The following is a 1,142,308-nucleotide window of genomic DNA, read 5'->3' on the forward strand; positions in this document are numbered from 1 at the left end:
ATTGGGAGAGTACAATATAACAAAATAACAGACATATTCCCTGCCCACAGTGAGCTTACAGGCTAGAGGGAAATGTCAGAAATAAACACACAAAAAATGACTTTTTAACTGGAATCCTCATTTTGGTCCCCGCCTCCCTTCCCGGCACCGGTGGCTAGAGGGGCCCTGCTGATGGACCGGAGAGTGGTACGGGGGAGAGTACTTTGCGCATTTCTGGGTTACCCCTGCCCCCCTCACCGTTTTCTTCAAAATCCCTCCTTCTCCATCCCTTGCCTATCATCTTTCTGTCTGTTTTTTCCTCCCTCTTTCCCCTTCTGTCTCTTCCTCTCACTTACTGCCCCGTGACTTTTTCCTTCTCTGATTTCCATTTTCTTTCCCGTTGTCTTTTCCACTCTGACTCCCAGATCAAAACCAGTGTCCTTTCCTGTAATTTCCTTAGGGCAAATTGATCGATCGATTGCCCACGCGACTTATGATTTGTTTCCTTTAGCTAAGGGCAGATGATTCATCGCGTAGCACATTCGATTCCCTTTCATCAAAAAGACGAAAAGCATGAGAACCATTATGAAAAGCATTATGAGAAGCAGCGTGGCTCAGTGGAAAGAGGCCGGGCCTGGGAGACAGAGGTGGTGGGTTCTAATCCCGGCTCCGCCGCTTGTCAGCTGTGTGACCTGGGGCAAGTCACTTAATAATGTTGGTATTTGTTAAGCGCTTACTATGTGCCGAGCACTGTTCTAAGCACTGGGGTAGACACAGGGGGATCAGCTTGTCCCACGTGGGGCTCACAGTCTTAATCCCCATTTTCCAGATGAGGGAACTGAGGCACAGAGAAGTTAAGTGACTTGCCCACAGTCACACAGCTGACAGGTGGCAGAACCGGGATTCGAACCCATGACCTCTGACTCCAAAGCCCGGGCTCTTTCCACTGAGCCACGCTGCTTCACTTCTCTGTGCCTCTATTTCCTCATCTGTCAAATGGGGGTGAAGACTGTGAGCCCTAGGTGGGACAACCTGATTACCTGGTATCTACCCCAGCGCTTAGAACAGTGCCCGGTAAGTGCTTAACAAATACCGACATTATTATTATTAAAAACCTAACATTTTTTTTCCTCCCATTTTTCTCTTTCCACTCTTGTTATGGATGAGTATATTTTGGTTCTCCTCAGTCACGTCTGAAAATCAGAAACAACCATCCACTAGGTAACTGTAGTCCACGTTCATTGCTGTGACTGCTGCAAAAAAAGGTTTTAAATGCAATTTATCGGCATATAGTTATTGATATGATTAAATTTATTCTTAAAAACACCAATCGATCTTATTTATCGAGCGCTTACTATGTGCAGAGCTCTGAACTAAGGGTTTGGGAGAATACTATATAACAGTATGAAAGACACAATCCCTGCTCGGGGCTACTTTGCTGGACAATCTCTTCTGTAACTGAATTACAGGTTGCAAGTTCAGCTTAGGCCACCTTTACAACTGTAATATTAATAATAACGGTACTTGGTAAGCGCTTATTTTGTCCCGGGCACTGTACTGAGCGCCGGGTGGATACAAGCAAATTGGGTTGGACGCAGTCCCTGTCCCGCAATGTTAATGAGCAAGGTGACCGAGAGCATCCCGCCCCAGGTGGGGCTATAATGGATTCACAGGGTGTTTTTGACCGGCAGGACTAAAGACCCGAGGCAAGGCCGATTAAGTCCCGTTTCCGGTTGAGCTGGCGGGAGAGAGCCACGGTGGTCGAGCTGGCTTTTCCAGGTTGGAAAATTAGTTTCCGGAATAATGAGAAAAAGAGCTCCTGGCCACGGTGCAAATGCTTGTCCTGGAGGGTTCACTTTGAATGCTGGCAGAACGCCGGGTCGTGGTCGTTGTCGCTGCTGCCAGCGTGCTTTCTGTTGCCTCCTGGGGCCGTGTCAGTCGACAGACAATTACTTTCCCCCACCTCAAAGCCGTATCGAAGCCACGTCTCCTCCAAGAGGCCTTCTCAGATTAAGCCCCTCCTTTCCTCTCCCTTCTGCATCACCGTGACTTGCTCCCTCTGTTCTCCCCCTCCCCCCGCCGGTCCCACAGCACTTATGTACATATCCGTCATTTATCTACTCATATCACTGTCTCCCCCCTTCTAGACTGTAAACTCGTTGTGGGCAGGGAATGTGTCCGCTTATTGTTGTATCGTAACGATAATGTTGGTATTTGTTAAGCGCTTACTAGGTGCCGAGCACTGGTCTAAGCGCTGGGGGAGATACAGGGTCATCGGGTTGTCCCACGTGGGGCTCACACCCTTTTAATCCCCATTTTACAGATGAGGGAACTGAGGCCCAGAGAAGTGAAGCGACTCGCCCACAGTCACACAGCTGACGAGTGGCAGAGCCGGGAGTCGAACTCATGACCTCTGACTCCGAAGCCCGGGCTCTTTCCACTGAGCCACGTACTCTCCCGAGTGTTTAGAACAGGGATCTACGCTCAGTAAACGCTCAGTAAATATGCTTGAATGGGACGGGGCAGGTGGTGGTGGAGGTTGTTGGGGATGGAAGCAGTAAGAACGCCTGTTGGCAGTTGTTAAGCGCTTACTATGTGCAGAGCACTGTTCTAAGCGCTGGGGGAGACACAGGGGAATCAGGTTGTCCCAAGTGGGGCTCACAGTCTTCATGCCCATTTTACAGATGCGGTAACTGAGGCCCAGGGAAGTGAAGTGACTTGCCCACAGTCACACAGCTGACAGGTGGCAGAGCTGGGATTCGAACTCACGACCCCTGACTCCAAAGCCCGGGCTCTTTCCACTGAGCCACGCTGCCTGTTGTCCCCAGCTGAGAGTAGCAGGCCTTGACTTAACAAATACCGACATTATTATTATTATTAAAAACCTAACTTTTTTTCCTCCCATTTTTCTCTTTCCACTCTTGTTATGGATCAGTATTTAGATGATGGGGGTGGCAATATCCTCCCCTCCCCACCCACCCAACCAGCCCCCCGGGGCTATAAGCGAGGGAGTACTTTGCGTGTCTTTGTGTTACCTCTCCCGCCCCCCCACCCCATCATTTTCTTCAAAGTCCCTACTTCTCCATCCCTTCCCCTCGTCATCTTTCTGTCTCTTCCTCCCTCTTCCCTCCCCGTGACCTTTTCCCCTCCCTGCTTTCCGTTTTCTTTCCCTCTGTCTCTTCCTCTATAATCCCCGGCTCTCTTTCTGCGTCACCTGCCTTTTCAGCTCCACTCCCTCTCGGCCTTGCTTCCATCCCAGGCTAAGCTTCCCCAGAGCTGGTCATTTTATGAACGGGATGCTCTCCGCGGCAGCGAGAGAGGAATTCGCCCCCGGAATCCATTCGCCGTGAAATACGGCCCGATATTAGGTTTCTGTAAACCAAATCCAAAGGAGAAAATTCCAGAGCTGGTCATTTTATGAACGGGATGCTCTCCGCGGCAGCGAGAGAGGAATTCGCCCCCGGAATCCATTCGCCGTGAAATACGGCCCGATATTAGGTTTCTGTAAACCAAACCCAAAGGAGAAAATTAAGCCAATATCTACGTGTCGGGTATTTGCATAAATGCCACATTTATTTCTTAATTGAACAATGCCTTAAGTGTACACAAACAGTTTAAGACCCTAAATTCCAACACTCATAATTTAAGACATCAAGAAAACTAGACTCGTTACTTTAGTATCGTTGTTATTATACAGTGGTAAAGGGTGTACCCCACAGCAATCACATATATACAAAGCAAGAGAAATGGTCTCCCAGCACTTGGGGGATGGCATCACAGGAAGAACTGATGTCGACAAAGTAGTAAATGGAAGCACAGGCGAAAGAAAATCCCAAATTAACCACACCTTTTTTTTTTTTTCATTTTACAGAAAAGGCAAGTCACACCTCCAGACTAACGGAGAATTCCTTCACGCAGCTCACTCAACAGGACAGAGACTGAGCAATATTAGTAGATCTCATTAGATGGACATGCGAAAGATGGATTTGAGGCCGTTCTTCACAACATAGCATCAGCTCCGGGAGTGCTCCCCGCATCTCTGTCAGATGCTCTCAGGTGCTTGATGATCACTCGGAAAAGCCTTCTCCCTTAATAGCTCAAGCGGTGATATGGGTAGATATTTCTAACCTGGGATGAATTTTGCGACCTCACCCTCCTTTTAGCAATCACGGCTTGTTCTGTAGCCATGGTGAAATTTGATTCAATCATTTTTATCCCACCGGCCGTAGTGTTTCCAAATTCTAGTAAGCCTGCAACATTGCTGATTATTCCCTAGGGCGGGTGGCTCTATCCCATTTCTCTTTCTGGCTTCATAGGAGAGGATTTCAGTTTCACCCATCGGACGCTAGAGAGCTTCCTCCGTTATGATCGATTTGGGTTCCTTCTCCTTAATACTGGAACCGTAGCTTGGTCTCTGACCGGCTTCCGTGTCTTGTACTCCATCAAAATGAATAAAAGCCTGTGGCCGGGGGCTCTTTAAAGATCAAGGACTCTTTCCCTCTTCATTCCCCTCTTCACACTGACAGAAAAATGCCAGCGATTGTTGAATTTTCTTATCAGTTAGTCTGAGGGCTGATATGAGTGGCGATTACATGATGTTCAGGCTCTGGCACTGACTGTTCCGCAAAGGCGTCTCGAAACCGAGAAAGGGAGTACAAGGGGAGCGTAGAGGCAGGCTAGTCTAAATCGCTAGTTTAATCTAAGGTTCACTGAACATTTTGGGGCTTGAAATCTTCAATTGGCGATATACTTGAAGGCTGTGGAGATTCGGCAGGAATCTAGCACAGATTCCAGGGAGTCTTTCTCTTCCACTAGCTCTTCCCTCAGCCAGGCATCAGCGTGCTCTGCAGGTTGGTCGGCCTCAGGCACTCGTAGCCTTTGGCTGACTGGGAAGGCTCAGGAAGTTCTTCAAGAGACCATGTACTTCAGGATGGCTGACCTAAGGCACGGCCCGGATCCACTTGTCTCTCCTCTCGCTCCCTTCATCTTATTTGAAAAGGGGAATTTCTCTAGGCTCGCAAAAAGTATGGGGCAAAACAAAATTTCCTGATTTTTCAAGACAAGAATTTCAAGGTATTTCAAGATAAGGGCATTTGCATTTCCACAGAAAATATGTCACGCTTCTGAACGTGACACAAAATGGCAGCGGCAGGAGGGTATTTGAATCTAATGACATGTTTCCTGAAATGCTGGGCGATTCCCTAAAACCTCATTGGAAGCGGTGTTCTCCTTACAAATGGCGAAATAAATACTCAAAAAGCCTTTATCAAATGCATAAAGCCAAAGCCTCTATTGCCAGTGGTTACCTTAAATTAGATTTTTGCCAGTTGACATTTGCTTCTGTTAGTTAAGGCTTAGCAGAGAACGCGCTTAGATTTTCTACCCTGAACCCTAATAGGGGGAGATGGAACTGAGTCACCCGAGACCTAGAATATACCGAGAGCTCATTTTAACGTACGTAATTCAAAAGCCCGCCGAGCGATCCTTTCTCCTTACCAAAACAGGCAACTTTAAACCATTCTCAACTTGTTTTGTGTCTGCATATCTGGTATCGACTATATGCCACCTTATCTCTCGGGGAACTCAGAAACCTGCCCTAAAAAGAGGCCTGGGATTAGAAGGAATCGGCTTGTGGACCGTGGAGCTTCTCCGGCCCGAAGGATAAAATGAAATCCCCTTGGAAAAGGAGCCGACGCCCTGGAGTAAGCACTATTCCAAAGCTAATGTCAAGGCCAAATGAAAAAGGAAGAAGAGGAAACAAGGAAATCAGCCTTGATGAAGTGGAGGTGCCTGACGACCACACCATCCCTCCCAACCAAGGCCACTCCGCGGTCAGAGGAGAGGCCGAGCTTGGGAGAGATTCCCGGGGGGATGTCCGCAAATACAAATTTCTCTGACAACGCGGCGACAAAATGCGGGAACGGGTGCCAGATGGAGGGGATTCAGTGAGGAAGGAGCCAGGCATCTCGGGATGTTCTTAACTGCCTATTGAAATCTCTGGAGATTCTTAGTTTCCTACATGTGATTCATGGACTCTCTCTCCCCAGCAAAAGAAAAAGAAAAGAAGTGCCTAGACCATCTCCGCTTGGATTCACACACGCACACACGATACTCACCACACTCAACAGAGAGAATGAAAAGTGCTAAAGCGAACCAAGGCAGAGCCGTGCTGTGCAAATTAAGGATAGCTGTGACCCCATGATATCAAAGTGCAGACCTAGAGTGGGCGCACTCTCCCCAAAGCTGTGGGATATGCATGGAGATGTCTCTCTCTGGAGGTTCTGCTGCACTGAAAAGGCTGGAACCGAGGGGTCCAGTCCGGGAAACTGTACAGGGGAAGGTTGCAACCGAAGGTAACAAAAAAAAAAACCCCATAAAAGTCATCAGTAGTCCAACAGACCCTCAGTATGGGAGAGCAAGGGATGGTAAAGACACTGTCCTATTGTAGTGACTGTAGAATCCTGCTTCCTCTCCCTGCCCGACCAAACTCTCCCAACAGCATAAAGTGGCAAGAGGTAAAACACAGGACTACATGGGGAGGAGGAAGTTCATATTTTACTGGCAAGAAGAAGGGACTAGAAGACAGCAATCTTATATAAAAAAGTAAAAATCGATCTTAGGTTAATAGAATTCCTCCCTCTTGCTCTCGAAATGTCGGCCGATCTCTCAATCATTCGCTCAATTCATCCAAGCCGTTTTTTCCTCGTGACTGGGAAAGCCAGAGTTTGGTTAGAATAGGACAGTGGAATTGAGGTTGAGACCTTTTTTTGTTTTAACGACCGCTGTTCTACACTCACAAGCGTAGGAAAGAGAGTGATTTTCAGGTTAAATTTAAACAAATCAACCCACCTCTCTATAATTTTCTCTTAAACATGTTGCCCCAAGCTAATGTCGCCTTTCCGGGAGCCACCTTGCTTTTCTTTTTGGCCACTGAGTGGCACAGAATAGATTTCAATTGGCTGAATAGATTGGCTTGTTTTGTTGCAACACAATATTTCTCTCAAGGTGGCCGCTGGTTGGTTGTTACCAGGAAGGATCCCTACTCGCCATCCTCTACCACGTAACAATCCTACAGGTACAGGATAGAGTGCCAAAAAGATGGTGGCTTAGATGGAGTGGCTCCTTATTTGTGCACGGTGGAGGGACTAAAGTCGAGGGCACCCTGGCTGTTTTCTTCTTAAAATCCAGTCAGGATTGTTTTAATTTTTGGCCTGCAGACAGATTGTACCATTCTGCAAATCCCTTCCCATCTTTTCATTCATTCCTCATTTTTCCTCCTGGACACTGGCAGGAGATTTGTAAGCAATTCATCCTGTCTCGGGATCCGTAAGCATGATGCTTCTCAATTTGGTGTGGGTTAAATTCTGGGGTTACAATTTTGTGGGAGAGGAAAATGTTCCAGAATACTTGGTCACGGCAGCCTCCACACTGTGTTCTCATAGTGAGTGTCCACAACTGAATGAACGCGCTCAACAAACCTCTGAGGTTCACTTGGTGTTTTTAGTAACAGGGCTTTGGAGAAAAGAGAACAACGTTGTTCTCTTTTTTGAGTATTTGATATGTCTCTGATAACTCTTCCCCCCCACCTCAACCTTTCCTTCAACACTCTCTCTTCCCCCAAGGGATGCTTTGGAGGCACATGTGAGAAGGCTCAAAAACTAGATTAATCGGAACCTAAAGAACGGACTGGGTAAAGACATTAGAAAGAAATAGCGTGTAGATAGGATAATTACAATACATCTACTTTCGGGGGAGATTTTCAACTTCGGTAACTGATGAAATATTCATAATGAACCCATCGACCTTTTTTTAAATTTGATTGGCAGCAATTCCTCAAGACTTGTAACCTCCGACCCGTCGGACATTTTCCACCTCACGTTACTGAGGACTCGTCTAGGAAAACGAAACGAAACAACAACAACGGCTTCTGCGAATGAGCATTACAAGTCATGTGACGGTAAGGTCGCCCGCCGAGGAGACGGGCAGAAGACCACATGCACGCGAAAACATGGCTGCGCCGGTCACGGATTTGCGGCTACCACAGAGATGAGTTTTCCCGGGTGAAAGTGGGAATCGTGAGCTGTCGGATGGAGGGACAGGCTGTCGGGCCAGTTGACGACGTGGCAGGTCTGAAGTTAAGAGGGCCGGGGTGGGGAGCGAAGGACTCTTATATAGAAGAACGAGGGGCCTGGATCTTCTTGGCGGATCGACGAGGTGGCGGTAAATGGTTTTAGTTTAGATTCTCATCTGGGCTGTTCTTCTTCTGGAAAGCTTAGATCTGTCAAAGAGAGAAAGGAGTCAGAGGCCTGAGAGAGCAGGACCTACTGCTCCGACGTACAGAACACCCTTAGGAATGCACGAATCATCAGGGGAGTAAGAGCGCGTCAAATTCCGCTGCCGCGTGTTTTACTAGATGTTTCGGATGGCACGTCGGTCAGTCAGTCGATCGTACTCGTTGAGCGCTTGCCGTGTGCCGAGCGCTGAACTGAGAGATCGGGTAAGTACAGTACAGCTTAGGGTCTAGAGGGGGAGACAAACGTTACTGTAAATAAATTACAGATGTTTACGTGAGCGCTGTGGGGCTGGTGGGGGAATGTGACCGTGAAGTTCACTGGGAGCAGGGAATACGTTTACTGTTACAGTGTACTCTCCCAAGAGTTTAGTACAGAGCTTTGCGCACAGTAAGTGTTCAAGAAATACAATCGAATGAATGGATGGATGAGTTAGAGAACATACCGACAACGTGCATCTGTCTGACCACAGTAGAGCACGGAGTCAGGAGAAGTGGACGTGTACACGAATGCAGCACCCAAGGTGAGCAGAATGATGCGAGTTTTTCTTCCACTGGTATTCGGCAAGGAAATGTCCCCTCACTCCCCAACACCCACAGGCAGACATTATAGGAGAGTTATTTTTGTTTCTTTGTTTTGGGTTTTTTCGTTTGTTTGTGCTTGTGTGTATTAGATCTACAGTTTTACCCTTCACTTTTCATTCATTCATTCATTCAATAGTATTTATTGAGCGCTTACTATGTGCAGAGCACTGTACTAAGCACTTGTTCATTCCAGATAGAGACAGTCCCTGCCCTTTGACGGGCTTACAGTCTAATTGGGGGAGACAGGCAGACAAGAACAATGGCAATAAATAGAGTCAAGGGGAAGAACATCTCGTAAAAACAATGGCAACTAAATAGAATCGAGGCGACGTACGTTTCATTAACAAAATAAATAGGGTAATGAAAATATATACAGTTGAGCGGACGAGTACGGTGCCGAGGGGATGGGAAGGGAGAGGGGGAGGAGCGGAGAGAGATGGGGGGAAAAGAGGGTTTAGCTGCGGAGAGGTGAAGGGGGGCGGTAGAGGGAGTAGAGGGAGAAGGGGAGCTCAGTCCGGGAAGGCCTCTCGGAGGAGGTGAGTTTTAAGTAGGGTTTTGAAGAGGGGAAGAGAATCAGTTTGGCGGAGGTGAGGAGGGAGGGCGTTCCGGGACCGCGGGAGGACGCGGCCCGGGGGTCGACGGCGGGACGGGCGAGACCGAGGGACGGCGAGGAGGTGGGCGGCGGAGGAGCGGAGCGTGCGGGGTGGGCGGTAGAAAGAGAGAAGGGAGGAGAGGTAGGAAGGGGCGAGGTGACGGAGAGCCTCGAAGCCTAGAGTGAGGAGTTTCTGTTCGGAGCGGAGGTCGATAGGCAACCACTGGAGGTGTTTAAGAAGGGGAGCGACAGGCCCAGAGCGTTTCTGCGGGAAGATGAGCCGGGCAGCGGAGTGAAGAATAGACCGGAGCGGGGCGAGAGAGGAGGAAGGGAGGTCAGAGAGAAGGCTGACACGGTAGTCTAGCCGGGATATAACAAGATATTACAAAGTATCCCGTTTAACATGGGCTTGGTCCAAAAAGAAGAACCGAAATGAACGAAGTCTGGGGAAGCAACCTCGGGTTAATGTTTTATTTTAATTGACTTGTAAGCATGGCTTCTGAGGGATATTCGAAGCATACCCCAAGCTTCGAGAGGTATCATTTGCTTTTTAAATTGACAGCTGGTATTTTGGCTGGACGGATGGAGATTCGTCACGGTCTGAGAGGAATAATCGCTACTCTTTCCTTTCCTCTAAATCCTTCATATCCCTCCAAAATGAAAGCATCCCCAGACAGCAGGCCTGTACCCAAGGTGTCTGTCGATCGGGCTTTTGTCAATCCGATCTTAGGGTCCTATCCCAAAACCGCCAGACTCTCAGCCTCAACCCTCAGCGGGTAAACACCTCCAAGTACCTTATCGTTCCAGCCAGGAGAGGATTAAATGCATACAGCCAGTCGTGCATGTCCTTGTCGCTGCTTGCCTGCAGAAGGATTCCACGATGCTCTGTACACACTGCGAATGTGTTGGGAGTCTGGAACGGGAAAATAACAACGTTGAAAAGACTCTGACCACTCCGAGCTCTGGGCCAGGACAACGGGGACAGGGATAAACAAAAGACAAGTTACCTCCTAGGAAAATTTACTGAGTAAGAACAATAAAAGAGGAACAAGTAAAAGCAAAGATAAGAGCTGAAACTACCCATAAATCTGATCGGTAGGCATTTGTGGTAAACCGACGGATACCACGCGAACCGTGGTTAGGCCTTACGTCTCTTGAGCATTTAAGGTCCTAGAGGGTAGTGAGCACATGTAGTAGGGGTTCTTAACAACCCCTGCATTTCAATATTATCAACCTTCCCATGGTCATGAATCGCCCATGTTTAAGGATATGAAATCCTCTAGACTTTAAGCTCTTTCCAGACTGTAAACTCCCCCTCTGAAATGTATGCTCATTCTGAGCAGTGAACGTATCTATGTTATACTGCACTCTCCCAAGCACTTAGTTCAATTCTCTGCGCACAGTAAGTGCTCAATAAATATGATTGATTGGTTGATGGGTGAGCGCAAGACCCTCAGTCATCTCAAACCCCAACAACAGACACAGAGCACATAAGCACTACGCCACGGACCAATCTTTTCGGCAAATGGCAGCGTCACCAAAGCAGAAAATCTGATTCCTAATTTCAGAAACCAGCTTCACTCCTCACACGCGTGTGGAACCATTTCCAAGGAACCGATTTAGCCAGAAAGGTCAGGCGCTCATGATGATTGCCTTTCATCTTGTGTCCATTTCCTCATTCACCACTGTCCCGGAACCAAGACTGCTTTTTGACTTCTCACTGCGCTTCACCGCTTGGCCCTAGGCATGTATGGCCCTTACTCCCATCCCATCTTTGCTCTTTACCCAGTCTGGGGAAGACCTTGGTTTCTGGGCCTAGGAGATATTGCTCCTATCTGATCTTTGATCTGGTCTTCATCTCTGTCAGTCACTCAATCGATCAATGGTATCGATCAAGCATGTACTGCATATAGGATAGCGTGCTAAGCACTTAGGAAGGAATTAATCCCTGACTCTGGCTTTGCCCCAGAGATCTTGGCCCACTTACCTTGAGCATGGCCTGCTGGTCTTCACTGTATTCCACCTGAGCTGACGAGAGGTTGAGGATGGCTCTCTCCACCGAATCCTTGTCGCTGTTATAGATGTACACGTATGGACGCCTCACCACCACGTAACGCTTCACCCAGCCGTTGGTATGGGGTTCCAGGAAGTGCAGGTAGCCCTTCTTGGAAACAATGGGGCTAAGGAGGGGAGGAAGAGAGATCTGTTTACCTCCTGGGTGAGGATTAAAGAAAAACACCCCACAAAGCTATCGAATGGTTGGGGCAATTACAGATCATCATCTAAGTAGTGGCCACCAGCACTTTCTCCTCTTCCTGAAGTGGCAGAGGTGACTTAGGGGCCAGAGTAATAATCATCATCATAATAATAAGGGTATTGGTTAATAATAATTATGGTATTCATTAAGTGCTTACTACGTGCAGAGCACTGTTCTAAGCGCTGGGGGAGACACAGGGTAATCAGGTTGTCCCACGTGGGGCTCACTTTTGTAATCCCCATTTTTACAGATGAGGTAACTGAGGCACAGATAAGTGAAGTGACTTGCCCAAAGTCACACAGCAGGCAAGTGGCGGAGCGGGGATCAGAACCCACGACGTCTGACTCTCAAGCCCGGGCTCTTCCCGCTAAGCCATGCTGCTTCTCCAAGCGCTAACTATGTGTCAAGCACTAAGTGCTTGCGCCGATAAAAACTAGTCAGGTTGGACACAGTCCCGGTTCCACATGGGGCTCACAGTCTTAATCCCCATTTCACAGATGAGGTAACTGAGGTACAGAGAAGTTAAGTGACTTGCTCAAGGTTTGTTTCTCAATCAAAATTTAATTATTAGGACGTTCCTCCCCGGGATGGGAATTTTGTGAGGAAAATCCCCAAGAATGAATTTGAAATTTAGGAACAAACTGCAGAAAATTCCATCTAGGAATTTTCTATCTATCTTCTCCCCTGTAAGTTAGCCTCCATGCTGAGATGAAGAAGGTAGGCAGTAGCTTATCAGCAGTTGAGAAGCAACTCCTTGTCCCATGGAGTTATCGGGTCACTGAACCTCTGAAGGAAGCCAGAAATGCATATTCGAATGGGTCGTAGACCCAGGCTTGGAAACAAATTAGACTGGTCCTCCGGGAAAATGATTCTGGAGAAAAGCGTTAAAATGGAAATATGACTATAGCCTGTTTCCGTACGCCCGCGGGCTACTGATGCTCCGTGGCACTTTTGCAACATCGATAAAAATGGGAGGACTGGTGAGAATAAATTGTGGGCAGATGCATTCTTCGAGTAGTCCTTCCAGGCTGCTGTCAAGAACTCACCTGCTCACAGTCCACCTACCAAATGGTGGGTTTTTTATGGTATTTAAGTGCTTACTATGTGTCAAACGCTGTTCTTTGTGCTGGGGTTGAAACAAGTGAATTGGGTTGGACACAATCTCTGACCCACGTGGGGCTCACAGGATAAGTAGGAGGGAGAACAGGGGAATCGAGGCACAGAGTTAAGTGACATGTCCAATGTCACGCAGGACATTGTTTCTCTCTTCTGCAATGGCTATTCTTCCCTCATTGGATGCTTTTCCCACAACTTCAAAACCCTCCGTTCTGCATCTGGCCAGAGTGATGCCGACGGGATTTTGGCTCAGCAATTTTCTGGCTCTATCTGTCGCCTTCCACACTTCCTAAAGGAACTTTTGTCCGCTTTCCCCCCTAAGGGTCTCCTAATAGGATCCAGCCCACCCCCTCTTGTGTCAAAATTTCCCATTAAATTGAGGTGGAGCCAAGTGCCACACCTGACGCGTATCTCCTGTATATCTGGCACCAGTAAACGCTGGGGCTCCTTCTCCTCTTCGGCCCCGCGTGTAGGAGAAGGGGATTTCTTCTGCTCTCCCTCCAGGACGGGTTCAGGTTCAGGACTAGTTGGTCGGGAACAGAGTTGGGGGGTCCTAGAAGGGAACCGCAAAGATGATTTCTCAACCCTCCAGGATGGTGCTTTCCACTGATTTTATCATCGTTTTGGATCTTCGCTCCAACAAGAGAACACCTTTAAGCCCAACGCTTGATATACTCGCTATCAATATCAGCATTTCCCTCCTTCTGACGAATCTACCGATGAATGAAAAGCATTGCCCTGTTAGAGAACTTTAATTGAACTGATACACGGCTGCAACTGAAAAGATTTAGACGCCCTTCGGTTTGGAGAGACGAAGGCTGAGAAGGCACGGTTGAAATGAGCAGAACTACTGGTCAACACATCCCATTACGGTAAGATCACAAAAGAGGAAACAGTGCCAAGAGCAAGACAGGACAACATTTTTATGTCCTCAAACAGAGATCCCACATTGGCCTTTTTTTGCTACACAGGCTCATAGGGGAACCTCATCATCGGTGGTGTTGGAATATGTCGGGCAAATTATATATAAAAGACAACAAGGTAAGTGAGCACCAATTGAAGCTTGAAGGTGGTAAGTTTAAAAATAAAAGGAAACGCTCCTTTCTCCAGAGGATAGAAAGCAAATTAAATCTGGACCTATGAAAAGTAGTGCAGAGGGATTGAAATAATAATAATAATAATTATAGTATTTAAGCGCTTACTATGTGCCAGGCACTGTTCTAAGCACTGAGGTAGATACAAGGTAATCAGGTTGTCCCACGTGGGGCTCACAGTCTTTATTCCCATTTGCCAGGTGAGGTAACGGAGGCTCAGAGAAGTCAAGTAACTGGCCCAAGGTCACACAGCAGACAAGTGGAAGAGCCGGGATTAGAACCCCTGACCTTCTGACTCCCAGGCCTGTGCTCTATCCACTCTCTCCACTGCTTAACTCATGGGTGCAAGTTCTGAAATGGGTTACTAGAAGGAAAGTTAATGGCAGAAAGGGAAAGGTTAGGCTTGTTAGATGACATCTCTGGCCATGAAGATGAATATCAAGGAAGGCGATTATCACATGTTCTTCTAAGCATCTTATGGTCATTTTCAGAAAGGAATAGCAGGCTGGATGGACCAGTGCTCTGACTCAGAAAGAGCATTTCTTAGGTTTGTGTGGAAAGGCCCCCACACTTCTTTTCAATTTAGGAACCTTTCAGTGTCTGCATTCCGCTTCTAAATGAACGGCACATCGCTTCGTTCACGGCTCCTTCACCTTACCTAAGGACGGGTGTGTTGTACCGCCCTTCGACCAGTGATGGACAGGTCGAGGAGGGGGTAAGAGTAGTTGTCCCCAGAGCTGTCATGGAGGAGTCCCTCATCAAAGTCACTGACATTTCTGACAACTGCAGGAAGGAAAAGAACACATTATTAGATCATCGCCACATCTGGCATTCACAGTCAGTGCGAAGCCCAAGCAGACGAAACTGACCCTGAGATAGGGTGGGTGGTGGAAAGAGAAAATTTATTTTCCATACCTCTTCTGCAATTTCTAGTACGACTAGCAGACAGGTAACATAATACATTGTCAGTAGCCCACTGTGCAAAATCTTCCGCTACAAAAAATTCATTTTTATAGAAGCCTCAAAATCTCTAAACAGTTATTCCACAGGTAATTTGGCTTTAAAACATTGGTTCCAACAGGTAAGTATCAAAGAGCAATACAATTTGCTTTAATTGGGCCTCGGAGAGTTTGACCAGCTGCATCTCAATATGGACACTGGAATGCAAAGGTGTATCTTTGCATACATTTTGCTACTGCGAGTCGTTTTATCTCATTATTTAATATAAATAGGCTAACGCTCTTAATGTCAAAGATCTATTCTGTTTTCGGTTTTTGGGTGTTTTTGCTTTAGGTAAATGCCCATCAAGCAGCAAAAGAACTATGAATTCTATCAGTCCAGTTACTGTTGCTCTTCCTGGATAGTCTCTAAGGATTTTTTTTGCTTAGATCGTCAATTATACTTCATATTATTTTTCTTTACTTGTCTGAGACACCTTCACTTGTCCTAGGTTCAACGTCCAATTCTTTTTCCGCAATTTAAACTCAGTCCTTGAAGAATCAGCAGAGGGAACAAAAAAGCAGAATAGGGTAATCTCTCCACCATTCTATACTTGAGAGTTTTATACCCTGACCTTTCATCAGTGAGTTACAGGACACTTTAAAATCAGTTTTAATCATTTTATTTGTTCAAAAAATGCTATAAATATTTAAGGCAAGAATCCCTTCACCGCAGATTCTCTGACATCTCTATTTTCTTAGGTCGACACTGCCAGTGTGCAATTACACAGAGATTAGCCGGAAGAAATGGGCGATAATGATTAGCTGTTCCCTTAATAATGAAGTTGACCACGGGGTGCAATCGCTATGGAGATTTCTAGTTATTAAATTTGGGTTCTTCTGTCCTACTCCTGCTTCCGAAAGAAAATGGAAGACACAATGACCCTTCGGTATGGTGATAATGAACTATTCAGGGATTAGTTCATTCTTCATCAAATGCAAAGGACCTCCCTTTTTAAAATCACCTCATTTTTTTTTCCCTTTTCGCCTTCAGTCAATTTGGTATTTGGGATTTTTTCTTTTTCAGGTTTTGAAAAGGAAAAAAAAGAGCCCCATGGGTGCATCGGGCAGCTTTTCTGCTGTGATGCTCATGGTCTCTCCAGGGACGGGAAGCAGTAGGGATGGTCGTACCTTGCTCTCGCTGACACTGACACAGACATGGCTGTGGCTGTACTCTCTGTTGAAGGTATGCGTGAGGAGGCGTAAGCACTTGAAAGAAAGAAAAACAGAGTTAAGTTGGAGAGCTAGAAGTCTTCCTGGGAGCACCACGCAGGCATAAATGCTCCTTGTTTTAAACAAGGGGGACGGAGGGGTGGGCCACTGTCTCTGATTGTTCAAATTAAATATAACCTTAAAATATTGTAAGCTTTACCAGCTGGAGCATCAGTCTATAGAGCTTAAAAGAGGGGAATAATTTAGGAGACACAAGAATGAGCGAAGAATGATCTGGAGGGGAAACTCGAGCCACCGGCCCCCGAAAGAGGAAGGTACTGCTGCGATCCTTTGCGATACCTTGGCGGCCAGCTCTTTCTGTCTCTCGCTGGGAGTCTCCGGAGAAGTCCGATTCTCCGGGGCGTCTGGTGAAGAGACGCAGGACGGGCTGTGGGACTCCGAATCTTCGCTTGAACACGGGGACAGCGTCTCCTGGCCGGATCTCTGCGTGGTCTCCAGCTTCTCACGCAAGAGGAGGTAATGTCTGGTTTTTTCAACCTAAAAAATGAGTCATCCTCGTCATTTGTTATAGAGAGAACACCTCTCTCTCAGAAAACATTAGTTGGGGAATCCAAATAACCCTGCGAAGGAAGTAGGTGGTATATATCTTTCCCTTTTCACAGATGGAAAAAACAGAGGAAGAATAAAATGACTTGTCCGAGGTCATGCTGCAATCAGCTCTGACCCCTAAGCTTATTTTGGAATCCACAGCTCCTGCTACCTGGCATGGTACATGGGGATCAAGTTCTCATTTTGAAGAAGGGGACAAAAAAGAGGTGGGCATTTAAGAGAAGGAGCAGTGCCCGAGAGTGGCTGCGAACACTTGAAGACAGGGATTGGATCTATTAACCTTTCGAACTTTCCCGAGTGCTGATTACAGTGTTCTGCCCAGAGTAAACACTCAATAAATGCTATTGATCGACTGATCGGGAATCAGAGTGGTATAGCGCAAAGAGCGCAGGCCTGGGGGGGGGTCAGACGATCTGGGTTCGAATCCTGATTCTGCCATTCGCCTGCTGGGTAGCCTTAGGCAAATCACTCTATTGCTCTGTGCTTTGGGTTCCTCATCTGTGCCCCCTTGCCCTCCTCCCATCTACGGCAGTAGAGAGGAAAGATTATACCCCTAAAGACTCTCTCCCATCCCATAAAGTCCCTGTCATAACGGCTACTGAAAGGCAGATAGGTCTAGTAGAAAGAGCATGGATCTGGGTAACGGACCATATGTGAAATTCTTTTTCACAGAAAGCTTAAAATGTGCAGTTAACGTTGGGACCGACAGACAACCCCAGTACTGCTCGGGGAAGCCAGAGGTACATTTTTTTTCTTCTTTTTGTTACAAATTCAACTTAAGGTCATTCATTTTTCGGTCGTTTGTCTTCCCCTCAGATTGGAAATCCTCAAGGGCAGTTACAGAGTCAAATTCACTTCAAGTAGCTTTCCTAGCTTATAGTGCCATGATTTGCACCCTTCTAGTAGAATGCTTGGCACAGAGTGAGTGCCCAAGACATTACTCAGTGACGGATTTACCACTTTTGCTTGAGAGATTTCTGGATTTTTACTGTTGCCATATCAGAAGACTCTGTTAGACATTTCACAGTAGCCCCCAACAGAGGTTGTGAAGACGGTATCTACCTCCTGAAGAAGGCTGAGTTTCTCAAGCTCCCACTGGTGATCCAAGATGAGGCTGTCACTGCGGGGTCTCCAACCAGCCAGATTCTCTTCACCCCGAACATAAGCGACCGACGTGTCCAGCACCCGCCTGCGTCTTCTCTGCATCCCTGGCGTGGAGAAACCCAGTCCAGAGATCACCGACCTTTCTTTAGAACCGCCCATCGACTAGTCTATAAAGAGTAGCCTGAGGAGATGCTTCATCTTAGACTGTGAACCCGTAATTGGGCGGGGACCGTCTCCATCTGTCGCCGAATTGTCCATTCCAAGCGCTTAGTACAGTGCTCTGCACATAGTAAGCGCTCAATAAATACTATCGAATGAACGAATCTCAATGGTTCACTGCCCAGGCCTGGTACGAGGAAGGGTTCTTCTTCAGGAAGTGACAAAATAGGGACAAGCAAGATGGCGCTCCCTTGTCCTTGCCTAAGGAGGTTGTTGCTACTGAACTTCAAATTGAGCAATGACAGGAAACCAGTTTTAACATGGTTTTAGGAACTAGTTCCTCTTTCCCCTTCCCCTCCCCAGTATCCAGTATATACCCCAGATACAGTATAACTGAAGACCAGGTCACTTTTTCCTGACCTGGAGTAGGGCCTAATCATCCTGTCAGCTCCTTGCAGCTCTGTTCTATCTAGAGATTGGCTCAAAATAGGCTTCTCCATATCAAGATGGGCTGCAGAGACCCCTCTATGACCTGGGACTGGATTTTTCCGGATCCCTTCTCTGGAATCAGAGCACAGAAGACTCGGGACCTATGGTAGATCAGAATCCACTCAAATGCCTAATCATCCTAGCTAGCAAATAGATGGTTAGGAGGCCGGGATACAGTCATCCTTTTAGGGTAGGAGGGAACCACTGGGGCATAATTTCAATGCATTAATGCTTCGCTACACTAAATAGTATCCCTGCACACTGGGAAAAGCTAATGGGCTATTCTTACTATCAGGAAATGACCTAGTCCCTAGGAGAACCTGACACATTCTTCTCTCATTCCTCAAATTATCCCTGTGAGATAGCAGTACTTGCCCCAAATTATCTCTACTTTAGGCGTGGGTGAACCAAGTCACCAACCTGCCCCAGGTGGATTGTTGTTGCTAATTTGAAGCAGGAAAGAATGTCTTGACAAAGAGAACGTCTGAGTAACTGGCCCCTTTTAGTTTTCTGACTTTTATAAGCGAAATTAATGCTGAAGAATCTGGGATTAGGATTGTCCTGGAAAACAACCAGGAAAAACAACTCACCTGGACTACCGGCATCAGCCACACGGCACAGGCTGAGCTCATACACCCCAGTCACTCGATTACTGCAAGTGAAGAAGAAACGAAGGTGTTATAACAGCTGGGGCAAAAAGAAGCAACGTTGGGAGTCCATGGGGCAGGGACTGTTTCAATTCTTGGCCCCAATTATTACTCACCACACTCCCGCGCTCAGAACAGTGACTCGCACTTTTTTACTCAGTACACATTAAGCCAAAAGATCAACCCTGAGAAAGTTTGAGATCCCTATTGAAATCTTTCTCCTCATTCAAGTTGGAGACCTGGGTGATTGAGGGTAAAGATGAAAAGGGTGACTAAGAATCCTAAAGGAATTCAAGGAAGGTGATGGAGGTTCATCTGCCAATAGCTTTATTGGCGAGCTGGGCCTTAGAAGAATAAATTGGGGCCAGTGTTCTTTCGCGTGAGTCTCAGGGGCTTCCTGATGATGTACTAATCTGGTTTAGGCCCAGCTCCTGCTATTGCTTTTCAATCAACCACACAGTGCTCTGTACACAGTAAGTGCTCAATAAATACGACTGAATGAATTCTTTCTTTCACTGAAAACAGAGAGATTCTACCTCTCAGAAGCTCGCAGGCTCCCACTGCCAAAGAGGTTGCGAATGGAGCGGGAAGCTGGTAATTTGGCATCTCTGGAGTAGAACACCATGCAGAAATCTTTGGTGATCACAGCCGGCTGTGTGCAATTCTCCATCTGACACAAAGGGAGAAGGAGGGAGAGAGAGAGGCAAGGAGAGAGAACAACCATTAGGGTCCTTCCCTTAGAGAAACAGCATGCTATGGAATGAGCAAGGGCCAGGGAGGCAGGGGATCTGTGTTCTAATCCTGACTCGGCCACTTCTCTGCTGTGTGACCTTAGGCAAGTCACTTCACATTTCTGCGCTTTAGTCTCCTCATCTGTAAAATGAGGATTCAATTCCTGTACTCTCTACCCCTTAGACTGGGAGGCAAATATGGCACAGGGACTGCATCCAACCTGATTGTCTTCTATTTGCCCCAGTGCTTAGTACAGCACTTAATCATGTTGGTATTTGTTAAGCCCTTACTATGTGATAAGCACGGTTCTAAGCACTGAGGTAGATATGAGCTAAACAGGTTAGACAGTCCCTGTCCCACATGGGGCTCGCAGTCTTAATGCCCATGAGCATGAGGTAACTGAGGCACAGAGAAGTTAAGTGACGGAGCCGGGATGAGAACACAGGTCCTTCTGATTCCCAGGCCTGTGCTCTATCCATTAAACCATGCTGCTTCTTACTTAATAGTAAGCATTTAACAATGGCCATTATTATTATTTCAACAAGAAATGTTCCTCTTGTTGAGAGTCAAAAATGACTCTCTTTAACAGGGCCCTTGGTTTCTGGGATTAGTTTGTATGCATTCTATTCTCCCCATTTCAGACAGCTTCAGATGAACTTTTTTATTTTACTGTTATCCCAAAAGACCCAAGTCCCTTCCATATTCTGGCCTGGCAGTGGCAAAAAGGTAGTCTTGGAGAAAATAGACAGTGATATTTTTTAAAAGAGCAATGTCTTTTAAGGATTTAATGCCCATCAACACAAACCTTTACTCATTGCAGCTTTATTGTTTCTGCTCAGAATTTATGTCTCCTCTGCTATGCTTGCAAAGCGGGTGTATTTTAGGAATAATTGTAAGGCCAGGGGTGATCCACCCTGGGCTTGAGCAGATCCACGAGAAGGAAGTACGTTTCTGGAGAGGAATCACCTCATGGAAGCTTTTAGGGGAATTTTTTTTTAAAATTACAGATCACTTAAAATCATTTTAAAGCTGTAACGCCTAGAGCTAAAACAGAAATGCTACACCTAAATGCTCACGTAAGCTTCACCCTAAAAAGAGTGAACTCTCACGCTCAACGCAAGAGATAATCAAGTCCTGGGACCCAAGCCTCACAGTGCACCCTTCCTGCCTGAACAATTAGGGCAAGGGTTACTATTCATTCGATAGTATTTATTGAGCGCTTACTATGTGCAGAGCACTGTACTAAGCGCTTGGAATGGACAAGTCGGCAACAGATAGAGACAGTCCCTGCCCTTTGACGGGCTTACAGTTACTAACTCTACTGAGGTTTGCTGACTTGGGTCATCTATTCGAATGTTATCAGAAGCTTAGCTCCTTCCTCCTTTTTTCCCAGTGTGTGGCCATACAGACTATGAAAGCCTAAATTGTGAGTCCCTTATAATAATAATGTTGGTATTTATTAAGCGCTTACTATATGTCAAGCACTGTTCTAAGCACTTGGGTAGATACAGGGTAATCAGGTTGTCCCACGCGGGACTCACGGTCTTAATCCCCATTTTCCAGATGAGGTAACTGAGGCACAGAGAAGTTAAGTGACTTGTCCAAAGTCACACTGCTGACTCCTAAGCCCGTGCTCTTTCCACTGAGCCACGCTGCTTCTCTGCCAACATATATCCTGCCAACATTTTTGGCAATTCTGGCAATTCAGTTGATCCATCGTGATTTACTGATTCAACATCAGTACACTGCCTTGAGTCTTTTGGGTTAACATTAGTGAAATCCTAGTTTTCTTGTGCCTGGAAAGATCATGAAGAACAAACAAAGATTTATGGGTGTCAGGATTGAGTTATAATTTGGGGACATTACAAAAAGCATCTTTCCAAGAACCCAGGGCCTGAGCTGCGTAGAAAATTGAAATTAGAATTGGTCAACACCCTTTAAAAGGTATTCGTGTTTCAGGCTTCACACCACCGATGTCTTTTATATAAATGCAGTGGAAATCAGTGAAGATTCTTGCCTCAACATAAACGGAGAGCGTCATGTAGATCTTCTCTCTGTAGGGGGTGACCCGGTTCAGAAGGAGGGAATTGTGCATCGAACTGTCCCACGCTGCTTCGAACTGGTAAAATGCCCTGAAAGGAAGCAGAGACCAAGGTGAAAACAAACCACAAGCAGAGTCAAACCTGCAGTCATGGGGAAGAGAACATGCACACACACACACCCCCACACGCACACACAAGCACACACAAGCGCACACATTTACAGACACGTAGGTGACGAACAGATACAGCCACTTTGGAGTCCAAGATATCAGAAAGCTTCAGAGACGTGAAGCTCCAGGGAACTTTTATCCAGCTCAGCTGGCATAAAATTAGACTGTTTTAGTGTGATCAGAAATCCAGAATGGATATTTCTGTGATTTGAAATCTAGGGGCGAAATTTGTAAAAAATATTACCGATCACTTAAAATCATTTTAAACCCGTAATGCCCAGGGCTAAAACAGAAATGCTACAAGAGAGAAAGATTCAGTGATGGAAAGAAATGAAAGTCAGAGAATGGAGGTTGGGAACTGGAGGAAGAGAAAGAGGATGACGGAGAGGGAGAGAGAGGAAAAAAAGAAGTTTTTAAGGAATGAAAAGAAAAAGGACACATCACATGATTTCCTGAGTTTAGAAAACAGTAGCACTTCTTTTTCTGTAGATAGAAAATATTGTTTGCTTCAGTTTTGCTAATTTACTCCAGGGCCACATCTCCTCAGTCAGACATTGAACTACAAACATCATCCCTTCCATCAATAGGAAGAGCTAGCTTCTGGATGAGGATGTTCAGAATGGAAACCAGCAAGGAAACTACATACATAATCATTTCCTTTATCCCCCAATCTAGGAGTTTCTCTTTTTTCCTTTTTCGAGGCAAGGATTTACAGGCTGGCAAGCTAAATGAAGCAGTCACAAAATTCCTCTTCTTGTATTTAATTCTATGTCGAAGTCTGAACTCCAAGCTCAGTACCGACTGACACAGGGCTTTCCTGTGAAGGGAGCTCTAAAGCTCTGTAGATGTCAGGAATTTAACTCTTATATTCATTCATCCATTTGGGGGCCTTTTGTTAGCCACTTGGAAAATTTCAAATGAAACAGGTTGGGATGATTTGCAGAGCATAAATTGGAATACTAAAATGCAGGTGTTTTCTTGTGAAGCAGTGTCATCTCTATTTTTTTCAAGATAAGGAAATGATAATTACTGAAATCGTGAAACGGCTCACAGGCATTCTTGTTCGATGCCCGGCTGATCCTTTGAGGTACTCCCCTTCGGGAGCAATACTCCCATGATAACAGAAATGATCTGGTCAAAATCATTTTTAATGGACTTTTTTGGGTGCGAGAGGGCATTTGGGAGAGAGGCTTAATTTATGGATAAACAGCAACAGTAAAAATTTCCCAACTCCTGCTCGTCTGCGGCCCTTCAGTGTCAAGTGCTCGGTACAGTGCTCCGCACACGGTACGCGCTCAATAAATACCACTGACTGTTTAGGAGCCATTTGCAATTAAAGCACTTGACTCAAGGTTAATCAGAAGGAGGATTGGACTTCTTCAGTGCTCGCAATACGTTTTCAGTTTTTAAAAATATGGTATTTGTCAAGCACTTACTATGTGTGATAGATACAAGCTAATCAGGTCGGACACAGTCCATGTCCCACAAGGGGCTCACAGTCTGAGTCCCCATTTCCCAGATGTGGTAACTGAGGCATAGAGAGTGACCTGTCCAAGGTCACACAGCAGACAAGTGGTGGAGCAGAGATTAGAACCCGGGCCTGTGGTCAATCCACTAGGTCAGGCTGCTTCCCTGTCAGTTAAGTTAATCTCCTCAAGCTTCTTCCCAATTTCCATCTGAGCATCCTCAAGAAGACACGGATGGAAGACATTTCAACACGTACATTCCACCACCACCATCACACAGTTCAAACTATGTCAAAACCTCTTTAGAAAGAACCCGGACTGTTTCTGAGCATGTCCTTGCTGGGTGAGAGCTAACTCTCAGCTTCCAGGTTAGGTTCTTCTTAAAGCAGGTTTGGTCATGTTTGTGCAGAGACAATTACTAGACGTCATTATCCCGTTCTAGACACCTCAGTATAATAGCGGGAGGCATTTAGTCTTAAACACGTCAGGGGACATCAAAACGAAACAAATGACCAAGACCAGGACCACCGTCAGACACGAATCACTAGAAGACAGAGAGTTCCAAAGGAGAGGATATAAGGAAAGTGGGGCTGTCAGAAAAGAGGAGCAAAAGGAGGAGGAACAAGATTGGAGGAGAGAGGAAATCAAAGAAGCGGAAGGTAACAGACCAAGCAAGTGCGGAAGAGAAAAGTGAGGTTATACCTAGTGTCATTTCCGAATGAAATGCTATAAGTGGAAGGCAGCCCAGGACACACATACATACACACACAAAAAAAATTAAAATGTCAGAAAGCACTCTTCATATGGTGGTCAGTGAGAAGCTAACTAACACGTTACGGAGTGGGCCACGTGGAGCAGTGTCGCCATATCCAATCACTAGTTTACTGCTGCTGCAGAACATGGAAGGGAATGAGGGGATGTCTCTCCTTCCTGGGGAACCAGGGGCAGTGAAATGAGCACAGGATGGCAGCCGCATGCTAAGACAGGTCTACAAAGATTCTGGAGCATTTTTTTTGAAAACAATTTCAGGCGGAAAATTCCCTCTGGGGGCCTAAATCTGCACGGGTCAAACCAGCTACTAAGTACTAGCCTAAAAGTAGCAGAGGTTACCCCGTATTGACAAGATTAGTGTTTGGAGAGCCTCATCCCGCTGGCTTTGCCCGAAAGCCCATCCTAGACCCGTCCTAGACCTCTAAACTGTATGCTTATTGTGGACAGCGAACGTACCTACCACCTCTGCTAGATTGTACTCTCTCAGGCACCTAGGACAGTGCTCTGCACACAGCAGGTGCTCAATAAACATGATTTATTGGCTGATCCTACCCTAGACTTCTGGGGACCCCTCAGAGTTTGGATGGGCTGGCCATGGAGTGAGTACCTCTGTTCAGAGCCATGGACATATCTGGGCATCAGCTACTAACCAGGCAGCTATTAATCCCAGGTCCATAAGCAGCCATGCACAAGGACATATCGTCCTACAGAAAAACAGCAATAATAGCAACAGTAACTCCGTCAGAATAATTTCAACCACTCGACAGAGATTCCAGTAGCGAGTCCTCCTATCAATAGCCGGGTAACAAGAGGCTGGTTTCATTAGGGAGGTTAAAAATGTGGATTCTACTAATTCTTCTCCCGCTAGCGGTAGGTTTGCCCCATGCAGACCCTCTCAAAGACCACCTCACTTTATGACAGAGGAAGAGTTGTGTTCACATTCACTTTAACCATAGACGTCCGCTTTACGACACAACGGCACTCAGAACTGTAGCCCTGTCTTGGACGGTCATTTCACTTTCCATGCTAAATAGTTCCAGGCTTTGCCATCTGGTCCTCACGTAAGGGCGGGCGAAGTTTTCGCAGGAGCTCAGAAAGAGAAATGACACAGCAGTGATTTCTGTTGACACAGCGAGACGATGCTTTATATCCGATCTACATTGCTCACTCCAGGACCCTCCGATCAGTAGAAAACACGTCAGTGACAGACAAGCAGACTCCGGAATGCAAAAGACCCAGGGCTTGATGTGGTTAGAAACTCCGAAAGTGCTGGGAAGCAGTGTGGTCGTGAATTGAAGGAGAGAGAAAGGGGAGGACTATTTTCACAAGGCAGATGAGATCGGGGCAGATCTGCCCCTGCGGATTCCCGTCCGCCAAGCCGGCCCGAGATTTTTTGCTGCCTCGTGTGGGATGACTTTGGGGTACCTCATTCAACCTGGGCCGTGGTCAGAAATGCACCAACTACAGGTGAGAGTGAGGTAAGGATGGAAGGGGAGAGGAAAACTCATCCACAGGGACAGACGTGGCAAGCGTCTCAGATCTCTGTCTTGTGGTCCCTGAAAATATGTAGCCCCTAAGCAGTGATCATTTGGAATGGCTGTGTGGTCAGTTTCAGTCGGCCTTCCTCTTCAGTCAACGTGAACGGCTAATTGTCTTTGTCGACGACATGAATCTCTCCACAATAGCACTCAACCTAACCTCCACCGCTGAAAAGAAGGGGAACCCGATTTCCATGACCACTCGAAATGATGGCCTCCTTACAAAAACTAAGTCAATTTTTTTTCTCCATTAAAAAGGATTTCATACTGCTTATTTGAGCCAAACTCAACTTGCCCATATGATTCCTAAGTCCTTTCTATTTAAGGTCTTGATTTAGCAGGAAGTTCTGCTGGTGACAGAGCTAAATTTGGTGATAGTTTGGAGATACAAGTAAGTGAACCCTAATTATCTTTGAGGCAACTAGAGCAAGGGGGCTCAGGACCAGAAAGAGCCATGCCTGAGTTGTCGCAATATATTCATGTAAATATGGTTGCTCAATTTTATTCATTTTGACGGTGCTGCAGATATTTTTCTATTTGTCTCTCCCCTTAGAGTGTAAGCCCCAGCACAGATTCCTAAAGTAACTAATTTCCTGTGCTTGTGGCCTGCTCCTGTAATGTTTTCTTTTGTTTACTTTGAGCCTTCCACTTTCAAATTTCAGGTGTCCTGGTCTTGAGGTGGTATTAGGAGAACAACAGTGCTGCATTTGCCTTGTCCATGTCCTTCATCTTTTAGTAGGCTTCCATCATCTTCCTTCTCAATTGTTGTCTTTCTAAACTGAAGAGCCTTAAACACACTCCCGAAACTTTCGATGCTGTACATTCCGGTCTGAATGCTAGAATAAGATCAGAAAACTGAGCTGAGGACACTTGGCCATGGTCTAAAGACTATTAGTTGAATACAAGGAAGGGAAAAATGGATTCAGAAGGTGCTACTATGGAAAGCCACACGTCAACACTTGGTGACCAGCGTCACAGTGGCACCATAATTGAATCTTCTGCAACCAAACATGCAAATGCCATGGAATAATTCCTTTTCACGACCTTGGAACCAAATGGGGGAAAAAAAAGATCTGCTGTGATCTGTTCCAGTTTAATTGCTATTAGATTATCATATTATCATTTTATATTTAAAGAAGAACAAAATGTGCTAGGAACAATAGGGAACACCATACTCATTTAGCAAACTACCCAAGAGATTTATGGGATTTATATATTTTTCCAAATGGAATTCTTGCCTATCCAGATATTTGCAGTTTTCAAACATCCTTCAACCAAAAGGCTTGGGCATCTACCTGGCTCCTCCTTGAACACCTTTCACTTGGGAAGCAGCCTGGTCTACTGGATAAAACAGGGGCCTGGGAGTCAGAAGACCTAGGGTCAAGTCCCTGCTCTGTCACCTGTCTGCTGTGTGACTTGGGCAAGTCACTCAACTTCTCCGTCCCTCAGTTACCCCGCCTATAAAATGGGTAATGAGACTGTGAGCTCAATGTGGGACTTGGATTGTGTCCAACCTGATTAGGTTGTATCTATTCCAGAGCTTAGTACAGTGTCTGGCACATAGTAAGCATTTAACAAAAACCACAGAAAGCCCTGAAAAACGTCACATTACATTTAAACTTCCATCTTGTTTGTTGTACTGACGGAGTCATCATTACGTACGCTTTACTACGCAATAAACTGTTCTGGTTTTTAAAGAATCAAAACAGACTAGAGACTCCATAGTTAATGTGACTTACATACATCTTCTTTACTTCATTCTTTTAGGACTGGCAGAATTGGATCAGGTATTCCAAGATCCAGGAGTGTCATGTTAATTAAAGCCACGTTCACCCTGGCCAAGTTGTGAACAACGTTTCTCAGCCTAGCACAGCTTGTACAGAAGCATCTATATTTCGCTAGCGTTACAGTCAAAACTTCGCATAAAATTTGACCATTGACAGAACAGGTCAGAGGGGAAAAGTGCAAATAGAGTATTCTGGTTTAGAAACTCAGGTGGAAGGGGAGTGGAGTCAGATCCCAGGAACCCTAAGAGTTTCGCTTTACAAAGGGGAAGAAAATAACTCTCGACCAAGGTCGAATCTTGAAGCTGAATACGACTTCTCAGTTGGGAAGCATTTCTTTTTGATTTCCTCCTAATGAGGTTGTCAGGCTGCTTACTTCTGTTATTCACTTTCCCTTGGAAACAAAGTAAAAGAGAGCCCATCTTGAGACTCAAAAGGGGACTGACTCAACCAAAGTAATAATAATAATAATGTTGGTATTTGTTAAGCGCTTACTATGTGCAGAGCACAGTTCTAAGCGCTGGGATAGATACGGGGTAATCAGGTTGTCCCACATGGGGTTCGCAGTCAATCCCCATTTTCCAGATGAGGTAACTGAGGCCCAGAGAAGTGTAGTGACTTGCCCACAGTCACACAGCTGCCAAGGGGCAGAGCCGGGATTCGAACCCATGACCTCTGACTCCCAAGCCCGGACTCTTTCCACTGAGCCATGCTGCTTCTCAGTAGTGACTGACTCAACAAAACTCTCACGAGCATTTGGCTCTGGGTTTCACTGCAGCTATACAGAGGAAAGAGAAGGCCCAGAAAACAAGTTCTCCCTCACACGAGGACTTTCTTCACTCTACATCAACTCGCCAAGGACTATGAAGTAGGCTGGTCAAGAAAAAATAAAATAAAATTGTTCCCTCTAGTCGCTAAACTCCCTGTGGGCAGCGATCATGTCTACCTACTCTTCCAAATACTCGGTACAGTGGTCCGCATTCAGTAAGCACTCAATAAATAAAATTGATTGAGTGATCTGTACCATTCGAGTTCTGCCTGTTGTATTCACTGACTTTTAGGTCTTTCCAAGCCAGTTATCCTCCCTGGGGTTCAAAAAATATACTCGTTTTTACGGTATCTTTTAAATGCTTACTCTGTGTCATGCATCGTTCTAAATACTAGGGTAGATACGAGAAAGGTTGGATACAGTCCATGTCCCACATGGGGCTTACGGTCTTAATCCCCATTTTATAGATGAGGTAACCGAGGCACAGAGAAGTTAAGTGACTTGCCCAAGGTCACACAGCAGATAAGTGAAATCTAGATGCTTCTGGCTCCCAGGCCTGTGCCTTATCCAGTAGATAATCCTGCTCTTTGCAAACCTCCTCTTCGTTTTCTGATTTTTCTTTCCATGCCACCTGTCCGGAACTTCTCCCTGCTGGTATTGAAATGAGAATGGGGAGGGAGACAAGGAAAGTCATTTGAAATGACAACTAGGTGGATTCCCCTGTAGCTCAAGCAGGGCTGCTGCAGCGGTTGCAAGGAAATGGATGTTATTCATTCATTGATTGGATCGTATTATTGAGCGCTTACTCTGTGCAGAGCCCTGTGCTAAGCGCTGGGGAAGTACAGTTCAGCAACAGCCATGGTTTGTGTTTCCCCTGTGCCTTTTACTGGCTTTCTCTCCAACCCTGTGTGGTTGATCTTGTTTAGTGGGAAGGCAGCAGGAAGAGGGAGAGGCTGCCGGGGTCCACTGAAATAAAATGAAATGGTGGTATTTGTTAAGCGCTTACTATGTGCAAAGCACTGTTCTAAGCGCTGGGGGATACAAGGTGATCAGGTTGTCCCATGTGGGGCTCACGGTTTTAATCCTCATTTTATAGATGAAGTAACTGAGGCACAAAGAAGTGAAGTGACTTACCCAAAGTCACACAGCTGGCAAGTGGCAGCTCTGGGATTAGAACCCACAACCTCTGCCTCCCAATCCAGGGCTCTTTCCAGTGAGCCATGGAAACTCAACAGGGTGTGGACAAGAGGATTTCATTTAGCCTGACTGGAAAAGCTTGAGTCCTGTAGGATCCACAGGGCACCTGGGTCTTGAGCAGAATCCTGAACAGAAATCTAATGTGAGAAATCAAAATCCCCAGGACAAAACTTCTGCATCACAGCCTAAACTGATGATTTGCAGCCAATGTCAAAACACACAGGGCAGAATTTACTATTTGCCCATCCCCTTTAAGTCAGAATAAAAAGGGAGCTGAGCAGGGCTGCAACATTAAGAAACACGTGAGTTCAGGATCTTCCTGGAAATGAAAATCGGTTTTCCATGGAGACTTGGCCTCTGTGATTAATAGAAGCTGTTACGTTGGTCCCAAAATCTGCATGAATGACAACTGCTCCCTGGTGTCCTGGTGGCTGTGAGTTGCCCCTCTGCCTCTTTTACCAAGTTGTTTGGGCACTGAGGATTTCCTTCAGACCATCCAAACTAGCAGCAGAGAGAGGAGATAGGGATGGGGACCAGAAAAGCCAAACTGGTCTCTCCCACATAGGCAGACATGTTGACATCGACATTCCTGGAGAGGGTTGGGAGGCAGGATTAGTGATATTTAATGCAGCAAATGTTGTCTCAGTGAGCAATATGTGAACTTCGGTAATCTTAACTAGTATCTAATTATAGATGTGCCATGGAGAGATTTGTGCCAAATAATTTTTCTCTGGAAAATTCCTTTCCAAATTATGCCTGCCCTAGACAGACAAGGCTATTAATCCAGGTCAGTACAAATTCAATGTAAAAATGTTTTTTTTTTTCACTTTTAAAATCAAAACTTTTATGTTGGCTTCACTTACTTGTAAAATTCAATGCTGTTAATACTTTGAATAGGCAAAGTCGTAGAGGCAGACCTAGACTTTTCATTGGATAATTTCAAATCTATTTATTTTACTTTGCAGTATAAAAAAAAAATTAAAACCCCAGAACTGCCAACCTTTCTGTGGCTGCAACCGTTTAGGATAGTAGAGTGTATCGTGTACTTGGAGATAATCTTGCCTGTAACAAATCGAAATGTACCCCAGCGAACTGAATTTAGCCTGGAGCACAAATCAATCATAGGTGCAACTATTGATCCATGAGTTCTCTCCTACCAGTGATCATTGATACGTAGACTATGGCCAGACAGTTGTGTGTATAAAGCCAGGGGCTGTGTGTATAAAGCCAGGGGTATACAAAATATATGGATGTGTGTACATGCATATGTGAAGATATAGTCATGTTACATCAGGAAGTCGTACAGGACGGGATTGCGTAAAGTAGCCTTTTTGTCACTATTTTGGGCCAATTTCCCTGTACTGGCATTCTGAGGATATCAATATTACAAAGTCAAGAGCAAAGCCCCACAACCTTTAAGCCATTTTCATTATATTCTTAAAATACCCTTTATGGTCCACCATCGCCTTACTCCAAAAACCCCAAGGCTCCCAAATAACAACAAAAGTTTCTAATTATTGGTTACAAGGCTCTGTCTTTCTTATTCACTCTCTTTTCCCACTACCCTCTAGCCCACGCTCGTCACTCCTCCCAAACAATCTTCCTAACTGCCCTTTGCTATTGACTCTCCCATCTCTGACCCATTACGGCCCCTTGCCCCTTTAGTTTTGTCAAACAGAGTCTCTCCCCTCTCTCAAATCCTTTTAAAAAACCCCACTTCTCCCAGGACACATTTCTTAATTAATCCCTCTACCTTCCTGGTCATGTCTTCCCATCAGTCACCTTGTTCATCTGTTCCTCTGCTTGTTAATTTTTTGTTCACTATGTTTTCCATTTGGATCTATTTTCTTTTTCCTATTGCATATGAAGAAATTTGTATCCGTCTACTCTCACTCCCCCATCCCCGTTATACTACAAGATCCTTGAGATCGGGGATTAAGTCTTTTACTTCTTTTGAATGTCCCCCAAATGTCTCATACAATCCTCTGCACAGAGTAAGTACTCGTATACTGTGGATGATGAAGATGAAGGTTACATTGGAAAGTAATGAAGTCTTAATGATCAATGTTTACAAGGAGTCCTGAATCCTATTCCTGTTAAAATATTGGCTTGGTTTCCTGGAAATGGTGATTTGACCGTTATTCAATCAGTGGTATTTATTGAGCATTTACTGTGTACAGAACATCCTACTTACCGCTTGGGAGAGTACAACACAACAGAGTTGGGAAACACGTTCCCTGCCCGCAAGGAGCTTACAGTCTAGAGGAGCTAAAGTCGGGGACGTCCAAGAGCCGAGGGGACCCGAGTTGACCACCCACCTGCTCTGAAATCTCAAGGACTTTCATTGTGAATTCCGTGAGTTTGTCCTTTGAGGAGAACGTGGAGAAAGGGAAAACTCTCCAGGACAGAGTATTAGGACTTGGAGTTTCCAAACGACTGTTATCTACCAACTGCATCAGAGATTCAGGTACAGTACTCATTTAATAATGAAGGCACTTGTTAAGCGCTTACTATGTGCAAAGCACTGTTCTAAGCACTGGTGAGGACCCAAGGTGATCAGGTTGTCCCAGGCGGGGCTCACAGTCTTCTTCCCCATTTTACAGATGAGGTAACTGAGGCACAGAGAACTGAAGTGACTTGCCCAAAGTCACTCAGCTGCCAAGCGGTGGAGCTGGGATTTGAACCCATGATCTCTGGCTCCCCAGCCCGTACTCTTTCCACTGATCCACGCTGCTTCTCATTTCTCCTGGGCATGGTACCAGAGTGCTAAAAACTGGTGTCTCTCTCTCTCTCTCAGCAACGGGACAACGTGTTAACAAGATGCTTGAGAGCAGAAATGGGGAGCTGGGAAACATGGAAAATTTGAAAAGCAGAAGATCTGCTATATCTGCCCACCTCCACTCCCACGCCAATCTAGGACTCCCTACCGGTTTGACTAATGGCTCACTCCTGGCCCACTCAGTACTCAGTCCAGGGCTAAAAGGTGATATCCATAACTTATTTATTTATATGAATTCATTTGCATTTCTATTTTCATTTATTTATTTATAATAATGTCCGCCTCTCCCTCTCTGTAAGCTCGTTGTAAGTAGGGAACATGACTAACTACTCTCTTGTACTGTATTCTCCCAAGCGCTTAGTTTGGTGCTCTGCACACAGTAAGCACTCAATAAATACCATTGACTGATTGATTGATGGATAGATTTTTCCCAATTGAGCACTCACTAAGGGTATTTGAGGACTGGGAGAGTTCAACAGATAAATGAGATACAAGAGAAACGTTCCCTGCCCACAAGGAGTTTACACTCTAATGACGGAAATCTTTACAAATTGAGTAACCAGAATAGTCATCGTACGATTGATTATGCTTATATACCAAGATCTGCTGAAGAAAGAAATAATAATAATAATAATAATAATGGTATTTGTTAAGCGCTTACTATTTGCCAAGCACTGTTCTAAGCACCAGGGGAGATACAAGGTAATCGGGTTGTCCCACATGGGGCTCACCGTCTTAATCCCCATTTTACAGATGAGATAACTGAGGCAAAAAGAAGTTAAGTGGCTTGCCAAGGTCACCCAGCAGACAAGTGGCCGAGCGGGGATTAGAACCCACGTCCTCTGATTCCCAAGCCCGGGCTCTTACCACTAAGCCACGCCGCTTAGAAATGGCTGCTGGGTCGATGCAATTTGGGTGTTGAGAGTTCATCAGGGCAGGCTTGTTGGAGGAGACTGGATTTTAGGATGGCCTTGAACTTGGGGAGAGCTGTGGTCCGGAGGATTAGGAGGAGAAGGATGCCAGGTCAGGGAGAATACTGTGAGGAGGGACACGGTAGGTGCTGGGCCTCTGGTACCAGCACTGAAACCCAGTAATCCTCTAACACTGTCCCCCAACGATGGAAAGACGGCAGTGACTTCAATTAGAGTAAAATACAAACCAAATTCCTAACTGCCATCAACATCCTAACTTCCCCAGATACTTTGATGAGAAGCTCAGCAGAGTGAGGGCTGAGAACGAGAGAATCCCAAATCAGGGAAAAAATATTCACCGATACTCCTGCCTGCTAAAACGGGCTGCTTTCTGTAGCTTTCGCAAAGGTGACGGAACCGATGCAACCTGAATTACCAATCCAGCAGGACACGTGAGTAAGTGCAAGCGCCGGCAGATTGGCAGTCACTCACCCTCTCCAACGTCAGACCGAAAGGCTCATTCTTTTCAAAGCGAGGGGATGGCAGAGAGCTCTCCTTTAGCTACGCAAAAATTTAAGAGTTCTTCCAGAGCCGTGAGTCTAAGCGTCTATTCCCTTATTCTTCAGGCCCCATTTGGTTTACAGGACTCAAGTTTTCTGCAAGTTTATGAAAGATGAGCAGCATCTCAACTCTCCACGTTGGGTGCTCTGAGCCCTGGGAGCACTGGTAAATTCAGACAAGCGCACGCTCTTGCTCTTTAGCAACAGACTAAAGACATCCATTCAAAGGTTGATGGAAGGCCTCATTCTAAACATCAACTAGAGAAGCAGCGTTGTCTAGTGGTTAGAGGATGGGTCTGGGGGGGTGGGAGGGGCGGGTGGTCAGAGGACCTGGGTTTTAATCCCAGATCTACCAATTTCTTGCAGTGTGATTTGAGAAAGTCACTGAACTTCTCTGTACCTCAGTTTCCTCAACTGTAAAAGAGGGATTAAATGCCTAATCTCCCTTCAACTGAGACTGCAAGCCCAATTGAGACAGGGACTGTGTCCAACCTGATTAACCTGTATCTGCCCCAGCAATTAGTGCGTGATACATAGTAAACGCTTTACAGATACCATAAAAATAATAACTAGGAGTACTCTTCCCTTTCTTCAATATTGAACACCTGATTTTTTGTGTCTGGCTTTTCCTTTATACTTGCTTTTCTATTCCAAAAACCCACTGGCTTCGAGATCAGATAATACCCTACAGTGCTTGTCCTGCAGTGAACAGAAGCTCTTTACCATCAGCTTTAAGGCACTCAATCTGCTCTCCCTCTCCTATCTAACCTCACTCCTCTCCCACTACAACCTAGCCAGCACACTTAACTCCTCTAATCCCAATTTACACATTACCTCCATTTTATCTCTCTCTCCACAAATCCTTAGCTCACGCTCTCCCTCCGACCTGGAACCCCTTTCCCCTACATATCTCACAGGTCACCACTGTCCCCATCTTTAAATCCCTACTTAAATTGTATCTCCTCCTCCTTCCCTAACTTCTCATTTCCGCCCCTTTTTTCCTCTTTTCTATATTGCCTATGTCTTTGGGTCTGTATCCCGTGAGAACTTTGATACTCATCCCACCTCCAGTCCCGCAACACATATCCTTATTCTCCTCTCCATCCTCTATCTATAATTTATCATAATGTCTGTCTTCCCTAATAGATTGTAAACTCCTAAAGAGCAAGAATCATGTTTATTCCTAAATTTATTATACTGGGGTCTCTCTAGCATTTAGTACAGTGCTCTGCGATCGATAAATACTAATGACTGATTGATGACCCTCTTTCATCTTACTCCACAACTGAAAGACCTGTGGATTTTCAAAATTTTCAAAAACTCAATTAATTAACAATCAGGTATTGACAAGATATTTCTCTGACAGTGTCAAAAACTGAAGTGCATTCATTAATAAAAGTGATCACCAAAAAGTGGTGTAGGTGATTGTACGGCGCTGCTTCATCGTAAAGATTAAAGTGATTATGGTTACATGAAGAGATCAGTAGTTGAATGGGCCAATTCTTGGCAACATTGACATTTATGGGTTTTAATTCTGGCTCCTCCACTTGCCTGCTGTGGGGCCTTGAGCAAGTCATTTCACTTTTCTGTGACTCAGTTACCTTCTCTGTAAAATGAGGACTAAGACTGTGAACCCTCTGTGGGACAAGGACTTTGTCCAATCTGATTTGCTTGTATCCACTCCAGGACTTGGTACAGTTCCTGGCAAGTGCTTAACAAATATCATTATTATTATTATTATTAGCAACAATAATAATAATGATAAATTAGTGGATGCATTGTATTAGTTTTATTGTTAATGGTTATAGAGGCTCTGACAAAATAAATATGAGGTGGGGCTCCAGTGATTTGGATATGTATGTTATGAGCAGCTCACCTAAATCAGATTCCACTGCTTTTGATCAACCTGGGGGTCTTATTGTTAAAATATTTCAGTGAACACTTCTGTACTGGACAAGAATATTTTTGGAAAAAAAAATTTCCTAAATTCCTGAACTCCTTTCCAGTCTGTCAAAATATAATTGTATTTATTCATTTATTTAGGGAGCAGTGCAGCCTAAAAAAACAGCCTATGAGTCTAAGAGTTGGAAGATCTGGGTTCCAATCGCAGCTTCACCACTTACTGGCTGTGTGACTTTGGGAAAGCAACTTAACTTCTCTGTGCCTCAGTTTCCTTATTGTAAAATTGGGAATTTAATTCCTCTTCTCCCTCCTACTTAGACTGTGAGTCCCATGAGGGCCAGGGACTATGTCTGATCTGACTAATATGTATCTACCCCAGTGCTTAAAACAGTGCTTGATGCATAGTAAGCACTTAACAAATATCATCATAATCAATTAGTAATAATAAAGATAATAATAATGATAATATATTTACAAAATATCATGCCTTTAAGAATTTCTTATTGAGGGGAGTTATTTCTAAAGACACCAAGATTGAGGCATAAGATTTTAACTCAGCACCTCTACTTTAGAAAATTCACTAAGAAAAGTAGGCTACCCCGTAGCACAGTACTAACATCTCTGGAGTTGGCGATCCCAGAAAAATACCCTTGGGACAGGGGACTTATCTTAATGATTTGGCTAATATCCTAATCTGAAAATTAATCTGGGTTACCTTCTTGTCCTGTATCACTACATGAAGGAAAATTAAGCCATGAGCTATTAACTGACCGGTTTAAAATCTACTCTAAAGCTGTTGTCTTCATTTTCTTTCCTGAATTCTTAAGGAACATTATCGGGAAACCTTATTGATCAGGTTGCATCCATCAATTCAAATTCTGACCTCAACAATGCTTGTGGATTCTAAGACAATGGACATTCCAATTTATTACTGAATCCAGAATATGGCTCATAGTTAATGGGAGTGCAAATGTGTGTTCTAAGGAGCCCTTGGAGCTCACACGAATTCCACAGCCCCAAAAATTATCAACAGAAAAGGAAGGTGCCATTTCAACAGGCCTCAACGTATAAGGGTTCTCAATGACACCTTTTCTGCCAATGAGCAATAAAGATTCTGTTTATCTCCTCTTATCACCTTTCCTTTCATTGAACATTCAATAGTAGAGCTTTACTGCTGTCACTTTGGATGAATTATTAAGCAGATTATACAGTTCAATGAATCATTTTCTTCCAAGTAATTGTAATGATCAGTGAGGCAAAAGAAAAGGACAGATGTCAGGACTGTTCATAATTTTACAGGAAAATTAGAGATGTAAAGGGAAGGACTTTTCCGCTGTTCCTCATGTCAAACCATTGATACTTCCTTTGATGGGAGCGCTTAGTACAGTGCTCTGCACTCAGTAAGCGCTCAATAAATACCAACGATGATGATGGGAGACAGCCTAATTTCAATGACTTGCTGTAGGGCCAGTTCATCTTAATAACGTGGCATAATAGTGCAAAATCTTGCATTTCTAGAAAAATAAATTGCATCCCATGAAACATCCCGAAGAACGGAGGGAGAAGGCAAAGAATTGTTAATTTTTTTAAATTTCCTGAGTCAAATGCCTTCTTGGTTAAATATGCCTACAGGGATTTATTTAGTTACCAACAATGAAGCACCAATAATACAAGTGGGTAAGAGAAAAAACAGATGCAACTGGATACGATAAAGTCACATGATATCAGTATGCATTAAATATCCTGAGCAGAGGCTTTTCAAGCTTCTCTTCAGCACCTGGACTCAAGATTTAGAAGAGTTTCCCTCAAAAGTAAAAGCCTTCTTCCTGGCTCTACTGAGTTCACCAATGATGATTTTAGTTGGTGGAAAAATCCAATTTGGGAATGAGCCGTAGCCTCATTTCATTTTACAGCTATGACTCGGTAACAGCATGGGACTACCACTTGCCTAGAGTGTTTGTTTTGCGTTAGAAACCCAGGGCAATCATCCGTTCTCCACCCCACCCCAGGGCCTCATAAAACTGCAATTTGCTCAGGGACAAACAAGTTGTGATTAACAGCCTTTAGCTGTAGAAGCTAGATGTCCTGAATTCTTGTATGGGGGTCTGGGTCTTTTTAATATTTCTAAGAAGCTATTTAATTTACAAAACCGTGAGAGGCAATGACAGACAAAATTAAAAAGATTAAAAAGGGCCTGGCCACAAAATTCTTTACCACTTATTTGAGGGAAGTCCATACCACCACCGAGTCGGCAATTGGACGATGGGGGTCTTTTTGTAGCACGTCACAGCCACAAAATATTTCTGATCTCAAACTCCTTCACTCTGATTTGCCTCCCATTTGGGGGTTGATGCTCCAGTGTTCCGGATTCACTGTCAAAGCTACAGTCCATGTCCTCTGCTGACTGGCCAATAACATTGAACCGATGAGCTTCCACTGAGGGAAATCCAAGTGATCCAACAAGATCTCATGCCGATGGGCACTGACTGAATATTAGGGAAGACTTCAGTTACCCCTCCAGGTTTCAGAATGTCATCCACTAGCATCTAACCGTGAAAGTGGCGAAGGCATTAACCCAAGCTACCTCTAACCAACAGTATCCTCTCAGCTCCGTCCTCAGCAACTATTCTTCAGTGGAAAAAAACCAACCTTTCAATAACTTGAAGCAAATACCCTGACTTTGCCCTAAATGGACGCATTTTCCAGTCTCGCAGCTTGATTTATCCAGCTAGTTCTCAAGCCCCCATCTTCCTCCTGCTCTGTTCTTTCTCTTTCAACCTTTCCCAAATGTGGTCGCTTTGCCCACCAGGAGTTCGCCCCTAGCCCACTTTAGCCCAGCCCATGCCAGCCTCTCATGCAGCCAATGATCAAGCCTCTTCTTGCAGCTGTGGGGGTCAGCGTGAGGGCAGGAGAGAGGAGAAGGGAGTCAGCATGTCTTTGCAGAATGACAGGAAATTACAAGAGCAGCAAAACTGAAAAAGAAAAAAAAGAACTCAAAGGATGGAAGATAACAGGAAAGTAGTAATTCGAAATCATAAATCCCAAAGCAAAAAGAAAAAGAAGCCGGAAGAATCAGAAGAGAAGAGGAAAGCAGGTCATGAAGGGTCCAAAAGGTTGGAAATGAAAGGAAAGGGGCTCTTGTCGGGAGGGAGGAGAGTTTGGGTTGGGGTAGGGAAGGAGGAAGGAGGGTGCCTGAAGGAGAAAAAGAGGATTCAAAACAAAACAAAACAAGGGAAACAAATAATACCTAGGCATATCCGAATCAAGAAACTGCCTGCAAAAACACAAAACAATCACATGGTTAGTGTGAGTTCAAATGGACAGCGGCAGCGGCAGCAGCGGTTTCATAATGAAGCGATCGAGAAGCCTCCAGCCTCCACACAGCTGAGCCCTACCCTCGATCCCACACCAAACTGGAGCAGTACCAGCCAAGCTGCCGAGTCATTTGAGGGGAGGGTCCTAGCCGAAAGAGACCCTCTGCGGTGGCTAGGCCGAGAGAGGGGTGGGAGCTGAGCAGCGGCATGCTGAATGGGGCAGATTTTACCGTAGCTGCATTCTGGAGTTCTCCCTGGCACCTTCCACGTTTCACTCCCGAGGCAAAGGAAGCTAGGTCTCCGCCCACACTTCCCCGTTACCTCCCCTCGCCCCGCGAGACACCTCAATTATTTTCCCGGAGCAGGCTGTCCCTAGTTCAGGAATTTCTGGCGTTCCGGTCGATGCTCCCTTGCAGGTGAGGAAGCCGAACCGTAAGGCCTATACACGGCGAGAGTTCATAACCTCTGGATTATCAAGTGATTTGGGGGTTAGGAGGATGCTGACGCCATCGACCAAGGCACAGCCTAATACATTCTCGGCGCCAGTGGCAGAGCAACGGCGAAGTTACTAGCAGGCATGAGGGGTTTCCTGACTTTTGGTGGAAAACATCTGTGTTTTTTCCTCAGGCTTTCCTGAGGCAGGGAAGGCGAAAAGGGGTGAAGCCCGGGCTGCTATTTATGAGGAAAACTGAACGGCATATTGTGCGAGCAAAACTGAGGGTCAAAATGATTGACTACCGTACACCTTTAGATTGGGCTCTCTTCCCTTAACACTTTCTCCTGCATCCTTCTTTTATAGGCCAGACAACCCCCCAAAATAAAAAGACCCCCGTCCTAAAACCCTCCAGGAGAAAGGTTAGAAATCTTTGTGGTTTGAGGAAATGTTCAATTCATGGCTCCTCCTCCTCTTTTTTTTTTTCCTCCCCCAGTGATGGTACCTGTCTTTCACCTTTCAGAAGGAGGACACTAGGCTATCCAGATGATTCCTGCTGCTTTCGAAGACCTTGAAGTATTTATTGCAGGATGAGTTTGGATGACCAGTTCAGAGGCAGAAGCCCTGGTGCCTGCCTTCTGCTGCTCCTGTTACACAGACCCACTTGGGAAAGGCGGAGAGGTTTGTATTGGCCAATTCACTTCGTTTCCCTTGACCTTAAGCCAGAGGACAGAAAGTAGTCTCCTTCACGGGCACAGCCTCTGCCAAGCTTCTTGGCCAGATCTACCACTTAATCGGGTCCACGGTGGGGTTGGGGAGGGGTTTTCCTGAGCACTGCAGCCCAATTTTCAGCTGGAGAGCAAAGCACGGGGGGGATTTAGCAATAAGCACTGCTGTAGCACAGGCCTGAGCGGACCCTCCAGCCCACCCCTTTCTTACCAGTTCTCTTCCCTTTAATTTTCCCCTCCATTAGCTTTCAACCTGTTGATGGGCTATTGGTTCATTGGTGAAAGATGTCAGAAGTCGGCGAAAGAGCAAGCCAGGCCCTGTGTCTTCTCCGAGCATTTCTGCCCTCTGGTCACATACAATCTCTCACTGAATTAACACCTATCCTCAGCCTCCTTCTCATCCTCATTTCAAAGGATTACGGCCAAAGGATTCTTCTGCAGATCCTTGTTTGCCATTTCATCCCGCCTGTCTCACTGTAACCATTCTCTTTAAATGCTACCTTCGGTGGCCCTGGTGTCAGTATGACCATCCCAACACCAACGAGACTTCCAGAGATGATCTGCCTCCTGAACTCATTTGTGCTTCTAGATGCAGAAGTCAGGAAGTCTAAAATTCTCTTTAAAACGGCTTCTTTGTTATGCTAGGAGGTTCGAATGCATGCCAAAGATTACTGAGAAGATCTACAACTTCAGGATCTTCCCCATTTTGTGGGTGGGATTCTCCTCCCTTGTTTTATTCTCCTTATCCCTCCTGGGGGCGGGAGGAGGGGGCGACAACTTTCTCTGCTCCTGCTTGAGGGAAAACAATGAGACTTCTTCAGGCTCCGCTATAAACTTTGCACTGTTCCCATGTAGTGGGCTAAGAAGAAGTTTCTAATACTGCTGAACAGAGAGCCTGAAATCCACCCAACTAGAAAAAAATAGCTTTTGTTTGTTTGGCTAAGCTATTGGTATGAGTATAAAGAGTAACTCCCCTGGCCCATTTCATTTCACTTTCCCACAGGTCAGTAAACGTCTCAAGTGAGACCAAACTTGGAGACAAAAACAACCTTGGTGGCCCTATCTTCAGGCTGAAATTAGACTACTGGTTATTCTCTTTGACTAAGGCTTTCCCTCTATCGATCCTCCTCTTCTGAATACTGCCCCGCCTCTGAGTCTCATTAGCAAATTGTCTACTGAAGTTTCTTTCCACTCCTCTGACCGGACAGGGCCAGGTTAATTCTGTCACCTTACACCTCGTTTTTTTTTCTTTTTTCTGAGTAGCTGCTAGGAGTCTGCAGCTGTTTGCCAGCAAAATCCCCTTGTAGAGAGAGTGAGGGGACTCAAGGTCCATCACCGGCTTCCAGCACCAGGCCGGACAAGCAGGATTTGCAATGACCCTAAAAGGCACCCGAAGAGCCGGAACCCCGGGTCTATCGATACTTCACTGGGATACTATTTTCACTGCGCAGATTTGGTGGCCTATCAAGGAAAGCTGTAGGGGGCAAAAGTCTGGGCCATCATTATTCTTGGAGACCGCCAGTGTCTGACCCACAGCCACTCCCAGGCAGCCCTCCTCGGCCTCTGGGGTTGAGCCTTGAGGAGTTGTAGTGGAATTACAGGCATAAGGATGACATCTTAGCACAAGGTTAGTGCTTACTTACTGTCAGCGCTTTACAGTGCCTGGCACATAGTGAGAGCTTAACAAATACCATCAATATTAAGGTTGGATAAGCACTCCAAGACCAACTCATCTAAAAATCCTGGTAAAGTTCCTCCAGAACTGGAGAGCCACTTATAGTATGCCTTTGGTGGGAATGAGCGGATGAAGAAAGCCCTCATTTAGATGTCTGGAATGAAAGCTGATCCTACCCGCTAATGGTCCTTGGATAAATGCTCTGGCGATGGTGCCCCAACCCTGCCGAGCACCGGAGAGTTGCAGCTGAACCTCAGGGCCGTCCTGACCTTCGTGTTAACCTTCCGTTAGACAGACCGGGTGCGATTTCAGCCCGGCACCAGTCCGAAGCAGCAGAGGTCAGCAGGAGTCACGGGAAGATGAAGGGGTCGGGGACGGGGAGGAAGAGGCCAAGGAGAGTCTTAGGGGAGCTCAGTAATGCATGCATCTTCAAAGGACCGTGATTCCTGTCTAAAATGACCAGAAGAGGAGGAAAGAGAAGAGAGAAGAGCTGGGGCCAGTTGGGCAGACTCACCGATCCTCCTGAGACGGGCGGATATATCCAGACGAAAGGATGTTGAGAGACAAGATGTTAGGGTCAATGAGCGACTCGTCTGTTTCTGGAGTGTTCCGGATCCTACCTACAGAACACGGAATAAACCCCGTCAGCTCAGAGGGTCTTGCGTTTTAAGAATTTAAAACTCCCAGCGAGGCAATAGAAAGAACCCAGAAGCAAACAGGAGATTTTTAAGAGGAAAAAAAGTTACAGCTAGTTGACCTGTATCTATCCCAACACCTAAAGAAGCAGCATGGCTTAGTGGAAAGAGCCCGGGCTTGGGAGTCAGAGGATGTGGGTTCTAACCCCAGCTCTGCCACTGCTGTGTGACCTTGGGCAAGCCACTTAACTTCTCTGTGCCTCAGTTAACCTCATCTGTAAAATGGGGATTAAGACTGGGAGCCCCTTGTGGGACAATCTGATTACCTTGTATCTACCCCAGTGCTTAGAAAGGTGCTTGGCACATAGTAAGCGCTTAACGATGTGAGCCCGTCATTGGGCAGGGATTGTCTCTATCTGTTGCCGAATTGTCCATTCCAAGCGCTTAGTACAGTGCTCTGCACATAGTAGGCGCTCAATAAATACTATTGAATGAATGAATGAGCAAATACCATAATAATGAATTCATTCTTAGCACTTAGAACTATGTGCTTGACACATAGTAAGTGCATTACAAGTGCAATAATAACAATAATAATGATGGTAATAGTAATAGTGGGAATTTACCCTCCCCTCCGATCTCCTTCATTATCGAAAGTTGTAAAAACTGAGCGTATGTAAGAAGAGTGAGATTCTTCCAGGAATTAAGAGATAAATAACTGAAAAGCAATCCTAGCTTCAACCTGTTGGCTTCTACTAACGGCAATAATGAGCATCTGTACAGGTAAAAATCCTCTGGTTCCATCCTCTCATTAATCTGTCGAGTGAACTGAGCGAGGGCCAGACATAATACGCAGAGACACTGTGGTTGGCTCAGAAATGAGAAGCAGCGTGGCTCAGTGGAAAGAGAGCCCGGGCTTGGGAGTCAGAAGTCATGGGTTCTAATCTCGGCACCACCACTTGTCAGCTGTGTGACTTTGGGCAAGTCACTTAACTTCTCTGAGCCTCAGTTACCTCATCTGTAAAATGGGGATCAAGACTGTGAGCCCCACGTGGGACAACCTGATCACCTTGTATCCCCCAGCGCTTAGAACAGTGCTTTGCACATAGTAAGCGCTTAACAAATGCCATCATTATTATTATTATTATTACTGCAGCCATCTAAACTTCGTCCACATCATCCTCTTTGCTTGCAGGGGGCTTCTAAGTTCTCCACCGGGAGAGCTTATTTCCATTTTATCCAGTGGGAAGACCATAATGCGAAGTTGAGGTTGGGTCAGCAAAGAATGGGAATCCATCAACAATCGACAGGCGAATGAACAAAGGAAAGAGGTAAGGGCCTTCGGTCCCAGGAAGGCGGGACTCAGTGGGACAGGAACTCATTTCAAGGAGGTTTCGGACTTACCCACGACCAGCTCTCGCACTTCTTTCCAGCGGATGTGGCTTCCCGTCTCGTGCACCAGGGTCACAGTGATTCTCCTCTGGATGCCCTGTCCCCAAGCAGAGGGAGAGACCACGGTGAAAGACGCCCAGGGGAAATTCATCGAGGGGGTGCCGGGACAGAGAGCCGGTCGGGGGCAGGGAGCGGTGGGGAGAGGGAATTAGAAAGATCACGCGGGCACAGGCGCATACCTGATGCAGCAGGAAAGTTCCATGGCATGGCATCCCGCCTCGGTGGTCCACAACTGCTGGGATGTAACTGAAAGAAAGAGTTGGTGAGGCAGCTCATTCCGACTCAGAACCGAATCAATTTATGCATAGCGATAACGGGATCAGTTCAGCACTTCCTCTGTGAAAAGCACTGGGCTAAGTATGCAGGTGGATACAAGCTAATCGGGATGAACACTGCCTCTTTCCCATATAGGACTCACAGTTTAAACGGGAGGGAGATTGGGTTTTTAATCCTCATTAAAGGATTAAATTAAAGGAGGAGGAAACTGAGGCACAGAGAGGTTAAGTGACTGGCCCGAGGTCACACAGCAGGCTAATAGCAGAGCTGGAGTGTTTTCCCGGGCCTCCTGAGCCCCAGACCCGTGTTCTTTCCTCTAGGGCAGCTGCTTCTCAAGTTTCTCATCGGCTCGCTAAGAAATAGAAAAGTAAAATCACTCGGAGGGGTCACCTGCAATGCGGAGGGTCGTTCTGAGGGAAAAGATGTCAGCTTCTGCTTAAACAGAAGACAAAACAACTTGGCCTATGGAGAGGGCGCTCCTCTTCCTAATGGAAGTGACACGAAATCATGTAACGGAAGGCTCTCCGGGAGGAGATCCCAGTCTGCTTGGCTGTCCTCTTCAGTCTCTGAGGAAATTTACAGCTTCGATCATTGTGAAGTCACTTTTTTCTTTTTTAGTGTCATCCTGCCGAACCCAGCACTAATGGGGCCTACCAGAATGGGTAGCCTAGAGGAGCTGACTCTTAGAGGGCATTAATGCCCTCGGTGCTCTCGCATTACGTCGGGAGAAGCAGCGTGGCTCGGTGGAAAGAGCCCGGGTTTGGGAGTCAGGGGTCATGGGTTCGAATCCCAGCTCTGCCACTTGGCAGCTGTGTGACTGTGGGCAAGTCACTTCACTTCTCTGTGCCTCAGTGACCTCATCTGTAAAATGGGGATTAACTGTGAGCCTCACGTGGGACAACCCGATGACCCTGTATCCACCCCAGCGCTTAGAACAGTGCTCTGCACAGAGTAAGAGCTTAACAAATAGCAACATTATTATTATTACGTCCATCCTGCCAGGAACAGGATGGAGCACGTTCTGATTGTCATCTTGAGTATCTGGCAAGGGTGACATTTGCCCCTTTGCCCCTTTAGACTGTAAACTCGTCCTGTAGACTGTGAGTTGTCTGCCAACACCGACACCCTGTATTTTCCCAAGCGCTTAGTACACTGTTCTGCACTCACTAAGCGCTCGATAAATACCTCGATTGATTTGCTTTACTCTTTGCCTGGCCCTGTGCAACTTTTGTGACCTGAGCTAGGTGGCATATCAATGGATTAATTAACCGTGGCATCCGTTAAACCTTATCTGCGCCAAGCACTGAACCAAGCGCTAGGATAGACGTAGGAAAATCAGATACTACAGGCGGCTCACGGGGCAAGTCGGAGAGCGCACGGGTAGTGAATCTCTGTTTGGCAGATGAGAGAACTGAGGCACAGACAACCGAAGTGACTTGCCCGAGATCACACCTCAGTCAAGTGGCACATCTGGGATTAGAACTCAGGGCCTCGGACTCCCAGACCCATGCTCTTTCCGCTAAGCCACACTGCTTCCCAGAATGAGAGATCCTTTTTCTCTCCCTCTAACTGCTCCAGATCGGATCCCGGGCATCTTCTCAGATCACCACGTCTGGATGAACAAGGCGGCCTAACCTCACCTGAGAAGCATTCCGGGAAATTTCTCCAAAGTCTCACGTTTTTTATTAGGCGCCGTTCGTGTTTGGAAGGAGACTTCAACCAGCTCCAGCTCTACCCCAAAGGCCACTTAAATTTTTTTCCAAGGTCTATTTAGGGTCTTGGCCAAATGTAAAACAGAACTCACTCGCCATTGGCCTCCAGCTCACAGATCTCAAAGAACACCATTAAGTCGTATTTGCAGTGACAGGGTCCAGCCGTAGGTCGGGTTAAAGTACTCAGCTTTGTCGCAGGGACTGGAAGAGGGACCGAAAAAGAGACTTTTAAAAGAAAGGCAAAACAAACAGCGGTACCTGTCAGTTCCCCCCATTCTAGCTTCGACAGAAAGGAAATTGCAAGCCCGACTAAAGCCACCCAATCTATCTTGCGGCATGCACCAGGTAAGAAAAAGTATTGCTGAGCTCCTTCCACAGCTGGAAATGATGCTTGAAGATCCCCCACTCTGAATTAGAAGGAGAACGACAACAACCCTGACGTTCACACACCGGGCAGGACGGATACGACACGTGAGAAGGGAAAGGTGGCTAGCGATCCTTCAGAAGAGGCCCACATGCTGCTCAGAATTGGATCTCTAGGAGGCTAGAGATGCTTTGCTATTCGGGGCAGAGAACTCGCTCTCGTTGATGCCATCTCAGCCTGTCGTTCTTCCCGCCCTCCGTCTTTATGATGCACTTAGATCAATTAGCTCAGCAATCATACCCTGCCCAAGAACCATTCTCTTTGCTTACCACCTCACAGAACATCTTCCCGCTGACGATGAGGTGGGCTTAGAGAAAGAAAAGCCCCCTAGATGACACTCAAAATATCCGGCTCCCCGTTACAACGGTTGATATCACCGTGAGCAAATCGGATGAGCAAAGAGTGTATTTACTTTATTCATTTATTTATTTACATTTATTAATGTCTGTCTCCCCCTCTAGATTTGTGAGCTCGTTGTGGGAAGGGAATGTAGCTGTTTGTTGTTGAGTTGTACTCGCCCAAAAACTTCTAGATGATAGTCAAAATATCTGGCTCCCCAATACAGTGGTTGATATCACTATGAGCAAATCAGATGAGCAAAAGTGTATTTATTTTATTGATTGATTTATTTATATTTATTAATGTCTGTCTCCCCCTCTAGATTTTTGAGCTCGCTGTGGGAAGGGAATGTACCTGGTTGTTGCTGAACTGTACTCTCCCAAACACTTAGCACAATGCCTAGCACACAGTAGCGCTCGATAAATACGATTGAATGAATGAAAAGTTTCCGTTTTTAATCCGCCTTTCCTCTTTTTTATGGGTTAAACATACTGATAGAGGATAGAAGTTATCCTCTAACTTTTTAATAAAGTTTCCTTTTAAAAAAAAGATTTTCTCCAAACACGTTCCTCAATTAAATATAAATTACTTAGCTATCTTAGACTTTAAGCCTTTAAATCATATTAATTGAGTACTTACTCTCTGACTCTCCCAATCGTAAATATTTGCTCTTTTCAGCCACTACTCAATCAATCAGAGGTATTTACTGAGCACTTACTGTGGGCTTAGTGTACAGAGATAAACATTTGGACAAGTACAATACAGTAGAGTACGGTAGATACAATCTACAGACCCACTGGGAGTTTCCAGACTAGAGGGGAAAGATTATTCCCGCTCTTCATTCCTGCTAAGCTAAATGTCTGGCAATACCTTGCGCTCAACTCTCCTACTTCCAACCCTTCACCTATTCTGTTCCTTGGCCCTAGAACTCCCTCTCCTCTTAAACCCATCAGACCGCAACCCTCTCCGTACTCAAAACCGTCCTAAAATCCCCCCTCCTCCAACAAGCCTTCCCTGCATAACTCCTAGGTCTCCAAACTACCAGCCATTTCTAGCATCTGTACATTTTTTTGCATCCATCTTCGGCATTATGCTTATATGTTGATTTGATTGTACGCTGCACACTGAATTATTTTTCTTTCTCTTGCTGTAACAAGTTTGATGTCCGTCTCCCACATCAGACTGTAAAATTCTGGGGAGGGAAGGGAATGCGTCACTTCCCTGTGCCGTATTTTCCCAAACGTTTAGGTAATGCTTGGCACCCGCTAGAGTCACAATTAATAATATTACTTCCACTACTATTGCAGAACACTCCTAAGCACTTGGGAGAGTTTGACAGAGAAGCAAAAGAAATGATCTCGGCACACAAGGAGTTTACAATCTAGCAGGGGAGGCGGACATAAAATACTTTACAAGTAGGAGGAAGAAATGGTCAAATAGTAGAGTATGTAAACATAAGTATAAAATTGGCATGCCCAGAAGTAGAGTGCGCAAAAGTGCTGAGACGATAATAAGGGAAATATGATCTGGGGAGAAGAAAACTTGATCAGAGAAATCTTCCTGGAATAGGTGGAATTTCCCTTTCCTCTGCTTCTGCATTTTGATCCACAGCCCCGAGGGAAAAGGTTGAAAACAAAATTTTCCCCGAAATTAAATGTATTAAACCGTGATGCGCCAAATTTGCAAAGTGTCTAAATGGTCATAGCAGACATTTATGCCTGGGAATTTTGAAACCTAGACTTCTGGAGAGAAGAGCTTTCCTGATAGGGAGTATTCAGAAGGACCCAGGTGTGTTCATAGCGGATGGACACCTTGCACTTGTGAGTGACAAGGTCAGCACACAGAGACAGCGAGCACTGACCTAAAAAATCAAACCACTGAACAAAACATGTGACCGTGAGCTAGTCCTCTAGATTGTAAGCTCACGTGGGCCGGGAATGTGTCTACCGACTCTGTCCTACTGTACTCTCCCAAGTGCTTAGTACAGTATTCTGCCCACAGGAATCATGCAATAAATACAACTGATGGATTGATTCTGCCCGGCTTTGGGTAGCTTCACCCAAAAGAGGATTTCTACTTTCCAATTGGTGAGCAAGGTCCCTGGGAGGACTGAAGTCTGGTGAATTCATCTGTCTGTACGCTGGCCCTCCAACTCCCACTAGCTCCGTGGGATGTAGATGGGGATCAGGTAGACCGGGGAGAAGAAATAGGAAGAACCACATCACACACTCGTCCAAGCAGGAAGCCAGCACTTGGGAGACCAGATCCAGCCAGTGAGGTGAGAGGAAATTAAGTTTAGGCTCAGTTAGGTCTTTAAATCCAGAATGAAAGCAAGCCCAGGGGAAAGTTCAGACTGGAGAGGAACAGAGTGACAGGTAGCACTCCAGAAGTCTCAAAAAACACTGAGAGGAAGCATTTCTCAGAGAAGATACATGGAAAGACCCCCGAGAAAGAGGGGCAGGTGCCATGGCTCTTTTCCAACACCAACCAGGTCTCTGGGCCTTTCTTACAACCCCGTTCATTACAGGCTGCAAGGGCCGGGGGCTGGACTCCTTCGCCTCGCTGAGCAGAAGGAGGGAGGCCACGCTGGCAGCACTGAGGGCACGCTGAGAGACCACATCCAGCAGTGAGCCGTCCACTGTGTCCGGCAGCAGATGCTTAACCAACTGACGGCACTTTTCTTCATCTTGGAGCGGCCGAAAGGAATAAAAATGAACAAAAAACCAGCAAACATTTACATCTTAGTGCACTGCAAGGATCCGAACCCACACGGATTCAGACACTGTGCCGGTGAGTGAGAAGCAGCGTGGCTCGGCGGAAAGGGCACGGCCTTAGGACTCGGGGGTCATGGGTTCTAATCCCGGCTCCGCCACCTGTCAGCTGTGTGACTTTGGGTAAGTCACTTAACTCCTCGGTGCTTCAGTTACCTCATCTGCAAAATGGGGATTAAGACTGAGCCTCACATGGGACATCCCGATTGCCCTGTATCCACCCCAGCGCTTAGAACACTACTTGGCACATAAGCGCTTAACAAATACCAACATTATTATTATTATGATTATTGGAATGTCAAGCGGGAGATTGTATTGTACCTACCCGACTGCTTGTATAGTACCTGGCACATAGTAAATGCTTAACGAATACCCAAATGATTATTATCGTAAGAATAAATTATCATCACTATTATTTATAATGACGACGATAGCAATAATAACGATTAAATTACTTCCTATTGTCCCAAGGGGGACTCCGTTTTAAATCTCGGGAACATCAGGTTGAGGCTCAAATAACAGGCCACGGGTCAGCTCTGCTGCTCACTTCACCCCAAGCAGCTCTCCTATTTTCTTACACCTCAAAGAACTCAAACTCTAAACCAAAAAGATAAAAGAAGTGACAGCGTGGCTCAGTGGAAAGAGCCCAGGCTTGGGAGTCAGTGGTCAAGAGTTCGAATCCGGCCTCTGCCACTTGTCACCTGTGTGACTGTGGGCAAGTCACTTAACTTCTCTGGGCCTCAGTTCCCTCATCTGTAAAAATGGGGATTAAAACTTGGAGCCCCATGTGGGACAACCTGATGATCCCGTATCTCCCCCAGCGCTTAGAACAGTGCTCTGCACACAGTAAGCGCTTAACAAATACCAACATTATTATTAAGGGGAAAAAGAATGTGAGCCCCCCCCCCCCGGGGGAAAAGGAACAGTGTCCAACAAGATTAACTTGCCTCTAAGCAAGCAAGATTAGTGCTGGACACATAGGTGCTTAACGGATATAATAAAGACAACAAAAACAATAATGATAATAAAAATATCCTTGAGATGGATGCTTAACCTGACAGATGCCGCTACTCTTTATTTCCACTGCCATGGACATCTCTCATTTTCTGAGCTCTTAATTTGGCAAATGAGGAAAGAACGCCCACAGATCAAGCAACACTGCCAGCCAGGAAAGCAGGCGTTTGATGACTCGGGCAAGTCTAATCTGATACCTCTGAATATGTCGAAGGTCAGGAGCAAACAAGAGGAGAAGCATACGGGTGAAAAAATGGAAGGGATCAGGGTTTATTTCATTCTGTGGTCAAGTGAAAAAGTATTTACAGAATCTATATGTTTCTCAACAGACCCGATAGCAGCAGCCCTTGTTTCCAACCTGGTGAAAGGGGGACGTGCTGGGAGTGCTAATTTTTGCTAATTAGCATGGAATGGCTGAAAAGAATTAGGCAGCTGTCCAAAGACCAGGATTTATTCCTGGAGAAAGCTTCCTGGGGCAAGGCTCCTGTTTGGCTGGTGAGAGGGTTTAACTGACAGTCGTTGATCTTCAAAAGAACTTCCAGGATTTGCAAGTTAAATTTGATCTCTGATAAAGAAGCTGGAGCCCAGATGGAACTGAGAACAGTCCTTGTGGGAGAAGAAGTTTTCGTTTGTTAAACCAAACAGCTCATGCCAGAAGCCCGCTTTTTAATAATAATAATGTTGGTATTTGTTAAGCGCTTACTATGTGCCGAGCACTGTTCTAAGCGCTGGGGTAGACACAGGGGAATCAGGTTGTCCCATGTGGGGCTCACAGTCTTCATCCCCATTTTACAGATGAGGCAACTGAGGCCCAGAGAAGTGAAGTGACTCGCCCACAGTCACACAGCTGACGAGTGGCCGAGCCGGGATTCGAACCCATGACCTCTGACTCCAAAGCCCGGGCTCTTTCCACTGAGCCGCGCTGCTTCTCCTGTGTGCTTTTTCACACCAGAGAAAGAGAAGCAGCAATTCTGGGAGCCTGCCAGGCCTGAAATTTCCCAGCTTCTCTCTTTCAGACCCCTCACGCTCCTGCAAAGCTACCTGGACTTCAAGGAAGTACTAGAGGGCCCATCCAGGACAGCAGTGGGGTAGGGGGACAGGCTTGGGGGTGCGGGGAGGAAAGGAAAAACTTGAAATGCTCTTTGCCCATTAGATGGCTGTGCCGACGTTATTGGTTCCTGATGTCAGTGCCAAAGCAGGCCGATAATAATAACTGCGGCTTTTGTTAAGCGCTTAATAAGTGCCAAACACTGTTCTAAACCAGGCATTAAAGAGTTCCTTGTCCAGAGCAGTTAAGTGAAGAACACAATTTTCCATTGAAAATTAATAAAATTAAAACAACCTTGTCAAGCGTGAAAACAGCCTTGAAAAACTTGGAGCCTTGTAGGAAATTTAAGTTTCCACCCTAAAGAACCATACGATCTATGACCGACAAATGCGCATCTAGGCATGCGCAACACATACTCACATACACAAGACACGCATGGTAGCTCGGATTTCTTTTCTTACGAGGGTGATTCAGCAATAGAAAATCCAAAAATTTTTATTCTTGTGAATAATCACAAGGATTGCTGGGTACTGTTATGCCTTACAGCCTGCTCCGGGACTAATTATAAAAATGACCGTGCTCTAAAATCCCAAGTAATAATAATAATAATAATGTTGGCATTTGTTAAGCGCTTACTATGTGCAGAGTACCGTTCTAAGCGCTGGGGGAGATACAGGGGAATCAGGTCGTCCCACGTGAGGCTCACAGTCTTAATCGCCCTTTTACAGATGAGGTCACTGAGGCCCAGAGAAGTGAAGTGACTTGCCCACAGTCACACAGCTGCCAAGTGGCAGGGGCGGGATTCGGGCCCACGACCTCTGACTCCCAAGCCCATGTTCTTTCCACTGAGCTACGCTGCTTCTCTACCACCTGACGGCCATGAGATGAGAGCACTTCAGGATTATTTTGCTTCTATACCTTCTTAACGGAGCTATAATTTCCAGTACCAAGCTGGCGAATTCCCCGCAGTCAGTTCTCCGGTACGGAAACCCTCACATGCAAAACTCTTGGTAGGTTCTTTTGTATTTCTTTATTCTCTTGATGTACCGTCTTCTATATCGATAGTCATTTCCTATTAATCCCCAAGATCCCCCAAGCTTTAGAATGCAAAGCTGAAGATTTAAAGGTCACACTCTTAGATGGTTTGTTTATTTCCAAGACACTGACCGGTTTGACTGGCCCAGAGACTAGGAAGAGACGTAGACTTAGGGTGGGTACGATGACAGTCAAGCTGACATTTTCTAGAATGGGCTGAATATAGCAAGTAAAGAGCCCGAAGAGATCTTTTTTTTCGGGGGGGGGGGGTATATTTTTAAGCGCTTACTATGTGCCAGGCTCCGTTCTAAGCGCTAGGGTAGATACAAGTTAATTAGGTTGGACACAGTCCTTGTCCCTCATAGTGCTCACAGTCGTAGTGCCCATTTTACAGAAGAGATAATCGAGTCACAGAGAAGTGAAGTGATTTGCCTAAAGTCACACAGCAGACAAGTGGCGGAGCCGGGGTCAGAACCCAGGTCCTTCTGACTCCCAGATCCACATTCTTTCTACTAGGTTATGCTGCTTCTGCTGACCTACTATCTTGGTTGTGCTTATGGGATTGTTCTTCCTGCTGAAATAATCCGTTACTTCTTTCCCAGTACATTTGCTTTTCCTCTTCCTACAAACCCCGTGGGCCAGGAACTCTGTCTAAACCAATACCTTTGTCCCTTTCCTAAGAACTTAGAAAAATCCTCTGCTCACCATTCACACTTAACGAATGTCATAAACAAATAAATGAGTAAAATAAGGAGCCTTTAGCCACTAGGGGAAAATCATCCGGAAACAGCAATTAAACTACCGAGCTAATCATTCTCTCCAATTCCAACTAGGGCACCGGATCGAAATAATAACGCAAAGATCAACAAGCTTAACAAGAATCTCTGAGTCTCCCAAACACTCAGAAGAACCAGGACTTTAACATAAATAGAGACATAGCTGTTGCCAACCTGGTTTGGATAGAGGCATGACCCGAGGGAAATGGCGGCGTGATGGTCTCAGGGGGCTGTAGAGAAAGAAGAGATTTGTATGGCAAAAACTGGCATCTTGAAACCTTGGAGAAAAAAAAGGTCAGTCATAGACACAGATCGTTTCAATTACATTTCTCACAAGAATATTCAAAGGGCTCGTTGCCAGCTCCTCATGCCCGATTCCATTTTTCTATACCAGTGCATAATTGGAAATGTTCTTCCTCTTCCCATCCACCTTCTCCCTCTCCTTCAAATCTACTTCCTATTTCATTTCTTACAGAAACCTCTTCTTGGACTCAACAGCCCCTTCAAATGGTTAAGAAAAACCTTAACCCGGAAGGGCTGTCGGGTACAAACATACATATACGCTAGCTGTCTTTTTGGATTTGAAGATTATGCTCCTGATAGCGTGTGTTCAGGTTGTTGCTGTTTTTCTGTGTATGCTTGCATGTGCATGTGTGTGTTTATTAATATTGGCCTTTGAAACACTCACTGCCTAGAAGTGTTTTCTTTTTTCCGTTCTGGTGAGATGATTTTCTTGAGCCTCTAATCTAGGACAGCCCCTCCATTCATAATTGCTCTATGACAGGCTGTTATGTCTTTGGCTGCCATCTCCTAGCGGGCAACAGGTCTGTGGCATCATCAGAAGTTTTGCTACCTGGTGTCATAAAATGGGTTCTTCAAATTGCTTTGCTTATGGACTCTTGACTTAAATTCACAGACAGCAGCAGTTTAGATGTTCTGCTGCCTTCTATTATTTTAACATGCCCCATCCATTGAAATGTGATACAGAAACATGTCGACACACATGCTCTCCATAGAGCCTATGCATTCAATTGCATTTCAATCGTATTTATTGAGCGTTTACTGTGTGCAGAGCACTGTGCTAAGCACTTGGTAGAGTAGAATACAACAGTAAACAGGCACACTCCCTGCCCACAGTGAGCTTACAGCCTAATTCTCAGTGAAGAAAAGAATACAAAGGAGAACGAAAAGAATACCATTGTCATCTATTTAAAATTTTAAAGGAGCTGGGTTCTTCTCCCTCATAAAATATTTGCATTTTCATACTTTCAACAAGAAACCTTAAGACTCTTCCAACTCCAATTTCTGAGCTACAGGCCAATCGTCTCAACTACTAACGGCCTTAGTTACCAGATAGCTTCCAACTCTGGGGCCGACTTACCTGAGAACATCCTTGCAGAGAGGGGGGAAAGGATGCTGTTGGTAATGTCCAAATACCTCAAATACGATCGGTTGGCTCTTAATGTATTCAATAAAGGACTTGGTGACCTCAACTGCAATCTAAAACACAGATGGAGAGTAAATGAATGAAGAATAGGTCTTGCTTTTTTTTAAAAAAAGAAAAAATGACTCGATGGTAACTTGGGGTTGAGAATCAAATCGCCGGACTGACAAGTATTTCCCCACAACTTCAATTCTGGGCCTCACGTGCCAATCACGGATGCAGTCTGCCAGAACATAGCTTGGTTTATATCCTCTGACCATTTGAGTCATTATCTTCTATGTTCTGCCAAATGCCATTGGTCAGTAGGCCTGCCACATTCAGATCCGAGCCATCTGATGTGCAAAATCTCTTAAAGTGAGCTTTAAGCTTTACTTCTCTGTCAGAAGCAAAAAGCCCTGGAAATTTAAAGTGAAAGTTTTCCCTCCCACCTCATGGAAGTAGCTCTTTCGCCCCATTCTTTCACTGATTTTATTTTACCAGAGTTCTTTTTTAAGAAACTGTCCCCTCACAAGGACAGACGACTAGGCCCAACACCTGGTGGGATATCGTGATCCATCCAGATTTGTCCAGGTGATGGTTGGACAGATACATTAATTAATGAAGAAGAGAGTATGGAAAATTTGGAAGAATTCATGAGTTCCCACTGGTGGCCCTTTGTTCTTTGAAGCCAAAAAGTATCTATTACCGGTTCAAGAGATAAGTGCTAACTTACATTCTGGACGTGGTAGAATCCAAGAGGAGGGCCCCTTCCTGTGTTTTTCAAAGGTTCTGTGGAAAAGGCCTCATCGTGTCGGTGGATAAAACTGTAAACAGAAGACAATCAATATTTTTAAGAGGATTCTGCTGACTGAAAAGAATGAGCGTATGACCTGGGAGTGTGAAGAGACATTAATGGCTAGGGTGAAAGAATCCAGATCTCAGTGGACAAATGGGTTGAGTTTTATCGATGATCTTCACACGTTAGGGGTCGGCATAATGCTTTACAGACAGCCGATGTTCCATAAACACCACCGTGGGGAAACGTCAGAGGCAGAGTTCTTTGTTCAGACTGGACTGAAGAAGGGGCAGTAAGGGAATGCTGAGAAACCCAAGAGAAATGCAAGCAAAAAACCAAAATTAAGAACCCAAGGAACAGGGAAGCAGGAGAGTGATATCTCACTTGAACTGGCAGAAGATATCGGCATATTCTGCTGAGATACTGGAGGCCTGGAGGACTGTCACGCGGAAGGTGAAAATGCTTCCCAGCTTAAGATGCTCTAGAGCTGCTTCCAGGGGACCGTCCATGACATTTTTCTCAGGGCTATCCAAGAGAACATCTTCAGGAGTCACTGAAAGTGGAGAGCCAATATCAAAATAATTTACTTACGTAGAGGACCATACATTCTGAGTACGTAGCTCTGTTCTTTGGCTCTTAGGCCCCTGGCATTTGAAGTCTATGGTGTAACTGAATTTCTGTTCTGTTTTCATGTTCGTGGATTTTATCCTTTTGAGTTATTTTATACTGAAGGCAGGGATCATGTCTTCTTCTGTGATTCACCCTAGGGCTTAGGTCAGTGCTGACTCATTGCTGTGTTCTCGTCTCTCCCACAAACGGCTTCTTGCTCACACCTTCCCTTTTGCCTGGAATTTCCTCCCCCTTCACATCTGGCAGGTGCTAGGTCTCCCCATCTTCAAAGCCATCCTGAAATCACATCTCCTCCAGGAGGGCTTCCCTGGTTAATTTATGTTCTTCCTACCTGATAGCTCCCCTTAAGCACTTTGACATCTACTCTCTCAGATGCCTAGTTTGGTTCTTTGCACACTGTAGGTGCTCAATAATTACTTCTGATTGAATTAGGGAACTAAAATTGAGTAAGAAACACAGGCCCTGTCCTTCAAAGAATTTACAACTAAGCAATAAAGCTTATATCCTAGAAAATGAGTACTTTTTGATGATGTGAAGATGGTAACAGCAAAGATCCTCTAAGCATTCTTTACATTTTCCATCTCATGCCTCATACTGGGCTCGTGAGAGGAGGGGTTTATTCCTAGGCTTAGAATGACTGGACTCTCCTTTCCTAAGAGTCCCTATTTTTATACAAGATTAGGATTAGAATCAGGGCCTTCAAACAACTGCCTCATGACTGTGCACAGCACATATAAGAAAGAGAAGCAGCATGGCCTAGTGGAAAGACCATGGGTTTGCAAGTCATAGGTCCTGGGTTCTAATCCTAGCTCCACCACTTTTCTGCTGTGTGATTTTGGGCATCACCTAACCTCTCTGGGCCTCAGGTACCTTATCTGTAAATTGGGGATTAAGACTATGAGCCCTACGTGTGTCCAACCTGATTTGCTCCTGTCTACCCCAGCGCTTAGTACAGTACCTGGGACATAGAAAGTGCTTAATAAATGACCACAATTAATATTATTATCATTGTTATTATCTGAGAAATGGGGAATAAGACTGTGAGCCTCACATGGGACACGGACCGAGTCCAACCTACTTACCTTGTATCTACCCCAGTGCTTAGTATGTTGACTGGCATGTAGTAAGCATATAAGATTAAAAAGAAAAAGAGCCTGGAGAGTTGAAGAGTTGAATGTCTCAGGAGTTTCACGGCTCCCCCATGCCTACCCTCTCCCTCCTACACTCTCCAGGTTGGGGACGTCCTCCCTTTACCTGCACAGGTATTATTGTTCACTTCATCCGCAGTAGGTCCTAAGTCAGTGATCTGTCCCTGGCCTTCAACAATGCGCAGCTCCTCCTGGGAGGTCCCCGAACGAGACATTCCGACCACGGGACAGGATTCGGATTGGAACTGCAAGAGATCAAAGACAAGTGGGAAAAGAGGAAACTGAGATCTGAATATCGGCAAGATGCTGCCCAGGGCCGCTAGGAGAGACCCGCTATGTGTTCGCAAGAGCCGCTCTCCAATCTGAAGGGTAGAAGGTTTGCCTGTGGACTTTTCGGGTGTTGATTCCATTTTCTAACTCTCTAACTTTCTGCAATTCAAAGTGGGAGGTTCGCTTCATCACCCTGAACCAGTCAAACTGGCCACCATCTAATTATTTCTCTTGGAAATCAATTGTCCTCATTTAGATGGAACAGCGACAAGCTCCCCCAGCCACCGTGGCCAATTCTATTCTGAGGTCGTTAGATGAGAGAAAAAAGGGGGAATAGAAGTTTCCATGGATGACCGTTCTCTAGATTTCAGAGCTCATTTAGCAGCACAGCAATTACACAGTCATTGAATCCAATCTGTTCGAATGATAGATAGACCCACAAACCCAGCCATCGTCTCAAAATATTGGTCTGTGTTCCGGATATCATACTATGGAGACTTGCAGTCCATAGAGTTATTAACATTATGGGCTCCCAACGTATTAATCACATCAGCTACTACATGATTTTCTTCCTGGAGCCATTTCGAGACCAATCCATCTCTTTTAACATTATTACTTCTTGAAGACAAGGAAGAGTAAGTGGAAATATTAGAAATGGGCCAAGAAAGATTCTCCAAATCCATCACTGCAATACTAGACTTTCATTCTAGGCTTATGTGAACCATTTCCAAGCCACAGGGCTTCTATCCAGGGGACCACGGGCATAGGATATGCCAGCTGCAGAATAATAGCAGCAAGATGTCCACACTGAGCCTCTATCAGTTCAGGGAAGACAATCTAGCCATCTCTGAAACTGCTCAAGGAGAAGGTTCAAGCCTGTACATAAGTAGTCATTGTAAATTTAAAGGAGATAAAGGGTGAATTCCTTACAAGCATTCACAAGCAATAGAGATTATTCGCATACACACAGCAATATAATAATAAGAGGAGAGGCAGTATGGCCTAGTGAATAGGGCTTAGGCCTGGGAGACAGAAGGACAAGGGTTAATAATAATGTTGGTATTTGTTAAGCGCTTACCATGTGCAGAACACTGTTCTAAGAGCTGGGGTAGACACAGGGGACTCAGGTTGTCCCACGTGGGGCTCACAGTCTTAATCCCCATTTGACAGATGAGATAACTGAGGCACAGAGAAGTGAAGTGACTTGCCCACAGTCACACAGCTGACAAGTGGCAGAGCTGGGATTCGAACCCATGACCTCTGACTCCAAAGCCCATGCTCCTTCCGCTGAGCCACGTTACTTCCGACTCCACCGCTTGTTTGCTGTGTGACCTTGGGGAAGTCCCTTTACTTCTCTGTTCTTCAGCTACCTCATCTATAAAATGGGGACTGTGTCCCTGTATCTACCCCAGTGCTTAGTACAGCGCCTGGCACATATTCAGTGCTTAATAAATACCACGACTGATAAATTATAATACCCTGTGGTATTTGTTAAGTGCTTTATTTTGTGTCGAACATTATACTCAGCCCTGGGGTAGATACAGTATAATCGTTTCAGACACAGTCCCTGCCCTACATGGGGCTCACAGTCTAAGGGGGAGGGAGAACAGGGAGTGAATCCCCATTTTGCAGGTGAAGAAACTGAGGCATAGAGAAGTTAAGTAATTTGCCCCAGGTCACACAGCAGACAAGTGATGGAGCCAGGACTAGATCTGATTACCTTGTACCTAGCCCAGTGTTTAGTATGGTGCTTGGCACATAGTAAACACTTAACAAATACCACAATTATTATCACTCCAATATTATTCTTTCCGACTCCTAGCACGTTTATTTTTCCTATTTGCTAAACAGAAAAAACTACGTTTCCTCATAAAAGTTTCCACGAATACTAAATTATCTATAATATTAACTTCTGTAAATTATGCCTTTTCTCCAAATGTTTCAGCTTAACTTGTCATCATACTAGCCTTCAGCAGCAACTTGGTACTTGGTCACTTTGGGGTGGAAGATGATATATTTTCAGAAGGGAAATCTCAGTTCCATTTTAATAAGTTCAAGAAGAGAAATTGAGATGAAACAAGGGAGTCTCTTTATGGTACCAGTTAAAAAAAAACTAGAGAGAAAGAACCACACAGGTATTTGCTGAGATCACATTTCATATTGTACCTTTTCAAAATGTTGATCGTCGAAGGAAATTTTGGCTGTTCCTGACTGCCGGACACCTGAGCCATAATCCGGGGCTTCTTCATCCGCTGAAAGAAGAAATTCAACCCCGTTATGCCTCTGTTCACAGTCCTCCAGCGATATATCATCACCTTCTGCATCAAGGAATCTCATTTCCCTTTTAGACTGTAAACTCCCGGAGAGCAAGGAGGGATCTGTTTTTGAACGCGTGATCCCACAGCCTAATGTAGTGATAGGAGCCTCCCGGGTGCTTAGTAAAAAAGTCAGTCCATAAATACTTGACTGACTGAGTCTGTGTCTAAAGGCAGGCGGCATTGGCAGGGGCTAGGTTGGTAAGTTATTGGTGCAAGTCCTCAGTTTAGTAGAAGCACGTGACTCTCAAAAGATTTAACCCTCATCGAGGAGGAGGGAGACACAATTCTGCAATTGTCAACGGGTGTCCATTTGTTTAACAGGTAGGTACATGCTAATAGTGCATGAAGTATCCCTGAGGTACAAACAGTGAAATATAAGCTCCCCTCCCCTTGTCCCCGCAGCACTTTATGTCCATATTTTTAAACTCTATTGCCTCTCTCTTTCTGCCTCTCTCTCGCCATAAATATATTTATAAAAATAATTGTGGCGTCTGCTTCCTCTGCTAGACTATAAGCTCCTTGAGGGTGGGGATCTTATCTACAACTCCATTGTATTCTTCCAAGCTCTTCCTTTGGTGGTCTGCACAGAGAAGGTGATTATTAAATACTATTGTTATATAAAATTGAAGACTGTCAGTTATGACACTAACTATATCCGGTGAGCATTTTCAACTTTTTAGTTGATGCCTCCAACTTGTGGCCATTTAAATTTTAAGTAATTAGCATTTATTGGTGATATTCCGAAGTAGCATATAGAAAAATAACTGGAAAGTAATTTCATTTTTATAGGATACGATTTGTATTCCAGACGACTCCATCCTAGTCCAAGGTTTGGCTCATTAAAGAAGCATTTTGACTATTATGTCAATTGTTGCTGTTATCCTTTATATGTTCGTATCAAGTTGGTTCTTTCACTTGGCTCCTGATGCTTTTCTAGTCTTCTAATTACTTTTGAGGTATTTAATTTTACTTAGTCTATTCCATTTTATATTAGGGACTTATATAGATGGAAAAGAGCAATTAGTACCAAACTTCACACTAAGTCACACTAATTCATAGTAAAGAATCATTTGATAGGATGGACTTAAAATATTTATTATGGGAGCTGCAAAATTAAGTACTTCATAAATCAATTCAGATTAATTTACAGTGTTCTGCACACAGTAAGCCCTCAATAAATACTACTGAATGAATGAACTAATTTTGCTGGATTTTTTAGTGGAGAGGGTTTTGCTCTCCCAAGATACTCTTACTTCTGTTGTGGCCCATAGCTTGCAAAAGGTGAACCAGCTCTGTCCCAAAGAGCCAAGCCTTAGAAGGCTTGAATTCACATAGCTTATGAATTTGAAGGTTATACAGCCAGAATGGGGTGAAGGTATAGGGTCTGCCTTAGCAAATGCACAAAGTGAGTCATCTGGGAAGCTGGGAGTTCTATTAATTAACGTTAGAAAAGCCAGGCATGAGTAGCTGGCAAATTTATCACTCTTCTTGTCATTGTGCTGCTCACTCAGCTGATGGAAATGAGCATTTTATTGACCTAATGGCCCCTCATACACTAGGATGCTCAATGAGTATCACCATCTGTCTGTTTTCCCAAGTGCTCCGTTGTCAAGTGCTTTCTCTAGAGGAAGATCTCTAGGACTTTCAAAAGCTGGCTAAGGAGAAAGCGTAGTATTCGAGATTTAAGTTCCAGGTCAATCTGAGCCAGGGTGATCATCTGTGGATCAAAGCAAGCCTATGCAGGAGCAGTTATGGAAAGAGATCGAATCTTCTGCAGAGCACACTATCCTCCTTCCAAGTCAGGGATGGAGTGCTGGTGAAGGGAAAAGACCTGGGCATCTTGGTGGCTTCAAGTCTTAGGCAAAGGTGACACAGTAATCATGACTCTCCTGTTTATCTGTCACCACTTCTCCCCCTCTTTTTTGTTTTGAGTTGGTGAGAACTCTGAAGGCCATGGGCCACGTCTAATTCCCTCCGTCCTACCCAGTATTTAGGACATTGTTTATAATCAATCAGTCGATCATATCTACTGACCATTAACTGTGTGCTAAGCACTGTACTATGCCCTTGGGAGAGTACGATATAAAAGAGTTGGTAGACACATTCCCTACCCGCACTGAGCTTGCAGTCTAGAAACAGACATTAATATAAATTATTGATATGTACGCAAGTGCCGTGGGGCTGAGGGAGAGGTGAATAAATCCAAGAACAAAGGCAATGCAGATGGGAGTGCCTTCAATAAGACGTAAAAAGTGGGAAGAGCGATCGTATGTCGGATATAAAGAGGGAGGGCGTTCCAGGCCAGAGACAGGATGATCAATCAATCGATAAGTCATATTAATTGAGTGCGTACTGTGTGTAGAGCATTTGTACTAAACACCCGGGAGAGTACAATATAACAATAAAACAGAGTTGGTAGACATGTTCCCTGCCACAATGAACTCACAATAAATAATATTAAAATAATATTAATACTATAACTATTACCATCTTGGGCCTCACCCCACCAGGGCCTCCTGCTGGGTCTGGAGGGAGTGAAGGAGGTTAACATGGGAGTCCTCTTCCTATCTGTCCCCCTCTCCTTTACCCTCTCCCTCCCAGCTACCACCAGGTCCCCCTGAGTGAGTTCCCTCGCCTCGGGGCCTGCCCGAAAGAACGAGAACTAAAAGAGAAGTCGGAACACGTAAGTGAGGCCCGACGCTTGTTTTTTAAGGCGAAGTGATGCGAAATAGAAACCTTTACTTTCAAATGAGGGTTTCCAGAGGACTTTTAGCCAAATAGCCACCTTGGAACGTGATCACCAACTCTGTTATAGTGTGCTCTTCCAAGCACTTGGAATAATAATAATAGTATTTGTTAAGCGCTTTCCGTGTGCCAGCCACTGTTCTAAGCACTGTGCACCGCACAGTGCTCTGCACACGGGAAAGCGCTCTCGCTAAACGGTCCAAGGAGCCTTGCCGGTCCAAGGAGCAATTGAGGACGGGAGCCGCGCCACCCTGCCGTTGCCAAGGGGGATCCGGCCCTCCAGGTACCTGAGATAGCCTGGACGGCCACCCGCAGGAATCCTTTCACTTCTCCCTTCTCGCTGACGATGGCCACGCGGTGAACGAGGGGCACCGGGTAGAGCAGGTTGCTGAGGTACACGAACGCCCTGCAAAAGAACCAGGTGAGTTCCACCCCGGGGCCTCCAAACACGTGCCCTGGCGGACGGCAGCCGGCATCACAGTTCACCGCTCACATCACAACATGGTGCTGCAAAGCAAAACTAAAGAAAGGCAGCCAGGGCCAGCCGGAGGGGGACGAGGGGGAGGCGACAGGGTGGGGCTCAGGCGGGCTGAGAGTGGGCTGGTGGGAAAGCGGAGCTACAGTCAGTCAGTCTCCTGGGCCTCTCGATGAAGTGAAAGTGGTAATGAGTTAGCGGACGCTAGCCTACCTCTCGGTCTTTGGTCTCCCGTGGGGAAGGGGAGGGGAGGGGGTTGCGATGGTGGAAGCTTGAAAAAGGACCTCTCGTTGTGGAGAACTGGAGAACTAGTCAAAAAGGTGCTGTGAGTCCTCTTGCTGTAGATTAAATCCAGAGGGGGGGAGGGATGGGGGAGGAGAGGGGCATAGACTAGGGGGGAGAGGGCGGGTTAGGTGGAAAAGGCAAAAAGGGAAAAGGGAAGAATAGAATGAGAAGGAAGAGTGAGGTGAGAGGCAGAGAGAGAGAAGAGGAAGGGCGAGAGGGAGAGAGAAACAGAGATAGAGGAAAGGGAGTTGTACAGTTATAGCATAGAACGTCCCCGCCTCCGAAGGAATAGAGACAGAGACCTGTTCGAAATTTGAGGAGGAAAGACTGTTTCAAAGTTGGGCTTTTAGCCTGCTTCAAGAAAGATCCGGTGGCTTCCTTGGGGGACCCCAGGGGAATTAAGAGAAAACTCCATTCCAATCACAATCGAGACATGAGGGTCACTTGCTTTCTTCCCTATTCATCATTGTCTCCGGGGACAGGCAGGTCCCTAGTGGGAAGGGAAACTGTGGATGATAATCAGGAAGTTTTGCCTTTACCCCAAGCAGAACTCCCAGAATGAAATCGAAATTTGTTTTCCTTGGCTAATTAGTAGGTTCTCAGGTCCTCCGAGTGCAAACAATGGAAGGGGTGAAATTAGTCCCTCATCTACATTAATGGTGAATTCAGACATCAGTTCATCAAAGTAATTTCATTAATTATCAGAGAAGGCAAGGAAAAGGTGGATCTGCAACTTGAGCGTCTGCTATTCTCCTGGAGAATGATTCCCATAAATCAGGAAAATGTCTTTGCTGGCTTTAAGTAAAAATCCACCATTTTAGGCACAACTCTAGCAGCTGGTTCCCTCCTTCTGATCCAGCAGTTAAGTCAACATTAGCCAGAAGACGATGATGATATTATTGTATTTGTTTAGTGCTATGTGACAAGCACTGTTTTAAGCAGCGGGAGAGATCTTAATTAATCCGGCTGGACACAGTTCCTGTCCTATATGGGGCTTACAGTTTAAGTAGGAGAGAGAACAGATATTAGATCCCCATTTTACAGATGAGGAAACGGAGGCAAGGAGAAGCTAAGAGACTTCCTCCAGGTCACGTGGCAGGTACTCTGACTTTCAAGCCCGTGCTCTTTCCACGAGGCCATGCTGATCCATCAATAGTCATGTTCTGCAGCTTTTGGTGACGTAGCCAAATATTCTGTATTCCTTTATACAGTAACGTATGAGAGGAAGTCACCCGGATTAATCCTCCCACTTCCCTGTCAGCCCATTTTAATCACCCTTTTCAGCATTTATGTATTCAGCTACTCATTCATTAATTCCCCTGCACCTTCATTTACATCTATGATCTCATTCTTATCCTTGCTTATCTTATCTTTGATAATTATCTTCTACTGTCTCTGCCACAGACCTCTTTGGGGCCAGAGATCAGGGGTTTTTTTAATGACTTCTGTATGTACCCCAGGTGCCTAATACAATGTTCTATACCCAATCCATCAATTAATGGTACTTACTGAGCTCCCTGTGCAGAACACTGTACAAGTGTAAATGAGCAGTAAAATACAGCTGATACTGATATTGATAATCTGCAACACACTAAAATAGAAGAGCAGGGAAATCTATCAATCACTGGTAGTTTGGGGGCATTTATTGTATACAGAGCATGATACAAGGGTCTTGAGAAAGTACGCTATAACAGAGTTGGTGGAAACATTCCCTGCCCACAAGGAGTTTTAACCTAGAAGGAAATGAAGAACAACTGTACAAAGACTGCACCAACTCCCACATTTCCCTGAATTTTTGGAGTTCTGCGCTTTATCGGGAGAAATTCTGAATCCCAAAGAGATATTCTCTACCAACTCTGCTTTATTGTACTCTCCTAAGTGCCTAGTTAGGGCTCTGTACATAGTGAGCTCTCAATAAATACACTGATTGTTTTATTGATTCAGTAGTACTCTTAAATCCCCCCTCCCATCCTCCCTCACACCGTCCCCATTCCCAGGAGCCAAATCTAGACCTTGGTTTCAATATTCAAGTTATAGTCGTGGTGGTGTCTCTGAGTTAAAGCCAGTTCCTGTACTGAAGAAGTCCCTATTTGGAAATCCACTTGAATGTTTGTGCATTTTGGATAATAACAATAATAATAATAATAATGTTGGTATTTGTTAAGCACTTACTCTGTGCAGAGCACTGTTCTAAGCACTGGGGGAGATACAGGATAATGAGGTTGTGCCTCGTGAGGCTCACGGTTAATCCCCATTTTCCAGATGAGGTAACTGAGGCACAGAGAAGTTAAGTGACTTGCCCACAGTCACACAGCTGACAGGTGGCAGAGCAGGGATTCAAACTCATGACCTCTGACTCCCAAGCCCGGGTTCTTTCCACTGAGCCACGCTGCTTCTTTAGTGTGCTTAGGATCTCAAGCTTTTAGGAGAGAAGACATTAACAATGAAACAGTGGGTAACACTTGAAGTTCCAATATCTCTTTAATCACCTCCCTTTTCCTTTCAAAACAAAATCATCCCTAAGGGGAACGGATACTTATGTAGAAACGATGGGGGGGATGCTCTTAAAATCACAACTCTTCCAAGAGGCCTTCCCTAAGCCCTCGTTTCCCCTATCAGTCCTCCCTTCTACATTGTCTATACACTTGGCTCTGTCCCCCTTAAGCACTTTGATATTCACCCCAGGCCTACAGCACTTATATTCTTATAACTCTTCCACTTCCTCTATCTATAATTTATTCTAATTCCTGTCTCCCCCGGCAGACTATAAATTCCTTGCAGATGAGGGACTAATTTCACCCCTTCCATTGTTTGCACTTGGGGGACCTGAGCAGAGACCCCTCTACCAAATCTAATAGATAATACTTTCCAAGGGCTTAGTACAGTGCTCGGCATACAGTAAGTGCTGGAAAGAGCCCGGGCTTGGGAGTCAGAGGTCACGGGTTCGAATCCCGGCTCTGCCACTTGTCGGCTGTGTGACTGTGGGCAAGTCACTTAACTTCTCTGTGCCTCAGTTACCTCATCTGGAAAATGGGGATTAACCGTGACCCTCACGTGGGACAACCTGATTACCCTGTATCTATCCTAGCGCTTAGAACAGTGCTCTGCACATAGTAAGCGCTTAACAAATACCAACATTACAAATAAGTTCAGTAAGTTCTCACCCCTTTTAGACTGTAAGCTCGATGTGGGCAGGGATTGTCTCTCTTTATGACTGAATTGTACTTTCCAAATGCTTAGTACGGTGCTCTGCAGGCAGTAAGTGCTCAATAAATTTGACTGAACGAATGTGAATGAATAAATACCATCCACTGATTGAATGGTTAGTGCCATATGCCAATCACATAATGGGTGATGTCAGCCCCAGATAAACCTGATGGAAATTTGTCCCATTTTCACCCTAAACCTTTTAACTCCCAAATCCTTTTCTAAGAGACACCTACCAGAAAAACAAGAGAGTGCTGCTCCGAAGGGCTGGTCTATTGATATCCCTATGTGCGTAACTGTACTTTATCCACCTATATTAATGTCTGTATCCCCCTCTAGACGCTAAACTCACTGTGAGCCGGGAACACGTCTACCAATTCTAAGGCACTCTCCCAAGTGTTTAGTAGAGTGCTCCGCACACAGCGGGCGTTCAATAAATATGGTTAACTGATTGATACCCAGGAGGGAAAAATGAGTAGAGCTGGATTTTATTGCTTATTTCTTCTAGCCTTATATCTTTGAGTCTTATTGCTGCAGGTATTGTGGTGCTCTCACTGTGACTGTTTCTACCCTCTGGTTCCCCTGAATTTTGGTTTCTAGGTGTCCCTCAGATTTTAGATTTTGATAATGGTGTGTTGGACTTCTTCAATGGCCTCCACGACATTGGTACGTGGTAAGACTAAACTAACGATGATGAGTCTGGGATTTCATAGCATTTGTAAGGACATGGCCTTGAGGACAGAACTGAAACAGTTTCACTCTCCTTAAAAATATGCAATTACAGGGAAGGATTTTTCTGTTCAACCAATAGCAATGAGACTCAAAATCAGGGGGATGAATAATTGAGTTACTAAATGGTGACAGAAACCTTCCTAAGGCAGTTTGCTTCTTCCTCTGTGGCCACTGTAAAAGTGCAGGGATTTTAGGAGGAGGATCACTAGAATTCCTGATATTATAAACTATCATCGTCAGTGTTTGAAATGAGAAAAAAAGAAAGTGGAATCAATCATGTATTCTGGAGCAGTTTATCCATTAGTGCAGAGTTAATGCCCCTTTGCCCAGATGCTCATAAACTCCCGCAAATTTTACTGATACTGTTTGTAAACTTAGAAGCTACTATTCCGTAGCAGGAAAACCTTGAAAATGGAAAGCAAGGTTTGTTATATGTAAATATCATAGTGAGGATTCACACCTTGTCATAAAGCACCTTGTTGATTATTTAGTTAATGCATTGCTCTGCTCTGATCTAGAACTGCTTATGTGCATTTCCAAAGAGAAAACTCCAATTCCACAGTGAAAACTGCATGTGTTTGTGTCCAAACCGTGGGGAATTTTAGTTAACATAGAGCAATATCTACAGGCAAATAATGCATCTCCAGTACCAGTATCTAACCCAGTGCTAAGAACAGTGCTCTGCACATAATAAGCGCTTAACAAATACCAACATTATTATTATCCTCACTCTGAGTTTTTGTTTGTTTTTAATGAGATCTGTGGCATCTGCTAAGCGCTTACTAGGTGGCAGGCACTGTATTAAGCACTGGGGTAGATACAAATAAATCAGGTTGGACACAGTCCCTCTCCCACCTGGGGCTCACAGTTTTTTTTTCCCATTTTACAGATGAGGTAACTGAGGCTCAGAGAGGTTAAGTGACTTGCCCAAGGTCACAGAGCAGATAAGTGGAAGAGCCAGGATTAGAATCCAGGTCCTCGTGACTCCCAGGCCCGTGCTTTATCCACTAGGCCATGCTGCTTTGATTTGGCTATTGAGTACTAACTACCCTGCTATTTTCAAAAGAGGGTAAGCACACATTCTGTGCTCACATTCGGCTATCATAATGCTGGAGTGATTTTTTTTTTTTTAAAAGCAGGGAAAAGCCCTGGCAACATTAAAAGCTGAGATGAACCGTTTTCCAGGTGTGTGAGTGGAGATGTGTATGGGGAGCCTCGGGGTTATGTAAGTGGGGAATCTGTGAGGATCAGTCTTCAGGTGAAACCTGAGGCCATGAAGGTCTGCAAAAGGTTGAAAACCTGGCTACAGAATTGATTTAGGCATCAGGGGCTGCAAATTTCTCCCCTTCGGCCACTGCTCGATTGCTTCATTCATTCAATCACATGTACTGAGCACTTGTGTGCAGAGACTGTACTAAGTGCTTGAGAAAGTACAATATAACAATAAACAGATTCTCTGCCCACAACGAGCTATTTGATGCTCCATGCCGTCTCCTGGGCTTTCGCTCTCCTCACTTCCAAGGTGGGATTAAAGTCCCAGGCACAGACCCACACACCTGACAAGAGTAAATGAGATGGGGAGTGTAAGATGCTCTGGATTTGGTGGAAGAAAGACAGCAAAAAAACCTATTATTTGAATGAAACCCTATTGTCTCCCTTTCTCTATGTACTGACATATTAGCATCAGTGGTACTTATTGACGCTTACTTATAATAGTGCTTGGGAGAATACAATACAGTGGAGTTGGCAATTTCATAAGTCACGTTCCTTAAATGAGGATAGTTGTGGGAAGGTGCTTAGCAGAGGGTCACCAGCTGAATCAGAGGGAAAAAAGACATATTGAGGAATGAAACGTGTTAACGGAAAGAGATGTGGGGTGGACTAAATGACAAGACAAAATGTTTTTCTTGGAATTTTCTACGTGACTCCTCTTGTGTTGTTTTCAGGGAGAACTGTGGCCACGCACACAGTCCAGGCCACTCACAGAGAGAGAAGGATCTGGAAACTTCTAGAACAAAGGAAACTGTTCACTCCTTGGGACACCTCTCAGAGGGAAAGCTATTTTATGTAAGGTGTCAATCACTCACTTGCAGCAGTGAAAGGAAAGCAAAATATTTTCTAACTGTATTGACGCTGGCAACGGTGAGTGGACAATGTGCAGGAGGGGAAGGTGGGGAAGGGCTCGGATCATCTCCACAGATTCCTCGGACAGGCCAGGACTCGTGCCCTGCTAGCAGAGGGCTGGGCATGGAGTTTGACCAGACGCTGAAGACGATACATGTCAAGTCACACATGCTAAAGCCTGGGCACGGAATTCGGGGCCTCTCGGGTGGAATAAAGGGGAGAGTTAGGGCTGCGACTGCCAGAGACCAAGGGCCGAGGCAGGGGGCCACTGGAATTTTCATACCAGAACAGATTTCTCGGGCCCTTTTTTTTTTTTTTTTTTTTTTACCGGAACTAGTTCCAGCCAGATCAGGTTTACTTTCACCTGTGCTCACTTGACAATAGTAACCGGGATTTTGAGAAAAGAAGCGGGTAAAGAGGTGGGAACTAGAAAAGTTAAAATAAAACCTGTCACAGGGAAAAAGAGAGAGAGGGTAAGGAAAGGAAAGGTTCTATAGCAGCTTCTCAGAGGGCTGGAAAGCTTAGATCAAGATGATCAGCACCTACTCCCAAGTCTGGTTTAAAATTCTACCATAAAATTATTGTTGCGGTTGAATCAGTGGTTCTCAATAAATATTGATTATCCATCTATAACCAAGGAAAGTGTAGTCCATGTGAGGAGAACTGGCTAATTTAGAGAAACTGTCACTAAAAGGGACCGGGAACCTGGCATTTCCTTCCACTTTCCAATTACTTAGACCGAGAGCCCCACGTTGGACAGAGACTATGTGGCAAGCACGCTCCTATGTGCTGGGGTAGAGAGAAGTTCATCAGCGTGCTTGCCACATAGTAAGTGCTTTACTGCAAATGCTTCCCACGTCTTTTGGGGAACTAAATCTAAAAGGGGATGGTAGCAACAAAGTTCAAGGGCCCTAGTTGAGTGCCATGAGAGCTCACCATCCCAGCTGTGACAGATCCCTGTGTTAAATCTGCGATTCAACTCTCAAAGTGACAGCCACCTTACAGGAACAATACCAGAAAAGTGTAAGATTCATATGATGACATGATGAACAGATATCTTCCCCACAACAATTTTTTATAGTATTTAAGTACTTACTATGTGCCAGACACAGTTCTAAGCACTGAGGTACGTGCAAGATAATTAGGTCAGACACAATCCCTCTCCCCCATGGGGCTCACAGTCTAAGGAGCAGGGAAATCGAGTATCCCCATTTTACGGTTAAGGAAACCGAGGCCCGGAGAATTTAAGTGACTTGCCCAAGGTCACACAGCAAGCAATTGGCAGAGCCAGGATTGGAACCCAGGTCCATCTGTTTCTCAGGCCTGTGCTCTCTCCGCTAGATCACACTTGCTCTCTCCGCTAGATCACACTCTTTCTCAACTTACCAACATTTGGGCCGATGAGCTCCATCGCCATTTTGACCAAGGCCTTCCCAATGGTTTCCTTTAGCCTTGGAGAGGAATATGGAGACCGCTAGCTACTAACTGCAAAATTAGATTTTTTTTCTTGGGAATAAAAGGACCACAGAAAAGAATTCTGATTATTGTAACCATTTTTTTATGGTGCTTGTTAAGCACTTACTATGTGCCAAGCACTGTTCTAAGCTCTGGGGTAGACACAGGTTAATCTGTTTGAACACAATCCCTGTCCAACATGGGACTCACAGTCTAAGAAGGAGGGAGTAGGATTGAATCCCCACTATACAGATGAAATAACTGAGTCATAGAGAAGTAAAGTGACTTGCCCAAGGTCATGCAGCAGATAAGTGGCAGTCAGTATTAGAACCCAGGTCCTCTGACTCCCAGGACCATGCACTTTCCACTAGGCCATGCTGCTTTATTTGGAGAGAAGCCAAATTAAATATACTATTATCAGACAGTACCATCTTTTGAACCTGTCAGAGAGGTGTCTTTGAGAACTGGTGGTCAACATTTCAACCTGCTCTGCATTTTGATGCAGCTGGAATGGATGGTATTTCCAAGTTCTTTAGGACTTAAAAAGGAAGTTCTCCGAGCAGGAACAAAATCTCTCCCCAGCCCCACAAACTTAGCTCATGTCGGCTTCAAGTTAGCAAAGTTGGGATTGGAGGCCAATATTTTCAATATTCTACCCAACTTCAGATTCTTTATGGTTTCATTGGGGTTCTGGTTTCGGGGTGGGGTGGGGGGACGGGACTAGAAACTACAGCACCTATGCCTTTCAAGGGTATACAACAAAACAAATACTCCTCTACCCAGGGGGAACAAAGAGTATCATTTAGTATCATTATCCTCATTTAGTATCATTTATCCAGGTGACGATTTAACAAGTTGTCACCCTCCCAATAATTTGAAAACAACAAAATCGGAGCACCTCGATTCCCTCCCCAAGCTCCTCGAGGTTTCTTCTCCAAAGTGTCTCAGTGCAGAAATCCTGACAAATCAGGCCAGGCCAGGAACCTTTTTAGAATAAAGCTTCTATTGTCTGAATTGTAAAGGCCACATTGGATAATATATGCACATTTTTCACACATCTGCATTATGAGGACACTGTGTCACGAGAGCCTACTTCCTCCTCTGCCCTGAGCCCGGTGCTTTTCAGAACATTTGAATAGAAAGATGTCATTGCCCAAGTCGCTGATTTTCTCAGCGTCACTCTGAGAAGTGGGCAAAACTCCCATTCACTCTTGTGAGTTTTCAGGAGCTGGGGAGAGGGGTGTTTATATTTCATTGATTTTCTTCAGACTGGAAATCACTAGCACCCTGCTTCCACTCCTCTGCTACGTGCTGGGCTAAGAATGAATGAACAATGGATTCTCTCAGGCCAACGTGTTAAATGGCATTTCTTCTTGAAAGGGGAAAGCACAGGGGAGAGTGGGAGAAGAAATCTCTTCAGAAAAGCTACCGTTGGCCTCATCAAGTTTTTCATTTTCAGTCATCTCAAACAATTCGGGCTAGCAAGTTGCGGTAGGCATGAGACCCTATGGGCCAGTAGTAAAGTTGAACCTGAGGGCGTTCTGATCTCCTTGGAACAGGGTACCACTGTCATCTCTCTATAACGCTCTCCCAATCTCTCATTACAGTGCTCCGTACAGAGTAAGTGCTCAAACTATACCGATGATTGATCTCACCTTCCTAGAAGTGGTGTGAACTGTCATGGTGGACAGCTCATTCCCTAAACTGGTGTCAGCCAGAAATACATGGGACCCCTGGCTTGTGCCACCAGGGTTTTATTCGAAGAGAAGAGATGAGCGTATCTTGAAGCAGACTGAAAACCAGGAAACTTTAAGAGGGAGAGAGAAGAGCAGATCAAAGACAGGTGGAGAGGACTTGGGGTGGGGGTGGGGGTGGGGGTGGTACAGGGACCGCTAAGGGAGAAGGAAAGAGGGCAAAGACACTAACCACAAGATTGGTGAGGTGCAAAGATGGCATGCTCAGACCAAAGAAAAGCCTTTCACAAGGAAGACAGAAGTGAAATAACCCCCAATTTTGCTAAAGCTTTGGAGAGAGAGCCAGCAGCTAAAAATAAATAAATAAATAAAGAGATAAAAGAAAAAAAAAATCAAAAGACAAGGATCCGATCATAAACCAATCAAAGCACACTTCACAGGAAATGTGATCTTGCACAGCTGCTGCACGGAAAAAGCCAATTCTGTGTAAAACTTAAAAAGAATAGGAAGATTCAAAATGAAAGACCTCCAGAGACCATCCCACATTCTGGGGTGGCTCTTCATTGGTTGAGTTTGTTTTGTTTGTTTTGTAAAATCTCAGATCCCCAAGAAGAAAAAAAAAAGGAAGAACCCAGCTCTTTCGTTCTGAGACTGCATTAACCCACTTTCTGATTCCTCATCTCCTCCTCCTACCCTCCTGCTAATGACTTGCCTCCCCACCCTGATACTCTCTCCTCAAATTCCATTTCCTAGAGAAATAATCCAAACAGTAGGGTCCTTACATTCAGAAACAAAATCATGGGAAATGGTGGAAATCTCACCTGAGCAGATGTCCTAAGCGACAGCCTTAGGAAGGTCGCAGTGACATAAAACCTCGCTCTTGAGATCACACCCTACCTCAAAGTCCCTGCTTTTTATCACTTCTGGGCTAACAGAGGGAGGAAGGGGGCGTGAAGGAAGTCAAAAATATCCTTCTACTTTTCCCTACCAAATGAGGCTGGAAAAGTCTGGAATATTTCTTGCCAATTTTAGGAATTTTCTTTGGGTGGAGGGGTGATCGTTCTCATTAACTCTACCATGGTTACATAAATCTTCCAGAACTTAAAAAGCATATTACCATTCTTCTTTGGTGCTTATTGAATAGCTCTGTGTTACAGTAGCCATTACTTTCTGACAAAAGGACTGACTTTTTTAAAATCCCTCAAACATTTTTCGAGGCCGGACGCCATCAAAATTTACCAGTACGGCTTCCCAAAGAAAGCTTACTGCACTGAGGGAGAATCACCTGATTAAGCCCCAGCACCGGGACTGGGAAAACAGAGCCACACAGGCCAGACCAAGGGAGGAAATATCTCAACTTTAAACTACATTATAAAATCCCTTGCTCCCCTGGCTCTTCTTCCAGGCCGTTGTTTTCCTAACTCACAGAAAGTTCTCATCTGGATTGAGATTCGCCATAGAAGGAAAATGCCCGTCTTGGGGTCTCTTCTCCCTTCTTCTCTCCCTGAAGTTGCTGGTCAGCTCCAAAAGCAATGGCTCAGGTCTAAACCGACAAAGTGAACCCCTTGGCATTCTTAGCCAAACCTCATCTTTTCTGTCTCGTTTAAGAAAACACAATCAATAATTCAAGGTGATGGGAGATGAACCCGAGACACACTCAAAAAGGAAGCTAGAAGTTGACCACTGAGTAACAGCCCTCATGTCCTTCAGCAATTTCCTGTACGGTTCAATCTCTGCTGCCCCCTTGTCCTAAGAGATCGAAAGCAAGGAATTATTTTTTTCCTCAGAGGACAGATTGAATACAACGCTGACTCAATCCCTTTCCTCTCCAGACTTTGTTCCGGAGCTAGGATTTAATAAGGCCCACATTAAGACCGTTGGATAACAGCTCTCTCACACCATCAACCTTTTTCCTCTAGTTCCTTTAGAAGCCATGAAGTTTGCCTTCCCCACGAGCAGTAGGAGCGAAACCTCATTGATCGATGAGCCCAAGAGACTGGCTTTATGGCTTCCCTACGCAGAGGGATCACGGTGGCCTGGTCTTTGAGAGAGCGTCTTATTGCCAACAGCACACCCCAGAATGTCCGTGGAATGGATGCCCTCATGTCAGTAGTGCTCAGGCAGCAGTTCTCCCATGCGAAAGAGCTAGTTCCTTCCCAGCATGCTCTCCTAAAACCTCACCAACCTTCCTACTAAACTGAACAGGGGGGAGCGGTCGTAAAATGGATCCCGGCCATCATACAGCGAGTACTCCGGAAAGATGTCTTCCTCCAGGTCCTCCTCCTCCTCCTCCTCCTCCTCCTCCTTCCCCACATGCTGCTCGTCAGCAGGCTCGGTGATGTCGGAGTCGGGGTTCGAGAAGGTGGGGGAGGGGGTGAGATCAGCCATGCGCTCGCTCATGCATGTGTTGAAAAGAGGAGAGCTGTTGCAGCCAGAGATATCTGAACTGAGGTTAGTACAACAAGATAGAAGAGAGGTTAACACCAGCTAATCCAAACAGAGAAGGAGAGAGAAAGAAAAAAGAGACTCTTTCCTTTTAAAAAAAAAAAAACAAAACACCACCACGCATGCCCACCCCGAAACCAAGGAATGCTGCTGTTAAGAATGGGAAAAATAAAAATCGACCCCGTGCCCCATGTCTTACAGAGAAGCTACAGGTGCTGTCAGCTGGAAGGAACAAAAACGGTGTGGAAACCTGAGGGGATTCCCGGGGAAGGCCCCTCCGGGGACCCAACGAAGCCGCAGTCTCCTTCTTCAGAACTGCTGCCTCGTAACGTTAACGACTCCACGGGACCCGTTACCCAGCTTAATGCTTGCGGGCGCGGTCAGGGATGGAGAAGGGGGATTTCCAAGACCTTTGAGTTGACAGCATCCTGCCTTTCCAGCCGGGACACAGAAGGCATGGGCAGACACATGAGTCGGACAGGACATAGATGGATGTCGGCAGCTCCGGGCACGCATACACGGATACACACACCCCAGGACATGGACCTAGATGCAGGCGTAGCTTTGCGATGAGAGAGCTCATCGGCGGGTCTCCTGAACCGAGCTCCCGCCAGCAAATGCACAAGTACAGAGTGGTTGTGGGCGGGGAGTCCAAAAAGGTCTCCAGTGAGAATACAAGGGGCGGGGAGAAAGTGGGGGGTGAAGCTAATGGCAGGGGCAGGTGAAGGGATGGGGTGGCGGAAGGGGGGGTGGGAGTGTGGCGCTCAGCTCATTGTCCGTGGCGACTCTCCTCTCGGCCTCCGCCGGGCCTGAAATCCCTCCCTTTGCTTCCGCCCTCAAGTCCTGCCCAGGGAATGAGGCTTTTGACGCCTCACACGGAGCTGTGACCGTCAAGGTGTCGGGCAGCTCCTTCTGGACTCAGGAGTTGTTTTTCTCCCCTCTCTCTCTCTCTCTCTCTCTCTCACACACTCTCTCGCTTTCTCTCTCTCTTTCTCTGTGAGGAAAAGAGGGAGGTTCTCACCTGCCAACCAGCCGGAACCAAGGGAAGCGGTCATAGAAAGGGTCCCCGCCAGTGACAACGTTGTCACAGTCTTCGATGACGCTGGAGGGCACTTCGGCGGCCCTGTCGTACATCTCCCGCATCAGGTCCAGCCTCTGCCTGTGGTGGGAGAAGACACACAATCTGGTCTCTGACGTTCCTGAGGTCGAGGTGTTTCCCTCCAAGCTGGGGAGTGGGAACGGATTGGGAGGATGAATGGTTTGTGCTAATTTATTTTGTCCAGGCCTATACTTCAGGTGGGCCCTCTCTTCTTTTATTTCCACCAGTCGGACCTTCAAACCCTCAGCCGTGGATTCTGCCCGTGGGAATAACTCAGATTCAGGAAGTCTTCCTATGCACCGTGCTACTCTTTTTCATAGCGTATTTAAAAAGTATAGGAACAAGCTGCTGTCCTATCCCACAGGACTTATGCACAAATCCGTAACTTATTTTAATGTATTTTCTTTCCCTTTTGGACCGCAAGCTCCTTGGGTTGTGTTTACTATCTCTCTTGCATTGTACTCTCCTAAGTACTTAGTACAGTGCTCTGCGCACAGTAAGCGCACAATAAATACCATTGATTGACATTTTAAGTAGTGACTGAACTTCTCAATTTTATGAGGCAGATATCACTGCACTCAGCCACTGAAATGAAGTTATAGGGAGAGGAAGACTGGTTAGAGAAGCAGCGTGGCTCAGTGGAAAGAGCCTGGGCTACGGAGTCAGGGGTCATGGGTTCGAATCCCAGCTCTGCCACTTGTCAGCTGTGTGACTGTGGGCAAGTCACTTCACTTCTCTGTGCCTCAGTTACCTCATCTAATAAATGGGGATTAACTGTGAGCCTCACGTGGGACAGCCTGATTACCCTGTATCCACCCCAGCGCTTAGAACAGTGAATAATAATGTATATAATGTATAATAATGTATTATTCACGGGCACTTTTGGTAGAGGCAGTGTGAGGTCACGGCCTTTCCATTCCAAATCCAGTTCTCGAACCTCAGCCCTCTTTGTGTTTTCTACTCTTGGCTCAGAGTTCCATTTTAACTCTTCTATTTTTTTATGGCATTTGTTGACAACTTACTCTGTGCAAGTCTCTGCTCTAAGCCCTGGGATAGCTACAAGCTAATCAGCTCAGACACAGTCCATGTCCCATATGGGGTTCGCAGTTCTAATCTCCATTTTACAGATGAGGTAACTGAGGCCCAGAGAAGTGACTTGCCCAAGGTCACACAGCAGGCAAGTGGCAGAGCAGGATTAGAGCCCAGGTCCTTCTGACTCCCAGGCCCATGCTCTATTACTAGACCACGCTGCTTCTATTCCAGGACTTTCTAAGAAGAAGCTGCTTATTATATTTCATTTGTCATTTAAAATTGTACCAAGCTCCCAGAAACCAAAGGGCAATTCATTAACCTATGGTGTTGTTCGGCATTAGGGTTCAATTTTCTGAGTTCCGACCTCCGCCTTCTGAAAGGCGGGAGCTCCAGTCGGGGTTTGATGAAACACGAACACTCATAAACTTCCATAATACTCCCCGCTCCCTCTCACAAACCCACAGATACAAATAAACGTAGCAGGATGTCAGGCCCGGGAGGTAAAATTTACAAATACTTCATGTATCATTAGGGTCATTTTGGACCAGGGATACGACAGGGTTATTACTGACTTTATGACATGATGCAGATGGTGAGATATAGCGTAATCGCTGTGACTGGAGCTTCTAAATGAAATTTCCTAGAGATTGACTCTATTATATAGCTACACGACATTTACATCACCCATTTGGTTTTCTCCACTGTCCCCGTAGTAAACTTAGATTGGTAACGAAATAATAAGGATGGTCTTTGTTAAGCGCTTACTATGTGCCAAGCACTGTCGTAAGAGCTGGGGTAGATACAAGATAATCAGGTTGCCCCAACATGGGGCTCACGGTTCTTAATCCTCATTTTACAGATGAGGTAACTGAGGCACAGAGAAGTTAAGTGATTTGCCCAAGGTCACACAGCAGACAAGTGGCGGAGCCGGGATTAGAACCCACATCCTCTGACTCCCAAGCCCGTGCTCTTGCCTCTAGGCCATGAGATCGGTTACATACCCTGGAAAGAATCTGGGAATCTGGCTTAGCTGAACCAAAAGAGTCACCTTTCCAAAACAGGAAAACTCCAACAGATGCATCTTGGGGACATTCAGTCTACTGTCCCAAACTGCCCATCAGCTTTTTTTCCCTTCTCTAGTCACCCTTTCTCTCAGCCAAAGCTCTGCAGATGATTTCATCAGATGATGATTTCTTTCTTTAAAATGGTATTTGGTAAGCACTTACTACGTGCTAGACACTGTACTAAGCGCTGGGGCTAGATAACAAAATAATCAGGTTGGACAGAGTGAGGAGGGAGGACGTGAGCCAAGAGTCATCAGAGATCAAGGGACAGTCGGGATTAGAGGAGCAAAGTGTACGGGCTGGCTCTAGTGGGAGAGGAGTGAGGGTAGGCAGGAGGAAGAGACCTAAAGTGTCTCTCTCATTCCACCCAACATATTCTGTCCCTAAAACCTGTCGGTTTGACCTTCACAGCATCACTAAAATCTGGCCTCACCGCTCCATCCAAACAGTTACCATGCCGATCCAAGCACTTATCCTATCCCACCTTGACTACTGCATCTCCCAGCCTACTATGTCTCCCCAGTCTAATACATACTTCACTCTGCTGCACCAATCATTTTCCAACAAAAAACATGCAGCTCATGTCTCTCCACTCTTCAAAAACCTCTAATGGTTACCCACCCACCTCCACATTAAACAGAAACTCCTTACCACTAACCTACTACAGCTCAACCCACACACTCCACTCCTCTAGTGCCAGCTTTCCCCCTGTGCCCCGATTTCGTCTTTCACACTCCCAACCCCTTTCCCACATCCTCCCCCTAGCCTGGAACTCCCTCCCCATCGATAGACACCAGACCACCACGCTCACCACCTTCAAAGCATTACTAAATCACGTCTCCTCTGAAAGGCCTTCCCTGATTAAGCCCGATTTTCCCCAGCTCCCTCTCCCTTCTATGTCATCTATGCATTGCAATCTGTCAACTCCAACCCCACAGCACTTATGTACATACCTTTCAATTGTATATTATAAATTATTTATTCATATTAATATCTGTCTTCCCCCTAGACTGTAAGCTCATTAAGGGCAGGGGACCTGTCTGCTAATCCTGTCGTACTGTAGTCTCCCAACTGCTCAGTACAGTGGTCTGCACATAAGTAAGCACTCAATAAATACGACCGAATAATTATTTCTTCTACGACTACATCTTTTGCATTAACTACTATTATTCCATAAAGCAGAAAACATATTTCCCTTACATATGTTTTCTGCTTTATGGAGTAATAGTAGTTAATGCAAAACTACTTGACTTTTCCAGAAACTATGGCTTCCCACCACTTAAAAACTATAGCGTATAACAGATTTCCACAGTTTCTAGCTTCTTTGCAATACCTCTCCACCTAAAGAGCATCTCAGGGCTTAATCAGATCTGTGCCAAACCAGGGTTCCTGTATGTCTGACTCCCCATTCGGACTGTAAGCTCGTTGCGGGCAGGGGATGTGTCTGTTATATTGTTCTCTCTCAAGTGCTTAGTACAGAGCTTGGCACGCAGTAAGTGCTCAATAAATACGATTGACTGAATGACTGGGCAGCCCTCCAAAACCTCAAAGATGCAAGGGTTTGGAATGGCCTACCCAAGCCCTTAAAGGAAGCATTGTTTCTGGGATCGGGTTCCTCTCCCATCACTGTTTTCACTTGCTCCTGGGGTTAGAAAGCATCCGACCCTCAAGCGACGCCCTTCCCCGTCACTGCTCAAGATTTCCAGGCGGTAGTCCTTTCTCTTGAATGTGGAGATTGGGTGAGGTGCAGCTATTCAGGTTCCTGAACCTCTCCCAATACAGAATAGATCGCTTCGGGAGAAACCAGCCGAGTGGAAAATCTTACACATCCAGTGGGTAGCGTCATCCAGTGTCATCCAATGGCATCACCGTTCCCTTTACGCTACCTGAGTTTCTCCAGAGTCCAGTAATGGGTCGCTCCATTTTTTTGGTCTTGGACTTCTACAGCCACAATGGTTCGTGGGAAGGGACGTTTCTCTCTGTCTTTGGCAGCTTCGGGAGGGAGCAGGTCCGGAGGCAGAGGGGAGTATAAGGTGTCAGTGAGGAGCACGAACTGGAACTGGACCTGATAACAAAAATGAGGAAAATATCAGTTAAGACCAGTGGCAAAGGTCACTATCTTGGATGCTTCAACTTATTTCTAGGGTCCAGGAGTTTCGGAAGATGCTTCAGAAGGGAGACTCAACTGTCACCAGCTAGCACAGCTTGTGGAATATTTTAACCTAACATTCAATCAGAGGAAAATTCTCCTTCCTCTCTGATTTGCCAGGACCTTTTCTGAGAGAAGACTTCCATCGCAGGACTTCATACAATTTAAACGAAGCATTCCACAAGCCTAGGCAACAGAACCCAACCGTTCCCACTCCTTGAATGTCTTCAGATGTTATCTTCCTCCTGCTGGAGGAACTACAAACCTGCCTCTAAAAAGAGGTGGCAGGAATTTTAATGCCACTACTGTGTCTCTAAAGTGAAAGGGCAGCAAGGACTATCCTTTTAGCCCAAATTACACTGTGCAATTGAAAGATTTCTGAGAAACATTAAATTGCAAATGCCAGAGTCCTAAGAGATCACAATCACATTACACAATAATACACTTTATTATAATTATGTACCTGCTAGGTGTCAAACACTGGGCTGTTCTGGGTTAGATATAAGATAATCAGATCAAACACCATCCCCGTCCCACATGGGGCTCACACTCTCAGAGGGAGGGAGAGAGCAGGCATTTGATCCCATTACATAGGTGAGGAAACCGAAGCCCGGGAAGTTAAGTGACTAGTCCAAGGTCACCTAACAAGTAAGTCGTAGAGGCAGGATTAGAACCCGGGTCTCCTGACTGTCAGTTCCAAGCTCTTTCCGCTAGACTACACTGTCTTCTATCCAGCGAAGTCAGTTCAGTCGGTCTTCAAAAATCAACCATGACGTGAATAGACGACTCACCTTTTTCTTCAGTTCAACACTAATGGCGTTGGCCTCCTTGAGGAAAATGGCGTTGCCCCAGAGTAGATCTCGCAGTGAGGTGAACTGGTACCACTTCCACTTCCTGAAGGCCCACAGTGCCAGCTCAAACTCCCTTTCAGTCCACTGGACTGTCAAGACAAAGACTTCATATGATCACAGAAGGGAAGACCCAAACTGGTATTCCCTAAACCCTGGGTTCCCCAGAAAGATGGAAAATCTGCTCTGATCTAATTGTTAATCTCCAGAAAAGCCAAGGAATTCTTTGTTAATGGGATCTATTTGCTTTCACAACAGCCTATTCTGCAGCCTTTACACATTAGAACTCGTTTTGGGGGATGGGGAACTGGGGCGGGGACTAGTAATAATAATAATAATGATGATGGTATTTGTCGAGAGCTTACTATGTGCCAAGCACTGTTCTAAGAACTGGGGTAGATACAAGGTAATCAGGTGGTCCCAGGTGGAGCTCACAGTCTTCATCCTCATTTTACAGCTGGCGTAACTGGGGCACAGAGAAGTGAAGTGACTTGCCCAAAGTCACACAGTTGGTAAGTGGCAGAGCTGGCATTAGAACCCATGACCTCTGACTCCTAAGCCCGTGCTCTTTCCACTAAGCCAAGCTGTTTCTAGGCCTAGTGGGCCTTCTAGACCTTCTAGGCCTTCTAGACTAGTGGGTAGGAGTGGAGGGAAGGCAGAAATAGAGGATTGTGCAAATAATTAACTCACTAAGAACAGAACTCTGATCCTAAATATTGGTAGGCTTGAACCGATAATTCTTTTCTTATTGTGGGTGTTTTTTCATACTATTTTGGGGGTATTTTTTCATATTATTAGGTATCTTTAAAACAGGATTGTCATCCTGTTAGGGACCCATGGTAATGACCTCCTTTCTGACCCAATAAAGAAAAGAACTTCTCATCCAACTTCTGTGGCCAAGACATGCAATAGCCTCTAATTGATTTTTATTGTCTGGTCATCAAGAATTGATTAAGAGTAAGGAACACTATGAAGGGAGTATGATGAGGAAATGAAAAAAAGAGAACAATCCTGGTAATGAGATTAATGTCTTAGATGATGACTGATACAAGAAAAAAAGAAAATTTCATGGGCAGAACCACGTTAAAAGTGCGTTAGTTGCTAGCATCCAGATCAGAGGCTGACAAATCCCTTTGTAAATCCCTTGACAGTGGATTATGGCTTTCGTTTGTTCTATTCAGAATCAATTGTATTGAGGAGGGATAATAAATTCTCAAAATTGCCTTCCCTCTTCTTTACTCTGGCGAACTTCCATGCCAATTCCTCGGGGCCTGTTTATGAAACCTCCATTTTTTTTCCTCAAAGAACACTCTGTGATTATATGTGCCTATAATTACTGAGGGCATCAGGATCCCCTTTTTCCCCATTCATTTTGGTTTTAGGACCTAGCGGCTCATTGCCAGTCTTCTTCAATGGGCCCACGTGTCCAAATTCACTGAGTGTCTGGTCCCCCCACTAACACTTTTCTCATTCTGCATCTCATGAGAACTTCCATTACCTTCATCTTCCGGTTCTTCTTCTTCTTCATTGACCTCTGGGTAATACCTGGAATCCATCTGCTTTTGTAAAGCCTCCAGCTTACTCTCGTAATCCTTATGGGAGAAGAAAACACATTTTTACCAAACTTTAGCATCCCAATTCCAAGACTAAGACCTTTTAAATGCTAATAAGATACCAATATCTCTCGTTTTCATGATTTTGAAATTCTTTTCCATCTTGCCTCTCTAAAGGGCGCCAAACTCAGAATTGTTTCTGGCAATGAACTATTTCCCTGAACTATTAAAACACTGTTCCTACTGTCAGCTGTATAGGGCCTAGTGTCTAAACTTGTAGGTTTTCGATATGGGGGGTATTAAAGAGCCCCAAGCAGAAGACATGAGTGCTCAGATCTGTGTTCTTCATACCAGCCTTTGCTGTTCCAGAAGGTAGTTGGCCTCTTCTCTTTCCTTGCGGTATTGGTCCTCAAGTTCCTGAAGTCTAAAAAAAAAAAATAAATACACAGAATGAAAAAAACGTAGGCAGAGGCAAAGATAGTTAAGTAATCAATAGTATTCATTGAGCACTTTCTGTAGGCAGATCACAAGCACTAAGCAATTGGGAAGGACCAATAGAGATTAATGGTATAATCGCTGCCCTCAAGAAATTTACAATCAGAGGGTATTGTTAATTATATTCAATCCTTAAAATTATTCTCCTTTGTTCTCAGTTCCCACTGACCCGTACTCCTACTCTCAGCCCTCACTTGGCCCCTCACCTCTGTTCCATCTCCTGCTTCATGTCAATGCCTTGTTTCTCTAGCAGCTCTCGCTGTGCGAAAGCCCAGTCCACGGGTTCAGCCGGGGTCTCCGCACATGGGGTACGCTCCCGTTCTTGGCGCGCCTGTTCAGGGTGATTGAATCGAAACACGTGGCTCTTCCCCATGATGATGCGATTTCCTGTTGGTACACAAACCAAATTGGCCCAGAGAAATGGCAGTCTATCTAAGGTGGGAGCTGAAAGTGGGGCTGGCCGAACAGTGGAGTGGGGGGTGGGTAACGTCAGTAAGCTCCCTATTTCCTAGGAGATCCTCTGTTAGTCTTCCCTGACTAAGCACTCACTCCTTTCCTTTTTTCCCCACTTCCCATCTGCGCCACCCTGACTTGCTCCCTTTTTTCATCCCCGCTCCCAGCCCCACAGCACTTACGTACATATCTGTAATTTATTTATTTATTTATATTAATGTCTGTCTCCCCCTCTAGACTGTAAGCTCAATGTGGGCAGGGAATGCATTCATTTACTGTCATATTGTACTCCCTCAAGCGCTTAGTACTACAGTGCTCTGCACACAGTAAGTGCTCAATAAATATGATTGGCTTACTGACTAATCTGCTTCCTCTTTTGTTATTGTTAATACCTTTACTGCAAGGCATATTTTGTCACCTTAGGGAGACTCGGACTGTGACCTGCAAGTCCCGGGCTCTGCTGACTGATTGCTGTTTCACCTTAGGGAAATCACTTAACATCTTTGCGACTCAATTTCCTCAACCATAAAATGCGGATTGAATGCCTTTTCTCTTTCCTAATTAGACTGTGAGTCCCACGCTGGACAGGGACTGTGTATGACCTGATTAATTTGCATCTACTCTAGAGCTTAGAACAGGACTTGATGCATAGCAAGCACTTATCAAATACCATATAAAAAAGGAACAAATAAGAAGTCCCAGCCCCACGCCAAAAGAATGAATGGTTCGTAGCAAGGAAAGCACTGGCCAGGGAGTCAGAGAACTTAGATTCCATCCCCAGCTCCGTTCCTGATTTACCATATATCCTAACAAAAGCGACCTGATTTTTCTGTATCTCGGGCTCATCATTCTAGGAAATGGAGTCAGCATGGCTTGCCACTTGTTTAACTCACAATGAGACTCCTGAATAAGATAATCTGGAAACAGTTTTATATCCTAGAGAAAAACATCTGTGAAAATACACAGCACTGTGTCAAAGAACTGGAGACTGTGTGCATTTCAGAAAAATGTTTGCGAGCGGTCATCTTGGGCTTGAGTTAGACACCCTTCCTCCCTCCCAGATAAGAACTCTCAGAGTACACTTCTCAGATTCGAACTTACCAGATCTCAGTATACTGGGCTCTGTCACTTTTTTGCCATTGACGTAGGTGTCCGCCCCTTCACACGGCTCCAGGGTCACTACTGCTGTGGGAAAAGAGGAGAAGGGAAAGAGAGAAAGGCAGAGTGTTGGAAAATAGATAACGTGACTAAGTGGATCACTGGTCCCTTACCTTATCTGCCGATGACCTAAACAACATGCTACATGTAAAGAGGCATGTGAGCTGGGTTGAAAACGGAAGCTCAAGAATCCTAGTTCCTACAGAACAATGGTTTGCTCTCCGACTCTGTGGCAATCACTTAATTTCCGTGTATCTTAATTCCCCCATTTGACAAAGGGGGAAAAAATTTTAAAAGGTCATGAGGGAAATCATTAATTAGAATAACCAAATGAACCAAGGCCTTTTACTGAAGAGTACCCTGCAAGTATTAAATAGATAAGACCGAGTCAGAGAATTACTATAGAAAATTCAGGTTTGTCTGAATTAGACATCAAGCCAGAAGAGTCCACCTCTGGGTAAAGAATTGAATTGAGGGACAGTTAAAGAAAATGAATCCCTGCCAAGAATCTGTATTAGAAAATTATGGGGTCCACAGAAATATCACGGACCTTCTCTCTCCACTTTGAGAATTTTAAACGTATTTCCAAGTCAATCCTCATTAATAAAGTGCTTTGCACATGGGAAGTGCTCATTAAATACGATTGAATTGAAACTCTATGACTCGGTGCTTATCACTAGTACCATTATGTATGGTTCATTTATTCAATCGTATTTATTGAGTGCTTATTGTGTGCAGAGCATTGTATTAAGCACTTGGAAAATACAATTCAGCAACAAAAAGAGACAATCCCTGCCCACAACGGGCTCGCAGTCTAGAAGGTTGCTTTCATGGCACTGGTCTAGGAATACAAAACATTCACTCAGGGTGGAGGTGACATGTCATGAGAGGGCAGCATATCAGTAAGCAATCTGAGCGGGATGTGCCTGTGGGATGGGAAACGTGTCATTTTCTGGCTCGTCGTTAAGCGTCTGTGTCTCTCCTGAGTGGATTCGACATGACTCTCAATGACGGGCAGTAACTCCAAGAGGGATTATTTGTGCAATTCAACTCCCTTAAGCAGAAAAGAATGAATAAAGGAAAAACCCATCCATTTCACAGAATTCAAGTGACCAAGTAGGCACTGATTTCCAAATTGACTGGACAAAGCCCAAGGTGAGGATGCAAGATATGTTGAGACTATTAAGAGTGGGAGCCCCTTAGGGGGACAGGGACTGTGTCCAACCTGATTAACTTGTATCTACCCCAGTGCTTAGAATAGTACTTGGCACATAGTAAGCACTTAACAAGTACCATTATTATTATTATTATTACTACTAATAATGATATAGTGCTTGAGAACAGTTTTTACACAAAGATGGAATGGGTTAGAAACCACCACTCTAGAAGAAATCAAAATGCAAAATACCTCAAGGCTGAACCATCGGGTGTTTTAGAAGGTGGTACATCTCTTTTCCAGGTTACGTTCTCTAATCACAAATCTGATTTTCAGAGTGAAGTAGCGTCATTTCACAGCATGGTAGAGTGGCACGCCTGCCCTTTTAAGGGTCACCCCTGTTCTAAAAGGGGAGGAACTGCTGGTGGGGTTCATTCCAGCAAGAGCCTAGGCTAGGAATAAGGCTTATGGGGGAAGCAGCGTGGCTCAGTGGAAAGAGCACGGGCTGGGGAGTCAGAGGTCATGGGCTCTAATCCCGGCTCCGCCACTTGTCTGCTGTGTGACCTAGGGCAAGTCACTCAACTTCTCTGTGCCTCAGTTACCTCATCTGTAAAATGGGGATTAAGACTGTGAGCCCCACTTGTATCGACCCCAGCGCTTAGAACAATGCTTGGCCCATAGTAAGCGCTTAACAAATACCACAATTATTTTTATTATTAGTAGGAGGAGAGTTCAGAAAACCTTGGTTGCTACTTAAGGGCTAGGAAGGGTAGAAAACTAGAGATGGGTGGGGGCAAGAATCACTTGCGTGGGAGAGTCTTTAGACTGAAAAGGATGCTAGAATCTGAATAAAGGGCAGTTTTTGCTTTCTTTAATGGAGTTTTTCACCTCAAGTCTGGTAACTATTGAGAAGTCCAAAGAATTTCTCACTCAGCCTTTTGGGTTTTTATTCTGGGTTTTTTCCATTTTATATAGTTGTCAGGCTGCCATCTTTATTGCCACCTTCTCCTGAAGTGAAGAGAAAAGAAGCAGCATGGCCCGGTGGATAGAAGGCGGGCCTGTGAGTCAGAAGGACCTGGGTTTTTATCCAGGCTCCACCACTTGTCTGCTGCAATAACTTGGGCAAGTCACTTAACTTCTCTGTGCCTCAGTTACCTCATCTGTAAAATGGGGATTAAGGCTGTGAGCCCCACGTGAGACATGGACTGTATCCAACCTGATTATCTCGTACCTACCCCAGCGCTCAGCCTGGGACATAGTAAACACCTAACAAATACCTTTTTTAAAATAAGTGGACTGTTTCCCTACTGCCAGGAGATGTTTTTTGAGATCATGATATTGATTTCACTGCTTTGAGGGAAGGGAGACTGAACTGTGATATTTAGAAGCAGAATTTTCACCCATTCCCAAGGATAGGCTGCTCTTCTTTAAAAACACAGTCTTGCCAATTATCCCAAGAATGTCTCTGAGACCTCAAAGACCACAGAAGGACACAGAAGCGTTTGAAATTGGGAAGCCTGAGGTAGGCGTAAAAGAAGTTGCGAGTCCCAAAAAATTTACTGAATGGGAATACCTTCGGTGCCTGCTCTGGTATCACTTCGGAAAATGCAGTGCTCCTCTTTGATGAAGTGTCCGCTCAGAACAATATCTTGCCTCCTCTCTCCGTCTTCTCGCCCAACCCTAGATCCAGAAACATATACTCGTGACGTTGTTGACCCAGTGAGCTTACAGCGTGACTGAGAAACACCACTGTCAGGCCAGTCTGGGAATCGAGGAGAAAGATGACCCGGCAGTCCGATCTCCAGGTAGATCTCTTTGGGTTTTATTTAGCTTTTGGGAAGCAGTGTGGCCGAGGGGAAAGACCACAGACCTAGGAGTCCCAGAACCTGGATTACAATCCCAGCTCTTCCATTTGCCTGCTGTATGACCTGGGGCAAGTCACTTTACTTCTCTTTGTCTCAGTAAAATAGGGATTCAATACCTGTTCTCCCTCTTACTTTGACTGTGAACCACACGTGGAATAAATAGGGACTGTGCCTGACCTGATTAACTTGTCTTTACACCAGCACTTAGGACTATGTTTGGCACGTGGTAAATTCTTAAAAAACACCATAATAATCACTATTCTTTGGAATTGCACCAAAAGCACGCTGTGCAACTTTGGGTAACTTTCTTCGTGGTTCATGTTGACTCAATTATTCTAGTTATAGTCATCTGCTACACAAGGGATGTTAGGAAAAGTCAGTAATGCTTGTGAAATATTTGGAGAAACGGGAAAGAGGGAGGTATAATCATTTGAAATTGGGAGCCAACATGTAGAAATGGGAAACTGGAGGAACAAAAGCTCCTGAGTGATATTTCACAGCTGAGTGAGCTCAACAGTTCTAGGCTTTCTAGTTCTAACCTCATCAAAGTAATAGGATGAGACTGTGTTCCTCTTTTTACTGTTGTACTCTCCCAAGCACCTAGAACAGTGCTCTGCACATTGTAAGCACTCAATAAATATAATATAAAATAGAGAAGCAGCGTGGCTCAGTGGAAAGAGCATGGGCTTGGGAGTCAGAGATCATGGGTTCCAATCCCCGTTCAGCCGCCTGACAGCTGTGTGACTTTGGGCAAGTCACTTAACTTATCTGTGCCTCAGTTACCTCATCTGTAAAATGGGGATGAAGACCGTGAGCCCCACGTGGGACAACCTGATCACCTTGTATCCTCCCCGGCGCTTAGAACAGTGCTCTGCACATAGTAAACGCTTAACAAATGCCATAATTAATTAATAATTGACTGATTGACTCTGAGTGGAGTCATGGGTGCCAGTGGGGGAGCACGGTTCAGGGAAATGCTGAGGGAGGTGTCAGGATGGCAAGGACAGGTTTCTGTTCTAAGGAATCTTTCCCGCGGTCCCCACAGACCTGGAATCTTGTTTCCCCCTCTTTTCTGCTCTAGGAAACCTGCCCCACCCCTAATCATAGGTCTCTGAGCCTCAGTGGGGAAGACTGACCAGGAATCTGAGGGCCTGAGGTGGTCCTACGCTCCTCAGTAGCAGGAAGAGTAGTCAGAAAAACATGAAACCATAGTGACTCACTGCCACACTTATAGAAAGATTGCTGGAATATGTGTTTCACCTGGTTATCCCATCTTTGATGTAGTACAACAGGCACTCAGACATCAGCGGGTCCTCGTTCAGGTTGACGAGATGAGGCGTCTGGGAAAAAGAATGATAGAAATATTAAAATGTTCTCCTTAGAATGAAAGCAGTAAGCTGGTGAAGTCCCAAGTGCATTTTTAAAAGTCATCCTCTATACCCAAAGCAGCCCGTCGACTGTTGACTTGGCTAGATTCTATCTTCAGAAAAGGGAGTGGAGAAAGAGAAACGGAGGTGAAACGGTCTCTCTGAGGAGTTTAAGACCTTTTAAACCAGCCAAGGAAGACAGGGAGACAAAGAGTGAATTTTGAAAGTCTTCAGTCAGTTCCACTGAGAGATGACTAATTCAATCCATTACAGTGAAGAACTGTTCGAGGACATGCCATAGAATCGAAGAAGCAAGGAAAACCGTGATCCAAGATCTACATACCCAGCAAACCTCAGGAAGCTCTCTTTCTGATACACAACTACTCGACGCACACTGTGCAAGATGGAGCATAGTTCCCGGAACTCTACTAGTGTTGCCGTCGCTCTTCTCAGTTTTAGAACCTTTACTACCAAACCCACGGATACCATGATTCTCCAAGCAGCAATGAAGCAAAGGGCAAAATCCTGAAATGAGCTCTTTTTCCCTTAATGCAAACCTAGCTGTGATTAATTTCTTACAGAAAAAACTCCAGCACCAGACAGGAGCCCCCAGATCAGTCTTTGAGCTAGTGTGTTTCAGGTCTGAATGACATGCAAAGAAGTAGTCATTATCGCCAAGAGTGGATAACAGCCACCACTGGGCAGATAAATGGAAGGTCTGTCCTTGAAAAAGTGGTAATCCTAGTACGCTAGCAAACAGTGGTCCTTCAGCTGGGGTTTGTGATGGCTGAACCCAAGGAGGTCCTGAAAAAAGACCTTAGAAGGTAAGTACAAGATACTGGTTAGGAGAAGGGAATCATCCAACTTAACTCAGTTCCCTGAGTGGCTTCCCCAGTCGGGGAAGCAGCGTGGCCTGGTGGAAAGAGCATGGACCTGGGAGTCAGGACCTGGTTCTAATCCTGCCTTCACCACTCGCCTGCTGTGTGACCTTGCGCAACTCACTGAACTTCTCTGTTCCTCAGTTTCCTCCTCTGTAAAATGGGGATTTAATCCTACTGACTGGGAGCCCCATGTGAGATAGGGATTTATCTCTTATCTACCCTGGCACTTAGAACAGTGCTTTACACATAGTAAGTGCTTAATGAGAAGAAGAATAGCAATAATAATAACAGTAATAACTCTTGAGAAGCAGCGCGGCTCAGTGGAAAGAGCACAGGCTTGGGAGTCAGAGGTCATGGGTTCGAATCCCGGCTCGGCCACTTGTCGACTGTGTGACTGTGGGCGGGTCACTTAACTTCTCTGTGCCTCAGTTACCTCATCTGTAAAATGGGGATTAAAACTGTGAGCCCCACGTGGGACAACCTGATCACCCTGTATCTACCCCAGCACTTAGAACAGTGCTCGGCACATAGTAAGCGCTTAACAAATACCAACGCTATTATCACTGTCCATCTTTTCTACTGAAATACAGTTCAAAGGTCTACTATGAAAGCATGTGTATAATAGTAATAATAATAATGTTGGTATTTGTTAAGCGCTTACTATGTGTCGAGCACTGTTCTAACCGCTGGGGTAGACACAGGGGAACCAGGTGGACCCACGTGGGGCTCACAGTCTTCATCCTCATTTTACAGATGAGGTAACTGAGGCACCGAGAAGTGAAGTGACTTGCCCAAAGTCACCCGGCTGACAAGTGGCCGAGCCGGGATTCGAACCCATGACCTCTGACTCCAAAGCCCGTGCTCTTTCCACTGAGCCACGCCGCTTCTCATTAATACTATTGATGTCTCCTGTTCCCTTAGATTCCTCCTTCTGCCTGCTGTTGACTTTTCCCTTTATCCCAGGTCATGGGTAGGAGTACTCAGTCATAATGTCTTTGGATGGATTTTTTTTTTTAAAGTATTTTATTATGAGCTGGCTGTGAATAGTAAACTTTTGTAATATAACTGAGAAAAATATTCAGGTGGACAGTGGTGTTCTTTAATGCTTACTCATGCATGGGTTATAGACTTAGTTTTCTCTACTCCACACTCTGTACCTCATAACTTCTCTGTGCCTCAGTCCCCTCATCTGTAAAATGGGGATGAAGACTGTGAGCCTCACGTGGGACAACCTGATTATCCTGTATCTACCCCGGCGCTTAGAACGGTGCTCGGCACATAGTAAGCGCTTAACAAATACCAACATTATTATACCCACCAATTCTAAACCCAGTGCCCTTTCCCATTCTGCCGTGTTAAAGGAAACAGCTTGCACTGTTCTAGCACCTGAATTGGGAAATGTCTTAATAGGAAGCCTCATAGCGACTTATGAGTATGTCAAATTAAACCAACACATTAGACCCAATCTCTCTCCTGAACCAAACCACACTTTCCCAACAATCCAGGCCTTCCATTTATCCTGATGGCAGAGGTGGCTTCCAGCAGGGAAGAGAGAAATCGGAGGTGGAACTCAATCACTTCTCAGTGGTGGCCATTTGGGATGGTTAATTTGTGGCACATGAGAAATTTAGAAAATGATTTATCAATCTACTTTTTTGTTCTTAAAAAAGCCTGAAAAATGCTTCTAGCCTGAGTGCACACTGGACTTAAAAGTCCTATTATGCTTCCTAAGCAGTGCAAGATTTTCTGATTGAGAACCATTTCAAAAGAAATTGCACTCGAGATCCCCAAGAGACACTCTGCCCGTGTACTCAGGCACTCAGGGTCTGCCAAACCTCCCTCTCCGCTGTACGCCAGAGAGGTAATGCAGAGGAACAAGAAGAGACAAGAGGGCAGAAACTCTGAAGGGATGAAAACTCCCCTTCGTCCTTCCTCTGAGTGGAAACTGAGGGAAGGAATGGGACAGTTTTGGAAGTCTTCATGCCCCTTTTTAAAAATCTCATCTCGCATTTCTGATTTTTAGCTGCAGCTCATTTGAATACCTCCGATTGAATTGCTTTAGCCACCAACAGGAGAACTTGGGTGAGTTTCCACCCCTTGGGGTAACTCAAAGGTAGTTAACCCTTTTTACCACTCCAGTGCACTCCCACACCAACCTGCCTTGGAGAATACACCCCAACACTCTCTAGGAATAAATCCTGGGGTCTAATCAGCAGGGGCTAAAAAACGAAATGGAAAGAGACAACTCGAATAGTCTAGACAAATATAAACAGAAAAATACATTAAAGAAAATTAAACAGAAACAAATGATTATAACGAAAACGTTGCTCGCCGGTCCACTGTTCGGTAGGGTTCAGTGGCTCTGCATGATCGGCTCATCTCTGCTGGCCACACTGCTTTACATCATGCAAGAATTAAACACGGACTGTATCGGAGTTCTACAACTTGAGCCTCTGTTGAGTCTTTTTAACCCTAAAACCCTAATCGTGACAAAGAGAAACCCTTGGTTTCTGACACTCCCTGAGGTATTGTTGTTCCACCTTGAGAGTGCACAAAATCAGAGGAAAAAATCTCTTTTTTACGTGTAACAGGGTTTTGCCGTTTCAAATACGCATCTGATCCCTTGGAGGTTAGAACCAGATTATCTGTTTGGTGACTAACGAGAGAAAAGGCAAGAGGGAAGATGGGAGGGAATACAGAGAGAGAGAAATAATAATAATGTTGGTATTTGTTAAGCGCTTACTATGTGCAGAGCACTGTTCTAAGCGCTGGGGGAGATACAGAGTAATCAGGGTGTCCCACGTGAGGCTCACAGTTAATCCCCATTTTACAGATGAGGCAACTGAGGCCCAGAGAAGTTAAGTGACTCGCCCACAGTCACACAGCTGACAAGTGGCAGAGCCGGGAGTCGAACCCATGACCTCGGACTCTGAAGCCCAGGCTCTTTCCACTGAGCCACGCCGCTTCCCCTAATGAAGGAGGAAAACCGAGGAGGTAGAATGTGAACAAATGAGGGGGCCTTTGGCTATGTCTGTCCTTTATATTTAGGCTTGGTAATGGTAATTTACCGGCAGGACTCAGAGAAGCCTGATAAAGAACCACTTACGTGGTACTGCCTCCTCTAGCCCTTATCCTTTAGGACTGGCTTAATTCTCGGATCCTATTTAAGGTGAATTGAGGATTCCAGGAACCCAAGTCCCCAGAATGGAAATGAAATCAGAAAAATGCCTTCTATTCACCCGGGTCTCGTCTTTAATTCAGACTCTCTATTCCCGAGTCAAATCGTTTCTACTAAAGGGAAGGAGTCTATCTTCTCAATTTTTTACATTAACCCAGCGGAAATCATTTCATCGTCTCTCCAGTTTCTACTTTGAGAATTCTCCGTGGGAATAACCCTTCCCTCTCCCTCAGCTTTCCTGTCTCCCTTTCCAGCCCCCTGAAGTGCCCCCACATTTGCTCTGCATTCCCCTTCCACTCTCTTTCTATTCAAGGAAACGGTATATTTTTAAAATAATAAAAGTTATCGTTATGGTAGGTATTCAGCACTGTGCTAAGCGCTGGGAGAGATGCAAGATAATCAGATCAGATATAACTTCAATGCTACAACCTTGGAGAGAAGTAGCATGGCCTTGAGGATAGAGCACAGGCCTGGGAATCGGAAGGACCTGGGTTCTAATTCCGGCTCTGCCATTTGTCTGCTGCGTGACCTTGGGCAAGTCACTTAACTTTTCTGTGCCTCAGTTCCCTCATCTGTAAAATGGGGATTAAGACTGTGAACCCTATGTAGGCCAGGGAGTGTATCCAACCCAATTAGCTTGTATCTACCCCAACGCTTAGAACAGTGCCTGGCACAAAATAAACGTTTAACAAATACCCCAGTTATTATTATTATTATTATTATTGTTGCTTTTCTAACTGCCAGTCCTATTCCCCAGCCACTTTGGGGTCCGGCAATCTCGGGTTTCAGAGGTCCTGGACCCTAATCCCAGCTCCACCACATGTCTGCAATGTGAACTTGGGCAAGTCACTTAGCTTCTCTGCACCTCAGATACCTCATCTGTAAAATGGGGATTAAGATTATGAGCCCTCTGTTGGATATGGACTGAGTCCAATCTGACTAGTTTATCTCTCATCCAGTGCTCAACACATAGTAAACCCTTAAAAAAACCATAAAAAAAAAAAAGATAATGGACTGTGGAAATGAACAGTCAGAGCAATCAGGAGTAATTGCTTTCCTGACACAGTATGGATCAGGAGGATCAAGAAGTTGCTCTTCCCCCACCCGCCCCTCCTCGCCCCACAGCGCGGTGGTATATATGTATATATCTATAATTCTATTTATTTATATTGATGCCTGTTTACTTGTACTTTGTCTCTCTCTCTCTAGAGTGTAAGCCCGTCATGGGTGGAGATGGGCTCTCTTCATGCTGCATGCATTGTACTTTCCAAGCACCTAGTACAGTTCTCTGCACACAGTAAGAGCTCAATAAATACTATTGAACGAATGAATAACTGAATAAAGACCAGGACAACGAAAGTGAATGATGGAGCTCAAGCAGCACTACATAATGGATGGAGACAGGAGTCTCTCTCATTTCTTTAATCTTTATGACATTTTTCAGGGAATAATAATAATAATGGTGGTATTTGTTAAGCGCTTACTATGTGCAGAGCACTGTTCTAAGCGCTGGGGGAGACACAGGGGAATCAGGTTGTCCCACGTGGGGCTCACAGTCTTAACCCCCATTTTACAGATGAGGGAACTGAGGCACAGAGAAGTTAAGTGACTTGCCCACAGTCGACATTTTTAGGGAAGCAGCATCGCCTAGTGGAAAGAGCATAGGCCTGGAAGTCAGAGGAACTAGGTTCGAATCCCCGTTCTGCCACTTGTCTGCTACGTGCCTCGGTTACCAACTCTGTAAATTAGGGCTACGACTGTGAGCCCCACAGAGGACATGGACTGTGTCCAACCTGATTACCCTGAATATACCCTCACAGTGGTACACCACAGGACACATAGTAAGTGCTTTACAAATACCATTTTAAAAAAAGGACAAGAACCTTCATTCTGGAAAGGGGAATTTCAGTCAAATGAACACCCTCGGGCAAAAGTAACCATAAACAAACCTGAAGGGGCCTGGGCAGCCTCCATAGCCATTTCCATTGTTCTACTGTTTGCATCACTGATTCCTAGAGGGAAACATCTAGAGGTTTAATGCTTCTGATCTTCTTTCCCTTCATTTTACAAGGGGCAGGCTCTTCTGCTCGTTGAGAAATTTCACTGGGACGATTTTTAAAATTACTTTTGAGAACTCATATCAATGACCAATGCAAAGGACCATTTATGGGCTGTGAAATATTCTTGCGGTCATTTCTCCAGTCCTGAAAATGACTTTTTGATGTAGCCCGTCTCCCAAAAGAGCTATGATTTGGTGTGCAGAGCAAATCCCCCAAACTTGAACTTCTAAATTTTAATCAAACTCAGTCACTGACTCATTAGAAGGGAGTTTCTGCTGAGATACTCAAACCCCTCCTGAATCCCTTAGGGAAACCTGAGAAATGCTTGAAAAGAGCCCAATATAAGGGTTCAGTTGATCTGAATGGATAAAAGCAGCAGATATCCTAGTTACTAACGTAGCAGCACTACAGTAGAGGATTTTGAAGCCTCAAATTGTGACCTCCATTTTTCCCATCGGTAATTAGGGATAACAGTCCCTCACATGATCCTTATTGAGGATTTACTGAGCAATAATGGGAGAGCAATCCTGTAAAATACAAAGTTCTCTAAATATGTCCAAAGGTAACACCTCAGGAAATCTGACATTTTGTTGTATGGGATCTGATAGATTCCGGAAAGAGTAGTTAAGGAGCCTTACCTTTTTAGGAGAGAACACCCCCAGAGTACCTCCATCTTCTCTCATGGCCACGCCCATTTCAGCCAGCAGGGCCTCTCTGAGAAAACAGAAAAAAAAATCAAGTTCTCCGTAGACTGCGATTCTATGCTCAGCATGGGGAGAAGGGGCAGAACTGGTCAACAAAATCAGCTAGGGGATGGTCCAGGCTAGGGGAAGAGGAGCAGCCAAGAAAATTTACACTGACCTTGGACCTGGGTCCTACCATAAACAATTTTAGGACTAAAGGAAGTCAGGCAGAAGACGAATCAGAAATGCATTCTACTTTCTCTCTCCCTTTTCTTAAGGATTTTGCGGTAATCGGTGTTTCCGCATATGTCTTCTGCAGGAGATTTGTGTTCTCTTGGCTGCAGAAGGAGCTGTGGAAGTGTTTGAGAATTACTAAAGGTAGATGGCACCAGGGCAAATTTTATGCCATCGCAACTGAGAACAGTTGTGAGAAGCAATGTGGAGGCCCAAGGATCTCCCGTTCCAACTACTATCTTAGCTACTAATTTTCGTTTTTTTCAAAAGTCTTAATTTAAATTATTTTATCTTCATTTTGCTATTTTTGCTTTTTTTATGTGTAATTTGTTCATTCAATCGTATTTACTGAGCACTTACTACGTGCAGAGCACTGTAGTAAGCACTTGGGAAAGTACAATACAGCAATAAAGAGAGACAGTCCCGGCCCACATCAAGCTCACAGTCATTCTTACTGTTCTGTGTTGATGGTAGGAAATGTACCTGTTTATGGTTATATTGTACTCTCCCAAGCATTTAGTTCAGTGCTCTGCACACAGTAAGTGCTCAATAAATATGTTGGAATGAATGAATGCTTAGACTGAGAGCCCTAGATGGGACAGGGATCGGATCTCAACTACTGTTCTTGAATTAATCCCAGATCTGAGTGTGATAGTGTTGTCCAGGTCAGGAGGGACCCTTAATATTCATTAGGTTGGAGTTTAGCCACTAGCACTTAGCTCCCCCAAGACCCCCTCCAGAAGAATTCCATCTGCATAATACACTCAACACTCACCTGATGATATCAGCTTGAGCACAACCAGTTTCAAGGGGTGGAACTGGGTCAGGAAGTGAGAACTAGAGAGGTTATACAAACTCAAGAAACAGGAAGAGAGTTTTTTCACCAGGGGCCTGGGGGAGAGGTACATCCAGCATGAAAATAAAGAGATGCCGTGCTCTCTTTTAGGGATGGAAGTTATTCCCTTGATCCTTATCTTCCCTCCCAAACCCTGTCCTCTCCCTGACTTGTCTGTCACTGTGGACAGCACTACCAACCTTCGCGTCTCACGAGCCCGCAACCTCGGTGTCATCCTTGACTCTGCTCTCTCATTCATTCATCCCACACATCCAATCCATCAACTAAACCTGCCAGGTTCACCTTCACAACATCGCCAAGATCCGCCCTTTCCTCTCCACCCAAACTGCTACCTTGCTGGTATAATCTCTCATCATATCCCGACTGGATTACTGCATCATCCTCCTTTCTGATCTCCCATCCTCCTGTCTCTCCCCACTTCAGTCTATACTTCACTCCACTGCACGGAGTATCTTTCTGCAGAAACGCTCTGAGCATGTCACTCCCCTCCTCAAAAATTTCCAGTGGTTGCCTACCAACCTTCACATGAAGCAAAAACTCCTCACTCTTGGTTTCAAAGCTCTCCATCACCTTGCCCCCTCCTACTTTACCTCCCTTCTCTCCTCCTACAGCCCAGCCCGCACTCTCCGTTCCTCTGCTGCCGCTAACCTCCTCACTGTGCCTCATTCCCGCCTTTCCCACCATCGACCCCTGGCCCACGTCCTACCTCTGGCCTGGATTGCCCTCCCTCCTCACATTCACCAAACTAATTCTCTTTCCCCTTCAAAGCCCTACTGAGAGCTCACCTCCTCCAGAAGGTCTTCCCAGACTGAGCCCTCCCTTCCCTCTGCTCCTCCTCCCCGCCCCATCGCTCCTACTCCCTCCCTCTGCTCTACCTCCTTCCCCTACCCACAGGACTTGTATCTATTTGTACATATTTATTGCTCTATTCTATTAATGATGTGCATTTATCTATGGTTCCATTGATCTATTTTGATGGTAGTGATGCCTGTCTACTTGTACCTGTGTATTTGTTTTGTTGTCTGTCTCCCCCTTCTAGACTGTGAGCCCGTTGTTGGGTAGGGATTGTCTCTATCTGTTGCCAAATTTACTTTCAAAGTGCTTAGTATGGTGCAGAGCACACAGGAAGCACTCAATAAATACAATTGAATAAATGAATCTGAGTTCATCTGAGGAATCTGCAGACAGCATGATTTCAGGGGAAACTGCTAAGTGCAGGATAAGCACAGTACACACCCTGACTGCTTCAGAGCTCAGCATCGGGCAAAAGTAATATTAAAGCAGTATCAGGTGGAGGTTTTTCGTAGCCTTGAAGAAGAGAACCAAGCCAGAGGCACCAAGATGGTGGGGGGGGTGGGGAGGGAAAGAGGGGAGGAGAAGGTGGGGAGGGGTTCTGATGTGAATAACCTTTCTCCCACCTGGTTGTATGGCATCTTCAGCCACAGATGATACCAGGAGTCCACAATGTCCCCCTTCGCCTCAGGTGGTCTTTGTTTCCTGAAAGCCCTCTTCTTTGAAATCTGTCCCTGTGAAATCTGTGCCCCTGTGCTCCTGTGAAATCTGCCCAAGTCTGCAGAGACTCAAAGTTCGACAGACCCACGAGATTCCAATTTAGCCCTTCCTGATGCGGCCCCGTTCTTAAACCGACCTGGACAGGTAAAGCTCACCTGTTTTATGTTCGGCTCCGCCTCAGGCCTGGGGAAGCCACTTTATCCTCTTTATCTTTCTGTCTCAGTTTCCCTAGCAATCTATTAATTGGTAATAATATTATCTCAACTTACTGGGATTGGGTGTAGGGAGGATTGAATAAATAATCAGTGACTAGATCCCACATCCCTTTGTCATGTCAAATACTATCCAGTGTTGTAGAATTCTAACTCCCCTCTTATAGAGGAGACAGCATTCTTTTTTTATGGTATATGTTAAGCATTATATATCAGGCACTATTTTAAGCGCTAGGGTAGATACAAGTTAATCAGGTTGGACACGGTCCCTGTCCCACGTGGGGCCCACAGTCTTACAGATGAGGTAACTGAGGCAAAAAGAAGTTAAGTGACTTGCTCAAGGTCACCCAGTAGACAAGTGGAGGAGGCAGGACTAGAATCCAGGTCCTACTGATTCCCAGGCACGTGCTCTATTCACTAGGTCATGCTGCTTCTTCTTTGCCTGGAGTCTTAAGTCAGAGGACTTGATGAATAAACAAGATCCAGAGTGATCATCAAAGGTGGCTCCTAAGCACTCACCTCTCCATACGGATTGCTTCTGTTCTGCGCAGTTTCTCCTCCCAGGTCTCATTCAGTTCAGCAATGATCTTCTCGGTCTCCTGGTAGATAAAACAATGGAACAAAGTCAGCGCCTTCTGCCTGAGCAGGAGGCTCAGAAAAAGGAGTGATGGGAGAGAGGTTGACCCAGACCCAGACCCGGATCACTGGAAAGACAAAAGAAGCAATATAGCCCAGTGGAAAGAGCAGGGCTTGGGAATCTGTTGCCGATTTGTACATTCCAAGGGCTTAGTACAGTGCTCTGCACATAGTAAGCGCTCAATAAATACTAATGAATGAATGAATGAATCAGAGGACCTGGATTCTAATCCTGGCTCCTCCACTTTTTAGCCGTGGGACTCCGAGCAACTCTCTTAACTTCCCTGTGCTTCGGTTATCTTATATGTGAAACGGGGACGAAGACTGAGGGCCCTATGTGGGACAGGGATTGTGCCCAACCCATTATTTTGCATCTGCTCTCCTGCTTAGTAACAGTGTCCGGCACATAGTAAGCGCTAGACTGTGAGCCCCTTGTGGGAAGGGATTGTCTCTACTTGTTGCTGAACTGTACTTTCCAAGCACTTAGTACAGCACTCTGCAGGCAGTAAGTGCTCAGTAAATACGATTGAATGAATGAACAAATACCATTAAAAAAAGAAGGCAGAGAGTTAGGAAGTTAATGGGACAAAAGAAAATCAAAAAGAAATGGGAAAAGAAAGAGGATGGGTTGAGACTGTAAACTCGTTGCGGGCAGGGAACGTGTCTACCGACTCTGTTGTATTGTACTCTCCCAAGTGTTTAGTAATAATAATAATAATGATGGCATTTGTTAAGCACTTACTATGTGCAAAGCACTGTTCTAAGTGCTGAAGCAGTGTTCTCAACGCTGGTACAGTGCACTACAAGCAGTAAGTACTCAATAAATGCAACCGATTGATTGAGTAGAAGATAAACAATATGAGTCAATAGGGTGTTTTCCTGGTAAGGGTCAATGTCAGTAAACCTCAATCTTGTGAAGGAATCATCGGGAAAAGAAAATGGAAGAGCACTTGGGCAAACTTGGGCACTTAGAGAAATCTGGATTTAAAGCTAAAAAACCCTTCCTGTACTCTCTATTAAGCATCTCTTACGTTTCACTGGACTCTGGGTTTCTGGGTGAATTCAGAGTGTATTCTGGACGCAGGGAGAAGTTGTGATCCGTGTGAATGTCGATGTCATCAACAGGAACTCACAAGACACCCAGTCGTAGCCCAGCACTGCACTCTGGTCATACCCCATTTATATAAGAGTAATAGGACGTGGGGTGGTTGTCAGGAGAGAACTTGGTTCCGTAAGGGTGAGGGTGGTAACGGGTTTTAAGGACCAGAGATTTCGTTTTTAGAAATCTTTTTCCAAAACAGGTCTGCTTGTTATTTCGAATTTTTGTATTCTTCAGGACCCTCCTTTGCTACCACCAGGAGCTTCAAGAACTTTGTTTCTTGAAGGGAGAGAAAGACTGTTGCTTTTAGTTCGGATCCTGTAGACCGTAAGCTCTCTGGGCGCAGGGAATGTATCTGTTTATTGTTGCATCGTACTCTCCCAAGCACTTCGTACAGTGCTCTGCACACAGTAAGTGCTCTGTAAATACAACTGAATGAATGAATCGCTGAGGCGTGTGAGAAAAAGTCAAACCAAACGAGGGTCAAGCTGCACGGCCTAAGCTTCCGCCACACTCACCTTGAGTCTCTCAATGGCCTCTTCGCTGCCCGGAGCAAACATCATGCGTTCGTGGAGGCTGGAAACGGAGGCAGCGCGACTGGATAAGGCTGACAGGGAGGACGAGGGGCTCATCCCCACTAAGGCGTTGGTCACTGTGGAGAGATTGTCAGGGCGTTGACTCAAGTCTGCCAGGCTAGGATTACCATTATTGTTCTCAAAGTCGGACACGTCTACGGTGGGGGAAGGGAAAAGAGGGGACAGGGAGAGAGATAGGAAAGAAGAGAGAAGGCAGAGAAAAGAAATACATAGTTGGGAAAAAGCAACAAGGTGAGGTGAGGAGAATGCTAGAAATCCAAACCAAGAATACGCATATGCTGAATGCCTAAAAGCACTTATGGAGCAATACGTGTCTGCAGAGTAGATCCATCGACATGTCTGTGCCAACTACTTTCAGCAATGGTAACACTGGGCAGCCACACCGCCTTCTCCGACAGCCGCGCTGAGCGTATTAGCTACACCTCCTCATCGGTTAGCTACACTCTGGTTCCTAACGAGTATATCTACCGCTGCCCTGTCGTCCAAACGTGGGCCTTCAATGCAATGGCAAGCTCCAGGTTCTTTACCATCAGAAATCATCATCGGCAGTAGAATGCTTCACACTGCCATCACTTCCTAATTTAGTGAGGAGAGTTCTTTTCCTAGGTTGCCTTTGGGACACTCGCTCAATTTCCAAGCCACCTTCTCTCAGACCGACAATTCGAGGGCAGCACTTCAATCTGGGCTGGGTCTTCACTGCCTCACCGTGAACCCATGCCAACTTTTCTGTCACTCTTCAGACTGAGAGAGGCCTCACCCTTGTCCTTCATCCCTTGGCCACGAGGGAAGGGATCGTGTCTACCGACTCCACGGCACTGTACTCTCGCAAGTACTTGGTACAGCGCTCTGCACCTGGAAAGCCCTCAATGAGAAGCAGCGTGGCCTAATGGGTAGAGCGTGGACCTGGGAGTCGAAAGGAACTAGGTTACAATTCCGGCTCCACCACTGATCTGCTGTGTGACCTCGGTTGAGTCGCTTCAGTTCTCTATGTCTCGGTTACCTCATCTGTAAAATGGGGATGTGGACTGTGTCCATCATGACTAACTCGTATCTGCCCCAGGACTTCGTTCAGTGTGCCTTGCAAAGTAAGCGCTCAATAAATACTATAAAATATATATCATTGATCGATTGCTCGTCCACGACCTCCTCCCCTGTATCTATAAATGATTAATCAACGGTATCTGAGTGCTTACTGTGTGCAGAGCCCTGCAGTAAGTACTTGGAAGAGTACAATACAATAGAGAAGGTGGACACGATTCCTGCCCTCAAGAAGCTTACAGACTATTAGGGTAGACAAGCAGTAAAAGAAACTAAAGATTGGGGAAATTTACTTGTTTTGATGCATATATACCTATAATTCTATTGATGCCATTGATGCCTGTTTACTTGTTTTGTTGTCTGTCTCCCCCCTTTGGGCAGAGATTGTCTCTATTGCTAAACTGTACTTTCTAAGCACTTAGTACAGTGCTCTGCACACAGTAAGCACTCGATAAATAAGACTGAATAAATGAATGAAACGAAAGAGCATAAGAATTGGCTCCCAACTGAAATATCATCCATTCCTTCTTTGTGGGTCACCATTTTTCTTTACCCAATATTTCATTTTATTTATGGTCGGTGGGTTGAGCTTCTGTTTCCTACCTACTCAGCAACTGCTCTAGTAATTTACACTCATTTGATATGCTACTAAGAGTATAAACAAAATGGTGGCTGGGCCAGGCCAAAGAGATGCTTGGAAGAAACATGTGATCCTACCTTCCTTGACCCCCATCCTATTGTTTAAGGATAGATCACTCCATTTCACTAACATCTCCCCTCTACATTGCTAACTTTTCTTTAAGTGCACGGGCCTGGGAGTCAGAAGGTCATGGGTTCTAATTCTGGCTCTGCCACATGTCTACTGTGTGACCTTGGGCAAGTCACTTAACCTCTCTGTTCCTCAGTTACCTCATCTGTAAAAAATGGGGAGTAAGAGTATGAGCCAAGTGTGGACCGGGGACTGTGTCCAACCTAATTAACTTGTACTACCCCAGAGCTTAGAACAGTGCTTGGCACGTAAGAAGCACTTAACAAATACCACATTATCATTATTATTCCTCCAGTAACTCATTGGATAGAGCAGGGGCCTGGAAGTCAGAATGACCCGGGTTTTAAACCCAGCTTTCCCACTTGCTTGCTGCATGTCCTTGGGCAAGTCATTACACTTGCCTGTACTTCAGTTACCTCGTCTGTAAAATGGGGATTCTGACTGTGAATCCGATGTGGGACATGGACTGTGTCCAATCTGATTAATTTGTATCTACCCAGAACATAGTGCCTGACACACGGAAAGCCTTTAACAAATACCATGAAATAAATAAATAAGTAAATGAATACATACATACATAAATACATAAATGAAATAAATAAATAATTTCAGAACCAGCATAGTCAAGATTTTTTCCCTAACTTTCCAAGTGCTAGACTCCCATTTCCTTTAAAGCATTTGCTACTCTTTTCCTGCCCCGAGTTGCTTTGACTCTTTGGGGAGCCGGCCCGTTGACCCACACCCACAGTAAAGTCCACTTCACCATGCACTTTTAAAGAGTTATATCAGGGCTGTGCTACCATCCAGTTCAGATGAGCACAAAAATCCAATCCAGATCCTTTTTTTTTTTAACAAGAAAATAAGATTCAGGAGTGCTGCAAATTTACACCAGAATCCAGTTCATTTTTTTTTCTCCCTCTCTTTTGAATAACACAGTAAGTTGAGGTAGGTACTCACTAATGCGGTGTATAGTTCTCTTGGGATAGGAAAATCTCAGACTGGACTTGTGTGCCTACCTGATGTAGATTCTAGCTCTACCCTTTAGCAATCATCTCAAATGTTTACAATTCTTTGACACACAAAAGACACAGAATGCAACACCTTCCACCATGCGATCGACAGCTACAGGAACCTCAGAAATGCGTAAGTCTAACGCGGCTCCTCTAGGTAGCCCGACACTCCTTTTACCTACAGCCAGCAACTGCACCTCCGCTAATAGTAGAAAGGCAGTAAAATATACACACCAGTACTAGATCATTGGTTAGTAGCAGTGAGTTAGTCAGATACTTGAACCAATAGCCATCCCAGTCCTAGCAGAAGCAAACCACAGCAGCGGAAGCGGCAGTAAACATGATTACAGCATGGAAAAATTTTCCCCGGGTTTACTGGAAAAACAAATGACATTGCTTGTGTCTGGGTTGGAGAAAGATGAGAAAATCTTCCTTCCACCGTTGGAAGGCTAGGCTCAAACCCCAGCTAAGGTGGCCAGAGTATGCAGCATGTTGTGTGACATCTACTTAGTGGTCTCTCACCTCTTCTGCTTCAGTAATCAATCAATCGTATTTATGGAATGCCCACTCTGTGCAGAGCACTTCACTAAGCTCTTGGGAAAGTACGATATAACAGAGTCGGTAGATGTGTTCCCTGCCCACAGCGAATGGTTTGGCTGCGGACCATTAGACTGAAATCTCCTTGAGGCCAAGGACTGAGAGTTGCTCTCTGTAACTCCCACAGCTCCTAGGACAGTGTTCAGTTCACAGTGGACGCTAAGTGAATAATGTGGATTCTCTGAAAGAGTGGAAATGAACAAACGAAACAGAGAGATGGAGAGATTCAGCGTGGTCTAGTGGATAGGGCATGGGCCTGGAAGTCAGGAAGACACTTGTCAGCTGTGTGACTGGGGGCAAGTCACTTCACTTCTCTGTGTCTCAGTTACCTCATCTGTAAAATGGGGATTGAGACTGTGAGCCCCATATGGGACATGGACTGTGTTCACCCTGATTAACTTGCATCTACCCCAGTGCTTAGTAGAGTGCCTGGCACATAGTGAGGACTTAACAAGTACCATAAAAAAAGAGAATGAAAGAGGGTAGCTGTAAGCTGGTCTTTTACCAATTATTATCCCATCTGTCGATTAAAATGGCACTTTATGCAGTCTGGACAATTCCCTTCAAGTCATCTGAAATCTGACTTATCCTCATCCGTTATCTATGATCAATACCATCGATCCCATTTTCATCATTATCAACAGCCTCCATAAAATACGCACTTCAGTACATGTCTTTAAATCATATATTATAAATCATTTATATCAACGTTTGATTTCTCCTCTAGACTGTGCTCTCACTGTGGGCAGGGAACATGCCTGACAACTCCTTTGTACTGTACTCTTCCAAGTGGTTCAGACAGTGTTCTACACATAGTAAGTAACTTAATAAATGCCACTGATGATGATGATTGGAGAAAGCACTGTAATAATTGGACCATGGAATTCCTCACGTGTCATTGGTAATGGATGCTGGAGGTCTTTCCCTAAATTCCTGACCTCAAAGCTCACCGCCCCAAACTGCATGAGGTACCCCCATGGTCCCGTTAAAATATCCATGGAGAAACCTTGTCCCCAGTTCCGGGAGGAAAAGGGTAAAGGAGAATGCTCGGACCTGTAAAGAGAAAACGTTTGCAGGGACTCAATGCTCTTTAAGGACTTGAAGTGGGCTTTGAACCTGGTTCTTCAGCGGTCTCACTTGAGCGGCAATGACTGCATAAAGGCCTAAACCTCTTTCCCATAATGTCGGTTACTTGCTTGTTTCCCTTTTCCTGGTCTACAACCAGGGTGATGCCACTGTGAAGTCAGGAGGGAAGATAGTAAAAGAACTAGTAACGTGACACATTTCAGGAAGGACCTGGTGTTCATCCGTAATTCTCAGCTGCTAAATGCACAACTGTTCCTGCGAGTCATCCTCGGGCTTCAAGGAGGCCAAGACTCTCAAGACGGTGTGGCCCAGTGGAAAAAGCCTGAGCCTTGGAGTCAGAGATCTGGGTTTCAATCCTGGTTCCTCCACTTGCCGGCTGTGTGACCTTAGGCAGTTCACTTAGTTTCCCCATTCCTCCCTTTCCTCATCTGTAAAATGGAGAATAAATACCAGTTTTCCCTCTTAAATTATGATTCCAATGTGTATCAGGGATGGTATCCAACCTGATTACCTTGTACCTACTCCAGTGTTTAATACAGTATTTTGCACCTGGTGCTTAGCAAATACCACAAGTATTATTATTAAGAAAAGGGAAAAATGGGGCAGAATCAAGGCAGGTGGAGTTTATCCCAGTCATATCTCTGGACCTTCTCCCTTATTCCAAATAGGAAAAAGAAGGAAGCAGAGCAGACTGGAGAGCTCACTAAACTGAAAGGGTAAATGAGTTTCCTTAGGTGGGGTCAGAGCCTGCGAGTGAGGGAATAGATCACAGACTATCAGATGTCTGGCTGGGGATCCATTTCCCAAACTATACTCATGTTCCTTTGCTATGACCGAGTTTCCCAGAAGCAGTGAAGCACAAAGAGATACCAACGACGGAAAATACACACATTTAGGTCCTCCTGGAACAGTGTTAGCTAAGAGAGGTGGGGAAGGGAAGTGGGTGAGAAAGACAAAGAAAACAGAACAAGAATAGGTTTATCTTTATAGGATTAAAAAACAAACCCTGCGAAGTCAGCCCCTCATTTAGAAAGGAGAGAAAGAGACTTGGCCCTTAATTTGACAGGTCAGGCACCTTTTCAGAACAGGAGTAATCCCGAAATATTTCCCCCTCCCTCACCCTCTTCAATCTTGGTTCCTAGGGGAATCTCTTTCCTCTCCAGTCCGTATGAGTAACCCCAAACTTGTTCTTTAACAAATTAAGTCCCTGAGGAGGGAAGATTCTCCTCTCGACAGCACCTCTCATTTTCAGATGGAGACCAAAATATCTTCCTAGAGTTAAGCTAGGAATCATAGAGCCAGGTTTTTCCAGGACACTGTCGGGGAGCACTCTCCAGAGAATCAAAGGAAGGGGCTGAAAAAAGACCAAGAGTCCAGGAAACATTAAACTCTCTTAGGAATCAGCAAAGGATTGAAAGGGGTGGGAAGGAAGCAGGACGGGGAGAGCAATAGAACAGTGAGACAGCAATAAGGCCCGAGGATAAATTAGACTTTCCCAGGCAGGCCACTTTTTGCATTCCCCCTCCCCGTCAGGAATTGATAGAGACTCTGGGATTGGCGTGGATAGCGTCAGCAGGGAGTCAGAGAGCTCCATCCTGCCTCCTGAAGCCAATTCAAATCGGAGACGGGTGCAAAATACATACTGTCAATGATGTCCCCAAGACCTTGGGCATACAGTAGGTCTCTCAGCCGAGCCACTTCATCCTTCAGCTCCCGGATCAGCTTGTTGTTCGGATCCTCGTTTATCACAGCATTGCATCTGATCTGCTTGGCCCGGTCAGCATACCTAAGGAAGGGAGAGATGTGTTTAACAACTAGAGGAGGACTCTCCAATCAGCAGCTCTATCAGCCATGCTAGTGGTGATTTCTAGCTGAGAAAAACCAGCTCTACTTGTCATCCCGGCTTCACCACTTGTCAGCTGTGTGACTGTGGGCAAGTCACTTAACTTCTCTGGGCCTAAGTTCCCTCATCTGCAAAATGGGGATTAACTGTGAGCCTCATGTGGGACAACTTGATTACCCTCTTTCTACCTCAGCTCTTAGAACAGTGCTCTGCACATGGTAAGCACTTAACAAATACTAGCACTATTATCATTATTATTATTATTATGAAGTCTTCAAGTGTTTCTTGAGGTCTTCCTAGGTGTAGGAGCTGTTGCTATTGTCAAGACATGGGTCAGCAGAACCCCAAATCATCTGCGGGACAGTGTCTACTCAATTGTTTTTCCCAGGCTGGGCCGTCGTGTGTTGACCCACAGGTGTTAGAAGGAATTAGGGTAGAAAGAATCAGAGACTTTGAACTGCCATAGCAGTTGACAGTAAATAGCATCCGAATTCTATTGAAACACGTCATCAGCAGCGCCACAAAAACATGGATTTTGAAAGATAGCCTTTGATAGTTCAGTATCAAAGTGCTCAAATATGCTGTATGAATGAATGGATTCAGATCTCCAGGACAGGGTTCCAGAATAAGTCAAAGAGTAGCTTAATAAACATTACTATGGAGCTCCCAGAGTTGACACTTTCAGTTACAACCTGGCAGCCCTGCATAATGAACATGTCTGGAACTGAGTTCGAGGCCTTCTGAACTGCGAAGTTGTTCTCTAGTGCCTCTCCACCCATGTCCCTTCTCCTGCCCCCAGCCTGGCACTGGGTGGAGGATAGGGCTAGGAAATGTTACCTCTCACATATCCACTGCTCCAAATCCTTCAAGATTGAGCACTTCTTAGGAGTCTACTGCCTGTTCCCTAGAAGTCAAAGCACTGACACAAAACGCTGTCCTCTGGTGCATGCAATAGCTTCAATTAGCTGTGAATGAGGGGGATCCTGGGGGAAACCAGCTGAGGTGGGTTTTTTAAATCAAGGTAATAGAGTCCATGTGACTTTTCAGAAAGCACTTGAATAGATGAGAGAATTCCCCCCTCTCCCCCCACATCTTACCTCAAAGTGCTGAGGGTCTCGTCGTAGTTAATATCTGCAGGACTAAGAGCGGCCACCATAGCAGTCCGGGAATTACCCCCTGTTGGGAGAAGATCAATAACGTTCCCCATGAAAATCTCCATGAAAAATGTTTGTGGTGCCTTTCTGCAGCGATGAAATTGGGGCAGGAGTTAAAACGTAGTGGGTACTCAAATAAATACTGCTTCTAAATGGAGGCACACTCTTCCCTCAATCTGGATGATCATCAACTGTCCCTGTGGAATCCCCCCAGCCCTCGCCACCCACCCCCACACCACCTATCAAGCTGACAGATATCAAAATGAAATGCCTAATAAGAAAAACAAAACCCAAATGCAAAACACATCTTAAAAGGAATACATAGTTGTTTGGTAATTATATGTGGATGTGTGTGTGTGAGTGAAATGGGGTGAGAAACAGGTATGGTACCTAAGAATGTTAATTCCTAGAGGACAGGGACCATAATGTGGATGCACTATAGAGCACTCAATATTGTGGGTACTTAATAAATGCTAATAAAGTAACAATGAATTGATTAATTGTTCTTTAAAGGAGATACTGATTGGAGGCTTAGATTAGGAGTCACTGGATTCTAGAGTGCAAGTCGGTTTCCCTGTGGCTTCCTAGGCCCTTCTTCCTTTCGTCTTTGAAGGCTCTTCTCCCTTTACCTTGCCTCTCCACACGCCCTGTCCCTCTGGCTGTAGATCTTATCCCCATGGAAGAGCTTCTCCAATATTTGGGTTTACCAGAAGCTGCTTTTTTCCTGAATCTCTCTTCTGAATCCTAACTACAGTCTGGATTTTATAGTCTCTCTATAGTTTAACAGGATAGAAAAGGTTTCTTCTGGTTGGAGACCTCCTCTTAGAGAAGGGGAAGAGGAAGAGGCATCCCAGACAATTCCTGGCCAAGCAAGTGGCCTGAAGATGGGCTCATGACTTTGGAGACCCGTTGTCTGGGAATGGGAGGATGGTGGCTGCAGAATTGGGACAGGCTGAGCAGAAAAGAGGAGGAGAGAGGCCTTTCATACCCAGATTTTCTCGGAGGAGCCAGGTCAGCACAGAGTCTCGGTATGGAATGAAGTCTGTTTTCTTCTTCTTTTTGTTCTGTGGGGGAAAGCAAAATTCAGGGAGACCAAATCGCCGAGTCCTTTGCAAGACAATAGGAGACCCTGAAGAATCCAAACCGGCATCTACAAAGTGGACTCTTCCCACTTTCCAGGGACAGAAGAAAAATACAAAGGAGCCCATGGCGGGCCCCCATCCCTTGAACCTCTGCCCACATTGCAGCCAACTAATAATAATTATTAATGATTGTGATATCTGTTAAATGCTTACCATGAGCCAAGGACTGTACTAAGCACTGGTGTAGATACAAAATAATCAGGTCAGATACAGTCCTTGTCCCATCTGGGACTAACAGTCTAAGGGAAAAGGAAGAACAAGTATTTCACCCCCCTTTTACAGATGAGGTAACTGAGGAACAGAAAAGTTAAAGTAACCTGCCCATGATCACACAAAAGGTAAGTGCTAAAGCTGGGATTAAAATACATTGTTTCTGACACTAATAATAATAACAGTAATGATGGTATTTGTTAAGCACTTACTATGTGCCAAGTGCTGTTCTAAGCGCGGGGGGGGGAGGTGGATGATAGGTCATCAGGTTGTCCCACATGGTGCTCACAGTCTTTAGCCCCATTTTACAGATGAGGTAACTGAGGCACAGAGACGTTAAGTCACTTGCCCAAAGTCACTGCCCAAGCTGACAAGCAGAGGAGCTGGGATTAGAAGCCATGACCTCTGACTCCCAAGGTCAGGGTCTTTCCGGTGGGTTGTGCTGCTTCTCACCACCTCTTTCCCTACTATGAATCACCTCTGAAAGTCCCCTGCACCTATGGAACGTCTCCCTCCACACCTGAGCCTAGCATGCAATTTTATCCCCTGGTGGGTAACTTTAAATTCACAGCAGCTCCCTCCGTTCTGTCCCTCAAAAACTGGTCTGAAACTAGCAGTGCAGCTTTAGACATCCCTAATTGGTGGGGGGAATTGACCACCGAAATATCCAGAGAGAGTTTAGGACTTTGAGGACTTCCAGTGCCCTATCTTGACCAGTAGGATCTCTATGCAGGCTAAAAAGAAATTATTTTGGATTTGGTAAGGGATTAAAACGGCAGAGAGTAGGAGTTTGGTTAAACATAAGGAAGGGCTTCTTGACCATCAGGGTAACAAAACATAGAAACGGAGAAGCTGTGCCTGGAGAAGCTGGGTATTCTCCATCTCTCAAGATCACTAGGGAATAGACTAGTTATCTATTTGGGCTACTTCAGGCATTCCACCACAAAGCAGCATGAGACTAGAGGCATAGGACCGGACCAAATGTCCTTTTTAAAATCCTTCCCGGAGACTGGAGTCTTTGGTTCCATTGGCTGGCGAAAATACTGGTTCTACCGCCTGGAGATTTACAGAGTACTGATTTAATGACTGTGGAATCGCAGCTAAAAGGAACCTTTAGAGGTCATTTAATCCATCTTCCTACCGACCCTATCCCTTCCCTACTTAAATATCTCCCAAGAAGGAGCCTCTGGACCGTAATCTCACTGTTGGTGGGAAATCGGCCTTCCAAGTCTGTTATACTGTAATAATAATAATAATGATAATAATAATGTTGGTATTTGTTAAGCACTTACTATGTGCAGAGCACTGTTCTAAGCGCTGGGGTAGATACAGGGGAATCCGGTTGTCCCACGTGGGACTCATAGTCTTAATCCCCATTTTACAGATGAGGTAACTGAGGCACAGAGAAGTTGAGTGACTTGCCCAAAGTCACACAGCTGACAAGTGGCAGAAATGGGATTCAAACTCATGACCTCTGCCTCCCAAGCCCGGGCTCTTTCCACTGAGCCCCACTGTATTCTCCCAAGTGCTTAATTCAGTGTTCTACAGACATTAAGCCCTCAATAAATACAACTGATTGATGGAGAGTCCATAGTCTCCCTGTGCTACCTGTTCCCAAGTCTTCTCTATACCTTTTTTTGCAAGGCTCTTAGTGTTTATCCCACACATTTGGTTTGTTTTCAAAGGCTAAGGAGGAGCAGGTAGGATAGGTGGCCCCTAACGCCCAGAGAGGTGAAATGATTTTATCTGAATTAAAACAGATTGTAGTAAATTTGGGAGTAGTACAAGCCCTCTGGAATCCCAGTCTAATGTTTTCCTCTCTCGATCATATTGATGGTCTTCAAAACCTCTCCCTTTGTTTTCTAAATTATTCTTATGAGAAGTCAAATCCTAGAAAAAGGGAAAATAATTTTTAGAAAGTCACATACCTTGTTTGGCCCTGAATCCTGTTAAAAAGAGAGAGAAAAAATCACCTATCACTGGTGAGGAACATGATACATCATGAAAGAAGACGCGCAAGAAAGCTCAGGACGATGGAAAACCTGGGGCTTCTGGAACATATAGCTCGCCAGTCGTTACTTATCTTGTTTGGGTTTCAGTTTGACCACGACAAGCAAGCTCGGAGGAAAAAGGGTTGTTCTGAGAGTAGTCCAGTGGAGGGGATCTGGTGGAAGGCAGCTATCTCTGCTTCTATTGCTCTGTCCTCTCCCCAAATATAATGGCACTTTCTGATGGTATTTACTGAACACTTACTGAGCTACTATTTTTTGGTGATATTGTGAAGTGCTTACTATATGTCAAGCCTTGGGCCAAACACAAGATAATCAGGTCCCACATGGGGCTCACAGTCTAAGTAGGAGGGAGAACTGGAATTGAATCCCCATTTTTCAATTGAGGAAACTGAGGCACAGAGAAGTGAAGTGACTTGTCCAAGATCACATAACAGGCGGGTGGCAGAGCTGGGATTAGAACCCAGATCTTCTGGCTTCCAAGCCCATGCTCTTCCCATTAGGCCAGGCTGCTTCTCCCTCTATTACTTCTATCGCCAACACTGCTAATTAAAATGGAGAATTCCAAAATGGAGAATTCCAAAGCATGGATCCACAGAGGGATTCTGACCCCTCGGATGTGAGGGTTGAGTATTTTATTGGGATTCACCCGGCACAGAAAGAAACCCTGGTTAAAAAAAAAAAAACCCAGGAAACTGAACAGCTGGGACAGAAGTTGTGATTTTCATCAGAGACCTCAGTGATCCATTACCTAGCAGAAAACTCAAACTTACTCCCTTTTCCAAGATGGGGAGTGTCTCCATTGCTCACCAGAATTGATGATCTCACCTTCCTTGGTGTCCTGACTAAATTTCAATAATTTTTGAATCCAACTTACCATTTCAGCTAGTGCAGAGATCACCTTCCCCAGTGTGGTCAAGGATTTGTTTATGTTTGCTCCTTCCTGTTTGAGGAAGAGAACGTTTAAATGGGAGAATCAAATGCAAACCAAACCATTTCCACTACAAGAATTCAATTTCCAAAGTGAGTGATTTCAACCTAAGAAGGAACATAAGGCTTAAAGAATAAATCAAAGAAAAAATGAAATGTTAATGGGGGAAAAGTTGTCCGGATGATTTCATGTTCCACTCTGAGTGAATAATTGCCATAAGAAAAAACTCTGCCTTACCTTGAGGCGTGTGCCCTTCGCACCTGTGGAATCTGCCCGTTCACTTCCAGCCAGGTCAACAAGGCTGACTTTGCTCACCTGAAAACAGGGCAGACAGAGAGTTTAGGAACCCAACTGGTTGATGATGGGTCTCCAAAGGGATGAAATATAGATCAGGGACATATCTCTCTAACCAACTAAGTGGGGAAGGAAGAGCTTCAGTCACCACTAACCCCCGGGCATCCAGAAGTTGCACAGCAGCACGAAGTTCTAGCTTTAAAGTCATAAAAGTTCAAAAACCTAGTGCCCTAGCCTGGCTTTTCAAAGGTTGGAATAGTTGTTTAGTTTGGGAATGTGGCTGCATTAATGCAACATGGCACCGGGTGTAGCCATAAACCCAATAAAAGAAGAAAGAAAGAATTATGTCCAGAGTTTATTCTAGATGATAATTATGCTATTTAAGTGCTTACTATGTGCCAAGTACTGTTCTAAGCACAGTTACTTGTGGTATTAAGCACTTACTAAGTGCCAAATACTGTTGTAAGCGCTGGGGCAGATACACGGTAATCGGTTTATTCCACATGGGGCTCACAGTTTTAATCCCCATTTTACACATGAGGTAATTGAGGCACAGAGAAGTTAAGTGGCTTGCCGAAGGTCACACAGCAGACAGGTGGCAGACTCGGGATTAGAACCCACATCCTCTGACGCCCAAGCCCGTGCGCTTTCCACTAAGCCATGCTGCTTCTCCAACAGTTACAGGATGTCAAAAACTTTCCTAGCCTTTATTCCAGGTCACTCAAGGGTCTCATTACTCTTGTTCCAATACTGTAAGTTTTCAAATATAGCGCCTCATTAATAGAACACGGTCAGACCTTTAGAGATAGAATTTAATGACTTAAAGCCTTCTTCTTTAAGAGAAAAAAAGAGTAAGGGAGCAGAAACATCTCCTAGAAAAAAAATCCTGGTTAAATTACACAAGAACATAAAATATGCACTAAAATAGGGTCAGCACAATGGTTCATCAGCCCTTTGTCCTCTCTCTAACCGTGGTGACGAGAACCATGCAGTGGTTACCCTCCTTGACATCTATCTTATTGTTAGGAGTGAGTCATCCAACATTCTCATCTGGGCCTCTAATCTCTCTTCCACACACTAATTTACCCAAACCCTCTGTAATCTAGTGTTATCATCAGATTTTTCACTCTTTTATATTAACAACAATCCACTTTCTGCCCTTCCCTCTCCCTAGTAACTAAGGGAGGTCCGATAGCATGCCTTTTCGGTGGTGATGTCAGTTTCTGCATCGTGGCGCTTCTGGGTGAAAATGATATTGAAGACCGCATGGGAGCGGCTGCTGGTTTCATTCATGTTGGTGGCTGCCACTGTCCTGTTGGGGAAGGAGAATGGAAAAGATTAAAATTCTGGATGGGCCTCTGACATGATCAGAGAGGCCCAGGCTCATAGCTCAAATCATGGTATGACTGGGATACATGAACTGAGTATGGAGGTGGCTGACTGGCCCCTCCAGGGGCTCATTCACTAAGACAGGGCACAGGCAAGGCAAAATTTGGCATTCTCTCTCTACCAGGTCATGCCAAGAGGCAGAGAAGATCGATAATCCCATTGATTTGAGACAAACCTAATTCAGTGATTCTTCCTGAGAGCACAGATATCTCACTTGCTAATCATTTAGCCATAGGGAATTTTCTACTGGTGGATTTGGGCACAATTCAACATAGTAAAGTAGACAAACGTTAGGCTTTCTGGACACTGGAGGCTTGCCCAGACTGACAGTAGCATAAACGGGCAAGGCTTGGCGAGGGAAGCATTGTGAACTACAACTTGACTATCACATCATTCACCAGTACCAAGCATCAGGTTTCTTGGAGCGGACTCGGAGGCGGTTCCAAATTAGTGAAGTTCCCACTAATCTAAGGTAGATGTTTAACTCTTTGCCTTGGCCAGATTTGGACCTAAAATAGGTTCCTGAACTAAAAAATTATCTTAAAAGCAAAGAGGTTTTTCTGGGCAGACAAAGCTGATGTCTGCTCACGTGATGAAAATCCGGGTACTTTCAAGTGCAGGGCATGCCCCTGGAGAAAGGTGGATAGCACCCTAGTACTAAGAGGTTGAGGCCCTGAAATGCCTTGCCAACTCCAGTCTTGGAAAAGGTTTTTGATTCAAAAACAACCTATCTATTGCTCTGCACACAGCAAGGACTCAATAAATATGATTAACTGATTGATAAGTCCATGGTTTCCAAACTTGGATTAGAGAATTCAAACTTTAACAGGAACTTCCACCTTAGCTCCTTGTTTGGAGGTAGGAATTTTCCTCGGCACAGTAAGTTGAATGGCTCCAAGATGTAGGGGCACCAGGTTTCAGAGACAAAGCATTATTTGCCATATCTTCTTGATAACAGAGCATCAAATAAGTAGGCAATCTATTATTTACATGGTAAGCACCACTATCATGCAAACTGTATGATCTCTTTCAATATACTCTCCCAATCCAGGTAAACTCAGGCCAAAAAAATGGCTCCTGGCTTAGAGGGAAGAGGAAAGAACCAGGTCAGTAGGCTTTTCTTTGCTCCAGGAATTTAGAGGGAACAAGGTTCAGAACTCACTATGCAGTTGGACTGCAATCACTTAGAAAGAAAGCTCTGAATTAAGACAGGATCTATGGTATGAGATGGGTCCTTTGGAAATGACCCTCTTTTGTCCTTAAGGAAATGAGACTTGTGAGGCAGCATCCTGAACAGCATGGCTTCAGAGTAGAGGCAAATTTCACTCTTGGTTGCTATTCTCTTTCTAGGGCCAGCATGTGGAAATTAAAGGTCTGTCTATGATTGTAAAATGCTCCAAGGGCAAGGACTGTGTCAAACAACTCGATCGCATTTTCCCAAGCACTTAGCTCAGTGGTCTACACACAGCAAGTGCTCGGTAAATACCAATGGTTGGTTGGTTGAGAGTTTGCTCAATGCAGGATGGACAGAAAGGAAACTATGCTTGGGGCCCAGTTTATCCTCTCTGCCCCACACGGTTCCTGAACAGATCCAAATTATAATCCCCTTTCCTGGACTACAGCAGAGTGATCCTCTGCTGAACTAAGACTAGAATTTTCAAATGCCCTTGAATCATAGTCTACGGTGCTGGGCACTGAACCAGTTGTCTCCATGATCTCTAGACCACCCCCTCTAGACTGTAAGCTCTTTATGCGTAGGGAACATTTCTACTAATTCTCTTGTATCCTCCCAAGTCTTTATTTAGGACAGCGCTCTGCAAAGAATAAGCATACAGGGAAATACCACTGATGATGATGATCTCCAGCTAGAAAGTGATCATTCATTAATTTAAAGATTCATTTATTCAGTCATTCATTTAATCTTATTTGTTGAGCACTGGAGCATAGCACTGTACTAAACTCTTGGGAAAATACAATAAACAGTGACATCCCCTGCCCAAATGAGTTTACAGTCTAGAGGCAGGGAGTCAGACATCAATGTGCGTAAATATAATTACAGATAGGTACATAAGTGATGTGTGGCCGGGTTGGGGGAGGAGCAAAGGGAACAAGTCAGGGTGACACAGAAGGGATTGGGACATGTGAAAAAGTGGGGTTTAGTCTGGGAAGGCTTCTTGGAGGAGATGTGCCTCCAATAAGGTTTTGAAGAGGGAGAGAAATTGAGAGAGATGAGAGAACTAAGAGATGAAACGAATCTCAAATAACCCTTCTTGGCCAGAGAGGTGGAGGCTGAAAGGGTGTTAATGTGACCCCTCAGAAGGTAAGGCTTCACTGGAGCATCAATAAGCTAAGAGAGAGGCTCATGGTAAATGGGGGGAATAGAAAGAAGAGAAAAGGTGGGGTAAACCAGCTCCCTATGTTCCCACTCCATGTACCTTGCTTTGTTCCCGGAGTCCATTAGATCCTGAATGTCATTATAGGAGGTGACGGCCAGCTTGGAGAGGTCCTCGACGTAGGGCCCCATGAGGGGGTGTTCTCTCACTCGGAGGTTGCCCTTGTTTTTGGGGTTCAGGAGGTCCCGGACCCGCTCACAGTAAATCTCCATGTAACTGACCTGCCAAACAGAGAATATGTAATTGGAGTAGGTTGACAGATGGGAATGTGTTCAGGCAGAACAAGTGGAGAATCCAGCCCAGCAGGAGGTTGAAGTTCTGCTACAGTCTATGTCACAGGTCTGCGCTGCTGACGAGTTCAGAGACTCATCGTTTGTCAGGATCTGAAAGCAGGTGAGGGACCCTCTCTGATAATGAACTGAGAAGGTGAGTAGACCGTATCTTCTGGAAATACAACTGGAGGCCTTGGACATTAGCGACTGTATGCTTCATGGGGGCAGGAAATGTGTCTACCAGCTCTGTTATACTGCAAGCGCTTAGCTCAGGGCTCTGCACACAGGAGGACTCAATAAATACGATTGCTTATAGTTCATTCGACAAGTAAGAGCAATACGAACAGCTATTTTTATAGCCAGGCCCTTCAGACACTCTTCAGAGTTTTGCTAGCCGGAAAGTTACATGTGAGAAATGAGCCGTACCTCTACGGAGTAGGACATATTGTCATTGGTTGTGTCATTGATTCGGGAGAAAAGGTCTTCACACAGCTGCAGACATGGTGAAAAAGGAAAAGAAAAATCGATCAGGTATGTCCTCCTTATTGAGAAAACTGTATTGTACATTCGATGAGGTCAACTTCTAGCTAATTTATTCCCTAGCACCTGCTCAGAGAAGATTCTGTTTATTGTGTTGCATCTGAGTCATGGTACCGACAGCTTTTGGGATAATAATAATAATAATTATGGTATTGTTAAGCATTTACTATGTGCCAAGCACTATTCTAAGCACTGGGGTAGATACAAGTTAATCAGATTGTCCCCCGTGGGGCTCACGGTCTTAATCCCCATTTTGCAGATGAGGTACCTGAGGTACAGAGAAGTGAAGTGGCTTGCCCAAGGTCACAAAGCAGACGAGTGGTGGAGCCGGGATTAGAACCCACGTTCTTTGACTCCCAAACCCGTGCTTTCCACTAACGCATGCCGCTTCTCGCATCAGTGCGAATTAAACCCTTATTTAGCATTCTTACTTCCTTATAGACAAAAAAAGTCATTTAGGATATAGACCAGTCAAATCCAGCTTGGGATCTACCTTGGCCCAACCAGCCTTAGAAATTGCTTGGAACCGCAGATTTTCCACGGATCAACCTCAACCTCCACCTTTCCACTATATTTTTTGCCACAAATTTCTGACTCATAATTCAGCTATTTTGACTTTTTAATCCCATCTCTTCCTACATTTTCTTGAAAAGATTATTTCTTCTGTTTCTAGATGATTGTTTTCATCTCTGTTGTTGTACCAGGGGGAAGAGGATTGCTTTAGGAAGCAGGAGACCTGAATTATAGTCCCTGTTCCGCCCGTAGCTGACTAACACAGGCAAAGATGGCAAGTGCCCTTTGGGATATGCTGCACCTGTGGCTGCCTGCTTGCTTGGTGCATTGAAAAGCAGCTTAGAAAGAACGCGGGCCTGGAAGTCCGAGGACGTGCGTTCTAATCCCAGCTCTGCCGCTTGGCCAGCTGTGTGCCCTTGTGCGAGTCACTTAACTTCTCTGTGTCTCAGTTTTCTCATCTGTAAAATGGGGATTCCATACCTGTCCTCCTCCCTACTTAGAGTGGGAGCCCCAGGTGAGACAAGGACGGTGCCTGATAGGATTGTCTTGGATCTACCCCAGCGCTTTGTAATGATGATGATGATGATGGTATTTGTTAAGTGCTTACTATGTGCCAAGCACTGATCTAAGCGCTGAGATAGATACAGGGTTATCAGGTTGTCCCACGTGGGGCTCACAGTCTCAGTCCCCATTTTGCAGACGGGGTAAATGAGACACCGAGAAGTCAAGCGACTTGTCCAGAGTCGCACAGCCGATGAATGGCGGAGTCGGGACTAGAACCCACCACCTCTGACTCCGGAGCCTACAAAGTTCTTAAGGTTATCATTATTATAATGATTCTTATTATCTGGAACATGACTGACAGGTATGAGAGATTGCAAGCGGTGCTGCACCAGCCACTAGTACTATAACCAATTCCTCTGCGTGGGATCTTGGTCCCGAAGTCTCAGGACTAAGGCTCATTCATCGCTCTTCAAAGGAGCAACCTTCGTCATCACGTGGATAGTTTTGCATCTCTATCAGGGTGGCCTTCTACACTAGGGCCTCTCTACCAATACCATGCCCAGTTTTGGAAATAATTCCATCAGTTCTCCCCCTCTAGATTGTGGGTTCTACAGCCTGCAATGTACTCTCCCAAGCACTTCGTACAGTGCTCTGTACACAGTAAGTGGCAAGAGCCCAGGCTCGGGAGTCAGAGGTCGTGCGCTCGAATCCCGGCTCTGCCACTTATAATAATAATAATGTTGGTATTTGTTAAGCGCTTACTATGTGCAGAGCACTGTTCTAAGCGCTGGGGTAGATACAGGGGAATCAGGTTGTCCCACGTGAGGCTCACAGTTAATCCCCATTTTACAGATGAGGGAACTGAGGAACAGAGAAGTGAAGTGATTTGCCCACAGTCACACAGCTGACGAGTGGCAGAGCCGGGAATCGAACTCATGACCTCTGACTCCAAAGCACAGGCTCTTTCCACTGAGCCACGCTGCTCACCTGTGTGACTTTGGGCAAGTCACTTCACTTCCCTCGGCCTCAGTTACCTCATCTGTAAAATGGGGATTAAGACCATGAGCCCCACATGGGACAACCTCATTACCTTGTATCTAACCCAGCGCTTAGAACAGTGCTTGGCACACAGTAAGCGCTTAACAAATATTACCATTATTATTATTATTATTATTGTGTTCAATAACTACGATCGATTGATTGGCTGATAGGTTGAGTTCCTTCATGTGTGGGAATTTTCCCCGCACCCACTAGCTTCCCTCATTCCCAACTCCCATTCTTACTTGAGGAATGATGCCTTGTTGATCTTTCTCCTGCTTTCCCATCATGGTGTAGGATTTGCCAGCACCAGTCTGGCCGTAAGCAAAAATGCAAACATTGTAGCCCTCAAAGGCATGCTGCAGCATCTCTTCTCCAATATCCTGGTAGACTTGTTTCTGGGAAGCATAGTTGATGTCTTCAGGCTGGCAAAAAAAAAAAAATGGGACGGGAAAAGTCAAGAAAGAGAAGATGGGTGGAGAAATACGAGGAATGAAGGGAATAAAAAGAGAATGAAAATAGAATTAGGTTGAAAAAAGAGAATGGGGAGAAAGGGACAAAAAATGGAAAACGTCTCGGAAAATATTTTCAGCAGTCGACACGCAGCCGGAGCCGATGCTCTCGTAAGCCAGGATTAATTTGTTTAACCCATTTCCCCAAAGATTTATCTTTCGGCATCATTATCGATCCAAGGAAATACTGCAGTATCCCCACTTCAGTGAGACTGACACCCGAGCCACAGGGGTCATTTTCGATACAAAGAACTAGAAGCAGTTGGGAGGTCAGAAACCCTATCACTAGCCCCAGAAGACCCTCACAGGACAAATCTATGCCACTCCGGCACTTTTGTCTGGCGTGGAAAGCTAAACAGCTGCACCGCAGCTCCAAAGCCCCTGCTGATGAGTCAGTGTCCAAAGTAGAAACAGTATTAGCCGTGTTTTTTAAGCGCTTACTCTGTGCGGTACGCTGTACGAAGCACAGGGAAAGAGTTCCCAGGATTTTTCAGCACTGCAGTAGGACCACCTTTTCCACTTCTGTTACCAAACCCTTGATGAGCCCAGAGACCGCCCCATCATTGGAGACAGAGTTTCAGGAACGAATGGCTCCCAGGGAACGACTCTCTCGTTCGCTTCATTTCCACCGGTTGCAAGTGAGAAAAAATGAAAGTTGGGGGAGTAGGGAGGGTAGGGGGTCTGTGGGCACGGAGAGTCCGACAACCGGAGACATTTTCCAGACCCATTTCTTCACATGACGGCACCATTCCCGAGCCGGTCAGCATCCAAACGTTTGATTTCAAAGTGTTACCTGAGCTTCCGTGCCTCGTAAAAGTTCTGGAAAGGTACTGTAGAAATTTTAGGGCTTCCCGTGCCAGTGAATACTGAGTAACCAACCAAAGCTTCCCCTCTCCCACTCCTCAAGCCACAGCGTCTTGAAAAGTGTTTCCGCTTACCGTGGTGTGAGACCAGTAGGAATAATCAAAGCTGAAGCTTTTTGGTGTTTCTTTGGGTTGTTTTGGGTTGACAATGGCTGAAAAAGACAACAAGAAAAACACCAGAGTGGTTATCATGCAGGAAGCGTTTTCTATGACGAGGAGGCATTTTGGGGGCCTACTGGCTAACGGGAAAACGGTTGAGTGATTGCTTTTTCTAGGGAACCGTACTGGGCACTAGGCCTTGGCTCTGAAAGGAAGGGCATGAATAGGGAGGTCCTGGAATCAACAGTATCTCTGAAAGGCCATGTCGATTACCTAATCCCCTTCAGGTTTCGACTAGACCTACTGGGGAAAGGAGAGACGGGCTCTGAATCATTCAATTAATGGGATTGAGTGCTTACTGTGTGCAAAGCAAGCAGCATGGTGCAGTGGCTAGAGCATGGTCCCGGGAGTCATAGGACCTGGGTTCTAATTCCAGCTCCACCACTTGTCGGCTGTGTCACCTTAAGTCACGTCTTTTCTCTGTGCCTCAGTTGCCTCATCTGGAAAACGGGGATTTAGGCTGTGAGCCCCACGTGAAACAGGGAATGTGCCCAATCCGATTTGCTTGTATCCACCCTAGTGTTTAGTAGAGTGCCTGCCACATAATAAACGCTTCACAAAAGCCACAATTATTATTACTATTATTATTATTATTGTTAAGCACTTGGGAGACTGCAACACGACAGAGTTGATGGACATGCTCCCTGCCCACAAGGAGCTTTCAGTCTAGAGGCGGAGACAGAAATTAATACAAATAAATAAATTATGGATATCATAACAATAATAATAATAATGTTGGTACTTGTTAAGCATTTACTATGTGCCAAGCACTGTTCTAAGCGCTGGGGGAGATACAGGGTGATCAGATTGACCCATATGAGGCTCACGGTCTTAATCCCATTTTACAGATGAGGGAACTGAGGCACCGAGAAGTGAAGTGACTTCCCTAAAGTCACACAGCTATTTACATAAATGCTGTGGGGCTGAGGGTGCGGTGAATATCAAATGCTCAAAGGGTACACATGTCAGTGGAACCGGGGAGGATCCCACCGGTCTGTGTTGGTTGGGACTTATCACACGGAGGGTGGGGATCCACGACCACATCAGGGACCATTTACCGAAGAACGCCTGAATGAGCATAGGGTGGAACCCTCCTTCTGCCAACAAAATATAGAACAATCGCTACTGATTGCCACAGGACGGAGTAGAATTCTTCAGAAATGGCTCAACCAACTCACAGTTCTCCGTTTGGGCTACCTGGAGGTTTTCTCGTCCCTGTAGAGGTGGCTAATGACATGAGAACAGGATGGACTAAATGCTTTTTATCGAAGGGGGAGAGAGTGAAAATGAATGACCAGAGAGAGGGTTCGTGCACCAAGTGGTCATTGCGTCCTTCAGGAATAAAGAGACCCCCCCAGGCTGCTTTTCTTATCAATAAAAAAGGTTCCATTTGAGCCAGCTCCTTCCTTTCTCTACCCTCAGCATCCTGAGTCAGGAGTAGGGTGGATATTGCTGAGCTCCACGGTTCCCAAGGAGCTGGAAGAATGGGAGTCGGGAGACTACGGCGGCAGGGGTAATGGGGTGAATGTCACTGAAACTAGCCATTATCTCTTCCGATACCACTAACTCATCTGGCTCTTTTGATGCTCTTGCCATTTTAGGAATGATTGCTCTTTGTCATGAAAAATGATACTACTGACTCTGGTCTTCCATCATGTATGTAGGGGTAGGTGAGAAGGCAGAGGCAGTCCAGGCATCATCTCCTACTCTGTCCACACATTTAAAAAATAAATTATTTATGGTATTTGTTAAGTACTTACTATGTGCCAGCCACTCTTCTAAGCGCTGGAGTGGATTAGAGGAAATTGGGTTGGACACGGTCCATGTCCCACATGGGACTCGCGGTCATAATCCCCATTTTACAGATGAGGTAACTGTGCCACAGAGAAGTTAAGTAACTTGCCTAAGGTCACACAGCAGACAAATGGGGGAGACGGGATTAGAACCCAGGTCCTTTTGAATCCCAGGCCTGTGCTCTATCCACTAGGCCACGCTGCTTCCCTTTAAGCTAGTCCCTCACTGGGCCGTGGCATTTGGTCTCCCATTGCTTGGTGAATTGTTTTTGACTCTCTTCCTCTTGATATTCAGATTTTCCCCGAGCATCCGTTAAAGGCGAGCACTCCATTCTGGATTGCTGCCTGTCAGGCTGGTTTGTCTACGGCACCTGCCCTCCCAAAATCCTGAGGAACGTTGCATCGTTTGAGGTTATGCCTCACCGGGTCTTTAAAGCATTTATTGTTTACCACACTCCCTATCTGTGGTCCTTTGACAAGGATCACGTCACCCAACTTTATTGCATGGTAGCCTCCCAAGTGCTTAGTCCACTGCTCTGATCAAAGGAAATGCTGAATAAATATTATTGATTTATTAGCTTCCCATTCATCTCTTGCTCAAGCACCAGTAAGTCTACGGTATAAAGCCCTGTCTACTGGAAATTTGAATTTTGGACACGCTACCTGGATAGTCTAATGCCATATCTCTTTGGAGACTGCGTGTGTGTGTGTGTGTGTATCATAGCTGGGACTATTGAAGCTAATCTCCATTGAGGGTGGTTGCCCGTCCTTGGACAGGCATTGTCTCTACCTGTTGCCAAATTGTACGTTACAAGCGCTTAGTACAGAGCTCTGCACATAGTAAGTGCTCAATAAATACTATTGAATGAATCTATATTCTTTTCGTGCACTTTCCTTTTCCCACTTTTCCTGCTTTTCCTCAGAGCATTTCAAAAGCCTGGGTTTCCGGATCAAGGACACAACTGGTCTCCTAATGCAAATTTACTGTCAATAGTTCTAGTGTTGGTTTCAGGGGAAAGAACGCTGCGGTCGGAAACGGGAAGGCTGGGTTCTAGTACCGGTTCTGCCTGAAACTGGGTAATAAGGGTGAAGACCTTCCTTGAACTTGCCATGTCTGCACTCTGGGCCCCAGCAGGAACGTGACTTGCAGGGACGAGAGAGGGTGTCTGGCACCATGCAAACACTAGCTCTATAATTAATTATTCCCCACAGTTTCTCGGCCCTAAAATGCCCAGATCGCGCCTGCGTGATCACTCGGGTTACACCTTCATCATCATTATGCTCTCGTGGCCAGGGAATGTGTCTGTTTATTGTTGTACTGTACTCTCCCAAGCAGTGCTCTGCCCACCCTAAGGGCTCAATAAATACGATTGAAGGAATGAATGAATGGATGGTGACTAGTTCACCAACTTTCCACCTCAGTCTTGGAAGTTCACTTCTCACATGTGGTGGGTGGCATTACAGAGGGTTTGGATGATGAATGGGGTGTTTAATGAGGCAAGAAGCTGGGAAATCCAGCTCATTGTGGGCAGGGAAATGTATCTGTCTATTGTTATACTGTACGGCTCCAAATGCTTGGTATAGTGCTTAGCACACCTTAAGCGCTAAATAAACGATCGACTGAACGAATGAAATGATACCTGATGATTGATTTCCTCTGTTTATACTAGACCTTTTATGGGAAGAGGATCAATAGGTCATTCTTCTGCCTTAATCCTTTTCTATAAAAAACATTCAGGACTCGGAAAAGTAGACAACGGGGATCTATACGTCATGAGAAAATGATCTTTAATGAACACAGATTACAGCTACAAGGTAGGGTTCATCTTTGTGCATGAAAGATTAATAGGTATGTTAAAAGCTTCACCTCCTTCCTCCCACCAGGAGCTGAGGTCAGGAACGGTGGGTAACTGTGATCGCGAAGCCAGTGGTTGGAAACGTTAGAATACAGAGGAGGTGGTGGTAATTTGAAACTAAAGACTGCCTGGAATGGAGAAGATCACCAGGAGTGCCCTCTCAAAGGACGGTTTCACTCAGTTAATCATATTTATTGAGCATTTACTGGATGCAGAATGCTGTATTAAGGGCTTGGGAGAGTACAATAAAAAAGACGGAGTAGACTCTCACACATTCCCCGTTCACGAGGAGCTGATCGTCTAAAGGGGTTTCATCTTCATTCCCCTTGCTTTGGATTCTGGCTTAAGGGGTCCTGTTGCCTATGTCTTGCCTCTAACTGATTTCTCTTTTCTAAAGTCTAACCTCTCCGGCCAAGATTGTGAGCTCCTTGGAGACAGGGACCAGGTTTGAATTCATTTATTTTGTATTCACCTCAGAGTTTAGTAGATTTCTACCATTACCTCCGACTCCTGGAAACCAAGTGACACAAGGTCCACGTTCCACCAAGAAAAGCTCTCACAGTGCCGTCGATGTGGCGGAGAGCTCAAGAGACAGCAATTTTTATTACTTTTAATTTTTTTTTTTATTATCACAGTACTTGTTAAACAACTATTACGTCAAGCACTGTTGTTGGCACCGGGGTAGCTACAAGATTGGACCCAGTCCCTGTCCCACGTGGGGTTCATAGTCTAAGCAGGGGGGAGAAGAGGAAGTGAATCTTCGTTTTATAGATGAAGAAACTGAGGCACAGAGAAGTGAAGTGACTTGCCCCAGGTCACACAACATACAAGAGACAGAGCCAGGATTTGAACCCAAGTTCTCTGACTTGCAGGCCCCTGCACTTTTCACTGAGCCAGGCTGAAATGATTCAATTACTGCAGGTAACGTCAAAGACATTCTTGCACTCCTCTCAAAAGTCCCCATTCCCAGTCTCTCATTCCCACAGAAGAGCTATGCCTGCCCTGCTCATAAAAACTTTCTTCAAAGGAACCACGAGGCAGCAGTCAGATGATGGTATTTGCTGGGTATCCACTAAATGCGGAGTATCGAAATTAACCCATCCTCCTATATACAGGAGGACACTTGACTCAATGCACCTAAGAAAGATAACTGCCTAACCATTTCTTTAAAATCCACAACTTTTGTAGGTAAAATAGAGTTTCATGGACAGAGAGTTCTTCCTTGGGTCTAACCATTTTGTTACAGGAGGCAAACTACTACTTTGAGGACTCCCAGGCCACTGAGCAGAATATTTCTGAATGTCTGCCTCCCTAACCTGGTTGTTGTGTGCACGTGCATAAGCAGCGTGTCCTAGCGCTACGAACGAGGGCCTGAGAGTCCGAGGACTTGGCTTTTAATCCTGGATCTGCCAATTGCTTACTGTGTGACCTCAGCCTCAGTTTCCTCAACTGTAAAATGGGGATTCAAAACCAGTTCTTCCTCCTACTTAGACTGTGAACCCCATGTGGGACAAGGACTGTGTCTAACTGGATCAACATGTATCTACCCCACTGCTTAGAAGAGTGTTTGACACATAGTAAGCACTTAACAAATACGATAATAATAGTAACAACTTACTCTGCCAGTGCTGTGTAAGCAATAAGTGCTCAATAAATACTGTCGATGGATTGATTGATGATTTTTTTCCTTCCCTTGGAAAGTAATTGGCAATACAAGGGCAGATTAAATGAGCAAGTGCAAAGATTTGACTGAACAAAGAGTCAGCAGACCTTCCGATTTGATAGCCAGTGATACCCCACTGTGACCTCATAAGAAAATAAATCATAAATCAAACTATTAAGCATCAAATGCTGAATGTAAGCTTCGGTGGAAATCATCGTAAGATGGTCATATTCAAGATCCTAAACGTAAGAGTGAGTAGGGGCTGCAGAATGGAAATTTGGGCAGAGAATATCACCTCTCTATACGTGCAGCATTCTCCCAAGCTGCCAACTATTAAGCATCAAATGCTGAATGTAAGCTTTGGTGGACGTCATCGTAAGATGGTCATATTCAAGATCCTAAACGTAAGAGTGAGTAGGGATTGCAGACCGGAGGTTTGGGCAGAGAATATCATCTCTCTATACATGCAACATTCTCCCAAGCTGCATTCTCTGGCCTGGAGAGCAAAACCTCCTTAGCCCTACAAGACTTATATAAAACTTCTCCACTGTTCCTCTTTTTCCCTCTCATGCTATTACCAGCATCTTTATTACCCAGCCAGGCAAGCCTCCTAATTAGGCCACCTTTATTAAGCATAAGAATTCAACTCTCCCACAAGGACTCTAATGAAATAGCACAATTGTGTAGGAATAAGATTAAAACAACTAAAATTGGCAAGAAGATATACAGCTAACCCAAAACATTAAAGGCAACAAAAATGTTCACTGCATTAGATAAAGAAAGAACTAGGAAAGAAAATCGACCCATTAATAGACAGAAAGTGAATCTGTTAATAGATAACTAAGAAAAGTCAGAGGATTTTCATTTCTTTTTTCTCTTCTGTCTAGGAGAAATATCATCACGATCAGCTCATCAAGCAGATGTCCCTTTTGAATGCCTTAATACTGTGCCCTGCCCCTAGTTGATGTTCAAAAATGCTATTGCTTTAACTATGCTAATAGTAGGCTAAAAAGCCAAACTGCAATAGGAATAGAAATTGAGAAGCAGCATGGCCTAGTGGAAAGAGACAGGCCTGGGAATCAGAAGACCTGGGTTCTAATCCTGGCTGTGCTACATACATGCTGGGTGACCTTAGGCGAGTCACTTAACTTCTCTATGCTTCAGTTCCTTCATCTGAAAAATGGGGATTCAATACCCGTTCTTCCTCTGTTTTAGACTGTGAGCCCCACCTGGGACCTGATTATGTTGTATCTACCCCAGTGCTTAGTACAGTACTTGGTATGTAGTAAGTTCTTAACAAATACCATAAAATTATTATTATTATCATTCAGGAATACTAACAAAAGTGATTATATTCCAGCCAGTCAACCTGATTACATACGCTCTTGGGCAATTAAGGAAATGGCGGATGCTAATGCAGAACCAGTGCCTATATTTATACTGGAGAACTCAGGGAGGGTATGAGAAGCTCCTGAGCACTGGGAAAGGGTCTATGACATTCTCATATTTAGAAAAAGGTCATTTGAATATCAATACCTGGAACAATATGAGAACAAATGATCTAGATAGTTATTCATTTTGTAGCAACCTAACAGAACAGAAGATATTATAAAACAACCCACAAACCATTGTGCAAGAACCAGTCTGGCTCTCTATATAGGAGTCTCCAAACTGCTGCATTTATTGGCCTGATCTCCTCTCTATCCACCTCTACTTATTTCTTCAGGGACCTACTTCTTGACATGCCTGGTGAAATCTTTTGTATATTTTAAGCATTTGCATCTCCACGTATGCCATAGAAGAAACTATCCCCCATCTCCATCCCTTAAGATAACTAATCATATTTGGGCAGAAAGTTCTTTGGGAAGAAAAGTGAGGAGGAGAGAAATATCTTCTTTGCCATGGTGTTTGTTCTACTAGAGTTCTGAATTAATGATGAAGACTTTCCAGAAAGAAACAGTTGCTAGGGAACTGACCCAAGGATATCAAATTGACTAGTGTGTCCTCCTTGGAGAGGATAATGAGAAGAATAAGGCTGAAACCAGACAGCAGGGAAACCAAAATGAGGCCATTTAAAAAGCCCCCAAGGCCAAAGGTTGAGTAACCTACATGTGTTTTATGATCTAGGACTCAGTGTGATCATTTTGTTCTTAGTTTCACTTCATCCCTTATTCAAGGAACAAAACCTATATCTAAAAGAGTTTAAACCACGATTTTATTTTAGGCTTTCATCTAAAAATCTCTAGCCACCCAAAATTCTCTTTCAACTCTCAGCACTAACTCCCGCGGAAACCCTTCCTGGTAAGTTTATGATTTAATCTTTAGGGACTATCACCTGGATGGGTCCAGTAGTGTTTGCCTTGTCTGCAAATGATATGCCTTTTCCCTGGGGATTCACTAGCTTTCTTCAGCCTGATCTAAGTTACTGATTGATCGCTAATTGTGAGGGCTACTTCCTGTGATAGTTCTGCCTGCATTTTGACAATTTGCCCAATATAAAACCTCTCCCCATTGTAGAGAAGATGGAGTGAAGAGGAATGAGGTCAACCCAACCCTTTCCTACTATTGCCACGTGGGGCAGGGACATTACATTCCAATTTTTATGGTATCTGTTAAGTGCTTACTATGTACCAGGCACTGTATTAAAGTGCTGGGATAGATACAAGGTAATCAGGTTGGACACACCCTCTGTTCCACAATGGGTTCTAAATCTTAATCCCCATTTCTGCAGATGAGGTAACTGGGCCACAGAAAATTTTAAGTGATCACCTAACACACAAATGGTGAAGTTAGAATTAGAACCCAAGTCCTCTAACTCGCAGGCCTGTGCTCCTCCCAGTTGGCCATTCTGCTTCTCCAGGGAGAAGCCTTAAAAATGTTCATTCAGGATAAGATTTTCAGGAATCTCCAGCTTGGCTTGACAAGATCCTTAAATCTAGTGCAATTTAGAAAGTATGGAAGAATGTCTCATGAAATAATGGCATTTTAAAACTAAGATCCACACCTGGGAGTTGAAGCAGCTAGAAGGAGGGGAATACAAATAAATGAGCAGAAATTGAATCTTTCATGAAGCAATAGCGGTGGGCAGAAAATAATTTGCATGTCATTTCCTAAAATATAGGGGGTTAGAAAAGATGAGCCATTGATCTCTCGGTGAAGAATATTTTCTAGCCTGAGATAATGATGTCACTGAGTCCGCTGGGACGCAGTGTACAGACAGCCTCGGAAGCCATGGAAACATAATGTGTGGTGCATCAACTAATCAGGAGTTCTGTGCGTAATGCTGTGTCATTAACCTCAACAACACGGGCTTGGAAGTTTATCTACTCCTCTAGAAGGCAGTCCCCTCCAAAACTCACTTTGCTATTGCCAGACAATCCCTATTTCTACTGCTAGCACCGTGGAAAGGGCATCAGTTTACATGCTCAAAGGAACTTACTTCATCCGGAAAATGAACTTTCTCTGCGATTTTTATTTATGATTGGTAAAATATACAGCAAGAGATGGGAAGCTCAGTCCTGTCGAAGAACAGCTGGGTGGAAATGACTTCAGGGTAGAAATGGATAGCCTAAAATCAATTCACTCGAAACACCCTCACTCCCGCTCTTCTAGTACACCGGACATTAGTCTCAATGCTTACAGAGTTTGAGGTGAAGTTGTAAAGTAATCGAATTCAAGACACGGCATATTAAGATTCAAGATTTTTCATTCTTTGGGTCATTAATGCCAAGTGTAAAAGCCCAGAAATGTGACAGAGTCAACTATCTGTGGCATTCCAAGCTGTTAAAACTGTCTTGGAATGAGAAGATGGACAGGGAGAGAGGAGGTGGGGAAAGGAGAGAAGGATGCTTCCGAACACTTGTTATCTGCTTTAATTATCCTAGAAACTTCAATAATGCAAATTTGGGAAATGCAAGATTTTCTTAATCAAAGGGCTGGTGGAATAGAGGTTTTGGGAATTCTTTCTTACACTGGGTTGCCAGGACCAATCAATCAATCAATCATTCTTATTGAGTGCTTACTGTGCGCAGCACACCGTACTAAGCTCTTAGGACTCTATCTCCTGCCAAATTTTACATTCCAAGCGTTTAGTATAGTGTTCTGCACCCAGTAAGGGCTCAATAAATACGACTGAATGAATGAATAACATAAAGAGTTGGTAGACACACTGCCCACCCACAACGAGCTTAAAGTCTAGAGGGGAGATAGACATTAATATAAACAAATAAATTACAGATAGGTTCATAAGTGCTGTATAACCATTGTCCATTCTGTGGATTTCCTTTTCCTTGTGCCTTGTTTCCCCTTAAATTACTGCTCCACATACAAGTAATGTTTCAATGTCCAGCGGGGTTATCTGAGGAGAATGGATGAGAGCAGGATAACCAAGCAACTGTCATGTGGTGAACTGAAAGAGGGCACATGCAAACTTGGTGGGCAGAAAATTCAGGAGAGATTGGGAGTGGAAGAGGTAAAGTTTCAAAGAGCTATTGGTGAGAAAGCTGCCATTTTGGGTCTTTTCAGTCTCAACTGGAAACTCTCTGGTCTCACAAAGGAGCTGGGATGAATAAGGTTGTGAATCCAGTTCAAACAGCTGTGGAGATGAATGAGCCCCATTTCTGCCCATGAAGTTGGCACCTTGGGGGGTTAACTTTCTAATCCAATCATGCCTACTGGGATGTCTACCACAATACACAGTTTTCCACCCCATCACTCCCCAGACTCACCCTAGAAGCTAGGCATAGGCCCCGCAAGATTAATAAATATGTCCCTTCTTCATTTTTCACACCAAAAATTCACTATATCTGTAATGCATTCATTACATCTGTAATTTACTTATATTCATGTCCGGCTCCCCCTCTAGACTCTAAGGTCGTTATGAGAAAGGAATGTGTTTGTTTATTGTTCTATTGTGCTCTCCCTAATGCTTAGTACAGTGCTCTGCACACAGTAAGCATTCAATAAATACGAGTGACTGGCTTGCACACAGTTTTCTGTCAGAGAACATTTCAAAAGACTAGCTACTCTCCTCTCATATGAAGACAAAACCTGGTGGTGAACCCAGAAAATCAATTTCCAAGAGTTTGGTGGGTTTTTGTTAATATCTGGTCCCTTTAGCCCCAGGTCAAGCACTTCACTCTTGCAACCTAGTAGTTTTTCTGAATGGCCTTTCCTTTACCTTTCAATCTGTCATTAAGATCATAACGTAGAAATGGAGGAATAAGAGTGAATCCCCATCTACCCCCTACAGGAAGTTCTCAGATCTGGGTTAGATCTGGGTTAATAAATGCCATCTCAACAAATTCAATTTTCCCAAAACTGCATGTTTGCACTCATTCATTCATCCATTCAGTCGTATTTATTGAGCAGTTACTGTGTGCAGAGCACTGTACTAAGCACCTGGGAAAGTACAATACTGCAATAAAGACAATCCCTGCTCACAATGAGCTCATGGTCTAGAGCGGGGGGAGACTGACATCGGTACAAGTAAACAGATGTCAATATAAATAAATAAAATTACAGACATATACCCAAGTGCTTTGGGGCGGGGAGAGGGGAAGAGCAAAGGGAGCGAGTCGGGGTGATGAGGAAGGGAGTGGGCGATGAGGAAAAGTGGGGCTTAGTCTGGGAAGGCGTCTCGGAGGAGATGTGCCTTCAGTAAGACTTTAAACGGGGGGAGAGTAATTGCAGATTTGAGGAGGGAGAGGTAGGACGTGGGCTAGGGGTCGATGGCAAGACACGCAAGATGGAGGCACAGCGAGGTTAGCACCAGAGAAGCGAAGTGTGTGGGCTGGGACTCATGCTATCAAGAGACCCCGCCAACTGTTGAGAAGTAGGTTGGCCAAATGGAAAGAGCACAGAACTTGGAGTCAGGAGACCTGGGTTCTAATTCTAGCTATGGCGCTTGCTACTGAGTGACCTTTGGGAAGTGACTTAATTTTTCTCTGCCTCCGTTTTCTCAGCTGTAAAATAGGACTCCATCCTGTCCTCCCTCCTACTTAGAATGTGACTAAATAACGTTAACTGTGGGAGTTTTTAGCACTTACTAAGGCGACAAAAGGCGACAAAATGAAAAAAAAAAAGTGAAAAAACTCAAGAAAAAATGAAAAATAACAATAGGGGCCAAACACTATACTAAATGCTGGGCTAGATGTAAGATAATCATGTCAGACAGAATCCCTGTCATAGAACCAAAAAAAACAAGCCTAAACTTTTCCAGCAGGAGTATCATTTTCCTCTTGCATGTTGTTAGCCTCTCTGTTTGAATAAAATGCTACTGTACGATAGATACCAAAACAGCATGGCTTCATGGTTACAGCACCGACCTGGGAATCAGAAGGACCTGGGTTCTAATCCTAACTCTGCCACCTGTCTGCTGTGTGACCTTGAGAAGTCATTTAACTTCTCTGGGCCTCAGTTACCTCATCTGTAAAATAGGGATTAAGCATGTGAGCCCCATGTGAGACGGGCGCTGCGTCCAACCTGATTAAATTGTATCTGCCCTATTGCTCAGAACAGGGGTTGGCACATTGTAAGAGCTTAACAAGTACCATATTCGTTATTATTATTCCACCCCAAGGGGCAGGAACTGTGTAATTCCCCACTCTGATGTCTTTCCCAGCACTTAGCCCAGAGCTTTGCACACAGTAAGCACTTATCAAGTCTCATGTGGGCAGGGATCATATCTACTAACTCTGATATATTGGTACTCTCCCAAGCTCTTTGTTTAGGGCTCTGCACAGAGTGAGCCCTCAATAAATACGACTGATTAATGAACACTATTACTCCTATACAGTGATGAAGACCTACCTATTCCCCACTGTGTGCTTATAAAGACAGGCCTCTGGGCCTTGATATAATTGTCACTTGGGGAATTATCTGACCTGCCCCAAGTTTTGGTTCATGGAGAGCAACCCGTCCCTGGTTGAACTGCCAGATATTCTTGCTCTAATACTTGCTTAAAAAAGGATGCTAACACAGAGTTCTGCATTCCACATACGCCTCACTCCAGGCTAATCGGCGGCCCAGAGCCAGAGCTAAGTTGGAGAAAAGAGTTACATGCATAAATCCCCACAGGACAAAGCTAACCCTGACAGTGAAATCAGAAAAACTAAATAAGATGTGTTTGATTGTGAATTATTTTTCAAGACACACAAAGGGCTTAAAATACATGACCCGGGAAAAGGAAATCACGCTGGTGCATATCAATAGAGTTCGCATCTGGAATTTCAATGGACTGATCGTCTGCCGTCACTGTCAGAGAGTTAGTATTTTTGACCTTTTTTTTAAACATGATGAAGCAGCTCGTAGTTTGATTAATAGCTCTATAGATTCTGGTCATTTCAACCCAGGAAAAAATCCAGACTGGACCTGTTGATGAATTATCTCCAATAAAGACACAACTCGGGTCCCAGTAGACTGGTCACCACTGACTGAAAAATCCTAGAGAAATAGAGGGGACTGCAGCAGCCTCACCATTCTCCAGCTGGATCTGTGAACGCTGCTGTCAGTGCGACTCATGCGAGGACTGGAAATTCTGAGGTGAACCCAGGTAGGTCCCCTAATCGGATAAATGAGCTCAGAGTGGGATGGAGACCCCTTTAAAGAAATGCAATGGTCTTGTCTACAGGCAAAATCGTTTGGCGGCAATACAGTTTTTAGTTGACACTTTAGTCAATCAATCAGTGGTAATTACTGAGCGCTTATTATGTTCAGAGCATGGGAGAAAACAATGCAAGAGAATTAGCAGATATATTCCCTGACCGTAAACGAGGACAAGCCTCCCACTGGGTGACTAAGGCAAACCCTGTCTTCCTGCCCCGGCCTTGCACTGACGTTTAGAACAGTGCTTTGCACGTAGTAAGCGCTTAACAAATGCCATCATTAATTAGGCCTGCAGTCAATTCCCTCAGGGATATTGAGGTAACCATTCCATTGACGTGAGGAAATCTCAGGCTTTGTTCCTCTCCCCACTGCTGCTCCTGCTTCTCCCTGCCGCTGGTCTGGCAGGGTTAGCAGGGACCAGGATTTCCAGAGACTCCGAGCTAAAGCAGCCTTAAAAGTGAGCATCACCACTCAGTCAAATGTACTTCTAAACCAAGCAGGAAGCACTGGTGAAAAGGCAGGAGAAAGACATAACTCAGAAGGGCCACGAATATGGGTGGGGCAATGATATTAAATTACGATATTTGCAATCATTCAATCATATCTATTGAGAGCTTACTGTTGGCGAAGAACTGTACTAAGCGCTTGGGTGAGTACAATATAAGAGACACATTCCCTGCCCACAGTGAGCTTATAGTCTAGAGGGGGAGGCAGACATTAATACAATGAATAAATAAATTACAGATAACTGTGGTATTCATTAAGGTCTAACTATGTGTCGAGCACTGTTCTGAGCGCTGGGGTAGCTACGGTTAATCAGATAGGACACAGTCCTTGTCTCATATGAGGTTCACAATCTAATTAATCTAACTGCAGGTAAATGCAATGAATATCATTACCGTGCACGACCCTATGACTCTAGACTATAAAAGGGGTCTGAAATGGCGGCTATTTCTCTTACTGCCTTTGCAAGAGATCGGCTTTTTGCTGCTGCTCTAACATCGGCTTTCAAACCGCATAAAAGGTGGGAAGGAACATCTTCCTTTGGGTCAAATAGATGTAGAATTCGATTTGCACAGTCTCTCTCAAATCACCCCAGTGCCAGGTTCAGTAAACGACCGAGAACTCGACCACGCCACCTTAGAAATAGTAATAGCTGAGTAATGCCTGCCATGACTCAATCCTGAGATGGCAAGAGTGGGTATTTTAAAAATTCCACTAGCATTTCAAATTCCGGTCTGGCAAATATCAAATTTTTCTTCCGTTTTGGCAGAATTGCTCAGTCAGCATGGCTTCTTTTCCTTAACTGTCACTGAGACGGTGTCAGCAAGACAGCCGCCAGCCAAATCTGGCAGGATAAAACCTCTTGAGCTTCTTTATATGCTACACAATGGTAAGACAACCTTCTTTACAGTGTTTCTTTATTAAGGAATTTTTGTGTGAAACAGAGGCTTCTTGTCTAGATCTCTGTCTCTCTCTCTCTTTTTGTTTCCTACCACAAAGTAATCAAACTAAGCAAGCTAACATCTGGTTGCTTCAGAACCCCCTGATTCGCACCCCATACCATCACTAGGTTTCAGATTTTATTTTGGGGTGGTGGCCAAACAAGGCCAAACTAACCCATCTCAGAATCACCCCAGTTAGACAGGTTGGGGGGAAACAAGGAAGCAGTCAGATAAAAAGATTATCTGAAGTGAATTAGAGTCGGCTAACAGGGAGCTACTGAAAAGACAAAATCCAGTCTGAATGACAGACAGAAGGTACACATGCAGTTTGGGGGTGTTCTTTTATTTAATTAACTTGAATGTACCACAGCGTTTAGACCAGGGCTGGGCACAAAGTCAGTGCTTAACAAATATTGTTATTATTATTATTTTCTTACCATTTTTCTCACACCCATGTGCCAGACATTGAACTAAGCATCGAGTAGATAGAAGTTGATTGGGTTGGACATAGTCTCGGCTTTTCGTTTTTTGGGTTTTTTCAATGGTATTAGTTAGTCACTCCCTATGGGCCAGGTACTGTACTAAACACTGGGGTAGATACAAGCTAATCAGGTGGAATCCAGGCCAAGTCGTAGGTAGGCCTAAGAGAAGCAGCGTGGCGCAGTGGAAAGAGCACGGGCTTTGGAGTCAGGGCTCATGAGTTCAAATCCCAGCTCTGCCACTTGTCAGCTGTGTGACTGTGGGCGAGTCACTTAACTTCTCTGTGCCTCAGTTCCCTCGTCAGTAAAATGGGGATTAAGACTGTGAGCCCCACGTGGGACAACCTGACTCGCCTGTGTCTCCCCCAGCGCTTAGAACAGTGCTCTGCACATAGTAAGCGCTTAACAAATACCAACATTATTATTATTAGGCCTCACAGTCTTAATCCCCATTTACAGAAAAAATACCTGAGGCACAGAAAAGTGACATGACTTGCCCAGTGTCACATAGCAAATGGAGCTGGGACTGGAACCCAAGTCCCCTGACTCCCAGGCCCCTGCTCTTTCCACTAGGCCACACTGTTTCTCCTGCTTCTGCCTCTGCAGTTGTGCAAAACCTCTGAAAGAGGAAAAGGGCCAGGGTCACAGAATTCTTTCGATTCCAAAAGGCACCTTCATCAATATCCTGAATACACCAAGGGATCTCTGGGTGCCAAGCGAAACCACAGACTTGCCCTTTGGCCAATAATAACATCGAAGAGCGAGCCCTCTATTAGAACTCCGAATAGCAAACTGGCACTGTTGCCGAATCTGCTGATCGTGCTGACGAGCAGGAAGCGAATGAAATGACAGCAAAAACACAAAGGATAGCAATCTCTCAAAATGTTGTTGAGACATCAGCTCAGCTGGTGAGATGAAAAAAACCCATTGATTTGCCGTGCTCCATATCAACAGAAGAATGCGAATGTGGGTACGCGTGACCTCATCCCAGAAAGCCCGATGGTTACCCTTAGATCACTGTTTCAAAAGCATCTTACAGCTTTCACCCTCAGCGCTGCGGGAAAATTTTGTAAATTTTCTCCCCCTCCAGACTATCAGCTTGTTGTAGTTGGGGAATGTGGCTTCCATGTCTGTGGCACCGTGCTCTCCCAAGCATTTAGTACGGTGCTTCGTACAGAGTAAGTACTCAATAAATATCGTCGATTACTTAGGGCAATATCAGAAGGGCTGCTTTGGCAGGGGGAGCTGAGGATGAACTCGGGTCTCACCTCCTCCGTAAACCGCACGCATGACGCTTGCCCAGAGTGTTATTTAAATGTGGAATCTCAGAAATGTTGGTTGACCTGACAAGGGCCTTGGCTATCCATGCCATCATTGTCCCAACCAATCAATCAGTGGTATTTATTGAGCACATATTGTGCGCAGAACACTGTACTGAGCATTTAGGAGAGCACTGTACAACAGAATTAGCAGGCACTTTCCATGCTCTAGCTTGTAGTCTAGAAGGGGAGACAGACATTAATATAAATAAGTAATATATAATATATAATTTAAAGATATTCCAACTCCTAAACAAGGGGCCCTGCCTTACACAGAACTCTGGACAAATATCCCGCTCACCTTCTTCCTCTTCTTCTTCCGGCCCTGGCTTCAGGGACAGGGAGTTTAGGGAGGAGGAGAAGAATTTTCAGTTAAACCTGGAGATATCGACTGGGACACAATTTACAGATTTATTTTTCCCCTGAGAGCACCAGGCAATGGGGAATGAACTTCCCATGCTGAGGAGCAGCATGGCCTAATGGATAAAGGACAGGCCTGTAAGTCAAAAGGACCTGGGCTGTAAACTCACGTCCACCACTTGCCTGATGTGTGACCTTGGACAAGTCACTTAACTTCTTTGTGCCTCAGTAACCTTATCTGCAAAATAGGAATTAAGACCACGAGTCCCATGTGGGACATGGAATATGTCCAACCTGATTAACTCTAATCTACTCTGCACTTCGTACAGTGACTGGCCCATAGTAAGCACTTAACAAATAACATTTAATGCCCGGCTAACAAAACAAACTATCAGTGGTATTTATCGACCATTTGCTACGTGCGGGGCACTATGCTAAGCAAGTTTAGCAATCCGAAGTATTTAAAAAATGAGACTTTCTAAGAATTTGGGTTCTGCGAGCTGTAGTCCAGGAGAAGGGAGATCTCTTTTTTAACCCTACCCCCAGGTTCACTTTTTCTTGCTATTGAAATCTATTTGAAAATAAAGACCTTCGAATCCAGGAGATAAAAGAGAATCCAAAAATAGAACCGCCCTTTGAATGTGACTTTTAGGGAGCCAGCAGGGACAAGAAAGATGTAAAAGACCTTTGCAGAGGGCGGAAAAAGTCTCTTTCGAGAGACTCTGGGAGACTTCTCTAATTCACCGTCATCTCGGTCCGACAAATAACAAACAAGAGGACAATGAGTCATTGGATCCTTGCTTCTCACTGCAGGATGGATGCCACCGGGGCCACGCAACCACCTGAGGGCTTGGTATGGGGTGTAAACAGAATAAAAATGGAGGGGGACCCTGAGGTAAATTGAAAAGCAGCACTCTTCATTAGAATTGTCTCATCAGCCTCCCTTCTGAGTTGTTCACAGGGCTGAAGAGGGAGCAATTTTTCTCTCAGCCTCCTTCCTCTCCTTCTCTGATACTGATCTTTTCTCTCCCTCTCACCATTCTTCAATATGCCTTTCCACTTTGGCTCCTTGCACTTAAGGGAGTGAAACCACTGCCCAGAACCCTGATGACTGCAGAAAAGGGGGAAGTAGCCTTTGGACGAGCTAATGGTTTGATGTTGATGATGATAATAACAATAACAATAAGGGTAGTGATATCTCTTAGGCGCTTACTGTGTGCCAACCGCTAGACTGAGTGCCGGGGTAGCTACAGTGTAATCGGGTCTCACACGGAACTCACACTCATAGGGGGAGGACAGGTATTGAATCCCCATTTTGCATTTGAGAGAGCCAAGGCACAGAGAAGTTAAGTGACTTGCTCAAGGTTACTGAGCTGACAGCGTCGGGATTAGAACCCAGGACTTCTGACTCCCAGGCCCTTGCTCTTTCCACTAGGCCACGCTGCTTCCCTTCTCGATGTCCCCCTTTGCTCCGGTGTCACTGACAGCGTTTTGACAAGCTGACAATAATAATAATAATGATGGTATTTGTGAAGCGCTTAATACGTGCCAAGCACTGTTCTAAGTGCTGGGGTAGATACAAGATAATCAGGTTGTCCCACGTGAGGCTCACAGTCTTAATCCTCATTTTACAGATGAGCTAACTGAGGCACAGAGAAGTTAAGTGACTTCCCAAGGTCACCCAGCTGATAGGCGGTGGAGCCGGGATTAGAACTCACGACCTCTGACTCCCAAGCCCGGGCTCTTTCCACTCAGCCGCGCTGCTTCTAGGAACCGGTGGCACAACAAAATCTGAACATGGAAACGAAGCAGCTTGGAATTAACCTGTTCCTGAGTCCAGTGATCCTACAGCTTTCAGGAGGGAAAATTAATCTACATTTTTGATCATCTCTTCGGGGTTCGAGCAAAGAGAGAATAGCAGAAGGGAGAAATCACTTTAGCTGGCCCATAGGGTGAGAGAGGGAGAACTTATCTGCAGCCGCAGGGCCTTTCTTCTGAAGGGGTACCCCCTTATTCAGACCATTCCCAGTTACCACATGAGTGGTTTAGGTGCTGGGGACAGTCCAATAAATCACTAATAATAATAATAATATTGGTATTTGTTAAGCGCTTACTACGTGCAGTGCACTTTCCTAAGCGCTGGGGTAGATACAGGGTCATCAGGTTGTCCCTCGTGAGGCTCACAGTCTTCATCCCCATTTTACAGTTGAGGTGACTGAGGTACAGAGAAGTGAAGTGACTTGCCCACGGTCACACAGCTGACAAGTGGCAGAGCTGGAATTCGAACCCGTGATCTCTGACTCCCAAGCCCGGGCTCTTTCCACTGAGCCACGCTGCTACTCTATGACCATGGCCAAGTCATTTCACTTCTCTCTGCCTCAGTTATCTCATCTGTACAACGGGGATTGAAATCGTGAGCCCCATGTGGGAGAGGGACTGAGTCCAACCTGAGTTATTTGTATCCACCCCAGAGTTTAGGACAGTGCTGGGCACGCATCGTAAGCGCTTAACAAATATCACAGTTATTATTTTAGCCTAGGAATCTTCTCCCATCGATGTTTTAGCCATCACCTTGGCCGCAAGAAGCTACCCTAGAGAGAGGAGACCGCAATCAAATGAATTAATTTTGTTCTTTGCAACTCTGGAAAGTATTTTTTGACGGGTGAGGAGGTTGAAGCTTCGGGCCTCGATGGAGCTTTGGTATTATCGCTGATTTTCAATGACCCCTCCAACCCCTTACCCCCTTGCATGCAGATGATCAAGAGTTGGGTGGAACCTCCCCTCTCTGGAGTCCTGAATTTCCAGAGGAGAAGTGGGAAAATCCCCCAGTTGGGCATCCGCTCGACAGGAGACCTACGGTCACCACTGCCAGCGGGAAACCGCGCGGAGAAAAATAGCAATCGGTCTCTATTCCTCATCCCTCAGAAGACCGAAAGGGGAGCCGGATGGCTGGCCGTTACTCACTGGTAGTGCTGCCTGTCATCTGGATGATGCATTTGGAATCCCGGCTCATTTCACGGGAATTAAAGGGCCGCACCCTCACCGCCACCTTCACCGACGCTCCCGCCATCTCGGCAGCCCCTCGGCGTCCTTCCGGCCGCTGCTGGACCCCCCCCCCCGGGAACTGATGGAGCACCCTAGAAGAAACCAGAAAAAGAAGTTAAAAGCATGAGGGGGAAGGGCACATTGGAAATGCCTGGAGCTGGAGTTCTGGAAGGTTCTAAAGAGCTGAATGAGACGGAAGGTCTTGAGTCCGTCCGTTGCCCCGGACACCGGGTGCCATCTGGGGCTTCGGCATTATTAGCTCCTTCTCCCGGGTATTCGCCTTATGCCAAAGAAAATTTCAGCAGGAAAGAGGAAGCAAATGTCACTTTGGAGAAATATTGACATTATTCTACCCTCTTCTCTCACGGCAAACACCGTAGTCGTGTTAGCGGTTCACGGACTTCTGCTTTTGATTCGGTTGTGGCGAGAACATGATGCGACGGTAATAATTTCGGTTTTAATGATTATATTTTTTAAGCCCTTAAAATGAGTCAAGAGCTTTTCTAAAGCCCTGGGGGAGATACAAGATAATCAGGTTGGACGCAGTCCCTGTCCCACGTGGGGCTCACAGTCTAAGTAGGAGGGAGAACAGGTAACGAATCCTCTTTTCACAGATGAGGGAACAGAGGCCCAGAGAAGTAAAGTGACTTGCCCACGTTTACCCGACAGGAAAGTGGTAGAGTCGGGATTAGAACTCAGGTCTTTTGACTCCCAAACCTATGCTATTTCCACTAGGCCAAGCCGCTTCTCCCTTGGCCATGCTAACGCGAATGATGATGACGGTATCTGTTAAGCGCTTACTATGTGCCAAGCACTGTTCTAAACTGGGGGAGATACAAGGTTATCGGGCTGTCCCAGGCGGGGCTCGAGGTCTCAATCCCCATTTTGCAGATGAGGTCACCGAGGCACGGAGAAGTGAAGTGACTTGCCCGAAGTCACACAGCTGACGAGTGGCGGGGCTGGGATTTAAACCCACGACCTCTGAATCCCAAGCGGGGGCTCTTTCCACTAAGCCACGATGCTTCTCTTGAGACGGATTAGTGAGCTACCAAACGCAACGTTCCGCTTCCGACAGCGCCAACAAGATGCTTGGGGAACCTGAGCGATGGTGGATTGTAAACTCCTTGAGTCTACTTACTCTAGAGGAGCAGCACTGCTTAGCGGAAAGAGCACGGGTTCGGGAGTCATAGGGTGTGGGTTCTGATCCTGGCTCCGCCTCTTTTCTGCTGTGTGACCTTGGGCAAATCACTTAACTTCTCTGGGCCTCAGTGACCTCATCTGTAAATTGGGGATCAAGACCGTGAGGCCCACGTGGGTTAACCTGACCACCTTGTATCTACCCCAGCGCTTAAAGCGGTGTTTGGCACATAGTAAGTGCTTAACAGATACCATCACTATTATTATTACAGAAGTCTCCCAAGTGCTTAGTGCAGGACTCTGCACAGTGCAAGAGCTCCATAAATACCATTCACTGATTATCTGGTAGCCTTCCCTGACACTGATCCCAATGGGTAGAGTTCCGTGGCTCAGTGGAAAGAGCCTGGGCTTCGGAGTCAGAGGTCATGAGTTCGACACCCGGCTCCGCCGCTTGTCAGCTGTGTGACCGTGGGCAAGTCACTTAACTTCTCTGTGCCTCAGTTACCTCATCTGTAAAAGGGGGATTAACTGTGAGCCTCACGTGGAACAACCTGATTACCTTGTATCTACCCCAGGGCTTAGAACAGTGCTCTGCACATACTAAGCGCTTAACAAATACCAACACTATTATTATTATTATTAAATTTTCTCATTCACATCTAAATTCCCTAACCTCTCCCCCAGTGACCTATTATGGATTTTTCATTCATTAATTTATGCAACTCCTCATGAACATTATTATTTTCTTATGGTTACAAAGTGAGTTTCTTTCCCACCCCCACATCTGCTGCATCATTTGGATATTCGCACCCTGATATTGCACTTCTGAATATATCTTCATTCTCTACTGCTTCCTCCTACGGGCAAGCAGGGTAGCTCAGTGGAAAGAGCCCAGGGTTGCTTGGGCGTCAGAAGTCATAGGTTCGAATCCCAGCTCTGCCACTTGGCAGCTGTGTGACTGTGGGCAAGTCACTTCACTTTTCTGTGCCTCAGTTCCCTTATCTGTAAAATGGGGATTAAGACTGTGAACCTCACGTGGGACAACCTGATTACCCTGTATCTCCCCCAGTGCTTAGAACAGTGCTCTGCACATAGTAAGCGCTAAACAGATAACAGCAAATTTGTCCTAGACTCTGTCTCTTCTACCTGATTGGAATATCAATCAGAATATCAATGAGAAGCAGCGTGGCGCAGTGGAAAGAGCACGGGCTTTGGAGTCAGGGCTCATGAGTTCGAGTCCCAGCTCTGCCACTTGTCAGCTGTGTGACTGTGGGCAAGTCACTTAACTTCTCTGTGCCTCAGTTCCCTCATCTGTAAAATGGGGATTAAGACTGTGAGCCCCACGTGGGACAACCTGGTTCCCCTGTGTTTACCCCAGCGCTTGGAACAGTGCTCTGCACACAGTAGGCGCTTAACAAATACCAACAAATACCAACATTATTATTATATCCTTAAGGGTAAGGACCATGTTAAATAATTCTATTGTACTCTCTCAAGAGCGGAGGAGAATCGGTGCGATCTAGTGGGAAGAACGTGGGAGTCAGGGGACTGGGGTCTAATGCCTGGTCCGCCATTTGCTTGCTGAGTGAACTTGGGCGAGTCACGTTCTCTGTACCTCAGTTTCCTCATTAGTAAAATGGCAATGAAATTCCTGTTCTCCTTCCCTTTTAGACTATAATAATGTCGGTATTTGTTAAGCGCTTACTATGTGCAGAGCACTCTTCTAAGCGCCGGGGTAGACACAAGGGAATCAGGATGTCCCACGTGGGGTTCACAGTCTTAATCCCCATTTTACAGATGAGGTAACAGGCACGGAGACGTTAAGTGACTTGCCCAAAGTCACCCAGCTGACAAGTGGCCGAGCCGGGATTCGAACCCATGATCTCTGACTCCAAAGCCCTTGCTCTTTCCACTGAGCCACGCTGCTTCTCTATGAGCCCCAGGAGGGACAGGGACCAGGTATAACCTAATTACCTGGCTCTACCCCTGTGTTTAGCATCTAGCGAGCAGTTAACAAATATTCATTCATTCAATAGTATTTATTGAGCGCTTACTATGTGCAGAGCACTGAACTAAGCGCTTGGAATGTACATTTCGGCAACAGATAGAGACGATCCCTGCCCAGTGACGGACTTACAGTCTAAATATTACAATTATCATCCCCCTCTCGGGTCATACCTGGAGAGTTCCAGGACTCCACCGGTCTCAACTACGGGAGGGAGAGTCAAACAGAGGCCCACCCATTTCATTCCTAGCTCGTCCAGTGGCTAGCGAGTGGAAAGCAGTCCGCTACGGGTCGAAACTCGCCCGCTCTGGGCAGCGGCGGCGCGGGAGAGAGTCGAGGGTGGAGACTCGAGTTTACCGTGCGGAAGGCGGAAACGGTAAACCACCTCTGTAATTTTACCGAGAAAATTCTATGGTTACACTAACAGAACGACCGCAAGCGGTGGCGGGACATTCTGGGAGAGATGCGTCCATGGCGTCGCTAGGGGTCGGAGACAGCTCGACGGCGTAAGACAAGACAATTATTACAAAGCACTTACTCTATGCCAAGGACTGTTGTACGCGCTGGGGTAGGTAGGAGATAATCAGGTTGGACACAGTCCCTGTCCCACATGGGACTCACAGTGTAAGGAGTCTACTATTGTATTTTCACGGGCCCGGTTAGGAAATGTGCTATGTCTCGACGACATCCGCGAAGACAGATACAAATTCAGTATCGGCGGTGCTTATTGAATGCCTACTGAGTGTGAAGGACTCGAGACAGTGTGTGTTCGAGATAGTATGGCAGAGACAAGGCACAAGATCGCAGCTCTCCAGGACCTTTGACCTACTTGAGTAATTAGTGCACAATTAGTAATTGGTCAAATGGAGTATCGCTCTGCGGGTGAGCTCCTTGAAGCCAGGGAAAATGTGTCCTGCCTCCTTCGTAGTCGACCAAGCGCTTCGGAAAGTGCTCGATAAATACCACTGATGGATCGACGGAGCGTACGATATTTGAGCACGTAGTTGAGCCCGAACTAAAATGGTGCAGACCAGCTGACTGGGTCACGGTTACCAGAAGAGTTCGGCTATGCTTTTCTACCAAATCATATCGGCTTTATTCAAGGGTAAAAATCAAATATCTCCTCTCAGCCCATACGATCCTTTAAAAAAAAACCAAGCTGTGTTCTGTTCTATCATTCACAGCCTTTGAAATAGAAAAAAGAAAAGGAATACTTATTCTTCAGTTACCTAGCTGGCCCAGATCTTATGGGAGGGCATTACTCGGGCTTTGAAGGGGAAGAAGATGGCAGTTATTCACTACCACAGCATGGTATCACCTAGTTGCCTTTCCTTTTCTGCACTGTCTTCCAAGCCCTTCGGCGACATAATGTCGGCCCATCTGCTTCCTCTGTACCACCTAAGAAAAACACTCAATCACTCAAGCACTCCATCTTACCTCGCTGATTTCCTACTCCAGTCCAGCTTCACCCTTCACTCCTCCAATGCGAACCCACTTGCCGTTCCGCCCTCTCACCTATCTCACCACCGAACCCTTGCTCACATCCTCTTTCTGGCCCGGAACTCTCTCCCCCTAGATATATACGACAGACCGCCACTCTCCCCATCTACAAAGCTAAAGCAGCGTGGCCTATTGGAAAGAGCACGGCCCTGGGAACCAGAGGACCTGGGTTCTGATTCTGCCTCCGCCCCTTATCTGCTGTGTGGCCTTAGGCAAGACACTTAACTTCTCTGTGCCTCAGTTCCCTCATCTGCAAAATGGGGATCCAATACCGGTTCTCCTCCTACTTAGATTGGGAGGCCCATGTGGGACCTGATTATCTTGCAGCTACCCAAGTGCTTAAAACAGTGCTTGGCACATAATAATCGCTTAACAAATACCACGTTATTCCTTAGAGTTGCTTTCCATCACGCCTCAAATAGATTTCCTCCAACTCAGCCAGATAAATTGGCGTGCGTACTCCTCCTACTACATGTAGACATTCTGTTTTCTCTCCCTACACGTGACCTGCCCCACCATCTTAACCTGCCCCAACACTTGATAACTTCGCAAGACCCATCTAGATGCTTTTCCCTCTTTCTGCTCTGAAAGAAGGTGAGTGAGCTGGAAATCACCATCTCTCCAAACACACAAATGCCTTAATCCATCAGTGGTATTTATTGAGCGCTCACTGTGTACAGAGCCCTGTGCTAAGGACATGGGAGAGTAAAATAGAATTGGTAGATGTGTTCTCTGCCCCCAGGGAGCTTACGTTTAGACTGTGAGCCCATCAATGGGCAGGGATTGTCTCTGTTGCCGAATTGTACGTTCCAAGCGCTAAGTACGGTGCTCTGCACATAGTAAGCGCTCAATAAATACTATCGAATGAATGGAGGGAGCTACCTGAACGACTGCTGGAAGGTGGGATCTTTCACTGAGCAGATGTTTAGACTACAGTAGCGGAGGACCAGTGAGCAGGTAGGGTGGAAGAACCTCTCCATCGCTACTGAGCCCAATTTTCCCACCCTTCCAGTTCCAGTTGGGAGTAGTTTGGTGCGTAAGTATGTTCAATCCGTCCTTTAAGCTATTAAAGGGACCACTGTAAACGCATTCACTTCTGCCATATCACAAATAACCACTTCGTGTCTGGGGCAAAACGTAATTGGGAACTAGTGAACGTTCATCTGATGACACGAAGAGGTTTGGTCACAAGGTAACAACATCATCATAATCATTAAAGCCATTTATTGCACAGCTCCTGTGTGCAAAGCACTCTACCTGCTGTTTGGAAAGGCACATAATAGCGAGGACTGGGGTTTTCTTGAGGCTGTGGCCCCGGTAGGTTCGGGCAAGGACAGCGGAGGGGAGGAGAGGACGAGTGAGGAGATCATTCCTCTGCCCCTGCTTCTCTCCCTGAAGATCTCCTTCCCTCCTTTCTGACCTAGCTGAAGTTGAGCCTGGGGGTTTTGTGACCCAGGCTGCAGGTTGCATGGCTCCCGTATACTGGCTCCTGCAGCTTCCTTGCAGCTCCTGCCCGCTGGGAACTAGAGGTCCCGTGCAGCTCCTGCACGCTAGGGGCTGCAGCTCCTGGGCAACTCCCGGAGGCTGGCCCCGGCGACGGGCCCGGGCCGCTGGACGAGGCATGATTTTGTACTGTCCATCCACCCGGGCTTGAGGATGACCTTTGAAGGGGCGGTGGTTGGCAGCCCAGGTGACTGGAGGCTGCTCTGTGGGCTTCGACCCTGTGAACGACCCTCCATCCCCGGGAGTGCTGCAGCTTCAGAAGAAACGGCTTGTGTGCACATCCACGTGACATCGGAACAGGTGAGTCCGAAGGAGCTTTCCTTTACATGCGCTCATGCGCGACGCAAGAATGCACCCCAGGAAAATTGGGGACGGTCCAAGCGCTCTGAAAGAGATGAGACTCTTTACCTGGCTGGTGTGGGGGTGGAGGGACGGACATAAAATTGAATATTGTGCTTTAGGGGGCACTTCTGCATATGTGCATTATGCTCTTTTTTGTAAATTGAAGTCCCTTTGATCTATAATCCCCTCTCTGTTATTTAACACTCATTCATTCATTCAATCGCATTTATTGAGCGCTTACTGTGTGCAGAGCACTGTTCTAAGCGCTTGGAAACATCTGCCTCCCCCACTAGACCGCAACCTCCTTGTGGGCAGGGGGCAACGCCTACCAACTGCCGTGAGACCTTGGGGAAGTCATTTAATGTCTCTGTGCCTCGGTTACCTCACCTGTAAAATGGGAATAAAGACCGTGAGCCCCACAGACCGTGGGACACAGACTGGGATTATCTTGAATCTACCCCAGAGTTCAGAGCAGTGTTTGACTTAGAGTAAGAGCTTAACAAATCCCATCTCTTAACAAATACTGTAAAAAAAACTATTGCATTGTGTTCTCTCGAGTTTTTAATACGGTGCTCTGCACACGGTAAGTGCTCAATAAATGCTATTGTTCGATTGAGGGTATGGACTCCCTCCCCTCCCCCTTTATATTGACTTATTGTTTCTGTGAGTTGGCAATAGAGGAAGCTGAAGCAGAAGTCCTAGAGGAGCAACACGAGTAGCAGAAGAGTTACAAGAAAGCCCTCCTCAAGGGTAGAGTTGTGGAGGTGGGAAATGCTGCGGTCTTCGCATTTCCTCTTGCCTTCGTGACATCCCGGCACCTCAAGATTAATATGTCCAATACAAAACTCTTCATCCCACCCAAGCTCTATCCTCCCCTTGACTTTCGCATCACTGTAGACGGCATCACCATCCTTCCATTCTCACAAACCCATAACCTTGGCATTACCCTTGACTCCTCTCTCTCATTCAACCCACATATTCAATCCATCCCTAAATCCTGTCGGTCCCACCTTCACAACATCGCTAAAATGCGCCCTTTCCTCTCCATCCAAACTGCTGCCATGTTAATATTACGACTTATCCTATCCCCCCGGATGACTGCATCAGCCTCCTTGCCGACCTTCCGGCTTCCTGTCTCTCCCCACTCCAGTCCATACTTCACTCAGCTGCCCAGATCATTTTTCTACAAAAACGTTCAGGACGTTTCTCCCCACTCCTCAAAAAACTCCAGCGGTTGCCCATCCACCTCCACAGCAAACAAAAAACTCCTCACCATTGACTTCCAAGCGCTCAATCCCCTTGCCCCTTCCTACCTCATCTCACTACTCTTTCCACTACAACCCAACCTGGAAAAATTTGCTTCTCGGATGCTAACCTTCTCACTGTGCCTCAATCCCATCTATCTTGCACCGACCCCTTGCCCATGTCCTGCTTCTGGCCTGGATCGTCCTCCCTCCTCAAATCTGACAGACAATTATCCTCCCTCCTCCCCCGCTTCAAAGCCTTATTGAAGGCACTTCTCTTTCAAAAGGCCTTCCCTGGCTATGCCCCCCCTTTCCCCTTCTCCCAATACCTTCTGCGTTACCCTGACTTGCTCCTTTTGTTCTTTCCCACTCCCAGCCCCAGAGCAGTTATGTATATTTCTGTCATTTATTTATTTACATTAAAGTCTGCCTTAACCCCATAGACTGTAAGTTCGCTGAGGGCAGGGAATGTGTCTGTTTATTGTTGTATTGTACTCTCTCAAGTGTTTAGTACCATACTCTGCAAATGGTAAGCGCTCAAGAAATACGATTGAATGAATGAATGAGATGTTCTGCTGCAGCAAGATAATTTCCTGCACTTAAGCCCTTCCACCTCCCACAAACAGCTAGAGGTTCGCTAGCTGCCTCCCATCCAGACCCCATCCTCAAAGAAGCACGCAGCTTGTAAAGGCCTTTCGGTAGAGGGGAACAGGGACGTTCAATTATTTTTCACCAAATTAGAGGTGAAAATTAATCTGAGACTGGATCGATTTGTTTCATCTCTGACCCACAGAAAGAAGAGCAACACCGTGTCTTCTTTCCTTCCCCCAAAGCCCAGCGCTTCCCTGGGCAAATTTCTCATCCCAAACCCCAAACAAGCTGTTTTTCAGCACCAAAAACGTGGCTTCCAGGATCAGCTCTGAAAGTTCTCGCCAAACTCTCCGCTTTCATATGGAAATGCTTGCAGTGTGGAAACCAACAGCTGAGAGCACTTCTATTTGGGGCAGCAAGTTGGCACTCTCCACTCGACAGAAATTATTTCTTTATTTATGCAATTTTCTAAAGGGATCTAGTTGGCACTTCACAAGTGATTATAAACTCTGGGAATGAATACCGAGAAAAGCAGGGTGTCAATCTCTAATCCCTTTTATTTGATAGAATTAGACCCGGCTAGTTATTTTTATAATGAACTGGACTTGGAAGGAAAAGTTAGGCAGCTCATCTGTATCTGTTCCATTAACCAAACAGATAACCAAGCTTGTCAGTGTAACTAAAACAGCATGACCTAGTGAAAAGGGCACGGGCCTGGGAGTCAGAGGGCCTGAATTTTATCCCACCTCTGCCACTGCCTGCTGTTTGACCTTGGGCGAGTCATTTAACTTCCCTGTGACTCAGTTTCCTCCTCTGGGAAGTAGAGGTTTCATACTTATTCTCCCTCCTATTAGACTGCGAGCCCCGTGTGTGACAGGGATTGGGTCTCAACTGATTATCTTGTACATGTCCTGGTGCTTAGAACAGTGCTTGACACATATGTAAGCACTTAACAAATGCCATTAATACTTAATAACAGATACAGTTGCTATCACTAAACATTACTAATGATGATAATCGGATAACAACAATAATCAGGGACTCAGGGAGCATATTTAATCTGAGTATTCTATCTCAGAGCTTAATACAGCGCTCAGTACAGAGTAAGCACTTAATAAATTCTCTTTCTACTGTTACTTCTATTACTACTATTAAGAGTGATATCGAGGAAAAAATAAAAATACAGCATCTCACTATCATTTGAGTTGGTCCAGGGTACCGCATAAGAGAAGCAGCAAGGCTTAGGGAACAGAGCACGGGCCGGGGAGTCAGAAGGTCATGGGTTCTAATTCTGCCTCCGCCACTTATATGCTGTGTGACCTTGGGCAAGTCACTTTCCTTCTCTGTGCCTCAGTTACCTCATCTGTAAAATGGGGGTGGGGACTATGAGCTCCATGTGGACAGGGACTGTGTCCGAAATGATTTATTTATATCCACCCCAGAGCTTAGTACAGTGTCTGGCACATATTAAGTGCCTAACAGATGCCATAATTATTATTTTTTATATAAATATGCTTAGATACCATACAGAGTCAGCTGATAATCGGATAACAACAATAATCAGGGACTCAGGGAGCATATTTAATCTGAGTAAGCATAACGCCGGTCCCTGCCTCTCAGCCTAGGTAAGGCCCGCAAGACAGTTGAAGCCAAACTCACTCAACGAATAAAGATTGAGAGTAGAAGGGAAGCAGACTCGTTCCTCTTTTTAAAATGGTATTTGTTAAGAGTTTACTGTGTGCCAGGCACTCTACTAAGCTCTGGGGTAGATTCAAGTTAATCTAGTTGGACACAGTCCGTGTTCCACATGGAGCTCACAGTCTTAATCCCCATTTTGCAGATGAGATCACCGAAGCACAGAGACGTTGTGACTTGCCCAAGGTCACACAGCAGAGACGTGGCGGAGGCTGGATTAGAACCCAGGTCCTTCTGACTCCCAGACTTGTGCTCCATTCACTAGGCCATGCTGCTTCTCTCATAATATTACAGACTTTTTTGTCAACATATTTGATTTGGAATAGTGCCCGCCAACTATATTTAAGTCATCTCAAGAAGGTGCAGACCAAAATACTCTCAATGAGCAAAGGACAACCACTGTTGCCGGACCCTGTTGGGAAATCACGTCACTCCATTTCGAAGCATAAAAACCTTCCGCTCTCAGCTGGACCCTGAACAACGGACTCACGTCCAGAGCCTGGAAGACATCAGACCGGACCGTATCCAAGAACAATCTTAATGATCAACCGCGTCTCTTTAGGTTCCTGCTATTCAACGTAAGATGTGTTATTCGAAAGAATCGGTGCATTGGCGAAGGTTGGAGAAAACCTTTCTGATTGGTAGAAGACTTTTACCAGAAAGATACAGGAAACTGTTTGTTTGCCTTGCTTCTGATGAAAGCCCATTTTTGCCAATCTGGCTTCCAAGAACCCATGGCTCTCTAGAGTCCAAATAAATTGCACCCCTAATACCTGAATGAGGAGATCCGATCAGAAAGGGGTGACTCACAGAAGCCTTTAGCATGTTCTCATGTGACGGATGCAGAATTTATGACCACAAGGGTGCAGGGGAAGGGCTGACCCGCACGAGTCGACTTTGGTTTCGTGTGGTACCCACGTCATGAGTAGTAAAATGAAGCTTCTGCACTCTGCCTTTTCCCCTAGTTGGAGGGTGATTCTGTCTTTATTTTGGAACCAGATCTGGTAATAGAAGAAATACCGAAATCTGTTGACTTGGATGTTCCCTCTAACGTAACATTAAAAAGATCCTGACTGGTATTGTCATTTATTTCTCCTGCCACCCAGCTGGTGGAAGAGACACCTTTAGCAGGAATATTTTTGCGTGAAATGGTCTTCACACAGGATCATTTTTTCTTTCATTCACTTGCCTCTTCTCCTATACTGCGCAAGGCTAGCAGGAGTTAGGTGGCTACTGGAGGTTGGGGCAGGGGTGAGAAGAAAAGGAGAATGGCCTAGTGGATAGAGTATGGGCCTGGGAGTCACAAGGGCCTGGGTTTGAATCCCAGCTCCACCACTTGTCTGCTGTCGGACCTCGGGCAAGTCACTGAACTTCTCTGAACGTCTCAGTTACCTCACCTGTAAAATGGGGATTAAGACTCTGAGCCCCAAGTGGGACAGGGACTGTGTCCGACCTGATTTGCTGGTATCCAAGTACGGTGCCTGGCACATAGTAAGCGCTTAACAAACACCATTTTAAAAAAAAAGAACAAGGAGGCATGACCCTATTCCATTACAGTCCAAGCGCCATAGATTCCATCTCTGCAGGGTACCCAGCTTCCTCACAGGTTAAGTTTTTAGGGTGTACAGCTTTAGCAGACTGCTACTGGATGAAGGGAGGTAGAGGGCACAGGTCTTGCTACCAAAGCCACTCACTCATCTCCTGCCAAATAACAGGACAGTTGAGTTAAACTCCCAAAAAGGAACCGAAGGATGTCCTAAAACAAAGGTGTCACACGATTCCCCAACAGAGATGCAGGAAAAAGGGATTTTGAATTGGCTAGCTCTTCTCAAATGGCTTCAAGTCAAACATCATTTCTTTTTTATTTCTGCAGAAATAGAGACAAAGGTACAGAGAAGCAGCGCGGCTTAGTGGGAAGAGCAGCGTGGCTCAGTGGAAAGAGCCTGGGTTTCGGAGTCAGAGGTCATGAGTTCGACTCCTGGCTTTGCCACTTGTCAGCTGTGTGACTGTGGGCAAGTCACTTAACTTCTCTGTGCCTCAGTTCCCTCATCTGTAAAATAGGGATTAAAAGTGTGTGAGCCCCACGTGGGACAACCTGATTACCCCGTATCTCCCCCAGCGCTTAGAACAGTGCTCGGCACCTAGTAAGCGCTTAACAAATACCAACATTATTATTATTAAGAGCCCGGGCTTCGGAGTCAGAGGTCGGGGGTCCTAATCCCGGCTCTGCCACTGTCTGCTGTGTGACTTTGGGCAAGTAGCTTAACTTCTCTGTGACTTAGCTACCCCATCTATAAAATGGGGATTAAGGCTGTGAGCCCCATGTGGGACAACCTGATAAGCTTGTATCTACCCCAGCGCTTGGAACAGTGCTTGGCACATAGTAAGCGCTTAACAAGCACCATCATTATTATTTTGATGCAGTTACCATTTCTATTTGCATTCACTTTTCCCACCGGTTTTAAAAACCAGTAAGGAACTGACTCTCTGGATCTAAACACTAGGTTCAGGTCGTTTGATCTCATTATAGGAGAGCCTTCTCAAGGAATAATAAAATCTCCCCTTCCGGTGAGGACCGTATCATTATTCCTAGTATCAAATAATTATGACCAAATCAGGAAATGCACCGTTGCTTCAGAGTTGGCTTGAAGGAAAAAACAGGTTGGAAGCGGTTAACGAGCCGAAATTGCCCTCGATATCATGGGAATCCTCTAGAAACCGGCAGGGAAGACTAGCTTAAGCAACCTGGCAACCTGATAAACAATTTAGGTCCTCAACAAAGGCTAAATAAGTCATTTGCCGCTAACGTAGATTTGACTTGGAAATGAAGGTAAGTGGATGTACCTACTGAATGGAGAGATAACAAGTCGGTAAAGGATTAATTATGCTTCAAGCCCTTGAAGTCTCCTGACCCGACCCAGGATATGAATCAAAATGATTAAATCAAGTTAGTTCTGGCTGGAAGGAAGACTGAGAACAAAACCTGCTGCCTCTCCCATGCTGCGTGCATCTGCGACAAAGAGGAGTTGCTCCGACACTGAAATTTTAGTTTCACTAGAGAGATTTGGGGAGGGCTAAAAAGAAACAGTCATTTTACCCTTAATATAGGAAGAGAATGTCAGACTATTAGAACACAAAGAGTGCCGTACTGGATTTTAGACTCAGGACCTGCCCAGCCCAGAAAGGAGCATGATCTAGTGGAAAGAGCACGGGCCTGGGAGTCAGAAGGACATGTATTCTAATCCTGGCTGTTGGGTGATCCTGAACAAGTCACTTTACTTTTTGGTGCCTCAGTTACCTCCACCATAAAATGGGGATTAAGACTGTGAGCCCCACATGGGGCATGGATTGTGTTTGACCCGATTACCTTGTATCTCACCTTGTGCTTAGTACAGTGCCTGGCATATAGTAAGCAATTAATAAATACAAGTAAAAAATTTAAAGTAATAATAACAATGGCAGCCAACAAACCTTGTAGGGACAGTGACCTGATTGTTTATTGCCCAGGACAATGATTCATCTAACTAGATATGAACTTTATCATTTCCCTAACTTTCTTCTTCAGTAATCCAGTGTGGATCTACAGACCACGAACGAAATTCTTTTTGCGTACCCTCGAATTCTCCAACGTTTCCATCTGTCATCCGTGATTCTTCCTTCAAACGACCCCACCTGAATCCCTCATCCTTAAACATGAAAGGGACTCAGATCAAAATCTAAAATGTTGCAAAGGGAAGAAGGTGGCAGAGAGAGAGGGAGAGAGAGAGAGAAATAGTACACTAAAAAAACCCTTGAAAAATGGTATTTTCTCTACCTACCTTGCCTGAAATAAGACTTGATCCAACATTAAATGACACACACACACATATACATATGTATGCTAAAATCAGTAGCATTAGCCTAAACACTGTATCTGTGGTTCCCTGATAGATAATTCAAACTTGTCTCCACTAATGTCAAAAAGTAGATGAGAACATTTTAATAGAAATCTTAAAATGGAATTTATTTTTTTTCTGAGGCAACCAAAATGCAATTCCTACAGAATGTTATTAACTGCACCCAAATATCCTGAGAGGCAAAATGACTCAGGATTATTGTTCTCCTTTTGCAGGTAGAGAAATAAGCACCAAGAAATGACTTGATCTTACAATGTGCTGAGATTGGATCAGGCACATTATTTAAAATTTTGTACTCCTCAGCTTAACATCATAGGGTCTTCCCCACCTCCCTTCCCACTTCAACCACCAAAATTAATTTTTCCTGGTCTAGAGGTGGGAGGGGCACATAAATGTCAAATATATATTCTCAAAGTCCCCCGAGTTTCATTTCTTGAAGGCTGGGTAAGTCTGACTACTCCAGAGCCTCCAGGCGAGAAGTTCCTTTCATACCAAGTCACTGAACCAGATCGAGCTTCAAGAAAATTACGGACAAGGCTGAGCTCGGTGGTTAGATGCCCTCTCCAAAAAGGATCCTCTGAGGATCAAAGACAAATGCTCATTTGCCCTCTGGAACCTCAGAATTACTAGGCAGAATCACTTATGGAATAAAGGAACCATTCCAGTTTTGAGGCAGAAAACAATAGCTAATTGTTCTTCAGTTCTAATGAGATGTTTTGGGTCTCAGTTCTAATGTACGGCTATGAATCAATGTCCATAGATGGTTATCAGTGGCTGTTTCAACACAGCAAAATTTGAATCTGCAGACAGAATTCCACACCAGGCGTGGATTGGTTTTGTGCTTTTAGCTATATCTCCATGGCGCACTTGTGCCCAGAAAAGTCAGTGATACTGTTAGCATGCTACATTAAATTTCAATTTCCTTTTGCTTTTGGCATTGTTTCCTTTCTTATTTGACATCTACCCTTGACGCATCTCTGCATAATGAAGTGTTACATTACGGCATACGGTATATAGTTTGCTTTCCATCATTTTCTATGCCCCCCACCTTTAATATGCCTCTTTGCAACTCTTTCTGAAGTTCACAAAGCTGCTAATGCAAAAGAAATGCTATCTCAAGGCACTAACCAGGATTATATTAAGATTGCTTGCCTCTCCCATTCAACTTTGGCCCAAGCTCCAAGATTTTAGTATAAAGGTACAGTGATTAGGTAAGGAGAAGGAAGGAAGTAAAAAGGTTGTCCCCAGGGCTCCGGGCAAGGCTAGGTCAAATGAAAACCGGTTCCATCTTCCAGGGATGCAAAAAGAAGGATGGAGATAAAGGTGGTTTTTAACCCTGGTGAAAGGTCATAAAATGCAACCCGCTAAGAGAAGGAGGTGAACTTCAAATTACCTTTGAGCAACATCTACAATCCGGCTCAAACATTCCTCTAGACTAAACTTTTAGTGGGCAGGGAATGTGTCTACCAACTCTGTCAGAGTGTACTCTCCCAAGTGCTTAGTACAGAGCTCAATAAATATGATTGACTGAAACATTTCTCATCTGGGATATTTTCTTACTATGGGGTAACTTACTCATCAGAGTGTAACTCTAAAATCCTAATTGGTACAGTTAATTTTGGGGATATTATTAAGAGACTTTTCACAATCCAAAGCATGGCGGTGGACAAATACAGACTGTAAGCTCATTGTGGGCAGGGATTGTGTCGGTTTATTGCAACATTGTCCCAAGCACTTAGTACAGTGCTCTGCTTATAGTAAGTGCTCAATAAATATGATTGAATGAATGAATCCATACAGTTGATAACGGCAAGAGAGTTTTCACCCTGGATGGACTGGAAAGAGGATACCAGCTCCTCAACCAGAGAACAAAAGAAATGGAGGAAGTAGCTGTCAGTACCCCTACTCCCTTTCAACTCTGAACAATTCATTCTCGCAGCATGAAAAGAAACATCAGTACACTCTACAACATTGTTCTAATATCTTTCCAATGCCATTAGATGATTTTTTTTTAATCTTCCCTCATTAGATTTGAGCACACTCCAAACCAATGCAGAGAAGATTGCGAAGGGCTTAGATTTATCCCACCAGAAATGAGACTAGCCAATTTGAAGGTTAACCACCAACCTCTTCCTGTCCTTAAAGCTATGCATTCCCACCAGGGTAGGGTCTGAGCCTGAATTCCCCAGGCAAGAGACATGATGCAATAGACGTTCAGAAGCATCGCTCCAAAGATATCAGGGACTGTAATGAGGTCAGAAAATTCCCAGGGTAAACTGTATGCTTCCCTCCGCCTTTGCCATGTCCTGTCCCTCTATTTTTGGGAGTGACATGAATACATAGTGTTTCTCTTGCATATGCTCCAAATTGCTGCTACTTGTAATAGATTTTGTTTTCAAGATCAATAAATCGCTCTTCTAAAGGCGATGAGTGCAGGAACCATCCTGACCATGGTCCGGATATGGAGCGATTCAGTCCCCAGAAGATGGTGAGGAATTAGGAAGCAAGATAGAGGGTGGAGTTTTCTGGATGAAGAATCGATAGATTGAATCCTAACCACTTTTCCCACTGTGGTTCTTAAAATCACAGAATCACAGAAACTGGATGACCTCCTTAAAATCGTCCAGTTTTAACTCTGACCTCAAGAAGTTTTCCAAAGCCAACCTTTCCTCAACATCAAGTACGGAGAGTAATGCGGCCAGGTACATTAGCTATTTGCTAAATGCGTTGGGGCTCCTTCGGCTGGGAGGCTGAAGGGCACAGATCTTTCCCCGGGGAAATTGCTTTCAGTAGATCAAATATTCCCTACAAGCTGATATTGCTGGGAGAAGCTCAAAAAGAAAGTCCTAAAGGAAGATAAGCCCCCTCTCAAACAAGCCCCTTAGTAAACCCTAAGGACACTAATGTCCATGGCTGCAAACAAAGCTAAAGATGGGTTTCATTATCATAACAGAATCATGACATAAGTGAAGGAGAGCATCGAAAAGTCCCTGGGAATCAATCAATACTGAAGTATTTCTTAAGTGCTTACTGTGTGTAGAGCACTGTATCAGTCACTTGGGCGAGTACAATAAGATAGAGAAGCAAAATGGGGGCCAGGCAGAGTTGCAAAGAACTTCAGGGAGATGGTCTTCCATAGTAGACCCAGAAATGTTTCTAAAATTAAACAGTCATTATTATTATTATTCTTATATTATATAAGATATATTTTAATAGTAATATTGTGGAATTTGTTGAGAGCTTACTAGGCACAGTGTAGTATACTAAGTTGTGGAGTAGATGCAAGATAAAGTTGGACACGGTCCCTACCCCACCTGGAGCTCACAGTCTAGCGGAGGAGAACAGGTATAGAATCCCCATTCTACAGATGAAGAAACTGAAGCACAAAGCAGTTAAGTGAGTTGTCCAAGGTCATTCAGCAGGTAAGTGGCAGAGCCGGGATTAGACCCCAGGGCCCTTGACTCCAAACCCAGTGATTTACACTTGCAATGGGCTTTGAGATCTGTCTATTGGACCACTGGTTTGCCACTGGTTTTCTGACCACCTACATTCTGCAGCAGTGCCTTATAGTGCTCGGAGATCCCAACAGGCCACATCAAACAACTGTTTTCTATCTCTTGCCAGTGGATTACCTAGTGCCACCTCCTGATCTCCAAGATAATATGCTCTTCACTCAGCAAAAGCTCAAGGTCTGATCTGTCTTGTCTACTCTTTTCGGCTCGACAGCGGAACGAAAGGGCTTTCTTTACGTTACCATTCTTGGTCATCCCCTGGAGTCAGTGATGTGAGCCTGTAAGTAAGGGCATTCTTTTCTTATAATGGACTATGAGACTAGTCTATTCCAGTGTTCTATTTTTTTTTTCTTTTCTGATAAAATCAGTGATTCGGCTCTGGTAATTTAAGAGTCCTTCATATTTTCTAAAAGGTTGGATTCACCTGAAGTCCACCTGAAGTCTAATTGAAGGGATAACTTTTTTAAAAGATGAGGACACTTCGCAACCACATCGAACCCGCTGGAGTGTTAAGTAGCTGCTACGAGCAGTTGCTTTGCGTTGTTGGCTTCTGGAGGGTGAGTCTGTCTCTTGGTTATTTTTTTTTGTTTATTTCTTTTTTTTTGCATAGGTGCCTTTCTATTGATCCTTGCTGAGATCAGCTCCAGTTCTGCTGTTCATTGATGGGGATGAGACCACATACAGGCCTGTAAAAGAAGGGGTGGGAACAATTTGATGGTAGAGGAGGAGAAGAAAGAAGAAGAGATGGAGGAAGAAGAGAAGAAAGAGGAGGAGGGAAAGGAGGAGGAAGTGGGAGAAGAGGAGAATGAAGAGGAGGGGCAGAGAGAGGAGGAGGAGGGGGAGGATGAAGAGGTGAAGGAAGAGGAGGAGGATGACGTGGAAGAATAAGAGGAGAGTGAGGTAGAAGAGGAGGAGGAGGAGGGGCAGAACATTTTTCTTTTTCCTGCCTGAATTGGGTCCATCTTGTAGATCCCCATCAACTGGTAAGGTTTAGGTGGGGTCTATTTGAAGGCAGGGGGCTGGCCTAGATGACTTCTCAAGGTCATCTACATTTCAAGGATTCTGTATGTTTAAAATAGCTGGTGATGTTTCCAAGGCTGGGAGTAGACGGATAAAACCCCACTTTTCCCCTGCGGAGCTCGGAAGAGAACGTCTTCGTCCCAAACCAGATAGCATTTCCTCCAGGATATTTGGCAGAATCATTTACTCAGAGATCCTGAGATATGTTTTCTTATTATGTAATTAATAATACTAAAAATAATAATAATAATTGCTAAGTGATTACTCTATACCAAGGGCTGGGTAGATATAAGGTAATCAGATCGTCTGTGTTCCACTTAGGGCTCGCAGTCTAAGTCATTTTATAAATAAAGAAATGAAGGCACAGAGGAATTAAATGACTTGTCCAAGGTCACAGAGCAGGGAATTGGTGCTTTAAAGTGCCCTGCATACAGTAAGCTTTCAAAAAATGCCACGGAGTAATTGATTGATGTGGCCGAGTCGGGACTAGAATCCAGCTCCTCTGACTCCCAGGCCTGTGCTCTTCCCAGTAGGCGTTTCTTGGGCTCAGGGCTTCCTCATAATATCAGTCTTTAATTGCTATTTATTTTGTCTAGGCTTTACCGGGAATGACAGAGGGTAGGGTCACAACAACTGCACTCTGTGAAATTATTTGACTCATTATTAGAGTGACTTTGAACTCTTCCTGGGAGCCCTACTCCTTTCGTCACTCTGTACCCCAATAACACACCTGCAAACACAACCTTCTGTAAATCTGTAAAAAACAAAAAACAAAAAAATGAGCACCAATTCCCTCATTCCAAGCTACAGCAGTGCAGCCTCCCAAACCAGCAAAATGGCCGACACCCAGCCGGCTTCAGGCCGAAAGCCAATCCTCTGTCACCCTTTTCTGCTTTGATCGGGTGCTTTCTTCTTGAGCTTAGAAACAGCATTAAAAGATCTGCCACTTTGCCCCCACCACCCTCAACTTTCTCTCCATCCCTGGTTCCGTGCTGTGAGGCTCTAAAGGTACAACATCTAGTTGGATTCATTCCTGTGCCATTCTGAATTCCACCTCAGTGAACTAGCCTTTAATATGCTTGTTCACCGGGTTGCAATCCATCTCCTTGGTGTAGCTCTCCGCCAGGTCTGCAAGCAAAAACGCCCCTTGTTCTCTATCGCGAGCAACCGGAGGGCCACCTTGAGAAAGCCACATCCGGGAGGGAAGGCGAGGAAGAAACCTAGAGAGTGAGACGGACATTTTGAAAATCTGCCGTCCGTCCGTCCCCTTTTTCACGCTCAGGAGTGCTGGTTTGGGGGAGAAGCTGGATTTGGAAGCCCTGTTTGAATCGGATGGGGCTGGTTTGCACTGGAGTCTGAACCTGGCTTCCGACAAGAGCCACAGCTGCTCTAACCTCAGGCCCTGTGACTCTGCATTCTCCTTCCTATCTATCCTTAGATCCACATTCTCTCTCTCTCTCTCTCTTTCTCCTTTGCTCTCTCCCCTCTCTCTCATGCTTAGGGTCTGAAAGAGGTGGGACAGTGACTGAGGTGGTCTCAGGGGGCAGTCTCCTTATCACCTGGGAAGTGATGCATTGGATTCCTGCAAATATATAGCTTCTCATCCAACCTCACTCCGTTCTGGAGAATCTTCTTGGGGAGGCTGGGAAGGGCGAACCTTTGATGGAGCTGATCAGGAAAGGGATGGGAGCTGTGAGAGGGAGGGGGAGTAGTCAGCAACCACAACTGCTCTGTAGGCCCATACTGCGACCACATTTATCTACCGGACCCTTCTCAAGGAGAAAAGGGTGCTGAAGACAGGGGTGGGGGGGGACTAAGCAAGTTCAGAGACCGTTGTCGGGCAGACTTAATGAGAATCAGACAAGAGCCTGCGAAATACTGTTTGCTAAGTGGATTCCGGTATGCCTAAAGCCAGGCAGGAATATCTATTATTTATCAGAGAACTCATTTCCTCTCTCCCTCCCCTCCGCTCATCTTTGCCTCCCCGCCCTGTCGACATCAGAGATCTCCAACTCATGCTGCTCCCTGGATGTTTTTCACTCCTGCATCTCCATCCCTTGGGATCACCCTCCCTCCTCCCACAAGCCCCGTCCTTCTCCACTCTCCATCACCACCACCATTTCCCAGTCTGCCCCTCGCTCCACAAAGGTTAACGCGAAAACCCGTCATGACGACAATAGCCCCTCGGCTACCCTTCGTCTCCGACTCTCGGCATCATATTTGCCCTCGGGGGATGCTTTGTTCTGTTCATTTTCCAGGCCGGGGGTGGGGAGGGAGGAGGAGAAACCAACCATCACATTAATCGGCAATAAATGAAAATTCTTCTCCGCCTCTGCACTGCCCCCGTTCCCCACCCCTCCACCCCTGCATCCAATGCAGTTTTCTGAATATCCTCAGGAACGGGACGACGGGACTGGAATGCAGCACTCTCCACAGACAAGGGCCATTTTTCCAGTGAATTCAGACGTCCCATACAAAGGACCGCAGCCCCATGAATCTGCTTCATTGTTCGCCACTGAAACAGAGCCAAATGCCCGGTGGGGGTGGGGAGGGAAGGTGGGAGGGATCGGAGGCCGAAATAGAACATTAAGCTCCTTTCTAAAAACGATGAAGGAGAGCGTCGTTCCCCGTGCGATGACTGACTGATGGAGCATCGGTCAAAGAATCGGTCCGGATACGTCCGGGGGCTGGGGAGAAAGATGGGGAGAGCGAAGCAGACAACACACAGAGCCATCCCACCCACCCCCGCCTCGAATTGAGGGAGAGGATTTAGACGCTCTAACCTTTGAGTGCAGGTCAGCAGCCGCCTGAGATCAAGGCCGGATCAGGAGAGGCTGGCATCGGGAGAGCTTCAGACCCAGATCCGGCCAACTGCGTTTCTCTGGTCCTTCTAGGCAGAGCCCCGTCGCCGTTTCTTGAGACTCTGTCTTTCTGCAGGTTCACTGCCCACCCACCCCCCCCCCACCCTTCTGCCTGCCTCTCTGCCAGTTGGTTGGCTGTGGGCTGGGCTGAGTCTGTGCGGTATATGCTTGCAGGGAATGGGAGGAGGGATTTACTCTCCCTCGCAGCTGCTGGTGCCGAGGATGGAGCTGTGACATCACTGCTTACAGAAACTGGTCCATCATTGCGGAATCGCACTGCCTCAGCAGACCGGGGACACTAGAGGAAGGGAAGGAGAGCGAGATTTGCTAACTCGCTGCCCACATCATTTCTCACCCAAGCAGATCCGGCTGAGACATAGAGCCTCCTTGTGCGCCATCCCTCCCACCCGAGAGATGCGGAGACAGGAACGCTCCCTCACACCGGGAAGGCGGCACACGAGCACCCATTTACAGAAGAGAGGGCACTCCCACCTCGCTTCTAGGCCTCCATTGCTCTTTTCCTGCAATTCTCCTCCTGCATCCACCCAGCAACTAAAGGAAAGGGGCTGGGGCAGGTAAACCTAACACCACAACTCCAAGAAAAATTACTCCCCTTCATTTTTTGACTGGGGTGCTGGATATTGCCTTTTCTACGTACGCGAAAGGCAGCCTGGTTTTAAGTGCTGGGGTAGACACGAGCTAATTGGGTTGGACACGGTCCCTGTCCTACATAGGACTCGCAGTCTTCACCCCCATTTTGCAGATGAGGGAACCGATGCACAGAGGAGTTAAGTGACTTGCCCAAAGTCACATAGCAGACATGTGGCGGGATTAGAACCCAGGTCCTTCCGACTCCCAGGCCTGTGCTCTAACCTCTAAGCAACTGCTTCTACTAAGCCACATCTAGTGAGGGTGGGGATCGAGTCTTCTAACTCTACTGTGATCTGTCAAGCGCTTAGCGTAGTGTTGGGCACACAGTAGAAGCAACGTGGCTCAGTGGAGAGACCACGGGCTTGGGAGTCAGTGGTCATGGGTTCAAATCCCAGCTCAGCCGCTTGTCAGCTGTGTGACTTTGGGCAAGTCACTTCACTTCTCTGTGCCTCTGTTACCTCATGTGTAAAGTGGGGATTAAAACTGTGAGCACCATGTGGGGCAACCTGATCACCTTGTATCCTCCCCAGAGCTTAGAACAGTGCTTGGCACGTAGTAAGTGCTTAACAAATGCCATTATTATTATTATTATTACTATTACATTAGGCGTGCAATCAATCTATCGTATTTGTCGAGCGCTTACCGTGCACAGAGCGCTACATTAAGCATTTGGGAGAGTATAATATAACAGAGTTGACAAACAAGTTCCCTGACCATACCACTGACCAATTGTTTACCCAGAAAAAAGAGAGGCTTGGGCCAGAGAGAAATTTGCATGCTTAATGGTGGGAACGAAATGGAAAAATTATTCTAGAAAGCCTGCCTCTCTCATCTTTGAGTGATCTGCTCCCATGGGGATCTAAGAGGTCTCAGAGAAGGGTCCCAAATTCAATCCCCACCTGTCCATCATCCGGTCATGGTTTTTTTTACACGGGAGCTCTCCGCCTGGCCTTTGTTCAGCTGTCCAAATAAAAACGTTGATTCACTAGGTCTAGAAGACTCCATCCCAAACTGCTTGCGTAGTCGGCTTGCTAGTGATGAATGTGTGTCTGCCTTCCATTAAACAAGGCAGTAGGAACCCTGTTAAAAGTGCCTATTTCAACATCCAGGTGAAATTCTTGGCACAAGAGAAAAAAATCCCCTTGATTCCCCTGCAGGAAAAAATGGCAGAACTCTCCCCCCGACCCCAGCCTTTTTTTAAAAAAAATGGCATTAGTTAAGTGCTTACTATACTCCAGGCACTGTATTAAGCAATGGGGTAAATACAAGCTAATCAGGTTGGACACGGTCTACATCCCACATGGGACTTAATCCCCATTTTATAGATGAAGGAACTGAGGCACCAAAAAGCTAAGTGATTTGTCCAAGGTCACGCAGTAGGAACATGGCAGAGCTGGGATTAGAACCCTGTGAAGATACATACGGTTAAGGAGGCAGGCTGGGTACCAGAGGTTGGCCTAAAAAGAAGCATTTCTGAAGCGTTCAACTTTCCTGCTGATTGTGATATTGGTTAAGCACTTTCTACGTGCCGGAAGCTGTAATAAGTAGTGGGGAGCGTTTAACTTTTCTAATAATTGTGATATTTGCTAAGTAACGTACTTACTATGTGCCAGGCACCGTACTAAGCGCTGGGGTGGATACAAGCAAATTGGGTTGGACACAGTCCCTGTCCCGCAGAGGGCTCACGGTCTCAAGCCCCAATTTACAGATGAGGTAAATGAGGCACAGAGAAGTCAAGTGACTTGTCCAAGGCCACACAGCAGACAAGTAGTGGAGCCTAGATTAGAACCCATGACCTCCTGAATCCCAGGTCTGCACTCTCTCCACTACGCCGTGTGCTTTCTATGTGGCAAACGCTGTACTGAGTGCTGGGGTAGATACGAGAGAGCTAGTCGGGCACCTCCCCTGTCCTGTATGAAGCTCACAGTCTAAGGGGGAGAAAAGCAGGTATTTAATCCTCATCTTATAGATGAGGAAACCAAGGCACGGAGAAGTTAACTGACTTGCCCAAGGTGACACAGCAAGCAAGCTGTAGGCCTGGGATTAGAACCCAGGTATCCTGACTCCCAGGCCTGGGTTCTTTCCAAGACTGTGAGCCCCATGAGGGACAGAGACTGTGTCACACCCAATTTGTTTGGATCCCCGCAGTGCTTAGTACAGTACCTGCTACACAGTAAACACTTAACAAATACCGTTGTCATTATTACTAGGCCACACCTTATCAGAAGATTTTGACTCGCCGGTATAATCCATTACACAGAGAAGCAGCGTGGCTCAGTGGGAAGAACCCGGGCTTGGGAGTCGGATGTCATGGGTTCGAATCCCCGCTCTGCCGCTTGTCAGCTGTATGACTGTGGGCAAGTCACTTAACTTCTCTGTGCCTCAGTTACCTCATCTGTCAAATGGGGATTAAGACTGTGAGCCTCAAGAGGGACAACCTGATGACTCTGTAGCTACCCCAGCGCTTAGAACAGTGCTCTGCACATAGTAAGCGCTCAACAAATACCAACATTATTATTATATTTCTTCCCAGACAATGAAAACAAATTCCTCTCAGAAGAGCATAAGAGCCATTTTCAGTAGATATTCCCAGTGGGGAGGGGAACCTCTTCTATTGCTAACTAAAGCAAGATTCCATTGTAATCAAATATCAGATTTAATGGCAAATGTTTCAGGAAAGAGGGATAGAGGGACAGTTGGTGGGGAGAACTTTAACAGGATCAGAAATAAAACAAGGGGAGAAAAGCAGTGTGGCTTAGTGGAAAGAGCACAGGTTTGGGGATCAGAAGTTGCCGGTTGCAATCCCGGCTCCACCACTTGTCTGCTGGGTGACGTTGGGCAAGCCACTTAACTTCCCTGTGCCTCAGTTACCTCATCTGTAAAGAGGGGATTAAGACTGTGAGCCCCATGTGGGCTCACAACCTGATTACCTTGTATTTACCCCAGCCCTTAGAACAGTGCTTGGCACATAGAAAGCGCTTAACAAGTACCATTATTATTATTAACAAAATTAAGAGAATGAAGCCTAAGAACGCTGTTGAAAGTACTTATGACCTATGAAAAGAAAGAATAGAGAGACTCAATTCTCCCCTCTATAGCTGAGGGATATAATTTCATTTTTGTTGTTATCACTAATTGTAGCTTTTGCATGGCACTTTTTACTCAGGAAAATTATTCAGAGCTCTTTATTAATTGATTTTCCTTACAGCATCCTCACGGCAATTTACGGTAGGGAAAGGAGAGGTTATTTTTAGCAAGGGATTGGGGTCTATCACAGAAATTGGTGACTCTAAAAGGGCAAGCAGATGAAATCAACCTCTTAAACACACTTGCTGCCTTCTTAACGACCTCCCTGGGAAGATTACCTTTCTCATCCTTGACCGAGGAAGAAGAGCAACGAGACGCGGAAAATGGGCTGAGAGATTCCAAAGCCCAGCCTCTATCATTTTTTCCTTTCTTCTCTCTCTCCTTGGCTCCTTTCCTCCCTCCCTCCTCTCTTTCTCTCCCTTGCTTCCTTCCTCCCTCAACCCCCATTTCTATCCCTCTCTCCTTTCCTTCCCTACTCCACGTTTATACAGCTCGCTGATTGGTAATGGTAGTAATAGTTGAGTATATATTTAACACTTACTGCATGTACTAAGGACTGGAAGAGAATATATAGGTGGAATTCGGACATGGCCCCTGTCTTCACAGTCTAGGAGTCTAAATGAGAAGAAGGGCCCGGGGACACACCCATCAGGAATGAAGAAAAGCAGCATGGCCCAGTGGACAGAGCACGGGCCTGGGAGTCAGATGGTCATGGGTTCTAATCCCAGATCCACCACTTATATGCTGTGTGACCAGGGCAAGTCACTTAACTCCTCTGTGCCCCAGTGACCTCATCCGCAAAATGGGGATTAAGACTGTAAGCCCTAGGTGGGACAGGGACTGTGTCCAACATGACTTGCTTGTATCTACCCCAGCACTTAAAACAGTGCCTGGCACATAATAAGCACCTAAAAAAACCATAATTATTATATTATTAGCATTATTTTGGGGAGGCCTTCTGCTGTGACTTTTTATCTCTTTGGAAGGTAGAATGTCTTGGAGTCTCCCAGTTGGTGCAGAGAAGAGCTGGTGCCATTTCTTGGGAGGGAGCATGGCCGGCTGTCTGGTTGGGGGGTGGGAGGGATGATGAGAGCACACAGCAGCAGCTTTTATCCCTGTCCTCGGAGCATGGAGCATATGTTGGGAGCAGGGTCCCTCTTTGGAGGGAGGGAATCAGGAAGAGGGCTATCCCTGGCAGAGAGAATCATGGTTCCATAGGACTAGTGGGAAGGGAACTTTGGCAAAAATTAGGATTTCTTGTGTGGTCTCTAGATGCAAGGTTCTGAACTAAGCACCTTCAAAGCAAGCAGGTGCTACATCCCTGCCCGTAAAGAACTTACACACTAAGAGGGGAGACTGAAGTGAAAATATTTACAAAATAAACCTTTGCATGTACAATTGAAGTGCCTCTGCTGTTTTGCTTCCATAACTGCTGCACTTTTTGCATTATTTGGGGAACCCAAAACAAGGGAGGAGCTATTATGAGGGATCATATAATAATTAAGTCTAGCGATAAGGGGAGTAGGAGGAAAAAAGTTCAGGAGGTAAGGAAGGAAGATGGAAGGGAAAGTTTGAGAAGACACTTAGGACTGTTATCTCCTTCTTCTATTGCATTTTCCCAGTTGCTGCACAAAAGAGGCACTCAACAAATTAACCCCCACTCCCTTCTCCTCTGGAGTCTTTTAATGTCTCTCTGAAGAAACTCCCTTCTTAGCAGTGAGCCTGCTGCATTAGCTCTTTCTGATCCTTCTCTTCTTCCTACCCCGAGAGCTCCACTATCGCTGCTTACCAAAATAATCTTTTATTTCCTCCTCAAACATCACAGGATAGAATTTATGCAGAGGGTGTAATTATGCAAGAAGATATAGCTGGTATGACTTAGGTTGCTGGGATCTAATCAGGGAAGGCTTGTTTTAGGAGGAGGAATTTTAGGACAAGGGATTTTAGGAGGGCATTAAAAGCGGGGAATGTTGCTGCCGGATTTGTGGAGAGAAGGAGTGACGAGCTGCAAGACCAGTGTGAGTGAGGAGGGGGCGGCTGGAGAGGCAAGAGCAAGGTACAGTTGAAAGGTTAACTTCAGAGGAACGAAGACAGCAAGATGGGGAAAGACAGCAGAAGGTAAATGTGGCATTTGTTGAGTGCTTATTATATGCCAAGCGCTATGCGAAGCTCTGGAGTAGATACAAGCTAATCAGGTCGGACTCGGTCCCTGTCCCACACGGGGCCTGCAGCCTGAGAAGGAGGGAGAAGAGGTATTGAATCCCTATTTTACAGATGAGGTAACTGAGGCACAGAGAAGTTGAGACTTGCTCAATGTCACACACCAGGAAGTGGTGGAGCAGAATTAGAATCCAGGTCCTCTGACTTCAAGGTCCATGCTCTTAACACTAGGCCAAGTTGTTTCCCAAGACAGCAGATATGTAAGATTGTGGGTAGCCTTTTTTTTTAAAAAAAACCACCAACATAAAACCGGTATTCGTTAAACACTTTGTTCCAGGCACTGTACTAAGCGCTGAGGTAGATACAAGCTAATCAGGTTGGACACAGTCCACATCCCACATGGGGATCACAGTCTTAATCCCAATTTTAAAGATGAGGTAACGAAGCCTAGAGAAGTTGTGACTTGCCCAAGATTGCACAGCAGGCAAGTGACAGAGCCAAGACTAGAATCCACGTCCTTCTGTCTCGCGAGCCCATGATCTATCCACTAGGCAGTGCTGCCCTTCTCTTGAAGCTGAGTGTGAGGGATTTTAGTTTAGAGGGATACAGGAGGTTCATTCATTCATTCAATAGTATTTATTGAGCGCTTACTATGTGCAGAGCACTGTACTAAGCGCTTGGAATGTACAATTTGGCAACAGATAGAGACAATCCCCGCCCATTGATGGGCTTACAGTCTAATCGGGGGAGACAGATGGACAAAAACAACAGGAGGATTTTGAGGTGTGTCAAGAGGATGGGGCAGAGGCACAGGAAGAGTAGGTGGATCAAGTGGAAGGAACGACTTTTATGTCCAGAAAAGTGGAAGGTCAGTGTTGATAAGGTTAAAAAAAGGGCACTGCTTCAAAATGATAAGGTCTTGTGTGGGTCGTACCTGATGAGAGGATGAGTTAGGGTGAAGAAAGAGGACAGTGGAGTTGAAGAAGAGAAAGGAAACAGGTATCTGTGGGGGTTAGAGGGATCACCAATAGGGAGGTTAGAATCCCGAAGCTTCAGTGTAGGAGAAGGGTGTGAGGGTAGGAAGGTAAGAAAAGTATCAGAGTCAGTAAGATGGCTATTTTCCCCAGAGAAGTGATATTGCTTTTGTACAATGGGCACTTCTGTGTAGGTGTCACATACTCCATATGAGGGGAATTTGCAGTTTGATTTCAGTAAGTGAGATTCTACCACTGAGAGGCTGTCTTGGATTTAAATCCAATAAAAGACCTCTTGTATCATATTGTACCTCCTTGACTTTACTTCTTCAGCTAGCACTATACTTCATCCATAACTTTTCCAGGTAGATCTGTTTTCAGAGTCTGTTTTGGAGCCCTGCTTCTCAGAAGCATTCTAAATTCCTCTCTGCAATCTTCCTTTTCCAGGAGAAAAAGAGTCCCCACTTTCTCCATTAATAGAGGAGTTAAAAACAAGAGTAGATGTGCTACTAAATGGAAGCTGACCCAGACAAAACACAGATCCTTGTTTGCCATAAGATAGAGACTTGCAGATTCTTTAGCTTCTTCAGAATTAAAAAAAAAAATCTCATAATGGATTTTTCTTTGAAGTTAGAGAGTCTGACATGTGAAGAAAATGAATTCCAAGGTGAGGATTCTGGAACTATTATGAAAGAATGCAACCATGCCTAGTTTTGGTTGCCTATTCTCCTCCATTAATGGAGGAAGGGAGGACTCTTTTCCTCCTAAAAAAGGAAGACTGCAGGTAGGAATTAAAAATGGTTCTGGGAAGCAGGGCCCCAAAATAGGGTACCTGGATGTCTGGAATCTCAAGTTCCATTCAATGTTGTGTCACTGACCTGACTGGGCAAGCGATTTAACTTCTCTGGGTCTCAATTTCCTCAGTTTTCTCATCTGGGACTCTCTTATGGTATTTTATCTAGGAGTAGGGGCACTGGTGGGCAAAAAATGGGGGAACAATTTTTAAATGTGCACTGGTTGAGAAAATAGGGGAGAAACTTTAAGAGGGCAAGGTAATGGAACAGGAGAAGATGGGAGGCTGGGGGTAGAGGGAAAAAAGATCACCAGGCAGAATTACAGGGGGGTTTGAGATGTCATTTAACTTTGATGAAGTGAATATTGGCTCTGTGATCAGGGAATCTCTCACTCAATATAAATACCCTAGTGTGGCCACATTAGTTATCATTAATTGAAAACACAATATGAGATAATTTTGATAAAAATATAGTATCCGGCCTTAGATCAGGAACCAATCCCCCATTTATAATTTTGTTCCTATGAGAAATTGATTTCAATTTTCATTTTGACTGAGATACACTGTAAAGAAATTATCTGTGTTATAAATCCACCAAGTGTCCATACCCTGTGATGCCACTTGAAAAGTTATTGCCTTGTCTCTCAGACTTGACTCTCTCAGTCTTCGGGTGATCTCTTGGTTGCCTCTCACTGTCAGCCTCCTTACTAAAGTCCAGCTTCCTTTCCCGGTTAAAGTGTCCCTGAAATACAACAGTAATCAATCAATAAATGGTATTTATTGAGCACTTACTGTGAGCAACTTGGTACCTTGCAAAATTCTGACTCCTTCAAGAATGAAGGAAGGCATTTGCGGAGCAGGTCTAGGAAAATTGGGGGTAACTATAGATGATCTTTGTGAAGGTGAGTTGGTGGAGGGGTGGGAGGATGGCCCTGCAACAGAGGGGACAGGATTTAGTTCTCACACTGCCCACTCCACCCAGCTCACCCAGCAATTTGCTGGAAGAGTCAGAAGGATTCCAAAGTGGACTTGGAAAAGGGCATAATTGCTTTATATAGCTTTATATATTCATTCAGTCTAATTTTTTAAGCACTTACTGTGTGCACAGCACTGTACTAAGCACTTGGGAAAGTACAACAGGCTGCCTGGATGTCTATTCAGATGGAAATAAACCTGGGGGTCAAATAATGATAATAGTGGGCTCTGTTTAGTGTTTACTATGTAGACTGTAAGCTCCTTTTGGGCAAATATCATGTTTACCCACTCTACTGTGCTGTACTTTCTGAAGTGCTTAGTACAGGGCTCTGTACACAGCGCTCAGTAAATACCACTGATTGATTCTGGGCCAAGCACTGTTCTAGGGCAGGGTAGGTAAGCAGGGTGGATACAATCTCTGACCCACGTGAGGCCGACAGTCTAAATGGGAGGCAGAACAGGTATTTAACTCCCATTTTACAGATGATAAAACTTAGGCCTGGAAGAGTAAAGAGATTCCAGGACACAGAATGGGCAAATGTCTGCTACTCCACCACTTGTCCACTGTGGGACCTTGGGAAAATAACTTAATTTCTCTGGGCCTCAGTTACCTCGTCTCCCTTTGCTCTACCCCCATCCCACCCCACAGCACTTATGTACCGATCTGCAATTATTTATTTGTATTGAAGTAAGTCTCGCCCACTCTAAACTGTAAGCTCACTGTGGGGAGGGAATGGGCCTGTTTACTGTTCTTTTGTACTCGTCAGTGTTTGGAATAATGCTCTGAACACAGTAAGCACTCAATTAATATGATTGTAAACCTCTCCTACCTAATCTCACTGCTCTCCTACTACAATCTAACTTTCACACTTTGCCTTAATGCCAAGCTACGCATCAGACCTAGATCTAGCCTATCGACTGACCTCTCGCACACGTCCTGCCTCTGGCCTTTAATGCCCTCTCTTTTATTCGACAGACGATCACTCTCCCCACCTTCAAAGCCTTCCTGAAGGACATCTCCTCCAAGAGACCTTCCCTGGCTAAGCCCTTATTTCCTCTTCTCCCACTCCCTTCTGCATTACCCATGCACCAGGATTTGCTCCCTTTATTCATCCTTCCCTCAGCCCCACGGCCCTTATGTACTAACTCATTCATTCATTCATTCAATAGTATTTATTGAGCGCTTACTATGTGCAGAGCACTGTACTAAGCGCTTGGAATGAACAAGTCGGCAACAGATAGAGACGGTCCCTGCCATTTGACGGGCTTACGGTCTAATCGGGGGAGACGGACAGACGAGAACGATGGCAATAGAGTCAAGGGGAAGAACATCTCGTAAAAACAATGGCAACTAAATAGAATCGAGGCGATGTACATTTCATTAACAAAATAAATAGGGTAATGGAAATATATACAGTTGAGCGGATGAGTACAGTGCTGAGGGGATGGGAAGGGAGAGGGGGAGGAGCAGAGGGAAAGGGGGAAAAGAGGGTTTAGCTGCGGAGAGGTGAAGGGGGGGTGGTAGAGGGAGTAGAGGGAGAAGAGGAGCTCAGTCTGGGAAGGCCTCTCGGAGGAGGTGAGTTTTAAGTAGGGTTTTGAAGAGGGGAGGGAAGGTGTTCTGGGACCGCGGGAGGACGCGGCCCAGGGGTCGACGGCGGGATAGGCGAGACCGAGGGACGGTGAGGAGGTGGGCGGCGGAGGAGCGGAGCGTGCGGGGTGGGCGGTAGAAAGAGAGAAGGGAGGAGAGGTAGGAAGGGGCAAGGTGATGGAGAGCCTCGAAGCCTAGAGTGAGGAGTTTCTGTTTGGAGCGGAGGTCGATAGGCAACCACTGGAGGTGTTTAAGAAAGGGAGTGACATGCCCAGATCGTTTCTGCAGGAAGATGAGCCGAGCAGCGGAGTGAAGAATAGACTGGAGCGGGGCGAGAGAGGAGGAAGGGAGGTCAGAGAGAAGGCCGACACAGTAGTCTAGCCGGGATATAACGAGAGCCCGTAACGGTAAGGTAGCCGTTTGGGTGGAGAGGAAAGGGTGGATCTTGGCGATATTGTAAAGGTGAAACCGGCTATCCCGTTATGGGCAGGGAAAGTGACTGTTTATTGTTGTATTGTACTTTCTCAAGTGGCTTAGTACAATGCTCTGCACACAGTAAGCGCTCAGTAAATACGATTGAATCAATAAATACGATGGAATATCTGTAATTCGTTTCTTTAAATTAACATCCGTCTTCTCCTCTAGTCTGTATGGTTGTTGTGGAGAGGGAACACGTCTGCCAACTCTGTTATATTGTACTCTCTCAAGTGCATAGTACAGTGCTCTGCAAAAAGTAAGTGCTCAATAAATTCAATTGACCGATTAAGTCAACACTCCAGTGCCATTATTAAGAAGGCTAAGATGTATTGGGAAGAACTAACATGCATATTCTGGCAGGAGGTGGGAGAGATTCTATAATTCATTAGACATTCTCAAAATAACATAGTAAGTGAAGAGGATCTGAGAGGAGCGGTGTCAGGGGAAGATCTGGGTTTAGAACCTAGGTCTCCTGAACAACACTCTGCTTATACCAACAAAGTGTGGAGGAGGTGGCATGAGAGAGGAGGAGGAGGAAAAGTGTTTTGCATACAGTAGGTGTTCAACAAATATGATTAAATGAATGAATAAATGAAAAGATGTTGAACATGCTATTTGGAATAATAATAGAATCCTTTTCTTAACAGAGACCAGTCATTATTTTAAACTTCTTCTCAGGAAAAAGAAATACTTCTGATGCATAAAAAGGAGCAAATTTGATGTATTCACTGCACTGCATTTTAACTCAACCTGAACCAATTTTCTGATTATCCACTTGCTCAATATATGCAATTGAAAGACAATGATGTACAGAGAAACTATTACTCTGGGAGGAGGAAGGAGGAAGAAAAAAGGAGGACGGAGGAGAGAATAGGAAAGGAGGTGGAGGAAGGAAGAGAAAGGAGAATGGAGGAGGAGAAGATGGAAGGAGAAAGAGGATCAAGTGAGGAGGAAGGGAGGAGGAGGAAGGAGATGGGAGGAAGGAGGAGGAGGAAGGAGGAAAAGAGGAGAAGGAAGGAGGAAGAGGAAGGAGGAGGATATTTAAGGAGTGTTGGGAACACAACCATCTTGAAGTCCTAGGGTGAATTCACAGAGGAGCCTGCAGCCCTGGATGGCAGGAGCTGGAGAACAGTTTGATTGTAGTCTTGAAGCAATAGAAGGAAGTGTGGAGAGGTAGAAAGGAGGAGAAGTGAGCCAGGAAAATGCTGCTTGGTCACAAGAGGGGCAGGGGAGAGCTGAAGTCTCTCTCTCTCTCTCCCCCCTCAGCTTGGTAGAGGTCCTCCTGACCCCGGCTCCCATCACGTGTGTCCGCCCCCGCTGCCCCCGCCCAACTGAAAGCCTCTTGGCCACAGATGAATGGCTGGGAAATCCAAGGCCTTGCGCAGTGACTTTCCATCCCCCTCCCAACTCTGGCTGAAGCGGCAAGGTGCTGGGATGATGTCGATACCCTGCGTATGACATCACCGGTGTCATGAGAGAATCTCCACAAAATGTACTATCTCAGGACTCAGCCCGACCCATAGGGTGTTTCCTGTCCAGCGGGTTCCAGATCACGGCCATGCAAATAGCAACCACTCTTCCCTGTCCCACTGTCAATTATCTCCCCAGATCACTAGGCAGCTGCGATGACCCCTTCAGGATTAAGTCTCTTCTCTCTAGCTCTAGGTATTGTTTACAGTAAAGTAAATAATCCTCCTGTTTTGTTATGTAGGAAGACAACTCAGGATTTAACCCCTCCTGAATTCCCACTGAAGGGAAAATTGGAGAGGGTCCAGGGCTATTGGTCTGGGAGTAGAGCCAGAAGATAGCATCTTGGAGAAAATGATAGCTATGATAATCATGTCTGGGGGAAGGAAACAGCAAGCGGGGAACTCAATCCAGGTCCCACAAACGTCACCTTTGTGCCCCCGCCATGGAGGGCTCTCACCAAAGGCCTAGTAATTTTGAATCCTGAAAAATTACTCTCCTCTCCTCCAAAGACTTATAGAAAGAGCAACTCCTCCAAGAGGCGCTCCCGTAAGCCCTCCGTTCCTCTTCTCCCACTCCCTTCTGGGTCGCCCTGATTTGATCCCTTTATTCATCCCCTCTCCCAGCCCGACAGCACTTGGGTACATCTCTGTAATTTATTTGTTTATTATTAATGTCTGCCTCCTCCTCTAGACTGTAATCTCCTTGTGGGCGGGGACTGTGTCTCTTTATTGTTGTATTGTACTCTCTAAGTGCTTAGCACAGTGCAAGCCCTCAATACATATAAGTGACTGACAACGGTGACATTGTCACTGGCCCATTTGTGCCATGATAGTGGGAAGATAAAGTGGCTACTGGCTACTGAGGTGTGGAAGCCATGTCTGAGTGATCTAACTGCCTGGCTGTTGGCTGAGGGGTGTCCCCCGGCTTCCCGTTCATGAAGTCCGCTCCTCGTGTGTTTCCTGGAACACGTAGCCCTGGGAAGCAAACAGCTTCCTGACAGTGCTAGGACAACCTCATAGAAATCCCACTGCTTCCCTTCAGTCATGCTTTCATGCTTTCCTGCCCTAGTCCAAGCATCCCCTTGGAAACAGCTCTGGTGATAATGACCTCCTTTTCTCTAGAGAGAAAAATGGAGAATAAAGGGATCGCAGAAGACAGAGAAGAAAATGCGTCATCCTAAAACTCAGTATTTTGAAGCTTTAACACTACTGCATGTTCCCACTCTTGATTCTCATGTGTTCTTGGTCTCATCCTTTGAGATTTTTTTCAGCATCATCTTAAATGGCACTGATCAAGTTACATAGCCCCGATCCACAAAATACCACAGACCAGTTCCTCTTCACCTATAAATAATGATGGCATTTGTTAAGTGCTTACTATGTGCAAAGCACTGTTCTAAGCGCTCGGGGGATACAAGGTGATCAGGTTGTCCCATGTGGAGCTCACAGTTTTAACCCCCATTTTACAGAGGAGGTAACTGAGGCACCGAGAAGTTAAGTGACTTGCCCAAAGTCCCACAGCTGACACAGAGCCAGGGTTAGAACCCACGACCTCTGACTCCCAAGCCCGGGCTCTTTCCACTGAGCCATTCTGCTTCTCCATGCCTCGTTCAGGTGCACGGTCATCTTCCTGCAGCTCTGGCAAGAAGATATGCCCGGTTGATTCGCATCACCTTCCTTAGACTGTGAGCCCCAACTTAGAATGCGAGCTCCATGTGGGACAGGGACTGTGTCTGACCTGATTAATTTGCATTCACCCCAGTGCTCAGAACACACAGTAAGCACTGAACAGATCATATGCTTTACTTCCCTCTAGACTGTAAGCTCGTTGTGTGCAGGGGACATGTCTACCAACTCTGTTATATTGTACGCACCCGTTCCCTTAGTACGGTGCCCCGCACACATTAAGTGCTCAATAAATACAATTGATCGATTCAGCAGAGTCAGAGCCGGAGCAGCGCTCGGCCTAAACAAAGGGACTGGCCCGAGGAACAACTCAGAATCCCTCGGGAGCTTCCAATCAGAATTAACCTCCAGTCAGCCCCAAGCCTAATCATAAGATGCTTGTGCAAGAATCAGAGACAAGACCAAACACCCTGCTGGACCAGTGCCATTTGCAGTAGCTAACGCCCAGTAGGATATTTCCAGAATCACTCCTTCCTCAGCTGAAATTCAGTTCTTGGCCTGGGTCACCGTCTGGCCCCAGTACTGCTTTTCCCCCAGCTGGTCTGGAAACTAAGTGATTTCAGAAAATCTTTTGATATATTGTGTTCAGATTGAAACGCTGTCTCTTCTAATCCCTTATCAAAGCCCAAAATAACGAGGGCCCCACTTTTCTCAAGGATTTCTCAAAATAGAGGAGGGCAGAAAATAAATCAGCAGCGCCTTTGACTAAGAGCTTGTTCTCTCCCAGTAGCTGTTGTGTTTTTCAGATGCCAAACTGCCTAGTGGATAGAGCATGACACTGGGAGTCAGAAGGACCAGGGTTCTAATCCCAGCTCTGCTACTTGCCTGAGGTGTGACTTTGGGCAAGTCACTTTGCTTTACCCCAGCGCTTAGAACAGTGCTTGGCACATAGTAAGTGCTTAACAAATACCATCACTTATTCCGTCACCTCTCAGCTTGTTTCCTGACCAGTGAGCCAGGGTGATACCAGTGAGCCAGGGTGATTGGGATAAGGTGGCCACGGATGGCCCTGCCATATACTAGACAAAGAAATAAATGTGGCATTACATTGCTTTATGCCGATCATGAAACATAATGAGATGACAGCACAACTGCCATTTTGCAGAAATATGGGGATTTTGAATCATCAATTCATGGTATTTACAGGTATTTAGTACAACTGTATTTAATACAGTGCCAAGCGCTTAGTACAGTAAGTGCTCAATAAATACGATTAGAATTTACTGAGCACCGTGCACAGCACTGTTCTAAGTTCTTGGGAGAGTACAATACAACAGAATTAGTAGACATGTTCCCTGCCCAAAATGAATCCTAGAATATATCTCCAGGGGAATCCCTGAACTCCCAAATAGCCCCAAAGCCTTCTCATGTCTATCCCAGGTCAGCAAGAAGTTAGGTACAGCAGGAAGCTCAAAGGAGGGAGGGTCAGTGCTCAAAATAAATGAAAAAACTGGTAGGTCAGTGCCAGGATGTATCCGAACCAAAAGAGAGACTGAAAGCCAGCTGAAAATCAGATGGTCCAGTTTGACGATCCGTCAACCTCTCGTCCGCATCCTGCTCCTGGCCTGGAACGCCCTTCCTCCTCATATCCAAAAGACAGTTACTCTCCCTGACTTCAAAGCTTTACTGAAGGCACATCTCCTCCGTGAGGCCTCCCCTGACTAAGCCCTCTTTACCTTTTATTTTCTCTCCCTTCTGCGTCACCCTGACTTACTTTCTTTATTCACCTGCCCCCAACCCCCCCAGCCTAACTACACTTATGTACATATCTGTAATTTATTTATATTGATGTCTGTCTCCCCTCTAGACTGTAAGCTTGTTGTGGGCAGGGAATGTCTGTCATAGTGCACTCTTTCAAGTGCTTAGTACAGTCCTCCGTGCATAGGAAGCGCTCAATAAATGCAATTGAGGAATTTGTGGGTGGAACAGAAGGCAAGGTTGTTATTTGTTATTCTTTCAAAAACCCAAACTGTATAATTTGAAAATGTAGAATTATTTTACCAGTCCATATGTGTATTTTTAATATTTATCGCCATTTTAATTCAGTGGAAACCCTTCACTGGGAATCGGGTTTGCCTAGTACAGGCCGGTCTCTCACCTCAGTCTACTTCAGACTCAAGGTTTTGATAAATGCCTGTTTAGTAATTGCTAGAGTCCAGGTCAAATACTTTTGAAAGACCTGCAATACCTTGTAGAAATCAAGATGCCGTACCAGGACCGCTTCTCATTTTTAAGTCCAACAAAGATCCTTTCTATTGGGCCCCACCGTGACCTGAAGCCACACTGTGATTCTGGGATCATATGGTCAAGGAGCAGTCTCTCCCAAAGAGGTCAGGCTAGAATCCTGAGGGCATTGGAAAATGGTGGAATATCTGAGCTTCCACAGTTAACGCTCTCACTTTGCTTCTTGGGAAAAAAACCATGATGGTGGCAAACTTGTAATTCTTTGTTGTGCAGGTGTTGAAGAAGAGTCTGGTTTAACTGTGGAGAAAATTGCCCACTTCCTGCCTGTAAATTTCAATCATAAACCATCGTTCTTCAAGGCCTTAACTAAATATGTACCTTCTTTATTAAAAGTTTATGTCACGTCTTTGCATGTTGTTAGATTCATTATTCTTCCTAGGGGCTCGTCTTCAATGGTGAAAGATGTATTCATGAAATCAAGAGTGGTTACTATCTTTAATTTTTTTTTCTAATTGGTGTTTATTTCAGCTCTTCTCACCCCCTGTAGACTGTACACTCCCCTTTTACGATATTTGTTCAGTGCTTACTATGTGCCAGGTACTGTACTAAGTACTGGGGTAGATACAAGCTAATCAGGTTAGACACAGTCCATGTCCCACATGAGGATCACAGTCTACAGATGAGGCCCAGAGAAGTTAAGTGACTTACCCAAGGTCACACAGCAGAAAAGTAGCAGAGCAGGGATTAGAACTGAGGTCCTTCTGACTCCCAGGCCTGTGCTCTATCTAATAGGCTACCCTGCTTCCCTTGTGGGTAGGGATGGGGTTGGCCAACTCTATTGCATTGTACTTTCCTAAGCCTGTAGTACAGTGCTTTGCATAAAGAAAGGGCTTAATAAATACCAGTGATTAATTGATCAGATGCAGTCAACTATTCCCTCTGTGGTGCTGGGCTGTGCTTCTGGGGCCCCTGGCTAGCTGGACTCTGAGAAGATTCCCTAAAGGAAAAGCCTTGTTTGTATTGGTTGCAAGGAGGGTTGTTCTTCTAAAGGAGGAGTGAGGGTAAAGGGTGGATGGGACAGAAGTTTGAATTTGGACAGTGTTCCTAAGGATATTTGGGGTAAGACCTTTAGATTTCTGGACCTTTCTGGGCTCTATCCATTTACTTTTTTGCTCAAATTGCTTCCTTTTCCTCCATCTCCATCCCCTTTAATCCTGGGCATCAGGTGACCTCTTCCTAATCTCCCCACTGCCCCCTTGCCCCGCGCTATAGACCCCAGAGACTCGGGGATATAGATAACTGCTCCTTTCTCTACTTCATGCCAATGTGGAGACGTAACCTGAGAGAAGAAAGGAAGACTTTAGGCTGGGAGACTGGAAGACTTTAGGCTGGAGTTTCTGCCATAAATGTCTTACTAACTATTCCTTTACTAAAAAGTGACAGCTATTTTCATTTTAGAATTCTAAGTGGAATTGTTGGAATTGTGAATAGGTTTTGCTATAATATCATCCCCTGCAGACTGGAAGATGCAATGGCTGAAATACTTTTCCAGTGATGGCTTTAAGAGTGCCCAGAGGCTAGCAAGCAACAGGTGCATCTGATGAATAAGTAAAATCCTTTTTCGCTTTGGCTTATGCTTGGCTTTCTCTCTCTCAAAGAAACACGGTAAAACAGCAGCTTCTATGGAAACGGTGTGTGTAGTTTAGGTGAGTGACTTTAAAAAAGAAATCTCTTTCCACAAATAAGAGGGGAGGCGGTGGCAAATATTTTCCCACCTCAGAGGAAGCGTATCTAAAGCCACATCCGGGTAGGAGGGGAGATAATAATCATCATAATAGTTTTATTAATAATAATAAATATTTGTTGGGCACTTCCCTTATGCCAAGCACTGTAATAATAGTAATAAAAATAATAATAATGATGGCATTTGTCAAGTGCTCACTATGTGCCGAGCACTGTTCTAAGCACTGGGGTAGATACAAGGTAATCATGTTGTCCCAAGTGGGGCTCACAGTCTTAATCCCCATTTTACAGATGAGGTACCTGAGGCACAGAGAAGTCAAGTGACTTGCCCAAAGTCACACAGCTCATCAGTGGCGGAGCTGGGATTAGAACCCACAGCCTCTGACTCATATGTCCATGCTCTTTCCACTAAGCCACACTGCTTCTCTACTGGTGTAAGTACAAGATGATTAGATGGGACACACTCCTTGTCCCACTCCTTGCGGTCTAAGTGGGGGGGAAGAGCAGGGACTGAATCTGTATTTTACAGATGAGGAAACTGAGGCCCAGAGAAGCGGCCTGCCCAAGATCAAGGCGAGTGGAAGAGCCGGGATTAGAACCTGAGTCCCTTGATTCCTGGGCCCCTGTTCTTTCCACTAGGCCAAACTGCTGCCCACGCAAGGGAAGTCTAGTAGGATGGTAAGTCAGGGTCAACAGGAAAATCCCTGTGGGTGGGTGATGGGATGGGCCCACCCGGGTCCAGCCGACAGTCATGGGATATGAATGACAGTACACATCATTGGCTGCAATGGGCTCTGGACCCCTACACCTCTCCAGGCTTCATGCCAGGGACTTCCCACTACGCTTCTCACAGCCAATCCAGCTGTCCTGCCAGAAGAGGAATAAAATTTCTGGTTTCGAGTCCCATCTGTAATCCCATCTGTCAGACTCATTAAATAGCACCGAGAAAGTCAGCGGAAGTGTTCCGGGCCTCATCTTTTCCCGTAGGAAAGTAAGAGCAATAATGCAATCTACCTCGCCTCCAGTTGTGGAAATTTATGAAAATCACTATAGAGAACACTTCAGACTCCTCTTGGAAAGACACAGTTAAATTTATTTCCTTGGTGCCTCATTTTTCTTGGGGAAAAGAAGGGTGAGGAAAAGTGGATCACAACAGGGCAAGATTTTTTTCTGTGCAATATTTACTCACAACTGATGCACTGGTATAGCCTTAGGGATATTCACCAACTTAAAATAACCATTCACAGCCTCTCTGATTCTGTCTGCAAGAGGCAAGTGGTCCCAAGAGAACTTACTTATTTTCTATAATGTATTTTTTCCCCATTCTGTTTTGATTTTTTTTTTGGGGGGGGGGGGGAGGGCACTCTGCAATGAAATGGAGATAAGGAGCAATATTTAATTTCCCTTGGAGTGTTTGTGATTTATGGATCAAAGGATTTGTAAAAGGAATGTTCTTCCAGATCAGTGAGATTCAGGTCAATAACCTTAAAATCTTGAATTTCCAGGACAGAAATATTAGGCTGATCCATTAACGGCCTTGCTTAATATGAGAGAATTTGCTTGATATAAGCAAGGCCACTATTGCATCTGCCAGCAGTCTCTCCAAGCTGATATTGTCTCCAGTGGCAGCACAATCCTTAGACAAACTGTGAGTTGGCTGCTTCTCTTGTCAACCTTCCCGTTACTTGAGGATGTACCGTCTAACGTCCCTACTTTTCCATTTAATCTTGTTAGGGGAAAGACCGTAGTGCGAGCCAACAGAACACAGCTCAGCCCAAATTACAAGGGGCCTAAAACATTGCCCTGTGGGATTTTCATGGGCAGAATGTGCAAAAGATTCTCTTAATGGCAGTCCTAATTAACATCAGCATCTTTGAATCAAAGGCAAGTCTATTATCATCAATGATTACCTATTCAACACGTTCTGAGTTCAGAACACTGATCTAAATCTAACTCCCATCTAATAATCCTCTAGACCTAATATCCAGGAATCTACTTAAGCCCTTCTAGGGGCTTCGAGCAACCTGACTTTTCCCTCTTCATCTCTGAATTTCCTTTGAAAAACCAATTATAAAATCAATCAATCTGTTGCATTGAGTGCTTACTATGTGCTGAGTGCTCGGGACAGTATAATGGAATAGAGTTGGTGGAGATTCATTCATTCAGTAGTATTTATAGAGAGTATTGTGCAGCGCATTAGAAGAGGGCAATATAACAATAAACAGACGCATTCCCTTGCCCACAAGGAATCTACAGTCTAGAGGAAGAGACAGACATTAATATAAATGAATAAATTATGGATATGTACGTAAGTGCTTTTGAGGCTGAAGGTGAGATGAATAAAGGATGCAGACCAAATGCAAGAGTGAAGCAGAAAGGAGAGGGAGTATAGGAAGTGAGGGCTTTGTCAGGAAAGGCCTCGGGAAGATGTGATTTTAATAAGACTTGAAGGTGGGGAGGGTGGTGGTCTGTCAGACATGAAAACCAGGGGAGTTCCAGGCTAGGGACAGGGGCAGCGGCAAGATAGATGACATCAAGTTACAGTGAGTAGGTTGGCATTAGTAGACTGAAGTGAGAAGTGTAGTAAGAAATTCTCGTTCATGAATTTATCCAAACCCCTCTTAAACTGGCTGAAATTTTCAGCCTTCACAACTTCCTGTGGTAACACATCCACATGTTTTTCACCCACTGTTGTAAAGAAGTGCTTCTTTTTGAACTTACCTTGTTTCGAGCTGCAGTGACTGCCCCTTTATCCTGGCATAGTGGGATCAATCAATCAATAGATGGTATTTATTGAGGGCTTTCTATGTGCAGAGCAGTGCACCAAACTCTTCCTGATGGATCAGAAGTACGTTCTAATTCCACCTTTCAGATCCCATATTACTTGTTCAAGGATGGTGATGTAGTAATGCTTGAGTAGGAATAGACCTACTGTAAAAAATGAGCTTTCCTTCCAAGGCACGGGGGAAAGAGCCAAGCGGAGATCTTTCACTCTGACCAATCACGTCATCATAAACTGGATTGACAAAGAAATAGAAAGTAGAATGAATAAATCCAGATTGGCTTTCGAGAAGTTGATAGGGTTTGGTTTTTGCTTTTTAAAGATGGTATTTGTTAAGTGCTTACTATGTGCCAGACATGGTACTAAATGCCTGGGTAGATATAAAAGAAGCAGTGTGACCTAGTGGAAAGAATCTGGACCCGGGAGTCGGAGGACCTAGTTTCTAATCCCGGCTCTGCCAACTGCTTGCTGTGTGACCTTGGGCAAGTCACTTAACATCTCTGTGCCTCGGTTTCCTCAATTGTAAAATAGGGGTGAAATCCTACTCCCTCCTACTTACGTTGTGAACCCCGTGTGGGACAGGAACTGTGTCCAATCTGATAATCTTGTTTCTACCACCACCCCCCAACACCCAGTTCTTAGAACAGTGCTTGGCACATAATAGGTGTCGAACAAATACCATAAAAAAAGGCTAATCAGATTGGACACAGTCCCTGTCCAGCATGGGGCACCCAGTCTTAATCCCTATTTTCCAGATGAGGTAACCGAGGCGCAGAGAAGTCAAGCGACTTGCTCAAAGTCACACAGCAGAAAAGTGGCATAATGGAAAACTCCCTCAGGCTAGGGAGGAGATCAATAGAGGGTGTCCAAACACTCACACGGCCACGAGACCTGAATATACACAGAAGACGTAACCAGCTTCTTGGTCAGTTTCTCTGGGATTTTTGGCCAGAATGTCCCTCAGGGACCACGTGCGATATCTAACGGCAGGACAAGATCACCAACCACGAGGTCCTGGAATACGGCCAGCTCACAGAATCAAAGCAAAGCCCACGGTAAACATCCCACCGGGTAGCACACGTGAGGCGACTCAGAGATGCCTGGGTACCCAGCAACTACCGGATGGTGAATTGAATGGGGGCACCATAAATAGGGTAGGCCAAAGAAATATTTAGAAACGTTTTAAAGCATACGGGTCAGCCTGCTGGGCACCATTTAGTACATGGATTTTCTTCTTGAATGGAGGCTTATCCGTCATCAAGATACCAAGAAGCAGGCTCGCAAACAGAAGAGAAGGGCTCTGAAGGGGATAAACACATGGATCCAAGATGCCACCTTTCAGACAGGTTGGCCGGAGGCAACCCCACTGCAGCAGGAAGGAGAAGGAGGTGGGCAGAGAAAGTGTTTACCAACTCCGCTATATTGTACTCTCCTAAGTGCTCTGCATGCAGTAAGTGCTCAATGAATACCGCTGGTGGATTGAAAACAGTGAAGATGTCCGGGCTCTTCCTTCTCTCCTACATTCTGGTGGTAGGAGAATCTCCGCTGGTCTGTTCTGTTCATGGGAGTTTCTGAAGAGGTTTGAATGAGTTAATTAGCTATGGTATCTGTTGAGTGCTTACTCTGTGACAAACGCTTCTCCCAGTACTGAGTTAGATACAAATTAATCCGATTGGACCCAGTGCCCATCCTAAATGGGGTTCACATTCTACAAGGGAGGGACAGCAGAAATTGAATCCCCGTTTTACAGATAAGGAAACCGAGCCCCAGTGACTTGTCCAAGGTCACCCAGCAGGCAAGTGGCAAAGCCGGGATTAGAACGTAGGTACTCTGACAGCCAGGCCCGTGCTCACTCCAGTAGAACATGCTGCTCCTACTGTCCCAAACTCCCATGAACAATCACTGGATGAACTTGTTTATTCAGGATCTCTTTGGTTATTGCCATCACCAGAGAAAATAGGAGGAGAATGAACCTATCCCCTACTGTTCTTCCTCCCTGGTATTCTTACCATCCAATCATTTCACAGCCATTTCCACTCAGGTACTGTGATGCAGAGCGGGGAGATGGCTGAGGGCCTGGCCAGTGGGAGAGTGGTGATGGAGGATGATGAAAATTGCCCTGGTGAGTAGCCCTTCTTCACTCTCCTTTCTCTCTCCCCTTTTCTTCTTCCTTCTCTTCTCATCTCTTCCCTCCTTCTCTGTCTCTACCTGCTCTCTGATCTTTCTCCTCTTCCTTCTTGTCCCCTCTCTCTATCCCATCTCCTACTCCGAGCCACCTAATGGTCTTTTCCTATCTACATAAATGCTAATAATCCAACAGATTACATAGTGATGCAAGTTAAGACTCGGCAGTATTCACTGAGTGCCTACATCGTGCGGAGCGCTTCATTAGGCACTTGGGAGAGTACAGTAGAGTTAGAAGATGCAGTCACTACCCTGGAGGACTTTACAGTATGCTGAGAGAGACCCAGAGTCATTTATAGAAATCAGAAGAGAAAGGAAAATAGGCAGTGTAGATGACAGAGTCCTTTAGTAATAGATGGTCTACAAGTCAATCTATGCAGAACAGCCACGAGTGCATAAGGGCATAACTGGGAGAATATAAAGATGAGGTGGAAAGGGATGTGGAAGAAGGGGGACTGACCTGGGGAAAAGCAAAAATTAATCAGGGAAGGCCTTCTAGAGGAGATGTGATGTTGAAAGGGCTTTGCAGTTGAGGAGAGCTATGGCCTGATGGGCTGGAAAGGAGAGAGAACTCCAGATAGCAGGAAGGCTTTCAACATGGAGGCGGAGAAAGGAGAGGCAAGCAGAGCATGAGCAAAGAGAGGTGAAGAGGACGAACCGGGGTGAGGTGGGAAAAGAGAATGGATAGGTAAAAGGGAGAGAGCCGATGGAGTGTTTTGAAGCCAGTGGTCAGGAGTTTCTGCTATAAACAGAAAGGAATGCATATGGATTAGGTTTTTTGAAGAATGGGGAGACGAGTGCAGAAGGACATTTTAGAAAAAGAAAACGCATTTCGCACGCAATTAATTCTGTCATAACATGTGCTGTTTGGTCATTAGTAGCCTTGTGTACCCACTGCACACCATAGGTGATTACTACAAGGACAATTTTCCTTAACACAGAATTTTGCAATAAATCAATTTGTCTCCCTTTCCACTGTGGCCAAACAATTCAACTGGTACTGGTTCCCGAGGGCCCCTGCTCTCAACATGCTCTGTGCCCACCGTTACCATGATGATAAAAGCAGCTGCTCATTTTTCTCATTCCCCCTCTCCTCGAGACACACACACACACACACACACACCCCTTCCCCCCCCCCCCCGAGAGCTAGCCACATTGCTTTCCTGGGAACCGACACTGGCTGTCCCGCACGCCACCAAGAAGACTCCATCCCATCTTGCCTTCCACCTCCCCGGCTGGAAAGAGAATGGCACTTGAAAGCCTGAAGCCTTCAAAGACCCTTGAGAAGACACGCGGCTGCTACAAGTTGTGTGCCTTGAACTCTGAGCTTTTAAGAGCATGGAATTCTTCTCCCCTAGCCACAGCTCCCCACTAAATTTTGTTTTTATTTTGTGCATGTTGTGCATTTGTCCTTGTCTTTTCTGTTTTACTGTTTTATCAGACCTGATGGGTCTGTCTCCAGTCCCTTCCTCCTGACTTCTATTTTCTTACTGTGAGTCCCTTGAGGGCCACATGCCTAATTCCCCTGTGTGTATTCTTTCCCAGCACTTGTCACTTATAATAATAATAATTATTATTATTATGGTATTTGTTAAGAGCTTACTATGTTCTGAGCACTGTTCTAAGCTCTGGGGTAGATGCAAGGTCATCAGGTTTTCCCGCATGGAGCTCACAGTCTCCATCCCCATTTTAAGATGAGGTAACTGAGGCATAGCGAAGTTAAGTGCCTTGCCCAAGGTCGCACAGCAGACAAGTGGCAGATTGGGATTCGAACCCACAACCTCCGACTCCCAAGCCCTTGCTCTTTCCACTGAGCCACTCCGCTTCCCAGACTTGTCTTGTCTTATGCCGTCGAGACATTTCCGACCCATAACGACGCCACGGACACATCTCTCCCACAACGCCCCGCTCTCCATCTGCGATCATTCTGGTCACGTACTCACGGAGTTTTCTTCGTAAAAATATGGACGTGGTTTACCGTTGCCGCCTTCCACGCAGTAAACTCGAGAGTCCTCCCTCTACTCTCTCCCGTGCCGCTGCTGCCCAGCATTGGGTGAGTTTTGACTTGTAGCAGGTTGCCTGCCACTGGCTAGCCACTGCCCAAACTAGGAATGGAATGGACAGGCCTCTGCCTGACTCTCCCTCTCGTAGCCGAGACGCTTAGAGTACTGGAAACTTTCCAGGTGTGACCCTGAGAGGGGAGCACTTGTTACAGTGCTCTTCATATAGAACGTGCCTGAAAGATACCATTACAAGCAGAGAAGCAGCATGGCTCAGTGGAAGGAGCCTGGGCTTGGGAGGTCGAATCCCAGCTCTGCCACTTGTCAGCTGTGTGACTGTGGGCAAGTCACTTCACTTCTCTGTGCCTCAGTTACCTCATCTGTAAAATGGGGATGAAGACTATGAGCCTCACGTGGGACAACCTTGATTACCCTGTGTCTACCCCAGCGCTTTAGAACAGTGCTCTGCACATAGTAAGCGCTTAACAAATACCAACATTATTACTATAGGAGCACTGGGTGTAGTTTGTTTTCTTGAACTTCTGACAAGTAAATGTCCAGGTCGATACTCACTGGTTGTATCCTTCATGAATCAAATGGGAAGCAATGTGACCCAGTGGATAATAATAATAATGTTGGTATTTGTTAAGCGCTTACTATGTGCAGAGCACTGTTCTAAGCGCTGGGGTAGACACAGGGAAATCAGGTTGTCCCATGTGGGGCTCACAGTCTTAATCCCCATTTTACAGATGAGGTAACTGAGGCACAGAGAAGTTAAGTGCCTTGCCCACAGTCACTCAGCTGACAAGTGGCAGAGCTGGGATTTGAACTCATGACCTCTGACTCCAAAGCCCGTGCTCTTTCCACTGAGCCACGATGAGGAATGGGCCTGGGAGTCAGAAGGACCTGAGTTCTAATCCCAGCTCTGCCACTTGCCTGCTGTGTGACCGTGGGCAAGTCACTTCACTTCTCAGCAGCTCGGTTTCCTCACCTGTAAAATAGGGATTAATACTGCGAACCCATGTGGGACTTGGGATGTATCCAACCTGATTAGCTTGTGTCTGCTTCACTATTCAGTATGGTGCCTGACCCTCATTAAGCACTTACTAAAAACCATTAAAAAAACAAAAAGAAAAAAACTACCTTGCTATCTATATTGGCTCCCACTTTGTTTCTGCTATTACTGCAAAAAGGCATTTAAAGAACTCAGAGCTGCACTGTAGCAGGATTAAGGATGTGGTGGTTGACCAAAAGATAACGTTAGTTCCAATTCCTCAAAACAGCATAGTGCTTGTAGAGGATTTATTTGGATTCAGGAAAAGAAAATATCACTTCAAAAAATAAATTGGCAACAAAAGTGGCTCAAATTAAATCTTTGCTTGACTCTCAGAGAACAAGCAATTCGACCTTGGGACAAAGGAGCGAGGGGATTAATTCTTCACATTTTTTTGGTGTGGTATATATGTAGTCTCAGTCAAAGTAATACCTGTTTGGGGCAAGACAGAAGCCAAATATACAATGATTTTGTAGTCTAATAAGCTTTTACTGAGAGTCTGTGGGTTTGATAGTGGTTTTGAATTACCGCACAGAATATTGTCCTGTACTTCCTTTAGGCTGCCCCTTTGTGGACGTGAAGAAGTTGTATCTTATTCCTGCTCATAAAATGATTTTCAACAGTGTCTGTACGTGTATTCAGAAGTAGACCAGAAATACAATGCTAGAGAGATAATGCTGAGGAAGAAGAGATTCCTCCCTCACAGTGGAAATGTGTCTCCTGGACTAGGGAATTAGGAGATTTCTTCTGGACACTCTTTTGGTGATTGAGCTTGGCCCTAGGAAATAATGCCTTGAAGCAAAAAACAATAATAATAATGTTGTTAATATGGGAATCCCAACTTTTTCTGAAACTACTTGAGTGACTTTTCAAAAATCAGGTTGTGTAGTGTAGTAGGGAACATTCAGTAGAATCAAGAGCAGTTGATTTCTCAATTTAGGTAATAAGTCTGACATTGCTAATACCTGCATTCATATTCACAAGCAAGATTCCCTGCTATTACAGACATGCCCTCTAAATAACCGAGAGACGGAACCCCAGATCCCTTGATCAAATCCATGGAGGGCATCAGTAAAGAAAAAGAAAACTCACAACCAAGAAGACTGTACACGGTTTAAACTTAATAATGTAATAATAATGTTGGTATTTGTTAAGCGCTTACTATGTGCAGAGCATTGTTCTAAGCGCTGGGGTAGATACAGGGTAATCAGGTTGTCCCACGTGAGGCTCACAGTTAATCTCCATTTGACAGATGAGGTAACTGAGGCACAGAGAAGTCAAGCGACTTGCCCACAGTCACACAGCTGACAAGTGGCAGAGCCGGGCGTCGAACTCAGGACCTCTGACTCCGAAGCCCGGGCTCTTTCCACTGAGCCACGCTGCTTCTGTCGGAGCAAGCAATCAATACTAATCACTGAGTTTTTACAGTATACAGAGCATTGTACTATCTACGCAAGGGAATACATAGAGATGAAATCCATGATCCCTGGCTTTAAAGACTACAAAGAGGGCGAGAGAGACAAAAAAATTATTTTATTCGGGAGATAAAGAGCTATAAAATTGGCTATAACCAGAAGAGAGATGGATAAGTGAATAAGTAAGTGTTTCTATAGTAAAGCACACAAGTTGATATGAACCTAGGGGCTTCCAGTGGCTGTAAGCATCACAGGGTTGATGTGGTAGCTGGTACTATATGAACTTGGGAGAAGAAAATTTAGCAGAGAAGGCCTTCTAATAATAATAATAATGTTGGTATTTGTTAAGCGCTTACTATGTGCAGAGCACTGTTCTAAGCGCTGGGGTAGACACAAGGGAATCAGGTTGTCCCACGTGGGGCTCGCAGTCTTAATCCCCATTTTACAGATGAGGTAACTGAGGCACAGAGAAGTGAAGTGACTTGCCCACAGTCACACAGCTGACAAGTGGCAGAGCTGGGATTCGAACCCATGACCTCTGACTCCAAAGCCCGTGCTCTTTCCACTGAGCCTTCTAGAGGAGGTGGGATTTCAGGTGGGGCTTTGAAGATGGAGACGAATAGAAAGTTATTTGGAACATCCTCCATGACTTGTGCTCCGCTGGCAGGAATATCTCTCTTTATTGCTGTATTGTACTTTCCAAGCTTTTATTACAGTGCTCTGCACACAGTAAGTGCTCAATAAATACAAATGAATGAATAAATGAATGTAGCTCCTTATTTTAGGAAGCAGGAGAAAAAAGATCATTGTTAGGAGTACAGAAGTTAGAGAATTACAATTATAACTTCCTTAATACTAGAGAAGACTAGGTCTGGAAATACCTAACGTAAGAGGAAGTGAGGTAAGTGTGTAGTTGAGGAAGTGGGATTTAAGGGACTTTGGTGGGATGGGAAGAAAATGGAATCAGGCAGAGACCCAGAAGGGCCCTTATAATTCATTCCACTTGCTTCTCTGATTGGAATAGACTTTTACCATTTCTAAAAGCTCTGATCCTTGAAGCAGTGATAGACGGGGAAAGAGAAAACAGAATCGAGAAGGCTTGTACATCCTCTGGGAACATGGCGACAGTCTGGCTCTAGGCTTCAGATCAAACCACAGGTCTACAGTGCTGCCTTACCTTGAGAAGCAGCGGGGTCTAGTGGCAAGAGCCTGGGCCTGGGAGTCAGAGGACGTGGGTTCTAATCCCGGCTCCCCCACTTGTCCGCTGTATGACTTTGGGCAAGTCTCTTAACTTCTCCGTGCCTCAGTTAACCTCATCTGTAAAATGGGGATTAAGACTGTGAGCCCCGTGTGGGACAACCTGATTACCTGATATCCACCCCAGTGCTTAGAACGGTGCTAGGCGGTAATAAGTGTTTAATATATACCATCATTATTATTATCTTCTCTCTGGCTATGAGAACTGGACCCCACACAAGCAGCTCCTTGAACAGTTCTGCCAACATCACTTACTTTCCATGGTCAATATCAAATGGCCAGATGAGATCACAAATCAAGAAGTTCTAAGAATGTACTCAGTCTCCTGGCATCGGCACTATGCTCTCCTTTAACACAGCTATCCTGGGTGGGACGTGTGAGGAAAATGAAAGACAGAGGGAAACTCAGGACAGCTGTTGTTTGGAGAACTGAAACTGGGAAACCAAAAGCAAGAAGAATTTGAAGGATATGGGAAAACAGAGTCTCAGACAATGCTGCCTTGCACTTGGAAACTGGGAGTCAACTGCTGAGGATAGACCCGCATGGCTCACTGCCATCAAGGAGAGAATGGGTCTCCTGGAGCCAAAGCTTCGCACGATGAGAAAACAGCATCAAGTGCAGTAGATACTAAGCACCACAACACAACAAGAAACAACTTTTTGTGTGCACAGTGCAGCAATGACTATGGCCCCATATTAGACTTTTCAGCCAAACGCACCAGCACACACTCCTAGGGGAATTTCACCATCAGTGGTGTCTTCTTCCAATAGGAAGGACAACTTTGTATGATCCGTGAAACCCACGGTAACTGGATACGACTGGCCGGAATGATTCCCTATATTCAACAATTAAATTCGAAAGGTAAAAGCCAAATTGAAGAGAAATTCATCCTAAAGTAATCATTTTCTTTCGTTGTGAGGTTTCTCCTTATCACTTACGTACACGTGTATATTTGCATATCCGATTTGTCAGCTATTTCATCTTTATTTATTTGTACTTGTATCTTATTTACTTGTTATAACCTTGTCCTTCCTCTGTTTCCTCTATTTCCATTTTTCTCTCTCATTAGATTGGAAGCTCCTTGAGAATAGGGAACATGTTTCCTGTTTCAGTTGTACTCTCCTTGTGTTTAGTATAGTGTTTCGCTCTCAGTAATCACTCAAATACCACTGAGTCGCTGAAACCTTTACTGAATGTAACACTTCTCGACGTCAGTTAGAAACACAGAACCGTGGGACTTCCTGAAGAACAAAAATCTTGGTTTCTTATGCCTCTACCATTATTAAATTCAGTTTTCCACCGAAGGTTTGAGAAAAGATTACCCAGAATAAGAACGGTTTAATTTTTAGTTTAATTTTTAACAATTTGACCACCTCTCTGTGCCTGCAGTTAGCAAATATTGACCTGCGATGGTCAGTATACTTTGTTGAGCATTCTGGTTTAAACTTTGGATTTTCTTTTCAGTAGCTTTCCAAAGCAGAGATAGGCTAGTTTAAAGCCTAGGGCGAATCCTTAAAATGTACAAATTTGTCTCTTCTTACCATCTGTCTTCCTGTCTTTGAGACAGACAAAAGTGGGAGAAAGTAGTGGGGACTCTGGGGATTTGCAGCCTAGGCTTCTAAATACACCGGCTGTGACAGTTTCGTGAACTTCTTGGTGGTGGTGACAGTATTTGTTAAGCATTTACTAGGTACCAAACACTGTTGTAAGTGTTGAGGTAAATAAAATATAATCAGGTTGGACTCAGTCCCTGTTCCGGACATTCTAACTAGGAGGGGGAACAGAGTGTTGTATCTCCATATTACAGATGAGAAAACTGAGACAAAGAGATGCTAAGTGACTTGTCCAAGGTCACTCAGCAGACAAGTGGTAGAGCCAGGATTAGAACCCCTGACTCCCAGGCCTGTGCTTTTCCCACTAGGCCAAGCTGCTCTCCTTGAGGCAAGGATCATCTCCCAGGCAATTCACTAAAACTGCAGATTGATTGACTACGTCGTTCTAATCTAGACAAAATGTGTGAGGATCACAGAGAAGGCAGTCCACCTTCTCACCTTCTGTCTCCCTGCAAGTGTTTGCCTGCAATTTCCCATTCTGAAACTCAGACTCTGGTGCTTGGCTTTCTAGCATTCGCTGGTATGAGACACTGTCACTCTTTTAAAGAATTAAATAAAAATAAAGCACCCTAAAAGCTAAAGGTGAAAACTCTTTTTCTGCCCTCTGTTGGGAGGAGTCGGGGAGGGAGAAAGGAAAAGCAGGAAAGGGTGGAGACGGGAGTGGAACTGGAAAGGGGAGAAAGGTCACATTTTTTTAGCTTATTTAACTAGTGACACACAGACTTAAGGCAGATTTTCTGAGTGGTAACAGCTTTAACAAAGAACTATTTTGTTTTTGCGCCTGTGTTTGTATGTGGGAGAGAGAGAGAGAGAGAGAGAAAGAGCACTCTCGGGAGAATACCTAATCAAGGAAATCGCATGTCTACAGGAGAGTTCTTTATCAACCTCTGTGGAGATCACCCCCGTGGAAGGATTTTCAAATGTCTAAGCGAAGCAGTCAACCCACCCAAATAGGTAAGTGCTGAAGAAACAAAATCATCAGGCAGGAGAATCGAGAGGGAACATACTGATCCTGGGCTCACAGGTGCTTAATTTGAGTTCCATACCTTAAAAACTAGTTGTTGACAGGGAGATCTTGGGATCAAGGAATGTCTTGATTTTTATTATATGTTACTCAACATTATGGAAAGCATGGTGAGGCCTCTTGAAAGGAGTGGAGATGAAGTTCTAGTCCTGGCTCTGCTACTCACCTGCTGGGTGACAGCCTCAAACCTTAGGGTCTCAGGACCCAAAGTTCCTCTCTATACCTCAGGAATTTAAAAGACCAGAACTTGAGGCGCTTAGCTGGATTACGGAACAGTTTTGCCGATCTTGTCCTCAGATCGCGATTTGTCCTCCGTGTATTGGAGGGGTGGGATGTGAGACCCCAGAGCTAAATTAATTTGCTAGGATTTCTTTACCTTGGATTTCCCTCCTGAGGAGAAAGGAGAAGGAACCATTGCCAATAATCGAGCAATGGTATTTACTGAGCACCTACTATGTGCAGAGCAATGTACTAGGCACTTGGGAGAGTACAATACAGCCAAGTCGGTAGTCATATTTCCTGCCCACAACAAGCTTACGGTCTAGAGATGAACTTAGAATAAGAGCAGGAAGGCAGAATCTATTCACAGAAAGATGGGAAACCTTTGATAAGAGAACAAAAGAAAGAAAATTTGTTGTATAAAAAGGGAGAAAGAAGGACTCGCAGGACCTGAGGATCTAGGGATTATAGCCAACACAATCAAAGATAACCAAACACATGTTTTGATTAGTAAGGCTGATTAAGGAATATATCTTAGACACTGTTATTAATGATAATAATAATAATAGTATTTGTTAAGTGCTTATTCTGTGCCAGGCACTGTCCTAAACGTTAGGGTGGATATACCCAAATTAAGTTGGACACAGTCGCTGACCCATGTGGAACTCAGCTTCTCAATCCCCGTTTTACAGATGAGGTAACTGAGGCCCAGAGAAGTGAAGTGACTTGACCGAGATCACACAGCGGACAAGCGGCAGAGCCGGGAGTAGAACCTATGACCTTCCGACACCCAGGCCCATGCTTTATCCACTATACCGTGCCTTAATGCTACCCCTTTTTCAAAGGAACCGTGTCAGGTTGACATTTTTTTTTCCTCTCATTAAGGGACGTCCGGAGTCGAGGTGGGTATGGAAGTCACGATTCTCCGAAGCAACAGAGTGGTGTTAAATGACGAAGTAGTTCCAGCAGAGATCCTGATCTCCAGTGGCACCATCACCAACATTCTGCGGGGTGGAAGGCGAACCCAGAGCCACGTTGAAAAGGGAAGTCTGGGGCAAATTGCTGGGGGGCCGGAAGAGACGGAGGAAATTACTTTCTAAAGTTTCTGTCCGAGGGTGAATAAGGGTTGAATGAAGGAGAAGCTCCCTTAGGGAGCTTCAGGCCCTCTCAGTCTTCACCTTGTGGAAAGATCATAGGCCTGGGAGCCAGAGGACCTGGGTTCTAATCCTAACTCCCCCACTTGCCTGCTCTGTGACCTTGGGCAAGGCACTTAACTGCTCTGTGCCTCAGTCTCCACCTCTCTAAAATGGGAATACGATACTTGTTCTCCTTCCTACTTAGGCTGTGAGCCCCATGCGGGGGAAGGAAGCAGTGTGGCTTAATGGAAAGAGCACGGGCTTGGGAGTCAGAGGATCTGGGTTCATTCATTCATTCAATCGTATTTATTGAGCGCTTACTGTGTGCAGAGAAGTATACTAAGCGTTTGGGAAGTACAATTCAGCAACAAATAGAGAAAATCCCCGCCTACAACGAGCTCACAGTCGAAGCCCAGCTCCACCACTTGTCTGCTGTATGGCCCTGAGAAAGCCACTTAACTTCTCCGTGCCTCATCTGTAAAATGGGGATTCATTCAATAGTATTTATTGAGCGCTTACTATGTGCAGAGCACTGTACTAAGCGCTTGGGATGAACAAGTCGGCAACAGATAGAGACAGTCCCTGCCGTTTGACGGGCTTACAGTCTAATCGGGGGAGACGGACAGACAAGAACAATGGCACTAAACAGCGTCAAGGGGAAGAACATCTCGTAAAAACAATGGCAAATTAAGACTGTGAGCTCCACGTGGGATAACCTGATTACCTTGTATCTACCCCAGCGCTTAGAACGGTGCTTGGCACATAGTAAGCGCTTAACAAATACCATAATTATTCTCTATATTATTATTATGGACTGGGTCCAACTTGATTATCTTATGCCTACTCCGGCGCTTAGTACAACGTTTGACTCATAGTAATAACATAAATACCACAATTATTATTGTTATTAGTGTGGATCTAATTTAGAGCCAGGCCAGGACTGTGAAATGAAAGAGCGGGTCAGCTTTCTATACTTGCTAGGGAAGAATTTAATTTCTTTTTGCTTTAGATTCTTTTATTGATAGTACTCTTCATGGGGCCCCATTTTCAAAACAAGGAAAAATTATTACAAAGCCATGGACCATCTGGCACTTGCTTAATGGCGTGGCTCTTTCTAAAAACAAATGCCATACACAATAGCACAGGTGACTTTGTTGGAGGTGCTTCCTGGTGTAGCAAGAGGTCTAAGAGGAAGGCTGGGAAGACAGTGGTAGGGATGGGAATGTAGAAAATATCCAATACTGGGGCCTCATATTTTTTCTCCCCAGGTGCTACATTTCTGCTCCAAATAGGGTTGATCCTCTATATGCAGCAGGGGATGAGAAATAATTAGAGCACTCTATATGACTGTTCTTTTTTAGTAGTATTTTTTAAAGCACTTACTATGTGGCAAGCTCTGTACCAGACGCTGCAGATAATCCCAGCTCTGCCACTTGCCAGCTGTGTGACTGTGGGCAAGTCACTTCACTTCTCTGTGCCTCAGTTATCTCATCTGTAAAATGAGGATTAAAACTGTGAGCCCCACGTGGGACACCCTGATCCCCCTGTATCTACCCCAGCGCTTAGAGCAGTGCTCTGCACATAGTAAGCGTTTAACAAATACCAATATTATTATTATTATTATTATAATCGGATCAGACACAGCCCATGGGGCTCGTAGTCTAAGTAGGAGGGAGAACCGGCATAGAATCCCCATTTGGCAGATGAGGAAATGGAGGCACAGAAGAGGTAAGAGATTTGCTCAAGGTCACCCAGCAGTTAAGTGGTGGTCAGTGCTCTTTCCACTAAGCCACGCTGATTCTCTCTGAAATCAAATATCTGAAGTTGCCAGTTAAGTAACATGCAGCATTTTTTGAAGGATCCCAGGGCTGTGGAATTCCTCATTTGAAGTCCAGCCGAGTGAGTTTTGTTTCTCTAAAAAGTTGGTCCCAAGACACTGGAGGTGAGGGATTCAATCAGATGTTTTGCCAGGAGGTGTTGAGGGAGACGGGATTTTTTACATGCCTTTCTTCCACTTCTCTCTTTCCGGCCCAGGTGATATGCCCACACCTCTGCTGTTGTTTGTAGAGCAACTATTGTCTGATTTACACTGCTCCCGTAACAGAGGCCCCCAAACTGAGTTACTGTTCTTCCTACAGGGGGAAAAAAATATCCTTTTGATAGGTTTCAGATTTAGGACTTCCACAAAGGTCTGGTATCACACAGTTCTTTAGCATCATCCTAGTAAAGCCATCATTGAGTCCTCCAGTTGTACCTGGAGAGGACACAGAAAGTGCTAGACATGTTAAAAATGAGCTATTTTAACACAGAATGAATTCAACCCTGCTGCTAATCATCTGATTAGTTAATCAAGAATGCTGATTTTTGAAAGTCATTAAACTTCTCTGGATTTCCATTTCCTAATCTGTAAATAGGGATTCATCCACTGTTCTCTTTCATTCAGTCAGTCATATTTATCACTTACTGTATTCTTAAACTGTGAGCTATATGTGGGACAGGGATTATGCCCCACTTGATTATTTTGGATCTACCCCGGGGCTTAGAAGAATAAATGGAACATAGAAAGTGCTTAACAAACTCCTTGTCTTCCCAATGGCAAGGCCCTGCTGCCCTCCAGTTACAATCTTATCACATCACACCCATGGGTGAAGGGAAGACCATTAGTCTTCCAGTATCAGGTGAAATCCAAGTTCCTCTGAATGGCAGAAAGGTTCCCGGGAGGAAATAGTCTCCATAGTTAGAGCTGCATCCTTCCGTGTGGGCGAGCAGCTGTTCGTCCCCTGCAGATTCATTTTAAAATTGAAAATGAAGTGTTGCGAAAAAGGGGTGTTTTTTACATTCTACTTCCCTTTGCAATCCAGACTCTAAACAACCGCATAAAGCTAAATTTTTCTTTTCTAGTGCTGAACGTTTCTTTCGCCCTAAAGCAGCAACCATACCCATGACTCTGGAATTTTCCCCATTTGTTTTCCTGGAGGACAATTCAATTGATCCAATTTTAAGTTGAGTACTCTTCTATGTGCTGGGAGAGATAAAAGTTTATCAGACCTGGCACAGTCCCTGTCCCACAAACGATCATCATCGTCATCAGTGGTATTTATTAAGCACTTACTGCGTGCAGAGCACTGTACGCTTGGGAGAGTACACTACGACAGAGTTGGTAGACACGTTTTCTGCCCACACCAAACTTAGAGTCTAGAGAGGGAGACTGACATGAATATAAATAACTTAAATAATTAATTATTTAAGCACCAAGGCCTTCCAATCTAAATAGGCGGGAGAACAGATATTGAATGCCTGTTTTACAGTTGAAGAAACTGAGATACACAGAAGTTAAGGGACTTGCCCAAGTCCACTCAGCAGGCACATGGCAGAGGTGGGTTTAGAACCCAGGTCCACTGACTCCCAGGCCCACGATGTTATCAGCAGGTCACGTTTCTTCTCTCCTTTGAGCACTCTCTATGTGCACTAAATGCTTGGGAAAACGCAGAACGGTTAGTAGACACAACTCCTTCCCCCAGGGACTTAACATGGAGTAGTGGATAGAGCACAGGCCCGGGAGTCAGAGGTCATGGGTTCTAATCCTGGCTCTGCCACTTGTCAGCTCTGAGACCTTTTGCAAATCACTTCACTTTTCTGGGCCTCAGTTCCCTCATCCGTACATTGGGACCTGAGCCCCAAGGGAGACAGGGACTGTGTCAACCCCATTTGCTCTTATCCACCCCAGTGCATAGAACAGTGCTTGGCACATAGTGAGCGCTTAACAAGTAACTCAATTATTATAATCCAGCTCTTTATCAATGGCATCTTTTGTTCCATTTTGAGTCTAGCCTTTTTTTTTTCTCCAGTAGGGACCTCTATCCAAATATTTGTGCTCTCCAAATCTAATGGCCACTTGGGTTGGATGTTGTCCGAATGTTCAGAACAGATTCCCTCTTCCTCTGCGTGGGACTGTTGGACCAGCCCCATCTTACTTTCTGGTTCCCAGCCCTCAGCACCCCCATTTTCTGAGTTTTCCTACCTCTAACCTCTGGGGCTGAGTCTCTCTCCTTACATTCCTGGCATCTTGGGGAGATGGCTCACTGAGGGGAGGAAACACGTCTGCCAACTCTATGGCATCGTTTTCTCCCGTGCGCTTAGTACGACCCTGCGCCTGAAGTCAGCGCTCAATAAATACCCTTGATCGAGCGACTGATGGTCGCTACCTTTTCTTTGTCCCCTTTCTTCCCTCCACACAGGTGCTGGACGTTGGCGACTTAGTGGTTATGCCTGGAGTTGTAGACTGTCACGTTCACATCAACGAGCCGGGACGCACGGACTGGGAGGGCTACTACTCTGCCACACGGGCCGCGGCGGCCGGGGGCATCACGACAGTGGTGGACATGCCACTGTACGGTATCCAGAATTGTGCCGGAGGCCGGGGGGCAGGGAGGGGCACGGGCAGAAGAGGGCAAAGATAAGGAGAGCATACGAAAATGCAAACAACAAACATTTCACCGCCCTGTTCAATTCTCACCAGTCCCTTATCAGTGTCCAACACTATTCCCTCCACACGTTTACCCCCTCTCCTAAATGAGAACCCAATACCGTCATCTGATCAAACCACCAACGCTCAGTTCCAACATTGCCCAGATCACTCACTGTCCCCTCCCCTTTCGCCGTAACCCTTGTTCTAGGCCCAGTTATAACGAGAGGCTTCGTCAATTGTCTCAGTCATTTTCAGTGAAATAGACTAATCAGTGCCACCCTCTGATTTAGTGGCTCATCGACCCATTATCTGCAGGCTCCAGCTTCTAGCTAATTCTCACAGAATAGCCTACTTTATCCCCAACCCAATCAGAGAGTGAAAGGCAGTGGGGCAGGAGAATGAATGACAGGGGAAAGAGTAATCCTCGGAGAAAAGAACTGTGCTCGGTAGTACCTGAAAAATTATTTGCAGTTCTTGCAGTAAGCGCTCGATAAATTTGATTGAATGAACTTCAAGGTGCCTCAGGGGAAAAAAAATGATCCCGTAGTGAACACACCTGGTGCATTTACACCTTCACTCACTGACTTTTTCTTTTAAAATCATATTCGTTAAGTGCTATGTGCTAGGAATTATACTAAGCACTGGGTTAGCTCATCAGGCTGGGCACAGTTCATATCCCACATGGGGCTCAGAGTCTTAATCTCCGTTTTACAGATGAGGTCACTGAGGCACAGAGAAGTGAAGTGACTTGCACGAGGTCACACAGCAGACAGGTGATAGAGCCGGGATTAAAACCGAGATCCTTCTCGCCCCCAGCCCCGTGCTCTACCCACTAGACGGTGCTGCTTCCCAAATACTTTTAAATGCTTTGACTACCATCCAAACTGGACTTAATCCCAGGCATTGCAAAATACACAAGAAACTTTTCTCTGCGACTTCTCCCGTTACTTTTTAATCAGCTCAAACCTCCTCCTGCTCGGGAGGGGGGAGGCGGAGGGCAAATGCTCTACAAGACCTGGAAAGGTCACTGTGGATCTGCCCAAGGGGGGTGGGGCCCGAATCCCAGCACCTCTGGGGAGTCCAGGGAGCAAAACCTCTAGAATCCAGGCTTCCCAGTCACCCGGAGGGGAAGGAGGCGAGATGCCCAGTTTAACTGTTGAACCCACACCTACCCCTACCAGTCAGCCAATCGATCATATTTATTAAGAGCTTACTGTGTGCAGAGCACTGTACTAAGCACTTGAGAGAGTAATAATAGTAATTCTGGTGTTTGTTAAGCGCTTACTATGTTCCCAGCACTGTTCTAAGCGCTGAGGTAGATACGAGGCAGTTGTCCCTCGTGGGGCTCACACTTTCAATCCCCATTTTGCAGCTGAGGTAACTGAGGCACAGTCAAGTGACTTGCCCAAGGTCACACAGCCAATAAGTGGAGGAGTCAGGATTAGAACCCATGTCCTCTGACCCCCAAACCCGGGCTCTTTCCACTAAGCCACGCTGCTTCCCCAGTGTAGGAGACACATTCCCTACCTGTCTATCGTCTTACTATCGATATTACACAGTCTATCATATTACTCTTTCAGTGGAAAGAGACCAGGTTTGGGAGTCAGAGGTCGTGGGTTCTAATCCCATCTCTGCCGCTTGCCAGCTTTGTGACTTTGGGCAAGTCACTGAACTTCTCTGTGCCTCAGTTACCTCATCTGTAAAATGGGGATTAAAACTGTGAGTCCCACGTGGGGCAACCTGATCACCTTGTATCCCCCAGGGCTTAGAAAGGTGCTTTGCACATAGTAAGCGCTTAACGAATGCCACCATTCATTTTACTTGAGGACTTACTGTGTGCAGAGCACAGAGTACAGCATAACAATAAAACGGACGCGTTCTCTGCCCAAAATGAACTTAACCAGAGGCCTGAGACAAGTGGCAGTCAGAGCATTCTTGGGGGTTACCCCAGCTGCCCTTTTAAGGACAAGAATGAAGTAGGAATGAAAGGGAGAAGCAGTGTGGACTAGTGGAATGATCAGAGGCCTGGTAGTCAGAGGACCGGGGTTCTAATCCTGCCTCTGCAACTTGCCTGCTGTGTGACCTTGGCTAAGTCACTTACCTTCTCTGGACCTCATTTGTAAAATGGGGATGCGATATTTGTTCTCCTTCTCCCATGTGAGCCGTATCTGGAACAGACACTGCATACGACCTGACCAAATTTATCTATCCCACTGCATAGTAGAGTTCTTGGTACAGAGTAATCACAATGTGTTGTGCATTGGACTTCCCTCCAGATTGTAAGCTTGCCGTGGGTAGGGAATGTGTCTGTTTCTTGTTGAATCGTACACTCCTGAGCGTTAAGTACAGTGCTCTGCACGCAGTAAGCTTTCAGCAAATGTGACTGAATAAATCACTGAATCAGTGAACAAATGACATCATCATTTCTTGATAATTTTCACAATCCAACCTTTACATACTTACTCTTATACTTCTTTCCTATGGCAACCTTGGAAGAATATACTATCTAAATCTAAGGCAGGTCTATTTCCCACCTCTCACAGAATTTGGTCATGTGGTTGATCTTGGGAGGGGTGAGGGATTGGCGTAGGAAACTGCTTTCTCTAAGAAAAGTTACGATTTGGATCTCTCTGAGGAATTCACACAAAAGAGGGGCCGGTGTTAGGTTATTAAGCTCTTTGAAGGCAAGGATTGTGTCTGCTGACTTCATCATATTTTCCCAAGCAGTTAAAACAGTGCTCTGCACACATTAGACACTCAAAAAATATTACTGATTGAGGTAAAAAACAAAGCAAAAGCAAAAAACCCACATCAGATGCAGGATGATTCAAGCTTGATGAGAAAAGACTCTAGTGAAGAAACGGTAAGGGAGGACATTTTAAAGGTCACCCTGCCCTCCTACCACCAAACAGCTTTTCAGCTGTGATTCTGGCACAAAAAAGGAATGAAGACTCTTATCTCCGCATCTTCCCAGCTCCCTTAAGTGTTGCGGCTAAGCTGGGACTTGCAGGTTGAGGGTTTCAGGACTTGATTTTAACAGAAAACGAGCTGAAAGCCTCAGAGAAAAACACCTTCAGAATACAAGCTCATAAAAATCGGCATGGAGGTGATTCCCGGAAAATGCCCCCAAGATCTTGCCCGGTTTATCGATGCGGCAATCCGAAAGCCGGCAACTAGAGACAAAGCAGTTCACATTGCCCCCTCCTGGATCAACCCTATTGCCAAGCCTTTGGGTTATTTACCTCGAAAAGTAAATAGGAGATTTTAGTGGAAACAACCTGCAGTGTTTTGGGGGCTTTCAAAGTGGGGGTTTTGGGGAAAGGAGAAGGATTTCATACTACATTAATTCCAATTAAGGGAAGGAAAATTCCAGTCACTAAGCAGTTCCTCAGGATAAGTCCAAACTCCCCTGGAACGGTAGAACGCTCTGTGACAAATATGATCCGATCAGTCTGTCAGTGGTATTTATTGAGCACTTACCATGGGCAGAACAGTATAAGAAACATTTGGGTGAATATGATGTAACAGATTTGGTAAACAAGTTCCCGGCCCATACTGGGCCTAGAGTTTAGAGGGCTCTTCTTCTTTTCTGTTTCCGTCGCTGATGATCTCCCCTCTCTGCCATGAGAAATATTGGCATCATAATAATGGTGGGATTTGTTAAGCACTTACTAGGTGCAAAACACTGTTCTAAGCGCTGGGGGGATAAAAGGTGATCAGGTTGTCCCACGTGGGGCTCACAGTCTTAATCCCCATTTTACAGATGAGGTAACTAAGGCACAGAGAAGTTGTGACTTGCCCACAGTCACACAGCTGGCAAGCGGCAGAGCGGGGATTTGAACCCATGATCGTAGTCAGCCTTCCTCAGGCCAATGCTATCAGGTGGCACATTCCATCTCAGACATCTTATAATCATTCATTCATCATTCAATCATATTTATTGAGGGCTTACTGTGTGCAGAACACCACGCTAAACCCTTGGAAAGTGCAATTCGGCGGGAAAGAGAGACAATCCCCGCCCGCACGGGGTTTACACTGGATTTCATGACATTTTTTCCACATTTATTTGGTATCCTGGCTTGGTATTCCACCACGTGGCTTAACTCACCCACTGTCTGCCTCCCTTCTAGGAACTGTATCCCTCCAACCACCACCCTGTCAAACTTTCATACCAAGCTGGAGAAAGCCAGAGGACAGTGCCACGTGGATGTGGCCTTCTGGGGAGGCGTGATACCTGGAAATCAGGTGAACGATTCTCTAGTCTGTCAGCTCCTTGAGGTTCCGGAACGTGTTTATCAACTCTTCTGTATTGTACTCTCCATCACTCCATCGGTCGTATTTATCGAGCACTTACTGTGTGCAGAGTACGGTACTAAGGACTTGAGAGAGTACACTATAACAGAGTTGGAAGACACGATCCCTGTTCACAATGAGCTTACTATCTAAAAGAAGGGGGAAGACCGTGCTCCCAAGTGCCTAGTACAGTGCTCTGCATACAGTGCTCAATAAATACCATTGATTGATGACTACTAATCAGTCTCCTATTCACTGTAAACCTTCCTGTGTCCCTGGAGTGGCCAGAAAGCAAATCAATCAATGGTATTTATCGATTGCTCGCTATGTGTAAGCTCACTGTGGGCTGGGAATGTGTCTATTGTTATATTGTCCTCTTCCAAATGCTTAGTACAGTGCTCAGTAAGTGCTCAATAAATAGGATTGAATTGAAAGCAAGTGCAGAGCACTATGCTAAGCAGTTTGGGAGAGTACAACAGAATTCTCAGATGCACTCCCTGCCCATAATGAGCTTACAGTCTAGAGGGAGAGCAAGCAGACTATCGACAGAATAGCCTTACGACTGAGCACTTAATAAATTCATGATGAATTAATTGGACAAAATCTATGTGAAGTATCTCGAATCTCAGCTTCTAGGAGATATACCATAGAAAGCTAAACGATCAAATGACTCTAACTACACCAATAGACCGGCAGTTTGTCTCACTAGCGTCCTCCATCCCGAAGCAGATTACAGTTTCTCAGACCCAGGCACTGATCTGTAGGAATAAAGCATGTTGTCCTTTCCCACCATTCCAGATCTGATGCACAGAGTGAATTCTGAGGCTTGTTTTCCCACCACTGCTGGCAACACAAGTTAGTGGATAATAGGAGGGTAAATACAGTCTTTGTTGCGGCCCACTCCGGAAGGCTGTCGCATCAACAGGACACTTCTTCCATCTGTCCCAGGCGGAGCTCGTGCCGATGCTGAAAGCCGGAGTACTGGGGTTTAAGTGTTTCTTAATCGCCAGTGGCGTGGAAGAATTCCCCCATGTCTGCTGCAAGGATTTGGAAATGGTGATGAATGAACTGCAAGGCACGGACAGTGTCCTACTGGTAAGTGAGAGGGTCCTGATAGCGGATGCCCCCTGGTTTTTCTGGTCCAGCTCGTTTGTTTATTCCACATGAGGAGTGTGGCCTAGTGGTTAGAGTTCGGGCCTGGGAGTCAGAGAACCTGGGTTCTAATCCCGGCTCTGCAATTTGTCTGCTCTGTGACCTTGAACAAGCCAATTAAATTATCTGTGCTTCAGTTGCCTCCTCTGTAAAATGGGAGTTCTGTGCGGGATAGGGACTGTGTACAATCTGATCAACTTCTATCTACCCCAGCGCTGAGTACGGTGTCTGGCAAATAATATGTATTAAAATACCATTAAAAGAAATGATAAAACCCAGAGAGCTGAAGGGAAGATTTTCTATTCTTTTCCACTATACTGTAAGATCCTCGAGAGCAGGGATCATGTCTACCAACTTCATTGTATTGTACTCTCCCAAGTGTTTAGTACAGTGCTCTGCATACCATAAATGCTCAAAAATTCCCCCTGGTTGATTTTTTTTTTATCAATAGGGAGGTCTGTCTTTAACCTGGCATAGTCTATATTTTGAGTGGTAGGTGGGTTGCAAGAGTGTGGACATCATGTCGGGGAAATACGTAGCTTGCGGAAACACGTTCATTTTGATAATATTCTTGGACTTGAAAGATGCAGGCGATACAAGGAGTTGTAGACTCTTTCTGAGCAAGTGAGGGGCTTAAAGAGTTTGGGTTACTTTTCTGGCAAAACTGTAGCAATCTTCAGTAGTATTTATTAAGGGTCTTAGAGTAGGAGCATAGGGCTGGGAGTCAGGATGCCTGAGTTCTCATCCTGGCTCTGCCACTGGCCTGCTCTGTGACACTGGGCAAGTTGTTTAACTTCTCCGGGCTTTAGGGTCAACATGAATAAAATGGGGATAAAAATACCCCTCTCCCCCTACCTCATAGAGATAGGCTGAGAATAAAATGAGGTAGTTGATGTTTTGGAAAAATAAAAGCACTGGGCAAAAAACAAGCCAGCATTATTAATGTATGTCTTATGATATTGTGTGACATGAACAAATAATTTCATATCTTGTTTTGTTGTTATATTCATTTACGTACTAGCGATATTGAGAATAATGATAATAAAAAACATTATTAGAGGGCCTTGCTGAGAATTTGGCCAACGAGGTGACACCCATGGAGACACACTGAAAAAAGACACAATTATTCTGGGCACAGTCCCTTCTTCTAGACTGAAATGTCCACAACCCACATTTCTGCCTCAGAGTCACTCCACAGAGATGGCTGGGCTTCTCCCTCTCACGGCACTGTCTTATGTCTTTTTATCCTTGGGGCAACTTCCGGTTAAAAGAAATGTTGATGTTCAACCCCTTCCTTGCCTTGATTTTTTTTTATGGCATTTGTTAAGCACTTATTATGTGCCAAGCTCTCTTCTAGGCTCTCGAGTAGATACAAGATAATCAGATTGGACCCAGTTCCCATTCCACTTGGGGCTCACTGTCTAAATTCCCATTTTACAGATGAGATAACTGAGGCACAAAAAAGTTAAATGACTTGCCCAAAGTCTTTTCCCCTCACGTCTGATTTGGTGTGTGCCAAAATTCATCGATCAAATCAGGGTTTGGACCAAAACCTTGGCGTTCTCTCCGTCCAAAGTAGAGTGAAATCGGGCTAGGATGGTCATCAGAACTATTTAGAAAAAGGAATAGTTGGCCCCAAGAACCAAAGTTTAGAGAATTATGGATGGAGAGAAAATCATGAAGGTATTACCACACGATTCACAGTACTTCTGGACATAAGGAAGAAGGAACACCATAAGAGGAATTAAAACAATGTTATAAATCTTCCGAGGTTCCTACCCAGTTAAAGGTTTAGAACTGAAATGATAATCAATCTATTTTATTTATTGAGTGCTTCCGGCGTGCAGAGCACTGTACTCTTGGGAGAGTACAAGTGACAGTGACAGACACTGGACCTCAGTCATCAAAAGTGAAATGAGAACGCAGTGAATCTGACACTTTTCTTGGAGGGCTTGATGCTCTGGTGGAGTTGAAGCCAAGCCGTCAGAAAATTCCACATCTTTAGTTCTTCAGTGGAAAAATCCAACAACAAGATCGTAGACTGTAAGCTCCTCATGGGCACAGACTGTTACCAATTTTATTCAATTGTGCTCTTCCAAGAGCACAGTACAGTGCTCTGAATACAGTAAGTGCTCCATAAATACCATTGTTTGATCTACTAAACATTGAAGGGGTTTTCCTTCTGCATTTCAGAAGAGGATAAAATATGGGATAAACTATTTCAGCACTGTGAACTCGTTGAATCTATCTTAAATATTGGCAAGGATTTTGGAGCTGCCCCAGAAAAACTTTTCATTTCAAAAGGCGGCAAAATTGGAACTGATAAATCTAAAGTAAAAAGGAGCTGGGATTGTTACTCCTTTTCAAGGAAAAAGTGCATTTCAAGGAAATAAATTAGAAATTGCCCAAAATAGCAAAGGGATCTATCAAGACACCATGTTAAATGTTGGAATCCAAAGAAGAAACCATTTGAAACTCTGAACATTTCAACGGAATCAATTCATAAGGAGCAGCATGGCCTAGTGGCAAGAGTATGGGCTTGGGAGTCAGAGGACATGGGTTCTAATCCCGCCTCTGCCACTTGTTAGCTGTGTGATCTTGGGCAAGTCGCTTAACCTCTCTGTGCCTCAGTTACCTCATCTGTAAAATGGGGATTAAGACTGTGAGCCCCATGTGGGACAACTGGATTACCATATATCTACCCCAGTGCTTTGAACAGTGTTTGGCACATAGTAAGTGCTTAATACTCTAATTATTATTATTACCGCATAGAAGCAGCATGGCTTAGTGGATAGAGCATGGGCCTGGGACTCAGAAGGATGAGTCTAACCCCAGCACCTACACTTACCTGCTGTGTGGCCTTGGGCAAGCCATTCACTTTACTGTGCCTCAGTCCCCTCATCTGCAAAGTGGGGTTAAGACTGTGAACCCCTTGTGGGACACGGACAGTGTCCAACCTGATTAGCTTGTATCTACCCCAGTGCTTAGTAAAGTACATGGCACAAGGGAGTGCTTAACGAATACCATTTTTAAAAAGTCAGAGAATATTATTTTGAAAGGAAAATGAAATATGAATAAGGCTACCAGTTAATGTCTCACACACTCTGGGTTCTTTCTCCAGTTCCATGCAGAAGAAGAACTGGATCTGGAAGCTAATACAACCGAGGGTAAGAAACACTAAATCTAGAAAATAACTCTAATGATAATCTGTCTTTGCACCCCGTGCCTGACACCTGTCCCATTAGGAAAACCGTGTCTGCTAATTCTGTTGTAGTCCGCACACGGAAACACTCAACGAATACCACTGATGGATTGTTGTTCAAAGATGGAATTCTAAAGTGTTGCATGGCTAAATGAAAGAGGCTGTCAACAGAATCAATCAATAGTATTTATTGAGCGCTTAATGTATTGGGAGAGTACAATATAAAAATTAGTTTTCTTAAGTAGAAGCGGAAGTAGGAAAGGAAAACGATTTCCTGTGTCACCAGGGATCTTGTGTTCTATTTTGCCCTCCGAAGTGCTTAGCACATTGCTTTGCAAATAGTAGGCACTAAAAGATACTATTGATTTATTTACTGTACGTGTAACTGTACGTGTACATGCTCTGTAGCCAAAATAGACACACCAAGACTTTTGCTGAAAACCCTAGAGTAGAAAACTATACTCTGAGTCAAATACTTCAGCGATGGTTATCACAGAAGTCAGACATGAAAAATGACACCTCTCTCTGGCCCGGCATATCCTCTATTCTGAGTCAAATATTTCAGCCATTATTATCACTTAAATCATATATGAAAAAAAGGCTCCTCTCTCTGGCCTGGCGTAGCCCATATCCTAAGTGGGAGGGTGGGTTACAAGAGTGCAGATGCCTTGTGGAGGAAATGTACAGTTCGTGGAAGCCAATTAATATGGAAAATATTTTTGCATTTGGCACTCAGAAGTTGCAGTTTGAGGCCTCTTCTAGGAACTGTAAATCCTTCCTCGGCAAATAATCGGTTTAGAGATTCTGGATTACCGTACGGTAAAAGTTTAGCAATTCAAGTCTACCAACTCTGTTATGTTGTACTCTCCCAAGCACTTAGTACAGTGTTCTGCATACAGTGAACACTGAATAAGTATGATTGATTGAATATATACTGAGCATCTATTTACTGAGCCCCTGCTGTGTTCAGAGCACTGTAATGTTTGGGAGAGTCCAGTAGAATTAGTAGATATGATCCCTGCTCTCAAAAAGCTTACAATATACTGGGAAAAAAAGGGCACCCTTTACTCTGACATGGCCAGAATAAATTAATACATTTAATTAATCTCTTGAATCATCATGAATTCATCTCGGAATTTTTATTAAACTTTTAGTGAAATTTAAGCAATCTCTTGACTCCAGTACTATCGATACAATGCTGTGAGGAATAACAATAATTGGACTTTTAAGTGCTTCCCAAATGACAAGCATCGTTTTAAGCCCTGGAGTATATACAGAATAATCTTATTGGACATAGGCCCTGTCCCCCTTGGAGCTTCGATCTAACGGGAAGGGAGAATAATCTCCATTGTGGATGAGGATACTGAGGCACAGAGAGTAAAGTGACAGGTCCAAGGTCACCGGGCGGGTAGGTGGTGGAGGCTTGCTTAGAACCCAGTTCCCCTTCCTCCCACGTCCATGCTCTTTCCGTTAGGCCATGCCGCTTCTCCACACGACATAACTCTCTGTCCAAAAAACCCCTAGCGATAGAAAACGCCAGGGCCGTTGGAAAGTGGACTAGATGGGTTTCCCGGGAGCAGGAGTTTATTGCTGAGGAGGTGAGGTTTAGTTCTCAGGGGATTCTCTTCCCCAGTTCAGGAGTCTCTACTTCCCGTATTCAGACGCCGATCCATCGGAGTACAGCACGTTCCTAGCCACTCGTCCCGACTCCATGGAGGTGGAAGCTATCCAGACCATCAGCCAACTCTGCCTACGGTACAAGTAAGCAAGAATCTCCGGAATCCTCGGAACTTTGGGTTTTGGAGAAGGAACAGGGCAGGGGAGGGAGGAGAAGCAGCGGGGCCTAATAAGACGACCCTGGGTCTGGGAGTCAGAGGACCTGGGCTCTAATTCCGGTTCTGAGACTTACCTGCTGTGTGACCTTGGACAAGTCACTTCACTTCTCTGGGCCTCAGCTCCCTCATTTGCAAAATGGGAATGCAGTGCCTGTTCTCCCTTCCACTCAGACTGGGAGCCCTATGTGGGACCTGATTATCTTGCATTTACCTCCAGCATTTAGTACAGTGCTTGATGTAGAGTAAATCCTTAACAAATAACACAGTTATTATTATCATCATTGACTATTTATTGCTATTGTTTTTCTAAATCGGGTGATTTAGAGAAGCAGCGGGGCTCAGTGGAAAGAGCCTGGGCTTGCGAGGCAGGGGTCATGGGTTCGAATCACTGATCTGCCACTTGTCAGCTGTGTGACTGTGGGCAAGTCACAATTTCTCTGTGCCTCAGTTACCTCATCTGTAAAAGGGGGGTTAACTGTGATCCTCACGTGGGGCAACCTGATTACCCTGTATCTCCCCCAGCGCTCAGAACAGTGCTCTGCACATAGTAAGCGCTTAACAAATACCAACATTATTTTTGTCTGTCCGTCTCCCCCGATTAGACCGTAAGCCCGTCAAAGGGCAGGGACTGTATCTGTTACCGATTTGTACATTCCAAGCGCTTAGTACAGTGCTCTGCACATAGTAAGCGCTCAATAAATACTACCGAATGAATGAATTATTAGTGGAATGCCAGTCAGAAACATGAAAACCCCCAGAGAGTCAGCTACCAAGTGCGTAGCACAGTGCTCTACACACAGTAGGTACTCAGTAAATACTATCTATCGGTGATTAATCCACCACAGAGAAAAATGCATTAATATATCAAGATAATATTTAAACACAAGAATACTCTGAAATCTAATTTCCTTCCCTGGTGGCAAGAGCACGGGCTCGGGAGTCAGAGGTTGTGAGTTCTAATCCCGGCCCCACCACTTGTCTGCTGTGTGACCTTGGACAAGTCACTTAGCTTCTCTGTGCCTAAGGTACCTCATCTGTAAAATGGGGTAAAATTAAGACGGCGAGCCCCACGTGGGACAAGAACTGTGTCCAAACCGATTTGTTCGTATCTATCCCAGCCCTCAGTACCGTGCCTGGCACATAGTAAGCACTTAGATACCACAATTATTATTAAAGAAGCTGCTTCTCACCCTCATGTGTTCTCAGTGTCTCTCTGTTTCTCTCCGAAAGGGTGAGATGCCACGTTGTACACCTCTCCACAGCTCAGGCCTTACCCGTCATCAGAGAAGCTCGTCGCAAAGGGGCTCCCCTCACAGTAGAGACCACGCACCATTATCTCACCCTGGCTGCCGGTCACATTCCTCCAGGGGGAACCTACTTTAAGTGTTGCCCCCCCATCAGGAGCAAGAACAATCAGGTGATTTGGGGTGGGGGGGAGGGAGATTGAGGAAAGGGGAAGCTCCCAGACTGAGCTTCCCCTTTTCCCTCTGCTGCCCCTCTACCCCCCCTTCACCTCCCCTCAGCTAAGCCCCCTTTTCCCCCCTTTTCCCTCTGCTCCTCCCCCTCTCCCTTCCCCTCCCCTCAGCACTGTGCTCGTCCGCTCATTTGTATATATTTATTACCCTATTTTGTTAATGAGATGTACATCCCCTGGATTCTATTTATTGCTACTGTTTTTGTCTGTCTCCCCGGATTAGACTGTGAGCCTGTCAGTTGGCAGGGACTGTCTCTATCTGTTGCCGATTTGTTCATTCATTCATTCATTCAATAGTATTTATTGAGCGCTTACTATGTGCAGAGCACTGTACTAAGCGCTTGGAATGAACAAGTCGGCAACAGATAGAGACGGTCCCTGCCGTCTGACGGGCTCACGGTCTAATCGGGGGAGACGGACGGACGAGAACGATGGCGATAAATAGAGTCGAGGGGAAGAACATCTCGTAAAAACAATGGCAAATAAATAGAATCAAGGTGATGTACGTTTCATTAACAAAATAAATAGGGTAATGAAAATATATACAGTTGAGCAGACGAGTACAGTGCTGAGGGGATGGGAAGGGAGAGGGGGAGGAGCAGAGGGAAATGGGGGGAAAAGAGGGTTAAGGTGCGGAGAGGTGAAGGGGGGGGGCGGTGGAGGGAGTAGAGGGAGAAGGGGAGCTCAGTCTGGGAAGGCCTCTCGGAGGAGGTGAGTTTTAAGTAGGGTTTTGAAGAGGGGAAGAGAATCAGTTTGGCGGAGGTGAGGAGGGAGGGCGTTCCGGGGCCGCGGGAGGACATGGGCCAGGGGTCGACGGCGGGATAGGCGAGACCGAGGGTCGGCGAGGAGGTGGGCGGCGGAGGAGCGGAGCGTGCGGGGTGGGCGGTAGAAAGAGAGAAGGGAGGAGAGGTAGGAAGGGGCGAGGTGATGGAGAGCCTCGAAGCTTAGAGTGAGGAGTTTCTGTTTGGAGCGGAGGTCGATAGGCAACCACTGGAGGTGTTTAAGAAGGGGAGTGACAGGCCCAGATCGTTTCTGCGGGAAGATGAGCCGGGCAGCGGAGTGAAGAATAGACCGGAGCGGGGCGAGAGAGGAGGAAGGGAGATCGGAGAGAAGGCCGACACAGTAGTCTAGCCGGGATATTACGAGAGTCCGTAGCAGTAAGGTAGCCGTCTGGGCGGAGAGGAAAGGGCGGATCTTGGCGATATCGTAAAGGTGAGACCGGCAGGTCTCGGTAACGGATCGGATGCGTGGGGTGAACGAGAGAGACGAGTCGAGGATGACACCGAGATCGCAGGCCCGAGAGACGGGAAGGACGGTCGCGCCATCCACGGCGATAGGGAAGTCTGGGAGAGGACCGGGTTTGGGAGGGAAGATGAGGAGCTCAGTCTTGCTCATGTTGAGTTTTAGGTGGCGGGCCGACATCCGGGTGGAGACATCCAGGTGGATTTGTACATTCCAAGATCTTAGTTCAGTGCTCTGCACATAGTAAGCGCTCAATAAATACTATTGAATGAATGAGGAAATGGTTTTCCTGAAAAATATTAAGACTTCAAAGAATCAAAGGGAGATGACACCTAATAAAACAAAGATCCAAGATTGCCCAACCACTTTTTAGGAGCTGGAAGGATTTGTGGTTTCTGCCAAAATTAGAGCACTTTTTCTGCCTCAGTGACTCCTCTGAGCCACTCAATCTCCTGATCTTTTCTCTCTTTTCCCTGCCTCCATTTTGTTCTGGAGATACGTGGGCCATTACGGAATCCTGTTGATTTTGTTTTTGTAGAACTAGAAGATAGTCCCTGCATAGTCATCTCTCACAGAGATATGGAAGCAACTTTCAAAAGATGGCATTTGATGCTAAAATTATTTTCACACTTAATCAAGATCTCAAATTAAAATCAGGCTGCAATAATGGCCTAATGTAAAATAGTCCTGTGATACCTGGATAGAGCTAGAACAAAAATTGGACTTGAAAGAAGGGCAGGGAGGAAGTGTGTCTTTCAGGAGGGATTGGCCTCCTCTCTCTAAGCAAATAGATGGTGTTGCTGTGTGACCTTGGGCAAGTCACTTCCCTTCCCTATGCCTCAGTCACTTAACTTCTCGGGGCCTCGGTTATCTCATCTGTAAAAAGGGGAACAACTGTGAGCCTCATGTGGGACAACCTGATTACCCTGTATCTAGCCCAGCGCTTAGAACAGTGCTCTGCACATAGTAAGCGCTTAACAAATACCAACATTATTATTACCTCATCTGTAAGATGGGGTTTGAGACTGTGAGCCCTACATAGGACAAGGACTGTGTCCAACTCGATTTGTTTGAATCCACCCCAGTGCTTAGTACAATGCCTGTCACATAGTAACAGCTTAACAGATACCATCAATGTCGGTGACCCAGGGTTGTGGACGACAGGGCAGTGGGTAAAACAGCTCACGGACTGATAAAGAGCTCTAGATGGAAGGATCGCCTCAGGTGCCAGGACGGAGAGAAGCAGCGTGACCTAGTGGAAAGAGCACGGGCCTGAGAGTCAGAGCATCTCGGTTCTAACCCCAGCTCTGCTATTTTCCTGCCGGTGTGACCTTGGACAAGTCACTTCACTTCTCGGTGTCTCAGTTGCCTCATCTGGAAAAAGGGGATTAAGGCCTACTCCCTCTAACTTAAACCATGAGCCCCCATGTGGGAAAGGGACTGCGTCCAGCCAATAATCTTATATCTACCCCGACACTCAGTGTTTGACATAAAAATAATAATAATAATGTTGGTATTTGTTAAGCGCTTACTATGTGCCGAGCACTGTTCTAAGCGCTGGGGTAGACACCGGGGAATCAGGTTGTCCCACGTGGGGCTCACAGTCTTAATCCCCATTTTACAGATGAGGTAACTGAGGCGCCGAGAAGTGAAGTGACTTGCTCACAGTCACACAGCTGACAAGTGGCCGAGCGGGGATTCGAACCCATGACCTCTGACTCCAAAGCCCGCGCTCTTTCCACTGAGCCACGCAGCTTCTCTACATGTAGACATGTAGAAGGTACTTTACATATGTCATAAAAAGCACCCCCAAAATTAATAATAATAATAATAATGGTACTTGTTGAGTGCTTACTATGTGCCAAGCAGTTTTCTAAGTGAGGGTAGATACAAGTTGATCAAGCTAAGCACGGTTCCTGTCCTATATGAGCCTCACAATCCCCTCTGAGCTTGGAAAGGAGGCTATCGGGTGTAAAGGACCATCCTCCCGCTTCCTGACAAAGTCTGTGAGGGAATCTCACTCAGCAATCGGGTATTTGACACTGATGTTCTTGTATTCATAGGAACAGTTGTGGCTGGCCCTACGGAACAGAGATATTGATATGGTGGTCTCAGACCATTCTCCCTGCACGCCGGACTTAAAACACTTGGACAGCGGGGACTTCCTACGGGCCTGGGGAGGGATCTCCTCTTTGCAGTTAGGTAAGGTCATCCATCTGCAGAGACAAGGTGATTGAGTGCTTTGAGAGCAGTGTCAGCCCTGCTCCACATTCTCCTGATCCAATTTCACCTTCATCCTTTCAGGACTCAACACCGTTATTCCGGCCATCTACTCCCTCTATACGCTGATCGCAGTCCAACGTGGAAAAATAACTTTTTCTAACTTTTAACTAACAATCACCTTGTCCTACCTCACCTCGCTACTCTCCTACTACAACCCGGCCCGCACGCTTCGTCCCTCTAATGCTAATTTTCTCACTGTACCTCAGTCTCGTCTAGCTCGCTGCCGACCCCTCTTCCACATCCTACCTCTGGCCCGGAACAACTTTCCTCCTCATAGCAGATAATTGCTCTCCCCAACTGCAAAACTTTACTGAAGACACATCTCCTCCAAGAGAGCTTCTCTAAGCCCTTCTCTCCTCTTCTCCGACTCCATTCTGCATCAACCTGATTTCTCCCTGCATTCATCTTCCCTTCTATCCCCACAGCACATAAGTATATATTTGTAATTTATCTAAGTTAATGTACGTCTCCCCCGCTAGACTGTGAGCTCACGATGGGCAGATACTGTGCATGTTGTTGTATTGTACTCTCCCAAGGGCTTAGTAAAAAATAAAATAAGTTGTGGTATTTGTTAAGTGCTTACTATGTGCAAAGCACCGTTCTAAGAGCTGGGGGATACAAGGTGATCAGGTTGTCCCACGTGGGGCTCACAGTTTTAATCCCCATTTGACAGATGAGGTAACTGAGGCACAGAGTGCTTTGGACAGAGTAAGCGCTTAACAAGTACGACTGAATGAATGCACTCCTCCCTCAGGACACCCACCGAACGTTACTGGGAAGCGGCATAGCCTAGAGGATAGAAGATGGGCCTGGGAGTACAAGGGACCTGGATTCTAATCCCAGCTCCATCACTTGTCTGCTGTGAGACCTTGGACAAATCGCTTCACTTCTCTGTGCCTCAGTTCCCTTATCTGTAAAATGGGGATTAAGACTGTGAGCCCCATGTGGGACAGGGTCGGTATCCAATTTGATTAGTTTGTATCTACCCCAGTGCTTAGAACGGTGCCTGGCAGATAATGGGCACTTAACTACCATAGAAATTTTTTTTTTAATATTTTAGTGATATTTCCACCTCTTCCCTCTCCATCCCAGTTAGCTCTCCTAGGAGGGTCTTATTTCTTCGATCCCTAAAAAAAATCACATCGCCTCCAGGAAGCCTCCTCTGATTAATCTGTCATCTCCCCACAACATCTGCTTGTCATGGGCTAGCGCTTTATTCCAGCTGGCAGTGGAGAGGTGGACGAGACCAATAGCAAGGTTATAACTTTCTCCACCGGCAAATTAAGTGAAACTTCTGATTTCCACTTTTCACACTGGACAGACTTCTACGGATATCTTTGTAATGCACAATTTCACTCAGTGTAATACCTTCACGAGTAAAAATTGCCTTTGACTTTCACTTACTGCAAAACTAAGCCATTAAGCGTGGCCTTTTGGGGTTTCTTTGAACCATTCTTATATTTCTTCCCATGAACCATTATCCTTTAGTTCCTCCCAAAGGGAGGAATCGCTACAATTACCATAGCACTTCCTTCTTCATTCTGCAAACCTTCCTTGTGACCTATCTCTTTTGAGGATCACTTCTGCCGCTTTCTCCCCTGGAGACTCCTTTCTTGGCAGGAGAGAGTCCTGGAACTCGAAGCGTGAATATTCACTAAGGGGAGGAAACACACTGCTGCCTATGCAGTTTTACCACCATAACTGTTCCCAGATGCTTCTTTACTGGGCCATCTCTAGTAAGCCAGACCTCCTATCACGCTGTTCAAATTAAAGCATGTTTTTCCCCTCGCTGCTCATTTTTCCAAGTGCCTGGAAGAGGTGCGAGCCTTTTGATTGGCCTAGCCTCTCCATAACTCCGCCACTTGTATGTAGCTGGCCCCTTAACGCGTAAATCCTGACACTTTGAGAAAGCAACCTGGGCCTCCATAAGATGCTTGCAACAGGCCCTCTTCAGTCCATTCAGTCAGCGGTGTTTATTGAGTGCTCACTGTGTGCAAAGCACTGAGAAGCAGCTTGGCTCAGTGGAAAGAGCCCAGGCTTAAGAGTCAAAGGTCAAGCGTTCTAATCCTGGCTCCGCCACCTGTCAGCTGTGTGACCTTGGGCAAGTTACTTCACTTCTCTGGGCCTCAGTGACCTCATCTGTCAAATGGGGATGAAGACTGTGAGCCCCACTTGGCACAACCTGATTACCTTGTATCTACCCCAGCACTTAGAACGGTGCTCGGCACATAGTAAGTGCTTAACAAATACTGACATTATTGTTATTATTATTGTTAGCACTCTATTAAGTGCTTGGGAGTGTCCAATACAACAGAGTTGATAGACACGATCCCTGCACAGAGGAGTTATCTATCGAGGGGGGGATTGTCGTGTCGTATGCCATCGAGTCGTCTCAGACCCATAACGACACCATGGACACCTCTCTCCCAGAACTCCCCACCTCCATCTGCAATCATTCCGGAAGTGTATCCATAGATACACTTGGTAAAAACATGGAAGCGGTTTACCAGTGCCTCCTTCCGCGCAGTAAACCCGAGTCTCCACCCTCGACCCTCTCCCATGCCGCTACTGCCCAGCACGGATGACTCTTGACATGTAGAAGATTTTCTTCCACTCTCTAGTCACCGCCCAAGCTAGGAATGGAATGGGCCGGCCTCTGCTTGACTCTCCCTCCTATAGTCGAGACCGGTAGAGGACTGGAAACTCTCCAGGTGTGACCCTGAGAGGATCTAGAGGGGGAAGGGGACACATCCATTTAAATAAATTATAGCCTGGAACCTAAACTTCCCCATTCAAACAGCATCTCAAACAGAAAAAGAGTTGATTTGGTATTTCTCATATATCGAGAAGCAGCGTGGCCCAGTGGATAAAGCATGGGCTTGGGAATCAGAAGGACCTGGGTTCTAATCCTGGCTCTGCCACTTGCCTGCTGTGTGACCTTGGGCTAGTCACTTTACTTCTCTGGGTGTAGGTACCTCTTTTGTAAAATGGGGATTAAGACCGTGAGCCCCACGTGGGACAGGGACTGTTTCCAACCTTGTATTTATCGCCATGCTTAGCACGGTGCCTGGCACATAGTAAGACTTTAAGAAATAACATTTAAAAATAGAATTTATACCTTGAACGTGTTTCTGGAATTTTTCTGAAGGCTTATAAAAATAAATGTACTTATGAAACAAATATTTGTTTAATACTATTCTCCAGTATGAAGGCAACGGTATAAACCAAAGAGAGGAAACAAGGCAATGGAAGGACAGGAAAGCAGAGAAAGAAAATGAAAAGCAGTCATCAAAGGGCACAGTAATTAGCTACCAGTCAGAGATCTCAGTCCAAATCCCTTCACACAGTCAGAGCAGCCCCTCTCAGATGTTTAGACTGGGAGTCCCGAGTGGGACAGGGACTGTGTCTGACCTGATTAATTTGTATCTACCCCAGAGCTTAGAACAATGTTTGACACATAATAAGAGCTTAACAAATTCCATCATCATCATAATAATAATTCATGCCTTAGGAGGCCCCATAGAGGTGGATGCCCTGAAGAGAAGAAAGATCCAGCGTGGTCTAGTGGATGGATCATGGGCCTGAGACTCAGAAGGTCCTGGGTTCTAAACCCAGCTCTGCCACTCATCTGCTGTGGGACCCTGGGCAAGTCACTGAACTTCTTTATGCCTCAGTTACCTCATCTGGAAAATGGGGATTAAGACTGTGAGCTCCATGTGGGACATAGACTGTGTCCAACCTGATTAGCTTGTATCTACCCCAGTGCTTGGAACAGTACCTGGCACTTAGTAAGCACTTAAATACCATTTTAAAAAAAGAGACCCCAGATATCCCCTCACAGCTCCAGACTACTAGGTATTCCCCGGTATCCAGAGAGGCCGTCCGATGTCTTGTGCTCCACTTATTCCTCCAGTATCCTAACAAGCCACCCTGCTAGGATTTGAATAGTTCCCTGAAGGCTGTTCTTTGCTGCGGCTGAAATTGGACTTATGTGGTGTGGGTTCTGACGGGGACCAACCTCCTCTCCCTGGGTTACATGTGATATGTGAATTGGGGATGGGAATAAGGATTAACCGGAAACCCCAGCCTGGTCTGAGTATTATATATGTCTGCCTAGGTCTCCCTCTCTTCTGGACCTCAGCAAGACGCAGAGGATTTTCCTTGCGTGATGTGGCTGAGCTGCTGTGTAAGAATCCGGCCAAGCTGAGTGGACTGGGATTGCGCAAAGGATCCCTGTTGCCGGGTCTGGATGCCGATTTGGTGATCTGGGATCCAGATGAGGAGTTCCAGGTAACTAGAGAGTCAAACTGGGAAGGAACCCAACTGGTAACTGTACTTAGAACAGTGATCACAAAGCTGTCTCCTCCCACCCCCCACTAGATTGAATATTCCTTGAGAGCACAGTTGGTGTTCTCTTCACTGCACTTCCCCAAGTTTTTAGTACAGTTCTCCGCATACAGTAGATTGTAAGCTCTCCAAGGGCAAAGATCCTGTCTCCTAAGTATTTATGGACATAGTAAGCACTCAATAAACATAGAAAGGCAACTGTGACTTTAATGAAAATTGCTGGTTCTTTAATGAAGTGAATGGTTGACACTGTTAGATGTTATATTTTTGTTGTTGTTGTTGTCATGCTGTCGAGTCATGTCCGACCTTTAGCGACGCCATGGACACATCTCTCCCAGAACGCCCCACCTCCATCTGCAATTGTTCTGGTAGTGGATCCACAGAGTTTTCTTGGTAAAAATATGGAAGCGATTTACCGTTGCCTCCTGATGGGCAGTAAACTTGAGTCTCTGCCCTCAGTTCTTTCGCATGCCGCTGCTGCCCAGCACAGGTGAGTTTTGACTTGAAGAATATTGCCTTCCACTCACTAGCCACCACCCAAGCTAGGAATGGAATGGGTAGGCCTCTGCTTGACTCTCCCTCCCATAATCGAGACTGTTAGAGTACTGGAAACTCTCCGGATGCCACCCTGAGAGGTGGTTATATTGTACTCTCCTGTTATATTTTTCTGTCCCAAGTGCTTAGTATAGTGCTTTGCACATGGTAAGTGCTCAGTAAATGTGATTGAATGAATGCGTAACATCACATCCTGGATCACACAGGGGCACTGGCCCCACTGTACGAAATGAGGAGAGCAGAGAATTATCCAGTTCCTTTTTCCCCTATGTACAGTCATCAATGCCTTATTGTAGCAGGAGAGTTTGAGTTCGCTGATGAAGCTTAGAACTATGCCATATGGGGTTACCCATAATGGAAAGATCTAAGCTGAAGTGTCGGGCAAAGTGGATTTACTTGTGCTGGGCAGCAGCGGCGTGGGAGAGAGGCAAAGGCCGAGTGATTGAAACGTTGATCAAAGACTCGAGTTTTTACTCCGCTGAAGAAGGCAGTGGTAAACCACTTCAGTATCTTTACCCAGAAAACTCTTGGGGTACACATACCTGAGTGACTTTACGACAGAAGATGGGACCTTCTGAAGATGGTGTGTCAATGGAGTGGCTGTGAATCGGAAACGACTCAATGGCATTTGAAGAAGAACAAGAAGAAACAGTGATCCAGACCCCCAAGTGGACTTTGCGGGCTTAAACTGTTCAGTTGAACCATCCACATTAGCAAACTGAACTGAATAGTGAACGAGTCTCACCTACACTTCACTAAAGCCAAGCACTGAAAAACGGTAGCCATTTTGACATTCTAGCAACCCATTCAGCCAATATGGAACCTTATACGTGGTCATATTGAAAAACTAGAATACCTATTTGGGGCGGGAGGGAGTAATTGGGGAAATTCTGAATGGCTCGATTAATAACATCTCCATTCCATTAAAGAACTCAGGAACGGAGGGCCAGGGCCATTTCTACCTCTCATCCGAGTATTTTTTTCCCCGGCATTTAGTCTAGTGCTTTACCCCCAGTAATAATAATTGTGATATTTTTTAAATGCTTATTATGTGTCAATTCCTGTACTGAACACTCAGGTAGGCACAAGATAATCAGATCAGTACTGTCCCTGTCCCACTTGGGGCTCACAGTCTAAGTAGGCTTTAAATTAATGCTGCTCCTATAAAGCAGAAGTAATTCTGAGCCTCACTGTTTTTTTTTTTCTATTTTCTCTTTCATTCCAGGTGACTGAAAATATGATTCAACACAAACACAAGGTAATGAAATGCTCATGTTAAACGAGGAAAATGCTGTTTCTAAGGTTTCCCTGTTAGAGTCACTAGACCAGGCTTTCCCCAGTTTTCAGGGTGCTGCTTAAAGGAGCCAACTGTCACTACTTGGCTCATTTTACCAATTAGGTGAAAATATGGCCTTTCCCCTGCAGAAATGACTTCAGAAGCTGCCTTTTTCTCCATTCCTGCTATACAGGAGAGCAGTTCAAAGCGCTCTACTAAACACGAAATCTATGTACCAATAAAAGAAAAAAATAGGGAATGGTGGAGACCGAGGAAATAACAGGCTATGTAAGAGGGGCTCAAAGGTCTATGTGTGGCTAGAAATCAAAGCAGTGCAGTATTTGCTGAATAGTTTTGACGGGGAGCATGGCTCACAGATTTAAAGGAAAAAAAAAAAGCCTGTGTAAACCTGCCTGAAGTGACTATTAAATGAGGCCAAAACTCATCATCTCTATCTCCCTTTAGCAAGGAGAGCAGAAGGACTTTTTTTAAAAATTAAGGTTGTGATCCTATGCATGTAGATTGTAAGGGCCTGAGCAAACTTACCTTTGTGCTCTCATTATCGACATCATGATGATAATACTATTTGTTAAGTGCTTACTATGTGCCAAGCACTGTGCTAGTGAGGAGACAGATGCAAGGTAATCAGATCAGATACAGTAATCAGAGAGGGAGAATAGGCATTAAATCCCCAAACTGAAGACGAGAAAACCAAAACACAATGAAGTTCAACCACTTGCCATGTGTGCTTGGGTAGTGGAGGGAAATAATGAAGTTGGAAGGGGAACTAGAGGAGAAGTTGGAAGTAGGAGCAGGAGAAAGCAGAGGAAAGGGAAGGAAAGGAAAATGGGAAAAAAAGCATTTAGATAGGGAAGGAAGAGAAAGATTCATCACCTGCCTCCAAAACCCATTCTCATGTTTCCCTCTCACTGAAAGGAAATCCATCTTTTATCCCTCCCACTGAAGTTTAAGTTCACTTCCTCTTTTTTTTTTTGGTATTCCCCAGAGAGCTTCATGGAGGTTACATGGAAGAATGTAACCATTTTCACTAACATCTCTCCTATCTCAAAACTACAAAAAATCACCCCTCTACCTTCTCTTCCAAAGACTAAACTATCCCAAGTCCTTTTCTGTGACGTAGTTTTTATTTTCCACTTGTTTGTAATGTACCTTCAAACCCCTCTCAAATTATGAAACCTCAAACTGGACAAATATTCTTGTGAAAGTCAGAGTGTGGGGTTAGTATAAAGGAATAAAAGATAAGGACACAAAAGAAAAACCAGTGCCAGGTACTGCCAATTTTAAGCATGAAAAGACAATAAGGGACAACCTTTTGATGTATGCAGAGTGACCAGGATTATTTTACCTCTTCAGCCGTACCCACTCACAGATGAACTTCTCCCTTAGTGCTGTCTTCTTCAAATATGAAGGATAACTAACCACAAAGAAAATTATTTCAGGGATCCTGTACTCTTCACAACAATTTTTTTCCTTATTCATTTAGCCCTGCTTACTAATGAATCCCAACCCCTGGACTGAGGATGAAATGGCGGGTAAATTCATTAGGGGCAAGGGATGTGTCTGCTAATTCTTTTGTACTGTAGTGTCCCAAGCACTTAGTACAGTGCTCTGCACATAGTAAGTGCTCAAGAAATGCCAATGACATTCTTCCTCCCAACAATATTTACTGTCCCACTCAGAGAGAGCATACGGGGCTAGTTTTCGATCAATCATATTTATTGAACACTTATTGTGTGCAGAACACTGCACTTAGCATTGGAAGAGCAAAATATCACAGAGTTGGTGGAGAAGTAACTGCCCAGATAAGCTTAGATCGCTGAGGTAACACAATGTGTCATTGTTTCTATTCTTCGATTTTCTCAGAGTAATATTAACTGTGGAATTCGTTAAGCATTTACTATGTTCCGAGCACTGTACTAAGTACTTGGAAGATACAAAAATGATCAGGTTGGATACAGTCCCTATCCCGAATAGGGCTCACAGTCAAAGTAGGAGGGGGAAGAAGTAATAATAATGTTGGTATTTATTAAGCGCTTACTATGTGCAGAGCGCTGTTCTAAGCACTGGGGGAGATACAGGGGAATGAGGTTGTCACACGTGAGGCTCACAGTCTTCATCCCCGTTTTATAGATGAGGGAGCTGAGGCACAGAGGAGTGAAGTGACTCGCCCACAGTCACAGAGCTGACAAGGGGCAGAGTCAGAATTCAAACCCATGACCTCTGACTCCCAAGCCTGGGCTTCTTCCACTGAGCCACGCTGCTTCGCTAATTGAATACCCATTTTACAGAGGGGGAAACTGAGGCATGGAACAGTTAAATGACTTGCCCAAGGTCACACAGCAGGCAAGTGGCAGAGCCAGGCTTAGAATGCAGGTCTCTTGGTCCCAGGCCTGTGCTCTCTCTCTCTACACCAGGCTGCCTCACCAGATTAGGAGGACTCTTGGTCTTCCAGATTATTTTTCTCTTAAGTCCCTTTATCCTGATTTTCTAAAGGTAACTCTGACATGGAGGAACAACCAGTTCAGCTGAATAAATCTTCTCCTGTATCTCGCCATAACCTCCACAGTAGCATAATTTATTTCGCCTGTGAAACTGCCATAACCTCCACAACATCATAATTTTTTCTTTCACTTTCTTCTATTTGTCTGACCCACAGCTGACCCCCTATCTTGGATTTCACCTCCAAGGAAAGGTCTTCGCCACCGTCTTACGCGGCAGGCTGATCTATATGAATGGGAAGTTCACCTCCACCGCTCAAGGTGACACACTTCTAGTGCCAAACAAAGTGCCTGGGAAAACTGCCGTATCCTATTATTAATGGGATATTTGCAGACGGTGACGGGAAGATGGCCACCATATTCCTCGGAAGTCAATCAAAGCCCCAGGTGGGGCTGAGTGGATGAAAAGAGAAGAAAGTTTCTGGAGAATGAAATCCAAAAGCAATCAGGGGAGGTCTAAAATCAAATCAAGTAACTCTAAGGGCCAACTTTTCATTTAGAGTTCTGGTCAAAAAAGGTGGGGTTTGGAGCTTTTTTTGTAATGATATTCTACCCCAGTTTTTAGAACAATGGTTGACAAATACAATAATAATAATAATGAAAATAAGTGTTAAGCACTAATTAGGTGCCAGGCACTGTACTGGGCACTGGGGTATATACAAGATAATCAGGCCAGACATAAATCCCTGTCTCACTGGGGGCTCACGGTCTAAGAGGAAATAGGATTTCAGCCCCTGTGTGCACTAAGTTAAGGGACTTGCCCAAGGTCACAGTAAGCAAATGGCAGAGCCAGGTCTAGAACCCACATCCTCTGACTCTCAAGCCTGGGCTCTTTCCACTAGGTCTCACAGCTTTTAGTGGAGAAGAGGCATCATAAGAGGAGTTGAGGCTGGGAGAGGAAAGTGGGTTTGCAAAGAAGTAATGGATCAGAAAAGCATAATGTGTCTCCACTGGGACATTTTAAGATCAGCCCCTCTTAGAAGCTCTGATTTTGTCAGTCTAAATGAGTGAAGCTGAGAGTTGAGCCCCAAAAGATGGAGTTGTCACTAACATCCAGGAATGGAACGAGTGAAAATGAGGCCCTGGGTCCCTAACTGCTAGGGCTCTCTTTCCTCTTTCTTTCATGTTGGCTTCAATGTAAAATATGTTTCTTGACCTACCAACTTTAGAGAACTATTTGGAGGCAAGTCGCAGGCAAGAGGCGAGGAGGGAAAAGAGGAGAGTGGATTGAGTAGAAAGGTGCATTCCCAACCGCTAGACTGTGAGCTCCTTGTGGGCAGGAATGTGTCTGTTGTTATACTGTACTCTCCCAAGAGTTTAGTACAGTGCTCTGCACACACTAAGTGCTCAATAAATATGATTGCATGAATGAATAACCTAGACAGAAATGTGGAGTTGAACCCTATACGCTATATACAACAAAATCACAGCTAAAAAAAATCAACTAAGCAACATCGACAAGAGTAACGTGCCAAGAGAAAAGTTCACGCAAGCCAGAAGTTTAGATAAAAATCTGACTCCATATTTTTCCGCGAGTGAAAAGTGTTTAATAAGCAAAAAAGCAAATTCTATTAAAGTCGTCGTGCCAGTTGCATTGTGATCCTTTGATCTTCACATGGAATTCCTCTGCTGACACTGGCAGAGCCAGGGTGCTCTGCCTTTTCATTTCAGAGAAGGGAGGAAGGTGGAGGACCACTTGGGGGAGAGTGATTCTCTTGGATAAAATTCCCATTACAATTAGGCACAACTCCAACGGGGGCCCATCAAGCCAAAGCCAGATTGGCATACATTTCCTTCAAACTCTTCAAATGGAGAAACTGCCTAGATTTCACTAAAGATCAGAGGAAATGTGAGGGGATTTTCACAGAAGAGAGGCATTTCCTAGGATACGTGTCTGTGCAGGAGCTAGATCTCAGTGCCCAGCCCAGAGCATCAAGGACCAGAAGGCTGGCCTGCAGATAACCTGGGATCCTTCAGGGGCTGAGGACTTCTACTCCTCTTCCCTTCAGCTGCCTTCAGCATTTGGCTGTTTCTCCGACTGTCCTACCATCACAGAGCTTGGAAGTGTCATAAAGATTCTTGGGGTGATCCTCTAATCATCCCTCTCATTCAATCCACATATTCAATCCGTCGCCGAATCCTGTCGGTTCAACCGTCACAACGTCGCTACAATCTACGTTTTCCTCTCTAAAGTGCTACCACGTTAATCAAAGCGCTGATCCTACCCCACCTTGATTACTGGTTCAGCCTCCATGCTGACCTCCCTGCCTCATGTCTCGCCTTAATTCAGTCCATACTTCACTCTTTTGACCTGCTTACTTTTCTACAAAAATGTTCAGTCCCTGTTTCCCCCTGCCAAGAACCTCCAGTGGTTGCCCATCCACCTCTGCATCAACAGAAACAGAGGGGGCAGAACAGAATTTAGTCAGTTTTAGAACATCATTATTAATAATAATCGTATTTATTGGGTGCTTACCGTGTGCAAAACACTTGGAAGAGTACAATATAACATCAAACGCATTCTCTGCCCACAACGAGCTCACTTAATAGTTCTGATAATGAGCTTGCTAATATTAAAAGAAATACATTTTGTTTTTTTGGATTATAGGGATTTAGCTTATCCCTGAATTAGTTTAATTCCACCCCAAAAGTCTCCTTGATGCCAGAGCTTAAGAAAGAGTGGGGGCACAAAATTCACCCCCTTCCCCTTGCATGGCTCCCCCCTCCAGAGTTCTTTATGGAATAAACTTTTCGTCTCCTCCATATGGCACCCCAGGCCTCTCAACCTGTGACCTCCTGGTCCCTGCCACCTCTCGACTGTGGGTCACGGGGCTTTGCTGGCAGTCTGGCCCGCGCACCGCGGGCCACCCGCCAGGAACTAAGCCGCTTCCGATGGCACCCTGGCCCTCTCCATTAGGCTGCCATGTGACTCCTCCAAGTACCTGCCCCAACCTCATCACGGCTCCCCGACCCTCCAGCGTCCTCCCCGAGATCCCGCACTGGCTTTCCTCCATGTCGCCGAAGAATCTCCATCCTCACCCACCTTCCACCACCCCAGCTGGACGGAGAAGAGCAGCCACAGACTGGCACCACCTCCACAGGACCTCAGCAAGATGGTCGTGAGGGCTGTGGCTGCCACTGTCTAACAGGCAGACTGCTAGGCCAATCCAGCATGCTATAATAATAATATCTGTGGTGTTTCTTAAGCACTTATTACGTGCCAGTCACTGAACTAAGCGCCGGAGTGGATACCAGCAAATCAGAGTTGGGCACAGTCCCTGTCCCGTGTGGGGCTCACAGTCTCAATTTCCATTTTACAGATGAGGTAACTAAGGCCCAGAGAAGTGAAGTGACGTTTCCCGAGGTCCCACAGCAGACAAGTGGCGGAGCTGGGATTAGAACCCATGACCTTTATTGCTCAAGAGGCAGTGTGGTCTAGTCAAAAGAGCACAGGCCTGGGAGTTAGAAGACCTGGTTCTCATCCCACCTCCATTACCTGCCTGCTGTGTGACCTTAAACAAGTCATTTAACTTCTCTGTGCCTCAGTTTCCTCATCTATAAAATGGGGATCTATTTCTGTTCTTTCCCCTGTGGGACACGGACTGTCTTGGTCTCCCCTTCTATACTGTAAGCTCATTGTAGGCAGGGAATGTGTTTGTTTACTGTCATATTGTACTCTCCCAAACACTTTGTACAGTGCTCTGCACTCAGTAAGTGCTCAATAAATACAACTGACTGACTGACTACCACTGAGGCAGTCACGGTGGACTCTGAACAGGGAGCAGCCTGAAATTCTGCTCCTCTAGTCCCAGTACCTTAGTGAGCTTTGTTTGTCGTCTTCATGTTGCCTTGGTGTTTTGTTTGCGTCTCTCCTATGCGTCTGTCACCAGTCCCCTCTCCCCCTTTTTATTTTTAGATTGAGCCCCCCGAGGAATAGGGGCCGTGTCTCATTCCCTTCTGTGTATTCTTTTAGTATAGTGATGGGAATGAGACACGGCCCCTAAATAAATGTGGACGGCGGTCAGGCAAAGATTCTTCTCGTGTCTTTTGATTCGGGTTGAACCTACTCATCCACTGGATGTCAGTATTTCTCCACGTGAATGCTGTACTCTATCTTTGGATTCATCCGCCTGACTTTTCTGGGCAGTTGTCAAAGACATTTTGATTTCATACCTAGGAAACTCCTCTGTTTTACACCATCCAGAAATCCAACATACTCAATCAGATCCAGTGAAGTTCTGCCCTGGGAAATTCTAATATGGATGCTCAAACTCTAGTCCCTAAGACTTCGAACCCCTTGTGGAAGAGGGGCTGAGATTGATCTGACTATACCCCAGTGTTCAGTACAGTGCTTAGCCCTTAGTAAACACAGTGAAGCAGCATGGTCTAGTGGGAAGAGAGTCAGAGGACCTGGGTCCTAATCCCGGCTCTGCCACTTGCTTGTTGGGTAAGTCACTTAACTTCACTATGCCTTAATTAATTAATGTTGGTATTTGTTAAGCGCTTACTATGTGTAGAGCACTGTTCTAAGCGCTGGGGTAGATACAGGGTGATCAGGTTGTCCCACGTGAGGCTCACAGTCTTCATCCCCATTTTACAGATGAGGTAACTGAGGCACAGAGAAGTTAAGTGACTTGCCCACAGTCACACAGCTGACAAGTGGCGGAGCCGGGAGTCGAACTCATGACCTCTGACTCCCAAGCCCGTGCTCTTTCCATTGAGCCACGCTGCAAATGGGGATTCAATACTTGCTGTCCCTCCCTCAGTCATATTTACTGAGCGTTTACTGTGTGCAGAGCCTGTCCTAAGCGCCTGGGAGAATACAATACAGCAGAAGAATCCCATGCGGAAACAGGATTGTTTCCAACCTGATTGATTCATAGTTACCTTAACTCGTAGAACAGTGCTTAACACAGTGCCAGCGCTTAACAACACCGCAACAAAGCATATTCCAAAAAAATGCAGTTTTTATCATTAGGAACCGGTACAGTGATCGAATTTTCACCACAGATCTGGTCTCTGAAAAGTCTGATGCGGTCAAGACTGGCTTTGTGTACCTTTCCCCAGGTCAGCAACTCTGCTGTCGACATCCTGTGTGAAATCTGTCCTTATCAGGGTCCTGAACTCTGGGTGAAGGTAAATCGTGGATAGTGACAAATCCAGACCAAAAGGCCAAAGACTGATTTAGAGATCATTTAGCCTGAAAATCAAATCAATATTGCCACACCAACAAAATTGATTTCAGAGAGAAAAGAGTTTAGAAGCTGTCATTAACTAGCCCCAAATGCCCCCTTCCCCCTACCCAACCACAGAAAAACCATAAGTGTCTTTGGAAAAAAAGACACAGCACCGGTTTTATGGGCCTTAAAAATGAAACTGAGTTAGGGGGAACCAAAGGAGAAATCATACTAAATTCTACAGTACAATTCATTATTGTTCTAAATACGTATATACTGATAATGGTGCTTATTAAGTGCTTAATATGTGCCAAACACAGCATTAAGTACTGGAGTAGATTCAATACCATCAGATCAGAACCTGTTCCTGTCCTCCATGAGACTCACGATTTTAAGATAGAGGGACAACAGAAGAGGAAACTGAGCCACAAAAAAGGGATGACTTGCCTGAGGTCAAACAATAAACAAGTGGTATGCCAGGATTAGAACTCTGGTCTTCTGACTCCCAGTCCTGGATCCTTTTCCAGTAGGCCATACTACTTCTTTCTTCATCAATCAGTGGCCTTTACTATGTATTTATTGTGTGCAGAGCACTTCATTTATTCATTCAATCGTATTTACGGAGAGCTTACTGTTTGCAAAGCGTTGTTCTAAGAGGCTGGGAAAGATCAACAGAGCCGAGTTGGTAGACACAGTCCCTCCCCTCCAAGAGCCTACAGTCTAGAGAGGAAAGCCCACAATTAAATTATGGATAGGTTCAAATGCATTGTGGGGTAAATATCAAGGGTTTAAAGGGTACAGATCTAAATGCGCAGGTGATGCAGAACGAGGAGCGGGTAGGGAAAACGAAGGCTAAGTCGGAAAAGGCCTTTCGGAGGAGGTGTGACTCTCATGAAGCTTTGGAAGTAGGGAGAGTGGTGGCCTGCCATAGATGAAAGGGAGTAAGAGTTCCAGGCCAGAGGGAGGCTGTGAGCAAGGGTTTGGTGGTGAGATTGATGAAATCTAAGTGCAGTGAGTAGGTTAGCACTGTGGGAGTGAAGCGGGTGGACTGGTTTGTAGCAGAAAATCAGGGAGGTATGTCAGGAGGAGGCGAGTCGATTGAGAGCTTTAAAGCACACGGTAAGAAATTTCTGTTTGATGCGAAGAGGGATGGGCAACCACTGGAAGTTTTTGAGTCGTGGGGAGATGCGAACTGAACGCTTTCTTAGAAAGACAATATGGGCAGCAGAGTGAAGTAAAGCCTGGAGCGGGGGGAGAGAGGAGTCGGGGAGGTCAGCAGAGGCTGATGCAGTAGTCAAAATGGGGTATGATCAGGGCTTGGATCAGCATAGTAGAGGTTTGGATGAAGAGGAAAGGGCAGATTTAAGCAATGTTGTCAAAGTAGAACAAACACGATCTGGTGACGGATTGAATGTGTGGGTTGAATGAGAGAGATAAGTCGAGGATAATGCCAAGGTGAAACAGGAAGGAGAGTGGTGGATGGGAAAGATAAGGGGAGGACGGGGTTTGGGTGGGAAGAGGAGGAGTTCCCTTTTGCACATATTAAGTTTGAAGTGTTGGCAGGACATCCAAATAGAGATGTCCTAAGGCAGGAGGAATTGCCAGACTGCAGAAAAGAAGACAGGTCAGGGCTGGAGATGATTTGGGAATCACTGGCGTAGAAACGGCAGTCGGAGCCGTGAATATGAATGAGTTCTCCAAGGGTGTGGGTGTAGATGGAGAATAGAAGGGCACCCAGAAATGAGCCTCCAGAAGGACTCCCACAGTTAGAGAGTGGATGGCGAAGAAGGGGGCAGTGAAAAGTGAGAACTCACAAAAAGTACAGTATAACAGAGGTGATAAACATGTTGACAGATGTGAAAGTCCTGAGCCTTCTCTGCAGCCTCATCTTTCTATGCCTCAGTTCCTTCATCTGTAAAATGGGGACTATAATCCTACTACCACTACTACTAACAGTGGTACTTGTTAAGTGTTTACTATGTGTCAAGCACTGTTCTTAATAATAATAATCCCCATTTTACAGATGAGGGAACTGAGGCACAGAGAAGTTAACCGACTCACCCAAGGTCACACAACAGACAAGCGGCAGAGCCAGGATGGAAACTCAGATCCTTCTGACACCGTGCTCAGTCGAGTAGGTCATGCTGTTTCCTACGGTGTATTTTCCACCTGCATCCCCGTGTGGCTTCTGCGTGGCCAGAACCGTTTCCTGCAGTCAGAAAGATGAGGCAGCAGAGAAGGCTGAAGAATCACTTTCACATCTGCCAACCTGTCTGCCCCCTCTGTTATACTGTACTTTCCCAACTTTTTGTACAGTGTTCTGCACACCGTGAATACGATCGATGAATTGACTGATATCTGGGTTTCTCTGGAAAGTTTGAAAAAATAAGCTATTTTGCAACAGTCCCCATCCCTACCCGGGGCTCACCCTCTCAATTCCCATTTTACAGATGAGGTAACTGAGGCCCAGAGCGGTGAAGTCACTTGCCCAATGTCACACAGCAGAAAAGCAGTGGAGCCAGGATTAGAACCCAGATCCTTCTGACTCCCAGGCCCGTGCTCTGTCCACTACGTCATGATTAATCCTGTGACTCTCGTGTGGGACATGGACTGTGTCCAACCCGACCAGCTTGAATCTAGCCCAGTGCTTTGTACAGGGCTTAAGTACCATTAAAAATACAAACGAGCCTCTCTGAGAATATTTATTCAGCCCAGGGAAAGAAGTGTGGACTATGAAGTAAAGGCAAATGTAAACACAAATTAAATGATTTCCAAAACTATGACCACAGCAATCATTTCAGTCCAATCATGCTGCCAGCTGGGTCAGAAACGAAATGAAGGCCTTTTTGGAAAAATAGTTTCCTGAAATCCTGGAGCCAGAGGCATCTCAGACAACCATTACTACTGAACAAGCTTATTGTGTTCCAAGGATTAATTTGCCCCCTCCAGGAGACTGAAGGACAGGGGAGCAGCTACATTCCTTAATCTGTTTCCATTTAAAAGTATTCACGGGCATTTGGGGTTTGAAAAAAAGGGCTGAATCGATGACCTCTGAGACTCAAATCTTCTTCTGACAGACAAGCCCAGGACCAGTCATCACCGAGTTCCCTCTCCTCTGCCCTCTGGGAATTTAAACCCTGATCCGAGCAGACGCACGCAAGACAAACCTGCCTTTAGACCCTGGCCTCGGTTGGAAATTGGCAGTGTCCACACTGATAATTTTGATGTCGACACCCGGTGTGAAGAGTTGATGGAAGACCACAAGTTAACTGGCAGTGAAGTCAACAAACTTCCAGCCAGCAATAATAGCCAGGAAGGAACTATCACAGGGGCCTGCTTATCTGAAACAGAGGGCTTGATCATGGAAGTTGAGAGCAAATGTGGAGAAAATGAGCACTAAATTAGAGATATAAATCAGCATCAGCAGCCATAAAAACCAATAGAAAAAGAGGATATGAAGTCTTGGGCAAAATTATTTCTCCCTGCATTTTTTTAAATTGTATTTGTTTAGTGCTCATTATGAGCCAGATACTGAACTAAGTGCTGGAGAGATACAAGATAATCAGCTGGATGCAGTAATGATAATAATAACGATGGCATTTGCTAAGCGGTTACTATATGCAAAGCACCGTTTTAAGCGCCGGGGGCGGATACAAGGTGATCAGGGTGTCCCATGTGTCCCATGCAGGGTTCAATCTTAGTCTCCATTTTACAGAGGAGGTAACCGAAGCCCAGAGAAGTTAAGTGACTTGCCCAAAGTCACACAGCTGACAAGTGGCAGAGCCAGAAGTAGAACCCATGACTTCTGACTCCCAAGCCCAGGCTCTTTCTACTGAGCCACGCTGCTTCAGTACACATCCCACATGAGGCTAATGGTCTGAATCCCCATTTTACAGATGAGGTAGCTGAAGTACAGAGAGGTTAAGTGAGTGACTTGCCCAAAGCCACAGAGCAGACAAGTGGTGGAGTCGGAAGTAGAACTCGGGCCCTCTGATTCCCAGCCCCATACCTTTAGGCCACGCTGCAACTCTGTATTTTTAATAGCAGCCCCCACCTCCCATCCCTCCCTCCAGAGCAGCAAACTCCACCTTCTTCACTTCAATAGTCTAAAAGCCATCCAAAATAACAACAACAAAAATAATAATTGTGGTATTTGTTAATCGCTTACTGTGCGCCAGCAACTGGACTAAGTGCCGAGGTGGAAACAAGCAAATGAAGTTGGACACAGTCCCTGTCTCAATCCCCATTTTACAGATATTGGTGCCTGTTCACTTGTTTTGATGTGTATATATTTTTAATTCTATTTATTTCTATTGCTGCCTGCTTACTTGCTTTGATGTCTGTGCCCCCCCCCCCACCTCTAGACTGTAAACCCATTGTGGGCAGGGATTGTCTCTCTTTATTGCTGAATTGTACTGCCCAATCACTGAGTACAGTGCTCTGCCCACAGTAAGCGCTCAATAAATATGACCGAATGAATGAGGTAACTGAGGCACGGAGAAGTGAAGCGACGTACCCGGGGTCCCACAGCAGACGATAGCATTTTTAACATTCCCAAAGTAGGACTAGGGGAGAATTTCCCAAATACAATTGGTCGGAATTGTTGAGTCATCTGAAATTCAATTTATGCAGCAGGGGACCGAATGACCAAATTTACTTCTTGTCTCCAGTCAGAGGTCTGTGTGACCTCTGAAACTCCGCTGAAGACAGAGGCGATTCGGAGTAGGGTGATGGAGGCATTTAAGCAATCAATCATATTCACTGATGATGACGGTACTTGTTAAGGACTTACTATGTGCGGAGCACTGTACTAAGCACTTGGGAAAGTATAGTATTAACAGAGGCAGTAGACACATTCCCCGCTCACGACGAGCGTACGGTCTAGAGGGAGATACAGACATTAATGTAAATACTTAAATTACAGTTTTGTACAGAACTGCTGTGGGGCTGAGGGAGGGGTGAATATAGGGTACAAATCCAAATAATAAAAATCCAAGTGACGCACGCAGGAGCGGGAGGTCCTGGAACGCCCTCGCTCCTCACCTCCGCCAAACTAATTCTCTTCCCCTCTTCAAAACCCTACTTAAAGCTCACCTCCTCCAAGAGGCCTTCCCAGACTGAGCTCCCCTTTTCCCTCTGCTCCCTCTACCCCCCTCTTCACCTCTCCTCGGCTAAGCCCTCTTCTCCCCCCTTTCCCTCTGCTCCTCCCCCTCTCCCTTCCCATCCCCTCAGCACCGTACTCGTCCGCTCAACTGTATATATCTTCATTACCCTATTTATTTGGTTAATGAGACGTACATCACCTCGATTCTATTTATTTGCTATTGTTTTAATGAGATGTTCACCCCCTCGATCCTATTTATTGCTATTGTTCTTGTCTGCCTGTGTCCCCCGATTAGGCCCGTCAAAGGGCAGGGACTGTATCTGTTACCAATTTGTACATTCCAAGCGCTTAGTACAGTGCTCTGCACATAGTTAGCGCTCAGTAAATACTACTGAATGAATGAATGAATGAAAGGAAATGAGGGCTTAGTTGGAGAAGGCCTCTTGAAGGAGATGTGCTTTTAATAAGGCTTTGAATAATAATGATAGTATTTGTTAAGCGCTTACTAAGTACCAAGCACTGTTCTAAGCGAGGGGGAGGGAGTTCCAGGCCAGAGGCAGGACATGAGCGAAGGGTCAGTGGTGAGATAAAAGAGATCAAGGTACAGTGAGTAGGTTGGCATTAAAGGAGTGAAGTGTGAGCACTGGATTGTAGGGGGAATTAATAGTAGTAGGAATGCAACATGGCTAGATTTAGAGTAGCAGCGTGGCTCAGTGGAAAGGGCACGGGCTTTGGAGTCAGAGGTCATGGGTTCAAATCCCAGCTCTGCCACTTGTCAGCTGTGTGACTGTGGGCAAGTCACTTCACTTCTCTGGGCCTCAGTGACCGCATCTGTAAAATGGGGATTAAGACTGTGAGCCCCACGTGGGGCAACCTGATTCCCTTGTGTCTACCCCAGCGCTTAGAACAGTGCTCGGCACATAGTAAGCGCTTAACAAATACCAACGTTATTACTGGGCGCTCATCTTGAAGAGAAGCAGCGTGGCTCGGGGGAAAGAGCCCGGGCTTGGGAGTCAGAGGTCACGGGTTCTAATCTCCAATCTGCCACTTGTCAGCTGTGTGACTTTGGGCAAGTCGCTTAACTTCTCTGGGCCTCAGTGACTCATCTGTAAAATGGGGATGAAGATTGTGAGCACCACGTGGGACAACCTGATCACCTTGTAACCCCCCAGAGCTTAGAACAGTGCTTGGCACATAGTAAACGCTTAACAAATACCACCATTATTATTATTATTATTCAGTTGTTCATTCCATAGTAGTAAGTGAGCATCCTCTGCATGCAGAACACTGCACTGGGTCCTCGAGAGAGAACAAGGCACACACTCCAACTTTACACTGTCCCTCAGCATGAAGTATTTGATATTGAAGTGAAATTAAAGATGGCAGGACAGCAAATTTAAAGGACCTAGGGGAAGGTTACTCAGAATGCAGTTCTCTATAGCACGTACAGAACGAAGATTCTGCTAGTGCTGAAGCTATTCGAGGGCATAAATGCAGAATTTTTGATAGCCACACTAGCCTCTTCCAGTTACTGGAGAACCATTTGGCAGAGATGACACAATGTGAGTGGTGCTGGGCAAGCCACTGTTACTATAATCAATTCCTCTGCACCGGTTCCTTTTCCTAAAAGTCTCAAGACGGGGGCTCATCCGTCATTCCCATTAGGAGACTCCCTCATCATCATCATCATCACTGCTACAATAGTATGTTGGTAAACTAAGCCAAGGCTTCCTAACTTCTCTGTGCCTCAGTTACCTCATCTGTAAAATGGGGATTAAAACTGTGAGCCCCACGTGGGACAACCTGATCACCCTGTATCTACCCCAGCGCTTAGAACAGTGCTCTGCACATAGTAAGCGTTTAACAAATACTAACATTAATTCCTAAAATAACTTCTAAAAAAACTCACACATCCCAACCAAGTGGGCAATTCATTCATTCAGTTGTACTTATTGAGGGCTTACTGTGTGCAGAGCACTGAACTAAACGCTTGGGAAAGTACAACAATAAACGGTGACATTCCCAGCCCACAGCAAGGTACCAGAGATAGCTAAACACCATTCTGCTCAAATACCCGAGATGATCTTAATTCCAATTAGATTAGGAGATTGACTTGCTATTATTAATAGTACCTTAGAGGTTTGAAAGAGTTAAGGAAGCTTCCAACAGGGCTAACTTATTCCCCGTGAATAGTTTACACACCCGAAAAAAACTTTGGCTGTCTATACGGGCTGGAGGGAAAGCCTGAGGGATGAATCAGGTAAACATGAACAAGAACAAAGATTAGAGAAGATAAATCTGCAAATTTCAAAGCTCAAAATAAAACCACTCCATAGCAATAATCCTTCAGGGGCCAGGGCATGTCCTCGTGGCCTAAGAAACAACAAAACCGTGGAAGGAACCTAGGCAGGACACTGGCTCTTTGTGACTGACAGGCAAGGTCACGTCAGTGTTACTGCTTCAGTGTTACTGCTCTTGACAGTGCCAAAACTCCGGCAGGGATACAATTCCTTTGCCAACCTAAGACAATTTTCATATTTAAATTCCTCGGAAAGGAAAAAATACCCAAGATACAATCTAGTGTGAATAATTCCAACCGGTGAATGGGTTTTAGAGATTCCCGAATGCTTACTTAGTGCTCTATAAAATTCACAGAGCCTCAGAGAGGTCAGTTGGAGGGAATTTCTTTGGTGTTTCCTGATTTAAGAAATAATCAGAGAACCTCAGCAGAGGAAATGAAATCCGATGGAGAAATGAGAGCACCCTTAAGCCATACACAACCATGCTGAGATGAAGGATTATTTCCGCTCTCCGGTTTTCTAGGACGGTTCCGACTTTTTTCCCCAAGGACTTGTATTTTAAAAGCCGGGTTAGTTCAAAGAAGTAATCTGTGGATCGTTTTCAATCCAAGATCTGAATATAATTCCCGCATCCCGATAGAGGTCCGCGCGCCATTGATGGTTGCATGCAATTCCCTGCCATTTGATGCTTTTCACCATAGAATTTTAGTAATGCAAACAACCCTTACCAACTGTGGGTCATCCAGGGCTTCTGTGACTCATTGAACACGGAATGTTTTTCTTGGGGGGAAAAAGGCAGAGAGTTTGACAAGTCCATGATGGAATAATTTGCCAGCGGGCCCGAGGACAGGATGTTGTCTCTCGGACCTTCTCTCATCAGCCTCGTGACTTGAAAGAGCGGAGTGTATCGGGGCGTTCCTGGAGTGGGTTTGTACCCCACAGAGCTTGGATGGGGAAATTACTTTCATGTGGCATGCTTCGAGCCCTAAACGCAGCCAGGCGATGGGACACGGTTCTTGGCTGAAATCCCCCTGGGGTATGTAGGGCTCCTGTCAATCTTCCAAAGTCCGGAAGAGCCGTCTCTTTCCCCCACCCCTCACTGGAGTTCCATCTTTGAGACTACTTCACTTCAGCAATTCCTGAAATGGAGCCAGAATAAGGCTACCTTTCTTTGACATCTATGGAAAACCTGACATCCTGTGAGAATTTTAGCTGCATTAACATACATGGCCCATGACATACAGACCTTGTCTCAACTGGGCAAAAATCTTCAGATTGTTAGTGCTTGGGGCCCCGGTTGGCAACAGTTTCATAGTGGGCAGAGAATTTTCTCCTAAAAGCATTACTTGAAAAATTGCAAGTGACTCAGAAATAAAATACCTCTGGCTTATTTATGGCCAACTGATTTTGAACTCCAGAAGGTTATCGTAGGCTGCACGGGAAAGCCGATACAGTCTTGAGGCTGAACTAACCGAGAATGAACATATCTAATTATGAAAAGTGGATACACTGCTTTCAATATAAACATTCAATAAAAGAGCTGCAGTGATACATTCGGAGATTTTTTTTCCGAATGATTCTTGTAGGTTGGCGTTCATGAAACAAATGAGTCTTGTTTTTCCCCTCTGCCCTAAGAGAGAATCGAGTAGGTGGGGGTTTATCTATCCGATTCTCAGGGTATAAGCGGGTACCATACATTTCATAACCTTATACTCTGTTGCTTCCCCTATCTGTAATTTATTTTAATGTTTGCCTTCCCCGCTAGAATCCAAACTCCTTGCATGCAGGAATTGTGTCTACCAACTCTGTTGCACTCTCCAAAGGATGACTTACTGTGTTCTGAGCACTGTACTAAGCGTTTGGGAGAGAACAGTTCTACCGACACCTTCCCTTTCCAGTGGGTTTACAGCACCATTCGTCGAAAAGAAGGACCAGTTGTGAAAGACGCAGTGCCTAGGCAGAGGCCTCTATTTATTGCCATCGTTCTCGTCTGTCCGTCTCCCCCGATTAGACCGTAAGCCCGTCAAACGGCAGGGACTGTCTCTATCTGTTGCCGACTTGTTCATTCCAAGCGCTTAGTACAGTGCTCTGCACATAGTAAGCGCTCAATAAATAAAGTAAATAAAGCGCTCAATAAATAAAGCCCAGTAAAGCCTGGGCTTGGGAGTCGGAGGTCATGGGTTCTAATCCCAACTCCGCCACCTGTCAGCTGTGTGACTTTGGGCAAGTCACTTCTCTGTGCCTCAGTGACCTCATCTGTAAAATGGGGATGAAACTTTGAGCCCCTCCTGGGACAATCGGATCACCTTGTATCCCCCCAGCGCTCAGAACAGTGCTTTGCACATAGTAAGCATGTAACAAATACCATTATTATTATCTGAAAGGCCTGTAAAAAAGGGAATAGTAATATTGACCTGCTTCTCTGAAAGTTACAATGAACTAGGAAGAAAACTAATGGTCAAATTATGTAAAGACAAAATGCTCCAAGCAGGATATTAATTGGAGTGTCCTTGGTGAGGACAAAATTAAGTGCAGAAATAATATACATTCTCTGCTTGAATTATGTGAAGAGAGAAACAGCATGGCTTAGGGGAAAGAACACGGATTTGGGAGTCAGAGGATGTGGGTTCTAATCCCTGCTCCGCCACTTGTCCACTGTGTGACCTTGGGCAAGTCACTTAACTTCTCTGTGCCTCGGTTACCTCATCTGTAAAACAGGAATTAATAGTGTGAGCCCCAAGTGGGACAACCCTGATAACCCTGTACCTGCCCCAGCGCTTAGAACAGTTGGCACATAGTACGTGCTTAACAAAAACTACAATTGTTAATTATTATTACTAAACCAGGAGCTTAGATAACTAGTTTTTTTTTTTTAATGGTATTTGCTCTTACTATATGCCAGGAACTAAACTCCACGTTGGGGTCGACGCAAGCTAGTTTGGTGGGACACGGTCTTCGCCCTCATTTTACAGATGAAGTAACTGAGGCACAGAGAAGTTGTGACCTGTCCAAGGTCATACAGCAGACAAGAGGCAGAGCCAAGATTAGAAGCCAGGTCCTCTGATTCCCAGGCCCACGCTCTTTCCAGTAGACCACACTGCCAGTTATCTAGGAGGCTAAAGATATGTTTGAGTTGCTACAACTATTTCTTTGCCCCTCGTCTTGGAGCTGAATAATCTCCCCTATGTCTTCAGTCTCCATGTGGACAGGGAACATGTCAGGGAACTTCGTTGTGCTCCCCCAAGCACTTAGAACAATGCTCTGCACACATAAAGTGCTCAATAAATACCATATTGACTGAAACCTAAGAAGGTCCCAAACCCTCCCTTTTCCCTTGGTGGGTTCAGCCGCGTGGCTCAGTGGAAAGAGCACGGGCTGGGGACTGAGGTCATGGGTTCACATCCCAGCTCCGCGGCTTGTCAGCTGTGTGACCTTGGGCAAGTCACTTCACTTCTCTGTGCCTCAGCTCCCTCAACTGTAAAATGGGGATGAAGACTGTGAGCCCCACGTGGGACAACCTGACCTTGTATCCTCCCCAGTGCTTAGAACAGTGTTTTGCCCATAGTAAGCGCTTAACAAAGGCCTCATCATTATTATTATTCAGCCCTCCGCACGTGAATTTTAGAGGGTTTTTTTAGGGTATTTGTTAAGCTCTTACTATACGCCAAGCACTGTACTAAGCGCTGGAGCAGACGCAAGCTAATCAGATTGGATAGAGCCTACGTCACACACGGGGCTCACGGTCTTCATCCCCATTTTACAGATGAGGTAACAGAGGCACAGAGAAGTGAAGTGACTTGTCCAAGTTCTCAGAGCAGACAAGTGGTGAGGCCGGGATTGGAACCTAAATCCTTCTTGCTCCCGGGTCCTAGCTCTATCCACTAGACCACTCTGCTTCTCCTAGATGACAGGATGGCCTTCTGTGGGCCTCCTGACTGTCCCAAGGATCTTACAGAGTTTTAGGATCCCTTCAGCCTGGTGGCTGTCGTAGGGGCTGCTGTGGCTACGGACGTGTCCTGAACTCTGAGTCCTGAGGAATCCGAAATTCGCCTCCTCTAGCCACAGCACTCATTTTATTTTCATGTTTTCCTGCTTGGGGTCAATGTTTCATCATTCCCGAGTGTTTGTTTGGAGTTCCTTCTCCCCACTTATGCTCTTGAGGGATAAGGATCATCTCTAAGTCCCACCTGCGTATTCTCTCCTATCGCTCCGGTACGGGGCTCCGCACACAGTAAGTTCTGAAAAATAAATACTACTGGGAAGGCAGTATGGTGAGAGGAAAGATCTTGGGACTAGAAAAAACTGAAATGAATGAAATGAAATGTTTGTGTTTGAACTGAGTGAGATGAAATGTTTGAATGAAATGACTGTGCTTCTGCAGTATTATATTGAGAAGCAGCATGGCTTTAAAGAGCCTGGGCTTGGGAGTCAGAGGTCATGAGTTCTAATCCCAGCTCCACCACTTATCAGCTGTGTGACGATGGGCAAGTCACTTAACTTGTCTGGGCCTCACTTACCTCATCTGTAAAATGGGGTTAAAAAAACCTATGAGCCCCATGTGGGACAACCTGATCACCTTGTACCCCCACCCCAGTGCTTAGAACAGTGCTTTGCACTTAGTAAGCGATTAACAAATGCCAACATTATTATTATTATTATTACCTTCCCTCTTTCATGGCAGAGTGGCATTCCTGCCCTTTTAAGGGTCACCCCTGTTCTAAAAGGGGAGGAACCGCTGGTGGGGTTCATTCCAGCAAGATCTTAGGGTAGGAATAAGGCTAGGCTTATGGGGGAAGCAACATGGCTCAGTGGAAAGAGCACGGGCTGGGGAGTCAGAGGTCATGGCCTCTAATCCCGGCTCCGCCACTTGCCTGCTGTGTGACTTTGGGCAAGTCACTTAACTTCTCTGTGCCCCAGTTCCCTCATCCATAAAATGGAGATTATGACTTTGAGCCCCACGTGGGACATCCTGATTACCTTGCATCTACCCCAGAGCTTGGAACAGTGCTTGGCACATAGTAAGCACTTAAATACCAACATTATTATTATCATATATAGGTATTCAATTAGATTCTACCTGTAAATGAATTCAGCATGTAAAAAAAAAAGTTGCATTGTACCCTCCCAGGCACTTAGCACAGTGCTCTGGCAAATAAATACCAAATAAATAAATCCTAAATAAATATCAATGACTGACTGATTTTTGATTCTGAAGAAATAATGTATCAGGAGAAAAAATTAGCACACTGCACAATCATGTCAACCACACAAATACACAATTTGAACATAAATTCTCACCCAGATAAGAAAGTTTCCCCCTCCCCCTAATCATTTGCAATTTAACAAAATATCAATCAATACCTACAATCTGTCATTTTGATTGATATCAAGAAGAGGGAAGCAGCGGATAGAGCATGGGCCTGGGAGTCAGATGTCAGTCACTCAGTCATATTTATTGAGTGCATACTGTGTGCAGAACGCTGTACTAAGTGCTGGGGAGTGTACAGTTCGACAGTAAACAAACACATCCCCTCTCCACAAAGGCCTGGGTTATAATTCCAGCTCCTCCACGTGTTTGTTGTGTGACCCTGGGCAAGTCACTTTACTCCTCTGTGTCTCAGTTACCTCATCCGAAAATGGGGTTTGAGACTGTATGCCCCATGTGGGGTGATGATGATGATGGTATTTGTTAAGCGCTTACTATGTGCCAAGCACTATTCTAAGCTCTGGGGGAGATAGATACAAGATAATCAGGTTGTCCCTTGTGGGGTCACAGTCTTAATCCCCATTTTACAGGTGAAGTAACTGAGGCACGGAGAAGTTAAGTGACTTGTCCAGGGTCACACAGCTGATAAGTGGCAGAGCCAGGACCCACAGTCACATACTCCTAAGCCCGGGCTCTTTCCACAGGGATGGCGTCCCACCTGATTAGCTTGGATCTACCCCAGTGGCTAAACAAATACCAAAAAAGGGGGGATGGGGATGCTGTCAGTAATGTCCCAGGGAGCTATTCACCATCAGTAACGATGTCTTCTAACACTAGGAAAGAAACTCATAGGATGGAATCTCCCAAGGAGGCTCAGACCTGTGACTTCAGGTCCTCAGCCCTGATTGTGAAGTGCCAACCTAACTCTCTTGCATTTCCCAGTTGTGTTCCCACTGGGACCTAGAGAGCATGGTAAAGTAGGCAGGCGGAGGAAGAAACACATTGCGACGAGCAACTTTTTTTTTTTTTTACCATACTGAATCCATTTACAGTCAGAATATAATTTAATGGCTGATTTTAATGCTGCATAAGCGCAATCATTTCATTCAAACGAAATATTACATTCTCACTGGCCATTGGTGTTAGGTCACCAGTTCCCCGAGTATCCTATCCAAAATATGAGGTGAAAATATATACATCTATTAGAATTTTTGGAGATATTCTGCTAAATAGACATTCTGCTAAATAAATTCTGCTGTTTAATAACAGAGTAGCTCTTTGTAAGTAGGGTGGGTGTCTACCAAATCAGTTGAATTGTATCCTCCCAAGCACTTAGTATAGTGCTCTGATAAATACCAAATAAATAAATGCTAAATAAATACCAGTGTGATTGATTTTTGATCCTGAAGATATAAGAATGTATCAGTATTATCACACTGCACAAACATGTCAATCACGTGGATATACAATTGAACAGAAATTCTCTTGCAGACAAGTTCCCTCTCCCTGCTTATCATTTACAATTTCTCAAAATAGCAATCAATGCCTACAATTCCATTATCAGTGTGGTTTCGTGTTCTGATGGTCATTTTTTTCTAGTTACTGAAAAAGGGCAATATTCAAAAGAGATTTCAGTTTGTAAAAACTCTCATGAGGGGAAGAGGACCTTGTATGGGGTCTGATAGAGAGAGGAATTAAATCCTTTCCACGAGGCTACAGGTAGTCCCTGGCTACTGTGGGTCAGGTCCCGGCAGGAAGGCCTATAATGTCCTGACGGAGCAGCTGACCCTGCAACTGTCTTCAGTGGTGCTGAACTCGGGTCGGGCCGCACTGGGAGAATGTGCAACTTTACATAAACTTGGGTAATTCTCTCTAGGGAACTAAAGACAAGTTAACAGAGAAAGTCCCAAAAAAGCAACGTTCCTGTTATACAAAATCATGGCAAGTAGCACTTCTGTGCTACCTGTGCCCAAGCTATCGGAAAACAGTGGCCAAATGCAAAGAGCACGGGCCTGGAAATCAGGGACCTGGGTTCTAATATGTCCTCTACAACCTTTGCAATGTAAGTGCATCCTCTAGACTGTAAGGTCGTTGTGAGCAGGGAATGTGTCCTTTTTTGTACTGTTTTCTCCCAGGCGCTTAATCCAGTGCTCTGCACACAGTAAGCGCTCAATAAATGATTGAATGAAAGTCACTTGTGCCTCTTTTTCTTCATCCATAAAATGGCGATTCAATACCTGTTCTCCCTTCTGCTTACACTGTGAGCTCCATGTGGGACAGAAACTATGTCCAGTTGGATTATTTTGTATCCACTCCAGTGCTTGGCACATAGTAAGCGCTTGACAAATACAGCTATTAAGTGGGTGTTTCCCAGAAGTTGAATGTTGTGGCCCCAGATAAACCTGTATAGCTAGTTGTCTCACTTCACCCGATTATTCCACATCCTTGGGGTTTGAAAGTTTAGTTGAGATGGATCACCCTACCATCACCCTACCCTAGCTCTTGGAGTGCCCCTGAAGGAAGCTGTTTCCCTCATTCTGTTGTGTTTATCGAGTGCTTACTGTGAAAAGAGCAATGTGCTAAGAATACAACAATATAACACATTCCCTGTCCACAGTGAGTTTACAGTCTAGAGGGGGAGCTTAGCTGTAGATGATTCCAATTGCGGGAAGATCAGATTGCCTAAAGTCAACCCCATGAAGTCAATGACCAATTCCAAATGGCATTTGAGAAGAAACGCGACTGAGTGGATAAAGCACAGGCCTGGGAGCCAGAGAACCTGGATTCTAATCCCACTTCCACTATTTACCTGCAGTGTGACATCTAGTAACATCTTCTCTGTGCCTCAGCTTCCTCAACTGCAAAAGGAGGATCCACTACCTGGTCTCCCTCCTACTTGGCCCATGAGGCCCATGGAGGACAGGGTCAGTGTCCAACCTGATTAACTTGTATCTACCCTGGCCCTTAGACCGGTGCTTGATGCATAGTAAGCACTTAAAAAATACCATAAAAAATTTCATTCAAAAAAAAAAAAAGAAAAGAAATCAATGCCAACCCATTATTAACCGTGGTAGTCAAAAAGTCTTATTAGGGCCAAGGTTAAGGTTAGGCTCATGACATAGCAACCGGTAGCTAAAAACTTTTGTATCTGACTGGAATGTCTACAACTGAGAGTTAGCTGACAATTTTAGGTTGGTATTTGGTTTGATAGTGTTTATTACATGGCTGATTTAAACTATTTTTCTTCTTGTTCCTAGACTAAATCATCAAGTATTACTGGGGTCTCCCAGGAGCACAGACCAGCACTAGATAGGACTCCTATCCACGGCAGCAGTGCAAGAATAAACGGGCCACGCTCAACCGGCCTATAATTCCACCCGTCAGAGGCCCGGGGTCTGTGGGGTGACCCCCGGGACCACTGTACCTCCCTCTCCATCAGTGGAGGGGTGGGGAGATTTAGTCATGCTTGAACAGGGCAGATGGAAGTCTTCTTTCCCTACAATTAGAATGAAGACCAAGTAGCTGGGTAAACCAGGGGCAGGACTGCACAGACCATTGAGGAGCCTGAGAATGACTGCCTCGTAGCAGAAATGTAACCCTGCTGCTTTCTTCTTCCAATTCTTGCAGAATTGGTCCATTTATTTCTTTCCCAGTGTGCTTGTCCTCCTGACCACCCTTTCAGGCTGAGCATCCTTTAGCTAAAGTAAGGGAATTATCTTGTATTTTTCACTAGCTGTAACAACGTTTAGCACATACCATACATTGGGCTTTCTGGTTGTTGCTTTTTTTATGGTATTTGTTAAGCATTAGTATGGACACAGTCCCTGTTGCGTTTAGGGATCACAGTCTTACTCCCCATTTCACAGATGAGGTAACAGACACAGGGAATTTAAGTGACTTGCCAAGGTCACATGGCCGACAAGGGGTGGACCTGGGATTAGAACCGAGGAATAAGTAGGGGAGAGACAGCAGACGGGGCTCGCCTTAAGAGAAACAACATTCAGCTATTATACATATATATAATCATGAACAAAATCATTATAACCCTCCTAGAGATAACCCTAATTGAACAATGTCTAGACAGCCTTTCTGTGTCTTCTTCCCATTCCTCTCAAGAGCTTGACTCAGTACAAAGAGTTATCACCACTGTTATTATTTAGTCTACCATGTATTTTGTTAACACTTGTTATTGTGTCTAATAATGGTCACCACAAGTTCCTCTTAGTAGTCTCATTTTCACGGGACATATTTGTGGGGAAGCTCTTTCATAACAAGGAAAAATGACAGTTAAAACTTGCTAAATTCGGATTTTTCCTGTGAGGAAATCCTTGCAAGAGGTTTAACATGACAATTCTGCCTCGGATTAGAATTTCTTCTGGAACTTGGAATTCATAGAGGAAGTGGGAAAGAGAGGCCTAAAAGATCTGAAAGGCATTAGGCTGTTCAAGTCACAGAGGTAGATCACACCAAATAGAATCAAAAACCAAAAGTGATACAATATTCTTGATCTAAATCAAACTGTGGTTCTATCAAGAGTATAAGTACCCCAAATCTTTGGTACCGACTGGCAGTTTCCGAGGAGTTCTAACTGGCACTTTCTTGGAAAATTAAGTGTCCTTTTAGGACCTAAATTGTTTATTTCCTCGTAAATAATTCACTCACCCAGGAAACCCTCTATAGCCAAGTTTTTCAAAGGATTGTGGGCACTCTGATTAGCTCCCTCACACGCCCTTAGAGAGGGTCAGCCCGACAGCTTTAAATGTAGGCCTTTGGACTGCTCCTCCACCCTCCTCAAACCTTATTCACGAGCTAAGGTTAAGCCCATGAGAATTGCACATAAACTAGGTCAATGATTTGAGTAAAGTCATAGGGCGAATTGGCACCAGAACCAAGAACACCAAATGCCAATTCCAAACGTTTGCAGTAGTGGGGCAAAAAATGCTGCCCATATTCAGTCATCTATCATTTGATAATTTTCAGTTTACAGTCTGGGTAATTTCGCAAGCTCAGGGTCATTTTGTCCCTACCAACAGCTAACACAGCAGCATTAAGTCCCCAAAGGAAATATTTCTCTTGCCTTTGGGAAGCAGCATGGCGTAGTGGATAGAATCCGGGCCTGGGAGTCAGAAGGTCATGGGTTCTACTCCTGGCTCTGGCCCTTGTCTGAAGCACAAGTGACTTCAATTCTCTGTGCCTCAGTCACCTCATCTGGAAAATGGGGATTGAGATTGTGAGCTCCATGTGTGCCAAGGACTGTGTCCAACCCGATTTGCTTGTAACCACCCCAGTGCTTAGTACAGTGCCTGGCCCATAGTGCTTAAATACCATAATTATTATTATTATTTTCAGTATAAGTAGTTCACCATCAAGTCTTACTAAAAATAACTGCATCATCTTTTCGGTCCCAGCTGACTGATGGTAGGAGTTTAATAGATCAAGGATTGTGTCTCAGGGGCATGTTGCTGTCTTTATAAGAAAAAAAATGACATATTTTAAACCCTATGTGCCAGGTACTGTTCTAAGCATGGGGTAGATTCTGTCCCACATAGGGCTCACAGTGTTAGTCCCCATATTACAGGTGAGGCAACTGAGGCACAGAGAAGTGAAGTGATGTGGCCAAGAGAAGTAGACAAATGGCAGGGCCAGGATTAGACGTCCAGCCTACGTTCTTTCGTCCGGGCTACACTGCTTCTCACTTATCGCTAGCAGGTGACTGTGCATTCTCTCTGTAAGAGCTGAATAAGGAAGCGTGGTCTTACATCTGAATCATGCTGTAATCTGTAAATACAATCCCTTCCTCTCCGGGGTGGGGAAGAGGATTCACTAAAATGCCAATTTGTTTTCTCTGTCTCCCTACACACCATCCATTCCATTAAAGAGAAACATTTCCCTCCATCCGTTCGCGTCCTCCAATCTCCAGTTCAATTCAGTTCCCTTCAGGGCACAGTGCAGCCCGTGTGATCCACTTCTCCAAGTCACCGCTTTGTTGACATGGGGTACCACCGGTATTTTGTCATCGTTAGTGGTATTTACTGAGTGCTGACTGTTGAGAGCACTGTACGAAGGGCTCGGGAGAGTACGATACAGTAGAGTAGGTAGATACTCTCCCGGTCCACAACAATCACAGATGATGGTAAAGCAGGAGTTTGAGAAATTCATTTGACTCTTGTCTCTGCTAAGGTAAGTTTGCCTCTGACTGGGAAATTCACCCTGACTGACCGGTTACAAATTAGCCTCCTTTCAGATCAGCGAAAAAAAAGATAAACAGATATCTGAACTAACTTGGGTGTGCACTTCTGAACAAAATGAGCTATATTGAAGGCACATCTGTAATAGGCCTTCCCCGACTAGGCCCTCATTTCCTCTTCTCCCACTCCCTTCTGTGTCACCCTGATTTGCTCCCTTTATTTAGCCCTCCCTCAGTCCCAAGGCAAATATGATGCCCATGATGCTATCGATGCCTGTTGTCCGTCTCCCCATTCTAGATTGTGAGCCCATTGTTGGGTAGGGACTGTTTCTATCTGTTGCCGAATTGTACTTTCCAAGCACTTAGTAGAGTGGTCTGCACACTGTAAGTGCTCAATAAATGCGATTGAATTAATATCCATTATTTATATTAATATCTGTCTTGCTCTCTAGACTGTAAGCTCACTGCAGGCAAGGAATGTGTCTGCTATATCACTGTACTCTTCCAAGTGGTGTATATAGCGCTCTGAACACAATAAGTGTTCAATAAATACGATTGATTGAACGAGATAATATTTTCATTATAATCTGTGAGAGATATGTTGGTTGTTTTTAAAGTGAAAGCACCTTGAGGGTAAGGAGTTGCTCAGGGACAGACACAACAGGCCTCCATGATCACTGACTCAAGATATTGTCCCCCAACACCTCAGCCCACCATGGCCCATTGGTCCGGTCCAATCGCAAAGGCGATATTTGAGCATGGCTTAGTGGATAAAACACGGACCTGGGAGTCAGAAGGACCTGAGTTCTCATCCTGACTCTGCCGTATGTCTGCTGTGTGACCCTGGGCAAGTCATTTAACTTGTCTAGTCCTTAGCTACATCATCTGTAAAAATGGTGATTAAGAGTGTGAGCCTCGTGTGGGAAAGGGAAAGTGTCCAACCTGATTAACTTGTATCTACCCCAGTGCTTGTTCTATATAAGAATTTAACAAGTGCAATAATAATAATTATTGTTATTATCAGACACTCATCCACCTGAGCACAACACATCTCAGAAGGGTCTTCAGAGGTAGGGGATGGGAGGGTGGAAGGGTGGGGGATCACTAAGTGACAACGCGTCCACCAGCCGGGCAGCCATTCCTGATCTATTCATCTGAAATGTCTTCTCCATGCAGCTCAGTGAGGTGCAGTGAACTTCTAAGGAAAGGCACAGTATAGGCTCTACAGCTCACAATCCCTCTAGCTGATCCCAGTGATGCCTTGGATGGGAAACTGAGGCTTAATGATTATGCAAATTAGCATCTGTCCTTTTTTTCTGTGGTGCGGGGGAGAGGAAGGCAAGGGTCACTGGATTCTGTTCTCGAGCCCGTTAAGCGTATTCTTTCCGATCCGACAGAGTGAGTTCATTTCCCTCACTCGGTGCTAAAAAGTTAAAAGTCCATATTACAAAACAGCCAAATTATGTGCCAGCTTGGTTTAGGGACACTAGAACTGGAAGACGTCGAATTGTTGGAATAGACTTGGCAGTCATGAATATGGTCATGGTAAAGGAGGAGTTGGTGAAATGCATCTGGCTCTTGACTCAGCTAAGATAAATTAGCCTCTGACCTTGACTGACCTGTTACAAATTAGCCTCCATTCAGATCAGCAAAAAGATCAACAGATATCTGAACTAACTTGGGTGTGCACTGCTAAACAAAATGAGCTGTGTTTTGGGTCGTCCGTGGTTCTCTCAGTAAAAGTCACTGGGAAAGTCTTGAACGGGAAATACAGAACACACAAGAACAATGTCGCTGTGTGACCTCCTGTTCTGAACAGGAGGAACAGCCCTCTGTAATAGTCAGCGACCGTATTTATTTAGCACTTAGTGCAGAGCACTGTACTAAGCGATTGGGAGAGTACAGTGTAAGAATAAACAGGAACATTCCCTGCCTCCAATGAGCTTACAGTCAAGAGGGGGGGAAGCTGTATTATCTTGTTCAATTAGCTGAATTAGCCTCAGACCCAAGTAATTCAGATAATTGGCATTCAGCTATTATTTTCAAATCTTTTTTTCCTCCCACCATTGACCTCTAGTTTATTAAAAAATAATAATAATGGTATTTTTCTAAGCACTTACTACATGCCCGTCACTGTACTAAGCAAAGAGGTGGACGCAAGCAAGTCGGCTTGGACGCGGTCCCTGTCCCACATGGGGCTCGCAGCCTCAAACTCCATTTTCCAGATGAGGTAACTGAGGCACAGCAAAGTAAAGTAACTTGCCCAAGTCATATAACAGAAAAGTGGCAGAGATTAGAACCTGTGACCTTCTGACTCCCAGGCTTGTGTTCTATCCACTACAACATGTTAATTCTACTTTAAGGTTAAAAGTTAATGATAAATGCTTATTCTAGAGAGAACTACAGGGTAACCCTGGAACATATTCTTATAATTAACGTAGTACTTTGTTAAAGATGGAAGGGGTCTCCAATGGGACCCTACTGATTAAGACTACGCTAACATCTACTGGCCACTAGTGAAGATAAAAATGATGATGATGAAAATAATAATAATAATATTTGTTAAGTGCTTACTATGTGCTCAGCACAGTACTGCTGTAGGGTAGATCCAAAATTAGCAGGTTGGTACCAGTCCCTGTCCCACATGGGGCTCACAGCCTAATGGCACAGCTTTTTAAATCTACATTTTACAGATGAGGAACCTGAGCCACAGAGAAGTGACTTGTCCAAGGTCACGCAGCAGGCGACTGGCAAAAATCGCCATTAGAACCCAGGTCCGCTGACTCTCGGGCCCATGCTCTTTCAGGAGGCCTCACTTGTTTCTCAATGAAGGTTCAAGGATTCTTTTCAAACCGGCTCACGTGAAACCAGGGGGTTCCAGCAGTGACATTGCAAGGGAATCTCTCATTATCACCCATCTCTGGGAATCCATTAATCAGGGTGTGTTGGTTAGTTTGTCTGTCTCGTCACACAAGAGTGACTGGTTAACCCGGGGGGTGTTTATTATCTGTGATATTACACCCAATCAGCTTCCACTTGATGGAAACTCCCTCTTGGTTGCATCAATGCATCCTAGATGAACACATACACCCCATCTAAATCAATAAAGACAAGGGGAACCTGGAGTTCTTGGCAAAGCCCAAATTCCAAGAAAGGCAGGGAGAGATTTTGGCTTGCACCTCACATCAGTTCAGCCTCACTCCAAGACCACCCTGGAGGTTGAGCAGGGGCTCGTCTTGAAAGACGAGCTCTCTGAATGAGGTTATTCCATGATGCGGTGATGTCATCTAGAACAGTGCCTGACACAAAGTGTATTAATACACATATTAAGTTGAGTGAGCGTATTAAAGAGCGGCACAAGCATACCTCACTGCTCTCCAATCCTACTACAGCCCGCACACTTCACTCCTCTAACGCTAACCTACTCACTGTACCTCGATCTCATCTATCTCGCTGCCAACCTCTCTCCCATGTCCTGCCTCTGGCCTGGAACGCCCTCCCTCCTCGAATCTGACAGGCGATTACTCTTCCGCCCGTCAAAGCTTTATTGAAGGCACATCTCCTCCAAGAGGCCTTCCCTGATTAAGCCCTTCTTTCCTCTTCTCCCACTCCCTTCTGCATCTCCTCGTTGTTCCCTTTATTCAGCTTCCCTGCCCAAACCTCTGAGCACTTATTTGTTTATAGTAATGTCCGTCCCCCCCACCCTTGACTGTAAGCTCAATGAAGGCAGGGAATGTTTCTGTTTATTCTTACACTGTACTCTCCCAATCGCTTAGTACAGTGCTCTACACTCAGTAAGTGCTAAATAAATACAGTCGCTGACTATTACAGAGGGTTGTTCCTCCTGTTCAGAAGACGGTGCTGCTCTAGTGAGATTTCATCCTTTCTTGTGCGTGAGGAGAAAAATATGGCGTCTCTTCCAGTGGACAGGCCTAAAGAGTAGGAGGCTTTCTGACTTCTTGGCTTCCTAAAGGGGGCTTCTCAGATATCCAAGGTGCTGATGAATGAGATTCCATCTTCCCCTCCCACATTTATAGTGAAGGAGAAGGTGAAGAAGTAGCATTCTCTGGTCAGCTGGATATTAACAATGACATCACTGAGTGCTTACTGTAGGTTTGTTTTCTTTCCAAAAGTGGTGATGGGACATTGCTGAAAATGTAGCATTTCGTAGACCAGTATTGAGGTGGCCCTCAAGCTCCCTATCCTAAAGGCTGAGACCTCAATTTTTTGTGAGAACCAGAATTATTTCGGCATAATGGCAATGATCTAGTTCAATTCATCGGGCAGATTTGAAGGGAGAGGGAGTTTCGGACAGTTGATGCTGTTAATGCTGTTTTGCAGTTAACTTAAACAATGTCGGCCAATGGACCTTTTTACCAGCCTTTTCCCTCAGTGTCTGCAAAGTTGCTTCTGGTGATGATGAAAATTAAGAATTTGAAAAAGTGTGTTGTGTTTTTTATGGTACTAAGCACTTTGTGCTAGGCAGTCTATCTACTGTACTGTACTCTGTGCCTGGGAAAGTACAAAAATGCACAAGAAACATACCCTTGCCCACAGGCCACTTACACTCTAATGGGTACCAAAGTCAGAGATGGAGATACACTTCAGAAGACAGCTGCACAAAGTATGTATTCCATATACACTGATAAGGATGATGACGTGGATGAGACAACAACGAGGGCTAAGAAACTCTCCAAATGGGTTTGTATTTTTTATTGACTGCCATGAATTTACTAAGTCAGAAACCTCCCCAAAGTCTGAAGTGTTTGACCAATGTTTTCATCAGCTTTGCAAATTAGCACAAAACATTAAAGGAGTCGGGAAGTGGGTAAGCATTATCCACATTAAAAAATGAACAGAAAGCTTTTAGCGTAGACAAGAGCAAAACAAGACAGACATTTAGAAGCAGAATGGCCTAGTAGTTCGAGCATGAGCCTAGGAGTCAGAAGGACCCCAGTTCTAAGGCCGCTCCGCCACCTGTCTGTGTGATCTGGGCAAGTCACAACTTCTCTGAGCCTCAGTCACCTCATCTGTAGAATGGGGATTAAGACTGAGAGCCCATGTGGGACATGGACTGTGTTCAACCCGGCTAACATGCATCTAACCCAGTGCTTAGTAGATAGAGTGCCTAGCACAAAGTGCTTAGTACCATAAAAAACACAATGTACTTTTTCAAATTCTTAATTTTCATCATCACCAGAAGCAACTTTGCAGACACTGAGGGAAAAGGCTGGTAAAAAGGTCCATAGGCCGACATTGTTTAAGTTAACTGCAAAACAGCATTAACGGCATCAACTGTCCGAAACTCCCTCTCCCTTCAAATCTGCCTGATGAATTGAACGGTACACTTATCCCACAAGACACAGATACGTGAGTTAAAAAACTGAACCAAGAAAATCAGGGATGTCTTTGGAGAGCCTGGAGGATAATAGCGGGGCCTTCCTACTAGGAAGGGTGATGAGATCTAGACCTACTCCAGAAGGCAAGGATGGCTTCTCAAGCAAATTCTTCTGCACCACCTGCATTCAGGGCTGGATTAATTAAATCTGGGGTCCAAGGCTGAACTTCCTTGTGGGGTCCTTCGAAATGATGTCATCTGTGGAGCCACCTGATGACATCATATAACCAGCATTACGATGGCATCAGTCCAGTATCCCTTGCCAGAGTGGCAGAAGTCAAACAGATGGCCTTGGTTTGCCTCTCCTGTCCAGCCAATCAGCTTGGGCTAAATCTTCCCTAGTCATGTCCCCCTAGAACCACCTCAGTACAGTTAATAATAATAATAATGATGGTGCTTGTTGAGCGCTTACTACGTGCCAAGCACTATACTAAGCCCTGGGGTGGATACAAGCTAAATCGGGTTGAACACAGTCCCTGTCCCACATGGGGCTCACGCACTTAATCCCCATTTTACAGATGACGTAATTGAGGCCCAGAGAATTGAAGGGACTTGCCCCAGGTCACACAGCAGACATGTCCAGAGCTGGAATTAGATCCCAAGTCCTTCTGACTCTCAGGCCCGTGCTCTATCCACTAAGCCACACAGCTTCCCTGCAATGTTATACCACTTCCACCCACACCCATCCCTAGCACATTTATACATTTGTGCATATCTACTGACATTCTCTAGGATTTCACTACATATCCATCTTTCCATTCTCTTTTTCCTATCTGTAATTTATGTTGTTCACCTTCCCTGTTAGGACCCTCCTTGAGGGCACATTTTAAACTTTCCCAAGTGCTTAGAAGGGAACTATACCCAGGGAGGACTGAAACACTGTGGCTGGAGTTTCACCTTCACAATCTATTTCCTATTAAGTGATGGGAAGAAAAAAGTGCCCATCTCATAGATACCGAGGAAAGGAGCTATCCCCCCTTCCCCCCTCCCACCGATATACAGCTAGTATTTGGGACTCGGCAAGCCCAGTTTGACCGCCTCCTCCGGTCCTTTGTGTCACCAAATGGGAATCAATGATTTTAACTGAATGCTTACTTTTATTTTTATTGAGTGCTAACTGGGTGCAAAGTACCGTCCTAAGCCCTTGGGAGAGTACAAGAGTGCTTACTGTGTGCAGAGTAAGTTCAGTACACCAGAGTTGGTAGGCACGACCCCTGCCCACAAGGAGCTAACTTTTCACAGGAGGAGTTTTTTTTTAAAAAAAATGGGATTTGTCAAGTGTTTACTATGTAGCAGGTACCATACTAAGGAGTAGAGGGAGGGGTGAGGCAGTAGGAACTGCAGACCACTGTCAATGCTACTATGCCTTAGGATGCTAGACATAAGCAGAGGCCATGTGGGGAAGGTTTATTTGGGTGCCAAGCAGCATTAAAGAGCCCAAGCAGCAACCGCGTCAGTAAGGTAAAGAGTGAGTGCGTTTTCAGGAAGGTCACATGGGAACCCTACGACCAAAACCCTTGTTGGCCTCTGCCTTTATCCAACCCTGCCTATGATCCAGTCTCAAAATCAAATAGTTTGACAAGATCACTGAAGGCGATGTCCTAAAATACAGTGAGTTCACCAACAACCAAAGTTCACCTAGCTTTGCTAGGTGGGACATGTTAGGAGAACTGATCGATCAAAGGTATGTGAGCTTTTACTAGGTGTAGAGCTCTGTACTAAGCACTTGGGAGCATATGATGTAACCAATGGAAGCAGGACCCTCAGACAACTGTGACAACCACAATCAGAGAAGACAGAACAAACATTTCAAGGACGCAGTGAAGTACAATCTCAGAAAACAGGGTATAACACCAACAAGCACCCAGCTCAGTGTATAGCAGTTCGTGGCTTCACAGTTTCCCTCAGCAGGTAGGGATACATTGTATTTTGCATAAATATCCTCTCCTGGCCTACGGAAGGCAGATTTAAGTCTCCGCAGGTGAAAGCTTGAGCTGGTATCCCGGAAGGGTCGAGGTCACGTCATGGTAATTTTTACTTTACGATTTAAATTAAAATTGACTTCTGCATTGTTTTAAAAGATCAGCCACTCCGGGCAGCTTTTTGTTTAAAAGAACAGTGAAAAGCTGCTAGTTCAAGTAAAATGTGACGCTTGAGGACCCAGTGGGTTCAGAGTTCACTTGGTAGGAAGAGTTGGGGGAGGAGGGAGACTGCCCCTTAGAATGCACACTACTGGATTTGAAAAACTTCAAGAAAGAGTGAGGACTTAAGAAAACCCCACAATCAAGCAACTTTGCGTTTTTAGAAGTCGAATCCTGTCGGTTCCTGGCTGCCAATTTTTAAAAGACGACTGGCCTGGACAAGAGCTGAAGAGAATTTTAGACATATATTTTATTGACACTGAATTCTAGGGCAGAGGCACAAACAAAGCAAAGAGTTCATCAGCCTGGAAGTCAGACCCTTTCCACAGGAACCGAGATAAATATCCAGAGTTAAGCCAAAAAAGAAAAAAAACTACAGCCCAGGGACCTAACTTTGACTCTTATCTTATCTCTGACAGAAGAAGAAAGCTTTTTTAATCTGGGGCAGAAGTGACTAGGTAAAGATGCAGAGAATAGTTCAGAGCAATTCCTTCCTTGCCTTCGGAGCAGCCGTTTGGCCTCCCGCTCGCCTGCCCAGGCTCATCCCTCAGTGCTGCCGGGCCATGTCATCTCAGAAGCTGCTAGTGTCTCCTCCCCCGTCACTGCTGAAACCTTTTGTGATTCCAGACAAGCTGTTGTTGGGACCTGGGCCTTCCAATCTTCCTCCCCGGGTAATGGCAGCTGGAGGACTCCAGATGATTGGACATATGCATAAGGAGATGTTCCAGGTAAGCAGGGTGTCTTCATCTCTAAATCTGGCTCTCAGGACTAACGGAAGCCAAGCGGCTCAGCTCCTTTCTTTAGGGAAATGGGAAATCACTGCCGGGTTGGCTCATTCTCCTTGTCTTTTACCTGCTCTTGTCTTTTCTGTGTTACCTTCACTTTCCTAAAAAAAAAGTTTCCAGTGTTTGGAAGTTTTCAGGTTGATCACACATCCTTCAACACTATAAATGAATAAATCCTTTGGAATCCATTGCTTCTTTCACCAATATGTTTCTTGAACTATTCAATAGATGATTCTGTCTCAAATAATTCAACCCCCACAGACTTCTATACCTGCTCACAAAACTGTCTCCAAATAGAAGAAATGGGAATTTTGTCTACAAAGAAAGAACAAATTAGTCAATCATTTAATCTCTCAGCCTGCTTGGGGAAGCAGCGTGGCTCAGTGGAAAGAGCATGGGCCTTGGAGTCAGGGCTCCTGAGTTCGAATCCCAGCTCGGTCACTTGTCGGCTGTGTGACTGTGGGCAAGTCACTTAACTTCTCTGGGCCTCAGTTCCCTCATCTGTAAAATGGGGATTAAGACTGTGAGCCCCACGTGGGACAACCTGATTCCCCTGTGTTTACCCCAGCGCTTAGAACAGTGTTCGGCACATAGTAAGCGCTTAACAAATACCAACATTATTATTATTAAACCTTCATTCATTGTCTATTTGGCTCAGGGCACAAAATTCCCCTGAACTCAGGAGGGGAGGAGGAAGGATGGATTACAAAGAAAACTAAAACATAGACCCTACCATTAAGATGCCAACTCGGTTTGAAACATCAGCTTCATAGCCTTCATTTCACCCTGCTCGAGGAGAAGAAAAATAGATCGGTAATAGCTCTCCACTGCAGGAGTCTAAGTGAGAGTGAAAGCCTTCCTATTCTTTGTGCTCTGGAGAATTGTTTTGCTTTTCTGCTTGTCACTGAGATAACTGGAAATGGCTTTGTGATGCCTCTTTGTGTTCTCTTCAGATTATGGATGAAATCAAAGAGGGGATTCAGTACGCTTTCCAAACCAAGAACCAAATCACTTTGGCCATCTCTGGTTCTGGACACTCTGCCATGGAAGCTGCCCTCTTCAATGCCTTGGAGCCCGGTGACTCAGTGATGGTGGGAGTCAATGGAATCTGGGGCCAGCGGGCAGCTGATATCGCTGAGAGAATAGGTAAACTACAGGGTCTCCTCTCACCTGAGTTTCAGGACTAAAGGCCTTTATAATGGTAAAGGAAAGAAATTCCAGGACCCCAGAGATTAAACTGGACTCCTAATCCGGGGACCTGGCCTTTAATTTCACCTCATGAAAGGGTTAGGGGCCAGAGGGAATTAGTTCCATCTCAACAGCCTGAGGGAGGATGGAAGAACAGAGGAAGGAAGAAAAGGGCACCCAAGAAGAGAGAGAAGATGAAAGAAGTTTGGAGAATATAGCCACCTCTAGCATTTCCCCCTTCTGTATATATAGAGCTTATTTAATCCACCATTTCTGAATTGGGGATGCTTAGAGGAGAGGTTCGGATAATGTTTGGGACACATATAGCAGGGAGAGAGAAGAGAAAATGCCTGTGAAAGGTGGTGCCCTAAATTTTTAAGTTTAGGAGCAGGGTCATAGATATCATTAAACACACATCTGGGCCAGAAAACCTGGACATCTTATGGTAAATTCTTTTATGTGAAAGGGAAAGTTTCAAACTCTTTCCTCACCCTACAATACAGAATATTGTCGCTAAACTCAAGGTGTTTGGGAAAACTTGTAATCAACTGAATGTATTGAGTATTTACCACATGCAGAGCACATTACTAAGTACTAGGGAGAGTAAAATACAATAATAATAATGATACCTATTAAGGGCTTACTATGTCCCAAGCACTGTTCTAAACCCTAAAATTTAATCAGCTCGGACACAGTTCCTGTCCCATGCAGGGCTCACACATCCCCATTTTACAGATGAGGTAACTGAGGCACAGAGAAGTTAAGTGTCTTGCCCAACAGAGTTGGTAGACACAATTCTTGTCCACAGGGAGTTTACAGTTTAGAGTAGCAGTGCACCTAATCAATCATTTCATTGGCAGGTACTTTTCTTCAAAATTGAGCAGGGAAAGAACTTTTTCTGCTCACAGGAAAAGCAGGACAGAATTGGCTTTCCTACAGTTTGCAAAAGTCCTATCATCTGGCTAACCAGCACTCAGTGGGCCCAGATTTTAGATAGGGACACTTTAATAAGAACTTCCATTCCAATAGTGAAGACTATCAGGCACAGTCAGCCTGGCCACCTGAACAATGCCACCCATCATTTCCTCCTGAGATTTACAATTGGAAAAATCATGAACGCTGGTTAGTGTTTGCCTCATTTAAGATCTCTTTCCTCAATTTTTGAAAGAATGAGGAATGGAGAGAGGTAAGCAAAAACGTTGTAGTCAGGCAGTCACCCAGTTTAATCATTAATTCTACTGTTTGGAGGCATTTCATCATGTTTCACTTAGAAATTTTTCATAAGATCACATTAAGCTGATACAGTTCTTCTAGGTTCAAATTAATAGACGTTACAGGTGAAAAGTAAGACTATTATGCAGTTTCATGGAAAGAGAAGCAATTAAAGAGAAATGGTACCCTAAAAGGATTAGTATTATTACTGCTCTTCCTTGTCCTGGGACCATAGGTGGATTTAATGGTTAATTTTCCCCTGAGATTCGGGATGTAGAAAGGTAACCAGATGGGCTCGTAACGAATGACAGAATAAAAAGTCATAACCAGAGGTTTCAAATACCATCTTCTGCTTTTTTCCCTCCTACTATCTCTTCTCTGATTATACATGTTTCAGGAGGAAAAGTACACCAATTAGTGAAGTCCCCTGGAGGATATTATACCCTGCAAGATATAGAAAAGGTAAGTCTCAGGTGACTATTCATCCCAAATACATTTGTAGTGGTGCCAACTGAGTGAAAACCCAAACAATAAAATCCTATTAATTCTAACCACCCCAATCTGGAATTCATGATGATTTAGAAACAGCACTCACCCACTCTTTTCTACATTCCCTCCTTCTACTGATACCTAAGGAAAAAAGACATTACTCAAGCAGGAAGCTTCTCCTCTAGCTGGTGGTTAATGAAGTCTTACTTAATGAGCTTAACAAGAACACCTGTGCAGGGCCTCAACGTGGGCCTCAAAGAGCACTTCCTGTCTCCGGTAGCCCTCCACTCAGATTTAAAGAGCTAGTCAGCCGAAGAGCATATGAAAGTGAGTTTATCAGTACCCAGAGTCCTGCCAGAAATTTTCATCTAAAAGATATATTTCTACAATTCAAAACGTGCACAATCGGTGGCATTGATTGAGTGCCTGTTGTGGGCAGAACACTGTCCTAAATGCTAGGGAGAGAGCAGTGCAATAGAGTTGGCAGACAAAATCCCCATCCTCAAGAAATTTACAGTCTAGGGGATTCAGATCATACTCCCAAATTTGTGAGACTTTTACTGTATCTGATAAATATAGCAGATTATGAGGTTCTAATTGCAGTCTCATTACTGACACTATTCTGAAGAAGATAGCAATGCCACATATCGTAGGAATAGAAAGACTTGCTTGTTAAATGAACAACAAACTCTTACCCAGAATCTCTGGTGCCTAGCATGTAAACAGAATGAAAGGATTTAGAGAAGCCTCATATGTAGATATCCCTGTCCTGTTCTAAACTTCAGTGGCTTTCAGAGTCTTAGAATTATGGTAATTATGAAGCGCTTACATGTGCCAGGCACTGTTCTCAGCATTGGGTAGGTACAAACAAATTGGGTTAGACACAGCCCCTGTCCCACAAAGGGCTCACAGTCTTCATCCCCCTTTAGGATGAGCGAACTGAGGCCCGAGAAGTGAAGAAACTTGTCCAAGGTCACACAGCAGCTACGTGGAGGAGCCAGATTTAGAGCCCAGGTCCTTCTGACTCCCAGGCCTTTGTGCTATCAACTAGGCCACGCTGCTTCTAAAGTCATTCTAAGTCTATAAAAGTCTTTTTGATAAATATTTTGAATCAGCATCAACAGTATTTGAGTATCTCCCAGATAAATTGCTTCTAGTTAAGATAATCCACACACCCCAGATTAGCTGTGATAGTGGCAGATCTGATGTAAGCTCCTGGGCAATTTTAGAAAGAGGTGTAATGTCCAGAGGTGCAATTGTTCTGGCTAAGCAGGTCTACCATCCCTGAATTGATCCTCAGCTTCTTTGCTTCACTTTAAAAGCCTGAGCAGAAGATGCTCCGGGACTGCTCATTTTAATCCCCACAGCATTCTGACATAGACACATCCGGGATTGTTATAATCCCAACTCTTACTTTCCCTTCTCCAGCACAGTCTTACAGTTGCTGACAGGGAAAGGGAAAGTATGGAAGGTTTGAGAGGTGTCCCATATTCTGGTTTTCACTAAAAATAAAATGTTCCAACTAGTTAAATAACGATGATATTTCAATCAATCAGTGAATCAATCGTATTTATTGAGCACTTACAGTGAACAGAGAACTGAACTAAGCTGTTGGGAGAGTACAGAGACATTTAGCAGTAAGTGCTTACTATGTCTTAAGCGCTGGATTAGTTACAAATTTGTCAGATTAGACATTGTCCCTGTCCTACATGGGGCACATCTAATTGTATTGTGCTCTCCTAATCACTTAATACAGTGCTCTGCACACAGAAAATGCTCAATAAATACCATTGATTGATTCATCTGTATTTTCAGATAAAGAAATTTAGGCCCAGAGAGGTTAAATGAGGTGTAGACGTTGCACACAGCAGGTCTCTTGCAGAGCTGGAATTCGAGTCTGGCTCTTCTGTCTCCTGCTCTTCCCAACAGGCAAAAAGTCTAGCTTTCAGAAAGGGGGGGCATGGGAAACTGTTCCAAATATATGAAGCAACAGAAAATGATTATGAAGTATTTTGAGCCTCTAGGAAGGAACATATGTAATAATATTTCATATTATTACATTCCACTTGATAAAATAACAACAGTATTGAATAAATCATGTTCAGGGCACAGATAGCAATGTGCCTCAGTAGGTAAGAAACCAACATCACTAGAAGTTCTATCCCTTTGCTAATTCACTCTTACTGTTGGAATCCTCATGGATTCCTCTAAATAGCTTTAAGATTTGTTGAGTGAATAACAATCCAGACTGCAAGCCAGATGACAATGAAAACCATTTCTCCACTCTTAACCTCAGTGGCCCAAGCATCATTATTCTCTGCATTCAGTTTGCACATTTGCCTTCATGCACGTTCTCTCTTATTCAAGGGTCTAATACAGCATAAGCCTGTGCTGCTTTTCCTCACACAAGGAGAATCTTCCAGTGGAGTCCTGCAGCCTCTAGATGGATATGGAGACCTTTGCCACAGGTCAGTCAAGCAAACCCCAAAATTGGGGTATGTAGGGACGCAGTGTGGGAGAGGAGGGATAGCTGAGTGGAAAATCGGCCTGCCATTTCAATTTCCAATTCCAAATCCAATAGGTACATTTAATTCACTTCCATTCTTACTGGTTTCCTTCGGCCATTTGTTTTTCCAAATGAATCGATCAATCAATCATATTTTTTGAGCGCTTACCGTGTGCAGAGCTTTGAACTAAGCATGTGGGAGAATGCAATGCGCAATTCCCCGCCCACGATGAGCTCACAGTCCAGAGGAGGAGACAGACATTAATATAAATCAATTTTCACATTACATCTACCATGGTGTTTTTTGGGTACCACTGAAATGCTGACTGAAATCTAAACAGCTAGAAAAATCTCTTGACCCAACTATCATACTGCTCTTAGACCAAGTAATAGCCTGTGGGCCAGGAACGTGTCTTCCAACGCTGTTACACCGTGCTCTCCCAAACGTTTATCACAGTGCCCTGCGACTAGTAGTAGTAGTTGTAGTAATTTAATAATAGTTGTAGCCTAGTAGTAAGAGCATTCATTAAGCTCTCATTTGGTGGAATGAATGCCCTGTACTAAATGCTTATGAGTTAAAACCAAGCAAATGAAACATGTCCTGATCATTAAGAGCTTACTTGCTGATGGTAGAGACTGTCATAAAAGTATTCAAAAACAGAGTAATCGAGATAACTAACATTCAGTGAATAAACATATATACCTAAGAGCTGAGGATAAACATTAGTAAGTATTTTAGGGTTAGAGTTGATTGATGAGTATTTATGTCTCGGAATGCTGGAAATTAATCGAAGAAGGCATGTTTGAAGAGGTGGGCTTTCAGGAGGGCTTTGATTATAGGGCAAACTGTGATCTGGCAAATTTGGAGAGGGAGAGTTTCAAGCTGGGGGAACGGCATGAAAAAGGGAATGGCAGCAGGAGAGTCAAGAGTGAAATACAGCTAGAGAGTTAGCTGGGGTAGATAGAAGCTAGTCAGATCACACCCAGTCTCTGTCCACTTGGGACTCACATTCTAAGTAGGAGGGAGAATAAGTATTGAATCCCCATTTTACAGTTGTGGAAACTGAGGCACAGAGAAGTTAAGTGTCAGATCCAAAGTCACACAGGTAGCAATTGGCAGAGAAATTGGCAGAGCCAGGATTAGAAGTCTGGTCCTCTGGCTCCCAGCCCTGGGTTCTTTCCACTAGGCCACAGTGCATCTCCTTTCTTACTGGTTTACTTCATTTGGTCCATTAAACTATCCTACCTAGCACCTCTGCTGCCCAGGATCCTGGACTCAGCCCTCCAGGACCAAGGCCCCGGGACTCTGATCCAGGGATAGCAAACTCATTCCTCTACCCCGCCCTTCTGTTCTGGCTCACACATCTCCCAGGAGCTAGGAGAATGGGAAAAGGAATGGGAATGGAGAAGCAGCGAGGACTAGTGGAAAGAGCACGAGACTGGGAGTCAGAGGACCTGGGTTCTAATCCCAGCTCTGACAACTGCTTGCTGCGTGCTCTTGGGAAAGTCACTGAACTTATCCATGCCTCAGTTCTCCTGTTCTCCCACCTATTTAGACTATGAGCCTCACGAGGGACAGGGACTGTGTCTAACTTGACCCCGCCCCACAGCACTTATGTATATATGCCTATATCTATAATTCTATTTCTTTATATTGATGCCTCTTTACTTGTTTTGATGTCTGTCTTCCCCCTTCTAGACTGTAAGACCCGTGTTGGCAGGGATTGTTTCTCTTTATTGCTGAATTGTACTCTCCAAGTGCTTAGTTCAGTGATTTGCACACAGTAAGCGCTCAATAAATACGAATGAATGGATGGATGGGTGGATGGATGGATGGATGGATGGATGGATGGATGGATGGATGGATGGATGGATGGATGGATGAATGGATGAATGAATACCCCAGTGCTCAGAACATTGTTTGACACATAGTAAGCACTTAACAGATGCCATTTTAAAAAAGGGCCTCAGTGGGAGAGGAGCCATAGATAAATCCATGAATGTAACCAGGATTGAGAGAGTTGACACCTCTCCCTCAGACAGACTAGTAGTAACTTGACTCCTTACCCATCGTATCACAACTAATCTGTGGTGGGTTTTTTTTAAATTTTTTAATGGTATTCATTACACGCTTACCGTGTGCCAGGCACTGAACTAAGCACTGGGGTAGATTCAAGCTAATCAAGAGGGACAGAGCCCCTGTTCCACAATGGGGCTCACAGTCTTAATCCCCATTTTACAGGTGAGGTTATGGAGAAGCAAAGTGATTTGCCCAAGGTCCCACAGTAGACAGAATGGTGGAGAAGCAATTAGAACCCAGGTCCTTCTGACTCCCAACCCCCCCCCCCCCCGTTCTAACCACTTGGCCACTCTTCCTCTTTTCTTTTTTTTCCTAATTCTCCCCCTCATGGCTTCTTATATTGTCCAGTTTCTTCTCATCGCTCTTTCCCTTTGGCTTCCCACCTCATCACCCTTTTATTTATGCTGAGAAAAGAGAGCAAGGAATTAAAATATTCCCCCCACTCTCTGCTCCGAATGGAGAGGTATTGCACTGCATTCAGAAGAGGCTCATTGAATAATAGTAATTATTATTATGGTATTTGTTAAGTGCTTACTATGTGCAAAGCACTGTTCTAAGTGATGGGGTTGATACAAGGTAATCTGGTTGTCCCACGTGGGGCTCACGATCTTAATCCCCATTTTACAGATGAGGTAACTGAGGCACAGAGAAGTTAAGTGACTTGCCCAAAGTCACCCAGCTAAGTGGGGGAGCTGGGATTAGAACCCAAGGCCTCTGACTCCAAGCCCGGGCTCTTTCATTCATTCATTCAATAGTATTTATTGAGCGTTTACTATGTGCAGAGCACTGTACTAAGCGCTTGGAATGAACAAGTCGGCAACAGATAGAGACAGTCCCTGCCGTTTGACGGGCTTACGGTCTAACCGGGGGAGACGGACAGACGAGAACGATGGCAATAAATAGAGTCAAGCTCTTTCCACTAAAACCATATGGTTGATTAGTTGATTCCTCGGCCTCACAGTGAGAAGGATCGGGTCAGAAAAATCCCGTAGCTGAAAAGCAACTCTGCAGTATACAACTGCTTTTAGTGAAAACTGCCAATGATCATGTTGGTATTTATTAAGTGCTTCTAGGTGCTAAGCACTGACTGTGAGCCCCATCTAGGACAGGGACTGAGCGTGATCTGATGAACTCTTGCCTACCCAGCGCTTAGTACAATGCTTGACACATAGTAAGCACTCACCGAATATCATAATAATAATGATGATGATGATGGCAATGATGTAATAATAATAATAGTAAGCACTGGGGTAGGTACACAATCACTAGATTGGATATAGCGAGACCCAAAGTGTAAGAAAGAGGGAGAACAGATATTTTATCCCCATTTTACAGATGAGGAACCCAAGGCACAGAGATATCAAGTGATTTGCCCAAGGTCACAGAGCAGACCAGTAGCAGAGCTGGCACTAAAAAAATCTGAGCTTCCTGACTCCCAGCCTGGTGATCTTTCCACTAGGCAACGCTGCCTCCCAATGAAACCAATGAGAAAAATGACCCAGTCACATAAAAGTAAGTAATGAGACACATAGACCCCAAACACCACACACACCACAATCAAGGGCACACACTCACACCCAAACACCGGCACGCCTGCGCGCACACACACATATTCAAACCGAAGGGGAAGCATTTAGAAGTACAGTTTTTTAAAGGCTGGGGGTGTGGTAGAAGAAACCATAGCGTTTTCCTGACTAAGACCTGATTTAGTTAATCTTCCCCTGCCTCGCCTTTCAGGTATAACTGCTTACTCCTCGTCGACTGTGTGGCGTCGCTAGGAGGAACTCCAATCCACATGGACAAGCAGGGTGAGAAGCCATGATCTCGTCCTTCCTAGGCCCCACTGGCCAACCCCTCTCTGAGGGTAGGCAGCCCACAGTTGACATTTAGACCCAAGCGAAGCGACCAGGCCTCCTCCCCCAACCTGTAGCCTCTGCTTTTGAGGATAAGCCATCTGCTCCCCTTCTAATCAAAGTGATTCACAGACCGTCCCCCTTCCCCACGCTTCCTCTTGCGACCACCGTCTGCCACGAATTCTGTTCGGAGCAACCGTACAGGCTGGGACTGTAAATGCCCTAAATACTCGGGTCTCGGGTCCGAAACGCCACTTTTAGGATGCAGTGCTGGGTTTCTAGCGGCTTTCCCCTTCCTTTCTTTTTTCTCAGCTATTGACATTTTGTACTCCGGCTCTCAGAAAGTCTTAAACGCCCCTCCCGGCACCTCCATCATCTCTTTCAGTGAGAAAGCCAGGTAAGTGCTCCCTTTCAGATTTATACAAAACAACTTCGAACTGCAAAGCTGAGTGGCCCCAATCCGCTCGATGAGTCCTGTTGTTTCCAAAATCATCAATATTTGAAATATGTCTCTTTCGTAGCATATGCCTAGTCATGTGATAGCATGTGATTAAGTTAAAAGGTCAAGGTAATTCTGCAGTGCCTTATGCCATCGTCTGTTCAACATCATTATGTGTTGCCGAAATGTATATTCCAAGCGCTTAGTACAGTGCTCTGCACATAGTAAGCGCTCAATAAATACTGTTGAATGAATGAATGAATCATCTTCTCACCAACAGTTTCTTCTGCTAATTGGATCTCCATAACCTTTCTGGATATGCCTTTCCATGTCTATCAGATTATTAGCCAGCAAATGATCTTATTTTTCTCTATATTCATACAGAGCCTTGAAGTAGTAGAGAAAAGGAGGAAGAGAAAGAGTTGGGAGGAGAAGGAGAGGGGACGAAAGAAGAGAGATAAATAGAGCAGGGTAGGGGAAGGGAGAAGTACCTTTATGGTCAAAGACTCTCCTTGAAGGGAGATTTGAATCCTCCAGGCAAGTGGGATGAAAAGACCAATAAAGAAATGAAAATCCTAGATCCACAGATCAGATCATCTAGAGCAACCTAGGGAAGCAGCATAACATAGTGGAGACAGCAGGAGGCTTGGGAGCAGAGGACCTGGGTTCTATTTCTGACTCTGCCAATTCCTTGCTGTATGGTCATGGACAAGTCAGTTAACTTCTCTGTGTCTCTCTGCTTCCTTAACTGTAAAATGGGTATTCAATGCCTGTTCTTCCCTCCTACGTAAACTAGAGCAGAGACTGCCCAACCTAATAAATTTTTGTATCTTCCCCAGTGCTTAGAACAGTATTCAGCGTGGCTCAATGGAAAGAGCCTGGGCTTGAGAGTCAGAGGTCATGAGTTCGACTCCCGGCTCTGCCACTTGTCAGCTGTGTGACTGTGGGCGAGTCACTTCACTTCTCTGTGCCTCAGTGACCTCATCTGTAAAATGGGGATTAACTGTGAGCCTCACGTGGGACAACCTGATTACCCTGTATCTACCCCTGCGCTTAGAACAGCGCTCTGCACATAGTAAGCGCTTAACAAATACCAACATTATTATAGAAAGTGCTTAACAAATACAATAACTATAATAGTACTTGGGAGAAGCAGTATGGCTTAGTGGAAAGAGCATGGACCTTTGAGTTGGAGTTTTCTGGGTTCTAATCCTCGCTTCACCACTTGTCTTCTGTGTGGCCTTGGACAATGACTTAGCTTTTCTGCGCCTCAGTTTCCTCTTCCATAAAATAGGGATTGAATCGTACCCGTCTTCTGTGTGGCTTTGGGCAATGGCTTAACTTTTCTGTGCCTCAGTTTCCTCATCCATAAACTAGGGATTGAATCCTATCCTTTCTTACTATATCAACTGCATACAACTTGATTATCTCTTTTCTACCCCACTGCTTAGTGCGGTACTTGGCGTACAGTAAGCTCTCAAAAGTACCATCATCATCATTATTATTATTAATAGCATTATTATTATCATTGCCTTTTCTTTATCCAGAAAGAAAATTTTCAGCCGGAAGACAAAACCCGTTTCCTTTGCTCTAGACATGAGTTGGCTGGCCAATTTTTGGGGCTGCGACGACAAGCCGAGAATGTGAGTGACGTGGAGTTGTTAGTTTGCCATTTGCATAAAGGTTTCATACACATCCAGTATAACCTCCCTTTGAACATGGCCTAGTGGAAAGTGTACAGGACTGGAAGGGCAAGAGACTCAGGTTCTGGTCTTGGATCCACAACTTTCTTGCTGTGTCACCTTGGTCAAGTCACTTGAATTTATCTGTGCCTCAGTTCCCTCTGTAAAATGGGGAATAGGGAGAACTATCCGTTCTCGCTCTTAAACTGTGAGCTCTGCAAAGGACGGGCTGTGACTGATCTGATTCCATCATATCTAATAATAATTATGGTATTGGTTAAGAGCTTATTATGTGCAAAGCACTGTTCTAAGCACTGGTGTTGATACAAGGTAAACAGTTGTCCCACGTGGGGCTCACAGTCTTAATCAGTATCTACATCAGGACTTGCTTAGTACAGTGCTCTGTACCTAGTAGGTGCTTAACAAACACCACAACGAATATTATCCTTATTATGACTAATTCCCTCAATCCAGTCATTTTTGGATCTACCTTTCAAAAGTCTTCAAAATGCCATCTAGCCCTACCTCACTCTGGCACCTCCTCCCCAGGGAGGGTCATTAGGTCCAGGAGTGATGTTTATTTATACTAACAGCAATTAAAGCACTGAACTGCTTACTAAATGGGAACAGGGCTAGGCCTTGCACTGGGTTTTCTATAGCACCTTTTTCCACATGACTCTAACAACTTTTAGTGGGATGAAGGCACACAGTTATTATGTTAATTCTACCTAAGGAACTCCACAGTAATGGGGGCGTAGGGAAAGTGGTGGAAAAAGAGTGCCTCACCAATATTCCACTCTTTCCCCTATATGTATTTCTCCCTTTCATCTCCTCCCCCTGCCCGCCTTCACACACACACTCACTTCCTGCTTCTGCAAAGCCTCTTCCCTACAGTTCTGCCACTCTTTACAAAAATGCTGCCTCCCGGCAGATAGCTACATGCCAATATCTGGGAGGAGAGAGGGACCCTTCCCCCCCAACAATGGGGACCACCTTCTTTGAGATTTTTTCTTTTAGGGAAATCATGATTTCAAATCCCGCCAATTCTGATATGTTGTTGGGCCTAATTTAGTTGGACGGCAAATGAAGTGTCTTTTGCTTCACAGATATCACCATACCACGCCAGTTATCAGCCTATACAGTCTGCGAGAGGGTTTGGCCATCCTAGCTGAACAGGTGAGCGGCTTCTTGAACTACCAAAGTGAATGATGGAGTGGAAAGTAAATGCAGAGACAGCAGGAATTGAGACGCTTGCTTCAGCATATTTTAGGTGATCGTTCAATCGCCTCTGCTGATGGAAGATCAAGTTTACCTCGTCTTCATTTTGGAGTTTTAATCTGAGAATGAGACTCGAGGGGCTGGAAGAGACCTTGTCAGGTCAACTAGCCTATCCCCCAGGATTCGGGCAGGAAAACGTCACCCCAGGCAGCTGAGAATCTATCCCAAATCCAAGACCAGCAGAGAAGGTCTTTCATACCCCTCTTTGGTGACCCTTTCCACTGTTTAACAACACTTTTAGCAAATTCTGTCTCTCCCTTCGTGCTCCCTAAATCCATGTCTTCTCACGCTGCCTAATGGGAGCTAGCAAACAGTTGCTCACCTTTCTCTCTGTAGAAGCCTGTCATACACTTACAACTTCCTTAACTTTCTCCTCTTGAGGCTGGCAAATCCCAATTGTTTTCCTTGTAGTTCTTACTTTCTAACTTTTAAATCTCAGCTCTCCTCTAAACCTTCTGCAAGCTGTCAAATATGGTTTTTCTATAACCCCAATGTCATATGGTTCCCTTCCTCTTAATTCTATTCTTATCAAGCCCATTAACTCGAGAAGCAGCGAGGCTCAGTGGAAAGAGCCCGGGCTTGGGAGTCAGAGGTCATGGGTTCTAATTCCGGCTCCGCCATTTGTCTGCTGGGTGACCTTGGGCAAGTCACTTAACTTCTCTGTGCCTCAGTTCCCTCACCTCTAAAACGGGGATTACGACTGTGAACCCCATATGGGACAACCTGATTAGCTTGTACCTATCCCGGCGCTTAGAACAGTGCTTGGCACATAGTAAGCACTTAACAAATACCCTTATTATTACTGTGGTCACTAGCTCCCTTTCTGCTGGATTTATTCCTAGTTATTACCATTCCAGTGTATAAATGTGTACTTATCTGTTAAATTTCCTCTTTTTCCTCTTTAGGGTTTAGAGAAATCTTGGAAGCATCATGAAGAGGTGACTCAGTATCTATATGAGGAGCTGCAAAAACTGGGCCTCAAGCTCTTTGTGAAGGAGCCGGTAAGGAAGGGAAGACCAAGGCCCCGGCTGGAGGGCACTAGTGGTTAGTGCCCTGGGCTGGTTCTGATAGACAGTTCGGTGTCTATCTTGGTCCACTTAGCTGGCATCTCCAAAAACCTTTAAATTCATTACGGAGAGACCTCCAGACCTGCTCAGGCCTCCTGGAGCCATTTAGACAGAGAGTAAAATGAGGAAGCAAGATGTCTACAATTTGTCGTTCAGCCCAAATGACCTGCCCCCTGCTTTCTACATTTTAATCACTGCTCTCTTCTACTTTCCGGAGGGAAAGGTCACTCCTTAGCAATAACTCCCAGTCACGTCTGGTCTCTCCATCCAATTTATATGGAAGGACTGAAGCTGCAGGCTGTAAACTCCTTTAGAAAGGCATGATGCGTATCACCTCGTACTGCACTTAGTACAAAGTGCTTAGTACAGTGCTCTGCACCCAGCGAGTGCTCAAGAAATACTATTGGTTAATTGATTGAGGTAAGAAAATCAACCTGTTAATTCAAATAAATCAGGATTTGGAGGCCTAGTCGTCTCAATCTGCCACCTCAGTTTGACTGCAACATGACCTAGTGGTTAGACCTTGGGCCCGGAAGTCAGCAGGACCTGGGTTCTGATCCTGGCTCTGCCACTTGTCTCCTGTAGGACCTTGGGCAAGTCACTTAACTTCTCTGTGCCTCAGTTCCCTCACCTGTAAAATGGGGATTAAGACTGTGAGCCCCGACTGGGACATGGACTGTGCCAACCTGATCACCTTGCATCTACCCTAGTGCTTAGAACAGTGCCTGGAGTATAATAAATGATTAACAAATACCGTTTTAAAAAATCCAACGTCAGGGAAGGTTTGGAAGTAGCAGGAAGGTGTGGAAAGTCAAAAGTTGACTGTGATGTAACTGATTCCATTATTCTTTCTTCCAGGAGGTGCGATTACCCACCGTCACCACTGTGGCGGTGCCTGAGGGATACAACTGGAAGGATATAGTAGACTTTCTTATGAATAAGTACGGAATAGAAATCACGGGAGGCCTGGGTCCTTCCATAGGAATGGTAAGCCTAGGAGAGCAGGAAAGTCGGGAGAGCGGGAAGTTTGAAGTACCCCCTGCCATGACTGATTTGGCCAGATGGGTGGGTGGAGACAACAACTTCAGCTCAAGTGTGCATAGTAAAGTTCACCATGTAAGTGTCTTCACAGCCCAGCTGGGGTACTATGGTGATCTAGGGTTAAGGGCACTCTCTGCATCCTTTTAAGGCTACTAATCAGATGTCACAATTCTGAGGTCAATCATATAAGGATGGGTGTTGCTGGGCTTCCACATGGCTGCTATGGCTGACCCATGCTGTTCCCCCGAGTGGGTGGCAAAGAAAATCTCCATTAAGCATGAGGAAGAAGGATGGAAGAGGAGAGGAGGTAGGAAGAGAGGGGAGGAAGAAGGTTTCCATGATATCTGGGAAGAAGCAAGACCTGGTAATTTATTATGAAGAATGCGATGGAAAGACGGCGAACATTTGGGCCTATGGTCAATGTGGTCCAACCCTTAATTTTTCACTAGACAAGTTGCCATCCGCTTCCCAAAAAAGGGAAGAGGGCTGTATTGCCACCAGCACAGTATCAAATGCTAAATGCCCTCAGGGGAATGGGAAAGAAGAGGCAGAAATATTTGATTCAATCCCTCCCTCTCCCAAATGCACACTTGCCATTCAAACTGATGATGGAATAGGGAAACTGGTAACATCTGCACCAATCCCCATGCCCGGAAGCCAATGGAAGCTAAATCCATCCCACGAGCTCATACCCACCTTTGGTACTGAGATTGAGTAGGGGTATATGACAGTTCCTCTTTCCTCTTAAACCAGGTCCCTCCAGTCTCTTGCCCTCCCCATCAGTTTATGTGTGTTTGAGTGTGTGTGTGTGTGTGTGTAGAGAAGAGTGAGAGAGAGAGAGACTGTCTGCTCTTGGGGAGGTGCTCATCTGTCTTCTGGCTGTACACAGTTCTTAGGGCTGTTCTATCTTCTCTCCCCTTGGACTCCAGATGAGTGAGTCTACCCAACCCTGTGTTTTATTGTCAGCTCTGTGTGTGTGTGTGTGTGTGTGTGATTGTACCTTTTCCTTTTAGGATTGGCTTTTCCCCTTATTGGTTGGAAGGCTCTGCAGGTGGGAGGAAAACGGAAGGGGAGGAAAGCAAGACCACCTTCTACTACTCAATTGATCAAGTCATGATGGGGGCCTGCGTCGATTAAGAAATTTGGTACTTGGGTTGTTTTTTGGCACATTTGCCAAACCTATCAAGGCACTTCCGCTCTCCTGATCTAGAATATGGGTAATTCCATGAGTGCTTTCTCTATCACCATAAAGCTCAGCAGTGAATATTCAGCAGAGTGGTGAAGTGAGAAAGCGATCTGAAATGAAAACAGTGTCCAAGTCTACAGAGCTCATAGTATCTGGGCATTGGTTTTTTTTTGTTTTAGCTAGCTTAATACTAGAGGTACTTTTCAATTCTTCTTCCTCCCTACTACCCCTTGGATTTGAGAGGTTGCCTCCTGTGTAACGCCTATCCCCCCTCCTTTGGACTGTCCACTCACTGTGGGCAGGGAATGTGTCTACCGATTCTGGAGCACTGTACTCTCCCAAGTGCTTAGTATAGCGTTTTGCACCCAGTAAGCACTCAGTAAATACCACTGACGATTGATGAATGAGAAAACATACCTTTTTTTGTCCCTCTCTGTCTCTCTAACAGGTGCTGAGGATCGGACTCTTAGGCTATAACTGTAGCAGAGCTAATGTCGACAAGGTCATTCAGGCCCTAAGGGAGGCACTCAAGCAATGCCCTAAAAACAAGATTTGAAGGAGAGAATCCTCTGGGCCGACTCAGAAGAGACTCCCTCACCCACTGCCAGCCAGAACTCACCAATGCTTTCTTTGGAAATATGTCAATGTAATCTTTGGAGAAAGGAGGGAGAAGAAATAGATGCAGGTTTTTTTTTTCAGATAAGAAATAGTAGTAGAAGGGAGAATATAGGGGGTGAGAAAGTGAGAAGATGAAAGAAGACACTGAGACAAGATTTTTTTCTGCTCTAGTAGTCCTTTCTCATTTTATTCTTGACTTTATGAACCATTTTCTCTCCTACCCAAATTTATCTATTTTGAAGACTGAGCAACCCAAAAACTCTGTTGAAAAAATTCACACAGTCTTGGGTAATTCCAAGAGCTTTCTGAATTTGAGCAATTTTTTTCTTTCTTTTTGTTTAAAAAACAACCTACATGGGAATTTTAGAGTGTTTTTTTCTAGATAAATGGAAGTCTATGTGATGTAATCACTGTCCTTTTTGGAGGACAACCAGGGAAATAAAATGTTGCAACTCCAAATTTGCCCGGTAATGCAAGACTTAGACCCCCAAAAGTTTCAAATAGGTTCTAAATTAAGGTTAAAACTCCATAAACAATGAATAACCAAGCTGTTGAACAAAAGATGATACAATCAGTATGAAAGCACTGCAGAATCTGTTTCAATCTTTTAAGCTACAGTCACACATAATCAGAAGATATCATATTTGTCTACAAAAGTCAGAGTCCGAGGAATTCCATACAACTTTTTTGTCAATCGCTATTTCCTCTTGAAAACTCTCCTCGGCATATCAGAAAAGAAATTGGAGTCAAAGTTCCTCTTGCTTATCCCTGTTTCATCTGAGATATCCGCTCTCGCTGAAATGACATAAGGTTGCCTTACTTTAAGCCTTCGCCAGTCTTCCAATCTTCCTGTTTCTGTGTCTCCATTTTCTTTTCCTCAGAGAGGAGAGGATGCCCTGCCTAGGATAAAGGTCTGGCAGTCAGAGGACCTGAATTTTAATCTTGACTGTGCCATGTGTAAGCTGTGTGTTCTTGGCCAAGTCACTTCATTTCTCTGTGCCTCAGTTTCCTCATTTATAAAATGGGGCTTTAATTCTTGCTTCCCTCCCCAAGGAGGGAGGTCAGCCTCTTGTGGGAAAGGGACTGTGTCCAACAAGATTTTTTTTTTTGTATCTATCCCAGCACTCAGGACAGAGCCTGGCACATAGTAAGCACTTAACACATTCCTCAATTGTTATTTTTAGATATTTACAGCCCAAATATACTCCAGCACTTTGCCTCCACCCCATAATAATTCAGGTATGTGTTAAGAGGATACTATGTGCTGAGCACTGTTCTAAGCACTGAGATAGATACAACATAAGCAGATTGGACCAGTCCCCCCCTCATGAGTTAATCTAATGGTGGGCGGGGAGTGGGGGGCACGGGGAGAATTGAGGCTTTGAGAATTTAAGGGACCAAGGTCACACAGAAGACACATGAAGGAAAAGGGATTAGAATGCTGACTTCTAATCCTTTGCCTTTTTCCATTAGACCCATCAAAAACAACATCTGTGATTTCTAAGAAGTAAAGGTAGTTTTCTCAGAAAACCGAGCCAGGGAGAAATGAATAGATTGCACCTAAAGTAATACATGAGCCCTTTTCAAGAAACAATTAATAATAGAAAAATAGACATGGCTTCTCCGGATTGCCCAGGCTCACCAACCTTCCTTCTAGCAACCACGTTTCCTTGGAGTTTTTAAAGGGGAATCAGGGAAAATAATCACTGCTGGCCAGATCATCCCCTAAGCCACTTATAAACGCAAGCTCCCGGCTTAGGGCCCCGAAATCGCGGCTGGGCTGGAAAGAAGTGATGAGCTGATAAAGACTGTCATCTCTGCCATCTTCTCTGGATGTCGTTGTGTTGGTTCTGTAATGTTATTTGATATATTTATAAAAGGAAATATACCAGTGCATCATTATGTGATCCTCATTAAGTTTGCTTGAAAGGGCGAGGTGGAAGACAGCTCAAACAAGCGTATTTCAATATCAGAGCCACAGGAGACAAGGCGAATTTAGCACTCCAAGCTGCTAGAGTCCCTTCTGGACTTTTGCAACCTGCCAGGAGATAATGAGTCTCCCTATCTCAGATCTGCTCTGTTTGATCATCTCCCTGGGTTATTTGTAGCTTCTTTTAAGCTCACCGTGAGTAGGGACACATGTCTGCTAATTCTGTTGTGCTCACCCAAGCGCTCAGTACAGTGCTCTGCACATTGTGAGTGCTCAATAAATTCGATCGATTGTTGAACTAACGCAGAAAACTGTGAACCCTCAACCTCCTGCTCTCTTGCTCACCCTAACTCCTCCACTCATTCATTTCGGCTAGTTGGGTTTCAACCACTGTCAGTATCAGGTAGATATATGAGTCAGGAGAGCTACAGAGCCTGCTAATGAAATCTCCACATAGGCCCTTCCTCGAGCTTAACGCCAAAAGGCTAATCAGGCAACATTCAAAGAGAAATCACACAAATACAGAGGGTGTCTCTAACATAGACCCCTTGGCATATATTTATTAAAGCCCAAAGATGCAACGCAACATCACTGAGGAGAAACACGTGTACATACGGAACGTATAATGAAGCCCTCTATCTCGTTCTAGCCCTTCTATTTCCAAAGTGCTTTGCAAGCTATTTTAATTAATGTGGATACATCGCCATATAAGGGGAAGATTCAAACAAGAATCATGCTGGTTTGGGGAAGCAGAAAACACTACGAGTCTTGCAACTTGGCTTGGGAATCAATTTCTAGGGAGAAAACATCACGATCAGTATACGAGCACTGCAGTGGCGAGGTCTGCAGTCCTGACATATCCCATCACCTCTTCTTAAAGAATAAAACTGAAGGGTAAATTGCAGGCCGGTCCTAGAAGCTGAGGCCCATTCACAGTTTAGTGTAATTTGCAGCTGCTCTCTGAGCGTTTAGAAATTCACCACACAAGGAAGTCCTGGAAGAGGGAGGTCTTAAATACCGTAGGAAAGCTCCAAGAATGACCCATTAAGTCCAGAGTTCCTAGGAATGAAATTATGATTTTCTCAACTCCCAACTTCACCTATTTTCTTGGTCTTGGAGAAGACATTTTGCATAGCAGAAATCCGGTCTTTCTCTTGAATATTGAAGACCTGGAACTAAAGAACCGGAAGTGAGAGGTCAATTGAAAGAAAGAAACATCACAGATAGCTTCAGAATTGAGAGAAATTAAATGATGGGGAGAAACTATCGGACTGCTGCCCTAACTCTGGAGCGATTAATGGTACCATAATAGAGGAGTAGTGTGGCCAAGCGGAAAGAGCGTGGGCTTGGGAGTCAGAAAAACCTGGGTTCTAATCCCAACTCTGACACTTTTCTCCTCTGTGACCCCGGGCAAGTCACTTAACTTCTCTATGCCCCATTTTCCTCATCTAGAAAATGGGGATATAATATCTGATCACCTGCCTATTTAGATTATGAACCCTGGGTGGGGCAGGTCCTCTGTTCAACCTGAATGCCTTGTATTTTTCCCTAGTGCTTAATACAGTGTCTGGCACAGAGAAAACACTTAACAAATACCACTTTAATACTAGACTGCTTTCCTTTAGATTGTAAGTTCATCCTCTAGATTGTCAGTTCACTGTGGGCAGGGAATGTGCCTGGTCATTCTGTTGTACTGTACTATCCCAAAAGCTTAGTTCAGTGCTCTGCACACAATAAGTGCTCAATATATATGATTCTCTATATGATTGATTGATTTCTTTTTAGCAGTGATAACTCAACATGGGCTCTGTTCTCCCCAGCAAGGAGAGGAAGGAAGAAAGACCCATAAGACAGCACCAAGGCCCCACTTCTCCCATGAGAAGCAGCGTGGCTCAGTGGAAAGAGCCCGGGCTTGGGAGGCAGAGGTCATGAGTTCGAATCCCGCCTCTGCCACTTGTCAGCTGTGTGACTGCGGGGAAGTCACTTAACTTCTCTGTGCCTCAGTTCCCTCATCTGTAAAGTGGGGATTAACTGTGAGCCTCACATGGGACAACCTGATTGCACTGTATCTACCCCAGCGCTTAGAACAGTGCTCTGCACATAGTAAGTGCTTAACAAATACCAACATTATTATCTCATCAAGCTTCCAGCAGGATATCGGGGTGGCAGTTACACAGAGAAGCAGCGTGGCCTAGCAGAAAGAGCACGGGCGTGGGAGTCAGAAGGACCTGGGTTCAAATCCCGGCTCTGCCACATGTCTGCTGTGTGACCTTGGGCAACTCACTCCACTTCTCTAGGCCTCAGTTACCTCTTCTGGAAAATGGGGATCAAGACTATGAGCCCATGTGAGACAGGGACTGTGTCCAATCCAATTTGCTTGTATCCACCCCAGCACTTAGTACAGTGCTTGGCAGATACTATAATTATTATTTATGATTATTAGGGAAAAATTCACAGGTGGGAATTGAACTTGGACCCTGTCTCACATGGGGTTCACAATCTAAATTTTGAACCCAGTCTCACCAAGGAATGAACTATGATAAAATTGCTTAAAGATCCGTCTATGTAGCTAAATGATAAAGGCCAGGGCAAGAGACTGGAAGGGAGAAAGCTTGGATTTAGTTCTGAATACTGGGTGAAGTCTGTCACTGAAGAAACTCTCCAATGGATTCTGGCCTGAATGCAGGGTTGGGAGAGCCATGGGATTCCACAGTGTTTCCTCGAAGTTTATTTGAGAAATTACTTGAAATTTTCTGATATAATGAAGAATAGTATAAGAGTTATTGAATCCCTCAATGGCAGAAGAACACTAAGAATCTGAGTGATGTTTTTTCTTATACCAAACCATCCTCCACTTTCCAAACAAAAGCCTCTCAAACCCTATGAACAACGTGGGCCATTATTTTTCAATCAATCAATCAATCAATGGTATTTACTGAAAGCTTACTGGGTGCAGAGTACTATATTAAGCGCTTGGAAGAGTACAATACAGTTTGTAGACATGATCAATTAATTATGACTTTCCAATTTCCTCTTTGGGTTGCAATTCTGTATTTTGGGATGGCACATAAAGGGAAAAAGCTATTTCAGTTTTACACAGAAGAAGAAAATGACGGAAAAGATCTCCCTAAGGCAAACTGAAAGGAGCAAGATATTGATCATCATCGTGCCTTCTATTAAATTTCGGAGCTTATTTTAAAATGTCACACTTGTAATAACAACAACAATAATAATAATGGTATTTGTTAAGTATTTATTATGTACTGACCCCTGTACTAAGCTAAGTGAAACATCATACAAAATAATCAAGTTTGAAAAGAACTTACTGGGATCAAGTCAAATGATCAACTCTATCCCCACGTTCACATTATGGTGCTGATTCTGCCTTTGCCATCTCCATCCATACATTTTGTGAGCTCGGAACACTCTTCGAGTCACCTCATGTTACCCTCTTAAAAAAGAGCCATCCCTGTGATTTCAGGGAAATTTTGAGGAAACCACACTTTAAAAAGTTTGTACCCCACATACTTTGCATTTTGGTGTCTTATTTGGACATTAGGCTTTTACGCTTTCTTTCCCTGTCTGATTCATTTTCAGTCTCATCTTACCCTCCGAAAGAGGAGAAATCCCCACCATTTCTGGGCCACTTGGAGGAAGCCGCACTTTGAAAAGTCTGTTCCCCACATACTCTGTATTTTGGTGTCTTATTTGGACATCGAGCTTTCAGGATTTCTTTCCCTTTTTGGTTCGTTTTCAATCCCACCACTCCCACTTTCCCACGTGGCCCGGAGCTCCCTGCCTAATCCTTGTGATATAAGCAGTGTCCAGTAGAAGGGACAAGTGTTACAGGTTGAAAAACCGTGGCCAGCCCTCACTGAATAGTATGAAGTTAACTCGTTTTAGTCCCCCGCCCAAGATGACAAGTACCTTGTCCAGCAGGACATCAAAATAGGCAGTATCCCAGTAGGCTCTGTTGTTGGCAGGAAGTTGCAGGAAGGCTTTGATGCCATTGTCGATCCGCTGCGGGCTGGTGATCTGATGGGTGATGTGAATCTTCAGGAACAGTTCCGGTTGACTGGCAAATTTCTCCACTTGTTGGTACAGAAAGTTCAGGTCTAGATCCTGCCTTTCAAACAGGTTGCGCTCGGGGTGCAGGAAATGGGGCAGGTTTCTGGTGGCCAGGCAGCACAGCAAGATCACCAGGAGTCGGTAGACCGAGCCTTCCAAGTCCTCCCAGTCCTCAGAGGAGGGGAATATTTCGGTGGCCCACAGCAGCACCATCTGAGCAAAACGGAAGCAAACCATTTACTGTCTAAAACAGAGTATAGGAAACCGAGGAAAAGTCACTCTTCGTGGACGACTACCCTTATCAAAAGCAACTCCTAGGTGTCTTACAACATATGTGTACCTACCTTTAGTTTTCAGAGATAACGTTTCTTTTGTGAGTTGAAAAGCAGCATGGCCTAGTGGATAGAGCATGAGCCTGGGGGTCAGAAGGACCTGGGTTCTAATCCTGGTTCCACCAGGTGCCTGCTTTGTGACCTAGGGCAAGTCACTTCACTTCTCCGTGCCTCATTTACCTCACCTGCACGATGGGGATTAATACCGTGAGCTCCACGTGGCACAGGGGCTGTGTCCAACCTGATTAGCTTATACCTACCCCGGTGCTTAAAACAGTGCCCGGCACATAGCCAGGGCTTAACAAATACCATAAAGGGAAAAAAAAAAGTTCCTCTAGATTCATGTTTCTGCTCAACACACTAGTTTCTTAATAAAAAAAGAGGAGTTTTCCTCTTTTCGCACCCAAATAATAATAATAATGATGGCATTTGTTAAGTGCTTACTATGTGCTAAGTGCTGGGGGGGGTGGTAGGGATAGAGGTCTCTGTGGTCACAGAGTGGCAGCCCATCTGGATTTGCTCTGTTCTGTTGCCCTGAAGTTCTGGAAATTTTAGGTGTGTGGGCACAATAGCCACGGAAAGCTTATTATGTGCAGTGCTGGAGTTATGGAATCCTGCTGCCTGGGCAAAGCTGAGCTCCAGGAGTTTGGGGAAGGAAGGGAAGAAGGAGGAGCAGAAGGCATCTGTAACCTCCCAACAAGACAGTGCTTAAGGCAGGGACAAGTAACAGGAGGCCAGATGGGAAAGAAACTGCCACTACCCAGGATTTAGCCATAATAATGTATTTGTTAAGCGCTTACTATGTGCAGAGCACTGTTCTAAGCGCTGCAGTAGATACAGGGTAATCAGGTTGTCCCATGTGAGGCTCACAGTTAATCCCCATTTTACAGATGAGGGAACTGAGGCACAGAGAAGTTAAGTGACTTGCCCACATTCACACAGCTGACAAGTGGCAGAGGCAGGATTCAAACCCATGACCTCTGACTCCCAAGCCCGGGCTCTTTCCAATGAGCCACGCTGCTTCTCTAATGTTGGTATTTGTTAAGCGCTTACTCTGTGCAGAGCACTGTTCTAAGCGCTGGAGTAGATACAGGGTAATCAGGTTGTCCCACATGAGGCTCACAGTTAATCCCCATTTTACAGATGAGGTAACTGAGGCACAGAGAAGTGAAGTGACTTGGCCACAGTCACACAGCTGACAAGTGGCAGATCTGGGATTCGAACCCATGACCTCTGCTGACTCCCAAGCCTGGGCTCTTTCCACTGAGCCACACCGCTTCTCTGAGCAGCCTGGCCGCCCCCAACCAATCAGGACTCGCCCGAAAAGCAGGGCTTAGGGCAATGTCCAGTTCACCCACACCTGGCCCTGGCACTGTTTACTCACAAGTGCTCAACATACGGTTGCCATTTGCCTCTCCGGTTCGTTCAGTGTCTGTCAGCGTGAAGGCAGCCACGGAAACCTTCAGAAAATTATGTGCTTTTTTCAGATAGATGGATATAGATTTAAATAAAAGTAGTATCGAACGGGATATAAAACACTTTATCGAGAGGCTTTTTTTAGGGGGAAAGTGTGATCGACTTATTTGAGTTATACTGTGATAGAATGTAGTTTTAGAAATTAAAAATTAGGATCTCAGAACTGTAGAGCAAGTGTTAACTCAGAAGGTAAATTCTGAAACCAGGCAGAATGACAGAAATCTAGAAATTCAAACACTCTAGGCCTAGTCGAAAGAGCAAGGACCTGGGAGTCGGAAGACCTGAGTTCTAATCCCAGCTCCACCACTTGCCTGCCGTGAGACCCTGGGCAAGTCACTCAGCTACTTGGGGCCTTAATTTTCTCATCTGTAAAATAGGGATTAAACACCTATTCTCCCTCCCCTTTAGACTGTGGAGATCCCTTTGGGACAAGGAGTGCGTTCAATTTAATTATTCTGTGTCTAACACAAGTCCTTGGTACAGTACTTGATGCACAGTAATCTTTTAACTCTCAAGTACTTCGATTCTTATCCCAGCATCATGGCAAATGGGCAAATATCCTTATACTTTACCATTTCCCTTATTGGTCATTTATTTTATTGTTTGTCTCTTCCTGAAGACCATATTCTCCTTGTGGGAAGGGATAGCACCTACAGACTATTATATGGCACTTTCCCGAGTGCTTAATATAGTGTTCTTCACTTAGTAAGCATTCAGTAAATATCATTAACAATAGTAATGTTGGTATTTGTTAAGCGCTTACTATGTGCCGACCACTGTTCTAAGCACTGGGGTAGATACAGGGTAATCAGGTCTCACGCTGGGCTCACGGTCTTCATCCCCATTTTCCAGATGAGGTAACTGAGGCACAGAGAAGTTAAGTGACTTGCCCAAAGTCACACAGCTGACGAGCGGCTGAGCCGGGATTAGAACCCATGACCTCTGACTCCTAAGTCCGTGCTCTTTCCACTGAGCCACGCTGCTTCTCAAGTATCACAATTATCATCTGCTTGAGAAATAAAGAATCTGTTCTGTTTTAATGGTATTTGTTAAGCACTTACTATGTGCCAGGCACTGTACTAAGCACTGGAGCTAATCAGGTTGGCACTGTCCATGTCCCACATGGGGTTCATGGTTTTAATCGTTATTTTGCAGATGAGGTAATTGAGGTACAGAGAAGTGAAGTGACTTGACCAAGGTCAACCAACAGACAAGCGGCTGGGATTAGAACCAGGTCCTTCTGACTCCCAGGACCGGGCTCTACCCACTACATCACACTGCCTCCCCAAGCTTACTTTTCCTCTAGGATGGAAGGAGGGAACTCTAAGGGTTTGGCCTATTAAGACCTGAGACCAAAGGGAGGATCAGGGAGGATCCCCGAGGTTTCTTCTGCCAGGTGAGAACACTGCAGTCAAACAATCAGTCGATTAATCAGTCATATTCATTGAACACTTACTACGTACTTAGGAGAGTACGACACAACACTATCACAGACACATTCCCTGTTCTAAGCACCGGGGTAGATACAAGTTAATCAGGTTGGACGCAGTCCCCGTCGCACATGGGGCTCGCAGTCTTAATCCTCATTTTACAGATGAGGTAACTGAGGCCAAAGGAGTTAAGTGACTTCTCAGGATTAGAACCCACGTCCTCTGACTCCCAGGCCTGTGCTCTTACCACTAGGCTATGCTGGTTCCCAAGCGCTTGTACACGTGTACTCTCCCAAGTGCTTACTCCAGTGCTCTCTACCTTGTAAGCGCTCAATGAATAAGATTACTGGATTGATTAATTTTCAAACGGTTTAGCTAGCCCCAAATGAATAGCTTTATGTAAGAGTCCACCGCCAGCCTGGCAACTTAGGGCATCCTTAACTACTTTAATTAGCGATGCTCTGAACAAAAACTTCTCACTCTAGGCTTCAAGGCTCTCCATCCCCTTGCCCCCTCCTACCTCTCCTCCCTCATCTCTTTCCACTGCCCACCCCGCACGCTCCGCTCCTCCGCCGCCCACCTCCTCGCCGTCCCCCGTTCTCGCCTATCCCGTCGACCACCTCTGGGCCACGTCCTCCCGCGGTCCCGGAACGCCCTCCCTCCTCACCTCCGCCAAACCGATTCTCTTCCCCTCTTCAAAACCCTACTTAAAGCTCACCTCCTCCGAGAGGCCTTCCCAGACTGAGCTCCCCCCTTTTTTCCCTCTGCTCCCCCTACCTCCCCCCTTCACCTCTCCGCAGCTAAGCCCTCTTCTCCCCCCTTTCCCTCTGCTCCTCCCCGTCTCCCGTCCCACCCCCTCAGCACCGTACTCGTCCGCTCAACTGTATATATCTTCATTACCCTATTTATTTTGTTAATGAGATGTACATCACCTTGATTCTATTTATTTGCTATTGTTTTAACGAGATGTTCTTCCCTTCGATTCTATTTATTGCCACTGTCTGTCTGTCTCCCCCGATTAGACCGTAAGCCCGTCAAAGGGCAGGGACTTCTCTCTCTGTTACCGATTTGTCCATTCCAAGCGCTTAGTACAGTGCTCTGCACATAGTAAGCGCTCAATAAATACTATTGAATGAATGAATGCAAGTAGTAGGTATTGCCAGCCATGCTTCAGGAAAGGGATCACAAGACGTCGTTATAATAAAAGAGCTTTGCAGCGTTAAGATGGAGATTGAGAGGCAGAGAAACCACAGAATAGCTCCCACCACCTCAGAGCCGGCTGGTGGTTGTGGAGGGGTGAATTCCTTGAAGCAGCGTGGCTCAGTGGAAAGAGCACGGGCTTTGGAGTCAGAGGTCACGGGTTCGAATCCCGGCTCGGCCACTTGTCAGCTGTGTGACTGTGGGCAAGTCACTTCACTTCTCGGTGCCTCAGTTACCTCATCTGTAAAATGAGGATTAAGACCGTGAGCCCCACGTGGGACAACCTGATTCCCCTGTGTCTACCCCAGCGCTTAGAACAGTGCTCGGCACATAGTAAGCGCTTAACAAATACCAACATTATTGAAGGAAAGATGCGCGTGACCACCATCTCCCTAGGCAATGGTGGCTTGTCAACAGAGAGCTCCATTAAAATCAGCCACACAGCAAACGGCCGGTTCTGAACTCATCTCTGAGCCAACAGGAGAGTGCGACATTTCAGTTCAATAAATGAACAGACAAATATTTAGACAGAAACAAACCAAAACATATATTACTAGTGAACAATCTTCGAAACTCTTTCCAGCTCTCGTTTCTTCTTTCGTATCTTCTATCTCTTCCTTGCCCTACTTACCTACCCGTTTGCTACACCCTCAGCCCCAGGGGGAAACAGAAATGGCAGGGATGAGAGAGTGTGAATTGTGCTGTGCAGAGCTCTACCACTATACTCAATTCCCTCCGCGAAGGGGCTCAGTGCTAAGGACTTGGGCGCTGAAGCTGATCAGAAGCATATAGGAGAAGCAGCGTGGCTTAGCGGAAAGAGCCCGGGCTTGGGAGTCAAGAGGTCGTGGGTTCTAAACCCGACTCCGCCACTTGTCTGCTGCGTGACCTTGGGCAAGTCACTTAACTTCTCTGGTCCTCAGTTACCTCATCTGTAAAAATGGGGATTAAAAAATGGAAGCCCCGCGTGGGACAATCTGATTACCCTGTATCTACCCCGGCACTTAGAACAGTGCTCTGCATATAGTAAGTGCTTAACAAATACCATAATTATTATTATTATATAACTGGCAACTCCCAGTCTTTTAACTTTCTCTGTTTTTAACCCATTCCTGAACCTCCATGAGCCTAGTTTTTAATGTTGGCTCCTGAAGAAGTTGATAAAGGCAGAATACTCCTCCGTGGTCACTGACAGATTGGGAGATTCCCCCCAGATTCCCCCCATCTGAATCGTGACTGGGGGCTTCCGAAGTGCTCCTGCCTAATCTCGTAGAGAGAAGCGGGGGGCATTTCTCCCCAGGAGCCCCCAGGTGAGCTATTGATTGCCCATCACTTCAGGCGGAGCTTGGAGACTCTAAAGACTAGTATCTAAGTGGTTCAAACTGCTCAGTCAATCAACCAGTGGTATTTATTGAGTGATGACTGTGTGGAGAGGACTCTACTAAACTCTTAGGGGGGAGGATAACAAAGTAGAGTTGGTAGGCATAATCCCTGCCCTCAAGGAATTTACAGTCTGTTGCTCGGAACCTGAATAAATCAAGCAAGGGAAGCAGTGTGACCAGGATAGAACGCGGGCCTGGGAGTGAGAAGGACCCGGGTTCTAATCCCAGCTCCTCCACTTGTCCGCTGTTTGACTTTGGGCAAGACATTTAACTTCTCAGTTACCTCATCTGAAAAATAGAGATTAAGGCTATGAACCCAATGTGGGACACGGACTGTGTCCACCTGATTAGCTTGTGTCTATCTCAGTGCTTCGAACAGTGTTTGACACATAGTAAGCACTTCACAAATACCATGGGGAAAAAAAAGCAAGCTCCAGTTTCCAAGGTCACCTCCACTAAATGATATTACCTCTGTAGAAATCTAGGGGGAATACACGTTCTTCATCCTAGGAAGTCCAAACTCCCAAGGGTGTGAGATTTATTTATATTTGTACTACTTACTGTTCTATCTATTGTAGTACCTTCTGTTTCTAATTTTTGCCTATCTGCCCCATTGAACTGTAAGCTTCTTGATGACAGAAAATATGTACCTCGCTTCTGTGTACTCTCCTTAAGTATTTAGCATTCAGCAAATTCCACTAATGGAATGATAGGACAAGGAAAGCAACATGGCCTATTTGACAAAGCGTGGACCTGGGAGCCAGAGGACCTAAGTTCTAATCCTCATTCCACCACTTTCCTACTGTGTGACCTCGGGTAAGTCACTGAACTTCTCCGTGCCTTAGTTTTCTCATCTGTGAAACAGAGATTAAATACACGTTCACCATCACCCTTAGACTGTGAGACCCTTTTAGGACAGGGACCGTGTCTGATGTGATTAACTCTTATCTAACCAATGTTAGAACAGAGCTTGACGCATGGTAGGTACCTAACAAATACCATTAAAAAAATTGGTACTAACCATAGAAAAAACAAAATGGTAAAATGGTATATCATGTCAACAACAATAAAGTATTTGATCACACGCTGTTTCACCTGAGCGACATTTGTAATCTCTGACTGTCAGGGTCCCCTTACATAAAAGGAATTTTTAACCCACCTCTCAGGATACCTCTCACTGTAGTCTCAGATATATAGAGAAGCAGTGTGGCTCAGTGGAAAGAGCCCTAGCTTGGGAGTCAGGGGTCATGGGTTCAAATTCCAGCTCTGCCACTTGTCAGCTATGTGACTATGGGCAAGTCACTTTGCTTCTCTGTGCCTCAGTTCCCTCATCTGGAAAATGGGGATTAACTGTGAACCTCACCTGGGACAACCTGATTACTCTGTATCTTCCCCAGTGCTTAGAACAGTGCTCTGCACATAGTAAGCGCTTAACAAATACCAACATTATTATTATTACTATTATTATTATTAATCTTCTTCCCCCTGAATTTTCCTGGGGTGAGGTAAGGGAGGAAGGAAAAGTCCTCTAATAATAATGTAGGTATTTGTTAAGCGCTTACTATGTGCAGAGCACTGTTCTTAGCGCTGGGGAAGATACAGAGTCATCAGGTTGTCCCACTTGAGGCTCACAGTTAATCCCCATTTTACAAATGAGGTAACTGAGGCCCAGAGAAGTGAAGTGACTTGTCCACAGTCACACAGCTGACAAGTGGCAGAGCCGGGAGTCGAACCCATGACCTCTGACTCCCAAGCCCAGGTCTTTCCACTGAGCCACGCTGCTTCTCTAGACCATAAGATCATTATGGGCAGGAAACACATCTACTAATTTTGTTGTATTGTACTCTTCCAAGTGCTTAGTACAGTGCTCTGCACATAGTAAGGGTTCAGTAAATACTATTGATTGATTAATTGAGGAGGATGGGAGCCTAGAAGCATGGCACGCCTGGGGTACAGGGCAGAGAAAACATTCCTTTGTCTTGACAACATCTTACCTTCAGATGAGTAAATGTGAGGCCTGCTGTCTTTCCCCCATCTCTCCAGTTCTCGTTGTTGACCCGATCCAAGATGGAAAGACTGTCCAGGCGGTGACCCTTGAGTGTTCCCACGATACCAAGGAGCTTCGAAAGAAGGTGATTGGTGGAAACCCTGGAAAAACAAGGAGAGAAATGTTTGAAATGCTCACGGTAACAGTTCAGCTGGACGTGGCCGGAAATCTTAATAAACTATTCAGGAGGGATTTGCACTTTCATTTTACCTTAAAAATCTGATCTATCAGTCAGTGGTATTTATTAACTGCTACTTTGTGAAATGATGGCTTAAAAGGGGATTGAATGAGTCCACATTTTGAAGAGAAAGCCTTTGAGGAACATCCTTTCTTGTGGGCAGGGAATGTGTCTATCCAACTCTGTTATACTGTACTCTCCCAAGCACTTAACAGAGTGCTCACCACATTGTAAAGTGCTCAACAAATATGATTGATTGGTACTTCTGTCAGCACAATCTGTCTGGACACAACACGAAGCCATGTTGGAAGAAATATTTGGGTAATCTGATCTATCAGTCAGTGGTATTTATTAACTGCTACTTTGTGAAATGATGGCTTAAAAGGGGATTGAATGAGTCCACATTTTGAAGAGAAAGCCTTTGAGGAACATCCTTTCTTGTGGGCAGGGAATGTGTCTATCCAACTCTGTTATATTGTACTCTCCCAAGCACTTAACAGAGTGCTCACCACATTGTAAAGTGCTCAACAAATATGATTGATTGGTACTTCTGTCAGCACAATCTGTCTGGACACAACACGAAGCCATGTTGGAAGAAATATTTGGGTATAGGTGCATATCATTGGTCAAGGTGGGAGACCATAATATGGGTTTTTCTTAAATTAAGGTTCATCATGACCATAACCCACGTGCTATAGAAGAACCAAGATTTAGGAAATGCAAGACTGTTTTACCTCATTAGATACAATCAGGATCAGTGTGGCCTAGTGAAAAGAGCACGGGCCTGGGAGCCAGAGGACCGATTAGACTGTAAGCCCGTCAAACGGCAGGGACTGTCTCTATCTGTTGCCGACTTGTTCATCCCAAGCGCTTAGTACAGTGCTCTGCACATAGTAGGCGCTCAATAAATACTATTGAATGAATGAATGAATGAGTTCTAGTCCCAGCTCTACTACTTGCCTGCCATGGGACTAGGGCAAGTCACTTCACTTCTCTATACCAAAGTTTCCTCGACTATAAAATGGGAATTCAATACCCGTTCTCCTGCCTTAGACTGTGAGCTCCATTAGGGATGGAGACTGTGTCTGATCTGGTAAAATCGAAGCTACCTCAGGGCTTAGAACAGTAGTGAACACTTAAATACCATAATTAACCTGCTAAAAATTACATTTTTATCCACCTGGTTCCGTGATTGCACCTATGAGTCTTCATATTAAACTGGAAGAATCAACTGCAGAGATTATTTTATTCTACTTTTCTTTAATGCCAGTTTTGGCCAGAATGAACAATTGTGCACTTTTAATCTTCATAGCTAATAGCTCATGAAAGCCACGGAATGAAAAATCCTGGCCCCATTTCCTTTCTTCACTGAATCCCAGCAAGCCTGGGCAACACATTTATTTCCCGAAATAAATTAAAATGCTTTTCCTCTGATGGTCACTTCCAGACCGCCAGCGTTTCAGAGAAGAAACGATTGTTCCAAACAGTCCCCACTGATGAAGATGCTGAATAGGGGAATAAATCTTCTGCCTTGCAGGATAATGCTGCATTCAGGAACAAACGAGCATTTGACAAGTCACTTCCCCTGCTCTGCAAAGATGACTCATCACACCAACTAACATTCCCCCACCCTCTTTCAGGTCTTAGGAATGAACAATTTCCATCCAGAGAGACAACCTAAAGCGATACATTTTTATTTTTGTAGCATAATGAAAGCACCCCTCTTTATGCTTAAGCAAAACTGTTGCACTATGGTGACTATTCACCACCCTAAAATGAGAAACAAGTTTTCATGTTGATAACCGATGGCTCGCTTCCTGGGTGCTAAATTACTGCTAGGCCCAAGAAGCCTTTATTTCAGCGTAGATTCGTTTTCACATACGCTCAGAGGTTTTTCAGGGCAGTGGATATCTGGGCAATGGAGTCACTTTTTGGAGCAGATGGATGGCGTCTACAGCGTCCTGCTTACAACTAGAGAGACCATTCATCTGGTTTGGTTCCAGACAGTCCAGTTTTCAGCTGATCCACCCCTGTCTACCATGAATACAGCACCGGAGGCCTTTATGACACCTATTTGTATTTCAAAACTCCCAGCCTTCCACCACCTCAACTCCTGCCACCGAGTCCTATGGTTCTATGGTCCTATGGTTCTGACCCAGGGGTTGGAGATCCACGCTGTGAGGTTTCATACGGTGTCATTTCACTGTGTTATGTAATCAACGTGATGAATGTCCGTTATTTTTGGGTTAGCAAAGGGGCATCTGCCATCTTTGGCAAACAGCATGGCTTAGTGGAAAGAGCATAGGCCTGGGAGTCGGGGGACCTGGGTTCTAATCCAGGTTTCACCATTTAATAATAATAATAATGTTGGTATTTGTTAAGCACTTATTATGTGCCAAGCACTGTTCTAAGCGCTGAGGGTACGAAGTTATCAGGTTGTCCCACGTGGGGCTCACAGTCTTGATCCCTATTTTACAGATGAGGTAACTGAGGCACCCAGAAGTTAAGCGACTCGCCCAAAGTCACACAGCTGTCAAGTGGCGGAGCTGGGATTAGAACCCATGACCTTTGCCTCCTAAACCCGTGCTCTTTCCACTGAGCCACGCTGTTTCTCATTTGCCAGCTGTGTGACCTTGGGCAAGTCACTTAACTTCTCTGGGTCTCAGTTTCCTCAACTGTAAAATGGGGATTCAATCCCCGATCTCCATCTTCCTCAGATTGTGTGCCCATGCGGGACAAGGACAGTATCTGACCTGATAAACTTGTACTTACCACAGTGCTTAGAATAGTGCTCGACACATTGTAAGTGCTTGACCAAAAAAAAAAAAGTACTATCATTACTGAGTGTCATCAGTAACCACTGAGGCCAGGCCCACTCCCAAACATTTGTGGCCTGCAAACTGAGAACGTGCCCATCCGGCTGGATGGAGGTAGTTTACTTGTCTGCTTTCTGTTCCTAAAATTCTGAGGTCTGACTCACTCCGCCTGAGTCTACGCTCCTTGTGGGCAGGGAATCTGTCCCTTCTTCATTCTGGACTTCCCTAGGGCCTAGTACAATCATCGCCCCAACTCGGAGCTCAATAAATACCATTACTGCTCACCTATAGCGTTGCAACAACAGGCCCAACTTTACTTCAGAGTCGACCCAACCTTCTCACTTCAGCTGAAGTGAAAGCCGACTATCCTATCGCAAATCTCATCTACTGTCCTAACCCGGCACCTGGCACAGGACTGAACCCACAGCGGGCAGAAGGTAGCTTTGACGTTCTAGCAGCGGGTATGCCTTTCTTCAGGGTATCCCATATAAAATAACAGCACCTTCTGAATGTCCTTCTGAGTGTGAGGAGTAAGAAAAGAGGGAATGGGTGCCGGGCCCAGAAGTATTAAAAACAGCCAAGACTTATTCTGACCTCAAGAGAGAAAATCCAGCCAACCCAGCCCATGTGTTATTGCTGTAGCGAAAAAGGGAAAGGGAATCTTGGGTTGAAATCCACTCAACTATTCATTTAGAACAAGTTCTTAGGCGACTCAGTTCATGGTCCAGCTTCTTAACTCCATCCTCACCTCTAAATATAATTCAGATCTACCTCACAGGGGTGAGGCAGAAATTAATTACTGTTTATAAAAGGCCTCTTGAAACATAAAAGATGTTATGCAAATGCAGATTATAATTACTGCTATCTACTTGGGTGAGAGCTAATAATTAGATGCTAAATTCTGAGAGTCATCTGGAAAGATGAAGGAGCTCGTTTGAATATTTTGAAAGTGTTAGAAGCTTCCCGAAATGCTTTTCAGCTGGTCACCATGCTAGGTTTGGCTATCCAGGCCCACCCAGCCTCACTTCCAGTAATGTTAATAATAATGTAATAATAATAGTGTTGGTATTTGTTAAGCGCTTACTATGTGCAGAGCACTGTTCTAAGTGCTGGGGTAGATACAGGGTAATCAGGTTGTCCCACGTGAGGCTCACAGTCTTAATCCCCATTTTACAGATGAGGGAACTGAGGCACAGAAAAGTGAAGTGACTTGCCCACAGTTACACAGCTGACAAGTGGCAGATCTGGGATTCGAACCCATGACCTCTGACTCCCAAGCCCGAGCTCTTTCCACCGAGCTACGCTGCTTCCCTGTTATCAGGTCAGCAATTACACGGGAAAAAAGCCGTGCGCAAATAACTTCTTCTACCTGGCCCTTGTAATTGTGGGAGATTCTTTGAGCAAAGGAAATCTAAAATAGCATTTACCTCCAGTGGTGAGAGCTTGATGGGATGAGATCAACCCCCTGACATATGACTTTCTTCATGCTGTCTTCTGGGAATCCCTGGGTTAGTTGGGTTCTTTCAAGTTTAAGGATATTGTGATTTCTCTTCACCACCGGCACAATGTTGAATCGAATCATTCTCCAGCCACTGGAGACCAGCAGAGACATATGGAGGTTTTCTTCCTTTAAATTCCCAGCATTCAGAGCACCTGAAATGACAGATAATGTTCGGACCAAACATGAAATGAAATCCTGCCTATCCTCATGTGTGTCTTCAAAAATTGCTGCTGTTTTCCTAGAGAAGTTCTTTTTAGTGGCTATTTTCCACCTCCTTGTCACCTTCTTTGATTCAATCATCTCCCTAGCTATTTCTCTCAATTCTCCAATTTATTTTCTAGGGAAGCTTTCAGTGTGTCTACCAACTCTGATATACTGTACTCTCCCAAGCCCTCAGTAACCTCCTCCTACACACAGTAAGCACTCATATATGATAATTGATCTTCATTTGATGCATCCCTGTCTCACCCACTGACTGCTGTTTGTTTCCCACCGGTCTGAATAACCATTACTACCAGTTTCACCATAGCAACCTGTTTGTTACCTATTTCTTGTAATGCTCCATTAGCTTGAGGTTATTGTGTAGCAACTGTTATCATGAAGCTGGAAGAAAAGTACTTTTAATGCATTACTTATTAAGGGTGATTACCAATAAGAACAGTGATGATCAAAACATAATTGAGCTTTCTTTTTGCCTTTTGGTTTGCATGTAAGGTCTCCTATATTAGGAGTTTTAGTCTGCAGGATAAAATTCAAAGATTTGCTTCTTTCTTCCTATTGTAAAACATGTTCAGAAAATGTTAAAAAAAATCCTCTTTATATTTTGCTGGCCTTAGGAACAAAATTTCTTGAATTCTTTGTCCAAGCACTTCAGGAATATTTCAACCTATGTGGATTTTGAGAATTAAAAAAACTAAATTTATGAACCCAACTCCTAGAATTTTCTCTCACCAGGAGTAAATAATCATTATAAAAATAACATTTATTTAGCTCTTACTATGTGCTGTGGTAGATATTAGATAATCCAGTCAGGCACAGAATCTAAGGAGAAGAATTTAATCCCCATTTAACAAATGAGGAAACTGAGGTAACAGAGAAGTTAAGCGACTCGCCCAAGGTCAAGCATAGGGGAAATGACAGAGTCAAGACTAGAACCCAAGTCACCTGACTTGCAGTTCCATGCTCTTTCTAGTAGGTCATGATTAGATCTGTAGTTTAATGGGAGGGATATTGAATATCCACACTCTTCTCCCAAGAGGACTGCACAGAAGATGCAGAGGCTGAGGGGAGAAGTTTGATAGCTCTATCTGGAAGGAAAAAAAAACACTGGGAAAGAAGCAAAATGGAGAAATAGGGAGAGAGAGAAGGAGATGGGCAGTGGAGAGAGGAGACGAGATACTGTGAGTTGGGCAACACAGAAAAGGGCGGCACATTCAGAAACTCACTATATACCTTTGATTTACTGATTGTTGGTGAAAAAGATAAGGAGAAGAAGAGAGGAATAAGGTACAACAAAACAGAGCCGGATACTGTGAAATTGATGGCTGTAATTTTTTCTAACTATTCTATCTTTACTACAAGGCCCCAGGTGCTCGGTATACAATATGTCCCGCACACAGTAAACCCTCAAAGAATATTGGTGATGATAATGATAGGGTTCAGGAGTAGAGGAGGGAGCAAAGGAATAGAAAGAAATGAAAAAAATGCTAAAATCATGGGAATGTTTCATAGGAATCAACTAGTTACATTTCTGAAAGTCAGAGTAGCAACACTGCAGTATTATAGCCTGACATCAAAGACCCCAGAGGGCAGACTACCAGCGATTTTTTTAAAGTTATTTCATAAAACCCATTGTATTCCATCACTGAATTGTGATTGGCAGAGACCAGAGAGTCTGAATGGTTCTGATCAATTCCTCCCTGCAGGAAGTCTCAAAATCAAGCTTCTTGTGGGCAGGGAACACATCTACAAGTCTTCTGGATTGTACTCTCCCAAACGCTTAGTACAGTGCTCTGCACACAGTAAGTGGTCAATAAATACCATTGATTGAACCAAGGTTCATCCATCATTCTTGACAGGAAACTCCACCACGTGAGTTCCATAAGCCTCTAAGGACTGATGACATATGTAAATTTTCCAAAGAACTGAGGACCCAAAAATGGTGGCCTACATTTTACAATTCTTTCAGTCAAAAAAATTCTTTCTACCTGAAATATCCAGGTAATTGAGGATCTGGTGTATTTCAGAGACTATTGTGAATATTTTGCATGGGTAGGCTCAGCTTTATATGACCAACACCATAACCAGAGATACTAAATTCCTGAAATATGACAGCATTCCATTGGTTAAATATTATCTCAGAAAGACTACTGGTAATTATGCAGAAAGGCTCTGCTGAAGATCCTGTGTCCTAGTAATCAGTTAATCATATTAATCAAGCACTTACTGTGTGCAGAGCCCTTAGGCGAGTATAATAATATAGAGTTGGTAGACATGTTGCCTGGCCACAAGGAGTTAACATTTTAGACCCGGGGGAGGAGGGGCTGATTTTAAAATAATTTACATTTATTAATATGTTCAGAAGTGCTGTGGGGCTCAGGGAGGGGCGAATGAAGGATACACATTCAAGTGTAAGGGCGATGCAGAGGGGAAGAGGGAGTAGGGGAAATGAAAGCTAAATCAGGGAAGGCCTCTTGGAGGAGAAGTGATAGTAGATCCAACTAAAGGGACAAAGAGATGACATAAAGGAGCTTTCAGTAAACTTCCATCAGTCAAGTTCCTTGAAAGCTTGTGAATCCTATTAGGCCCACCACAGGCACGGAGCGTCTCACTTCCCTGGCTGTTATTGCAGAAAAGAGATATGACCCACTTTTAGAAACCTACCCGAGCAACAACTCACTAAGGAGGCTAAAGTTCTCATCAGACCTGCTGAGTCGAAGCAACAACCGAAAAGCGGATTTTCCCAAGAAAGGTTAATAGTAATCGAATGCCAAAATCCCTGTAATAAATATTTGAAGACTGATAAAATTGAAACAACTTCTTCTAGGATACTGTTCCTGAACCATCTTTGTTGGCTGAAGGTGAACTTCCATCTTTTTTAATGAAGCAGATTTCGTTATCCGCTCACTTACTTTGGACGATACCTTCCTCCTCTCCCCTCTTGCGCTGCGACTTGTCTGTTCAAATGACTAATGTTGCTGTTCTGTCCACAGTGTAATTCTGCGTCTCAGAAAAACAGCTCAGCAACAACCAACCAGCTCACCTCCTCCAGGAGGCCTTCCCAGACTGAACCCCCCCTTTCCCTCTGCTCCTCCTCCCCTCCCCATTCCCCCTTCTCCTGCCCTCTGCTCTTCCCCTTTCCCCTCCCCACAGCACTGTGCATATTTGTATATATTATTTATTACTCTATTTATTTGGTTAATGATATGTATATATCTATGATTTTATTTATCTTGATATTTATGCCAAACTACTTGTTTTGTTTTGTTCTGTTTTGTTTTGCTGTCTGTCTCCTCCGTTTAGACTGTGAGCCCGTTATTGGGCAGGGATTGTCTCTATCTGTTGCTGAATTGTACATTCCAAGTGCTTAGTACTGTGCTCTGCACATAGTAAGCACTCAGTAAATACGATGGAATGAATGAATGAACGAACGAACAACAAACGAATGAGCGAACAAACCAACAACAGTCTGGTTTTCAGTCTTAAGATAAAACTATTTTGGCAGCGGTAGTGAAAGACACACCTCCTTTTTGGTGCATATCAATCTTTCATTATCAGAAAATACAGAAGTTGGGAAAACGTCCAAATAATCTTGATTGCAACCTGTGCTCCAGAGGGGTTGGTCTTGTTAAACCTGTCTGCTGCACAAAAACTACCTGTTTCCAGGTGCTTTCCTTTTAAGAAAGGCGTTCTGAAAAAATATCACTGGAATTCAGTAAACACAGTAAGGTCTGTACCTTATTGTCACTCTACCCACGGCTGAAATCAGGGAAGGGCTTGCATAACCTCATATTCAACATTCCTTTTTGTTAAATCTTGTACCTCTCCTCGGAAGATCTCAAGAACTGGGAGATCTGTACTTAGTTTCTTGGGGAAATCTCAGTCAGCAGAAAACTACGTGTGTGGGTTTCACGTGAAATCGGTCAGATGGTTCATCCGAATCCTCCTACGTCAAAAAGTTCTGGTAAGATCCTCTACATGCAATAGGCACTTGTTGGCTGACACACTAGTTACTGTAAACCATGGAGAGGAAGACATTTTTGTTTTAAACCTTTGCTTTTCTGCATAGTCAAGCTCAGTCAAGGAGCAAGTGACTGGATGTAGAATAAAACTGCTATATCCAACCGAATCGCTGTTAACTCTGGGTAGTACATGATGACCACCCTGGGCCTGGAGCACAACCCCAAATCCTCGAGATTGAATTTTTAAAATAGACATTCTCTTAATCGAGGGTGACTTAAGAGATGAAGGGTGTTATAAGATGAGATGTGATCAAAAATTAGCATAGGCAGACTAAACACATTTAGCTCATTCATTCATTCATTCGATAGTATTTATTGAGCACTTACTATGTGCAGAGCACTGTACTAAACTCTTGGAATATACAATTTGGCAACAGATAGAGACAATCTAACGACCAAAGATGTTCAGACCCCTTGTTTCTCATGTCCATTACCCCCACGCTCTCCTGAGCAAATCAACCTCTTTCGGTAAGAGACAGATTTTTGTTTTCTGCCATGGAATCAGAGGCTGCTTTCTACTGCACCTTTATTTTCTCATCCTGCTCTGGGAGATCAGTGCTTGGAGATTTAGGAACTCCGTTTTCAGCTCATTCTTTCTCCACGATTTGTGTACCTCATGTCCTACATTATTTAGATTTTTTTAGAGTGTTAAATGAAGGGACAAGTTGCTTAATAATAACAATAATCATAATAATAGTTGTTGAGCACTTATTATGGGCCAAGCACTGTGCTAAGTACTGGGGCTGATCCAAGATCATCAGGTCCCACATGGGGCTCACAGTCTAAGTGGGAGAGAGAATGGGCATTGGCTCCCCATTTTGCAGATGAGGGCTGAGGCCCAGAGAAGTCAAGTGACTTGCCCAAGATCACACAGCAGGCAAGTGGCAAAGCAGGGATTAAAACCCAGGTCTTCTGACTCCCAAGCCCGTACTCTTTCCACTAGGCCACACTGCTCCCCTGCTGCTTTCCTTAGCAGCCTGTCTCTGAACCTCAGTCAAAATCCTGTTGGTTTCTCTTGTCGTCTCTTCCATTTAGCACCTCTCTTCTGTGCCTCATCTCCCCCCTGAGGTAAAGAGTAAAGAAACAAATCCTAAATTCTTCCCATATTCTGAATCGCCCACACCCATCTGTGGTTCGCAAGGTTCGGGGTACCTGGCAGGATGAGCCTATGGTGTTTGCAGTGAACAATGGCAGCGACAAGCAGGTCCTTCAAAATCTTGAGGATCTTTCCAGGAACAATGTGTCCCCTGCACTCAGGGTCATCCAGTGCGCCAAATACGTCCTCTGTCATCCACCCTTCCAGGCCAACTGCTTCCCTGGGAATCCCTAGCAAACAGGAGACTGGTGTGTCTTCTGGAGTTTCCTCGGATTCTTTATCTGAGTTCTCCTTAACCAGAAGGGCATCGGCATTCACCCGCAGAGGAACTTCCATCGTTAATTCATCCTCGGAGGTTCGGAGGGCAAACTGGAAGGCTTCTAAGTCTCTTGAATAATCCACTATAAACCTGGAATCCATATCGTGGACTCTCTCCAGCACGGTCAGCAAAACATTCTCCGCTCTTTGGTAATCTTGAATCTTCTGAGCCTCCCGCGACCGAATGGCTTGGATGTAATGATGCCAGAGGGAGATCTTCACAGCCATGGCTAAGCACAGGAGTTAATAGTCCGGGAACAGATAGTCCTTTAGCGATGTATCTCCTGCCAACCAGACAAGGACATCAGTGCATTTGGTGCAGCTCTGGGCAAGAAAGGATGAATGTAGAAGGGAGGGGAAAGAAAGAAAGATTCAGGGATCAGAACAGGTACATAAGAGGGAGGAGCACCTAGTGAAATTCCAGTAGAACAACCGGCTCACTGTTTCCCTCTTAAATAGTTGACATGGGGCCAAGTGCCTTTGAAGTGAATTGTTGAGTCAGACAACTAACAATTAGCCATATCAGGCAAGGTGCCCAGCCAGCAAGGGGAACTCCAGGTACCTTCTCTCACAGCAATCCCAGCCAGCATCCTCACCAATCCTCTCCTCCCTCCCTCTCTTCATTCCTAATTATATTAAACATGCACCAACTTCATCGGTGACACGGAATACCAACTGGAAATTTACTAAAAGTCGCAGGGAGCAGGATTGTCAACACTTGTTAGTCCTGACAGCGTCCCTCTGGAGAAGGTATCATTTGTTACCCGGCTCATTAAGAATCTGATTTTGCTCCCTTCAGAAGGGAAGAATGGGCAGGGCAGTGGTTGTCCAATGCCAGTGACTGATGTCAGCTTGGCTGAATGGCTTAGTGGAAAGAGCACGGGCTTGGGAGTCAGAGGATGTGGGTTCTAATCCCGGTTCCACCACTACTCTGCTGTGTGACCTTGGGTAAGTCACTTCATTTCTCTGTGCCTCAGTTGCCTCATGTGCAAAATGGGGATTGAGACTGTGAGCCCCATGCGGGACAGGGGCTGTGTCCAAGCTGATTTGCTTCTTTCCACCCCAACACTTAGTACAGTGCCTGGCACAGAGTAAGCATTTAACAAATGCCATTATTTGTTGTTATTATTAGACTCCTCTTCTACACTGCTGAAAAGTCACAATGGACAGAGCAGAGAGACTGGCGGGTAGAAGACGTCATCTCAGCTTGATACGAAGGGGAGGTTGCTTTATTCTCCTTTACTCCTAAAATCGCTCTGTTGAGCCCTCGGGGACCTGAATAGAAAACTTGGAACTGATGAGAACAAAGATAATCCACTCTTTTTGTTTGGAAAACAAGGGAGTTCTAAGAACTCTTTAAACATGCCATTTTCCCTCCCAAGATCCAAATAAAGCAGAGAGAGGGCAAGCAAGTTCTAAACATTTCACAGATGGGAAGAGTGAGACAGTGAGAGGTTAAGAGCCTTATCAGTAAAATGTGAATTAAGCCTGTGAGCCCCGAGTGGGACAGGGACTGTATCCAACCCAATTATCTCGTATCTACTCTAGCACTTAGAACAGTATCTGGCACATAGTAAGTGCTTAACAAATGCCATTATTAATACTATTACTAACTGGAAAGACCCTCTAGGCTATAAGCTCATTGTGGGCAGGGAACGTATCTACCAACTCAGTTGTATTGTACCTCCTCAAGTGCTTACTTCGGTACTCTGCACATAGTAAATGCTCAATAAATACCATTGTTTGATTGAGAGACCCAGGTCCAAGCTTGCCCCCGGAACTCTTTAATTGGCACATCCGCCTGACTGGCCCAAAAAATTTTAGACTTTTCCGTATCTTCACTCTTTCTCCCACCCTACTTTCCCACCGCCCGGTCTCTGGGCAGCCCCCAGACCTTGGGCATCTGGTGAAGGAGGGAAAGGAGACTGGCTTGTGGCCTACAACAAGTAGCCTCCACTTGGGGGTGTGGAAATTTTGATCCAGTTAGGAATCACGCACCTGAGGACACTCCAACATCAAGAGGCCCAATGTCAGCATGGTCAATCAATCAATCACATTTATTGAGCACTTACTGGCTGCAAAAACACTGTATTAAGTACTCAGGAGAGTACATTATAACAGAGTTGGTAGACATGTTCCCTGCCCACAAGGAGCTTACTGTCTAGAGGGACAGACAGATATTAATATAAATAAGCTATGGATAATATAAATTATAGATAGATCCCAACATAATGATGCTTTCATGCTGAATTGAAAAAAACCTCTATAACACTAGTTTATAATAAAATGTTAAAACATATTTAATTCAAGCAATGCTCATTACAGCCAAAGATAACTAAGTGGATTTTCTTTCCTCCCACTAGAGTGAGGTTCTTGCTAGAAACCGTGATTGTTCAAGGAAATTTATGCTGTCCATCATCTCTCGCCATTTTACAAATCAGGTTTCTGCACCCATTCCTCTCCATTCATTCAATAGTATTTATTGAGCGCTTACTATGTGCAGAGCACTGTACTAAGCGCTTGGAATGTACAATTCGGTAACAGGTAGAGACGATCCCTGCCCTTTGACGGGCTTACGTCTCTCCAGTTCACTCTCTATATCCCTGACAGGCAAACTTTACAAGTACGCCTTGCTCTCAGCCATTTCGCATCCTTCCTTTCCCTCATGCTGCTCTTCTGGCCTGGAACTCTCTCCCTGGCCAGATCTGACAAAGCATAGCTCTCCCCATGATCAAAGTCCTTCTAAAATATTACCTCCTCTCACAGTCCGTCTTTCTGAAGTATTTCAGCCAAGCAGCCTTCCTAGTCTTACCTATATATCATTTACTCTGATTAGAGTAGCAACATGGCCTAGTGGATAGAATTTGGGCCTGGGAGTCAGAAGGACCTGGGTTCTAATCCCAGCTCTGCCATTTGTCTGCTATGTGACCTTGGGCAAATCACTTCATAATAATAATGATAATAATGTTGGTATTTGTTAAGCGCTTACTATGTGCAGAGCACTGTTCTAAGCGCTGGGGGTAGACATAGGGGAATCAGGTTGTCCCACATGGGGCTCACAGTCTTAATCCCCATTTTACAGATGAGGTAACTGAGGCCCAGAGAAGTGAAGTGACTTGCCCACAGTCACACAGCTGACAAGTGGCAGAGCTGGGATTCGAACTCATGATCTCTGACTCCAAAGCCCGTGCTCTTTCCACTGAGCCTCGCTGCTTCTCTTAACTTCTTCTTAACTTCTTGCTTAACTTCTCTGTGTCTCAGTTCCCTTATCTATAAAATGGGGCTTAGGACTGTGAGCCCCATGCGGGACATGGATTGGGTCTAACTTGATTAGCTTGTATCTACCCCAGCTCTTAGTACAGTGCCTAGCACTTAGTATGCACTTAAATATCATTAAAAAATGAGTAAAAATTTTCATGTAGTCTCATGAATTAATAAATATTTTTCTACCTGGCCTGTGCTTCTGTTGTCCTTTCTCAAGCACGTAGCACACTGCATTGGACACTCAATAAATACTCTCACCATCATCATGACCACCTGCAGGGACAAATCACCCTCCCCATAGTTAGCTAAAGAAATGAAATAACCTTAGCACCACTAAGACACAGGTGGCTTCTGGAAAATGTTTTCAGAGCTTTCTTAAGTGTGCTTTTAGTTGACAGGACTGTTGATTCCTGAGAAGAACAAGAATCCAGCAGTGCCAAGACTGCAGGAAATTAGAGTTTGTGAAGCACTCCCTTTTCCAGGGGAGGAAGGAGCTCCTAGCCTAGAATGGAATCATCTGTAATCCTCATGTCGTTCTGGCCGCAGCTAAAAAGCAATTTAGAATTCTCAGATCTTACCTTCAGAAATTGATTTTTTTCAGCACCTGCAGGTTAAGCTCTGCTGCCCTCAGACCTGCAATCTTCTTGACTTCAATCAGAGCTTGTGTGTGACTATCTAAGAGCAGAATCTGACCCTTAGCTTAGCTTAGCTGTAATCATGGTGACGTGAGCAGTCAGAGGAGTGTCTGCAAATACTGTTGAAGAAAGACCAATTTCATTTCCTCCTACACAGGTGTTGCCTCAAAGAGATATTCACATGAAGGCTGGCACCATTCCAGATAGTAATATTTTGAGCTATGCCACTCTATCTACACACACCTACACTGTTTTTGTCATCACCAGATTCAGGGATTCAAAGTTCATCATTTGTTAATGCGATTTATTTTCTGTAAGGATTCATGTAATTTAGAAGGGTCTGAAAACTCAGATAGAGAAGCAGCATGGCCTACTGGATAGAGCGGAGTCCCGGGAGTCAGAAGGACCTGGGTTCCAATATCAACTCTGCCTCTTGTCTGCTGCGTGACCTTGGGAAAGTCATCTAACTTCTCCGTCCCTCAGTTACTTCATCTGTAAAGTGGGGATTAAGACTGTGAGCACCATGTGAGACGTGGACTGTGTCCAACCTTAATCAGGTTGTATCTAATCGCTAATCGCTTGTATCTACCACAGCGCTTGTACAGTGCCTGGTACATAGTGAGCACTTAACAATTACGATAAAAATAGACATAATCATTTTCCAGTGAAGAACAGAAAAACTAAATCTTACTGTAAAAGGCATGCTGATGCTATTACTGACACTATCCTACCACTTGGTAGTTGGGTTAATGAGATAAAATAGTACTGTGAGTAAACAAGATAAAAATCAATTAAGCCAAGTCGAATCTATTTCATGACGACATAAGTACCGAGTCAATCAGTATTAAAGCAAACCCACAGCAATTGAAACACTGGATTGCAATTTCTATTCTCCGTAACATATAATTTATGCTCCCCAAATCATCTGCCTCAGATGCCATAAAAATCAGAATGCTTATATTCAGTGAAAAACAATTGTGTTATTATTTTACAATCCTCTAGACTTTAAGCTCCTTGAGGTCAGGGAATGTATCAATCGACTCTATTTTATTGTACTCTCCCAAGTACTCTGCACACAGTAAACACTCGATAAATACCATCGATTGATTATCTTGTAGAACTCTGCTTCTACAGGTCCCAAAAAATATTCACTCATCAGGATAGGTATTCTTGTCCTCACTTTACAGAGAAGCTAAGAAATTTGTTGGATTTTAAAAATAGCCCAATTTGCCTAGGTTAAAGTCAGTATCAGTCAGAAAAGATTTTCAAGATCTGAATATTTCTTAGTATCTCTGATGAAATAGGATTGGAGGATGGAGAGATATACTGCTAACACTTGTCCCAAACCTTTTCATGGAAGCAATAGATCGAGGTCCAGCAGAGATGTGCCTTTCTATCAATTTGCAGTGTAGCTTCAGGTCAAAAGATTTTTTATCATATTCATTTTACTCATTTATAACCACTTGAAAGTTCCTTTCAACAATATTCCAAGCATTAGACAAATTCAGCTAGAGGCTCTCCCCATGCTGACCTGTACTCTGGAATTGTTTTCTCACAAGGGGGGGAGGGGGTTTCACTCTGAAACTGATAGCAAATGCACAGCCGGAATAATTAAACCCAGATTTTTCCATCCATGGCCTAGATTTTGGCCTTGTTCAATTACTGCGGTCATCCCTGTTCTTGTAAATTGCCGTATCATGGATTTCTCTACCAACATATTCCCTAAACCCACATTTCCCCTAATCTCCCTCCTTTCTCAAACACCTATTCATTTGGTCTGCATCTTTCAAGCACTTTGTTATTCACCTCACCCCCACCTCCAGCACTTGATGTGTAAAGCCCTCTTCAGTTTATTTTAATATCTGTCTCCCCCTTCAGTTTGTAAGGTCCTTGTGGGCAACGATCGTGTCTACCAACTCTGTTCAATTGTACTTTCCTAAATACTTGGTTCAGCGGTCTGCACATAGTGAGCATTTAATGAATACTATTAACTGATTGATTTGTTGATTCCTGCTGCCCACAGGTGTACTTTCCTAACAACATAGGTCCTCCTGAGGTGGAGTGTCCTCTTTTAGGATAATCCCCAAAACCATGATTTACAATCCTCCTGTCAAGGGCCAGGGAAGGATGGTCACTGAAGTTCTCTGAAATCACTGAAGTTCTCTGAAACATTTCTGACCCTAAATCATCTCTTTTCCCTAGAGATGGAACCTAGTCAGGGCTAGGAGCCATGTCTTTCTACTTTATCCTCACAGCGCCGAGGACAGCCCGGAGCTATGTACGTACACTCCATTTTTAAATGCAGTGTTTTCTCTTTTTACACATTTTCTTTAAAATGAATTCATTTCCCATGGTTCAATCACTGACTCTAATAGGCTCATTAACCAGTTAGTGCTTGCCTCCTCCTGTAATTCTCCTTCAGTCAAAGCTCTCTCAGATAGCTCAGGATGTGCCTCCATTTAGTCAATCTGAGGCTTAAAATTTTAGAAGAGAGCCGGAGAACTGGGAGAGAGGCCAGAGGCAAAAAAGGAAAAGATCCAACAAGTTGGAAAATAAATCCTTTGAGCAATAAAGCTGTCACTGATCTCAGCAATCTTCTTGACAGGAGACCATGTTACTTCACAGTACCTAGGTAATTGACAGTGCTCTGCAATAGTAAGCACTCAATTAGTATGATTGATTACTCGATTGATTGACAAGTGCCTCAAAATTGGAATCCGGATACTCATTTAAAATAATTGGAAACTAAAGAGGGATCGGTACCTGTGGAAATGACAATACTTAAATTCCGTCGTCATGTGATGTCATTAAATCACGGTTCGATTCATCTGATTCATTCACTCCATTTCCCCATCCGGGCCCTATTTGAGAGATTGCGTACGGTTCATTTCAACTGTGATCTTCACTCCAAAACTTCATTGTCAGCAACTGTGTTTCCCAATGCCACAAGTAATCAGTCAATCAATGGCATTTATTATGTTGGTATTTGTTAAGCGCTTACTATGTGCAGAGCACTGTTCTAAGCGCTGGGGTAGACACAGGGGAATCAGGTTGTCCCACGTGGGGCTCACAGTCTTCATCCCCATTTTACAGATGAGGGAGCTGAGGCACAGAGAAGTTAAGTGACTCGCCCGCAGTCACACAGCTGACAAGTGGCAGAGCTGGGATTCGAACTCATGAGCCCTGACTCCAAAGCCCGTGCTCTTTCCACTGAGCCACGCTGCTTCCCATAGTGAGTGCTTACCTTGTGCGGAGCACTATACTGACTCTTGGGAGAGTACAGATAGTGGGTAGTCATAATCCCTGCCCTCAAGAAGCTTATGGTCTTAGAGAAGCAGCATGGCCTAGTGGCAAGAGCCCGGGCTTGGGAGTCAGAGGACGTGGGTTCTAATCCCAGCTCCGCCACTTGTTCTGCTGGGTGACCTTGGACAAGTCACTTAACTTCTCTGAGCCTCAGTTACTCCATCTGTAAAATGGGGATTAAGACTGTGAGCCCCACGTGGAACAACCTGATTACCTTATATCTCCCCAGTGCTTAGAACAATGCTTGGCACATAGTAAGTGCTTAACGAATACCATAATTATTATTATTAGGTGGCTTGGAAATCAGAAGGGTTACTGTCTTCAAAACCATTCAGGCTAGATACTAGCAGCCTGAGAGAGAAACTGCTCGGCCCTGGAGAGAAGTTCCACAGCCTTGACATCTTCGGGTCTTCCCATCAGCCACTTGCTCGTGCCCAAGAAGGGGAAAGGGATACCAGCATTTTGAGCTCTTTTCAACCTTTAGGACACTGGAAAGGTTGTGACTGAGACTGTGATTTGTGAATGTCAGACTCTAAGCAGTGAGAAACCTAAAACTCAGCTTCTCTAACCATAGAACTCTATTGAAGCAGCGTGGCTCAGTGGAAAGAGCGCAGGCTTGGGAGTCTGAGGTCACGGGTTCTAATCCCGGCTCCGCCGCTAGTCACACAGTGTGAACTTGGGCAAGTCACTTAACTTCTCTGTGCCTCAATTAGCTCATCTGTCAAATGGGGATTAAAACTGAGCTCCATGTGGGACAACCTGATCACCTTGTATTCCCCAGCGCTTAGAACAGTGCTTTGCACATAGTAAGTGCTTAACAAATACAACAATTTATTTATTTATTGCTATTTCTGTATTTATCATTGTCCCAGTTTTTTCTGTTGTTTTTGTGCTTTCAATGGTTTCATTTTTCCTTTTGCTTGTCACCAACCCACTCTCCCCATCTTACTCTTCAGATGTGTGACTGTTAAATTATGAGCCTGTGTGGTCCAGGGACTAAGTCTAATTCTCACCCATGCCCAGTGCTTATTACAGTGCTTTGCAGGCAGTAGGCATTTAGTAAATGATTACTTTAAACTCCAAATCACAGATCTATTTTGTGATTCTATACTGCTGTGATCCTATCCAAAAGAAAGTGTGACTTTCTCCACTCTAAACACAGTCCTCTCTTCTTCAAAGCTTCCCTCTAGCATGACAATTAAGAGAGAAGCAGGCAAACTACAAAGAACGGAACAAGAAAGTGGATTAGAATAGGACAGTCAAGGGAAAAATTAGGGAATTAGCCTTGAGAAGGGAAGGCTGTAGAGTGATTGACAATTTTCTGTGTTTAGGGTGTATGGAGGACTGTGACTACTTGGTGACTATTAAGAATGACCAGGGAGGAAAAAGGCTTTAATTGTAGCAATGCAGATTTTGGTCAGACCTAAGGAAGAACTTTCTGATTGGAATGACTGGTTATTGAAGAAGAAAATGAAATTATTTTCCTGGAGGTTTTAAAAATAAGATAGACTCACAATTTGAGATCATCTGATCACCTCCTATAGACTGTAAACTCACTGTGGGCAGGCACATAGTAATAGTGTTATAGTGTACACTCTCAAGCGCTTAGTACAGTGCTCTGTACAGAGTAAGTGCTCAATAAATACAACTTACTGACTGACTGACCGACTGGATGAGGCAGGGGGGCCTGCTCTAGATGACCTATTTGGTCTTTTCCCGTCTTCTGTTTCAGAAATCAGTGATAAAGAAGAGGTGGGTGACCAGGAGCATATGCCAACAGAAATGAATATCACCTGGGGGTGTCCCAATTCTAGAATTTTTCAGCACTATCTGGGTCCCTGGAAACAGTCTTCCCTGTCCAATCCACCAAGCCAACCTTACTTTCTCTTTCAAATCCCTCCTGGACAGGCTTCGTGGAAAACTGGATTTTATGAATAATTCTCTCCAGAAGGTCATTTGCCACAGATAAAGAGGGAAGCAAAAAGGGAAAAAAGACATAAAGATAATTAATTGTTTAGGGAAAACAGACAACTATTGAGATGGTTCATCCACCTGCCATCGCCTAAGGGGCTTTCCACATTTGATTGTCCTGATTAGTCTGAATATGTAGAGCTAAAATCTTCTTTTATACTTCATGGTTATAAAATGCTGAATAATAATTGAAAAAGCCAAACTTTAATTTGCAAGTCGGAACTGGAAAGAGAATCATTTCTGAAGAGCAGTTCCAATCAGAATGACAGAAAGGCGACTGCTAGCTATTCAACCCTTTCTTGTTTATCACAAATTTTGCTCATATAATAATAATAATGATGGTATTTGTTAAGTGCTTACTATGTGCTGGGCACTGTGCTAAGCACTGGGGTGGATACAAGCCAATCGAGTTGGACACAGTCCCTCTCCCACGAGGGGCTCACAGTATCGATCCCCATTTTACAGATGAGTAACAGAGAAGTGAAGTGACACACCCAAGGTCACACAGAAGACAAGTGGCAGAGGTGGGATTAGAACCCGTGACCTTCTGACTCACGGGCTCCAAGCCCTATTCACTACGCCATACTTCTTCTCCACCAGAAGCGTCTAATGTCATCCACCTCTCTGTCCAATAGACTTTTATACATTGCATCTCAGTGAACAATAATGGGAGGTGTTTCTGGTAGATGTTTTCTGGTTTCAAGACTGAAGATGAAAGCTTTTAACAAATTTATTTTGTTTCCTAAAATTCATTAATTTAGGCATTTACTGTAGTTAAGATTTATGTATTGAAATGTCAATGATTATTCCGTTCTGAGATCAAAAAAACATGGATTATCTATAAATCAGTGTATGTGATTGGGTGCAGACTTTGTGCAGAGCACTGTACCAAGCACTTGGAAGAGTAAAATATGATTGACTTGGTAGACTTGATCCTTACCCACAAAGAGTTTACAGTCTAGGGGGAATGGCATCCCTGGGCGCTATTGTAAATATCACGAAATACCACTGAACTGATAAATTATTTATTTTAACTGAAATTTGTGAAGTAGTGTTTGGAATTTAAATGCCACTTGCTAATTGTGGGGCATCTTCCAAGTTTATGAAAGAAAATATAAAAAAGAAAAGTCCCAGAATGAGAAAAAAATGCTCTCCTTCAGTTCATCATTTATGGATTTTCTTTGCAAGACACGGGAAGCGGTGTGGTCTGGTGGAAAGAGCACGAGCCCGGGAGTCAGAGAACGTGTGTATTATTCCCGGCTCCACCACATATCTGTTGCGTGACCTTTGACATGTCATTTAACTTCTGTGTCTCAGTTACCTCATCTGTAAAATGGGGATAAAACTGTGAGCCAGGACTGGGTCCAACCTTATGTCTATCTCAGTGCTTAGTACAGTGGCTGGCTCAGAGAAAGCGCTTAACAGATGCCATTAAAAAAGAGAAAAAGGCCTTGTCCTCATCTTGCAGCACACAGCATCATCAACATAGAGCTCAGCATACTGGGCTCAATGCCACACCAGTAATCATCCTGAAATTGCTGCCTTTGTTCAAATTAATTAGACGAGGGAAACACTGATTTTAGCCCAAATCAGTGGGATTATAACCCCATTTCTACTCTTCCACTCTGGATATCTGGTCTGGGGTGCTCAATAAACAGAATTTATGGAATTAATTGTTCCGTGCCACACCAACTGAAAAATCTGCCTAGCATGAGTCTCCTGCTTGTCTTGAGAAGTAATATGGCTAGTGGCAAGGAGTCAGGAGCTCTGGTTTCTAGTCCCAGTTCAGCCCTCGACCGGCTGTATGACTTGAAGCCAGTGACTTAACTCTTCTGAATCTCAGTTTCTTCATCTATAAAGTGGGGATAAGATATCATCTCTCTTAGATTATGAGCTCCATGTAGAATAGACTACACTAGATCTAATCTGATTCTCTGTAACCATCCCAGAGCTTAGCAGAGTGCCTTGATATATGAGAAGTATGTAATAACAGTACAACATGTTTTCTAAAGATATGTAGATGGTTTATCAGTATTTCCTATAATAAAGGATGAGTAACATTCTTAGAGCTAGTTTCAAAAAAAGATATCATCCCTTACCATGCATGAGGTTCTTGGACAAATCAGTCAAGTATTCTGCCACACCTGCATTCCTTCCACCCCAGAAACTAAGACGGCGATTTCACAGTTCTGGTCAGGTAGACACACCTCGGTCCACATGAGTTTGGCACAAATCTGCTAAAAATCCCTTCCTGGCTTCACCTCTCCCTTCCCTGTGATTCAGGTCAAAGCAATTTCCTGATACAAACAAATACCTGTTCAGCCTGCCGGGAGAGTGGTTGACGGCCTCTACTGACATACTCATAGGCCTTGACTCTGGAATGAGAGGGGGGAAAAAAAGAGCATTTTCATTCTTTCCACTTCCTCTTGTTCTTTTTCTTCTTCTACCCTCCAACCCACCCACCCATTTTTCCTCCTCTCTTCTTAAGCCAATAAGGTTTCCAAAAAGTTCTGTCTATGAAATAAGAGAAAAAGAATGTCTCCTCTTTCTAAAAGGACAGTGGGGAGCAGGGGAGATTGTGTAGCATTAAAGCCACATGCTAGCAAAAGATTTCCACAGGAATTGGGGTTTTAGAAGTCACCGACCTTCTAAGAACTGAGAGACTGCCTGAGGGGTTACAGAAAATAAACAGTGGGTTCTGACTTCCGCTAGAGCTTACCGTGTGGGCAGGGTATGTGTCCACCCACATTATTGTTTTAGACTCCCCAACTATTTAGTGAAGTGCTCTGCACACAGTAGGAGCTCAATAAATAGTCAATCAATAAATTGATTCATTGACTGAGTGTTTGATTTCTTTTCACAGATTCCTAAAGCATTTTTTATGGTATTCGTTTAGCACTTGCTCCGCGTCAAACACTGCTCTAAGCGATGGAGTAGATACAAGTGAATTAGAATGGACACAGTCCCCTGTCCCATATGGGGCTCACAATCTAAGTAGGAGGGAAAGCAGGAGAACGGAGGCACAGAGAAGTCACACAGCAAACATTTGGCAGAGCCGGGATTTAGAGCCAGATCCTCTGATTTCGAGGCCTGAGCTCTTTCCACTAGGCCACACTGAGTCCCATTAATACTTTCCATAATCATTTATACATCTAATCATTTGAACATACTTAACGTCCTAACGGTAACAAAAACCCCATAATTCTCGAGCACGTAATGGAGACACGAAAAGCCACAGAGACAAGTACTGACACACTCAGAGATGAAAGAGACGGAGAGATGTAGAAATGGAGGAGACAGAGATAGAAAGACCAAGAGTTTGTGTCTACTACCTCTGTTGTATTGTGCTTTCCCAAGGGCTTAGTACAGTGTTCCGCACGCAGGAAGAGCTCAACAAAAACCACTGGTTGATTAATTGATGGAAAGAGAGAATAGAGTGGGAGACAGCAGAGAGAGGTAAATACAGAGATACAACAGATAGAAGGCGCGGTCTCCGTCTACTAGAGAGATGGAGAGACAGAGATGGACAGAATCCAGACACACCTACAGAGGAAAAGGCAAATACAGGCAGATCTGTGGCAGAAGGGAGGGAGAGCAGGACATGACTCCCACATCCTGCCATGAGGGAGTACCTCCGAGTCAATCAGAACCCTCACAGGTGGAAACAAGTGTTTAGGATTCATAGAATTCCAGAGAATGAGACCGCAAATCTTATCTGATGAAAATTGGGTGCACTGCTCAGATTCTTAACAGTGAGGTTCCCTCTGACAAACCTGGAAGGAACATGAGGCCTCAAACTTCCTCTGACCCTCTTCAAAGTCCCATCACTATCCATGATCACCTACAGCACGTCCACGGGTTTGCGTTATTTCTCTCCTCTAATTGTGTTTTCTTCCCTTGCCCAGTTTTGAGAAACTGCAAGAAAATAACCTAGAGTAGAAATAATAGCATTTATTGAGTGATCACTTGATATGGTGTACCTTACTGGATTGTGACCCCTTTGTGGGCAGGGATTGTCTCTCTTGCTCTGCACATAGTAGCGCTCAATAAATACGATTGAATGAATGAATAGATGCTGCAGAAGTACAGAATAACCTATATATATATATATATTCATTTTATATATATATGTTATATAAACAAATTTGTTTCTATAGTCCAATATATTCATTTATATATTCATTATATAAACTAATATAGATATATATATTCTAATGTATACATATATATACATATGTACTTAAACATAAACATTCTGGTGTATTTTCTCTGAGGGTTAACTGAGGATATATAGGAAAAACAATCACGATAATTTTAAAAATTGGGGTGAAACTGGACAGGTGGAAAGTAAACAGGCCTGGAAGACAGAGGACCTGGGTTCTAATCCCAAGTCCTGCACTTGTCTGCTGTGTGACCTTGGGCGAGTCACAGAACTTGTTTGTATCTCAGTTTCCTCATCTGCAAAATGGGGATTAAGACTGTGAGCCCTATGCGGGGCAGGGACTGGGTCCAACCCAATTATCTTGTATTTACTTTAGCACTTAGTACAGTGCCTGAAACATAGTAAGCATTTAACAAATACTGGTGAAAAAAGATACAGTCTCAATCACATACAGGGCTCATAGTCGAAGTAGGAGGGAGAACAGGTAATGAACCCCCATTTTATAGTTGAGAATAATGAGGCACAATGGAGTTTAGTGACTTGCCCAAGGTCAAATGGAGATGAGTGGCAGAGTTAAGGATTCAAACCCAGCTCCTCTGACTTCCAGGCCCATGCCCTATCCACTAGGCAACATCGCTTTTCTGAAATATGTCTCAGGAAACACCTTTTCTCTCACCGTGATCCATACAAAAACAAATTTTCCTGCAAATTAAAACCATATTTTTTTAATTTTTTTAGGAATATACCACCTTCTTCATATTGGAGCAGGACAAGGAAAATGATCTGTTGTTTGATTTTCTAAAAGTAAATCTCAGTGTATGGAAATATTATTAGGAGCAGTAAATACTGAATATTAGTTCTGCTGACACGCTTAGACATTAAAAAAAAATATTGGAATGACAACATCTGTCTATATAGGATACAAACAGCCACCTGTAAAGACTCGAGAGGCTTCTCTCCGAGATGATATGTTTTTCCTAAGGTATCTATAAAAACCCCATGAAGAAGTCAGCTGAAGTAGGAGGAGATTACTGATTATATTGTTTACATTGTTTACTTGTCATCAACTCCATGTTCTCTCTACACTGGGAAAGGCTCAAGCCCTCTGGCAAAGCTGGCACTGCAGTAAATTCAGGACAGGGAAGGGCCCCCCTCATGGAGGGTTATGATCAAAATGGAAACGAGGTATATTTGTCAGGCAAAAGTACCGAAAAAGATAATTCCAACCTTACATAGATCAGGCTTAGTGGGCAGAATGGGAAGGGAAAGAGTCACAGTTCTCATCTCACACCTTGGAAAAAAGAGCCCAAGCTTCTATCTTCCAAAGATCGTGTGGCATCCTGGAAAAGGACTAAAAACACGGACATTGGAGAGGGTAGTTTACTTATCCTCGCTTCTTCAGTGAAAGCAAGAACTGAGTGTGAACAAATCTATTATTCCCGCCAAGGGAAGAAACTTTGAGACGGAAGATTTCAGAACCACAGACCCTGGTCAAGGCAAATTTCCCGCTAAGACCCCCCAGCTGCAGGAAGTCAGAAGCCAAATTACACCAAATGATGACGCAGCATGGTGTACTGGATAGAGAGAGCACGGGCTTGGGAATCAGAAGGTCGTGGGTTCTAATCCAGCCTCCGCCACTTGTCTGCTGTGTGACCTTAGCAAGTCACTCCTTAGGCAAGGCACTTCACTTCTCTGCCTCAATTACCTCATCTGTAAAATGGAGATCGAGACTGTGAGCCCCACGTGGGTCAGGGACTGTATCCAACCGGAGTTGCTTGTATCCACCCCAGGGCTCAGTACAGTGCCTGGCACATAGTAAGCCCATAACAAATATCATTATCATTATTATTATCAAATCTAGTGGAAAATAGGAGAGATTGTTCTCCATTCCTTGAGGGCCTTTGTGACCTTGCTGGTGGGGCCCCAATCCCCCAACTGTCTTGTGCAGCATCTGGGGTCAATTTCCTTTCTTAGAAAGGGGAGGGCCTTTGCTTGTTCCCGTGACTAGAGCCAAGGGCTTTCCAAAAAGTCTTCTGCCATCTTCTAACCAGTCAGATTAACTCTCTCCTGCCAATCTCCGTCAGCCTTCACGCAATAAAGATATCTGGCACAGAAAGCCGTTTAAGTTAAAATAATAGGGAAGAGTCAAGTAGATAGTTACTGTAAAGGGGGCCCAGTTTGAATGCACTCCCCAAATTCTGGACACTCTTCAATCAGCCCTGAACAAGAACCAGCCCTGTAAATGAATCATCTCAGTCTGCTCCAATACCAAGACAAACCCACATAGTCACACAACAATCCCTAGAGTCCTGCCCACCAGTAACACTAATAAACCTCCTCTGTTCAGTATTATTATTGGGAAATGGCCATGAGTGAATATACACTGCTGTGTTAACTCCAAAAGAACTGCACTTTCCCTCTCAGAACCAGGAGCCATCAGAAAAACTCTATGGGATGTGGGCCTTAAATCTAAATCCTGGAATTTTCTCAGCTGTTAAGAGAGAAAACGAGGTGAGAGAAAGAGAGAGGGGAAAGGAGGGAGGGAGAGAGAGGGAGAGGGAGAGAGCTCTCTGGATAACTCCTGGTTAAAGAAACAAGCCCAGAGGTCCCCAGTGCCATAAAATGTGGCCTGAGGTAAATTGTTCTGCTCCTGAAACATCCCTGTTGTTATGCTAATCAGTCTAGGGACTGGCATATGGCAAAACACCATAATGACTCTCCTAAATGTGCTGTTTGCTACCCATATATGTAGGTGGCCTATGGATTGAATTATAATAATAACAGCATGATATCAACAATTACCTTTCATATTTTTAAAGTCTTGCCTCTGAGCGAGGATCTTGGAAGCCTTTTCCAACCTTGTCTTTTTATATAATTACCACTTATTCACTATTATTATTCCTATTAACATTATTATTACCACTTACTCTAGACCAGGTGCTATTCTGAACAGTGAAGTAAATGCAGAGCCAAATTTAGATCCAGCCCCAAGAACACAGGAGACCCTGAATCCCAACCTTTCATGGAGGTGACCAAATCTAATAGGCCTGAGTAAACAGGTTGATTCACATTTTAAGGATACGTCAAATCAAACTACATTCCCCTGAAGCCTGCCGTTTGGGCTTTGGTTTGGGTAGAGAGGAGCAGAGAGGAGGCATAGCAAGTGGGAAAGAGACCTAAAAGGCAATGTATTTTCTTTCTTCCAACACTCCGTTCTCCAAAATCTCCTTTACCTCATCACCATATCTCAAGGAAAAGATTCTTTTGTGATCTAGGTCCCCGCAACAACTCGCATTCATTCAATAGTATTTATTGAGCGCTTACTATGTGCAGAGCACTGTACTATGTGCAGAGCACTTGGGATGTACAATTCGGCAACAGATAGAGACAATCCCTGCCCAATGACGGGCTCACAGTCTAATCTGGGGAGAGCAAAACAGAACGAAACAAAAACAAAACATTATCATGATAAATAGAATCAAGGGGATGTACACCTCATTAACAAAATAAATAGGGTAATAAATAATATATACAAATGAGCACAGTGCTGAGGGGAGGCGGGGAGAGGGAGGAGCAGAGGGTGGGGTGGGGAGGAGAGGGGGAGCAGAGGGAAAGGGGGCTCTGCTGAGGGGAGGGGAAGGGGGAAAGGGGAGGAGCAGAGAGTGGAGGGGAAGCAGAGGGCAAAAGGGGGAGCTCAGTCTGGGAAGGCCTCTTGGAGGAGGTGAGCTCTCAGTAGGGGCTCAATGGCCCAAGTCTGACTGACCTGTGAGCCAGGGGGAGTGAGCCAAGAAAAAATCCATCCTTCCCGCTCCAGGTTGAGCTTGGACAGGAGTGGGGTTGCCCTGCCTTGCCCTTCTTCCTTGGAATTTTTTTTGGATTTGGGGCTGTGTCTCTTCCCTAACACAATGTTGCCATACCTACAAAATGTCTCTGAACTCACTAGGACTACAAGTCCCAGCAGTTTACAGGGACGTCAATACAAATGTGCCACTTGACACACACCCAATCCCCGGTACCCAGAAACAAAACCTTTGCCACCATGTTTGGCCTGGGATCATTGTCCAGGATAGAGCATAGGCGTAGGAGTCAGAAGAACTTGTATTCTAATCCTGGCAGCACCTCTTGTCTGCTGGGAGACCTTGGGCAAGTCACCTCACTTCTCTGGGACTCAGTTACCTCATCTATAAAATGGGGATTAGGACTGTGAGCCTCATGTGAGACAGGGACTGTGTCCAACCTTATTTGCTTGTATCGACCCCAGTGCTTAGAACGGTACCTGGCACGTATTCAGCGCTTAACAATTACTACAGTTATTATTATCACTAGTATTATTATTATTTGGTGTCCTAATGATTTGTCCAGCAGGTGGGAATGTCTCATACAACAAACATCAATCAGTCAATCATAGTCCTTGAGCACTTACTGTCTGCAGACCACTGTACTAAGCGCTTGGACGAGAACAAGACAGTTGGTAGTCGGGTTCCCCGCCCACACTCTAGAGGATAATTTATAAATTATCTACATGGATAATTTATAAAGACTGTGGGCTGAAGGTGGGGTAAATAAAGTGTGCAAATCCAGGTGCAAAGTGGATGAGGACAGGAAGGGCTTTCATGTTCCATGGCCATTGACTGTACCCTTGCCCGCTGCCGGACTTGCTAGTAGGAGGAGGAGGACGAGGAGGAGGAAGAGTAGGAGTAGTTATAGGAATATAATAATGTTGGTATTTGTTAAGCGCTTACTATGTGCAGAGCACTGTTCTAAGCACTGGGGTAGACACAGGGGAATCAGGTTGTCCCACGTGGGGCTCACAGTCTTAATCCCCATTTTACAGATGAGGGAACTGAGGCACAGAGAAGTTAAGTGACTTGCCCACAGTCACACAGCTGACAAGTGGCAGAGCTGGGATTCGAACTCAGAATCCCAGCTCGGAATATGAGTTGCAGCAGCAGCACTTAATTAATATTATTAATGCTTATTACTGTATAATGCCTATTAAATGCCTACTGTGTGAAAGCCCCATTCTAAGAGTTGCGACTCCATTCCTGGCCCCCAAAGGGCTCACAAGCTAAGAGTAAGGGTGGGAGGAAATATGTTACAGACATATAAGGAAAGCTGCAAACCAAGAAGGTAAATTTTTGTGATACCTAGGCTGTTTTGAAGTCACATTGATATTGATACATTTGATTCTTTTGGAAGAAAGCTGTGCCTACTTTTTGGGGCTACCTGAAAAATTAGGCTGCTCTAATCAGAACGATTACTCACGTATCATACGAACAATGGATCCAACGCTGGTTCAATGGGGAGTTTTGGTTGTTTTCTTTACCTTTGAGGTAATTGTTCTATTATGTTTTTCTTGGTCCCCATGCCAGTTTTATTCTCTCCACCCAATACATTTCTTCTCAATCCATCCTCCAGAGCTCACGGCCAGTGTGAAAGCTGCAACAAAGAGACGAAAGAAGGAAAGAATTAAAAAAAAAAATAAGGCCCAGAATAACAAAGAGGACTGGACATAAGGGAACTAGTAGCTAAAGCAAGCCCTGCCGTCTGGGAGTCAAGTAGAATCTGTGAGTTCCAAGGCTCCAAGTAGACTCTAGGGCCAAAAAAAGGGGGCATCAAAGATTCCACAACACCTTTCCTCCCTACTCCCTTAAACATCGGTCAGGCTAGCACTGTCCACAGATGCGTCTTTGTTGCCAACAGCTTGTTGTTGTTTGTTTTTTTTTTTGCCCTGTGCAGCTGTGGAGAAAAAAGGAAATTTCTAATTAACAAAAATGGTCAAAAAAAATCATTTCATGCACTTTAAACCGTTATCTAAATTTCCCGCTGTCTTCTTAGTTATTTCCTACGGCCACAAAATAGAGCTTTATTTATGTGGAAGTTTCCGTTGTTCCTGCTGCAGAGCAGTGTGTGTATGTGTGTGTGTGTATTTTAATTTAAAATGTTGAAACATCTGTGGCTACTTAGGAGTAAATACATCTGGCATAGACAACATGATACACATCTGGAAATATCTCCTTTCCTATTAGATTATCATTGCCTTCTCAGCTTTGGCAAAATTTACTCGCATTCCTTCTGGTTTCATTATAACTGCTTGTCGAATGACACCCTAGAAAAAGGCAAAGAGAAATACTTGTTTACAGTCATGGTACTTTTCAAAAGGGAAAAGCGGTGAAGGATAAGGAAACAGCATTAAAATAGCAAGGTGCTTTAAGCTATAAATCCCTCATATCTTTGTCCTCAAAGTTTCTCTCTTCTGTGCAACATAATGACAGAAGAAACTACTCGTGAACTATTTGAAGTTGATTCCCCATTACGTTGAGCAATTCAGCATCCAAGATATTTTTCAAATTATCTTTCAAACCACAGATGCATTTATGCTTATTTTGTGCCACTATCTCAAGGTTGAAATGGGCTGAACAATAAACAAGATTCAATCAGTGGTATTTATTGAGCTCTCAGCATGTGCAGAGCTCTGTAGTAAGTGCTTGGAAGAGTCCAGTATAATAGAATTCAGACATGATCCATTTCTTCAAGGAGTCTCAATCTAGTGGATCCTTCAACAGGTTTCCCCTTCTCCCCCAAACTTTTCCCAAATACTTTGGGATGAACCTTTTAAAAATTCTAACACTGTGGGATGGAGTTCCAGAAATTAGGTGGGCAGATGGAGTCTCCCATCAGGAATGACAGCTGAAGCCTGGTCCTGAGACTACCCAAGAAGGAGGGTGAACTGGGACAAAAATGTTCTGATTCTTAAAGTTCTAAAAATGAAATCCGTATGATGTTAAGTGCCCTCACCTTGGAAAGATCCCTTTCATTACATCCATGACCTAATGGACAGACCACAGGCTTTGGAGTCAGAAGGACCTAGGGACTAATCCCGGATCCTCCAATAATAATAATAACTGTGGTATTTATAAAGCACTTACTAGGCTGCAGGTACTCTACCAAGCATTGGGGTGGATACAAGCAAATGGGGATGGACACAGTCCATGTCCCACATGAGGCTCCCAGGCTCACTCCCCATTTTACAGATAAGGTAATTGAGGTACAGAGAAGTTAAGTGACTTACCTAAGGTCACCCAACAGACACATGGAAGAGCCGGGATTAGAACCCACGTCCTTCTGACTCCCAGGCCGGTGCTCTACCAGCCAGACCCCATTGCTTGCCTTTGAACTTTCGAACCATATAACCCCAACCCTTTAATTCCCATTAAATTGATGGTTAATAAAACACAAAAAACACCAGGTTTTTCAGGAACACCAAAACTATCACTTTGTAGTAGAAATCTGCACATCCTTGCCCAGAACCCTGACCTGAGTGTCTATATTTGTGACGAGGTTTATGTCTGAAGTAAGAGTTGCCGAATGAGTGCATACCTGAGGTGTCGCTTCCTCTTCTGGACTTTTCCCTGGCTAGAGATTTGAACCAAAGCGTCCCAAAGTCTCCAGGAAACAACCCATACCGTCTCAGCATTCTTTAGTCCCCAAGGTAACGATGCTCCAGCATTAGGTTTCCAGGGTAATGCCCAGCCCTCCGCGTCTTGGTTTCCGTGGCAACAACCGCCGGGCCTGCAGGATACTCCAGTGAGGCAGAACAGATTCCCCAAACTGCAGCAGAAGAGAAAATCGAGTCTTGGGCAATGCAAATACTTAGATTGGGCCTGGAACTGGACTCGGGGGCCTTTTCTGCTTGTTAAAGCCCTCTGGGATCATTCAAATAGCTTTGCAGCGACTTTTTGAAACAGAAAAAGAAAGAGTTCATTAGGGCTTCCTGTTTGTTTCCACCCTGCCTATTTCCCTGGGCGATGAGTTCTCCTTCGAGCGATCAAGGTGACGGGAATCCGGGGCTGAAGCTGGAAGCTGTGATTCAGGTCAGTTAGAAACCAATCTGCCCTTCCTGAAGTTAGTGTGTGGAAGGAATGGGACAGAGAGGTGAAAGTGATCTTTTCTCTCTTCTTCTCTCTGATTTCTTCCTCTCTTGCAGGACCCCAAGGTTGCTTCCCTGAAGCTACACAAACGCATCAACTTTGAGAATGTTATTTGAAAATCTCACAAAATCTCTTTCCCCAAAATTTCATTTAGTGTTTCATTGTCTTACAGAGCGTTTTTCATGGGCTTCAGGCCAAAAATAAAAAATTGGACAACGAGGGTAGATGGGATGTAAGAAAATTTGGGGGCAACAGCCTGACTTGTATCTGTGTCCAAAACCTGAAATTGTTTAATAATAAATTCTAGGGCTTATAGGTGACTCTCTCTATCACTCTTCTCTCTATATATCATACACGCTTCTTGAAAATGGTGCACTTTTTCTTATACTATTTGTTAAACACTTTCTACGTGCCAGGCACTGTACGAAGTGCTGGGGTAGAAACAAGCTAATCAGGTTGGACGCAATCCCTGTCCCACACAGGACTCAACGTCTTAATCCCCATTTTCCAGATGAGGTAACTGAGGCAAAGAAAATTTAATTGACTTAACCAAGGCCATACAGCAGACATGTATTTGAAGGAGATTTAGAATGCAGGTCCTTCTAATCCCTAGGCTCATGCTCTACCCATTTGCCCACATTGCTTCGCTTGAAGCACTTGAAGGTATTTTGAATTTCCTGTTATCATCCACTTCATCCGACTATCAGAGAAGCAGTGTCGCCTAATGGAAAGAGCCCAGGGAGTCAGAGGGCCGGGGTTCTGATCCCAGCTCTGCCACTTGTCTGCTGTGTGACCTTAGATAAATCACTTAACTTCTCTGAGCCTCACCTGTAAAATGGGGATTAAGACTGTGTCCAACCTGATTATCTTGTATCCACCCCAGCGTCTAGTACAAAGCCTGGAACATAGTAAGCTCCTAACAAATACCATAATTATTATTATTTTACTGCATCGACTCCAGCACTTTGTACAGTTCCTAGCACATAGTAAGTGCTGAATATCATTTAAAAAAAAACGCTTATCCAACAAAATATTCCACACCACCAGATGGATATGAAGGTTAAGGAATAGAACATTAGCCCAGTGGAGGAACTTTTTTTCAGCCCAAGAGGTGTGTGTTTCTGGGGAAGAGCATGGGGGGAGCAGGAGGAAGGCAGGTGATCATCTTACTAGCTTTGTGTAAATCACAGGTGTATCAATTACTGTTCTTCCCTGCATTCTACCATTAACTTCAAATACTGACCTAAATTAAGGGACTGCGGTAGTCATAGAGCTTCAAACTCCATTTTCCCACCCTATATAATTAGCAATAAAAGCCCCAGAGAGGTATGGGATTTAAGTACCTCTAAATTAACATACCTCTATATTAACATCAGCCCCACGGTCCTTTTTTTTTTTTACACAGATTCAAGAAAATGAGCACCAGACATCTCCTAAAATAAGAATGCTGCTGTTTTCATAATTCCTTTTTCCTCTTCTCCTATTGCCAAAAGAATTAACGTGGAAAGTTTGATTTTAGGCCTGTCTTGAGTTCATCCTTAGAGGAGAGCCTAATTAGAACCCAGAGACCAGAGTACATGACAGATTCGAAAATATTTGCTTTAGAAATAAGAACGCTATCTGAAGGCAGTGACTGTAATCAACCTGGCTTATAAAGTAATAACAGGCAGTTGGCCTGTGATTTGCACCCTGTGCGATTGTTATCTCAGTCTGAGCGCCAAAGCACTCCAGAAACAGGCGCCATCAAGATGCACAGATAATCTCTTCCTTATTGAAATTCATGCTGTCCTTCGGCTTGGAGGCTGGAGTGCTTGCCTGGGGAGCCGAGGAAGGTATTGGTTATGATTCTCAAAAGGATGCGGAATTGGCCCCAGGGTGACCGGGAGACATTCTTTTGACCTCATGCTAGATCAAGGAAACTGTTCTGCTGAAGGAAAGATAATAATAATAATTCTGGTATTTGTTAAGCACTTACTATGTGGCAAGCACTGTACTGAGTACTGGAGTAGATGCAAGATGATCAGTCCCTATCCCAGATGAGGCTCACAGTCTATGTTGGAGGGGGAAAAGGCATTTTACAGATGGGAAAACCGAGGCACCGAGAAGTTAAGTGACTTGGCCAAGGTCACACAACCGGCAAATGAAAGATCCGGGATTAGAACCTAGAGCCTCTCATTCCCAGGCTAGGGATCTTTCCACAAGGCCACGCCGCTAGGGCTTAGTGGATTGAGCACGGGCCTGGGAGGCAGAAAGTCATGGTTTCTAATCCCAGCTCTGCCGCTTGCCTGCCGTGTGGCCTTGGGTACGTCACTTCACTTCTCTGGGCCTCAGTTACCTCGTCTGAAAATGGGGATTGAGACTGTGAACCCCACTTCGGGACGGGGATTGTGTCCAACCCAACTCGCTTGTATTCACCCCAGTGCTCAGTACAGTGCCTGGCACATAGTAAGCACTTAACAAATACCATTATAATTGTTATTATTCCATCAAGCCTCAACTCTAAAATATCCTCCCAGGATAGGGTTCAGGCACAGCAATTATTGGGAACTGAAAGGAGGGATGGAACTCTCATCCTCATTAGAGGCAGAATTGCCAAACTGAACTGGACATGTTGCTTTCCTCACACCAGTAAGGGTAGGCTAAAAACCTGAGCCACACCATCAAGCACAAACAACTGAGTAAGAATATAGGGTGGCTCTTCCTGCTCATAATGAAGAGGACGCGATTGTTAAGCGGATAATACTGATGAAAGCGATGGATTATCCTGATTGTGGGGGCCTTCCACGTCCGGTGCTGCAATGACCATTTCAGCAGACTAGGGACGATGCATCTCTTGAAATGACTATTTCATTTCGAAAAATCAGGGTTACCCTACGCACCATTCGCCCAGTGTGGAAAATCCTCAGCCAAATGAAGTGTATTTCCCACTCAGACCACACCAGAGCTCCTACTGCTCTATAGAATCCCCGCAAAGATCGAGATCTGCAATGAGCAGAACCCTCGGTGGTTTCATCACTCTTCCCCAATCCTCTTTTCCTGTTCTTAGCAAGATTCCTCCACGATTTATTATCCTGCCAGCTCAAATTGTTGCCATCATCCACGTATCTGTGTTTCTCCTCTGGTCTCCTTTCCTCTTCACGTTAGAAATAGCGTGGGCTATTGGAAAGAGCAACGGCTTGGGAATCGAAGGCCCTGGGTTCTAATGTTGACTCCGACTCTTGGGCATAGTCCAACCTTGGGCACGTCATTCAACGTCTCGGTGTCTTAGTTTCCTAATATGCAAAATGAGATTCAATAGTTATCCTTCCTCCTACTTAGGCTGTAAGCCCCATGAGTGCAGGGACTACGTCTCAACTGATTATCTATCTCAGCGCTCGGTATGGTGCTTGGCGCATGGCAAGTGCTGAATAATATCACCCTAGATATATGCTCCTGAGAAAGGGAGGAGACTGGGCTGGCCCCAGAACATTATCTGAGCCCAGGATCATTAAAGTCAAATTTCATTCTGGCCCTGAATGTGGAACAGCTGGAAGTGTGGAAGGCATTATCCCCTGAGTGCATTTTATGCAGTGAACTCATGAACTATCGTAAGGATTGTCCAAAAAGGACCCTCTAAATGGCTGCTTAATTGCCAACAGTGGAACCTGGTGGACAGAGCGTGGTACAGGGAGTCAGGAGACCTGGGTTCTAAATCCAACTCCACCAATTGTCTGCTCTGTGGCCTTAGGTCAGTCACTTAATTTCTCTATGCCTCAGTTTCCTCATCTGTAAAATGGGGATTAAATATGCATGGTGAGTGTTTAACAAAAACCACACTTATTACTGGTGGTTTCTGTTTAGCATTTGTCAAGCACTTACCATGCATATTTATTTCTGTTCTCTCTCCCCCTTAGATTGAAGAGATGTGAGGTAAAAACTGTGTGATCTGTTTGCATTGTATCTACCCCATGGTTTGGCATAATGCTTGGCACATGAGAGTGCTTACAAATACCACTATTAATTATTATCTTATTCTTATCACCTTCATCATTCTGTCTTTTCTTGAAACACAGAAAAAGATCAGAGGGAGGTGATTTGCTTCCCATTGGCTTCCCATATTCCAATCCCTGTGGCTCTTGAGGCTACTCCCGGGGTTTAAGTCGAGAGTCAAGGGGCTGTCTCAAGGCTACCTCACTCCTGGCTGACTGGCCCTGGTCCAGAAGACCCCCAGAAGGCCTTAGTAGGGGTCCTGAAACCCACCACCAGGCACACTCCGACTAACCACTGTGCAGTTGAGTCCTTAATGCGTCTCTGTTTCCCATCCAAGAGTAGAATTCATTATCATATGTTTCCAAGAAATTGAGATTGTAGTTGAGTTTCTGTATCAGTGAAGCATCAGTGTCACCTAGTGGCGTGCCTCAATATTTCAAAATATCACCATCTTATTCGAAAAAAAATTTGAAGAGTTTTTCAGATATGATTAAGCAATGGCATTTATTGAGCATTTACTGTGTGCAGAGCACTGTACTAAGCACTTGGGAGAGTACAATACTCTGGACAATCACTATCCTAAGTGCCGGGTTAGATACAAGCTAATCAGGTTGGACACAGTCCATCTCCCACATGGGGTCCAAGCCTTAATTCCCGTCTTACAGATGAGGTAAGTGAGGTACCGAGAAGTTAAGTGACTTGCCCAAAGTCACTCAGCAGACAAATAGCAAAGCTGAGATTAGAACTCAGGCCCTTCTGAGTCCCAGCCCTGTAACTCTATCCACTAGAAGCAGAAGTAACCCGTTTGTTCATCAGAGATGGGGGTAGGGGAAGAGGAGTAGAGTGAAGCACTTTGGAAAGTGAGACTATGTGCTGGAGAGGGAATTTGCCTTAATTTACCTTACCCATTGGGACTGGATTTAGTGTCCATCTTTGTAATACCCTGTCTGTAGGATTTCAACAGACTAACCCTAGGCTGACCCCTCCATGATATGGAAAAACTGTCATTCCATCACCTGCTACCAGACAAATCTGGTCAATGGAAACATCCTTGTAAAATCACTAGTTTGCAATCTCCTCCACTAGCTTCTTGAAGGCCAGGGACCTTGATTTTCGCTCCCATTGTTCTCTCCCAAGTACCCATACAGTGCTCTGTACACGGTAGATGCTCAGGGAAGATTATTGATTCATTAATTGTCTGAGACCTCGCCCCCATTTCCCCATTATAAATATAATAAAATTTCCTCATTCTTCTTCTTAATCTTGACTTGAACAGCCATAGAACTGGGGGAGAAGGAGGGACAGGTCAGAGCTATACAATCTTGATACACAGATAATTGGATAATCTTGTATCATAATAATTATGGTATTTGTTAAGCGCTTACTCTGTGCCAAGCACTGTTCTAAGCACTGGGGTAGAAACAAAGTAGGTTGTCCCACATGGGGCTCACAGTCTTAATCCCCATTTTACAGACGAGGTAACTGAGGCATAGAGAAGTGAAGTGACTTGCCCAAAGTCCCACAGCAGACAAGTAGCAGAGCCGGCATTAGAACCCAGATCCTCTGACCCCCAAGCCCGTGCTCTTGCCACTAGGCCATGCTGTTTCTCTATCTGCTTCTTTTACTAGAGCTGGACATGTCAATAATTCATCACCATGATGAGTTGCTTAAATTACGCTATTCATAATCTCTAGGAAAAATGCTCACAACTGGGGTGAAATGTAACTTTAATGAGGGTCCAGGTATGGACCAAAAACTGTTACTTTTTCTCAGAACTCTGCTATAAAACTAAGATGGGGAAGCAGGCCAAGCCTATGACAAGGTTGTATAGGGAAATTTCTGGTAGGCTTAATACGAGAACAACCCCTTAACCCACCAGGCAGGAAGACCTTTAATGTTAAAGATGCTCTCGGGCTGTTTTGAATAATCCCTAGGTAGTTCTAAATAAAATACTTCGCCTAGATGCAGGAATAACTGGGTGGCGTTACAGATCTCTAGAATTTGGGTGGGTCTGTGTTGGAAGAGAGGAAAAAGAAAGATCATGGGTTAGAAGCCAAGATCCTCCTCTGCTGTCCTTTGTAGAAATACCCACTTGGATCCATAATGCCACAAGACAATGAACGTGCTGTGGAAAAGTTCCTGCTGCAGGCAGAAACTATAAAAAATGATCACATTTATACCAAAATATAAATATACCATACCAATACATAAATATATACCAAAACACAAAAGCCATTTTCATTGCTATAAGAATTGCAGAAGATCAATAAAGATGGTTTCTATGAACAATCAGCCCCCCTAGGCTTCCAGGTTTCTGAAGAATTAGTTGTCAAGTAAATCAGGCAGATCCACAAATGATTACATTCTGATGTCAGTCTCTAAAATCCCAATCCACTGTCCTGTTTTTTACCCTTCTGGGAGAAAAGGATCAGCGATTCCTCTGCAATTAGAAAACTGCAAACTGTCCACGGTAACTGAAGGTCAGCCACGTTTCTGAATGAGGCACCTCTACGTATGTTTGGCCTCCAGGAATAAGATTTGTTTTTTCAAGTTCTCTCTGACAAACTGCCACGAGAATATGTAGAGAATATTCTGATGATGATGATAATGATGCTATGAATAAGAATTATAACCACAGCACTAATAACAATAATATTCAACAACAATGAATCCAGTGTATCTGCTGAAATGTAAGTATAATGTATTTGCTGAAACTTGTATTAAAGAATTGCTCCTGCTATAGCCTCCTGAAAATAATTGACATGGGCAGAGAAAGGAAAGAGCAGTTAATTAAAGAAAATTACATAGAGTTCAAGAGGAAAGGTTATGCTTGGGACTGCAGACTCAGAAGAGAAGACTGCTGTCCGTGCTTTAAAATCTGTGCGCTGCTCTGAGCTTGTGGAATAAAGAACTAAGGTTGGCGTGACAAATTTAAGGGGACAACAAGGCCATTCCTACATACGCTGAGTGCATCCAATCACCCTGCGTTAGTTAGGCCAAATGTCTTTCCTTTGGCCTTCAGCATTCCTTGCCTACTGTGCATGAAATGAAACAGCCAAACAGTTTTCCAAGGGGGCTCGCTTTCCTCAGGACCTAGAAAACATGTTCCAAATCAACTAGACCTGACTCAGTTGCCATTCTAAGAGCTGGGACCTTGAGGGAGCCTCCTGACTGAAAGCGGGCCCTCCCAATGGATTAGGTGTGGAACCTCCTCCCCCCCCCCGTAGGGTCGTCGTCTCCTGCACCGTCAGTTACCTCCTCGTAAGACGGGGATGAAGAGTGTGAGCCTCACATGGGACAGGGACAGCGACCAGTGCTTAGAACAGTGCTTGGTACAGAGTAAGCTTAACAAATACCATAATAATAATGATAATAACTGGCCCAGAAACCGAAATCAAACATGGTGATTAGCCGGCTGTCTGATTTCTGCCCTTGAGTCTCTGCTTCAGGCCTAGGAATGTAATCACAGTTCCCTATCTCTCCTTCAGCAAAGCTTGAGCCTTCAGGTCCCGCTTGCGTAAGTCCCACTCATTCCATCGTATTTATTGAGCGCTCACTGTGTGCAGAGCACTGTACTAAGAGCTTAGAAAGTACAATTCAGCAACAGAGACAATCCCTACCCCACAACGGGCTCACGGTCTAGAAGTGGGGAGACCGACATCAAAAGAAGTAAACGGGCATCAGTAGCATCAAGATAAATAAATAGAATTACAGGTCCTTCTGACTCCCAGACTGTGCTTTATCCACTAATAATAATAATAATGGCATTTGATAAGCGCTTACCAAGTGCCAGGCCATCGTTCTAAGCACTGGGGTAGGTACAGGATAATGAAGTTGGACACGGTTCCTGTCCCACAGTGGGCTCGCAGTCCACAGATGAGGGAACTGAGGCACAGAGAAGTTAAGTGACTTGCCCAAGGTCACACAGCAGACAGGTAGCAGAGCCCAGATTAGAACCCATGACCTCTGACTCCCCGGCCTTTGTTCTATTCACTGTGCCATGCTAGGCCGTGCTGCTTCTCTCTGGAAATCACAACTCTGCATTTAAACCCAAGAGGGGAAGAAAGCAAGGCCTAAAAACTATACTAATTGCAAGAGTAGCCAAGAGCGGTTCAGCTATTATGCAATAGACGCCCCTATCATGCCCAAGTAGAGTGGCTCTGAGGTATTTGCGAAAGGCTTATTCGGTGCCAAACACTGAACTAAGAACTGGGGCAGATAAGAGAATCAGGTTGAACACAATTCCTGTCCCTCATGGGGTCACAGCTCCGCCATACAGCTCCAGGCAAAGGGGATGTGTCCTAATTTTTAAGTCGAGGTAATATTATTTATTTATTATTTATCAATTGCCTATTTTGTAATAATAATAACTGTGGTATTTGTTAACCACTTACTTTGTGCCAGGCACTGTACTAAGCACGGGGGTCAGTATAAGCAAATCACGCTGGACACAGTCCCTGCCTATATGGGGCTCACAGTCTCCATCCCCATTTTACAGAGGTAACTGAGGCACAGAGGAAATGAAGTGATGTACCCAAGGTCACACAGCAGACAAGTGACGGAGCTGGGATTCGGACCCACGACCTTCTGGCTCTGAGGCCCGTCTCGCTCCACTACGCCACGCTCCTTCTCTACAGGGAAGCTCTGTAGCCCTGTGAGAGAATACAGTGGTGGGAATTAGACACTGTCCCTCTCCCTCGTGGGGTGGACAGGGCCATTTCTGGAGACAGAGAAATCAGGGCAATCACCCAAGGCCACACTACAGGGGCTCATCGCTCCCACTGAGCGGGACTTCTGAGAGTTAGTTACCCCAAAGCAGGACCACAGAGGGATGGTGGGAGCAGACATATGGCTAATTTGCCAAGCCCAGCTCCCCTTCTCCCTCTCCCCCACCATTCTGTGCAAAGACACCCCTGCAAAAGTCCACTCTCCCAAGAGGACTCAGGGGAGAAGATCCAAGGTTCTGCCCTGTCTTCCACTCCTTTTTAATAATAGCCATAATAATAAGTACGGTATTTGTTAAGCGCTTACTACGTGTCACTGGGGTAGATACAAGGTACTCAGGTTGTCCCACATGGGGCTCACAGTCCTTCATTCATTCAATAGTATTTATTGAGCGCTTACTATGTGCAGAGGACTGTACTAAGCGCTTGGAATGTACAAGTCGGCCACAGATAGAGACAGTCCCTGCCCTTTGATGGGCTTAAAGTCTAATCGGGGGAAATTCCCCCAATTCTTAATCTTAATCAGTCTTAATCCCCAATTTACAGATGAAGCAACTGAGGTATAGAGAAATTAAGTGACTTGCCCCAAGTCACACAGCTGACAAGTGGCAGAGCTGGAATTAGAACCCACGACCTCTGACTCCCAAGCCCGTGCTCTTTCCAGTAAGCCACACTTTTCCTCCTCTTCTTCCTCCTCCTCCTCCTTCTCCTCCTCCTTCTTTGTCACCATGGGGAACAGTGAGGACTGGGTTAGGAAGGTGGGGGCAGGGCAGAGGAGACCTTGAGACCTTTTCCTTCCAGCTCCCCTCCTTACCCTCCTGCTACTACCTGCTCTCCCCCCATCTCCATCTGGCCTCCAAACTCTACAACCTCAGTGTGTGGGACCACTGGGAGGGGTGGGAGGCAGGGCGGCCACAGTGAGGTCCATCCTGTTGGAGGGGTAGAAAAAAAAATAAATTACAAGAATAGATTTTCAAAAGAAGAGAGCATGGGGAGACCTGGGAGACAGGGAGATAAGTTCTAGGTTTGCAAAAAGAGATTGAAAATCCAGCAGGAGTGGGGACAACTTGGCTAGGAAGGAGGGCAGTTATCCCCCATCTCCCCATTATCATTCCTTTCCAAACTTCTTGTACACCTGCTGGCTTCATTTCCTCTTCTCCAATTAATACTCTTTTAACACCTTGCCCTCTGGCTTTCTCCCCTCCATTCCTTGGAAATGGGCCTTTTCAAAGGCACCACTGTCCTCTTCCTTGCCAAATCCAGTGGCTTCTACTCCATCCTAATCCTCCTCAACCCCTCAGTTGCGAGGACCAATCCTCCTGGAAACATCTAAGTTCTCTGGCTGCTCATTCTCAGTCTTTTGATGGTTCCTCGGCTGTCTCCTGTAACTCCGGGGATCCTTAAAGGCTCAGGTCTAGGCCCCCTTCTATTTTCCATCTACATTCTCTCCTTTGAAGAACTCATTCCCTCCCACAGCTTCAACCATCATCTCTACTTGGATGTTCCACCGACAGCCTGCTGTGGGCAGGGAATGTGTCTACCGACTCTCTTACATTGTACTCTACCACGTGCTTAGTACAATGTTCTGCACACATTAAGCACTTGATAAATATGACTGATTGATTGATTTCAAAGTTAACATGTCCCAAACAGAACTCCTTAGAAGTCTTCATCTTCCCACCCAAATCCTATCCTCCCCATAACTTTCCCATCCATACACCACCATTCCCCGCATCTCAGAGATTATCCTTGATTGATGTCTCTCCTTCAATCCACGTATTTGGTCAGCCCCTAAATCTTGTCACTTTTGTTTCCACAGCATCACCAGAATTTGTTCATTCCGCCCCATCCAAAATGCTGCCAAAACTGATTCAAGCACTTGTCATATCCTTACTCCGTTACTCTTTCAGCCTCCTCACCAACCTCCCTGCCTCCAGCCTCTCCCCTTTCCAGTCCTTACTTCACTCTTTTGCCTTAACTGTTTTTCTAGGGAAAACATTCTACACATCGCCCCACTCCTCAATGACCTCTGAAGGTTGTCCATCCATATCAGCTACAGACAAGAACATCTTTTAACCTCAGATTTATGGCACTCAATCAACTCTTCCGCTCCTATTCTCTCCCACTATAAACCTACCCACATATTTCGCTCCTCTAACATCACTTACTTAGAGTACCATTTTCTTATCTCTCTCACCGTTGGACTCGGGGCACCCGTCTTCCCTCGTTCCTGGAACTCTCCCTGACAGACTACCACTCTCACCATCTTCAAAGCCATCCCAAAATCATATCTCCTCCAAGAAGTGTTCTCATTTCCCCATCTTATTCCCCCTTCCTTCCACTTCACCGATAGACTTGGCGCTGTACTTCATAGGCCCTTTGACACCCACCCCACCCCCATCCCTACAGCATTTATGTACATATCCTTATACTCTGTTGCTTCCCTTATTTGTAATTTATTTTAATGTCTATCTCCCCTGCTAAATTTAAGCTTCTTGAGGACAGGAATCATGTCCATCAATTCTATTGCATTGTACTCTCCAAAGCCCTTAGTACACGGCACACAGTAAGTGCTCAATAAATATCTTTGATCGATTGAATGATTGCTTGGCAAAGAGCTTAGGCCTACTTAGGTTGGTGAAATTGCTAACTTGGACATTTAATCTGCCAGACCTTTGAAAAGAGGTGATTTCCACCCCACTGACAGATCTAAATTGAATTTATCAAATGGGTAATTAATACATGTTAGAAAACAAAATAATGCTACCTTTTGGTTCCCGACGGAATTCAAACTAAATTTTTAACCAGCCTTTCTCATCGGATCACCGATATGCGGACAGGGGTGAGCGTCAGTAACCTGAAGAAGAATTCTTGTGCTGCTAAACTAATTCACAAATGTGGCTAAGTTTATATATAAATCTTATCTTCTTTCAAGCTAACCTATTCAATGGGCTTAGTTTTCTTCTCATCGCTGACCTCTTGCTCGCACCCTCTCCAAAAAGCAGAACTCACCCCTTCAAAACTGCCATTTCTCCCCACCTTCAAAGCCCTTCTGCAACACATCTTCCCTAGGAGGGCTTCCCCAATTCATTTCTACCCTCCCACCTTAAATCCACCAACTGCCACTTCAGCCCTTCTGTGTCACATAAGCACTGAAATACTCACAGTCCCCCATAGATCTCTCCGCTCTTCCCTTGTATATTTTTATACATTCATATAATAGTACCTAGCTAAAATTTATTTAAGGGTCTGTCCCCCAGATAGATTGTAAAATCCTTGTGGGTAAAAACCATGTAGCCCAATTCTAGTGCACTTTTCCAAGCAGTACAGTGCTGTGCTCAGGGTAGATGTGGAAATCAATCACTGATATTTATTGAGCATTTATTATGTGCAGAGCATTGTACTCAGCACTCTAGATCGTAAGCTCATTGTGGGCAGGAAATATATCTGTTGTATTGTTATTTTGTACTCTCCCCAGTGCTTAGTACAGTGCTCTGCATACAGTAAGTGCTCAATAAATGTAATTGACTGGCTACAGTACAACAGAAGTAGCAGACGTGCCCTGCCTATAACGATCTTAGAGTCTAGCTGATGAAGATGGGTTATGGGTGATGATGACAGTGATGATAATGACGATGATGATAATGGATGACGATGAGCTCATCAGGCAGGGAAGTGAATTCTGTTACACCCATTTCCACCACTTGCCTCTTCTCTGGCCTTGAGCTTAACTTTCTCTGTGCTTCAGCTTCCTCATCTGTCAAATGGGGATTCAGTACCTGTCCTCCTTCCTATTTAGACCTGGGAGTCCCATCTGGGACAGGAGCTGGGTCCTACCCGATTGCCCAGTGCTCTTAGTATAGTCCTTGGCACCGCGTAAGCATTTGACAACACAGTTACCGGGGGTATTATCTTCAAAAAGAAAATGCCATCATTTCCTTTCTACCCAACCCAACGTTTGACGGGGGCTTCTGTGGAATAAAAGGCTCCTTCCTGAAGCCAAGAGACCCCAGGCTCAGGAAATGAGCTCCATGGTAGGGCAAGAACTCCTCAGAGTCCTGCAGGTCTCAACCGCTACAATGCCGTATTTTTCTTCTATGAAGTCTCCTATTCAGGACTCCGTGCATGCCTGGTGCTTTGCAGGGACTTTATGTCTGTCCTCTAGAGAGATATTTGAATGTTTTCTGAATTTCTGTTTGGATTACCACATCTGGGAAAATAAATAAAATATCCAGGAAAGGAAATGGAAAGATTGATGAAACGAAGAAGCCCACATGCTGGCAAACCAGAGTAGTTTGGCATTAGGTTGTTACTGCTCTTTCTTTCTCACCACAAGAGAGCAGTGAAGCCTCAAAAATCATAAAGGAGTTGGAGCCCGCAAATCCCCAGGATTGTTAGAATTCAGAGTATCCCCATCTCTAACAGAGAAAGAGAAGCAAAGCTTTCTCGCCTTGAAATAGCACGACCCACTGAATGTCTATTTTATCTTATAATAAAATCACCTTCAAAAGCAAAATCTTCTTATTTGAATAAAAAGGTAATGACAGTGTTCACTAAAATGAAACAAAATAAATGCTGGCATTTCTTAAGCACTTACGATGTGTCTAGCACTGTTCTAAGTGGTGGGGTAAGTACAAGATAGTCAGGTCCTGGGGGGACTCACAGTCTAAGTAGGAGGGAGAACAGATATTGAATCCCCATTTGCAGTTGAGAGAACTGAGGCACAGAGAAGTAAAGTGATTTGCCTGAGCTCACACAGCTGCTACATGGTGGCTCTGGGATTAGAACTCAGGTCCTCTGACTCCCAGGCCCGTGCTCTTTCCATAGGGTCTCACTCCAATTATTCATTCAATAGCATTTTTTGAGCACCTACTATGTGCAGAGCACTGTACTGAGTACTTGGAATATACAATTCGGCAACAGATAGAGACCATCCCCACCCAATGACGGGCTCACAGTCTAAACGGGGGAGACAGACAGCAAAGCGAAACGGAACAAAACAAAAACAAGACAACATTATCAAGAGAAATAGAATTAAGGGGATGTACACCTCATTAACAAAATAAATAGGGTAATAAATAATATATACAAATGAGCACAGTGTTGAGGGGAGGGGGAAGAGGAGAAGAGCAGAGGGTTGGGGGGAGGAGAGGTTGAAAAGGCCCTGGATAGAAGAGTCACCATGTAATTTGTTAATTTCTTGGACAGTTTTAGCAGCATGGCCTATTGGATAGAGCATGGGCCTGGGAGTCAGAAGGATCTAGGTTTCTAATCCCAGCTCATTCATTCAGTCAGTCATTTTTATTGAATACTTACCATGTGAAAAACACTGCACTAGCACTTGGGAGAGTACACTACAACAATAAACAGACACATTCCCTGCCCACAATGAGCTCACAGTCTAGAAGGGGAGACAGACATCAATATACATAACTAAATAAATAAATGATATATATACATATGTGTCACGGGGCTGGGAGAGGGGATGAACGAAGGGAGCAATTCAGGGCCACGCAGAAGGGAGTAGGAGAAGAGGAGGGGAGGCCTTAGCCAGGGAAGGCTTTGAAGCTGGGGAGAGCAACTGTCTGTCTGATATGAGGAGGGAGGGCGTTCCAAGCAAGAGGCAGGATGTAGGCAAGAGATCGGCGGTGAGAGAGATGAGATCGAAGTACAGTTTGCCTTGCTCTTAGCTCCCTCCCACTTCATATCTGACAGTCATTCATTCGTTCATCCAGTTGTATTTATTGAGCACTTACTGTGTGCAGAACACCGTATTAAGCACGTGGGGGAGTATAAAATAATAAACAGACATATTCCCTGCCCACATCGAGCTTACAGCCTACCACTGTCCCCAACTTCAAAGCCCTACTAAAATCATATCCTCCTGGAAGGATCCCCTGACTAATCTCTCATCTCCCCATCCCATTTTCTTCCCTACTAAATCACCTATACACTTACTCCCTAAGTACTTAGATACTCCATACTCCCTAATCACTTAGAAACTCACTCCACTCTCACCCCCAGACCCCTTGTATACCTACCTCGATTTACACTCACGTTAGTGTCTGTCTCTCCTGATAAATTGAACACTTCTCCTATACAAGGATTGTTTCTACCTACTCTATCGTACTCTCCCAAGTAATATTTAATAATTGGAGTATTTATCAAGCGCTTACTCCATGCCAGGCACTGTACTAACCGCAGAAAGACCAAGGGCTGAGGACTCACAGGACCTGGGTCCTAATCCCCAGTCTGCCTCTTGACCTCTGTGTGACTTTGAGCAATTCACGTAACTTCTCATGCTCAGTTTCCTTTTCTGAAAAATGGGGTTTCAATACCTGTCCTCTGCCCACAAGGAGTTAACAGTCTAAAGGGATCAGAAACAACTTGCACAGTATTAATCTCCTTTAGGGCAGGGCGTGGCCATCCTGTCATTCGTTCGATCATATTAATTGAGCGCTTATTGTGTGTAAAGCATTGTACTAAGCGCTTGGAAGCCTCTTAGACAGAGAACCCTGTGTGGAGCCTGATCATTTTGTATCTACCCCAGTGTTTAGTATAGTACTTGGCATATAGTAGACACTTAATGCATACTATTATTATTATTGGTATTCATCAAATCACTACCAGTAATAATGATAATAATTAATAATAATTAAACTGGGCTCACCTTACCACAGACAGTGGAAGTAAAATCTTGGCACTCGACGGGCTTGTGCAGCTTCTGCTCCAACTGAGCTGATGCCTCCAATGCCAATAGAAGAGAGACTGTAAGTTCCTTGTGGGCAGAAGCGTATATGCTAACTCTGTTGTACTGAACTATCCCAAGTGCTTACTACAGTGCTAAGCACATAGGAAGGGCTCAACAAATACCATTGATTGATTAACTTATCCGAGTAGTTCAGAGCTGCCTTCTCCTCTTGGGCCCTGTTGGGTATGCACTATACCCGCAGTTGAATCACATTACATAACTGAAACATTTTCATCGATATCTTTGCTAATAAAGGACCTCTTGGAAACGTTCTAAATGTCTAAAGTTTATGAGTGTGTTGCTCCTTCCCCATACTGCATGGTACCTGCCATACCCTGGAGGGAGTGGGAAGAGAAAGAGAAAGTAGGCGAGGCAAAAGTGAAAGAGGAAAGAAAGGGAAAGGAACAGTTCCCTTCACAGTAGGAGTTGAATATGAAAGGACCCACTTTTCCGTACGATAAAATCATTCAGGGCTATAACGTTCAGGCTGACAGAAAAAGGATGACGTGGTGCCCAGAACAAGCATCACCATCTGATTGGCCCCAAGATTGTCTCTCGCACTCACCCCCGCATCCTGAAAGCACAAGGGGTGATCTGGTGGAGTTGTTTTCTTTGGATAATATTTGGTTCCTAGTAGGCTTGGAGGGCATCCAAACTTCAATCACTCCTATTTGTTGAGCGCTTACTTTGTGCAGAGCACTGTACTAAGTGCTTGGGAGAGTACAATACGAAAAACAAAGACATTCCCTGCACACAAAGAGTTTGCAGTCTAGAGGGGGAGACAGACATTTATATCACTAAATAAAATACAGATCTGTACATAAGTGCTGCGGGTCTGGCAAGGGGGATGAATAAAGGGAGCAAGGCAGGATGATGCAGAAGGGAGCAGGAGAAGAGGAAGGGAGGGCTTAGTCAGGGAAGGCCTCTCGGAGGAGATGTGCCTTCATTAAGGTTTTGAAAGCGGGGAGACTAATTGTTTATATTTGCTTATATTTTGCTTGTAGCCACCCCAGTGCTTAGTACAGTGCCTGGCGCATAGTAAGTGCTTAACAAATGCCATGATCATTAAGGTGCCCAGACAAAGTCATATTTCTTTGGGCTTCCACCTCCTCTGTGGAGCAACGCAAGCCAGAAAGTCCAGGTTCAGCATTCTGTGGCTAGAACTAAGTGGCACCCAAATGTCACCACTGCATCCCCTCTGGGCATTCTAGACGTAAGAATTCTCCTTACAGCTAGGCCTTGGCTCCTGACCAGACAAGCTACAGCTTTTGGCTTCTAGACAATAAGAGTCTTTGCCCAGATCGAGGTTGATGGCATGGCCCAGAATGAGCAACTTGGTTTATGTTGCCTAGAGGAGCTGTGGAACACTGCTCCCAAATAATAAGCCAAACATAATGAGCCTCACCAAACAGGTTTCCCGAAGATCCTGCTTAGACCAAAGCAGAATGTGGAGGTTTCCACTTTGGCAAGACCTTGTTTTTGGCTATGACCACTCAGTCCTTCCTTGTCCCATCACAGTCCCCCTGTCAGGGGAATCCTTTTTTGACCTTTCCGGCACGTCAGTGCTGCAAGGCAGCCCCCGAGAAGGAAAGACCAGAGAGAGCTAGGGATTAAACTTCCCCACAGAAATGGAGCTTACAATAAACAGCATTCCTGGGAAGCTCTGCACTATTTTTCATCCATTTTCAGGGGGACATGGAAAAGATGAAGGAGCACCTGTAGCAGAGCTGCTCCAGGCTGGTAGATTACAGGACGAGACTGTGCATTGGCAAAGGGAGGTCTGGCAGAAATGAGAGGCCTGTTTGTCAGCGGATAGTTACGACGAGCCACAACGACGACGGAGACTCTCTTGGCTACCCTTACAGATAGCGTGTGTATTTGCTTTGATTTTCAGTAGTGCGCGCCGGTTCCAAGATACCAGTATGAAGGGCGCCTAAGAGATCCCCGTGTAAATAAACAGCTCGAAGACCCCCAGAGCAGGTCGGCGTCTTCACAGTCTATGATTTTAACATTCGTTTGGCAGTCAATGCCTCTGGGAGCTATTGCTAAAGAAAAAAGCTCGGTGCTTCGACTAAAGCCTAAATCTGCTTAGTGAGAGTCTCTTCCTTGCTAGGAATATAGCAAACTTGAACAGCACACTGACCACTGACAGGGTAAAATAGTTGTCTATTCCACAGGGCTTCTTTTCTAAACGAATGGGTTGGAGATATTACTTCCTCTCTCTCTTGCTCCTTCTCTTCCTCTCACCTTCTCTGTCTTTTCGCATCCAATATCCACCTCTCCTTTTGGAGAATTACAGAATATGCTTGAAAACATTCAGGAAGAGCCATCTGGAGCTAAGGTTCATGATTCAAAGAAGGTGTAAGGAAAAGAAGAAATTCAAGATGGTCATCCCGAGGAATGTGGAGGTCTTTGATTTTTTCCTCTGATTTCTCCTTTTCCCTCTCTTTCCTCCTCACCTGTGGCAGCATTGAGAGTTATGAGGCTCAGGATAAATGTGTTCTGCATGAAGGAGAGTGCAGTCATGGAAGACTGAATCTATCTAGTTCGGAAGTGCTTTTGCTCTGTGGACCTATTTGTCCTCACGGTGCTGAGGGAGAAGAGCCACTGGGACTCTACCTTTCTGTGATGTTTTTCAGAGGTTAGAGGACACGGTTCTAAGCCCCGAAGCCAGCAGAGAAGACAAAAGTCTCACGGTCCGAGGGGAGGGAGGGCGTGCCCCGCCCACTTCTGTGCCTGCCAGGATTCGTCAGATCGTCACGGGAAGCCTGGTCGAGCACCCATTCCAAGGTAACGTGCGAAGGTTTTTCTCTAGGCCTGTGAGGAATTTGGGCAGGAGAGCAAGGGCGAAGACCTGGCCTCAGAGTATGAATAAAAGCAGAACAGTAGGTAACAGTGTCTTCACAGACAAACCAGTTCCACCTCTACCTCTAGAGATCTAGCCAGGTTTCCGCTTCTGGGTGTTGAGAAGAGTTTTCAAGGGCTAAAGTCTCTCGAGAGCTTGTCGATGAAGGAGTTCAGATCAGGTCTCGGCTGAAAGCCTCATGTTCGATCAGCCACTGGGCCGTGTTCAAACATTGCCATTTTGTTACCCCCAGGGGGACGGGGACTCTGACAAATTCCCACTTGGGTATTCTTTCCCTGAGCCTAGCGCAATGTTCTGCATATAGTAAGCACTTAAATGCTATCACTACTAACACCTGTTTCAAGCCCACATCAATAGTAAGGCAAAAAACATGGAGGGAGAAAAAATCATTTGAATGGTGCAACCTAATACCAGAAAAAAGAAAATATTTTTAGGTTCTAAACTGCCCTAGGAAACTAAGAGCCCTACGTGTCTCACATGCCATAGAAGCATCCCAGTCTAATTTAATTCATTTAATTATGGTATCTGTTAAGCACTTTATGTCAAGCACTGTTCTAAACACCGAGGTAGATACGAGTTAATCAGGTTGGATACAGGGACTGTTCCGCATCGGGCTCCTGGTATAAGCAGGAGGGAGAACGTGTACTGAATCCCAGTTTTATAGCTGAGGAAACAGAGAAGTTAAACAACTTGCCCAAGGTCACACAGCAAGCAAGTGGCAGAGCCAAGATTAGAACGCTTTTCCTCTGGCTTCCGGGCCTATGCTTTCCATCGAAAGCTGAAACTGGGCCTGTGCAAGCTCCTTTTCATAAAAAATTAACCCTAGACCGGTCCATGTATTCCTTTTGTCCCAAATCAGGCAGAGAGATTGTTAATACACATGACGAGGTCCACGGGCGATCCATCCACAGCCTCTCCCTTCATAGAGTTCCTCCTGGGTCACCTGTGGTGCTCTTAGTGCCTCTTCCTCTCTCTTAGGTCTGTGGGAAGCCTCTTCTCCAGCCAACATGCAAGAAGAAAACCAGCTGCTGCAGAGAGAGTTGTCCCGGCTAGAGGATATGCTTGCCCAGACCCGAGCAGAGAAGGATGAACTGGCAAGCAAGTACCACGCTGTGAGTGAGAGGGTGAGTGCGGTGATTCAGTCCAGGTCAGCCTTCATTCACAGAGACCAAACCCTTCTTCCGCCGACTGGGCGTCCTATTTCAGTATCACTGTTTCGACTCTTTCTCCCTAGCGTCTCCGGGGGATCACCGACTGACATGCCAGTGAATCAGGGCAAGATCAGGAAATCATCACTTTGTAAATAACCTTCCAATCCCCCCGCTGCTCAATTTCAAATGAGTTTTTCATTGTCGATCTAGCGACTGGCTTTACTTGATGCCGGTAGCATAAAGGCTGGGAATAGAATACGGGCCTGGGAGTCAAAAGCGCGGAAGTGCAAATTCTTGTTGAAATATGTCTGGAAGCTGGAAGCTCCAGGGTGCATCCTCTCCAAGGAAGAATGAGGGAGACAGTTGGGATTCCTTATGGACTCCAACGTGAATTGTTTCTCCAACCACATTAACTGCAGTTGAGAAGTGTGGAGTTCTTGTAGCTGAGAGACAGGGTAAGAGGGAGAGCACACAGTGGTTTGCTAACCAGGCCTCTTTCTATTGCACGAATCCAACCTTATCATTCCAAAGCTCATCTGGATATGAGAGAAGCAGCATGGCCATGTGGATAGAGCATGGGCCTGCTTGTCAGAAGGACCTGGGTTCTAATAATCCCAGCTCCTTCATTTGTCTGCTAGTGACCTTAGACAAGTCACTTAACGTCTCTATGCCTCAGTTACTTAAAATGGGGTTTAAGACTGTGAGCCCCTTGTGGAACAGGGACTGGGCCCAAGCCGATTTGCTTGTATCTACCCCAGCGCTTAGTTTAGTGTTTGGCACATAGCGCTTAACAAATGTTGTTATTATTATTACTTTAATTAAATGCCTCGATCATTTTCTCCCGCACATGTGTATTTGCTTTTAGCTCCGCGAGGTTTTCTTCACAATAAATCTCATTGTTCAAGATTGACGTGTATGATTCAACAGTCATACCACGTTGGGCTTCCTTGCCCTTCTGAATCCTGGGTATCCATCGCTGGAAAGAACTAGAATACTGTATCCCAAGCATGGGGTTGGCACTGGCTGGGAAGCAAGGGGAGTTTACAGTCCCAGTGCCAATGTCTCATTTAGCTTTTCCACAGCCGTGAGCCGGGAAGGGGAAAGTCAGCTCCTTTTAAACCTATTCAGACACTCCTTCGCCTGAGTCACTCTTTTGCTCCTCCTTCTTTGAAAGGAAGGTTTCCCAAGAGCTGCCAGGAAATATGTTCCAATGTAGATGGCTTGGAAATCATTGGTTCTGAAATCATTGATAATTCCTCAAGTGTGCTGAACCGGATGAGCTATGGCACATAAAAAGCACTTAACAAATTCATTCAATAGTATTTATTGAGCGCTTACTATGTGCAGAGCACTGTACTAAGCGCTTGGAATGTGCAAATAGACAACAATACCATCGTCATCATTATATAAGCCTCATTTTCCCAGGTGGCTGGCTACTCTCTGGAACATGCAGGTGGAGTAGGCAACTGGTCTCTTTTTGGAGACGGCCGTTCATGTTGGAAGATCACTGCTTCTTGTGGGGTCATGACACCATTACTCTACCGGTCAAAGATTCCCATCAGAGAGCAGTAATGATAGACTCTCAAACCCCCTCATCATCCTTCAAATGAAACTCTGGCAGGCATCGCAAGGCCCCGGGATTTGCCCCTTCTGAATGAACTACTCAAGCTAAGCTCGTGACCTATACAACCCTGGTCCTGTCCTCCTCCTCCTCCCCCCACCTCCAACTCCATCTGGCACTGTGGCTATTGACGTGCAAAGGATTAGGCACCAGATGCAAAGGAAACAGAAGAACACAGAAGTCAATTAATCAATCATTTACTGAACACTTACTGTGTGCAGGGCACTGTACTAAGCACTTGGGAGAGTCTGACACAACACTGTAACAGACACATTCCCTACACACAAAGAGTTTACAGTCTTTCTTTGAGCTGTTTTGCTCTAAATAGTCATTCTTTTCTGAAGAAAAATAGTCTGAGAACCATGCATGGCAACATATTCTTTGCAAAAAAGGTCCCATGTAGTAGAATTTGTAATAGTATTTATTAAACATTTACTTTGCCCAGAACACTGTACTAAACACTGGGCGAGAACACACAGGTTAGGGTTAAACATGCCCCTCTATCCTCAAGGGACTCTCAAATAGAATGTGTCTTTTCTTTATCACGATTAAGTTAGATTAGGTCCACTGGACTCCTGGAAAAGAGCCACAATTAAGTTAACATTTTTAGTAACCCTAAACCATTTCTACTTTGATAGATTCCTGACCCACTTTCCATAGTTGAGCAGCTTGGGAAAGGCTTTCATCATTTAGGGGATGGGAACTCTTGATAGTTTGTAATAATGATTGATTCAGAATTTAAAGTCTATAAAATCAAGAAGTGGAGGCCTGGGTCCACAAAGAAAAATTGTTCACTGAACTCCCCAGCCCAAGACTAAGGAGCATCCAGTGAAACCTGAAGGTGGTAGATGCAAAATAAATGAAAGGAAAAGCTTCTTCACCCAAAACGTGGCAGGTAGGAAGCATATAGAATTTATTACCACAGGAAGAAAACAAGAAAATAATAATGGTAATTTTAAAATAATGCTATTTGTTAAGCACTTACTGTGGGTCTAACACTGTTCTAAGTGTTGGGATATATACAAGTTAATCAGGTTGGACACAGTCCCTGTCCCACATGGGGATCACAGTCTTCAATGCCATTTTACAGATGAGGGAACTGAAGCCCAAAGAAGTTAAGTGCTTTGTCTCAGGTCACACAAGAGACAAGTGGTAGAGCTGGGATTAGAAACCAAGCCCTTCTGACCTTCCAGCCCGTGCGCAGCATGGCTCAGTGGAAAGGGCCCGGGCTTTGGAATCAGAGGTCATGGGTTCGAATCCCGGCTCGGCCACTTGTCAGCTGTGTGACTGTGGGCAAGTCACTTAACTTCTCTGTGCCTCAGTTGCCTCATCTGTAAAATGGGGATTAAGACTGTGAGCCCCACGTGGGACAACCTGATTCCCCTGTGTCTACCGCGGCACTTAGAACAGTGCGCTGCACATAGTAAGTGCTTAACAAATACCAACATTATTATTATCCACTGGGCCCTGCTGCTTGGATTCAAGATAGGTCTGGATAAATCTGCAGATGAGAGATCTGTAATGCTTTATTGAGCAAAGAGTTGAATTCTGGGCCTAGATGGGCAAAATTCTGGGCAAAAGATAATGCTGCCTATCAGCTTTTGCTCACTGCTTGCTGACAGAGAAAAGCCACTTCATACAAATATTCTTAAGATAATAATTCATATATGCATTTCATGTGACCCACAAACCTTTGCTAGTGTTAGAATTTAGAATATATGCGTGTATATGCGTGTATATATTCATGTGTACATATACATGTATATATTCTAAATTTTATGTACATAGGAAAAGAAAGAGAGAGTGGGTGAGCACTTAGTACGGAACGCTGAGGAAATACTGCACTCCTTCAGTAATACCACCATATTCACCATCTTCAAGAACGAAGGTCAGAGAGTTGGTTTGGGAAACTACTAAATATCCATCTCCTTTCTTTCCATAGCAGCGAGATATAGCCAGAATCCCTCTGGACTGACTACTAAAAAAGAATATGGCTAGCCACGCACTCCCCGAGCTGTAACTGGGCTTCAGACTAAAACGTCAAGCAGCATTTTGTCCACTGTTGATTGTAGCGGTTTGTCATATTCATTGATTCAATCGCATTTATTGAGCACTTACTGTGTGCAGAGCCCTGTACTAAGTGCTCGGAATGTACAATTCGGCAACAGATAGAGACAGTCCCTGCACAACAACAGGCTCACAGTCTAAAAGTCGTATAGCGCGCATGAGGAAAAAAGGAAGTAGCCGGCTTCCTAAGCAGTTCAAAGGTGAATGCCACCATGAGGGGCATTTTCATTGAGCATAAAGGACAACTGAGAACGTGACTTCCCATCCCACTTTGAGCTCGAGGAAATGGGGTTACTTTAAGCCTGCTCGTAGCCTGCATGAGATTGAGGGGACCCAGCTACCTTCATGGTCCATAACGGTGAAGTGCCTCCTTCTCCGTCAGCCATTATCCCGTTAGGGCTTTGGACTCTCAACTTGTCTCTGGCACTTGTTCTTTCTGTGGGAATTTAATTAGGTGACTCTTCACCCCAGTCTCCATGTCAATAATAGGGAAAATAATTGCATCCTAGTTAGTAGGAATGACTCATCAGAGAAGTGTTAAAGTCATTTGTAGACTATGACCTTCCTCTGAGAGGCCCCTGCACTTCACAGACATCAGTGTATTTCACTGTATTTAAGATTCTTTATTGGAAATCACAAGGTGAAGATGCAGTCTAAATGCTTAATGCTGCTCTCTCATTCCCCATTTCAGCCCCTTCTCCGGCTTCTGCAAACATTCCTTTCCCAGCTAAGTAAACTCTCCCTCTAAGAAACTGGTTTTCCCCAAGCCTCTTTCTTCAGACCTCTCCACACTGGCTCTAAATATACACTCCACTAGAATGCAAGCTCTCGGTGGGCAGAGAACATGACACTTTGTTCCCTAAGCAGCTGGTATTACATTACATTGCACCCAGCGAGTGCTCAATAAATACTAATACTTCTACCATTCCGGGAACCCCTTTCTTCCTGGATCAATAGTCTCTTCTTCTCCCTCTTTAAATTGATCCTTCTGGCTCTGTAAACCCTTAAGCCCTGCAAATTGTCTGGCTTCTCCAACCTTGGACACAGGCGTGAACACACAAATGCACCTACATACACACACACACACACACACACACACACTTTCTTCAAAAACTTCTGGCTCCAGGGTGGATTTTCACAGCTCTAACAAATCCACCTCCTCTACTTCCAGTTCCCCTATTCCCAGTTCACTCAGAGTCCATGACCCCTTCCTCTTTTCCTGCTACACATTCTCCTTCATCCTTCACTCCCTCAGGTATAAGGCTTCCCTTAACTCAGTTTTTTTTTTTTTCTGCAGCTGTAACTTGAAAAATTAGGTTCACCTGTGACAGCAATACCCAAGAGAATAATATATTATCTCATACCTATACCTATGGGGTTGGCAGATGGAAATTCTATTCTCTCCAGTTTAAGAAGGCACAAAGTAGTGTATTCTAAGTCTTGCAGCTGGCCTTGGGCACACCTGGGAAGAGAAATGTGAATCTTTGCCATGGTTGTCCTCCATTCTTCTTCTTTTTCTCCATCATCATCAATTGCGTTTGTTGTGCTCAACCCAAAGTGCTGGGGATCGTATTAAATAAATAAAAGACAGTGCCTGCCCTCAAGGAACCTTCAGTTTAATGGAAGGAGTTTTCCAATCAAACAGACCACCGCTCAGTCAGACTGCTATTCCCAGAGTGTGCTGAATATTAATGCCCTGGCCCCATTCCCCTCCCACCACATGCCAGGAAAACATTTCCTTCTCCGAATTCAGGTTCCACAGGTTATTTTTTGTCTTATCTAGAAGGCTTACATTATCACTCCTATATTTCTTTCAGATAACAGTACAGTTTCAAGCACATCTAGGCCCTTGTTCTCAGGCTTCTTAAGGACACTTCAACTCTCTGATTCATTTACAACTTTCTAATCCTTCAGATGAATTCATTAGTGTGTGTGTCCCTGGCTCCCGCTTTCTTCTGAAGATTGGTGTTTCTGATTCATGGCCTGGCATCTTCTGGACTATACTATGCCATTAACCATCTCACTCCTGCCAGCAGGCCTCTGTGTTCTGGCAGCGATTTCTCATGGAAAAACCAATGAAATCAAACATTGCGATACACACGATGTTCTCATCCTTACTGGATGCCCCTTCAGCACTCATGACATCAATCTCTCGTACAACAAACTGACAGTGTTATGTGTTACAGTAGCCCCATTTGCCCTTAACCCCAGAAAACAACTTTTACCTTCATCGATTCCCTTCATGTGCCAGAAACCCTGGGTGGGTCGGGGTAATAGGATTGAATCACAGAGGCTGAAAGTAAGCCCATTCTGCACCTCCAAAAAGCAGCCCGAATCTCTTTGAACCTAGTTCATTTGGGTTGAAACTGGTCCCTTGATGGGCCCGGTTCTACTGACAGTCCCCCAGAATAATCCAGAATAATGGCAGTTGGAGGAGAAGAAGGGTATCTATACCCTGACTGGCTATACCAGCCTAGTGTGCCCTCTGGATCTTCTCTGGCTCCTTCCAACCATGCCTAAGAAGGTAGTGCAGCCAGGCATTACTCTTGAGGGAACATGTATGGAGGGGAAAGAGTGATGCCCCCTGCCCCCTTCTGCCCATGTAAAAGTTGAACCCGTGCAACGTTATGAAAGCCTGCTTACCCTTTCAGCAAGGAGGTGAATTTCTTCCAAATGTCTTTTATTTAGTATGGGATCTTCAAGAATGGGATCATCTGACTCCTGGGCAAGATTCCTCAGAGGAAGGAGTGTAAACAAATCCCCCAGTGTCCTTCTCCCAAACATAGTGAGGCTGCGGGTTATCATCAAAGAGGGAAGGTAATAATAATAATAATAATGTTGGTATTTGTTAAGTGTTTACTATGTGCAGAGCGCTGTTCTAAGCGCTGGGGGAGATACAGGGTCATCAGGTTGTCCCACGGGAGACTCACAGTCTTCATCCCCATTTGACAGATCAGGTGACTGAGGCACAGAGAAGTTAAGTGACTTGCCCACAGTCACACAGCTGACAAGTGGCAGAGCGGGATTCGAACCCTTGGCCTCTGACTCCCAAGCCCGGCCTCTTTCCACTGAACCGTGCAGCTTCCCTAGAATCCCTAGTCACAGGAAGCCATTAGGAGTTTAGGTACCATTCTCTCAACTAGCTGTTGAGCCCTCACCAGGCCTCACATGAGGACGGAGAGATGAGATAGAGAAGCAGCATGGACTAGTGGATAGAACACGGGCCTCGGAGTTCAGAGGAGCTGGATTCTAATCCCCGCTCTACCACTTGTCCTCTGTGTGACTTTGGCCACTCATTCTCAGTCTCTTTCATTGGCTCTGCCTCTGTCACTTTAACTGTGGAGGTCCCTCAGGGTTCAGTTCTGGGTCCCCTTCTATTCTCCATCTACACCCATTCTCTTGGAGAACTCATTCGCTCCCGTGGCTTCAACTATCAACTCTATGTGGATGATTCCCAGATCTACACCTCCAGACGTGATCTCTTTCCCTCTGTCATTCGCGCATATCCTCCTGCCTTCAGGACAACTCTCCCTGGTTGTCCTGCCATCACCTGAAACTTAATGTGTCCAAAACAGAACACTTTATCTTTCCACCCAAACCCTGTCCTCCCCCTGACTTTCCCTTCGCTGTAGACAGCAACACCATCCTTCCTGTCTCACAAGCCCATAACCTTGGCATTATCCTTGACTCATCTCTCTCATTCAACCCATATATTCAATCTGTCACCAAATCCTGTCCCTTCAACCTTCACAACATCGCTAAAATCCACCCTTTCCTCTCCATCCAAACTGCTACTGCATTAATCCAAGCACTTATCCTATCCCATTTTGATTACTGGATCAGCCTCCTTGCTGACCTCCCTCCCTTCTGCCTCTTCCCACTCCAGTCCATACTTCACTCTGCTGCCCGGATCATTTTTCTAAAAAAAGAACTGAGTCCACGCTTCCCCAGTGGTTGCCCATCCACCTCCTCATCAAGCAAAAACTTCTCACCATCGACTTCGAAGCACTCAATCACCTTACCCCCTCCTAACTTATCTTGTTGCTTTCCTACTACCACCCAGCCCCACACTTCACTCCTCTAATGCCAACCAACTCACTGTACCTCCATCTTGTCTATCTCGCTGCTGACCTCTTGCCCACATAATAATAATAATAATGTTGGTATTTGTTAAGCGCTTACTATGTGCAGAGCACTGTTCTAACCGTTGGGGTAGATACAGGGTAATCAGGTTGCCCCACGTGAGGCTCACAGTTAACCCCCATTTTACAGATGAGGGAACTGAGGCACAGAGAAGTGAAGTGACTTGCCCACAGTCACACAGCTGCCAAGTGGCGGAGCCGGGATTCGAACCCATGACCTCTGACTCCCAAGGCCTGGCTCTTTCCACAGAGCCACACTGCTTCTCATCCTGCCTCTGGCCTTTTCATAGCTGACAATCCCTCTCATTACATTCAAAGCCTTATTGAAGGCACATCTCCTCCAAGAGGCCTTCCGTGACTAAGCCCCGCTTTCCTCATCCCCCACTACCTTCTGCATCACCCTGACTTGCTCCCTTTGTTCTTCCCCCCTTCCTGCCCCACAGCACTCATGTACATATCTGTAATTAATTTATTTATATCATTGTCTGTCTCCCCACCACTAGAATGTAAACTCATCATGGCTAGGGATCGTGTCTGTTTATTGTTGCATTGTGCTCTCCCAAGCGCTTAGTACAGTGCTCTGGATACAGTCAGCACTCATTAAATACGATTGAATGAATGAATGAATGAATGGACTGTGTCCAAAACCTGATTGCGTGTATCTATCTCATTATGTAGTACTGTGCCGGGAACATAATAAACTTTTAACAAATAAAACTTTTAAAAATAAAGATAAGTCCCAGCTGAAGTGGACACGCTCTCTCCCGCTCCCCCCCCCAGCAAACATGGCAGAGACAGCATGAGGACTTTCACCCTCTCTGGGATTATGTTTGGCTGAAAGGGACGTGGAGGATGGTCATTAGGGAAAATGATACCTTTTGCCCCACGTCCTCTCTCTTCCTATGGAAACCCAGTAATTATTTCAATACGCTGAGCCCAGGTGAAGAATTTTTTTCTAGACAACGAACATCTAAACACACACAAAATGATTTTGAGGGCTATTCTGACAGGGTTATCTACTAAAAAAAAGTTGGAGTTAAATGTCTGCTGTAAACTATCTCGGCACACAGGAAAAGCCTGCTCATGACTATGATTGATCAGGCAAGTTTCCACAGACAGCGGAAAGATTTTCCAGCATGAGTTTCAGAATGCTCAGTCAGTGTTAGCTTCTGCCCTCTGGCAGGAGTAAAGGAAAGGTAGGGTGCAGAGAACAAGCCAAGCAATGCTTGCAGGAATATGGGTGTTACTGGAAACTCACTGGGCATTTCTTCTAAGAAAGTTCTCATGCTCCCTTCCCATAAAAAATGTTCACCAGAGAGAAGGCAGGGGATACTTTTTAATGAGGAGAAATAACAAGATCATTTCCTATAATAGATACTCAAGTTACCAGAAAACAGATCTGAGGCCACGAAGAGACCTTATCTTAATGGGGCACTTAGCAGACTCTTACCATATCAAAGTAAATGATACAGTGACCCGCCCTTCTGATACAAGTAAAATGGCCATAAAATTAGCAACCGAGATTGTGACCCGTGTCATGGAGGCACATCTGCTATTCTCCAGCTCAACGTTCAGGCTGGGATCCCATGAGAGGAGCCTTCTTATACTCCAGTTATTTCTGGGAGAAGTCCAGGAATGGGCTCTAACCATGCTCAGAGTACTCTTCAATGGGCTTTTTGGTTCTTAGACTACAACTCCCAAAACATTCAAAGGAGGCCAAAATAGACACCATGCATTACTCTAAATATGCTTGGGGTTCGTGATAGGACTACATCCCCCGGGAATACCAACACATAGAAGAAATCCAGACAGAATGCCTAGAAATTTCCAGGGAAAATTCCAGGCGCATTTACCCAGTCTTTGCCTAGTCTCCAGTGCTCCAACTTCCCCGGCAAGGTCTTAAACGCAACACAGAACCAGAGATACAAATCCTAACAGGGGATTGGCTTCTGCGAGTAGGAAAGAATTACTGAAATAAACGTCCCGCCTTCCCAGTACACGCTTCGGTAAGGGCTGGTAACTGAACATCAAGCCAACGCGACTACATACCGGTTCTGCAAAAATAATGTGGGTTTTTCTTATGAAGTAACGGTGTATATTCCTAAATTCCCTCTCCAGGAGAGGACTGACTATGTGGGTTTGGGGGGGGGGCTTCTTTGTCTGTAATCGTCCTCCCACAGCTTTGGGCCTCCTCATGCTTTTCTGGGGTACCACCAGAGACAGAGCGATAATTCAGGTCTTTGAGCGCTCTCTGCTTTTTCAGCTGGAGAAGGCGCTGAGACTGGAAGTGGGTCAGCGGGAAGGAGAAAGCAGTCCAGCAGTTTGGGAAATGAAGCGCAGATTTGAGGAAGAAGAGAAGAAATACAAATACAAATTACAGGTTTACCAGGAGGGGCAGCAACGACAGGCTCAGCTGGTTCAAAGACTGCAGAGCAAGGTAAATCCTCTCTGATGGAGTGGCTGTCTATCTGGGGACAAAAGGTAATCCCTCTGGGCATAGGAGGAGAGGGGCAGGAGGAATAATAATGTTGGTATTTGTTAAGCGCTTACTATGTGCAGAGCACCGTTCTAAGCGCTGGGGTAGGTACAGGGTAATCGGGTTGTCCCACGTGAGGCTCACAGTTAACCCCCATTTTACAGATGAGGGAACTGAGGCACAGAGAAGTGAAGTGACTTGCCCACAGTCACACAGCTGCCAAGTGGCGGAGCCGGGATTCGAACCCATGACCTCTGACTCCCAAGCCCGGGCCCTTTCCACTGAGCCACGCTGCTTCTCTGCGGAACTAGAGAAGCAGGCCCACCTCTTAGATAGGGTACAGGCCTGGGAGTCCGAGGACCTGAGTTCTAATCCTACTTCCCCACTTGACTGCTGAGTGATCTTGAGCAAGTCACAACTTCTCTTTGTCTCAGTTTCCTCATCCGTAAAATGTAGAGTAAATCTTACTCCCTCTTACTTCGACTGAGTCCCACTTGGGACAGAGAATGTGTCCATCCTGATTATCCTGTATCTACCTCAGTGTTTTATATAGTGCATAGCACACAGTAAGCCCCTAATAAGTATAATAATAATAATAACTATGTTCATAGCTCTGACCTGAGAAATAACTAATGTCACGCCCCAAGAACTCTTTGATTAGTTCAGATTCTGCTTAGGCCACCCAGGCGTAGGTCAGATAGGTCATATCATGGTCAGTGAGGTGGAACAATAGGCATAAAGGAAACTGTGGCCTAGTGCTAAGCCCCTTGGCCTGTAAATCAGAGGACCTGAGTTCTGATCCTGACTCTCTGGCTTGCCCGCTGTGTGACCTTGGGCAAGTCACTTAACTTGCCCGTGCCTCACTTTCCTCATCTTTAAAATGTGTATTCACTAACCGTTCTCTCTCTACTTTAGACTTTGAGCCACACGTGGGACAGGGATTGTGTTTGACCTGATTATCTTGTATCTACCCCAGAGCTTGGCACATAATAAATGCTTAACATATGCCATTATTATAGGAATTTCATAGGTTTCTCTTACTCTCTCTGCCACTGTTATATTTGAGAGAGTTGTGCATCTAGTAGCTATATGAGGCTTCTTCTCGGGGTGGGGGGAGAACGAATATCATGCCAAACAACTGCTTTTCCCAGTTCCCACATGGCAACCAAAAGGACATTACACATTTCAGGAAATCATCAAAATTCAGCATTTACTGGAATAATGATGTCCGATTGCATCAGCAGTATTAAGTCAAAGGTCTTAATCCATTCGCCTTTCTCTTTTTCGAATCCATTCGACCTTCCATAAATCCCCCTCTCCTCACCTCTACTCTTGTTTCTGCCTCTTCTCACTGTTATTCTTCCCCTCAGGTACTACAGTACAAGAAGAGATATGGAGAAATGGAGCAGCAGCTACTGGAGAACACATCCAGATGTGAGCACCAGAAACTGATGGTCAGTGTGCCTACGGCCAAGGGCCCGGGGCTCCCTCCCCTTATTCTTTGACCCCGAGAGGAACAACAGGTAGCCACCCCCAAGCCCCCACCCCCACCTCCTTCCTCCTTCCCATTCTGGCTGTCGGATGGAAGAGCTAAAGTCCTCTTCTGGCAGCCACATCTGGGTTCTTTATGACACTAAAAAAAAAATAACAGGGTATGTGCTGGCTAATCTGGTAAAACTCAAAATAAATTCCCCTTTTCCTCCTGGAAATACCACAAAGTGATAGGATGAGACACAAAAGGGCTTAACTTTTAGCTTAGTAGGCGATTTGCATAGCAGTACCCCCTCGTGCCTTCTGTGTTTAATTATTACTTTTTGGCAGATAGCCCAGGCTAATGAAATATCCATTACTAAACATATTCCCTGGTGTATTTCCTTACTGTATGCCTTCTCTGACTAGGCGAAATGGCCATATGTGCAGTCCTTGGACGCCTTTTAGCAGGCTCCGTGGCACAGATTTTAATACTATTGGACATAACAATGTAAAAGGCTTTCCAAGTACCTCCTGACAGGGTGCACCACACAGACCCCACACTTAATCACTCTAATTTACGGGGAAGAGGAGAGAACCTGAGGTCAGAGCTGTGTTTCTCCAGTGACTCACACAATGACCGTGAACATCACATGTTACTTCTTTGTACCTCCATTTCCCTGCTCTTCATATGGGAATAATCATCCCCACTTAAAAGGTGCTTTGAAATCCTCCTAAAATACAGGCCAGGTATGTTACTGTTCTTATTATGGTTTCTCTTTTTTCACCTCCGTGCTTTGTCCCTGGGACCCTACAGAACAAAATACCAAACCAGCCCGTCAGCAACTGCACAGATGACTTCAGATCATAAATTTCAAACCCAAACACCTTCTCTAAATTGACGAGGGGCCATGAGGGGTGACCCGAGAAAGACCCATACAAGCCTGCACTTGAAATTCTAGGTATTCTGAAGTGAGATCTGGGCTCCTGGCTGGACGAACAATGGGGATTTGCACAGGAAAATAGTGTGGTCTAGTGGATAGAGCGTGGGCCTCGGAATCCGAAGGACATAGGTTCTAATTCCGACTCAAGGACTTGTCGGCTGTGTGACCCTGAGCGAGTCACTTAATTTCTCTGTTACCTCATCTGTGAAATGGGGATTAAGACCGTCAGGCCCATCTGGTACATGGACTGTGTCCCTCCTGAGTAACTTATGTCGACCCCAGTGGTTAGTACAGTGCCTGGCACATAGTGAGCACTTAACAAATACCATAAAAATAGGAAATGTGGAAACAATACTCCTCTTTGCCTTCATTCCTTCAAATGAATGTGGAGCTGTGCCCAAGGCAGAGGCGTCTGGCCCCAAATCAGAGTCCCGTTCCGCCAGCCCCCCTCACCCAACAAGCCAGCTGACCATTTTCCAGAAAAGGCTCTGCTGCGGCCAGAGGGGGGAAAAGGGTGAATCCCAGAAGCTCACCCTGCCGGCCTCTCCAGCTTCAGGGGGCAGGGCAGCAGGGCACAGAAAGCAGATGCTTCCCATTCCTCGCATCCTCTTCCTCCATTTCAAGGCCACTCTAGTTTGAACAGGGCACGATCTGGGCCTAGATTCTGGGCCGCATCGGTCTTCTCCTTCTCTCACCCACTAGCCCAGGGAGTTCTTGAGGTTTTCTACTCAACCACTTCTAGAAAGCAGATGCCATTCCACTTGCTGCTGACAAGACACCCAGTTCATTTGGGGATCAGATGGTAGTATTTCACACATATTGATAAAGTGATCCTTAGGACTTCCTAAATTTGAGGATGTAGCTGGCCATGCTTAAGATTTGTAGTTGATAAATCAAGTATTCCATCCACCGATTAATCAGCCTAACAATCAGTCACTCAATCAACAAGTATTTATCAAGTGCTCCACCAGGCCTTGAGTCTGGAGTCCTGGAAGAGATTCATCAGCTAGCGGAGGAATTAAGAAAGCAACTTCACGTTGGGAAGAGGAGAACCATAAGTTGGAATATAAAGGAGACTCCTATCTGGCTGTCTCTCTGAGATAGTCAGTTCAACCTTCTGGAAAACCGAAGGGGATTTTTCTGGTTACATGGAAATCTTGGTACAACCTCTCTAGTGGAGCTTGACTCTGAGAGGAAGAAGTCTTTTGTCTCATCAGTTTGTGGCTACTTGTCCATTGTGAAGCCACCTCTACCCTGGTTGAACATACTGCTCTTGCCCTTTCCTGCTTACTCGTCTCCCCAGCTGCAGACCCGGCTGGAGGCAGCGGAGTCCCGATTACGCCAATCTGAGCACGAGCTCAGCAGTGACATGGAGAATGCCCTTACGTGCCTTGAGGAGGAGGAACAGAGGTGAGTCATCTGACCCTTGAAGAGCACCTGAGGGTGATGGAAAAAATGAGGGAAGCCCCCCATTTCTAGGAGGTCTGTTCAGTGAATTATATCTGAGAACCTCTTCCTTTGACTTGGTGACTAGGCATCCCCAGGGTAGGGTAGAGCCAGGGGGACGAGGCCAGACGTGGCCTGGAGGAGCACTGGAAGAGAGGACGAGAGTGAATGAGTTATCTAATTGGTGTCAGAGAGGTTCCAGGACCCGATTAGTGACTCTGCTCTGTCCCACTCCCAGGCCCTCTCTGGACAGACAGAGTCAGGGCTTCTGCAGGCACCAAAGTTCCCACTGTATTGCCCGGCCCCTTTAACATCCTCTAACGGAACACAAAGCGTTAACGTCTGCAGAACTTCTCTGAGTTTCTTTATATTCCTTTCTCTGCCTTTATCAGCACAGGCTTACACTAACACACCATTTCACATCATGTTTAAAATCCATTAACCTACAGCTTACAATCTGTCAAAAAGCATGAATAAAATAATAAACAGTACCCTACCTCACCGTACCCGTGAATACCTCCCCTACTTCAAGAAAAATTGCCATTTACCAAAGCCGTCTGGCAATAGTCCTTTTCATTTCTTTTTTTTCAATCCACTCAACAATTCTGCTTCAAGCCTCAGAATGTGCTATTTTACAAGTAAATTTCTTCAGGAGCTGCAGGTGTTGAATTTTTCTAAGCTTTTCCTACTAACACAGTCACTCATTCTAAGAAAGATCAGCTTTACCTGGACTGATCTGTCCTATATTACATCTCCTTGGCTACCTATAATATTAATCAATCAATGACATTTTTTGAGCACTTACTGTGTGCAGAGCATTGAACTAAGAGCTCGGTAGCATGCTCTATAATGTTCCTTTATTCTTTAGATCAAGTACCTTCAAGCAAAGGAAATTTGCCAGTAGATAATACGTGCATCAGGCCTGTGCCATCAAAACAGTGTCAGTTGTGGCCGACTTCACCCTGGTTTGAATTTTCCTGATTATGGAATTTAAATAAATGGAAAAAACATTTTAGGAAGGAACTAACCTCCAAGTTTCTGAATGGATTTATTTCACTTAGAAAATTTAAAGTTTTCATTTCACCGTCCCTACGGTACAGAGGAGTCATGAGTGCACTTCAGAAATACTACTTTTAAGGCTATAGGGTGGAAATTTAAAAAGCCCAGGGATCGCTGGCATTTGCTGATAATATTTTCTAACTTTGTTTTCCTTTCTGGTAACATTACGAATGCTAAAATACCATTTAATGGAGAGTAAGTTTATGACCATGTTTCTCTCCTGACTGTTCCTCCAATCCCTGGCTGGTAATGGCCAAGATACATGTAAAGAAGAAGTGTGGCTTAGTAGATAGAGCATAGGGCTGGTAGTCAGAAGGACCTGGGTTCTAATTTCGGCTCAGGTTTTCTGTGGGACCTTGAACAAGTCACTTCACCTCTTTGTGCCTCAGTTATCTTGTCTGTAAAATGGAGATTAAGAATGTAAGCCTCTTCTGGAACGGGGACTGCGCTTAGAACAGTACTTGACACTTAGTAATTGCTTGAAAGGTACCATAATAATAATAATCATTAATGGTAGTAATATTTCACTGGTGCTGCGTTTGGGCCTATAGGAGCACCAGCTTTGCCCAGGTGAACTCACTTCTGCGGGAGCAACTGGAACACATGAATAACTCCAACCAGAGGCTGGCAGGAGAACTGGAGAAGATGACGACAGAGGTGCACAGGCTTAGGAGAGAAGTGGCCCTGAAGGAGTCCCGATGGCAGAAGGAGAAAGAGGTTGCTCCCTTTTGCCCGCTACTTTTAGAGCAAAGAAAATCTCATTTTGCCCTCAAAGTGACTCCATCTAAAGTCTGTGGGTTCCCTTACGCCTCAGCCCGTGGCCCTCCCTCCCTCAATTACTCTCCCCCGCTTCAAAGTCTTACTGAAAGCACATCTCCTTCAAGAAGTCTTCCCTGACTAAGCCTTCCTTTGCTCTTTCTAGAGACGCCCTGACTTTGCTCCCTTTATTCATCCGTCCTCCCAGCCCCACAGCACTTATGTGTATATCTATAATTCATTTATATTAATGTCCATCTTCCCCTCTAGACTGTAAGCTCCTTGTGGGCAGGGAATGTGTCTGTTTATCGTTATATTGTACTCTCCCAAGTGCTTAGTACAGAGATCTGCACCCAGTAAGCGCTCAATAAATATGATCGAATGAATGAATGAATGAATAGGTCTTGAGACTTGGTAGTAAACAGTGCATTTGGCAACTGATGGTTCCTGAGCAGTGTAACTATGTGGTGTCATGATGTCCCAGCGATTGTGTTTTGGGGAGGAGTTTTAGTTGCTCAACTATTGATGGGACTCCAAGACAACACGGGTATGCATGTTATAAGTTTTGAGTATCGGAGGCCGGATATGGAGACTTGCAACTTATAAAGCTGAGGATCGCCAGGAAGTGAGGGTGGGTTTCTGAAGGGTGTAGGCTGGCCACTCATAGGCATTTTGATCCAGATCCGTGGGTTCTTGATTATGCCCACAGTAGGGTCTCTGCTGGGAGTGGGTCCTGCATTCAGCCCAGTTTAATTGGAGAATTGAAGACTTAATTCTCATCACACTAAAGAAGGGCCTTCATGAGAAGAGAATTCTGGGAAAGGGGCCAGAATGTGATATTTGAGTACCCTGTAGGAAGTACCCAGTCCCCATTTCAAAGCTTTTTGATTAAAATACCTGCTCCAAATTCAGCTCCTGTCCTGAAAGCTTCAGTGAAGCCATATGTTGGCTTCACTGACACTGTCCTCTCCGGGTTCTCCTCCTAGCTCTCTGGCCACTTATGGCCACTTGGTCTCTTTCACGTGCTCCTCCTCTGCCTCCCACCCCCTAAAAGCTCCATTCTGGATTCCCTTCAATTCTCCATCTGCACCCACTACTTTGGAGAACTCATTTGCTCCCATGGCTTCAACTACCATCTCTGTGAAGATGATTTCTGAATCTACATCTACAGCTCTGATCTCCTTCTCTGCAGCCTCAGATTTCCTCCTGCCTTCAGGACATCCCTACTTGGATGTCCCACCGACATCTCAGACTACACAGGTCCAAAGCAGAAGTCATTCATTCATTCATGCAATTCAATCATATTTATTGAGTGCTTACTCTGTGCAGAGCATTGTACTAAGCAGTTAGGAGAGTACAGTGTAACAATAAACAGGCACAATCCCTGCCCACAGTGAGCTTACAGTCTAGAGAACAAGCAAGTCCTCATCATCCCACCCAAACCTTGTCCTCCCCCCCAATTTTCCCATCACTGTAGACAGCACCACCATCCTCACTGTTGCACAAGTCCATAACCTTGGCTTTATCCTCAACTCATCCCTCTTATCAGCCCATATATTGAATATCACCAACTCCTGTAAGTTCAACCTTTCATTCAATAGTATTTATTGAGCGCTTACTATGTGCAGAGCACTGTACTAAGCGCTTGGGATGAACAAGTCGGCAACAGATAGAGACAGTCCCTGCCGTTTGACGGGCTTACAGTCTAATCGGGGGAGACGGACAGACAAGAACAATGGCACTAAACAGCGTCAAGGGGAAGAACATCTCGTAAAAACAATGGCAACTAAATAGAATCAAGACCTTCACAATATCGCTAAAATCTGCCCTTTCCTTTCCATATGAACTGCTATCACTATTCGAAGCACTTACCCTAGCAGCTTTGATTACTGCTTCAGCCTCTTTGCTGACCTCCCTGCCTCCTGTTTCTCCCCATTTCTCTTCACTCTGCTGCCCAGATCATTTTTCTCAAAAACCATTCACTCCATGTTTCCCCCCTCCTCAAGAACTTCCAGTGGTTGCCCACCCACCTCCAAATCAAACAGAAACTCCGTACCATTAGCTTTAAAGTCCTCAATTCACTTGCCCCCTCCTCCCTTACCTCCTTGATTTCCTACTACAATGCAGCCCACACACTTCACTCCTCTAATGCTAACCTACCCACTGTACCTTGATCTCGTCTATCCATGTCCTAACTCTGGCCTGGAACTCCCTCCATCTTTATACCTAACACCCATTCACTCTGCCCACCTTCCATGCCTCATTAAAAACATATCCCTCAACAGGTTTTTCCCAACTAAACCCTCATTTCCTCTTCTAACACTCCTTTCTGCCACACCCTTGAACTAGGTTTGGCCCCCTTTATACACCCCTCCCTCAGGCCCGTAGCATTTATGTTCATATCCATAATTTATTTTACTTATTCATATTAATATCTGTCTACCCATCCCCCTCTCAGGGTCATAACTGGAGAGTTTCCAGTACTCAACCAGTCTCGGCTATGGGAGGGAGAGTCAAGCAGAGGCCTACCCATTCCATTCCTAGCTTGTTCAGTGGTTAGCGAGTGGCAAACAATCTGCCACAAGTCAAAACTCACCCATGCTGGGCAGCAGCGGCATGGGAGAGAGTCAAGGGAGGAGACTCGAGTTTACTGTGCAGAAGGAGACGGTGGTAAACCTCTTCCGTATTTTCACCGAGAAAACTCTATGGATAAGCTAAGAGAACGATTGCAGATGGAGAGCGGGACGTTCTGGGAGAGATGGGTCCATGGTGTCGCTTTGGGTCGGAAACGACCCGACGGCATAAGACGAGACAAGACTCCCCATCTAGGCTGTAAGCTCACTGTGGTCAGAAAACATGTCTACAAAGTCTGTTTTACAGTACTCTCCCAGACACTTTGCTCTGCACACAGTAAGCACTCAATAAATATGACTGAGTGATTGACTGAATGATAGGAAGTCAGCAACCCACGTATTCTCTCCCAACACTTAATAAAGTGTTCCTCCTGCAGTAAGCACTTAATAGTACTATTTCCACTATTACTACTATTATTCATTCATTAAATCGTATTTATTGAGCGCTTACTATGTGCAGAGCACTGTACTAAGCGCTTGGACTACTAATATGCTCCTAAAATTACCATTGATACTATTACCTTACAACTGGGCGGAGGACCAGGGAGGAATTCACTGAAACCAGGGCTCACTGCTTTGGGATTCATCTGTTCTTGCGAAAGTTGAACCATCAAAGGGAAGAGGTTTGGTCTCCCACTCGTTTTCCTTAGTCACTGGGTCTTCACCGGTTCAAAAGTGAAGGTTGCTGCTAAAGCTGGCCAAGGGAAACTTAGAGGTGAACTATAGCACTGTTTTTCCACAAGTGATTGAAATCCCAAGTCATTCTCGGTCTCCATGTGCAGTCCTTCAAAGTACGAAAACATTTACATTTTAAATAACTGGCAACTCAGCTCTCCTATGACTGTTCAGTCCCAGTGGCAGGATTCTGGGCTTCCCCTACAAGGATAATTAATGTCACACCTCCTTGAATTAGACTGTTTTCTCTGGTTAGCTGGTTTGAATGATTGCAGGGAAAACAGAATGTTGAATGCAAAACAAGGAAGATGAATGAAGAAGGAATCAAGTTTCTGATCAATTGCCTCGAAAATGAAATGTACTTAGACCCTGTATTTGCTCTCTGCTCTCAGCTGAACTCCTTGGCCCTTTAAAATGGGCAGGGATCTTTAGTATTCTTTTGCCTCCCTTTTGTTTCCTAGAGTTGTCTCCTACTGATTGATCTATTTGGTTCTTTGTTATCTTTGGTTTCCCACAGGCATTTCCTCGAAATGTTTTTAGAACATTTGCCTTTATAAGTGCTCTGCATTCATTTGCATTGCTTATTTGGCACAGCACCCCTCTGAAAGACCTTGTCCTCTGAAGGAGACTGGAGTGGAAGGGTCTTCCTAAATCCTGCACCATGACCTTCAGCTTTGTATTTCTTTCTGTCTTTTGCATGCATCTACTCCAATGTCTCACGGACATCTTAAAGGTCATATGTCTAAAATTTAACCTTTTATTTTTTTCTTCTAAACACTCTCCACATCTCATCATTTTGCCATTAATGACCTAGAGATTAATTTGACTGCTCTCATTCATTCACCTCTTCCACCCAGTCATCCCAGAGGCCTGCTGATTCTTTCTCTCTGAGCTTTTATGGATCATCCATTCCCCTCCATTTTCTCAAGACTTTCTGCCCTTGTCCTTGAGTAGGACAATTCTCTTCTTGCTGGTCTTCATCATCATCATCATCGATGGTATTTATTGAGTGTCTACCCTGTGCAGAGTACGGTATTACGTGCTTGGAAGAATACAACAGAGTTGGTAGATACATTCCCTGCCCACAGTGAGCTTCCATCTTCAGTTTCCTCCCCCGACCTCATCCCTCTCCCCTCCTCTCTAATCCATACGCTCCACCACAAACTGCCTTTCTCAAATATCACTCAGATCGAGTCCCCTTCTCAGAAACCTACAATGACTTCTCATCGCTCCCTACGTCTCAGTGGATTCCTCACTTCAAGCATTCAAGGCCCTTCATCTTCCTGCACCCTCATATGTTGTTGACCCCTTCTTGCCCTATGCCCCAGCTCATTCTCTCCTTTCTGCCCATCCTAACCTCCTTTCCATCTCCCGCTCTCAACTCTTCTGACCTCCACCTCTGATAAATTTCCTCTATCCTACTCATCTCATCCATTTCAGCCCTTTCTGCCCTTTTGTAGATATTTAAAAGTATCTGTATATTCTCTGGGTCATATGCTGGTCCCCACTCATTAAGCTGTTGACTTCTTGCAGGCAGAGACTTTATCTTAAATTTAGTTTGTATTATGTGCCACCCCATCACAGCACATATTTCCTTACGCCGCACAGAATAGGTGGAAAATAAATATGGCTAACACCTTCCCACGTGCCCACTCGGGGTTATTTTCCTAGACCTACAGCACATACTTGAGTAATGAGCACGGCGGAATCCTCATCCTCTGGCGTCAGGCAGCCGCACTCCGCAGTCACTTTGCAGAGCTCCAGGCTGAAGCGGAGAGGTAGGTACCAGCTGAACGAGATATCTTCTGACACCACAGACATGACTGCGATCCTCTTTAGTCATTCAGACCGCATCAACCTGGGCTGATTTGTTCGCCAGCTCTGAGAGGCAGGGACCTCATCCAAATGAAGAAGGCAAAGTCCTGCCCTCAGGGTGATCGACACAACACGAAAATCTTGAAATCTTGAAAAGAGTCTTGTTTGATGATGATGTCACTCTGAATGCTCTCAGCTGGCACCTATCACCTCTTCCACAGTGTGTATTCCTACCTTGTCCTCAAGCCTTTCACCACCCTACGAGCTCAAGTCATTATGCCAGTTTCCTATGAGGTTAGCTTCTCAGTTTTAATAAGGTCAAGTTTATTGATTACTTTTATATGCAATGATGAGCACTAACTAGATTATTGAGAGGTTCTAGGTGTCTAAGGTAATAATAATGATAATGATGATGATGGTATTTGTTAAATGCTTACTTTGTGTCAAGCACTGTTCTAAGTGCTGGAGTAGATACAAGCTAATCAGGTCGGACACGGTCCATGTCCCACATGGGGCACGTAGTCTTAATCCCCATTTCACAGATGCGGTAACTGAGGCACAGAGAAGTGATTTGCCCAAGGTCACACTGCCAAAAAATGGCAGAGCTGGGATTAGAATGCACATCCTTCTGACTCCCAGGCCCGTGCTCTATCCACTAGACCACGCTGCTTCTCAGACTAGGCACAAGTAACTGGTTAGCAAAGATGATGGCTATTACTTGACAGTTTATATTTGACTGCCAAAAGTGTTTGAAGCCCTCTTTGAAATGCACCTGGACTCTTTGGATAATCCTCAGCACCTGGAGGGGTTGACCAGCACTGAGTCATTTTCCCATTCCTTTTAGTGTAGGGGGATGATCCAGAAATAAAAAGTAATATGGTAATCAAGTGAGCCTGGTTGAGCATTGAGAAATTAGAGGCAATGGCACGGGTTGACCTATCCCAAATTTGAATTTGAACTAGATTTCAAGGCTCGCAAGGGGCAGCCTTGGTACAGAAAATTTCCAATTCATGGCTCATGATCCAGGAGCTGAAAACACAGGTGTTCCTTCTGCTTGGTCTATAGCTCCGAGAAACCTTTTCTCCCAGAGGCAGTATGAATCAGAGGCTGGGGGAGGAATGTTTAGGGATGGCTGGAGTCTTCTCAGCAGCCTAATCCTTCATTTCTTGCCTGGCAGCGGTCTGATGGACATGAGAACGGAGGTGGCGAGGACTGCCCGCCGCATCCAGACTGCCTGCCTGAACCTGGACTCCAACCAGCGCCTTTCGGAGAATGGAGCCGCCTGCTCCCTGGAGAAACGGGCCCTGCAGGAGGCACGTCTGGAACAACAACTCCGGGACAAAGTGCGGGAGATGATTCAGTTCCAGAGCCGCTGGGATCGGGAGAAAGTAGAGCTCAACTCCAGGTGAAAGTGATAAACAGACCCTAAAGGCAGAAACTCACTTGGGCTGGGTCAACTCGGGGAACGCTATGCCCCAGACCATTACCTTTGAAACATCTTTAGAGAAAAGATGGATAGATATGGAAATGACAATCTTCCCAAGTTAAATTCCTTGAGGGTTGGGTCTTGTACTTATATTGGCCTTTTTCAAATTTTTAGTACTGTGTTCTGCCCATGGTGGGTGCTCAATAAATACTAATGATTGACATGAGTTGGGTTTATCTGACTCTGCTTCACAAGCACAGCTTCACATGCAATGCAGTTACTCACTTGATTTTCAGGAAGACACTGGTGAGCTGGTATCAGCCTCTCCATCCCCACCTCTGTCTTTCTTCTGTCACAGTCATCAATCAATCAGTTGTATTTATTGAGCGCTTACTGTGTGCAGAGCACTGTACTGAGCACTTGGGAAAGTAAATATAACAATATGACAGAAACATTCCCTGACCACAACAAGTTTACAATCTAGAGGAACTTAAATGGGAAAGTCTTGCTATTATACCAAGTGGTAGCATTTCAACCTCCCCAACCTAAGTTATGTTCCATTTAGTCCAAAGACTTCCGATGAAAATATGTAGTAGGCGAACATACACGGGTAAAATCCATCATCATAACTGTGCTATTTGTCTGAGCCTAGAACTGAATTAAATGCTAGCTTAGATACAAGATAATCAGCGTGGACACCCCCCTCGTCCCACTTGGGGCTCACGGTCGAAGGGAGAGGGAGAGGAAGAAGACGTTTTTAATCCCCATCCCCATTTAAAAATTCTCAGTTTTTAAACCGAGAAAAGGTTTCTCGGAGCTATAGACCCAGCAGAAGGAACACCTGTGTTTAATCCCCAAGGTGAAGAAACGGGGCACGGAGAAGCTAAGTGACTTGCCCAAGGTCTTCTGATTCCCATTTCTTCCACTGGGCCACACTGTTTCTGAATTCTACTACTGGAGAGTACTAAGAACATCGTTCGGTTCTCCAGAGATTAAAGTCCGGCTCCTTCTGCACTGCTTTCAAATCTACCCATGTATCCCCTATTAAAAAAAAATTCCCTTCATCCTAGGGGCCCTCCAGTTATCTCATCGCCTTCCTACCTTTCCTTTCCAGGCTCATAAAGTGAGTTGTTTACACAAACTGCCTCCACCTCCTCTCCTCCAATTCTCTCCTTGACCCCTCTCAATCTGGTTTCCACCCTTTCCATTCCAAGTAAATGGTCCTCTTTAAATTCACCAGTGACCTCCTTCTACCAATCTCCAAAGGCCTTTATTCCCTCCTTATCTGCTCTACTTCTCAGCTGCCTTTGATCATCCCCTTCTCCTGGAAACGTTATCTTCACTATTACTGTTTGCTCCTAGTTCTCTTACGTCTCTGGCTACTCCTTCTCAGTGTCTTTCTCTGGGTCCTCCTCTACCTCCCATTCTCTAACTGGGGTGTCCCTCAAGGATCAGTTCTGGGCCTCCTTCTATGCCCCATCTTCACCCACTCCCTTGGAGAACTCTATTCACCCCCCTGGCTTTATCTACTATTTCTAGGACGGTGATTCCCAAATCTACATCTCCAACCCTGACTTCTCTCCTTCTCCGCAGTCTTGCAACTTCCTCCTGGTTTCAGGACTTCCTCTCTTGAATGTCTCACTGACACCTCCAACCTAATATATCCAAAACAGAACTCATCTTCCCACCCAAACCCTGTCCTCCCCAAGATTGTAGACAGTATCTCTGTAGACAGCACTACCCTCCTCCTTGTCTCACGAGCCTGTAACTATGGCATTAGCCTCAATTCATCTCTTCTCATTCAACCCACACATTCAGTCTGTCACTAAACCCTGTTAGTTCTACCTTGAAAACATCTCTAGAATCAACTGGTTTCTCTCTATCCAAACTGCCACCTCGACCTAAGCACTATTTTGTCTTTACTACTGCATCAGCCTCCTCGCTGACCTCACTTCCTCCTGTCTCTCCCCTCTCCAGTCCGTATTTCACTCTGCTGCACGGATCATTTTTCTAAAATAAATGTTAAATCCATATCACCCTACTCCTTCAAAACCTCTATCTGTTGCCCATCCAACACCACATCTAACAAAAATTCCTTACAGTTATCCTGAAGGCACTCAATCAACTCTCTCCCAGCATGGCTTAGTGGAAAGATCACGGGTCTGGGGGTCAGAGGATGTGGGTTCTAATCCCGGCTCCGCCACTGGTCTGCTGTGTGACTTTGGGTAAGTCACTTAACTTCTCTGTGCCTCGGTTACCTCATCTGTAAAATGGGTATTAAAAATGTGAGCCCCACGTGGGATAACATGATTACCCTGTATCTACCTCAGTGCTTAGAACAGTGCTTGGCACATAGTAAGTGCTTACCAAATACCATTATTATTATTAATTGATGAGCATGGTAAGGCAATAATAATAATAATAATGGTATTTGGTAAACACTTACTATGTGCCAAGCACTGTTCTTAGTGTTGGGGTAGATACAGGGTAATCAGGTTGTCCCACGTGGGGCTCATAATCTCAATCCCCATTTTACAGATGAGGTAACTGAGGCACAGAGAAGTTAAGTGACTTGCCCGAAGTCACATAGCTGATTAGTGGCTGATCCTGGATTAGAACCCACGACCTCTGACTCCCAAGCCCATCCTCTTTCCACTAAGCCATGCTGCTTCTCCTAATTAAACAATCAGTGGTATTTACTGAGCACTTACATGTGCAAGACACTGTACTAAGTGCTTGGGAGAGTCTAGTACAGTGGAATCGATAATGTCCTTCTCCAAGCCAGCCCACACACTTTGCTTCCCTTATGCCAACCTTCTCGGTCTCATCTGTCTTACTGCCAACCTCCTGCCCACCTCCTCCCTCTGGCCCAGAGTTCCCTTCCCTTTTGTAGCTGACAGACCACCATTCTCCCTGACGTCAAAGCCTTACTAAGCTCACATCTCCTCCAGAAGGCCTTCCCTAACATTTCATTTCCCCTATTTGCCCCCTTTCTGCCTCAACTATGCCCTTGGATCTGTACCCCTTAAGCACTTAATATTCACCCCACCCCTCAGCCCTACAGCACTTAGGTACATATCTTTATACTCTTTCACTTCCCTACCTCTCATTTATTTTAATGCCTGTCTCTCCGTCTAGATTGTAAGCTTCTTGACTGCAGGGATCACGTCTACCATCTCTGAGATAGAGAAGCGGAGTGGCTCAGCGGAACGAGCACGGGCTTGGGAGTCAGAGGTCACGGGTTCGAATCCCAGCTCTGCCACTTGTCAGCTGTGTGACTGTGGGCAAGTCACTTCACTTCTCTGTGCCTTAGTTCCCTCATCTGTAAAATGGGGATGAAGAATGTGAGCCCCACGTGGGACAACCTGATGGCCTTGTATCTACCCCAGCGCTTAGAACAGTGCTCTGCACATAGTAAGCGCTTAACAAATACCAACATTACTCTGCCAGGCACTTAATAGAGTGCTCAGCACACAGTGAGTGCTCAATAAATACCACTGATTGATTGATTGATTAATCGATAGCCCCTAATGTGGCCTTAAAACTATCCCTTAAGAATGTGCCAGATCCTTGAAGACTTAATATCATGGTGGATCTCTTGCTCTGATTTCAGCCTTGACAGTCACCTTCCTCTGTGATTCTGCCTTTTTCTCGTAGGATCACTGAACTGACTGCTCTTGGAGAGAAGCTTAAAGAACAAAATGCCCAGAAAGAGAAGACCATTTCATCCTTAAAACTGGACATTCAGAAACTGGTACATATAAATATGGACTCTCCTCTCACTCCATTTCTTTCTCTCATGCTTTCCATTGTTTGCTTGTGTCACTAAGTTTCCTATTTTTAAATCCAGGAATCCAATAAAACTGGAGGTCTGTTAGAAGTGGAGGACTTGAAAGATGAAAGTGAATCTTTGCAGCGAATTTTGCACGGCATTACTAAGGTGTCATGTTTCTTATGCAATGCTTTCCCATGAAAATGAGATATGAGATATGAGATATATTCAGAAAAAATACTTCGTGATTTAGATGTCTAGTGGGGGCACACATCTCTAATTTATTTATATTTATTTTTATTTATATTAATAAAATAAATATTTATATTTATAGTGTCTCCCCCTCTAGACTGTAAGATCACCGTAGGCAGGGAGGGAATGTGTCTATCATCTCTGCTACAGTGTACTCTCCTAAGTGCTTAGTACGTTGCTCTGTACACAGTAAGCACTTAGTAAATATTATTGATTGATTGAGGGGTGGAGAAGCAGTCGTCCAAGGCCCTATGATGGAGTGTTGGTCCAGGAAGGCTAAATGTGATGCCTGAGCTGAAAAGGCTAGCAGCTCTTTTGTCTGGCAACGGCATAAGAGCTGTCGGTAACTCTTGGTTCTGTGATTTTTTTTCCCTCCATTCCTTCTCATTGGCTCATCCACGGAGATACAACCCGGAAGGCTAGATCTAGAGGGCTGGACGAATCCAGACTGGTCAACTCTTCTGGGTTCTGGGGAACATCAAAAAGCCCCAGATTCACCAGGGCTCTCCCGGGGTTCTAAAATGTAAGGCACAAGATCCTAGAAGGTGGACTTGATGATCCCAAAAATGAAGAGTTAGCCCTGATACAGAACTTCTTGCTGTTTTCATAAGATATCCCAATCTCTCTTCTGAAACAACAGAAGATGATGCGCAGGCTTCTCTCCTCGGGATGTGTATCTGGGAGGATAACTTGTAGTTTCCTTTTAGAGTATTCTGCTGTTGAAAATACTGTGGATTGAGCATGCTGAAACAATTAAATTCTCTGAATTATTCTCTATTCCCCACCCCCGCACCAGTTAGCTTTAGCTGATGCCGAAAGCTTAGAACCCTCCTCACTGGGGAGCGTCGGAGTTGCACTCGATGAAGACTCCGGAAGACAACCGTCCCCTTTGCACTTTGGTTCATCCCATCGCCGCCGGACATCCCCCAGCCGGGCCCACTCCCCCTTACACCACGAAGCAGCTCTGCAGGCTGTGAAAAGAGCCTTCCAAAAGAGACGGCAGCGAGAACAGGTTAGAAACGCTTCTAGCTCACTTTCCTTCATGCGCTTAACACGCGCATATTGATGGAAATTGTCTCCCTTCAAACCTTGCTTCCCAGTGAATCCAGTCCAAGATGATAAAATTTCACTCAGTTAAATTTTCTATTTAAGCATCATCTGGTGAGATTACTCAAAAGAGGTGTTAACCAGATTCTTTGTCACTAGATTAAATGCCAAAACCAGGGGGAGGTGAACTGAAACAGCGGACGGAGGCAGTCTGAAGAATATAAGCAGAAGTTTATTAGCATTGACACATATTTAATATATATTTACTAATGAAATAGACGGCCATAGGCAGCATAATAAAACGTAACCTATCTCATACACCAGTCTTGGCCTGAGAGTGAAAATATCCATCACTTAAAAATCCTGTTCTAATAGCAAAGCAATGTAGATGGGCTCAGAGAGGTGTGGCCTACTCATTGCGACACAGTCAAGAAAGAGCACAACCTATTCAGTCAAAAATGGAAAACCCAAAGGTCATGAACAGTGTTAACGACAGCCACTAAATTAACTCTGGACAGACCACTTACTACTCTAGACATCAGCATCCTCACCTGTAAAGGGATTGGAGTTTGAGAGAAGCAACGAGCCTAGTAGAAAGAGCTCAGGCCTGGGAGTCAGAGGACCTGGGTTCTAATCCTGGCTCTGCCACTTCTCTGCTGTGTAACCTTGGACAAATCTCTTAACTTCTCTGTGCCTCAGTTACCTCCTCTGGGAAATGGAGATTGAGACTGTCAGCCCTCTGTGGGACAGGAACTGTGTCCATCCTGATTATCTTGCAACTAACCCAATGCTTAATTAAATTCCTGGCACATAGTAAGTGCTTAACAAATACCATAAAAAAAACCCAATAGTAGATCAGGCTCCCATTGCAGGAGCTTCTCATTCTCTTTGGTAGCATGTGTGTCTTCTTTCACAGGCAAGAAGGAGGTATTTCTGGAGTTTGGAAGTCCAATGCTGGTATCTTTAGGGTGTGATGTATTCCTCAATGAGTTTCTTTCGCAGGTTAGTTTCCCCAAACTGGTTATATTGAGCCTAGATCAGGATGGAGCCTCTTCAAGTGTGAAACCTGCAGGCAGCAATACTCACATGAGAATCCTGAAGGCTAGGGTGGAAGAAAGTTCTCGAGAGAAAAACAAACACCAAAAGGAATGATGCGTGGCTCAGTGCAAAGAGCACGGTCTGGGGAGTCAGAGATCATGGGTTCAAATCCCGGTTCCGCCGCTTGTCAGCCGTGTGACTTTGGGCAAGTCACTTGACTTCTCTGGGCCTCAGTTACCTCATCTGTAAAATTGGGATTAAGACTGTGAGCCCCACGTGACACAACCTGATCACCTTGTATCCTCCCCAGCGCTTAGAACAGTGCTTTGCACATAGTAAGCGCTTAACAAATACCAACATTTTTCGAATTGTACATTCCAAGCGCTTCAAGCGCTTAGTACAGTGCTCTGCACATAGTAAGCGCTCAATAAATACTTTTGAATGAATGAATGGTGGGTGGTTTCTGGCAGCCAATCAAATGAATTAGCATCTCTGGTAGAGAAAGGGAAATGCAGGGTACATAAACCAGTGACGCCTTGTAAACAAACGATTGATTTGTTTTCATAAACGATGAGTTTTCGGAATTGAGACTGTAAACTCCTCATAGCAGAAAACATGTCTTATTTTTTTAATGGTTTCTGTTAAGCACTTACTACGTTCCAGGCTTTGTACGAAGCACAGGAGTAGATACAAAATAATCAGGTTAGACACAGTCCATGTCCCTTATGGGGCTCACAGACATAATCTCCGTTTTACTGCTGAGGTAACTGAGACACAGAGAAGTTAAGTGACTTACCCAAGGTCACACAGCAGACAAGTGACAGAGCAGGGATTACAACCCAGATCTTCTGACTCCCAGGCCCACACTTTTTCCACGAGGCTACGATACTTCGCTTCCACCTTTATTGTAATCTCACAAGCACATGCACCACGTTCTGCACATAGTAGATACCCAGTAAACACTACTGACTGACTGACTGAGAAGGAACGTGTCCGAATCCCCCAATTTGTCCAACTCAGGTGAGAAGTCAAACGGTTGGAGGAATGAAGTAGAAACGGTATTAGGTGTTTGACAGCCTCACGCAAGCCATCACTTCATCTCCCCCGACTCAGAGTGGAGGGAGATTAAAGAATAGAACTGCTTGCCTCTGCGATTCTTCCACTGCTTAAATTGACTTCTCTTGGACTGAGTAGTAGTTGTAGAAATAATATTTATTAAGTGCATATTGTGCGCTGAACACTTCCCTAAGTGCTGGGAGAGAATACGCAGATGGGACCGAGCTCAGGAGATGTCGGTTCTGGTTGTCCCTCAGTGGAGTGGGCGTTCCCCTGAGGGTCCAAATTTACCCTGAGTCTTGGAGCTGAGGCCCTCCTCTTTCAGGGGCTCTGTCGCTTTCACAAATAGGGCATGGCAGGTGCATCTAGTTGGCATCCTGAAGGAAGGTTCAACTTCCCCGCAAACCATTTCTGGAATTTAGAGAAAAAACAAAATCTGTAAAAGGGACCCAAGGCCAACGGCAGAAGCAAACTAAATGTTGTCAGGCAGGCAACAGAGCTCCCTCGGGGAAAAACAAGCTTGGGGTAACAGATTCAGGGGAAGGACCCAAAGACCACCAGAGAGCCCACTGGTAAATGGGGAACAAGAGGAGGATAGTGGGGGAAAAGGGACTGGAACTTGAAAGACCCCAGAAGAATGGAAAAGAAAAGGGCCTAAAGGTGAGAGTTGTGACTGACTGTGAACATAAAAACATTTTAAAATGCCATTATCGGGTCAGGTCAGTGGTCCAACTAGTCCATTCTACGTGCAATAGTGGCAATAACTGGAGGAATCTTGTAAGGGTAGCCTGCCTGGACTTTACTGAATAGGAATGTAGCAATCAGTATCTGTAGATTTTCCCTTTCCATCCTTAACTTTCTAGACACACCCTCGGCATTACCTCTGGTTCTTGAATTTAACCAAACCCTCCTTGATCCTGCTGATACTTTCTGCTGTTCACCATCCTGCTGAAGAGAGGAAAAGGATATGTAACAAGGGGAGATAAAAGAAAAACATCTGAAAAATAGACAGAATGTCCAAGAAAAAGAGAGAGAGGGGGCAAAAATTATGAAAAGGCAGAAAATCAAGGGGTGTTTCGGAGAGTAAGTAAAAAAACTGCCATTGGTGTCTTTAATATCTCCCTTTAGACAGAGGAAGTATACAAAATACTTGAGCTCAAATCTATCTGTCCTTTTGTACGGTTTCAGCAAATTGTCAAAAGCAACTTGATTAAAAATGGGACCTCAGAACAGCTAGCCCAAGACAGAGGCACCACAGTTGAAAATCAACCTAACAAAATTCAACAAAATCCTTTTTTGGAAATGTTTTTCAATCCCGTGGCCCTGGCCACTTGCCGAACATCATATTGCAGTCACCCCGTGAACTAGAGGTGCAGTTAGAATCAGTTCATACCCTTCCTTCCAAGGCCTCTGTGCTGCCCATACATAGGGCCGGACTGCCCTTTTTTCACAGAAATGGGCTACAGAAGGTATCATGATCATCATCATCAACCTCATCCTCATCACCACCAGTATTTACTGAGCCACTGCTTTGGGCAGAGCCCATGAAGAATTGACATTCTGAGGAGGTATAGTCTATCAACTAAAACAGGATTCCAAGCTAAGGTACCTGGAGTGAATTTACTGCCCAACGCAGTAGGCGTGATGGGAGGATAACGGCCAATGATGGCACGGCTAAAGGCAGAAACAGGGAGGGCTAATGCAGGAGGTGAGAGTTTTGATGTGGCTTTGAAAGAGAAGAAGCTCATGGTTTGGGAAATTTGAAATAAGGCAGGGGTACATTCTTCGGGGGAAGGGGCAGTCCGGTGTGAATGATGAAGAAGCGGAAGAATAGTGCGCAGCGGACGGCAAGCAGAGCCGAGAGTCCAAACTGGGATGCCAAGGGGAAACGGGCCACTGGATTGAGGGAGCTGTCGATGGAAGGTCTGGGAGTCCCTCAGGCGGGGGTTTTGATCGGACGCGAGCCGTGAGAGAGAGCCACTGGGGCCTTTCAATGTCCGGAGCGATGTGATAGCAACTTTTAAGAAAAATTATTCTTCCTGCGCCACGTAGGTAGAGCGACAAGGAGGCCGTTGGGGATCCTGAGTTTTTCAGACTTAGAGCTGAGTGGTGGCTGCTTGGAACCCTCCTCTGCAGGCGGGCCCACCCTCCAGAGCTATTAAACAAGGCCATTGTTCTCTGCTCTGTTGCATCACCCCCGGGGAGGGTGGTACGTGCTTTGCTGTCTATTGCCTAACTTTTAACATGTCTTTCTAGAGAAGGCGGTTATGAAATCTTTCTGCCTGTTTTTGTCCCTGTTTTTCATAAAGCTGCATCCCATGGGCCAATTTTAACCAAGTTTGGCAGGGGCAGTAAGATAGGAGAAGGGGTAGCCCCCGAGGGCACTTAATGACTGTGGATGTTCCCTAGCAGAGCCTCCCCGCTACACCAAACAGTACCGCCAGGACATGTGGTGAGGAGATTTCATCCCTTTGATTCCTGAACTTTCATTAATTTATAACCAAGTGGAGGGATAAAATAGAGGGAGTGGGTGTCGTGGGGGTGGGGGGGGGAGGGTGGTAAGTGGCACTCCTGAGCAGTAGGTGTGTAGTTATTCGGGTCAGGACAGTTTTAGATATGGAGTCTCTGAGACCCATTCAGGAGTTAATGGAGGTTGGGTCCACTCAGGACCAACCCAAACCCTTCCCAGTCCACCATTCTGCCTATTCACTACAGAACCTCTGTCATCACGGTTTCCCACCACAGAATCAGAGCTCTAATCCACATGGTACGTGGGAAAGGAGATCACCCATTTGGTCCCAAATATTGACACCCCCTAACACTGCCCCTCCCCCCAGAGGGATGAGAGAGATGGTATTTGATCTGTTGAGGATGAGAACTCAGCAGCTAGCCAGTGCCTGAACCCCCCCAAGGGATCAAAGAGCTGCAAGCAGAGAGATCCCTCCAAACCGATCTGCTCCATTCATCCCTGAGCTTTAATGCACAGCATTAAACTGTGAGCTCCATGTACGGGAGGGACTGTGTATGATCTCATTATCTTGTATCTAACCCAGCGCTGAGTACAGTGTTTGGCACATAGAAAGAGTTTAAAAAATACAATTCATTATTATTATTATTATTATTAATTGTGAGCTCAAGCCATTTTTCCATCTATCTGTCTTGTCTATCTCATCTATCTTGTCTATCTTGCCACCTACCCTTCATCCATATCCTGCCTCTGGTCTGGAAATCCTTTCCCCTTCATATTCATCAGTCGTTCTCTCCACCTTCAAAGCCTTATTCAAATCTCATCTCCTCCAAAAGGCGTTTCTCAACTAAACTCTATTTACCCTGCTCTCTCTCCCTTCTGTATCACTCTCGTATCTTGGATTTGTTCTTTATTCACCTCAGCTCTCGGCACTTAAGTAGGTATCCCTAATTTGTTTTAATGCCCATCTCCCTACCCAGATTATAAGCTCCTGGGGGACAGGGAACATTACTACCAGAGTTGGTTTATATCCGTTATATCAGATTCTCCCAATCATTTAATACAGTGTTCTGTACCCAATAAGCCCTCAATAAATATAACTGACTGATTGATTAATCCGTGTCCCAAGTCACATAAAGAGCAGGGAATACCAGTTTGCTATTCTCCCTCAAGAAAAATGTCCCTAAGCCCCAAATAACAGCTAACCAAGTCTTCCTATTCAAACCCACAGGGAGCCTTCTTTTGGGCATTTGCCTCATGGAACACCATCTCCATTTTTGTACAGGAACTTCATTCGCAACTGGAATCCTCTGGGAACACAGTGACAGCTCTCCGAAAACAGCTGTCTGACTGTCAGCTGGAGGTGCAGGCAGCAGAGCAGGGCCTGCAGGAGCAGAGGAAGGAATGGGATAAACTGCAAGGAGTGCTGCAGGACCAAAGAAGGGATTTGGAACGCTGTAAAAGCTCAAGGGAGACCTTTGGAAGGTGAACCATGGGGCGGAAAGTCTAGATCATCTGATCTAGAGTGGAACATTTGTCAGGAGATTACCTTAGCCTAGGAGTAGCCTGGATTTGTCCCTCACACACACCCACATCGGCCCCCCACCATTTCTGCACCCACTCTCCCCTTGTGGCGGGATGTTCTGATCACAGAGATAGATAGATAGATAGATGATAGATAGATAGATAGATAGATAGATAGATAGATAGATAGATAGATAGATGAGAAGCAGCGTGGCTCAGTGGAAAGAGCACGGGCTTTGGAGTCAGAGGTCATGAGTTCAAATCCCAGCTCTGCCACTTGTCAGCTGTGTGACTGTGGGCAAGTCACTTCACTTCTCTGTGCCTCAGTTACCTCATCTGTAAAATGGGGATTAAGACTGTGAGCCCCACGTGAGAGATCCTGATTCCCCTGTGTCTACCCCAGCGCTTAGAACAGTGCTCGGCACATCGTAAGAGCTTAACAAATACTAACATTATTATTATAGATATAGATATATATGTATTTTTTGTATATATGTAATTTATTTATTTATATTAATGTCTATCTCCCCCTCTACACTGTGAGCTCGTTGTGGACAGGAATGTGTCTGCTTGCTGTTATATTCTACTCTACCAAGCACTTAGTACAGAGCTTTGCACACAGTAAGCACTCAATAAATACAATTGAATGAATGAACAGATGATACAGTCCCGTCACTACTCCCATTTCCAGCCGCTGATAGACCCTTCTTCTCTGGACTTGCTCAGGGTCCCAATTTCCATTTTCAATACCGCTACCTGTCTCTTGCCTACAGCACCAATGATTTCTAGGTTTGGAGATTATTTGCATAGCCTCCTCAGACAGCTGTTCTGCGTTAGCCCCTCCCATAGCAGGACACTAATAGGCCTCCCCCACCCTGCCACTCAGGGAGAAGACAACTCTGGAAAGTCTGGTGCAAGATCTAAACCAGCAGGTGGGCATTTCCCACGAGGAAATCGAAAGGCTGAAGGCCGCGAACACGGACTTACAAAGGCATCGTGATCTTTTGGAAGAGCAGAAGGAGGAGATGGCTAAGAAAAGTGAGAGGAGCAGGAAAGAACTGGAACGAGGGTGAGCTCTTTTTCCTGAAGGTAATTAATTAGAGGGGGATTCTGAGTTGCAGAACAGGAGCATTAGCTGATTGAGGAATAGAGGCAGCATGACATATAAGGGAGACCCCACATAGCCTTAGGTGGAATGAACTCCATTCTGACTCAGGGAATGTTCTCTTTCCTTCTTAGATCGGAAGCTCCTAGTGGGACAGGACTGTGCCCAACTTGATTATCTTGTATCTACCCAGAGCTCAGAACAGTGCAGGAAACAAAGGAAACACTTAACAAATATAATAATGATAATAACCTCAGCTTCTCATTTCTGCCCCTTAGATTTTCCATTTGAAATATGAAATGAAACTAGTCACTATATAACTTTTGTAAAAAGCACTGCCTCCTCCTTTGGTAGGAAATACTCTACTGATAAGAAGGGTGTCTGTTTCATTTTTTAAATAGTCATATTTCCAAAGCAGCTTTCCTAACACTGTATAGTAAGAGCTTAGTAGAATGTCATATATACACAGTAAGAGTTCAATAAATACCATGATTAAGATTCCAGCATTGCAAGAGTTAAGAGTACCATGTGCATTTTTACTATTGATGCTAACGTTGCTGATTTTGCAGATCAGTATGAATAGGTGGGATTGCCCGAGGGCCTCGATGTCTTTCTACAGGAAGAGGTCAGGACCGAAGTTAACTGAGATGACAAGGAAGTTGATCGCTGGAGGTATGGGATTAAGACCTTAGGCTTCCCCTTTACGTCCTGTTTCTCTGACTCTTGCAGACAGAAATGTCTGGAGCAACTGGAAGAGCGAAGCTCGGGCCTGAAGAAGGAACTAGTGATGGTAAGGGAGGCCCTGAACCAGGCCGCCTTGGAGAAGGAAGTCCTGGAAAGTGAGAAAGAAGGTTTAAGCAGTGCTCTAGCCCAAGTGAGTATGATTTCTTAATGTCCTCATCATCAATAGGCTCCAGTGGAGTTTTATACAGAATTTCTCTCTGTTTTCATTCTGCATCATGCCCAGGGTTGTTGTTCTTTTGTTTTCACTGTTCTCCTGGTTGTCAGACCACAGCCCATTGGTCATTCACTTGTGGTACCCTCTGGAATGGGCTCACAGGGGCAGGAACTCTGCGAGTCCCTCAGGGACTGAGCGCAGAATGCTGTGGAAGTGCCCCAGACTCCATCTCCACATGCTGACAATTACAATAATAATAATTATATCTCGACTCTCCCACCTCATCAACCTGCATCTACCCCAGTGCCTAGAACAGTGCTTGGCACATAGAAAAACTTTCATTATTGCCTTAACTTTGTAGAGTACTTACATTCTTTCCATGACCTCATTTCATCCTCACAACAACTCTAAAATCCAAAAGAGAAAACTGTGCCCAGAGAAATTCACTGATTTGCCCGAGATTATACTGCAGGACTGTGGCAGAGCTGGAACTAGAAATCGAATCTCCTGACACCCAGGCCGAGGTTCTTTACAGTGTTTGTCTCCCCAACTAGACTGTAAGCTCATTATAGGCAGGGAATGTGTCTGCTAATTCTGTGGTATTGTACTCTCCCAAGCGCTTAGTACAGGGCTCTACACATAGTAAGTGCTCAATAAATACGATGGATTGATTATTTAATAAGCACTTACTGAGTTCAAAGCACAGGGCTAAGCCCTGGGAAAGACTACATGAGTGAGAATCAGGATTCCTGGCCCTCAAGGAGCTTATTATGCTTTGAGTTGGGGGGGGGGAAGGGGTCGGTGCAGAGGGATGGGAAGAGAAGGCTGGCGGATAGACTCATAAGGAAGAAATAAAACAATACGAGCACGAAATTAAGGTAAAAGGTGAGGGCGGGGAAAATACAAAATAAAATCGGTAGGGTTCTGTGGCTATAAGAGCAGATTTTCAAACTTCTTGCAGCTCAGAGTTCAACAGCCTTAGTCCAAATACTGGTCACAACTGCAACTTTCCCAGCGTTCTCCATTCCACTGCCATTGCTCCTCCCCCTCCAGCAGAGATAGAGAAAGGCCCCAGGCCCCACTATCTCTCCTTTTAGTAGTGGAGAACCTCAGGACCCCCACTACTTGTAGAGAAGGAGCTGCTAGGTGGTGATTCAAATCTGTCTAGGTGACCCACCTGGGTGATGTAGACTTTACCAATAGTGCAAAGCAGATGTCATTTGAAAAGCAAAAAATAAAACACATTCTAGTTACTATGTAAAGTTCATTGACTGAAATAGATCGCTAAAGCAAAAACCTTTTCCCACCTCATTACATTCAAAGTACTCTGAATATATCAAATTCAACTATACTCCAGGACCTACGTGCTCTCTGATTTTCAGCTCTAGCAAAATTCTCTAATTATTCTACATTTTTTGAAATGCTTTAAGTGTGATTTTTCAGAAATTTGAGTGCCCTTACTATAAGTAACATGTAAGCAATTAATAATAGCTGAGCTCCGAAGCAGAACAAGTGGTGCAAGCTAAGAATCTCAGCTCCCGATTATTTTGGAGTGAAGATTTATCCATATCCAAGGAAGGTTTGGGAAACATAGAGCCACAGATGCTTGAGGTTTCTTTCCTGACCACAGGCTGAGTCCGGCAGTGCTGAACTGGAACTGTTAATAACCAAGATGAGATCAGAGGATGCTGACTTGAGAGACTCCTTAGCCAAGATGGCAGCTTTGACTGAAGGCCTTGCTCAAGATAAAGTCAATCTGAACCACGTTATTTTACAGGTAACAAGTCTTAAAAGTCACATGCATTAAAATATGCCTGTACCCTCTGAGTACTTGATAGTCACCCCACCCTCGACCCCACAGCACTTAGGTACATTTACGTAATTTATTTATATTAATGTCTGTTTCCCCCTCTAGACTGTAGGCCGGGAAAATAATGGCCAACTTTTTGGTACTGTACTCCAAGCGCTTAGTGTGGTGCTCTGCAAACAGCAAGCACTCAATAAATACCACTGATTGATAGACCATAAGCTCACTGAGGACAGATATTGGGTCTCTCATCTCTATTCTACTTTCTCAAGCATTTAATAATCATTCAGTCCATAGCAGTAGAGTGTTCTGCCCAACAGAAAAGCTCCATAAATACCACTACTGATTGATGGAGAAACTGCCCTCTCTAATCTGAAACATACACTGCTTTTAAAGAGCCACATAATCAAAATTACAAAACTGGAAGACTATCAGATGTATGTAGGAAATAAAGTATTTGCTATCTAGGTAACACGCTTTATCTGGAGTCTTCACTATATCGATTCCAATCTCCCATTAGTACTTTCATACCGAATTCTTCAGTGATGTATCTTCTCTTTAGGTGTCCTGGGAGTCACTGGCTTCCAAGAGAGCTCAAAGAGAAACCAAATGATAGCAAATATTATGTGGTGGGTATGTCCCCGGAAATATTCTTGGAACAAGATGGACAGAAACATTAAAATGAATAGAGTATCCCCTCCCTGATATGGGACTGTGCCCAGACTTTGATTTGGACTTTGGCAAATGAACAACGCAACTTTCAGATGGATAAGTCTAAGGCTGTTAAATGAAAATGCCAATTGTGTGGAAAAGATATTTACGGGAACACTCTTGGGTCAGTCAGATGGTCTAGTGAGCCCATGAGCTGAGGTTAGTTGCTACAGGAATGTGCTTCACTGGTTTAAATCACTAAGATAAAGCATCTGCTCTTCTGGGCCTACATTTGCAGAAAGTGCAGGTTGGGGTAGTGAATTCAGGGCTGTGCTCTGATTTAATTCTGAGCATCTGCGGAGAGACTCCTGTTCTAATTTTGCCTCGCCCCTCCAGCTTAGTGTATGGACTTTGTCTTAATATCCTTCTCCGTAACAGGGACGTGGCAGTACCAGTGCCAGGAGGTTACTAGGTGGATTATCTAGGTCATGATTACAGAGGCTAAACCACAGAGTCTGAGGCTGATTTTCAGGCAAATTTGATCAACAGCCTGGATGGGCCTTAACATCTAGAGAAGTTTCAACTGTCCTTCTCCAAGTGGAGTAACTATCTCTTGATAAGTGAATCAGATTTCTCTGAATTTGGCCTCCCCCTGTGGATACAGCTATCACATATAGGCTTCTTACAGCTAAATTCTGCTGCCAAATGTCCTGGGGTTTCCTTCAGAGCTACTCCCTCAAGTTTCCTGAAGAGTCTACAGTTCTGTCTCCTTTTTGGTCACTCCCGAAGAAACCCTATTTAGAGAAATGTTATCAAGGAGCCCTACTCGGTGATAGAAAGATCTATCACCTAGCACCCAGCACTAGCACCTAGAAGATCTTTCTATCACCGAGTAGGGCTGGTTGATAATGTTTACTAGAACATTATTATGTTATGTCTCCTTGAATGAGTGTAGCATCTCATCCTAGAATAACACAAATCACAACAATTTCAGTTAGAACCATTTTGCCATCCAATAAAGTCTTAGACCGTCCTTGGTTTTCTCTGAGGATGATCCTTGATTTCTCTTTCGTGGGGTTGGAAAGATGGAGGAGGAGCAAAGCCTGCTAGTGGAACAGCAACGGGAGCTGGAGCAGGAGCGAGCGGGCATGAGGAAGCAGTTGACATGCCTGGAACAGGAACTCGTGCACATCCGCACAGAGCGAAGAGGTTTGGAGCAGAACCGGCAGGTGGAAGAGGAGAAACGAGAGAATCTGGAGGAGGAGATGGTTCTGCTTCGCGAAGAGAAAATCCAACTGCATGAGCAGATTATGCAGGTGAGAATATAAGGCTGTCAGCAAGGCCAACACTGGGCGGACCAAAGGATCATCCAGGTAAGTCCATCCGCCGTCTCTGATGGCAGAGACAGGATGCTTGGAGTAACCGTGTGATGATGGCCCTCATGGACGTCCTTGGTCCTGATGGCTTGGAAACTATCATTTCCTCTACATCCTTGACTTTCTTTGTAGTAACCCATTACAGACCTTTCAATTTGTCCAACCCGCATTTGTATCTACTGGTATTTTCAAACTGTACCATCTCCTGGGATAGTTAATACCATAGGTTTGTAACCCACTGTGTGGAAAAGTGCATATTTTCTTTGTTTCGAACTTACTACCTTCAGCCACCTTGAGATGGGTTTCCTCTCATCTTCAGTCGGCCTAGTTGCTATTTCCATAATTTTCTGTTTACTACTCAATCAGTATCAATCAATCACATTTATTGAGCTCTTATTATATGCAGAACGCTTTACTAAGCTCTTGGGACACTACACGGCAACAGAGTTTTTTTGTTTTGTTCTTTTAACGGTATTTGTTAAGCCCTTACTATGTGCCAAGCACTATACTGAGATTGATATAAATACAACTCATCAGGTTGGACACAGTCTCTGTCTCATATGGCACTCAGTCTTAATCCCCATTTTACAGACAAAGTAACTGAGGCACAGAGAAGTGAAGTGACTTTCCCAAGGTCGCACAGCAGACAAAAGTGGTGGAGCTGGGTTCTAATCCCAGGACCTTTTGACTCCCAGGTCCGTGCTCTATCCATTGGGCCAAGCTGCACACATTCCCTGCCCACAATGAGCTTACCATCTAGAGGGATACTAGTTTAGAGTCAAGGACCCTCTCTACTGTCCCATACTTCTTCCCAACGCATCTAGAAGCAGCGTGGCTCAGTGGAAAGAGCCCGGGCTTGGGAATCAGAGGTCATGGGTTCAAATCTCGGGTCTGCCACTTGTCAGCTCTGTGACTGTGAGCAAGTCACTTAACTTCTCTTTGCCTCCGCTGCCTCATCTGTAAAATGGGGATTAAGACTGCGAGCCTCACATGGGGCAACCTGATTACCCTGTATCTACCCCAGCGCTTAGAACAATGCTCTGCACATAGTAAGCACTTAACAAATACCAACATTATTATTATTATTAGAAGAGTTTAACAAATACCAACATTATTATTATTATTATTAGAAGAGCCTCTTCTTTCTCTCTCTCTCTCTTTCTCTCTCTCTCTCTCTCATTTTCCTCTCGAATCCCTGAAGGTAAATGGCCAGAAACTTGCTCTGGAAGAACAGCTAGGACAGAGTCAACGGGAAATGGAGGTCCAGGCTGACTCTCTCCACCAAACCATTCAGGACAAGGAGGAGATAGCCAAAGAGAGAGCAAGGCTTCTGGTGGAGCGGGCGGCACTGGAAAGGCAAAATCGGGTCATGGCTGAAGAGAGAGCTGCACTCAGGTAATCATTTCTCCCGGTTCAGTTCAGATCTTGATTATACAACCGCAAGGGACTGTGGCTTTTCTTTTTCTGGAATATCCAAGGATCCTAAAAGATAACACCGGTATGACCTTTTTATCCTGGACCCCCCCGACCAAAACTTCCCGGGCCATGGTGATTCAAGTTTCTGGACACGACTCTGCTCAGATGGCCCAGGCATCTTCTTGTGAGGGGACCTTCTTCTTGCCAATTCAGCTTGTGGCAACTGCTGAAAGGCTAGTTGTATTGACCTCTTTGATGATGTGGAGACTTGTTTATGCAATATATTATTACAAAACGCTCTTTATGTAATTAGATGTTACCATCTTTTTCATTAGTTTGTTATTCCTCCCCAAAGCTCAATCAGTTAGGACATACTAGAGTCAGTTCCTAATTACTGGTGGCATCTGTAATTAATTCCTTCACCTCATTTTAGCCAAGAGCTTTGACCTCTTTCTCTACCACAAAATTTAACAAGTACTCTCCCTAAGTAGGCTGATTTGAGTCTCACCTTCTCTCCTTTTCCTACCCTTTCCTCTTTAGGAGAGTTTAATGAGAAAGAAAATGGTAGCCAATAGGAGGGAAAGAGGAAAACAGCTAGAAACCAGGATGAACTGGGTGCTTGGGGTCATGATTTTTTTTATGGTATTTGCTAAGCGCTTTAGAACACAGTTCTAAGTGCTGGAGTAGATACAAGTTAATTAGGTTGGACACAGTCCCTGTCCCACAGGGGGCTCACAGACTAAGTAGAAGGGAGAACAGGAGAACTGAGGTACAGAGAAGTTAAGTGACTTGCCCAAAGTCACACAGCAAGCAACTGGTAGATCCGGGATTACATCCCAGGTCCTCTGACACCCAGGCCCATGCTCTTTCCTCTAGGCCATGCTCCTTTTCTAAATTATCGGGGGACTGCCGATCAGGGAAAAATTGACCAGAGTGAGACCCCCTGGAACTAATACCTCATAGAGGATCCCAGAAATCAATGCCTCATTGTGGACCCGTGGAACTGTATCAAGTGGGAGCACTGAACTGAAGCCTCACAGGGGAATCCCTGGTATTAATGACTCACAGAAGACCCCAGGAACTAAAGCCGCACAGAGGAATCCCTGGGACTAATGTGTCTTGAACCAAAGTCTCATGGGGGATCCTGGAGCTAATGCCACATAGGAGACCCCAGGAACTAATATCTCAAAGCGGGGAGCCTGGTATTAATGCCTCATGAGGGACCTGGAACAAGTATAGGAACTAGTAGCTCATAGGGGACCCCAGGAGCTAATGCCTGAAAGGCTCAGATCAGGGGGCTGTGGGTGAGGGGTTAATGGTGGGCCAGGTTAAGGAGTGGAACCACAGAACCAGCAAATTGTTTGACCCTTTAACCCTTCCTCCTGCTTTCCAAACCAAAGCCTGAAAGCGGCCCCACCACCCGGGGAAGGCCTGGTTCTGAAGGAAGCCTGGGAATCTGGGAGTCTGAGTCATTTGCCTGAGCCCTCCCAAGAGGTAGCAATAGCTCTGAAAGAGAAGCAAAGGTTGCATAACCCACAGCCAGGTAAACCAATGTCTAAAGTAATCAAGAGTTCAGTGGAAAGAGCCTGGGTTTGGGAGTCAGAGGTCACGGGTTCTAATCCCGGCTCCGCCGCTTACCAGCTGTGTGACTTTGGGCAAAGTCATTTAACTTCTCTGTGCCTCAGTTACCTGATCTGTAAAATGGGGATTAAAACTGTGAGCCCCACATGGGACCACCTGATCACCTTGTATCCCCCCAGCGCTTAGAACAGTGCTTTGCACATAGTAAGCGCTTAACAAATACCACCATTATTATTATTTGACAGCAAAGAGATATGGAGAAGTTAAGTTTCCAGTTTCCTGCTGAAAATCACAAGCAAATTACTGGTAGGATCAAAACTCCCTCAGTCAGTCAGTCGTATTTTTTGAGCACTTACTGTATGCAGAGCACTGTACAGAGAAGTTGGGAGAGACCAAGATAACAATAAACAGACTCATTCCCTGTGAGCTCTTAGGTAATTTCTTACACTACCAATCTGTTGGCCTTTCTCTCTCCCCAAGGTAAGCGATACCTCTCACACGGCCCACCAAATAGTGATCCAACTGCAATCGCTCTGGCCGCTTCCACCCATATAGATGGACGCCGAACATACAAATGTAAAAGCCAGTGAGTGAGGAAATGAATTATTCTTTGCACCAATATACTGTCTTGGTCCAGGAATTTGAAGACCCTTTAAGATCTTCATTTAGCCAGTGGGAAATGTGAGGTTTGGAGAGGCTGAGTTATTTGTTTGGCTTCCACAGTGGGACTGGGAGAGAACCGGGAGTTGGCTCCGGTCTCCTCACCCTCAGTTCTGTTCTTTAACTGATGTGCTATGTTTCCCCCAGGAGAAGCCAACAACATGAAGGAAATCCTTAGTCACACAGAGGCCCCGGTTCATTTTTTAGGGGATTAAACTCCTTGCTCTCGAAGAGGCTTAATGCCATCCTTCTGGCCCAAATGTGGCAGGCACTCTTCCACATGCAGATATTCGAGTAATGCCCTGACTCACTATGCAGCAAAGACCAGAAGGCCATTCCTTGGATTACTGGTTCTTGTTGTTTGATGATAAACTGCAGAGCTGAGAAGGATTCACTGGAAAACAGCCTTTATGAAACACAACAGCTGGTGGTCCAGCTGGAAGCCCGGAAGGACCAGCTGGAAGGAGAAAATCAGAGCATCCACCTAGCGAGACAAGTTCTCCAAGGTAAATGAGTCTCTTAACCCTCTGAATTTGCTTTCCGTGGGGAGCGAAGGCTAGTTTACTCCATCCCTCCTTTGTCAGGAGAATTGAAGCCCATGGAACCTGTGTTAAGAGATTGTAAACTCATTGCGGGCGGGGAACGCGCCAGTCAACTCTCTTGTATTGCACTCTCCCAAGTGCTTAGTAATAATAATAATAATGTCGGTATTTGTTAAGCGCTTACTATGTGCCGAGCACTGTTCTAAGCGCTGGGGTAGACACAGGGGAATCAGGTTGTCCCACGTGGGGCTCACGGTCTTAATCCCCATTTTACAGATGAGGTCACTGAGGCACCGAGAAGTGAAGTGACTTGCCCAAAGTCACACAGCGGACAGGTGGCCGAGCCGGGATTCGAACCCATGACCTCTGACTCCAAAGCCCGTGCTCTTTCCACTGAGCCACGCTGCTTCTCAGCGCTCTGCACACATAAAGCAGTCAACAGATGATAATAATAATTATGATATTTGTTAAGTGCTTACTATGTGCCAAGCACCGTTCTAAGCACCGGGGTAGATACAAGGTAAACAAGTGGGACACAATCCCTGTCCCACATGGGGCTCACAGTCTCAATCCCCGTTTTACAGATGAGGTACCTGAGGCACAGAGAAGTTAAGTGACTTGTCCAAGGTCACACAGCAGTCAAGTGGCGGATCCGGAATTGGAACCCACGACCTCTTACTCTCAAGCCTGTGCTCTTGCCACTAGGCCAAGATACCATTGATTGATTTGAGGGTAGCTCTCTGAGTTCATCCTGCCATTGTGGAAAAGTGGAGGCAAAGCTGTCATGGATGACATGGGGGGAAAATGGGAGGGAGAGAGGAAAAAGACCAAGTTTTGCTTGTCTGTTTCACAGTGGAAGTAGAAAAGGCCCAAAATGAACTAGAGGTTCAAGAGACCAAGATGAAGTGGGATATGGAGTTGCTGAAACAGCAAGTGGCTCAGATGGAGCGAGAAACCCAGCAGTCCCTAAAGAACCAGATGCTGGCTCGTGATGAGGACATGGTTCGCCTGAAGAAAGAGAAGGTTTGCTATCCAATCTCTTGAGCTCTGTTGGTGAAGCCGGGGATACCAAGTAGCACTTCTTCATCTTGCTCTCTAGTCTGAAATCTCACCTTTTGCCTAAACTCTACTTCTCATTTTCAGACTTTGCAACAAGTGCAGATAGAAATCTCCTCATTTTCCTTAGATCTTCCCTTCAGCCCATATTATTGCTGCCCTCAATGTGGGCAGGGAACGTGTCTACCATCTGTCACATTGTACCCTCCCGAGCACTTAGTACTGAGCTCTGCACGCAGTAAGCGCTCAATAAATACCACTGATGAGGCCTACCTGCCTCCCAAATTCCAAACAAAGAAGCAATCTTCCGTGTTTCTCTGGCCTCCGTGTCCTATATCAAGTCAAGTAACCAAACCTAAAACTTCTTTCATGAACCACAAAACTGTAAAGGAACTAAACAAGTCACTTAAACCTCACCCTTGCTTTCAGACAAGAGGCTTCAACTAAATAATCCCGATAATCTAACATCTCTGTAGAAATCTCAGAAGAAAAAATGCAGTTGAGTTACCGATTGTATTTATCAGCATGTTTGTCAGCTACATGGTCATTTGCTAAGTCTCCTCAAGGTCAGAAACTGTGTCTAATCTTTGGTCTATAACTCCCATAATGATCAGAATTTATTGCCACTGACTGTTTACGGGACACTCTAGGAGACTCTTGTAGAATATGCAAAAGAAATGTTTGATTCTTAGCAGGAGGAACTCATAATCTAATGGGGAAAACAGTTAACAAGTATATACAATAGTTAAGGGGAGGGATAATTGATAAAATTAAATAATATATTGCTGATTAAAACTGCCATCTGTCACATAGGAATAATAATAATAAGTATAGTATTTGTTAAGCACTATGTGCAGAGCACCGTTCTAAGCGCTGGGTAGATACAGGGTAGTCGGATTGTCCCACGTGGGGCTCACGTTTTTTAATCCCCCTATTTACGGATGAGGTAACTGAGGCACAGAGAAGTTAAGTGACTTGCCCAAGGTCACACAGCAGACAAGTGGCGGAGTCGGGATTAGAACCCTCGACCTCTGACTCTCAAGCCCGTGCTCTTTCCACTAAGCCACTCTGCTTCTCTATCCAGAGGAAGACAATAAATGTTTTTTGCTGATGGTAGGGACAGAGTTGGCCCCAGCATGGACCGTGCCCTGAGGCAAAAATAATAATGTCGGTATTTGTTAAGCGCTTACTATGTGCAGAGCACCGTTCTAAGCGCTGGGGTAGATTCGGGGTAATCAGGTTGTCCCATGTGATGCTCACAGTTAATCCCCATTTTACAGAAGAGGTAACTGAGGCACAGAGAAGTTAAGTGCCCAAGGCCGGGGTTCTTTCCTCACTGTCTGTCATTTGACCTGATGATGTCACGCCGGGTGCGGCGAGTGACATCATATTTTGCCACCCATATGGTAAAGCAGGGAACTTTCTACGCCCCCTCTTAGTTGACTCGGCCTCCTTGTTACGCTCCTGGCAGCGGCATCTGGCTGCCCACTGGGCCCTGGAAGATTCCTGACTTTGGGAGGTAGGGTGTTACACCATCCACTTCCTCATCACTGCTCACTGCCGCCCACCCTCTCGGGCCCACCAGCACTACACTCCCTCACCTAGGGAGTTGTGAGGGAAGTGAGGCTGAAGGGAAGGAAATTGGCGATCCTTTAGAGATTTAATAAATAAGTAAAAAGAAACCAACCTGAACAGAAACTTTATGTTAGCGGGCAGCAGGGAGGTGATGTTCTGGGATGGACGGCAGCTCAGGCCACCCCAAACTTTGAGGCAGGAAGGATGGTGGTGTTTTAGAGGAGAATAGGGGATCCACACAAGCACAACAGCAGAAGGAGCGGGAGAGTGGGGCGGTGGGGATTCTGTGCATGTATCATGGCCATCTTGGGAGGTCCAAGAGGCATGTCACTGCTCGCCACTTCCTGCTCCTTTGAGGCAGCCGTGATCCTCTAGTACTGTCAGAGTCCAGATCTGGATAAAGGACGTGAAGGCAGTGGTGACCGTGATCCGCCACGAGGCATCCTCCAGAGCAAAGATCGTGGGGGCTGTCTTTGGTTGGGTTGCAGAATGTTGTAGTGTGAGAAAATATGTCCTAGACAGAATTAGTGTAGGACTATTTCATTAGTCAACAACATTTACTGAGCTCTTACTGGGTATGAAGAGGGGTTTTTTTTCCCATTTTTATGGTATTTGTTATGCACTAATTATTTGCCAGCCACTGAACCGAGCTCTGGGCTAGATACAAGCTAATCGGGTAGGACGCAGTCCATATCCCACATGGGGCTCACGGTCTTAATCCCCATTTTACAGATGAGGGAACTGAGGCACAGAGAAGTGAAGGCACAGAGGAGTGAAGCGACTAGCACTAGGTCACACAGCCGCCATATGACGGAGCAGGGATTAGAACCCAGGTCCTTCTGACTCCGAGGCCCATGCTCTTTCCCCTAGACCATGCTGCTTCCCTTATCGATTGCAAATTTTACCGGGGCAGGAATCATGCACTCAATTTCTTTTTTAGGTTCCCTTAATTCACCTAGGACAGGAGGTACTCACTCCGAACCGTTGATTCTGATGCCAATCCTGAGGACAGCAATGTGTGATTAGAGAGAGTACAGCCCTTAATTAGCAGGTTGCCCCCCATATATCCCCCACCACCAATAGGCCATAAGCTCCTAGAAGGCAGAGTCTACCAACTCTGTTATATTTTACTCTCTGAAGTGCCCAGCACAGTGCTCTACATGCAGTAAGCGCTCAATAAATACCATTAATTGATTGTACATCCTTTCAGAGTCAATCCTGTAACGGTCTGCTCTTCTGCAACTCAGGAGAGCTTGTGCCTAGCCCTGGCAGAGGAGAAGGAGGCAGCGGGGCACAGGCTTCAGCAGGAAAGAGATGAACTGGTGTCAAGACATGAAGCCGAGAAAGAAGCCCTCAGTGAGGAAATACTCATCCTGCAGCAGGAGCGGGCTGAAAGCCTCCTCCAAGCGGAGCATGAGAAGCAGAAGGTGAGGAGCGCCGTAGAGGCGGTAGGAAATTGAAGCTTAGAGAACTCAGATCTGCCTAAGATCCCAGCCAGAACACCATGAGAGTACTGGCTGTGATGATGATGGTAGCTGTTAGGCGCTTACTATGTGCCAAGCGCCGTTCTAAGCGCTGGGGTAAATACAAGGTAATCAGGTTGTCCCACATGGGGCTCACAGACTTAATCCACAATCCCCCCTCCTTCCTTGTATTAAGGAAGGTAGGAGGGAAGATATTCACGGGTACAGTGAGGTATGGTATTGTTTGCTATTTTATTCGTGCTTTTTGACAGGTTATAAGCTGTAGGGTAATGGATTTTAAACATGATGTGAAATGATGTGTTATTGTAAGCCTGTGCTGATAAAGGCAGAGAAAGGAATACAAAGAAACTCAGAGAAGTTTTGCAGATGTTAACGCTTTGTGTTCTGCTAGAGGACGTTAAAGGGGCTGGCCAGTGCAGCCGGAACACCATGAGAGAGCATTGGTTGTGCGGAATTCTTCCCCCTCCTTTAATTGCAGTCATCGATGGAGTCTTTCTTGGTTGAGGCCTCTAGACTGTGAACTCACTGAAGGCAGGGAATGTGCCTACCAAGTCTGTTTAGACTGTACTCTCCCAAACCCATAGTACAGTACTCTGCACAAAGTCCCTGTCTCACGTGGGGCTCACCACCTAAGGGAAAGGGAGAACAGGTATTAAAAGCCCGTTTTACAGAGGAGGATACTGAGGCACAGAGAAATTAAGCGACTTGCCCAAGATGACACAGCAGACAAATGGCAGATGAGGATTAGAACCCAGATCCCCACCAGGCCTGCCTCTTCAGCCCGCTATGCTAGGACAATTTCCCCCATCCTGCCATTTCAAGCTAGACTCCCCAGAGTCTCCAACCCTCCATGCAGCTCTGTCTCCACTCGATCCTCACAGCCCACTCTGCCTCGTCCCGGTCCTCTTTAGCTCAAGGCCTAGGTCACCCAGGGCCATCTTCAGGCCGTGCACGGGACGCCGAGTTATATTACACCAGGCAAGTAGCGTAATGTAATGATGTCATACTCAAGTCCGCCCAAACCCCCAGACTTGCAGCGTTTTTCCAGAGGGAACACAGGCCACCCCGCTTCCTCCAGAACAACCATTGTGTCCCCACCCCGGCCCCAGTTAATATAAGCCCCACTTCCATCTCGAGCGAAGAGAGGCTGTGCGCTTTCCAATTATTTTCACTCTGCCACCCTTCGGCGGTCCCTTCTGGCAGCGCTCGCTGGAGCCGCTGCCCTGCTTGCTTACTGAATGAAGTCAGCCCTGCTTTCACCTCAACGCAGTCTTGTCTCTGAGACCCACTGCACGGTCAACGGCCAGAAGTCTGGAGACCGCCCTGCGGCGTCCTGTTCAAGCCCCAGTCAGCTTCCCGGGACTTCAGCGGGGAGAGAGAGGAGGCAGACCTTCAGAGAGGTTGGTCTAGCACTATGTTAAGGCCTGCTCCTTGGAGCGAAGAAATCCAGTGCTCTCGAGCCATCCTATCGCAGGCTTCGCTGTCCCTCGTTCCTCCTCCTCCTCTTCCACTTCCCACCATGCTCTTGTCTGTGGCACTGAAGCCATTCAGATGTCCCCCAGCCACCCGATACGTTATATTCTCGCTCTCCTTGTGAACCCTTGTACTCACTTCTTCTCACTCTCCTAGGCTTTATCCCTGAAAGAAGTTGAGAAAAATTTGCTTTCAGAGAAGCTTGGGGAAGCCCAGAGTGAACTCATGAATGCTGGTTTGGAGCTGGACAGAGCAAAACGAGAAGCACTAAGCCGACAGGAGCAGGATAAGGTGAGTTTGAAAGGTCTTGTGTACACTTTGGTTCTTAACTACAGAGACCAGATGTCTCGCAAAGGTGTTGGGCATTACCTGACCGGGACAGGGAATTCATTTCTGGAGGCTTGCGAGGTCCCACATCACTAGCCTCCCAGAGGCCTTAACCCACTTTTCCAGTTGGGCGCCATAAATATTTTCATTCTGTTTCACCACCTCAGCTGGTGCTGGGACAGGCCGGACCAGGAAAGTAACCCGAGAGGCTAGTCCAAATTCTGAATTTCTAGTCCATTTAAGGCTCAATGGTAGGGGGCTACAGAGAGAGGTGGACGGGGTAGAGAGAGAAAACATACCCAAATCAGTTTGGCCTGATGCAGTTGTTACAGTTGCTGCTCCTTTATTTTTGAGTAAAAGGTACTGAGCACTCAAAGGGACCACCCAGCCATGAGTTAGTAAAGTCAAAAAATTGTTTTCCTTCTGTTTTCCTCCACATTCTTTGATTCTTTTTTATTTGGCTCGTGTATAAAAATTACTTGGACAAGGGGATTTGGGTGGGTGAAATAAAAGGAATCTCTAAATTGTACTGACTCCAGGCCACAGGACCTGAAATACTGCTTGGCATTCTGAATCTAGGAGGACGAAGAGGGAAAAAATCTTTTTTTTTCCCAACAGCTTGACCTCGGAAGGCAATGACTGGGCACTGTAGCTTCTCCCCTAGACTGTACGCTCCTTGTAGGCAGGGAACATATTTATCAATTCTGTCTAGTGTACTCTCTCAAATTTATCAACTCTGTGTAGTGTATTCTCTCAAGTGCTCAGTACAATGCTCTGCACACAGTAAGCACTCAATAATTACCATCGATTGATTGGCTTGGTGTATTTCAGTGGTGATGAAGCTATTAAAAGCAGAGTGCCATTCCAGGCTTTTTAAGATGGCACCATCTTCTTCCAAAAATCATGTGCTCTCTCAATCTCCTAGTACAGTGCTCTACCAACAGTAAGCATTCAATAAGCACCAGCCATTGATTGGTTGCATCTGGGTTCCACAAGGTGGAAGCCATCATTTGAAAGATTTGTTCAGGTTCAGCAACAGTGATGTTCCCAGGCTTTTGCAAGCAGAAGCCGAAATTCGTCTCCAAGCCTCCTCTTGGAGAAGGGAAAACGACAGTAGAGTGGATCAAAGCCGTCGTGTTTCACCCCTGCCAATTTATTTGCTGTGTCAACCGATCTAAATCACAAAACCCCAGTGTGCTTCTTAGTTTGGCTATAGAAACATCTTGTAACACAATTCACCACTGGGACAAAACTGGAACTGGATTTAGTCAGAAGCCCAGAGAATCTCAGAATGTATATCCTTTCTTGACATCTGACATGTATGTTGGTTCTCATGAAGAGGAGAGGCAGAGAAATGTGCCTCAATGGACAGGATGGGAAGGGGGAATCATCACTGTAGATTCTCCCTATCTTACAAGCCCAAAACCTTGGCGTTGTCCTTGACTCAACTCTCTCAAATGACCCACATATTCAATCTGTCACCAAATCCCATTGGTTCTACCTTCACAACATCATTAAAAATCTGCCCTTTCCACTCCATCCAAATTGCTACTACACAGCTCCAAGCGATTAATTAATTAATTAATTGTGGTATTTGTTAAGCTTACTATGTGCAAAGCACTATTCTAAGTGCTGGGGGGATACAAGGTGATCAGGTTGTCCCGTGTGCGGTTCACAGTTTTAATCCCCATTCTACAGATGAGGTAACTGAGGCCCAGAGCAGTTAAGTGACTTGTCCAAAGCCAAACAGCTGACAAGCGGCAGAACCAGGATTAGAACCTCTGACTCCCAAGCCCGGGCTCTTTCCACTGAGCCTGAGCCACGCTGCTTCTCATATTCTAACCCACTTGACTAGTGCTTCTGCCTCCTTGCTGACTTCCCTGAATCCTGTCTCTCCCCACTCCAGACCATACTTTACTCGGCTGCCCAGATCATTTTTACAAAAATAGTTCAGTCCACATCTCCTCAAGAACCTCCAGTGGTTGCCCATCCACTTCCGTATCAGACGGAAACTCTACCGTTGGCTTTAAAGCACTCGATAAGCTTTCCCCTTCCTGCCTCATCTCGGTGATCTCCTACTATAGCCCAGCCTGCACACTTCACTCCTCTAGCGCCAGTCGGCTCACTATGCCCTGATCTTGGCTATTTCATCACCGAACCCTACTCCCTCAGGCCTAGAAGGCCAGCCTACCACTCTCCCCGCCTTCAGAACCTTAATAAAATCACATCTAAAATCACGTCTTCGAGAGGCCTTCCCCAATGAAGCCCTCCTTTTCCCTGGCCCCCTCTCCCTTCTGTGTCATCTATTCACTTGGATCTGTACCCTTTGGGCATTTGGAATTCATCCCATCCTCAGAACCAAAGCATTTATGTACATCTCTACAGATTATTTATATTCACATCTCTCTCTCTCTCTGCACTGTAAAGCTCACTGTGGGTAGGGAGTGTGTTTACCAACTTAGTACAGTGCTCTGCATACAGTAAGTGCTCCATAAATACCAGTGATTGAGTGACTGATTGTTGTCCAAGGATAAATGAAGCTGATACTCTTGAGAGTTGGGTCAGAGTGGGGGTGCAATGATAGGGAACAGGAGGAGGGGAGATGTTCCCTTATTTACTTTCTACACTGGGCCTGACCCTGTTTAGCACAATCTGTCCTTCATTTCCATGACCCCTGAAAGTGCAAGATTTCACTGGAGGTTTCATTGATTTAATACACTGTTGTTGCTTTAAACAAAGAATGAAAATGTATGCATGAGATTGCTTGGGTCTAACTCACTAGGGAGATCAGTTCAAAAGAAGAAATTAAACAGAAAAAAGCATAATAATATAAAACAAACAAACAGTACAGAAAGGATAAAAAAAAAAATTCCAACCAGAACAAATTTGAAAAGCATTTGAATTGGAAAGGCTGCTTGGAAACCATACAGGGGACCCAAATAAACAAGCTCACTTCCCTACATCACTGTAAACAAAAGCCAAAAACTTAGATAAACATTGCTGAACAGAGGGAGAAATTGTTACTATCAAATGGTGTGGGAGGGTAAAACTCATCACCTGGAGAATATTCCCTTTCTTCCCCCATCTTTATTGATGGGTTGATTGATGGATTTATGCGTTGAGGGAATACCCCCGCCTGGGTGTTGTGCACTATGCCAAAGGCCAAGAGCTTCAGAAAGCAGCTCACACATCAAAGTCCAGGAGGGAAGCCTGATCCAAGAATATCCTTGGGATGGGTGGCCCTGAGAGGTCTGAGTTCTGAGCTCTGAACAACCTCAGAGCTCCCTAATCCGAACGGACTCTGTTTTTATGGAGTTGGCAACGTCAGACCATCTGTCTTACCCTGGTGGGTCTAAGTAATGGGGAAAGAAGGAGGCGAAAGATGAATCCTAATTCACATGATTATCTGCAGTGGGAAAGAATTTTGCAATTAGAAATTGGATGCTCTTGTTGCTATATTTCTTCATCCTGCTATATGCATGATTCTGAGATTTTCAGTCCTTGGGGTAATTTTGTGTAGCCGGCAACGCAGCAAATGAGTTTCTGGCACCAGAAGAAAGATCTTGCCCAAGAGCCTCTCATTTCCTGGAGCCGCCTCCCTCCCCCTCCCTGAGTCCTCATCCTCCTCGACTGAGCCTGATGGTAGCTTCCCAGTATATGGACCGACTCCCCCTTTGAAATAACACACCAGATACGCACCGAGGTGCCTAGAGGGGGAGATTGTGTCCATTCCCTGATGTTGCTGTGTCCCTGTCAGGAGTTTTTATGGGTTTGTTTTCCTCGCCTTCATCCCCACTTCCAGTTAGAGAAAATTCCTTGGCTGGACTACTCTTGATGTAACGGTAAAACAAGGAGAACACTAATGGGTCCTGAGGGAGCATTCCTCAGTCCCTGAGTGAAACTTTCTTTGGAGTCTCTCTTTGTATTCAGAGTTTTTACGTTCACTGACCTTGAAGGTTCCTCCCCAGGTAGAAAACGCCCCCCCGGCCCTCAAACTGCCTACCTGTGGTCTTTGGAGAGCCAATTAAGTAAATTTCACTACTTCAGATGCAACCGTTGCAAGGAAAACTCCCTGAGATCTGAAAAGGGAGCCAGACCCTAGCCTAAAAGTCCTAACTGTGATCTACTTCAAAGCAAACCACTCTGAGGCTCTAAATCCAAGCACTCGTAATTGTGCCCATGAAGAGCTCCTTGAGTTCCCAGGGGAAGAAGAGAAAAATCCTCCAAGCATCCCAGGGAGATCTGGCTTGGATCATCTAAATAGTATAATTATGTCTCAGGGAATGAAGCTGTGTGAATTTTCCAGCTAGTGGTTAAACAGGGGTCATCTGTCCCGCAACGATAGATGGAATCTAACGTGGTTCACCTATCTGCCTGCAGGATCTCTTTTCCTGCTGGAGGTCTTTAAAAGTAGGATGAATCCCCATCTGACTAGGATGGGTTGGAAGAGTCCTTGGAAGTCTCTTCGAATGTCATGTCTTGACGACCAGGGAAGAGATCGAATTGAGAGATTCTGAGAATAAGCACTCATATTAAAAATAGGAATCAATGTGAAAGAATGTAGACTGAGCTCTACAAGAGTAAAGGAACGTAGTCGGTGCCATCGCTGGGCAGGGACTGTCTCTATCTGTTGCCGATTTGTACATTCCAAGCGCTTAGTACAGTGCTCTGCACATAGTAAGCTCTTAATAAATACGAATGAATGAATGAATGAATGAATGAATGAATGAATGAATGAATGAATGAATGAAATCAGTGGAGCGATCGTCAAGCCCAGGATTCTGCATCTGACAGTGGCAACAGGATGCTCGGAGGAATAGTAAGAACCTTTCCCTCTTTGTTTTTTGCTATCCTCATTTTTTACAACGCTAACTTTCCCCGACTATTCGATATGTACATATGGGCATATATATGTAATGTAACCATATAATGTGTAAGGCTATGTATATATACAAATATTCTGGTCTCAATGAGCTGGGGATACTTTGAAACAATAATGACACTATAATAATAGGAAAGATCATGATACGCTGCGTGCCTCTGAAAAGGAAGAACTCTATCGGTGCCGCAAAATTTGCTGGTCTGCTCATCAAGCGCTTAGTACAGTGCTTTGCACACAGTAAGCGCTCAATAAATACAATTGAATGAGTGAATCAGAGCAATCAGTCAATCAATCAGTGGTATTTATTGAGCGTTTACTGTGTGCAGAGCACTGTACTAAGCTCTTGGGAGAACGATACCTGCCTTCAGGGAACTTAGAAGCTGGTAGGAGAGATAGATGGCAAGAGAAAAAGGATATGTTACCTAAGTGCTGCAGGGGTGAGAAAGAGGTGAATATTAAAGTGTTTAGGAGGTATGGGCTTAAGTGTATAGGTGACACGAAGGGAGGGAGGATAAGGTGGGGAGATGAGAGGTCAGTCAGACAAGGCTTTCTGGAGCAGATATGATTTTAACTGTGCTTTGAAGATGGAGACAGTGTCATTCTGTCAGATGCGAAGGGGAGACAGAACGAAATGAAATGAAACATGGAATTCTGACGATGAGAACCGAACAGAGAGAGGTAAGATCACGGCATGGATGCTGCTTGGTCTTGAGATAGGTTAAAATGGCCGTGTATTTCTGTGGAACCCAGCAGAAAGACAACCAAGGGCTATGAAGACAGGGGAGCAAATCCTGAAGGCGTGCAACCTCGTGGACATTGACCAGGAGGAATCTGCCTGAGGCCTACGTTCCAGGGCCCAGCTCAGCCTCTGATTCACTGAGTAACTATCCGTGAGTCCTCAGGCATGATAACATTTCACCCCTTCTTCAGGGGGATGTTGGGAGTGAATGGAGCAGCATTGGAAACCTGTTTTGAGACACTCGGAAAAGAAGTCACTTGGTCAAAATGAAAACATTAGTATATGAAGAGGCTTTCTTCCAACAGGAAGGGATCCTTTGCTCAAGGTAGCTGAGAGAGAAATAATGGGATGAAACATAGCAAAGAAACATTTAGGCGGCACATTAGGAAAAATTTCCCAACAATAAGGTCAATTAGGCGATGGAATAATCTTTTCAGGGCCGTGCTGGAATCCCCATCGCTGGAGTTATTCATACTTGGTCTAGACAAGTCACTGGGGAATGTTCTGTAGGGAATGATCCTGCATTGGCAGGGGGTTAGACTGGATGATCTAATAGGTCGTTTTCCATCTCTAAATTTTATGATTCTTTGAATTTCAGTTCTAATGGAAATGCAGGGGGGCAGTTGGTGCTTGACAAGTGAAAAAAGAGTGAAATCAATAGGGATCTCCTTTTTCTTTTTCCTTTGAGCACGAGAGATTGTGATAAAAATTACGGCATGAAATAAAAATTCAGCTTTCTAATCCCTTTGCACTTTACTTGGGGAGCCGTTTGGGGATTTTTCTTCTAATAAAAAAGAAACAAGTTGGAGATGTCAGCAATATAAGTAGGTGCCTTTCAGAAAAGATACTTGGCAGCTTTTTCCCACCTGAGATTCCTCTAAAGAGGGACAACTCCCTTTTCCACCAGAGACGATCCGTCTCGAAGCTATATAACAGCAGCATTTCTCCCTTTCTCATTCCTGGTTCTTTCCAGAACACCATCGCCAGCATCACCGGAGAGCTGAAGGCGTTCCAGGCTCGGTTTGAAGAGGCAGTGGTTGCCCATCAGAAAGAGGTCCTGGCCTTGAATGAGCACATAAAGGAACTGGTGAGAGAGAAGAGCGCCTTGGGGAGGGAGGTAAGTTATTGTGCTAAGTTATTGTGCTGCTGCTTTCCTTGCTCCCAGTGAAAAATAGATGGATTCTCCATTCCCACAGCAGTTGTGCCAATGTTCTGACGTAGGGGCAAGCAACGTTTGGGCTGACGTGGGGACCGGAGGCTTACAAGTGATCCGGAGACCAAGCATTTTCAAGAGAGGAACTGTTTAATCCTCCCGCTCAGGGCCACCTCGTCCACCCACTTCAGGGGCACTGCCTGGAAGAACTGGGGCCAGAAATTATACGCTGCCTCCCCAACCTATACTTCTGGAACATTCCCCACAGTGACCCCTGAGAGGGAGAAAACATGACCAGGTCTCTTAAGCCTAGGTAGCCGAGCGACAACACTAGCCTATTGCCTGACTACAAGCGGACCTGGAAAGTGAAGAGTCAGCAACAGAGGAAGCAAATGGCTCCCAACACAAAAATGCCAAAGAAGAGGAGGCGGGGGGAGAACAGAAAATTGAAGGACATAAAAGAGGAAGAAAGAGTAATTTACCATGACAGGCTGTTTATTTTGGCAAAAATGGCCTCCTTTCAACAGATTTCAAAGTCAGACCCTGGGAGAGACCACACAGGCAAGTTAAGAGGTGGGGGGGGGGTTAAATTGGGGAGGGGGGTGGGCGGGAGGGACGCCAAAGGGGAGGAGGCAGAGGGGAGTGAAGGAGAGGAAGAAAGTGAGAGGAAAGGAGAAAAAAGCACTTAATTTTAACAGAATGAAAAAAGCGAACGTCTTCATCAAAAAGAGTTGTGGGTCCAATGAGCAACCGTAACAAAAAGCGAAAGCGGATCTTCTACCAAGTGAGGGGGAAGCTAATTTTCGGAGACAAAGACAGATGAGCGAGGGTAAGAGCGAGAGAAAGGAGGGGGTGAAGGACAGTTGCAGGACTAATATAACAAACTGAGGGCAAAGAAACACAGAGAGAAATCCTCGTAGGCGCCAGCTACGGCCTACTTATCACCATGGGAACCATAACATTTTTCACAGCCTTTGAGCTTGAGAAACTCTCAGGCCAGTTAAACAGCCCTGCTTTCTCTTTACACCCGTGTGCGTGTGCCCGCTCGCGCTCACACACGAATGCACACACACGAATGCACACACACGTGGGTACACACTCACACACGCGCTCTCTCACCCTCTCTTCCCCGCCCCCCCCCCCCGCCCGGTTCTTTCCTCCGCTCCAAAACTCTGCTGGAGTCCGGCTCCCTGCATGAGATTTCAAAAGAGGCTGTTTAGAAAATTTCGAGTAAAGAAATAATTATTATAATCACATTAAAGAGATTTGGCTGTAAAATTCCTGTCACAGGGGGAGCTGATTTTTTTCATTTGTTTTGATTTTTTTCATCTCCTCTATCCTGGGAAATGAAAACAGTTTATTTTATGATGGATCGCCCCTCTCTCTGGTCAGTGACCTTCTGGGTGAATTTCTGCTGAGCTTGGCGGAAAACGCTAGGCACAGTTGTGGATCCCATATGTGGGGGTGGGGGTGGGGAGCTGGGGGGGAAAGGGGGAGGAGGGGAACTCACCCTAATCCTTCCCAAAAACAGAACAACAATAACACAGAGCGGGACAGAATGATCCAGGCCAGCAGGGAGGATCTGGACAATGTTACCGAGTAAAGAATTAGGAAAGAGTAGTTTTTTTTCCTTTCAGGAAAACCGGTGACTTTACGTTCCTGTAGATTTCTCTTCTTCCTCACATGCATTTACTGCACACGCATCCATGTTCCTACACCTTAGCAGTGTTTAAAAATCAGAATACAAGGAAAATAAACCAAATGGTCTCTTCCTTTCTATCCCTCCACCAGTAATATCCCTCTTCTTGGTAAACAGTGGTATGTTGTCCAAGCAATTTACGTCTTCCCTGCCTCCCCCACTAGGGTGTTGTTTACAAACATTCATTTTTTTTTCAAATCTGCTTCAGTAGAAATTTAAACACAGATATAAATTATGAAAAATCGGCCCTTTAGTTCTTTTATTCTTCTGCTTTTCCATTTCTATTTGCTACCAGACCGAGGTCAGATGGAACTGGGTGGTCGGTGGTGGGCTTGGGGATTCCAGAGGAGGACGCATTCTGGAATCGGTCCTTCTCTATGAGGATGCATTGAGAGTAGTTACACAAAACGAGGACAGAGCTAAGCAGAGTCACTTCCTAGCGGATAATCTCAGGGCGCTCTCTTATTCTGGGATTTCACAGTTCAAATCGCTTCAAAATACTTGGTCGCACCAAATTTGAGAGGCACCAAGTTGGCAGTACTCAGTTATCCTGAATTCCCTTTCCAGGGTCTGGAATACTTCTATTTAGACATACATTTTTTTCCAGTTTCTTCAGTGAAATGACCTGGGCCTGCCACGCCCCTCAAAGGGAGGGATACTATAGAGTCACTGGAAGATTTCAAGGCCCTGAATTTAGAGCCCATTGAAAAGGTGCAAACAACTTGTAGATGGCTAGTACAGGATTTTAAAGTGTCATAATACTGAAGAAGCTTGGGGAGAGCGGGGAACTAGTAAAAAGGCTAGGAGAGGGACCCAGGAAGGTGCACACCCTACTGAAAGAGGTTATAGAGGAAGCAAACCAAGGGACCGTTTTTCAGCAAGCAAATAAAGCAAGCCGAATCCCCGCGTCATAAAGTCAGTGAGGCCGTGGATAGCCCTGCAGGAGGTAGAGAAGAGGCCAATCTTCTGACCTACGGTTCTAGGCTGAGTCATGCTTTTCCGGCTCCAGAAGATTTTATTTTTTTCTTCTTTTGTTCTCCTCTCCCATATTCAATGCGGCGGGCAGGAATGCTGAGAGAGAGTTCCTTTGCTCAAGAGGGCCCCGTCCACACACCGTGGAGAGCAGGGCATAGAGGGGACCCTGCTTTCTCTTTCTTCCTTCTCTACCACTCTGTTGGGAACCTCCAGTGGATGGGATCGGTTTGCTTTACAAGTCCTTTTTTGTTGTCGTTGTTGTTGTATGTTTCTTTGGAAAGCAAGCGTGGCTTAGAGGGAAGAGTACAGAGCATGGACCTGGGAGTCAGGGGATCTGCCGGATTCTAATCCCAACTCTGCCACCTGCCTGCTGGGTGACCTCGTGCAAGTCACTTAACTTCTGGGTTTCTCAGTTTCCCAAGTTGTGAAATGGGGATGAAATACTTGTTCTGGCTTGCTCCGTATTCGACCGCAAGCCCCCCGAAGAACAGGGATCGGGTCTGATGGGGCGATCTTGCATCTACCCCAGTGTTTCCTTAGTACAATAGTTGGCACGTGGTAAGAACGTAGCAAATTACAATTATTCTTACTCGTTTCTCACAATGTGGGGTCTACAGCTTCTCCCCAAAGAACCCAAGTTTTAGAACTACAACTTCAGTACAAAATCTACCCGTCAAGTTGGACCATGGTACAGCATGGAGGAGCTTGGCCCAGAGTTTTTCTGCCTCCCCGACAGGTGGAAGAGTTGAACACACAGCTTCGGCTTGCAGAAGAGGCCCAGGAAAGAACTCAGAAGGACATGGCCGAACTGGACCGTGAACTGCGGGAGGTGGAGGAGGCCCGAGATCTTCAGCACAAGGAGATGTCGGAGCTCCGCAGGGCCCTTGGCGATGAGACCAGAGAGAAGGACACCCTGCAGCACTCCAACATTGAGCTCAGGGCTTCCATCAAAAAGATTGAAAATGAGAGAATCAGGTATGGGGGTGAGGGAAGGCTGGGACTGGGGGTGAGGGAAGGCTGGGACCTTGCTGAAATCTGCATGTTAAAACCTGGAAAGCAGTGTGGTCTAGTGGAAAGAGCCCTGACCTGGGAGCCAGAGGACCTGGCTTCTAATCCCAACTCTGTCACTTGCCTGCCGTGTGACCTTGGCAAGTCACTTAACTTCTCTGGGCGTTAGTTTCCTCAACTGCGAAATGGGGATTCGATACCCAATCTCCCTCCTACTTAGACTCTGAGCCCCATATGGGACCTGATGATCATGTATCTACCCCACAGTTTAGTCAAGTACTTGGCATAAGGTAAGCACTTAAATATTATCATTATTATTATTATTATTAATAGTAGTATTGATCCTGGTTATGGGGTCTACCAGCTCAATCTCTGGGCCTGAAGTCCCACCTAGCCTTTAAAATGTTGAAAATTGTTGACTTAGTTTTGAAACCAGGCAAGGCAGAGAAGGCAGGGAAATAATTTGGCTCTTAATCTAGGAAGAGTTATTCAACTATTCCCTTCTCTATTGATTTCATAGCCTTGGGGAATGTTACTCCAGCACTTCTCACCAGCCCTAGCGATGACTAACCCGGGAACAGGGACCTGGGAGACAGCAGACCTGCGTTCTAGTCCTGACTCAGCCACTTCCCTGCTGTGTGACTTTGGGCAAGTCACTTAAGTTCTCTGTGCCTCAAAGTCTTCATCCTTAAAACTGAGATTAAATATCTGGTCTCCCTCCAACTTAAATTGGAAACCCCGTAAAGGGATAGGGACTGTGTCTGACCTGGTTATCCTGTAACTACCCCAGTACTAAGTACATTGCTTAGCATATAGTAAGTGCTTATCAAATGCTACTACTACTATTGTTATTAGCTCATAAATGCTCCCTATGTAAGGAAGACAGTTTCTGGGGTCTAGAAGAGAATTATTATCATAATATAGACCCAGTGACAGAATATCATAGAGGTAGTGGATCATTTGGATCTTAAATAAGGAAATTACCAAAAGCAGCTACTTGAGGGAGAAGGAAACAACGAGGACACAAACGCATACACATATACACCACCTCCCCTTCCTCCCCTCAAAAAAAAAAAAAAGACAAAGAAAAAAACACACGACTCCACTGCTGTGTGGGGGAATGTATACGGAGGAAACAGGGTTTACTTCACCGGAGCTATCTCCAGGTTCAGAATTACAGCTGTTCAAGGCCTGAACTGGAATCGAGAGCACAGCGGAGAGACGTCTATGCGCCCCCGCGTCCCCAAAGATTCCTGGGAAATATAGTCTTAGTCCAGCTGCCCGGGAACAGAGCACGTCCCATAAATAGTTGAGGTGTCCATGCTTATCGACACAAGGATGGCCTGTCTCTTCATGACTGCTGATACTTTCGAGCTGAGGTTGGGGAACTCACAGTGCGTGAGAAGGGCACTGAGCTAGAAGCCCAGCCTAAGTGACTATTTGGACATCGACGGTGTCGCAGATGCATATGTTGTTCTTCAGTTTCAAGAGATCCAAGGAGGAGAAGGAACAGAAGATTACTATCTTGGAAGAAGCTAAGGCCTCAGCTCAGAAGGAGGCCGGAGATCTTAGAGCAAACCTCCGGGAGGTGGAGAAGTCTCGAATGGAAACCCGACGAGAATTGCAGGAGCTCCGAAGACAGGTAGATAATGGCGCCCCGAAGTTGGGCTCAAATCACTGGGCCTGCAGGGGGTGAGGGAAGGGGACAACTTGGAGACTGCCAGATCTGACCCTTTTAATAGGGTAGTGGAGAGAAAGGGGGAGAAAATATGTCTGCAACTCGTTTGGGTATTTTAATTACCATAACACCTTGATGATGATGATGATGATAATGGCATTTGTTAAGAGTTTACTATGTTCCAAACCCTGTACTATGCACTGGGGTAGATACAAGCTAATCGGTTTGGACACGGTCCATAGCCCCCATGGGGTTCACAAACTTAATCCCCGTTTTACAGATGAGGTACCTGAGGCACAGAGAAGTGAAGTGGCTTGCCCAAGGTCACACAGCTAAAAAGCGGCAGAGCCGGGATGAGAAACCAGGTCCTTCTGACTCCCAGGCCTGTGCTCTATCCACTTGCCCATGCTAGTTGCTCTGCAAAATAGCCACCCCATCTGTCAGTCTGGTAGGAGTTCCTCTTCACCAGTCCTACTTCACCAATCTTTCCTCAAATAATAATAATGGTGATTTTTTAAGCGCTTACTATGTACCAAGCATTGTGCCAAGCACTAGGGTAAATACAAGAAAATCAGGTCAGACAGAGCCCCTGACCCACATGGGCCTCACAGTCTAAGTAATAATGTTGGTATTTGTTAAGCGCTTACTAAATGCAGAGCACTGTTCTAAGCGCTGGAGGAGATACAGGGTCATCAGGTTGTCCCATGTGAGGCTTACAGTTAATCCCCATTTTACAGATGAGGTAACTGAGGCCCAGAGAAGTGAAGTGACTTGCCCACAGTCACACAGCTGGCGAGTGGCGGAGCCGGGATTCGAACCCATGACCTCTGATTCCCGTGCCCGGGGTCCTTCCACTGAGCCAAGTAGGGGGGAGAACAGATAGAGAATCCCCATTTTACAGATGCGGAAATTTGCCACTGCTCGAGTAAACTCCCATTTGGAGAGCTCTCCGGAAAAGCCTCATTTGTACTGTTCTTTGCATACAGTAAGACCTCAATAAATACAACTGATTGATTGATTAATTAATTCAGGTCTGTCTACCCCTCTAGACATTAAGCTCGTTACGGGCAGGGGACGCATCTGCTAATTCTCTTGTATTGTACTCTCCCAAGTGTTTAGTACAGCACTGTGCACATAGTAAGCGTCCAATCAATACGATTGATTGATGGATTGATTCCATGATAAGAGAAAGCATAAGGAGATTAGAAGAAGTGGGAACAAGAAGCGAAGGATCGATACTTGGGACAGAAAACAGAAAATGTCCCGGAGAAGGAGAGGGGAAGTTCAAAACTGTTCCAAACCTTTTTCACTGGCTCCATGTTAACTACCCGAGGCTCAGAAAGCCCTGCCCTTAGTCATTTTATTGTTTTTCTTTCATGGACGGGGAGGAATAAAAGCAAACACACGAAAAAGCACGCAGGGGAAAACATTCATAATAGAACTGCTTTATTGGTGCAGTGGAGTGTGTGTGCCTCTGACCCTAAAAGAGTCCATTGTCAGATCCAAGAACGCCTCAGGGTTCAATCAATCTATCAATTGTGTTTAATGAGCGCTTACTGTGTGCAGAGTCATGTGCTAGGTGCTTGGGAGAGTACAATGTAACAATATAGCAGACATATCCCCTGCCACAACTGAGTTTACGGTCTAGAGGATCCGATGAGGCTTTGCCTCATTTCTCTAGAAGTGGCCACACAAGTCACGGTTGCAACCAGAAATAAGATTTTTCACATCCTCCATGCCTCGCAACGTCCCTGAGAGGTGGAACGGTGTTACTGCTTTGTTTTATTTTTATGGTATTTAAGTGCTTACTTTGTGTGAGGCGCTGTACTAAACACTGGGGCTAATCAGGTTGGACAAGCCTGTCCCACCCAGGGCTCATAGTCTTAATCTCCATTTTACAGATGGGAGAACTGAGTTACAGAGAAGTTAAAGGACTTGCCCAAGGTGACCCAGCAGACAAGTGGCAGAGTCAGGATTAGAACCCAGGTCCTTCTGACTCCCCTGCTCCATCCTCCAGACAACACGGTTGTCTCGCTATCAGAGATGAGAAAGAAGGCTTAAAAAGGGAAACGACGGGCCTTAGGAAAGGCCCAGGAGGAAGTTGTAGCTGGGATCCTGCCTCACGGATTCCTCGTTCTTTGTTGAACTCCCTGAGCCTCTTTGTTGTTTCCAGCCCTCACACACACATTCCACTTCTTGTCATCTTCCCTTCCTGCCTGGTAACCATTAATCCTTCATGATCAGCAATAGCTGCAGTATCTTCGCACAATCCACCTGCTTGTGCTGATAATGAGAGGCAAAATGTGAATTTATGGTTTCGATCATTCAATCCATCACTGGTGTTTATCGAGCACTTACTGTGTGCAGAGCAATATACTAAGACCTCGGGAGAGTAGAATACAAGAGTTGGTAGATACGCTCCCTACCCGCACCGAAGGGTGAGAAGCAGCGTTTCCTAGTGGAAAGAGCAAGGGCCTGGGAGTCAGAGGACCTGGGTGCTAATCCTGGCAGAAAGTTTCCTCTGCCCACGGAAAAGGCCTGAAGTGGGAAACACCCTTATCAATAGCAGGTCCTCCTGGAGGAGTTCCTCGCACAAAGAGGGAATTGGAGAGAAAATCTCCCTTTCCGCTGCTTCCTTAGTGTAGCGGTTATCACGTTCGCCGGACACACGAAAGATCCTCGGTCTCTTGGCTGTGAGCCCGCTGTGGGCAAAAATGTGTCTGTTGTTATCTCGTACACTCCCAAGTGCTTAGTACAGTGCTTGGCACACAGTGAGCTCTCAATAAATAGGATTGAATGAATGAAGGCTGCTCCTTAATCCTTTGGTGATTCTGTGCCAGGTACTATACTAAGCACTGGGGTAGATACAAGCTAATCAAGATGGACACAGTTCATGTCCCACATGGGGCTCGCAGTCTTAATCCCCCTTTCTGGGGCAGGGAATGTGCTAATTTTGTTGTATTGTACTCTCCCAAGCATTTAGTTTTGTGTTCTGCACATACTAAGCACTCGTGGCTCAGTGGAAAGAGCACGGGCTTTGGAGTCAGAGGTCATGAGTTCGAATCCCAGCTCTGCCACTTGTCTGCTGTGTGACCTTGGGCAAGTCACTTCACTTCTCGGTGCCTCAGTTACCTCATCTGTAAAATGGGGATGAAGACTGTGAGCCCCACGTGGGACAACCTGATTCCCCTGTGTCTACCCCAGCGCTTAGAACAGTGTTCTGCACATAGTAAGCGCTTAACAAATACCAACATTATTATAAATATGACTGATTGATCGATGAGGGAACTGAGACATAGAGAAGTTAAGTGACTTTCCCAAGGTCACACTGCAAGACAAGCAGCGGAGTTGGGATTAAAAACTAGTTCCTTCTGACTCTCAGGCCTGTGCTCTAACCACTGGGTGATACCGCTTTGGTCCATCTTTTGTGAGACCAGAGAAGGGGGTTTTCTGTGAATTCTCAGGTACCCTGTGCTCTCCTTGACATCCTAAGACAATGGGTGCCCAAGGCCTCCACCTCCAGCTCTTCTCAAAACATATCAAATGGGTCATTTCATTTTTTTATTCATCACTTGCACTACTCTAAACTTAACAGAACCATTTTAGGGGTAGAAAAACTGAACAGGGGGAGCAGGAATTTCAGATCAAGAAGATCAAAAGTCAGTGGTCTAAGAGGACTTTCCCCTCCAGCACACTTGCCCCTCTCCACCACTCAATTGGAGACAGATTGACCGACGCAGGGCAAATCCCTAAGGGTTGTGGGGCCTAGGGTAATTTCCCCAAATGTGAGCCGTTCAGGTCAGGTAGGAGAGTGGAAGCAGTGAAATGGAGAAAAAGCAGCCCAGGACATTTCACCCTTAGCTCTCTCTCCCCTTCTACAACTTTAGAACTCTCCCAAGGGCTTAGTATAGTATCCTGCACACGGTAAGCTCTCAATAAATCCGATTGACTGATTGAACGAACAACTCTGGACAGGCACCAGTTCTTCTCCTTCCCTTGTGATGGGGCTCGTCAGAGCTGTGAGCTACTCGCTGGGGTCCGCCGTTCCCCCCCGGAAGCGGAGAAGAGTTTCACTAGAGCTGCCATCACGTAGGGTAATGGACCGAGAGTGGGTAATGTCACAGGCCCGTGCCCAGGCTTGATCCTTCCCTAAGGCCTCACCCACTCAGCCCTCCTGTTGCCCCCCATTGTGACGGAAGTTCTCTAAGAGATATGGAATCCCCCACTATGGGACAAAACACTGGAACCCAGGAATTTCCTTAATCAGCGCTATTCTTGGGAAGGTCCTGCCTCACAGGCTCTATCCGGGCCTGAGGTGGGTGACGGTGACTTAAGGAGCATAACTACCGTACTGACAAGGGGGTCTGTCCCTTAAACATGGCATAGTGGGTAGATCACAGACCTGGGAGTCAGATGGCCATGGGTTCAAATGCCGGCTCCTCCATGTGCCTGCTGGGTGACCTTGGGCAAAGCACTCCACTTCTCTATGCCTCAGTTACCCCGTCTGTAAAACGGAAATTAAGACTGTAAACCCCACGTGAGACAGGGACTGTGTCCAACCCGATTTGCTTGTATCCACCCCAACACTTAGTACAGTGTCTGGCACACAGAAAGTGCTTAACAAATACCACATTTATTATTATTATACCACGCTTTGAACTGAGAACCCAAGGACCTGCATTAGCCAGTTTGTCTTGGGCCTGTACCCACCAGGGCTGTCAATTCTGAGGACACGCTGGCTTGGGCAAGTCACTACACTTCTCTGTGCCTCAGTTACCTCATCTATAATAATAATAATAACTGTGGTTTTTGTTAAGCACTTACTATGTGCCAGGTACTGTAATAAGCGCTGGGCAGTGTGGGGATTAAGACTGGGAGCCCCATGTAGGACAGGGACCTGATTAGCTGGTATCTACCCCAGCGCTTAGTACAGTTCCTAGCACATAGTGAGCACTTAATAAGTACCATTAAAGAAAGAGTTAAATCTCTGGAAAAATGGATGCGTTAAAAAAAAAGGAAAATCACAATCTGCCTGAATTACTAGTTTTCTTTTCCCCCTCTCTCTTCTGCCCTTTGTGCATTTTGGAGCATTTGTTTAAGCCAATCTGAAGGAGGGATCAGTTTGCCCTGCCCAGATAGTGGGACACGAGGGGAGGCTTGCCACGGAAGACAGGGAGAGCACTCTGGGGAAGGAACAAATCAATGATGAGAAGCAGACGGGGAGAACCCAACGAGCAGCAATAGGGTGAATTTATATCCACGGTCATAACAACGACTGTCACAACTTTTTAAAATAGCACGGCAACAATTGAGGGATTAGCACGTAACGGCTATGGAAAAGCGTTAATTTAGCCAACTCAGCTAATAAGAACCAGATTTGACCAGGCACACGGAGCAGCGTGTCCTGGCTCCTCCAAGGGCAAGCAAAGCGAGGGCTCGATGCATGAGTGTCCTCACACCCGCAGGTGAAGACCCTAGGGGGGGAGAACCAGAAGAAATGCCAGGAGCTGAGCGAGATGCAGGCCCGGGTCGCCCAGGACGAACAGCGGGAGCAGCAGAACCGGATGGAGTCCCTCGAGCTGCACAAGAAGATCATGGAAACGGAGACCGGCCGAGAATCTGCTCGGAAGGAGGTAACGCCACACAGCCAGGCACGACACCCTTTCCGCAGAAACCGGAGCTTACTTGTCGACAGTGGGATAATAGCAATCGGAGGAGCTGCCTCCAGAAGTCAATTGCACAGAAGCCTCAGTAAGGGGAAGATGAATGGGCCTGAAAAGCAAAGACTGACAAGAGTGCGGCAGATGCGGGGGAAAACAGCGTCGTCCCTTCCCCGATTTTCCCTTGTCATTTTTGAAACAGCATGGCCTAGTGGAACGAGTACAGAACTGGAAGTCAGAGGGCTTGGGTTCTAACCCCTGCTCTGCCACTTGCCTGCTCTATGACCTTAGGCAAGCCGACTTCTCTCTGTCTCAATTTTCTCATCTGTAAAATGGGGATTGAACATCTGTTCTCCCTCCCTCTTACTGTGAGCCTCATGTCAGGCAGCGACCATGTCCCATTCAGTTGAATTGTAGCTACCCCAGCCCTTGACACATAGTAGGTGCTTAACGAACATGAAATTATCATTATTATTGTTGCTACTATTATTCTCAGCCCACCACTAGGATGGATCTTGCCGAGTAATCAATCGTTTTTATTGAGCACCTATTCTCAGTCAATGCCATTTACTGAGTGCTTACTGTTTGCAGGGCACTGTACTAAACACTTGGGAGAGGACAATATAATAGAGTTGATAGACACGTTTCCTGCCCACAACAAGCTTACAGTCTAGAGGAAAAGCTTACAGTCTAGAGTCTATTATGAAGAGTACCAAAGAAAGGATTCTTTTTCCTTTTTTCCTCTTTGTATAGTTGTCCAGGGCCTTCTTAAAAGCGTCGAGGAGGTCCCCTCTCCCCTGTGGTAAAGAAAAAGTGAGCATCACCTCACCCCACTCTGGTCTCCAGTGGGAGGGCGGGGAGACAGGGAGGTAAGAGGCAGGGAGGAGGCCATGAAGCAGAACCATTGAGGTGATGGGTCAGTTTTGAAACATTCACTCGTGCCCTTTCTACCTCTTTTTCCAAACCAAGTTAACTATTCACATACGTGCACCCCATAGCTTCTTTTCCTCACTTCTTTCAAAGCTAATATGAAATAAAAAAACAAATAAATACCAGATCGAAGCCCTGGTGATGTCCTCCACCTCAGTGAGCTCTGGCCTTTCTCACAGAGGGCTCAATGATGCCCTGGGCTAGCACTGAGTTAGAGGAGAAGGCTGGAAGCTGGTGTCTGATAACGCTGCTTTTTTAGCCCGACGGTGAAGTTTGCTGAAGGAAATTATGAGACGAGCCCTCCACAGTCAAGTAATAAAAAGCTCATGCGTTCAGATGGAGGGAAGGAGAGAAAGAAAGAAAGAGGAAAAGGAGCTAAGGGAGAATAGGGAAAGGAAATTAAAAAGAAGGGAGGGAGAAAGAAAGAGAAAGGGGAGAGGAGAGAGAGAGAGGGAAAGAGGGAAAAGAAGGAAGGAGAGATAGAAGGAAAGGGGAAAGTAGGAAGGAGAGGGAAAGAAGAAAAGTGAAATAAGGGGGAAAGAGGAAGTAGGAGGGAGAAGGAAGGAAAGAAAGTAGGGAAAGAAGGAAGGAGAGGGGAAAAGAAGGAAGAAGGGGGAAAAGGAAGGAGGAGGGGGGGAAAGGGAAGGGTGGAAAGGAGAGAGAGAGAAAGAAGGAAAGAGAAAGGGGGAAGGAAGGGGGGAAGGAGGAGTTAGAGGGAAAGCAGAAGAGAGAGGAAAAGAAGGAGAGTGATGGGAAGAAGAGAGGAGGAAGAAAGGAGAGGGAAAGACCTAAAGGGAAGGAGAAAAATAGTGAGAGAGTGTGGGGGGGGGAGAGAGAGAATAGTGCTTCTTTCCCTCATGAGTTGGATCAGCTTCCTGCAGTGAGGAAGGGGAAGTAAGGGAAACCATTCATATCCATTTATTGGTCTCTACAGCTTTCTGGCCTGTGGAGAAAATGACACTCAATCTGGCTTAAGCATTTCCTATTCAGTAAGGGCTTAATTCAAACTTCTCCAATTTGCAAATTTGCCAATTCCTCCATGAATAACCCAGAAAGGTACTTTTGACCCAAGGTGGTACGTTAAGCAGTGAAGGGCAATCACAGCATACAAGTCAAGCAGCGTATGACCAACCAGTAAAGGGATTCAAAGTGTCCCTTTCCATCCACAAAGGGAAGGCTGGGCATCCAGTGAGCCAAACTGGGCATCCAATGAGCTCTTTTTAACACATATGCCATAGAACCACAGCTCAAGTCAAGCTGTGCTGAAATAGCTTAGTGGAGAGCTAGACCCTGGATCAGTCTGAACTAAAGGAGCTTTGACAGCGGCACCTCAGGACATCTGCTCGTCTGAACCCCAGCCCAGGAGCCGAGGGTTTGTAGGAGCTGAGGGTTGGAGTCCCCTTCGGTTCCGCTGACAAATCGCGGTTTATTTGCTTATGGTATTTATTAAGTGCTCATTACGTGCCAGGCACTGTACTAAGTGTGGGGTAGATACAAGCTAATCAGGTTGGACACAGTTCCTGTCCCACATAAGGCTCACAATCTTAATCCCCATTTTACAGATGAGATAACTAAGGCACAGAGAAGTGAAGTGACTGGTTGGATGGCACGGGGTAGGTGTTTCATTTGAACAACCTTCTCATGGCACCGGCATAAACCGCGTGTATGAGCCCAAGAATGAAAAGGAGTGGTCAGACCATTCCAGATCTCCCGAAATGCATCAGCAGCGATCAGTAAGAGCAGTGTGACCCGCACAGATTCACCCCCGTGCGTGGGTGCGCTCACAGGGACTGGATTTTAGACTGATTCTGATTCTTCAGAAAAGCAGCATGGCCTAGTGGATATTGCTCAGGACTGGGAGCCAGAAGGACCTGGGTTCTAATCCCTGCTGTCACTTTGTCTGCTGTGTGACCTTGGGCAAGTCACTTAACTTCTCTGTACCTCAGTTACCTCAGCTGTAAAATGGGGGTTAAAACCGCGAGCCCCACATGGGGCAGAGACTGTGCCCACATCACGATCGGGTATTTATCTCCGCGCTTAATGTGGTGCCTGGCGCATAATAAGCGCTTAAATGCCACAAAAAAAATGTTTCCTCCAGGTTCTCAGCCTGCAGCGTAAACTGACGGACATGGAATTGAAAATCAGAGGCCGAGAGAAGGAGCTCGTTGAGAGCCTGAGCAAGAGCCACGGAAATGAGAAAAAGCTCAAGGATGAGCTACGTAACCTGGAGATGAAACTGCAGCAGGTGAGCGGCACGGCCGAAGACGCCCAGATGCACCTGAACTCTGCGAGGGGCCGGATCCATGCTCTGGAGCTGGAACTTGACAAGAGGGATGTTGCCAAGAGAGAGGTGGAGACCAGACTGAGCAGGCTGTACTCTGTCCTGCGCCGGACCCTGGGGACGAGAGGACGCAGCCCATCACCGGAGAGAGCCCGCTCCCCTGCCAAAGGTCAGCAGCAGCCTCTCCTACTCAGTGAGAGGGTACGAGTAGGAGTGGAGGCTACCCAGGAGTCAGCCTGGTTTAGGCCTCTCGGTTGTAATAAATGAATCATGATTTATGTGTAGAAGATGGGTGAAGACTGTTCTAGATTCTCTGGTTAGTAGAAGACCAAGGCGTCCCCATGGTGCTCGAGTGCAGAGCACTGTACTAATCGCTTGGGAGAGTACAATGTAACAATAAACAGAAACATTCCCTGTCCACCACGAGCTTACAGTTTAGTAGGGAAGACAGACATTGATATAAATAAATTACCGATATAGACATAACTGCTGTGGGCACCAATCAGAAACACTAATTAAGGAAGGTCACCCGAGGCCCATAGTGGTAGAGATTTGACCAGGCAGCCATTCCTTCCCCCTGCTGTTGAAACACTAACAGTAGCTTTCACAGGAAAGCTAGCTAGTCACCGACTGCAAGATGGGGAGAAAAGAACCAGGATGCTGGGAATCAATCGATCAGTGATATTTATGGAGTGTGTATCTGGGCAGAGCACTGTATTAAGGGCTAGGGAGAGCACAGTACAAAAGAATAGGTGTAGATGATCCCTACCCTCAAGGAACTTTCAGACTATTTTCACTTTGCATTTAGCTGTAACTCTGAGGTCCACTTTTGCTATCTTTCTTTGTTTTTCGCCTGCCCCTTTCTGATCATCTCCTGCAGACTCTGAGAGGTCATCAGCGACTGATGTACAGAAGATTCCTGCCTCCCCAGCCGGGTCCCCAGAGAGAACTTCATCCCGCTCTCCGTTCAGATGGACCTCCCCTTCCCAAGGAGAACCTGGACTGATGGAAGTTGATGTAGAAGCAATCCGGGACACCTTGAGAGACTTCCTACAGGAGCTTCGAGACACTCAGAGAGAGAGGGTAAATAATAAGAATGAGAATAATAATAATTCTGGGATTTCTTAAGTACTTACGAAGTGCCAGGCATTGTACTCAATTCTGGGGTAGATAATAGATACAAGCTAACCAGATCGTACATAGGCCATGTCCCACAGAGGGCTCACAGTCTTAATTCCCGATTTACGGATGAAGTAGCTGAGGCGCAGAGAAGTGAAATGACTTGCCCGAGGTCACACAGCTGACAAGTGGGGGGACTGGGATTAGAAGGCAGGTCCTCCTGATTCCCAGGAGAGTGATCTATCTACTAGGCTATGCTGCTTCTCTTCTACAGCTCATGAATGCATTTCCCCTTCATCCTTGTTCACTCCCCCGAAGCTGCCCTTCCATTAAAGAAGTCTCTTTTCACATTCCAAGAGGAGGGGTCAGCTGAGTTCAGAGTCCCTGTTTGCAAGGGACAGCATGACACTTGCAAATCCAGATGTGAAATTCACTATGAAAGGTGACCAGAGCAATATATGCTTTTGTCATGCCCAGTGGGAATGATCTCTAAATAAGCACTCTGGCACCCTGAAGTGGCTGGAATCCATTCAACTCACTCCTTGAAGGACCCTGGTATTTAAGCTCCCGGTAAGATGGGAACATGTCTACCAACCTTTTCATATTGTACTCTCCCAAGTGCCTAGTAGAGTGCTCTGCCCAAAGTGGACACTCAATAAATTCCACTGAATGATTAGAGACTCAAAGTTTTCATATCATGACATGAGATATGAATCAATAAATCAGTGGTATGTACTGAACACTTAGAGCAGCACACTATACTAAACGCTTGGGAGAGTACAATACAGCTGGTAGACACAATCCCTGCCCTCAAGGAGCATACAGTCTAATAGGAGATTCAGACTTTAAAATAAATTATAGAGAAGGGAAGCAACTAAGGACAAGGATATTACGACTGTGAGCCCTGTATGGGATAGGGACTGTGTCCAATCTGACTGGTTTCTACCCCAGCACTTAGTAGACTGTCTAGCCTATAGTAAGCGCTTAACAAATATCATAAAAAAGATAGATACTAAATGCTTTGGAGATGGAAGGGAGTGCTCAGTGGTGGGGCTAAGGGCATGGATGAGGCAGTAGGGAGGGATAATGGTGGGGGAGAGGAGAGCTTAATCTGGGTAGGCTTCCTAGAGGAGATACAATTTCAGTAAGTCATACAATCGCAATTTACAATTCTTTCACACCTAAAGTATGTGTCGCTCATCTCCTCTGAAAATATGGGACTCATTCTAGACTGTGAGCCCGTTGTTGGGTAGGGATTGTCTCTATCTGTTGCCAAATTGTACTTCCCAAGCGCTTAGTACAGTGCTCTGCACACAGAAAGCGCTCAATAAATACCACAGAATTGAATGAATGAATGAAATGTGGTAGTGCAGTCTCCCGACTGCTGGACACAGTTCTCCGCACCCAGGAAGCCCTCAGCAAATACCATCGATTGGTTGATGGGAGAAAAACTTTTTGCACCTTTCTTGACTCTTAACCTTGGCTTTTTCTGATTAGCCTTTCCCGGTCCATACTGCTTTCACTGCAGCTCGGCCCTCAAACCACAACCACATTCCTCCCCTTGCACTCCGAAGGCCAGGAAAAATGTCATTCAGTTGGTTTAGATTTTCAGGAAAACTCTGCATTAAAAAAAAAGCCTGGAATATCGACCAAGTAGCGGTGCCTTACCATCTACCTTGGACTTTGCTTTGGAACCCCTGAGGAGAAAGGTGGTGGAGATGAGCTAGGCCCCAGGTTCCCCCTTACTTAGAGTGACAGGGGTTCCCTTGTGGGTCAATAGTGCTTTCTCTCGGCCCTGAACTAGTCCCCTCCGCTCCTCCCACCCGCTCGCCTCAGAGACTGCCAGATCGGGCCACATGGAAAGAGTATGAAGTATTCATTCACTCCCCAATGCCACCTCCCCTCCCCCTCGCCCACCTCCCTCCCCTCTCCCAACCACACAAGCCACCAGCTGTGAAAGGAGGACCTCACTCGGGTCCCCAGCAGTGAAAACCCAACCAGACCACCGGGCCGGGACTCCCCACGCTACATTGTTCGCATCACGTGATCCGGGCAGCTGAGCTCAACCCCAAATTGGCCTCAAAGTCATTTAAGTAATAACATTCTGCGATAGTTGGATATGCTCACCTTTGCCCTCACTCTGTCAGGGCGTATGGTTTAAAACGTGGTTCGTATAAAAATGTATAAATATTTATGGAAGTTAGATTTTTTTAAAAACACGAACTGTCATAATAATCAAAGCATCGGGACTTTTGAGGAACTTTTTTTAAGATTGAGAAATCAATTAATATCACTCCCTGCCATAAAGGCTGCCTCTTGTGCCCCTGCCTCCTACCCTACCCCAGTTTCTGGAGGCAGCTGGATTTTTCAAGAACTGAGATGAACTCTGAGCATCCAGGCTCTACCGCTACTTCCCCGAAAGATAAAAGCACCTCCCAACCATAGCAGCTCTGATGATTTGCCTAAGCGTTTCATTTCTCTGGATCATTTTGTCGGGCTAGGCCAAGTGAGAGACGAGGTTAACCCCGGGTCAAGATGGAAAGTGGAGCTCTTGGAATAGCCAGGTTAATGATAGTGAGCAGTGTGGCCTAGTGGGTAAATCATGGACCTGGGACTCGGAAGGATCTAGGTTCTAATACCGGCTCTGACATTTGTCTGCTATGTGACCTTGAGAAAGTCACTTAATTTCACTGGCCTCAGTTTCCTCATCTATAATATGGGGATTAAGACCGTGAGTCTCACGTGGGACATGGAATTTGTCCAAATCGATTAGCTTGTATTTACCCCAGTGCTTAATACAGTGCCTGGCACATAGTAAGCACTTAATAAATACCATTTTTTTAAAATGGGGATTTACAATCAGCCCTCCCTTCCCTCTTGGATGGCCCAAGGACAGCATGAAGGGGGAGAGGACCAAAGCCTTCCATCCTGGCTGGGCCTGTCTCCCCTTCTAAACTGTAAGCTCAGGGTGGGCAGGGAACATGTCTACCAATTCTGTTGTACTAGACTCTCTCAAGTGCTTAGCATAGTGCTCTGCACATAGTAGGCATACAATAAATTTCACAGTGATTGATTGGGTAGCACTAAAATGGGCCCTAGCCTAGAACTGATGAGGAAGAGTCCCACAGCACAGTACGGCACAACTAAGATAGGCCGTTCCACCAAATGAAAATCACTCTGAAGGGACCTCACCTTCCTCAGAGTAACTTGCAATAGCAACCCCAAAGAACACCTAGGCACTCTGGCCATTCTCCTTCTATTTAGACCTAGCCACTCAAAGAGGTGGAGAATACCAAGACAAACTAGGGAAAGGGAAAGTTGGCTGGCAGTCATTTATACCCCCATGCCCAAAAAGAGTTTATGGCTAATAATTTCCTTGGCTCCCAGAGGAGGGAATGCAATGGAAAGCAGACTTGGGAATTCCATTCCTCCAAGTTGTTCAGAACCCTTTCCTGTTCGAGGGAGATAACGTCTGGTTTCCCTCCAAAGTGGCCAATAGAAATCTGTTTACCTGCAGAGGTGAAAAGGGGAAAAAATGATTGAGAGGGAAATTATCTCTCTGACTCAGAGAGGAGACAGTTTGGAAGCAGAGATGGGTCAGTCAGTCAGTAACATTTGAGTGCCTACTCTATGCAGAGCACTGTACAAAATAACAATAATAATAATAATGATGGTATTTGTTAAGTGCTTACTATATGCCAAGCACTGTTCAAAGCGCTGGGGGGTGGGGAGACAAGGTAATCAGATTGTCCCACGTGAGGCTCACAGTCTTAATCCCCATTTTACAGATGAGGGAACTGAGGCACAGAGAAGTTAAGTGACTTGCCCAAAGTCACACAGCTGACAAGTGGCAGAGCCGTGATTAGAACCCATGGCCTCTGACTCCCAAGCCCATGCTCTTTCCACTGAGTCACGCTATGAGCAGAACATAGCATTAAGCACCTGGGAGAGAAGACTAGAGGTAAAGACATAATCCCTGCCCTCAAGGAACTTATAATCAAATGGGAGAGATAGAAACAAAAGAGTTTACAAGTAGAAGGAAAGGAATACGGAATGGTGGATAGATGTGTAAATAAGTGCAGAAATAAATATATACCAAAGTTCTAAAGGTGGCTGTGAGTGAATAACTTCTGAGGTGACAGTTGGGAGGACACGACCTGGGAGAAGAAAAGTAATCAGGGAATATTTCCTAGAGGAGGTGGTTTTTCAGGAGGGTTTTGATCTGTTCTCTGGAGGATTTGAAATGGGAAGGAGTTCCAGGAAGCAGAGAGGGTATGAACAAGGAATCGGGTGGGAGAGGTGAGAATAAAGGACCGTGAGAAGTTTCATCTGGGAATAATGCTGAGTGCCTGCTGGCCATTATTATTATCATCATCATCATCACCATTGCAGATACAATGCAGTCAGATTGGGCACAGCCTCTATCCTATATGGGGCTCACACTCTAAGGTGAGGAGAGAACAGGAATTGACTCCTCATTTTACAGATAAGGAAACTGTGTCACAGAGAAGTTGAGTGACTAGCCCTAGGACATGTAGCAGGCAAGTGAAGGAGCCAGGATTAGAACCCAGGAATCCTAACTCCTCGTCTTGGACTTTTTTCATGAGGCCTTACCGCTTGTCATTAGCAAGGGTAGAAGGCAGAAGCAAGGTAGGAACAGGCTGGCGCCAGGGGACCTGAGTTTGAATTCTAGCTCTGCTCCTTACCTTCGTGTGACCTTGGGCAAATTAACTTCTCTGTGCCTCAGTGTCCTCATCTATAAAATGGATATTAAATATCTGTTCTCCCTCCTCCTTAAACCTAAAGCCCCATGTGGGACAAGGACCGCCAAGGTAACTGAGGTGTCCAAGGTCACACAGCAGACAAATGGCAGAGCTGGGATTAGAACCCAGGTCCAAGGCCACACTGCTTCTCAGTTCTCTCTACTATATTTGCTTGGGTGATTGACTCATGGTCTTTGCCTGCCTATCAGACCTTCTGATGGCACAACACTTTCAACCTACTGGACATCAAAGATGGACAGGGAGCTTTCGGCCACACAGAAAGATGTGGCCAAAGGCACCCCCCTGACGTTCATATTTCAAGCCCAGGGTCTAATTCTGATCGACAGAGAAGACCATTCCTAAAGGCATCCATATATAGGTCTCCGGTTTTCCAGTGAGAAGTTTAGAGCAACCGATAGTCACACCGCTTATGTCAACGGCTTGTGAGTTGCAAGCCAAAATTAAATATATAATATGTCCAGAAGTACATAAGTCCCTGGGTAATGGGTAACAACTTTAGTCTTAGCTAGTTTAGGTTTTCACAATGGCATTACCTCTAGACATGTATTGTTCTAGAAAGGCGATGAGCCAGAAAGTAGAGGCTGAACTTCAGGAAGAGTTCCAGGTCTAGTGCCTATTGTTTCAGAGCTCCTCCCACAACGACGCAAAAATAATGTCATTCCGACTCCTTGACCTGTAGAACTTGTAAAATGGCGGCCCAGGATATACTCAACAGTATATCGTCTTCCAGGGAATACCTTGCTGAATATCCACCTGGGACTTACCCAACCGGATATGCTGGCTCTCCCGAGATACTCTCTTGAGCAAGCAGATGGGTTATTATCTGCGGAAGGTGCCCGCCATGGAAGTTTTCTCTGATTCTCAGTTCATGCACAGCCCTTGCTGTTATCTTTTAGAGACAAATGATGCTTTCTTTTACCCTTTTTTCTTCTGCATTTTTCAATTCTTAAAAATTTGCACTTCAAGAGTTCTTCAGTTGAACTATGAGAGTCTTCCCTCTCCTAATTCCCAACCGAGAGATGATTTCAGAGATCCTTAGCCGCTGAGTTTTGAAGAGTTAAATTAAAGATCAATCACTCAACGATATTGTTGAGCACTTTCTGGGTGTAGACCACTGTGCAAATCGCTTGGGAGAGTATAACACAACAGAGTTAGAAGACAGGTTACCTGCCCGCAGGGAACTTAGTCTAGAGGGATGAAGTTCTCTGTGTGGAAATATTTGCTTCTAAATGCTAACACATTGACTCATGCACGAGAAAATGCAATTGTTGAAAATAAGTTCCTTAGAAAATATCACAGAAGAGGTAAAATAATTGAAGAATTTGGGGGCTTGGAGTAGTCTCTCCTCTCTCTGTCCTCGCCTCCCCCCACCCGCTTTTTTCCTGACTGCCTCTGAAAATATTTTCCCATCTCCCAGGATGACTCACGGCTGCAGGTAATGAACCTGAGCCGCCAGTTGAATGAAATGGAAAGCGACCGAGACCGTACCAAGAGTCGCATCCTGCAGCTGCAGAAATCACTGGCAGACTCCGAGGAAGGCTAGTCATTCATCAACCTCTCTTCTCCAGAGACCCAATTAATGGTTTCATCTGTGAAAGAATAAAATAGATCTGTTGTAACTTGCACGCCTGAATAAGCAGTGAAAGAGCCTAGCAGTATACAAACAGGAAAACAATTTCCCTTCCGTACCAGCAAAGATAGAGGAGGCCCGCCCAAGCTCACGAGGCTCTTTCTGTTTCACCGTGTGGTCAGCTCTCCCTTTACCCACAGTGCTCAGGAGAAGGTCTCTCGAATGGGGGGGAGGGACGACACTTCGAAGGACGGCCTGGCCACGGGTTTGATCTGCTGGGTCAGAGAGGCTCGATTTCATGAGCTGCTCACACGTAGGTTAGGTTTAAATGAGGTTATTTCTTAATACCCCAGCTTCAGAATGAATAAGCAAAAGATTTATTCTCTTAATCACCAAAAGATATTTTAAAAATTTGGCAGAAACCTTTTCCTCATACTTTCAGACGAGGAAACAGACACGGCAAGTCAGTTATCCCCAAAGCCATAGCTGGATGCCATGCAAATTTAGCACCAGTTTCACAGATTTTTGAAATCGTGGCCTCGGGAGATATTTGGAATTTAGGGATTTTTCTGTTACCAGGCAGGAGAGGGAAGAGGGAAGAGATAGAAGCATCAAAATGCTGCTCCTATGTGTCTATCTCCGATGTGAAATTGTTAGTTGTTTCCGTGTTTGTCTTCTCTCGTTGATGGCCTCTACTGCACCAGAGCTGCCACTAATATGGCCACACATTCCCTCAGCTCCTGAAATACAAAAAAACTCTCGTATTATAGAAATTGGGTGGAAGCGCGATATTCATTCAGTCATATCTACTGAGGGCCAACGGGAGTGCTTAGCACTAGGCCCTCGGGAGAGTTCAATAGACGTAAAAGACACGATTCCTCTTCTCGAGGAACTGGCAATCTAACAGAGTTTTCTTGAGTCCCAACCCTTTTCTGTCGCCAACAGGTATGCGAGGAGCAGATGGGCGTCTGAATAATGCCCATACAGCGCTGATGCTGCAGGACGAGACCATCCGGCGGGTGGAGAGAGAACGCCAGACATGTGCTGAGCAGATGTCCTCACTGGAACGTAGCCTGCACGTGAGTGAGGAAGAGAAGAGGGGTCTTCAGGTAGGTGTGTGGTGGGGAAATAATATAAACGGTCAGTCCTAAAAGGTCTTTCAGGATGTGGGCCAGTTTGGCTAGCGGTCACACAAGAGGTATATCGGATAAATCGGTACAGCATTCATTTGTGAGACTTGTGAAGGCACAGAGAAAGGACAGTGTATTTACACAACAGATTGAGCCAACTTTTCAGAATGCTTCACCCCAACTCCCAAATATTTTCTTAGCTATTACTGAAAGATCTGCTTAGAAAGAAGAGTCCTCAGCACCAGAAAAATGAAACCGTCGCATCATAAGGAAGAGAGAATTGTAGCACCAACACGTTTTCAGACCTCTCAAATGGCTTTCGGTCTGATGTCCGTTTTCCGGAAATCCCGCCTACACTTCCAAAAGATTCATTTCTGTACGTGAAGTCACAACTCTGAATGAATCCAAAAGGTATGGCTGGATGGGTTAAGAGATTGAGAAAACATACTTTGGTTCAGCCTGGAATGAAATAGGAAGAGGAGATGCTTGTACTTTCATCAGTTCCAACTTCCAGGCCCTCTTGAAGAAGCAAGGTCAACTCTGGATGACTCAGAGCCTGGTCAACCACGGTGAAGTCTGAATTAGAAGAAATCCAAATTCCCTATACCAAACCAGGCTCTTCATATCACATCAGCTACCTGAGGATCCAGGAGAGTTGAGTGGCAAGGTCCCTGGGACACTATGGATGCCACTGACAAAGGCAAACCAGAAAGGAAAACACAATGAATTAGGTTTCTTCATCCAGATCTCTGATTTCTGTGAGCTAAGAATGGGATGGCCAGAATTGGGAGACTCTGGCTGCTTTGTGGGACTGGGGCATGTAGAACCTCTTATACTTTAAAAAAGAAGTTCTAGGTTGTGCAAAATTTCCTTCAGTTTCACAAACTCTTTTTTTTGTTGTTTTCATTCAAGCCATTGTGTTTGTTAAGAGAAAGTTAATTAAGAACATATTTTTCTAATTAAATGAGAGGCTGTGCTATGCAAACAGTAAGATCTTGTTTGAGAGTAATCTTGCCCTGTTTCCAGGGCTACCATGGGAATTAAATAGAATAACAATGCAAAAACAAGCATAGAGATGTCAGAACATGCACAGCATTCTACAAACACAAGAGCACAAACAAAACCTTCACCAGTCCTATCGAAACTCATGTGAGAGCATGCCTAAAAACCCAGAATCCACACTCACTAAAACATTCAGGCTCTTACACAAAACCAGGACCAAGGACTCAAAACTATTTACCAAACTAGTCAAAAGTGGGGTGGGGGAGGGGCAGAGGAATGGAGGGAGGGAGTAGTTGAACAAGAACGTTCCCTACCACTCATTTCCTTGAGTAGTATCCGAAAAGAAACATGGTGCATTTTCTTGGGAGACGGGAAGTCAGTTCCCACTTTCTAGAGACATAGAAGGAAGGCCTTCTCTGACTGTGATATTCCTCAACTGAAAACAGGGAAGAAATCCCAGGGACGGCTCATTGTGGGAGAGAGTTGGGATTATCACTTAGCCACTGGCCTGGTTCACTGAGGTGCTTTTGAGTCTGAGGAATGGCAAAGACCGGCAGCAAGCGAAGTCTCTGTCAGCGTGGTCATGCCAAGGAAAGTACTTCCACTCCCACACCCATCCCTTGCTAAGTGCTTAATAAATACCACTGAGGGATTGGTTGATGCCATGACATCACCTTCCCTATCCAGAAAGAGGGGTTCACTTGCCCCATTCCCCAGGATTATAATCACCTGGCATACAGAGACCACTAATGCCACCAGGATCAGGCCTGAGCAGCTTGGCCTAATGGAAAACACATGGGGTTGGGTAGTGGGAGACCTCCCTGCTCTGCCACTGGTCTGCTGTGTGACCTCGGGCAAGTCATTTGACCTCTGTGGGCCTAAATTTCCTCATCTGTAAAATGGGGGGGGTGACACCTGCTTTCCCCACCTCTTAGATTGCAGGCACTTAATAAATACCATAAACCCCGCAAGGATAATTGTTATCTACTTTTGGCCACCCTGGGACAGACCTGGTTTTATATGGAACAATGGAGTCCTCCCCAACATGAGTTTGAAGGCAACATCTAATCTGAAAGATATTGACTGGCACCACAAAAGCCCAAGTCTATATTACAAATGCCGGTCTATATTACAAATGCCTTACAAGGTGCCGAAAATCAAAGATCTGAGTCTTTTTTTTTTCTCCCGGTACAAGCTGAAAGCTTTCCCTGCTGCCTAGTGCATTTCTTTCCAACACAGGCCGGAGTCTTTTCAGAGCAACCCAAGCTGTACCAAGATGATCTCGGTGAGCCCTGAAAAGTACGAGGCAACGGTTTGGAAGAAAATGCACACTCTTTTTTTTAATCGTATTTGTTACGTGCTTACTGTGGGCCTCACACTAGGCTCTGACATAGATACAAGCTAATCAGGTTGGACAGAGTCCATGTCCCACATGGGGCTCACAGTCTTAATCCCCATTTTACGGATGAGGTGACTGAGGCACAGAGAAGTGATCTGCCCAAGGTCATATAGCAGACAAGTGGCAGAGTCAGGATTAGAACTGATCATTCACCACTAACCAGCTCTTAGCACAGGGCTGCCTACCCTGAGAGCTACAGCGGCTGCACTTAGGAGTGATGTCGAAGGATCACAATGGAACTTGAACCTAAAAGATATAAATCTAGTTTTAAGATCAGAAGCCTTAATTTTAAAGCGGTCACTAAGTCTGACTAAATGTGTTCTGTTGTCCCAAGAACAAGCTATAAGAGGAATGTGGAAAATAACTTTACAGCATATTTTAAATGGGAGATGTTTAAAAAATTTCCAATGGGAAACATCCCTTGTATTGTGCCATTTGTCTGCTGTGGGGCTTTGGGCAATCACTTAACTTCTTTGTGCCTCAATTCCCTCATCTGTAAAATGGGAATTAAGACTACGTGAATTCTATGTGGGACAGGAACTATGTCCAATCTACGTATCTTGTATATACCCCAGTGCTTAGAACAGTCTCTGACACATAGTAAGCACTTAAATACCACAGTTATTATTTTTATTCATGTCCTTGGGCCTTTCCAAATAAGATGCTGTCTCCTTCAACCTGACCGCCCCCCTCCAATTTAGCTAATGAATGGATGTAATTGTCCATCAATCACCACCAAGGCTACTAAGACACAGCGAGGTTAGTCAATCAAAATTGTACTTATCAAGCACATAGTGTGTGCAGAACACTAAGAGCTTGGGTAGAGTACAGTATGACAGAGTTGATAGACATGTTCCTGCCCTCAACGAGCCATACAAGGTTCTCCCTAGGTAGTATGAGATTAGGGCGCAATTGCCCATTGCAGAGCTTATTTGAGATATGAGGAGAACTACTCACTGGGACTATACTTCGGCCCTTGGACCATTTCACCTCCCTCTCACCTCTCCATCCCTTTAAACCAAGCCCAACTGGTCCTGTACTGGCTGATTTCTCCAGGACCAAATGGTTCCCTCACTCCCACAGAAAGGGAAGGGACGCAAGCCAGATGCCCCAGTCTACCTCCCATAGGAATATCGCTGGCCTTATTCCAGAGATAGTGCCTGAAACAAAGTCCTGAAGGATTGTGGACTACTACAAAGTCACATACCTAAACACAACTCCACCCTGCCTCCAAAAAATCTTCAAGTGACAATACATTTTCATTAAGTCAAAAATATGTAATGTGTGAAATTTCCCTTTAGCCCCTTGATATCATCTTCAAAATACTTTTTCTATTCATTTGGGAATAAGTGCAACCCTAGATCTTGGTGTTTGAAGTCCCACCACTATAGGAATGATTATGTCTGCAAACATTTACGCTCCACGGTGTGAAATGCAAGTATGAGTCACAAGGATATTTTGGGGGGGGAAAGGCAGAGAAACCTGGTAGCAAAAACTGCTGACAGAAGGGAGCGTGTTTGTGTGTGTGTGTGCATGTGCCCATGACTGCATATTGACTAGTGAAATGAAAGCATACCTAATAGCCAAAGTTTCCATGACCTACTCACCAGTTAAAGTAGTTTCTGCTGTTTGCTTAAGAGACCTTCTCCCTCCTCTAACCTTTCTTCATTTAGATTCATTTTTTTTGGAGGTCAAATGAAAGCATAACAGCATATTTTGTCCTTTCACTCTGCCTGCAGCAGGGGACAGGAGTTCAGCTGCCAAAATTTACTTCTTGGGTGGTAAAGAGCTCTTTCCAGACCCAGGATTACCAAGAGGGCCTCAGATCTCAGTGACTCTAAGATGGAGGAAAGCACCTCTGGGAGACGTGGACTAGGCAAGGTCTGGAGATTCTGAAACTAGATTCTCAATGCCCATCTCTGGAGTCAGGATCAATTCTAGGAAGGCTCTAGGCCTACTCCAGCTCTATGAAGGACTCCAACACAGGAGCCTAGAAGGATGGCATTAGGGAACATATGTTTCCTTTAATCTACAAGTCCAATTCCTTTCAGGGATCACTGATGCTTTCTTGGATATTTTACTGAAGAGGATTCAGAGTTCTAGCTGCACGGTTGGGAGCAGCTTGAGTTCCTGCAGTCACTCCTCTAGAAAAGAAAGAAAATATTCAATCTATACCCAGACGTTCTTATCCCTACCCCAACTGCTAGTCATCGTATAGCCCCTACTTACTCCCTAGCTAAGTTCTCTCCTCAGGAGCTGACTGGGCTTTTCTTCTCCGACTAGTTATCCAAGCAGCACCAGGTCACTTGCCTTCCTGTCATCCACCACTTTATCCCTTCCACTGGTTCCTTGTTAGTCCATCTCCTCTTGCTCCTCCCATGGCCCAGTCTACCTAGACAATCATCTCCTGGGAGCCATTTCTAAAACAGTTAATCAATCATACTTATTGAGGGCTGATTGTGTGCAGAGCACTGAACTAAGTGCTCGGGAGAGTACAATATTACAGAGTCGGTAGGCACATTCCTTTCCCATGAGCTTACAGTCTAGAAGGGCAAGAGAGACATTAATATAAATAAATGACAGTTACATAGATGAGTGCTGTGGGGTGAGAGAATGGGGTGTGGCGTGGTGGTAAATAAAGGGAGCAAATTGGGGCAACTCAGAAGAGAGTGGGAGAAGGGGAAATGAGGGCTTAGAGAAGGCCTTCAGTAAGGCTTTGAAGGAGGGGAGGGTGGTAGTCCACCAGATATAAAGGAGGAGGACCCTCTAGGCCAGAGGAGAGGTCGGCCACAGGATAGACAAGATTGAGGTACAGTGAGTCTCGTTTGGCAAAAAAATCAAGCGGAACATGAAGTCAGTGGCCCAGACGGGGAAAACGTCTATTTCTTCATAGGTATACAATATAGGATGCTCTAGAAGGGAAACTGACACACATCAGAATCCTAACCAATCAATCAATGAATGGTATTTATTGAGCACTTACGATGTGGAGAGCACTGTACTAAGCACTTGGGAGAGTACAACAGAATTAGCAGGCACGTTCCCTGCCCATAATGAGCAGTAGTAAGGGAAGGGGCTTGCTTTTACCTCCATCAGATGCAATTTGGAATTTCCACCCAGGCATTGGAAGTTTTGTCTGTCTTGAATTGTAGGAGAGAATCGGTAAACTAAAAGCCAAAGAAGCCAAGCTAGAGACAGATAAGAGGAAGCTAAAAGAAGTCCTGGAGGTCGCCGAGGGCCGAGCCACCGAACTAGAGCTGAGCAGACGCTCTGTGGAGGGGGAACTCGAGCGGACCCAGATGAAGGTGGCCGATCGAGAGGTGGAAAGTCAGGGTCTCCGGGAGCAGGTGCAGCTGCTGCAGGGTCGGTTGGAAGAGAGCGAATGCAAATCTACCTCCTTGCAGCAGGAGCTGGACCGCCTGACCCACTCCCTGGCAAGGGCAGAGGATGAGGAAAGCCTCCTGAAGGACAAAGTTCAGAGCCTTTCTAAAGCACTGGCAGAAGCTGCTGCTGGCTCTTGCAGCCTCCGGGAAAATGTCTCTCAGCTGCAGAAGGCCCTGACGGCAGCCGAGCAGGATCGACGCGTGCTGCAGGTAAGAGACCCCGTGGCCTGACTCTGAGCCCGAGAGGTGGCATGGATTGCTACCCCGGGAGGAGAAGAAACCTCAGCGGCAATCTCAAGGCTCCTCTCAGTGTTTCCTGATGAGCAGATCTGGTCCCATCAGATTACCGTGGAATAAAGCATATGCTAACTCTCTCGTGCTTCGGTAAGCCATAGAAATTGGTCTTTGCCCACAAAGATAAGTTTCAGCATTCAGTACATGGGAGTATGAATTTTCGTATAAATGCACTGTCTGCTGCCTAATTGAATACTGCCTCCTTGTAGATCAGAGGATTAGGCAGCTGAGGGAACCGGCAAGGAGACGCTATGCAGAAACTTTCCCTTCTAGGTTGTCAACCCAGATAAGTAGTGACCGAAGTGTATTATCATTGTAAGACCGTGAATTACAGTTGGAGCGGTTTTCTTTCTAAGCCTGTCACGCAGGCCTGAATACCCAACAATAGACTTGCTGGGAAGAAGACGACCAGAAAAAATACAAAACCCAGGGTACAAAAAAGGGCTGATTTTGCCTATGCATTCCAGAAGCCACTGGGACATTCTGGGAATCAATCAATCGTATTTATCGAGTGCTTACTATGTGCAGAGCACTGAACTAAGTACTTGGAAAGGTTATAATAATAGTGGCATTTGTTAAGTGCTTCAGCGTGGCTCAGTGGAAAGAGCACGGGCTTTGGAGTCAGAGATCATGGGTTCGAATCCCGGCCTGGCCGCTTGTCAGCTGTGTGACTTTGGGCAAGTCACTTCACTTCTCGGTGCCTCAGTTACCTCATCTGTAAAATGGGGATTAAGACCGTGAGCCCCACGTGGGACAACCTGATTCCCCTGTGTCTACCCCAGCGCTTAGAACAGTGCTCGGCACATAGTAAGCGCTTAACAAATACCAACATTATTATTATTATTATTATTAAGTGCCTACAGGGTGCCAGGCACTCTACGAAGCGCTGGGGTGGATACCAGTATATCGGTTGGACAGAGTCCCTGTCCCTGTCCCAATCCCCATTTTATAGATGAAGTAACTGAGGTCCAGAGAAGTGAAACGACTTGCCCAAGGTCACCCAGCAGACAAGTGATGAAGACAGGATTAGAACCCATGTCCTTCTGACTCCCAAGCCCATGCTCTATCCAGATGAGAGAAAACAACTGTCACTCTTTCCCTTTATAGAATGGAGTCATTTGGTCCAGTTCTTGCCACTTCATCAGTGCTTAATGAAGGACTATGATTCATTCAATTGTATTTACTGAGCGTTTACTGCGTGCAGAACGCTGTACTGAGCGCTTGGAAAGTACAATTCGGCAACAGATAGAGACAATCCCTACCCAACAATGGGCTCACTATGATAAGAAGACCCTAATGAGGTCTTCTACTTAATGGTGCCATACTGTCTTGTTCTCCTAGGTGCCACTTTTCATTTGAGGCATCAGTCCGCTGCACCTTTGGGTCATCGCCTTCACTCTCGCTGACCCTATCCTGATTTTGAGTACAATAGAACAGAATTAGCAGATACGTTCCCTGCCCACAATGAGCTTATGGTCTAGAGGGGGAGAAGGGAGGTCTAGAGGGAAAGTCTACAGCCTCGAGGAGAAGCGTGAGCCTTCCCAGCCAATAGGGGAAGAGCTCCCCTTCTCTCCTCCTTCCTGCCCTCCATTGCCCAGGTAGAGCAGAGTTTTTCTCAGAGAGATTTAGCTCCCCTTCTCTCCTCCTTCCTGCCCTCCATTGCCCAGGTAGAGCAGAGTTTTTCTCAGAGAGATTTCAGAAAAGCTTGAGTTGAGAGCTGTGATCTTTAGTCCATAATGACTGTTTCCTACCTGCTGCTGGTCGGGACTCACCGCACCAGAAGAAGCGTTCCATGTGGTAAAGTAATTTTCTCCGTGCGTAAGGTATACCTGAGGTAGAGGGAGACCAAAGGGATTTAACTGGGAGTACTTCAGTATAAAGCTTTCTTTTTCCCCCTCCACTTTCCCCAAGCGAACACCCAAGCATTTGGTGAGTTTCCAAGCATTGTAATAAGGCAGTTAAGTTTTGCATTTACATATTTAAACCTCAATGGCTTTAAATGTCAGTTTCTGCATCTTTTTATTGGAGTTCTTTCCAGCTTGTACTATTGTTTAAATCTTGACTCTGGACATTATTCTGCTTGGAAATCTGTTCAGCCGTGATTACTGTGGCCTTGGGAAAATTAGCAGATGAATTTTGTCCAACATCCATGCACTCTCTTGTTCTCTGGACAGCTCTGAATAAAGGATTATTATTTTTAGATAAATGGTCCAATAATTATATCAGTAATAATAATTACTGTATTTGTTAAGCACTTACCACATGCCAAGCACTGTACTAAGCACTGGGATGAGTACAACAGAATCTTAACCGATAGGGTCCCTAAGCCCACACAGGGCTTCCAGTCTAATGAGGAAGAACAGGTATTTCATCCCTATTTTAGAAATGAGACAACTGAGGCACAGTAAAGTTAAATGACTTGTTCTAGGTCATACAGCAGGCAAGTGGCAGAGCCAGGATTAGAACGCAGATACCTCGGCTCCCGGGCCTGCCAACCATCTCTCGAAGCAAAAATTTCTGAATCCAATAACTACCTCAGCCCTGATTAATGGGGGAAGTTGGAATTAGATCTGGAACTAAAGATACCACAACTCCTATCACTGTCTTAGTTGACTAACAGAAGACTGAACAGGTTTGCGTGCGTATGAATGCCTTCAGTATTAGACTTCTTTAGGAAGTCTGAATTCCTGTTGCTCATTTTGACTATATATTTGGAGACCCTCAGAACCTGAGAAAAATCAACCCATCCGCGATACTAACAAAGCAGTACTACTCTGTTGCATAGTAGTCTCCTAGACACCTAGTGCTCGGCACTTAATAAATACCTTTGATTGATTGACTGACTCTTCACAGACATTTTTGACTCATTTTTGACTCAGATTTTGGAAAGGAGGACATGTGCCTGAGAAGCAGAGTGGCCTAGTGGCTAGAACATAGGTCAGAAGGACCTAGGTTCTAATCCCAACTCCCCCACTTGTCTGTTGTTTGATCTTGGGCAAGTCACTTAACTTCTCTGTGCCTAGAGGTTACCTGATCTGTAAAATGGGTACTAAGACTGTGAGCCCCCATGTGGGACAAAGACTGTCCACCCTGATTTGCTCATTTCTACCCCAGAACTTAGTACAGTATCCGAAACACAGAGCTTAACAAATACCATTAAAGATAAATATATCCTCTTAGAATTGTCTCTTACTGCACTAGCAGGAAGCCCACTTAGAATTGAGAAGCAGCATGCCCAGGACCAGGGAGTCAGAGGAGCTGGGTTCTAATTCTGGCTCTGCCACTTGTCTGCTTTGTGACTTTGGGCAAGTCACTTAACTTCTCTTTGCCTCAGTTACCTCACCTGTAAAGTGGAGATCGAGACTGTGAGCCCTAGGTGGGACAGGGACTAAGTCCCATCTATCTTGTATCCACTGCAGAATTTAGTACAGAACTTGATATATAGTAAAAGCTTAATAGATACTGCTTAAAATAATTGTGATTTCCCCCCCCCCCCGCCCCCAATATGCCATGGTGTTCCTAGGGTCTGAGGGGTCATTGAGCAAGACAAGAGGGAAACCATAATTACCATGATCAACAGACTGTCACTGTCCCAGTCCCATCTGTTCACGTTTTCTCCCTCCTGCTTCCCTTACCCATACCTCTATGGTCCTCATTATACCTTTGTCCCACTTAATTCCTTGCTTCTTAACTCTGCTCTGTTCAACTCTTCCTCCCTCTTCACTTTTCCCCTACGCAGTCCATAATAATAACAACAATATATTTGTTGAGCACTTACAATGTGCCAACCACTGATGTAGATATTTTAAGATAATCAGGTTGGACACAGTCCCTATCCCCGTGGGGCACAAAGTCTAAAGAGAACGGAGAAGAGATAATCTCCATTTTACCGATGAGGAACCTGAGGCCCAGAGAAGTTAAGTAACTTGTCCAAAGTTACAGAGCAGGAAAATGACAGAGCCGGCATTAGAACCCAGGTCTTCTGAGGCCCAGGCCCGCGCTCTTTCCTCTACGACAGTTTCCCTACTTCTTCCCCCTCTACCTCCACATTATATATACTAAAGGAAGAAAAACAAAAATCATAAAGTGTTCCTCCCCTGATCCCCTCATTAACATGTCGACTGTCTTTGGTATTTGGTAAAAGAGCTCCATTCTATGAGACTCTGTCGGCATATGTTTATTTGAATGCCCGTGGTTATATCTGTTTGAGACTGTACATTCTCGTGGGGACACTTCTAACTTAATCTGTTTATGTAGAACCCTCAGTTTAGCAAACAGGAGGCAGTGTTGAAGAAACAATCCCCAGAGAGCCCGGTCACTTGAAAGAGGTCAGAACCTCCACTGTGGCCAGCAAATTGGGAGGAAAGAAGTGATCTGGAGAGCTCCTGGACATCAAGCCTCTGCTGCTGCCAGCAGCTGAACACAGGAGAGAATGAAGCCGCCTGGCTTAGTGGAAAGAGCTAGGACCTGGGAGTCAAGGACCTGGGTTCTAATTCCGCCTCTGTCAATTGCTTGCTGTGTGACCTTGAGGAAGTCACTTCACTTCTCTGTGCCTCAGATTCCTCAACTGTAAAATGAGGATCAAATACCAGTTTTCCCTCCTACTTAGACTGTGAGCCCCATGCGAGACAGGAACCGTGTCCAACCTAATTAACTCATACCCACCCCAGCGCTTAGAGCAGTGCTTGACACATGGTGAGCTCTTAACAAATACCATAAAAAAATAAGCTTGGGGCAGGACAGAAATGGGTGTTTCAGGGGCGGATTGATACAGGGTTTCGGGGGCCTCGGGATGTGGGGGACTTGGCCCACACCCAAAATCGTACCACCCCTTATGGTAACCAACAGGGTCACTGATGGATACATTATGAAGACGGTGCCCTCAGTAGATCTTTCCTAAATGGCTACTTTGAGGCTTTCTACGCTGGCATGCGGGGCTCTTAAAGGGGATCCTACGTTTGTACCCTCATATACGGGTATGAGTTCCTCGTCGCTTACTGTATCGTACCCTCCCAAGTGTTTAGTACAGTGCTCTGCACATAGTAAGCGCTCAATAAATACGATGGAATTGAAAGACACCAACACCAACGGTAGATACAACCATGCCCCATAGCTCTGCCCAGGGTAAAACACCCAAATCATGGACTCGAACAGTAGAAGAGCTGAAAAATAAGGACAGGCTGATAAATAGGGACAGGAGGCAGGGGTGAGAGAGTGGAAGATTGGAAAATGACTGGAAAGAAAAGGACTTTGGGAAAGAAAGCACATGCTGCCAACGACGAGAAATAAGAAAACACAAAAGTCCACTGGTTGTTGCAAGGGATATTCCAGTTATAAACCACTGAACCTTGATTAGCTGAAGTTTGCATTATATTTCTCATTTTCCTCATCGGTAACACCATCACATTATAAAACCTCCTAATTAACTGAAATTTGACTTGACTCAATTTTTTAACATTTCCTCCAGGACATTTGGAAAATCAAAGTTCAACTTTATTGCAGTATGTTGGAGCCAATATCAAGGGCATAAGCTCCAGGGTTGGGGGAGGTGAAAAACGTGGGGTAGGTTAACAATCCCAGCAGGAGAACAGGAGAGCAGTGTCTAGGCTAGGAAGAGCTAAATGGGAGAATAAGGCTCTTCTGTTCAGAGTTTCTAGGACCAAAATTCTGGAAGGTACCATACACTTCCAGCTTCTGTGTCATAGCCAGTTTGGGATCTGGAAATCAGAAATTCTGGGAACTTCTTTAGCGGATTTTTTCTATCAGCCCTGGCATTAAATTCTATACTTCTAAACTACTTGACCAGCAAGTTCGAGAACCCCTAGGATCTTGGTGTAAATACATATTTACAAGAGCACTCATTTAATAGAGTTCCACCAACTACCTATAGTCCAATACAATGTGACAATTGTAATGTACCGGCATGGCATAGTGGATAGAGCACTGGCCTGGGAGTCAGGAGGTCATGGGTTCTAATCACAGCGGGGAAGCAGCATGGCTCAGTGGAAAAGAGCCAGGGTTTCGGAGTCAGAGGTCATGAGTTCGACTCCCGGCTCTGCCACTTGTCAGCTGTGTGACTGTGGGCAAGTCACTTAACTTCTCTGTGCCTCAGTTACCGCATCTGTAAAATGGGGATTAACTGGGAGCCTCACGTGAGACAACCTGATTACCCTGTATCTACCCCAGTGCTTAGAACAGTGCTCGGCACATAGTAAGCGCTTAACCAATACCAACATTATTATTATTATTATTATTATTACATCTGTAAAATGGGAATTAAGGCTGTGAGCCCCATGCGGGACAGGGGCTGCGTCCAACCCAATTTGCTTGTATCCACCCTAGTACTTACTACGGGGCCTGGCACATAGTAAATGCTTAACAAGTACGATACTTATTATTATAACTCACCACTGGCAGGGAATGTGTCTGTTTATTGTCATACTGTTGTCTCCTAATCTCTTAGTACAGTGCTCTGCACACAGTAAGCGCTCAGTAAATACGTTTGAATGAATTGAATGAATGTACTAGGAAGACACCCAAAGGTTAATAATAATGTTGGTATTTGTTAAGCGGTTTCTATGTGCAGAGCACTGTTCTAAGCACTGGGGTAGATACAGGGTAATCGGGTTGTCCCATCTGAGGCTCACAGTTAATCCCCATTTTACAGATGAGGTAGCTGAGGCACAGAGAAGTTAAGTGACTTGCCCAAAGTCACACAGCTGACAAATAATGATGGTATTTGTTAAGCGCTTACTACGTGCCAAGCACTGTTCTAAGTGCTGGGGGGTATACAAGGTAATCAGGTTGTCCCATGTGGGGCTCACAGTCTTAATCCCCATTTTGCAGATGAGGGAACTGAGGCAGAGAGAAGTTAAATGACTTACCCAAAATCACCCAGCTGACAAGTGGCAGAGCTGGGATTAGAACCCATGACCTTTGACTCCTAAACCCATGCTCTTTCCACTGAGCCACGCTGCTTCAGACTTACATGGAGAAATACACGGGGACATAAGCACACACCAAGAAACAGAGGCACAAAAGAAAGCGAAGCCACATGGACACAGAGATACCAAAGAAACATCCCTCTTCTCTGCTGACTCTCTCTGAAGCTGCCGGTCTGCTTGGTCCCTGCTGGGAGGAGACCTGTCCCTCACTGACTCTGACCCAGTGGTTAAATGCAGGACTTGACCCGGAGTTGCAGCACCAATGTATATATGCATAATGTATTTATTTATATTACTGTCTGTCTCCCCCTCTACACGGTAAGCTCATTACGGGCAGGGAACACGTCTCTCAACTCTATTATAGTGAACTCTCCCAAATGCTTAGTACAGTGTATTGCACATGGTAAGGGCACCATAAATATGATTGATTGAGCTAGACAGGGCAGTACTACAGCCAGTTTCCTCAGTTCTAAAATGGGGATTAGGACTTTGAGCCCCATGTGAGACAGGGACCGTGTCCAGCCCGATTAGCTTGTATCTACCCCAGCGCTTAGAACAGTGCTTGACACAGAGTAAGTGCTTAACAAATACCATCGTCATCTGTGGAGGAAGGACAAGGACCCAGAGAGCAGAAGGTCCCCTAACACTGGGCCTCTTCAAGGAGAGAGGCTGCCCAAACCCATGCCTCAGTCTCTAACTCTCATCTGCGTATTTTTTTCCCCAGACAATGTGACACTTTGCACACAGAAGGCGTTTGGTGATACTATTACTAACTCTAGGCTTGGGAAAATTTTATAAAAATAAACTGACAAGGTGCCTGCCCTCACGAAGCCTACTATCTAATATTTGGGAAGCGATGCTTTGGGAAGACCTCAGTCTCTCAAAAACTAAGTCCAAATTAATCAAGTAACAAAGATTATAGCATTTCAGAAGCACCTCAGTCATTAACAACCTGTCTAACCAGAGCTTCAAGGAGCCCACCTTCCACCAAGGGGCTGTACAGCTAGATGCCTCTCCATCATTCTCCATAAAACCCTAGAGACAGAGTCTTTTCTCTCAAGTGATTTTGGGAAGGCGGGATGAATCAAGCAATCATATTTATTGAGCTTTTACTGTGTGAAGAGCACAGAACTAAGCGCTTCGGAGAGTCCAATATAACAGAATGGGAAGACATATCGCCTGCCCACGAAGAGCTGATAAAAGGAGGCAGTGCCTCACTCCCTTTGGTCTGGATTTACAAAGTCCAGAATGTCTGGCCCTCGTGACTGACTGACCATTCTCCCTACAGCTGCTCAGGTTGCATTTTATTAGGTGGTTAGTGGACAAAATGTACTTCACAAAACCCCGGTGTGCTCTATTTCTCCTTAGAAACACCTGGATTCTGTGCGTCAGGCACTGTCCGAGAGTAAGAGACAGAGCCATGGGCTGGCTGAGAGGGAGCTACTGCAGGAAGACCAACTCAGTGAGCTGCAGCTGCGGTGTGAAGACCTGAAAGGGCAGATAGAGCATCTGCAGGAGGTAAGTGAGGATCGGGTGGGGGGTAGGGAGAGGGTGGAAAAGAGAGGAAGGGATGGGGAGAGAGGAAGGGAGAAGAAGAAAGGGGGAAAGGAGGGGGGAGTTGGGAGAGAGAGAAGTGGGAGGGCAAGGAAAGAAAGAAAAAGGGGGAGAGAGGGAAGAGGGGGAAATAAAGAGACAGAGAGAAAGTGAGGACGGAGCAGGATAGGGAAAGAGAGGAGCTAGACTGTGAGCTCGTCATGGGCAGGGATTGTGTCTGCTGTTGTATTGTATTCTCCCAAGTACAATGCTTTGCACACAACAAGCGCTCAATAAATATGATTGAATAGGTGGAAGAGAGAGTGAGATGGGCAGGGTGGCAGGACAAAATCAACCCAAAGTGCTACAGTGCTACTGGCGAAGGAAGGAGAAGACAGAGAAAGGCCTTATTTCTATTTTGGAAATTATGCTAAGAGTATATTTATTCCCTACCGAGTCAGGGTGGGGCCATTCAAAGCCACGGCGCTGGACTCCCAACCCTAAAGACTCTATCGGTCCAAGTGAGGGAAAGCCAGTGAAATGCCAACAGTCACGGCAGCGTGGGAAGTATAGGGGCTGTCACGGACCCATGTCACAACCTTGTCTAGCTTTGTTAACCTGTGCAGCAGGGTCGTAAATTCTCTCATTTTAAAATATCACAGTTCACTGACTGATGAAACATTGTACTGCAGTCCAAGGGACAGTTCCACTATCAGCAAAGATAGTATTGTTCTGAAATCTCTTCCTACACTTTCTGAAAATCCAGCCCTATTTAGCAGCTTCAAAGACCGTCTCCAAAATGTCTTATCAAATTGACCTGCAAATCATTTAATTCAGGGAAAAAGATTAGGTGTCCATGGGACCCTGCCAGAATTCAACTTCTCTAGCACCCGGATTTGAGCAAACCCTTCCTTAATGGGAGTTCACTGCCCTTGAAAAACCAAGGCTTTAGAGGCTGCAGAAACCTTCCCATCTCACAATGTATGCCTCAGATAATCCTTCGACAGCAGCTGAGCGAGGAGGAGGCGGTAGCTTCAGCTCAGAAGTTCCAGAATGAGAACGGGGCTCTTCGCGAGAGGGTGGCCGGCCTGCAGCGGGCTCTGACCCAACTGGAAGGAGAGTACAAGGAACTGGCCCGCTCAGCCTTCCGCTGGGAGAAGGATGCCTCCGCTGCTCCAAAGACCCTCAGCCAGGTACTGTAAGAGAAATCAGCCACACACAGAAATGCACATGAAGATTCAGACACGGACTCACATATGTAAATGTTGCTAAAGTCATTAGCCCTCTTCTTCGGTTCCTCCTTTCTCTTCCTTTCTATTGTCCTCTTCCCTTCTAGAAGGTTTTCACCTCCTACTGTCATTTCTACCTGCCCCAACCCTGCTACCATTTTTACCTTCCCCTTGGTCACTTTTGTCTTCTCCATCCTTTTGCGTTTCACCCTTTCAAGTGACTTTTTTTTCCTTTTCTTCATTTTTGATCTCTTCTCCTTGCCGTTCTTCCCCTTTCCTTTTTCTTCCACTCATTTCTCTCTTTTAACCAACCCCCTCCTTCTCTCTCTCTTCCTCCCACTCCCCTTTCCCACTCTACCTTCCCACTTCTCTCTCAGCCTCCACCCCCTCTCTGGGCTTTCCTCCGGGGCCCCAACCCCCAGTTTAGTTCATTCATTCAATCGTTCATGAGTGAACGAACGAACGAATGAATACCATCCCAGCCAACAATAAAGCTCAAGGTTTCTGAGTTTTCCAAATGCTTCCCAGGGCAGGGTCCATTATCGTAATCACTTCCTCAGATTGATTCTGCTTTTCTGGGCTTCTGCGGGAGATGAACAATTTCAAACTCGAGGTTTGATTCAATGTGAGGTAAGTGTGGCCAATATATCGGCAGATCAACCTGTTCCAGCACACGAGTGCCAAATTCTCGGATGAAAAGAATGCAATAGGTTGAGAAACAATATAAACTCTCGACTTAATTCAGAAATCCTCACGCTGGAAAAAATTCCATTGAGGTCAGTGGGAGATTTGATTAAGAACTAGTGAATCAGACCCTTTGTGAGCTTTAATGCAACCTAAATAAACAAAATGACAATGAAGCCAAACCAACAGAAAAGTCAAAGGAGTTAAGTAAAACACTGACTTGGCATAACAGAATCGAAAACAGGGGTCAGCAATCTTTTTTTGCCTAAGAACCGAGCAAAATTAAATCACTGAGCAGTTGGTACACAAAGAACCATCCAGTTCACGGGATGATGTCATTGAGCCATGCAACTGCTTCATAGCAACAGCTGTTGTTGCCAAAGGGGAAGGGAAAGGGACAGGGAAGGGGGAGCAAAGGGGGCAGGAAAAGAGATGAGACGGGAGGAGAAAGGGGGAAGGGACAGGAGGAGAGCAGAAAGGAGGGGAGAAGAGAGTGCAAAGGGGCAGCAGGAGATGCCTGTACTCGAAGTCTTCTTCCTTAGCCCTAAACCCTGGTGGATAGCCACATAAGGGGCCAAAAAGAATCAGCCGTAGCTCTAGAGACATAGTTTGCACTCCTACACTAAAAGAAAACGCTACGCTCCACCCTAAAAGAACAAGTTCCAAATTATCGCATCCCTCGCTCCGATTTGCGATGAACCCATATTCCTTTGCATGCTCACAGGTACCCCGTCACTGCTCCGCAAACCCACTAAATACCAGGTCTTCCACTACAGACATATCTACATATATCATTATAGGAAAATAGTGACAGACCTCCGGAAGCAGCATGGCGAAGTGGGTAGAGCACGGGTTGGGAGTTAGAAGGTCATGGGTTCTAATCCCCGCGCTGCTCTTTGTCTGCTGTGTGGCCTTAGGCAAGTCACTTAACTTCTCTATGCCTCAGTTACTCTGTAAAATGGGGAATTAAGACTGTGAGCCCCATAAGGGACTGGAACTACGTCCAACCTGATTTACTTATCCACTCCAACACTTAGTGCAGTGCCCGATACATAGTAAGCGCTTAACAAATACCACAATTATTATTATAATAATAACATAGTTGAAAGTGGGGTGCATAAATGTATGCCCTGTGAGATGCCGGAATAGCTTCAGATAACAGAGAATGAAAAAAAAAACTTCAATCAATCATTAGTACCTACTATGCATTATACTAAGTAGTTAGGAAAGTGCAATTGAGTAAGATAAATGATTCCTGTCCTCCGGGGCCGCACAATCTAAAGGGAGAGACAGAAATAAGCAGAAACAGAAATAAGCCATAGTTGGAGGTCATCTGGGAAGGGAAAGCTTACTAGGGAATGCCTCCTAGGGAGGTAGATTTTCAGGAAGGTTGGAAGATGGGGAGAGCTGTGATCTGGTGGATTTTAAGCGGGAGTCCCAGGCGGGAAGAAGTGAGTGAGTAAAGACCTCTTTCTCTCTTATTCTCCTGACCCTGCCCACTGACAAAAGATTTGATTGCATAGAACACTTGCCACCTCTGTAAGGCAAATTGTTGGACATTTCTGTAATTTGCTTCCTGCCCAGTAAAGACACGCTGCAAAAAACAAGTTGTAATATTGGGAACATGCATCTACTGGGAGCTCTATTAAGAGTTATAAGTATTGCTGACAGTGAGTGAAATGCAATGGAAATCCCCTGCTGAAAATTGCTCTGCTTGATTTTTTTTATACTATTTGTCAAGCGCTTATTACGTACCAGGCGCTGTACTAAGTGATGGGGTGGACAATTTGTTGCCAAAATGTATTTTCCAAGTGCTTAGTACAGTGCTCTGCACACAGTAAGTGCTCAATAAATACGATTGAAGGAATGAATGAATGAAAGTCAGTCAGTGTGGACACTGAACCTGTCCCACATGGGGCTCACAGTCTTAATCCCTATTTTACAGACATGGTAACTGAGGCACAGAGAGGTTAAATGACTTTGCCAAGGTCACACAGCAGTCAAATGGCAGAATCGAGATTAGAACCTAGGTACTTCTGAGTCCCTGGCCTGTGCTCTATCCACTTGGTCACGCTGCTTCTGTATTGGTAGAGAGTCTCTCCTAACATCAAGAAGTAGAGAGTGGCCATTGTGTGAGCAAGTGAATGTAGGTTGAGAAAGAGATTTTGAAAATCCAATTAATGCCCTAGTGGATATATATCAGATGGCTTCACTCAAGCTGCATCCTCCAGGGTTTCTCCCCTTCACATCCAAGGGAGACTCTAGTTGGATAGACTCCTACGGCTGGAGGGAAGACGAACTTTCCACGCATCCATATTCTCCGATTTATCTTTACTTATATATAGATTCACTCAAGGATGGACCGATTGCCTCTCACATCTGTCCATTTCCCTGCACGCAGGGCTAGGCCGGCTCAGAAATTACTACTAGGAGATTCTGGCCTCACAAGCCCAGGACCTTGCCGTTGCCTTTGACTCATCTCTCTCTTTCAACCAACATGCTCCATTTATCACCAGATCTTCTCAGTTCAACCTTCACAACATTGCTAAAATCTGCCCCTTCCCCTCCATCCAAACTGCTACACACTAATCCAAGCACTTATCCTATCCCGCTCTGATTACTGTATCAGCCTCCTTGTGGACCTCCCTGTCTCCTGTCTCTCCCCACTCCAATCCATACTTTTCTGCCCAGATCATTTTTCTACAAAAACATTCAGTCCATGTCTGGCCACTCCTCAAGAACCTCCAGAAGTCACCCACCCACCTCTGCGTCAAACAGAAACTCCTTTCCGTCGGCTTTAAAGCACTCAATCACCTTGCTCCCTCCTATCACACTTTGCTACTCTCCTGCTACAAGCCAGCCTACGTACTTCTCTCCTCTATTGTCAACCTACTCACCGTACCTCCATCTCATCTATCAGGCCTCCAATTTCTCATCCGTGTCCTGTCTCTGGCCGGGAACGCCCTCCCTCTTCGTGTCGGACAGAAAATCACTCTCCCCACTTTCAAAGCCTTAGTGAAGGCACCTCTTTTCCAAGAGACCTTCCCTGAGTGGCCTCATTTCTTCTTCTCTCACTCCCTCCTGCACTGCCCTGATTTGCTCCCTTTATTCACCCCTCCTTCAGCCCCAGAGCATATAGATACCCATAATTTATTTATATTAATGTTTCTCTCCCCTTCTAGACTGTGAGCTTATTGTGGACAGGGACTGTGTCTCCCAGCTCTTTTATTTTGTACTCTCCCAAGCACTTAGTACAGTGCTCTGCCCACAATAAGTGCTCAACAAATAAGATTGATTGATCTCTGTGCCTCAGTTTCCTCATCTGTAAAATGGGGATTAAACCGTACTCCCACCTACTTAGACCGTGAGCCCCATTTGGGAGCGGGTCTGTGCCCAACCTGATTACCTTATATCTACCCCAGTCCTTAGTACCTTGCTTGGCACAAAGTAAGCACTTAACAAGTACCAAAAGAGAGAGAGGTGGGAGAGAGGAAGGAGGAATATGGGACTTCAGGACTGGAAGTTCTTTTCCTTGCATCCACTGCTCCACTAATTGGGCCCTTACTTGCTCTGAATAAGGTAGGAGTCGTTCAGAACTAGTTGCAGCTTAGAGTAAGTAGCTCCAGTGGCCATTAACCCACTGGGATATTCCCAGTTACCTAGTGGACCAGTCCACTGCTGCCCACATAGAGCCAGAGGAGGGTTTTGTCCCTTCAAAGATGGTGCCACAAAATCCTTGTGGAAAGGGTTTCAGTTGCTACCTTGAAAAGCAGCTGCTTATGTTCCTCATCCCAGGCACCAGAACTGAATTTATATGATCCTTTAAGTAACAGGAAAACACAGAGATTGACCTTACTATGTTTCCAATCAAAGAAGTTTAGGGGGTCCTGGGATGGATTCACAGCAACACGGACCTGCGAAAACAAAATGTAGCAAATACTTGCAATAAGAAAATTTGAAATAAAGGGAATATTTTTTTCTATATAAAACAATATATTAGAGAGGAAGATTCCTAGCTTTTTTATATGGTGTTTGTTAAGTGTTTACTGTGTGCTAGGCGCTCTACTAAGCTCTAGGGTAGATACAAGGAAAATAAGTTGTGCACCGTCCATGTCCCACCTGGGACTCACAGTCTTAATGCCCATTTTACAAAGGAGTTAACTGAAGCACAGAGAAGCTAAGCTCCTTGACACTTAAGTAGCTTGAAACTCAGAGGTTCACTTGGCACTGTTTTTCCAACATAAAAATAAACAAACATAACAAATATTTGATAGAAATAAAAACATAAGATATAAAAACTACCTGTAATAGAAAACAGATTGACCATTTGACTGAAAATAATCTTGACAATTAAATGGTAATAGGAAGCAAGCGACTTGTCTTTCTTAGGTCTGATTCTGGACTCCCAAACCCTCCGAATATGTACCTGACCATTGCTCTCAGAGTCTTTGAATTTAGTTCAAATAATGCCTACCCGAATTCTTCAAACCAAATTCCATCCCTCAGGCCTGGCAACCACAAGCCCTCATGCTCCATGGCTACTTGTTTTGCCTGTCTTGAGCTCAGAGTAGGGGCTCGCAGGCAGCTGAGAGGTGCTGATTCAGGCTTGAAGAAATAATTTGTGTCACGCATGTGTTAGGTATCAGCAGGGACACTTGGGAATTGGCCTAATTAGCTCTAGTGATGGAGAAAGCAAAATCCAAACCAGGTGGTAGAGCCGTCTTCTAAATTTAATACGAGCAGTTTCAGTTGACCCTTGACTCCTTTAACAGAAAAGATTTATGTATAAAACTTTCCACATTTTTAATCAGCTCTTATTCCTTTCCCCCAACTCCCCTCGCTGCACAATATTTTATTCATTCAGAAAGCTTTTTTTTTGGTCCTGGTAAATTTATACAGTTTTCATAACCTTGAATCCATCTATTTCAATGGTATTTGGACATGCATTCAGCATGTAGAGTCATATCCAAAAGCTATCCTATCAGAACTAACTCAGCACAAGGAAGTCAGGACTAGATTTACCTAAAGACTTGAAGACTCCCTCGCCCTTCATTAATTGCTGATAGAGGGCCATGGATTTTTGAACTGCAAGATAGATCTGCCTGTGTTCTAAGGCATCATGGGAGTTAGATGCCAACATCTCCAGAAGAGGAATATCCTTTTTAATTAAAAATAAAGTGGCATTTAAGAGACATGGCCAAAAAGGGGGAATACTCCAAGCAGGCTTCCTTGATGTCTCAATGACTCAGCATTTACATAAATCAAAATGTCAAATTAAAATGCATGTGAAACCAAGTACTACTTTTATTCTGGACACTTTGAGACTATAGCTTTGGGAGCAAAAATGACCTGAAATCATCATATTATTACTAGACATAATTTTAAAGAGGGCACTATCTTTATCCTGATGGGAAGAGGGAGACTATTTTAACTTTTGAGAATAAAAATGAAAATATATATTTTTGCATGAATGTAATTAATAATAATGGCTCTAAATGTTTACTATGTGCCAAGCACTGGACTAAGCACTAGCATAGATACAAGATAAAAGGTTGGAGAATATGGTACTCTCCCAAGTGCTTAGTACAGTGTTCTGCACATAGGAAGTGTTCAATAAATACCACTGAGTGCGTGAGAGAGTGAATGAGACCAGCTAGGAGTTAGGTGCATCCATGACCCCCAAGAAAATAGGTCATTTTCTTATTGATCTGCCGAAGAGAAAAGTGAATACAAGGAAAATAGGACACTTCAGAGCATGAATCCAATATCTGTGATCCAGATTCAAAATTTATTAGTTTTACACAAAGTAACTATGTAGCTATGTTGTAATTGAATAGCTGGTCCGGCTTAACCTTTCAAACTGATTTTTATGCAATTAATTTTAAACATTCACTCCTGATTACTGGTCTAGTTATGGTTCAGCTAGACTCCTCTCTCCTTCATCCAAAAAAACAGAAAAAAAAGAAACCCAGCCTAGAAAAATCTGCGGCATCTTGCATAACTTACCAGAGTCAGTCACTGAAAGAGGTTTTTGGTTCACCTCTTTTTGTCACTGTGGGGATTTAGAACACATGCTTTTGGGCCTTGTGCTGTAAATTCCCAATAATATCAACAAAGAGAGAGTCAAGAATGGAATATGGCTAAAAATATGTCTCGCTGCTAAACATTCTCAAAATACAGCTGCCTTCTGTGGCAAGCCTTCCCACACACCTCTCCTACTGCTAACGGAGGAGAATCTAATTGCTCTCCTGCTCATGAAGTCTGAATTTAGTCCCCTGGACTGTAAGCTCCCCTGTAGAGTATAAGCTCCTTGTGGGTGGGGAACAGGGCTACCAACTCTGTTGTATGGTACTCTCTCAAGTGCTTAGTATAGTGCTCTGCACCCAATAAGTGCTCAATAAATACCATTGATTTACACAAATGCTTTGACCGAGAAATATTTTGATTGGACCAAGTGGTCGTGGAGGTGGTGGTGGTGATTTAGGGAAGCAGCATGGCGTAGTGGACAGAGCATGGGGCTGGGATTCAGAAGGTCACGAGTTCTAATCCCAGCTCCCTCCCTTGCCTGCTCTGCTTGGCTTGGCGCCTTTTCAATGGGGAAGACACAGCTTTGTCCGGGACTCCTTTAAGGATGGGGTGAATTTTGTCCATGGGCCTCATTGAGAAGTCTAGAATCCTTTGGCTCAGTCTGACCTTGTCTCCATCACTGTGGTCCCCTCAGGAACCTACCCCTCAAGAACTCTCTTTTAAAATACTCAGTGGAGATGGGAGGGGAGACACCTCCCACCTTGCTCATGTGTTCTCCCACTTCCTCTATCTGCTACCCCATTCCCGTATTTATTTAGAAAACGACCGAAGTCCTCACAGTTGGAAGAACAAATCCCCCTTCTTTGCCACCTCGGAGCTTTGAGTTGTGGGGCCTTATTCTCTAGGAACTAACACCTCCCACTTCTGTCATCTGGGCTATTCAGCAGCTGGGAAGACATCTAAACACTGCTGGCTGCTGACCTGGGCCAAGACTGAACCAACAGCCTGGTGCCCAGAATCCTCCCCTCTGCCGCACCCACTCCAACGAAAACCTCATTCTCCGTGTAATTCTCCATGCAGAATGCTACGATGCATCATGGTGTTTACTCTCGGAGAATGTTCTGACCTCCCAGGTGCCTTCTGAACTGATTGGGCAGAGAATGTTCCGAGCAGGAGCTGTTTGGGAAGGGGGTAAGCCAGGCTCTGCCGTCTTGGCTGGTTCAGGACAGAACAAAAGTTGTCTTAATAAATGTTCCTGTGGGTGACTAGAAACGTGAGACCGGTTTCTGTTGTGGGAAAAAAAGCAGCCTCGTAAACTGTAAAATTGTACTTCGCAAAGTATGAAATGCTTTGTATATGGTGCCCTGTGATTCCCTCAAGTTCACCCCCTCCGTTTGGGCTGGGGGAAGGGGAGGGAATAGCTAATGAGTTCCAGAAGATCAGCTGTAAATGGCCGGGAAGGGTAATTCATATCAAACTCATAAAACCCTTTATTAGTGTCTCAGGAGGGGAAATCCGGATGTGGCCGTTTATTTATTTTGGATTTCACTTTTTTCTCTTCTCCTTTTAACATTTGCTTCCAGGAGCCTACCATGGATTTTTAAAGGGACAGGACTTCCTTTTTTTCCCCCCATTCTCTTTCTTTTTTTTTTTTTTTTAATACTTGGGCTTCTTTGTTTCTCAACATAAGGAAAGGGAATGTAAAACATATACTTCTGACCCTGCAGTTTCCTCCCCAAAGCATAGTAAATAATGATAATATCTCCCGTAGCTGCAAACATGAGTTCTCACAGCACCCCCTTAAGGAGGCTTATGCGTTACTAAAGGACAAGCTTGAAGCTGAGAATTGAAGCACAGAGACTTATTCATTCAGCCTTATTTATTGAGTGCTTACTGTGTGCAGAGCTCTGTACGAAGCGCTTGGAAAGTACAATTCGGCAACAGATAGAGACAATCCCTACCCCAAAACAGGCTCCAGAGTATGGTTGGGGCTAAGGGAAGAGTCTCCGGAATTTAGCTCTCACAGATCATTTACCCCCACTCTCCTCTCTCCTAGGTTCAGCTACCTACACAACTCTAGATGGATGGGTGGGTACACACCCAACATTCCTATTTTCCCAACTTGTCACCAAGCCTCCTAACCATTTGATAGACCTTTGGTGGAGAACGGTCTCAGTTAACACTTGGTATTTTTGAAGGATTTTTTATTTGATGGTATTTAATTCATTCAATCGTATTTATTGAGCGCTTACTGTGTGCAGAATAATAATTGTGATATTTGTTAAGTCTTACTACACGCCAGGCACTGTACTAAGTGCTGGGGTGGATACAAGGTAATCAGGGTGGACACAGTCCCTGTCCCAAATAGGGGTCACAGTCTTAATCCCCATTTTACAGATAACATAGGCACAGAGAAGTTAAGTGACTTTCCCCAGGCCACACAGAAGACAAGTGGCAGAGCTGGGATTAGAATCCAAGTCCCTCCGACTTGGCTTACTCTGTGCAAGGCACCGTACTAAGCGCTGGAGCTATACAAGCTAATCACAGTCTTTATCCCCATTATATAGATAAGGGAGCTGAGGCTCAGAGAACTTCAGTGATTTGCCCGAGGTCACACAGCAGACAAGTGGAGCCAGGATTAAAATTCTGGTCCTCTAACTCCAAGCCCATGCTCTTTCCACTGGGCCATGCTGCTTCTCAAGGTTTGCACGACTTTTCTGAGCTGTTCTTGTTCCTATAAAGCTTAGGTGGTACTTGCTTAGGTGGTACTCTGCCCCAGAAGAATGACATGGCTTGGACGGCACTGAGGCTAAACTGATCAGTCCCTCAACTACTGTCCCTCAACGGTTACAGGATCTGGCTCTCCGCGGAATAGTTATCCTCTCTTCCTTGGACACAACTGAGGATCTGTGCCCTTTGGACATTTGGTATTTGCCCCACCTTCAGCCCCACAGCAATTCTGTACATATCTCTAAATTATTTATATTGATGTCTTCCTCCCCCTCCAGACTGTAAGCTCATCGTGGGCTGGGAACGTGTCTACCAACTCTGCTTTATCGTTCTCTCCCAAGCACTCAGTACAGTGCTCTGCACATGTAAGTGCTCAATAAATACCATTGATTGATTGATTCACTCCTTCCCATTCACTAATTCTGGGCGTGGGTGAAGATTCAGAAACGTCAGGCCGGAGTTAGCCATCTCCATCCTTCTTGTCTTAGACAGGGTTTACTTTCCTTAGCCCTCTTGCTTAACTCTCTGGTCTCACAGCCCAATATTCTTGCCAGCTTTTATTCACCTGATAGGAAACAAGCATTGTTGGCTAGAAGTTCGGGGTGGCTAGGCTACCTCAGGATGTGTGACCTTTTGCGTTCCGTGGGCCGAGCGGGAGAAGCTGAGCGGGGGAGATGCAATCAGGCCCAGTCCAAAACCCACACTGCAGGGATAGCAGAGCTACCACCGATGCGACGAGTGTTGAGGATAAACACACGGCTCCTCGCAAAGAGCGATTCTTCCAGGAGCAAATTTTACAGAACTTTCAGGGACCATCAATGTATCAATCCCTCTGGCTGTTTCGAACAATCCGTCCCCTGCGAAAGCTCCCGGAGACCTTATTGATACACACACGGAGAAAGCTGGATTTCTCCTTTGGCCTTGACGAAAGGCGATGTGGAAACCTGCTGAGTCACTACACAGCAGCGGCCACTTTAGAGGGCCGGGAAGAGTGGGGGATTTGGCATTTGGTAGGGAACTTACGGACTATTAACGTGCTTTGGGAAGAAAGAAGAAATACTTGGCAAGGGGTACACAGTGTGTGTGGTTCCCATCTGTCAGCTCAATGGCAACGATGAGGCCAAATCGTCTTCTGAGTTCTAAAGGCTGAAATTCACCAAATATTTGGCCAGATCCCCCTGGCTTTCCCTTTTCACAAATGGTAATTAATCGAGGTGAAGAAGCTTGTTTCAGGTCACACAACAAGACAGTGGCAGAATAAGAATTAGAATTCATTGCCCCATATTCAACATGTGTAAGCCAGAGGGAAACAGGGAATTTGAGCCACTTCCATGAAATGCTTTTTGGTAATCCCGTTGGAAACAAATGATAAACATTTCGAACTGAGCTGTGATTTAACCAAAGCACTGAACCTAGCAAACCCGAATGCCAAATCCCAACCTGGTGTTTAAACCAAGCCTCAGCTGGCTTAAACCTGAAAACTTCCATTCTCCATTCGAAACGCAAGCTCTCGTCGAAGGGATAGTCGGTGACTGGAAGCCTGGGCTGTAGAGCAACATCACCTCAGGGGTTTGGGCTGTAAAACTTACCAGGTAGGACTATGGAGGGAGCCGGCTGATACGTCCTGTGGTTTACACAAGTCCCAGATTGCTGAGCTGGAGCTGGAGCATGCCCAGAGACTGCTTGAACTGACTTCTCGGCATCGAGAGGATCTGGATCTGGAAGCAGAGAGGCTGCGCAATACCCAGCTCCATGCAGAAAGGACTCTGGATTCTCAAGAGCGAGCCTACAAGCAGAGAGTGAAGGGCCTGGAGGAGCAGGTAGGTACTAGGAAAACTCTCAAGAGATAAGAGCAGCTCCACTGTTGAATGACCAAGCAAATTGGGGGATGCCTTCTCCTGGTGATCGATGCTGAAAAAGTATCAAAAGCTTGATTTCCAGTAAGAAGTCCCAATCCTTCTTGCCTTCCTCCTGTCATTAGGCGAGAAGAAAAAAAAAAGTGATGAAAGATAGCTCCAGGGAGCCCTTGCGGAGAAATTCCAGAGAAAAATGAGCTGGGGAAATGGAAAGGATCCTAAGGTACACCTATTTCTCCTACAGTGCAGGGGTTGCATTCTTGCAGAACCTGCTTTAAGGGAAACTCATGGTGTATTTCCTGTTTCCTCTGACACCGTGTCACCCATTATCCAGAAAGACGTGTTAATGCTCAATTCTGCCACCATGTTCTATCCAAAACATGATGTGAAAATAAGCCTTCTAGTGGAATTGAGTGCAATAAGAGACTCCTCCAGATCCCATAAATGAGCTGAAATACCAAAAGAAAACTCAGTGATGGTGATTTGTTGAAATGCTAAACAAACTGGTATCGACTTCTACAATGATAAAGAGGGTTTTCAGGTCATAGCTGTGAGGGAGGCAATTTCAATTTTCCCTATTAAAAAGTTTTAAAGCATCACTGCTAACATCAGTAGGTTATCAGTAATACATCTCTCATTGTTTTCTGAAAAGAAAACTTTTGCTTTGGCTCTCCCCCTCAAACACACAAACACGCACACATACACACTGTCCTACAGCTTTAAGTTCACTTTTTTTGCTCAAGGTTTGCATCTGCCTGTCCCTCAGAGTGGTACAATATTAATATTGATTTCAAAGGGAAATATCTCTCCAATGGTCTTAAATAGAGGTACTTTCCCCAGGTGAGGACACTGAAGGAGCAGTTGGACCAGGAAATGCGAAGAAAACATTCCTATCTCAACAAGAAACTCCGAGCAGGGAAGTGAAATCCAGAATATCCAGTGTTGCTATGTGCAAGGACTTGGGAGATCTGTTCGTTAACAAGATATGGACGAGCCTTTCAGCCGAAGTCCTGGGGTAAAGGAGCAGGTGAACGCAACGGCTTGTCACTCAATTAAGTCATGATCAGTTGCTATCAATCAAAAAAGATTAAGGATGGGAATGTACTTTTGGATAAGTTGAAAAACTATAGGTAAGAGCAATTAAGATTGTCATCAGCTAAACATGGCATGCCTGAAGAAAACTGTGTAATAACATCAGCTGTTCCATCCATGACTCGGTCTTGTGCATCATTGTCTAACATAGCAAGAAATTTAGCATCAGTGGATTTCCCTAAAGAATTGGTCTTTGACAGACCATCCTCATCATTAGAGCTTGAATATATATTTGATATCATCTAATAGTTTTTGATTTCCTTTATTCAATCACTTCTCTATAATGATTGAGCCATCTGCTAACTTTCTCATCTTTTAAAAATGGAAAGAGCAATGGCTCTTCGAAGGCCAGGTTTTGAACTGTTGTGCACATGTTTTCATGTGCCAGAAGAATGATAGGTCCTGGCTCCTTACCCAGGCTTCCACATTACCCAAATCCAGGACTGCTTTAGTGTCCCTTGTCCTCCTCGGCCATAATACTTCACCTCAAATAATCAACCTCTGGTAAACATAGGAAAATTTATGAAGAAATATTTCCACTCACAGTACCCAAAAACACACTTTGTACTAAGAGACACAAAAAGAGAGGCAGAAACATTCACAAAACAACCACACCCCAGGGCTGGTAAAAGCCCTTTGCTCTCTCTATGAACTGCAGGCCTCTTTCACGGTGGCAGGTGGCTGGGATTAGCTCACAGCCAAGTTGTCTTGTGACTCGTTGGCCATAAGATGCGTTAAAGTGTAAAATTAAAAGTTGGTACAGACCCACCCACTCTCTCAGCCACCAGACTCCAAGAAAATCCCTGTAGGAATCAGACTGTGGTTGCCATGACAACAATAGCACCCATCTTGGGGCTGCCATGAGCTTCACCTGTTAACATTAGTAAACTTTTTTCCCCCCATTAACTTGAGTTGAGTTTTTTTTCCCTCACATTTTCTTTTCATTGCCATCTGGTAATGTATTTCTAACCCCCTTTTCCAGGAACCAGTGTTTCTCTCAAGAAATTGACACTAGAAAGAAAAATTTGAAACAGCATTGTCAAATATAATTGCAGGGTTTTCATATTTAATCAACTTCAGGTGCTTCAAAGAGAATTTGGTAACTTTAGGATAATGGGTTCTCCCACCCTCCTTCTACCTCCCAAGTTTTATAATCACTCAATGTCTAATGGCATACAACTTCACACACACAAAAAAAAAAACAATAAAAAATTGCTTCAAAAATTGTTTATGTTACCATTCTTAATCATTTATTCCTTTCTACACTCACCATTTCCTCATTTGTTTTGCTTGCTTTATATCATATAAAAAGATAATTCAGTGATCAAACACTAAAGCAAATGTGAGCCGGAACCATATTCAAAAGTAGCAACACAAACCCACACTCCCCAGTTGGGGCATTACCTCAACCTCTGAACCCTGTTTCTGAAGCTCCTCATGCACAATGGGCAGGGGTTAGGAAGTTTCAGAAATTTTTGAAAAAATGAAAGTCAAGGAGGTAGCAGGTTAAGTGGAGTAGAAATCTGCCCCAGGAGAGAGTATTCAAGAAACCACAAATTCCACTTGCAAAGACCTCTCCAGGTTACCTTCCCAGAACCTCTTTGTTTTTCACCATTCTTGCATTTAACGGGTTTTACCACTTTAAGGATTACAGTCTATATCCCTTATATTATTCACAGTATTAAAATGCAGTGTAAAAATGAGAGTGAATTTTATGTATATGACATTTTTATAATAAAAAATAATTTATCGTGATTCTGACTTCTGCAGGAGTTAGATATTCCTTTAGAATGATTGGAGCGTGGTTTGTTTTTATTCTGCCTTTTTGTATTTTTACTTTTTATATGTAATGTGGAATGCAAAAGATGATTTTTATGCTAAATAAATTACCAACATTTTCTTATGTGTGTTATAAAATAAATGAGGATTAAGAGATATGCTTTCCTGAGGGTTTCCCATTGTAATCCCACCAAAAACTCAATTTCACAGGGGAAAAGAACAAGTAGGAATATAAAATATGCTGAAATATAAAATATAAAAATATGCTGCTGGAGATGTGGCATGGCTTTGTGGAAAGACCCCCGGGCTTGGGAGTCAGAGATCATGGGTTCTAATCCCGGCTCCACCACTGGTCAGCTGTGTGACTTTGGGCAAGTCAATTAACTTCTCTGTGCCTCAGTTCCCTCATCTGTAAAATGGGGATTAAGACTGTGGGCACACGTGGGAAAACCTGATTACCTTGTATCAACTCCATTGCTCAGAACAGTCCTTTGCACATAGTAAGCACTTAACAAATACCATTATTATTATTTAAAGGAACTACAAATTGAAAGAACCAAATGATCAAGGAGAGCTAAAGATGGATGAGTGATAAGATAAATGGAAAAAATACAGGGCTAAATAGGTGATACCGGTAAGAAAGTGAAGATACTCTAGAGAATTGAAAATGGAAGGGAATAAATGAAGGAAATTGGTAAAAATTGTTTTTGCTTTTTTTAAAATCACTTGTCTTCTAAGAGGTCTGTCCAGGTGAATTTCTAATTACCCCAGTTTACATCCCCATGATGACCACTTCATCATCATCATAATCATAGGTGGTAATTATTGAGTACTTACTTTATGTAGAGACTGTACTAAGCATTTGGGAGAGTACAGTATAGCAGAGTTGGTAGGCCTATCCCCTTACATTCTAGAAGGAGAGATAGGCAGTGTAAATAAATAATTTATAATATATAATTTATATGCAATAATAATGATGATGGTATTTGTAACGTTGGTATTTGTTAAGTGCTTACTATGTGCAGAGCACTGTTCTAAGCACTGGGGTAGATACAGGGTAATCAGGTTGTCCCACATGAGGCTCACAACTTTAATCCCCATTTTACAGATGAGGGAACTGAGGCACAGAGAAGTGAAGCGACTTGCCCACAGTCACACAGCTGACAAGTGTTAAGGGCTTACTATATGCCAAGAACTGTTCTAAGTGCTGAGGTAGATAAAAGTAATCAGATTATCCCATATGGGACTCACAGCCCTAATCCCCCTTCTACAGATGAGGGAACTGCGGGACAGAGAAGTTAAGTGACTCGTCCAAGGTCACACAGCAGACAAGTGGCAGAGTCAGGATTAGAACCCATGACCTCTGACTCCCAAACCCAGGTTCTTTCCAGTAAGCCACACTGCTTCTCATGTATAGTTCATAGATACTTCAGCTCTACTAGGACACCTAAACACTTGTATACTCCTACCTCTCAGAGCAATCAATCAATCAGTGGTATTTATTGAGTGCTTACTGTATGCAAAGCATCATACTAAACATTTGGGAGAATACATGTATCTTATATTCCCTATCACTTAAAGAACTAACTAAGGAATATATCCCTTTTCTTTCTTCCACTGATCTGGAAATCACCTAAGCATTTGCCTTTCCCACTAGAATGTAAGCTCTTTGAGGTCAGCAATCACTATATTGTACTCACCTGTGCTTAGTGCAGTTCTCTGCACCCAGCGGGGCCTCGGCAAATACTCTTTATTAATTTATTGCTTTGAAGAGAATTGGTCTGATGGGATAGATGGGGGGAAATCACTGAACAGATCACCAATGAAATTGAGTCCGATAGAAAACCTTGTAGGGGATAGCAAAAGGAAAAACTGATACTTGACTGAGATCCTGGTTTTATCCTCCCATAAGTCTAATTCCCTTTTTATTTTCAGTTATAAAGTTAAATTTCCAGGAGTCTTATTCTATAAGTATCGCTGTCCTTTCATGTTGGAAGATTTTGCAGATAAAGTGGTGGCCCATTCAATGTATGCAGACCAATTTTCCGGGTGGATCAAAACTGTGGAAAGAGAGCTACGCACAGTTTTTCAGGACAAATTCACAAGTGTAAATCTTGGCAAAATATGCCACATTGCATAGGGCAGAAAATCCTAAGCTCTAGCATATCTCCCTCACAATGTTGGAATTTGGGCTTATCCATAATGCCTAAAAGAGCGAGAGCTAAAACAGGATGGGGACAGAAGAGGCTACAACCAACATAATCTATGACACACCCTTTCATTATGCTCCAAGCAGGAGTGGTGCAACTAGAGAAACCCCTCAAACTATACACCAAATGACCAGACTCGTTGGCTCACTAAGGTCCCAGCACCTCTCTCCAGCAGTGTAATTTTCCACACATTTTCTTGAGGGACTGGGGTGGGAGAAGATTCGGGAGAGCTCTGGTCTGGAACATCCTCTCCCCAGCAGAAAGCCAATGACAGAGTCACCCAATCAAAAACCTCCAAACAGAGCTGCCTCGAATGCCTAAAATCCATGCGCCGTCCACCTTCAGGGCCTTTTTACTTCCTATACAAAATCATCCACTCCTCTCACCTACCATCAACTCAGTATATTTATTGAACACTGATTGATAGCAAAGCACTGAACTATCTCCAACTGTGCTCGGAAGACTGTGTTTGGCAGAAGCAAGGAGTAAACTCCAATGGAGTATATGGACAAAAATAATTTACAAAAAGTGTGCGTCGAAGGGCACAATGAGGAGTAATTCACACATATCAAAGAGGAAATAACAAGAGTATACTGAACTTACAAATAAAATATACATATCCTTTAGGCTTAGAAGGTCAGGAGAACAAGGTTCTTCTAAAAGTAAACTGGGTGAGGTCAAGGACCCTCTTTCCAACTGGTCTGTGCCCCTCCACCTGCTCAGTCAACTGATTTATTGAGCACTTACTGTGCACAGAACAATATACTAAGTGCTTGGGAGAGAACATTATGAGAGAGTTGGTGGACATGATAACTAGCTTCAAAGGAGAAGCCGCATGACCTAGCGAACCGGGTCCTGGGGAGTCAGAGGACCTTGGTTTTAATCCTAGCTCTGCCTCTTCCCTGCTGTTTGAGCTCGAGCAAGTCACTTAACTTCTCTGTTTCCTCATCTGTAAAACAATAATAATAATAATAATAATAATGGTATTCAAGTGCTTATTATGTGCCAAGCACTGTTCTAAGTGCCGAATGGGAATTAAATCCCTGTTCTCCCTCCTACTTAGACTCCAAGCACCATGTGGGACAGAGATTGGGTCCAACCTGATACATTTCTATCTACCCCAGTGCATAGAATAGTGCTTGACACACAGTAAGTGCTTAAATGCCATGAATATTACGATTAATTATTAAAGGCCTCACAAACCAATGGGGAGGTTACAATCTAACCCCTTCTCCCTCTGTTGCCACCAATCAATGATATTTGTTGAGTGCTTACTGTGCACAGAGCACTGTATTAAGTGCTTGGGAGAGTACAGTGTAAGAGAGTTTGTAGCCATAATCTCTGCCCTCAAGGAGTTTACAGTCTAATGGGGATTTTACTTTCCTTTCCTTTTTGTTGCCACCAGAAACCCCTCCCAACTCTATCCCTCTCTCCTTCCTCCCTTCCTCTGCCCTTCCAATCTGCATAAGTTAAATGCTAAATTGGTGCTCACTGCCGAATGGGGAACTGGGGTAAATGGGGGTGGGCTTTGGGCTCCAGGAACTTGGTGCCGTCTCCATGTCTTTAATGGGAAAACTGCAGTGGAGAATACAAACACAAATCAGCATTCAAGTTCTCCCAGATGGTCCCCATTTCTCCACCCAGCTCCAGTCTTCTCGACCCAACTCCTACTTCTCCCCTTTGCTCGGCCTTAATTCCTCCTCCCTATCTCTTTCCCACCCTGTTGCCAACTTTTCTTCTCCCTCTTGTTATGTGCTTATATCTTTGTTTTGTTTTGTGCACTCAATCAATAAATCATTCAGGAAGCAAGGACCCTGTTTAGATGTTCCACGTCTTGTGAGTGCTCAATAAAGTGAGCACTCAAGCTTAAGAGAGACTTGTCATCGACTAACTGACTGGGTCTCGTAACGGAGCCCTTAGCTAGCTGACTCCGAATGGGATCTGAGATTGTAAACACGGTATGCTTCCTCTGCCAAACTCATTGGAGTGCTCACTGAATTCCAGGTGATGCGGATAATAGGGATGAGCATGAGGAAGCTGTTTTTCCGACCTTGTGGTGGCCCAGAATGACCGGGGGCAGTTCCCCATTCCTCCTCTAATTAGGAAGAGACTTATTAGAGTTCTTGGTTCTGCAATAAGAAAGCAGGGAAGAGTTCAGAACTAAGATTCATCCCTCTGCAACTAGAAAACCCTAGGCTAATGCCTGCTTGATCCCAAACAGGAGAATAGAATCTATTAACAGAGAGAGAACTCTGTGAGGTAGTCAATACTTTAGTCTTTTCACAGACATGTATATATCAGCCAGTTATAGAGTAAAGTAACTAACATTTATAAACTGTTTATCATTTAATATAGAATAGGCAATTTGTAAGAAAAGTGCCTTCATAACAGAGTACACAACAGTGGTCCTATCAAGTCAAAATTACATATTTAGAATCTGAATTGAAAATGTCACTACATCTCTCCAGCTTGGAACTTTGTGTTTCTTTGCCAGAATAACTTGAGCTTTCTTGATAAAAATGATTTAGTTGTGATAAATGTGGATTTTTTTTTCAACAGAGGAAACAAAGGAGCCCTTGAGTCGAAAGAGTAACCTAAAACATCGCATTGCTGAAAAGTATTTCCTGATAATATTTTTAGCACCTGAAAAAAACACATTTTTTTTTCTTTTTTGCCTTAGGGAATTTTTTTTTTAAATGAAATGTAATGCCCAATGTGCTGAGTCTCTATTAACCCCCGGGATCCCAGAACCTCATAAGGCAAGCAAGCTGAGGGTCCAGAGGCTATGTTGGCATTTACTAGAAAAACTCAAAAGATAATTCAGACCAGACTAGAAACCTCCCCTGAGTTTCCAGATATTAGCAGGTCTCAGGAGACCCTGGGAATATTTAAAGACGACATTGTGCAGAGTCAAGATTTGGTGGCTGTTTTTTCACAAGCGAGAAATTTGAAACCTTGACTAGTCTTTTCCAATTGTGTAACAGTCAAAGAGTAAAGTAACAGAATAAAGGGGAAGACCCACCAAATGGTTTCCAATTGGATCCTCGCCATCCCTGGTCTATCTTTCCCCTGCCTTTTCCCAGCCAATTACCCTGCTGCATTCTCTCTACTCACACCCCTCTACGACGTCTATTTGCTCTTGCTTCTCTGGACTGGTGTTCCCAGATGTTATCGGGATTTTTATTCAGGGCAAAAGCCCATATGATCTTGAGTCAAAAACCTGTTTCCTTTCAAGTGTATTCAAGGAGACTGATCCCCTCTCAGGGGGAATTGAGTGAATGGTAGAGTTGAATGGCCCATCCCTTGCACCTACTCCCAGATGGCAAGCTCTGGGACAGAAAGCAGAATTCTATCAAAGTCCTGGAATTTGGTTGCTGATGTCATCATAGGCATTGGGACCCCTACATACCCAAATGCACGCACTCTTCTACAGGATCATTTTACTGGGTCATTTTTCTGGAGGAGCTGGCTGTTTAGACAAGACCGTCCATGAGCTTTAAAAGCTAGATTGAAAAGTGTCACTTCATTTTGTTTGAATCTTTGTGGCCCAAGGTACCATATACATGTGCTTTCCCAGTTTTGCCTAAGAAAGAGTTAAAAAAAAAAAACTCCAGAGGTTTAAGCGTGCAAGGTTTTTTCAAGTTTCCTGCTGAGAGTCCGTGTTAAGTTGTGAGAATCTGTCCCCAGCTCTGCCTCTAAAATTAGATTTTGTCTCTTTAACCTTTTCAGTCCCAACAAACAGCAAACTGCATTTCCTTGTGTTTATTTTCCAAGTCACCTTTATCATCTGTTTAACTTTCAGGGGCAGGGAACGCGTCTGTACTCTCCCAACCGTCTAGTACAGTGTTCTGCACACAGTAAGGGCTCGATAAATACAATTGACTGCTTTACTTCTAGTGGAAGCTCCTCACATTGTGCTGACACCAGTTCTGATCTCTCACCCTCTCCAGCCTGGCTGTCACATACCTAGTAAGTGGGGTTATTGGCTATGGAAGAGTCTTTTGGCTTGGCCTTTTTTCTTACAAAATGCCCATTCCTAGAAATCCTTTCATTCCAAATACCAAAATCGCTCCAATAATTAATGAATTGTTGCTCATGAGACCCAAATCACATTCCTTTTTTCATTCTCTTCATTCACCTAACACACACCTAAAAGCCAAGCCTCCACAACAGCTCCCTTTAGGTGCAGTCATTTCCGAATTAACACCTAAAATCTGGAATAAATCTCTTCTAGTTTGCATCTCCCTCGATTTTTCAGCTTCACTCCAAAAACTCACCTGAAAAACCTACCTCGACCATTCCTCTGTCTTTTTTAATTTCCCTTCGCTGTTTTTCATTTAAGTCACTGTAACATTTGGGAACTCAGCTCAAATGCAAGTCCTGACATAAAATAAAGTTGAATTGATTACAGACTGCTATACAGATGTAGCGTCTCTGACCAAAAGCATCACCTCCTCTCTTTTGGACACAGAAAGCACTCAGTCAATATCATTGATTGCTGATTTATCGATTGGGGGTTTGGAGTTCTCCAAAATGTGAAGTTGATGACTTGAAGGAGAAAGTCCTGGAAGAGCCTGGTAGATCTAAATGGACTACAAAGTCTGCAAAATGGCTTCTGTCCTGAATCTTAGTGCTACAGAACCATAGGGATTGAACAGACCCACAGAATCATCTACTCCAACATACGCTGTGTGCTTCTTAGACTGTGAGCCTCGTGTGGGTTGGGCTCTATGTCTGATCTGGTTACCTTGTATCTACTCCAGTGCTTAGCATATAATAAGTGCTGAATAAATATCAAAATCATAAAAATGCAGACTAGACCCTAAATGGTATCAAACTACCCTGTGCACCCCAGAAGAATGCTGTACCCAACTGTCCTTTCCACTTCTCAAAAGACTCCAAGCTTTGCCCATCCACCTCCACCTCAAACAGAAATTCTTTACCATCAGCTTTAAAACTTTAAAATACCAAATTAGTTCTCTCCCTCATTACCTCACTGATCTCCTACTATGACCCAATCCACGCACTCCGCTTCTCTAACACCAACCTACTCTTTGCACCTCGATCACGTCTATCACTCCACTGACTCCTGAAAGAGTCTGTTCTTCTTCACTCTTCTTCGGGCCTGGAAATTCCTCCCCCTTCACATCTGACAGTCCACCACACTCTCCACCGCCAAAACCCTCCTTAAAATCACTCCTCCTCCAAAAGTCCTTCCCAGATCAATCCCCTCATTCCCCCTATCTGTTCTCCCCTCTGTTTCAACTATGAACTGGCCATGTTCACTTAAGCATTTTGATACTCAACCCAGCCCAACCATACTTTTATAAGAATTATTTTACTGTACTATTTCCCCAATCTATTTTACGTATCATTTATCTATTTTCCTAATCTATTTTAATATCTCTCTCCCCCTGTTAACTGTAAACACCTTGTGGGCAGGGATCGAGTCTACCAACTCTGTTGTACTTTCCCAAGTGCTCTGCACACAGTAAACACTCAATATCATTGATTGATTAACTAAATGAAGCTGCCAATGAGCACGGAGAGCATCTTTTAGGTCATACCGCATTTGTTTTTTTAAGGGTGAAACTTTACAGGGGCACCCAGCAAGGTTCCTGGAAATTGCAATTATGAAGCCCAACCACCCTGATCCTGAGTTTTCATGCCCAGGCTACAAATGGCATACACACACGAACGCACACACGCTTTCTCTCTCATCCATCGGTTCTCAAGGGTCTAAGAGATGTACAGCACAGGGTTTTCCTATGAAACAGTATTTTAAAATAAAGATTTACCTCCAAGGGAAAATCCTTTCATCCTCTGAGCTATAGCAAATACTGAAAAACCTGATCTCTCCTTTCCAGGCCCAATCCCTCGGCCCCAAGCATCCTTGGAACACTACTGAAATGAAAATTACTCCCCCTTCAAGGTAGATAGCCCTATAGTGCCCCCCGGCTGTGGCTTCGATCAACAAGACACTTGGTCTGTGACCAAGAGCAGCAATGGCCAGTGGGGGGGGTGGGGGGAAGAAAGAAAAAAAAAACCCAACCCTCTCTTCCCAAACAACCCCAGCCCCTTGCTCTTTAAGAGCAGCCTTTTATTTACATAGTCCCACCCATCAAATCCCTGAACAGACTCTTTCAGAGACCTCCCCTCCCGGGTCCTGAGTGGCTGTCCCTTTCCTGAATATTTAAATAATAGCCTGTAGGGGTGGAGTTTGCTCTCTGAATGAGGTCTCTCTCTCCCTTTCTCCCTCTCTGCCTTGCAGTTTGCTGAACAGAAACATTAGTGTAACCTAGCTCAGGATCCCAGTGCAGTGAGGGGAGAGAGAGAAGGATAGAAAGAGAGAGAGAGAGAGAGGAAGGAAGGGGAGGAGAGAAAAAAAGTGAGAGAGAGAGTAAAAGAGAGAGACAGGGAGGAGGGAGAAACTGCAGCATCAACTGACCTGCAGCTCTGGGACATTTCTATTTATACAGAGTCTGAAGATTTCTGTGGTGCCTGATTCCCCACAACCTTCATTGTAAAAGGGGGGGGGGGGAACCTTGGCTCCTTTTCCATTACTATTTGTGTGGCTTTCTTCCAGTCAGAGAGTTTTATTAGAGATTTACTGCCCTTTCCCCCTGCCATTCCTGCCACTTAAAAAAACCCCAAAAACAAAAAAAACACAAAGTTGGCAAGGTATTGTTTACTGAGAAACCCCCCCCCCCCCAAAAAAAGGTGTACTTTCTGCTCCAATAAACCAAACCAACAATCCCAACAGCATTTTGTGGAGATGAGGGGCCTTGCTGGTTGGATGCTGATCGTCGCCCTGGGAAACTGGGTTTGGGTCCAGGGTCTGGTCCCTCTGGCTGACTTTTACCCCTTTGGCTTGGAGCAGGGGGATGCTGTCACTTTGAAGCAGGATGATGGAGGTTCCGGGCTTCAGCCGATCTCCATCAAATTTCCTTTCTTCGGAGTGGGACACACTGGACTTTATGTAAGTAACGCTCTCTTTATTCGATTCTGGCATTGATGGAAACTGCATTTTTTTTTAAGTAGGGATTTGGTGGGTTATTGGGGCCACTACCTGTTTTTCCTTCCAAGCTCCATTTGGTGGCATTCCCTGGCAGAGGTTATTCTGCCCCAGCTGATTCTTCTTCACCATTCTCGGGGGCTGTAGGGCTTACTTAGGAATTTGGCAGAAAAGCCTAGATCCAAAAGGTGGAGTGAGGACAGTCCTTATCTGAGCAGCTCAGCCAGGCAAACAAGAAAAGGGTTTCTGTTGTATGAAGTCAGGTTTTCAGTGAGCCAGGATCCCTTTCCACGGTCCTTGTGGAACAAAGCAGGAGGAAGTTGAGAGGAGAAAGGGGTACTGTTTGTTCTAGCACGAGAATGACATGCAAGACAGTAAGCTTCCCGTGGGCAGGAAAAGTATCTTCCAACTCTAATATATTGTACTCTTCCAAGCGTTTAGTTTGGTGCTCGGCACACAATAAGTGGTCAATAAATACAATCTGATGGACTGATTGAGACCTAATAAGGAGCACAAGGATTCGGCTCTCTCTATTCAACGAACTGCTTGTGCTCCTTATTAGTTCTCAATCAATCCATTGTATTTTTTGAGCACTAATAAGGAGCACAAGCAATTGGATGAATAGAGAACACAATGGGTTCTCTTAAGGACAAAAGAGCCTTTCCAGAAATGAATTCCGTATCTATCAAGGGATGCCCGTGGAACAAGGAGAGTCCTGGTGAAGCATCCCAGGACCAACTTTTCTCCCTCAGCCCCTTTTTCCACCTTGCTAACCTGCTTCCAGCCCAACTGGGAAGAAGCCCTTGGGGAAGGAAAAGAGGAAGAGAAAGAGAACAAGCTATTTGATTTCTGCTGGGGTGCGTTTAAGGGGTCTGGGGATCTAAATGCTAGAAACAAGACTCAAATCGTTGTGGTATGTTACCACTTTCATGTGGTCAGTGGTTTGCCCTCTTATCCTTAATAAGGATTCTGAGGAGTTCCTTTGTCACTAGAGAATGTGTGAACTCTTCCTGGGATTTCCTCATACCAACTCCAGTATTCCTGCCACTTCCCATAGCTCTTCTGGGAGAGGGAGAGTGGTTTAGTGGAAAGAACACAGGCCTGGACCTGGGTTTTAACCCCAGTGCTGCGGTTGGCCTCTTTGTGACCTTGAGCAAGTCATTGACCTCTCTGTCTCAGTTTCCATAGCTGTAAAATAGAGATAATAGTAATAATGAGGACAAAAATTGAATATGTGATATGAGAATGATTTAGATAAATAAAAAGGCTATATAAAATTGAGGTATTTCTATTATTATTTTGTTAACATTGTTATTATTGCCCTGAGCCCAGCTTTTGGAAAAGAAATAGGGAAGAGCTGAGAAAGATGAGACCTGAGGTGTCCTCGCAGTTGGGTTGTTTTGGGCTATGGTTGGAGTCATGTCCTGACTGACCTTCATCTGTTTGAGTCTCTGAGCGGTAAGGGACTGGAAAATGTCAGGAAGTAGCTGGTGGTGGTGATGATGTCTGAGAAAACAACCTTCCTACGAAGGAATGCCAGGAAACTCGAGCCACTTCTCTCATACCTAGCGCCTTTTTTACGCATACTAGTTGGCTAAGATCAATACTCAGCTCACCTAGTGTCTTCAGTTATGAGCTTTGTTCTCTATAGGTGACATAGCAGTGGATAAACCACCCAGTTAAGAGCCCAGTAATATGAGAGAAGAAGAGTTATGGATTGAAAGCCAGTTTCAGACACTTGTCCATCACCACCATCCAACCAAAGAGGACTCGTTCCATCCAACTGAGTTATGAAGACTATTTTGCAGTCTCCCACATACGATAGAGCTCGTTCTGTCTGCCAGATTCTCACTGGTACACTTTCCATCCAACTGACCAAGTAAGCTACAGTGGGAATCCTTCTCTCCCCAGTTAATGAACCTACAACTCTTGGCTGCTGAATTCTTTGTTCATCTAATTCGTGAAGTGCTCTTCTTTGGCTACTGTAAGAAGTGAAATATTTCTCCCATCTAGACCAGGGGGAGGAAGGGGCTCATCCCAAAGGTGAGGGGAGATGTTGACAAATGTGGGGCTAAACAGGAAATAATCCCGTCTATTACCCTAGCTAACCACAGGAAGTTCCATTTAGCAGTCTGTCATGACAAGAGAAGGCACCTGTGTTTTCTGCAAAGAAATGTTGATCACATATGTGCAAATGATCCTGTGCAAACATTTCCTTCAAGAGGCAGTTCTGCAATTGAAAGGGAAAGGCAAAAGAATTGGGAAAATGCTTGACTATCTCAACAGCCCAAAAGAAAATATTTGCTCTGGCCAAAACAACTGAAACAAGCGTTTCTAAATTGGAAATGTTTGCTGGCAAAAACAGATGTTTTTTCAACAGAAACGAATATTTTGGCTGTTAATGCTAGGTTTTTTCCTGAAGGAAAGTTTTTATTTGAAGAACTGTTGCCAATGTAGACACGGGAAAAGAAAACGGTTTTCTTAAATTAAAAAAAAAAAAGACATCCAGGGTATCCTGCCTGAAATTATTACCAGGAATTTGTAGCAAGTTAGAGAGAGTTCATGAAAGAATAGCAAAACAGATTAAGGGATTGGATAGGAGCCAAAAGAGAAATGAAAGGAAGTGAATATGTCAGTTTTATAAAAGAGAAAACTAATGTCATGCTAGGAGGAAGAGAAACAAAACTTGGGAGTTGTATATTCTTCATCTGATCATACTTCCCTAGGTCAATTCAGATCGCCTGTACCAGCATAGTTTTTCCTTTGCAATGATGGCCCGTGTTAATATCCTTAAAGGCACTATTAATACAACTGCTGGTTTAGGTTAAACCATCACCGAACCATTGTCCATTTCTAAGCCTGTCCCAAACTATAGGCAAACAGGGAGACAGCCCTGTTCTTTCCCAGTGGGATCCATGTCCTAAACCCTTCGGTCACATTTCTTGCTCTTTCTGGACCTGACATGTTTTGCCTTGTCTTTTGGAACAATCCTCTGGAGGTGAGGGAAGGGCAGGAGACCCACCAGTAAAGGGTATTGAAGTGATGGGAGAATCTTAGTGAGATTGGGCTGGGGAATGGAGCAGTGGGATTGGGGTGTTCACTGAGAAAAGCTTCCAGAGCCTTGAACTGTAATGTGAAGGATGTACCAATTTGTACATCCCAAGTGCTTAGTACAGTGCTCTGCACATAAGTGCTCAATAAATACTATTGAATGAATGAATGAATGAATGAATGAATGAAGGAGAAGGAAGTGGGTTTGGTGGATGGGAGGTTGTTCTCTGAAAGAGGGAAGGAACAGGCAAGGTTGGGTGGTGGGGAATGAAGAGTCTGAATTTCCTGGGTGTCATGGGTTGAACATCATGTTTGAAAGCAAAGTTGCAGTTGGTTGCACCACTGAAGTTATTTGATTTTTCAAATAATTCTCAGGATGGCTTCCAGGCTATCCACGAACACATTTTTTGAGAAAAATGAACTGGGTCTCTCAAGTCACCAAAATAAAACTGATCAATCTCTGAGGGTTTTCTACCCCACCCATGTGTCCAGATAGGCCATTTTTTTTATGTTGACTAGTTGGATGGGGACAATTTTTAGAAATTTCAGTCAATCAATGCTATTTATTGAGTCCCTACTTTGTACAGAGCATCGTATTAAGCACTGCAATATAATGCAGTTGGTAGACACGATCCCTGCTCTCTAGGAACTTATAGTCTGATGGAGGAGACAGACGTTAAAATAAATTGCAGGTAAGGGAAGCAGCAGAACATAAGGATATATATGTAAGTGCCGTGGGAGTGGGCATGGGGGAATAATTAAGTGCTTAAAGGGTGGGATTAAATGCATGGGTGAGGCAGTAAGGAGAGAAAATAGGGTGGGGAGTTGAGAGATTAGCCAGGGAAGGCTTTCTGGAGAAGATATTTGCCTAGGGTGCTTAAATATCCAAGGCCAGACCTATTCACTAATGAGGAAACCAAAGTTGCACTCTCTTTCCACCTCTATACTCTTCTCTTAATCCTACATTTAAGCACTTAGTACAGTGTTCAGCATATACTAAATGCTCAATAAATAATAATAATTACATTTGTTAAGCACTTACTGTGTGTCAAGCACTGCACTAAGCAGTGGGATAGATACAAGATAATCAGGTACCACAGTCTAAGTAGGAGGGAGAACAGATATTGAACCCCCATTTTGCAGATGAGGGAACTGAGGCATGGAGCAGTTAAGCGACCAAGGTCACACAGCAGGTATCTGTCAGAGCTAGGATTAGAATGCATAGTACCATTGATTGACCTAACATTAATGATCAAGTGCAACCTGAACCTCCAGCTTCCTGGTCTAATGGGTTTGGGAATAGCTTAGCTCTGGTACTGCTTGAAGGCAGATGAGCGAAAAAATGCAAAAAGCCTCCCATCTTTAAGGTGTCAAAACAGTACCAGGTCTCGGCTGAGGAACTTTCTAAACCCTAATGGAAGTTAGCGGAGATGCCTAGGAATCTGGGGTGCCATGACCTCTGGAGACACAGTACTTTGTTTACTGTAGAATGGGGATTCAATACCTTTATCTTCCTCCTACTTGGACTTTGAGCCTCATATGGGACAGGGACTGTGTCCACCCTAATTAATTTGCATGTCCCCCAGCACTTAGAACAGTGCATTACACATAGTGTTTAATAAATATAATAATAATAATGTATGCCATAAATGCATCTGCCCAACTGACTGACCGAGGAGGCAGCGTGGTACAGGGGAAGAGCGCCTGCTTGAAGCCAGAGGGCCTGGCTCTGAGTCCAGGTTCTGCCAATGGCCGGCTGTGTGCCCTTGAGCAAGTAACTTAACCTCTCTGTTTCCTCATCTGCAAAATGGAGGAAGTAATACCTGCCTTTCGACCTCACGGGATTGTTGTGAGGGCAAAATTTAGATAACTATTGTGAGAACACTTTAGGAATACAAGTGCTTTACATAAACCAAAGTATTTTTATTATATCTCAATGAGCCCATCCAGTTGACTGATAAGGATCCAGAGGACAGAAAAATAAGGAGAGACTTGGAGGACCTTTTGCCTGATGCAAAGGAAACTGGTGAGATATTTATATAAGGCCAGCAAGGGCCGATCATAATAGTTGCTCTGTTTACAAGGGAAGACAAAAGCATTTCAGGTAAGACAAGGCATCGCAAGAGCTGCAGGTTTACAAAACTAAACCCTGCAGTTGAAAGGAAACATAAGAAAAAATATCTAAAGAGCATGGGGTAACACAAAATGATAGATTTCAGGTGAAATAAAGGAACTCGAGGTGATTATCTGACTACTCAAACATCAAATAGAATGTTGACCACAAAATTACAAAATGTACAACGAGAGTGATTAAAATACATAACAGCACAGAGGGAAATATCTATTAACATGGGATTCTAAACTAATAATAAAATCCAGGGTATGGAATGTTTAAGAGAGGGGGTTAACACAAATACATAAATCTGCCTCTTCGGTATATCAAATTTGTAGAGTTTTGGTTGTCTCTGAGCCCAACAGAGATAGAGGCCAAGAAGGATCAGGCGGGAATAGGAAAAGGCAAGATTTTGAAGTGCTAGCTAAATTTTCATTGTTCCTGACAATTGAATAAATAGAAACTTGGAGACCACCACTGGAGTCATCATAATTTCTAAACCCTAGGAGAAATGTGGTGACCAGAACTGCCTTTTCCAACTACAGAGAATCAGAAGATTATAAGCTTTTCTCTAGAATGAGGCTTCGTAAATGATGATATTATGTTAGCCATTCAAGCTGAGCTACTACCAGTTGTGTTTACCAACTCTGTTGTACTGTACTTTCCCAAGCGTTTACTACCTGATTACCCTGTATCTACCCCAGCGCTTAGAACAGTGCTCTGCACATAGTAAGCACTTAACAAATACCAACATCATTATTATTACTATGATGATGCTCTGCACACAGTAAGCCCTCAATAAAAGCAATCATTTGATTGATCGGTCAGTCTGTCAGTAAATTTATTGAATGCCTACTGTGTGCAGAGTACTGCCCTAAGCATTTTGATACCAACAGTTGAAAGAGAAGAGAATACTCCATCTTACACCGCAACTCAAGTTTTCCTAATATAAATTTCACTACCTACCCTGATAGATGGGGAAATTTAAGCACAGTAAGTCAGTTGGTTTGCCCAATACAATATTTTGCAGCTTGACCTGAAACCTATATCTTTATCCCACTATTTACATCACTTGGCTGTCTTTTCTACCCATCAATCCACCTTTAAGGCACTAATGCATTAGGTTCTTAGTACCTCGTGAGTGCTGAACTATTTCAACCTGATTCACCGAAACCAGTTGAAACGAGGCCCAGCTCCATCCAAACTGTGTCCAAAGAGCATTGGGTTCATGCCCAGTTCATTACCCGGGTAAGTCTGATGACTGCCAAAAGGGATCGGTAAGGGGAAAAGAGAGGAAGGGGGAGAGATCTAAATCTTGTCGGTTCAACCCTCACAACAGAGCTAAAATGTGCTCTTTCTTCTCCATCCAAACGGCTACCACGTTAATCCAAGCACTTATCCTAGCCTGCCTTGATTACTATATCAGACTTCTTGCTGACCTCCCTGCCTCCTGTCTCTCCCCACTGCAGCCCACACTTCACTCTGCTGCCCGGATCATTTTTCTACAGAACTGTTCAGTCCATGCTTCCCCACTCTTCAAGAACCTCCGGTAGCTGCCCATCTACCCCCGCATCAAACAGAAACTCCTTACCATCGGCTTCGAAGCACTCGGTCACGTTACCCCCCTCCTATCTTACCTCGCTGCACTTCTATTATAACCCAGCCTGCGCACTTTGCGCCTCTAATGCCAATCTACTCACTTTACCTCCATCTCGTCTATCTCGCTGCCGGCCTCTCCCCCACATCCTGCCTCTGGCCTGGAACACCCTCCCTCTTCATATCTGACAATCACTCTCTCCATCTTCAAAGCCTTATTGAAGGCACATCTCCCCCGAGAGGCCTTCCCTGATTAAGCCCTCCTTTCCTCTTTTCCCACTCCATTCTGCATTGTTCTGATTTGCTCCCTTTATCCACCCCTCCTTCAGCCCCACTGCACTTATGTACATATCCATAATTTATTTATTCATATTAATGTCTGTCTCCCCTTCTAGACTGTGAATCCATTGTGGGCAGGGAATGTGTCTACCAACTCTGTTATAGTGTACTCTTCCAAGCACTTAGTGTAGTACTCTGCACACAGTAAGTGCCCACTAAATACGTTTGATTAATTGATAAGTCCTCTTCCTATTTAAGATCATGTTCCTAAAGTCTTTGTTTTTGACCAACTATCCCGCCCAGTTTCTAATATTTCTTAATCTGCCAAAGGTAATCAGGACTGGTTTGGTGGACCATTTCACCTGCTCCCCAAACCAGCTCTGATTACCTGTAGCTACCAAATGTCAGGGACTCCCAAATTTATAGGCTTAATCCCCATTTTAAGATTTTACCATTACTATTACTCAGTACCATTTTAAAATGATGGTACTGAGGCATAGAGCAAGGGAAGTGACTTGTCCAAAGTGACACAGCAGAAAAGTGGCAGAGACGGGATTAGAACCCACAGCCTCCCGACTGCCAGACCCTTGCTCTATCTACTATGCCACGCTCAAGGTGATAAAACTCTAAAACGGGCAGCAGAGGCAGAGTGTGGATTCTTCCTCCCTGTAGATCTTTAAAATAGACAAGCACCGGCCCTGAGTGCTTCAAGTCATTCATCTGTCTGGAGCCAGTGGCCTGGACCAGATGATCTCTCAGTTCCGGCTGTAACTCAAGGTTTCCTGATCTCTTATATTATCCTCTCCCAAATGCTCAGAATAGTGCTCTGCACACAGTAAGCGCTCAGTAAATATGATCGACTGATTGAGTCCTGAGAATTGGAGGAAAACTAGCCACTTCTAGACATTCTTAGCCTGCTCAACCCCAGGTAGCCTCTGAATAGACACCAAGATAGATCATTTCTCCAGCAAATTCAGGGACCTGACATGATCAGGTTCTACATTTCCCAATTAAGAATGTTAATCTGTGGAGTTTTTGTGCTCAGGAAAACCAGCTGGTAGCATACTTTTCTCCACAATGCAGGCAGTGCTCCCACAGGGACTGTGGTTGTTGCTTCTTGATTCATACTGGAGTTAGGGTCTTTATAGATCTTGGATAGTCTGGACATAATAATAATAATTATGGTACCTGTTAAGCATTTCCCATGTGCGAACATTGTACTAAACACTGGAGTTGGAGACAAGCAAATAGGGATGACCTCAGGCCCTGTCCCATATGGGGCTCGCCGTCTCGATCCTCATTTTACAGATGGGACAACTGAGGCGCAGAGAAGTGAAGTGACTTGTCCAAGGTCACACAGCAGACAAGCGGCGGAGGCAGGATTAGAACCCATGCCCTCCTGACTCCCAGGACCATGCTCTGTTCACAGCGGGACATCTTATGCCATCAACGTCTACATGACAGAGTTGGGTTTATATTATCTCTGTGAATAGTTTTCAGTTGCTTTCCTAAATGCCTCCTCCCATGCTTACTCGGGGACAGTAACAGTTTATTCTGGGTAAGTCGAGAAGAATGGAGATTTTATCTTTGATTTAACCTGTGTATCTCTTGGGGGATTGGGCTGGTTAAAAACAATCTACTAGGGATTGGGGTACCTCTTTGGTTCTTATTTGCAAGGCTGTGGGAGGGGAGAGAAATAAATTTTAAATTCCCCTTAGGCAGAGGAGCTTTAGCTCTAGTGCTCTTCTGGCTATTTCAAACAAGTGTCCTGGGGGCCTGGTTTATAAAATGGGCAATTGATTGAAACAATATGAGCGAAGGGGGTGGGGTGAATGTGCAACCAGGACATTACAACTCAGCCAAAGAGACACTGAGACTGCGGAGACCTCAAACCGTGAGGTCCCTCAAAGGTATTTCTTTTCCGTCTTCGGAGGCAACCCTGCAGAGAAGAGAGAAATTGGGGATTGTGTAAGCCTGCTTTTGTGTGAACGCTCTCGCACGCACACACACACACACACACACACACACACAGATATTTCGGGTTGTCCGGCCTACTTTCTCTGTCACGTGTTTTAACTGAATAGCTCCAGACCTCTGCAAGCTGGAGTTATACAATTAGCCCTCTTTCAAGAGTTCCCAGGTGCTCAGAGAGGGAGGGAAGAAAGCTATTTTTCACCGGCATTTGAGGATATCTCAAATGGGAAAATCCAGCAGTGTGCAGTAAGGAGTACACACTTGAAAAGTGCTGAAAGACTGAGTCTTTTCAGGAATGCTTGCTGTCAAAAATCCTTGGGGTTAAAATGGTGATATGGGAACGAATTCAGACCGAGTCTCCATGACCTCCCCAGCCTTCTGGTCCGGGTGGTGTCTTTTCCGAGAGGAGTGGTGAAATAAATGACGTCCAGTGCTACTTCCCCAGCTCGAATCTCAAACAAGAAACTCTTTAGGGAGCCACCGGGGGGTTAACGTTTACTTTGCAGAAAACGTCTTTTAGCGGTAATTTGTTTCTAGCAATTCTTTCTGCATATGTTTTGTTCTCTAATATTCACTGGGGATACACTGATATCAGAAGAGAGACAGCGAGTGACTTGTTGAATTTACCCTAAATGCCTAGCGTCAGCTCGATTATTCTCATTTTGGCTGTCTTTGCTTTTGACTTGGTAATAATAATAATGTTGGTATTTGTTAACAGTGCAGAGCACTGTTCTAAGAGCTGAGGTAGATACAGGATTAATCAGGTTGTCCCACGTGATTCTCAGTTTTAATCCCCAGTTTACAGATGAGGTAACTGAGGCACCGAGTAGTTAAGTGACTTGCCTAAAGTCACACCGCTGACAGGTGGCGGAGCCGGGATTAGAACCCATGACCTCTGACTCCTAAACCACTTTCCACTGAGCCACGCTGCAGATGTAAAATGACCGTCGCCCACCCCATGTCACCTTCCCGCTACAAATTCTCAAATGATAGCAAGAAGACCTCTCCTGGAGTTGGTGTGAGGAGCAAATTATTAAAAAAAACTAAGTGTAAAGCACTCTGTGGATATAAAGCTCTCACAAAAATGCAAAAAGCGAATCTAATGTCTCGGAATGATTCAGAAGAATAGAATGACTCAGCAGAGAGGGGCAGTATAAACAGTGAGGGTTGGTGTATTCTTGAAACAGGGCAAATATCCAGGCCTCTTTTTCCATTAGTCACTGGACCATTCTCAGATAATTGGCCATTGAAAACAGAAGTGTAGCAGAAGTTTCTGCATTTTCATATGCTCTCCAAGGTCCATTTAGTCTCTTTTTTTTATGTCTTGTTTTACGGTATTTGTTAGGCGCTTACTATGTGCCGGGCAGTGTTCTCAGTGCTGGGGCAGATACAAGCTAATCAAGCTGGACACAGTCCCTGTCCCACATGGGACTCACAGTCTTAATCTCCACCTTACAGATGAGGTAACCGAGGCAGAGAGAAGTGAAATGACTTGCCCAAGATCACACAGCAGACAAGTGGTGGAACCAGGATTAGAAACTCAGTCCTCTGACTCCCAGGCCTGTTCTCTTTCCACTAGGCCATGCTGCTTCTCCGGTTGCTAACATCTGCTCCATTAATGGTGTCTTGTTCTCACCATCAGTTGTTTGGATTCCTGGGCTGTTGAGAGGAGCGCTTTACCCTCATAGGCATCCAATAAATCAATAAATTAATACTACTGTAATGACTGTGCTGTCATTATGGTCCTATAAGATGTGCACATTTATTCCTGCATGACAGAGCAGAGCTTGCGTGACTCAGTGGAAAGAGCCTGGGCTCTGGAGTCAGAGGTCATGGGTTCGACTCCCCGCTCTGCCACTTGTCAGCTGTGTGACTGTGGGCAAGTCACTTAACTTCTCTGTGCCTCAGTTACCTCATCTGTAAAATGGGGATTAACTGTGAGCCTCGCGTGGGACAACCTGATTACCCTGTATCTCCCCCAGTGCATAGAACAGTGCTCTGCACATAGTAAGCGCTTAACAAATACCAACACTGTTATTATTATTGTGTGTCTACTGAATGTTTTTTTTTTTTAAACAGGTGAGTGCTCTTCTAGGATAGGGTTAAATTTTTCAGCAGAAGACCCCCAATCATGTCATTATGAGCCGAGAGACTCTGTTACCTGCTCTCAGGGCAAGATGATCAGTTGTCTGGAAGGGGATTGCGCTAACATTTTTTACTCCATTTAAAAAAAAATCCAATCAATCATTGGGGTTTATCTCTCAAATGGGTAAAAAAAAAAAAATGTAAAAAGGTTGGAATTTTTTGAAAGTAGTTTTCCAAATTCATATCACACACCAGTGGGAGGAACGCTAGTTCTTATTCAACTTTTTAATTTATCATTTTCCAAAGAGATTCCTTGGTACACCCTCTTTATCAGGACGTCTTTAGCCGAAGAGCTATGCAGTGGCAAAAATGCTGCTCTGTCAAACCTGAGCGTGGGGGCTGGTCGGCCTATCCAGATGTGACTTATTTCCAAGTGGTGGAACAACCTGAAATATTGATTTGCAGATGGACAGCCCTGGCGATTCAGGAAATGGTAGTCAGACATGGAGAAGCGGTGTGGCTCAGTGGAACGAGCCCGGGCTTGGGAGTCAGGGGTCATGGGTTCAAATCCCGGCTCCGCCGCTTGTCAGCTGTGTGACTTTGGGCAAGTCACTTAACTTCTCTGTGCCGCAGTTACCTCATCTGTAAAATGGGGATTAAGTCTGTGAGCCCCACGTGGGACAACCTGATCACTTTGTATCCTTTCCGGCGCTTAGACCAGCACATAGTAAGCACTTAACAAATGCCATCATCATTATTATTATTCTCATATCTGATAATGTTGTCCAAATCACCCTGGGAGCCACTATAGGAATCCTCTCAAAGAGAGGTACATATTCCTGGAAGATAGTGAGAGGTGAGAAGCTGTCATCTCCTGAAATGACTACAACAATCAACCAGCCAGTGAGGAGCAATTGGGTGCGTTCAGCGTGTGAGAAGCAGTGTGGCTCAGTGGAAAGAGCACGGGCTTGGGAGTCAGAGGTCATGGGTTCGAATCCCAGCATTGCCACTTGTCAGCTGTGTGACTGTGGGCAAGTCACTTCACTTCTCTGGACCTCAGTGACCTTAGCTGTAAAATGGGGATGAAGACTGTGAGCCTCATGAGGGACAAGCTGATTACCCTGTATCTACCCCAGTGCTTAGAATGGTGTTCTGCACATAGTAAACACTTAACACATACCAACATTATTACTATTCTCATTTTGTCTTGCACATTCTCTCTGACCCTAGGTTTTCCCTCAGTGGGTTTTCCAGGGAGTACCAGGCTACTGTTCTCTTCTCCTTCATGCTTATTGCTGTCATATAATCAGCCTCTTTATTCATTGAGAAGTAGAAGCAAGAGGAGCCGCATAAGGAAACCTCAGGCAGTTGGGTTTCATTCTTGCCTTTCTGAGTTTTTAAAGAAAAGAAGTAGCACGGTGTAATGAATAGATCAAAGGCCTGGGAGTCAGAAGGTCAACGGTTCTAATCTCAGCTCTGCCACTTTTCTGCTCTGTGGTCTTAGATGAGTCACTTTACTTCTCTGTGCCTCAGTCACCTCATCTGTAAAATGGGGGATTAAGACTGTGAGCCCCATGTGGGACGGGGACTGTGTCCAACCTGATTTGCTTGTATCCATCCCAGGGCTTTAGACAGTGCCTGTCACATAGTAAATGTTTAACAAATACCGTCATCATTATTATTATTTAAAAGTTGACCTTTTTATCCATATTGGAGAAGAAAAAAATTTTCCAAGTTAGTCAGGAAGATTTCGACTGGCAGTTCTACCCAGTTGGGCAGGGCATAGAGTTATCCTCTTTATCTTCTTGAAAAATGTTAATTGCTTTAGAGAGGCTGTCAATGAGTTAGCACCCTTTTTTTTTAAAACAAAATACTGACTCCAGTAAAAATGTTGGGGAATCATTCTCGGTTCTGTTCTGCCTGCCAAATATAATCCCCACAGCTTGGGCTTCTTCCTGCACACCTTTCTTCTGAAAGCTCCAATACACTTTACCAACATTAACTAACTCTCCCTTTGAAAGTAGCTACAGAGACCTTCCACAAACACTTCTTTGAGATGGAGCTATGTCTGAAGTGAAAACTGTTTAACAGAGCAACACTGCAGAAGAGAACAGGACATAGAAAGGCAAAAATGTTAAATAACCAAGGAGTTTTAAGTATCCAGATCCCTCTCTTTGAATTCTGCTCAGGCCAAGACAACTCAGAAAACATCCCTCAGTTGAGGGGGGGTTTGTTCTCTTCGATGACCTTTGACATCCATTGCCAAAAGTTGAAGTGTTCCATTTTACTAGTTGTCCCCCTACGTCTAAAATGTTTTTTTTTTCTTTTTCCTGAAAACTCATTTGTCTTCTCAGAATACAAGAGGTTAAATAATCAGAATAAGAACTTTCCAAGGCAATTTTTTTTTTTCATTCTGGAGTGCTAGGAGTTAAGCCTTGAGTTTCCATCACTCTTCTAGGAAGAAAGCTTTTCCGGCCTTCATCATGATAGTGACATTTTTCAATACCAATCTCTTTCAGAGTGAGAGAGATGTCTCAGACCCATCTACGAGGAAACCCCCTCTTATTCCAACACAGTTAACTTCTCCCAGGAGGATAAAGAAATCAGAATCCTGGAAGCGGATCTATTTTCTTTGAATGGGCTAAATGTTCAGAATATCTGGGTCAAACTCCAAAGGTTTATGTTTCCAGGAAGGTTTTTTTTCAATACGCTCTCATTCTCGTGAAAGGTCAAGAAAAGGTGGGGAACTGGCACTCTTTTCCCCTGGGGTTTCCCACCACCAGAATAATCCTTGACACAACACCTGTTACCCAGGAAAGGAAATAAGAAATCTCTTGCTCCTTGTGTAAACTCATAACTCTGCAGCAGGATCTTGAGGCCCAATTCCCAGTTTCCCAGAGGGCTGCAAACAGAACCAATCTCAGAGTTGCCCAGGGCCTCTAGGAACAGCTCTGGTTTGAAAGGCTTTGAGGACGAGGAGGCAAAACAATTCCTTTCAGACCTCTCAGAGGAAGGGGGTGATGGAAGTCACTGAGAAGAAGCTCCAGGTAGAGTGTTGACATTGAACCCTGGTGGATCTATATTAGCACACTGTTATGTTTGCTTGCTGCATCCCAAGAGAAGTTTGAGATTCCTACATAATATTACCAAAGCATAGGTGTCTGAATTCCTCTTGGCACTTGGAGGGTGGAAGAGTAATTGGATTAATAGGTACCATTAGTACTTTAATTGGATTAATAGGTACCATTAGTACTTCTAAGATGGAAGAAAAAACTGCTTAGGAGGCCCAGGGTACCCACAGTTCTCAGGTCTATATAATTTTGGGGGTGGGAAGGGGAGGGAGCCCAATTCTCCCAAGAAACCTCCCCCCCTTACAGGAATCCATTTTACAGTGTTTCAGTGATATCAACAGAATTTCACCGCTCCAAGCGGCTTTCCTTGTGGCAGCAAACAAGCAGACCAAGGGGAAGCTTCAAGTTGTTTTGTTATTTAACATTCACTAAGTGCCAATATTGGTCCAGAAGAAGTGGAAAAAATGGAAATTAAATACCGCAACCACCCACTGGATTCACAACCTAATTTCAACAGACAAGTGAACCACTGGGTTTAAACAACAGTCATTCATTCCTTCATTCATTCAATCAGATTTATAGAGCACTTACTGTGTGCAGACACTGTACTAAACACTTGGGACAGTACAATGCAACAATAAACAGACACATTCCCTGCCCACAATGTTCTTACAGTCTAGAGTTTACAGTCCAGCTGAGGGAAATGGGATATCGAGATATTCCAGAGGGCAAAGAATGTACTGGGAAGAGTTAGTTATGATTGCCCTCTGAAATCAATATAATTCTTGGTTCTTCTGTAACGCTGTCATAACTTAGGTAACTGGTGCTCTTTTGAGACACCCCACTCATAAAACCACTTTTTCCTAATTCCCAGATACTCTTACAGACTATGAATCTACCATCCTAAATATCCTGGCAGAGAGCAATTTCTAGTGTTTAACAAATTGGTTCTCCATTTCTTTTTCTATGCCAACAGCAGTTTCTCCAACTTTCTTTCCATCCCTCTACCTCTCTTCTAGCCTTTTTCTTCCTGTCTTTTAAAGTACAAATCCTCCTTATTTGGTAGAGAATGGTTTGCTTCGGTGATCAGCTTCAAAACTGTTCATTTATAAGGCTTCGCACATTATATATTTTCTTGTGGCTGACTGAAACTCGTGGCCCGGTGGTAACTATGTTACTGAGGCATTCTGGTGTCTGAATCATGGAAGTTCTTGCAGATGCCGTGGGGGTTAGGGAGACAAGACGTTTGCCTTTATCCTAGGTAATGGGGGATGACTGGAGGTCAATATCTGGAGGTCAGAACACCTCTACACCTCAGCTAATGTACTTTGTACCTTTATCATAAAATTGAGGGTCCAGTCAAGTTCTTCTTGTTCATCCCTTACCTTGAGTCCAAGCGGCGCCTAAACCATCAGAGCCACATATTCTCCACGTTGTGGTGGATTAAGAGCCAAAGTTTCTTGGAAATCTATCCTATACTCTAAGTGTCTGGTTTGAACTGACACAAACTGTCCTGAATTTCAAGAATTGGCCCTGCGTGAATCTTTCCATTTCCAACAGTGAAGCATGACGAGCTGACATCACAGCAGTTCTACTGATTTTACAAATAACCATCCTTGGGTGCACTGTGGTTCTCTCTCCCATCAAGCAATGTCAGTGTGGCCCCACCTCCCCGACTCATGCTGGCCAAGTCTGTGTGTGCTGAGCAGCTCCTTGACCTCTTACTTTGAGATGGCAGGATTGAGGGGGATCTTTTTGCTGGCTAATTCAACAAGAAATGAAAGTCAAATACAGTGTGCTCTAAAAGATTAAGAAACACAAGCAGGTGTAAAGCTACAATAATTACATTAGATGCTAAATTCCTGTTACGGGAAAGAAAACTATGAAACATGTAACAGAATGAGGATGGAGCTACGGGAAAAAGCAATGGTTGGTTGCACCGCTGGAAAGAAGGGGAGGGTTTGACGAGAGACAGATTTCAGAGGCTAGAAATTTGAACGGATAATAAGCAGGAATACAGCATCTCTCATTTGCAAACTAGTTTATACATAATTTTGGAACAGTTCCTCACAATCATGTTATTGGAAGATGAGCCAGCATTTTTAGTTCCAATTTACTATTGGGGAAATGAGGTATAAAGCGCAGTTAAGAGATTGCCCTTAGTCACAGAGCAAGTCCGCAGCAGAGCGGGAACTCTACTCACCAAGCCTAAGTTCCTTCTTCGAGTCCCCGATGCTTACAATCCCTTGAGGACAGAGGTCACCTCATTTCAGTTCATTTATTCATTCATTCAATCAATCGCATTTATTGAGCACTTACTGTGTGCAGAGCACCGTATTAAGCACTTGGAAGACAATACAATAATAGACAGACATCTATAGGTTCCCCAAGAACTTCACAGAAAGACTGTGCTATACACACTGTAGAAGTTCAGGAAATAGTACTGTTATGCATACTATTGATATACGTAGTGATTCTGGAGCACATTATTTTTCTGACACCCAAGTGAGACTTGACTACTCATTTCACATTTATAAAATGACGGCATTATGGACCATCTTCTTACCCCAGAACGGTGCAGCGAAGGCAGATGTAAAAATGTAACTTCTTATCCCCTTTTCTGAAGAAGGTCCAGAGTAAACCTAACATGCAACAGCTCAAAGAATCTCTTGCTTGTTTGCCACTATAACCGTGCTCATCTCTAGCCCTCGGGTTTCATCACTGTTTCCAGATTCAACTTTTGCCTTGCTCTCAAGTCCATCCACCAGACCGCATCTGCCCACAACTCTTCTTTCGTATCCTAATCCTTCCCCACTCCCTCCCTTCCTTCCTGCTAAATGTATTTTCTCCTTTCCTTCTTGGTTTTCCTCCCCAACTCCCACTTTCACCACAGTAGATCCTAGAAGGCAACGAGAAGTGATACAACATGGGCGGTTCATTCATTCAATCGGACTTACTGAGTGCCTACTGTGTGCAGAGCACTGCACTAAGCACTTGGAAAGTAGAATACAGCAATAAAGAGAGATAATCCCTGCCCACAGTGGGCTCACAGTCTAGAGGTGGGGAGTAAGTGTGGGCTTGGCCCCACCTCTGGAAAAAGTGGAACAAAGTGACACCCCAGAATCCAGAGGGAAAATAGAGCTGAGAGTTTCACTTGCCCAAGCTATTTCACCCAGCGATGGCTTTGGGTATCTTCACATCAATCCCACTGCTCCTTTCTCTTTCCCCTGAACCTGTGGTAATTAACTCCTCTCCCTGGAACTCTACACCTATCCAAAGCCGGTGTCCTATCATGATACCTCCCCCGTACTTGGTGGTTAGTCGAACTCTACATATTTAACTCCTTTAATCTTTCCTCACAAATCAGTCCTTTCATTTCCCTATCCATTATGTTTTGGGCTTCTCTGATCTTGCTCCAATTTGTCTTCATTGTTCTGGCAGAGCGGTGCCCAAGACAGAACCTGATCTCTCTCTGCCTGCCCGTATATTACAATAGCCTCGCTCCCTGTACTATCCAGGCCCTGCCACTTTCCATGTCAGAACCCTCCGGGGCTTACTGAAATTGAGCACTGCCAAGTTTCTGAGAAAGGAAGTGGCGACATTTGCCATCCTGAAATGTTATTTATTGGTATTTGTTAGCACTTACTATGTGCCAGGCACTTTCTAAGCGCTGGGTTAGATATGAGCTAATCAATTGGACACAGTTCATGTCCCACATGGAGCTCACCATCTTAATCCCCTTATAATAGATGAGGTAGCTGAGGCCCAGAGAAGTTAAGCGACTTGCCCAAAGGTCACACAGCAGACAAGTGGAGCAGCTGGGATTAGAACCCACAACCTTCTGACTCCCGGGCCTGTGCTCTATCCACTAGGGCAGGCTGCTTCTTCTATATTCTCAAATGGCTTAAATTCAATTTGGCCCTATGAATCCCGGAAGTTCAGCAAATCCACCCAGGTTGAAGCAAACTAAAGGACTTTGGTTCTGATCTCTCCCAGCCATCAAACCCTGACTCTTTCTGATAAGCAGTGAAAGCAATGCATAAATAATAGTTGATACCTGGACAGACAGGTATGCCCCTCCCTCCTCCCAAGAGGCCTGGCTGCACCTTCCTCCCTCCCTCCTCTTAATAACTAGATTGGTAGTCCAGCAGGACACAAATCAACTCTATGGCCCTCCTGCCGCCTCTACTGTTATTGCTGCTAACATGACTTTTATTACTCATACTATTTCCCCCAAATTGAATTCAATAGGAGACAAATTCAAAATCGGAGAAGGATAGCTGTGTGATGGAACGGTAATTTGGCCCAAAGAAATTGAGGTTTAGCTGCATTAATCTCATTTATTGAAGGCTTACTGTGAGCAGAGTACAGTGGTAAACACTCGGGAGACTACAGTAGAATCAGCAGACCCGATTGCCCTCAAGGAGCTCTGGGCAAATCCCTTAATAGTGATAATAAGTAACATCATTTATGAAATGGCCAACGCTGCTCTGATAATGATGGTGTTTCCCACTGTAATCACCAGACCAGCTTTAGTGTAGTCATAAAGATTTTGCTACTGAGAACCTGTGAGAATTAAGCACTTCTCAATTCCGTAAGTACTCAGTAAATACCATTGATTGATTGATTGACTGTGTGTTGTGCTCGTGGTTTTGGCTCAGCTACTCTTACTCTCTGGCTCCTGCTAGTCTTGTTCCCTCTGGAGCAGTGAATGCAACGAGCGAATTAATGGGCAGAATTACACAGTACATTGAAAAGTGCACGCAATCATTTTACATACATCATTTCTGCCCAAAGAGGCTGCAGCCTAGTGATGATGCCCCTAAGTAACACAGTAGACAGTTCTCAAGGTGGTTCCTTCAGCAGCGCTGGGCTCTTTCTCCGCCAGCGTTAGCTCTCTAGACTCTAAGCTCATAGTGGGCAGGTAACGTTTCTACCAATTCTGCTCTATAGTAACTCTCCCAAGTGCTTAGTAGAATGCTCTGCACACAGTAAGCACTCAGTAAATACCATTGCCTGATTGATTGGCCAGCTATTTTTCAGGATTCGTGCTGAACCTGTTCAAAAACACAACATGCCTGAGTGATTCTTTGGTAAGAAATCTCCACCGCTGAAGGTTGCGCCTCCATTTGTCTACTGTGTGACCTTGGGCAAGTCACCTAACTTCTCTGGGCCTCAATTCCCTCATCTGTAAAATGGGAATTAAGGCTGTGCATCCCAAGTGGGACAACCTGATTATCTTGAAACTACCCCAGCGCTTAAAACAGTGCTTGGCACATAATAAGCACGTAACAAATACTATTATTATTATATCCACATAGACACTCATCTTAGTACAGTGCTTTGCACACAATACGCACTCAAATACTATTGAATGAATTCCTCTACTTCAAATTGTTATGCAGTTTCCTCACAGTGAAGTAAGGATCAGACTTGGTGTTGAGGAAGGGGAAGTTTACTTTAAGCACTATATGAAAGACAGAATTCCATAGACTATGGTTCCAAAAGATTTTCATATTTACAGAGGGATAGGTTGAGTCCAACAAAGGGGGAAATGGAGCCCTCCACCCAAGAGATGAAGACATCAGTCAGAAGGTGGCATTAGAATGGGGAAATAAAGTCACATTCTGATGGTCCAAAATGAATCCTTAACAAAACAAGAGGAATAGGAATCCAACGAAACAATCACTAAATAACAGGCAAAGTTTATGGAATGAGGATATAAACTCAAAAATGTGAAAATGCAATCAATCAATGGCATTTATTGGGGACTTACTTTAGACAGATCATAGTACTAAGCACTTGGGAGAGTACAATGCAGTAGAGCTGGTTGACAAGATTCCTAGAGAGTGGATATGGAAATGATATTAGACAACTTCACTGTGCCTCAGTAGTACTGCTCAGCATGCTGAGGTCACTGCTAATCAATCAATCGTATTTATTGAGCACCTACTGTGTGCAGAGCACAGTGCTAAGAACCTGGGAGAGCACAGTAGAATTAGAGCATGAGGTCCCTCAAGGTGTTTACAATCAAGAGGGAAAGACAGACGCTAAAGTAAATTAAAGGTAGGAGGAAGTATATAGAATGTAAGTGCTACCAGGAGGCAGGATGAGTGCTTACTGAAGTGCTTGGGTAGTGCAAAGGAGCCAAATTGGGAGTTGGGAGACAAAAATGGGGAGATTAGAAATTAGAAAGTGGTGAAGACTTCCTGGAGATGTGAATTTAGAAGGGCTCAGAAAACGGGAAGATTTGAGGTCGGTGGTATTTGAAGGTGGGGAAAGCATGAATAAGAGGTCAGCAGGAAGATGACAGCAAGACACAGTGAATATGTTAGCTTGAGAGAAATGTAGAGTGTGAGCCTGGATGGAGTGGAAGAAGAGAGTAAATAGGAAGGAGAAAGCCGACTGAATGCTTTAAAACTATTTGTCAGGACTTTCTGATTGATCCAGATGATTACCCTTTGAGGATTTTGAGGAATGGAGAGAGATGTGCAGAATGATGTTTCAGAAATATGATTAGGCAGAAGAGTCAAGTATGGACTAGAGAGAGGAGTGACTGAAGACAGGGAGATGAGCAAGGAGGCAGTTGCAAGTAGGCAAGTTGGATAGTTCCAGCACGGTGGTCATGTGAATAGAGAGGAATCAGCTCCTGGAAACGTTGTTGAGGAAAGACCAAGAGGATTGGGCCACAGATCCACTATGGGGATTGAAAGAGAGGGAGGAGGAGTCAAGACTAAAGCCAACTTTTTAAAATTCGTCAAAGCAAAAAAGACGTGCCAATGAGGCAATTTATCAAATGTTTTTTCGATCTTGAGTCCGTTATTTCTTCAGTGATATTAATCTAAGTTTGTTTTTCTGTTTTCTCTTAAAAAATCTATTCAGTTGTTTTGGAAAAATTTGTCATTTTGAAGTCCAGGCTGCTTATCGTTCATCATTCCTTTCCTCTAGTTGGTTTTGTTTTCTTTATTTTTTTCCACCCCTATTTTGCTAAACTTCAACTTAATGGGAGTCAGCCCATTTTCAGATCCATTTTCCTTTTCTTTCTGATGAGCACCACTGCACCTAACTTCAGTAACCCCTCTGTCCTCTGCCACTTCTCAAATAATTATAAATTAATTATCCAATTCCTGGGAAACATGTCTCATGGCCTTCGTCGTCTGAGTTTAGTCATATTTTCTTGGGCTGGTATCCACTTTCCTACTAGTTGATTTTGTAAGGTGTTTATTAATTTCCTCTTTGAACTGTAATTTCCCGGTCTGTCTTCGGTAAGACAGGTTTTTAAAATCATTTCATTTTTCTCATCCACTTCAGCAACGTCATGGATTCCATCTCCCTCTGAACTGGTTACAATTAATCCACTGCGGCTCTGCCGCAACAAACTCTTTGCAGTCAGTGTGTAAGAGAAGTCGACTGACTGCCTGTTCCATTTAGCAGCCTGTTAAAAAAGGCCCATCAGGAGTTTTCGGGCTCACTGGACTAAATGAGAAATAATCAAAATTCAAAAGACTGCAGGCCAAGCTCAAACGATTTTCCCATAAGAGTTACATTGGATGCAAACCAAGGTTATCATTCATTATTTAGTAATCTGATCTCTGCTAGGTATATACTGGTGAAACCTCAGGCTCTAAATTATTTACGCATGTACCTTAGTCCTCCTGTCTTCCACTCTTTTCCTTCTCTTAGCCTCGCCTCCCCCACTTCCCCTTACTTCCTACGGCAACCCTTAATCCTAAAAGAAGCTTCCCACTGGGAAGACTGTTACCCCTTTCCTCTTCTTGGATGAGAATCTTCTGATCAGCATCCACCTTTGCCTGTTCATGTCATTCTCTCCATGGGATTCATTTTGGTTCCCCACCCTTCCCATCAACTCCTCATGCATGGCTCACCACCGCCAGCCAATCAATCAATTGTATTTGAGTGTTTACTGTGTTCAGAGTACTGGACTAAGCGCTTGGGAGAGTACGATATAAAGTTGATAGACACGTTCCCTGCCCATAGTGAGCTTATAGTCTAGAGTCTGCCTACTTGCTGGGTCTTTGCTTACTGCTAAATCAAGCAAACAGCTGAGGTGTCATGACATCGTCTATGCTGGAGGTGTTCGGCGATACTATAGCTTTTCAACTATCTCAGATGGTTTAAATGTTGCCCTACCTAAGGCAAGGAAGATGAACTAGATGATCTCCAAATGCCCCTTCCAGGTTGAAGGTTCTAGGATTCCATTTGCCAGTTTACTTAGACCGTAATTTCCCCTCAGATACAAGAAATAATAGGTAGCTGGTGCCAAAGTGGGTTCCACAGCATCTGATGGTTGGCAAAAGAGTTATTTCCTCTAAATGACAACATTAATCTTTGTTGAATAGCTCACAGCTAAACCTAAAAGAAACACTGGGAGATGCTGTAAGGTGAATTTTACTGGAAAATCTTTATTTTTGTCACATGAAATTCCCACTGAAGGGCTAAGCTAAAGCAGGATTCCATTCCTTTGAGGGCGATCAATTCCCAGACTTTGTTCTGAAGATACAATGGCTCTGACTTAGGACAGATCCTTCCCATTATCAATTTCGTTAATGATGTGTGGAACCGGAAGATAATTTTCAGTGACTTCTTTCTTAGCTTTCTATGTAGTTCAAAATTTCAATTTAAGAGCTCTGGCAGTTCTAATTTGCATCTAGTCTTTGAAATATCTTGACTCCAAGCATATAATATCCAATGTGGCATAAAGGAATCTCTTGGTCAGAAAAGGGACAATATTGGTTGAAACTTAGGGTTAGATATGGTAGAGTAACCGGTAAATATGGATGTGTGACGAAGGATGTGCTCAATCCAAATAATTGCCAATAAGGGAAATAATTGTTCTCAATAGTTATGTATATATATTCAATTGTTCTTGAATTACTTATTCTGATTACGCAAATTCATCCTGTTATTTGTACTACTATTTTTGTTCCCTTTGTTTGTAAATAATTCGTGTCTGCCTGCCTCCCCTTTAGACTGTTAGCTCTTAGTGGGCAGGGAACATGTGTTTGCTTCTGTTCTATTCACCCAAGCACATAGTACAGTTCTGTGCAATTGATAGTGCACACCAAATGCCACAGATTGACTGACTGATGGATCGATTGATTGAGCGTTTAAGATTTTCAAGGCATATAGATCCTTAATGGAAATTGTGAGGGTTCAGACAGCTGGCAAAATTAGAGACGCACAAAATTACAGTTCAGCAAAACCTCTAACCAGTGTCCTGAATGGTCATTTGTCCCCTGCATGACAGAACTGATCTATATTCTTTAAAAAAAACCCAAAAAACTTGCAAGAGAAGAAAATATTTTCCTAATATTTGTGCCTTGTTCCCCAAATCTCCTTTCTCTAACTCGTGGCTCAGTGGAAAGAGCATGGGCTTGGGAGTCAGAGTCTAATCCCAACTCCGCCACTTGTCAGCTGTGTGACTGTGGGCAAGGCACTTAACTTTTCTGTGCTTCAGTACCTCATCTGTAAAATGGGGCTTAAGACTGTGAGCCCCACGTGGGACAACCTGATCACCTTGTATCCTCCCCAGAGCTTAGAACAGTTCTTCACATATAGTAAGCGCTTAACAAATACCACCATTCTTATTATTATTAACTCCTTCGACATTCAACCCGCTGCCTCTGACTTTCAGGTGATGTTCCATTTGCATTCATCTTTTACTACTTTATCTCATTTCTAGTCTTACCCCAGTTCTCTCACCTTATTCCCTGAAACCCATTCTTCTCTTTGTTCCTTTTACTCTCTTCTCAATCTCAGACCTTGAAAACTGTCTCCTGAATGCAGATTACATTCCAGGAGATTCTCTTCTCCACATTGATTAACGGTGGTGTTTAAGTGCTTACAATGTGCCTATCACTGTAGTAAGTGCTGGAATAGCTATTTTGCAATCTTACCTGTCTCTCTCCAACATGGGGACTCCCTGTTTGAGAGGGAGGGAGGAAGAACAGCTATTTTATTCCCATTTTTAATGTGAGGAAACTGAGGCACCGAGAAGTTAAGTGACTTGCCCAAAATCACACAGCAGGCCAGTCAAGGAGCCAGGAATAGAACCCAGGTCCCTTGACTTCCAGGCCCGTGCTCTTTCCGCTAGACTGCCTCTCTACATCTCGCTCTAACCTTCAGCCACTCCCTAGGCTGGAACTCAGCCCGTGATTCTCACGAAAGCATTGTCACGCAGTGTGATAGTGATTGTCTGGCATGAAGCTTTAGTTCTCCAGTCATACTGTGTTTGATACTCCTTGGATTTATCCAGCAGAGATTGGGTCTCAGAAAAGAGTCCCACACCAGGTAGTTGATAGTTGGGCTGCATTTGAAATTGCAGCAGATAGGTTGCCCTATATCCTATTAGATCACTGGAGCCAGAGGTCTTTCCGATTCTCCTCTATGCACTTTAGACACCTGCTACTTGGAAGCTGCCCAGCGTTTATAGTGTGTCATCTGAAATATCTGGCACAACCGTAAAATGAACCAACAAAAAATATGCAAGAAAAGCAGAAAATCTGGTAATCAAAAACAATCTGCGGACCCCAAGGCTAGAAGGCTGTCCCAGCACAATGAAGTGGGAATTTAAGAGAAGGAGTATACAATTACACATTTCCCAGCATCAAGCCCAAAGTCGTAATGCTGGAAATAAACTGTATTATAAGAACAGCTCTTCCAGTGTAGTTTTTATCTCTTATCTCTTAATGACTTGCCTTAGAAAAATTAAAATTCCAAAGGAAAATGTATTCAACCTTTCTGTTCTTCATAAACTGACACCCCTACAAGATACATTTCTGATCCATACGGCCAACTCTATCCGCTTTCAGGGTATAGACCAGGAAATTGGTCTTCTGTTCCCATTAGCGCCAGATTGATTTTCATTTTGGAAGACAGGAATATAGACTTCAATCCCCATTAATGTTACTGGAAAGTTCTTGCACTCTACCCTAAAGTTATGCTCCATAATTGTATTTTATTTGGCATTAAGCAAGCCTGGCTAACCTATGACACTGAAGAAAGAGGCTTAAAGAAAGGACACCCATTAATAATAAAAAGAATACATTAATTTTATGGCAAAAAAAGCAAATGAAAGATGTGTTACTGAAGACCTAAGATTAGTTCACTTCCTGGTCTTTCTTATAATGCTTACCATTAGGTCAACCCCAAGGCCCTCTGTTTCCACGTGTGCTTGCAATGTTAGAACAGAGCAATTCCAACCATTCTTTAGAGGATTTTGCTCCTCTTGCCCTAAACTTTCTATCTGGGTAGTGCTCAAGGATCTGAAATTGTCCTTCTCAATTGTCCAATCTCAAGAATGGCTTTGGCCACAGTAGCTGTCACAACAACTAGTACCTCTCTTCCCAGAGGCCGCCTCTTCCACAGGTCAGAGGGATTTGTGACCTCCCATCTGCATCTCTCAACTATACCATTGTAAATGCTGGACGAGAAGCTCCCCAGGATAGAGAGAAGAACACCCCCTGCTCTCTTTGTGGAGTGGACTGTATGCAACATACGACCCTGGCATTCTGCATGCTTACCTAGCTCCCAGTACTATTTGTGGATTTCCTATGATGCTCGTTACCCTACAGTGTCTTGACTCTGCACACACAAAGTGCTCAATACATACTATTGATTGTTTATATCCCAGTTTCCTAAGCAGTCTCTATTCTCCCTATCCCCACCAGGGCACTTAGCATAAACTGAACACTGTGACTCCGTGATGTCAGATTTAGCCTTTAAGGAATACAGAGAATTTTCCATGTAATTCATCTTTCAAAAAACTCACATGACTGTTCCTGGAGTAGTTATCCAACAGAGCAGGAATTCTGCTGCTCTGGAAATCTGGGAAGTTACTTACCTCTTTCCTGTTGAAATAGGCAAAACTAGAGCTGCTTGCTCCCTCCCCAGAATTCCACTGGAGAATCCCCCTCTCCACAGTCCAAGCTCTGCCTCAATCTCCTTTGCCTCCCGATGCCTTTTGCAATTCTGTATCTATTAGCTTTGTTTGGTTTTTTCCTGAAGTTCAAAGCCACTGGGTCCCATCAGGGAACTCATTACCTCTGCTACTTCTGTGGTTTGAGGCCCCTCTGCCTTCTGGGAGTTGATCCATGGTGGGATGTGGGGAGAGCAGACAATGACAATGAGGCCAGAAGAAGAAGTGTAAGGAGAAGAGAGTAAGGAAGAGATTTAGATGACCTCTCTCCACCTCCCCCACAACAAACACCATCCTCCCTCCTCCTCTTCCATTTTTCCTTTTCCCTCCCAGTCTAACCAGTCCATTCCTGGCACCTGCAGCTGTGGGAGAGACTGGGGCAGCCAAGGGAGAAGCAGCAGCAATATCACTAAGGTCCCCATCAGCATCAAAACTGTAGACTAGAGCAAAGAGGGGTGAGTTGTGGAGTGACCGGGGGGCAGATTTGCAGAGTGGGGAAGGAAGGGGTGAGAAAGGCTGCAGGAACCAGGCGAAGGGGTTCCTTCCCTGACAAATTTGCTGAAGTGGACAGCCAAGCTGCATCACTTCAAGAGGAAGTGCTCTCCACCCAGTTAATATGAACCCCCTGGAGGCGTCATCTTTTCTCAATCTTTATGAAGAGAAAATTGATCAATGGCATTTACTGAGCACTTATTGTGTGTAGAGCATGATTCTAAGCACTTGGGAGAGTACAACAGAATTGGGATAGTCACCATCCCTGAATTTGACAGGAATGAATCTCCTAGGGCAATTCTGGGCAAGAGGGTATCTGTGAATGTAGAATATTCCAAGGATCTTAAGGAATAGCTTTAGCTATGCATAGTTGTTTGTGAATGCACTTAGATTGCTAAATGAAGGAAACATTATAATGTCCATCTCTGGATAAAGAAAGGTTGTGAACTCCTTGAGGGCAAGGAATATATATATTCTTAGTGGAGTGCTTTGCATTCAGTAGATATTCAATAAGTACCTCTGATTGACCGATTCTTGTCTCTTAGTATGTGGAGATACATGTGGCCAAGGGCAGTAAGATGTGGAGACAGCACTGAGGATGGGAAAAGGAGCTCTGAAACTCACCCCTTCCAAAAAAAAAAAAGAAACAAAAAACCCAGATTCAGTTATTTGTTTTTCTTCTGACCCCAAAGCTTTCATTTCTGATTTCATAATGACTGATTGTTTCGATCAGGAGTGATCAGGTCTAAGAGCGGCCCCAGCTTCTGATAGCCTCCCTGTACTCTTTTCTTCGGTCCCTTCAGGAACCTACCAAACTGTTCATCCCTTCCAGAGATCGGAGTGTTGTATTTTTATTTTTGAAGCCCTGGATGAGCGCTTGAGAACATTCTATTTATATCTTTCGAGATCTTGGCTGGGAAGTGAACCGGAATCATCTGGAACCAGTAAAGAAAGGGCTTTTTGGTGCCGGCTTATTCTCAGCAATGAGATCCTTCCAGATAAAGATAGTGACTCTAATTGCCACGGAAAAGGTTCCAAACAAGACTTCTGATTGCTGTGGTATCCCACAACTCAAATCTCGAGTCTATCAGACATGCATGAGGGGGATTGGGGGAGAGGTTTGTTTGGATGTTCATTGTTTAATCATTTTCCCAGCAGTTTGTTTTAATCATTTTTCTCAAACTGGCTTGTTGATTTGTTTTTGCTTCTAATCTTTCTGCTTTTAATTGTGAGGATTTTCATAATTGCTCCTCAGCTGTTTGTGGGTTTTTTTTTTTTATCATTTTTCCTCTGTTTGTTTTTATAGATTATTAAAACAGTTTTGGCATTAACTACGTCATCTATGACACATGGAATCAGCAGGTGGCTTTTAGCATTCAGGCATATGACAACAATTAGAAATACAGCTTGACCCAGATAAGCTTGCAAAAGTCGTTATGAAAAAAGTTCTGGGCGACTTAGGTAAAGTGGGCTTCGGGCTCTGTCGCCTCTGTGCAAGGCAGGGGGTTTTCCCCGAGAAAGCATTAGCCCCTTTTGGAAGTGCAGTTAATGCGGGGCTATGAATAGTGTCTCCACCACTTGACCTGGGTGATGAGTAGCCTATCTTGGGCAAGAAGTAAAGGAAGTTCATTTTATTCTTTCCCGTTCATCCGGCTTTCCTCTCAGAGGTTTTTTGGCGCGTGAGGGTAGCGCAAGTGTTAGAGGAAGAGAAAAAAAAAAAGGTGTCTGTGGTTTGGTAAATCTTTAATTCTTATTTGCAAGACTGACTTAGTGGCTTTGCTATGGTTTTCCTATAAGACTTGCATCTTCCAAGAAGTTTATCTGGGTCCACACTGGGCCTTTCCATGGGTGAGGGAGGGGTAAGCTGCATGAATCAACTTCCTACTCTTCCAGAGGCAATACGACCCCAGTACCTTTTTAAAAAATTAATTTTCAGTCTTGCCTGTGTAGAAAGAAGGCTCTGTAAAAGATGAAATAGTTCACGGACCCCTGTAAAGGGAAATGGGATGGTATGTTGGGTATGTGGATAAGATGTGCCTCGCTAAGATATGAAGGACTATGAAACTATTGGTGTCTGGGAGACCTACTTTGATCACATTCTACCAGTTGAAAATATGACTTTATAGGGCGTTTATGGATCGCTTCCTCTGATTGGTGGAAATAACTACTAATCTCCCTGTTGAGGATCTGACTGACGGGGCAAGAGGGGAGGGAGGAGAGAAAATGACAACGGCCTGTTAGAAGAGAATTTCATGTTTCATAATTTAAAATGTTTTAGGATTTCTGAAGGAAACAAGATCCTTTGGGGTTTGTTTTTTTTAAATGATATTTGTAAAGTGCTTACTACATACCAGTGCTTACTAAGTGCTGGGCTAGATATGAGTTAAGCAGGTTGGACACAGTCCACGTCCCACACGGGGCCCACGGTCTTAATTCCCAATTTACAGATGAGGTACCTGGGACCCAGAGAAGTTAAGTGACTCACCCGAGGTCACACAGCAGACAAGGCAGGCCTGGGATTAGAACCCAGGTCCTTCTCACTCCCAAGCCTGAGCTCTATCCACTAAACCATGCTGTTTCTCTTTTAAAACATGCAAAGAGAAAACACTGCAGTCCAACTAGGTTGGGGAATGGGAGGTGGGAAGCGTGTAGGCCCAGTGGACTGTCAGGCAAGCCCAGCCCACCCTCTCCTCACTAATGCAGGCAAAAGCGACATTTAAAGGACTTGTGAAGCAGTTGTCAGCCTGCTACGCAGACCTCGTGGCCACCAATCTCTAAGGAATTTGCCAAATAGCAGGATCACTGTACACAAACGTGAGATTCCAATTTGGAATCCCAGCCTGCAGCCTGAAAAGGAGGCATCCCCAGGATAGAGCAAGAGCAGGTGCAGCGAGAGGGTCACTGGATTCCCTGAGAAGTGCTCTCTATTTATCCATGTCCATACCCCCCCGAGGTCTACACACACACACACACAAACTATTCACATATGAGGATTGTCTACAGACCGATTTCCACCTCCGAGAGCAACCGACTGGTTCTGCTCTTCGCCAGCGGGCTGCCGAAAGAGAGAACCCGAGAGGGTGACGGCCAAAGCTTCACCTCCCATAGGTGTGTCGACCGCATTTAATTGGACAGGATGACAGGATGCACATAGAGACTCCTGCTCACCCTCACCAGCACGTGGCACCATTTGGGTCACGGGGTTGGCATCGATCCTGCCATCTTTCCCTTCTACGGATCCTCTGAGGTACTCTGGCTGGTGCCCTTTCAAGGTTCAGGAACCCCAGGAATGGTATTTAAGGCCCAGAATCTCCCCAACCCCAGGCAGGCCTGAGGGGCTTTGGGTAGAGGGTGTCTAGGCAATCTCATGGGGAAGGTTGGACAGCATGGCATAGATGACAGAGGACGGGCCTGGGAGTCAGAAGGACCTGGGTTCTAATCCCAACTCTGCCACTTGTCTGCTGTGTGATCTTGGGCAAATCACTGCACCTCTCTGAGCCTCAGTTACTTCATCTGGAAAATGGGGCTCACAGTTTTGATCCCTATGTGGGACAGGGGCTGTGCCCCACCTAATTAGCTTGTTGCTCAGAACAGTGCTTGACACATAGTAAGCGCTTACCAAATACCATCATTATTAATCCTAGCTCCACCACTTGTCTGCTGTGTGACCTTGGGCAAGTCACTTAACTTCCCTGTGCCTTAGTTACCTCATCTGTAAAATGGGGATTGAGACCGTGAGCCCCACAAGGGATGGGGGATTGTGTCCGACCCCATTTGCTTGTATCCACCCCAGCGCTTAGGACAGCGCCTGGCACCTAGTAAGCATTTAATAAATGCCACAATTATAACTATGACATGGAGAATGATTTGGAATGGGGAATGTTCTCCCAAACAGGGAATCCCAGGATGCCCATGCCACATGGAGCAGCCTCTCCAAGGCTGCCCAAATCTTGAAAGCCCTCTCGGATATCCTGGACTTGCCAAGCTTAGAGGGCTCCTACCCCCCGACAGCTATGCTTTTGATCCCGTCCAAAAGGCAGGCCCAACCCACACCCGCACCTACTTCAAGGACAGACCTGCGGCAGGAGACACGACCTCTTTAAGAGCTGCTCAGCTCTGCCTCCTTGAACTTAACCCAGAGTTTCATATTTACTGCTATTAAAATAGAAATAATAGTAAGAGTTCCGACCACACCTAGGGTCCTGTAGGACTTTAATGTGTTTTAGAGAATAACATTAATCTAACTTTCTGTAAGAACATTTGTACAAGCCGAAATGGGACAAGTTGTCTCAGTTCAAAAAAATCTACCGTTTGGATTGTATATGAGCCAGGAAAGCACCGGGAACGATTAAGTGTAAAGGCTACTTCGGAGGAGGAGTTTCGGTCAACCTTCTTTTTGGGGGGGGGGGGGGTCCATGAGGGTTCTAGTTGGAACTGACCTGTCCCATTGCATCTTCCCAATGAAAAGCAGATATCGCAAGGTGATCCCAAACATAATGGAAACCAAAATGGGCTCAAACGTTGCAGGTGGAACCCAGAAGTCAAGCAAAAAGGAAAATCGTTCCCGGGTCCCTGGAAGAAAGAGACTCCATCCACAATGCAAACATCTCCCTAACTCTGACCCGGGTTTATTGTTGTGAAGCAAGGTTCCCCTGCAAGGAACCTGCGGCAGAAATGAAAATAATTTCCAGCCTTCTTCAATTCTGTCTAAGCACCTGTAAGAATGTTTCTAAGTGGCTAATACTAATATGAACAGAAAAGAGGGTTTAGTTTTTAGTAGAGAGATTATTCTGAATTGTGAAACAATAACCTTATTCCATTTATTCACGCCTGTGACTCACTGTTGATTTACAAATGTGGTTTGCAGAACGGTGACTGGAGGTATCGCTCCAACCAGAATGCAAGCGTTCAAAGCTCTGAAGTTCACTCCTTGATTCTAACCCTTCCAAAATTTATAGCGAACAGATTTAGTAGGACAGGTGGGACCTAGTCATTTTAAAAAGTTCCTCGTCCGCCAAGTTTTATGGACAAAACTGAGGAAAGAATTTAGATTCTTAAATCCTCATGGGCCATGCATTCACAATCTCTCAAATAAAATTTAACTCTCCGTTTTTCTCCTCTTCAAACTAAGGAAATGGTTTGGGGTTTATAGCTGTAATTTTGATATAACCATGAAATTATTCTCGTTTCTATACCAGGGCTTTGCCCAGAGTGAATAAGCAACTAACACTGCGGACTGCACATGCAATCTGATTACACTGGGATTCCAGTTTTTGCACATTGTTCAATTTCCGGCTCAAGCAGAGGGGAGGGTGGGAACTCTTTCAAGTTCACTGTCGCCTGAATCTGAAAGTTGTTAGAGATGACCATTTTTAGCGAGAGCAAGAAAGTGGGGTCATTAGGTTAGGAATTTCAATATAGTGCCCACATACACAAAAATTCCCATCACATGTGTCAAGGTCCACCAGACTCCATACGATCCCTTCCCTGCCGAGAGCCCACAAAAAGTAATTATCAACAGAAAACCACTTAATTTTTTTTTTCTCTAAGAACAGTTCCCTCTGGGCCAGCCACTCCCATGCCTCTTATCCTCTCCTGGGAGTTCTGGATAATATCAGATGCCAGTTCTCTGGATTCTCAGCATGTGGTAAAAGGTCTGCTACCTTCTCTTTGCTTTTCAGACTGCTTTCTCCACTTTCAAAGTTCAGGCCTTAGAGACTGGTCAAAAGAACTACATCTTTACTCCAAGGTCTGCTTTCTTTTCGGCGCTATATTCCAAGGCTCCAATATTTTTTTTTGGTTGTTTTGTTTTGAAGGTATTTCTTAAGCACTTACTATGATGCAAACAACGTTCTAAGCCCTGGTGTAGGTACAAGTTAAATAGGTCAGACACAGTCCCTTTACCACTATGGGGCTCACGGTTTAAATAGAAGGGAGAACAGGAATATCCCCATTGTACAGTTGTGGAAACTGAGGTATAGAGAAGTTAAGTGTGACTTGCCCCAGGTCTCCCAGCAAGTAATTGGCAGAAGCGGGACTGGAACCCAGGTCCTTCTGACTCCTAGGCCTGTGCTCTCTCCACCAAGCCCCACAGTGCTTCTCCTTGACCTTAATTAAGCCTTGATGCTCAGACTTCTGGACTTTTCAGAGTTTTTTTGCCTTCACTGATCTACTGGCAGGCCCTCTGAACTCTATTGCTCCATTTTTTTTAACAGATGCCAGATTCCATAGGCCTTTAGCTGCATTCCCCTGTCTGTCCCATCCTGCTCCTCTTCACAAGCTCTTATTTACCGGTGTTTATTCCGATGCCATCACTCCCTTGCCCAGAAACACTTTTTCTAAGGATCTCAAAGAATTATTGCATCCATTTTCCAAAGATAGAAACTGAGATATGTTAACAGCCATTCTGCAAACAAGAAATCAGAAACCAAGCCCCTGATCACACCACATACCGAAACCAGCAGACAGTGTAAGGGGCAGAGGATTGGAGTGAGGTGTCCAGGTTGTTTTCTGTACCTTTCTGAAGGTGACCGTGCTTTTAACTAAGGAGCACTAGGCAGTTCCTACTGGTTTTGTAGTAATACTAAGTAATGCCAAGCCATATTCTTGGGTCAAGACCTACTGAATGCTAGGCACCAAACTAAGCACTTGGGAGAGTTCAGCAGTTGCAAGTCCTCAAAGAGATCTCAATTTAATGGTGTCAGCTTAGGAGAAAAAGGAGGAGAGGAGACAGTACAAAGAGAAAAAGGAAAGAAATTAGTCACAAGGGAAGAGAAAGGAAAGAGGAAAATAGAATTGAGTAGTATCCTAAATCTTGGAATAGAGCAAGACAGAAAAAACACAGAAGAAGAGAAAAGCAATGTCATTTATTCATAAATTGCCTCCATGACATAATTCCACCCCCAATCCCATCCACCACCCTGATTTTTGGGGGGAGGAAATTAAAGGTTACTTTTGGAAGCAGTGATCACAATGCCTACCAGGCTAGGAAGAAGAGATGATGAGAAATATCTGTTCTCCTTCCTACTTAGACTAAGTAGCAGATGGGACAGAGACTGTTGAACCTGTTCCTCTTGTATCTACTACGCTGCTTAGTACAGTATCTGGAACACAGCAAGTGCTGAACAAATATCACAAATAAGAGAAGTACCTCATGGAGAGAACCTGTGCCTGGGAGTCAGAAGGACCTTGGTTCTAATTCAGGCTCTGCCTCTTGTCTGCTGTGTGATCTTGGACAAGTCACTTCACTTCTCTGGCCCTCAGTTATCTCATCTGTAAAGTGGGGATTAAGACTGTAAATCCCATATGGGACATGGACTGTATTCAACCGGATTAGCTTGTATCTACCCCTCTGCTTAGTACAGTGCCTGGAAGTGCTTAATACCATTTTAAGAAGTGGTAAAGCATCCTTTACATGTATGTGCCCTTGTGTTTCTTCACTAAACTGTGGGAATTCTAGGATAAGAGGCAGAGAATGGAAGGGGCTAATTAAATGAGTACCTACTGCATGCCATACAAACGTGTATATTATAAGGGTCACGACCCCTGGCTTGTACCAACCAGGACTTTCCTGGAACGGAGGAACCTCAGGGATTCATAATAGTCAGATCACCCCACCAACCACCAAGTTTACTGTGGAAAGTTGTTTTACCAGCATGCAAGGGAGTGACAATATACACACTCGCGCTCTCTCCATTCAATCATATTTATTGAGCACTTACTGTGTCCTGACTGTACTAAGCACTTGGAAAGTACAGTTTGGCAACAAATAGAGACACTCCCCTCCACCAAGGGTCCATTACCAGTCTGCTGGTCAAGGGAGCCCATTCTGCTGATGCTTCTTCTTTCCGCTTCCAAGGGCCGCTGCCTTCTACTGCTCTTTGAGTGCTACTCTCCTGCTTTCGCTTCTTTGCTTGCCTCAGTGATGCTCCAGCTGTTTTCTGCCTGCCTCATCTTGCTTCTCCCCCTGCGGACTTCTGCTCCAAGTGCTTCTTTACAATTCAAAATGACCGCCTTTTAGCTGCCTTGGGCATTGCAGCTGTGACCTATGTAGCAGTGATTGCTTGGTCCAGGCCCGTTATTGGGTAGAGCAGGGAGAGAAGGCCACATCTCCCTCCATGCTCCGCCCCCACGGGCTGGCAATCACCTGTCTCGGGTACAGCCCATCAATCCCTTTGCCAGTCTCTTCCTCGTTCGCGGGACCACAGACAGTCACTAATAAGGGAGCTTGTTTTGGGCTTACCACAAGTAGCAGCATGGTGCAGTGGATAGAGCATGGGCCAGGAAGTCAGAAGGCCATGGATTCTAATCCCAGCCCCACCACTTCTCTGCTGTATGACCTTGGGAAACTTCGTTCACTTCTCTGGGCCTCAGTTACCTCATCTGTACAAGGGGGATTGAGAGTGTGAGCCCCACGTGGGACAGGGACTGTGTCCAACCTGATCAGCTTGTATCTACCCCAGTGTTTAGAACAGTGCTCGATACATCCTAAGTTCTTAACAGATACCGTCATTATTATGATTAGAAGTAAGAGACCAATCTCAAGTGCCCTCAACTTTTTCCTCCTTCCCTCCTCCTTTATTTTCTTTTCCTCTTTTTTCTCCAGCTCCCCTTTTTGCTAGAGTTAATTCTTGGAGGACAGTAGGTCTTATGTATATATACCTATATGTGTCTTATATAAGACTACAAATCTTATATGACTTACACTGCCCATGTCCTACTTCTGGCCTGGAGCACCCTCCCTCTTCATATCGGACAGAAAATTACTCTCCCCACCTTATTGAAGGTACATCTCCTCCAAGGGGTTTTCTCTGACTAAGCCCTTATTTTCTCTTCTCCCCTTCCCTTCTGGGTCACTCTGATTTGCTCCCTTCATTTGCCCCCAAAGCAGTTAAGTACATATCCATAATTCATTTATGTGCATTAATGTCTGTCTCCCCCTCTAGACTGTAAGCTCACTGAGGGCAAGGAATGTGTTTACCAATTCTGTTATATTGTTATATTGTGCTCTCCCAAGGGCTTAGTACAGTACTCTGAATACAGTAAATGCTAAATAAATATGATTGATTGATTGACCCTGCATAATAGCTCTCACCTTGCTTTGGGGTTGCAAAAATTGAATAAAAAATGACAGCAATTATATAATTAATGGCCCGGAAAGAGCACAGACTAGGGAGTCAGAGAAGCAGCTCTGCCACTTGCCTGCTGTTTGATCTTGCGCAAGTCACTTCACTTCTCTGTGGCTCAGTTTCTCCATGGGGATTAAATACTTGTTCTCCCTCCTACTTAGACTGTGAGCTCCATATGGGACAGGGACTGTGTCAAAGCTGTTCATCTTGTATCTATCCCAGTGCTTAGTACAGTGCTTGGAACATAGGAGGTCTACTGCTGAACAAAGACCAGGATTATTAAATATGGTATAATAAATTGGAGAGAGCAAAAACATGATGGAGAAAAGAAACTGAAACAAAATGGCAAGAGGAGGATCCATGTATAATGTTTCTTTCAATATTTTTATATTGCTTCATTTGTTTATATTCCAGCAGTAGTCATCAGCAAGAACCCTTCTTCTGGTTATGATAATAGTCAAGAGAGAACATAACTTTGATTTTCCAATTCCTGTAATAGATAGGAAAATGCTTTTTTTCCTGAGAAATCAAGGATAATAAGTACAGGATTTCATCTCTGAAAACCTAGTACATACACAGATGTATGACTTCCTAAATAAGAAGTCTGGAGACCGGGTTTATGAATTTCAATGACAAATAAATGATAGGCCCCTGCTGTGACATTTGGACTGGAACCTGAAGACATATTCTGCGCCCTACTGGCGATGCCCCTAGAAATTCTGTTGCATTGAGCTCTTGTGGAGTCTCCATTAGATAATTTGGAGAAACTTCTGTCCCTAAGGGATTCCCTGAAACAATCGTGTCATCAAAATATATGAGATCCCCATGAGAGTAAGATTGATGGGAACTGGGATTGTGCAGGATTCATTCATTTGGAGGAAAAAGAGGAAGATGGGCAGAGAAATCCATTAATAGAGGGAAAAGGACCTGAAAAGACCAGAGAAAAATCCATCGAAAGAAGTGGGAGGAAATTGCTCCTTGGTTGATAATGGCATTTTTAATAATAACAATAATAATAATAATAATAATGGTATTTGTTAAGCGCTTACTATGTGCAAAGCAATAAAAGACCCACCTATTGAACCTGAAACTAACAAAATGCTGGCATCGATAACTCATATTTATAGAGTGCTTACTGTGTGCAAATCTCTGTACTAAGCGCTTGGGAGAGTAGAATATAACAATGAACAGACACATTCCCTGCCCACCACGAACTTACAGTCTAGAGAGCAAACTTGAGTCCCATAGCAAAGAACGCAGAAGACATAATCTACCTGAGTGTAAAACAAGGGAGTATTCCTAGAATATTACCTACTATTCTGGCCCCCATACCTTAGGAAGGACATAATAAAGCTGGAGATCAGACAGGGAAGGACAACCCAGAGGATCAGAAGGTTGGACCAGCTAGTGAATGAAGAATGACTCATAAAATTGGAACTCTCATTAGCCTGGAAAGACAAAGGCCGAGAAAGGACGCGGTTGAAGTTTTCTCCCCCTTTAGAATGTGAGCTCGACGTGGGCGGAAATGTTTCTATTTGTTATTATATTGTACACTCCCAAGTGCTTAGTACAGTGTTTTATTTTGCGCTCAATAAATATGACTGAATGAAAATGTTCAAATCTGTGAAAAAGACAAACACAGAATTGCTGTTCAAAAAGCCTCACCACACCAAATATGGTGGAGGCCTCCTAAAAACTGATGGTGGTAAATTCAAGAGGAATAAATGGAAAAGATTTTTTTTTTCCACTCTGAGAGTGAGGTCATCAATTCATCAGTGGAATTTATTGAGCATTTACTGTACTAAACCTTGGGAGATTACAACACAGCAGAATTAGTAGACATATTACCTACCCACAAGGAGCTTACAATCTAGAGAGGGAGACAAAAGTTAAAATAAATTATGGATATGAACATAAGTGCTAAGGGAGTGAGGGTGAAGTGACTATCAAGCGCTTAGAGGGTGCAGATTCAAGTGCATAGTGAGAACTAGAAAGAAGGCGTGAAGAATTTGGAGGCCCAAATTCTAATCCTCATTCTGCCACTGCTCTGTGACCTTGGTAAGTCACTTAACCTCTTTGGAGCCTGTGTTCCCATGGTAAAATAAGATATCTGTTCTCCTCACATCCTAGACTCTAAGGCCTGGATGGGGATGGATGGGAATGAAAACTGTGAGCCCCATGTCAGACGGGGACTCTGTCCAACCTGATTAGCTTATATCTACCCCAGCATTTAGAGCAGTGCTTGACACATAGTAAGTGCTTAATGAACACTATCATTATCATCATCATCATCATCATTATTTGACAAGGATTATGTCCAAGCTGATTATCTTCGCTCTTAGCAAAGTGCTTAGTGTCTAGCAAGTGCTTAATATCATAATTAAATTAAACTAGCCAGTGGTAAGCATATTGAATTTGTTATCATGGGACGTGATAAAAAATGTAACATCCAAGAAGTTTTGGGATAAATCAATCCAATCGATGAGTGGTATTTATTGAGGTCTTACTGTGTGCAGAGACCTGCTAAGCACACGGGAGAGTACAATACCAGTGGCGTTGGAGGACATGACCCTCGCCTTCAAGGATCTGACAGTGTAGTGGGAATTGATGGCCAAAGGGTCCATGATGTATAACTAGAGAAAAAGTTTCCGAAATAAAGAAAAAAATTAGGGATATGAGAGGATTCCTCCCTAATCATTAGAAAAGACGTCTAGGAAGGCAGCCGTCCCACCTCTAAGAATCCCGTTGCTATTTTCAGAGGTGGAATACTGGGCTGCGAGGATCATTGATCTGACCCAGTAACGACCTGTTTTAATAATGTTGGTATTTGTTAAGCGCTTACTATGTGCCAAGCACTGTTCTAAGCGCTGGGGTAGACATAGGGGAATCAGGTTGTCCCACGTGGGGCTCACAGTCTTAATCCCCATTTTACAGATGAGGGAACTGAGGCACAGAGAAGTTAAGTGACTTGCCCACAGTCACACAGCCGACAAGTGGCAGAGCTGGGATTCGAACTCATGAGCCCTGACTCCAAAGCCCGTGCTCTTTCCACTGAGCCACGCTGCTTCGCTGTTTTGTGACCCAAGCGCTTAGTTCAGTGCTCTGCACAGAGTAAGTGCTCAGTAACTGGTCCCGGAACGCCCTCCCTCCTCACCTCCGCCAAATTGATTCTCTTTCCCTCTTCAAAACCCTACTTAAAAATCACCTCCTCCAAGAGGCGTTCCCAGACTGAGCTCCTCTTCCCCCTCTACTCCCTCTGCCATCCCCCCTTTACCTCTCCGCAGCTAAAGCCTCATTTTCCCCTTTTCCCTCTGCTCCTCCACCTCTCCCTTCCCATCCCCACAGCACCGTACTCGTCCGCTCAACTGTATATATTTTCGTTACCCTATTTATTTTGTTAATGAATTGTACATCGCCTTGATTCTATTTAGTTGCCATTGTTTTTACGAGATGTTCTTCCCCTTGACGCTGTTTATTGCCATTGTTCTCGTCTGTCCGTCTCCCCCGATTAGACTGTAAGCCCGTCAAACGGCAGGGACTGTCTCTATCTGTTGCCGACTTGTTCATCCCAAGCGCTTAGTACAGTGCTCTGCACATAGTAAGCGCTCAATAAATACTATTGAATGAATGGATGAATAAATACAACTGAATGAACGAGTGGCCTTATTGGTTCCCTCGGCCCTAGATCTGCTGGTGGTCCCAGCAGTGCACCTCAGAGCTTATTGACCTCTTTCGGGAAGCAACGTGCCGTAGTGGGAAGCAGCTTGACAGAGTGGCTAAGAGTACGGGCCTGGAAGTCAGGGGGTCATGGGTTCGAATCCCATCTCTGCCACTTGTCTGCTTTGTTGCCCTGAGCAAGTCACTTCACTTCTCTGTGCCTCAGCTACCTCATCTGTCAAATGGGGATTGAGACTGTGAGCCCCACGTGGGGTAGGGACTGCGTCCAACCTGACTGGCCTGTATCCACCCCGGCGCTTAGTACAGTGCCTGGCACAGAGTAAGCGCTTAGCAAATACCACAGTTAATTAATTAATTATTGCCTCCATTTGAGTAGATAAGCCGCTACTGTTCCGCTGTCTGACAGAATGTGTATGTGTTGGCTCTGACAGCCCAAGTGCGAAGGGAATTAGCTGGAAAGCCCTCCAGAGGGCTGGCATGTTTAGCTTGTTGATATTACAACTGGTGTCTGTCTTCAACCAAGTTCCCAAAATATGTTTGGCCCAGAAGAAAAGTACCCTAGCCTTACCTCAAGGCACAAGGCCCCAAAAATGCGGCTAAGGGACCAGAAAGATAAATAAAAGGTGGAATTACCGCGGTGTTTTGTCTCCGCCATGCCAATTCTAGGTTGGTCTCTAAGCTCAGTTACTGAGCTTTTCCAGTTTCTATTTATCTTTCTCTGACTCAGCTGCAAATGGTACAGGATTCTGTAATGTAAAGTTGCCCCTGGAGAAACCAGCAGCGATGCTATTATTTTGCTGGCTGGGTCCCACTTAAACACCAAATGGGCCTCTCTTGCTGTTTTCCTTTGGGCCAAAAGAGGAATCACTGTCTGTGATCTCTGTGAACTGAAGAGCTCTTACTTTCTTCACGTACCACAAACCCCAGAAACTCCATCTTTCTTAGAGTTCCTGTGACGGTTTTATTTTCCTATCTTTGAAACTCTGCATTTTCGCAGATCCATTTTTAGAGTGAAATGAGTGCTCATCACTGCTACTTAAAGATGCTGTGATGCTGATTAGCACAGTCCTATTCCAGCTTCTGCACTTCTTTAAATGTTCAAGAGTCCCAGGGATGATTTTGAGGAACCAAAGAAGGGAAGAGAAGCCTGTCATCCTGCTGAATCTTCCAAGTTTCTTGTGCTTTGAATGAATCGGAGTTATTTTCTTATTTGGAAATGGTGGCCCTTCAGATTGCACAGAGACCATTTAGATCTTAAAGGCAGTTGGGAAGTTTGCAGGCACATCTCTCTTCCACTACCACCAATTTTCTTCCGTTTTTTTTTTAAATGGCAATTTGTTAAGTGCTTATTATGTGCCAGGCACTGAACTAAGCACTGGGTCACTGGGACAGATACAAGCTAATCAGGTTGGACACAGTCCATGTCCCTCATGAGGCTCACAGTCTTAATCCCCATTTATCAGATGAAATCACTGAGGCACAGAGAAGTGAAGTGAGTTACCCAAGGACATACAGCAGCCGTGTGGCAGAGCCGGCATTATAACCCCGGTCCTTCTGACTCCAATGCCCGTGCTCTATGCACTAGACCATGCTGCTTCTCTTCATTAGTCTTCATGTCCGCCTCCGTCCCATGGCTTGAAGAGCTTACATACGGGTACTAATCTATCACCTTTCTACCTTGTTTAAAATCTGAAAACTTATCCCTTCCCTGGAGGTGTTCTTGATTAAGCAGAGGCTGATCCCGGTCCTCACAAACATCCTTATTGATCTCTTGATTTTGACTGCCCTCTCAACTTCCATCCACTGTTGTGATTGCTCTTCTATGTATTTAGGCATGTCAGTGTATTTTACCAACTCATGGTAAGACAATCTGATCTCCCTTTTTAGCACATAGTAAGCCCTTAACAATTATTATTATTATTATTATTTAGATTACTAATTCTTCCGTGACAGCCAGCATGCATCCTAACTTAATGATGCCAGAGCAGCTAAATTAGTATACATCTGCCTTGGCTGTAGGATACGGATCTAAATGATCAGTTAATCAATGGCATTCATTGAGTGCTTACTGGGGGTAGAGCACTGAACTGAATACTGGGAAAGTACAATATAAGAGAGTTAAAAGACACATGTTCCCTGCCCACAAGGAGCCTACAATCTAGAGGGGGAAACAGATGTTATTACAAATAAATGAATTATGGATCTGTCCTTAAGTGTTGTGGGGCGGAGAGTGGGGTGAATATCAAGTGCTCAAAGGAGTCAGATCCAAAGGATCTTCCAAACTTTCTGTTTTCACACCAACTCAATTTGTTTTTAGCATTTGTCAGCCCCAAAAGAAGAGTTCCTCTACAATGGTCGCAAGAAAAAGGGGAAAGACATATGAAAAATACGTTTTCTTCCATATTTGAAGATGGTACCATGATAGGGAAATTTGCTTATGGCTGCAAATGTGGCTGAAAAGGCCCCTTCTGGGATGGACATACTAGGACTGCTTGATGGCTGTTTGCAGGACCTAGTGCTATTTATTCCCATTTTGTTTTATTTTTAGATCCTATAAAAAGTTTTTTTTAAATGGTATTTTTTAAGTGCTTACTATATATGTACTGAGCACTGGGGTAGATACAAGTCAATCAGGTCAGACATAGTCCCTCTCCCACAGGGGGCTCACAGTCTTAACCCCATTTTACAGATGTGATAATTGTGGCTGGAGCCGGGATGAGAACCCAAGGCCCTTTGGACTCCCAGGCCTGTGTTCTATCCACTAGGTCATGCTGCATCTCTAGTTTTATGTGAAAAGGTCTGTTGGAGGTAGGAGTGGAAAGGGACACTGAAAAGAAAGAGGGAGTCAGGTTGTTAGAGCAGGTCCCTAGAGTGGTTGTTTTGAATTGGGATTCAGGTTCCAAAACCCTGAAAATGCCATCGCCATCCTAGATGCAGGAAACGATGCCTGCAGCAAAACCACGCCAGTAGAAGGACTGCCAAGGACTGGCAAATGGCTAAATCTTACTTCAGCAATCCATCTGTACCTTGCGTTGCCAGTGCCCGATGTAGAAAGTCCAACTGATGAGGACCTGTATTATTTCCACGCCAGTACATTGAACAATAGACCCACTCTTCTCTGGAACCCAGTCGATAGCAAGTAGCTTATTTAAATTTGAAACATCAACCTCGCTGCTGTATATTTATGGCCTACCCTGGCTGTCATTTAAGTGGTGGAATGTCTGTCTTTCCCATTTCCTTGTGGCGTGAACTAAAAGTTCCCTATTATCGTTCTCACAGACGGAGGATTGGTCCAATTTATAAAGGCACTCGTTTCTGCCATAGCACGTGTTTTCAATATGCATTTTGGTTAGAACGTGAGGGGAGGATTAGAGAAAATTCTCCCAACAATGTGAAGTTCCTTATCAAGGAAATTGAACACATGCACACTGTCAGATGGACGAGTCCTACTGTGTGAGGTTTTCTGAATGCAAGATTTCCCGAGAATGCACTCTTCGCATTCTGGTAGATACGAGTGAACATTAGGATCTCTCCATTCCCAAAAGCACTGACTATGCTCATACAGTATTGGAACTATTATCAATATCTGATGTGTAAAATGCTAATTAATATCCTAAACCCGCTTCAGCACTACATCCCAGACTTGGGGCTTTCTAAGAGCGGAATTTCATATCTCCCTTCTCTGGAGAGAAGTGAATCTTGAAATCCTAACATCACTTTGCTATTGCACCACCCAAATTTGTGCGTTGATGAAGTCGTTCAAACAGGCTCCAAGATTCATGATGAAAACCAATTTCTCACCTAGAGTGCCTGTTGCCAAAGCATCAAACGTCCTTACCATCGTCATCATTAATGGTAATTTTTGAGTCCCTACCGTGTGCGGAGCATTCTACTAAACACTTGGGAGAATACAACAGAGTTGGTAGACACGGTCGCTGCCCACAGCAAGCTTCAAACATAGCAGATTTCCCCCAACCTACACAAAATTGGATGTGATAGAGTAAAATCTGGGCAATTCAAATTAGTTGATATTCTCCCTATACTCCCCAAGTATAACTGAGTTCACAGAGGGATAAGCCAGCCTCTTTGTTTTCAATTGGAAATGGTGTTCTTGCTATCCAACGGATGTGCAGGAAATAACTTGTGCGGAGTATGGGGGAGATGAATAGCTGGTTTACCTCTGCCAGGATTGCAGGAACTGGAGGAATGCCCAGGCTGATTTTAAGTTGCTTAAACCATGTGCACCAGCTGATTTCCAGAAATTTCATTTTGAACTGTAAACATTTTTGAAACGTGCCCATTTTTCCGGGTATTTGATTCCCAATTCATTTTTCAAATTCTTCAGGACAAAAGCATCACCTTTTCTTCACCTTTCAATTAAAACCGGTCTTTACAGAGCTGGGCTTCAAAACCCTAAATATCTGGCCCAGCCCATTTTAAAGAACATTTCTCATTTTCTCAATAATAGTGGCTCATTTTAGAGTCCTGGATACTTCACAAGCTTCATCGTTGGCCAAAATGGGTATCACAACTTTGGTTTTACGGCAAGGAGAGCACACATCAATCAATCAATGGTATTTATTGAGTGCTTATTGTGTGCAGAGCACTTTACTAAGTGCTCGGGAGAGCACAATATGACAGAGTTGGTAGAGACATTCCCTGCCTACAAGGAGCTTACAGTCTCTCCCTTCCCTGAAAGGGGCTGTTCACTTTTCTCTCCCTAAATTGGCGAATAACATGGCTCTGTTACCAAAACTTAACAGTAATAATAGTTATAACTGCATTTGCTAAGCGCCTGCTATATTCCAAGCACCGTGTCAAATGCTGGGGTAGATATAGGGCAATTAGTTTTGACACAGTTCTTGTCCCATTTGGGGCTCCCAGTCTAGGTAGGGGGGAGTAGGATTTAATTCCCATTTTTACAGATGAAACTGGGGCACAGAGAAGTGAAGTGACTTGCCCAAGGTCACACAGTTGACGAGTGGCGCATCTGGGATTAGAGGCCAGGTCCTCTGACTCCCAGGCCTGTGCTGTTTCCCCTAGGCCACGCTGCTTCTTGTCAGGAAACTGACCCATATGCTTTAAATGACAGCTAGTTCATAATTTCAGGGAAAGGAAGTTTCCACGATCTGGAGACTTTGGCAAATGACTTCAAATCCTTTCAAAGTCTAATTCTCATCAGAGGCTTTTCCATGACATTTCCGGTATTTCCGGGTGTTATCCAAGTCGGAAATACCAGAGGAATAGTTTTTCTTATAGTATTTCCTCTTCCTGTACCAGCAAGGACTAAAACAACACTTTGGGAAAGCTAACCACATTCCCAAACAATGAAAGGACAGCTTGGCCCAGGGTGTGAGGTGAGTATTTTCTCTGAACTACATTCCACAGCCCTCTCTGCCCCGCTCGTTCTTCACCTCTGCGGTGATCATGGCTCTGACCCTTGCTAACCTGACACATTTAACTAACTCCAGGCTTGGAAATGGTTAATCCTCACAGCACCCAGCAAAGGGCTCGGGCAGGACTAATTCTGCGCAACTGTGCGCTCTGTGAATGATACCCTCCCCTTGCCCTGGAGTCGGCCGCTCTGCTGGCCACGGCGGCACGAGAATGGAGCCGAACTTAAAACAAGGCCTCCGGCGCTTGAAAGGCTCGTTTTTCCCTCTTTGGTCTCCTCCGCCCTCGTTATTTACCGAGCTCCGAAACCATCCTGTGATCTGTGGTCAGAAAACCCTGGCTGGAAACCATTTCCCATTAAGTTGACTAACCACCCCGCCACCCGCCGAAGACAAGATTTCTTCATTAGTTCAAAAGGGTAGAGCCAGGAATAACAACGATAACGATAACCCAAAGGAGCAGAGCACCTACGTCGAGTTGATGTTCTCTCTGTAGGCTATCAGCGCCTAGACCGGTTTCCCCCAGCATGACTGACCGTTGGTGTTTTACGCTGGCCGCATCTTGGGAACGTTTGTGGAGTCTCTCATTCCAGATGTCTGAGCGATGTTTTTGGGCACATGGCAGCAGAAGGCTTTGTAGTGTCACGAGGATTTCCTTGGGGCAGGTGAATGCCGAAGCCCGCTTTGCCTTTCACTGTCGTTGGCTCTTTCCAGATGTTGCTGGACTCAATTAGACTATTTCTTTGGCTACCAGATTTGGCCAAACACAAGACCCCTCGCAGCTTAATGTTTATCCTTTCGTGACTGAAGCCGTGCTAGCGGGCTCTGGCTAGCCACCTCATCCCCCGAGTTGCAATTCCTTTCCAAACCACAGTAATTGAAGGAGGTTGTGGTTAGGCTAGTGGGCTTGATCAACAAGGCTTGCTACACCCTCCCTGAGCAAGCTCCCCAAGCATAGCTCATCCTGAGCTCTAATTGGGAAAATTAATTAGTAATTCTTTATTCTCCTGGGGAATGGCCCCACACCCGCTTGGAGCCCCTCTCTTTCTCCTTGCTTCAGGCACGGTATTGCCGTTTCCAAGCTGTGAGGGACGGCCTCTAATTCTTGTAACTTCCCTTCCCTGAAATTTTGAACTGGCTCTCCCTTAAAACTCACGGGTCAGCTCTCTGACAAGAAGCAACGTTGACCTTGTGGAAAGAGCACAGGCCTGGGAGTCGGGCAACAGGCCACGGGCAACTCACTTCACTTCTCTGTGCCCCTGTTTTCTCAACTGTAAAAATGGGGAATAAATCCTACTTCCTCCTAACTAGACTGTGAGCCCCATGTGGGACGGGGACTATGTCCAAACTGTTCACCAAAGGCGATATTTGGGCCTGAAACACTGGCTCCAGCTGACGTTAAAGGACCCGGGAAAGTGTCTGGGGACCTATCCAGACATCCAGCACTGAGGTTTCCATGCCTTGGAAGCAGGAAGGGAAACAGGTATGATAAGTTAATCTGATGAACCAGTAAAGCACGTGCGACACAGCTCTGCAGCTAAAGAAGTTTGGGTGGCTGGAGTGGGAGGAGGGGGTGGCAAGAGAGGAGTGAATAAGAGTAGCCAATATCCTTTCATATTCAAAAAAAGATCCTAGGAGGCACTGTGGGCAGGGAACGTGTCTACCGACTCTATTGTACTGTACTCTCCCGAGAGCTTAAACCAGCGCTCTGCACATAGTAAGGGCTCAATATATGCCATTGATTGATTGACTGACTGATTCTGCCAGGGCCCAAGACAATCTGAGGGTGAGACAATCTGATCAAACTTGCTCTTAAGTATTTACCTTGTTCCAGAATCAGCTGTGGTGTTTTTCTTTCCTCTACTCAAACACCCTCTTCACTATCATTTATGCCCCTTCCTCTCTTTGGCTGTTTCTACCTCTGCCTCATTCCCACAAGATATGCTTTCTTCCCTGTCTCTTTCATGCTCTATCCTTGCCTACCTTTCCTAAGAATGTTAAAAAGGGCATTCTAAATGACCAGGAATTGCCAAGAACAGAAAATTCACCTTATAGTATTACTTAAATGTTTACTATGTTCCAAGCACGGGACTAACGACCGTGGTAGAAACAGGGTGATCAGATCAGACACAATAATAATAATGTTGGTATTTGTTAAGCGCTTACTATGTGCCGAGCACTGTTCTAAGCGCTGGGGTAGACACAGGGGAATCAGGTTGTCCCACGTGGGGCTCACAGTCTTCATCCCCATTTTACAGATGAGGGAACTGAGGCCCAGAGAAGTTAAGTGACTTGCCCACAGTCACACAGCTGACAAGTGGCAGAGCTGGGATTCGAACTCATGAGCCATGACTCCAAAGCCCGTGCTCTTTCCACTGAGCCACGCTGCTTCTCTGTTCACACACTCCTCGGTCCCCCATATGGATCAAAATCTGAGCGGTTGGGAGAGCAGGTTTCTTATCGCGTTTTACAGAAGGGAAAACAGAGGTACTGAAAAGTTAAGTGAGTTGCCCAAGGTTACACAGAAGGCCATGGCAAGGACGGGGATTAGAACCTGGGTCATCTGACTTCCTATCCCATGTTCTTTCCACTAGTCCCGCTAATTGAAGTTCAGTCGTATCAAGTGAACAAACCAGCTCTACTTACTCTACTTAAGGCATGGGATTAAGGTTAGGTTTGGATTCACGATAGGGTAAGATTTAGGGGTAAAGGGAATATGTGAAGTTGGATAATTGGATAATAATTGCAGCATTTGTTAAGGACTTACTATGTGCCAAGCACTGTACTAAGAGCCAGTATATATACTAGATAATTGGGTCAGACACAGCCCCTGTCCAACATGGGACAGTTAAACGTGGAGAGGGAAACTGGTATTTAATCCCCATTTTAGAGACGAAGAAACTGAGGCACAGAGAAGTTAAGTGACTTGACCAAGATCACAAAAGCAGATGTTATCATTATAATAGTGCTATGATTCTGTAGTGCCGATTCCAGTTAAAGAAAAGTCAGGCATAAACTGTTGGTGCTCTTCAGGTTCAGCAACTTGGGCTTTGTGAAAATGGGAAAAACAATCAGAACTTGGCTATCAATCAGGAAGAGGGTAAAAAACAGAGGCACAGTTCTTCCGTACTATAACACCAAGATACATCTGCCCCTCGAATAATGCATATGGTTTTAGTCACCCTTTAGCACACACTAGAGCTGGAGAAGGACTCCACTCCAAATAGATGAAGCTTGAGAGTAGATACGATTGAAAGTTTACAAAATCACGAAGGGCACAGAGAGGGTGAAAGCAGAACTGCTGTCGATCAATTCCCACAGTACCAACATTAGATGGCTCTCAAAGGAGTTTCAGGGTTCAAAGCAAACAAAAGGAATACTTTTTTCATGCAGCAGAAGGGGAGCATATGGAATTCATTATAACAGGAAGTTATGGAGGCAGAAAACATCAGTAGATTCAAGGAGAGTTTGGTTAAATTAATAGAAGTGGAAAAGAGGTGCACAACGGATCGATAGAGGGAAAGTTGTGGCCATAAAGGGAAAAGGTAGGGGGATGTTTTCAAGGCTTGAGGCATGTATCGTAGATCATGAAAGGATTATTAAGGTCTAAGAAGAGAGAGGGGACTTTTTATATTTCACTTACTGTCAGGGTTCCTGTAGACAAGGCCAACATGGATAGGCCTTGTCTATTACTGTAAGCCCGTCAAACGGCAGGGACCGTCTCTATCTGTTGCCGACTTGTTCATCCCAAGCGCTTAGTACAGTGCTCTGCACATAGTAAGCGCTCAATAAATACTATTGAATGAATATTACTAATTTTGTTGCAGCTTACATCCTGGGCTGCCAAGGGTACTGAGATTGCGCGATGGTTTGCCCATTCATTACTCATATATATTCCAGGACTCGGAAATAGAATATTTCAAAGATTTTTTTGAGTAGAGGAATCCCATTTCCAACTCAGTTCAATTTCTGGGTGCCTTAAGGTCCAAATGTTTGTATCCACAAGGTTTAGTTAACATTCTTTTGCACTAATTGCTTATTGCTGAATAAATGTTTCTTTGGGAGTTTCCTGCAAATGCGGTCTTCCCTGAAAAAGGGAAATCGAAGGTGTCAATCACTAAATAATAGGTCTATGGGGCTGGAACCAAGCACAACAGAAAATGTCAAAATCTGTTTTTATCTGCATGCCCTTGGCCAGTACTAATAGTATTTATTAAGTGCTTGCTATGTGCAGAGCTCTGTGCTTAGTGTTGGACTACTTTTTCTACTTTCTGGTCTATTCCCTTTTCACATCCAAATACACTCTTGTGAGACATCCTTCGAACCGGACTTCTGATCGGATTTTGGAAAAGGGAATAGTATTCTAACCAGTAAACGATAAGCTGACATGAACGGAAATAATCTAGTTTACAAAAAAAGACAAAGGTACTGACATATTCGTGTTTCTTTGTCGTACTAATAGGTTTGCACTTGGTATACTTTGCAGTATTTATCCACGTATACAGTAGTCAGGTGAAAGCAAATCACCTCCAGAAATAAAAGGTATTCAATCAAAGAGCTTGATGGGTCTTAGGGTGGAAAAGAGGATGGGGGGCCAAAAGGGAGAGGAACGTGAGAGGGCTCGATCAGCTTTAAAGAGCACTTCAGCTTGCAAGAATATAGATGTTATTATCCCCATTTTACTAAGGCAAAGAGAGAGGCCCACAGCCATATTCTCAGGGCAGTGGACAATCCTTTGGGCTACTTAGCATTTCCAAATCACAAGACATGCCCGTCAAGATCAGGACTCATTTTGTAGAATTGTCTGGAAACCTATAACAGATCCAGCAAGTGTGGCAAGTATGTAGAGGACATTTTTTTGTAAATGGTATTTGTTAAGCCCTTATTATGTCAGGCGCTATTCTAAGCACTGGGGTAGATACAGGCTAATCAATTGGGACACAGTCCATGTCCCACATGGGGCTCACACTCTTAATCCCCATTTGACAAATGAGGTAACTGAGTCACAGAGAAGTTAAGTGACCTGCCCAGGATCAAACAGCAGATAAAGTGGCAGAGCTGGGGTTAGAACCCAGGTCTTTCTGTCTCTATGCCCTAGTCACGAGGCCAAAAATTGTTTAGCGTCTCAGGGCTTTTGTGACAGGAGAAGGACAGACATCAACCCCATCTACATACTCCTAGTTCTGCCTGTTACTGCAAGCTCCGCAAGGGCAGAAGACCGTGCCTTTTACCCTTATTTTATGTTTCTCATGTGGCTAGTATAGAGCTCCTAAGGTGGGCGCTCATTAAATACCGATGATGATGGTGATGATGATGATGATGATGATAAGGGCGTTGAGGATGAATCATCTTCATCCTAACCCTAACCCGGACAAGCTTCAGAGTCCCTCCGCTGTACTATAGCTAGGTGCAGCCTAGGTTTCCAGGCAGTTCCCAATCGATCCGTTTGATTGAGGAGAGGAAGAAAGAAAAGCCCCCTCCCCGCCACCCCCTTCAACATAAAAACTTGACTATTTAAAGAAAGGAAGTCAGGCCAGATTTCCGCAGAACTCCGGCCTCCTCTCCCAGGCGAGGTGGGAACAGCCCCAGGGAACTGGGCCCTGTTTGTTTAAGCCGCTGTGGCTGCTACAGTTTTCTCAGCTGTTCCTCCTTCCTCTGGCCCATCTCCGGCAGGAGAACAGGGTCTGGTTTGTTCTGCCTCCCTTCCTAGACCCCCAGGCCACGGTTCTGCGGCCCACACCTCATTCACTGGGAACAAATGGCAGAGGCTGTCAAGGGGAAGGTGGGGGTGGGAAGCAGATGGGGACAGAGGATGAGGGATACGGGAAAGCAGGAGAGGGAAGAACGGCCTGCGTCCTCACCTCGGTGCTCTTTTTTTTTTTAATCTGCATGCCATGTCCCGCCCAAGAGAACAAATTCACACTTCAAAGACCAGGAAGGAAAAGCTCTCAAATATTTATGAGGGAAAAAAATGTATCATCGGCAAGAACTAAACCCATTTACCGGAGCAGTTCGCTCTCCCAGTCCTGTGGTCTCCCACCTATTTGATCAGCTAAAGAAATGGAGTTGGGTCCGGATGTGGACGGCTCAGGAAGGAAAAAGACACGAGGAGATAAAGGTGTTTGAGATTTAGAGATGTCTAGAAAACATCTTTCCCTGGCCAAGGTCTCTGTGGGACAGAGATGGAATTAACGTTTGCCTGTTAGATCTCTTCCCCTTCCAGTCGGTAATGGGTTCTAATCCCGTCTCCGCCACTTGCCTGCTGTGTGACCTTGGGTGAGTCGTTTAACTTCTCGGTGCCTCAGTTATCTCATCTGTAAAATGGGGATTGAGCGGGAGCCCAGTGTGGGACATGGACCGTGTCCAAGCTGATTACCTTACATCTACCCCAGCGCTTACAACGGTGTCTGGCACATAACCAATACCATAACAGATGCCATTAAGAAAACAAATTGCAACCTTGATTTTGGATTTTTGGCCCTTTCCAGGTAAACAACAATGGAATCATCTCCTTCCTGAAGGAGGTGTCTCAGTTCACACCAGTTGCCTTCCCCATCTCCAAGGACCGCTGTGTCGTGGCTGCTTTCTGGGCAGACGTGGATAACCGGCGAGCCGGAGAAGTGTATTACCGGGAGAGTAAGAACCCAGCCACGCTGCGGAGAGCTACTCAAGACATTAGACGGTACTTCCCAGAGTTCACGGACTTCTCTGCACAGTGGGTTTTCATCGCCACCTGGAACCGAGTGACCTTCTTTGGAGGCAGCTCCTTTTCCCCTGTGAGTTTTCATCATTTAGCCAGGGGCGGGAGCAGAAAGTAACATACTGGGGCATCGGTACCAATCTCAGAGGGCTGCTCACAGACCGGACCCAGGGTTTAAGTTGCGGGACCTAGCCCGTTTAACGATGCCATGGAACTCGGCTTCTGAACTGCCATTTTCCCTTCCCCAGGTTTGAGAGATTAAAGCAGTAAAGTTTTTCCAACGAAAATCCAAAGATTGCCTTTCAACCGAGGGTGTGGGAACCTCTCCGTCACAGATGGATGCAACCAAGTAGACTCTCTTTTTAGCGCCTCTTTCGGGTAGTCTAGTAGAAGTTTGTCACTTCACTCTTCCGGGAAGGGAATTTCAGATGAGGTTGACTGATTATTTCCAGCCAGGCCCAAATCTCCCTAATCCAATAGCCCAGATGAGAGCCTCTTGTCCCTTTAGACCACTGTTCTTGTGAGAGATGCCGAGATTCCCGGTGCCTTCCACTAAGCCTCAAAGAACCAAAGGGTCTGTTTTAAGGATTTGGAAAAGGTGGGAAGCCCAGTGCTGGAAATGGCAGTCAGCAACCATGCCTTTGAATATAAACACAATCCATTTAAGGCAGAATAGTGTAGTCTTTTCAACAAACCTGTCCTGCCCAATTTGGATGAAATCCCATGTCTTGGTCAAGGACTGACTAAAATGATCCAGTCTCTAGAGAGAGGAAACTGAGTTTATATACAGCAGCTCAGTCACATGAGAAAGGTAGCAAGTCATAAGAAAACATCTCAGTTCTCTTATCCCATATTAATCTGCTGAACATAAGGTTCATTCTTCCTAGAAGCTCTCCAGCATCAAATTGTCCCCTCCACCATTGGTCTGTGAGTGCAGTCTAACTTTCTAGAAAGGATGTGAGATGCTCCTTTTAATCTGAGAAATCTTACCCTCATTCCCCCTCATTTCTCATCATTACCGTGAACAGGAGAAATGATAAAGCCCTTACTTAGCGGTTGGGTTTGTTTAGTGCTGAACGGACAATCGCAGACTCTTCAGGGGACATTCCCTTAGAGGTCACAATTCTGCTTCCTGGATGGAATGTGGATTTTACTTTATTGACAGAGTTTTGCAGAGATATTCGGCGGCGGTTGCAATTTTCTCCCAAGTATTTTATCTGGGCCTTCTTCAAAAAATTCTGCCATCATATTCTCCTCCACCCCCCAGTAGTATTCTCCCCATCCTATTCTACCACCCTCCTGCATCACCTATGCATTTGGATCTGTGCCCTCTAAGTACTTTGATACTCACCTCACCCCACCCCTAGAGCCCCTGTGTACACATCCGTACTATTCCACTGCTTCCCCTGTGATTTATTTTAGCGTCGGTCTCCCTGACCGAATGGTAAGCTCCTTAATCAATCAATGGTATTTATTGAGTACCGTACTAAGCACTCGGGAGAGTACAGTACAAAAGAGCTGGTAGACATATTCCCTACCCACAAGGAGCTTGCCATCTAGAGGGGGAGATATTAAAATAAATTTTGGAATATGTTATACATGTTGAGGGGGCTAAGGGTGGGTTGAATAGCGGGTAGGGATCGCCTCTACCAACTCTATTCTATTGTAATCTATCGTATTGAGAAGGAGCATGGCGTAGTGGATAGAGCACAGGCCTGGGAGTCAGAGGGTCATGGGTTCTAATCCTGCGTCTGCCACTTGTCTGCCATGTGACCTTGGATAAGTCACTTCACTTCTCTGTGCCTCGGTGAAATAACTGTAAAATGGGGATTGAGGCTGAAGCCCAGCAACTGTGTCCAACCTTTTTTGCTTGTATCCACCCCAGTGCTCAGTACAGTGCCTGACACTCAGTAAGGGCTTAACAAACACCACAATTATTAATTATTACTATTATTATTATTACCATTATTCCTACCGAGCACACGTCGGACCCTCATCAGGTCGGGTGCCTCTCCTAATCTCGTCTCCATTATCTTCTCTTTTTTTATTTCTTAATCCTTGGAATACTCTTTGCCTCTCAAAGGTCCCTTCTGTTCCACATCTGTCCAGTTAATTCTTTTGACGTTCACGCTACTCCTTCCTTTGTAGGTAAACACCTTCCAGATTGTCCTCATCACAGATGGCAAACTGTCCTTCACCATCTTCAACTATGAGTCTATCACATGGACCACTGGCATGCACGCCAGCAGCGGGGGGGATTTTGCTGGTTTGGGAGGCATTGCTGCCCAGGTAGGATCAGTACCTGACCCTCATGCCCTCGGGGACAACTAACTTTTCCCCTCGCTTTGTTTATTTTTATTTTTCACTGCCTATTTCCTCACTAGAATTTAGAAACATTAGAATTTAGAACTTTTTTTTTTTAGAGGTTGTTCAATATCCTTGTGTTCTCCCACTCCTCGAGGTTGTGAAATGTTTCTAGGGCTGTATAGGAAGCGTTGTCATGCAGAAACCACCATTCTTTACATTGGCCAAAATCTCTTCATTCCTTCCCTCCCCAACCTCGGACTTGAAGAGCGGAGACTGCAGTGAGCCGGACTCTCATTCTTGTTTTCATTCCGTCCCTTTGTTGTTGTTTTAACTGGTGCCCAGTCGGATGTGTGAATTTGTGTGACTCTGTCCCTGGCATTCCGCCTGCCCTCATTTGAGAGTCTCCAGAAAGCAGGAAATCACAGGTGTAAAGGAAACGGATGCGTTTTGAATCCCAGAATTCAAAAGTGCGGATTCTGTGATTGTAAACAGAGCGGTAACCGCACGGCTTGGGTGTCGTGGCCTGCTTTGGGACTACCCCACCCTGACACGGAAGGGATGAGAAGTCCAAGAGGAAATCTCAACCGAGCGTCAGATGAATTTTCCAGGCTGGACATCAGGGAGGGCCCGAGGGGAGCCCGCTTCCCCAGGGTGGAGGAACGCGGTGGGGAACGGGCCACCGGTGTGGAGAACCAGCCACGCTTTCCTCAAAGACGTAGCAGACTCCCAGTGGCTGGCCCACCCAGATCCTCAGAACCCATCGCGTCAGCCATCACTCTTGCAGGCCCACTGGGAAGGTCAGTGAGCTGTCCTAAACCACTCAGCTCCCCCAGAGAAAGGTGCTGGATAAATGCCGCATCTCAGTCACCCAGTCAATCCACGGTGTTTACCAAAGAGCCAATAGAAACAGAAAATCGGAGGTGTTGAGTGGGATCACCGAAAAAGAATAAACCATAGTCTCTGCTCTACAGGAGGCAGGATACGCACCGATACACAAACATAAAATCCAAGGACCAGCAGAGAAATCAGCGTGGCCTAGTGGAAAGAGCATGGGCCTGGGAGTCAGAGGACCTGAGTTCTAATCCTGGCTCTTCCAATCGCTTATTGTGTGACCTTGGCCAAGCCACTTAACTTCTCTGTGCCTCAGTTTCCCCATCTGTAAAATGGAGACTAAACCCTCCACTCTCCTACTTAGACCGTAAGCCACATGTGGAACAGGGACTGTGTCCAACCTGATAAACCTGTATCTATCCCAGCGCCTAGAACAGTGCTCGACACATAGTAAGTGCTTAGAAATACCGTAGTGAAAAAAAAAATCTGAACAGCTGCAAAAGATCCAAAGCAACAGAACCCTAGATGCTAAGGCTTGGCTGCAGTGGACTCAGATGGGAAGTTTACCTGTCATATTTCTGTTCTCCTTTAGAGTGCTGGTGAGTGCGTCCTCTCCCTGTCTGTTGTCTCCTTCCCCTCGCTGAGTTTTCACTCCCTGCCTTTGTCTTCCCAGGCAGGTTTCAACGCTGGCGATGGGAAGCGTTACTTCAACATCCCTGGGTCCCGCACCGATGACATCGCAGACGTGGAGATGACGACAAATGTGGGTATCCCCGGGCGCTGGGTGTTCAGAATCGATGATGCCCAGGTGCAAGTGGGGGGCTGCACCAACACAAGTAAGAGGACAGCCGCTAGGGTTATTCAAACAAAATGTCTTCGATCCCGTTGGGGGAAGCGGGAGGGAATTTTATGTCCTGTGTAATTCCAGCTCCCGTTTTATCATGAAATTGGAGCAGGGTCCAGGTGTGCAGTCGGACTGATAACAAAAAGATGTTAGGGTTCGAGGGAAAGTCTTTGAATCAGCCTAACATGAGGCTGCAATAATACACCGATCTGAAGTACCTTGGATTTATATACGGCCTTTCTTACAAAGAGTTCCAAGCACAGATCGTTAGGTTCTATTCCTGGCTCGCCCACTTGTCTGCTGTGGGACTTTTCTGTGGCTCAGTTACCTCATCTATAAAATGAGGATTGAGACTGTGAGCCCTACTCGCTAACCCCAGTGCTAGTACAGTGCCTGGCACATAGTAAGCGCTCAACAAATAACACAATCATTATTATTATCATTATTATTAATCAATCAATGGCATTTATTGAGCACTCACTATGTGCAGAGCACTGTACTAAGAACTTTGGAGAGTACAATACAACCGAATTAGCAGACAGGCTCCCTGCCCACCATGATCTCATTTGTTCTTGATATATCCTTGAGAGGTTGAGAGGGCAGGTATTATTATCTCAATTGAACAGATGGGATTATCAAGGCCCAGAGAGAATAGGTTACTTGCCCAAGGTCGTACAGTCAGGAACTAGGACCCTCTCGACTACCAGTCCAGGACTTTTCCCATTACACTATGGGGCCAATCATTAATTAGTTAAGGAACAATTATTTGAGTGCTTTCAAACAAGTGATATATTGGAATGCATTAGCAGGGAATAGATTCAAGGAATTAAGACACAGTGCCTTGGAGGAAACAGTAAATGGAATAGAAATTCAGGAGCCAAATGTGTCTGATTAAAGCGAGGCACTTTTGATTTGTTACACGATCTTAAAAATGGTATCTTCCATCTTTTTTACCTCAGTTCCTTTCTGTGTAAAATGGAAGTCGCCCTGGAGAGTCCTCTGGTAGAACGAGGGAATTAATCGTGTGAGTTAAGGGCTTGCTTACCTTTGCCTTACAGAGATTAGGTGAGAAGAAAGTTACTAACGCAGTGTGATATTAGTCCATCTGTGATTAAACTAGTAATGCACACTTTTTCCCATAATGGTTTTCAGAGATCATCAACAAATATCGTGTCCAACTGCAAAGAGAGAGAGGTTAAATAACACTAATTCAGGCTTCCAGTTCAGTAAATACATACAAAAATGAGACAAAAATATGACTTAGGAAAGGAAAAGTGATAGACTATATTCGAAAGCAGATGGAGTGTGGACAGAGGCTAATGAGAACAGCAGCGTGGCCTAGTGGATAGAGCATGGGCCTGAGCTTAGGAAAGGAAAAGTGATAGACTATATTCAAAAGCAGATGGAGTGTGGACAGAGGCTAATGAGAACAGCAGCGTGGCCTAATGGATAGAGCATGGGCCTGAGAGTCCGAATGACCTGGGTCCTAATCCCAGTTCTGCCACTTGTCTGCTGTGTGACCTTGGGCAAGTCACTGGGGTTTTCTGGGCCTCAGTTACCTCATCTGTCAAATGGGGATCAATACTGTGACCCCATGTGGGACGTGGACTGTACCCAACCCAATTAGCTTGTATCTACCCAGATCTTAGTACAGTGCCTAGCACATAGTAAGTGCTTAACAAATACCATAAAAAAGAAAAGAGGGCTTGCAGAGAATCAAGGTGACCATCAGTGCATGGGAGTAAAGAAAGGCAGAGCATTAATTATTCTATCCTAGACTTTGTAGATGAGTGAGGGAGCAAGACTGATTGGAAGGGAACCCTTTCGTCTCCTAAAGGGTTACTTAAATTCCTGTCAGTCAGATCAGGGGTGAGGTGTTCCCCTTTCTTTGCATATGAAGAAGCCAGATGATTTTACACCCTCTTAAATGAGGCCTGGGAAGTCATAAGGAAGAGGGTAGAAATATCTGAATCGAGGATGATTGTTCTGGCCTTGCAGAGATCAGACTCATTGCAAAGAGAAGTAAAATATGCACGTAACTATCTTTTGGGTTTGAAAATGATCCGCTAGGGAATATTGAAGGTTGAATGGAGGCTTGAGAGATGACTGATTTTCTAGAGTACACTTTTAAACAGAAGGGAGTTTGGGGGTTTTTTGTTGGTTTTCTTTTTAAGGTATTTGTTAATCTCATACTGCATTCCAGGAGTTGTAATAAGCTCTGGGGCTGATACAAGTTAATCAGGTTGTACGCAGTCCTTGTCCCATGTGGGGCTCACAGTCTTCATCCCCCTTTTACAGATGAAGGAAAGGAGGTGCAGAGAAGTGAGGTGATTTGCCCAAGGTCATAGAGCATAGAACCCATGACCTCTGACACCCAGGCCCATGCTCTCTCCACTACACCACACTCCTTGTCTAAAAAGGTTCAAGATATGTTGGATTAGCACTTTCAAGGGTGAATGGTACCTGACCTCATAGAACTGGGAAAGATAGCCTAGAAAAGAGGATGTCAATCCATCAATCAATCCATCAAATCAGTTGTATTTATTGAGCACAAACTGTGTGCAGAGCACTGTACTAAATCCCTGGGAGAGTACAATATAAACAGGGTTGGTGGACACATTCCCTGCCCACAGGGAGTTTAGAGTCTAGAGGGGGATGTTCATACAAACCTAGAACAATGTAGAAAACCTACCAGCACTCACCAAATCAAAACCAGAGAAGTTAGTTTTCCTACAGAACCGAGAATGACAAAGGAGGAATCAAGTAACTCTCCCAAGGACTTAATACACTGATCTGCACACAGTAAGCGCTCGATAAATACAACTGAATGAATGAAGTAACTACAAGTTGTTTATAGAGCCTTTCTTTCCTTAAAAAAGTGAATTATTGCATTTGACAGTGAAGGTGGAAGTGGAAAAGACAAAGATGCTCAGGAGATTATAAAATGAATTATATGGGAGAGAGTACAAGTAGTTGTCAAATCCCTCATAAAATAAATGATGTTGGGTCCCCTTTTCATATTGGAAGTGCCATAGAAGTCCAGAGCTGGAAAGGACCTCAAGTTCATCTCTTCCAGCTTCCTGCCATTGGGCAGGTGAATGGTTAAATCATCCAGGATAGATGGTTTTCTATTTCTTATTAGGCTTCCAGGGCTGGAGACTCCCCAGTTTCCCTCAGTAGCCCCTTGCCTGGGTTAAAGAAGAGTTTGGATAGATCCGTGAAAGAGATAGCTTATTAGAGGGAAGCGTTAGTCGTGAGAAAGTACATCCTTAACAAAACAACTGATTTGGGGGACCAAAGTTCCTCGCCCCGTTCCCTCAAGCATTCTAAATTGCTACTGTCAGAAATAGACTCCTGGGATGGACGGGCCATTGGTCTGACCCAGTATGACTTGGTTAATGTCCTCATGTTTTCGGTTTACTTTGGGAAGTAATTTGGTTTGGTTGGGATGAATGTAAAGTATGAAAATACTAGTCATGTGGGCCTTTCTTGTTGGAAAAGGAACCGAATAGCAATATGAATGCTCTTTATCATTTATTAATACCAGCAAAGCATTTGTTTCTGACCAGGTACTAGTGTCCCTGCCTAACGGGCTGAACTTCTGAATAGCTGCATAGAGTTAAAGGGGAGAAATGGGATTTATCCTAAGTCCTTGGAGTCACCACCTAGGCAGTGTCTCTTTCCGAGACAAGAACTTGAAACAGTGCAGTCTGATTCCCTATGGATCAATGAATGTCCTTTGGTTTCATTGACAGTAACTGAGTCACATAGAGATTTACTCCTATGTAGCTGGTCACGGTTGACCAATTTCCAGTCTGGCTGGATCATTCATTCGTTTAACCAATTGTACTTACTTAACACAGAGGTCACTACTGGAATGTGGTTATAGAGACTGTACAACAGATCACTGATCAGAACAAATTTGGTCCTTTCTTACTACATCAGTGGATGCAATAATTATCAAGTGCAAATGACTTCCAGTGATTTTCAAGTTCAGAAGAGGTCTGGTTTCCTCCCATTTCCATCGCTGGGAAATTTTTGAAGTACTGAGTAGTTCAACCTTCTGTCAAAATTTGAAGGCATCCCAAGGCTTGAGTAGATATTAAGGAAGGATGACCAGACCGTCTGATTTTATAAGCCTTCTTTCCATAGGAAATCAGACTAGAAACTGAGAAAATAAAACGTCAGATCCAGCAGAATTCATTTAAAATATCCTGAGCCCCCTGGAGTCTTGTTGTATAGACTGGTAAAAACTGAGTCCATAAATGAGCCAGCATTTATTTGTTTTCTTGATCGATTGAAGAATATCAGGGCAAATGTCAGCTACCTGTCCTAATTTGAATTCAGCATATTGCAAGAAATCTCAGAACACGACACGCTTATATTGAAAGATTTCCTGCTTTTCCCCTGCAGCCTCTGTTTGTTTGACACTACGCCCCTGTCTGAACGGAGGGAAATGTATTGATGATTGTATTACTGGAAATCCCTCATATTCATGCTCCTGCCTTGCGGGCTTCACGGGAAAGAGATGCCACCTTGGTAAGTATTTCTCAGAAAAGATTCCGCCAGAGGAGATTTCTAGTCCTCTTTCTCTATTTTCCTCTACTTCTCCTCCGCTTTTCTTCGTCCTCCTCATCCTTTAATCAATCAGTTAATCAATCAGGGGTATTTTTTGAGTGCTGCTGTGTGCAGGCTGCTGTATTTAGCACTTCAGAAAGTACAGTACAATAAAGTTGGTAGACTTGATCCATGCCAACAAGGAACTTACATTCTATATCCTTTCTACCCCCTCCTCCTCCTCCTCCTCCTCCTCCTTTTTTTTCTCTTTCCTTTCCTTCTCCACCTACATACACACCATCTTCTCATTGGTACTTCTTTATGGGATACGGCATGACGTGATGGATAGAGCACGGGACTGAGAGTCCGAATGACGTGGGTCCTAATCCCAGCTCCACCACATCTGCTGTGTGACCCTGTGCTTAACTTCGGTCACTTAACTGTCACTTAACTTCTCTGGGCCTCAGTTCCTCGTCTGCAAAGTCATTAACTTTTCTGTGTGCCTCAGTATCGTCATCTGCAAAATGGGACATAAGACTGTGAACCCCATGTGGGACAGGGACTGTTCCCAATCTGATTAGCTTGTATCTACCCCAGCGCTTAGAACAGCGCTTGATACATAGTAGGTGCTTAACAAGTATCATGATTATTAAAGAAGGGTCACTTTTGGCATTAGCTTTTTTTTTTTTCCTTTTCTGAGGCAGGAGCCCTGACTACTGTGGTTCTTTTCCCTAAACTCCCCCTCTCATCTCTTTCAGATGTGAATGAGTGTGTTTCCCACCCATGTCAGAATGGAGGTACATGCACCCACGGCATCAACAGCTTCAGCTGCCGGTGCCCGGCAGGATTCAAAGGGCCCATCTGTGAGACAGGTGGGAAATACTGCCTAAGTTGATGCCCCGAAAGATCACATTTTGTTGGTGAAGTTCTTTCGAGAGTCAAGGAAATATTGGTTGGAAATTTGCACAGGTCGGGTCGTTTATTCTCAGGCGGTTTTCGGATTAAAACTGGGCTGAAATTGTCCTTCCGACATTCTATTTCTTATTTTTTTCTCACCCACCTGCTGTCACTGGCCCACATGCCCCATTACAGAAGTTTTCAGCTAAACCGCAGGAAGCAAACAGAGCTAGGGAAAGTTCTTTAAGGGCAGGAATCATGACTACTAACTCTACTGTATCCTTGCAAGCACTTAGTAAAGTGTTCTGCACTGAGCAAACACTCAATAAATACTAGTGATTGATTTATTAAGGATAATATTGTTCAAATTGTGCTTCAATTCGGGGTTTAGAACAGTGCTTGGCACATAGTAAGTGCTTAACAAATACCATCATCATCCTCACTGATCGCTGGACCCTCTTTTTTCTCCCTGATGGTCCCAAAACACTTTCTAGAGGAGGCTTATTTCATTCTCTCTCAAGTTAATCGTCACTGTCTACCTGTGATGGAGGTAGGGGGTCAGATATAATTATTTCCGATTCTACAGGTGAGCAGATAAGCACAGAGAACTGAAATGACTTGCCCAAAGAGGTCCGGTGAGAAGCACTGTGGCCTAGTGGCTAGAGCATGAACCTGTGAGTCAGAAGGACCTGAGCTCTAATTTCGGCTCTGCCGTCTGTCTGATGGGTGACGTTGGGCAAGTCACTCTAACTTTTCTGGGCCTCAGTTACCTAATTTATAAAAATGGGGATTAAGCCTGTGAACCCCCTGTGGGACAGGGCCTGTGTCCAACCTGATCAGCTTGTGTCGACCCCAGCACTTAGCACAGTGCCTGGCACATAGTAAGGGCTTAACACATACCATAAAAAAAGTGATGCATAGACCAAAGAGAGAGTCCCAATTTCCTAGCTCCTCTCCTGCAACTCCAGAAGGAGTGCTCTCCATTTTCTGAATAAGTTGGTCTGTTTTGAAGTTAATCTTACTTGACACTGTGGTATCTGTGGAGATTAATATTTCTGGAAACCTGTCCAAACTGGGACAATCAACTCTTACTTTCTGGTAGGACACCTTGATCCCGAATGGAAGAAAGAGGTGGTCGGCTAGAATATGGCCAAAGCCCACGGGCAAATAGATGAGAAACACAAAATGTCTAAAAAAAAAAAAGCAAAATTATTTCAAGTAAGCCAGTGCAAACTGCTTCCTAGCCATCACAGCCTGGAAAACAGATATCCTCAGACAAGCCACAGAAGCTGAAGTCAGAACTGCTCAAATCCTCTTGACTATAGCTATATAAAAGCCCAAAGCTATCTGCTCACTCTCCTGGAATCTTGTGGCAAGAAAGTGGTTGCCTTCTTCCAGAGAGGAAAAAGGGTGTGTCTGACCTCTGTGGCTGACCCTGGTCCCCGATGGAAACAAAGAGGCAATTCCCATGCCATCCTTTGGGGCCACCTTTCCCACTTAAATTAAATCTCCCTTCCCTTTTTTTTATATAAATCGAAGAAAGCAAACCTTAACCCTGAGGACATGGCCTTTGTCATCCTTCTTGGCCTCAGAATTTTATTTATCGAAGGGCTGTTTGCTTTTACTGTTTGCTTTCGGGCTTTGCATTTTCCACTCGGAGAGAATCTGGACAGCATCAGCCACCAGGGAAAGAGGACACCATGGATCCTAATTACACCTAGCATGCCTCTTAAATCAGAAGAAAATGTCAAATCTTTATTTTCCCCTTTGAGTCATCCTTTGGTGATTTCTCCTTCCGATTTTCCCTTTAGCCCCTTACTTTCTCTTTCAGTCATTTTAGTGATTAAATCCAGAACCGATCCAGCATCCTTTCTGCCTTTCTCACCAATAAGGTGCTTAGCCTCCAAGCCTTCCAGTTTACTCGTGAGCTCAGAACAATCGTCGAGGGCCAAATGTCAGATTTTTTTTAAAATGAGATTTCCACTACACGCTAGTCTGTGGTTCACCTAATTTTAATCCAGTGATTTTAAACAGTCGAAAAATTAGCCCTTTTAATAGAGCTGTTTCTTGCAGCAACTCTGGCCAATTGATCGGCCGTGCCCTCGTCCCACTGGGCCTCGCCGTTCTCTGCTTTTAAAGCACATGAGCAAAATGAGATTCAAAGTAATCAGGTGGCTCAGAAAAGTTCACGCTGGGAAATAACGGCAGGGCTACAGGTGTTGCAGAAGTGTGACAACTGAGGCAGCTGCCCTAAGGAGCCTCCTCCTGGGGGTCCTGACGGAGTGTTCCCCAAACCCCCTTACCGTAAAGAGGGAAACGAGGTGGAAGCCATTTCCGCTCAGCTTGGAAGTAGTTGGAGAAGACGCTGTGTGACCTAATGGAAAGAACATGGGCCTGGGCGTCAGAGGTCATGGATTCTGATCCTGGCACTGCCAGTCACCTACCGGGTGACCTTGAACAAGTCACTTAACTTCTCTATGCCTCAGTTTCTTCATCTGACCCCTGCCGCTCTGACTCCACTGACTCCATCTGTGACTATCCTGAGCCAAGATCTCCCCTAGACGTTCCTCGTCTCTCTCGAACGAGTCATGTCACCCGAGACAGTGAGCTGACCGAGGACAGTGAGATCTCTCTCTGCTAAGCTGCTTCAGCTGGCCCACACCATCAAACATCACCTAAGACAGCCAGCCCAGAACACCTATCATCCCCTAGGACACCTGTGAGAGTCACTAAAAAAATGATTTTGCTCCTGTGCTTTCACTGCACATCCAATTGAGATTATGGGCTCATATCTACCCAAAAGCATAAGCCACCCGAAGTGGGGAATCTTCTCAAGCGGCTTAAAGTTAGACAGCCCTGTACCAGGCAGGTTACTTGGGCATTCTCGCTAACTGAGGAAAGTGTAGAATCTGTAACTTGCAAAGAACAGATTCCAAAAACTGACTAAATATCCCTAGCATCACTACCCTTTTTTTAACTTTTCAGGCACTAAACAGGAAAAGGAATACTCTGGCTCTTAAAGGCAGCACTCCTTTAAGTCTACTTTTAGCCATTTAAACCTGGTAGATGAAAAAGGAAGAGCGATGGTGGGCTTTTTGAGGAGAGGGATCGTGACCACTAACTCTACTGTGGTCTTAGTACAGTGCTTGACGCAAACAGTAAGCGTGCATTAAAATTGTCGATTGATTCTTTGTTGCTTGCTAGAAATTATGATGCTGATTAATTATAAGAGCACCGTTGTACACAATTAGAAGGAGCGTAAAATGTGATGTCACCAACGTCTGTCATGTTTGGCTGGTCGTGTCCAGACTATAGTGATGAAAATCACTTCCTAGTTAGGCTGGCCATGTAGTGTCTGGGGAAAACTGGTGCATCAGGATCCCATTCCAAACTTGGGGGTAGGGGGAGTGTTAGGAATTATTGGGAATAAACTGACCGTACGCATGGGGTCAGTTTATTCCTAATAAGTCTGAATGTTATAATTTGGATTGGGATCAAAGAAGCAATTAAAAGATGAACAATTCATTGAAAATCTCACTCTGGGAAATCAGAAATCTGGGCTGTTCATTCTGGATACGATTTATACCAAGTACTCTGACCCCACTCTCATGGTTGCGTAATCGTGACTCTTCCAAAGAAACTTGTCATTTACAATCATTTTTATTTACTACTTTCTATAATCCCTGTAAGAGAGAGTTCAGCACTGTGGGCCCATTTTGCTGAAGAAACTGGCTAAGAAATCTGCTCACACAGTTAATGAGGTAATGAGGTGGAGAAGCAGCGTGACCTAGTGGATAGAGCACGGGCCTGGGAGTCAGAAGGGCCTGGGTTCTAATCCCAGCTCCAATTTGTCTGCTGAGTGACCTTGGGCAAGTCACTTCACTTCTCTGTGCCTCACTTCCCTCATCTGTAAAATGGGGATCGAGACTGTGAGCCCCTAATGGGACGGGGACTGTGTCCAACCTGATTAACTTATATCTACCCCGTGCTTAGAACAGTGCTTGACACATAGTAAACGCTTAGCAAATAGCACCAGACTGTGAGCCTCACGGGGGACAACCTGATTACCCTGTATCTACCCCAGAGCTTAGAACAGTGCTCTGCACATAGTAAGTGCTTAACAGATACCAACATTATTATTATTATCTGAATCGTAATGGGGGGAGTTGGAATTAGAACCCCAGTCTTAAGGCAGGAGAGAAACTAAGCACTGACTCAGGATCCTGAGTCCTAGAAGATAACATTTATTGAGCACCTAAGTGTATGCAGAGCACTCTACTAACCGCTGAAGAAGAATCGACTGGAGGAAAAATTAAGCCCATTCCCTGACCTTACAGGAGTTGACAGTTTAAGAGCTAACGTAAGGATGTGGATAAAGGAGACATTTTCAGATTTAGGGACAGACGATGAAAATCAGGCAGCTAAGGTTAAATATAAAAGAATAGAAAATAAATTGAACCTGTCCAGAGTCTCATCTTTTCTGCATTCTCTAGTTTTCATGGAAATCTATTTTGGGGAATTTTTGAAAGTACAAGCATCAGGTAGATGTTTTCTTAACCAGGTGTTACGGATGGCAGTGAGGATGACAGAGAAAAGGAAGTGATGGCATTGGGAAACGTGACCGAGGCCAACACAAATCACAAAGGGCAGTTAGAACTTTGGAGGGCGTTATGCGTGGCTCAGTGGAAAAAGCACGGGCTTGGGAGTCAGAGGTCATGGGTTCTAATCCAGGCTCCTCCGCTTATCAGCTGTGTGCCTTTAGGCAAGTCACCTAACTTCTCTGTGCCTCGGTGACCTCATCTGGAAAATGGGGATTAAGACTGTGAGCCCCACGTGGGACAACCTGATTACCTTGTATCCCCCCAGCACTTAGAACGGCGCTTGGCACATAGTAAGCGCTCAACAAATACCGCTGTTATTATAATGATTTTTGAAAAGAGCTGGGGTAAACAGTTGCTTCAGTAAACCTTGCTTCTTCTCTAGCTTGGCTCAGAGGTGCAGCAGGAGACTTGTTTTACCGACTACTTGAGGTGATTCTTTTTTTTTCTTTGAATCTATGACTTATAATATCCAGTGGACTCCCCATGTGACACCAAGGAATGCCAAAACGGTGGAGAATGTCAGGCAGAAAATGGGACCGCTGTGTGTGTGTGTCAATCGGGATACATGGGAGAAGACTGCGAAATCGGTAAGGGATCAAATGGGTAGGTACGTAGGGGACAGGGGAAAGATCCATTTTTATGGCACTCACAGTAGCAGGCAAGAGAGAAGAGGGATGGGCCGGGAGGAAAGGTAATGATTTTAGAGATTTGCGATTCTTCCTCTTCAGATATAAATGAATGTGACTCGAACCCGTGTCTCAACGAAGGACGATGCATTGATCTGGTGGATAATTACACCTGTGAGTGTGTGGATCCTTTCACTGGACGGCACTGTGAGACAGGTAACCGGCTTTCCTTGGCAGACTAGTCGGACGGCCCCCGAAATGCAGTTAGTCTCTCTCGCCCCATTTTTCCCCCTCCAGTTCATCTGCAGCTGACCCCTCACTTTCCGTCTGTCTCTCTTTCTCTCTTCCCGTCCGTCTCCCATCTGCTCTTCTGCCTCCTCAGATTTTCCGGGCTGAGCCCCGTCCCGCCTCTTGTGCTGATGGAGCCGCTAACACCACTCAGCTACTCTGAGGCTTCCTCTTTTCTGCTCTAGATCCCTCCTCCTGCGAAGAGAGAAGCTGCAGGAACAGACAGGCCTGTAACTATATCAGGCCTGGACGCTACGTCTGCACATGCTCTCCCGGTTACTATGGAAATAACTGCCAGTATGGTAAGCGATAGAGAGTCCTGCCCAGGAACCAAAATCGTGCAATTCCATGGCTAAATCCCCTCGCTACACGAAACGAAAGAACTGGATTTCTGCCGATCTGGAAATAGCCAGCCCAACTTTCATAGGGCCTGAAGTTACTCTTTGGAAGTTGATTGGGCACTTTAATGAGTATTGACCATTAGAGAAGCAGGGTGGCGTGGTAGAAAGCGCATGGGCTTGGAAGTCAAAGGACGTGGGATCGAATCTTGTCTGTCCGTCTCCCCCGATTCGACTTTTAGCCCGTCAAAGGGCAGGGACTGTCTCTATCTGTTACCCATTTGTACATTCCAAGTGCTTAGTACAGTGCTCTGCACACAGTAAGCGCTCAATAAATACTATCGAATGAATGAATCCCTGCTCCGCCACATGTCTGCTGTGTGGCCTTGGGCAAGTCACTTATCTGTGCCTCAGTTACCTCATCTGTAAAATGGGAATTAAGACTGAACCCCATTAAGACTGAGCCCCATGTGGGACAGGGACTGTGTCCTACCCGATTACCTTGTATCTACCCCAGATCTTAGAACAGTGCTTGGCACATAGTAAGCACTTAACAAATACCACAGTCATTATCGTCATCATTATTATTATCGTTATAATTACTGTGAGAGAGCTTATGCACTGATGCACTCATCCGTTGCTCCCAGAGAGTAACTTTAGGTACAGTGAAAACTGGGTTCATTTTAATAAAAAGAAATGGTGCCTAATAATTAATTACTTAGTCTTGCTTAATAAATAACGAGGCAGGAAAAGTGAATTATAAAGAAACATACGGATTTGGGATTTTTCTTGTGAGAAAACATGCCTTGGTTTTGCCACTTGTGGACAGAGCCGTTGTGACAGAGATTTACTCCTGACTCATGGGAGGCTGCGGTGACACAGGGCAGTATTATTCACCTAATTTCTCTAGGTCCAAGCAAGTCAGGGAAGGAGTTGCAAACACCACCGAGTGTCACCGGGTTAGTTTGGACAATGTCCTAGCTCAAGGAAGCAGCGTGGCTCGGTGGAAAGAGCCCAGGCTTGGGAGTCAGAGGTCGTGGGTTCTAATCCCGTCTCTGCCACTCATCAGCTATATGACTTTGGACAAGTCACTTAATTTTTCTGTGCCTCAGTTACCTCATCTGGAAAATGGGGATTAAGACTGTGAGCCCCACGTGGGACTACCTAATTACCTTGTATCTACCCAGCGCTTAGAACAGTGCTTGGCACATAGTAAGCGCTTAACAAATACCAACGTTATTATTATTATTATAAGGAGAAACGCAGGGAAGATACCATTCCTATTGCATAAGCCTCTAGCTCCCACTGTCCATCTCTGATAAAGACCACCCTTACTTTCCTTTTGCTCGTTTTGAGGTTTATATATTAGGTGCTTTCAAATCTTGCTCTGATTTTTAAACACTAACAAAGTCGCTCCGAGGAAATTGCACCTGCTGAAAAGTATAATCTATTCACTGATCAGTGCCACTACAGTGAATGGCGGCGTAAGATATATTAATTGAAGATACGTAACCACCCTGCCGTACATAGAACGAACAGAAAATTCAGTACTTCAAATTTGGATTCCACATATCAGACTGAATTCAGTGCCTCTTAAATTTTTATGATTGACATATATAGCATTCTGTGCTTCGGTTTTATCAACTCGGAACAGGAAGAAATTCTAGCTTACCACTTAACTATATCGTGAAAAAAACAACCGATTTCTGATGGCACTGTGCTTTGAAAATAGAAAGCTATATTTTCCAGTTAGCTTTCCAGCCTCTCCTTCTAGATGAAAAAGTGAAGGTCACATTTAATAAAGATATTTTATGATAGTCATCGGTGAAAAATGTAAAGGTAATACAGCATAATGCCCCCCGAAGATTAAAAAAAGCCTGTTATGACTAGAAACTCGAAAACCATTTACTGATTCATGGGAGATTTGTCATACCTGTGCTCCCTTTGTTATTATTTGGCATTATTAATGATAGCAATGATAATAAAATAATCATATCTCCCATTGAGAACCTGCACAGAGGAATTGATTATAACGTTAGTAGTTGGGATCAAGTCATATGCACTCTCTTGCATCCCTGCTTATCAAGTTTCCACCAGGGCAGAGACTGCAATGAGTAAATGGATGGGTAGGCAGCATACTACAAAGTGAACACAAAGATCATTTGTCTGCAGGACTCTTTATTGCCAAAAAATCTGCCATTCAGTGCAGACAGTGGCGTTGTAGCCCCATAGCCCATCAGGAATATGTTGGTCCATCGGACAAACTGCATGGCTTATTATTCTTTATTAATTGCATTATTCATCATAATATTGCAAATAATATTGGCAGTCTACCCTGTGGAGATCACAAATGGTTCCCAAGACCCTGAAGTTTGTTAAACAGGGGGATAAGTGGGATAGTGGAATCTCCTCCCCTAGGAGCCCTTCAAAACAGAGGATTCTCATTGTCTGCGATGGATGGATATGAAAAATGAGCCCTGGAATCCCACCAGATCCCTCCGACTCATAGCCCAGAAGAGAGTTAATGACGAGCCTTTCCTCATGCTCTCTCTAGATTTTTTTCAACTGGCTAAAGCTGCCATCTTGGAAAATCCAATATTTCTCACTTTTTCCCTCCCTGGACCAGCAGGAATGTGGCAGCCCTGGAAAAAGGGAGAAATTCCCCTCTGGCTTACCCAAACCTTCCTGGTCAGTGAAGGGAAGGCAGTCAGGAATTCTAGAGCCAAGGTAAAACCATTTGTCTTCCCGGTAAAACATGCCATATCGACCGTACCATCAATCCTCCCTCCTCAGTCACGGTGCTTTTCATTCTTTCAAATTAAACCTCACATCATCCCTGAGCAGAGTATGAGCTTGGCATTATTATCCACATTTTACAGATGTGGAAATCGAGGCTCCTGGAGGGAAAGTCATTTACCAGTGGTGACACAGCAAGGTATCGGCAGCACCAAGACTAGAAGCCCAGGCAAAGCGCTTGTTCACTAGCCATACCTCTCGTGTCTTTCTCCTTCTGTATTCACCATGATTCCTCCTTGCAGGGGGTCCCAGAATCCCGAGCGCTTGTCTCTCCAATCCGTGCCAGAACGAGGGCACCTGCCTGGAGACGGACCAGGGATATATCTGTGAGTGCCCCAGCGGGTACACAGGTTCTGACTGCACAGACAGTAAGTGAGGCCGCGGTTGCCTGAAGGGGGTTCCTGGGGTGAATGGTTGAGTAACTGGCAGAGCCATTTGGAGTAAAGAATGAAAGTTAAACATTGGCACATGAGGCAAGTATGGAGGAAGTGATGCCTCTGGTTTCCAGTGGAATAATAATGTTGGTATTTGTTAAGCGCTTACTATGTGCAGAGCACTGTTCTAAGCGCTGGGGGAGATACAAGGCAATCAGGTTGTCCCACATGAGACTCACGGTCTTAATCCCCATTTTCCAGATGAGGCAACTGAGGCACAGAGAAGTGAAGTGACTTGCCCACAGTCACACAGCTGAGAAGTGGCAGAGCCGGGTCTCGAACCCATGACCTCTGACTCCCAAGCCCGTGCTCTTGCCACTGAGCCACGCTGCTTCTCTAAAAGCTATAGTTACTTCATGATACTGGATTGGGTTTTTAAAAAAAAGAATTGAGAAATTAAAGGGGTTGGTACGATCGGTTTAAAATTGTACGTCCCATCTTTTTTTTATGGTATTTGTTAAGCACTCGCTATGTGCCAGGCACTTTCCTGAGTGCTGAAGTAGATGCAAGCTAATCAGGTTGGACACAGTCCATATCCCACGTGGGGCTCAGCATCTTAACCCCCATTTTACAGATGAGGTAACTGAGGGACAGAGAAGTTAAGTGACTTGCCCGAGGTCACAGAGCAGGCAAATGGCAGAGCCAAGATTAGAACCCAGGTCCTTCTGGCTCCCAGGCCCATGCTCGATCCACTAGGCCACACTGCTTCTCTCCATGGACCCCTGTAGGGGAACTAAGCCGGTGGTGGAACTCGCCCATTATATTCTTAACGATGATGAAAATGGCATACGTTAAGCCTTTACTATGTGTCAAGAACTGTATTGAGCTCTGGGGCAGATCCAGATTAATCAGATGGCAGAGTCCCTGTCAGACGTGGGGCTCACAGACTAAGTTGCAAGGAGAACAGGCATTTAAACCGAAGCCCAGAGAAGTGAAGTGACTTCCCAAGGTCACTCAGCAGGCAAAATGGAGGAGCCGGGATTAGAACCGAAGTCCTCTGACCTCCAGGCCCGTGCTCGTTCCGCTAGGCCGGGCTGCTTCTCTACTGCTATTCTTCAGTGGGGAATAATCATTTGGTCTTTAAATATGAATGTATGAGAAGGGTAAATTTATGTAATGTGTTTATGTGCCTATATATGAAGTGTGAGTGCATATGAATATGATACATATATATACATAATATGTGTGCATGTGACTGTATATGAATGATTGCATCTGTACAGGCACTGTGTGAGTATGTGCGTCGTCTTTGAAACCAAAGATAGATTATGTATTAGGAGATTGTATGCATATTTGGAGTGTTGCTGTGCTTGAGCTGGGGAGGTAAGGCAAGTGGAAACTTACAGTTTTACCACCATTGGTCATCAAGAAACTGTCTTCTCCCATCATCGCATCTCAGAAAGACTAAGAGCAAAGGCAGGGAATATGGAGCAGAAGTTTGGGCAAGCCTGCTGGGAAATATCACCTAAACGCATTCCTGATGTGGAGCACATCACCCCGAGTAGCCATGCCTTTGGGACTAATGACAGGGGCTAGTGACAGGTAAATCCCGGGCCACGGCCTTGTTAGCGTATTGAAAATCTGCCACTAGTTTGGAATGGGGGAAGCAAGTGGACGGGAGAAGGGAATGAGATCATGGCCAGAGTAAGACTCTTCTGCTTCCACTGCAGAGCTCGCTGAAGATTGTGAGTGCCGTAATGGAGGGAAATGTCTAGATGGGAACTTCACCATCTGCCAGTGTCCTCCAGGATATTTTGGTCTCCTTTGTGAATTTGGTAAGGACTCTGGGCTGAAAATCTTTTCATCTTTCAAAACCACTAATTGCATGCCTTTTTTTTTTCCAAGAAAATCTGAAATGCTTCTAAGATAACAAGTTAACAGTTTACCATTCTATATGGGCAATGATGAGCAATGAGAGGGTAATGATGGGGATGAGGAAAAACCGGAGGTGTCAGGATTCGGGGGCTTGAGCTGAAACGCAGAAGATAAGAGTAAGGAAATGGATTTCTCATTTAGCAGTCAGCTCGTCTAGGTCGTCTCACATTGGACCTGAGATAATTCTCGAAGGAGAGGGAAACAATGCAGCTTGTTGAATCAGCCTCGAGTTTTTCCGTAGTCATCTCTACCTCTAACTCCTCCTCCCTTCTCTAGAAAGGAAAGCGGCCTTGAAAAAGGTTCTTTTTCTTTGGACCTGGGTGACGTCCCTTATCGTTGGGTCACTGCAGACTGCAGGACCCTGGCACCAAGGAACAAAAGAGTTTGAACCCTACCGGCCTTGTGGATTATGCTAAAAGGAAGGGGTTGGGGTGGGTTTTGGCCCCTCTGTCTCCCCAGAAGTCACTGCTACACCTTGCAACATGAACACACAGTGCCCAGATGGCGGTTACTGCATGGAATACGGTGGGAGTTACCTGTGTGTCTGCCATACCGACTACAGCACCAACCACTGTAAGTCGTAAGGAGAAATGTGGGAAAGAGAATTTCGGATCATACGGCGGTACGGGGCCAGAGAGAGCAGCGGAAGTGATTTCACTTTTAACGAAGGGAGAAGATCAGGGGAGTCAGAGAGGGGAGGACCAGAAGAAAGCCATGTCTTTTAGGAAACTAGCAGGGAGGCAAGAGGTATGTGAGCCGAAGAAGAAGGGAGTGTCACTTCGTAAAGTGGAGGAGATATTTACGGCATAAATAGAAGATACGAGCAGCCGAGGAAAGGAAATTTGGACTTTTCGATCTGGGGGAAGAATAACCGTTTAAACACTAGATGTCGGAATAAGAATCTAGGAACCATTAACTAAAGTGGTCTTAGAGTTGAGGATTGTGGTTAATAACGTAGGGAAAATATCCAGGAGGATGAGTCCCTGCTTTGAAGAATCTTACGATCTCGGGAAAACTAGGGAGCTGCAGACCTAGTTCAGGATGTGCGGTGTTTGAGGTGAGCCTGCATTCCCCGGCCCTGTAGCCCAAAGCTTGAGTAGAGCTCTGAAAGCAAACCCAAACAACCTACATAATACAGGAGGAAAGATCAGCTTTTTCACAAACCGCCATCGATGGGCAGACTCTAGATAGGCCTCAGAGACGCAGGTGGGTTTTAAAGAAGTGATTTCTGTCAATTAACTCCAACTCTACCGCTACAGCTCTGCCATCTCCCTGTGACTCGGACCCCTGCCTCAATGGGGGGTCCTGTGATGCCCAGGATGATTCTTATACGTGTGAATGTCCTCGAGGGTTCCACGGAAAGCACTGTGAGAAAGGTACGCCCGGGTCCCAGACAGAGCACGACTGACTTCGGAACCTACCTGTACACCCTATACTTCCGATCAAACGCTCTGCACGGAATAAGCACTCGATAAATATCATTAATTGATTCCGATCCAACTCCAGTCAGGAAAACATCACCTCCCCCAGACACCACCCCATGTGGAGAAGCTGTCTAAGGAGTGGGGATGAAACCCACATAATTGGAGACTTGTTGATTATAAAATGGACCCTTCCCTCACCCTTCTCCTGCTTACTCACCTCTGCGAGAGAGGTTCTGGCCTGAAAGGGGTGGCTTTCCCTAGGAATAATTACACAGGTAATAGGAGGAGAGAAAGGAGAAAAACATCCACCCCTGTGGCATAGCACAGACTATTCTGGTTTCTGAGTGTTCCTGCATAATTTGTCTTAATACAGTGCTCAAGTACTGCACAAAGTAAGCACTTAATGAATACCCACTGATTGATTTTCAAATCCTAATAATAATAATAATGACTGTGGTATTTGTTCAGTGCTTACTATGTTCCAGGCACTGTACTAAGCGTTGGGGTGGATACAAGCCAACTGGATTAGTCCCTGTCCCACATGGGGCTCACGGTCTCAATCCCCATCTTACTGATGAGGCAACTGAGGCACAGAGAAGTGAAGTGACTTACCCAAGGTCACAAAGCGGACAAGTGGCGGAGCCGTAATTAGAATCCGTGACCTTCTGAAGGGAATCGTTGCCCGTTTTGCCATTTTGCCTCATCTTTTGGCACAGCTTCTAACCGTGAGCTGTGAGAACCACTTCTGCCCAGCTTCTGAAAGGAGAATCCCAGCAGGCTCATACTCTGATGACCAATTCCCTAGGGCCAAACTCGGAGCCAAGAAGTCACAGATATGAATCCAGCGCAACAGAGGGCTTAGCTCTCTAATGGGTGGTTGGGGTTCATGTTAAAGAAGGGACCCAGCGCCTGCCCTAAAGGAATTTACGATCTAATAAATATCTTCAAGTATCCTTGGTTTCTTCCCAGACCGGTTGGCCAGCTGATGGACCGTGGGGAAGTCAAGAAGCCCCGTTAAAAGGATAGTTCTGAAGTATCAGGATCTGGATGCTGCAAAGTGAGAGGGGCTAGGTCACGAGCGTGAGAGCTTGTCCCGTCTCTTCCTCTCTTTCCTCTTTCCTCAGTAAGGCCGAGACTGTGCAGCTCTGGACCGTGTCGGAACGGTGGCACCTGTAAGGAGTCGGACGGAGAATACTACTGCAGCTGTCCCTACCGGTTCACCGGCAGGCACTGTGAGATAGGTACGCCGAGGGTCGGAGCCCAGGACAGGGCAGGCTCCCCGGCGCTGCGCAGGGGAGCCGAGACCCAGAGATGCGGATCCCTTGTCAACCTGCATCTTCCCCTCGTCCTCTTCCCAGGAAAGCCGGACCCCTGTGCCTCCAGCCCCTGTCAGAACGGAGGGACCTGCTTCCACTACATTGGCAAATACAAGTGTGACTGCCCCCCGGGATACTCAGGGCGACACTGTGAAATACGTAAGGAAATAATTATGATAATGATGGTATTTGTTAAGCGCTTACGATATGCTAAGCACTGTTCTAAGCGCCGGGGTAGATACAGGGTAATCGGGTTGTCCCACGTGGGGGGGTCACGCTTTTAATCCCCATTTTACAGATGAGGTAACTGAGGCACAGAGAAGTTAGGTCACTTGCCCAAGGTCACACAGCGGACAAGTGGCGGAGGGGGGATTAGAAGCCACGTCCTCCGACCTCCAAGCCCGCGGTCTTTCCACTAAGCCACGCTGCTTCTGGGAGCTGCCAACTCTGTGGGGAGGAGGGAGCATGCGCACTGCTCACCGAGTGGGAGGCTCAGCTCCAGAGAGGGGTCAGTAGTTGCCAGGGAACCTGAGGTATCACCCTTTGGTAATACGACCCTTGAGGGGGTCACTGGGTTTTTTTGAGATTTAAGACACCTCATCCACAGAGCCCTCGTAGACGCCGTCTGGTTGGTAGAGATCCTGGATCTCGGGATCTCAGGCTCGGAAGGTCGTACAGAACAAAGCTGGTCATCTTGAGACCAACAAGTAAGGTCTTCCTGATTTGGCTGCTGCTTCCGGAGCAGAATTCCTAGAGCTCCCTAGAGGGCCAGACTCTGTGGACTCTGAGATCAGTCAGAAACTTCTGTCCCTTACTGGTTCGCTTGCGGGGCATGCCTATGACCCTCTTTTTTTTTTTAAAAAAAAAGGCATTTTTTAAGCCTTTACTATGTGCCAGGCACTGTACTAAGTGCTGAAATAAATTCAAGGTAATTAGGCTAAACAGACCTTTTGGTCTGTTTCTCCCCAGCTCCTTCTCCTTGCTTCCTGAGTCCCTGTGAAAATGGAGCAACCTGTGATGACCGTGGTACGGACTACATCTGTCACTGCCCCATTGGATTCACCGGGAGACGCTGCCAATCAGGTAGGATGTACTGCGTACTTCAGACATATGGCTCTGTCACTGTCCCACTGGATTCGCCGGGAGACGCTGCCAGTCAGGGAGGATGCATTGCGTACCTCAGACATATGGCTACCTCACGGGTAGTGCGGGACGGGGAGGAATGCCACCTTCTCCCTACGGTAGCCATCCTGACACACATGGACCCTGCAGGCAGTATGCTGGGCACAAACATAAAATAATGACGCCGTTCCGAAGTCTGCCTCACTCCACCCTAGCCCCTGAACCTGGAGCGTTTGTCCTGAGGGTCTCCAACTGACCCACTTACTCCAGAGTTATTGAGTCCCTTTCTCAGGTCCCCGTTAAAACAAGCCCCAGTCTTGATTTGGGTGGAGAGAGCCTGGCCATCCTGCGGCCAACCTATGTCCGTCCCCTCTAATGGGAGGTCCTATGACAGCTACCCAACACTCTTACTTTCTGAGGCCGCCCCTGGAAAGGAAGGAAGAGGAAGTCCATGCTCTTCCCCTAACCAGATCGCTACCCGGCAAGCTCTGGGCTGATTCCAGATTTGATTCTCCCCAGGAGTAGAGTTTCTTTTTAAAGTAGGGGAAGATTTGAAGAAGGAAGTATAGGAAGTATAGGCTTAGAGGTATTTATTTAACAAATCCCTCCCCCTGCCCTACTGAGAGGAAACAGTGGATCAATGAGATCTCTCCAGGAACAGACAACAGGTCTGAGGCAGATCTGTCTCGTTTGTTGTCCTAAGGTGCCGCCTATTGTTCAAGGCTATAAGCCTTTGTTGGGTCATTCTCTCTCTCTCTGTCTTTTCTCCACTAACCCCAAGATGTAGTTGTAAGGTTAATTCTCTGTATGCATCCCATCTTCCCTTAGAGGTAGACTGTGGAGTTCCAGACAAGGTGAAACACACTCAAGTACGGTTTAACTCTACCAAGATGGGCTCACTTGCAGAATACAAATGTGATCGTGGCTACACTCTGAACGCTCACAACAACCCCAGAATTTGCAGAGCCCAAGGTGTCTGGAGTGACCCTCCAGAGTGTGATGGTAATTTTTTTTTTGAATGAGTTTTGCTTTCCCTTCAGGTTAACGGGAGAAAGGGTCTATTCAAATTCCTATCTTTTAACGAATGGTATTCCTGTTTCAAACGATCACGCGATCGTATATATTGAGGACTTACCGCGTGCAGAGTACAGTACTAGACATTTGGGAACGTACAATAAAACAGAGTCGGTAGACGTGTTCCATTCCTACAACGAGCCTACAGACTAGTTGGGGAGACAGACGTTAATATAAAAATATAAATTACAGATATGTACAGAAGTACTATGAGGCTGAGCGAGATAGGTGAATAAAGGGTGCAATTCCAAGTTCAAGGGTGATGAAAAAGGGAATGGGAGAAGAGGAAATGCGCGCTTAGTCAAGGAAGGCCTCTTGGAGGAGATAAGATGTGCCCCTTATGAGGCTTTGAAGGTGAGGAGAGCGTTCGAGGTCGGATATGAAAAGGGAGGGCATTCCGGGCATAGGGATTGGGGATGAGATAGACGAGATTGAGGTCTAGTGAGTAGGTTGGCATTGGAGCGGTGAAGGGTGCGGCCTGGGTTGTAGTCGGAAATCGAGAGAGGCAAAGTAGGAAGGGGCAAGGTGATTGAGTGTTTTCAAGTTGATGGTGAGGAGTTTCTGTTTGATGCGGAGGTAGATGGGCAACCACTGGAGGTTCTTGAGGAGTGGGAAAAGATGGACTGAATCGTTTTGTAGAAAAATGATCTGGGCAGCAAAATGTTCATTCAATCATATTTACTGAGCCCTTTCTGTGTACAAAAAGTACACAGAGAGTACACTATAACAACAGACACATTCCCTGCCCACAGTGAGCTCACGGTCTAGGGGACTGGAGTGGGAAGAGACAGGAAGTTGGGAGGTCAGCAAGGAGCTAACGTGGTAGCAGGTGGGTTGGAAAGGAAAGGGCGGATTTTAGACATATTGTGGAGGTTGAACCGACAGAATTTAGTAACAGATCGAATATGTGGGTTGAATGAGAGAGATGAGTGGAGGATAATACCAAAGTTATGGGCTTGTGATCAGGAAAGATGGTGGTGCTGTCTTCCGCGATGGGAAATTCAGGGGGAGGACGGGGTTTGGGTGGGAATACGAGGAGTTCTATTTCAGACAAAAGTCTGAGGTGTCAGCGGGACATTCAAGCAGGGATGTCCTGAAGGCAGGAGGAAATGCAAGACTGCAGAGAAGGGTAGAGTTCAAAGCTCCGAACCGTATTATATGAGAGAGAGTAGTCCAACTCATACAAATCGTTCTTAGAGCCATTGCAAACCTTAACAGTGGGTTATATGTAAGGAGCTAGAGGGTCGTGGACCTTGCGGTCAGACACGTATGCAGAGAGTGATGGGTTTCTGGTATTAATTAGGAAAGCATTCTCTCCAACCCTAATTCCAGGAACTGTAAAACTTTGCATTCGATTACCCACCCAATCCTGGAGCATCAATAAAACAATGAATTATATTTACCGAGCGCTTGCTCTATACAAAACTCTGTACTAAGACCTTAAGAGAATACAGTCGAGTTAGTAATAATTATCTATTAATTATTAGGGAATTTGTTAAGTGCTTACTATGTGCCAAGCACTGTTCTAAGCACTGGGGTAGATTGTCCCACGTGGGGCTCACAGTCTTAATCCCCATTTTACAAATGAGGGAACTGAGGCCCAGAGAAGTTAAGTGGCTTGCCCAAGGTCACACTGCAGACAAGCGGTAAAGCTAGGATTAGAACCCACGACCTCCAACTCCCAAGCCCGGGCTCTTTCCATTACGCCACGCTGCTTCTCTAGTAGATATATGCTCCCTGTGAGCAGAGAATATGTCTGTGATATTGCTATATTATACTCTCCGAAGTGCTCAGTACAGTGCTCTGCACACAATAAGCACTCAATAAATAGGATTGACTGACTGCTTTCAAAGAGCGTACAGTCTGGCAGAGCATGAGGGCAGCCCATCCTGATGGCTAGAAAATACTACTGTGGAAAAACTTTTTTTTGTTGACAGTTTGCACCAGAAAATTTCAAGTTGATCAATCGCTCTATCTTCTTCCAGCCCTGATCACGCTTCCGTTTAGGCCAGATTTACCACTGCAGTAACTTCAGTGGCCTCTCAACAAGGGCACTGGGTAATTCGCTCAAGATAATGTGGCTTTTTGTTTTCTTCCTCCCTCTCCCTTGACCTTTCTTCCCCTAGAAATAGACGAGTGCAGGTCTCAGCCATGCCTTAATGGGGGCTCCTGCAAGGATCGCGTTGCCGAATTCCTCTGTGTGTGCGGAGCAGGATACACGGGACACTACTGTGAGTTGGGTAAGTTTTAGAAACCACCTCCTATCTTTATGGAAAAATCACTTAAGCACTAAGAGGGAAGGGAAGAGGGGGGATTGGAATAGATTCTGTTCTATGAGGATGATCATCAAAAAGATGATCATCAAGGGCACTGAATCCTGGGAGATACCATATAAAAGTCATGGGGTGAGGGGAAGGAAAATAAAAAATTAAAGAACTGCCATAGCTAACTCATCTTTGTTAATAATGGCCCAGAGTTAGGGAGCCTTAAGATGCATGTCCTCCAATACGGTGACAAAACCAGCTAAAACTGCCAACTCTGTTGTATATTACTATCCCAAGCATTCAGCACAGTGCTCAGGACATTGCAACTGCTCAGTAAATACCACTGAATGAATGCATGAATAGAAAGTAGCAAAACTGACCCATCTAAACTCTCAATTTTTTCCTGCCCCTGCTAACCTTGAGTTATAGTGCCAATTGAGCAAGATTGAAGAGGGATTATAGCTCCGAGTGAAAAGGCATTGAATAAATGCTCCGGATAAACTTCCAATTCCTTATCAATCTCTAAATAGATCTACAAGAGGCTAAACAAACAATGAGATTATATCAGTACGTGGAAATAGTTGCCATGGTTGTACCTGAGTATGTAGATATACATATCTATATAAATGTATAGGGCGATCTATATATATACAGATATAGATATTTAAATACTGTTCCTTTTGGTGTAAAATGGTGGTTATAAATATTCTTTGTTTCCAAATAGAGATTAATGAGTGCCTGTCAGATCCCTGTAAGAATGGAGGAATTTGCAAAGATTTCCCAGGATCTTTTGTTTGCCAGTGTCCCGATGGCTTTTTAGGAATCCACTGTGAAACAGGTAGGAACCGCACCCGGACCTGGATGGCCCTCATTAGACTGAGACCTCTAATGGCTGAATTGGGGCCTTCCATCAGCGTCATTTCATTTCTACTCATTCCCAGAGAGTTTTCATGTCTCTCCTGAGACCCCCCCCCCCCCACTCTACTCCCTTTCTTAAATGACCCAGCAGTGCTAATCCAGGTACTGCGAAGATTCTGGGGTAACGAAGAAACTCAAGGACATTAAAGATTGGGATCAGCTACTGTCCTGGCCTTTGTAAACTCTTTGAATAATAATAATGTTGGTATTTATTCAGTGCTTACTATGTGCAGAGCACTGTTCTAAGCGCTGGCGTGGGACCGGATAATCAGGTTGTCCCACGTGAGGCTCACAGTCTTAATCCCCATTTGACAGATGAGGTCACTGAGGCACAGAGAAGTGAAGTGACTTGCCCACAGTCACCCGGCTGACAAGTGGCAGAGCCGGGATTCAAACTCACGACCTCTGACTCCCAAGCCCGGGCTCTTTCCACTGAGCCACGCTGCTTGAAGGCAGGGATTGTTCCTTGTACTTTATTTTAGGCTCCCGAGGCACTAATAGAATGCTCTAGACACGGCAGGTGCTCGGTGAGCACTGAGGAGGAAGGGCGGTGAGCGCTGAAATCGAAGACCAGTGTGCACCTCGCACTTTCTCGTCTTCTCTCTTCCCCTAAAAAAAGACCATCTCGGTTCTAGACAGCAAATGCCTAGGATAGCTTCCTGGAAGTTATTTTCTTGCCTTCCAGTGGCAGTTTAAATGCTATCCAAAGCCCGTCGACTGTTTTCTCCTACCAAGTAAATTTATCCTTCCTGAAAATGTACCATTATTGATTCTCAAGGATTTAGGTTAAACAAAGAATTATCCCGGTGAAGAGTTAATTTCTACACCTCAGGTTTCCCAACTGAAAAGTTGACTAACACTGGTCTTTTGCCCACTGCAGAGAGGAGTAAATAAGCTTTCTTTTTCACAAATCAAGGGAAAGAAAACCATGCAAAGTCTTATTATCGAGAAGGATCTGAATGTTTGCCCTCCGCAGTATGTGCTTAGAGAACTCAACTAGGTAGGAAGAAACTTATTGGTGATCCTAACTCTATGGATACACTATCAGAATGATTGCTAATGGAGGTGGGGCGTTCCGGGAGAGATGTGTCTGTTGTGTCGCTGTGGATCCGAGATGACTCGACAACGTAAGACAAGAAAAGACCTTTTGGCTAAGAATGAAAAGAACGATGGATTCCTAATGGCTGCTTTTGGTGCTGGAGAGCAGGCTGAATCTCTGACTTGAATGAGCCTCTACGGGAGGCCCTACCAGAGGCAGAGAATCGGGGCTTCGATCAGGTGTTGACATTTTAGTGATCGAAAATGACTTTTTTTGGGGGGGGGGGACGGATTTTCTAGAAGTGGATGCCTGCAACTCAAGACCTTGTCAGAATGGAGGAGAGTGTGAAAATTATGGAGGCTCCTTCTTGTGTGTCTGCCCGGAAGGGTTCTTTGGCTACCACTGTGAGATAGGTAAGATAAAATGGATTTGAGCATGCTAATCGTATATTAACATCTATTGGCACGTGTGTGTGCGTACGTGCCCGCGTGAACATGCGCACGCACGATAGGAAAATCAATTGCCAAATACAGTTCTTGGAGGAGGGATCCCCCACATCTCACTACTCCAGGCCTTGATTCCAAACCACAGCAATCTCCCCAAAGCCAAACCAATCTGAAAGCGCTAAGCCAGGCTGCTCTGACGACTGCAGGAATCCTTGTGGTCCCGAGCTTACTGGACCTCTGGGCCATATGGGTCTCTGCTCGTGGTAATCACCACAACAAAGGACGCTAGGAGAAACCGCTCAATTCCTTCCTCGATCTCCATCCTCACAGTTATAGATTCACCTTCTACCAACCCTAAATTTTCCTTTCCATAAGCCCGTTTAACCTTTCTCCAATCGTCTAACGTTTGTGAACGACATTACTCAAGGTAACTTTCCCCTCTCGTTTAGCCAGTGATCCTTGTTTCTCCAATCCCTGTGGGAGCCGAGGCTACTGTCTGTCTAACAACGGATCCCATGGCTGCACCTGCAAGGTGGGCTACACCGGCAAGAACTGCGAAAAAGGTAACGGGGCGGGATGGCCTCTCTGCGCCACCGTCATCGGTCGTGGGCGTCGGCCCTGCCCTCTCACTGAGAAGATGAATGTCATCTCTCCGGTGAAATTCGAAGGGGCTGACAGTGTGAATGAATGGAGGGTCAGAGATCTAGGCCAGGCTTTGCCCCGGTCTTCCAGTGCCAGCCGGGACAGAGTATTTAAATCTTTAAAACGAGAGTAATAATACAACAGCAAAGAGCAAGTAAGAGACATTGTGTCTACCACACGTAGTCAATACAGGGGATTACGAAAAGGCAGGAGATAAAAAGTTAAGGGAAATTTTCTAATGAACCCTCTAGCGTTTTCACCAGAGACCCCAGTACCTCATCAGCGAAGCCCTGAGGATGGAAGACCCTAAATCTCTCTAGGCGCAGGATGACGCTTGAGATAATATAACAACAATAATAATAACAATAACAATAATTGCTTGCGTTAAGCTCTTTACCACGTGCCAGACACTGTTCTAAGCACTAGGGTAGATACCAAATGAGCAGATCAGATTTCAGTCCCTGTCCCTCGTGGGGCTCACGGTCTAAGTAGGAGAGAGAACAGATATTTTAATCCTCATCCGACAGATGAAGAAACTGTGGCGCGAAGAAGTTAAGGGGCTCGTCCAAGGTTACACAACAGGCGAGGGCAGGATTTGAACCCAGATCCTCTAACTCCCTGGCCCATGATCCTTTCGCTAGGCTCTGCTGCTTCCACCCCTTGCCCAAATCCTACAGGATTGGGGTGGGGACAACGTGGTTCAGACCGAGATTACATTTCGTATGCCCTGGAGGGTCTAAGAGTGAAGAATGATGGACTGCACTTAAGAAACTACTGTCTTTGGCCCAAATCCAATTCCATTCTAATCCAGAGTCTCGGACCTTCTGGTCCTTCGATTGTTGGCGGATAGGTTCCGAATCAGGTGAGTCCAGGGACCCTGTAGGCTTTTCCACAGGGAGAAGGCCGTACTGAACACTGGGAGCTCTTTCTGATCTCCTTTTCCTCTCTCTTTCCCCTTGGCTAATAATAATGTAATAATAGTGTTGGTATCTGTTAAGCGCTTACTATGTGCAGAGCACCGTTCTAAGCGCTGGGGTAGATACAGGGTCATCAGGTTGTCCCACGTGAGGCTCACAGTTAATCCCCATTTTACAGATGAGGTCACTGAGGCCCAGAGAAGTCAAGTGACTTGCCCACAGTCACACAGCTGACAAGTGGCGGAGCGGGGATTCGAACCTATGACCCCTGACTCCCAAGCCCGGGCTCTTTCCACGGAGCCACGCTGATTCTCTAAGTCATGAGACATACAGAGGGTGTGGAGAGAAGATGCCTCTTGAGGGGAAGGGCAGCCTCAGGGTGACGGGCAGCTCTGGAGGAAAAGAAAGGGGCAGCTGTCTGGTCTCATGTGAGACAGGGGCTATGTCCAACCCGATTTCCTTGTATCCACCCCAGTGCTTAGTACAGTGCCTGGCACATAGTAAGTGCTTAACAAATACCATAATTATTATCTCCTTTACCAACATATCACTCCCCTCCTGAGTTGAAGGAGTGTTAATCAATCAATCCTATTTATTGAGCGCTTACAGTGGGCAGAGCAATCAGTCAGTCAGTCAGTTGTATTTCCTGAGTGCTTACTGAGTGCAAACGGCTGTACTAAGCACTTCGTTAGTTACAGTAACAGTAATTGTGGTATTTGTCAGGTGCTTACGGTGTGCCAGGCACTGTGCTAAGCGCTGGGGTGGAAACGAGCAAATCGAGTTGGATAAAATCTCCGTCCCATATGGGGCTGACGGTCTCAATCCCCATTTTACAGATGGGGTGCCGGAGGCACAGGGAAGCGAAGTGACTTGCCCAGGGTCACACAGCAGGCAAATGGCAGAGCTGGGATTAGAACCCGTGACCTTCTGACTCCCAGGCCTGTGTTCTAGCCATTATGCCAAGCTGCCAACTAACAGACACATTCCTTGCCCACCGTACTGAGAGCTTGGGAGAGTACAATACAGCGGAGTTCGCGGTCACCTTCCCTGCTCACACCAAATTCACCGTCTTGCAAATCCAAATAGCAGGGCATTTTCCTCTCGTCTGACACCTCATCTCTTCGCTTTTCTCCTGTCCTGGCGGGAACCCCGAAGAACTGCTGCCGCCGATGTCTTTAAAGGTCGAGAGGGTAGAAGACAGCGGCGTCTCCATTTCTTGGCGCCCACCAGAGGACCAAGTGGCGAAGCAGATGATCGACGGCTACGCGGTGACGTACGTCTCCTTCGACGGTTCTTACCGTCGGACGGATTTCGTGGACCGGAGCCGTTCTGCCCACCAGCTGCGGGCTCTGGCTTCGGGCAGAGCCTACAACATCTCCATCTTTTCCGTCAAACGCAACGTCAACAACAAAAATGACATCAGCCGGCCGGTCACGCTCATCACCCGCACTCGTGAGTCGCGTCGGGGGGCGAGGGGGAGGAGGCGGGGAGGGTTTCCTGGTCGTGAGGGTCAAATCCCAAGACAGGGATTTAACTGACCAAAAGCGGGGGCTCCTTCACAACTAGCTGAGCTCGCCTTTTCCCTCTGCTCCCTCTGCTCCCCCTCTTCACCTCTCCTCAGCTAAGCCCTCTTTTCCCCCCTTTCCCTCTGCTCCTCCCCCTTCCCTTCCCCTCCCCCCAGCACCGTACTCATCCGCTCAACTGTATATATCTTCATCACCCTATTTATTTTGTTAATGAGATGTACATCAACTCGATTCTATTTATTTGCTATTGTTTTAATGAGATGTTCATCCCCTCGTTTCTATTTATTGCTGTTGTTCTCATCTGTCCGTCTCCCCCGATTAGACCGTAAGCCCGTCAAAGGGCAGGGACCGTCTCTATCTGTTACCGATTTGTACATTCCAAGCTCTTAGTACAGTGCTCTGCACATAGTAAGCGCTCAATCAATACTATTGAATGAACTAGCAGATTTGTCGTCTTCCAAAACGGCCCATCCCCAGTGGCGACGTTTACTTTTAGATTCAGATGGCAAAAAGAGTTATCTCGTTGTGGTGCCGACACAGAGCATTGGGTGGATTAGAGCCCTTCCCACGTCTTTCAACTCACTGCTCCTGCTTTCCTTCCGTCCTCTAAGACCGTGCCCTTCAGCTCCCTCTTAGCTTTTTTGGTTTCCTCAGTTGCTTGACCATTTTATATAGAAGACTGTGCGAATCCAATCTCTATTAAGGGTCCAGGCTCCTTCTGATTCAGGCGAAGGCGAGCTGTCGGTTGGGAAGCTTCCAGATATTTTCCTCAGTGTGTGAAATCTTTGCATTTCATGGCCGGCATCTTTCATGTTGACATTTCTTTTTCAAGGCTTTTTTTTTTTTTCTAGGATAAGTTAGATAGTTTTGGGTTTTTCTGCATTTATCTTACTGACGCGCCCAGAGGCAATATCCAGCAAAGACAACTGTAGAAATTCACTGTGGAGACAGGGCCTTTTCAGAATGATTTTCCAGGGCCGAATTGATTAAGCACTGTGTAAATGGGGACCGTTGCGTTTCATAATAATTATTATTATCATTATGGTATTTGCTAAGCGCCTACTACGTGCCGAGCACTGTTCTAAGCACTGGGATAGGTACAAGGTGATCAGGTTAGAGAAGCAGCGTGGCTCAGTGGAAAGAGCACGGGCTTTGGAGTCAGAGGTCATGAGTTTGAATCCCAGGTCTGCCGCTCGTCAGCTGTGTGACTGTGGGCAAGTCACTTCACTTCTCTGTGCCTCAGTTACCTCATCTGTAAAATGGGGATGAAGACTGTGAGCCCCACGTGGGACAACCTGATTCCCCTGTGTCTACCCCAGCGCTTCAAACAGTGCTCTGCACATAGTAAGCGCTTAACAAACATCAACATTATTAGGTTGTCCCACATAGGGCTCACAGTCTTAATCCCCATTTTACAGGTGAAATAACTGAGGCACAGAGAAGTTAATTGACTTGCCCAAGGTCACACAGCAGACAAGTGGCAGAGCCAGGGCCTTCTGACTCCTAGGCCCTTGCTCTTGCCACTAGGCCATATCGCCCTCACATCCGTGAAGCCATTTGTTCACATGTTCAGTTCTTAGAGATTCGCTAAGGTTTGTGAGCTGTAATCGGTATTTCTTAGGATAAACAATAAAAAAGGGAGTTCTCTTCCCTTTGTTTGAGGAAAAAACAAAATGAGCTGGACTAGCTGGGTGGGTTTGAGGACCGGCCCATTAAATATTGGAAAGTGCCTTGTGTTTTCAGTAAGCCCATCCTCTTCTCTCCCCTGGTGACTTGTTTCCGCCTCTTCAGCAATGCTTTCGGTTTCTTTGAAGAAGAGAAGGGGATCCAGAATAAAGAGAACGCTCCTTCCCGAGATATTTGGGCTGTTGCAACTTTTTTCCTTGTCAGGAACTGTCTCCTGGATAACACGGGAGAGGCAAAAAGGGAGGGGAGGTAGGCTTATGGCCACATAAAGTAGCCATTTCACTTTTCTGCATTAGGCATTATGACAGGCATGTGCCTGCATCCATTTAATCGATCCATCAATAGCATTTTTTGAGCACTTACTGGTTGCAGAGCTCTTTGAAAAAGGCAATCTTTGAGTTGAGAACTTTTGGAAGTTTTACTTGATTCCTCACCTCAGTATAGTCAGCTCCCGAGGGGGTTTCGGCAGAAAGCCTCTTAGCAGGAACACGTGGCTGGGGAGGGCATCGAAGCTTCTGATTCATTCATTCAAGAGTATTTATTGAGCGCTTACTATGTGCACAGCACCGTACCAAGCGCTTGGAATGTACAGTTCGGCGACAGATAGAGACAATCCCGGCATTCTGATGCACCAAGCTCGTCCAACTCCCCTTCTGGCGTGGCTGCATTTGGATCCCACAGCCCGAGTGAAACAAACGACCTCTCGCCGATCGCACCGAAGAGATCTGCTTTATCTTTTCACGCGTTCCTTCTCTGAGGCCCCCTTTTTTTAGGAATTTTACCGCTGTGCTTTGTTCTTGCCCACTGTCCGTCAGAATTGAAGATGCTGAATCTCTCCTGCCTGAGATCTTTGTCGTCCCGGTAGAGAAATGGGTGACAGTGATGGTGTCTGTCATTTCACCCAACAGGGCCTCGCCCGGTGGAAGGCTTTGAAATCACCAATGTGTCAGCCACCACCATTACGGTGCAGTGGGCGCTCCACAGACTCAAGCACTCGACCGTCAACAGGGTCCGCGTGTCCATCCGTCACCTCGGGGATCGGGAGGACCGCACCGTGGAGCTGGACAACAGCATTTCTAAGTACACATTCTGGTGAGCGGGCAAATTCAAGGAGGCTCAAGTTCCTGCGTGCGTTCCGTTGGAAGACAGCAGGTGTTGTGAGGACTGTCGTGTCTCTTTGATGACTGTAGGTCCTTGTAAGAGTCTGGCCTACCTAGTCTAGTCTACCTTCAGGAAGGACCACATATTTAGAGGAAGTCCCTCCACCCCCACCCCTACCTCCGCTGAAAAAATACTCCGGATTCAGGTGAACGCGGCGCATTTTCACAAAATGGCACAAGGGAAATTAGAACATCATTTTGCTTGGCGGCATGGCCGGCATACTGCAGGTGATGTTGTGGGTGTATCCACGACGGTTATCTTTGATTGCTATCAGGCCACTCTATTATGGAACCATCCTCCTCCTCTCAGGGAGGTAGAATCTGCCCCGGTATTTAATGAAAGTTAAAATCTCCCTCCCATTTCTCTCCCTTCTTCACAGGGATCTCTTGCCTGGAGAGAGGTATATTATCCACGTGGCCACCCTCAGTGGGGTGGGAACTGAAGACCATCCCTCAGAGAGCTTGGCCACTGCCCCTTTCCATGTGTGGACTCGTGAGTATAACCCAAAGGCTTCTGGGTCAAAGCCTCTCAGCTGCACAAAGAGAGATTTCCCCCATCACAACCCATGGAGACTCTCCTCCCTTGCATGGTTGCGGCAGTTCCTAAAGTATAGTTGCTTCGAGGAAAAAATACTTGGGTGATCAGAGTCTAAATCTTCCCCATAAGCACCGGGAGGTCATTCTTTGTGCTCACTCCCCTCCCCGTCCCGATTTCGATCTCCACTTCCTGGAAGGAATGATGGCCTTAGAAACCTGCCGGAGGAAAAGGCAATTGGGAAGTCCATCGTTCGAAGTCTTGCTCGGGCCATCGGTGCTGTCCGATGGCTCTTGAGTTAATGATGGTAATAATAACAGTAATAATAATTGTGGCGTTTGTTCAGTGCTTGCTATGGGCCAGGCACTGTACTAAGCTCTGGGGTAGATAGAAGATAATAAGGTCAGTCAGAGCTTCTCCCACATAAGTGGGAGGGAGAACAGACATATGATCCCATATTTTACAGATAAGGAGGCCGAGGCACCGAGGAATTAAATGACTTGCCCGAGGTCACACAGACTGTAAATGCCAGAGCTGGGATTAGAGGCCACCTAACACCCAGGCCAATGGCCACGCTGGTGACTCTGAGAAAGCTGGAATTCTTAAACTGCACTATATACTTGGTGGACTCAGATACGGAAGAATAAAAGAGAAGACTTTCCTATTCTCTCTGATAAGAGACCCAGATTTGGCTTGATTCTAGTGATGGGAGTTTAAATTGCTTCTCAACGTGGAAAAGAATCTCCAGAATTTTCTACCCATTCCCTGAAAATAACCCTCTTCGGTTGTAATCATTCATTAAGTGAGAAGTAGGGTGGCCTAATGGACGGAGCATAGGCCTGGGAGTCAGAAGGACCTGGCTTCTAATGCTGACTCCACCACTTGTCTGCTGTGTGGCCTTGGACGAGTCACTTAACTTCTCTGTGCCTCAGTAGCCCCAACTGTAAAATGGGGATTGAGACCGTGGGCCCCCTGTGGGACGTGGACTGTGCCCAATCCGATTAGCTTGTATCTACCCAGCACTTAGTACAGTGCCTGGTGCAAGGTAAGCACTTTCCAAAAGCCATTTAAAAAAAAAAGTGTCCAGCATTCAAGGGGCTAAAGATGAGTCAAAATCGTACCTATAAAAGCTTTTGAAAATAGGGTGGCCTCAAGATGCGCTTAAGAAACACACATGCTGTTCTCATACCCAAACGAGGACGGGTCACAATCTCCTTGCACTGGGCCTGAGTGGACAGGAACAGCCAACCTGTCCTTTTTCACTCTTCCCCCAGCTGGGCATCCCATTCGGGCAGCATTTTCTCACCTGGCCTAAGGCTCATCCACAACGACAACCGTCTTAGGAAACCAATCCTCACCGAGCGCTTTACTGCGGGAAGAACGCTTTACTGAGCACTTGGGAGAGTACGGCTAAGCTGGGCCCCGTCCGCACTGATCTCTCCTTAGGTTACCAGTGAAAATGAAGCGTCACCTGTGAGTGAGGAAAGGCTTCAACTTCAGCTTCTCAGTAACCATTTCTTTCCTGCGTTCCCTCCCCTGGGACAGGGCCTCTTCCTCCCAGGAACCTCACCGCCTCCAGAGTGGCAGCCACATCTGCCCACATGGTATGGGAACAGCCGCCGGCCGGCGCTTCGGTGGAGGGCTACATCATCAACGTCACCACCAATCAGAGCGTGAAGAGTCGCTACGTCCCTAATGGAAAATTAACCGCCTACACCGTACGTGACCTGCTTCCGGGTCAAAGGTATCGCCTTTCAGTGACTGCTGTACAGAATACAGAGCAAGGTCAAGTGCACAGTGACCCTGCCCACCTGTATATTATCACCTGTAAGTTCTGAACCATTTTCCGTAACTATCACAATGCCCGTTGCTATTAAACCTTTAGTCCGGGGGAGGACCCAGCCCCCGGGAAAGATAATCTGTGACTCCAGAGAGTGGAGGCCGTGGTCGCCTGTCTGTAATCAAGAGCATGCATTTGGCGGTCTTTTAATCGTTAAATCAGTCAACCAGTCAGTTGGCGAGCGCTTACTGTGTGCGGAGCACTGTACCATGCGCTCGGGAGACGGCAATACAACGGAGTCGGTAGAAACGTTCCCGGTCCACAACGAGCTTACAGTCTACAGTCTGACGACGGACGTTAGAATAAATAATGCCTTAAAATAATATCCTAATATAATGTCTTAAAAGGCTAGTACAGATGATGAGGGCAAATGGAAGGTGTTACCAACGTGGGGAGGGGGCGGCAGGGAAGCTCCGGGAGAACGATCAACGCGCGGCAGGAAGGGCGAAGGAGATTATTAATCATTTTAGGGATGGCGGCAAAGAATGGCAACTGGGGTATCCGTAAGGCACTTGTTACGCGTCCAGTCGATGTACTAAGCACTCGGGATAGCAGATGAGACACAGCCCCCTTCCCACGAGGGGCTTACGGTCTAAGGGGAATATCGAAACAGAGATGGTACCCTCAAGCCGGAAGCGTTCTCGTACGGATCGGGGAGCGTCGCCGAGGGGCGGCGTCATGTTGTGGAGATGGAGCTACGGGACCGAGGGTGCTATCGCCGCGGTGGACCAATCTGGGAGCTGGTGAAAGATCCACAGAGATGTCTCTCGGACCCCGGAGATACCAAAGAGGCAGACGGCCTGTCCCTTCCCACTCACGCTCGCCTTCTTGTTCTGCAGCACAGAGGGAAGGAGCCTCCGACAGGCGATGGGGACAAGGGGGGAATGCCAGGGTGCTTCGGAACAGACTGCCCCCGGCATTCCTGCCAGAACTGCGACTCTTAGCCGACCACGACGTCCCGGAAGAACCGCCCCAGCCCTCCAGGTAAGAGCGAAAACCCAAACCTAAGAGTCGGATCGCTAGGCCCGCTCACGTACGCCACCCGTCTCTGGAAGAACTGAGATCCAGAGGAGACGTTGAACGTAACAGCGTTTCCTGAACACCCACCGCAGGGGTAGAAGTAAGTATTAACTGAGCACCGGCTACGTGCAAGGAGCCCTATTAAGCTCTTGGGTTGAGCACCTACTGCGTTCCGAGCACTGTAGTAGACGCAATCTAATGGAAGAGTAGAAGGTATAGATTGATGAAAATAGCTTAGTAAATAGTGAAATACTAGCCGCGAGGAAATAATTGATTAATGATGATGATAATGATTATCATCTCAACTTCCTACCATCTGTATTTCCCCCTTTTCACGATGCCACGACTGTGTTCACCAAGGTTTCCAATAACAATTTTGTAGTCAAACCTAGTAGTTATAATTACTATTATCAGCAATTAATCAACTATTCATAAACAGAAAAGAGTTTAGGTGGCTGACGGGATGGTGTGTCTGGTGGTATTGGTTAAGCGCTTACTATTTGCAAGGACTATACAAAGTCCTTGGGAAGCAGCTCAGTGGCTCAGTGGAAAGAGCCCTAGCTTGGGAGTCGGAGGTCATGGGTTCGAATCCCGGCTCCAGCCACTTGTCAGCTGTGTGACTGTGGGCAAGTCACTTCACTCCTCTGGGCCTCAGTTCCCTCATCTGTAAAATGGGGATTAACTGTGAGCCTCACGTGGGACAACTTGATGACCCTGTATCTACCTCAGCGCTTAGAACGGTGCTCTGCACATAGTAAGCGCTTAATAAATACCAGCATTATTTTTATTACTAAGCACTGGGGTTGATAGAAGATAATCAGGTTGGAACCAGAGCCCGTCCCTCATGGGGCTCACAACCTATGGAAGGGAGAACAGGCCCAGAGACGTTAAATGACTTACCTAAGGTTACACAGCGGGCAAGTGGCAGAGCCAGGACGAGAATCAAGGTTTCCTGATACTCAGGCCCAAGCTCTTTCCTCTAGGACAAGCTGCTTGTGAGGTAGTTAAAGGTTGAGAGAGGAAGAAAAGTCAGGAAAGGAAACTGAGGAGGGATCAAAAAGAGAGGGGGAAAATCAGGAGAGTTCCATATTTGTAAAACCAAGACTTGAGAGTTTCTCAGAGGAAAGGGTGGTCAGCTATGTTGAAAGGAGAAGAAAACTCATAGAGAATTAATATAGAGGCCACTTGTCTGCTGGGTGACCTTGGGCAAGTCACTTCACTTCTCTGTGCCTCAGTTGCCTCATCTGTAAAATGGGGATTAAGACTGGGAGCCCCACGTGGGACAACCTGGTTACCTTGTATCTACCCCAGAACTTACAACGGTGCTTGGCGCACAGTAAGCGCTTAACAAAAACCATCATCATCATCGTGGATTAGACTGTAAGCCCGTCAGACGGCAGGGACCGTCTCTATCTGTTGCCGACTTGTTCATTCCAAGCGCTTAGAACAGTGCTCTGCACATAGTAAGCGTTCAATAAATACTATTGAATGAATAAACAACTCGAGGGCAGACGGGCACTGGGTCTATTTCTACTGTTATTCATTCATTCAGTCGTATTTATTGAGCACTTACTGGGTGCAGAGCACCGTACTAAGTCCTTGGAAAGTACGACTCGGCAGTGAAGAGAGACATTGCCTGCCCACACCGGGCTTACGGTCTAGAAGGGGGAAGACAGACATCAGAACAAGTAAACAATGTTATGTTCTCAAGCAGCTAGTACAGTGCTCAGCGCACAGCCGGTGTCCAGGATAGCGCTCTGCCCACAGTAGATGCTCAGCTCGATGTCCTACACTCAGTAGATATTCAGTAAATGCTGCTGCTGGTAATAGTAATTATAACTGTTAGGTTTCACTACAAAATTGTTATTGGAAACCTTGGTGAACACAGTCTTGGCATAGTGAAAAGGGAGAAATGCAGATTGGAGGAAGTTGAGATAGTAATCGTTATCATTATTATTATAAAATGAGAGTTGGCCAAGAGGAAGGAGAGAGCGCATGGGTGAGGGCAGAAAGGGAGAAGGGAAATGGGGTGATAACTGGTGGGTGCAGAAGCTGGGAGGGGAGGTCGATCTCCAGTCTCTCAAAAGACCCCTGAAAGGTGTCAAGTTGTTGGCTGAGGTTGAGTTAGAACTTTATTTTTTTTAAAGGTATTAAGTGCTTATTATATTCCAGGTACTGTACTAAGTACTGGGGTAGCTACAAGCTTATCAGGTTGGACACGGTCCCTGTCCCACATGGGGCTCACAGTCTTAATCTCCATTTTACAGATGAGGTAACCGAGGCACAGGTAAGTCATGGGATTTGCCCAAGGTCACATAGACAAGTGGCAGAGCCGGAATTAGAACCCAGGTCCTTCTTGGACTTGCATCTTAGCGCCCATGAGACTTCTTAAGAGAAGCAGCGTGGCTCAGTGGAAAGAGCGCGGGCTTGGGAGGCTGAGGTGATGGGTTTGAATCCCGAATCTGCCACTTGGCAGCTGTGTGACTGTGGGCAAGTCACTTCACTTCTCTGGGCCTCAGTCTCCTCATCTGGAAAATGGGGATTAAGACTGTGAGCCTCACATGAGACAACCTGATTACCCTGCATCTACCCCAGGGCTTAGAACAACCCTCTGCACATAGTAAGCGCTTAACAAATACCAACATTATTATTCTGGGTTGGGCTCCACAGGGTCAACTTTGAGCGGGATTAGTGAGTGTCTTGAATTTATTCATGCCCATGTAAAGAGAAAGAGGGAGGGAAGGGAAGGGAAGGGAAGGGAAGGGAAGGGAAGGGAAGGGAAGGGAAGGGAAGGGAAGGGAAGGGAAGGGAAGGGAAGGGAAGGGAAGGGAAGGGAAGGGAAGGGAAGGGAAGGGAAGGGAAGGGAAGGGAAGGGAAGGGAAGGGAAGGGAAGGAAGGGAAGGGAAGGGAAGGGAAGGGAAGGGAAGGGAAGGGAAGGGAAGGGAAGGGAAGGGAAAAGAAAGAAGAGGAAAGGAGACCTGTGCTGGGTTGTCCTGAAGAACCTGGCCAAATCTGGCCATCCCAACGCATTAGAAGCCCATTAGAAAACACAATACAGCCACAGGCTCTGCCTGAATCCAAGGTCCAAGGTTCCAATGTGCTTATCTGTTGCCTTTCTTTCCTAGGTTTACTGAACTGGTGGATGGCAGAGGAAGGATTAGTGCTAAATTCAGCAGTTTACCCAATAAATCGGTCACCATGCGATCCCGTAAGTGTTTCTCCGTGAGCTCTGGACCGGGCCCTTTTGTAGTCTGTCACTCTGTCCAGCTGATGAACGGGACTTTAAAAGTGGTTGATGTAACTGGTAGGAGAGATTCATGGTTCGGGCACAGGTGGCAACGCAAAATGAAATGACCCGAATCAAATTGCTGCGTTCTAAACAGCAACGGCACATCGAGAGTGTCAGCGGCCCAGAGCAAGTATTTTGGGGGAGTACAAGGAGAGCCCCTCCTTGGGGACATTGAGGAGGCAAAGAGGACCCCTGTGGTCACTCCTAGAGATGGAGGGCCCAGAGCAGTTGCTCATTGCACCAGAAGTGACCCCTGACAGCGCACGTGGACACCAAAGCACAGCTTTGCCTGCCTGAAAGAAATAGATGCATGTTCTGCTATGTGAGCTATGCAGGTTGTGCAATGTAACAATAATAATAATAATAATAATGGTATTTGTTAGGTGCTTACTATGTGCCAGGCACTGTACTAAGCGTCGGGGTGGATACAAGCAAATCGGGGTGGATGCAGTCCCCGTCCCATCCGGGGCTCACCGCCTCAATCCCCATTTTATAGATGAGGTAACTGAGGCCCAGAGAAATGAAGTGATTTGCCCAGGGTCACACAGCAGACAAGTGGCGGAGTCAGAATTAGAACCCGTGACCTAACTCCCAAGCCCGGGCTCTATCCGCTATGCCACGCTGCTTCCCATGTCCTCCCGAGCCTTAAGAGGGAATTGCACAGGGGGATCACTGAGTCCTTCCCTCACTCCAGAGATCCTGTGAATGGGATTTGGCAGCAAGGGCCAGGGAGGAGGGAGGCTGGGCTTTTTTAATGGGTCTTTTAAATAAAAACCCCAGACGTAAAGGCATTTTGTGTCGTTTCCAAACCGAAAGAGGGTATGGGCCTGAAAATTACACTGTACAGGATAAAGCCAGACAAAGGACCGTCCTAATTGCACCAGGATCCAGCTTTTTAGAAAGGGAAGAGTCGGTGAGATTCTCGATCAGTCTGCTGGTTTCCACTGAGCAAACCTGCCACGGTGGGTCAAGGATGGGGCCTGAAGCACCGAAGCTGAGATTGGGAGGTCTCATTTGTTTGTTAAAAGAAAACGATCTAATTTCACCGTCTTCTTCTGATACAAATAACACACTCGTGCCAGCACCCGAACATATACTTCCCCTGCTTTCCGGTGTACGCACACGTGTGCCCAAACGCACGTACACACACGCACACTGAGTGCTTACTGTGGAGAACGCTGTACTTAGTGCTTGGAAAAATACACCTCAATCGAGCTGGTGGACATCATCCCTGCCCACAGGGAGTTTACAGTCTGCACACTCACCACGCTCTCTCTTGACAGAACCCGGTCATGTAAATATTGATTTCACTGTACAAGATGTAACTATAATTAAAGGGCCCTGAAAAATGACTCATAAATTCCTTTCCGGGAGCTACATTGCCCAGGATTCTGCAGGACTAAATTTCCCAGAATCTTCTGAGAAAATCCCTCATGGAGAAGGAGGAGGTAGCATTTCTTACAATCTGGAGTGCGAACGGAAAGAAAAACAAATGCCCGAATTGCACATGCTCGGACCCGGGAAAGCTCACGTCGTTACTGGAGTCCGTGGACTTGTTGACGTTTCTAGAACTGATGAGGTGTCAGAAACTGAATCTAGCTGTCTCTCCCATTTTACTCCCTCTTTGTGTTAAAAACGAAATTCCAACATCTAAGACTACCATTAATTTTGCTAAGGTTCCTCCACCGGGAATATGGCTCTGGTTGTACAAAGCACTGCGTGAGAAGCGTGATCTAAGTTGGACAACGACAGTATCTGCCACCCAATTACCCTTCCCTCCCAAGGAACACAATCTTATCAACTAAACAAAGACTCTCAGTTTGAAAGTAGGCAAGTCACTTATCTTCTCTGTGTCTCAGTTACCTCATCTTAAAATGGAGATTAAAGCTATGAGCCCCACGTGGGACTGAGACTGCCTCCAACCTGATTAGCCTGTATCTCCCCCAGCGCTTAGTAGGGTCCCTGGCCCTGAATAAATGCCATTAAAAACAAAAAAACAATTGAGACCTCAGATCCAGTAGCTCCAGGAAGGCACCCAACACAAAATTTCTCCACCACAGGCGGTTGGAAATGCAAAACCGTTCACAGGGCGCCTAGGCGGGAATGCAAAAACAGGTGCCAGGGTGTTACCTGCTCTTTCATTCTGGACTTCTCATGGTTTATTCTAGAACCAGAGACTCCTGTGAAGCTGGAAAACATGGAGGAGTCCACCAATCGGATCAGCTTGGCTCTACAACTCTCAGAGCCTGAGAACAAGAAAAGAGAAAGTAAGTCGGAAGAGAGGAGGAGGAGGGGATTGCTGTATTGACTTCAGGGATCTGTCCATAAGTGAGCAGCAAGCAGCAAGCACACTCTCAGAAGGCACTTAGCTCTGGCAGGCGCGCTGGTCGTCCTTGATAATCTGGACACGCTTCATCTACAGTGAAGATAGTTGAAAAATACCAAGCATTCCTCCAAGGCAGGACCCTTTAAGAGAGAACACATTGGAACAGTGCGCTTCTTGATTCCTCACAGATGAATCTGCAAGACACTGAATAATGAAAGCCTCTCGTTCCTAAATCCCTCCCCTTACCTGTCTTTCCTCAACTCTTATGAAGCTCTCCTTCCCCGCCTCCTCCCCTCCTCTCTCGGTTGTCTCTCTCACACCCTCCACCTCATCATTCCCTCTCCCTCCTCCCCGCCTCCCGCCCCAGTCTCCCTCCTCCACCCCGCCCGCCCCTGGGAAGCTCTCTGATAACGGCCTTTCTGTGCCTTTTTCCAACACCTCGGCCGCGTTTCACCACTCGCCATACACTCCCGATCCTGAGTCGGGACCAAGCTAGAGGAGGGGGAGGAAGGAACAGGGAAGGAGCGATAGCGTGAGGGAGTGCCCGAAAGAGGCAACCAAGACCCAGGAGGAGACATGAGATGTAGAAAAAGACCTGAGCTTTTGGGAGGAGCCAGCTGGGATAAACCAGGAGCTAGGAATGGCGGCCTAAATGAGGTAGGATAGAGGATAGTGGTCTGGCCAAGGAGGACTATTTGTTCCCTACACTTGCGGTACTGAGGCATTTTGATCGAAAAACAGAAACAAGCTGAAGGGTTCCCAGATTAACCCACCCTTAGGATGGAAAGCCAACCACCCCTGGCTTTTTCCCCCAGTCTTGCGGCCCCCTTTGCTGGGGGAAGGCCCCATCTGGGAACCTCCAGCCTCCCCAGAGGTGCCCAAAGAGTTGCACCCAAGGGGTGGAAACTGAAATTAGCCAACCACTCTCCAGTGGTTGGAGTCACCCAAGTTCGACTCTTGTTGGTCTCTACGAATATGCATTTTTGTTAGCTGTCGGCTATGTGGGTAGAAAAGTGTTTAATTGCAGGAAATGAAGAACTATATCCTTTTAAATGCAATGTACTCCTAGTGAAGATGTTCATGTATAATTTTTTTGAAAGTGAAATAAAAGTAACATTTCACCAGATGGTCTGTGTGTTGCCTTGGCCCTACTTGTGTTTTAAAATCTATCTGTTAGGCCTGAGTTTTCTTGGATTTCCCCAGAAACTAAAGGTATACGAAGAGTGGTGTCTGGGACGGCAATTGTTTGTGATGCAGGTGGCAGGGTAGGGCCGGGAGTCAGATGACGAGGGGGGCAATAAGGTCCTATGTAGATCTATGACTAGCCAATAAGTGGCCTCTAAAGAACAATTTTTGACACAAAAACAATGTATTCAGTAAAGATTGCAAAATTAATGATTGATGATCAGATGGAATCGTTAGCAGTCTCATAAAAGGATTTGAGACAGCCCATTCCATGGCATCTCAATACAAAAAAAATTCATAATAATTAACTTTGATAACAGCATTATTTCATGGATGGAAAGCCGACTACAACTGGGATAATGCTTCAAATCAGTGTATGAAATAAGGGCAAGGATCTGGGAGAAGGCTGCAGAGGTCAGTGGAGGCCTTGGCAAAATAAGTCGATGGCTGGAAAAAATGGTCAAGAGGGCATGGATATTGAGCTGGAAAATAAAATAGGATGCTTTTTATAGAAACCAAGCTTGGCAGGTGAGAAATTGGGGAGGAAAATGGCAGGTTGAGATTCAGTAGGAGGAAAATATAAAATAATCTAATGGGGTCAAAGAACCCGAAAAAGAATAATTTAACGGGAGGGCAATCCTGGAAGGAAATGGTCCACAGAGAGAAGCAAGGTCAATATTGGGCAGCAAATTGGGTGTGTTGGTGAGGCTGAAATGGCACCAAGGTAGGACAGAGTTGATCTTCTCTCAATAGCTGTGGCAGGTGGAACCCCGTAGCCTGTCCAAATGATGTACCCCTGAAATAGACTATCTAAAGGGAAAGAAGGAAGAGCAAAAAGAAGGACATGTAAGGGCTTTGGAGGAAATGACTCAGGAGGAAAAATTAAGAAGTCATTTGCTATGGAGCTTGTCTAAGCAGTGGTGGAGAAATGTTGAGATAAAACCTTTTCATTGATTGACTGATTGATTGATAAAACCTGCTGTCTGTATCTGCAGCACTGAGCATAAAGTTGTAACTTTACAAGACACATCCCCCCTTCCCAGGGGCTCAGTTAAGACAGGTCCCACGAATTTTCAATGTGTCTTTTCCCAGATAGCATGAGAGCGAGTAAATTACTGGAATTTTCCAAAATAGAAACAGGTTAGTTTAGTCTTATGAGCCAGTGTGAGGGAAACCTCTGGTATAGAGAATGAATTCGTCTTCCCACACCAACATTGACCCATCTGGGGAAGACACTCCCACTGGAAGTGCTGAGAGGAAATTGAGCAAATGAGAAATTGACTGATTTTTAGAGAAGCCCCATTCCCGGCCAGATCTGTTAGGATGAGAAATTTTTAGTCTGTCCAGAGATGCAGGAAACACTTTGTCTTAAAAATTTGAAATAGCCCCAGGCAAATCAGAACGAATGGATTCTGTTGAGGGCATCCTTCTTAACACAAGGGATAGTGAGAAAAGCCATATTTCCAAGGTCCATGGGTCCAAAAAGAGACCATCAAACAACCCAACCTTGCCTCATCTCTAGTGTAAGTCACTCGATGCTCACTCTCTAATAAATCAGTGGTATTTATTGAGCGCTTGCTCTATGCAGAGCACTTTACTAAGCCCTTGGGAGAGTACGATAGAGTTAGCAAACACGTTCCTTGCCCACTGCGAGCTCGCAGCAGATCATCAGTGTAAAAAATAGGTTCTGCCTCAATGTCTTAATTTTTTTTCCAGTGTTTTCACTTACTACTATTCTGCATTGTTTTTGAAAAGACGGTCATGAATTCTGAACAGAGATCTTGGGCCTATCGTAATACTCTATGCTTTTTTTCCCTGAGGGTATCTTTTTCTTCCAAAACCTGATCCAGGTCTCCAGAGAGAGGAAATTGCCTCTCTCCTAAAGTAATGACTCATCTGCTTAGAGTCTCTCTTCCGGTCTGGTATGGTTTGGGAAGATCTTGCCTAGGGGCAGAAGGTTGGATTAGATAGCCTCTGAGGTCATCCTCTAGCCCTAGCACTGGAGAACCTCTTATTTGTTATTCTCCATACCAGCTTTGAAATCAGTTATTTGTTTCTAGGGTTCCTCAGGTTCTGAAAGATATTATATTTGGGCGAAAAGCAATCCCTAATTTTAACTCCCGGGTGACCTCTGGATATATCCTCTGGCTGATAATCCTCTCCTCCATTCAAGCATTTGAGGTTCAAATAAATCTTAAAAGGTGTTTCGAGCTCATTCTGGCCTATCAATTATGGCAAAGCTCAAAGGAAGGGCGAGTATAGAGGTGGGTGGGTTAAAAGAAATGACAGAGGAAATTGGTAGAGTAGAGAAAGTGAAGAAAATACAATTTAAAATAACCTAGATAAAATATTCAGTAAGGCTGAGAGGAAGCGACCAATGCGAAGTAAAGAATGAAGGTAAAGGGGGTCAGTGTGGCCTGGTGGAAACAGCATGGGCCTGACCTGAGTTCTAATCTGGTTCTGGCAGTTGTCTGCCGTGTGACCTTGGGGAAGTCACTTAACTTCTCTGAGCTTCAGTTTCCTCATCTGTAAAATGGGGGTTTAATGTTCTCCCTCTTATTTAGACTTTGAGTCCCATGTGGGCAGGGGCTTTACCTGACCTGATTAATTTGAATCTACCCCAGGGCTTAGAACATTGCTTGGTATGTAGAAAGAGTTTAAAAATATCATAATAATAATTAACAATGAAAATAATTATAGTCATAATAACACCTCCGACAAAGACAAACCAAACAAATGCACCTCCCTGGGCCCATGGCGTTGGGTCAGTGAGTTTTGTATTGCACACACAAGTTATTGTGCATATTTTACCGTATTTCTCTGGAATTTGCACAGAGGGACAGAGGGTCATGACAGAAAGAATGTTGTTGCCTCTGCCAAGAATGAAATTAGGTGTGAGAGTCAGGTTTTCCAAATGACAACTCCTGCACTCTTCCTTGCATTGAAGCTATCCTCTTCAGCTGTTTGAACTATTCCAGAATTGCTAAGAGGCTTGTCTGGGGCTCCCCGAAGCAATGGCTGAGTTCTTTCGCCTAAACTGAATCTATCCCCCCGAATATCCAAGAAACAATCTCTTCCCGGCAGAGTTGCATGGCCAGATGGGATGGCCCTTCTTCTTACCTTCGATCGGCTCCCCCGACCTCGGCCACCGATGTGGGATCGTGTGTACGGAGGAGTCGAACGTCCACCGGATGGTCTCTGTCCATCTCCTAACACGTCCAGCCTAGTGTCAGACAGACTAACCACTTATGGCCTTTTGGTTTCCAGATGACAACAGGAACTGTTCGGTAAACCCTTGCAGAAACGGGGGTACGTGTGTGATCGGGACGGACTTGCACAGCTGTGACTGCACCCCGGGATTCAAAGGCAGATACTGCGAGCTATGTAAGTCAGAAGTTCAGCTTCTTCTCCCCGGCTGAGACCGGCCGATCCCCAGACCTACGACACCACTGATAGAAAACTCCAGGTTCCAGGGTGGCATGAGGCAAGGTTCCTCACTAGTGTCCGTCGGGGTCCAGAAGAGCAGGAAATCAGAGATGCTGTTGAGGAAGAGTGAAAGCAGTGTCACGTACTAACGAGATGTGCGGAAAGTCTCAGCAGTGTTTTTACATTTTACAAATTACTGTCTTCCTTTGGCAAAAAAAAAAATGGAGGAACCACCTTGGGGCCTCTAGAAAATATTTGGTTGGAGTATGGGGTGTGGAGTTGCTAGGGATGGACACTGACTACTCGAGTGCGATGCTATAGAGAGATGCATGATTATAATGCTATTTGTTAAGCGCTTACTGTGTGCCAAGCACTGTACTAAGCACCGGTACCTCAGTGACTCTGTCAACTAGGGTCAGGTTCAAACAATCAGGGGAGACCTTTGAGATTTAGACAAAATGAAGGCAAGAATGTTCGTTCAGAGTGAAAATCCCACCCTCAGCCAAAGGTACGAATTTACACCACCTATTGACGTAAACGCTATCGATGCTCCACACTGGTAATTGTAAACAGGGCCGGTACCAACTGAGATTTTTCTTTTGTCGCTACCCCTGCGGAAGTGCCTCCCTGCGCTCAAAGTGAGGCAAAGTGAGAGTGGAACTGCTTGAGCTGCAGCCTTTTCCCAGGGAGAAGTTTTGAGGGTTTCTCATGGGTGGGTTCTGCCTTTGTGCTAGTCGTTCGTAACTCAACTCCTGTCTCCTTCTCCCCGGATAGCCTGTAAGAAGGTGCCGCACTCCTGCACACGGCTATTCTCGGAAACGAAGTCCTTTCCCGTCTGGGAAGGAGGAGTCTGCCATTATGTGTAAGTCCGGGCTCATACGTGCCCTCTTAGCCTTAGGGGTTGCCTAGGTACAGTAGGACTCAAAGAAAGCAGCGTGTGGCCCGGTGGAAAGGGAACGGCCTTGGGAGTCAGAGGACCTGGGTTCTAAACCCGGCTCCTCCACTTTTCTGCTGGGTGACTTGGGCAAGTCACTTAACTTCTCGGTGCCTCAGTTACCGCAGCTGTAAAATGGGGATTAAGAATGTGAAGCCCACATGGGAGGTGGATTGTGTCCAAACCGATTAGCTTGTATGTTCTCCAGCATTTAGTACAGTGCCTGGCGCTTAGGAAGAGCTTAACAAATACCATTTTTAAAAAAAAAGGCTTCCTGAAAGGAGCTCCCCTAACCCATCACACACAGAGAAGATCCTCACCTAATTTAAGAGATCTCAAGAGAAGCCTCCACAACTTCCCTTGGGAACTAGTCAATCAATCAATGGTATTTATTGAGCATTTACTGCGTGCGGAGCACTGTACCGAGCGCTTGGAAGAGTCGGTACAATGGAGCTGGTAGTCGCGATCCCGGCCCTCAAGCAGTTTACAGTCTATTCGGGTACTTAATAACTCTTCCAGATCTGGTTCTCACACTGCATTTTCAGCCCATTTCTCCTTGAAGGTCCTCAGTGAAAAACGGAGAAAAGAAGGTCATTTTCCCTCCATTTTCTGAGACGGTATAAAGTGCAAAATTTGAAAATTGTTACCCAATCACTGCTCAATCTAATCTCACTTCCTTTAACATTTTCTTATAAAGTACTGCAAGTTTCATTTTCCGGTCCCTTAATCATCTCCATCTTCTTCGAGTGTTTCGTGGTTCTCAAACTGTGAATCTGAGAACTTGCCTTACTAGCCTAATAAAAAACTGCCCGGTGCAAATTACGCCCAGATAACCCTACTCTTCCTTTTTTGTGCTCTCCAGTCCCGTGCTGACTTTCATCAGAGCACTGCTTCCTGCTCAAGTTACTCTTTTCCATAGATTTGCATGGGTTTTCCTCTCTCTCTTTGCAATACCCTGCACCTGCTTCTCCCGAAAGTCATCTCGTCTGTGACGTCGTTTCAAACTTTATTATGTTGGGCAACGGAATGAAGGGAAAAGGTAGGGATGGGCGGAGAGGTTTCACGTTCTAATGTGATAACCACGTGGAAACTCCAGACTCCTCTGGGATTTAAGCTGGCAGAAAGAGACAGAGGTGCAGTTGATCCTGAGGCATAGCTTAGAAGCCAGATCCTTGTCCCCGTTCTGCGTTTAGGAGGAGAAGGTAACCCGTATTTCTTGGAATTCATCGTTCCCAGTTTAGTTAATCGCTCTGAAGAAAGGATAGCATTCTAATGCCGCTCATCAAACTAACTCCTTCAGGCTAGGCCCATTTCCCCGTTTCATCTAATCAAATCACGACCATGCCCATAATGACCAATCTCATGGTTTCGGCCTAGAGTGGCCCCAGGCATAATTTGATTGCGGAGTCTTAGGGCGAACCATGGCTTTCGTACAGCTCTCCAAGACTTTAGGGGGGTTTGTTTGGTTTTTTTGACAGATTCTCGATCTTCAACCTTCACGCAGCCCAGCATATACTTCCCCACCTCTCTTCCCTATCTATCACGAAATGGTAACGAATAGCTTCGAAGGCAAACGAACGTACAGTCCACAAAGTCGATATTATTCTTGACTCCTCATTCGCTTTCAGATCCAGCGTGGCTCAGTGGAAAGAGCCCGGGCTTGAGAGTCAGAGGTCGTGGGTTCAAATGCCGGCTCCGCCACTTATCGGCTGCGTGACTTTGGGCAAGTCACTTCACTTCTCTGTGCCTCAGTTACCCCATCTGTAAATTGGGGATAAAGACTGTGAGCCCCACGTGGGACAACCTGATCACCTTGTATCCTCCCTAGCGCTTAGAACAGTGCTTTGCACTTAGTAAGCGCTTAACAAATGCCACTGTTGTTATTTTTACTATGTTTCACATGCTGAATCCCGTTGGTTCTCCCTTCCCGACATTTTCCAGTCCCACTCCTTCCGCTCCATCTTAACAGCCTCTATCCTAGCCCAGACCACGGTGCTATCCCGACCAGACTACTGTGTCGTTCTCCTCGCTGGTTTCGCTACCTCCAGCTTCTCCCCTATCCAGTCTATTCTTCACTCTCTTGCCCCAAACATTTTTCTCAAAGGTTATTTTGTAACCCACCACCCAACTCCTCAATACCCTTCGATGGATATCCATTCTTTTCCGCACCGGGAAGAAACCCCTCGCCATTAATTGTGAGGCACGCCATCAGTTCTCTCCCTCTTCCTTATTGTTCACGCTCGTCTCCCACTCCACCCCAGCTCGCATTTTTTTTATGGTGTTTGTAAAGCGCTTACTATGTGCCAGGCACTGTACTAAGCAACGGGGTAGATACAAGGTAATCAGGTTGGAAATAGTCCCCGTCCCACATAGAGCTCACAGCCTTAATCCCCATTTTAGAGATGAGGTGACAGAGGCAGAGAGAAGTGATCAGTCCAAGTTCTTCGTTCCTCTCAACTAACCAACCCACTGGGCCTTGTTCTCATCACTCACCTCAGAGTCCTTGCTCACGCCCTCCTTCCTGCCTAGAACTCTGGAGTCAGAGTTCATGGGTTCGAATCCCGGCTCGGCCACTTGTCAGCTGTGTGACTTTGGACAGGTTACTTAACTTCTCGGTGCCTCAGTTACCTCATCTGTAAAATGGGGGTTAAGACCGTGAGCCCCACGTGGGACAACCTGATTCCCCCGTGTCTACCCCAGCGCTTAGAACAGTGCTCGGCACATAGTAAGCGCTTAACAGATACCAACATTACTGTTATGATTAGAACTCCCCCTCCCCTTTCAGTGCCGCCAGAGCACAGGTCCCCCAATCTCCAAAGCCCTTCTGAAATCCCACTTCCTCCAGGAAATTTTTCCCCGATAAATTTTTCTTTTCCCCGGGTCACATCTTCCCACCTTCCACTTCCACAATTATTCCCTCCAAACAACCCCTAGCATGCCTGTACATTTCGACTTCCATATTCTACTTCTGAAGACTTAATCGTGCCACCCATCCATCTTTAGAGAAGCAGCGTGACTTGGTGGAAAGGGTCCGGGCTTGGGAGTCAGAGGTTGTGGGTTCTAATTCTGGTTCTGCCACTTATCAGCTGGGTGACTTTGGGCAAGTCACTTCACTTCTCTGTGCCTCATCCGTAAAATGGGGCTTGAGACGGTGAGCCCCGCATGGGACAACCTGATTACCCTGTACCTACCCCAGCGCTTAGAACGTTGCTCGGCACAAAGTAGGCGCTTAACCAATATCATCGTTGTTATATTATTTCTAGTCTCTTCTCTGTGACCGTCTCCCTGCTGGATTGTAATTTCCTTGGCGACAGGGATCTTGTCTTATCTCTCCCGTACTCATCCAAACACACAGAACAGTGCTCTGCCCTCATTAGACACTCAATAAATCCCACTGGTAGATTAACAGTGAGGTTTAGAAGATCCACCCCCTTCCTTTTACCCTCCCATGACCCCAAGTTGTAAATCACCCTAGGAGAGAAAAAAGACCCTGGGATTCGTACCGCCAACCCATGCTCCCTGAGCTTTCCTCCCTGGCCATTACTCTGATAATGTTGGTATTTGTTAAGCGCTTACTACGTGCAGAGCACCGTTCTAAGCGCTGGGGGATACAAGGTGATCAGGTTGTCCCACGTAGGGCTCACAGTTTCCATCCCCATTTTACAGTTGAGGTCACTGAGGCCCAGAGAAGTGAAGTGACTTGCCCAAAGTCACACAGCTGGCCAGCGGCGGAGCCGGGATTAGAACCCACGCCCTCTGACTCCCAAGGCCGGGCTCTTGCCACTGAGCCCCGCTGCTTCTCAATCCGCTCTCCCGCTCCTACCTGACCTCGCTGATCACCTACAATCCACCCTCCACTCCTCTAACTCCGACCTACTCTCCGTACCTCAATCTCGCCTGTCTCGGGCCCAGTTCCTTGCCCACGGTCTCCCTCTGTCCTGGAACTCCCTCCCTCTTCATGTAATAATACTAATAATGTTGGTATCTGTTAAGCGCTTACTACGTGCGGAGCACTGTTCTAAGCGCTTGGGTAGATACGGGGTCGTCGGGTTGCCCCACGCGAGGCTCACAGTCTTCACCCCCCTTTTACAGAGGAGGTCGCCGAGGCGCCGAGAAGCGAAGTGACTCGCCCACGGTCACACAGCTGACGAGGGGCGGGGCGGGGATTCGAACCCCTGACCTCTGACTCCCAAGCCCGGGCTCTTTCCACGGAGCCGCGCTGCTTCTCCATCCGCTAGATCACCACTCTCCCCACCTTCAAAGTCCTCCTAAGATCACATCTCATCCGAGAGGCCTTCCCCGACTAAAATCTCCTTTCCCCGACTTGCCCTCCCTCCCCTCTGCGTCGCCTAGGCATTCGAATCCGCTCCCCTTCAGCGCTGGCTACTCGCCCCATCCCCAGTCCCATAACCCTCACGTCCGTTTCCTTACGCTCTCCCATTTCTCCTGTTTGTAAGTGATTTTAACATCCCTCTCCCTCAGAGAAGCAGGGTGGCTCAGTGGAAAGAGCCCGGGCCTGGGAGTCAGAGGTCGTGGGTTCTAATCCCGACTCGGCCGCTTGTCAGCTGTGTGACTCTGGGTGAGTCCGGCTCGGTGGAAAGAGCCCGGGCTTGGGAGTCAGAGGTCGTGGGTTCTAATGCCGGCTCCGCCGCTTGTCAGCCGTGTGACTTCGGGCAAGTCACTTCATTTCTCGGTGCCTCGGTTACCTCATCTGTAAAATGGGGACGAAGACCGTGAGCCTCATTTGGGACAACCTAATTACCTCGTACCTACCCCGGCGCTTAGAACAGTGCTCGGCACGTAGTAGGCGCTTAACAGATACCGACATTATTATTATTATTCTCTTTGCCTCGGTTCCCTCGTCTGTCAAATGGGGCTAAACACTGTGAGCTCAAATGGGGCTAAAGACGGTGAGCCCCATGTGGGCCAACCCGATTACCTTGTAACTACTCCAGGGCTTAGAACAGTGCTTGGCACATAGTAAGCGCTTAGCAAATGCCATCATTCTCCCCATGTAGACTGCAAGCTCCTCTTGGACTGGGATCGCGTCTACCAACTCTACTTAACCGTACTCCCCCAAGCAATTAGTACAGTGCTCTGCACACAGTAAGCACTCGATAAATACCACTGAGGGATCACCGAATTTCCCATATTGCCACTTCTGATTTTCTTCCACGTGCTAGGCAGAGCGTAGTAGCTAGAGCACGGGCCCGGGAGTCGGAAGGTCATGGGTTCTAATCCCACCTGCCCCACTTGTCTGCTGTGTGACTAAACCGAGTCACTTCACTCCTCTGGGCCTCAGTTCCCCCATCTGTAAAACGGGGATGGAGACCGAGCCCCACGCGAGACCGGGACTGTGTCCTACCCAATCTGTTTGAATCCACCCCATCTCTTAAGCCCCTAAGTGCCACCCTGGCACATAGGCAGCGCTTAACAAGTAATAATAATAATGTTGGTATTTGTTAAGCGCTTACTATGTGCCGAGCCCTGTTCTAAGCGCTGGGGTAGACACGGGGGAATCAGGTTGTCCCACGTGGGGCTCACGGTCTTAATCCCCATTTTACAGATGAGGTAACTGAGGCACTGAGAAGTGAAGTGACTCGCCCAAAGTGACAGCTGACAGGTGGCCGAGCCGGGATTCGAACCCGTGACCTCTGGCTCCAAAGCCCGTGCTCTTTCCGGGGAGACGTGGCAAATCAAAACCTGCCGGTCTCCCAGGTCTCCGTTGCTTATGGATGTGGCCCGGTCAGAGGACACCCCTCTTTTTCAGGGGACGTAGGCCTCCTGTGGTAATAACGCCAGTCTGCCATATTGCATCGTTCTACATTTGACGTTCTAGTTTTTCCCTCCGGGTTCTCAGCGGGAAATGCCTGGGCCTCGATTCTAAGGCGGAGAGAGAGAGACTGGTTCGGGTTACGGTTTTGGTCCTCGATCAAGTCATCCTTATTCGATGTGGTCGGTAGGCCAAGGGAGCGATCTGCCCACCGGTGTTCAGGTCACCTTCGTCGAACAGCGTAGAGAAGCAGCGTGGCTCGGGGGAAAGAGCCCGGGCTTGGGAGTCAGGGGTCACGGGTTCGAATCCCGGCTCCGCCACTCGTCAGCAGGGTGACCGTGGGCGAGTCACTTCACTTCTCGGTGCCTCAGTTCCCTCCTCTGTCAAATGGGGATGAAGACCGCGAGCCTCCCGTGGGACCACCCGATGACCCTGTATCTCCCCCGGCGCTTACGACGGTGCTCTGCACATAGTAAGCGCTTAACAAATACCGACATCATCATTATTATTATTATTATTAAAGCGCCCACGGCCACTTGGTGCCGTTCAAAGCAACTGAAAAGACCCCGCCCTACCAAAGCTTGCCCTCCGAAACCAAATTCGGCGTTCAGGGCGAATCGAGGGGCTCGGGAGATCCCCCCGCCCTTGAAGCTCTGAAGACCCGGAGGCGCCGCGAAGCTCACCGGCTTTTGGCCTTCCTCTCGCCGACAGGTATAAGCGAGTCTACAAGATCCACCAAGACGTCTGCTACAAGGAGAGCTGCGAGGGCACTACCGCCAAGAAGACGCCGAACGGGCACCGGCACGCGAAGCCGGAGGCCCCGCTTCCAGGTGGTGATGCCAGGGAGGAGGACGGCCAGAGTGTGCCGCTCACATCAAGGCACGGCGTACCTCGGGCCACGTGGAGCGTGTCCTCGCCGAACTCGGCACGCTCCGCGGGGTCCCGGAAGGGCAGGGTGAGGGAGAGGGAGGTGCGGATCTCCCACTGAAAACGTGACGGGGACGGTAGCGTTCTGCCCACACCGGCCGCCCTGCCCGGGAATATTCGGAGTTGGGGAAAGGCAGTCCGGGGTATTTTGGGGGCTGGTGAAAAATCTGTGTGCCTTTGGTGGGTCCCTTGGAAGCAACAGAAATTCTGCCATCCTTGACGGATCACCGGAGACGACGGAGGTTCTTGCACTACTTACCCTCAATTTTTCAGGGGTTTCGTGACTGGGGTCTTTGTTTTTCCTCAAGCAGCCTAACTTTTAGGCATCTCTGCTGCTCAGGAACACCTCCATCGAAGAGCGTCAAGGGGAAATAAAACCCGGGGAAATTCAAAGTGGTCTTTTGGTCTATTTAATGGCAGTTTGAGGGGAAGGCTTGACCGTCTGACCTATACCTACCCCAACGCTTACAACAGTGCTTGACCCATTGTAAGCGCTAAAAGGCAGCAACAGTAATAAAAAAATAATTAAAAATGAGATTCGGGGATCCTCTTTTTCAGTTATCCGTATTAAACCCGCTTCCACGCTCGCTAATAATCTGGAATGGATAGTATTTTGGATAAGCCTATATGCTACGGATAGAGTTTCATTGTCATTTTTTCTCTCTCTCTCGCACAAAATACATTTTTTCAGGAAACTGAGTAAGAGTCAAACGCCGAGGAGGACTTAAGGTAAGTCAACTTTCTCCAGCTGGACTCAGTAAACATTTCTCTTCCTGTCGCCAAAGGAAGGAAGGTTGTTCTTTATTATATTTTGAGGGGGCAGGTTCAGCGTGGCATAGTGGAAAGAGCCTGGGCTTGGGAGACAGAGGTCATGGGTTCGAATCCCTATCTGCCACTTGTCAGCTGTGTGACCGTGGGCGAGTCACCTCACTTCTCTGGGCCTCAGTGACCTCATCTGTAAAATGGGCATTAACTGCGAGCCTCACGTGGGGCAACCTGATTACCCTGTATCTACCCCAGTGCTTAGAACGGTGCCCTGCACATAGTAAGCGCTTAACGAATACCAACATTATTATGAGTAATCCCACCTCCGCCACTTGTCTGCTGTGTGACCTCGAGCAAGCCGCTTACTTCTCTGCGCCTCAGTTACCTCATCTGTAAAACGGGGGTTAAAACTGAGAGCCCTCCGTGGAACAACCCGATTCCCTTGCTTCTCCCCCGGCGCTTAGAACGGTGCTCGGCACACGGTAAGCGCTTAACAAATACCACCATCATCATCATCATTATTCCTGATCCCTAAGTGACGTTACAGAGGTTTCCACGGAAAGATCATTTTCTCCAGATTCCGGGTTTAAACCTGTTTACGAACCCGGACTTGGCAGAAGCCCCCGACCGGGTCGAATTGTTCCCCGAAATGAATAACTCTCTGAGTTGAAGGGTGGGTGAGGCCCAGCAGAAGATAAAGGCTTCTAATGGCAACCTGGGCTTGGCTCTGCCCCGTTTAACCCCCACCCACACTGGCAACACTTTAGGATGACGGGTGGTGGCGAATTCGGAGGTGGAGGTGCTGAGAGAATGAAATCTTTCACCTCTCTCCCCCGTTCCACACACGCCCTCCTCTCTCTCGATCTTTTATTCCACACCCCCCCGTTCCTCAATTCCCACTCCCACTTCTAAACCAGCCTCCCCCGCCTTCCCATTTTCCTCCCAACCCGAGCCAGAAAGAGACGACCCCAGTGACGATCGCTCACTTCCAGATGAGGAAAGCTCCAGATCGAAGAGCACCGGTTAAATTCTTCCCTCGCTCGGGAGGGAGGTGGTCTCACCCAGGTGTGTCAGGAAATCCGTTTCGGCAAGACCTAGGGGACCCCCATTCTGGGGGAGGAGGGGGAGCTGCAGAGACGGGCTCTTACCAGAAGGCTCAAGCCTGTTAGGCCAACTTGCAAATGAGCTACGTGGTTACTCTGGGAATGGGGTGGGAATTGACCAAATGCACTTTTCAATCTGGAGGTTCTAACCTTTCAGCTCCCGTTCCCTTCTCCCAAGTAGGTAAGAAATGCCTTCGCCCAACAGAGGATTCCCCAAACATATCTACGCTTCCCGCGTGGCCGGGGAGAAGACGAGAAAGACGTTGCAATCCAAATATTTGCATCGAAGAGAAGTGAGGTGACTCGCCCAAGGTCACCCATTCATTCATTCATTCAATAGTATTTACTGAGCGCTTACTATGTGCAGAGCACTGTACTAAGTGCTTGGAATATACAAATCGGCAACAGATAGAGACGGCCCCTGCCCATTGACGGGCTCACGGTCTAATCGGGGGAGACGGACAGACGAGAACAATAGCAATAAATAGGATCGAGGGGATGGACATCTCCTTGAAACGACAGCAATAAATAGAATCGAGGTGATGTACATCTCATTAAAAAAATAAATAGGGTAATAAAAAATATATACAATTGAGCGGACGAGCACAGTGCTGAGGGGAGGGGAAGGGCGGGGGAGGTGGGATTAGAACCCATGACCTTCCGACCCCCGGGCCCGTGCTGTAGCTACTGCGCTCTGCCTAGCACGTGGAAGAAAATCAGAAGTGGCAATATGGGAAATTTGGTGATCCCTCAGTGGTATTTATCGAGTGCTTACTGTGTGCAGAGCACTGTACTAATTGCCTGGGGGAGTACGGTTAAGTAGAATTAGAAGTAGAAGTAGAATCGGTAAACACGATCCCAGCCCAAGAGGAGCTTACAGTCTACAGGGGGAGGATGATGGTATTTGTTGATAATAATAATAATAATAATAATAATGGTATCTGTTAAGCTCTTCCTATGTGCCAAGCACTGTTCTAAGCGCTGGGGTGGATACAGGGTAATCAGGCTGTCCCACGGGGGGCTCACACTTTTAACCCCCATTTTACAGATGAGGTGACTGAGGCCCAGAGAAGTGAAGTGACTGGCCCAACGTCACACAGTAGACAAGTGGCAGAGGAGGGAGCAGAACCCACGTCCTCTGATTCCCAAGCCCACGCTCTTTCCACTGAGCCGCGCTGCTTCTCGTTAAATAATTTTGGTATTTGTTAAGCGCTTACTATGTGCCAAGCACTGTTCTAAGCGCTGGAGTAGTTACAAGGTAATCGGGTTGGCCCACATGGGGCTCACAGTCCTAAGCCCCATTTGACAGATGAGGGAACTGAGGCAAACATTTTTAAAAAACAACAACAAAAGAGATTGGTCCCATAGACACTCAAACAGCAGGACAAAGAGGGGGCCAAGTTAGCTGATGAAGCGCATAGCTAATGCCCGGACACATCCAGACGCACTTTATCTCATCAAAAAAACCCAACGTTGCCCGGCGATGGGCGGGGACCGTCTCTATCTGTTGCCGATTTGTACGTTCCAAGCGCTTAGTCCAGTGCTCTGCACGTAGTAAGCGCTCAATGAATACTATCGAATGAATGAATGAACGTTGGCCAGAGAGGAGAAAGAGAGCGAGAGCGCAGGGTAGCCGTGGAAGTGGTGGCTCAGTGGAAAGAGCCGGGGCTTGGGAGTCCGAGATCATGGGTTCGAATCCCGGATCTGCCGCTTGTCAGCTGGGTGACCTTGGGCAAGTCACTTCACTTCTCTGTGCCTCAGTGACCTCATCTGTAAAATGGGGATGAAGACTGTGAGACTCATGTGGGACAACCCGATTACCCGGTATATCTACCCGCGCTTAGAACAGTGCTCTGCACAGAGTAGGCGCTTAACAAATACCACCATTAGCACCCGAGAAATGGTACAAATTGGAAAAGGTCAGAGAAGAGGAAAAGGCCTGTTTCTCGCCAGCAAAAAAAGGCATTTGTCAACTTCCCTCAACCACTCCACTTACTACAGGGCCAGGAATTTAATGAAATTGAACTTCAAAAAAGAAAGAGCAGCTTGGCTAAGTGGAGGGAGCATGGACCCGGGAGTCAGAGGACCCGGGTTCTAATCCCGGCTCTGCCACCTGCCTGTTGTGTGACCTCGGGCAAGTCATTTAACTTCTCTGCGCTCCAGTTTCCTCATCTGCAGAACGGGAATTCAATATCCGTTTCCCTCAGAGTCCCACATGGGACGGGGCTCGATCCAACTTGATTATCTTGTACCCATCCCAGCACTTAGTACGGTGATTGGCCTTAGTGAGTGCTTAGCAAATAACATTATTATTATTATTATTATTATCATTATTATTATTATAACATGACTTGAAAAGCAGCCTGACCTAGTGGAAAGAACCCAGGCCTGGGAATCAGAGGACCTGGGTTCTAATCCCAGCTCTGCCACTTGTCTGCTTTGGGACCTGGGGCAAGTCACTTTACTTCTCTGCCCCTCAGTCTCCCCATCTGTAAAACGGGAATGAAATCCTACTCCCTCCTACCTGGACCGTGAGCCTCGAGAGGGACAGGGACTACATCCACCCCGATAACCTCGCATCTACCCCAGCAATTAGATTAACAGGTACCGTAAAAAAATAAAATAACTCCAAGACTCTAACCTAATCGTCCTCGAGGCAACTTCCGTGAGGAGACACAGAAAGAAGAGGTGATGAGAACGGGCGAGACTGGCGTTCTAACCGTGAAACCTTTCTTTCTTAGGATCCCAAACTCTGGTGGTTTCAGCTTGTCTGCTCCGAGAGCTTTTACACCCCGGGAACACCCGACCTACTAGAAGAATCAGGAGACGCCTCACCGGCCGCCTCCCCTCTTCCCTCTCTGGGATAAACGGTCACATCTGAACCCCGCACCACCCCATCTCCCTCCTTCGAGGCAGGACCGATCTTCCAATGGTATCCGTCTTTACCCAAGACAAGCGACGGCGAAAAGTCTCCCCGGGTCTTTTCCGGCAGCTTTCCGGGTGACCGGGGCTGTGGTTTCCTACGCGAGTGCCGCGTGGGCCGCCGCGAGGGGTGAATCCGAAGGTGGCCGTCCGTGTACGTTGGGCTCCACCAACTGACCGCCGGTAGCGTTGCAAAGACCAAAAACTGGGCCGCCTGACCAGCATTTAAAAAAAAAAATATTAGAAATCTCCCTTCTTTTCAGAAGTAGCAATTAAGGCAGAAATGTAGGCAGCAGGAATAAAACCATCAGGCCACTCGAACGTTGCTTTCCGTTCAGGAAAAAAAGATCGATTAGCCAACTCGGTCCCCGGGCGGTTAATCTGAACGGTATTTTGCCATCTGCTACTTTGCGGGGTGGTAGTCTATAGTAGGATTAGGGCCCCTTGGTATTTTGAAAGAGAAAAAATACTTAGCTTCCATTATTTAGCGTAGAAAACTTTTTTGGCTTTCAGATTTTTACACCGGCTTATGAACGTATGCAAATGCATCTCTTCGCACCTATCACACTGTCCTAGCCTCAGGGACGGTCATGTCAGATCAGCCCAAGAAGGTCTCTGTTATTCGCTGCGCGTTTCAAGCCACCAAGTGTTCGATAAGTTCCCCGCTGCCCGTTCCCACCAAGACACCATCACTCACCACATCTGCTTTTCACCACGTTTCTCGGTAAAACTCTGACCCGCGGTAATACGGAAAATGAATCCCGAAGCGTACGTAAAGAAATCAGAACTGCAAAACACACCGATCCCCACGGAAACTCCCGGTCACTCTAACAGTTCACGATCTGTGGCACTAAGATTCAGCGTTTAAGCCACTGATGGTGTTTTTTTTAAGGTAGTTGATAGTGCTGCTGAACACCGTACTAAGCGCTGGAGGAGTAGGTACAAGTTAATTATACCGGACCCAGTCCCTGTCCCCCGTGCGGCTCACAGAATAAGCAGGAGGGAGAACGGCTATTGAATCTCCATTTTTCAGTTGAGGAAACTGAGGCCCAGAGAGGTGACTTGCCCAAGGTCACACGCCAAGTATCGGCCGAGCCTGGATTTAGAACCCAGGGCCTCCGGCTCCCAGGCTGCTCTTTCCGTTCTGGGGGATAAGTACCTACTGGAAAAAGAGAGTAAAGTTCTATTCCGTTTGCAAATTTTCTCACTCCTATTAACGTGGGTTAAAGCCGTCTGAAGTATTAACACAAACCCAGTATCCGTCACTTCATTCCAAGACTATCCTTTGGTTACGAGCCACGGGCTCTCCGGGCGAGGAACCCCTGACCCGCTCATCAACTCGTGGCCCTCTCCCTGAGAGGAGCTCATTTCTTGCTTGTTTATTACATCTATGTGCCTCCGACCCACACATCCAAATAGTCATCTCTGGAAAGACAGAACAATTCCACCAGGAAAAAGACCATTTAGCTCTACAGCAATTCGGGAGCCCTCCCCATTCACGCCGATAAACGCTCTTGAACACTTAGGGTGGCTGGAGAAGAGAAAGCAATGCACATAAACACACGGTGATCCTTTCAATAATATTAGGACTTACAGCCACGTGTCTGTGTAAGCTACACTGCTGGCAAGTGACGAGACAGTGATATCACTACTAGAGTACATTAAAAGAAAATCCTGCTAAAGTGTAAATAGTCCCGAGCGCTATCAGGTCAGGAGGCTGGTGCTTTATCTACTGAAATTGTGAGTTTCGAAAGATGTGGCCAAACGACCTATCGCTTTCGATGCTTCCCTGCCAAAAATGGAAACATCCATAGCAAACCGGATTTCCTGGTCCTAAGAACGGCATTTAGTCTTTTCCTGGCAGTTACACCTTTCATACGCTTAAAAGTATTTCTAAAGGAAGCCGTCGGTTTCTTTCCCCCCCGTGTGCCTCAGTTCTCATCTTATATTTCTTTTGGGAAATCATCTAGGCCAGACCACTTTTCTTACAAGGCCTGGATCTCAAAAACAGATCAATGTAGGATTAGATAGTTGTCATTGGAGAAATGAAGCCAAGCAGGAAATACAGAATCATTTTCCTCCGTCTAGGTGATCTTAGAGAATAATTTGCCGATGATTAAGGGAGAACTGGGCTAATTGTACAGGATGAAAATCTGGCATAAAGTGTCTGTAAAAGGATTTTCAAACTATTCGTAAACTGTCCAGAAAACAGAAAAAGCACAGATCTTCGCTTTTTCTTATCGTGTACAAGGGATGGATGTTGAACCCCCCAGAGACGCATGAGGATAAGTTTCCATATAGTGAAAACTGCTTAATTTTTTATGCATTTTTTTCCATGGACTAGGAAACAGACACTGAAAATCTCCACTACAATATCATGCTAGATACTGCTCTGCTCTACCACGTAACAACCAGCCCACCAAGACTTCTCTTAGTTTAAAAAAATTCTTCCCTATAAACTGATGCCAGAGTTACTCACTCAGCAGAAGGGATTCACTTATCTTTCTGCTTTATTGCTGAATTTCTTCTGTTTGCCAAACCCTCACCAATATGAACAGCCAATTAATCCACTGGGAAGAATTAATGCAGAGTCCAAAGCCAAGCAAGTCCTGAATACCAAGAATGAAATAACATGTTGGAAAGTCTCTCAAATGAACAAAAGAGATACCATGTACCAAAAGAAAGTCTCGTTTAAATTTGGTTGTTTTTTAAAAAATAAAATACGATTTATTAAAAAAAGTCTTTTTTTTCCCTTTTCTTTTTGAAATGTGCACTTGGGAACCAAAAGGAAGGTAAACCTAGCGAATGACAATGAATTGGCAGTAGATTAGTGCAGCAGATTACGTATGGCCTATTTTGCCTGGCTTAACCCACATATCCGAAGAAGTCAGAATCACCAACGTAGTAGAAAAAAGCAATTGGGAATTACAATCTCCAAACAGTTCCTAAAGATCAAATGCAAAACAGTATCAAGTACATCTGCAATGATCCCAGAGATTCTACCTGGGGACATTAAGACACAAAAGCTCTGTCCCAGTTCTTCAGGAATGAATGCTACTAATAATGCTTTACCGAAGAGAGCCTTTTTATGAGCTATTGCAAAGGCTGAGCCAATACTAGGTAAATTACCCCAGACTGGACTCAAGTCACTTGAAAGTGAACTCGTTTCTCTCCCTCTAAATCCCACTTGGTCGGAGAAAACCAAAATGACTTTTGAATTCTCTTGGGCATATTTACCACAGAACCAAACATGTAACCTCAGAGTTATTGGTCCGGCCCAGTACAGGCCTGGCTCAAAGTTCATCTAGGGATTAATTCAGTAAGAACCCGTGGGAGCTCATCAGATGTTGGAGAACTGACTTGGTGTTCACGGGGAAGTGAGAAATGACAAAATTTAAGCTCAGCTCTCCAACATTAACCAAGATCATCAATCACAAGATAATATCCCCAGTGACCTCAAATCCACAAGTAATCCACAAGCTAATCTACCTGTCCCTAACCAATTTTATTTGATTATATCAGTGGATGGGTGAAGAAAGCAGACATGTTTAGATTAAGAACTCAAGCAGCATTTGGAAGAAGCCTGTTATACAAATCAGATATGGTATAAGTCATTCCAATTTCACTTCAATACTACAGATATTTGGTTTTCTCTCTTCCTTTGCAAAGATAATGATAGCAAATTAATTTCTCTCCAATAAGAACCATACCCCTTTCTGTAGCAGAAATGTAACCATCATTAACATAACTTCACCATTAAAAGGGTGAAAAAAGGAAAAGTTGTGGAGGGTTTTCGACCAACTGTAATGTAGGAAATTAATATCTGAATCTGGAAAATTAGGCTCACTTCTGCTCGTGTCCATTCTCGGCTATGAATCTATTCTAAATATTGATTGAATAGACTAGACTAACTCTACTGTCCCATTGAGTATTCTCCACTCAATTCGGTATCTTCCTGATTGCTCCAGGGAGTAGGTTCATACAAAAATAGAAAGTTTTAAGATCTCATTGACAGACTTCCACAAGCTTTCAATCATCATCATCACTGGCATTTATTGAGTGCTTACTGTGTGCAGAGCACTGAACTAAACACCTGAGAACAGAATTGGTAGGCACGTTTCCTGCCCACAACCATAAAGTTTGAACAGTCTTCCCCAGCTTTCCAACCTTCAGTTTTCTAAGTCTGTTCTTTCAAAAGATTCTTCCTCATCTTCCGAATCTGAATTTTCATCTTCAGACGCTGAATCCTCATACTCCTCTTCCTCCTCCCGGGCCAAGAGCTTCTTAAAGATTTCAAACTCCTCAGAAGAGGAATGAGCTGTCTTGGTCAGGAACTCGGCTTCTGAGACTCTCAAGACTGCCATCACCGTAGGGTTACAGATCTGGGTCTGCCCTTTCTTATCGGGAGTTTGGTAAAGACCCAGTCGTTCTAAGAAGATATGCCTTTGCTTGATCTTCGTTATTGAATACTGCAATAATTTGGTCTTCACAATATCAGGCTGCTGAAGTCCCATCCTGAAATAGGCGTACTGTAAAGAACAAAGAATTTCGGAATCTTGGGGTAAGTTTTGAAAATTCTCCCGCCGACATACTTTAAAACTGGCAAACAAGCACAAAAGCCGTGGGCAGTGAGAAACAGGAAAGAAAATGCAGTAGGAATCCATTTTTTTCCTTAGGCTAAGACGAACCAAACATCAATAAAAAGGGTGGAAATGGAACTAAGGAAAACGTTTGCAGAAAAGATTTCAGAATTCAGCCTATCACTCATAATTCCTATTATAAATGTAAACCAAGTGACAAAGTTAACTGATTATATTCAGAAGAGCTGAGAATGCAAAAGTAAAACAGGAGGGCAGTAGAGGAGACTATCAGTGGTACTGAGCACTTATTGTGTGCCAAGAATTGTATTAAGACTACAATACAACAGAGTTGAAAGACATGTCCCCAGCCCACAAGAAGCTTACAGTCTAGAGGGGAGACTGACATTAATATAAACACATAAATTAGGGAGATGTACATAAGTATTTTGGAGCTGACAGTGGAGTGACTATCACACGCTGAAAGGGTATCTATCCCAGTGCATAGGCAACACAAAGAGGGAAGGAATAGAGGAGAGACCACTAAATTGGGGAAGATCTCTTGGAAGAGATGTGATTTTTATAAGGTTTTTGAAGGTGGGGAGAGTGATGTTCTTGTCACACAGGAAGAGAGAGAGCTCCAGGTCAGAGGGCAGATGTGCGGGCAAGGGGTCGACAGAGGAATAGATGAGATCAATGAAGAAGCAGCTTGGATGGAGAAGAAAGGGCAGACTTTAGCAACGTGGTGAAGGTAGAACCGAGAGGATCTGGTGACAGACTGAATATATGGGTTGAGTGAGAGATGAGATGAGGATAATGCCAGTGCTGAGGGCTTTTGAGACAGGGAGGATGGTGGTGCTTCCTACAGTGATGGGAAAGATGGGGGAGGACAGGGTTTAGTTGGGAAGAGGAGGAGTTCTATTATGGACCTGTTAACTTTGAGACATCACCAAGATATCCATGCAGAAATGTCCTGAAGGAAGGATGAAATGTGGGACTGCAGAGACGGAGAGAGGACAGGGCTGGAGATGCAGACTAGAGAATTAACCCCAAGGTAGCTGAAGTCCTGGGAGCAAACGAGTTCTCCGAGGGAGCGGCTGTAGCTGGAGAATAGACGGGCACCCGAAACCGAGACTTGAGGGATAAGAAGGACAAGGCACGGTTGGCCTGCCCACTCCTCTCAAGGATAGTTCCTTCCCAGGGCAAATCTCCTCTCACATAAACCCGATCCTGACCTTCTTACTTTGGAATACGAACCATGGAAAACCTGGGAACTTCCGTACCAAATGCCTGCTTTTCTCAAAATTCTGTCTTCCTTCTGATGCAACAAGTTACAGTGTAAAATATTAAACTTTGAATTTTAAGGCTGCCTTCAAATGAGACATTTTAGAATGCTCAGTGGATCTATTAATGGGTTCACCAGGCCCAAGTCCAGAAATAGTACTCTAACGCACCAGATAAGGAGTCCTGGGTTCTCTAGCGTTTCCTTTGCCCCATGATTTAATATAACCTCTCTATATCTCAATTTCTTCATCTATTGGATAAATACACTGAGCAGAGTAAAATCCCACATGGCTCAGCAATGGCATCCCCGATATCTTACAAAAATCATTTTCTGATTAATTTAATGAGCTACAGGGGATAGGTCTCTGATTTTTTCACCCTTATTAAAACTTAGCTTTCAAATCCGGGACTTAAAATAGATGCGGGAGATGGAGCAGTTGGAAGCATTCTACTGTCTTCTCGCTCCCGATGCCTCCCACTCTGCTCCCCTGCCGCTTCCCCTACCCGTAATTTGTTTTAATATCTGTCCTCACCACTGGGTTGTAAACGCCTTGAGGTCAGGGACCGGGTCTACCACTCTGTTAAACCGTCCTCTCCCAAGCGCTCAGCATAGTGCTCGGCACAGAAAGTGGTCAATAAGGGATTGATCGTGCTCCACCCGGTCTTCTTTCCTGATTCCCTTATTGCGCCTATCTTGTCCTGAGAAATGCACCAATCCTACCTCTCTGGGCTTTAACCACGGGTGGGAGGAGGGCTCTCATCTCTCCCCTCTCGCTGACTTTCCTCCTACTCCCAGCTTCCTAGACGAAATGGGGCAGAGACAGTGGATCTACAGCAAGAGTCAACTTTCAGAACCCAGGCCGGCTTGTCCAGAGCCCAATAAACCGCGGAGTAAACTCTCCATCCCCCATGGAGGAGTCCAACCCATCCGTTAGTCACCCGAAAGCTCGCCTGCCCTGTGACATTGATAGTTCCTCCAAGTATTAGTGATTTTCCCAATTCCGATCCTTCCTCGACGCACTTTATCAATCACCAGTAGAGTATAAGGATATGTACATAAGTGCCGTGGGGTTGGAGTGAGTACGTATATTAGAGTTTCAAACCACTCGCTTGGGAGGGTGGCTGCTTTTTTAATTGCCTCTTCTGTGCCATTCCCTCAAAATTAACCTCTTGTTGAGTTTAGCCGAAACTGAGCCTCCTACACCCCGTATCTTGGAGAATTTGTGACTTTGGAATACAAGCTACGTGGAAATGTTACGTGAGGGAACGTTCCTAGAAAAAAAAAAACACGTGTGATCACCATGATCTGTGGTTTATCCGCTCTTACCTGGAATTTGTATTCCAGACTGTTGGGATCTTCGTGTAGGACTCTGGGACAGGTGTGCAAAATTTCTGTCACTTGCTCAACTGTAAAGAGACACTTTTTCTTCAAAACACAGACGACGGCTTCAATTTGCTGCTGTTTCAGGACGAAAACATCAGGGCAGCAGTTGGCCACGTGCCGTAGATGTCCTGTGGGACAAGGAGACAATAAAGATGAGTGTGCCGGTGTTAATCTAGAGCATCCGCTACTAAAATACCAAATATAATAGCCAGAAACACGTTTTTTGAATTGTTTGTGCACGTCTAGTTTTCTCGTTCCAACATTTTGAAGGATTCCGCTCCAAGACTTTCACCTCTGAACCGAGAGACTGTAGAATTTTTCGGATCCGAGAAGTAAATATTATAAAAATCAACAAGTATCAGGATCAGAATTCTATCCTGGACCTAGCAGTCTGAGACGGCTCATTTCCTACCTAAAAACCAAATTAAGTCTCCATGATATCAGTCAGAGGTGCCCCGATGATTGAATTAAGGAGAGTAGGGAGAATATTAAGATTCAAATGAAAGTACTAGAGAGGCAGCTCTAGAAGAAAAAACCCACTTTTCATAGGTGGTATACTATCGTGGTATTTTTTAATATTAAGTCGCTACCGGCCAAACACAAGACTGATCACATAGAATCCGGTCCCTACGAAGAGGAAACTGTTAACTGTGTTAATTCCTTTACACTGGCTACATGCAGCCACGTTACTTTACTGATATTGACTAAAATGTTAGTATCTGGCCCCGTGGAAAGAGCACAGCTCTGAAAAGCAGGAAACCTAGATTCTAATCTGGGTCCTGGGAGTAAAGGAACGCCCGCTGGGACTAAGCCAGCAGCGGGGAGGGCTCAAGACCACAGAAGTACAAAGGGCGATCGATGAGGTGGGAGGGCCCGGCTGGGATCTGGGCAAATAGCCGGTTCTCGTGGGCGGCTTCCTGAAGGAGGTGGGATTCGCTCAACGTTGTGAACATCTGGAGAGCCGCAGCCTGCTGGATTCGAAGAAAGGGAGTTCAAAGCGGGGGCGACGGCTGAATTAGGGGTCAGAGGCAAGTGAGCAGAGTGAGGCGAGTGTGATTTTTCTGTTGCTTCTCCCCTCGCGCCTCAAACTTTTCATTCGTGCCCGACCCTTCCTTTCTCAACCTCTGCTTTCCTTGCCCTCTTCTCTCGCCTCCCTGAGCACCCAGCTTCTCATTCTTCGCGTCCACCTTTTGGTGTCGTTTCCTTCCTCTACGGCGACGTCTGTGACCCCTACGTACACACATCCTACGTACGTGTGGCCTCGCTCGGGTCCCCCGGGTGGGCGTTTATCAGCACGTGTCGCTAAAGCGGGCGCTTCCCTACACATCTGGGTCTTTTCCCACGGTCCACACGGTTTCCTGGATGAATCCGCGTCCCCTCTCCATGTCTGCGTACATCTTTGATTCTGGGTACGTCTCCGGGTTTCCGTTTCCCCTTGGCTTTTTCGGGTACGCGAAGGAGGCTGCCGCGGCCGTGCAGCGCCCTCGGAAAGCTCAGGTGTTCTCGGGGTCCGCCTCTTCAGCTTCCATCCCGGCTCGGGATCCCGCCGGGCCCAGCCACATCTCAGAGGGAGAACGACTGCCCTCTCTGCCTCCTCCGGGCTTTAACGCTGTCACGCACAACGATCCCCGTCCCCGTCAAACGACCGGCTTTTAAGCTGGGCAAAATTCCCCAACGTAGCGAGGACCCAGTGCCTGCCCTGGGCAAGTTTACAATTCAAAGAATTTGTCTGAAATGCTAGCGTGGCCTAGTGGAAAGATCCCAGGCCTTGGAGTCAGAGGACCTGGGTTCGAAACTCAGCTCTCCCGCCTGGCTGCCGTGTGACCTCGGGCGAGTCACATCTCACTGCCTCAGTTTCCTCACCTGTAAAACAGGGATTCAATACCTTTTCTCTCTCCCACTTAGAGACTCTGAGCCCCGTGTGGGACGAGGACCGCATCCAACCTATCCCAGTGCTCTGTAGAGTGCTGGGCACACGGTAAGCGCTTCACAGATACCACAGTTATTATCGGTCGGGTCAATCCCGATTACTAAAAAGCTCCAAAATATCTCTCATCCGATGAGAAGTTATGAGATTTCATCTCAGGCTAACAGAATGGAGCGAGAAATTGTTGGAAAGACGGAGGACAAAAGGGAAGAGTGGGGGACGTCATTCTTCTAACCTTCCGGCAATGCATGGATTAAGAAGCAGCCTGGCTCAGCGGAAAGAGCCCGGGCTTGGGAGTCAGAGGTCACGGGTTCGAATCCCGGCTCTGCCACTCGTCAGCTGTGTGACCGTGGGCGAGTCGCTTAACTTCTCGGTGCCTCAGTGACCACCTCTGTAAAATGGGGATGAAGACTGTGAGCCTCACGTGGGACAACCTCATTCCCCTGTATCTCCCCCAGCGCTTAGAACAGTGCTCTGCACGTGGTAAGCGCTTAACAAATACCGACATTATTATTATTATTATTATTAAAATGGAGATGAAGACTGCGAGCCTCACGTCGGACAACCTGATTACCCTGTATCTCCAGCGTTTAGAACAGTGCTCTGCACCTAGTAAGCGTTTAACAAATATCAACATTATTATTATTAAAAATGACATCACAAGACGACGATACCTGCTTCAAGTCCAAGCCTCCGTAAGTAACCTGCCTGATTCTTCAGTTGCTTTACTGTCATGCCTAGTATCCCGGGGCTGTTCTTCAGGATTTTACACACGGGACCGGGGTCCAAACCCAAGAGCACTAATTCTGAAATTATCTCCAACCTCCGCTGGGCTTCGAGCTGCGGTTTAAAACTGAACAGCTCCGCGATCTGGGGCTTATTGAATCCCATGTCGAAGAACGAGTTAGTCACCCTCTCCAGCTCCGGGGTTCGTTCGTCGTTTTGCTTTTGCAAACTGGCAAGAAGGTCCCGCGGCCCGTCCTCGTTCGATCCCAGGTCCTTATTCTGGTTGAAACGAACCGAGGATAAACCGTCACTCTTCCCAGTGGATGAGGTTGTGGCTAAACTCCGGCCATTACGTAATAAAGAAGTAGAAGCTACCGTTTTCTGCCTAATATGCGGGTGAAAGGCCTTAGCGACATGGAGACGGGCTGGGCGGACCAGGCCATACCAACGCGGGATCTGTAAAAATATAAAACAAGTCAGTCACGATTCTTCAGACTCATGCAAACGTATATTTTATAACATAGATAAAATTCTTCAGATTCACGCTAGAGGGTCTTATGCAGCCCAAGCACCTTGGCTCGGTGGAAAGAGCCCGGACTTGGGAGTCAGAGGTCGTGGGTTCTAATCCCTGCTCCGCCGCTTGTCAGCTGTGTGACTTTGGGCGAGTCACTTCTCTGTGCCTCTGTTACCTCATCTGTAAAATGGGGATGAAGACTGCGAGCCCTAACGTGGGACAACTTGATCACCTTCGATCCACCCCAGCGCTTAGAACAGTGCTTGGCACATAGTAAGTGCTTAACAAATGCCACCATCATTATTATTTTTTTCTTATTCTGCCCTGGTTTCTGTGGTTTTCTTGGGAAACGGCACTTACCTGGGCGTCACTCTTTCTTCTCTTTCAAAACCCTGACTTGCATTTAAACTGTGAGCCCCCGTTTAGACTGTGAGCCCGCTGTTGCGCAGGGATTATTAATAATAATAATAATGACGGTATTTGTTAATCGTTTACTATGTGCAGAGCACTATTCTAAGCACTGGGGTAGATACAGGGTAATTGGTATTTGTTAAGCGCTTACTCTGTGCCAAGCACAGTTCTAAGCCCTAGGGTAATAATCATAAAGATGTCATTTGTTATGCGCTTACTATGTGAAGAGCACTGTTCTAAGCGCTGGGAGAGATACAAGGTAATCAGGGTGTTTCATGTAGGGCTCGCAGTCTTCATCCCCATTTTACAGATGAGGTCACTGAGGTCCACAGCAGTGAAGTGACTTGCCCGAGGTCACACAGCTGACAAGCGGCGGAGCCGGGATTAGAACCCACGACCTCGGACTCCCCAGCCCGGCGTCTTTCCACTGAGCCACGCCGCTTCTCGTTGTCTCCGTTGCCGAACTGTAGATTCCAAGCGCTTAGTAAAGTGTTCTGCACACAGTCAGCGCTCAATAAAGACGACTGGATGAGAACCAAGATTTGGATCCCGCCGTCGAGCCCTGTCCCACATCCTACCTCTGGCCCGGAACGCCCTCCCTCCTCACCTCCGCCAAACTAACTCTCTTCCCCTCTTCGAAGCCCTACCGAGAGCTCACCTCCTCCAGGAGGCCTTCCCACACTGAGCTTCTCCTTTTCCCTCTGCTCCCCCCCCTTCCCTCAGCACTGTGCTCATTTGTATATATTACTTATTACCCTATTTATTTTGTTAATGAGGTGTCCATCTATTTATCGTGATAACGTTGTCTTGCTTTTGTTTTGTTCTGTTCCGCTCTGCTGTCTGTCTCCCCCGTTGAGGCCGTGAGCCCGTCACGGGGCAGGGATGGTCGCTGTCGCCCAACTGTCCCTTCCTAGCGCTTAGTCCGGTGCTCTGCACATAGTCAGCGCTCACTAAATACTATTGAATGAATGAGATCCTGAGCCCATCACGGGGCAGGGCTGGTCTCTCTCTGTTGCCCATCTGTCCCTTCCAAGCGCTTAGTCCAGTGCTGGTCTCTCTCTGTTGCCCAAGTGTCCCTTCCAAGCGCTCAGTCCAGTGCTCTGCACATAGTCAGCGCTCACTAAATACAACGGAATGAATGAATGAGATCCTTCCAAGCGCTTAGTCCAGTGCTCTGCACGTAGTAAAGGTTCAACAAACACTGTTGAATATTAGTATTAATTGACTCCCATCATGGGGCAGGACTGGTCTCTCTCTGTTGCCCCTTCCAAGTGCTTAGTCCAGTGCTCTGCACACAGTAAGCGCTCAATCAATGCGACTGAATGAATGAATGAGATCCTGAGCCCTTTATGGGGCAGGGCTGGTGTCTCTCTGTTGCCCAACTGTCCCTTCCAAGCGCTCAGTCCGGTGCTCTGCACATAGTCAGCGCTCACTAAATACAACGGAATGAATGAGATCCTTCCAAGCGCTTAGTCCAGTGCTCCGCACGTAGTAAAGGCTCAACAAACACTGTTGAATATTAGTATTAACTGACTCCCATCATGAGGCAGGACTGGTCTCTCTCTGTTGCCCCTTCCAAGCGCTTAGTCCAGTGTTCTGCACATAGCACTCACTAAATACTATTGAATGAGATCCTGAGCCCTTTATGGGGCAGGGCTGGTGTCTCTCTGTTGCCCAACTGTCCCTTCCAAGCGCTTAGTCCGGTGCTCTGCACATAGTCAGCGCTCACTAAATACAACGGAATGAATGAGATCCTTCCAAGCGCTTAGTCCAGTGCTCCGCACGTAGTAAAGGCTCAACAAACACTGTTGAATATTAGTATTAACTGACTCCCATCATGAGGCAGGACTGGTCTCTCTCTGTTGCCCCTTCCAAGCGCTTAGTCCAGTGTTCTGCACATAGCACTCACTAAATACTATTGAATGAATGAGATCCTGAGCCCTTTATGGGGCAGGGCTGGTGTCTCTCTGTTGCCCAACTGTCCCTTCCAAGCGCTCAGTCCAGTGCTCTGCACATAGTCAGCGCTCACTAAATACAACTGAATGAATGAATGAGATCCTTCCAAGCGCTTAGTCCAGTGCTCTGCACGTAGTAAAGGCTCAACAAACACGACTGAATATCTGTATTAACTGACTCCCATCATGGGGCAGGGCTGGTCTCTCTCTGTTGCCCAATTGCACCTACCAAGCGCTTAGCCCAGTGCTCTGCACACAGTCAGCGCTCACTAAATACAATGGGATGAATGAGATCCTTCCAAGCGCTTAGCCCAGTGCTCTGCACGTAGTAAACGCTCACTAAATACTGTTGAATTTTCATGTTCCCAGGCCCCCATCACGGGGCAGGACTGGTCTCTCTCTGTTGCCCCTTCCAAGCGCTCAGTCCAGTGCCCTGCACACAGTCAGCGCTCCCTCCACGCTATTGAATGAAGTTGGATGTTTAAAATGAAGAGTTTCAATATCATCCGAAATGGTCGGAATTAAAGATTTGAAAAAAAAAAAAAAACCCCTCCGAGCGTCCCCCTGGGTGGAGGCCCAGCCCGGGGGGCGGGGAGGGAGGTCGGCCATCTTACCTTCTTGGCGAGGCCGGCCATGGAGGCGTGACGTCACCGCCCTCCTCCCTCCCCCTCGACGCATGCGCAGTGTCCCCGCCGTCACCGCCCTCCTCCCGCCCCTCCCACTCCCGACGCATGCGCAGTGCCCCCGACGTCACCGCCCTCCTCCCGCCCCGCCCACTCCCGACGCATGCGCAGTGCCCGCGACGTCACCGCCCTCCTCCCCTCCCACCCCCGACGCATGCGCAGTGCCCTCGGCGTCACCGCCCTCCTCCCCTCCCGACGCATGCGCAGGGCCCCCGGCCGCCCGGCTGCGCGCCTCCCTCCTCCTCCCGCCGGAAAGACGGGCCGCGGGGAGAAACGTTCCGCCCCCCCCTACCCCGGCCCCTCCTTCCACCCTAGTCATCACCATCATCATAATAATGGTGGTATTTGCTAAGCGCTTACTCTGTGCAGTGCACTGTTCTAAGCGCTGGGGGAGATACTGGGTCATCAGGTTGTCCCACGGGAGGCTCCCAGTTAATCCCCATTTGACAGATGAGGTCACTGAGGCCCAGAGAAGAATGGTGGTGGTTAAGCGCTTACTAGGTGCAGAGCACTGTTCTAAGCGCTGGGGGAGATACAGGGTCATCAGGTGGTCCCACGTGAGGCTCACAGTCTTCATCCCCATTTGACAGATGAGGGAACTGAGGCACAGAGAAGTGAAGGGACTCGCCCACAAAAGACCGTCTAGACTATGAGCTCGTTGTGGGCAGAGAATCTCTCTTTATTGCTGTATTCTGCTTTCCCAAGCGCTTAGTACAGTGCTCTGCACACAGTAAGCACTCAATACCATTGAATGAATGAATTCCCATGGATGATGATTTATTCATCTTAATTATTATTATCATAGTTCTTGTTAAGGGCTTACTGTGTGCCTAGCACTGTTCTGAGCACTGGGGTAGACACAAATTAATCAGGTTGGCCACAGTCCCTACCCCAGGTGGGGCTCGCACTCTTATCCCCATTTTACAGAGAGGGTAACTGAGGCACAGAGAAGTTAAGTGACTTTCCCAAGGCCACCCAGCACACACGTGGCGAATCATGTTTAGAGCTGGTTTACAAATGTTATTTTGACTGTCGGACTCCAAACCGAAGCCCTGAACCTCTTAACTTTTTCATTCATTCATTCAATACTATTTATTGAGCGCTTACTATGTGCAGAGCACTGTACTCCCGTACGCTTTTAGTCTTAATGTTTTGCCTACGATTAGGACTTTCCGTAACCCAACCCCGATTAATCAGAATGTGTTGAGTGCCGACTGCATTCGGAGCACTGTGCTAAGCGCTTGGGAGAGAAAAGAATTAGCAGACGCGATCCCGGCCCTCAAGGAGTTTGCAGTTTAGTAGGGGAAGCAGACTCTAAATAAATGACACATAAGACGCAGTAATAGGTTACAAAAATACATACACGAAAGCAACGGCGGAGATGGGGGAGGGTGTGAGTAACCAGGTGCTGAGTTGGCATGTATGTGCTGAAGAGGCAGTTGAGGGGAGAGAAGGGGAGGAGATTCAAAATTAATTTAGAAGCCCTACTGGAAGAGGTACAAGTTTCAGACGGGAAAGGTGGCGAGGGAGAGCTTCCCAACAGAATTGCTCAAGCAGCTTCACAACGCCAGCGTGACTCGGGAATCGGCACACCGACACATCTAAATCCCCAAACTGAAAGAGAAGGTTTTATTTGGTTGTTTTAAAAATATATCTTCTACACAGAATTTGAGACCCTAAGGAGAAAAGCAGTAGACAATAAAGAGGGCATCCAAAAAGTCTTCACTGCCACTTCAAAATTAAAACCCAACACAAAAGAGCACGGTAACAGAGACTCCGGCACAAATTCGAAAAGTTTTCATTGGTAACACTGACGGTGTGAAGTTGGCTCGAGTACTGGAGGTCCCGATCCAATCGGAATTACTTTTAGTTTGTATTCATTCTCCCTGTTGGATAGTTATAACAGGCAGTTCTCAGAAAGGCCAGTTACATTCCGCATTCATCCAGAGAGAGAATAGAGTCTTCGATATAAGTCAGACGTGTCCCTTCTGCATCTAACACAGGGAGTCGAATAGAAGGATCCCACTATTTTGAAACTCATACTATAACCTAGATTTTGAAAGGTACTCTTTTCTTCTTTACTCGTAACGGAGAAAAGGAGCTCGATTCTTGCAGCTGCAACCAGACAGTTTAACTGCAAGATCGAATGAAGCACAAAAATTTACAAATAAGGGGAAAAGAAATAGAAACCAGCAATAAAATGGACATAAAAATCACACTACTCGGAAAGGCTCAGCTGAAAAACGCTTTTTACATCATACTTCGACAGTAGGGTTTTTTTAATTGACGCCGATTTGCATCCAAAGAGTATTCCTGGAACTGCAAATGAATACTGCAACACAGGCCTTTTACCTCCATGCATCTGGGCTTCTAGTTAAGAGTGCGTATTGACTGGTGAATGGGATAGAATGCTAACAAATTACTTAAAACAAGTAATTCCTCCTATTCCTAAAGATGGTGGTAAGCAACGAGCTACTTTTCATCGGTCTCGGCTAGGAACGTCAATCCCTGGGCAGAACTTGCTCCTGAGCGGTGTCGCCCTGACACGTGAAGCAGTTCCCCAAGTCTTGATCCAGAGGAGTGGAAGACTGATCCATTTTGCCGTCTTGCCTCTGCTCTAGACCGAGGCCTGTTGCTGTACGAAGGACTTGTCCTTTGAGATGGCTACTTCCTGAAGAGAATCCAGAATTAAGAGTCAACTCACCACTTTAGCAATTTTTCACTCACATCTACTTCGGATATGGCCGTTCCAGATTCTGAAAGGAGGCTCTGGCCTTTTGTCATCCTGTCATATTCATTGAGCGCTTACTGTGTGCAGAGCACTGGACTAAGCGCTTGGAATGGACAATTGGGCAACAGATAGAGACATTCCCTGCCAAACGAAGGGCTCACAGTCTAAAAGGGGGAGACGGCAAAACAAAGCAAGTCGTAAGGCCATCAAAAATGTCATGGCTTGGTAATATTCTTTCCAGCGTCAACTCGATAGGTTTCGTTACCGATTACCAGTTAAATTCCGAGGACACTGATTAAGTCTTCTATTTCCTCGGTAACTCTCTGTTGCCCCCAGCACAGTGCTCTGCACGATACGTTATTTATTGCTAACTGCTGAAAATGCAGACCATCGAAAACACTCTCTGGCTGTGATTGAGCCTTTCTTCGAAGCAGTCATTTGTGAGCTTTAGACCTCAAATCGGAATTTTCAAAGCTTTTCTATTTTACATCGAAAATATAACTGCTGGGATCCGATATTAATGAGCTCATCTCCTTCTTCCACTCCCAGATCTTTGAACGCTAACAATTTACAAGGCGACCTGGTTTCCCAGTTCTCACCTGGCTTAGCGAAAGGGCAAACCTCTTCCCAAGTGTAGTTAGCCAGGTTCACCGGCTGAATCACCCAAGGATCTTGGAACAACTTTTCCAGGGTTGTGCGTTGTTCTGGAATAGGCTGCAGAAGCCCGGATACTAGATTCATTAACTCTAAAGAGAGAATGGAAAAAGTCTTACAAGCAACAGCTTGGTGTTGCAGCAAATTTTTTTTTTTTGCTTCTCCCCCCGCAGTAAAATTTTGGTGTCTTAGAAGCCCCGGCACTTCACCTCACAGAAGACAAACCTATGATGAAAATCCCTCCCAAAAGTTTAACGTTTCTTGGGATGATCTTTATGTTAGGGAAATATGGGCGAATAATGTGGGTAAACAAAAAAGTAAAGATTATTTCTAATCTGATATTTGGTGGAGGGTTGTTGGTTTTTTTTTGGCAGGGGGTGGCTAAAGAAAAATTTCAGTCATTCTTTACAAAATTTGTTAGCGCGTACCTTCTGAAACATAGTAAGGAGGATTTAATACGGCCTCCATGGCCTCTTCTAACTCACAGAAAGGATTCTCTTCGAATATTAAAGTGTACAGTGTAACGCCAAGTGACCACATCTCCAGCTCGGGCCCCCGGTATCTACATAAAAACGACACAACGTTTAGTTCACAATTATAGGATTTGCAAACACAGCCCATCCCAGACCGAAAAAACAAAAGCTAAATAAAACGTTAACGTTGGCGATTATAGCGTTTGTTAACATGCAGAAAACACAAAATTTGTAACCATACGGACATCTTGGTTTGAATAACGACAACTGTGGTATTTGTTAGGTGCTGACTCTGTAATAAGCACTAGGGTGAATAAAGGATAATCAGGTTGAACAAGTCCCTTTCCCCACATCAGGCTCACGGTCTAAGAGAGAGGGGGAATTAAATACTGGCTCTGTGACAGATGAGAAAACTGAGGCACAGAGAAGTTAAGTGACTTGCCCAGGTCACACAATAGGCAAATGGCAGAGTCAGGATTAGAGCCCGGGTCCTCTGACTCCCAAGCCAATATTGCTTCTCAGGGCATCAGAAGAATTTAATAATCAGTTTGAGTCTTCCCTTGGGGCCCGGGAAGTCCCCACACCTCAGTGACGAAAGGATTGATAGGGGTGTCTTCACTGACACAGTTCTTTCACTGACCCGGTCCTCTTCTGGTCCTCCATCTTTCTGATTGCTCATTCTCAGTCTCTTTCATGGCGTCTCCCCCCGCCTCCTACCCCCTAACTGTGGGGGTCGCTCAGATTCAGTTCAGGCTCCCCTTCTATTCTCCATCTGCACCCCCTCCCTTGGAGAACTCATTCCCTCCCACGGCTTCAACTACCACCTCTGCGCGGATGATTCCCAAATCTCCATCTCCGGCCCTGATCTCTCTCCCTCTCTGTAGTCTCGCATCTCCTCCTGCCTTCGAGACATCATTACTCGGATGCCCTGCCGTCACCTCAAACTCAACACGTCCAGAACAGGACTCCTTATCTTTCCACCCAAACCCTGTCCTCTCCCTGACTTTCCCATCGCCGTAGACAGCACCACCATCCTTCCTGTCTCGCAAACCCGTAACCTCGGTGTTATCCTTGACTCGTCTCTCATTCGACTCACGTATTCGGTCTATCACTAAATCCAGTCAGTTTAGCCTACACGACCTTAATAGAATCCACCATTTCCTCTCCATTCGAACTGGTACCACATTAAGCCAAGCAGTTACCCATGCAGCGGCATGGCCTAGTGGATACAGCCCGGCTTCTTAATCCCCAAATTTTAGCAGGGGGTCAAAAGGCCATAACTACTTCACCTGTTTCAGCTTCTCGCAGTATTACATTAAATCGCCCAAATTTGATGCGGTCTTTATTGGACAACACCTCTGACTGAGTTGCCGTGACCTCATAAGGCATCTGCACCATCTATTTCTAAATTAAGGTGACTCCCCAGTTGAACAACGTTTTTGCTCGAGGGTCTTTTCTACCCCTCTGTAGACACAAACTGTGAGCAGAACTTCCTCCGACCTCCAGTCATTGTTGAATGTTTAATCTCAATAGGTAGGGGATATTTACCTATCTGTAGCACTCCCAGAGTCACTGGATCATGGGGCGGTTGTAGCCGGTCAATCATATCTATTGAGCGCTTACGTTATGTTTGGGAGAGGACAAAATAACAGACTCATTCCTTGCCTACAATGAGCTTAGAGTCTAGTCCACAGCAAGGTAATGGACAATACCGGCTTTAGATTTTATGAATCCTCAGGTAGCTGTGAGCTGGGGTATGCCTGTTCTTCTTTAACTCTGCCACTGGCCATCCTGGACTTACAAAGTACTCACATTTCTCCTCAAACCTTATATTCTATGTTCTTAAATTTCAATACATGTGAGAGACGGGATAATTCTTTCCTTTTGGTGATGTAGCTTGATAAAGCCCTACCCATAAAGAGGAATAATTTGGGCTCGTGATTATCTTTTCCCCTGTAGGGAAAAGATTTTTCTTTTAAATAAAACCTGAATGAAAACCACAAATTATCTGCCTTAACCCCAAGCTCTATCCTACTACTTGATTTCTTGACAGCCCGAACTCAGGTATAATATCCCGTGGATAAACTAAAATAGCTCCAAGTGTCAATAAGGGCATTATGTTCTGCACACAGTGAGGACACAATAAATACCATTGATGTTGATGATGTTCTAAAGTAAAATCGTCTTCACTTTTCTATGAGGAACAGACACATTTACCTAAACTGTCCAACGCACAGATCGCCTAGAAACACTTCCCCATCCCTCTTTCTTTCCCTCTTACAGCTCGTTTTTGGTATCACCGGTAAGAAACATAAACAGTTTGCACATACGGATTTCCCATGAGGACTTCTGGTGAGCAATATTCTATGGTTCCGCAGAAGGTATAAAATAATTTCCCACGTTCCATGTAGGCTGCCGAGCCGAAGTCGATCAGCTTGATGGTGAAATCCTCAGCAATGATGATATTCTCATCTTTAATGTCTCTGTGGAGGATGTTCTTGGACCGAAGGTAGGCAACTGCTGACACCAGCTGAAATAAAGACAGAATTGAAAATCAGTGTAGCACACTTGAAATAATAATACTAACTGTCAGAAAGACCTGGGTTCTAATTCCGGCTCTGCCACTTGTCTGCTGTGTGACCCTGGGGAAGTCACTTCTCTGTGCCCCAGTTATCTCCTCGGTAAAATGGGGATTAAGACTGTGAGCCCCACGTGGGACAGGGACTGTGACTATCTCGTACCTACCCCGGCGATTAGTACAGTGCCTAGCACCTAGTAAGCGCTTAACAGATACCATAAAAATAAATGATTTAAAAAGAAACAGTGGCATTTGTTAATGCTTACTATGTGCCAAGCACTGCACTAAATGCTGGGGTAGATACAAGATAATCAGGTTCCATATGGAGCTCGTGGTCTAAGTAGGAGGAGAACAGGTACTGAATCCCCACTTGGCAGGTGAGGGAACCGGCACAGAGAAGTTAGATGATTTGCCCAAGGTCACAAGGTAGGTAAATTGGAAGAGCCAGGATCCACATCCTCTGACTCTCTGGCCCGTGCTCTTTCCACTAGGCCATGCTGCTTCTCTTTCAGGTGGTCCTACGACGAACAGAACTCATAAAGCATACCACTGAGAAGCATTTCATATAGAGGAATTCAAACCAGTCGGGAGAAAAAGTAGAAAAAGTAGGAAAAGCCTGTTTTAAGCCACCAAGAACTCCCTCGAGGGTTCACGCAGAGAAATTACTTCGAAAGCTAAAGGCTCCCTATTTCCAGATTTGTGAAGCTTGAATGCACTACTGGGGTAATACTGTTGGCCACTGTTGAGAATGCTAACCACGCTTTCCGTATCCAGAGGACAGATGCACGGTCTTAACCAAAAATAATTAAAATGTATATACCTTGATAGCAAGTTATGCTGCCCTCTGCCTTTACGTAGTGCCCTAAGACCCAAAGGACACTCAAAAATCACTGTCGTCTGACTCCTTGAAAATTACACCGAAGAGCATCTGGACAAATCTTAGAAAATTGGGAGCAGCACTACTTTCTTCGGCCATATCGGTTTTATAACGCGACCACCGCTAATTCAATACTCTCCACCCTTCGGGTCAACAACAAATAGTTGTAAATTGAAGATTCAACATAACTGGGGCTTAATTAGCAATTAAATACAAACAGAAATAACAACCATATAATTTCCACCACAGTACTGCAATGATCCTATTGACAAATCCTAACCAATAACCCTGGGGCTTCTCACTCAGTCGATTCGTGCGTGCCAGCGAAAACACACACAAACACACACAAACACACACACAAATGTATCTGTACGAAAACTAGAAGAAAAGAACAAAGTAGTTAGGGGACTGCCCTGTAAAAGACTCATGCCTGGTAAGCATATTCATATAGATATGGTCTTTATTAGGATTTCTAAAAGCCCACATTCAACACTGTTCAAGGTAGGCTGGAATATACACTGCAAATATATTCAGTTAGTAATCTGTTAGTCCCGGGTTTTCGGTCGTTGTTGTTGACGGTATTTGCTAAGCGCTTACTACATGCCAGGTCCTGAAATAAGCGCTGGGGTCGACACAAGCTACTCAGGTCGGCCACGGTCTTAATCCCCCAGTTTGCATACGAGGTAACGAAGGTACAGAGAGGTGAGTGACTTGCCCAAGGTCACACAGCAGACGAGCGGCCGTGCCGCAATTAGAACCCAGATCCCTCTGACATCCGGGCCCGGGCTCCATCCACTAGGCCACGCTGCTCTCCCTGCCGTGTCCACCCTAAGCAGGCCACCCGTTAGCCAGTTCGCCACTGGTTCATTATTTACCCGTAGCACTTTTTCCAGAGAGTTGAGATGAGAGGAAACCTAAATGAGCGAATGATGCAGTTTCTCAGTAGAGAGTGGGAAAGTTAGGTTTTGTGCTCTTCATTAACATGAATAACTGTGTCCGATCTTTCATTAGTTACTCTGTGGAACCACTGGGCCAGGCCCCTCACACCCGTGCACACACTCACAAACACCCTCAACATCAATGAGCTCACCTGTCTGAACATATAGCTTGCCAACGGTTCATCGAGACTAGGATGGTGATCGATGAACGTAAAGAGGTCAAGGCCTGATCCGTGTTTCTCCATCACTAGCTGGAAAAAGCCTTCATTTTCAAATACGCCCAGAACCTGAAAAGAGAAGAACGGGACTGTAAGTTAACTGCCAGGTTTTTCCTTTTAAAAATCCTATCCCTTTTAGATTTTACCTGAATTCATCCAGAAGGTATTTTAACAGATCTAAATACCGCTATACGGATATTTCAGCCGTAGCGCCGTACCTTAATTATATTGGGATGCTGAATCTCTGAAAGAATTAGAATCTCTCGAGTAACTTTTCCTAATTCGGGATCTTCTACCCAGCAGTCTTCTAGTATCTTGTTCTTCCAAATAAACTTCACCACAACCTTCATGCAAAACACAGAACAATCTTAATTACTTCTCTTTACTTGTACTTTCGTGACTTTTATGAAATAACTAAAAGCATTCCAAGTTTCTAATGATAATAAGAAGAATGGTGGTATTTGTTAAGCGCTTACTATGTGCCAAGCACCGTTCTAAGCACTGGGGTAGATGCAAAGTAATCAGGTTGTCCCACGTGGGGCTCACAGTCTTCATCCCCATTTTACAGATGAGATAACTGAGGCACAGAGAAGTTAAGTGACTTGCCCACCGTCACACAGCTGATGAGTGGCAGAGCCGGGATTCGAACCCATGACCTCTGACTCCCAAGCCTGTGCTTTTTCCACTGAGCCACGCTGCTTCTCTGAAGACGAGGAGAGTGGTGGGTCTGTTGGCTATGAAGGGGGAGGGAGTTCCAGGCCCAAGGGAGGACATGGCCAAGGGGTCGGCGGCGAGGTAGACAAGGCCGAAGCAAAATGAGTACGTTGGCAGTAGAGGAATGAAAGGTGTGGGCTGTATTGTAGTAGGAGATCAGCAAGGTAAAATAGGAGGAGGAGAGCTGACTGGGACCCTTATAAACCTAGGTTTTTTCAGTGTCAATGAGCCTAATTTTCCAAATTTCTAACATTATGCCCCAATAACTTTGGAAAGAACATGAATCATTCCAAACCGCTAGGAGACCAATTATTGTACAGTACTGCTGCACTCATGATCCCAAGTGTCTCCCAAACTTACAACCAGACACTGGCAAAATTAGGCTTATTATTTTTATGGCGGAGGGACATATTGCCAGTTCTTAATGATTTTTTCCATTAAACGGCCCACAAGAGATCGGCTCGGCTCGGCCACTGTCTGCTGTGTGACCTTAGGCAAATCACTTCACTTCTCTGTGCCTCAGTTACCTCATTAGTAAAATCATTTCTATTAATGTCTCCCCTCTCTAGACTGTGAGCTCGTTGTGGGCTGGGAATGTGACTTTTTATTGTTGTATTATACTCTCCCAAGTGCTTAGCACAGCGCACTGCTCAATAAGTAGGATTGACTGACTGACATGGACTGGGTTCAGTTAGCTACCCCAGTGTTTAGTATAGTGCCTGGCACAAAGTAAGCACTTAATAAATACTATTTAAAATAAAAAATGCAAGTTGATCACTAATACACAAAGCCACCAATACCACATCACCCAGGAGGCAGTGCAGAATAGAGGAAAAAATCTGGGCCTTTTGAGTGTCAGGAAACCCAAATTCTAAAACCCTGCTCTGCCCCAGACCTATTGTGGAAACTAGGAGCCGGGCCAGTCCCACGCCTGGAGATGAGTGATCGAATCAATCGATGGTATTTACTGAGCGCTTACTACGTGCAGAGCACTGTACTAAGCGCTTGGGAGAATATAATAGAGTTAGCAGACAAGTTCCCTGTCCACAACGAGTTTACAGACCAAAGGGAAGGGAAGAATAAAATATCCATTCGCGATAAAAAAACAGCGAAAAGCCCTTCTCTTTCATCCCCCAAAACTACATAAACAATTAATAATTAATTAACAAATAAGGGAAAGTCTTTACCTCTTTGTTTTCTTCTTTATTCTTGGCAGTCCAAACGAAGCCAAAGGCACCGCTGCCAATGGGAGTGAGGGTATTGTAGTGCTCTGAATATTCTCCCTCACAAGCCTTCAATATTTCCATCTCCATAACTCTGGGGGGATCATCAAACCATCGTTTTGTTCTCATTATCTAGAACAGGGAGGGACAGAGACCCAAAGCTCCGTAAGCCAGCAAAACGGTCAATAAGAAACAAGTGAGAAAAGTCAAGGTGACAAGAAATGGAAAGAGAGAAGAGACATATTTATTAGCAAACTTTCAGAACCCCTCGGCCTTTGCGGGGGTTAGAAAAATGATTTTTCCTTTTCATCTCATTCTGTTCATTTTCTTTGTCTTCCATTTTTGTACAACTTGTAGTAGTTTTCCTATCTCTTTCTCTGTCACCAGGCCCCAATCTCACCTCTGATCCTGACCCTCGCTGGGCTCCTACCGCTCCTCCTCTCCACTAACGAGTGGAGCCGAGAAGGGGCCAGAGCGAGCCGGGGACAGTGGTTCCTCTCTGGCATCCTGGCCCAAGCCTCCGGCCCCCAGCCGGCCCGTTTGGAGTCAGGACGCTACAGAGGCGATGCTATCCCGACTCCCGCTTCGGCCCCAACCCGCGGGCTGGACGCCTGCCTTGGCCAATCGGGGCAAAGGAAAAGTGAGGCGCCGGACCGAGGTTGAGGTCAGATCTGGGGCTCCTCTGACTACCCGGCCCCGAGGAGAACTGGAAGATCCCGGAGGCAGCTAAGGCTTCCATCGAAGACAGATTGTGAGGCCGGGCTGGGGGCCAGGGAGCATTCAGGAGGCCTAGGAAGCTGTTCTACACACACCTTCCAACATTTAATTTCTCGGTGGTCTTCTCCCGTGAAAGAAAAGAAGAGAGTGTGCGAGCAAACATTAAATGTACCCCCACCAAGATAACCAATCAATGGAGAAGAGTCCCCAATCCCCAAGCGTCTGTGTGTGGGTGTGCTCGTGTATGCTCTGCACATAGTAAACGCTCAGTAGATACGACTGATTGAAATACGATCGAGTGTGTGCGCGGGTGGGTGTGTATTGTTGTCGATATGGCATTTGTCACGCGCTTACTCTATGTCAAGCACTGTTCTAAGCGTCGGGGTAGATACAATCAGGTTGGACACGGTCCACGTCCCACATGGGGCTCACAATCTTAGTCCCCATTTTAAAGATGAGGCAAATAAACAAATGATGGTGTCTGGTAGCACTTACCATGTGCCAAGCGCTAGATACAAGGTAAGCAGAGGTGGGGCACCCAGTTTAATCCTCACTTTACAGATGAGGTAACTGGGGCACAGAGAAGTGAAGTGACCCACCCAAGGTCACCCAGACGACGAACGGCAGAGCCGGGACCAGAACCGGGTCCTCCAACTCCCAGGGCCGGGCTTTTTCCATTTAGCCACACTACTTCTTTCTTCTATCGAGAGAGTCGGATTTGGATCCTTCAACAAAATCTCCTTATATATTTATGCCCTCAAGCCACCAGGGACCCAACTAGAAATAAAATTGCATTTTATCTTGGATACCTACTTCTCCTAGGCTGAATCCAGAAACCTCCACTATGGACTGGGACGAACTAGGCACACTGGAGAGGAAAAGCTGAGTCCTCGCTGTTGCTTCCTTATGACTCTGAAAGAAGTCTTTCCCCACCCAACAGCAAAACAAGGCCGCGGGGTCTTTCAACTCCACCCGTTTCACTTCAAACTGCATGCCTGAAGAAGTAAAAGCAATCTGACAGTTATAAACAAAAATAAACACACATTCATAGCAAAAAAAAAAAATGAAGCCTCTAATCAACACAAGAATAAACTAACTACAAAAGGACAAGTATTTAAGATGAGCTTTCAAACCCTTACTCCCTGAGGCATGGAAAGTTATTCTAGAAATGTGCTATTTCCCCAGAAAGGTAACCCTAGATTAAAAACGTGATTCAGCCTCAGGCTGCTCTGATCTATAACTTCAAAGGTCGGTCGGTCAATCGTATTTATTAAGCGCTTACTGTGTGCAGAGCACTGTACTGAGCACTCGGGAGAGTACAATATAACAAGAAACAGGCATATTCCCTGCCCTCGGCAAGCTTACGGTCTAGAGAGGGAGACAGGCATTAGTATAAATAAATTAGAGATGTGTACAAAAGTGCTATGGGGCTGGGAGGGAGAAGGAATAAAGAGATCAAGTCAGGGAGAAGAGGAAAGGAGGGCCTCTTGGAGGAGATGTGCCTTCAGTAAGGTTTTGCAGGCGGGGATCTGTCAGACGATTAAAAGAGATGGACAGTCTGTTAGTTAAAATGCAAACATTTAGGTTGGTACGAAGTCCCTTTCACGGAGAACTATGAGCAGATCTGTATTATCCAAGATCATCAATTCAGACAAGTGACAAGTTGTTTGATGTCTTCACCAAGAGGGTACTTCATTGTCCTTTTTAGAAGCCATGCACTTTTCGTCCGGATAAGTTCTTTCTTGAGTAACCATAATTTCATTCAATCGCATTTATTGAGCGCTTACTGTGTGCAGAGCACTGTACTAAGTGCTTGGAGATTATCTTATATCTACCCCAGAGTTCAGAAGAGAAGCAGCATGGCCTAGTGGAAAGAGCACGGGCCTGAGAGTCAGAGGACCTGGGTTCTAATCCCGGCTCTGCCACATGGTTCTGTGTCACCCTCGGCAAGTCACTTCACTTCTCTGTACCTCAGTTACCTCATCTGTAAAATGGGGGTTAAGATTGTGAGCTCCATGTGGGACATGGACTGCGTTTCAACCTGATTAGCTTGTATCTTCCCCAGGAGTCAGTACAGTGTCTGCCAGAGTGCTTAGTACAGTGCTTAACAAATGCCACAAAAATAATTTTCAAAAATGGAGAACAAGCATGCAGGAGAATCCAAAAAGCTTATCAAAATCCCATGCTTTGCATGGGCAAATCCAACAGCTTCAGACCAAATCTGAGTTTATGCAAAATCATTACATCGCTCAATCGTCTTTTATTTTTGAGTGAAAACGTAACAGGATTCATTCACACCGTTCGATCCATCCGTGTTCTGGATTTTTTTTTTTTAATGCTCATTCACTGTGTAGACCCAACCGGGAAACAACACGGGAGGAAAAAACTCATTTTTATCAATATCAGGTATGTTATCGATATCAATTTATTTGACAATATAAAGACGAGAAAATAACTACAATTTCTCCGGAGACGATTTAGAGAGTAACGTGGATCAAATTCATCATCATCGCCAATGGTATTGAGTATTTACTGATTGTGAAACACAACTATGTGCTTGGGAAAGTACAACGGAAGCCAGGCACAATCAAACTGCAGTCTAAAAAAGTGCAGTTTAAAAAAATTAATTCTCAATATTTGGGCTACTTAGGTCAAGAAAGCTATAAAACAGGCCCAGGACTTTGATCTTTGATTCCATCTACAGTGTCGAATTTACAGAGTAAACCAAAAAATTCGCCTTTTGCATCTCTTGCAGGGGATGAGACTGAAAGACAATAAACCACATCAACGCACTTCAAAATGGAGTACTGCCTGAAACGTAAAACTTCTGGGAAGTAAAAGGGAAATGCAGAAAGCAAGTGACAGACTGCAACTTCTGCCCAGATGGAGTTGATGCAGAATCAGGATAATCATTTTGGTATTTGTTAAGTGTAGGATGAGGTGCTGCAGTACAGAGAGCGAGAGAGCGCTTCAGGGATCCAACTGGGAGACGCATCACGGTGTATTGGATAGAGCACAGATCGGGGAGTCAGAAGGACCTGGGTTTTATTTCCAGCTCCACCACTTGCCAGCTGTGTGACCTTGGGCCAGTCACTTAATACCTCCGTGCCTCAGTTCCCTCATTGTAAAATGGGGAATCATTCATTCATTCATTCAATCGGTATCTATTGAGCGCTTACTGTGTGCAACGCACCGCATTAAGACTCGGGAGAGTACATTATAACAACAAAGAAACACACTCCCTGCCCACAACAAGCTCACCGTCTAGAGGGGTAGACAGATATCAACATACATAAATAAAGAAATAAGACTGAGAGCCTCTTGTGGGACATGGATTGGGTGCGACCTGATCAGCTTGTATCTATCCCAGTGCTTAGTAGGGTGCTTGGCACATAATAAGCACTTAATACATACTATTAAAAATAAGAGAACAAAACTATGGGTGGGGCTGCCTTTCTGATTATTAACGAGGAAGGGGAAAGGGAAAAAAGGAGGTGAGAGATGACAGAAGCTCATGAGAGTCACCCGGCTCACCCGGGGGTTAGATGGGATCCAGATTGACTCTTTTCTTTTTTTTATGGCATTTGTCAAGCGCTTACTATGTGCCAGGCACTGTTCTAAGTGCTGTGGCAGAGGAATGTCCGTCTCACTCCCAGGCCCGTGGTTTAACAATAACAATGTTGGTATTTGTTAAGCGCTTTCTATGTGCAGAGCCCTGTTCTAAGCGCTGGGGGAGATACAGGGTAATCGGATTGTCCCACGTGAGGCTCACGGTCTTCATCCCCATTTTACAGATGAGGTAACAGAGGCACCGAGAAAAGTGAAGTGACTTGCCCAAAGTCACACAGCTGACAGGTGGCGGAGCAGGGATTAGAACCCATGACCTCTGACTCCTAAACCCGTGCTCTTTCCACTGAGCCGCGCCGCTTATTCCCATGTTCCTCGATGGGAAGGGATCGTCTCTATCCGTTGCCGAATTGTACATTCCAAGCGCTCAGTACAGTGCTCTGCACATAGTAAGCACTCAGTAAATATTATTGAATGAATGAATGAATGAGTGAATGTTCCACCATCCAGCTCCGAGTGGAGAAGAGAGTCAGTCTGGGGGAGGAGAAGGGAAGGAAGGAGGAAGATCCCTACCTTTGAGTGTGGAGTCAGATTTGAAAAGCAGGATGGGTATGAGGAGTTGGGGTTTGTGAATGTTCATGAGATGTTCATCCCCTCGATTCTATTTATTGCCATTGTTCTTGTCCGTCCGTCTCCCCCGATTAGACCGTAAGCCCGTCAAAGGGCGGGGACTGTCTCTGTTACCGATCTGTACATTCCAAGCGCTTAGTACAGTGCTCTGCACATAGTAAGCGCTCAATAAATGCTATCGAATGAATGAATGAATGAATGAATGAATGAATGTGGAGTCAGGGAGGCGGAGAAAGGGTCGGTAAGCCCCCGGGCTTCGTTCTGCCAACCTGCCTCGGCAAGTGGCTCTTTGACCACAACGCTGGGATGGAGCCTTAGTCCTTCAGCCCCTTGTTGGGTAAACAGTGTCATCACCTGAGCGGTGAATGCACTTCCCGGGCCAGAAATCCACATCCAGGTCCATCCCACCCACCATTACCTGGATCTGGCCCTAAATGGTGGCATCTGGGTGCAGAGCTGAGGGGAGGCCAAGTAGAACCAGGCCACCTCCTCCTCTAGACTGTAAGCTCATTGTGGGCAGGGACTGTGCCTCTTTATTGTTGTATTGTATTCATTCATTCATTCATTCAATAGTATTTATTGAGCGCCTACTATGTGCAGAGCACTGTACTAAGCGCTTGGGATGAACAAGTCGGCAACAGATAGAGACAGTCCCTGCCGTTTGACGGGCTTACAGTCTAATCGGGGGAGACGGACAGACAAGAACAATGGCACTAAACAGCGTCAAGGGGAAGAACATCTCGTAAAAACAATGGCAACTAAATAGAATCAAGGCGATGTACAATTCATTAACAAAATAAATAGGGTAACGAAAATATATACAGTTGAGCGGACGGGTACAGTGCTGTGGGGATGGGAAGGGAGAGGTGGAGGAGCAGAGGGAAAAGGGGAAAATGAGGCTTTAGCTGCGGAGAGGTAAAGGGCCCAGCCCCTAGGAAAGTGCCTTGCGCACCGCGAGCGCTCAATAAATACAACCGACTGCGTCGGAGACTCACCGCTGGTTCACTTGAGCCATTAACTCGTGCAATCTGGGTGCGCCCGGCTCAGCCCTCTCCCAAACGGGGGGACCCTGGAGGTCGGCAGGTCATTTGAACCTGGTCCAAATTGGGCCCGATTCAGTTTTTTACCACCCCAGCCAAGGAACTCTGCTGATTTATAGTTTGAACCCACTTTTTTTTTTCTTTTTAGGGTATCTGTTAAGCCCCTACCACGCGTCCAACGCTGTTCTAAGTCCTGGGGCAGATGCAAGTGAATTAGCTTGGACACAGTCCCTGTCCCACAGGAAAACCGAGGCACAGGGAAGCTAAGTGACTTGCCCAGTGTCACACAGCAAGCAATCGGCAGAATCGGGATCAGAACCCTGGTCTTCTGACTCCCGAGGCCGTGTCCTTTCCACTAGGCCAGCTGTAGTGTGTGCTTTACGGAGGGGGTGGGGAATCAAAACTCCTCCATTAAGAGCCTAAATTAAATTTATGTCTTTGGATGTTTCCCAATGGCAGAACTAGATTTTTTGGCATCTGGGGCGAGTTTTGAAGCTGGGGTTTTGTGACAATCCTTCAGCTTATGAGTATTCACGCCTCGGGCAAGGCAGAGGGAACAAGGAGGCCCAGATACGCGACGCTGTTCAAACAGCACCTCTCCTCAACCCCCGCGTTCCCGATGAGGAGGCTGGAAGAGAGAGAAGGGACCCAAAGGCCCAGTCGTAAAAATACCCTGTTCTGTCACTGGTGAGTGCCAAAAGAAATATCTTTTCGGGAAGGATGTTTTAAAGCCCTTTGTCTATTCCAGAGAATAACGAAAAGTCTTCAAATTCCTGCAACGCCTCCACGTGACAGACAGTGGGAATCAGGGGGAGGGAGAGCGGGGAAGCTATTTCCGTGATATAACGAGTGAAAGGGAGAGAAAGATAATTTTAGGCAGCTTCGCTGTTATGATTCACCATAGCCTGACTGCAGGATGATCCTTGGGTAGAGTAAGAGAAGTTAGGGTCAGCTGAAAGTTATTTCACGTTACTTGTCCGTTTCGGTCGCATACTGATGCTCACACTGGATAGTGGGATAAACAAATAGCATAACTGGACTCTGCTCTTTCTCGGTAACTCCGAGAAGGGCAAGGTAATCCATGAAACCTACATCCGGGAATCATTGAAAAGTACTGAATGTTAACCAAACTTGATAAACTACCAAAGCTTACAATGCCTAGGAGATGGATTTCTGAACTGTGAATTTAAATAAGAAAGAAAACAAGAGAGAATGTCTTTCCCATGAGAAGTACCATGCAATTTCATCAAAATATTCAAAATCGAATCTTTCGTATATATGAATTATTCATTTTCAATCACGAGCAAAAGCCCAAAGAGCTTTATTACCCCAATGCGCTTTTTTTTTCCACATACCCCACTGAAAAACCCTGAGGCTTGGAAATATTAAACATCCACTATAATTGAGTTTCTGGTTTCAATTTTCTTAATTTCCTTCTGGAAACTTATTGAAAAGCCAAAGACTTCTCAAAAACATACAGGTCCCCATAAATCCCTTTCACTAAAATCACTAGCTGGAGAAGGAAAGAAGAGAAAATGGCAGGAAAGCCCCCGAATGCAAATATCTAATCAAGTAGCAGAATACAAAGACAGACCTGAAAGGAAGCACCTATTGCTGTTCACGTCAATGCAACGGAGGAAATCAATGTGCAGATCGGGCAGGTGTAAGTATTTCTTTTTTCCCAAATGCTTGCATGTGATTAAAAGAGGGCAGAAAATTATATGATTTACTTACTGAGTCTAGCGCCATCTCTGTGATAGCAGCTTCCCGTATAACTGCCTTCCAAAATCTCAGACTTCACATCAGGTATTTTGGCAGTCGGCTCACTGGAAGTCTTCACCGGGGTGGACGTCGCCTGAGTTTTCAGTCTCTGCTGCACAGGCTTTGGACGAGCTGAGAGACCGTCACTGTTCCGTAGAAGGCCCTCACCTTCACTCTCTTCAAAGTTCTTACAAACCTCCGAGGGATCCTCATCATCATCTCCCAAGCAACCGTCACCGACCTGTCCGATTTGACTCTCAATTGAAGAGGCGTCGGTCAGTTTTAAGGATCCGGGCCTTCGAGGGGCGTCAAATATCGGACTAGGAATATTCTCCTCGCTTGTATCGGCGTCCCCCACGAAGGAAGAGCTTGCCCTTAGGTCGACTGAAGTGGCCCATGAGCCTGAAACCGCTCCTTCGATGACGTTCAGCTCCAAATCCTTGAGGTCGCCACAGATAGCATGCACCTTAATGTCCGGTCCATTCGCCTCTTCAGAATTACTGGCAGCACCCGACGTTTTACAATCTATAGGGAGTCTTGCGTGACCACCATAAATGCCACCGTCTCTCACGCCACACATAGACGGTGGATCTGCTCCAGACTCAAAGCGAGAGCGTCCAACGGTCCAAACCAAGTTTGGTTTCACCAACTGCTCCATGATGGCCGAAGTCTGCCGCTCTGGTCTGGAATCGCTCATCATCTCCTGCCACGGTTCATCTTGAGTGGGGGTTCCAAATGAGATATTAGAAGCATTAGAATGAGGACCAATCGAGTCCTTTGTCCCGCTTTCTATGCCCCGTTCTTTTCCGTCAGGAGTAAAAGCTTTTTCGGAATATCCTTGAGGGTCTTCGAGGTCTTCTATTTTCGATATTTCACCTAGGTGATGGCCTGAGGTCTCTCCACTGTCGACCGATTCCCGCCGAGCTACCGGAAGCAGGCCGCCAACACGGACGTTTCTGTCCTCAGGCTGAGTTTTGATGGGCGGTGAACCTTCGTTTGGGTCTACGGAGAATTTAAAACTTGAATCTAAAATCGATGGTCTCGTATCGGTTTTTCCGGGAAAATGTCCATCGGGAAGGCTCGGATGTGTGTTACTCTCCTCCTTGTACGTTCTACTCTGCTGGTTCTCAGACAGAGGCTGTTCACCATGGGTTGGTAGATTCTTCGCAGTGAGGCCGTCCACACTAAAGAAATTAATATTGATTTCACAGTTACATCAGACTGCAAGATGAAGGGAATACAGGCAGTGTTGGGGCCTGTACCGCTCCACTGTTCATCTGAAACAAGTTAACTGGAAATCTTGAGGGAAAAAGTTTTTTCCCATAATATTTTACTGGAATTTTTTTAAACTACTCCTTGCGGAGAAGTTAAAAATACAGATTCAGAATATTTTCACCGGACAAATCCAAACAATCAATATTATTTACTGAAAATCACTAAAGCACTTTGATACTCACGCCAGGCCCAAGGTACTTCTGCAAATATTTTTTTACTCTACTATTTCCCCTAGCCCTAATCTATCTTAATGTCTGACTCCCCATCGACTGTAGACTATAACCTAGGGGCAGGATCATTAATTCATTCATTCAATAGTATTTATTGAGCGCTTACTATGTGCAGAGCACTGTACTAAGCGCTTGGAATGCACAAATCGGTAACAGAGACAGTCCCTGCCCTTTGACGGGCTTACAGTCTAATCGAGGGAGACGGACAGACAAGAACAATGGCAATAAATAGAATCGAGGGGAAGAACATCTCATTAAAACAATAGCAAATAAATAGAATCAAGGATCACATCTACCTGTTGCACTGCACTTTGTCAGACACTCAGTACAGTGATCAGCACACAGTAAGCACTCAATAAATACTACCGATTGACTGCCTACTGTGTGCGGAGCTCTGAACTCAGCACTTGGAAGCGCACAATAGAATTACTACCCGTGATCCCTGGCCTGAAGGAGTTTCCAATCTAGCAGGAGAGATAGACACTACAATAAATTACCGAAGGGAGGAAGGAAGAAAAAGAGATATGTACAGAAGTTACTTTTTAAGTAAGAATACATCTCCACCCCTGTCGTCTCCCCCTCCCTTCAGGCTCGCATCTCCTCCCGCCTCCGGGACGTCTCCACCTGGATGTCGGCCCGCCACCTAAAACTCAACGTGAGCAAGACTGAGCTCCTCATCTTCCCTCCCAAACCCGGTCCTCTCCCAGACTTCCCTATCACCGTGGATGGCGCGACCGTCCTTCCCGTCTCTCCGGCCCGCGATCTCGGTGTCATCCTCGACTCGTCTCCCTCGTTCACCCCACGCATCCTATCCGTTACCGAGACCTGCCGGTTTCACCTCTACGATAGCGCCAAGATCCGCCCTTTCCTCTCCACCCAGACGGCTACCTCACTGTTACGGGCTCTCGTTATATCCCGGCTAGACTACCGTGTCGGCCTTCTCTCTGACCTCCCTTCCTCCTCTCTCGCCCCGCTCCGGTCTATTCTTCACTCCGCTGCCCGGCTCATCTTCCCGCAGAAACGATCTGGGCCTGTCGCTCCCCTTCTTAAACACCTCCAGTGGTTGCCTATTGACCTCCGCTCCAAACAAAAACTCCTCACTCTAGGCTTCGAGGCTCTCCATCACCTTGCCCCTTCCTACCTCTCCTCCCTTCTCTCTTTCTACCGCCCACCCCGCACGCTCCGCTCCTCCGCCGCCCGCCTCCTCGCCGTCCCTCGGTCTCGCCCGTCCCGCCGTCGACCCCCGGGTCGCGTCCTCCCGCGGTCCCGGAACGCCCTCCCTCCTCACCTCCGCCAAACTGATTCTCTTCCCCTCTTCAAAACCCTACTTAAAACTCACCTCCTCCGAGAGGCCTTCCCAGACTGAGCTCCTCTTCTCCCTCTACTCCCTCTGCCATCCCCCCTTTACCTCTCCGCAGCTAAACCCTCATTTTCCCCTTTTCCCTCTGCTCCTCCACCTCTCCCTTCCCATCCCCACAGCACCGTACTCGTCCGCTCAACTGTATATATTTTCGTTACCCTATTTATTTTGTTAATGAATTGTACATCGCCTCGATTCTATTTAGTCGCCATTGTTTTTACGAGTTGTTCTTCCCCTCGACTCTATTTATCGCCACTGTTCCCGTCTGTCCATCTCCCCCGATTAGACCGTAAGCCCGTCAAACGGCAGGGACCGTCTCTATCTGTTGCCGACTTGTTCATCCCAAGCGCTTAGTACAGTGCTCTGCACATAGTAAGCGCTCAATAAATACTATTGAATGAGTGAATGAATGAATGAATGTTGGTATTTGTTAAGCGCTTACTATGTGCAGAGCACTGTTCTAAGCGCTGGGGTAGGTACAGGGTAATCAGGTTGTCCCACGTGAGGCTCACAGTCTTAATCCCCATTTTACAGATGAGGGAACTGAGGCGCAGAGAAGTTAACTGACTTGCCCACATTCACACAGCTGACAAGTGGCAGAACCGGGATTCGAACCCCTGACCTCTGACTCCCAAGCCCGGGCTCCTTCCACTTAGACGGGCTGTATGCGAGTATGAAAATCAGTGTTTTGGGAGTTACGGGTACTTAAAATTCTTAGGTGGCACAGCGGCACTAAAATGGCATTTGAGGGATACAAGTTGAGGAGAGTGGAAACTAATCAGGGAAGGTCTCCTGGAGGCGAGTTGTTTCAGAAGGGCCTTAAAGATGGACATCCATTTGTGGTTTCTGAGAAGTGGGGAGACGTGGGCAGAAAGACATTTTTTAAAAAATCCTGGGTTCTAATCCCGGCTCCACCACCTGTCTGCTGTGTGACCTCGAGCAAGTCACTTAACTACTCGGTGCCTCCATTACCTCATCTGTAAACTGGGAATTAAGACTGTGAGCCCCAACTGGGACGCGGACTGTGTCCGATCTAATTAGCTTGTATCTACCCCGGTGCTTAATATAGAGCTTGGCACATAGTAAGTACAAATACCATAAAAAATACTCCACCCTTTGCCATGTTATCTCAGTGATATACATAATAGTGGTGAGCACTGATATCCTGAAAAAGCACAGGATAATAATAATAATAATGGTATTTTTTAAGCGTTTACTATGTGCCAAGCACTGTTCTAAGCAATGGGGTAGATACAATAATAATAATGTCGGTATTTGTTAAGCGTTTACTATGTGCAGAGCACCGTTCTAAGCGCTGGGGTAGACAGAGGGGAATCAGGTTGCCCCACGTGGGGCTCACAGTCTTAATCCCCATTTTACAGATGAGGGAACTGAGGCACAGAGAAGTTAAGTGACTTGCCCACAGTCACACAGCTGACAAGTGTCAGAGCCGGGATTCAAACCCATGACCTCTGACTCCAAAGCCCCTGCTCTTTCCACTGAGCCACGCTGAGGTAATCAAGTTGTCCCATGGGGGGCTCACAGTCTTCGTGGCTCAGTGGAAAGAGCCCGGGCTTGGGAGTCAGAGGCCATGGGTTCGAATCCCGGCTCGGCCACTTGGCGGCTGTGTGACTGTGGGCAAGGCACTTCACTTCTCTGTGCCTCCGTTCCCTCATCTGTAAAATGGGGATTAACTGTGAGCCTCACGTGGGGCAACCTGATGACCCTGTATCTACCCCAGCGCTTAGAACGGTGCTCTGCACATAGTAAGCGCTTAACGAATACCGACATTATTATTATTAATCCCCATTTTACAGATGAAGTAACTGAGGAACAGAGAAGTGAAGTGACTTGCCCAAAGTCACACAGGATAGTGATCCTTTTACTTTTTTTGGAATACCTTCTACCTAATTTCCTTGAGGTCTGGATCAGCAGACTCCTCTTCCAATTTGCGGGGTTCGATAAATACTCTCATCGTGCCGGATAAATATTCTAATATTGCTGAGGAACACTGCTCAGAGATCGGTTAATATACACGGAATGCTGTAAAACGATATTGGATAAAATCACGGTAATATGAATAAGGAACGAGAAACTAACCCCTCCCGGTGAAGTGGAGGCAGAAGAGGGTTTTTAAGAAAGTGTGACCTTGGGCAAGAAACTTTTTTTTTATGATAACTGTTAGGAACTATACTAAGGGCTGGGGTAGATACAAGATAACCTCATCTGTACTTTGATTTATTGAAACTATACCAACCTTCTACTGTCAATCAATCATTCAGTGGAATTTATCTAGCATTTATTTTGTGCAGAACATCGTTCTCGGTGTTGGAGAGGGGTCAATAGAGTTGGAAGACATGACCCCCGCTGCAAGGAGCTTACGGTCTCGCAGGGGAGACAGACAACACGATTAATCCCAGTTAAGGGAAAGAACCGAGCCTAAGGATACGTACGGAAGTGCGGTCGGGGTGGCGGCGGGGCGTTGAGTTCTTGAGTGAAGCAGTCGGAGAGGAAAATACGGTGGGGGGAGGACTGACAACTTTAAATGGATTTCGAATGGAAAATCCTCCCTCCAGCTCTCACCGGAATTCTTCAGGTTTCTCCCGAAGACGGTAAACCCCTTTGGGATGGGGAACGTGTCTACTAACTCTGCTATATTGTCCTCTCCCAGATGTTGAGTTCGGTGCTCTGCACAGAATAAGCACTCAATAAATACCATTGATGATGACAATGAAATGTTCTGTGCAGAGCTAGGATGTCCCTAAGATTTATAAGGAAGCCAGCAAATGGGCCGGAAAAAAAACTTCATCCGGGCATCGCTCCAGCTCCACCTCTGCACACTGGGCATCTGTGGGGTGGCGTGGCCGTAGCAGTCACGTACCGCGCCCGGGCATCGGGACACAAGGTAAAGGTTTATTCTGTCCATTCCCCATCCCGGGCTAAAGTCGGAGACATTTATGAAAGGAACGGTCAAACATCCAAGAGCAAAACGGCCAATAGATGGATTAGAAAAAGTGGCCGCTGCACTTACGTCACAAAAACGCAGACCACCGTGAAGTAATTCAAAGTTATATACCGTGGGACGACAGGCTTGGGTCCTAGTGAGTTCGAATTTAAAATTTCTCCTCAAAATATTTTGTCAGGGCTGGCTTCCAAAGTACAACAGAAACATCAGTTGGGGTAAGGACCTACCCTGCCGCAGATGTTCCTGGAGGGGTCGAAGGGTTTGAAGGAAGGCCGCCCCCATTCCTAGGTTGGGCGTGAGCCCTAACCGACAGCTCTCCTCTTTCGCATCCGGCAAGCTTCAGCTTCTCACTCTGTGATCGGACCTCATCTCCAGCAGGGAAAATGTTGACCTCCGGAACTAAGAGCGACACAAGAAAAACCACATTTCCACCTGCCCGCCGGTTTCCTACCGTACCCGCACACGATCCCCATTTTTTAGAGAGCCCCATAATGGGCAGGGTGCAAACACGTTCTTCGGACACTTCCTTTTCTGTCAGATCGAGGAGCAGAATTAGAAAAATACATAAACCGAAGTGGCCGAAGAGCAGCTTGTGAGGCACACGCGGCTTTTCGGTCATTCGGCTGGAGTATTTCATTGCTTACTACGTGGCGAGCGCTGCACTGAGAAACAAAATAATCGGGTCTCACAGGCTGAGAGGGAGAGCAGGTATTGAAAACCTATTTTGGCACAGAGACGTTAAGTGATTTGCTCAAAGTCACACGGCAGACAAGCGCCACAGCCAGGCCGGGCTGCTTCTCAAACTCAAATGTGTCTCATAAAGCCAGGATCACAGTGTGGGGGCCAAAGTCTCTGACTCTGCAAAGCAGATAGCACAGTCATTCTCCCTGCAGTTCTGCTGCTGAGTAGTGGCTTGGGCCATGAGTTAAAATACTCAATCACCAACCCTTCAAAAACAAGCGAAAAAACCCCTTCCGTATCCCAGAGAAGATGCTATTTTGTACCCATCGTGCTTCCACATCTGTGAACACCGTAAACTCTCACGCAGCTGAATATGAAATGTGACAAGAGGCACTCGGGAGGGCTGAAAACATCCCGCCTCCTCCCGCAGCACTTACTATGTGCCGAGCACTGTGCCGGGCTTTGTACTAAGCGCGGAGGTAAGCACAAGGTAATTGGGTTGGACACGGTCCCTGTGCCGGGTAGGGTTCACGGTCTTAATCCCCATTTGACAGATGAGGTAACTGAGGACCCGGAGGAAGTGAAGTGACTCGTCCAAGGTCACGTAGCAGACATGCGGCAGAGCCAGGATTAGAACCCGTGACCTTCTGACTTCCAAGCCCATGCTCTATCACCGCAGCCCTGGTCTCCAGGATGAAGGCAGGGTATTTTTAGCTCAGCTCTGTTGGAATTCCGGGCCCGCGGGAGGGAAAAACGGCCAGCCTGAGTCATGCTTTCGATCTATGGCTGGAATCCAGGGGCCCTCTCTCACCACACCCCGGTCCTCGACGAGAAATGGGACCCAGGCATGGACCCGGGCATTCTCTGACTTCAGGTGGTTTTTTTTTTAATCAATTATTCAAAATAGAGCCGGTCCCGATCTTTCCGGAGGGCTGACGGTCATCTGCATAATCACTTGCAGACAGAGCCTCGGTGCAATAGGATTTCTCGACTTTTTCTCCCCTTTCATCAAGGCCCATTTCAGAAGAACTACAGAATCGGATTGGCTTTTGTACGAGTCCTGTAATCAAATCCACTGTAGTATTTAATCAAACGTTAAGCCCTCGTTTATATTAAAATGTAAATATTTTGCTTACACTAAGAACTCGTTACTTTTAATAGCCACGTCTGTACCGAGCAAGCGTGTTTCTCTAAGATAATTTTCGATTGAAATACCATTTTTGAGGTGAATCTCCACGGAGACGGCTTAATTCTGATGCTAGATGTACGGGCAAAAAGAGCCACATCGCTACCAGAATAACAATGTTGGTATTTGTTAAGGGCTTACTATGTGCAGAGCGCTGTTCTAAGCGCTGGGGTATAATACAGGGTAATCAGATTGTCCTGTGTGAGGCTTACAGTTAATCCCCATTTTACAGATGAGGTAACTGAGGCACAGAGAAGTGAAGTGACTCGCCCACAGTCACACAGCTGACAAGTGGCAGAGCCGGGATTCGAACCCATGACCACCGATTCCCAAGCCCGGGCTCTTTCCACTGAGCCACGCTGCTTCTCGACAGAATCGATCGATGGTATTTTTTGAGTACCTAGTGCGAGGAAAGCACTGTACTAAGCATATGGAGATTAAAGCAGAAACAAAAAAAATGCGGTTCTGACCCTCGAGAAGGCTTATATCACTAATTAGTCCCCCAAGCCCAGGAAGCTTGGCATCAGGTTCTGCATCTAACTGACAGGTAGTTTCTTGGGCTTTTCCAACTCTCCATCCCTTTTTCCCACCAGAGTAACCCCTGGAAAAATCCCTAAAGTCCAGGCAGGTCTACCCAGGATAGAGGGAAGGCGGGGGGGGGGGGGGGGCTAGCAGAGAAGCAGCATGGCTCAGTGGAAAGAGCACGGGCTTTGGAGTCAGAGGTCATGGGTTCAAATCCCGGCTCGGCCACTTGTCAGCTGTGTGAATTTGGGCAAGTCACTTAACTTCTCGGTGCCTCAGTTACCCCATCTGTCAAATGGGGATTAACTGTGAGCCCCAGGTGGGACAACCTGATTCCCCTGTGTCTACCCCAGCGCTTAGAACAGTGCTCGGCACATAGTAAGCGCTTAACAAATACCAACATTTAACCACTAGGCATCAGTAGTGCACTGCCAAGAATAAACCAGAAGAGAAACACGCGCGGAACCAATCTAATTAAGTGGCTGCTTTGTCTTCCCAACTCAGCTCTTGGTACAACAAGCATCCGTTACTAAGCTTCTCCATTTTGAGGAGTTGGAAATCAGGCCGGTAATAGTGGCATTATTAAGAAAAGAATCTGGAAACTCTCTTTTACATTTTTTCATCCCGCCATCAGGTTTGCCAGGTGGGGGATATGGTACAATCAACAAAAAAATTACAGTAACTACAGCACGAACTGTTCCAAAGATCTCTTCCTAGAAGCTTTCACCCCAGTGGCTTAATAAGGAGGTGACAACCAACTCTAGTCTTCTCTCTCGAAAGAGACAATGCAGACTAGAGGTAATGGAGACCAGAACTCAACTTAATGCAGAGGTCAGCATGAGGGCTGGTAAAAAACCGAGACTAAATCCTGAACTGGCAGGACCACATCTTGTCGACCCATAAAAACAATAATAATTGTGGTATCTGTTAAGCCCTTACTATGTGCTAGGCACTGGGAAGCAGCGTGGCTTAGTGGAGAAGAACACGGGCTTAGGAGTCAGAGGTTGTGGGTTCTAACCCCGGTTCCGCCACTTCTCAGCTGTGTGACTTTGGGCAAGTCACTTAATTCTCTGTGCCTCAGTTACCTCATCTGGAAAATGGGGATCAAGACCGTGAGCCCCACGTGGGACAACCTGATCACCTTGTATCAACCTCAGCGCTTAGAACAGTGTTTTGCCCACAGTAAGTGCTTAACAAATACCATAATTTATCTTTTTACTTTATCTTACAAGCAAATCAGGTTGGATACCAGCAAATCGGGTTGATACAACTACGCTCTTGCTTGAACCGGAGTAAGCAGTAGGCAGTGTAAGATTCTCCACCTCCTTGGGGTTGTTCTTGTTCCAGGAGAGTGAAATGGCAGGTTTTTTGGGGTTTTTTTGGTTGTGCTCAACACCTTTTTTTAATGGTATTTTTTAAGCATTTACTACGTGCCTGGCACTGTGCTAAGCGCTGGGGTAGATACAAGCTAATCAGGTCGGACACAGTCCTGGTCCCACACGGGGCTCACGGTCTTAATCTCCATTTCACAGATGAGGTCACCGAGACACTCCCTCTCAGGGTCGCACCTGGAGACTTTCCAGTACTCTATCCATCACGACTGAGGGAGGAAGAGTCAAGCAGAGGCCTAGCCATGCCATTCCTAGCTTGGGCAGTGGCTAACGAGCGGAAAGCAACCTGCTGCGAGTCAAAACTCCCCCGTGCTGGGCAGCAGCGGCACGGGAGAGAGTCGAGGGTGGAGACTCAAATTTACCACGTGGAAGGAGGCAATAGTAAACCGCTTCCCTTATTTTTACCAAGAAAACTCTACGGATCCACTACCAGAACGATCGCAGATGGAGGTGGGGCGCTCTGGGAGAGACGTGTCCACGGCATCGCTTACTGCTACTGTTCTCGTCCGTCCGTCTCCCCCGATTAGACCCAAAGCCCGTCAAAGGGCAGGGACTGTCTCTATCTGTTACCCATTTGTACCTCCCAAGCGCTTAGTAGAGTGCTCTGCACATAGGAAGCGCTCAATAGACGCTATTGAATGAATGAATGGCGGGAGACGACTCGACAGCGTAAGACATGAACTGAGGCACAGAGAAGTGAAGTGACTTGCCCAAGGTCTCGCAGCAGATAAGTGGTGGAGCCAGAATGAGAATCCAGGTCCTGCTGACTCGCGGGCCCCTGCTCCATCCGTCAGGCCACGCTGCTTCTCACCTTAATTTGTATTTCTAGGGGGCTGGAAACAGACACACCCACACTTTCCCTGTGTGCGGGATTAATCTCGTCCTGGGACGGTTGACAGCAGGAGAGGTAGGGAGAGACTGGCAACGTGGAAGATCAGCGTGGCTCAGTGGAAAGAGCAAGGGCTTGGGAGTCAGAGGTTATGGGTTCGAATCCCGGCTCTGCCACGTCTCAGCTGTGTGACTGCGGGCAAGTCACTTCACTTCTCTGGGCCTCAGTGACCTCATCTGTAAAATGGGGATGAAGACTGTGAGCCTCATGTGGGACAACCTGATTCCCCTGTATTATACCCCAGTGCTTAGAACAGTGCTCTGCACATAGTAAGCGCTTAACAAATACCAACATTATTATTATTATTTTCCAGCGACCACCACTCTCCCACAGCGACTTACTGCCAAAGTCTACTGCATCTCTATCCTAGGAACTGGCCCAGGCCTGGCCAGCACCACCCCTCCTTCCCTCGTCCCATATCCCACAGAGAAGCAGCGTGGCCTCGTGGTCAGAGCGCGGGCCTGGGAGTCGGAAGGATCTGGGTTCTAATCCCAGCTGCTCCACTTGTCTGCTGAATGACCTTGGGTGAGTCACTTGACATCTCTGTGCCTCAGTTACCTCATCTATAAAATAGGCATTGCGACGGTGAATAGGGACTGGGACTGGGTCCCACCTGATCGACTAGTATCTACCCCAGTGCTTAGTACGGTGCCCGGCACGTAGTAAGTGTTTATCGAATACCATAAAAAAAAATCTGAACTGAAAAGTGCTAGGACTCTGGGACTGGCCAGAGGCTGCGCCCCAGCAAATATCAGCATTTATCGATTCTACCGCCATCCTGAGACTTTCCCAGATCCCTGCCAAGATCTCACCTGCTTCCAGGCCTCTCCGATACCCCGGCAAATTCTAGAAAGCCAAGGTCCTATTTTTAATGGCAGATCTGAGCTCAAGAACACGGTTAGGATTCAAGCAGGATTAAACTTTTCCCTTATCCGCTTCCAGAAGATGAACCGATCTTCCGGCTCTGTTTGAACTTGATCGCTGTTGTTTATAATAGTTATGCTATTTGTTAAGGGCTTACTGGGTGTCGAGCATTGTTCTAAGCACTTCTGCTAGTTACACAATGGCAAAGAAGGTTAAACTATAAAATCCTACGTAGGGAGCTCATTTAAATGGCATTCAGCAGCTCACGTCTCAAAAGGAGAATTGTTATTAAAATGTGGTATTCGGTAGAAAAGATAGCCGGATCTGCAAATGTCTGCCAACTTCGGGAGTGAAAATCTACTTTGAGCTCAATTATTCATTTATCTCAGCCAAAGAGGGGGTTTTTTTGGCTTAAATAGCTGTTTGGTTAAATCAAGGAGATTTTGCCCTGAATTCAAAGGATAACCTGTTTGGGAGGACCTAACCACGGATCAAATTATCTGGGAGGAGATTGATCGACATCAGGAAGAAGAGTCGGTCATTTTCAGCAACTTGGCTCCTCCTCAGTTCAAATTAAACAGTGGGCATAATTGTGAAATGGACTAGCACCATTTCTTTAGCAGTTTTAAATTGGCATCTGAGTAAGTCTAGTCTGATTCAAAGTTCACATGTCTTGTTACTTTTCATCTCCCAAGCGCTTAGTGGAGTGCTCTGCGCAGTAAGTGGTCAAAGAAATACCACCGCTTGATCTAAAAACAAAGGATCGTGAAGATCAATAAATACCAATAAATTGGAATTCAAATGTGCTAATACTGATGATATTATGTGCATCGGGAGTCAGTAGGTCATGGGTCCTAATCCCAGCTCTGCCTCTTGTCTGCCGTGCGACTCCGGGCAAGTCACTTCACTTCTCTGGACCTCGGCTACCTCATCTGTAAAATGGGGATTAAGACTGTGAGCCCCATGCGGGTCCCAACCGATTTGCTTCAACTCACCCCAGGGCTTAGTGCAGCGCGTGGCTCCTAGTAAGCACTTAACAAATACTACAATTATTATTATAACTTTCCATCACACCGTTATCGTTCGCCATTTACCTTCAGCGCTGCTAGCTAGATGCCAGTCTCCTGCATGGCTCTTCTTCCTCTCCTCAGCACTACTCATGTTTTCCATCTCTAGGCAATCAACAAGATGGACCAAAGGCAAGGAACTGTCATCCACTGGGTCCATATAGTTGTAGAACCCAGGAATCAGGACCGTGATGCTCTAGAAAAGAGCGCATTCAATATTCAAAAGCCAGGCCGAGTCCGCAAAGGTCGGGGGTAAAGAAGAAATGCATATGCGTGAAATAGATGGACCGAGTATATAAAACATCAAATTTTCCATTAGCCTACTGAAAATGTTTTTCTTCAAAAGCTCTACCAGGCCTTTCACGCCTTTAAACTGCTTTATCCTTAATAACTTCCACCACCTCTTGAAGGATAAGGAAAGCATCACGTGCCGCTTCTAACCTCTCCGACTCTGAAATCCCAGACTTCGACAACCACCACTCGCCTTCGACAACCCGCCTCCTCCTTCACCCTCTTCCCTCTAACTCTGTTCTCTCCCAAGTGCTTTTTACACAGCGGGGCCTCAACGAATACTACCGATAAAGACAACTGATTGATCGACCGTCTGCTGCGTTTCCTGTTCCACTTTCCCCTGATAGACCTTCCTTCCCTCACATACCCTCTGTAGAACTGCCACATTGTGGCTAAGGGATCCACTGTACAAAGAGAACTCTAGCTGGGCATAAATGATTCACACGGTGGTGTTTGCGAGGCTGCATTTGTGTGGATGGGGGGATGGCGGGGGCGGGGGGGAGACAGGAAGGAGCAAAAATAATTGCAGTTTTTCAAGAAGGAAAGAAACGATTAGCAGCATGCTTCCACTACCTATGAAATATAAATGCTAGATCAAAGTCCGACATGCTGCACCATGTCAGGGTGGGGGGTAAAACAGCCAGAAGCTGGGGGATGCTTCCCGGGGAAGGTGTCTGGTCAAAGGGACCACCTACTTTGTCTCCTCTGGTTGACGGGTTCAGGAGGAAATGACAGTAATAAGTGGGGAGGCCCACAGAGGCTACCACAAGGGCTATCCTGGCAACGACCTGCCCGTCTACGGAGCCACTCGGCAATTTGCGGTGATCGCTCTGGCCATAAAAAGGTTTTGTCTGTAAAATTCACAAGGGTTCACGCCCCACAAATCTTTGAGACTAGACTGAGTCTCATCCATCATTTATGACAAGGCTGCATCGTTTAACTACCCGATAGGTTTTTATAGATGGGTCCTTTTAAGGATATTTCTTTGTCTCTTGGGTTGTTTCATGCAAATGTCAACGTCTGTCAAAGTGTCGTGTTCTCCGGTTCAAAGCAAAAGCATCAACAGATAAGCGCACGGCCCCATTTTCTTGCTCAGTAGGGAAAAATACACGTAAATGAAACAGCAATCTTTCTGAATTCGCCTGGAGTTACGGAGACAGGTACAGGAGGAGCTGCACGATCATCAGCGATATCCCCAAACTCTAACCAGAGCTGAGATGATGTCCATGTGATGGAGCAGAAGAGCAGTAGAAAGGGAAACTAAAAAGAGAAACCGACTTCTATCCTCTCGCCAACTGACTGTTCTTTTATCTCCTCCTGCTGTAACTCCTCTGCCTCTTCTTGGACTCTCAGTGGAGACCCCAAATTCTAGAAGACTGCAACCGGTAGGGGCTGTTTTCTACTCTCGGCTCCTCTACTTGTGGGAGCCAAGCAAAGAGAGAACGGCAGGAGTTCGGAGAAAGAGAAGCTCCAGACACTGGTTACCACCACCTCCATAACCGTAATGGGCACCGGAGTCACCGTCATTGCGCGGAGAATCCACACAGACCAATCCCAGGGAGAACCCGGAGGCCCCATTCTATCACACGTGTAGCAAAAATCCTCACCTTCCCTATCAGCTCCGACCTTTCATAACCAAACAACATTAAGGCAAAACTGTTGTTGATGCCATAGATGGTTCCATCCGGTAGAAGAGTGATGAGGCCACTGATGGTGGTGAAAACCCAGATAGAAGCGGAGAAAAAACAGTAGTCTGAAGGGGGTTCTGTTTTCGTCTCTTCCGGTTCCCCTTCTGGGATCCTGGGTTTCAGTTTTAAACTCAGAGGAAAGGTAGTGCCCTCCTTGGCTCTCCCAACGGTTCTTTGAACTTCGAGATTCTGAAAGAAAAGCGAAAAGAGTTGAAGTACGCAGCTGCCAAACACACTTTCTCTCTCTCTGTGTCTCTCTCTCCATCGTCAGCTAAGAAAAAGCCCCAGTTGTAACTTGGAGGGTTCGCTTCAAGTTCCTAACTAGAGTAGAGACCAATATTCGGCTTCCGATCGGCAGAATCCTTAAGAACTACTCGGAGGGCTAGCTGGAAAATTCCCTGGGCACCTTCCAAGAACCGCGTGACCATTATCAAGCACAAACCGCCGAGTACAAAATTTCAATCGAATCAATTTGTTATAGAAAATGAAATCCAATGGGAAAAAGTGGCTAGAAAAATAATAGCCCAGAAGAAGCCGTTTAGTCAGAAAAGGCCTTCATTCCTCCCCTTCACCCTCCCTTCTACATTGCCTTTACGCTTGGCTCTGTACTCCTTAAGCATTTGATATTCAGCTCACCTCCAGTCCCAAAGCATTTAAGTACATAACAATAATAATAATAATAATAATAATAATAATAATGTTGGTATTTGTTAAGCGCTTACTAGGTGCAGAGCGCTGTTCTAAGTGCTGGGGTAGATACGGGGTAATCAGGTTGTCCCATGTGAAGCTCACAGTCTTAATCCCCATTTTCCAGACGAGGGAACTGAGGCACAGAGAAGTGAAGTGACTTGCCCACAGTCACACAGCTGACAAGAGGCAGAGCTGGGATTCGAACCCATGACCTCTGACTCCCAAGCCCGGGCTCTTTCCACTGAGCTATGCTGCTTCTCAAAGTACGTATCCCCAGCTCCTCCCATTCCCCCATCAGAATTCTAATTTAATGCCTGTCTCCCCTTCAAGACTGTGAGCTCCTTGTGGGCCAGTAACGCGTCTACCGAGTTGACCGTATTGTTCTTTCCCAAGCACCCTGCACAGTGCTCAGCAGCACACGGTAGGAGCTCTATAAATACTACTGATCGATTGATTGACAAGGTCATACCTTTGGGATTTTCTTGCCAGGAGGAGGAATCTGCACGGAAGGAATCAGGTCGGCGATCTGTAACCCAGCGACTTCCTCCGAAGATGTATAACCATAGAGTTGAGCAAAGAAGAGGTCACAGGATGTTATCTTTCCCTAAAAGAAGAGTCCACGTGGCACGGCCACTTTAGTCACTATTGGTTCCCCTTCAACCTTCCACTTGATCGAACTTCAATTTCTCCCGATAGGAACATACATACATAAGACTTGACCCCATATTAAGACCGTAACACATTTCTCTGAATTCTTCTGTGGACTCAGAGAATTTTCGGGCACTATCTACCAGACGAGATCTCATATCTACGTGGGAATCCAGATTTCAATTATCAGTCAACTCAGCTGACTTTTGCCGTAGTCTTTTCTATCTCTATATTTCTATATCTCTATATCTCTTTTCTATATTCCCTGAAATGACCTTGGCTTCTCCTCCTCCATTTTCTCCTTTTTGGAAAGCGGCTCTAAGAGTTAGGACGTGAGCTTAGTGTGGTTTACCTTTAAAAACCGAAACACCTTTACCGATTACTTGCTGGTCCAATCCCTGGCCAGTGGACTCCCATTCTAAGTGAAAAGGGTATCCTAGGAGAATTCTACAATTCTCCCATCCTAGAAGAAAATGACGGTGAGAGTACGTGTGCCATTTAAATCGACGGACAGAGGAAAAAGAGTGGCAAACAGTGAGTCCTACCGGACAGGAATCAATCTTAGGTTTCTATTTAACAGAGAGAGTGAGAGGGCAAAGCACACGCCAATAGAAGCAGAAGGACGGACTGTAAAGTCGGTGCCGTTTGAGGGTAAGATCTGCGGCTTTAAGACAGAACTGCTGGAGTCTTCCCCTTCACTGCCCCCACTTTACTAATAAATGCTTAGTTTTTATTCCAAGCAGGCAACTGAATTATATTCAGCCAGGACATTTCGTTTTTCTTCCTCTTTCCCCTTCCAAAGCGATTTGGAAAATAAGGTGGGATACTGCCCTGCGATTTTCCTAGGAGAGCCCTACTAGCCCCCAAAATGGGTGGCTTAGTGGATAGAGCACGGGCCTAGGAGTCAGAAGGACCTGGGTTCTAATCCTAGCTATACCGTGCAGCTGCTGTGTGACCTTGGGCAAGTCGCTTCACTTCTCTGGGCCTCCCATCTGTAAAAAGGGGATTAAGAGTGTGAGCCCCATGTGGGACGGGGACCGTGTCCAACCTGATTTCCTTGTATCCACCCCAGCGCTTGGAAGAGGGCTTGGCACATAATAAGTGCTTAACAACTACGGCGATTATTATTATTACCCTCAAGTCCCTGAAAACATGGTGACACCTAACCAGTTTCAACTGCGACATCGACCCTCAGCATTCAGAGTAAAGCTCCTGGCTCACGCCGGGATGGCGAGGGAGCCAGGGTTGGACAGGTGCTGACAGGGGGGAAAAGTCTGGCTTCCTTTCCAAAGTCCCATTGTTCTTTCAGGACATTCTATTTTAGTATTCAATTTAGGCTTCAGGGTAGCAGGGGAGGGAAAAGGAAGAAGCCAAAAAGCCTGGCTTGGAAAAAGAACATCAGGGAGGGGACGGTGCCGAAGGAGGAGACAGAGGGATCTGGAGTAGGGAAGGAGGGAGAAGGGCGGTTTAATAATGCGCAATTCATCCCATTTCACCTAAAATAACCAGTGCTGCTTAGAAGCAAAGGGAGCCCGAAATAACAGAGGTATCGTCTCGTGGGGATGAGTCACGTAAAAGGAGCTCGAAGGAGATATCATTTCTGATTTAAACGAGCGAGGCTCCAGGAGAAAACAGCCGGAGGGCACATGCGCTTTCATTTGCAAATATAAGCAATTGGGTCTATGGAATATCACCTTCCCAGCTAAGAGTGCCTCTGAAAGTAGCCCCCGGCCTTCCCGCAGACCCTGGAGTTGGACTTGCCAACAACTAAATACCCAGGCGAGCTAAGGGTAAAGGGTCCCGAAGGATATAAAGCCACGAGAGTGACCCTGCCCCGTGTCTGCTGTGTGACCTTGGGCAAGTCACTGAAGTCACTCAGAGAAGCAGCGTGGCTCACTGGAAAGAGCCCGGGCTTGGGAGTCAAGCCCGGCTCTGCCACTTGTCAGCTGTGTGACCGTGGGCAAGTCACTTCACTTCTCTGGGCCTCAGTGACCTCATCTGTCAAATGGGGATGAAGACTGGGAGCCTCCCGTGGGACAACCTGATTCCCCTGTATCTCCCCCAGCGCTTAGAACAGTGCTCTGCACCTAGTCAGCGCTTAACAGATACCAACGTTATTATTATCAAGTCACCTCACTTCTCTGGGCCTCGGTTACCTCACCCGTAAAATGGGGATTAATGACGTTGGTATCTGTTAAGCGCTGACTATGTGCCCAGCACTGTTCTAAGCGCTGGGGGAGATACAGAGTGGGAGCCCCATGTGGGACAGGGACTGTGTCCAACCTGATTAACTTGTATCGACCCCAGAGTTTAGAACAGTTCTTGGCACATAGTAAGCGCTGAACAAGTACCATTATTATTATTATAAATGTACTTCAGTTCACCACCCTGCTCTTCACACGAGCCTCTTTTACATCAACATCTTCCCCCCTCGGTCACCGTTCGATCCATCCTGCTCCGTCTCTTGCTTAACGGTGGGAACCCGGGAGACAGGTTGGCGACGGGGAAGCTTTAGAGGGATTTCCCTCCAACAGACGAGGCTGCCCGGTCTCCAGCTTAAGAGCGAAGACCTGGAAGAAATGTAAGCTAATTTTTCTAGGTGCTCAGTTCACCCAAGAGCTTGAAGCGATATTATTAAAGATTAGAATGTGAATCTGGAGTCAAGGCTTCTAAGTTAGGTCGCCGAATAACGCCATCATTTTGCTTCCTTGATTATCTCGCTTTGTCATCCCCTATTGTAAAATAAGGAGGCTTGATTTTTTTTTACCTTTTTTTTTACTTTAAAGACTCTAGGATAAAACATACTAAAATGTGGACGCGTCTGACACCTCATTTGGGGAGACAAAAATACGGGGACGGCTTAGTAGATGAGATGTACATCACCTTGATTCTATTTATTGCTATTATTTTAACGAGATGTTCATCCCCTTGATTCTATTTATTGCTACTGTTTTTGTCTTCCCGTCTCCCCCGATGAGACCGGGAACCCGTCAAAGGGCAGGGACTGTCTCTATCTGTTGCCGTTTTGTCCATTCCAGGCGCTTAGTACAGTGCTCTGCACATAGTAAGCGCTCAATACGTACTACTGAATGAATGCACACTGTAATAATAATAATAATAATAATGTTGGTGTTTAAGCGCTTACTGCGTGCCGAGCACTGTTCTAAGCGCTGGGGTAGATACGGTAAGCACTCAATAAATACAACTGACTGAATGAATGATCACCGATTGCCTCCAACCTGATTCTCTCCTATCTACAGCGTGGCTCAGCGGAAAGAGCACGGGCTTTGGGAGTCAGAGGTCGCGGGTTCTAATCCCGGCTCCTCCGCTCGTCAGCTTTGTGACTTTGGGCAAGTCACTTCGCTTCTCTGTGCTTCAGTTCCCTCATCTGTAAAATGGGGACTAAGACTGTGAGCCCCACGTGGGACAACCTGATCACCTTGTAGTCCCCCAGCGCTTAGAACAGAACTTACACGTAGTAAAGCACTTAACAGATACCATCATTATTATTATTATTATTATTGTTACCCCAGTGCTGGGTAGAGTGCTTGACACATAGTAAGTGCTCAACAAACCCCTCCGACATTATCACTGTCAACTCACATCACTTTGAAAGGTGACCCAAGCAGAGATTCTTTCCACGGGTTCCAGCACAACCACACAACAGTGACCGCACTCATTTTTTATCCTCTTCATCCACACGGACACAGGAATCTTCTCATTGTTGCGCCCAACGATGTCCACCTAAACACAGATGAGGAACTACTTGAAGAGAGAGATCGTGTAATTGGGACGTAGGCTAACGCAGGCGAGCGCGTTGATAAAACACTCCAAACCTATCTGAAAATGCTCCATAGATGCTAGAAATGCTCCATAAAAGCTAACGCAGGCTAGCACGTTGATAAAAGACTCCGGACCTATCTGAACCTTGCCGTTAAATGAAAGTTCAACCGAGACGTCTAAGAAGAAGCGTGGCCTAATGGAAAGAGCAGGGTCTGGGGGTCAGAGGACCTGGGTTCTGATCCCAGCTCCGCTACTGGAACAGTGCTTTGCACATAGTAAACCCTTAACAAATGCCATAATTAGTATCATTATTATTATTATTATTACTTGCCCGCTTTGCGACCTCCGGCAAGCCGCAACTTCTCTGGGCCTCAGTTCCCTCATCTGCAAAAGGGGGATTCAAAACCCGTTCTTCCTCCTACATAGGCTGTGACCTCCGTGTGGGACCCGATGATGTTGTATCTATCCATCCCAGCGCTTAACACGGTGCCTGGCACCAAGCGCTTCACAGATACCACAATTATTAAGACTCCCTATAGGTTTTTAGAGAAGAAAGGTAAATAAAACTCCCATATTCATATTTAGAAAATTTGCCAGAATAATTCCATGTCTTTGTCTGCCAGGTAAATGAAATGATTTTTACAGTGCCTGGCACATAAATAAGCGCCTAACAAATACCATAATTATTTTTCTTATTACTAGAAGAAAATAAATCGGTTATTTTTTTTTTTAAATGAAAGTATACACACGCTACCACATACTGTGCACCTGACTTTTCTCGCAGGAGTTCTGACACTGACTGAGCATTTTCATTTAGAGAAGCAGTGTGGCTCGGTGGAAAGAGCCCGGGGTTGGGAGTCGGAGGTCGTGGGTTCGAATCCCAGTTCTGCCATTTGTCAGCTGTGTGACTGGGGGCGAGTCACTTCACTTCTCTGGGCCTCGGTGACCTCATCTGTCAAATGGGGATTAACTGGGAGCCTCCCGTGGGACAACCTGATGACCCTGTATCTCCCCCAGCGCTTAGGACAGTGCTCTGCACATAGTAAGGGCTTAACAGATACCAACATTATTATTATTACTATTATTTTCTGATGCCTTGCTTCCGATTCTTGTTTTTCCTCCTTAAACTTTTAAAATTTCCCACACGAGGTCTTAAAGAGCGGACGTAACCACCACGGCCAGGCTCCACCTCCAGCCTGGCACTATCCTGGGCAGCCCGGATTCAGCCCGCCGTCACAACGGTGACACCGCGCTGGGTACGTACGACTTCCAGACGATCAGAATTTAAGAGCAAAGAAAACACGGTGAAAATCCTCACTTTCATTTCGATGCGGATGCCGGGCGGGTCGGCTAGAGTAGGAAACGGGGACTTTGTCGAACTCGATTTGCCCGTATCCCCCCGTCACCGCTTCGTACAGGGGCTGGCACGTAATACGCTCTTAACGAACGCCGTCGTCGTCGTCGTTATTTAGGCAGGTTAAGTGAAAGGCGACAGAATTGGAGAAACGCTTTCGCCTGATTGATCCCTTTCCTTGGAAGGTTCCGGTCTCACTCACCACTATGCCAAAAGTCACCGCGGCACGTCCGTCCGACTCCATTCGCTCCTCACTTAAAGCTTCCGCTACGTCGTCGTCGGTCTTGGAAAACAGCGTGGACAGTTTCTGGCCGATCAGATCGTGGCTGCTACAGCCGAGGAGCTTGCAGGCTTTATCGTTGACGACGAGGATCTAAGACGGAGAAGAGGGATCCGTTCATTCGTTCGATTGTATTCAGAATCAGAATAATCGGAATGATAAGGATGCTGGTATTTGTTAAGCGCTTAACTATTCATTCATTCGATAGTAATAATAATAATAATAATGTTGGTATTTGTTAAGCGCTTACTATGTGCCAAGCACTGTTCTAAGCGCTGGGGTAGACACAGGGGAATCAGGTTGTCCCACGTGGGGCTCACAGTCTTCATCCCCATTTTACAGATGAGGTAACTGAGGCACAGAGAAGTTAAATGACTTGCCCAAAGTCACACAGCTGACAAGTGGCCGAGCCGGGATTCGAGCGCTTACTATGTGCAGAGCACTGCACTGAGCGCTCAGAATGTACAATTCGGCAACAGATAGAGGCAATCCCTGCCCACCGACGGGCTCACGGTCTAACCGGGGGAGACGGACGGACAAAACCAAGACAACTTCGTCACGATAAATAGAATCGTGGGGAGGTACACCTCACTGACAAAAATAAACGGGGTCATAAAAATCTATACAAACGAGCACAGTGCCGAGGGGAAGGGAGAGGGGGAGGAGCAGGGGGGAAAGGGGGCTTAGCTGAGGGGAGGTGAAGGGGGGGGCAGAAAGGCAGCGGAGGGAGCAGAGGGAAAGGGGAAGCTCAATCTGGGAAGGCCTCCTGGAGGAGGTGAGCTCCCAGTAGGGCTCTGAAGAGGGGAAGAGAGGTGGTCTGGCGGAGGTGAGGAGGGAGGGCGTTCCGGGACCGCGGGAGGACGTGGGCTATGTGCCAGGCACTCGTGTTCATTGAGTTTATTGAGTCCCGTTTAGACCCTGAGCCCGACATTGGGCAGGGATTGCCTCTATCTGTTGCCCAACTGTACATTCCAAGTACTTAAGACGGTGCCCCGCACAGAGTAAGCGCTCAATAAATACCACTGAATGAATGAATGAATGAATGGAGGCCTGACTGTGTGCAGAGCACTGTATTAAGCGCTTGGAAAGTACAGTTCAGCAACAGAGAGAGACAATCCCTGCCCACACCGGGCTCACCGTCCAGGAGGGGGGAGACAGACCGCGAGACAAGTAAACGGGCATCAGTAGCATCAATAGAAATAAACAGAATTAGAGATGTCTATACATAGTAGAACGGGTTAAACGGGCATTAATATCAATAAAGAGAATTACAGACGTGTACACACGTGCTGTGGGGCGGGGAGAGGGGGGGTAGAGCAAAGGGGGCGAGTCGCGGCGAGGTGGGGGGGAGGAGGGAGCCGAGGAAGAGGGGGGCTCCGTCCGGGAAGGCCTCCTGGAGGAGGTGAGCCCTCAGGAGGGCTTCGAAGGCGGGGAGAAGCGTGATTGGCGGATCTGAGAGGGAAAACGAGCGGACGCATAACACCGATCGATTACGCGATCGGTCGATCGTCTTGGCTGAGCTCTTACTGTCCGCGGACCCCTGCACTAAGTGAGGAGCGCGGAAAGAGCCCGGGCCTGGGAGTCACCGGACCTGGGTTCTGACCCCGGCTCTGCCGCTTGTCTGCTGTGGGACCGTGGGCGGGTCACTTCATTTCTCCGTGCCTCAGCTATTTCATCTGTAAAATGGGGATTAAGACCGTCAGCCCTACGCGGGAGAGGGACGGGGGTCTCAACCTAATTAGCTTATATTCTACCCCAGCGCTTAGTACAGTGCCGGGCACCTAGAAAACGCTCAACTGTCATAAGAAAGTGCTCGCAAAAGTAAAGGGTCAGGTTACGGGTAACGAGTGGCAAGAACCAAGTGCTATTGTTCTCGTCCGTCCGTCTCCCCCGGTTGGACCGTGAGCCCGCCAAGGGGCAGGGACCGTCTCCATCTGTTACCGATTTGTCCATTCCAAGCGTTTAGTACAGTGCTCTGCACATAGTAGGCGCTCAATAAATACCGTCGAACGAATGAACGAATGCTACTACCCTAGGATTCTATTCAAGCTTCCGGTCCCCTCCATCGTATTTGCACCTCGAATGTGCTCAAAAAAAGGAAACGATAATTTCTAACCGCTTGCCCCACTTCCTTGAATATTATCCGGGACTCGGTAACTACCAGAAACAGAAATGACGATCCTGGAGACGAGGAACCAACTCTAAATAATCTGCGTTACAATATTTACGGTGACGTCGCGGTGGCTTCTTCTAAAAGCAACCGTGCTGCGTCGGTAACCGGCCGATCGCGGAAAGCCAAAAATAACCGAGAAACCGCAGTCTAAACCGAGGGGAAAATTCCCAGAGGGTTTCTTTTACCTTTAAGTACTGTTAAATACGCCAGTTCAATTTCCATGTGTTTAGAAAATTCTCCTGTTCTTCTTTTCATAAAGCAGACGTGAATAACCGGTGTCCTCATTTACTTCACCCTTCTTTTGACTGTGCATCTTTAATTCAGTGGGCGAAGTATCACCCCCTGAGTTCTGTTACATGTTTATGTCCCGACAAACCCGTGTTAAGGAAAACTTGCTCTGTGATACGCATGCCGCGATGGAGAACTATCAGCGCGGCTCAGTGGAAAGAGCCCGGGCTTGGGAGTCGGAGGGCATGGGTTCGAATCCCGGCTCCGCCACTCGGCAGCTGTGTGACCGTGGGCGAGTCGCTTCACTTCTCTGGGCCTCAGTGACCTCCTCTGTAAAATGGGGATTAACTGGGAGCCTCACGTGGGACTACCCGATGACCCCGTATCTACCCCAGCGTTTAGAACAGGGCTCCGCGCATAGTGAGCGTTTAACAAATACCAACATTATTATTGAGAAGCAGCGTGGCTCAGTGGAAAGAGCCCGGGCTTGGGAGTCAGAGGGCATGGGTTCGAATCCCAGCCCTGCCACTTGGCAGCTGCGTGTCAGTGGGCGAGTCTCTTCACTTCTCTGGGCCTCAGTTCCCTCATCTGTCAAATGGGGATTAACTGGGAGCCTCCCGTGGGACAACCTGATGACCCTGTATCTACCCCAGCGCTTAGAACAGCGCTCTGCACCTAGTAAGCACTTAACAAATACCAACATTATTATTTCTTTTACCACTGCATCGAGTTCCATCTAGACGAATGAGCCTACATCCTCTCTCTGGCCTAGAACTCCTCCCCCTTCACATATGACAGATAACCGCTCTCTCCACCTTCGAAGTCTTACTAAAATCACCTGCAAGACGAAAGCCCTCATTTTCCCTACTCCCTCTCCCTTCTGCGTCGCCTCTGCACTTGGTTCCGTACCCTCGAAGCACTCGATTTCCACCCCGCCCTCAGCTCCGCAGCCGTCTCTCCCTCTAGACCGTAAGCTCCTCGTGAGCGGGGAACGTGATCTACCGACTCTGCGGCACTGTCCTCTCCCAAGTGCTTCGTACAGTGCCCTGCTCGATAAAATTCCACCGACTGACCGTTAAGGGGACGCTCCTTTTAATTTCCAAAAGGCCTATTGAAAACACGCATCATGGGCGGACTGAGAATAGCCTGATATCTATAGACCTTCGGTAATAATCATGTTGGTATTTGTTAAGCGCTTACTCCGTGCAGAGCACTGTTCTAAGCGCCGGGGGAAACACAGGGTCATCAGGTTGTCCCACGTGAGGCTCACAGTCTTAATCCCTATTTTACAGACGAGGTCGCTGGGGCACAGGGAAGTGAAGTGACTTCGCCACAGTACAAGAGAAGCAGCGTGGCTCAGTGGAAAGAGCCCGGGCTTGGGAGTCAGAGGTCATGGGTCCGAATCCCGGCTCCGCCGCTTGCCAGCTGGGTGACTTTGGGCAAGTCACTTCACTTCTCTGGGCCTCGGTGACCTCTTCTGCAAAACGGGGATTAAAACCGTGAGCCCCACGTGGGACGTCCTGATCAGCCTGTATCCCCCCCCCCCCAGCGCTTAGAACAGTGCTTTGCACATAGTGAGCGCTTAACAAACACCACCATTACCAAAGATCACAACTCACGGCTAGGAGCAGCTGTTCTGACCTAAGAGTATTCCCCCCGGCTCTGCCACTTGTCAGCTGCGTGACCGTGGGCGAGTCACTTCACTCCTCTCTGCCTCAGTTCCCTCATCTGCAAAATGGGGATGAAGACTGTGAGCCTCCCGTGGGACAACCTGATGACCCTGTACCTACCCCAGCGCTTAGAACAGGGCTCTGAACATAGTAAAGCGCTTAACAAATACCAACATTATTATTAGATGGTCTCCAGAACGGTGGCGAGCACGCAGATCCCCTTGTCCGAAGCGGAAATATATACGAGCTCATTTGGACCGTGATACCCGAGAAGTCCAAATCAGACCGGTACCTCTGTCGTCTGTCCGTCAACGGTGAAGATGGCTTTATTTGGATTGCACACGGGTGTGGGTAGAGAAAGGCCGGACGATCCCGTGGCCAGCCCATTCAGAAAAGAGCAACAGGGCGTACTATACGCCGAACCGGACAGAGAGGAATGTTCCAGGCGGGTCCGACAGCCGCTCAGTTTGCCGCGACAAATATTTTGGGCCGTCAGTGAAGACAAGCAGTAGGAGCTCCATCTCTCTTCTGGGAAAAGAAGAAAAGCGTAAGAATTTCTGCAGATGCGAGGAATCCGCTTTTCAGACACCTGTATTTGGAACCTAGCTTTCACGGGAAGGTTAAAGCATTCATTGACTCCGTGGACATTTGGAATTGAGGTTTGGGAAAAAAAACAAGGGAATTCAAATTCCCCCAGGCCGTTCCAGTAAATCCTTTTTACATCATGGGATCTAGGTTCAGCCTTTCATTCCAAATATAATACTGGGGTAAGTGTAGTCTTCCAGACTGTAAGCTCGCTGCGGGCAGGGAACGTGTCTCTTAATTCTGTTGTATTGTTCTCTTCCAAGCGTTTAGTTCAGTGCCCTGCACACGGTAAACACTCAATAAATATCACCGATGGATCAAGTACAGGAATATGCGGCCGTTACAAAAACTACACGATGGGAACACACAGGAGAGTTAAAATCCTGTTTATATGACATTTAGTACGCTTATGCCATTATGCAACCCCATGACCCCACAGATAACATACGACGTGTCGTATATATTGTATAGACGATATATCGCATATGTCGTCTATACAATATATCGCATACATAATGTAAAACAAAATATGCAAAAATACCCATTTTACAGCCCCTCCGCACTTATGAATATAGGCGTTATTTATTTATTTATATGAATGCCCGTCTTCCCCTCTACATCTCCCCGTTTAGACCGTAAGCTCCTTTTGGGCAGGGAACGTGTCTACCGACTCTGCTGTACTGTAACTCTCCCAAGAGCTTAGCACAGGGCTTTGTAAACAGGAAACGCTTAATAAATACAGTCGATTGAGTCAGGCAACAAGAATACTTAGTCTTTTTCAGAAGACTCAAACCCTTCTTAAAAATGTATTTGATCTTACAATCACCGTGAGGTAAGAAGACGTCATTTTCATAAACGTGAAGAATTTCCACGGTCAGTTCGGTATCACCCTCGGAGTCGAAAGCAATATCTCCCGGTCTCCGGGCCACAGTTCTCTCGATTCGATCGAGGGGTCAGAAATAGAACTTTCGACGGAACAGTTTTAGACCACAAATTGGTTTTAGACAAATGGCACGGTACAAAACGTAGACGGAGGGCCAATGAGGCGGAGGGGCGGAGGACTCCAGAAAACCAGTACAAAATGCGAGAGGGGGGATCCAAACAGCGGAACGTAAGTTAACTTTGCCGAGAACGCTACGGAAGGCTAAATGGAAGGAACGTTAGGGAGGTTTAGGCAAATGGGTAACAAAAAGACTCAACGGAAATCTAGGGAGGCTGAAAGACAAGCAAACAAACAACACGGAGGTTGAAAACTGAAACGAGCGGGTGATATATAAGTTGATACAGGTTGTTGTTGGCATGTATACGTTCGAATGTCGGAAAGCAGAGGTAGTGAGACAAGGAAAAGCCTTGATCTAAGGTTTTGTTGGCAGAGAAGAGAAACTGTTGCTGATCGAATTGTCCAAGAGACACCCTCTCCAAGAATGATCAACGTGGTAAGGAATCCCACGGATCAGAGAGATTCTGCTAATATAAAACGACTGAAACTTTATCCGTCACAAAGCTGTTGTCCTCAGGTCCCTGGATCTAGCGTCCCTCTAGACGGTAGGCTGCCTGCGGGCAGGGAACGTATCCGCTACCTCTGTTTTACCGTACTCTCCCGAGATTCATACATAGTAAGCGTGGCTCAGTGGAAAGGGCCCGGGCTTGGGAGTCAGAGGCCATGGGTTCGAATTCCGGCTCTGCCGCGTGTCAGCCGGCTGACTGTGGGCGAGTCACTTCACTTCTCTGGGCCTCAGTTCCCTCATCTGTCAAATGGGGATTAACCGTGAGCCTCGCGTGATGACCCTGTATCTACCCCAGCGCTTAGAAGAGTGCTCGGCACATAGTAAGCGCTTAACAAATACCAACATTATTATTATCGTTATTATTGTCTTTACACGTCGCATAGCCAATCCTTCCCTCCTACCCCCGGCTCCTCCTTCTTGGACCGTGTGCCCTCTGGGAGCCGGGGACCACGTCCACAGCGCAGGGAATGTGTCCGTTCGGGGTTGAAGCGTACTCTCCCGAGCGCTTAGTACAGCGCTTTGCACACGATAAGCACTCAATAAATACGTCTGAATGGAATCTATTTCTTATACTTCATACTTAATAAAGGCCATCGTTATTGGAATGTCCACCCAAAGGGGTGCCATGGTACCGGTCTATCTGTCAGGATCTCACGGGATTATCGTTCATGTTGTCCTCCTCGTGTCAGGCCAGGAGTGGCCCCGTCTTGGTTTTTCCTACGGCATTTCTGGCCCGGCAGCACCGTATTCTGAGAAACAGCAGAGTGGATAGAGCACGGGCCTGGGAGACTAAAGGTCACGGGTTCTAATCCCGCCTCCGCCGCTTGTCTGCTCTGGGACCGTGGGCAAGTCACTTCACTTCTCTGTGCCTCAGTCACCTCATCTGGAAAACGGGGATCGAGTCCGTGAGCCCCCCGTGGGACAGGGACCGTGTCCAACCCGATCTGCTTGTATCCGCCCCAGAGCTTAGTAGAGTGCCTGGCACACAGTAAGCACCTAACAGATACCCGAATTATTATCAGTCTCTCCACCCAGCTCGGAAATGCCACTAGCTGCCAAGCATTCCAATTTACCCGCTTTATTCGTTCAGTTTCTAGCATTAGGTTGGAAGCCTCCGTCTACTCTGGCTTTGATTTCTGCCCGTTTCCACATCGGCCAACTTCCCCATTCGACGGGCTCTCTGACGACCCAGGATTTTCCACTGGATCCCAGAAGCAGCGTGGCTCGGTGGAGAGAGCCCGGGCTTAGGACTCAGGGGTCGTGGGTTCCAATCCCGGCTCCGCCGCTTGGCAGCTGTGTGACTCTGGGCAAGTCACTTCACTTCTCTGGGCCTCAGTTACTTCATCTGGAAAATGGGGATGAAGACTGTGAGCCCCACATGGGACCCGATGGCCCTGTGTCTACCCCAGCGCTTAGAACGGTGCTCGGCACATAGTAAGCGCTTAACGAATACCAACGTTAATTAATTCACTTCCCGGGTCCCAGAAGCTTTCCCAGTTTGTGGTGGATCTCACCCACTCCTCCCGGGTCCTTCTCTGGAGCACTACCCATGATAACCAGCAGCAGTGCAGAAACAAATCGACCGGGGGGGGCGGGGGGGGACTCGAGATTCCAAACATAACAACCTAAACTTGTCCTCCAAAAAGCTCCCTCGCTCCCCTTACCCAGGTCGTTCGAACCGACGTGTACCACGACCGGCCTCTCCCCTACCCCTTCTGATATTCCATCCCCGTGACTTGTAAGATCCACTGAATTTGCACCCCACATGAAAATCTTGCAGTTTTCTTGGACTTCACACATCCAGCTATTTATACACCTACTCCACACTGCGCTTAGCTATATCTTTAAGCGTATCCGTTAGGTGCTCACTATGTGCCAGGCACTCTACCTACCCCCCCTTCACCTCCCCTCAGCTAAGCCCTCTTTCCCCCCCTTTCCCTCTGCTCCTCCCCCTCTCCCTTCCCCTCCCCTCAGCACCGCGCTCGTCCGCTCAATTGTATATATTTCCATTACCCTATTTATTTCGTTAATGAGACGCACATCGCCTCGATTCTATTTATTGCTATTTTTTTAATGAGATGTTCATCCCCTCGATTCTATTTATCGCCATTGTCCTCGTCTGTCCGTCTCCCCCGATTAGACGGTGAGCCCGTCGAAGGGCAGGGACCGTCTCTATCTGTGGCCGATCTGTCCATTCCGAGCGCTTAGTACAGTGCTCTGCACACAGGAAGCGCTCAATCGATACTATTGAATGAATGAATGAATTGTGAGCCCCATCTGGGACAGGGAGTGCATCCAACCTGATCGTTTCGTATCGAACCCAGCGCTTAGAACCGTGCCTGGCACATAGCGCTTAATATTACCGCGATTATCATCATTCTTATTATTATTATAATAGCTGATCAGGTTGGACACAGTCCGGGTCCCACACTGGGCTCACAGTCTTAATCCCCATCTGACAAGATGAGGTCACTGAGGCAGAGAGAAGTGAAGAGACTGGCCCGAGGTCACACGGCAGACGAGCGGCGGAGCCGGGATTTGAAACCGGGTCCGGGATCGAGGAGCTCCCGTATCGGCGGAAACGCTCGAAAGGAAAGCCTTCAGCTTCTAAGCCTACGGTTTCCAAAACGGGTGAGAGGAAGGTGACGATTACCCGAGAGGGTCGTTTTACTCCTGCAGAGTTTGGAGAGTCCATTCTTCCGGCCGTGACATTTGTTGATGCACGGGAAGGATCTATTCATCTCGGAGGCACTACTCCGTTTAACGGGTTCTTCCATATCTCCTGGAAGAAAGCGAAGAAGCATCTAAGACCTGTCAGAAAAGAGGGATCGAGTCATTTGCTGTCATTTTGGACCCCCGGCTCGATTATCTGCCATCCATCCTCAGGAAGCCCTCGAATGGGAATTCATTTAGGTCTGTGATACTTTTTTATTCTTCGGCGTTACTGGCAATGAGAGACGGGCTCTTAGCTTGTATCAGAAAATGGAGAACGTTTGTTTTACTGATACGGAACCTTCGACTTTAAAAAAAAAAAAAAACAATACTGCTATAACTCTGTTTATACTCCTAAATGGTTCATTTTTTTTTTACGGTATTTGATAAGTGCTTACTCTGTGCCAGGCCTGTACTAAGCACCTCAATACCACCCTCTCTACTGGAACTCAACTCTCTCAATCCCCTATCCCTTTACCGATACCGATCGCCTCCAACCTGAGTCTCTCGTATCTACGGCGCGGCGCGAAGAGCCCGGGCTTGGGAGTCGGGGGTCATGGGTTCGAATCCCGGCTCCGCCACTGGTCAGCTGTGTGACTCTGGGCAGGTCATTTGGCTTCTCTGTGCCTCGGTTCCCTCATCTGTAAAATGGGGATGAAGACCGTGAGCCCCACGTGGGACAACCTGACGACCTTGAATCTACCCAGCGCTTAGAACAGTGCTCGGCACATAGGAAGCGCTTAACGAACACCAAAGTTATTATTATCTAGGATTCTATTTCTCTCTTCTGATGCTATTGACGCCTGTCCACTTGTCTTGTTTTGCTGTCCGTCTCCCCCTTTCTAGATTTAAAATGGGGATGGAGACTGTGAGCTCCTCGTGGGACAACCCGATGACCTTGCCTCGCCCCCAGTGCTTAGACCAGTGCTTGGCACATAGTAAGGGCTTAACAAACGCCATTATCATCATCATTATTATTATTAGACTGGGAGCCCGTTGATGGGCAGGGATTGTCTCTGTTGCCGAATCATACATTCCAAGCGCTTAGCAGAGCATTGTGCACACACAGTAAGCCCTCAAGAAACACGATGGAACGCATGAAATGCAATTGAATGAATGAGATACAATTGAATGAATGAAATACAACGGAATAATAACGTGGGCATTTGTTAAGCGCTTACTACGTGCACAGCACTGTTCTAAGCGCTGGGGTAGATACAGGGTCATCAGGTGAGGTTCACAGTCCTCATCCCCATTTTACAGATGAGGGAACTGAGGCCCAGAGAGGTGAAGTGACTTGCCCACAGTCACCCAGCTGACAAGGGGCAGAGCCGGAATTCAAACCCGTGACCTTTGACTCCCAAGTCCGGGCTCTTTCCACTGAGCCGCGCTGCTTCCCTGATGAATGAAATACAATTGAGTGAATGAATGAATGAAATACAATGGAAGGAAGGAAGGAAGGAAGGAAGGAAGGAAGGAAGGAAGGAAGGAAGGAAGGAAGGAAGGAAGGAAGGAAGGAAGGAAGGAAGGAAGGAAGGAAGGAAGGAAGGAAGGAAGGAAGGAAGGAGTGAATGGATGAATGAAAGAAATACAATGAATGAAATACAATTGAATGAACGAGTGAATGGATGAATGAAAGAAATACAATGAATGAATTAATGAATGAAATACAATTGAAGGAGTGAGTGAGTGGATGAATGAATGAATGAAATACGAATGAAGGAGTGAATGAATGAATGAAATACAAATGAATGAGTGAATGCAGGAGTGATTTAATGGATGAACAAACGAAAGAAATACAATTAAATGAAGGAATGAAACACAATTGAATGAATGAGTGCAGAAGTGAGTTAACGGATGAATGGATGAAAGAAATGCAAGTAAATGACTGAATGAAATAGAACTGAATGAATGAATGCAGGAGTGAGTTAATGGGTGAATGAGTGAAAGAAATGCAAGTAAATGAATGAATGAAATACAATTGAATGAATGAATGCAGGAGTGAGTTAATGGGTGAATGAGTGAAAGCAATGCAAGTAAATGAATGAAATACAAGCGAATGAATGAATGAATGAAATACAATTGAATGTATTAATTAATTAACGAATGAGTGAATGGATGAGTGAGCGAATGGAAGAATGGATGAATTGAATGAATGGATGGATGGATGAATGAATGAACGAAGGAGTGGATGGACGGATGGATGGATGGATGGAGAGACGAATGGAGAGACGAATGGATGGATGGACGGACGGACGGATGGATGGATAGACGAATGGATAGACGAATGAATGGATGGATGAACGGGTGGATGAATGAATGGATAGATGAATGGATGAATGAATGGATGGATGGATGAATGAATGGACGGATGGATGACTGAATGAAGAGGCCAAGAGGCAGTTCCCGGGCGGCGGGCGGGCGGAGCGGGCAGGGGAGGCGGGCGGGAAGGAGGGCGGGAAGGAGGGCGGGAAGGAGGGCGGGAAGGAGGGAGGGAAGGAGGGCGGGAAGGAGGGAGGGAAGGAGGGCGGGAAGGAGGGCGGGCGGCAGGAGGAGGGAGCGGGAAGGTAGGGAGCGCGCGGCGCGGCGCGGCGCGGCGCAGCGCGGAGCCGCCGCCTCCTACCTGGCGAGGGGCCGCGGCGGGAGGCGCCGCCCACGTGACGCGGGCGACGACCAATGGCGGGCCGCCGCCCCGATCGACAGCCGGCCTCGGCCAATGGGCTCCCCCGGGGGGCGGGGCGGGGCGGCGCGCGGCCGGGACAAGGGCGCGCTCCCGGTCGCTAGGGAGGCCCGCCGTCAGGCCGAGCCCGGCCGAGCCCGGCCGAGCCCAGCCCGAGCCCAGCCGAGCCCAGGCCGAACCCAGCCCGAGCCCAGCCGAGCCCAGCCGCTACGGCGGCCCGCGGAGCCCAAACTGCCCGGCGCCTTTCGCCTTCGGGGACGCCGCCCGCCTGCCCGCCTGCAACCATTCGACCATTCATTCAGTCAGTCGTTCATCGATTCCTTCAACCATTCATTCATTCGTCCATCCATTCATTCAGCCATTCATTCATCCATCCATTCGTTCGTTCATTCCTTCAACCATTCATTCATTCGTTCATGCCTTCAACCGTTCATTCATTCGTTCATGCCTTCAACCATTCATTCAACCGTTCATTCATTTGTTCATTCCTTCAACCATTCATTCATTCATTCCTTCAACCACTCATTCATTCGTTCATGCCTTCAACCATTCATTCAACCGTTCATTCGTTCGTTCATTCCTTCCACCATTCATCCATTCATTCAATCATTCATTCATCAATTCATTCAACCATTCATTCGTTCATGCCTTCAACCATTCATTCATTTGTTCATACCTTCAACCATTCACTCATTCGTTCATGCCTTCAACCACTCATTCATTCGTTCATTCCTTCAACCATTCATTCAACCGTTCATTCATTCGTTCATTCCTTCGACCATTCATTCATTCATTCCTTCAACCATTCATTTAACCATTCATTCCTTCAACCACTCATTCATTCGTTCATTCCTTCAACCATTTCTTCATTTGTTCATTCCTTCAATCATTCATTCATTCGTTCAGTCCTTTAACCATTCATTCATTTGTTCATTCCTTCAACCATTCCTTCATTTGTTCAATCATTCATTCATTCAATCATTCATTCCTTCAACCATTCCTTCATTTGTTCATTCATTCAATCATTCTTCATTCAATCATTCTTCATTCATTCAACCATTCATTCATTCATTCATTCGATCAATCATCTTTATTGAGCACATCCTGTGAGCAGAACACCGTGCTAAGCGCTTGGAAAGTACAATTCACCAAGAGAGAGGCAATCCCTGCCCCACAGCGGGCTCACGGCCTAGAAGGCGGGGAGACAGACAATAATAATAAAAATGTTGGTGTTTAAGCGCTTACTATGTGCAGAGCGCTGTTCTAAGCGCTGGGGGAGATACAGGGTCATCAGGTTGGCCCACGTGGGGCTCACGGTCTTCATCCCCATTTGACAGACGAGGTAACTGAGGCCCAGAGAAGTGAAGTGACTTGCCCACAGTCGCCCAGCCGACAAGTGGCAGAGCCGGGATTCGAACCCATGACCTCTGACTCCCAAACCCGGGCTCTCTCCACCGAGCCACGCTGCTTCGTAACAACAAACAACAACAACAACAACAAAACAAGGAGTCAGGCATCAAGAGCATCAAAACAGGGCAATAATAATGACGATAATGATGACGGCATTTGTTGAGCGCTTACTACGTGCAAAGCACTGTTCTAAGCGCCGGGGAGGATACGAGGTGATCGGGTTGTCCCACGTGGGGCTCACAGGCTTCATCCCCATTTTCCAGGTGGGTTAACGGAGGCACAGAGAAGTGAAGTGACTGGGCCACAGTCACACAGCTGACAGGTAGAATCGTAGACCCGTCGTTAATAAAATAAATAAAATGTAATAGAATAAATACGTACAAATATGCACCAGGGCCGTGGGGAGGGGAAGGGGGAAGAGCAGAGGAGGGGGAATGGAGAGGGGAGGAAGGGCGGAGGGAAAAGGGGAAGCTCGGTGTGGGAAGGCCTCCTGGAGGAGGTGAGCTCTCAGGAGGGCTTTGAAGGGGGGGAAGGGAGTTCGTTTGATGGATAACAATAATAATAATGATGATGGTATTTATTTATTCATTGTCAAACGTATTAATAATAATAACGTTGGTATGTGTTAAGCGCTTACGATGTGCAGAGCACTGTCCTAAGCGTGGCTCAGTGGAAAGAGCCCGGGCTTGGGAGTCAGAGGTCATGAGTTCGAATCCCGGCTCTGCCACTTGTCAGCTGTGTGACTGTGGGCGAGTCACTTCACTTCTCTGGGCCTCAGTTCCCTCATCTGTAAAATGGGGATGAAGACTATGAGCCCCACGTGGGACAACCTGATTCCCCTGTGTCTATCCCAGCGCTTAGAACGGTGCTCGGCACATAGTAAGCGCTGAACAAATACCAACATTATTATTATTAAGCGCTGGGGGAGATACAGGGTCATCATTCGATAGTATTTCATTCAATAGTATTTATTGAGCGCTTACTATGTGCAGAGCACTGGACTAAGCGCTTGGAATGAACAAGTCGGCAACAGACAGAGACGGTCCCTGCCCTTTGACGGGCTTACAGTCATCAGGTGGGCCCATATAATGATAATATAATATTCGTATTTGTTAAGCGCTTACTATGTGCAGAGCCCTGTTCTAAGCGCTGGGAGAGATACAGGGTAATCAGGTCGTCCCACGTGAGGCTCCCAGTTAATCCCCATTTTACAGATGAGGTCACTGAGGCACAGAGAAGTGAAGTGACTCGCCCACGGTCACACAGCCGACAAGTGGCGGAGCCGGGAGTCGAACCCATGACCTCTGACTCCGAAGCCCGGGCTCTTTCCACTGAGACACGCTGCTTCCCTATGAGGCTCACGGTCTTCATCCCCATTTTACAGAGGAGATCGCCGAGGCACGGAAAATTCATTCATTCAATAGTATTTATTGAGCGCTTACTATGTGCAGAGCACTGGACTAAGCGCTTGGAATGGACAATTCGGTAACAGAGAGAGACGGTCCCTGCCCTTCGACGGGCTAAAAGTCTGATCGGGGGAGACGGACAGACAGGGACGATAGCGGTAAATAGAATCGAGGGGATGAACATCTCAGTAAAACAACAGCAAATAAATAGAATCAAGGCGATGTACATTTCATGAAAAAATAAATAGGGTAATGAAAAAATAAATAGGGTGATGGTGACTTGCCCACCGTCCCCCAGCTGACAAGTGGCAGAGCCAGGATTCAAACCCGTGACCTCTGACTCCCAAGCCCGGGCTCTTTCCACTGGGCCACGCTGCTTCCCTATTCATTTCTTAATTTATTTAATAAATATTTCCGCTGCTTCCCTATTCATTTCTTAATTTATTTAATAAATATTTCCGCGGCTTCCCTATTTATTCATTCATTATTCCCTACGCCTCTATTAAGCGCTTACTCTGTGCCCAGCCCTCTTCTAAGCGCCGGGGGAGATCCGAGGATCTCGGGTGGTCCCACGTGGGGCTCACGGCCTTCATCCCCATTTTCCAGATGAGGTCACGGAGGCCCAGCGAAGTGAAGCGGCTTTGCCCAAGGTCACCCGGCAGACAAGTGGCGGAGGCGGGATCAGAACCCACGACCTCCGGTTCCCCAGCCCGGGCTCTTTGCCACCGCTGCTTCTCTCATCTCGGCTCCGCCACGCGTCGGCTCTGTGACCGTGGGCAAGTCCCTTCACTTCTCCGGGCCTCAGTTTCCTCATCTGTCAAATGGGTTCGAAAACTGTGAGCCCCCCCGCCCCCCCCCCGTGGGGCAACCTGATCGCCTTCTATCTACCCCAGCGCTTAGGACAGCGCTTGGCACAGAGGAAGCGTTTAACAAATAGCATCTTTAACCAGCTCTTAGAACGATGCTCCAGCGCTTGGCCCATAATAAGCGCTTAACAAATACCATCTTTATCCAGCGCTCAGACCGGTGCTTGGCTCATAGTGAGCGTTTAACAGATACCACCTTTATCCAGCGCTCAGACCGGTGCTTGGCTCACAGTGAGCGCTTAACAGATACCGTCTTTATCCAGCGCTCAGACCGGTGCTTGGCCCATAGTGAGCGCTTAACAGATACCGTCTTTATCCAGCGCTTAGACGGGGCTTGGCCCGTAGTGAGCACTTATAATAATAATATGAAATACCATCTTTGTCCAGGGCTCGGCCCATTGTGAGCGCTTAACAGATGCCATCTGCACCCAGCGCTTAGACCGGTGCTAGGCCCGTAGTAAGCGCTTAAGAAATACCATCTTCATCCAGCGCTTAGACCAGCGTTTGGGACGTAGTAAGCGCTTAGGAAATGCCGTCTTCGTCCTGCGCTCAGACCGGTGCTTGGCCCATAGTGAGCGCTTAACAGATATCATCTTTATCTAGCGCTCAGACCGGTGCTTGGCCCATAGTAAGCGCTTAAAAAATGCCATCTGCACCCAGCGCTTAGACCAGTGCTTGGCCCGTAGTAAGCGCTTAGGAAATACCATCTCCGTCCAGCGCTCAAACCGGTGTTTGGCCCATAGTGAGCGCTTAACGAATACCATTTTTATCCGGCGCTTAGACCAGTGCTTGACCCATAGTGAGCGCTTATGAAATACCATCTCTATCTGGTGCTTAGACCAGTGCTAGGCCCATAGTAAGCGCTTAGGAAATACCATCTTTATTGGGCGCTTAGACCAGTGCTTGGCCCATAGTAAGCCCTTAAAAAATGCCATCGGCACCCAGCGCCTAGACCAGTGCTTGGCCCATAGTAAGCGCTTAGGAAATACCATCTTTATTAGGCGCTTAGACCAGTGCTTGGCCCATAGTAAGCGCTTAGGAAATACCATCTCTGTCCAGCGCTTAGCCCAGAGTGAGCTCTTCCCAGCAGCCTCCCATAGTGGAGGCTGGGGGAGGCGGGCGCCGCCGGAGAACTACAACTCCCAGGAGGCCCCGCGGCCCCGCGCAGGCGCGCGGAAGGGCGGAGAAGCCGGAGGGGGGCGGCTGGGCCTTCGGGCCGGAGTCCCGGCCCCTGATTGGAGGGCGCCGGGCGAGGCCCGGACTCTGATTGGAGGGCGCCGGGCGAGGTCCGGACTCTGATTGGCGGGCGCCGGCGGAGGCCCGGACTCCGATTGGCGGGCGCCGGCCGAAGCCCGGGCTCTGATTGGTGACCGCCGGTCGAGGCCCGGCCCCCGATTGGCGGGCGCCGGCCGGGTCCCGAACTCTGATTGGCGGGCGCCGGTCGAGGCCCGGCCTCCGATTGGCTGGCGGGGATGCGGCGGCGGCGGCGGCGGCTTCCGGGAAGGGGGAGAGCGGCAACATGGCGGCGGCGGCGGCGGACGGAGGAGGAGGAGCGGGAGGAGGAGGCGGCGGCGCAGGAGGAGGCGGCGGCGGCGGCGGCGGCGGGGGCTCGCAGCAGCCGCAGGAGATGATGGAGGGTGAGCGGGGGCGGGACCGGCAGCCACCGCCCGTCCGGGCCCCAACGGCCTCGCCTTCGCTCGCTCTGTGCCAAGCGCTGCGCTAAGCGCTGGGACGGATCCCCAGCTCATCATGGGGGGGGGGGGACTCGCAGTCTTCATCTCCTCCCCCCCATTTTGCAGATAATAATGATAATGATGGTATTGATTAAGCGCTGATTGTGTGCCGAGCACTGTGCTAAGCGCTGGGGTGGATCCCCAGATCATGGGGGGGGGGGTCCAGGTGGGAGGGTCCAGGTGGGACTCGCAGTCTTCATCTCCCCCCCCCCCATTTTGCAGATTATGATAATATTGATGGTATTGATTAAGCGCTGACTGTGTGCCAAGCACCGTGCTAAGCGCTGGGGTGGATCCCCAGGTCATCATGGGGGGGGGGGGACTCGCAGTCTTCATCCCCCCCCCCCTCCCATTTTGCAGATAATGATAATAATGACGGTATTGATTAAGCGCTGACTGTGCCAAGCACTGGGCTAAGCGCTGGGGTGGATCCCCAGGTCATCATGGGGGGGCGGCCCAGGGGGGACTCGCAGTCTTCATCTCCCCCCCCCCATTTTGCAGATAATAATGATGATGGTATTGATTAAGCGCTGACTGTGTGCCAAGCACCGGGCTAAGCGCTGGGGTGGATCCCCAGGTCATCATGGGGGGGCGGCCCAGGGGGGACTCGCAGTCTTCATCTCCCCCCCCCCCCCATTTTGCAGATAATGATAACATTGACGGTATTGATTAAGCGCTGACTGTGTGCCGAGCACCGTGCTAAGCGCTGGGACGGATCCCTAGGTGATCCCTGGGTCTCACAACCTTCCTCCCCGTCTTCCAGGTGACGAGGACGACGGTATCGGCTGAGCGCCGACTGTGCGCCAGGCACCGTGCCGAGCGCTTAGAGAAGCGGCCTGGCTCAGTGGCAAGAGCCCGGGCTTGGGAGTCAGAGGTCATGAGTTCGAATCCCGGCTCTGCCCCTTGTCAGCTGGGTGACTGTGGGCGAGTCACTTCACTCCTCTGGGCCCCAGCGACCTCATCTGGAAAATGGGGATTGACCGCGAGCCCCACGTGGGACATCCCGATTCCCCTGCGTCTGCCCCGGCGCTTAGAACAGTGCTCGGCACATAGTAAGCGCTTAACAGATACCAAAATTATTATCATCATCCCTAGGTGATCGGGGGGGGGGTGGGGGAGGTCCCCCACGTAGGGCTCACGATCTTCCTCCCCATCTTCCAGGTGACGAGGACGACGGTGACGGCATCCGTTAAGCGCCGACTGCGTGCCGAGCACCGTGCTCAGCGCTGGGACGGATCCCTGAGTGATCGGGGCGGGAGGGGACCCCACTTGGGGCTCACAATCTTCCACGGGACGATAATGACGACGGGAAGGGTATCGGTTAAGCGCCGACTGTGCGCCGAGCGCCGCGCCGAGCGCGGGGACGGATCCCCGAGGTCCTCGCGGGGGCCGGGGGGGGGGGGGGGGGGCCCCACGGGGGGCTCGCCATCTTCATCCCCATTTTCCAGACGACGAGGACGACGGTGACGGTATTTGTTGAGCGCCGGGGCGCGTCCCCAGGCGATCGGGTGGTCCCGCGTTTGGGCTCGCGGCCTCAAACCGCCCCCCGCCTCCGTTTTCCAGATAATGACGACGACGGCGACGGCGTCCGTTAAGCGCCGACTACGTGCCAAGCGCCGGTCTGAGCGCTGGGGGGGATGCCCCGGGTTGTCCCACGTGGGACTCACGGTCTCCGTCCCCATTTGACAGATAGATAGATGATAACCATGACGACGGCATCCGTTAAGCGCCGACTCCGTGCCGAGCGCCGGGGGAGACACGAGGCGACGGGGTCGACCCGCGTGGGGCTCACGGTCTCGACGACCCATTTTCCATTCATTCGATAGTATTTATCGAGCGCTGGCCGGGCGCGGAGCACTGTACTAAGCGCTTGGAATGAACGGGTCGGCGACAGATAGAGACGGTCCCCGCCCGACGACGGGCTGCCGGTCTAATCGGGGGAGACGGACGGACGGGAACGATGGCGAGAAATAGAGTCGGGGGGAAGAACGTCTCGTAAAAACCGATGGCGACTAAATAGAATCGAGATGATGAGAATTCCAGATGACGATAACAATATCTGTTAAGCACTTACGAGGCGCTAATAATAATAACGTTAACGTCGGTGTCCGTTAAGCGCCCGCCACGGGCCGAGCGCCGTCCTGAGCGCCGGGGGAGATACGGGGTCGTCGGGTGGTCCCACGGGAGGCTCACGGGCTTCGTCCCCGTTTTACGGGCGAGGGAACTGAGGCCCGGAGAAGCGGAGGGACTCGCCCACAGTCCCGCGGCCGACAAGCGGCAGCGTGGCTCAGTGGAAAGAGCCCGGGCTTGGGAGTCAGAGGTCATGAGTTCGAATCCCGGCCCTGCCGCTCGTCAGCTGTGTGACCGTGGGCAAGTCGCTTCACTTCTCGGTGCCTCAGTGACCTCATCTGTCAAATGGGGGTGAAGACCGTGAGCCCCACGTGGGACGACCCGACGACCCCGTGTCTACCCCAGCGCTGGGAACGGTGCTGTGCACGTAGTAAGCGCTTAACAGATACCAACATTATTACTATTAAGCGGCAGAGCCGGGAGTCGAACCCACGACCTCCGACTCCCAAGCCCGGCCTCTTTCCGCTGACCGCGAGGGTTTCTCTAAATCACTGCGGGATTTCGCTTATCGGAAACCGGACCGAGGGATAGAAACTGGCGACGCCAAGGGCTCTTCCCATTCATCTCTCCCAACGGAAAGAGCCCGGGCTCGGGAGTCGGCGGTCGTGGGTTCGGATCCCGGCTCCGTCAGCTGTGTGACTGTGGGCGAGTCACTTCACGTCTCTGGGCCTCGGTTCCCTCATCTGTAAACCGTGAGCCTCGCGCGGGACAACCCGACGACCCTGGATCTCCCCCGGCGCTTACAACGGCGCTCGGCACATAGGAAGCGCTTAACAGATGCCAGCGTTACGATTATTGAGCTCTCTGTGGGCAGGGAACGTAAGCGCTTAACACATACCGACATCGTTGTTCTCGTACTGGTGGCGATAACGCTCACCGAGTGAGTGAGTAGGGAGGCGGCGCGGCTCAGTGGAAAGAGCCCGGGCTTGGCGGTCGGAGGTCGTGGGTTCGAATCCCGGCCCTGCCGCTCGTCGGCTGGACGACTGTGGGCGAGTCACTTCGTGGCTCCGTGGAAAGAGCCCGGGCTTGGGAGTCGGAGGTCGTGAGTTCGCGTCCCGGCTCTGCCGCTTTTCAGCCGGGTGACTGCGGGCGAGTCACTTCTCTGGGCCTCAGTGACCTCGTCTGTCAAATGGGGACTAAGACTGTGAGCCTCACGTGGGACCACCTGATGACCCTGTATCTCCCCCAGCGCTTAGAACGGTGCTCGGCACATAGTGAGCGCTTAAATACCAACATTCTCCGGGCCTCAGTGACCTCCTCTGTAAAAGGGGGGGGGGGTGAAGACTGGGAGCCTCCCGTGGGACCACCCGATGACCCTGGATCTCCCCCAGCGCCTAGCACGGTGCTCGGCCCAGAGGAGGCGCTTAACAGATCCCAACGTTATCACCGTTAAGCTCTTGGTGGGCAAGGAACGTAAGCGCTTAGCAAATACCGACATCATTACTCTCGTACCGGTGGCGATGATGCTCCCCGAGGGCCCCGTGGATGCAAGTGCGCCGAAATAAGCGTGGGGAAAGCACAGAAGAGGTCATCCGTCGGCTCCACGGGTTGCCGCCCCACATCTCCTCCCACACGGGATTTTGGTCGCTTCCTCCTCGAATTCTTGGGCGGGACGAGCGGGCGAGTAGAGAAACAGAGACGGGAAACTTCGGCCGAGGAAGGCCCGCGCGTTAGGGCGGATGCAGCCGGGAGAGTTGGGTCGGGGGGGGGGGGGGGGAGTTGGGACGGTTCACGGAATACAACTCCGAGACTCGATGAGATGAGAAGCAGCGGGGCTCGGTGGAAAGAGCCCGGGCTTGGGAGGCGGAGGTCGCGGGTTCGAATCCCAGCTCCGCCGCCTGTCAGCTGGGTGACCGTGGGCGGGTCGCTTCGCTGGGCCTCGGTTCCCTCACCTGTAAAATGGGGACGAAGACTGGGACAACCCGATCACCTCTGCAGCTCCCCCGGCGCTTAGAACGGTGCTTTGCTCATAGTAAGCGCTTAACAGATACCAACGTTGTTAGTATTATGAGTTAGGCGTGCGGCTGATTTTGGTGAGTGGGTAAAGATGTCGAAAACTACGGTAGTGAAAATGATTTAACCTTTCTTATACGCGGCACAGAACGACACGGGCCCCTTGAGATTCGAATCTGAATTCGACCCACGAGGCTGGCACAAAACTGAGACGGGCGTGACTGTGGGCAGGTCGGCTTAACGTCTCTGGGCCTCGGTTCCCTCATCTGTCAAATGGGGATGAAGACCGTGAGCCTCCCGTGGGACAACCTGATGACCCTGGATCTCCCCCGGCGCTTAGAACGGTGCTCTGCACAGAGTGAGTGCTTAACAGGCACTTAAGAGAAGCAGCGTGGCTCAGCGGGAAGAGCCCGGGCTTTGGAGTCAGAGGTCATGAGTTCGAATCCCCGCTCTGCCACTTGTCAGCCGTGTGACCGTGGGCGAGTCGCTTCACTTCCCTGTGCCTCGGTTACCTCATCTGTAAAATGGGGGTTAAGACTGTGAGAAGAACAGTGCTCTGCACATAGTAAGCGCTTAACAAATACCAACATTATTAACAGATACCGACATTATTATTTAAGGGGAAACCGAATGCCGGCCTAGGGTTGAATTGTAATAATAATAATTATCATTATCGTGACTGATTTTATCAGTGATGATAATTATGGTGTTAGGCGCTGTGTGCCAAGCACCGTCCTAACCTCTGGGGTAGACGCAGGGGAATCGGGTTGTCCCACGTGGGGTTCACAGTCTTAATCCCCATTTGACAGATGAGGGAACTGAGGCACAGAGAAGTGAAGTGGCTTGCCCGAGGCCCCACGGCAGGCAAGTGGACGAGCCGAAATTAGAACCCCCGTCCTCTGACTCCCAAGCCCGGGCTCTCGCCGCTGACCCCCGCTGCCTAATGTTGAGTCCGTTCCAGTCATTTCGGGTGATTCGGGAAAAGCTCTCTGAAAAATGAAGTCTTGGGGGAGAACCTGACAGGAAAGTCAGAATTATCACAGCTTTGCGGAAAAAATCCGTCACCCCTAGAACATCCTGATCTGGGTTTTTATTCAGATGCATACTTTGCCATCTCTCATTTGACGCTAGACCCAGTTTCTTCAGAGACACATTTCTGAGGAACTCCCTTTGGCAGCCTTACTTTTAGAGTTCAGATTTTAGCGTTGCGTATTTGCTTTCAGCCCCCGTGTAATTCTTTGGGGGCATCCCTCTCATTTACGTATCTTTTAACCCAGTCGACAGGCGAATTGAGTCAGAAGAGTCAGGAGATGAAGAGGGGAAGAAGCATGGAGCTGGCTTAGTGGCAGACCTCAGTCAACAGAGTCTGAAAGATGAACAGAATGGAGAAAACCCCGCAGGTATCATCAAAACAAACGTTTATAAATTCATCGAGGGAACGTGGATGTGCGTGGGTGTATAACGTGCTTCCTGTTTTTGCGGTTGAAATCGTGTTCTCTCTTGCCATCCTCTTTGATTTGTTCTTCGATTAACTTTTATAGCCAAGTATCTGCGACGGGTCTGTCTTTAGATGCTTGACATCTGACTTTAAGCCTTTTTTTGGAATAATCCCCTGTGACGGGCCACTGAATTGCCCCCCCCCCCCCCCCCCAGAGTATCCTTTCTGGCTCGCCTCTTTAGGATGCTAATTTGTTTGCAACTTCTTTGAACCTCCTGGTCCAGCATGATTGACTAGAATGAAATGAAATGATTTTTTTCTCCAGAACTCTAACTCTGTAATGGCAGACCTTTGTCCAGAGGAACCATGTATTTTTTAATCATTCACTTTTAATTACCGAACGCTTACTGTGGGCCGGGCTCTGCGCTAAACACTTGGGAGAGGGCGATGTAAAAGAGTTGGTAGAGATATCCCTTGCCCACGAGGAGTTTAACAGGCTAAAGGAGTCAGACATTATAGAAATCACGGATACGTGCAGAAGTTTTCATGAGATGTCCATCCCCTTGATTCTATTTATCGCTATTGTTTTTGTCTGTCCGTCTCCCCCGATTAGACTGTGAGCCCGTCAGTGGGCAGGGACCGTCTCTATCTGTTGCCGATTTGTCCGTTCCAAGCGCCTAGGACAGTGCTCTGCACATAGTAAGCGCTCAATAAATACCGTTGAATGAATGAAAGTTCCGTAGGGTTGAAGGTGGGGTGAATAAAGGGTACAGATCCAAAAAGAAGGGAGAGGGAGTGGGGGAAATGAGGGGTTAGTCGGGGAAGGCCTCTTGGAAGAGACGTGATTTTAATAAGGCTTTGAAATGGGGGAGAGCGACCGTATGTAGGATATAAAGGAGGAAGGCATTTCGGGCCAGAAGGGGAACGGGAGCAAGGGATCGGCGGAGAGATGGAGATCGGCTACCGCGAATAGGGCAGTGTTAGAGGAGTGAAGGGACCGTGCTGGTTGTCGTGAGAAATCAATAAAGATAGGATGAGGCAAGCGATTTTGCGCTCTAAAGCCAAGAGTTGGGAGTCGCCGTTGGACGCGATTCTGTTTATCGCCTTTGTTCTCGTCCGTCCGTCTCCCCCGATTAGACCGTGAGCCCGTCAGAGGGCAGGGACTGTCTCCGTTGCCGACTTGTCCGTTCCAAGCGCTTAGTCCGGTGCTCCGCACCTAGTGAGCGCTCAATAAATACTATTGAATGAACGAAGGAATGGGAAGGTGGGATGGGCAACCACCGAAGGTTCCCGAGGTTTGAGGAAACGTGGACTGAATGGTTTTGTGGTTTTTTTTTAGCCAAATGAACCGGGAGGCAGAGTGGGGAGAGACGGGAGGCGGGAAGATCAGCAAGGAGGCTGATGCGGTATTCAAGGCTGGTTAGTATAAGTGCTCGGATCGACACGATCGCCGTTCGGATGGAGAGGAAACGGCAGGTCCCGACAGGGTTCTGGGGAGATGGAACCGATGGGAGTCGGCGACAGATGGATTGTGTGGGTTGAAAGAAAGAGAGGAGTCGAGGATCATTCCAAGGTCACAGGCCGGTGAGGCGGGGAGGATGTTCGCGCGAGGGGGGAGGCAGAGTTTGGGTGGGGAGGTGAGTAGTTCCGCGTGGGACATTTTAAGTGTTCGCGGGACGTCGAGCTAATCAGTCTCTGGCGTTTATCGCTAACGGTGTGCAGAGCACTCTCCTAAGCACCAGGGAGAGTACGCTACAACAGAGGAGCCCACGGCGGGCTCACGGTCTAGACGGGGAGGGATGTTGTCCAGAAGGCAGGAGGAAATACAAGGCCGCAGAGAAGGAAGACGACCAGGGCTGGAGATTAAGATCTGGGGACCCTCTGCACAGAGCATGGTGGCTGGAAGCCATGGGAGCCCATGAGTTCTCCAAGGGAGAGGGTGGAGGTGGAGAATAGAAGGGGGGACACACAACCCAGCCTTGAGGGACTCCCGCAGTCAAAGGGCGGGAGGCGGAGGAGGAGCCCGCAAAACAGACCGAGAGCGAGCGCCCGGAGACGTAGGAGGAGAAGCAGGAGAGGACGGTGTCGGCGAAGCCGAGGTTGGGTAGTATTTCCAGGAGAAGGGGGTGCTCAGCGGCGTCAGAGACCACTAAAAGGTCCGGGAGGATGAGGATGGGATAGAGGCCGTTGGATTTGGAAAGAGGGAGATCCCAGGTGACCTTGAAGCGGGCAGTTTCTACAGCGCGGAAGGGGCACGGGCCAGATCGGAGGGGGTCGAAGAGAGAATCGGAGGAGAGGTTTTAACATCTCAGAGAGTACATTACCGGATCGGTGTGTTCCCTTCTTAGACCGAGTGGGTTAAAGGTCCTACTGGGGAGCTAAGAAGACTTCTGGAAAGTTTTAATGATGGAAACGCAGTCTCGTGCCTGGGTTGCCTGAGTTAAAAAAAAAAAAAAAAAAAAAAAGATGGGGTAGAAAAGGAGAATCGCCAGCCGGTGGTTTGGGGGTTGATTTTTTTCGGAAATTGTCCGCATCACCCAGAGTCGACCGGTAGCTCTAGCAAACCAGTTTTAACACGGGGGATGATTAAAAAACCATACTGACTGATTCGTTTTGCAACTTCTGCGGTAGAATGTGTGTGTCAAGTGATGTGTGGTGATGGCATGAAAGCTTTTATTAATGCCCTTTACGTGGGAAAAGCTTAATGGCTTCACCGGTAAGGAGGAGAATGACTCCCTCAGATGAGTGGATTGAAAGATTTAACTTCTTGATGCAGGCAGGTATTTCGGGTTCCGATATTGTCAAAAACCTGATCTTTTCCATTATCGTATTTAAAATAACTTCCAAATGCCATCAAATGCATTAGTTTGAGAGGGGAATTTTCTTAATAGCACCGAAGGTCTCCGCTCCAGGTCTCTGTACACAATAAGCACTTAGTAAATACTATTGCTTCTTTTACTACAGGAAGATACCTCGGCCGCTCACGTAGCTTATTTGACCTGCGTGTACTTGAGACAGATATAGAGTATCGGATTTCGTGGGCCGTATGCCGTGGTCACCGTTGAGACCGTCGCAACGCCATTTGAAAATTAGGGAGGTGATGATAAACGGTTCTTTCGAAGATCCCAGACGATGACGGTGCGGGCGTCGGCCCAGTCGTACAGAATTCTGGGGCGACAACCCGCGCGAAGGAATGGAACGTAATGCGGTTGATCTGTCGCAGAGCCACTCGCGTTCTCTCTTCCCTAATAATGATAATCGTCCTGGTATTGGTTAAGTGTCTACTAAGTGCTAAGCGGCGAGGGGGCTACAAGATAATCGGGTCCCACGTCGGGCCCCCGTTCTAAGCGGGAGGGAGCCGATTCCCATTTTGCAGGCGAGGGAACCGAAGCGCAGAGAAACGAAGCGACTGGGCCAGGGGCACGGAGCAGAGAAGCAGCGTGGCTCGGTGGAAAGAGCCCGGGCTTGGGAGTCAGAGGTCATGGGTTCGAATCCCGGATCCGCCGCTCGTCTGCTGGGTGACTGTGGGCAAGACACATCACTTCTCTGTGTCTCAGTTGCCTCGTCTGTAAAATGGGGATTAACTGTGAGCCTCACGCGGGACCACCCGATGACCCTGTATCTAACCCAGCGCTTAGAACAGTGCCCTGCGCGTAGTAAGCGCTTAACAAATACCAACACTTCTAAGTGGCGGAGCCGGGACTAGAACCCGGGTCTTGCGACTCCCGGGCCTGTGCTCTTTCCACGCCGCTTCCCTGCCAGTCCCGTTTGGACACGGAGGACAGCAAGCGAGGAGGCAGGTAGGGGTGCAGAACACTGCAGAGGGCGTGCCGCGGGAAGCAGCGTGGCCCAGTGGATAGAGCACGGGCCTGGGAGGCACGAGGACCTGGGTTCTAATCCCGGCTCCGCCACTTGTCTGCTGTGTGACCTTGGGCAAGGCACTTCCTTTCTCTGTACCTCAGTGACCTCTCCTGTAAAATGGGGATTAAGACCGTGAGCCCCCCGAGGGACAGGGACTGTGTCCAACCTGATTAGACTTCGGTGGCCGCACCAAAATTATTGGGTGGCTGTCCTCGAAAGAAGGCTGGTAACTCCAGAAAAATAAAACTTTTCAAAAGGAGGAATTGGGAGGTGGGTGTTGACCTCCCACAAGAAACTTGGTGAAGTTGTTTATCTGACTTGTAGAGAAATTGAAGAGAGACATTGTGAAGCCCAGAAAATATTTCTTAATGCCAAATCTAAAAAAAGAAAAAAAGTCCAGACCAAACTTTCTAGTCCTTGGACTGAGTTTTTTTTGTGTGTGTTTTCTGGTAGGTCGAGAGAGAATGAAAAGGAAAATAAAATGCACTTACAGGATTTGGAGCTATGTCACTCATAAAGTTTTGTCCAGTTAACCTTTACAGTCAATTAAAATTACTATTAAGTACTCAACCCACAGATTTTAGTGTAATCTCCCCTGTCTTTTGTGTTGTGCTAGTGTTTTAATGTTTCATCTCTCCTTCACGTGTCTGTGGCCGGTACCCTCTTCCTGCCTTATATTCTTAGACTGTGAACCTCTCGGGGGCCAAGGACGCCTCCTAACCTGCACCTGTGTATTCTTTCCCAGCGCCTCGGGTAGTGCTCTGAGCCTAGCGTGTGCTTAATGAGTACTATTACTAGTCCGTGTGAAGCATTGTATTAAGTACTGGGAAAAACACATGGACGGTTTCAGAGGCGTGAGACTCACGGAGCTGTAAATCAAGCTGGCAGATAATACATGTATTAGCGATGGAGATGCAGTGTGGTCTAGAGGAAAGGGACCACCTGATCACCCTGTATCTCCCCCAGCGCTTAGAACAGTGCTCTGCACATAGTAAGCGCCTAACAAATACCCACATTATTAGGAAAGAGCCCAGGCCTGGAAGTCAGGGGACCTGGGTTCTTATCCCGGCTTCGCCCCCTCTCTGCTGTGTGACCTCGCTCCCTTTAGTCACCACCCCCACCCAGCCCCGCAGCACTTATGTAGTTATCTGTAATTTATTTATTGATATTCTTGCCTGTCCCTCTCCCTCTAGACTCTAAGCTCTCTTGTGGGCAAGGAACGTGTCAGTCTCGTACTCTGCCCAGCGCTTAGGCCAGTGTGCTCTGCAGACAGTATGCGTTCAGTAAATATGATCGATGGACTTCATTTCTCTGTGCCTCCGTTTCCACAAGACAAAATGAGGATGAAATACTTGTTCTGCCTTCCCCTTAGACTGTGAACTCCATGCGGGACAGGGACCGGGTCTGACCCGGCTATCGTGTATCTACCCCAGGACTTAGAACTGTGCTTGGCCTATAGTAAGCCCTTAACAAATGCCACGACTATTATTATTATTACTGATATTCAGATGTTGACTGCGTGGAGCTCTGAGCTCCAGTCCTTATTATATCCCTGAGATGCTCTGCATTCTTGAATAAACTCTCTCCTCCTTTCACTATTTCTTTCTCGTGTGAGTTATTTGCAAAGCGTTTCAAACAGCTTGGAAAGCATTCTGGCCAATAGAAATACCGAATAGATCAACCAGTGGAATTTATCGAACGCTTTGGGTGTGCAGAGCACTGTACCAAGCGCTGGGGAGCGAACAATACCACTGAATCGGTAGACACAGTCCCCGCCCACAAGGAACTTTCAGTCCAGAAGGAGAGAGATTACTATAAGTAAATAAAATGCCGAGGGTGGGGAGAATATCTGGAGCCTGGTTTTGCATAGACAATACGGGTTTGCGTCGTAGAAGAGTTTCGATGCTCAGTGTTTACGTTAAGCAGTGCTAAGGGATAATCGAGCAGCAGCTCCAGTTATTTCATTTGAGTCCCTTTCAGCAAGCCAAAGCAGAAATTTGAAAATAAACTGGTAATAATAATCGTGGTATCTGTTAAGCGCTTACTATGTGCCAGGCACTATACTAAACACCAGGATGGATACAAGCAAATCAGGTTGGACCCGGTCCTTGTCCCAAGTGGGGCTCCCGTTCTCAATCCCCGTTCCACAGATGAGGTAACTGAGGCACAGAGAAGTGAAGTGAGTAGCCCGAGGTCACACGACAGACGAGTGGCAGAGCTGGGATTAGAACCCGGGACCTTCCGACTCCCAGGCCCGGGCTCTGTCCACTGCGCCAAGCTGCTTCTGCTATGGGGTTCGCCGGCTTCGTGAAATCTGACTGTGTTTCCATAAATATACTTTCTTAGATCCGTATTTCTAAATATACCCTGTCCCAAGCGGAAAAGCTCTGTAAATTATTCAGCAGGTCCTTTGGTCACATCTGTTAAACTACGTCTCATTTGGCTTTGTTGGGCGCTATGGGGAAATGCTGGTGAACGCCGGGCCGTTGTCCCAAAGTAATAAAAGGCAGGTCCCGGAACATCTGATGAGCTCAACGTGGTTCACAATAGAGGATTCCTTGGGAGCGTAGAATCGGGCTCCTGTGTTAATCTGTCGATTAGAACCCACATTTTCTGGAGAGAGTCACCCTCAACTCTGTGGGGTGGAGAATTCAGGGAAGCGGATGGAAATATCCCGTCTCAGGGTCGCACCCGGAGAGTTTCCAGTCCTCTACCAGTCTCGACTACGAGAGGGAGAGTCGAGCGGAGGCCTCCCCGTTTCATTCCTAGCTCGGCCAGTGGCCAGCGAGGGGAAGGCAACCTCCTACAGGTCAAGACTCTCACGTGCTGGGCAGCGGCGGCACGGGAGAGTCGAGGGCGGAGAGTCAGGTTTACTGCGCGGAAGGAGGCGAAGGTAAACCGCTTCCGTATTTTCACCGAGAAAACTCTACGGATGCACCACCGGAACGTCTGCGGATGGAGGTGGGGTGTTCCGGGAGGGATGTGTCCTTGGAGTCGCTACGGGTCGGAGACCAGTCTCCAGCATAAGACAAGACAAAACCAGATGGAAATATGGGGATGGATCATTCACTCGGTCGTATTTATTGAGTGCTTACTATGTGCAGAGCGATGTACTGAACACTTGGGAGGGTACAACATAACAATAAACAGACACATTCCCTGACCACAACAAGTTTACGGTCTGAGGGGACTGACATGAGAACTGATAGATTTTATCAGTTAATATAAAGAACTGATTAACTGGTGATTTCAGGGAAGATCAGCCAATCAGTAGTATTTATTTTTCAAGAGGCCTTCCCCAGTTAATTTCTCATGACTCCACTTTATATCCCCCAACTCCCACCTCACCCCTGGGGAGTCACAACTCCATTTGCATTTATTCACTCTAATTTCCTCGCATCTGTAATTTCCTTGAATATCGGTTCCTCCCATTAGATTATACACTCCTTGAGAGCAGAGGTCATGTGCGCTAATTCTGTTGTAGTCTCCCAAGAGTATAATACTGTGCTCTTCACACAGGTTAATAATAATAATGATGGTATCTGGTAAGCGCTTACTATGTGCAAAGCGCTGTTCTAAGCGCCGGGGGGCTACAGGGTGAGCAGGTTGTCCCACATGGGGCTCACAGTCTTAATCCCCATTTTACAGATGAGGTAACCGAGGCCCAGAGAAGTTAAGTGACTTGCCCAAAGTCACACAGCTGACAGTCACACAGGTTCTCAGTAAATACTACCGATCGATTTTTATTGAGCGCCTACCGTGGGCAGAACACTGAATTCATCACGTGGGAGATTACTGTAGAGGTAAAAGGCCGACACATTTCCCCAAAACTGAGTTCTCTTTAAATCGTAATGCTGTCGTTCTTTACTGAAGTTAGTGGCGATGAGGTTACCGATCCCCCGTTGCCCATTCCATCCCCTTAAATCAAGGCTAATTCCTATTCTGTTCCCGATCCGTGTATCCGGATACGCAAAAGAAAGCTCGTGCTAAGACGTGTAGAGTTCAACGGTATCAAATCTGCCTATCCTCTTTCCCTCGTCTTGTTAATTGACCTCCTCTTATCAAAAGAATACTTTTCCGGGTTTGGGGTCTTTTTATACATGTATGAACATTATCGCCTTGTTACAGGAGAACGAGAGCAGCCAGTGGACATGGAAACCATTAGTCTGGATGGAGATGCTGAGGTAACGCTAGTCTATCCGTGCCTTTCCCTGCAAGACGGAGAAGTGGCTGGCTGACTTAGTTAATGGATAAGTGGCCTATATCTTGTTTAAAAGTCCAAATGGATGCGTGATGTCACCGGAAACTGTGGGCCAGAAATTAATTCGGAGTTGGTGGGTTGTCTCGTACTCCGCCACGACCCGAAATCTCATTTTTCTCTTTAACCTGCTGGAGTTTTAAAATAAGTGCGAAGGCATTTAAATCTGAAATTCTTGAGTTAGTCGGATTGATATTAGACATTACCTTTGGCTCAAAATGTCTTTTGGCGTCCCTGAACTTTTGGAAAAAAACGTTCAGAGCAGCAATTCGGGAAGGTTATAGGAGTGCCTAATCGGTACACTTTTGAATTTGGGGGAAAATGAAATGTATAGGTTCTCTCTGGGAACTACTCTGGCCAGAATTAGGCAGTCTTGCTTGACTAAAATACTCCTTCTGTAACTTCTGAGTGGAGCTCTCTAGGGATTTGAGACGAAAAGAAGAGTTCTTTGTAACCTCAATTTGAGTGTCAGGTTTACAGCGGCCCATTTGAAGCCAACAGAACAAACTGTTCTACGGCTAATGGAATAAGAACGTTTGAGAGTAGACCTCGAGCCCCAACTCCCTCTCCACCCAGCAGCCATCTACCCGTCCTGATGCAGGAGGCTGCCGAGAGAAGGTGATGGCCTTTTTAACCGCCGTCCGCTCCGAGGGCCAGTAATCTTCCAGGCCTGGGAGAGAAAAGCCCTTTAAAATGAATCTCCGAGCTCAGGTTTCTTTGAAACTAAGCGAGGGTTTTGTTTTTTCTTATTATTCCTTTCAGGATGTTGATCTAAATCATTACCGAATTGGAAAGATCGAGGGGTTTGAAGTGCTGAAGAAAGTAAAGGTGAGATGGGTGGGGGGGGGGGGGTGGGGCATTTAGAACAAGAGTACTTTATAACACTCCTCTTCTAGACCCTACCTGGTGAACCTGACTGTGTCGTATACACACTTCGCCTTCAGAAGCAGGTTCTTTTAGCTCGGGCAGGCAAAATGCCGGCCCCAAGTTAAAGGAAGAACAAAATCTTCCCGACACTTAGATCGGCCTAAGTGTATCCTTCAAACTTCAGCCCATAGAGGATTCTTCCTGTGATATGGAATGTGTGATCCTCCCTTTGATCTCCAGGGCCGGGATCGTGACTACTCACTGGACTGGACTCTCCCATGCCTTTAGTACAGTGTTCTGCACGGAGCAGATGCTCCATAAATATTTGCGATGATCGATCGATTGATGACGGGACACCACAACCCGCCACCCTGTTCTCCCTCCTATTTAGTCTGTGACCCTCATGTGGGACAGGGACTGGGTCCAGCCTGATTATCTGTATCCACCCCATTCCTTAGTACAGCGCTTGGCACATAGTAAGCGCCCACAGTTATTATCCACCCACCGGGAGCGGTCGGTCTGTCCTCCACTAGGCAGATTTGCCCCCGAGGTAGCGTAGCTTCACTCCGGCCTCTCCCCTGTTCCCGGGAGGCGTCTTCAGCACCGGCTTGTTGCGTTCTCTCCCCACTGCTTCACCGAGACTGTTTCCACTTTCCTTGGACGAAGGCGGAGACCCTTTTGCACCAGAGCTACATGGCCTCGTGGATAGAGCATAGGTCTGCGAGTCAGAAAGACCCGGGGTTCCGGTCCTGGCCCTGCCACCTGTCTGTCGTGTGACCTTGGGCAGGTCAGGCAGCTTCTCAGTAACCTCATCTGTAAAACGGGGATAAAGACTGAGAACCCCACATGGGACTTGGACTGCGTCCAACCCGATTACCTTGCATCTCCCCCAGCACTTAGGACAGTGCTGCCACGTAGTAAGCCCTTCACGAATACCTTTTTTTTTTTTCTTGGAAAAAAAAAGAAAGCACGGCAACTTCAGCGCAGGCACAAATGGTGTCATTCTGCCGCTCACACTGTCACTTAGTCATTTGTTTTCCTCTCACCTCTGTCGATTTTCCTGTTCCCATCCCCCAGACTCTCTGTCTCCGTCAGAACTTAATTAAATGCATCGAGAACCTGGAACAGCTACAGAGCCTTCGAGAGCTGGATCTCTACGACAACCAAATCAAGAAGATTGAGAACCTAGAGGCACTGACGGAACTGGAGTGAGTCATGAGACAGGAGGGAAGTCCTGGGATTGGGCTGGGAAAATGAACTAACCTTTCCGGAGAACCACCCCGTAACAGTGACGAACGTTTAGCGCCAGCCGCCCTCCCGTGTCCCTCAAATCACCAGACCTTTCCTGCCGAGCCCTCTTTGGGGGCTAACTTCAGAGCGGGGGTTTGTCTGCATCCCTGGACTAGTCGTATTCTTCCGGAGAGCATTAACAAAATATCACTCAAATAAGGAAAGAGCTGCTTGTCGTGGAGGCCTGGCTGTCGTGAGTGGCAGGTTGTGGAGCTGGCCTATTTCAGTCTTTAAGAGGCCGAGAGGCAGAGCCTCCCTGTTGCAAGAACAGATTCTGATGTAATTTGCTAACGAAAAAGAAACGGTTAGTATTTACAGATTATTATATCTGCCCCTTTATGTTCATTTGGTAGTATTTACTGAGCGCTTCCTATGTGCAGAGCACTGTACTAAGCACTTGGATTGTACAATTCGGCCACAGAGACAGTCCCTGCCCAGTGACGGGCTCCCAGTCAGCACACAGGTTAGACCCTTCTAACCCCCAAAAAACCAGCTCTGTTAGGCAGCAGCTCCGCGCTTGTCAATAAACTGTCGTTCCCTCCTACACCTCCCATTTCCTTTGGCTTCTTTCCTTTCTGCTTTGAATTCAGGAAGCCTGTTTTCATGTTTAAAAAAAGGAAAAAAAAAAAAGAAAATCTTCTTTTTTTATGCCAGGATCCTAGACATTTCTTTTAACCTGCTGAGACACATTGAGGGCCTTGACCAGCTCAGCCAGCTGAAAAAACTCTTCCTGGTCAACAATAAGATCAACAAAATTGAAAACATAAGTAACCTCCAACAGCTCCAGATGTTAGAACTGGGATCCAATCGAATCCGGGTAAGTACCGACTTTACGTGGCGGGACGTAGGAAGCCTCTCCTCTCACCCGACGGCAGCCTTTAAAGGGCACTGGGGACAGTCTCTTTTGGAGAGAGGTACCATTACCTATTTAAAGCAAAACCGGGAAAAGTGCAGTGAAAGAGACTTGTCAGTGGAGAATTACGTTCCCCCAAAATTAAGGCTTTTATTTTTACTCCATTTTGAGTGTCAGTAAGTCCACTCCAGCTGGTAAATTGAATTTCTTGAAAAAATAAGGGCCGCTTTCACCAGACTAAGGCAACACCCAACAAAAACATAAGTGTTTGTGTCTGTATTTTTTATTTATTTATATTTTAAGAGTACAAGCTGAGGTCAGGACTCAGGTAATTCATATTTCCGATTGCCTGCCCTGCACCCTGAGTATTTAAGTGATTTCCTGATGGAGAATCCAGAAAGTTCTCTCTCTCTCGCTCTCTTTTTTCTTTGCAAATGGCGGGGAAAATTGTGTGTAAGTAGACCTACTGTTCACCGGGGTGGTACTCCCAGGGGAAACTGAGACCCGCAAAACTAGGAACAGTAAGATGAAATTATCGCCTTCCTCTGAAGCATCCCGGAACTCCGCTCCCCTGAAGAGTGGGCTTGGAGGGGAGCCAGAATCTGTCCGTGACCCATCAGTCAGTCGGTCTTATGTACAGCTAGCTGTGTACGTAAGTGCTGGGGACGTGGAGGGAGGAACCAATCAATGTGACCAATCTGGTCAGCAGTTGTCTGGTTCCACAACATTCTCCAGGGATATAAATCTCACCAATTAAAAGAAAGCCCGGGGATCATCAAACCAAAGATAAAAAGGGTCCCCACAAAGAGACAGAACCATCAACCGGATATCCACAGACAGCAAGATCAGCTGCACTGATGTTCTGTCTTCTTCAATCTGAAGCCATTTAATAAGTACCAAGTTGCAATCAGGCTACAAAACCAACCGGCCGTTCTATCGTTTACCGTTTTATTTAAGGATCGCATCTTCTCTGAACCAAAACTCTTGACAGAGTAGGGATAAATTATTTCAGTGGAAGCAGTGGAAAAAAACGAAAAATGAATCATGCTGATTTTTTAGAAAACATTCCAGTAATTCAGTGACTCCTTTTCCCTCCACCCCTGACTGAATGTGTAATTGAACTGAAATAGTCGGGTATTTGCTAATTAAAGATCGGATCTATCTCTTTACCTTTCCGCTCCTTTTTTATTTGGGGGGATATTCGTTAAGTGCTTACTGTGGGAGCTCACAGCAGGAGGGAGAACGGGCATCCCCATTTTACTGTTGAGGAAACAGAGGCCTAAAGAAGTTAAGTGACTTGCCGAAGGTGACCCGACAGGTAACGGGCAGAGCTGGAATTGGAACTCAGGTTCTCTGACTCCCAGGGCCGTGCTCTTTTCACTAGGCCATGCTGCTTCTCCTGTGCAACTTCGTTGTTTTCTCATGAAGTGACAACAGCAGCAGACTCACAGGTACTAAAAGTTATGTCTTCCAATGGGAGATTCTCTCATCTTTTAAAATGAAGGGCAGAGATCATTAGCTCCTCTTCTCAGGGCCTTAAAAATCCATCTAAATAACTTTCATTTCTTCACAGTATCCCTGCAGGAGGTAGCCAGATATTTCAAACCTTTCAAAGGGCAGGCACACTGTGGAACAGTGGCAGAAATAGGACTAGACTTCAGAAGCTTCTCATTTCTACCTCAGTGCCATAAAAAAGGATCATGTTGTGTTGACTTCTCCGGTAACGGTTCCGTAATTTGTAGTGTCCCCGGTAAGACCCAAATCTATACGTTCCCAAACGTGTTTCCTTTTCTGGGGGAATTTAACTGTATTTTTGATCTGTATCTCTGAAATACAGATGTCTTTAAGAGAACTGTATAATCGAGGTAGTCACCCAAGATAAATAACACTTTGTGCCAGGAGAATAGTAAGTAGCATTAGTTTTGTACCCGTTTTAGTACTGGTATACTCCCGGGCAGGGAGACCAGACTTGTAAAATCCTTTTCTAGGTTGGTTCCTATTTTATACAGTTGCAGTGAAATGGAAACACGTTGTGGGCTGGGAGGAATTTGCTATTTATTCAGCCCTCTCTGTAGCCATGTTTGTTTTCAAAAGAAATATTAGGTTAAGAGGAAACGGTTTTATTTCCCCGTAACCCAAAATTACCCGAGTTACCAGGGTGTCTCCAGCCTGTACATGTCCACGAAATCGTTTTTTGTGCTACATTGCCAGAACTAATATCAGAACCGAGAGGCTCGGCGGCGAGACTCGATAGACTGTGTTCTTCCGGTTCAGAGCAAAAACAGGGTCATTTGCTAGGAAAGTAACTGAGCGCCAGTCGGGGCTGTCAACTTGTTAAAATCATTTTTGACCTCACTTTTATTCAAGTTTTCTGTAAAGAAGCTCTGCATCCCACTTCAGACAGCCTTACAGCAAAAACACTTTGAAACCACATAATCCAAATATGTCTGAGCTCTAAGCCTCTAAAGTACTTGGAAGCAGTCAGACTGCAGAACAAGAAAAATAGTCGTCAAGTACGCCTTGGATAGTGCTTACTTTAATAGTGCTGCTTTGAAGTTTTTGAGGGCGAAGAGAGAGAAGAATGAGGTTTTAAATCAGACAGCATTTTTAGACGCACTGTAGAATCTCGTCAAGTGTTTCACCTTGAAGCCTTTTTTTTTTTTTTTTAACTGCCGTATTCAAACCCGTTTGACCGGATGCCCAGAATGTGAAATCCTCCCTTCCCTGACACCCTCCTCATCCATAGAGAGCTACACCAAAACATCTAATGTGTTTTTGCTTCTTTACCAGGGCATGTCATCTTCTCTGACATTTTGGATGCACCATCAGAGATAAATTAATTAGATGGACTCTCTGAAGTGGATCTAGTTCACTCTTCAGTTGCCACCTTTCACTCGAGGGTTTGCTCAGCTGCATTATTTAACGTATTCTGAAATGAGTTAAAGACTGCTATGGCCTAAGTGAAAAGAGCCCTGGGTTGAGTGCCAGATGACCTGGATCCTATTCCCGGGTCTTCCGTTGACACCGTGACCTTCAGCGAGTTACTTGAACCTGATCTGTCCCCAGAATTGTCCCCCAAATTCTCAGTAGTCTTTCCAAGATCCTAGACGTGCAATAGACCAAAACGAATAAACACTTAAGGGGCTTGACACGTCTCCTTTTCTTTAGTTCTTGATATTTCTTGGTAGTTTCAGGTTTCTGTTGAGTTCTAAAGTTTCAGTAATAGTAGTATACTTGCTAAGCGCTTACTACGTGTCAAGCACCGTTCTAAGCGCTGGGATCGGTACAAGTTACTCAGATCAGACACAGTCCCTGTCCCACGTGGCTCTCCACAGCCGAAGTAGGGGAGAGAGAGAGCGGGCATTTAGGCCCCGTTTTACAGATGGGGGAACCTGAGGCACAGAGAAGTTAAGCGAACCGCCGAGTTCACCCAGCAGGCGACTGACCGAGCAAGGATTAGAATCCAGGTCCTTTGACTCCCAAGCCCCGTGCTCTTTCCATTGGGTCGTGCTGCACCTCTTAAAACGGCAACGTCTAAATGGCTGAAAGCACCGAGTGTTAATAAAACTGCTTCGTTCCTTTTACAGGCAATTGAAAATATTGATACACTGGCTAACCTTGACAGTTTGTTCTTGGGAAAGAACAAAATCACCAAACTCCAGAACCTGGATGCGTTGACCAACCTGACGGTGCTCAGTATGCAGGTACTGATTCCGTAATCAAACTCCCCCTTCCACCCCGAACCCTTTAGAAGGAAATACATGACCGGCGTAAGGCCTACAACTCGTAAAGGTCTCATTTGGGCAAGAACCGACAAGGATTTCGCACCTCTAAAAATTCTCAGCCAAACCATCAGTGATTTTTTAAATTGAGTACCTGTTTTTTTCAGAGCTCTGCCCTTGGCTCTTGGGAGATGCAATAGAAACAGTAAACATGATTTATGCCCTCCGGGAGCTCACAACGTAGCAGAGGAGGCGGGTGAATGTGAAGTCAGGTGCCTAACTGCAGTGTGCGTGTGGAGGGCGCGGCGGGGGGCACAGGGGATATGAGTACCCAGTTGCTTAGGTGCCACAGAGGTACTGAAACGGCAGCAGTGGGGCTGCTCTACCCCCTTCCCCTCCCCACAGCATTTGTATATATTCTTTTTCCATTTTATTCATGTGTATATCTATGATTGTTTATTTCGATGGCTCTGATGCCTCTCTACTTGTTTTGTTGTCCGTCTCCCCACTTTAGACTGTGAGCCCGTTCTTGGGCAGGGATTGTCTCCATCTGTTGCCGAACTGTACATTCCAAGCGCTTAATCCGGTGCTGTGCACACAGTAAGCGCTCAGTAAATATGATTGAATGATTAAGGGTCAAGAGCTGAGAAATCCAGGAAGGCCTCCTGGAGAAGATGGGATCAAGAGTGTGGGCCCCATGTGGGACAGGGTCTGCGTCCAACCTGATTAACTTGTATCCAACCTGATTAACTTGTACCTACCCCGGGGCTTGGCGTATAGTAAGTGCTTAACAGATACCGTCGTTGTTATTACCATAGTAGCTCCTTGTCTTCAGATGAAATTTCCATTATTTGTGGGGTATTTTTCTCACGGCCCTATTCGATTAAAATTCAACCGATAATACTTCAGTAGCGGGGTGAAAATTATTCATCCTCCGCTATCGGCAGTGTTAACCTCATCGTGCGGCTGCTGTGGCACAAGGTTCCGGGGAGAGAACTGACGAAATAGGGGTCAAGATTCAATCCGTATTCTTCCCGCGTCTCTACCGACTTGGGCCGATCCTCTGCTTGTCTTGCCTTCTCAGAGTAACCGACTTACCAAGATCGAAGGCCTACAGAGTCTGGTGAACTTGCGTGAATTATACCTCAGTCATAACGGCATAGAGGTCATCGAGGGACTGGAGAATAATGTAAGATCCTCAAGAGATCCTTAGAGATGTGTGCGTGGTGCTTGAATTGGAATTGCCACGCTATTTCTGTGTAAACTACTTAAACATTTCCTATTCTCCCTTAAAGAGTCTTATCAGAGATAGTGAATGTCTTGCAAAGTATATGGTTTTCCTCTCTATTAGCAAGCATGTGTTTGTGTCTTGCTCTCTTTCTCTCTCCCCCACCAACTTCTCATAGAATCCCCTCGGGTATGATTTTAGATGGGTGAAATGTAAGTGGTCTCACTGAGCCAAGGCACAACTTGTAGCACATTTTAGCTGGCAGTTAGGGAAGTGTTCTCAGCAAATGCAGCGGGACTCCTTTTCCAGAAGTTTACTCCCATAATGTCCTTGAACTAGTTAACAGTTAGTAATAAATACAGAGAAGCGGCGTGGCTTAGAGGAAAGAGACTGGGCTTGGGAGTCAGAGGTCATGGGTTCTAATCCTGGCTCCGCCACTTATCAGCTGCGTGACTGTGGGCAGGTCACTTCACTTCTCTGTGCCTCGGTTCCCTCATCTGTAAAATGGGGATGAAGACTGTGAGCCCTACTTGGGACAACCCGATGACCTCGTATCTACCCCAGCGCTTAGAACGGTGGCTCGGCACATAGTAAGCGCTTAACAAATACCAACATTATCATTTTCTAGTTAAAGACAGCCTGAACCCTAAGGCGAAAGTAGTATATCCCGCCCCGTAATCGATCTGCCTTCTAAAATTTCTGAATTTCTAAGATCCGTGAGAAGGCGAGTTGACCAAACCTCACGAACCAGAGAGCCCCAATCCAAAAACCTAATGTGGTCGAGAGCCCCCAGTTGAGTCGAGGGCTGGCGGCGAACAGATATTCCCAGGTTGGGAGGTGGGGAGTGGCAAGCGGCGACGAGCGAGGGACATTTAGGGGCGGGGCTGAGCGCCACCCCTATCGTCAGCCTGACCCTCGTGGGCAAGGGTGCCGCTCCAGCCGAAAAAGCTGGAGCAGTGATAGCCTCCCGCCGCCTCAGAGTAAGCCCTAAACCAGAACAGCCGTCCCGTGAATGAATGAATTCCGGGGAACTCCAAAGCGTGGGTTAGCTAGCTTTCCGTACCAGTCACACAGCAGATAAAGCAGAGCTGCCCGTGGCTCACAAGACGCAGTCTGACCATCCGCGAATCAGAGAGAGAGTTTCCATTTTGAATGGTCACACAGTTGGGAGATATTGCAAGCCTTTGCCCCTTCCCTCTAACTTCTGCCCTTCCTACTCCAGAACCCACTTTTTACCCCCCTCTTTACAGTCATTCTAGCTCTTCCCCCCAAATCCCTGCTCTACATTGCCTCCACGGACCACCTCCGCTGACCCTCCTGTTCACCAGTCCGCTGTTTAAGCAGGGATCGGGCGGTTTCTGGAGGGATTTTACCGACAATTCGGCGTTCCCCCGGAAGGAGCAGAACCGCCGGTGGCTGGGGAGGCAGCGGGGGCACCCCTTGAAGTCACGGCCGAATGGGGCTTCGGGCTAGAGACCCTCCTTGCCCACACTCCCAAGTCCCAGAGAAGTTCTGGAGCGCTTGGGATGGGTCTGACTCAATCGATCACTGCGTGCAGAGCACTCCACTTAGCAGTGGACCCGTTCGTTCAGTCAGTCGGATTTATTGAGCGCTTTACCGTGTGCAGAGCACTGTACCGAGCGCTTGGAAAGTACAATTGGGCAACCAGGCGAGACGATCCCTACCCAACAGTGGGCTCACGGTCTAGAAGGGGGGAGGTAGACAGCAAAACAAGTAAAGAGGCATCAATAGCGTCAATACAGAGCGAGAATTAACCCCTAGCCCGATCTTCAGGAAGGGTCCCAGCCTGAATCGACCTTCTCTCGTGTCCAGGACAATAAGGGCTCTTCTTCCCAGATTGTTCTCTAGAGCAGGGCTGCCTGTGGAGTTCCCGTGGGTCCAGCTGTCTCAACTCGATGCACGCTCCTAGCGGGATAATCGCATTTGGCTAAGCCAAGCAAAACGATAAAACAACCTGATATTAGCCTGCCCTCTGCAGGGCAGCTTTTACCAGGCCGCTCCCCCAGCCGGGTGTCCCCGTGAGACGTGTGTTGGAGGCCCTGCCTCGCCACCTCCCTATCCTTCCAATCAATCAGTGGCATCGGTTAAACACTTACTATGTGCAGGGCACGGGACGGAGCGTTTGGGAGTACGGCGGAATTAGCAGACACGTTCCCGGAACGTCTCCTAGACAGTAGGTGTGTTAAGGAGAGACCCACTGATATGAATAAATAAGAGATTTACACTGTGTGATGATAATGTGGGAATTTGTTAAGCGCTTACTATGTGCAGAGCACTGTTCTAAGCGCTGGGGTAGATACAGGGTCATCAGGTTGCCCCACTTGAGGCTCACAGTCTTCAGCCCCATTTTACAGATGAGGGAACTGAGGCACAGAGAAGTGAAGTGACGTACCCACAGTCAGCTGCCAAGTGGCAGAGCTGGAATTCGAACCCATGGCCTCTGACTCCCAAGCCCGGGCTCTTTCCACCGAGCTACGCGTACACAAGTGCTTATTACTGTTGTTATCATCATTCCAAGGCTTGTTCTTGAGCTCCCGTGGCCGCCTCGCAGGGTGGCAGACCCCTAGGCTACTTCTAATCCCATGAGAAGCAGCATAGCGTAGTGGATAGGGCCCGGGAGTCGGAAGGTCATGGGTTCTAGTCCCCACTCCGCCACTTGTCTGCTGTGTGACCTTGGGCAGGTCACTTCACTTCTCTGGGCCTCAGTTACCTCATCTGTAAAATGGAGGTTGAGACGGTGAACCCCATGTGGGACAGGGACTGTGTCCAACCCGACCTGCTTGAATCGTCCACCCTAGCGCTTAGTCCAGTAAGCGCTTAACAGACACCACGGTTGTCCCTTCTAGACCGTGAGCCTGTTGTTGGGTAGGGATTGGCTCTATCTGTTGCCGAATTGTACTTTCCAAGCGCTTAATGCAGTGCTCTGCACACAGTAAGCGCCCCAAAAATACGACAGAATGAATGAATTACCAGACTTTGGGATCAGGGCAGGCCCAGAGATAATGGAACAAGCCCTGATGGGGTTTGTCCCGACTTTTCAAACCCAGGTGAAGCTTTAAATTGTGGCTGATCTCTGTATTTGCTCCGAGCAGCTTTTGTCTTTGATGCTAGGCTTGTTCATTATATTATAACTGCCGCATTTCATGCCAGGGTGATTCTCAAGACCATTTTGGACAGCTCTGAAGTGCTTTCGAATCCCGCTCCCCACATCACGCTAGAGCGTTGCTTAGAGGCGACCGTAGTTCGTAGGTCAAGGGAAGTGAAGAGCTTTTGGAAATCAGTAGCTCTGAAGTGTGGATTTTTTGTGGTGGTGTATAAAATTCTCCCCAAAGGTTTGAAAGATTTTTAAGCCTTGAAATTGGTTTCAGGGTATCCGGGTGATGTAATTAATGAGGAACTCTTGTTTCTAATAATATGGTTAGAGACTTGGCTCCCACAGCGTTTACAGTTCTCCAGTAAATCTAGAAGCTTGTATTCCCCAACCTGAATACCCAGTACGTCGCTTGTCGGTTATATCCCAGACTGAGCTCCCCCTTTTCCCTCTGCTCCCTCTCTGCTCCCCCTTCCCCCTTCCCCCTTCCCCTCCCCTCAGCTAAGCCCCCTTTCCCTCTGCTTCTCCCCCTCTCCTTTCCCCTCCCCTCAGCACTGTGCTCATTTGTATATATTTTTATCACCCAATTTATTTTGTTAATGAGGCGTACATCCCCTTGATTCTATTTATCGTGATTATGTTGTCTTGTTTTTGTCCGTCTGTCTCCCCCGATTAGACCGTGAGCCCATCATTGGTCAGGGATTCTTTCTATCTTTCGCCGAATTGTACATTCTGAGCGCTTAGGACAATGCTCTGCACATAGTAAGCGCTCACTAAATACTATTGAATGAATAAACGAATGAATATGCACTAGTCAGATGTCTAGATAGAGTTGGTAATGCCTTCACAGTTGACAGTTGGGAGGGAATAGGTTGGCTTTGAAGAGGTAATCCAACTAAAAATGTACTTCTTTATTTTAGAACAAACTCACAATGCTGGACATTGCATCTAATAGGATCAAAAAGATTGAAAATGTTAACCATCTAATAGAGCTGCAAGAATTCTGGGTAAGCTTAGAACTTGCTGGAATTGAGACTGGTCAACCAAGACTGGTCTTACTGAATAAAAGCTAAAATGAGTGAACACTGATCTGTCTGAGGGCTCACCTTCTTCAGACCCAGCCTTGGTTATATCTGACCTTTATTGAGATTTTGAGAGAAAATTTTCATGGTCTTTGGGAGGTCTGTTGTTTTGTGTTTCTCTAGGGGGTAAGGTTGCTCATCTCAGGCAACATTATAAAGAGCCAATAAAAGAACGGATTACAAGATTTTAAATCCATGTACATAAAATATTGTGGTTTGGGATGACAGAAGAAGGGCATCATCAAATTTTGCAAAGAGTTCAGACCAGTGGACTCTCACAACTTAGTGGAGCTGATGGTGAGACCCAGGGGTAAGCAGACCAGCTTAGTTCCATTCATTAAATCTGACCGCACAAAGAAAGGTAGAAGGCACGGTAGCAGCCCACGGAGACCGACACCAGCTCGTTTCGGTCCCTTGAAGAGTCCCATAATACACGTCGGATCATTTTTTGAGAGCATGAATTCTGTCTTCCCTCTGAAGTGCTGTACATTTTATGGGGGCTTGGGGCGGGCCACTGACTGAAATATTTATACACGAAGCATTTACGTGGAAGTTGGCTTTAACAGTAGAAAGTAAACCAAATGAAATTTAAATCTTGATCTAGAATCCTTCTTTTTAAGTCTTTTCGAACCTTGAATCATGTGATTACTGTGCTTGGTTCCTTTGTCACCGACCAAGAGAGAACGCTTTAGATGAGTCCTTGTAGACTGGCAAATGGGTGGGAGAGAAAACTTTGGGCAGGGTCCATGAAGAACTCCTAGGTGATTGAGGGGTGAAGAGGAATCCAGTTCCATAGGATTTCTGATGTATTAGCTAAAAGGCTCACACCACTGGAGTTGTGAGCCATCTTGAAATCGATTGTTGTGCTTTGGCCTTAGTCCTATAAACAAGGCAAATTCTGCTAATTCCTTAATTTTCACCCATTTCTTGCCCCCTTACATTGTACCAATCCACCCTTCCAGACAAAGAAGACCACTGGAGCCCATCATATTTTTAAAAATCATTCACTAGGAATCGCTACTGCGAAAGTGATATAGCACATTTTAAAGAGTAAATTTTGTGTTTATCGATTGATCTAGGAATCATGATTCCAGAGGCTAACCGTGGTGTGAGCCCTTCAGACCCCTCCCAGCACCTTAAGCCAAGGGCCTTAATGTAAGCGCAAAGGTAATATCACCACAGAGTTCCATTTTAGCCAAAGGGATGTTGACAAGCAAAGAATCAGAGATGTCTCTTTTTTCCCCCAGGATCCAAGGCCTCGTACACGTGACACAAGTGAAAAGCGAGGGGCTCGTGTAGCTGATTTGGGGGGAGAGGGATGTTCCAGATGAGACCTGCTACGGGCCTATAGCTGGGAATTGCTGCTAGTGGAGACATTTTGGAAAGAGAAAGAACTATCCCTGTTGGAGGACTCTTAACAATTTCATTCACCCAATTGCTTCCACCACAAAATTCCCTCTACCCATTCCCCACCCTTTTTTTTTTTTAAGGGGAAAAAAGAAGATTATTTTTGTAAGCAGCGATAGTGGTGCGTGTCAGGGTAGAAAAGGGGATAGAGTCAGAATGAACGTCATGGGGAGAGGTTCGAAGCATAAAATTTTCTGTTTTGAAACACATACGATGGGGTAAGAAGAGGAACAGCAGGTGAGGGATGTTGCCGAGTTCATTGAGTGCTTCATTGCATCCAACACTTGGGAGAGTATAATAATGGTAAGAGACACAGTCACAGGTGCCCTCTTACCTTTCTTTTCCTTTTCTTCTCCTTTTTTTCCTCTTTTTGTTCAGCTCCCCTTATTGCTAGACTTAATTCCCAAAGTAATAGCCCTTCCCGTTTTGGGTTTGCAAAAGTAGAGCAATTTTTGTAAATAATAAACGCTCAACAAATACCATGTCCCAAGCACTGTTATAAGCGCCGGGGTAGATGCAAGTTAATCGGGTTAGGCACAGTCCCCGCCCCACACGGAGCTCACAGATGAAGTGCAAGTTTGAGTAAATACGGAATTTCGTCCTGTTGGCCAGAAACTGGGAAGGAAGGCAGAGTTACGTTAAAAGATGGGGATGGTAGTTTTTGTCTCTCTAGGAAGTGGAGGTTCTAGGCTGATTTCCATGAGGCTCCAGTCATCGGAAACAGACATAAAAAGAGGGAGGGGACATTTGGAAAGTCAGAGTTGTTGGCGGTAATAATTATGGTACTCGTTAAGCGCTTCCTGTGTGCCAGGAACTGTTTTAAGCAGTGGGGTAGATAGAAGTCAATCAGATTGGACACAATCCCCCGTCCCACATTGGGCTTGCACTCTTAATTCCCATTTTTTACAGGTGAGGTAACTGAGGCACAGAGAAGCTAAGTGACTTGCCCAACATCACACAGCAGACAAGTGGTGGAGCCTGGATTAGAACTCATGACTTTCAGACTCTCAGGCCCGTGCTCTATCCACTACACCATGCTGCTTCTCACGTGGCGATGGGAAACCGATGGGTAAATGTCTTCCTCCCAGTGAATTAGATAAGCTGCATGTAGTATAGCCAAGAAGGAAATTATTGACATTTTTGACATTTGGCATTTCTGTCTTTTCTCTCTACGACTGCTTGATTTGGAGTTTGCCTTTGAGTGTAGTGACCAGTGTCCCTGGAGGGTGCTGAAAATTTTTCTTGGGACAGTTTGTAGGAAACAGATTCTACATAAAAAAGGTAAATGGCCCCGTAAGCTTTCCGGTTCTAGGCTAAGGGTGACTTTGATGCCATATGTATGTAATAAGGGCTTTCCGAGTAAGTATAACCAAGCTGCTAATCACGTGATTTTAATTATGATCCTAGGTTTTCTTGGCAGCAGCTGACTTCCGTGCATTTTGAGTCTGTTTTAAGGTTCTCTTTTCTTAAACCTGGTTTCTCTGGTGTGGGCCCTTCACAGATGAACGACAATCTTATTGAGAGCTGGAGTGACCTCGACGAGCTCAAGGGAGCCAAGAACCTGGAAACAGTCTACCTGGAGAGAAACCCTCTGCAGAAGGACCCCCAGTACCGGCGGAAAATCATGCTTGCCCTTCCCACTGTCCGGCAGATCGATGCCACCTTCGTTCGGTTCTGAATGCTCCTGGATTCCCTCCTCCCCGAAGCAACGTCCCGACTACGTTTTTTTAAATAGCGCTCCTGAGGTCTTCAGTACGGCAACAGTCACAAATCAAATGGCCAATAAAAAAAACACTGAATGATAAAAATGAAATGTGTATAATGCACACATTGTTTTTGAGATGTTATTATTATTAAATCTTACAACGTGATACTTCCCGCTTGTGACGTCTCTTGTTCCAGAGCAACAAGGCCTGGGCGTGGTATACCGCGTTATTTAGCCTCTGTTCTAATTAGGGCACCCTCTCCTTCCCAGATCATCTCCATCCTAGAGAACCAGAGCTAGTCCTTGCGTGTTGCAGAGGGTATCGCCTTGGGCGTAAGAAGCAGCGTGGCTCAGTGGAAAGAGCCCGGGCTTGGGAGTCGGAGGTCATGGGTTCGAATCCTGGCTCTGCCACTTGTCAGCTGTGTGACTGTGGGCAAGTCACTTCACTTCTCTGTGCCTCAGTTACTTCATCTGTAAAATGGGGACTAAGATTGTGAGCCTCACGTGGGACCACCTGATTACCCTGTATCTCCCCCAGTGCTTAGAACAGTGCTCTGCACATAGTAAGCACTTAACGAATACCAACGTTAGAGAAGCAGCGTGGCTCAGTGGAAAGAGCACGGGCTTGGGAGTCAGAAGTCATGGGTTTAAATCCCAGCTCTGCCACTTGTCTTTTGTGTGACTGTGGGCAAGTCACTTGACTTCTCTGGGCCTCAGTTACCTCATCTGTAAAATGGGGATTAAGACTGTGAGCCTCACTTGGGACAACCTGATGACCCTGTATCGACCCCAGTGCTTAGAAGAGTGCTCTTCACATAGTAAGCACTTAAATACCAACATTATTATTATTATTATATCATGTGTAAGCCATCTCCCCCCTAGACTGTAAGCTCGTGTGGGCACGGACTATGTCTGCTACATTGTATTCTCCCAAGCATTTAATTCAGTACGCTGTGCACGGTAAATGGTCAATAAATACGATTGATTGACTGATTGGTTCCCCATAGGCAAACTGCGCGGGGTGATGGAAAGTGGGAGGCAGGATGAAGATCAAAGGACTAGTTCCCCACCCGTCTCAATGAACCAGTAGGATATCACCTCATTTTCAGTTTCATCTCATTAGTCCGTCACCCGCTGATATTCGTTAGGGTTCTCGCTCTGGCTTCTTGCCAGGTCCGTCGTAAAAAGAGAGACTCTTTGGCATCAGACTTTTCTTCTCATTTATGATTGATTCAAGAATCCAAGTGACTGACAACTGATATTACATGATAGAGTAGTTTGCCCAGAGGTGCGGGCAGCTGTGCCCTTCCCTCTTTATACCCTTCCACCCATCCACCTGGGCTCTGGGCATTGCCCGGAGCAGGGACCGTAATGGCCGGAGGGCGAAGCCTGAGAGGTCAACATGTCAACCTGACAAGTATCAGGGATCCTGGGGATAGATTGGCAGTAATAGCCTTCGTGTCTGAGGATGGGGCCCCAAGACAGTCCGCCCACTTGATCCCAGAGCTGGAGCCTGGGCTGTTCAACAAGCTGGTAGCTTGGCCCATGGCCAAATTCAATTACAAGTCAAAATCCATGGCAAGAGACCCATTAAAGACATCTTCATGCTATAGTTTTTTTTTTGGTCTTAGTTAACTAGCCCTGGATCACCCACCACAAGACTCCTAGTCAAAAATTAATCATATTAGGTGTAATTTTCCCATTTATCCTTTGGGTCTGTGGGAACAGATCACTCGTTTAAATACTGCATTATCAAAGCTATCTGTTGGCTGAGGTGGAATTCCTTAAATGCAAAATAGCCTTGGCAGTCAAGGAGTAATAACATCAGCACTTAGTGTGCAGAGCACTTTTCCAAGCCCTGGAGCGAAATGTGTGGATAATTGATCTGTCCACGGTCCCAGGCATACAAGAGACTCACCATCTCAAAGGGGAGTGAGGGGAACAGACACAAAAACCAGGAGACCTTTTCTGACTCCCGAGTCTGTATTTCATCTCTGTTGTCCTCCTACTACGACAACATTGTGCCTCCGATTACAAGCTAATGATTCTTTAAATGTCTAATAATGAAGGCCCTGGTTTGGGGGACCCGGATAACTGCCTCCCTTTTCACTGAGCTTTCAAAGTGGTCATTAATCAAAGTGAATGTAGAGCAGTTGTTTCCTGGTTGCTTGGAATGGCCCCGGTACAGTCTCACTAGTATTCCTTTGAAGTCTTCACTATAAGTCTGCTGAATAATAATTGTTGTATTTAAGCACGTATTACATGCCAAGCACTGTATCAAGCACTGTGGTAGATAAAAAATAATCATGTCGGACATCTCGGCCTAGGTGAGGAAGGAACGTAGCACTCGGTTGGCATGTGGAGACCATCAGCAGTCACAGTAATAGTATATATTAAGAGCTTACTATGTGCAGAGCACGGTATTAAGTGCTGGGAAACGAGCAGCGTGGCTTAATGGAAAGAGTCCAGGCTTGGGACTCAGAAGTCATGGGTTCTAATCCCGCCTCCGCCACTTGTCTGCTGTATGACCTTGGGCAAGTCACTTCACTTCTCTGTGCCTCAGTTCCCTCATCTGTAAAATGGGGATTAAGACTGTGAGCCCCACATGAGACAGCCTGGTTACCTTGTATCTATCCCAGCGCTTGGCACATAGCACTTAGCAAATACCATCATTATTATTATTATACATGAACCGTATCCCTCAGGGACTCGCAATCTAGATAAAGCACGCATGGGGCAACGTATCAAACAGAGCTATTTGTATCATTGAGTCTGGGGTATGTCTGCATTTGTAAATCACTTTCGTCTAGCTGCTTCCCCCCTATTTAGATTGCAATCAATCAATTGTATTTTATTGTAAGCTCCTTGAAGACAGAAATTATCCATTACATGTATCCTACTCTTCCAAGCAATTAGTTCTCTGCACCACGAATGGCAATAGTCAATAAATAAGATCGATAATGATTGAAGGACAGCCATAAATATGTGCAGCCATGAAATAAATACTAGTCCACATTACCAGGACTTAAAATAAATCAAGTCCTTGGAACTAAAAGAAATTGAATATTCTCTACTTTTCCTTTCTATTTTTTCGGGGGGGGGGTGGTTCCATGGTTTTCTTAGCTAATTGAGGGGGAACTCGATAGATTTGCTTTAGGGTTCTGGGGTTCCCTTCACTAGTCATGAAGGAACTCAATAGATTTGCTTCAGGATTTTCTTCCTGAGATAAAAGGAAGAACCAAGAAGAAGGGGAATTAGGAGAATTATGAGGTATGCTAATCGATCATTTCAGTGGCCTAGGCAGCAAGGCCAAACAAGTCACCGCAGGGGTCCCATAGTGGCTATTGGAGTTCAAATCTGGAACTGCATTCCAGGAAAGTCCAACAGCTGGAACAGTGCTTGGAATGCAAACAGTCAGAAGAGCTTTTTTCCTGTCCTAGTACTATCTCACCCTTGACCTTTAAAACTGATCAGTAGCAAGAGACCCGGATTAAGGGCCAAGCAGAGACTCCTAATTGTGCTCAGCTGGCATGGGTTTTTTTTGTAATGACATGAATTTGGGAGTGCAAAGTCATTCCCCTTTCAAGTGGGTTCAGGATGAAACACTCATCTCCAAAGAAGAAAGAACTAAGATAAAAATCCAGGAAGGGCCTGACATCCCTGCTTATCCTTCATGTGGACCGGGAATATAAAAAAATTCATTTTGTTTCTACTGCCGGGGAGATGCAGTTCAAGGAGATGGGCCCTGCGAAGAAAGCAAATGACCCAATTCCCCATTTCCTCAAAGGCCGCCCAAGCAGCATGGCTTAGTGGATAGAGCATGCGCTCGGGAGTCAGAAGGACCTGGGTTCTAAAACCAGCTCCACCACTTGTCTGCTGTGTGACCTTGGGCAAATCATTCACTTCTCTGGGCTTCGGTTACCTCATCTGTAAAATGGGGATTAATACTGTGAGCCCCATGTGGGGCATGGACTGTGTCCAACCTGATTACCTTGTATCGATCCCAGCGATTAGTACAGTGCCTGGCACATAGTAAGCACTGAACAAATACTATATTTTTAAAAAGGGCATAAAATGGGAAGGATGGGGAACACTTCCTCATGATTACAGTGGGGATATCCTAGCAAGAGTTCTCGAGGATAGTTGTGAGGGGTCTTTTCCTAGATATCTTTAGAATAAGGTAGATTGCCAAAAGCCAACTTTCCCACTCGATGGACCACAGATTATATCACAAGGCACCAATCCAACGTCAGAAAAATCGCAGTTCTAACTCCCCTCAACTCTCAATACCAGGGGCCTCTCTTCAGAAGCTGAGTTCTGTCTTAATTAGAGAATGATGTTTGAAAAGCATCTGTGAGACAAGGAAGGTCCGCAAGCTGTTGTAGTCATCCTAGATGGTGGTAGCCTACTGAGATTATCAAGTGGAAAAATCCCTCCAAATTCGGGGTCCAAGGTGTGAATTTTTAATTGGACAACTTTGATGCCAAACAAGTCACAAGTCAATTATTAGGCACAAGTGCAGCTAAAATCCTGTGGAGAAACAGTTTGGCAACCTGCTCCTCACACTCCCCAACTTTTTAAAATTGGTACCTTATATTCATTAGGTCTAAAAGTAAATTCCTCATTTCCCCTCTCAAATGTCCTCCTCCTAATCTTCACATCACATTTGCCTTCTTTGTCTCTGAAGCCTTTCTTCTCTTGTCTTTGAAGCCTCACTGTGCTTGAGCTTTCCCATTCAGTCTATGGCTGAATCCTGTCACTTTTTCTCCACAACATTTACTGGATCAGCCCAGTCCTCTCTGTCCATAAGGTCAAGACTATCCTGATCAAGGTACTCATCATATCCTGAGTAGATTATTACATGAGTTTCTCCTCCTCAGTGCTGCCCGGATCATTTCCCTAAAAACATTGTTCTGCACAAGTCCCCCCCCCCCCCAAAAAAAACCTTCAACTCGTACACATTTATCTCCACATAAAGAGAAACTTCTTACCTTCACCTTCAACTCACTTCTCTGTTTCCATACTCTGACTTATCCACACTCTTTTAGGTCTACAACCCAGGTTTCACTCTTCAGTCCTCTCTAGATAACTTATGGTGCCTTATCTTCATCTCTCCCAACTCTGACCCTTTTCTCATCAATCACTTAATCAATAAGTAAATCACATTTATCGAGAGCTTACTGTGTGCCGAACACTGTACTAAGCACTTGGGAAAGTACAATATAACAGAGTTGGTAGACACACCCCCCCCTTCCTGGAACTCCTCCCTCTGCATACAAATGCCTCAGAGCACAGCTCTCCCCATCTTCAAACTCCTTCTGAAATCCCACTTCCTCTAGGGAACTTTTTCCAGAGTAATTTTTCTTCTCCTTTAGTCCTTCCCTCCATACCTATACCCTCACACCCACCAGTAGTACTTCTGTTCAGAGAAGCTTATATATTCCATGTTAACACTCTCATCCACATATCCTTTTTCGGTTCTCTTCTTCTTCCTGCTTGGAATTGATTTTCTATCTGTCTTCCCTAGTAGAAGGGTAGTTTTTCCAGGCCAGGGATTGTGTTTTCTAACTCTTGCGCTCTCTCCAGTGTTTAGATCAATGCTCTGCATGTAGCAGAGAATAATACTAATTGTGGTATTTGTTAAACTTGAGGTTAAGTGACCTTGAGCACAACTTCTCTGTGCCTCAGTGCCCTCATCTGTAAAATGGGGATTAAAAACCTGTTCTCCCTCCTACTGAGACAGGGCGTGTGTGACAGATTATCCTACCTGATTATCTCTCCCAGTGCTTAGTACCGTGCTCAATAAAATGCTAACGATTGATTTTAAATATTCAAAAACCTTCATAGCAAGCTGGGCAGATAAACCAGAATCCTGAATTTGCAACTTTCCTTCCTTTCCTTCTCTCTTCCTTCCCGTTTTTTATTACTGCCAGTATTCCCTCTAAAACACTTTCACTCTAATCCCGATCCTCAAAAACATGGTTGTAGTTTCTGAAACACGTGGCTATTTAAGGGTTCTTGCTACAGGGTGTTGTGCTTCTCAGAGGAGAGGTGCTGAGATATTAAAATCAATCTATGAATAAATTGTACATAAATGCAAGGTCTGATCCTTATTTCTCTCAGAATATGACCATACCAACTGACATTTCTGTGTTTGTATAAGCAGAAGTTAAATGTGCCAGCTTTCAGTTGCCCAAAGGCACACACACACACACACCCCCATTTCAAATAAAGGTAGAGCTGCCTCCAGCCCATTAGAATAGGCCACCTCAGACTGGTTGATGCTCCCTGAATTTTCAGTTTCCCTTTACCCTTTCTCCTCAGGGCAATTAACTTACTGTGGAGAAGCAAGAAAGAAGAAATGCAGGGTCTTTGGATTCTGGTCCTTTGAGAAGACAGGGGAGGGAGAGAGACAGAGAGACAGAGAAGCCTGGATTCTTTTTTTCCTTCTCTTGGAGATTTACAGGATTAGCTCACTAAATGCAGACTGGGCGGGGCTGGCAATAAGGATCTTTGCTTTGGATGAACTGGACCAAAAAGACCCAGTAACATCACTGAGGTCACTGCATCAGGTAAGAGAACGAATTCAGCTTTTAGAGGAAAGAAAGGGTTTTGGGAGAGGTGTCAGCCCCAGGAAACTCTAGCTTGGACCCAGAATTGAGCAAGTGAGCTCCACATCAAAAAATCCCCACCCCCAACCTGGAACACGCCAAACCTCACATCGCCGAGATTTGAGGTTCTCCTTTTTTCTAATATTGAGTCTGCCTATGGTGGGTTTAGAAATGGCCTTGGCTGGTAGAAGCTCTGAATGAAACCTGTGTGAAGTGAGGGGAGTCTATTTGCAGCAAATGACCAGGATTGAATCTGGTCTCCAGCACCTTCATTTATAATGTGCTGTTACTCCGGAAATCTCTCATTCCAGTACGAAGCTCCAGCACAACTTGTGTTTAGGATCAAATCCCTGTCAACATTCTGATGAGATTCCTATCCCGTGAATTTACCAGAAGAAGTCCCCGACAGCAGCCACTAAAAGACGGACGGTCTATCTTCTCAAAGGATAAAAATTTCTGTCTCATTTCTCCTCACCTACATACCTGTTTCTGCCCCTCATCATCCCCTTAAGAGGAAGTTCTGGAAATTGGGGGTTCCAGAGGAATTTGTGATCTACTAAGAGATGTGGAAGGTCAAAACACCTCTTGGGGGCATTTCTGCCCCGGATACGTTTGACCTGAGGAGAGGTCTTACAGCAGTGGCAGCTGCTAGTCTGCCTCTGATCTTTGCATTAATTATGAAAGCAAACTGTCAGAAACCAATATGAGTGCCTAGCTCAGGAAGCAAATTTTCCTAGAAGTACTGTGCTTCTCTTCCTGACGCAAGGCATGTCAACAAACTGACAACGTATCTGAGTTCTTTATTCATCTGTTGCGTTCAGCCAGTGCCTATTTGGTGAAGAACACTATATTAAAACATTTAGGAGAGGACGATAATCATTCAGTCAGTGGTATTTATCGGGTGCAGAGCACGTACTAAGCGCTTGGGAGAGTACAGTACAACAGAATTAGCAGACGCGTTCCCTGCCCGTAACGAGCTTACAGTCTAGAGGGGAAGACAGACATTAGCATGAAATTTATAATATATAATAATATATAACTATTTAAAGATATATATACACAAGTACTGTGGAGTTGGGGTGAATATCAAAGGTCACAGACCTAAGTTCATAGAAGACATAGAGGTGGGAGTGAGCCGAGGAAGAGAGGGCTTTATCGGGGAAGGCCTCTCGGAGAAGATGCGACCTAAATAATACTTCGAAGGCGGAAAGATTGGTAGTCTGACATATGTGGAGGGGGACGGAGCTCCAGGCTAGGGGAAGGATGTGGGAAAGGGGTCGGCGTTGAGATAGATGAGATCGGGGCCCAGTGAGTAAGCTGGCACTGGAGGAGCAGAGTGTGCGGGCTGGGCTGTAGCAGGAGATCAGTGAGGTGAGATAGGATGTGACAAGCTTTAAAGTCAACGATAAGGAGGTTCTGTTGATGCGGAGGTGGAGGGGCAGCCCATGGCGGTTCTTAAAGATCAGGTGAACGTGAACTGAATGTTTTTGTTGATAAACGTTTTTGTTGTTAAAGAAGTGCGGCTTAGTGGAAAGAGCACGAGTTTGGGACTAAGAGGTCATGGGTCCTAATCCTGGTTTTGTCTCCTGTCAGCTGTGTGCCTTTGGGCAAATCACTTTACTTCTCTGTGACTCAGTTACCTCATCTGTAAAATGGTCCTCATAAATGATCTGTGTAGCAGAGCGAAGTATGGATTGGAGTGGGAGAGAAAAGAGGCCGGGAGGTCAGCGAGGAGGCGGGTGCAGTAGTCAAGATGGGTTAGGATAAGGGCCCGGGTCGGCTCGGTAGCAGTTTGGATGGAGAGGAAAGCCTGGATTTTAGCATTGTTGTGACGATGATGATGATGGTATTTGTTAAGCGCTTATTCTGGGCCAAGCGCTGTTCTAAGAGCTGGGTTAGATACAAGGTAATCCGGTTGTCCCACATGGGGCTCACAGTCTTAATCCCCATTTTACAGATGAGGTAACTGAGGCCCAGAGAAGTTCAGTGACTTGCCCAAAGTCACACAGCCGATAAATGGCGGAGGCGCAATTAGAACCCATGACCTCCGACTCCCAAGCTCGGGCTCTAGCCGCTAGTCCACGCTGCTTCTGCTTGTGAAAGTAGAACCGACGGGATTCGGTGACAGTGGAGATAAAGGAGAAAATCCCTGCCCCCGAGACGCCTCCAAAGACAGGGATACCAACTCCCTATTCCACAGATGGGCGTGTGGGGGGTTTAAGTGACGTTCTCACTTTCTCATAGCCAGTAGCAGAGTCAAGCCTAGTTGTTCCAACTCCCAGGGCTGAACACTGTTGACTGATTTCCCCTGCATCCCCTCAACTGGCAAGGAGAAGGATTCCCAGGGTCTCCTCACGTGGTAAGCAAGTCAGCTCCTGCTGCCCTGGGAACTCACATTTCACTGATCTGCTCCTCCTCTGTAGTTCTCCTTCTGATGGAATGAAAGAGAAAGATGCTTCGGAAAAAGACCGGCGACGACGGCACTCTCCTGATTGATAATGAACGTAGGAACAGTAACGGGGGTTACTATGGCAGTACGAATGCCAACTCCTTTGAATGCTCAGAGGTAGGAAATGTGAGACACGCGCAATAATACTGCTCAAGAATAATAATAATAATATTGGTATTTGTAAAGCGCTTACTCCGTGCCAAGCACTATTCTAAGTGGTGGGGTAGATATAAGGTAAGCATGTTGTCCCATGTGGGCCTGAGAGTCTTAATCCCCATTTAACAGATGAGGTAACTGAGGCGCAGGGAAGTGAAGCAACTTGCCCAAGTCACACAGTAGGACGAGTGGCAGAGCCAGGATTAGAACCCGCGTCCTCTGACTCCCAAGCCCGTGTTCTAGTCACCAGGCCATGCTGCTTCTCTCTCTATACATATATATATATATATATATATCGGACTGGCCAGAGAAAGATGGTCCTATCAACTGTCCCCATTTTGTAGATGAGACACAGATAAGTGACTTGTCCTAGGTCATACAGTAGACCAGTGATGGACTAAAGACTAGAACACAGATCTCTTGACTTCCAATACTGGGTTCTTTACACTGGGCCACACTGTCTCTCCATTCCCTCTTTCTTGCCTTTTTTCCCTTCCTTCCTCATCCTCTGGACTCAGACAAATACCCCCACTGATTTCTTTTTTGAGTTCCAAAATTATGATCCCTTTAACTGGGTGGGGAGGAGAGAGAGGCTAGTCTCTTCCCAAAGCCCACCTCACACAGATTCCCTTTGAACTGGAGAATTAGCGATGCTTTTGCCGACTCCATAAGTTGAACTTAATGTGATAACTATCTCCTACTGGGTAAAATTTGGAACCAATTGGTTTAATACAGTGTTATTTAAAACCAACTGAAAGTATTTTAGAAAATGAAGCAGGGTTTTTCTTCCCAGAGGAGAATTCTTTTTCTCTCCCTCTTTCCTTCCCTTTCCCACCTCTTTCTCTCTTCTCCCTCCCTCCTTCCCCCACCTCACTCTCACCTACTCTCCCTCATCTACTTAACAGGACATGGCACATGGTAAGCACTTAAAAAATACCGTCATCATTACTCAGTGTGGCTCCGTGGAAAGAGCCCGGGCTTGGAAGTAGAGGTCATGGGTTTGAATCCCAGCTCTGCCGCTTGTCAGCTGTGTGACCTTAGGCAAGTCCCTTCACTTCTCTGTGCTTCAGTGACCTCATCTGTAAAAGGGGGATTAAAACTGTGAGCCTCATGGGGGACAACCTGATTACCCTGTATCTACCCCAGCGCTTAGAACAGTGCTCTGCACATAGTAAATGCTTAACAAATGCCAACATTATTATTATTACTCTTCTTCACTTTTCTACACTGTTCATCAAGGCCGTGTCTGGCGGGATGTCTTCTTTTAGGGACACTCTGATGAAATTCTCTTTTTGCTTATCTGTTTAATGTTTTCCCTCTAGCTGAACAAACACAAGAAAGACCCGGACGGTAAAGTGGACTCTTTCAGTACAGGAGACATCAAGCAAGGTGAGAGATGGTGGCTCCTTCCGGCTTCCACGTGGTCACACCCTTGTTGATTTTTCGGGTTGTCGGGGGGTGGGAGGGATGGTGGGGTGAGGTGAGTAGACAATAAGGGACATGCTAAGGATATCCTAAAGGATTCTTTCCTTAATACTGAAAATTTCATTTCCGGTAAGCAGCACCTAAGGTCCTTTAGGCCATGAGCGATAGGGGCTGTACCTGATGTGATTATCTTGTCTCTCCCTCTGGACTTTCCCCTCCCTGACCCCCCCCAACCCCATCCTTCTAGACTGGGAGCCTGGTGTGAGCAGGGATTGTCTCTGTTGCAGAACTGTCCTTTCCAAGTGCTTAGTACAGTGCTCTGTACACAGTAAGCACTCAATAAATACGATTGATTGAATGAATGGAAATTCACTGTGGGCAGGGAATGGGGGTGTTATATTGTACTCTCCCAAGCACTCTGCACACAGTAAGTACTCAATAAATATGATTGATGTCTTGCCTCTGGCCTGGAACACCCTCCCTCTTTATATCTGACAACTATTCTCCCCAACTTTAAAGCCTTACTGAAGGCACATCTCCTCCAAGAGGGCTGCCCTGACTAAGCCCTCTTTTCCCTTTCTCCCACTCCCTTCTGCCCTTCTGGGTCATCCTGACTTTCTCCCTTGATTCATCCCTTCCGGCCCAGCGCTAAATACATATCTAAAACGTATTTATACCGTCAATCGTATTTATTGAGTGCTTACTGTGTGTGGAGCACTGTACTTATGGCTTGGAAGAGCACGATATAATAATAACCAGACACATTCCCTGCCCACAGTGAGCTTACAGTCTAGGAGGGGGAAACAGTGTGTATGCTTCTGTAATTTATATCAATGTCTGTACTCTTCTTATATTTATAAGTACTCTCTAGCGCTTATACCGTACTCTCCCGAGCACTTAGAACAGTGCTCTGCACCCGGTAAGTGTACAATAAATGTGAACGATTTGTTGGGCCCCTCTCAGCCCTAACTCTCAGAAGTTTAAATATGGCTCAGTATTAGTGGAGGATGCCCAGTTCTGCCTGTGGGGTTGGCCAGCTGAAAGCACCAGGCCCATTAGGCTATAATCTAGTGGATGTAGCAGAAGCCTGGGAATCAGAAGGACCTGGGTTCTAATCTCAGCTCTGACCCATGTCTGCCGTGTGGCCCTGGACTAGTCACTTAACTTCTTTGGACCCCAGTTACCTCATCTGTAAAAGAGGGAGTGAGAGTGTGAGCCCCATGTGGAGCAGGGACTGTGTCCAACCTGATCAAGGTGTATCTACCTCAGTACTTATACCAGGGCTTGGCACGTAGTAGGTGCTTAATAAGTACCGTTATTATTAACTGTATCGTACTCTCCCAAGCACTTACTACAGTGATCTGCATAGAATAAGCACTCAGTAAATAGCATCGATTGGTTCAGTGGGGTCTGGGTCAATACCCCATTTGCCCTTTTCCCCCCATCATCCTCAGGGCCTGGGAGGGGGAAAAAGATCCTTTGCAATGTGAAGATGGAGGAAACGACTCTGGCATACTTCACTGTGGCTTCCAACTGCAGAAAGCAGCTGGAGGCAGTTTGTTTCGCTTCACCAAGATACTTTCAACCAACACTTCCTGACCACAAAATTAGAAAACCACTTTTAAAGAGAATCCCTAAACCTATCTGAGCCATTTTTTTCCTCCTATCTGACAAACAGGAGGGAAGCCAATTCCCTAAAGGAAAGGAACAGCTAAACGTGGAGACTCATATGTGTAGCAGATGATGATTCTCAGAAGTAGAAAGCACAGCAACAATTCAACAGTGTGGTGCAAGTCAACGAGTCAGTGTATACAGAGCTCCACATTATGACCTTGGTGTATTAGGCTTTTCGGTTTTCATATTAAGTAGACCTTGGGAACACTCTGTGCTTTTTGTCAGTTTTCCCTTTATTCCATTCTGCAGCTGATGTCATTGATGTGTTCCTTCCAGGCTAAAATTGAATCGTCCACTTTGCAAAAACCCCGACATCCTCACACATCTGGGTTGACTTTCGAATTTGTCTTTGACATCTCAACTTTCCTCTAAAATCTTCATTTAACGACGGATTCCACTGGACTCCCAACTGCACTTTCATTTCCTGAAAAACTCTGACACCGGCACTCTGCGTTTAAAATATTCACTCACTTAGTGACCCCGTCCCTCATTTTTACCTGCCTCCCCCATAATCCGAGAACCAGTGTTCTCACTGGGCGGCATCCCTGCACACCACTCCGAGCTCACCCTCTTCTCCGCCTGCTCCTCTGATATACTTAGGTAACCGTTTTTGGAAAAAGAGGACAATATACTCCCAGTTCTAGGTGGAAAAATATTCCTGAGGGTTTGAGTCACAGAACTGCCCTTTCTGAAAGTGGTATATGGAATCGGAATGGGAAGGAGTGCGGTTCAGTGGAAAGAGCCCGGGCTTGGGAGTCACGGGTCATGGGTTCGAATGCCGGCTCCGCCACTCGTCCGCTGTGTGAGTGTGAGCAGGTCACTTCACTTCTCTGGGCCTCAGTTACCTCATCTGTCAAATGAGGATGAGGACTGTAAGCCTCACGTGGGCCAACCTGATTATCCTGTATCTCCCCCAGTGCTTAGAACAGTGCTCTGCACAGAGTAAGCGCTTAACAAATACCGACATTGCTATTATTATTTCGGAAAATGTGTTGACGTCGGCGGTGTCCTTTTCCTAGACACCGCTAATATCATTTGAACTCTGGCTCTTCTTTTCGAGTTCGAGATCGGGGGCTGGAATTGATTAGGGACTTCCTAAACCAAAGGCAGGCGAGATTGTAGAGGGAAGTGGCGGGGCGGGGGAAATCTGGTTTTTATTCTTTATTCTGGTTTTTGATGTGTGTTCTTTCTTTGCCCACTGGGTGGGAGTATGGCTGGCTGCACCAACCAATAGTGACTTGGGTGAAATTGCAGTTTTGCTGACCACCTAAAAACAACAGCTGCTTCTCGGATGGAAGAGCACCGGAATTGAGTCTTTTTCCTAGTAAGGAGGATGCTCAGCTCCCTCAGAAGCCGTTCGGCGAATGTTTGGCCAACGAGAGAGCAAACACAAAGGGTGGAGGGAATGAGGTTTGCCATGGGTTCAAATCCCGGCTCCCCCGCTTGTCAGCTCTGTGACTTTGGGCAAGTCACTTCACTTCTCTGGGCCTCGGTGACCTCATCTGGAAAATGGGGCCGAAGACCGTGAGCCCCACGTGGGACAGCCTGATCACCTTGTATCCCCCCAGCGCTTAGAACAGTGCTTCGCACAGAGTAAGCGCTTAACAAATGCCATCGTTAATTAAGAGACGTCCTCCCTACTCCATCACCGCGGAATAACCGTTCGGGCCTCAGAAGAAGGGATAGATGAGTGGGAAAGAGTGGCCAGTTTTCTACCAGTCTGGCTTCCGACTGGTCTGCCTCCTCTCCGGTACCAGAGAGGGACCGGATTTGATGGATGGGTTTTTCATTTGTTATTCCCGGTGTCAAGCCTCCTCTTCGGTGGCTCCTTCGGTCTAGTTCTACAGTCAAGAGATGGGCCCTGGAGGAGATTGCACAGGCTTTGGTGCAAGTGGGATATTCGCGAGTGCCCCGGGAAAAATGTGGTAGAATTGCACAAAGTGGACAAATTTCTGCAAAAGGACAAGTATTCTGCGGCATCCGGAGCATCACGTGGGCTGTCACGGGCAACTGCTTGTTTGGCATCTGCGGGGTGAGGGTGACCACCCTACTGAGAAATTTTGCACCTATCCTCATCCCGCCACACCTCGCCTTACCTCACTCTCACATCAGGTTGGGTAATAATAATTATGGTATTTGTTAAGCACTTACTACAAGCCAGTGATTGTTCCGTGGGGTCTTAGACACAAAACAATCTGCTCCCACATGAGACTCACAGTTTTTAAGGAGGCACTGAGAAGTCGAATGACTTGCCCAGTGTCACGCGGCAGGTAAGTGGCAGAGCCAGGATTAGAACCCGGTTCCTCTGACTCCCGGGACCAGGCTCTTTCCGCTACGGCTCGCTGCTTCCCTGTCTGTATCCGCTCTTATTTTTTTCCACTTTTGTGGTGGGAAAAAGTTTTTTGCAGGTAAGCAAAATACAAAGGTCACATCCTTATTTCCCTAAGTCTAGTAGGGGTAATTTCATTTACCGAAGCAACCTTCACTGAATCGAAATGAATATAAAAGAACTAGCTTTCTTTGCAAAATTCTAAAGGTAAGTCATCCATTCTAGAGTGCTACATAAAAAAAATGCTTAAATAATTCATAATACGGTACTTTTAGTTTCTGCTCCTGTGTGTTAGAGGTAAAGGACTGAGTAACTGCAATAAGCAAGACTTGATATTTTTTTCTCTCTCAAGTCACTGGTTATCCCAAGAGTAATTTTTTAAAAAATGGCATTTGAGCGCTTACTACGTTCCAAGTACTGTACCAAACACTGAAGTAGATTAAAAACTAAACAGGTTGGACACAGCCCATATCCCACATGTGGCTCATGGTCTTAATCCCCATTTTACAGAAGAGGAAACTGAGGCCCAGAGAAGTTGTGACTTGCCCAAGGTCACACGCAGTCAGGTGACTGAGTCAGGATTAGAATCGAAGCCCTTCTGACTCCCAGGCTCGTGCTCCATCCACTAGACCACACTGCTCCTCCTCGGGTACTCCTGGTACCTTCCTTTTGGATTCAGTCAGAAAATATTAAAGCTAGTATTAAGTGTTTACTATGCACAGAGAAGTATACTATGGGCTGGAAAAAGTATACTGAATGAAAAATAGACAAGGTGCCGGGCCTTCGAGTGGCTCCTAGTCTAAGAATAAATAAGAGTTGTGGGGTAGGGAGTTTTGACGGTGGGCACACAAGAAAGATGAAACAGAAAACAACATAGAAAGAGAATGACGGGAATAAATACCATAGGAGTTATAGTTTCCTGCTTCTCACTGTGCAAAGCAAACAGTCACAGTGGTCAGTGCCCCAGGAACCCCAATGCCCTAAGGATTCTCATCGATCGGTTTGCTCCATCTGGTGCCAGTTTGTCTTTAACCTGCCATAGTAAAGAGAACAGGATGATCTCCAATGTCAAGGGAAAAGTTGGCAGCAGGAAAGCTGGAGTTTGCCTCTTGTCCTTGTCCTACTGGGGTGGAGATAACAGGGTGGTGCCCAGTGTCAGAATGCTTCAACTACAAAATCAATGAATTGACTAAGGCCCGAATCTTCTCGTTTACCTCCTTCCTCATTCAGCCTGTAAAAATAAAGCCCTCCCTCTCTAACACTGAGAGGATTTAAAGAGATTTCCACCCCCCTGGGCAAACACACACGCACACACTTTGGCCAGTATTTAAAAAATAGGTTTTTTCTGTAGCTGCGCTCCAATTTCTGCTTCTGGAAACCCAGAGATTAGCATGTGCTTCAAATATAGGCAGGGGCCTGGCAGGAAAAGCTTTCGAAGTTCCCATAAAGTTTGTTTCTAGTTATTTCTTCTAAAACTCCCTGGGAGGAAGGGCTGTAGGAGTCTCGTGTTTAAGTTGTCAGCTAAAATTCGAAGAGATCATTTACCAGAAACTGCAGAGGTGCTAGAACTCTCAAGTCTCCTTCTTTGTCGCTCCCATTTATACATCCTTTTATCCTTTGTTTCAGAACGTGCTCCAGACTATGTCCTGGTGTGGGAAGATAGTCCAGACCAAGACAGACAGAAGGATAAAGGTGGAAAAGAGAGAGAAAAACACCAGGAGCGGATCTCTAAACACCAAGCCTGGAGAGAAACGTTTTTGGACAACCTGCGAACGACCGGCCTTCACATAAAACAGGTATCCGGAGGCCGCCCTGTACTACTCTCATCTTTACCGAAGTATAAAGAGAAGCACTGAAGCTATGCTTCCTTTAACGGAGCGGTGATGTTTGAAGAGAGAGTGACAGCTAGATATTCCTACAGCTACTTTATGGAAAGCTGAAAAATGTTGCCTTGAAAAATGTTGCATCTCAGCTGAAAACTGAGAGTCAACTGCTCAGGAGACCCCAGCACGGGATGCGGCTATCAATAAAGAAGCGGCTCTCTGAGCAGGAGCTCCATGAGGAACCAGAGACTAGGAGAAGCAGTGGGGCCTAGGGGGTAGACCGTGGGCCTGGAAGTCAAAAGGATCTGGGTTCTAATCCTGTCTCTGCCACTTGTCTGCTTTGTGGCTTTAGGCAAGTCGCTTAACTCCTCTGATGATGATAATGGTATTTGTTAAGCGCTTACTCTGTGCCAAGCAGTGTTCTAAGCACTGGTGTAGATACAGGGTAATTGGGTTGTTCCACGCCGGGCTCACAGTCTTCATCCCCATTTTGCAGATGAGGGAACTGAGACACAGAAAAGTCAAGTGGTTTGCCCACGGTCACACAGCAGACAAGTGGAGGAGTTGGGATTAGAACTCACATCCTCTGCTCCCAAGCCCGAGTTCTTGCCACTAAGCCACACTCTGTGCTTCAGTTGCCTCATCTGTAAAATGGGGCCAGACTGTGAGTCCCACAGACATGGACTATGTTCAATCTGATTAGCTTGTATCTGTCCCAGTGCTCAGTAGCATCTCTGACACGTAGTAAATACTTAACGAATACTGTTTTCTTTTTTTTAAAAAGGGGGGTAATAGAGAAAACAGTGCCATGTCACCTGAAGTCAAGGGGCGGATCCTAGAAGAAGAGTTGAGTTAAATCATTTGGGGAGCAAAGGGTGGAAACCTGAAAGAGTTTTAGCAAAGAAGAGAGTGGCATCTCCCTTGGTACAGTTTGTAAAGAACAGGTTGGCTTTGAAAACCCTTGGTTTGTTTGACTTCTTCACTGTAGGAGGTGCTTGACCAGGGATCCTGATGTCCCATCTGAATCCTCTTTTTTTTATTTTCCAGAACTGGGATCCTAGGTGATAACTTGCAGGCAATTTTTGAGTACTGACATTCTATTTTCTTAAGCAATCCTTGTGAAATTGTTAAACTTCTACCCTTCCCCCGACACCCCCGCCCCCGCAAAAGGCTAAAGATCTATTTTCTTCTTTTGTTGTATAAATGGTCCAAGCTTTACATAATATAAAAGCTGACTTCTAATCTCATAGAACAAATGACATCTAAAGCAAGTACCATATTCACCCATGGGCACAGATCTCTTAAATTAGCTACAAGCATTCTCAGGGTTAGATGGGCCTCAGAAATGAAAGTATCTTAATTACAATAATAATCATGGTATTTGTTAAGCATTTACTGTGTGCTAAGCACTGAGGTAGAAATAAAATGATCAGGATGGGCACAGTTCCTGTCTCATATGGGGCTCACGGTCTAAGTAAGAAAAAGACCAGGTATTGAATCCCCCTTTTGTAGACTTTAGGTGGTATGGCAGTTCTAAGGATGTAGGATAGAGAAATTATAAATTAATCACCAAAGGCCTAGCTCTGAAGATGGAACAAACTGATCGATGAAAATCAGGGACTTGTAGTCATCAGGGTGGGAGTCTAGAGGAGGATTATTAGAAAAATGCAAACAAAAATCAGAGTTTCTGATGAAATTATCTATCCCTATCCCTAGAATTCCCCCCTATAAAATGAAGTCTTGAGTGATAGATCGGCCTCGGGCTGAGTCCCAGCGTGAAGAACTTGGTGGTTTCACTCGCGCTCTCTCATTCCTGCCAGTGGTGTTCCCACTGGAGCAATGAACGGATCAAAAACTGTTCCCTAAAACACTCTCCAAACAACACACTCAGTTCTCTCATCCAAGCAAACTCACTTTGGCCGTTACTGAAAGTAGACAACATTTTTACTGAAAGTAGACAACATCCTCTAAGCTGTAAGCCAGTCGTTGGCAGGGAATGTATCTACTGACCCTGTTATAGCGTACTCTCCCAGGAATGTAGTACAGTGTTCTGCTCAGAGTAAGTGCTCAGTAAATACGATAGACTAGTATTGGCGATGGATTCTTGTTCTCTATCCCTCTAGGTTGAAAAGGGGGGAATCCACTATGTCCTCCTCACGGCCTCCTGGAAGGTACTCTGTTATTATGCTGAGGATCTCAACCTGAAGCTTCCGCTGCAGGTAAAGAAGGTTTCTCGGGCATTGTTCTTTCTCTACCCTGCTGGAAAGAACCATTTTATGGCATGCCAGGACTCTCCAAAGAAGATCCTCAGGAGGTTAAGTGAATTTCTGAACTAACAACAAGGGAGTTCGAGTTTATCACCCTATATTTTGCCCTGGCATATTTGGCTCAATTTTGTACGCATTTTAAGGGAAAAATCCATGTTCCCTGCCGTATATATGTTTGCACTATTGAAAGGCTTTAATGCATTCCCACCAAAGGTAACACATACTTTTGGGGGCACTCTCCTGTGTATGACTACTGTTTTGTGTCTTTTGCGAATGTGTTCTTGTTTGGTTTTGGTGGTTTTGTTTTTTTTGCTTTGTTTTGTTTTTCCCTAGTATAAAAGTTGTTGAATTTAAGGTGGGGCGAGGATGAGAAAGGAGGGAGAAAAAGAATCTTCTCCTTGCTGTATGAAAGCTCCTCCTATCTACTTTCCCTCTCTTACCTCACGGGACAACTCTTTCAGTATTCTCTTCTTGGTGTATTAAGAAACAACTCTGTCCATCCAGGCCTTACCACCCAGTCAGCCATCTAACTGGTCTTCCAAAATGTTGAAAAAGCTGGGTATTCCTAACATACTGCAGCAAGATGTCCCTGACCTACCCCAAGAGTACTATACCTGCCAGTTCAAGGTGAACAAGCTACACAGGTAAGAGCCTGAGACTCGGGGCTCACGAATACCGATCCTAAAAATTCCTTGGCTTCTCATCTGAAGAAAATCAATCAATCATATTTATTAAGCTCTTACTGTGTGCAGAGCACTGTACTAAGCGCTTGAGAGAGTAGACTGATAGATACTTTCCCTACATGCAAGGAGTCTAGAGGGAGAGACAGACATATAAATAAATTATGCATTCATCCATTCAATCATTTATTGAGCACTTACTGTGTCCAGAGCACTGTACTAAGCACTTGGGAGAGTACAGTATGTCAGACTTGATAGACATGTTCCCTGCCCATTAAAGAAGCGTGGCTTAGTGGAAGGAGCACGGGCTTGGAAGTCAGAGGTCGTGGGTTCTAATTCCGGCTCCGCTACTTGTCAGCTGTGTGACTTCGGGCAAGTCACTTAACTTCCCTATGCCTCAGTTACCTCATCTGTAAAATGGGGATTAAGAGTGTGAGCCCCACGGGGGACAACCTGATCACTTTGTATCTATCCCAGCGCTTAGAACAGTGCTTGGCACATAGTAAGTGCTTAACAAATACCACCATTATTAATATTATAAGGAACTTGCGGTCTAAAGGTGGAGACAGACATATAAATAAATTATGGATTCACTCATTCAATCTTATTGAGCGTTTACTTTGTGCTTTACTAACTTTGTGCTTTTACTTTACTAACCACTTGGGAGAGTACAATATAACAATAAACCGATACATTCCCCGCCCACAACGAGGTCACAGACTAGAGGGTGATCTATTTACATAAATGCTTTGGAAAAAGAGAAAGCGGAAAGAGACAACAATGAACTAGAGTTTCCAGTGCTGAAGCTACCCTGTGATTTTTTTCTTTTTTTTTTTTTTGTCAGTCAAGTGAGTCATACTCTGAGACTCTACAGTAAGTTTCTTCAGCTTCTAAATGTGTCCGACCGTCTCGTTCGACTGTCTGACACCCGGGGATTCCCTTTGGCACTGGAGAAAATCTGACTCGTACTCTAAAGCCCTGAGAGAAAGATCTCGGTCCTGTGAAGTCAGAGGATAATAAGCAAATCACTGTGGTATCTGTTGAGTACTTACTGTAGGCCAGAAACAGTGCCGAGCCCTAGCTAGGGTGGATGCAGTATAATCAGGTCAGACAGGCCCTGTCCCACAGAGAGATCTTCAACCGAGTTGATATCAATCAACTGTACTAAAATGGGATTCTCATCTGTAAAATGGGATTCTCATCTGTAAAATGGGATTAAAATTGTGAGCCCCACGTGGGACAAGCTGATCACCTTGTAACCCCCAGCGCTTAGAACAGTGCTTTGCACATAGTAAGTGCTTAACAAATACCACAAATGCCACCATTATTATTACTAAGCACTTGAGAGAGCACAATAGAACGGAGATGGTAAACATATTCCCTTCCTACAGTGAGTTTACAGAGCCCGTTATTGTGTAGGGGTTGTCTCTATCTGTTGCCGAATTGTGCTCGGTACAGTGCCCTGCACACAATAAGCGCTCAAAAAACACGATTGAATGGATGAATGTGAAATGTGACCCAGAGGAAGGTAATTTCATATGAGTGGCAAATGCTTTCATTATGGCAAGGCCAGCATTGCCCATGAGATTTCCAGAAGGCTCTGAAAGGAAATCAAGATGCCGGGTGGTTCCAGTTTCGTAAATGACAGGATCCCGGAGAAGAGAATTATACCGTACTGTCAGGGAAGTGGGGCTAGCAGTGTTGACGTGATGATAATAATAATTATTATTATAGCAACGGTACTCCTTGAGCACTTACTATGTGCCAAGCACGGTACTAAGTCCTGGGGTGGGTACGAGCAAATTGGATTGGATATAGTCCCTGTCCCACGTGGGGCTCACAGTCTCAATTGCCATTTTACAGATAAGGTAACTAGGCACAGAGAAGTGAAGTGAAGCGACTTGCTCGAGGTCACAGGGCAGGCAGGTGGCAGAGCCGCGATTAGAACCCACGACCCTCTGACTCCCAGCTCTGCTCTATTAACTCTGCCATGCTGCTTCTCTAGGATCCTACGATCATACTTCTCTGGCGGAAGGATAGGCCTTTTTTTACCACTAAATTCTTAGATGCATTTGAGTGATCAAGGGTGGAGGAGAAAGTAGAAAGGACACCTCTTCAAAGTAGTTGAGAGATGAGTGGGGCTGGCGCTTCGGCTGGAAATGGGATATTTGAGTGGAGCCCATCTTGCCGATTTCAGGTTCCTGGGAAGTGATGACCGTGAAACGTTTTTCAGCGACACCCAACGACACCAAATTGTAAGTTAATGCCCCATCTTGACCGAGCCGATGCCCCGAGTAAAGACGTGAATGGGAAAAATCGATGATGTTTATTGAGCCCCTTCTGTGGGTAAAGCAGTCTACTGACCACTTGGAAGAGTACAGTGGGAGTAGGAGAAGCCCACAGTGTTCCTAGTTTGCTAACTGGTCACTTCTCGTTGTAATAGAAAACAGTCTGCAAAATAGAGAGCCGTATTCTCAGGGATCAAAGACGTGGGTCCCGGATGGGCTCTTCTTTGGCCAGTGAAATCTCGATTGGCTGTTGTTGTTCAATCACGGTGGACAATGGGGGAGTCAGAGGACCTAGGTTCTAATCCCTGCTCTGCCACAGACCTGCTGTGTGAACTTGGACAAGTCACTTTTCTGTGCTCGGTTTCCTCACCTGTAAAATGAGGATTAAGACTGTGAGCCCCACGTGGGACACAGACTGTGTCCAACCTGATTAGCTTGTTTCTACCCCCATGCCTAGTACAGTGTACGGCACATAGTAAGCGCTTAATAAATACCATTTTTTTAAAAATGCCTTTAAGCGCATCTCTCCCAGCCATACCTTGCCTGGCCAATGGCTAACACCTATGAACTTCATATACATTTAAGACTCAGAGGGAGGGAACTTGTTTTTCTCATCCATTTGTATATCAGACCAACAAACTACAACATGACAATAGTGTTTCATAGATTCAGATCTGAGAAAGGTGCCTCTGTCCAGCACTTACTGCTTAGAACAGTGCTTGGCACATAGTAAATGCTTAACAAATACCATCATTATTATTATTATTCATATTAATGTCTATTTCCCCCTGTAAGCTTCTTGTGGGTGAGGAATGTCTCTACCAACAATGTCATATTGTACTCTCCCAAATGCTCAGTACAGTGCTCTGCACACAGTTAGCACTCAATAAATGTGATTGATAGAGATATCAAAAGTAATCAATATCAGTAAGATCAGCAAATCAACAAAAGTACTCCCAGCAAACACGGACATTCAATAAAGGCTGCTTTTTTATGGTATTTGATAAATGTTTACTATGGGCCAGGCACCATACTAATTACTGGGCTAGATACAAGCCAATCAGGTTGGACACAGTCCCTCTCCCACATGAGATTTACAGTCTTTATCCCCATTTTACAGATGAGGTAAATGAGGCTTAGAGAAGTGAATAACTTGCCCAATGTCACACAGCAGACACGTGATGGAGCCAGGATTAGAATCCAGCTCCTTCTGACTCCCAGGCCCACGTTCTATCCGCTATGCCATGCTACTTCTCATTAAAATGGGAGGGCAGTGCCATGGTTTTAGTAATGCAGAACCTGCAAATTCTGAAGTTGAATACCAGTGTCCTGGGTGAACAATAATCCAGAATTACAAGTGATACAAGAAATACAGAATATAAATGAAAAGTTACTGAAGTCCCTCAGATTAATAATAATTATGATATTTAAGTGCTTACTGCGAGCCAGACACTGTACTAAGCACTAGCGTGATTACAAGGATTTTCGGTTGGACACGGTCCCGGTCCCACGTGGAACTCAGAGTCTCAATCCTCATTTTACAGATGAGGTAACTGTGGCACAGAGAAATAAAGTGACTTGCCCACGGTCGCCCAGCAGACAAGTGACAGAGCAGGGATTAGAACCCACGACCTTCTGACTCCCAGACCTAAACTCTATTCATTTCACCATAACGCTTCCTCCTCTTCTCTACTGCCTTCAGAAATCCACCGCCAAATTTGGCCGAACGCCAAGGAAAGCTTCCTTTACTCCATACTGGCTTTAATAAATCATTGATCCTCATCATTATTTCATTTTAATGACATTCTAGTTGTGGACTCAACTCCATCTACCTCATAATTTATATACAGGCTTTGTCATGTGAGCTTTCCTAAAGGTGTTTGCACCACTATCGGTCCTCTGTGGAGAGGTTGGGGAGGGTAGCCCGGTAAAGTCAGAGGTCTGGACTTCCTTTTCAAGGCAGTGAGTGAGCGTAACCGGCTGCCAACTCTGTTATACTATACTCTCCCAATCGCTTAGTACAGTGCTCTGCACACAGAATGCTCAGAAAATCTGATCGACTGATTGCTCCCCTTCCCGTTTGCCCCACCAGCTGTACGAGATCCTGGCAAAGACACAGTACGGTCACATGAACAGAGGGTTGTTTGGAATCGATCAGCTGCTGAACGAAGAAGTCTTCAGCGCGGCCTTTCCGCTGCATGATGTGAGTCCTCCTTTCCGGACACAGCCCCTTAATTTTTGTTCGCCCCTCTCACAGACTGCACTTTGATTCTTCGATTCCTTGTTCACCTGCGTCTCTTGGGCCCTGGGACAGGGCAGCAGAACAAGAGAAGAAAACCACCCACCAGTGCTATGGTCTCTGTCCCTTAGGACCCCGAAGGATTCCTTTTTTAAAAAATAAATGGTATTTAAGTGTTTACTATGCACCAGGCACAGTACTGAATACTAGGGTAGATACATGCTGATCACATCGGACACAGTCCGGGTCCTACATGGAGCTCACAGTCTTAAACCCCATTTTACAGATGAGGTGACTGAGGTACAGAGAAGTTAAATGACTTCCCCGAAGTCACGCAGCAGAGACGTGACAGAGCCGGGATTAGAATCCAGGTCCTTCTGACTTCCAGGCCTGTGCTCTGATCGCTAGGCCATGCTGCTTCTCAGTCATTCCTAGTAGGATTTCCCCGAAACCGCAAGAAGGAGTTGTAAAAAGGACTATTTCCAGCCTCGACCTGGACAACTCTGTCCCAGCCCATCACTATCATTGTGAGGTTCCAGATCTAATCGGGAATACCCAACCCTACCACAGACTTCTCTCATCTCCACCTCCTGCCCTCTGAACCGAAAGTCAGACCCCACTGGTGTCTTCCTCATGGAAACAGTGAAAGCGCAGATTGCTCCTGTTGTTAATATATACTTACTGCCTTCGTTCTCTTCATGCTTCAAACTGCCTCCTGTGGGCAGAGGGGATTCTAAAAGGAATGAAGAAAAGTCCTCTTTGACCTGAGTGTGATTTCATCGTTCTATTTAAAAGTAAATTATAACCATTTCAGTCATTCATGAAAAGCAACGGCCTCCTGATCCGAAGGCCGAAATGGATCCCGTCCTAACTTAAACCCTCAGCACTAACTGTATGTGAGATGACTCCTTCCAGAATAAAAAATACAACTGAGGTTCTTTGGCAAAAGCAAATCCTGTTCTTTAAAAAAGGGCCAAGAATATTCAACAGGGCTTGAGGTGAAAAACCCACAAGGCCTCTGGGCCAAACACTGGCCGGACGCCAAGCCCCTATATAGTTCCACGACAGTCTGAAGAATTACACTTCCTGACAAAGTGAGTTGAGGACAAGGTCCGTGTTTCTGAATACTTGAGTAAACCGGGCCCCACCCGAGCCAGCACATACCCTCCCTGCCCTCTGAGCTCCTGGCAACTTCCCCGCTTATCTTCTCCGGTCTGGGCGGTCCCCACGGCTACACCACAGTCTCCACTCTACAGATTTCCTGCCTCCCCTCCTTGACTCCAAGTAGTTTAAACTATGAAGTTGATCAGCAAGTAGCCATTAAAAACCGCTCTCCGTTCATCATCTTGAAGGATTTTTGCCTGATAAACGTTTTGTAAATCAAAATGTGCCAACTAGTAGGGGACCTCCCCCCGCCCAAACTGATCCCTACCTCTCCTTCTGATTGCAATTTTTCCATTCTTTTCTCCCACTCCCCCTTCCTGCAGCTCCACCAGAGCCGCGCTGTCCTCAGCTTATTTTCTTTCTTTGATTCTCCCCTACCAAAGGGCTGGGGAAGGGCAAGACAGCCAGTCAGTTGTATTTATCAAGCGCTTTCTGTGAACACAGCACTCTACTAAGTACTTGGGAGAGTACAATACAATGTTAAACAGACATATTCCCTGCCCACAACGGGCTTGGGGAGGAGGTCTGTGAGTTGCCTCCCCGCCGAATCCTGTCCCAGCCTGGTCTGACATTATCTCCACAGCTTTGGACACCCAGAAGGTGGGGCCTACAAGGCAGGAAAGGAGTCACTGCTGCTCTTTCCCTTCCCTGGCAGATGAGAGTAAAAACAATAAAGCTTGGAGGCAAGGGGAATTCGGAATATGGAGAGGGGAGGCAGAGAAACAATGGAAAGAGAGGACTTCAATCAATGGTATTTATTGAGTGCTTGCTATGTGCAAAGCACTGTACTAAGCCCTTAGGAGAGAACAATGCCAAAGAATTAGTAGATACACTCCCTGACTTGGGAGGATCAGGGGACCACAGAACCAGGGGAAAGATGAGTAAAAAGGAGGGACAAAAAATTCAACGGGAATTCCGAAAGAGTAAAGCTCGTGTGGGCAGAGATTTTGTCCGTTTATTGTCCTATTGTACTCTCCCAAGCGCTTAGTACAGTGCTCTGCACACGGTAAGCGCTCAACAGATATGGCTGAATGAATGGAGAAAGATAATGGTGACGGGGCTTATCTGCCGGCAGCATGGAGGCCGTGCAGGATGAGCTTCATTAGTGCGGTGTCTTTTGTTTCACTTCCTATCCCGTAAGCACTTCCTTTCCTTTGCTTACTCTCTATATCCAGGACCTCAAACAACTCCTTTTTTCCTTGGAGTCTGTTTTCCCATCTGTAAAGTGGGTGTAGTCATTCTTGCTGTGGCCTGAGGAAGTTGTGGGATTCACTGGACGTTGTTGGCAAGGAGGCTTTGAACACCTCGGGGGAAAAGATACTAAATTCAGTCAATTGCAGAAAGAGACAATCTTTGGCTAAGGATTCTAAGTTATGGACACCCTGCATGCGTGGCAGACTAGTGAACAACAGAAGCGCTCCTACATCTGGCTTACCGCAGTGCTCTGCGCACAGTAAGCGCTCAATAAATACCATGGATTGAGTCCATCCTGTGGCCACCCGGGAGGTGATGTTATTGCTTGTGAATAAAGAAAGTGTATCTGCTAGTAAATCCAGCTATAATACTAGTCACTGAAGTATCACATTCCCCAGTGGAGAGAGAAAGAGCGTAAAGAACGTAACGAGGAAGAGTCAGTTGAGCCAAGATGATTCTTACTGGACAGAAACATTTCAAGATGTAGTAAGAGTTTCCCCGGTTAACAACAAAACCATACTCCATCTTTCTGCTGGCCTTTTCTGAGAGAGATTTCAAAACATCTCTCAAATACGAATGAGCCCTTCCGGGAACCTATCAAGTAGGTCAGGATTCAACAACACTCATATGACATTAATAATAATAATGATATTTGTTAAGCGCTTACTATGTGCCAGGCACTATACTAAAAGCTAGAGTGGATACAAGATAATCAGGTTGGACACAGTCCCTATCCTACGTGGGGGTCACAGTCTCAATCCTCATTTTACAGATGAGGGAACTGAAACCCAGAGAAGTGAAGTGATTTGCCCAAGGTCACACAGCAGACCAGTGGCGGAGTCACTGTTTTGTCAACAGGGATGGGAAACAGAGGTGATCTTTGACTCTTAGGCCCGTGCTCTATCCACTATGCCATGCTGCTTCTCTAATGGTGGTATTTGTTAAGCACTCACTATTTGCCAAGAACTGTATTAAGTGCTGGAGTAGTTACAAGATAAGCAGATCCCACCCGGGACTCACAGTCCTAGGAGTTAGTTACAAGATAAGTTAGTTACAAGACAAGAAGTTAGGAGTAGTTACAAGATAAGCAGATCCCACATGGGGCTCACAGTCTAAGTAGGAGGGAGAACAGGTATTGAATCCTCATTTTGCAGATGAGGGAACTGAGGCACAAAGAAGTTAGGTGACTTGCCCAAGGTCACATACCAAACAAGTGGAGGAGCTGGGACTAGAACCCAGAGCCTCTGTCTCCCAAGTCCATGTTTTTCCCACTAGATCATGCTGCTCTGCAAAGGCAGGACTGGTTTCAAATTATGTTGTGAGATCCTTATTACGGTATTTCTGAAGTGCTTACTGTGTATTAAAAACCAAGGTAGATATAAGATAATCATACCAGACACGGCCTCAGTTCCACGTGGGGTTCACATTCTAAGAGGAAGAGAGGAGACTTTAATTCCTTTGGGCCAGTAGATCGAATGTGGAACTGAGCAGAGACAAGAAGACTTCATTCACGTGAGCTACCTGGTAATCATGGAGATTGGTATAACACACTTTTCCTCTCCTAGGTTTACGCTTCAGCTTGGTGGGAATGTCAGGGAGGCTGACAGCTTGGGGTGTTGTGAAGATTAATTAGTGTTTATAAAGTGCTTTTAGATCCTCAGATGAAAGGTGCCATATAAGTTCAAAGTATTGTTTGTCCTATTCGGACATGCTTATTATCCTGATATAAAGGAGCTCGGTAAAGCCGATTCCTGGGATCACTGTTAACTCTTACTTTCCCAATCTGGCAGCTTTCTAGTTAGAGTTGGAGCCCACTCACCCGTATAAAACCTCTCTTTTCATTTTACTGACCCTCGCCTGACGTTCTAGTTTGAGCGCCAAAGTGGAAACTAGGTCTTTATTTGGAATTTCAATCAACTACTGCTTTTGCAGGAGGAGAAGCAGCGTGGCTGAGTGGAAAGAGCGTAAGATTGGGAGTCAGAAGACTGCCGTACTAGGCGCAGCTCGGCGGCTTGCCTGCTGTGTGACTTTGGGCAAATCATTTAATTTCCCTGTGCCTCAGTTTCCTCATCTGTAAAAGAGGGATTAAGATTGTGAGTCCCATGTGGGACATGGGCAAGTGTCCAACCTGATTATCTTGTATCTACCCCAGGACTTAGTACAGTGCTTGGCACTTAGTAAGTACTTAACAAGTAGTTATTATCATTATTGTTAACATCAGTATCATTATTACTATTATTTAACTGTGTAGTGACCTACCTCGCAGGGACTTAGGAGGAGTTCATTCGTGGTTTTGAGGTCCTTGGGTAGTTTCTTGGTAGCCATGAATCAATTCTCTGGGAGCCATGAATCAATTTTCTGAGTCTTTTCAAAGGTTTGGCTATAGAGCGAGAGTACGAACCCAGGATTTTCCATTTTCTGGTCCATCTCCAGGCACAGAAGGTCAGTGACCTGACAGGAGAGGTCACTTTCAGGCCCTGGCATTCAGATGGGTGGAGCTGTTTCTTCCTGCAATTAGACTGAAAAGATTAGGACTCTACTCTGGACAAGTGAAAACTGAGCAGTTGCATAGTCCAAGTCTGCAAAATCAGGAAGAAATGGAGAAGTAAGAGTGGATAGAGCACAGGTCTGGGAGTCAGAAGGACCTAGGTTCTAGCCCTGGCTCTGCCACTTGTCTGCTGTGTGATCTTGGGCAAGTCATTTCACTTCTCTGTGCCTTAGTTAGCTCAACTGTAAAATGCGGATTAAAGACTGTGAGCCCCAAGTGGAACGTGGACTATGTCCAACCTGATTAGCTTGTATCTACCCCAGTGTTTAGTAGTGCCTGGCACATAGTAAGCCCTTAACAAATGCCATAAAAAAACAAAAACAGCAAAATAAAAAAAGAGGAGAAAGACAAAACCGTTGTTTCCCAAATCCCACAACAGCAGGCCTGAGGCAGCACTGATGGGTTCAAAGTAAACAAAAGGAAATGCTTCTTCCCACAGTGAATTCCTATTCCTCTTTCCAGATGTAAGTGTCCATTTAGGAAGAGGGTTTCCTGTGAGTAACCATTAAAGTCTCGGTCCAGGTGGTTTTTGAGCCAAATTAAAGAATCGATGACAATAAGCCGCTCACATTTAATTAAGTCCACAAGACAGCCTTGAGAGAGCAAGGCTTATCCCAGCTCTGCCACTTGTCAGCTGTGTGACTGTGGGCAAGTCACTTAACTTCTCTGTGCCTCAGTTACCTCATCTGTAAAATGAGGATGAAGACTGTGAGCCTCACATAGGACAATCTGATTACCCTGTATCTCCCCCAGCGCTTAGAACAGTGCTCTGCACATAATAAGCGCTTAACAAATACCAACATTATTATTATTATTTAATACTAGAAAAGCCAGAGGAAAAATCATGGTTGGCAACAGTAATATTTGTGATCTCCAAGCTACTTTTCATTCAGGGAATTCAGTCTAGAAGGGAAGTCTTATCATCTCTTACCTCTGAATGAGGTGTCTCTAAGAGCCACTTTCTGAAATAGGACTTTAGAAAGGATTCAGAAATTCATAGAAAGACAGAGGGATCACTGAACCCTGAGATAATCAGCGTTTAGTCAGTCCTGCAAATTGCCACTCGCCCATGGCAAACTCATGCTGGGTAAGTAATTTAGAACATCCACAGAATTCTACCCAACATTGGTGTGGATATGCTCAGCGGTGTAGTGCAGAGGAGTCCAAGTTCCGACAGGTCCACAAAAACTGAGAAGGTGTTGATTTAGGGCCAAGAGTAGTAGAGCATTTGATTAGGCCTCTATATTTTAAACACCGACCTGATTAAAATAAAGCGGGTGCCACAGGTAGAGGGCATAAGGACTGATTTTGCTGCAAAAAAAAAATATGCCCAAATCACCTTACAAAGTCATACGAAGAGAATAACAGAAAGGGATTTCCGCTGTGCCCTGAACACTCTAAAATGCAATGGATAGAGGCCAGAGGAACAATCAAATTGTTCAAGCAAACAAAACACACAAACTCTATCATTAGATGCGCTTGTAGATGATTATCTCATTGAAAGTAAGGAGGTTAAAATAGACATTAATGGCGTAAGCCAAAGGAGGGTTTCCAGAGCTATTTGCTGCCCACTGAAACAACATTCTCTTGCTGAAACAGAGGGCCCAAGGAGTTGGATTTATTATGGAGAGGGATGTCGTGCAGCTGGTTATCTCACCCTTGATCCCTTTCCCACGTCCTCCCCCTAGCCTGGAACTACTATCCTCACCTTCAAAGCGTTATTAAGTTGACATCTCCTCCAAGAGGCCTTCCCTGATTAAGCCCTCTTTTCCCCTATTCCCTCTCTCTTCTGTGTTATCTATGCACTTGAACCTGTGACCTTTGGGCACTCAGTATTCCCATCCTCCACCCTCTACCCCATGGCACTTATGTATATTCCTTTAAATTATATATTATATTTTTTATAGTAATATCTGGCTCATTGTGGACAGGGAATGTACCTGCTAACTCTGTTGTACTCTCCCAGGAGCTTACTATAGTGCTTTGCACATAGTAAATGCTCAATTAATACCACTGATTGATCGATTAGACACTGGGACACAATTTTTCCAAAGCAGTGATATTCAACGTGCACAGTAGACATCACATTATTTTGAGCTTATAATAAATACTACCGATTGATTTCTACTACAAGAACACGATCCAATTGGGCCCGGAAACATCATCGTCGAGTCTTCCTATAGGTGCTCCAAAATCAATCCAGGGCAAGGAGAAACTACATTTCTGATTGCATTATCTGGGTCTTAACTAAAACCTTCTTTGCTGCCATTTTGCTGATCTTTGCTCAGAAGTATCTAAAGAGTCATTAACACATCATAAGCCCAGATTTGCTTCATATGTAAGGCAAGAGGTAAGGGTCCATAGTGCTACATGGGGTAGAGAGATCCAAGCGATTAAGTTGAATTCAACCTATACAAAGTATCTCGCTTTTAACAGACAGCATCTCTCTGTGATAAACTAGCTCCACATCTGGTTTTCTAGGCTCACAAGTAGATCATTTTCTGGCTGCAGTGGATTTCTTTAGAAAAAGGACTTTGGGTTAGAAAATTGGCTCTGAAATCTTAATGTCATTAAATCGTTTCCCTTCTCACCACTAGCTTGGTGTCCACAAGAGGCTGGGCCGTTTTATTCAGTTAGCCCTTAGTTTAAATAAAATGTCAATGCCTCTTCCCCTGTTTCTTCCCCTCCACCAACCAGGGTCCTTTCAGGGTTCCCAACAAGGAGTCCCTCCCTACCAAGATGAATCAGCGCCAGATCCTATACCAATATTGGGCCAAGTGGAAAAACTGGAACAAGTACCAGCCCCTGGATCATGTTCGAAGGTACTTCGGAGAGAAGATAGCCCTCTACTTTGCCTGGCTCGGTGAGTCGCACGCTTCTCTTACCACCCTCTCTGTCCCTGATGCCAATAAGTGCCCACCTGAACCCCCACCGTGGTTTATCTCACATCGGCAAATACAGTCACCCTTACTGCAGAACTCCTGAACTCTCAGATAAAAAACAACTCAATAGGTCATCCCTTTGGCCTGTTGGAGCTGATTTTCTGGCACATGATACACCCGCAGAGGTCTGCTTCGTTCCAGGGGAATAATTTCAGACGCTTGTGCCCGATTTGGGGATTGAGCCCACTGTTTCTGAGACAAAGTCCAGAGTCAACTCTGGAACCAACCCAATGGTCTGGAGGTTTTTGAACTGAGGGTGACCCCAAACACGTCCAGACTGGAACAGAATAAATTGTAGATAGGAATGTCCTTGAGGGTAGGGATTGTGCTGTACTGTATTTTCCCAAGTACTCGGGACAGTGCTCTGCACGGAGTACATCCTCAATAAAGAGCACTGATGGAATAGATCTCTGGAGGTGGCCGACTAGAACTCCTCCTTCTGTGTGCTGGGTGGATTCTCTGTCCTGCTTGACAGTGCTTTCCACTGCCAGGATGACTTCCCCTGCTCAGCAGATTTTTTTTTTTAATGGTATTTGTTAAGCACTTAATCTGTTCTAAACACTGAAGTGGGTACGTTAGGTCGGGACTGTGTATAGGTCGGATACAGTCCCTGACCCGCATGGAGCTCATAGTCTGAGTAGAAGGGAGAACAGGAATTTAATCAGCATTTTTCAGTTTAGGAAACTGGGGTACAGAGAAGTTAAATGACTTGCCCAAAGTTATACAGCAAGCCATTGGCAGAAGCTAGATTAGAACACAGGGCCTCTCTCTCCCGGGACTATGCTGTTTCCACTAGGCCATGCGGCTTCCCCATCAAGTTGCTTTCTACAATTTGGGAACCCTGTTTAACTGTTTGTAAAATCAAACTGATATCTTGTTATTACTAAGTGCCAAGGACTTATTATTATCTCTAGTAGTAGTAATAATAAGCACTTAATAAATGCCAACATTGTCATCAAAAACTCTCAGAAAAATCCCGCATAAAGAAAGCACCTGGTTCCTTCATCTAGGAGAGTGTAGGTCCTGGAGTCAATTATTCAATCAATCCTTCAATCAATAAGTAAATCTAGGCTGTAAGCTCATCGTGGGCAAGGAATATGTCTACCAATTCTGTTGTATTTTCCCAAGTGCTCTAAACACATTAAGTGTGCAATAAATAAATACTCTAGATGATGCTAAATTAAGAGCATTTATTTTTATTTAGTGCTTGCTGGGGTAAGTACTGCATTTGGTTGAATGCAACAGGGTGATGATACACGATTCATTCATTCAATCGTATTTATTGAGCGCTTACTGTGTGCGGAGCACTGTACTAAGCACCTGATCCATGTCCCAAGGAGTTTCCAATCTACCTGGGGAGCCAGACACTTAAATAAATTCCAGATAGGAGGATGAGCCTGTTGTGGACAGCGATTCTCTCTCTTTGTTGCTGAATTGTACTCTCCAAGCGCTTAGCACAGTGCTCTGCACACAGTAAATGCTCAATAAATACGATTGAAAGAATGAAGTAGTTAGAGATATATGATATGTACATGAGCGTTACTGTAAATAGTGGTTAGGTAGCACAGAAGGACTGAAATGGCAGTAGAGGGAGATACAGTGGGGAAATGAGAGATTAATCAGAGGAGATTAATGGAGGAGATGTGATTTCAGCGGAGTTTTGAGAATGGGGAGAGCTGTAGTCTGCAGAATGTGAAGGGGAAGGGAGTTCCAGGCAGTAGGGAGGGTGTGAACAGGAGACACGAGAACAAGGCATCCTGCAAAGATGATTTTGGAAGGAGTAGAGTGCGAGCAAGGGCACAGTGGGAAAATGTCTCCCTGGGCTTGGCCAGAGCAGAGGCAGTCGGGATGTTTTGCCTGACGTCAAGCTCAATCAATCAATCAATCAGTGGTAATTTTTGAGCACTTCCTATGCACAGAGCACGTATGAAGCGCTTGGGAGACTACAACAGGGCCGGTGGATGCGTTCCTTTCCCACAGTGAGTTTACAGTCTAGCTCAAGTCTCGGTTCAAATTTTCCTCACCTGACTCTTCCCCCCTCGCCCAAATACATCAGCGCAGAAAAAATCTTGGAAAAATTTTTGAATTAAAAGAAAGTTCAGATAACATTTCACACGTTAATATTTTTTTTCAAGTCCACCGTCATCTCGTTTTGTTTTCACGTCTGTTTTTACGGGCCTCGCTGTCCCTCTCCAAGGCCCGTTCCCCGTCTCCTTCCCGCCAGCAGGGGATGGCTTTAAGAGTGGGGTGGACTGGAGCAGCAGGTCCTCCCTTCTGGGGCCACCGAACCGCCTACCCCGGCTCTGCTGACGCCCTCGCTGACAGCCTCTGGGTACCTGTGTATTCCTCTGGGAGCCCGAGTCAGCCCGCTGCTTGTGACCTCGGGGCGGCTCACCAATCAGTGGTATTTACTGAACGTTTACTGTGTACAGAGCACTTACTGTACTAAGGGCTTGGGAGGGTAGAGAAGCAATGCGGCGCAGTGGACAGAGCACGGGCCTGGGAATCAGAAGGACCTGGGTTAATGTTGGTATTTGTTAAGCGCTTACTGTGTGCAGAGCACTGTTCTAAGCCCTGGGGTAGATACAGGGTAATCAGGTTGGCCCACGTGAGGCTCACAGTCTTAATCCCCATTTTACAGATGAGGGAACTGAGGCACAGAGAAGTTGTGATTTGCCCACAGTCACACAGCTGACAAGTGGCAAAGACGGGATAACCTGGGTTCTAATCCCGGCTCTGCCGCATGTCTGCTGAGTAACCTTGGGCAAGTCGCTTAACTTCTCTGTGCTTGTTACCTTCTCTGTAAAATGGAGATTAAGGCTGTGAGCCCCATGTGGGACAAGGACTGTGTGCAACCTGATTAAACCTGTGTCTACCACAGCACTTAAAACAGTGCTTGGCACATCGTAAGCGCTTACCAAGTACCATAATCATTACTGTTATCATTACCACTAACACAAGGCGTTTTCAACAGGTCACTACTCAGTAAAACTGAGGTAACCTGTCCTAGGTCCCAGCAGGCGCTTGCTGGAGGTGCTGACCCTCTTGGTCAGGGAGGGAGGGCAGAAGGGCTACCGGGTATCAGATCTGCTAATTATTAAAAACTCCTTGGGGCGAGAGCAGCCTGGGTCTCCCGAAAGCCTGGAGCCCAGCCAATTTCCCAAACACACCCCTACCTGGGGGAATCCATCTTTGACTTCATCGGTAATAATACGCTCCCTCTCTTCCTTCCTATTGACGGGGCCAGACCACTCCCTAACTGTGAGTCTGCACTCTTGGTGCCTTGACTTCAACTCTTGGAAAACTGCCCTGTCTAGAAACCTGCCCTTCAAGTTCTCCTCGGTAAAGCCGTTCAGTGAAAGAGCATTTCAAGTTTTTACAGAGAGTCCTCAGGTCAGGTGATTCCTTTACTGAGCTGGGACTCGGAGGAGGTCACCGGAGGAGAAACAGCCCCCTCCCCAAGCCCACCCACTTGCCTGCTGTGTCACCCTGGGCAGGTCACTAAACTTCTCCGTGCTTCAGTTCCCTCATCTATTAAATGGGGATTCAGCGCCCGTTCTCCCGCCTACTTAGACTGGGAGTCCCGTGTGAGATCGCGTTCAACCTGATCATCTTATACCTAGCCCACGCTTATTACGCCTTAACATAATAAGCTCTTAACAAACACGGCCCTTATTATCATTAGTATTATTAGTATTAGTTTTCCCTTGCAGCCGAGTAGGTGCCGAGAGAGGATTCGTCCTGGAGCGTGGGGGGGCCGACCCTCTCTCTGTGGCTACCTCTTTAAATCCTTTCTGAAAATCGAGAAGCTTACTTTTCGAGCAGCTCCTTCTCTTACGAGCTGCTCCATCTACGTTTGTCTCTATCAGTACAAGTTATTCCTGTTTCATCCTGCCACTCTGTTCCTCTCAGACTGGCTGCTGCTTCTAGTTCTTCTCTCAGAACATCTTTCCTCCTTTTTCTCAGCCACTTAATTCTTCCAGTCCTACCGAGGGCTTGCGGAGGAAAGCTCTGTCGCCTCTGGTTCCAAGAGTTCCCAACGATCACGCCTTCATTTTCTTTCGACAAATGAGAAAATCTCCAGGGAGCTATCAACTTCGGCCTCCCAGAGGTCTAGCGTACAGGGGAGGTGTTGGGGTGTGGGTGGCTTTTCCTCCTGCCCGAGATGACCTTCTGGGAATAGGCTGTGAGAAGCAGGGTGCCCCGGTGGCTAAATCACGAACTTGGGTTCCTCATCTGCCATATGTCTGCTGTGAAACCTTAGCAAGTCAGTTCACTTCTCTGTGCCTCAGTTAAGTGCTTGGCCTATAGTAAACCCTTGACAAATACCATCGCTATTATTAATACTCATCTGTAAAATGGGGATGAAGACTGTGAGCCCCTAGTGGGACATGCACCGTGTCCAACCTGATTAGCTTGTATTCCTCCCAGCACTTAGTACCTAGTAAGCACTTAATAAATACCATAAAATACAAAAAAAACCCCAAACCAAAACCTTTCAGGACTGGGAATAGCCCCAGGATAGGGAAGGGGCCACTACCTACTTGTTGTTTTATGTTTCCTTTTAACAGCCTCTGATTCAATGGGGATTTGTAAGAGCCAAGGAAAGATTGAATGAATATAATCCACAAATAGTCCATAAATTTAATTTTAGGTAATGGTTTCAATCTTCACCCCTACTGAGATTGATCAGCGGCTAAGGTCTGAAGCAGCAACTGCTCTCTCAGCCCTGCTGAGGAAGGTCTCTGCCAATCTAGCATGAGGCTTGATGTCAGGTGGGAGGGCTCCTTCTGACCTCAATCCCCGCAGAAATCAGGCCAGGGGTGGTTGGGTCAGTAGGGGTCACTCCCACCTCGGTCCCAGAGGAAATAGGACCTGGCTCACCCCTGCTGAAGCTTTTTCTGAGGAAGAAGTGCTCACAGACACACATACACACAATCACTCACTTGGCTGGAAGATGTTCCGTTTGAAGGGCCTCACTGTCTTTCTCCAACTTGATCTCTGCGCAGGATTTTACACAGGGTGGCTCCTGCCAGCAGCAGTTGTGGGGACTCTGGTCTTCCTGGTGGGCTGTGTCATGATATTCTTCGATACCCCGACGTAAGTAGACTTCTTGCTTCAAGCCTTGACCCCCGCCCTGTTCAGCCTGTCCTCTGGCAGGGTTCCCAACCTCAGAGCAAGTCAGTGTATTTATTCATTCAATCACATTTATTGAGTGCTTTCTGTGTGCAGAGCACCATACTAAGCGCTTGGGAGAGTACGGTGCAACCATAAACCAACACATTCCCTGCCCACAATGAGCTCGCAGTGGACAGGACGAGCTTACGTGAAATGAAGCTCTCCTGGCGAAGTGTTGAACGAGTAGGGTTGGGTTGCCAAGATCAGGTCTTCTCTTCAGGATGGCTAGAGCCCCGATCAGCCTTAGTTTTCTTCCTCCTGCCCAGGATTCCCTCGACCCTGACCTCTGCACCTCGGCATGCCTTTGTAATTCTCCTGAAGAGCCAACTCAGATGGTGGCTGGGTCCGGCAAGCATCCTATCCACAGACGCTGACCACTGGCTCACTGTGGGTCACCTCCACGGAGTCTGCCTTCCTCTCCCTGCCTGTTTTTGGTATCGGTCCCATAGAAGCAGCTAATCTGGGGATCAGCTGTCCCTAGGCAGCTCCTTTGCCTGGAAGAACCCCCCAGCCTACACCCCGGGGTCCAGTGGTTCCCAAGTGCTCTTGGCCAGGCTAAATCCTGTCCTTCCATCATAGGCTTTCTCTGGATTTCCAGGATCAAAAAACCTAGGCTCCCGAGGACCCCAAAATCTCCCTAGGATTTGGGAATACAGCTGGGGTGAGAAGGAAGAGCTAAGCACACTTGACTTGCATATTTGCACTTTCAAGAAGGCAGCACCCTCGCCCCTGAAAATGATCTCAGAGGGGCACTTTGCTGCCCCACTCTCCCAGGCCGTCACCTGCCTGAGGGCTGAAAACCTGATATCGCACCCATGGGCCGAGAAGCAGCGCTCTTAGAGTGTCAGACCCGAGTGGGACTAGGATTGGGTCTGAGCGCTGATTATCTTCTGTCTATCCCTGGGCTTAGCAGAGAGTAGGCACTTTATAAATTCCACCCTAATTAGGACACAGAGCCAGTATTTCTCCTCCTTCTCTGAGGCCACCCTGAATAAACACGAAGAGACGATACCAGTGAGTTCATGTTTGGACCGATCCCATCCATGCCTTTACTCCTGCTCCTTCAGTATTCGCAGGGGCAGGGGAGAGAAAGAAGCAATTAGGAAAAAATTAAACATCCAAAATGTGTTTAGACAATTTGATGTCCAAGGAGAGCATGTGGCTTGGTAAGCTGGTCCTCTAGACTGTAAGCTCAACCTGGGCAGTAAAAGGGACTGCCAACTCTGTTATACCGTACTCTCCCAATAGTTTAGTAGAGTGTTCCTCACATAGTAAGCGCTCACTAAATATCCTCGATTGATTGTGAGGCAGTCCGAGGCCAGCAGTTCTGATGACGACTCTTCCAGCCAAGCTATGTATCCTCTCGCTCGCCTCTGTAACTGGGGTGAGAATGTTCAGGGCCAAATCTCGGAGTTCCGGGGCTTCTCGTCCTGGGTCGCTTAGCACAGTGGCTACACTTATGAATTAGCACTGCAGTAGGAGTTCGGGGTTTTCTTTCTGCTTCTAGCCTCTCCTTGGCGCTCTTGTGTCTAAGGCCCCATAGAAGAGCAGGGGTGTAGACACAGACCTCAGTGGAGACCCCTCACGTCCCTTTCCTGTCCTGTTTAAGGCTTAGGGTAAAATCTTGTCTGAATTTGGTAAAGAGACATGGAACGACTAGACTGTAAGCTTGTTGTATTGTACTCTCCCAAGTGCACAGTGCTCTGCACACGGTAAGCATCCGATAAATACTGTTGAATGAATGAAGGTCAGGGGTGAAATGTGCTAAACGGGGAGGAAATTGTTGGGAGCCTCTAAACTCACTATGGGCAGGAAATGTGCCTACCATCTCTGTTATATAGTTATAGTCTACTCTCCCAAGCGCTTAGTACAGTGCTCTGCACACAGGAAGAACTCAATAAATACGATTGATCGCAACAGGCTGAAAATCCAATCAATCCACGGTATTCAGTACTTACTGTGTCCGGAGCATGGTACTAAACACTCGGGAGAGTACAACAACTGATAGGCACGGCCCCTTTCCGTGGTGACATCGATAATTAATAGATATGCAAATAAGTGTTGTGAGGCTGAGGGTGAGCTTTATACCAGAGGGTGGGATGAATCCCATTTGCAGTCCGGAATGGAGTCCAGAATGCAAGCAGTGCTCCCTCGATGACGTCTTCCCTCTCTTGCCTAATTACCTCTTCTCTTCTTCACTTCCCAGGCAAGAAATCTGTAACAGCAAGGACCAGTACAGAATGTGCCCGCTTTGCAGTGATTGTCCCTACTGGAACCTGTCCAGCATCTGTACTGTTTTTAAGGTAGAGACAGAGGAAGGGGCGGAATGAAATTGCTGAAGATTCACCAGACGGCTAGGGCTGGCAGGGGGACCAGAAGAGCTAAGAGGAGGATTCCTTTTGCCTTGGTTACCTCATCTGTGAAAAGGGGATTAAATCCTACTCCCTCCTACGTAGGCGATAATAATAGTGGTATTTGTTAAGCGCTTACTACGTGCCAAGCACTGTTCTAAGCGCTGGGGTAGATACAAGGTAATCAGGTTGGCCCACGTCGGCCTCACAGTCTTAATCCCCATTTTACAGATGAGCTAACTGCGGCACGGAGAAGTTAAGTGACTTACCCAAGGGCACACCGCAGACAAGTGGCAGGGCCGGGATCAGAACCCACGGCCTCTCACTCCCAAGCCCGGGGTCTTGCCAATAAGCCACGTGAGCCCCATGTGGGACAGAGACTGTGTCCAACCTTATAATAATAATAATAATAATAATGTTGGTATTTGTTAAGCGCTTACTATGTGCCGAGCACTGTTCTAAGCGCTGGAGTAAACACAGGGGAATCAGGTTGTCCCACGTGGGGCTCACAGTTAATCCCCATTTTACAGATGAGGGAACTGAGGCACAGAGAAGTTAAGTGACTTGCCCACAGTCACACAGCTGACAAGTGGCAGAGCTGGGATTCGAACTCATGAGCCCTGACTCCAAAGCCCGTGCTCTTTCCACTGCGCCACACTGCTTCTCAGCGTGTTATTATTCTCAGCGTGTATTATTATCTCATATCTACCCGCCTCCCCCCGTGCTTAGGACAGCTGCTGCCATGTGGTAAACACTTAACAAATACCATAGAAAAAGGAGAGAGAAAAGGGAAGGAAGAGAGAAAGAGAAAGAGGAGAGAGGAAGAAAGGAAGTGGGAGGGGAGAAGGGAGGAGGGCAATCTATTAATTGAAGAAGAAAAGCGCAAAAATAAATGGTTGGTGAGTTTAGTATATCACTCACATCCGAGACACCCCTCGTCTCGCTCTCCCCCTCCCTCCCATCCACCCTCGCACATCCATCTCTACCTGTTCTCCCTCTTACTTGGACTGTGGGACTGTATCCGGCCTGATTAACAGCACTTAGAGCAGTGCTCGACACATAGTACGTGCTTAAAAAGTACCATTAAAAATCCCCTGCAAAATTTCAGCTGAACTGTACTTCTTGTTGAGCAAGAGCAGCAGCAGCAGAGCAGCAGCAGCCTGGCCTTCACAACTCTGTGCCTCAGTTTTCTCATCTGCAAAATGGGGATCAAGTACCTCTTCTCCCTCGCCTTTAGAGTGTGAGCTCCATTTGGCACGGGAGCTTGCAGATCCTGCTTATTTTCTAATGCAGAGTCTGACAAATATCACAATTTTTATTATGATTTTGCCCAAAAAAGCCATCACCTGCTTCCAAGCTTCCATTATCTGTCCCCATTGTCCTCCATAATGACTGTACTCCCTGTGGTGCTTTGAAGTACCTACACGGGGCTAGGAAAATCCCTTTGGAGCCTCTTTTTAAATAAAATCCTCCATTTGCAGGACTAATCAGTAGTTGGTCTTTATTAAGCCATCTCCTTTTTCCAGACTCAATTTTTCCTCAAAGGTTTCATTTTCCAGCTCTCTAATTATCTCTGTGCCTCCACTGAGCTTCTGTAAGTATTTGGTGTCCCTTTTAAGTTTATGGATCCCAGGGAAGGAAGGAGAAAGATCTGAGGCCTTAGACAATCTGCCTCCAAACCCTGACGCCATACTTCGGCATCAAATTCATTCATCAAGTCCGTAGGACGGCCCCGCTGAACGCTACGGAGTATCTAGGCCATAGGCCTGAGACAATAAAGACATCCAGACCCTTCTTCCACACTTTGCTTATAATGACAATGGTATTTGTTAAGCGCTTACTATGGGCCAAGCACTGTTCTAAGCGCTAGGGGACATACAAGGTTATCAGGTTGTCCCAGGTGGGGCTCACAGTCTTAATCCCCATTTGACAGATGAGGGAACTGAGTCACAGAGAAGTTAAAGTGACCTACCCAAAGTCACACAGCTGACAAGTGGCGGAGCCGGGATTAGAACCCATGACCTCTGACTCCCACACCCGGGCTCTTTCCATTAAGCCACGCCGCTTCTCTTATCTCCACGAATGTCTCCTTTCCCTTCTCCTCTTCCTCCTCCTCCTCTTCGTCTTCCTCCTCCTCCTCCTCCTCCTTCCGCTGCCCTCGGGCTCCCCTCCGCAGGCAGGTCGCCTCTTTGACCACGGCGGGACGATCTTCTTCAGCATCTTCATGTCCCTCTGGGCCGTGACCTTCCTGGAGTATTGGAAACGGACGAACGCCACGCTGACCTACCGCTGGGACTGCTCCGATTACGAGGACATCCAGGTGAGGTTCCCTCCCCAAAGCTCCACCGCTGGCCGAGCGCCCCGAGCTCGCTGGGAGACAAAGCCCGGTTCTTTTCCAGGAGAGACCCCGGCCCCAGTTTGCCGCCAAGGCCCCAATGACAGTTCAGAACCCGATCACAGGAATAGAAGAACCCTACTTCTCCAAACGGAATCGCTTCAGCCGCATCATGACGGGATCGATGGTCATCATTATGATGGTAAGGAGGGTGGCAGAGTGGTGGGGGGTGATCCAGGTTCAGGGTCAGTTCTGGCTCACCTCAGCAGGTAGATTCTGCTAAGGGCTGCACTTCAGTCCGCTGCAGCTCTCTCGGTCTTTGGGGGGACACACAATCTATCTGATGGCATACCTTGGCACATAATAAGCACTTAACAAATACCATTATTATTATAAAAGCAGCTTGGCCTAGTGGATAGAGCACAGGCCTGGGAGTCAAAAGGACACGGTTTCTAATCCCGGCTTCACCACTCGTCTGTTGTGTGACCTCGAACAAGTCACTTAACTTGCCACTGACTTGTTCCCTTACCTGTAAAATGGGGGTTAAGACCGTGAGCCCCATGTGGGACAAAGACTGTGTCCAACCTGATTAGCTTGTAACTACCCCAGTGCTTAGAACAGTGCCTGGCACATAGTAAACACGTAACAAATACCATCAAAAAGAAATACAATCAATAAAATCTCTGGTTGCTACTGGCGATGTTTTTCTCTTTTCCACAGAGGCCCCTGGGGGCTTAATAGGAAGCAGCATGGCCTAGTGGAAGGAGCAGAGACGTGGCTGTATTTGGGTTTTAGCTTGCCCTATTCTTGCATTTGGACTTGCTCTTACCGTTTCCCCCTCAGTTGGTTAACTCTCCAGAGCACTTAGTTCAAGGCCCTGCACACAATGGCTACTCTGTAATAAATACTATTGTCAAGCTAAATGAAAAGTGGCTTGGTTGTCTTTCAGATTGCAGTTGTGGTGATGTTCCTAATAGCCATCATCCTGTACCGGGCAATCATTGGAATCTTGGTGTCCAAATCCCATAACTTTCTCGTAGCAGCATTGGTAAGCCAATTCCACTCTGTCTTGTAGTTACCACTGTCTGCAACCCCTCTGTTCTCCTAAGTATTTGACTCTGTTCCCCTTTAGCACCCCAGCCCTTCCACAGTTACCTACATACATATCCTTAGAATCTACAATTTCCCCTACCTGTAACTTCAATCAGTTTCCCCCGCAGACTACAAGCTACAGGGATCGTGTCTACCCAATCTCATATTCTATTTTCCCAACTGCTTAGTACGGTGCTCTGTACCTAGTAATTGCTCAATCGATACCATTGACTGATGGATTAATTTGGATGTCGTGTGCTACTGTCTCTTTAATGATCTGTTTTCCTTTCTTTCCCTATCGCCCGATTTAGGCATCTCGTATTGCCAGCTTCACGGGCTCCGTGGTTAATCTCATCTTCATCCTCATCCTTTCCAAACTGTACGTCGCTCTGGCACGGATTCTGACCAGATGGGGTAAGTGGCAGAATCCGCATCGTACCATTAAAGCCACCGAACATCAATGATAGCATTGATGGAGATGAAATTTTGAGCCGACAGGACCATTGGCCTGAGCCAGTATGGGATTGCTTAAGTACCGACAGTGGTGGGAAATCCTCCGGCCAGATTGTAAACCTGTAAGACCAGGGCAAATGAAAGGAATGCAGTGCCGAAAGAGGAAGAACACGATTTTGATGGCAACTAGGAAACTAAGGAAGATGGAAGTGCAAGGGTGATGGATTGACAGTGCAGTGTTGACTGGCCATCAGATGTAGATGTCGCAAGGGGTGTGAGTTGAGCCATGTTTTAGACTTGGCATTTTAGGGCCACAAAGGCCACAAAAATCAAATTGCCAAAATCTCTCTCTCTTAGAGTTACATAATTGAACAAACAACTGCCCTTTCCCATCAGACTTGAGAGAGCAAAATAACAGCACTCCAAGCTGCAGGACCCTGAGTTCCAGGGCTCCATCACGATCCCGGCCAAGCTCGGGCCGAGATCCCTAACTGACACCAGGGAAGAATCAGCACAAGGCACTGGATTTTGATCTTTCATTCATTCTTTGTCATATTTGAGTGCTTACTGTGTGCAGAGCACTGTACTAAGCACTTGAGAGAGTACAATAAAACAAACAGACACATTCCCTGCCCACAGCAAGCTTATAGTCTAGAAAGGGAGACAGACCTTAATATAAATAAATGAATTACATATATGTACATAAGTGCTGTGGGGCTGAGAGTCGGGGACGAATAAAGGGAGCAGGTCGGGACAACACAAAGAGGAGAGGGAGAAAAGGAAAGGAAAGACTTCTTTGAGGATAAGTGCCTTCAATAAGACTTTCAAGTGAGACAGAGTAATTGTTAGCTATGAGGAGGGAGGGTGTTCCAGGTTAGAAGCAGGATGTGGGCAAGAGGATGGTGATACTCTTCTGCTCTTCCGCCTCACACCACTATGTGAATAGGCGAGAAGAGGTCAGGGAGAGATTAGGGTTGTGGAGAAACGTGGAAAAAAACCCAGCTTTCTCAGCAGTGGCAGGCCCACAGAATCCTAGAAGCTGAGGGGAGCTGGAGAAATAGAGATAGGGTGGGACTTTTAATCCTGGGAACCTAGAACAATTGTCAAAAATAAATCAACTGGCATCAAATCTTGGAGTCAATTTTAACAACAGGGCTTTCACCACACTGAATTTGATTTGACTGTGCGATTTGACTTTGGTGGTTTTGATTTTGGTGATTTAACGCTGGAACGTGGAGGAATGCAGCAGGCGAGTCCTGCAGAATTTACTAGAAAGAAGAAAAGGAGGTAGGGCAGCGAGTGGCCAAAATAGGCCCAGGGGGCTCCCCAACCAGCAGGTCATTGTCAAAAGCGGGGTTCACTAAAGTATATTTTCCAACCAAGAGGGACCCGTGCTTCAAGGAATTGAAGGCTTCATCAACAGAGTGACTCTCGGGTGACAGCAAAGCCCCTGTTCTCACCCCCTGTTCTCCAGCCCGTAAACCTGGCCCTCACTTTGTCAATCAATTAATCAACTGAGTGCTTACTGTGTGCAGAGCTCTGTACTAAGCACATGGGAGAGTACACTACAACAGACTTGGTAGACCCTGCCCACAACGAACTCTCAGTCTAGAGGAGGCTTGACATGTTTGGGATCCGGATGAGCACAAGCCTCCGGACACTCGCAACTTGTATCTTTCACAGGGTCTCTCTAAGGGTTGGGTTGGATCCTGAGAAATACAGGCCCCCTGACATTCCCACCTCTATCATCTCTTCTCAGTTCAGGCATTCCTAAGGGGAGGGGTTTTTAGGCTTCTTGAAGTGTCTCTAAGAGATGATCGAATCATCAGCTTGTCAATATCCCCGAGTTATACCAGGATCCTGCTTTTTGTGCCTTTCCAGACGCCTTCTCTAGTCTCTGGGCTAGCATCTTCTAAGCTAAACCAGATTCTGGCTGGCTAGGTTTCAAGATCCATGGTGAATTTCAAGAGGAGTTCATTTCTTAATATTCCTTTTAGGCCAACATAATCTGCTCGGTGTGTTCGCGCGCAAACACAGACAGACACACGGCCTTCCTTGGTTGGGAAGGTCATCAGACCCCTTCGCAGGTCTGCCCTTCAAGCTTCCTGTAAGTTTTGGGAGATCTGGATTTAGCCCAACGCTCATTAATCAATCACCTGCAGATAAGGTGTGGATTGGGGACAGCTAGAACAAACTGGGAAAATGTAAAACATGAAAAATAGTGCTCAAAAATTTCACATCAGTCTTCTTCAGTTGCACAAGGGATTCCAAGGTGTTTCCCTAAATGAAGAGAAGAGTCTCTACTCTATATCCTGAATCAGTAGATGCCAATTATTTATATTAATATCTGTCTCCCCCTCTAAATTGTAAACTCACTGAGGGCAGGGAACGTGTCTGCCAACTCCATTGCATTGTACTCTCCCAAGCACTTAGTAAGTCTCTGCACATAGAAAGCACCTTTGATGAGGAGGATGCTGATGATAGAGATACTGACATAGTAAGATAATTTTAGGATTTTTGGAGGTCAGAGATTCGTTAACATTTTGTGTTTCTGGGGTTTTTTTTCTTTCCTCAGAAATGCACCGCACCCAGAGCAGGAATGAAGATGCTTATACCTTGAAAGTGTTTGTCTTCCAGTTTGTCAACTTCTACTCCTCTCCAGCCTATATTGCCTTTTTCAAGGGGAGGTCAGTGTGTTCTCTGAGATCAAATTTTCTAATCCCCTTTCTCATTCGTATGTCGGTCATAACTTGTTCCTTCAGCTTTGTCTAATTCCTCAGAATCTTGGAGGCTCATAGCTTTACAATCACAAGGTAGGGATGTCTCTCAACTGTTGTGGCAGAAAGATCAGAATATCATCATCATTAATGGTGTTTACTGAGTGCATACTATGTGCAGAACAACCAGTTAATCAATCAGTGGTATTTACTGAGAGCTTAACATGCGCGGAGCACAGTACTAAGCGCTGGAGAGAATGCAACAGAGTTCTTGCCCGCAACGAGCTTACCGTCTAATAATACGGGACGCCTTACTGAAAGGCTTCTAAATCGGGCAACATTCAGCAGGTGCCAGGTTTCGGTGCCAACTGACCATCTGGATTAACCCAAGGACTTTTTAAGTGAATTTCAGTGGAATTTCTTGGGTCAGTATATCAGTAGCCAAGTCCACTGCTCTCCTGACCCCCTGGGCTTGATTCAAGACACTCGCAAATTCAAACCCCAAAATTTGGCTTGAAGCCCTATCCATATTAACCCTCTTTTAATGGAGCAAGTACCCTAGGCTCCAACCTCTAGAGGCCTAGGGCCAGGCCGGAAAATCTCCTCGGTACAAGCCATTCCAGCCATACCGGTGAGCGCTCACAGAAGACCCTTTACTTCAGCGGCACTTCTCTAACCGGCTCTGATCCGAGGAGCCACTCAGAGACCAGATAGGAAAGTAGCAGGGCAGAGACAAAGAAATTTTTGCTCCTCTTACCATCCCTCTTCCCGCTATTTACCCCACCCACCTCTCCCCTGGACATTCTGACTGCATCCAACCTGATAACCTTGTATTTACCCAAGGGCTTAGAAGAGTACTTGGCACATGGTGAGTGCTTGGCACATGGTAACTGCTTAACAAATACTATCTTCAAGGGAAGCGGCGTGGCTTAGTGGATAGATCACTGGCCTGGGAGTCAGAAGAACCTGGGTTTTAATTCCAGCTCTGCCCCTTGGCTGCCACGTGACCTTGATCAAGTCAACTTCTCTGTGCCTCAGTTACTTCATCTGTAAAGTGGGGATTAAGACTCTGAGCCCCATGAGGAACAGGGATAGTATTCACTCAATCGTATTTGTTGAGCACTTACTGATTAGCTTGTAACTACCCCAGCACTTAGAACAGTTCTTGACAGAGAGTAAGCATTTAACAAATACCATCATTATTATTATTATGATCCCTGCCCTTGGGGAGTTTAAAATCTAGAGACAGGGATTAAAATAAAATACAGATAGGGGAAGAGGTTATGTTATATTTTACTCTCCCAAGGGCTTAGAACATTGCTCTGCACACAGTCAGCGCTCAATAAATACCATTGATTGATAAAAATGATGGAAAAAAACCACAAGAGACTCAGAACTGGGGTCTCGGCCCCACTAAGATTTAACTCTTCGTATTCCTCAGATTTGTAGGTTATCCGGGACATTATTTGACCTTATTTGGAATTCGCAATGAGGAAGTGAGTATCCTGAGGGAAAGGATAAACGAGGATAAGATCCCTGGGAGGAGGAAAGCGGAATGGATGTACTGGGAAGGAGGATGAGGCCCATCTGCCAAGAATCTGAGGAAGTTGGTGATACTGGGGTGTGGCAAGGGCCGGGTGTGGTTGGTATGTATCTGTCAGAGGCCAGATGCAAGCAGCTGTGAAATGCAGAAGGTCATAACATTTACTGCTTGTGAGGTGAAGTAAAAGGTGGGGAGGGGAGCCCAAGGATACCCTTTAGCTCTCTATTTCAAAACTCCATGAGATGTTCTGATTTGGGAAAAAGGACCCACTGAGCTCAGACATGGGGTCGGTTACCTCAGATTTCTTAGAACCAACCAAAATTTCTCCGCCTTTCCCAGTTGGTGTAAAATTGGCCTAGTGAAAGAGAAGACCACAAATCTAAAGATAGTACAACCCCTGAGGTATACAAACTCTCCTCAAAGAGGATGGAGCCCTGAGACTGCTCTCTGACCGAGGCCTCTCGGTCAGCCCGCGGGCCATGGGCATGGGGCCACCCCCGACAGCCAGGGTGGGCATGAGGCTGGGCAGCATGAGTGGCCAACGTACCTCCACCTTCACCTCCCGACTACCCTCCCTCTCTGTCAGTGTGCGGCCGGAGGTTGCCTCATTGAGCTGGCCCAGGAGCTGCTGGTCATCATGGTGGGGAAACAGATCATCAACAACGTTCAGGAAATCGTCTTCCCGTAAGTGATGCCCTCGAAGAGGGACTTTGCCGTCAGGGGCTCGCTGAAGTCCGGAGAGAGGAACCGTGCCCCTGCCAGTCCTGGGTGTAGGCCTGGCACCGGGGGGAGGGTCTAGGGACTTGGCCTTGGAAAGCCTCAGAAAGCAGACAGAATCAAACAATCGTATTCACTGTGTGCTTACTTTATGCAGAGCTCTGTACTAAGTGCTTGGGAGAGTAAAATACAGCAGAGTTGGTAGACACGCACCCTGCCCACATCGGTCTTAATGTCTAAAGGAAGACACTAGCTTGGAAAGCGATAAATCAGTAATGAGCCAAAGCAAGCTGCTGAAAAGCAGTGTGGGCTCTGAGAAGCAGCGTGCCCTGTCAGCTGTGTGACTGTGGGCAAGTCACTTCACTTCTCTGTGCCTCAGTTACCTGATCTGTAAAATGGGCATCAACTGTGAGCCTCACGTGGGACAACCTGATTATCCTGTATCTACCCCAGCCCTTAGAACAGTGCTCTGCACATAGTAAGCACTTAACAAATACCAACATTATTATTATTAGATAGCCTGTGGGCCTGGAAGCCAGCAGGACCTGGGTTTTAATCCCGGCTCTGCCACTTGTCTGCAGAGTCATTTCACTTTTCTGTGCTTCACTTACCTTATCTGTAAAATGGTAATTAATACTGTGGCCCCCGCTAGACCATAATAATACTAATAATAATGTTGGTATTTGTTAAGCGCTTACTATGTGCAGAGCACTGTTGTAAGCGCTGGGGGAGATACAGGGTAATCAGGTCATCCCACATGAGGCTCACAGTTAATCCCCATTTTACAGATGAGGTAACTGAGGCACAGAGAAGTGAAGTGACTTGCCCAAGGTCACGCAGCTGACAAGTGGCAGAGCCGGGAGTCGAACCCATGACCTCTGACTCCGAAGCCCAGGCTCTTTCCACTGAGCCACACTGCTTCCCCAATGACCGTAAGCTCATTGGGGGCAGGGAATTTGTCTGTTATTGTGTTGTACTCTCCCAAGTGATTAGTAAAGTGCTCACAGTAAGCCCTTAATAAATATGATTGACTGACTGACACTGGATTGGGTCCAACCTGATTATCTTGTATCTACTCCAGCACTTCGTCCAGTGCCTGGCAGATGATAAGCGCTTAAAAAATACCATAAAATAAATAATCTTCAGCTCCCAAGGATATGCAGATACAGGATGGACGAAAGCTATGATGGTCTATTCTGAACTAAAACCCGAAAAACCTAGAATTTGCAGGGAATTTAACATTTGATATAGTTATTTTTTTCTCCTTTCTACCCAAACTCCTTCTCTGCGTTCAGTTCAGCTTTTCCCCAGTTATTGGTCAGCCTTTCCCCTGGTCCCTTCCCATCCCCTTCCTTTACCATTCCCAGTCTTCCCGGTTCCTCAGAATTTCCCTTTCCAGTCCCCTCCTCCTCCAGCCTGCTCCCTCTCTCCCGCCTCACTTTAGACTCCCTATCATCTCTTCCCTCTCCCTGTGCTAACAGTGTGTGTGTTTTGTGGAGGGTGGGGGGAAAAGTCAAACAGTTCTGTATCCCAGTAAAGTACTATATAAAGAGAGAACCAGTTGACAAGGACCAAGGAATTTAGTTAAGAAGAAATGATGGGAAGCAGTTTGGCTTAGTGAAAGGAGCACAGGCCTGGGAGTCAGAGGTCCTGGGTTCTAATCTTGGCTCCGCTACTTGTCTGTTGGTGATCTTGGGGTGGTCACTTCACTTTTCTGTACTCAGTTACCTCATCTGTAAAATGGGGATTAAGACAGTGAGGTCTATGGGGGACATGGACTGTGTCCAACCTTGTAACTAGTCCAGCACTTAGTACAGTACCTAGCACATAGTTAGCACTTGCCAAAGACCATAAAAACAAACAACTTGAATTCACTCAGCCATAAATTTGTTTCTTTTTGACCTGAGAGTCTCAGGGTGTAAACAACCTCTTGCGCTGGGTTTTTTTTCCTGAATCTTGTAGAAAAGCTTAATGACGTTCCCTTCCAGGAATAAAAGAACAAAAACATTCCAGATGAAAATAAAAAAAAAACCTTATCTACTACGCTCTTCCCTGCATGATGAGCCAACCGTTAGATTTGAGACAGGGCTCACTTAAAGGGCATAGTGTTTAGCTTAGGAGTTCAATCAGCAGGAATCTCACAGGATCTCAGATCTGGTTTCTTTTACTTGAATAGGGCAACTGGAGAGGAAAGACAGGGAAATGGGCCCTGAATTGGTTTCTGGGTAAGGTGGATCTGGGATCTTTGAAAAATAGTTAATTATTAAACTCCACTTTATGTTAATCATTATGCTGTGGAGTCCTTTTCTGGTCTGTGGTTCCAGGGAATACCTTCTTTTCCATAGGATACTGGTCAGCTGATTTCTCAGCTGAAGTTCCTAGGTGAAACCCTCTTGGGAACTTGATCTGAATCTTTACTCCCTTTCAGTTATAGGTGATTTCCATTTAACCCGAATAAAGACTTTCCCGGATCTTGAGGCCCATAATTAGATATCTTTGTAACTGCCTTTTCTCAGGACTAAATGTGTCTAATTTCTGAGAAGAGTTTTTTCCTCCTCTATAAACCCTAAGTTAGCTTTGTTTTCCTCAGTGTCATCCTAGCCAGGTTCAGGAGGGAACAAAATAGCATTTCAGCAGAGGTGAAGGAGCTCAAGAGAGATTAAGGGAATAAGGGAGATCCAGAAATACAATTCAGGACCAGTTGTCAGACCCTTTTAGAAAAGCACATGCCATCCCCGCTTCAAAACCAAGGAGAGAAAACACAGACGTTTCATCTAGACTCGAAATATCTGAAAAACTAAAGAAAATGTATATCGTTCTGGTGTTTGCTTCCAAGCAAGAGAACTAAAACCTCTCCTGGCAATTGGCCAAGAGCCAGGTTGGCTTCAGGCCCCCTTGACAACAGCTTCTATTATTTCAGCAGTGTTGTTGAAACTGTCCAGATACCCGCTGTGTAAAAACGTGCTACAGTATAGAAACTCAAGGACTTCCTCCCAACGTATCTTGCCAGTGAGCCTAATGGTGCAAATAGGCATAAGAGTATACCTCCAGAGAATCACAGATACTTACTATTATTATTAGTGCTATTACCCAAATAACTGTGATGTTTGTTAAGCGCTTACCAGTGCCAGGCACTGTACTGAGAGCTGGGCTGGATACAAGATACTTGGGTCGGACACAGTCCCTGTGCCCCGTGGGGCTCACTGTCAATCACCATTTTACAGATGAGGTCACTGAGATACAGAGAATTAAAGTGACTTGTCCAAGGTCACCCAGCAGACAAGTTGCAGAACTGGGATCAGAACCCAGGTCCCTCTGACTCCCAGGCCTGGGCTCTTTCCACTAGGCCATGCTGCTTCTCTTTATAATCATATTATCATACACCCCCCCCCAAATCACTCGGCATGAAGACTTGGCTCTTGCTAATTCAATAAAGCAAAGAGCTCAAAAGGAATCTTTTACAGTCTGAGCCATTCAAGGACTTCTTTTGGTCCCCAGGAAGCTGAAAGTCAGATGGCAGAAGTATAGGCTTAATTCAAAGAAGAAAAAGAAAGAGGAATCATCGGGCGCCGTTCTGCGGGACCAGTGGGAAGTGGACTATGAGCTCCTGGAAAACGAGGGGCTATTTGACGAATACCTGGAAATGGGTAGGAAACACATTTTGGCTTCCCACCAGTTCCTTTTCTGCATGGTAAGAGTGACGGGGTGGGTAAGAGGGTGAATGAGAGGGCCCAAACTGAGGTTTAGGAATTACCACATCCAAGCACTTTAAATGTTTCCGGCTTTGCCATTTGTCTGCTCTTTGACCTTGGGCAGGTCACTTCACTTCTGTAGGTCTCAGTTACCTCATCTGTAAAATGGGGATTAATACAGTGAGCCCCATGTGGGACAGGGACTGTGCTCAACCTGTTAGCTTCTGTCTACCAGAGGCTTAGTACAGTGCCTAGCACATAGTAAGTATTATATTAAAAAAAACAAACCCAGGCCCTGCAGCCTCAATGGGTTGGGTTTTTCTGTTTCCTTTTTTTTTTCTCCAGAGAAGAATTAGTGTATTATGACCATTTTTTTTATAGCTACTAATGCAACTTCCTAATAAAACATTACAAGTGCTAAAAAAAATCTCATAATTTCAAAGCCTAATTCTTTTACCATAACCACCTGGTTATCGAAACAAACTAATTCAGGTATTTTTATTGCTATTTTTATTATTATCATCAATAAATTTTATAGCCAAATCTAACTAAAAAAGCAATCACCTGGGATACTTGGGTCCTGTTGCGTTCAGTAATCTAAATAATTTACTACTTGAACTAACTCCAGAGCCAGTGAATACTCACTAGGCTACAACATTTCAAATTTTAAAAGCTCTAGAGCATGTTCAGTTGTGGGAACTCACAGGGAAGGGAATGACTTTTGGATTTCTTTAGGGTTCTCTAGCCTGTGTAATCCAGAGCATCTTGCCCTAGTGGAAAGAGCATGGGTCTGGGGAAGAAACAAAGTGATCAGGTTGTCCCACATGGGGCTCACAGTTTTAATCCCCATTTTACAGATGAGGGAACTGAAGCACAGAGAAGTGAAGTGACTTGCCCAAAGTCACACAGCTGACAAGTGGCAGAGCCGGGATTTGAACCCATGACCTCTGACTCCCCAGCCCGTGCTTTTTCCACTGAGCCATGCTCAAATGGTTCTGATCTGGTTATCTTGTATATACCACAGTGCTTGGCTCATAGCAAGTACTTAACAAATGCCATCATTATTATTATTATTATTATCCAGAGGCAATTTCATCACAATGAATTTAAGGGAAGAGGATACATATATTTTCTTGCAGAGTAACGCTGGCTGAAAATAGTGTGTGAAATCATCAGTCCCTGGGTGAGGTCCAGCAATAATGGGCTTGGTTATAGTGAGGCTCCATCTGGGATTCCCCTCGCAAGGAATAATTCAAATTACTCTGAGCAGCCACAACTCTCAGCATCCTGCCAGGGACATGTTGCACTGGAAACTTGAATTTCCTCTGAGGCAGACAGGGAAGGGTAGAAGTGAAGCAGCATGGCCTAGTGAACAGAGCGCAGGCCTATGAGTCAGAAAGACCTAGGTTCTAACCACAGCTCCTTCACTTTTCAGCTGTGTGACCTTGGGTGAGTCACTTTACTTTTCTATGTCTCACTTACCTCGTCTATAAACTGGAGATTAAGATTGAGAGCCCCATGTGGGAAATGGATGGTGTCTAATCTGATTAGTTTGTACCTACCCACCACTTAGTAACAATGACTAGCACACAGTAAGCACTTAAATACCATTTAAAACAGTAAAAGTGTTAAATGATTCTGAGGGTGAGGATTTGGAAGTTCATCTTCCCTGTACTCAGGTTGATTTTTAGGAGGGAAATAGCCAATTATTATCAATTTTCAAAGAAATTAATCCAGAGATTGAAGTGGTGAAGGACTTTGAAACAGAAGAGGATCCTCACAGCAAGTTAAAAAGATACTAATGTGCACATCAGAGGCATTAACTGCCTCTGGGGCCAGCGCCCATGGCAAGTCAAACCAGTCATCGGGCGGAATAGCCCTTCCTCTCCAACCGTCTTTTCATTTCGTAACCCAGCCTTGGAAACAGCTACTCACCCAGCGATGGTCATTCACATCAGGCGAGTCTAAAAGCATGACGATTCAATTCATTTTACTACGACTCACGGGGGTGGAGAGGAAAGACGATGTGGATTTCTTGGTCCGGTTGGCAGAGACCCGACTGTCCCTTTCTCCGCTTCTCCCCCGACCACAGTTCTGCAGTTTGGATTCATCACCATTTTTGTGGCAGCCTGCCCCCTTGCCCCTCTCTTCGCTTTACTCAACAATTGGGTGGAGATCCGCCTAGATGCCCAGAAGTTTGCCCGCGAGTATCGGCGCCCCATGGCAGAGAGGGCTCAGGACATTGGCATCTGGCTTTTTATCCTTGAAGGCATCACTCATTTGGCCGTTATTAGTAATGTGAGTATCTTGGTCGGGGAAGCGGGAGAGGAAGTTGGGGGAATGGAGCTGGGACTGGTAAAAGTGTGAGGAGAGGGAAGAAATACAGAACTTTATACGGCCCTGCAGGATCTCCAAGCTTATCTAACCCTCCTTCATCCTAAATCCCAGCAGAACTTGCAGGGAGGGAGGGTTGCTAGGATCAACCTTTGGAAAATTGTTCGGGGATTGTTAGGATGTAGAGTTTTCCTCCCTCTTACTTTCCACACACCCATCTCAATTCTACCTCACCTCTCCGTTTTAGCCCACTGACTCCAGACTCAGAAGGTTCCGGGGTTGGTAAGGGAACAAGTAACGAGAGATTTATGTTGCTCCACTGAACAGACGAGGTCATATTCCCCTGGTTTCTTTGGTGTTGCTCGTGACTTTGATTCACTCGGGGGTCTGAGACACAAAGTGGCTTTAGATAATCCAGGGGATTAAAAATAAAACCAAGAAACAAAAACGAGAGGCCTACCCCATGCAGCCGCCTAGGAAAGTAAAGCGAGGCTTGGAAGAATCATTCTGCGGCGTCTTTCAGATGGGAGCTGCGGTGACTGCTTTAGCTTAGAGAACGTACGGGGAGAAACCCAAACCCACCCCGTCAATCTCCTCATCTTGCGTTCTCTTGAAATGGCAGGGAATTTTGAGAGGACGAAGGCCACTGTGTCCTTGTGAGCCAGTGCTAAAGTGTCGCTTAACTCATTTCAGGCTTTCCTGATTGCCTTCACTTCTGATTTCCTGCCCAGGACCTACTACCAATATACTCACTCGAGTGACCTCCAGGGTTATGTTAACTTTACCCTGGCTCACGCACCCAAGAGCTTTGTTTCAGAACACAATCTTACATGCCGGTGAGTTCTCCCTGGAGACTTTGTGGCTAGTGCCTCTGCTTTGAGCGAAGCAGTGTGGCCTAGTGAAAGGAGCAGAGGCCTGGGGTTCTAATCCTGGCTTAGGCACCTGCCCGCTAAATGACCTTGGCCGGGTCACTCAACGTCTCTGTGCCTCAGTTTCCTCAGCTGTAAAATGGGGATTCGGTATCTGTTCTTCTGCCCCCTAGACTGTGAGCCCCATCTGGGACGGGGATTGGGTCTGACCTGATTATCTTGTATCTCCCCCAGCGTTTAACACACAGTAAGTGCTTGCCATTATTATTATTATTATTTTTCAATACTGTTGCCCTTTCGTGTTCTCTTTCCCAGCACTTTCTCCCTGACCCCGAAGAGGCAGTTAGAATATGGTAGGAGAAGGGGAGTGGGAGAAAAGCAGGGAGACACTGAAGAACAAGAACAAACACAGCCTTCTGATTCCTTGAAATGAATTCAAGTCCTCCAAAGAGTGTTTAAACCCTAGTAGGAAAATTACTAGACATTTCTAAAGAAATCAGTTTCTGGGCAGACACTATCCGTCCTACAGTCTGGACACCCTTCTAAACACAGATAAAACCGAAGCAATTTCCAAACCAAATAAATAACTTCACAAGTAAATCGGTCAATCTATGGCATTTTGTGCACTTACTGTGTGCTCCTCGAGGTACGAGGATCGTGTCCAATTCCCACCTATGTATTCTCTGCCGTCATCATCAATGATATTTATTGAGTGCTTACTTTATGCAGAGCACTATATTGAATGCTTGGGAGTATACTACCATAGAGTTGATAGACATGTTCGCTGCCCACTGAGTTTACAGCTTAAAGGAGACAGAGATTAATATAAATTTATACCAGCACTTAGTAGAGTGCTCTGCATACAGAGAGCACTTAATAAATGCTATTCCTCCTATCACTGTGGGCAGAGCACCGTACTAAACGTATGGGAGCCTGCACTATAATAACGCCAGTAGATACGCTCCCTGACCTTAAGGAACTTACAGTTTAGTTGGGATACAATCTCGCAAAACAATGGCCCAGCCAATATCTCTCATTTAGGGCTCGTTTGATTCGAAGCAGCTCCGAAATGTTTTGCCTTGGACCGGTTGTAATGAGGGTTTGAAATCTGCCATGTTAAGCTAGTCCCAACTTGGAAACTGCATATGGCGTTGAGAGAGTATTGTCAGAGAAATACGTCCAAATGATTCATTTCCCCTTGCCAGTTGCCAAGGTAAAAAACCGTGTGGGGATACATAGAAATTGGGACAGGAGGAGAGATTGTAGGATTTTTTAAAAATTGTGTAGGTTTGTGTGTGTCGGGGGGAGGTGGTAGCTTTCAAGGAATCAATGAAATTGGTGTGTCATAAGCAACTATGGGGTTCTCGTCAAGGAGATAAAATGAACCAGAACTCCACACTATTTAACTACGTTTGTCTCTGAACGGATCCTAAATGGCTTTGAAGCATTTACTGTACATAAATGGGAAGCCGGCAATACAACCCCCACCCCGCAAAAATGCAGATGACATTTTCCAATATGAACCATTATTGACTTGAACCGTATGCACAGCATTCCAGCTAAATCCACACTCAGAATGAAATAAAGTCAAGCGTGGTTCAATTCCACGATTCTTCTTTCCCCCTGTGTTGCCATCATAGTCCCTAACACATGCTTTTCTATATCTTTGCCTCTGCAGGTATCAGGCTTTTAGAGAAGAGAACGGGCACTACTCTCTGACATACTGGAACCTCTTAGCCATCCGCCTGGCGTTCGTCATTGTGTTCGAGGTAGAGGCCGAGACATCTTTTGCATCCCTCATCCCCAACAGTTCTTGGATCAATCAGTGGTATTTATTGAAAACATACTTAGTGCAGAGCACTGGAATAAGCACTGGGCAAAGTGCAACAGTTTCTTCAGCACCTTTGAGTGTCATCTCCCCGGCGCTTTGCCCTAGGTTTGCCTAAGTTGGGTGTCGCTGCTGCTCTGCAGGAGGAAATTGGTTCACACTGTAAGTTTCTTGCGCTAGGTTGTCGGCTAAGGTCTCTCGGGTACCATGGCTGTTTTCTCCATCTCGCCCGCCACAAAGATCACCCTCTAAAGGGAAGCCCGTATCCCATAAAGGCAGGGATCGTGTCCACTGTTGTACTCTTAAACACCTAGTACAGTACTCCGCGCAGTGTAAGTGCCCAATAAATACCAGGGACTGACTGAGTTTTGTTTTTCTTGCAGCACGTTGTTTTCTTTATTGCCTGGATGATAGATCTCTTGGTGCCGGATATTCCCGAATCGGTGGAGATAAAGGTGAAACGGGAATACTATATGGCCAAGCAAGCCCTGGCTGACAATGAGGTAATCTCTAAGCCCCCCAGGTCTATCCTCTGCCCATTGATATCATCATCTGAGTACTTACCTTATCCTCTGACTCCTGGAGCCCCCTTTGCATCGTTTCATCACTGCTTGGCTCTTGGGACGGAGCATGCTCGATTTTGCTAAACCCAGTCTTGAGGGCGTAGAAGTATGGAAGGGGTCACTGGTCACACCCCAGTCTTTTCAGACAGACACACACACAGCTCCTCCTCTCCACCCCCCCCATCAATACCATCACCTTCAAACAAGAAGGACCAAGCTAGAACTATTTTCTAACTCATTTCTAAAGTCATCCTTTTATCTGTACCTCAGTTGGAAACCTGGTGGAAAGAGCACTGGCCTGGGAGTCGGGGGACGTGGGTTCTAATCCTGGCTGGGCTACGTGCCTGCTGTGGGATCTTCGGCAAGGCACTCAACTTTTCTGTGCCTGATTCCTCATCTATTAAATAACATCAATGGTATCTGTTAAGCGCCGGGCACTATATTAAATACTTTTTCTCCTTAGACTGTGAGTCCCATGTACAGGCATGATTATCCAGTATCTACCCCAGTGCTTAGTACAGTGCTTAACAGAATAAGCACTTAAATCCCTCAGTTGTGGTTATTCAGCCTTCGTGTTATCATCTATTCCAACTGGAAGGGACCAAATGAAAGCAATAAATCCAAAAAAGAAGAGAGTCCCCAAGCAAGGCTATCAATGTTAGTTCCTATTAGAAGTGCATGAACTCAATGCTTGATTCAGTTATACTCCAAGAAGGGCTTTAGACTAAAGTATAAAAGTATACAACGACATTAACACCAAACACTGGAAAATCCATTAAAGAGAAATTCCCAAAATCAATAACTGGGCTCTTGTTTTGAATCCTGTGCTCCTCTAGACCTTACGCTCGTTGCGGGCAGGGAATGCGTCTATTATATCGTACTCTCCCAAGAGCCTAGCACAGTGCTCTGAACACAGTAAGAGCTCAATAAATGGGACTGATGGATTGCTCATGTCTCATGAATCAAGTTTTCTCCTTTCTCTTTGTGTCCACCACTTGGAACAGGCTCTCTTTGGTACAAATGAGGCAAAAGATCAGAGGACTCAGGATTTGGAAAGTGAACTGGATCAGTAAAAGCTGGAAAAACTGGCCCCTACACGATAACTTGGGAGCAGCTTTGGCAAACCGGAGCAACTCACCTTTGACACTCAGCCCCCGCCCTCCGCGCTCCCCCCGCCCCAGCCTGAGAACAGATCGAGGTGGAGTTATGAAGAGGTGCATAATAATAGGCTATTGCTATTTACTGTAAAATTGAAATAAAAATGATTGATGCTTTCTCATTGTAAAAGAAAACAAAGAAAACCCACTGCAATTTGACCGAGACGCACTGACGCCTTTCACCGCTGGCCATTTACTCTCAGCGCGGTGTATTGTTTTTCCGTCACAGAAATTAGTTCAGAACAATAAGGCTTCCAGAGTTTTCCCCTTAAAATGGGTCTGGGGGCTTGCTTTTTCTGCGTTTAATGACATGACTTAAAGCAGTTTCAAATAAATGAGTGGAGATCATTTCATTTGATTACAGTTGGTTGAACTTTGGGGAAGGATAAGCACCTTCTTGTAATAGTACAGCAAAAACTCCATGCATTTAGTAGTTTAATCTGAGGGCCACGAAACTCTCGTTTTAATTAACCCCACTCTGCCAAAAGAGCTGAAGGGGGCACTGGACTCTTGTGACCGCCTCCCCCCAATCTGCTAAATGGGGCTGGGAGCTAATCCTTGGGATTAACCAAGTACCGCCTCACATTCTTAGAGATTCTCAAATGCCTCTTCCCCCACTGGAACCGATTAAGAGGCGACAACACGGCTACGTTCGGCCACTTCCCAAAGGGAAATAATACAGATTCAATTAGGAAATTGTGGCTGCCCAAATCCCTGGAAGCAACCCCGCATTTGAGAACACGCTCACTTCATTCCCGACTCCATAGATCCGTGACCATGTCTGTGGGAGACTCAGAGGGTTTTGCAGAATCGACTTTTGTTGACCTGACTCTGCTCGGGGAGTTTCAGTGACATGCTAACATGAGCACGGATTACCGCGAGTGGCAGAGCATTAAACTGCCGGTCCCAACTCTGAACGGGCTCAGGGAACTGGGATCGAAAACCCACGGGCAGCCGACCGCTGGCTGAGCCTACCTCCTCCTTCCCCTGCACCTGGCAGGAGTCATGCCTACCTGCTCTATGTTGTACTCTCCCAAGCACTTAATCCAGTGCTCTGCACAGTATGCGCTCAGTACATACCATCGATGGAGGGCAGCTCAAGCTGGGAGTCACATCTGAGGTCTCCACGTCACTGGGGCCTTGGGTTCGTGCCTGGAGTTACCTCCCTTCTGCCAAACACAACTGGAGCCAAATCTGCCTTCCCAACCTTTAGAATTCTGGAGAGGTGGGGGATGGTTTTGTTTTTTTTTTTTTTTTGGAAAGATGCTTCTGCCGGAAGAAATGAGGTACCTGACGGGCCCCTACCGAGTACTGTTTGGGTTATGAAATCTAACGCTGACCCTCTACACTGAGAGCTCACTGTGGGCAGGAATTATCTCTTTATCGCTGTATTGTACTTTCCTAAGCACTTACTACAGTGCTCTGCACACAGTAAGCGGTCAATAAATACGATTGAATGAATATCTTGGATTGGAAAACTTTAACTTCCTGTAATTAATGTCCCTAACATGGTTGCTCTTTGTGTCTGTCCTCCCCTTCCAGAATGTAAACCCTTTGTCGGACAGGGACTCTATATTTGTTCTTTTTTGCATTTATTGAATCAGAACAATGATTTTGCGTTTAACCCAGAACCTAGAACAGTGATTTATTTATTAAGGTAAGCGCTTAATAAATGCTAGTAATAACAATACCACCAAACTACCTGACTGGCAAATTATTTCACGCTTTCTTTCCCTCACCTCCTACTTGTGTTCCTTCTGCCACTACTGTTCTAGGGGACCTCAAGGCCACCTCTAGAACCCAAACAGGCAGCCAGAGGTGGTGGGAATAGGGGAGGGTGGGGAAAGAAAAGAGCAAGGGAGAAGGAAGGAAGGGTGTATGGAGAGGAGGGAACAGACCTTTCTCCTGGCTGCCCGGCTTGGGTAAAAATGGGAAAGAGATGACCACGGGGCAAGCTGTTAATCTCGCTCGGTCTCCTCAGATGTGAAGCAGGCTGAACGATTTACAACATGCAAGATTGCAGAAGGTGAACGGGAAAGGATAGTGTGCTTAATTATGCCTCGTCCCCTACTCAATCGCATTTATCGAGCGTTTACTGTGTGCAGAGCACTGCCCTAACAATAAACAGACACACCCCCTGCCCATAACAAACTTACAGTCTAGTCGTCTTGCCTGTTCCCGTAGCTTCTTCCTCAGCCTCGGCAGCCTGTCCGAGCCCAGAGCGCTCGCGGAAACAGAGCGGTCAGCAGTTGACTGTGACGGCCAAGGAGAGTTGTTCCTGAATGTTTCAGAGAAGCTCCTCCGTTTCCTTCCACCTCTAGGTCATTTCTCCTGACCCGTTCCCGCCAAGAGGCTGGGAATGCGTCCTCCAGAACAGGGGCGCTCTCAGTCCTTGCAAGTGCAGTCCCTGGTTCAGCTGGGAATACCCTTCCTCTTTCAGCCCACCCAAGTAACTGCCCCCATTCTGCATTAAGCCAACAAGGCCACAGCAAAGGAGGCAAGTTTTACGGCTGCCACCACTTGGGAACGTTCACTACGCTCCCCACCTAACAGCCTCAACAGCTCATTTTAAGGAGTTGAGAAAGCGTGGAAGGGAATAATGGAAGTTGGAGGGGGCTGCTGGTCCGGGGTGGAAACTTGGGCTGAATTTGGCTTGTAGGACATAACGTTACATAAAAAAAAAAAAAGCAATCAAGTTGGATATAGTACTTGTCCCACATTGGTACTTTTCCAAATTCACAGGAGGTAAGTGAGCTCCAGAGAAGTGACTTACCCAGGGTCACAGGGCAGACAATCGGAAGAGCCAGGATTAGAACACGGGTCCTCTGAACTCCCGGGCCTGTGCTTTAATCACTAGGCCATGCTGCTTCCTCTTTAGGCTTTTACAGACCTTTAGCTTGTTTCCCCGGCAGCCCCAGCCTACACCTCACTGCCTTCTGCCCCTCGCCACCCCCCGCTTTTCCATCCTCTTGGCCTTGGGCCTGCCAAAAACTAAACCTAATACTCAACTCTAAAGTTCGGTTCTGTCCCAGAAAAGCCCAGGAGCCGCGCGGAGGGCGAGAAAGAGGGAAAGAAGGTTTTGGGGAATGGGGGAGAAGGCAAATGAGCACTGGGGAAAGCGAAAAGCTGAGCGTGTGGAAAAAGCCCCTCGTGTGGCCAATCGAGAGTCTCCTAAATCTAATGCCCTTCTGTCCTCTCAGCTGACTACAACAAAATTGGTAGTTACTACTCTGTCATCAGCTGGCGAAGGAAGCTGCTTAGAAGCATGTGGCTTTTGCCATTTTTCCCTCTGATTGAAGATTTTTTTTTTCATTCTATAGAGAGCCAATTACCACCCCCCCCAACAGAACCTGAGTGACCCTTTACTAGATATGAACACTTTAGAACCCCCTTCTGCTAGGCCCTGATTGTGGTCTTCCCCTTTTCTTGAAGGCACTTCACAGTTCTCTTAAACGATTAAGTAAACTACAGTCAGCTGAAGATTCAGTGACTGATTAAGAGTTAACGTCCAACACCTTTAGACTGTGAACTCACGTGGGCAGAGATCACCTCTACCAGCTCTATTGCATTGTTCTCTCCCAAGCGCTCAGTACAGTCTTCTACACACAGTAAATGCTCAATAAATACCAATGATTGATAGAAGTTCTAGCCCCCTGCTACTGATCAAATCTAACCATGCCCAGATGAAAACAAGAATTGCACAATACCACAGATGTTTCAGTTCCTTCCATTGGTATGTCACCCCAAAATGTGTCTCCCAACCCTAAACACACATGCTGCAGAAAAAAAAAAGTCTCCACACGCTAAACTGTTTCAGGTTTTATTTTAGAATTTATAAAATTCCAGTGTCATCCATATTCATGAGCCTTTTTACACGTGTTTGCATATAATCTCCAAATTCCAAAGTTAAGGCCAAGGGATCGTTGCCATGGAAACATACGATATGGAAGACGTTAAAAACAAGGAGGAAATGGGACAGACAAGCCCCAACTCCCCCAGAGTGCTTAGTGCACACCACCAGGGGCCTGGGGAGACAAAAGTACTAGGTACAATCATTTCATGACCTTCATTTAACTAAAAAACAAAAACAAAAGCCAAAAAAAACCCCAACACTTTAGGAAAGGTAAACTCACGAGGGTGTTGCTCTGAATTGTATCTTGTCTCTAAGACTTTTAGCAGTGATTTAGTGATTGGTAATGGGCTGTAGTCTGGTGGATCGAATTTTTTTTTTATTATTGCAGGGATGGAAGTTGTGGAGGATGGACCCATGGACAAGGAGACAAAGTCTGTGTACAGAAGTCAGCCAAGAAATTGCCGATGGGAAGGGGCATTAAAAAAAACAAAACCAAAAAACCCTGCTCCATCTGGATAGCTAGATGGTGGAGGATGCCCATTTCCCAGATCAAAACCAAAAAATACCGTAGGACTCGACTCCCTTCCCTCCGCCTTTATCCGAGGCCACTCGGCCAAAGTTATTTCCCCTTTCTCCCCACCTTTCCAATATCCCACCACAGCCCCAAATTCATCATGCCCAGAAATGATCGTGTTTAAGATGGTCTTAAGCAAGGAGGACACTTGCCGGGCCAATTGACATTTAGTTCAGAGTTACAGAATCCTCGGTAATTCTAGACACTGAGGGGAAAGATTAAACTAATTATGTTTCAGCGGAGTCTTAAGGGGTGAGATGCTGGAACAGGGAAGAAATCAAGGCGATGACCTGATCCCAGTAAATATTCCAAGGAAAGAGGAACTTTTCAAGTCTCACTAGTCAGATTCTCCACAAGCTCAATTAACTGGAACGAGAGGAGTAATTATGGCTCAGTCATCTCCTTGCCGGACTAGAGGCAGGGAACAGGAAGACAGACCCAACTACCTAAACAGAAGCCCGATACCTCTCCACCCTCAGACAGGCTAGAATTTCCACTTCCTGCACGGAGTTCTCTCCTCCTTTAAGAGCAGCCTCCTAAATCACACACAGTTAGCGGTTAACCGTGCATATGACCTTAGGGTACAGGGCACTCAACCGTCCCCCTGACACATAAAAGTACTCAACTGAACAGCCCCCTCGGAAAGGGATCTCAGCACCCATTCACGTTGCTCCCGATTTTGATTTCGCCTCTTCTGGATGTGGTGGGAAAAAGCTACGCCACTCTAAACGGAGAGTAAAAACCACCACTCTGGTCTCTTCCAACACGTGAAGCCGACCTCTTCGGTCAATGAATCAAACAGAAGTTTTACTAGTAATGGATGCCCGCCTCCCTTCCCCCCGAATGAGAACTCTAAGCACACACGTAAATGCTAAGTGAATTGGCCAATTCCCAGTAGGAACCTACAGCTGGCCAGGTGCGGAACATAAGCGTGCGTGTGTCAATGTCCCCACGATCCAGTGAGAGTCGTCCACCCACCTCTCAGAGAAGCCACAACTGCTGAAGTCACCGTGCGATGAGGGAATGATGGTACCCTCCCACTACGTTCCAACTTGGGTGTCCGGGCCAAAACCTTCCAAAATTGTAAATTAACCTAGAAAAGTGTCTAAAATCAGAGACACCAGGTGCTGGCGGCACTATTCTAAAGCATCGGACCACTATCACACTGGCTTTTGAGGTAGAAAGGTGGCAATTGTAAATAGTGGAAGGAACAAAACCCCAAAAATAATAAAAACGCTGTCACCTGAAGGCAGTCCGAACTAGCCAGTGTCACGAGAGGGAGAAGGAAAGTACTGACCCTATCTAGCTCCCTTCCCATTCCCACAATCACCACGGCTGCTGCTCTCACACACCCACCTACCATCTATCATGGTTTCTAGGCATAGTGCCATGGCAACTTCAGCTAAACTCCAATACAGCTATACCTGATAGTGCTGGCTTCTTCGGGCTCTGTTCACCAGACATATTGTCTTTGGAAGAGAAGAGCGAAGGGAAATAAGAACATGGACTCTTGGTTTTTTCCTCTCCTCATGAGGAAGCTGAAGAGAGAAAAAAGGGGGGTGGGTGTGGGTGGGTGGGTTTATATGTGTGTGTGTGTGTGTGAGGAGTGAGTGAAAAAGAGCAAGCAAACAAGCAAGAATCCTGGTGCTCTCCAAACCTCAAACAGGTAGTATCACCTGTGAATCAAAGCCATTTTAACTGTTCCGACATCCCACGTGCCTTTCTGCGTCCAACAATCTTCATTTGCCCCTTTTGGCCACGTCCTTTTTCTTCTGCAAAAACTTTCTTGTTTTCCTTTCCAAGGCTTGCTTCGCTCTCCCTACTCTAAAAACTCATTTTAAATGGATTTTTTTTTTGGCAGTTGGAAGAAAGCTGATTGCACTCTACGAAAAGGGAAGGTCTGGGATAAGCAACAACAAAAACCCCAAACCTAAGAGGGGAACAACAACAAAAATAAACCAAAAGAAAACAAAGGGGAAAAAAAAAAGGAAGAGGGCAAACATTTTGGCTTTTACAAAGTCAAGGAAATTTATTTCCTGAGGTCATGACACAGGAAGTAAGACTCCTAGCCACAGTTGTGGAGATCTCATAACGAAGGTCAGAGTGCTTAATGGCATGCTGAGTGGGCGATGAAGCTTAGAAAGTCTGAGTTACTTTATTAAGAAATCATTTAATTAATGGTGGTTTTAGTGTTCAAAAGAATGTGGAAAGCCTGTCCCAAAGCGGAGGGCCAAGGAACCCATCCTGAGTGCAAACTGGACGCTAAGTAAATCAATGAGAACTGAGGGAAGCACACAGGATCCAGCACTCCGGCTTCACTACGAGACCTCACGGGGGCAAAAATTTACATGGGATCCAGCTGCTAGGTCAGATTTCAAGGCGAAGTACTTTGTGGTGGGGTAGTTTCAGGTCAGCAGGCTGGAAGAGCTGATTCTGCCTTCAGATTACTATCGTTTGGGTCCCCAAGGGAGAGTCTTAGGAGCCACTTGAGCCCCAAAGCTAGGGAAGTCTTCAGAGCTGCTCATATCTGGAGCCTGTGGAGAGGGGGGAAAAAAAGCAGTTCAGAAACAAAAGCCAAGTGAAGCTGCTTGGACAAGAGATAGCCAACCGAGAGACCACTCCCAAATCAAAACACAGAAAATCTGAGTTTACAATGTAAGGTTTGGGGGGCAAGTTAGCGCAGACGGCAGAATAGAACAATCCGGAAGATAGAAGGGGATTATTTTTTTTTTTAAATAGAATTTGTTAAGCACTTACTACGTTCCTAGAACTATGCTATGCACCGGGGTAGATACTAGCTAATCAGCTTGGACACAGTCCATGTTCCATGCGGGGCTCACAGTCTTAATCCTCATTTTATAGAAAGAGCAACAGAGGCACAGTGAACGTAAGTGACTCGCCCAATGTCACACAGCAGACAAGTGGTGCTACAACCCAGGTCCTTCTGACTCCCAAGCCGTGCTCTGTCCACTAGGCCATTAGGTCATCTGCTTCCGCGGCTTGTCGCCGACTGTGGGGGATGAATACGGAGTTTCCAGTCAGCCTGAATGAAAAACCGGATCCTCAGCCACTTTCGGCTGTCCTCCCAGACCTGCAATCAAGCATCGAGGACTCTTGTTGCCTTACAACAAGTTGGTCTGACTCCCGGGGGACAGTTGACAGCTTCTGTCTTTCGGTTAACTCACGGCTTGTTTCTTTCGCTGTCAACACGGACCACTGTAGCAACCATACTGGTTCCCTGCAGGGATCCCAACCTCAAGAGCCCCGAGTAAATTCAATAAGTGGCTCCATTACTTGGGCGGAGGGAAGAAAGAGGGCGGATCTGAACCTGTCACACACTGCTCAGTGGAATAAATTAAGTTTACTGAGTATCAGAATGCATTTCGCCGCTTACAACAGACGTCTACTGTATCGTCTCAATGCACTTCTTCCTCCTGTCTCCCCCCCGACAACCAACACACAAATGAGGCTTGTGTGCCCCTACTTGGAGTCTGAGTTCAAGAATGAGCACCGAGTGGACTGAACTCTTCGAGAGGGTGAGGCTAGAAAAAGCCGAGAAGGCCAAGGCAACAGTTCCGCATGCCTTTTCCAATCCTCAGGCTTGGCACCCAACTGCACGGAAAAGGCATGATCTCAACTTCCCCCAGCGCTCAGCACAGTGCTCGGCACGTAGTAAGCGCTCGCCGAATACTACCGATCGATCGACAAGTGTCAACAATTAAATGTGACCACAACATCATAACCCGGTTTTCACTCAGTCAACTCAGGAGCTGTTTATCCAAGAGAAACTCACCATCCAGCAAGGACCCAAAGGGTCGAAAGTTATCCAGGCTCACACAGAGTGTTAAAAGACTGTACGTAGGTGAGAATTTTAAACAGAATGAAAATACAATCCGCTTCCAAAGTGCTGCAACCACTTCAGAACGTTTCGGCTGATCGCCGTCAGGAGCTAGGGGTCAGGGTCCAGGACCACTACTAGAGTCACCTCGAGAAGCAGCATAACCTAGCGATAGAGTGGGGGCCTGGGAGTCAGGAGGACCTGGATCCTCATCCCGGCTCCACCACTTGGGCAAGTCACTTCACTTCTCTGTGCCTCGGTTACCTCATCCGTAAATTAGGGATTAAGGCTGTATCCGTGTATCCACCTCGGTGCTCAGTATAATGCCTGGTACATAGTAGGCACTCAAATGCCACTAAAATTATTATTATTACCTTTCCTTACAGCACAGGCTGTCTCCCCAGAGTGGTTCAGTAAATAGAGAAAGCTGTCGTCTGTGGAAGAGAAACCCGGGTCTTACCTTCTCATTGTTGCTTGCTGTCCAGGGAGCATCTCTCACCACAAAGCCCTTGGATGGGGCCTTGGATTCTTCATGAGTGGAGGGTTTCATATACACTTGTATAGCCTCATTGTCCACCACGTCGGCCAGCTGCAGACCCGAATTCAAAAGTAAAATGTCACGGATAAAAGCTATATTCAGGACTAATCCGTCTCCCAGGTCGGGGTAATTGCTTTCGAACCGGGGAGCAGGGTACAAAACTTGAAAAAGTCAGTCTAGCTGCGTTGCATTTTGGAAGTTTCGGATTCCCACCCCCCAGAACATTTACAGATACGAGCAACACACACGTCCATGTACCTTCCCCATCTGACGGTGAACCCGGCTTTCCGATTTATTACTATTCGTTGCTCTTTGCCAGCCTGTACTTTAATTCAGAGAAAATTAACAGAAGAATAAAAAAAAAAGGCAAGTCCTTTCCAAACTTGATGCCATGATCCGATCTTTATTAAGGAAGGCACGCTGGAACCGCATGTTGTCTTCCCTCAGAGAACTGGAAGACCTTACTAAGTTAAACCAAAGAGGCTTCTCTGCTGTTTTCCCGGAACACGACTTGAGCAGTTCTAGCACTCATTTCAACAATTTTCCGCAGGATATATTGAAGCTACTCTTGTCACTAGTGCACTTCTCCTCCACTGGACCGCCTGACCATTTTCCTCCCCCGACCCCCGGGCCCACCAGGGAACTCACGTATTCCTCCTCCAGGTTGAGGATGTGATCGATCGCTTCCTCCACGTTTTCGGGGAGCCCAGTCACCGTGACGCAGTTGGGATCAGGGGCTCCACTCTGAGGGAAACGGATGTCCACCTGGAACAACACACATTTAGTTGTGCCTGAAGTTTCAAGCCGATCCAATTCGGTCTAATCCTCGTTAAATGCTTTACCCTTGGACCATGGATTCCCGGCCATCACACCTGCTTGGGTACCTGGCCCACGGGCAGGTGGGCACCCATGCCAGGGTACAGCTGCCATCCTCCCTTGGGGCACAGAGAAGCGGCATGGCAAAGTGAAAAGATCACGGGCCTGGGGGTCAAAAGGTCATGGGTTCTGATCCCACTTCTGCCCCTAGTCTGCTGTGTGACCATGGGCACGTCACTTCACTTCTCTGGGCCTCAGTTACCTCATTTGTGAAAGGAGGATTGAGACTGTGAGCCCCACCTGGGACACGGACTGTGTCCAACTCCATTTGCTTGCATCCACTCCAGTGTTTAATACGGTGCCTGGCACTTAGTAAGCGCTTATCAAATACCATCACTGTTAATATCATTATTTGGCCAGGATGGGATGGCCTTAGGGGAACCTACAGCAACAGGCACTTGTTTTTTCACTCATCCATTCAATTGTATTGGAGTGCCTACTGTGTGCAGGACACTATGCTAAGCGCTCGGGAAAGTACGACAACAGTACACAGTGACATTCCCTGCCCACGATGAACTCACGGTCTGGGGAGGCAAGACATCAATACAAATAAAATTAGTCGGTCGATGCAGCGGACCATATCTGCAGCTTTAACCTACTCTACTCTTACCTGCAGCTTTGCTGCTCCCAGGGTAGGTCAACTGCGGGTCTGCAGATCTCCTCCCTTTGAAGTCAGCACTAAATCACTTCAAAAGAGAGGACGGAAGGGCAGCCCTCTAGACTGGAAGCTCGTTGTGGGCAGGGAAGGTGTCTGAATGCAGAATCTGGACTAAATGCTTGGGAGAGTGCAATATAAGTCATATCGATGGACTGTCCTCTCCCTGACTTTCCCATCACTATGGGCCGCACTATTGTCCTTCCCGTCTCACAGGCCCACAACCTCAGTGTCATCCTTGACTCCGCTCTCTCATTCACCCCACACATCCAATCCGTCACCAAAACCTGCCAGTATCACCTTCACAACATCGCCACGATCCGCCCTTTCCTCTCCATCCAAACCACTACCTTGTTGGTACAATCTCTCATCATATCCCGACTGGATTACTGCATCAGCCTCCTTTCTGATCTCCCATTCTCCTGTCTCTCCCTGCTTCAGTCTATACTTCATTCTGCTGCCCGGATTATCTTTCTACAGAAATTTTCAGGACATGTCACCCCACCCTCCTCAAAAATCTCCAGTGGTTGCCTATCAACCTCCGTTTCATACAAAATTCCTCACTATTGGCTTCAAAGCTCTCCATCACCTTGCTCTCTCTTACCTCACTTCCCTTCTCTCCTACCACATCCCAGCTCGCATACTCCGCTCCTCTGGTTTTAACCTCCTAGTTCTCACCTGTCCCGCCGTCGACCCCTGGCCCACGTCCTACCTCTGGCCTGGAATGCTCTCCACCCTCAAATCTGCCAAAATCACATTTTCTCCCTTCGAAGCCCTACTGAAGGCTCACCTCCTCCAAGAGGCCTTCCCAGACTAAGCCCCCCTTTTCCTCAGCTCTCCTTCCCCTTCGGCTCAACTCTCTCCCTTTGCTCTACTCCCCGCCTCCCCACAGCACATGTGTATCTATGTACATATCTATAATTCTATTTATTTATATTAACCCGTTTACTTATAAATCTAATTCTATTTATTTATATTGATGCGATTGCTGCCTGTTTACTTGTTTTGATGTCTGCCTCACCCCTTCTAGACTGTAAGCCTGACGTGGGCAGGGATTGTCTATCTTTACTGAACTTTCCAAGCGCTTAAGTACTGTGCTCTGCACACGGGAAGCGCTCAATAGATGACTGAATGAATGAATGACTGAAGGGAGAAGAGAATGTCAAGGGAGCATAACTACCCCTTTCAGGGATAGCTACCATATTTATTTATTTGTATAATTTTTCCATCCTTTTACATAACCTTGATAATATTAAAAAGGGTTTGGGCTACTCCATGGGTCATCTAGCAATTGTCTTGCCGTAGAGGGAGTGGGGCTGGGGGCTGGGGTGGGAGGGAAAGAGGAAGAAAAGAGGGGAGAAGGGGAACATAAAGAGGACCCTTGGAGTCACAATGTACTTACTTCTATTGCGCTCTACCATACGCTGCATACATTAAGCACTCAATTCCTCTTCTTCCCCGCCTCCTCCATTTCAAAAAAACTCTCTACTCCCTGGCATGGGCCTTTCTTTGCTGTGCTACCTTAGGATGCTTCTTCTCTTTGATATCATTGCTTATAATGCCGTTATATTAAAAAAAAATATTTCCTCATGTCGGGGTTGAGAAGTTATACCGTGAGTTAACCTGCCATAAATACAAGAAGTTTCCTGATAGGCAGGGATCAGTTCTTTCAGCTCTGTTGGGTTGTACTTTTCCAGCTGCTTAGTACAGTGCTCTGCACACAGTAAGCCCTCAAGTACTACTGATTGATGGAAGTGGCACAAATTTCAGCCAGGCAGGAGCACCTAACATCATACTCAGAGGATGAACCTATCTCAGTTCTTCCTCTAGTTATGGAAGCTGGTTATCGGCAGGGAACGTGTCCGCTAATTCTGTTGCGATATACTCTTCTACGTAATTAGTACAGTGCTCTGCACACAGTAAGTGAGATCAATGAATACGACCGACTGTCTGACTGATTCACCTGAGGCTCAATTCAGAGGACTGCGGCATCCGCACAAGAGCCTGGAGCTTTCTATTTACTTCACCCACGCTCGCGGTGGACCCACCTTGAATTCATCCATAATTTTGCGGATGGCTTTGCCACGAGCTCCAATGATCCGGGCGTGAACACGGTGGTCCAGGGGGACGTCCTCCGAGACCATCTGCTCTAGTTCACCCACGATCTTCATGATGGCATCACGGGCAGCTTCTGTGTTCTTCTCATAGCCCGTGATGGTGATTTGGTCCTGCGACTAGAAAGACAAAATGCTGTCTGTCAGACTGCATCAGAATCCGTGAGAAGCAGCGTGGCCTAGGGATAGAGCACAGGCCTGGGAGTCAGAAGGGCCTGGGTTCTAATCCCAGATCCGCCACACTTGTCTGCTGTGTGACCTAGGGCGAGTCAATTTCTGTGAGTCTCAGATCCCTCATCTGTAAAAAAGGGATTAAGACTGTGTCCGAACTGATTAGCTCAGTATGGTGTCTGACATAGTAAGCCCTTAAATACCCTAAAAAACAGAAAAAAAAAAGGCCAGCTCTAACATTTGCTGTACTAAATAGTGGTTAAGACCACCGTCACTGTCAAACTCCCATTCTCTTCATTAAGTTGGATTGGGGCCCCTACCTGGGATAAGCCCAAAAAAAACTTCACTCATCTCTCACTTTGGGGCTGAAGTTTCAGCCGACATTACGTGCTCTCGCTCAGGTCCAGCCCATACTTGCTCCCACATCCCTGAGCTACAAAAGTCACTGATCCAGAAGATGGATGGTCAAGTGACGACAGCCAACTAACTTTAGGCCTGATTTTTAGCCTTAGAAATGGGCCCCTTGCTTGTCTCGTCTCCGCAGGACTTCTAAACCCCCGGGGCCTGATGAGCTTGACTGCTACCTAGGCAGGACGGGAGCCAGAGAAGGGACCCAAGGAGACCAAAATCTAACGCTGCCCTGGCAGTGGAACGGTGAGCAAAAAAGGAGGGGGAAATGATTTGATCCCAGCCACGGTGAACACAGTAGTTCACTGTGATATTCTTAGTAGCATCCTTTACCCTGAGGTCGTCCAGGACACGAGTCTAATCCCCCCGGGGTGGTAGGCCTCCCTTAAACCCAAGGGCTCTCACCTGGTTTTCATCATCCTTGTCTGGAAACTGTATGTTCACTTCATGTTCCATGCGAATCTGGGTGATGACTGCTCCCTTCCTCCCAATGATTTTAGGATGATACTTGGGGTCCACGGTGACATTCAGCTTAAAGCTTCTCAAAACCTACAAGACAGTTACACACAAACCAGAGTATAAAAGTCAGTCACTCTAACACATTTGAAGGCTTACTGTAGGCAGAGCACTGTACTGAACACTTGGGAGAGTACAATTTAACAACGTAACAGACATTCCCTGCCCACAACGAGTTTATGCTCTAGAGGGGGGAGATATTAATATAAATGACAGACATGTATGTAAAAGAAGGTGAGTTTACCTTCCACAGCCAGATCGACACAGTGCCTTACCTCCACCTTTCTAAAATGAAAGCTTATCTTTGACGGGGCTCTTGTAGATGTTGAAATCTCAAAATGCTGTCTGTTTCATTTTAGTGAACGATAGCTTTCCCCCAGCTGCAGTTCTAAAGCTTGAAGGTCCACTCCTCCCACCATCCCCACCTTTTGCCACCCTCAATCCATCAAACTACTCTGGGAATGCAGTGGGCCCACAGCCAATAAACTAACAGAGGAATCACAACAGAACACCTGCAAAAACGTTTTTTAATATAACAATAAAATCAGTAACTAAAGAGCGTAAAATTATAGTGGAGTCCTCCTTGGGCAAGTCATTCTTTCCCTGTCTCAGTGTCCCTCTGCATAAAAGAGATCAGAATATCTATATTGTTGTAAAGACAATTGAGCGAAAGTTCTTTATACTCTTCCGAGGAAAGGCACTATATACAAATCTAACGAAGGGACCAAGAACATGGGAATCATTTAAAAACAAAGGAATGTTGAACACTCAAGACACTTCTAATAATAATGTTATTTGTTAAGCGTTTATTATGTGCAGAGCACTGTTCTAAGTGCTGGGGTAGATACAGGGGAATCAGGTTGTCCCACGTGAGGCTCACAGTTAATCCCCATTTTACAGATGAGGTAACTGCGGCACAGAGAAGTTAAGTGACTTGCCCACAGTCACACAGCTGACAAGTGGCAGATCCTGGATTCGAACCCATGACCTTTGACTCTGAAGCCCAGGCTCTTTCTACTGAGCCACGCTGCTTCCCCATGGTTTATGATTTATGGTTCTATGGTTTATGATATTCTACAGAAGCCTAAACTATCTAGAATTTCGAAGTTCTTTATATCTAGAGTTTTGAAAGGACTATTTTTTAAGCTCCAAAGGGACACGCTTTTCTGCTGGCCTAATTTGAGTATTTGATAATCATGACTTCACTGACATTCAATTGTATTTTGGCCTACTGAAAAGAGCACAGGTCTGTGAGTCAGAGGACTTGGATTCTAGTCCCGGCTCTGCAAAATGTCTGCTGTGTGACCCTGGTTAAGAGCCTTCGCTTCTCTGTGCCTCCCATTCACCTCAACTGTAAAACAGGGAATCAGTACCCTTTCTCCTTACTATTTCGACTGTGAGCCCGGTGTGGGACAGGGACTGAGCCTGACCTGATGATCTTCTACTTTTTCCAGTACTCAGAACAGGCTTGACACAGAGTAAGCGCTTAAATACCACAGTTATTATTAATACTGCATGCCTACTTCGAGCAATGCATTGTACGAAGAGAATTACAAGGTAACGAAATGTTCCTGGTCTAGGACTGGATGAAGGGTTATAAAATTAATTTTAATAGGATAGAAGCATTGGGTCAGAACTCAAATTTTAGAATAGCCTTAATAGTTTGAGGCCAGCCTCTCTCCAATTGTCCCACAAGGACATAATGCAATATTTCACATAATGATGGAAGTCAGCCACGATATACACCCAGTTGTCCCGAAACAAAAGGATTGCTTTCTTCTAAACCCTCCTGTTAAGGAAAACACGTTATTTTGATACCATATGCAAATGCACTAACTGTTTCTCCCCAGCAGCCCAGGAAGCTGAGCCCAAATAGACTCACCCTGCTGGAAGAATGTTCCCTAATTCCTTAAGAGCAATCTCTTCAAAACGTGTAGTGAAAAATCATCATTGTGCCTGAACTGACGGTCCTGAAATTCCTACAATTCTCATAATTTATGTCCCTCTTCCAATTTCCTTCTTTCTTTGAAAATTTCAGTAGTAAGAGTTCTTTGGGTTAGCGTGTCTTAAAAGGAAGTGCCAAAGCGCTTAAAGGTATCAAACCAGACCTGGAACAGAATGGGCAAATAACCAGAAAATGCAGTGGTCAATCTTAAATGCGTAGGTTTTTTTTTTGTTTTGTGGGGTTTTTTTGCGCTCTCCCAAGCGCTTAGTACAGTGCTCTGCTTTCAGTAAGCCTTCAACAGAGATGACTGATTGGTTATTTATCAATGAATAATCTCTGCTTCAACTCAAACCCATGCAACACCGCCTCCAAATGTTTCATGTGTCTGAAGGAACCTATGAAATACCAAATTGGGTTTGGCTTCCTTGGAAAAGATTAGGGAAGTTTGGCTGGTACTTACTCGATCTTCTTGCTCAGCCTGTAACTCCTTCACTCGTTCCAGTAATCCAGCCTTGGCTCGGTCCAAGTTTGCAGCGAGTCCAGTGATAGTAATAATATCAGACTGCAGCTCAGGAGCTGGGACTTGGATATTCACCTAAATCAGAAACATCCAATTAGACCTCAGACCATCAACGTGTCCTCTCTCCTGCTCACCGCTGTAACTATCGAGAAGAACCCCGCCACCCGTGAAAACACATTCTTCACTTTCCTTTGCCTGTCAAACTGCATTTGTGTCTCCCCATTCATACTCAGGTGATGGACTCCAGAGCAAGAGTTAGAAAGGAGAAAGTCGGAAGAAACCACCACGATCTACCCTCCTTCAGAATATGATGATGATGGTATTGGTTAAGTGCTTACGATGTGCCAAGCACTGTTCTAAGCGCTGGAGCAGATACAAGGTGATCAGGTTGTCCCACATGGGGCTCACAGTCTTCATCCCCATTTTACAGATGAGGTAACTGAGGCACAGAGAAGTTAAGTGACTTGACCAAAGTCACACAGCTGATAAGTGGCAGAGCCGGGATTAAAACCCAAAACCTCTGACTCCGAAGCCCGAGCTCTTTCCACTAAGCCACACTGCTTTTTATCCAGAACACTCTTCAGTGGGGCCATAGGTATGGCCACTAATGACTTGAGATTATTGCAAAATGACAACACCACACATGGAATATGCATTCGTTTGGGAAGACGTGCTTCCTCTGCTCAGGGACATTACATAAATAACTGAGGAGCAATATGACCTATTGGTAAACCTGTCAAAGGGCAGGGACTGTCTCTATCTGTTACCGATTTGTACATTCCAAGCGCTTAGTACAGTGCTCTGCACATAATAATAATGTTGGTATTTGTTAAGCGCTTATTATGTGCCGAGCACTGTTCTAAGCGCTGGGGTAGACATAGGGAAATCAGGTTGTCCCACGTGGGGCTCACGGTCTTAATCCCCATTTTACAGATGAGGGAACTGAGGCACAGAGAAGTTAAGTGACTTGCCCACAGTCACACAGCCGACAAGTGGCAGAGCTGGGATTCGAACTCATGAGCCCTGACTCCAAAGCCCATGCTCTTTCCACTGAGCCACGCTGCACATAGTAAGCACTCAATAAATACTATTGAATGAATGAAAGAAGATGGGCCTGGGAGTCAGAATTCCAATCCCAGCTCCACCAGTTTCCGGTTGGGTCAGTTTGGATAAGTCACTTCACTTCTCTGTGCCTCAGTTTCCTCATCTGCAAAGGATGAGGAATTCAAGGATTCAATACCTATTCTCCCTCCTACTTACACTGCGAGCCCCATGAGACACAGGGACTGTGTCCCACCTGAGCACTTTAGAACACCTAGTAAGTGTTTGGCAAATATAAACATCTCAAGACACAATCCAGGTTCTCCCATTTCCAAAGTTAGCAGGCTTCTTGACTAAATTCTAAGTTGTTAATTATAGAAACAATATAATAATTATATATAAGGCAATATTTATATATTATATATATAAAATATAATAATAATATAAGGCACCCATGAAGGAAGAGACACAGAGATAAGTTAATCCATTTCACCTCAAATTCATCCATCATCTTGCGGATTCCACTTCCTTTCTGACCAATGATGTAACGGTGAAGATCAAAAGACACCTCTACCTCAATGGTAACAGGAACCAGAGCCTGCATGGAAGGACATGAAGACAAGTAGTGTGAGCAGAGACAAGAGGTGGGAAGGAGGAGCGGGAAGTGGATGTATCTGCTGCCCAGAAAGGATAACAAAGTATAGTTGTTCTTTGGTTTATAAAAGTAATACAAGGATCCAGTCCCGACTCCCCCCTCAAAAAAAAACCCAACCTCCCCCCAACAAAACAAAACAAAAAAAAACCCTCTACGCATTTAAGATTGACCACTGCACTTTCTGGTTATTTGCTCAATCTGTTTCAGGACTGGTTTGATACTTATTTGATCTACTTAAATACATTACTTTCCTCATCAGAGAGTGGGGTAGGAGGAAGGAAAAAAAAAATAGATTTGGAAGCTGCCTTCGCATGCTGGGTTTTCAGCCTCCTCATCTACATCCTTGATTATCCAGTCTTAATCATGCAAAGGGCAGAAAAAGGCTAAAACAAGGCTAAACAAGGTCGGGGCTAGTGATGGAAATCAGAAGATTATTTTTTTGGTGGGAAGTTTGGGAATGAGAAGGGATACTGGAAATAGAAGAATAAAAGATGACTCTATGTCCTTTTTATTCTACCTACAAATGACTCTAGGTTGGGAGAGAACCAAAAGGGAAGGGAATACTGTTCTTCTTTCCTTTTACTGAGAAGTCAAACTCTTGAGGAAGCTAAGCAGTATATATGTTAGTAGGTGTGTGGGAAGTGGGGGTGGGGAAGAAATCTAAAGGGAGAAATAGGAGTTGGATGGAATACCCACCCCCTTCTCCCCGACAAAAGTGGAGCCACCAGGATATATGCGCCTACTCTGCCATCTTGACTAAAAATACTCATTTCTTAAGCCGCCTGCCTCCACTTTCCTTGGCGGTACTCTTATCACTAGCCCTGGGCACAAGGCTGAGGTACTACACTTTCAAGAAGGCATAAGGCATGGTACAGTCAATACCAGAACTCAGATGCCCATCCGTGAGCCAACTCCCCGACTGCCATTCTGTCTTCCCTTGACAACGTCACTGGGTTTACAATGAGTTCCCAGGATTTTTTTTTTTTTACGGGGCTGGGGCATGGGCCGAACCAGAACCACGGAACCCAATGCTACTCTCCCCCTCGGCGGGCTCTTTGGCCCAATCGCCAACTTCTGCCAACCTCAAGAGCTTCCTTGGCTGCTTCACACTTCTCTTTGCGGCCAGAGATGATGATGATGTCACACTTCTTCGGAGAACTGGGGTCCGCCTCCTTCCCCTCGGCGCTTTCTTCCCCGTTTTCCTGAACGGCTGGCTCTGCATTGGGAGCTTCAAGAGAAAGAGGTGACACCTGTAAAACTCTGAACATTGGGCCCACCCATGTGACAGAAAAATCAAAGTACCACCCCTAAACACACAGGCACACATACTTTCTCTCTCTCTCTCTCTTCTAATTCTTGAACATTAAGACCTTGAGACAGAAAAGCAGGGGAAGAGAATGATGTTCACACTACTGGGAATGTGCCATTCAGAGACCTATCCTGAAAGCTATTCCCTCCAACAAAGAGGGCACCAACCCTTCTGTCGTGGGTACCCCCTGCTGATCTAGTTGGCTACACATAGCAGGAGAAAAGGGCTCAGATCCCAACATAAAAACATTCTGCTTCCTGTACACTGACTTACACGCACGTAAAAATCTCAGGGAATCAGTCACAGGGCCTAAAGACTACTACCTTTAGGCGCAAGACACACAAAAATTGGCAGTCAACATTTTGGGAGACAAAAAAGCCTTGTGAATGGCATATGCAGGCCAAACTACTACAAGTTTTCCCACACAAGGTGTATCCTGTTAGGAACAGGATGGCCTAGTGGGGGGAAAAAAAAAAGGCACTGAAGCAGGAGTCAGGACACCTGGGTTCTCATCCCAACTCTGCCATTGGACTGCTGTATGATCCTGGGCAATTTAACATCTCTGAGCCTCAGTTTCCTTAGTTGAAAAACGGAGATAGGTTCAGGGCTGTGTCCAACCTGGCTGTCTGATGGCTGCCCCAGTATTCAGGTACATAGTAAATACTCAATAAATTGAATAGGACACCAAATTTAACAGGGATTTAGGGATTGTTTCCTTCATATCAAAGTTATTAAAATCTAGGCAATAATGGAAGTATGTATTTGAAACATCATAGCGACGTTCATGGGTTTTCACATTCCAATATGGGCAAAGTCACCTACATTTAAAAAATATAACACATAATATGGACCATGTGTATTTATTAAAAGCATTTGAATGCCCAAACGGAAGACTGCCCTGAACTACTTCCATCCTCCTCGCACACCAGACAGCCCATTGATGATAATGATGCTGGCAAATGTTAAGTGCTTACTATGGGCCAGGCACTGTACTATGCACTGGGGTAGATACAAGCAAATCAGGTTGGATGCAGTCCTTGTGCCACGTGGAGCTCACAGTCTCAATCCCCATTTTACAGATGAGGTAACTGAGTCCCAGAGAAATGAAGTGACTTGCCCAAGGACACATGGCAGACGAGTGGCAGAGCCGGGATTAGAACCTGTCAGGCCAGTGCTCTATCCACCACGCACGCTGCTTCCCATGAGGGAACCGAGGCACAGAGAAGTGAAGTGATTTGGCCAACGTCTCACAGCAGACAAGGTGCGGAGGCAGGATTGAAACCCAGGTCCTCTGACTCCCGGGCCCGTGCTCTATCCACTCTAGCCACGCTGTTTCCCTAGTCTCTGTGTTCCCTAGCTGGAGCCGTAGGTTCGGAATCAAAATTCTTAGACTGTTAGCTCACCAGTTTCGCTAATGTTTTTCTGGGTTGTCAGAAAAATTGGATGAATTTAAGCCTCCTGCTATTCTCCTCACACACCAGCATTTCAACGTCGTCTTCCCTTGTCTCTCTAAGTATTCAGAGGCGTATACTCCGTTTCGCTTATTCAGTACACCCTATCTTCACTCAGTGCCAGTCCTGGGACTTCCTCCAGGGCCTGGGGTCTGGAGGAGTGGGATTCTTAGCCTATTTGTAGACACGACCGAGACGATGATTGAGTCATCAGCTTCCCAGTGACCTCCAGCTGCTCATCCTGGATTCTGTTCCTTCTGGAAACGACTTACTTTCAACACTTTTCTATCTCCTAAATGACTTTTCTAAAGGAAAGAGGTTCAGGAACTACAACAGGGGAAGAAAAAAAAATCAAAGAAAAGCCAGGGGGACTGACAACAACAAATTACAGACCATACGGGAGGTCTCCAAACAAGAGGACAAGGATCACCTTTCCACTTTTCCCGGCTCATTTCTCCTCCCTCTAACATCTGCTCCCCAATTCCTCCACTACGGTGGTTCTGAGGCCCTGAGATAGAGTGAGGCTTTCAGAGGCAAAGAGCCAATGAGGCATTTGTTCCATGTCATTCCTGTAAAAGTTGAACTCAGAGGTAATTTGCCAACCTAAGATAAAACAGCAAGCTTCACTAAGGTTCACACTGAAGACCCAAAAGAAATGTTTCCAGTTGCAACTCTCAGGATTCCCACCTTGCGAGATAGAAAACCTCAAAGTGGCTATGACATCTCTGAAACCAATAAATGCATCAGACGCTTACACCCTTTGTGGACAAATTGGTGGGCAGAAGAGCATCACGCTCAGGGCCAGCTATTCTTCCTTTATCCACAATTCATTAAGCTTACATGGGCTCCTCCCCACAAGTCATGCTGCTTCCCATGGTCTTGTAGACCCAGATTTTGGGGGTTCACCTTCAAAAATAAACTGCCTATGATCAATCCAACCAGACATCCCTGTGCAATGATCAGGATGGAATAAATGGAAAATCCTCTAACCCTGAAATGAGGACTGCTTTCAAAAGACATCCACCAAAAGACAGTACTTACTGGGTACATAAAACACTCATTACAAAGCATATGATTAAGTTTAATTACGGAGGCTCAAGGTGATTAAAGATGGGAGATGATTTAGTCTTAGTCATCTTGTGAATTGCACAGAATGAGTTGAAAATTTCAGTTCGGAGAATTCAAGATGCTGGAAAAAGTTTGAGCAGTTAAGAAAGAGTGATCCAGAAGAGAGTAGAGATCTGAATGTTTATGAATACTGCCAACACACAACAACTCCGAATTAAACCTTCAGTCCCTTCCCCAACTACTTGATATTTCACCAAGAAAAGTGAAAAATATGGGCATAGAAAAACCCTAGCCAGCTACACCACACATGACATCCTGTGCCAAATATCAACATAGAAAGTAAGAAGAAAAATGTCTTTTCTGGTGTCCTTCCCATTTGACTTACAGTACTAAATGTTTAATATCTGAAGTTCCCTTAAGAAAAAAGAAAGAAAGAGAGAGAGAGAGAGAGAGAAACACTTGCAATTAAAATAGAAACTTCTAAAGACCCTTAGGCAATCTACATTCATTCTTAAAGCATTTCCAAATGATGTACAAGGGCATACTGACATCTTGACAAATACACAGGACTATTAAACTAATGTGGGCTATGCACCACATCACACACATTTCAGAGCCACACACTCACAGACTAATCAGCTTAAATCATCAGCAACAGATCTGAAATCCCTAAAGTTCCCTACATCACACAATAAAGTTGGAGGTAGTAAGTGATACAAGCCCCGAAAAAAGAGTGAAGAAAGCAGTTTAAAAACAGACATTCGAGGTTTGTAAAGTTCTGATCCATCCGAGAACACATCAGTTCAACTCAGGGTAAATAATAACGCTTATCAGTAGGCTGAATTTGACTTGAAGTCTTTGTCTTGGTGTTTCTGCTGGGGTATCATAACCAAAGACACGGACTGAACGTGATTACAGTGCATTCTAAATTTCACTGACGTTAAGTGGCCACATGCATTATCAACTGAACTTATCTTCCTGAAGTAGGAAAGCTTATCGCTCATGGACATCTTCTTCAAATGGGAAAAACATGCTTGTCATTAAGAAGGTAGCAAATGGCAAGTTTTGACGGTAAATCCGTTTGCATGAATGGCCTGGGCAACAAAAAATGTAAAAGAACTACAAGGCCGTTTTTAAAGTTCTATCTGAAGACATTTCAGTAACTACAAAGAAATGACAGACGGGCCGACGAAAGGAAGAGGCAAGAAAAAGTGAAGAGTTAAACCACGGCACTCCCGTTCTAGTAGTCACTCATTCAATCATATTTATTGAGCTGTGTGCAAAGCACTGTACTAAGCGCTTAAAGTATGTTCCATTGTCTCTAAGGAAAGTTCACCTTTCACATACTCTCTATACCAAGAACTAATAACCTTTTTTGGGATAAATCTAAAAGGGTTTTATTCTGTCCTAAATCCTCTTTGCCTACCACCTTAGACAGTGATGACCACTCACTTCTAGAAACTTTCTCCAGCTCTGGTTTCAGTGGCACGGTATTTTCCTGGTTCTTTCAAATTTCCTCTGCTGGCCTTTCCTCTTCTCACTCTTAAAAGTGGTCATCCTCTGAGGTTCAGTTCTGAACCTGTACTCATTTTTTCCAGAGAACTCACCCACTCATCTTACTTCAGATCAACGATTCATTAATGACACTTTTCAACTGCTGCTGTAATAATAATGACAGTTCCTGATGCTGTTTTTATAATAATAATAATAAAAATGATGATGATGATGATAGTTCCGAGAACTACGTTCCAAGCACTTTACTAAGTGCTGAGGTAGATACACGATCATGTCCCCCAAGGGGCTCATAATGTAAGTAGGAGGGAGAACAGATATTGAATCCCCATTTTATAGATGAGGGAACTGAGGCCCAGAGAAGCTAAATGACTTGCCCTAGGTCACACAGCAGACAACTGACAGGGCTGGGTTTAGAACCCAGTTCCTGACTCCCAGGCCCTCGCTCTTTCCACTAGGCCACATTGCTTCGAATCTCATTCCCCCTCTAGAATGTAAGTTTCCAGCGGGCAGGGAACGTGCCTACCAAATCTGTTACATTAAACTCTTCCAAGTGCTTAGTCCGGGGCTCTGCAAACAATAAGTGCTCAATAAATAGCCCGGAATGATTTAGTGATTCTCCTTCTGCCTCTGGGATATCGCCACGTGGATGGCCTGCAGAGAACTTCATCTCAACTCCTCCTCTTCTCTTAAATCTGATCCTCTAAGGGCTTCGTGCAGTAAGTACTCGATAGAAGGTTAATAAACAACATTGCTTCTCCTACTGCTCTTCCTCAAGTCACCTTCTCTGATCCTCTAATTTAGTCACCCTCTATCTTCCCACCCCTACCCTAGATGCAGGAGTCTGCAGCGTCACCACTCAAATGCTGAGGATGACTGTGATTTGGGGCGGGGGGGATGGGGGGAGAAAACTTAAAAAGATTTACAAGATCTAGTCACACCAGTTTCAAGTGTTCTCTGTGACAGGAAGGAATTCGAAAATTTTTAGCAGTGAACCAAGACGGGCTGTAGGAAGATACAGTGCCTGGCACATAGTAAGCGCTTACTAAATACCGTCTATAATTCTATTTATCTATTTGGATGCTATTTCTGATTGTCTGTGAGTCCGATATTGGGCAGGGATTGTCTCTGTTGCCCAAACTGTACCCTCCAAGCGCTTAGTACAGTGCCCTGAACATAGTAATGCACTCAATAAATACTACTGAATGAATGAATGAATACCATTACTTTCATTCCTAAAGCGTTCTGCACAGAGTAAGTGCTCCATAAATATCATTGACTGACTGATCGTCACACATCAGAATCATCCTGAAATTGCCTCAAGGGAAGCTACTGTGAGAATCATGGACTAAGCTCCTTGTGGGCATGGAACGTGTCTTCCAGCTCCATTGTACTGCCCTCTCCTAAACTTCCTTAGTGCAGTGTTCTGCACACAGTAAGCGCTCAATAAATACTCTTTATTGTTCGATTGACTGACCTGACAAATCATAGTAGTAGCATTGAACAAGCAACTCAACTTTGAAGAAATTCATTTTGGACCAACCCATGCTCTATAAATATATAATCTTGGAAGAACAGAAACACCACTAGTGGTGACAAGTATTAAGAATGACTTTTTATAATTGAATTTAAGTGCTTACTATGTGCCAGGCACTGTACTAAGCATTAAGGTAGATTAAACTTAATCAAGTTGGACACAGTCCATGTCCCATATGAGGTTCACAGTCTCAATGCCCATTTTACAGATGAGGAAACTGAGGCACAGAAGTGAAGTGACTTGCCTAAGATCACAAAGCCGACAAGTGGCGGAGGCAAAATTAGAACCCAGGTCCTTCTGACTCCCAGGCTATTTGGACGGTTCCAGAAGACGTCACCATAACAGAAGAAAATAGCAACAGGTAAAGAGAGACAGGTGAGGGGACGGGGTGTCTGCCGCCTCTGCCGAGTAGATATTCTGTTCCATGACCACAGGCTTCCCCTGTTCTCTCTACCGAGAGAACACCATGGCTCTTTTGCCGGGAAGCAGTATGGTGTAGTGGATAGAGCACTGGTCTGGGAATCAGAAGGTTCTGGGTTCTAATCCCCAGCTCTGCCACATGTCTGTGTGACTTGGGCAAGTCACCTCACTTTTCCGGGCCTCAGTTTCCTCATCTGTAAAATGGGGATTGAGATTGTGAGCCCCACATGGGACAGGGACGGTGTCCAACCCCATTCGCTTGTATACACCCCAGTGCTTAGTACAGTGTCTGGCACACAGTAAGCACTTAAATACCAGAATTATTATTATTACCAAACACCCAGCAATGGGAGCTGCTGCTAACTGGGAATCCAGGAAAGAGGGGGTACAAGGCTCAATGGCAACCCACCCTACTACTTCAAATACCTCGTAAGCCTATGCCCTGCTGGTGGTAGGACACCTCTTCCGTGTCTGCCACTGGTGGCTGAGCAGGGCTGAGCTCAAATGGCGAGGGTCACAAGGTGCTAAAGTACATTTTCATGGACACAGTGTGCAAGACATTCTCACGGAACAAGAAAATCTCAGCAGCGGCATCTTCAAACTGAGGGCCAATTTTAAGTCTTCTCAGCTTGTATAGTACATATAAATCTCTCTCTCTCTCTCTCTCTCTCTCTCTCACACACACACACACACTCTTTCTTTTTGGAATAGCTTAATATTTAAGCTCATAGGGGTTTCCTCCCAACCTCCAGAGTCCACACGTAAGGGTGCTTTAGTCCACTGAATAAAAAACAGCCAAATTGTTAGCAAGGCTAAGACAAGGTGTTGACCAGCCGGGATCAATTCTTCCAAATGCCCTTTAGATTAGCAAGTGAAAGGACATAGAGGAATGGATTGTCACCAAATAAGGTCACTTCATGAAACCCATAGACTTTTAGGGAACAAACCCTGCCCTGGACTGAAAATTAAAGCAACATTATTGCCACATTCCACGAGGAATCTCAGAAGCTCTGTACCTGGAGTCTCTTCCCTGTCGGGGAATTTGATCTGAACCCCGAAGTCCCGAGTGATCTGCTGGATTCGGGAACCTTTGGGGCCCATGATGGAACGGTGGAACTTCTGGGGGATGGTGCACTCCATTGTCACTTGAGCTTCCTGCGTGAGGATTAGGAAAAGGAGAACACAAAGAGAGGTGAGTCTTAATTACTCTATGGCCACCTGGCTGTGTCATCGCCACCTCCCTGAGAAGCAGCATGGCCTAGTGGTGTTCGTTAACCACTTACTATGTGCCGGGGTAGATATGAGATGATGAGATTGTACACACTGTACAATCCCTGTTCCGCCCTTTAAATTGGAGGGACAATAAGTATTGAACTCCCATTTGTAAAATGGGAGTCAGAAGGGCCTGGGTTGTAATCCCGGCTCTGCCACTTGTCTGCTCTGTGACCCTAGGCATGGCACTTCATTTCTCTGTGCCTCAGTTGCCCCATCTGTAAAATAGGAATTAAGACCGTGAGCCCAGTGTGGGACAGGGACTGTGTCCAATCTGATTAGCCTGTACTTATCCCAGTGCTTCATACCATGCCTGATACATAGTAAGCACCTAAATACCATAAAAACAAAAAAACAAAAAACAAAACCCACCACCTTCTAGCCTTGGTGAAAAAGGCCCCAGCATTATCAAGAGTACAGCACAGCTTGTTATTCACAATACTTAAAGGACATTAATTCTCACACTTCCATGAGATAAGCAATAAAATACTGTTTTTAAATCCAGAGACATAACTTGCTGTCGGACCAAAATCATGTCATTCGGGTGCTAGATTCTAGTTGAAATTCTTACAATAGATAATAACAATAATAATGATATTTGTGAAGCACTTACTTTGTGCCAACCACTGTACTATGCGCTGGGATAAATCCAAGAAAATCTGATCCCACATGGGGCTCACAAATCAAGTCAGAGGGAGAACGGGTATTGAATCTCCATTTTGCATATGAGGGAACTGGGGCACAGAAAAGTTCAGTGACTTGCCCAAGATCACACAGGGTAAGAGAGGGAGCCAAGACTAGAACCAAGGGCCTCGGACTTCCTGGCCGTGCTCATTCCACAAGGTCATGCTGCTTCCCCAGTAGTAGGATCCTTATGGAAAGATCCTCAGACTTTGCTCAGGAATAAAACTGTCATGTATTTATGGTCCCAAACTATGACCAAAATGCCCAAGTTTTGTTCTTTTCCTTCTCCTCCTTCTCCTCCACCGCTGCCACATCTTAGGGAGAGAAGATGCCTCTGACCTCCTAACTGTGCTAATATCTGCAATCGCTGAAGAAATATCTCCATTTGAGAGAGAAGAGAAAAGCAGAGAAATTGGTGAGCTTCCTGTGGTTTGCTTTCTTATTCAATAAAGCTGGAACTAAAAAAATCACAGAATTGCTTAGTTTTTGTTGCACCGCCTCCAGGTATGAAATTGGGTTCACCAAGTATCTTAAACTGGATTAAGAGGAGACTTTGACTTCAGGGACAGGTTTTAAAAAGTTTTGTAATGAGGGAAAATGGAGGCAAGCTCAAAGTCAATCAAGCAACATATAACCTCCCTTTCTTTGAGTAGCAGGGCGAATGGGCAATCTCAAAGACTGACACAATAACTTGGCAAACTCAGTTTCATTGGGTACCCACTGTTTCACAAATGCTTTTATAGACAGGCAAATTAGAAGCGGTTTTCCTTAAACACAAGGAAACGGGCATATCTGGATAAGTGTTAAGGGAGAGAAAAAAAACTGAAGGCTCCGCTTGGCTTTGACAGATCTAAGCTCCTCGGTTTCTGTATGGCACAAGAGCACCAGATAAGAGGGAGGGCCACCAAGTACGCTGTTCCACTGGGGTACACACCAGATCCTCAATGATCTCCTGAATGCGTTTCTTTGCTGCCTCCACACAATCCTTGGCTCCTTTGAGTGTGACCTTGTCGCTCTGGGTACCGGATCGTGGGAAGCTAACCATGACGCCACCGTACTCCTCCGCGATCTCCCGCAAAACCTGCCCTCTCCGAATGACAAAATGGCGGTGATGTCTGGGATCCACGAGCATGAAGTCTTCCACCACGTTATCCTGTCGTCGAGAAACAAAAAGGAAGATGCCCATGAGAAACCAGGACACTGAGTCACTTAATAAATAGAAATTCCAAGTTGGCTCCTAAAGGAAACATCACTGGGTAGGGCTACCCACTCTGGCACTTGGTGTGTACTTTTCCACAACACCAAAGAGTGATCCAGGGCCTCAGCAGGCATCAGGTTTTGGAGTTAAGAGCAGTGGGGGAGAAATAGGGAACACGGAGGGGCAGAATATTCTGAAAGCAGTGAAACTAGCCATTTGGGGGTAGGGGGTGGGGGGTGAAGGGGAAAGAGGGGCCCTGAAAAACTTGAAAAACACACATTAAAGCAATGGTTATAGGCCGGAAGGAATGGGGAAAACAAAGAGATAACCTAAAATGGGCCTTTACAATTAATCTCCAGGAGGTCAGACATTTTTAATGGCATTTGTTAAGAGCTTACAATGTGTTGAGCACGGTTGTAAGCACTGTGGTAAATCCCTCACAGGGCTCACAGTCTTAACTGGAAGGGGAACGGATATTTAAGCTCCATTTTGCAGCTGAAACTGAGGCCCAGGGAAGTTAAGTGACTTGCTCCAAAGCACGCAACAAGCAATTGGCAGTCAGCATTAGAACTCAGGTCCTCTGACTCGTAGGCCCGTGCTCTTTCCAGTAGGCCATGCCCCTTCTCATAAATGTAGCTCCAGATGCATCCAATGACAATACAGTTCTCCCCAGTCTTGCATTTCATCGACAATTAACTTCACCCACAAAAATTCACTGGCCAGGAGCCATTTGGACAAAAGGGAATTAAAACGACGCTTTGGAGCAAGAAAGGAAGCTGCTAAAAGGACTGATCCTTACCAGATTTTTGATAAGAGCCTCCAGTTCCTTTTGAGCCTCCTTGACGGCCTCCTCTGTTCCCATGATAGTAATTAGTTCTTGATCTTTGTCTTCCGAAGTGGGAAAGATGATGCGGGCTCCAGTATTGTCACGAACCTTGCGGATATTGCCACCCCCTTTGCCGATTAAAAATTTGTGATACTCTGGTTTGGCTCGGAGGTCCACAGTGTAACTCTTCGTTTGCTACCAAAAACAATTTCCAGAGAGTAAGCTCTTTAAATGCATAAAAATCTTAACATTGCTTACTTAAAAAAATAAAAAAATAAAAAAGAGTGAACAATAAATGTGCTATGTAACTTGGAATGGGTCATCTGACCTTTCTGTACTTCAACTCTTACCTGTACAAGACACAGTGTAACCTGCCTCATATATTTAAGCACCTGAGATTTTTTCATTCATTCAGTCGTATTTACTGAGCATTTACCCTGTGTAAAGTACTGTACTAAGCGCTTGGGAGAGAATAACAGTCACATTCCCTGCCCACAATGAGCTTAACCGAAAAAGCAGCTTGTTCATTTGTACCTTAAGCCTTCAACATACCTCTGGAGCATATAAAAATGTGGTAACACAGTACAAACACCCATGGCTTGTTCATTGGTAAGAATTAGAAGTATCAGGCTTAAGGAATAATGGGCTTCTTAGCAAATATTTTGGATTAAGCCAGCAAATAAGCCTGAGACCCCTAATATAACTATTCTGAAGTCCACTTGCTGAAATAATGTTTTAAGATCAAGTCAATGGACTTTTGTATTATAAAGGACAAACTGGTAAGGGATGGAGACCAACTCAGAACAAACGGTATGCTCCTCTCTAGGAGCCTGAGCCAGTAAGAAGGGAACGTGGCAGTGAGGTGCATGGAGAAATAACTGTCTTGGAAATTGAAAAATCTTCCAAAATGTCGCCAGGTTTTACAGCATCTGATTAGGAGAGTTACTTCACAAACTCTATACACAAATTCTATACCAACCGTACTTACTGAGCACCTACTATATGCAGATTACTGTACTTAGCGCTTGGGAAAATATGCTGTAACAGAATTGGTAGACATATTCCCTACCCACAAGAAGCTTATGGTCTATAGGGGGAGATCTGCATTATAATAAATTACAAATATGTACAAAAGTGCTTTAAGGTTGAAGGTGGGGTGAATAGAGGGTACAAATTCAAGTGCAGGGGCGATGCAGAAGGGAGAGGCAGTAGGGGAAATGAAGTCTATAAAGACGGAGAACATTAAAAAACTCTCTCCAAACTGTGACCTATCCCAAGTCATATTCTTTGACATACTAGTTCAGAGCAACAATTCCAGCCTAGATTGACTTTCCCCCGTATATAAGAACCACTTCCCCCTTTGCATCCAGATCCTGGCAAACCTGAATTCACTACATCCCAGGACCTCAAAGCGTGAAGACGATATTAGTTTTGATATTCAAAACTGTCCAAACTGTAGGGAAGAAAGCAAAATCCCTCTACTACAAAATACACATTTGCTCCCCCAGAATAAAAGCTCACCTTCTCTTCAGCCAGGTGCAGCAGTTGTTTCTTGGCTTTTTCAACATCCTGGGCAGGACCTCTGATGGTGACTGTGTCACTACCTGAACCTTCTGTTGGAAAATGAATATGAACCCCACCACACTCCTCCATGATTGAGCGGATAAAACGACCTTTGGCACCAATGAGGGAGTTATGAAGCTTGGAAGGAATAGAAACCTCCACCTCTGAAATGTTGGCCTAAGACATAAAAGACAAAATAGGGAATTCCATGCTTTCTGGGAAAGAGCCAGAGAAATATTTAGTCTATATTCTTTCGATAGTGATTAACCACCACAGAGTTGTGCACTCGACGGAATGATAATACTCAGTCCCCACTGTTAACGTCTTGGCAGACCACGACAACATAGCTAAAGAGTAGACAACCTAGCTAGAGTCCTACGTACTCACACATACTACACAGCCCTAAGGGCTCTGTTTTGGGATCTGACTATCTCATCCACCTTTTTAATGAGACGCAACAGTTCCCGAAGAGAAAAGAAGAGTGGAGCAAGGCTAAAAGGTAGAAAAGAAGCACAGTGAAGAGGGGATCAAAGAGTATGTTGTTTCAATTCTAATGACAAGGTTTTGGAAGAGGATGATTGCTAAAATATGGTATTCTCAGTCTGGTTTCAAAAGCATTTTCATTTTCTGTGTGGTCCATTAAGTGGTGTGACGTTCAGAAGTGAGAAAACTGAAGAGAGAAGTGCAGTCGGTTCTCTGAGAACACACGAGTTATACTCCTGATACATCCCACTGTGAGAATCACGTTGCCAACAGCAAGCCTTGAACAACACAATGCACACAAATTTCTTATAACTTCACATCATTTCCTAACCAGACGATGTCACTAGAAAGTTTCCTAATTCAGCAACAGCGCTCTCTCCAAAGTGTAGAGTCAAAAATGTATTATGGGAGACCTGACCGTACCATGAAGTAGACTTAACTCGATTAATAGCATTTATGGAGCGTCTGTGCATAGAGCACTGTACCAGCCACTTGGGAGAGAACCGTAGAAATTATACACATGATCCCTGCCCTCGGGAGGCTTATTGTCAAACGGAAGGAAGACACACAAAACTTTGGCACAGAATAGAGCACAAGAGATATGAATGTAAGTGATTCAGAAGGTTGTTAAGTAGTGTGATGGGTCTGATGGAGTTAGGGAATACAAAATGGGAGGATTAGGAATTAAACTGGGAGGGCTCCCAGAAGATAGATCAATGATACTTCAGTGCTGACTCTGTGCAGAGCAATACACAAGAGTTCGTACAGATGATCCTTGCTCTCAAGGAGCTCACATTCTAGTGGGTGCTGTGATTTTAGAAAGGGAGAACTGTGGTAGGCAGGATATAATGGAAAAGGGAATTCCAGGTATGGGGAATTGTATGACTAAAAGATAAGGTGCAGGGAAGAAGGAGAGGACCAAAAGTGAGCTGGGCTTTAGTGGGAGAAGAGAGTGAACAAAGAAGGAAAGAGAGCTGAATGGCTTAAAGCCAATCGTTGGGATTTTTTTTGTTTGATGCGGAAAGGCTTTTGACGGGGGGCGGGGGGGTGGAAGGGGACAAGAAAGTGTGCAAAATGTTATGTTAGAACAATGATCCAGACAGCAGAGTGAAGTATGGCACGGAGAGGGGAGAGATTGGAGGCAGGGAGCTAGATGAGAAGGCGGATGCGGCTTAAAAGGCAAACTGTAAATTCCCGTACTAAAGGTTAAGCGGTTATAAGAATACTAATCTATTATCCCCTCCCATATCACAACGGATTTCATCCATTACCAGGTCTTTCTGGATGGAAAGAATACGGCTGCGAGCGGCTTCACAGTTCGCTCGCTTGCCTGTGATGACTATTGTCTCCGAGTTGCTATTTTCTGCTGGAAGATCAATCTTAGTGTTGCTCTCTTCACGGATCTGCAAGGGAAAAGCTCAACATGAGAAGCTTCCTAGGCTGTTTCTTCAGAATACGGAGGCCTAGGAGAGGTTCCATTCAGCTAAATGCCCTTTTAACCCCTAGGGAGGGATAGTTAACGGGACGGGGGCTCAGGGAGGAGATTCTAAAGGTCTAGGAGCCAGAAACTCTCACTCTTACTTTTTTGATGTTTGCACCTCCTTTTCCAATGATATTCTTGTGGAATTGTTTGAAGATTGGAACTGAAATAGAATAGCTATTCTCAACCTTAAAAAGAAAAAAAAGAAAAAAAAAAGTTATGTATGCAGTTAATGCTACCCGACAGGAAAAAAGAATCATGCTTTCTTCCCTTTTCAATGGCATTTGCGCAGATGAGGATTATAACTCTTCAAACTTTGATTTTTAAAGCAAATATTCTAATTTATTGCCACTTTAGTATACAAAATATTTATGCCTTTTTGAGACCTCAAACCCCAGTCATCTACCAGAAAACCTTTGGCTAAAAAGAAAAAGCAACTCAAACCACTTGCTGGGGAGATGGGGGTAACTTTCTGCCTAGTAATAAACACTCCTCTTAAGGAGCTTTGGTGATCAGCCTGTTCAGCAATGTTTCCAAAAGTTGCCTGCAAACATACTTCGAAATCTATTTTTTCATGGCATGCCTACTCCAGACTATAATTCAACCACTCCAATGCATCAAATAGGTTTTTCAACACAGATCTTGAAAGGTTTCTGCCCAAGGGAAATAAACTCCTGTGAATACAGACATCAGATAAAAAGATTATTATTCCCATGTATCAGTATGGTATTTGTTAAGTGCTCACTATTTGTCAAGCACTGTTCTAAGCCCGGGGTAGATACAAACTGCTCAGGTTGGACACAGTCCCTATCCCAAACGGGGTTTAAGTAGGAGGAAGAACAGGTATTTTATTCTCATTTTACAGATGAGGAATTGAGAAGTGACTTGCAGAGGTCACATAGCAAGCAAGAGACAGAACGAGGATTAGAACCCAGGTCCTCTAACTCCCTGGCCCATGCTCTTTCCACTAGGCTGTGCTGGTTCTTGTGCTGAAAAAACAACTTAAATTCTGATTATGGGAAGACAGATTTATGTTGTCAAACCCAGTGAACTCCCTATTTAATTGTGTTCATCTGCTAATTCTCTCTTTAGCACATCTGAGAATCACTACCCTGGCAGCTGACAGAGGATCTCAAATTATACAGAAATGCAGAGAATCTAGAAGGTGCTAGGTAGGAGCTGTACGTTTAGCAGCTTACGTTTAGTAACTTCCAAATCTCAAGGTGGACATGTTGATACTTGGGGTTTCGATACGATTATAGTCTTTGGATATTTGACAGCTAACAGAAAAAAAAAAACTCAAGAGACTTTTCCATCTACTCATGTAATGAGGAGACTTCAGGGTAACCCAGAAACATTTTTATGGGGGCTGAATAAGACAGTTTCCATTCATATGAGATCTATATAAATCCCCTTTCACTGCCCAAAATGTTCAGCCACATATCTATATAGATACAGAAACCAAAATGAATTCAAATGTTGCTCAGCCACATATCTATAGAGATACAGAAACCAAAATGAATTCAAACGCTTGACATAGGAATCCCAATAAACTGTGTCACTGAATGTTACGAACAAAGCTAGGACGGAAACCAGACCTCTAATATTCCACACCCTGCAGGGTCAGGCAGTCTCAACGTTCTCATGTGTAAAACGAGGCACAAGAGCACACGTACCAGATCTGCCACCATCTTCTGCATATACTTCGTGCATTTTTCCACCTCATTCTTGGGCCCTCTTAGTTGGACAACATCACTTTTATGTGCTGGGTCTGGGAAGTTGATGATGACCTGGGAGAAAATGATCAAGATTTAATCAGCTCAGTCTACAGAGGCAATCACAATGCCAGCCGCCACAAAGTATGCTACCTGGCTCCCAACACTCCAGGATAAGATTCCCTTCACGGCAAGCTCTTTGATTTTCTTAGGGAGCCTGGTTTCTGCTCACCAGGGTTCAAGTCTCCCCTCAACCTCTTTAATGATTGTGCTTTCCTCAATTTCCATCTTCTTGTCTTCCCCATTATCCTTTAAGTAAGTCGAGGGCAGAAAACCCACCATTTTTATCCCCATTTCCCGCAATCGCCTAGCACAGCCTACCAGGGAGGCGCTCAATAAAACCTGCTGAAAATGACACTCAGTGGAGTCCCTACGCTGTTAAGCCTCCGAGAGAAGATGTGAAATCACTTCACATTCTCAACTCGGGCCACATGGACATGACCCTTCTTAGGAGAAGACTTACCTCGGGGAATTTGTCACGAATTTCACGGATTCGTTCACCTTTTTGCCCGATGATTGTTCGATGAAATTTCTGCTCAATGATTAAATCCTTGGTACGTTCATTTTCCTGGAAAGACCCATACAAATTAAAACTGCTATTGTGCTTGGTAAAAGCAATCTTACGCGGACTATTCACTCTGAATCTGGATCCAAAGAGTTCCCTACCAACATAGTTCAAATCTAGGCTTTCAGCTAAAATCCTGACAAATGTGAAGGCTTCGGGGAAGTTTACACCACTAGTGATTAAAACTTGGGAGTCAATGTAATGCTAACAGGGCCACACTGATATCATTGCTAATTCCCTGAAGCCGGAGAGTGGATTGCAGCTGAGGAAGCCAAATATGTTGGAATGGCTTGGGAATAGTAGAGAGCGGCTACACAGTCCTCCAGATTAGACGACCAAACTGGCAGGAGCACGAAAATATTTTAGCCGATCCAGAGAAATTAAAGAAAACTATGCTTCTGTTTGAACCAGTTATAAATGGGTTTTCTAGGAATCAAATGAAATTTAAAGGAGATTGACTCGAATCCTAAACAACCATAACTGGTTGATGCATCTCTCCCAAATCTGAACATGTTAGTATTCATTTATTGTACACCCACTGGGTGCAATTTTGGAAAACCACGGATGGAGACGGGGCTCTTTACATGAAGAGTTCTCCTCTACCACCCAAAAATATTAGTTTCCACTGTCAGCAAAATTGAGTTCCATGATTTGGACTTAATGAGTTTTCTGAGACTAGTCCTAGTCAGCCTAGCCTGATAATGGAAAGAGGAAAAAACTGGCGGGTAATACTTGCAGGTAGTGACTAGTTCTTGCTTTAAAACAGGTTAAAAGTAAAGAGCTTTAACAGCTCAGTGTGGGGGAAGAAACGGAACTCTAAACTCACCATACGGGAAGCAAGCTCCAGCAGCTCTTTCTTGGCCTGTTGTACCCCTTGAGGGTCTCCCTCAATTCGGATCAGGTTACTTTTCTCATTATCAGGAGGGATTCGTACAGAGACCTTGTACTGGTCTTTGATTCTGTTAACTACAGGACACACATATAAAATGCAATTATTTAATGAAAGCTCCTTTTACACAGTCACTGCTAGAGCTAGCCAAGATCCACCCAACGGGTAGCCTAAGGACACCTTTCCTAAAACTGACAAGAGTCCATGCATTAGAACTGGAGCTCCTTTCACAAAACACTCCCTTACTTAAATTTCAAGTTTAACACAGAGAAATTTATTTCTTATCTTTAGAAAACATCTCCTACTTGTTCTCTACTACAGGCCTTCATGTGATCGATAAGAACTGAAGTTTTCATCTAAAATCTATCTTTTCATTCTCTTCAGGTGTCAGGAGTGCGGATTCAACTACTTTCTAAGATTTAGGGCAATTTAAAAGGTAGCTTAAAAGGTGTTATTGTGTCCTGAGGCCAAGGAGCAGGACAAATATTACCTTATTCTAAATTTAAAACTGGACACTGAAGAAAGTCCCATTGGCTTGTGGGCCGGTGAAACAAGGAATTTATCTCAGAAGGGTCTTGAGTAGGGTAGATCAAAATTCAGATTTTTTTTTTTAAAGTATATAGTCGAAGAAAGAGTGCTTTCAATTCCCTAAAACTGTCTAATTGATCTGGTATTCTATAGAAGACTGAGTGCTCTATGTTTGGGGAATGTTTTTAGTCACTTTCCGTAATTATACGTTCTCATTTTTTCCACTGAGATGTGCAATTCTGGGGGCAAGACATCACCAAGGGAGTCATGCGACTCAGAATACAGGGCACAGTTTTAATGCTGGAGCAAGAACGCACTCTACTCAAGCTGCGCAACAGAATGGGAGCAACCCATATGTGGCAGTAACCGAGGGGCCGCCCAAACCCATCCGTTTAATCACTCACGAGGTGCACGCAGCGTTCAGAAACACACGCAAACCCCACCTTTAAGGTACATAGTAAATAAAGGCTGTGAGCCCACTGTTGGGCAGGGATTGTCTCTATCTGTTGCTGAATTGTATATTCCAAGTGTTTAGTACAGCGCTCTGCACACAGTAAGCGCTCAATGAATACGATTGAATAAAGACAAGGATGACATGAAAACCACCATGGTCAGAAAAGCCCATCACATCAAAGCAACGTGGTTGACTGGAAAGAGCATGGGCCCCATAGTCAGAGAACCTGGATTATAATTCAACCCTGCCACTAACTTGCTCTGTGACCTTGGCCAAGTCACCTAATTCCTCTCTGCCTCAATTTCCTCAACTATAAAGTGGGTAGGCAAAACCTGTTCTCCCTTGAATTTAGACTGCGTGTCCTGTGTGGGTCAGAGACCGCGCCCGACCTAATTAACTTGTATCTACCCTAGCGCTTAGAACAACGTTTGACACACACTGCTTTACAAAGACCATAATTATTATTACAAAATACCAGTCTTCAGCACAACCTCATCCACCCCAGTCTCCAATGATCTGATGACAACTCCTGCCACTACTCAAATAGCACAGGTGAGTTCTGAGTAGCTTTTGATGCAACAGACAGGCACTTCAACAGGGCTACTGTGGTATGTTTGGAAAACACTGGTATGTTACCAGTCACCAAAACAATGGTACGATCGAAAAGTCAGCCACACGGAAATGTTGATTTGGAAGCCCCATAAAGTAACGTCCTAAGGGAAAAAGGGAAATTTACCCAACTACCGTTTCACGGCCTCCAAATAAGTATATGCTATGGCTTTGCTTCACAGACCACAAAAAAGATAGATTTGATTTTTCCACATCATCAAGATTCTGCACCAAAACCATTTCCTTCCGACAGTGGTGCCAAAGATCACCGAATGAACCATTTCCTTCTTCAAAAACATGATGCCTCTAGTACTTCCCAAGGAAGACCAACAGAACTGGTACATTAGTCTATTGCAATAAACCAAAACAACTCACTGTTGGCACCATTCTTCCCAATTAAGTGCCTGTGGAATTTGTGGTCAATATTGATCTCCACATAATCCATCCTGATAATCTGTGGGAAGAACACATAATTAGGGCCAAGAAGATCAGGGAGGTGAAGTCCTTGAGGAAGAGTAACATGCCTCAAGGTGCTACACTGCAGGAGAAGTGCTAAATCACCATCCAAGACAAAGATGCTCTGCAAGTCACTTGGGAAGAGAGAGGACACAATCTTGCATTAAAAAGGGAAGCAGGGAGGCCAAGGGGATAGAGCAGAGGCCCGCAAGTCACAATGACTTGGATTCTAAACCCAGCTCCACCACTCGTCTGCTGTGTAACCGTGGGCAAGTTACTTACCTTCTCTGGGCCTCAGTTACTTCATCTATAAAGTGGGCATTAAGACTATGAGTCCACTGTGGGACATGAATTGTGCCGAACCCGATTATCTTTTATCTACCCCAGCGCTTAGTACAGTGCCCGGCGCACTGGTAAGTGTGTGGGTGCGCGCACCCACCCCCCGCCCAAAAAAATAAAGATACAAGAGTCTTTTTGGCTAAGGCAAAAAGGTTTCTAAATATTATACAGCAGTCTCTGTCCTCCTTCAGATAAAAGAATCCCCACAGCCAAGTTTTCTCGAGTCTATTTCTTCAAAATGTCATCTTTCAAATAACTCTCCCCTTCCCACAGGGCTTTCCTTCATTCAATCTTATTTACTGAGCGCTTACTGTGTGAGGAGCACGGGCTTGGGAGAGGTCCTGGGTTCTAATCTCGCCTCTGCCATTTGTCAGCTGTGTGACTTTGGGCAAGTCATAACTTCTCTGTGCCTCATTTACCTCATCTGTAAAACGGGGATGAAGCCTGTGAGCCCCATGCGGGATGACTTGAATACCTTGTATCTATCCCAGTGCTTAGAATAGTGCTTGGTACATAGTAGGCGCTTTACAGATACCATTATTATTATTACTAAGCACTTGGGAGAGTACGATACAAAAACATACAAATACAAAAGTGCTGTGAGGCTGGGAGGGGGAAAAAACAGTTTCCCTTTCTAATAATTTCAGGAATCCTCTCATTTTAAGCCTCATTTTTGAGGCTTACACTCCCATATCTTACTTTCTTGACAGTTTTAAAAGCTGGGTGAGGGATTTCAATTAAGTAAGAAAGCCATACAGAAAGCCTCCATATCCCTACCTACTCTTCCCTAAAATTCATTCTTTTCAGAGCGCACCAAGTCTAATTCTTCATAACATAAATTTAGAAATACTTACTAAATCCTTGACCATGATCTCAATTTGTTCTTGAGCCACAGTCACATCCTCAGTTGGTCCTTCCAGAGTGATTTTATCCTCTCCTTCAGTGAATTCTATGTGAACCTGCAAGTCACACAGGATGAGAAATCCAGTGAGAGTTCTCAACTGCCCAACTGAAATGAAAGCTGCCGGCAATTCACAAAACCAAAGAGTTCACCAAATTCTTTCCCTCCCCCACACTCCAGCAGTAGATATTCCCTTTCTTGGTATACACACGGCAAGCAGGAAAAATCTAACCCACTCCGCTTTGCTTTCAGGAAGCAAGTTCAACACGTTTTACCCACAAACAAAGCCTTCTTCGATTTTGCTTTCAAGAGTGGAGAATGATTCCCAATAGCATACCTTTGGCATCTGCTGAGTAATTTTGGCCAGATTTTGTCCTTTCTTGCCGATGATGAAACGGTGAAGCCAAGAAGGGGCAGAGACGGAGGAGACCATAAAACTGTTAGCCTAGAAGGAAACAAATAGCTCAGTTCTACGCACTTCAGCATGTCAGTGTTGTAAAGCAAGATTGACTTCCTTTTCTTATGGTGGCAGTAAGATTGAAGTGGGGGAAAAAAAAAGTTAGCCATGCCAAGAGCATCCTGGACTACCACACTTCACTTCAGGGTCCCCGATGACCCTTCTATCAGGATTCTACTTTGCAGCGGTGTGACCTACTGGAAATAGTGTGGGTCTGGGAATCAGAGGACCAGTGTTCTAATTCCAGTTGTGCTACTTGCCTGTGCATCCTCACATGGGACAGGGACCGAATCAGGCATGATTAGCCCAATGCTTAGCACATACCGTCCTTTTTTGTTTGTTTTTGGGCAGGGGCGGGGGGGGGAGGGTATTTGCTAAGCCCTTACTTTGTGCCATTCACTGTACTAAGCCCTGGAGTAGACACAAGTTAATCAGGTTGGAAACAGTTCCTATCCCTCAAGGGTTCATCCCCTTTTTACAGATGAGGTAACAGGCCCAGAGAAGTTAAATGACTTTACCCAAGGTCACACAGCAGAGAGGTGGCGGAGCTGGGATTAGAACCCAGGTCCTTCCGACTGCCAGGCCCCTGCTCTTTCCCCTAGACCGCGCTGCTTCTCTAAGCTTTTAATATCATTATTACTAATAGTAAAACCTGTGGGGTTTTGCTGAAAGGGTAAGGTAGCTATGTTCTAAGAATTACCTTGGCGTAGACCTCAGTCAACGCCTGTCCCAACTTCTCGGGCTCGCCACGCAGTATCACAGTCTCCGAGCTGCTGTCTGTAGGTGGGATCTCAACTGAAACTCCAGTTCTCTCTAATATCTCCTGCAAGGAATTGCCTTTGGGCCCAACGACGTATTTGTGCTGAGACTTCTTTACCTCCACGGCAATGGTTGTGGTCTTCTTTTTCTAAAGGAAAGAAGAGTGAAGGCGGCCAGTTAGTGGAAGAATGATAACTGTCACCAGTGAACAATGAAATATCACCCGGGAAGGAAGAGAATAGGAATAGGAAAAACAATACAAAAGATAGGGAGGCTACTCCTAAAAAACACTCTGAAACTGATCAGGATACTTCAGGCATAGACACAGATACCAACATCTCTAGAATCCACCCTCTCCTCTACATCTAAATTGCTACCATATTGATCCAAGCACTTAAATCCCACCTGGACTACTGCATCAGCTTCGTCACTGACTTCCCTGCCTCTAGTCTTCCCCTCTCCAGTTTATACTTCATTCTGCTGCCCAGATATTCTTCTGAAAAAATAATTTAGTTCCTATATCCCCACTCAAAAACCTACCAAAGTTGCCCACTGACGCCCAGTCAGAAACTCCTTACCATCGGAATTAAGACACTCAATCAGCTCTCTCCCTCCTACCTTAATTAGCTCATCTTCTAAAACCCAATCCACACACTTTGCTCCTCTAAAACCAACCTATTCTCTGTTCCTCGACTTGCCGACCCCTTGCCCACGCCTTCTCTCTGACCTGGAACTCCCACCCTCTTCATATCTGTGGGCCTCCCACTCTAACCTCTTTCAAAACCCTCCTTTAAAAAAAAAACAAAAGGGACACCTCCTCCGAGAGATGCCTTCTCTAAGCCCTCGTTTCTCCTCCCAGACCTCCCCTCCACATTGCCTCTAGACCTGGCTTTGTACCCCTTAATCAGTTCAATATTCACCTCCACCCCACAACATACATGTACTTATCCTAAGACTCTATTGTTTCCCTTATTACCCTTCTAGCCTGTAAGCTCCCTTATTGGCAGGGATCATGTCTACTAACTCTGTTGCATTATGCTTTCAGTGGCGGCATACAATAAGTGTTCAATAAACACCACTGATGGATGACACTTCAGGATCGGGAAATGAATAGCTTTAAAGCCCATTACTGTTCTAAAAGAGATCGACTTCACAGTTCACACCTTATAGGAATTCTCCAGGCTACGATGTTGCAATGGGATAATGTTTTATGGAGGTTCTTTCCGAAACTAAAAGTAGCTGAGTCGCCCAATCAGAACGAGTCAGGCCCAAAAGCTGATCATATGGAAGTTTCTGACCCTAAGGGCTTTTATTTAAGAAACGTGCCAATCTTCACATAGAAGCTGGCCCTCCCCCAAAGTTTTTTCTTCTTCACAGTTTCTTGCCCACCTAAAACATTTCCTCTTCTCACATTCTGCTGGCTGAGAAGTCATCACAAATGTAAAGGGAGTGGGAACTCAGATAGAATGCTTACGGTAACAAGGAACCAAAACAAACTAACTCATTTGACATCACAAAACCAGCTAAGTTGGGTTGGTCCTCTAGCAGCAGGCTTCCACTGAGTGGGTAATTAGGTAAGGACAAAATGAGGATTAAAAGCAATGAAAGGCAGCGGTAAGGGATTCCCTCTAAATAAACACACCTTCTCTTCATAGATCTTTTTAATGCGAGCCACAGCCTGGGCCAACTGTTCCTTCTCTCCCGTGAAGACGATCTCTGTCCGATTGACGCTGGCTGGTGGGATATTGATTCTCGTCCCCGTTTCCTGCATGATCTCGCCAACCAGTTTGTTGTACGGTCCAGCGATGAAGGGGTGGAACACCTTTTCCACGTCTAGCCTCTCCACAGCACGCTTATCCTGAAAGAGATTATGGACGTAATGACAGGCAGATCTGCCATTTATGCGACGCACATACCCGTGCCACCTCAACATAGAGAATACCTAGCTGGACAACGCACCTCCCATCTTGATCCATTTAACACCCACTTGAGTCTAAAGCAGCACAGAGTAAGGAACTGCAGAGGTAAACCATGTTACCGAACACATCGCCTTCAGAATCCAAGACTAAACGGCTAGTACAGATATGCCCTGAGTTATAGCCACTTTTTAGATGACCAATATGTCATTAGGATTTTTTTAAAAAAAAGGGCTTTCCATGCCTACTATGTGCCAGGCACTGTGCTAAGCTCTGGGGAAGATACGGGCTCATCACGTTGGATCCAGTCCCTGTACCACTTGGGGCTCACGGTTTTAATTCCTATTTGAGGAGCAGTGTGGCTTAGTGGAAAGATTCTAATCAGCACTTTGATAACTTTTTTTTAATTCAGTGCCCGTGGCAGGCAAGAGGAACCTGGGCATTAGAGCTTGTGGACTCTGAACCGGAAGGTACTACTCAATCAAGAAGTGGCATTTACTGAGCACTTGAGAGCAAGGCTTGGAAGAGTACTGCAAAAGCAAGACAAGTTCCCATTCTTCAAGGAGCTCACACTTCCAAACTGCCTTGGCATCACCAGAAATGAAGAATGACAACTATTGTCTTGCACACACACACTGCTCCAAGCTTCTAAAATGGCTGGGTAAGAATTTTGAGTGAACATAATAGTGGAAAGGTTCTAATCCCAGCTTCACCACCTGCGTGCTGTGTGACCTTGGGCAAGTCACTTCTCTGTGCCTCAGTTATCTCATCTGTAAAATGAGGATTAAGACTATGAACCTATGTGGGACAGGGACTCTGTCCAACCCAATCTGCTTTGGATTTGTTAAGAGCCTAATATGTGACAGGCACTTTATTAAACGCTGGGGTAGATCCCACAATTATTTTACAGGTGAGGTAATGGGCACAGAGAAGTGAGATGACTTGCCCAAGGTCGCACAGCAGGCAAGTGCCAGAGCCGGGATTAGAAGCCAGGTCCTCTGACGCCCAGGCCTGTGCTCTTTAAATAGGTCTGATGCTTCTTTCAGTTCTTCTTTAAGACCAGACACCACACGAGGCCAAGCTGTCTCGACATTAGGGCTAAGCATTACAGAAAGGTAAATGTCTCTCTCTCACGAGTTACGGCTGCATCTCCGTCTCCTCTCCCCCGCCAATTCACTCGCCTCTCCCATTCTCCATCACCAGGTTACCAGTAGCATTTTTGTCCTATTCTTTTCCCCCCTAACCCCAACAATGTGGACCCCACATGCAAGAATAGGCCTGGGATGAGTCTTGGCTGGGATAAACAGAACGGGCAACTCCCCTTCTTGCCGACATCAGCGTCCCGTTCAATGTAACTCTGCCCCGGGGCATACACGGGGGCCCGATTTTTAAAAAGTGACGAGTGGCTACAGAGTTACAATCCTATTACCTGCTCAGCAGAGATGAGGAGAACCTCGTGCCGGGCCTTCTCTATCCCTTCCTTGGTGCCAGTGATCTTGATCTGGTTGCTGGGGTCATCTGGACGAGGGATCTGGATTTTGGTTGCGGTTTTGAGCTCCAAGTCCTGTAGCTTCTCTCCATTCTTCCCGATGACAAAGCGGTGATGCTCCTTGGGAATGGGAACTGTCGCTGAAGCCTACGGGGCGAGGATCACAGAGAAGGCAGTTGGTGGGGTGGGGGGTGGGGGGTGGTGGGGGGAGAAAAGAGGTTCTCAAAATGTGGGTTGAAAGGTTTCCTGAATAGCAGATTGAGACTTGTAATATGTGAAGGAAGTTCCTGCAAATTAGTTACAGGATTCTGGGATGTCAAATTAAGGGCTCTCGCTCTTCAGCACAACACTTACCATCTATAATCTGCTGGCAAGGTGACAAAGTCACCGTTCTCCTCATTGCCAGGACTTGGATAACTTTTTATAATTCAGTGCTTGTGGCAGGCAGGAGGAACCTGGGCAATAGAGCTTGTGGACTCTGAACCGGAAGGTACGGTTCAATCGAGAAGTGCTATTTACTGAGCACTTGAGAGCAAGGCTTGGGAGAGTACCGCAAAAGCAAGACACTTTCCCAGTCTTCAAGAAGCTCACACTTCCAATATCTGACCAAACTGCCTCGGCAACATCAGAAATGAAGAATGACAACTTTTGTCTTGCACACAAACACTGCTCCAAGCTTCTAAAATGGCCGGGTAAGAACTTTGAGTGAACATAACAGACTTAAGCAGTTTGGAAAAGGAAGCTTATCATGGAAAAATTAACAGTATGACCATTTGTTTTGGCATCTTAGAAAGACCAAACGGTTTTACCGTCTTCCTATTTTGTTAATGGGATTTACTGAAGTCCTTACTATATGCTAAGCGCTGGAGTGGATGTAAGGTGTTCAGGTTGGGCATAGTCCCTGCCCAATATGGGAGCCTATATTTTAAAATGAGAAGAGAGAACAAGGAATTCAATTCCTACTTTACAGATGAGGAGGTGCTGAAGTGACTATGGGAAGCATCTGTAGTCTAGTAGAAAGAGCAGAGGCCTGGGAGTCAAAAGGACCTGAGTTCTAATCCCAGCTCTCCCACTTGTCGACTGTATGACCTAGGGTAAATCACTTAACTTCTCCGGGCCTCAGTTTCCTCAAGTGTAAAATGGGGATTAAGACTGTGAACCCTATATGGGACAAAATCCAACCCAATTATCTTGTATCTACCCCAGCACTGAATACAGTGTCTAGCACACAGTAAGCATTTAAATAAATGCCATTAAAAAAAACCATAACCTTGCCCCAAGATCAAGCATCAGGCAAGTGGTGGAGTTAGGATAACAACCCAGGGGCTCTGGGTTCCTATACTCTCTATCCCTGAATTTCTACCAACGATCAAACGTACTTGGTAAAATGTACACATTAACAAACTCGACTTCTTTTCTGGTATTTTTTTAAACGATTACCATGGGCCGGGCCCTGTAATAATAATAATAATAGTATTTGTTAAGTGCTTAGAATGTGTCAAGTGCTGTTCTAAGTGCTGGGATAGACACAACCTAATCAGATTGGATACAGTCCCTGTCCCACATGGGGCTCCCAATCTTAACCCCTATTTTACAGATGAGGTAACTGAAGCGACTTGCTTAAGGTCACGCAGCAGCCAAGTGACAGAGCCGGGATTAGAACCCATGTCCTCTGACTTCCAAGGCCCGGGCTTCAGCCACTAGGCCACGTGGCTTCTCTGCTTCCCAACGTCTTGTGATTTCCAGTTATAACCAGTAGACACACCAAAGGACACCAGAGAGAAACAAAGAGCCTCCTCAAGCAGCCTGCCAGCGAAGAGGATTCCGCACTCACCTGGGTCTGCAGCCGAGCGACAATATCCTTCCGAGCCTTCATGACTGCTTCCAGTTTGCCGGAGACCATGATGGAAAGGCCTTGATCCTTGGCAAGAGACAACTCCAGGTGGGCACCGGTTCTCTGCATGATCTCCAGGCAAATCTTGGCTTGTTCACCTTCCCCGAACTGGTTCATGTCCTTGTACTTTCTTTCCTCCAGGGGGACGTGGAACACCTGCTCAGAGGACAAGATCAGATCAGGAGAACCAGCAGGGACTGATGTATTGGGTACCCTGTAGCACAATTCAAATATTCCAGGGCCAGTTCTCAAATTTCCTTAGTTCCTGGATTAAGCTTCTACAGAGTCATCAAGTAATTTACCCCATATGACAGTGTGGGTTGAAAGAAGGAAATAGTAACAGCAGCGACCCTTGGTAGACATTCACTTGATGGAGTGCACTGTACTAGGTGCCTAGGAAGTTCCAGGTGTCAAATTAACACGTCCTTCCCCACCAGGAGCTTACCCGCTAACAGGGGAGGCAAACGTAACACTTACCACACGGTCAGAATAAATTGAGCAGGTAAATAAAGATAAGTGCTAAGGAGGGTGTAAATACATTTCTAAGTAGTAGAGGCGGCTGAAAGGACATTGTGGCTCAGGATGCTAGGAAATTAATCGGGAACAGCTTGCTGGAGGAGGTGGGATTTGAATGTGGGGAGAGCTGGGGGGGGAGGGGGTGTCTATCTGACATGGGGAGGACCCAGCCAGGGAACAATAGCAACGAGAAGACTGAGGCGGAAAAGTTGAGAACAAGATTCAAGCTAGCAGTTTGGCTTGGGAAGAGCGAAGACCGGCGGGTTTGGGAACAGCAGGTGAAGAAAGCAGATAGGGAGGATGGGGTCAGAGTGTGGAGAGCCCTGAAACCGACTGGGAGGGGTTTTGCTTGATGGCGAGAGTTTGGAGGAAAGGTGCGGCTGAGCGGTGCTTCAGGAAGATTATCCGTGCAGCAGCGTGGAGCTCTGACCAGAGGGATAGGGAGAAGAAGCTGGGAAACCAGTGAGGAGGCTAATGCCTAGACAGGGACAGAGCACTGCTTGTACCAGGACGGTGGCAGTTTGGGTTCAAAGGAAAGGGACAATTCAGGAGATACTGGGCAGGAAAAACCTGCAGGATTCAGCCAAAGACCAGGTGAGAGTTGAATGACAACGAACGTGTCAAAGATGATACTAAGGTCGTGGGCCTCTGGTATGGGAAAGAAAGGGGTGTTGTTGACTGATGGAAAAAGTTAGGAGTGAGTTCAGAGGGAAAAAAAAAAAATGAGGGTCCTTCTTAACATTCCTTGGCCTAGTCCATTCAGATATCATGCATCCCCCAACTCTATCACCTGTATTTATTGAGTACAGAGCACTTGGACGAGTACAACACAAGAGTTGCTCCCTGTCTGCGCTTACAGTCTGGTCTCATACTCACTCGTGACGGAACATCAATTGTAGTATCTATTCAGTGCTTGGTAGGACTACCACCTGGGTCCTTAACGGGAAGTCCCGGCTTTACGTGCATCTTGTGAGACCTTAAGAGTACTTCAGCCTTTCTCCTGGGAGAGAAAATGAATAAAGAGGGAGAAATCTGTCCTACCTGAGTGATGACTGAGGCCTTAATCGGTCGGATTTTGTTGCTCCAGGCACCGGCAGGTTCCTGGGAAGCTTCCAAACAAGCAGCTTTTTCAGGGAGTGGGGGGAAGGCATCCTTGTAGGTCGGAGGATCACTGTCGTCTTCGGAATTTAAAGCAGCGACTAGAATGGGCAGAGAGAAACCCCCATCAACGACCCTGACTGTTCTGCACAGTCGATGGGATAGTAAACCACTTCAGAGAGTCATCTAGGCGCTCTGTACAGTGCTTCACGCACAGTAAGCACTCAGTACGACTGAATGAGTATGACATGCTGACAAGCCTGAAGAGCACTCAGGTGATGTATCAGCCTGCACCAGGAGTGACGTATACACATCCAAAAATTCATACTGGCATGACAGTTGTGTTCACCTAGGCAGCGCACGGACAAATAATAATAATGACGATAACTGTGGTCTCTTAAGCACTTACTATACGCTAGGCGCTGTTCTAAGCGCTGGGGTGGACCCAGTTCCCTGTCCCATGTGGGGCTGACAATCTTAATCCCCATTTTACAGATGAAGTGCTGAGGCACAGAGAAAGCTACGTGACTTGCCCAAGGTTACACAGCAGAGATGTGGTGGAGCCACAAATGACGCGAAGATAGACAAGGAAGGTGGAAGACCCCAGACGTGAAGGGCGGCAAATCCTTTGGGAGACAGTCAGACAGTTTGGCAGCAGAGCGGTCATAAGGTTTAAGACCAAATCAGAAGTCTACAGGGCTGTAGTGTTGCCCAACCTTCTCTCCAGCAGCGACGTCTGGCGAGACCCCCAGACCGGCAACCCCTCCTGATCCTCCAATAGCTTCACTAACATCATTTTTGGGCCATTCTCAATATCAAGGGGCAGACACAATCACGATCGTGAAGTTCTGGGATATACTCGGTCTCTTCGCACCGAAGCCAGGCTCTCCTATGCTGGGGGGGATGTGCGAAGGGCACGAGCGACAGCAAGATATCCAAACAACTTCTTTTCGGACAGCTCCAGGTTGGAAACTGGAAGTAAGGAAGGCGGCGGAAATGTTTTCTGGACACTAGAGTGTCAGACAATGCTGCCTCCCAGCTGAAAGCTGCAAGTTGATGGCTGAAGAGAAAGCAGCCAGGCCCTCTACGAAGAAAGGGGTGGCTCTTCAAGCCGAGGCTCCGTAAGGAACCAGAAACAGGGTCGCAAAAGAGAGAGCAGTGTCGGGCACCGCCAACATGTTAAACACGACAGCACGGCAAGGGACAACTTTGTGTGCACGATGTGGTCAGCGCCGTGTGTTGGCCTTTTCGGCTACATACACGGTCAGAGGTGAACTTCGCCAGTGTTTTCTTCCAACACCAAGGACAACTTCATGTACGTAGGGGGAAGCGTGAGAGAGTATCGTGATGGTTTAAGGGCAGAAATCCTGGTGGGTGGAAATTGGGGAGCGCCATAACTGGGTGTGTACTCAGTGACCGCAGCGCCGGCGTCTTTTGCTTCTCTGTCCTAGGCCATTCCTTGCGCTTGAATTCTGGCAGAAATTGAATTCTTTTCAGGCTGTTCACCGACAAAATGGTGCCGAACACACGGACAGCTCTCCATTTAGCAGTCGCCACTCTACATTCCCGAAAATACGTCACGCTGTTGAGAATTACCACCAGTGCTGTTTTGCAGCCTGGGTCACCATCTTTTGGATGCATCAGGGAGGAGCTTGGTGTAGCAAATACTAGAAGTCCCTGACAGAACTCTAAGGGATAATCCCAGGGATGAGGCCAACAGCAACTCAGAATCAATTAGAACCAACCAAGTAGATATTACCTTTTACTTGCTGCTGAGCTAGTCCACTGCGGTGCTCAGCAAAGCTCTCCTGGGTCAGAACTGCAACGGAGCTCATTGTCGATTTCCCACCTACACACAATCCGGGTATGCCACTGAGGGGAAGGAGAAGAAAAATCCCAAGTTAATACCAGATCGAGAATGGATCCTCTGCAAACGTAAGTGAACACTCATTTTTCCAGGGGAATGGCAGCCACGGGGAGCAATTAAAGCGAGGTTTTTTGGTAATCTGGGGAATTGATTTATAAGCTTCAACCTCTTCCTCTTATCAGCATATTTACAAAAGTGAGTTGTTCGAGTTTCATCTTTTAATTCCTCTGCTGAATCCCTGGAGAAGGTGTTCATGAAGAATGCAATAATTAAAAGGTGGAAAAACAGAGGGGGCAGGGGGGTAAGCTATATGAAGACCTGGATAGTCCCTAAATAACAAAGATATGACTTTACAACTGATAAGAGCAGAATTTAATTTATGAAGGAGCATGCCTGAAAATTTTTAGTGGATGGAGAGAAACATACCCTCCGTGTCAGACTAAGACAGAAGATCTGACACTTTTTTTTTATTATTAAAGGCCTGGAAGAAGCCAAAGACATACTTATTTATACGCTTATAAATACTTATTTATATGCTTCAGTCATTTCGAATTGTTAATGTACTCTGAATAGGATTTTTAAAAAATAATAATGTTTTCGAGTGTCTGCCCTTCTTGAAAATGGGTATGAGCAGGCCCCACACAACAAGGTGCTCCATTTTATTTTTCTATATAATACTCACAACCCCAGCAAAATTATGTTTACTGATTCTTACTGAACTGCAGACACTGTTTAGGTATAGGGTTACAACAATTTGTCAAGAGCTGTAATCGCAAGTTCTCACGTATGCTGAAAATGAACTGGAACCCTCAAGGACGTGATGGCTTTGTAAAGTCTCCCTGTGAAAAATTGGGCAAGGTGGCAATTTAGGTAGTGTGTGACATTCAGAGATCTTCAGAAGGAGAGAGGGAGAGAGAGAGCACGTGCACATTCTACTGGAGGACACTGAATTAAAAATCCAAGAAGCACCATGACCTAGCAGAAAGAGCACAGGCCTGGGAGTTACAGGACCCAAGTGCTAATCCCAGTCCTGCCACTTGCCTGCTGGGTGACCTTGGGTAAGTTACTTAACTTCTCCGTGCCTCACTTCCCTCATCTATAAAATGGAAATAAAATACCAATTCTACTTCACCTTTAGACTGTGAGGCCCATGAGACCCAGCAACGTTGTCTGACTTGATTACGCTATCTACCACACAGCTTAGTACAGTGTCTGGCACACGGTAAGTGATTTATAGATATTAATATTGTTATTATTCAGAGATAAACAGGAGACGGAACACACGGAGAGGCAAAGTGCACCTGACAGTGTTAATCTGATTGCTGGGTGAACTAAACCAACCCTCCACGAGACTACTGGGTATCTTGAGAATCTTTTAACTTGGTGAGCTGTGGCAAGAATCAAAAGGAGAGTTTTGCAGGTGACGCAGAGATGATTTTAGAAACCTCCCCGCCCCATTACCTTCCATGAAGTCTTGATTTAAGAGAGCCCAGGTTTCAATCAGTTAATGGTATTTATCATTTAGTGCTTACTAAGTGCACAGGACTTTACTAAGCGCTTGGGAGAGTACAGCACAACAGAGTTGGTAGACATTCCTTGCTCACAATGACTTTACAGCCTGGAGGGGATGACCTTAATAGAAATAAAGAATGGATATGTGCATAAGTGCTGTGGGGAGGAGGGTGGAGTAAAACGTGGCTATACTCAAAAGTACCTAAGAGAATTCACTAGCGCAAGGACAGGCTAGCCAGTTTCTCAAACGTGAAGTCAGAATATACACCAACTAAATAAACAGGACTCAAACGCTAGCCCTAAACAAGGAGGAGGCACCTAGAATACACCTCACCTAGACTGAAGCATGAAATGACCAAGTATATAGTTTCTCTGAGGAACTCTACAAATTGGAAGGTGGGGAAGAGTGTTAAGCGAGAGGTATGAGGCAAGGAAGCTTGCAAAGGGCAAAATACTTTCTATTTGGGAAAATGGGTCTTCAGGGATAGGAGGCTTAGAGGGCGGCAGGCGTGCACACGTGGCTTCCTCCCCCCACCCCCCAACACACACACTTACCAGCTAAATGGTCAGTAGCCAGAAAGTCCGTCCTGTATCTGCCTGTTGTCAGCCTGCCAGCTTCTGCTTGGTTGGTGGTAGGAGGTGAAGGGAGAGACAACGGGAAAAAAAAAGTTCAGAACTGAACATCTTCTCAAGGATCACCAGCAAGACAAAAAACAGTGTCTTATTCCCTCTCTCTCAGCCCCGGCAGAGGCCAGATGGCTTGGGCAACTTAATTACTTCTTCACTGTCTCCATTACCTGTTCTCTATTCTACAACCAGCAGCTAACTGAACGTCATTTAATGGGATACTCCTCCAACCTCCATCTCGTAGGCAGAGCCGCAGCCCCACGAAGCCACAGTAGATTAAGAGCAGATGTCGGGTCCGAATTTGAGATCGCAGGATCTCGGGGAACGGCATCAAAAGCAACCCATCTCGTTAGAGAAAACGAACACCGTTCGATTTCAGTTTGGTTGGCAGGTTTTCGCTCCATAGTACAGAACGTAGCTCAGGAAAGCCCAGGTGAACCAGCACAAACTCTCCTCTGGAGCCTGACACACACTCACTCGCACGTCTAGGCAGCTGTCCTTTTTAATCGGAGCGGCATTTTCCAGGAGGATTCGATTCCGTTGGAAACTTTAGGGCTCAATGCGCACTTTAAGTCGTCGACTGGCTCTGACCGCTTCTAACAGCTTAGCCGGATGACACCGTCGACTCCGACGCCCTACCCCGGAAACATCGGTAGGCTAAACCTGATCCCAGAGGGGAAGCAGGCAGGAGGTAACCAGAGTTGGTGGTGGAAAGGCAATCTAGCAAGTTAAGACCCAATCCTTTTATTCGAGAACAGCTAAGCACACTAGAGGTGCAGCTCTTGGAGGGCCGGAGCACGATAGCCAGTGTGGCTTAGAGCCCCTGGGCCACCGGTTGGTGTCATGGCCCTCTTCAGGTGGCTCCACAGCAGGCCTGGAAGCAGATGTCAGTTGTTTTAGGCAGAAGTATGGCTCTTAACCCACCCTCTCTCCCTCTTATGCAGAACAACTACGAGCTGTCAGTCAATCGTATTTATTCAGCGCTTACCATGTGTGGGGCACTGTACTGAAGTGACCCACCTCTATCACATACTTTTTTCCCCCAAAAATAATAATAATAAATGATGGTTTTTGTTAAGCGCTTATGTGCCAAGCACTGTTCTAAGCACCGGGGCAGTTACAAGACAATCAGGTAGTCCCACGTGGGGTTCACGGTCTTCATCCCCATTTCACAGATGAAGTAACTGAGGTACAGAGAAGTTATGCCATAGAGAAGCAGCGTGGCTCAGTGGAAAGAGCCCAGGCTTGGGAGTCAAAGGTCATGGGTTCGAATCCCAGCTCTGCCACTTGTCAGTTGTGTGACTGTGGGCAAGTCACTTAACTTCTCTCTGCCTCAGTTCCCTCATCTGTAAAATGGGGATTAAGACTGAGCCTCACGTGGGACAACCTGATTACCCTGTATCTACTCCAGCTCTTAGAACAGTGCTCTGCACATAGTAAGTGCTTAACAAATACCAACATTACTATTATTATTTGGCCAAGGTTACGGAGCTGATAATCAGCCAAGCCGGGATTAGAATCTCTGTCCTCCGACTCCCCAGCCCGAGCTCTTTGTCCGAGATGAGTGCGCTCAGTAGTACTAGTTAAGAAAAGAGGTTGGCAAGGAAAAAAAAACATTTCTAGGACTAGAGTACCCCAGAACTACTAATGTGCCTCGCTCTACGTCTTTCTAGTCACCCAGCTCTAGTCCTAATTGTCTTCCCCTCTATCTAATTCTCTTCCCCTCTTCAAATCCCTACTTAAAACTCACCTCCTCCAAGAGGCCTTCCCAGACTGAGCTCCCCCCTTTTTTCCTTCTGCTCCCCCTACCTCCCCCCTTCACCTCTCCGCAGCTAAACCCTCTTCTCCCCCCTTTCCCTCTCCTCCTCCCCCTCTCCCGTCCCACCCCCTCAGCACTGTACTCGTCCGCTCAACTGTATATATCTTCATCACCCTATTTATTTTGTTTATTTTGTTTAATGAGATGTACATTACCCTGATTCTATTTATTTGCCATTGTTTTTATGAGACGTTCTTCCCCTTGACTCTATTTATTGCCATTGTTCTTGTCTGCCCGTCTCCTCCAATTAGACTGTAAGCCCGTCAGAGGGCAGGGACTGTCTCTATCTGTTGCCGACCTGTCCATTGCAAGCGCTTAGTACAGTGCTCTGCACATAGTAAGCGCTCAATAAATACTATTGAATGAATGAATGAAGTCAGACAGAAGATGGGACCCACAAGAATCACAACTGAGGTGGCCCTGTCAGTCCGTCACACCCATCTCAATCTATTTTGGCAAGCAACAGCAGAGTACCAGCCAAACACCCTGGCAGGCCAAACGATACCCAACGAAGACTACCCCTTACACCTCTGCCCTTATTCCCTCCTACCCTCACTCCACTTTACTCCTCCCTCTAATTTCTCCCTGTAGGTCCTCCCACTCTCTCCTGGATGGCTTTCATGCCGACCTTCTACCTGAAATGGCCTCCCACTCCGAAGAGTTCCAGAATAATCCACTCATTCATTCGATCGTATTTACTGAGCGCTTACGATGATGGCATTTGTTAAGTGCTTACTCTATGCCAAGCACTGTTCTAAGCGCTGGGGTAGATGCAAGGTAATCGGGTTGTCCCATGTGGGGCTCAGTCTTAATCCCCATTTTAAAGACGAGATAACTGAGGCACAGAGAAGTGAACTGACTTGCCCAAAGTCACCCAGCTGATAAGTGGCAGAGCTGGGATTAGAATCCACAACCTCCGACTCCCCAGCCCGGACTCTTACCACCAAGCTGCGCTGCTTCTCCAATTCTGTGCAAAGTGGCTCAGTGGAAAGAGCCTGGTCTTGGGAGTCAGAGGTCATGGGTTCTAATTCCGGCTCCACCACTTGTCAGCTCTGTGACTTTGGGCAAGTCACTTCACTTCTCTGGGCCTCAGTTACCTCATCTGGAAAATGGGGATTAAAACTGCGAGCTCCACATGGGACAACCTGATTGCCTTGTATCTAACCCAGCGCTTAGAACAGTGCTTGGCACAGAGTAAGCGCTTAACAAATGCCAACATTATTATTATTATTATTGTTACTAAACGCTTGGGAGAGTGCAACACATACTCCTGCCCACAACGAGCTCACAGTCTGGGGAGGGGGGAGACAGACATTAATATAGATACATACATAAATAAATCCTGAAACCCTCTAGCTCCCACCAAATAGGCCTTTCCGGGTTGATCTGATCTTGGAAACGGGCTTTCTATCGGCCACGTTGCGTAACATCACAATGGCATCAAGCGTCCTGTGGCGAGCCAATGAAAGAGTGGATGAAGAAAGGCAGTATTTTCATGATTTATTAGTAATGACAATCCAAGAGATGGTTATAGGCTTATCCCTACTTAGAACCTAGATCCAGGAGATCTGTCAGACAACTGCTACCTGCAGTGGCTAGCTCAAGGCACCCCCGATGAGAAAAGTATCATCTCTTGCTAGCAAGGGCCTACTTCCTCCAGGTGTGGCCTCTCGGTAACAGAGTGGAAAGATAGAGCCTCTGCACAACGTGACCTATTTTAATGCCCGACGGGGACGTGATCTTGGAACCAGCTGCTGGTTTCACAGTGCCCACACCAGGTGCAAGAAGAGACCTCCTTTCAGAAGACGGGAGGAGGTAACCCCGAATCCCCAGGCAGCCCAGCAGCGTCCCCTGCCACATCACTGCAACCGAGGCACATAAGATCGTAACCGCTGTTCCTGCCGACGGCCCCCTTGCTACTTACACGACGACTCACGACAAAGTCGGAAAGCTCTTCCTGTGCCTGATATTACGGCTGTGTTTGCGATCGCCCTAGGAACACCTCGCTTTTTAACATTTTTAGACGACACGGGTTTGCAAAGGCACGTGTGGCCAACTGTGGCAGAAACCCCAATCTGGAATCAAGAGAGTCCATTTTGATAGCCACATCAGCATTAAAAAAAAAAAAACCCACCCACGTCTAGAAATCCCAAAGATTGAACAATCTAGCAATTGCACATCAAGCCACAACCAGGTTTTCCATCAGAACGCACATTTTCGAGCAGCTGGGACAAATCCCCTTCTATCTGCAGTCTACTTAAAAAAACCACAAAGGTGTTTCTGAAACTCTTAAGTTGATTCATCCCAGTAAAAACTAAACCGTGATACGTGAAAACATACAGCAAACGGGACAAATGGTGAAACGATTTCAGCCAAGACCCATCATCAATCCCACCCGCAGAGAACTGTCACACCAATACTGCACAATGCTGATCCCTACGTGGTCATGGATTGGAAAGTCACGGCAAACAACCATTTTCAAAATCCGAACCCAGAACCCCATCAACGGCATCTATTGAGCGCTTACTGTGTACAGAGCACCGTACTAAGCGCTTGGGAGAGTACGCCATAACAGAATTGGTAGACACGTTCCCGACCCATAACAAGTTTACCGAGAAGCAGAGTGGCTCAGTGGAAAGAGCCCGGGCTTGGGAGTCAGAGGTCATGGGTTCGAATCCCGGCTCTGCCACTTGTCAGCTGTGTGACTGTGGGCAAGTCACTTCACTTCTCTGGGCCTCAGTTACCTCATCTGGAAAATGGGGTTTAACTGTGAGCCTCACAGTGGGACAACCTGATTACCCTGTATCTACCCCAGCGCTCTGAACAGCGCTCTGCACATAGTAAGCGCTTAACACACACCAACATTATTATTACACCCAAAACCCAGAAATCTGTCATTTTAAAGTAGCGTGATCTAGGATAGGTAAATAGGAGACGGGGGGAGCCTCGCCGGATCGAAAGACTGAACAACTCTTCCCTCCCCACCCCTCTTAAAAAGCAAACACTAATTTTTCCGCTAATCCTATTTTCCCCACCAAGTGTAGACGTTCAGCTGAAAGCTTGTAGGCCACACTGAGAGAACCGTGTTCTGATTGATACAGATCACGCAGAGATTTAAAGCTTTATCCGCACTCTATCGGTGCCAGCGATAGGGGGAAAGAGTTGGCATAACCAGAGTTTAAACAGATACGATGGCTTTTCTTTAGATCATTCATTTAATAAAACCCTCACCCTCTCTGGAGCACTTCTAATCGGCCTCCACGAGAGCAGAATCTAAGTTTCACAGATGCCACCTCAGCACTGGCTCTACCAGTGACCATTCATTGCTTTTGGAGGCGGGGGGAAGATGTGGCTGTTTAAAGGGCCAGCACCCAACTAAGAATCCCCTGCCTTCCCCCCCAACTCCCATGAAAGTTTTTCTAGTTTTTGATCACCTCCCAAACTCACACTACTTACAGAACTGCCTCATGCACCCAGAAAGGACTTTATTAAAGGCATCGCTTTGGGGATTTTATTCAGTGAAGTTTAAACCATCCAGTCCACTGATTTATATAACTCAAGGCAGCGGGGAGGGAAAGATGACTTGAGGAGAGCGTAAAGCATTCCGTCGAAAGTCTTAACACAAAACAAAAATCCGGTAAGGTGCCTCCTTTTCGATCTATAATGGTTTAAGACTTTTTTTTTTTTTGCCTTGGATTTTACAATGACCGGATCTCAAAACCCCACCCATCCTACGCTAATTTGAAACTTCGAGTGAGGGCTTTCCACACTCTTTGGAAAATATTGCAATCCCATCCTATTAAATGAAATCCCCAATTTCCGGGCAAGGCTTCATTAATATTCTACCATCTGCACTATCCTATCTTCAGCTACAGTTCCTTTCCCCACTGATTTGCCAGAACCAAAAGAGGGAAGGTTCTTCATGCCGAGATCACCCGATCATTTAAAAAAAAAAAAAAGTGAAAAATTTATAGCAACTCTGCCAAGTTCTTCAGTTCTTGTACACAGGACTTATTTCACTTTCAATAAGACAAATGGAAAAATGAGCAGGTCACACAATTCAACTCTGCGCTGGTAACTATGGCCAGAAAGCCATGATACATGGGCCTTGGCTTTCAACAAGTGGGCAAAATTACTTTTGTCCTATCAAGTCCACTTGCATTAAAAATAGGTCGGTTGATCCAATATTTGCATTACAAACATTTACCCAGACGCATGAACTTTTTTTTTTTTTTTTTAAGAAAAAAAGAGGTTTATCTGCTTCTCCTCCCCTGTGCCCACCCACAGAAAATCCCAACCTGGGGGGCAGGGGCTCCTACTCGGTGCCTGCGTGACTTTACCAGTTAACAAAATGCTGTTCCTAAAAGAGTTCCTGAAATTCTTTCAAAAACACAGAGCAAAAAAACCTAGAGGTGAACTTTGTGTAGTACCAAGGAATATCGACTCCCGACTGTACTATTTCACAATATTCTTTTGGATGAACTCTTTTGCATAATCTCGACTCCAAAATAATGAGACCTATAGTGACTAAAATACATAACCAAAAATATTCCGGGATCGAGGCTGTAATTTAGGAGATCCCTATGTAAAGTTGTTCAGGGTGCTTTTACATTTTCAACTGATTGAAAGGCAGCTCCAAGGGGCGGGAGGGCACTGAGGGAGAAGGGGAGTGTTCTGTGCTACTTTTTCGGTGTGGTGACTGCCAACGTCATCATCCAAATCCCAAATTGATTTACCTTCCCTAACTCTCCCACCTTCCCCGAATGAAAATGCTTTTCCTGATTAATAATACTCTTTTTTTTAAAAAAAAAGCAATAAGAATATACTATCCGGGGTATGAATAACAAAAATGACACGAAGAAAACCAAGTATTTAAAAGTTTTCCTGGGATACCTACCCCCTTAAAGGAAGGAGAGGGGAGACGAGAATGGGGGCCGGGCTGTGCCCAACCTGATTATCTTGTACCTGCTCCAGCTTTTAAGACAGTGTCTGGCGCTTAGTAAGCAGTTAAACACCACAAAAAGAGTACCTTGAACAATGTTCTTTAGAAAGAAATGTAGAGTAAGGGGAAGGAGGGAGAGAGAGATGGATGAACTATGTCCACCCTGATTATCCTGAATCTACTCCATTGCTTAGAACAGTGCCTGGCACATAATAAGCACTTAAATATCATAGGAAAGAACATCTTGAAAAGTGTTCTTAAACTGTAGAAAGTAAGGGGGGGGGGGTGGAGGCGGCAGAGAGAAAGAGGGGAAAGAAGGGAGAGGGGAAAGAAGGGAGAGGGGAAAGAAGGGAGAGGGGAAAGAAGGGAGAGGGGAAAGAAGGGAGAGGGGAAAGAAGGGAGAGGGGAAAGAAGGGAGAGGGGAAGAAGGGAGAGGGGAAAGAAGGGAGAGGGGAAAGAAGGGAGAGGGGAAAGAAGGGAGAGGGGAAAGGGAGGAGGGGAAAGGGAGGAGGGGGAAAGGGAGGAGGGGGAAAGGGAGGAGAGGGGAAAGGGAGGAGAGAAAAAGAGGGGGGAGAGAAGAAAGGGAGGGGAGGGAAGAAAGGGGGGAGAGAAGAAAGGGAGGGGAGGGAAGAAAGGGGGGAGAGAAGAAAGGGGGAGGGGAGAGAAGAAAGGGGGAGGGGAGAGAAGAAAGGGGGAGGGGAGAGAAGAAAGGGGGAGGGGAGAGAAGAAAGGGGGAGGGGAGAGAAGAAAGGGGGAGGGGGAGAAGAAAGGGGGGAGGGGGAGAAGAAAGGGGGGGAGGGAAGAAAGGGGGCAGAGAAAAAGAGGGGGCAGAGAAAAAGAGGGGGAGAGAAAAAGAGGGGGAGAGAAAAAGAGGGGGAGAGAAAAAGGGGGGGAGAGAAAAAGGGGGGGAGAGAAAAAGGGGGGGAGAGAAAAAGGGGGGGAGAGAAAAAGGGGGGGAGAGAAAAAGGGGGGGAGAGAAAAAGGGGGGGAGAGAAAAAGGGGGGAGAGAAAAAGGGGGGGAGAGAAAAAGGGGGGAGAGAAAAAGGGGGGAGAGAAAAAGAGGGGGAGAGAAAAAGGGGGGAGAGAAAAGAGGGGAGAGAAAAAGAGGGGGAGAGAGAAGGAAAAACCAGGTCCAACCTGATTATCTTGTACCTCCTCCAGCGTTTAGGACAGCGCCTGGCACACAGTAAGCGCTTAAACACCATAAAGCGCTTTGCGACCGCGCTCTGCGGACAGTAAGCGCTGAGGCAAAACGAGCGAGTGCCGAACGACCACCTTGAACGGTGTCTGTAAAGCGCATTCACTCACTCAACAGGATCCGCCGGGCGCTGAGTCGGGGCAAGAGCACCGAACCCCGCGCTTGGAACGTGCAGAAAGTAAAGGGCGGAGAGGAGGGAGGAGCGGGCGAGGCAGGCGGCCTAGCTCCCGACCTGAGAAATCCTCCACCCTGCCTGGCTCGAGTCAGGCCGCTCCCAGCGCACCAACGTCCCGCACAGGGTGGTGCGGGGCACGGAGAGCGGGGCCTGGGGGGGGGGGGGGGGGGGAAGTTGGGAAGAAAAAAAAGTTGTTAGTTGGCAGGGGCAGGAGGAGTGTTGGCCCATGCGCAGTAGTGACACGTAGTTCTTCCCCTCCGCCCCCTCCCCCGCCCGGGCCCCGCCGGCCCCGCTCCGCCCGCCCCGGTGACCCCCCCCTCCCCCCCCCCCCCCGGCGGGGTCACGACCCCCCGACCCGGGGCAGGACCGGCCGGGGGAGGGGGGGGGCCCCGCCGGTCCTTCCTTCCCTCCCTCCCCGCCCCCCCCCCCTCCCGCCACGTAGGCGGCTCCAGCTCGGGGCCTCCCCGGCGGGGCGGCCGGTGGCCGGGCGGGGTCAGAGGTCAGAGGTCAGGGCTTACCGTGGCCGGTGTCCCCGCAGCCCTCCGCGCCCCGCGAGCCCCGAGCGGCGCCGGCAGAAAGTGCGGGCCGGCCCCGACCCCCCCCGCCCTTATCTAGGGCCGCGGGGGCCAATGGCGGCCCGCCACGTCACCGGCCCCGCCCACCGCCCGCCGGCGCCCCCTCCGGCGACGCCCCGGCACTGCACCCCGCGCCGCCCGCCGCCTCTAACCCCGCCCCCGCCCGGGGACGGCCTCAGTCACCTCGTCTGGAAAATGGGGGTGCAGACCGGAGGCCCCACCGGGGACAACCCCGTTGCCTTCTCTCTCCCCCCGCGCTTAGAACGGTGTTTAGCACGGAGTAGGCACTCAATATCATTATTTTTTTTTATCCCGGCTTCACCACTTGTCCGCTGTGTGACTTCGGGCAAGTCACTTAAAAATAAAAATAAAATAAATGTCGGTATTTGTTAAGCGCTTACTCTGTGCGGAGCACTGTTCTAAGCGCTGGGGGGTAAACACAGGGGAATCAGGTGGTCCCACGTGGGGCTCCCAGTCTTCATCCCCATTTTACAGATGAGAGAACTGAGGCACAGAGAAGTGAAGTGACTTGCCCACAGTCACCCAGCTGACGAGTGGCAGAGCTGGGATTCGAACTCAGGAGCCCTGACTCCAAAGCCCGTGCTCTTTCCACTGCACCACGCTGCTTCTCCCTTCTCTGGGCCTCAGAGACCTCATCTGGAAAATGGAGGTGCAGACTGGGAGCCCCACGGGGGACAACCCCATTGCCTTCTCTCTCCCCCCAGCGCTTAGACCGGTGTTTGGCACAGAGTAAACACTTAAATATCATTATTATCCCAGCTTCACCACTTGTCCGCTGTGTGACTCTGGACAAGTCACTTCCCTTCTCTGGGCCTCAGTGACCTCGCCTGGAAAATGGGGGCGAAGAGTGGGGACCCCACGGGGGACAAGCCCATTGCCTTCTATCTCCCCCAGCACTTAGAACGGTGTTTGGCACAGAGTAAGCACTTAAATATCATTATTATTATCATCCCTGCTTCACCACTTGTCTGCTGTGACTTTGGGCAACTCACTTCCCTTCTCTGGGCCTCAGTGACCTCATCTGGAAAATAGGGGTGCAGATTGGGGGACCCCACGAGGCTCAACCTCATTGCCTTCTATCTCCTCCAGTGCTTAGAACGGTGTTTGGCACAGAGTAAGCACTTAACAAATATAATTATTATTATCCCGGCTTCACCACTTGTCCGCTGTGTGACTTTGGGCAAGTCACTTCCCTTCTCTGGGCCTCAGTGACCTCATCTGGATATTGGGGGTGCAGACGGGGGACCCCACGAGGCTCAACCTCATTGCCTTCTATCTCCTCCAGTGCTTAGAACGGTGTTTGGCACAGAGTAAGTACTTAACAAATATCATTATTATTATTATCCCTGCTTCACCACTTGTCCGCTGTGTGACTCTGGGCAACTCGCTTCCCCTCTCTGGGGCTCAGTGACCTCGCCTGGAAAATGGGGGCAAAGAGTGGGGGGCCCCACGGAGGACTACCTCATTGCCTTCTATCTCCCCCAGTGCTTAGAACGGTGTTTGGCACAGAGTAAGCACTTAACCAATACTATCATTATATTGGAGAAGCCGCGGGGCTCAGTGGAAAGAGCCCGGGCTGGGGAGACAGAGGTCATGAGTTCGAATCCCAGCCCCGCCACTCGTCAGCTCTGTGACTGTGGGCAAGCCACTTCACTTCTCTGGGCCTCAGTGACCTCCTCTGGAAAATGGGGGTGAAGACTGGGAGCCCCACGGGGGACAACCTCATTGCCTGCTACCTACCCCAGCGCTTAGAACAGGCCCGAGCTCCAGCCACTGTGCCACGCTGCCTCTAGACCAAGGGGCAGTCTGCCCCCGATCATTTTAGATCCCCCCCCGAAGGCAGATTCCCTAAGCATAGAGAGGCCCCTTAGCAAGTCGGCTGACTCCATTCCAAACAATCCAAACACCTTTTACCATCCCCTGCATTCCGTCGCCTTCCACAAAGGTCACGTCGATTCAACGGTAGCAACCTTTTAGATTCTTCGGGGGGGGGGTATTTGTTAAGGGCTTACTTTGTGTCGAGCACTGTTCTAAGCATTGGGGTAGATTCCAGTTAATCAGGTCAGATACAGTCCCCATCCCAGATTCACCGCCTTAGTAGATGCCACCAACGTAGACACCCAAAATTCAACCTGGACTCATTTTTACATCTCGTCCCCTGTTCTAGTTTCCCTTAAATCCGTTATTCCGAGATTTCTGAAGGGATTTTCCCCAATCCTCATAGATCGTCAGTCATCATCCCAATACGGCTACCAGACTTTTTTTTTAATTGTTGTTATTATTTTAAGCAAACTGGGCTTATTGATAAATGAAAAGCAAAATGCTTGAAACCTGAATATACGCTAAACCAAGCTTCAAATTTGGAGTTACTGAGTTTATCTAACGTTTTAAAACCAGTACATTGATTTGACGCACACTAAAAAGACAGAGAAGTAGCAAAGCCTGAGGGATAAAATATGGGTTTGGGAGACAGAAGGACCTGGGTTCTAAATCTGCTCCACCACAGGTCTGCTCTGTGACGGTGGGCAAATCACCTAATTTCTCTGTGCCTCAGCTATCTCATCTGTAAAATAGGGATTAATATTGTTAGCACTTTGTGCGAAAGGGATAAACTCGTATCTACCCCAGTGCTTAGTACAGTGCCCAGCACTGTGAGTATTTAACTACAAGTAGAGGCCCCAGGCAAGTTGAGGGGGGCTAGAACAAAATGCAGTGAAGAAAATAAAGTCAAGAGCAAAAATGGGAGAGAAAAATTTACAATGCAAGTGTGGATTTCAGGGCCTTTTAAGGAATATGTTAAGTGCCAAAAACCGAAATTCTATCTTCCCCAACTTCATTAAAAGCCCATAACAACAGGTTTGTTGGTTAGAGGTTTATTGGGAAGCAGTATGCCCTAATAGAAAGAGCATGGTCCTGCGAGTCAGAGGGCCTGGGTTCTAATTCTGACCCTGCCACTTGCCTGCACGGTGACCTTGGGCACATCACTTAACTTCTCCATGCCTCGGTTTCCTCAACTGTAAAACGGGGATTTTTGTCCCTGATGTCCCTCGGACCGAACGCCCCAGATGGGACAGGGGCTGGGTCCGACCTAATGAACTTGTATCTGCCCCGGCGCTTACAACAGGGCATAATAATAACAATAATTCATAATAATGACAATTTTAATACCACTACAAATAATAAGGCACTTAACCCACCTGTTTGTTGGTCTAGTGGAAAGAGCACAGTTTTACAGACCAGGAAGCCTGAGTTCTAGTCCTAGGAGACGGAACCGGGACTGTGTCGTCAGTGGTAAAGGTTCCTGACCAAAGTATAAACAGACATCTGATGTGGACAGTTAAGATCATAGTGTGATTGAGACAATTGCTTAGGTTACGACCCAGCACCGTGCTGTGGTACTTTTGGCCCCCAAAAATCAATCGACCCTTTTTAAGTGCTTCTTTTCTAGAGAGAACTTGGGGGAGTACAACATACTTGGTAAATTGTAGCAGCGTGGCTTAGCGGAAAAACCACGGGCTTGGGATCAGAGGTCGTGGGTTCCAATCCCGGCTCCGCCACTTGTCAGCTGTGTGACTTTGGGCAAGTCACTTCACTCTTCTGGGCCTCAGTTAACTCGTCTGTAAAATGGGGATTAAGACTGTGAGCCCCACGTGGGACAACCTGATTACCTTGTAGTTACCTTAGCGTTTAGAACAGGGCTTGGCACAAAGTAAGTGCTTAACAAATACCATCGTTATTATTATTATTGGTAGACAAATTCCACTCCACAAGGAGCTTACATTCTAACAGGGGAGAAAGGCATTAAAATAAGTTACAGGCAAGTTTCAGGAGCTATCCACGAGGGTTGTGCCAGGGGGCTACAGGAGAGCGTCAGTGTGGGGGATTAAGTGCCTGCCTGGGGGAAGGTGATTACATCTTAGTTGGGGAATTGTTGTACCGTACTTTCCCAAGTGCTTAGAACAGTGCCCCGCACACAGGAAGCCCTCGATAAACACGACTGAACAAGTGAATGCTCCTTGGAGGAGACATGTTTTTGGTAAGGCTTTGAAGAGGCGGAGAGGGCTGGTCTCCTGGGTACTTGGAGGGGGGAGGGAGTTCCAGGCAGGAAGGAGGGTGAGTATGGGGTCGACGGCCAACCAAGGAAAAGGAGAGGCAGTTATTAGGTCGCTAATAGAGGAGTGAAATGTGCAGACTGGGTTGTACAGAAGGAACAGAGGGAGGTCGCGTAAGAGGGAGAGAGTCGATTTAGTGCCTTGTATCTGCTGGTGAGGATTTTGCTTGATGCAGAGACGCCTGGACAGTCATTAGAGGTGTTTGAGGAGTTGTACACAGAATGGATTTAAAAAGAAAAAAGTGATCTGGGCAACACAGTGAAGGATGGACTGGTAAGGAGAAAGGCAGGAAGCAGGGAGGTCAGCAAGGAGGCTGATGTGCTAGCTTGAGATGGGAAACGACAAGTGCTTGAACAAGTAGAGTAGCAATTTAGGAGAAGAAGGAGCAAATCCTGGAGATGTTCTGCAGATAGAATCGGCAAGATTTAGTGACTCACAGAATATGCGGGTCTAAGGATAGGTGAATCAGGGATAATCCCAAGGTTGTGGGCCTGTAAAACAGGAAGAATTGGGTGTTTTTTTAAGGGTATTAAGTGCTTACTATGTGCCAGGTATCGTACTAAGCACTGGAGTAGATACGAGCTAATCAATCGGGTTGGAACTCTGTTCCTGTCCCACGAAGCGCTCGCGGTCTTAAATCCCCATTTTACGAAGGTGGAAATGGAGGCACAGAAAAGAGAAGTGACCTGCCCAAGGTCACACGGCAGACAAGTGGCGGAGCCACTGTTTTGTCAGTAGAGATGGGAAAGCCAGAGAGAGCAGAGAGTTTGGGAGAAAAGATGAGAATGGTGGTTCTGTGTGTAAAAAAAAAACCCTCAGTTCTATGCATTTAGAACCCAGGACCTCTGACTCCCAAGCCCGCGCTCTTTCCATTACGCCATGCTGCTTCCCTAAACTGTACTGAGCGCCTGGAAGAGTACAATCCAACAGAATTAGCAGACACATTCCCTGCCCGTAAGGAGCTTACAGTCTCGAGGGGGAGACCAGATGAGTCGGTCAGGTCACGCAAACGGCTGTGTCCTTCTGGTCAGGCGTATCGCATGGCTTATACGCCCCCCCCCCCCAGGCTGAAAACTGTAATCTGCCCTTCTGTTCAGTCTCAGACAGTCAACACCCTATCAAAAAAACTCTCATATTTGCTTATTTGGCCTTGGCTCAAAGCCGAGGTTGGAGTTTTATCTGCTTTCAAATCTGGAAGGGCATATTGTACAGAGGTGAGCAGCTGTCCTCTTCAAGCAGCGTGGCCTAGTGGAAAGAGTGCAGACTTGGGGCTCAGAGGACGTGGGTTCCAATCCCAGCTCCTCCACTTGTCTGCTCTGTGATGTTGGGCAAGTCACTTCACTTCTCTGGGTCTCAAGTTTCCTCATCTATGAAATGGGGATTAAGACCGTGAGCCCCATGTGGGACAGGGAATGTGTCCAACCTGATTAGCTTCTATCTACCCCAGGACTCAGTAGAGTGCCTGGCTCATGGTAAGCGCTTAACAAATACTACAAATAGTCACATCCGCCCGGTTCTGGGAGAGGATCTGGGTTCTAATCGTGACCCTGCACCTTCTCTGTGCCTCAGTTTCCTCAACAATAAAATGGGGATTCAATTCTACTCCCTCCTACTGTGAGCCCCGTTTGGGACAGGGATTGTGTCCAACCTGATAAACCTGTACCTACCCCAGCTTTTAGAACAGTGCATGACACACAGCAAGCACTTAAATAACATAAAAAGAAAAGGTCTAGCAGGAGGAAACATCGATAAAGTTAGCTGTATACATACCCAAGATGCTATTTACACAACAGATGGGAATGAGATAGTGTGAGATAGATAACCCTAAATCCGCACAAACTGTTACTTCTAGTATTAATTTCTAGAATCAGTTCCTTCGCCCACGTTCTTGGACCTGAAGCCTCAGAACTGATGCTCTTCTCCTTGTTCTAGATGGAAGAGTCCCTCATAATAATAATAATAATGTTGATATTTGCTAAGCGCTTACTATGGGCAGAGCATTGTTCTAAGCACTGGGGTAGATACAGGGTAATCAGGTTGTCCCACATGAGGCTCACAGTCTTAATCCCTGTTTTTTTGTGGGTTTTTTTTTTTTTTTTTTACAGATGAGGTAACTGAGGCACAGAGAAGTTAAGTGACTTGCCCACATCCCTCCTTTATTAAAGAGTGCGCTCGATGGGGAAGAATGGAAAACTCTGCCAAAGTGGGAACTTGCTCACATTGTAAAGCACTTTTGAAGCAGAGTTGAGAAGAAATCAGAGTTGGTTGTGAAAGCTATCCAGCTTAAACAACTTTTAAGACTTTTGACAATTTTGAGAAGGTCTACTATTTATATTTATAATAATAGCACTTGAGTGCTTGCTAAACTCTGAGGTAGATTTAAGCTTATAAAATCGGACCTAATCACTGTCTCACACGGGGCTCTTAATCTAGCATCCCCATTTTACAGATGAGGAACTGAGGCTCGGGGAGGTTAAGTGTAAACCGTAGACTGTAATCAATGAATCGGATTTACTGTGTGCAGAGTACTGTCCCGACTGCTTGGGAGACTACTGTATTACTGAGTTGGTAGACAAGTTCACTGCCCCCAACAAGTTTCCAGTCTAGAGGGGGAGACAGACATTACTAAAAAAGATACAGGCATAAGTGCCGCAGGACTGAGGAAGGAGGGGTCAATAAAGGGATTAAATCCAAATGCAAGGGTGATGAAGAAGAGAGTGGGCAAAGAGGAAATGAGGGTTTAGTCAGGGAAGGCCTGTTGGAGGAGATGTGCCTTCTCTAAGGCTTTGATGATGGGGAGGGCGATTGTCTGCCGGATGCGAAGAGGGAGGGCGTTCCAGGCCAGAGGCAGGACGTGGGTGAGAGGTCGGCGGTGAGAAAGATGAGATCGAGGTACAGACATTGTAGGAGCCAAGTGTGCGGTTTGGGTTGTAGTAGAAGAGCAGCAAGGTTAGGTAGGACAGGGCAAGGCGATTGAGTTCTTTAAGGCCGATGGAAAGGCATCTCTCTGATGCAGCAGGGGATGGGCAGCCACAGGAGTGGGGATATCTAGAATGAACGTTTTTGTAGAAAAATGATCCGGGCAGCAGAGTGAAGCATGGACTGGTGTGGGGAGAGACAGGAGGCAGGGAGTCAGCAAGGAGGCTGATAGAGTTATCCATCGCCTTGCCCCCTCCTACCTCACCTCACTACTCTCCTACTACAACCCGGTCCACACACTTAGTTCCCCTTAATGCTAACCTTCTCACTGAACTTTGAACTCGTCTATCCTGTCACTGACCTCTCGCCCACATCCTACCTCTGGCCTGGAATGCCCTCCCTCCTTAAGACAGACAATTGCTCTCCCCCACTTCAAAGCACATCTCCTCCAAGAAGCCTTCCCTGACTAAGCCCTCCTGATCTTCTCCCACTCCCTTCTACGTCGCCCTGACTTGCTCCTTTCATTCATCCTCCCTCCCATCCGCACAGAGCATATGTATATATCTCTAATTTATGTATATTGATACCTGTCTCCCCCTCTAGACTGTAAGCTTGTTGAGTGCGCAGGGAATGTATCTGTTGTATTGTACTCTCCCAAGCACTTAGTACGGTGCTTTGCACACTGTAAGTGCTCAATAAATATGACTGGATGAATGAAGGACAGGAGAGGAGAAGTGCCTGAAGGAAGGTGGTAGCAGTTTGGATGGAGGAAAGAGTGGATTTTAGTGATGTTGTGAAGGCTGAACTGACAGGATTTAGTTGAGGAGGATTAGGATGGAGTAGAGGCCATTGGATTTGGCAAGAAGGAGATCGTTTGTGACCTTTGAGAGGGTGGTTTCTGTGGAGGGAAGGGGGCAGAACCTAGATTGGAGGGGGTCAAGGAGAGGAACTGGAGACAGGAGGAGTAGACAACTGGGCATGGACTCCCTCTCTCAGCGTAAGCTTTCTGTGGGGAGGGATCAACCCATAATTCTGCTAATTCTGTTCTACTGAACTTTCCCAAATGCTTAGTACGGTGTTCAATAAATACCATTAAGTGACTAACCCAAAGTCACCCTGCAGGCTGGTGGCAGAGCCGGGACTAGAACCCTGGTTTCTGGGCTCCCAGGCCCACACTATTTCCACTAGGCCACAGACTTGATTTGCCCGGCATTGACAGAGATGATGCTTTCTGAATTTCGGCGCCTGATGGACAGCCTCCGTATCGCATTAACGGAGGCAGAAAGGCATTCCCCATCATGCGGATTTCAATCACCAGAACAAGCTGAAAGATGTATTCCCTCCATTTTCTGAGACTTGAACACTAGGGGGAAATGTATATCCTAGAAAGTAAAATATTTCTGTTGGCTACGTTTAAAGTATTCATGAAAATATGCTGTTGGTTCCTAAAACAAATCTGCTTCATCTATTAAAATGAAGGAATGTATACCCAATCGGGCAGACAGACTTCTTTTTATGGTATTCGTTACCTGCTTACTATGCATCAAGCACTGTTCTAAACACTGGGGCGGATCAGATGGGTCACAGTACCTGTCTCAACCTAGGGCCCAAAGTCCAAGTAGGAGGTAGAACAGGCATTCAATCTCCATTTAACAGATGAGGTAACTGAGGCATTAAGAAGTGAAGCAGCGTGGCTCAGTGGAAAGAGCCCGGGCTTGGGAGTCAAAGGTCATGGGTTCGAATCGCCGCTCTGCCACTTGTCAGCTGTGTGACTGTGGACAAGTCACTTTACTTCTCTGTGCCTCAGTTCCCTCATCTGTAAAATGGGAATGAAGACTGTGAGCCTCACGTGGGACAACCTGATTACCCTGTATCTCCCCCAGTGCTTAGAACAGTGCTCTGCACATAGTAAGTGCTTAACAAATACCAAATACCAACATTATTATTCAAGTGGCTTGCCCAAAGCCACCCTGCAGGCAATTCAGTGGAAAGAGCCCGGGCTTGGGAGCCAGCAGTCATGGGTTCGAATCCCAGCTCTGCCACCTGTCACCTGTGTGACTGTGGGCAAGTCACTTCACTTCTCTATGCCTCAGTTACCTCATCAGTAAAATGGAGATGAAGACTGTGAGCCTCATGTGGGACAACCTGATTACCCTGTATCTACTCCAGCGCTTATAACAGTGCTCTGCACATAGTAAGCGCTTAACAAATACCAACATTATTATTATTATTGTTATTAATTGGCAGAGCCGGGATTAGAATCCAGCTCCTCTGACTCCCAGGCCTGCGCTCTTTTCATTAGGCCACACTACATCTACCTGCCACTAAAACAGAAAAAGCTCAGACCACAACTTTGGCATCACATAAAAGGTCTTTCGTAGGTGGACGAGATGAACGAATGTTGCTATCCTTCGACGGTAACCCGGGCTAAATTAATAACCTGAAACAGACTAGAGTCCGTCGATTATATAGGGATTTGTGTTTTTAAATTCTCTGTTGCTGATCACTTTCACCTCACTTACTCCCCGTTTAAGTCAGTTGCGTACCTACCCGAGATACCATTTAAACAACCGGCAGGAGCACGACAGCGCGTGTGGCCCTGAGCAAACTATTATTCCTAATATCAGTGCCTTCGTCCAGAGTCTTGATCCTGAACCTCAGGACTGAGGCTGTTCTGCTGTTCCAGATGGAAGCCTCCACTAGACTGTAAGCTCTCTGTGGGCAGAGAACTTGTCTACCAACTCTGTTATATTGTCTTCTCCCAAGTGTTTAGTACAGTGCTCTGCATACTGGAAGCATTCATTAAGTTGAGTGAATGTGATTTGGAAGCCATATATCATATATATATTAAAATACCGCAGTATCTCTTTTCTATAAAGAGGGGAGGCAGGCTCCCATCCAGGGAACCTGCACCACTGCATTAGAGAGGGAGGGAAGGCAATTAGCTTTCTTCCCCACCCAGCTGCTGAGCCTTTTGGATGCCAGCACAGGCTTTCACAGTTCTCTTCCTGCCACTCCTTCTTTGTCTCTTAATTGTGGTATTTGTGAAGGGCTTACTATATGCCAAGCACTCTACTGAGCACTGGGAAGACACAAGAGAATCAGATCCCACCTGGGGCTCACAGTTTAAGAGACCATACTGAATCCCCATTTTGCGGATGAGGTACCGAGGCACACGGAAGCTGTGACTTGTAAAAGGTCACGCAGCACAAAGGTGGTGGAGCCAGGATTGGAATCCAGATAATCTGACTCCCAGGTTCTTTCCAATAGGCCACACTGCTTTCACCAGTTTCTCCTCCCATTGCCACTCCTTAACTGTGGGGGGGTCCCTCTACAATTCTGGGTCCCCTTCTACAATTTCAGCTTCTATCTCTAGGCAGATGACTCCCAAATCCACCTCTCCAGCCCCATCTGCTCTCCTCTGCAGTCTCACCTATCTTCCTGCCTCCGGGATACCTCTAACCGGAGACCCCACTGACATCTCAAACTCAACGAGGCCAAAGCTGAACTCCTCTTCCCCGGTCACCCAAACCTCTCCTCCCCCTGACTTTCCCTTCCCTCTTGAAAACCCATCCGTCCTCACCGTATCACACTCCCACAACCATGTCATTATCCTTGACTCATCTGTCTCGACCTTCCCGCCTCCAGCATTACTCCTCTCCAATCCGTATTTCACTCTGGTGTCCGGATCATGTAAAAAGGAAAAGAAAAAAAAATTCTGCACACGTCTCCCCGCTCCTCAAACTCTCCAATGGTTGCCCAACCATCTCTACGTCAAACAGAAACTCCTCAAGCTCTCTCCCCATTTAACCTCACTCTGCTCCCACTATACCCAAGTCCACACCCTTGGCTCCTCCAATTTCACCTCGACCTTTTAGTCACACCCTCTCTTCTGCTTCAAACGCCCTCTCCCTTCACATCCAGCAGACCACTACTCTCCCTGTCTTCAAAGCCCTACTAAAATCAGGTTTCCTCCAAGGAGCTTTCAATCAACCATATTTACTGAGCATTTACTGTGTGCAGAGCATTGTTTTAAGTGCTAAGGAGAGTATAAGACAACATTCCCTGCCCACAAAGCGCTCACAATCCAGAGGGTTCTGAGGTTGAAGGTGAAAGCATGGGGTAACACCCTCAAGTTTCACTGAAAATAGCTTTATTTTCAAGCACCCCCTTGACATTTCTATGAACATGGAATGGGAGAAGGAAGTGGTAAAGAATACAGTCCTGATATAGGCTATGACATTTCGGTCAGAATTCAACAGGCCAATATATCGACCAAGTCCCCCCAGACTTCTGTTACGAGGTAATGTCGTGATATCCAGTTCTGTCAGGAAAGCAATTTGTTGTTATTTTTAGAACCCCTGTTTGGAGTCAGAAATGTGAATGCCAAAATGTTATGCTCCTAAGAGAAAAGATACAACATTAGGAAAATGATCAGCAGTTAGGCAAGTGTTTTGTGGGGGGGAAAGGTAAAAAGTCTAATCACAAAGACACGGAAAGTCACTCCAAGGATGCCAGAAAAGTCCTTGGTTTGGAGGCAAAATGAGTCAGATAACAATAGCAAACAAGTTCAACAGAGCAATAATAGCAGCTAACTTTTGATAGGACCATGATATTTTGGACTTATCCAGCATTTTGAGTCTCTTGTTATTTTTAGGTTATTCCTGTGTTATATTAACATTAAATGGCAAGACAAGATTATGGTCCTGGAATGAATCCAAACTTGAAGTGATACTCGCTACAACACACCTCCACCTCGCTGGGTGTGGGTTGGGCGGCTTTTTAAGCATTATGGCAGAGCAACCAGTGGAGCACAACTTCAAATAATCTCTCATGTGACCGGGCTAAAAACTCCTGGGAATCCACGGCAAAGACATCACCCTGACACTCAAGAATCGAGAGAGGGAGCGCCTTCTGAACCAAGGTGGCTTGGTTTGTGCAAGACTAAACCCAAGAAGAATACTCCCAGTTCTCCTAGAGAGCAGGGTTAAGATAAAACCATGCACTAAGAAAAAACCTCACTCTGGCCTACTCATCCATTCCCACGGCATGAACTCAGCTTCTCCCAACACCTGTTCTCCCTTCTACTTTGGCTGTGAGCCTTGTGGTCCTGTTATCGGTATCGGATCTGATTAACTTTTATTCATTCAGTCGTATTTATTGAGCACTTACTGTGTGCAGAGCACTCTACTGAATGCTTGGGACAGTAAAATGTAACAGTCAACGGTCACGTTCCCTGCCCACTTAAACCACGTCTGACACATGGCAAGCACTACGTATGCCATGAAAACACACCGTGGAGGTCTGAAGCTAATGCTGTCCGATGAACGTTAATTGCTTCACATTCTAGTCTGAAGGAGTGGTGAAAAACATGCATCACGGCAGAAATGGGCATTCGGTAGTTAGAAACCACATCGGGCTCCGTGAATGGTCGCTGCAGGCAAAACCAAACGATGGCCTTAAGTGAACGCAGTGGATAAAGAACTTTTTCTCCTTGCTTTTACAGAGCCAGCGATCAACTGCACAGAGGAATAAGAAGTCCCAGTAAAAGTACTGTCTTGATAGTCTCACCCTTCTAAATGCAATCAGCACATTTACATTAAAGCTGTTCAATAAATTGTCTAAAGAGTAAGCTCAGAGGTAAAGCTAGAGGAGGATAGTGTAGTTCATTGTGTTTGGCATTGGGCATGCACTTGGCTCAGGTGGACTTGTCAAGAAGAGTTGCAGTGTGATTAACCCACTCCCTGATGCACTCAAGGGTGCACAATAAATCCTACGTATCCAACCATTCAAATGGCACTTCTCCAACAGATCTGACTCAAGGGAGACAATCACACACTGAGTTTCAGCCACTCTGCACATCAGTCCTATCCCTAGGTTTTACAAAGCAAAGCCAATTCAGGCAGTTAAAAAAAAAAAAAGATTAAACTACGGTTTCACCTAAGGGGGAAAAACATCACCATGTTTCTAATTTGAGTTGCAGCAAATAACAAAGAGACATGAACTTTTCATCTCTTCTGACTTGAGATTTCAGAGACTAAATCCACTAAAGAAAATCAAGGAATAAAAGTGAACATGGTCAAATTAATGCAAGCACAAAATTAGTAACTAAAAAGCATTAGTTACTATAGAGCTGGAATATTTTCTACTTCAGCTTCCCAAGGAGCTCAATAAAGTTGTGCTCAAGTCTAACACAAACTCCAAAAAGGAAACAGAGAACACTCGAACTGCACAAAGCAAGCTATCTCCTTGTATACTTAAGAATTACTCCAAATCCCTCATCTTTAAAGGGTGAATTTCTCATGCCACTTACCTACAACTGCATAAGGTTATGAGACAGCGAACAAGCATTATCTTAATATACTTCAGATTCTACCACAGGCGAAGCTTTCAGGAGCTATCAATCGATGGCATTTATGGAGCGCTTACTATGTGCAGAGCACCATTCTAAGCACTCAGTGTGGTTTATATAGAAGGCCTCATTATAACAAGCGCAAACCCACTATACTGACACACGGCCATTGGATTATCCAAAGATGTGCCCTCGTCGGATGTGATGGGCACTCTAAGGGATTCAATTGGAATATTTTTACTCACTCTAATGAGGTTCCCCCCAAACTCAGCCATTATAATGGCACAGGCTTGAGCAGCATGAATCGGGGGCGGTGGGGGAGGTGTGGGAGAGAATCGTGCCTTGATCTTGTCTATCTCACCGCCAACCTCTCGCCCACGTCCTGCCTCTAGCCTGGAACGCCCTCCGCTCTTCACATCTGACAGACGTTCACTCTGCCCACCTTCAGAGCTTTTTTGGAGGCACATCTCCACCAGGAGGCCTTCCATGACTAAACCCTCATTCCCTCTTCTCCCTCTCCCTTCTGCATCATCCTTACAGTTGGATCTGCACCTTTATTCACCCTTCCCTCAGTCCCACAACACTTTAGAACATATCCATAATGTATTTACTTATATTAATATCTGCCTCTCCCACTAGTGTGTATGCTCATTGTGGACAGGGAGCATTTCTACCAGCTCTGTTAATATTATACTCTCCCAAGTGATTAGAACAGTGCTCTGCATACAGTAAGCACTCAGTAAATAGCTAACAGTCCTATTTCTTATCTCCCAATTTGGCTAACAAATACTTGAACAGGCAGTCCTCAGACTTATGACAACTGACTCCTGAAAACAGCATCCATTTGAAACAAGTCAGAACTAATTTTTCCAAAAGACTGTTCTTATAAGCAGGGGCCTGGGCAGAACCAAAGCCAGATACCCTATTTTTAACCAAAGTTACCCAGAATTGTAGGTGTCATAAAGCTACATTAGTGTACTAGTGTAAACGGCAGATGTGGTGAGCCCACAAAAAGCTGCCTTTTTAGTCACTCTTTGTGATCCCGTGAACAACAACAAGGAGAGACTCTGCGAAGCCGCTGATGGGCTCTACCTGAGACAGGTGATTGCGGGCCTGTGGGGGCAGAGCATGGAGGGAAGCAGGGCTTTCTTTCCCTGTTCTACCTAGTAACGGTCCTGGACCAATCAATGATACCACGTACAGCCACCACTGCCATGTCTAAGGCAGATGAAAGGCGGCCCCTTTGCATCGCAGGGGGCGTGCAGACAAGGGGGGGCACCCAGGAGGCAGCACAGAGGGGCAGAAGCATGCAGAGACGCACGCTGAGAGCAGCACTTGGAAGTAGAAAGGTGAAGCATTAGCAGAACGGGCTCCTTTGACAACAGACTGGTACTGGACCCTTGGTGGAGTGGAGTGAATAAGTGTGTGTGTGTGTCACTCCCTTACACGTTTGTAAAACTAAGCAAAAAAACTTTCCACATTAACCTCAGGGATCAGAAGTGTGGTTTGACTTCTACTACATGTCACTGAGGCCCTCCCCCCATCCAAGAAGGACCTGGTTGGTAGGAACCGGGGGCTTGTGACGGCAATCATATTAACACGGACTACACAGAAAGTAGAAAATCTAGTATACTGCATTGTATAGTGTAAAGTTTAAAATGTACTGCACTGTACAGTGTGCATTATTCCTACTTACAATGTAATACATAAATATTAATGGTGTATTATACAAAATGTGGGCTCACTGGGGACTAATTGGGTGAGGTTTACAGGGGCTTCTGAGGTGATGTGGAGGAATTTTTTTGAAGTCTTCCAGCTGGAGTCTTCTCAGGAGCTTCAACTGTTAGATTTCCTAGAAATCAGACCTCTATATGGCGGCTTCTGTTTCCTCCACAGAAGCCACTTCTCTTCTACTCTCCCACCTCTCCCCCGCCACCCTCCCAGGACCACAAAGCCAGGGGTCCTGGACTGATTGCAGAGGGGCTAGCATCCCCAGAGCGGTTACTGCTCTCACTGCCTCAGTCACCCTACTCTGAGCAGAGGCTGTGCAACTCCAAGTGGGCCACCATCAGCGGTGGACGCTACACCTCCAGGTTGGTAGACGAAAGCCAGAAAGTCAGGGGGTAGGAAACGAGGTTATGATATGTCTGGCACCCAAGTTGGCTTAGCGCTATAACCCTGAAGCAGGCTGCAAATTCATTCAATCATATTTACTGAGCGCTCACTGTGTGCAGAATACTGTACTAAGTGCTTGGAAAGTACAATTCAGGAACAAAGAGAACAATCCCTGCCCACAATGGGCTCACAGTCTAGAAGGGGGGAGACAGACATCAAAACAAGTAGCAGGCGTCAATAGCATCAATGTAAAACAGAATTATAGATATACACACATCTTTAATATAAATAGAATTGTAAATATGTACATATACACAAGTGCTGAGGGGTGGGGAAGGGGGTAGAGCAAAGGGAATGAGTTGGGGTAACACGGAGGGGAGGGGGAGCTGAGGAAAAGGGGGCCTAGTCTGGGAAGGCCTCCTGGAGGAGGCGAGTCTTCAGTAGGGTTTGAAGGGGGGGAGAAGTGTGATTGGTGATTTGAGGAGAAAGGGCATTCCAGGCCAGAGGTAGGATGTGGGCCAGGGGTCGGCAGCGAGACGGGCGAGATCGAGGCACAGTGAGAAGGTTAGCACCAGAGGAACAGACGGTGCGGGCTGGGACACAGGTAAGAAGGGAGGTGAGGTAAGAAAGGGCAGGGTGATGGAGAACTTTGAAGCCAATAGTGAGGAGTTTTTGTTTGATAAGAAGGTTGATAGGCACCACTGGAGATTTTTGAGGGCGGGTTGGGGTGACATGATGTCAGCAACTCTGATCAAACCTAGGACAGACTGAACTAGATCACCACTGCCATTCCCCTCTCCTAAACCTGTTAGGCCAATTAAAACTTTTATTAAGGGCCCAACACAGTCTCTCTCCCCCAGGTCTAGACTGTGAGCCCGTTGGGGGGAGGAATCATCTCTGTTGCTGAATTGTAATCTCCAAGCGTTTAGTATAATGGTCTGCAGACTGTAAGCGCTCAAATATGACTGAATGAATGACCTTGTAAATGAATAATTTACCTTGGGGGGGAGCCGTCCTAAAGAATTCAGTCTCATTTCCTAAGATGGTGAGTCTGTTGATTCAGTTATATTGTGCTCTCCTAAGCACTTAATACAGTGTTCTGCACACATTAAGTGCTCAATAACTGCTTGATTGAAGTTTGTCCTAGAGAGCCTGCTCATTCACATTTAAACATTTTTATCTGCTGCTGGATAAGTCTTCCTCAAAGTCATTAATTCTCAAGTTTATCCCCCACAGGTATTAACTGGAAGTTAACCCCTCTTCTTGCCCTTCATTTTAAAACAGGATACCTTTCTCCAGGTTTTTCAGGTAACATCTGAATTAAATGAAGTATTTAAGTCACGGTCAACACCACGGCTCTGGTTCCATGGTAAATCTGGAATGTCACGGGACGTGCCGCTGCCAGTTAGTTGGCAGTGTAGATACCCAAAAGTCTCCAAAGAAACTGGGCTACTCTATAAACACATTCCAGGCAGATCTCAAAACGCATATTTTTGCTCTATTCAAATCTGGAAGAGCGAAGGGAATTATGAGAAGAGAAACAACCATCTTACTCAATTTGGGAGGAAAATTGATCTTCTTAAAGGAATCAGAACCACCAAAAAGATCTCCTCATTAGAAACAGGTGATTTGTATTACAGAAGAGCCACATCTCTTTCAAGAGGCCTTCCCTGACTAAGCCCTCATTTCCTCTTCTCGCATTCCCTTCTGTGTCACCCTTCAACTTGGATTTGCATCCTTACTCACCCCTCTTTCTGCCCCACAGCACTTACGTACGGATCCGTAATTTGTTTATATTAACGTCTGTATTCCCCTCTAGAATGTAAGCTCCTTGTGGGCAGGGAACGTGTCTATCAATTCTTATATTGTACTCTTCCAAGTGCTTAGAACATGGTCTGCACACGGTAAATGCAATTTATCAATGAAGAGTGAGAAGAGAGGGTGACAGGTCCTTCGTAAATATCAGTACACTCAGTCCTGCCAGAAAGCATGTTTTCACGGTACATTTGACACAGAATATGATGGTGGAATTAAGGAATTTTCTTCCAACATGTACCTGTAGAGTGTATGACATGGTGCTAGAAGCAGCAGTTGCATGTACGCACATAGTGTTGGACACAAGGTGAGCACTCCAATGCAAGTGTCCCTTAATGTGGAGTTCTACAAGAAGGTAATCCCCACATTATAGAAAAACCGAATAAACTTTATCATGAAGAACGGACACTTGGTTCTGTCACTGTGCCCGTTTTTCCAAGATGCACTGTGGCTAGAAAAGCGATTAGGGAATAATGCAAGCCTCTCGACCTGGCATGTGTGTTTCCCAAGAACGTGTTTGTGCAAAGATGCCTGTGCGCAACACTTGAAGAGGTGAGTACTACAGAATTAGTTTTTCTTGCATAAGATTTCACAAGAATGCAATTCTGGCACTACAGAACGCAATGTATTACTAACACCAATAAAATTAAGGCTTTGCAAATTAAAACCTCTAGGACAGACTGAAAATGTAAATACACCCGGAAACTAGTGGATCAGATTAGCAATGTGACAACACAGAGACACCCTGGTCCTCCCACCCATCTGCCAACCATTTCCTGAATCAGAAATGGTACAGAGGATGTGTGGAGAGGAGGGAAGAAGGCAAGAGAACAGGACTGCACTACTTAACTCCATTCAATCACCGAATGCGATGCCCTACTAGGTATCTGCAAGCAGAGGATAGTCAAGGTCTCTCTGTAAGCAGATCAGAGCTATCTTCAGAGAAATAGCACATACAATACCCACAGGGATGAAAACAGAAACGCTTTCTTTTCCAGGTCTGGCCACCAGGATTTCCGATGGGAAGGGCCCAACAAATACATTAGTCCCATAGCTCCTCCACCTCTAAATCCACCAGGCTTAAAAGCAGGAACACCTGAATCCTATTCCTTGTTTTGCTGTTGTAGCTTCTGGGCATGAACCACTCAAAAAACTACCTGGTCCCCATGAACAAGAACCTCTTGGTGGCATAAATCCACTCCAGGGCACTTTCTTTCGGCTGCTTTTCTATTGTGTAACCGAAGTGTAGCCCGGGCAACTTGGCTCTAGCTTTTTAAAGGGGTCCTCGCATTCATCCTCCCCTAAAACCAGTGGGGGGCATTCATTCAATCGTATTTATTGAGCACTTACTGTGGTCAAAGCTCTGTACTATGCATTTGGAAGAGTACAATACAATTAGGTGAGTGAAGAAAATGCCTGGTAGATGGGTTTTTGGGTTTGTTTTTTTTAATACAAAAAACTCATCTGGCCTAGTTACGGGACTTTGTGCCTGGAGGTAGGAATTCGAGTTCTCCTTCTACCAAAATGCCTCTACTTCTCAGCCTCTGTAAAATGGAGTAAAGTGTTTTAGCCATCTGCTTCACTCTGAGAAATTATTTCTTGGCTAATAATTGCGATTAAATGTCACACCTACCTGAGGCACAAATCACAATCAACTTTATATGTTAAAAATCCAAGTGATATTTAAGATTGTTTTCATCAGCAGAAACAGATGCAGCTTCAGATGGGGAAAAATGGGCGGAGGGCAGGGGCATGTGTAACATCAAAAAGTTAGGAAGTCTTCATCTGGAAACCTTCCCCAATTAATTTCTACTAACCCCAATTTAGGTTCCCCAACTCTCACGACAGCACCTTTCAGGCTATTGAAGTATTTGAGTACTCATAATCCGCACAGCACTTCTGTACGTATTTTATAAAATGATCTAGTTTACTTCAGTGACTGTCTCCCAGGCTTGATTGTAAACTCCTTGATGGTAGCAATCACGTCTACAAATTCTAATGTACTTTTCCCAATCCTTAATCTGAACCTCTGCGATCCATCATTGGTATTTATTGAGCACTGACTGTGTGCAAAGCACCACCCTTGGGAGATTACCATACAACATAATTGGCAGATACATTCCCTGCCCATGAGGAGCTTACAGTCTAGAGGGGGATATAGACACTGATATAAATTACAGATATGTACATGAGTGCTGAGGGGCTGAGGGTGGGGCTAATATCAAGTGCTTAAAAGGTACAGATCCAAGTACATAGGTGACGTAGAAGGGAGAGGCAATAGGGGAAGAGAGGGCTTAATCAGAGAAGGCCTCTTAGATGGGATTTTAATAAGGCTTTGAAGGTGGGCAATGTGGTGGTCTCTTTTATGGAGCTGGAGATAATTAGGGGCCACAAGGAGGATGTGTGGGTAAAGGGGCCAGCCATGAGATGGAGGAGATCGAGAGGACTGCGGCCATAATCCAGGGTTCGGAGTTAGTGGTACGAAATCGGTAGAGGGACGAGGAGCAAGGGAGTCGAGCTCAGTGGAGAGGGCAGTACTGAGGGCATCAATTTGAGTGCCAAGAGAACGTTGCTTGAGTATGGAAACCAAATGGGGCATGTCGACTTGAGAAAATTGGAGGGGGAGAGTCAAGGGACTGGATGTCTCTGGAGGAATAGGCCAGATTTGTGGGGACTGGGTTGTGGGAGAGAAGAAGAGTGAGGAGACTGTGGTGAGACGACTTCAGAGTTGGTGAGGGTAGAGACCGTACAGTGACTAGAGATGATGAGAACAAGCAGGCATCCAAATTGGTGGGTGAGCGAGGTGGTGTGGAGTAGGAGGTCGCTGGAGTTGAGGAGTGACAGGAAGCTGGCAGCAAGAGGGTCGTCGGGAAAATCCACGTGGACATCTAAGTCCTCATGGAGTAAGGTGAGGATGGATAAAGAGAAGGAATGTGAGAAAGGGATGAAAATTGGACAGAAAGTTGCAGGAGGGGCAGTAGATGACCATGACTATTAACTGGAGAGGGTGGTAGAGGGGGATGAAGAGGATTTTAGAGGTTGGAAGAGACGGGGGAGGTGGAGTAGGCTGGAGGGTGCAAAAGCAGCATCGGGACCAAGAAGGAGGCCCAATTCTCCCTCTTTCCCAGTGAGGCTCGGGGCGTGGGAGAAGATGAGGCCTTCTAGTGAGGGGGGAAAAAAAGAGCAAACAGAGAGTCATCTGGGGTGGAATAGTGAGGAGGAGAAGTGACCGAGTCAGGAGCGGTCAAAGATTAAAGGAGGTTCTCCTCGTGATGGTGCAGGGGTCTACAGGGGGCCCTGGATGGAAGCTGTGGGGGATGGGGACAAGGCAGAGGCAGGAAGCGAGCTGACGGGCTGGTAGGAAGGGGATGACGGGCAGCCTTGGGAAAGAAGGACAGGGATCAATCAATGGATATTTTATTGGAGTACTTACTCGGTGCAAAGCACAGTACTAAGTGCTGGGAGAGCACAATACAATGGAATGAGCAGAAATTCCCTGCCCATGTCGAGCTTACAGTCTAGAGGGAGAGAGATGGATTGGATGAGAGGACATAGGGAGGCTAGGGTATTAAAGAAACGAAGTCTAGAAAGATGTCTATTAAATCTACTGTAGTTTTCCAAATGTTTATTACGGTGGTCTGCACACAATAAGTGCTCAAATACTGTTGATAGACTAGAGATGGAGTTCTCCGTAGCTCATTTAGCTGTAAATGCCCAACAGAATAGGGATCAAAAAATTGGAGGCATTACCACATCACAAAAATGGATTAAAAGCAAAGCAGATTAGTTCATGGCGTTCAGAGAAGCAGCATGGCCTAGTGGATAGAGCACAGGCCTGGGAGTCAGAAGGACCAGGGTTCTAATCCTCGCTCCACCACTTGTCTTCTGCGTGACTTTGGACAAGTCACTTCACTTCTCTGTGCCTCTGCTACCTCATCTGGAAAATGGAGATTAATACTGTGAGCCACATGTGGAACATGGGCAGAGTCCAAACTGATTAGCTTACATCTACCCCAGCGCTTAGCACAGTACTTGGGACATAACTGCTTAACCAATACTATTTTTAAAAAAAGGCACAAACTTTGCAATGCTCACTATGTGCAGCAGTAATGGCACTCCATACAGTTTATAAATAATTTCATTTAATTTTACTTGTCTGTCTTGGGGCCAAGTGGAAAGTCAAGTCCGGGAGTGACAGTTTGGCTCCACCACCCACCTGCTGTCTAACTTCAGGCAAGTTGCTTAACTTCTCTGTGCCTCAGTTTCCTCTTCTGTAAAATGGGGATTCAATATCTGCTACCCTTCTTAGACCGTGCATTCCTTACGGGGCAAAAACCACAACCAGCCTGATTATGTTCTATCTACTCCAGCGTTTGGTACAGTTCTTGGCTCATTGTAAACTCTTAAATTCCACAGGGTTATGGTAATTACAACTACAAATATCCTTTCTATAGATTCTACTCGAGATAGTGATTAAAAATTAGTGGACCAACTGGTGGTGCAACAGGAGAAAAATAAGTCATTCTTTATTCATCTATTAAATTCCAACTCCACCCCCGAAAACTTTTCAAGAAATTGACAGAGTGCTAAGTGAGCTTGAATTATGCTGAAAACACCTACTCTGATCTTTCCACTGTCGATGCCATCGGAATGATGAGCCAGATTAGAGGTTTCTGAATTGCAGCCACACACCATTACGGGTCTCCGAGCCAGTGCTAGCGGTCCCCCAAACTCCTCCCCCATCCTCTCGTCTACTTCCTTCATCCAAAAAGCGACAGAAGCCAAACCATACTTGGAAAGCTAGGGGGACATTAGACTGGGTAATAAGTTACAAAAATCATCAAGAGGAAAAATATTGTGATCGGACTCCTAGTTTATTCATTTTAAGTCTTTTTAATTGGAATCATTTTGCCCTGCTTTTCTGTGTCGTCAGGATTTACCTTTTAATATCGAAAACCTTATGTCCCTGATTTATTTTCCAAGCACGGGACTTCAGAGACAGGGTGGGAGAAGACCAGGGAGAGATTCTGTATGGGGATAACAGATACTTTTTCCCCCATCCTTCCACCAGGGCAGAATGAGTTTCCTTAAGTAAAAATTACCTTCGTTCATGTTTACGAGTCAAGATACTTTGCTATGGAAACAAAGCTAGCTAAAGCCTAGGGTGGAAATTCTTAAGAATTTGAAAGATTTATCCTAAGGTCAGCACCATCCAAAATGGGGCTCTCAAACTTTTCCACAGGGAAGAAAAAATACACTGGTCCGTTAGGTTGTATCTTACACTATTTTTGACATCCAAGATATCACGCATCCAGTAAAGGACATTATCCTTGGATTCAGGGGATGTCAACTAAGATTTTTCCAGAGTCCACAGGAGGTGAAAGAAAATTTCAGGAAGCTACAGTTATTTCATTATGACTGTATCTTCCTTCTAATAACCCCAAGTAACTTAATTGTGGTACTTAACGGACTTAGGACTTGTCAAACCCTGAACTAGGTGCTGGGATAGATAGAAGATAACCAGGTCAGACAAGGTCCCTGTATAGATGGGGGCTCACGGCCTAAGCAGGAAGTAGAGCAGGTACCAAACCCCATTTTACCAATGTGGAAACTGAGGAGCAGAGAAGCTAAGTAATTTGCTTAAGGTCGAACAGCAGGCAAGTGACAGAGTCAGGATTAGAACTCAGGTCCCCTGACTCTAAGGCCTGTGTTCTTTCCACTTCATCATGCTGCTCTGAAGTGAACAGTGGCTAGCTTTTGCCTCCTATGCCTTGTTCATGCTTTTCACTAACCTGGAACCCTTTCCTCATCATATACATCACAGAGAAATCCCACGTCCTCCCCAGTTTGAAGCTCTCCCCAATTCCTAATCGACTGATAGTATTCGAGCGCTTACTCTACACAGAGCATTGTACTAAACGTTTGGGAGAGTATAATACAAAGGAGTTAGTAGACCCGTTCCCTACTCACAATCATCATCATCGGTATTTACTGAGCAAGTACTATGTTCAAACCACTGTACGAAGCACCTGGAAGAGTACAATACAAAAAAGTCAGCAAACATGTCCCCTGCCCACGATGAGCTCACAATGCTAACAATCCAGTAGCATCAGTTGTAAATACTAGTATTTACGTCGAGTGTATCAATGAACACTAAGTATTTATTCAACTTCTTCACACTGCCATCTTACTATTACCAGTGATATACTTGTTTCACCCTCTTGCTCCCCTTTTTGAAGTCATTTTGTCTGGGGTTCCTATTCTGACTTGATTGCTATATCTGCCTCCTTGCTGACCTCCCTACTCTAGTCCATACTTCACTCTGCTACCCAGATCGTTTATCTACAGAACCATTCAGTCCATGTTTCCCCCACTCCTCAAGAACCTCCAGTGATTGCCCAGTGGCCCCAAAACTCAGCAGGCTCTTGCCTTGGTAGCTCCTGTGGTCTTAATTCTCTATATAAGCCGGCCATTTTTCGGGATTCTAACTGGACCCATTCACCTCGCAGAACGCCCTACCCTTCAGCCGGGAAAGTTTCCACCCGAGGCAGAATACCAGCAGGCGCTACCTTACTTGCAGGGCCGGTGCTACAGGCCAGCTCTGATTTGCCATTATGCTCTTTCCACTGGACCGACACCGCAGCTTACGCATCCTGGACAATTGGCTGATCTTTTTGATGGTCATTTTTTTAATTCTCTCTCCCTCCCTTTTTATCCACCTACTCGGACCCTCTGCACAAAGAGGATGACAGAGAGAGCCAAGAGAAGAGCAAAGATGACAAATGTGTCTCACACACAGACACACACACACAAACATCCCGGTAGGTCAGCATGAAGGACATAGCAGTAATTTGTCCCCCAAAAATATATTTGCTAATATACAGAATTATTTTCACATCATGTAGTTTACCATAAGAATGTGTCATATATATATACATACATAAATGGATTATCTATACTTCAGCCTTAAAGATAAACAATCAATGGTATCTATTGAGTGCTTACTGCCCACCGAGCACTGTACAAGCACTAGAGAGAGTACAATACAGAAGACTAAGTCCCTGCCCAGTAAAAATCAGAGAAGCAGCCATGGCCTAGTAGGTTGGGGGAAGCACGGGCCCAGGAGTCAGAGGACTCGGATTCTCATCCCGGCTCCGCCACACACCTGTTGTGTGACCTTGGGTAAATCATTTAAATTAGGTGCCTCAGTTACCTCTTCTGTAAAATGGGAATTCAATACCAGCTCTCTCTCCTACTTAGACTGTGAGCCTCATATAAGAGAGGGACTGGGTCTGACTTTATTACCTTGTACCTTCCCTAGGCCCGAGAACAGTACTTGGCACATAAAGAGCACTTATCATTACCACTATTAAAATAAATTACTGAGGGATACATCCCTTAAGTGCAAGATGAGGGACTTGGGGAGGGTGACTACTTTAAGTGCTGAAACGGAAGAGACCCAAGTGCATCACTGATGCAGAAGAGGGAGGAAAGTGAGGGCTCAGTCGGGGAAGACCTCTTGGAGAAGTGCTAATCTCCTCCTGTAAGCTCAATGTGGGCAGGGAATTTATCACACCAACCCTGTTGTATTGTACTTTCCCAAGCTCTTAATACTGTTCTCTGGTCGAAGAGATGGGATTTCAGTAGAGCACAGATGATGGGGAGATTGGTGGTCTGTCAGATACGATGGAGGAGGGAGTTCCAAGTGAGCGGGAGGTCTTGGGCGAGGGGTCGTCATCATTGGTAATTATTGAGCACGTCAGTGGTGAGAAAGACAAAAATCGATGTAAGGTGAGAAGGTTGGTGCTGGAGAAGCAAAATGGGCAGGTTGGGAAGAGATCAGACTGGTAAAGTAGGAGGGGGAGAGTTGATCGAGGAGTTCGATGCAGAGACGGATGGGCATCCAATGAAAGTTTTTGAGGAGAGGGGAGATGGGTCTGAGGGTTTTTTTTTGTTTTTTTAAATAAAAGTGATCCAGGCAACAGAGTTAGGCATGAACTCGAGAGGGGAAAGATCAGAGGCAGGGAGGTCAGTGACGAGGCCGATGCAGTCGTCAAGGCAGGATATGATAAATGCTTGGATCAGTGTGGTAGCAGTTTGAGTTGGGGCGGAAGGGGAGGATTCTAGAGATGTGCAGAACGTAGAACCGGCCGTGGGATTTAGTTCCATGCGTGTAAATTTCAGTGGCCAACAAACTCCCCAACGTTATATGCCCACAAAAACAAGGGTGGAAAATTAAAGGGGGCATTTTGGACCGGTAGCATTGTCAATTAAAAAAGAAAATGCATAAACCTTGATTTCAACATGACCGGTTGCACCTTACTCTGCTCTCTATTGATTTTTTTTAAATCAGAATTACAGAGAGTATCATTTTAGTCTCATTCAATGCTGGAATAGTGAGTGTCATTCTAGAAATAACCCACTCAAAATATCCAGCGGTGGTAATCTCAAAAGTGAAATAATTCACCTGCATTACATATTTTTACCAAAAAAACTCTAGGGATATACTACCAGAACCACTGCAGATGGAGGTGGGGCAATCTGGGTGAGAAGTGTCCACGGAGTCGGAGACGACTCGACTGCATAAGACAAGACAAGAATTAGGTGGGTGGAAGGGGAAGGAAGGAAAAGGTGGGGAGTACATTGCACCGGGGAAGTAAAGTTAGTTACTCCAAAAATTTCAGTCATTAGGCTTACAGTGTGGAGAAATGAAAGGATGCATCTAAACCACAAAATGACCGACTAGAGTGCCTAACAACCAGATTGCCCGTGTAGATTGATACTGTATTCTCAAGCAAAGGACACAAAAGTAGCCACATGACCTACTGGCTAAGGCCCAGGTCTGGGAGTCAGAGGACCTGGGTTCTGATCCCGGCTCCGCCACTTGTCTGCTTGTGTGACCTTGAGCAGATCACTTCGCTTCTCTGTGCCTCAGTTGCCTCATCTGTAACATGGGGATTAAGACTGAGACCCACCTGGGAAAGGGACTGTTTCCAAACCAATTATCTTGTATCTACCCTAGTCCTTAGCACAGTGCCTTGCAAGTAATAAGTGCTTAAATATCATAATTAAATATTAGGGAAGCAGCGTGGCTCAGTGGAAAGAGCACAGGCTTGGGAGTCAGAGGTCATGGGTTCGAATTCTGGCTCAGCCACTTGTCAGCTGTGTGACTTTGGGCAACTCACTTCACTTCTCTGTGCCTCAGTTACCTCATCTGTAAAATGGGGGTTAAGACTGTGAGCCCCACGTGGGACAACCTGATTCCCCTGTGTCTACCCCAGCGCTTAGAACAGTGCTCGGCACATAGTAAGCGCTTAACAAATACCAACATTATTATTATTATTCTCTCTGCCTCAGTTACCTCATCAGTAAAATGGGGATTAAGACTGTGAGCCCCACGTGGGACAACCTGTTCACCTTGTATCCCCCCACCGCTTAGAACAGTGCTTCACACATAGTAAGCGCTTAACAAATGCCATCATTATTATCTTTATTATTATAAAAAAAAGAACCTAACTATTGTCTAACAGGCCACCACGGTGTGCCACATTGAAATACTTTGAAAATAAATAGGGTAAAAACCTATTCATTCCCATTCCTTCAACCTGTCCACTCCAAAACACCGTAAAATCCTTGTAAGCAGGGATCATAGCAGTCAACTCTTTGTATTCTCCCAAGTGCTTAAAACAGTGTTCTGCCTCAAGTGGGAGATCAGTGAGTAATTTTAACTGATTGACTCTCTTTATACCATCCCCTTTTCCTCTCATTTCAGTGAGTCAGGTGACTTGGGATTCCATACCCAGCTCTGCTACTTGCCTGGTGGGGGACTTTGAGCAATTTGCTTAGCTTTTCTGTGCGTCTGTTTCCTCATCTGTAAAATCATAAGGTAACTGTTCTCTGTCTCAGACTGTGTTCAGCCCAATCATTTACCATATAGCAAGTATTTGATAAATTTCAACATCAGTGCCGTTAGTTTCCAAACTGTCTCCTTTCCTTTTTAAAAATTAGGGCCCGCCTAACAGTTAAGTTTTTGTAGGGGTTTTTAAGTCGTGCTAAAACGTTCCCCACCAACGAATAATTAATACAAGCAAAATCAGCAAACCAACTAGATCGAGATAATAATTAGTCTTATTCAAACCATTATGAACTCTTAAGCCAAAATAAGTAGGTTCAAGTCTCACTTTCATAATTACACTACTCTAATACAGACTGAGGGCTGACTTGTGGTTTCTAATTCTCTCCCAGCCCCCACCCCCCACAACATACATCTTTCCATAACCCCAAGAACCGCTTCTTGAAAGAGTTTCTTTACTGAAGCTTACAAATATAAGGGCAACATCCTATGTAAACAGCTTAGGGATAAACACTCAAGACCCGTTCAAAAGTAACAGTGGCCATATCAAATTGACAAGACCCAAAAGAACTAGTTGTTTGCTATAAAACAATGTAGGGGAGGCCATTAAGGGCAATACAAAGACACTTTTTTTTTTTTTTAGGAACCGTAAGGAAGTTTCTGTATATGAAGAATGGCCTCAAGTCCAGAGTTGGAAAAGTGAAATTCACATATTTAAATTCATTCAAGCGCATTTACTGAGTGCTTATTGCATGCAGAGCACTGTACTAAATGCTTGGAAATTACAGTTCAGCAACAGAGACAATCCCTGCCCAACATCGGGCTCACAGTCTAGAAGTGGGGAGGCAGATATCAAAACAAGTAAACAGGCAACTGAATCAACCTGAATCAAACAGTACGCATACACTAATCGACGCGTTCTTCTATGCTGCCTTTTAACCGTTAATATACTACTGCTTTTAAAGACCAAGGTAGAGGGTCTGTCCCATCCATTTGACTTCCATTTTAGTTCCTTCAATCAGTAAAACGAGAATACCACTTACCAGCCTCCCCAGGACGACGGAAAGGTAATGTTCGAAGCAGCTTCCCAACTAATAAAGACGCCCAATGTTACCATTCACGAAGCCCGGGGGAATTCAAAATTCAAACCCGTCACCTGACTTGACATCACCTGACTTATCAACAGATGCCCAACCCTCAACTGGCCACTCTGGTGGCCATTCGAGATTGCCTGGATCAAAGGCAACCTATCCTCACCTATATAAGGTTTACCCTCCCAGGTCAAAGAAAAGACAGGCTGCTGGCAAGACAGCATGGGGAAGCTGTTCAGGTGCTGCCTGTGCTATATCTGTTCGGGGAACAAAGAACTTCGGTCTCTGGGGTTGACGATCCAACCTCTTTCATGAGCAATTAAGAAAATTAGAAAGAGTGCTTCAAACTCAAGAAAGGAACCACTTGGTTCTTCAGACAGTTGCTGTTTTTGCAATATCACCTTGCTATTTTTCACTACACTCATCTCCATCTGATGATCTCAAAAAAGCTATCATTAGCATACAGTAGAAATTTTCACATCAAACTACGGCTTAATTTAGCAGTATATGAGCTGCCTACGTGCCAAAAGACACTTATAATAGCTCGTGCTACTAAAGCATAGCTGTTTTGGAATCAGTAATTTCTTTTTTTTGCATTCTCACCAACCTCCAAAATCTGGTAGGTAACTTAAAATGATGTCTCCCATAACAAATAAGTCTACTCTATTTAAATTCAACATAAGATGGCCAGAGAAGTCAGTGCAATAGCATTAGGGAAACAAATAAATACAGCAGTGCAATTGAGAGCCTACTCTCTTCTTGTCCGCCACCTTTAACTCAGAGGTATACAGAGCATGTCTTGGTTTATTTAAGGATATGTAGATGAATGAGGAAGTGGAACAAAGTTAACAAACGTGTGCAGTGGTAAGTAAAAAGTCGTATTCTCGGTTCTTACGACTGAGTCCTTGGCTAATTTAATCTTTGCCCGCTTAGTTTACTTGTGAATCGTTAAACCTGCACTTGTATTCATTAGGGCTGCAGTCCCGATGAAAACCATTTATAATATAAATGTGAAATATCTTCATAAATGTTCTCAGTTACAAGGGAGCATAAAGTTTTCTCCAAACATGCGCCATTATCTGGTACCTTTCTGAAGAGCTAAACCGCTTTTCAGACCTTGACCCACACAATATTCCAATAAAAAAGGAGTAAAGAGCAGCTAAAGAGGCTCAAATAAGTTCAAAATAAAGTGATGACTTCAGGCTGGATGAGAGTCTCCAGTTGCCGAAGCATCCCTTCCTTTCCTTACCACTGTCTTTTTCTATCCCTTTGCATCTCAATTTTTACTTTTTTAAACCAATAACCTGTCGTCCCTCTTTGCGTAGGGCATCTTTAGCTTTTCACTTCTTCCCATTTCCCCTAAGGCCACATGTTGTAGCAACCTTACTGAGTTTTAACTCTCTCTGGAGTCTGTGGACGTAGCTCCTTCCATAGGCCAGAAGTGGTTGCTACCGAGGTGGCTGCTTCAGAACAGAGGGACGCCCATCTTCCCTTCCCCCAGGAACCTTGCACCACCTCCGCAGTCCTCCCAGCCCTTGCTTACCTGAACAATAATAATAACTGTGGTATTAAGAGCTTACTATGTTCCAGGCACCGTATTAAGCGCTGGCGGGGAATACAAGCAAATCGGGAGGGACACAGTCCCTGTCCCACATTGGTCTCAGAGTCTTAACCCCCATTTTACAGATGAGGTAACAGGCACAGAGAAGTGAAGTGACTTGTCCAAGGTCACACAGCACAAAAGTGGCAGAGCCAGGACTAGAACCAGGAGAAGCAGCGTGGCGCAGTGGAAAGAGCACGGGCTTTGGAGTCAGGGCTCATGAGTTCGAATCCCAGCTCTGCCACTTGTCAGCTGTGTGACTGTGGGCAAGTCACTTAACTTCTCTGGGCCTCAGTTCCCTCATCTGTAAAATGGGGATTAAGACTGTGAGCCCCACGTGGGACAACCTGATTCCCCTGTGTCTACCCCAGCGCTTAGAACAGTGCTCTGCACATAGTAAGCGTTTAACAAATACCAACATTATTATTATTATTATTAACCCATGACCTTCTGACTCCCAGGCCCGTACTCTATCCACTTGTCTATGCTGCTTCTCTTCCATAAAGGCCAAGCAGCCACTCTTATGCTACCTTTATAGCCAGCCTTTCTTCCCATCTGCACCTGACCCCGGATAAAGCTAAGTGGGACGTTCGGATCCCGATCCGTCCTGCTTTGCTGCAGTTCTCGTTGGCGGAGGGCTCGCAAGTTACACAGCTACCATCTTACTCCACAGAATTGTCCCAAAAGGGTATTTTAAAACAGTCTGCGTCGGGGGAGACGGAGAATGCGGTCTCTGTACCGGTGCCGATTTCAAGCATCCTCCAGGGAGGGCAAGGCAATTACCATAAAACAGGAGAGTTAGCGCTTACTTGTAATTGTCCTTCCCTGAAAATTAGAATGGAGTAGCCTGACAGTTTAAAAACAATATCGGTTTACAAGAATTTTACCAGCTCTGACCTTAAATACTGTCAACAAATTATTCTGCTCATATGCAGGCAAAGAGCGGCAGACAACGGTGTCTGTGGGAGCCTCACTTATTAGGAATGCAGCAAGTCTTAAAGACGATTCAGAGAAGAAGAATGACGGTTCTATTTTTCAATCCCCTAACAAAAGGTTAGGGGTTGGATTTCCTCGCCTCACCAAAAATAGGCTAGGAAGGGACTAAAAGTATATCGGCAACTAGTTAACGGTTCGACATCTGCCCTGAAGACAGAATGGCTTAAATTGCCGATGAAAAGATCTAGGTTGCTTTTCCACAGCAAAAGTTGCTAAATCGTGGACTACTCCAGGACGAGCAGGTGGGAGATTCTGTCAAACATTTGCAGTTCATTAATTTTATTTTTTTTTTGGTAAAGGGTATTTAAGTCCTTACTTCGTGCCAGGCACTGTTCTAAGCACTGCGGTGGATACAAGATAATCAGGTTGACACAGCTCCTGTCTCACGTGGGGATCACAATCTTAATTCCCACTTTACAGATGAAGTAACAAGCACAGAGAAATGAAGCGACTTGCGCCAGGTCACGCAGCAGACAAGTGGCGGAGCTGGCAATAGAACCCAGGTCCTTGCACTATCCACTAGGTCACACTGCTTCTTTAAAGCCTTAAACAGCTTTGTGAACTGTGCGTATCTCATCAGTCAAGAGCTCATTCATCCTTCTGGAAAACTGTGCCTCTCGCCACTTCCACTTTATGAGTGCAGAGCACTGGGCTAAGCATTTGGGAGAGAGTACACTAGAGTTAGAAGGCACAAAACTCACCCTCGAGAGGTTTACATTCTAATGTGCAAAGAGCAGTGTGGCCTGGGGGAAAGAGCACAGGCCTGAGAGTCAGAGGACTTGGACTTTAATCCCGGGTCTGCCACTTGTTGGCTTTGTGACCTCGAGCAAGTCACTTGGCTTGGTGCCTCAGTTCCCTCATCTGCAAAATGGGAATTCGATACCTGTTCTCCCTTAGACTGCGAGCCCCACGTGGGGCCTAGCTATCTTGTATCTACCCCAGTGTTTAGTACAGTGCTCCGCCAGTAGTAAGCACTTACCAAATGCCACTATCATTCCTGGGGATTATCAACACCTCCATGGCAAAGGCATCATTGGTGCAAAAGGATTAAATGGGGTCTGACCTGCTTCAAGGAGGGTAAGTCCCAGGTGCACCAGTCCTAGGTGTTGAGCCTAACCTCAACCCAACCAATGTAGCTGGTTCACCTCAACTATTCCCTCAACTATTCCCACACGGTATCGCCGCTGACTCGGTCATGGATTCAGGCTCGCTGCAGCAATGCTCCGCAATGGGAACATGTGCCCCACCTGACCATTCTTTCTACACTGCTTCAACTGCCAAGGAACATTTCCCTGTGGTACATCTTGCGAAGGGCCTCTATTGCCCTTTCGGCCTTGAAATTTCCATTCCATCAGTACTGCCCCTCCTTTGCTTCAAGGAGTGTAAAGTTTCCCATTAACAAATTCGTTCAGTGCTTAATTCATCCGACCAGGGAGATTGCCAGCTCCTGTAAGAGATTTTGAAATCCTCAGCTGCCAAAGAGGGGAAAAAATAGTTATGTGTGCCCACTTCGAAGTTGTTCATCTGTGTCTCTCAAGGTGACCAGTTACCTCACTTCTTTAAACGTGAAATTTAGTGAATTCTGATTTACAATTACAACATCCTGAACTCAGTCTCGAGAACGAGTGGAGGCTAGGTCGTCCTGGGAGAAACTGGTTCCTTAATTCAGTGTGACCCAGATTGAGCTGAGAGTAGGAATGGAGCATAAAGCAAAAGGTTGTGTTCAATTCCCCCAGGTTCTTGATTTTTTTAATCTGGGTACAGAGTACACCCCTGTGGAGAAAAGCTTCAAAAGCCTCTCTATACAACACACCTATCCTTACTGAAAAAGGGACAAAACCTGGGTTCTAAATCCAGCTCCGCCACTTGTCTGCTGTGTGACCTTGGGCAAGACACTTCTCTTCTCTGGGCCTCAGTCACCTCATCTGTAAAATGGGGATTAAAACCGTGAGCCCCATGTGGGATTTAAACCGTGTTCAACCTGATTATTTTATATCTACCGAAGTGCTTAGTACAGCTTGACCTAGACCATGTCCAACCTGATTATATCTACCCAAGCGCTTAGTACAGCGTGCCTGGCACATAGTAAGAACTTAAATACCAATATAAAGATGCCAATTTAGCATCAAGGTATTACAGCTTACAGAGTGTGGGGCTTTCAGACTCAAAAAGCAGCAAGTTGTCATGGTTTGTGGATTTAGTTGAACCACAAGGGAAATCAATCGTATTTGAGCACTTACCAGGCGCAGAACACTGCACTAAAGCCAGTAAGTATCTTGCCGGAAAACGTCACAGGCGGCCTACAAGTCTACTCTTCATTATTCATTATTATCATTGTTAATAACTAATTATTGCTTTGATCGGCCACTGGTAGAGAGCTTAACCGGTAAACCCGGGTCAGGCATCTGATATGCGAAGTGGCTGCAAACAAGCACCTGCCAACCACCTGCATCAATTACAACCAAAAGGTTAATTTGGTTATGATTTTCAGAGTCTAGACCGTAAATAAGGAGTGGGAAAATAATGGGGTACGTAATTGGGAACTTGTCACGTCACACACTTGGGATGGTCAATGAACTGCAACCGCTAAATATGTTTCATATATATATTCCATCTTCATAACTCTCAAATTAATGTGGAAAAAAGAAATCACACAAGCTATTGTAAGGAAATACCTTAGTCAAGTTTGATTCCTTCCCTTCTCCCTTGTCCAGCAACATCTCGACTGGTCTCTCCAAAACCGTCTTCTACTGGAAACATCCAGAAGACTGAGTGTTCAGGGGCCTGGGTGTAGAGATCATGCTCCTACTCCACAAAGAACTTTGCTCAAGGATCAGGTCACAGTTTCCAGTCGTGTTTCTGGCTGCTCAGTTACTGTTAATCCAGCATTTTCTTCTCATAACCCATCATCTAAAATACTTATGGGTATCAGAGGGTAGGGAGCAGATGATTCGCTTCAAATGTATCCTCCCAAGTAATCCAGTGCTTGCACCCCGTGAGGTGCTCAAGAAGTGCTGCGATTCACTTTTCAGAGCTAATCACAGCACTGTATTCTGAGGACTTCATTCTGGTCCACTGGGCATGTTTCTTAACAACATTCCATCTCCTAAAACGTGCATGTCATCTGGGAAGGTTCATAGTTCAGAAGACATCACAGGAAGCTATATTAGGCACCTAATATTTAATAAATTACAGTCCCATAGAAAGAAACTAAATGGTGAGAAATGTCACACAAGGGCACACCAAGTTAAGCAAGGAAATGAATCAAAGGGCAAAATTAAGAATGAAGGAAGAATGATCAATAAAGGTCAGTTTTTCCTCAATTACCGCTAAACCGGAGATAAACAGGTTTGGAACCCAAATTATCTAAGTTTGCTATCACTAAATTCAAAGAAGAGTAAACTAGACTATAAACTCCTTATAACCAGGGATCGTATCTACCACTTCTGTTTTTTTGTACTCTCCCAAGCACTTAGCACAGTGCTCAACACAGTAAAGCACTCATTAAATGTCATCGATTAATAGTTCCTACCATTCATTTTGCAGGGGACTGGCCAAACGTAGGCCATTCCCCTGAGAAGGGCATTCAATTTTAGACAAAAAAGGAATGATTACCCCTCTAGGGGTCACGCCTGGAAGAGTTTGCAGTACTCTACCAACCTCGATTACAGGATGGAGAGTCAAGCAGAGGACTACCCATTCCATTCCTAGCTTGGCCAGAGGCTCGTGAGTGGAAGGCCATCTGCTACAAACTCACCTGTGCTGAGCAGCAGCGGCACGGGAGAGAGTCGAGGGTGGAGACTCGAGTTTGCTGCACGGAAGGAGGCAATGGTAAACCGCTTCCGTATTTTTACCATGAAAACTCTATGGATCCACTACCAGAAGGATTGCAGATGGAGGTGGGGTGCTCTGGGCGAGATAGGTCTATGGCGTCGCTATGGGTCGGAGACGACGGCATAAGACAAGGAATGATTCAAGTCTCCTCAAGTGGAATGGAGAGGAAGGAAAACGTTATGATAGGATTACACGTGTGGAAAAGAGAACTATCACCAGGTGGATTGTTCCTTATAGGAATTAACAAAGTTGAAGCAACTGCACGTGGATCCGTACCTTCGGACACTTCGTATACACCCCACCCTCAGCTCCACAGCACTCATGCACAAATCTGTAAACTATTTGTATTCATTTCTGTCTCCCCTTCTTAGACTGTAAGCTCACTGTGGCGGGGAACTTGTCGACGAATTCTGGTGTACTGTATTCTTCCCAGTGCTTAGAACAGTGCCCTGCACACAGTAAATACTCAATAAATACAAAGTACTACACTAAACACTCAAATATGATTAAGCCTCTCTCGGGTGACATAGCCCTGTCCAGCTAAGTTAGCAAACTGGAATTTTAGGCTTTTTACAGTATAGTGGACCAGTGTTATATGCAAATATAAAGATCCCTAATTCTCACCCAAAACGAACTTGCCAACAGGTAAAAGTGTAGTGCTTTTAAGGATATTCTGATCGCTATAAGCCTTAAATGCCCACTATAATTTTGATGGGAAAGGAAAGCAGGAATGCAACTTTGGGGCGGGAGCTAAAAAAATGCAACATTAGCTTTCTTGTTAAAAACAATAGCCAGGCTGAAGACTTTACACTAGATACTTTGTTCCCAGCCAAATTAAGTATCACAGAATGATAACCAGAAAATTGTGGAGGCTAGGACCTAGAGAATTTTTAAAGTTTGCTCAGCTCACTTTGCAACCATCAGTAAACAATGCACACTAAGTACCATTAATGCCCTATGAATACTTCATTGCCTAGGCCTCTTGAGTGAACGAATAATGAAGAAATTATAGTCCCCCGGCCTCTCCCTACTTAGCTGATCTGCCATTCAGATTTGTTCAGGAGCAACTGACTAAATCATTTATTTAGGAAACCTAAATAAGACCAACACAAGCACTCCTCCAAAATTGTCCACTTACTAGTTCCTTTCCCTATTTAACCGATCTGCCATTCAGACTTGTTCAGATAGGAACTGACAAATCAGTTACTTAGGAAACCTAAATTAGAACGATACGAGCACTCCTCCAAAATTCAAATCCAAAGATAAAAACTCAGCTACCCCAGTGATGCTTATAAAGTGATGCCCCAAAGAGGTCGCTGCTAAATTCAAAGAAAGTCTGCTCTTGGAACAGATAACCCAGCTAGACTATAATAATCACAATAATCATAACAATAATAATAGGATGTGCCAAGCACCAGGTAAGATACACGATAATCAGGTCCAACGTGGGGCTCACAGGCTAAAAAGCAGTGAGAACATGCACTGAATCCTCATTTTGCAGATGAGGGAACTGAGGCCCAGAGAAGTTAAGTGACTTGCCAAAGGTCACACAGCAGACGACTGGCAGAGCCGGGATTTGAACCCAGGAACTCTGATTACCAGGCCCGTGTTCTTTACACTAGGCCACACTGCTTCTCCGTGAATCATCCCATCAGATGAAATTTGTTGATTTAACCTTCCTGTGTCTCTCCACATCAAGCAAAACTCCTCCCAATAGGCTTCAAGGCTCTCCATCACCTGCCCTCTTCTCCAGCTTGCTGTCTCTGCTCCTCCCAAGCCAACCCTCGAGCAATGGATCTCGATTCTTCCCGCCTCCAAACATTCATTCATGAAACTGTCCCAGCCTGAAACTCCCTCCCATCAAGCAAAGCTCCCCTAAAAAGCCCACCTCCTCCAACAAGCTTTCCCCAATTAATTTCCCAACACTCTGATCCACATCGTTCCTTCGGCCAACTCTGGCGCTGGTCAACTGAGTTTTTTTATTCTCTTCTTAGCACGCAGGTGTACCCGATTAGTTTTGACCATTCTAGTTGTAAATGTTTTCTGCTCGCCTCCCCCTTTCAGATATAAGCTCCTAGTGGGCAGGGAATGCCTCACTTATTTATTATGCCCGGTACTCCGCACCAAATTGGTGCTCAATAAATACAACTCTGAAGAGCGGCACCACTGTTCTGCAAGCATCAGAAGCTATGCAGTAGGCCCAAAAGCATCCCATGCAAAAAGACGCTTTAGATGATCTAATCCTACCTGAAGTCATAAAAGTATCTATTCTAAAGTCCCTCAATTAAAGTCAAGCATATGTTGCGGTGTAGCTGGGAACTCTGAGTGCCCCATAGCAGGAAAAAATTAAGACATCAAAAGCAGCTCAAGTGCTTTCCCCTCTATTCTCAATTAGCCGATAACTGGAAAAACCTAGCCTTCGCAGTCTCTATAGATGAAAAGGAAATAGTACCAACGTGGCCCGCTACACTACAAATGCTTTATAAATTAGCTTTCTGTGCCCGGTGCCGAGTAATTACAAGATGGGTTCAAAACTGCCCGCCCAGAATGACCTACTTATTGAGCCTGTTCTCAGAGAAGTCAGACCCTGATGTACAATCCCAAGTTAGATATCTTATTTCATAAAAGGGCTAGATATTATCAAAAATAAGGATTAGCAATATCTTCTGATGCCTCTGAAGGCTAGAATAATATTCACCCTAAATTTAGGTCTCTAGTTAATTTAGGAGCATTTAGGCATTACTAGAGCAGCAGTGGGTAATGTTCTCCATCCACCTTCCAAAGTTGGTGTCTGGGGATAAGAGAGCACTTGCCTAAAGCCAGCAGCACCAAGATACTTCCTTGAACATTATCGGATTTGTTAAGACTCTAATCAGTTCTCACAAACTGCTCTGCACTCTCAGCAAAGGACCAGCTCCTCAATCTCTTCCGTTTGGTAAGGCCAGATGAAAAGAATGGGTAATGCTGGTTAATAATGTTGATATTTGTTAAGCGCTTACTATGTGCAGAGCACTGTTCTAAGCGCTGGGGTAGATACAGGGTAATCAGGTTGTCCCACGTGAGGCTCACAGTCTTAATCCCCATTTTACAGGTGAGGTAACTGAGGCACAGAGAAGTTAAGTGACTTGCCCACAGTCACACAGCTGAGAAGTGGCAGAGCCGGGATTCGAACCCATGACCTCTGACTCCCAAGCCCGGGCTCTTTCCACTGAGCCACGCTGGTTGGAGAGTGAGTATAAGGACTGAACAAATAATATGATTTTACTTTGACGAAAGCGCTCAGTCTAGGAAGGAATACCTTCCTCTGCTCAGAACATAAGCAGATAGTCTTCAGGTTCATTTTCCTCGGACCAGCCCTTTGTGCAAAAACATCTGAACTGTACAGGACTTTACAAACAGTTTAAGAGTCCCTCAGGGTGGCCCTAACGGGTGGTTAAGACCTTCAAAGGTACTGCAGAATACTATCTCAGAAACTTCAGACTTTGCACATCGACAAATATCTTTCCGGATTCCTCATCGTGAGCACAAAGTTGCCGATAACTGCCCTTAAGTGTGAAGTGGAAAAACGGATATGAAAGTCACTTTTGTTTTTATTTTGGGGGGCGGGGGAGAGGAGGAAAGAGGGAGAGGATCCAAATGAATGGAAGATCTTGCCTATTAGGTACGCTAAACTCCTTTCATTCAATCGCATTTATTGAGCGCTTACTGTGTGCAGAGCACTGTCCTAAGCCCTTGGAAAGTACAACTCCTGGTGGGCCAGGATTGTGACTACCTTCTTTATTATATCGTACCCTCCCAAGCGCTGAATAAAGCGCTCTGCAAACAACAAACATTCCGACACCACTGACTGGAGTCACCAAAGAGATGTTTAGCTACTCCTAACCCAGGGAAGAGCACCCACAGAAATGTTACTATCCCATGGTGGCCTAGAGGAAGAAGCCAAGGATATGAGGTGGGCAGAAATAGCTCTTCTCTAAACTGCAAGCTCTCTGGATCGATTGCAGGTGGAGGTGGGGCGTTCTGGGAGAGATGTGTCCGTGGCGTCATTATGGGTCGGAGGCGACTTGACAGCAACACTGTGCCTCGTTAGCGTCTGTCCCGCCATCGACCAATGGCCCACATCCTACCTCTGGCCTGGAATGCCCTCCCTCGTCACATCCACCAAACTAGCTCTCTTCCCCGCTTCAGAGAGGCCTACTGAGAGCTCACCTCCTCCAGGAGGCCTTCCCAGACTGAGCCCCGCTTTTCCTAATAATAATAATAATGTTGGTATTTGTCAAGCGCTTACTATGTGCAGAGCACTGTCCTAAGCGCTGGGGTAGATACAGGGTAATCAGGTCGTCCCATGTGAGACTCACAGTTAATCCCCATTTTATAGTTAATCCCCATTTTACATTTTCCTCTGCTCTTCCTCCCCATTGCCCCAACTCCCTCCCTCTGCTCTGCCCCCTTCACCTCCCACAGCATACTACTCTATTTTATTAATGGTGTGTATATATCTATAATTCTATTGATCTATTTTGATGCTACTGATGCCCCTCTCCTTGTTTTGTTGTTTGTCTCCACTCTAGACTGTGAACCCATTGCTGGGTAGGGATTGTCTCTATCTGTTGCCCAATTGTCCAAGCGCTTAGTCCAGTACTCTACACACAGTCACCGCTCACTAAATACTATTGAATGAATGAGATCCTGAGCCTATCAGTGGCCAGGGCTGGTGTCTCTCTGTTGCCCAACTGACCCAAGCGCTTAGTCCAGTGCTCTGCACATAGTAAGCACTCAATCATTACGGTTGACTGAATGAATGAGATCCTGAGCCCATAATGGGGCAGGCCTGGTGTCTCTCTGTTGCCCAACTGTCCCTGCCAAGCGCTTAGTCCTGCGCTCTGCACACAGTAAGTGCTCAATCAATACGATCGAATGAATGAGATCCTAAGCCCATAATGGGGCAGGGCTGGTCTCTCTCTGTTGCCCAACTGTCCCTTCCAAGTGCTTAGTCCAGTGCTCTGCACATAGCACTCACTAAATACTACTGAATGAATGAGATCCTGAGCCCTTTCTAGGGCAGGGCTGGTGTGTCTCTGTTGCCCAACTGTCCCTTCCAAGCGCTTAGTCCAGTGCTCTGCACATAGTCAGCACTCACTAAATACTACTGAATGAGTTCCAAGCCCTTTATGGGGCAGGGCTGGTGTCTCTCTGTTGCCCAACTGTCCCTTCCAAGCGCTTAGTCCAGTGCTCTGCACATAGTCAGCACTCACTAAATACTACTGAGTTCCAAGCCCTTTATGGGGCAGGGCTGGTGTCTCTCTGTTGCCCAACTGTCCCTTCCAAGCGTTTAGCCCAGTGCTCTGCACATAGTCAGCACTCAGTAAATACTACTTAATGAGATATGAGCCCTTTCTAGGGCAAGGCTGCTGTCTCTCTGTTGCCCAACTGTCCCTTCCAAGCGCTTCGTCCAGTGCTCTGCACACAGTAAGCACTCAATCATTACAATTGAATGAATGAAATCCTGAGCCCTTTATGGGGCAGGGCTGGTGTCTCTCTGTTGCCCAACTGTCCCTTCCAAGCGCTTAGCCCAGTGCTCTGCACATAATCAGCATTCAGTAAATACTACTGAATGAGATACAAGCCCTTTCTAGGGCAAGGCTGCTGTCTCTCTGTTGCCCAACTGTCCCTTCCAAGTGCTTAGTCCAGTGCTCTGCACACAGTAAGCGCTCAATCATTCCGGTTGAATGAATGAATGAGATCCTGAGCCCATCACGGGGCAGGGCTGGTGTCTCTCTGTTGCCCAACTGTCCCTTCCAAGCGCTTAGCCCAGTGCTCTGCACATAGTCAGCACTCACTAAATACTACTGAAGGCGATACGAGCCCTTTATGGGGCAGGGCTGGTGTGTCTCTGTTGCCCAACTGTCCCTTCCAAGCGCTTAGCCCAGTGTTCTGCACACCGTGAGGGCTCACTAAATACGACTGAACCATTGTACGGGATTCCCAGAATCCTCCTCTCCCGGGCCTCCTCCATGACCATCCCACCACCCCGGTGCCTGCCAAATCCACTTGTCCCCAACGGGGTGGGGCAGGGAGGGGACACCGGAGGGTCCCCCATCTCTCCCGACCCCCTCCTCCCCCGGGCCGGCCCCGGTGGGGGGCTCGGGACGGGACCCGAGGGGAGGTCAGGCCCCTCCATGCCCCGTGGGCCTCAGGCCCAGTTAGGCCAAGGGAGCCAACAGCCAGCCAGGCGCGCCCCCGCGCGCGCGCCCCCGCTGGGGGAGAGGGGCAGACCTCCCGCTCCCCCCAACTCGATGGTCCTCTGCGGCACCACGTGACCCGTCCCCACCAATAGGACCGCCGCCCGCACCATCGAGCCCCGCCGCTGCGGCTAGAGAGGCCCCCCGCTCCGCCTGCGACGGCTCGCTACTGCCGCCATCTTCCCGGAGGAGACGGCCCAGGCGGCGGCTTTGCAGCCCGGAGATTGCCCCTTCCCTCGTCCCGCTCCCAAGGCCTCGCCGCCTCGGCTCTCCGCGCCACAAAGAGCGTCGCTCGACCTGTTACCTTGTCTATTCTTAGCAGCGGAGGGAGGCCCGGCTCATACGGTGGGGGCCGCGGCCGAAGCGGGGCGGGCCGCCATCTTGGTAAAGGAGAAGAGGCTACGGTTGACCCCTTCCCCTCCCCCCCCGGCGCTATATGGCCGGCCGCCGTGGGAGGCGCACGGCGCCTGCGCGGGGGTTGGCGCCTGCGCGTTGGGCGGAGGGGCGGGGTTTGGAGGGGGTGGTGTGCGCGCAGGCGCGCCCCCGGCGGGGAGGGAGTGCGCGGGCTCGCGAGGCTGGGGTGGCGCGCGCTGCTGGGCCTGGTGAGTCTGTCCGTCCTGCTGTTCCTCCGGACCGGGGCGAGGGAGGGGGTGGAAGCGCTTAGGACAGTGTTCTGCACACGGTAGGCGCTCAGTAAAGAGGATGGGAGGATGGGGGGCAGGACTGGTCTCTCTCTGGTGCACAATGGGGCTGTCCAAGCGTTTAGGACAGTGTTCCGCACACGGTAGGCGCTCAGTAAAGAGGATGGGAGGAAGGGGGGGGGGGGGCAGATGGAGCCCGTTGGGGGGCAGGACTGGTCTCTCTCTGGTGCCCAATGCTGCTTTCCAAGCCCTTAGGACAGTGCTCTGCACACAGTAAACGCTCAATAAATATGATTGAGTGAATGAAGGGGGGCCGGGGCAGAAGGTGGGCCCGTTGGGGGGGCAGGACTGGTCTCTCCCTGGTGCACAATGGGGCCAACCAAGCGCTTAGGACAGTGTTCTGCACACGGTAGGCGCTCAGTAAAGAGGATGGGAGGAGGGGGGGGGGGCAGATGGAGCCCGTTGGGGGGCAGGACTGGTCTCTCTCTGGTGCACAGTGGGGCTTTCCAAGCCCTTAGGACAGTGCTCTGCACACGGTAGGCGCTCAGTAAAGAGGATGGGAGGAAGGGGGGGCAGACGGAGCCCGTTGGGGGGGCAGGACTGGTCTCTCTATTGCACATTTGTGTTTTCCAAACGCTTAGGACAGTGCTCCGCACACGATAGGCACTCAGTAAAGAGGATGGGAGGAAGGGAGGCAGACGGTGAACCCCTTTGCGGGGCAGGACTGGTCTCTCTCTGGTGTCCAGTGGTGCTTTCCAAGCGCCTAGGACAGTGCTCTGCACACGGTAGGTGCTCAATAAATGTGATTGAATGAGTGAATGGGGACGGGGGCAGACGGTGAACCCGTTGAGGGGCAGGGCTGGTCTCTCTCTGTTGCCCAATTGTGCTTTCCAAGCTCTTAGTACAGTGCTCTGCACACGGTAGGCGCTCAATAAATACCATTGAATGAAGGAAGGAATGGGGGCTGGGCCAGGGCAGATGGTGAGCCCGTTGTGGGACAGGGCTGGTCTCTCTCTGTTGCCCAGTTGTACATTCCAAGAGCTTAGAACAGTGCTCTGCACATAGTAAGTGCTCAGTAAATACCATTGAATGAAGGAAGGAATGGGGGCTGGGGCAGGGATGGTCTCTCTCTGTTGCCCAATTGTACATTCCAAACGCTTAGGACAGTGCTCCGCACCCATTAAGCGCTCAATAAGTATCATAGAGTGAATGGGGGCCGGGGCAGACGCGGAGCCCGTTGTGGGGCAGGGATGATCTCTCTCTCTCTCTCTCTGTTGCCCAATTATATATTCCAAGCGCTTAGTACAGTGCTCTGTATATGGTAAGCACTCAATAAAGATGGTGGGATGAAGCAAGGAATGGGGGCTGGGAGGGCGGGGGCAGAGGGTGAGCCCGTTGGGGGCCAGGGCTGGTCTCTCTTTGTTGCCCAATTGTGCTTTCCAAGCGCTTAGTACAGTGCTTTGCTCACCATAAGCGCTCAATAAATACCATTGAATGAAGGAATGAATGGGGGCCAGGGGCGGGACTGGGGCAGGAAGGGTTGGGAGCTGGGTGGGCCGGGGGGTCAGGGGCTGGGGTAGGAGGGGGCTGGGGACGGGGTCGGGGCCTGGTCAGGGCTAGGCTCCCTTCTCTTGGAGTCCTCAGTGTGGCAGCGAGATCTCCTGTCTCTCTGTCCCCTCTCTCTGTCACAGGCCCTCTCTCTGGCCCTGTCCCTCTCTCTGCCCCTGTCCCTCTATCTGCCCCCTCTCTGTCTCCATCCCTCTGTCTTTCCGTGCCCTCGCCCAGCCACACAGTGCTTCTCTTTACTAAGCGCTCACCAAGGCCACTTTGCCCCCCCACCCCAAGACCTGTCCCCTCCCCACCCCGACCCCCGGATTAAAAACCAACCCCAGACATGGAAATGGCAGCCTGCGGGGCCGTAGCCAGCCCAGGGACATTTTGTGTCTCTGTCTGCCTCTCTGTCTCTGTGACTGTCTCTGTGTGTCTCTGTGTGTCTGTGCATGTGCAGCCCAACGGGGAGGGAGCCTGGGCAGCCCCGAGGCCTTGGCAGGAAAAACGGTCGGCGACTGCGTTCACTCATACATTTGTATTTATTACACGCTTACTGTGTGCAGAGCCCTGTACGAAGCACTTGGAAAGTACAGTTGGGCAACAGTGAAAATTCCTGCCCAACAACGGGCTCACAGTCTAGAAGGGGGAGCCAGACAACAAAACAGGTAGACAGGCATCAATAGCACTAAAACAGATCAACAGAATTATAGATATATACACATCATTAATGAAAAATAGAGGAATAAATACGTACAAATACACAGCAGTGCCGTGGGGCGGGGAAGGGGGAAGAGCAGAGGGAGGGAGAAGGGGCAATGGGGAGGGGAGGAGGAACAGAGGAAAAGGGAGGCGCAGTCTGGGAAGGCCTCCTGGAGGCCTTGCAGGCCCCTCCTGGACACGGCCTGGCCATTTTCCTGCAGAATGAAGAGGGTGGGGAGGGGCCCCCTCCCCCACATCCCCCCCAGACTCCCCGGAGTGGAGTCAGAGGTCGTGGGTCCAAATCCGGGCTCTGCCACTTATCAGCTGTGTGACTGTGGGCAAGTCACTTCACTTCTCTGGGCCTCAGTTACCTCATCTGTCAAATGGGGATGAAGACTGAGTCCCACATGGGACAACCTGATTACCTTGTATCTACCCTAGTGCTTAGCACAGAGTAAGCCCTTAACAAATGCCATTATTATTATTATTTCACCCGGGACCCCAAATCCAAGGGGCCCACGGCCCGTGTAGTTCCGGAAGAAAGTGAGCCAAGTCCACGGGAGAGTCAGAGTTCGGTTTGGGAAGTATTTTAAAGGACGGACTTCCCCTCTGACGTCATTCCGCTCATTGTGTACAGAGCGCTGTACTAATATACACAAGACATATAAATTCCGATTCCTGCCCTCCAGGGTTTTGCCTGCACTAACCTTCAGTGGTTGCTGCCGGATGACCGAAGGCTTTGGCGTGTCACCAAAAAGAGACTATATGTGGACTTGTCATATCTTCCATCTAACCGTAGAGCACTCGGACGTGGTTGCTGTTGTCATTTAACGTCAAAGTTATTTTATATCGTCGGTCCGTCTCGAGGACGTTTTGGAGGGACGAGGCAGCCAGGGGTCTCGTTTTGAATTTGTTTTAGGAAATGCAGTGTAAAGGCAGTAAATGAAAACAGCAATAGGACACTTGCACTGAACTGGGAGGAGCAGAGTGGCCTTTGGGAAAGGGTAAGGGCCTGGGGGGTCAGAGGCCCTGGGTTCTAAATCTGGAGCCGGATCTGCCACTTGCCCAATGAATATGACCTTGGGCAAGTCACTGCACTTCACTTCCCTCTGCCTCAGTTTTCTCAACTGTAAAATGGGGATTCAGTTAGCCCGGTCTACCTCTTACTTAGACCGTGCCCCCCCATGTGGGACAGGGACTGAGTCTGATACGGTTAACTTGCTTCCACCCCAGCGGTCAGGACAGCGTTTGACCCACGGCAGCCCCTTAACGAATACCATAATAATAATTGATGCCTGAGATGAGAAAATGGACCTCTTGCTTTTGGAGCCTCACAAGAGATTTTGTTTGGTGGTATTTGTGGGCTGGCTTTGCCCGACTTGGAAATGTAGACATAATGTAGTCTCATTCCATATACAGTAATCCTACAAATTTAACTTGTGCAGAGGCCTCAATGAAACAAAGCTCCGGCAGCAAGCCAGTACTCTAATAAACTTTGCATATGTCCTCTCTTCTTTCTCCCCACCCCCACTATCCTCCAAAGATTTCCGGCATTCCTTTCCTTCTGTCCCTCTCAGGCCCTCTCCTGCTCTGTCGCTCTCTTCCCATCCAGGCAAATATACTGCCTGGAAACCCTTCGGTTTCTTGTTAGGTTTGTTTTGAATGGGTGTAAGGACTTGTGTGCCGCACGAAACCTCATGGAAGGCCACCTCTCATCGCAGGATTTGATAGGGCAACATACAAGTGAGTGCAAAGTTGCTCACATGGTCTGCTGCATTCCTAATCCGTGTGTGAACAGGAATTTGGGCACATGGATTCTGTCTGCTGTTTCCCTCCCCCCTCCCCGCCGCAACCCCAGCCACCATTGGCAGAGTATGTGGTTGAGAAAGGGCAATGTGAGGACCAGATGAAGCTCCATGAAGGCAAGAATTATGCCTACCAACTCTGTTTTATACTCTCCCGAGTGCTTTCTACAGCTGCATGTTGTCAGGGCTTAGGAAATACCACTGACTGATTATGTACAAAGGGCAATTTATTTTGTGTCCATCTCTCCCACTAGATTGTAAGAGTCTTGAGGGCAGGGCTTATATCTACCAACTCTACTGTATTGTACTCTCCCAAACACTTTCTTTATGGTGTTTAAGCGCTTACTCTGTGCGAGGCACCGTACTCAGTGCTGGGGTAGATACAAGGTGATCAGGTTGGACACAGACCGTGTCCCAGATGGGGCTCACAGTCTCAATCCCCCCTTTACAGATAAGGTAACTGAGGCACAAAGAAATTAAGTGACTTGCCCAGGGTCACACAGCAGACAAGTGGCGGAGCCTGGATTAAAACCCAGGTGCTTCTGACTCGCAGACCGTGCCGTATCCTCTAGGCATGCCGCTCAATAAATTCCACCGATTATGTTCAAGGCTAATCAAATGGCTATGTGAGCGCCTTCATTTCCTCTCATTATAATAAAAAGGCCATTGTAGGCCGATTTATCTCACCAGAATTTTACAGGCCTCAAGATGAAATCAATTAATTACTCTAATTACTCCCTTGTCTTCGGGTGGGGGGGTGGTTTGTCATTTTGGGGTGGGGAGGTAGTTTTGAATCAACCCTTGAGTTGAGCATATACTGTACTATATGGGCAGAGGATTGTACTAAGCGCTTGGAAGAGTACGACATAACAGAGTTGGTAGAGGGAGAGACAGACATTAGTATAAATCAATGTTAAGGATATATACATGGTGGGATGAATAAAGGGTGCAGATTCAAATGAGCCATACAGGGCGGATTAAGCTTCCTAGCTAGCCGTATCAGATTTATCAAAATGCCAAATATGATAAGTAATGGCTGTTACAATTTTAAATAATTAGAGACTTGCATGATGTCCCTAATTAGTCAATCCTCTACAAAGCAGGTAAAGTCAGCTTTGGCTATGGTAGGGAGGGGTGAGTAACTAAAATTATCTGATTGATCAAAACATGGAATGTAGTAACCAAATGCTGAATATTCAAACTTTAAATAATTGAAGGCTTGCCGCATGCTGTCAGTAATTAGAAACTTGTAAGATATGCAAAATTGAGTCCGGTTACTTTTTAAAACTAATCAACTATTAGTATCGTAAGGAAAGGGAATAAAAGCCCCTTCCACATCTTGAGATGAACATTTTCTGACTGCATTTAACACGAGTCAACAGTGCTAGGGGGTTCCCATTTGCTCCTTTTTAAAGGTGATTTTAGGCTCTCGCATGGTAGAAATCCAGCAGAGTCTGCTCATTTGCCTTTCATTTTAATGAGTGAATTTCAGGTTTCTGTGGTGGGTGTCTGCTCTGGAACTTGCAGTTCATTAGTCTCCCCAAGTCTCTGAGGGTAATAATAATTATGTTGCTATTTAAGTGTGTACTATGTGCTGAGCACTGTTCTAAGCACTGGGGTAGATACAAGGTAATCAGGTTGTCACACATGAGGCTCACAGTCTCAGTCCCCATTTTACAGATGAGGTAACTGAGGAACTGAGAAGTGAAGTGACTCACCCAAAGTCACACAGCTGACAGGTGGCGGATCCAGGATTAGAACCCACGACCTCTGACTCCTAAGCCCGTGCTCTTTCCACTGAGCCACGCTAGGGTCATTGTTCCCATTCTGCTGTTGGAGAAAACTCCGCCACTTAGCTGTGTGACCTTGGGCAACTCACTTTACTTCTCTGTGCCTCAGTTCCCTCATCTGTAAAATGGGGATTGAGACTGAGAGCCCCACGTGGGACAACCTGATTACAACTTGTATCTACTCCCGGGCTTAGAGCGGTGCTTGGCACATAGTAAGCGCTTAACAAATACCATCAATATCCTCATCAACAAAACCCGGGAGGTTGGCAAAGTAGAGACTTGATTCTTCCTGTCAGAGACCTCTGAAGTGCACTGCATATATGCTGCAGTGGCCCATCTGATTAGCTTCAGTCTCCTCCCTACGTACATTAAGGCGTGTGGGCATCCAGGGTTGGGCCAAAACCAGCTAGGTTGTTTTTGGGGGGTGGGGGGTCGGGGGCACTTTTACCTGCCTCACTGATAGATCGGGCCCAGCTCAGATCCCTAAACCCAACATGTACGGTTGTCAAGAGCCCCTGCCTCTTGATTCCCAGTTAAATCTTCATTTTCAGTTCTGTGTTACGGCATATCTGGGGGTCAGATAGGAAGACTTTTCAGATTCGCCTTTTAAAATATACCCTGGCTCATGCTGATGTTTAAAAGGTCAGTAATCACCAGTATAATGTGCTTGATCAATTTCAGAAAGAATCTGGAATCAGACGCAGTACCTGCTCATCGCCATTCCCCCAGATTAAATTAGGCCAGAAGGGGGAAGAGTGGAAATATACTTTTGGAAGGAACCAAGAGACTAGAAACAGAGCACTGGGAGAATGCCCTTCTAATATGGAGTGACTCCAAAAGCAAAACATTTACTTCCTGTGAAATAATAATTGTGTTTGTTAAGCACTTTTGCTGTATACTAAGCACTGGGGTAGTGAAATAATAATCAGGTCAGACACAATCCCTATCCTCCATGGGACTCAAAGCTTAAGTAGGAGAAGAGCAGATATTTAGTCCCTATTTTGCACATGAGGAAACTGAGGTTCGAAGGAGCGAAGTCACTGCCCAAGGTCACACAAAGGGAAATGGCAGAGGCAGGATTAGAACGCAGTTCCCTGACTCCCGGGCCTGTGTTCTTCCCACTGGACCATGCTGATTTTCATTTCTTTATGTGTAAGTATAAAAATGTGTACATTTTTACATCCATTAAACCTACTAATACTAGTACAATATTGGAAGGACTGAACTGTGTTAAGTTTCTCCTTAAAGTCAGTTTAAGCCTCTGGTGGTGACCTTTGTTTATAAGAAAGGATTGGTTGATAACAGAAAGAGCTAATTCAATTATACATTGTCTTCAAGTATGTAATTGATTGTAGTTCAGTCCTTAGCTATTCTGATAAGAATAAATCCTACTTAGAAACAATGGTTAAAAAAAGATTTTGTATAATAGCTGGCTAAACTCCAGCAACTCCCCTAGGCAAGATTAATGATACCAAGTTTCAGGTACCACAGGTCTTAAAATCTTAACAGAACCTTTACAGGATTTACATCTCTGGCAGAAATTCCCCTTACTCCTAGGCAAATCTTAGCCTTTCGTAGTTAAGATTTTAGCCTTCATCAAATAAAATGGGATTGTGATGATTGAGTCTGATCCCGAATCTGAGGTGTATTGTATTTTACCCAACCCCGCCCCCGACTTGCCCATCACTGTAAGCATACCACCACCATCCTACCTTTGTCACTGTCCTCATTATCTTCTATTCCTCCCTCTTAGTCAACCCACATATTCAATCTTGTCACTTCTACCTTCAAAACATCACTAAAATCCTCCCTTTCCTCTCCATCCAAACTCCCGCCATGTTAATCGAAGTACTTGAGCCCTGTACTGAGAATACAGCACAATAAAACAGGAATATTCCCTGATCACAGCGAGCTTATAGTCTAGAGTGACACCTGATTCTCTTGTATCTATCCCAGATCCCATCCCACCTTGGCTACTGCATCAGCCTCCTTACTGACCTTCCTGCCACTCCCCACTCTGGTCTATATTTCACTCTGCTGCCTGGATCATTTTTCTAAAAAGAAGTTCAGTTCACATTTTCCCACTCCTCAGGAACTTCCAGGATGGTTGCCCGTCCCTCTCCACATCAAACGGAAACTCTTCACCATCAACTTTAAAGCCCTCAATCACTTTGCCCCCTCCTACCTTACCTCACTGATTTCCTACCAACCTACACACTGTACCTCCATCTTGTCTACCCCACCGCTTACCCTCTCGCTCAATATCCTGCCCCTGGCCAGGAACTCCCCCACTCCTTCGTATCCTACGGACCACAACTCTCCTAACCTTCGAAGCCTTCTTAAAAGCACATCTCCTCCATGAGGCCTTTCCAGACTAAGCCCTCATTTCCCCTACTCTCCATTCTGTGTCACCCTTGCTCTCTCTTTTTTTTTAATAGTATTGTTAAGTACGTACTATATGTCGAGCACTGTTCTAAGCACTGGGGTTGGGTAGAGTTGATCACATTGAACAGAGTCCCTGTCCCACCTGGGGCTCACAGTCTAAATTGGAGGGAGGAGGATTTAATCCCCATTTTACAGATGAGGGAACTGAGGCACAGAGATGCTAACCGACTTGCCCAAGGTCACACAGCAAGCAGTTGGATCAGAACCCAGGTCCTCTGACTCCCAGGCCCGTGCTCTTTCCACTAGGGCACAATGTTTCTGGTCTGTGAAGAGGCAGTCTGCCATTATTAAGACCCAGGCTTGGTGGGTTTGAAGAGGAATCGCATGGTTGGGCCTTCATCAGTGACCCCCTTAAGACTGTCTTTAGGCCTGAAACAAGCTCCTAGTACTATTAGGATCCCCTCCCCAAATTTCAGGAATCGGCTGCCCTTGGTGGAAGACTGAAGCCTGACCGGTATGGTTTGTGTCTTGAAAAAGCAATGATTTCATATTTAACAGCCATTACTAATTTGCCCCAATCCAATTTTTTTAGGTTTGTGTTTGTGTCTTGCAAAAACTTGTCTTGCCTCCCATGAAACTTCCTCTGTCAGTCAACCTGAAGAACTGAGGAACTACAACCCAGGTCTCCTGATTCCCAGGCCCATGCTCTGTCTTCATTTTTATCTTTGTGTGATGAAATGTTCCTCCTGATTTCCACTGTAAGATCGCAAGCTCCTCGAGGGCAGGAATCATCATGTCTACTAACTCTACTGTTTGCTTCCAAGAGCTTGGCACAGTTATAAGCACCCAACTAATACTATTGCGGGATCGATTGGAGGTGATACCTTGCTTCTAGAATAAACATCCAAAGAAAAGCTTCACCATCTCCTTCACATAACCACTTTAGAAAGTAGAGTTACAATGTAGTCTCCTGACCTGCATCTAGGCTTTTGCCGTTTCTCTACACTTTGCTGACGATTTTAAGTTTTTCAGCGATTTTGGGTGTCTTCTTAATTCTAGTCTTAAATGTTGCAATATAGAAAAGCAGTGTTGTCCCTATTAGATTGTACTTTTAAAAAATTGGACTGGGACAAATTAGTAATGGCTATTAAATATGAAATCGTTGTCTTTTCAGTTCCTTTTAAGGGCAATTCAAAGGTTTTAAAACTGCAGCAAAGACTCTTTAAAAATTCAACGGCCAAAATCTTTCCTGGTGTCATAATGTAAAAATAACTTTGTAGTCCCCTATTTAGGAATATTTTCTTAATGCTTTTGTTAAGCGCTTACTATGTGTCAGGCACTGTATTAAGCGCTGGGGTAGATACAAGCTAATGAGGTCGGACAGAGTCCATGTCCCACATGGGGCTCACAGTCTTACTCCCCATTTTACAGATAAAAGGAACTGAGGCACAGAGAAGTTGTGACTTGCCCAAGGTCACACAGGAGATAAATGGAGGAGCTGGGATTAGAACCCAGTCCTTCTGACTCCCAGGCCTGTGATCTAATCCCTAAAAGTGGGTTATTGGGAAGAAATGACCCCAAGTTCTCCAAAGAACCGCACTTCATTTCGGAGGAGAGTTTGACTGCCCTAAATTTCATCCAACATCATGGTGAAAGTTCTTCAAATCCCATGCCAAGACTACCTGATAGTCTAGATTTTGGAAGTGGGAATAAGAGTGAAAAAAATGCTAATGCTGGGTCAAATCAGAAGTCCATCCAGTCCATGATGGACTCTGATCGTCCTGCCAGGCTCCTTGGAGGGCTTATGTGGTATTTCTTTCTTAACATCGACCCTAGTGTGTAGCAGTGAACCACTTCACACCCCTCCCTTCTCCAGGCAATCAGTACTTATTATATACCCAGTCTGAGCAGAACATTTTACTGAGCGTTTAGGAGGGTGGGAGAAAAGCCGAAGCTAGTGCCTGCTTTCATAGAGTTTACAATCTAATGAAGGCCAGTCAGTCGCATTTATTGAGCGTTCACCGTGTGCAGAGCACTATACTAGGCGCTTGGGAGACTGCAGTACAACAATAAACAGAACCATACCCTGCCCACAGGAAACTTACAGTCTAGAAGCAAGTTGTAAATAATGGGAGCAGGAGAAAAGGCTCCAACTGGTAATAGGATGGAAAAATGAGGAGATTAATAAGTAAGTACTGTTGACTGCATCGCAAACTATCACTCCAGTAACCCATTTTGGACTCAGATCCCTCATGAGCCTATCTGCATGGTGTAGTGAATTCCCAATGGTTCCCACCTGCTGCGTCTGTGAGAAGTGTTTTCTTCTGGGTATTGAACTTACCACCCTCAAGATGCAAAAGCTGGAGAAAAACCTCTAAGACCAGGCTGTTGCCAGTATCCACTATGGAATTCCATTTAATAATAATAATAATAACGGTATTCGTTAAACACTTACTATTTGCCAAGGACTATACTAAGCGCTGGGGTGAATAGAAGCAAGTTGGGTTGGTCACAGTCCCTGTCCCACATGGGGCTCAATCCATATTTTATGGATTAGGTAAGAGGCACAGAGAAGTGAAGTGACTTGCCTAAGGTAACAGCAGATATGTGGCAGAGACAGGATTAGAACCCATGACCTTCTGACTCCCAGCGCCATTTTCTATTCACTACACCATTTGGACATCTATCCGGAGAAGGAGAATGGTCTAGTGGGAAGAGCCTGGGCCTGAGTTCTAATCCTGCCTGCACCACTTGCCTGCTGAGTAATTGGGACAAGTCACTTCTCTGTGCTTTTTCTGTTGTTGCTGTTGTTCATCTGTAAAATGGGTGTTCAGTACCAGATCTCCTTCCTGCTGTGGCAGTGAGCCCCAGTGGGGGCAGGGTCTGTGTCCGACCAGACTCTTTTGTGTTCCGTATATGTTCATACATAAACTACATATATATACACATGCTCAGGGTTCAACAGATTTGGCTCAGTTCATTAGTCCCAGATACCACTAATCAAAAATGGTTTTTGCCTCTTTTTTCCTGCATCAGCTGTCTTTAGGTTAATTAAGTATTTTAGTGCTCTTTGATTTTTCAGTCATTCTGGTAGAGTGCATTAGTGTAGTAATAATAATGATGATGATGGTATTTAAGCACTTACTATGTGTCGCGCACTGTTATAAGCGCTGGCTAATCAGCACTTACAAGCTAGTCAGGTTGGACACATTCCCTGTCCCACATGGGACTCCCAGTCTTACTCCCCATTTTCCAGATGAGGTAACTGAGGCACAGAGAAGTGAAGTGACTTGCCGAAGATCACACAGCAGAGAAATGGCGGAGCCGGGATTAGAACCCAGGTCCTTCTGACTATCCACTAGACAATGGCCACGACATATATGTTTACAGAGTCAGTATTTTCATTTTTGATGTGACAGACTCTACATACCTCTCAATAAACATTCTTTCCACACTGGAAATCGGAAATTTTCCCCGCATTAGTCATAACAGAAGATCTTACTGGTCCACCTCTGGGATTCTTCCAAGTCAAATTGTGAATTTATTTTTAGTTTTAGAAAGAACAGCTGTAGAAACTTTTGCGAAATTTTGGCTCTCGTGTTAACTGATAGTTTTAAGCGCCATCTTTATAGGTAAGAATTGCTCACAAGTACGCGGCTCAAAATCAAGCTTGCATATTGCTCCCCGAACATCAGTTCTTGTCTCCTAACCAGCACGTGTTTATTTTTGGTAAATAACTAAATATATCTGTGTATTGGACACAGCTACAGAAAGAAGTTACTCTGAATAGCATGTGTTCATGTACAAACCACATACTCTTAGCTTTATCACTATCTTTTAGACAGTGGCAGTAAGCATTTCCTGACTCTTCAGGTTCCAGAAATGTGTCCCTTTGTTATGGGTTTAATGCTATTTTCTGTTTTTCCTGAGTTTTTCCAGTAATGAAGAAAGCTAAAGCCTGATAGGAAAAAAAAAATGTGATCACCTAAAAAGTTTCAAGCTGGTTGATTGGATGGAGGCTTTTTAACCAGCCTATGTTATTAAGTTGACAAAGGGAACTATTACATTAGGCTGGGTATTAGATAAAGAATTTCCCTCACATTGCTCTTTGGGCTCTGTTTTAAGCTGCATGAGAAGGGAGTTTTTCGTTAACAAAATTATGTAAGATTTTCATCACCGGATAGTGTTTGTTTGTCTTACCAAAGTGAGTTTTCATTAACACATATGAGTCATGCTAAATTAGTACATTAAACAAACCTGCCTTGTTAGCCGTGATCCCGACAGTAGACGAGACCTCGAGTTCACCAAAAGCAGAGTCCAGGGAGAAGTCGTACGGTGCCCTCTTGACTGTATTGTGGGGTATGCAGACAAACAGTTGGTGAAAATCCGATTTATGGATTATTTGTAGATAGACTCTCACCCTGCTATTCCCAGAGAAAAGAACACAGTTCTGGGAATCGGGAAATCTGGGTTCTAGAGACGATGGTTTCTCCAGGGGCTAGTGGGGAAGGTTACTGACCGAAGACCACTTAGGGCACTTCATGGAGGAGAAACATCCAGGAGGAATTCTGAAAAAACGGATGCCAGAGACCATGGTGGCTACTAAGGCAGGGCCCTTGACTTTATATTATAAATTGGAGTTTCAGGAAAGAGTAAATGGGTACTTTCCTTTGGAGAGTCCAGGGCTCCAGAAAACTTTATTCCATTGTTATCCTTCGAAGCCGAGAAGCAGCATAGCCTAGTGAAAGAGCCTGGGCCTGGGACCGGGGTTCCTCTAATCGTGACCCCACCACTTATCTGCTGTGTAACCTTGGGCAAGTCACTTAACTTCCCCATGCCTTAGTTGTCTCCCTGCAAAATGGGGATTCGGTACCTGTTCTCCCTCCTCCTCAGACTGTGAACCCCATGTGGGGCCTGATCATCTTGCATGTACCCCAGCGTCGAGTACAGTGCTTAGCACAAAGTAAGCATTTATCAAATACCAGAATTATTGCACCATTTAGTAAAGCATATGATGCCTTCTTCCTACCACTGGCCCCCGGGCTTATCTGGACATAGTGGAAATATTTACAACAGTCTTGCCGAAGCTGTGGCTGATTATTGGATTAACTGTATAAATTTGTGAGCGTATTTGTGGTTCTTCAACTTCTTACATGTGCCCAGATTAGAAACTTCCCCAAAATATTTACTTTTGGACTACTTTTGGGTCAGGGGTAAGGAAGCGTGAGGGATGCAGGATTCAATCTAATTTGTCAATTTTTAGCAAGTGCATGACTTGTATTGCTCTCTGAAGAGAAGAGATTAATTTAGCACTTGTCACAATGAAAATATTTTGCAGATATATCCTCATTCATTCAGTCGTATTTATTGAGCGCTTACTCTGTGCTGAGCACCGTACTAAACGCTTGGAAAGTACGATTAGGCAACACACAGAGACAATCCCTACCCCACAGTTTGTGGTAGGTTGGGGCCTCTATTTAAAATTACCGGCAAGACAAGCTCTCAGGGCAAAAATACTTGTGCTGAATAATAAGGGAAGAAATAATTGCCATTGCTTCCTGCTTCAACTTCCTTATTTTAAAATTTTAAAATGGAGCTGAAAGGGAGGGTGATGGGAGTAGTTGTCGTGAAGGAAGAAATGTAATGGGCTTTGAAGAGTTTAATAGTAATAAAAAAGCAATAAAAAGCAGTAATAAATGTATCGGCTACATATTTGGTTGAGCGGAGGGTACCCTACCGCTCCACGCCACCAATCCAGAGTTAGAAACTGCTGCAAGGTGGCCAGAGATTGAAAAATTGCAAAGGTGGGCTTCACTCAGAGTGGTCAGGAGGAGGAGGGAGGCTGGTCTAGGTAGTGGGCGGACCCAGGAGTTCTCATTACCAGGCGGCAGGAAGGACAGTGCAAGTACTAAGTCTGTAGGGGACTTTTCTCCTACAACTTTCGGTTTTAGTTATGGCTTTGATTCTTCCCTTTCTCCAAACTGTGGCCCAATGGTACTGCTCCTTTTCTGCAACATTTCTAAAAATCTCTTTTTTTTTTTCTACATCTCTCTTTCAAATCCTATGTTTTTGATAATCATTGGATTTATTGCAACTCTCATATTCCCACTTCCCCATATTCTACTGTAATATCTTCCACCCAGTTCATATTTCCTAGCCATAATCATCTGAGAGCTCATTACCATTTACCTCACCTTTCCTTCTTCAGTCACTTCAGAGGTTTCCCAGTGCCAGCTAAGGCACATCCATCATTCTGCCGGGCTTGCCCATAATCTTTCTGATCCCATTTACCTCTCTGATTCATGCCTTTCAAGTGTCTTCCATGACTTAAAAAAGCCTCAGCCTAAACAAAAAATAATTGACATTGATTGAACGCTCCTGAACGGTCATTTCACCCCCATCTCTCATCTGTCTAGTCAGAGTTTCTGTTTTACAGCTCTACACTATAATAGCTCATTGTGGCCAGGAAACATAGCTGCCGACTCTGTTGTATTGTAGTCTGCCAAGCGTGTAGTACAGTGTGCTGCCCATAGTAAGCACTCCGTAAGGACCATTGATTCTGGGAGAAGCAGCATGGCATGGTGGATAGAGCACGGGCCTGGGAGTCAGAAGGTCTTGGGTTCTAATTCCGGCTCTGCCACTTGTCTGCTGTGACCTAAGGCAAGTCACTTAACTTCTTCCTCAGTTACCTCATCTGTAAAATGGGAATCGAACCTGTGAGCCCCATATGGGACAGGGCCCGTGTCCAACCCAATTTGCTTGTATCCAACCCAGCGCTTAGTACAGTGCCTGGAACACAGTAAGCGCTTTAATATTAATAACCTGTAGATCAATGCTTTGTTGATTCTTGACAATAAAAGCATACATTGACAGCAGCAGATCTTATTAACAGAAGAATGTGGGTGTCAGCAAGCTAGGGAGGAAAGATCCGAGACCACCCAAGGATTGGTGGGTTCGGGGTGGGGGCTAGGTTAGGAGGTGATGATTAAGGAAGGTAAGCGATAGAGAAAACATAGCGTGGTTTTGTTACAGGTTGGAGACTCAGTGAGAGGTAAATTTATCGTAGCTAAAGATCTCTTTGGTTCCTGGATTCTTGGCAATACACTCAGCTACGTAAGTGCAGAAAAGGAGGAAGTGAACAGTGGGGATGATCCAAACAGACCCTAGGGTTTATAAGCCAAGGTTAGCAGAGAATCCGTGCGGTCCAGGGAATGGAGAGGGTCAAATTAAAGATTTGGCTTCTCAAATCTCGGGAGAGGAAGGCCGCCAGTGACGTCAGGAAGGGTGAAGTACTTTAGGAAAAGGGAAGAGGATTATGAGACTGAAGATCACAGCAAAGAGCAGAGAACAGGTGTGGAGGGTGGGCTGTTGTAGATAGTGAATGGCAGATTAAGAGGTTAAGATCTGATAATGGAAGCGTGTTCCATTCCAGGTGAAATAGCATTTGGTAAAGAGGTTCCAAGATGAGCCAGTGTTAGGTGGAGTTGGTGTAGGTAGGGAATGCGTCCATCAACGGACTTGTGTCGTACTCTGCCAAGCACTGTAATTCAGTGCTCCGCACGCAGGAAACGCTCCATAAATATCACTGATTAGAATAGAGAGCAGAATCAGAAAATAGGAGAATCTGTAGGATTATCAACTTGGATAACTAAGTTTCCATGGATCCGTTTGGGAGAGGGGGTGGAGTGGGGAAAGATGAGGAAGGAATTAAGAAAGGAAGGTGTGAGTCCACCAGCAACCAAAGGTTATAGTGGTGAGAGGGCCAGAGTAGGGAGGTGGTTAGTGATGGATATGAGATTATATAAGATTCTGTGAGACAGGAGTAGTTCAATCCCCTTTCCTGTGAGGAGGGGGATTCCAAGAAGATGAAACCCCCACTGGTGAGAGCAACAGAGAGGCGGTGAGGGTGCACTACGTATCTTGGGATGTCGAGTCATCTCCGACCCATAGTGACGCCATGGACACATCTCTCCCAGAACACCCCACCTCCATCTGCAAAATTTGGTAGAGCATCCATAGAATTTTCTCGGTAAAAATACGGAAGTGGTTTACCTTTGCCTCCTTCCACACAGTGAACCTGAATCTCTGCCCTTGACTCTCCCGTGCCGCTACTGCCCAGCACGTGAGACTCTTGACTTGTAGCAGGTTGCCTTCCCCTCGCTAGCCACTGGCCAAGCTAGGAACGAAATGGATAGGCCTCTGCTTGACTCTCCTTCTCATAGTCGAAACTAGTAGAGAACTGGAAACTCTCCAGGTGCCAACCTAAGAGGGTGCACTGTGTGCCAAGTGAAAATCTAAGGAGTCGTCAAACGGGGATTCCGTGAAGCCTGGCGGAAGGGTCAGCAGCGAGATGGGAGAGGTGATGAGAGACTGCGTGGAGGCGGGATTTTACAGGATGAATACGAGAGTGCATTTAGTAATGGATGTGCCCTCATCTCCAGAGCCGTATTAGAAGCATATCTCCTCCAAAAGTCCCTCCCTGACTAAGCTGTTTATTTGCCCTCCCTTTTGCATCATCTACACCCTCCAGTCTGTGCCCCTTAAGCACTTTGATTTGCACCCCACCCCCACAGCACTCGTACATATCCCCCTGTAGTTTATTTTCATGTCCGTCTTTCGCTCCAGTCTGTAAGCTCCTTGTGGTCAGGGATCAGGTCTACTTTATCCTATTGTATCAATACAGCGCCAAGCTCAATAAATACCATCGATTGATTGGATGAGTTAGGATGAAAACAGCGGGGAAGTACAGAGACAAGGCAAGCAAATGGACCAGGACAATAAAGAGCAAAAGGAACTGTGGAATGCTAGCTCCTGCGGTGGAGCCAGTTGGAGAGTTTCAGGGCTGCTGTGGAGTCCAAATGGAGGGAGAAAAGAGAAAGTGGAAAGAGGGGAGGATTTAGAAAGAAAGCACAAGTAGCTACGGAGAGACAGTGACTCTGTAATAAGAATGGAGAATCAGGACAGACTTGGGGGAACGGGAGGCGGCTTGATCTGTGGGTGCCTTTCTTTTAAAACAATGTTCTGTTTCGAACTCTGAATCGGTTTGGGAGCAGTAGCAGGTGGTGTCAGGGAAGGAAGGCAAAGAGGACCAAAGCAGGCTGAAACCGATAGAGTACTACAAGCTTCCTACCAGTCTGCCAGCGATATTGATTTAAGTGATCACTTTAGGCTAAACACAGCCTGAATATACAAAGGAAGATAACAAAGACACCCTTCCCTCAAAGACAGTAATAATAATAATGATTATAATGGTACTTGTTAAGCCCTAACTGTGCTTAACAAGGGGTGAGAGTCCAACTCTCAAGACTGCGTATGGGTTGACCATAGGATATCATTAAATAAATCGGCATGACGGCAGATTATACTTGTATGCAACAACAGTCATATTTTTTTTTACAATTCCAATAGGTAAAATTTAGTGCAAGAAGTAGCAGGCAAAAATGGCGCAGATTCTTCCATCAAAATTTTCCCCTTTAGCTTTTTACTTTTGGCAACTGTACAGGGAGACTAAAGTTTCTTCATTTCCCTCCTCGTCCTTGTGTTAGGAGAACTGTTTTGCCTACATTGTGGGGATTTGAATGTCTTGTCCAGTTCAGTTGGTTCTAAATTGACAATGCTTTATTACAGATTGACTGAACTACATTGAAGATGTCTAAGGTAAGAGATCGGACTTCATCGGGTACATTGGTCATAGAGCTAGAAACCTTTCTGACAGTATCATTCCCGAGTGGCTCAAAGCCCAAATAAAAACTGTAGTTTTTACTCTACAAGTAATTATTGCTTTTTAGGGTTGTGATGGGAAATGTTGGCATCCAGTACCATGAAGTTGTATGTCAAGAAAGGCAGCATTCATAGTCTCCAGGTGTCACGTTGGTGACACTCTTGAACAGATTATTGGCCTTGATGGGCCGCAGGTCTGCTCCAGTATAACATTTTTTGTTCTCATGTTTTAGAACATAACAGTTCCGCTCTTACAAGCATAGCAGACTGCACTTTCCCGGATGATTTTTTTCCTGATACTGGGAGGAGAGGCCTAGGAACTGAATGGGGGTAGCCAGAAAGGAGGAGAGGACCAATGCTTCATAACTTGCATCCCCACCCAAATTTGTCAGTTTCTCCCATGTATTATTTCATAGGCAAAAGCGATGTCATGGGTTCTAATCCCGGCTCCGCCACTTGCCTGCTGCGGGGTGACTTTGGGCAAATCAGTTGACTTCTCTGTGCCTCATTTACTTCATCTGTAAAATGGGAATTGAGACTATGACCCCCACATGGGACAGGGACTGCGTCCAACCCAATTTGCATGTATCCATTCCAGTGCTTAGAACAGAGCCTGGCACATGGTAAGCGCTTAAATACCATTATCATCACCACTGGCGTGGTGCAGCTGGGGAGCGAGAATTGAGAAATCCTGTCCCTCACCTCTTTTCTTCTCTTTCCCCTTCCCCCTCACCCCCCAGCCCAGCTGCCAGATTCCTTTTACTTTGTTATTTGGGTCTGGAGAGAAGCTACAGTTGTAGGTAACCACCTTGCTATTTTCTTCCCAGTTACTACATAATTACTAGTCTAGGCCTTTGCGCCAGAAGCCACTAGTATAAGAAACGAACAGTCTGTTGGAGTCCACACCAACGGTTGATTGATAGACCAAGTTACTTTAAATCTATAAATTTATCTCAGTAAAATAAATCCACCGTGTTCTTTTTGAGACTAAGAAAGACAAGAAAAAAACAAAAACCCAAAAATGTGAAAAACAAGTCCTGAAGATGTAGAGTGATAGCAATCTGAAAAAAATGTATGTGAAACTTCTAAGCCTTGGGTTTGGGTATTATTCCTCACCCCTCGATTTGTGGCATTTGTAATTTTAAGTAAAATTTAAAAACGGCTAACGTTTTACATTTTATTTTCCTTCAGCAACAGCCTGCTCAGTTTACCAACCCAGAAACTCCTGGCTATGTTGGGTTTGCCAACCTTCCCAACCAGGTTCATCGGAAATCTGTGAAAAAAGGCTTTGAGTTCACACTTATGGTTGTTGGTAAGCAAATATTTTGTAACTTCTCTTAAGAATTTTTAGCTAACCCAGGTTGGAACCATATTAAACCCTCTTTCCCTGGCTTCTAATTCACTTCATGCCTGATAGATGTTTCCTTTCTAAATTAATAATTGACAAACATGATGAAAATGTCCCAAGTTCACTTTGAATTATGTAATTGGTAGAAATGATTTGAACTTAATTCTTAGTTTAAGGGCATTGAAATTCAGAAGGATTAAATTATGGAGAGAATTTTCTTCAAAATCAAGCGATAATTATGAGCTCTTCAGAAGATTCTGATGATTTAGAGAAGCAGTGTGGCCTAGTGGAAAGAACATGGGCCTGGGAGGACCTGTATTCTAATCCTGGCTTTGCCAGTTGCCTGCTATATGATTTGGGCAAGTTAACTTCTCTGTGCCGCTGTTACCTCATCTGAAAAATGGGGATTAAGAGGGATTATGAGGGACAGGAACTGTGTCCCATTTGATTACCTTGTATCTACCCCAGCTCTTAGTACAGTGCTTGGCATAGAGTAATCTCTTTTTGTTGATTTTGTGTAGCACTATTTAAAGAGCTTTAAAATATTTATTAGGACATCAGGTAATGTCTTCCCTCAGTTAACTTTGCTATTCTGATAAACTAAGGTGGGGCTATGTCCTTGGAGGTATTTGACAGTGAGGGATTTTCTCCAAGCTCATTTGCTTAATCAACATTTTCATGGGCCTCTGTCATTCTCTCTTGGTTTGGTGATAGTGATGTATAGTTTTTGATTCATCGTTTCGTTAATTCCTAGTAGTATTGCACTCTTTCAAGTGCTTAGTACAGTGCTCTGTACACAGTAAGTGCTCAGTAAATATCGATAGTAGTATTTAAAGATAAAGCTTTGATCTGGTACCCTGGATTGATCCCGTGTTCAGCTAACTAAAGGATAGAATCTCTGCACTTAATGAATACATCATACAGAATGTGTGGGAGAGAACAATAGAGTTAGAAGATAACCCCCCACACCGCAGGGATCCTATAACTTAATAGGGGAGAGCATTTCAAAATAATTACCGTATCAGCCTCCTTATTGATTTTCTGGTTAGCAGTCTCTCCCCTCTCCAGTTCATAGTTCATCCTTATTTGCTTTTCTGAAACGTGATTTTGGCTAAATCTCTCCATACTCCAAACTCTGATGGTGGCCCATTTCTTTCTGTGTCAAGTCAAAGCTCCCTAGTTTATTTTAGAGCACAGTCAGCCCTTCTCCTGTTTGAGGCTTTCAGGATTTGGCTGTCCCACAGACACCTCAAACATAACATGCCCAAAACAGAACTCTCTGCCCTCCCCTTGACTTTCTCCTCACAGTAGATAAAATCACTGTCCTCCCTATCTCACAGGCCTGTAACCATGGCATTATGCTCAAGTCCCGTCTCTCACTTAACCTACATGTCCAGTCTGTTATCAAATCCTGTCCATTCTTTCTTCACAACATCTTTAGAATCCACCTCTAGCAGAATGAAATGTGGTGGGAGGGGCTGGAAGCACGGAGATCAATGAGGAAACTGACTGTATAGTCTAGCTGGTGTATGTTAACTACCTAGAATCGGGGTGGTGGTCATTTGGATGGAGAGGATGGGGCAGATCTAGAAAATGCTGTGATTTAGTGACAAATCCACTAATAATTGAATACGAGGTGAAAGAAAGGGAGGAGTCAAGGATATTGCCTCATAGTTATTTCTTTTTTTAATTTGTTTATGGCATTTACTAAGTGCCTACAAGATTGTAAACTCACTGTGTGCAGAGAATGTGTCTGTTTATTGATGTATTTTACTCTCCCAAGTGCTTAGTACAGTGTTCTGCACACGGTAAGCACTCAAATACAATTGAGTGAATGTTCTAAATGCTGGGGTAGACACAAATCAATCAGGTCAGACATAGTCCCAGCCCCACATGGGGTCACAGTCGACAGGTCCTTGGAGATGCTAAAATGATAAAATAAAAATTGTTGTAACATTATTTGAGAATGCACTGCCTAAGGATTGTTGAATGAGGAAGTTTATGGAAGAGAAAAGAAATGTCTAAACAACTCAGAATCCATTGGCAGAGAACAGTCACTTGGCATCCTATAGTGCTTAAACCACTGTATAAATAAGTCACAACAGGGTTTCATTCCCTTTGTAAGGGGAGCACCAATGAAGAATTAGAAGTATTAATCTAGAACAAGAGACATCACCATTTCTGGTATTTCTCAGGCTTCCCAAGGAACAGAGTCCATGCCTGGTTCCCCCCTGAAAATTCTCTCCCTGTGATTAGTACAGTGCTCTGAACAGAGTAAGCACTTCATATTGTTTCTACAGTTTTACTGAGTGTGAAGTATGATACCGAGCAGTCCGGAGAATAAAACATAAGTGGAATGCTTCATCACTGCCTTCCAGGGGCTTAAAAAGCAGTGGCATGGAGAGACAAAAAAATATTTACAGAAAGTGAGAGCAGGAGGAAAAACAGTATAGCAGGAAATAGTACAAATAGCTTTGAGTTGAATTAGCTGGGTAATGGGATAGCATTTTAAGATATGCATATGTACCAAAATGCCGGGAGCAGGAGTAAAATATGTAAGCGATAAAGCTGGTGTTGGGGTGACAAGTCTGGGATGGTGCAAATCCAAATGGAACGCTGTCCCACATTGGCTTGAATCTCTGGCAGTGTGTCAGAAGGTGGTCTGCCAGGACCTTCTGCTGGACAAACCAGCCACTAGCTCAGGGGCGAGGTACAGCGTCTAGCAGTGTGTACCCCATTCTGGGCCTGCTTTTCTATTCCCACTCCTGGAGGTACATGAAAGTTCGAAATGATGAGTTCGGAAAGAGAGGAAGGGTCTGCTGCAGAAGTGCCCGGTACACAGGCAGCGTTGGATAAATACCACTGTTTTGCCGAGAATCCACGAAGCCCAGGAAAACTAACCGGCACTCACGTTGTCCCCTTCCCAGGCAGCCCGTCTTAAAACTGCAAGGAAGTAAAAGTTACCTATTGTGGTTTTAGAGTTCACTCCAGTCTTAATTGAGGAAAGAATCATGGTCACTCATTCTTATCACTATTTACCAAGAATCAACTACAAAATAAGGGGAACAGGGGGAAGAAAAACCTTTTCTCTGAGTGCAGGAGCCTATTTCTTTTTGGACTCTGGCGCCATCATGTGCCTCTCTATCTTCAAGCTGTGACTTACCGACGAGTGTGTCAATCCTCTCGTTCTTTTCTCTGCTTGTCCCACATGCTAGGTAGTGCCTTTTAGAGTATGGAAAAAAGTCGTTCTGAGCTGTAACTGGGTCTGAAGGCTTACCTCTCCTCTGAGTTTGATCCTTCCTCTCTGTTCTTGCTCCTCAAGATGATACAGAATCTTCCAGCGCCTCACAGGACACTGGATTCACAGTTGTAGCATTCTGCAGGCCACCCCAAAGTCACGCAGAGGTGCCAGCTTGATTCCAGGGCAACGGTGCCACCCCTGGGAATTGAAACTGGCTGCTGTAGAGCTCGCTTAGACTGTAGAAGGGATGGGCGATAGAGCAGTCAAGAGTTTAAAAAAAAAATGCATCTTGCTAAATGTATGTTAAGCCGGGGGCTATTATTTTCACCTTTTCACCATTTAAAAATCTCCTGTTAGTCTAAGAATCGGATGTTAGAGACTTCAGAGGGGAGAAACTGTTCCCCCTAACAAAGGAGGTAGAAGGGGTCATAGCCCCAAGGTTGAAATATAATTAATCATTTCATTGCCCGGCTGTTGTCATCATTAAGAGGGATGGGGCTCCCTTCACCCCCACCTCCCTTCCCCAATCCACTGGATCACTTAGATACTTGTGTGAATGTTGCTTTGAGGGGCGGCTCTCCATCTGATGTTCTTCTGTGCAAATTTTCAATGACTTGGTCCCAAGGCAGAGGTCTTTAAAGTGGGAGGCATACGTCACAGTCCTCCCAAGTGGATGGATAGTGTCATTGAAATGATTGGTATTGCCTCTCCCATAGATGACACACAATCCGCCACCCCCACCCCCGGGCTCCAGTTGGGGACTTGAGAGGGACTGTTTGGGAAGCTGCTCCCAAAATAAGCCCAATTACTTCATCTGAAGCAGATGAAGACATTGACTGCCTAAATCCCATTTTAGCCTAATTACCCATTTCCCCCCCAACGGAAACAGAAGCTACTGACCAGTGGCTTCTAGGCTGTACCAGCTGTCACCTTCTTACATACCTGCTCATTTTACATGCCATTTCTCTACATTTTATGCTCATTGCAAGCTCTTTTTTTTTTATCTTGCTTTCACCTGTCAGGTTTCCATCCATTGCTCAAGTCCTTCCCCTGCTTGAACTTCCCCCTCCCCTGGCTCACACATTCGCGCGCATGCTCTCTCTCTCTCTTTCTCACACACACATCCCACCCCCACTCCCACCCCCCCTTCAAATCTGCCAAACCACAACTCTTTCCCAAGTTGAGTCATCTCAAAATCCAGCTTCCTTCAAGAGAGTTTCAAGAGAATTACAACTTCCTGCGCGTATATCTATTTATGGACTACTGATTATTTACTCATTCTTTTATTTATTCTCTTATTTTAACTAGTTTTCTCTCCGTTGTCTCCTTTCTGTAAATCATTTTGGCTCCCCTTTAAGACTCTAAGATCCTTGAGTGCAACTATTGGGTCTCTGACCTCCCTTGTTCTCACCCAAGCACTTAGTAGTATTTTGAAAATGGTGGTGGTCAATAAACACCATGGATTGACTATATTTTCCTTAAGGGTTATTAGAATCATTCAGGAAACAGGTATTAATTGCCTCCCCTAACAAAGCATTTTTAAAAATTGCCCCTTTGCCCTTTTCCATTCACTGGTTCAGTGAAACCCTCCATTCCTCATAGTTGCATACCTATAAAAAGAACATAATAAGTTAGGCAAATTAACACTGACTGGTCAAGAGACCCAGAAAAAAATGTCAATCAGAAAATCCCAAGCTCAAGCGAATATGAATGTGAATAAAAATTGAAAGTAGGCCCCTCAGCTCTGGTACTTAAGAGTAGAGGAGCTCACTGCCAGTGAAAGGTTTTACTGATTGACAGTAATAAGTGAACATGGGTTCGTGTATGTTCATGGTAATATCTTATGTTTTGTTCACAGGTGAATCAGGTTTGGGAAAGTCCACGCTCATAAACAGTCTGTTTCTGACTGATCTTTATCCAGAAAGGATTATTCCAGGAGCAGCAGGTAAAGAAAAGTACACCTGCCCAGTCTGCTTGGAGCTTTCCGAATTTCACTTGGCTCATCACTTGCTTAGTATAACTTAGTTTATGACATGGATCCTTTCGGGGGGATGAATGGAATTTCCCTGTATTGCCTTTCTACTATGTAATAGCAAATTAATTAATAAATAGTGGTTCCATTTAAATTGTGTCAGTGACAGTCATGTGGCCCCAGAAGATTTAATCGGGACATTAACGGCTCTTTCCTGTGGCCACAAACTTGTCACTTCTATTAGTTTCCTCGGTAAAATGGGGATTCATTGTCTGTTCTCCCTCCTACGTAGATTGGGAGCCTCATGTAGGACAGGAACTGTGATGAATTTGTATTTACCCCAGCACTTAGAACAGTCTACCCTCCCACTTTAGGAAACATCAATTTTAGAATTTACAGATATCAAATAAATATATTTTGTTTTTTATCTAATGTGCAACCCTTTCTAATAGTGAGTTTGGTTTTTGGTTCTCTAGAAAAAATTGAAAGGACTGTGCAGATTGAGGCTTCGACGGTTGAAATTGAGGAGAGGGGCGTTAAACTCCGTTTGACAGTTGTAGATACACCAGGATATGGTGATGCCATCAATTGCCGTGACTGGTAAGTTTCTGAAGGCTGCAACTCAGATTTCAGGAGGTGTCATCAAAGTCCAATCCATTCTCATAAGATTTGTAAAGTTCATTTTGAAAGCTTGTGTGGTTGCTTCTGCACACATTGTTGAATGTTTCCCTTGCCAGTCATGACTTAAGGTATATCCATAATCATTTACTGTTTTACTCTTTTGGCTACTTTGTATGAAGTTTTGAATAGCCACTGTTTTCCATGGCAATAGATAATACTGCCTGTCATCGCAAGCCAGTTTAGCTCTCATTTGCTGGTTTTCACTTGATAATTCTAATGCTGGGTGAGAATCGGGCTACTCAACTACTGTACCAGTGGTTCATTCACTTTGGGAACTAATTGTGTTAGCATTTTAAAGTAGAGGCTAACTTCAGGTAATTACAACTGAGTTCCCTATTTAATGCTAAGGAATTACTGACTCTGTAACAGAAGTGTCGTAAAGTACACTGCACTGTTAATGGTAAACTTTGAAGTTTAACTTATTTTTCCTGCTGCTTGAACATCTGACAGACTTAGAATGCTTCTTCCTTCCCTCCCAAGCCTGCAGTGTCACCCAACTTGTTAGAAGCCGCTTGACAATACTGACAGTCATATCTATTGAATGCGTACTGTGACCGGAGCACTGTTTTTAAGAGTACAATTCAACAGAATTAGCAGAAACGTCCCCTGCCCGTAACGAGCTTACAGTCTAGACAGTGGTTTTGCCCCATCGTTAAGACTTTCAGGAATCTAATGCCCATGTTTGGCAGCGGAAATCAGCATAAGATAATGAGAAATGACTAGCGATAGTGATTTTTCTATGTTTCACATCAGACTGATAAACTACTGTACAAAATGCTCTGATTGTATATTATGTTTTTATTTGAAAGACCTAATAAATGAGTAGAACCTTGAAGTTAATTCTTGGGAGCAGAAAATTGGTATGGATATTTGTTCACTAATATGAGACAGCTCCATAAAACCCAATGTTCAGCTTCTAGTTTACGATAACTCAGCTTGGTTCCCAAGGGTCCAAATAGATTTGAAAGTTTATTAGGGATCAGAATAGGAGAAAGAAGGGGACCAGTTCCATAAAGATCCTGTTCCTTTCTGATAATTCTTTGGAAGACCTAGGTGAATTACCCACGTTCACCCCAAGATCTGCAGAACTCCTGGAGTATTCGCCGTTGAGGGTGTCCCAAAACTACACCAGCATTGGAGAATGTGTGCATATGGTGTGCAGTGGGCTCAATTTCCTTGCTAGGCTGTTCTGCCTGTGGTCTCCAGCTTCCTGCAGCAGCGTCGTTGGGTCTTCAGCGAAGCCTCAGTGACACGCCAAATATGGCTCATGCTATTTAGGGTGAATATAGTGGGCTACGTATTTTGTGCTTTTATTCAGCATTTTAAAAGTCAAATCAAATCCAAGGCAGCTGATGCAAAAAATAAAAAGCCCACTGCCTTATTATTTGAGGTCATATTTCCTACAAAACCAGTTTGGTTTGAGATGTACAGATTCCCCATTTGATTTTCTTGGTGCTTTTTGTAAACCACCAATATGAAAAGTTTGGCCCATGCTTTGGGCATTAGAAAACCTGCACAAGGTGCTTCTTTACTGTTCATGGACAGAATGGTGGACTTTTTAAATTAAACTTTTTATTTTGTCTATTTTTTACTTACAGTTTCAAGACCATAATCTCTTATATTGATGAGCAATTTGAACGGTATCTGCATGATGAAAGTGGTTTGAATAGGCGACATATTGTAGATAATAGAGTGCACTGCTGTTTCTACTTTATTTCACCTTTTGGACATGGGTAGGTATTCTAATATTTCAAGTCTGTACATTGAATTTGATATCCACATTAAGCTTGAGAATATCCTTTTTAGGAGGCAAAACTGGCATACATTTAGAATTTTGAAGGTTCTTAAAACAGTATCTGTACTTTTGAGCTCTTGAAATTTTGTATTTCAATACCTGACCTTAATTATTTTTATTTACTTTTAGACTTAAACCCTTAGATGTTGAGTTTATGAAGGCTATTCACAACAAAGTGAATATTGTACCTGTTATCGCAAAAGCAGATGCTCTGACGCTGAAGGAACGGGAACGGTTGAAGAAAAGGGTGAGTCATGATTGATTACTCATTTGTTCTCAAAGCAGCGTGAATTAAATACTAGTCTTGGATTTAATGAACTTCATGAATGAAAATGTCAGCTTATGTTTAAGCCTCCCATTCAGATTGATTTTTTTGCTGGGCTCTGTTTGGGTTTTTCTTAAACTATCCTAAAAATTTTTTTAGTGTTTTCAAAATAACATTAGTAGAAGATTATATAAAGCAAAACCAGAAGATAATTGTTCTTTAAAACTTTCTCCTCTTCTTCTCACATAAATGGGTAACATTACTGGAAATAAACTCAGAGAGTTCCCATTAAATTTTTCCAGTTTGCTAATATACCAGAATACACCCTTTTCATTTATATTTCACAAATACGATCTCTTTGACTGGACTACTAATAAACACAAATATTTACTAACCATCCTAAAACTTATCATCTTTTATTGCTCCTTGAATTAGGCTAATTAGTGTAAATTATAAGAATCAGTTGCAGGGAACATCAAAACTTAGACTTGTTTCTAGACCTTACAAAAATGGTCAATGCTGTCAGTAGACCTGGTCTGTAGCAGTCACTTAAAAAAATCTGGCCACCCCAAAATGTTTGCCAGCATCCTAAGATTACCCAATGATAATGTGGTTGGTTCTGTCAGAGCTGGAAGGCCCCTATCACCAGTAGTGAATAATAATAATTATGGTGTTTATAAGCGCTTAGGATGTGCCCAACACTATTCTAAGTGCTGGAGTAGGTCTAAGTATGAGATCTCAGTCTTATTCAACTGTTCCCAAGCTGGTGTCTGAAATATGATCCATTTCTCTGGAAAGTTTTCAGTTCCTCAAGATGAGAGCACGACTGAAGTCCGTGAATTACTGTAATTTTGCTTCAATGATTTTTAGTGAATAAATTAACCAAAATTAACCAAAATTTAAGACTTCCCTGTATAGGTTTGCTTTATTCCCTTGAATTTTATCATTCTTTCAGATACTGGATGAAATTGAAGAGCACTGTATCAAAATTTATCATTTACCTGATGCAGAATCAGATGAAGATGAGGATTTTAAAGAACAGACCAGACTCCTGAAGGTGAGCATCATAGAACACTAGTGCATTTTAAAATTTAGTTCTTTTTCAGCTTCAAGTAGTTATGAAATAAGAAATGACTAACTGTAACGAATGTTTGACGTTAGACCTTGTTAGATAGAAAAATAATTCAAATACATGCTCAGTTTTGCTAGAACATGGTAGTTTAGTTTTTGAAGAGCCTCATGCAATGGAAATCACATTGAAATAAACACTTCTAGACTGATGACATACATATAATTCCTTCTCCTCCTTCTTCTTAATAGTAATTGTATTTATTGAGCACTTACTGTGTGCAAAGCACTGTACTCAGTGCTTGAGAGAGTACAATATAACATGAGATACATTTCCTACCCACAACGAGCTCACAGTCTAGAGTCTTCTAATATATCAAGTCAATTCACATTAATGTGGGTCATGCCATACCAAAATAGAGTCGTGTTGTGGGAAGAACATTCCCTCAAATTCTTCAATAACATTCTACACAATCAGGTAACAAAAATGCACATTAAAGCAGAACTGACTCTGAATCCTAACTCTAGTGAATCCTTTCTCACATACCTTTTTTTTTTATATATTTCTTTCAGGCTAGCATTCCATTTTCAGTTGTAGGATCCAATCAATTGATCGAAGCCAAAGGGAAAAAGGTTCGAGGTCGCCTCTATCCATGGGGTGTGGTGGAAGTGGAGAATCCAGAACATAATGACTTCCTGAAGCTGCGGACAATGCTAATGTAAGACATGTAACATTTTTCTTCTAAAGCATTTACCGTAGAGAATATTGTTTTCCATGCTATAAGTGATTGTTTTGCTTTGCATTAGAACATAGGTACCTTTTTTAAGTCATTGACTCCTTTAGAGGACAGCTACCCTACTGTGAAAATACTGAGTCCAGTTGGTAGAGTGTTCTACCAGATTCTTTTCAGATTACACCCCAAGATGAACAGGCTTTTTCACAAAATTTATCGGTCATAAATTCTCAAATTACAGTGTTTGTGGGGTGGGAGCATAGGGAGGGTCTGGCTTATTTCAAGAACAAATGGGGTAAAAGGTACAAACTCCCTTTAAAGAATGGATTTCTTATGTGCTCACAAGATACTGCTATTGCCCTTAAAAAGAAACCGTTTCCTAGAGCCCTGCACAGACAAGACCTAGCCCAACAGTCCAAGGCTGTCTTGGCTCGCGTAAGGCCAACTCGGACATCTCAGATCCCTGCAGTCACCCATTAAATAATAACAAGAATAATGTTGGTATTTATTAAACGCTTACTGTGTGCCAAGTACTGTTCTAAGCACTGGGGTAGATACAAGATAAACAGGTTGTCCGAATTAGGGCGCTCAGACTTCATCTCCATTTCACAGATGAGGTAACTGAGGCTCAGATAAATTAAGTGACTTGCCCATGGTCACACAGCTGACAAGCGGCAGAGCTGGGATTAGAACCCATGACTCTAACTCCCAAGCCCAAGCTCTTTCCACTAAGCCACACTGCTTCTTTAAGGCAGGGCTCATTTCCAAGAGGAAGCAATTCAGCAGATGAGCAGATGTTCCTTGACTTTCTGCTATAATCACAACTCAGTAACCCCAGAGAAGTTCAGTAAGTTCAGTAACAGAACATTTTGGAAAGATTCTAATTCACTTTTGGTTTGGCCCACTGTCATAGCCAATTCAGCACAGTGCTCTTTTGCCCCTGTCTAGGTGGCAGGGACAGAAACCAAGACAGGTCACACTGAGGTAGTTTCCAGGCAGTGTGGCATTCTGTAATGGCATATTAAATCTTTCCCTTAAAAAAGCCGGTCTTTGTTATGGAAATAAATCGAGGCCCTAAAATAAATCACGTCTTTGCCGTTTTTATCATAGGCACTTTCTTCAAGTTAGGTTTCAGGAATGTAGGGAAAGAATGAGGTAGCCTAGAATATTTTCACAAAAATGAACTGGCCAAATTTGCATCTCAAAATCTATTCTTCTGTAACTGAATAAAAAGTCAGAGAGACACCTCTTTGGAGATGTTGGAGATTAAATCTAATTCAGCAGCCGTCACTGCCAGCTTCCGTCACTTTTGTAAATGAAAGTTGTAGATCACAACTAGGCCTATTATCTTTGCGGCTCCTCATGACATTGGTGAAATCAAGAGTGTCTCTGGTTTCTTGTTTAGAATTACTAGGGCACACCTCCCAATTCCCCAGATGACATCTCGATAGAGTTAATAGTTCCTCAATTACCCCCGGCACCTTGGGTGGCCAGACCACAGCTCTTTTTCCCTTGTGTGGATATGTTTTATTTCATTCACCATGACGGTGAGAAACAGCAGCAAGCAGCCTGCTAATTACTCCGGCCTTTTCAGCGGGGGCCCCGGTCTGGCATCTGTGACTCTCAACCTTATTCTGTTTTGGATTGCTGGCTCTTCAATTCTTGAGATTTGGTCACATCTGCTCTCCATCTGAGGCTACCCTGCTGGATGTTATTGTTGATCTATTTTCTCATAGCAGCCTCTGTGCAGTTGGCATGGCTACTGTGCCAGTTTCCCCCAGGTAGCACCAGTCCAGAATTACCATTGCAGTAGCTCTTAGCCAGAGGGCATTGGTCTATGATTTTTTTTTTTGTCCTTTTTTTTTCCAGGGTGGGGGGGAAAGGGAGAGTATTTGTTAAGCCCTTACTGTGTGCCAGGTACTGTACTAAGCACTGGGGAAGATACAAGCTAATCAGTTGGACTCGGTCCATGTCCCACAGGGGCTTTCTGTATTAATCCCCATTTTACAGATGAGGTAACTGAGACACAGAAAAGTGAAGTGACTTGCCCAACGTCACTTAGCCACATAGCCAAGTGGCAGAGCCAAGATTAGAACCCAGTGTCTTCTGCCTCCCAGGCCTGGTGCTCTATCATTCAATAGTAGTATTTGTTGAGCGCTTACTATATGCAGAGCACTGTACTAAGCGCTTGGAATGTACAATTCAGCAACAGAGAGAGACAATCCCTGCCCAATGACAGGGTCACAGTCTAAAACAGCTCTTACATATGGAACTATTTCTGGGTCTGCAAAAGGATTGCTCTCCAAATGTGCAAACAGGTCTTCTTGGGGTCAATTCATCTGTTACTCTGGGTCACTCTGGGTTACTTTTGATTATGCCTGATGCTAATCCATTTTCAGGGGTCTTTCACAGGAATCATTACAATTTCACCCAGTCTTCCTGGACTGCTCCAGGGGGATTGAATCCCAGCTCTGCCACTTGTCAGCTGTGTGACTGTGGGCAAGTCACTTAACTTCTTGGTGCCTCAGTTCCCTCAACTATAAAATGGGGATTAAGACTGTGAGCCCCACGTGGGACAACCTGATTCCCCTGTGTCTACCCCAGCGCTTAGAACAGTTCTCTGCACATAGTAAGCGCTTAACAAATGCCAACATTATTATTATTATTATTATTATTATTATTATTATTAAATCGCCATCCACAGTAAACCATGACCCTGATTTGCACATTACCTTCCTCAGTTGGACCTTTGCAGTAACAAATCAGGGGCTCTCTAGAGCAGCTGGATGGTTTTTTTGACTTAGCCACTGAGTGGCAACAGAATACCTTGGGTAAGACCCTTCTGCTACATCCACAGCTAGGCACCTGCACTCTAGAAATGTATTTAGGTCAAGAATATGCCCATCTTAAGCCCCAGGATTTAAGAACCTGAATATGACCCAACAAACACTAAGCTGGACCTGACCTCACAAGTTTCTTCAGACAGTTCCACAATTTGCCATCCTGTATCTAATTGCTAGTTGATCTCACTGCCAACCTGAAGCTTGGTATTTTTCTGTGAGGTAGTTGGTTTTTCCCATCTTACTTTATTTTAAATAGCATATTGCTTGAAATGAGTTATTTTTTTACTCTCTTTGCCAGCACCCACATGCAAGATCTCCAGGAAGTGACCCAGGACCTTCACTATGAGAACTTCCGGTCTGAGAGACTTAAAAGAGGCGGCAGGTTGTCATCCCATGGTTACATTATACCTCTCTCTCCTCTGTACGTACTGTACTTTTCTGTCTGTCCATCTCTATACTTCTGTCTCTCAGCAGCAGAATTTGGCTTGACAAAGGTCGCCTCTCCTGAGGCAATAAGCAGATACTTGACCCATATTGATCTTATTCTTGTCTCAGCCTTCAAGAGCTAAAGAAATAGTAGGTTTAGGACTATAATTTGAAAGGAAAGTACCAGCATTTTGGGAGCACCTTTCAACAGCGTAACGTTTCCTGTCATGGAACAAAACATATCTGCTCCTTGCAACTGTTAGACATTTTAGGCACTTTAGTTTGGCATAATAGTTGTCATCCTGCCTTCAGAAACCATAGTGAAAGATATCATTTATACTGTGGCTGTTTTTAACATCTGCTTCTGTTTACTAGGGAGGCTTGTTTGGCCCAAATACATTGTGCCTTTTTTAGGAAAAAATGTATTTAAAAAACCAGCTTTCTTTCTGTAATGTGTATTTAAAGCGTAGTAGTCCTGCTTTTATTAACTGATCATACTTTCCTACAGACTTGTTATAAACACTGTAAATCCAGCTTAAAAAAAACCCTCAAGTGATCATAAGAAGTTGTGCCAGTTTGGCTGACACATTCTCTGATAACATAATAGCTTCAGAAGGCACTCAATCCCAGGGATAGTGCGTTTTTAATTGCACTCTCCACATGGCACTGAAATTATTTTAGCAATTTTGTTCAAAAGAGTTTTGCCATCACTCATGATGTTACTTTGCTTCATTCACTTAGATATTCAGATCCAGTTCCTTTTTTTAAGATGGACCTTCATTCACCTGTGGCGTGATTTTGGAAACTGATGTCATACCTGTTTTAAGAAAGGAAAGCACTGATGGGGTTCACCAACTCTAGTAATATTAATTAGGTGATGGTGTGTGAGTTCTAAACACTCTTTCAAATGAGGTTTATCTGTGTGGTTTGTTTGGGATCACAGAGAAAAATTGTTTGGTTAAATTCCATACTTTGACTAGCATTCAGGCCAGGATTTAGGAAAAGATCCTTCCACCCGCCATAAATGTAGAGTATAAAAGTGTTTTCTTAAGTTCTCCATTTTGTACGTGTCTGACTTCTTTGATTTCCTTCCTTTACTTTCCTCTTTTCTTTGTTGTATTATAGAACTAAACTTTTTTTTTTAAAGAGTAAACTAGAATGAATTAAGTGTATTTTTCAAAAGACTTTATAAGGCTCATTCTGAATGAGAATTTTTTTCATCTTAACTGACATTAAAAAGGAAAATGAACATAAAACTAATGTTTGCATAGGATAGTTGACTTTGCTCTCTCTCATTAGGAAAGTGGAAAATGAGGAAGTGAATAAAGACCAGATCTTGCTGGAGAAGGAAGCTGAAGTAAGTGGAAAGCACCCTCCCCGTTTCTAAGGCCCGTAAGCGTATCGTACGAAAATCCCATGTCGTATGACGGACAAGAGGAGCATTCGGGAACGTGGAGTGCTGAAGTGGGGCTGGGGAATCACACTATGGGAAGGTAGCAGAAGGTCGAGCCAAGAAAGTAACAGCTGGAAATGTAGTGCTGGCGATAGGGGAGTCGGGGGGAAGCTGGCTATGGGGAACTAGCTCGGCTGGCCTATTTTCTGCTCCTCCCGTTCCTAGCCAGACCTAGGAAGCTTGAGTACTTTTCTCTTTGAGAGAACAGGTGTTTGGGTTCAAGCAAGTGTACGTGCATGAATTTAAGAATCAACATTCTTTCTCCTCCTGTTTCTTTCTGATTCATAAGGTTAACTTTTTATTCTTGCTCTAAGTATAACCCTTTCTGGCTCTCCATAAATTCCTGGGAAATCCAAAATGTTGAGAGTATGAGGGAGTTTTTGGGTTTTTTTTAAGCCTTTCAAACTGAAGAGAAGGTTAGATTTAGGAGTAGGTAATAAGTCAGTCATTCGTGTTTAGTGTGCAAACTGAAGAAGTACTTGGGAGAATACAGTAGAGTTAGGAGAATGATCCTTGCTTTCAGAATATTTAAAATCTACCAGGGGAGGCAGACTATATAGTAATTTACAGATAGGAGGAAGCCAGAAAACAGGGTATCTATAAGAGTGCTTAAGTAATAGGGTATATAAGAATTGTACAAGATTGCTACCAAGGTTGAGAATACACAAGTGCATAGTTGTGCGAACTTGCTGAAGTGACAGTTAAGGTGATATAATCTGGGGAAATTAGAAATTAATCAGGCAGCTAATAAGACATGGGGGCTTTCAGGTTGGTTCATTGAAAATAGGAAGTTAAATTAAAATAGCATGGACGTGAGTACGTTCAGTTTTTAGTGTGCATTTTGGATCGAACACTGCTAGGAAATTAGGGAGCAAACAGTCTTTGACAATGTGTTTATGTCTATTTGGGTACATAGCAGTGCAGTGTAAGAAGGGATGGTTACTTGCATGCAGCGCTGATCAGGGTACACACTATAATACGGGTTTGCTGAAATATGGGATTTATCTGAAATGTAACTCTGCCATTGCCAGAGAATTGCATTGATTGTATGACCCCAAGGCTTTCTGGTGTTTCTCCCCATCCTGTGGGTCTGACCTCGGGTAGGGATGGGGAGCATGAGGAGGTTAGGGACGGAACGGGGGTGGGTTTCTGACCTGGAAAACCTCCTGAGAAGTGCCAGAACTATCATAATGGACCTCAACTTGGCTGTTTTACAGCTGCGTCGTATGCAAGAGATGATTGCAAGAATGCAGGCCCAGATGCAAATACAGATGCAGGGAGGAGATGGAGATGGCAGCGTACATGGTCACCACGTTTAAGTTCATAGGTAAGAACTTGAATTTCTCATAGCAAAGGAGACTTGGGATAATTCGTTGAATCTTATTTATTCAGTGCATAACGTGTGCAAAAACAATGTAGTGAGTGCTTGGAGAAGCTACACTGAAGATCCCTGCCCACCACATACTTACAATCTAGTCGGGGGAGCCAGGCGGAAATCTAAATTACTTACAATTTTGCTGGTGCAGGAGGGAAAATTAAAGGAACAACTTATAGTAATAAAAGCGAGGAAAGATGGGATAAGTGAATAAATAAGTAGATTTGCCAAATTTTTATTGTAACCTTTTCAGCTAATAGATAAAATGAGCTCATACCACACTGGCTGATTGGGTTTACGATTTGTGTACCAGAATGATCGTTTTTCTCCATGAAACTGTATTCTTCACCAACAGACAGTGCTTGCCCTTTTCTACTTTCTGTGCCATTGGTGAGTTTGGCACTTCCACTGCAAAAATCCCTGGGGCGGAGGGGGGCAATCTTTATAATTTATCCAATTCAGTGTCCTGTACAAAATCCAAGGTTTGAAGGTTGTGAGTGAGTGAATGCATGGTAATCGTGGATTGAGAAAATGAGGATTCCTTTCTTTGTAAGCCCCACCTATTCGCTCGGCTAGCTTTTATCCCCCCTACTTAGGGGTCGGAGGGAAGGGGATGAGGTCCTGATATGAACTGGTCTGCCTAGCCCCAATTCCTATATCCCCTTCACTATATCTTTGACCACCGAGAATGATGCTCTTTGAAGACCAAGTTTTCATTCCAACATTTAATGGAGAAACCACCACAATTTGAGCCATGAATCTGATGATCTACTCGCTTAAAACAGTGAGCAGAGAAGAGCTCTTCTGCTCAATCACCTTCATAGAATCTTCCTCCTCATATGGAACGCTGAGGATGGACTACAGGATTTGCAGGGTCTTGCCACCATCATCACCATCTTTAAGAAGAAAGGGGAAAGCTAACTGCAAAACCTTATCATGGGGTCTCTCTGGTCTCCATTCTGGGCAAAGTGCTTGCCAAAATCATCCTGGACCAACTACAGAAGACCAGTTAACCTCGTGCTCTCCAAATTGCAGTGAGGCTTCAAGTCACTGAGGAATGCACAGGATTTTTTTTTTATTATTTTGCTGAAACTCAGATTCAGAAGTTTAGAGAATAACCTCAAGGTCTCTACTCTATGTTGCAGACCATGTAAAAGCATTGACTCCATCAGTAAACCTGACATCACTGGAGCTTGTCTGACCAGAGACATTTATTAATAAAAATGATTCCATGAAAATATCGTTGGTCTCATAAGAATCAGGAGACTCTTGTCTGATCTTTCCTACCGTCAGTGGAGTAAAAGCAGGGCAGTCCTTTGCTGTCTTTACAAAGCCATACTCTGTGGCACATCAGTTTCTAAGATTCCGCAGCCTAGTGTCTGAATAAAATTCGACAACTCTGGGAAATTCTTTTGTTGTTGCTCTGAGCCTGCTACAGGTCCTTTGGGTTGATTATATAGGTAGGAAGTCTTCTATGCTGTGACTGTGAAAGAACAGAAAAGTGACAATCTGCAGATATCTGGAAACTATTCAGAATCGGCACTCTGGAGTGAAAACTAACTTGAAGAAGGTGGAGGTTATGTGCAGCCCATATTTGACAAACTGGATGGACACACACATGCACACACCTCTCCCCCGACCCCAGGCTTTTCCCATGGTCCTTTGGGAAAATACCACACAGCAAACGGCACCGACGGAGAGTCAAGATGTGGACCAAATTAGGTCCATTAGACCCATTGAGAATTTAGCACAGTGAAACAAATTGTATTTGAACATCTGAAAATGTAAATTGAGGCAGAACTGCACTTCTGTTCCTAAAAATGCTGCATATTTTGTTCTCAAAAATAACTCTTTTAAGGTAGAAAAGATTTTTAAAAGAAGAGCAGGGTAAGATGAGAGCAGATTGAAGGTGCATAGAGGCCACTGTCAGAGATCAACTTAAAAGGTGTGAGGAAAGCGGAGGGCTCATTATCAAGTTGTTGAAAAACAGATGAATGGTCATTTTAAAACTCCCCAATGTGTTAGCCAGCGAGAGACCGAGTAAAGCATCCATATAATTTATTTCATTTAAGCATTGGTATAAGGTTAATCCATTAATCCATTAATTGGCATAACTGGTATAAGGTTAATCCATTAAGATGTTACCCCTGGCCCACTGGGGGCTTTCAGGGACCATTCACAATAAGAGGACATAATTTTAAAAAAGCAAACAATAATTTAAGAAGCTTGAGAACATAAGTTGGAGTAAACTACCACTTAAAAAACTTTCCAGGCTCATCAAGTACTCCTGTCGGAACAATCGCTAAAGTCCCAGGGTTTTTACAGCCGGGAAGTTATCGGACAGCTCCAGCTCTGCCCAGTCGGCTCCAGCTGACAGGGAAGAGAGGAAACACTCTGGAACTTGGGGAACGGCTCTAACTACTGCTCTCCCCCTTCCCAGTTCCGTGTCACTAAGAACTTAGGTCCTCACCCCCACCACCCTACCTCCCTTTAGCACATATGTCTTGTCTTTATGCCATCGAGTCGTTTCCGACCCACGGCGACACCACGGACACATCTCTCCCAGAACGTCTCCATCTGCAATCGTTTGCGTAGTGTATCCAGAGAGTTTTCTCAGTAAAAATACAGAAGCGGTTTACCATTGCCGCCTTCCGTGCCATAAACTTGAGTCTCCACCCTCGACTCTCTCCCATGCCACTGCTGCCCAGCACAGGGGCGTCTTGACCTGTAGCAGATTGCCTTGCCCTCACATTTGCTCACTTGATTCAGTATTTTGGAGTTACTGGCATGCAAAATAGCTTTCACCTGTTCCTTTAACCTCTTTTTTCCAGGTAACATTTACAGAGGAAGGAAAGGAAAACATTCCAGATGTGATGCTATGGTGTATTTTGCATGAGATACTGAGAAGATGCCAACCTTCTACAGTGCCTGTGACTCGGGAATGGTTACGTTTGATGATTTTTATTTTTAATCTTAGACGCCTTGTGATAACTTTCGTAATATGTACCCTTGCAACATTGTATTTCATTGATAGTCTATACTTTATATAGGTAGCAACACTTTTTCCTGGCTTTTATTTTCCTCACTTAATGTTACTAATGCTCCATTAAAGTAATTTTCTTTCTCCAACACACTAGAATTATTATATGTTTAATAATACTTTCTACAATGTAAGCTGACATGAATAGCCTGGACATTTATAGCATTTGAATCTTTTGGGGACAAAATCATTCTTATGTACCTAGGGTAATTAGCTCATAGGCAGCTATCTAGTGATCTAACACAAGTAGCTTTCTAGGTTCCGTTTATGAGATCATTATTAAATCTGCAGCACCACAGTAAGACAAATCCCTTGCTGTGTTTAAGCCTGTTTATACAAACTTGAAACTAGTTTTGCTGCTACTTTTTGATGCAGTAGAATTATTTCTGTCACCACATGTGTCTACCAAGTAAGTGAATGGTTTAGGAACAATAACCAGGAGAACTATGCACTTTCAAATATGGTGTTAGTGAAAACATAATCCCTCTAATGTCATTGAGGAGCCTCCTGGATTCTGATTAGGTAAAAATGAAAACCATTGTAGACAAACGTGGAAAAGGACTTTTTAATACTTCAGAAGCTGAGTTTCTTAACACAGGATTGATACCGTTGCTTGTGCTGTTGAATAGGAAAAAAATAGAAAGCCTGTGAGCTTTTTAAGGATATACAAGAATTTGAGAGTTTGGCGGGGAGGAGAGAGAGAGACTAGAGGAAGAAAGTCAGAAGGTATTTTTTTAAAACACCAGGAAAGAATTATAAATGTCCTAAGCTTAGAGGGGAATAAAAATCCCTTTTTTATAATCTTTATTAAACTTTATTTAATATTAGGACCACTAATTTTGATTACAAATATTTTCTTGGGGATTTTAAAGTTACTTCTAAGAGAACATCACTCCATGTATGAAAATGCAATTTTGTGGTCTTTCTGTGATCCCAGGCACACCCTTTTATGGTTAAGGTTGATTTTTTAGGCAGTGATAGCAAAAGATGCCCAAGTAGTAACACTCACGAGGCTTTCGCCCAGACTTTCACTCTTTCGTTCCAATAGAACTCAGTGTAGTAGTGACGCCCTTGTCCAGTTCAGATCATCTTTCCGTTCTCTGCTAACAAGTCCTTTATAGTTTAACAAATTGACCTTGCCGCCAAAATTCCTACTACACGAAAAAGTGCGTTTTCAAATTGGTGCCTGCAAGAGTTCAGTAACCCAGAGGTGCCAGAGTTCAAATTCAAGGAAGCAGCATTGCAAACCTGTCCACAGCCTTTGAGCTTGTATAACTGGGGGTTTTCGCTTCACTTTTGGTATGTTCAACCGAGTACATTAAAAAACGAGCAGACTCCATTTCCATAGGAAGGCATCTTATATTGTCTCTAAGCTGACAGCAGAGAAAAAAAGTAAGCATGCTAATTCGTGCTTTTATTTTGAACACAGAGTTGATAGTGGGCAGGGCTGAAGGAAAGGACTGTGTTATAAAGATGAGTTGTATTTTGCCAAGTAGATAAGAACAAAAGGAGTCAAGAAATAATTCATGTTAAACTTTATATTTCAAAAAAAGTGTGTTCTCTTGACAGTCAAATGAGCTTTACTACAGTTCTAGCAAAATCCTGGGATATTTCTATATGAATGTTAAAATTAATCATTTATTAAATATGTTTGGGGCATCTAGATTGTTGGACAGATGTCCATTTTTTTCAAGGAAAACTGTTCATAACATTTCAATATGTTTTATATACCAAGTCAGTAAACTGAATTACAAGAGTATTTATAACTTGTACTAGGAGAAACTGTGAAAGCTTGTGTACACAAATAACCCACACAAACTTAACCCTGGGTATGTTTTAGAGCAAGTATTACTCGGGGAGGGTGTCATTTAAAATAATTTTTTTGGGGGGTGGGTGAAGAAATCTACATTTGAAATTTTATTTACATGGTTGTGTTTGCTATGCAGTTAAATCTGAATATGTACTTTTACTAATAAGTGGTGGATTGCTACCTGTGGAAATGTATAAAAACATTTTTTTCAGCGTGATTTTTGTATCCATCAAAACTAACAGTTTATCAATAAAGCATTATCAAGCATTCTACTCCAGGGAAATTTGTTTCAAGCTTCGTCTGAAAGCTATAGAAAACTTATTTTGAGTTGTTGCACAGTAAAGAATTATTTTCTATGCTGTTGGTGTTACTACAATGTAAAAGTGATGAAAGGGTTACTGCGAAGTCCCATATGCTTAATACAGTGCCCTGCACAGAGTAAGCACATAGTAAATACTACAGATTGGTTGTGAAGTAGCAAGTATAAATGGTAATATTTTTGATTAGAAAATCTATGACGTTTTGATGCAGCTTTCCCCAGAAAGTCGAGTAAATCTCCAGACTATGTGACACTTTCAGAAACAAAAATTTACAAATGATTCGAACTTACAAAGGGGCATTTTTATTTACCGTGTTGAAATCTGTAGGAATCATTACTGTAGCCTTTGTAGATGCATGTAAGATCCTTTTACATACTCTGGGCTGCTTTCATGGAAACTTGCCTGCGTTATCCATCTAGATAAGAGATCAGGTTCATCACTTCTTGTGGAGGAAAATGACCATCGCAATTTGCATTGCCATTTGGGGATCTGTTCTGTCCTTCTCTGTGAAGTCGGGTCACAGCAAGTAAGAAAAGGCCACGTTCAGTATCCAGAGAAATAATGTTCTTTATTCCTAGGTGCCTTTTAAGAGTCAAGCCAAGATTTTCAGAGAGAGCACCAAGTAAAAACTGCCACCACCACACATATTGCTTCTAAATGTGCTCTGGTTATTTTCACCTAGTTAGGAAAGACTGCCTAGGCAATGGATTTAATCTTAAACTTCTAAATTGAGATGTTCTCAAATACATTCATATGTGAAAATCCATTAGGAGGCATACCTCAGAATCCAGCCCTAAATCCTGCAAATGTGGGTATATGGTGAACTGTCCTATTGTGGGGTAATAATAGTGATAATTGCGGTACTTAAGTGCTTAACATGTGTCGAGCACTGAACTAACCCCTCAGGGGTTAGATCCAAGATATTCAGGTCAGGACAGTTCACAGTCTAAGATGGGGGAGAAGAGTTATTGAATCCCCATTTTACAGATAAGGAAACAGACACAGAGAAATAACTTGGCCATGGTCACAGAGCAGGGATGTGTCATTGCTGGGATTAGATCCCAGGGCTTTTTAACATTCAGGCTCGGGTTCTTTCCACTAGGCCACGCAGTATTTTCCCATTGATTTAAATGCAATTACCTAGGTTCCATTCCAGAACCAGCCCTGACAAAACAACTGAGCCCTCCAGGTCATTTAAAAATTAAACTGTGACTAATTCCCTGCTTCCTCCCTCCCTTTATCCTTTTCCTACTGTGTCTCTGTAGTAAAAGTCTCTGTTCATTCAATAGTATTTATTGAGCGCTTACTATGTGCAGAGCACTGTACTAAGCGCTTGGAATTTATAATTCGGCAACAGAGACAATCCCTGCCCATTGATGGGTTTACAGTCTGCCTCAAATATGAACCCCCTCCACTCTAACCTGAATTTTTTTGTGGGGGATGAACAAGGGACTGTCATGGTCCCTACCAAAGCAGTGTGCTAGTGTTAGAGTAGTGCAAAATAATTTGCTCGGATCCCAGTCCAACACCCTAATTGCTACCTACCTGAGTCCTGGCCCCAGCCTCTGTCCCAAACAGCAGGAGCCTGGTTCGGTTTGACAAGGCCACGTCCCTTAATTATACTCTTGTCGGCTCCAAGTTCATTCAAGAATCTACCCTAGCAGAGTCGTCGACTTTTGTCACCATGGAAATCAGGCACTGCTTCAGCCCGGAGCCCTTGCCAGCAGTGGCTGGAACAAATCATTTAACCGAACAGGATCAGGATTTCTCCTCCCGAGTTCGTCTGCGGGAAAGATATGAGAGGTGAAGAGGGAAGGTGGCTGCTTCCTGAACACGGATTTGAAACACAGCTTCTCTGCTTTGGCTGGGATCTCGGGGGTCGGAGGGGGAAGCCACAGGATCTGGATGATGTAGAAGAAGCTGTCTAAGATTTCCGCCCCTTCCACCTGGCCATTCATTCAATAGTATTTATTGAGAGTTTACTATGTGCAGAGCACTGTACTAAGCGCTTGGAATGTACAATTCAGCAACAGAGACATTCCCTGCCCAATGACGGGCTCACAGTCTAATCGGGGGAGACAGACGGACAAAAACGAGACCACATAATCGCAATAAATAGAATCAAGGCCACGTACACTACCTTCCTCTAGAGGTTCTGGTGGGGATGAAGAAGCTGGGTTTGCTTCTGTTTGGAGCCATGGGGTGGCTGAGAGGGAATTGGTTTTCCTTCAGTGGTTAAGCAGATGGTTGGGTGGGGTGTATGAACTTTGGGTTATGTCAGCAATTAGTGCATATCTGCCTAGATTTTCCATAGTGCGATGGCTCAGAAGCTGGGATACACCTTTCTGCTCTGCACATAGCACTCAATAAATAATAAATCCTGACTGACTGGGATTCGGCCGGGATACATTTGAGATCACAAAGAGAGTTGAGGGACAAAGCAGTTAGGATCCCAGGTACATTTACGTGGGTTAAGATTTTTTCTGGCAAAGAAATCATTTTGAATCGGAGTTTTAGAGCAACGTAATCTGACATTCCTGGTTTAAGCAGCGCCGGACTAGAGGTCTTTTCATTAGCATCGCTCAATTCCCCTACAAATAAGATATAAGCCTCTGTCCCTTTACTGGGCAGAGACTCTAGTCTTTAGGGACTTGCTGGGCTGACGGCCATTGTGAAGTTATAAATAAAAAAATAAATTGTGGTATTTGTTAAGCGTTTACTATGTGCACAGCATTGTTCTAAGCACTGGGGGATACAAGGTGATCAGGTTGTCCCACGTGGGGCTCACAGTTTTAATCCCCATTTTACAGATGAGGTAACTGAGGTACAGAGAAGTGAAGTGACTTGCCCAAAGTCACACAGCTGATAAGAGGCGGAGCTGGAATTAGAACCCACGACCTCTGACTCCCAAGCCCAGGCTCTTTCCACTGAGCCACGCTCCTACTCTGGTTATAAAATTATTAAATTGGGAGGTTAGACTGTAAGCCCGTGATTAGACTGTAAGCCCGTCAAACGGCAGGGACTGTCTCTATCTGTTGCTGACTTGTTCATTCCAAGCGCTTAGTACAGTGCTCTGCACATAGTAAGTGCTCAATAAATACAATTGAATGAAATGAAAAAATGAAGCTTATTCAGGCTGCTAGCAAATGAAACTCCCTCATGTAATATTGCCAGTTACAGTTGCTTAGTATGTCCTTTACTACATGATGCAGGTATTTTGGGGTGACTGATAAAGGTATGAAAGGCTTTCGTTTTTGGAATTTGACAGTTTCATTCAAAACTTACCATTTTTGCAATTTTTATGTATTTGTATTTTTCAATATAGCTTAGGTGAAAGTAGATCGTTGCCCATCCCTTTACTTTCTTACATTTTCTTTATCTACAAACTTGCCAAGTTTTGGTCCTAGCTACTTGAACTCCAACATTCGAGTAGAGAAAGGAGTGAGATCTTTCTGAAACACAAACCAGGACCCAGACCTGTTGGGAGGAGGTGGGTGTGGTTGTCCCAGGGACCAGACTAACTTGTTTTTCACTTCCTGATGACAAATGTAACTGCCATTTTATTACCAGTAGTATTACAATGGTATTTGTTAAGCACTTACTATGTGTCAAGATCTGTTCTAAGAGCTGGGGTAGATACAAGTTAATCTAAGTGGACACAGTCCCTGTTTTCCCCGGTACTCACAGTCTAGGTAGGAAGGATTCAATTCCCATTTTATAGTTGAGGAAACTGAGGCACAGAGAAGTTAAGTGACTTCTCCAAGGTCACTCAGCAAGCAATTGACAGAGTCGGGATTAGAACCCAGGTCCAAGCTCTTTCCACTTAGACCATTTGGCTTCTCTCCTTGAGGTTCAGAAGACTGTCCTTATGGAGCGCCGTACCAATTTGATTCACATCAGCTCAGTAGCAGATGCAAGTGTTGAGTGGCTCTGCTATTCAAAGAATAGTTTCCCTGCTATTAGGACAACCCACTGGACAGAACATATATATTGTTGGTATTTGCCAAGCGTTTACTATGTGCCAAGCACTGTTCTAAGCGCTGGGGTAGACACAAAGGGATCAGGTTGTCCCACCTAGAGCTCACAATGTTCATCCCCATTTTACAGATGAGGTCACTGAGGCACAGAGAAGTGAAGTGACGTGCCAAAGGTCACACAGCCGACAAGTGGCAGAGTCAGGATTAGAACCCATGACCCCTGACTCCCAAGCCTGGGCTCTTTCCACTGAGCCACGTTGCCGGCTAACCTAACCAAGATGCTGTGGTTTAGAGAGCTGCAAAAGGGTGACCTTTTCAGGGGAGACAGAACAATGTGAAAACACCACAAAGCGCAACCTCACACAACCGGGTGTGGATGTAAAGTGCTTCAAGACAGCGGCAACAGACAAGACTGTAAACTAGGCATTGGGCAGGGATTGTCTCTCTCTCTCTTGCCGAATTGTACATTCCAAGCGCTTAGTACAGTGCTCTGCACATAGGAAGCGCTCAATAAATACTATTGAATGAATGAATTAAAGTGTTGATCTGGCCTTTGGAAATCAAGAATAGGGTGGCTCTTTCTGAACAAAGGCTCGGGAAGAAAATGGGGATGAAGACTGTGAGCAACATATGAGACGAGGACTGCGTCCAACCTGACTAGCTTGTATCGGTTCCAGCACTTAATACAGTGTCTGGCACATAGTAAGTGCTTAACAAATTACCGCCACCCCCAACCCAGACACACACACCCAAGCTTGCTCTGGTTCAGACTAAAAGGCAAGAAGCCAGAGTTTAAAATAGCGGCAAATGCCGCTAAAGACACGAACTAAAGGGAATTTAGTTCTTCCCGGCGTGAAAGAAGAAGACTAATCGGAAACTACTCTTTTCAGGCAAATCTGTACCCCAAAAAAGTAACTCTCCCCGAGGGTGGAAACTGTGCAAAAGAGCAGAGCCCTTGTTTTTAATTTATTCAGTGCACTTATTTTTTTTTTTTTTTTTTTTTAGTATTTGTTAAGCGCTTACTATGTGCCGAGCACTGTTCTAAGCGCTGGGGTAGACACAGGGGAATCAGGTTGTCCCACGTGGGGCTCACAGTCTTAATCCCCATTTTACAGATGAGGGAACTGAGGCACCGAGAAGTTAAGTGACTTGCCCAAAGTCACACAGGTGGCAAGTGGCAGAGCCGGGGTTCGAACCCATGACCTCTGACTCCAAAGCCCGTGCTCTTTCCAGTGAGCCACGCTGCTTCACTTACAACAGTTAGGTGTGTCCCTCCTTTTTCTTCATTTTTCTTGAAGTTACCCCTACAGCAGAAAGCAATTCAATTAATCAGGAGCAATTGCAACAGTGAAATTTAAACATTAATGAGCGGTGTATAATAATAACGTTGGTATTTGTTAAGCGCTTACTACGTGCAGAGCACTGTTCTAAGCGCTGGGGGAGATACAGGGGAATGAGGTTGTCCCACGTGAGGCTCACAGTCTTCATCCCCATTTTACAGATGAAGGAACTGAGGCACAGAGAAGTGAAGTGACTTGCCCACATCACACAGCTGACAAGTGGCAGAGCGGGAATTCGAACCCATGACCTCTGACTCCCAAGCCCAGGCTCTTTTCATTGAGCTACGCTGCTTCTCTAATGTGTGAGCGGGGGTCAAGCTGTGTTTCCCTTCATGGAAAAGCAGCATGGCTTAATGAATAGAGCAGGGGCCTAGGAGTCAGAGCGTCCTGGGTTCTAATCCCGCCTCTGCCACATGTCTGCTGGGTGACCTTGGGCCAGTCACTTAAATTTTCTGTGCCTCAGTTACCTCATCTGTAAAATGGGGATTGAGACCGTGAGCCCCATGTGGAAGAAGGGACTGTGTCCAACCCGATTGGCTTGTATCCACACCAGTGCTTAGTACAGTGCCTGGCACATAGTAAGCGCTCAACAGATACCTCAATTATTACTATTATTTATTATTCCACCTCCAAAGAAGCCGGAGGCAGAATGGGAATGGAGCAGCACCAGCACCATCACCCCAGTCGCACAATTGGAGTGTTACATTCATTCGGCGTGGCTAAATGGAAAGAGCACGAGTTTGGGAGTCAGAGGACGTGAGTTCTAATCCTGACTCCGCCCCTTGTCTGCTGTGTGACCTTGGGCAAGTCACTTCACTTCTCTGTGTCTCAGTTACCACATCTGTAAAATGGGGATTAAAAAATGTGAGCCCCACATGGGACAACCTGATTACCTTCTATCTACCCCAGCGCTTAGAACAGTGCTTGGCACAAAGTGCTTAACAATTGCCATCATTATTATCATTAATATTTGATTGCATTTATTGAGCACCTGCTGTGCGCAAAGCACTGTAGTAAACAGTGCTCAGAGAAGCAGCGTGGCTTAGTGGAAAGAGCACGGGCTTGGGAGTCGGAAGTCATGGGTTCTAATCCCACCTCTTCCACGTGTCAACTGTATGACCCTGGGCAAGTCACTTAACTTCTCTGTGCCTCAGTTCCCTCACCTGTAAAATGGGGCTGAAGACCGTGACCCCTACATGGGACAACCTTGTATCTACCCCAGCGCATACCAACATTATTATTATTATTACTAAGCACATGGGAGAGCACGATTATGAGAAGCAGCGTGGCTCAGTGGAAAGAGCCCGGGCTTGGGAGTCAGAGGTCATGGGTTCGAATTCCAGTTCTACCACTCAGCTGTGTGACTGTGAGCAAGTCACTTAACCTCTCTGTGCCCCAGTTCCCGCATCTGGAAAATGGGGATTAACTGTGAGCCTCATGTGGGACAACCTGACGACCCTGTATCTCCCCCAGCGCTTAGAACAGTGCTCTGCACATTGTAAGCGCTTAACAAATACCAACATTATTAAAACAACAAAACAGACACATCTCTGCCCACAGGGAGCTCACGGGATAGATTCTATCTACTGTGATCATGTCCTTTTTCCTCCACTAGACTGTAAGCTTCTCAAGGCCATGGACCACCCGTCTCATGGAGAGCGCCCAGTAAGTAGTAACGGGCTACTGTTTGACAACCCTGTCGTTTCTAACACCTGCCACAGGGGGGCAATGGGCCGTTCCATTTTCAAAGCGAAGATCCTTCAATTAACCCAAAATGAGAATGACAATTTCCTGGGCCCAAGCCATTTTCCACCTTTGCCAGGCTTCCACCAGGTTGAAACACAGCCAGAACCAAATTTGCTTTCAGGTCCTTCTGAACAGGTGTGATCTTGCTTTATGATGCCTATTAAAGTCAACAGCCCGTTGTAAACTAGCTGGAAACTGCAGGGCAGCAAGAACTTGTTGGGACTAGCCAACTCGGTAAACAGGATGGAAAAGTTGTAGGACTAGTGCGTGAGATGTGTTTCTGGAGAGAGTACGCATATCTCCAAGTAAGTACCAGTGGCTAAGGCTATTTCCATTGGGTGGTTGGGTTTTTTGAATTATTATTTAAAATATTTCAAAAACAAGGCTTGGTAACTGTTCTATCAGCTGATGAATATTTTGTAATCATCGATCAATCGATCAGTGGTATTTACCGAGTGCTTACTGTGTGCAGAGCACTCTCCTAAACGCTTAGGAGAGTAAAGCAATGGCTAACAACTTTACTGACTAATCCGTACTGATCAGGAACCTGCCTCAGCGTGTAAAATCTGAAGTGATTTTTTTGTGTGTTTTTCCTCCTTCGGTAGCCTTATCGGCACTCTGCCCAATACCCGATGATAATCTTGGCACTCTGGGTCCAGGCAAATTAATTGCATATCAGACGGCGATTGATCACTCAGTGGGTGGAATTTTCAGAGGGCGACTTGGCCAAATTGTATCCTCAAGCCAGAAATGATAGTATCTTCCCATAATGAAACTTCATTAATACGCTTTTCCAGGTGCCAAAATAAATACAGTCAAGGGCCATCGGACTGGCAAATGCAAGTGATGTGGGATTAAATGTTTACAAAATCATTTAGGCCTATGCTTCTCCAAAACCATGTATATTTGCCAAGCAAGTATTTTTGAAAATATTGGGGCTATTTTTTTAATGGTATTTATTTAGCACTTACTATGTGCCAGACACTATTAAGCTCTGGCTGTTCTAACTATATAAACGTTTTAACAGATATTTCCTCCGTGGAAATTATTTAGGTCTCATAAAAGCTTTTGTCCAGTAGGAAAGTTCGCAGAAGGTATGTTAAAAGGGTTTTCTGTATGTGGAAACATTGGAATTAATCTTGTTTCATTCTAAGTGCATTAAAATGAATGTGCATTAAAACAATAACAAAGACCTATGCTGTTTCTAACATATCTATAATAGAGACATAAAATAGAGATACTTGCCAAATCTGAATTGGGCAAATGTTTTAATTAAGGAGATAGTTTCAATCACTCTACTTAATAACCCAAATCTCTATTTAATGTGACAATTAAATCCTTGTTTTTTTCCTGAGTCTGCATGGAACAAAGTATTTCTCTCTGGGAATTGTCCCGAGCAGAGGAATCAAACATTCAATAAAAAATTGTTTTATTGAGCACCTATTAAGTCCTTAGGTGAATAGAATTGATAGATCCCTGCCTTCGGGGAGTTTATACAGTATTGCAAGGGAACATGTCTACCAACTGTTACATCGTATCTCCCAAGCATTTGGTACGGTGCTCTGCAAACAGAAAGTGTTCAATAAATACCACTGATTGGTTGATTAAATAATAGCTAGGAGGAAGTAATAGAGTAGCGTGGCTTAGTGGATACAGCATGGGCCTGGGAGTCAGAAGGTTAAAGGTTCTAATCCCGTCTCTGCCAAGTGTCTGCTGTGTGACCTTGGCCAAGTCACTTCACTTCTCTGGGCCTCAGTCACTTCATCTGTAAAGCGAGGGTTAAGAGTGTGAGTCCATGTGGGACAGGAACCGTGTCCAACTGGACTGACTTTTATCTTCCCCAGTGCTTAGAACGGTGCTTGGCACGTAGTAAGTGCTTAACAGGTACCATAATTTTTTTAAGTGCTTAGTACAGTGCTGTGCACACAATAAGTGCTCAATAAATACGATTGAATGAATGGGTACAAGTATATGGGGTGCTTTGGGGTGTAATGGGAGAAAGAGTTGATAGGTTACAAAGGAGAGATCTGGTTGAGTGCCTTCATGCTAATGCTGAGGATTTTCTGCTTGAAGCAGAGAGGATTGACAGCCACCGGAATATTTGAGGAATGGAGAGATACATGCAGAATGCTATTTTAATAATGTTGGTATTTGTTAAGCGCTTACTATGTGCAGAGCACTGTTCTAAGCCCTGGGGTAGATACAGGGTCATCAGGTTGTCCCATGTGAGGCTCACAGTCTTCATCTCCATTTTACAGATGAGGTAACTGAGGCCCAGAGAAGTTAAGTGACTTGCCCACAGTCACACAGCTGAAAAGTGGCAGATCTGGGATTCGAACCCATGACCTCTGACTCCCAAGCCCGAGCTCTTTCCACTGAGCCACGCCGCTTCTCTAGAAATACAATCCTGGCAGCACAGCGAAGCAGGATTAGAGAGGGGAGAACATGGAGGCAGGGAGGTCAGTGAGGAGGCTGATGTGGTATAGAAGTTAGGATACGAAAAATCCCTGGGCCAGCGTGGTCACGTCGATGGGGAGGAAGGGCCGATTCTGGATTTTGCAACTGACTGAATATAAGCATGGAAATACAGGGAAGAACTAAGCACGTTGCCAAGGTCATGGGCTTGAGAGACAGGATGGTGGTGGTGTCGACTGTGATGGGAAACTTAGGTGGAGGAGAGGATTTGAGAGAAAAGATGAGGTGTTCATTTATAAACATGTTGAACTTGATGGGCTGGTGAGACATCCAATTAGAGGAGTCGTGGAGGCAGGAGGAAATGTGAGATTGAAGAGAAGGAGAGAGGTCGAAGTTAGCAAGGTAGATTTGTGAGTCAAAGAAATAATTGATAAAGCCATGGAAGTAGATGAGCTCTCCGAGGGAGCGAGTGTAAACTGAAAAGAGAAAAGGACCTCTGACTGAGCCTTGAGGGAAATCCAGGTAGAGAAAACTGACAAAAAAAAAAAACCAAAAAACTAAAGGATCAGCTAGAGAGGAAAGAGGACAACCAGAAGAGAAGTCTGTCAGAAAAATCAAGCTTAGTTGGTGAATTTGAGGAATTTAAAATGGCTGAAGTTGGCCTCTTCTCTGGGTTTCCGCCAAGAGGGTTCTGCGGTCCGAGTGCAGGAGCGGAGGAAGCAAAGTATGGCGGTGACCCAGGGCTATTCATTCCATCCTATTTACTGAGCACTTACTGTGTGCTCTGCACTGTACAAAGTGCTTGGGAGAGTACAGTAGAGCAATAAACATGGACTGGGGATGCAAGCTCACTAGAGAAGCAGCGTGGCTCAGTGGAAAGAGCATGGGCTTGGGAGTCAGAGGTCATGGATTCTAATCCCAGCTCCGCCACTGGCCAGCTGTGTGACCTTGGGCAAGTCGCTTAACATCTCTGAGTCTGTTACCTCATCTGTAAAATGGGGATTAAGTCTGGGAGCCCCACATGGGACAACCTGATTACCTTGTATCCCCCCCCAGTGCTTAGAACAGTGCTCGGCACATAGTAAGCACTTAACAAATACCATTATTATTATTCATACTAGAGGGGCAGGATGGCAGAGAGTTGAGTTTGGCAGAGTGGGGGTGGATTTGTGCTTCAAAAAAAAGAATTTTTGCAGAGACACATGTAAGCTCTGTTTGGGCTTGGGTTGGGTCTACTCACCGTAGCGTACTTCCTCAAGCACTGAGTACAGTGCTCTGAATACAGTAAGTGCTTAGTAAATACCAGTGATTGATTGATATCTCAAAGCATGGTGACAGGTTGACAGGTTGAATGGAGGCTTTTCCTCTCCTCTCCAAGCTCGTACCCTTATCCTTTAGCTGCCCGTCCTGCCCTAAAAAGCTATAGCGAAAACAATCCCAAGAGTGCCTGCATTTTGCTTTGCTGATTTTACCCAAAGAAGTAAATGAAGTAAGCCTGAACATGAAAAAGGGGAGATAGTTTATCTTGTTCATTTATAATTCTAATTCTATTTCTTTTTATGAACGATCTGTATATATCCATAATTCCATTTATTTATAATGATGCTTCTGATGCCTGTTTACTTGTTCAGCTACTAGATCTGAGTGATGATGATGATGATGATATTTGTTAAGAGCTTACTATGTTCCCGGCACTGTTCTAAGCACGGGGGTGGATTCAAGCAAGTTGGGTCAAAGGCAACATGATGCTTCTGCTTTAAACAGAGAAATGAAAAGTATTAGCAGGTTTTAAGTTTGAAGATACTTCTGTTGTCACCTTGGGTGTGGCTCAGATTTGTATCTTCTGGAAATTAGAAGAATTCACACTTTTTAAATGAGAAATGGGAAGAGGAAAGGACCCCCTTCAGACACACACATACGGTCACCCCTTCCTGCCAGCAGCATCACCAAAATAAATTTATTTAACTGCGTTCCATGACACTAAGAATGAAGGTATAAACACGTTAGCCATTAAAAAGTAGGGATCCAGTATTTTTCCTTCAGCGTAATTTTTAGCCCCTGCAATCCCAAACACTGAAATAATCAAAAATGAATGAGAAATAAAAACACCTCTCTTGCCCCTCCTTTCCTAGATCAGGTTTGGTTTTTTTAATATGGCATTTGTTAAGCATTTACTATCGACCAAGCACTGTACTAAACGCTAAGGGTAGATGCAAGGTCAGCAGGTTGGACACAGTCCCTGTTCCACACAGGGCTCACGGTCTAAAACAGAAGGAGGAGGATTTAATCCCCATTTTACAAATAAGAAAACTGAGACACAGAGAAATGACTAATCAAGATCACACAGTTGACAAGTGGCAGAGCAGGGATTAGAACCCAGGTCCTCTGACTCCCAGGCCCATGCTTTTTCCACTAGGCCACATTGCTTCCCATCCAGGTTGAATCGTAGGAAATCAATTTGATCAACTAATCAATCAATATTTTTGAGCACCTACTGTCAACAGAGCCCTGTACTAACTGTTGGGGAGAGTAGAACAGAGTTAGAATAATAATAATAATAATAATGACATTTATTAAGTGCTGACTCCATTCCCTGGGATAGGTTAAAAGACCTTAGAGTGCACAAAAAGTTTACAATCCAGCAAGGGAGACAGACACTTTAATTCATTCAATCGCATTGATTGATCATTTACTGTGTGCAAAGCACTGTACTAAGTGCTTGGGAGAGTACAATACAACAGACACATTCCCTGCCCACAGCGAGATCACAGTCTAGAGGGGGAGAAATGGACACAAAACAAATCCCAGGTAGAGAGGAGACTGGAAAGAGGGCTACCAATCAACCATGGCATTTAGTGAGTGCTTACAATGTACAGAGCACTGTGCTAAGCATTTGGGAGAGTACAACAGAGTTGGTAGGCACATTCCCTGCCCACGGGAGCATAGAGTCTAGAGGATGTGGATGAATAAGTACTTAAATAGTAGACTATGAAGATAGAAATGCACAGTCATCCATTCATTCATTCAATCATATTTATTGAGCGCTTAAAGAAGAATTCACACTTTTTAAATGAGAAATGGGAAGAGGAAAGGACCCCCTTCAGACACACACATACGGTCACCCCTTCCTGCCAGCAGCATCACCAAAATAAATTTATTTAACTGCGTTCCATGACACTAAGAATGAAGGTATAAACACGTTAGCCATTAAAAAGTAGGGATCCAGTATTTTTCCTTCAGCGTAATTTTTAGCCCCTGCAATCCCAAACACTGAAATAATCAAAAATGAATGAGAAATAAAAACACCTCTCTTGCCCCTCCTGTACTAAGCACTTGGAAAGTACAATTTGGCAACAGAGACCATCCCTAACCAACAATGGGCTCACAGTCTAGAAAGGAGGGAGACAGACAACAAAACAAGTAGACATTCATTTATTCAGTAGTATTTTTTGAGCATTTACTGTGGGCAGAGCACTGTACTAAGCGCTTGGAAAGTTCAATTTGGCAACAGATAGCGACAATCCCTGCCAATAACGGGCTCACAGACCGGCATCAATAGCATCAAAATAGATAAATAGAATTATAGACATATTCACAATTGTGAGTTCCTATGTGCAGAGGTGGTGCAAAAGTGCTGTGGTGGAGTTTGGGGGAGTTGGCACTGGGAGAAAGAAAATTAATCAGGGAAGACTTCCTGAATGATGATTATGACAATGATGGTATCTGTTCAGCGCTTAATGGGTGTCGAGCACAGTTCTAATTTGGAGTAGATACAAGGTGATCGGTTGAACACAGTCCCTGTCCCATATGGGGCTCACAGTCTAAACTGGAAGGAGGAGAAGGATTTAATCCCCATTTTGCAGATGAGGTATCTGAGGCACAGAGCCGTTTAAGCGACTTGCCCAAGGTTACACAGCAGGCAAGAGGCAGAGCTGGAATTAGAACCTGGGTCCTCTGGCTCCCAGGCTCATGCTCTAGAAGGCCTTGAAGGGGGAGAGCTCTAATCTGGGAGATTTGAAGCAGGAGGAAGATGTATGAGCGAGATGTTTGAAGTGGGAGAAAAAAGAGCAGAGAGTAGGTTACCAATTTGAAAGGAATGAAGAGTAAGAACTAGAGGAATAATGGGAGAAGAGAGTGGATAAGTAAGAGGTTTCAAGCCGGTGGACAGCCCTAAAGTAATAATTACAATGATTATGGTAATCGTTAAGCGCTTACTATGTGCCAAGCGCTGTTCTAAGTGCTGGGGTAGATACAAGTTAATCAGATTGGACAGAGTCCCTGCCCCACATGGGGCTTCCACTCTTCATCCCCATTTTACAGATGAGGTAACTGAGGCACAGAGAAGTTAAGTAACTTGCCCAAGGTCACACAGCAGACATGCGGCAGAGCCGGGATTAGAACCCAGGTCCTTCTGACTCCAAGCCCTGTGCTCTATCCATTAAGCCACGCTGCTTCTAAAGCCAATAGTTCAGAGTTTCTGCTTGACGCATCTCTATGTAATTGGAAAAGATTCAGGATTAGGGTTTCCAAATATGATCCAGAGAGATGATCGTCAGTGAGGGTACAGAGATTCATTTGGATCTCTTAAATAATGAAGTCTTGGAACTAATCCCCCCAGTACAAGTTTTGCTTGAAAAATTTCATGCCTTTATCTTTACCAATGCATGTTATCGAGTGAACTTTATATCCACATTGCCATATTTTTTATGGTATTTGTTAAGCGCTTACTATGTGCCAGGCACCAGCCCTGGGGGTAGATACAAGCTAATCAGGTAGGACATAGTCCACGTCCCACATGGGGCTCACAGTCTTAATCCTCATTTTACAGAGAGAAGTGAAGTGACTTGCCCAAGGTCACCCAACAGACAAGTGGCAAAGCTAGGATTAGAACCCAGGTCCTTCAGACTCCCAGACCCGTGCTCTACCCACTAGACCACGCTGCTTCTCCCGTTTTGTCACATCCTGATTGTCACAGTGACAGAGGAGATCTGTAAAGCGGAGGAGCTGGAAATAAAGAAACTTCCATTCAGCCAACAAGCTTTTTATTTTGTAGTGAACTAAAATCTAATAATGATAATTGTGGTAAACGTTAAGCACTCGCTACATACCGAACACTGTGGCAGATACAAGATAATCAGGTCGGACGCAGTCCCGGATCTTCATGGGACTCACAGTCCAAGGGGTGTGGCCTAGGGAAAATAGCAAGGGCCCAGGAGTCAGAGGACCAGAGTTCTAATCCCAGCTTCGCCACTTGTCTGCTGTGTGTCTGTGGGCAAGTCACTTAACTTGTCTGTGCCTCAGTTCCCTCAGCTGCAGAATGGGGATTCAATACCTCTTCTCCCTCCTACTTAGAGTGTGAGCCTTTGAGAAGCAGCGTGGCTCAGTGGAAAGAGCCCGGGCTTGAGAGTCAGAGGTCAGGGGTTCAAATCCCAGCTCTGCTACTTATCAGCTGTGTGACTGTGGGCAAGTCACTTAACTTCTCTGTGCTTCAGTAACCTCATTTGTAAAATGGGGATTAAGACTGTGAGCCTCACGTGGGACAACCTGATTCCCCTGTATCTACCCCAGCAATTAGAACAGTGCTCTGCACATAGTAAGTGCTTAACAAATACCAACATTATTATTATTATTATGTGGGAACCTAATTATCTTGTATATACCCTAGCACTTCTTACCATGTTTAGCACGTAGTAAGCACTTAGCATTAAGGGACATAGGTACTTAATCCTCATTTTACAGGTGAGGAAACTGAGGCCTTGAGAAGTGAAGTGACTTGCCCAAGGTCATATAGCAGGCAAGCGGTGGAGCCAGGTTGAAAACCTAGGTCCCCTGACTGCTAGGCTTAAGCTCTTTCAGTTAGGCCACACTACTTCTGTTTTAGAATGCATTTTTTTTGGTAAAAGTGTGCTCAATGGGCATTTAACTGGATAGTGGTTTCCCCCTAACAAGTTTCCATTTATGCTGATGTGTTTGCCCTCAGATGGAGTGGTTATAAGAGTCAGGTTGAGTTCACTTTGATGTCTTAATGGCAAGAAATCATTTCACATTTCCAGATGTAAATCTTCCAGTAAAGAAATTAATGACATGTGGAAGTGCTAATTAGAGCTAATTATCCATCTTTGGCTATAACATTCCCACCAGAAGTGTGACCTCACAAGGGAGATATTTGGTAGATGGTACCAAGGTAATAATAAATGGAATATTTTGATCGAGAGTTGCCAATATCAATCATTAAGACGAACTCAAAGAGAGCTTGTCTCTTTCTCCTAAAATCCTCTTTGTTGCTAATCTGAGGTAGCTGGCACCGTTATTTCACCAGCTGAATCTTTTTCAGCCCCTCTGCTCTTCCCCCTCATCCAATGAGTTGCATGCAATCCTACCTTCCTTCCCCTTTAATTAATCTTTTAATTCCATCCTTTCTCCCTGTCCCTACTGCCAAATCCTCACTTCACTGCTTGTCGTGCCACTTTATCCTCTCACCCTAGACATTTATACATCTCTCCCATTGCTTGAAAACCCAATAGTCATCTTTTTCTCCCTTTCATGCTAAGCATTCCCCTTCCGACCTCTTGTTCAAAAACTTCTTGAAAAGTCGTCTACTCTACAAAACCATCTTCTGGGAAGTGATAAGTGTCTACCCTCTGGATCTATTAAACAGTATTTATTGAAGCCTTGCTCTGTGCAGCGCACTGTACTAACTCCTTGGGCAAGAATACTAGAGATCGTAAGACAATCCCTGCTCTCAATCTAGCAGGGGAGACAGATACTAAAATAAATTACAAGTAGGAGAAAGCGATAGAGTATAATCAATCGATCATTTTTATTGAGGATTTACTGTATGCAGAGTACTATACTAAGCCCGTGGGATAGTACGATATAACATGTCCCCTGCCCACAACAAGTTTACGGTCTAGAGGAGGAGACAGACATTAATATAAATAAATAAATTATGGGTATGTATATAAGTGCCGTGGGACCGAGGGAGGGGTGAATAAAGAGAGTGAATCCTAGTGCACGGGGGTCGCAGAAGGAAGTGGGAGAAGAGGAAATGAGAGCTTAGCCAGAGAAGGCCTCTTGGAGGAGATGGGCCTTGGAAGGGTAGTTGTCAGATAGAAAGAGGGAGGAAGGTGGGAAAGTTAATTGCTGGATACAAAGAGGGAAGGCATCCCAGGCCATAGGCAGGACGTGGGTGAGAGGTCGGCTGAGCTACGGTATAGTGAAACAAGCAAAAAATTGCTAACTTTTTATTTACAAATATTCTGCTCTTATTTGAAACCTTACTCCAACATCATTTATTCTTTATCTTCAACATTCTAACCCCATTATTTTCTTTGTCAATGACAAGGTCAGGGTGGGTATTATTAAGCAGACCAGTATTGATTCAACACATTTAAGTAATTTTATTTCCTTTTTGGTATCCCCTTTATCCTTTATTGTAGTTAAAGTTATTGTAGAGGAATAGAGGAAGAGAAGATATTAGAAATAGCTCCCAGAAAGAAGAAGATGGGCTGAATGTATGCCTAGAGGTTTTCAGAGAATGCCGCAGAAGAATCGAATAAGTAGAACTGGGGGGATAGAGAGACCTGTCCTTGATGGAAGAAAAATGCAGAACCAAGAATGCAGTGTACGGCTCTAGGCACTATTATAAAGCAGAGAAGTGACATATTCCTTGCCCACAAGGAATTTATACCCTGGAAAAGTTTCCTCTCCCGTCCTTTCCCGGCCTTTGATCTTTCTGGTCAGGCTCAGCACTGATTAGAAACACTCCCTTTCTTCACTCTCTTCCTGCTCCCGGCTCGCATCTAAAACTCACCCTGCTCCTAGTTTTTGCTAAGGGAAAAGCCAAGCCAGAATTGGCACACCAGTATTCCCTTCCTCCTCTCTTTCATCTGTTGCTCATTTGATCGGCTTTCCCAGTGTTCCATGACCTCACTCTCCTCTCTCTACAGGATCCTCTTACAGACTCTGAGCTCTCTGTGGGCAGGGAATGTGTCTGCCAACTCTGCGGTATTGTACTCTCCCAAACACTTAGTACAGTGCTCTGCACACACAGTAGGCGCTCAATAAATACCCATCAATCCATGATTGTTTTCCTCCCTAGACAAGTTTTTTAATGGTATTCATTAAGCGCTTACTACGTACCAGTACTAAGCGCCACAGTAGATATAAGCTAAGCAGGTTGGATACAGTCCATGTCCCACTTGGGGCTTACAGTCTTAATCTCCATTTTACAGTTGAGGTAATTGAAGTCCAGAGAAGTGAAGTGACTTGCCCAAGGTCGCACGGCAGACAGGTGGCAGAGCTGGGATTAGATCCCAGGTCCTTCTGACTCCCAGGCCTGTGCTCTATTCACTAGGCCACACTGCTTTTCTTCCTCTTTATCTCCATCCTCTTGAATCTCCTTTAAAAACTCTCCTAATGACTGTCTTCTGCCTCAAGCCTCCTTCCTGTTATGCTGGGCAACTCCTCATGGAAGGACAGGTGCAGCACGGATTGCCGTCAGTGAAGCAGGTCATTTTGTATTTTATTTCAAGTGTACATTGTCTTCTTGAATATAGACAAATGTCAATTCCTCTAGCCCCAACCAACCCACGGTTTCAACCCAGGGAGATTTATTTTTTCTTTCGCTGATCCTTTGTTATTCTTTATTTTAGAAGGGTACCACCCTCCTCCCTAATCCTCGTTCATCAGCTTCTTAAACCTTAAAATATTTGACATTCCACTATCCCATAGAACTTTAATCCCCAGATCTATCATTGCCTGATTTATTTTCTGGAAGACTTCACTCAGTCTTTCCTTGCATGATAATATTTCTATTTCTTTTATCGGCAAAACCCCTGCTAATTATGCCCCCCAATATTTTGCAATCTTATATTCAGAGATCAGGTGTGAATGGGTCTCAATTTCTTCATATCTCACCTTGTACACAGTTTATCCATGTCTTTTCCAAATTTGACCATTTGTTTTTTATCAATGAGTTTCTGTTGTATTGTACCCTCCCAAGCGCTTAGCACAGCGCTCTGCCCAAAGTAAGTGCTCAATCAATACCATTAATTGACTGATTCTATTTAATATGAGCCATGACACATTTTCTCTTTTCTTGTATATCTGATATCATTCCAATTGAACGAAGTAGCCTTTAGTATTTACTCTCTACATTCACCCTAATTCATTTTATCAAAATTTCCTTGTTCAGACTTTCTAGGAAAAGTCTAATACCTGTTTCTCTTATTGCATTTTGCCATCCTAACGACTACCCCTTTAGTGTACAGCTTTTTCTCCTCTCCTTTCTCTTTTCTTTAAGAATGAGAATGGGAGTCCCCATCACTGATCCAACTGCCTAACCCTTTCCCTATTCCTTTTTCCTTCCAGTTTTACCACAATTAAAATATACATCAGTCAAATAATAAAATAATCCTGCATTTGTTGGGATTCACCCTTGTTCTTCTGAACTCATATGCCATTTTTCCTTTCCTTTTTTTTCAACATTAATGTTATTTTCCCAAAATGTCAAGAAAAAGGTTGTGGTCACCCAGGGCTGAGCAACTCATTGGAGTAATTCATGTGTCTACCACTTTTGTTATATTGTATGCTCCCAGGTGCTTAGTACAGTGCTCTGCATACAGTGAGCACTCAATAAATGTTATTGATATTAATATAAAGAAAAATAGGGAGTTGGGGACCAAAGTTTATTTGATCTTTTTAACCCTGTTTCCCAAGGATAGTATTTCACAGCCCCCACGCAGATTCCTCCAATTTTACTTTCCAACATAGGTGCTAATTTTTTAGCAGGGTCAAGAAAAGGGCAAGTGATTTGGGGTGTTTGGTTCCTTGGGAGTGCAGGTTTCTATAAGCTAACAGCCACCATTTTGAGTTTATTCAGCCCCAGCTGGAAAGTACTGGGCCAGTCATAGACAATGCTAGAAAACCAGCTAAAAACAGCTGTGTGGTCTATTCCATTCCCCCTATCACCCCGCCCCCCACCATCCTGTTTTCTAAGTGCTGTCAGTAACCAATTTCCCTCAACAAAAACCCTCTTAAAATGAATACAAATGTTTCTGCCTGGCCTATCTCATGTTTTTAAAACAGGAACCTGGCCATTATAATATATCCTTTGGTAGAAAATCAATCCCCCAACTCAAAGATGAAATTGTCAGCTTTTCCAGGCATTAATCAAAGCTATTTTAAACACATGATTTCCACCCCCCCCCCCCCCCAAACCCATGACTGCTGTTCACCAAACAAGCTTCACTGTTACTAAAAAGGAACCATATAGGTTTGGAAAAGAGCACTTTGCCACTGTCTCTAAAGAGAACTAAACTATGAAACTCCATACCGACTTCAACTCTCCTCCTGTCTTGGTAATAGGTCTTAAAGAGTGGATTTTTTGGAATTTTTGGATAAATTTTCTCTTCCTACAGCTGCTTAGTTTTTCCCTGCTAAGAGAAGCAGTGTGGCCTAGAGAATAGAACACAGACCGGGGATTCAGAAGGATTAAGTTCTAATCCCAGCTCTGCCACTTTGCTGTGTGATCTTGAGCAAGTCACTTCACTTCTCTGTGCCTCAGTTCCCTCATCTGTAAAACAGGAATTGAGACTGTGACTCCCATGTGGGACAGGGATTGTGTCCAACTGGATTCACTTGAATCTACCCTAGTGCGTAGTAAATGTATAACAAATACCATTTTAAAAGATGGTCTCAGGGACAGATATATTAACCAAGAAGAGTGCCCTTTTCTTGGTTAAATACTCTTGAAAATGGAACTCCCAGTCTTCCCTTTCTGAACTGGACATCCAATCTCCCCGCCACGCCTTTCCCCGGATCTCTTTTCATGCCCACCGATGGTCTCCTTCCCATCTCTCCTCTGGCTCTCCCTGGGTCGCCCCTTCTCCCTCCGACGCGTCTGTCGGTCTCCGCATCCCTCTTCCTCTCCTTTCTGATTTAGTATATGATCTTTTATTTTCCTTCCTGGAAAATGTTCTAAATACATGACCTCGGAAAGGGAGATAACATAGCCTATCCATAAAATTAGTTTCAGTTCTCTCTCCATCCCCTCCACCCATTCCTGAAAAACAGCACATCACCTGACAGTGCTTGAAAGAGGTGAAAGAACAGGGGATGGAAAAATCATCATTATCAAAATGTATTTATTGAGAGCCTACATTGCACAGAGTCTTTTGCCGGTTACCTGAGGATAGATATTCAAAATTAAAATGGAGGAAGACACACTGTTAAGTGGGAAATTAATCCTTACCCAAACAAAATCTCCAAATAACAAATATGGCTTATGCTGAGTACTTCACTATAATGAGAGATACTACAGACTGTTGGGATAAGATAATGCCATTATGTGTGGATATAATGAGCACTCATTACAACAAGAATGTTTTACAAATTCTTATTCGTTAGAGGTTTCACTGACAATAAAAAATGTACCTAATTTTACCACCTTCTCTTTTTAAAAAAAAGACCCCAAAAAACTTTCTGCTACTGCCCCACCTCCCTCCTCCCATTTATTTCTGAACACTTGGATGTATTGTATACTCTCACTGCCTTCACTTCCTCTCCTCTCCCATCTTAACCCTCTACACTCTAGTTTCCTCCCTCTTCATCCCACTTAAACTGCACTCCAAGTTTATCAGTGCCGCATCTAACAAATGCTACTCTGTCCTAATCTTCCTCTACCTCTCAGTTTCTTTATTCTATGGGAACCGTCCCCTTGTCCTGTAAACACTCTCTAATATTAGATTCATTGTCACGGTTCCCTCCTGTTTGTTTATTTTTTTCCAAATGATATTTGTTAAGCGTTTACTATGTATCACTACTAAACGCTGCCATAGATACAAGCTAATCAAGTTGGATACGGTCCATGTCCCTCATGGGGCTCACAGACTGGTTGGTTATTAGAGAATAATGTTGGCCGAGAGCTCCCGGAATCGCAGTCTGGCTTCTGATCACAGTGGGGCAAAGCAGTTTGTGATCTGAACAATCTTGTCAGAGAATTTTGAACCATGAGATACAGCCCTCCTCGGATCAAAGCCCTCAAGAGGAACAGGAGTATCGAGATCTGGCCAGGATTCAGCTAGAAAAATGATCTGGGCAGTGGATCAAAATTGAATCCACTGTCCAGATCATTTTTCATAGCATCATTCTGCACGCCTCAAAAATCTTCAGTGGTTACTCATTCCTCTACACATCAAGAAGAAACTTCTGACCATTGACTTTATGGAAATCAGCTCTCTCCCTCCTATTTCCACTCTCTTCTCCCACCACACCCCTGGTTGCCCTCGTTGTTCCTTTCAAACAAATTTACTCGCTGTTCCTTGTTCTTGTCTTCCCAGCCTCCTGCCTCTTGCTCTCATTCTCCCTTCTGTCTAGAGTTTCCTCCCTCTTCTCATTCAACACATCTCTAACATCACATCTCCTCCAGGAGGTCTTCTCTGATTTTCTTTTTCCCCCAAATGATATCAAACCACCACCCTGAGCCCCAAACCACTGTAGCACTTCTCTAACAACTGTGCACTTGATTCTTACGACCACTCTCATTCATTCATTTGTATTTATTAAGTGCTTACTGTGTGCAGAGCACTGTACTAAGCGCTTGGGAAAGTACAATAGAGCAATAAAGAGTGACAGTCCCTGCCCACAATGAGCTCACAGTCTGCAGGGGGGAGGGGGACAGACATTAATACAGATAAACAGACATCAATATAAATAAAATTACAGATATATGCATAAGTGATGTGGGGCAGGGAGAAGGGGAAAGAGCAAAGGGAGCAAGTCAACCCCCGAACCTATTTTACTTATTCTCTTACTTAAGCAGTAACGTAGGAGCATATCCGTTTCTCCTCCTAACTGTAAAATATTTTAGGGTCTGCCTCCCACGCTGACATTTCCTTCTGTCTCTAGAACATCTCTACAGGGATGCCTCCTTGAAACCTCAAATTCAATACATCCAAAACTTAACTCCTCCTCTTCCCTCCCAAATCCTCCCCTCCCTCCTGTCTGTCCCATCACAGTTGGCAACACCTCCATCCTCCTCCTCTCTTTCTTTCGACCCACCCCTTTGGTCAGTCACCAAATTCTGTTCGTCCCTTCTTCAGGACGTTCACAGAATCGGCCTCGTCCTCTCCATCCACACCGGGCCAAGCACTAGTCATTTCTCAACTTGACTGCTGCCTCAGTCTCTTCGCTGACCTCCTTGCCTTCAACCTATCCCAACTTCAGTCCATACTTCACTCTGCTGCCCGGATCATTTTTCTAAAACATCGTTTGGGGTTTTTTTTCAAATCTCCATTTTATTCAAGTCTCCCTTCTTCTCAAAATCCTACAGGGCTACCCATCCGTGTCGATCAGAAACCCGTGATCATCAGCAAACTCCCCACTATTTATCCTTGCTCTACTTCCCCTACAACCGGAGTTACATTCTTCACTCCTCTACCACCAACCCACCCATTATTTCTCTCTCGTTTCTATCTGGCTGTTGACTTCTTTCTCCCACCCTCCCTCCTATCTGGAACTCCCTCCCCTTCCACATCAGGAAGACCACCGCTATTCCCATCTTCAAAGCCCTTCTGAAGGCAGACCTCCTCCAGGAGGTCTTTCCTGATTAATCTCTCTTCTCTACCCAACCCTTCTTCCTGATAACCCCTTCTGTTCATATCTTTAAACCCGGTTGCTTCCCCTTTCCTAAAATTTCTTTTAATGTCTTTCTCCCCGGCCAGATTGAAATACTCCTTGAGGGCCAGGATCATTTCTATCATAAAAATAATAATGATACTTGTTAAGCGCTTTCTATGTGCCAAGCACTGTTGTAAGTGCTGGGATAGGTTCAAGTTAGTCATTCATTCATTCAGTCTTATTTATTAAGTGCTTTGTGCAGAACACTACACTAAGCACTCAGGAAAGTACAATACAGCAATAAAGAGCGACAGTCCCTGCCCACAGAAAGCTCACAGTTTAGAGAGGGGGGATAAGTATGGAATTTAAGCACTCACTTTGTGCCAGCCACTGTACTAAGCACTGGGGTGGATACAAGCAAATCAGGTTTGACATAGTCCTTGTCCCATGTGGGGCTCACAGTCTCCATCCCCATTTTACAGATGAGGTAACTGAGGCACAGAGACATGAAGTGACTTGCCCCAGGTCACACAGCAGACAGGTGGCGGAATCAGGATTAGAACCCATGACCTTCTGACTCCCAGCCTGTGCTCTATCCACAACACCATGCTACTTTAGTCCCTGTCCCGAATAGCGCTCAATTTTTAATCCCCGTTTTACTGACTTGTACAAGGTCACACAGCAGACATGTGGCGGAGATGAGATTAGAACCCATCACCTTCTGACTCCCAGGCCTGTGCTCTACCTCTAGTGTCTTCGCCCAAGTGCCTAGTACAGTGCTGTGCACACGCAGTAGGTGATCGATGAATCCTGTTGCTTGATTGAACAACTGCAGTTAAGCAATCTTTTTAATCTTCATTCATTTAATGTCACAAAGAAGTATTTGAGGAAGAGTAAATACAACCTCTCTCCTCCCGGACAAGGAGAGCACTTGAAAATATATCTAACCCAGTGGCTACGAATAATCCTTTCTTTGTCTTTGACCGGTTTCTTTCAGTTGAACCTTTTGTGACCGGAAAAAGAGTGAGGGTTTGAGGCAGGATTTTTGTCCCAGGGTGTAGTGCTTGTAATTTTAGAAGGTTGCTATTTTTCCTTTTCTTAATTGTACAGAGGGTAGGAAATGGAGCCAAAGGAAAAATGTTCAGTCGTTGTATGTGTAGCGGGAGATGCCGTTTTGCGGTGTGAGGAAGGTAGCTCAACTATATAAAATGAATCCAGTGGCTCCGTTCTAGCCTGTGTCCACTGACGTAGGATGTCTTCTTCCTCCATCACTTGTCCGCTGTGCGACTGGGCCTCGGTTGCCCCGTCTGTAAAATGGGGATTGAGACTGTGCGCCCCACGTGGGACAGGGACTGCATCCAACCCGATTTGCTTGTATCCATCTCAAGACTTAGTACAGTGTCTGGAACATAGTAACCTTTCAACAAATCCCATTATTATTATTATTAATAAAGGAAGCCTGCCTGAGCCCCTAAAATACCCCACTACAGGAGACTTAAGTGTTCAACAAATACCCTAAGCCTAAAAATAATTATTATTAATAATGATTCCCTCCTCTAGACTGTGAGCCGTTGTGGGCAGGGATTGTCTCTATTGTTGTACTGTACTTTCCAAGTGCTTAGTACGGTGCTGTGCGCACAGTGAGCGCTCCATAAATACGACTGAATGAATGGATTAATGAATTAATAAAGGGAACCTGTCTGAGCTCTAAAATGCCCCATTATGGGGTGGGGGGGAGGAGAGAGGGAGAGAGAGAGGGAGGAGATTAGAGACAGAAGGAGAGAGAGAGAGGAGAAAAGGGGAGGGGAAGAGAGGAGAGCGAGATTAGAGGAGAGGGAGGAGAGGGAGAGGAGAGAAGGAGAGAGGGAGGGGGAGAGAGAATGAGGGAGAAGGAGAGAGGAGAGGAAGGGGAGAGAGAGAAAGAGAGAGGAGAGAGGGAGTGGGAGAGAGAGAGATGGGAGAGAGGAGAGAGAGATTAGAGAGAGGAAAGAAGGGGAGAGAAGGGGAGAGGAAGGGGGAGAGAGAGGGAGAGATGGACAGAGAGGAGGAGAGAGAGATAGAGGGAGAGATGGAGAGAGGAAGAGAGGAAGGGGAAGAGCAAGGAGGGAAGACAGAGGGAGGGGAAGAGAGGAAGGGAGGGAAGGAGAAAGGGAGGAAGGAGGAGAGATAGATGGAGAGAGAGAGAGAGAGAGGAAAGAGGGAAGACAGAGGGAGGGAGAGAGGAAGGGGGAGAAAGAGGGAGGGAGAGACAGGGGAAGGGGGAGAGAGAGGAAGGGGGAGAAAGAGGGAAGGGATAGAGAGAGGAAGGGGGAGGAGAAAGGGAGGGAGAGAGGAAGGAGGGGAGAGAGAGGAAGGAGGGGAGAAAGAGGGTGGGAGAGAGGAAGGAGGGGAGACAGAGGAAAGGAGAGAGGAAGGAGGGGAGACAGAGGGAGGAAGAGAGAGGAAGGGGAAAAAGGAAGGGAGAGAGGAAGGAGAGGAGACAGAGGAAGGGAAACCAGGAAGGGGGAGAAGGAGGAGAGACAGAGGGAGGGAGAGAGAGGAAGGGGAGAAAGAGGAAGGAAGAGAGGAAGAGAGAGGAAGGGGGAGAAAAACAGAGGGAGGGAGAGAGGAAGGGGGAGACAGAGGGAGGGGGAGAAAGAGGAAGTGGAGAGACAGGAAAGGAGAGAGGAAAGAGGGAAGACGGAGGGAGGGAGGGAGAGAGAGGGGAAAGGGGACAAAGAAGGAGGGGAGACAGAGGGAAGGGGAAGAGAGAGGAAGAGGGAGAGGAAGGAGGGGAGACAGAAGGAGGGAGGGAGGGAGAGAGAGAGGAAGGTGGGGGAGAGAGAAGCAGCGTGGCTCCGTGGAAAGAGCAAGGGTTTGGGAGTCAGAGGTCGTGGGTTCCAATCCTGCCTCTGCCACTTGTCAGCTGAGTGACCTTGGGCAAGTCACTTCACTTCTCTGTCAGAGAAGCAGCGTGGCTCAGTGGAAAGAGCCCGGGCTTGGGAGTCAGAGATCATGGGTTCGAATCCCAGCTCTGCCCCTTGTCAGCTGGGTGACGGTGGGCGAGTCACTTCACTTCTCTGGGCCTCAGTTCTCTCATCTGGAAAATGGGGATGAAGACTGGGAGCCTCCCGTGGGACCACCCGATGACCCTGTATCTCCCCCAGCGCTTAGGACAGTGCTCCGCACAGAGGAAGCGCTTAACAAATACCAACATTATTATTATTCCCTGTGCCTCAGTTCTCTCATCTGGAAAAGGGGGATGAAGACTGTGAGCCCCACGTGGGACAACCTGATCACCTTGTGTCCCCCCGCAGCGCTTAGAACAGTGCTCTGCACATAGTAAGCGCTTAACAGATACCAAGATTATTATTATTATTATGATTCTTGAGGGAGGAAGGAGAGAGAGTGCGCGTGCGCGGTGGGGGCCTTCCCCCCCCTCCACCCCCCCGTGCCCTCCCCGCCCCGTCCCGACAGCCAATCAGGCTCCGGAGAGCTCGAGGGCGGGGCAGGGACTAGCCACGCCCCTCCGCCCTCCCGGCCAATGAGGGGCCAGCTCAGGGAGGGGGGCGGGGCCTCTCCCTCCGGCGGGGGCCGACAGCCAATCAGGCTCCGGAATGCTCGTTCCAGGGGGGCGGGGCCGGGGACTAGCCACGCCCTCCTCGGCACTCCCAGCCAATGAGGGGCCGCCCCGGGAAGGGGGCGGGGCCAGGAGGCGGGGCCCGAGGAACTCCCCCTCCCGGCGGGGGCCGACAGCCAATCAGGCTCCGGAACGCTGCCCCCCCCGCCCCCGGGGGGGCGAGACCGGGAACTAGCCACGCCCATCTCCCCTCCCTGTCAATGAGGGGTCGCCCCGGGGAGGGGGCGTGGTCAGGAGATGGGGCCCGACAGCCAATCAGGTTCCGGAACGCCGGTTCCGTGGGCGGGGCCGAGGCCTAGCCCCGCCCCCTAGGCACTCGCAGCCAATGAGGGGACGCCCCGGGAAGGGGGCGGGACCAGGAGGCGGGGCCCGGGGACCTCCCCTCCCCGGCGGGGGCCGACAGCCAATCAGGCACCGGAACGCGAGCTCCAGGGGGCGGGGCCGGAGTCCCGCCACGCCCCCTTCTGCACTTCCAGCCAATGAGGGGCCGGTTCGAGGGGGAGGGGGCGTGTCCCGGGTCGGGGGGCGGGGCCCGGAGCGGGCGGGCGGGGCCGGCCGGGCCCAGTTGGCAGTTGGGCGGCGGGAGGAGCGGGCGCCGGACACGGTAAGAGACGCCCTGCCCTTCCCTCCCCCCGTGCCGAGCACTGTGCTGAGCGCTCCGGAGAGGACCCTCTCCTCCCCTGCCCTCTCCCCCGCTGGGCCGTCGTGCTCTGCACATACTGAGCGCCCAAGGGATACCATTCGCTTAGCAGCGCGCTCTCCCAAGCGCTCAGTACGCTGCTCTGCACCCACTAAGCGCTCTAGAAATACGATCCGATTAATATTGCAGTCTCCCAAGCGCTCAGTACAGTGTTCTGCGCCCAATAAGCGCTCTAGAAATGCGATCTGATGAATATTGCTCTCCCATAAGCGCTCAGTACGGTGCTCTGTATCCAGTAGGCGCCCAAGGAATACAATTCAATTAATATTGCAGTCTACCAAGCGCTCAGTAGGGTGCTCTGCACCCAGTAGGCGCCCGAAGAATACAAATCAATTAATATTGCAGTCTACCAAGCACTCAGTACAGTGCTCTGCACCCACTAAGCGCTCTAGAAATACGATTCGATATCGCGCTCTTGTAAGTGCTCAGTATGTGCTCTGCATCCACTAAGCGCTCTAGAAATACGATTCAGTATTACTCCCCCAAGCGCTCAGTATGGTGCTCTTTACCCTGTAAGCGCTCAAGAAATAGGGTCAATTAATATTGCAGTCTTCCAAGCACTCAGTACAGTGCTCTGCACACAAGTGCTCAGTAAATGTGCTTAAATATTGCACACTTGTTTTGCTGTCTCCCCTTTTTAGACTGTGAGTCCACTGTGGGGCGAGGATTGTCCCCATCTGTTGCCGAACTGTACATTCCAAGCGCTCATTACAGTGCTCTGCACACGGTAAGCGCTCAAAAAATAGGATTGAATGATTGACTAGACGATTCCTGGCCCGCTGCGGCCGATGGACTCCCGCCCTTCCTTCCCCAATTGTCCCCTTCCTGGTGGGAGTGAGGCCCGGGAGCAGACCGGGAATGGGGGGCGAGGGGGGGAAAGCCATCAATCAGTGGTATTTGTTGAGTTCTCCCTATGTGCAGGGCACTGTATTAAGCGCTTGAGAGTGGACGGTGCCAGACAAGTGCTTAGTACAGTGCTTTGGGCACAGTAAGCGCTCAATAAATACGGTTGAATGAAGGCATGCCCCTCCCGGCCCACAAAGAAAAATGGGCTTTGGTTCAATGCCAGGGGACAGGGCGACCTCCCCGCATTCGTTGTCGTATTTATTGAGCGCTCACTGGGTGCAGAGCACTGTACTAAGCGCTTGGAATGTACAGTTCGGCAACAGATGGGGACAATCCTTGCCCCGCAGTGGGCCCACAGTCTAAAAGGGGGTGACAGCAAAACAAGTAGTCAGGCATCAGTCCCATCAAGATGAACAAGATGAAGCAGCGTGGCTCAGTGGAAAGAGCCCGGGCTTGGGAGTCAGAGGTCATGAGTTCGAATCCCAGCTCTGCCCCTCGTCAGCTGGATGACTTGGGGCAAATCACTTCACTTCTCGGGGCCTCAGTTCCCTCATGTGTAAAATGGGGATGAAGACTGTGAGCCCCACGTGGGACAACCTGATGACCCTGTACCTACCCCAGCGCTTAGAACAGTGCTCTGCACATAGTAAACGCTGAACAAATACCAACATTATTATTATAAACAGAATCATAGATTATAGACAGATCATTAATAAAATAAATAGAGTAATAAGCAGCCCCCCGGACCTCCGGAAGGGGGGCGCGCCCCTCCTCTGCCGTCTCCCCCCTCACATCCTTCCCTGGCTCCCTTTCCCCTCCCCCCAAATTCCCAAAACATCCCGCGTCCTGCTTGCATTTGCAATCGGGAGAGCATTTTGGTGGCTTTCTCTTTGAATTTCCTTTCAAAAGAAACTACGCTGAAAATAGCTCACAGCGGCCGAGCCCTTCTCCCTGCCCCCGTGCCGGCTCGCCCACCCCTATAGACGGGAGAGCCGTGGTATGTATCGAGCGTCGACTATGTGCGGAGCACTGTGTTAATAATGTTGGTATTTGCTAAGCGCTTACTATGTGCCGAGCACTGTTCTAAGCGCTGGGGGAGATAACAGCCCCCGTGAGGCTCCCAGTCTTAATCCCCATTTTACAGATGAGGGAACTGAGGCACCGAGAAGTGAAGTGATTTGCCCCAGGTCACGCAGCTGACAGGTGGCGGAGCCGGGATTAGAACCCATGACCTCCGACTCCTAAGCCTGTGCTCTTTCCGCTGAGCCATGCTGTACTGAGCGCTTGGGAGAGGAGAGCCTAGCGGAGTTCCCTGATGCGGGAGGTTCTTCTCCCACGTCGGACCCCGGCTCCGCCTGAGACGTACCATCTGTTCGACAGCTGCCCCGCAATCCTGGTAAACAGTTGAGAGGGATGGGGAAAAATGGCATTTCCACCTCCCGTGTTCGACGGAAGCTGAATCAGAAGGAGAGACAAGGTTAATTGTACAACTTTTCAAAGAGCCCGGGCTTGGGAGTCGGAGGTCATGGGTTCGAATCCCGGCTCCGCCGCTTGTCAGCTGGGCGACTTCGGGCAAGTCGCTTCACTTCTCTGGGCCTCAGTGACCTCATCTGGAAAATGGGGATGAAGACCCGGGAGCCCCAACTGGGACAACCTGATAACCTTGCATCGCCCCCAGCGCTTAGAACAGTGCGTGGCACATAGCGCTTAATACCATTAATGTTATTACTTTTTGCTGATGAAGTGAGGGAAACAATCCCAAACTTGGAGGCACATTCAGGAGAATTAGTGGACGTGATCCCTGTCAGTGCATCAGGCGTATTTATTGAGCGCTTACTGCGTGCAGGACACTGTACTGAACGCTTGGGAGAGTCCAGTGCAGTGGGGTTGGTACAGTCCATCCACGAGTGAGTAAAGTCTAGCGGGAAGGGACCGTATTTGGATAAATAGCAGTGTATTTCCCAATTTTTGAAAGCCTCGTGTGGCTTGTTTGGGGCAGAACACTGAGTTTCTTACACTGCGAGGTTAAACTTCTTTTTAAGACAGTAAATGAGTTTCCACGCAGAATTGATGCTAGTTTAACGGCCATTAAATGTTCATGTTTGCAAGTTAATATTTAAGCATCAGTTTAACTCATTAAGCTGTCGAAGGAGATCCTCCCAGGAAATCAGTGTTATCGGCAAAACTCTCACTGTGTGGTAGAGGGGATGGAGGTAGTTGGGCTCTAAATATGGTGTAGAATTCAAGAAATATTTTAAGGGGTGGGTGAATCCGTTTATGCGGTGGGTGCTTCTTGAGGTTTGGCACATTGTACCTTGAGACATTCCTGCCACGCTCTGGGGAAAACTACAGGGAGAAAATATCCAGGTCTCAACCTGGCCGTTTACTTGGGGCTAACATTACCTCATCCCAACTTTTCCAATGACTTTAAAATAATAATATTCCCAAATTTGTATGCACTTTCTTGTACTTGCTTCCATTTTTCCCTTGGAACAGCTCTGACGGGTTTGGGGAAGCCGTCAGGGGGGTTTCCACGGTGATGTTAATCCAGAAAGACTATTAAATGGGGCGAGTTTAAATAAGACTTTGAGGAAAAGAATTAGGAGAAATTAAGTGCGTTAGGTAACATTCCCTATTCAGGATTTACCTAAAGCCAGAATAGTCGAGTCTCAAGTACAGAGCTTAAGACGCATTTGTAGTAGAGTGTAATTTGTACCGAATTGACTTAAATTTCTTCTCGCCTTTGTTTTTCATTATAGCAATAAAAAATATGAAATGTATATAAATACTGTTCATATTTTAATGTTTTTCCAGGATTATGTCCCCAGCCTAAACCTTTCTCCACATGATGTGTTAGTTATCCTACTTTCTCAAGTCCCCACTCTATCTGTTCCACCTCCTTTCCTCTGAGCAAATGATATAAGCCCATCAATGGGCAGGAATTGTCTCTATCTGTTGCTAAATTGTACATTCCAAGCGCTTAGTACAGTGCTCTGCACATAGTAAGCGCTCAATAAATACTATTGAATGAATGAATATATAGAAAATATATATTTTGAATATATATTATGAATATATAGAACAATTACCTTCCAAAAGTAAACCAACAGATGGAATCTCTGAGAAGCAGCATGGCCTAGCGGATAGAGCACAGGCATGTTGTCAGATGGACCTGGGTTCTAATCTCGGCTGTTCTGTGGCCTTGGGCGAGTCACTTCTCTGTGCCTCAGTTGTCTCATCTATAAAAAAAAAAAATGTGAGCCCTATGTGGGACATGAACTGTGCCCAACCTTATTAGCTCGTGTCTACCCCAGCGCTTTGAACGTAGCCTGACACGTAGTTAAGAAATGCGATGTAAAAAAAGAACTCTAGAAATAGGGCCAGTGATGAAATATTGGAATACAGGATCTGAAGCTGGAAAAGGAGGAAAATGGCAGCACTCGGAGTAATAGCTGTCACCTCACTAGCCCCTGGTAACTCAGAGTTTACCTGATTGTGTTGGAGTGTTTCAAGGACCAGTGGTTAGGAGGGAGAATATATATCCTACCACCAGCAGTTGTTTTTGCAGTTGTGATCATTTGGAGTGAACCATCCAGCCTCTTGCTCGGTCCCTCTGTGGTCAGAAAAGGGGCCCTACTGTATTTTCATGCACACACACACTCATGGATACAATGTCACCGTCTTTTTAAAAATCATCATCAACCTCATCTTTTTTTTTTTTTTTTAAAGTTAAGCCTTTATTATGTGCCAAGCACTGTACCAAGCTTTGGGGTAGATACAAGATAATCAGGTTGGTCACCCTCCACATCCCTCATGGGGCATTGTTGTATTGTGCTCTCCCAAGCACGAAGTATAGTGCTTTGCACACAGTAAGCACTAAATAAATGCCATTGGTGATGATGCTTGTCTCACAGTATTAATCCCCATTTTACAATGAGATCATTGAGATGCAGAGAAGTTAAGTGACTTGCCCAACGCCACGCAGTAGGCAAATGGCAAGGATAGGATTAGAACCCAGGTCCTCTGACTCACCGGTCCACTTTTTCTCACGTTCGGACCAAAGGATCTTAGTACTGCTGTCCCAGAATTTACATCGAAATGGATCTTTGATTTCACATCCTTTTTGCAGTTTTTAAATTAAAGGAATGTAATTCTCACATCTCCATAAATACCAGTGCGGTTGTACTTCCTCTTGCTGCCTGAGATTGGTGCAACTGGAGCATACTATTCCCTGCTTCCTCTAGAAAACATAATTTCTCCTGTTTGTCAACAGTGAAAACACGGAAGTTACTAGAAATGAAGTTACTAGAGATGAACTCCTTTGATCTAGCTCCCCTCATTTATCGATGAAGCACTTTAGTTGAAAAATATTGCGATTAGAAATTGGGAATGAAGTCTTGAATCAGAATCTTAACCAGATCCTGACGGGAATGAGGGGTGAGTGGAAACCTCGGGAAGGGGATTGAGTAGTTATTCAAATCTCAGAAGCCTGAAGAATTGGGCCATTGGGAAGTCAGGGAGATGGGAGTTCAAATTACAATGTGGAAATGTGTGTGCTTTTGAAGAAGTTTTCAGGTTTGTTCTATTGGGATACAAATCTCTCTAGTATGTGGTTACACTCTAAGCACCTGAAGTGATAAGGGGTTCTTTTCTTCACTCAGTTGTATTTATGGAGTGTGCAGAGCACTGAATTAAACACTTGGGAGAAAGTACAATATAAGGGAGTTGGTTGACATGCTCCCCGTCACAGTGAGCATAAAAGTCTAGAGGACTTGGTAGTTTTTTTAAGCGGGTGTGTGTATTATAACATCAGTACATTCATAAATATAAATATAAAGATACTATTCAAGTGTTGGATTTAACCCAGACTGGAGGAAATTAAATATTAAAGTCAATTTTGAAAACGCAGTGAGAGATAGGTAGGGAAGGGAAAGCTAATGCTTAGAGAAGCAGCCTGGCCCAGTGGAAAGAGCCCGGGCTTAGGAGTAAGAGGTCATGGGTTCTAATCCCGGCTTTGCCACTTGTCAGCTGTGTGACTTTGGGCCAGTCACTTCACTTCTCTGTGCCTCAGTGACCTCATCTGTAAAATGGGGATGAAGACTGTGAGCCCCACGTGGGACAACCTGATGAACCTGTATCTACCTCAGTGCTTAGGACACTGCTCGGCACATAGTAAGCGCTGAACAAATACCAACATTTACATTAATGCTGTTTGTATTCCTGAGTGATACTATCAAGACTGGAAACACTAAAATGATACAGATTTGAATTTTGGGTCCGGACCAATTAATGGAACTTGTACTAGAGTGTTTAACTTTTATTTTTGTTTGAAAAACTCTCTTCTTTCCATGCAACACACTCATTATTTTCACATCATGAAAAAGGAGGTTGCCAATTTTATGTGGTTTATTTTTATTTTAACTATATTTGGGGGCTGCCCAATGCTTTAAATTTGCTTAGGAGTCAGCAAAAGTTGCAGATGTTTTTTCTATCACAAGGTAGAATAACGTTGTTATTTTTCCTTTCCTTCACCCTCAATGCTGTTTTTTATTTCATTCATTTTTTCCCCAAGATCCTTTTAAAAAATTGCAGTTAATTTACATAATAATTGTGGTCTGCGTCTACCAACTCTGTTGTATTGTACTCTCCAAAGTGCTTAACACAACTCTTTGCGTTCTCTAAATGCTCAGTAAATACTTTTGATTGATTGATTATTTAAGTGCTTAGTAGGTGCCGGCACTCTGCCTTCGGGTAGATAATGAGGTCAGATCCAGTCTCTCCCACCTGGGGCTCACGGTCTAAGTAAGAGGGAAAACGTGTATTTAACCGTTGAGGAAACTGAGGCCCAGAGAGATTAAGTGATTTGCCCAAGGTCACACAGCAGGCAGGTGGAAGAGGCAGGATCAGAACCCAAATCCTTTGACTCTTGGGACTGCACCCTTTCCACTGAGCCATGCCGCTTCCCCTCTTCTAGTTACATATTCTTCTGTTTCCTTAATCACTCAGTGGCATTTATTGAGCGTTTAGTGTGTGTAGGGCCCTGTCCTAAGCGCTTGGGAGAGCAGTGTCAGTAGATGCATTCCCTGCCTACAAGGAGCTTAAAGTCTAACTTTCACTCCTACATTTGGAATTTCCAATCCTACATTTGTTCTTCAGAAGTTCAGGGGTATGATTATCATTTTAATGTTTGCAAGGATTCTGTATGGTGTTGATCAGTGATGGGCTTAGAGGGTGGAGGGGATGTTTTTTCATTCATCGAGATTCCTCATCCGAGAGGAATGTTAGGTACCCTTTGAGACTACAACGTTCATTTTTCATTTTAGTTTTCCCGCAGATACAGTCCACCAAGTTGCTCGTACTAGAAGTCAGGTTTTTTTCTTTTAGAATTATAATAAACAAATGGCAGTGCTGGAAATCAGGGGTGTTTGAGTGCTTTCTGTAGGCAGGGCACTGTACTGAGCATTTGGGAAAGGACAATCCAGTCGGTAGTCATGATCCCAGCCCAAAAGGAACTTAGAGTCTAGTGGGGGAGACCAGTAATAAAATAAAATACAGATATGGGAAGCAACAAAATATGAAGATATGAATCTTAGTTCTGTAGGGGTGAGTATCAGAGTGCTCAGGGGGTATAGACAAGTGCGTACTTGAGGTTAATAGGAATCAGTTGTCTTTATTGAGTGCTTACTGTGTGCAGTGCCCAGTACTTGAGAAGCAGCGTGGCTCAGTGGAGAGAGCCCGGGCTTGGGAGTCAGAGGTCGTGGGTTCTAACCCCTGCTCCACCGCTTGTCAGCTGTGTGACTTTGGGCAAGTCACTTAACTTCTCTGTGCCTCAGTTACCTCATCTGTAAATGGGGATTAAGACTGTGAACCCCCCAAGGGACAACCTGATCATCTTGTATCCCCCCCCAGTGCTTAGAACAGTGCTTTGCACGTAGTAAGCACTCAACAAATACCATTATTATTATTAGTATTATTATTATTACTAAGTACTTGGGAGGGTACAGTACAACAGATACATTCCCTCCCCACAACAAGCATACAGTCCAGAGAGATGAGGGAGAATTGGAGGAACAGCACGACGTAGTGGATAGAGCATGGGCCTGGGAGTCAGAAGGTCATGGGTTCTAATCCCAGCTCTGCCGCTTGTCTGCTGTGTGACCTTGGGTAAGTCACTTCCCTTCTCTGGGCCTCGGTTACCTCATCTAGAAAATGGGGATTGAAACTGGAGCCCCATGAGGGACTGTGTCCAACCCGATTTACTTGTGTCCACTCCAGCGCTTAGTACAGTTCCTGGAACATAGTAATCACTTAACAAATACCACAATTATTATTATTGTTATAATATGAGGAAATGAGAGGCTAGTCAGGGAAGGCTTCCTAGAGGAGCCACCGTGAGCCCGTCTTTTAGATTGTGAGCCCATTGTTGGGTGGGGATTGTCTCTATCTGTTGCCGAATTGTACATTCCAAGTGTTTAGTACAGTGCTCTGTACACAGTAAGCACTCAATGAATACAATTGAATGAATGAATGAATGGGTAGAAGGACTTTGAGGATGGAGAGAGTCTGTTGGCTAGGAAAGAGAAGGGAATGTCCGGCAAGAGAGGAAGTGTGAGCAAGGGGTGACAGTGCGAGAAATCTGGGTTCAGTTAGATGAATCTTGGGTCAGTCATGAACGTGATTTCTCTTGGATTTTTTTTCATGGAATTTATGTATTTTCACATTCAGCCCCCCTTTAGACTGTAAGCTCCTTTTGAGCGTGGGAAGTGTCTACCAATTCACTGCACTCTCCCAATCATTTAGTAGATGGTTCTGCATGCAGTAAACGCAGAAATCAAGGCACAGGAAGTAGGTTGGTGTTAGGGGAGTGAAATGTGCTGGCTAGGTTCTAGTGGGAGAGGAGTGAGGATGGAAAGAATCGATTGGGTAAAGACGATGGTCAGGGCTTGTGCTTGATAAGGAGCCGGATGGGCAACGACTGATGGGCTTTGAGGAGTGGGGAGGTATGCACAGAATGATTTTTTTAAGGCAAATGATCCAGGCCGCGGAGGGGAAGCTTGCACTGGAGAGGGGAAAGCCTGGGGGAGGGGAGGTCAGCAAATAGGCTGATTGGGAGTAGTCAAGGCAGGATATGACAAATGCTTGCACCTAGGGGTAAATAGGATCATCAGGGGAGTCTTCCAGAAATTCTGTGTAAGCATTTCCTGCAGCAAGAAAAGCCCGTTATCCTTCAACTGAGGCTGTGGAATGACTAAGAACAGCTGGGAAATTATGTCAGAAATTGCCCAAGTTGCTCTGCTCTTGTTGAACTGTGGTGGTAGTTGTTATGGACTGTGATATCATGTTGTTCGTAGAGGTTTCCTGAGTCCATTTATCTTTTTTGATATGTTTGTCTTTTTGTGTGTGTTTTTGTCTTGCCTCAGTTAAAAAGTAAATGGTAATTGGAGAAAATCTTATTACTTTCCATTTCTTCTGCTTTTCCTAATTCTAAAATGAATTAAGTATTAAATTGGGCATTCATGCCCAATGAGGTTACTGTATGCAGATTAACAACTTCTCTGAAAATTATAGATCAGTCAGGCAGAGCTGCTCATTAGTTTGCTATTGTTTTAATGAGATGTTCTTCCCCTTGGTACTGTTTATTGCCATTGTTCTTGTCTGTCTGTCTCCCCCGATTAGACTGTAAGCCCGTCAAAGGGCAGGGACTGTCTCTATCTGTTGCCAATTTGTACATTCCAAGTGCTTAGTACAGCGCTCTGCACATTCAATAAATACTATTGAATGAATTGGTTCATTTTGTCACGTTGAACTAAATGCATATTTTTTACAGTTGCCTCATATTAAGAATTCTACCTGATGTTTTTGCCCAGAATGAAAGTTATGAAATTGGTATAGATTTATTATTAGGGGTAGGTTGGATCAACTGAAGTATCCAGGGAAAAACGTTGCATCAACTGAAGCATCCAGGGAAAAACTGCAAAACAAATTTTGAGATATGTTGAGATGGGAAAGTTCTCTTATACCGTGCTCTCCCAGATGCTTTAAAACAGCACTTAAACGCTCAATAAAAAACACTGATTGAGGAAGCAGTGCCTCTCATTCTCTCTTGCGCTCCTTTTTCATACCCATCTGATCCTTTGCTAGCTAAGTGAAAAAGTAGCTTTAATTAAATGGAGATCTTTGTAGACTTTGGCAGTGGAGAGAATCAGTCATAGTGGCAGGGGGAAAAGATGGAACTGAAGAGAGTCTTCATGAGTACTTCAGAGTAGATATATACAAAGAGCACGGATACATAAGAACTAGAAAGTGTCAGAAATGAAAACAAATGGATTCTGACTAATTTCGCTGTAAGTGGCTAGAGCTATATTTGTCAAATGGAGTATTACTTCATTCAGGAATAGGCCAACTGTTCTCTATCATCAAAGCTGTTTTTCCTGAAACCTTAAAGGACTAAAATCTCAGCAGGGGGTTCTTAACTATTATTTATTAGACCCCCGATGTACCGGATTTTGTACGTTTTCAAAGACACCCAATACATTTAATTCTTTTATGTTCTGTAAATATTTTCCTTTCTGTTTTAATTTGCTTCGTTGCTTAATTGCCGACTTATTTGACTACTCATTATTTTGCCAATTTCACTGTTATGCAGCCATGTTTCGATTCAAAAGCGCAAATATGAGCACTCCTAAAATTTAGCAGAGAAAAGATTGGCGCATGTAGTTAGCTTATGTGTCCTAGTAAACGATGAATGTTGGCAGCGGGGGGAATGGTGGCCCAGAAGAGCTTGCCAGAGGGCTACAGAGGTGGGAGGCCAGGCTCTGCTGGTCTCTCTCTTTGGCACACCAGATGATGTCAGGTTTCTTCTTGCCACTCCTCCCTGACTGTCTCCTTGCCCCGCTAATTCTTTGTCTTTTAGGATTTGTCAGGGGTTGCAGTCTGATGAATGTTGATCGGTCAGAAACTTTGGATTGGGGCACTGGAGCCTCCAGTGCATAATAATAATAAAAATTATTAGTAATTGTGGTATTTGTTGAGGTATTGCTATATTCCAAATACTGTACTAAGTGCTGGGCTAGGTACAAGATAATCAGGTCAGACACAGTCCCTGTCCCAAATCGTTCTTAAAGTCTGTGTCAGAAGAAGAAGTATTGAATCCCCATTTGATTAGTGATGAAATGGAGGCCTAGGGAGGTTGTGACTTGCCCAAGGCCACGTAGTAGGCATGAGGAAATGGAGGCCCAGGGAAGTTGTGACTTGCCCAGGGTCGTATAGTAGGCATGAAGAAATGGAGGATTAGTGCAGTTGTGACTTGCCCAAAGTCACAGAGTAGGCAAGTGGTTGATCCAGGACTAGAACCCAGATCTCTTAACACCAGTCCTTAGTACTTTCCACTCCGCCTCACTGCCCACAGGCCTAATATAGCAAATGGTAGGTGTGTTTGTCAGACCTCACAAGAATGAAAGTAGTTTTAGAGCAATTTGTGCTCCTCAGACGTATTTTGTAAAAATGATGTATTCTATCTGCGTGTTGTCACGTAAAGACTATTCAGTCATAGGTCGTGTTTTTTTTTCTTCCCATTTTAGTAATTTGTCCATTGCTTGATGGTGAAAAATGGGGGAAATAGAAGGAACATACAGAATATTGCAAACTCCAGGAACCCGATTAGGAGTCCAGAAAAGTCCTGGAGTTAGCACGCTGGAACCAGGACAGACTCTTTCCACAGCAGTGGCACAGAAACCTTCAAAATTGCAAGAGAGGAATCTTCAGATCAAAATAAAGTTGTTGGACAACACTCTGGAAGAACTTGACATTGAGGTAAGAAGAGGATTTAAAGATGGCTTCAAATTCACCTAGGTGATTAAGTTTTTTTTTAAGGTGCATAATTATTTGTGTGTTGAATTCTTGGGCTTGTGGAAGTTAAATGGATCATGTGGAAATTGATAACTGGAGAATTCCATTACTGAAATATTATTCCACTATTTATATTTTTTTAATTGCCATACTGTTGGAATAAAGATCCTTAGTTGTTTAGCCATTAATTGTTGCCAAACTAATGTACCAATCAGGCTATTACAGATTTACTGAATTGAGTAATTGAGAAATCAATCAGATGTATTGAGCACTTGATGTGTGCAGAGCACTGTGTTAAGCACTTGTGAGAGTACAGTGTAACAGAGTTGGTAGGTATATTCACTCCCCACAATGAGCTTTGAGAAGGAGAAATAGCTTTATCTGGAAAGTAATTTTTAGATTTACCCCTCCTTTGGGGAATTGGTAATGCATGTGTTGTTGTTTTTTAATAAGCTTCTTATTTCTTTATTTTCTTTTTTCCTTTAAATAAGTTTAGCTGATCAGTCAATTTTTATAATTCCACAAAATGAACGAGTCTGAATCTGATGAAGAGACAAGAGCTGTATGATGTACAGTAAATTAGTTTCTTCTGGAATTAAGTTTTCTTTGTCAGGGCACCATTTAGTAAAATATATTTTAAGCACTAAGTGGTATTGAAGCTTCAGAAGCTAATGTTCTCTTCAAATATATTCAGATTGCTTTCGCTGGCAGTCAGTGCCCCTTATCTGATGACTTAGGAAACACATTTGCAAGAGACTTTTTAAAGTAGTGGCTACAGTTTTCTGTAAGAATTTTAAGGTGGTGTAACTAGTTAAAGACTTAGAGGCTACTAGGGGTGAATAGCCCAGAGAATCGTGGCTACCTGTTTTCTGACCAAGGGAACTCAGTTTAAGATAGCCAAGCATAAATTCTGTAAAGCAAAAGTAACTGAGCTTGTGGGGATTATCTATTTTACTGCTCACTGTCAATCACTTCCAGATATTAAAAATGAAAGAGAATAATGATAATGATGGCATTTATTAAGTGCTTACTATGTGCAAAGCACTGTTCTAAGCGCTGGGGGGATACAAGGTGATGAGGTTGTGCCACATGAGGCACACAGTCTTAATCCCCATTTTACAAATGAGGTAACTGAGGCACAGAGAAGTTAAGTGACTTGCCCAAAGTCACACAGCTGACAAGCGGCGGAGCCAGAATTAGAACCCATGACCTCTGACTCCCAGGCCCGTGTTATAACTAGTTAAAAACTAAGAGGTTACTAGGGGTGAATAACCCAGAGAGTCGTGGCTACCTTTTTTCTGACCAAGGGAACTCGGTTTAAGAAAGGCAAGCATAACTTATTTAAAGCAAAAATAATTGAGCTTGTGGGGGATCTTTTTTACTGCTCACCGTCAATCACTTCCGGATATTAAAAATGAAAGAGAAAATACAAAGAGATGTGACCCAACACTAAGAAACTTAATCTGAAAGAGAAAGGTAGCTTCCTTCAGCGAAGTGAGTACAATTGTCTTTAGCTAACCCACCTCACCTACTCCTTGAATCAACCGCCTAACTTATTAGTAATGATAGTGCTATTTATCAAGGCCTTACTGATTGCAGAACACTCTAAAAGTGCTGGGAAAGAACACTCGAGTGGGAATTCAGCATGGTCCAGTGGCTCTCTAGGGAGTCACAATCTAAGACAGTAGTCGGGGAGAAGGGATTGGTGACAGGCACACAAGGGAAGACTAACATTCAAACTACCTAAAAGGACAAATACACAAAATAAAAGCGAAAAGCAATGGGGTGCTGGGCCTGGAGGTGCCGAATACCAGGCTCCTTGAGGTTCAGTGTCCAACAATTCCAAAAGGGACATTGACCTCTCTGCAGCAGCTGCCACGGCCCTCCCGAGGTTCAAAGTTTTGTGGGGGCCATGCGGTGTGGCTGAATTCTGTCCTTCCTGCTGGAGCGTTCCAAGGAGGATTGGGATTGATGCTCCAGCATGACGTGAGGAAGGATGTTAAGAAGAGCGTGGTGCAGTTTGACTATAGGGACAACCTTTGCTGTGAGAATTTGTTGCAACCTGTAACAGATCTGTTCTTACACATTTAAGATAAGGCAAACTTTTTTATTTTTAATAATAGCTAGAACCCAATTTCAAGCCATCCTTTTCTTACCTCTCCTAATCAGGTAAAATGTTGGGACTTAGCAAGAAGTGCAGATGTATTGACTAAACAATCCATAACCTACTTCTGAAATTCCGATTTTTGCCAAACATCTGGGTTATTACATAATAATAATAATAATGTTATTTGTTAAGCTCTTACTATGTGTAGAGCACTGTTTTAAGCACTGGGGTAGATACAGGGTAATCAGGTTGTCCCACATGAAACATACAATCTTAATTCCCATTTTACAGATGAGGTAACTGAGGCACAGAGAAGTTAAGTGACTTGCCCACAGTCATGCAGCCGCCAAGTGGCAGAGCCGGGATTTGAACCCATGACCTCTGACTCCCAAGCCCGGGCTCTTTCCACTGAGCCACGCTGCTGCAGTGAATTGGAGATAACATTTTTGGATAGGGTTCAGAATATTTGGACCTTGTCTTAAGAATTATACTTATCGCCTCTATTCATCTTTCATGCTCTTGTACTATGATTGGTATTTTGATGTAATTGCCATAGTTGGCAGAAATCCACGAATTTCAGCTGGCTGTATTCTGGGCTGTGGTGGGCTGAGTAGACTATTTAGCTAACTGAAATATTTTTCCAACATAGCATTTGTTACCTTTTCTTTTAAGGAGCCAAATCACCATAGCCAGGCACTGAGCCTTAAACTCTCTTTCTTGTAATCTGCCCTCAACTACCAATTCTATTAAAGTCATTATCCAGTCACTCTGTCCCCTGGGGCACAGTGTGTGAATTTTCAGTACAAAATGCAGCAACATACCAAATGCTTTAAGTCGATAGCCTTAGTCAAACTCTGTAGCCCGGTAAGTTTATTTGTGCATCCAAATTTTGATTTTGTTACTGTTTTTTTCTGTCGGATTGCTTTGGCCCTTATTTTTATTCTAAAAATAAGCTGTAGAAGCTGTAACAGAGAAAAGTATCTACATCAAAACATTTAGAGAAATTTTAATTATGGGATTGTAGACAATCACACGGTTGGCATTTGTTAAAATGTCTAAAATTTTTATATTTGGAAAGGACAATACATATTTCTCCTCCGTTTTTTGAAATGTTTATTTGCTTCTTGATGTGGTATGAACCCAACCTCTATAGCAAGGCACCTTGTCTGTGCTGGTGCCTTCCTTCCCTTTAGGGTATGTTTTTAATTGTTTAATATTTCTCCTTTAAAGGGAAACTAGCCTCATTATAATTCTCTACTGTAAACTAGACTTTACAAGTACCAGTTTCATTCGAATTTCTTACCTATAAAGACTTGCATATACTTATTGATTTAAAAGGAAATAGAACCATAGAAATATTACTAGAATGAAAAATTAATGAGAAACCTGACAGGATTTTGAAGGTCGATTGGGCGCTAAACAGATTGGGTATGACAGCAGTCATTCAATCAGTGGTATTTATTGAGTGCTTCCTTTGTGCAGAACAGTGTACTTAGCGCTTGGGAGAGTCCATACAACAGAATTAGCAGATTCATTCCCTGCCCATAATGAGGTGCCCACATTATTGGCATGTGAGACAGGGAGGATGATGGTGGTGTTTACAGCAATGGGAAGGTCTGGAGGAGACAGAATTTGGATGGGAAGATGAGTTCTGTTTTGGACATATTAAGTTTGAGATGTCGGTGGGACATCTTGAAAGCAGGAGAAAAAGCGAGACTACAGAAAAGGAGAGAGATCAGGTCTGGAGAAGTGGATTTGGGAGTCATCCTCATTCTGATGGTAACTGAAGTTGTGGGAGAGAATGAGTTTTCTAAGGGAATGGGTGTAGATGGAGAAAAGAAGGGGACCCAGAACTGAGCCTTGGGACACTCCTATAGTTAAAGGGTGGAAGGCAGAGGACCTGGAGAAATGAACTGAGAAGGGGAGATTGGAGGAGAACTAAGAGAAGGCAGTGTTTCAATTTTCAGTTGCTGTGATTGCCTAATTTAGTACTTGCCACTTCGGGCATAAAATTCTTTAGAGGCTGGTACAGTGAAGATTAATGTTCTAATCTTCTATGGTTTCGTAGATCCCCAAACATGCCAAATGGGCAGAGTCTGGCCTGCCTTTGGCTTGGGCTGGGTGTAACCCCCTGACTTGTGGTGGCATGAGGACTTCAGGATTCGGGAACTTACATATGCAGTGGTAACTTCACGTATTTTCGATGTGTAGAGGCCAGCGGGATGGCACCCGATGAAACATTCGAGCATGTGCAAAGATACCTCTGTGCCTGTGGTAAGCTTTAAAATTCTGAAAGCTGCAGGAGGTAGTCTCAGAGACTTGCTACGGGAAGGATGTAGGCTACCTTACCAGAGATGGAACACTTAACCGATGCCTGCCTTGAGTCAAACTCTGCAGGCCTCTCCTACATCTCCTGGATATTACTTTTGAAAGGTGACGGAGGACTCGATGTCACTGTAATAGTGGCAAAAATGAAAAATTTTTATTCTACAAATCTGAGAACTTTGACTAAATTAATTTACCATATTGGTATTTTTGTCATTGAAATTTTGTCGCTAGGAAAAGTCTGTTGGCATCTGTTATTGTCAGTCTAATTTGTAAATAGCATTAGGATTCCTTTCACATCTACCCTGCTCCCCCTAAAAAATTGCCAAGGTAATTGCCAGACCTTATAAAATTAGGGAGTTATCAGTTTTAAATTTTTAGTAGTAGACAGTTTTAGGGTGGCGGGGGGAGCCAAGGCTACCCTGTCACCTATGCCGTTGCCTCTCAATTTCATCTCATTCACATATTGCCTTTTCTGTGCATTCCAGTGCTTAATTCAAGCAAGATGAAGGTGATGAGGACTTTTTCCCTCTGTCTTCGTTGCCACATATATTCATTTTCCTGTCATTTCATTGCCGTGAAATCTTCAAATTGTTACTAGCCACAAAATAAGTGGTGTGGGTATTTTTGATTAGAGAGCATTTGCTTCCTGAAAATCCTTGTGGCAGTTGATGTGGGTCAGTATAGCTAATTTTGACTTTGCAATGTTTTAAAAAAAGAAAAACACCATTGTGACTCTGTTCTGGCTCTAATCATAAATGCCCGTTTTTCACTTTGAATGCCGCAAGGTAAAGTGGTCAAGACGTTTGCCGTGGTGGGATGGTAGAATGAGAGGTTGGGCGTAGGAGGGGCAGGCAGATTCGAACTGGTAGGAAAGACTCGATTCGGGGCTTTTTCATCCCAACAAATCCATCAATAAATCATTCCCACCTGGAACCTCTCTTCAGCTTTTGCCTAGAAGCTCTCACATCTCTTGCGCCTTGTTGGAAGCAAGGCTGAGCCCCATTGGAAGTTTAGCCCAACAAGTAAAGAGAACGAAAGCAATGGTTTCTTCCCCCAGCTAGAAAGTTGTGGCGTATGGGGAGGAAAGGCAGGGAGTGGGGAAGGCCCTCCATTGACCTCATGGAGATTGGCATCTATGCCCTGGATGCGTATATTTGAAATGGTGCATGGGGGTTAAGTTATGGTAGAGTGTTTATGGAATTTAGGTTACTTTTCTCTAAACAAAGTGTGGAGTTTCCAAATTCCTTTTGTTTTAAAACGTGCACTTTAATGTTCGGTTAATGTAATGTTGTCTGGAACAGTGCTGGGATTGTGAGTTAATCTTTTAGGCTTAATTGCTACCTTTCATGGATAAATGTCATGTCTGCTATAACTTTTAAAGAGCCTCAAACTCTTTAGTGTCATGTTTTTAGAATTGAATAAAGCTGGCATTCTTAAGATGGCTAATTTGGATAGTCAGGCATTTGTGAAATTTTGCAGTTTCTTCAGTCTTATTGTACATTTATCTCATGATATGTGTTCATATTGGGTACTTGAGTTTTTGCTTGAATAACAGAGCACTTGTATGAGCAACTTTGACTTGTTTGCCAGAGGACCTTGGAAAGCTGCTGGTAATAAAGAACTGTAGAAAGGAGCAGTGAGGCTCCTAAGAATCCCCCCCCTACAGAAACTCCTCTCCCATGTGATGCTATTAATTTCCTGAATTCTGTGTTTTTAATAGTTCCCCTTTTGTACAAATTATTTTGTGATTTTATGTGACTGTGTCCTCTTATTGATTCAGTCATATTTTTTGAGCGCTTACTGTGTGCAGAGCAGCGCATTGTGTTTGGGAGCGTACAATACAAAGATGAACAGGCACATTCCCGGCCCACAGCAAGTTTACAGTCTAGAGGGGTCCACAGGAGGCTCACAGTTTTAATTCCCATTTTACCCCATTTTGAGGTAACAGGCCAACACCTCTACCTATTCACTGGGCCTCATTCTCATCTCTCCAGCCAACAACCTCTCCCTCTCTCCCCTATTCCTGGAATTTCCTCCCCCAGTAAGCCACTGCTCTTGCCATCCTAAAAACCCTTCGGAAAGCACTTCTCTTCCAGGAGGCCTCCCGGATTTATCTCTCCTCTCTCCCCCCATATCCGCTCAAACCACCCCTTCAGCCCTTTGGTGTCACAAATCTTTTTATACTCCATTGTTTCCTCCTCCCTCTGATTTATATCAGAGTTTCTTCCCCCACTGGATTGTAAGCTCTTTGAGGGCAGGAATTGGATCTACTCATTTTGTCGTACTCTCCCAAGTGCTTTAGCACGGTGCTCTGCATGCAGAAGGTGCTCAGTAAATGCTGTTGATTGTTTAATCGTCAGCCTCAGTGTTTATTGAGCACCTGCCACCTGAGCACTCCTGAGCATATAGCGAAAGTAGACATCATGATCAGTGACCCCTCCAAGGTCAGGGATCCTGTCACTATGGCTCTTTTAAACAGTTGTGCCAGCTGCTTTTGGCAGCCACACGTAGGGAGTTCATGGTGGAGGCCTTCAAGGGACAGATCCTAGGAACCAAAGCGGTCATGGAGATGGCATTGACCATGGAAAGGGCATGGGAAGTACAGGATAACTTCTGCTGTTTTTATCTACCCTGTACTGAAGGTATCTTCTGGAGATTCCCTTTTGAAATGTGCAATTCATTCATCCAGTTCATTTAATCGTATTTATTGAACGTTTTACCATGTGCAGAGCCCACAACGCTTCTATGTATGTTTGTAGAGGGTGGGGAATGGATCTTTTATATTGTTATATTATACTCTCCCTTAGTTAGCACTTAGTACAGTCTTCTGCACACAGTAAGTGCTCAATAAATATGATTAACTGATGAGTGACGCTCCGTTGCTCCACCCTATGTATCTGTCGTTCACGTGCTAGGTCTGTCTATTCTTTTGCCCTTCTTTGCCTTTTTCTCTGTCCTCTATTCTTGGCATATTGGCCCTTTCCCTTCCAAACCCCATGCTCCAGCCTACAACTGAGCCCCAGAAAATGTCATTTTAAGTAAACTAATATTTTCAGAGCTGTAATTTGAAATTTACTTATGCAGTTTTTTGCTACTTAAGCTCATTGACTAAATAGTCTGACCTAGTCAGGTCTGATTTGTATACAATTGACTGAGTCACTGAATTCTGTGGTTTTGAGAATTGAGAACTGGCTCCAGATCTAGAAAGGTTTTTTCAGAGTCATAAAGGAAGTAATCTGGAAGCTTGTATATTAGCTTGTGACTTCCTGTGGTTTGAAAACACAGTATTCAGCATGTAGCCAGTATCCAATGTAGCAGAAAAGCAGCAAGCCCCATTAAATAAAAATAGCTTACTGATTTGTCAGGATTACAGGTGATAAATATTTAAATTCACTTTTTTAATATGGTGTATTTTCAAAATAATTTTGATGGGGAAAGGCAAAGGCATTTCCTCTAAGTAAGAATCCAAGCTAATATAGGAAGGAAATGCTTAATAGAAATGAATCAAATTTTTTAAACCTGGAAATTAGGGATATTGAATAGGCATTTAATTATCAACAGGGTAGCTGAGAGTCAGGTTTGATAAATATTCAGCCGTTTTAGAAATAAAGACTTCTTTCAAAGGAGTGAGCAGCCTAGCTAACCAGATAGGGTTTTCAGAAGCATGCAGCTTCTGTCGTTCGTTTGTTTTCTCTTGTTTTCATTTCTTCCTTGGGATTTTAGCTTACTTGGGTTTTTTGGGCAATGTAAAAGTAGGAGGATATAATGAATTTTAAATATTACTTACTACACAGGAATATTGTAAAAGCTGTATCAGTGAAAACTTAGTTTTCTTTTCTGACGAGGATGAAATAGTCAAAATTCCAGAAAGAATCATAGCCAGATGTTTGTCATTACTCCCACATGAACAACCTAAATATGGCAAATAAACTGTCTTGGAACTTATTTTTGTCTGACCTCAGCAGAGAAAGTTAGTAATTCACCATATGAAATTTGAAGAAAATACATGTTTTTAAAAAAGGAATTTAACATTTCCAGGGTGTACAGAAATTATTTAATTCTACTGTAGCTTTTTGAAACGTATTATTTTGTGTTGGTCACTTGACGTATTTCTTTTGCTCTCCTCCCCTGGAATGTGGTGGTATTGGGTGGTACATAGTAGAAATGTGGCCATTTTTATTTCTAGTCAGCAGGGGTTGTTTTTTAAACAACCAAAAACAAAACTTAAGAAACCAAGCCATCCTCTAGAGAAATTCTGTGAATTTAGAATATTCCAACCAAGGTTGGCACTAAGTAATAAGAGACTCCAGGGAAGAATTAGAGTAGATGAATTCCCAAGCCCCTTTGCATTCCTCTTTGTTAACGCGGGTAATTTTTTTAGTTGGTTGCTATTCCCACCCATGTTGTCAGGAGCCTTTCACTAATCTGTGACCATTTTGTCAGAAAGGCCAAGGAGAGGGCATGTTCAGGTGAGCTTCAGAGAGGTATAGCAGACGGTCTGGGGAGAAGAGAGAAAAGCCAGGCTTCCCTTAACCAGAGTTATCACTAACTTCTGCATCTCTGTCTCCCAAATATTTTGGGCTGGCTTAAAATAATAACTAACTTGGTATCATTTAAGCACTTACTATGTGCCAAGCCCTGTACTAAATACTTGGATGGGTACAAAATAATCAGGTCCCTTGTGAAGTTCATAGTGTTAGTAGCGGGGAGAACAGATATCGAGTCCCTATTTTGCAATTGAGGGAACTGAGACATGGGAAAGTTGAATGACTTAGCCAAGTTCATCCAGCAGCTAAGTTCTAGAGCCAGGATCAGAACCCAGGTCCCTTGACTCCCAGGCCTGTGGTCTTTCCACAAGGCCAAATGGCTTTCTCTGGCAGCTTTTCCCTGAGTCCTTCCTTAGTTTCTACTTCCCTTCCTGCCTTTCATTGGCATCTGCCATCTGACAGGGCCCTTAGGATAATGCAAGTTGTTTCATATTTTGAGCTAAAGCAGTGTTTGCACAAGTGTATAGTGAACCACATAGAGTTTAAATATTATAGGAGTGACTGAGGACCACAAATGTTTGAGCAAATTGAATTTCATTCATTCATTCAATAGTATTTATTGAGCGCTTACTATGTGCAGAGCACTGTACTAAGCGCTTGGGATGAACAAGTCGGCAACAGATAGAGACAGTCCCTGCCGTTTGACGGGCTTACAGTCTAATCGGGGGAGACGGACAGACAAGAACAATGGCAATAAACAGAGTCAAGGGGAAGAACATCTCGTAAAAACAATGGCAACTAAATAGAATCGAGGCGATGTACAATTTATTAACAAAATAAATAGGGTAACGAAAATATATACAGTTGAGCGGACGAGTACGGTGCTGTGGGGATGGGAAGGGAGAGGTGGAGGAGCAGAGGGAAAAGGGGAAAATGAGGCTTTAGCTGCGGAGAGGTAAAGGGGGGATGGCAGAGGGAGTAGAGGGGGAAGAGGAGCTCAGTCTGGGAACGCCTCTTGGAGGAGGTGATTTTTAAGTAGGGTTTTGAAGAGGGAAAGAGAATCAGTTTGGTGGAGGTGAGGAGGGAGGGCATTCCAGGACCGCGGGAGGACGTGACCCGGGGGTTGACGGCGGGATAGGCGAGACCGAGGGACGGCGAGGAGGTGGGCGGCGGAGGAGCGGAGCGTGCGGGGTGGGCGGTAGAAAGAGAGAAGGGAGGAGAGGTAGGAAGGGGCAAGGTGATGGAGAGCCTCGAAGCCTAGAGTGAGGAGTTTTTGTTTGGAGCGGAGGTCGATAGGCAACCACTGGAGTTGTTTAAGAAGGGGAGTGACATGCCCAGATCGTTTCTGCAGGAAGATGAGCCGGGCAGCGGAGTGAAGAATAGACCGGAGCGGGGCGAGAGAGGAGGAAGGGAGGTCGGAGAGAAGGCTGACACAGTAGTCTAGCCGGGATATAACGAGAGCCCGTAATAGTAAGGTAGCCGTTTGGGTGGAGAGGAAAGGGCGGATCTTGGCGCTATCGTAGAGGTGAAACCGGCAGGTCTCGGTAACGGATAGGATGTGTGGGGTGAACGAGAGGGACGAGTCAAGGATGACACCGAGATCGCGGGCCCGAGAGACGGGAAGGATGGTCGTGCCATCCACGGTGATAGAGAAGTCTGGGAGAGGACCGGGTTTGGGCGGGAAGATGAGAAGCTCAGTCTTGCTCATGTTGAGTTTTAGGTGGCAGGCCGACATCCAGGTGGAGACGTCCTGGAGGCAGGAGGAGATGCGAGCCTGAAGGGAGGGGGAGAGGACAGGGGCGGAGATGTAGATCTGCGTGTCATCTGCGTAGAGATGGTAGTCAAAGCCGTGAGAGCGAATGAGTTCACCGAGGGAGTGAGTGTAAATGGAGAACAGAAGAGGGCCAAGAACTGACCCTTGAGGAACTCCAACAGTTAAAGGATGGGAGGGGGAGGAGGCTCCAGCGTAGGAGACCGAGAATGACCGGCCAGAGAGGTAAGAGGAGAACCAGGAGAGGACAGAGTCCGTGAAGCCAAGGTGAGATAAGGTATGGAGGAGGAGGGGATGGTCGACAGTGTCAAAGGCAGCAGAGAGGTCAAGGAGGATTAGAATGGAGTAGGAGCCATTGGATTTGGCAAGAAGGAGGTCACGGGTGACCTTAGAGAGAGCAGTCTCGGTAGAGTGGAGGGGACGGAAGCCAGATTGGAGGGGGTCTAGGAGAGAATGGGAGTTAAGGAATTCTAGGCATCGATTGTAGACGACTCGTTCTAGGATTTTGGAAAGGAAGGGTAGTAGGGAGATAGGATGATAACTGGAGGGGGAAGTGGGGTCAAGAGCGGGTTTTTTTAGGATGGGGGAGACGTGGGCATGTTTGAAGGCAGAGGGGAAGGAGCCCTTGGAGATTGAGTGGTTAAAAATAGAAGTTAAGGAAGGTAGGAGGGCAGGGGCGATGGTTTTAAGAAGGTGAGAGGGAATGGGGTCCGAGGCGCAGGTGGAGGGGGTGGCACTTGCGAGGAGGGAGGAGATCTCCTCTGAGGATACTGCAGGGAAGGATGGGAAAGTAGGGGAGGGGGTTGTTGGGGGGGAGGGGAGAGGCGGAGGGGTGACTTTGGGGAGCTCAGACCTGATCGTGTTGATTTTCGTGAGGAAATAGGTGGCCAGATCATTAGGGGTGAGAGATGGGGGAGGGGGAGGAACAGGGGGCCTAAGGAGAGAGTTAAAGGTCCGGAACAATCGGCGGGGGTGACGGGCATGGGTGTCGATGAGGGAGGAGAAGAAGCTTTGCCTGGCGGAGGAGAGGGCAGAGTTAAGGCAGGAAAGGATAAATTTGAAGTGTGTGAGGTCGGCTCGGTGCTTGGACTTTCGCCAGCAGCGCTCAGCAGCTCGAGCATAGGAGCGTAGGAGGCGGACGGAGGAGGTGATCCAGGGCTGTGGGTTAGTGGAGTGAGAGCGGCGGAGGGAAAGGGGGGCGAGAGAGTCGAGATGAGTAGAGAGGGTGGAGTTGAGAGCGGAGACCTGATCGTCGAGAGTGGGAAGAGAGGACAGGGCGGCAAGGTGAGGAGAGATGCTATTGGAAAGACGGATGGGATGAATTTGCTCATTCCAGCGGAATAAAATTCTATTTTAAGACTCTTCGCAATCTTTAGGTGCTTCTTCAATGGTAATTTCCATAAAAAGCTATGAAGACCAAAATGGGGTTCTAGATTTCTTTATTGCTCTTACAAAATGCATTTAATGTAGAATTTAGCATCTAAAAGGCCTGTGAGGATTAGCTAGTCTGCAATAATTTATAAATAAGTAATGCCCCAGTAGTTAAGGCATACGAAGCTCCAAGCTCTTCATTAGCTGTCTCCCTTTTGTCTGTCCACTCTCTTCTAAACACATCCTAGCTTGTCTATGTAGCACCTCCGTAGTTAATTTCACTAATGACTTTATCATCTCTCAACCAGGCACATGCCTTCTTTCCTGCCTGGCACTTCCTCCCCATCAAATCCTTCAAACCATGTCCTTCTTCCCTCTGAGTCCCCCTACAAAGTCACGTTCTCCAAGGAACATTACTAAATTAAGCTTTCTTGCGTTAAGGAAAACTTTCACTTGTAAATTGTCGCCTTTTACGACACAACACTCCTCTACAACGTAAGCTCGTCCCCTAGACTGGAAACTCGTTGTGATCAGGAAATGTATCTACCAAGCCGGTTATTTTGTACTCTCCCAAGCACTTAGTAGAGTAGTCTGCACACAGTGAGTGCTCAGTAAATACAGTTGATTGCTTAATTATATACACCAGCAGTGTCTTGGATAATGCATCACACTAAGCCCATGCAGGCTTGGGTTGTCAGAAGCGTTCCCTACTTTCCTGATCATGTTTTACCAAAAATGTGCTTTGAAAACACGAATTTGGACAAAAGTGAGGGGATATTAGTCTCTTTATTCTTTTATCTAATTCCTGTTTTGCAGTTGTGAATTCTTGACTCCCCCTTCTTTTAAGGCGGGGTTAATAGCACTGATTCCAAGTGCTTAGTATTCATTTATTCAATAATATTTATTGAATGCTTACTATTTGCGGAGCACTGTACTAAGTGCTTGGAATGTACAATTCGGCAACAGATAGAGACAATCCTTGCCCAGGGATGGGCTCACAGTCTAAATGGGGGACAAGAGAGCTCTGCACCCAGGTACTTAATAAATACTTACAGTGTTGACAGTAAGTGCAGACTCCATGAAAGGCACATTTGCAGTATGGACTTGGACATTCCAGTCGTTAAAAGGTGTTGCTTTATTAAATTTATTCTGGTAGTATGAGATGTGTGTGTGTGTGTGTGTGTGTGTGTGTGTGTGTACGTACATACGCACATCTGTAATTGAACATGGTTTTGTCAGTAAATACTATACATATGCATATATATGTATAGATGGCCTTAATATTTAAAGAAGACATCACTAATGTTGAAATTAGTAATTCATAGCCAGTCTCGTGGGGTCATTACTCAGAACATTTTCATTTATATAATTCAATGTTTGAAGAAATAGTGACCCACGCATACTTTCTGAAACTTTCAGTTCTGTAGAAATGTTTGAAAATGTAGGGAGTAGAACAGCAGCATGGCTTAGTGGAAAGAGGACAGGCCTGGGAGACGAGATGACCTGTGTTCTTATCCCCCTCCACCACTTCCCTGCTGTGTGACCTTGGGCAAATCACTTAATAGCTCTATGTCTCATCTGTAAAATGGAGATTAAGATTGAACCCTGTGTGGATCAGAGACCCTGTCCATCCTCGTTATCTTGTGCAGTGAGTACATTGTCTGGCTCATAGTAAGCACTTAACAAATACTATTAAAAAAAGAAAAGCCATTGTTGAGAAAGTTTCTGCTGTGGCAAACTGTCATGTATTCATGTCATTCTTTCATGAATTTGTATTGAGCTCCTGCAGTGAATAAAGCACTGTGCTGGTTACTCGGATAAAATCCTGGATGAAAATCGAAATGGTCTCAGTTGCCCAAGGGATTCATTATCTAAACGGCAGGGTTTGGCACAGATGTGCACACTTTAAAAAACAAAATCGTAGCGTATACATATCAGCCAGATTGGGAGTAGGTGTTGTAGGAGATTTTGTCGTTTTAAGTGGAGAAGGGTGAGCGGTCCATGGCGATTACACTTGCCCACTGCTCACCTTTGGCAGAAAGGTGTCCTTTGTTTTGCCAAAGCCGGACTCAATACGATTGGCACAGAGAGAGTTTTGGGATTTGGCAAATCCCTACCTCACAAAGATGTTGCCAAGGTAAAATGAGATTCCTTCCGTGAGACTCTTTGGGTTCTTTGTGAGAACAGAGGTATGTTGTAAATTGAAAATGGTGTTACTAGCAGTAATATTTATGCATTGAGTAAGTGAAAGAGGGTGGCAGATGCTGACGCACTAGGTATGACTCCTACATTCAGGGTGGGAGTCTTGAAAAAACATCTGCAACCACCTCAGCAGCAAGGTTTAGTGACAGCTACAGGTCTGCAGAAGCCACTGCTCCATGATAACAGTTCCACGAATGTCACTTTGGCCAAGTCACTTCACTTCTCTGTGCCTCAGTTACCTCTTCTGTAAAATGGGGATTAAGACTGTGAACCCCGCGTGAGACAACCTGATAACCTTGTATCCATCCCAGTGCTTAGAACTGTGCTTGGCATATCGTAAGCGCTTAATGTATACCATATTATCATTATTATTACAATTATGTTAACCAAGAGCAGAAAATAGCCCAAAGTACAGCTGACATGGATGCCACTTGGGGGTCACTTTACCTCCAGATACAGGTCGAGGGAGTAATCCATACAGCAAGATTTCTTCCCATACAGAGCTTTTCATCAGCCTCGTTATTTATAAAACACCCCTGAAAGATTTATATGCGTGTATTTTGTATCGGGGGAGAGAGGGAGGGAGTTGCAAATGAAGAAACTGAAGTGTAGAGGTGAAATAACTTTTATAAAGTCACTCAGCAAGTGGATAGGTTAAATGGAATTGGAATTTGCCACCTTAAGTTTTGATTTGTTATTTGTGGAACAATTCTGCCTCTTCTTCCTATTTGGAATTTTGTGCAGTGGTTTGGTTTTTTTTTGTTGTTTTGTTTCATTTTTTAATTTGAAGACACTAGAGTTAAAACAACACACTGATCACATAATAGTTACTTTTATGGCCATATCTATGTTAAAACAAAGCGGCTTCCAGTTAAAAAGAGGAAACGATAATGTCAGTGTTTTAAAACGTTTTAGAAGAATTGTAAGAGTACAATGAATTTATATCTTATGTTTCCTCCTTCCAAAATGTTTTAGAGTTGTCCAGACATGGTGTGTTCATGCTATACAAAAAATGAAAATTGCAAGTAAATGGCATAATATTTTTGCCTATGTGACCCAGGAAATAACTTTTAAAAATGTCTCTCTTTAAAATGAGTAGCAACAAAGTAGAAATTTGGGTACATGCTTAATGTCTGTAACAAAAGAGAAAAGAAAACCCAAAGCCTTTTTGGGTGGAACTAAAATGTGGTTCTAGGGAGTGTCCTGGGATACAGTTAGATGAATGAGTTGTGTTTTAGTATGTTTAGACTGTGTAATTTCGCTTTTTCTATAATCTCTTGTGCTCATTACCACAGTGACCCACCCCACCCCCATCAGTTCATTTTTCTAATTATCGTATATATATATATATTTTTTGGCATTATGTCTCCTATCTTTTCTCTTGCATTTTAAACTCATCAAAGGCAGAGGTTGTTCTCATTTAAAGTTTGCTCCATATTTCATTATTAGATAGCTTAGTTGTAGTATCACTTTGGTCTCTGAGCCACAAGAAGCCGGAAGTCCTGCTCCTGTAGCCACAGTACTCTTTTGCCCTTTTTGGACTTTTCATTCAATAGTATTTATTGAGCACTTACTATGTGCAGAGCACTGTACTAAGCGCTTGGGATGAACAAGTCAGCAACAGATAGAGACAGTCCCTGCTGTTTGACGGGCTTACAGTCTAATCGGGGGAGATGGACAGACGAGAACAATGGCAATAAATAGAGTCGAGGGGAAGAACATCTCGTAAAAACAATGGCGACTAAATAGAATCGAGGCGATGTACAATTCATTAACAAAATAAATAGGGTAACGAAAATATATACAGTTGAGCGGACGAGTACGGTGCTGTGGGGATGGGAAGGGAGAGGTGGAGGAGCAGAGGGAAAAGGGGAAAAAGAGGGTTTAGCTGCAGAGAGGTAAAGGGAGGGTGGCAGAGGGAGTAGAGGGAGAAGAGGAGCTCAGTCTGGGAAGGCCTCTTGGAGGAGGTGATTTTTAAGTAGGGTTTTGAAGAGGGAAAGAGAATCAGTTTGGCGGAGGTGAGGAGGGAGGGCGTTCCGGGACCGCGGGAGGACGTGGCCCGGGGGTCGACGGTGGGATGGGCGAGACCGAGGGACGGTGAGGAGGTGGGCGGCGGAGGAGCGGAGCGTGCGGGGTGGGTGGTAGAAAGAGAGAAGGGAGGAGAGGTAGGAAGGGGCAAGGTGATGGAGAGCCTTGAAGCCTAGAGTGAGTTTTTGTTCCCTACTGTGTAGTGTAGGACTTATCACTGTTTTTGTCTTTTATGTTGTGTTTCTTGATGTATCTCTCTCCAGCTTCCTTCAATCATCCAGTGGTATTTATTGAACACAACTGTGTGCCAAACACGGTACTAAGCGCTTGGGAGAGTACGGTATAACAGAGTTGGTAGACATGCTCCCTGCCCACAGTGAGCTTCCACAACTTATTCGTGGACTGCGAGCCCTTTGGGTTTCTCGCAGTTGGAAGTTATTAATCGAGAACTGCCTCCACTGATAATGGAGTGTCCCATGGAGGATGGTGGGTGAACCTTAAACCTGTCATTTCAGGATTGAGACTCTGTAAGAAGTAATTGATTCTCGTGATGGCAGTTGTACATTCTCTTGTCTCTGCCAAGCCTGTTTTCAGTAGGGCAGAAGTGCGTGGGCAGGAGCATAGCGTATCGTGGAGCATATTCATGGTCCTGGGGATAACAGCTATTTTTCAGAAGTATGGGATACAACATGGCCCTAGTGGAAAGAGGATGGGCCTGGAAGTCAGAAGACCTGGGTTCTAGTCCTGGCTCATTAATTCATTCAGTCATATTTATTGAGCGCTTACTGCGTGCAGAGCACTGTACTAAGTGCTTCACCAATTGCCTGCAGTGTGACCTTAAGCAAGTCACTTCTCTGTATCCCAGCTTCCTCAACTGTAAAGTGAGGATCCAATACCTGATTTATTTGTATTTATTTATTATTAATGGTATTTGTTAAGCGCTTAAGTATCTGCCAGGCACTGTACTAAGTTCTGGGGTGGATACAGGCAGATCGGGTTGGACACAGTTACTGTCCCCTCATGGGGCTCACAGTCTCAATCCCCATTTTACAGATGAGGGAACTGAGGCACAGAGAGGTGAAGTGACTTGCCCACCGTCACATGGCAGGCAAGTGGTGGAGCGGGATTAGAACCCACAACCATCTAACTCCCAGGCCCATCCTCTAACCACTGTGCCATCCTGCTTCTCTAACTGTGCTCTCTCATGCGTAGACTGTGAGCCCCATATGGGACAGGGACTATGTCCAGCCTGATCAACTTGTATCTACCCCAGCACTTAGAACGGTGCTTGACACATAGTAAATGCTTAACAAATAACGTTAAAAAAAAGCTTCCTATGTTTGTCCACCTTGCTGAACTCCCTAGGCATTTCTTTTGTCAGAAACTTTCATCAATAATGGCTTAGCCCTAGCAGGCGTACTCCTACTTGCAAAAAAAAAAAGCCTAAAAACAAAGGTCTCCTGATCCCCAGCCCCACGTTCTTTCCACTGGACCAATAGCAGGACTCGAAGTCCTGCACTATATGGTCTTCAAACAGTTCACAGTTACAGGCAGACTGTTTCGTGTGAAGTGTTGCCTTAACTTTCCTAACCTTTACCCGTAAACTATTTGTATTAATGTCTGTCTCCCCCTCTAAACTGTAAACTCATTGTGGGCAGAGAATGAGTCTACCAACTCTGTTGTATTGTACTCCGGAGTGATTACTACAGTGTTCTGCACACAGTGGGTGCTCAATAAATACCTCGATGGTGATATTCTGGAGTTGTAAGCTTCTTTCTGGAGCTTATGGTGGTGGAGAGATTTGAAGGATCTCCGTAGTCTCCCGGGACTCAGTGACAGGGAAAATCCCTGGGAGTATGTTCCAGGTTTTAGCCTGTGTTGACTGTTGGGCTGCAGGCTTCTCCCCAAAACTGACATTTGGGAAGGTGGGGCTCCCCTATATGGTTGGGTTACCCCATGCTGTCCACAAGCCACCAGTATCTAGCCGCGAATTTGTCATTTCTGTTCCTGTAAACTTCTCTATTTTATACATTTTTGTGGGATTATAATGTTTGTAAAGGTGTTAGTGCAGTTTGGGATAATAGAATGGTCGTAGTTGGTGTGCGTCTAGCAAATGGTGATTGTTACTGAAATGATTAAGGATTATTTTTCCTTTATTCCTCTTTGGCATATGTACTTTTCTGGTACTGCTAGAATTTTGATCTGTCCCAGTTTTAGAGTTGTGTCTCAGGGCAAATTGTCTCAGGGCAAGATGGTGTAATAACCTAATCTGATTAAAAAAAAAAATTTTGCTTCCAAACATGAAAAATACATTCCTCCTAATCCCCTGTTTTAAATTGTTATAATCTTCTCTAAAGGCTTTCTTTTTTTTTTTCTTTTTAGTTTGGTTTTCACTGGGTTGTGAGTTTGTCCTTTTTGCAAATGTTGATATTTAAGACTGATCTACTTCATTTCTGAACAAAGGAAAAGCTATATCTCTTTTCCATTAAAACCTTTTTCAACTAAGGAGATAAACTCAAAAGCAGCTTTAAGGGTTTAAACAAATCGTAGTCGTAGAAAATATTCATGTTTCAACTTGAGTTTTGAAGGTATGGAATATGCAGGCTTTCGTAAGTATGCTTATGCTAGATCAGGGCGTTCCATTTCTTGGTAAAGCAGTGGCAAATGTTTTCATTTTTATCTATCACATGGGTCACTTTTTAAAAAATATATGAAGAGATGGAAAGTGGTTTTAATAAATCATATTAGGTTTTGCAACAAATCTTCAGTGTTCTCCAAGGTACAAATACAGTGTCCAAATTTGAGAAGCTTGCAAGGAGCGGAGAAAAAGATAAGAGGCTTAGTAGCACTATAAATACGATATATTTTGTAGTTTCAAAAATCAAGTGGGCTTTGTACAAGAGACCTTTAGTTTGAAAAACATCCTCCTCTATACTCAGAGGGAAACCTTCATTAGAATACTGTATTGTCTTCAGTTTTAGATTGCCACAAATGAAGCAAGAACTGCTTAGAGAACTTGGCAAGGATCCAGAAGAAAGAACCAAAAATTAAATAAAGGATTGGAAAATGGGCAGTAGAAGGAAAGGCTAAGGGAACCGTGTTTGTTTAACCTTGAGATGGATTTAGAAGGATTTAAGTCTTCAAGCATGTGAAAGAATATTTTTTGGATGCTAGTGAGCAGATGTACTGTGTTTCTTAGGAAGGTGAGTCCAAAGGAAATAGATTTTTTTACAGTAAAAGGGGTTTTAGATGCTGAAAACAAAAGGTAAACTATTAGGAAAGTTCATTCTGACAGTTGGGAGAGACCGTCGTTAATTACCAAGGAAGAGTGCAGCATCTCCTTCTCGAGTGATTTTTAGAGCCAAGTAGAGCAAGATAGTTTAAATGCAGTCTGCTTAGAGGTCGATTAGGGCAAGGGGTAGTTGACCTCCTTCAATTTAATCTCATTTAATCTCCCAAATGATTCCCCTGCTTCTTAAATCCCGTTTCTGCTCAACCCTATCCTCCAGTTCTCGGCCACAGGTTATGGGCAAATCTCACCTTCTGTTTAGCTGAGACTCGGTGAGCCTCAGCTGAGAAGCAGCCTAGCTTAAATGGATAGAGCATGGGCCTGGGAGTCAGAAGAACCTGGGTTCTAATTCAGGTTCCTCCACTTATCTGCTGTGTGACCTTGGGCAAGTCACTCTGATTCTCGGTGCCTCAGTTACCTCATCTGTAAAATGGGGATTAAAACTGTGAGCCATATTATGGGACAGGGACTGTGTCCAACCTGATTAGATGGTCTCTACCCCAGCACTTAGAACAATACTTGACACATAGTAAGCACTTAACAAATGCCATTATCATTATTATTATTATTATTGTTAATAAAACTCTTCAGTTTAGTCCCTTCCCACTAGATCACCTTTTGTTCAGTGATATAGTAGTTCTAATATGTGTACAAGTTTCCCTCCTCTAAATTAATGTGCTACTTAAAGGCTTTTAAGCAAGGATTATGCATTTCAGTAATACTTGTGGGTTTTCTTTCTAAGTGTCAGTCAATCAGTCGTATTTATTCAGGGCTTACTGTGTAGAGAGCATGCTACTATAATAGTAATAATAATAATAGTATTAACCACTTACTGTGTGCCAGGAACTCTACTAAGCACTGGGGTGGATGCAAGCAAATCGGATTGGACACAGTCCCTGTCCCTTGCAGGGTTCACAGTCTTCATCCCAATTTTACATATGAGGGAACTGAGGCACAGAGAAGTGAAGTGGCTTGCCCAAGGCCACACAGCAGACAAGTGAGGGAGCTGACATTAGAACCCATGACCGTCTCCCAGGCCCGTGCTCTATCCTCCATGCCATGCTGCTTCTCTAATAAGCACTTGGGACAGCACTCTAGAACAGAGTTGGTAGATACTTTCCCTGTCCACACTGAGCTTACAGTCTAGAGGGGGACAGACATTAATATAAATGAATAAATTATGGATATATACGTAAGTGCTGTGGACTGAGAGTGGGGTGAAGGAAGCGTGCAAATCTAAGTGCAAGTGGGATGCAGAAGGGAGTGGGAGAAGAGGAAGGAGTGCCATCCAAAGCAGAACATATATTTAGTATTAGTAATATGTGAGAATTTACCATATTGGAAGGGTGCCAGAATGAGAATGTACTGCCCATCAAAAATATTTGTGACCTTTTAAAGAATCTAGAATGCATTCAAATATGGTTTCCTGTTTAGCCCTTCTGACTGCTTTTTAGTGCTTAGGACATGCAAAGGACATTTTTTTAGTTTCATCTAATAGACAAGAAAACGTTGGTACATGAAATTGAGATATAGAAATGCATTTTAATGCTTCAAACAGTAGTGGTCTTGAGTTTATTTCTGTCCTGGCAGATTGACTGGAAATGGGTACATGGAATAAACAACTTGAACTAAATCAAGTTGTCCTGAGAAGAATTTTCCCACAGTTCTCGAGACAAAGAATAAAGAAGTACTTTGTTAGTCAAGCTTTTGTAACCCATTTTCAAGACAAAATATATAATGCCACTCTTGCAAAAGCAACATTCTTGACAATGCACTTTGTTTAAATACTTTTATACAGATAAACTTACACAAAATGAGATCATTCTGCAAAAAGCTATTAATTTTACCTGTTACATTTTGGATAGTCTATTTTATAGCTCAGTGATTAAAAACCACTCTTATGTTGGCTGTCAGTCTGTCAGTATGGAAAAAGCTGAGAGGACATTGATTTATACTGCTTGTATTCACTTTTCATTTTTGAATGCCTTCGAGGTAAGGACACCAAAAATATGCGGAAACACATGTGCCGTGAAGCAGGGAAACACATTTGCTCACATTAGTTGAATCCCCAGTCTCAATCCAATATCTCCAGTATTCTGTTTAATCAATGATATTTATTGGGAGCTTACTGTGTGCAGAGCATGATACCAGCACTTGGGAGAGTACAGTACAACAGAATTAGAAGACATATACCGTGCCCACAAGGAGCTAAGACTCTAATTTGCAGTTTATGGTCCTTAAATTGTTCTTCAGAAGTTATGGTTTCTCCAGCTATAATCTTGTAATTATTAAGACCGGCTTCAATTTTCAAGAAAGTGGATAAACCCATTGTGTGTGATGGAAGAAGACCCTAATGGAAAGATCAATTAATCATTAATATTTATTGAGCACTCACTATGTGCAGAGCACTGTACTAAGCGTGTGAGAGAATATAACAGATTTGTGAGACACGTTCTCTGCCCTCAAAGAGGCGTAGTTCGGAGATGCTCAGAAATTTTGAGAAGGAGTTAGCTAACTACGAGGTGCCTTAAAAAACGAAGGAAGCTAAAGTTTAACCTAAATTGGTTGAATTGTCCATTAAAGTTATCAAACCACTACCACAGTCAACACATCTAATATTTACTGAATGCCCTGCAAAAATCACAATACAACTCATTTAACATTGTAATTTTATTCTTTGAATTACTTTAAAAACTAAATAGTAGAGTAATTTAGAACATTAATTATCATTATCATTAATTAGTATTAATTATCATTATCATTAATGCATGGCATGTAAAAAAATTAATATTATTTTTCCAGAATTTCTGGACTGGAAAACATGGCCCAAAGAGCATGGGCAGAGGAGTCAGAGGATCTGGGTTCTAATCCCAGCTCTGCCATTTGCCTGTCATTTGCCTGCCATGTGTCCTTTGGAAAGTCACTTAACTTCGCCTCAATTTCCTTATCTGGAAACTGGGATTCAGTGCCCATTCTCTCTCCCACTTAGACTGTGAACCTCATGTAGAACAGGAACCGTGACCAGTCTGATTTATCGTGTATAGTAGTGATAGTAATTGTTAAGCACTTACAATGTGTCAAGCACTGTTCTAAGCCCTGGGGTAGATACAAACTAATCAGGTTGGACACAGTCCCTGTCCCACATGGGATTCACTTATTCAATCTGTGCACTTTTTCAGTATTTGGCCACATACATGCGAACTTTTGTTCCAATTGCAGGAATGAAAAAGGAGCAGGGATTTTGGAGGAGTGATGAAAGAGTGGAAGACAGAAGGCTTCTGAGAGCTAATAGGCCAGAAAGCACCAACTGGGGGCTTAACAGAACATCAGCCAATCTCTTCTTCCTTAACTTTGGGTCTCATGAGCGACAAGGAATGCATAGAGCAGGCACTTAACAAATACCACTATTATTAGTACTATGACTTTTACATTACCCAAAGGGACTAAGGCGTATAGTCATCATAAAGGCTTTTACAAGTTTTCCCAGTTTCTGCCTGGTTTCATTGATCTAGCCCTTTTTACCCCAAATAATTAATTTGCAATATTTGACTTTCAACTGGTTTTCAAATAGAAGGGCTTTAATACCCACCATTTTGCTCTGATTTTTAAAGTATACTCCTCAATTCCAATATATTCCAGCCTTTTTCCTAATCCATCCACGACAGGTAAAAGAATGGATAATCCACCTGCATTCACTATATATCTATTTATATTATCTATCTATATCTGTCAGAGACACTTGCACATAGCCCTTTAAGTTATTGTCACACTCCCTCACAGAAAAAGATGCATGTAGGCAGAAACAGACACAGCCATGCATTAACAATCCTATTCAGAGACACTCTTGTGTCTGATACCGCAAGGGAAATGAGAGCTTAGTTGGAGAAAGTCTCTTGGAGTTGTGATTTTAATAAGGCTTTGAAGATAGGGAGAGTGGTGGTTTGTCATATGAAGCGGGAGGGAGTTCCAGGGTAGAGGGAGGACCTGGGCAAGGGTTGGCAATGAGAGAGATGAGATTGAGGTACAGTGAATAGGTTGGTGCTACAGGAGTGAAGTGTGTGGGCTCGGTTGAAGTAGGAAATCAGTAAGGTAAGGTAGGAAGGGTTGAGCTGATTGAGTGCCTTAAAGCCGATGTTCAGGCATTCTGTTTGATGTGGAGGTGGAAGAGCAACCCCTGGAGGTTCTTGCGGCGTGGGGAGATGTGGAGTGAATTTTTTTTAGAAAAATGATAAGGACAGCAGGATGAGGAGTCAGTCAGTTGATCTTATTTATTGAGCACTTAATGTGTGCAAAGCACTGTACTAAGTGCTTGGGAGAGTACACAATGTAACAGTAAACAGACACACTATGCTTGGGTAAGTACAGCAGAAGTATGAGATAAGTTTTTTGGTCTACAATGAGCTTACAGGCAAATTTATACTCTTTTGAGAACTTAATATTCACCTCAACCCTAGTCTCGCAGCATTTAGGTGCATATTCACTGTCAGTTTCCCCATCTAGGTTCTAAGCTTTTTCTGGGCAGGGAACATGTCAACCAACTTTATTGTATTGTGCTCTTTAAAGTGTTTAGTACAGTGCTCTGAGCACACAAACACAACAAGTGTTCAAAAAAGATTATAGGGAGATGGACACAAATATTTACAAAACGGGTAATGAAAAATTTAAAATTCACAGTATAATTGGTTCTAAAATACTTATTTAGAAGCTGAGGAAGTGCTAAAATAAGGGGTGATCTGACCCGGGGCGTAATGAGGTAAAGAACTCTTGTTGGAGAGGTGGGTTTTGAAGAAGACTTTGAAATTGGGGAGAGCTGTGGTCTGTCAGATTTGGTAGGGGAAGGAGTTGCAGGCTGGGGGAAACAGCATCCATGACGGATTTGAGGCAGAAGAGTCAAGAATGAAGTAGACGTAGAAAGCTAGGTTGGGAGAACAAGGAAAATGAGTTGGGAGGAAGTAGGTGAAGGGCCACTATGTAAAATGGAGGGCCTTAAAGCTGGTAAGAGTTTGACTTGATATTGAAGAATGTAGGTTTTAGAGCAGCGCAAAGATGTGATCTGAGTTTCTTTATGGACAGGGAATGTGTCTGCTAGTTCTGTTGTTTTATGCTCTCCCAAGCGCTTAGTACAGTGCTCTACCCATAGTAAGCACTCAGTAAATTCAATTGATTGAAGCTTCAAGAAAGTGACCCGTTCAGCATTATGTTGTCTAGATTGGAGTGGGAAGAGGTTAGGGTTAAGGAGACAAGTGAGAAGGCAGAAACAGTGGTCTCCCCACAATATAACAAGAGGACGGACCAAGGCGATAATGGTTTGAGTGGAGAGGAGCACACGGAGCTGAAAAAATCTGTTTAGGAGTAACCAGCTGTGTCTAGCAAGAGATTGAATGTGAGTTAAAAGGAAGTGAGGAGACAAGGATGACTCCAAGGTTGTGGGAATCTATGGACTGGATGTTTTTCACCTGAGATAGAAAAGTTAGGAAGAAGAGTGGGTTTAGGTAAGCAGATAAATAGTTCAGTTTTGGACATGTTATGTGTGAGGAGCCGGTGAAACATCCAAGTAGAGCTGTCCTGGATGCAAAAGACGATGTGGGGTGAGAGTTTAGATGAGAGTTTGGGGTTGGAGAAGTAGATTTGGAAATTGTCTGCCTTGAGGTGGTAACTGAAGAGAATAGGACCTAATTATTATTATTATAATAAAAATTGTGGTATTTAACTGCTTCTCTTTGTCAAGCACTGTACTAAGCATCAGGATAGATAACAGATAATCAGCTACGATAAGGGGCTCACCATCTAAGTAGGAGGGAGAACAAGTATATTAAATCCCTGTTCTGCAGATTAGGGAACTGAGGCACAGAGAAATTAAGTGGCTTGCCCAAGGACGGACAGCGGATAAGTGGGGGAGCCAGGATTAAAGTCCAGGTCTTCTGACTCCCAAGCCCATGTTTTTTTCTCAAGACCATATTATTTTCTAGAATAGAGGTTCTAGGCCCTTTATTTTCCCCTCTGCCCTCCCTACTGTGTTGATTATGAACTTGGCTACCTACCCCTTAAGCTCTTTGACACTCACCTCTACTCCTCAATACTTGTGTAAATATTCTTATACTCTACTATTTCCCCAATCCCTAATCCATTATAACGTTTGTCTCTCCCTTTAGACTATATGCTCCATATGGGCAGGGATCACGTCTACCATCTCTGTTGTATTGTAGTTTCCCAAGAGCTTCTTAGTACAGTGCTCTATACACAGCAAGTGCTCATAATATCACTGATTAAACAGAATGTTGCAGGACACCTACAGGGAGTGGGTGAGAGGATGAAGAAGAGCCAATGAATGAAACTGAAGAGTGGTCAGAGAGGTAGGAAGAAAATCAGGTTAGGATCGTGTGAACAAAATGTTTTGAGGAGATGATGGTTCCAACCTTAACCCTCACTGAACAAAACCACATATGCCTTATACCATCTTGCAAGATAGTCACTTGTCCTTGGCTCATGGACCCATTGCAATCAGGTTTTCAGCCTCTTTACCCAAGAGTAGAGTGCATGAAACTCGGCTATGTGGTGGCCGTTGACCTTAGCGCAGTTCCGGTAAAGAGGTTGAAAACCTGATTGCAATGGGTCCATGAGCCAAGGATAAGTGACTATCTTGCAGAATGGTATAAGGCATACGTGGTTTTGTTCAGTGAGGGTTAAGGTTGGAAGCCAGATTTGCAAATGCAAATATAAATAGTTCAATTCAGTTTTGTACCTTCTGCTCAATTCCATCGAAGTGGGCCAACAAGTTAAACATGTTGATGCAGGATGGCTTCTGAGAGTCTTCACCACTTTCCTTTGTATTGGGCATTCCCATTTTGGGGTGGGACTGGAGGGTAGGGTTGCTGACAAGTAGGAGTTGCCCCATGTGGCCACAGCCAGGCTGAATCACTAGATGTTCAAAGGGTTTACAGGTTTGGAATTCCTTAGCACTGGGCAGGCCCCGGAAAGTTTACTGGGAGCATCGAGAGGCCCCCAAATAATAATAATAATGATGTTGGTATTTATGTGCCAGGCACTGTACTAAGGGCTGGGGTGGATACAAGCAAATCGAGCTGGACAACAGTCCCTGTCCCAAGTGGGACTCAGTGTCGCAATTCCCCATTTTGCAGATGAAGTAATGAAGCAAAGAGAAGTAAAGTGACTTGACCAAGGTCACACAGCAGAGAACAGTTCTTCACTTCTTGGTTCTGACTCTGGGGCTAGGGGACCAGGATGCTTCCCCAAGGGTAGGAGAGGTATGGTTCAGTGGAAAGAGCCTGGGCTTTGGAGTCAGAGGTCATGGGTTCGACTCCCGGTTCTGCCACTTGTCAACTGTGTGACTGTGGGCAAGTCACTTGACTTCTCTGTGCCTCAGTTACTTCATCTGTAAAATGGGGATTAACTGTGAGCCTCACGTGGGACAACCTGATTACCCTGTATCTACCCCAGCGCTTAGAACAGTGCTCTGCACATAGTAAGCATTTAACAAATACCAACATTATTATTATCAGCTCCCTGACCTTGGCCAACCCTGGGACCTCCAGCCTACCCCAGTTTCACTCCCAGCCCTGGAGTACCATGGGAACACACTGGGAGAAGCAGATCATGGGGCTTGGGCACTTTCGCAGTAGCTGTGTAAACGTCACAGCGTCACTCGATTAGTGATATTTATTGAGGGTTTCCTATGGGCAGGGCACTGTACTAAGTACAATATAACAGGGTTGGTAGACATGGTCCCTGCTCAACGAGAGGGTCAGTCTGTACAGATTGCATTTGCAAGTCCAGGGCTGCCTTCCCCTCTGCTCTTTGCCACCTAAATGGCTGAAGATGTTGTCCTCTTCCCACCCCCCTTCAACTCTCCATTCCGTCCTTCTTTCCCTCTTCCTTCAGAGCATAGTTAGACAAAAGGTGGTAGATATAAGCAGATAAGTTTCCATCAAGAGGCATGTGCTCCTCCTGTTTTTACTGTCTTGCCAAAACGAAAAAAAAGTCACAATTGTGGATTTTGATTGGTTCAAGGAAACCTTTTCATTTCAGTAGTGTATATCTCTTAGGTGTTTTTTTTCCTTTTTTGGTTTCTAAGTGCTTACTATGTGCCCAGAAAACATGACTGCTGAGTTTTATACTGTTCCAAGGATCTAGTGTATTCTAACTGAAGCAGAAACTGATCACTGTCAGTATATCTTTTCAAAGACATTAATGAAAATAAGAAAATGCCATTTTAAAGTATTAAATCACAGGATTGGTGATGCGATTTCTGGCCGAATGATCAGCTGTCTGTGAATCTTCTTAGATATACCCTGGACCACCTACTGTAAGCAAAGTTTGATTTTAGGAGTTTTACATCTTGAAGGAAGCCATATTGCACTTTTTTTTTAAAAAAATTTAGTCTCATTTAGAACCTTGGATTTCGAGATACTTAAACTTTTTTTCTTCTTCCTTGTAGCCAAAATGTTTTGGACAAAAATTGCTGACAGAGGTTTTTAAACATTTAAATTTGATCGAGTCTGACTACTTCGGGTTGGAGTTCCAGAATATTCAGTCTTATTGGGTATGTAGCATTGCATTTTACTATTTTGTCAGTTTGGTTTCATTCGAGGACTACACTTTTTATCTGTTTGGCTGACAAATGAGTATGTTTCTAAATAAGAGCACTCCCTCTTTAAAAAATAACAGAATGCTGACAACTTTATTAGGGCCGTGAAACTGCCAAGAAATAGAAAACTGATAGTTAAGAATTCAAACGCTGTTATTTATTCAGGTATTTCAATTGCAATAGAGTTGATGATGCTTTTGCCTCCTTAAACCTTTCGAAATGACTGTGAAATAAGAAATATAAATCTTGTCATTCCTTACTCATCCTTTAAGCGTGCTTTCAAGAGAAAGGTTTAGGCGTGGCTAAAACTTGTTTGAATTTGCGTATGAAAAAGAGAGTATGATTCTTCATTATTGCACTCAATTGAAATGTTTTCGCTGTTTCGTGATAGGTTAATAAGATACACTTCTAATTTCGAGAGTTCATGATGGGTCTAATGCATTTTAAAAACATGTCTTCTTTAGATTTGGCTTGAGCCCATGAAGCCCATCATCAAGCAAGTGCGAAGTAAGTTCACTGTACCCATTCTTTAAATGACTTATCTATTCAGAATGTCTTGAATTTAGAGTTGCCGTAGTGCTTGAATTTTGAGTTGATCTTTTCTTAATGAGCCTGCCGCCTTCTCCACCCTAATGGATTTCTGGTCCATTGGCCTCAAGGCCGGAAGACTAGAAAATATGATCACTTTACTATGTTTTGCTTGACGCCTCTGTTGTTCCCAGATGTTAGCCCAGATTCCCATAAATCCATTCATATGAGACATGTAATTAGAGTACACATCTTTATAGTTTTCCTTGGATCAAGCTTGGATTTCTCAGATTACAAACCAATGTAGTAGGAAGTTGCCCAGAAGAAGAGAACGTATGGAAGCATTATGGCCTAGTGGATAGAGCATGGGTCTAGGAGTCAGACAGACTTGGGTTCTAATCCCTGCTCCACCATTTCTCTGCTGTGTGATTTTGGGCAAGTCACGTCTGTGTGCCTCACTTACCTTATCTCCAAAATGGAGATTAAGACTTTGAGCCCCATGTAGGGCATGTAGCTTGCTGCCGATCCCTTGCCCACATTTTCCCTCTGTCCTGGAATTCCTTCACCCTTCATAGCCGACAGACTACCACTTTTCCCACCTTCATGTTTTGGTATTTGTTAAGTGCTGTTCTAGACACTGGGATAGATACAGATTGAACATGTGAGATACAGTCCCTGTCCCACATGAGGCTCACAGTCTAAGTGGGAAGGAGAAGAGGGATTGAATTCCCATTTTACAGATGAGGAAACTGAGGTACAGAGAAGTTAAGTGACTTGCCCAAGGTCACGCATCAGACAGGCAGGGGAACGGGAATTAGAACCCATGTCCTCTGACTCCCAAGCCTGTACTCTTTCACCTTGGCCAAGCTATTTCACGTGGTCTAATGGATAGACTTATTAAAATCATCTCTCTTCCAGGAGGCCTTCCCAGACAAAGCCCTCATTTCCCCTGCTCCTTCTCCCTTTTCTGTCACCTGTGCAATTGCATCTGTACCCTTTACGCACTTGATATTCCCCTCCACCCTCAGCTCCTAAGTACATATCTGTAATTTATTTTAATGCCCTCCTTCCACACTAGACGGCAAGCTCCTTGAGGTCAGGGAAAGGATCTACCAGTTCTGTTGTATTGTACTCTCCGAAGCATTTAGTACAGTGCTTTGGGCATGGTAAGAGCTAAATAAATACCATTGATTGATTCAACCCTAATTTTTCTAACTGGCTAAAAGTGATTAAGACTTTCTTTAGAATCATCAGAATGATGTTCTGCAGTTAGCAATTATGCATTATTTTTAACATAGTGAGCATTCAAATGAAATTCAAATTTGATATTCTGAACAGCTGTTTGATAGCTATTTTGAATTCTCTTCCTGGATCCTAAAAATTTGACACAGCTGTTTTCCTGTGTCATATATATTTTTTAACAATGTATTAATGGGCAAGATATGAAGCAGCATGGTCTAGTAGAGAAAACATGGGCCTGGAAATCAGAAGGATCGGGGTTCTGATCCCAGCTCTGCCAGTGGTTTGCTGTGTGACCTTGGGTGAGTCACGCATCTTCTCTGTGCCTCAGTTTTCTCAACTGTAAAATGAGAATACCTTTTCTCCCTCCTACTTAGACTGTGAGCCCATTTGAAATAGGGTTTGTGTCTAACCTTATTAACTTGTATCTACCCCAGCACTCAGAATAATGTTGGAAACATAGTAAGTACTTAAATTCCATAAAAAGTAACCTTCAGACCTCTGAAGAGTAATGTTCTCTTCTGAATAATACCTCAGTATATTTGTATAGTGCTTTTTAGTTTTTCTGAAGCACTTTTACGTTGTTTTCCATATTTTATCCTAACAAAACCCTGTGAGGTAGGTAGTATATTCTCTTTATAGATTGGGAAAACTGAGTCCCAGCATGGTTTAATAACTTGCCCAAGGTCATGCAGCAGGCCATGACAGACCATATTGTCTCCTACTTAATTGCTCTTTTTTTAAATCGGTGCTGCCTGAAACTTATGTGATTATTAACCTTGCGAAACATATTGCCAGGCACAGATGAGCACGTAATATCATTTGATTTTCATTCAGTTTGCCATCATTAAATCAAATATGCCACTGATGTATTTATAAAAGAGTGAAATCACTGCATCCAGAAAACTTAAAGATATTCTTTCAACAGGACCAAAAAATGTGGTGCTCCGGCTCTCTGTAAAATTTTTCCCTCCTGACCCTGGTCAATTGCAAGAAGAATACACAAGGTAAGGAATCTTGCAACTTGATTTATATGAAATGTTTTAGAATGGAAGTAATGTCAAGAAGAGTAATATTACTTTGAGGATTTGCAAGAAGGAAAAGAAGTTGGAATTTAGAAATAGAAGTAGAATTTTCTTCATATTTTTCTTTTATACATACATGTCTATGCAGATTAAAAATCATATCTTTTTTAGGCAATGGGATGCCTAAGTGGTTTTTAGTTAATTTTTTCCCTTAACTGCCTTTCACAACTCTGGGTATAGACGTAGAATTGTGTAACGGAGAAAGTGAGGGAATATTTTCTGGAAATGGTTAGATAGACGTAGGGAGCCCAGGGAGGAAATGATTAAGACTTTGTCTATGTGTTGGATATAAGGGTGGAAGTGTAAGGGATAAATCTGTGATATGTATTGAAGGGTAAGGAATAGAAAGAATATGGGAAGAAGTGAGAAGCTTGTTAAAGAGGAACCAATGCTACAAAATTGTGATGCAGGAAAGACAGTCATGCTGTCAACTGTAATGAAAAAGTGAAGAAGAAAAGAGAACTTAGAAGGGAAATCAAGGATTTGAATTTTGAATATATTGAATTTTAAAATGACAGTGGGTCATCCAGTTGGAAGTATCTTAAAGGCAAGATGAAGTGTTTGTTGGTAGAGCAGGTGAGAAGTCAGGCCCAAAGATAGTTTCGCAATTGTGTAGCAAGGGGCTTTCATTCAGAGCCTAACACCCTGAAAATTTAAGAATTTGTCAACATTCTTTGGCAGTTTAAGAATAGCTCTCCCAAAACTCTCAATAAAGAAGTTTTTGGTGCTCTTTCCGTGGTATAGCTGTTTTGAAACAATTCAATCAATTGTATCTTTTGAGTGCTTACTATATGCAGAGCACTGTACTAAGCTCTTGGGAAAGTACATTATTACCAGACTTGGTAGACCCATTCCTTGCCCACAACGAGCTTACAGTCGAGAGAGAGAGAGAGAGAGAGAGACCTTAAGAAAATTACGGTTATGTACACAAGTGCTGAGGAAAGGGTGAAAAAGGGAACAAATCAGAGTTACGCAGAAGGGAGTGTGAAAAGAGGAAATGAGGGCTTAGTCAGGGAAAGTCTCTTGGTTGAGATGTGCCATCAATAGGACTTTGACTGTGGGGAGAGGAATTATCTGTTGCATATGTGAAGGGAAGGTGTTCCAGGTCGGAGGCAGAATATGAGTGAGGCGAGATAGACAAGATCGAGGTACAGTGGGTAGGTTGGCATTGGAGGAACGAAGTGTGCAAGGTGGGTTGTAATAAGAGAGCAGCAAGGAGTTTGATGCAGAGGTGGAGGTTCTTGAAGAGGGGGTAACATGGACTTGAAGAGAAATTATATTTAGGAAATTCATTCTTTTGGACAGCCCTGATCTCTGTAGCAGTGGTAGTGAAAGGTGACAGGAACATTCTTTATTGAAGGGATGGTTAATTCATCTCTTCATTTCTAATCTACTCCAATGTTTGAATATCATTTCAAGATAGAAAAAGGTGTGTTAGATGGAATAGTAGATGATATTCTCAATGTATCTGAAATGATTGGTATTTATAGTAAAATCTCCTAAGATATTTTTCAAGGGAAAACCCCAAAGCAGAGAAATGGACAATTACAAGCTTGTACAATTTTGAGCCTATCTTAGAAGTTTGCAGGTTGTAACTTCTTAAGAAAATTTTGATGTACCTTAGGGTTTGTACACTGACCTTGTTGATCTTTGAATACAATCTTTAAACCCCCTTTATCTGGATCTCTTTACCGAAGATCTTAGTTACAAGCAAGTGCTGAATTGTATCGTATATTCAGTTAAAACAGGTGTGAATACTGATCTGTAAGAAAGGGCATCCCCTCTATTGCCCATCATATTTGAAATTGACAGTGTTGCTGCCTGGATGCCAAAGAGAAACAGAAAGGCTGATGTGTGCTCTCTACTTGTACTTAAAATACATTTGTAATGTGGCGTTTGATAATGTCCAGTTGTATGGCTGGCCCATTTTTGTGGCTTTGATTATTTTACTTACCGAGTATGACATTTTCTTTAAATTGAGCCACTGTATTTCTGAAGACATGACAGTGTGTATTATGAATAGCTGCTGCGTTCTCTTAGGCTCATATGAACATGATTGAGAGTGTGATCTTAAAGAATTCTTAAAAAAAAATCTTTCTTCAGGTATCTGTTTGCTTTGCAAATCAAGAGGGACTTGGTGGAAGAACGACTTACTTGCAGTGACAACACAGCAGCTCTTCTCATCTCTCATCTTTTGCAATGTTGGTATCTCATCACAGAGTGTAACAAATGAAATGCGACTTTTTAAAGCGTGTGTATTAAAGCAGAAAATGCTTGGTAGTGATTTAAATAGAAACCATGTCTTCTCGTTTGTATATTATCCACACACATTTTGGTAGTTATTCAGAAACCATCACCAACTCTCCCTCCTTTATTTTTAGATTGTGGATCCGTTGAAGGCCAGACACTGCGTTTCATTCTCATGTGTTCTTTTCCCCAATCCCCTACTACAGTGCTTTATACACAAAAACCACTCAATAAATAGTTTCAAAAGAATGAAAGGAAAAGAAAATCAGATCAATCAGTCACTCAGAAAGAAGTCTACAGTAACTGTTTAATGCACAGGTGTTAGGTGGGAGAGGAGCAGAGTCTTTTTTTTTTAATGGTATTTGTTATGCACTTTCTAGGTACCAGGCATTGTATTAAACACTGGGGTAGATACAAGCTAATCAGGTTGGACACAGTCTATGCCCCATGTGGGATCACAGTCTTAATTTCCATTTTACAGATGGGTTAACTGAAGCACAGAGGAGTTATTCATTTCATTTTATGAATAAGAGTTTACAGAATGGTTCTTTTTTAAAAAAAAGTTCAAGTGCAACTATACAATCAATCTGTGGTATTTAGGGAGGCTTGCCTAAAGAATGGTAGAGGTGCTTGATGAGGAGAAATTGATTGGAATGGAAGCTTAGTGCTCTACACACAGTGAGCACTCAATAAATACAATTGAATGAATGATTGGGAGATAAGGAAAAGTTAAGAAGCAGAACTGCTGTACTTCATTCCATTAAGAAGCTCTGCCCTTTTAAAAACCTCCTATTCTCCCTGTAGTGCCCCTAGGAAGATTGGTTTGGCACATCTGATTTGTCCCAGGCCCCATGCTGCCTAGGAACAGTCCCCATATATCCCTGTTCTATCTAAAATTAATGAAAGACAAGTGTTTATTGGCTCCAGAGGTCTTCTTGAACTAGTGTGACAAATGATTTTAAAAGCATCAAATCCCCTGAAAAAGCACTATCTAGTCCCTTTAGAAAAAACAGATTCTCCTTATTAGAAAAAAACAAAAAACGAATATTCTCTTATTTTTAGTTTGACACAGTATGATGTGCTGAAAATCTGCATATTTTAATATAAGACTTTCCAAAGTTCCATAAATTTTATTTCTGAAAGCCCTATTTTCAGCTTTGAGAAGCAGCATGGCCTAGTGGAAAGGGCACTGAACCTGGGTTCTAGATATGACTCTGCCACTTGTCTGCTTTGTGACTTCGGGCAAGTCACTTAACTTCTCAGTGCTTCAGTTACCCCATCTGTAAAATGGAAATTAAGACTCTGATCCCTCGTGGGACATAGACTGTGTCCAACCTGATTAGCCCATATCTACCTCAGTGTTCAGTACAATGTCTGGAACCTAGAAAATGCTTAACAAATAGCATTTAAAAAAAAAGACTCTGTTCAGTACAATTCTCAGTAATTGGGCATTAAAAGTTATCCCAGGTTATTGATCTAGATGGTAGTTGCCATCTTTAGCAGTATTAAACATTTTTCCGATACATTTTTTGTTGTCTTGGGTTTTTAATGCCCTTTGACTCCAGTGTTCCATGCTAAGTGCTTAGGAAAATACAAGGGAAATGTGGGATACATCCCCTGCCCATGAGCCACTTGGATTCCTAAGAAGTAGATAGACAAAATATTTGCACATAGGATATATATTTGCAAATAAATACACTGTATGGTTGATTGTGTATATATACATAAGTGCTAAGGGAGGGTATAAATTTATGTGCGTGCTAGAGGTAGCTGGTGGGGTGATGGGACTCGGAGTAAGGGGAGTTAATTGGGAAGATTGGCGGAACAGGAGGCATTTCAGGAGGGTTTTGAATGTGGGGAAGGCAGAGTGGTCTGTAACAGTAGAGGATAGGGAGTTCTAGGCCGAGGACAAGTGTGAATGAGGGGACAGAAATGCAAGATTGAGTGAGGTACAGCTAGAAGTTTAGTTTGGGTGGAACGAAGAGAGTGCAGTAAGGAAGAGTGGGGGAAGAGGAGTGAAATGTAAGGTGGGCAGAGTTGGTGGAGAGACTTGAAGTTGATTGTGAGGCTTTATTGTAGCGCTTCGTACAGTGCCTGGCACATACTATTCATTCATTCATTCAATAGTATTTATTGAGCGCTTACTATGTGCAGAGCACTGTACTAAGCGCATGGAATGAACAAGTCGGCAACAGATAGAGACAGTCCCTGCCGTTTGACGGGCTTACAGTCTAATCGGGGGAGACGGACAGACAAGAACAATGGCAATAAATAGAGTCGAGGGGAAGAACATCTCGTAAAAACAATGGCAACTAAATAGAATCGAGGCGATGTACATTTCATTAACAAAATAAATAGGGTAATGAAAATATATACAGTTGAGCAGACGAGTACAGTGCTGAGGGGATGGGAAGGGAGAGGGGGAGGAGCAGAGGGAAATGGGGGGAAAAGAGGGTTAAGCTGCGGAGAGGTGAAGGGGGGTGGTAGAGGGAGTAGAGAGAGAAGGGGAGCTCAGTCTGGGAGCTCAGTCTACTAAACACTTAACAAATACCGACATTATTATTAGCACTAGTATTCATTAATTAATCAAATTTATTGAGCATTTACCATGTGCAGAGAACTTTACTAAGTGTTCAGGCGAGTGCAGTACATCTTAGGTGGGGTACTTGTAGTTTGCGAAGCACTGTGCTAGGTGTGGGGAAAAATACAAGGATTAAAATCAGTACTCAGCCTTCAAGAGGCTCACAATTTAAAACATTGTCATATAATTTAGTCTATTAAGTGAAGGAGGGAAATGTATAAGGCCCTTTCTGATGCCAGGGGTGACAGGAGTTGAGGGCAAGGAAGAAAAAGGAGCACTTTGATAGTCAAAACCTCCCCCAACCCCACAGTATTTATGGTCACATTCATCTATAATTCATTTTAATGTTTGTCTCTGCCTCTAGTCTGTAAATTCACTGTTAGTGGAATCATCTGTACCTATTCTTGTATTAAACTCTCCCAAGCACTTAGGTCATTGCTCTGATACACCCACAGTAAGTGCTCAATAAGTACCACTTTTACTGATTAATTGAACATTGGTGAAGACAATAGTAGTAATTGTATTTGTTGAGTGCTACGTGCCCAGCACTCTATTAAATGCTGATATAGGTACAAGATAATCAGATTGGACACAGTCCCTGTCCCAGATGGGACTCACAGTCTAAGAGGGAGGGAGAAGATGTATTTAATCCCCATTTAACATATGAGGAACTGAGGCACAGAAAAGTTAAGTGAATTGCCCGAGGTCACACAGCAGGCAGTTGGTGGAACTGGGTTTAGAACCTGGGTCCACTGACTGCCAGATCTGTGCTCTTTCTGCAAGGCCACCCTACTTGTGAGCGAGACAGCCGAAGAAAGCTGGCCAGTGAGAGCTTGAGGGAGGAGAAGAAGTGGATCAGTGAGGTTTGATTTTGTGGAGACCAACTCTGCCAGCCTTTCCCCAGGCCCCCCTCCTTGCTTGTTCCCAAGTTCTTATTCTACTTCTCAAGGGGTATGGCAGGATAATGTTGTATGGTCAGAAGCTTCCTTCAATTGCACGAGAGTTTCCAAAATCCATCTAACATCCTTGCTGCGTTAATAGGGAAGAAAATATAGTAAATCTTTGTGAAACATCAATTTATTATATATTACCCTCTCCTTTGCCATTCTGACAATGCTTTAAAGTTATCATCCTCAGATATTTTATTTTTCTAAATATATAACATTTGTTTACTTTTAATTTTTCTTTTTTTTTTCCAGCTGAAATAGGGGACTATGATGAAACTCTGGATCAAGAGCACCTTAAAATAAATAAGTACTTTCCAAATCAGGAAAGGGTTCAAGAAAAGATATTAGAATTTCATCAGAGGCACATGTAAGTGCACATTGTTTTGAGACATTTGATATTATGATTTTTAGTAGGGAGAGCAAATAAAATTGGTTTGAATATGATCCTCAAGGCAGTTTCTGAAACAAAATGGACTTTTGTCTTTGGAGATAGTGTGCTCTGCAAAAGTGGTGCATCTGACCTAGAGAAGACACAGTTGTTCTTGCACATTAGAGTAATTACACAGCAAAGTATAGTGGTATAAATTCATATAAGGAAATTGGATATAAAGTAATAACAGGTAAAGAAACCGGAATGCCAATTTTCACATTTGTGTGAATGAGGTTAATTTCATACTTAACTGTGAACTATTTAAAATGCATAGTATTGGAGTATTTAGTAGTTAATAAGCCGAATCATTTCAACACATGGGGCAGCTATATTAAGCCTGATTCTTCCCCCTACTTTTTTAAGCCGGTGTAGGAATATAGTCTGGTGATGATCATGATGGTATTTGTAAAGCGCTTACTATGTGCCGAGCACTGTTCTAAGCAGTGGGGTAGATACAAGGTAATCAGGTTATCCCATATGGGGCTCAGTCTTAATCCCCATTTTACAGATGAGATAACTGAGTAACAGAGATGTTAAGTGATTTGCCCAAAGTCACACAGCTGACAAGTGACAGAGCCAGGAGTAGAACCCAAGTCCTTCTGCTTCCCAGGTCTGGGCTCTATCCACTAGACCAGGCTGCTTCTCATCAAACACTGTCCTAGATTGGGAGACAGGTATTTAATCCTAGTTTTACAGTTGAGGAAACTGAGGTGCAGAGAAGTTAAATGACTTGCCCAAGGTCACACAGCTAGTACTTGGCAGTGTCGGGAGGAGAACCTAGGTCCTCTGACTCCCAGGCCCATGCTCGTTCCACAAGGCAATGCTGCTTCCCAAGATTCTGACACCCAAACTGCTGCTCTGTGCTGAGCCTAAATTGGGAAGCTGAGAGTAAGGAGATCAGAAAATGTTTTATGGTTACAATAAAACAAAACCTTAGTGTTGCAACTCTGCTGAAAACTGGGAGTCAGTTGCCTCAGATTACCTAGTACGGCACACTGCAGTCAAGAGAGGAGCCACTCTTTCTGAGCAACGAGCTTTGTTTGGACCATGAGATAAACGCGGCCGAAGAAATAGCAGTGCCAGGTGCTGCAACCATCAAATACAAGAGGCAGCTTTTGTATATGTCCGGGGCATTTGGGATCGAGGCTCCCACACTGGCCATTTCAGCCACATACATACCTATAAGGCAAATTTCACCATCAGGGATGTCAATTTTGAGTACAAAGACCACACCTACACCACACCTACCCACATAAATACCCATTTTGAGGCTTGCCAGAAGCTAACATCGTCTCAGTTTACCTCAGAGAAATCATTTGGAGTGGAGTGAAATGACAGTTCTCCTCTTGAAACAGGTATACTGTAGTTTTACTCCATGGAAAGAGGCAATGGTAAACCACTTCCATATTTTTACTAAAAAAACTCTATGAACACTACCAGAACAATTGCAGATGGAGTTGGGACATTCTGGGAGAGGTGTGTCCATGGGGTCACTATGGGTCGGAGACGACTCGCCAGCAAAAGACAAGACTAGTTTCTGCCGATATCCACTTCGATCCAATCCAGACCGTGGAGACTAGGGAAGATTGCTTTCCCTCCAGGGCTCTCAGAGGGTGTGGTGTAGTGTCTTCGGTAGCTCTGGACAGAAGATTAGGGCCCAAAATTTTTATGTATGTCTATTCCATATAGTGAATGATAGGTTTTTAGCAAGCAGCGTGGCTTAATGGAGAGAGCACAGGTTTGGGAGTCAGACGACGTGGCTTCTAATCCCAGCTCTGCCACTTGTCTGCCATGTGGCCTTGGGCAAGCCATTTAACTTCTCAGTGTCTCAGTTACCTCATCTTTAAAATGGGGATTAAAACTGTGAGCCCCACCTGGGACAACCTGTGATTACTTTGTATCTACCTCAGCGCTTAGAACAGTGTTTGGTACATAGTAAGTGCTTAACAAATACCATCATCATTAGGATACCTTTCTAAAATTCAAAATTGCTGACTACTTGGATTTACCTTTTTGTCTAAACACTAGGTGGCAGTGATTTTTCCGCAGATTTTCCCAGATATATATAAAAAATACAGAGTAGGGAAGAGTGGCTCAAGAGATGAAGCAGGAAGAAGTGATAATGAGGTGAGGAAGGGCAGAGGGATAAGATAGGAAGGTGGCAGAGGTAAGGTCCTGAAGAATGATAGGTAATATAGAAGTTGGTGACCTTAAGTGAGGGAGAGGGCCACTCTTGGAAAGAAGGAACACATTTCAGAGTCTAAGAGGTTTGTTCTTACTTCCTTCTCCAATTCTTCAAGAACCCTAGAAATCCTTCCATTTTGATTCTTTCTACACTCCTTGCTACTAACCTCCTCAATTATTGCCCCCTCTCCAGCCTGACAAGTATCATACTGCCTGGGGAAATTCCCCCACACAAAATGTTTTTTGGGAGGTGGGACTTGGACATTTGAACATCTTTTTTTATGGTATTAAGTGCTTAATGTGTTCCAGGCACTGTACTATGTGCTGGGGTAGATACAAACTAACCAAGTTGGACACAGTCCATTTCCCACAAGGGACTCACAGGATTAATCCCCATTTTTCAGGTGAGGTAACTGAGGCACAGATAAATTAATAGTCCATAAAGCGGGTTTTGCAGTAAAGGACTATTTGTAGTGGACTATCTACTGATGGTGACCTTTATTGAAAAATTCATATAACTGACCAACTGCTTGCTGTGGAGTGGCCTGGGGGTTGGGAAGTCGGAGGCTAAGTAGATTTATCTACTTACTGGATGAACAAAATTAGACTAGATTGCTTTCAGGTTTGTCCCTGAAGATTAGTGTAAAGAAAAATGTAAGGATAATTACTCTGAACATCCATCATATTTGTAACATTTACCAGTTAATAAGAGCTCCCTGGCATAATTACCAAAGCTCCATATTTTTAAAAGAAGCTTAAGATTCTTGCCTCCTAATCTCTAGATGCCACCTCCCTTTTTCTGTTTTCTATTGTGGAGGAATTTTGTTTTGTTTTTCAATATTTCCCTGATCAGCATTGGTTTAAATCATGCTCAGTTGGACTGTTGTACTTGTTATAATTGTCTCAGTCCAAGTTTTAACATTTGTTTTCGTGTTGGCTCCTTTTCAGTTCAAAAGCCACTTACTGTATTTAACCACCGTTCGGTTGCCATCTTTTTATGTGCCAATTCAAAAGATTGTTAGGTATCCTGAAATTAAGGTCGACTTATCTGAAATTACTGTGTATACTTTGTGTGGTTAACCTGGTGTTAAATGGTGTTGTCAGTTTTATTTAGGTTCTTTTTGGCTTTTTGGTTTTCCACTGAACCAAGCCAGTGCTTCCTCTTCGTGGTTTTCAGTGTTCCTTGCAATTGCTGAATGGCTTAGATGGAAAGTACTTGTCTTGGCCAGAGCAAACATTGCTATTTGATCCTTGAAATTACAGAAATATATTTGTATATAGGTCTATAAAATTTGAAAGCTCCAGCCCTTAGAACCATTTAAAAGAAATATTGTGAGGTTAATGAAAAATTGAAAATTGTAATTATTTTCTCTTTTTGACATCTAAAACAACCTAAGTGGCATCGTTTATTTCAAGGGTTTTTTTGTTTCCTCCTGTGATCCTTTTAAGGACTCAAATTGTGCTGTTTAGGACAGTGTCGCACATAGAAAGCTTTTTTTTTATTGTAGTGAATGGTGGTATAACAATCAATCAATGGTATTTGAGTGCTTATTGCGTGGAGAGCACTGAACTAAGCGCTGAAGCGAGTACAGTACAACAGAGTTGGTAGACAAGTTCCCTACCCACACGAGTTTACAATCTAGAAGGTATCCATTTTCTAATCTCCTCTGAAGACCTAAATAGCAAATGCCACAGAAAGAATCAAATCTTCAGATAAAGAAAAGAAAGAAACAGTATCTCAAATAAGAAGGTTCATCTTTTTCTTTAAGATAAAAAAAAGATTGTAACCTCCTTGTCTTTCATATTAGGGCCTCAAGGAACTTGGCCAGCAGTATCTAAATGCTATCTAAATTTAGTAGGATTTGATTTTTAGTCGGCTGGTGTGACTATCAATGTTTTTAGCTGTCGTCTCTTGGTTTTCTTCCTATCTCTCTGACCACTCTTAAATCTCTTTTGTTCGTTCCTCCTCTGCCTCTCATCCCCTAACCCTGGGAGTCCCTCAAAGTCCAGTGAGGATCCTCTTCCTCTCTCAATTTATACCCACTCCTGTGCCTCCCTCCTCTGCACTTTTGCATTTCCTCCTGGCTTCAGGATACCTCTACTTGGATGGCCCAACAATGCCTCTTAACATGACTAAAACAAGACTGTTCATCTGCCTACCCAAGCCCTCTTCTCCCCCGATCTTCCCATCACTGAAGACACCACGTCTCACAAGCCCATAACCTAGGCATTATCTTCCACTCATCTCTCTCAGTCTGTTACTAAATCTTGGATATGAAATAACATTTGATATTGATTCAACAGTGGCCATTGGTTTCGTATGTACTGACCTTGTAGGGATTGTGGTGTCTCTACCTTAGGCCAACATTCTGCTTGTATCTTGTGTCTCTTAGTCTTGGCTGTATTTGGTGTTATTTAGCAGAGTCAGTTTTCTGATAATGCAGGGGTTAGGTTCTTGACGAGCCCTGTATTAAGAAAAACTCATGTTGTCATACACCTGCCTTGACCCAAGCCACAAACCTTCCGTCTAACATAGCATCCTGTTCTATCCAGATGGAGGTGCATTATTGGAGGAATATTCCCTAATTCCTGAAGAGTATTTTCCACCAAAACCTGGAGTGAAAATATGCATTGTGGAAAAACCGACTCTACTTTTTTGTCAGAGATCACTACAATTCACTTATAGATAGGCAACTGTAATTCATTTCTTACCCGAAGGAAATCAGTCATTTAAATGGAAAGCTATCGTTTATTTTTTTCTTTCCAGTGGGATAGATTAAATTCTTGAGAGCCTATGTCTTTCTTATAGGCAGGAGCGTTTATTTTTAATACTTGCTATTTTATGGTTTCTCTTCCCTCCTACAGGGGCCAAACACCTGCTGACTCTGATTTCCAGGTGCTTGAAATAGCTCGGAAGTTGGAGATGTATGGTATCAAATTTCACGAGGCCTCTGACCGAGAGGGAACCAAAATTAATTTGGCTGTATCTCACATGGGAGTATTAGTATTCCAGGTGAGTGGAGAGAAAAGTGTCTAACAAGTTCTGTTAATTGTAGCATTTTAAGTGGCAGATTCATTTTAACTTGTAGCCTCTCTCACCCTTTTCAAGTAAGAATGATTTCCTGTTGACTACTAATTTATATTGTTTAAATCCAGTGAGATCTCATGCAATCCACACCTTAACTGGTGAATAAAATTGTCATGAAAATAATGTGTGGAGAAGCATTGTGGCCTGGGCCTGGGAGCCTGAGGACCTGAGTTCTGATTCCCTCCATGTTCCCTCCCTATAATGAGTTTACAGTTTAGATGAGGAGACAGACAATAATAGAAATAAATAAGTAATTCATAATATATAATTTAAAGATATATACATAAGTGCAGTGGGTTTGGGGGCAGAGTAAATATCAAATGTCTGAAAGTCACAGTTCCAAGTGTGTAGATGATGCAGAAGGGAGAGCAAGCAGGAGAAAAGAGGGCTTAATCGGGGAAGGTCTGTTGGAGGAGATGCGACCTTAATAATGCTTTGAAGATGGAGACAGTGGTAGTCTGGCATATAGCAAGGGAATCCTTGCTTAAAATTGTATATTATGTTCATTCTTTTTTATTCATCCCAGTATTTATTAAGCACGTATTATGCGCCAGCCAAGGCTCTAAGCACTGGGATAGGTCTAAGCTAATCAGTTTGGACACAGTCCCTCTCCCACATGGGGCTTACAGACTTAATCCCCATTTTACAGATGAGGAAACGGAGGCATGGAGAAGTGAAGCGACCTGCCTGGTCTCACAGCAGACAAGTGGCAGTGCCAGGGTTAGAACCCAGGTCCTTCTGACTCCTAGAACCGTGCTCTAGCAATTAGGCAGTCTGCTCTTCACGTAGGTCACGTTGCTTCTCGTTCTGCCGTAAAATCATGAGAGAAGCCCAAGGCAGAATAAATGAGTGGTATCTATTTGCAGCACGCAAAGGAGAGCCAAACTGAGCTGCCTTTATTTGCTGTCTTCCTTCTTCATCTTACCGTCTTTGCCCCTCCTTCTCCCTCCCATGACAGAAAGGGGAAAAATATCTGCCGCTGGTGCTGCCATACCTCTCTGCTAGACCATACCAGTGGGGAGATAGCAGGGAAGTATTGGGGAAAGTCTGGGAGCCACCCAGATGGCTAGAGCTCTGGAGAGAAGGTGATCCTAGGCCCTAAGAACTCCTGAAGAACTTAATTTTAGAAGAGATGAAAATAGGGATAAAATTCAACAGTTGGAAATGATTAACATGAGTTCCTCCGTTCATGTTTGCAGCATTCTTTTGGAGAATTCTGAGCTCTTTTCTTGCCTTTGCCCTCAACAGATCAGTTTATGTGTTACGCAACAGTGTCTGTGACCTAGAAAGCTCCAGACATATTGTACTTTTTAAGGCAACAGCTTGAATAGCACAAATGAGTTTACAAATATTTTTTCCCTGAGCACTATGACATAATGTTTTTGACAAGAAATAGATTAGAAACTGGTGGGGCTCGCTTTTCTTAATGTTACGACTCACTTAACTGCTGAATGTCTAGATTTCTTAGTGTGAAGTGGAAAACTACTATCTCGCCAAGTGAACAGCCCTTCTCTGGGAGTCGGTGTAAATCCGGAGAAATTTACTTCGGGCAGTGGATTTATGGGAGGATAATTTGGGTTTCCCTGAGTTGGGATGCATATTCCCCTGATACTAGTGCTTTTGGGGAAACTGGGATGTAACAACTTCAGCATAGTAATAATGCTGCCTTCAGTGCAGCAGCAAGGAGGGCCAAATCCCGTGTACCTGTTCCAGGGTGCACCACCCCAAATTGCTGTGCGTCATGGGGCCTCCCATCAGTCGTATTTATCGAGCACTTACTCTGTGCAGAGCATTGTACTAAGTGCTTCGGAGAGTACAGTGTAACAGAATTGGTAGACATATTCCCTGCCCACAGTGAACTTAGAGTCTAGAGGGGTAGATATACATTAATACAACGAAATTGCAGATGTATAAATAATAATAATGATAATGGTATTTGTTAAGAGCTTACTGTGTGCCAGGCACTGTACTAAGCGCTGGGTGGATACAAACAAAATGGGTTTGGACACAGTCCCTCTCCCACATGGGGCTCACAGTCCCAATAGAGAAGCAGCATGGCTTAGAGGAAAGAGCGTGGGTTTGGGAGCCAGAGGACATGAGTTCTAATCCCGGCTCTGCCACTTGTCTGCTGTGTGACCTTGGGCAAGGCACTTAACTTCTCTCTGCCTCAGGTCCCTCATCTGTAAAATGGGGATTAAGGCTGTGAGCCCTTCATGGGACAATCTGATTGCCTTGTATCTACCCCAGCGCTTAGAACAGTGCTTGGCACATAGTAAGCGTTTAACAAATGATATCGTTACCATTATTATTATTTTACGGATGAGGGAACTGAGGCACACAGAAGTGAAGTGACTTGCCCAAGGTCACGCAACAGACAGGTGGCAGAGCCATGTGGGGCCAAGGGAGGGGTGAATAAAGGTTGTAAATCCAAGTGCAAAGGTGACCCAGAAGAAAATGGGATAAGGGGAAATGAAGGTTTTGTCGGGGAAGACTTCTTGAATGAGATGTGCTTTTTTAGTAAGACTTTGAAGGTGGGGAGAGGGATTCTCTGTCAGATATGCCAGAGGTGGTACGTGGGTGAAAGGTCGATGGTGAGGGTACCTGAGTAGGTTGGCAACTCCACCCTCTCTACTCATCTCGACTCTCTCGCCCCCCTTTCCCTCCGCCGCTCTCGCTCCACTAACCCACAGCCCTGGATCACCTCCTCCGTCCGCCTCCTACGCTCCTATGCTCGAGCTGCTGAGCGCTGCTGGCGAAAGTCCAAGCACCAAGCCGACCTCACACACTTCAAATTTATCCTTTCCTGCCTTAACTCTGCCCTCTCCTCCGCCAGGCAAAGCTTCTTCTCCTCCCTCATCGACACCCATGCCCGTCACCCCTGCCGATTGTTCCGGACCTTTAACTCTCTCCTTAGGCCCCCTGTTCCTCCCCCTCCCCCATCTCTCACCCCTAATGATCTGGCCACCTATTTCCTCACGAAAATCAACACGATCAGGTCTGAGCTCCCCAAAGTCACCCCTCTGCCTCTCCCCTCCCCCCCAACAACCCCCTCCCCTACTTTCCCATCCTTCCCTGCAGTATCCTCAGAGGAGATCTCCTCCCTCCTCGCAAGTGCCACCCCCTCCACCTGCGCCTCGGACCCCATTCCCTCTCACCTTCTTAAAACCATCGCCCCTGCCCTCCTCCCTTCCTTAACTTCTATTTTTAACCACTCAATCTCCAAGGGCTCCTTCCCCTCTGCCTTCAAACATGCCCACGTCTCCCCCATCCTAAAAAAACCCGCTCTTGACCCCACTTCCCCCTCCAGTTATCATCCTATCTCCCTACTACCCTTCCTTTCCAAAATCTTAGAACGAGTCGTCTACAATCGATGCCTAGAATTCCTTAACTCCCATTCTCTCCTAGACCCCCTCCAATCTGGCTTCCGTCCCCTCCACTCTACCGAGACTGCTCTCTCTAAGGTCACCCATGACCTCCTTCTTGCCAAATCCAATGGCTCCTACTCCATTCTCATCCTCCTTGACCTCTCTGCTGCCTTTGACACTGTCGACCATCCCCTCCTCCTCCATACCTTATCTCACCTTGGCTTCACGGACTCTGTCCTCTCCTGGTTCTCCTCTTACCTCTCTGGCCGATCATTCTCGGTCTCCTACGCTGGAGCCTCCTCCCCCTCCCATCCTTTAACTGTTGGAGTTCCTCAAGGGTCAGTTCTTGGCCCTCTTCTGTTCTCCATTTACACTCACTCCCTCGGTGAACTCATTCGCTCTCACGGCTTTGACTACCATCTCTACGCAGATGACACGCAGATCTACATCTCCGCCCCTGTCCTCTCCCCCTCCCTTCAGGCTCGCATCTCCTCCTGCCTCCGGGACGTCTCCACCTGGATGTCGGCCTGCCACCTAAAACTCAACATCAGCAAGACTGAGCTCTTCATCTTCCCTCCCAAGCCCGGTCCGCTCCCAGACTTCTCCATCACCGTGGATGGCACGACCATCCTTCCTGTCCCGCAGGCCCGCAATCTCGGTGTCATCCTTGACTCGTCCCTCTCGTTCACCCCACACATCCTATCCGTTACCAAGACCTGCCGGTTTCACCTCTACAATATTGCCAAGATCCGCCCTTTCCTCTCCACCCAAACGGCTACCTTACTATTACGGGCTCTCGTTATATCCCGGCTAGACTACTGTGTCAGCCTTCTCTCTGACCTCCCTTCCTCCTCTCTCGCCCCGCTCCGGTCTATTCTTCACTCCGCTGCCCGGCTCATCTTCCCGCAGAAACGATCTGGGCATGTCACTCCCCTTCTTAAACAACTCCAGTGATTGCCTATCGACCTCCGCTCCAAACAAAAACTCCTCACTCTAGGCTTCAAGGCTCTCCATCACCTTGCCCCTTCCAACCTCTCCTCCCTTCTCTCTTTCTACCGCCCACCCCGCACGCTCCGCTCCTCCGCCGCCCACCTCCTCGCCGTCCCTCGGTCTCGCCTATCCCGCCGTCGACCCCCGGTCACGTCCTCCCGCGGTCCTGGAACGCCCTCCCTCCTCACCTCCGCCAAACTGATTCTCTTTCCCTCTTCAAAACCTTACTTAAAAATCACCTCCTCCAAGAGGCGTTCCCAGACTGAGCTCCTCTTCCCCCTCTACTCCCTCTGCCATCCCCCCTTTACCTCTCCGCAGCTAAAGCCTCATTTTCCCCTTTTCCCTCTGCTCCTCCACCTCTCCCTTCCCATCCCCACAGCACTGTACTCGTCCGCTCGACTGTATATATTTTCGTTACCCTATTTATTTTGTTAATGAATTGTACATCGCCTTGATTCTATTTAGTTGCCATTGTTTTTACGAGATGTTCTTCCCCTTGACGCTGTTTAGTGCCATCGTTCTTGTCTGTCCGTCTCCCCCGATTAGACTGTAAGCCCGTCAAACGGCAGGGACTGTCTCTATCTGTTGCCGACTTGTTCATCCCAAGCGCTTAGTACAGTGCTCTGCACATAGTAAGCGCTCAATAAATACTATTGAATGAATGAATGAATTAGAGGACTGAAGTGTACGGGCTGGATTGTAGTAGGAAATCTGGGAGGTAAGTTTGGTGGGTGATGGGACAAGGTGATTGAGTGCTTTAAAGCTTATGGTAAGGAGTTTCTGTTTGATTTGGTGGTGAATGGGCAACCACTGGAGGTTCTTGAGGAGTGGGGAAACAAGGACTGAATGATTTTGTAGAAAAATGACTTGGGCAGCAGAGTGAAGCAAGGACTGAAGTTGGGAGAGACAGGAGGCAGGGAAGTCAGCAAGGAGGCTGATGCAGTAATCAAAGTAGAATAGCATAAATGCTTGGATTAGCGTGTTAGCTGTTTGGATGGAAAGAAAGGGGTGACAGATTGAAAATGTGGATTGACTGAGAGAGTTGAGTCGAAGATAATGTCAAGGAAATGGGCTTGTGAGACAGGGAGGATGGTGCCATCTACAGTGATGGGAAGGTCAGTGGAGGGCAGTGTTTGGGTGGGCAGGTGAGGAGTTCTGTTTTGGACATGTAAAGTTTGAGATATTGCTGGAACATCCAAGTAGAGGTGTTTTGAAAGCAGGAGGAAATGCAAACCTACAGAGAAGAAGAGAGATCAGAACAGGAGATGTAGATTTGGGAATCATCCACTTAGAGGTGGGAGTTGCAGCCATGGGAGCAAGAGAGAGTGGGCGTAGATAGAGCTTAAAAGGGGTCCCAGAACTGAATGCTGTGAGAGACTCCCACAGGGGAGGAAACAGGTAACATCCAAGTCAAGGAACATTGCAAACTGTAGTGCTGTATTCTGATTAGTTTAGGGCAGCAGTGTGTTTCTGCTCAAAACCCCAAAAAACTGGGGAAGACAAGGGCAGGATATTATTGTCTGTCCGGCAGCTCTTGGGAATGTTTTATTTGCTCCAGTAGCTCTTTTGAGAGAATTAGGTTGAAAAAAATTCAAACGGTGGTAAGGGATTTAGCTTTAATAACATTATTATGATGATAACTTAGGTAATGTTATTTGCCAACAGTCTCTGGAAATGAATCAAGTTCTAGAAAATGATCTTGTCGTAAAATGTACAGTTTGAAGCATTGGTCTAAATTGATCACTTTGAATTTACAGAATTTATATTACTTTTAACTGATATAAATACCTAGTCAATGTTTTTTTAAAAAAATCACTAGGCCAATCATTGAGAGATTCAAGGCCATGAAGAAGCTACAGAGCTTGGTAGATTCGTTATTATTCAGAAACTGTTTGGGTTTTTATATCTGGTCATAATAGTAAAAGTGAATGCATAAACCTATCCCCTGAAATTAATTGAGCATTTTTTAAAATTCAGGGCAACACCAAGATTAACACTTTCAATTGGTCCAAGGTCCGGAAACTGAGCTTCAAAAGGAAAAGATTTCTCATTAAACTTCACCCTGAAGTTCATGTAAGTCTTATCAAGTATTGCCTGAAGTTGTTTTTTTTAGAAACTAGAACAGATGTATGCCTTTGTAAAACCAAAGCAATTAAAAAAAAAAACTTTTTTAGTATAGTATACAATATTTTTAAAGAAGGAATTGTTCTCTGTCTTGAATGGTTTAGATGAAGCTGCCTGCTGGCAGGAAAATGGCCAAATGTCTTTCGGAGGCTCTTTGCTTCACTAATTAAATGATTATATCAATAAACAATTGACCCTCACTATTGATTTAATGAAAAGAAGCACTTAACATCACATAAGAACATTAATTTCTTCTGCAGAAACTAGTTTAAGTATACAAAACAAAGGTTTAAAAGCCCTTCGGTGAGTTTTTCTATGTGTCTTTTGTCAACCTGCCAGTTGGAGAAAACCAAATACTTTAAAGCATTCAGAGAAAATATTTGTGAATCAGTGATTCGGGCCTCTTGTGTAACAAAGACCAGATTACCTAAGCATCTCTGGGGATGGTGTTCCAGAGCTAGTCATTTTTGTCACATTTGTGTATACTTTTGGCTGTAGAAAAATGAAAATCCCTATGGCTATGGTATAAAATGAAACTGTGATACAGATTTCAAAGGAGTCTTTTGTCAAAAGGTTGAGTTCTCCTACAGCTAATTGTATTTGACTTTTGATATGAGAAGCCACAAAGGGTGGACTTGACATAGCAGAAAAGGGCCCATTATGCATAGTGAGTTCTTTTTTTTTTTTAAAAAAAAGGCTACTAAATGTCATCTTTCCCCAAGAAAACCTGATTTCCTGATTTTTCTAAGGTTTTTACTGTGGGGGAAGTTGTTTAATTCACAAAAATTTCCCCAACAAGATTTTGGGGCCAAATTCATATCTATACATAGTAAAATTTTGCTTTATTTCATCGCTGTGCTAGGTAAAGTACAAAGCCATGTTTGTCGTTTTTGAACTCCTCTTATACTCACAGTATATTTTTGAAATTTCTTTTCTTTCAGTTTTTTAGCTGTAGCTCAATGGCAGGGTTCTCCATGCAGGATTATATTTTGAAAGGATTTTTTCAGTGGAAATCATTTTGACAATCTGCCTAAGGCATGCTTCAGGGGAAGCAGTCACAATCAAATCGTCGAACATATAAACAAATAAAAAAGTTCTGTTGGCCCTCAATCAGATTTCGGTAGTTCCTTGCTAATTTGCCACTGAAAAGTTTTGGTTAACATCCCTCATGTGTTCATTAGAAAATGAGTCTGCAAACACTGGTGCAATTAAACAAGGTGGAGATTGAAAAACATATTTTTTTTCTAAATGGCTATTAGTTAAACCCTGGGCTCAGCCAATAAGTTACCTAAATCGTTGCATTTTATTTTTAGGACTCTTATCAGGATACATTGGAATTTCTGTTGGGGAGTAGAGATGAGTGCAAAAATTTTTGGAAGATTTGTGTGGAGTATCATACTTTCTTCAGATTGTTCGATCAACCCAAACCGAAGTCTAAAGCAGTTTTTTTCAGCCGTGGATCTTCCTTTAGATACAGGTAAAAATAGGCAATTGACATATTTGGGCATTGAGTGGATTGTGAAATTGAGAACTGAGAAAATATCTAAGCTAAGAAATATGAACTATATATAGATTCCTGCAATTGCAAGTATTTTCATCATTAGTGTGAGAAGCTTTATCATGTGTCAGCACGCTATTTGCCAATCTCCCGAAGAACCAGTTGGCTTTTAAAATTTGCTTTTCAATTACAAGTATTTACTGAACACATGCTGTTTTTAGAGTACTGTACTCAACATATAACCTGATTTCCAGGCAGCTATAAAGCTATTTACTTTGACAATTAAGGAAATTGTTGGAGTGGAGGAAAGATAAATGGGGCAGTAGTCAAAATAGGGACAATCAAACATCACCTCATTTTTTACTACTGCTCCTTCATCAACAGGATTCTTGCCAAGTCCAGCCCCTCTCCACAGCCAAATTCATTCTTGGTGAATCCTCTGCAGACCTCAACCAACTCTCAGAAAATACCCTTACTAGTCTAGATCAAATAGATTCAGAAGATTCACCAACTTGTAATGTCCCTTAAGACACCCTCCTGCCACCCCAGGACTCTTGGTAAAACCTTTCTCCCTGGAGTCAGCATTTAGAATTTTCCTTCCTCCCATTAAAGTAAAAATGGTATAGATTTCACAAATTATTTCCTTATGAAAGAAGGGTGTGTTCATTAATTACTTCCCTGAGTTCCTACCTCAACCCAGTGTGCCCACTTTGCTCCTCTAACACCAACCTACTCACTGTACCTCAATCTCATCTATCTGTCCTCTGACCCTTTGCCCATGTCCTTCCTTTGGCCTGGAATTTCTTTCCCCTTCATATCAACAGACCGCCACTCTCCACACCTCCAAAGCTTTATTAAAATCACATCTCTTCCAAGAAGCCTTCCCTGACTGCAGCCCTCATTTCCTCCTCCTTGCTCTCTTTCCTCCTTCACCTTTGCACCTGGCTTTGTACTATGTAATTTCCCCACCTCCAACCCCATAGCACTTATGTACATATCCATAATTAATTGTAATATCTGGCTCCCCAACCTGACTGTAAGTTCCCTGTAGGCAGGGAAAGATGTCTACCAACTCTAATATTGTACTCTCCTAGGTGCTTAGTTCAGTTCTCGGGACACACTAAAGTGTTCCATAAGTCTAATTGATTGACTGATTCTCCGTAGTGGACGAACTCAAAGGCAACTGGTGGATTACATTAAAGACAGCGGAATGAAGAAAATTCCCTTTGAAAGGTAAAACTTGCTCTTTTTATTAAATTAAAGGATTTGTTGTCTTCCTAAATAGTTTAATTGAATAAATTTTGAATTTCATTTTTAAAATAGATCTAGTGTACACATTTATTTGTAAACATCTGTGAGTTTGGGGTTAGGTGATGGAATTGTTTTTCTTCTTAAATGGTAGCTTTTAGTTTCCAGGATGAATTTTAATATAGCACTGTATGCTCTGTAGTGTCAGCTTTTGTCATTTCCTGCAATAATAGTGAATATACCCTAGTTTTCCCTCTTTTATTCTTGAGAATATTTTCAGTGAGCCATTTTTAATTTTAAGCTGACAATTTATGTGGCTGCTTTGTTGGACCATACTTCCTTACAGAGTTTTGTTTTGATTTTTCAGGGAAAACTCAATAATGTGAAACTTTGCCCATGCTTCCCCTTGATTTTCGTATTACATTTTCCAGTGATAATTTCTAAGATTTAGAGGAGACCGAATCTTTGCCGTCAATTGATGTTAAGTTTTGTTCAAAAGGATCTCCATGAATGCTTGCTCGGGAAAATGTGGATATTGAGAAGAGGGTTAATTTTGAACTCAAAGTGTATTCTCTTCCACAGAAGGCACAGCAAAGCTAGAGTCTCCACTCGTACTTTGAATGCAGACTTCCCAAAACAGGTAAATCCCACTGTGCTTGAACTATAACAGTTTTACTGTCTACACTATTCATTTTCAATTGTGTAGTCACCCTTCACCGATTGACAGGGAGTCTTTTCTAGGAAAATGGTGTTATCAGCAGACTTGTGAAGAGCAGATCCTGTAGTCAGTGGAGTAAAGGGTTAAAATACCACCACATCCAGTAACTTAATGTGTGGATTTTCACATAATTGTTGAGTTTGTCACTAAACAAGAGCAAATCTGTGATAGGCAAAGACTGACTTTACAGAAAGTGATTCCATCATTTTGTTCATTTCTTTTGACAGTTTTCTGTTTGCCATTCAGGGTTAATTTTTCTTTCTTGGCTTCCTCTCCGTTAATATTCTGAAAGGCGTATATCAGAGGAAAATGATTTGCCTATACACTTTATATTACTGACAATAATGGAAGTTTTAGGGGGCCCTTCCGAGATTGTGTACGGTTTGGTGCAGCCACCCTTAATTGCATGGTTTAGTGAGTGGCCTGTACTCTCACTTCTAGAAATACTATTGCATGGGGTCTTGTGGCTCTAAAGAGAGAAACACAGCATTCCTATTCTGCAGCTCTTATTGTTATAGTGAGTTTGGTGGCAATAGTTTCTCTGCCAAATCAATCTTGAATCAGATCCCAGAGGCCCCTTTAACCCACCTCTTTAGGGCCTCACTTGTGTATTTGTTCTTGTTGGCCTGTGTTGTAGCCCTTCATCTTCTATGTGTTCTCTGAAAATCAATCCAATTGCTTCATTTTCTATTAAACAAAAAGTCATTTATTTAATGAATTTAACTATATCCAGGCGAGCATCTCTGATTCTCTTTTCTGACTACTGTAGTGACTCCTTCTCTTAGGTGCATTTTCCTCAATTCTTCTCATTTACCACAGATGTGAACATATTTGATATCTTCAAATTAACATATTCAAGAACTATACGGATTATTTCATCAGTTTTAATTCCCCTCTGTTGACATCCTTAAAAGTAATTTTGTTTTCACTATTTTCTTTACCCTTAATATTGACATGATTCTCCATGCTTCTATCTTTATTCCTTGTTGGTCTCCAGTTTTTCCTAAGCTTCATCAGTGACTGTGTTGTTCTTCTTGGCTGTTTTAGTAATGTTTCTTACTCCTAAATCAGTGTATCATCAATGTACTCTTTGGTACCTTCTACGTTTTTAAGTATTTTTGAACTCCTTTATAAAAAACTTCAGAAGAGCATAACCCAGATGATATCCTTGTAAAACCAATGTCCAGTTGGCCTATTTAATGTATACTTAAGTTTGTTCAGGTTTTTTCCAAAGATATCTACTAGAACCTTGAAGGTGCATATCTTAATGAAATGTATTTAATACTGGACATTTCATGAAAAAATGTATTTTGTGAATGGGAAATAGTTATTTTTAATATACTTATTTATTGATAATATACATAATCAGAGAGAAACATCCACGTGTCTGACAGCATGAGATCTGAGCTGGCAATGTCACAGTGTCACATCGTAAGCCCACCTGCAAAGAAGCTCAACACACAAGCTTTCTTTCTGGCTACCAAATACCTCGAGTTGGCCAGCAGACTCTCACATTTCCACAGCACAAAGCTAGGGATCACCTGTTCAGCATTCGTTAATGACATATGAAACATATCTGCAGATGTTCTTAGCTTGACCAAGATTGGTTTGATGAAAACGATGGTGAGACCGTGCAAAATCGACACTGGGCCTGAATCAGGGAGAAAAAACTCCCGGAAAAATAATGATCTTCCAGCACACCAAGCAGCTGGTATAAACCTGATTGCAGCGGATGAAGGAGAAGTGGTGGATGGAGCAATCTGAAGAGGTGCAAGCAGCAAGCTGACCCAACGATGGCAAGAATTTTTCAGAAAGCCTCATGCAGTCGATTGGCTGAAATCCACTGGCACTAATCCCAACTGAAATACTGAGAAATCACAGCCGTGGTGCTTATTGAGCACAGTGCTAGGTGCTTTCTCAATTGCCTACCAACAATCTTTGATGCTGCAGGAGCAGTTCTCTACAGTTATGCACCTTGCATTTCCACCATCCGTATCAGCAGCACTGAAGGCTGTGGGACCTCAGATGGAAAATCTTCTGGTCTAGAAAGCGTTCCTGCAGAGGTGTGTAAATATAATGGGCACAAGCTAGTCTGAAAGCTTACCCATCGATCCAGGCAAATTCTGGGCAGGGAGATAAGTGCCACAGGATTTCAGAGATGTGCACATTGTCAGTTTGTAGAACAAAAGGAAAGGCATTAGTGCCACACAGTGTGGCTCAGTGGAAAGAGCACGAGCTTTGGAGTCAGAGGTAATGAGTTCGAATCCCAGCTCTGCCACTTGTCAGCTGTATGACTGTGGGCAAGTCACTTCACTTCTCTGTGCCTCAGTTACCTCATCTGTAAAATGGGGATTAAGACTGTGAGCCCCACGTGGGACACCCTGATTCCCCTGTGTCTACCCCAGCGCTTAGAACGGTCCTCGGCACATAGTAAGCGCTTAACAAACACCACACACAATAACCATTGGATAGCATCTCTCCTGCTCACTGCTGTGGAAGGTAATGGGGTAGCCAGAGTAGTGTTGAAACTTCTTACTCATCAGCAGCCAGGAAAAAATACTTCCCAGAAGCAAACGAGTCTTTTGGTGTGAATGCAGCACTGCTGACCTGATCTTGGCTGCTACACAGCTGCAGAAGAAGCACAGAAAGCAAAACCAGAACCTGCGTGTGGCCTTCATAACTTCACAAAAGCTTGTGATTTGGTAAAATGGAATGACCTGGACTATAGGGTGAAGCCTTGAATCTGCAGCTCATTTCATGCTGAGACAAAAGGGAAAAAGATTTATCGTGAACTGCCCTTTGTGGATGATTGCGAATTAGAAAGCTACTTTCTCCAAGACATCCAGTTGGTCAATAGGTGTTCTGCATGAACCGCTAACCATTTTGGACCGACAGTGTCTGCGAAAAAGGAAGTTATGCTCCATTCGGAACTGAATACCACGGCTTCCACGGTGTCCTTCAAATTGTGTGGAGCTTAATGAAAAATTCTGCTGCTTGGCCAGCAAGCTCTTAAAGCTACTGTATTTGATAATGACAAGTCAAGAAGTATCAGCACAGTCAGTGCAGCATTTGCAAAGCTGCAGCTCTGGAAAGAAGGGCGAGTCAGCCTAATAACAAAGATGGACAGCTGTCCTACTTTTGTTACAGAATCGTAATTTGGCAGTGAGAAATGGACAGTCAATTAATTTTAATGATTGAGTGCTTACTTTGTGCAGAGCACTGTACTAAGAGCTAGGGAGAGTACAATACAATTGACTAGGTAGACACGATCCTTGCCCAAAGGACCTTACAGACTGGCAGGGGGTGGAGATATTAAAGTAAATTACAGAGGGAAATCTATGTAAGTGCTCTGAGCCTGGAAGGGAGGTGAATCTCAAAGAGCTTAAGGTGTACAGGCCCATGTGCATTGGTGGTACGGAAAGGAGGACGAATGGGAGAAGCGAGAGCTTAGATGGGGCAGGCTTCTTGGAGGAGATATGAATTTAGAAAGGCTCTGAAAATGAAGAGAGTGGTGGTCTATTAGAGATGAATGGCGAGGCCCGTGGGAGGACGTGAGCAAGGGGTTGGTGGTGAGGTAGAGCAAGGATCGAGGTACAGTGAATAGGTTGGTGTTAGAGGAGCGAAATGTGCGGGTTGGGTGGTAGTATATAATCAACTTTACAGTATATAAAATAGCTTTACCAGTTACATTTCATCGTCTCCAGCCTAAGTTAGCCATGTCTTCTTGAACCCCAAGTTTCTGCAACCTTGGGATCCTAGGCATTAAGGGAATAATGATCCGGAGCTCAGTTAAGACGATGTGATCATCTAATGCAAATGGGTGATCAAAAGCAGTGGGGCTTAGTGGAAAGAGCTCGGGCTTGGGAGTCAGAGGACGTGGGTTTTAATCCTGGCTCCGCCACTTGTCTGCTGTGTGACCTTGGGCCAGCCACTTCAGTTCTCTGTGCCTCAGTTATCTCATCTGTAAAATGGGGATGAAGACTGTGAGCCCCACGTGGCGCAACCTGATTACCTTGCATCTACCCCAGTGCTTGGCTCGTAGTAAGCGCTTAACAAGTACCATAATTATTATTAGTAAAAGGACTAAGTCCCAAGACAATCTTTTTTGGAAATCTCAACAACAGAGTACACTCCAGAGGTGGCCAGAGGTTCAAACATGTGCTAAAGACAACCCTCTGCGCATACTACATGAACAGCAGTGCTTAAGAACTGGCAGCCCCAGTCTGCTTCTCTTGGTATCAGATCTGCCATTCTCCTGTGTGGAAGCGATTCCGACTTGAGGAGCACTAGACCGCTCTTCTAGACCGTAAGCTCGTGGCAGACAGAGAGTGTCTGCCAACTCTGTTGTACTGTATTCTCCCAAGTGCTTAGTACAGTGCCCTGCACATAATAAGTGCTCAGGAAATACCATTGATTGCTTGATTGATCAAGTGCATTGTTGCAGCAAAGGAGGAGCCTGCTGGGTGAGACGATTTGAAACTCTGCAGAACAACCATTGCTGACCCTTGTGTGCCTGATCCGTTGTCCCACATGGGCCTCACACTTGGCCTTCCATCCGGATCACACAATGCAACAGCCAGGACAGAACAGACGCTCTTCTGTCTCTGAAAGGAGACACTTTTGTCACTATCATGAATGAATATTCCCAATTTGCAGATAAATTTTGTTTACATTTTTAATTTATTAAACTGTGCTGTATATTTCCTCTCAAAGGAATGTTACATTCATTTGAATATGTGTTACTTAGACTGTAAGCTCCTTTTGGACAGGGATCTCATCTACCGACTCTATTATTTTGTACTTTCCCATTAGCTTAGTACAGTGCTCTGCATCCAGTAAGCCCATAATAAATACCACTGATTGATTGAAACTGTTCCACAGCTGATGCCCATATATTGTGTATAATGTAAAATATCTACTTTAACATTTATACTACTTTCCAGTTATATTTTCTCTCAACCTAATCATTAAACATGTTTGTAAACTTCAGTTGCTATTGTGCATAATACCTATCAATTGTACAATTTCCTTCATAGGTTTAAATTATAGAGTAATTATATATAAGGTGCCAATATTCAAAATGTTTTTTCTAGTGTTTTTATCAGAGAACTACCTCTGAATAATCCTATGTTTCTGATTTAATTTTCAATTTGTTGTGAATCTGTTGTGGTGTGATTCTTTTCACTAGCAAAAACTCTCTTATAATTCCTTTTAGTATTAACTTTATATGCCAAATTGATCTCTTTCCATCTGTCTTTACGTTTCTCTTATCATGTGTTCTTTATAAATCGACTGTTGTCACCTTTCCTTTCCAGTGCTCAGGTGTGTATGTATATTATTTCTTTTTAGATCCTTTATAATTAATAATAATAATAATGTTGGTATTTGTTAAGCGCTTACTATGTGCCGAGCACTGTTCTAAGCGCTGGGGTAGACATAGGGGAATCAGGTTGTCCCACGTGGGGCTCACAGTCTTAATCCCCATTTTACAGATGAGGGAACTGAGGCCCAGAGAAGTTAAGTGACTTGCCCACAGTCACACAGCTGACAAGTGGCAGAGCTGGGATTCGAACTCATGAGCCCTGACTCCAAAGCCCGTGCTCTTTCCACTGAGCCACGCTGTTTCCTTTGTCCATGTGTTGTCACTTGTTCTTATCCGGAATACATTTGGAATTTTCTTCAACAGATCGGTTTATGTTTTAACATTTGGTTTAAATTCAGTTCATCCACTTCCGGTAGTTTTTATAGGGAGTCTAACATTTCTTATATCAATTCCCATTCTACCTCTAATGAAGGAATCTGCTAGAAGACCAGAATTGCAGCTTTAATTTTACTTCTTTTGTTCTGTAAAGTTGAAATAGTTTCATCTTCTACTTGATCTTTCTTAAAATGTGAATCTTACCACCTTATCCTTCACCACACCGTAAGCCTAAATTCCCAGGTACCCTTTCCAAGCTCCCACTGATAAAAACTATGAAACGATGAGACTGCCTCACTATGTTTAAGAATATGGCAACCTTCTGAAGGTCCTCTTTTAGACTAACTTGTTCTTGAGAATAGTTCCATTTGTGAGCAGCGTATAGAGTTTTAAAGACTTAATGGCCTTTTGCTGACAGACATCCAAATAGGAACTTAATCTCACTCATTAGCTTGCCTTCTACTTTCAGTACATTCATGCTACCATGTTGTATTCCAACAGAATCTGGGATCCGTTCAGTCTAGCCCAGACAGATATTCTGCAGAAACAGTAGATATGAATGTGGAAGATGATGTTGAGAATCAGTTTAGTAATAGAAAACTTATGCATATAGTCAAGTCATATAAATAAAGAAGGGGAACTCTTTCATGCTCCCTGCAATATACTAGGTTCTGCATCACTTTCTGTTTCTTCAGAACTTACCCTCTCTCAAAGCGATACTATTCTAACTCTCCCGCTTAGCCTGACTCTTTCAATGCATGCATGGCGTGACCATCCCGTATGCCACTAATGAGGGGAAAATAATGTTCTCCTAAAATAGATATATTAGAATGCTGTGTTTCAGTGCAAAATAAAATGAAGGGGCAAGTTTTCTGTAGCTTCATGTATACTTTTGTTGGGGAGAAATTGCATGGGAAGCTTGACTGACACCTAAGTCGCCTGCACCTAAAAAATAGATTAATGGCACCTGTGTAGTAAAAGTTCACGAAACTACTGTGGCCGGAGAAAATGTGGACACATGCAGTTGTGTGTTCAGGTCATTTCCTCATAAATTGTAGTTTTATGTGTTCTCTGCTGGTAGTTCCTCTTGGCTTGGTTCAGTCTTATTAGGTTTTTTATAAGTTGAAGAGCATAATCAGACTTTCTAGATGTTTGTAAATATGAATGCAATTTGATTGTTTTGATGCTAGGTCAAATGTCCCATTCTGTTTAATAGTTCAAATTTTAATTGTGAAAATTTCCACTTAAGTTACCTGTTTTTACTAAGTGTTCAATAGTATTTATTGAGCGCTTACTATGTGCAGAGCACTGTACTAAGCGCTTGGGATGAACAAGTCGGCAACAGATAGAGACAGTCCCTGCCATTTGACGGGCTTACAGTCTAATTGGGGGAGATGGACAGACAAGAACAATGGCAATAAATAGAGTCAAGGGGAAGAACATCTTGTAAAAACAATGGCAACTAAATAGAATCAAGGCGATGTACAATTCATTAACAAAATAAATAGGGTAATGGAAATATATACAAGTGGGCAACAGAAAGCAGTATATTTGCTAAGAATGGCCCAAAAGGGCATAAATTTGTGAAGTTAGTAATGTAATTTTTTATTTTTTACCTGTTCATTTTTTTAAATTTTGATTTCCAGAGTTTCTCGTTCCACGAGGGCTTAAGAAATCCCGGCTCCCCCTCTTCTACAAATGTCTCCTTCTGTCCGATCCCTCCCTCTTCCCCGACCCCATCTGGCCTGCCCATTTATATGGACAGCAACAATTCTCTCGTGGATCCCAGAGCACCATATGGGAAGAGCCCAACCACGGGAAGGAGCAGTGTAACATCAGCCGAAGAAGTGGACAAGAAAATGGCACAGCATCATGGCTCGCCGATCCTCCAGTCATTTCAAGGTGTTGGGTTTTGTAATGTTGCAAGAAATTGCAGCTCCACTTGTTCTGGTGTGGAGGGTAGTTGTGATTTAGCTCTAGAGATAGAAAGGAGTGGCCGGGAGATCAGGATTGCCTGTCAAAATGACAGTGGTGAGGATGACTTTACCACAGGTGTTTTCATTTCTGATTCTGACTATCAGTATAGCCAGCCCTGCAGCAGGGGCGCCCCTGTTTTCACATTGACAAACTCCCAGCTGCAGGTTACAGAGGAATTTATCGATGATGATCCAGCAGAGATTTCCTTTTTTGCCGGAGGATCAGAGGCATTTTCTTATGCCTATAGTTGCCTAGCCCTTGAGGAGTGTAAATCACCTAAGCAGTCACATCACTCACAACCTCTGGCTAATATTGATGTATTCCAAGTGAATCTGGGATCCGTTCAGTCTAGCCCCGACAGGTATTCTACAGAAGCAGTAGATATGAATGTGGAAGATGAGGAATTCGAATTTGAGGAAGGGAGTGATTTCAATGGCAACGACCGGCCATCAGACACTTCCGAATTGTTTGAGGTAAAAGCCCAAGCGAGCAGAATGCAGAGTCTTTTGAGTCCCTCTGAAACCAGTTCTCTCATAAATAATCAGTCTGAGAGCAGCTCCCTCAATAACTTGCCCTTGAACGGTATCTCGTCCTTGCCAATGGCCAGCTCTGCTAATCAGTCTGAAGCGAGCTCGTTGGTGAACTTCCCAGCTTATTCAGTTCGTTCCGAATCCAGCTCAGCCTTTCAGTTTTCTGACATTATCGACCAACTAGAGCAGCTGAGCTATCCGCCAACAACAACGGAAGACTCCAGCACCACAGACACCGACTCTTGGGGTTCAGATACTGACACTCCGATAGCTGAAAATCTCTTCTTCAGGAACCCTTTTGCCCAAGCAAGTGGAGAGAGGTTCACTTTTGATTTTCAGAATAATTTAAAGAATCTTTCCCAAGAAAAGAAAATAGAAGAAACTCATATCGATCACTGACTAGCACTTTTTAAAAAAGCAATTCAACTATTCATATGCTGTTGTAAGTTAGGTCTAATTACAGAAGTTCAAAAACAGGGCCTCGGTTAATTCAAGTCATTTCTGACATGATTTTTGTCAGTTAAATCACAGTTAAATTTTTTGCCCTAGTGAAACATTTCATCTTTCTGACTTAATTGCTCTGAAAAATAAGTATTAGAATTTAAGAAAAGCCCTGACAGTTAAAAAAAAAAAAAAAAAGGTGTTACCTCTTTGACACTTTCAGACATCTAAATATCATCTGCTTTGACATTCTTTTCTTGGGACCTCTCTGGAAATAATTCAAATTGGTGCAGTGTACGTTTTCTAAATTAAGCAGTACTGCCCCCGTGGTGAACTGTTAGCAGTCGAAAGCAGGCTGTTGATCTGTGGTGTATCGAGAGTCCATGCTGCTGCTTTTCAAAACGAGTGAAGGATTTTTTTAATTTGTCAAGATTATGCACTTCATCTTCTGAATACCTCAAGGAATCCGAACCCTAAATGGCAATTAAAAATGGAGGATCCCACAAACTGTGGCAGAGAGTTGCACAGAGGGTGTTGCTGGACTTGCCTGAGAAGAGGTTTTATAGCACAAAAAAAGAAACCACGCTGTTTCAATCACTTTAGGTCCAGCACCACTGTTGTTTTTTAACAGCAGAAAGATGTATAGGTTAAAAATGCACTTAAATTGTTTTGAAACTTTTTTTTTCTCAACTCAGATGTATTTGTTACTATAAAGTAGGAGCACACTTGCAAGTGAAATAGAGCTAGGTACATAAAGCTTGCTACAGATGGAATAAGTGATAGAAAATCAACTTGCTATTTGTTTTCTCCAAACGATCAACTGATAGGCAGAACCCCACTAAAACATAAGAATGAAAAGAATTGTTGTAGTAAATAGTCAAACGGAAAAAAAGTCATAGACCTCTTGTGTTTTTCCCAGCTTCCGTGGAGACAGTTTGTAATATGACAACATTGGTTTTTTGAGCTTTTAGGCCACTCCAATGGTTTGGGCATTTAAAATCACAACTGTAGTGCAGTAATTAAATGAGCACATCACTTTAATTCAGGAAATTATAGAAGTTGAGTTTAAAATCAATCAGAAGTACTGACCATTTCTCTTGTTAAAGATTAGACTATTGATTCAAATGCTTTTATTGTCCTAGCAGACCTCTGGGGTTCAGAAAAAAATGGAATTGTCATTTGATCAGTAGTCCCCTGGAGCTCAAATTGTTGTTGTTTGTAGGAATAATTTTAGTGTATCTCCTCTCCAGTGTAGAAAGGAGACCAAACACGCAGTCATTTCTTTCAAAGTGTGCTGGGGCTGTCCTTTTCTAAACTAGTTATTAGCCGCATGACTTTCTCCATAGTAAATGATTTTTCAGGTGACTCTCTGGATGAGATTGTTATATGAAAAAAATAACTTCTGCTTGGCCATTTTTTTTCAACCATTACAGGCATCTTACAAAAATCAATCAAAAGCATATTGCACTCCTTTATTTTCCAACCCATAGTAAGTGGTGGGTGTTACATTTTAATTAGTTATTTATTTCCATGTCTTATTTGCAATCTACTTACACTTTCTTTGAATATAGTCAGTTTTGCCACTGGTGAGGAGCATTAAATGGAAAATTTTAGTGTGTCTCAAGTTCTGTACTGGGATCCCAGCTACTAAACTTGATGATGTTGGGAGTTTCCTTCTCTTGCCGGCAGCATTAAATCTGATCGTTTGGGGTATGTGAGTTATTACTGGAAAGTTTTCAAGTTATTCTGTTTCTTTAAATTATTCTCTATTCTCGTGGGTTGTGCTTACTTTCTTCATTACTTTGACTTGACCAATATAGGTTAGAATCCTGTGTCTGGTTTCCCTTACTCCTGTGGAAATGATTTCATGAATGTGGAATTAATAGTATTTATTGAGTATGTACCCTGTGCAGAGGACTGGACTAAATGCTTGGAAAACTACAGTAGAATAAATTCAGGTGATCTCTGCCCCCAAAGGAGCCAACCCAAACTGAAGAGCATTGGAACAAGATAATAATATGGGATTTATCTTCAAAGTTAAAATTTCTATTCATAAAACTACTTGAGGGCAGGGATGGTATACACTAATTCTATTGTACTCTCCTAAGCAGTTAGTACATTGTTCTGCCCACAGGCTCTCAGTAAATGTTATTAATTGACTTTTTTTGTGCCTTCTCAATCCCATACCCAGAACGGGATTATTATTACTATTGTTGTTTTTGTAACCACTCATTGAAATTTAATGATTACTTAAATTTTAGTTGAATACTCCAGTACGAAGTGGAAGAAGCTAATTTATGACTACCATGATAATTATGGGGTATTATCTTGTTATTTGTGCTTCTTGTATCCAGAAAAAAATCCATCTCAGCTGCCATTGTCCCTCCGGTACATAGCGAATGTTATAACAAATTCTTTCACTCTCCCTTATTGCATTCAGTATCTTTAGAAAGAATGAAGTTTCATTTCCAGATCCACTTTGAAAAGATCTGTCAAATATATACAGATTTTTTTAAGTACCTGTAGTCTCATTTAAAAAAAAAATTGCTCCCAAGTTTCTACTTCTATAGCATTAATCTTCTGTTGAAGATTGCATTTTTATCAATCCCCAGACTTCTCCATACAATATTTTGTAGGGAGAATAGAATATTTTTATATCTAGTCTCAAAGAATAATTTTAGAAAATTTGAGTGAAAAGTAAATTCTGGAAGATATTTCTTTTAAAACTAAACTCTTTATTGGCCCAAATCTTACAAAACCTTTTACTTTGTTTTGAAAGCAAGCAAAACTGTAACATTTGGTTGACAAAGAGTTTTGTCGAGGTTGGGCCCGACAATAAAAGCCCCAAGATGTAGCCTGAAGATTGACTAGGTTCTCAGGGAACAGTGTTATACCATCAAGTACTGTAGTGGCATGATGTGGAGTGTGCAGTTGCTTGCCAGTGACTTAGGAATCTGAACACTGCAAGATGGCCTAAACTGCCACATTACCTGGAAAATTCAGGCCTTAAAAATACATTTCTCTCATTTAGCCAGTCAATCATATTTATTGAGCACTTACTGTGTGCAGAGCACTGTACTAATAGCTTGGTTAGAATACAATATAACAGATACATTCCCTCTCATTTATTTAAATGTTTCAGGCCAAGAAACATTTTCTTCCATCTCAAAAGTCCAGATAATTTGATTGTAGAGATCTAGTCTTTTTTTATATAATAAACCCATGTGCTGAATTTTTTTTTATTGTAGCAAAATAACCAATTACTTTTTAAAAATTGGATCAATAGTGATTTCTTCTTACCACCACCACCCTGGAAAACTATAGCCTGCTGAATATGAAAATTTGAGTAGTAAAGAAAGGTAACTCCTGAAGATTATTATATATTTGTGACTGTTTACAAATATGTTTGTAAATGGGCATTTCCAGTAATGAGCCTTATGTTGTATTTTTATGTTGCACAAGTCTGTTAATGTATATCAAAATAAGTAAAAGCAGTATTTCTATGTGATAGCTCTTCTCTGAACAACAGAAGACCACCATAACCTCTGGAGTCATAAACTTAGTTGACCACTAGCAAACTGGCTTATAAAATAATTATTTTTTCTAGATGAAATCAGTTTTATTCTTAGCTGTTTGATGCCTAAGTATTTAGCATCATGCCAGTAACTGAATGTTTCAAAATATAGATGCAATTAAACAGTGGTAAAATTGCCCTTGAATAATCTCTTGTGTGTCATTAGTTATTATATATCATTTTTAATATTTTCTGGACTTTTTAATCACATATATCTGAAAATATTAGTGATCCTTTTGTTTTGCACTCAAATGGATTCCATGCCTCAGTTTTTTTGTGTGTGAAATAGGGCTGAGACATGGAAGGGGCACACAAACGATGGGTTGGATATGAATTTACTGTTTTGGTGCAAATCTGTCGGTAAGTCATTCACAGGATTGTCATTTTGCCAGGAGTGATTAGGTGTTTTTTAAAACATTCCAGTAGGTGGGTATATCACACAATATTTAATACAAACTTTCACGGTATCTATATGCAATGTAATCATTTTAATCCCTCATAAATGGTGAGAGTATACGGTACATATATGCTGCATATAAAATAAATATGTATTTGTGTGAAACTTTACAGTACAGATGTTTGTCTTAAGGGTACACTCCCTGCTTATCGGATATCAGAAGAGAAATCTATAGAGTGAAAAAAACCTTCATGGATGGAAAGAGTTAGGAGTTCCTTGATGGTACTTAAAATTGATACTTCTAGTTTTTGAAAATATTTGTTTTTACGGTAAATTTGATACAGCAACACTGCAACATGATTTAACTGTTTAGTTCTCTGACTTCAATTACTTGCCAGTCGGAAAGCCATTCATTCATTCATTCAATAGTATTTACTGAGTGTTTTCTATGTGCAGAGCACTGTACTAAGCGCTTGGAATGTACAATTTGGCAACGGATAGAGACAGTCCCTGCCCAATGACGGGCTCGCAGTCTAAATGACATTCTAGTTAGAAACTATCACTGGATATTTGCAAAATGCATGGCTAGGGTTCATCTTTTCTCATAACATTACAGTATCGTGCCTTGTCCTGATATCCTGAATTCAGCTTTGCTTTTGTATGAAAGCACTATGCTAGTAAATGAAGAGGAAAAGGTGCTGGAATTTCATAATACATTTAAACTTGATCATTCTTCTCAAGATATATTTTTGTTGAATAGTTCTTGGGAGACTTTTTACATTTGGTTTTCTGTTGAAATTACTGATTATAAACTTTTAGATATTGTACTAATTCAGAACCTTTTTAATGTTTCTACAATAAAGTAAGAACATTTGCTATGAATGACAGTGAGCTCTATAGCTTTTTTTCTCCAGGTTCTTTACCTAGGTTAAATATAATTCCTTCTTAAAATATTATAGCCTGAAGCTGCTTGATATGCTCATCTCAGTATTTCTGACACTAAGCGGCAGCATCTGAAGCTAAAAATCACAACTTGAGAATGCGGAGCCATATCCATACATGGGAAAACCCAGTTTTTTTGTGTTGTTGTAATGGGGAAGTGGTTTGCTTTTCATTCAGATGTACCTCCTACCCATATAGCCTTATGTAGAATTTTTATACTTTTTGACCTAAGCCGAGGTGGCCATGTATATTTAGGCTTGGAACTAATTTAGACAGGCACGGCAATCATATACTCTCAATTTCTTTATTATATGTTATTTTTCAAAATTCTACACCATATTTAATTTTTTTTATTTTGTGATGTGAAATGGTGATGAGTTATTAGGTATTTTGTACTAGTACCACTCAGAAGAAAGCTGTTGACTGCCACGACAATCATGAAATAAGTATGATGATTTATTTTCCAGTTTACAATTGGACCACATTTCTTGTAATTAGCACGAGTGTTAACGTAGTGGTTTTTCTAATACAAGCAGGTCCAAATTCAGTGATCTAAAGACAAACCATTTCAATGTGGTGGCCTTAAGAAAACTATTCTGATTTTGAGCTGAAATGTCACAGGATTTTGAACAGCAATTTCATATTAACACAAACAGGACTACCACTAGAGCAAGTTTTTTAAGGAATTTTTTCACATGCGAAGCTGTTACATTACCATTCATTCTCTAAGTAACGTTCTGTGTTCTTTTTATGGCCATTTTTCTCTTAAAAATCAAAATACTGTTTTATTAAAATGGCTTCAGTCCAGGTTTTAGAATTGTCTGTGTTAAAATAATTTCTGACATTATGAAGTCACTTGTCCACTGTCAATATGGTTTCCAGTGTTTTAGGGCAAGAAACTAGGTAAGCACCTAGCGTAACTTAGTGCTCTTCACATTTTCTACTACTGTTCCTGGAGAACTTCTGGCTGCTATTAGAGTTGGTAGTCGTGTTGTTCCCTTCCCACAGTGAGCTTACAGTTATGGTGTCTAACATTCCTAATGGAGTTTCATGATGATTTGGAACAAAGGGGTCCCCAAGAACAGCAGTAGTGTTGAGGATGGTGTTGATTTAGGCATAGAAGTTTGATGGGCTGTGATTTTTTTCTGGCAAATCAATTCAGGCTATTAATATGTACCTTAGTATAAGTCTTGGAAGAAACTGCTTCTTGAATACTTCAATAATAATTGTGGTATTTGTTAAGCATATAATACAGGCCCAGCACTGTACAGATGTTGGGATAAATGCAAGATTATCAAGTCAGACTGCAACCCCTGTCCCAAGAGAGATGCACAGTCTAAGTAGGAAGGAGAACAGGTATGGAATTCCCATTTTACAGATAAGGCATCTGAGGCCCAGAGAAGTTCAGTATTTTACCTGAGGTTGCCCAGCAGGCAAGTAGCAGAGCTGGGATCAGAACCCAGCTGCTCCAACTCTCAGGCCCATGCTCCTTGCAGTAGCTTTTTCCATTTTCACTGCCTTATCTCGTGAAAGTTGTGTAATCTTTCAGTAGAAACTTAAAACCGTGTCAGAGCCTTACCCCCTCCCCCCCGCCAAAGTTGAAGGCAAGGGTCAGGGATCGAAAATATGTGTATATATACATCTGTCTTTCAGAAGAGTGAAATCTGCATACATTCAGCACAAATGTTAATTTGTATACCTCTGAAGCAGACACACTGGGACAAATGAAGATGTTTGACTTTTTTTTCTCAGAAAACTTTGTGAAAATAGTTTTAGTTTTTCAGTTTACTTTGATCCTTTCAAAACTGCTATGGCTGCTAGAACTTGTATTTACATTTACTTTGATCTCTGAATGTAACTGGCTTAGCAGGGACAATGCCTTGGCTATGGCTACCTGTCTTGTCCCAAATGTTTGACCAAAATGTTTTCTGCGGATTTGTCAGATTCACACCCCAGGAATATAGATGCTAGCTATATCAGCTGTTTTCCTTTTCCAGCATATTGACGCACTGTTGAATAGTAAATTTCTCCGTCTTTATTTCCATTCCACATCTCCCACCCTGAACTAAATTTTAATTAGAGGAAAAAAATAACACATTTCCAATAGTTTTTCCAGTGCAGAGATCATTTAAGCCTCAGATGTTATTGAATTGTCATTGTAGAATATTTCATAGGAACATTGTTCAAATGGATAAAAAATTGAAAACTTGATTTTGTCCCTTAAAGTTTGATATGTACCTTCTCATCATTAGTGCAAATAAAGTATCTTTGAAGGAAAGCAGACAGTGAACTAAAATGATGGAAGTACTAATGCTAAAGTCAAACATTTTAGAAATTACCAAGTCATTAGTAGCTTTATACTGTATGAAACTAGAGGTTAGAACAGTGCTTGGCACATATCAAGCACTTAACAAATACCATCATTATTTATGTCCACACTCCATTTTAGCCCTCACTGGTGAAGATGATCTATAACAGGTCTTAAGGCAGGCAATTCCTGATCTGACTCGAGAAAATGGTGAGAGAGACTCTTCAAAAATGCGAAGTACTATAAAATGGAAAAATAATTTGCCAGTTTTTTAAAAAGAATTTATATTCTAATCCAAAAGAAGCAGTTGCATTTCCTGTGAGTCTGGGGAAAAATTCAAAAATTGGACTTCATGCTTTGAATATTTATATATAATTATATAAATAGTTACAAATATTCACCTATAATAAAACTTGTTTACATAAATTTGTTCAGTTTGATTGAAAAATCCACCAGATGCCCATCCTATGAATTATGCAGTCAAGGTTGAAAATCAGAACAATGTATTGAATTTTAATTATAATTTAAAACCCATGCTTGAAGAAGATAAGGAGTGGAAAGAGGATTATACCAGTGGGTAGACGATTTATTGTTTTAATGTATGCAGAACTAAAATTTAATGTACAACCACTTTACCTCGTTAAATTTTAGATTTAACTGTGTATTAAGCTCTGACAAACATTAAAAGGGCACTTGGGAGTTTTGTAGACCCACAAAATTGACGTCTAAAATTAGCCCCAAATCCCATTTGGATCAAAACAATCTCTTTGCTTTCAAGATCATTTAGGAAATAATTACATATAAATGGCACTCTTTGAAGAGGGTTTCTTTAATTTACATTTTTTTATCTTGAGGATGTAAAAAAGCTGACTAATAAAAGATCATGCATAATATTGTCTAACAGAGTAATTAGCAACTGCTTTAAATCCCTAACTCAATTTCCACAATAAAAAAATCAAGCAAGGTAGCTTTGGATGTAGATATTTTTCAACATAAAAGACATTATCTAGTGATAGTTCAGGAAAATATCCAACACCTCTGAAAGCCGAATAGAAGGCCCAAAACTAATTAATGGAGAATTTTTAGTGCTTAGAAAGTGCAACTACAATTCAAACTTAAGTTGAAATAACATGAAAGAAATTAGATAAATGGTGATATTTAAGTCTTTCCCCCACCCAGAATTTTTTTTATTTTTTTCCTTAGCATATTTTAGAAATTATGGTTTGTTCAGGAGAATAAAAGATAGTGCCTTGGCGTGATATAAAAGAGCTAGCCCTTTTGAACAAGAATAACCACCCTATTCCCTGCCCACTTGAGAATGCTTCGAAACATTAATTTATGAGTCATCGGGTCAGCCGATATGAAGTAGACAGGCTTTCTGGTTTTCCTGTTGGAAATTATTCCCATTTGATTATGAAAATATCTTGTGTTATTTAGTAGAACAAAGCTTCAGATATGGAATAGTGTTCTGATGGTTTGTTAATGCTTTAGAACTAGAAAAACCTAAACACATTTAAGGGACTGTTGTGCAATTTAATTTGTTTTTAAATTGAAAACTTTTTTATATGATTTTTAATTTAATGTATCCAGCTTTCAAAGACAGATTTCCAATAAAAAAATTTTGTTTTAATGGTTTCATTTGATCTCATTATTTAGGTCTCCTTTGCCTGAGTACTTTTTGGTTTGGAATCTAGTTGGTTCAAAAAAATAACTTTAGATGCAACTATATGTACAGAAACCTTGCTGTCTTCATTTGCCTCATAAGCACTAACTTTTAACCCTAAATGCCTTAAAAGATTTTGACTCTTCCAGCAGCTGAATGCAACTTGTTTAGCTTTCTGAATTTGTCAATGTGAAAACAAGCACAGCTTCATTATTATTGTTGCTTGACGTTCAAGTAGTTCTGCTTCTTGACTCAAAATCCAAACTAGAAGATTTATAAGTGATATGGCTTTCCCCCTACCAGTTAATTTGTGTTGCATATATATGCGTGTGTATATATTATACATATAAAATATATGTGTACAAATTACATAACAAATGGATATCTAGTTTCAGTAAGTTGAGTATTGCCTTTATTGGTTCTTAACTGTGGGATAATATATACTATACAGGTACCATATATGATGTCCAATGTTAGCCCAGCAACCAGAAGATAATCTTATTTCAGAGCAAATTATATTGGAATGCAAAGGTCACAGAACATGGAACCTAATGACTAGATATTTAAAGTGGGGAGCTTCTCAGAAGGGAATTTACGAATCCCAAAAGATGATTGGAAAATATTGGTGGATTTGGTATCAATATGCTTAAAACTTAAATATTAAAGGTCCAGTTGTTTCTGAAGGTTTCCAAAATATTTAATGACTTTCTTACTGTTCCTAAGTAGATGAGAAAAGGTTACTGTACCTAGCTGCATTCATACTTCTGAAATTTTGACATCTCTGAATTTTAAAGCTGATTCTCTTCTGGTGTATTGTGGAATGAGATTGAAATGTACCTTTGTTGGATTCTGTTACTGTTTTAAGATGACATTTTTATCTACATGAAAGCATAATGGATCCAGTTATTTTAGAGCCCAGTTCTCTCCTTGAAGCAAGTCAGGAATTCTAGAAGGCATATTAAAACTTTCGGACCATCAAATGATCATTTTGGTACATTACTGCAGTGAATGCATGATAAAATGTTCCCCCAAGTGATCTTGAAAGAGTTAATGCCCCACTCTGATTTTCTGTCAGAAAGAACTATAGGCACTGGAAGAATTGGACGCCAGACCTCTCATTTCACTGCCTGATAAATATTTAATACTCCTGCTGGGTGCGGAAAGACTATTCGTCAACTGGCTCATTGAGAAATTTCCCTCCCATCTATTCACAAACAGTACACAATATTAGAAGAGGCATAATTTCAACTGCCAGGTGCTAAAAAAGATTTTCGAACTGTATTAAGTGAAATAGAGGTATGAAGAGAATTATCCTTTGACAGCCACGATAGATCATCATCTATGGAATGATGGTCCTAGATATGGTGTCCTGGGGTAGCAGGAGAAGCTGAATGGTGACCAGTCCTCCCAACAATTATTGTTTTGGTTTTTGCCTTTCATTCAATAGTATTTATTGAGCGCTTACTATGTGCAGAGCACTGTACTAAGCACTTGGAATGTACAAATCGGCACCTGCTACCCCCCTAGGTTTCCCTTTTTTTCCCCTTTCCTTTCCTTCCTTCTCCTGTGTCATCTTCCTTGTTTCCAGGCCTCTCACCAAGCCATTCCAAAATCCAGAGGCCAAGCCACTGTCTAGACTTCTCGCTGACTGCATGGGATGTTCCCAGAATTGTCATTCCGTGGATAATGTTTTATTATTAACCCCTTTCTCTGTGCCTTAGAATATCATTCAAGCTGAAAGTAACCAGAAAAAATTTGAATTATCTGCTTAGTTTCTTAAGGAACACTAAGGTGTTCAGGCAGGTGGGGATTAACACTTCAAGTCACTTAAATGTAAATAAACATTTGTTTCATTAAGTTTTACAGTAGCAGTTTTATCACACTATTAAAAAAACTGCTTTGGGCTAGAAACCCAAGAATTACCCTCAGCATAAGACTCTGTGCCTTCATATTTGCTGGTTGCCAATTTTTAGATGCACCTGTCATGTTAGCATCTCTTTCATGATAAAAGAGAAGACACTTGTATAAATTGACGGAAAAAGACTCAAGTATCCTTGAGAAAACTGAATTAATCATATATTTTTTCCTCCGAAATTTGATATTCAAATTAGTACACAATCTGATTCTCCTTTAATTCAATCATATGATTCTTTATCCCACCCTTCCATTTAGTCCTATTTATAACTATAAAAATATGATTTTTCCCTAAAATGTGTAGGGATAGGAAAGCAGTAGTGAGTCTTTCATCGTAGAGCTAATCCGATAGTTGCAGGTAATTACTTTTTTTCCTTTTGAACATGCCATCTTCATAACTCTTTTTCTATTTCTCAATCCATCCTCCCCGACCCTTTTCCCATTTCAGGCCTCTCAGTGGACAGCTCTCACTTCTCTCCCTTCACACAGAAGAGTCCATTGACCTCGATCCCTACATTTCAGGTGACTCTGAGCCCATCTGGACAGGAATCCCCTCTTCTAAGTCCTATCCTGAGTGATGCTGGTGGTGTCGGAGTTGAAGACGAGGTGGAAACTAAACACAAGGTAAAGTGTTGACGTTTCAAAATTCTTCAAAAAGAGAAGAGTATTTAGAGTAAGCAATGATATAGGTATGCGATATATACTGTATTTGAATTCCCCCACGATTTCTGCCTTAAACGGACATGGACTTAGATTGCGAGCCCCCTATTGGGCAGGGACTGGATCCTACCTGATTAACTTGGATCTATCCAAGCGCTTAGAACAGTGCTTGCCACGTAAAAAGAGCTTAACAAATAGGATTAAAAAAATGGATGCATTTAGTATTAGTTGCTTATTTGGGCATCATATCATTAATACCATTAGTTGCAGGTTACTGCAAGGGGAATGAGAAGAAAAGATGTTAATTGGTTATCTTAGACCAGCAATTCTCAACTATTTTGTCTAGTTCCTGGTGTGAGAAAACCCGGATCAGGCAATATTAAGGATAATGATGGCCAAATAGTTATATTTAGAGAAGTCATCAAGTGTTCAGTGACATCTTGTGGGATAACATAGTAAGTGAAATTCTACCAGGATTGTTTCTGAATCATATCTTATTTAATATTTTTCAAAGTGGTTTGGGTGAGGAGATAATGAATGTGTTCATTCCATTTTAAGAACATGTTCATTGGATTCAGATGAATATTTCTTACAACTATATGGAAATTGGTTGTAAATACTTGTTGAACTAAGGCTTGAATTCATGGTTGTTGATAAAACTGAAAGGGAAATTGTACCGGGACAAGTACAAGGAAGCGTTTTTGGGGAGGAGAATTACTTAAAGGTTCTAAAATAGTGGCAGGAAATTTAGAACTAATGTATCACAAAATGAATTTAAGTAAACAAAATGCTGCTTTAGGGTGAGGAAAGGTAGTTCTGCTAGAAAGGGCCGTTAACACTACTGTGTAAATCAATAAGCTCCTCATTATCAGAATTCCCACAATTCCTCTGATGACTGCATTTCTTTAGCTTGTTGGCAGCCTATACCCAGTTGTGCCATAGTGCATGGGTAAAACAGAACTGAATTTTCTGGCTTTCTGAAAGGCTCTGTGTGAGGATTTGAAACAGGCAGAAAAAAAGAGCCTTTACCCTCAGAACTCCTTGCAAGAGCAGAAACGCTCCCATCCTTCCCCTCTACTACTTAATAATGTTGGCATTTGTTAAGCGCTTACTATGTGCCAAGCACTGTTCTAAGCGCTGGGGTAGACACAGGGGAATCAGGATGTCCCACGTGGGGCTCACAGTCTTCATCCCCATTTTACAGATGAGGTAACTGAGGCACAGAGAAGTGAAGCGACTTGCCCACAGTCACACAGCTGACAAGTGGCAAAGTTGGAATTCGAACTCATGACCTCTGACTCCAAAGCCCGTGCTCTTTCCACTGAGCCACGCTGCTTCTACCCACCAAGTAGCTGCTTCCTACCCACCAAGTTTCGTGCTGCGTGCACATTTACCCATCCCTGAGAGGAGCTTTGCTCTGGGGCAAACTAAAGAGGCTTTTCATTCTGAGAGAAATCCTATGGCTTTATAGACCAAGAGATGAAAGTTAAATCCATTTACCATATGGTATTAGGATCATACCATACAGAGCACTGTACTGGGTGCATGGGAAAGTACAGTTCAACAGAGTTGGTAGACGTGTTCCCTGCCACACAGCACCTACAGTCTAGAGGGGAGGACAGGCATTAAAATAACTTGGAGATATATGAAAAAGTGCTGTGAGGCTGATGTTGTTGGGGTGAGCATCGAGTGCTCAAAGTGTACAAGTCCAAGTGCGATGCAGAAGGGAGAAGGAATAGGGGAAGACCTCTTGGAGGAGATGAGATTTTAATAAAACTTAGAAGTTGGGGAGAGTTGCGGTCTGCCAGCTACAAAGAGGAAGGGACTTCCAAACAAGAGGGAGGATGTGGGCATGGGATCGGCGGATAGACGAGATTGAGGTACAGTGGGTAAATTGGCCTAGAGGAGGGAAGCATGTGGGCTCGGTTGTAGTAGGAAATCAGCTAGGTAAGATAGGAGGGGATGAGCTGAATTGGAGGGAATGAGCTGAGTAAGTGCTCTAAACCCAGTGGTAAGGAGTTTCAGTTGGATGTGGAGGTGGATGAGCAACCATTGGAGGTTCTTGAAGATGACTGAATTTTTTTTAGACAAATGATCCAGGTATGAGAGTGAAGTATGGACTAGAGTGGAGAGAGGCAGGTGGTAAAGAAATTAGCAAGATAGACGTAGTAGCCCCAGTGGGATATAAATGTATGGATCAGTGTAATGACAGTTTGGAGCGAAAGGAAAAGATTAATTTTAGCAATGTTGTGAAAGTAGAACTGAAAAGATTTTATAAAAGATTGAATGTATGAATTGAATGAGGGATGAGTTGAAGATAATGCCAAGGTTGCAGGTTTTTGAGAGGGGGGAATGGAGGGATCTACAGTGAAGGGAAAGACAGGGGAAGGGCAGGATTTGATTGGGAAGATGAAGAGTTCTGTTTTTGGCATGTTGAGTTTGAGGTGTTATGGAACATCCAAGTAAGGTTGACCTGAAGGCAGGAGGAAATACAAGACTGCAGAGTAGAAAGATCAGTGTGGGAGAGGTAGATGTGGGAATCATTCATGTAAGAGATGATAGGTGAAGCCATGGGAACTAATTAGTTCTCCAAAGGAGTGAGTGAAGATAGAGAATAGAAGGGGGCCTTGAAGGATTCCCATAGACTGTTCAGAATGATTTAAATAGTTTAGGTGACTCGCTTAATCATTCTAGGAGCCTATTTGTCAGGTTTCAGTTGTTCCAGAAAATATGATGGAGGAGACATGTGAAAACTATGTACTAGTAGTGGGAAGAAGGTTATAAGATGTGCCAGTACAAATAAGTCAGGATGAAGTAGCTGACTGAATTACCTGAGTATGCATATGTGCAGAGAAAAAGATTAAAATATTTAACTGCTAAGGGTAGCTGTTGGGATATGGCTAGGGTGTTGAGAGTTAATTGGAGAAGACTTGCAGGGGGAGGTGGGATTTTAGGGAAGTTTTGAAGATGAAGAAAACTGTGTGTGGTAGATTTGGGAGGAAAGGGAGTTTCAGGTTAGGGGAAACAGCATGAGCTAAGTGTTGGAGGGGAGAGAGTTCAATGAGGTACATTAGAAGGTAAGGTTGGGTGGAGTGAAGATTTTTTTTTAATGGTGCCAGGCTTATTTTGTGCCAGACACTCTACTAAGCACTGTGATAGATAGAAGAAGCAGCATGGCATAGTGGATGGAGCACAGGCCTGAGAGTCAGAAGGTCATGGGTTTTAATCCTGGCTCCACCACTTATCTGCTGTGCGGCCTTGGGTAAGTCACTTCACTTCTTTATGCCTCAGTTACCTCATCTGTAAAATGGGGATTGAGACTGTGAGTCCCATGTGGATATAGTAAGCGCTTAACAAATACCATAATTATTATTATTAGATACAAGCTAATCAGGTTGGGCACAGTTCATGTCCCAAGGGGAGCTCATAGTCTTAATTGTATTCTCCTTAAGAGGCAAGAGAAGGCAGAATAACTACATTTAGTAATGTAGCTGTGGAAATATCGTGGTTCTGCAGAGTGGCAAAATGTTTTTTGTTTCATTTTTATTATATCCTTCTTGATGATACTTCCACTTGTTGGACTTTTCAGCTGCCCCTGCCGATTAAACCAGTGATTTCAGGGAGCAGTTGACAGTGACTTCAGGATCTCTTTCTAGAGTCATGGCCAAGAACTCCATGTCCATTATCATGAAGTTGTATTTTGGGTTATCCCTTAAGGGAAAAATAGCTTGCACTTGCTGACACCGAAGCACTGCTACCACTTTTCTGCCCACTCACACAAACGTTAAGAGCTGTCTGCAGTTTTATTCAATCTGCAAACCAGTCAATTCATCAGTAATATTTATTGAGCACTTAATGCGTGCAGAGCACTGTACTAAGTCCTTGGGAAAGTACACTATAGCAGAGTGAGTAGATGTGATCCCTACCCAAAAGGAGCTTACAGTCTACAGGAGCAGATAAAAATTAAAATAGATTTCAGAGAGCTGATATAGTAGAGCATAAGACTTTAAGTAATTATTGTGCATAGTTTTTTAATTAGATGTAAATCTCTCCACATTTGGAAGTACACCACTCGAATTTCTATTTTGAAAGCACTTTCAACTGCATCTTATGCAATAAAATTTTTCCTTTGCCAAGTAATAAGAGTAGCCTATAAAACATAATCTAAGGGGAAAAATTCCTTTGGACCCTTGCCCTGGCTACGTTTTGTTCTGTCGACATTGTGATAAGTGTCTTTTCTACCTGTAAAATTCTCTGGAAGCCTGGCCAGGATCCATTTGACTGCCCATGGCTTTTGTCTCAAGTCCAAATGATAGAAAGAATTTGGGGTGAGACATAGATGTCTTTTTAAACTCCTTCCTTCACCTATAACTACTCCTTTTCAATCTTTGGCCTCATTCAAACCATTATTATTTTTTATTATTACTGAAGTAATTGTTTCTCCATGGGTGATAAGTATTACAGGAGCATGCATAGAGATCTGAATTCTTGTTCCACGTCTCAGTAAAGATCTGAAACAGCGTATATTTAAGATTTTGGAATTGTCCAAGGAATGCACTTTTTTTGAACTTTGCCCCTGGTAAATGCCTTTTTTGAATCTTGCCACTCACTGGGAGAAGCAGCATGGCTCAGTGGAAAGAGCCCAGGCTTCGGAGTCAGAGGTCACGAGTTCGACTCCCGGCTCTGCCACTTGTCAGCTGTGTGACTGTGTGCATGTCACTTAACTTCTCTGTGCCTCAGTTCCCTCATCTGTAAAATGGGGATTAAAAGTGTGTGAGCCCCAAGTGGGACAACCTGATTACCCTGTATCTCCCCCAGCGCTTAGAACAGTGCTTGGCACCTAGTAAGCGCTTAACAAATACCAACATCATTATTATTATTATTTTCAACCTCAGTGCGGCGAGCTGTAGGAAACTGCATTATGTACAATATTCATTTTAAGACCTTTATCTTAAGCAAGCAATTTTTATATTTCTTTTGGTAACTTAATGTTATCAAAAGGATATTTTTATAATTCAATGTTACCTATAGTTCAGTTACTCCCTGACTTCAGAGGTAAGTAATCCATTTGGATGAGCGACCGTAATGGAATTCTTCCCCTCACCACCATCCCCAGTCCAACAGAGTAGCTCTCTTAGTGGGAGATGGCTAAATATTTCCCAAGTTTTCTGAATTTTAAAATGTTGAATAGCATTATTATTTTGCCTTGCTTTCTTGGAGAATTATCGTGTGACTGCATGTTTGTTTAGCCACCTTTTTTTCATTCCTGTCATTTGCCGACGTGTTTCCCCTTCTTATTATGTTATTTTTCCCCTCCCTCCTAATAGAAATTGGTGAGAACAAACAACATTCGAAAGGTATGGAAGCAAAAAGTTGCAAAACTGCATCTGAGCAGTGTTGAACAAATGCGACTTTGCTTTGGGTGCAATTTATTTCATAGCAAAATACATGATTTTGCATCATAATGATGCAAGCTTAAGTAGAAAGCATGTACTACTTTACTTTTGGAGTATCATCATGTATACCGTATATACCATTTGCCACTCATGGTTTCTTCAGTCTTGGCCCGCATTCAGGGTCAGATTACCTCAATTAAGGAATATGACCATATTTCCATAATGACAAGACATTTAAAGGGTTACTTCCGTGGGTGGATAATGGTAGGGGCCAGAGGGCAGTTTTCAAGGATTAGCCGAGCAATCAGTGGTGGTAGTTGAGCGCTTACTGTGTGCAGAGCACTGTACTAAGAATTTGGGAAGATACCATAGAGCGAAATTAGAAGGAGTAGTCCCTGCCCACAGGGAATTTACAGTCTACCTGGGAGACAGACATTAAAATAGACGTAAGTCATTCAGTCAATCGGTGGTATTTGTTGAGCGCTTCCTGGGTGCAGAGCACCGAATTAAGTGCTTGGGAGAGTAAAATATAATAGAGTTGATAGACACGTTCCCTGCGACAACCTAAAATATGAGGTTGGTCATCAGGAGTAGCAAGGAAATCACAAATGATCTTCCCTGCACTTCCAGGTGGGAGAGGATGGGCTATTCTTCAGGCTACTGGCAAATACTTGAATTCCTATGGAGGTGATCTGACACTGCTTGCACTTTCCATGCTTTTTCAGGTAGATCTGGTGGTTTATTCTGCAGCTTTAACTACTGTGGTATCCCAGGGTTTCTTCCTTCAGGCTTTGTAGGGCTGTTGGGTGTTCCAGGTGAGCGGTTTGCTGAATTATTGTCTCTACAGTAAGACTTCCTTATGGCTCTTTATTTGGGCAGGAAACGACAGCAAACTGAAGAAAGGGATTTTATTAGAGAAAAGCACAAAAGTGGATCTGAGGTCATGGAAAAAACAATGGTATCTTGGAAGGAATCGTATTGGAATTTTTAAAGTTTTGGATCAATCCTGATTTTAAAAACTCTAAATATTTTATTATTAGTTTTCAGTGGATAATTTTATTTAAATTGAGAAAATTTTCCTCAGGTGGTTTCTATTTACTTTAAGGTAACTGTATCCTGCTGTTGTGACCAAAACTTTATAAATGTTTAAAACCCTTTCATTAATTTTATAGTGGTTTATATGACAAAATATATGACAACCAGAGCAGTATCAGATTTTTTTAAATATAGCTCTCCCTGAGTCTCTTGGCATAGGTTGAGAGTGGATACAGTCAAATCTCCTTGAATGTGTATTTTCAATAGTCTTGACTAGCACACTTTTGGAGAATGAGGGACCTTTATTCTGAGAACACATGTTTGTCTGGATAGAACGCAAGGAAATGCCATAAGAAACTCCCCTGTGTAAGTATGACACTGATCAGGGACATGAATACTCCATTATTCGTTTTCCTTACCTTGGGATTCATCATTCATTCATTCAATAGTATTTATTGAGCGCTTACTAGGTGCAGAGCACTGTACTAAGCACTTGGAATGTACAATTTGACAACAGATAGAGACAATCCCTGCCCAATTACAGGCTCACAGTCTGTCTCATCAAAAACATAACACCCATCTTAGAGGTGAACTGACTGTAATGTTTAATATTTAAACATCTAATGTTATTTTCTTATTCCATTAAGTAAATGTTCTGAGAAAATAAATGATTTTAGAATCTAGGAATCCCAAACTAGGTCTTGTTAAACCAAAATATTATTTTATCGTTTGGGGGTTATAACCTGTCGGTAGTAGTTTTCCTTTGGGTTTTAGATTTTATTCCCCAGAATAATCAGAGATAAGATAAATTTAGTGATTTTTGTTAGGTGGAGCAATTGAACCTACAGAGTCATCCTCATTAGTCCAGTTCCGGCACTTTTCTGCCATATGAACTTGGGCAAATCACTTTACTTCTCTGTGCCTCAGTTACCTCATCTGTAAAATGGGGATTAAGACATGGGGATTAAGACTGTAAGCCCCTTGTGGGACATGAACCGTGTCCAACCTAATTAGCCTGTTTCTATCCCAGTGTTTAGTAGAGTGCCTGGTGCTTAGTACAGTGCCCGGTACATAGTAAGTGCTTAACAAATGCCCTAAAAAAAATCAGTCAGTCGTACTTATTGAGTGTTTACTGTGTGCATGACACTGTACTAAGAACTTGGGGGAGTATAGCACAGTGATGTGACAGACACAATGAGCCTACAGTGTAGAGGGTCTACCAGAGTTGATAGACGCTATCCCTTCCCTCAACTAATTTACAATTTACAGATACACATTATATGTTCCTGCTATTCTGTTTTCTATTTTGACAACCTGAGCTTCGATGGCTGTAATATTTAAATTGATGAGTTGAAACAACATAGTTTAGAAGAAAGAGCACAGGATTCAGAGTCCTAGGTTTAGTCCCAGCTCTGCCACTTGCCTGTTGTGTGACCTTGGGCAAGTCCCTTAATGACTCTGGAGCTCAGTTTCCTCATCTGTCAAATGGGGATTAAATACTGGTTCTCCCTCCTCTTGTCTTTTAGATTGTGAGCTCCAAGTAGGTCAGGGACTCTGTCTTATCTCATTATCTTGTACTTTACAAAGCACCTCTGTGTGTGTGCCCTCTCTCTCTATCTCTCTCTCTCCCTCCCCTCAACCCCTGCTCCTTCTTCCAGTTGCTTTCTTCCTGGCACAAGGATTGCAATATTGAGCATATCAGCAAGGGTGCAGAACACTGGGAAGTACACGAGAAAATGTTTATGCTCAACACCCATTTATGGCTGAAGCGGATATAACAGAGGGCAGCTGCTAAGTGATTCTATGGTCATTTGCATAGAAAAAAAGAAAAATTATGCCAGGACAGAACATGATTCTCTTATGGGAATAGAACTGGTTGAAAATGGGCTACTCAAAATGTGAAAGACAAATAAAGTTAGTAATTATTTCTGATCCATCTGTATGTGTGTCTGGTTTTTATTTCAGCGACCCCCAACGGACAAAGCATATTTCATAGCAAAGGAGATTCTTGCTACAGAAAGAACATATTTGAAGGATTTAGAAGTAATCACTGTGGTATGGAATCTATCATATTTTTTTATCATTTTCCTTTAATATAGCCCTAAACAAAATTAAGCAGAATGGAAAAAAATCCATGTAGGAATTTTTTTTAAGTAATATAGGTATGTTGATAGGTACTCAAAAAGTGATTTAAAAGTCCATACATCTGTATTCAGTTGCTGTGGGCTCCGTATTTCCAGAAGGCAATTTGTCCTGCCTAGCCAGGAGTTTGTCTAGGCCAGGGAGAGGTAAATCTTATCAGCTGAGGCACAGACTGAACAGGTAATGTTGCTGAGAGCCTTAATGTAACAGGTCTGCCAACTGGGTGGATTTGTACTTTCCCAAGCACTTAGTACAGTGCTCTGCACATAGTTTGTGCTCAAAAAAATACCATTGATTGATGGGTCAAAATGGCAAACAGGTATTTAGGGGTGGTGAGTAGTACAGAGCAGGCATTCCTAGAGGTAAGAGGGGCAAAGACTAGCACAGAGCGGGCAATTGGGAGGGAGAGGGAGGCGAAAGAGATACCCTGGGTTAAAGCTGGGCACTGCACCCCGATCCAAGTCCATGAGGGCAGAGCTGCCTCCCCTGAAAGGGCTGGATCGGGGGCTCCCTGCCTCCCCTCCCCCAAGACACTCTGTATGCACGAGCCGCAAAGCACGTGAAGAACTGCAGTTCGTCCATACTGATCTCTCGACCAAGGGGGTTTCAGAAGTAAAAATGGGGTGCACAAGAAAGCTGGAGATAAATTGGCAGCAAGGACTTGCACCAGCACTGCTTTGCACCCTGTGCTGGTTCCCTCTGCAAGGTTCCACCAGTTTTCCTCTGTCATTCTTGGAAATATAATTTGCTACTTTTTTTAACCTCCTGTTGGTATTTTCAAATAGTTGGGCTTTGAAAGATTTATAGGGTAGAGTTTGGATTTGATTGCCAGGTTTTTTTTCTTCTTTTCAGTCCAGGTTTTTGAAGTCATTAGGCAAGTCCATCTGCCCATTATCCTAACTTTGTATGTATTTGCAATTTCTGAATGAATCCTGGGTGACTGGGATCCTGCACTAGTGCTCTGGTTGAAGGAGGATCCCTAAAAGATCCCCATTTTTAAAAAGGAAAGAAAAAAGTGCTTTAAAAACCCTCCAAATCTGCTCCAGTTGCCAGTGCTGCCTGGAACTCATTATTCAGTCAGTACTGGAGGCAGGGGGTGACAAGGTTAGGAATAACCAGAATGAGTCCCAAACTGTAACAGCAGCACATTATTTCAAGACAGGGTAAGGGGCAGGGGAGGAAGGAGCGAGTTTCTCTTCCTTCTTCCACCCAAAATTTACTGCTGCCCCTGGAACCAGAAAAATCAACATCCCAAGCTATAGTAGCAGTCCTTTTATAGAAGGCAGAGTAGCTGGGTCACTGCTCCATCCATACTAGGAGTGAATCTCTTCACTCTCTCTTTCCTTTTCCTCCTCCTCCCAAATATATTCTTTAAATAAATAATTGGCAATAACTACAAAATCCTCTAAAATTTTTTAGGTCAATTTTCAGGTAAATAGCGAAATCTCATTTGGATGCTTCTTACTTAAATTGCTGTTTTATGTAAAAGTGATTTGTACTGATATTGTTACATGTGTGCAAGGAACACAAATCTTTCACCTAATAATTTCTAGTCCCAATCATATGAAATCGGAGACATCTTGAATTCAGGCACAATCATGTTGACTTTTGAAATGGTTGAGCCATGGCAAACCAAACATTCGGAACTAAATGCAGTACAAATTAAATGATGTAATACAAAACTAAAGGATATTTTTGCTGTCCATTTCTGTAGGGGCAATTGCATTATGTGTTCTTTTGAATATAGGGAGAGAGAGAGAGATCTAAAACTCTTCCTTCTACCTAAATATCCTTAATATTTTTGGGTGCTGGGATGGGAACACAGCCTCTAGCTGGGTTATGTTAATAACTTCATAATTTTGCATGTTATAATATTTCGATTGTTTTTCCCCTACAGTGGTTCCGTAGTGCAATCATCAAGGAGAATGCCATGCCTGAAGGTCTGATGACTTTATTGTTCTCCAACATAGATCCTATCTATGAATTCCACAGAGGGTTCCTGAAGGAGATTGAGCAGAGACTGGCAATCTGGTAAACAATAATAGAATGGACAGCAGGCATGGGTCAGCTCTTAGGCATTCTTTGAAAGTTCCCAAGCTGAACCTTTGTCTGCACTTCCTCCACTGACTTCATACCTTTAAAAACCCCTTCAGAAGAACAGTGAATCAGGCCAATTATCTGGAGCATACTTTTAAAGAGTCTAAGTAGGAAGTCATTTCATCCGAGGCAGCTAATTGTCTGGTTCTAGAAAAGAGGAAGAAAAGGGATAGTCTTTGAAGTGTATTTTGTCTTTCACCAGATAAACTTTATTGCAGTGCACATCTCTGGAAAATGAAATTCAATCATTGTTTCTATTTGTTTGACTCCCAGTGTCTTATTGTCCTCCTGTTTGGTGTGCAAGTTGGGTGATGGGTAGTGGTAATAATAATTATAATTATGGTATTTGTTAAGCCCTTACTATGTGACAAGCACTGTTGTAACCACTGGAGTAGATACAGGATAACCAGGTTGTCCCACATGGTGTCACACTTTTAATCCCCATTTTACAGATGAGGTAAACTGAGCCACAGAGAAGTGAAGGGGCTTGTTAAGGTCACACAGCAGACAGGTGGCTGAGGCGGGATTAGAACCCACATCCTCTGACTCCCAAGTCCTTGCTCTGAATCAGTTACCAGCAAATTGTAGCTGCTCATCCAGTTTCTAATTCTGTTTGTGCATATTTCAGGGAAGGGCCCGCCACTGCCCGTGGGAAAGGAGATTACCAACGGATCGGCGACATCATGCTTAGGAACATGCACAATTTAAAGGTAGTGGCGTGATTCTGAAAAAATATTTTTCCCTTCCTGTTATCCAGAACTGCAGTGTTTCCTGTATAATGAAATTACACCCAAGCTTTCATCTTCTTTCTTTACCTCTTTCTCTGTGTTACTTTGTTTTTGTTAGTTTTTTCAAGGGCCTACAGTAGAGAGCACTGTGCTAAGAAATGGAAACAAATACCCCCAAGTGAAAATTTAGACACCATCCCTGGCCCCAAGAAGCTCAGAATCTAAAAAGAGGGCTTGGAAAGGAGTGGGCGACAGACACATAAGACCGTGAGCTCCTTGTGGGCACGGAACGTGTCCCCTAGCCTGTAAGCTTGTGGTGGGAATGTGTCTGTTTGTTGTTATATTGTACTTTCCCAAGTGCTTAGTACAGTGCTCTGCACACAATAAGTGCTCAGTAAATACGATTGAATGAATGAATGAAACGTCTACCAACTCTACCGTATCGTTCTCTCCGGAGCGCCTAAGATAATGCTCAGCACCCAGTAAGGTTCTCAGTAAATACCATTGACTGATAAGGAAGGATGAAACCGTAAAAACACAAAAACGATGATAAACAAGAGGGATAGGGCATGGTAGCTAGAAAAGCCAGTTTAACACTGCTCCCAGGACCACAGCTACCTCCCTCCCAATGTTCTGAAAGTTGAGAAGGGCTCACGGTGCCATAGCTTCCCCACCCTCCTGACTGGAAAAAGAGGGCCCAGCCAAAGTCTCACTAGCCTGGGGGATGGGAGGAGAGCCAGGGGTTACGTTTTCAAGCAGCAAGTCCCGGCCATACGTTGTAAAGAGACAGACTGTAGGCTTACACTCTTGTCGGTTCCTTACCCTAAGGCAGACTGTTTTCAAATTCTGTTTAAAACTCTTCGTGTTACTGTCATAAAGGAGAGGAGTGGACTGAGAGTTTAAGAACGTGATTTAGAACAAGTCTCTGACATCTCTGGAGGCAACTTGTTGTACTCTCCCAAGCGCTTGGTTTGGTGTTCTGCACAGAGTAGGCTCTCAATAAATACGATTGATTACACAAGGGTACCATGGCTAGCTGTGCCAGTTGTTGGCATGAGGACTTCTTTTCCTCTATTCCCTTTGGGTCACTGAAAGTTGAAGAAGTTAGCATCGAAAAGTTTGAGCGGCTCAAAACCGAGTCTGTCAGTGGGTATAGGAGGTATCTAGCCGTTACTAGAGTCGTACGTATTTTTACATGGAGGGTCTTTGGCCTCTCCTGACCTGCATAGAACAAAATTCGGCACCTGAAATTTGAGTGAACTTAACCCTATTATATAGGCCTCCAGACACAAACCCAAAAACCCCCAAAAAATAACCCAAGAGTGAACCACTTAATGGTTGCTCTTCACCATAAGAAACGGGCCACAGTTATTCTCAAATAACCCTTAAACCTTAAATGATCCTAATATGCCTATTTCCTCCGGCTTCCCTACCAGCCTCTTTCTCTCTCTAGTTAGATCAAACACCTCACTGTAGGTGCTGTAGTAGTAGTAAGCAATAATAACGGTTATTTATAAAATGCACTGTACTGAGTACTTGGGAAAGTACAGCAGAAACACAAAATAGGTTCCTGACTTCAAACTAAAAACCTAAAACTAGCTGTCACCCCAGTACCTTCTCCCAGTACACCCAGCTCATCAAACAACTTTTCTTCTTTCATGAAGCAAAGGACTCCTCCTCCCCATATGATTTTCTCCATCATCAATGCGCCTGTTTTTTATGGACCTCTCACTTTTTGCTTCTCTTTTCCTATAACACACACAAAAAAAATACCCCGCACAAACTCTTGCAAAAAAGTCTTGTAAAACTAACTCTTGTTAGTTTGGATAGCTGAGGGAATCCCTTTTATGTCTTCTTCCGTGATGATAATAATAGTGATAATGGTGGCATTTGTTAAGCGCTTACTATGTACAAAGCACTGTTCTAAGCACTAGGGGGGATACAAGGTGATCAGGTTGTCCCACATGGGGCTCACAGTTTTGAATCCCCATTTAACAGATGTGGTAACTGAGGCACAAAGAAGTTAAGTGACCTAAAGTCACACAGCTGGCAAGCGAAGGAGCCAAGATTAGAACCCATGACCTCTGACTCCCAAACCTGGGTTCTTTCCACTGAGCCTAGCTGCTAATATCTGGATGAGGTTGTAAGCTTCTAGAGATGGGAGCCATGCCTATTTTGTTTGCTTTTTATAGCATCTCAAAAAGCCACACATTGATAAGCACAGAATATATTTTTAAGTAACTACAACAGGGTGGTATTTCCACCATGGATTTTTTTTTTATAGGGGGGAGGTTCAGGGTTTTCTTTGTATTCATGACTTGGGTGGGTGCTCTTCTAGTCTTATACAAAGGTGGGAAGTTTTTTTCACAGCGTTATTAAAAAATTAAAAAGTAGATAATGGTATTTATTGAGGGCTTCCTATTCAAAGCACTGTACTAAGTGCTTGAGAAAATAAAAAACAACAGAATTGGTAGACATTTTCCTTGCCCATGAGCTTACAGTTTTGAAGAAAAACTGATTTTAATGGTACTTATTAAATATTTACTGAGTGCTAGGAAATATACTAGGCGCTGGGGTAGATACATGCTAATCAAGTTAGATACAGTTCATGTCCCACATGGTGCTCACAGTCTTAATCCCCATTTCACAGGTGAGGTTACTGAGGCCCGGAGAAATTAAGTGACTTGCCCAAGGCCACACAGCAGACGAGTGGTAGAACTGGTCCTTCTGACTCCCAGGCCTGTGCTCTATCCACTAGACCACACTGCTTCTCTCATCTTCTAAATCAGTAATACTTTTCCTTGGTGCTCTTCTAGGAATTCACTAGCTACTTGCAAAAGCATGACGAAGTCCTGACAGAACTGGAAAAAGCGACAAAGCGGCTAAAAAAACTGGAGATGGTTTATAAGGAGTTTGAACTGCAGAAGGTTTGCTACTTGCCTCTGAACACTTTCCTGCTGAAGCCGATTCAAAGACTGATGCATTACAAACTGATCCTGGGGCGACTGTGCAAGCACTATACACCAGAGCACAGGGACTATACTGACTGCCAGAGTAAGTCTTCCCCCCAGGTATGGATCAGTTGGTGGGAGTTGGACAAGATAACTCTCATCATCGTCATCATCAGTGAGATTTATTGAGCGCTTACTATGTGCAGAGCATTATACTGGGCACTTGGGAGAGTACAGTTCAACTGAGCCTCAGTTCCCTCACCTATAAAATGGGGATTAAGACTGTGAGCCCAGCAGCGTGGTTTAGTGGAAAGAGGAAGGACTTGAGAGTCAGAGGACATGGGTTCTAATCCCAGCTCCGCCTCTTGTCTGCCGTGTGACCTTGGGCAAGCCCCTTCACTTCTCTGTGGCTTAGTTACCTCATCTGCAAAATGGGGATTAAGACTGTGAGCCCCACCTGGGACAGCCTGATTTCCATGCATCTACCCCAGCGCTTAGAACAGTGTTTGGCACATAGTAAGCGCTTAACAAATACCGTAATTATTATTATTATTCTTTTTATATAGGGCATGGACTGTGTCCATCCTGATTATCTTGCATCTTCCCCAGCATGTAGTACAGTGCCTGGCACATAGTAAGTGCTTAATAAATGCTTTTTTTAAAAAAAATGCTAGCTGACACATTCCATGCCCACAACAACTTTAAGGTCTACTTAGGATGCTGTCATCTCAGAGGTTCCGAGTTCAAATCTAACTTGGTGTGGCATCTTGAAGTGGCATTTTGAATCCTCTCATTTAATCCCCACTCCTTTTTTGGCCTCTTAACTAGAGTGCAAAAGATATTATTTAAACTTTTTAGGTCAGAAATAAAGCTGCTTTATCATCGGCCTCTCAGATTTTTGCCGAATACCAACAGAGTGCCCAGCACTGTTGTAGGAACTGGCCAGTGTACACTTTACTTGGGAAGAGTTCTTTGCTACAAACAAAGAACTTTGAAGAGTCCCCTTGATACATTTCATACTACGGTTTATGGTAAGAAAACAAAGGTTGTCTCCACAATGAGGGAATAGTAAAAGGTAGCCAGTGCCGTCCACATAACGAATCATTAAAAATGGTGCGTATGGGTGGGGTGGAGAGGTTTGTTGGTGGCAAATGGGTGAGAAAATAGGCAAGGGGAATCTTCCTTGGCAACTAAAAGGAACCCAATTCAATAACTTTTCTACCCAGTAGCCCGGATGAGATTTGGGTCTTAGGATAGAAAGGCCATGTAAGATTGCATGGTGGGCTTTGGAGGTCTGTGGGGCTTGGTCTGAGGCTGATAAATGTCTGACTGTATTGCCATCTCTCCAAACATCGTTCTCTCTATTTTTGATGAATGCTGATACACTTATCCCAAGGTGAAAAGTTCTTCCCTTCTTCTGTGAGAAGCGTTGCAGTTACTTTTATTTCCAGATTGCAGTAATTTATCTTTCAAACACAGTAAGTAGTTTATCTGGAAGTATCGAAAATTACATACCAGATTCTACTACAGTAATTTTCTGCCAAAGCAGGTTCATCAATCTTCAGGGCAGGATATTGGTTAAAAGATCATTTCTTTTGGATAAACTAGGTAAAATTTCCAAGCGAACTGAGAAACTAATTACTGTGAAGCTGTTTAATCCTTGGGGATTGTGTAATGCCTTGTAAAGAAGTAGTACAGACCCCATACTTGTGTCCTTTGACATAAACTTGTTTTACAAGAAATAGAGCAAAAAAATCTTTCAGTAAGGTGGTAAATAAGGCTTCTTGATACTCTGTCCTGATTTGTGTTTTACCAGTGCTTTTTTTTTTCCTGTAGATGCATTAAAGGAGATTACAGAGATGACATCCCAACTCCAGCACAGTTTGATTCGTCTGGAGAATTTCCAAAAGCTGACAGAGCTACAACATGACTTGCTTGGCATTGATAACCTCATAGTGCCAGGCAGGGTGAGTGATTTCTTTTGTTTAACATTTTTTGAGCTAATGCTTTCCCTGAAAGAATACTATGTTTTGTAACTGCATTATACTTTTGTGGTAGGGTGCTTTGTAAGAGAATTCTTGAGTAAAATAATAATGTCACCAAAGCCTGTCTGTTTGACTTTCCCAACATCTCTCCATCCAAACTGCTCCCACCCTGGTCCAGACGCTTATCATATCCCACCTTGATTACTGCATTAACCTCCTCGCTGACCTCCTTGCCTCCAACCTCCCCCATCTCCTGTTTGCTTCCCTGCCCGGGTCATTTTTCTACTTTTTCTAGAAAATCATTCTGCGCACATCTCCTCATTCCTCAAAAATTTCCGATGGTTTCCCATCCGTCTGTGCATCAAATTCCTCAATATTGACTTTAAAGCACTCGATCAGCTTTCCCCCTCCTACCTCACCTCACTCTTCTCCCACTACAACCCAGCTTCGGCACTTTGTTTCTCTAACACCGATCTACTTACTGTGCCTCAATCTCATCTCTGTTGCTTCAATCAATGATATTTATTAAGTGCTATACTAAGCTCTTTAGAAACTTTAATACAACAGAGTTGGTAGGTACTGTCTCTCCCCACAAGGAGCTTAGAGTCTATAGGGGGAGATGGACATTAAAAAGTAGATCAGGGAGAGGGGGAATAGTATGGCATATCCAAGCGTATGCAAAAGGGAGAAGAGGAAATTAAGGCTTATCTGGGGATGACATCTTGGAGACAAACTCAGGCAGGGAAGTTTGAAGAGGAATGGTAGGCGGGAGATAGGGCGATACCTGGAGGTAGGTGTGGGCTTAAGGGGGGCCAGATTTGGATAAGGAATACATGGACATCCTTGAAAGCAGTGGGGAAGAAGCCACTGGGGAGTGAGGGGTTGAAGATGGTGCTCTGGGAGGGATTAGGGGAGGGGGCAATTGCTTCGATGAGCTGAGAAGCACAGGTGGAGGGAGTGGAATTTTAGAGAATGAGGGAGATCTCTCGAGATACTGCTGGGAAGGATTGGAGAGTCAAAGAGAGGGTTGGAGGAAGAAGGACTGTAGAAAAGCTGGGGAGATTTTAAGGAGACCACCTCCAATGGTTTCAGTTTTACCAACAAATTTCATAGGTCATTAAGGCCAAGAGATGGGGAGGGCCAGAGTAGAGGAGTTTTGAAGAGAGAGTTAAAAGACTGAAGCAACTGTTGCACGAAATGAGCATAGGACTCAACAAGGATGGAGAAGTGTTGCTGCTGGACCGTTAACCCCTTGTTCATGAGCTCCCTACTTCTTTGTATCTGACAACCCACAATGCTGCCCATCTTCAAAACCCTATTAAAATCATATCTCCTCCCAGAAACCTTCCCTGACTAACTTATCTCCCCATCCTAATCTCTCTCTCTTTCGTGTCACCTCAGCTCTTGGGTCCATACTGCCAGCACTAGAGCACTTACGTACATGCTTGGAGCATAGTAAGTGCTTAACGAATACCGTAATCATCATCATTTCCGTGTACTCTGCTCCCCCATGTGACATTTACTTTAGTGTCTGCCATCTCCACTAGAGGGCAGGTATCATATTACTCTGAGTACAGCAAATGCTCAGCAAATATCATTATTTGATTGATTGCAAGGTGAATATTTAGGAATCTCTTTTGTTTTTCAAAATTATTTGATAACACCCTTCTGGGAAATAAAAATTCCAACTAAATCTAATGTTATTGTGTAACTGTGCCCTCGGACACAGAGAAATGGAAAACGTAACAACGTGAAGAGATTTTTTTTTTCCCGTGTTCTTAAGTTATCGCATTTAAATAGACTCATGCTCAACTCTTCCCTCAGCTGAAAGCTTGCTCTGAGCTTGAGCTACAAAATGAGAAGAGAAGTAGCATGGCCTAGTGGATAGAGCACAAGTCTGGGAGTCAGAAGGACTTGGATTCTGATCCCAGGTCCACCACTTGTCTGCTTTGTAACCTGGGGCAAGTCACTTAATTTAAAACAAGCCTCAGTTACCTCATCTGCAAAATGGGGACTGAGACCGTGAGCCCCATCAGGGACAGGGACTCTGTCCAACCTGATTATCTTGTATCCATCCCAGTGTTTAATACAGGACCTGGCACATCGTAAGCTCTTAAAAACACCATTAAAAAAATTGGAAAAATAAAATGAATATGAAAATCTTCAGGACTCGGATTTTGCAATTCTCATGCTGTCTTGCCAGAATTGAAATCTCTTTCTGTGGCACTACAGTTACAAACTAGAAGTCTGGCCACATTCTCTCAGATGTTTCAGGTGGTTTAAATGGTGGTCCCATTTTCATGTGGAAACATTTTGCACCTTTAATTACACTGCATGGACAATCCCAAAATCGGCTACTCAGTGAGAGGTAAAGGTGAATCTTCTTTTCTCTCAGGAGTTTATTCGGGAGGGCTGCCTTTATAAGCTCACAAAGAAAGGCTTACAGCAGAGGATGTTCTTTCTGGTAAGTTCTTTCTTCTTGTGTCTTTTACTTAGTTTAGTACTCTGTTCAGAGTGGGTCCTCCATAAATGCTATTGATTAATTTTCCTATTCATAGTTCCCAATAGATCAACTTAATTTGATGCAATAATTCATTCAAGTAGCCAAACCGCATAACCTAAACTCACAAACCAGAGCCAGAAAGAAATTGAATTAAGCTTTAAAGAAACCAGGTGTAGTCAATAAAACTCAAGTAGTACTGAAAATATGACCATCACCACACTGGTACTGGATTTCTTTTGGTGATTTCTGCTCCTAATACCAAGTGAAATTTATCATTTTGGAAAATGGGCAAAGGCTCATGGAAAGTCGGGGAGCTAGTAAACTTTTTTCCCATCTCTGCAAGGCAACTTCAAGTGAATGTTAGATAACCTAGTCAAACTTTCATTTAGGCTTTCTTTTGCTCAGTGCTTCTTGTAGAGAGAAATTGTTTCTCATTTGTTGTTACTAAGTAAAGCAGTCAGTAGACTGTTTTATCTGCAGTATAAAATAATAGGGACCTAGGAACTAAGAGTGATGAGCAATAAAAATATGTAATATCTTACAGAAAAATATGATTAACATTTGTTAGTGGTTTATGAAAAGAATAGGGCTTATCATCACCATCATCTTGCAGTTGTAGACTTAGTCACAGAGAGATTAGAGGATTTACTCAAATTTATGAATCACTGGCAAATTTGGGAATAGCACCCCAAACTTTGGGCCCCTTGTTGCTTTAGTCATTCAGTCAGATGGCTTCCAAAATGAGCCCAAAGAGGTTGAAATCCTGTCCAATGTGGGAACAATATCTAATACCACATATGTAAATTTTATACCCTTTTCTGGTCTATTCTTGGCCTGAGATACAATGACTGATTTTTCCATGGCTTAGGATAAATTCAGAATCCCTGAGAGGGACAGTAGCAAAAGAACATGTTACAAGAAATTTTAGAAATAAGGAATCATGGCTCAGAGATTGAACATTTATCTATTTTAGGTCATGGCCGCAGATCTATCTCAGATTCATAATTTACATTTGCTTTTAGAAAACTGAGCAAAGCCTGCTTCTGCATGTTTTTTAAAAAATGTTTTAAACATTTTACCCTTTTAATATTTTAGTTCTCAGATATGTTGTTATATACAAGCAAAGGAGTCACGGGTTCTAATCATTTCAAAATTCATGGCCATCTCCCTCTTCATGGTATGCTGGTAAGTCATTTTTAATAACTCTTCCCTCAGTCTCTACTCAGTATCTCAATCACTTCTTTCAGTTGCTGTACCGTTGTCTGATATGAAAGCACTGGGCATTTGCTTAGTAGGCAGTGTGACTTAGAAGCCATGTGTTATTTTAAGATTACCAAAGATACCAAACTGGCAAACCCCTTTAGCCTAAGTGGTCAGGAATATCGTCTCCTATCGAGTCAATATTCATTATAAGAAGAGCTACCTAGGTGAGATTCTTAATCTTTGTACCCCTGTATCAAAGCAATTAGTGTTTATTTCATTTCTCATAATATAGTACCATCTGGGAATATAAATCTATTCTTTGTTTTCCATCCCATACATGTGACAGCTTCTTCCTTGCCAGTCCTAACCCTCTTCCCACTCTGCCAGGCAGCTTTATAATGAAAATGTTCCTGTTTTTCTGTGCTTGATTTACAGTTGATAGTACTGGATCCCCCGGTGAGTAACATTTTAGAAGCCGTTCCTGGCCACCCATTGGCGATTGCATTTAGTCAGCAGAAGCAGCACTGTAGCGCTAGTTCCTAATCCTTTAGAATTTCCATGTAAAGGCAGATAGAATTTAATCAACACATCTCAATCAGTTTTCAGATTGTTTTTCCGTTATGTACTGATGAAGCTAATATTCAGCTACCTGTATTTTCTGTGATTTGTGTCTTTTCTCCTCTCCTTAGGTGGAAGAAAGTGAGACTGACTGGTCTGTTCCACACTGTTTCACTATCTATTCAGCTCATAAAACCATAGTGGTCGCAGCCAGGTAAGCTGATTCTGAGCAGGGAATTTGGGGTGCACTTTCAGACATAGTAAAAGATCTCTTGGGAGAGTATAATGTGACAGAATTAGCAAACACGTTCGCTGCCCATAAGAAGCTTAGAGTGTAGAGGACAAGCTAACAGTCTGGAGGAAAATGTCTGGAGTTGGTCCCAAGAGAGGGTGTAGGAACGCTTTGAAGAGATAGAAAATCAGTGCAGTGAAGAAAGGGTGGAGGAATTGGAGTTGTTTATCCTGGAGAAGAGATGGCTAAGAGGTGATGTAATAATGTTCTTCAGATTTATGATGGTTTTTATGAGAAGGGTGGCAAACAATTGTTCTTCACCTGCAAAGGATCACGTGATAGAAAATAATTCCAAATCACAACAGAGCAGAGTGTGGATGCACCCAAAGAAGGACTTTTTGACTTACAGAATGATCCAACATTTTAGAACGTAACCCAGAGCAGTTGGGAAAAATTTGGTGTCTCCACCAGTGGAATTTTTGAAAGAAAAATAATTTTTGAGACCTGTTGATGAAACTCTGTATTGCCAATCTTCCTAAAGCATGAGGCCAAATAGAATCGTGCCCTACTGCTCCACTCTTAGAACTGTAGCCTAAGCACAAAAACATCACATAGAACAGAATGTTGTAGGTATTTTCAAGTGACTTTTCTGATTGAAATTTTCAAAGTGGGGAGCGGCTAAGTCTTTTATGTGGTCTATAAACATTGTAAAAATCACTAATAGAATAAGACTGAAAATGTAGAAGCTTTTGAAACAAAACTCATGACATCTTCTTTCAGCATTTAATAAAGAGAATGACCTGAAGCTAGTAAGATCACCTTTTTCAGTCCAGATAGTTTTTTCCATTTTTCATTTCAACAGCAACATCAACAAGTTGGTGTAATTGGGGTGTGAAGCAGCGTGGCCTAGAGAAAAGAACATGGGCTTGGGAGTAAGAGGACCTGGGTTCTAATTCCGGCTCTGCCACTTGTCTGTTGTGTGACCTTTGCCAAGTCACTTAACTTCTCTGGGCCTCAGTTCCCTTAGCTGCAAAATGGAGATTAAATCCTACTCCTTCCTACTTAGGCTGTGAGCCCCACATGGGAAAAGGACTGTGTCCAACTTGATGATCTTGGATCTACCCTATCGTTTAGTACAATGCTCGACACATAGTAAGCACAAGTACCATAATTATATCCAGTCAGAATTCCATTCTCATATGGTCCACTATCCCTCGTCCCATCTTTCTTCCTTACCTTCTCAACTTGAGGTGACCAGTGCTTCTTCTAAGAGATATGTGAGGTCAGGGATCTTTCCCCATGTAGCCTTTCAACTCATTTGGACTCTCAGCTTTCACGACAGTAGAGTCCATAATTTCAGAAATTTCAGCAACTCCAGAGGAGACATGAAGCTTTAGTTCCCAATCAAATCAAGCATCAGCCAGGTTTAGTTATTGTAAACTGATAGTAGATCCATGCATTGCAGCCAAGATTTCTGAAACATCGAGGCCCAGTGAATGTGGGCAGTTGGGCTTAGGCAAAAATAAATCGATGGCCTTGTGATTTGGACATCATGTTTCACATGGGGCACTCCCAACAATCAAGCAGTGGTGTTTTTTAAGTGCTTACTGAGTGTAGATTGCTGTACTAAGTACTTGGGAGAGTACAGTATAACAGAGTTGGTAGACACGTTCCCTGCCTGCAGCAGCTCATGGTCTAGAGGACAAGCTTAGAATATCTGAAGAGACTACCTCCCCACAGGAAACAGGTTTACATTCCCCATCCCTGAGGGGCTTTGGAAGCCCTCGGGCCCTCACTAAGACTTTATCCCAGCCCCAAGCTGGTGCGTAGGAGAATGAGACGCATCACTATTACCCTGAAACTGGCTTTGCCACAGAGGGGTGGGAATTCTTCAACCTGACTGAAAGCAAGGGGGGAAATCCCTGTCATCTCATTGATCCTGCAGGGATGGCCCCCTTTGCCAGAATGCACATTTGCTCCTGGACCAGTACTCTCCTGCATGCAGAAGCAGAAGCTTCAAGCCTTTTCGAATTATAGGGTTTGCTCGTTGAGTTGAGGCAGGAATCAGGCGAGTAATCCCTGGTCTCCCTTACAGCACTCGCCTGGAAATGGGGAAATGGATGGAAGACTTAAACACTGCAATCGAGATGGCCAAGAAATCCAGTGAAAAATCTGAAACGCTCCTTGCAAACGCCAGATATAACCGCTCCAACAGTAAGTGCTATTTTCCGTTATTGGGAATAAATGTTGAAGATGCTCCATGGGAGGGGTTGGGCTACATATCAGTAGCCCATAGGGAGTGATTTTACAGTACACGCTTTCTTTATTTAATCAGTCATGGCATCTGGAGGACTCCTCTTAAATGTTTTACCTCACTCGTAATATAAGCAGGCCGAGACAATTTCTCCAGCTAACATCCTAGAAATCTGGGAAGAATTTTCTAGCTCAGTATTTATCCTCTGGCAATGTGACATCTCATTGCTTTTTATCAGAAGCTTAGAGTATTATTATTTTAGCATTCACATTTCCCCCCACCCAGATGAGGCTTTATTTCACATTATTCCTTTCTGAAGGACGTGCCTTGATAAATACAAACCTGTCACTAAATTACCTTGAATGAAGAAGGCTTAATCAGCGCTCCACATAACTCACCTAAGATGTGTAAATGTTAGTTTCTTTTTTTCTTGAATTCAAAGGTAAGCTCGACTTCTCGTGTTGCTTGTGGGTCCTGATTTCGTTAAACTGCTACTGAATTCTCATTCCCCCAGGATCCTCAGATGAGCTCTCTCTAGAACAGGAATCTGAAGAAGATACTCAGTCTTCACATAACTCCTTGGACAGGCAAAATCACCACCGTGCCAATACTACCTTGCACGTGTGCTGGTATCGCAACACCAGTGTCTCCATGACCGACCACAGTGTGGCTGTCGAGGTACCCGCCAGGGCACACCCCCTTCTGTCTGACCGTCCCTCTGTCTCGGCATTCTCTCGGCATTCTCGATCCCTCGTCTGGCTGTCTGTTGGTTTCTCATTTCATCACTTCTTTCCTGTGGCCGACTGGGGAGGGAGAGACTCCCTCAGTGAGAGCATAAGGGATTTGAGCCTGTTTTTTCTCCCTCCTCTGGACAGTCGTGCCCTTCTGCTGTGAGGCGAAGACTCCTTCGCACAGAAATTAGACAAGGCTTTTGTAGGACAGGGTTGGCACGTGAAGACATCCTCCTATACTTCATGCCACCAGCCCTGCCCAGGCCCCAGAGGGGCCTGCCTGTAGCAGTGGCCGACCCTCAGCCTCACGGACTCCAGGTCTCACCTACCCTGGGTCTCACAGACCGCCCACCCCAGGCTCGCCCTCCCTGGGCTTCACGCCCCTCGGGCCTCATTTACCCCGGGTCTTGCTTACCCTGGATCACCCTCACCATCCCTCCTTTTCCAGGACATCCACCTTTGCACATTGCAGACCTCCACTGAATATTTCTCTAGCATATTTTCCTAGCACAAAATGATTTATTATTACAATTCTTGTCATTATTAAGAGTAATGATAATCACTGTGGGATTTATTAAGTGCTTACTATGTGCCATGCACCGTATAAGCACTGGAGCAGATACAAGGTAATCAGATAGAACACAGTTCCTCTTCCACGTGGGGCTCACAGTCTAAGTAGGAGAGAGTAGGATTACAGATGAGGGAACTGTGGCACAGAGAAGTTAAGTGACTTGCTGAAAATTACCCAGCAGGCAAGCAGCAGAGTCAGGATTAGAATATATTGGTATTTGTTAAGCGCTTACTATGTGCCAAGCACTGTTCTAAGCACTGGAGTAGATACAAGCTAATCAGGTTGTCCCACATGGGGCTGACAGTCTTAATCCCCATTTTACAGATGAGGGAATTGAGGCAGAGAGAAGTTAAGTGATTTGCCAAAGATCACCCAGCAGACAGGTGGCAGAGCCGGGATTAGAATCCAGGGTCCTCTGTCTCCTAGGCTTTTGCTATTTCCCCTAGGCCATACTACACTCCTAAATTATAAGTTTGAAGATTGAAGGTTTCCTATAGAGCCTGCATATCATAGAAATATGTCTATTATAAATTGAATCACTGTGGAACGTATCCCAGTTTGAAGACTTGACTTGATGGAAACATTTTGTGTCCTGTGAAGGTAATTAGCTCAGGCCCTTGGCTTCAGGCTGAAGAGGCTTATTATCCCTTTGCAGATGCTTTCTCACCTCCACTTTTAAACTCCAACTTCTTTCCCATTGGCAGAGTAACTACTGCAGAACATTCTAGGGATGTCTATTGCTATTGTCATTTATTCAGAGCCCTGCTCCAAGAAACTGCATCAATACTGAAAGAGATAAATAGTACAGGCAGTTTTCACCTAGCACACTCAATTTGTTCATTTTTTTTTTTAAAAAAAAGGTCATGTGAAGCAACATAAGCCAGCTGAATTTTCCCACAGCAATTATCATTACTGTTGTTACTGCATTTGTTACATGCTTACTATATGTCAAGCACTGTTCTAAATGCTGGGGTAACTACAAGCTAATCAGGTAGGACACAGTCCCTGTCCCACATGGGGCTCATAGCCTCAGTGGAAGGGAGTAGGATTTAATCCCCATTTTATTGTTGAAGAAAGTGAGGCACAGAGAAGTTAAGTGACTTATCCAAGGTCACAAAGCAAGCAATTGGCAGAGCCAGGGCAATTAATGGTTCTGGGGGCAAACACTTAGATTAATAAATGAAAGAATTTTATGAATTTCATCAATGTCATATTGCATTTGCAGAGGACCGAGTTAAATTACTGACAAGTTAAAGATCACATTTGTAAAGAAATATTTGCAATCAAAATGACAGAGCATTCTTTAAATCTAATCAATTTAAAGGAGTTGAAAAAGTTATTTTCCGGACTATGTTTAGGAGTTGAAGCAGGATTTTTCTATAGGAATTAATGTAACTGAGTTGAGCTACTTTAAAAACAGATCAAATAATCCATGCTTTGAGAACCCTAAATCAAATTAACTGTAATTAGCTCTTAGAAGGGAAACTAAACGTTTCTGAAAATTTGCCTGATGGTTGCTTGTTGAAGTTGGATTCTTCTGAATTTTTTTTTTGTTTCAAACTTTTTTTTTTAATCAAAATGGCTTTCTCTCGTACTCACTTAGGTCTTCTTTCTCCATGAGACTAGAAGTGTCAGCTCTTGCTGAACCCTCCTAAAAATGAGTGTTAAGCGAAACCGAGTTAGGTCAAATTTTCCCTTTGGAAAATAGAAATATAAATAGATATTGCTCATACAGTGACACACCCTTAGCAATTATTGAATGTTTTATTCAGTCAATAAACAATTAATTAAAGCATACAAAGTTAGTAAAGACATTTTCCACAGTGTTTTATATGGTGATTCTAGCCAAATTCAATTCCCTGCAGATCTCATTTTGGCAGTCACCAGAGTTCAAATTTGTTTAGTAGGCTCCAACTGTATCTCCAGAGTCGTGCATTTTTTTTGTTTTTTTTTCTAGCAATAGAATCAGCTGCACAGTTTTGATTCAGAATCATTTATTTCAAGCCTCCAAATTTGAATGAAAACAAAAGAGAACTAATGTTCTGTGCATGAACATACCGTCCCAGACCGACACTGAGTTTGGAAAATGTGGCTGTTGGGCTTGCAAATGACACCAAATTGCCAAACACACAGGGGGCTGACAGTCTAAGTAGGAGGGAGTCCAGGTATTGAATCCGCATTTTGTAGTTGAGGAGACTGAGGCACAGAGAAGCCAAGTGACTTGTCCAGGGTCACACAGCAGTCCAGAGAGCAAGCTGAGATTAGAGCCCAAATCCTTTGGTTCCCAGATCCGTGCTTTATCCATGAATCAGACTGGAATCAGAACACCATTCCAGTCTGTATTCAGATGGACCCTGTCCATGCTTTTAGTCATGGAAACTCAAGCCTCTTGTGGGCTATGAGGAAAGCAAGCTCACCAGGGCTAGTCCTCTAACCAAGAGATCATCTGATTTCTTGCCCTTAGGAAAAGCTGCTCATGCCATCCATTCCAATCACACTTCCTTATCACTGACCTCTTTTCAGCTAAAGGAAATATCAGATGTGCATGGCATTCACTTACTGTGTTACTTTTCCTTTTCTAACCCATTTGTTTTTTCCAAATCTTGGTTTCCGTAACATTTCCTTTCCAGGCCTCACTTGATTTTTCTTATTCCAAAGCTATTCCGCTCTTGCTCTCTATTGGCCCCTGTTTAGTTCTCTGCTCTCTTGCTGTTTCTCCAGAACTTCCTCTTCGCTATTTGCTGAGCCAGGGCCAGAGGCCCAATACAATCACCCATGTGTGCTGGTACCGGAACCAGAGCTTGTCGCTCTCAGATTACTTGTGCATGATTCAGGTAAAGATTCCTTAAGCCCTTTGAACTAAAAATGATCTTTTGGGATCTGAATCTAAAGTGGTTTTTGACTGTTGATAATCCTAAATGATGTCTTCTCTCCTTCCGTGTTCCCTGCAAGTCACAGTTGGGCTCTTAGCTCTGATCTTTGGGAAATCACTTTGTTAGACTGTCAATTTCTAAGTCACCTAGCACAAAAATACTGTGCACAGCATGATTGGTTATTTTACTCCTCCCTTTATTTTCCCCAAAAGCCTATGTCATTCTGCATCCTGTGTGGCTGAATTTTTATTTTCTTAAACCTTTTTCCCTCAGCCTATTTGCCTTTCTTTGCCACACTACTCTCTTACTGATCTCTATCGCAGTTTGGCTGCAGATTTATTTTACTGGAGCACCCTCCTTGGCAAAAGGCATTCCAACAGACCCCCCCAGTTTGGGGTCTGCAGAGGTCCATAAGAGGCAGCATATGAATTCTCATCCAGGGAGGTTCTCTCTCCTTTCCTTGAGAGTTACCAGAATCCTTCTTGCAGCCCCTCCCCACAGTCTCTTTTTAAATGGCATTTATTAAACACTTATTATGTGCCAGGCAATGTACTGATAAATGGGCGTAGATACAAGATAATCCAGTTGGACACAGTCCCTGTCCCACAGAAGGCTCCCTATCTTAATCCCCATTTTACATGTGAGGTAACTGAAGCCCAAGACGTTGTGACTTGCCCAAGGATACACAGCAGACAAGTGGTAGAGCCGGGAATAGAACCCCGGGCCTGGGCTCTTTCCACTAGGCCATGCTGCTTCAAGCTGCTTCCCCTCTTCTATCTCTCCTTTGTCTCCTATGCTCCCTGCTTTTCTTGTATTTATATTGTTATGTCAGGTGTCTTGGAGGGTATTCATTTTGATAAGAGGGTCGGCCTTGGTCTGGAAAGAAGGTGAGGATAAGCTCCGGGGGTTACCCAAGGCTGGGTACTGTTTTGAAAGGTGGGAACACTGAATCCGCAATATGTTGAAACTACAAATCAGAGATTTACTTTGAGCAGTAGTCCTTAAAACCCTCCCCCAATGTAGATTAGCATAAAACAAATTAAATCTTTTAGGTGCATGAAGGGATTGTTTTGCTTGGGCGAGTAAATTCAACATCAAAGGAATAAAACCCAGAGAGAAATTCCTTAAATGTTTCCCCAAAATCCTTGCAGAAAGCTTTATGAACAGATCTGTCCAATTCCCAACTAAGGCGCTTGAGGGACCGTATGTGGGTTTTGGATGCCTCTCAGCATGGTGGCCTCACACTGTGTCCTGTGTTTCTTTCTTGGCAGAACCAGCTTTCAGGCTACCTTCTAAGAAAATTCAAAAACAGTAACGGCTGGCAGAAGCTCTGGGTGGTATTCACCAATTTCTGTTTGTTTTTCTACAAAACTCACCAGGTATGGGTGGGGCAGAGGTGCGGCTCTTGATGTTAAGGGGATCAAGAACTGAGATTCAGGGCAAAGACCAAGCTCCAGTGCCTTGTCTGGAGATGGCGTCTTGCCAAGGCAATCTGGCTGGCTCGCCTACTCGGGCACACTGGGCATCATCACCCGTTTGTGGGGTATTTGGGGTTTGAGATGATGCTTCTGGTGTCCCGAGCCCTCCACTTGCCCCTATCCTCCCCATCCGTGACTCCATCTTTGCAGTTAGCAGAGCCACCACCTGGGCTGGGGGTGAGTGGGGGTTAGGGAGGGGTATGGGATCCTGAACAACAGTATGGGCCTTCAGAGTGTGAGTCTCTCCTGAAAATGACAATAGTGGCTGCACTCTGGTTGTGTAATCTCCCGTATTCTGGAGCCTGAAAAATCTCAGAGAAAGCAGTGGTGAGGAATAGGGAAGAAACTTTTGGTTTTTTCTTCACCTTTATTACTGTCACCACTACTAGTATTTATAGAGCATCAGTGTGCAGCACACTGAACTGAGCACTGAGGAGCATGCACATGGTAGACGGTATGATCCCGCTGTCAGAGAGCTTAAAAACTTCCAGTTATTAAGCATAGGTGCCCTTTCGTCATCTTATATTTGGTAACAGAAAGACCACTGTTCTCTGTGGAGTCCGAAAGGGCAGGGAACCTGTGTCCCACACGTAAGCCGGTCAAGGGCAGGTTTCATTAAGACTGTGTGATTTGGCTGTTTTTCAGGATGATTACCCACTGGCTAGTCTTCCGCTGCTTGGCTACACAATCAGCATCCCCATAGAGGCAGACAATATTCACAAGGAATACGTCTTCAAGCTTCAGTTCAAATCCCATGTCTACTTCTTCAGGGCTGAGAGCAAGTATACCTTCGAGAGGTAATTTTAACCCCTTTTTTCTTTATCGAGCCCGACTGTGCTTTCAAAATCTGATTGTTCCGTGTTCATATCTATGCTATTAATCCTCTTTTGGGACCATGTATATTGGCCTCTAAGACTTCATATATGATGCAGGAGTATTCTTCCGGCATTGTATATTCCAAAATGACCATTGCTGAAGAAGCAATCAAGTCACTATTTGAGAGCAAAGGGGAAGTGGAGAGATGTGTTTCTCCAAGTTTTGCAGTGTGGTATGTTATCTAGTTTAATACAGAGAGAGGTCCAGGCTTGTCTGCTGGCTTCGACTCTCAATCGGTGGAACGTATTGAGTGCTTATTGTGTGCGGAGCACTGTACTAAGCACTTTGTACAGTACAAAAGAGTTGGTAGTCAGGTTCTCTGCCCACAAGGAGCTCAGAATCTAGAGGGGGAGACAGACATGAAAAGAAATTACAGATATATACATAAGTGTTGTGGGGCTGCCTACAAGGAGCTCAGAGTCTAGATGGGGAGGCAAACATAAAAGAAATTACAGATACATACATAAGTGGTGTGGGGCTGGGGTGAGGTGATTAAAAGGTACAAATCCAGGTGCAGGGGTGACACAGAAAGGAAAGGGAGTAGGAGAAATGAGGAATTAGTTGGGGAAGGCCTCTTGGAGGAGATATTTCAATAAGGCTTTGAAGGTGGAGAGAGTGATGGTCTGTCATAGAGGGAGGGGCAGGGAGTTCCAGGCCAGAGGCAGGACGTGGGTGAGCAGTCGGCAGTGAGAAAGACGAGATCGAGGTACGGTGAGTAGGTTGGCGTTAGAAGAGTGGCACGTGTGGGCTGGGTTGTAATAGGAAATCAGGGAGGTGCGGTAGGAGACGGCAAGGTGATAGAATGCTTTAAAGCTAATGGTAAATTTCTCTTTGATGAAGAGGTGGTGGGCAACTGCAGGAGGTTCCTGAGGAATGGGGAAATACAGACTGAACTTTTTGTAGAAAAATGATATGGGCAGCAGAGTGAAATATGGACTGGGGCAGGGGGAGAGGTAGGAGGCAGGGAGGTCAGCAAGGAGGCTAATGTAGCAGTCCAGATGGGATAGGATAGAGAATTCAAAGACACATTCCCTGCCCACACAGAGCTGATAGTCTTTTCTGCCCCTGAACCGTCCACATTTGCTCCCCTCAGGACTGCCGCCCTCATTAGCAAAACCTCTGCCCTGCCCTTTCCCCCTTTTTTATGTGAAAAACTGCAGCTGCAAATGGAAAAGTGATTCAGCCCTGCGTGGGAAAAAGGAATTGAGACAACGGCTTTTAGTGTTGCATTGATTAAGCTTTTTATTTTTTGGCCTTTAAGGCCAAATCCTTTGTAGCCATGGTGACTTTTCTTTTAAAGGCTATTTGAGCCAAAATTCTCGTGAGCGTTAAAGTGGCATAATCCCACAATGGGACTGCAACAGATGGATACCTAGGAAAGTGGGCCTCACCCCACTTTATCACCCTGTGTGTTGGTAAATTTAGAGCGGCGGGGGGAGAGACATGTCTTAACTGTGGAATTTTTATAAATTAAAAGTGAATTTTCAGGGGCATAGAAAATCTCTCGATGGGGGTCATGGTTCCCTGGAGAAAATCTCAGCAAATGAGCTGTAAATTTAGTAACCAATTATTAGAACACCATGGATTCCATTTCCTGGTTCTCCTCTCCCAAGGGGTCCCTCCCCCAAAAGAAAAAGTTCACCATTACCCTGCCCAGTAGTGATTAGCAGGGACTCACCAGTTAGTTTACTAAACAGGGTCAATTCCCACTTTTTCTCTCCAGGTGGATGGAGGTGATAAAGAGAGCCACAAACTCTCCTGGGAGGAGCAGCCTGGTGATGGCCAAAGATGACCAGGATTTGCAAACAGACTAAGGCGGGCAGAGCCTGGCCTGTAGCTTCAGACTTCTGTTAATGGGGACTGGACTTGACTGGTCAAGTTAGGAAGAGAAACTCCAACAGCTCGTGGTAAAAGTTGATGGACAAGATAAGTGATGGCCGACGGGTGAAGGTGGCTGAGATACTGATCCTCAGAAAAGAGTCTCAGTTTCTATTGAACCTGTGTTGGAGGAGCTGTAGCGTTGACTAATCACTCCAAATGTTTAAAGGGAGAAAATCTCCATTTGCCAATGGGTGGTAGTGTATATTGCAGGGTGTAATGTCTTCAGGTTACAGTAGTCTGTGTGTGGTATTTCAGCAGCATGTCCCGCTTAGCCGTAGGGTACCCGTCCTTTCCATTTTGACCAACTGTTGAGAAAATGCCAGGAATATAGTAGAGATTAGTGGGGTCATTATGGGCCACACTAAGAAGCATTTTCTGGAACCAAGATCTTTTTTTTCCTGAGGCTCCCAGCCTCTCTACCAGTGTGGAGTGTTGCCAGTTTACATTCCTGTTACTTTTGGGCAACAAATTGGCTGCTTTCAAGAGGCTCGGCAGAGGCCTCGAAGTAGAAGACTAACATTCACCTTCTACCTTTGCATAGGAAAGACAGTGGTTTACGAAGGACCCACAGCGATTAACTACTTTTAGATGGGTTGGGGGGAATGTAAGGGTGTTTTGCTTTTTAAATTTCAAACTTGCTCTTAGTTAAGATGGAACGGTGTGGTAAATTTGACTAATTATCTTGCTTTAAAACTGAGTAGATTTTTTTTTTACCGCATGTTAAAGTGTTGCCCAGTTTCTTTGGGATTCTTTGTGTTTGACACATAAGCTTTTTTCCAATCCACTATCATAGAATGCTAAAGCATCACTGCAGAGGGAGGCTGGCTTTGGAGGCGGGAGTTTAGAGTTCCGATGTTCATTCGGGCGCTGCCGCGACCTCCCCGAGGGGCGATGTTATTAACTCCTCGATTCTCCTCATCTGTCAAACAGGGCTAGTAACACGTGCTACCTACCTCGCAGGGTTGATGTGAGGATTGAGATTTTTGAAATTGTTTTCAAATGCCTTGGATGAAAGGTGCTAGATTCATTCCTGACCATAGTAGGGTTAAGGCCGGGTTAATGACCTCGTGGGAGTCGCTGCAGGTTCCTTTACACAGCGAGTCCAGCAAAGGCAAGCCCGGCCCCATGACATGTCACAGAGCAAACTCCACAGGGGGCTGAGCCTCCAGATTAAAGACCAAGACAGCTGCAGCCTCTTTCACTCTGCACAGAGTAGATCAAGCCCTTCATGTCCCTGGCATGTGGCTGATGTAGACTTCAGTTGGGCCAAAGTCTTGATGCTTCTGATTTAAGGTCCAGGAATGTTGTTAGGGTTCAAAATGGCATGGAGAGTGGTGATGTGGTTTGGCTGAGATCTGAGAAGTCGTGCTTCAGAGATCAAAAATTGCTTGGTCAAGGGTTACAGTGGGAGGGAGAAAGAAGAGAGGGTCCTGTATGTCGTGAGTGTAGTTGGGAAGAGGAGAACAAAAACCGTGTGCAAAGCCAGAGCTGCTGGACTGCCGTGAAATATCCCCCTCCACTCTTGCCCCTCTCCTCCTCTTCCCAACCTGCTGAGATTTTTTTTCCCCTCTCTTTATGGAATTGGGTTGGAATTAGGCAAGGAATAAAGGATTCGCTTGCTGTCTTCACATGCTCCTTGGAGGAAATAGAGACCAAACAAACATTCATTCTCCATAACCACTGTGTCATAATGGTGGAAAGTCCATTGTAAGTACATTTTTCTGGGTTTTTTTTTTAATTTATTAGTGTCCTCATTTTTTTTTACTAAATGGTTTTAGATGTACAAATATCTGCATTGCTAGACACAACCTTTACAAGCCAATGATGAGTATAAATTTTGTTAGAAATAAATAGCATCTCAGTTCAAAGAACAGCGTATGCATCTTCATTCTCAGGAGACTGTCAGGGGGCAGGGGAGTGGCAACATGCTCTTTAGTTAAAGGACACGTGGCCGATCTCTTCTAGGGAATCTTTTCTTTCTGGGACTCCAGTCAAATACGGGGTTAAAGTAAGGATGCAACATAGACCTGGGAAGGTCCAATCAATCAGTCAAATCCGACATATATATTGAGCGCTTACTGTGTGCAGAGCACTGTACTAAGCGCTTAGGAGAGTACAATATAACAGATCCATTCCCTGCCCACAACATCCAAGCTCAAGCGTGACTTGGGTCCCAAGTGAATGGCTCTGAAGGAGCTCTGCTTTGTTCTTTTTGGAAGCTTTTCATTAGTTGGCTTCCCCAGCAGCCTATTGAGAACCAGAGTCGTGGAACATTTTGTACGTCTGAATTGGCAGAACCGTGACGAGTTTTTACAGTGCTGTTTGTACGGTGTCTGTTCTGCTAAACCAGTGCCTGCCCAAAGCCAGGAGGTAACTCATTCTCCTGACGTGCAGCAACTGGAAGAGACCAACCTCCTGCTGTTCCCACCTCTTCATAATAGAAATAAGCCCAGGTAAGATGTCTGCAATATAAGCAGTTATTTATTTAGACTGCTGTCAAATGAATGTCATTTTCCCTTTCTACCTGGACAATGGGAGTAATCCACACAAAGGAGAATGAGGCCACTCCTGATCCTCTCTGTATGAAGGCGGTCGAATGAGAGGAGGGCAAAGGCCTGCTGTCAAAATGAGGTATAATTTAGGGAGGGCCAAGAGGGGGTGGCTGAGGAAACATTAACGATGTTTGATTCTCCCTTCTCTGGCTCCTACTGCACCTACCCTCCAACCAGTGCACCATAAACCTGTTCCCATTCTTGCCCAAGCCCCTTCATAGGGCTGGGTACTCCCCCCACCCCCTTCCGCCCCCTCCTCCAATTCCCTTCTTTCCACTTCGATCTGTTTTCTGTCCCTTTCACTGAGACCACCTTCTTCAAGGTCACCAGTGACCACCTCCTTGCCAAATCACTGTCATTTATTTTAATCTCTGTTTTCTCCTCCCACCGCCAATAGACTGTAAACTCCTTGTGGAAAGAGACCATGTCTGCCAGCTCTATTCTGCTTTCTCAAGTGCTTAGTACAGTGCTGTGCATCCAGTAAGTGCTCAGTAAATACCACCACTGATTGACTGATCCATCCAAATGAACACTCCACCGTATCCACCTCCTCATTGAGCATTCTCCTGCTGCTCTTCCTCCTCTCCAGTCCATACTGCACTCTGCTGTCCAGATCATTTTTCTAAAATGTCATCCTGCCTATGTCTCCTCACTCATCAGAAACCTCCAAGGTTAGACATTCTTGCTCTGCATCAAGCAGAAACTCCCGACCTTGGCCTCAATCAGTAAACCAATGGTATTTATTAAGTGCTTACTGTATGCAGAGCACTTTACTAAGCACTTGGAAGAGTACAACAACACAGAGTTGGTAGCCACGGTCCCTGTCCATGAGCTTAGTCTAGAGGGGCAAGCTGTGAGACACACACCATCAGCTGTCTTTGATTGCTCACCCCTTTCCTCCCAAGCTCACCTCCCCGTGCTGCCTTCTCAAGGCAGTAACTCTTGCTGTCACTCACACCTTTACTCTTGCCTGGAACTCGCTCCCTGCTTCAAGTCCACCAGACCACAGCTTTCCTCATCTTTAAAGCCCTTCTGAACCACCACCTTCTCCAAGAGGCTTTCCCTGACTAATTATTCTATTTCCCACGTCTTATGCTTCCAGCTACCATCAGCACTTAAGTCACCTGTACTACTTTTTACATATCCATCTTTCCCTTCTCTTCCACCTCTCTGTAAATTATTTTATGTGTATGCCCATTAGACTATAAGCACCTTGAGAAGAACGCTATCGTACCATCCCAAGAACTAACTACAGGGTTCTGCCCACGGTACGCACTCAATACATACTGTTGATTAAATTAGGACACAGGTTTTTATTCCACTTTGTTCAAAGTGCTCTGATTTGAGAGGAGCAATTGGTAACCTGTCTTTACAGAGGAAACTAGAAGCCCAGAGCCAAGCTTTACGCAGGACTGGCAGAAACCTAGTCAGTGACATGGTCCCTTAGGTTGTGTATCTTTCAGCCTTGGCAATTCCAATGTCCCTTTCAGACTTCCTCTTCAAACCAGTCTCTCTGTGGAAAAAAAGAATTCAGACGAACCAGTACTCATTTAGGCAAATTTTACCAAAAATATACCAAACGGGTTTACCTACACATGAGAAGCCTGATCAAGACTGTAGCTGTCACCGGTGAGTGTACAGGGTCTTCTGAAAAAGTTGGTCCTTGAGGAGATTGTGGCCCAGTAGCATTAGCAAAATGGTCTTATTTCGGGGAGCGAAAAAGCGATCAAGACTTGACTTCCAAAGCCGAGGTTGTGATTTAAAACATCACCCCTGCTAGCCCCAACCTTTGCTTTGCATTTTTAGTTCAGCTAGAAATGTACGGGTAAAACAAAGTGCACGGTTTTGAGACAGTCGAAAGTAACTCCCGCTCAACATCACTCAGAGAAAAGGAGGCAGGTTCCGGTTAGAATCGGCTTATGGAGACACGTCGACCACAGGTGAGCCACCGCCCTGGCTGAAGAATAGAAACGGGCTTCACGCCCAACCAGATTCAGTTCATTTCTTTATTGAAAGTGGCAGGTCCCTTTCAATGATCTTTGAAAACTAAAATCTTTTGTCCCAAAATACCAGAGGAAACAGATGAACATTTTACTCCCTAAAAAAAAAAATGATAATTTCTGACATAGGTGCCGATGAAGAATACAAGGTACCTGATTAAATATCACACAGGCAAGTCTACCACCATCATGAACACTATAAAGTAGGAGAACCAGCAGGGGAGCTCTCTGTTGTCTTCCTGTATCACATCGCCCTGGGAAAAAGTCTTAGGGGCCGTTTGGGCTCTTTCCTTCTGTTCCTGGCTGCCAGACACCTGGGTACATCCTCCTGCTACTGGCTGCTCAAACCAATAAACCTCAGGCCTTCCAGCCTGATTCCTGTGTAAATCATCACATCTGTTCCTTCCTACCTTCAGCCTGGGAACGAAAGGGCTTACTCTTCTGAAGGTAGACTATGGCTTCAGACTTTTTCTTGAGATGAAAAAAATCCAGCACTTAAGTTCATTGTTAAACAGCTTTCGTTTTGGTTTTTTTTTTGCAGTTGGTGCACTGAGGGGCCCCCAGTTAACCTAGGTGATGGGCACAATGTTTTTGCACAGGTTAGTAAAGCAGCCCCAGAGACAGCTCGTTGAGGGCAAGGCTTGGCTTTGGCTAACTGGATTCCACTTAAGGCTGATAGGATGAGGAGAAAAGGCAGGCTTTCTTGGAGGCCCAAGACCCACGGAGCAGTTGGGGCAGACTGCATTCTCAGGCACCATTTCTGCCTGAGCTCTAGAGTGATGTTTAGTTTAGTCTTTTAGGAGCCGAGAAGAGCCTCGGCCTCTGGAAAGGGGATTTGGCATCATTCAGCTTGATGCCCAGGTAAGGGCCTCTTCCTGACCTTAGCAACCTCTCACTCTCGAGTGCACGGTTAGTGGGGCTTGACAAAGCCCTTCATGGCTCATGTGCACTCCACTCAAAGAGAACCCCTGTAGCAAGGCCAAGAGGAAGTGCCATCTTGGCCCTAGGGGAGAAGGCAGAGCTTTGGGATCGCACACACTCTGGTGCTGCTCTCTAACTACCCTGTGTGGCCCTAAACCACTCAGGGTTCCCCCAACCCCTCCATATGCCATCCTCCTTTAAATGAGTGTTGAAGGGAACAGCTCTGCCTGCCAGGAGCCCAAGCAAAAAGCACAGGCTCCCACCCTCCTTCCCACTCTGCCACCCTACAAGTGGGAACTGAAGCCAAATACTTTTGGTGCTGACGCAGGGTTGGGCAGGGGCTCTTTTTTTCCCAACTGACGGCTGTAGTGTGAGGGAAAGCAAGAGCTTCTGCCTAGAACCCCTCCGTTCACACCATTCCTGTCTGTTGACAAGACCACACTTCCTCTGGAAAGCACAGAAGGTACCGACTTCCTTACATTCCCTTCTGAAAGGTAGCTGAAGAGGAGAACCTCCCACCTTTATTCGGCAGCAGCCTCTTTTTTTTTTATAACTTTTCACAAGCTTCAATTAGAATTAAAAAAAAAAGATATCCACTGGAAACTCCCTGGAATAAGGTGTAAAAAGATAATCAGACCATGCACACGGGTCCTCCAAAGGACCATATTATACTTACACGATGAACCCCCAACCCTCGTTGGCATGGAGACATGATGAACCTAAAGTTCTGAAATGTCCTAGAGTCCATAGCACAAAGTGACATCCAGCAGCACATGGTGGTGGTTTGTTTCAACATGTAGTTCTTATGAAGCTGAAAAAAAAACTGGCCCCTCCCCACGGAAAAGCAGCAGGAATCCTCCTCAGCGGGTCGAAGTTAGATGGTTCCTGCTGTGTGAAAACCTGTCGTGATGACAGAAGCAAGAAATCCGCTCAGTGGGTTGCCCGACACACTGAACAGAACTAATCCCCGCCCAACTCCTAAGTGAGACCCTGGGTCATTGGGCACTTTGTCCTACAGCCCGAGCCTGTACAGGTAAATGACAGCACTTTTCCCTTCCCACCTCCCCTAAATGTTCTCAGAAACTAGTCCTTTCAGAGGCGTAAGACAGCAGTTTGACATAATTGCCCCAGGAACTAGAGAATACTGATTGAACAGACCGGCTTGATGAAACAGACAGCAATTTGTATACCCCAGTGAATAGTTTCTCATTTCCAAAATACGGTGTTTGACTGGGGCTGGTGTGTCTGAGAACCCTGAGACACTTCCTCCGGGCAGAAACCACAAAAGATTCAGTCACGCCCAGTATTTACCAGCCCACTTTTATCCCTAGTTCTCACAGCTCGTCTCTGAGCCACTTAACAGGCACGTTGACGTCAAACCTCTGTGTTTATTCACATTTTTTTTTTTTGGTCCTCGGAGATGATCCTAAAAGCAATGAAGGAGTAGGCTGACATTCCAAAGAAAGAGAGCTCTAATGGAGCTGAGCCTAGAAATAGCAAGTTACCTCTTCTGACCCCCCCACACGCAATCGTTACAGCTAGGAGAGGGACCCGTGAAGGGAACAGGTGGCAAGAGCTAGGCTTCTTACCTCTGAACCCGCTCCACCATATGTGCTATCAGTTTGTCAGAGATTCCAGGGCAGGACTCCTCAGCCAAGCTGAAGGCGTTTTCCAGCTCCTCCATGGCGCCGACGTTGCCTCCGGTCTGCTTGTGCTTGTCTTTGAGCTGTTGAGACACAGAGGAAGTAACCCCATCAGCCCCAGCAACTCGAGCAGAGAGCTCCACGGCCAGAGGGCAACCAGGTGCAGCCTCTGTCCTCCCCTGCAGCCCCGGGCAGGGCCCCCCCAGGACTGGCCTGGGAGATGGTACTTTGCCCCTTCTGGCCAAGACCGTGAAAGGAGGGAGTTGGCAGGGTAAGCTGTGGGGACGCTGCTTTTTCTCTCTCCTTCAATTAAGAGCAAAAAGATTCCAAAGCCGGCAACTGCCAGAACACAGTCCCCCTAGACCGTAAACTCGTTGCGGGCAGGGGAACGTGTCTACCAGCGTGGCCTAGTGGAAAGAGTACGGACCTTGGAGTCGGAGGACGTGGGTTCTAATCCCAGCTCTGCCACTTGTCTGCTGTGTGACCTTGGGTGAGTCACTTTACTTCTTTGTGCCTGTTACCTCATCTCTAAAATGGATTTAAGACTGTAAGCCCCATGTTGGACAGGGACTGTAATCCAACCTGATTACCCTGTAGCTGCCCCAGCGCTTAGAACTGTGCTTGTCACATAGTAAGCACTTAACAAATACAATTATTACCAACTCTGTTGTATTCTCCCAAGAGCTTAGTACAGTCCTCTGCACACAGTAAGTGCTCAATAAATACCAATGATTGATGGTATTTAAGCAATTTATGTGCCAAGCACTTTTCTAAGCCCGATTACTAACAGACACTTAAATCCTTCCTCTCTTCATTTTAAAGTACCAGATGTCCAGTGGGAAGGAGTTATGCAGACTAAAATGTCAGGAACAAGGCCAGCACCTTTCTGTTGCTTAGAATTAGTGGCAGCAGCTGAAAGGCCCAAAGCTTGCCCAGAGGCCTTGCAACAGCCAGAGAGCAAGAGTAATTCACTCCCCTCGACCCAGGGCTCTTCCATTCAGACCTCCCTGCTTGAGGGGACGCATAAAGCATGTAATAGTTAGGCCTGACCCTGGCGGCCTGCCATCCCGCAACAGAAAAGACCACCTCAGCCGCAACTCGATTCTGAGAGGAATTTGTGGTCCCATCTCTGCAAACCCCAATCTCCCAGCCCCTCTCAAGTGACGCTACAGCGCTCCTTTCTCAAGAGGGCCATGCCGGCCTTGACAACTTTCCATGCTGCCCTTCTCAAAAAGCTACAGGATCATATACTGCCTATAACAATGGTCAAGTTCAATTAGAAATCTTTGAGACTGCCTTCAACCAAGATCAAGGGGCCCTGTCCTTAGAGCACTCAGCCTGTAATCCCAGGATCAAGATAGCTACTCTTCAAATTTACAATCCCCAAACTGGAATGCAGGCTGAGGCACAGGTTGGTGGATACACAGCACAGTTACCAGAAAAGTATGTGGGTTTGTGGTCCCGCTGCTGAGGGAATTTCAGATACTTACTGTACCTTAATCTTGTCTGTCCTGCTGCAGACCCCTTGCCCATTTCCTTCCTCTTGCATGAAATACCCTCCCTCCTCATATCAGAGAGGCCACGGACCCACTTTCAAAGGCAATTTACAATCACATCTACTTCAAGAAGCTTTCCCCATCTAAACCCTCATTTCCCAACTGCCTCTCCCTTCTTTATCACTGATGCACGTGGTTCTGTACCCTTTAAACAGGAGATATTCATCCCCACTTTAAGCCCCATAGCACTTACCCCTTCCCCACCTGTATTTATTTCAATGACTGTCTCCTCCTCTAGACTGTAAGTTCCTTGTGGGCTTGGATCGTGCCCACCAACTCCATTGTATTGTACTCTCCCAAACCTTTAGTACAGTACTCTTGCACAAAGTAAGTGCTCAATAAATATTACTCACTGCCAAAGCTGGTGCTATTCTGACTTACTTGGCCACTGAGAAATACAATTCCCAATTAAAAAATAGTTACCAAATGAGACAGGAGAAGGAGATTCTGCCCTGAACTGGGTAAGCACAGCATCCAGTCTTTCCTTCCTCCCTCTCCCTCACAAAGGCACACTCAACACCATTCAGCTCTCTGGCCTCAGTTTAGGGAAGCTGAGCAACCCTTATAAGAAAAGAAGGGTGAGGGTTATATAGTTCAGCTCCTAAAGGGAAGATGATCACAGCACAAATTTATAACAGCCTGGCAGAAACACCCAGAGCCCCAAAAAACATGAAACCCTATCCTTCCTGGGTTTGAGGAAACACAAAGTTCCTGCTCCCAGGATGGTTTTAGGAGTGTGTATATCCCCAGCCCTGAGGAGGTTGCTGGAAACACACATCTTTGGGTAACAATTTCAGCACAGGGCTTCCAGTCAACTGCTGACTGAATGACTGGTTCCCATCTGAACTTCCTGACAATGCAATGGAGTGAACTATTTTTTTCTTCCTTGTTTCAAGGAATTGACCTAAAATCATCTGCTCTGCCTGACCAATGGGGAAGGGCTGGTGCTACCTCACTACCATGAAAACCGACTTCCTTTATCCTGCCTTTGCCAGCTCCCCTCCCAGCCTGCATGTTTTAACAGGGCTGGCTCACAGTGAAGGATACAGGCTCCTCACTGGGAATTCCTACAGCCTGTGGGCCCTTGTACTTTTTTGGCTGACGGCAATAACAGATGAAAAAAATCAGATGTTGTGCAGGTAACTCAAAATATGTCCCACAGCCATAATCAAACTGCAGATGTTTAGTGTCAGAAGACCAAAAAAAGAAAACTCAAGACTGAAAAGAGCTGGTAGAAGTAGGGAAAAGTTGAGAGGGATGAGTGAAGCAAGGGGAAAAAAGGCTACGCAGATCCTGGGAACTTAATGTACTCAAGTGTACCTTGCGCTGCTAATAGGCTCCGGGGTCAAGCAAGTTTCTGGTCTCAACAACCTGAGTGAGAATGATCCCACAGCAGGGAGAGAGCCTCGCCAGAATGAGCATGAAGAGTGGGATGGCAATTAGGCTGTGACTGTCACTTTTGCCATTCTGGTCACTTTACACTCATGGGCACCCCTTGCAAGGGCCCATTCACCCTTCCGTGTCACTGAGATAAAACTGCTATTAAGAAATCAGTCCTGCTTGCAGTATCCACTATTCCTTGAAAATCACTTTACTTCCACTAAGTTACACAAAAGGACAGACGACAGCCTAAGTATAGTCGAGCCATGTGACAACAATCTTTTCCAAACCTAAGCTTCTCTCTGCCCCCAGTCTTCTACTGGTCATATGCTAAATACATCCTGACAGGGGTCCTAGTCCTGGCCAGCCTCCTAGGACTCCTAGGAGTTCAGACAATGGAGGATGTATCCCAACTGATGTTTTCCTGCCAGAGGGGAAAAGATGCCAGCCAATACTGTACAGGGGCTAAAGTCAACAAACATGGAATCTGGTGAGTCTGCCTTTTCTTCTAAGCTTTCAAGGATTCAACTGGGAAAACACACAACATCAGTGGAGTCCAGAGGCAGAATCGTTTAAGGAAAGGAACTGGAAGAAAGACCCCCATCAAGCAAGAGAGATTGAGGGGGTGAGAGCACAGGGAGCTCACAGGCTGAGGCAGCTCATTCTCAGAGAACAGAGTGAAAAGCCTCATGGCCGCCTGTGTGAAAAGCCAGGCATCTGTTTCCACGAGGGACTACTGGAAAGCCTTGGGAACCTAGTGCCAACCTGGAAGTGCAGCTCACCAAAACCATCGTGTTCAGGTTCTCGCGTTCAGTTGCGATCCCTTTAAGTTCCTACAGAACACACATGCCCAGCCAGGATCCAAGGATGCCCTGAGTGAGGCTGAAGGCTGGACACTGACAGGGAGGCAGAGTTGAGGGAATTTGACTCCCTTCAGTAAGAACTATCACCGGTCAGTTTGCTATCTGGATACCTTAATCCCTGAGCAAAGACTAACCCCTTTCCCGAACACGGTGCCATTTCAAAACACTCGACTCTTCTCTAACACGCTGCTCCATTAAATGCCTTTCAAAAAGAGGACAAAGGGAAACTCAGTCATCGCTTTCTTAACGTATTTACCTACGGGTCACGCCTGGCTGGGCTACTCGAGACCTAGACCACTCTGCTGAAGAAGCCCATCCCAAAAGAAGAAAGCAGAGTTCAAGTGAGACACCAGCAGGAAAGATAGGAGCCTGGCTATCGGAATCTCCGTTTCTTTCCCCGAGACAACAGAGGTCAGATTTCTCACTCTGAGTTCCACACCTAACAGCCCACTCTCGTGACATTGGCACTTGCCACCAACCCTGCCCCAGTCTGAACAGTAAGCTGGACTTTGATTCCCAACATTATGACGAGATTAAATTCCACTGCCCTAGAAAGCAACTCCGAAAGGCAGGCTCTTTCGATTCAGTCCAGCATCAAATGCGAGAGCAGTAAAAGGAACCCCACCCAAAATCTGAGTGAGTCATGAGCTGAGAAATCTGTAATCGATCTGAGCCAGGACAATGTTCTCCACCCTGAAAGGCAGAGATTCCAGTGCTTTCTGCAGGCAATCCTGAGGATTGCCAAGGAAGTCTCAAAGTTCTGGTATGGAAGAACAGCCTCGCTTTTACAGCCCCACATTATCACTTCCCTCCTCCTCCTCCTCCGTGGACTTTGCAGTGCTCTGGGTCAAACCACTACCAATCCAATTCCACATTCCCGTCCCCTGTTTTTCAGACATACTAGGTCTGCCTTTCATGGCCCACCTAAACCACATTTGCTTAGATCAATAGCTTCCTTGATCCCCTGGATCCCCAGTGAGAGTGTGCCGGTTACCAAGCTCTGGTGCGCAGGCAATCACATGCACCACATAGGATCACGAATCGAGGCCGCCTTTTGGCCACTAAGGAGCCTCCTAGGGGATTGAGCCGAGGCTGAGCTCAGGCTTAATACAACTAAGCCCCCTGAGGCCCTAGACCAAAGGCACCAGTCCACACCCGGAGCTCTTCCTGGGAATCAGCAGGGGTTACTCCCAGCAGTTACTAAAGTCAGAACCAGGGGCAGGAAAGTAAGAGCACTTGAGTGTCAGGGAAGACCAAGGCGAAAAACAAAGCCAGAGCCAACTTAACCTGAAATAACTCCGCAGTGTTAGTTTGGGTAGCGAGAGGATTGGTTCCAAATCTAACATACACAAGTAGTCCTTTAAAAACTTAAAATGACACATTCCAACTGGATCGGGCCTTTGAGTATGACATCCAAAGCTTGTCTTCATTTCCCTCTTCTGAAACAAACAAACAAAAAAATCTAGCTGCACCTAAGTGATCCCTCCCCTTTCTGAGAAAAGACTCAGCCCCCTTGCCCCGCCGCAGACTCCTTACCTCCCCGAAGACGGGCCGGACGAGCGTGGAGAGACACTGAGATCTTGGCTGCCGTTTGATGGGCTCGGCTGACTGAAAAATGAAACATACAGAGAGTCATGAGGGGCCCCTGGGAAAGGCAAAAGTGAAGTAACGCACAGAAAGCAACTAACTTCGGGCCTCTCTACAACCCACTCTGACATGAGACTTATGAAATGAATTGGGATTTGTCCGTGTGCCCTCTTGGGCTGTTTACAGTTAAATGTGGCATCTTCAAATCACATCCATCTGCAGTTTTGAGTTAGAAAAAATGAAGAGTCCTTTCTGAGGTGCTTGGTCGCTTAAGCCTACCACTCCCACCTTACAGCACCCAGAGGAAGCCCACTCCAGGTGAACCCCATGATATAATCAGATTGTTCCTGGATAATGGGGTTGTATCACTGGGTCCTTTTCCCCCAAAGGCATATTCCATTATTATAAATTAAGATCCAATCCAGAAGCTCCAGAAAAAGTAAAATTCCTTTCTGTACTCCGTATGCTCTTGTAGACGTCACTAAGCTATTATAAAATCTTGAATGGAGTAAGGGACGAGCCCTGTTGATGTCTGGTGGAATGAGCACTACACAGTAAGCGCTCAATAAATAGGACTGAATGAATGAATGAAGAAATGCTCTGGAAACCAAGAGACCTGGTTCCAGTTGTGCTTGCTGGGGCCACGCCATCATCGGTGAAGCTTTCTAACTGAAGAACGTGCCCAGCGCATTCCGTGGGACGAGGCCAAGGGAAATTGGGAAGAATGGCCGGCTTGACCCGTGGGCTCTGGCGGGTGTGTGTGACACAACGCCAGCCTTGCGCTGCAGTCCCTCTGGCTCAAAGTGGCTCCTGCCCATAAAAAACTCTGCACGCACTTCACACTGTGCTGCCCGCCCTGGGGGGTGAAAGAGGGAGTTTGGGACTTATCTGTAGCATGTGGCCAGAACAGCAGGTCAGGTGTAGGTGTGGGGTATGGCCTCAAAACAAAACTGGATGCATTGTGGGGTGACTGTAACTAGTCCTTTCAGAGGCCTAAGACAGCAGTTTGACATAATTGCCACAGGAACTAGATGCCTTCTATCTTTCTTTGCCGATCACAGGTTTTGCAGCCCATGATGATGGCCTCTCCCGTCGAGAATGACAGAAGAAATGGTCTCGATGGCCTTTGCCCCTAAACTTCTTTTTCCTTATAACTCAGTCGGTAACGCCACCCCAGCAACCTGCTTCCGTCTTTCAACACTCACATTCAATCGACTGCCAGCTCTTCCTAAGCTACATCTCCACCCAAACAGCTGCCAACCCAATACAACGTCTGGTCGGATCACGGCTAGATTATTAAATCAGCTTCCTCGTTGGTCCTCCAGCCTCTCCAATCTATACCACAGGCGACTACCCAGATGCTCTTCATGTCTCACTCGGGCCTCATCTCTCCTCATCTCAGAATCCTCCATCGGCTTCCTGTCCCTCCCCAGCAAAAATAACTCTTCACCATCAGCTTCAAGGATTTCCATCAACCCACCCTGCCTTACCTTTCTGCTTCCTTTAACCACTATTCCCGGACTCACTCTCTTCATTCCTGCCAAACAAATCTAACTACCTCAGGCTCAACTCTCCCACCTTCATCCCCTCGCTCATGCTGTTCCCTCAACTTGGAACTCTCCCCTCTCCAAACCTGAGAGATCAGTCCTCCCAACATTCAAAATACTAGTAGTGGTGATAGTAATACTACTACTACTAATAATAGCCTCTGTTAAGTTCTTACTGTGTGCCAAGCACTGCTCTAAGCATCTAGGTACAAGATAATCAGGTCACAGTCTTCGTTCCACATGGGGTTCCTACTAAATAAGAGGCAGAACAGGTATCGAATCCCCATTTTCCAGATGAGGAAACTGAGGCATAGAAAAGTTAAGTGACCTGCCCAAGACCGCACACACATAGCAGGCAAAGGGAAGAGCTGGGATGAGTACCCAGGTCCTCTGACTCCCAGGCCTGTGCTCTTTCCACTAAGTCAGGCTTCTCTAAGCTCTCCTAAAATCCCACCTCTTTCAACGAGCCTTCCCTGGTAAATTCCCAGACCCCTAAATTGTGTAACCCCATCAGCTACTTCTACTGCTTCATGACCATGACCATACCCACCCTCAGTACTTGTGAATGCAGTGATTCGACTGTACGCCCAATTACTTACGTGGACTTGTATTTTTAAATGTCTTCATGTCTGTCTCCCTTATTAAAGTCAACTCCTTGTGGTCAGAGAATGTGCCTATTCTTTGTTTTGTACTTCCCAAAGCATCCAGTATTTGTTTTTATTGACCGCCGTACTAGGAGGCAGGCAAGGGCAGTACATTGCCAAATGCCTAGATGGGCATCCCCCGTGACAGCCAGCCACGGGCAGGACTAGGACTAGAACCCAAGTCTCCTGATCCTCAGAGCAGTGCTCTCTACCTGTAAGAGCCCCAGATCCTCAGAGGGAGGGGAAGCGGTACACAGGCACTACAAGTATACTCACATCTGCCACAACATGGGGCTAGAAAGCTAGTATATGGTTAGAGAATTAGAAAACAATCATCCCACATGAGCCTATCTGACCACCTCCCTCTGCGGGCTCAGAAATAAACAGCTTTTGTTCACGCACTTGGAGTGCATAATACCGCATGAGTTTCCCTTAATGCACTAGCAAGAATGCAACCCTCACGTTACAAGAGAACTGGAGGCATCAAGGACAACGTTACCAGAGAAAGGCACGGATTAAATTCTGAACTTCTACAGGTCCCAGCGGCCCAAAAGGGCGAACATCACACAGACACAAACGCATTACCCATGCTCTGCCAAAGGGAGGCCCAGACCAAGAGCTTGGCACCAGTTGAGCCACCACCCACAGTTCCTAGAATTTGGGCTCTGGGGGCTTATTTGGGCTTGCGCCAGTTTAGCGTGCCGTACTGTACCAAGCCCGGGCCTGGGAGTCAGATGGTCATGTCCACTTTTCTGCTGTGTGATCCTGGGCAAGTCACTTCACGTCTCCGTGCCTCAGTTCCCTCATCTGGAAGATAGGGATCGAGACTGAGCTCCACATGGGACAGTGACTATGTCCAACTCGATTTGCTTGTATCCACCTCAGTGCTAATACAGTGCCTGGCACATAGTAAGCACTTAAACATTATTATCATCATTGCTACTACTACTACTACTACTACTAATTGAGTATTCATTGGGCTCTTACTCCATACAAAACTCTGTAACAAGCATCATAATTTATATTAATGTCTGTCTCCCCCTCTACACTGTAAGCTGCCTGTAGGCCGGGAACGTGTCTGCTAACTCTGTTGTACTGTACTCTCCCAAATGCTTAGCCCAGTGCTCTGCACAAAGTAAGCACTCAGTAAATGCCACTGATGATGATGATGATAATAATAATTGTGGTATTCGTTAAGCATTTACTATGCAGCAAGCACTGTATGAAGCACAGGGGGAGATACAAGATAATCACGTCGGACACAGACCCTGTCCCACATGGGGCTTAGAGAAGGCAGGAGAACAGGTACTGTATACCCATTTCACAGAAGAGGGAACTGAGACAGAGAGAAGTTAAGTGCCTTGCCCATGGTCATACAGCAGGCAAGTGGTGGAGTGGGGACTAGAACCCTGGTCCTCTGACTATACTGAGCACGGACAAAGAATACGTTAGTGAGAATCAGACACAGTCCCCGGCACCCAAAGTATGAAGTGGGGAAGGGGCCTGGCAACGGATACATAAAGAAAGATAATACACCAAGGACCAAAAAGAAGGGAATAAATACAAATCTCAAGGTAATGTCCACTGGTTCCCCTCCATCCATACTGCTATGGCTCCCTTCAAAGAACTCCAGCAGATTAATAAGGTTTGGGCAAGACACCACTCTCCCCTCTCCCCCAGAAGGGGAAGGAAGTATAATGTTTTTACATTTCTCTTGCCTTTATCACCCAGATTTGGCCACCTGAGGCTGGCCAAGTTGCAAGGCTTGGGTGCCCATTCTCTGGGGGCAGTGGCAGGGATGGGAGAGGAATGGCCCCTTCAACCTCTGGAGCTGGACGGTCAGGCTAGCTCACCTCAAGCATCAGACAAGACCTGGGAGTTCCCACTCGGGACTGAAATGACCCTAAATGGTGGCTTTCTGACCTATTAGTTTGTGAAAGTCTAACCCCTCCTAGTCTTCAACACACCGAAAATCCCCATCCCCTTTTCACCCCCCATACTCCCAAAGTAAAGTGGGAACCCAGGCTGCAGGCCAATCTTCTTAAATTCGGGGGTTCATCCAGGCCCTGAAATTCCAGTGCCCCCAACATATGCCCAATGCAGAGCTCAGCCAGACCCCCCTTTCCTGACCCACCTCAGGTCTGGACCAGACTTGACCCCAACCCCAGGCTTCTGAGAAAACATTTGGGCAAGAGAAGAGAGTTGTCTTTTCTACCAAACACATCTCCTCTTTTAGCCGGGTTTTTCGGGCAAGGCCACGAGAGACTCACCTTCTGCGACCCATTGAGAGCCATTCCTTTGTGCAGTTTATTGAGGGGGCTTGGGCGAATGGTGGGGGGAAACGTCCAGATGGGACCTTGGTCTCCATCCTCAGCATCACCGTCACTGAAAAAGAAGGCACTATGAAATACATACTGAATTCATGAGGCATCAAAATTCACCAATGCAGGGAGGTTTACTTAAAAATCTTACTTTTCAAAGCATTCCTTGGAGCAATAAAAAGAATGGCAAAGGAGTCTGGTGGGAAAGTGGGGAGGAAGGAAACTTCCATTTTAGAACTTCCAGCAATAGACTGGCTATTAAGCTGAGCTAGGAGCTGCATGGAAGTGAACTGTATCGAGTGGTTGCTTTCAACCAGTACTGTGCCATTCTCCCAAGGCAGGTGAGGAGTCCAACTCTTGGTTAGATTAGATTAGTTCTAAAACTATTTTCCCACCTAAATGATTATGCAAAGTCTGAGATTGTGAAAGAGTGGGCCATCGAATCAGGATACATGTATACCTATGGAACTGAGAAAAAAACATTTACCCAGAAGGTAATCATTTCTTCCTCTCACCAGGATTTGAGTCTCCACCGCCAAAAATGAGGGACAGATTTCTAAATACACTACGATTTGGGGAACAAGCTTGGAACATGGTCTCTTAGGGAAAAGCATTTCATTACTTTCTGTTGAAAAATCAATCACTTTTCACCCAAGTTCTCCCGATCCACCATGTTTTCATCATGAAGCTATAGAGGATTAACATCTCCAGAGTTAACTAGGGCCTGGCCTGATGTTCTGTGCCTGGGAGGGCCCTGAACGTACATGTCAGAATCCTCAGAACTGGAATCCTCTCCGTGGCCCTCGGATTTCCAGCGCTTGTATCGGTCGATCAGCTCCATTAGGAATGAGGTTTTCTTGGTGTAGCGAGTGATAAACTTGTGCTTTAGTAATTCCTTAGCAGTTGGCCTCTGCAGAGACAGTAGAAATAAAAATGAAAACGCACTGCTAAAAAAGCATGGAGGAACAAAAGGTGCTTGGGTTTGGTTGGGTTCTCTCACAGCCCTCCTCTCATAGCTCCTCTCATTGCCACTGAACTTCACTGAGCCAGTACTTCTGAAGCTTGGCTGTGGTCAGAAAGTTCAGTACCTGAGAGTGTGTGGGGGATAAGGGGGGAGGGAGGAGGGGCCTCGAGTTTATCAGGAAAAGGGAATCGCTATAGAATGTGTTCACTGAATGCAGGCTAAATGGAGCACACGAGGCTAGAAACTCGAGAAGTGATGGGAATGATACTTACAAATCTGGGATCCTTGTTGAGACAGGCCTCCACAAACTCTTTAAAGGGCTTGCTGTGATGTCCCTCCAAAGTCGGAGGGTTATTTTTAGGAATGAGGAAGAGAACTCTCATTGGATGGAGGTCAGAGTTTGGAGGCTCTCCCTTGGCTAATTCAATGGCTGTAATGCCAAGAGACCAAATATCTGCCTGAAATGAGAAACGCCAAGAGATATAAAAACAACAGAGGAGACTGCAATGTTTCACTTGGTTTCAGCCAAGACAGACGGGAATCCAACGGATACACTTCACTCTGCAGTGACAAGACCTTCCTAGGAGTACAGGACATTTTGCCTCAGTCATACAATCAGTTACGGTCAGCCGGGAAAATGGCTACTCCCCTATCCTGCCGATACGAGTAGCAGTTGATGCCAGGTGAATAGAAAAGATAGCTCCCATTAATTTTACCACCAGTGTCGCCTCACCTCGGTGTGGGAGACTAGGCTAGCCATCCGGGGTATTTACTTACAGAACTGATTATGGGTTTGCTTACACCACTTCAACAAAGGCCTCACCCACCGAGGCAGGAGGTGATACCACTGTCCTGCCTGATACGAACCAAAGCCGGACACTACGCTGAATTATTGAATACAAAACACATGCCAGGGGCTGACGGAGGGAAACTGAAACACACAGATAGGCGACGACGAGAGCTAGATGTCTGTCTCAGCCCCCGGTAGACGGTGAGCCCCTCGAGAGCAGGGACTGTGTCTCTTCTACGATATCCAAGTGACTGACAGAATGCTCTGCACACAGTAGAAGGCTCAAGGAATATAAATGACACCGATGGTCCCCTTACTTTAAAGTCATAGGCTGACTGCTTGATAACCTCGGGTGCCATCCAGAAGGGAGTCCCCACAAAGGTATTTCGCTTAATCTGAGTGTCTGTGAGCTGTCCAGCCACGCCAAAATCTGCCAGCTTCACATCCCCTTGTTCAGAAAGCAGCACGTTGGCAGCTGTTTACACAAACACAGAAAACAAAGAGGGAATCAGGGATTTGGGTATTTGAGCCCTCTATTAAGACTCAGAGAGGATTACAAGGATTGCTTTGTTTACAAGAAGATGTAAACCCCTTGTGGGCAGGAAACAGGTCTACCAACAATGTTGAGGTGTACTCTCCCAAGCGCTTAGGACAGTGCTCTGCACACAGAAAGGGCTCAATAAATTCCACTGCTTGAGTGATAGTCTGGTGGTGGCCATTAATATTGCTCTAAAAAAAAAGGTAGCCAATGTGATTTGCTGGCTAAAAACCTTCCTGCCACAGTCAGCAGGTTCCGAAAGTAGAGGGATCACCCAGTTCCTGCAGGATGAGAGAGTTCCACAAGGCCAGAGACTTAACTCAGAGATCTGCAGCACAGCAGAATTTTATGGGGGCACAAACTGACACACTGTTAACCCATTCCTCAGATTTCCACTCTGTCCTCTTCATTTTACCATGAATACAGGGTCTTTAAGCACAACCACAAGAGATAAAACTGCTGACAAACTAGAAATACTATTGGGGGGGGCAGGGATGGGGGAAAAAGGGGCCAGAGGGAGAGAGGTTCTGTATGGGGTAGTTGATATTTCAGTCGTTGACCTCCCCAACCTAGCAGACTCTAATCTACAGAGAGATAATTCACTTCCAGGGTTGACTACCCCAAAAATGAGCATTTTTTGCATTTCTACTACTCTGACCGCTAGCTACCTTTCCTCCGAAATCACACCTGCTACAGAATAGTTTCCAGGAGTGCTGTAGTTTAGGCAGTAAGAACTGCACCACAGAAGCAAGATGAAGTCTATCAGAAAAGGCGCTGGATAGGAGATGAGAGCCTTGTTGATTCCCAGGTCATAACTACTGCTAACTCACCCCATTGAATTCTTTACGCCAGAAATGAATGAAGGCCAACTCTATTTCAATAATTTCTTGGCTACAACCCAACATTTCCTTTACAGTGCAATTAGTCGACAAAAGTGAAAACTGACTTCCCTAGGAGACATGCCCTGAGGATACAGAACCCCAAGCCTCTGATCTCTCTTTGCTCTCTACACATCCCCATTCCTTTCATGGCTCCTTTCACAGATTAATGAAAGTATCGCCTCTTTCACTTTATATGAATTTTCTCAAGAAGTAGCATTTTGGGGGGGTATACATTTCAAAAAACTGTCTCAATAGCAAATACCCTTTTTGGAAGAGACATTAAGAGGAGGTGAGGGCTTCTCTGACCTCAATTTGTAACCCACCCACCCCTCCACCCCCACGCCACAGACACTTACTTTCCCTGCCTGAAATGAGGAGGGCAGTTATCTTAATTAACAGTGACCTTTTCATTTCCGTTTGAAGCCATCCCCAATTTTCCCATGCATCTAACCTACTTCCTAAAACCAACACACCATTCTGTGACATCATCATCATCCGGGTTAGATTACTTCTCTAACTTTTGAGTTCCCTGTTGTGCTTGTTTACATAGTGTTCTAAATGGGCTCTTTGATAGGACAGAAAAAGCGTCACCTTTGATGTCCCGGTGGATCTTCCTCTCTGAATGCAGATAATCCAAACCCTTTAGAATTTCCCGCAGGATAGTGGCGATGTAAGTCTCCTCCAAGGGGCCTGGCTTCAGCTGGAACGCAGCACAGAAAAGAAGAATTAATGTAGCCTTGTGGCTAGACACAAAAAAGTCTATCCGGCTGGCTAATTTTTCATTAGCCTACTAAAATACAGACCCCATTTCAGGCAGGTCAAAAACAACTAAAATGTCAACAACTTCCTTACCCTTTCTCTCTCTGATCAATTTCACCACCCCTTCCATCCCGCCTGCCTCAGGCTACTGCAGGTATCCACAACGGCTTCTGAGCAACCTGGGAAAATGACCGCTGACTTTTCTCATCCTAAAACGGAAGCAGGAGCAGAAATGTTTAAAGTGCTTCCTTCCCCTGAGGCTCACCTGGACAAGTGTTCGCCTTCCACTTATCACGGGTGAGAGGGCAAAGGTATATTGGGCATAACTGAACAAATGTGCAAGAGAGTGGAAAGAAGAGATAGGAGACAGAAAGACAGAGGAAAAGGTTATAAGAGGAAGTAAAGAGGAAAATAATGGACAAGGTGAGGAAACAGAACAGGATAGTCTGTTATCTCCCACAGCACTTTTATAACAAAGTCTTGATCAACTGAGCAGATCCTCCACCAGGTGTATGGCGAAGAGGGCAGGGAAGGAAACACTCTCCATCCTGATGGCCAGGTGGAGGTGGCAGGAAGTCCCTAGGGGCCAGGCCCATTATGTTCCAAAGGGGTTTCTGACACCACTAGAAAAATGTGACTAAAAAGCACAAACCCTCATTCGTACCTTCCCCTCCAGACATTCACGTGTCCAAACGTGCATAGAGATTTCTTCATACCTCACACACGTACACCAACATATGTTCATTTTCCATTCATGTGGATGCACATTTGCATGTCTACTTACATATACATGGGGATCCCCTTCTCTCATCACACAGTCACCCGTGCCACTCCACCCACATAGACACAAATCCCTCTTTCAGGAACCCACAAATGTGCTTATACAGAAAGACAAACACCTCAACCTGGGGCACACTCAGAAAGGGAACCCCACATGGACAGACAGATACACACTGGAAACAGAGTGACATGAAATCTCAGGGCCAAGGGAAAGACAATGGCAGAGGCAGAACACTAGGGAACAACAGACAAAAGGGAAAAGGGAAATCAGAGAAAAGGGATGAGAGTTTCATTGTCTAATCTGGATATTTCTGTTGGTTCAGATATAGTTCAAGTGACCATAAATATCTCAACCGCTCCTAAAACTAACATCTTAAAACCAAATAACAGTGAGGCAAATTAGAGCTAGGGTTAATGTGCCACAACGAACGAAGGATTTGTGTTTTTCAAGAATCCCAGCAAACTGTTCAAAAGAAATTATAAACAGTTCTTTTTTTCCCTTTGTTTATGAGCATCTATTTCAAGGCAGCAAAGGAGGTGGATTAATCAGAAACACCTATGTAGGAGTCACTAATGCTGACCAACAAACAACCATCCCATCACTCCCCACCAAGTCGTAGCCACAGAACTGGAACACTGGCCATGGGGAGCATCAGGAAGGAGAGGCATGCAGGGAAGCCAAAAGAACCAGGTGGCGAGAGGCCCCCTGTGTCTTGCCCATGTTCCCAGGACTCGCTCTCTCCCTCTCTGACTGCCTCTTCCCACTCCTACCACAAATACTCCTTCCACCGTCCCTACCTCCCATCACTGGGCAGGGTTCTAATGCTAATCTAAAGAAGCCTGGGAGTCAGAAGGTCATGGGTTCTAATCCCGGCTCTGCCACTTGTCTGCGATGTGACCTTGGGAGACTCACTTCACTTCTCTGGGCCTCAGTTACATCTGCAAAAGGGGGATTGAGACTCTGAGCCCCATATGGGATAAGGACTACGTCCAACCTGATTTGCTTGTATCCATCCCAGCGCTTAGTACACATAGGAAACACTTAAATATCATAATTATTATTATATTGTTATTGCTATTATTAATAACGATAATATCATTTACAGGGAGCTAAACTGCCTAAATGTCATTCCTTCAGCCTTTTCTCGCAGCCATTGGCTAAAAAGGAGTCACAGATCTTTTCAGTCAGCTGGTAATATGTAAAGGACTGTGGGTGGCTATTACATCACTGCCCACACAGTTAGCTCTCGATAAATATGGATGGCTTGACTGACTGACTGGTTGAAGGGCAGAGTGGTATTGTTCCTTCCACTGATTTTTTTCTGGATGATCGGTTTGGTCTTTGGCCTTCCCTGCTTCCTTATCTGGCCAGCCAGCTATGCGCAGCTAGTAGTTGGGGCAGCCAGATTCCTCTGCGCTAGGCCTCCAGTGCTGCAGATAGCAGCACCGCACAGCTTTCTGGCAAAAGCAGCTTGGTCCTGAAGCCACATGCCAACTATAATTCCTGACAAAAGTGTCAAGGAGTATTTAGATGAAAAGCCTCATAAGTGCAAAGAAGGAGGGAGAGAGTGAAAAGGTCAGTATTAACTGGTCCTTTAATACAAAATGTAAGAAAATGAAGATTTCAAAGAGGGCAGCATAAGAAAAAAGCATAAGAATTGACAAACATATGTGGGTGGAATTTGGTGTTGTGCATTCTGGGTCTTAGAGAGAATGAAAATTTCGAGAGGCAGGTAGGTAGGACTCTGACCTAACCCACGGAAATAAAGCAACAGCTTTTGAGATCTGCACCTGAACACTCTCCAGCAAACTCTTCCTGAGTTATTTGCCAATCTCCAACTAAACATCAGCTGATGGCTCGTTCTTCTGTTCTAAGTCTGCCCAGAGAAGCCCTCTGCTGAGGCTCTTCTGGTTTCAGATGGCTCACAGATAAGAATTCTTCTGTGGTGCATCAAGAAAACCAACCTCAGGAGAGGATAGGCAGCAAACACACTATCTCCTCTCCCCACCCTGGACTGGGCAGAGTAAAGGGAACGATGATCTACTCAAGGGCATCTTTTCCCTCCCAACAGCTATCACCAACCCTGGGGAAGAATAGGGGCAGGGAATGCAGAGAAAAGGGAAAGTTTCTATAACACAAATAATACATCTGTAAAATGGAACTGCTTACTCCAAGGTCCTCCATTCATAAAGCCCACATTCCATGCCAAAACAGCACAACAGAAAAAAAAAATTCAGTGTCCCAAAAAGATTTGTTTTCTCCAGTGTTGTACTTCCTCTGGAAGATGAAATAAACTGGATTTCCCTGGAAGGCAGGGTGAGAACTGTGTATACTTTTAATTTTCTGCATCCAAGAGAGAAAACAGGAAGACAGGCATATGGAGCATTCAAACAAAGGGAAGAAGTTTTTTCTAGGAGGGGGAAAAAAACTCAATGAGCAACAGGTTACTGGGAGAGGGAGATTACTAGTTCTGTCAGATCAGAGACTCAAAAAAAAACAACCCATATGCATGTAGAGGTCATCTCAAAATGACAGGGTCAAAGATGACGTGTGCTTTTCCCTGAATGTAGTGTTGTGATTGTTTTATAAAGGGGAGCTATTTTAAATAAACTTCATTAAAGGTCAGAAGGCAACATTTTTGATCTTATGATGAAAGGAAGATGAGTAGGAGAGAGGCTAATGAGAGATTCAAAGGTTCCAACTCGGAGATGCATACAATCCAATTACTTTTGGGCAAGGAGGATAGGCAAACAGGCGAGGCATATGAGGGCGCCTGCATACCCTTAGAATTTGGGGGTGAGGAGGAACCATCTTCAAACAACATTCAGAGCATGCAGCTGTCCTGTCCATATTAACCCCGCAAAGCATTTCTAGGGTTTAATCAATCAACGGTGTTCACTGCACAACTGCTGTTGAGCAAAAATCACATCTCCTCCAAGAGGTCTTCCGGGACTAGGCACTTTTTCACCCTGACTCCTTGTCTTTTCTGTATTACCTAAGCATTTGGATCTGCACCCTTTGAGCACTTGACATTCACCCCACTCTCAGCTCCACAGCACTTATGTACATACCTGTAATTTATCTATTTACAGTCTGTTCCCCCGCACCCAGGCTGTAAGCTCATTGTGGGCAGGGAACGTGAACACCAACTCTCCCAAGCTCTTAGTAGGGGGTTCTGCATACTGTGAGCACTCAATAAACATCACTGATCGCTTACAGCACTTGGGCTAGTACAATGAAAATAGAATATATGATCCCCCGCCCTCAAGGAGCTTACAACTAGAGGGGGAGATGGGATGCTTATATAAATTACAGGAAGGGGAAGGTAACAGAAAATAGATAATAGAATGTACACTAATGCCACGGGGGTATTACTACCTAAATGCTTAGGTGGCAGTTGGAGGACATCAAGTGGGGAAAGTAGAGATTAAACAGAGGTTCAGGCAGGGTCAGCCAAGGGAAGATCTGCTGGCGGCACAGCTACAACAATAATCGCTCATTCAATAGTGTTTACTAAGGGCCTACTGTGGGCAGAATACCGTGCCTTCCACGATAAGGAAAGATTCTGCTCAGCACGAAGTGAAAGGAATGAAGTGCACATACTCAACTACCTATTCTCCCTTCCATCAAGCTGCAAACCCAGCAAGAGGGGAATGGCAGTGTCATGGCAACTCCGTTCTTCTCCACGATCATGAGAGCACTTAGCACACTCCTACCACCGAGACAGTATCGAAAGGGGATAAATCAATCAATAGTGGTATCTACTGAGCGCTTACTAGGGGCAGCACTGTACTAAGGAGAGTACAATACATCTGCTGAATTAGCAGGCCTGTTCCCTGCCTGTAATGAGCTTACAGTCTAGAGGAGGGAAGGGTCTTCTCTTTCGAAGACCCCAGCTTTCCACTCGCCTGCTGATTGTTTTCTTCGAATTGTTCTCACAGGAAAGGGGATGGAGAGAGAGAGGGTGAAATGGCTGTCCCAAGAGCTGGGCCAAATTCCCAGTGCAATTAGTTGGATGTACCAAATTCTTACTAGTTAGCTCTTATCTGCCCATGTTTCCAATGCTTATAACCAACCAAACTTCTTACCAAGTCCAGCGCTGATCCGCCTCCCAAATACTCCATGATAATCCACAGCTTGGTACTCTGCAAATAATTAAGAAGAAAATGGGTCTGAATACTAAGGGATGGTCAGTCTTCAAACAGAGAGTAGAAGGAATTTGGGAGGGGCGTGACCATGCTCTGCTGAGTTCCTCATGCAGCTAACCAGTCATCTTCTCCAGAGTGGACTGACACACCCCCTCTGCGGAGGAATGAGTCAGAGGATTCCAGGCTTCACGTCAACATTCAACAGGTCTATCCCAGGATAGAGAAATCAGAACAGGAAAAGGTTCCGCCCAGCACCATCCTTCCCCCTTCCCTCCCACCCTGACACAACACGAATACACCCCTTTTCAACAGCCTCCTATAATGAGACATGAGGTCACACCGGATTAAAACCCTGAGGGAAATAAAATGGATGACCTAAACCAAGATAAACAAAGAAATAAAGGCATCTTCAAATTGCCTCGACTCAATTTCTGCTCTGAGGAGGCCACGAGGAATGGCAGCATCGATGCAAACTGGTACGGTGGGTCCAGATCAGGAGAAAGGCGTTAAGGAGCCTTGGATTCGTGATCCACCAGAGAGGGTGGAGGAGTCACTGAGCAGTTTAGACACTAATATCTGGGAAGGGCCTGCTTCTGCTTTTCAGTCGGAAGCAGCTGGTTGCCGTTATTTCACACAGGATAGGGGAGGCACTGAAAAACGATTTAGATGGTCAGATCACAATTAAGTCTCCTGTCACAACCAGGAGTTAAACTCCAAGAAGACAAAGCCGACAGCTGTGAAGGAAGCAGATTTGGAAGAGAAGATTTTTGTGAGAGATCTAACCTCTGGCTCCCACCCACCAATCCCCAAACGTCTGTTGTTGGTCTTCTCCCATATCTCTGATGGCGCACACTGCTGAACAGGACTCATCTAGGTCCAATGCTTAGAACAGTGCTCGGCACAAAGTAAGTGCTTAACAAAAACCATCATTATTATTATTATTTTAAAAGAGGGGAAAAAACTCCAGATGTTCCCTGAGCATACCAGGTCCCCTTCTGCGAAAAAAAAAAAAAAAAAGGAGGGGGGAATTATGGTAAAGGTGCTCCTCAATGAGCATGCCTCCTTATTCTGCATTTGTGTGTGACTGTGGATAATAATGATAATAATAATAATTGTGGTATTTAAGCACTTACCCCGTGCCAGGCACTGTACTAAGGGCTGGGCTAGAAATAAGATAATCCAGATAATCTCTGGCCCACAAAGGACTCACAGTCATCATCCCCATTTTACAAATGAGGAAACTAAGGCACAGAGAAGCAAAGTGACTTGCCCAAGGTCACACAGCAGACAAGTGGTGGAGCCAGGATTAGAACCCAGGTCTTCCACCTCCCGGGCCCGTGCTCTCTCCACTAGGCCACAGTGTGGATGCCAAATTCTCTCCCGTTCACTAAGCAAGCACATAAGAGGACGACTGATTTCTTGCAGATCCAACAGGAAACAGGGTAAAGCTGTCCACACTTTGCAGTTGTTGCCATCAACGAGAACCCCGAGAACCTTATCCCAGAAGCAGTAACGGAGAGATTACCTTTAAGTAAGAGCCAAAGTAGCGAGTGATGTAGGGGCTGTCACACTGGCTCAGCACTGTGATTTCCTGCTGAATGTCTTCGATCTCATCTTCCGCCTCCTCCAGGTCAATGATCTTGATGGCCACCACCTCCTTGGTGCGATTGTCAATCCCCTTGTACACTTCTCCAAACGATCCTTTTCCAATCCTTTCTAATTTGGTAAATAGCTCCTCTGGGTCCACCCGGGAGTGCTAGAAAAAGAGAGATGTCCACTCACAAATGGAAATCCTCAGGCACAAGGGGTTGCAAGTCTTTTGAACTTTCTCCAGGCCCATGTGTCACCGTGGGTCCACCGTGGGAGATGTCGGGAGGTTGACATCTCCACTAGGATGCAATGCTCTTCCACATATTAAGAGCCTCCTTCTGGCAAACTCTCCTGCCATCAGGGAGAACCCAAGGCTTGGCTATGCCAGGAAAGGGGAGGAGGGACTCCTTTAAGTAGCGCTAGGTGGCCTCTGTCTTCTCATCTCACCCATTTTTAAGTACCAAAAAGCAGGATTTTCATTTTCCCTAAAGTAAGAGGACACTTGCCCCCTTAATGGACTGTCAGAGACCAAGTTTCCCACTCTCTTTGGGCTGGTGATTCAATCCTGAAAAGAAGTTTCCTGTCTCTGGCCCAGTGATAACCTTCTAGGGCAGGTATCCTATTCTCTCAGATGTGAGACTATTCACTCAGATGTGAGAATCCTCTGTGAAAGTTAGTCCTATTTACCTGTGGTGTACACTGAACATCCCCGTCCCCACAACACCGTAAACACACAACTTGCAGAATTTCGGCAGCAGTTTCGGGAGGTTGATATTTTAGGTTCAGATACTACTCTAGGGCCATTCTAAAATACTCTGAGGTACTTAGAACAAAATACTTTCCTGGAGATAGTCAAGTAAATTCTACAGAAAAATCCATAAACTCACATAAGCTGCAGAAAAGGGGTATAAAATACATCTCTCAACTTTCAGTAATCGGTAAAAACTTCCTACATCAAAAATAATATCTGAAACAAAATCTGATTCCCTATCTAGAATTTCACAGCATTAAGCATCTGGTTCATTAGATTATATGTTCCTAAGGAGTAGGGCTGTTGTCTTTAACTTCTTTTACTCAACTCCTCAAAAACCTCTAATGGCTACGGGAAGGAGTGTTGCTCAGTGGAAAGAGCCTGGACTTCGGTGTCAGAGGTCATGGGTTCGACTCCCGGCTCTGCCTGTCAGCTTTGTGACTGCGGGCAAGTCACTTAACTTCTCTGTGCCTCAGTTACCTCATCTGTAAAATGGAGATTAACTGTGGGCCTCACGTGGGACCACCTGATTACCCTGTATCTACCCCAGTGCTTAGAACAGTGCTCGGCATATAGTAAGCGCTTAAATACCAACATTATTACTCAATTCCCTCTCTATCAAACAGCTCTCCTTTGTTCATACCTGCTCTCTTCACCTAAGTACACCCCAAATCCACTCTCTGCTTCTCCCAAGTAAACTTTCTTATTGTACCTCATTCTCGATTCCTGTTCCCAAACCACTGCCCAAGTCTCAAACTCTCTTCCCACTTCCAATTCACCAGAACATACTCCTCTCCATCTTCAAAACTCTCCTGAAAATTCTCCTCTACCAAGAGGCATTCCCCAACTAATTTCCCCTACCCATCTCATAGCACATGCACTCCCACACTGCCCCCCCGCATTTATTTTTCCTTGCTCTTGCTGTTATCAAATGCAACCGCAAATCTTCCTCCATTGTTCGTCCAGTATGTATACCATTTATGCCAGCCTTTCTTCCCCCCATTCAGATTGTAAATTCTCTGAGGGCCAGGACCAGGTGTCTTACTTTCACGGTACACTCCCATGCACCCTGTACCGGACTCTGTACACAGTAGGTGTTTAATGAAAGCTACTGAATTTTATATGTTCCCCAAGCACCTAAGAGTTCTTTGCTCAATAAATACTACTGATACTCATATTGTACTCTGTACACTGAAATAATCACTTGAGAAAACATTTATGACTTTCGGGATTGATAAATTAGGTCACGCCACCTCTTTCCATCAGTTGCTCACGCAAAATCCTACTTGCTGTGTGTGACAAGCCTGCTAATTCTAGCCACTGCTGCCCTCAGTTTCGGGAATGTTACGAAGACTCCCAAGTTGCTTCCTGTTAAAAACGCCTCCAGCGCCTCGCAGCACAAGTGCTATCAAAAGCCATACCCTTATTGTCGCACACGGCACCGTAAGAGTTTTAAAATAATCACTGTAATTGTATTTAGGAATACTACTAAATACAACCTTAAATAGCAGCTGCTTTTTAAAAGCACTCAAGGATCTTCAGCATTATCTCACTTAGTTTCACTTTTTAATGGAACTGGAAAATTATAGCTCATAAAGCTCTGCATAACTGTTTCTAATGCCTCCCTGGGAAGTAAGATTAGGGATTAGGGATTACTCCTATTTCAAATGAGGGAAACATAGCCCCAGAGAAACTGAGTCGATTTTCTAAAGCATGCAGATAGAGAGGGACAGAGCTAACACCACAACAGAGGCCTTCTAACTCTCTTTTCCAGGACGCTTTTCAGAGAGCAGAGCAGCAAACACACTCAGGTTAAAGCAGAGGGGATTACTTCTACTCTCAAACGCAAAGAAGGAGAGGTCGGCCTTCATTCTTTACCATCTTTCTTGACTCTCTCCTACGACCGCTAAGGACCTTCAAAGAGGTGGATGAAAGCAGCACCTGATGAAGGCAAGCTGAGTACTCCCGGCTGTACGGAGCCAGCTGGCTGCAGGCCCAGAGAGTCAGCGAGATCTTGGTTTGCCTGCAGACAGACAGGGTGGGTGTTTTATTTTTAAACTGAAACTTAACCTTCTGGTCAGTTTAAGAAAAGCTCTGGAAAATACCAAAAAATCTCCCACGGATGGCCTTGTCACATCTGTGAGTTTTTCTCCTGCCACCTTGGCTTGGCAGAGAAGTGAGTGAGGAAAGGGACTTCCTTTCAATCTTATCAGTCCAACGGGCTGAGCTGTTATTTGTTTTAACCTTGGCCTTCCCAGCCTTTTAACTTCACAAGTCACAGCGGCTGCCTGTTCCACTCAATCCTCAGGTTTCTGCAGCCACTCCTTGCTGAGCTCCTCAGTTTACAGTCTCAACAATGATGTTGTTCTTGAGGTATCATTAAGGGTCCTTTGGACTGAGAACAAGAGATAAGCGATTCAGCACACCATCACCGGACTATCAACATAGGCCTGAACAGGGCCACGTTGAACTCCCATATTCAAGGTTTTCGATCGAAGACCCGGGAAAGGGTAACACAACACGGGGCTGCCCTCTTAATAAATTCATACTGGAAGAGAGAGGGAGGGAAGAGGAGAAGCAGAGGAATGAATGGGGATAGGTAGGGCAATGATGCTCAGAACAATACCTGTTATGATGCTTAACAAATACTGTAATGATGGCGGTGGAAGTGGAGGGGAGGGGGGAAGATGTGGGAAGACAAGAAATAGAGATTCCTTTAAAAGCTGGAGAAAGACAGGTAAAGGGAGGCAGACGATAGGGAACCAGGGAATTAAAGATGCTGAGCTGATGGCAGGAGCGGCTTGATGAAACAGGAAATGAGCTGGAAAGTGTCTGATGAAAAAGCACACAGGACAATTTTCGGGTTCAAATCTGAAGCACAGCAAAAATATAAAAGACCTTCGAGGTTTCAGCTCCAGCAGGGAACCCAAGAATAACCTCTCTGCAAAGCACAAACTGTACCTCAGAGAGCCAACTTTGCAACTTTCTTCAAGGAAGACGAACGGACAGCTCCAACTTTACGGGAAAGTGGGTCTCATACTGCTCTCTTACATAAAACATTGTTTAATATTGCTGAGGACAAGTTCATAAATCCACTAGATTGTAAGGTCTTTTTGTCGTCTCAAACTTAACATGCCCAAAAGAGAACGCCTCATCTTCCCACCCAAACCCTGTCCTTCCCCAGACCTTTCTATCACTGTAGACTAACACCAGCATCCTACCTGTCTCACAAGCCCGTAACCTGGCATTATCCTCAACTCTTCTCTCTTGTTCAACCCATGTAATTAATGACACCAAATCCTGCCAGTTTTACCTTGCCTACATCACTAAAATCCTCCCTTTCCCCTCTATCCAGACCACCACCACATTGACCCAAGCACCTAACAGCTACCGCCTAGACTGCTGCATCAGCCTTCTCACTAACCTTCCTGTCCTCCCCTCCCCCCCCCCACACCTAGCCCATACTTCACGGTGCTGCCTGGATCATTTTTCTCAAGAACTGTTCAGGCCCCATCTCCCCACTCCACAAAATACTCCTGGTTTCCCAGCCATCTCCACATCAACACAGAAACTCCGTTCCCTTGGCTTTAAGGTACTCAATCAGCTCTTCCCCTCCTAGCTTATCTCACTGATCTACTACAACCCAACTCACACACTTCACTCTTAACACCAACCTAGTCGACGCCCTTGGATCTCGCCTGTCTCGCTGTCTACCACTTGCCCATGTTCCCCCTTTGGCCTGGAGCTCCCTCCCTCTTCATATCCATTCATCCAATAGTATTTATTGAGTGCTTACTATGTGCAGAGCACTGTACTAAGAGCTTATCTAACAGATCATGACACTCCCCATTTTCAAAGCCCTACTAAAATCACATCTCCAGAAGGTGTTCTCCGATTACGCCCTCATTTCCCCTTAATCACTCTTCCCTCTGCATCTCCTAAGCATCTGGATCTGAATCCCTTACGCACCTGATATTCACCTCACTCTTGGCCCCGTAACACGTACGTATCTTTTACTCTGCCGTTTCCCCTAGCTGTAATTTATTTTAATGTCTGTCTTCCCCTGAAAACTCTAAGCTCGTTGTGGGCAGGGAATGTATTTGCCAATCTGCATTGCACTCTTCCAAGTGCTTAATACAGTGCTCTGCACACGGGTAAGCACTCAATAATACCACTGATTAAAGGCAGGGATCGTGATTACCAACTCTATTTACTCTACCAATTATTTAGGACAATGCTCTGCGCAAAGTGCCCCATAAATACTACTGATTGATTGAAAAGAGCCTCATCTAAATAATACCTTCATTCTTCAGCCAAGAATGAGACCCATCAAGAAAATAAGTGGAGGACACTCAGTGTCTTAAATGAACAGTTACTGTTGCCTGAAGTCAGAAGGTCTGTGATCTACCCTCCCCCGAGACCCCTTCAACTCTTCTAATTTTAAGGAATTCTAATTTTTCAGTATAAATCTATGGCCAACGGACACAAAACAGTTCAGCATATCAAGCTGGGAACAGAGGAAAACTCAGCATGTTTGTAACCTTATACAATTTAGAATACTTCATGGGGTATCTGGCTGGGAGAGAGAGACATCAAGAAATATGTTCACAAGCTTAACAGGCTGCAATGAAAGGTGTGACTTAAAAGTGAGATGTTGCAGCTTTAACCAGTAGGAATGAAGTGGATTAGTAGTTAAGTCACTGTGAAGGGAACTGATTAAAAGCATAACTCCTTATTTATAAAATGAAAAACGGAGTACAAGATTACATTCGTCCCACTTGAGAAAAATAAAAGCAGAGCAGAGGCCATATGAAGAAAGGGAGTATGGCCTAGTAGAAAGAGAAGGGGCCTGGGAGGCAGAGGACCTGGGTTCTAACCCTGGCTCCACCACTTACCTGCTGTGGGACCTTGGGAAAGTCACTTAACTTCTCTATGCCTCAGTTCCCTCATCTGCAAAAGGGGGATTCAATACCTGTTCTCCTTCCTCCTTAGGCTATGAGCCAATGAGGGACCTGCTTATCTGTATCTACCCCAGCACTTCATACACTGCTTGGCACATAACAAGCATTTAACAAATACCATAATTATTATTGCTATTATTAGACCATACGGTAAGCTCGCTGGGGGCAGGGAATGTTCCTATAAGCTCTGTTATACCGTACTGTCCCAAGCGCTATAACTGATAAGTACTACTTAGTACTTACTACTTAATAATTATACACAGTACTCAATAAATACGACCGATTATTACTACTTGATAATACTAATCCAAAAGCCCTATCAAATTTTGGAGGCACAGCTACGTGGGGAAGAGAGAGGCAGAAAGAGCCACCCCGTGAAAGCCTGGGAAGAAGCCAAAGGAGGGACGGGAAGAAAGAGTTGTAGATTGGCCCGACTCCTGATGAAAAAGCACACAGGGCAATTTTCGGGTTCCAATCTGAAGCACAGCAAAAATATAAAAGACCCTTGTTGCCTCAGTAGAGCAGGTGATGACTGTTAGAGGGGTGGTTCGTCACTGAAAGGTTACCTTACTTCTAAAACGTTATTACTTCAGATCAGGGAATTAGTGAACTGTCTTTGCAGTAATGGCCAATTATTGGGCTCCTAAGGGTAGACTGTAAAAAGAGAGCTTAGAATCGATCAGGTAATACACTGTCCAAACCTTCATAGTCCGGAAAGCAATTAACACAGCCAGGTAAAAAGGTAAAAGCAGATGGCTGTGAGAAAGACCTTTAAACTCTAAGTCAGGGAGGTCCGATGACTTCCAACTCCCTCCCTCTGTGCTCGGAAGCCCTTAATTCCAGCACCCAGCCTGCCGGATAAATTCATGAAATGACACACGTGCGGGTACCTCTCGCTCTTCCCTAACATGTAATTTGGCTGGAATGGCGATGCCTCCTTCTCCTTCCCTTCTCCGACCAAAGCAAGTTGGACCAGCCCAGCCTAGGAAATGGAGAGAAAACCTGCTCCCTTTCAACAAACCTCGTCTCGGAATTCCAAGGCTGGTGGAGAGGAACTTCCTTTCAGATAACGGAAGCTTAGGAGAGTGCTTGGCACACAGTAAGCACTCAATAAATACCACTGATTGATATGAAAGCCAAAACCGGATACCATTCTCTTTTCACTCAGCTATCAGCCAACCTCCAGCACAGTTGATGTGTCACTCTCAAGGAGCAAAGTGGCCTAGCGGATAGAGCATGGGCTTGGGGGTCAGAAGGATCTGGGTTCTAATCTGACTCTGCTGCTTGACTCTGGGCAAGCTACTTAATTTCTCTGAGCCTCAGCTACCTCATCTGTAAAATGGGGATTAAGACCATGAGCCTCATGTGGGACATAGACTGTGTCCAACCTGGTTAGTGCTTAGTACAGTGCCTGGCACCTAGTAACCGCTTAACAAATAACATTTTTTTAAAAAAAAAGTTAAATTCCCCCTACTAAGGAGACATACGTCCAGCTACAGCTCACTACCGAGCTATGTTTGGGGACCTTTTCTTCACTCCCAAATGAAAGGGAAATCAAAGAAAGCTCATTAGCATGTTCCGAGCACTGGGGCTGCCCATCCTGTTGAAGTCACCTTTTTGGATTTCTCCCGTTTTCAAAGAGTCCTTAGAGATGGTGGAGGTTAGCTCCATTTTGCTGTGAATGAAAGAGCCGGCTAATCCACTGCCTTCCGTTCTGCTGCAAATCATAAAGCACTTAAGAAACGTTCCTCCAATCGTATCTCTTCGCCCGGCTGAACATCAATTGCACTGTAATTCCGCAGAGAAGGGGGCCTTTACCTTTACGTGAAATTGCTCCCGGAACAATGAACTGGGCTATTGTGACAGTTCACCGAGGGAGAAAAAATGAAGAGGGCCCTTTTACGTCCATTTCTTTAAAAACTGTCAAGAACCGAGAAAAATGGTGTTCCGAGAGCAAAGCTAACAGCTTGGCAGCAACACCGAGCACTACCTCATGGGACATCCAGGCTTGGCAACAATACCACGGGGCTTCGAGTGCCAGCCCTTAAACAGGAATTATGTTTGATGCTTGGGTTGGCACTCTCGGCGCTCACTCAGAACTGAACAATAAAAATAATCAAACTGACAAAGTGACAGGTTCGGTTTAAGGTGGGGGAGGTTTCACCTGTCAAATGCGATCCCGCCGACCCGCAGAGCTTTCCAGAGGGTCCTTCGTGCCCATCTGGCCAAGAGCAGGGAAGCATTTAAACTACAAGCTTCTGAGGACAGCAGTCGGAGGTCTAGCTTGGCCAGTCCACTGGATTTGCCAGCCGAGCCCGAACCAGAAGAACCTGAAGGGAGCTTGAAAGGAGTACTCAAACTCCAGGTTCCTAGGCAATTAACCTGGCCCGACTCACTAGAAGGTTAAAGGGAGGGGGCTAGGAAACAAGTACTATTGTTATTATCATTATTATAACTGCATTACTGTTATTCTAATGTTATCTATCGTGATAATGTTGTCTTGTTTTTGTTTTGTTCTGTTTTGCTTTGCTGTCTGTCTCCCCCGATTAGACTGTGAGCCCGTCAATGGGCAGGTATTGTCTCTATCTGTTGCCAAATTGTACAGTCCAAGCGCTTAGTACAGTGCCCTGCACATAGTAAGCGCTCAATAAATACTATTGAATGAATGAATGAATGAATGAATATTGTGGCAGTAGGGCCGGGATCATTAGCAAAACTCTAAATTAAGCCCATGGAGAAATGGCAACCATGCTTGGAGATTGCTGCATCCTAACTGGCTCATGGCCCCAACGCAACTGACAGCTGAGGCTCAAAAGTTTCAGATTCTGGTGAACTTATGGGCGGGGAATATGTCGCTTGGCAGTTTTGTACTTCCTGAGCGCTTAGTAGAGTGTATCGTGCCAATAATAACAACAGTAATAATAATAATACTGTGTATTTGGTAAGCACGTACTGTGTGCCATGCACTGGCCTAAACGCTATGTTAGATTCAAGGTAATCAGGTCGGACACAGTCCCTGTCCCAGATGAGGCTCACAGACTAAAGGGGAAGGTGTTTCACCCCATTTAATGGATGAGGAAACTGAAAACCGGAGAAGTGACATGTTCAAGGTTACACAGCAGGCAGGAGGTGGATGAGGATTGTGGAAAGATCCCGGGCTTCGGAGTCAGAGGTCATGGGTTCGACTCCCGGCTCTGCCACTTGTCAGCTGTGTGACTGTGGGCAAGTCACTTCACTTCTCTGCGCCTCAGTTACCTCATCTGGAAAATGGGGATTAACTGTGAGCCTCACGTGGGACAACCTGATTATCCTGTAACTCCCCCAGCATTAGAACAGTGCTCTGCACATAGTAAGTGCTTAACAAATACCAACATTATTATTATTATTATTAACCCGGTTCCTCTGACTCCCAGGCCCATGCTCTTTCCTCTAGTCCACTGGGTAGGTTGCTATTGCCATTAGGCCTCTTCCCCCATAGGCCTAGATTCTGGAGCATTTAGGACACGAGAATGCTCAGTTCTAAACACGTATCGCCAAGGACAAACCTGGTTTCCTAGACCTCCCAACTGTATTTAAACGAAGCTGGAGTGCCTACAGGAATCATTGATTCATTCAATAGCACTTATTGAGCGCTTACTATATGCAGGGCACTCTACTGAATCATACTTCATGAAGTATGGAAGAAAACCAAAGGTGCTGAGAGAGGACTGTTCCGTTGACTGCACTTGAGACCACCTTCCCCGAGGTAGAAACTCAGCATAATCCACCCACAAGGAATTGGATATGAGTACTGCTTGCTGTTCAAATCCCTCCTGCAATTACACAACCAAACCGAAACATGTTCTTCCCTTTGGGTCTCCTATCACATAATGTCCCAAAGCCCTCACTCCCCAACTTCCTTTTTCAGAATGAACTATGAGTTGTTTGGCTTTTCTGCCTTCAAACTGGCTGAAGGGAGTGTGCAAGGGTGATCAGAGGATATTCCTATGATGTCGTCAGGCCTTTCCCTAATCGCATGAGACCCCCAAATTTTGGAAGGCAAATTTTCTCCTGCCTGAACTCTGTATTTCATTATGCGCAAAATGTTAGAAATGATTGCTTTCAACTAACATTTGCCAGTAAAAACACCAGCCATCCCACATCGCGCATCACCAAATATACATCCAGTCCGAGAATCCATGCTAAGCTTTAGCCTTATATTTTGCATCCGTTAACCTTAAAGACCCAGTGCCCTTTCTAACCGAGCACTGACATCTCTTTTAAGAAATGGTTCTTCTTTGTCTCGACACCAGCCTTGCCTCCCGTCAGATCTCTATGGAAAATGAGATCTTCTTCCTTTTCTACATCTTTTACCACCTTTCCTTAGGCTGCAATTTCACAGGGTAGGAAAGGCTTCAGTCAGGAAAGAGCTTTTGAGACGCTCCAGAAAACAGGTTTCCGGCACCTCTCAAAACCCCCTGACCTAGGCCTAATAAATTCTCTCATAGGGACTGGGGTATGACCATTAGTCAAGAGGGAAGAAATCGTATGCCCAAGAAGAATTTTGTCTCGAGAATATTATCCTTCATCACCATTTACTTTGAATTAAAGGGGGAAAAAAGCCCCCAACCTCCGACTTCTAAAAAGGGGACGAAATTCTATCCAATACCCTCTGTCCAGAAGCTCATTTTACATAATAGGGTTTCACATTTTCATTAGTAGCAATGATTATTGTAAAGAAATGGACTAGAACAGTGTGACAATGAGCATCAGTCAGCTGGTTTAAAATCCACAGTATTTCCAGAAAATTTCTAGATGGTTTGTATACTCTGACCTGAACCAAGAACCGATAAATTTAGAAAAAAAAGAGACAATACAGTTTAATTCTTTTACATAAGGACTTCGGTATGAGAATGTTATCAACATAAATCACTACAACCTTGACAGTTCCCACTTTCCCACTGAGTATTTTAACTGGAAAATAAAGATTGGCATATGATTTGGAATTTCAGCCTTTAGCTTTCTCTACCCATATTTTCCTTTCCACTTCTCCCACCTAACCTCTCAAAAGCCTGATGCTGTTACATTTGCTCTAAGGTAGTCTGACTCAAACCTGCAGCACTGTTATCGTCTCAAATGCTGCCAGTAAAACTCAATATATTCGCCGTTTTTCAGTTTCCCATTCCTGCCACATTCTTCTGGAAGCTAAAATACGATTTTCGCAGAATGTCACCTGCTCCATGCCAAACTGGTCACATCCTCCTGGAAGTGTATGCTTTTTTTTTTTTCCCTTCCAACTGCTGTTTGCATCTAGGAAGAGGTTTACAGATTTTGAATTGAGGGATTCTTAAAAGTAAGTCAGAGGCATTTTAAAAAATTAGACCCATACTGAATCTTTCTACCCCGCCCCAGATAATCTAGCAGCAAACCACAGGACCTTCTTCTAATCCTGTCTCTCCTAAAATGCTTTACAGAAACAAACTCTACAAAATGAGATACACATTGCTCTCAATTCTTACCCCTCCCGAAACACCCGCCGTTCGCTCTGCAAAATTCCACCCATCTAAGATCTGCGTTCAGAATCCCACCGTCAATATGACATTTCGACCATCTACGATAAATCCCTGCTTCGAAAAGATTCTGGCGGAGAAAATGATGCGGTTGTCGTAAAACTTGAGCCCTTTCTTGACCGCCGCCGGTGGCGGGGGGATGGGGGGGGAGTGTGGGATTGTTTCCCTACGAGATTTCTGTTATAATTTCTGCCCCAGAAACACTTCCCTTACCTGGTTGGCGAATTCTCTCAAGTGAGCCATGTCCCGAGGCTAGCAGGGTATCCGTGTCTCCAGGACCACAAAGCACTCGACTCCCCCGGCTCGGCTCCCGGATCCAGACGGCTCGCCTTCAATCCACCGGGTCTGGAGAGAAGTGGGTGGCTAGGTTGGCGTCCCCGCCCGCCCACACCCACCCCCTTTCCGATCACCTGAGGGTCCAAGAGGAGCATTCACTCCCTCGTTCATTCATTCTGATCCTGAGCGCTTACCGTGTGCAAGAGCACTGTACTGAGCGCTTGGGAGAGGAACAGACACATTCCCTGACCTCGCGGTCTAGATGGTTGTCTTGATTTTGTCTGTCTCTCCCGATTAGACTGTAAGTCCGTCAATGGGCAGGGATTGTCCCTATCTGTTGCCGAGTTGTACATTCCAAGCGCTTAGTCCAGTGCTCTGCACATAGTAAGCGCTCAATAAATACTACTGAATGAATGAATGACTGGTCCCTTTGGAGAGGTAAATCCTCCCCCAGACCCAACATGGTGGAGATGGAAGGGATGATGATTATGGCATCTGCAAAGCGCTTCCTACAATCAGCACGGCCTAGCGGCAAGAGCCCGGGCTTGGGAGTTGGAGGATGTGGGTCCTAATACCGGCTCCGCTGTGTGACCTTGGGCAAGTCTCTCTGTGCCTCAGTTACCTCATCCGTCACACTTGTTTTGCTGGCTCTCTCTCCCCTTCTAGTCTGTCTCCACCTTTTCTAGACTGTAAGCCCGGTGTGGGCAGGGATTGTGGCTCTTTATTGCCGAACTGTACTTTCCAAGCGCTTAGGACAGTGCGCGGCACACAGTAAGCGCTCAATAAATATGACTGAATGAGTGAATGAAGGGGGATTAAGACTATGAGCCCCAGGTGGGACAACCTGACTGCCTTGTATCTACTGTGCTTAGAACAGTGCTAGGCACATAGTAAGCACTTAACAAACACTATAATTATTATTATGATGGGCCAGGCACTGTACTAAGCGCTGGGGTGGATACAAGCAAATGGGGTTGGCCCCAGTCCCTGTCCCACGTGGGGGTTCACAGTCTCCATCTCCATTTTCCAGAGGAGGGAACTGAGGCCCCCAAGAATACTAATAATAATAATAATGCTATTTGTTAAGAGCTTATTGTGTGCCAAGCACTATTCTAAGCACTGGGGTAGATACGAGGTAACCAGGTTGTCCCCCGTGGGGCTCACAGCCTTCAAACCCACTTTACAGATGGGGTTCCTGAGGCACAGGGAAGTGAAGTGACTTGCCCAAGGTCACCCAGCGAGCGAGCGAGCGGCGGAGGCGGCATTAGAACCCACGACCTGCTGACTCCCAGGCCGGGGCTCTAATGACTAGGCCAGCGTGGCTCAGTGGAAAGAGCCCGGGTTTGGGAGTCAGAAGTCATGAGTTCTAATCCCACCCCTGCCACTTGTCAGCTGGGTGACCTTGGGCAAAGCCACTTCCCTTCTCTGGGACTCAGTGACCTCACCTGTCAAATGGGAATGAAGACTGTGAGCTGTACGTGGGACAACCCGATGACCCCGTATCTCCCCCAGTGCTTACAACAGTGCTTGGCACATACTAAGCACTTAACAAATACCACTATTATTATTATGATGATTAATCCCACCTCCGCCACTTGTCAACTGTGTGACCTTGGGCAAAGCCACTTCCCTTCTCCGGGCCTCAGTTGGCCTCATCTGTAACATGGGGATGAAGCCTGCGAGCCCCAAGGGGGACAACCTCGTTACCTTGTATCTCCCCCAGCGCTCAGAACAGTGCTTGGCACATAGTAAGCGCTTAGGACATACCATCATCATTATTATTAATCCCACCTCCACCGCTTGTCAGCCGGGTGACCTTGGGCGAAGCCCCTTCCCTTCTCCAGGCCTCAGCTGGTCCCATCTGTACAATGGGGGTGCAGACTGCGACCCCCATAGGGACAACCTGATGAGTCCTGCCTCTCCCCCAGAGCTTAGAACAGTGCTTGGCACACCTTAAGCGCTTAATACCATTATTATTATTAGTCCTGCCTCCGCCGTTTGTCAGCCGGGTGACCTTGGGCGAAGCCCCTTCCCTTGCCTCAGTGGCCTCATCTGGAAAGTGGGTGAGCTCGGGCAGAGCCCCTTCCCTTCTCCGGGCCTCAGTGGCCTCATCTGTGCAATGGGGGTGCAGACTGCGAGCCCCACGGGGGACAACCTGCTGACCCCAGCCTCTCCCCCAGCGCTTAGAACAGAGCTTGGCACACCAGAAGCACTTAATACCAATATTATTAGTCCTGCCTGCTGCCGCATTTCAGCTGGGTGACCTTGGGCGAACCCCCTTCCCTTCTCCAGGCCTCAGTGGCCTCATCTGTGCAATGGGGGTGCAGACTGCGAGCCCCAAGGGGGACAACCTGCTGAGCCCTGCATCCCCCCCAGCGCTTGGAACAGTGCTTGGCACAGAGTAAGCGCTTATTACATTATTATTATTACTATCCTTATTATTAATAATCCCGCCTCCGCCCCTTGTCAGCTGGGTGACCTTGGGCGAAGCCCCTTCCCTTCTCCGGGCCTCATCTGGAAAATGGGGGGCCTCGAGCAAAGCCCCTTCCCTTCCCCGGGCCTCGGTTGGCCCCATCTGTGCAATGGGGGTGCAGACTGCGAGCCCCAAGGGGGACAACCTGCTGAGCCCTGCATCCCCCCCCAGCGCTTGGAACAGGGCTTGGCACACCGTAAGCCCTTAATGCCAATATTATTAGTCCTGCCTGCTGCCGCATGTCAGCTGGGTGACCTCGGGCGAAGCCCCTTCCCTTCTCCGGGCCTCAGTGGCCTCATCCGGGCAATGGGGGTGCAGACTGCGAGCCCCAAGGGGGACAACCTGCTGGGCCCTGCATCCCCGCCCCCCGCAGCGTTTAGCACAGAGCACCATTGCTGTTATCCTTGCTAAGGCCCTGCAGCCACAGAAACCCCCCCCCTCCCCTCCTCCCCCCTCCCTCCTCTCCCCCCTCCCCTCCTCCTTCCCCCTCCCCCTCCTCCTTCCCCCTCCATCCCCCTCCTCCCTCCCTCCCCCTCCCCCTCCCTCCTCTCCTCCTTCCCCCTCCCCCCCTCCTCCTCCCCCCTCCTCCTCCCCTCCTCCTCCCTCCCCCCCTCCTCCTCCCCCTCCCTCCTCCCCCCTCCTCCCCCTCCCTCCCCTCCTCCTCCCTTCCCCCCCCCAGCACCTTCGCTCGCCTGCAGGAGCCCCGGGGGTGCGGAGAAGGGCGGCGTTCAGCGCGGCCCTGGCCCGGGGGCCTCCATCCCCTCGCCGGACCGCCGGCCCCGAGCGGCGGGCGAAAGCAGCGCGGCCGGAGGGGACGGCGGGGCAGGGCGCGCCACTGCGCAGGCGCCGCCGCGCCGCACAGCCCTCTGGGACGCGTAGTCCGCCCCCCCCCCACGCCCCAGGGACTCCATCTCCCGACAGCCCCCGGGGGGAGAGCGAGGGATTGTGGGGATTGGAGTTCGGGGGAAGCTGGCGGACCCGAGGGGGACCCCCCCCGGGCGGACTACAAGCCCCAGGAGGCCGTGCGCGGGGCGGCTCCCCGCTCCTTTGGAGGCGCCCCTAGAATAATAACGTCCCTTCATTCAGTAGTCTTTATTGAGCGCTGGCTAGGTGCGGAGCACTGGACTGAGCGCTTGGAATGGACAATTCGGCAACAGATAATAATAATAATAATAAATGTTGGCATTTGTTAAGCACTTACTCTGTGCAGAGCACTGTTCTGAGCGCTGGGGAAGATCCAGGGTCATCAGCTTGTCCCACGGGAGGCTCCCAGTCTTCATCCCCATTTTAATAATGTTGGTATTTGTTAAGCGCTTACTCTGCGCAGAGCACTGTGCTAAGCGCTGGGGGAGATCCAGGGTCATCAGGTTGTCCCACGGGAGGCTCACCATCTTCAACTCCATTTTAATAATAATAATAATACTGTTGGTATTTGTTAAGGGCTTACTCTATGCAGAGCACTGTGCTAAGCGCTGGGGGAGATCCAGGGTCATCAGGTTGTTCCACGGGAGGCTCACCATCTTCAACTCCATTTTAATAATAATACTGTTGGTATTTGTTAAGCGCTTACTCTGCGCAGAGCACTGTGCTAAGCGCTGGGGGAGATCCAGGGTCATCAGGTTGTCCCACGGGAGGCTCACCATCTTCAACTCCATTTTAATAATAATAATGTTGGTATTTGTTAAGCGCTTACTCTGTGCAGAGCACTGTGCTAAGCGCTGGGGGAGATCCAGGGTCATCAGGTTGTCCCACGGGAGGCTCACCATCTTCAACTCCATTTTAATAATAATAATGTTGGTATTTGTTAAGCGCTTACTCTGTGCAGAGCACTGTGCTAAGCGCTGGGGGAGATCCAGGGTCATCAGGTTGTCCCACGGGAGGCTCACCATCTTCAACTCCATTTTAATAATAATAATAATACTGTTGGTATTTGTTAAGGGCTTACTCTATGCAGAGCACTGTGCTAAGCGCTGGGGGAGATACAGGGTCATCAGGTTGTCCCACGGGAGGCTCACCATCTTCAACTCCATTTTAATAATAATAATAATAATGTTGGTATTTGTTAAGCGCTTACTCTGTGCAGAGCACTGTTCTAAGCGCTGAGGGAGCTATAGGGTCATCAGGTTGTCCCACAAGAGGCTCACAGTCTTAATCCCCATTCTACAGATGAGGTAACTGAGGCAAAGAGAAGTTAAGTGACTTGCCCACAGTCACACAGCTGACAAGGGGCAGAGTTGGGATTCAAACCCATGACCTCTGACTTCCAAGCCCGGGCTCTTTCCCTATAGTATTTGTTAGGCGCTTGCTGTGTGCCAGACATTATACTAAGCACTGAAGTAGTTAGAAGCTACCTAATCAACCAGTCACAGCCCCTGTCCCTCATGGGGCCCACGGTCTTAATCCCCATTTTATAGACGAGGTAATAGTAATAATAATGATGCTATCTGTTAAGCACTTACTATGTGCCAGACATTATACTAAGCACTAAGGTAGTTACAAGCTACGTAACCAACCAAGCACAGCCCCTGTCCCTCATGGGGCCCACGGTCTTAATCCCCATTTTATAGACGAGGTAATAGTAATAATAATGATGCTATCTGTTAAGCACTTACTATGTGCCAGACATTATACTAAGCACTAAGGTAGTTACAAGCTACGTAACCAACCAAGCACAGCCCCTGTTCCTCATGGGGCCCACAGTCTTAATCCCCATTTTATAGACGAGGTAAAAATAATAATAATGTTGCTATCTGTTAAGCACTTACTATCTGCCAAGCAGTGTTCTAAGCACTGGGGGAGATACAGGGTCATCAGGTTGTCCCACGTGGGGCTCACAAGTCTTCATCCCCATTTTACAGATGACGTAACTAAGGGGCAGAAAAGTGAAGCGACTTACCCCAAGTCACCCAGCTGATAAGTGGCAGAGCCAGGATTAAAACCCATGACCTTTGACTCCCAAGCCTCTCCTCTTTCCACTAAGCCACACTGAGGTAACTGAGGCACAGAAGTGAAGTGACTTATCCAAGGTCACACAGCAGGCAAATGTTAGATTGGGGACTAGAACCCAAATTCTCCTGACTCCCAGACCCGTGCTCTAACCACTGCAGTGCTTGGCACACAGTAAGTGCTTAATAAATACCATTATTATTAGGCCATGCTGCTTCTCCCCAGCAGCTGCAACCTCAGGGATCCCTCTCTTCCCGTGACAACCCTGTCCCGTGGGCACCACCCTCAACCTAGGAGCCCCCTGTCCACCCCAGGCTAGGGCTGGGCCACATTTCTCTGGTTTGCTTTCACTGGGACCCCCCCACCCCTGAGACCAGCCCAAAAATCAAACTGATCTGGGGCAGAGGTGAGGGGCAGTGCCACTGACAGGCCTCCTTTGACCTGACGTTAGCCATGACATTACTCTAGTTGGCCCTGGGAACAAATTCCACCAGAAGGCCTTCCCTGACTAAGCCCCTGCCCTTTCATTCATTCATTCATTCAGTAGTATTTATTGAGCGCTTACTATGTGCAGAGCACTGTACTAAGCACTTAGAATGTACAATTCGGCCACGGATAGAGACAGTCCCTGCCCATTAACGGGCTTACAGTCTAGTCGGGGGAGACAGACAAAAACAATAGCAATAAATAGAATCAAGGGGATGTACACCTCATTAACAAAATAAATAGGGTAATAAAAATGTGTACAGATGAGCACAGTGCTGAGTGGAGGGGAAGGGAGATGGGGAGGAGCAGAGGGAAAGGGGTAGGAAAATGGGGCTTAGCTGAGGGGAGGTGAAGGGGGGGGGGGGAAGAGAGGCAGCAGAGGGAGCAGAAGGAAAAGGGGAAGCTCAATCTGGGAAGGCCTCTTGGAGGAGTTGAGCTCTCAGTGGGGCTTTGAAGAGGGGAAGAGAGTTAGTTTGGCAGAGGTGATTCCTCTTCTGCCGCTCCCTTCTGCATCCCTCTGACTTGCTGTCTTCATTCTTCCCCTCTCCAGTCCCACAGCATTTATGTACATATCTGTAATTTATTTATCTATATTAATGTCTGTCTCCCCCTCCCTAGACTGTAAGCTCATTGTGGGCAGGGAATGTGTCTGTTTATTGTTGTAATGAACTCTCCCAAATGCTCAGTACAGTGCTCTTCACACAGTAAGCACTAAATAAAAATGATTGAATGAATGGACATTCAGTGAGTCAATGACACTGAATGTGCATGGCCTGGGGTTAGGTTTGTATAATAATAAAAAAAAATAATAATTGTGGTATTTGTTCAATGCTTTCTATGTGCCAAGCACTGTACTGAATGCTAGAGTAGATACAAGATAATCAAGTCTCACACGGGGCTCACAGTTTAAATAAAAGGGACAAGAGGTATTAAATCTCCATTTTGTAGATGAGGGAACTGAGGCACAGAGAAGTTAAGTGACTTGTTCAAGGTCACAAAGCAGACAAGTGATGGAGCCAGGATTAGTACCCAGGTCCTCTGACTCCCAGGCCTATGGTCTTTCCACTAGGCCGTGCTGCTTCCCAGCTTCCCTTGCCTACCTCTTTTCCCTTCCACCCAACCACCCAAGATCTCTTTGTTCATTAGTGGACTTGAATGAGAACCACAGTCCTACCAAGCATGGACCACTTAGGTTTCACTCATGTGTATCCTTCCATGTTCATTTGCTGGCACTACAAACCTCACCAGCAAATAAGGAAACCTGTGCAATCAAAATCCTCTTCCCTCCTCAGTTGATCGATAAATGCTATTTATTGAGCACTTTTTAAAATGGTATTTGTTAAGCACTTACTATGTGTCAAGCACTATTCTAAGTGCTGGGGTAGATACAAGTTTAGAAAAGCCCCATGGCCTAGCGGATAGAACACGCGCTGGAAGCGTCCTAATCCTGGCTCCATCACTCAACCCTCCCCCAGCCACAATATGAAATCACTGCTTGGGATGGAGGTGGGTGGGGGGGTGCAGTTTAAAGTCCCAGAACAAAATATCTGCCCTCACTCATTTCATAAGCCTTTGTTGAGTTTGACACATAGTTGTGTGGTGCAGGGGTGGGTTGCTTTTCCATTTTCTCGAGAAAACCTGGAGGAAAAGGAAAGGGGAAATATCAAGTGCCCGATATGGTACCCCACCCATAGGAGGTGCCCAGTACAGTGTCTCACACCCAGTAAGATCTCAATATAGCACCATATTCACACTTCTCTCCCAGGAGAGTGCCCTGCATATTGGAAGCTCTCAGTACAGCACCCCAGCTTGAGTAGGTGCAAGGTACAAGGCTATGAACACAATTGTACCCATCCCAAATGGAGTGGGCCCCAGTCCATGTCCCTCTTGGGGCTCACAGTCTTAATCCTCATTTTACAGATGAGGGAATTGAGGCACAGAAAGGTTAAGTGACTTGCCTGAGGTCGCCCAGCAGACAAGTGGCAGAGCCTAGAGTAGAACCCAGGTCCTTCTGACTCCTGGGCCCGGGCTCTATCAACTAGGCCATGCTACTTCTCTGAACAAGGACAACAAACAGAAGGTGCTGAGACAACTGGAAACAGACTACAGTTATAGACTCACTATATTTTGGAGGACCGAGTTCACATGTGTGGGATTGATAGCAAAGTGATTGTCGATATGTCGATTATAAAAAAATCTGGCAAGCTTTCCTTTCCCCGATTTGTGCTGCGTCTGTTTGCGTTTAGGCTTGTCCTGAGGGAGTTTCAGTCTATTTTTGTATGCAGCTCATAGTTAGGGTGTTCAGGCCCTACGTTTCGAGATGTGTCTGATGCCTGATTAACTTGCATCTACCCTAGTACTTAGTACAGTGGTTGGCACATAGTAAGCGCTTAGCAAATCCCACCATTATCACTGTCACGTCGGCATGGAACGTAGCACGATGTCATTTTTACATCATTTTTGTGCGGTTCCCACCCCATCCCAGCAATACAACCCTCTGTGGTACCCAGAGCCCAGCAGTGGCTCCGTAGCCCTTCCATTCCCTTCCCGACTCCCTCTGAATGTGATTGCCATTACTGAGCCAAGGAACCCTCAAGCAGAACATGATGGAGAGGGAGGCTCGGCGCTGAAAATATAAATTCTGGACAGGAAGTTGTCCCATGTTGAAGACATACTGGACACGGGGCAGATAATAACAATGACGGTTTTCTTAAGTGCTTACTATGTGCCAGGCACTGTAATAAACACCAAGGTAGATACAAGATAACCCAATAAATTGTACTGGGTGCTGTACTGGGCACCTCTAATGGGTGCAGTGCCATATTGGGCACCTGCTTTTTCCCCCTTTCCTTCTCCTCCAGTTTTCTCGAGAAAATGGAAAACCAACCTACCCCTGCCACCCATGAAAGGCTCAAAGTCTTAATCCCCACCTTAAAGATGAGGTAACTGAGGCCCATGGAAGTGAAATGACTTGCCCCAGATCACACAGCAGACAAGTGGGAAGCAGCATGGCTCAATGGAAAGAGCCCGGGCTTGGGAGTCAGAGGTCATGGGTTCAAATCCCGTCTCCGCCGCTGGTCAGCTGTGTGACTTTGGGCAAATCACTTAACTTCTCTGGGCCTCAGTTCCCTCATCTGTAAAATGGGGATTGAGACTGTGGCCGTTGCTGCTGTAGCGGTCACTAAGCCTGAGCCCGTGGGTGTGGCTGCAGGTGTCACTGTGGGCTCTGAACTACAAGGAGCTTGAAATCTGCTCCTCCAACCACAGCGCCCTACAGAGCTTTGCTTTGCGTTTCATGTTGTCTTAGTATTTTGCTTCTTTTCTTATCATGTCTGCCGCTAGTCCTCCCGCCACTTTTTATTTTTAGACTGTGGACTCCCGTGGATGGTGTCTATTTCTCATCCAATTAATCTTTCACAGAGGCTATTATAGTGTTTTGCACACAGCAAGTGCTTAAAAATAATAATAATAATGTTGGCATTTGTTAAGCGCTTACTATGTGCAGAGCACTGTTCTAAGTGCTGGGGTAGATACGGGGTCATCAGGTTGTCCCACGAGGCTCACACTCTTCATCCCCCTTTTACAGATGAGGGAACTGAGGCCCAGAGAAGTGAAGTGACTTGCTCACAGTCACACAGCTGACAAGTGGCAGATCTGGGATTCGAACCCATGACCTCTGACTCCCAAGCCCGGGCTCTTCCCACTGAGCCACGCTGCTTCTCTACATACTAATACATACTATTATGATCCATAGCCATCTGTTGAATAAGCTCAACAATCACGAGCAGGGAAGCTGTCTATTGTTGCATAAACAATACAAGTGCTTAGTACAGTGCTCTGCACACAGTAAGAACTCAATAAATACGACTGACTGAATGACTGACTGACTGAATGAATGAATGAATGGTACTGTCTTTGAAAATCCAGGACAGCCAGACTGTCTCTTCCCCATTCCTTAAAAAGAACAATAGCTCTAACTCCACTCCAGCCCCACCTATAGCAGGAAGTAAAACCTCCGGGCTCCAAAAACCTCTGAGTTTGATACTCTTTTTATAAGGCAACATACGGGATGTAGACAGACATTCCCTTTCCTTTCAATCAAAGCTAAAGCAAGCTAAGCCAACCAGTCACTGATTCAGTCAGTGTGCAAAAGTGAGCACTCAACTTCTGAAGTGATCAGGCGTCACTGTTCTAATCACGATAATCAAGTCGAACAGTTTTGATAGGCTCACAGTCAATCAATCATTCAATCGGTGATATCTCTCGAGCCCTTACTGTGTGCAAAGGACTGTACTAGGTGCGTACAACAGAACTGGGAGACTTTTTCCAGTCCACACTGAGAAACAGCATGGCCTAATGGATAGAGCATGGGCCTGAGAGTCAGAAGGATCTGGGTTCTAAACCCGGCTCCACCACTGGTCTGATGAGTGACCTTAGACAAGTCACTTAATTTCTCTGTGCCTCAATTACCTACATGTAAAATGAGGATTAAGACTATGAGCCCCATGTGGGACATGATTGTGTTCAGCCTCATTATCTTGTACTTAGCCCAGCAAGTCATTCAGTGCCTGACATGAAGTATGTGTTAAACCAAAAAAAAAAAAAAAAGCCCCTTCTGATCCTCAATGGCCCGCACAGAGGAGGGAGAGGAAATCTACTCTACCTAGTGTGAAGCAGCCTTGTTCGCTCCTGATCAGAAGCCCTCTCAGATGGTTGGTGTTTGCGGTCTTCCCCACTGGGAAAATTCTGATTCACTTGGGAGGTTTAGTCAGTCAGACAATCATATTTATTGAGCGCTTACTGTGTGTAGGCCTCTGTACTAACTGCTTGGGAGAGTACAGTATAGCAATATTCCAGACACATTCCCTGTCCACCATGAATTTATGGTCCAGAGAGGTCTACTTTAGTCCAGAATGCTCTCTAAGAGGAGCAGCATGGCCAAATGGATAGAGAATGGCCCTGGGAGTCAGAGGACCTGCGTTCTAATCCCAGCTCTGCCACTTGCTGCTGTGTGACCTTAAACAAGTCACTTAACTTCTCTGTGCTTCAGTTTCCTCATCTGCAAAATGGGGATGCCATACCGGTTCCCCATCCTCCTAGATTATATGCTCCATGTGGGATAGGGATAGTATCTGATCTGATGATCTTGTATCTACCACGGTACTTAGTGCAGCGCTCAGCACATAGCATGTGCTGAACAAATAGTATTCTTATTATTAGTAGTAATAATAATAATAACAAAACCTCTATGGGGAAAGAAAGGGGCCTCATGTGGTGACCCAGGGCTCTCCCTTGCCACAACAGTTCCTGAGGACCTAAACACTGGCCCAAACATGCAATCCTGGTGTCATCTGAGAGCATGCTTCAGCCTGGAAGCCCAGACTGGCATGCACACAATGACTGGCCAGCATTATTCTGGCCCACTGCTTCCCCAGGAGGCCAACTGGTAACACGCTAGACTGTTCGAGAGCCTTCTATGTGGTGCCAGAAACTTATACAACCCTCCCAACCCATCGGGTCTGACGTTGATCCCCATTCAAATACACAAATTATGCCGTGCTCTTGTCAACACACATAACAGAGAACCAAGAATCACGTTCAGTCCTGACCAGTTAAGCCCTTCGCATTGTGAACAATTTTCTCGCCTCTTCTCTCCTTGCTCTTTAGTTTCTAGCTCCATGTTTCCTCTTCAAATGAATATTTTCCACAAAACTGAGCCCGGGAGGAGAGAGTTGATTGCAAAGAGCAGCATTTTTATTTCATGGTGAGGTGTAATCAGAGTGTGAATTATGAAATAGATCTAGGGTGAGAAGGATTAGCTGCAGGCTGCTTTTTGTCTTCTGTCACTCTCACCTAGTCTGCCTCAGTTCCCACTCAAGTGGTATGAGAATGATGTTGTTTTTGATTTAGTCTTTTTGCTCCTGTTTCTAACCTTTCTGCTACTGGATTTTGTTCCTTCCATTAAAATATTAATTCACAATAATGTAGACTTTGCTTCTTACTTCTCTCTATATATCTTTAAGGTAGGAGGCTGCCCCGTTTTTGGGTAACAGAGCCAAAATGACATTTTGAGAAGTTGGTGTGCATAGAACTAATAACACCTTTTAAACAGATGAGAGGCAGAAGGAAGGAGGAGGGGAGAAAAGAGAGGTGTACGATAAAGGAAGAGAGGAAGAGAGAAAAGGAAGGAGAACAAATTTATTTCTAGTTCAACTGGGAAGGGGATTGGGTGGGTGCCAGAGTGTCGAAGCACAGTGTCTGCTGTAGCCATGTCTCTCACCTCCACTTCCTCCTGGGCTACCATGGGCACGCTGGACCTGGCACATGGGAGCTGAATTTTTCTCTCAGGGCGCAGTTATCACTGTCTCCCTCTTCCCTCACCAATAATGCTGCTCACCACTGCCATGCCCATGGAGGGTGTTATATTGTACTCTTCCCAGTGCTTAGTACAGCACTTTGCACACAGTAAGCGCTCAGTAAATACGATTGAATGAATTGAATAATAATATAATAGTAATTAATAGTATTTGTTAAGCACTTACTATGTGCCAAGTACTGTTCTAAGTGCCCGGGAGAAGTCAAGTTAATCAGATTGTCCCACGTGGGACTCACAGTCTTAATCCCCATTTTACAGATTAGGAAACTAAGGCACAGAGAAGTTGAGCAACTTGCCCAAAGTCACACAGCTGCCGAGTGGCAGAGCCACTTGGATGAATGAGTTGAATGAATTCAATGATTTCAATGAATAATTGAATGAATGAATGAGTGAGTGAGAATTGCCCTGTCCGGCCTGCCTTGTACCGCTGATTCTATCATGATTGCTAAAGGTTGCTTGGGCTGAGGACCAAGTAATAATAATAATAATGGTGGCATTTGTTAAGCGCTTACTATGTGCAGAGCACTGTTCTAAGCACTGGGGGAGATACAGGGTCATCAGGTTGTCCCACGTGAGGCTCACAGTGAATCCCCATTTTACAGATGAGGTAACTGAGGCCCAGAGAAGTGAAGTGACTTACCCACGGTCACACAGCTGACAAGTGGCAGAGCCGGGAGTCGAACCCATGACCTATGACTCCGAAGCCCAGGCTCTTTCCACTGAGCCACGCTGCTTCCCAACTTCCCAAGTACCTTCCCAGTACCACGCTGCTTCCCAAGTACCTCTCCAACTTTCCCTGCTTTCCGGTAAGAACAGTGGTAAAGTCACCAGTCCCAGGACCGGGTGGTGCCAAGCTCTATTAGCCAAGGGCAAGGATTGGAGCCACCATCTTGACTGTCCCTCAGCTCCTTTCTGGCTCGGAGTGGGGACCGCCAGCTACTCCCTGTCCAGAAAGCTGTGAGGGGAAGAGTAACGGCTTCACACTTCCAATGCCGTGTCCACCCAGGGAGTGGATACCTCTGGTTGAGAGCCATATCCGGTATCAAGAAGAGTCAGAGCTGGTTCACAAGCCATTGGCTCCCAATCTCTCTTTTAGAGAATTTGAGAGGCCTTGATCCATTTTCCATCCTTTCTTATCTGATAACATCTGATGCTTTCCCACGTCTTCCAACCTTCTTGGTTTTTATATGAACTGTAATTGTATCCTGAAGCTACCCAAAATGAAAGTTGCAATTTTTAGAGATCTAAAAAAACAATAATAAAATGCTCTGGGCTTCAACAAAAGGTTTTCTGAGGCGACTTAGAGTCTGGTCCCAGTCTGGTCTTTGTATTTCTTTCATAACCTTCATTTTAAAATGGAACTTTGAAAAATGCTAAATGACATTCGAAGCAGGCAGAGCGCTGGTAGAGAATCCATTCTTGATTAATTTTTTGTTCTAATGAAAGAGAGTGTGAATAATAGAACTCTGGAGATGCGGATGCCCACAGTTTAGCCTTTCTAAAACCCCTACGGCTGTGACTTTCAGGGTTCTTACAATTACATCATTTTGTCTTTTCTTTTCATTTCTTTCCCAGCTATTTTAGTCTTCTCTCCAGCCAAGTTTTTTTTTTTCAGAGCTTCAGACAGGAAGCAAAAATGACTGTTATTGACTCCGTGTGGGACAGGGACTCTGCAAATCTCACTATCCTTCATCCATCCCAGTGCTTAACATATAGTAAGCACTTAACAAATTCCACAATCATTATTATTTATTAATAATAAAAATAATAGTAAGGAGGGGGAGGAGCAGTGAAATAGGCAAGATCGCAGGCAACAAGAGAAAGCAGGAGAAGACTGAGGCGTAATTAATCTATATCTGGCTAACTTACCTCTAAATTCTAGCCCAACTGACAAAATGTCCAGCTGGTTTTGACGTGAGGTGGAGTCGGAATCTCCAGACGTGGCGATGCATAAATCAATGAATATGAACGTCGCAGAGATCTGGCTGTCTCTCTGCTCTTTTCAGCTAAAGTGTTCAATTAAAATAATGGCCTAGCAGGAAAAAAACCCCTAAAACTTCCCAACCAGTTGCCATCAGGGGCAAGGTGGATTGTGTTGGGACTTACCCCCTCCCAAGCATGGCACACCATTCTGATCATTTGCAACACACACCGTCCTAGCCGACATGATGTTGCTGTGAAGCTACGAGAAAACAAGTAGAATGAACTGTGGCACTGCTGGAACTTTGTGAGCTCTGAGACAGTCGGGCATGGTGTCTTCCTACCTTCTCCCTGACTGGGATCGTGGCATCCTCTGCTTTCTTCTCCTGTCCCCATTTAATAATAATAATAATAATAACTGTGGGATTTGTTTAGCACGTACTATGTGCCAGTCACTCTGCTAAGCTCTGGGGTGGATACAAGCAAGTCGGGTTGGGCACAGTCTCACGTAGGATTCACTGTCTCAATCTCCATTTTACAGATGAGGAAACTGAGGCTCATAGAAGTGAAGTGACTTACCCAAGGTCACACAGCAAATACGTGGTGGAGCCGGAATTAGATCCTAACACCTTCTGACTCCCAGGTCCGTGCTCTATCCACTTCGCCAAGCTGTCCCTTTCTGGTGTTGCCCAGCTGAAGGACCCATTACTGCTGCTTAGAGTTACTGGGATTCTTCCTGGCTGCTCTGGCCTCCTGCCTGCTTAATTTAATAGGATTTTGTGGCCTGTGGCTGCCCGCCCCGTTTCCCTCCCAGACCCTTTCCTTGCCAGCTACGTACAGGGACGGCTGAGCATCAAGGAAAGACCTGACGGCTGGGCTCTGCCAGATATATCATTCAGATTCCAAAGGTCATTGTGAAATCTGGAGATGTCAGTGCCATGGTAGGTCCTTCCAAAAAGCTCTAGGACTGTGAATTCTAGGGCCTCTGACTTCTCATTTCTTCGCCAGCTACTTATCCCCATTTTCCCTCCCTCTTCCCTCCCTCGTCCTGCATTCTCCCCCTCTCGACAGCTCCGTTCTGTTCCTCCTTTCACTTTACAATATATGAGAAGCAGCATGGTGCAGTGGTTAGAGCATGGGCTTGGGAGTCAGAAGGTCATGGGTTCCAATGCTGGTGCCGCCATTTGTCTGCTGTGTGACCTTGGGTAAGTCATTTCACTTTTCTGGGCCTCATTTACTTCATCTGTAAAATGGGGAATGAGTTTGCGAGCCCGATGTGGGACAGGGACTCTGTCCAACCCAATTTGCTTGTATCCATCCAAGTGCTTAGTACAGTGCCTGGCACGTAGCAAGTGCTTAACAAATATGATTATTATCATTAGTATTATTATTTTCCCACCACTAGTTTCCTCGTTTTTTCTTTCCCTTTCATTAGTTTTCTTCTCGCTCCTCTCATTTCCTGGTCAGCTGGATGACCATCTCCTTTTTTATTTTTTAAATTTATGTTATTTGTTAAGTGTTTTTTATAGGCCAGGCATTGTACTAATGTGGAGCTAGATACAAGGTTGTCATGTGGGACACAGTTCCGGCTCCACATGAGGCTCACAGTCTTACTCTCCATTTTACAGATGAGGTAACTGAAGCACAGAGAAGTGAAGTGACTTGCCCAAGGTCACACAGTAGACAAAGGGTGGAGCTGGGATTATCACTCAGGTCCTGACTTCCAGGCACGTGCTCTGTCCACTAGGCCAAGCTGCTCCTCTTAACTGCCACCCATCTGCTAACCTTTCTTTTCTATTTCTATTCTGAGCACGGCTCAGCGGAAAGAGTGTGGGCTTGGGAGTCCGAGGTCATGGGTTCGAATTCTGACTCTGCTTGCCAGGTGTGTGACTCTGGGCAAGTCACTTAGCTTCTCTAGGCCTCAGTTACCTCATCTGTAAAATGGGGGTGAAGACTGTGAGCCCCACGTGGGACAACCGGATCACTTTGTATCTTCCCAGCGCTTAGAACAGTGCTTTGCACATAGTAAGCCCTTAACAAATACCACTATTATTATTATTTCCCCTTGACTCTGGCACCACTTGCAGGTGGGAGGTGGCTGTCCCCTATCTGGCCTCCAGCTTAGCCCCTGTGCCCCTGCCTGAAGTAGAATGGAGGGAAGCAGAGGGGCTGAAATTAGGAAACCAGTGTGGCCTGCCAGAGACACTGAAGTGAGGATTGGTTCTGGGAGAGAGCTTCCCATCATCTTTCAGCAGAATCTGTTGAGGGCTGAGTTTGCCATGAACACAGAAGAAAAAGTAGCCCTGCCTGAAAGCAGCACTAAAGATTTCAGAACAAGTCCACAGGTCTCAGAATCGATTCCTATGCTACCACTCAAAGAGATATGGAAATTCAGATTTCATATTTTCATATCCTCTAATCTCATCCTGGGATCCGCCTCCCATTTAAGGACTTTCCTGACAACGAAACCCCAGTCTGGATTTAAAATGTCAATTTGGAAAGGGCAAAGACTGATCATTTCTTGGGAGAAGATCAGGCCCCAGCAGGAGCAGAGCAGGGACAGAAGCTGGATAGATCCTGGGCTTGGGAGTCAGAAGGACTGGATTCTAATCCTGGCCTCGCACTTGTCTGCTGTGTGACCTTGGGCGAGACACTTCACTTCTCTGTGCCTCAGTTACCTCATCTATAAAATGGGGATTAAAACTGTGAGCTCCATGTGGAACAGGGACTGTGCCCAATCTGATTAGCTTGTATCTACCCCAGTGTTTAGTACAGTGCCTGGCAAATAGTAAGTGCTTAACAAATACTATTAAAAAAACCCAAAATCTGGAGCCCCTGGGACCAAGCCCCATAAGTCAATCAATTGATAAACAGTGTGGTCTAGTGTAAAGAACACAGACCTGGGGGGTTAGAGAGCCTGGCATCTAATTCCAGCTCCAACACTTGTCTTTTATGTGCAACCTTGGGCAAGTCACTTAACTTCTCCATGCCTCAATTACCTCATCCATGAAATGGGGGTTATTATTAATAGTAATAATAATAATGGTATTATTTAAGCACTTACTATGCCAGGCACTGTACTAAGCACTGAGGCATTGAGCCCCACCTGCGACCTGGACTGTCTAACCTGATTCATTTATATCTGCCTTACTGCTTAGTATAGTAGCTGTCACATAACAATTAGCGCTTAGCAATTACCATTAAAAATATCAGTAGTATTTATTGGGTTCCCACTGTATGGAGAGGGCATTCACCCTCTCCTCTCTCTGGCTCCATGTACCATCTTGCTCTGTTTTCTTGCTCCCACTGGCCAGGAGACTATGCTAGCACTGAAAGCAATCTGCATCCTCCCTGCATTCCCTCACCCTCTCTACTTCTTGTCATATAGCCCTGGGATTGAAGATGCCGTGACTTTTGGCCTCAACGATGCCTGTCACACCCACGACAAGGCCTTACATTAATCACTCCATAATGTTGTTGTCTAAGTGACTGATTGGTTCGATGATTGATGTTATCTCCAACCAGAATTCTATTTGGAGGTTCCAAGAACTAAGGAGAAAATGATAAAAGCTTCAGCTCCAGAAAGAAGGAAATGTACAGTTTCAGGTGCTACGTAATAAAAATGGTTCCTGGTACACACAAGTTCAGTGCTTTGCACTCTGTGGGCACACAATCAATTCTTGCTGAGAGCCTGAGGCAGTGGGTGGCAAACATCATCCTTATTTATCATCAGGGAAGTACAGACCAGTTGAGTAATGTGGCAAAGCTAAGCAGTATGACCCAGTAGATGGATCATGGATCTGGGAATCAGGAGACCTAGGTTCTAGTCCCAGCTCTGCCAATGGCCTGCTGCATGACCTGGGTGAGTCACTTAACTTCTCATATTAATGTCTGTCCTCATACTAATGTCTGTCTCCCCCTCCAGACTATAAAATTCATTATGGGCAGGGAATGTGTCTACTTATTCTCTTGTACTGTACTCTTCCAAGAGCTTAGAACAGTGCTCTGTTCATAGTAAGTGCTCAATAAATTCCACTGATTGACTGATTGATTCTCTAGGCTCTTTTTTTATCATATATAAAATGGGGGAATGGCATGATCCAGTGGAAAAAAGCAACAAGCCTGGAAATCAGAAGAACTGGGGTTCCATTCCTGGCTCTGCCACTTGTCTGCTGTGTGACCTTGAGCAAGTTACTTAACTTCTCTGTGCTTCAATTACTCATCTTTATAATGGGGATTATGACTGTGAGCCTTATGTGGGATATGTCAGTGTCCAACCTGATTTACTCATACCTACCCCAGCATTTAGTAGAGTGCCTGGCACATAGCATACGCAATTATCATTTTTTTAAAAAAGGAATAAGACAACAGCTCTCCCTCCCTCCCTTTATTCCTCATCCCTGGGTGGGACAGGGACTTTGTCTGATTTGATTACTTTGTCTTTATCCCATCTCTGGCACAGAGTAGGTGTTTAATCAATATTATAACTGGAAAATCATAAAATTTGGAAATCTTGTAAGCACCCTAACTATAAGATAATAAAGCCACAGATCATTCTTTTTGGCGAATCATCTTTTTTAGGAATCTGGGAAGGGATTGCATGAAGAGACTAAAATCCATTTCCTGTCCATTCAGCAGAGTTCAGACAAAGGCAGCCAAAAACAAAATGGAGCGAAGCAGATGCTGAGAGGATTCGTGACTGAGAATCACTACAAAGCAGTTGGCAAATCTTAAAGGGGTACATCAATCAATTCCCTTACACATTTCCTTTCTTTCAGATGCAGTCACTGTAAGATGGAAAGTCTGCCAGACTAAGAAAAAAGTCACTTAAGTTGGGAGAAATATTGGAAATGGAATCCAGGGCTACTAACATCAGACAACTGAGTTAACCACAAGTCAAGCATTTCAACTTCATGGTTTCTCTTCCTGTGTCATCAATACTGGCTCTGAAAGCAATGTGCCTGTCCTGGATTTATTCCTCCTGAGTTCCAATCCCACTTAATAATTAAGAATTGCAGAATTTGCTAAGTGGTTACTGTGTGCTTAGCATTGTGCCAGCTCCTTTTGGGCAGGGAACGTGACTACCAACTCTGTTATATTGTACTCTCCTAAGCACTAAGTATAGTGTTCTGCACACGGTAAGTGCACAATAATCATAATTGATTAATACTAAGCCCTGGAGTAGATACAAGATAACCATGTTGGACACAGGCTTCTATTTCATATGAGGGTCACAATCTTAATAGGAAGGAGAACGGAAATTAAGCCCCCATTTTACAGGTGAGAAAACTGAGACACAGAGAAATTAAGGAACTTGCCCAAGGTCACACAAGAGCCAAGTGGGAGGGCTGGAGTCAAAACCCAAGTCCTCTGACTCCCGAGCCCGTACTGTTCCTCTAGATCAACTTCCTTCTTGCTACACTTTTTGCTGCTTCATGCTGCTTCTCATTGTACTTGTAAACACAATGGTTTTCAGGATTCGGTTTGGCATTCTAAATCTTCCCAGACCAATATCGGAAGTGACTGTGTAAAATGCCTGTGTACCACAGAGCATCCTGAAAGTGAAAGCATCGAAATCTTTTGGCAATCTGCAATCTTTCCTCAGGCAAAACTCACATACCACTGAAATGGGAATGTGTTCCTGGGAAAATTGGATAGAGTCAGCAAATATTGACTTCACCATAATGGCTTTATTAAATTTCAGTTTGAGAAACCACTACCATCCATCTTTATTGGGGATGCTCAATATAGCTCAATAAAAAATGTCAATTTTTAATGTGTTAAATTATGTCATCATCAAAATACTACGGTGAGCATTTCAACAGTTTGTAATGAATCCAGTGAAAAAATTGTCTGGTCAGCTTATCTTCTCCAGGGAATTTGGACTACTTTTGTTCTTTTTGCTTTTGAATTATTAAGGCTTGAAAACACAGGCAAGAGGGTGTCATTCGGGCCTCTGAGGGCAGTTTGTCTCAGACCCACTGCTTCCACTGTTCTCAGGGTCTCCCTCCCTGACTCAGAGTGTCCCAGCACAGTTCCCTTTAGTTGTGGTGTATGGGGGTGTTCCACCTCTGCATCCTGAGAAGAAAACCATGGATGGGAGGAAGAGGCTTAAAACTGGTCCCTCTGTCTTCCAGCAGGACCAGTCTGGCCCAGTGGGATTCTAGGAAAAGCCCCAGTTCTTGTATTGGGCAATCTGGGTCAGGTCTGGCTCCAAGCAGCACACAGAAGCTCGATAATTTCCACCCACCACTCTGCTCTTCCAACCAGATCCAAGTGGCTCCTTCCTACACAAGAAGCTCCGCAAGGCCAGTTAGGAGGGTGGTCCGGCAGAGTGGAGGAAGCCAAAGACCTTCCACTTCTCAGACTTCCCTCCTCGACTCCTAGCTCTCAAGCATTCATATAAGTACTTAACAACCGGGGATTTTGAGCTTGTCCAGCCTTGTTTTTAAATTTGCGGGTTGAAGGATGTTCACATGTAAATGAATGGATAGGTAAACTGAACCCCAAATTTTACCTCCATTAAAATCTTTAAGAAATAGGATAGAATTGAGAATATATTTTCTTATGGTATTTGTTAAACACTTACTATATGCCAGGCACAGTACTAAGTGCTGGGGTAGATACAATCTAATCTAGTTGGACACAGACCCTGTCATTCATTCATTCGTTCAGTTGTATTTATCGAGCATTTACTGTGTGCAAAGGAGTGTACTAAGCTCTTGGGAGAGTACAATATAACATTAACAGAAACATTCCCTGCCCACAGTGAGCTTCAGTCTAGAAAGGGAGATGAGCTTCAGTCTAGAAAGGGAGACAGACTTTAATATAAGTAAATACATTACAAATATATAGATAAGCGTTGTGAAGCTGGGAGGGAGGATGAATAAAGGGAACAAGTCAGGGTAATGCAGAAGGGAGTGGGAGAAGAGGAAAGGAGGGTTTAGTCAGGCAAGGCCTCTTGAAGGAGATGTGCCTTCAGTAAGGCTTTGAAACGGCGGGAGGAGAGTAATTTTCCCACATGGGGCTCACAGTCTTAATCCCCATTTTACAGATGAAGTAACTGAGGCACAGAGAAATAAAGTGATTGGCCCGAGATAAGACTTGCAGACAAATGGCAGAGCAGGATTAGAGCCCAGTTCTTTCTGACTACCAGGCCCATGCTCTATACTCTAGGACACACTGCTTCCAGAATTTCTAGAAGGGTTCCAAAAATCTGATAATAACTGTGGAATTTGTTAAGCACTTACTGAACTACTGTTGTGTGTGGGGTAGATATGAGATAATCAGGTCCCACATGAAGCGCACATTCTAAGAAGGAGGGAGTACAGGTTTTGAATTTCCATCTTGCCAATGAAGGCGCTCAGACCAGAGAAGTTAAGTGATTTGCCTAAGTTTACACAGCAGAAAACTGGCAGAGTCAGGATCAGAACCATTCATTCATTCATTTCAATAGTATTTATTGAGCGCTTACTATGTGCAGAGCACTGTACTAAGCGCTAGGGATGAATAAGTCGGCAACAGATAGAGACAGTCCCTGCCGTTTGACGGGCTTACAGTCTAATCGGGGGAGATGGACAGACAAGAACAATGGCAATAAATAGAATCAAGGGGAAGAACATCTCGTAAAAACAATGGCAACTAAATAGAATCAAGGCGATGTACAATTCATTAACAAAATAAATAGGGTAATGGAAATATATACAGTTGAGCGGACGAGTACAGTGCTGTGGGGAGGGGAAGGGAGAGGTGAGGAGCAGAGGGAAAAGGGGAAAAGAAGGTTAGCTGCGGAGAGGTAAAGGGGGGGTGGCAGAGGGAGTAGAGGGAGAAGAGGAGCTCAGTCTGGGAAGACCTCTTGGAGGAGGTGAGTTTTTAAGTAGGGTTTTGAAGAGGGGAAGAGAATCAGTTTGGCGGAGGTGAGGAGGGAGGGCATTCCAGGACCGTGGGAGGACGTGGCCCAGGGGTCGACAGCGGGATAGGCGAGACCGAGGGACACTCCCAGGCCACTATGATTCCTCTTTCCATTAGGCTATGCTGCTCTCCCTTTGCTGATCCAGGGGACTTATAAGTGGATTGGACTGACTGGAAGTTAAAACAACTGACAAAATGTGGAACTGAAATAATTTAACAAACACTTGCATTCTCAATACCTTAGAGGCTCCAACCTCCTGTTTGCCCAATACTTTCGAAGATAGTTTGAAACTATCTTCTTCCTTAGCAACCAAGTGAAAATAGGAAGGATGTAGTATGAAATGCTAGTGGGAAAATGAAAAAACTGAGAGGATTCCAAATCCAAGAGGTGGGGCTGCCTCAGGGAAATGATGTCTTGGTTCAGTTGTTCGGGAGAATGGAAGCAGTTCTATTATAGTCCCATTATTCAGTCCAGTGAGCAAGGCTGCTGAAAGCCTTTATGGGAATGAAGCATGTGACCTCAGCTGACCTCAGCTTTCACCGAGAGCTGTCCTGTGATAGGCAGCGGGAATCAATCCAATCTGCCAACTGTTCATCTTTGCTACCCCAAGTTCATGATATAGCAAGACCTGGATATAAAGCATGGACCTGGGAGTCAGAAGGCCCCGGGTTCTACTGCAGGCTCTGCCGTTTGTTGTGTGACCTCGGGCAAATCACTTCACTTCTCTGTGACTCAGTTTCCTCAACTGTAAAATGGGGATGAGGACTGTGGGCCCCATGTGGGACAGGGACTATATCCAACCTGATTACTTGTAACTACCCCAGTGTTTACAACAGCGTTTGGCACATAGTAAGCACTTAACAAATACCACAATGAAGCACTTAACAAATAGCATAAAAAAGGACCTGGCCAAAGAGGGGTAGATGACCTCTCTCTTCATATCTGACAGACAATCTTTCTCCCCACCTTCAAAACCTTATTGAAAGCACATCTCCAAGAGGCCTTCCCTGACTAAGCCCTCGTTTCCTCTTCTTCCACGCCTATCTGTGTTACCTTTTTGCACATTTTATTCACCATTCCCTCAGCACCTATGCACTTTTGTACGTATCTGTAATATATTTATTTCTAGTCACATAGCTCGTTGTGGGCAGAGAACATGTCTACTGACTCTATTGTATTGTACTGTGGAGGTTGTGTTCAAAAAGGTTATGTCAGAGACAAGTTTATTACTACTAGCACTAGTAGGGTAGTCAAGGCCAGCTCAATTTGAAGCAAAACAGAGTTTCTTTATATACAGTTAATACAGTATTTATAATGATCCGAAGAGTACACTATAAAAATATTCAAATACACAGGTGCCGCCTCTATCTGCTAGAAAGGAGTAAAAACTGTTTACTGAAAATAAAGTGGGAGTGCTTGTACCGTCAATCTCGAAGAGGATCCTATGATTTGAAACTAGTCCCACACCTTCCCCCCTCCTTAAATTGAGATAGTGGATGGATCACTTGGGAACGAAGAAGACTGTGTGCTTGTTTGGGATTTTGAAAGACGTCTGAGCTAATCTGAAACACTCGTTTCTGTTTCCCTTGACAATTTCAGTTCTCACCTCCCTTCCTAAGGATGGAGCTTTGTAGTCAGAAATTAGGCATTCAATGTGTACATGATGATACCTACCAAAATGGAGAATCTGCAAACCAGCACGAGAACAACCTTTTGGGCTCTGGAAAGGCTGAAGAGGGTGGTAGTTGTAAATAAAGACTGTTGCCCTAGAGGAATAGGGTGAGTGAGGACTTTCTTCCCCAAGATTTATTCATCTACTTGTACACTGTCGATTTTGCTTTGCTAACTTGGTTTCTTGTTGTTGCAACTTTCAACCTAATTTTACTGTTTCTCTATCTGTCTACCCCACCCAGATTGTGAGCCCCAGATGAGACAGGAATGGTGTCTGATATATTATGTTTGTTTCTCCCTCTTAAGGCTTAACACAGAGCATGGCACATTCCCCTCTTCAAAACCCTACTTAAAGCTCACCTCCTCCAAGAGGCCTTCCCAGACTGAGCTCCCCTTTTCCCTCTGCTCCCTCTACCCCCCCCTTCACCTCTCCGCAGCTAAACCCTCTTCTCCCCCCTTTCCCTCTCCTCCTCCCCATCTCCCGTCCCATCCCCTCAGCACTGAACTCGTCCGCTCAACTGTATATATCTTCATCACCCTATTTATTTTGTTTAATGAGATGAACATCACCCTGATTCTATTTATTTGCTATTGTTTTAATGAGATGTACATCCCCTCGATTTTATTTATTGCTATTGTTTTTGTCTGTCTTTCACCCCCGATTAGACTGTAAGCCCGTCAATGGGCAGGGACTGTATCTGTTGCCAATTTGTACATTCCAAGCGTTTAGTACAGTGCTCTGCACATAATAAGCGCTCAATAAATACTATTGAATGAGATGAATGAATGAATGAATGAATGAATGAATAAAGTCCGTTACTAGCATGATGACTAGTTAGTTAGCTATTTTGTTAGTCAGAAATGGTTTTGAGACAAGAAATTAAGTCCAACTGAACTGTTTTACCTGTAGGTGGCAACAAGCCGTAAGCCTCAGTCAACTAGAAAACACTTCCTTTTTACTCTTAAACATACTACTACTGGTTTTTCAGTGAGCAGTGGTCAGACAACGCATGTAAATTCGTGTGTGTTTGTCTGTGTGGTTAAGAGAATGCTAGGCAACAAAGCCTAAACCTCAATTCAACTAGAAAGATCTAACTCCTTTTTACTCTTAAACATACTACCGTTGGTTTTTTAGTGAGCAGTGGTCAGGCGACTGCATGTAAGACTCGGTGTGTGTTTGTGTGTGTGTGTTAAGAGCATGCTTAGATTGTAATCCCCATGCTAGGCAGGGGCTGTCCAATGTCGTTGTGCCTCTAAAGATGTAAAAGCACTAAATTGCCTCTTTAACTATCATTATTATTATGCCTTGTAGCCTGCATCAGTCATTTTATGTCAGTGCCTTTTTGAGCTAGCTATGTGACCGTGTACTACCTGTTTGTTCTTGCCTTTTTGCTTCCACCTTTACTTTAGTTTGTTTCGGATATTTGTTGAACTCCTTACTACGTGCCAAGCACTGGACTACGTGCTGGTGTCAATAGAAGAGATTTGAGATTGAACACAGTCCCTGTCCCACATGGGCTTACACTCTAAGTTGGAGGGAGTAGAATTTAATCCCTATTTTACAAATGAGAAATCAAAGCATGGAAAAGTTGTGAGTTGCCCAAGATAATAAGTTGGTATTTGTTAAGCTCTTACAATGTGTAGAGCCATGTTCTAAGCACTGGGGTAGATACAGGTCATCAGGTTGTCCACGTGAGACTCACAGTCGTTAATCCCCATTTTCCAGATGAGGTAACTGAGGACCAGAGAAGTTGTGACTTGCCCCACAATCACACAGCTGACAAGTGGCAGGGCCGGGATTCAAATCCACGACCTCTGACTCCCAAGCCCGGGCTCTTTCCACTGAGCCATGCTGCTTCTCATAGCAGACAAGTGGCAGACCCATGATTAGAACCCAGGTCTTCTGACTCCCAGGCCCATGCTCTTTCCATTAGGCCACTGCTTCCCTGCATGGCCTAGTGGACTCTCTCAGAGTCTGGACAGTAGAAGAGGGCCACTCTACAAAAGGGGAGGTGGCAGGTTTCATATTATTTCATATGCACTGGGGTAGATACAAGATTATCAGGTCAGACATAGGGCTCACAGTCTAAATAGAAAGGAGAACAAATACTACACTCCCTTTTATGAATGAGGAAACAGGACCAGAGAAGTTAAATGATTTGCCCAGTCACATAGCAAAGCAAGTGGTAGAGTTGGGATTAAAATTCAGGTTCTCTCACTCTGAGGCACATGCTCTTTCCCAACTAGGACACCCGTGCTTTTTGAACAGGTTCTCTTGGGAGAACTTTGATGGACATGTTCTTTTGCACCAAGGGTCAAAGGGAGCAGGGCCATCTTTCTAGATCCTGTTGAATCAGGTTGTCTGCCCCTGGACCCTATTTTTTTGCCTCCACTTCCCATCCTGCCTCCTGACCTACTTCCCCTAACCTTGTGACCTCCCTCCTCCTCTCATTTTCCCAGGGTGAGGACCCTAATCAGTCTCGTCCTTAATGCACACAAACTGGAGTCCTGTTCAAACATCTTTCCCTCCCTCCACTGGGCTCTATCCACCCCCCATCATCACCATCTTCGTCAGTATTTACTAAACACCTACTGTGGGCAATGCGCTTAAGAACATACAGTAGTTGTAAAAGACCTAGTCCCTATCCCTGCACAATTGACAATCTAATGGGGAAGACAAGCAGTAAAAATCAGCCAAAATTTAAAAGGGAAAAGAGCTTAAACACAATGATTAAAAATGTAGAGGCATTGAATAATAATGCCTCAGAGGAGCTCTACTAGACCCAGAACTGGCTGTGGACCACGGAATGACCTGAAGAACTGGGAGTGTACGGAAAGGTGCTGAAGCCAAGGCCATGAGGTGACTGCCTTCCCCCCCGCTGCCTCCCCTCAAGCCTGGTGCTCCCCAAGATATAGAAGCACTTCTGAGGTATTATGTCAGTGCATGTCAGTGTGTCAGTATTTATGGCTGTGAACCATGGAAGGAAAGGAGGAACTGTACTGAGCTATTCCTGCAAAATTCCTAGGGATCCTAAATTTATTCTACATATTCAGTATGTGGATTGGGTTATATCTCTTTGGCACTGGTCATTTGGGCAGGCCTGCTGGAATCCAGCAGGATTGTATAAGTGGGTGAACTCCAGGGTTTCACTTCCATTCTGGGTGAACATAAGGAGGTTTTGTACAAGTGTGTGAATGCATGTGTGCATTTGTGGTGTAGAGGTGGGAGAGAGATAAGGGCTTGCTGTGTTTGCTATATACTGATAAGGTGTGGGTTTATTAGGAGACATTTTATTGGGGTTTATTTTCATCAGGTAAAAATTGGGTTTGTGTTTTCATATTCAGGTTTTACCTTATTTGTTATGCTCCTCTTTCAGAAACATCTACATGACAAGTGTTTCTTGGGTAATATTATTCCGTCCATCTTTTACAAATGACAAAAAATGGTTAGATTGATGCTTGATTTCCTGGCTCCTTGTTGATGACAACCACAGGAAAGTTATGGCACCCTTGCTTAATTTAGGGTATTGGACTCCATTGTCAAGTCACAAATTTAGTTATACCCAAACCATGGCTTTTTTATATAGGTATATAGTGGAACATAAGAATGATGAAATTCCACAAGAATTAAGCAGAAACTAATCAAGGGTACCAGTTACCCATGGAGGGAGGAGAAGAGAAATCCCCCAGAAAAAATATTTATGATGCATGTAAAATCACAAATCAGGTATCATCAGTATTCTTCTATTAGTAACATTGGAAATATTGACAATTCATCACATAAATGCACCCCGTTTCCCTCTGCTCCCTCTGCTCCCTCTCTGCTTCCCCTCCTCCCTCTGCTCCCTCCCTCTTCACCTCCACTCAGCTAAACCCCCTTTCCCTCTGCTCCTCCCCCCTCCTTTCCCCTCCCCTCAGCACTGTGCTCATTTGTATTTATTTTTATTACCCTATTTATTTTGTTAATGAGGTGTACATCCCCTTGATTCTAAATATCATAACTATGTTGTCTTGTTTTTAATAATGTTGGCATTTGTTAAGCGCTTACTATGGGCAGTGCACTGTTCCAAGCACTGGGGTAGATACAGGGTAATCAGATTGTCCCACTTGGGGCTCACATTTTTTAATCCCCATTTTTACAGATGAGGTAAATGAGGCACAGCTCTGCCACTTGTCGGCTGTGTGACTGTGGGCAAGTCACTTAACTTCTCTGTGCCTCAGTTCCCTCATCTGTAAAATGGGGATTAAGACTGTGAGCCCCACGTGGGACAACCTGATTCCCGTATGTCTACCCCAGCGCTTAGAACAGTGCTCGGCACATAGTAAGCGCTTAACAAATACCAACATTATTATTAAGTGACTTGCCAAAGGTCACACAGCAGACAATTGGCAGAGTCAGGATTAGAATCCACAACCTATGACTCCCAAGCCTGTGCTCTTTCCACTAAGCCACGCTGCTTCTGTTTTTGACCGTCTGTCTCCCCCAATTAGACTGTAAGCCCATCATTGGGCAGGGATTGTCTCTATCCATTGCCTAATTGTACATTCCAAGCGCTTAGAACAGTACTCTGAACATAGTAAGCGCTCAATAAATACTATTGAATGAGTAAATTGACTTGTCAACTAGAGCAGAATTAAGATAGTTTTGTAAATTGATGTCAATTCAAGAGAGGCTTTAAGATTCATTTACAAAATTATTCTGGGGGTAGAAATTGTGTTAGACCAGGTAAAACTCTAAAGTTTTAAACCCAACTTAAACATTTTAGTGTGAGGTACAGGGGACAGTAAGATCACAATGAGCCCCTTGAGCCTATGGTTCTGTGAAGCAAAGCAGGCTTGGGGTGACATTTACTGATGTCTGAGTCAGTCAGTCTGTTGTACTTTTTGAGAATTTACTGTGTGCAGAGCACTGTACTAAATAATAATAATGTTGGTATTTGTTAAGCGCTTACTATGTGCCAAGCACTGTTCTAAGCACTGGAGGGGATACAAGGTGATCAGGTTGTCCCACGTGGGGCTCACAGTCTTCATCTCCATTTTACAGATGAGGGAACTGAGGCCCAGAGAAGTTAAGTGACTTGCTCAAAGTCACACAGCTGACTCCCTAAACACTTGAGAGAGTACAATGCAATAATAAGCAGACACATTCTCTGCCCACAAGGAGCTTACAGTCTAGAGGGGAGACAGACATTAATTCAAATAAATAAATGACAGATAGATATGTACATAAGTGCCATGGAGCTGGGTGTGTGTGTGGGGGGGGGGGGGATGAATAGATGGTCCAAATGAATAGGTAGTCCAAAACTGAGCTCCTTATCTTCCCTCCCAAGCCCTGTCCTCTTCCTGACTTCCCTATCACTGTGGATGGTACGACCATCCTTCCCGTCTCTCAAGCCCGCAACCTCAGTGTCATCTTTGACTCAGCTCTCTCATTCACCCCACACATCCGATCCGTCACCCAGACCTGCCGGTCTCACCTTTATAATATTGCCAAGATCCGCCCTTTCCTCTCCTTCCAAACGGCTATCTTACTGGTACGGGCTCTCATAATTTCCCTGCTGGATTATTGTGTCAGCCTTCTCTCTGATCTCCCTTCCTCCTGTCTCTCCCCGCTCCAGTTTATTCTTCACTCTGCTGCCCGGCTCATGTTCCTGCAGAAACGTTCTGGGCGTGTCACTCCCCTTCTTAAAAACCTCCAGTGGTTGCCTATCAACCTCCACACGAAATAAAAACTTCTCACTCTAGGCTACAAGGCTCTCCATCACCTTGCCCCTTCCTATCTCTCCTCCCTTCTCTCTTCCTACTGCCCACCTTGTACGCTCCGCTTCTCTGCCGCCCACCTCCTCACTGTCCCCCCTTCTTGCCTATCCCGCCGTCGACCCCTGGGTCACGTCCTCCTGCTGTCCTGGATTGCCCTCCTCCCTCACCTCTGCCAAACTAATTCTCTTCCCGTCTTCAAAACCCTACTTAGAGCTCACCTCCTCCAAGAGGCCTTCCCAGACTGAGCTTCCCCTTTTTCCTCTGCTCCCTCTGCTGCCCCTCTACCCATCCCTTCACCTCCCCTCAGCTAAGCCCCCTTTCCCCCCCTTTCCCTCTGCTCCTCCTCCCTCCCTTCCCCTCCCCTCAGCACTGTGCTCGTCTGCTCATTTGTATATATTTTTTATTACCCTATTTATTTTGTTAATGAGATGTACATCACCTTGATTCTATTTATTGCTATTGTTTTAATGAGATGTCCATCCCCTTGATTCTATTTATTGCTATTGTTTTTGTCTGTCTTTCTCCCCCGATTAGACTATAAGCCCATCAATGGGCAGGGACTGTCTCTATCTGTTGCCAATTTGTACATTCCAAGCATTTAGTACTGTGCTCCGCACATAGTAAGCACTCAATAAATACTATTGAATAAATGAATGAATGAATGGAGCAAGTCAGAACAATGCAGAAGGAAGTGGTAGAAGAGGGAAGGAGGGCTTAGCCAGGGAAGGCCTCTTGGAGGAGATATGCCTTCAGTAAGGCTTTGAACGGGGGAGGGTAATTGTCTGTGAGATATGAGGAAGGAGGGCGTTCCAGGCCAGAGGCAGGACTTGGGCAAGAGGTCAATGGCGAGAGAGACCTATGAATGGACAAGTGTCCCTCGGTCTCCATTCCCATCTCCCTCTGCATTGGATCAGCTTGGGAAGTTAGCAGAGGCTGCAGTAAGGGTTTTTTGTTTTGTTGTTTAATAGTATTTGTCAAGTGCTTACTATATTCCAGGCACTGTACTAAGCACTGGGGTAGATACAAGCTGATCGGATTGGACACAGTGTATGTCCCACATGGGGCTCACAGTCTTAATCCCCATTTTACAGATGAAGTAATTGAGGCACAGAGAAGTAAAGTTCAGGGTTAATAGTGCACAATCATTTCAAGGGTTCCACTCTGAAACTCCGTTCACACACCAAACATTTAGTTTTCAATCCTTTGTCTCCTTCCTACCCCACTTCCCAAAGATCAAATACAGTCCAAACTGGGTCACTAGAATGACCAGGTCAGGGTCAGCTTCAAAGGAGCCAGGTTCAAATTTGATTATCAGGTTCAAACATCTTAGAAATACAGTACACTATGAAAAACGAAAGGAAGTAATTTCCCTTCCTCTCATCGCCCCCTCCCTCCTTCCCTTACACCGATTTCAGGAAACTGAGTCATATATCTGATGGAGCGATTAGCGGCAAACAAAAACAAAAGAGTTCAGGAAGGGGACCATTCACATTTTCAGTCAATCAAGGAGTATGGAAGGCCAGTGAAAGCCACCGGTCAGGGAGAGAGGGTAGAGCCACCAGATGCTATTTGTCAGCTAAACCAAGGTTGGCAACATCAAACTCTCCTTCGCACTGGGTCAGGAAATGGGGAACTCTGGTGCCCTCCACCTTCCGCACCCACCCTTTCCCACCCCCCGCATACCGTTAATCAGGGATAAGGGTGCATGCTCAGGAGGGGAGAGGGGGGAGGGCATGTTCAAGTCAGAAACCCTCCCCTCCCTAAATAGACTGCTGGCCAGTGGGCAGCTCGATGTTAAAATTAGCACCAAAGCAGGCACACGATTGACTGACGCCACAAGACGAAAACATTAGACCAGGCTCTGTTACTGGGCCTGAGTTAAAGAGTGATGTTGCCTAGCTCAAGGCTCAAGACTACCTCCTCTTATTGGGAAAATAGGGTCTCTCAAGGTGGACCCTTGAAGGAGGAACAGGTATACCGGAAAGGGAAGGGTGATTGGCATTTGAGGTTAGGTGCGGTTTTTCTCAGAACACAAAGGGTCTGATTGCCCTTTAGCCGTGGCCTGGTTATCCCAACCAAGATGAAATGCTTATCAGGTTCACACAGACAAAGCTTCCTGAGGGAAACACCTGTGACTTCAAGTCCTTTGTGAGTTAGTCCATCTATATTAGAGGCCAGCCTGCTCCTTTAACTCATGCTGGCAGGAACCCCTTGCTGCTCGTTTCCTGGAGCAGTGGCAGGGGAGGGTGCTGGATATTTTTTGGGGGCCCTACATGATACACAATGCCATTTTTTTTCACTGCGCAAGACACAAGTGATGACACTGTTTTGTCACATCTTTTTCAGGTCCCCATGGAGTTGAATATTAATAATAATACTTACAATTATATTTGATAAGTGCTTGCTATGTGCCAAATGCTGTACCTAATACTGGGGTAGGTTGCCTATCCACCTCCGTATCAAACAAAAACTCTTCACCATTGGCTTTAAAGCACTCCATCCCTCGCCCGCTTCTATCTCACCTTGCTTCTCTCTACAACCCAGCCCACACACTTCGCTCCTCTGGCGCTGTCCTTCTCACTGTGCCTCAATCTCGCTTGTCTCGCCACTGACCCCTGGACCCGTCTGGCCTGGAACACCCTCCCTCCTCAAATCTGTCAGACAATTACTCTCCCGGCTGCTTCAAAGCCTTAGTAAAGGCACATCTCCTCCAAGAGGCCTTCCCAGATTAAACTCCACTTTTCTTCATCTTCCACTCCCTTCTGCGTTGCCCTGACTTGCTCCCTTTGCTCTTCCCACCTCTCCCCACCCCACGGCTCTTATGTATATATCTGTAATTTGATTTATTTATATTGATGTCTGCTTATTTGTATTGATGTCTGTTTCTCCCCAGCTCTAGACTGTGAGCTCGCTGTGGGCAGCGAATCTCTCTCTTTATTGCTGTATTGTACTTTCCCAAGTGTTTAGTACAGTGTTCTGCCTGCAGTAAGCGCTCAATAAATACGATTGAATGAATAAACGATAATCAGGTCAGGCACAGTGCCTGTTCCACATGGCGCTCACAGTCTAAGGGGCCCATGAGAATCAGGTCAGGGGCCACCTCCTCTTCCCCCACTCCATTCCTCACCCTGCCTGTGCTCAGCACCCTCAGCACATAGGAGCACAAAAAAATATAATTGATTGATTGATTGATTGGCCTAAGGGCTAGGGCCATGTCATGGCAGCCCTGGGTTGCTGAATCAAGCAATGCCTGCAGGTCAGACCAAAGCTCCAAACCTGAACCCAAAAGTCTTCCTCCTCAGCCCTCCTCTCCTCCCCCATCACTTCATCATCCCAAGCGCTTAGTACAGTGCTCTGCACATAGTAAGCGCTCAATAAATACTATTGAATGAATGAATGAATGAACCAGCCCCCAATCCTTTCCAGGCAAGCACACCCACCCCCTCCCCCCAGCCCCAGCCTGAATCATGTAGATCCTCAGCTTCTGAAGTAAATAAATTTTCACAAATTCTTTTTCTTTGATGTCTTTCTTTGGTGGAAAGTGAGGAGAAGTCAGACTGGATCTGGACCAAAGAACTTCTCAAGGCAGGGCATTCCAAAGATTGCTGGGGGAGGTCAGCGATGGAGGTAGATTACCCTGACTGTTGTTACCACCACGACAGCTTTCTATAACCATTTCAAGTGGGAAAGGGATAAAGATTTCTGGGGTTGAGAGAAAGAGAGGATGAGAAGGGGACAAAAGGAAGAGAAGGAGGAGAAGGAGGAGGAGGAAAATAAGGAGGAGGAGAAGACAGCTCTGAAGTTGTTAATTAATAATGAGTCACCTGCAGTTTAAGGTGGTTTTTCTCTTGTTTTTCTAGCCAGTGCAAGAAAGACTGTGTAGATGAATATCAACATTTCATGGGTTTGAAGCCTCAGTCTCCCCTTTGCAAAAAAGGTGCTGTCTATTAGGTGTCGTGTGGCTCTACTAGATTTAAGCCCTGCAACAATAGGGCCTAGAGTGGGCATGGAGTTGCTGGACAGAATGTGTGGTGCTTCATTTTTTATTGTATTTGTCAAGTAGCTGTTCTGTGTCAAGCACTGTTCTAAGAGCTTGGAGGCAGCTGTCTGTGCTATGTGAACCTGAGTAGCTATGCCAACAGCATGCTCTATTTTCTTCCCCCAACCTCTTCCTTTCAGCTTCTTGTTCTATCACCCAGCACTGCTCCTCTGGGCTAAAATAATCCTGCAGAATCAGGAACAAGGTTGCCCATGCCAGAAGGCAGGGCTGCATGTGTTCTCAGGTATGACCTTTGACCTGGGGAGGTCTCCTGGGCTTACACTGTCCCTGGTGCACCAGAGCCTTGTTCTGGCTCCATCTGTCCCATGATGCTTCTCCAAAATTCATCAAGAAACCAACAAAATTAACAGTTCTCTTAGCCCAAAGTCTGAACCTTGGAAGACTATTGGCAGGTCCCCTCCCTATTCCAAAGCTCCAAATCGAGGAGGAGCAATAGAGCTGCTGCTATCTCTAACATTTCTGCTGATGGACATGGCGGCTGTGGCTGGGCTGATGAAGATGGCCACTCCTTGTCAAAAATGCCTGCAACTAATGCACTTACTGTGCCTTGTTCCTCTCTCCCGCCACCGATATCTGGCACACATCCTCCCTCTTGCATGGGCTCCTCCCCCATCTTATGTTTCAGACCCCTACCTTCCCCACTTTCATCTTGAAAACCCTGCTAAAATATTTTTTTCCTCCAGTTCTTCCCTGGTTGATTTCTAATCTCTCCACCTTATAGTTCCCAACTGCCAGCCCTTGTGCAGCACCTAAGAGCTCAAGTACTCACACAACTCCTTAGCACTTATTTACTCATCCTTTAATACTTCCTCTCTTTTTTTTTTAAAAAAAAAGAGATATTTAACTGCCAAGTACTGTAGTAAGCACTGGGGCAGATACAAAACAATGAGATTGGACACTGTCCGTATCCCACATGGGGCTCCTTATATACTCCACCACTTGCTCTGCATCCCCGTCTAGATTGTAAACTCCTTGAGGTCAGAAAGTATGTCTAACAACCCTATTGTGCTCACTAAGCACTTCCTACAGTGCTCTGCACATAGGGGATAGTCATTAAATACTATCAATCGATGCTCGATCCAGAAGTTTCCTTACCATGTCTAATGGGTTTTCATAGAGGTCCCAGTTCCCTGAAATATCCCTTACGGACAAGGTACCTTGACGTCCTAATTTGGAGAGGATCACCTTGAACTTTGTCCTAACAGGCTTAAGGCAGGACCCATAAGGTTTTTAGGATGGTGAGAGATGATCCCTTAGTATGGTAGGAGCAATAGCGAGTCCTGGTCTTTAGTGAGAAGTGGACTTGGACTTCTCACTGAGTGGCATGACCTAAATGCCTTGAGTCAATAGTATTTACTGAGCATTTGCTTTGCGCAGAGCACTGACTAAATGCTTGAAATCAATCAGTGGTATTTATTGAATACTTACTGAGTGCAGTGCATGGTACTGAGTGCTTGGGAGAGCATAACAGAATTGGTAGATGTGTTCACTGCTCACAAGAAGCTTAGAGTCCAGCATTAATCCGATCCTGGCCGTGAGTTAGTTTGTATTTCGGTGTATATACTGCCTTGGAATCTAGTTCTCCTCTATCCCATATTAAGATCATTTGGCTAATAGGCATCATTGTAAATTCTTGCTCTAATCTGATGCTGAGCAGATCTTGCCTCGAAGACTGTGGATTTTATTTCTGTTGTATGCTCTTCCAGTCTCAGGGACCAGTCATTTGATGAGGAACCCCTTTGACAGCCTGAGATCAGAAAGTCCAGTGAAAAGTGGCTTGAGAGGATGAGACCTGGATGCATTTTTTTATGGTATTTGTTAAGCGCTTATGTGTTGTACTATGCACTGGGGTAGATACAAGGTAATAGGGTTGGATAGAATTCATGCCCCATAGGGGATTTAATCCCCATTTTACAGATGACAGCAATGAGTCAAAGAGAAGTTAAGTGACTTGCCCAGTGTCACACAGCAGACAAGTGGTGGGGCCCAAGATTAGAACCCAGATACTCTGACTCTGGGACCCGTGCTTTAACCACCTAAGCCATACTGATCTTGTTTTGGAGGTAACTGACGGGATGGGTGATTGTGCAGTCTGTCAGCTGCTGGGATCGGACCTTCCAAATCTGCCCAGAGGTAGAAGCCTGCAGACACTGAGCTGCCCCCCCCAAAACTATTTTTGCCTGCACACCCCCTGCTCTGATGTGTGGAGGATAACTGTGCATCCTTGCTGCTGTTATTCTTCTTTATTTTTGCAAGAAGGAGCCTATCCCTCTCAACCTTTTCTAAGCCATTCTGCGTTTCATAACTCAGCAACAGCTGATCAAACGTGAGGACTCAACAGGGTCTGCTGTGGTTGACATCTTAGCTGTTTTGTTCTGCAACCCATTCCCTGGACCAGCAATCTCACAAAACCTGCCACTAGTCACAGGGAAAACAGCAAGAGAACATGCTTGGGCTCAGCATACACCATCATCACTATTGCAAAAACAACTCAGTAAGACATGCCTTTTCCTTCATATTCAGTGGTGTCTTAATTTTTTTTTAATAGTATTTGTTAACTGCTTACTATGTACTGCACTGAGCACTGGGGTAGATACAAGATAATCAGGTTGGATACAGGCCATGACCCACACTGGGCTCACAGGTCTAATCCCTATTTTACAGAGGAAGTAACTGAGGCACAGAGAAGTGAAGCAACTCGATCAAGGTCACACAGCAGACAAGCAGCAGAGCTGGGATTAGAACCCAACTCCCAGTTCTGTGCTCTATCCACTAGGCCCCCTGCTTCTCACCTGAATTGTAAGGGGTCAGCAAAAGTGCTTTACTGTCCCTTCTTGGACAAAATGTGTGTGAGATACACATGAATGCAGTCTCACTTGTTGGGTAGTCTTGTGAAAAAAAGTGGATCACTCTGTGCATGAACTACATTATATATAGTTCTTATGGAGGATTAGGTGTTATTTCCAAAATGCTTTGAAAATATTCTTTGTCACTTTACACCTCCTACTTGACCCTTTTTGTTTCCAGAACCTCCTTCCAGGTGACAATACCTCCAATTAGAAAGGGGCCCTTGGCTGGTAACCCATAACATAAACTCCTAGTTTGTTTCAGTGGGTAGGTCTGACCTTTTAATTAGTCAATCAGTCGTATTTATGGAGCATTTACTGTGTCAGAGCACTGTATGAAGCACTTGGGAGAATACAGTGTGGTAGGTTGGTAGAAAAGAACCCAGCCCACAGGGAGCTTACAATCTAGAAGGGGAAACCGAGAAGAAAGGGAGGGGGAAATAGTGGTTTGAACCACTTCCAGAATGCTATTTTGGATTAAGTGAATTGAAAAGACTGTGAAAATGGCCCAATGGACAGCACTGGTTTGAAAACCAAGAATGCAGGAAATATTTAACTCCTAATTACATCACTGGCTTGTCATCTGTCTTTGAAAAGTGACTTCCCTCTTCTAAGCCTTAGTTTCCCAATATGTAAAATGGGCACAAAATGTCTGGTTCCTCATTTTCTTAGGAAGGATAATTTGAGAGCGAAGTAGATAGTGCCCGGGTAGTGTTCGGAGAAAAGAGGATGACTGTGTAAAATCAGAGTGTTGTTATTTAGAGTGTGTTTCTTTAATATTTCACTGTTGTTTTTTTATAATTTCTAAGGTGCCCTTAATTTTTCTCTGCCTCTCCTACCAGGAAATGATGGGATAGCTGTAGTCATGGCAACTAGGAACGGGCTAACTGGTCTGAAGCTGCTTTGTAGTGATTAAAATGTAAAGAGTGATTTCCTTCGAAGGGTAGCTTGGCCCCAGTCCAGCCAGGAAACCAATTCATCTCTAAGAAATGGGAATCTGAGGAAGAAGGCAGGATTCTGGACACATCAGCGAGGAGCAAACCTAAAGCCAGGTTAAAATCTATTTTCTCAACATTTCCATTTTTCTTAGTGATAGGTGGCACTAAGCTTAAACTGAGGGGATTAGATTGCAACATTTTGTTGCTGTTCAGCCTGGAAATTCTGAAAAGCGTTAGATTGAGGTTGTGATGACAGTACATGTTTGCTCTTTGATTTTTTTCCCCCTGGGTTGCCATGCTTCTTTATTGGCCCAAGGGTCTGCTCGATGGACAACAGCTGTTTGGGACCAATCAATCAATGGCATTTATTTAGCGCTTAATGCGGGGAAGGCCTCTTGAAGGAGATGTGACCTTAATAATGCATTGAAGGTGGAGAGAGTAGTGGTCTCACATATATGGAGGGGGAGGGAGTTTCAGGCCAGGAGAGGAATGTTGGAAAGGGGTCATCTGTGAGATAAACAATATAGAGGTACAGCGAGTAAGGTGGATGGAGCTGGAGGAGTGGAGTGTGCGGGCTGGACTGTAGTAGATCACTGAGGTGAGGTAGGATGGGAAGAGAAGCAATGCGGCATAGTGGAAAGAGCTTGGGTTTGGGAGTCAGAGGACTTGGGCTCTGATTCTGGCTCCAACACTTGTCTGCTGTGAGACCTTGGGTAAGCCCCTTAACTTCTCTGTGCCTCAGTTACCTCATCTATAAAATGGAGATTAAGACTGTGAGCCCCATATGGGACAACCTGATTACCTTATATCTACCTCAGAACTTAGAACAGTGCTTGGCAGGTAGTAAGCGCTTAACAAATACCATCATTATTATTATTATGGGGTGAGCTGATTAAATGCTTTAAAGCCAATGGTAAGGAGTTTCTGTTTGATGCGGAGGTGGATGGGCAGCCATTGGAGGTTCTTGAGGAATGGAGAGACGTGGACCGAATGCTTTTGTAGGAAAAAATAATGCATGCAACAGAGTAAAGTATGGACTGGAGTGGGGAGAGACAGGGGACCAGGAGGTCAGAGAGGGGGCAGGTACAGTAATATAGGTGGAATACGATAAAGACTTGGATCAGTGTGTTTGCAGTTTGGATGGTGAGGAAAAGGTGGATTTTAGCGATATTGTGAAGGTAGAACCAGGAAGTGCTGACAAGTTGAACTGCCCTCTTACACCACTGGACCTGAGGTGAGACAGGAGCTTATTTCAAAAGCATAATCCATCTAACAGTAGTATTGAATGAGCAATTACTATATGCAGAGCCCTGTACTAAGTGCAGTACACTTAACATAGTGTTCTCCACATAGTGGGAGCTCAAATATAAATGATATATAATTTAAATATAGGTACAGAAGTGCTGTGGGGTTGGGGCAAATATCAAATGTTCAAATGTCACAGTTCCAAGTGTGTAGACAATGCAGAAGGGAGAGCCAGCTGGGGAAAAGAGGGCTTAAGGGGGAAGGCCTCTTGATTCCCAATTTCTGGAGATCCTCTAGACTGCAAGCTCGTTGTGGTCAGGGAATGTGTTCACTAATTCTGTTGTATTTTGTTCTCCTAAGTGCTTAGTACAGTGCTCTACATATATTAAGTGCTCAATAAGTACCATTAATTGAGCTAGAATTTAAATATAGGTAAATAAATGCTGTGGGATTGGGGATAGGGTGATTATCAAATGCCTAAATGTCACAGAGCCAAGAACATAGATGACACAGAAGAGAGTCTTGACCCGATGGCATGCTCTCCATTAACATTAGTATGGTGCCCAGGAAGTTAAAAGCACAATGGGAATTTTCTCCTGAAAACACTTCTTTAAATAATATGATTGCCCAATCCAGACACAGAAACTGTGTTAACAGTGATAGAACTGATTTTTATAATCAGTGAAATTTGAGTGCTTACTGGGTGCAGAGCACCCTACTAAGCCCTTGGGAAAGTACAATATAATAATTGGTAGATACGTTCCTTGTCCACAAAGAGCTTACAGTCTAGAGACTGTAAAATATTGACTTGTAGGGATTTCTTGGTTTTTTTGGGTTTTTTAGTCATTTTAGATACAGTTCCTCAGATGTAGCTGCACTACCAATTTGATCACTTCCCTAGATCTTTAACAGAGAAGCCACATTACCGAATGGAAAGAGCAGAGGACCTGGGTTCTAATCCTGCACTGCCGCTGCTCTACTGTGTGACATTGGACCAGTCATTAACTTCCCTGGGACTCAGTGTTCTCAGCTGTAAAATGGGAGTTTTGAACTGTAAAATGGGAATGTAAAATGGGGATTGAGACTGTGAGCTCCACCTGGGACAACCTGATTACTTTGTATCAACCCAAGCACTTAGAACAGTGCTTGGCACATAGTAAGCGCTTAACCAATACCATCATCATCAATTCAATCCTGTTCTGCCTTCTACTCAGAGTGTGGGATGGGGGCCTATGTCCAATCTGATTACTTTGTATCTACCACAGAGATTGGCACATAGTATGTGCTTAAAGTTAGTGGTAATAATAATAAGCTTCCTAAAGGGCTTTACTTAAATGAGCTGTGGTGAATTCTGATGAGCAGAGGCCCCATTCTGGGACTTCTCAGCAGGCTGCCTTCATTCTGAGAGATAGCGTGGCAGAGTTCTTCAATAACCTTGGGCAGTCTTCCCAGGCTGGACGGCAGCAGACAGGAGCTGCTTTGGGCAGGCAGCCGTCCAAGTCACCCCAGAGGCCATAGATTCTCCAGTTGGGCTCTCTCCCCTGAAAAAGTCCTAGGGTTGAAGTGAGAGGAGGATAATTTGTGTGTTTTGTTTACACTTCCACTACTGACTCACAAGAACATGCGAAAGACATTTGCTTGAGTAAATACATTAAAAATGGAGGTAGGGATACTTATGTCCCAGAGAGCAGGGAAGCCTAATTAATGTTTGCAATAGGCTCTGAGCTTCTTAGTTGAAAGGTTGTCTGCTCGTTATTATATCTATCTGCTTTGGATTCAGAAACTTTCAGTAATAATAGTAGTGCATTTATTTAGCACCGATGTTGTGTACTCATAGAACTGATAGGGGCCTGGAAAGAATCTTGGAAACTCCTCTTCCATCCTCTCTGCTCCTGCAGAAAGGAGAACTACACTTAAACCATCCTTAAACCATCCTAAACAGTGAAATTCAACCCACCTTGAATGGCCTTGGAAGAGAAATCGCAACCTTCCTCAGCAACTACTTCAAAATTAAAATTTATGTGTACAGGAGAAGCACTTCATATTTAATCTAAGTCTGTCAGAGTTCCAGTTTAAACCCATTTAATCTTCCATTTTTGGTTTTCTGGTTAGTCTTCTCTATAGCAATCCTGTACAGGCTTAAAGACCTTTATAAATTGCTCTCAGCTTTCACTTCTCCCAACCCAGATAATCCCAGTTTTTTAATCTTTCTTCATAGGTCTAATTTTCCAAAGCTTTAAACATCTTTCAGGGGATCACTTGTTTGCTCCGTGTCCTTGTCAAAACCATATAGCTCAGAATTGGACGTGTTATCCTGGGAAAGTTTTGATGGATGTTGAGTTGAAAGGCATGGAATTACCTCATGGTTTTTTTTATGCTACGGTCTATGGGACCTCAGTGAGGAAGAACACACAATAGGGGCTTATTAAACAATGGCCAGCTTTGAGATATGCTCCAGAGGGTCCAGGGAAAAAACTAAATTTATGTTTATTTTTACCTGAGCTTGATGTTGATGGCAGATCCTTGCCAAATGCAGTGTAAACCTATTAAGTTACAGCCAATAACCTAGATGCCACACAAGGATGGCTTCTTCTCAAAACAAACCCTCAGGACATATTTCATCAGTGCATACATGGGGATGTCATGATTTTCTTTACAATTTATCCCACTCTCATAGGTTCCTGTCCTTCTGGGAATGTCAGGTTTGGGTAGAGACCTGATTCTCCGCACTACGCAACTCTTATAAACTGCTCCCTAGCCTTGAGCTACCACCCAATTCATTGTATTTATTTTTTCGGTATTTGTTGAGCACTGACTTTGTGCCAGACACTGTGCTAAGTGCTGGGGTAGATGCGAGCTAATCAGGTTGGACACAGTCCATGTGGGGCTCACAGTCTTAATCCCTCAAGGAGTTTATAATCTAAGGACGGGTGGATACTAAAATTACAGAAAGGGGGAAGGAACTTTTTGAAAGATACGTACAAAAGCATTAACGGTTGTGAAAGTTGTGGAAGCAAAGTATCCAGGTGTTTCTATTTATGAACCGGGAGGGATTCTCTCTGATCTATGAACACCCCCCCCCCCCGGAAAGGAGGAGCCATTACAACAAGTTTTCCAAATTTCTGGGTACGGACTGCAGTCCGTGTTCTGTGGAGAGATGAGGCTAGTGGCGTTCACACGCTGGACTATGTCCCCTTCTGACAGACCATTCCAGGAAAGCAGGTCCAGACAGTGAATGAAGGGGCAATTCCATAGACACTGAGCAACCTCAGAGACTCACCGGGAAGTCCTGAGGATGTCCAGCTGTAAGGCAGGAGGAGGAAACTGTGGCAGAGGGCAGTTCTGAAGAAAAGCCAATTTAAATTTACTTTCGTGGTAGGGATGCTGAGTCACTACCATGAAAATAAGCCTTTTCTGCCCTTCTCTGCAAAGTGGATTTAGAGTTCTGAGGCCTTGCAAGAATGTCCAAACCTCCAAACTCCCTAGTCGAAAGCAGGAGAGAAGAAAAACCTCACCTAGGAAAATAGGGCAAAGGAGAAGGCTTTTAATAGACTGTCCACCCTGCCATCATTAAACTGCTGTTCAGGGTCCCCCATTCCTGAGCATCAGGACTGAGATTATTAAGATTCTTATCCTCTCCCCAAAATCTCATAGGCTTGGACCCAGAAGTCAGAGGTCTATTTTGGGGTTAGAAAACAGGGTTGGGTTTTTGGGGGGTTTTGGGTGGTGGACAAAAGAGATGGCATATTACTTTCCAAGTGCTTAGAACAGTGCTCTGCACATAGTAAGCACTCAGTAAATACGATTGAATGCTACTGCTCTCTCTCTTTTTTTGTGGGCGGAGGGCTTGGAGGTTTTCTTTTTATACTATTGATGACTGAGCAGTTTGTACTTATTACAGTGCTCTGCACATAGTAAGCGCTCAATAAATACAATTGAATGAATGAATGTACACTCTGCCCCCTAGTGATTTTTCTGGCCTAATTGCAGTGGCTCTAGAATGCATGCAGCTGCGTGCTCACTGCAATCAATCAAAGGTATTTGAGCACTTACTGTGTGCAGAGCATTGTACTAAACGTTTGGGAAAGCACGATTCAGCAGAGTTGGTAGACACGTTCCCTGCCACATGGAGCTTACGGTCTAGAAGGACTGCATCCCTGCTTCCTTGGACAGGCTTTTCTGCTCCCAACAATCAATCAGTGGTCATCCTCTCCTTCCAGGCTGAGCTATCAGATGCCTCTGGCCAGCTGGAACTCCCCCATACTGGGCCCTCCAGCTTCTTTGCTTGAGAGGCTGACAGAGATGAAATCCCTCTTTGTGACTCCCACGTTAGCCAGGATTTATGGGTTTCTCTCTGTCTCGCTTTCATAACTGCTGCTGGAATTTGACTGCCAGAAAGGGGGAGTCATGGATGGGATGGGGGAGGGAGACACCCCCATCTGGACAGTCAATTCCGACTGCTCCAAAGGGCTACATTGTCTGTACGTTACATCTATTTTACCCTTAGGTTAAAACCATTTCTCACTACACTCCAATTTTAAAAAGGTTCAGTGACCCTCCCCCACCCACCCTCCCAAAGAAATGCTGTAATGCCCTCAATAGTCATCTTTGGCCATAATATCCTTGGAGGAGCCCTGAGGATGTCCAGCTGTAAGGCAGGAGGAGGAAACTGTGGCAGAGGGCAGTTCTGAAGAAAAGCCAATTTAAATTTACTTTTGTGTTATGGATGCTGAGTCACTACCATGAAAATAAGCCCAGGCTTATAGTGAGAATCTTTAAAGAAAAGCCAAGTACTTGAGAGGAAATCAGAAGGAAGCCAAAATATTTGAGTATATTTTGCCTCTGTTCCTCTTTTTGCTTACTCCACCTCAGGCAGGTGTGCTTATTTTCTCCATCTCTCTAGGTTAAGAGAACAAACTCCTCTCTCACTACCTCCCACATTCAGGGGAGAGAACAGGGATTTTTGCCCTTGTTCTTCCTATTTAAAGTCACTACCCTCATACAAACTTTCATCACTTCCTAACTTACCTACTGCATTTAGTAGATCCTTACTGGTTGGTCTTTCTCCTTGAGTCCAGGCTCTTCCTTCCTTCAGGCCCTTTCAGGTAGCTGCTCAAATAATCTTTCTCCAGTGCTGACTGGAACATATTCTTCTCCTTAAAATCTCCCACAACTCTCCTTTGCTTCTTGGAAAAAACAAAAACTCACAGACATTATCTCCAGCAGCTGCTTATCGCATACCAGTTCTCTTCTTCTACTAACTCCTGGTTGTTTTTTGCTTGTACCTAAGAAACTTTCTAACTGTCCCTCACTCTAACCCATTGCGGACACCCTTTCCTCCCCCATTTCACTGAACATCTCCCCCCTCCAAAACACACTGCTCTTCTAAAATGCCTCCCCTCATGCTATCCTTGAGTACCGAGGATTCTTGTGTATTTATGTTTACTAATTAATTAATGCTTGTCTATTACTGATATTTATTCCCTCACTCAACTATTGTATCATCATCAATTTTTGTGTGTTGTTTCCCCATCAAGATGAGAAGTATTTGAGAGCGGGAAGCCCACTTTTTTCACTATTTGGCATGGTCCCTAAATTCCACTTCAGCATTTCTACATCACCCAAGCAAGCTCTTGGGTACTAACACCACTTTCCCCACCATAACATTTAGGTGAACACATATGAAAAGCAGCATGGCCTAGTGGAAAGAGTGTGGGCCTGAAAGTCAGAGCACCTGGATCCTTATCTGGCTCTTCTACTGAACTGCTTTGTGGCCTTGGGCAAGTCACTTAACTTCTTTGCCTATATTTCCTTATCTATAAAATCAATCAATGGTATTTATTGAGCATTTACTGTGTGCAGAGCGGTATACATTTGGGAGAGTACAATACAACAGATTTGTACAACAGAGACTCTCCCTGCCCATGAGGAATCTACAATCCACAGGGGGAGGCAGACATTAATATAAATGAAGAAATTATGTACATGTACACAAGTGCTGTGAGGCTGAGCGTGGGGTGAATAAAGAGTGCAAATCCAACTACAAGGGGCAATTAGAAGAAGCAGAATGGCCTGGTTGAAAGATCGCAGATCTGTAAGTTAGAGGACCTGGATTTGAATCCTAGCTCTGCCACTTGTCTGGTGGTTGACCTTGGGCAAGTCACTTCTCTTCTCTTACCTCAGTTACCAAATCTGTAAAATGGGGATTAAGACTGTGAGCCCTCTGTGGACAGGACTTTGTCTAACCTGATTGTCTTGTATCTACCACATTGTTTAGTATAGTGCCTGAAATACAGTGAGTACTTAACATGAGATTTAAAAAAGTGGGAGAAGAGGATTAAATACCTGCTCCTCCCACTTAGACTATGAGCCCCATGTGGGACAGGGACTATGTCCACCCTGGTAAACTTGTATCTACCCCAGCACCTAGCAAAGTACCACTTCAGTCTATATTCACTCTGCTGCCCAGATTATCTTTCTACAGAAACACTCTGGGTCTGTCACCGTCCTCCTCAAAAATCTTCAGTGGTTGCCTATCAACCTCCATAACAAGCGAAAACTCGTCACTATTGGCTTCAAAGCTCTCTATCACCTTGCCCCCTCCTACTTCACCTCCCTCCTCTTCTACATCCCAGCCCACACACTTCGCTCTGCTGGTGTGCTAACCTTCTCACTGTACCTCTTTCTCACCTGTCCCACTGTCCTCCCCTGGCCCAAGTCCTACCTCTGACCTGGAATGCCCTCCCTCCTCAAATCTGCCAAAACCACACTTCTCCCCCGTTCAAAGCCCTCCTGAAGGCTCACCTCCTCCAAGAGGCCTTTCCAGACTAAGCCCCCCTTTTCCTCAGCTCTCCCTCCCCTCCCCATCACCCCAACTCACTCCTTTCCTCTACCCTCACTCCCCGCCCCACAGCACTTATGTATCTATGTATATATCCTATAATTCTATTTATTTATATTAATGTCTGTTTACTTGTTCTGATGCATTTATATCTATAATTCTATTTATTTATATTGATACTATTGATGCCCATTTTCTTTGTATTGATGTCTTTCCCTCCTTTCTAGACATAAGGTATTGTCTTTTGCCGAATTGTACTTTCCAAGTGCTTAGTACAGTGGTCTGCACACAGTAAGCGCTCAATAAATATGACTGAATGAATGAGTACCTGAAACATAGTAAGTGCTTAATGCCCACAATTATTATATTTACTGCTTTTCCCATCTGCAATTAGAGTGTTTACCTCAGTAGATTGCACACCCTTAAGGGCAGAGATGTGGTCTCCTAACTCTAACCGTTCTCTCTCAAATACTTAGTAGTGCTCTGCACACTGTAGGAGTTCAAAAATATTGTTAATTCTGTTACTGCCATTGGAGCAGGAGGAAGTGGGTTTGGCTCTGAAGGGAAGGAGCGGCTAAGGTTTGTGGCTAGCCAGAATGGCTCCCTCGCCTCATGAATAGCAAAAGAGGAATTCTAGTTCTATGATTAAGAAAGGAGGCAATCAATCTTATGGTAGTTGGCTTATTCCCAGTAGAGCTAGTATTACCCTTTATCTATTTCCCCATTCTCTGACAGATCTATTTCTGGGCTGATATTTTAACGTCATCTTCCAATATTTGCTTTTGGGAGCTGTTTGTGACTAAAACACTTTTTGTGCACTCTGCCTTAGGTGAAGCAAGTTATCTTACAGGCAGGTGGGCTCTCAATATTATTTATTTATTACTCTTCAGTTTATATAAAATGCAGCTGTCTTCCAAGTCTGATCTTTTGTGAAAAAAAAAAAGGTTAGGTTTTGAAAAACAATAAACAGTGATGCACTGAATTAAGCAGAAATCTAATGCGGTGGGTTTTTTTTATAAATTATAACCAATAAAACCAGAGATGAAGAAAATCAACCCCCCATCCTAACATATCCTACTGCTCCACTTAGTTGCATGAATGCAGAAGTCTGTCATTTCTGTGCAGTTACACGTAAAAGCAAACAACGACCCTGCCAAATGATCTGAAAAAATGACGCTAAATCCCATTCATCTCAGCCTGAAATCAACACAAAACGGAAACAAAAATTCCTAAATGTAAAGTGAAACTAACAGTGACTGTAAATATTTGGACTAAGCTCATTTATCAGCTACCCTAGCCCTTTTGAAACAAATCAGTCCCTGGGTTTAGAGATTGAATTTTAAAGAACAGCCAGTAACCTCCCTCTTCCCTTGACACCAGAATGTTTCTTTGCAGCTCTTCTTCCTAGGGGCCAACAAAAAGCCATAGTACTGAAATGAAAGACTAGTATGAACTGGGTTCTGGTTCATCGGCAGTTCAAGCTCCCAGGCCTCGGTTGAACAGCGGCGACTAAACCTTCCTCTTGGTTGAGGAAACCCAAGTTTTGGCTCAGTCAGACCCAAGGCATTGAAGCAATCTTTCTTGCAACTAATTTGGCCTTATCTTTGGTCTGGTCAGTTACAACCCCCTAAAATTTGTTCATTTCTAATACGTGGCCACACCTTTAGCTAGGGATTAAACACAGAAGAGGGAGAAAGAGCCCCTGCTGGGGGGGAAACAAGGCCCTCAAACCAGGACAGATTAACTGAAAAGAGGCTTACAGAACTGATTCCAGGATTTCAGGCAAAGGGGTGAGGCCCTTAAAAACTCCACAACATAGTCCCCAAGTAGGCAAGGTTCTGCCAATGCTACCCATGACAAAAACTGCCCTCAAGTCTGGAAGAATGGAGCAAGCTTTTCTCCAATCACTCCTCTTCCCATGTTGGAGCTCCATCCTCACCCTGCATCTCAGGTCTATCTCTGGCAGATACCATCTTCCTCTCCACCCCCACCCACCCAGCACAACAATGAGCAGAAGCCCAAGCCAATTTGGCTTGAAATCCCCGGCTCACTTTGATAAGTAGGGAAGAAAACAGAGCCCCCATAGGTTCAGGGAGAGAAACTGGGGCAGAGGAAAGGTCATGAGAAAGTAGATCTTGGAGGGTCCACAACCCTGCAATCCTGAGAAAGCACCTGTTCCGGGTCAGAACAAGTTAATAGCTCCATCAATTATGGGGATTAATGATTACTAATGGGAGCATATACTTCTCTGTGAGTGAATCCATCACAAGTCATGTGTGGGGGCCTCACAAAATGGGATTGTCCGGGTCCCCATGAGGATAGCACAGCCCTGCTCTCAGCCAGAATCCTGGGCAGAGGCCTCAGACTAGCTCTTGTCGGGTTTGGTTCTTCCCAGAATTTGGTCTGTTAGGGTGCACAAATTCAGAATTCAGTGACAGGAACGATGATCCTGTGCAACTTGTGTGAATCATTCAAAAGTGTTGTTTCTCAGAAGCTGCTTGGAATTTGAGTTCTGTTTCATCACCTGAAATGCACCCCTCTTTTGCTAAAAGTGACATCAGAAGTATTTCTAAAGAAAGGTTAAATGCTCATTTGTTACAGTAGAACTTGAAGAAAACAACTCCAGGCCCTCCAAATCTTAGGAAGCAGGCCTCCGGTGAAATGTTAATAAATTATTGCCTATTTTAGCTCCCATCAATTCCCAGCGCCAAGTGATTTGGTGAATAAACTGTAACTTTCTCTTGTCTAACCAACCTCCTTCACGTTCCAGGTCATTAAGAGGTGTCCTCAATCAGGTTTGGTTACATCACCGCAGGCCTCCATGGAGATGAATTATAATTCACCAAACACAGGATGACAGTGCCACTGAATGAATAAGGCAGAAAAGGAGGCTTAGTGATTGATGAATCTATGATCATCTTCTTAGTGTATGCCATTCTTTCTACTAAACATTCTTCTAGCAGGCAGTTGTATGTCATGTCTATCAATTTCTGAAGCTGTACATATCTCTACATACTGTTGGTTCTCGTACCTGTAATTTATTGTACTGTCTGTCTCTCTCGCTAGATTGTAAACTCCTCATGGATAGGGATCATGGCTACCAAATGGATTGTACTCTCTCAAGAGCTTAGTACAGTGTTCTGCACGCCATATGGGAAGCAAATGTGGCTTAGTTGAGAGAGCACAAGCCTGGGCCTCAGAAGACCTGGTTTCTAAACCCAGCCCTACCACGTCTCTGCTATGTGACCTTGGGCAAATCACTTAACTTCCCTTCCGTTTCCTCATCTGTCAGATGGGGATTCAATACCCCTTCTCTCTCCTACTTAGATCAGGAGCCCCATATGCGACAGGTACCCAATTATCTTGTCTCTACCCCAGTAGATTAAGTGCTTAACAAATACTGTTATTATTATCACCATCAAATATCATTGATTGATAAAGCCTTTATGATTCAGAATTTGGAAAAGTGAACACTTTTGTTTCAAACAAGGGTAAGACTTTTTTCATCTCCCAGTACTCCAGAGTCATGCTAACCCATCACTTTTATTCTTGCTCCTTCTGGAAAAGGACCAGAAGTTTATTTCTGTTGTAGTCTTCCAAGCATTTAGTATAATGATTGGCCTACTATAGGTCCTCAGTAAGTTTGATTGATGATAATGATTCTCCATTCTGGCAGAATTTGGGCTATTGCCTATTATTATTCTGATCATTCATTTCTATAAAATGAGTTCATCAGAGAAATCAGTGCGAATAAAGGTGGGGTCATTCATTCCATGTTTGTGCTCACTTCTGGTCACCTCACGCTGGAGTTGGCTAGGGCCCCTGAGGACGTAAGGTCAGAAATGGGGGCAGGAGGCAGAGACAGATGAGGGAGAGGGGGAAAAAATAGAGAAGGGAAAAGAGAGAGTCGGAGAGGGAGGAAGATAGGGAACTAGAGGTGGGAGATTTACCTCTTTCTCCTCTTTTGTCCTTTCCATCTTCCCCAATCTACACAGTCACCTTGCCCCAATGTGGGCCTGGAAAATCAAGGGTCCCTGCAACCTGAGCATAGTGGTGGCAAGTGCAGTGGGTCGGGGGTGGCCACAGGCTGGTGGCAACAGGACTTCCTGGTCAACTGGCCCATCTGAATCTGGCCTTCTGGGCTGTGGGTGGGAACTTCCAGTGCAACTGGAAACGCTCCTTAAATGGACTTTCCCTGAATCCAGCTCAGAAGGCGTTGGCTCTGCAGGCACACAGAGTTGGGTAGGACTCCTTTACAACCGATAGCCTCAGGTGATAGCTCACCTTACAACCATCCCTGAGGATCTGATGGTGTGAAAACCATCCATTCTTCAATGTCTCACAGAGAAATAGTCATAATTGTTGTCATTAGAAAACTAACTAGGATTTCAATCTCTGTCATTTGTCCCTTCTCACTGTACCTTGATCTGATAATAATAATAATAATAATAATAATGTTGGTATTTGTTAAGCGCTTACTAGTGCAGAGCACTGTTCTAAGCGCTGGGTAGACACAGGGGAATCAGGTTGTCCCATGTGGGGCTCACAGTCTTAATCACCTTTTTACAGATGAGATAACTGAGGCACAGAGAAATGAAGTGACTTGCCCACAGTCACACAGCTGACAAATGGCAGAGCCGGGATTCGAACCCATGACCTCTGACTCCAAAGCCCGTGCTCTTTCCACTGAGTCACCCTGCTTATCTATCTTACTGCTGACCTTTCACCCATGTCCTGCCTCTGGCCTGGAATGCCCTCCCTCTTCATATCTGACATTTCTCCCCAGCTTCAAAGCCTTATTGAAGGTACATCTCCTACAAGAAGCCTTCCTGAACTAAGCCCTCCTTCCCTCTTCCCCCACTCCATTCTGTGTCGCCCTGGCTTGCTCCCTTAAATCACCATCCCTGACACCCAACCCCACTTATGTAAAGATCTGTAGTTTGTTTATATTAATGTCTGTCTCTCCATCTAGACTGTAAGCTCACTGTGGGCAGGAACTGTCTGTTATTCATTCAATTGTACTTATTGAGCATTTACTGTGTGCAAAGCACTGTACTAAGCGCTTAATGTTATATTGTTATACTGTACTCTCCCAAGCACTTAGTACAGCACTCTGCACATGGTAAGCCCTCAATGAATACAATTGACTGACTGACTGACCTAGACTGTAAACTCTCTACACTGTAAACTCAACTCTACACTGTCAGCTCATTATGGAAAGGGAATGTGTCTGATAATTCTGTTGTACTGTACTCTACCAAGCGCTTAGTATATGCTCTGCACTTAGTAAGTGCTCATTAAATACCCTGATTGATCAATGTCCCAAAATGTAGTGGTTTCTTATACTAGACCTGTTCTAAGGGGCCTCAGCGGTAAGAGCTGTGAATTTGCATCAGCAATTCTCAGTAAAATCCACAGGAAACCATGGTCAAAAAAGCAAAAGTGTATTGGATTTCAAAGATCTCAGGCTTTGTATTGCATCTGTAACAACTTTTACATTGCCATTACTGGTCACGGCACGGTTTGGGTGTGGGCAGGGAAAACAGACTTAACTTGCTGAAAAAACAGCTACTCATCACATAACCTGAGCCCCAAATTTTCAAAACCTCATTTTAAAATCTGTGGAATGAAGGAATTGTGGTCACATTTTTGATCACAGACATCATTCATTCCCTAACCCTCTAAAACCTCTAGGGAGGATTGAATTGTCCTGTTTTCCACTGGAGAAGTTGACATTGAGTGATATGACTGATTTTTGCTGGAATGCACAAAGAAAGCTGATGTAACATGACTGGGTTCTACCCCTAGATCAGAGAAATCGGAGGAGGAATACTGACACCCTTTAAGGGAGTTTCTTCAGCTACTGGGTATGATTTCAGAAGCTAAGGAAGCAAAAACACCAAACTTGAAAAAGCTTCACATTTGTCACAGGGGGACTCTAGCACCACCTATACAGTGTTTATTGTCCACCTCCTCCCTCCAAAGAAAAAAACAAAACCGCTCTTAAATAAAGACACTGCAATCTCCCTTAATCTAGAATGGCAAATGTTTCGATTCCTCCTTAAGAAAAGGAGCAAGCAGAGGCCCGGTGGTTTTGAGCTGACTTCTGTAACTCCACCTCCTGATTATTACATTTTCCTTAGAAGGCTAAAGCATAAGCCTCCTTGGCTTCCCACATTGTTTGTCTGTCTGTCTGTCGGGCTGTCTCCTCTCTCAAAAGCTGAAGAACAGGTCGCGAAATCACAGTGGGGCATTGACCAAGCTAAAGGGACATCACAAGCGGAGGAGAGGAGCCACGAGAGGCAGGATCCAGTTGGCTTTCACCCTTCAAAAACCCACACGCAGCCGGCAAAAGTTTTAAGCGTGAAGTGAGGTTGCAGAGAGCAGAAAATCAATTGAATCGAGGAGAGGAGGTGTGTGTATGGGAGAGTGTGTCTTTGCATAGTTGAACGGATGGAGTCAACGGCGTACAGGGGGGAAATGAGAAATACTTGAAACCAAAAGTTGTCTTTTATCTTTACCCAGAGAAAAGGCAACTTGAGAGGTAAGTGCCTTTTTTTTTTTTCCAGTGGAGAAGGTGTGAGACCTTGGTTAGTTGATTCATATTCACGGGAGGAGCTATTGTTAATCGGTTTGAAGATGATTTTCCAGTTGAAAATAAGAAATCACCAATTAAACATTACAGGGTTTGAGTTTAGACTTGGGCAAAAGATGATCTTAGTCTTCCTTTGGAAAAACTCTATGGTAGAGTGCTATTAATTGAATCGGTTATACAGTTCATCACTGTCTTCCTTTAAGCCCTCCCGGTTGCTGCCATTCTCTCCTGAATGCTCAGCTGTAGTTCTGTCTCTATAATTTAGGGCTCTGTGGCTGGGATTTAGGATGGCAAATTGAGTCTCCTGACCTTATTTTCAAAATTGAAGCAAGCTGAAATAAACTTCTCTTTAGCATTTATTTCAAGCCTTTTCTGGGAAGCTGAATTGTTTGACAGGTACTTTTCAAAAACTCTGATTCAGTCAATCAGTGGTACTTAATTGAGCACTTACTGAATGCAGAGTGCTGTACTAAGTGCTCGGGAGAGTACGATGCAACAGAGTTGGTAGATGTATTCCCTGCTGACACAAGATTGATAGAAAAAGAAGAATTCTAGGTTTGGGCAATAGGGTATTAGTGCTTGGGTCTCTTAGTCTATCCCTGTAACTAGAGATCTCAGGCATTTTTAAAGTCATTGTCAGAGCATGGCCTAGTTAAAAGAGCATGGGACTGGCTGTCAGAGGACCTGGGTTCCAATCCTGGCTCCAGCACTTGTCTGCTATGTGACCTTGGGCAAGTCTCTTAACCTCTCTGTGCTTCAGTTCCCTCATCTGCAAAATGGGAATTTGATGCCTCTGCTCCCTCTTGCTTAGACTTTAAGTCCCACTTAGGACCTGAATATCTTGTACCTTCCCCAGCATTTAGTACAGCGCTTGGCACCTAGTAAATGCTTAACAAATACCACAATTATTATTAAGGTCAGACTGCCTTTCCATCCACAGGTGAGAAGCAGCATGGTGTAGTGGATAGAGCAAGGGCCTGGGAGTCAGGAGGTCCTGGGTTCTAATCCCTGTTCTGCCACTTTGTGTGACCGTGGGCAAGTCATTTTGCTTCTTTGTGCCACATTTACCTCATCTGTAAAATGGGGATTGAGACTGTGAGCCCCACATGGGACAGGGACTGTGTCCAACTCGATTTGCTTGTCTCCACTCCAGCGCTTAGTATGGTGCCTGGCACATAGTAAGTGCTTAACAGATACTATCACCGTTATTATTGTTATCGTGACCATGGGACTGTGTGGTTTCTCTTTAAAGATGGAGGTCCTACGACGTTCTTCAGTGTTCGCTGCGGAGGTGATGGAAGTTTTTGACAGATCCCCCACTGACAAAGAACTGGTGTCCCAAGCTAAAGCACTCTGCAGGGAATACATACACTCCAGGCTGATACGAGCTAGCCTGGTCTGGAGCAAACCTGACTACAATGTGCCAAGTCCTGGGGGGAAGCTAGCAGAGGTGTCCACCATACTCCTCCGACTCGGTGAGTAACATCCCCGTGATCCCCTGAGAATGGAAGACCATAGTCTGATCGCTTCTTAAAGGACGCAGTTTTGCCTCAAATGAGTACGTGACTGTTTCTCCCAGAGCTCAACTTTGCTTTCCTATTCAACAATGGAGCAATCAAAGTTTCTTCGTGTTCAATTGCCTACATATTCTCCTATCCCACTTCATTAGGTCCTTCTTCGGCTATCTTCAGTCAGGGACAGCTGAATCAATCAATCATTTTTCTTGAGTGCTTCCTGTGTGCAGAGCACTGTACTAAGCACTTGGGAGAGTACAATATAACAGATATAGAGGAAAGCTATAGAGAAGAGAAGTTAGAGTTAGAGTTATAATAATATTAATAGCATTAATTAATCAATTAATAATTAATTAATTAATTTTAATAATATAATAATAGAGTTAGAGAAGCAGCGTGGCTCACTGGAAAGAGCACGGGCTTTGGAGTCAGAGGTCATGGGTTCGAACCCCGGCTCTACCATTTGTCAGCTGTGTGACTTTGGGCAAGTCACTTAACTTCTCGGTGCCTCAGTTACCTCATCTGTAAAATGGGGATTAAGACTGTGAGCCCCACGTGGGACAACCTGATTCCCCTGTGTCTACCCCAGCGCTTAGAACAGTGCTCGGCACATAATAAGCGCTTAACAAATACCAACATTATTATTATTATTAAAGCTGAAATAGTCGTGGCTCTAGTTACTACAGACTACTATTACTAGCTACTATTACTACATGAGCTTCCCCAGTCCTCACCTTTCTCCTCAGCCTTGGGGCAAGAGGAGATTTCATGCCCCATCTGTTTTTAGTCACTCTCTCTTAGACCTGGAAGGACGAGGCTGTGACTGAGAATGACGAAAATGGTCTTAGCGTTTCCTGGTGCTTCCACACTGCTCCACCAGTGGGAAACTGAGCCATGCAGGCTGGATGGGCTGGCAAGTTTGTTTCTTACTTTGTTGTGCACACCTCAGGTTGTTCCAGTTATTGGCACTTCATGCCCTCAGAGGGTCCTTGGGAGATGAAGTCCATTTAAGCAAAGAAAAGATTCATGCTTGGAGCTGGTGGCCCATGACCTTGTGGCCCATGACCTGGTCCTTGTGGTCTGACTGAGCTGGAGTCAGCCCCAAAGAAAAAGACATGGACTTTAAGATTCCTGACCCAAATTGTTCATTCATTCATTCACTTATATTTATTGAGTGCTTACTGTGTGCAGAGCACTGTATTTGGGAACATACAGTATAACAATAAACAGACACCTTCCCTGCCCACAACAAGCTTACAGTCAGGTGGGAGAGACAGACATTAATATAAATAAATAGCACCAAAACTGTTTGGTGGTAGGTAAAAATAGAGTTAGCTCCCTCCCTCCCCTCCCCACCTCCTTTCCGCCGGCTCACGTGAACCTCCAGGGGCTCCTCGCCACCTCTCCCCGCTATAACTGACAAGCCAATGGGCTAAAGTCATTGCTAACTGAGTCTGCCTGCTGCTCAGAGATTGGGCTGACATCCAGCCAAGGGTGGAATGGATGACCCTGCATGGCCCAGCCTTGTCCCAGTCGGCTTTAGCCCAGCTCTCAGATGGGTCGATACAGCAGAGGCCCCACAGAGCAATTAAGGAAGGTGTAGGCCATGTTCCTAAGCTTGTGCTAGCAACTTGGCCCAGGGCTGCCATACCTCCCAGAAACTGGGATGACAAGTCTGACAAGTTCCATTTTCAGTGGCAGTCACTCTGGTCATCCCTGGGGTTGCAAAGATTAGTGGGTTTTCTGGGGTCCAGTCCAGTCCCCTGGACATCCTGAACACCTCTTTTTGCCTCTTCAAGAATTAGAGACAATTAAAATGGAAACTGTCAAAAAATAATATTAACCTTACCAATCAATCTTTATTCATAAAGAGCTGGAGAGACTTTCTCTCATTGGTGCCATCAACTGGGAAAGAGCACTATAAAGATGTGGAAATTGGGTTACAAAGAGAAATATACTTACCAGCCCATCCTCATCTCGGTTGGGATCAGCTTTGGTGGCTGCAGAGAAGTTTTTCAGTGCAAAGATCATTTCATATTTGAAGTGCTCTGTTTACTTTCCTGCTTAACTTGCTGACTTATCTCTTCGTAATCTGCCTTGGTTTTTTTTCTGTTTTTTTGTCAAACCCTTTGTAGTACCTTAAACTGATCTGATCTGATCCTATAACCATCAAGCTTGCTCAGCTTGAAACTCTAGAATGGTAATAATGGTCATCAGAAATGATATTTACTAGTCACTTGCAATGTGGGAAGTACTGGGAAGGACACTAAACCAAGACATCTGCAGACTAAGAGTTGGGAGGTTGGAATGGGGGAAAAAAGACTGGCTAAATGCAACAATTCTGACACAGCTGCAATAAAAATAGCAATTTCTTCCTCATCTCCTCTGACTCCTTCCTGTCCCAGGAAAGGCTGCCCTGTGCAACCCACATAATCATCTCAACATTCCATATTGTGTGTGTTTGTGGTGGGGATGAAGGGAGTTCTTCTCTTTTGCAATGACAGGTAGAATGGGGAAACCTCAGGCATGAAAATGTCCTCCATGGAGGCCTCCCCCCTGACCCCAAGCCCAATTTAAGGGAGGAATGGGCTGCATGTGAAAGACTTCTGCCCACCCTCTTCATCCTTCTCTAATTCATTTGACCATAGAGAAGCAGCGTGGCTCAGTGGAAAGAGCACGGGCTTTGGAGTCAGAGGTCATGGGTTTGAATCCCGCCTCGGCCACTTGTCAGCTGTGTGACTTTGGGCAAGTCACTTAACTTCTCGGTGCCTCAGTTACCTCATCTGTAAAATGGGGATTAAGATTGTGAGCCCCAAGTGGGACAACCTGATTTCCCTGTGGCTACCCCAGCGCTTAGAACAGTGCTCGGCACATAGTAAGCGCTTAACAAATACCAACATTATTATTATTTCTCTGATCAAATCTATCCTTACAGTTAAAGTGGAGACAGCTGTAGTGTAGAGAAAAGACTGGTACAAGGGAATAGTCAATTGGTTGCTGAACTATTCCAATATTAGATGTGCCTTCAGGAGTCCTCTCATCCCAGCTTTAACAATGGTTTAATCTCATTAAAACTTGTTTAAAAAACCCCCCACAAAACTTGCCTATCCTCCCTAGGTCTTCTCTCTCTCTCAATGATACCTGTGTTTGACTGCATCATGACAGTCATGTTCAGCATTTCTAGGCATTGAATTCTGGGAGTGGAAAGCTAGAGAGGGCCTTCAGTCCACATCCTCCTTTCTTCCTACCTTTAATTGGGGTATTTAAGTGCTTATCATGTGCCAGGTACTGTATTAAGCACTGCGGTAGATACAAGCAAATTGGATTGGACACAGTCCTTGGCCCACATGGGGCTCACAATCTTAATCCCCATTTTACTGACAAGGTAGCTGAGTTACAGAGAAGTTAAGTGCCTTGCCCATGGTCACAGAGCAGGCAAGTGGTGGAGCCAGAATTAGAACCCAGGTCTTTCTGACTCCTTGGCCTAGGCTCTAGCCACTAGGTCACCCTGCTTCTCACCTGTAGACTGTAAGCCTATTGTGGGCAGGGAATGAGTCTACCACCTCTGTTGTATTGCACTCTCCCAAGCATGTAGTACGATGCTCTGCACATGGTAAGCACTTAATACATACCACTGATTGATTCAGAAAAGGCTGCACTTAAACCAGCCCAGAAAAATGTCACGCACAGAGAGACACTGCTGATCGTGGAAGATCAAATAGGAGATTCCAATCTTCACTGCTCTTAGAATAAACTCTTCCCAGTTCCTAGTCTAAATCCCTTCAGGCTTTTTGTCTTGTCCTCAGTGAAGAAAGGGAGTGATTTCTCGCTACCACCCATAGAAGATCTCTCCAACCACCTGAAGACTGTTATGAAATCCTCTTTCAGCCATCTCTTTCCCAGACGAAATAATAATAATTGTGGTCTTTGTTAAGCACTTACTGTTTCCAAGCACTGGGACAGATATAAGATATTCAGATCAGTCCATGACTCACAAAGGGGCTCATAGTTTAAGAGGGAGAGAGAAAAGATTATTTCATCTCAATTCCACAGATGAGGAAACTGAGGCACAGAGGAATTAAGTGATTTGCCCAAGGTCCCCCAGTAGTCAAGTGGGGGAGGCAGGATTAGAACCCAAATCACCTGGCTCCCGGTCCTGTGCACTCTCCACTAGGCTATGTTACTTCTCTTATTACTTTTAACCATTTTTAACAGCCATGGCACTTCTCTTATTACCTTGAACCTTTTTCGTCATTTTCTTCTGGACCGTACCCACATTCTCCCCTTTTTGGTTTAATTGCAGCTTTCCAAACTGGCTTCCAGGTGACATGTATGTGAACGAATCACCTGCTTGTTTTTCAAACCATCTGTGCAACTTGGTGGCCACTCACCTGTTGGCCTTGCAGTACACCAAGCTTTCAGAGGTTAAGATGGATCTGGGTTGTTGTTTCTACATTTATTACTAAGGGTTAAGTGTGGGACTGTGTAGACCCAGCAAAGTATAATATATTTGAAGAGCAGTGACACGTTGAAACGTGTTTTAAAGCCCCTGTTAAGACCTGCCCTCACTTAACTGCTTCTTCGTTAACCCAGCTTAATAACATAAAAAGCCATTCCCATGTGACGGTGATTTGGTGGCCTCTGTGGAGAGAGTTGGAAAGTAGGTGATCTCATGTCATTCTCTAGTGAAAGGATCTACAACTCAGAGCTGTGACCACATTTAACACTAATTGCTGCACTCTTGGTTGTGTGGTGAGGAGGTAAAATGGCTGAATGTGTTTTCAAGGGTTGACCGAGCCACCGCTCTGCTCTCCTCTGAGGCCGATCCTTGGGGTCGGAGCTGCCCTGCCCGAGCTGTGTGGGCAAGTGTGCAGTGGTTCTGCTGTGTCATTCAGCAGAAAGGCGAATCTAATCTTTCCCTTCAATTCTACATTCCTTAAAGTGCCTCCCGTGCTTTCTCCACCACAGACCGTTTCACCTGTTGGACTGAGGGGAGAGAGTCCTGGCTTTCAGTTAGTGTTTTTGGATGGATGTGGAGAAAGGATGAGCAATGAGAATTTAAACCACCTCAAGCCCCAGCCCCTTGCATCTGTGTTATGGCCGATCTCACCTTGTGTTTTCATCTTAAAGGGAGAACAGATGTGCTACTAGAATGTGACGCTTTTGCTTATCAGTTGTGGCCTGCAAAAGCAGTTTCCTTTCCTTTTTTTTTCTAAATCAGAATGCATGGAACAATTCAACCCTTTAAGGGTTCAAAATGCTTCATTTCTAGAATTCTCTGAAAGGTGTTTAGTTAAATGTTTAAAGCTATTAGTGGATGCCGTGGGTGTAATAATGGATTAAGAAGTTAATTACTTTCACATGGACCTTTCTTTGAGAAGGATTAATTATGTCCGTTGGCATTTCTGCCCAATGCTTCTAACCTGCTAAGAGTGTCTGCGGTTGCCACCAGGAAGCTGTGTTCTTTTCCAGATAAAGGGGCCATTTATCCGTCTGTGTGAAGGAAACACCTGAAGATCTTGCTCTTTGATCAGACATTAGAGATCTTGTAGCATGCTTTTGCATTGCTACTTTTTTGTCAGTGAACATAATGAGACTTCAGAGGTTAGTCATCCCAAGAAGACTAAACACGTCAGCCTTTCTTCTCTTTGCCCATATTAGCATAAAAGGGTTGAAGCTGACAGATGCTTTATTTTGCCTAATTAATGTTGTGCAGCCTCTCTGCTTTCATTAGACTTCAGTAGTATTTTATGTCTCCTTCTCTGGAGGGATTTTCTAGTGGTGGAAAAGCTCTCTGAGTTTGGAAAAAAAGCCTATCTTCTTAAAGCTATTATAATAATAGGGGTATTAAGGGCTTGCACTGTGCTAAGCACTGAGGTAGATACAAGATAATAGGGTCTGAAGCTAAAATTAGGTCATTTCATTCCTTTTTAAATCCTCAAGTCCATTCTCAGAGGAAAGGAGAATAATAACTCCCAACACCAAGTCTTCAGTCAACATGGAGAGAGGGTTTTGGGATATTTGCAGTGTTGGGGAGGAAGACAAGAATACTTTGCCTCTGCCAATTCTCTAGCTCATTCCCGATAATTCTCTCGCAGGGGATGAATTGGAATACATCCGGCCAAACGTGTACCGGAACATCGCCCGGCAGCTCAACATCTCTCTGCACTCTGAGACGGTGGTGACGGATGCTTTCTTGGCCGTTGCTACGCAGATCTTCTCAGCAGGTAACTGTCACTAAGCAGATGGGGAGGAGGAAGGGAAAGCGGGTTGGGGCTGGGTCTCTCCCGGGCAGGTATGCCCCTGGGATAATCACAGGGTGGGGCTTGTGTTGAAAGAGAATTCAGCTCCAGGCTGACTCGCGGGTGTCTTGTGCTAAGTGTACATTCTCTAAATGGCACACAGCATTAGGCAGGGTAATGACCCATAAGCCTAAAGAATGTTCCTAATCAATCATTCAATAAGTGGTACTTGTTGAGTGTTTACTCTGCTCAGGGAATGGTACTAAACTCTAGGGAGACAGAAGACAAGATCTGTCTCTCCTACTCTCCTTCCAGTTGGAGCCAACACTGTCTCCCTGGTGCTGAGAGTCTCCCTCATCCCAATCCTCCTTCCTTCAATGAATAGTCAGAAACCCCCTTCAATCAGTTATTTATTGAGGGCTTACTGTGTGCAGAGTGCTGTACTAAGTGCTTGGGAGAGCACACTATAACAGAGTTGGTAGATATGTTCTCAGCCCACAGTGAGCTTACAATCTAGCCTCATCTTAAAAGGCATCTCTAGTTCCAGGCTGGAGTTATCACTCAATGGTATTTATCTAGCACTTTCTGTGTGCAGAGAACTGTACTGAGTGCTTGGGGGAAGCACAGTACAACAGAATTGATAACTGCTATCCCTGCTCACAAAGAGTTTACAGTCTAAAGGGCAAATAAGTAATTCCCATATCCTCTTCTCCCTTGTTTTTGTGAATTCTTGACCCAAATCTCACTCAAGAGAGGGATGCTGGATCCCCTGCTCTTTCAAAGACAGTATGAATGATGCCCGGATCTGCCCCAAGCCAGTGATTAATTACATTCCCTTTCCAACTGCCTTTGAGAAAGCAGAGTTTTCTAGAAGGGGTCAGGAAGCCCCAACATCCTGGGTGAGTTTAGAATTCCTTGGATCTTGCTTCTCTGTCATCTATTTCACACATGCAGCTGTGCACTTCATCCAGTTTGACAGAGGTTTGGGATGGGATTGGTTTGAACTCAGATGTGTTCAAGTGGCCTAATGGAAAGAGCATGGGCCTGGAAGTCAGAGGTCATGGGTTCTAATCCTACCTCCACCACATGAATGCTATGTGACCATTTTACAGATGAGGTAACTGAGACATAGAGAAGTCACTTAACTTCTCTGTGCCTCAGTTACATCATCTGTAAAATGGGGATTAAGACCATAGGCTCCATGTGGGACAGGGACTGTGTCTGACCTGATTACCTTCTATCTATCCCAGTGCTTAGAATAGTGACTTAACAAAAACTACAATTATTATTATTTTATTAAAGTATGCACTTTAGGCTATTCCTCCACACTCCAGGCTTCTGGCATCTCACAAAGCTGTTTAGGGCCAAACCCTTTCCCCTCTAGACTGTAAGCTCACTGTGGGTTGGGAATGTATCTGTTCTATTATTATGTATAGTCTCCCGAGCATACAAGCTCCACACACTGTACAGTTGACTGACTGACTGACTGACCTACTGACTGAATGGAAGTGTTAGTTCCATTATTCCAATTCCAAACATCACTTGGAAGGTCACTCCTCCACTCCCCTTCCCATGAAGCAGTTTCAGGGCTTCCCAAGGTGTGCCTCAGAAATCCCTCATCACTCTTCAGGAATGCACAATGCATCAGACAGAAGGAATCTTATAATAGTAATTTTTGGGGCCTGTGCCATAAAACGTACATGGTGCATGAGATTACAAAAGAGCCACTGGCATTTAGTAGTCTGCTATTTTTCTTAACTCGTCCTGAGGTCAGCACTAATCGGAAGTAGAACTCTGGGGGAAGGCCAAATTAAAGTGCCTGGGTGACAGCTGCAGGAAAGCAGGAAAGGGGAAAGGCATGGAAGCTCCAGCAGCCAATTGATCAGTAGCATTTTTGAGCTTCTACTGTATGCAAAGCACTAAACTTAATATTTGAGAGACTAAAAACAGAACCAAGGAGTGTGTCACAATCTAGTGGGAGAGATAGACCAAAATTATTTTCAAATAATGAGAGCGGGAGGAAAAGCAGTGATATAGGTAGCGAGTAGAATATATTAGGGTGAAATAACTGAATAAATGAGAAGCAGCGTGGCCTAATGGAAAGAGCATGGATCTGGGAGTCAGGAGGTCTTGGGTTCTAATTCTGACTCTGACACTTCTCTGCTGCGTGACCATGGACGTCACTTAACTTCTCTGTGTCTCAGTTACCTCATCTGTAAAATGGGGATTAAGACTGTGAGCCTCATGTGGGGCATGGACTGTGTCCAACCTAATTAGCTTGTAGCTTTCCCAGTGCTTAGCATGGTGCCTGGCACATAACTCTGGTTGGGTTGTAGTAGGAGATCAGTGAGGTAAGGTAGGAAGGGAAGAGCTGATTGAATACCTTAAAGCTGATAGTAAGGAGTTTCTCTTTGATGTGGAGTTAAATGGGTAGCCATTGGAGGTGTTCGAGGAGTGGGGAGATGTGCACTTAGTGTTTTTTAGAAGAATGATCTGAGTGGCAGAGTGAAGTGCGGACTAAAGAGGGGAAATGTTGTGCTGCTCCTGGCCTGCTGGCAAAGAACTCCTTACCAAATAAATGCCTTCAAATGGACTTTCCCCTCCTCCTCTCTTTTCCTCTTCGCCTTTCCCTCTCCTCGTTCTCACCATCTCTGTGGCAGAGCCCAAGTAGGGGGTTTGACCTCAGGTCAAGGTTGGGGGTGTTGACCTGAGTCCTGGCTCCCTCCATCCCTGGAGGGAAGGAAGTGGAGGTAGGGAGAGACCAGGGGAGAAGCACAGAGTTAGGGCTAAATTTACCTGATTTTCCACTGCATTTGAAGCGCTTCATCCTTTGCCCTGATGGTCTTGATCTTCAGTCTGAAGGCAGCTGACTGAAGCTCATGAACAGCCCGTGGATGGCTTAGAGGGTTAGGGAAGGAGAACTGCTAATTTTGTCTCTCCCACGTCCAGCATCCCATTTTTTTAGATCCTGGACTCTGGCTGGCACAGCCAATATTTTTAAACCTGCTCAACAATGCCTCGCTGCCTACGAACTTTCTATCATTGTACTAACACCCTTATGCAGTTGCAGAGAAACTTATATTTGCAGAGAAAAGTGGGACATCTAAGTTTTATCTTGATATTCTCCTATTTCTCTCTGCTGCTGTCATAGTATCGGCTTATTTGTGCCAGTCTCTATTTCCTCATCTGTAAAATGGGGATTAAGTTCCCATTCTCCCTCCTCCTCCTTAGATTGTGCACACCATATGGGACAGGGAATGTGTCCCAGAGTTATCTTGTATCTACCTTAGTGTTTAGTATGGTGCTACATAATAAGCACTTAAATACCATTATTATCATTATTATTATCATTCTTTGATCCCTAAAAGGAAATGACAGTAAACTATTGTTCATTCTAGTTCAGAACTCACTGATCACAATAGAAAAAGAAAAAGTGAAGACTAGTAAAAGGGCAATATTATACAGGGTGATGGGAAAAATGAAAAGAATCCTGTGGGCTTTTTTCCTCCTTCTTTTTGTGGATGTGGCAGCTAGTGAACTTTCTGTGAACCTTCTTGGGCCAAGGGAAAATTTCCCTTTTCTGAAGTATCCAGTTTTATATTGGAACCTCTTGTTTCTTGGGGTTTGAAGCCATCCACAAGTATCCCTGCTCTTGTTTTATCTTGAGATCTTCAACCCAAGATTTATAGAGATATCGGGGACAGTCTCCTTTTGCGTGTGTTTGTTGACCCTAAGACAAAGTTACCGGCAACTCCGAATCACAGACCACCAAAATCTTATTAAAGGCATGTCTCCTCCAAGAGACCTTCTCTGACTAAGCCCTCCTTTCCTCTTCTCCCTCTCCCTTCTGAGTCACTCTGACATGCTCCCTTCATTCATCATCTCTCCCCCATCCCCGAGCCCCACAGCACTACATATCTGTGATTTATAAGCTCGTTGTGGGCAGGAATGTGTCTGCTTATTGTTATATTGTGCTCTCCCAAGTGCTTAGTATAGTGTTCTGCACACAGTAAGTGCTCAATCCATACAAATTGAATGCATGACTGTTTCACACACAAGTAGAAATGCAGCTGGAAAACAGCACAGTTATGATCCACCCAGAAGGGAAGGAAATCACAGGAAAGTGAACCAGTCATATCAAGGAAGAATCTGAGCTGTGATTGAAAAATGAGATTGCGGATGGGAAGGGTTGGGGATATTCTATAGACATATATAGACAAAGACCTTCTGATTAAAATTTAGAAGAGTTTTAGTTTAGTAATCTGTATCACATGGTGACTAGAAAATGTCATGTTTCAGTAGCTACTCATCTGGTAAAGCAATGGGCCAGAGTTCATGGGGTCAGGAGTCTCCCAGAGTCTTTAAGTCCCTGGCAGGTTGTGACCCCACAAATAATGGGGAAGTTGTGCTCATTTTCTACTACCCAGACTGCCTTGCAGGGTGCTGATGGGAAACAGGGCAGAAGTCCTGTGGGATGATTTGTTTGGAAGAAAACAAAACAGATTAAAATCTGAAGTTTGATCCAAGAGCAGGATGGATTTTCTATAAAGAAACAGATCTAATCAACCTCCTTCTCCCTACTGTGATTTCACTCTGCGGAAACTCTTGCTAAGCATGTTGGGTAGCAAGTTAGACCCAATTACAGTCTGCTACTAGGGAGATAAAGGGTTTTTCCTAGGGAGACCCTTGGCTTTCACCAACTTCCTCCTAGAATGGTAATCCCCTTCCATAGGGTATTGTTGATTAATAATAATAATAATAATGTTGGTATTTGTTAAACATTTACTAGGTGCAGAGCACTGTTCTAAGCGCTGGGGTAGATACAACATAATCAGGTTGTCCCATGTGAGGCTCATAGTCTTAATCCCCATTTTACAGATGAGGTAACTGAGGTACAGAGAACTTGCCCACAGTCACACAGCTGACAAGTGGCAGAGCCGGGATTTGAACCTATGACCTCTGACTCCCAAGCCCATGCTCTTTCCACTGAGCCACACTGCTTCTCTTAGGGTTCAAGAGAGCAACTGTGGGTCCTACAGTGAAAATTCTGCTGCCTTAGCTGCTTTTTTCTGAAGAATCTTATTGGACAATTGAGTTCTCTTTGCAAACTTAGTTCTGGATTTTATCCTATCTTGTGGGTTTGTTCTGTTTGGTTTGCATTCTTTTTTATCTAGAGGAGAGATTCCTGAGATGTGTCCCTTGGGATTTGTATCCAAGTTCTCAAAAAGCCGCCCACAACTATGTTGATTTTGCATCTGAAACGTGGGAGGTGTGGAAGCGTTAACATTGGTGTGAGGGAGGTTGATTTCAGCCTCTGCAGAAGGCCTCACGAAGGGAAGCAGTCGTGCCCCAGGGTGGAGAGGATGACCTGGTACTGCCCTCACTTTGGGGTGCTCTCTCCGGTCTGCGGAAGCAGGGAAAAGCCCTGGTGAGGAAGTTCAGAGCAGTGAGAATATTTTCAAGAGTGACCCCTTCTCCTTTTTCACTGTCCTCTAAGCCATCACTCTTTATATATCCCATTTTCTTGGCCTGGTATTTTTTTTTTTTTGTAAATGCTCTGTGCCAACCATTTTTTTCCCCACATCTGAAGTTTCCCTTTGAGATTTTGATTCCTTTATCTAGTTCTGCCACCCCGACACTTCCCTCTGTAGAAGGCTTTCTTGGTTCTTTTGCTTTTAGTGTTTTGCTCACTTCTGTCCTTTCTGTATTGGGTGCGTTGCTGTTCATTTTTCATTTGATGTCAAAACATAGTGCAGGTATGTTGTGAGAAGGAGCATGGCAAAGTGGAAAGAGCACGGTCTTAGGAGTCAGAAGATGTGGGTTCTAATCCCGGATCTGCCAATTGTCTTCTGTGTAACCTTGGGCAAGCCACTTAACTTCTCTGTGGCTCAGTTCTCTCATCTGCAAAATGGGGATTAAGATTGTGAGCCCCACATGGGACAAGCTGATTGCCTTGTATCTACCTCAGTGCTTAGAACAGTGCTTCGCACATAGTGCTTAACAAATGCCATTATTATTATTAGTAGTAGTAGTATTATTTTCCAGGATTTGGGCTTCCAGGTACTGGCCTAGGAACAGAGGCAGAGTTTTAGCTGGGACCAAGGGGTCAAAGAGTTAAGGAACTGTGGAATTGTATTCCCTGGAAATTTTTAAAAAGAAGCTGGATACCTGTATAGGATAGTTATTGTCCTTGGAGACTCCCCTTGACTGTTAACCGCTTCTAGATTGTAAACTCACCGTGAGCCAGGAACATGCTTGCCAACTCTCTTGTATTGTACTCTCCCAAATGCTCAATAACTACTGTTGATGATGATGATGAAGAGACAGGGGAGGTGGATAACCTTTTGAAGACCTTCCAACCCTAAAATTGCTCAGAGGTTAGTGAATTATTCCTCCAAGGGACACTGTTTCTCCTCTTTCTGCCCAGTGGACATGATTGAACTGGTGGCTTTTTTTCTCTAATGGGGCCGTACTGTTGAAAAATGATCATTAACCTCGGGGGGGCCGAGGAAGCGATAAGGAAGGGGTGAATTAGCTCAGGGGTTACCTATCTCGGAGTCTGGGAGATGAGCATCTCCGTGCTAATAACGGGACTGACCCCAACCCTAATCGGTCGTCCCCGTGTCGCAGGTTCATGTAGCATCGGTCAATCCATGGCCGGTGACCAAGTCTCAGAAAGCACCCTGCAGTCACCATGGCTCTCTGCAGACCCAGATAAGGGGGGGAATAAAGGGGGGAACTGTTGTGCCCCCCCCACACTTAGAGCTGCCCTTGAAACCTGCACTGACGCAAACCGCCCGTGTTGGTGTCTGTGGGATGCATGGTTTGTTGGGTAAACAGAAGACTTCCGTCTCCAGGGTTGTCGTACCAGCACCTTTTATGAGCAGAACATTTACTTTAAAAGGAACATTAGTATTTCAAACACTTGTTCTAAGAGACCTGGGCTCACTGAATGGGAGAATAGAGCTCCTGAGGAGATTTAGGGAAGGAGGTCCATGTTTGTAGAGCATAGCGGCCATGAGCAACAAAGATTCCAGCCTCCGTCAGACTTAGCCCTCGGGGCTGGTCCTGCCGGCCTGAGGGTCCAGATCCTGTTTATAGTTGCGAGCGTCCAATGCTGAGCAGGCTGCAGCCCAGGGCCCCCGTCAACCTCTCAGAATAAAAGAAGCCCATGGCACTGTGGTTTTCAATTCTGGTCATCACTTCCTTCTACTCCCAAAGGTACAGAACGGAGAGAAGAGTTCTGGGGACTTTGAAATGCTGTGGACTGTGTGGTCACCATTTTTTTGGAAGTATCTGTTAAGTGCTTACTTTGTGTCAAACACTGTTCCAAGCTCTGTGGTAGATACAAATTAATTAAGGTTGGGCACAGTCTGTATCCCGCATGAGGCTCACAGTCCAAGAAGGAGGGAGAAGAGGAGAGCTGAGACACCGAGAAGTTAAAGTGACTTACCCAAGGTCACACAGCAAGCAATTGGCAGAGCTGGGAGTAGAACCTAGGCCCTCTGACTCCCAGGCCCTTGCTCTTTTCACCAGGCCGTGCTGCTTCTCATTCAGAGGGAATTGTCAGTTTTAAATTTAGATTGGCTGGACTGAGAAGCATAAGTCCAGGGCTAAGTGCAGGGATGGTAAATACAGCTTCCTACTTCCTCTCTTTACAAAATGCATGTCAGTTCAGGGTTCCCATGCTCCTTGCTACTAACTACCTAATTTCTATATTTCAAGAAACCCTTTCTGAACCTTATGTGGCTGCATTTCAAGTGCAAGTCTTTTTTAATGAAAAGTTTCCTCCGGCATCCTGTGATGTTTCTGCTCTAGCCAAAGTGTATTTCAAAATTATTTCCCCCATAACACAAGCAGTTCCTCAGAAAAAACACTCATTTTCTGACAAAAGAAAATAAAAGAAGTTAGTATAAAACACTTTAAGAATTAAATTGTGGTATCTGTTAAATGTGTATGTGCTCGGCATTGTACTAAGTAATGATACAGGATAATCAGGTTAGAAGCAGCATGGCCTAGAGGAAAGAGCACGGGTCTGGGAGTCGGAGTACTAGGTTCGAATCCGGATGTGCCACTTGCCTGTTTTGAGACCTTGGGAAGGCCATTTAACTTTTCTCTGTCTCAGTTCCCTTATGTATAAAATGGGAATTCAATGCCCGTTCTCCTCCCTACTTAAACTGTGAACACTGTGTGGGCTGGGAACTGTATCTGATTCCTTACCTTAATATAAAGATGACATGAGCTCAGGAGCAAACATAAATATTAATTGTATTTATTGAGTGCTGTGTGCAGAGCTCTGCTGAGCACTTGGGAGAGTACAGTATAACAATTAACAGATCTATTCCCTGCCCTCAACGAGTTATAGTCTAGAGGAATACACCAACCCTCAACACCAGTGACCAAATCGATAGACAAACAAGGTGACTACAGCAATCCGAAGGACGCATCATAGATGTGGTCCCCCCTCCTAACTCTCCCAGTCATGCTATCCCATCAAAACCATATATTTATGTCACGGGTTCTCATCCTGATTCTGCCGCTTGTCTGTTGTGTGACCTTGGGCAACTAACCTCACTTCTCTGTGCCTCAGTTACCTCAGCTGTAAAATGGGGTTTGAGACTGTGAGCCCCACGTGGAAATCGTGTATCCATCCCAGTGCTTAAATGGGGTTTGAGACTGTGAGCCCCACGTGGAAATCGTGTATCCATCCCAGTGCTTACTACAGTGTCTGGCACATAGTAAGTGCTTAACAAATACCATAATTATGTATTACATATAGCTTACATATTTATCTTTTTAAAAAATTTATTCACTTGGATCTTTTATTTGGACCTCATCTCTCATCCTTTAGGATGGTATATGCATCGATTTATGGCTACTGACTTCTCTTTCCATTACCTCCAATAGATAAGTGCCTCATGGGTAAGGCTCTTACCTTTGACTTCTTTTGTTCCCAGTACAACACTTTGTGAATGGTAGGGGCTCGATAAATGTTGTAGATTCTGATGCAGACAGGCCTGGCCTGGATGTTTTGGGGCCCAAATGGCGAACCTTCTTTTGCCTTCATGCTGCACAGGATACAGTTTTGCTCTCCCATTTGATTCAGCAACTGTACCACTGGGAAAGGAAATTACCAGCCTAGGGAAAGTGCAATGGGCAGGGGAAGCAGGGAATAATATTGCTGGGGATGCCTTGCTGCTTCCCACATCAAGATCCCATAATAACAATAATACTACTACTACTAATAGTAACTGTGGTATTTGTTAAGTGCTTTCAATGTTCCAGGCACTTTACTAAGTGCTAGGGTAGATGCAAGGAAATTGGGTTGGACACAGTTCCTGTCCCACATAGGGCTCGGAGTCTTAATCCCCATTTTCCAGATGAGGTAACTCAAGTCCAGAGAAGTGAAGCAATTTGCCCAATGTGACACAGCAGACATGTGGCAGAGCCGGGATTAGAACCCAGGTCCTCTGACTCCCAGGCCCATGCGCTTGTCCACTTCTCCCACCTGGTCGCCTTGCCCAAATATAATAGCAGGGACACAGGCAGCAGCAGCAAAGAAGCAGCAGCCAGGGAAGAGCCCTCTTTTAAACTCTCAAGAGCACACCATAATGACCAAACCCTCAGGAGGCTGAGGTGAGAGTGGTTCTATCCACAACCCTCAGTTGCTTTTCTTCATTTTGTTTGTTTCCTAATCAGAGGCATTTCAGAATGGAACGGTTTTGAGCCGAGGAATTTCTCTGTCGCTGCTTCGGTGCATTAAACAAAAACGTTTCCCTTCCGAACCCCCTCCACCCCATCCATACATTTTTAAGCTTTCACAGTTTCCCTCGCTGCTGCAGCCCCAATTAGAAGATGATCTCTAATCTGCCAGCATATGTGTGTAGGTGCTTTGACATTCTGACGCATTTAACAGGATCTAGACACTCCTACATTCTCGTGAGGAAGGAACTGTAAAATGAGAGGGGGGGACAGTAGGTCACCAGTGGATCTGGGATAAAACTCTACCTATTTCTGATTCCTGCTTCTTTTTACAGCCTCCTAGGACCTGCTGCCTGGAACTAATTCTCCCAGTTTTGTGGTCTAGAGTGGTCCTGATTCTGAAGACTGGGATTTATGGATAGACCATGGGCCTGGGAGTCAGAAGAACCTGGGTTCTAGTCCCAGCTCCGCCACCTGTCTGCTGTGTACCCTTGGGGAAGTCACTTGACATTGCTGGGCCTCAGTTACTTCATCTGCAAAATAGGGATTAAGACTGTGAGCCCCATGTGGGATGAGGACTGTGTCCACCCCGATTTGCTTGTATCCACCCCAGCGCTTAGTACAATGCCTGGCACATAGTAAGTGCTTAACAAATACTGTAATTATTGTTATTATTGTTTGGGTAAAACTTGAGTTCTTAAATGCACATCTTGTAGTGCGGGCTCGTGAGAGGTCTGTTCTACCCAAAATCTAGGTGTCACTCCTCTCCACAGGACAGTCTGAGATGTGGCATCTCTTAGGATACTTGCTGCACATCTGCTTGGGTGAAGGGAAAGGGCACATCTAACCCTGTCCTGTGTTGAGCAGTGACGCCCTAGGAACGCCCACCCAAGTAGGGATATAGTTGGAGCTGGGAGGAGTTCCAGGGACTCTTGCTTCTGGTAGCTCAGGGAGAAAGTAATGCTGTGAGTCAGTCAGTTGTATTGAGCATTTATTGTGTGCAGAACACTGTACTAAGTACTTGGGAGAATAAAATATAAGAATAAACAGACACATTCCCCACCCATAATGAATTTACGGTCTAGAGGGACTGCAGAATGGTGATAATTATAACAGTACTTGTTAAGTGTTTATTTTGTGCCAAGCACTGTTCTAAGCACTGGGGTAGATACAAATTAGTTCATTCGTTCATTCAATTGTATTTATTGAGAGCTTACTGTGTGCAGAGCACTTTACTAAGTGGTTGGAAAGTACAATACAGCAAATAAAAAGAGACCATCCCTGCCCACAACAGTCCCTCCCTGTCCCACATGGGGCTCACCTTGTTCATCCCCATTTTACAGATGAGGTAACTGAGGCTTAAAGAAGTGAAGTGAATTGGCCAAAGTCACACAGCAGACAAGTGTTCAGGATTAGAACCCAGGTCCATCTGATTCCCAAACCCATGCTCTATCCACTAAGCCACGCTGATCTGATTAGCATCTCTTTCCCGATTATCCAAAATTACCTAGAGGCTGCGCTCGTAACAGAAAGCCAGATGCAGGGTAGGGGCAGGCTGGTACACTGGGGATTTCTGGGGTCTGGTTGACTTTTTTGTGCCCACCTCTCCAAAGGATATCCTGAGAGCACTTTGCAGGCACTCTGTACCCCCATGCCAGATCTCTGGCTCAGGCAAACACCTTCCTTCATCTCCCATTTGGCCCCACTCAAATGTGAGAGGTGCCAAAGTCAGCTGAGGTTTAGTGTGATACTGTCAGGAGTTATGTTGGGCAGCAGCCAGATGAAGAGATCTGCTGGACTAGGAAAAAGATGTCCTCCAGGGCCGGTGGGATGGAGGTGGGCTGAGTCCACCCAATCAGCCTGCGTGTTTGAAAGGGAAACTTGAACCTTCCTTCCTATCTGTCATTATCCATTAACACTGAATTTTCCCAAAGGTCTGCCTGCATTCATTAGGCACACTCTCTAGAATGTACAAGAAATAAATTTCCTTCCCTGAAAGAGCTAACCCTCTAAAGGAATGGTGGTATTTGTGCTAAGCCACCACGGGGGTAGATACAAGCTAATCAGATTGAATACAGTCCCTGGCTCACATGGGGCTCATTCGATCAATCAGTTGTATTTATTGAGCGCCTTAATGTGAGCAGAATACTGTACTAAGTCCTTGGGAGAGTACAATATGACAGAGTTGGAAGATACGTTCCCTGCCTACAACAGGGTCACAGCTTAAGGGGGAGGGAGAACAGATAATTAGTCCTCTGCTTACATATGAGGAAACTGAGGCCCGGAGAAGTTAAGTGACTTGCCCAAGGTTATACAGTGGCAGCATGGGGATTAGAACCCAGGTCCATGGACTCCCAGGTCTGTGCTTTTTTGCACTAGGCCACACTGTTACTCAAGGTTGTGACCAATATTAAAGGCCTTCAAGAGGAAAGATACAGAACTCCAGATTCCCCTAAAAACATTTCAAATCCTGGGCCCGGCTGAACCCGAGGCCATTGTATAAGACTTCAAGGAGTGCCAGAACATCCTGGCCTGTTCAGTAATTGTTGTTTGCCAGGAATCAGCGGCGGGGAAGGCTGCCCAATGGTCATAGCGTGCCCTCCTCTTGCTCATTAGGAACTGTTGGGCTCAAGTCCTGAGCCTGGGGAGTCTTTGGGATTGGGCTGGGTTGAGCCCGGGGGACCCACTCTGGTTAAAGTCCACTGAGGCTAACCTTAGAGGGTCCCCTGGGAGGAGAATATCCTGAAACTCCTTATGGCAGAGAGGTCTAGAACTGATCCACCTGTGGGAGAATTGCTCAGGCTCAGAGGTGACCTATGGTTTGACCCCCACATATCCTGGATGGGGCCAGTTAATTTGAGTGCTGGGTTGTGGAAGCTACCCAAAACCATAGGGCTTTTCTGTGCAGCCCAAGTCAGAGAGAAGGGGAGCTGGATAACCGAGTGTGGTATCTGTCAAGTGCTTACTGTTTGCCAGGTGCTGGGATAGATGCAATATAAGCAGAGCTGACACAATCCCTGTCCCCCATGGGGCTCACAGTCAAAGGGATGGAGAGAACGGATATTTTTAGCTCCATTTTATAGACGAGGAAACTGAAGCACAGAAAAGTCAAGTGACATGCCCAAGGTCACACAGCAGGCGAGTGGGAGAGCTGAGATTAAAGACTAAGTCTCCTGACTCCCAGCTCCTTGCTCTCTCTACAAGGGTCACGCTATTTCTCCGTTGGATCTACAGGCAGCTCCGAGGACCCTCCATCCTGCTCCCTTAAGCCTCCCTCTCTCCCTCCCTCTGGCTTGGAATGGCTTCCCTCTTCATATCTGACAGACAATGACTCTCCCCAAACCCCCTTCAAAGCCTTATTGAAGGCACATCTCCTCCTCCAAGAGACTTCCTCTAAGCCCTCTTTTCCTTTTCTTCCATTCCCTTCTGCGACACCCTGACTTGCTCCCTTATTCATCCTCCCTCCCAGACCTACAGTACTTACTTACCTATCCGTAATTTATTTATTTATATTAATGTCTGTCTCCCCCTCCAGACTGTAAGCTTTTTGTGGGCCAGGAATGTGTCTGTTATATTGTTATATTGTACTCTTTCTAGCGCTTAGTACGGTGTTCTGCCCACAGCAAGCACCAAAAAAAATGATTGGTTGATGCTTTTGAAGGCCTATCTAAGTGTCAATTTCCATTCCTCGCAGGGATAACATGGGGTAAAGTGGTGTCCCTCTATGCTGTGGCTGCCGGGCTGGCTGTGGATTGTGTGAAGCAGGGTCAGCCAGCAATGGTGCACACCATCGTGGACTGCCTGGGAGAGTTTGTGCGAAAGACCCTGGTGACGTGGCTGAAGAGGCGAGGAGGATGGGTAAGGAGCCCTGGAGGTGGGGATGAAGCGTGGTTTTAGGTTTTTGTTGGAAATAAACTCCACCACCACCCTCACCCCTTGATTTTGCTGAAATTTTGAGTGGTAAGAGTGGGGGCGAGGGTAGGGGACAGCTGGCATCTGGCTGACGTGACCCTCGCTTGACCTGGCAAATTTCTTAGTCCAGAATGGGTCCTGGAACTGGAATGCAAGCTTGTAGATATGTCCTGTAGGGAGGCAGTTTTCCATCTCAGTGGTACCCCTTTGATGGTAATAATAATAATAATAATGATGATAGTATTTGTTAAGCACTTACTATGCACCAGCACTATACTAAGCAGTGGGGCAGATACAAGCAAATTAGTACAGCAGCTGGGACAGGAGGGGGATCACATTCCCCTCAGTCGGAGCTCTGGTATGTGTGGAGGCTGTAGTTGGGTGGCAGGGACTGAGCGGCTGGGACTTCGCTCTAGACTATAAATTTGTTGTGGGCAGAGAATGTATCTACCAAATCTGTCATATTATACTCCCCCAAGTGCTTATTACAGTGTTCTGCGCATGGTAAGTGCTCAATAAATACCATTGATTGATTGATTGGCATGAGCTTCCTTGCTCGGGTGTCTAACATCTTCCTTAATCCTTATGTCCCTTCCCTTCCCATCCTCTTCTCCACCACCTGCCTCCAGCCTTCTGAAGAGATTTCTGCCAGTCACTTCTGTCCATGCTGCACTTGTTAATCCTCCATTTTTCAGGCCCAAAATGGGTAGGATAAAGCAGGGATTTGAAAATCGACTTTTTTCCACCTCAAAGCTTTGGTACAGTCTTGCAAGTCAGTTTAATACTCAGTCTCCGTCTTGCAAGTCAGTTTAATATTCAGTCTCAGAGCACTTGTGTACATGCCGATTATTTATTATTATGTCTGACTCCCCCTCTAGACCATAAGTTCACTGTAGGCGAACTTCTATCTGGTAGACGCTGTTTGCTCTCTACCAACTCTCCCAAGTGCTTAGTACAGTGCTCCACACACAGTAAGCACTCAATAAATACGATTGATTGATTATTGATTGATTGATACTGCCCGAGTCATGTTCAACTAGAGGATAACTTCAGGGTACTTTCTGGCAATTGTTAGGCTTGTGCTGAGCTCTCAGGTTATATGTACATGCTGTCAATTCAATTCAGTTGTATTTATTGAGCACTTACTATGTGCAGAGCACTGTACTATGTACGTGGGGAAGTACATTACAGCAATAAAGAGAGACCATCCCTGCCCACAATGAGCTAGACTGTCTATGACAGTCACACAATTGAAAAATATTAGCAGATGATCCAAATCAAGGCTTTTGGGGGACAGATGCGGCAGTCTTTGAAGACCACTTTTAAGGGCAGAACCACCAGAAATTCTGGAGGCTTCCAAGTCTTTTACCTGAAGAATGACAACCCTCCCCATAATTCATCTACAGTGGGGGTAGCTTGATTCCCTGAAATCCTCTCCTTGCTGCCTTTGGGAGTCAGGGAGGAGGTGGAGGTGGACCTGATCCAGGTTCTCGAAAAGCCTTCAGGGAGAGGTGGGAGGGAGGCTTCCTGATCCTGCCGTCTGACTGAGGCTACCGAGAGGATGCTGGGAAGTAGGGCAGGGCCTGGTGGCACTCCTCTTCAAGCCGCACCCTCAGTGAGCAGGATTTCTCATTGCTCACAGAGGATTATCTGCCCTTGTATGGTAGGGTTACTTACCTCTGGGCCTTCTCTTCCAGTGGGCAGGATTCCCTGGGCACTGCCAGCAAAGGATAGATGGCAGGAACCGGCACTTCTGTGCCAGAAGAGAAGTGGTGAGAGAAACCACCTCACCCAGTCACTTCTCCCTGAGAGACCTGGTGAAGCAAAAGGAGGTGCCCTAGCCCCAAACACTAGAAAGCACCCCACGTAAGCGAGGGTGAGGTTTGAGCGAGCAAGGCTGGCCTTGCCCACTTGCTTCTTGGGAGAACTGATTATTACCAAGTGAGTCACAAGGACTCTTGCTTTTGTTTGCCTTACCATCAGTGTCCCCCCTTTTTGGGGAAAGAGGAAGATCAGTGACATTGTTGATGGGTTGGCAGTTTGGACACATTTATTTTCCTGGCTGTGCTTTATTTCCCTCCCCTCTTTTCCCCATTCTTTCTCTTCCTTTGTCTCAGATAGCTCTGCTCTGCCCCACTCCTGCAAGGAATCCCAATTTTCAGCTAAGGAGATGGGATTTCTGCTAGAGAATTCCCCACTGCCTTATTTTTCTCCTCCTCCTCCTCCTCCTCCTTGGTTTTTTGGTCCTTGACTACCAGTTATGACTCTCTAGCCCTTGGTAAGAGTAAGTATGAGCCAGGGCCACCGAGGAAGTGCCGCACAACCCCACGATGGGGGGATTAGGTGACTGGAGCCTGGGTTAAAGAACATGGGGTTTTCATGGTATTTGTTAAAAGCTTACTATGTGCCGGGCACTGTTCTAAGTGCTGGGATGGAACCTGATCACCTTGTATTCCCCCCAGCGCTTAGAACAGTGCTTCGCACATAGTAAGCACTTAACAAATGCCATCATTATTATTATTATTTTTATTACAAGATAATCAGGTTGGGCACAGTCTCTATCACAAATGAGACTCATAGTCTTAATCCCCGTTTTACAGATGAGGTAACTGAGGCACAGAGAAGTGAAGTGACTTGCCCAAGGTCACACAGCAGACAAGTGACAGAGTGAGGATTAAGACCCGGGTCCCCTGACTCCCAGACCCGTGGTCTTTTCAGTAGGCCATGCTGCTTTTTGCCGAATGAGGCAGTGATTTCTGTCCTCTCTCACTGCCTCAGCCTTTCTCCCTAGCGCTCTTAGTTTCTCTCCTTACAGTCATTCCTCCCAGGCTGCCCTTTCCTACATTAGTTTTTCTGCCCTTGCTTATACTGTGGCCAGGAAAGAGCCATTGTGGTCAGAGGATCTTTCATCTTCGGCCTGACCCACTCCCGAGTCTGTTGGATTTGGCTTCCAGCCCTTGCGTCCCCTGAGCTTGTTTCTCCCCTACAGCCACATAGGACCTGAATGGCAAGAGGATCCTGAGGAGACAGCATGGCCCAGCTTAAGGGGAGGACATTAAATCATCGATCCAGACCCCTCACAATCTAGGGATTTGAAGGGGTTGGGTCAGGGGTGAGCTTTTCGAGCTAGCAGCATGGCCCTAATGGAAAGCACATGGGCCTGGAAGTCAGGGGATCTGAGTTCTAATCCTAGCTCTGCCACCTGCCTGTGGGTGTGGCTTAACTTCTCCGAGTCTCCATTTCCTCTTCTGTAAAATGGGGATGAAATATCTTCTTTTAAATGTATTTAAGTACTTACTATGTGCCTGGAACTCTAAGATACAAAATAAGTTGGATACAGTCCCTGTCCCACATGGGGCTCACAGACTTAACCCCTGTTTTACAGATGAGGTAACTGAGGCACAGAGAAGTCGTGACTTGCCCAAGGTCACACAGCAGACGAGTGGCAATGCAAAATCAGAATCCTCTAACTCCCAGGCTGGTGCTCTTTTCACTAAGCCACTCTGTTCTCCCTCCCACTTAGGCTGTGAGCCCCATGTGGGATAGGGACTGTGTCTGACCTGCTTATCTGGAATTTAACCCAGTGCTGAAGACAGTGCTTCGTACATAATAGGAGCTTAAACAAAAACTATTATTATAATTATTAGCATTACACAATTGGGATGGAGTCCAAAAACTTGGGGAGACCCATTCTCCTTAGTCAACAAAGCTGCACTGAGGAAGAACATTTCAAAACATTTTAATTAATCCTTTTCTAGTACATGAGGGTTTGGAGGAGGCCAGGAAGAATGTAGACCTTCTGGGCCCTCATGTTGGTGAGGCCTTCTGCCTCTCCTCACTTCTCTCTGTGCTCATGCTTCATGACAGAGAAGAATTCACATTTGTGTCTCTCTCTATGGCAGAAACCTCTGCCTCTGAGTATTTGATTTTATATTATGTTTTTATTACCTCTTCAGTTTTATTGTGTGGAGTGTGTTTCTGTGAATTCTTGAAAAAAGTTCACCGGTAAAAGGGTGATTTGAGCCATGGGAGACTCCCCCTGGAGTCCCTCCCATATCTTCTAGGAATCCCTTAATTCGGACAAAGAGCTGCTACCAAACACAAGAACGCTAGACTTCAGCTCCCACCTCTCCATCCCACCCTCCTCCCTGACCCGAGTCTGTTAAACTGGGAATCCCTCCTAAGTATTCTAAATGGCAATATCACGGTTCCAAACCCCCAAGATGATTTGGAATAATATCTGCTTGTATTTTCTTTCTATCTATATTTATAATTGGTATCCAGCCCTCAGTGGATCAAGCAAGGAAGCTTCCCAAGAGGTGGCTATTTCCAGGCAAATGGAGAGATTCTCATGGAAAATATCTTTGGCCATTCTTTATGTCAGTGCTAGTAACCCCTTTGACCTCCCCATTTCCTCTTCGTCTCATTCCCCCCGGCCCTCACAGTTTGTTCCATTCTGAAAGAGATTGCCTCCACAGCCCAGCTCTGAACCATTTTTTTAAATGGTAATTGTTAAGCGCTTATTACATGCCAGGCGTTGTACTAAGGGCTGAGGTCGATACAAGCTATTCAGGTTGGGCACAGACTCTGTCCCACATGAGGCTCACAGTCTTAATCCCCATTTTACAGATGAGGTAAATGAGGTACAGAGAAGTTAAGTGACTTGCCCAAGGTCACATAGCAGATGTGGTGGAGTAGAGGTTAGAACCCAGGTCCTTCTGACTCCTAGGCCCATGTTCTGTACACTAGGCCATACTGTTCCTCAACTTGAATTTCTCCCTTCAAGGGACCTGACAGACCATTTTTTAGGAATTTGTCAACTCTGCTAGTGTATATATTTTCTCCAACAAAGCTCATGCAATTAAGGATTCAAGTAAGGGGGCTAGTTTGGCAAAATAAAATAGAAGAAAAAGATCAAAGAACCCAATCACTTTGAAGCTGAAATGAAACATTGGGGCAGTTGTGGGAGTATCTTTTTGTGGCTGTTGCTTATTAAACCAAGAAAGGTCAGAAAGAGAGGGGAAATAAACAGAAAGAGAAGGGGAAGAGGCAGTGCTTGTGTGGTTTTTGGCTCTGTGTGTGGGTGGTGATTAAAAAGAAAAAAATTCTTTTGTCGACACCTCAGCCAAATTCATAAAAGACCCACCCTCAGTTCAAGCTGTGGGAAGTCAGTGCTCATCTTTGAAGATGGCGCCTGTGCTTGTTTCTGCACAACAGAATGAATAAGCGTTGTACGGTGTTCTGGTGCCTCAGGCAGCCTTTAGCAATGTGCGGGGTGTGGAAATGCCAGAGCTTCTATTCACAGCTGTTCATGTTGTTGTGAGGAGCCACTATAGAGAAACAGAGTGGAGGGCTGGTGGGATGTCTGAAAGGAACTTCTGAGAGACTGAGAGAAGGAGGGGTGTTCTCTCTCTCTCTCTCTTCCTCTCCCTCTCCTCAGAAGCTTTAATATTGCCCTCACCCAAGACATGGCAAGCAGGTGGTCATGGGCTAGCTTACTTCAGCCTTCAATGGTTAGAGTTGCCATAGAATCATTCTCCTCCTGCCGTGCTTGCTGCTAACCCACTGTTTTTCTCTTGCTTCAGGCAGACATAATGAAATGTGTGGTGAACACGGACCCCAGCCTGCGCTCCCACTGGCTTGTGGCGGCCGTCTGCAGCTTTGGGCACTTCCTGAAAGCCATCTTCTTTGTGCTGTTACCGGAGAGATGAGCGACACAGCCCATTTAAGTCACAAGCCAAGTCTCCTTTTCTGCTCCGGGTGCCAATGCGCCTTACCCTTTTATGACCCCGAGGAAGAGAAGGAGCAAGGCTGAGACAAACAAGAACATTTCTTTCTTCTCTCTTGAGCGGAGAGCAGTTCTGCCTAATTCTAAGTTGTCTTTTACTTCAGCAGCAGGAAGCTTATCTCTACTCTGGAGTTAACCTTGAAAGGACACCTCTCACTCATCTTTCCTCTGTGAATGCAAAGTAGCCAAGGCCAGACCTTTGAGAGGGGGTGGAGGAGGGAAACCATTACCTTGGAAGCTTCTTCATGAGTAATATACAAATGCCTTTCCCCTTCATTCTAGGGTGTGCTTGTATATTTGTAGGGGGTTTGTGTAGGATACACAGTAAATATTCACTCATCACAATCATTCAGTTGTTTATTGAGTGCTTACTGTGAGCAAAACTGTACTAAGCACTGCTTACTGTGTGCAGAGCATTTGCTTACTGTGTGCAGAGCATTGTACTAAGCACTTGGGGGAGTACATTATAACAGAGTTGGTAGACACATTCCCTGACCACAAGGAGCTTACAATCACATAAACTTAAATAGTATGTGTCACTTTCTTCTAAGATTTTGGAATGTTTCCCACTTTCTGGAATTCCCTTTATCACGACATTACTTTTCTCCTTTTTCTAAAAGCAGCCAGTGGTCAGTAACCAGGCCTTCTAAAACAAAACAAAAAAAAAATCCCCAACAACTCTAAAGCCATTTCATATGGATAAGGTTGTGCGTAGAGCAGAGATGGCAGAAGCAGCGTGGCTCAGTGGAAAGAGCACGGGCTTGGGAGTCAGAGGTCATGGGTTTGAATCCAGATCTGCCACTTGTCAGCTGTGTGACCTTGGGTAAGTCACTTAACTTCTCTGTGCTTCAGTTACCTCATCTATAAAATGGGGATTAATACTATGAGCCTCACGTGGGACAACCTGATTACCCTGTATCTACCCCAGCACTTAGAACAGTGCTCTGCACATAGTAAGCACTTAAATACCAACATTATTATTAGAAGACTCCATTTGGATCCATTCTGTTTATTATGCATCTACCCTAGCCCTTAGTTCAGGGTTTGGCACATGGTAAGCGCTTAACAAAAACTACAATTATTATTTTTTTTATTAGTATTGTTGTTATACACCAGCCTGTTCTGAAAGTAGACTTCAGCGCAAGCTGGGGAAGGCTGTTCATCTCACCAGAAGAATCCCAGCCAGGAATGTTTGTCTCTCATTGGTGAAATAAGAGGAGAGAGAGAGTGCTCTGCACACAGTAAGCACTCACTAAATACGATTGAATGAGTGAATGAACTCCAGCAGAGCTTAATTTGGACGATGGGTGGGGAGCGCTGAATAAGATTTTAAGCAACAAACCCACTTATGGAAGTGGGATTTTTAAATGGACACTTGCTAGGTCAAAGCCATTTTGCCAAGCGGGAGAAAGAAAAAAAAACAAAAACAAAAATCCTATTCTGATGGACATTGTATCAACTGTGGATAAAATTAATTTCTAGTTACAACCTAGTAATACATGTTTTCCCAGATTAAAAAGGAAAATGAAATCAGCTTGTCAAATTTAAGGAGGAAGAACAAATAGAAGAAAATGTGACATTTCTGAAGTCAGAGATAAAGCATTAATAGTTTATCTTCGGGAAACAGTAGAGTTTGAAATTTTATGTTGAATTACCAAGAACTAATAAACAGCAATCGGCTATTAAAAATGTGGTCTGGTTTGCTTTTTTAAACTATTTTCTTTCTGGAGGTCTAGTTTCATATATATCCGTTGTCCTTCTGCTTTGGAAAGGACCCTACTGATGATATTCTACCCCTGCATGGAAGTGTGACTGAAAAGAGAAAGGAGGCAGGGAGGTCAGCAAGGAGGCTGATGCAGTAATCAAGATGGGATAGGATAAGTGCTTGGATCAGCATGGCAACAGTTTGGATGGAAAGAAAATGGCAGATTTTAGTGATGTTATAAAAGTAGAACTGACAGAATTAGGTAGCAGATTAAATGTGTGGGTTGAATAAAAGGAATGAATTGGGATAATGCCCATGTTATGTGGCTTGTGAGACAGGAAGGATGGTAGCATTGGGGGAGGACAGGGTTTGGGTGGGAAGATAAAGAGTTCTGTTTTGGACACGTTAAGTTTAAGGTGCCATTGGGACATCCAAGTAGAGCTGTCCTAAAGACAGGCAGTAATGAGAGACTGCAGAGGAGAGAAGTCAGGGCTGAAGGGGGTAGATTGGGGAATCATCCACATAAAGATGATAGTCAATTGTATTTATTGAGTGCTTACTGTGTGCAGGGCACTGTATTAAGTGCTTGGGAGAGTACAACATAACAGTAAACAGACATATTCCCTAAGCACAGTGAGCTTACAGACTAGAGGGAGAGACAGATATTGAATAAAACAGATATGTACATAAATGCTGCGGGGCTGGGCAGGGGGATGAATAAAGGGAGCAAATCAGAGTGATGCAAAAGGGAGTGGGAGAAGTGGAAAGGAGGGCTTAGCCAAGGAGGGCCTCTTGGAGATGTGCCTTCAAGAAGGCTTTGAAGGGAAGGAGAGTAATTGTCTGTTGAATATGAGGAGGCAGAACGTTCCCGGGTATAGATAAAGAATAGAAGAGGTTCAAAATTGAGTCTTGAGAGACTCCCACATTTAGGGAAAAGGTTGCAGAAAAGGAACCAGTGAAAGATACTGAGAGGAACAGCCAAAGAGGTAAGAGGAAAATCTTGAAAGGACAGCATCAGTGAAGCCATGTTATTCACATGGAAAGATCATCCTCCGTTGAATGGTTTCATTTGCTCACTTCAGTGCTAGCATGGTTTCCAAATTTCCCCTTTTGCTATCCCATTTTTCTTGAAGCTTCTTCCCTAAAAGGATCAGCACATTTCTGACTGTCACAAGGTAGGCTAGTGTTTTTGCCAGCTTCTGCCGCCTCCAAAGAGTTCAAGCCTAGTGTAAAGATCACAGGCCTGAGAATCAGGAGACCTGGGTTCTAATCCCAGTTCCGTCACTTTCCTGCTGTGGGACCTAGGGCCAGTCACTTAACTTCTCAGTTTCCTTATCTATCAATGGGACTTCAGTGCCTGATCTCCTTCCATCTTAGACTGTGAGCCTCATGTCAGTCAGTCATATCTATTGAGCGCTTACTGTGTGCAGAGCACTGTACTAGGCACTTGGGAGACTACACTATAACAGACAGATTCCCTCCCCATAGTGAGCTTACATTATAGAAGGAGAGACAGACATAATAAAAAAAAATTACAGGTATGTGCATAAGTGCTGTGGGGCTGGGAGGGGGGATGAATAGAGGGAGCAAATCAGGGTGATGCAGAAGGGAGGGGGAGAAGAGGAAAGGAGGGCTTAGGGAAGGCCTCTTGGAGGAGATGTGCCTTCAGAAAGGCTTTGAAGATGGGGAGAGTAATTATCTGTCAGATATCAAGAAGGAGGGCATTCCAGACCAGAGACAGGACGTGGGCAAGAGGTTGGTGGCAAGATAGATGAGACTGGGGCGCAGTGAGAAGGTTAGCATTAGAGGAGCAAAATGTGCAGACTGGGGTTGTAGGAGGAGAGTAGTGAAGTGATGTAAGAGGTGGCAAGGTGATTAAGTGCTTTAAAGCTAATGGTAAGGAGGAGTTTCTGTTTGATGCAGAGGTGGATGGACAATCACTGGAGGTTCTTCAGTGGGGAAGCATGGCCTGAACATTTTTGTAGAAAAATGATCCGGGCAGCAGAGTGAAGTATGGTCTGGAGTGGGGAGAGACAGGAAGCAGGGAGGTCAGCAAGGAGGCTGATATAGTAATCAAAGCGGGATAGGATAGGTGCTTAGATTAATGTGGTAGCATTTTGGTTGGAGAGGAAAGAATGAATTTTAGCCAAGCTGTGAAGGTCGAACTGACAGGATTTAGTTACGGATTAAAATATGTGGGTTGAATGAGAGAGAGGAGTCAAGGATAATACCAAGGTCACAGACCTGTGAGACAGGAAGAATGGTGGTGAGAGCTACAGTGATGGGAAAGTCAGGAGAAGGACAGGTTTTGGGTGGGAAGATAAAAGAGTTCGGTGGAACAGAGACTATATCTCTCTATGTCCTCCAGGTCCCCTTGTGGGACAGGGAATATGTCTGATTTGATTGTATCATTTCTACGCTGGTTTTTAGCACAATGTTTGTTATACAGTATGCATTTAACAAGAAGCACTAGTATAATTATCATTATTATTAGTATTATTAATGCTGGCTTTACTGCTCACATGTAAACAGAAAATGCTGTTTCCTGTTTGTTAGCTAGACTGTGCTAGAGAAGCAGCATGGTCTAGGGGGTAGAGCATGGACCTGGGAGTCAGAAGGACTTAGGTTTTAATCCCGGCTCCGCCACTCATCTGCTATGTGACCTTGGGCAAGTCACTTAACTTCTCTATGCCTCAGTTATTTCATCAGTAAAATGGGGATTGAGACTGTGAGCCCCACATGGGACAACCTGATTATCTTGCATCTACCACAGCACTTAGAGCAGTGCTCAGCACATAGTAAGTGCTTAACAAAAACCACAATTATTATTATTATTATTATCATCTGTGAAATGGAGATTAAGACTGTGAACCCCATGTGGGACACGGACTATATTCAACCTAATTATCTTGTATCTACCCAGAGTTTAATACAGCATCTGGCATATAGCAAGCACTATACAAATACTATTAAAAAAATGTAAAGGTACTTGTCTGCTGTGTGACATTAGGCAAGTCACTTCACTTTTCTGTGCCTCAGTTATCTCATCTGTCAAATGGGGATTGAGACTGGAAGCCCAACATGGGATAGGGACTGTGTCCAACTCAATTTGCTTGTATTCATCCCTGAGCTTAGAACAGTGCTTGGCACGTAGTAGGCACTTAACAAATACCATCATTATTATTAAAGGTAGCTGGGCACATTTTCTGGGCTCTAGCCTTAGCCTACATTGAATGAAAAGCCCATGGGTGCTGTCAAAACCAGCTGCTGCCTCGTAAGGAACCAAGAGGTCAATAAAGGGCTGCTTTCCGAATGGGTGTCCCTAACTCCAGTAGCAGCCTGAGTCTTCCCAGAGGCAGAGTGTTCTTAAAAAGAGGACTTATAAAAACTTATCCCGAGCACTATTCTCCTCACAGAGGCACCAGCCACGCTTGGCTTCTCTAGCCACCAGACTGCCCGGAAGTCTTTGAATCATTTCTTCCTTGTAAAATTAGAAGGGAACATAATCCGCAAAAGGATTTGGCCAATTACTGTAATAAGGGGATGCGGATTGGAGAAGACAGAATCAGTGATGAGGAGGGCAGAAAGACCCTTTTCTTTCCTAATGGTATTTGTTAAGCACTGTCTGTGTACCGGACACTGTACTAAACGGTGAGGTAGATGCAAGATAATCAGGTTGGACACACTCTATGTCTCCCCTGGGGCTCATGGTCTTAATTCTCATTTTACAGACTTGGGGAAAGAGCCCATGGCAGTGTGATGGTTGTTGACTAAATATTGCTGGAGCCTTTAAAGAGTGGGACAGGGACTGTGTCCGACCTGATTAATATCTATCTACTAGGGCTGCTCACCCTTCACAGGTGCCGGGGTGAGAACAGCCCCTAGCTGGGCTCTGGGCACACAGATTGCAACAATACTGTGCTGTAGACCAGGGCTGGAAGCAAGAGCCACCCCTGTGCCAGGCACTGTGCACAATTATCACAATCCCCACTGTGCTGGAGAAAAAGATGAACCCCATGCGTGCTGGATCTGGAGCAGCAAAGTGGTGGCCCAGGCACAGGAGGAGGGGAGGGGTGAGATAGCAGGCACTGGGTTTTATAACCGTGGTGTCCACCAATGTCCCTTCCCAAATGTAAAGAATCAGAGATAAAATCGTGCTTGTTTTTTGACATCGTCTCCTTTTGTTTAAATGATTGCTCTTTGCAAGCCAACTGCGAAAGGTTTCTCTTTGGCACAGGAGTTTGCCAAGCCATGTTAATTTTTTTTTTATATAATGGTGTTTGTTAAGTGCTTACTATGTGCCAGGCACATTACTAAGCGCTGGGGTAGATATAACTGAGTTGGACACAGCCCCTGTCCCACATAGAGCTCATAGTCTTAATCCCCACGTTGCAGGTAACTGAAGCACAGAGAAGTCAAGTGACTTGCCCAAGTTCACACAAGTGACAAGTGGCAGAGCCGGGATTAAAACCCAGGTCCTCCTGACTCCCAGGCCCATGTTCTATCCACTAGGCCGAGCTGTTGTAGAATACTAGGCGCTGGCTCTCTCTATGCAAGTTACTACCCATCACTGGTGTTCATTAATTGTTTATGTGTCCAGAGCACTGTACTGAGCAGTTGGGAAAAATAAAATAGGGCTACTGGTTGGAAAACCAAACCTATACCTTACTGGCGAGTGTTAACGCCCAAATCTGAAAAGAGAAGAAGCTGTGCAGATTTCCACATGTCTCTCCTCTTAAAGTTTCCTTTGGTTTTTCCTTTTTGGTTTGGATTGGCCCTGTTGGTGAAAATAACAAAAGTTGTCTCTAGTTCATTTCCTAAATCTGTTTTTTCAGCAAATCTCTTGGGATACAAAAGCATGCATAGCATCTATCACTGAGTAGAAAGCACGGGGACGTCAGGCATTGCTTTCTGCCTTTTAACACTTCAGAGTAGTAGTAATAGTATTTACTAAGTACTAACTGTGCACTGTGCTAAGCCTTAGGAAAGTATAAGGAAATGAGAATTAAACATGGTCTCTGGCCCTTAAAGGGCTCACAATCCAAGGGTACAAAGGAGAGTTATTGCAGGATTTTCCGTCCAACTTGTTCTAAAACTTAAAGGGTTAATCGCATGAGGACCGTTTAAAATCAGTTTTACTTCTAGTGTTTGTAGAGCAGTGTTTCAGCTTCCTGATCAATAAAGATAAGACCAAATTAGGGTTCTTCCACAAAGACTTTTCAGAAACTCCAAGGAGGCCTTTCTGTTAGTCTGAACTCTCAGAAAAGAATAGGGACGAGAACAATCGGAGAATCTCTCGCCCACCAGTTTCTGGCTTCTTCATTTGCCATCTTCCCACATCCAAGCAGGAACTCCATTACTAAAGAAACAAATCTCTGAAACTACACTATTTATATCACTACTATCCAATCTTACTTTTTTCATGTAAAAAATATCAGGATTATTAAAGTTGAACAAATTTTGAACAAGAGTTTAACAGGATTCTCATTCCTTCTATGCAATGATTCTCACTGAACATATATCCAATACAGAATTTTCACGAATATAGTATGTTTGGCATTAACTCCACCTATGAATACAGATTAACAAATGTACTGACTTGACTACTGCTTAGTTTGCAAGCTCCACGAGGGGAGGGATTGTCTCTTCCAACTGTATTTTATTTTATTCTCCTAAGTGATTAGTTCAGTGCTTTGTACAAAGTCTGCACTTCATAAATACCATTGATTGATTGACTGATTGACTGCTTCCAATCTCCCTCCTCTCTGCTTCCTGGATCATTTTCTAAAACATCATTCTGCACACATTTCCAATTCCTCAAAAATCTCCAATTGCCCATTCCTTTCTTCATCAAGCAGAAACTAAATCAATCAGTTCTTCACTTCCTCCTCACCCACTTTCTTGAATGAGTCTTTCCTTGCAAGCTAACCTACTCACTGTGCTTTGTTCTCTTCTCTTTCCTGCCTCCAAACTCTCACTTACATTCCTTTATCCCAAGTGGAATTCTCCTCACCTTCAAAACCTTCCCGATCTTCAAAGCCGTTCTGAAATCACCTCTCCTCCAGGAAGCCTTCCCTCATTAATTTCTAACTTACCCACTTTGTCCCCTCTGTCAAAACTTCCACACTACTTAATCAAACAATCAATCAGTGGTATTTACTGAGTGCTTACTATGTGCAGAGAGCACGTACTAAGTTGGTATTTGTTAAGTGCTTACTATGTGCAGAGCACTGTTCTAGGCGCTGGGGTAGACACAGGGGAATCAGGTTGTCCCACGTGGGGCTCACAGTCTTCATCCCCATTTTACACATGAGGTAACTGAGGCCCAGAGAAGTGAAGTGACTTGCCCACAGTCACACAGTTGACAAGTGGCAGAGCCGGGATTCAAGCCCATGACCTCTGACTCCAAAGCCCGTGCTCTTTCCACTGAGCCATGCTGCTTCTCCACTAAGTGCTTGGGAAAGTACAACACGAGTGGGCAGACATGTTCCCTGACCACAATGAGCTTAAGCACTTACTCATCACCCATGTAGCATTTTCTGTATTTATCTTACTTCCTTCTGTTTATAATTTGCTTTCGTGCTGGTCTCCTTATTAGATGTTAGGCTGCCCGAGGGCAGGGCTCAGACCTACTAATTCTACTGTTTTCTCAGAAGTGCTTGGAAACGAAATGCTACCAAACGTATCAAAAGGAAGCCTAAGCCAATTGCGTTCACAGAAGCAGTCCTCTAGGCCCTTTGAATTCCCTCTGAAAAAGAACTGGCTCTTGGACTTTCATTTCCAGTGATTAAGAGGGGGTTTCCTTACTTTAGTCCCATATTTACTTAGGCTGCTACTTCATTTTATTGTTGAGAATTATTTATGATGCCCTTCATATTTCTGGCAGTACTATCCGTCTTGTGATCTTTATATGCAGCCTGTGTCCCATATTTGAACCTTAGCATAATGTGACATTTAAGTTTCTAAATCATACTTTGTACCACACACATAGCAGAGGATAGGCTCTAATTGGACCTTCCATTCCCAGTAGATTAGAGGTCTTTAACTAAGGGGAAGCTAAATCTAATAATTAGCTGAAGTCATAGCCACTTATGTACCTAGGTTGTATAACAATTTAAACTGGGCAAGTAGAAAAGTCAGTGAATTCTATGTTTATTGCCAGTGAACCTCCATGGGTATAGGAGTGCTGATAAAACTGTGTTGGCTGGTAAATGTGCATTCACAAACCTGTCCTTATCCCTGTTTTGCTTTCCTTAGGCATTCCATACTGAGTAGTTTGTCAAATCATTCCTTTTCCCTTTTCTCTATCGTGAAGTCCTTCAAGAAAAGGTTTATCCTATAAATGCAAACAGTTTTTAAAAAAGGCAGCTTATAGGATCTATTTTTAAGTCTTTCCTCTCCTTCTATTTTCAGGTCAATCGATTCCAATCAAGAGGCTGACATTTGTCCAAATGATTTTCTAGGAAGGCTCCTCTTTTCGCGAACCAATTTGCCTCCACTCAACCCAAAATGCAGACATCAAGATCCTTGTTAATCACTCCCACTGTATTTCTAAGTCTTTCTGCAGGCCAGCTTCTCTTTCAAATCCCTCCATTTTTCTTCCTCTAATGCGTCTTCTTCTAGTCTAGGCAGGCAAACTTCAATTCATTTGCATTTACTGAGCACTTACTGTGTGCAAAGCACTGAACTGAGCGCTTGGGAGAGTACAACACAACAACAAACGGACACATTCCCTCCCACAACGAGCTCAGTCACAAACACTTCTTTGTGTTTTCTCATGCTATCCTCAAACAACCTAATTATGCTCACGGCTTCTTTTATCTCCCTCCAGCCAGCCCCTTCAGCAGCCTGCTGGGGAAAATAATAATTATAGCCAATTAGACATGTTCACTCTATACTGCACCATCCAGAGCCAACAATCTTCCAGATTAAGCTTCTCTGAGGTAAATTCTTCAGCACATTTCAAGCCTAGTACCAAGAAACAATTTATTCACGGGATACCCAAGCATCTTACATGTTTATCTTGTGCTTAGTGCAGTGTCTGGTCTTGCTGTTGGTCTAGTGGAAAGAGCACTGGTCAGAGAAAGCAGCATGGCCTAGTGGAAAGAGCACCAGCTTGAGAGTCAGTTTGTGGGTTCTAATCCCAGCTCTGCCACTCATCTGCTGTGTGACCTTGAGCAAGTCACTTAACTTCTCTGTGCCTCAGTTACTTCATCGGTAAAATGGGGATTGAGAATGTGAGCCCAATGGGGGGCAGGGACTATGTCCAACCTGATTACCTTGTATCTACCCCAGCACTTACAACAGTGCTTGGCATAACAAATACTTATTATTGGAATCAGGAAACCTGGGTTTTCGTATACCAGTGCTGCCTAGGTTTAGTAAACATGGGTGACAGCCAGTCAATCATATTATTCAGTGCTTACTGTGTGCAGAGCACTGTACTAAGTGTTTGAGAGAGTACAATTTAACAATAACAGTCACATTCCCTATCCACAGTGAGTTTAGAGTCTAGAGGGGGACACAGATATTAATATAAATGAATTATAGATATGTACATAAGTACTGTGGGACTTACATACATACAACACATTCTCTGTGCCCTGATCCTACCTGCCTGGCAGGGATGAAAGAGTGGAAGCATGCACAAACCTCTAGCACTCTCATCAAATCCTTGGTGCGGATTCTCAGTCCTGAAATCTCCATCATCATTACCATCAGTCCAGCGCCTAGCACAAAGGTAAAAACTGATCGAATATCATCACCATAGTAATAAAACTAAACGAATGAACAAGTCAGTCAATTGTATTTATTGAGCATCTGGGTACAGAGCACTACACTAAGCACTTGGGAGAGTACAATCAACATAATCCCTGCCCTCAAGGAGCTTACAATCTAGCAGAGGAAACAGCCACTAAAATACCGATATGAGGAAGAAGGGAAAGGGACTACGGATAGGAGTTAGCGCTTAATAGGTTACATAAGATACGTACAGATGCTACGTCAAGTTATGAGCAGACAAGTGCTTTGGTGGCACAGAGGTGATAAAGTGACAGGGGAGGGATTTAACCTGATGAGATTCGATTTAAAGAGATGTGATTTCAGGAGAGCTTTAATGACGGGGACTACTGTGGACTATCAGATTTGAAGTGGGAGGGAGTCACAGACATTGGGAAGGGCATGAGCAAGAGGTTGGTGGGAGAAGGCTGATAAGAATGAGGTATGGTGAGTAAATAAGACTGATGGAAACAAAGAATACAAGTTTAGATATAATGGGAGAAAATAGTGGAGGAGTAGGAAGACTACCACTGATTGAATGCCTTAAAGCCTACTGTCTGGAGTTTCTGTTTGGTGAGAAAAGGAAGCCCTTGGGAAATGTTTGCAGAATGATGATTTGGAAAAATGATCTGGACAGCAGAGTGAAGTATGGTGTGGAGAAAGGTGAAACTGGAGGCAAGGGAGAGCAGCGTGGAGGCTGATTCAGTAAAGTTATAGCAAGGGTGGTAAGCTGGAGTGGTGGCTATTTAGATGGAAATACAGGGTGTGTGTGTGTCTGTGTGGTGGTGGGGAACTGTGGAAAGATTGTGGAGGAAAAACCAACAGGACACGTTGAGTATGAGGGTCGGAAGAAAGAGAGGGGTCAGGGATAATGTCAATATTGAAGAATCCAGAGTCAGAGAGGATGGCAGTACCAACTGTGATGGGAAAGTTAAATGAAAGAGAATTTGGGAAGGAAGATGAGTTCAGTTTTGGTTCTCTTGAGCTTGAGGCGCCAGCTGGACATCCATGTAGATATGCTCCGGAAGGCAGGAGCAGAGGACAGGGGTCAGATAGAGGTAGGTTTGGGAGTCATCCACATAGATGTGGTAGTTGGAGCCATGGGAGGAGATAGGCTCCCCGAGAGAGTGAGTCTAAATTGAGGAGAAGGAAGGGGTCCAGAATGGAACCTCGAGGGACGGCTACAGTAAGGGAGTGGGAGATAGACGTAAGAGACCAAGGGTGGGTTGGGGATAAAAGGAAGACCGGGATGGAACTGTGTCAGTAAACCCAAGATTAGGTAGGTTTCCAGGAGAAAGTAGTGGCCCACAATGTTGAAAGTAGCAGAGAAGTAAGAGGAAATTGGATAGGTCTATTAGATTTAACAAGGAGGTGGACATTAGTGACTTTGGAGAGAGCAATCTCGGTGAAGACCACAGAAACCAGATTTAGAGGGTCAAGATGAGAGTTGGAAGAGACGAAGTAGAGGCATGGGTATGGCCACCCATTCTGGGGGTTTGGGCAGGAATGGGAATGGGAGTTAGGAAAACAGCTGTAGGGTGTAGTAGGTTCCAGAGAAAATTTTTTTGGGGGGGGTAAGGGAAATATGGGAAAGTTTGATGGCACAAGGGACAGAGCCATAACAGAATGGGCGACTGAAGATGAAGGTCAGAGAGGAGAGAAAAGTTGGCGCAAGTGTTTTTAAAACGTGAAGAGGGATAAGAATAGAAGCACACGTAGAGGGGAGAGATTTTGAAAGCAGGTGGGAGATTTCTTGAGACAGGTAAGAGTGGATATGGGAGTTGGGAAGATGAGTGGGGAGACCTGGGGGAGCTCAGGGCTGATGATTTTGATCAACTTAGTTAGTGAAGTCACCGGGGTGAGGGGAGTTAAGCACCTGTAATAACTGGTGGGGGCAAAGGGCGTGGGAATCGATGAGGGAGAAGTAATATTGCTGAATGGAAGAGAGCCATCACTAGTCTATTCAGTTTCCTTAGACACCCCAAAATGAGTTCCTGATATCTTCCACCTATCTCACACTAGGTAGCACACTTCTTTCTTCCTCCTCTTGCCCCCACATTCTTCCCATTTCCCAAAGGCCATCTGGTCCAGTTGTCTACCTCCACTCACACAAATGCCAACTCCACCGATAGAATGGAAACTCTCTGTGGGCGGGGACCGTGTCTTTTGCCTCTGTTGTATTTTCTCAAGCGTTGCACTCAGGAGTCACTCAATAAATACCATTAGTACTACAGGCAGATGTCTGAACTATTGAGATCAGAAGAATGTCTATTCCTTTAAAAAATATCACCAATGTTTTATCACCC

The 1,142,308-nt window shown here is 45.3% G+C and overlaps 17 protein-coding genes, 3 long non-coding RNA genes and 1 other non-coding gene across 74 annotated transcripts; 12 read left to right on the top strand and 9 right to left on the bottom strand.

The window, feature by feature from the left end:
* Positions 1–3,520: 3,520 nt before the first annotated feature.
* Positions 3,521–162,515, bottom strand: KIF1A (kinesin family member 1A). Of its 24 annotated transcripts, none has more exons than XM_007669283.3 (51): positions 162,338–162,515; positions 141,029–141,201; positions 121,461–121,537; positions 120,256–120,435; positions 117,842–117,907; positions 117,186–117,364; positions 114,562–114,673; positions 113,305–113,382; positions 113,014–113,079; positions 112,056–112,073; positions 109,764–109,839; positions 108,719–108,797; positions 107,422–107,564; positions 106,669–106,695; positions 101,201–101,334; positions 99,467–99,546; positions 96,089–96,164; positions 89,225–89,304; positions 87,673–87,779; positions 84,887–84,970; positions 83,539–83,719; positions 83,189–83,261; positions 82,783–82,876; positions 81,228–81,376; positions 80,174–80,352; positions 76,114–76,251; positions 74,833–75,093; positions 62,963–63,081; positions 59,779–59,864; positions 57,449–57,587; positions 55,949–56,117; positions 55,502–55,592; positions 54,727–54,845; positions 53,520–53,623; positions 46,031–46,139; positions 44,130–44,196; positions 43,903–43,987; positions 42,378–42,483; positions 38,961–38,987; positions 24,205–24,228; positions 21,842–21,956; positions 19,629–19,762; positions 19,036–19,097; positions 17,756–17,901; positions 16,424–16,621; positions 16,043–16,120; positions 14,572–14,696; positions 13,220–13,372; positions 11,434–11,626; positions 10,241–10,359; positions 3,521–8,257 (listed from the first exon to the last, which is right to left on the bottom strand). In XM_007669283.3, exons 2-51 carry the CDS (start codon positions 141,132–141,134, stop codon positions 8,215–8,217), a joined length of 5,454 nt encoding a protein of 1,817 aa, XP_007667473.1. In that variant the 5' UTR covers positions 141,135–141,201; positions 162,338–162,515; the 3' UTR covers positions 3,521–8,214. The 24 variants fall into 24 exon arrangements, with proteins under 24 accessions (XP_007667473.1, XP_016083510.1, XP_007667462.1 ...); XM_016228024.3 differs by having other exon boundaries at positions 84,887–84,967; positions 101,201–101,412; XM_007669272.3 differs by having other exon boundaries at positions 53,520–53,575; positions 101,201–101,412.
* A 30,679-nt stretch (positions 162,516–193,194) lies between these two features.
* Positions 193,195–225,124, top strand: LOC100082873 (allantoinase, mitochondrial-like). The gene is made up of 12 exons (XM_029068452.2): positions 193,195–193,461; positions 194,636–194,793; positions 199,125–199,276; positions 203,485–203,599; positions 204,596–204,742; positions 207,921–207,966; positions 209,663–209,762; positions 211,067–211,253; positions 214,616–214,754; positions 218,953–219,125; positions 220,963–220,995; positions 223,691–225,124. The coding sequence occupies exons 1-12, from the start codon at positions 193,428–193,430 to the stop codon at positions 223,850–223,852; spliced, it is 1,446 nt and encodes a 481-aa protein (XP_028924285.1). The 5' UTR covers positions 193,195–193,427; the 3' UTR covers positions 223,853–225,124.
* Positions 225,125–255,483: 30,359 nt separating this feature from the next.
* AGXT (alanine--glyoxylate and serine--pyruvate aminotransferase) lies at positions 255,484–272,928 on the top strand. The gene is made up of 11 exons (XM_001513625.5): positions 255,484–255,773; positions 256,784–256,976; positions 258,628–258,692; positions 261,087–261,187; positions 265,043–265,113; positions 265,471–265,555; positions 267,145–267,240; positions 268,386–268,455; positions 269,463–269,558; positions 270,483–270,611; positions 272,300–272,928. The coding sequence occupies exons 1-11, from the start codon at positions 255,510–255,512 to the stop codon at positions 272,405–272,407; spliced, it is 1,278 nt and encodes a 425-aa protein (XP_001513675.3). The 5' UTR covers positions 255,484–255,509; the 3' UTR covers positions 272,408–272,928.
* Positions 255,549–258,923, bottom strand: LOC103170578. The gene is made up of 3 exons (XR_486278.3): positions 258,826–258,923; positions 256,564–256,616; positions 255,549–255,931 (listed from the first exon to the last, which is right to left on the bottom strand). It is a non-coding gene; the product is annotated as an uncharacterized LOC103170578 (long non-coding RNA).
* Positions 272,929–274,919: 1,991 nt separating the features above from the next.
* Positions 274,920–317,369, bottom strand: MAB21L4 (mab-21 like 4). Of its 10 annotated transcripts, XM_029068456.1 has the most exons (12): positions 317,197–317,285; positions 315,082–315,255; positions 309,428–309,584; positions 307,969–308,029; positions 305,565–305,625; positions 303,144–303,241; positions 299,932–300,018; positions 296,220–296,805; positions 290,753–290,978; positions 286,279–286,432; positions 278,327–278,680; positions 274,920–275,574 (listed from the first exon to the last, which is right to left on the bottom strand). In XM_029068456.1, exons 8-12 carry the CDS (start codon positions 296,707–296,709, stop codon positions 275,482–275,484), a joined length of 1,317 nt encoding a protein of 438 aa, XP_028924289.1. In that variant the 5' UTR covers positions 296,710–296,805; positions 299,932–300,018; positions 303,144–303,241; positions 305,565–305,625; positions 307,969–308,029; positions 309,428–309,584; positions 315,082–315,255; positions 317,197–317,285; the 3' UTR covers positions 274,920–275,481. The 10 variants fall into 10 exon arrangements, with proteins under 10 accessions (XP_028924289.1, XP_028924287.1, XP_028924290.1 ...); XM_029068454.2 differs by lacking the exon at positions 305,565–305,625 and having other exon boundaries at positions 317,283–317,369; XM_029068457.1 differs by lacking the exon at positions 305,565–305,625 and having other exon boundaries at positions 296,220–296,765.
* Positions 317,370–317,560: 191 nt separating this feature from the next.
* Positions 317,561–364,892, top strand: LOC120638485 (rootletin-like). Its single transcript, XM_039912486.1, has 12 exons — positions 317,561–317,690; positions 335,831–335,981; positions 337,036–337,181; positions 347,302–347,475; positions 348,885–348,968; positions 351,232–351,338; positions 352,985–353,150; positions 358,169–358,275; positions 359,490–359,717; positions 363,396–363,492; positions 363,589–363,678; positions 364,559–364,892. Exons 1-12 carry the CDS (start codon positions 317,625–317,627, stop codon positions 364,826–364,828), a joined length of 1,686 nt encoding a protein of 561 aa, XP_039768420.1. The 5' UTR covers positions 317,561–317,624; the 3' UTR covers positions 364,829–364,892.
* On the top strand, positions 355,638–355,775 carry LOC114813446. The gene has a single exon (XR_003761166.1). It is a non-coding gene; the product is annotated as a small nucleolar RNA SNORA7 (small nucleolar RNA).
* A 695-nt stretch (positions 364,893–365,587) lies between the features above and the next one.
* On the bottom strand, positions 365,588–369,415 carry LOC114813182. The gene is made up of 3 exons (XR_003760818.1): positions 367,785–369,415; positions 367,195–367,314; positions 365,588–365,875 (listed from the first exon to the last, which is right to left on the bottom strand). It is a non-coding gene; the product is annotated as an uncharacterized LOC114813182 (long non-coding RNA).
* Positions 369,416–369,519: 104 nt separating this feature from the next.
* On the top strand, positions 369,520–415,383 carry LOC100082821 (putative ciliary rootlet coiled-coil protein 2). Its single transcript, XM_039912734.1, has 18 exons — positions 369,520–369,555; positions 370,602–370,855; positions 371,781–371,963; positions 372,729–372,873; positions 374,528–374,674; positions 376,441–376,671; positions 377,933–378,126; positions 380,767–380,894; positions 381,784–381,953; positions 384,809–384,988; positions 386,675–386,809; positions 393,440–393,583; positions 397,030–397,268; positions 398,784–398,943; positions 404,445–404,612; positions 407,668–408,019; positions 408,731–408,933; positions 415,171–415,383. The coding sequence occupies exons 1-18, from the start codon at positions 369,520–369,522 to the stop codon at positions 415,294–415,296; spliced, it is 3,195 nt and encodes a 1,064-aa protein (XP_039768668.1). The 3' UTR covers positions 415,297–415,383.
* Positions 415,384–415,449: 66 nt separating this feature from the next.
* On the top strand, positions 415,450–446,379 carry LOC120638520 (rootletin-like). Of its 2 annotated transcripts, XM_039912753.1 has the most exons (7): positions 415,450–416,432; positions 422,007–422,447; positions 430,844–430,993; positions 432,001–432,201; positions 443,319–443,498; positions 443,660–443,757; positions 444,375–444,461. In XM_039912753.1, exons 1-6 carry the CDS (start codon positions 416,271–416,273, stop codon positions 443,729–443,731), a joined length of 1,206 nt encoding a protein of 401 aa, XP_039768687.1. In that variant the 5' UTR covers positions 415,450–416,270; the 3' UTR covers positions 443,732–443,757; positions 444,375–444,461. The 2 variants fall into 2 exon arrangements, with proteins under 2 accessions (XP_039768687.1, XP_039768686.1); XM_039912752.1 differs by lacking the exon at positions 443,660–443,757 and having other exon boundaries at positions 444,375–446,379.
* Positions 432,124–521,173, bottom strand: LOC114813181. The gene is made up of 7 exons (XR_003760817.2): positions 521,024–521,173; positions 518,868–518,938; positions 512,156–512,288; positions 510,834–511,088; positions 443,268–443,649; positions 436,778–436,835; positions 432,124–432,204 (listed from the first exon to the last, which is right to left on the bottom strand). It is a non-coding gene; the product is annotated as an uncharacterized LOC114813181 (long non-coding RNA).
* On the top strand, positions 454,881–569,422 carry SNED1 (sushi, nidogen and EGF like domains 1). Of its 6 annotated transcripts, XM_029068448.2 has the most exons (33): positions 454,881–455,594; positions 506,917–507,204; positions 509,277–509,417; positions 510,940–511,102; positions 515,524–515,649; positions 516,426–516,539; positions 521,639–521,752; positions 521,894–522,007; positions 522,265–522,381; positions 525,456–525,581; positions 527,318–527,422; positions 527,982–528,095; positions 528,782–528,898; positions 530,071–530,187; positions 530,305–530,421; positions 531,232–531,345; positions 532,213–532,386; positions 534,585–534,698; positions 535,447–535,560; positions 536,979–537,092; positions 537,575–537,688; positions 539,840–540,136; positions 542,805–542,988; positions 543,437–543,549; positions 545,137–545,418; positions 546,271–546,415; positions 549,577–549,659; positions 551,909–552,007; positions 556,519–556,635; positions 557,452–557,539; positions 564,096–564,214; positions 565,003–565,040; positions 568,921–569,422. In XM_029068448.2, exons 1-32 carry the CDS (start codon positions 455,391–455,393, stop codon positions 565,008–565,010), a joined length of 4,356 nt encoding a protein of 1,451 aa, XP_028924281.1. In that variant the 5' UTR covers positions 454,881–455,390; the 3' UTR covers positions 565,011–565,040; positions 568,921–569,422. The 6 variants fall into 6 exon arrangements, 5 of the variants coding, with proteins under 5 accessions (XP_028924281.1, XP_028924278.1, XP_028924279.1 ...); XM_029068445.2 differs by lacking the exons at positions 565,003–565,040; positions 568,921–569,422 and having other exon boundaries at positions 564,096–564,985; XM_029068446.2 differs by lacking the exons at positions 536,979–537,092; positions 565,003–565,040; positions 568,921–569,422 and having other exon boundaries at positions 564,096–564,985.
* Positions 569,423–571,593: 2,171 nt separating this feature from the next.
* Positions 571,594–582,564, bottom strand: MTERF4 (mitochondrial transcription termination factor 4). 2 transcript variants are annotated; one of them, XM_029068469.2, is made up of 4 exons: positions 582,494–582,564; positions 578,948–579,455; positions 576,290–576,474; positions 571,594–573,630 (listed from the first exon to the last, which is right to left on the bottom strand). In XM_029068469.2, exons 1-4 carry the CDS (start codon positions 582,512–582,514, stop codon positions 573,271–573,273), a joined length of 1,074 nt encoding a protein of 357 aa, XP_028924302.1. In that variant the 5' UTR covers positions 582,515–582,564; the 3' UTR covers positions 571,594–573,270. The 2 variants fall into 2 exon arrangements, with proteins under 2 accessions (XP_028924302.1, XP_028924303.1); XM_029068470.2 differs by lacking the exon at positions 582,494–582,564 and adding an exon at positions 580,680–580,703.
* A 1,604-nt stretch (positions 582,565–584,168) lies between these two features.
* Positions 584,169–633,367, bottom strand: PASK (PAS domain containing serine/threonine kinase). Of its 4 annotated transcripts, none has more exons than XM_039912625.1 (18): positions 633,347–633,367; positions 630,665–630,822; positions 626,211–626,446; positions 621,770–621,940; positions 620,034–620,174; positions 616,252–616,386; positions 615,012–615,281; positions 613,141–613,309; positions 606,741–606,912; positions 600,657–601,867; positions 594,499–594,680; positions 592,933–593,100; positions 591,250–591,375; positions 590,966–591,100; positions 588,751–588,950; positions 586,376–586,509; positions 585,893–586,039; positions 584,169–585,233 (listed from the first exon to the last, which is right to left on the bottom strand). In XM_039912625.1, the coding sequence occupies exons 2-18, from the start codon at positions 630,813–630,815 to the stop codon at positions 585,064–585,066; spliced, it is 3,918 nt and encodes a 1,305-aa protein (XP_039768559.1). In that variant the 5' UTR covers positions 630,816–630,822; positions 633,347–633,367; the 3' UTR covers positions 584,169–585,063. The 4 variants fall into 4 exon arrangements, with proteins under 4 accessions (XP_039768559.1, XP_028925334.1, XP_007667366.2 ...); XM_029069501.2 differs by lacking the exon at positions 633,347–633,367 and adding an exon at positions 631,222–631,324 and having other exon boundaries at positions 630,665–630,793; XM_007669176.3 differs by lacking the exon at positions 633,347–633,367 and having other exon boundaries at positions 630,665–631,324.
* Positions 633,368–637,614: 4,247 nt separating this feature from the next.
* On the top strand, positions 637,615–667,893 carry PPP1R7 (protein phosphatase 1 regulatory subunit 7). The gene is made up of 11 exons (XM_039912735.1): positions 637,615–637,642; positions 638,648–638,722; positions 644,179–644,301; positions 652,329–652,384; positions 653,221–653,286; positions 654,403–654,533; positions 655,270–655,432; positions 659,056–659,172; positions 660,275–660,379; positions 664,451–664,537; positions 667,521–667,893. The coding sequence occupies exons 1-11, from the start codon at positions 637,615–637,617 to the stop codon at positions 667,695–667,697; spliced, it is 1,128 nt and encodes a 375-aa protein (XP_039768669.1). The 3' UTR covers positions 667,698–667,893.
* Positions 667,894–669,095: 1,202 nt separating this feature from the next.
* On the top strand, positions 669,096–726,456 carry ANO7 (anoctamin 7). The gene is made up of 23 exons (XM_039912736.1): positions 669,096–669,302; positions 678,263–678,329; positions 683,995–684,164; positions 686,315–686,410; positions 686,963–687,102; positions 689,336–689,393; positions 691,519–691,629; positions 699,269–699,434; positions 704,523–704,613; positions 706,898–706,994; positions 709,219–709,362; positions 709,442–709,579; positions 710,327–710,425; positions 710,781–710,883; positions 713,498–713,609; positions 715,081–715,135; positions 715,769–715,866; positions 719,398–719,546; positions 721,684–721,889; positions 722,619–722,761; positions 724,473–724,563; positions 725,006–725,125; positions 726,190–726,456. Exons 1-23 carry the CDS (start codon positions 669,096–669,098, stop codon positions 726,256–726,258), a joined length of 2,730 nt encoding a protein of 909 aa, XP_039768670.1. The 3' UTR covers positions 726,259–726,456.
* A 3,692-nt stretch (positions 726,457–730,148) lies between these two features.
* On the bottom strand, positions 730,149–827,548 carry HDLBP (high density lipoprotein binding protein). 3 transcript variants are annotated; one of them, XM_001513250.5, is made up of 28 exons: positions 827,464–827,548; positions 777,429–777,491; positions 775,254–775,366; positions 773,438–773,595; positions 771,821–772,036; positions 769,927–770,133; positions 768,224–768,439; positions 766,523–766,729; positions 765,703–765,810; positions 765,319–765,423; positions 764,045–764,123; positions 762,016–762,155; positions 761,088–761,192; positions 760,526–760,639; positions 758,951–759,037; positions 758,641–758,772; positions 756,845–757,063; positions 755,297–755,518; positions 754,234–754,452; positions 752,360–752,498; positions 745,129–745,274; positions 743,885–743,989; positions 742,291–742,425; positions 739,775–739,918; positions 738,725–738,910; positions 735,794–735,910; positions 735,068–735,196; positions 730,149–733,303 (listed from the first exon to the last, which is right to left on the bottom strand). In XM_001513250.5, exons 3-28 carry the CDS (start codon positions 775,327–775,329, stop codon positions 733,217–733,219), a joined length of 3,798 nt encoding a protein of 1,265 aa, XP_001513300.1. In that variant the 5' UTR covers positions 775,330–775,366; positions 777,429–777,491; positions 827,464–827,548; the 3' UTR covers positions 730,149–733,216. The 3 variants fall into 3 exon arrangements, with proteins under 3 accessions (XP_001513300.1, XP_028924562.1, XP_028924563.1); XM_029068729.1 differs by lacking the exon at positions 827,464–827,548 and adding an exon at positions 786,153–786,230; XM_029068730.1 differs by lacking the exon at positions 827,464–827,548 and adding an exon at positions 786,153–786,196 and having other exon boundaries at positions 777,429–777,494.
* Positions 827,374–868,073, top strand: SEPTIN2 (septin 2). 3 transcript variants are annotated; one of them, XM_029068732.2, is made up of 13 exons: positions 827,374–827,504; positions 845,658–845,687; positions 846,942–847,062; positions 852,198–852,284; positions 852,788–852,911; positions 854,591–854,725; positions 854,917–855,034; positions 856,008–856,109; positions 856,694–856,839; positions 859,996–860,079; positions 861,423–861,480; positions 862,794–862,903; positions 865,783–868,073. In XM_029068732.2, exons 2-12 carry the CDS (start codon positions 845,679–845,681, stop codon positions 862,893–862,895), a joined length of 1,086 nt encoding a protein of 361 aa, XP_028924565.1. In that variant the 5' UTR covers positions 827,374–827,504; positions 845,658–845,678; the 3' UTR covers positions 862,896–862,903; positions 865,783–868,073. The 3 variants fall into 3 exon arrangements, with proteins under 3 accessions (XP_028924565.1, XP_028924566.1, XP_001513259.1); XM_029068733.1 differs by having other exon boundaries at positions 827,454–827,543; XM_001513209.6 differs by lacking the exon at positions 827,374–827,504 and adding an exon at positions 827,695–827,761.
* Positions 868,074–895,380: 27,307 nt separating this feature from the next.
* FARP2 (FERM, ARH/RhoGEF and pleckstrin domain protein 2) lies at positions 895,381–1,013,161 on the top strand. 4 transcript variants are annotated; one of them, XM_029068760.1, is made up of 27 exons: positions 895,381–895,442; positions 906,965–907,196; positions 935,271–935,375; positions 935,885–935,927; positions 938,116–938,194; positions 940,376–940,473; positions 944,300–944,414; positions 949,527–949,674; positions 956,082–956,177; positions 957,542–957,705; positions 958,891–958,959; positions 959,557–959,614; positions 967,037–967,292; positions 979,585–979,760; positions 988,193–988,282; positions 990,267–990,400; positions 991,095–991,176; positions 994,011–994,248; positions 995,982–996,112; positions 998,526–998,594; positions 999,729–999,818; positions 1,000,526–1,000,608; positions 1,002,722–1,002,840; positions 1,003,395–1,003,558; positions 1,008,327–1,008,434; positions 1,009,179–1,009,330; positions 1,011,133–1,013,161. In XM_029068760.1, the coding sequence occupies exons 2-27, from the start codon at positions 906,993–906,995 to the stop codon at positions 1,011,221–1,011,223; spliced, it is 3,162 nt and encodes a 1,053-aa protein (XP_028924593.1). In that variant the 5' UTR covers positions 895,381–895,442; positions 906,965–906,992; the 3' UTR covers positions 1,011,224–1,013,161. The 4 variants fall into 4 exon arrangements, with proteins under 4 accessions (XP_028924593.1, XP_039768415.1, XP_039768416.1 ...); XM_039912481.1 differs by lacking the exon at positions 1,003,395–1,003,558 and adding an exon at positions 1,006,904–1,007,016; XM_039912480.1 differs by lacking the exon at positions 895,381–895,442 and adding an exon at positions 896,246–896,265.
* A 1,974-nt stretch (positions 1,013,162–1,015,135) lies between these two features.
* STK25 (serine/threonine kinase 25) lies at positions 1,015,136–1,053,573 on the bottom strand. Of its 4 annotated transcripts, XR_486267.2 has the most exons (14): positions 1,053,448–1,053,573; positions 1,050,230–1,050,361; positions 1,038,691–1,038,921; positions 1,037,106–1,037,162; positions 1,032,069–1,032,177; positions 1,030,376–1,030,533; positions 1,029,541–1,029,726; positions 1,029,069–1,029,214; positions 1,028,254–1,028,368; positions 1,023,742–1,023,813; positions 1,023,493–1,023,644; positions 1,018,353–1,018,489; positions 1,017,440–1,017,663; positions 1,015,136–1,015,355 (listed from the first exon to the last, which is right to left on the bottom strand). XR_486267.2 is itself a non-coding variant. In XM_007669125.2 (13 exons), exons 2-12 carry the CDS (start codon positions 1,050,257–1,050,259, stop codon positions 1,018,381–1,018,383), a joined length of 1,365 nt encoding a protein of 454 aa, XP_007667315.1. In that variant the 5' UTR covers positions 1,050,260–1,050,361; positions 1,053,448–1,053,573; the 3' UTR covers positions 1,015,136–1,017,663; positions 1,018,353–1,018,380. The 4 variants fall into 4 exon arrangements, 2 of the variants coding, with proteins under 2 accessions (XP_007667315.1, XP_007667322.1); XR_005660164.1 differs by lacking the exon at positions 1,023,493–1,023,644 and having other exon boundaries at positions 1,053,448–1,053,571; XM_007669125.2 differs by having other exon boundaries at positions 1,015,136–1,017,663.
* Positions 1,053,574–1,101,904: 48,331 nt separating this feature from the next.
* BOK (BCL2 family apoptosis regulator BOK) lies at positions 1,101,905–1,129,913 on the top strand. Of its 2 annotated transcripts, none has more exons than XM_007669104.3 (5): positions 1,101,905–1,102,310; positions 1,103,614–1,103,836; positions 1,109,974–1,110,102; positions 1,123,514–1,123,677; positions 1,129,317–1,129,913. In XM_007669104.3, the coding sequence occupies exons 2-5, from the start codon at positions 1,103,614–1,103,616 to the stop codon at positions 1,129,440–1,129,442; spliced, it is 642 nt and encodes a 213-aa protein (XP_007667294.1). In that variant the 5' UTR covers positions 1,101,905–1,102,310; the 3' UTR covers positions 1,129,443–1,129,913. The 2 variants fall into 2 exon arrangements, with proteins under 2 accessions (XP_007667294.1, XP_007667309.1); XM_007669119.3 differs by having other exon boundaries at positions 1,101,905–1,102,179.
* Positions 1,129,914–1,142,308: the final 12,395 nt, after the last annotated feature.

Source organism: Ornithorhynchus anatinus, chromosome 7, assembly GCF_004115215.2.
Source record: "Ornithorhynchus anatinus isolate Pmale09 chromosome 7, mOrnAna1.pri.v4, whole genome shotgun sequence".
Taxonomy (NCBI): Eukaryota; Metazoa; Chordata; class Mammalia; order Monotremata; family Ornithorhynchidae; genus Ornithorhynchus; species Ornithorhynchus anatinus.

Coding starts and splice junctions, on each gene's coding strand:
- KIF1A (XM_007669264.3), bottom strand. CDS start 141,134: ATGGCGGGAGCGTCGGTGAAGGTGGCGGTGAGGGTGCGGCCCTTTAAT. Junction 59,865..62,962: donor GGCCGTCCAGGCTATCTCAG/GTACCTGGAGGG, acceptor TTCTTCTTTCAG/CGGATGAAGAAGCCCCGGAT. Junction 14,697..16,042: donor TCAGTGTCAGCGAGAGCAAG/GTACGACCATCC, acceptor TCCTTCCTGCAG/TTGTCAGAAATGTCAGTGAC.
- MTERF4 (XM_029068469.2), bottom strand. CDS start 582,514: ATGGCCGGCCTCGCCAAGAAG. Junction 579,456..582,493: donor TGGCCGGCCTCGCCAAGAAG/GTAAGATGGCCG, acceptor ATATTTTTACAG/ATCCCGCGTTGGTATGGCCT. Junction 576,475..578,947: donor GAGGCTTGGACTTGAAGCAG/GTATCGTCGTCT, acceptor CTTGTCCCACAG/GACATCTACGGCACGTGGCC.
- PPP1R7 (XM_039912735.1), top strand. CDS start 637,615: ATGCCGTCTTCGTCCTGCGCTCAGACCG. Junction 659,173..660,274: donor TGACGGTGCTCAGTATGCAG/GTACTGATTCCG, acceptor TTGCCTTCTCAG/AGTAACCGACTTACCAAGAT. Junction 664,538..667,520: donor TAGAGCTGCAAGAATTCTGG/GTAAGCTTAGAA, acceptor GGCCCTTCACAG/ATGAACGACAATCTTATTGA.
- LOC100082873 (XM_029068452.2), top strand. CDS start 193,428: ATGTCTAAGCGAAGCAGTCAACCCACCCAAATAG. Junction 193,462..194,635: donor CAGTCAACCCACCCAAATAG/GTAAGTGCTGAA, acceptor CCTCTCATTAAG/GGACGTCCGGAGTCGAGGTG. Junction 211,254..214,615: donor TCAGGAGCAAGAACAATCAG/GTGATTTGGGGT, acceptor TTGTATTCATAG/GAACAGTTGTGGCTGGCCCT.
- LOC100082821 (XM_039912734.1), top strand. CDS start 369,520: ATGGAGTCTCTGAGACCCATTCAGGAGTTAATGGAG. Junction 372,874..374,527: donor TAAGCAGTGCTCTAGCCCAA/GTGAGTATGATT, acceptor TCCTGACCACAG/GCTGAGTCCGGCAGTGCTGA. Junction 384,989..386,674: donor CGGAGCATGAGAAGCAGAAG/GTGAGGAGCGCC, acceptor TCACTCTCCTAG/GCTTTATCCCTGAAAGAAGT.
- STK25 (XM_007669125.2), bottom strand. CDS start 1,050,259: ATGGCTCACTTGAGAGAATTCGCCAACCAG. Junction 1,038,922..1,050,229: donor TGAGAGAATTCGCCAACCAG/GTAAGGGAAGTG, acceptor CTCTTTTTCTAG/CACTCCCGGGTGGACCCAGA. Junction 1,028,369..1,029,068: donor AGTTCTGAGGATTCTGACAT/GTACGTTCAGGG, acceptor CTTCTTTTTCAG/TGACGGTGATGCTGAGGATG.
- LOC120638520 (XM_039912752.1), top strand. CDS start 416,271: ATGCGAGGAGCAGATGGGCGTCTGAATAATGCCCATACAGCGCTGATG. Junction 422,448..430,843: donor AGGATCGACGCGTGCTGCAG/GTAAGAGACCCC, acceptor ATTTCTCCTTAG/AAACACCTGGATTCTGTGCG. Junction 443,499..444,374: donor TGAAGGGCCTGGAGGAGCAG/GTAGGTACTAGG, acceptor TACTTTCCCCAG/GTGAGGACACTGAAGGAGCA.
- ANO7 (XM_039912736.1), top strand. CDS start 669,096: ATGGCCGGAGGGCGAAGCCTGAGAGGTCAACATGTCAACCTGACAAGT. Junction 686,411..686,962: donor ACCTGAAGCTTCCGCTGCAG/GTAAAGAAGGTT, acceptor CTGTCCATCCAG/GCCTTACCACCCAGTCAGCC. Junction 709,580..710,326: donor CGATGGTCATCATTATGATG/GTAAGGAGGGTG, acceptor GTTGTCTTTCAG/ATTGCAGTTGTGGTGATGTT.
- MAB21L4 (XM_029068454.2), bottom strand. CDS start 296,709: ATGGCTGTGAAGATCTCCCTCTGGCATCATTACATCCAAGCCATTCGG. Junction 290,979..296,219: donor CCATAGGCTCATCCTGCCAG/GTACCCCGAACC, acceptor CTGTCATTTCAG/GTGCTCTGAATGCTGGGAAT. Junction 286,433..290,752: donor TCAAGCTCTCACCACTGGAG/GTAAATGCTATT, acceptor TTGTTTTTCCAG/GGTTTCCACCAATCACCTTC.
- LOC120638485 (XM_039912486.1), top strand. CDS start 317,625: ATGAGTTCTCCTTCGAGCGATCAAGGTGACGGGAATCCGGGGCTGAAG. Junction 337,182..347,301: donor ACCACGCTGTGAGTGAGAGG/GTGAGTGCGGTG, acceptor CTGCTTTTTCAG/CTGGAGAAGGCGCTGAGACT. Junction 351,339..352,984: donor CTTGAGGAGGAGGAACAGAG/GTGAGTCATCTG, acceptor TTGGGCCTATAG/GAGCACCAGCTTTGCCCAGG.
- SEPTIN2 (XM_029068732.2), top strand. Junction 852,285..852,787: donor GATTATTCCAGGAGCAGCAG/GTAAAGAAAAGT, acceptor TTGGTTCTCTAG/AAAAAATTGAAAGGACTGTG. Junction 860,080..861,422: donor AGACTTAAAAGAGGCGGCAG/GTTGTCATCCCA, acceptor CTCTCTCATTAG/GAAAGTGGAAAATGAGGAAG.
- BOK (XM_007669104.3), top strand. CDS start 1,103,614: ATGGAGGTCCTACGACGTTCTTCAGTGTTCGCTGCGGAGGTGATGGAA. Junction 1,103,837..1,109,973: donor CACCATACTCCTCCGACTCG/GTGAGTAACATC, acceptor ATTCTCTCGCAG/GGGATGAATTGGAATACATC. Junction 1,123,678..1,129,316: donor TGAAGAGGCGAGGAGGATGG/GTAAGGAGCCCT, acceptor CTCTTGCTTCAG/GCAGACATAATGAAATGTGT.
- PASK (XM_039912625.1), bottom strand. CDS start 630,815: ATGCTTCTTCGCTTTCTTCCAGGAGATATGGAAGAACCCGTTAAACGG. Junction 601,868..606,740: donor CCAGGAACATCTGCGGCAGG/GTAGGTCCTTAC, acceptor TAATTTCTTTAG/TGTGGACGGCCTCACTGCGA. Junction 586,040..586,375: donor TCCTTACTATGTTTCAGAAG/GTACGCGCTAAC, acceptor TTCTCTCTTTAG/AGTTAATGAATCTAGTATCC.
- AGXT (XM_001513625.5), top strand. CDS start 255,510: ATGCAGAGAATAGTTCAGAGCAATTCCTTCCTTGCCTTCGGAGCAGCC. Junction 256,977..258,627: donor TGATATCGCTGAGAGAATAG/GTAAACTACAGG, acceptor TACATGTTTCAG/GAGGAAAAGTACACCAATTA. Junction 261,188..265,042: donor TATGGAGACCTTTGCCACAG/GTCAGTCAAGCA, acceptor CTCGCCTTTCAG/GTATAACTGCTTACTCCTCG.
- HDLBP (XM_001513250.5), bottom strand. CDS start 775,329: ATGAGCTCCGTTGCAGTTCTGACCCAGGAGAGCTTTGCTGAGCACCGC. Junction 758,773..758,950: donor GAGGTGCAAACATCAAAAAA/GTAAGAGTGAGA, acceptor TTTCCCTTGCAG/ATCCGTGAAGAGAGCAACAC. Junction 755,519..756,844: donor TGCACCTGGCTGAAGAGAAG/GTGAGCTTTTAT, acceptor TGTTTTTGGTAG/CAAACGAAGAGTTACACTGT.
- FARP2 (XM_029068760.1), top strand. CDS start 906,993: ATGGGGGAAATAGAAGGAACATACAGAATATTGCAAACTCCAGGAACC. Junction 940,474..944,299: donor CATCTCTCATCTTTTGCAAT/GTTGGTATCTCA, acceptor TTTTTTTTCCAG/CTGAAATAGGGGACTATGAT. Junction 1,008,435..1,009,178: donor TTTTCTACAAAACTCACCAG/GTATGGGTGGGG, acceptor GCTGTTTTTCAG/GATGATTACCCACTGGCTAG.
- SNED1 (XM_029068445.2), top strand. CDS start 455,391: ATGAGGGGCCTTGCTGGTTGGATGCTGATCGTCGCCCTGGGAAACTGG. Junction 521,753..521,893: donor GGGAGAAGACTGCGAAATCG/GTAAGGGATCAA, acceptor CTTCCTCTTCAG/ATATAAATGAATGTGACTCG. Junction 525,582..527,317: donor AGGTTCTGACTGCACAGACA/GTAAGTGAGGCC, acceptor CTTCCACTGCAG/AGCTCGCTGAAGATTGTGAG.